The 1,033,846-nt window shown below is 42.5% G+C and overlaps 10 protein-coding genes and 1 long non-coding RNA gene across 33 annotated transcripts; 9 read left to right on the forward strand and 2 right to left on the reverse strand.

Moving 5' to 3' along the window:
- Nucleotides 1-19,363: 19,363 nt before the first annotated feature.
- On the reverse strand, nt 19,364-48,628 carry LOC109427755 (enolase-phosphatase E1-like). Its single transcript, XM_062845630.1, has 4 exons — nt 48,173-48,628; nt 27,760-28,339; nt 26,855-27,675; nt 19,364-20,596 (listed from the first exon to the last, which is right to left on the reverse strand). Exons 1-4 carry the CDS (start codon nt 48,275-48,277, stop codon nt 19,727-19,729), a joined length of 2,376 nt encoding a protein of 791 aa, XP_062701614.1. The 5' UTR covers nt 48,278-48,628; the 3' UTR covers nt 19,364-19,726.
- Nucleotides 48,629-54,590: 5,962 nt separating this feature from the next.
- Nucleotides 54,591-62,075, forward strand: LOC109431357 (large ribosomal subunit protein eL37A). Its single transcript, XM_019707578.3, has 3 exons — nt 54,591-54,746; nt 55,187-55,322; nt 61,835-62,075. The coding sequence occupies exons 1-3, from the start codon at nt 54,744-54,746 to the stop codon at nt 61,969-61,971; spliced, it is 276 nt and encodes a 91-aa protein (XP_019563123.1). The 5' UTR covers nt 54,591-54,743; the 3' UTR covers nt 61,972-62,075.
- Nucleotides 62,076-145,175: 83,100 nt separating this feature from the next.
- On the forward strand, nt 145,176-147,121 carry LOC134285891 (uncharacterized). The gene is made up of 2 exons (XR_009996790.1): nt 145,176-146,743; nt 146,826-147,121. It is a non-coding gene; the product is annotated as an uncharacterized LOC134285891 (long non-coding RNA).
- A 14,319-nt stretch (nt 147,122-161,440) lies between these two features.
- Nucleotides 161,441-168,867, forward strand: LOC134285226 (uncharacterized). Of its 6 annotated transcripts, none has more exons than XR_009996234.1 (3): nt 161,441-168,415; nt 168,480-168,547; nt 168,607-168,867. XR_009996234.1 is itself a non-coding variant. In XM_062845633.1 (3 exons), exon 3 carries the CDS (start codon nt 162,314-162,316, stop codon nt 168,014-168,016), a length of 5,703 nt encoding a protein of 1,900 aa, XP_062701617.1. In that variant the 5' UTR covers nt 161,441-161,814; nt 161,879-161,946; nt 162,006-162,313; the 3' UTR covers nt 168,017-168,867. The 6 variants fall into 6 exon arrangements, 3 of the variants coding, with proteins under 3 accessions (XP_062701617.1, XP_062701615.1, XP_062701616.1); XM_062845633.1 differs by having other exon boundaries at nt 161,441-161,814; nt 161,879-161,946; nt 162,006-168,867; XR_009996232.1 differs by having other exon boundaries at nt 161,441-168,547.
- Nucleotides 168,868-205,429: 36,562 nt separating this feature from the next.
- Nucleotides 205,430-886,754, forward strand: LOC109431392 (acetylcholine receptor subunit alpha-like). Of its 6 annotated transcripts, none has more exons than XM_062845640.1 (12): nt 205,430-206,404; nt 223,096-223,974; nt 653,586-654,101; nt 713,707-713,846; nt 722,455-722,790; nt 751,824-751,939; nt 769,556-769,724; nt 818,884-819,020; nt 836,473-836,622; nt 837,726-837,860; nt 850,433-851,102; nt 875,214-886,754. In XM_062845640.1, exons 3-12 carry the CDS (start codon nt 654,053-654,055, stop codon nt 875,412-875,414), a joined length of 2,103 nt encoding a protein of 700 aa, XP_062701624.1. In that variant the 5' UTR covers nt 205,430-206,404; nt 223,096-223,974; nt 653,586-654,052; the 3' UTR covers nt 875,415-886,754. The 6 variants fall into 6 exon arrangements, 5 of the variants coding, with proteins under 5 accessions (XP_062701624.1, XP_062701625.1, XP_062701623.1 ...); XM_062845641.1 differs by lacking the exon at nt 205,430-206,404 and adding an exon at nt 206,423-206,670; XR_009996235.1 differs by lacking the exon at nt 205,430-206,404 and having other exon boundaries at nt 222,506-223,974; nt 875,214-882,535; nt 882,577-886,754.
- On the forward strand, nt 317,259-319,554 carry LOC109421489 (uncharacterized). 11 transcript variants are annotated; one of them, XR_009996800.1, is made up of 5 exons: nt 317,259-317,574; nt 317,634-317,740; nt 317,798-317,897; nt 317,953-318,037; nt 318,094-319,554. XR_009996800.1 is itself a non-coding variant. In XM_062847473.1 (3 exons), exons 1-3 carry the CDS (start codon nt 317,751-317,753, stop codon nt 318,323-318,325), a joined length of 450 nt encoding a protein of 149 aa, XP_062703457.1. In that variant the 5' UTR covers nt 317,259-317,750; the 3' UTR covers nt 318,326-319,554. The 11 variants fall into 11 exon arrangements, 1 of the variants encoding a protein (XP_062703457.1); XR_009996799.1 differs by having other exon boundaries at nt 317,956-318,037; XR_009996797.1 differs by having other exon boundaries at nt 317,798-317,893.
- On the forward strand, nt 361,189-372,855 carry LOC134289678 (uncharacterized). Its single transcript, XM_062855923.1, has 2 exons — nt 361,189-362,655; nt 372,757-372,855. Exons 1-2 carry the CDS (start codon nt 361,189-361,191, stop codon nt 372,853-372,855), a joined length of 1,566 nt encoding a protein of 521 aa, XP_062711907.1.
- LOC134285229 (uncharacterized) lies at nt 833,560-836,460 on the forward strand. 2 transcript variants are annotated; one of them, XR_009996236.1, is made up of 2 exons: nt 833,560-836,001; nt 836,063-836,460. XR_009996236.1 is itself a non-coding variant. In XM_062845644.1 (2 exons), exons 1-2 carry the CDS (start codon nt 833,908-833,910, stop codon nt 835,729-835,731), a joined length of 1,764 nt encoding a protein of 587 aa, XP_062701628.1. In that variant the 5' UTR covers nt 833,560-833,907; the 3' UTR covers nt 835,732-836,460. The 2 variants fall into 2 exon arrangements, 1 of the variants encoding a protein (XP_062701628.1); XM_062845644.1 differs by having other exon boundaries at nt 833,560-834,445; nt 834,506-836,460.
- An 11,800-nt stretch (nt 886,755-898,554) lies between the features above and the next one.
- On the reverse strand, nt 898,555-974,465 carry LOC109431388 (UNC93-like protein). The gene is made up of 9 exons (XM_019707605.3): nt 973,834-974,465; nt 903,924-903,974; nt 903,743-903,859; nt 903,264-903,669; nt 902,969-903,197; nt 902,600-902,901; nt 902,407-902,538; nt 902,141-902,337; nt 898,555-899,296 (listed from the first exon to the last, which is right to left on the reverse strand). Exons 2-9 carry the CDS (start codon nt 903,948-903,950, stop codon nt 899,171-899,173), a joined length of 1,536 nt encoding a protein of 511 aa, XP_019563150.2. The 5' UTR covers nt 903,951-903,974; nt 973,834-974,465; the 3' UTR covers nt 898,555-899,170.
- A 33,121-nt stretch (nt 974,466-1,007,586) lies between these two features.
- On the forward strand, nt 1,007,587-1,008,601 carry LOC109427745 (protein stunted). Of its 2 annotated transcripts, XM_019703340.3 has the most exons (5): nt 1,007,587-1,007,679; nt 1,007,746-1,007,811; nt 1,007,961-1,008,091; nt 1,008,197-1,008,249; nt 1,008,497-1,008,601. In XM_019703340.3, exons 2-4 carry the CDS (start codon nt 1,007,783-1,007,785, stop codon nt 1,008,208-1,008,210), a joined length of 174 nt encoding a protein of 57 aa, XP_019558885.1. In that variant the 5' UTR covers nt 1,007,587-1,007,679; nt 1,007,746-1,007,782; the 3' UTR covers nt 1,008,211-1,008,249; nt 1,008,497-1,008,601. The 2 variants fall into 2 exon arrangements, with proteins under 2 accessions (XP_019558885.1, XP_019558884.1); XM_019703339.3 differs by lacking the exon at nt 1,008,197-1,008,249 and having other exon boundaries at nt 1,007,588-1,007,679.
- A 10,727-nt stretch (nt 1,008,602-1,019,328) lies between these two features.
- LOC134285227 (uncharacterized) lies at nt 1,019,329-1,026,224 on the forward strand. Its single transcript, XM_062845634.1, has 2 exons — nt 1,019,329-1,019,621; nt 1,019,697-1,026,224. The coding sequence occupies exons 1-2, from the start codon at nt 1,019,610-1,019,612 to the stop codon at nt 1,025,436-1,025,438; spliced, it is 5,754 nt and encodes a 1,917-aa protein (XP_062701618.1). The 5' UTR covers nt 1,019,329-1,019,609; the 3' UTR covers nt 1,025,439-1,026,224.
- The last annotated feature ends 7,622 nt before the right edge of the window (nt 1,026,225-1,033,846 follow it).

Here is a 1,033,846-nt window from a genome sequence, read left to right on the forward strand (position 1 = left end):
GATTGGAATTGCTGGCAAGTTGATTCTCAAGAAACAATTCCAAGAGCTGAGGCTGGCTGAAGGTGGCGACGTGAAGGCGTTCCTGCTTCGCTTTGAAAAGATTCTCCGGGAGCTCCGGGCGGTGGAAGTGAACATGCAGGAAGAGGACGTGGTGTGCCAGCTGCTTCTGGCGCTTCCCAAGTCCTACGAAGCACTCATTACGGCCCTGGAAACGATTCAGCCGCAGCAGCTGACGATGGAATACGTGAAAAAACGGCTTCTGGACGAGCAGGTGAAGCGAGTACATTCAAGTCCTGCGACCGACGTGGACAACTCTGGAGGCTCGGCGTTTTCCGGTAAGAAATCGGGGATCAAGTGTTTCGGCTGTGGAAAGTTCGGGCACAAGCGCGCTGAATGTCCCGATCGTTCGGCTGAAGACCCGGCCCCGACCCGGCCGCGCAAGTCTGGTGGAAAATTTCAGCGACGACAGAAGTTTGGAGCCAACGTTGCCGAGGAGATGACGTTCGTTGCTACGGGATCAACAACAAAATCCGTTGCCATGGTATCGAACCAAAACATCGACTGGATCCTCGACTCAGGTGCGACGGATCATATGGTAGGAAGCAAGGAATTCTTTGAAGAACTGCATCCGTTGGCCAACAAGGTGCGTATTGCGGTAGCGAAATCTGGCCAAGCGCTTTTGGCCGAATATGCTGGAACCGTGAAGGTCAACATGCTGATCGATGGAAGGAAGGTACCGGCCCAGGTGAAGGATGTACTCTACGTCCCACAGTTGGAATGCAACTTGTTTTCGGTACGGCGGCTGGAAGATAACGGAATGACGGTAAGAATCTCGAACGGAACAGTTGCGATTTTGAAGAAGGGTACGGTTGTGGCCACCGGAAGAAGATCCGGTCAACTGTACAAGTTGGACATCGAGCTCCGAGAAACGGCATCTGGTGGTATCGACGAAGCATCCGGTGGAGCATTGGCTACGAAGGAGAACGTCTACGATTTGTGGCATCGGCGATTCGGCCACCTAGGCCCGGCGAATATGAAGACTCTGTGGAAGCGTGGAATGGTGGAAACAACGGCGAAGATCTTGGATTGGCCTGAACGATGCATCTGTGAAGTGTGTCTCCAAGGGAAGCAATCAAGACAACCGTTCGACGACATTGGAGGGCGACGTGCGTCTCGGCCATTGGAAATCATCCATTCGGACGTATGCGGTCCGTTCACGCCGAGGACGTGGGACAACAAGCGATTTTTCGTCACGTTTATTGACGACTACAGTCACTTTACGGTCGTCTATCTTCTGGAGTCCAAGGATGAAGTGCAGTCGAAGTTTGAGGAGTACTGTGCTTTAGTGACGGCGTTCTTCGGTACTCGAGTGGCTCGACTGAGGTGCGACAACGGCGGGGAGTACACCGGAAATTCCTTCCGTAAGTTTTGTCGTACACAAGGCATCAGCGTGGAAGCAACCGTCCCGTACAGCCCACAGCAAAATGGGGTGTCGGAGAGGATGAACCGGACTCTACTGGAGAAATCGCGGTCAATGGTACAAGAAGCTGGCTTGGACAAGTCCATGTGGGGTGAGGCGGTGTGCACCGCTGCGTATGTGTGCAACAGGAGCCCAACATCAGCGCTGAAAGAGAACAAAACGCCGTATGAGATGTGGTATGGACGAAAACCCAACATCGACAAGATGCGAGTCTTCGGATCCGTGGCGTACACTTGGGTTCCGAAGGAAAAACGTGGTAAGTTAGATTCCAAATCGGAGAAAAATATCATGGTTGGATATACGGCAAACGGGTACCGAGTCTGGGATCCACGTAAGCGGAAAATTTCGATTGCGAGAGACGTTGTGTTCGACGAGCAGCGAGTTGGTCCTGCGGTACCGATTGTTCCAAAGAAGGTGCTGTACAGAAACGGAGAAGCAAGTGATCCGGATGAGCAACCTGAGCCCAGGCCGGAATCCACTCCGGTAGCGGATGACGTTCAGCATGACGAAGCAGTACCGGATGTGCGGGAAGATTATCTGACATCTGACGAGGACGACGATGCTGAACCCGCGCTCCCTTCGCAACCAGAACGTGTCAACTGCCCAGCAGAAGTGATCACGAGGCGAAGCGGACGGGAGCGCAAACTTCCCGGTAAGTTGCTTGATTTTATCACCGGCTTACAAGTTTCTACCGCTGCTGAATGTTCTACAGGAAAACCCGACGACCATGACCATTCGACGCTAGCGTTTGCGTTGAACGCTGAATCATTCGTGGAGAACTTGCCAGGGACAATCGATGGGCTACGACAGCGAGACGACTGGAAGCACTGGAAGCTGGCCATCGCAAGCGAGCTGGAATCGTTGCGGAAAAACGAAACATGGGAGCTCGTTCCGAAACCGCCAGGCAAGAACATCGTCGACTGCAAGTGGGTTTTCAAGGTCAAGAGAGATGAAACCGGTAACATCGACCGGTACAAAGCCCGCCTGGTCGCCAAGGGCTATTCCCAGCGGAAGGGCTACGACTATGACGAAACTTATGCACCAGTAGCGAAGGGGACCACGGTGCGTGTGCTGCTGGCGATCGCGAACCAGATGGGATACCACATGCACCAAATGGACGTCAAGACAGCGTTCCTGAATGGACTGCTCAAGGAGGAAATTTATATGCGACAACCCGAAGGCTTCGAACGAGGTGACCCCGGCCTTGTCTGCCGCCTGAAGAAGTCGCTTTACGGATTGAAGCAGGCCCCACGGAGCTGGAACTCGGAATTCCACAACTTCGTGCTTCAGCTTGGCTTCCAACGTTCCAATCTGGATAGCTGTCTCTACTGGAGGAGCGATGGGAAGAATGTCGTCTACCTCCTTTTGTACGTCGATGACATAATCCTGGTGTCCAACCGCCTGGATATAATTTCTGGAATGAAGAAAAAGTTGTCAGCAAGATTCGAAATGACAGATGTCGGAAATTTGAAGAATTTTCTGGGACTGAAAATCGATCGCGAACAAGCGAAGGGAATGATGAAGATCAGTCAACCGAAATACGTCATGGACCTGCTGGAGCGTTTTGGCATGGCGGACTGCAAACCTGCAACGACACCGCTGGAACCAAACCTCAAGCTAGAACGAGGAGAAAATCAAGCCGTGACAACCGAACCTTATCGAGAGCTGATTGGCTGCTTAACGTATCTGGCTCTGGCATCAAGACCGGATATTAGCGCGGCCGTGAACTTCTTCAGCAGATACCAATCTGCTCCATCAAGAAATCACTGGAGTCATTTGAAGCGCATTCTCCGATACTTGAAAGGAACCATTCACCATGGTTTGATTTTTCGGAGGAACCAAGAAACGGAACCACTAGTAGGATACGCTGACGCTGACTGGGGCAACGATCCTGCCGACCGCCGTTCAGTATCAGGTAACGTCTTTCAAGTATTCGGCGGTACTGTTTCCTGGATGACCCGCAAGCAGAGCACCGTTGCACTATCATCTACCGAAGCGGAGTACGTTTCCCTCAGTCAGGCGGTATGTGAAGCAATCTGGCTAAGGAACCTCTTACTGGAGCTCGGAATCACACTAGAACACCCCATAGTTCTGTATGAAGACAACCAGTCGTGTATATGCATTGCTCAGGAGCCGCGAGACCACAAAAGAATGAAACACGTGGACATCCGCTACAATTTCATTCGTGAGAAGCTGCAAGATGGTACGTTCAAAATCAAGTACATTTCAACAACTGAACAGCTAGCGGACTTGTTCACTAAGGGACTGCCTCGTGGACCTTTCGAGATGCTGAGATCCAAACTAGGATTGTACGGTTGAGCAGGGGTGTTGGATGGCAACCGCCAATCTAGCATAGCAACATAGATTAAACATATCGTAGTAGGCTAGACTAATTTTGAATAAAATTTTCTTTACTTCCACTGTAACACTAACCGAAACCAGACGTGTTTTACTGGCTCTGCCAATTCAATAATCCTCACATCTGCAGGCGTTAAACCGGATCCCGACAAAGTGCGCTCCATCGTACACATGCCAGCACCGACCGACGTTGCAGGTCTTCTCCGGTTTTTGGGAATGATTACGTATCTTTCCAACTATCTTCCGAAACTATCGACCATCGCTGAACCACTGAGAAGACTGACTGGGAAGGACAAAGCATGGAGCTGGGAGAATGAGCACCAAGAGGCGTTTGTCAAACTGAAGATGATGGTATCGCGTGCGCCTCTGCTTAAGTATTTTGATGTCAATAAGGAAGTTACGATCCAGTGTGACAGTAGCAGTGTCGGGTTGGGGGCCGTGCTCCTGCAAGATGGTCATCCCGTGTGCTACGCATCGAAAACGTTGACACCAACGGAAAGAAGGTACGCGCAAATAGAAAAGGAAACATTAGCCATACTGTATGCCTGCAGAAAGTTCGAGATGTACATCATAGGGAAGGACGGAAAGTGATGGCACCGATAGAAGCATCTACGACGTCTACACGATGGACATGGATTTTACTATGGCGGATTTCGAGTCAATCAACTCACTGGAATATATTCCCATCTCCGATTTTCGTCTGGCGGAGCTTCGCAGAGCATCATCCGAGGATCAAGATGTTCAAACCATTATCCGATTCATCGTGGAAGGGTGGCCATCTACGATTGGAGGGTTGCCTGAAAGATTAAGAATGTATTGGAAGTACAAGGATGACCTGTATACACAGAATGGACTGGTGTACAGAAACAACCGCATATTAGTACCCATCAGCCTCCGGACGAACATTCTGGAACGTTTGCATACTTCCCACTCTGGTCTCGAGGCAACTATGAAACTGGCACGCGACACTGTCTTTTGGCCTGGAATAAATGATCAAATCCGTCAGCGCATCCAGAACTGCTACTCTTGCCTGAAGTTCGCACCCAACCAGCAAAGACAACCTATGCAAACCCATCAGATACCATGCTATCCATATCAAAAGGTAAGCCTTGATCTGTGTGAACTGCAGGTTCGTGGTCGGAAACGCGTGTATGTGATAACGGTTGATCATTTTTCCGATTTTATCGATGTCGATGAACTTCTTGGAGACGCAACTGCATCGAATGTTATTAGTAAGTGCCGTCAAAATTTTGCACGGTATGGAACTCCGATGTACGTAACAACGGACGGTGAACCACAGTTCAACAACGCGGAATTCAAGAGGTTGGCTAGAGAATGGGAATTTCTCCATACGATGTCGGCTCCGCACCACCAACAGGCCAACGGCAAGGCAGAAGCAGCAGTAAAAATCATTAAGCAGCTACTGGAGAAAACAGGAGAAACGAATTCGGATTTTTGGAAAGCACTGCAACAATGGCGAAACGTTCCTAACAACGGTGGTAGTTCACCAGCTCAGAGGATGTTCTGTCGTCGTCTAAGATTTAACGTTCCTATGGCTGAAGCGAACTATACTCCACAGATTCAGGAAAAAGTAAAGGAGCGAATAAAGAACAACCGTCAAACTGCGAAATACTACTACGACCGGACAGCGAAGGTTCTTCCACCGTTAGACGTCGGGCAGCCAGTATTTGTTAAGAAGAAACCTACGGACAACACGTGGTTGCCTGGTGTAGTACGGGCTGCTGCAACAGATAGGTCGACAATCGTCGATGTTCAAGGACAACAGCTGCGACGCGATAATGTTATGATCAGAGGTGTACCGCAGGGAATTCTTCATCAGTCAAGACCCCCAGATGGTGAGTACGCACGAATATCCGAACAAACCTGGAAACATGAGCCACATTCGGATCCAGACCCCACGCCGAACTTCAATGATCAACCGACGTCACCACAGCATCCTCCAAGGCCAGATGCGACAATGGAGCGACCCAGGCGACGCATTGTTGTACCTAAACGCTTCGAAGATTTTGAAATGTATTAATAAGCCAAACTGTTCAATTCTTGAAAAGGGAGATGTTACATGTTGTACCTTAAAATGTCATTACATTGATTTAAAGATAAGTTGATTTGGCAACACTGCACAATAAAAAGATCAGTTCTGAACTTCCATGAGCTACGAGCAAGTTGTGTATTATTGGGCGGTCTGAAAGAAGCACAAAACACCTTCAACCGGAACACCGGAACTTGAGAGGTTTAACGCCTGCTGGACTCGTCGTTAGCTGCCACACGTTGTTCGCCTTTTGAGCTCGCTGTCCACCGCTCGTAACCAGTCCTCGCTGTCTTCTCGTCCGGCAATCTCGTCATAGGTTTGGGGGATATCTGTGTAAAGTGAACCGCCAGAAGTTGCTCCGTAGCTAACAAAGTAATCCAAAAACTTACCGGGGAGCGTGCGCTCCCGTTTGCTGCGCCTCACTAACGTTTGTCCGCCGGACTCGCAGTGTTCTAGATGCGAAGGGAGCGCTGACGGTGTTGGATCATCGGTTCGAGCTTCATCGTGGTAGAGTTGATCATCTGCATCTTCAAAATCATCACCGGCCTCGACTTCGACAGGTTGAATACGTCCAGCTTCCTCCTCTTGTTCGACCGGGAATACTACCACCAATGGTTTCTGCGACGTTTCGTCCGGTTCAGCAGCATAAGGGAACCTTGTCTCGTCGAACTTGACATCGCGAGCTACGATGATTCTTCGGTGTTTGCGGTCCCAGAGTCTGTACACACCAAAATTTTTGAAATGCTTCCAGCACGCCAAAAATCAGCAAAAGAAATTGCTGAATTTCAGCAACATTTTTGCTGAATTTCAGCACAACTTTGCTGATCAACTGTCAAAATTGCTGGATTGTTCAGCAAGTTGAAAAATAATTGCTGATACTTTGTATTGCTGAATGCAATCAGCACGCCAAAAATCAGCAAAGTTTGCTGATTACCAGTGAAAATATTTTGCAGTGTAGCCATTTGGTGCGTAGCCCATCATGATCACCTCTACGCTTTTCGGATCGAGCTTCTTTCTTGATTGGCTTGGTATCCACGCAAAAGCTACACTGCCGAATATACGTACCTTCTCCAAGTTTGGCTTCGTACCGAACCACTGCTCCGCTGGTGTCATCTTGCACGACAAACTCGTCATAGGGCTCCGGTTAAGAAGGTACACACCTGTGTAGGATGCTTCCGACCACAAGTTTTTCGGTGTTTGGGAGTCCAACATCATGGCACGAACCTTCTCAATGAGCGTCCTATTGAAGCGTTCGGCCACGCCGTTTTGTTGAGGAGTATATGCAATCGTCGGCTCGACTTGAATACCTTTGGCCTTGTACCACATCTTCTGCGCGTTGGAACAATATTCTCTTCCTTGATCCACTGTGAGCCTTGATATTGATTTCCCAGTCGCTGCGGTTGCCATGGCTTCAAACTCGCGAAACTTCTCGAAAACTTGGGACTTCTTGTTCGTCAAGTAGATGATCGGAAAGTGGGTGTAGTCGGGCCTGATTACGAGTGTCACTTCACGGTGGAAACTAAAAAGTGACACCGGTAATAAGGACGGTGAAAGTGATTCCCATTTGTTTAGCCCACAACTTTTTCACCGTGGGTTCGCAATGTGTCACCGTGATCGATTTTCACCGTGAAGTGACACTCATAATAAGGGCCGTCATCTATAAATGATACAAAATATCGCGAACCGTCCCACGCCGGTGGATCAATCGGACCACAGACGTCCGAGTGTATTCGCTCCAGCACCCGTGTCGCTCGTTGCCTGGTTCCACTGAAGGGTTCACGGCATTGCTTAGGGGCTGTCCATTAATTACGTAATGGTTTATGGTGGGAGGGGGGGTTTGAAAAATCTTACGCGCCATACAAAAAAAAATGGGTTCTCATACAAAAAATCTTACAAGGGGGGGAGGGGGTATCGAAAAATCGCCAAAATTCCCTTACGTAATAAATGGACAGGCCCTTACCTTGTACGCAGGGATCGCAGAATTCGAGGGGTCTTGGCTTCATGTCGATTCTTTCAACTTCAACCATGTTCTGTTGCACCAACTTAGTCATAGCTTGCTCGTTGAGGTGGCCGAGTCGACGATGCCACAATCCGCTGGTCTCCGCTTGGCACACGTTCGCCGTAGATGAGTCGACGCTAACCGCTACCCGCATAAACGATAACCATAAGATGTGCTTAACCACCCATTCGGGATACAATTTGAACAGTTTGTGGTATTGTTGAACCGTCTATAGTACGGTCCGTGTATGGTGTTCGTTTATTAGGGTAGTTTATACAAACTGCCGTTCAGGTGAGCTGTAGCAATAACTTGGCCTTCCTTCCGCAGCACAGCTTGACGTCCATCGAACAGCACGAAAATTCCAGCACTCGCCAGTCGCTTGACCGACATCAGATTGTCCCTCAAATCAGGGATGTACAGTACGTCGTTGATGTTGACCGGAACACCTTTGTTGCTGCATCCATTTATCACTCCCTTGGTCTTCGCAACGAGACTTTCCCCATCCTTTGCTACTTGAATGACGATCGGACTGGATAATCTTGATGACCGCGAGAACACCCTGATGTCGTTAACCATATGGTCGCTTGATCCTGAGTCCAGCTTGAAAATTAACTTCTCATCTCGGCTCGGAATCTTCTCCTCACGGTTGACCATAAAACTTACGGCTTTGTTTCCCGCAGCAACGTTGGCTTCACTACCGCCCTTCTGGCGACAGTCTTTCTTCATGTGGCCCTTCCGACCGCATTTATGGCACTTTCCGTTGAACGTTGTCTTGGGTTTCATCTTGCCCTTCCCGCCGGCGAACGCTGTCGATTTCTCCGTCATATCCTGCTGAAGGTCTCGCTGCTTCACTTCTTCTCCTAGGAGCCTTTGCTTCACGGCGTTAACTCGTCATCACCCAGATTTTCAAGCGCCGTGATCAACGGATCATAAGTTTCCGGAAGGGTTCCGAACAGCGTCACGATCAAGTCCGCTTCCGCCAGTACCGCGCCCGCCAGTTTGAGTTGCCGAATCAGGTCTTCGAACACCACCAAATGACTTCGCATGGAATCGCCTTCCTTCATTCCGTCCCAACTGCTTCCGCACTAGGTTTTGCGTTACCAGAGACTTCTTGGCAAAGGAATTCTCCAGAGCTCGCCACATTTGCTTCGCTGTAGTCTTGTCCCGTACGATCTCCAAACAGTCGTCTCCCAGGAAACCGATCAACAGGGATTTTGCCTTCCTGTCCGCTTCATCGAACTTGATTTTCTCGGCGGCCACCGCCGGGGAATCTTCCGTTAGTGTTGACCACGGTGTGCCAAAAACCGTTATTAACAAATAAAAATGTCCACCCAAATGGCACCCGGCATTCGAAAGATATACTATTCTAGTATCTTTTTTTTTTTTTTTTCTTTCTCGCTTTTGGCGCAGACCTTTGATGGTCCATAACAACCAAGTCTTGTATGTGTGACTACAAGGCGTCACTATAGCGTAACTTTCGACCGATGTCAACTTATTTTCCTCCTCATTTTAGTGCCGGGTGTTTTATGTAAATGTCAAATCATAGAATAAAATTTAAAGAAAGTTTTTCCTTTCCACGAATCAGTAGAAACTCAAACATTAATTCCTGTTTCTCCAATAAATTGTGCTATTTGTTTAATTTTTTTGAAGTCAGTGTTAGCTAGAATACTTACAATATCTTCTCTGTTTTGTAATACCGGGTATTTATTTCGAATGTTATCAAATTTAGCGCAATAGTGTAAAATGTGGATGATGTCTTCTCTGATGTTACAGTGATCACACTTATCGTTAGGTATTAGTCCCCAGTTGTTTAGTCTGTCTTTTGTCGCTAAATGTCCAGTCCTTAATCTATTTATTGTAATTGTGTGGTGTGTAGGAAGTTTAATTTCTGAAAACCATGGCCTGTTTCTAACATCTTGTTCTATTTTATAATGATAAATTCCCTTTTCTTCTGATATACTTTTGTATCTTTGATTCCAATAACATCTAGTCTCAATTTTCAAATTTAAAATCAAATCATCTTTGGTTAAAGGAGTGTTTTCTATCTGTTGTCTATCTGTTCCAAGTTTTGCTGCTAAATCAGCTCTATCATTACCTACTAACCCTGAGTGTCCTGGTATCCATTGAATTGTTAAACGTTCTAGCTGAGAATCATTGATTTCTTTTATTAATTTTCCTACTAAGAAGTTATCATTTGTAGTATTATATTTTATAAGAAGGGTTGCGCTTTTAGAGTCCGTTAAAATTACAGCAGTTTGTACATTTTTTGTTTTCAGGTATTCTACAGCTTTTAAAATCGCGAATATTTCTGCATTCATTATTGTGTATTGTGTTTTTAATCTTCCACTATAAGACGTTTTCTCTTTACTGTCATATATCCCATATCCTGTCTTACCGTCTATTTTGGAGCCATCCGTGTAAATTTTGTAATCATTTTTGTATTTCTGTGAAATTAACTCTAGTGTCTTCTGTTTTTGTATGGCTATGGATGTTTGTTTTTTGTTCAAGTTATCTACTTCTGTTTCTATTTTTAATTTAGTTGTACTTTCATAAGGTAATTTGCTTCCCAATTGAATTAAATGAAAATTGTTAATTGATGCGATCCTTTCTAAATAAGAACAATGTTTAGGTAACTCGTCTGACATAATAAAATATTGTAAAAATTCAAACAACGGAGTATTCTGGTAGTACAATAATTTAACTATTTCTTTTAATGTTAAGTACTCAGCTCGTTCTTTCAAAGGTAAGATTCCACTTTCTGCTAATATCACGTGATTAGGTGTCGATCTCAAATATCGCATACTCGTTCTTATATATAAATGTTGTACCGTTTCAAGTTTAGCAAATGTCGTTTTTGATGCTTTAGCTATTATTGATAATCCGTAATCTAAATGTGGTTGAACTATAGCTTTTGCTACTTTTAACATTGTTTCCGGGTGAGCTCCATTCTTTCGTTTTCCTATCATTTTCAAAACATTAATTTTCTTTTTGGCTTTAACAACTGTTGTATTAATATGTGTTTTATAGTTTAGTTTGTGATCAATTTGGATACCTAAAAATTTATGGAAAGCTTTTATTTCTATAGGACTGTTATTTATGTGAATATTTGTGTTAGGATGAAATTTATTAGTAAAAATTATAGTGGCACATTTATCGGAGTTAACAATCATACCTAGATTATTGAGTTTTTCAACTATTTCCGCTAAAAAGGAGTTCATTTTTTCTGTGGCTATTTGTAAGTTTTTGGCTATTATCATGACAGTGAAATCATCAGCAAATTGAAATAAAATTTTATCGTCTTCAGTTAAATTATGTAGTTCTGTTGTATATACATTAAATAAGATTGGTGAAAGGGGACAACCTTGAGGTATACCCTTATTTGTTGTTGATGCTATAACACTACCGTCATTAAGAATTAGTTTTGTATTTCTTTTACTCAGATAGTAATAAATCCAATTAACAATAACACTTGGGACATTGATATCTGATAGTCTCTTGAGCAGTGTATTGACATTTACGTTATCAAATGCTTTCGTGAGATCTAAAAAGGTAGCAACAACTACATTACCATCTCTTTTTGCTTTATGTACGTGAGAAATTAATGTATTCACACAGTTTATCGCTGAAGTCTTCTTTTTAAATCCAAAGGAATAATCTGGTATGATATTGTTAGCTTCCAAATAAGTATTAAGATGTTTTTTAATAATGAAGTTTATTATTTTTAGAATTACACAAAGCATTGCTAGAGGTCTGTATGAGTTGATATTATTTGCGTTTTTTGAGGGTTTTAAAATAGGTATTATTTTAATATCTCTCCAATCGTCCGGAATGTTACCGTTGTTCACTACAATGTTAAGTAATTCTACTATTTTACTGAATAATGATGGGTTTAGATTTTTTAGGATATAAAATGAAATTTCATCTACTCCTGGTGTTGAATGATCTTTTTTTTGAGTGAATTAGTTGCAAAACTTCGTTATGTGTAATAGTTATTCTGTCTTCGGTTGATATGGGTGTGAAATCTAATTCTGTTATTATTTCTGGAAAATTTACCTTCATGAATTCTTCTGACATTTTTGCGTCGTTCAGTAATTGTATATTATTTTTACTTGGAAAACCACCACTAATTCTTCTGACTGTGTTCCATAAATTTCTTTGATCCATTTCCGGGTTTATTGTTTCTATTAGTTTGTTCCAGCTTTTTCGAGATTCTCTTCGTATTATTTGTTTTAATTTTGCTTTAGATTTTTTGAATTTTATAAAATTTTCATATGTTTGATTTCGGAAGTATTCTATTAAGTGTTTGTTTTTAGTTTGATATAAATTATTTATTTCATCATTCCACCAGGGTTTTGGTTGTTGGTTTGTCTTCTTGGGTTTGTATTTTGCTTTTTTAATTTGTTCTTTAAAGTTAGGTATAAGTAAAAATTGATTTTCTATTTCATCCGGATTTATGCTGTTTATGTTTTCTATTGCTTTTTTCTTATTAAGGATTTCTCTGTTTATTGTGAAGTTTTTAGCAGTGTTTTGGATTTCAAGGGTTATTATTTTGTGATTACTTGCTATTTCATCGTCAATTACTTTCCATTCTATTTTTGCTGCAATATCTGGTGTAACTAATGTTAAATCAATAGTGGACGGTACCGTGTTTGGTGTTTTGATTAATGTGGGTGATCCATCGTTAAGAATTATTAGGTTTGTCGTGTCTATTAAGCTCGATAGAAGTTTTCCTCTTGCACAGTCTGTTTGTTTGTTATTCCATATTTTATTGTGTGCGTTAAAGTCGCCTGCTAAAATAGTAGTTTTGTTCCAGTTTTCTATTGTATCTAAGAGTTTTTTCAATGGTTCTTTAATGTCATTATTGTTTATTGGTACAGGGGGTATGTAGATTGAGATTATTATTATTTCTGTTTTCGTATTTAGGGTTTTTATTGCTATTGCTTCTATAGGTTCAAGTTTTGGTAGTTTAACTTCTTCATATTTTATTTCATTTTTAATTAGAATTCCAACTCCTCCATAACCATTTATTCTGAGTGATTTAGTAAAATTGTAACCAGGAAATTTATAATCTTCATTGGGTTTTATCCATATTTCTTGCAAGATTGCGATATCTATGTTGTTTTTATTAAGAAAGTGATTTAAAATTTTCCGGGTTTCCAGGGGTCTTATGCTGGTTATGTTATGTTGTATGAATTTGAGATTCCGGTACCTGTCCATTTTGCTGTGGTTTTGGGTTATTTAATTGTGTTACTTTTGATGTAAATGTTACTTCCGGATTTGCAATTGATTTTATTTCATTCATTATTTCAGTTAGTAGTGTTTGTGCATCCTTTGATTTCTTACCAGATTGTTTTAGTTGGGTGTTGTTAGTTACTGTTTCCTGTATTGCTTTAATTTTGTCCATTATTGTGTCCAAGTTGAGTTGTTTAATCAGTTCTGTTTTGACGCGCGTTACTATTTCCTCGATGTTTGTGTTTTGGTGTGTGTTTGTATCGTGGTTTGTATTTATGCTTTGTTGGTTGTTTACTGTGTTATTCTGCGTTTGTCTGTCTCGACTTGGGCCTCCTGAACTCGACGGTAGTGTTGGGAACTCCTGTAGTGAATTGATTGCTGGTTGAAGCCTGTCTTGCACTGATCTGTTTCGGGGAAATTTCATGTTTGCCTCAGCAAACGTTAGTTTCTCTCTAGCCATAACTTGTAGGATCATATCTTGTCTTACTCTTTCAGGACACTTCCTATCATTTGCTCTGTGACTACCCCTGCAGTTAACGCAAGTTGGAGCATCCCAGCACTCATTGCTTTCGTGATCCAACCCACATACTACGCACCTCGGCTTTGAACTCCTACACGTCTTAATTCTGTGTCCGAACCTCCAACATCTTACACATAGTTTGACCGGGAAAATGTAGAAATCAACTTTTGCTACTATTCCGTAAATCGCGACCTCGTCTGGTAGCTCCTGACCTTCAACATAAATTTTGATGGTGTATGTCGGTACTAGTACATTGTTGTTGTCTACCCTCTTCATCTTGCAGATCCTTTCAACTTTTGTTACTTTTTTCTTTCCTGCCTGAATGTTGTTAACTATTTCGTCGTCTGTGATTGTAGGTGGTACGTTACGAACAACTCCTATTGTCTGTTTTAGCATGTTTGGAATGTAGATGTTGAATTTGAAGTTTTCTTTCAGCAATGTGGAATTAAGCAATACTTCGGCATCCTTGGGTTTGTTAAACGTAATTCTGAATCTTCCATATCCTGCACTTTTGAGCTCTTTGTATTGCTTAATTCCAACATTGTGTAGAATTTTCGCCAGCAACATTGGGTGAATCGATTTATCGTCCTTGTTTTGTCGTTCAATGAAAAACACTGTATGTACGTTGTTTTTCTCCCATTTTCCTAGATTCAATCCATCATTTGCATTTTTGTTTTTGTCTCTCTTCAATCTGCTGTCTTGTGTGTCACCGTTATCCTGCTTCTGTGTCTGTGTCACATTCGTTTGCTGTGTCTGTGTGAGATCTTTCATCGTGTACTTGATCTGTTTTTGTGTTCGTGTTTGTTGTGTCGTGTTGATAGTACTTCCGTCATCCGCCATGTTGTCATCCGTGTTCATGTCCAATCCTGTTGTGTTACCACCATTTTCTTTTTTGCGTCCCATTTCTGTTAGCAGTCGCTTCGGTTCTACGTCGTGTTTGTCATGTAATTTCCTTTTATTTCGCTCATCAATAGTCTTACCTTCCGAAATCGAGATGTCCTCGATTTCTATTTCATCATTCACATCACAGTTCATCCACAACTTACACTACTTTTTCTCTTTTTCTTAATATGTACACTAACACTTAATTCTAACCAACACCACTTAAGCTAATAAACTGGAGAAACTTAAAACTAATGGAGTATTAAAAAAAAACCGTAACTATGATACAATATTTACACTTTCACCACTGGCATCCAAAAGACAAGAAAAATCAAAATCGACTTTTTCGCAACTAAATTCGCTTCCGCGGTAGCAAACCAAGACTTAGCTTTTACTTTCCACGTGTGGCTGCTGAGCTAGCTGATGCGAGAATGTATTCTAGTATCTCCTCTGAAAATTTGAAAATCTTTCATCGAGGGAAACTAAAGTTTTTGTGATTTGAAGATTTTGACCATTTCTATAGGATTTTCTTATATGAGTAAATTTGCGCGCACGGTGTGCCTGATACCGCTATTAACAAATAAAAAAATGTACTCCAAACTAACACCCGGCATTCGAAAGATATACTATTCTAGTATCTCCTCCGAAAATTTGAAAATGTTTTATCGAGGGAAACCAAACATTTTATTGTTTGAAGATTTTCCTCTACTTTCATAGAATAAGCTCATATATGGGAATATTGTCATACGGTGCTCTTAATATCATAAACAAATAATAACACTGCTCGACAAAATTAAAAAAAAAATCGTTTTATGAGATGAGAAAAAAGAGAACAGGGTTTTGAAACCCTAGAAGTGTCATAGTGAAAAAATTTTTGAAAAATATTGGAACGGGATTTCACAGTTTAAGACCGAAGTTTGAATTGAGAACTTAGGGTTTTCAATTGATATATGCATTAGGGTTTCTAGGGTCCCAAACCCCTATTATTTTTTCTCATCCCATAAAACGAACTAGTGTTGAACGGTGTAATGAGTTTCATAAATTTCAAAAGTACAATATTCAAGCAACTTCTCTGAAAATTTGACAATATTTCATTGAGTGGAATGTCAATTACCATGATGTGAGACTCTAATTAACATTCCACAGTTCTACCTGTTACTCGAATACAAATAAAAATGTGGCACGCTCACGGCGTCGATTAAATAAACTTTCTAAGAGTTTGACACCGTTTTTTTGTTTTTATTTTCAAGCAAGGTATCTTGTCGATGAACTTGAAAACGTTTCATGGTGAAACGAGAGTTAAAGTGAATTAACTGCCCAAGGTTTTGGTATTCGTATGAAGCTTTGTAAATCATTGCTATAATGTTTAAGATATTGAAGCTTTTGAAGTATACCTAATTGCTAATTGTTTTACTAGCCGTCATGTTACTAACGTGTTTGCTGTGAATTCAGAAATATTTTATTTGAATGATTATCAGTAACAACAATTTTAAGCTCGATTTCAATTTCATTGGAGATATGCACACTATCGCATTTTTCTATAAACACGTTAAAGACACCTACTGAGTTTTGAAACAGTATCGCAAAAAATGTGATATATAATCAAAGTTTTAGATGAGTCACAAAATATATATTCATTGTCAGGAATGATTAAGGCGAAACTGGAAGCATTTCCTCACTTTTTGGTTTTTGATTTTTAATTAAATAACGAAGCAATATTGTAAAAATCGGTTTTCGTACACATGTAGAGTATGAATCAAGGTATCTTCTGAATTTGTTGGCGGAAAATGCTTTTCGTTTTTGCAGAAATCATTTTAGAATAAAATTAAACAAAAAAATGGTTTCCGCAAAAATGGAAAACATTTTCTGTCTCAAAAAAATCAGAAGATACCTTGATCCATAATCTACATGTGTACGAAAACCGATTTTAAAAATACATATTACTTCGTTATTTTATTAAAAATTAAAAACCAAAAAAATGAGGAAATGCTTCCAGTTTCGCCTTAACATGAGAAACTGAAATAATATTCAATAAAGTTTCTACATTTTCAATATACTTAATCATATCTTATATTTTCAAACCACTGTAATTTGCGATCGTTTCAATGAAATGTTGTCAAATTTCCAGAGAAGTTGTTTGAATGTTGTATCTTTAGAATGATGTTTGTGAAACTTATTAATATATGTTTATGATTTGAAGAGCCATTAAAACATCTTATGACAATATTGCCATATATGAGCTTATTCTATGAAAATAGAGGAAAATCTTCAAACAGTAAAAACTTTCGTTTCCCCGATGAAACATATTCAAATTTTCTGAGGTGATGCTAAAATGAATTATCTTTCGAATAACGGGTGGCAATATGATGTATATTTTTATTTGTTAATAGTGATTCCAGGCACACCGTGCGCGAATATTTACTCAAATAAGAAAATTCTATAGAAATGACTCAAAATCTTCAAATCACAAAAACTTTAGTTTCCCTCGATGAAAGATTTTCAAATTTTCAGAGGAGATACTAGAATAGTATATCTTTCGAATGCCGGGTGCCATTTGGGTGGACATTTTTATTTGTTAATAACGGTTTTTGGCACACCGTGTTGACCACTCCGCTGGCGTCCAGGAACATCCGCACCCGAAAGCTCCAGTTGTGGAATCCAGGACCTCCGCTGAAATGGAGTATTCCGTACGCCGAATCCTTGGTCGAGCCCATAACCTGTAGAGTACTGGTGCTACTTGTCGGGAAACCTCCGGAGGGTTTGAAGAAAACGTCTGAGCTTGGCGATAGCAAATTGAATAATGAACATTTATTATAAACAACTTAAGTAACTAGGGGGTTTCTAGGGTAGCGTTGTTACTCAACTTACTGGTTGGCTACTTGATTACAAGCACTTTATTTATTTATCCTCGTCGGTCTTGGGCGATGATCTTCCAGGTTCTTCAACCGCGTTCAGCCAGCGCGTTCGCGGTCGCCGACCTCTACGTAGTTCCCTGCTGAATATTGTTGCGCTATTCTTTCTTCCGACATTCGCTACGTGCCCAGCCAACAGAAGTGTGCCGTATTTTATATGTTTCACAATATTCACATCTCTGTACACTTGATACAACTCGTGACTCATGCGTCTGCGCCACACTCCATATTCTTGTTTCCCACCGAGAATTGTCCGCAGCACTTTGCGCTCAATAACTCGAATTTTTTTCGGTCTATCTCCTTTAAAGCCCACGCTTCGTGACCGTAGAAGGCAACCAAAAAAATCAGCGTCTTATATACCTAGAGCGAATTACGTTGGTGTTTGCAAGTTACGGCACCTAAGCATGGTTACGCAATCCATAAAAAAAAACCCGAAGCTGCAATACGACTCTTCACTTCTATTGGGCGATTGACTGAGGTGATGATGATTAACCTGGGCTTGTTAGGGGAATATCTGTAAATAAAAAGTAAATCGGGTTAAGTACGGGTCCTTTGAATTCCACTAAGAATTTGCATCCTTTGACAGATACGTATTTCGACCTCAACTGTAAGGTCGTCTTCAGTGTCTTGTACTTGACTCGACTCGAAGTCAAGTACAAGACACTGAAGACGACCTTACAGTTGAGGTCGAAATACGTATCTGTCAAAGGATGCAAATTCTTAGTGGAATTCAAAGGAACCGTACTTAACCCGATTTACTTTTTATTTACAGAGATTGACTGAGGTTAATGCCCACGTATCAAATGGACAGCCCCTCCAAGTGACCGTATGTAGTTATATGTAGGCCAAATTTGCTAGGTAGGCTTTTATCATCATCCAGAAATGTACATACAAACCTATACAAACTACAATATCGGCAGAAGGTTTTGAACAAGAATGGCTTACTTACCTTATTTCTCAGATTGAGACTTGAGTGTCCTCTGCTGTACGTAGGTAGAAGGCGTCTCTCGCTACGCACCACGACGTCTTGTACCACTGCAGCCTGTCGATTTAGGCGGTGTGGACGATGGTTGGTTCTCTTAGCAGCAAATCGTGGTTTACACTTTCTCTACGCCCCGTCTTCCATCTACATCACGCCGTAGATAGTACATAACACCTTCCGTTCGAAAACTCCAAGGGTGTGTGTTTCTTTTTCACGCATAGTGAGTGCTACCTGCTTATAGAGGATTCATTAGGTACTGATAGGGTAAAACGCTAGACTTCGCCCCCCTAAAATTCTACTCTAATCTTCGGCACTTCATACAAAAAAAAATGAATTTGTATGGAGGGGGCGAAGACTAGAGCAGTGGTGAAGTCTAGTACTTTTATCCTATATTCAGCGTTTTTTAATATTTAACTTCGTGTGACGATGAACTTCGTTCGATCATAAAGTTCTATGGTATCCAAAGTAAGCTTGAAATTCTTGTACCGACTTTTCGAACCCTCTAAGCAGAATACCCTCTTCGAATGAGTGTAATCAGTTTCGTACCTTTTAATTCCGCCCTCTGTTGCTTATGAATTTCTGCCAACTTTTCTCAACTGGTGTCGTCGTCGCACCGTCAAAAAGGGATCTTAAAATACCCAGTAGAATGCCTTTTCGGATAATTAAGTAAAACAACTGAAACTTGTGGAAACTTAATTCAGTATTTTTGTATTTGTAATGCCATCTGTTCCTCTACAAGTCATCTGATGTATCTAGAACATTTACACTTTACATCTAAAGTTTGTGTCCGCACTATATTTCGCAGTTGAATTAATTTAAAGTGTAAAATTTTCCGTGGACTAATTCGCGGTTTGCTTTTTTTCCAGAATCTAAATTCAACCGTCAAAAAGGGATCTTAAAATACCCAGTAGAATGCCTTTTCGGATAATTAAGTAAAACAACTGAAACTTGTGGAAACTTAATTCAGTATTTTTGTATTTGTAATGCCATCTGTTCCTCTACAAGTCATCTGATGTATCTAGAACATTTACACTTTACATCTAAAGTTTGTGTCCGCACTATATTTCGCAGTTGAATTAATTTAAAGTGTAAAATTTTCCGTGGACTAATTCGCGGTTTGCTTTTTTTCCAGAATCTAAATTCAACCATTTTTTCATAATTGTGTACAAATTTGTCGTGTCGCCAAAAGCGCATAATATCGCCGTCGGATTTCATTCCCCCGGCGGTCATAGGATAAAACATTAAACTCAAAAAAGAAAAAAAAAATAATAAACATAAATCTCGATGTCCTTATGGCCTACACAAATGTCCCTAAAGACTATCCTCGCCTAGAGGAGGCAGATCTGGCGACCGCTTCCGGCCAACGTCGGCATCATCGTCCAGTTGATCAAGGATGTCATCATCATCGGAAATATCGTCCACGTCGTCCAGTGAAGTGAACGACTGATTCTTCTTTTCGGGAGATTCGTTACCTGCTGGTTGTTTGTTCGAATCGTTTGCGGGTGCTGGTGGTTGAGGATCGGTGTTTTCTTGTGATTCCGCTTTTTGTTCTTCTTTCTCGGCTGGCTCACTTGATGCTGCTGGTTCGGGTTCCTCGTGTTGTTTTTCCTCGGCTGGCTTCGTAGTCTCATTCTCCTGGCCATCTTGGCTTAAACCTTGATCGGAGTCGGAAATTTCCTCTCCTAAAATGTTGGTAAGAGTTTGTTTGAACTTCTCCATTTCCTCTTCCTCTTTGTCAGACGTTTCAAAATCGGCTGCAGGTTCTTCTTCTTTTGTGCTGTTACATTCATCAGGTTTATCAGCCTGCTGATCTATCTTTTCCGTGGGTTCTTGAGGAGCTTCATTGCTTAAGCTGGGTTCTTTCTCAGTTTCTGCCGGTTCAGGACTCGTACTCTCGGCCTCCTTCATTTCAACGTCTTCAGTCGGAGGGGATTTTGATTCCGTCATCTCTACGTCTTCCGGCGAATCAACGGCTTTCATTTCGGCGTCTACCGGTGCCTGATCAGTCTGATCTACCTTCATTGATTCTGAAGAATCTGCATCCTCGGTCTCCATTGCAGCTACCGCCGCAGGGACTTCAGCAGGAGGTGTTTTAACCGCTTCAGTGGCGGCAGGTTCGTCTTCTGCTGGAGTTTCGGGTTGAGGTTCACTAGTAGTATCGGGGTTTTCATGCTCGTCACTCTGAAACAATTGATGTTGATTAAAACAAATTCGGTTGGCCTGTACGCACTAGTGAGGCAGGGAGAAAAAAGGGAAAGAATTTCGGAACTTGAAAGTGTTATATGACTGCAGCGACCGTCTATATGATTTACACAAATTCCGGTCAGTTGTTCGTTTGACTTGCGAATGACAAAAACCGAAGACGGTTGAAAGGTTGAAATTATGGTTCGACTAATTTTCAATCGGCGTCAACCCAAAAGTACTTAGTCTTGCTCAAGAACATCCCAGTACTACCAGAAGGTTGGCTCCAGAGGCACGTTGTTCGATAGATTAGGAGCGGCTCACTACTACAGTCACTACACAGGCAAACAGACGCATCACTTGGAACAAAATGTGATAAAAATCATCGTCACGAAAACATAATCGCCCAGGTCTAATTACGCTATGGTTCGCAAACCAACTGAGTAGATGGCGGTAGTGAGCAGAGATGCCAGACACCGAGAGTCCTAGATTTCAATAGAAACTAACGAAAATGTGCTACTTTTCAAATTATTACTGGTTTTTATTTTTCTAAAACATGTGTGAAAATGTATAGAAATATTCATAAAAATTTTAAAGTTTAAGCAGCAAAGTTTCCATTGAATTTATTGAAAATTACTTCACTGTCACTACTGTACTCTGTATCTTGTCTGTATAGAAGGTAAACAATCTGTATAATACAGAAAAAATTGTATATCTGTCATCTCTGGTAGTGAGCAAACGTCAAACAGGAATAAAAACGATGCGAGCGCCATGAGCGAGCGATTTGCGAACTACAGAATGTTTGAATAATCCAATAAAAAGAGAAACGATGGGAAGTGAGTAGAGTGGGACGTCTGTTTGTCTGTGGTCACTATATATACAATTTTGAGGATAGAACTATCGGAGCCTATGGTCCACTGCACGAATTTTTGCTGGCCTGCTTACTCTCACAGAAAATTTGACGTTGGAGCGGTGACGCGCTCGTCATCAAAACTACGAGTCTCAAGAGTACTAGGAAATCTTACAGGCGATGAAAAGCGACGCTAAGCTCGTGGATCTGGGATATGACGTGCGCAGTATTAGACGCTCTCGTACAAGCGAAATGATCTTCGAGTTCAAGCGCGGCAAGGAGCCCGAGGACGCCGCCTGCAAAAGTCTGTCGGAAGATGTCCTCCTAGGAAGATGTCGTCAAGCTTGACGAGGCCGTCAAGGTGAGGGCTGTTTGATTTCGGAAGTCGGCGAACAGCAAGCACCCAACGGTAGGCCCAAGGTGCCCGGCCTTCAGAAGAGCCACAGCTGAAAAGTCCAGGTGTATGTAACGCAGCTGAACCTGAACCACTATGACGCAGCTCAGCAACTGCTGTGTCTGGCAGCTGCGGAGTGGAGGACGGATATGGCCATCATTGCAGACCAGCGTTGGTATATCGGCCGGTTGTCGGTTCGCGCAGATGCTCGTTTGGCAAAACGCCCGTACTGATAGGACGAAGGCCGGTGGTAATAGCGAATGAATTTAATGTACTGCCGTGCAATGGGAAGGCTGTTTCACGAACCAGCGGGGTCAGATTTTACTAGAGGCAGTTGAGGTGTCGATTTGGCTAATGTCGGTTCCAAAAGTACCTTTGGCCGAAACGGAGCGAAGTCGACCATCGATTTCTAACTGGAGGGAAGTCGATGCCTACATTCACAGCGATCACCTGGCGGTTTGCCACAGTATCGTCTACAACAGCAGGCAGTGGCTAGAGGAAGGAGCGGCAATGTCAAGGCCAAGCCCTCGTAGGTGGAAGACAAACTTCCACGACAAGGTATCACGCAAGCAACACACATGTTATATAAGAGTAACAACAGCGCATGTTTTGGTTGTGTAGTAGTTAATTCAACGTTATTCTAACATCATGTTAGAATTACATCAAATTAACTTTAATACAACCAAAACCTGCGTTGCCGTAACAGTTATATAACATGTGTGTTGCTTGAGCAGAGTTGCGCGCCGCCGTGAGCGGTCCTCTCGCGTGCATGCCATGCGACCATGCCTAGGCAAGTATACCCTAGGAATGGAAAGCCATCGGCAGACTGGTGGACTCAAGCGATGGCGAACCTGCGCCGCGCCTTCTTACGGGCCAGGAGGCAGATTCTGTGAGCACGTATTGATGAAGAGCGAAATGAACGGTGGATGCTTTGAGGGTCTTTGTTTGTCAAGAGTGCCAATGTGAATTCGTCAGGTGATGCCTACAGGATCCTTATGGCCAAGACAAGAGGTGTAATGGCTCCTATAAAGCAGTCTCCAGAGATGTTGAAGGGGATCATCGAGGGGCTCTTTCCGCGTCATGATCCTAGTCCGTGGCCTCCTTTTGTAGAGCCGCTGGGGACTGGGGCTGTTGATGAGCGTAGGGTCATCGATGAGGAACTTGCGGATATTGCGAAATCCCTTAGCGTAAGAAAGACCCCAGGTCCGGAGAGAGTTCCGAGTTTGGCCTTAAATGTAGCTATTGCAGAGGCTCCCGGGATGTTCATGTCTGCTAGGCAGAAATGCCTGAACGAGGGAGTTTGGAAGCGACAGCGCCTGGTTCTATTGCAAAAAGCAGAAAAACTACCCGGAGAACCGTCGACATATAAACTAATATGCTTGACCGACACGACGGCGAACGTGCTCGAAAAGATCATCATCAACAGAATGTTAGGCACACCGACGGTGAAAATGGTCTCTCGTGCATCCAGTTCGGCTTCCGGAAGGGGAGGTCGACCGTAGACGCTATCCTGTCGGTTACAAAGACAGTCGAGATAGCGCTCCAGCGTAAGAGGAGGGGGATTGGTTATTATGCAGCAGTGACTCTGGTGTTTCTAGCCCAGTCTGGAATATGGATGTAAGGAACACGGTCGATAGCGCCAGTTGGGCGGCTACTGCCAATGCGCTCCTGCGTTTGGGGATACCCGGGTACCTGTCCAAGATTCTCGGAGGTTACTTCTAGAATCATATACTAGTTTACGACACAGATGTGGGTCGGAAGTGCTTTCACATAACCTCAGGAGTCCCGCAAGGTTCCATTTTGGGATTGGTGTTATGACACGTCGTGTGCGATAAGGTGTTGAGATGGGAGTAGCAATAGTCGGCTTCGTTGTCGACATTACGCTGGAGGTCTACGTGAATCGATCGAAGAAGCGGAATTGACTGCTGCCCACTCGTTCACAGTTGTGAAGGATATCCAGGAAACTGGAATTGGCCCACTACAAAACTGAGGTAGTGGTTGTGGACAACCGAAAGTCTGAGCAACAAGTGATGATCAGTGTAGGAGATAGCACTATCACTTCGAAGCGCTCCGTCAAACACTTGGGGTGATGATCGACGATAAGCTCACCTTCGGTAGCCACATTGGTTATGCCTGCAAGAGAGCTTTCACAGTAGTGCTTCGCAATGCGCGGCAAAGAGGAATACGCAGGACTGCTAGGTTGGCCTCCATAGTCAATGGCAGCGCGCGTGGGACAGTTCCAGCTAAGGAAGGTGGGCCCACATGTTGATTCCAAGTATCTACACCGCTTCGGTCTTGGGGGTTCTCCCGAATGTCCGGTTTGTTCTGGTTTAGAGGAAACGGCGAGACACGATTTGTTTGTACACCCGCGTTTTCGCATAATGCGTGACCGCATGCCTGCCACATGCGGAGAGAACACAACTCCGGACTAACTTGTTCAGAGGATTCATAGCGATCAAGTGGCCGTTGGAAGAACACCCTGATAGCGTTACTGACAAGGCCTTACTTGTGGAAACTTCAAATTACTCTGCATGCAAGTATCAGTTCTTGCTTGATGCTTGCAGAACAGATGGGCACGGGCGTGATGGTTGACCCTACCTGCCTTCCGAGGACAATGAAAGTGGTAAGGACAACTCAGAAAGCTGACTAAGCGCGAGCATGCAACCTTGGTGGACTCTCCAAATCGAGTCATCGATTTCCGCATGGCCACGCAGGGTGCGATGTGCACTAGCAACTCTCTGAAGCATTGCCTTTTGGTGGTTCCGGAAAGACGTAGGGTTTGGCGGCAATGGGAATGTGTTTAGTGGGTCGGGAGTAGTCCTGTTTTCTACTATGTCTGTTGAAGACGGTCCCCAACCCCACACTACCTGGACCTAGGACGTTTTTGTATCTGTTGCGCAGATTATTCCCCCCATTGTTCTGAGAAGAAAACAGGAACTGTGACAAGGTGATGGATTTCAACATCGCTCTAGAAAAGCTAATGCGAAAAGACGGACTCAATTGAGCCGTGCTTAGGGTTCGTCTGGGAAGTAGGGTAACGATAGATGGAGATACGATTGTGTGTATAACTTGGTGATGGTAATTCCGAACTTTGTGGTATCAATAATGTTAAATAGCTAACTGTCTTTCCTTAAGTATAATGCAAGTATTGGACAAGTCCAAAAATTACTTGAGCAGTTCGCAGATTGCAAGTAGGTATAGAACGCTGTGTGACGCTGCGGAAAAACTTTCGACAAAGAAACGTGACATTTCTTCTTAGACTGGTATCTTTACTCAAGCGCTCTTATTGGGATCTGGAAACTTAGCGATAAATTGTATGTTCTGAAAGACAAATTTTTTTTTTTTTTTTTTTTTTTTGAAGAGTGACCAGGTGGAGCTGCAGGACAGCTGATAGCAAAGCCTGGACCCTTTCCCAACTTTCCCCCTACTAGGACCAATACTCACGATGGACTAGACGATGTCGTCAACTTGAGCAAAGTGTGTAGTAATTAGCATTGGGTCGTAGTAGTTTTTTAAAAATACTGTTTTTAACTTTTCCCATCACACTAGTGTTTTAATCGAATGGAAGCTCCAAAGATGATTTGATAATTGAACAATATTTCAATAATCAAAAATCTCCGAGGCCACTGGACAACATTCAGAGATAAAAAAAGAAAAAAGGGTGTCTATGTCTATGTTAACGCCTTCAGAGTACTAGTCTTAAGAAATATACAAAGAGCAAAAAGAAAAAAAAATGTGTCGTAGCTAATTTTTAAACATTTGATATTTCTGAAAATTATTCGAAGACAGCTACCAGAGCTAGCGTTTTTAGCCGATATGGGCAACTAGTTTTTCTGACAGCTTCCCCAAACAATATTCAGATAATATCCTCAATTATTTTATAATACATTCTGAAAATTATTTCAAGCTGATTACCAATAGTGTCAATAACCGATGTTAGTCATTGACAGTACCAGCATCATCCCCAAATAACTCTCATATTAGTGTTAGATAACACTTTTTGAGCTTCCATTCGATATTGTAAAGAAATTTGTCAAACCCTATTTGTCAAAATATAGTCAATAATGTATCAAATTGTGTTCCTAATTTCGCTAGTCGTCTTCTGCATATCTGTGATCATCTCAGTCCAAAGTAATATTATATCCATCATAACCCTTTACATTGTCAACCTTCCTAAGTGCTAACTAAATTCCTGCTTTTTTTGATCAGTGGAATAATACCGTCTAAGATATAAAAACAAAAAAGTCCAGTCAACTGATTTTTGTCAAAAATAAAAATGATAATGATTATTTGTCAACTTTTATAAATTCACAAAACCCATAAAAATAAGAAATACAAATATAAACTCCTATAATCAACAGTTTTATCTTTACCTAATCAGTCCATAATTTTCTAATTGTAATGAATCTAATCTGTAAGGCTATAAGTCAACTTATCCTAGCGTCCCCTGTCCTGTGTACTTTCGATTTCAAGTAATGAATGATGAGTGTAACGCAGAGGCCTCCCCTACCCACTCTTGCGTTACGTTAAATTTAACAATTATTGTTAAATTTGAGAAAATTCAACGAATACAAAGATTAGGTCTATGTAAGCTGAATTATAACTTGTCTTAAACTTGTGATAAATGCACTACGGATACTCCTTTGGTTCCCATTAGCACTTACGGCCGATTCCTTCACTTGCGCTCAACTCGTAAACCAGATATATCTAGCTCAAAGTCCAAGCGGTGGTGAATAAACTGGCACTAAAGTGCTAATGGGTTAAGCCCTCCCATCGCGTCAAGATTGAATATCCAGGGGGAGGGGTGTTCTGAAAGACAAAATTTATTGCAAAAATGTAAAACAATGTTGAGTCAAGATATTTGTTTCACAAAATCAGTCGTCTTGGCGTCTTAGGTAGTAAACTGACCATTCGTCCTTTCAAAAAGCCGTTCCAATGTGCTCTAGTTTTGTTGTTAGTTCATTCCATTCATAATAGTTGGGTTATGAATTTTAATTTTACGTGCTATTTTTACCTTTTTCTCTTCTTCAGGCTTTTCTTCAGAGAATGCTTTTCCTTCTTCGCCTTCTGCTTTCTGCTCTTCCTGCTGCTGGCTCGAATCTGCATCGTTCTTAACACTGTCCTCCGCTACTACTTTTTCGCTGTTTTTCGTGTCATCCTCGTTATCGCCTTTAGCTCCGCTATCATTCGCCGTGTCCGCTGCCTCCTTCTCAGTGTCTTCACCGTTCTCACTGGTTTTCTTCGGCCTTCCTTTGGGACGTGGTTTTCCGTTTTCTGGCGTACTAGGCAAAGCGCCATTCTGCGGCTTAGGACCCCGCTTCTTGCTCTTTTTCACTTCATAGTCTTCGTCATCGTCAGACTTGTCCTTTGTACCGTTCTCGTCGTCGGTAAAGTCTATCTTGTCCACGTATTTGATACTGGGAGAGTCGGAAAATTGAACTTTTTTCTTCGCCGAGTTTGGACTTTCCGTTCGATCGGTTATGAGTATACTTTTCCGCTTACTAATAGAACTGTTCATGCTGGTATTTTGCAGCTCAACCACGTCCTCCTCGTCCAGTCCGATGAATTCCTCCTTTTTGGGTTTCCGCAACTGTCGGATTGCGGCATCGTGGGAGATGGTTTTGTTCAAATAGGGCGACAGGTCAACGTGTTCTATTCGGATATTCAGTGGGCGAAGTTCCACTTGGAAAATTTTGTTGAGGTCATCCACGGACGGAGTAGCGGGAATAGTTCGGCTTGGCGAATGTGGCGGGCCAAATTTCTTCCGTTGAAGTTTTTTCTTCGGTTTAGTGAACAGCGGAAGTTTTATGAAGATTTTGTCACTTTGCTTCAAACCTGTAATACAAAAACAAAGCGATTAGATATGTGGTAAAATGTGGCTTCAACAATAACTTTCAAACGAGTCTAGTACGAACTCACCTTTTCCTTTCGATCCCGGAGGAGACGCCTTCTTCGCTCCGGTTGGGGTCAATTTGGTCAGCATGACCGGAAGCACAGACCCGTCCTCTAGCTTTGATTTCTTTGCCGGGCCTTCGTCCCCACCGTTGGAACCCCGAGCACGTTTGTTGTTCTTTTTGCTCTTGGACTTCTTTGCACTACTGCCAACGCCGTCGTCGCAAATCTCGCCCAGGGCATCCAAATCGATCTTCCACAGTGCAACGTTACATTCCTTCAATGTAGAATACTGTTTGCAGAAGCGTTGGGCGGTGGCATAGTTTCGGGCCATTTTCTCATACTTTATGCTGGTCTCCAGCACATGCATGCACGTTACACACGCCTTGATCGTGTCCGTCTTTCCGAAGTCGATCGTCGTGCACTGCTTTATGAGATAATCAACCACCCTGTCCACACCGGGTTCGTTGACGGTGTTCTCGGATTTGCACACGAAGCAGCTGTCCACGTCGAAATCGGCAGCATTTTCAATGGTTCGTTTGAATTCTTGAACCCGTGCAATGTTGAAATGACACTCGATGCAAATTCGGCACCCATCTTGAGGAAGCTGGAATTAAACAAGAAAGTATACAAAACAATATTATTACAATGGGAGCAGAGAATGTAATACCTATAATAGAAATATATGATGAAAAAACTTCCATTTACGTGGGTAGATCACCTTAGAATGGTGTGTTGCGGCGTAAGATCTACCAAATCAAATTTTGATCCTGACATTTTAATACCTAAAGTTACAAAGCAGTAGGGTTCAGAATATTCCCAAGGTTATAGTTTGATGGGCTTTTTTAATGTTTGCTTCCATTTTACTATGAATAAAAGTTTTTTTTTTTGGAATGATTCAGATAAATGTATTGTAGGATGATACAAATAACCATCCTTTCCCATCTCTCAGCAATCACAAGGGTGTGGCCAGGACAGCTCTCGACCGTTGGAGAATTGCGTCAGTCTTGTCGAATGGCACATGATGTTTGAAAACTCGTAAAACAACTCGTGTAATACATTAATCGTCATAACTTGAAATATATCCCGCATAAACGATAGCCATAAGACTTGCTTAACCACCCATTCGGGATACAATTCGAACAGTATTCGGTATTGTTGCACCGTCTATGTTACGATCCGTGTATGGTGTTGGTTTATTAGGGATTTTAATCATCTCGAAACTTTCACAGATTGTTTTACACTTCAATACATAACTGTGATGTATTGATGGGACTGTTAGTATTATGTGGATGCTTTCCCTATGAGACGCGCATGATTTGGTATTTTTCACACATTGACATAAAAACCCACATTTTTCATAATTTCATAGTGGAATTACATTGATAACAATGACTATATTCATTGACTTATATATTAGTGCTTCCGAAGGACATCACGTAATTCCAATGCATTGATATAGGCCGTGTCGGGCGCCTTCACCTTTACATTAGTTATCATATCAATTCAAACCAGATCGGTGACCACTGCGGCTTTCAATTACTGAACGATCCTTAAAAATTAAATAACTTTTCAAATAGTTGAATCATGAGTTGAATATACATACTTATATTTTCTCCATTATTGAAAGGATCTGATACGTTTGGCATAAGGCCGTTTGGCATAATGCCATTTGGCATAAAGGACGCTCGACATAAAATACATTTGGCATAAAATGATTTCAGTAAAAAATAAACTACATACCGTCGATGGGGGTGACAATGGGTCTGGGGGGTGAGATTGGGTCAAAACGGAGAAACATAAAATTTGAAATAGCTCATCAACTATGGCTAATTTATATTGAAAACTTTATATTATTTTAAAGAGGAGATGTTTTTACACGTCATGATGCAGAAAAAGATGTTTAGCAATAATCGTTTTTTGTTCAAATTGTGGCTAAACTTATATGATGAAACTACTAGTAAATCACTCTGAAAAAATTTCTCCTTCGCAATGTTTCACACAAGCACCTAACCATAAATTTTATTATAAGTAGTTAGCTGTAGGTATTACCTGGTTGATGCAATGAAAAAAGTTTTATATGTCAATGAACTTTTTATATAAAAATTCAATTTTTTTCGACCCTATGTCCAGAGCCGTAGCGTGGTCCCATGGCGCCCTTGGCAAGCACCCAGATTGGCGCCCCGCGACAACTGGACATGGTTAATTTTAAAATGAATGTCGTTATTTATTTTTTTTTTCAAAATTTGTTAAAATGATGTATTTTGACGTTACGAAGATTTCATTTATTTTCTTCGAATGTTTTTCATTCGTGTATTTCTTTAGGAAATTTAGTGGAAGTCGCCCAAAAATTAGAAATAACATTTCATATACCTAAAATGAATGATGCATACATTTCTTCAGGAAATCTGACAGTATTTTTTTTTTATTTTTTATGGACTTTTGGTTCAACTAAATTCTTTTATCAAAAATATTTTCCGATAACTTAACTAAATGTTTCTTCTGAAATTTATTCAAAATATTTCCCAAAAGAGCTGTAAGAAAATGGTCAGTAATCATGAGACGAATCATGGACATTAGACCTGTTCGCTTTTTTTGACCTACCCGTGTCACATCAAATTATCAATTCACATGCAAAAACAAGGCTTCAGTCTAAAAATGAGCCAAATTGATAAAGGTTTAGAGGTGTATCAAATCGATTTTGTGTTTTTTGGAGCATTTTCACGAAAAAGAACTTCAATATCCAGAAAACTGCACCAAAAAGGTACCGAAAATACCGTTAAAATATACACTGTTGAAAATGCTTTGACATCCATGTGCACAACAGAACATGTGCTCGATGAACAAATTGAGATTTGAAATTATGAAAAGAAATCCACGTACTCCGGTGAGACTCGAACTCACGACTACCAATTCGCTAGACGGGCGCTTCTATTCCTTCAAGCTACGGAGTCACTCGACTATCTCCGTCGCCAGCAGGCCTAGAACTGAACTCGATTCCACAATCGCACATGGTTATCTTCTTTTCACAATCCAAACCCCCTTCGGATGGGATTAGATGAACATCTAACACATTGTCTGTTGTGCACATGTATGTCAAAGCGGGAGAGGAAGTTATTTTTAATTGTCGAGAGCTTCGGGCACTGCCTTCCAATCACTTATTGGTATGGCAATTAGTGTGCAGTCGGACTCTCGACGGGTCGGTCCTCAAGAAGCAAGCTTCAAACAACAATGCATTTTATTATTCTGTTCTTGCTAACTTGTAATAAGCTTAAAATGAGAAGCTCAGGTGCGCTGGTTTTGTTTACGACGAGATTTGTGCCCTCAAAATCGTGAGTAGGTGCCGAAGTCGGCCATTGTGGCGGCCATTTTGGGATTCTAACAAGTCTGTCCTTAACCGTTATGTGGCCGGCAAACTTTTTGCTTTTTTCTACACCGTGTTTTTTAAATGGGTGCTGGGTACCCGGGTACCCTGCCGGCCACATAAGGGTTAAGCATTTTATGTTAGTATGAAAACTTGCATGCAACTTTTAAAGGGTGACTTGTATGGGAAATGTCGTGCCTAACATAAATCGCTTATAACTATCATATTCGATTTGGTAAAACGATTTTTTTGCATGAGTCGTTAATTTAGATGTTAATTGACCAATTAACCTTTTGATTGCTTAAAAAAAATATTTCCATACTTAATGGCTTGCAGTCATAAAAGCCCAAATCGCATATTATGCCCTATAAATTGAGGTATAGCTCAAAATTGTGACGTGTTGGAGCCAATCTGAGCCCGGATTCGGATTCAGCGACCCAAAATCTGTCAGAGACACATAAGTATGCTCTTGAGACAGACCAAAAGTTAATTTTTGTTACGCTGTGATCAAGCCCCTAGAGGATTTTTTGAAGGAATATGTGGAGAAATTTCCATGACGGGCTTGGTGGTCTAGTGGCTACCGCTTCTGATTTATATGCAGAAGGTCCTGGGTTCAATCCCTGGCCCGTCCCTTTCCTCCTACTTTGTATCTTTCTATATACTTTCTCTCTGCTCTCTACATATACAACTCATGTATATAAACATGTTCAATGTTCATAGCCGTCGCTAGAACAGTAACGGGTTGAAAAAAGCCGTTTCCCTTCCTTCCAAAAACTTTCACAGCACAGTGTCACAATCCTATTAGAAAACGCCTACAAGTTATGCAATCAAGCGAACTGTGCCGCACATCTTCAAAATAATAAAAACACACACAATTCTATCACCTTCCCCTGGTAATCCACAAACCAATGTGTGAACCTTCTGCCAACCAATTCCCACCAACACTCCAACATCCGCATGAATTTGTGCTGGCGCAGAGGTATATTCGGCCAGATGTGGATACAAACGATTGCAATCATCACTTCCTTACCCCTCCCCACATTGACCTGCAACCTGACGTGGCAGGCGCCATTGTCGCCTAAAAATAGAAGATCACCAACGCTCACACACTGAAGATGCCTGCTAGTCCCCGGCAGTTATCTCATTGGTCCTTGTGTGAGTGTAGGTGGTCTGGCGATACTGGAGTAGCATCCACGGGCGGTCAATCAAGCTCAAGCTCAAGCTCAGCTCAATATGTGGAGAAATTTCCTTGATTTTTCTTTGCTCATAAAAAAATCAAAAAAAAGTTTCTCAGAATAAAATAGTAGATAAATTCCCAGGTAACATGGGTAAATATTCAAAATAATTTGAAGAATTCTGTTGTTTTGAGAAAACGGAAGTACGTAAAAAAATATATGATCAATCCTTATATCTTATATAGTAAACCCGTAACGTGGGTAGATCACCTTAGAATGGTGCGTTGCGGTGTAAGATCTACCAAATCAAATTTTGATCTTGATATTTACCGTATTTTTAAATATTCCAAGATCAAAGTTTGATGCTCTTTTCCTTGTGTTTTGTAGTATTTGTGTTCCAATGTACTGCTAATTAACATTTTAATTCAGCAGGATTCAAGTAAATGTATCGTACGATATAAATAATATTTTAAAAATATGTAACTGTGGCGAGCGTATCACTAATATGTAGCTTATTTGACGTAAGATGTTAATATTATTTTATATTTCAGATTATCAACCGAAGAATCTAGGAATTCAACCAGGAAACCAGGATGAATTGGGCAGACAACTGATTCGAAGCAGTCTAACAATGGTGTGCCTGAGCGTTAACCAAGCGTATCCTTTGGAGTTTACCCTTCCACTAACAACACCCAAATTCCCGTGACACCTAGGCCTGAGAGATCGTAGAGTTGTCTACATTTTTCATAGGTGTCCAAAACTAACTATCCTTTCCCATTCCTCAGCAGTCGCAAGGACGTGGCCAGGACAGTGCTCGACCATTGGAGGATTGCGTCAGTCTTGTCTAAGAGTCAGAGATGAGTCCCAAATCTTTGTGCTTTGGTTCAGACGGGAAGGAGGCAACCCTCATAACAGCGGTCTAGGACTGTACCACCTACGAATTTGTGCGACTCGCTTAATGCTAATGCTAATGCTAATGCTAATCCTTATATCTTATATAGTTACATTCAGTAATGATAACATTCAAGAAAACAATCATCCTGTTTTCTTCTAGTCTAGAGGATTTTTTGAAGTAATATGTGGAGAAATTTCCTTGATTTTTCTTTGCTCATAAAAAAATCAAAAAAAAAGTTTCTCAGAATAAAATAGTAGATAAATTCCCAGGTAACATGGGTAAATATTCAAAATAATTTGAAGAATTCTGTTGTTTTGAGAAAACGGAAGTACGTAAAAAAATATATGATCAATCCTTATATCTTATATAGTAACATTCAGTAATGATAACATTCAAGAAAACAATCATCCTGTTTTCTTTTAGTCTTAAGCCTTTTCGGCGCCCCTGCTGGCACCCTTGGCGGGGGCCAACCTGGCCAACCGCACGCTACGGCTCTGCCTATGTCTAAATATTAAAAATGGGGGTGAGATTGGGTCAAGCAAGTTATCGAGTGCACATAATCTTAACTAAAAATTCAACTTGTTATCTAGTCCCCATTTGATGTTAGAGTGGTGCCATGTTTACCGTATCTTCATAAATGTACTTTTTTTTTTTTCAAAAATATGTCGCAGAAGTGTCAAGCGAGTGTGTTCATACGTTTAGTGCCTAAAATCATTAATAACAATAAACATGGACATGGACAGCTCCTCTAATCATCATCAAACGTTTAGTGTACTGCAATATCGTAAGCTCACAAAATAGACTTAAAAACGTTCTTCTTCTCCACTCATTTTTGAAATTTTAAGGAAATATCCTAATACTACCAGACAGTAGTGGGATTTAGGAAATACAGGGGCTATAAAACCGGTGACATAGTACAATGTCGGAAAGTGAATGAACGTCGAATTTTGGTTTGGTTAAACATTTCATATGCAATCTTTCAATGCGTCTCTCCTTCATTGTAATCCCCCCCTCCTCTCATGGAGGTTGAAACTTTAAATGAGGATGATTATGGTGGCTAAAAATGGCGATACAACATACAAACGTTATTTTATCAAATTTCAACATTTTTTTTTCGGTTGTATTAGCCCTTTTAGGTGGATTAATCATTTTTAAAATTACAAATTTTTTTTTAGTCATGGTTATATTGTTTTTAAGAAGGCTTACTAGATATGATCAATAAAATTAACTTATATTCATAGATAGGCGATTTAGAATACTTTGACCCATTCTCACCCCCTCTAAGGGGTGAGATTGGGTCAATTTTCAAACATTTGTAGTTTAGTAAGCAATTCATATAATGTAATACTCTCTTGCTAAACTATCAATACCACATAGAAGAGTATACATACCAAATAAAAAGTTATTCCGACTTCAATTGCATTTGTTATTTAACAAACAATCTTTGAGTATCCTTTTTTGACCCATTCTCACCCCCAACGACGGTACGTAACGTCAAAGAAGGAAAAGTATTCTAAGGAAGGATAATATATTGCATAATAATGCATTAATTTTTCTGGATATAATATCCAGACAAGGATGGTTTTCTGGAAAGAACCATTACCGGAATCTAAATTGCTTGTCTCGATAAAGAACAGCCTATATACAAAAGAAGAAACATTCCCCTTCCGTAAAAACATCAAATTCATGGAAGCAAAAATGTAACTTGCATTGACCATCCGGTGTAGAAAATAGTTACATTTAGTTTATTATCAATTAAGAAAAAGTTATGTGGATTTTACGGTAAGGCGTACTATACAAAATCGTAAGTGTTTTCTTGGTTTTGTATGCTATTTTGTATGAAGCTTATTTATTCCAGCTGTAGTACAAATTAACTATTTTGGGGGTGACTTTGGGCAATGGGTAATGCAATCAGTGCGAGAGCCCTGCAAATGTTAATTATAACAACTGAGAGTATTCCAATTATTTTACGCAATTCGGTGTAAAGTTTTGGTAATGAAAATGTCGAGCGTGACCGAGGATGAAGAACGGCAGCCATGACCCGTGTATTATGGAAAAATATTGATGATTCAGTTTTATTTTGTATTTTGTGTAATACTAAATGAATCAAATGAAGTAATAACACTTTAGTTTCGACAATCCCCATGACCAGGCCAGGGATTCCATTATCCATCCCAATAGCGCCAGTCACACGATGCGAATATTGATCAATAGTTGGCCGTTTTATGGAAACATTGAATGTATAATATTGTTCAAAAATAGATTGATATCAATCATTCAACTTTTCCCCTGTCTTCAGTTTGAACAACCACGCAGCAATATTTCCCTTGCAAAGCGCATTTTACTTCAATTTTCTCTACAATATTTCCCCACCTTTGTGGGATTCTGATAATTGCTCCGTAAATGATTGCCCAACTCCGCCGATACCTACTCGATACCACCGTTGTCGTCTCGCACGTGTTGCCGGCTCGGTGGTCCACAGAAGAAAGAGGCCGAGCTGAGTCTCTGTGGAGTGACGCTCACGCCAGAGAAGTTGTTATAACAACTTGTGTTGTTATAACAACTTCTCTGGCTCACGCTACTTGTGTGTGTTGACGTTCAGGGCAAACGTCAAGTGATAGTAAACCAAGGTGTTTATAATTAATATAGTATGCTGCAACAGATAATAGGGTATCCCACAACCTTTAAAATTTTAACATCAATTCTCTCGAAGATTGCTCAAACCATGGGTAAGATTATTCCATGGATCAAATAATGTTACAAGTTTACAAGTTACAAGTTTTATTGTGTGATATAAATACTTGTTCAATATTTCCTCCCCAGATCAACCTATCATCCTTTCAATGCAGCAGCGAGAACATCATCATTGCAGAACATACATACTGCCGTGTTGCCACATTATTTTTTAAAAATTAAATAAATAGCTATTGAAATGTATACAAAAATGCATACAAAAATGCATACAAAAAAGAAAACTGGATTCATAAATAAATCATCGAACAAAAAAAAAACTATTTATGCAAGAGTATATTTTTCATAAGATTTTCCATTTAAATGTAATGAACCCAACGATAACAATACATTGGTGGTAATTAGCAGATCACAACTATTTTTGTGTAATCTAATAACTCGGTTGGTGTCCCACCGAACTTTGCTAAAAAAAATACTGGTGCGCTGGCTGGCTCTAACACCAGTTAATTAATAATTAGCACATTATGATGGTAACATGCTTACTTGCATTGCCTATAGATTAGAAATACCCCCTTCTGACAAATAACACCCTACAGTAGTAATTTTGTGTAACTAATTGTAACTAACAAAATATAAATGTATTTAGCAAGACGGCACTGAAGGTTTTTCGAGTCCTATCCCATGGGCGGCCCAAAACCTTTTCGTAATAAAAAAAATCCTGAAATTTGTTTGGCAAAAAATGTTTGAATATGTAAAATTGGTCAAGTTTAGAAGAAGAATTAATGTGAATAGAAAATTTATAAAAAAAAAAAACAAATAAAAATTTAACAGAAATGCATCGTATTCATTATCCTCCGCATTATAGGCCTAATCAGAAGACATTTTAAATCAGCTGATTTTGGGGGCCTTTGACAGTTCTCCTATGAAAATGACAGTTCAGCGTTTGCGCCTTTGTTCGGCATTTGTAAATAGTGGCATACCCGAACCTGTCGATAAAGTGATAGTTCGCTCCAAACAAAAAATTTCCCCATAGAAACTTCAAATGCATTTTAAAAATAGTTCCTGGGCACCAAAAATGATGAAATTTTGAATTTCGACTAATTTTTGGACGGAGATTCTGCTTATGCAATAAGCATGCAAGGACACTTGTTTTTTTCTCTTTATGCCTTAACTTCTCTCATACTGCCGGGAGATTTTCACTGCTAGAACTTCGGCTAGATCGATCTCTTTGGAAAGGGATAGATATTGGATTGATACTTGGTTTGATCCCCGTGATTTCATCAATATTCATTGAAAAAGAAATAATTGATGGAATGGCGGAATGAAGAAAACAAGAAAGCGTTGCCAAATAAACATTTTAAAGCAAGTTGCGCATCGTAAATTTTCATTAGATTATACAGGAATAATGTTTAATTTAACATTGGTTCATCATAGTATAAAATGTTAGAACGGGGAACTTAGTGTAATATTAGACAGCTTTTGTTCTCTTCGTCATGGGGTGTTCTAAAGTCTGATAAACTTAAAATTGGTATCACATCTTTGCCAACCAATCTGTATACAACTGAGTTTTAAGCAATTTGGACGACAAAAAAACTTTTATGGCGAAGAGAGAAAAACTGCCGAAAATATTCAAAGTCACTCACAAGACATGATTTAACCCTTATGTGGCCGACAGGGTACCCGGGTACCCAGCACCCATTTAAAAAGCACGGTGTAGAAAAAAGCAAAAAATTTGTCGGACACATAACGGTTAATTATGTTTAGTAATCAATCTAGCTATGGAAGCTAATGGAACCTGTTTTAATAATAACGGATAAAACAAACATTTTCAATAATAGGCGAAACAAACAAATCAATATAGTAACAGCTTTAAGTGCCCCACACAATGCATACGTTTGCGTGTGCGAGACAGTAGTTTGACACATTTCCCATGGGAAAACTGACAAAAAAACGCAAACCTCGACGGAACGGACGCTATGTGTTCCAGGCTTTACCCTCTGTTTTCCAAACCTATACTGCTTTACATATCTACTATGACATTAGCAAAAATTAAAACATGTTATACTTATTTTTTATGCACTATTTTGTATGAAATCAGGCCAAACATGTCTAAAGGTTCTATCTGCAGAAGAGAGGCTCTCTTTGGTTTCCCTCTCTGTCGTTAATATCTCAGCTGTTTATTTGTATTATGATTGTCTCCTTGCATTGAACGATGGTCAAAACAATCGTCTTTTGATTTGTACTGCCAAAATAGTTGAAAAGTGTACCATTGTATTGCAATAATTGAAAGAGAAAGTGAACAAGAGCCTCTCAAATGCAGATAGGACCTATTGAAATGCTTGGCCTGAAATATTTTGGTTCAACGATAGAAGTTCATACCTTGTGTTAGAAATTAAGAAACATTAACCTTCTGAAGACATTAGGAAAAATAGCATGATGAATTAGTAAATAGATCCACCTACTATTTACTTATTCATCATGCTTATCCGAGAGATTGGGTTCAATAAATAAAAAAAATCGAGCATGGCGTAGTAAATGACCAAAATTATCAAAAAAATATGTTTTCATAATCATCAATGGAATTGAATAAGCAAGCGAAGTAACGAAATTTGCACTTTCCCAATGAACAAGTCTTTATTATGTTTACAATGCAAAAACGTGACACGCTGTGAACCACGCGCTGAACGTTGATGAATTGCTATCTCTTCTTCACTGATGGAATGGTCTTCGCTCAATCTGCTGACTCTTTGCCCTGCTGGATTGATCGAATCAAACAGCTCGAGGGGAAAGTTTGACGGACTTGGATGATCTTGATGGTTTGGTCAAACTGGGTGATAGTGGTGGTTGGATCGGTTGGATCAATCTTTCGAAGGGGAAATATTGAGGATATAACCACCAACCTCAATCCTCGCCTTTGGTCAGTATTTATATCAAGATTCAACGTTATCATCAATCTTCTCCGCAATAAAAATGTATGCAATACATTTAGCAATATTTCCATCAAATTGTGTTTCTTGATGAATTTGAAGGAAAGATTGAACCTCTTGGTTGAATCAACTTATTGATATTTTTTTCATGTTTTTATTAGTATGTATTTTAACTAATTATTAATAAGTGTGAATGGAACTAATTATGCTCATTCATTCATTCATGCTGCATTAATTATGCTCATTATCTATAAATATAATATACTGACTGAACAACACACAAAGACTGGTAAGATATGAACTTCTTTTTAAAGCCTTGCAAACTTATCCGTTCTATGAACAATCCTTATTTTTTTAAGGATCGCACGCAGCCCATGATTATTTTATTTATTTTATGCTTTATCTGACTGTGAGTCTTAATGAAGCCTGATAGGGCAAAGCCTATTAGAGATCGTTTAGCTATCTCTAGTAGGCATAAAAACCCTATATCTTTTTGTTACGACCTGAAGTTCGGGGTGGCCGGGAGACACGACTGTCTATGAAACTCCCAGACGTAGCGAAATAACACATTAAAACATAACTTTATTTACATAAAAATTACATTTACAAGACGACACGTTACTACACTACACGGCGATTACAATTCTTCTATTCTAATCTCTGCGGTTGTGCATCGACCGAAGGCATAACGAAATGCTATCGTCGAGCACGCAGAACGACGAGAGCATGAGAGCCAATCCAGTGGTTCTCAACACTTTTCCACTATCTGATGAATACATTATCTATCATCTATAGCAAACACTCTCAAAGCCAGAAAAAAATAATCAAAAAAAACATTAGGGGTCGTCCATAAATGACGTAGCTTTTTGTGACGATAGGGGGTATGGGTTTATGATATGCTACGTAGCTTTCTACTAAGCCTTAAAAAATTATTACAATTTTTTCTTGCATCAAGAATAGTGATGTACCGAATAGAACTATTCGGCCTTCGGCCGAATACCGAATTTTTTAATTTTTGTTGGTCAGATATTCGGCCGATTTTCTTGTTAAAAATTTCATGAAATCATTATGGATGGCAAGATCGTTTACAAGGAAGTACAATTTGACAGCCATGATCTTCAGAAACGTTTTTACATCACAGAAAAGGTAACTTTTCTCAAATAAAATGCCCCGAAAATCCACTTTACAATTAATTGAATTCTTGATTCAGCCTGTTGTTGCTATGTTTAGTCATTATTCGGCCTATTCGGCATATTCGGCCGAATAATACATTTAATATTCTGCTAAACGAATATTCGGCAAAATCGAAAAAAGGCTGATATTCGGCCCGAATATTCGGCCGGCCGAATATTCGGTACATCACTAATCAAGAATAGGACAGATCGGCAGTGGCGTCTCTTAACCTCACTTTTCACCTGTTCAACGACCCTAAAAGTTGCATTTGCGGAGAATTCAGGATCCGAATCAAATTGAAAATGGGCGGAAACGACTATTCTCGTCATTTTCTACAAATCACACGCCAGTTTATTGCGAAAAATCATGAATTTTCATTCGTTGAACAGGTAGAGTTAAGGTTAGGGATTCGCCACTGCAGATCGGTGAAGTACTAGATTTGAAGTAATGAGCTGAATTTTAGTATGGTGAGAAGGTCAATTCTCCGTTTCTGCAATGAAATGGTGCAAAAAGCGTGGGTATTATGATTCCTTGCCTAATTTGATGCTGTTTGAGCAAAACTTTAGGCAACAGTGTTGTTGTTTTCTCAATTTCTTGCAACATAAACAAAAGAGTTATCCAAAGTTTTGCTCAAACAGCATCAAATTAGGCAAGGAATCATAATACCTACGCTTTTTGTACCATTTCATAGCAGAAACAGAGAACTGACCTTCTCACCATACTAAAATTCAGCTCATTACTACAAATCTAGTACTACATCGAACGTGCCCCATTATTATCCAGTAAATAAAAAAAATAGATACTGCATGGGTTATTGTTCTCCATTCACATTAATGTAAATAAAAAATAATGGAAATAAAGGCCGGCTTCATTTCATAAGATATGCAGCTATCGGACGCAATAACTGTATCTGTTATGAAATCCTGCGTCAAGAATTATGTATTGTGTAAATGTAAATGCTTTTCACGACCAATAGACCAATGGGAACTTTCCAGAATAATTTCTGAAGGAACTCCTGGAGAAATCTTGAAAGGAAATCATTGAGAAATTTCAAAAGAAATTCCGTGAGAAGTTCCTGGAGTAATTCAAGATAGAACTTTTGGAGAAATCTTGAATAAACTCTTGAAAGAATCTCTGAAGGGGATATTTGTAGATTCTCAGAAGGAACTACTGGTTCAATTTCTGAAAAAAAAAAAATACGGAAGAATTTTTTAAAAGAAGCCCGGAAGGAATCCCGAAAATAACTTTTGGGAAATTCCGGAAGATTATCTGGATATAACTCCTGGTGAAATCTAAGAAAGATAATCCTGGAGGAATTCCAGAAGGAACTATGGGAGGAATTCGTAAAGATATTCCTCGCGGAATTCTAAGAGATCCTGGAGGAATTCTGGATGGAGTGAATGGAGGGATGTCGAAAAAAGTTCCTGTAGGAGTCCCGGGAAAAAATCCTAGATGAATCGTAGAAGTAAGTCCTCGAGGAATCCCAAAAGAATTCTGGAAGGAATTCCTGAAGGAATCCGAAAGACAGCTCCTAGAGAAATCCCAGAAACAACTCCTGGAAGGGGTTTGAAAGAATGCCGGAGGGATTTCCTGTAGAGATCTCGGAATGAATACTTGAGTGATATTCTGAAGGTGATATTCCTGAAGAAAACCAAGAAGGAACTCCTGGAGGAATCCCGAAAGGAACTTCTTTAGGAAACCCAGGAAGAAGTACTGATGGAATCTCAAAAGAAATTCCGGTTTAAATCTCTCAAGAGATGTCCGAAGAACTGCTGGTGGAAGAGAGAAGAAAACCTTGAAAGAACTCCCCAAAAAAGCTATGGATATACTTTCAGGAAAATCTTAGAAAAAAAAAACTCCTGGAAAATTCTTAGAAAGAACTTTTGGAGGAATCTAAGAAGGAACTCTGGAAGGAATTCTTGAAGGGGTCTCTGAAGGAACCTCTGAAAGATTACAAGAATGAGGAATTCTCAAATGTTATCCCAAAAGGAATTCTTGAAGAAATTTCAAAAGGAAGTGCTGGAGAAATTAAAAAGAAAGAATTTCTCTAAAATGGGAACCCCAAAAGAAACTCCTTGGGGAATGCCAACATGAACTGCTGAAAGAATTTTAGAAGAAACTCCTCGAATGTCGTGGTAGGGTAGAAGCTTCAGTTTTGGCCAGTCCGGAGTTTTGGCCATAGTGCGGTATTGAGCCTGTTGCGATCTAAACCGGCGTAAATTTATTTTTTACTAGTAGATCCTAATACAATATGATGATTACAGCTGTGAAAACCACACGTTTTGATGAAAAACTAGAAGAAAAAAATATATCCTTAAAAAATTAGCTCCCATATATCTATTTTGGCCAGGGTGCTTCTAATTTGGCCACTCCCATAAGAAATACACGTGATTGGCCAAAATAGAAACCAAACTTAAAAATATGGCCGAAACTGCGGCAGTGCTTCTATTTTGGCCAGTGCCACTTTTAATACAAAAATCAAGTATTGGCTTGATTTCTGCATTTTTCCTTCAAAATATAGATTGAAAGCTTTCATTTGACACATTGGTTGTTTACATAGGATTACAGGCATACCTCGATAGTACGTACACCACCGCTTCGTTTAGTGTACGTACTATCGAAACGTACGTACTATCGAATCACAAATTTTTATTTCAAATATCATTTTTAAATCAAAGAATGTTATTGCTAGAATGTCAGGATTGCCAAAAAAATACATGTGGCCTAAGGGTCTGTTTATAAATTACATTATTTTGCTTGTTTAGGATCCTATCTTTGTTGGAAAAATTTTCTTGTGCTCTGGGGATGCTTCGTAGAGGCATCTCGTCTCTGGAAACATTATATTGATTTTATTTGAATTATCTTTTAGAACCATCCAAACCGGTCTAGATATAATAAAATCGATCTAGATCAGTTATATCTTGTTACAGAAACATTCTAGAATTATTTTCTCCTGCAATATTTATTGCCGTTATATTTTCAAAATCTTCTGAACATTGCTCTTTCTAGGACACCTCCAAGAGTTTAAATTTTTACGAGAACGGATTCCCAGAGGTATCCCGGAGCTCTTGGAGGATTCCCGGAATTCTTGGAGGAATTCAAGGAAAAAATATTTGATGAATCTTAGAAAGAATTCCTGTAGGAATCTCGGAATTAATTTCAGGAGGAATCTTGGAATGAATTCATGGAGAAATCTCGGATCGAAATTCTTGAAGGTATTCAGGAAGAAAGTCCCGAAAGTATTACAGAAGAAATTCTTGGTGAAGTTTCGGAAGGAATTTCTGGAGAAATCTCTGAAAGAGACCCTGGAATCTTATTAGGAATCGCAGAAGAAACTCTTGGAAGAATCTCTAAGCAATCTCAGAAAGGATTCCTGGAAAAATCTCGGAACCAACACTTAGAGGAATTTCGGAACTGAAAGAAACTTGAAACTTGAAGAAATCACTAAAGCAAGCGAAAAAGCGAAATGGCAACAATTCGTAAGGATTTATTCCAGGAATTTCATACGAGATTCTTCCCGGAGAGTCTTCTGGGAATTCTTCAGGAATTCCTTCTGAAACCCTTCCTGAAAACCTACAACATCCCTGACAAGAACTTCATTCAGTATTCCTCTAAAAGCTTCTCCGAGATCCCTCCAGGAACTTCTTTCGGTTTTTTTTCGGGAGCTACTTCTGATTCAAGTATTCCTTCTGGGATTCCTACAATAATTTCACCAGGTAAACTTTCTGGGATTTTTCCAGGATTCTTTCGGTAATACCTTCCGGGATTCCTCCGGGATTTTTTTCTGGGTGACTGTCAGGAATTACTTTTCAGGAACTTCTTCGAGCTTCTTCGAGAAATTCTTTCAGAAACTGATTCCGGGATTTCGTCGAGAACTTTTTCCAGGAATCATCTAGGGACTCTTTTTGGTTTCTACCAAGAGCTCCGTCAGGAATTCCTGCAGACCCTTCTGGAATTATTTCAGATGTTTGTAATGGAAATCCTCCAGGAGTTCATTATGAATTTTTTGGAGTGTTTTTGGAATTCCTCATGTAGTTTCTGTAGGATTTTCTTGAATAAACACAGGAATAAGCAAATAAGGTATAGCTCCCTCCTAGAGGAATTCTAGAATAAGTTTGAGTAGAAACCACGGAAGGAATACCTGGAAGAGTCTTAGGAACAATTACTAAGGTAATCCTAGAAGGAGTAATGCTGAAGGAATCTCGAAATTAATTTCTATAGAAATCCAGGAATCACTGGAAGAATCTCGGGGAACTTCCTGGAACAATCCTGGCAAGAGCTTTTGACGGAACCCCAGGCGGAACCTATTAAGGAATCTCAGAAAAAGAAACTCCTGGGAAAACCCCAGAGGGAACTTCTGACGGTATCCTAAATAAACTTCCGGAAGAATTTCATTAAGAGCTTACGCAATCTCAGAAGAAAGCTCTGAAACAAATTTGTGGACAAACCACGAGAGGAGTCCCGGATGGAATTCTTGTGGAATCCCAGAAGGAATTCCATGAAGTGAGCCACCAAGCTACCATCAAGTTATAAAACAGCACACGCACGCATACCCCCCATTTTGAATTGAATCCAACCACTTATGACAAGCTGGCGAATTTTTTTTTTATGTGAGAGCTGATGTTTTTTTTATGTCCGAATCGTAAACAACAAAGCCACGAAACGTCAAAAACTAAGAACATTTTCCTTAGCAACCGCGGCTTGCAGTGCCCTACGGTACTCAACTTGGTACTCAAAGTTGTTTCAATTTCCGATTTCATGGAAAACTGTCAAATATTTTATCAGAGTTGCTCTCTGTCACTATCAATGGGAGCTTGCACAGTGACGTCACTTTTTATCTCCTTCTCTTTCTCTCCTACGGCGTCGACCCATATCCGAGTAAACATTGCCCTCAAAATTTTGAGGGCAATGATTACTTTTTGTATGAGAATTTGCGAGATTATGTTTTTAGTGCAAACCCAAGGGGCCTGCAACTCTAAACTTTTGCTAAACTTTACTAATAGTACATCAATAGTATTTCTAGTATTTTCAGTATTTCCCAATCAAAGCAACGTTGTCAACAACGGTTGTCAAGCGTAGTTTATTATTGTTAATTCACTTCTGCCGCTTCTGCAGACAAAAACGAAAACTTGGAAAATCGACGGCGGTTTGCCTCAATTTCGGGCTAGGATTGAAAGTTGTGTAAGTAGCAGTTTGCGGGTATGATAGATTGCAGTTTTACCAACAGTTTGCCTCTTTGCGTTTCAGGAAGAAGGATGTAATAAGCCGCGGGTCAATACGATGAATTGAAAAATGTAGGATTGTACAAATGTATCTACTATGGGCACCAGCTTACGGATTTCCACTAGCTCTCAACAGGACATCCTAGAACAGGACCACCATGCGCGTAGCTAGGCCCCTGCACTTTCAATGTCTTGCGCTCCAAGGCCATGCGCGCTGGCCTAATGCATAACGAGCACGCATGGCCTTGGAGCGGAAGAAAGCCCATTTCCAAAGTCTTCCGCACTGATGGAATGCATAAGTGCACAAGACATGAACGCTGAGTGGCAAGCTACCGAAGATAACAGTATATGGATCACGACTATAATAAAGGAATTGTTCGAACCTGTTCGAACCGTTCTACTAGTAGAAATGAAGAATTTTGTGTTATGAAGTAGTTGCCGCTTTCTAATTTTAAAATGAATAAACTCAATTAGTCGAATGAAATGTTCAATATCAATTACCAGATTTTCTATTTGTCTCTAGAAATACGGCTTTCATAAGCTAGGAATAATCCAATATGCATTTTCGGAACTGCAAACAGGTGACATTTCATCAATAATTGTATCGCGTTTCTCGCATAGCATCAAAGCAACCGGCCTGCTATGCTCAAAAATTTTCCCTAGTATTCCTAGTATTTTTAAGTATTTTCGATTACTACTGGAAGTTTAGAGTTGCAGGCCCCTTGTGCAAACCTCTATGGTAGGAAAACTGCCGATTTTGATAGGCTGACTGCGATCCAAGTCAGCGTGTGCTTTGTTGAGTCACCGTCACTTTTTTTTTCCCATCACAACTTGACTGATGCGATGGCGGGTAGATATCACTAATAGGCCATCTTTAAAATTCGTTTAAAAATCAAAATAAACACTTAAAGTGATGAAATTTGAATATGTGATACAGAGTAACAAGTTTCGTATGTTGGTCACTAAACATTTTGAGTTTTGGTTAAAATCGCAAAAAATATCAGTTCAGTTGCTATGATAGTGCTCTGGAGTGCGGATCAGTATCAAGTCGTTGCCGGTCACTATCGTTTTGATATTAATCGGCCTACAGTGATAGTGACGGTGGTGCAAAATCAGTAGTCAACTGACATGACTGATATTTGGCAGCTATGTATTTTATACGTATCGCAAGAAAAAAGTTAATTGTTGGAAAACGAAAAAAAAAATAACAAGTAAATGAACTGCAATCAATGGTTTGATGGGTTTGATTCATGTTTTGGAGAGAAATCTTCGCCGAGAAATTTAGTTTTTTTTTATTACCACACAAAACAGAATCATCATGTGCCTTTTTATTTTATTACAACGTTGGTAAAGAAAGCGTTTAGTTAATAACTGTGCAAGTGCTTATTAACCACTAAGCTGAGAAGCAGTCCTCTCCAGTTGGGATGTAACGCCAGAATGATGATGCCAGATATTATGATTTCTGAACATATCTCTGTAAAGCGAAGAATACTGCAATCATAACATCAAACGTATTCGTTCATGTCTTTCATTTCGATACATTTTAAAACTGCTTAATGCATAGGTTCTCAAACTTTTTAGGTTTGCGACCCCCTTTTGCCAGTTTGCGTGCTTTCGACGACCCACCATAGAAATTTCCTCATGTGTTGTCTGTTACAGTAAATAATTCAACTGACCCTCGCGACCCCCTGGATGAAGGCCGGCGACCCCCTGGGGGGTCGCGGCCCACAGTTTGGGAAACCATGGTTTACTGAAAATCCGTGTTATAGGAGTCTGCATAACACAAATTCATTGCATCGGAGTGTCTACTAATGATTCGAACTCATTTTTGTAGATTAAAAATTAACTAAATTTTGGTGTACGTACTATCGAGGCAAAAATTATTTGGGGGTATTTGGGGTGTCAAGCTACGTCATTTATAGGAGGGGGTATCTGAATTTGTGACGAAATGCTACGAGGGGGGAGGGGGATATTAAAAATCGCTTAAAAAAGCTACGTCATTTATGGACGCCCCCTTAATGTTGTAAAAAAATACAAGAAACAGGACTCGGCTACAAGAATTTCAGCCACTACTGTTCCTATGGGTATAGTTTTTTCACTGCACCAATTTTTTTTAATGCCTTCGACAAAGTTATCATACATGGATCGGAATTCCATAATCGGTTACATAATTCAACCCTCCTAAGATATTAGGCTAGGCGCTTCACGACAGCGTAGTGTACATTTAGCGTGCCTGTCTGGGTCATATTGACCCCAATATGCCAACATCCTACTGGGATTATACAACATTTGAGTCTCTGAAAAGGAAACTGCGAAAAAAATGTTTTCTCGCACACTCCCATACAAATTTTAACCGCGATGCGCTAAGCATGACCAACAAGGGTCGCACTCGAGTTTTGCAGTTCTTTGGAACCTCGAATGAAAATTGAAAAACTTGATGTGATAGAATACTATGAAGTTTGAATTTCACCATGAAGAAATCAATCTACGGCAATTTTGACTATTCATAGAAAACTACACTGAAGAATAGTGCAGGCCAAAAGAGATAACTATTTGAGAGTAACAATAGGCTCGACATGTTATGAGAATGCCGGAACAATGTTCCCATAAGATCCGCCTTGCGTATGGAATCGTCTCCTGCTAGTATCCGGGGATTCGTGTTGTCTAGTCACCATCAAGTGTAATTAGCAGTCCATGCCATTTAAAATCATGTCAACCATCGTCATTTCGCGCCAGTGCCGCAACAGGGAATTCCACTATTTATGCCAAAAATTGCGCATGTCCCGTTTCAACAATACGCGACGTTATTTTTTCTTGTGGACAAAGGTAGCCATGTTTGCCGCCGATGGTCGCGTAAACACCTTGCCAAATTCCTTCATTTGGTCGTCTCTGTAGCCATCCAGATCCTCGGACCAACCTTATCCCAGGATAGAACGCAATACCGTACTACAAAGAAAACTAAGAAAACATGCAATCACTTCCCACGGACTTACCTGAATGTTATAAATTTCTGTGATGGATTTGGCGGTGCTTGGGTTGTCCACCAGAATTTGCCGGGGCTTTAGGCAGAACAGACAGGTTTTGCTCCTCGCTTCCATGAGAACTGCTAGCTGGTAGAAACCGGTGACCACAAGGAACTAGTATAGGCTCCGATGAACTTCAAGCCCGACGTTTTCAGCACTAATGATGACTAGGTATCCGTTTTCGACACTTTTTCCGATTGATGCATCTTTTTCAAAGGCTCGAGCTCCACCTTAGGATACTTTTTGCACTAATTACCACCTAATTAAGTATCACTAACAGGTCGCCGGATTTTCAAAGCACCGCACACGTACTTTTTCGCGCAATTTTTACCGTTCGACAAGCGAGTTCAACCAGAATGCTCTTGGAAAATGTTTTTCACCGCGATTCGAGTCCGCTTCGCTTTCTTTTTGCTCTCATGTGACGTTTTCTTCAGAGAGCTAAATTTTTTGCTCTTCGTTTGACATCTTGCGCAATATTTTGAAAGGGCGGAAAATAACAAAAGCAACGCGTTGATCTCACGCAAGGTGTGTAAATAATATTATGTGAGGTGTTTAAGTTTTAGGGGCATGAAGATTATGCACTGAAAGCCGCTACCGTCTTTTACCCCACAAGCTCGACACGTTTTATTGTCTATCCGGTTGGAATCAAGACCGACATTCAATCAAAAATTGCAATTTTCTTGGTCCACAAGTGTCGCAACTGTTTCGCATCTAGTGCGCTGTGTTGCTGACAACAACGGGAAGGATGCGCACTACTTTTGACATGATTAAAAAACGTCGCAAGTTGGGTCGCGTCGCGACTTGATTGTGCGAAGTCCGGTTTGGTGGCGGCCCGACAATAATTTAATTTACTGTTCGTGCAGTTGAAAATCGGAATTTTTGACACGCGAAACTCCTCCTTAACCGTGTGTCGGACGTACGTCGGGCACAGTGCGCTGGATAGAGGACCAGATCCGCTGTCCCAGCGCACTACGTCCGACGTTAGGTTTCACGCATGGATTTTGAGAAAATTCGATTGTCGGGTGTGGGGAAACAACAATAATTTAATTTAATACGACAATTTTTAATTTGTACCCCGCTTATTCGACACATGTCGGATTAAAAAGTATTCAAATGTCACAGCGATGTACACTGTAAATGCAAAACTGTTTAATATTACTCTTGTACTCGCACCCACAGCAGCTGCTGATTGGGTTTTACGAGGTTTTTTAAATTAAGAAAAATGTATTGATTTTTTGATTTTATGCGAAAGAGCACCTTTTTTTGAACCACTATGATTTTTTTCAGATTTTTAGAACATTATTTTGGTACCTAAAATCACAGAGAACAGACATCCAAGTCCAGTTCCGAAGCTGTGTAAGGAATTTAACGGCTATTTGAAATCGGCAACACAAGTGGCAATAGCGTGGCGCTGCAATCGGTTAATTTCCCATACTAATTTTATTCACCACTTGAAATGTTTCAATTCACCACTGACTGTGGCAATATGGTGTTTGGTGGCGTTAGTGTTGTCATCGTGTATTGGTTTGCAACCTTACTCAAGTAAAGATTCAAATCCTTACACAACTTTCCGAATGGATTTTGTTCTAGCCTGCATGTCTGTTCTCTGTGCTAAAATCAATTTCGAAGAGATGTTCGACAAATCGCTGCCATACAAACTTCAAATTGATTTTAAAAATTTCCCGGCGAGGTTCCCGGGCACCAAAAATTTCGGATTTCGGTTCAGTTTCGCATTCAGATTCAGAATGTGGAATTATCTCCACACCGCTTACCCCACGTCTCCACTAGACGGAAATGTCTAGCCATTTTGCTGCCAGAAAGAGAAAACGTAACAGAAAAGATCAACACCGCTGCTTTCCATGCAAACAGAGAGAGAACATTTCCGTCATGACACATCTGTCCAGCAAAATGCCAAGACATTTCTGTCTAGTGGAGACGTGGGGTAAATAAGCAAATTTTCGAGCCAATTTCTGAATCCGGAGATGCCCTTCTCTTCTCTCCCTAATAGAAAAATATGATAAAACGGGCTTTACAACCATAGATTTAATACAACCCTTTTGGGCTATCATTTTGATCTTACATGGAATGATACAATCATTCACCCTATAAGCAGTGTATAATACATTTTTATTAGGGCTGGTAATGGGCAGCGGATCCAGCGCACTTTGCCCGACATATGTCGTTTTCGTTTTTGCGGTGGTGCTACACCGGTGTAGCATTTTTGCACCGAAAATGTTCGTTTTTGATTTTCGTGCTACACCGCTGCAGCACTTTTTCTGCACCGCGCATGATAGTGTAGCACTCAAAAAATCGGGAGCAGTGAAGAGAATTGTCAGACAAAAGAAGCACAAAACAAGCAACAAAGATGGCGCAACGATTACTCTTTATCACTACTGGTAACAGATAATGACATGATCTCGAAAATTTTTGTTGCAAACAAAACGGAAGCTGGAATTGTTTCGTACTTTTCAACTAGTGAATAATCAATTATTACAAACCCAAAGTCAAAACTGTTTGATGATAGATCTTCAGCAGAGTTGCAGTGTTTACATACTCGAAGTTACCGTTCGAAAATCGCAATGCAAGGCTGAAAAATCTCTAAACTCTTGGTGTACGATGTTTATCCTATTATTTTCAAGTTGGGACAATCTTATGTCGCATTGGGTGGATTGTCGCAACAAATACAGGTTGCGACATTGCCATTATTGTTGCGCGATGCTTGAATTTTGATTCACTGATCGGGATAGTAGCTGGTGCACACCGTGTCCACCAATCAGCGTTTGCAAAGTTGTCAATATTTTGGTGTTTATTGATCTTTGCAAGGATTTCGCGACGATCGTGTAAATGTTCAATCACAGACAAACAGACTATTGGAAATAAAAACACAGGCGAGGCTTTCTGTTTCCGAACCCAGGCACTGACTCAATGTTCTAAATTTCACCAGGTTAGGCCCATCGGGCAAAGTGGTGTTTGTGATATGATAATTTTGAAGTAGTAGTCGTGTCATGGCAACTTCGGCAAGCCGAAATCGCACGAAGTTGCCGAAGGTGACGTCACGTTCCAGAAGCTGCGAACAAATTTTCTGGCGAACGTGACGTCGCGATCAGCTGATCGGTTTGTTTACATATTTTTATCGACAAATACAGGCAAACATATACGTTCACCCGGACCTGTGAATAATTGACATCGGCACTGACTGATATCGCTACCAGCGCAGTGTCTCTCCTTTATTCAATCTAGGTATAACTTATTTACAATTCATTTCCATCATACTTTACCTACCAATTGATACCTAGCTCTCCACTGAGCTGTGTGATGCACCTCCAAGGATGTACCTACCATTCAACACAGACGTCTCACTCTACTCACTTCCCATCGTTTCCCTTTTTAACGGATTATTCAAATATTCCGTAGTTCGCAAATCGCTTGCTCATGGCGCTCGAATCGTTTTTGCTCCTGTTTGACGTTTGCTCACTACCGCCATCTACTCAGTAGATTTGCGTACCACAGTAAAATTAGCATTGGGCGATTATGTTTGCGTGACGATGATTTTTATCGCATTTTGCTCCAAGTGATACGTCTGTTTGTCTGTGGTTCAATCTTTGACATCACAATGCTCACACATCCAACAATAAAGGAAACAGTGCATAAACAAACCGATTAGTCGAAACACCACCCCAAAATAACGCTCCGTTACTGGAAAACTGTAGCGGCGACATCAACCAATGTATGCTGAAACCGGTGTGCATATTTTGTGGTGGGACAATTTTGTTTGCCTGTGCGTCATATTTGGCGCAAGATCGTCAATATACACGCACACCAATGCAACTGCACCGAAAATGTTCGTTTATGAACTTGTCCACGATGACGTCACACGCCAACGAACAGCAAGATGTGAAACGGTAACTGCGGTCCGTGTTACCTAAAATCGCCTAAAATCGCTGCTCACATCTTGCATCCGGAGAGATCCGGTGAACATCCAGTGAACTTTCGGTTGCTGGATGTTCACAAGGAGAATACATTTTACTAAGGTGGCGCAGATAAACATTGCAAACCACTGGTTGTCTCTTCCATTCTTCTGGTGTTCTTATGGAACTGAAATAGTGACGTCACTATTCATGAATGTGTCATTTTGTGTAAACAGTGCCCGCATTTGCCTAAAAAAAGAAGAATCAACTCGGGGAAAAAAGAAGACCGTGGATAAGTCCAATCAGCAAAAAGTGTACCCGGATAAAAACTAACCATAGGGTATTTGGTGAAAACCATTCCTGTACCATACAGTGTACCAGCTACAATATAGTGTATTGTAATGGAATGGTTCGCTAAAAGCTTTGCACATTGGTAGCTTCTATACATTGACATTCGATCTTTATGTAACAATATATTATACTGTTTTTCTTACGTTTGAACCATTCACTACAGTCATGACCCGCTGGTTGGGGGCTTAATAGTTGGGTGACTTTTTAGTTGGGGCTCCGTTAGTTGAGCTGTCAGCCAACTAAAAAGCACCTGGATGTCATAATTTAATGTCAAACTGAAAATGACAACCAATCTGTAATTCCGAGGGGCGAGCTAATGAGTTTTGGTTTCTTAAACTTTACTGATAATCGAGAAGAATTTCTATTTCATATTTCTTAAAAAAAAACAATATGTACAATTACTTCGAAACAAATGCAAAACATCGGCAATCTTTATTTTGTCGATCAATGAAAGAGTTTTGTGCTTGCATTTTGGTCCGGGTGGTTTCATAAACATCTATATTTTCACTTCACCGGCTAAAAATGGGTGAAAATAATTATTTCTCGCATTGGCCATATATGTATCTTGCAAAACGTATCAGTTTTGCTCTAAATGTAAAACATTTTACTTTACACTTCCAAACTAAACATGATTTAAAAAAAAACAATGCGCACGCCCCTTGCGCTGATGTCACTTCACCCAACTAGCGAATCGAATTCGTTGGTTGGGTGGAGGTTGTGGCTCAACGAGCGAGTTCCGACTGTATTCCGAAACAATCTTTTTCCGTGCATTTTTAATTATTTATTCAGTTTATGATTTTTTCCGTGCTTTGTTTTGTTGATGTTCGTGACATTTTTATTGCAAAGGAAATGAAAGAGAAAAAAGTGAATAAGTTGAAACATCTATTCAAAGTCAATAAAATGTTTAAATAAAGTGGTAAACCAGGTGTCCTAAGGACTGCATATCCAAGAGATATGGTGGGCTAGGTATATAGAGTGCGATGAGAGGAATACGAATGTAGGTCAACCCGGAAAGACGCAGTCCAGATTACCGTAAATCAGTGGATGAGTTCAACACTATTCTTTCTCTTCTTCTCTCATGTGAAATTGCCTTGTACAACAACCGAATTAAATGCGATTTATCTTTGACATTTTTAACATAAGGACTGGACACTGAAAAGACTTCTGATATAAGTTCGTCTTCGCTTTTTAACCTAACTTATAGTTGAATCGAACTTGACAGTTTTCTCATGAGTTGTTATGTACATATTTCATAGTTCAGTCAAACTGGAGCCTCAATATTGCAATAACGGTTAAGCACGCTGTAATGATACTTATGTACCTCGTCACCCACTTCCTGCAACTACATTAGTGGTCTAATAACACTTAGCGCGCTAGGCATAGTTCCATCATGCCGCTCAAAGCGTTGCCACAAATAATGCTTAGTTTGCGAAACCCAGTTATCTGGCTGGTGGGACATGGGAGCCTAAGCTTCAACTGTTAATGCAACCAGAGGCTACTCAGACTTAGACGAGTTTAGGTTAGTTTGGCTAGAACTGCCATTATCGAAGGAACATGACGAGATAATATAACATTATATGGTTTATCTAATGTAAAACAATACAATATAACAAAAGAGAACCATTCCCAAAACCATGATTAAATTTATAACCTGTAGTGAAATTACAATTAAAAACAATATATTTACGGTACATTTTATTGTTTGAAACCATACGTGTACCATACTATGTGCGGTATATTAAAGCCCACGTATCAGTATTTCAAACAATTCATTTACAATAAAATGTATGGTTTTGTAAAAAAAATATATATATGGAGAAAAATATTTTTTTATATTGTTACGATACTTAACAACCCGTATAGTGTATTGTAAAAATCTTATTTACAATTCACCATACAGTTGTCTACATTACATCTTATTGTTTTTGTATTTTTTATTTTTACAGTGGTGTTTATTGTAACAATATGGTTCTAAATAGTACTGTTACAATACCACATTTGGTTTTTCTACTGTATTTTTTATTCGGGTAGCACGAAGATGCAAAATCGAAAACGACAATAGTTTTTTTCAGTGTGGCCTATTAATAAATCTCTCGGTGTCCTACCCCCTCGTTCATGAATGGCTTGAATTTGTGGAACGTGCTAATAATTTTCCTGTCTTCAACCCGCCGACGGAGAAATGTCAGCTTCGTTTCCGGCGCATTGACAATCGCTCTTTCCGTTTTGTTGTAGAAAAGTGTTCGCACTTGAATTTGTTACCGCTTGGCATTTAATGCTCCAAAATGGTTAATATCTGTTTTATTTCTTGTTAATTAGTGGGAATAGTTGTGAATAATTGTGTTCAATTGAATCCGTGTGCGAAATTGTGACCAACCGGTGTTCCCGAAAGCGAATTACAACAGTTTGATGCTAGTGGATGTTTGCTCCGGGTCGAGGGGGCGAAAGTTTTGATGAGCGCAGCTGCGTGTGAATTGGAATCTGTGTTGTGATGTGTCTTGTGATATGATTTCCCAATCCGAAGTCTGTGGGCGGATACGGTGTTTTCAGAGGCTACAAATTCAAAAAGAATAATTGTAAAATTTGCTCTAAATTCAACGAAAAACATTGCGACACCTAGATGTAAACAAATTCCTAGGTTATGTTGTAATTCGCTTTCGGGGACCGTCAATCCGGTAGGTCTTGTGTAGATAACAGAAATATAATCCGTGTTTTTTTAACCTTTCAGACCAAGGGTACCTCCAGCTTTGGTAAACGTCGTAATAAGACCCATACGCTGTGTCGCCGTTGCGGCCGGTCGTCTTATCACATCCAGAAGCACACCTGCTCGCAGTGTGGATATCCGGCGGCCAAGATCCGGTCCTGTAAGTATAAGAATGCGATTTGCGTTTACGATAGAAGTCAAGTTAGTAGCAGTAGTAAGCTAGTCGTCTCTTCCAGTAGATTATCGTTCGGGGGAGATTTTGATGCTCCCCGAACTGTGGAACAGACGTAGAGAAAACATCAAATCTTACGATCAGTATGGAACGAATGTTTTCAATGTCGTTTCATTAAAAAGTAAGAAAACATTCCATCAGAGAACGATTGCAATGTGGTCTTGCTTTACCGTTACCGGCTAATCCTTCGGAAATAATAGGAGATCAACTTATCTATTCCATAAGGTTGTAAACACTTTGTTTTATACTGCGTAACAGAGGTTCTAAATTGCTGTTCTGTTACTTCCAGATTCAAAGTTGTAGCTTTAGTGTTTTTGCCAATGAATGCACAAGTTCTATTTCTTCTTATATATTGCACACCAAAACCGTTCAAAAACATCCCTTGGAAATCTGGCTCAAACTATCCTAAAGTGGACACGAGTTCCGCCATTGGTTTGATACGGTCTAATCATATTCTTTTATCATATCAGTGAGAATAGTGGTCTCCCAGACCTTTTCACATATAATAATTATTTGTGAAAGTTGTCGAATTATCGCTTCCCACCATAATTCCACGTTATTGGTATGAATAAAAAAGTTTTTGAATATGCAATGTTGACTTCTTTCGAACACAGAGACGAACCAGCCAAGGGCTGAAAGTCTCTCTAATAAAGACAAATCAATCAATCAATTCTTTCGAACACGATCTACTACATTTCATGCGTGTAGTCAACACTTTCCTTGACCTTAAAAATAGTTTATAACTGCCAGGCTTACGTCAAATCTAATAAATACAAATCAAGCATAATTTTTCAAATCGACGTATCTAACTTTTTCACTGATCTGAGTAAATTCATGGTCAATGTTGACGACCATTTCACTAAAATAGTTTTTTATAAAAAGACTTTTCATAAGTTTTTCCGTGCTTAACATCACCAGGGATATAGCACGCACGGGAGCGGAACATTTGGCATAAAGTCATTTGGCATAAGGTCGTTTGGCATAAGGCCACTTGGCATAAAGCCATTTGGCATAACGGTCATTTGACATAATGGACATTTGGCATAATCGAAATGCACCCTTCTTTATTATGCCAAGTGTTCATTATGCCAAATGACACAGACCCAGCACGCACTAGGTAAGAAACAAAACCTACTTATTCCATATCATTTTCACAATTAATTTTGACAAAAATACACATACACTGGGTTGGTTAGAGATACGTCATGCCAGATCAGTCCTGCAAAATATCAGTCTCAGTGCCTGTTTTTCAGCCGAAAATGAATGACTGCGACGGTCGTTTTCAGTTTCTCGATGTGAGAACTGACAGAGTCCGAGAGCTCCATTCGTGAGCGGCCCAACTAGGTCAATTCCCAATCATCCACACATTACTCATGCTGACAAGCCATTCGTCCCAAGCGGTGGCTTGTGAGAGTGAGTGCCCTATACGTTACCACGGGTGAAAACACTCAAATACAGAAAATTGAATGGAAATTTTGCCCTGTCCGCTCTCGCTTTCAGCACGCTGCGTGCGATTGTGAGTACCTATTTCATTTCGCTCCCGTGTTGCTGATCGGAAAACAACATTGACAGGAAAAACAAAACAGAGAAAATGAAAAAAGCAAAATATCGCTATCATAAAGGCCTGTCGAAAAATTGCAGCACTGTGCCAGATACGTCGCTTTTGTATTGTGCCAGTTTGGTGTATCTGTTACTTTTGATTTTGGCTAGATACGTCGTTTGGTTTTCTCATATATCAAAACGGTGTATGTATCAGTAAAGTTGAAAACATCAAAATAGTAAGATACGTCGTTTCGAAAAATATGCTTAGTTAAACAAATTAAGCAATAAATCATCAAACAGTGATGTGAGTTCTTTAATTTGCTTTATGAATCATGCATGCAGCAGTTAACCCGGATTTGTTTACATTCTCGAGTTACGTCGGATTGAAAAGTTATGCTTGAAATACAAAAAACACTCCTTAATGTGTCTGGACAAGGCGGTCTTTCTGAAACTTCACTAGAAATACCTCATGAATACCTTCCAGGATTACTCACAACACTCGTTCCGTACTGTTACGCTATTTTTCTTAGCATCCCTTTTCATATTCCTCCCGGAGATTATTCCGTTTTCCTACTAGCATTTTTCCAAGATCCGAACAATTCTTTCCGGGATTTTTCCTTGTGAAACTCTTGTAGGATTTCTGAATTCTGACCAATTTCTCCTGGAGTTCACGAGGATCATACAGAAATGGTATCGCTTCCAGAGTTCTTTGTGGGAATACTACTGCGTTTTGTCCGAAGACATTTTCGTAGGATTTCTACCAGGATTTATCCCGAGATTTCCACAAGTGGATATCTTATAAGATATATCTCACATTTTCTATTAACCCGATGGCGTCGTGTACTGAGTACACGCACCATGAAAAAAATACAAGCTTGTGGTATACAGCATGAGCGTGGCGCCGTTGCAGGTAGTCAAAGCCGCGACTGCTCGAGGGGTAAAGATTCTCGCGGGATTTCTTTTGCAGTTTTCCCGTGATTCTCGTGAATTTCTATTGAGATGTTTTCTAATGTGCCTTTTATAGAAAATTCTAAAAGAATCAACACTGAAAGCAATCTTCTAAGATAAGTCCCGGGATAATCCAGCGAGAACATGAAAGCCTGCAAAAAAAAATTGTGAAAAACTTGCTTCAAAAATTGTGGGAGAAATCCCGGAAACAAATCCTGTAGAAACTCAGAAAAATCCCGAAAAGATCTCCTACAAAATCTCCAAGAGGAATAGAGAGGTACAGGAGCTATTGCTGGTATTTCTCAAGGAGTTCTTGCCGTGATTTCTTTCTGAGCTCTTTGCTGGTTTTTCCTAGTAGTTGGCTACAGGATTTCTTACAGTGATCCTCCTGAGATTTGTTATAAAAATTTTCCCAAGATTACTCCAAAAGTTCGGAAATAGGAAGCAATCAGTGAAGTACTAGATTGAAAGTAGTGAGCTGGATTTTTGTATGGTGAGATGATCAGTTGTTCTCCATTTCTGCAATGAAATGGTGCAAACCAGTGAAAAGAATTGTCAGACAAAACAGGCACAAAACAAGCAACAAAGAAGGCGCGACGATTACTCTTTATCCCTACTGGAAACAGATAATGACATGATCTCGAAATTTTTTGTTGCAGACAAAACGGAAGCTGAATTTGTTGCATACTTTTCAACTTGTGAATAATCAATTATTACTAACCCAAAGTCGAAACTTTTTGATGATAGATCTTCAACAGAGTTGCAGTGTTTACCGACTCGAAGCAGAGATGGAAACACTCTCATCGTGAATCAACTCGCGAGTGTAAAAGCAACAAACGGTTTACTCACGGTGCCGAGAGTAAGCCGTGTGAGAGTTTATTCGCACCCGCTTGCTTCATGAGTATGAAGCAAAACAAAAACAAAAACACTCATGAATTTTTATTCGCGAAGAACAAGTGGAGATGCGGGAATCGCATTTTAGTGTGATTTTAATAGCAAAACAAGAAATTATCCTTCAGATAGTAGTGCTTTGTGCTTTATTGTTCCTGAAAAGTTAATCTGTCGGCCGTTGAAATTCGTTTTTTCACAAAATTGAGAAATGTTCAGAGCTGCTTCGCGAATCAATCACGAGTGTGACCAGCTTCGTTAGCTCGCGAGTGAAGGAAGTGCGAATATATTCTGGCTTCTGTTGTTCACGAGTAGGATAGCTTTGCATTTGTGTCTACTCAGCTGCATTCCTCACTGTTTTCCATCACTGACTCGAAGTTACCGTTCGAAAATCGCAATGCAAGGCTTAAAAATCTCAAAACTCGTGGTGTACGATGTTTATCCTATTATTTTCAAGTTGGGACAAACTTATGTCGCATTGGGTGAATTGTCGCAACAAATAAAGGTTGCGACATTGCTATTATTGTTGCGCGATGGTTGAATTTTGATTCACTGGTGCAAACAGCGTGGGTTATATGATTTCTGGCCTAATTTGATGCTGTTTGAGCAAAAGCTTGGGTAACTGTGTTGTTGAAGTTGCAAGAAATAAATAATACAACAACAAAGTTACTCAAACTTTTGCTCAATCAGCATCAAATTAGGTAAGAAACCATATAACCCACGCTGTTTGCACCGTTTCAATGCAGAAATGGAGAACTGATCATCTCACCATACAAAAATCCAGCTCACTACTTTCAATCTAGTACTTCACTGATTGCGTCCTATTGTTCCGGAATGTGCCTGGGATAACGTACGAAATTCATTGTAAGAAATTCCCGGAGAAATATTGGAAGGAATCAGGTGAATTTTGCGAGAAACTCCGCAATAAGCTGTCACAGAATGTCGAGAGGAACTTTGGAAGAAATCCTGAAAAAAAAAAACTGGAAACTCATGAGCAATATCGGACAATTCTTTGGAAGCAATCATTGGAAGAACTTCTGCAAGAATCTCGTCGAGACCCCGAGAGAAACTGTTGGAAAGCTATGATCCTGGAAAACCACTATGAGGAATTCCTTAAGAAATTTTGGATAGCTTTTGGAAAGATCTGCGGGAGGAATCCAGCGAGAAACTCTGGAAGCAAAACCGTCTGGAAGAAATCATTGAATGTACTTCTTCAGAGATCCTGTGAAAAAATCTAAAAAGCAACTCTGGTAGAAATTCCAGGAACAACTCTCAGAAATCTCTAAAAAAAACAAAAAAAAACCAGAGGGAACTATTTATGGTGCAAAGAAAGGAAAGGGTGGAAATTTGAGAGAACTGGGAAAGCCAGAAACTTCATACGAGTTTAAATTCATCCAGAAACTTCCCACAAAGATTTCTCCAGAGGGATACCTCTTGAAATGCATTCCGTATGTTTCTATGGCATATTCTTAAGCCTACAGATAATTTTTTTTTTTGAAATGCTTACAAAGAAACAGAAAAATAAGTTGCTGAATTTCACAACGTTCAACTGTCAAAATTGCTGGATGGTCGAACAATAATTGCTAATCAGTAATCCGTATTGCTGAGAATGCAATCAGCACAAAAAAATCAGCAAAGTTTGCTGAATACAAGCAAAACAAATTTGCAGTGTAGTGAGGAATTCCTCCCAGAGGTTCTTCCACAATCTTTCCAAACTTCTAGCAATTCTTCTCGGGATTCCTTCTGGACAATGTTCCAGCATTCCTGATTTCTCCGGAAGTTTTTCATCCTGTAGAATTTCTTCCAGAGGCCTTCTTCGCGAGATTTCACCCCTGAGTTCTATCTGCGTTTTCTCCAAGAAACCTCTTACCAGGTTTTCTATAGGAGTTTTTCTCCTGTACATGCAGGATATCGGTTCCCTTACTATCCTATTTAAACAAAATGCTGTTTGTTCTGGTTTTTTGTTTTTTTTTTTGTTTAGTTTAGATGTTGTCAAGGAAACTCTCGTAGAGCTCCAGGGATTCTTCTTGAATGATTTTCCGCAATTGCTTCCGGGGTTATTCCCGGATTTCCCCAGCAGTTTTTGCCGGTATTTCTATCAGAGATTTTCGCGGGATTTCTTCAACAGTTTCGACAGAAATTATTCCAGGGACTACGAGGTTATTGCAGAAGTTACTCTCGGAATTTCTTCCAGAGATTTTCCCTGCGCAGATTGCTTGCAAAGTCCTTTAGTGGTTTCTTCCCAAAGTTCTTCCACTAAGTTCTCCAAGAATTTTTCGTGAACTTTTATTTAGTTTTCCTCGGGATACTCCTTGAAAGTACTCGCGGGATTTCTCTTGTAGTTTCTTTTCACGATTTCTTAAAGAACTTTGTGAACATTTTTGGACAAAAATTACAAGAATCTCTCGCAGAAATATCGGGAGTTACTTTTACAGAAATTCCAGAAACTTAGGCAAAAACCCGGAAAGAACTCTGGAAAAAGAACTAGAGACTCCTTTAGCCACAGCTGTAAAGACGTGGGTATTCAGCATGACCATGCTGAGAGTGACGGGTTGCAAAATTACCATTGGCAGAGAATGCTCTCAGCTAATAGCTGTCGAAGTGTTCATAGAACACTAAGCGACTAAACTGAGAAGCAGCCTTTGCCTCAGTGAGAACGTCACGTCAAGAAGAAGAAGAAAATCTCTGGGAGAATATCCTGCTAAACCTGGATAGAATATTAGGAAAAACCTACGGAACGAATTTCCGGAACTCACTCGGAGAAAAATCTCTAGATAGATTCAAGAATGAACCCCGGAAGAAATTGCGGAAAAACTCTGTAAGAAACAGCGAAACAATTTAGAGAAAGAATCGCGGTAGAAATCCACTTTTAGAAGGCACACCTTATTGAAGATTGCTCGTATGTCATAAATCTTAAAACAGGATACGATGAACGTCGTTTTCGTTGTCGTATTAAGAAAATAAGATAACATTGTGTTTTTTTTTATCAAATAATTTTTCCGTTTTATAAACACCCAATTCATCTAAGAATTATTTCTTTTTTTCTTTCCCCACTCTTGCAGACAACTGGTCCATCAAGGCCAAGAGGAGGAAGACCACCGGCACCGGTCGCATGCGTTACCTGAAGGTCGTGCGCCGCAAGTTCCGCAACGGTTTCCGTGAGGGACAGGTCGCCAAGCCCCGCAAGGCCACCGCATAAACGGTATGCGAAACAACAATGCTAAACTCTACTACATGTGAAGTGCGCTGATTGATGGAGGAATAATATATCTTAAATCATTCTTAAGAGCTACTCGCACCTTACATTTTTGTGTTCGTTACTTCGAAATTCCTTGGTCGCTTGGGGTCTGTCCATGTACGCAGCAAGGCTGCTACAACTGTCGCGGATATAGCTGCCGAGACGCGGGTCCTTTAAATTTGGTCGCGATTTTCGTGGATTGCTGGCTTTGTGATTCTTAACATAAGTAGGAGTGGAACCATCTCAGTAGGGCTTCTATTTTGGACACTTCTGCTATAACCAATTTTGAGCCAATTGACAATTTTTGGAACGCGGTGAGATACGTATGGTATCTAGCCGTGTACAAAATTTCAAGCAAATTGGTTTTATAACTGACTGAGTTATAGCGAGTGGCTCGATCAAATGTTGTCGTAGTTTACTATTTTCAGTTTCTCCTATTTCTTTTCTCTTCGCAGCTTCTGTCACATGCTATTTTCTGTGGCTTCTATGACGTGTCTATTAATTGCGCATTTTCCACCCCACTGGACTCCTTTCGCAGTTAGCATAAGTGGGGATCGTGAATAAAACTGCGGTTTTGCATCGTATCGTGTCGGTATCTTCTGCGCGCTTATTCAGCATCTTGTAAGGGTCTGGTTGACATAAAAATGATGTCAATGTACGATTATCTTCATCAGTATATTGTTCGGTACAGATATTAAAAACCCGATTTAATCCACCTATGGTGAACAGAACCCTTCTTACACTTATTAAAATTATTGTTGTATTATTTGTATTTAACATATTTATTTTGTCTAATAGACTAGTTCTAGAAAATATTGTGAATTTGGCATCTAGTGGATTGGTTTCCAAAAAGATCATGGACCATGGACTAAACTACCAGATACCTCCTAGAATCTTGTAGGGTATCGCGCCACTTGGGCGGTGGCTTCTATATTCGTCTGTTTTCCACTATAACTCAGTCAATTTTGAGCCAGTTGACTTGAAATGTTGTATACGGATAGATACTATACCTATCGCACCGCATTCCAAAAATTGTGTCAATTGGTTCAAATTTGACTGAGTTATAGTGGAAAACAGACGAAAATAGAAGCCACCGCCCAAGTGGCGCGATTCCCTATGGAATGTTTAAAAAATAGCTTACATATTCTGGAATATTGTATCTTTTGTTAACTGCCAAAAGATCTTGAATCGATTAACAAATGGGTAAGAAAATCAGCGAGATACACTTTGTCTAATATCTCTTAACCCTTTATAAGGCAGTGGCAACTATATTGCCACCTACTGTTTGTATTTTTTTCTGTTTTATAACAATTTATTTCGAACTTTTTTTTTGGTTTACGCAAAATTGGGACTACTAACAACGCCTGGTATTTTTTTGGTACTAAACAAAGCTTTAACAACAATTGAGGAGCCATTTGTAGTCTCAAAAATGGCTAATTTTGACCGCGTGAAGAAAATTAGCTCAAACTTATTGTAAAATTATAGATTTGGTAAATATTTTAAGAAATAATCAAATCCTGGGTTGACATGAGCTGAACTACACAATTTATATTATGGGTTAAGCCCCAATCCACATTAAAATCTCTTTTCCGGCTTTTTGTCGAAGTCAAAAGAAGAAAAGTACCCTAAACGGGCAGTGGCAAGAATATTGCCACCAGCGCTGGTGGCCTAAACGGGCAGTGGCAACTATATTGCCACCTCAAAAGCTCATTTTTGGGGTTAACGGGCAGTGGCAACTATATTGCCACCAGCGTTTTTGGCCTAAACGGGCAGTGGCAACTATATTGCCACCTAGATTTTTGAGAGTTTCTTTCAAACAAAAATTGTTTTGTACATGTAATCATGTATATAATCATCTCCATAATAGTATGCGTTGACAACTCTTCTAGTTTTCTCGGCCTTATAAAGGGTTAATCAGTCGATTAAATTAGCTCCGAAGTACTTGGTATTCATGGTCATGGTGTAGAAAAGACAAAAATTATATACAGGGGATGGCCAAAATGTTTGGGATAGGCAATTTTTTTTCTCTCACAAAAAATTCAACATGCTGTAACTTTTTATAGAGTGCATCAAAAAATCTCAAATTTTGACTGTTTGTCAACCTATTATATGTGCATCATTGGTACAAATTTGAGCTTGATTGATTAATTTTTCGCGAAGTTAGAACCGATCGGGTAAAACACTATTATTTAGACAACTAATTTTTGAACTGTCATATCTCGGAAACCAGTGAACCGAATTGAATGAATTTTTTAACGTTTATCAACAATATATTGATACTTAATACGACGTTATAAAATGTAATATTTTCTCACGGCGAATTAAGTTATACCGGATCGAAATTTTTACCCATATATAGGAAAATAAGTCAAATTTACAATACCACACAAAAATTACTAAATGCGTTCTTCCTTCAATCTAAATAGGCTCCTATATATCTGATTAGAGATAACTTGAGAATAGAAGTGGAAAATCTTTGGATATCAACACTAAAATTTATTGACATTGATGTAAAAAAATTACCTTTTTTTCGTGAAAAATCCAAAATGTGTCAGTCCATGATAACTTTTTTCAACGATTAAAAAGTACCTATGTTTTAATAGTTTGTGAAGCATTTGCATATTGTTAGTGTACGTTCAAAATTTCATTCAATTCGGTTCACTGGTTTCCAAGATATGGCACCTCCAAAATGAGTTGTCTGAAAAATAGTGTTTTACGCGAACGGTTCTAACTTTGCGAAATATTATTCAATCGAGCCCAAATTTGTACCAATGATGCACACATAATAGGTTGATAAACAGTCAAAATTTGAGATTTTTTGATGCGCTCTATGAAAAGTTATAGCTTGTTGAACTTTTTTTGTGAGAGAAAAAAAGTTGCCTATCCCAAACATTTTGGCCATCCCCTGTATCTACTAAATCAATCAGTTTTGGCATTAGCTAATTATTTTGGCTGTCCGATTCTTGCATTTTTCCCACAATATATAAATTCAAAGCTTTCATTTAACATATTGTTAGTTTTCATAGAATTCCTGTGTATTTGTAATTTGTTATTTATAATTTTGTTGAAAACAATAACCTGCTAGTATACACTTTGTATGAGGTCAGCATTATTAAAAAAAAAGAATTATTAAAAAAAAAGAATTTATTGAAATATTCTTCGTAAGATATCTCAGTAATCAAATGTCAAATCGAAATAAAATTTGAAGGCCTTTTACAAGGATATTGTAGCTTTCATTTGGTGCTTAGAGAACCCTAATCGGTTGACAGACGGCTGAGATATTTATTATGGTACCCTTGGTCAAAAATCTCCCAAAAAGTTAACCTGTATTACTCCCAAGTACTCTTTGAAAGATATCTCGGTAACCAAATGTCCAATCCTAATGAAATTGTATAGGGTTCTACTAGAATGTTGTAGCTTTCATTTGGTGCAAGGAGAACCGAAATCGGTTGACAGACGGCTAAGATATTTATTATGATACACTTGGTAGAAAATCTCAAAAGGTTTAGTTGTATAAATCCTAAGTACTCTTCGAAAGATATCTCTGTAACCAAATGTCCAATCGAAATAAAATTTCTGGGCGATCTACTAGGATGCTGTAGCTTTCATTTTATGCCAACAGAACCCAAATCGATTGACTAACGGCCGAAATATTTATTATGATACACTTGGTAAAAAATATTAAAAAGTCTAGATGTATGACTCACAAGTACTCTTCGAGAGATATCTCGGTAACCAAACGTCCAATCGAAAAAAATTCAATAGCGTTCTACTAGGATGTAGTAGCTTTCATTTGCTTCCAAGAGAACTCAAATCGGTTGACAGACGGCTGAGAAACGTGCGTGACTTTTTTTTGTAACGCACATACACACACACACACACACACATACAGACATTTGCTCAGTTGGTCGAGCTGAGTTCATTGGTATATGAGACTCCGCCCTCCGGGCCTCGGATCGAAAGTCGGTTTTTCGAGCGATATTTATACCCTTCTTATGGGTGTAAGAAGGGTAAAAATATCCGTGAAAAAAGATCGTATGTTTTGCAGGGAAACTTCTTTCTTGCCAAAGTCTACGCTTCATACAATTTTTTTTGTATGTACAAAAGTCTACGAGGGGGAGGGAAGGTCTGAGATGGTCAAATTTTGGTCTACGTAGTTTATGAACAGTCCCTTCCAATTTACACAATCTACCATATAACGCCTACGAGTTATGCAACCAAGCAAACTGTGTCGCTTCTCCTTCAGAGTAATCAACACACAATCCAAAGGTGACTCCCAGATCGTACATCCTACCCTACTAACATATCTCATCCGTGTGGGGAAGCAGAGTGCTTTCGGTCTCTAGTAACGTATCTAAATACCAAGGTAAGATACTCTAACTATAATTCATGTATTAGTGACAAAAGGAAAAAAGCAAAAAATAGTTATGAATTTTGCGTAGATTTGTATGGGCACATCACTATTTAGCAAATTTTTTTTTAAAAGTTAAGGCTCCCCCAAACCAACGCAATTTTTGACCGCGACAGCGATTTTTCAGGCGAAGGTTCGTTGAGGCCGAATTGTGCATTTTCAATAGCACAAATGAGAAAAATCAATAGGACAGATCGGAGAAGTACTAGATTTGTAGTAATGAGCTGAATTTTAGTATGGTGAGAAGGTCAATTCTCCGTTTCTGCAAGGAATTGGTACAAAAAGCGTGGGTATTATGATTCCTTGCTTAATTTGATGCTGTTTGAGCAAAACTTTGGGAAACGTTGTTGTTGTTTTCTCCATTTCTTGCAACATAAACAACATAGTGATTAGGCAAGAATCATAATACCCACGCTTTTTGCACCATTTCATTACAGAAACGGAGAATTGACCTTCTCACCATACTAAAATTCAGCTCATTACTACAAATCTAGTACTACACCAAACGTGCCCCATTATCGAATCGCACTGAAAGTTTTATCGAATAATCATCACCAATGAGTAATCAATCGTTTAAAATTTCAGCGCAAAGCGTTGTTCGGGTTTTCCAATATGTGCTTTTGAAGATGCACTTCACGGCTTCAATGTTCACTCACCTGAAAAATCGCTGTCGCCAGCGACAGTCGCGTTGGTTTGGGGGAGCCCTTAAGCTTTCACATCATAGAAGCAATTATTAAAATGCTCTTACTAGATAAAAAGTGACTTCCATTCAATAAATCAGAAACTATCGGCATTTGAAAATCAGTGACATTTTTTTTAATTGGTTCTAAACGTAGTTTTACAGCAATGAGAAACGTCCAAACTAATAAAACTTTACAAATTTTGCTAAAATAATGACATTTCAGTGTAAAAACACCAACTTTTCATAACTAACGCAGATGTGTTGATGGGTCTCGTTATTGACATTTGCGGGAATATTGTGGATTTACCGGCTACTTGTATTCTACCGGTCGCTTCAGCATGGCCTCCAAAGTAGCCGTTTAATGAAAACAGTAACTTAAAAATAATCCAACTAGCTGGAAAACGGCATTTGTTATTCCCATACCAAAAAACACCAAATCAGCGCATGATGTAGAGCACTATCGGCCCATAGCTCTAACCAGCTGCTTGGCGAAAATTATGGAGCGTTTGATAAACCGAAGGCTAATGGAACATCTCGAGAACAGCCGGTATCTAGATCCTCGACAGCATGCCTTCCGAGCAGGTTTCGGGACCGGAACCTACTTTGCCGCATTGGGACAGGTCTTAAATGATGCCTTGAAAGCGGGTGACCATATCGAGATGGCTTCACTTGATCTTGCGAAGGCTTACAATCGAGCATGGGCGCCAGAGATCCTTAAACAACTTGTATCATGGGAAATCACTGGTAACATGTTGAACTTTATCAAAAAGTTCCTTTCTGATCGAAGTTTTAGAGTCATCATAGGCAACCATCAGTTCAAACCAATGGATGAGGAAACGGGTGTCCCTCAAGGATCAGTGATCGCCGTAACACTATTCCTTATAAGCATGAACAGCGTCTTCAAAATACTACCAAAAGGGGTACACATTTTCGTATATGCAGACGACATCCTGCTCGTGGTGATCGGTAAACATCCTGCTGCCATAAGGAGAAAACTCCAAACAGCAGTGAATGCCGTAGCGCGTTGGACTAAAACGATCGGATTTGAACTTTCGGCTGAAAAACGCATCAGGACACATGGGCGCTGTCCATAAACTACGTAGACTCAATTCCATCCCCCCTCGTAGACTTTCGTCCATACAAAATTTTCGAAATTTGTAAGGACCGTAGACTTTGGCCAGACCCCCCCGTACCCCCTTAAGAGTCTACGTAGTTTATGGACAGCCCCATGTCTGTTCATCCAGTACTTCGAAAGCCAATCATGATTGATGAAAAAGCCATCCCTACGAAGAAATCAGTAATGGTTCTAGGCGTGACCTTCGACCGACACCTTAACTTTAAACAGCACTTCGACTTAGTGAAAGAAAATTGTAGAAGCCGGATAATCTTGATAAAGAGTATTACGAACAAGCGGACCAGAAGTGACAGGAAAGTTCAACTGCGGGTGGCTGATGCAGTAATTGGAAGCCGGCTATTTTATGGAGCGGAAATAACCTGTCGCACCTCTGAAGAGATGGTTCTCAAACTGGGGCCTGTTTACAATAATACTATTCGCGCAATTTCCGGCTTATTCCCTTCTACTTCTGCCACGTCAGCATGTGCCGAAGCTGGGGCACTTCCATTTAAGTACAAGGAGGCCATCGCAATTAGTACGAAAACCGACTGCTTCCTCGAACGGACAAGAAGCCAAGCCAACCAGTTTCTTCTGGAGCCCATAGTAGGCACGACTTCCACTGATGATGCGCCTTCGTATTTCACGGCTCACGTTATTGTCAGCCGTTAGCCAGGAACCGAGGCTTCTCTTCTACCACATCGAAAGTATTCCCGTCTATCGTAACATTGCTGCCAAGGCTTGTCCTGTCTCGCTCAGTCCCACCTACCAGCATGTACTTTGTCTTAGCCGCATTCACCACCAGTCCGACCTTTGCTGCTTCACGTTTCAGGCGGGTGTACAGTTCTGCCACCGTTCCAAATGTTCTAGCAATAATATCCATATCATCCGCAGACAAGTTGGCAGGATTTCGTGAAGATCGTACCCCGGCTGTTGAGCTCGGCTCGTCGCATAACACCTTTCAGGGCGATGTTGAATAGTAGGCAGGAAAGTCCATCACCTTGTCAAAATGGTTCGAAAGTTTTCACACATTAACTTGACGCCTTTCTTGTGGATGAGATCCCTTCCTTCCACTTCTCCGGTAGCTGTTCGGTTTCCCAGATCTTGACTATTAACTGGTGCAGACAGGTGGCCAACTTTTCCGGGTCCATCTTGATGAGTTCTGCTGCGATACCGTTCTTACCAGCCGCTTTGTTGTTTTTGAGCTGGTGGATGGCATCCTTAACTTCCCTCAGTGTGGGAATTGGTTCGTTCCCGTCCTCTGCTGCACCAACATAGTCATTTCCTTCGCTGCCTTGGTCCTCCGTGCCTACATTCTCTTTGCCATTCAGGTGCTCGTCGAAGTGCTGCTTCCACCTTTCGATCACCTCACGTTTGTCCGTCAGGAGGCTCCCTTCCTTATCCCTGCAGATTTCGGCTTGCGGCACGTAGCCTTTGCGTGATGCGTTGAGTTTCTGGTAGAACTTACGAACGGCACGAACTTGTGAACGGCACATCAGTTCCATTTCCTCGCACTCCGCTTCTTCCAGGCGGCGTTTTTTCTCCCGGAAGAGACGGGTCTGCTGCTTCCGCTTCTGTCTGTATCGCTCCACATTCTGTCGGGTTCCATGCTGCAGCATTACCGCCCGCGCTGCATCCTTCTCCTCCAAAACCGCTCTGCACTCCTCGTCGAACCAATCGTATCGTCGACTCCGTTCTACGTATCCGATAGTGCTCTCGGCTGCGTTGTTGATGGCTGCTTTGACTGTACTCTAGCAGTCCTCTAGAGGGGCCACATCGAGCACACCCTCGTCCGGCAACGCTGCCTCGAGATTCTGCGCGCGTATGCGGTGGCGACATCCGGTTGCTTCAGTTGCTCTAGATCGTACCGAGGCGGCCGCCGGTACCTTACATTGTTAATAACGGAGAGTTTTGGGCGCAGTTTAACCATCACCAGGTAGTGATCAGAGTCGATATTAGCGCCACGATAGGTCCTGCCGTCGATAATGTCGGAGAAGTGCCGTCCATCAATCAGAACGTGGTCGATTTGCGATTCCGTTTGTTGTGGTGATTTCCAGGTGTAACGATACGGGAGGCTGTGCTGGAAGAAGGTGCTACGAATGGTAATGTTCTTGGAGGCGGCGAAATCGATGAGGCGTAGGCCATTTTCTTTCGTCAGCTGGTGGGCGCTGAACTGTGCTGTGCGTAAAATGCGTAAAATGCGCCTTTGTCATCATCTGTGCTTCCGGAGTGAGGGATGTGCACGTTTATTATGCTGATGTTGAAGAATCGGCCCTTGATGCTCAACCTGCACATTCTTTCGTCGATCGGCCACCAACCGATCACGCGCCTCTGCGTGTCGCCCATCACTATAAAAGCTGTTCCCAGCTCACGTGTGTTGCCGCAACTCTGGTAGATGGTATGATTATCTCTAAACGTTCGCACCATGGATCCAATCCAACACACCTCCTGCAGCGCTACGATTCCGAACCCGCGGTCCTTCAGTATATGCGGGTGCTCCCGATGAAGTTGAGAGATCTGCAGTTCCACGTACCGAGCTTCCAATCGCAAGTCCCTTTTCGTCGCTGTGGTCGTCGCCATTGGTATCGGTTCGCATTCTTCTCTTGTTGATTTTCCGGTGCTAGTCTTTTTCACGGCTGGCTCGCAGGGCCTGACACCAACCCACTAACCCAGGTAGCTGGGCTTACCTTCCCGGAAGCTATGGTGGAATACAAGTAGCCGGTAAATCCACAATATCTTACATTGGTATGTAGATACGTTGGGTCTCTAGTAGCTACAACCATCACATTCTAACAATCCCTTAGCTTCCCAATTGACTGTGAGGACTTGGCCGGTGCCGGTATTAATCCAAAATGTAAACCAAAAGCTGGTTAAATTTCACTTTGAGAGTTAGTGAAGTGTAGTTAGTAGGATCTCAGTGCAATTCATACCATTTCAGAACAATCACGGAGGAGTGCAACCATTGACAACCATTAACATAACACGACAGTCAACACAGACAAACAGACGGAACACTTGCGAAATTTCCATCGACCACGCTTCTAACGATCATTTTAAATCTTCATAGTTTCGTGAAGCATTTCCACCAGGTGATGGTAGTGCAAACTGGGAGATGGATTTCCACGAAAATTGTTCTAGGTGTTACGTCTGGTTAGTCAATATAAGCTAAATCTAAGCCGCTAAGCTAGAACATAGCTCTGAAAGGAGCGATAAGAAGCGCTGGTATGCAATAGAGCGGAACCATTGTCACGCGGTCGCATATGCTCTTGAATTTCGCGAACGATATCGACATCATCGGGATTGACCGCAGGGCCGTGGAGAAGGCGTTCATACCGTTTCAAAGAGAAATTGCGAGGATTGAACTTACGTTTAACACCACAAGTACCACCCACATGATTGCATGGTCAACGTCGGTCCGGTCCGGCCGTGGTAGTGATGACGAAGTGGTATTAGCGCCCCGAGCAAAGTCTGATAGCAAATTGAAAATTAATTTTGATGTTGTGATATTGAAAACACAGACAAACAGACGTAACACCTTGAACGATTTTCATGGAAATCCATCGCCCAGTTTACACTACCATCACCTGGTGGTAAAGTTGCACACATCACTGTGTTGTGCCATTTCGTCAACAGAAGGCGCTAGTGTGAAACGTCAAACGCATAGAAAAATGATGCGCGCGCCTCTGGTTGTGAAAGCCACAACTTTGAAAATTTAAAATGATCGTTAAAAGTGTGGTCGATGGAAATTTCGCAAGTGTTACGTCTGTTGGTCTGTGTTGAAAATTTTGATAACTCTGGGTGTTATCGATTTGGTCGTTTTAACGGTAAAAACATCAAAAATGAGAGCAGGAAAATGTTCCTGTGACAGCAAATTGAAAACCATTCCTGCTATCGATGATAGCAAATTGATAACTGTCTTTGTTATCAGCGCAAGAAAATTGAAAAATCGCTAAATGTAGAGTTTTTCGATTGATATCAAATCCTAAATGCAATAATACAATTGCACTAATGATATATCCCTAGAATTATTTTACATAGTTTATTGAAAGATTTAAAAACTATTATATCGCTAAATATTTACATTAGTTTAAAATGACAGCAAACCGAAAGCAAAATTTGAAATCAAATTAAGTAAAGATAAAATGATATCAAAATGTGATATCAAATTGTTGCTGAATACAAAACAATGTTTTCGATTTGCTGTATTTTTTTGTTGTTGCTCGGGGCATTTGCCCAAAAGTACACGCGGCAAATCACTGAGGAAAGGAACAACCACGTTTTTTGCTCCCCTTTTACTCAATTTTTATGGGAGATAACATTGCGGCGTTTCCTCAAGTGCGGTTGTTCCTTTCCAAGAGCATTTGCCGCGTGGAATTTCGTGCAAATGCCCGTTTGGAACATTACAAAGGCCGCGCGGTGTATCATATTCAGCAAACCAGTCAATACTACACTGCAAATTTTGTTTACTGGTATTCAGCAAACTTTGCTATTTTTTTTGTGCTGATCGCGTTCAGCAGTACGAGTTTACTGAGTATCAGCAATAATTTTTCAACTTGCTGAACTATCCAGCAATTTTGACAGATGATCAGCAACGTTGTGCTGAAACTCAGCAAAAATGTTGCTGAAACTCAGATATTTGTTTTGCTGATTTTTTTTGTGCTGGAAGCATTTCAAAAAAATTTGTTTGTAGGTACCAGCTGAAGTCCCGTAGGTTGCAAACGAAGACAGAACTCGCGTTGTACAAGACTCGTGAATCGTGGACGTTGAGAAAAGTAAATATGAGAGCTTCATAGAAGTCTGACACTAAATTCTTTTTTGTACGTCTTTTTTATTTTGCAAGACTTATTTATGCGATTTTCTCGAAGATATTCGATCTTTTTCAAGTGACTTTGGACATTTGCGAAAAACAAATCGCTTAAAAAAGTTCCTTTGGATTACTTTTTGCGCAATTTTTTGAAGTCACTCGATTTTTTTTACGCAATTCTTGTTTGCACGAACGCAAAAAAAAACAGAATTTAGATTGCTGCAAACAATACTCGGCAGTAAACTGGAGGACGGCATCTGGTGGCGTCGCATGAACAACGAGTTAAGTGCCTCGCACAATGCATACGTTTGCGTGTGCGTGACAGTAGTTCGACACATTTCCTATGGGAAAACTGTCAAAAAAAAAAAAACGCAAACCTCGACGGAACGGACGCTATGTGTTCCATCCATTAAGGGTCTGTTTAGTTGTTTAGTGAATAAAATATTGCCATTTTCTTAAACTTCTTTTCCAGAGTGTAACGTGATTTTCTTGCGCTCCAATTCCTTTATTTTGATTGTTAAATTAACAAAACAGTTTTAATTTCCGTGGATAGAATGACAGTTCAATCGATAGAGTAACAGTTTGCCCCCAACAAAAAAAAATCCCCATTCAAACTTTAAATGCATTTTTTAAAATAGTTCCCGGGCACCAAAAATGTTGAAATTTTGGACGAAGATTCCGATTATGCAATAATCTGGATACTCCTAAAGAACCCAATTAAAATTAATTTTCACTTATACTTGACAGTTCGATAATTATTTCCTTAGGAGAACTGTCAAATTCAAGTGAAAATTAATTGTAATTCGCCAATGGAACCGACCCTAAGTATATAGAGAGATGGATTTAGCACAGAGAAACAGACGTAACACTTCCCGGGCAGAGTTCAAGTACTGACTATCAAAATGTGATATTGGTTTGTTTGAGATAAGAGGTTAAAGTACTGAAAATAATAGCAAAATTTTGTTCTTGAACCATCTAACCAATAACAAAATATGATATTTGAAGATCAATCAAATAGCTAAATGTGCTATGATGATGTTCTAGGAGTGAAATTGAGATATTATTTTCAGTACTTTTACCTCTTATCTCAAACAAACAAATATCACTTTTTGTTATCCATATCAAAATATGTTATTATTGAGCTTTTTTCCTCTGCTCGGGTTGGAACATTTGTTTTGTATAAAACACATCGTCACGAAAACGTAACCGCCCAATGCTAAATGTACTGTGTTTGGCCGGGCCATCACTAGGTGGCGGTAGTGAACAAACGTCAAACAGGAGCAAAAACGATGCCAACGCCGCGAGTGGCCAATTGACCAACTACCGAAAATTTGAATCGTTAAAAAGTTGATCGATGGGAAGCGGATGGAGTGTGACGTCTGTTTCTCTGTGGATATAGTGAAGCGAATAAAACACGGCAGGCTGCAGTGGGCTGGGCACATAGCTCGTATGCCGGAGGAACGCTCAAACTATATTCATCAGAGAAGGGCCAGGACGGGATCGTCGGTTTTGTGGAAGGCTGCGCTTACGTTGGCCTTTTGAAGATGAGCAGGACCTAAGCTGCCCCCATGGTCCACTGCACGAATTTACGCTGGCCTGCTCAATCCCACAGAAAATTTGACGTTTGAGCGGTGTCGACACCGCTCAAACGTCAAATTTCGTGTGGGAGTAAGCAGGCCAGCATAAATTCGTGCAGTGGACCATTCGCACAACAGTTCGTTCCATGTGAATAGGAAACCCAGCAAACATGAGAGCGTTATGCAAATTGGAACAGTAAGGACTCTAAACGATTAGGAAGGACTCTAAACGACCGGAAGCGATTGACCCAGGACAGAGACCAGTGGAGGCGAATGCTCCATTCGGCGTAGACTCACTGCTACGAGTTGTTGCCCACTAAGAAAAGTAAGTTTTTAGTCTGTGAAACATGAGTGCAGATGAGTGTACACAGGCTCGTGCATAAAAAGAAAAATACTTTTTGATGGAAATCGATGACCCACCATTTATTTGGAACAAGAAGGGCTTGGTTAAATTATGACATATTTTCCACAGCAAAGCTCAAGTAGGACTGATGTACTTCAAAGCCCTTACGCATTTTGTTATTTATCGGTCCGAGGATTTCCTTCCGCCCATGATAAATTGTACACCATTATAATGAAGTGCTTCTAAGCAAAAGTATAATAAAGTGGCTATAAATTAGTAGGTACGTATCCCATCACCACCACCACTCGTCTGATACGGGTCGCTGAGCAGCATCTTGTCGTTCGCCGTGTCGCCGTTCCGTGGTGGAAAATGACACTCTTTAGCGTGACTTGAGAAGAAGTTCATTATCATGCAAATTATCGTATCCATATACAAAAGATGCCCGCATGGAAAGGTTTAGTCTGAAGTGCTTTCGGAAAAAATAAGAATAATAATAATAGAAAATATGATTACGATAAGGTCATAATTTGTCACACGTGTTCTACCATTCTAAGATAATCGAAAGCATGGTGTATAGAACAGCGATAACTCAAATTAAAAGTAATCCAAAAAGTCGAACTTCGTAATTTTATATTACTCGTTCTTCGTTGATATGGACTGTATCGGAAATCAACTATAAACGTTCACAATTGCCTGAAAAATAATCTATTCGAAATAAACAGAACTTTATTTTTGGAGATACTATATAAATCTCTTAAATAAAGAATGGCAGTTCTGATTTTCAAAAAATAATCATTTAACTTGGACTTTTATCTCAAAGATTGCAAACATGTTTTTAAAATTTTGGACACCTCCTAAAAATTTAAAATTGCAAAAATTGTGGGAAACTATTCAATTTTTTCTCTTATTTTTGTGCAAATATACTCTTTTCCAGAATGCTCATGATATAGGAAAAAAAATCAATCAAAAGAAATTCCCTCAGCAGTTAAAAGCAATTCTTAAAAATGAAGAATGGGCCATTTTTCGAGGAACTCTTTTTTTATGCGTCTTCAAAGAACGAATACGCAAATAAAAAATACATAAAGTTGAAAATTTGCATTTTTTTTCGATTGGGTATGTATTTAAATCTATTAAACAGCTGGTTTTACCAGAGAACGGAATTTTATAACCTCTGAAGATATTTAAAACAGAGCGTCAAAATTCGACCAAAAAAAAGATGTTTTTTGGGATAGACCGTATTCTTAATGTTGGAGGTTTTTATATCCAAAATAAGAATTTTAAAAGTCGGTTTTGAGTGATATGTTATGTGTACATAAATGCTAGTAATAATCATTATTTTCCAGATTTTTCCCCGTAGACATTTTTTTCGCTATAAATGATTGAAACGTTAAAAAAATTAAAAAAAATGCAGTTTGTACAGATTGTTATTTTGTGTGGTATACTCATAGAGCCATATTTTCAATATGTAATACTAAACATTTTCCAAATTTCTTCAAGCTGTTCTAAACTTAAATATATTGTGAAGATTTCATAGAAGAACCGGAATGAAAAGACCAACCGTGCGTCGAGATAGAGCATTTTGAATGTTTATAGTTAATTTCCGATACAGTCCTTAGCTGATGTCTTACTAACATTTCTTTTGACAGTATGGACGCGACCGTTGTGTTATTGATTACCAAAGGCGCTCGCATAGTTTTGCTTGGGATTGGGCGCGAAGCCTTATTTTATGGTGCATTTTCATTAGATCGCGGTGGTATTTTTCTTCCTAGCGTCTTCTTTCTTCGTCCCGGTAGGGGGAGAGCCTGCTTCTCAGTTTCAGCAGTGCACAGTGGTCCACGAACCAGATTTACGAGGAAAGATGCATTCAACGTCTTCAAATGAGTTTTTAGGCAAATATGATCTTCTACAAAGTTGTCCCTAATAATAAGGCCCTCTTTTCAATATACATGAAAATTAGGGTAGTCCATGATTTCACTTTTATATTTGCAAGAATAACTATATACATATTCTGGAAAGTTGTAGATCTATCAATTTTGAGCAAGTTTGCCGAAGGCACTTTTTATGTAGCTTTAAAATTGACCGATCTAGAGGTATTTTTCTGAATAAGCTTAGGGTGGTTCAAGAGAAAACGGTTTTCTGGCGTTAACTTTTTCAGTTATTATCTCTTTTGGTTCAAAAGTTATAGGCATTTTTCTTAAAAAATCATAGTTTTTCAAAAAGGTGTTATGACGGGTTGGGGCAAACATAAAAAATATATTTTGCCCGCATTCAAAAGAAGAAATATTGTTATAAAACATATCAAAAAATTAGAGGGGTGTTATTTTTGCAACTCAAGTGAAAAATACTTGAAAAGTGCCTATTTTTTCTAGAAAATCATCAATATCTTTTGAACGGAATGACGTAGCAACATTCTCAGCGCACGAAAATGCGCGTTTTTGGAAGTTCTAAAAGTGGTTCATAGGCGACTTTGACGAGAAATTTGGAACAAAAAAGATAAAGCAATAAAACGATTTGTTCTAGCGTCAGCCTATGAAAACTATGGGAAAATGCTGCAATTTTGGCCAAAACAGTTTAAACCCTATATCTTTTTTGTTTCAAATTTCTCATCAAAGTTGTCTTAGAACCAGTTTTAGAGCTTCCAAAAACGCGCATTTTCGTTCTCTAAGAATGTTGCTACGTCATTCCGTTCAAAAGAATATTGATGATTTTCTACAAAAAATAGGCACTTTTCAAGTATTTTTGACTTGAGTTACAAAAATAACAACCCCGCAACCCGTCAAAGCACCTTTTGAAAAAACTATGATTTTTTTAGAAAAATGCCTGTAACTTTTGAACCAAAAGAGATAACAATCATCTCAGCGCACGAAACGACGCGTCTTAAAAATCTCAACAAATGTTTCTTGGGCGACTTTGATGAAAAATCGAAACTGAAAAAGTTAACGCCAGAAAACCGGTTTTTCTTGAACCACCCTAACCTTACTCAGAAAAATACCTCTAGATCGAACAATTTTGAAGCTACATAAAAAGTGTCTTCGGCAAACTTGCTATTGATAGATCTACAATATTCCCGAAGAATGTACACAGTTATTCTTGCAAATAAAAAAGTTTGGTTACCAATTTCTTTGAAAATATGCACCACCCTAATTTTCATATATATTTAGGGTGCGTGTACCAATTATGGCACTACCTAAGGCAGGGGTTCCCAACCTTTTTGAGGTGGCGACCCCCTTTAAGTATTTTCAAAACATTGGGGCCCAATGAAAATTTTTAGAAAAAAATATGAATTAAATAAACGAAATCGAGCTTTTTGGGTACAGTGACGTAGCCAAAAATTTACTGTGGGAGGGAATTAGTCGATTTTCGACTTTTTTTTTATTCGACACTCACATTTCGTAAACAATGTACATTCAATTTGAGTCGTAGAAAATGATTTTTTTCTACCACGATTTGAGGAAAATGTGGAGATTAAATCAGTGCGACTATCTTTCGTGAACGTGATCTGTTGTTCACAAAATTTTTCTTGTTGATTTACATCGTTGAAGGGTGAAAATTTACTATGCCGAATAATTGGTACTTTAGCCATAATTGGTAAACTTACCCTAACATAGTTTTAAATATTACAACTAGAGTCGCGCGTATCCTTGTTTGCATGGTTATGCTGGTTACCCACGCTGCGGCTTATGAGCCCCGCCAAGAAATATCGATGCTATAAATTCTCCTTTCATCTGAGTCTGCACTACTAACAGACCGTCGATTCTATCCTCAACATCAAGTGTCACATTACTTGAATGATTTCTAATTTCCAATTACCTCATTTTCACCCTATGCAAATTTTCAATGGCACGGAAGATAGCGCTTTCAATGAAGGGATGAGAGACAAAGAAGATTTAATGATCAAAAAATGACCACTTCTCGAGAAAACCAAACGAGTTCGTGCTGAAGCATACTTTTACCTCGTTTTGCTCTCCACTAATGTAAATAGAAATGGGAAAGTTTTGCACTTGCCCTTGGAGGCCACCGACCTAAATTCAGATAGAAACCATTGGATGTCCCCATGCTTACATTATTGTAGGACGTTATGTTGATCTACACCTACTTTTAATTAAATGCAAACTGCAAAAGTTTAATTTAGTATTTGGTGAGCAATTTTAATTTAACTGTTGCTGATTGACGAAGAAATGCTCTTTCTTATAAATTATGGCTAGTTTCCACTTCCTAAGAACGTGCAAAAGGATGTGTCAAGTAAAGCATTCAAGTAATGAGTCCACCACTGAATCAAATCCCAACCATTGCACAACAAATAACAATAATGTCGCAATTGGCAATTGTTGTGAAAACCCACTCAATGTGCCATTGGTTTGTTCCAACTTGAATACATACAGGTTGAGGATCAAGGGCCAATTCTCCAACTTTAGTATAATAAACGTACACAGCCACTCCGGAAGCAATGATGATGATGACAAAGACGCATTTTACGCGCAGCTCGAAAGCAAGTACGACCGCTGCCCAAACCACGACGTCAAGATCATCATAGGTGACCTAAACGGTCAGGTACGCCAGGAAGTGGAACTCCGACCGACGATTGGAAAGTTTAGCGCCCACCAGCTGACGAACGAAAACGGTCTACGACTCAATGATTTCGCTGCCTCCAAAAACATGGCCAAACGTAGCACCTTTTTCCAACACAGCCTCCTTTATTGTTACACCTGGAGATCACGACAGCAGACGGAATCGCAAATCGACCACGTTCTGATTGATGGACGGCACTTCTACATTATCGACGTCAATCGATTCCGACTATCTAGTGATGGCCAAACTGCGCCCAAAACTTTTTGTCATCAATAATGTACGGTACCTGTGCCCGCCATGGTACAACCTTGAGCGACTAGAGCAACCGGATGTCGCCTCAGCATACGCGCGGAATCTCAAGGCAGCGACGCCAGACGAGGGCGCGCTCGACGTGGCCCTTCTAGAGGACTGCTGAAGAACAGTAAAAGTAGCCATCAACGACGCAGCCGAGAGCACCATTGGGTACATGGAAAGGAGCCGACGAAACGAATGGTTTGACGAGGAGTGCAGAGCGATGTTGGAGTAGAAGGACGCACCGCAGGCGGTAATGCTGCAGCAAAAAACCCGGCAAAACGTGGAACGTTACAAACAGAAGTGGAAACAGCAGACCTGACTCTTTCGGGGGAACAAGCGCTGCCTGGAAGAAGTGGAGTGCGAGGAAATGGAACTGGTGTACCGTTACCATGAAGCACGGAAGTTCTACGAGAAGCTACGCATCCCGCAACGGCTTCGTGCCGCGAGCCAAAATATGCAGGGATAAGGACGGAGGCCTCTTGACAGACGGACGTGTGGTGATCGAAAGGTGGAAGCAGCACTTCGACGAGCACCTGAAACCACGACAACGGAGGGAATGACTACGTCAATGCAGCAGAGGACGGAAATGAGTCAACTCCCACGCTGAGGGAAGTTAGAATGCCATTCGCCAGCTCAAAACCAACAAATCAGATGGTATCGCACTATCGCAGCTGAACTCACCGGCGAAGTATCATAACATCCGAGGCTATAATGTCCCAGGACTTTATGGCTCATGTTTCCGTGGCATAACATCCGAAAATGCACATACGCCACGAGGTGCAAGGAAAGAAGGCACATAGGATATTATGACGCATTCGAACTTTTGGACGGTATTTCGCAAAGAATACGTGACTTAATGATCGGGATAGTATGGCCTTGGACGTTGTGATGCGATCCAAAACTCATCGAGATGGGCCCAGAATAGTTGGCCACATGTCTGCACCGGTTGATAGTCAGGATCTGGGAAACCGAACAGCTACTGGAGAAGTATAGAAGGGCTAATCTGCCCCATTCACAAGAAAGGCGACCATTTGGAATTTGAGAACTTCAAAGTGATCACCAGTTTGAATACTGCCTACAAAGTGCTATCCCAGATTATCTTCCGTCGCCTGCAACCTAAAACGAATGAGTTTGTGGAAAGTTATCATGCCGGCTTCATCGTCGGCCGGATCAGATCTTCACCGTACGGCAAATCCTCCAAAAATGCCGTGAATACCAGGTCCCAACGCATCACCTGTTCATCGACTTCAAAGCGGCATATGACATTATCGACCGCGCAAAGCTTTGGAAAATCATGGACGAAAACGACTTTCCTAGAAAGATGACTAGACTGATTGGAGCAACGATGGCCGGTGTGCAAAATTGAATGTCGGGCTTCAATGGCAAATATTTGACATAATGACAAACAGTCTAATGGCACCTCTCCATAGATGCTGCATAGATAAACTGCGTTGATATTATCCTAATTTCTTTGATTTTGAGAGACCTTGCCCAATGATGGCACAAATGTCCCAACTGGAGGTTAACGTGCCTCTGGAGCCGGCTTTCTGATACATAAGGACCATCTTTGGCGGTGTGCAGGAGAACGGTGTGTGACGGCGAAGACTGAACCACAAGCTCGCTGCACTTTACGGTGAACCCAGCATCCAAAAGGTGGCCAAAGTTGAAAGGATACAATGGACAGAGCATGTTGCAAGAATGCTGGACAACAACCCTGCAAAGTTAGTGCTTGTGACTGATCCGGTTGGCACAAGAAGGCGTGGAGCGCAGAGAGCACGATGGGCGGACCAGGTGGAGCGTGACTTGCCGTTGGCATTGGAGCAATGGGTGTGACCGAGGAGAGAGAGCAGTAGGCACAAATCAAGCATTGTGGCGTACTATTGTTGATTGTCTTTTCCTCAATGTGATGTTGAGCAAATAAATGTATGTACAGTGTATGTACAGTTCCAGAGCGCTGTTACGAGATTTGCCTCCTTCCCGTCCGTAACCACAGCACAGAGATTTGGGGCTAATCACTGACTCTAAGACAAGGTTGGCGCAATCGTCCAATAGTCGAAAGCTGTCCTGGACACGTCCTTGCGACAGCTGAGGGATGGGAAAGGAAGATTGGGTGGACACCTAACTAAGGTGTACAAAGACCTTTACGTCCTTTCTGGCCTAGGTGTGACGGAAATTTGGGTATCGATAGTGGAAGGGTTAAGTCCAAAGTATACGTTTGGTTAACGTTTAGGCACCAAAACGATGTGCAGAAACAAATTATACTAATTCCAGTACTCTCGGGGTGTCCTATTGGCAGAAGAAGCGCTCAGCTAATAACTGTTGAAATGCTGATAGAGCACTACGATGAGAAGCAGGCTCTGTCTCGGTGAGGATGATTGACACTAAGAAGGTGAAGAAGTTGTTTTCTAGCATAAAGTATAAAGGTATACGTGAAAAAACTGTATAATAATGCTGAAAATAGGCCTCAAAAGGGTAAACTTGCCACCTCGGTAAAACGGTAGCTTCATTTTCATTTCAAATTGACTGGAATTAATTCCGGTTGCTGCTGCTTTTAAGCTTGGTTGCTTTGAATGAGGTGACAAGCAGTATGGTGCACTAAACGTGTTAACATCAATTGACTGAAATAATAGAATATTGTTCATTGATGTTTCCAAGTGATAGGCTTCTCTGCCTGGTAGGATAACCTTCAAGCTTTGCCTGGGAATGGAGAGCAAAAGAACGCATGCAGAAGGCCAATTGCTTGTTCTTGCTACCTGACCGTCGTATGTGGTCCCCAAGCTCTGCTACTGCCATTCGACCACAGTAATTCAATTTCTTTTGTCACCCTGTCGTTTGAATAAGATTTCTGTAGGTAACGTCCATGCTCATGACAAAAGACATGCTAGAAGACCGACACACGTTTCGGTTTGTACAATGTCGGAATGTAGTTTCAGTGTTCATTTTATTTTATTTGTGGCAAATGAGGCTCCCACCAACAGTGTTAATATAAGATTTTCAAATAATGAACAGATTTCGCCATTTCAGAAGGCACAATTTGATTTAGTTTTTTTAGACTAAAACTCATTCTACCAATGGAATATTTGATATTATAAAACATCATTGTTTCGAAAAACCTATTAAAATGAATATTATTTAATGCATGATAATCTTATCAAGATACCTACATCCGATTGCTATCACCCGCCAAAAGAGGTGACAATATGTGTCCTCAACCTGAACTGATTGAGTTGTGTTGCCCTCTTGTCGGTTTATCCTTGTGAGTAAATATACCTTTCCAGATACGTACCTACGTGTATGTAGCAGAAGGTGAAACCAAGAATAAGAAATTGAGTTACGGTTGCAGGATTCATCTTGCCATTTCTCCTTTCAAAGCTCTTTCCTATCGCTTCGTAGAGCCATGCTTGAAAGCTTCGACTCGTTTACCTCGTTTTATGCTGCATTATAGCTATTCGTTTCAAGCCATGGCAATGGGAGCATCTTTTACTGACAAGGAGCTCCATTGCGAATAAAGTGAGCTGGGGGATGCCTTTTCACTCAATAAGGGTTATTTCTGTGTATCTACATTCAACCAGTTCAGGGTTAGGATAGGTTTGATTTCTATATGGAATCAGGAATTCCTGGATGGCGGAATTGCTTGCTCTTTGTCCCTCATTGCCTATTAGTCATAAGAGCAGGTTATGTATTAGTCATATTTTATTTTTACTATATATTTTGTAATTCAAGCAAAACAAATTTAGTGAACTATTAGAGCTGAAAAATGGATAGACTGTGTTAACATTTGTTCAAACTTCTAGTCCACGATACGTAGTAGAATCTGAGATTTTTGTCTTGGTATAAGCAGAGGTTTTTAGGCTGCAAAACGGTGAGCCGATAAGGAGAGCGTTCAACATAGCTCTGGTCTTCACAAGTTCCTACCTCATGCTTCCTCGGGTCAAGCAATGACAAAGACCGCCAGCTGAGAGTTGTGTGCTTGCTGGTAGTGCAGCCTGGGCACTGTTGTTCTTCTGACTTCAGCTAGATTGAGGAGGTATGACCCGAGCGTCTGTTCACCCAGGAGGTGCCACTCAAACAGCGTATGTTCTGGCATCCAGCGACTCAGTAAAAAATGCTGCATCACGCCCAGCTAGATCTAAGGTGGTAGCCCCATCAGTGTCGTCCCCGTGTTGATTGGGACGTTAAACAGAATTGGCACGATGACCCTCCGGCGAGACAGAAGTGATGGCGTAGGCCCAATAAGCATCCCGTAAAAATCCCATTGCGAATAACATTGGAGAAAATACGACTCGATACAATCGGAAAAAAACCCACGCGACGAAATAAGGACTACGATTGGAAACTTAGAACATGGAATTGCAAGTCACTAGGTTTCGCAGGATGCGACAGGATAATTTACGACGAACTAGGGTATGTGTGCCATCAGTAATCTCACGCTCCCATATTCATCCTATTCGATAACAAGCGAATACGGCACCGATTGATTCCGTTCTTTTTGTTTTCATGCATGCTCACTTCTAACATAAAATACAAAAATAAGAAACAAAACAAACAGCGCTTCAATCCTTTGTTTTTCGTAGGATGAAAATGGGAGCCACATGCTGAATAAGGGAACCAATGCCCTACATCCCCGCAACTTCGACATCGTGGCGTTGCAGGAACTTTGTTGGACTGGACATTAAGTGTGGAAAAGCGTGTATCGGGCGGCTACCTTCTATCAAAGTTGTGGCACCACCAATGAATTGGGATCAGGATTTATAGTGTTGGGTAAGATGCGACAACGCCGTGTGATCGGGTAGCAGCCGATCAACGAAAGGATGTGCATGTTGAGAGTTAAGGGCCGTTTCTTCAACTACAGCATCAACGTCAACAGCCCACATGAAGGGAGACCGGATGACGAGAAAGAAGCGTTCTACGCGCAGTAGGAACAAACATACGATGGTTGCTCGCCGTGTGACGTGAAAATCGTTGTCGGCAACATGAACGCGCAGGAAGGAAGGGAGGAAATGTACAGACCGTTAATCGGGCGAAACAGCCTGCATACCGTATCGAATGATAACGACCAGCGATGCGTAAACTTTGCAGCCTCCTGTGGTATGGTAGTCCGAAACACCTTCTCCGCGCAAAGATATCCACAAAGCCACCTGGAGATCACCCGACCATCAAACAGAAAACCAAATTGACCACGTTGTAATCGACGGTAAATTCTTCTTGGATATAACCAATGTCCGCACATACCGCAGTGCGAATATAGATTCGGATCACTGCTTAGTAGTTGTATGCATGCGCTCAAAACTTTCGACAGTTATCACCACGCGTCGAAGTTGAACGCCACGACTCAACATCGAGCAGCTACGTAACGTAAAAGTGGCTCAAGACTACACGCAGCGGTTAGCAGTGGCCCTACCAACGGAAGAGCAGCTTGGCGCAGTTACACTTGAAGATGGCTGGAGCGACATCCGATCCGCCTTAGGTAGTACCTCGGCTACAGCACTAGGCTACGCGACTCCGAATCACAGAAACGACTGGTACGACGGCGAATGTGAACAGTTGAAAAATGAGTAGACTGCAGCATGGGCGAGAATGTTGCAACACCGCACGAGGGTGAATGAGGCACGTTATAGACAGGCGCGGAACAGGCAGAACTCAGTCTTCCAGAAGAAGGAGCGCCAGCAAGAAGAACGAGATCGCGAAGCGATGAAAAGGCTGTATCGCGTAAAGGTGGCGGTGTGGTAACAGCTCTAGGAGTACATCCGCAGGACGAAAGATTTCCAGCCCTTAACCTCCAAGAGATTGAGGAGGAGGTTACCCGGTTGAAAAACAAAGCCGCTGAAGCAGTTCAACTATTGTATGTTGCTTTCATAACAAAACACGCTGCCAACTTCCAGTCGGCATTTCTGAATCATCGCAACGAATCAAGCACCACCTCTGCTACTGTTTGTGTTAGTGAGATCGGATAAACGTCAAACTCCCGCCTGCTGATTGGCTGCGACGACTCTGGCGACGGTTTCATCCGCGACGGATTCAAATCGTCGCGTTCGATAAGGGGGGGGGGGATAAATCGTCAATACCAAGCGAGCTTCCAAAATACGGTGCAGAAGCACTGGTGAGAGTACTATACTGGAACTATACGCTTATGAACAGTGTTTTCGATAATAATCTAAATTTCGTGAGTCTTAGTGTTAAATTATCCGTACATTTTAGCAAAATAATCGCCCAGGAAGTTTTCAATTTTCAGCCGATTTCCGAACTCCACACAAAATAACAACAAAAACAAATGAGAGTATAGGCTAAAGGCTAATTTTTCATAATGGTGAAAACAGAACACTGTTTTTTTTCGGAATGAAATTTTTCAATCTATTATGATGAAAAAAACTTTCTCTATGTTTTAATCACATACTAACTTGCTTTTAGCATGATACAACGGTATTAAAATCACTTTTGTAAACGAACATTGAAATTTTCTTGTGTGGTGGTTACGTCTTTTTACTGGTTCTAAAACATGATAGATGGTAGGCGCAATTTGTTCCCATTTGACAGCCAACTTGGTAAATTGCTGCAAACAATACTGGGCAGTAAACTGGAGGACCGCTTCTGATGGCGTCGCATAAACTAGAAATTGTATCAACTTTGTATAAAAAGATGGATATAGTGACGCGAATAAAACATGGCAGGATGCGGTGGGCTGGGCACGTAGCTCGTATGCCAGAAGAACGACAAGCTACAATCATATTCAGCAGAGAACCAGCATGAGGCCATCGGTTTCGTGGAAGGCCGTGCTCACGTTGTTTTTTTTTTACAGTTGAGGCGACTGGAAGCGATTGGCCGAGAGCCTAGACCAGTTGGAAGCGAATACTTCTTTTGGTATAGACTTACCACTGCGAGATGTAGCGTGTCGTTGTCATATTGAGTGAGAGCATTCTTTGTTAATTAAATAAATTTTATTGAATTCTGAGTTCCATAGATAGTAAAAAATATGCCTAATGCGTAGAGTAGATCCAGGAGCATGTGTGAATAACGCCCAGGCAGGTACCGTTTAGCAGAGAAACAGGCTTTTCATTGAATTGAACACATAAATCGAACGGTCCGGAGGTAAGTATCTTCTCTTATGGCTAGTCTCCACTTCGTGAGTATTGTAAAAATGTAATGCAATGTAATGATTAGGCTTCAAAATTATTTAAGCAGTTGTTGAAGTTTCTTGCAGAAAAAGGTAGATTTTTTCTTGAGCGATCCACTTGAGAACAGGAAACATAGCTTTAATGTACAAAAGAAATTCTTTTCTAAGAATTTGTGATACATCACCCAAAAGGCATTTCCTCATGATGGTAAACAATGTTGGGAGTAGGTATAGGAACGAATCATTCAAGTAAAACGAAATACCAATCAGCATGATAATTCGATTTACGCCTGCCGAACAAACTTCACGCTTCAGAGGAATGCTCTGCAACGCGGACGCATTTCATCGTGGGCCTTTCCGCACGAAATCATTAGCTCTGGGAAAAGGTCAACTTCGGCAGCCACGACCTATCGAGATCCGCACTGACTTCCCAGTTGTTTTCCACTTCATAATGATGAATTCTTATTTTTGTTTTCTTGTTAACAGTTCGCTGGATTCGGGACGAGTATACTTTGCCTTATTTTCCGTTCCTTAATGTAGCTAGGCATTTGAAAACTGAACTACCGGTCCAGTACACAGAGGTGAGGGGTGATACAGAATGGACACTAGAGGGGTGTTATAATGGGAGAAGTGATAAGTCTAGAATCATGAACATTACTCTTGAAATGAAAGCCCAAGTAACACATATGGTTTCAAAACAGTCACGGCAGCATATGTAAGGGTTGCGCAGTAAGTCACAGTGACTTTTGTGCAACCCTTCTGGTACTCCCGTCACATACCTTTCTTCGCTGCCAACGTTGACTGCTCCTGTTTACCTTTGGTTTCCGTGACCGGAAGCTCCATGTGCATTGCTGGCCCGACCGGCCAGGAGCCATTCGCCGGATTGATTTGGCAAACGTAATCCTAGTGGGGTTCTTGGGCTGGTCATGGGCCTCCCACCGTTGTGTCCCGATAGTTTGACGGACGGAACTGCGGCGGGGATCATCTTGAGTGTTCTTGGCTGTCCGTGAGCTTCCCGCCGATGCTACTAGATAACCCGACGGATGAAATCGCGATGGGAATCTTTGTGGGTGTTCTGGCTGTCTACTGGCAAATCATGTCCTGGCAGGGCTGCGGGGTCCTCGGAGGGCATCAAACGGTCTCCGGGATGGCAGCTTGATGAACGGGGTCGACGCTTGCGGAATACTGGTGTCCTCCAAGTTTGCACCAGAGTCCTACGTCGTTGAGGACTCTCTGGTACGGACTGGTTCTCGTGCGGCACTCTTGGTAGGCAGAGGTCCTAAAGCGGACCTTTGAGGCTGCTTCCAGGGGTTAACCACGGAATTTGGCGGATCGTGGGAGACCTCAGCAGGTTGATGCTAATGGGTCCTAGCAATGGTGTTAGAGGTATGGGTATAAGGATGGCTACTTGGGTAACTTGGTGTCGATTTTATAAAGATTCGACGGATTCCCTGATAGCATTCCGAATTAGATCATTCTCACTTTATATCCGCCGATAACTGATACGTTAAAACTTTGTAACTGAACTTTGTTTAAACGGTCGATTTGGTTTTAAGGTTGGTATTTTCACACTTTGAGCTCAAGAATCCAAAAGCCTTTAGCTATCGAGCTATTTGACCAAGTAGAATATCCCTCCTTTACCCTTTCTCTATCCTCATTCTATATTTTTTTGACGTGACATTCCTTATGGCTACTCCTTTGTCCTTCTTTTTCGAACCTTCCATGCTAACAGTTTAAATTAAGTGTGTTCAATATGTGTTCGTGTTTTAGCATAATTGTCCCTAGGATTATCGAAGTAAATAACATTATGAACAACTTTTAACATTTTTTTTATAAACGAAAAAATAATCATATGCTATATTATATTTTCAACTAACAATTACTTACATAAAATCCAAACCATAATGTATTCTAAACAAAAACAAACTAACAAAAGCAGATCATCACAACGCTCTGTCCTACCGTTTAGTCTTCACCATATGCGCTATTTACGCGTAATTTCAAATACTACACAATACGAAGGTGGTCGTCTTCGTTATCAATTCCAGAAGCTTCGCTGAAAGTTTGAAATGGCTATTTGGGGCAGGAATAATCTTCCTGCTTTCATTTTATACTTCTAAATTGTTTGCATGGAAATGTGCTAGTCAAAAGACCCGTTCGGTTCACATGAGTAAGTAGTTTACAGAACAGCAAAAGTGATTTCCCCGGAATTATTCTTCCGTTTCCATTTTGTTTTGTTGTACTTCCCTCTGCACCGCACACAGCTATTAGCACCGTAAAACAAACGAAAAGGTCCACCCATAAGAGCAATGCCTATTATCACACTCTAGTTTACCGACTGACGACGGTAGGGGAGACTGAGGAGACTTGATCCCTGGGGAGACTTGTTCCCCCCATATTTTCTCGGAATCAAAAACAGTTTTCTTCTAGCATATTTTTTCCAAAACAACATCTGGACAGACGACAATGTTTTTGCTACAATTGATTTTAATTGTGCATTGCATTATTTTTTAATGTCTGATGGTTTGTTTTCAATCCTTCAGAAATCTATTTGGCGATTCCGAAAAATCTCAATAACTTTGTGAAAATTAAACCAAATCGTGTCAAAATTTCACAGCACATAGTATAAATAAAATACTTCTAACGTATTTATCCAAATAAGGCTGTTATATAAATATTTCAATTAATGTAGCTCAGTGTATACAACAGTGACATGGGGAGACTTGATCCCTCGAGGATCGCATACACATTATATATGTAAAAAATAAAATTCTATTTGCAAGCCTCTATTTACTCGGATTTCTAGTATATTCAACGATAAAACGTGTGAGATAATTATTATTTTATTACACACCATTAAAAGGGGGATCAAGTCTCCCCATTTTCAAAATACCGCATATCCTTAACAATTTAAGGAAATCTTATAACTTCAAATACACCGTTTTCATCAAAAATGCAAGAAAAGTTGAAAAGAAAATGAATAGGAAGCTTCTGAAGTTATTTTCCCTTTAAATTAACCATGTGCTCAAAAGGGGATCAACTGTGACCCATTTTTGAAAAATACGTCATAAGACATGCCTCCATAAAAACACAGTTTTGAAAACTTTAACAATAATTTAAAGTCCTTCTGTTGTGTATAAACTTGCAATAGATGTTAACCTGCCATTCTGTACGAAAAATTGATCTAGTTTTGTGTTTTTTTCTTTAAGTTACAGGCGAATTAAGAAAAAGGGATCAAGTCTCCCCAGTCTCCCCTACCTATATCTAACCAAGTATGTCTCACACTTGCTTGCAGCAATCATCCATTCCGTTCCATATGGGTGTAGTAAGGCCCCGCTGTTGCAGCTGGCAAGGAAGTCGAGATTTACCCATTATTATGTAAAGTGCTAGCTAAAGTTTAAACAGGAGCTTTTGACTTAATCACCTTTCCGTTGCCGTCACACTCTCACTTTGCATAATAGTGGGCTGCTGGTTCGGCTCCGAGTGAGGAACTCTCTCTATTGTTGAACTTCTGGATGCTATGCAATCCTGCCATAGATGCAACCAACTGCATCTACAATTGCTGCACTGCACTTGGTCGCCTGTAGGGCCGCCTGGCAAATGAGTGACGATGACTACACCTGAGCCGAGCGAGGAATTTATGAATTATTAAGAGCTTAATGTGCTTCTAAGCTGCGTTTACTTGATGACAGCTGGACTTCATTGTGGTGATGAGTGTTTGGGGTAGTTAATGCTGTAAAGTTGATTATGGTAGGGGAAGCCACTTATAAGATGTTCTGTTGATTGATATGTTATGATAATTATTTTATTTACTTTGAATGGAACCTATCATTAACATACATCTCTCTCTCTTCTTGGCGTAACGTCCTCACTGGGACAAAGCCTGCTTCTCAGATTAGTGTTCTATGAGCACTTCCACAGTTTTTAACTGAGAGCTTCCTCTGCCAATGACCATTTTGCATGTGTATATCGTGTGGCAGGCACGAAGATACTCTATGCCCAAGGAAGTCAAGGAAATTTCCTTTACGAAAAGATCCTGGACCGACCGGGAATCGAACCCGTCACCCTCAGCATGGTCATGCTGAATACCCGTACGTTTACCGCCTCGGCTATATGGGCCCTGTCATTAACATACATTCCCATTGCAAATATTCCGTCAAAAATTCTTTTTTATTTTTTCTATGTAATATTTTCTGACAAAATAAGTCTTTGCCATTCACATCCAAAAAATAATTTAATAACAAGTACTTCTTTCCCAAGAATTGTGGAGATGCAGAGGTATCAACGGCTCGAGCGCTTGGGAAACGATGAAGTGTTAAAATTGTTTTCTGTTTCTTGTCTAAGCATTGGGAAGAGAATCTGCTCAGCAGATACCTGATGTGGATTATAGAAAGCTTAGGTATTGGGGGACTGAGGCCTACTCTGACCCCAAAGTAGAAGAAGAAGAAGAGACTACTTTCCCGCCTTAATCTTAAACCAGAAGGTATTGATTTGAAGAGGGGCTAGTGCAGTTCGCACCCTCGGTTTTAGCTGCCTAGCCTTGCAGCTACGGGCTTCGTGACTTGCTCTTTTAGGAGGAAATTAAGGTATGGTGCCGGCATATTGCTAGCTAAGTGGCCTCGCCGCTACCAATGTCCACGGAGGCGGGGTAGGGTCGACACCACACCTGCAAGTCCGCACGGGGCTCACGGGTTTCTCAGTACAAATCAGACAAATTGGTGAACTCGTGCAGTCTTGTGCGTTATGGCCTTCGGCGCCGCGTTTCCTACACAGTTTGCTCCTGTCAGGGCCTTTGCAGTCTCATGACTGGTGCCCTGGTTCGGGACACCTGAAACAAACCTCCGGCGGCTCGTTGAAGGTCAAATAACATACGCATCAGCCTCCCTTGGTTCACCTTATTTTGTGGTTTCTGAGGGCCTAACAACGGTCGCAATCCCCTGTTCCCTTCCTTCCAGGACGGGCCAGCTTTTTCAGGCCCACCCTTCCCAGCTTTCCGCGACGCCTGGCTGGGGTCTGACTTACTGCTGACCTTCGGGGTTAGTATTTTCCTAGCCTTGCGGGCACCGTTAGACAGCTTCTCATTTGACGGCTGCCTCACCATCTCTTGCGAGTGCTTATCACGAGCAGTCGCAACCGTCACACCTTTTGGATTCCTGCGAAAGCGAAGGCCTCCGTCTGGGTAGACTTCGTAACCTTACTTTCGCCCGTTCCACCGTAGCTGCAGTTTTCACGAGTCGCACGTGATTCTGGTTGATGGGGAAAAATCAGTCAACTTAATTGAAAAAAATAGCTTGTATGTATGTAGTTGACAATGGGAAACCCGAAAGGAAATTTAACTTGGTTTTTGCACTCTGCTTATGATGTGATGTGAAGTTGTTCTGCGCCCAACAATGTCGTTCGTGTCTGTGCAATTTGCATCTTGTTCACGAGTAGTCTGGGTAAGATTAAAGCACGTGCCTCTGGAGCCGACTTACTGATACCTGAAAATTAAAGCACAGTCAAACAGACGTAACACCTAGAACTATCTTCTTAAAAATCTGTTGCCCAGTTTACACTATCATCGACTGGTGAACATGTTTTACAAAACAATGGGTTGTGCAACAACATCAACAGAATAAGCACCAGGCTAGAGTGAAACATCAAACGTGAAAAAACACGATGCGCGCGCCTCTGATTGCGTGAAGGTCATCACTTCAGAAGATTCAAAATGATCGTTAAAAGCGTTGCCGAGTAAAATTTTGCCAGTGTTAAGTCTGTTTGTCTAAGATTAAGGTGTGAACCAAAATTGTAACACATTTCAATTGCAAGTGTTGATTCTTGAGAGGGAGGTTCCACAATCAATTTATTTTTCACTAAGGATTTTTTTTATACAGTGACATTATTTTGTCACCTTTTGTTTGCTGCAAGCACAAATGTTCACTAAACTACTAAGTTAACTTTAACTAAACTACCCAATTTAAGTTATTTGCGTATCCTTATGTACTTTTTATTCTACTCACCTCCAATAATGAAGGTGTTTATACCAACTGACGTATATCTATTACCACATTGTCGGTGTGTCATAAATTATTAAACACATCATGAAGTATACCCACCAACATAACTAGCGAAGGCTTTTAATTATGTCTTGATGTATATTATCGTTTTGCAGTATCAAAGAAGGGGGGGGGAGCACTTCTCGACCAAACAAATCACGAGAATGCTGACCAAGAAAAACTTTTGCCGACAACGCACAACCATCTGTGTGAGAGTGGACGTAGGAATTCACAAATAGACAGATCAATTATGTTCCACCACCGCCAAGCACTACCATTTTCCCATTTTTCGGAGCTGTAGATAGGCGTTGTACGTGCTTCACTTGGACAGCTCCATTTCGTTGAACACGTGTGATTTTAGGGGAGCGACAGAACAGTTATTTTATGCTTTTATTTTGTAACGCCAAAGCAGGATACTTATCAGCATTTTTATCTTAACAGCTAAGTTTCTCAACGTGTAGGAATAAATTGATTTTTTGAAGCAAAAATCACTCAATAAGTTTTTCTTTAAGCCAGCTTAACAGTGCACATTTTCTGTGGTTTATTCAACCAACAACAGGGAGCAGTTCGCACGAATCAATCAGATAAACTTCGGTATGGAAAATGTGCGCGCCGGAAAAAAAAGCTTTTTATCAATCATCCTCGGAAGAGTGTCGGTTGGGCGCAAAAGAAAGAAGAAAACTCAATAAATAAGCAATATTGAAGAAGGAACGTGTCAAAATATCCCGTATATGAATCCAAACTGAATCCAGCAGACCTGATAGAGAGGAAATAAAGGCCTCAAGATATGCGTATGCTGCTATGGATCTCGTCGGCAACTGATGTCCTCAGTCGGAATGTTCAATGCCAGGTCGTAAATCGTATCTGTACCCTTATCTTTTTCCTGTTGGTTGGGCCGGCCGACGCGACGTGTTCGTTCTTCCTTTGACTGTAATATACATGCCCGGGGAAGTTTAATTTCTTTGTCACTCTCCGCCGGCTCCGGCCTGGACAAATGGAGGCAATCGTTAGATGGAGGAATCATCATCAAGGTCATGCGATTATTCTGGTCCATCACTTGTCGTCCATCGTTGTTGGGGGAAGTACATTTCATGCTCATAAAGCATTTCTTTGGGAAGGGCCTGTGTTACTTGAGATGACAGAGTATCTTAGTGGAGAATATGTTCGTTATGTTATGGAGCATAACATGGCGTGTTCGGATTTGTAGAGGTACTGTAAAACGAGATGTCTTTGATAATAAGTTATACATTGACTTTTTTATATACATAATACCTTTGATTCTATCAATCGGCATTCATTGATACCTACATATAAAGTTCCTGGCATGATGAATGCTGAGTAATTCGTAGTACATACCCCATTAAGGTCATTATCCTCTACCCAGTCATTATCTATACTCTTATCTCTATTTCCCCGTTGTAGCGGCTGAAAGTACGGGCAACCATAGGGAAGATCGAGTACCAACCCCAGCGAGAGCTTTAATCGTTGGCTGACGAGGCTGACAGGGAAGGGAATTTGTTTCTGTGAGCGTCTGTTCTCTGGTTGATGGCACAAATTTCCCAAATGGAGGTGAACGTGCCTCTGGAGCTGATCTACTGATATCCTGTTCTCCAGGTTGGGTGTTGCTGATAAACGTCCTAGTGCCAGTGAAGGAAACTCGGTACGTGGAACTGTTGATCTCTCAATTTCATCGGGAGCATCCGCTCCCCAACCTCTCCGATGTACTGAAGGGCCGCCTATTGCAGCATAATGGACGTGCATCGCAGGCTGCAAAACGGTGAGTCGATATAAGGCGAGCGTCCAACATAGCTCCGGTCCTCACAAATTCCTACACGGAGCCGCCAAACTACCCAAATTTGAGTTCTTTTGACGCAACCCCATAGTTTGGCCCAATAACTTAAATTTGAGTAAATCGATTAAACTCACACTAGGTAGTTTGCCTTGAACTCCAGCAGAAAAATATATTCAAGAGTAAATAAATTCAACACAAACCTGAGTTTTTTCAACCCAATTTTGACAGGCTCAATTAAAAATTAGAAATTAGCAATAAAATTTATCAAAATTGCCTAACACTTTGTATGGGTGGAGCAATAAAAATTTCTGTTTTTGTTGAATAACTGGCAACCCTATGGATACTTTTCAATAGTTTTTTGTGCAGATGATAAAAAGAAGGAACATCTCTCTGTTATCAAAGACTTTGATAGTTTTTAATATTATTTCTGTGAGATATTGGCTATTGCTATTTTTTGCCGTTTCAGTGCGCGTTAATATTTTAGTCATTTTGACAAAAACAGCTTTTTCCCAAAATTGGCTTATTGGGCCAAAGTACCCCCGGTGGGTCGATGCAGCTCGCTTTATTTTTGACAACATCGGTGGGGGAGAAAGAGAAAACAACCTTTTTTGGGGTAGAAAGTTTAATCCATATACTTAGTTTTGAGTAAAAAAAAAACAAAAAATAGGTAGTTTTAGTTCTCCGTGTACCTCATGCTTCAACGGGTCAAGCGATGATAAAGACCGTCACCTACTAGTTGTGTGCTTAGCTGGTAGTGCAGCCTGGGTACTGTTGTTCTTCTTGTAGAGAATGAGATAGGCTGCAATAATATTGATTTTTAGATTGGTTCATTTGAAAACTATAGTAGGCGATGATTTTCAGGAGGAAAACTGATTAGTTTTGTGACGGAACTTGTAGAAGACGGACGAAAAACGCACTGAATAAAAAATTAGTTAATTAGAAAAGCTCCTGAACTTCCATTCAACAATACCGCATTGGGTCACGACATGGCGCATGTGCTCCCAAGAATGGAAAAATATCAAGAATTTCACGGTGTACAAGCGGACCAGATTCAATGTAAGGACAAGCCCCACAAGAAAATTCCCTCGTCTTTCGGTTGTCGTCAAGTCAAGTCTGGTCCCCGCCCCTGTCCTGTCCTGCCAAGTCAAGGTTCAAGTGTCTGGTCACTGTCCCCGTCCCTGGTCACTTGTAGAAGTTCGAGTCCTGTCGCTGTTCGCCAAGCCCGCCCCTGTCCGGTGTTCGTTTCCATCCTTCCAACGACCAACCGTCGGTCTCGAGTCGTGGATCAAGCCGTTGTCCTGGCTGGTCGCCGATTTTATCCATCCAATCGTCATTTATCGGAAATCAAGCGGACGGAACCAGACGGAAGCCACGAGATTGATCGACAGCAAAAGATATCGCGGACTAGATTCAATGTGAGGACACGCCCCAGATCAGCGACAACAAACTGGTTGAAAGGGTCCGGTATGATCATTACGAAATGATCATCGTAAGTTATGCACGTAAAACAGCGGTAAGTCAAAATAACGAATTAATAAGTGAAAAATGGTGAGAATACTTAAAATTCGGGTGACGAAAACTTGATTGTGAACAAGCTCTTTTTCAATGTTTTTTGTTGCTATGGATACTACAATCTAGTGCGCAGAAATATTGCATCGAGCTGTAGTGATTATGTATCCGAGAATTTCCCAACTGTGATTTGGAAGAGGAGATTGATAACGTATGTTGAAATTCTTGAATTGTACTGAGTGCAAATCTTTCTCATATTTTGTTCAAGTTTGTTTTTCATGTTTCTTGTTTTCTACGATACTTTTCGATGTCAAATTTGATTGATATTCCGGAAATGCACATGTGTGTTTAAAAAGTATTGAAAAGCGTTGAAAAGAGGCATTTTGGATTCAATGACGAATTAATATTTTAACAATTAATCACACTGAAATATGATTCAGGGCTCGATTCAAAACTAGTCTTTTTTCTTAGTGTGAGAATGACTACTATGCAATTACATTTAACATAGAGTTAAAATGACGAAGTTTAAATGACATTTAGGTAGCCTAACTTTTCAATGAATTTGTGCGTAATTTTTTTGAAGTAGATACGAAAATATTCTTGTACAGTAACTGTTAAGCCGAATACAGTTCCTAGCTGAATAGGTGTGGAATCGCTAATAATCAATGAGTTTTGTTTTACAAAAAGAAAGATCATATTTGGATTGTTTTACTCGAAGTATTATCAAAATTGCGTTCTAAATTCTTAAAGTTTTCTATTGTACTTATTCAATGTGTACGTTATTTGTGGAGGCTGTTTTGGCAGGTTTGGAAAGAAATTTAAGATTCAAGCGGTTATTCACAATAACGAACGCTATTGAATGAATTGAAATTTAAAAGTTTACATCAGGTGAACACAAGAAAAAAAAAGTGAAAGGTAAAAAAATACAATGAAATTTTAGCAACACTAACTATCAGCTCTTAATACTTATGAAAATCATGAAATATGAATTGTACTGAAATGTATGTTTTTATTATTGCTGTGTGCGTTCAAGATGCAAACGGTGCCCAAATGCGCTTCAAACGCGGTAACACATGTTACCAAAGGCAACGTAGCAACCATAGCCAATATCACCGCCAACCTAGGATTCGAAAGCTCCCACTGACATCGGGTTACTTGTTAGAAAATCTTACCGCATTTGGTGGTCCCGCATTTGATATTTGCATTGTGAATGCACACAGCAATATATAGCTTCAAGTGGCTACAGGTTGAAGAGTTGAAGGTTGAGGAACAGTTTCAAAGAATTGTAGATGTAGTATTCTGAGCCGTGCAGTGGTGCAGTAACAGCAACAATTGATCAATGGTTTGATCTCGCGAGATTTGTTTTTATTAGTGCATTTGTGATACTCCTAATAAAAATGTATCATACACCTATATCATCATCTGAGAGTAATACAATATGGATACCAATATGACTATTCATTTGGGGCCGCTATAACCGTAGCTGGCCCCAAAGGCATTTAGCATGACCATGCTGAGGGTGACGGGCTCGATTTACGGTTGGCCTAGGAACTTTTCGTAGGGAAGATTACTCTTACTCCCATGCGCATATAGCATCTTTGTGCCTGCCACATGATGTACATATGTAAACTAGATTGGTGGAGAAAACTTCCAGTAAACTAGAAGAAGTGCACATAAAACACTTATTTTTTTTTTTTTTTTTGTAGGGTAACTTATCACTGCGACCAATTTTCTGATCTTTTGTGATACACCACCCGCTTTAATCTATGTAACCACATATCAAGGCGATAGGTCACTATGAGCAGAGACCCTCAGCGCATGATCGTCGGATGTTTCCCCGCAGGGAAGAATGTGTCGTATAAAATTAATTACTTTACAAGGCTGTAAGTACCATATTTCAGAGGGCTGTAGGAATCCCTTATCAAAATATCTTACTCTTGTAGTAAAGAGTGTAACACAGTCACATAATAAATGTGCAGAGGTTTCAGATTCCTCATCGCAAAATCGACAAGTATCATCTTCAACTTTTCTCATTATTTTCTTGTGATAATTGGTAAGACAGTGTCCTGTTATTAGTCCTGTATATGTGCACAGGTCTTTTTTGGACAGTGAAAGAAGCTTGTTTGTAATTGATACATTTGGAGTAATGAACTTTTTAGATTGTCGTGCACCTTGGGTTTTATTCCAATTTGCATGAACCATAACCCTTTCCCAGTTCCTCAGTTAAAACACTTATGCTGAGAAGCAGGATTTTTTCCAGTAGGGATGTTACGCCAAGAGGAAGAAGAAGAAGAAGACTATCAATCTCTTTGTGTATCACAAGAACAACAGATATGAAGGTTGCACCATGTGGCGCCGAGTTTTGGAACAAAAACTATACGAAGTTCATTGTCGTTACCCAATTGACCACCTTCCGGAGTCCCTGTAACCCGTTCCGCGTTGACAAGACCTGCCCAGAACGCTTCAAAAATATGTGTCTAAAACAATATGTGGTCATATGGTCTAAAACAATATGTGTCTCATTTCAGTGAAGCGTGCAGAGAAGTAATGCAATAAAATGCATAAAGGGAATACATTTGTAGATTTTCAACCACATTACAATGATGAAAACTAATATTTCGGATGTTCCGGATTTCCGGAACCAGTTCTCAATAATAAGTCAATATTAATGTCTGTAATCAAAGTCCACGTGAATACCTTTCCAACGACCCTTGGACGGTTCTGATTACTTGTTTAGTTGCAAAGTTATAGCTTGCCAAAGTTAGGGTCTCAAAAGCGGCATTTTCCAGTTGAAGCAGGTTCCCAGTGGCCACAGCGACCGAATCCGGATTTCTCCGGTGGTTTTGAAAACTAGACTTGTGTCCCTTTCATTTGAGCCAAAGAATCGGTCAAGCCACTGATTTTTGCGAGCTGTCCAAAGTTTGGGGTCAAAAATGACCCCAGGGTCTTATTTGTTTTTTTTTTTTTATGGGAGCGCCCCTACGGGTCATTAAATGCTTTTGATTTTTGGGAAAGGTTTATTTCCGCGAAAAAATAATTGTCAGAAAATTTCAGATTGCTAGGATTCGTTAAAGAAATGCTACAGAGAATTGAAATTTGAAAAAGGTAAAAAAAAGACCCCAAGACCTTACTAAGGTTAAACGCAAAAAACGAAGTTATTCGTGCATAGGAACTAACAATATCGAATGGAGTTTCTAGCTGATTAGGTGTTGAATCGGTAAAATCAGTAAACTTATTATTATTTGTATCTTTGCTAACAAATTGGTTGCGCATTGAAAACATTTAAAAATGTTCTTGATCTGACCTTATTATTTACGTTGCATTCAAGTATTGAATGGGACGTTTGATTCGAACAGTACAACATTCGAAATTCTTGTGTTGAAATTTTAGTGACTTGCTCAAGTCTGTGGGTAACTCGAGCTATAGATTGAACAACGGATTCATAAAGAACCTCTGAGTTGGTTGATTAGTAGAATTCTGGCCTCAATAATGGATGTATCGACAACCTCTGAGCTGGTTGCACTAAGTATTTTGGTCACAACTTGAACGCAATAACGGATTCATAGAATGACCTCTGAGTTGGTTAGTATGTCAGTTTTTGGACTCAACCTCTGTGTTGGTTGATAAGTTCGATCCTGACTTCTATGAAATGCGAAAACCTCTGAGTGGGTTAGCAAGTCGCATCTTGGACTCAATAACGGATTCATAAAATGTCCTCTGAGCTGGTTGATTAGTAGAATCCTGGCCTCAATGAAGGATGCACGCTTAAAAATCCGTTCTGATTTTTGAGAACAAAAAATCATGGCAACTGGAACACCCCTTAAGCTTGATTTCGTGACATAGTTCTGCTTTCCGTGATTTGTTGCAAATCATTTCTGAGAATTTGTTCTTGATTCTTGGGGAAAAAGTTCATATTTGTTTCTTATTATCAACAAACTCGTTACGATCCATAATGCAAGAACAGACTTCCTGGTTTCGTGATATTGAAATCCCATGCGCGTGATTTTGTGCTCGATATCGCGAATAAAAATCACGACTTTATGTAGCTGTCACTTTCTGTAACGCATCGATCAGGAAAAAATAAAAACAAAACGGATCGTCACCCAACAAGAAGTGGTAAGCGTATTTTTGTAATTTTCAATTGTAGTATACAATTAATTCACTGCATTTTTAACTAAAATAACTTGAAATTACTTATCCCAGATTTGAAAACCTTCATCAATCACTACAAGCACATAGTTATGGCTACAATGCACGTCGTTAGCAAAATGTTCTTTGATCACAGAAGGGTCGAACGATTACTGGTCTGAAATCAAGGCTGAAATCTGTTTTAAACAACCATCACAATATACGCATCCTGTTTAGTGTTATTTTTTTTTCGTAAAGTTTAAATGTGCAAGTTTGTTATTAGTGACCGGGATAAAGCGATTGAAATGCTGGAAACTGAAAGGCTCTAGCGTGGGAGTATACCAACGTTCAGGGAACTTGTTCCATTGAGGATTCTGAAATAAAACAAAACAATCAAGAATTCGGAGGAGCTAGGAGCAGCTTTCCTACCAGCTATGGCGACTGCCGCAGACGGATGGAACCAGTATTATTCTTCTCTATCTCTTTTAAGCTAGAGCCTTATTTAGGAGATCAAGTGATAAACAGCCTTTTGGGAACAGCTTCTGAACTTTGCCGCGACGAGAATAATTCACTTTCCTCCAAAATGATCACAGGGCGAAAAATATCTCCAAAATCGTACTTTTTTTAGCACTTTTCATGGATGACAACCGGGAACAAACACTGATTCGAATTCCTAATTAAATGTTTTTTGTTCTGACAGCGCATAGCGTTCTGCTGCAGACCGTGAACTAAGTTCTCAGTGCCGTGAAAGAAATCACGGTTTTGAGAACACAGTTCCTGTTCTCATGATTTTTGTTCTGCTGGGCCTGTCAATTTGTTGTGGACCATGAACTATGTTCTCGGAGCCGTGCATCCGAATCACGGCTTCTGGAACACAGATCACGTTGTTGTGATTTTCGTTCCGCAACTGTAATTGGCGATGCGTTACTCAGACGTTACGTGCATTTAGTGGCACAGATTTCATGATATCGTGATTTTTAATCACGGTGTATGTTTGTAAATGAAGTTCTCGCTTGTTTTGGAACTCGTGACTACATGTAGACAGTTTTCGGAACGGATTTATTTGCGTGTGCATTGATAACCTCTGAGTTGGTTAGTTAGTTGCATCTTGGACTCAAAAAAATAAATAAATAAATAAGAGCATAGGTAATCGCCTGATGAACGGGAACGAAGGCTAAACAGCAAAACAGGTTTAATTATAACGGACAAAGTAGCAACCGATGAAAGGTTAAGGTACGAACAATGGCACGTTATTAAAATTCGGAAGCTCAAAACCATCGCAGGAGCTGGATATATCAAGATTAGCTTCAAGAATGCTGTATACTGAAGACTTTTTCAACATATGTTAATAGCGTTCAGTATAAGTATAGAAATACGACTTGTATGAACAACAGTTTTTTTTCCTTTATTTTGTACTTCAAATTGTTCTAAAATGGGATTTTTTTCTAGTGTGGAAACCGATGACTGGACACATCATAGTGAATGTACCATGGAAAAGGTTCTAAGAAGTTTCTCAAAAAAATATATATGTATGAGCTGATGTCATAAGTAAAAGTTTTTATTGCTTGCTTCTGGGCGAATTCAAAACATGAAAAAAAAATAAGAAATTCAATTTTTTGCTTATATTTGAAATGTATTGTAACTATTTAGGCTAAGAGTAGACAAGAGAATCAATGTAGAGATTGAGAATAATAGTAATGAATGCTAGAAAATTCAATGTAGGAAAGCAACTATTAAGGTGAAATAAAGTAGAATCCTGTACTCAATGAAGGATGCATTTGAATCTCTGGTTGGTAAGTCGCATCTTGGACTCCATAATTCTTTAGGTTGGCGTATGGCAAACCAAAAGGCGGCGGACAAGTAATCGTCAGATGAACAGAAACGGAGGCCGAACTGGACGTATATTGAAATCGGAAGCATAAAATCATCGCAGGAACTATCAAACTTGCTTCAAGAATGCTGTTTTCAATCATGTGGTTATTGCGATAAATATATGAATATATGTATAACATCATTTCAAAGATTTTACTGTTATATTTTTTTGCATTCCAAATTGTTTTAACATTTTTTTTCAGTACAGAAAGCGATGACTAATTGATTTAAATTATGAAATCTTATCTATCGTCGATGGGGGTGACAATGGGTCTGGGGGTGAGATTGGGTCAAAACGGAGAAACATAAAATTTGAAATAGCTCTTCAACTATCGATAATTTATATTGAAAACTTTATATTATTTCAAAGAGGAGATGTTTTTACACGTCATGATGCAGAATAAGATGTTTTGCAATAATCGTTTTTTGTTAAATTTGTGGCTAAACTTATATGATGAAACTACTAGTAAATCACTCTGAAAAAATTTCTCCTTCGTAATGTTTAACACAAGTACCTAACCATAAATTTTCTTATAAGTGGTTAGCTGTAGGTATCACCTGGTTGATGTAATGAAAAAAGCGGGCTGTCATTGCTCTTTTTATTTAAAAACTCAATATTTTCGCACCTATGTCTAAATATTAAAAATGGGGGTGAGATTGGGTCAAGCAAGTTATCGAGTGCACATAACCTTAACTAAATATTCAACTTGTTATCCAGTCCCTATTTGACGTTAGAGTGGTGCCATGTTCACCGTATCTTCATAAAAGCACGCTTTCTTTCAAAAATATGTTGAGAAGTGTCAAACGAGTGTGTTAATACGTGTAGTGCCTAAAATCATTTATAACTATACACCCATGCGTTTGGACAGCTCCTCTAATCATCAGCTAATCTTTAGTGTACTGCAATATCGTAAGTTCACAAAACAGACTTAACATAATATTTGAACGACCCTCTATCTTGAGATGGAGTGATTTGCTTTAGCAATATAGAGGCCAATGATCATGTACATAAGAGTTTATAACGGAGGGTTTGGTTAAACGTTTCCTATGCAGTAGACTAAAACTATCATGTTTTTTACAATCAATCTTTCAATGCGCCCCTGTAATCTCCCCTCCTCTCATGGAGGTTAAAACTCTTAATGAGGATGATTATGATGGCTAAAAATGGTGATACAGTATACAAACGTTATTTCATCAAATTTCAACCATTTTTTCGGTTGTATTAGCCCTTTTAGGTGGATTAATCATCTTTTAAAATTTCCTAAGTTTTTATTCGTCATGATAACATTATGTTTTAAGTAGGTTTACTAGATATGATCAATAAAATTAACTTATATTCTCAGATAGGTGATTTCGAATACTTTGACCCATTCTCACCCCCTCTAAGGGGTGAGATTGGGTCAATTTTCAATCATTTGTAGTTTAGTAAGCAATTCATATAACGTGATACTTTCTTGCTAAACTATCATTACCACATAGAAGAGTATACATACCAAATAAAAAGTTATTCCGACTTCAATTGCATTTGTTATTTAACAAACAATCTTTGAGTATCCTTTTTTGACCCATTCTCACCCCCAACGACGGTACTGTATACATACCAAGGTAATTATTCAAACTTGTTTAACCAAAATTGAGAATTTTTGAGCCTCAATACAAAGGAGTCGAAAATGCTTGACTGATGTTCTTGAAGCTGATATTTTATTAGATTCGAATGTTTTTGAGTATAAATGTAATTTATTTCAAAAATATGTTGACAAATAGGAACTTGAATTGCTGGACAAAGTAGACATGCTATCAAGTACATTTTGTAATGCGATAATCATTTCAATGTACAATTGAGTATTTTTAGATAATAATGAAGCAAGCAAAATAAAAAGAAGCTAAAGATTTTATGAAAAAAGCAAAGAGGATGCAAGAAACACACGAAACACACGTACCTACAAGAGTTAGAACGCTGATGAATGAAGCATACGATGCCAACAATCTAGAAGTTTTCAAAACATATGATTTGTTTTGAATCCAATGAGTATTATTATAACAGAATTATCCTTTGTTTTGAATTTATGAAATTGATTATAAGATTAATGAGTTTAATTTTATTGCAGTGTTAAAACTGGTGCTTCGAAGTTTTACCCACTGAACATTGACAAGACGTTGGTATTTCTCAAAAGAAAGCTCAGAATCAAAATAAATATTTTCATTATATATTATGTATATTTGGCTAAGAGTAGAGAAGGAGGGCAATGTAGAGAATGAGATAGGCTGCAATAATATTGATTTTTAGATTGGTTCATTTGAAAACTATAGTAGGCGAAGATTTTCAGGAGGAAAACTGATTAGTTTTGTGACGGAACTTGTAGAAGACGGACGAAAAACTCACTGAATAAAAAAATAGTTGTGTAAAAAAAAGTACTTTCTCTCACTGAAAAGCTCCTGAACTTCCATTCAACAATACCGCATTGGGTCACGACACTTCTGACTTCAGCTAGTTTGAGGAAGTACGACCCGAGCGTCTGTTCACCAAGGAGGTGCGACTCAAACAGCGTCTGTTCTGGCATCCAGCACGCTGGATAAGAAATGCTGTATCACGCCCAGCTAGATCCAAGGTGGTAGCCCCATCAACGTGATCGTCCCAATGTTGGTTGGGACGAACAGAACTGGCACGATGGCTCTCCGGCGAGACAGGAGTGTTAGCGTAGGCCTAATAAGCCACCCGTAAAAATCCCCATTGCATTGTGAATAACATAGGAGAAAATACGACTCGATACAATCGGCAAAGACCCACGCGGCGGCAAAAGGACTACAATTGGAAACATGGAACATGGAATTGCAAAGTCACTTGGTTTCGCAGGATGTGACAGGATAATCTACGACGAATTACATCCCGCAACTTCAACGCCGTGGCATAGCAGGAACTTTGTTGGACTGGACAGAAAGTGTGGAAAAGCGAACAGGTAGGAAGGGAGGAAAAGTACAGACCGGTAATCGGGCGAAACAGCCTGCACGCCGTATTGAATGAAATGATAATGGCCAGCGATGCGTAAACTTTGCAACCTCCCGTGGCATGGTAGTCCGAAGCACTTTCTTCCCCCGCAAGGATATCCATAGAGTCACCTGGAGATCACCCGACAATCAAACAGAAAACCAAATCGACCACGTTCAAATCGACGGTGAATTCTTCTAGGCATAAGCAATGTCCGCACATACCGCAGCGCGAATATAGATTCGGATCACTACCTGGTCTCTGTATGCATGGCTTAAAACTTGGTGTAGCTACACTTGAAGATGACTGGAGGGACATCCGATCCGCCATAGGTGGTAGTACTTCGGCTGCAGCACTAAGCTTCGCGATTCCGAATCACAGAAACGACTGTGTACGACGGCGAATGTGAACTGCTGAAAAACAAGAAGAATGCAGCATGGGTTAGAAAACGCCGCATGAGGGCGAAAGAGGCACGTTATAGACGTGGAACAGGCAGAGCTCAGTCTTCCGGAAGAAGAAGTGCCAACAGGAGGACGAGATCGCAAAGTGATGGAAGAGTTGTACCGCGCTAAGGTCACACAGAAGTTTCACGAGAAGCTGAACCGGAGGCCAGAGACTTTGTGGTCGAGAGATGGCGGCAGCATTACGATGAGCACCTCAATGGCGACGTTGCAAGCACTGAAGGTGGCGTGGTAACAGATTTAGAAGTACATGCACAGGACTAATGACTTCCGGCCTCTAACCTTCAAGCGATTGAGGAGGAGGTTGGCCGGCCGAAGAACAATAAAGCCGCTGGAGCAAATCAACTACCAAGCGAGCTTCTAAATTACGGTGTAGAAGAACTACTGGTGAGAGCACTGTTGCGGCGTGCGCCGATCTATATGTGAAGACTCTATAGACACCACACTCAAACATCCTCACGGCCAATGACAGATAACTTGACAACTGAATACAACGAGAACAAAGAGTAGACGTCAAGGTAAATGATAAGCAAAACTGAATGCACATGTGAATTAGATAGATGCACTCCGTGAAAATTTACTAAAGTTTTGCGAAAATTGTGTTTAAATTTGTTTGTATTAAACCAATAATTACAGTAAGTAATTAGGCAAATACGAATACCCTGAAACTAATCCAAACTTGTTTATTAGGCAGGGCATTGCTCTAAATTTATCAATTATAGAGTGAATCTAGACGAGCTCATTGAATTTGAGGTTAATGAAACCTTGTAAGTAGGAATTATGAAATTAAATCAAATGTATGCTACAATGAATTTGTAATTTCCAGCATAATTGGCTCGTCAATTATCATCAATCCATTTGTTGGGAAGAATTTAAAAAACTAGGGTGACCGATGTAAGTGTTTTTGTAATTTGTAAACCGTAATAGAACTAATTAAAGGCTTAGCTTTCAGCTTCGAACTACACCCAATGATACGGTGTTTCGGCTCGTAAGAACCCGAAAGTTTCCTCCCAACAAATCTGAAAGATCGCTCAAGATCGTACCGGATCGACATCTACGTGACCACAGCGATGCCGAGAAATACGAAAAGTACTCGAAGCGCCGAAGGCCACTGCAAGGCTTGCAAAGAAGCTGACGATGACCGGATGGTCAGCTGCTGCCACTGCGGATCCTGGTGGCATTTTAAATGCGTGGGCGTCAACGACAGTATCGCCGAGCCCGACCGGGTGTTCACCTGTCCAGAGTGCCAACGGCCGTCGGTACAAATACCGGTGGTCAAACTAGCCGACAAGAAGACGAAAAGCGTTAGTTCTTCTTGCTCCAGCAGAGCAGCCAAGGCGTGTTCGAACAGCAAGGTTCGGCAATGGAGAGCATTCAACTCGACAATGGTAGCCTCGACGGAGCAGGCTCCGCCGATTGACCCGACCGGCAACGAAGCAGCGTCAGCGACCGGAACTATAAACCGGAGGGATAAACACAGAAGAGCCAGACACAACGACGGCGACCTGCGACGCCGGCCCGCTCGAGGGACGCCCCAGACCGACGGCGAAAGTTCAGTTCCATACACACTAAGCATTGGGCGCTTATTTGCTCCCACACATCCACCTTCCTCTCTCTAATTTTTATTTTGTTTTTGGAAATCACATTAAAACTATGAAAATAAATATTCTGTAATGTATTTTTGTTAAGAGCAATAGAAAAACTATATACGTTGTTATGATAACCTGTGCTTGCATAAATCCTATCACATAAGGATTTAGGAGGCATGTACACACTCCTGTCACTATACATACCGCATTTCATCAACACATGTGCTGGGACTTTTTGTTTCGTGATACGTCATCTACATGGAACCAGAAATCAACCTAAGTATAGGTTCTTATCACTCATATCGACTCTTTCGTGCGATTACCCCAATGTTGGCTAATTTGCATTGAAGCACAGAGAGAAACTAGCATAGTTTGAAACAACAAACCTTTTGGTTGTTTATCAAATTAAGCATTTTGTTGTTTCATTATGTGAAGTGGGTTTCAAAATAAACATTGGTTTTGGTTTGTTCATGTTTCGTGGTTCCCCCGAATTGCATGATGTCACTATTCGAAATCGTTTGTTTACATTGAATTTTTAATTTTTCATTCCCAAAATGAATTCATATTTTGTTTCAATTTGTTTTGAATTACCTACCGGAACCAAACACATCTAGAAGAAAATTTTCTTTTCTCTACTTTTCTATCAAGAAATGACTTGTTTAATCCTCTGAGCTGCATATTTCGATAGAAAAAAGTGGACTTTGCTACGGAGAAAGGGCATTTTTGACGAAGTCACAAGATTCTCACATGTTCCTGCCGCTTTCTGTTGAAGTGAGCATAAGCTTTCGTTAAATAGACTTATCAGAACATATTGCACATACATTCTATCATTATTGAGACGTTTATCTAAAAATTTGAAGATTTTCATGATGGTTAAAGTACCTCAAATCAATCATGCGGTATAGTTTGTTCATGCCTCAAGTTAAGGGTAAAGTTAAACATAAACATGCTTGAATCTACCATGACAATATGTGAACTGTCAAATCATCAACCATAAATATTGTTGATGTAGGCATATTATGGTTGAATCAACCATACATCTTGTTTTAAAGATCTCATCAATTCTGCTTGCTTCAAGCTTCCATTATTCTTCGACCTATTATATTATGCGCAATACAATCTCAAAATAGGATTATATAAAAGTTAGTGCACAAATATGCTTGATTTGGACCGCAATATGATTGACTTGACTATATTTTTCTCCGTGTTACTATCCAATGATAGCTTGTTCGGTTGTTTACAGTGTTTTCCCATGTAATACAGCTTATTCTTTGTCAAGTACTTTGAAACCAATCACTATTTTTTTTCCATAACTGACGCCAAATGTCAAAGCGGTCATTAGTTTTCGTCAAACAAATTTTTTTGATCTTGTTTTTCAATGTGTGTCTCGGGCTAGGTCTCGGGTGTTTTTCATTTGATGATCTCGGCAGCAACGTGTTATAGGTGAATTATTAATAATTCAAGAGAATTGGCTACAATTTTTGTGATCCTCATATAAATTCCAGTCCTTGAACGCCCTGGAGGCGTTTCCATGCTTTCTGGTTCGGTCTTTTCATGGTAATGCGTTTATTACTTTTAACGACTTTTAAAATGCTTAGTTTTGTATGTATATTCTCTTATCAAATACGACGGCTCGTGCCACTAACAGTTCCTAAAATCGTCTTGTGCTTTCACGCCTGACTTTACAGTCAAATGTGCCAAAAGTGACAATCACATTTCATCCTCACTCTGTTCCTTTTTTAACGATAACAGCAGAAGGTCGCATCAAATATGAGGTAGTTTGTGCAAAAGCGGCAGCAAGGAGACTCAATTCACGAGTTTCGTCAAAAAGGGCGTTTGAAATACGGTGTCGAATCGACCCCACTGATGCTCATCGGAAAGGTTATGGTCAATTACCTGATCCAAATTTCTTACCACTCCTACTGCAAAAATATATCATTTCACTGAACTCTTATGATTGAAACACCGATGCCGATTTTGCTGGCAGCATTGAGCAGCATTAGAAATGACAAACTTGATAAAATAAACTACACGAATAGAAAGAGATAAGCTATAGCACGTGTTGCATCAACGGTAAATTTGTCAAACCGATGTGCAATTTTTCCCTGGTATCTCGCTTTTGGATCAAACGAAAGTTTCGATTCGCAGCGTTCAGTTATCAAATTCCTGCGCAATGACTTGGGTGAATTTAGATCATTTTCAGTGTATAAATTGGGGATCTATGCAAAAAGTTTAGATTCCACAAAAACGGAGTGGACTAAATCTGGTAACATCCAATACACTTTGAAGCCTATCGAAAGCTATTTAGGCACTGAACCTGACAATGACACGGATACTTTGAGACCAACTACGATATGATGTCCTCCAGATGATTTTTGAACCACCTGAACAATAATCTTTGGAAATCTTCAACGTATAATCCCCTAACTCTCGCGTTGTTTAAGATAATAATGAACCATCTTCGGATTGCCCAGCTGGTGCAAATTTTGTTATTTACTATCCGACGAAATTGAAAAGAAAAGAGTATTCGTTCGATTGTATTTTCGGTACACCGCTTACGCTTCCAAGCTTAGCATTAGGTTGCCTATAGTGGCGTTTGAGTAGTTTCTCTCTGATCGCGGCAAAAAGGTATAATTTTATGTCACGTTCCTTTCACTCAACGCACATATGCTGCTACCTTTACCGAACATTTGGGTTAACTCAAGACAGCCTGTGGTTGACCTGTTGCAAGGAAAAATGGGAGCATCTCCCTTTGTTTTTAACATTCGTGTTATGAGAGCTGAGTATTACAGCAGACATCCGATAACTGCAGCATGTTACGTTTCACTTCTTGAATGAAGTTCGATAACTGTAACAACTGGTAGACGTTAAAAAATGTCAGTTGCGTTGGCTACTTCCGTTTAGAAAATATCGCATTGCAACAAAAGTGTATTCAAAAACATCGCATCGCTGCCGGCACCATTTTGACTGATATCGGTGCTATAAGTGCAACATTGCTGCAATTAGAATGCATTGCGGTTTAGGTTCTCGCGCTGAGCAAACATCTACACTTGTTTACCCAAATTGAAGCCACTTCTAGGCCCATTCACCGAATTACAATATGTGTTTTTGGCACCCATAGCACCCATGCACATTAACAGGGTAAAATCAGGAACGCTCCCATGCGTTATACTCCTTAGGACATTTTATACTTTGCATATTATACTATGCACTCCTCAGTGTATTTTATACTTTATTCCTCTATTCACTGTGTGTTCATCACATTGATGTGAAGACTCTATAGACACCACACTCAAACATCCTCACGGCCAATGACAGATAACTTGACAACTGAATACAACGAGAACAAAGAGTAGACGTCAAGGTAAATGATAAGCAGAACTGAATGCACATGTGAATTAGATAGATGCACTCCGTGAAAATTTGCTAGTTTTGCGAAAATTGTGTTTAAATTTGTTTGTATTAAATCAATAATTACAGTAAGTTATTAGGCAAATACGAATACGCTGAAACTAATCCAAACTTGTTTATTAGGCAGGGCATTGCTCTCAATTTATCAATTATAGAGTGAATCTAGACGAGCTCATTGAATTAGAGGTTAATGAAACCTTGTAAGTAGGAATAATGAATCCATAGAGGCTTGCATCAAAAACATAACCTCATCGAATTCTCATACGATTTGTAAACATTGCCCTCAAATTTTTTTTGAGGGCAAGGACGGCTTTATGGACCGACGCCGAAGGAAAGAAAGAGAAGGAGACAGTGATGACGTCAGCGTGCAAGCGCTCATTTGTTGGGAAGAATTTAAAAAACTAGGGTGACCGATGTAAGTGTTTTTGTAATTTGTAAACCGTAATAGAACTAATTAAAGGCTTAGCTTTCAGCTTCGAACTACACCCAATGATACGGTGTTTCGGCTCGTAAGAATCCGAAAGTTTCCTCCCAACAAGCACTATAGAGGGTGATTACCAAAATTTGGGAGGAGGGAGTATTACTTTCTATGGTATTACCGGAGGAATGGATGGACAGAAGTCCCATGTGCAAAAAGGCGACAAGTTGGATTGCGGGAACTATCGTGCGATCACACTACTGAGCGCTGCCTACAAGATACTCTCTCAAATTTTGTGCCGCCGTCTATCGCCGGCTGCAAGAGAGTTCGGGGGCAATATCAGGCTGGTTTCATGGGTGAACGCGCTACAACGGACCAGATGTTCGTCATCCGTCAATACAACGTGCCCAGCCCACACATCACTTGTTCATCGATATTTAATCGGCGTATAGGCGTAATACGGATTTCCGGATAAACTGATTCTGCTGATCAAGGCGACGATGAATCGAGTGACGTGCGTAGTTCGTGTATCAGGGACACTCTCGAGTCCCTTCAAATCTTGCAGAGGGTTACGGCAAGGTGATAGTCTTTTTTGTTTGCTGTTAAACATTGCTTTATAGAGAGTAATAAGGAGAGCGAGTATAAATACGAGTGCGACGATTGTCACAAAGCCCGTTCAGCTGCTTGGCGGAAACGTACATCCGACTAAGGAATGAAGCTAGGCGAATATGAGTGGTTATCATGTGTTGAAAACAAAGTACATGATGGCAAAAAGCTCTAGGGAGAAATCACCACGCCCGTCACTTCGAATTTCTATCGACGGTGCTGAAATCGAGGCGGTTGAAGAATTCGTGTACTTGGGCTTACCTACTGGTGACCGCCGACAACGACACCAGCAGATAAATTCAGAGACGCAGGAAATTGGTAGGAATTCGAGCCTACTTTGGAAGCCTACTTTGGACTCCGCAGAGCTCTACGATCGAACAAAGTTCATCATCGCACGAAGCTAACTATCTAAAAAACGCTGATAAGACCAGTAGTTCTCTATGGGCACGAAGCATGAACTCTACGTGCAGAGGACCAACGCGGCCTTGAAGTTTTCGAACGGAAGGTGTTGCGTACCATCTACGGCGGAGTGCAGATGGAAGACGGGAATTGGAGAAGGAAGTGCATCAGCTGATGAGAGAACCAACCATCGTCCATACCGCGAAAATTGGGAGGGGCACGTCATCAGGATGTCGGATAGTAACCCGATTAAAATGGTTCTTGAGAGTCATCCGACCGGTACAAGAAGATGTGGTGCGCAGCGAGCTAGGTGGGTCGATCAAGTGGAGGATGATTTGCGGACCCTTCGCAGAGTGCGTGACTGGAGACACACATCCATGGGCCGAGTAGAATGGAGACGACTGATATACGTACAGCAGAGGATACTTAGGCTTCAATCTGACCAGTAAGGTAAAGGTAAGTAAGCATTGTGGCATACTATTGTTGATTACGTGTTATCCTAATTGTAATGTTGTGCAATCAAAGGCATGTATGTGTAATTAGTGGATGCCATAGGATCAGTTGGTGGCCCGACATTAAACTCTTCCTGGCAGCTGCGGTGAACCGATCCCGCGCTCTCCAACACTACATCCTTGGTTACACTTCTGCACTAGCCTTACGGTCACACAGCAACGTACTAAGATTCCTTATTTTCCTATCGACGTTCAACATTTGACTTTACTTGGCTTGAAAACTTTTTCCATCCATAGCACGCAAAATGGGTCATCAACTGCCAACCCATGATGTCCCACTTACCTACCGGCTGACTGCCAATGACAATGAAAATAAATGATGCAGTTGTAAATCGGAAAGTTACATTTTACATAGGTTTCCATCCTCCCAACGGACGATAGTTTGCCAAACGAGGCACATGCTAATTGAATGTTATACATATAACTACTGCTGCAAATCAAATGGAAATGTTTCCCTTTCAGTTGCTCTCCACAAAGTTACGATGAATGGGACAGGACGGGTGTACTAGCGTGTGATAGGATACATTCCGGATGACATATTCCACATGACTTTTCATTTAATTCTGAAAGCGAAATTTTGCTCCATGGTGACAACCTGCTGACAGGAAGCGGATATTGAAACACATATCGAAAAAAAAAAGAATGACAAAAGCCGAAGATTCACGTGAATAAATAATCCTCATCAGCACGTGTGCTATGGTATTTCCAAAAGCTTATTCTTCTTCTAAGCGTAACGTTCCCACTTGGAGAAAACCTGCTTCTCAACTGTTTTGTGAGTCATTGATTACTTCCTCAGTTATTAAATAGGTGCTTCCACTGCCAATGACCATCTTGCATGTGTCTATCGTTCGTTTGGCAGGTACGAAGATACTGTACGTCCAAGAAGTCATGGAAATATCCATTATGAAAAGTTTCTGGACCAACTGGGATTCGAACCCATCACATTTAGCATGGCCATGCCGAATGCCCACGCCTTTACAGCTGTGGCTATATGGGCTCCGGTTTCCAAAAGCTAGGAAAACTGTCAGAACAATTGTTTTGATATTTTTTATCTTGCATGGCTGTATTCTTAATGCTCCTGCGGGGTTTCCCAGTTTCTGTGTACTGTTCTAATCAGGGCCGGCCGAACTCGGAATTCTATTTAAAGTAGCTTGACACGTACTAAGAGGGCTAGTACTTTTTTTCGATTTCATTTAATTTGCGAATTTTAACTTAGGGTAATTCTTCACACAGGGTTAGTACTTGTTTTGCAGATATAAATCATGTAACGTTTACTTGGGCAAGGAAACTGTCAGAGAAAAATCGAAAAAAGTGAACAATGTTACCCCGGATAGCGATACTCACATTCACCTGTTGCTCTTGAGCTATTAAATGTCATCCTTAATTTCTCTCAGCGGTAAAGTTGGTTGGTCCCCTCATCATCGTGTTGAAGCAGTAATTTCTTCCGCTACCATGATCCTTACGCTCGCTTTCGCTTTGCCATCCAGGTGTTCGTCGAAGTTCTGTTTCCATCACATCATCTCACGGGTTTCTTACTTGTCCTTGCACATTTTGGATCATTGCCCGAAGCCTTTGCAGGATGAGATGCACCCAGAGAATCTTCCCTGTTTCTTGAGAACGGATCGGCAATTCCTCTTCCTCGCATTCCACCTGTTCTAGGCGACATTTCTCAACCAAGAAAGCGGTAGAGCCGCCGTTCCTGGATCCACTTGAAACGTTCTACGTTCTACCGGGTCCCTTGCTGCAGCATGATCGTCCATGCTTCGTTGTTCTCTTTCAAAATTTATCTTCCTTTTTCGTCGAGCCAATAGTTTGTCCAGCAGTCCTCAAAGGGAGTCATCTCCATTTTTTTTGAACCGACTCTGTTGAGCCAGCCGACGAACCAGCAAAGGATCCAATAATCCAACTATAAAAATAAGGTTCAATTTTTTCCTTCCATTCCTCTGCGGAACGTACCTTGTCTTCGTGTCACAGACATGAACAAGAAAAGGAGCGCTTACCCGGCTCCAACCCAACATACATACATATGCAAACCGACATACGACTGTACTTGCTAACGCTAATGCTTCTCAGTTCATCTAGTCCCACGGAGAATTTTTCCTGCTGATAGTGGCTGTCACGCCGAAATTGGGTGGAAAAATAGCAGCAGTTACTCTTTCGGCATTTCACATTTGGCTCCCGGTTGGCAAATCCCACTGCTGCCTACAAATGTAGAGGTACCTAGTAGGAACAAAAGAAGGAAGTAGGATATTCGAGGAGTGACAAGTGACAATCGGTCGCCGTGAAAGTAGTACTACATTCAATTTTCATGGGATATAAAAGTTGTAATTTGATTTCCAGATAGTGTCCTCTCAACTAGCAGGAGGACCATGTCGAAGTTATCCGGAGAACAACAGTTTGGCACTCGTGTAATCACTTTTCTCCTATCATTTCGGTGGTAAACTTTCAACTCCTGGGAATATGTTATATGCAGGAAGGTAATCACGGTCAACTGGGCTGGGCATGTTATTTTCTGAGGGAGTGACAACTAAGAATTGACTCGGTGAAATGAAATGCATTTGGTGATTGGGAGATTTACTTTTGGATCCGCTCAGGTTACCTAAGTGTACCGATCAATCTGGAATGCGGTATCGTGTTAAAATAACTGATGGTTTGTGAATGTTGGGAGATGCGTGCTGTACCAAAGGGAAATACCGTGGAATCTCGTGGTACCCCGGTATAACTATGCCTACATACATACCGCAGGAAGGGAAGGTCAGTGGGAGTGATGATCGACGATAAGCTTACCTTTGGTATGCCTGCAAGAGCTTCCGGAGAGGACAGAACTCCGGACAATCTTATCCAGAGGATGTGTAATGACGAGCTTGACTGGAATGCTGTTTCATCGCCAATCAGTTACTTCGTCTTGGAGCTACAGAGGAGGTGGCGCGTGGAGTCGGAGAATGGCTAGTGCAGACGCTATACAAGAGATGGTCTAAGGGATTGGAGTCGGCTACGTAGGTCATACCAGTGACCTGCGGTCGAAATCGACCCTTACAACGATTAAATGGCCGCGGAGAGAACATCTTGGTATCGTTGCTGTCGTGTCGTCGGTCTGCTGTTTTAGATCCAAGCCCGCGGTAGGAAAGGAATCCCCTGTAAGAGCAGGTGGAGGCCCTCTGTCAGCAACTCTTTCTGGTGCTAGCTGATAGGGCTTGAGCCATCAGCAGGTCAAATCGCGTTGTACGCAAGTATCACTTCTTGATACTTGTAGAACACTTTGGCGCGGACGTGGTGGTTGACTCTGCCCGCCTTCCGAGGGAGTGGTAAGGCCCTGTAATGCTGATTAAGTCCCTGCATGCTACCTTGGTGGACTTCTCAAACCGAGTCATCGATGTTTGTTGCTGCATGGCTACGCAGCTAATCTTGAGGGTGCGATGTGTACTAGCCTCTCTCTGAAGCAATGCCTTCTTGGTGGCTCCGGAGAGGCGAAGGGTTTTGCGGCAGAGGGAATGTGTTCAGTGGGTCGAGGAAAGAGTAGTCCTATTTTCTCTTTTGCTTGTAGATGGTGATCTCCAACCGCACACTACCTGAGCTTGCTTGTTCAGGTGTCGGTTGAGCAGATTCTTCTTCTTCTTCATGGCTCGACGTCCCAACTGGGACTTGGCCTGCCTCGCTTCAACTTAGTGTTCTTTAAGCACTTCCACAGTTATTAATTCTGGTGCTAGCTGATAGGGCTTGAGCCATCAGCAGGTCAAATCGCGTTGTACGCAAGTATCACTTCTTGATACTTGTAGAACACTTTGGCGCGGACGTGGTGGTTGACTCTGCCCGCCTTCCGAGGGAGTGGTAAGGCCCTGTAATGCTGATTAAGTCCCTGCATGCTACCTTGGTGGACTTCTCAAACCGAGTCATCGATGTTTGTTGCTGCATGGCTACGCAGCTAATCTTGAGGGTGCGATGTGTACTAGCCTCTCTCTGAAGCAATGCCTTCTTGGTGGCTCCGGAGAGGCGAAGGGTTTTGCGGCAGAGGGAATGTGTTCAGTGGGTCGAGGAAAGAGTAGTCCTATTTTCTCTTTTGCTTGTAGATGGTGATCTCCAACCGCACACTACCTGAGCTTGCTTGTTCAGGTGTCGGTTGAGCAGATTCTTCTTCTTCTTCATGGCTCGACGTCCCAACTGGGACTTGGCCTGCCTCGCTTCAACTTAGTGTTCTTTAAGCACTTCCACAGTTATTAATTGAAGGGCTTCCTTTGCCTGCCATTGCATGAAATTGTATATTGTGAGGCAAGTACAATGATACACTATGCTCAGGGAGTCGAGAAAATTTTCCCGATCAGAACGGGAATCGAACCCGTCGTCTCCGGATTGGCGATCTATAGCCTTAACCACTAGGCTAACTGGAGGTTGAGCAGATTATCTCCTCATTTTTTTTTTAGAGAAGAGCAAATTGACATCGAACATAGCCAGTGCCTCTAGCCCCGCTAGTTCGTGAAACGGTTTTCCCATTCCATGGCTCAGGCATTATCCGTTCCCCACCCTGGGACTGTGTGACACAAAAGTGGCTCGGCTGCGTCACAGAGATTCAGGTACAGCTAGTTACCTGCACTGGACTTGTAAGCTGTGACTCTTTTAAAGGCCGGGCACTTTGGGACTCCTCTGGGGTACTGTTGTTCGCGAATTTCCCGGCACACATCAAGCACTTGGGGGGGTTTGTGCTGTCCTGTGGTCTTCAGGCCCTGCCAGGGTCTTTACAAGTCCCACGACTTGTGTACCAGTTTGAACACTTGAAGCAAACCTCCTGGGACTTGTGTTTGCCCAGCGAACATACGGATCAGCTCACCTTGAGCTTCCCTATATTAACGGACTTTTTAGAGACCACCGCTGGTAGCTGAACTAAGGCCACCTGTGTCCCTGCCGGACATCCCCGTGGCCAAACGATTGCGGTAACCACATCTCCAACTGTTGCCGCAGTGACGTGACCAGCTCTTCCACGTCCGCGCCCGTAGTCTCGTCCAGGGATTTGATATTCCGCGGTGAGAGCCTCCCCCAGTAACAATGGTTGCCGAATAACAGCTTATTCAATCAATTTTTCAAAAATCAAGCCTAAAAGCGGTTTATTCTGCCATTGTACATCAACAATGTTTGTTAGGTCAACCTCAACACCCTCATCAAGGACCTCTTCCGCTAAACATTTATAGGCGGTGCCTTTGCAGATGTTATGGCGCTCAAACTCGAGTATGTCTTCGCCTGCACGAGTACGTCGAACACTGCGTAAGTCGGTTCCGAGATCAACAAGCTTGTCATCGCTCCTAATCGCCTTCAAGACTTCCGAGTACTTAGACTTGTCGTATTTATGACGAGCGCGTCGCTCTTCTCACGCTTGGTACCTGCCCTCCTGCCTTCCTTTGTCTTACTGTCAATACACTCCTGTACCTCTATATTTTTCTTGTTTTTTATTCCTTTCTACTAAGGTCCAGGGGATGTTCTCCCTATTGCGACCTGGAGCAACTGTAACAACTGGATGACAACGGACGAGCATTTATAGCATTTACTTACTAAGAATTTTACAGTACAGTTACATGGTTTGCTGTTAATTAAACTGTTTTGCTAAGTTCAGTGGATCTCATCCTACAGTCACAGACAAACAGACGTAACACTCTGATAGCTTCCACCGTACACCGATTTAACGGTCTATTTAAAAATTTGATAGTTGGCCAACTGGTCATCCCTGGCGCTCGCATCGTTTTTGTTGGAGTTTGACGTTTGCTCACTACCACCACCTAGTTGATGGTCGGCCAAACTCAGTCCTTTTAGCATTGGGCGCACATGTTTCCGTGACTATTATTTGAATCGAAAAATGTTCTAAGTGTTACGTCTGTTTGTCTGTGCTACAGTCATGGGACAAGCGAATTTCTCAAGAACCGAAGATATGAGCATGAAGTGAAAAGGTTTTCTGGATTTTACACTACAGGGAGTATCTATCACAATGCAGTTGTATTGCAAAGATCAATGCCAGTGGTTCCCAATCTGGGGTGACGGGCCAGAAGAATTTCTCAAGAATTGAAAGTGTTAGGAGGAAGAAGTACAAGTACGGATTTATTATCTCAAGGATCAGTATCTCTAATAAAGATATGTTAAAAAAATCAGTGGTTTCCATTCTATGGTCACGGGTCACGTGAATGACTCAAGAACCGTAAGTGTGACGAAGAAATGAAAATGTTTTTACGATTCTATGCCTTTGGATCAACTGACTTGAATAAATACTAGTGGTTCCCAATATGACGTCACGAGCCACGGGAATTTCTGAATCACTGGAAGCGCTATAAAATAGTGCAAATGATTTTTAAATTGTTCATCTTATCCTCTCATCCTCTCAAAAAAAAAAAAATGGAATGAAAATTCTTTTGTTTCCGATCCATACCTCACGGGGCACTGATTACAATATAGTTGCGTTCCAAAACGCAGTGGTTTCCAATCTTTGTTCACAGGCCACAAGGCTTTTGCAAGAACCAAAAGTACAAGGAATAAGTGAACATATTTTTTTGGTCTTGTACCGTCTTTTCGACCCTCTAAGCAGAATACCCTCTTCGAATGAGTTTAATCAATTTTGTACCTTTTAATTCCGCCGCCCGAATTGCTTATCCCTTGACAGATACGCGTATTTCGACTACCACTTGTAATCTTCCTCAGTGTCAGTAAGTCGACCGTTACCTTTGCTTGGGAATCACTAAGCTTTGAAACACCCCTTTATTGTAAGAAGTGATCCTTGCAGACTCTTAGGATTCTCGGCTTTTGAAAAATTAGCATGGACCGTGACACCAGATTGAGAAACACGAATTGCATAATCTACAAAAACATTTTCCTTTTCTCATTGCACTTCCGATTCTTGGCATGGCCCGTGGCCTTTAATTGGAATCTCTGAGGCTTACAACTTCAGTATATTGTAATAAGTATCCTTGAGATATAGAATCCAAAAAGCATTCAGTTGTTCTCCTCGGACTTTCAGTTCTTCCTATATTAGCATTGTCCGTGACTCCAGCGTGGGAATCACTGAGTTTTACAAAACTAGTTGATTATTGATTGATGCAAAATCTTAGAAACATTAACACCTTCTCCTCGGACTTTCGGTTCTTGCTAAATCAGCATGGCTTGTGACCCCAGCTTGGGAACCACTGAACTTTGCAACGCTGCTATACTGCGATGATTGCTTCATCGCGTCTCAACAGAATCTGATTTTTTTTTTTCACCATCTAGTCGCACTTTCGGTACTTGAGGAATTAGCCTGGCCCGTGTTCTCTGCTTGGGAACTACTGATTTGTGCTGCACCACTTTATTGTAATACACGAAACGCAGAATTCGAAAAAAAATCTCACTCTCTCCTAGAATTTTCTGATCTTGAGTTTACAACACACTGCTGATGGTTGTGCTCCTTGAGATGAACTATTTGAGAAACAACTTCAAATTTTAATGTATATTGATAAATGATGGATGGGCTGCAAAACGGTGAGTCGATAAGGAGAGCGTGCAATATAGCTCTGGTCCTCCCAAGTTCCTACCTCATGCTTCCACGGGTCAAGCGATGACAAAGACCGCCAGCTAAGAGTTGTGTGCTTAGCTGGTAGTGCAGTCTGGGCACTATTGTCCTTCTGACTTCAGTTAGATTGAGGAAGTACGATCCGAGCGTCTGTTCACCAAGGAGGTGCGGCTCAAACAGCGTCTGTTTTGGCATCGAGCGGCTGAGTAAGAAACGCTGCACCACGCCCAGCTAAATTCAAGGTGGTAGCCCCATCAGTGTGGTCGTCCCAGTGTTGGTTGGGACGTTAAACAGAACTGGCACGATGGCCCTCCGGCGAGACAGGAGTGTTGGCGTAGGCCCAATAAGCCACCCGTAAAAATCCCCATTGCGAATAACATAGGAGAAAATACGACTCGATACAATCGGCAAAGACCCACGCGACGAAATAAGGACTACGATTGGAAACTTGGAACATGGATTTGCAAGTCACTAGGCTTCGCAGGATGTGACAGGATAATCTACGACGAACAACATCTCCGCAACTTCGACATCGTGGCGTTGCAGGAACTTTGTTGGACTGGACAGAAAGTGTGGAAAAGCGGGCATCGAGCGGCTACCTTCTACCAAAGCTGTGGCACCACCAATGAACTGGGAACATTTTTCGGAAAATAAAAGGCAGTTTTCTCGCTGCAAATCAAAACAAGGGTCATGAAAATATATTCACTGCATTATATTCCTCATGTGGAGTACAGTGAATATATTTTCATAGCAAAACTTTTGTTTTGAAAGAAAAAACTGCCTTCAAATGTTTGATGATGACGATGATTTCAATGACGAAAAGTTCAACGTTCAGGGCCGTTTCTTCAACTACAGCATCATCAACGTCCACTGCCCACACGAAGGGAGACCCGATGACGAGAAAGAAGCGTTCTACGCGCAATTAGAGCAAACATACGATGGTTGCTCGCCGCGTGACGTGAAAATCGTTGTCGGCGACATGAACGCGCAGGTAGGAAGGGATTAAATGTACAGACCGGTAATCGGACGAAACAGCCCGCACGCCGTATCGAATGATAACGGCCAGCGATGCGTAAACTTTGCAGCCTCCCGTGGTATGGTAGTCCAAAGCACCTTCTTCCCCCGCAAAGATATTCACAAAGCCACCTGGAGATCCCGACCATCACACAGAAAACCAAATCGACCACGTTGTAATCGACGGTAAATTCTTCTCGGATATAACCAACGTCCGCACATACCGCAGTGCGAATATAGATTCGGATCACTACTTAGTCGCTGTATGCATGCGCTCAAAACTTTCGACAGTTATCACCACGCGTCGAAGTCGAACGCCGCGGCTCAACATCGAGCAACTTCGTAACGTAGAAGTGGCTCAAGACTACGCGCAGCAGTTAGCAGTGGCCCTAGGGGAACTGCGGCCATAACGCCCATAGGGGGCAAGTTGCGCCACCCTTGTTTTAGGCAAACCACGTTATTTTCAGCACTTTTTTCAACTGCAATCGTAAAAATAAGAATAAAAATGCTTCTTTACATTTAAGTTTACATATTTTTACTAAAAAAAAATGTACAAAAACTTCAAAAATAGATTTTGGTTACTTTTGATGTAATTTTAGCTTGTCAAATTGTTGCACTTTTTTACATCATTTAAAAGATTTTTTTTTCGTTATCCCCATAAACTGTTTTGCACACTCCCATTGTTTGTGTATCAAGCGGAAAAGGTATCGAATTTGGCCCTTATAACTTTTTTACAAGGGTCCAAACTTCTGAGGCATGTGAGGGGTAAAATGCCCACTAGTGTGGTCACTAGCGTGCGCAGGGTTCTTGCTTAGGGGGGGGCACCATAATAATGGTGCAATATATGTATGATCATGGTGAAAAATAGAATTATGGTGTTACACACAATATGAATTCCCAAGTAGGGGTTTCAACATGTTGTGGTGCTAACATCGCCAAGTACTTCATATTGGGATTCTAGAGAAGGCTTCGGATGGTGATGATTTCAAGCCATTACGAAACTTTAATATGAAGTCATTATCTCTACTCTTAAACAATTTTATAAGCGTATCAAATACAATGTAAAATATCGAGAAAATTATAGAAAAAAATATTGTCGTTGTGAAAGAATTTTGATCCTGGACAATTAGTGATGCTAGAATTGGAGAATGTCAGAATTCCTGGATAGATCATTTTGATCGGAATCTTTGTTGAAATCTACAGAGATTCCTCCAGGAAGTCTCAAATATTTCTCCAGGAATTCCTCAAATAATTCCTCCAGTATATACTCCAGGAATTCTTCCAAAATTACCTCCAGGAATTTCTTCTGAAATTTCTTTCAGGAAAAATCCTCTAGGAATGTCTGCTAGAATTCCCCCAATATTTCCTCCAGGGATACCTCTAGGAATTGCTCCACGGAATCCCCCAGAAAATTCTAAAGGAGTTTCTAAATAATATCTTCCTGGAATTCCTCGAGAAATTCCTCCAGGAGTTCTTTCAGAAAATTATCCAGGAAATTCTCAACGAATTTCTTCAGGAATTCCTGAATCCATGAATTATTTCAAAAAATCCTTCTCAAATTCCTCAACAAATTCCTCTAGAAATTCCTTCAAAAATTTCTCGAAAAACAACGCCAGAAATTCCTACAGGAATTCCTCCAAGAATTCCTCATGAAATTCCTCCAGGGATTTCTCCAGAAAATCCCAAAAGAATGTCTCCCGGAACTCTTCCAAAAATTTTGCGAGGAATCTCTACAGGATTCCTCCAGTAATTTCTCAAGGGTTTTTTCCAGGATTTTTTTTCAGGAATTCCTCCAGGGATTCAATAATGAATTTCTTCAGAAATACCTCCAGATATTCCTTTAGAAACACCTCGAGGGGTTCCTTCAGACATTTCTTTAGAAATTCCTCCAATATGCAACTAGTGATTTCTTTCAGGAATTCCTCCACGGATTACTGCAGAAAATCCTTAAGGAATTTCTTCCAAAACTCTTCCAGGAATACCTCCAGGGAACCCTCCAGGAATTTCTTTAGATTTTTTTTTAGAAATTTCTTCAGGAGTTTCTCCAGGGATTCATTACTAAATTTCTACAGAAATTCCTCAGTAACTTCTTTCAGAAATTCCTTCAGGAATTCCTTCAGAAAATCCTCGAGGAGTTCTTTCAGACATTTCTCCAGGAAGCCTCATATATTTCTCCAGAAATTCGTCAAATAAATCCTTCAGGAATTCTTCCAGTAAATACTCCTAAAATTTCTCCAGAGATCCCTCCTGACATTTTTCTAGGAAAAATCCTGAATGTCTGCCTGTCAGAATTCCCCCAATATTTCCTCCACGGATGCCTTCATAACATGCTAAAGGAATTTCTCACGGAATTCATCCAGGTATTCCGCAAGAAATTTCTCCAAGGATTCTTCCATGGATTCCTCCAGGAAATTCTCAAACACTTTCATCAGGAATTCCTCAAGGGATCCATCCATGAATTTTTTTTCAGAAATTCCACAAAAAAATCCAGAATCCAGAAATTCTTTCAGAAATTTGTCGAGGAAGAACTCCTGAAATTCCTCCAGCAACTCCTCTAGGAATTTCTGCCTGAGTTCCCCAAGAATGTCTCCCGGAACCCTTCCAAGAATTTCTCGAGGAATTCCACAAGAAATTTGTCCAGGAAATTCTCCACGAATTCCTTCAGGAATTTCTTCAGGATTTTTTCCAGCAATTTATCCAAGAATTCCTGCAGGAAATCATTCATAACTTTTTTCAGCAATTCCTCAAAAAATTCCTCCAGGTATTCCTTCAGAATTTGCTCGAGTAGTTCCTTCAGACATTCATCCAGAAATTTCTTCGAGATGCCTCCAGGGATTTCTCCCCGAAATTCATCCATGAACTCCACCAGAAAATCCTAAAGTAATTTCACCCGCAACTCTTCCAGGAATTTCTCCAGGAGTTCCTCGAATGATTCCGCGAGAAATTCCACCAGGGAATCCTCCACGGAATCCCCTAGGAATTTCTCAAGGATTTTTTCCTGAAATTTGTGCAGAAATTCCTCCAGGGATGCAATAATGAATGTCTTCAGAAATTTTCGCCAGATATTCTTTCCGAAATTCCTCGAGAAGTTCCTTCAGACATTCCTCCATTAATTTTCCAGGAAGACTCATATATTTCATCAGAAATTCCTCAAATAATTCCTCTGGTAAATAGTCGAATAATTCCTCCAGAGATTCCTCCTGAATTTTTTTTTAGGAATGACTGTCAGAATTCCTACTATATTTCTTCTAGGGATTTATCTAAGAATTGATCCTCGATTCTGATCATTCCTCCAGATAATCCTAGATGAATTTTTAACAGAACTCTTCCAGGAATTCCTCCTAGAATTCCTCGAAAAATTCCTCCAGGAAATTCTCAAGGCATTTCTTCAGGATTTCCTCCGAGGATTCATCCATGAATTTCTTCAGAACTTCCGCAAAAATTCCTCCGGGATTTTTTTTAGAAATTTCTTAAGGAGGAGCGCCAGAAATTCTACCAGGAACTCCTCTAAAAAATCCTCTCGGAATTTTCACCAAAACTACTGGGATTTCTCCTTGCATTCCTCAAAGAATTCATCCAGAACTTTTTCTGGGAGTTTCTCAAGGAGTTCCTGCAGGGATTCGTTAAAAAATTTCTTCAGAAATTCTTTTAAAAAATCCTGCAGAAATTCCTCCAGAAATTCCTCTAGGAGTTCTTTCAGAAATTTCTCCATGATGTCTCATATATTTCTCCAGAATTTCCCCAAATAATTCCTCCAGGAATTCCTCCAGTAAATACTCCAGAAATTTCTTCAGAATTACCTCCAGAAATTCCTCCAGAATAACCCCCAGGAGTTCCTTCAGAGATTCCTCATGAAATTTCTTCTAGAGAAAATCCTCTAGGAATGTCTGCCAGAATTTCTTCAATATTTCCTCCAGGGATTCTTCAAGGAATTGCTCTACAGATTCCTCCAGAAAATCCTAAAGAAATTTCTACCGGAACTCCTCCAGGATTTCCTCCTGGAATTTCTCGAGCAATTCTTCAATGGATTCTTCCAGAAAATTCTACAGGAAATTCTCAAGGACCTCTTAAGGGATTCATTCCTTCAACGATTTATTCATGAGTTTCTTCAAAAATTCATCCAGAAATACCTCCAGGAATTACTCCAGAAAATCCTCTAGGAATTTCTGTCAGAGTTCCTCCAGAGAATCTTAAAGGAATGTCTCCCGGAACCCTTCCAAGAATTCCTTCAGGGATATTTCCATGGATTTCTCCAGGAATTTCTCAAGGTTTTTTTTCAGGAACTCCTTCAGAAATTCCTTCCTCCATGGATTCCACCAGAAATTTCTCAAGGCATTCATCCAGGGATTTTTCCAGGAAATCCTTCATGGAATCCTCCACATAATCCTCAATCAATTTCTCCCAGAACTCTTCTAGGAATTCCTCCAGGGATACTTCCATGGAATCCTCATGAAATACCTCCAAGGATTGCTGCCGGAATTCCTACAGAAAATTTTCTAAGAATTTCTGCCAGAATTCCTCCAATATTGTCTCCAGGGATTCTTCCAGCAATTCCTCGACTAATTCCTCCAGAAAATCCTAAAATAATTTTTCCCGGATCTTATCCGGGAATTTCTCTAGGAATTCCTCCAGAGATTTCTCCATGGATTCCTCCGAAATATCTTCGGGAATTCATCCATGAGTTTCTTCAGAAATTGCTTAAAAAAATCCTTTATTAATTCTTTGAGGAGCTCCTTCAGACATTACTCCAGGAAGCTTTAAATATTTGTCCAGAAATGCCTTAAAGAATTCATCCAGGAATTTCTCTAGTTTTTCCTCTAAGAATTCATAAATTAATTCCTACAAAAAGTTCTGGAGGAATTTATCCATTATTCCTGGAGGACTTTATATCCAGAATAACGTGGAATGCAAACTTGGATTCTTCCAGAAATTTCTCCAGAGATTCCTGAAGAAAATCATCCAGGAATTTCTCCAGGAATTCCTCTAGGAATGTTTCGCAAAAAATACTTCAAAGAATTCTTTCGGGAATTCCTCAAGGAATTCCTCCATTGATTCCTTCAAAAATTTCTTCAGTAATTACATACATACATTTATTTGTTCCACATCATTAAGACAAGACATAATCAACAATAGTACGCCACAATACTCGGTTTGTGGCTGCCGCTCTCCATCCTCGGTCACGCCCAATGCTCGCCAAGTCACGCTCCACCTGGTCCGCCCATCGTGTTCTCTGCGCTCCACGCCTTCTTGTGCCAACCGGATCCGTTGCAAACACCAGCTTTGCAGGGTTGTTGTCCGGCATTCTTGCAACATGTCCTGCCCACCGTATCCTTCCGGCTTTGGCCACCTTCTGGATGCTGGGTTCGCCGTAAAGTGCAGCGAGCTCGTGGTTCATCCTTCTCCGCCACACACCGTTCTCCTGCACACCGCCGAAGATCGTTCTTAGCACGCGTCGCTCGAAAACTCCGAGTGCTTGTAGGTCCTCCTCGAGCATGGTCCATGTCTCGTGCCCGTAGAGGATTACCGGTCTTATTAACGTTTTGTACATGGTGCATTTGGTGCGTGGGTGAATCTTTTTCGACCGCAGTTTCTTCTGGAGCCCATAGTAGGCCCGACTTCCGCTGATGATGCGCCTCCGAATTTCACGGCTCACGTTGTTGTCAGCCGTCAGTAAGGATCCGAGGTAGACGAATTCCTCCACCACCTCGAAAGTATCCCCGTCTATCGTAACATTACTACCCAGACGGATCCGGTCGTGTTCGGTTCCGCCTACTAGCATGTACTTTGTTTTTGAGGCATTCACCACCAGTCCGACCTTTGCTGCTTCGCGTTTCAGGCGGGTGTACAGTTCTGCCACCGTTCCAAATGTTCTAGCGATAATGTCCATGTCGTCCGCAAAGCACACAAATTGACCGGATTTTGTGAAAATCGTTCCCCGGCTGTTGAGCCCGGCTCGTCGCATCACACCTTCCAGCGCGATGTTGAAGAGTAGACATGAGAGTCCGTCACCTTGTCGCAGTCCCCGGCGAGATACGAATGAACTGGATAGTTCACCCGAAACCCTTACGCAGTTTTGCACACCGTCCATCGTTGCTTTAATCAGTCTAGTCAGCTTCCCAGGAAAGCCGTTTTCGTCCATGATTCTCCATAGCTCTGCGCGGTCGATACTATCGTATGCCGCTTTGAAGTCGATGAACAGGTGGTGCGTTGGGACCTGGTATTCACGGCATTTCTGGAGGATTTGCCGTACGGTGAAGATCTGGTCCGTTGTCGACCGGCCGTCGATGAAGCCGGCTTGATAACTTCCCACGAACTCATTTGTTTTAGGTGACAGACGACGGAAGATGATCTGGGATAGCACTTTGTAGGCAGCATTCAAAATAGTGATCGCCCTGAAGTTCTCACATTCCAAATGGTCGCCTTTCTTGTGAATGGGGCAGATTACCCCTTCCTTCCACTCCTCCGGTAGCTGTTCGGTTTCCCAGATCCTGACTATCAGCCGATGCAGACAGGTGGCCAACTTTTCTGGGCCCATCTTGATGAGTTCAGCTGCGATACCATCCTTACCAGCTGCTTTGTTGGTTTTGAGCTGGTGAATGGCATCCTTAACTTCCCTCAGCGTGGGAGTTGGTTCATTTCCGTCCTCCGCTGCATTGGCGTCGTCATTTCCTCCGTTGCCGTGGGCTCCCGTGCCTACGCTCTCCACGCCGTTCAGGTGCTGATCGAAGTGCTGCTTCCACCTTTCTATCACCTCACGTCCGTCCGTCAAGAGGCCTCCGTCTTTATCCCTGCATATTTCGGCTCGCGGCACGAAGCCGTTGCGGGATGCGTTGAGTTTCTGATAGAACTTCCGTGTTTCTTGGGAACGGCACAGCAGTTCCATTTCTTCACACTCCGCTTCTTCCAGGCGGCGCTTTTTCTCCCGAAAGAGGCGGGTCTGCTGTTTCCGCTTCTGTTTGTAACGTTCCACGTTCTGTCGAGTCCCTTGCTGCAGCATTACCGCCCTCGCTGCGTTCTTCTCCTCCAATACCGTTCTGCACTCTTCGTCGAACCATTCGTTTCGTCGATTCCGTTCCACGTACCCGATGGTGCTCTCGGCTGCGTCGTTGATGGCTGCTTTCACTGTACTCCAGCAGTCCTCTAGAGGGGCCTCATCGAGCTCGCCCTCGTCTGGCAACGCGGCTTCGAGATTCTGCGCGTATGCTGAGGCGACATCCGGTTGCTTCAGTCGCTCTAGGTTGTACCGTGGCGGTCGCCGGTACCGTACATTGTTGATGACGGAGAGTTTTGGGCACAGTTTGACCATCACCAGATAGTGGTCGGAGTCGATGTTGGCGCCACGATAGGTCCTGACGTCGATAATGTCGGAGAAGTGCCGTCCGTCAATCAGAACGTGGTCGATTTGAGATTCCGTCTGCTGTGGTGATCTCCAGGTGTAACGATAAGGGAGGCTGTGTTGGAAAAAGGTGCTACGTATGGCCATCTTGAATTTCTACAGGGATTCCTCCAGGAATTTCATCAAGGATACCTTAAGGAATTCCTGATCGGATTTTCCAGAAAATCCTGAAGAAATTTCTCCCGGAACTCTTCCAGGAATTCTTCGAGATTTTTTTCCAGGGATTTCTACAGAATTTTAATATCTGGAATTTTTCCAGGAATCTCTCCAGAAATTTCTCCTGGGCCAACATAAAAAAATCTCTAGTGTTTGCTCCAAAAAATCCTCAAAAAAATCTTCATGGATACCCCCAAGAATTCCTCTAGGTATTCCTGCAAGAGTTTATCCACGGATTTCTCCAGAAAAAAACTTCTCCCGGAACTGTTCCAGGCATTCCTCTAGGAATTCCTCGAAGAATTTCTCCAGTGATTCCTCCATGAATTTCGCCAGGAATTCCAACAATGAATTTCTTCAGATATTCCTCAAAAATCCCTCTAAGAAGTCTTTCAGAAATTGCTCGAAGAGTTCCTTAAATCATTCCTCCAGGAAGCCGCAAATATTTTTGCAGAAATTTTTCCAGGAATTCCTTCATTTTTCAGGAATTTCTCCAGAAAAATCTTTAAGGATTCTTCCAGAAATTTCTCTAGGAATTCTCCAGGGATTCATCCTTGAATTCCTTCTCAGATTCCTTCAGGAATTCCTCCTAGGATTACAGCCCGGATCTTTTCTGGGTATTTCTCTAGGCATTCCTTTAGGGATTTCTCCATGGATTCCTCCAGGAATTTCTTCGGGAATTCATCCAGGAGTCCATCCATGAGTTTCTTCAGAAATTACTCAAAAAAATCCTTCACAAATTCCTCGAGGAGTTCCTCTAGAAATTCCTCCAGGAAGCCTTGAATAATTGTCCAGAAATTCCTTAAAGAATTCATCCAGGAATTTCTCTAGATATTCCACCAAAAAATCTTCAGGAATTTATCCACAAATACCTACCGGAATGTAAACATGAATTCCTCCAGGAATTTCTCCAAAGATTCCTCAAGAAAATCTTCCAGGAATTTCTGCAGTAATGTTTCGCAAAAAAATACCTCAAAGGATTCTTTCGGAAATTGCTCCAGGAATTCCTCCATTATTACTTCAAAAATTCCTTCGTTAATTCCATCTTGAATACCTCCGGGAATTTCTACAGAAATTTCTCCAGGAATTTCTGCAAGGACTCCTAAAGGAATTCCTGCTCGGATTTCTCCAGAAAATCCTGAAGAAATTTCTCCCGGAACACTTCCAGGAATTCCTCGAGAAATTTCTCCAGGGATTTCTATAGACATTTTTTTCAGGATTTTTTTTTCTGGATTTTTCAAGGAATCTCAAGGAAACTTCTCCTGGGACAACTATAAAAAATTCTCTATTAATTGCTCCAGAAAATCATCTAAAAAAATATTCATGGATTCCTCCAAGAATTCCTCTGAGTATTCCTACAAGAATTTATCCATGAATTTCTCCAGAAAAAAAACTTCTCCTGGAACTGTTCCATGAATTCCTCAAAAAATTTCTTCAGGTATTCCTCCATGGGTTTCGCCAGGAATTTCTCCATGAATTTCATCAGGAATTCCTCCAGGGATTCTTCAATGAATTTCTTCAGATATTCCTCAAAAAACCCTCTAGGAATTCTTTTGCTCGAGGAGTTCGTTTAATCCTTCCAGGAAGCCGCAAATATTTTTCCAGAAATTTTTCAAAGAATTCCTTCACGAAATCCTCCAGAAATTCTTCCAGGAATTCCTTCATTTTTAGAAATTTCTCCAAAAAACCTCTAGGGATTCTTGCAGAAGTTTCTCTAGTAATTCTCCAGGGATTCATCCTTGAATTCCTTTACGGATTCCTTCAGGAATTCCTCCAAGGATTTCAGCAGGGATTTCTCCAGGAATTTTCCAAAACTTTCTCTAGGATTTCCTCTATGAATGTCTCCAGGGATTCAGCCAAGTACTCCTCCTGAAAATCCTCCAGAAATTCTTTCAATAATTCTTGGAAGAATGCATCCAGAAATTCCTCCAAGAATTTTTTCACGGATTCTTCCAAAAATTCCTTCAGGAATACCTCCACTCATTCCTCCAGAAATTGCTCCACAAATTCCTCCAGAGATTTCTCCAGTAATTTCTGCAAGGATTCATCATTGAATTCCTCGAGTAATTCTTCCACAAATTCATGCAGGAAATTTTCCAAAAAATAATTCAGGAATTCCTCCAGCAATTCATCCTGGAATTCTTCCATGAATTATTTCATGGATTCCTTCTGTTACCCCTCTAGTGTTTCATCCTGTAATTCCTTCACGGATTCCTTTAGGAATTGCTTCAGGGATTACATCAGGAATTTCTCCAGGAATTTCTCATAGCTTCCTCCAGGAGTTCTTATAAACTCCTCCAAATGTCTCTCCAGAAATTTCCTCAGGGATTGCTGCAGAAATTCCTCCTGACATTCTTCCAGAAGTTCCTCCAAGAATTCTTACAAGGAAAACTCCAGGCATTCTTCCAGAAATTCCCTTAGGAATGCCTTCAGAGATTCCTCCAGAAATTCTTCCAGGAATTCTTCCAGGGTTTCTTCCAGGAAATCCTCCAGGGGTTCGTCAATGAGCCCCTGTTGGAACTCTTCAAGAAATTTGTCCAGGAGTTTTTCGAAATATTTCTCCACAAATTCCTCTATGAATTCTTTCACGAATTCCTCTACGGATTCCCCCAGGAAATGCTTCAAGGATTCCTTTAGGAATGCCTCCAGAGAATTCCTTCAATAATTTTTCCAGAAATTCCTTTAGTAGCTCCTTCTGCAAATTCTACAGGAATTTCTTGACTCCTCTTCCAGTTTTTGAGAGCTTCTTTCAAGAATTTTTTCAAGCACTTCTTTAGTAATGCCTTCAGGAATTCCTCCAGAAAGTCCTTCAAGGATTCCACCTGAAATTTCTCCAGGGATTTCTCCTAGAATGCCTCCACGGATTACTCCAGATATTTCTCGAGCTGGTAAAGTGATTCTCAAAATGATCCACGGAATGCTATTTTGATGCGCGAATCACAAAATGGTATATAAAATTCAATTGTGGATGATACAATGAACACCAAGAAGGTGTATAGAATTTTAAAAAGGTGTATGATGTGAGTATGGTTCATTATATACCTTAATGATCAAGGGTACGTCGAGATAATGCATGCGTGGCAAGTAATTGCAATTTGATTTATAGAATGCTAAGATAAAACATGAGATTTGGAGATGGTGTAAACATAAAAATGTTGGTGCTGCGTGAAAATCAAATTCCGTGCGGCGATAAAGATGCATGATGTCACCGTGGTGTACTTATAGGATCTTCTGTTAACACTGAGTTCATTGGTATGGTGCATTGAATGCTGATATGGAGCATGTCATTCAAAGATGGTGCTTGATGTCAGTATGATGCATTAGAGTTGACATCGTGCAACAAATTATATTTCGATGTACGAAACTACATACAATAATAATGGTGCAATAGATGCCTAGATGATATAGTGAACGCCTCGATTACGCATTAAATACTTTAGTAATGCATGAAATTTAACGATGGTGCATTATTTCGCAATTAGACACATATTTGATTCAAAGATGGTGCGTGAGATGTTGCCTAGATGATTCTGTGAACATCATGGTGGTGCATGATGTCTGTATGGTGCATTAGCTTCACCATGATTCTGTTATACTCGTCATGTTTCATATTAAGGTGCACTTGCAATTCGTGCAAAGGTGCAGGAAACTCAATGTGGCACAGAAATCAACATGTTCCTGGTACGTGGAATACTATTTTGTATGCGAAATGCTAAAATGGTGCATCAAATTAAAATGTAAACCACATCATAATGTTGCATAAGATACCTAGATGGTATAATGAATGCCAAAATGGTGCATGGAAGTCTTGGAAGAAGGCGTATGATGCTTGTGAGCTACATTAGTTGTCACCGTTATTCAAAGATTATCAACATTTTGCATGGTTAGGTGCACGAATTGCAAAAATGGTGCATAGAATACAAAATAAAAGTATTTTATGTGATGCTTACAACATAATGGTGCATCAGATGCCTAGATGATATAATAAACGCTGAAATGGTGCTTGCAAAGCTTTGATGGTGTATGAAATTTAATGATGGTGCATATCTATATGATGCATTAGATTCCTAGTTGATTAAAAGATAGTGCATGAGATCAGCATAATGCGTGGATACCTAGATCATTCTGTGGATGCTTTGAAGAAGGTACATGATGTTAGTGTGCTGTATTAGTTGTCACCATTATTCAGCGACACTCGACATTGTGTATGGCTAGGTGCACGAATTGCAAAAATGGTGCTTGGAATTCAATGTAGTGCCGAAGTCACCATGGTTCACGTACATGGATTACAGTTTTGGAAAACGAAATGCCCAAATGGTGCATGTTATTCGAATATGGTGCTGACATCACTGATGGTGCGTGAGATTAGCCTAAAAATGATTCTGAGAACATCATGGTTGTGCATGAGATACTAAGAAATTGTATGTATCAGGGGTGCATTTGTTGCCACCATGATTCAGTGATTCTCAACATTGGGTGGTTAGATTCAAAATTAAGAATTGCAAAAATGATGCAGAGAATTTAATGTGGTGCGGAAGTCAACATGTATCAGGTACATGGAATACAATTGAGTGTACGATATGGCAAAATGGAGCTTATGAAATTCAAATGTGAATTAAATGCTTAGATGACGCGTGAGATGGCGCTTAGATATTTATGTGATCATCATGGTGGTACATGGAATGCAAAGGAGCTACATGATGTCTGTATGGTGCATTAGTTTTACCATTGCAAAAATGGTGCTTAGAATTCAAAGTGGTGCCGAAGGCACCATGGTTCACGTACATGGAATACAGTTTTGGAATACGAAATGCCAAAATGGTGCATGTTTTTCAAATGTGGTGCTGACATCACTGATTAGTTAGAAGATGGTGCGTGAGTTTAGCCTAGATGATTTTGAGAACATCATGGTTGTGCATGAGATACTAAGAAATTGTATGTGTCAATGGTGCACCATAGTTCAGTGATTCTCAACATTGCGTGGTAAGGTGTAAGAATTGCAAAAATGGTGCATCGATTTTTTTTATAGAAGGTGGGGCAAGTGCCCCTCCTTGCCCCCCCCCCCCCCTGTGCACGCTAGTGAGTGTGGTTCAGAAAATCGTTTGTGCTCCACACCGCTTATTCGATTTGTAGCCAAATTATGAGTCACCTCCCAAAATTTGAGCCGATTTGGTTGAAAACTGAGACTGCACAAGCGCTTCAAAGTTTGTATGGAATTTAGTATGGGAAAATGGTGATTTGTATTCACATGCTTCTAATTTTTGTCCACTTACATTTAGAGCAAAACTGGTTCAGGTCCTTCTAGCCTATTGTTACAGCTATCAATTATGGAAGAAAGTTTTTCATTAAAGTCATCAGAAAATTATTTATCAATTTTCAATCATAATGCAAAACTTTGAACATGATCATGAAACTTCATTGCTGGCACCACTTCCACAAACATTTTGATCGTAGCAGCCACCGATCTGCAATTCAGTTCGAAATGCAGTATTATTGTTTATTGTTGTTGCATGACGTTTCATACATTCGTTCACTCAGGCACGCGTAAAGCTTTTTTATTTCGATTTATTGTCAAGTGGTTCTATACTTTTAAATATATCATGCAGGAGGTTCAACCGTAGTCTATGAGCTTTTATTACACTGCGTAACAAAAAATAACTTTTTGTCTGTCTCAAGAGCAAACTTATGTTTCTCTGAAGGATTTTGGGCCGCTGAATCCGAATCCGGGCTCAGATTTGCTCTAACACGTCACAATTTTGAGCTATACCTCAATTTATAGGGCAAAATATGCGATTTTGGGCTTTTTTGACTGCAAGCCATTAAGCAAGGAAATATTTTTTTAAGCAATCAAAAGGTTAATTGGTTAATTAACATCTAAATTAAGGACTCATGCAAAATATTTCATTTTACCAAATCGAATTTGATAGTTTTAAGCGATTTATGTTAGGTATGATATTTCCCATACAAATCACCCTCCAAATGTTGCATGCAAGTTTTCATACTAACATAAAATGCTTAAATCTATAAAATTTGATTAGGTAAAACAAAATATTTTGCATGAGTCGTTAATTTAGATGTTAATTGACCAATTAACCTTTTGATTGCTTAAAAAAAAATATTTCCTTGCTTAATGGCTTGCAGTCAAAAAAGCCCAAAATCGCATATTTTGCCCTATAAATTGAGGTATAGCCCAAAATTGTGACGTGTTGGAGCAAATCTGAGCCCGGATTCGGATTCAGTGGCCCAAAATCCTTCAGAGACACATAAGTTTGCTCTTGAGACAAAAAAATGTTGCGCTGTGTTATTTGTTAGTTTTAATGGACAATATGCATAGAAGGACGGTCTGAGACGTAATCATATTCATTGAGTTTTGATGACATGAAGGACATGAAGAGCCACTACCAGCCGGTGGCTATCGATTCCTAAAACTAGACACCGATCGACAAACTCAAATGGAGTAACTCAATATTGTTTGGTTACATTGTCTTCTACATTCATCAGTTTTCCATCTTTCGATAAATTTCAATAATTAAAAAAGAAATCCTTATCTTCAATATGATGAAGACAAGACAATATCACGCTGAACGTTTAGTTTTTCAATAAAAGAGTTTCTTTTATGTTCCTCCGAGAGTATCTCTGTTTCTGTTCACGTAGAGCTCTGAAAAGACAGAGAGTAGTATTAATCATGGTATTAACCTTGCAATTATTTAATCAATTAATATACTAACTTCGCCACTCATCATAAAGCTTGGCCACTTGTTTTTTGATGAGATCTATTCTAGATTCGAATTGTTTATACACCGTATGGTTTTCAAGCATCCTTGTCGCGTCAGTAATGCTTTCCGAGACAGATTTACCTCCTTTCGAAAAGCTTATCACGAGTCGAAGAATATCTCGCGGCTCATGGTTCGGTTTCTGACATTTATCAACAACAACAAAATTGCATTCAGAAATGCATTGCAGGCATTTTTTGGCTACTATGACCAAAATGCCTGTGGAAGTGGTGCCAGGAATAAAGTTTCATGATCATGTTCAAAGTTTTGCATTATGATTGAAAATAAATAATTTTCTGATGACTTTAATGAAAAACTTTCTTCCATAATTGATAGCTGTAACAATAGGCTAGAAGGACCTGAACCAGTTTTACTCTAAATGTAAGTGGACAAAAATTAGAAGCATGTGAATACAAATCACCGTTTTCCCATACTAAATCCCATCCAAACTTTGAAGGGCTTATGCAGTCTCAGTTTTCAACCAAATCGGCTCAAATTTTGAGAGGAGACTCATAATTTGGCTACAAATCGAATAAGCGGTGTGGAGCAAAAACGATTTTCTGATCCACACTAATGCCCACCCCTAGTTATTTACATTAAAATAGCCATTTAGATCTAAATTCTGACATAAATTATGTAGAACACAAGTTGGAACCAAGCAACAGCACATTTTTACTATGAATAAGTTCACTAATCACACATCAAGGTGTCATTTTGTAGTAACTATTGATAAAACAGCTCACTATGACGTTTAAATGGAACTGACCCATAATTACAGGTGATCCATAATTATGCAATGACTGTATAGTATACAGTGTATACCACTCACGAACAATAACAGTTGACAATAAACCAGGCGCGCAAGTATGTACACAATTTGGCATCCTGGCGTTAGCTGTGGTTAGTGGCGCATTTTACCCCGCATTGAAACTAAAAATCTGAAAATCAAACTTTTTTTCAAGTTTGAATTTTTCAGTAGTAAAACATAAAACTGGTTTATGGTTTCTTCCATTTCAAAGGAAACATGTTGGTGCTTCATGTTAGTGCCAAAAAAGTGTTTATTATGAAGTATTTCGTGGTTACAATTGGACTCTTCCTTAACGTGGGCGTCTTACCCCCAGTTCCCCTACCAACGGAAGAGCAGCTTGGCGCAGCTACACTTGAAGATGGCTGGAGGGACCTCCGATCCGCCATAGGTAGTACCTCGGCTACAGCACTAGGCCTCGCGACTCCGAATCACATAAGCGACTGGTATGACGACGAATGTGAGCAGTTGAAAAACGAGAAGAATGCGGCATGGGCAAGAATGCTGCAACACCGTACGAGAGCGAATGAGGCATGTTATATATAGGCGCGGAACAGGCAGAACTCAGTGTTCCGGAGAAAAAAGCACCAGCAGGAAGAACGAGATCGCGGGGCGATGGAAGAGCTGTACCGCGCTAAGGACACACGAAAGTTCTACGAGAAGCTGAACTGCTCGCGCAGAGGCTTTGTGCCCCAAGCCGACATGTGCCGAGATAATCGCGGGAATATTCTCACGAGCGAGCATGAGGTGGTCGAGAGGTGGCGGCAGCATTACGATGAGCACCTCAATGGCGACGTTGCAAGTACCGAAGGTGGCGTGGTAACAGATCTTGGAGTATGTGCACAGGACGAAACACTTCCGGCCCCTGACCTCCAAGAGATTGAGGAGGAGGTTGGCCGGTTGAAAAACAACAAAGCCGCTGAAGCAGATCAACTACCAAGCGAGCTTCTAAAATACGGTGGAGAAACACTGGTGAGAGCACTACACTGGGTCATTACCAAGATTTGGGAGGAGGAAGTATTACCGGAGGAATGGATGGAAGGTATCGTGTGTCCCATCTACAAAAAGGGTGACAAGTTGGATTGCGGGAACTACCGCGCGATCACACTACTGAGCTCTGCCTACAAGATACTCTCTCAAATTTTATGCCGCCGACTATCACCGAGTGCAGAGAGTTCGTGGGGCAATATCAGGCTGGATTTATGGGTGAACGCGCTACAACGGACCATATGTTCGCCATCCGCCAGGTGTTGCAGAAATGCCGCGAATACAACGTGCCCACACATTACTTGTTCATCGATTTCAAATCGGCGTATGATACAATCGATCGAGAGCAGCTGTGGCAGATTATACACGAATACGGATTCCCGGATAAACTGATACGATTGATCAAGGCGACGATGGATCGAGTGATGTGCGTAGTTCGAGTATCAGGGACACTCTCGAGTCCCTTCGAATCTTGCAGAGGGTTACGGCAAGGTGATGGTCTTTCGTGCTTGCTGTTCAACATTGCCTTAGAGGGTGTTATAAGAAGAGCGGGGATAAACACGAGTGGACGATTTTCACGAAGTCCGTTCAGCTGCTTGGTTTCACCGATAATATTGATATTATTGCTCGTAAATTTGAGACGATGGCGGAAACGTACATCCGACTAAAGAGTGAAGCCAGACGAATCGGATTAGTCATTAATGTGTCGAAGACAAAGTACATGATGGCAAATGGCTCCAGGGAGGAATCACCGAGCCCGCCACCCCGAATTTCTATCGACGGTGATGAAATCGAGGCGGTTGAAGTACTTGGGCTCACTGGTGACCGCCGACAACGACACCAGCAGAGAAATTCAGAGGCGCATTGTGGCAGGAAATCGTTCTTACTTTGGACTCCGCAGAACTCTACGATCGAATAAAGTTCGCCGTAACACGAAGTTAACCATCTACAAAACGCTGATTAGACCGGTCGTCCTCTATGGGCACGAAACATGGACCCTACGTGCAGAGGACCAACGCGCCCTTGGAGTTTTCGAACAGAAGGTGTTGCGTACCATGTACGGCGGAGTGCAGATGGAAGACGGGACTTGGAGAAGGCGAATGAACCACGAGCTGCATCAGCTGCTGAGAGAACCAACCATCGTCCATACCGCGAAAATCGGGAGGTTACGGTGGGCGGGTCACGTCATCAGGATGTCGGATAGCAACCCGACTAAAATGGTTCTCGAGAGTCATCCGACCGGTACAAGAAGACGTGGAGCGCAGCGAGCTAGGTGGGTCGACCAAGTGGAGGACGATCTGCGGACCCTACGCAGAGTGCGGAACTGGAGACAAACAGTCATGGACCGAGTGGAATGGAGGCGGCTACTATGTACAGCAGAGGCCACCCCGGCCTTAGCCTGATCGGTAAGGTAAGGTATGATAAATGATGGCATGTGCAACATCCTAGAACCTAGAGCGAAATTCCACCGATTCGTTTTTATTGCAAAATGATGTTTCTTCAAAACGATACAAAGTTGCACGTCCTGCTGAAGTACAACACCAGCCTTCGGGGAAGGTGCAACAATGCACTTTATTCTGGGAGAATCTTTCCATATGTGAAGCTTTCGAAAGCTGTCAGGCGTTTCCTTGTAACCGATAACCAACCCTCCATTATTCGTTTCTGGGAACTAGTATCGCTCAAAGTAATACATGAACATTTTTACCTCAAAGCATACCAGATAACAGCAAACCCCACTGTAATTTGGTAGTTTGGTGTTGCTTCAAATTTCGATGACTTTTTTTTTTCCTTGTGGCAAGCCAATCCTGAGTTATGGCATGCATTGAATTGGGTTGCATTTATCGAAACCAAACAAATTATCCCGACTGGTACCTAATTGGTGATTTTACTTTCAAATTACGAAGCGCTATGCACGATGCACGCTTGATAGTTCATGCCGAATTGATTTCTATCTGTTTTAATGGTCAACTGAGCACCAATTGATTCACACATCATCCAATCACTATTTTGCGCTTTCGATTTTATAGGCATAGGCAGTCGTCGATCCGTGTGGTAGGACGGAAATATTCGAAGCATTAAAATTGCTTTGCACCCGGTATAGTTCGCATCATACTTTGGATTTTTGCCGTCACATATCGGGCCAATGCAGCAGGATTGGATTGGGAGGGATGGATGATGGGGAACTGTCGACTCCGGCACGGGAATCATGAATATGTACCTACGAACATACATGCATATGGAAATACGTGTTTGCAAAATGGATTTCCACTGTCGGGTGATGGAAAGGATTGGAAAAGTGCAAATAAAATGAATTAGCATTTACCTATATGATAACCGAAGGTAGACACTGTAGGTGTTGCAGATCTGCGGATGCATGATTAAATTTTGGTGTTTGAAATATGTATTACAGAAAAGTTTATCGAATGAGCATGGCGGCAAAGGTGCAGTAGATCATACTCAATAAACTGTGTCCGCCAATCTATGGCATCTGTAGTACTTGAAATGATAACATGTCGCTAGCATCATCGCCTCTGGGGGATGAAAGAGGTCTTCCGGTTTAATCAGGCGAATAAAAAGCTTTCCCGATTAATTTTATCCTGTTAGTGTTGAGATTAGTGGCATTGATTTACTGCCATGCATGGTTTCGATCGGGGTGCGAATATGATTTATTGCTATTAACGGTCGCATTATTCAGTAGAACGTAATATTAATACAAATGCAATAATGCATATAAAAATTAGATAATCTGACTGGCATGCAGTTGTTGTAATAGATAGCGAAGGCAATGTCAAAGCCGTACCGTAACATTGAGCTTCCACCTGTGCAAAAAATGCAGCTATTTGAATCTGAATTCGGTTTAGTAAAACTGCGACAGGCACCTGGGGCGCACAGTCTAATGAAGCTTTATGGACTTGAAGCTTTATGGATATGTACATAATTCTCATTTAAAATTGTTGAACTACTAGTTGCAAATACATAGCTTCTTTTGTGTTTTTTTTATCCTAAGCAAGGGGGTATGCTCCACAGACACCTGAATAGGGAGGTATCAAGGGAGGTCCTAGTAGTGTGAGTTGGGGACCACCTCTTACAGACAAAGTAGTAGACAGATCTACACCCGAACCCATTAAACAACATTTCTATTGCCACCAAACCCTACGTCTTTTCGGAACCACCAAGAAGTCATTGCTTCAGAGAGGGACAGTCATGCAGCAACGAACATTGATGACTCACTTTAGGGAGTCCGCTAAGATAGCATGCTGGAGCTTAGTCAGTTTCTCGAGTGATCATTACTACTTCCTTATTCCTCGGATGGAGGGCAGGGTCAATCATCACGTCCGCGCCCAACTGTTCTGCAAGCATCAATAACTGATACTAGCGTGCAACGCGATTTGACCTGCTGAAGGCTCAGGCCCTATCAGCTGGCATAAGAAGGAGTTGCTGACAGTGGGGCCTACACCTGCCCCGACCCTTACCGGGGACCCCTTTCTAATTGCGGGCTCGGATCCAACCCAGTAGACCGACACCATGACAGCAACGCTACCAGGAGGATGTTTTCTTGGCGGCCACTTAATTGCTGTAAGGGTCAATTTCGACCGCAGGATATCGGTATGACCTACGAAGCCGACTCAGAACCCTTGGATCGTATAGTGTACGAACTAGTCATTCTCCAAGTCCACGCCACACCTCCTATGTAGCCTCCAAGACAATGTGGGTGATAACCGTTGAAACGGCATTCCAGCCAAACTCATTTCTACACACTCTCTGGACAAGATTGTTCGGAGTTGTATCCTCCCCACATATGGTAAGCACGTGATCACGCGTTTGCGAAAACGCGAAAACATGAACAAAACGTGTTCAGCCCTTCCCTCTAAAGTAGCACAAACCGGACATGCGGGAGAACGCTGCTCCGACTTTCGGTTGTTCATAACCACCACTTCAGGTGGCGTCGCACTGTGGTATGCACATAATAAATTATTGTGTTACTTCATTACGTTTAGCGTGTATGTTTACATTGAGTATCTGTCATATGTGGAGATGTTGTTATTGTTGTCTGGAGTGTGAATCATTGTATGTAATATTGAAGTATCGGTAATAAAGTGTATACAAATAATGAATACAGTTGTTGAATAATCATTACAGAGAAAGATTCTCACATTGGCGACAAGAACGGTGAACAGTGCATGTGAAATTAGTTTAATTTCGGTTCGGGAAGTGTTGTCTTTGGAAAAAGAAAGAGATGAGTGGTGTGTGTGGTGCATGCAGAGTGGTGATGACCTTCAGGTGATGACTTGTGATTGAATTTCAACAATCAAAAGGTAAACAATCAAAAGGTAAAAAGGTAAATATTGTGTATTGAGGGTTGTGTACAAAAGTGCACGCGGCCTACCGCTTCCGTAAGGTACGGCCGCGGTTTTCACTCCCTTTTTACTTCATCCTTATGGGGAGTAACATTGCGGCGTTTCCTACGGTGCGGCTGTTCCTTTCGAAAACGATAGACCGCGTGAACTTTTTTGCAAAGCCCCTTTTTGAAACATTTCAACGACCACGCGGTGCTTACGTTTCAAGAAATCTGACAATACTAACTGTTGAATCAAACAATGTATTTGTACCTTCGACTAATGACAATAATCAACCTGTGAGAGATTTTGATGGTGATCAGTATTGTTTAGTTCAAATCGATGACAATCACTATTGTCAGATAAAGAAATAAAGAACTGTGAAGAAAATCCAAGTTTTGTTGATTGTGATATTGATACTCGTTGAATAGGGTTGTTGTCCTAAATCTAGACTTAAATGCTGAATGATGAATAAAGCATTAATTTGTTAACCGGATGGCCGAGGAAGGCGTAGAGGTGAAACAATATTTTGAAATCAAATTTTGCCGTTGTTGTTAAAAGCCAGTGAAGGCGATGAAAGCCAATGAAGGCGATAAAAGCTAATGAAGGCGACATTATCGAAATAGCCGTAAAAGGCGGAAAGGATTACAGATAGAAAAGCCGTTGAAGGCGGAAAGACTTCAAAAGCAGGAAAGACCCGACTAAGGCGAAAAACTGTCGATGGCGGAAAGTTCCGTCGGAGAGTGAAAAGCTGTTGAAGGCGGAAAAAGCCGTTGAAGGTGGAAATGCCGTTGAAGGCAGTAAGACCTGCAAGGCAGATATAGTCGATTCTTTGTAGAGCCGTATAAGGCGAATTGTGTTATTAAAAATTAAAGTACTAAAAACGCAACAGTGTCGTGAATTTCGTAAGAAACAGATTGCCAGCCAACGCAGATTTAAGGGCTGTTTGCAGATCAGAAGGAATTTCTCGGCCTATCTTGATGCATGGGAAATTCCTTGGCTGAATCGCTAAAAAAACCGTTTTTTCTTCGATCGCAGTACGCAGTTGCGAAGAAATGACAGTTCAAATGGCAGTCACCGTAGAAAGTTTCTGCCAGGAATCGTTCTAGAAGTTTCTTGAGCGATTTCTCTTGAACTCCAATCTGGGCTTTATAGATAAATTTAACCATTACAAATGAAATTTCACACCAATTAAGTTGCAGCTGAGAAGGCGAAAGACAAAACTAAACTTTAGGCTGAGCGTGACTAGAAAACCAGGAACGAATAGTATTTGAATATGTTCCAAATGCGAATATAACTGAGCAGATACTGAGATTGTTGTGGACCCACTTCAGGTGATATATATTGAAGTTATCATTGCTCAGTAAAGTAGAAAAGATCTTTGGGAGCAAAAGAAATTTCACTTGCGGCTTTCCTTGACATTGAGGGAGCATTTGACAACTCATCTCATAACTCAATGATATCTGCAATGACAAATCGTAATTTTGACAAATGCATCATAGATTGGGTTAGCGAGATGTTATCTAAAAGAGAGATATCAGCAAACCTTGGAAACTCTTTTATTAGTATTAAAGCAGTTAAAGGGTGCCCACTAGTATGGGACTCGCTTGTATGGAAAAAATAAATCCTCGCTCCAGTCGACTTTTTCGATCCTATTTAGGTCCCATATGAAGTGTACAAAATTTCAGCGCAATCGGTGAAACTATAATTTAGCGCAAGCGGTTCAAAGTTTTCATAGGATTTACTATGGGAAAAGTTGCACTTTCAAACAAAAAATCCCAGAGGTCGCCCTGTGTCTCCATAATTCAAACCGATCAACGCTTCTTGTAGAAAAACCATTTCTGAAACTTTCTTTCGAAGACTGTAAAACGATTGGATGCTTGTGGAAAAAGTTATTGATTTATTACCGATTAGTGATACAAAGAACGGCTTTTTGTTTTGTTTTATCAGCAGCACTGCTGATGCCGTTGTTGCATGGGGCGGCGGGAGGCATCACCACCCTCAGAAACAGCAGCAGCCAAGGCAGCAGCTACAGTGCTGCTGATAAAACAAAACAAAAAGCCGTTCATTGGATCACTAATCGGTAATAAATCAATAACTTTTTCCACAAGAATCCAATCGTTTTGCGGTCTTTGAAGGAAAGTTTCACAAATGATTTTTCTACAAGAAGCGTTGATCGATTTGAATTATGGAGACACAGGGCGACCTCTGGGATTTTTTGTTTGAAAGTGCAACTTTTCCCATAGTAAATCCTATGAAAACTTTGAACCGCTTGCGCTAAATTATAGTTTCACCGATTGCTCTGAAATTTTGTACAGTTCATATGGGACCTAAATGGGATCGAAAAAACCGACTGGAGCGCTTCTGTGAAGCAGAGAAAGAAGACTCGGAACACTTATTATGCCACTGTCCGGCAACTTTCAATACTAGAATTAGGTTCTTCGACAAAGGGCTGTTAGAACCCTTTGAAATATGGAGAACAAATCCCAGTACGGTAGTGCACTACATTCAGTACGCAATACCGTGCTGGAGTAATGCTATAAGTCCAACATTGACAATCACTTCCAATAGTGCTATGTCATATGGACAAAGCTAAAAACAAAATGGGGAATATATCACAATAGATCAAAACAATGGTCGCAGTGATGGAAATACCCGACACGGAATAAAAAAAAAAGTATAATAAGTCTACGAGACGTAAAATGGTTGGCTCTTGAAACCAAATTAACATGAAGACATGATTTAACTAATGCCTTGTTCTCTCTTACAAGACTAAAAATGTAACTTCAAGAAAATTAACATCAATGTGTGAGAATAATTAAACTGTCTTGGTAGTTTGCAAGATAGGAAGTCAAAATGACAGTTAAAGCATTCGTTGAAGCTAGACGACATATTCAGAGCAGTTGCTAACCACTAACCTGTTAAGTATCATGCTAGTCAAATGGCTAGTTGAATTGGATATTTAAAAAAAATCGAACAATAAAAAATGAACTTTTCGGCTTAACTAGAAGTCTCTCAGGAATTCGAATAAAAAGCGATTTATAACCTATTGAATGCCACTAAATGTTAATGCGATTCAAGTACAGTGAGTTCTTGAGTAATCGCTTCTGAAGTCCTTGAATATAAAATGTATCGGGTGTGGTCAGGAGGGGCATTTTGACTTATGATTGCCTAACACTGGATATAGTGCCATTTTTGCTAATGAGTGGGCCATCTTACCAAGAACTGTGGAACAAGTTAGAGAACAAAGTACAGCAGTACGCTCAACAACAAATTCTGCACAATAATTTCCTTACAGGAAGAAACAAATTTTGATCAGTTAAAGAAGTATTGAAACTATTAATGAGGAGAATAACGTACAGTATATCAAAAGCACAAGATATTGGAATAATAAAAGATAATCATTTCTGTAACTACAGGAATATATATATATATATATATATATATATATATATATATATATATATATATATATATATATATATATATATATATATATATATATATATATATATATATATATATATATATATATATATATATATATATATATATATATATATATCTAATGAAAGCTGGATTATGAGGTTTGTTTTTCAGTCGAGCTTATTAAGAGGAAATAAATCATCATCGTTTAGCAAAAACTCAAAAGCAGTTTTCTCGCTGAAATCTCAACCAATGGGTATAAAAATTTATCACTGTACTCTGGCCACCATCTGGATAACAGTGAAATAATTTTCAATGACGGTTTTGTGGCTTAGAGTAAGAAAACTGCCTTTGAATAATTGATGATTGCTGATGACTGAATGATGGTTATTTGAGCCTTAATGCAAACAGGTACCATATACTAACATTTTACCTTGTTTGAATTTTTAGATTTCATACACTGAAAAAACTGCAAATATTGTATGCATGTGTCGCACACATAGCTTTTTGCAATATTTTGGAGGTACACCATTAAAATAAGTCCTACAGTTCAGAACCCAAAAGAGCGACATCAAAGGAACAAATTTTTGGTTTTTTAATGTTATAATTGGTTTGATTGAGCACGAATCACCAGTTAATGCGGGCAAATATGCATCGTAGAATGTAAACCTATTGAACGACCAAACCATAAAAATAAACTCATTCAGTTTGAAAGGTAAATGGTAAATCATGAGAATTCCGAAATTATCGGAAACATAATTCCTAAAAACGTGAGCACCTATATAGGTGAACCGTCGAAAATTGCTCCAATAAGATGATCGATTTATTTTGTTATCTGGAGAAAATTGCTTTGTATATATAATAATTGGTTACTACGATTACATTTTCTATTGGAAGCCGAAGTGACTGGCGGTGCGAAAATTGATATTTAACCTACTTATAAACATAGCAACTCGATTTAGATTAGTGCTAATTTCAGCTCTTAAGTAGCTTAATGATGCGCAATACCTGCAACCGGTTCAAATTTACGTCACAACTGCAACTTTGCATGTGCTTAAATGCGTGACTTCGATTTGGTACTGCGACGATGATGTATGTATTAAGAATTTGAGATAATTATAGGATTACAACATGAAAAACAAAACAAAGAATGCATATTAATATTCTACTATACTTTCAGCTAGTGCGGGTGCGAGTTTTGTGAACAATATGTATTAAATATAATTCAAAAACTGGATATTTTCAAATTACTATTTAGCTAAAACTAGTATTACAAATATTGCTTTGGACAAGTGACGTTTTTTTGAATTCGTGATTTGATTTAAAAAAAGTATCAATCCCTTCGATATATAAAAAAACAAAATCTATAAAGCCAAACTGCTGAAAATATTCTGAACAAGAAACGAGTTCCAGCGAAGTTCGCTTGAAAAACATAAAATGAAATAGTGTTTGTATGACACTTGGACACTTTGGATCGAAAACGAGTTAATGGATATTGATATTTTTTTCGACATATTAGTTAAAAAAATGTCTGAATAATAATCTGAATATACATACCTTTTGTATGAGATTCTTCTATGAAAGGACATGTCAAAAAAAATCAGTAGGCAGTATACAATGTTTGGCAGTATACAAATGTTTTCAATGACAGCTAGATTGAAAACATTTGAGAAGAGGAAAGCAATTCAATTAATTCATCAGCAAAGGTAATATTTAGCTTGACACTCAGTATTAAAAATATTTTGGGATTTGGGAAAATACTTGGGTCAAAATAATATTTCTTTTTAGGTACAACCATAAGTAACAGCCAAGTAATTTACCAAAATGCCGAGCAGAGATGGATGACCAAATGGATGACTGTACTACTAATTCTGATGTGAGACTGAAGCGAGACGTTCATAAACTGAGGAGACTATAAGCGAAAACAACGTGGAGTGACCTTGCTGCGGATCTGGAGAAAAAACGAGATGTGGTACCTTGTGGTATGCACATAATAAATTATTGTGTTACTTCATTACGTTTAGCGTGTATGTTTACATTGAGTATCTGTCATATGTGGAGATGTTGTTATTGTTGTCTGGAGTGTGAATCATTGTATGTAATATTGAAGTATCGGTAATAAAGTGAATATAAATAATGAATACAGTTGTTGAATAATCATTACAGAGAAATTGCTACCAGCTCGTCGTCGTCTAAGCTAAGTAGGTTTTGCTCACGGCGGAGCGCTTGCCTAAATACCCCTTCGTTAAAGAATGATGTTTTCCAACAGTCGCGACATTGGGCTTCTGTGGCTAGTTATTCTAATTTTTCCACCTTGCCTCTTCCTCTACCCACAGCATGCTATTGTTGTAGTTGACAATGTAGCGAACCGCCAAGTGATCGCTGTAAGTGTAGTTATCGTCCACTCTTGTTAGGCCAGGACTACAAAAAGTAACGTCAATAATCGACTCCGCACCGTTCGAACTAAAGGTACTCTTTATACGGACATTAGCTAGGTCGACATCGAGTGTGTGTGGCTAGTGTCTCTAGCAGAATCTGACCGCACTGCTTCGTGAAGCGGCTTCCCTATTCTATGGCCCAGGCATTGAAGTCATCCGCAATTACCTCCGGCCTTCGCTCTGTCAGCACGGTCGACATACAGTCCTGCATCTGCGTGAGCTGTTTGCTTCTGTAGCTGTTATGCACCGTGGAGACGTATACTTATAACAGGTACAGGTATAGACGAAGGCCCCGTTTACTTTGGCGACCACGAAGCCCTCATAGGAAGCAGAAACCATCCACTTTCTTGAAGGCCGGGCACCTTGGACCGCCCATTGGATGGCTGTTGATCACGGATTTGCCGGTACAGATCAAATAAATGGGTGGACTCGTGCAGCCTTGTGCCTTATGGCCTTTAGCGCCGCATCTCCTGTACAGTTTGCGCCTGTCAGGGTCTTAGCAGTCCCACACAGATGAAAATAATGAGATTTACACGTCATGTAAATTTCATTTTAGTCATGTAAACTTATTGTTTTGATGATTGACACGAAATATCATGTAAATTTGTGTTATATGTCATGTAAACACTCAGAATCATGCTGATTTATATGACATATAATGGAAGCTTACATGATATTTTATGACTTCTACATGATATGTCATGTAAACTTCTGTGATATCCCACGTTCCATTCATGTGCATCATATGTCACAGAATTTTACACTCTTATTTCGATCTGCGCATGACTTGTGCCCTGGTTCCAGACACCTAAAGCAAACCTCCGGTGGCTCGTGGAACGTCAGATGACATACGCACCAGCCTGCCTTTATCCTTCCTACTTTAACGGACTTTTTAACGTCCGCCACAGGTAGCTGAATCAAAGCTACACAGATCGAAAAAAGAGTGTAAAATTCTGTGACATGATGCACATAATTGGAGCGTGGGATATCGCAGAAGTTTACATGACATATCATGTAAAGTTCATGAAGTATCATGTAAACTTCCATTGTATGTCATGTAATTCAGCATGACTCTGAGAGTTTACATGACATATAACACAAATATACATGATATATCATGTAAACCATCATAACACTAACTTTACATGACTAAAATGAAGTTTACATGACACGTAAACCTCATTATTTTTATCTGTGTATCTGAGTCCCTGCCGGCCCCCTGCCGACCACCTGCACATCACGCTGTTGCCGCCCTCGCGCTCCTATCGCGTTCAGCTCCAGGACCATCTCGCCCGTACGAGTACGTCTAATACTGCGCACGCCGGCTCCCAGACTCTTGAGCTTGGCGTTACTTCACATCGCTATCTACCTTAGTCCAAGGAGGGGCCTCCCTTTGGTTCGCCCTACTCTGTGGCTGCTAAGGGCCTACCAACGGTCACAACCCCTTGTTCCCATCCTTCCCGGACGGGCCTGCCTTTTCAGGCCTTACATTCCCAGCTTTCCGGGACACCTGGCTGGGGTCCGCCTTACCGGCATTGCTGCCAACCTTCGGGGTTAGTGTACGCCTAGCCTTGCGAGCACCGCCAGACAGCTCCTCACTTGACGGCTGCCTCGCCCGCTTCTGCGAGTGCTTGTCACGAGCATTCGCATCCGAACACCTTTTGAACTACCTGCGAAAGAGAAGGCCTCCTTCTGGGAAGACTTCGTATCATTTTCTTCACAGGTACCGCCGCTGCTGCAGTCTTTACAAATATCGCGTGTTCCTGCTTGACATCGTCCATCGTCCTACGAAGTCGCAACAAGGCCATTTTCAGGTCTTCACTAATGTTGGACTTCCTGGACGCAAAGTCGATGATCTTGCCAAGCTGTCGCTCAGCCACCTCGATTGCGGGTAGTCCTTCTCTGTGTTGGCTGATGGCCCAAAACAACCACGCTTCATCCGGTATCTCCATCGTCTGGTTTGCCAGGATTGGTCAGGTTGGTCAGGTACACCCCAGGCTCCGTTAAGGACAGACTTGTTAGAATCCCAACATGGCTGCCACAATGGCCGACTTTGGCACCTACAGGGTGCGGCAGGAAAAAATGCGAAAAGTTCAAGGCACTATTACACGCTAAATATGGGATATGTATGACTATTTTTTCATGACAGTGTATCAGTCAATGTCTATATTCTAGCACTGAAAAATAAAAATGAACATATTTGATGTTTAACATGTGATAATGTAGGCCTAATAAGCGGATATCAATAAACTGCGCGCCCAATGGTCATTAAACAAAATGACTATAACAGTAACAAAATTAGCTCAAATTCGATGAACAACCAGACCACACTGGTCCAGAGCCATGTAGTTTCACATACCAGATGAAATAAGTACATATATTTGATGATATTGTAGAGAAAATCAAAAATTTTGTTTTATCAGATGCGAAATTTAGCGACCTGTGCGATTTTCTGCGGTTTGAAAATTCTGGTTGTCTTCATCTTCAGGCGCCGCCCTGTAAAGGTTAGTGACCAAAATGGGAAATTTTTTAATTAACTTTTCAGGAAACTAGCCTATTATAGATTATGAAACGTTGAAACAAAGATTGGTTATTGTCAAATGGACGAAAATGAGGTTTGAAGTTGAAAAACACTTTCGCATTTTTTCCTGCCGCATACTGTACTCACGATTTCGAGGGCACAAATCTCTTCGTAAACAAAACCAGCGCACCTGATCTTCTTATTTTAGACTTATTAGACCAAGCCCACCCGTGGGCTTAATACTACACACGCAACAGCACGTCGTTAACGATTTTTAATTTCGTTATCAACCCATTTTCGCACCGGTCGTTCGTTTCCATGTGAGTAAAATGATGATCGGTCGCCTTTGCGCACTGGTGGTCTCTATTCTCTCCGTAGCATCGGTTTTTTGCACTTCTGTAAATCATCGCAATATTTTGTGTATTTCTATGGGGTTATTGCAAATCTTATTCAGTATAATAATTTGTGCTCATATTATGAAAGATGGGGTTTTGGAAAAGACTGAAAACTGTTAGTAAAAATTGAATTCAGATAAATAATTCCCTTGGAGATTTGTACCAGTTTTAGTGCGTTTAAAGATATCATTTTCTCAATAATTTATGATTATATTTAATCCCGGAATTCAAGCAATCTTTTTTTTAAATTATATGTTTGTTGCTTACTGTATGACTTGTAGGTTGAATTTTTATCTAAAATAATATCCATCTCTTCAATATTCATGTTGCCTTTCTCGCAATAAATTTATCTGAATTTGAGATTATGAGCATCTTTTTTAATAATTAGGATTATTGAATAATTACATCCCTTGCATTTCAAACACATTTATAACGTAGCTGTCTCCTTTACAACTGTGGCTTCGTGGCCGTGCGGCTAGTGTCACCAAGCATTTAGTCACATCGTGCTGGGGAGCGTGGGTTCGATTCCCACCGCTGTCAGGAAAAGTTTTCGGCTGTGCCACTGGGCGTTGCATGCTAGTCCGTTGTCTAGTGTCGTGCTTCCTTCAAAGAGCGAATAGCTCACTGGAAGCATTAAACGTGTCCGTGTTTAAAAAACTTCGCGTAGGTCAAGGTTCTTGAATCCTGGTCATAGTAGAAGCTGTCTTCTAACAGTCTGCGATAAGTTTGCGCAACCTTTTTTCATTAACGTGTATTTTAACATCAGCTAATTCTATACTCAGTCACAACCTTTTAGTTAGAAAGCATCACTCGCAAATCTTAATATATATTGCGATCTTTTGGATGCTGGTATATGAATATTTTGTTGGAAGCAGATTCTATGCGCTTGAAATAGACTGCGTATTTGTCAAAGTACATAATGAGCCCACTCTCCTTTTTGGCACTTCATACAACAATTGTTGTATTTTAACATCCAACGCCTTGCTTTTTCTATAACGAGGAACCTACAATATGGCAGTCCTGCACACCGCCTATTTTAATTGGTTAAACTTGGCAGCTCGACTACATTTTTTAAGATTTTTATCGGTATGATTTAGTTTTTACAAAAAGAAATAACTGTAGTGTTTCTATGATATCTGAGTTGAGTTAGGTACAGTCAATGCATCTTTGAAAAATCGTAACTACTCTTATCTAATCTCATACATACGCGAAATCACCCTGGAAAGCAATCGTGTTACTTTTCTTGTCAATACTGATGCTTGCAGCATATCAGAGATATGACACATGCATCAAAGCGGCCTGGTCTACTGCGTTGTATTTACGCGCAAAGATGATTCTTCGAAATACTTGGAGTACAGGTATTCTTCGATATAACGTACCCTCGATATAGCGTACTCTCGATATAGCGAATTCGATATAACGTACATTTTGCTTCGATATAACGTACAACATTGAAAAATTTTATTTTTCCCACGAATATCCCTTAGATAAACTATGAAATCACTCAAATCAATGTTTTGTTGCAGCATTAGCCTTGTTACCCAGAATTAGCGCAATTTGGAGAAAAATTTAGTGTACGTTATATCGAAGCACAAAGAACGAAATGACTCTTTGGGGTGATACACAAATTATGTCACGCAAAAATCGACCTTTTTCAACCCCCCCTCCCCCCTATGTCACACTTTTTGTATGGAACCTCAATATTTTTTGTATGGGTCGTCACGTTGTGCAAAACCCCCCCTCCCCCCTTAGAGCGTGACGTAATTTGTGCATGACCCCTTTCGTCAAAACTCAAGTTTTTCATTATTGGTTTTGTGAATTTCACCGAAATCATTATTTGGGATTAATTTCACGTCGAATACATCAATAGTAGCATAAAAAATATAAACATTTTCTCTGCTTCGATATACCGTACAAAGAGAAAACTTTTTTGTATGTAATATCGAAGAGTACCTGTACAGAATATTTTATTTCGGCAAGGTACTTCTCGAATTTACAGGGGAGGAAGGATGCGTGGACGGTGAAGTTACCCATTTCGCACACTTTCTTCCTAATGTCTCGTTTATTTAATTTATATTTGTAAATTTATATTTAATAAACCACCCACTGACCCCATTTTCAAAAACAGCAATCAAACCAAAACTCTTTTGCCTTTTTGAAATATACACGACAAAACGAAACGCGAGGCACAGCTCTTTAAAAGCGGAGGATCTCAGCCCGGAAAGTGAAGAAAGAAAACCTTGTGGTCACTTATTATCGTCAAATAATTTCTTTTCTGGTTAGAAAATACGCACATCTTCTCGTCGGATGAAGATAATTTTGAAACTTGTCGGGACGAACTTCGCGAGTTATTTATTTGGACATTTTTCTAAATGTGCGAAACTAAGCTTTACTTGCTGCGTAGAAAACCCGGCTCAAACATGTACGTGTTAAAACAGCAAAACTCACTGAATCACTATACATTTCTCAAATATTAGTTTCGAAACGATCGGCCGAATCGAAAACTAAAGGTGCGATTATGAGTAATCGTAACTATTTTTAAGAGAAAGTCAATACATTTTCGATATGCATGATCCTAAAATTGGCGAAGAAGCGATAACTTTATTCATAACATACACAGCAAATAATAATGAAATTTACACGATATGTAAACCCAGAACATTGTGAATTTACAAGGATTGAAATGAAAAAATGGTTTAAAATTCAATTTAATTCCATGTACATAGTTGGAGCATGAAAAAAAACGCAATATTGGAGTTATTTCTGTGTGTTAATACAGAGCGTGTATTTTTCAGTACTCACTTCGAAAATGGATTGAATTGCATTTATTTATCAATCGTTAAAACTTTAAATTTCAATCAACGTGTAAAACTAAAGCGTCGTAATGCGTCGTAAAACAAAACAATTCAATAATGCAAGGAATACTTGTGCATATGCTCTATGCAGACCTATTTAACTACTGGTAAGTTCAATGTGAATGATTGTGTATAAATAGAATAATGAAAAATCCAACCGTTTTCAGATAATTTGCTGCAACCAAGCAGCGCCGGCAGTACCGCCAGCAGCAGCTGATGATGATTTCGGGCGGTGGACTTGTCGTCCGGCGGAGGACGACCTCGGAATGGAGAGTTCAATTTGGATTAATTCAGTGTTTAAGTGGAAATGTGTAATATGGATCCACTTAATATGCATTATTAACAGAGAAATAAAGCCCTAGAAATGATTCAGATTTGTGGTGTGTTTGTTATTTTCTGACATTGCATCTGCTGCAGGAAGATAAAAGAAACATCAATGGGAACAAACGGGAATGGAACAAAACAAACCGGGAGAAAGATCATGTAAAACTAAACGACGTTTAAATTTACACGTTTCGTATCGCTTTTCAAGCCGTGTAAATCTAATATACAATTTAATTTTAAGTTTATTTTCATGCTCCAAATATGTGCATGAAAATAAATTTAAAATTACATTTTTATTTTAACTGTGTACTTAAGAAAAGCTTGTCAATTTAAACTATTATTTTTCTGCGTTTGTATTGTCACTCTATCACAATTGTGTGTCGGACAATTTGTTGTGTTATTCGTGTAACGATCTATGATATTGATTGGTTGAAAATTTCAAATATTTGATGCAAACTAAAATAAATTTCTACCTATACAAAACAAGAAAATCATTCTCTAGAAACTATATACCTGGCAACAAATCCATACTCATGTTCTTTCGTCTCCTCTTTACGCTACCCAGAGAGCTAAACGCGAGAGAGCGCACGAGCCTACGGATAGAGACCGTACTTTGCGTGTCTCTATATTCTAAGCCCTGCTACGAACCGTACGTAAACTTTTCGCTTTCGAGCCCTACTTAGCAGCGACCGGTGCGGTTCGCTTCTTTGTTCGGGGCTCTACTTAACGTTAAAACGCTTGATTGAGCCCATGAGTGGGCTTGGTCTTACAAGTGAGCAAGGACAGAATAATAGAATACTTTGTTGTGTGAAGCTTGCTTCTTGAGATTTGTGCGTTTGAAGTTTTGATGCACTGTTAAAGCGGGATGTTAAGAAGTTTGTCCTTAAAGTTCGAGCATATTTTCACCCCCTCGATCACTCATTCCTTGACACAGGTCGCTTGACATCTTGAGTTGGGGGTAGTAGTCCTACTAACGGCGACTACGCGGCTGATTGTAAGCTAGAGAGGGGGGCCTTGTGGTTCGTCAGGCCCCGGGTCTATAATCCCTGGTGCTACAAGACTGTAATCCCTGCTGCCCCAAATACGTCTCATACTATACCCGTTGGTTTGACCGCTTTGACCGCTTTAAAGGTGACTCCCTGTATCACTCCTATTTCAGCACTTCTTTTTCGATTCTTATTTCTAACAATCATCGAGCGCAACAGTAGTGGTGTTGCCTTTTTACATTTCAGTAACAAATTTTGAAAACGACGTATAATCAATGCTACACTATTGATTATACGTCGTTTTCAAAATTTGTTACTGATTTGTTCTATAAACAAACAAACAAAAATAGCAACTCTTTGTCTCGCTTTCACCAATGTAAACATTTCAAGATTATTAATCATTTAAAAGCAATTCAAGCAGTAGACTACTCTGCTTTGCTAAATAACAATGAAACATGTCTCAATATTACAGAAAACACCGAATTTTATGTGTAATAAGCCAAAAATGATCGAATACTCTTAGTATGCTCTTCCGCTGCGCTGTTGATGTTTGCAAGCAGCAGCAGTGTTGGCACTGTCCACCAGGAGATTTCACAAATAAAAATGATTTGCTTTTATTACTATCATATGTGATTCAAAGTACAACAATAATCATTCGAAGAATAATTTTCGATTTTACGACGTATAATCGATAAATTTGAGTTGACCATTTCAATGATTTTGATTGATTTTATTGATGAATTGGCCCGCAAGATCGACATCACTGCGTTCAATGATCGATGGACGATGATTGTGCGCCGGACGGCATCTCCGCGCTGCTGCCGTCGTCGTTGTACTGTGGTGGGTGGTAAACATTGCCATCGAACTCTTGGTGCGGTTGAGACAAATTTGAATAATTTTCAAGTTTGAGTGAAAATATTTCTTTGTGGTATAGATAGTTCGAAAGAGAATTTTAATTGGAATAGTCTGTTCTATATTTCTTTTCAAAATATCTTGCGTGAAGTGGAGAATTTTAGAAAAAAGGTAAGCGTCGATTTTCTTACGTAAATGTATTAGTGCAATACTGTGTAAAGTTGAATTTGGATGATGATTCTGAAGAAGCCATTTGGTGATGACACAAGAAAAGGCCTTAATTTGACTCCAGCTAATTTGCACATCGTTCAAACCAAACATGGTTTTCAACGTCAATCTGCTCATGGAACGGGATGAAACGGGACGCAGAATCAAAACAAGTCAGCAACTAACGAAAACGTTACCAAGGCAGTCTCAGTAGGGTGTAGGAAGGTGGGGGGGGGGGGGGACCGGTAAAAGAAAAAAAAATAGAGACTCTAGGTATTTCAAGGCTCCACTTCCGAAATGACCTATTACGATTGTAGATATGAAAGCCTGTACTTTGGGGGTCAATTCAGGGGGGTTCAAAGTTTTCTAGTCTCTTCCCCCTTGGCTCTCTTTCAATGCTTCCAACGCTTCAACTTCCTAAGGCCTTTAAAACTTCCTGAATTCCTTCTTAGCCACCACTCCAAAGCCTCAGAATTCCACTTGTTTTTCAAAAACTTCCCTTTAAGTTGCTTGACACACTTTTAATCCCTCTGATACCTTCACCTTCCTAAGATGTTGCTTTGGGCACACTACGATGGCATAGTGCACGTTCAGCGAGCCTATCTGGGTCAAATTGACCCCAACATCCTACTAGGGTTAGCTGAGGTTAGAAGGGCCAACCGTGTCCAGGATAAACTATCAACCTTGGCTGGCGGTCTTTATAATCACACCGACTAAAAAGTAGAGTAAAACCAGCCATAAATATTTATTGGTAGGGTAACGAGCCACTTCGGAACTTTTCGCTATAACTTAGTCTATTCCAAACCAATTGACTTGAAATTTTGTACTATTGCGATCAAAAAATTGTATCAATTGGTTTAAAATTGGCTGAGTTATAGCAGAAAAGTGCCCAAAACAGGAGCCCTGCCGAGATGGTTCCACTTGCTTACCTAATATTTGTCATCCATGATGCAGATTAAACTACATTGAAGTGGCGCATTCCACTTGTTTTGAACTCATAGTGATTTATTTCATATTAATCCTTGTACACCATTCCCAATAGAAAATTTCAACTCCGCATATCGGAACAATATGGAACTCAATAAACAGCATCCCGAATCGCCAGCTAGCACCGGGCATGAGTTGTGATTTAGAAAGTTACGCGGTGTAATTTCAGACAATGAAAATAAAAACTTCATGCTTCTCGTTTTACATGATTCATGAGGGCGTCGTGGCGCGGAGGGATCCTAGTTCTCCTTCCGCTTCCCAATCGTGTCGTTCGTCCCATGTACTTATTGCTGCTCTGGCGAAGCTGATAGTCATGATCGCTTGTGATATACCTACCTACGTACTGGTGTGGATGCTGTTTTTTGCCACCTTGCCATCATTTTCTGGTATACTCTGTATTGCTAGAGTTCAGTTGTGCTGTAGGAGCAGTGGTTCGCGGTAGTACAAATATGCAGTAAGTCAAAAAATCGGCAGATTTAAAATTCAGTGGACTACCTCAATAAGAAACTATTTCGTAATATACACATCCTTTTGATTTATAATTGACCACCATTTGAAACTCAATATGACATTGAGAATAATTTTGAACCACTCCACCAAGTGGCCAACTCCCGTATCCAGCAGAACGGAAAAAGAATAACGAACAACATAATTTTTATTGTTATGGCGCTTTTTTCTCCCCTTGACCAGCACATTCTAGCATGTATTCTACTCTCGCTTTTCCAAATGGATTTCCGTCCATTTTTAAACTTGTTTTTCCTACAGCACAGTATTTATTTCCTACTACACTTCTAGGCTCGCGTGGGTGGGGGAGAAGCGAGTGTAAAACAGGAGAGCGTCAAGTGTGTACAGGGAGCAGGTACTCAATTTACAGCCATTCTGTCGGGGGAAAAAAGTGGTGCAAAATTTGAGATCACTTCGTTAGGCCATCATTGCTCTTTGTCGCAAGTGGGAATTCAAATCAGAAGTGATGATATGCCGTGAATTTTGGTGTTAATAGTTCCACATCGCCTCTTTTTCCACACTTTTTTTAAACTTAAATACAAGCTTCCAGTGACGATTTAATAGGGGTTATATTGTAAAAGAAAGTTTCAGAGAGATTTAGAAGGGATACTCGAAAAAGGGGTTTGAGGATGGAGAGATTTCAATTGGGTTTTACGAGATGGAATAACGGATTTCATGACTTTAGAGGTCATTCAGATTGGGTTGACAAGGGAAATTTCAGGGTGAATTGAAGGGAGAGGAGGCTATTTGAAGAGATTTCAGGGATGCCAACGCCCGGTGGAAGTTTGAGCCACAGTACGCCATCATACGCCGCGTTCCGTAGTACCGGGACCAGTATGTGGAGCCTTAAGGTACCCCGCGGTGATGCTGTAGCTCCTGTCGCCTTCCTCAGTGTCATAAATTTGCACCCTATTCTGGAAGTAACTCTCCAGTATCCGGCATAGGCTAACCGGGACTCCTAGGTGGTGTATGGCGCACTCGTTGGCGGCCAAGCTGACGCTGTTGAACGCATTCTTTACGTCCAGCGTGACGACCGCACAATAGCGGATTCCTGTTCGCTTATTTTGGAGCGCTATCTCGGCCGTTTTGGTCACAGCCCTAATAGCGTCCACCGCCGATCGACCCTTCCGGAAGCCGAACTGGTTATCTGAGAGGCCAGAGTCATCGAGTTTCTCGGTATAGACCATCAGCCACGACAGAATGATCTGTTCCAACAGTTTTCCGGCGGTGTTAAGGCAGATATGTCTGTATGCCGACGGGTCTCCAGGTGGATTCCCGGGTTTGGGCAGAACTAATATTTCCTTTTCCACCTTTCCGGGAATTCGCCTCTTTCTAGGCACATCTGCATAGCCATTCTGAACATGACAGGGCTAGATTCGATGGCCGTCTTGATGGCTACTGTCGGGATACCATTCGAACCCGGAACCTTGTTAAACTTAAGCGACTTCGCTATAGCGATGAGCTCGTCATTCGTCACCGGGGTGACCTCACCATAGCCGGTTAGGCTATAGGGAACGGAGGCCCATAGTCTTGTATCGTGGCACGGGTACAGCGTTTCCACGATCTTCTGCTGCATCACAGGGGAGCGTTCTGGCGGTGCTGACGCACCCTTCGTTTTGGCCATGACTACTCTGTAGTCATCACCCCAAGGGGTCGTGTTGGCTGTCTGGCAGAGACGCTTGCGTGCCTTAATATCTTTGTTCAGTGCCAGTTAAGCCGTCCTGTAGGACTCTCTCTCTCTCTCTCTTCTTGGCGTAACGTCCTCATTGGGACAAAGCCTGCTTCTCAGCTTAGTGTTCTATGAGCACTTCCACAGTTATTAACTGAGAGCTTCCTCTGCCAATGACCATTTTGCATGCGTATATCGTGTGGCAGGCTCGAAGATATTCTATGCCCAAGGAAGTCAAGGAAATTTCCTTTACGAAAAAACCCTGGACCGACCGGGAATCGAACCCGTCACCCTCAGCATGGTCATGCTGAATACCCGTGCGTTTACCGCCTCGGCTATATGGGCCCAATTTCGTTCTATTCTACACTCATCGGTGCGAGCTCTTTGCATCCTCCTTATAGCTTAAATGCAGGATGCGCGGTGTTCTGCGATTTCTGGACACTAGCAGTATGCCGGTTTGCGTCCACTTCTGGGTAAGGATCGCCTTGGCTTTGCGGCACATGCACGGCTTAGGGTTTCGACTAGATTAGATCATCGCTAGATAGATCGGCGGTGTTACCTTCCATAAGCAATCGCTCCACAAATGCCGGCTTATGGAAGCGCGAGGTTAGCCATTCTCGATGACGGTCGATGACCTTTGGCTGTAGCCGTCTTCCTCCGTGTTCCACCCTGTATCGAATCGCCAGATGATCACCGTGCGTGTATCCATCGTCGGCCCTCCAGTCCAAGCTAGTATTAGAAACCGGGCTCCAAAAGGTCCCAGCAATTATGGAATCTGCACCGTTCTTACTGAAGGTTTTTTTTAAATGTCGCCTACGTTCGCGACATTCACGTTTAGTCTAGCCATAGCTTTGAGTAGAGCACAGCCTCTTGTGTTAGTCAAGCGCTACCCCACTCAATCACCCAGGCGCTGAAGTCTCCACCGATGACCACGGGACTCAATCCCACTAGTGCGCCTGATAGCGAATCCATCATATACGAGAACTGGTCAGTCGGCCACCTAGGAGGAGCATAACAACTGCAATAGTACACCCCGTTGATCTTCGCTTCTGCAAAGCCCTCGTGCAACGTGGAAAATATTTCCTGGACCAGAAAACGACTGGTTGTACAGATCGCCACTAGCTTGGTCTTATCCACCACCCAGTTCCCGTTATCGGGAGGGATGCGGTATGTGTCCAATAGTAGGGCTATGACTGTACTTGACTCCGAGACTGACTGCCAATGTTGTGCGGCTTCACAGTGGTTCAAATTTAGCTGTGTAACCTGCATTACCATCGGTTGGTTTGACCTCCTTGCGTGTCTGGGCATTTAAGCCCGCCCGTCATTTGACCCTTGTTCGCCGTGCAAATCAAACATTTTGGTACCAGGTTGCACTTCTTGCACTTAGTGCATCTACCTCGCACTACTGCTTAAGTGAGAGTGCGAGCTCCTCTGCGTCAGTGATCTCGTCTAGGTTTTTACACTGGAGAGTCGCCTCCGCCGTGAAGGCTGTCACATAAACTTTTTCGCCCAATACCTCCTAAGCTTGTGCCTTGTAGGAGGTATCTTTCTTGACCGCCTTTTTCTTCAGCACTAGCATCATCTCTCCAGTCCCGGTGCGCCGAATGCTTTTTACATCCGCATCCAGCGTGCTGCAACGGTGAGAGACGATTTTCGCCTCGCATAGCCCTCAGCGCCTTGGCATATGTATCCACCTCAGTTTTGAAGACCAGCGCGTCACTCCGTTTTCTCAACTTCTTCTTCTTTCCAATCGTAACCCAAGGGGCTTCTTTCCTTGATCCGGTTGGCAACCGTTCCTCTTAGGGTTGGCCTCTTGGCGCTTGGTTCCTTGCCCCTTGCTCGTTCCACAACCGACTTGGCAGCCTGGTTACTCGCGCTGGTCGTCCCTTTCTTCTTATTTGGCTTTCCGTCCGCCTCTGCCGGACACTTCTTGGGCCGCGTCTCCTCGGTAGGTTTCGACCATGCTGCTCGAGCCATAGAGTGGTTTAACCTCTTCGCTACGGCTCCGGCGAGCTGCATGGTTTCGTGCTGCATTGTCACGTTGCCAGCAAAGATCCGCAGGAGATCATACTCCTTCTTGGCTGGCTCTGCGGAGCTTCAGCAGGCCCTGTTTCAGGTCCTTGCTGATGGTAGTGCGCCCGCTCGTGTAGCCGATCAGCTCGTCCAGCTGTTCGGCAACTATCAACATCTTTGGTAGACTGCTCCTGTTGCGATTCAGCGCCCGCGTGAGGCCCATGCTAGTCATCTGCGCTTCCTCAGCCGGTGCTGCGCCGCCTCGTGCTCCTCCCGTTGAACCTTCTGCCGTCTGTACGTTGGTGGGTACACCAGCTCCTCGTAGTGCCGACTTCACCAGTCCTCCTCGCGCGAACGGGCTCAACACCGTTCCCTCTGCCTCTCCACTCTCGATCACGGGTCAGTCGATGACAAATATCACCAGCTAAGCGTTATGTGCTTAGCATGAATAAGTAATAGTGACGGAAACTATGGCAACCGGCAGCCGTAGGGCATTCTAAAGGAGGTCTCAAGCATATGAGGAATAGTACATGGTCGATTTGAGGGGTCATAAGGGAGGGCAATAGTGTCTCAGAGAGGATTTACATGGGTATCGGATAAGTTTCAGAAGGTTTTAGCAAGATTTATGGGGTGTCAGACTAATTCAGGTGTCGCAACTTCACGTTGCGCCGCACCATACATCCAAACACCTCAAGAATGCGAACCTTTCAATATCATACCCCGACGAAAGCCTCTACTGTAGATATACAGCCTTGTAGTAGAATGTCATGTCAGGTAGCTATTGATATAGAAGAAGCGTCAACTATTGTCAGATAGGAAAAACATGCAAGTAACGTTGGAAGGTAGGCGTGCGGTGTAAATCACGATTAGTTAGTTAAAATTTGCTTAAAATCTACTATTTTTCTACTTAATATTAATCTCTTTTTACGTATTACAGTTAAAATTCTTAATACTAAGTGAATTTGCTTATCCTAGACTAAAAGTGAACTAAAAAACAACACAAATAGTACGGCGTAGGAATCACAGGTTAGTTTCTATGCTGTTGATACGAAAGTAGAAAATTCTCTAAAAATTAAACTTAATTATACAGCCTTTATCCGTGAAATCTTCCCGAAACGGTAGTAAACGTGTGACAAACTAAAAACACGTTCAATTCAGGTAACTTGGATATTGTGATCTTGTAATACTAAACCTAACATGAAATTTGTAAGTTGTAGCAAGCTCTCATCCGATCTTGAAGTTAAACGCAATACCGAGAACACAGAAGAGATACTAAACGTGAGTAAACCTTTTTTTATAAAGATATTTGAATTAGACTTACACAAAGAAACCAAAACTTAAAACCAATATGTACAACATAAAACAAAAAAATGTACAACACTTTGCCTATGATTATCTACTCCATAGGAATTTTTTAACGTTGTCCCAAATAAACTACGTTCAGAAAATTGGACATCTGTCTCTTTTTCGTTGCAATTGCAACATTTTAAAAAATTCGTTTATTCGCGATCGGGGAGGCTAAAATATGTCGAAAAACCGTGGGAAAGTTGCGATGCCAGGTGTGAGTTGTGGTGTGTGCAAAAATCCAGATGATAGCCGAATGGTGTGCTGTGACGACTGTGGTGGATGGTTCCATTTCGAGTGCGTGGGAGTTGATCAAGGGATCGAGGAAGCAGATTGGAGTTGTGCATCGTGCGAAGCAAAGCGAGCGGCTCAGATCACACCGACCCGTTTGACAGTCCCGGTACCAGAAGGAGCAGCCAGATCATCAGCCAGCGCCCAGGAGCAGCGGAACAGGCAACTCGAAAGACAACTGATGGAGTTCGAGGGTCAAATGCAACTGATGCAGCGGAAATTCGACGAACAGCAACAGTCGTACGAAAGAATGCTCGCGGAGAAAGATCGTGAGTTGACAAATGCAGTGGACGATTTGCAGCGCCAGTTCCAGCGTCGCTTGGAGAAAAAGGAGCAACAAATTCGGGACGAGCTGACTGCATCTGCAGCTGTACCGAGTGCGAATTCAACTACACTGGGAGTAGATAATCGTGCAGCGACTAACGTGTGCGACGTCATCGAACGAATGCGGAAGCAGCTGGAAGAGATGGCGAAAAAGCAAGAGTTGGAGACGAAGCGACTTGAAGGCCGATTAAGGGCAATGGAAATCAACACCAGCGATCCTGTAGGAAGGAGCAGCAGTGGTCTGAACGTTAATGCGGATCCATTTGACCCGGACCGTAGTTCTGGCGTGTCGTCGGTAGCTAATCCTCACGAACTAAGCAGAAGTCAACTCGCTGCGCGGCAAGCAGTGGCGAAGGAACTTCCCATCTTTTCCGGAAACCCCGAGGAGTGGCCGCTTTTCATCGCAACATATGAAAGCACGACTAAAATGTGCGGTTTCAGTGACGAGGAAAACCTACTACGGCTTCAACGGAGTTTAAAGGGCAAAGCACTCGAGGTGGTAAGGAGTCGGCTTTTGTACCCAGCCGGGCTTGGGGGTGTCATCAATACGCTACGAACACTGTTTGGTCGACCAGAGGTGATCGTTCATTCGCTAGTTTGCAGGATTCGGGAGATGCCAGCGCCGAAGACGGAGAAGTTGGGGACTTTGATCGACTTCGGTGTCGCAGTCCAGAACATGTGTGCAACGATCGTAGCCTGTGGATTAAACGAGCATCTTTGTAACGTGGCACTTCTTCAAGAGCTTGTTGAGAGACTACCGCCAACTATCAAGCTTGACTGGGCGAAGCACCGTCAAACCTTGCAAGCAATCACACTATCAGACTTCAGCAATTGGTTGGGAACACTCGTAGAGGCAGCATGCGTAGTGACGGTTCCGTCTTCGATTAGTACGTACGTTAGCAAGCCTGACAAACGAGGTCGAAAGGAAGAAGTACACATTCACGTCGAAAGCAGTTCAGTTCCAGCTTCCAGTTCTTCAGTGACACCTAAAGTTACTGCGAAGTCAGCCACCAAGCAGTGTATCACTTGTGCCGGGGTCTGCAGCAGCGTGGCATCGTGCAAGAAATTCCAAGAACTGGATATCGGTGCCCGTTGGAAACTGCTTAAAGAAAACAAACTCTGCCGGAAGTGTCTAGCGAAACATTTTGGAGCATGTGTCGTCAAGCAAGCTTGCGGAAGAAACGGATGTTCATATATGCACCACGAAATGCTGCACGATGATTCCAGAAATCAGCCAAAGGAAAATTCTCGTACGACAGGTCAACAAGCCAGAACGGAATCGCCTTCCGAAACGTGCAATACACACGTAAGCAACGTTAGCAAAGTGCTTTTCCGTTATGTTCCGGTAATCCTTCATGGACGCGGTAAGTCGGTGCTCACCTTCGCCTTTTTGGATGACGGTTCTTCTGCGACGTTGATGGAACATAGCCTTCTGAAGGAACTGAACATCGAAGGCAAACCGTACCCTCTGTGCCTAGGATGGACAGCAGATCAACAACGACAGGAGCCAAACTCTAGGATGTTGGCGCTCGAGATTTCCGGAGCACACGATACGAGTACATACTGGATACCAAAGGTGCATACCGTGGAGAATCTTGCTCTGCCACGACAATCTCTTGCGATGGAGGAATTAGGTCAGAAGTACCACCACCTGAGGAATTTACCAGCCGATTCTTATCGCAATGTTCGACCGCGATTGCTTATTGGGATGGATAACTGCCACTTGGGTCATGCGTTGGATAGCAAAGAAGGAGGAAACTTCCAACCAATCGCCACTGAAACGCGTCTTGGCTGGATTGTTTTTGGACCATGCTCTGTAACGTCTCAGCTACCAATGGAGTTTACTGCGCACCACAGTTTTCACTTGTGCTCGTGTTGCGAGCGGAACGACGCAGAACTGCATAACACAGTAAAATCATACTTTTCACTGGACAGTCTTGGTATTATGAGCTCAGTAAAGCCGCTTCTGTCGAAAGACGACGAACGAGCCGAAGAGTTGCTGAAATCCCAGACACATGTGAAGGAGGAGCGGTATGAAACAGGCTTACTTTGGCGATATGATAATGTCCGATTGCCAGACAGCAAGACAATGGCCATGCGGCGACTGGTGTGTCTAGAGAAGCGAATGCAACGTGATCCTGAACTAGCTGAAGTATTGAAGCAGAAGATTCAGGACTATGTACGCAGCGGTTACATCGAGAAACTGACAGAAAGTCAACTGGCGGAGAAGTTCGAACGTGTCTGGTATCTTCCTATCTTTCCGGTAGTGAACCCTAACAAACCGGGAAAACTACGCATTGTTTGGGATGCGGCCGCAAAAGTAGCGGGAACTTCGCTGAATTCCTTCCTGCTCCCTGGTCCAGATCAGCTATCTTCCCTTCCGTCTGTCCTACACCGTTTCCGAGAGTTCCGTATCGCTGTCACAGGCGATATCAGAGAAATGTTTCACCAAGTATTGGTTAATAAGGTCGATCAGCAGTGTCAGCGTTTTTTGTGGCGTGACGGTGAACAAAACCGAAGTCCAGATATCTACGTGATGAAAGTAATGACGTTCGGGGCTACGTGTTCACCAAGCTGCGCACAATACGTAAAGAACCATAATGCACAGCGATTCCAGAAACAATTTCCGAGGGCGACTGAAGCGATAATCGAAGAACACTACGTCGACGACATGCTGACTAGCGAGGAGTCAGAGGAAGGTGCAGTGCAGTTAGCAAAGGATGTCCGGTTTGTTCATGCGAAGGCTGGATTCGAAATACGGAACTGGCTGTCAAATTCGAAACGAGTGCTGCAGGAGCTGGAAGCGAACCCTGGAGAAAAATGTCTTAATCTGTCGAGCGAGATGGCAACAGAGAAAGTCCTCGGAATGTGGTGGTGTACCGCTACCGATACGTTCACCTACAAGGTTTCTCCGAGGATTAGCGCAGATTTACTGCAAGCCCGCATTATTCCAACAAAAAGGCAGATACTGAGCACCCTTATGATGATCTACGATCCTCTGGGACTGTTAGCTAATTTTCTGATGTTCCTCAAAATCTTACTCCAAGAGATTTGGCGGAGCGGCGTGAACTGGGATGACCAGATTAAGTCCGATCAGTTCGAGAAGTGGAAGACGTGGCTGCGAGTTTTACCACAGGTCGAGGATGTCAGCGTGCCCAGGTGTTATCGAATGAAGACCGGAGTAGGCAAACAGAATCTGGTGCAGCTTCATATATTCGTAGACGCTTCAGAGAATGGATTCGCTACGGTTGCATATCTACGGTTCGAGGAAAACGGAGAAGTCGAATGCGCACTCATTGGTGCGAAAACACGGGTAGCTCCATTGCGATTCGTGTCAATTCCTAGACTGGAACTTCAGGCAGCAGTTATCGGAGCACGCTTGGCGAATGACATCATGGAGACACACAAGTTAAAGCCTGTTCAAAGATTCTTCTGGTCGGATTCACGCGACGTACTCTGCTGGATCAATTCCGATCATCGAAAGTATAGCCATTTCGTGGCGGTTCGGGTCAGTGAACTGCTGGAGTTAACAGAGGCAAACGAGTGGAACTGGATTCCGACAAAATTGAACGTCGCAGATGAAGCTACGAAGTGGCAAAAGATCCCGGATTTGTCCCCCACAAGTCGATGGTTCAGAGGTCCTGAGTTTATGCGAATGCCGAAAGAACAGTGGCCTGCTACTTTACCGAAGTTCGGTCAAACCGAAGAGGAGAAGCGTACGCATGTGCTCTTCCATACTGCACAGCCGGCACTGTTTAGCTGGGAAGATTTTTCAAAATGGAAGGTTCTGCTACGCCGTGCTGCGTACGTGATACGGTTTCCGTCAAATCTGCGAAAGAAACTGATGAAGAAGTCCATAGTCACTAGTCCGCTAACGCAAGAAGAATTGAAGGAAGCCGAGCTGTTCATTATCAAGCTAGTGCAGAATACTGAATTTGCCGTAGAGATAGCGCTGCTGAAGAAACCGAACCCCGTGCCGTGGAAGAACGCGCTGCCGAAGAGTAGCTCGCTGTACAGTCTTAGCCCGTACCTGGATGAGATGGGCCTGCTGCGTATGAAGGGTCGCATAGATGCGTGTGAAGCGGTAAATGATGATACAAAGCATCCAATACTGCTACCCAAATGTCATCCTGTAACAAGTCTCATCATCAGCAGTATACATGAACGATTCCGTCACATGAATCACCAGACTGTACTGAACGAAATCCGACGTACGTTCTATATACCGCAGCTTCGTTCAACGTACAATCGGGTTCGAAAAGGATGTCAACAGTGCAAGAACCTTCAAGCAAGACCCGATGCTCCGGAAATGTCAGCCCTTCCGTCCACACGACTGAAAGCGTTTTGCCGCCCGTTTTCGTACATCGGCATCGACTATTTTGGGCCAATGAACGTAGTTGTAGGCCGTCGGACCGAGAAACGATGGGGTGTCTTGATCACCTGCCTCACTGTGCGAGCAATACACCTCGAGGTTGCTCACAGTCTGACGACGGACTCGTGTATCCTCGCTATACGGAACTTTATCGCCAGAAGAGGTGCTCCTCTTGAAATAATCAGTGATCGTGGCACAAATTTCGTTGGAGCCAGTCGAGAACTAAGGGAAGCGCTGAGCCAAATAAACCAGGATAAACTGATGGAACACTTCGTCACTACTGACACTAAATGGTCGTTCAATCCGCCAGCTTCTCCGCACTTTGGCGGAGCTTGGGAGCGACTTGTCCAATCCGTAAAGAAAGCCCTAAAACAAACCCAACTCACACGCACACCCACTGACGAGCTACTAAGAAATATGTTGGCTGAAGTCGAGATGATCGTCAACTCACGACCGTTAACCGAACTGCCGTTAGACGATGAGCTGTCTCAAGCGTTGACCCCGAACCATTTTCTGCTCGGTTCGTCAGATGGTACTAAGCCCCCGATCGCGTTCGACGACAGCAGCCACGCCCTCAAGCATACCTGGAAGATGTCGCAAGTCTACGCTAACAGATTCTGGCAACGATGGATCGCCGAATACCTGCCAAACTTGACCCGAAGGACGAAATGGTTTCGTCCAGCGATGCCCATTGCGGAAGGAGACATCGTTATAGTTGTGGACGAGACCCTGCCAAGGAACTGCTGGCCGAGAGGTCGGGTGGTCCGTACCATTCGTTCCAAGGATGGACAGGTTCGCCGGGCTCTGGTGCAAACAGCAACTGGAGTGTTGGAGAGACCAGCAGTGAAACTAGCGGTATTGGATGTTGGTGCAACTGTAAGTACGTCGGACCAGTGACCTCGAAGTACTGGGGGGGAGTGTCGCAACTTCACGTTGCGCCGCACCATACATCCAAACACCTCAAGAATGCGAACCTTTCAATATCATACCCCGACGAAAGCCTCTACTGTAGATATACAGCCTTGTAGTAGAATGTCATGTCAGGTAGCTATTGATATAGAAGAAGCGTCAACTATTGTCAGATAGGAAAAACATGCAAGTAACGTTGGAAGGTAGGCGTGCGGTGTAAATCACGATTAGTTAGTTAAAATTTGCTTAAAATCTACTATTTTTCTACTTAATATTAATCTCTTTTTACGTATTACAGTTAAAATTCTTAATACTAAGTGAATTTGCTTATCCTAGACTAAAAGTGAACTAAAAAACAACACAAATAGTACGGCGTAGGAATCACAGGTTAGTTTCTATGCTGTTGATACGAAAGTAGAAAATTCTCTAAAAATTAAACTTAATTATACAGCCTTTATCCGTGAAATCTTCCCGAAACGGTAGTAAACGTGTGACAAACTAAAAACACGTTCAATTCAGGTAACTTGGATATTGTGATCTTGTAATACTAAACCTAACATGAAATTTGTAAGTTGTAGCAAGCTCTCATCCGATCTTGAAGTTAAACGCAATACCGAGAACACAGAAGAGATACTAAACGTGAGTAAACCTTTTTTTATAAAGATATTTGAATTAGACTTACACAAAGAAACCAAAACTTAAAACCAATATGTACAACATAAAACAAAAAAATGTACAACACTTTGCCTATGATTATCTACTCCATAGGAATTTTTTAACGTTGTCCCAAATAAACTACGTTCAGAAAATTGGACATCTGTCTCTTTTTCGTTGCAATTGCAACATCAGGGGACCTCCTGGAGGTTCAGGAAACTTTAGGAACATTTCAGAGGAGCCTTTTATGGAGCTTTATTTGGTCTCAGGGGTCTCAATGATATCAGAGATGTTCGAGACTGTTTCGTTTTTGCAGTCTTGTTTTATCAGAACAAACTTTTTCATTTTGTCTGTGTTATATAATTTATGCACAAAACTTCCCCTTTTTGCCCTATTTCAATTTATGCACATTGAAAATTAATGACCTAAATTTTGAGAAAAGTTAGATTCACATTGGGTGAATTGATTTAAGGTTTAACTTTCCTTTTAATTATGACAACGGTGGAACTTGACTGAACTAAGTTGAATTTTTAAACACGTCGGTACCTTTTTCCATTCCAACGCTTATCGTCTCGTTATGGTGGGCATACTTTGCGGAAGACTCGAGAGACCCGTTAATGGAAGGAATCCCTCAGTGACCTCGATCAGGTGAAATGTGTTTCAGTCAGGGCCAAGCGAAGCGGAAAATCCACCTCGTATGCATTCCACGGTAAGACGGTTAGGAATGTGTGTTCGACTCCGGAAAGGACGATGGAAACCGGAAACGAAACGACGACGGCACCAAGATTAGAGAGCCAACTTTGGAAGAAATTGTAGACAAACAAAAACACTCGTTCGGTACATTATGAAGGCGAGACACCGTATGAACATTGGTGCACTACAAACACCGACACGAGACGGATGTGGGAAAAAGGTTGGGGGAATTTTCTCGTTTGAACAATTAACAACCCTTTCTTCCGGCTTGTTTCTTGGGTTGGCGTGTGTACGGAGCACTCGGGTTGTTGCTCGTTACCAACAGAGTATGTGGCCGGATATACACAAGACCGAAGTGTAGTGTTCTACTATACTGGTCCATCCATAAGCCCGCCGTGCGGTAGCGAGAGAATATCTTAATCTATAATGATGGCCCACATCTTGCCGCCGTACGTTTCTCCGGTTCTCGGTCGGTATTGATCAGCCGAAGTAGAAATTCCTTTTAGGTTCTGCCATCCGTTCGGTTATGAATGTGAATGGGATTAGTTATCATAGACGTATCCTTTTTCACTGGAAGGAGGAAGCTGCCACTTACTTAGATGAAAGTAGTAGCATCATGAAACACTCTTGTTTTCAAGATGCCATTATGAAATGTCATCCTGGTTCAGGAGAAGTGGATTACCAAGTTTGCCTTGAAGGGTTGCCTTCTAGTATTACTACTTCCACTCTAACCTCTATTTAGGTAGATTACATTTAAGCGAGCTTTATGTATATAGGTAACATTATCCAAATGGAATTTAATTGTCGGAAAATATTCACGCTAAGACCGCTCAGCACCTAGAATGTGTAAGTGCATAATTTCCAGACAACACCAAAAATGTGTAACAGTTACACATTCACAAAAACAGCTCATACATTCTTCTTCATGATATTACAAGTAAAGAATGTTGGAGGAAAATTCAGAGGCTTTTTTTAACAAATAGGCTGTATCAGAAGCCTGGATCTTCCTGTAGAAATGGCGATTTCCTTAATCATTACAGCATCTGGCTTCATCAATTTTTGTAGTTTTACCAATTGGAATCGCCCTCGCAATCCCTAGTGGACGAAAGAGCTGTAAAATAGGTTAACCTTTCAGGACGCGCGCCATCAAGCAATCGAACTACTAGCTAGCCCGGCACCCGGCATACTAGCTGTACCCGGCAAACTTTGTTTTGCCTACTGCGTTTTTTGACGTTTCAAGCTTCTAGCCAAGACCAAGTCCCCGGTATGGAATGTATGAAAACCCGATTTTCAAAAACTCTCAATTTTCCCATGTTTTTTGGCTCATAAACCTTCCTTGGGTTCGCGGTCCCACGTATGCCACTGCATTTTTATGTATATATATAGATAGATTATCAGAGACTGTGAGATACTTTCATAATATTCAGGCTTACCAAAATTGCTTTGAAATTCAGAACATGGGATCTACAGCCCTAATAATAACTTATGCTTTGCTATTTCGAGCTACACAACATCGCCAACTGTAAGAAATATAAAACCAAGAAACTAAATAGACATTATACAATTTTTAAAGGATTACCCGAGAATGTTAGAATTTCATAAATCTGTTTTTGAGTTCAGAACTAGAAGGTTATAACAAGGATCAGTGTAATGTTCAGTATATTGGAACCTCTGTACATGGCTAAAAGAGAGAAATTTGAGCATAAAATAAGTTTGGGTGGGCTTTAATGAGGGAATCTAGTTCGCGAGAACAGGCCTTGCTCATAGGCAATTGAGCAGAGAGCGCAAAAACGATGGTTCCAAAGGGCTTATGACGTGTTTAAGGTGGTTGATTCAGGGGATTTCAGGAACCTTTTAAGGGCCGTTCTGTCAGATTTTGTTGGCAATACGGGGAATTCTAAGGCTTTTTATAGTATTAAGCGGGTTTCAGGGACTTTTCTAGGGGCTTTAAGGGCAATTCAGGGGGTCCCAGGAGCCTTTGATCTAAGGGGATTTCAAGGCATTTCAGAGAGTTTCAGGAACATTATAAAGGCGTTCCTAGAGCTTTTGGATTGCATTTCAGGGTAGTTTCCAGGTGCATTTTAGAGGGTTTCTGGAGCCTATTAAGAACGTTCAAAGGGGTTTTAGCGGCATTCCAAATTGATTACGATGATATCAAGGGCGTTTCTATGGGATTTCAGGGATTTTAGCGGCTTTTCGAGCCATTTCAGATCAGGGTCGTATCAGGGAGTTTCAAGAACACCCTTGAATCAAAAAGCATTTTTGTAATGGCATCTCTGAAAATCTTATGAAACTTTCTGAAATGCCTCTGAAATCTCCCCCTCAAACCGCATGTAACGTACTTGATACCCTCCGAAACCCCCGAAAACGATTACGCAACGGCTCTGAATCCCATCGAAAATGCTCTGAGACTTCCTGAAATACCTCCAAAATGCCCCTTAAGTACCCTTGGACGCCATGTAACGCATCTGAAACCCTCCAAAATGTCAAAAAACACCTGCGTAGCGCCTCTAAATCTCACCGAAAATGCTCTGAGACTTCCTGAAATGCCTCCAAAATCTCCCTAAAACCCCTTCAGACCCTACGTAACGCACTTGAGACTCTCCGAAACCCCGTAAACGCCCCCGCAACGCCTCCGAATCCCGCCTTTGGAACTTCCTAGAAAGCCTTCAAAATCTCACTTAAACCCCCTCGCCTCCGCAACGCCTCTGAAAGCAGCCTAAAATGCTCCGAGATTTCTTGAGAGCCACTCGGACATCATCTAACGCACGTGTGACCCTCAAAAACCCCCGAAAACGTATTTGTAACACCTTTAAAACCTGTCGAAAATCATCTGGAACTCCCTTCAGGGAGCGTCCATAAATTACGTCACGCTTTAAGGGGGGAGAGGGGGGGGGGGTTTAGCAAAGTGTGACGACCCATACAAAAAAATCAGAGGTCCCATACAAAAAGTGTGACATAGGCCCAAGTAACACCGAAAACATAATCCGAAATAGCAAAATATTTACTTTGTCCTACAGCAGTTGTTATGAAGTTTCTCGAAACATATTATGTCATGGATATGCCGTTTTCATGATACCTAAAACGTATACACAGTGATCTTCTATTTAGAAGTCTTATTAAAGAATATATTTTGTTTTCTCAAACAAACATTGCATGTTGTTTTCGATTATGTTGGGTTTTTTTCTATTTAAGTACACTTTGTTTGTTACCATACATGCTCAGAATGTTCTATATGTCAAATTAGAGTAACATTTGCAGTTTCTTGTTTAAGACTTGTTTTCAATCATGTTTAGACAAAACATAGTATGTTGCGAATGTTTATAATTAGTCGAATTTTGGTTTTCTGCAGTATGATAGAAAACATGCAAAATTCTTCAAAAATACTAATTTATAAGGCGCATTAATTTTATCGGGGTACAATAGTCTATTTCACCGTAAAAAATGATTGGCATTATAATTTATGACCACAGTATGGCAATTAGGCGTTAAAGTGGCTTGGTAGAATTATTGATGCATGTCAATTTTCGCAGTTGTCGATTTTTATTATTGACATTTTGAAACTTAATTATTTACAGTAATAAAACATCTTGACTGCCAAGGCATTGTTTTCTAGAATTTGTTGAAAATATATAATGGAAAACATGCTAAGATACATAATCAAGTATGCGCAGATTCATATAGAACATGTATATGACATCACAAAGATGTTGTGCAGGCTCCACCTGCGCTTTTTCAGTCGTATAGCAGTCTGCAAATCGGTTTTATTGCTTCAAACCAAAACTTTGTAACTGGTCATATTGGAGTCGAAATAATTTCTATAAGACATGTTGTGTTACTTGGGGGGGGAGGGGGGGGTTGGAAATTACCAATTTTTGCGTGACGTAATTTCTGGACGTTCCCTAATGCTTCCGAAAGTTCCCTAAGGCCCCTGAGATCTACAGGCACTGGTAAGAAAGTAGGAAGTAGGAGGCATCATCCGGTGTTGAGGGCGGACGCCAAAAATCAAAGAAGGGAGAAGATAGGAGAGAACAAGGAAAGTAGGACGTCATGAAGTGGAATAAAAGTGTACACGAGATCGAGAATACGGGGAATTTTGTTAATCAAGCTATAAGTGTTTTCTTTTCGCGGAGTGTCACGAGCGACTGAGGTTTGAAGACGGGGGTTTCATTATTGCTGGGATCTACACGGTCCTTGCTCAGTTACAAGGTCTTGATAATAATCCCAAAAGAATGTTGGAATCATTCGTACTGTAGTAAGGGGATTGTGGTAACGACCTGAGTCTAATCTCATGTGTGAAACGAAGCATAATGAACCGTCCCTAGTAGCACACATGCTTTGGAAGGGTATGTAGAACTCTTATATGGCCAATTTCAGTCATACAAGAGTGGCATATACTTTTGTAGAACATGTGTGCTACTCGGGATCTGAGTGCGTGGTCGAATAGAGACTGACGCTGTGAGCCACACAGCATCCAAAACAATGTATATCGGGTAAGCACGATATGCGTGATGTGGAAACGGTTATAGTAAGAGTTATAGGGATCATAGATTATAGTTGGATAACAATTTATTGCGAAAAAGCAAATGTACTGCTGTAGATGCCAAGGACTAAACTCCAAGACAGTTTGGACAATGCTGAATGTCTCAAAAAATAATTCCTATTAGCCTGTCAGTTGGTGTAGTAGCCATACTGTAATAAAGCTGTACTCTGTAAAACAATTAAGACTCCTGTTGCGAGTGTAGACCTGAAGATCTACACTTCGGAGTACTTGTTGATCTGGGATATCCCGAAAAAAAAATATTGGAATGGTTCGTACAAATTCAAGGGGCTCATTGATAAAATTGCACGACTAAATTTTACAAAATTTGGTGGGATGAGAAAAAAATGAACAGGGGTTTGGGACCCTAGAAGTGTCATAGTGAAAGAATTTTAGAAAAATATTTGATCGAGCCTTCACAGTTCATGACCGAAGTTTGTATGGAGAACTTGGGGTGTTCAATTGATATGCGCATTACAACATGCCGAGCATATATTCAGGCGTTTTCGTATTTAGGTTTGTTTCATTATTGGCTAACGCCTAAATATATGCACAGCGCGTTCTAATCCACATATCAATTGAACACCTCAACTTCTCCATACAAACGTCGGTCATAAACTGTGAAGGCCCGGTCCAATATTTTTCAAAAATTCTTTCACTATGACACTTCTAGGGTTCCAAACCCCTGCTCTTTTTTCGTCGCAAAACGTCTGAAACTGAAAATTTGTTCCAAAAATTTTGGCACCGGGATGGGGGGGGGGGGTTAAACCTAACCCCCCCCCCCCGTGGCTACGCCAGTGCCCAAACGATATGATGACTGTTACGAGTTAGAGTTACCGTTAGATATGAAGTTGTAGTTAGTTTGAATGCCCTGCATTATAGGGTAGGTAATCAAAATTTGAACCAAATTGCGGCTTTCTGAAGCAGTGCAAATTTTAAGTGATTTTTTCTCCCACATGGAAATAATTTACTACGGCAAAATCGTATGTACATGAAAGCCACGGGTATAAGCTTTCTGTTAAATGGTAACAAGTTTGTATTAGCACCGAATTTCATTGAAATATTTGATTTTTCATTAACAATGATTTTAATCTTAATTTGAACCATCGTAATCATAATTTGAACCAATTTTAATCTTAATTTGAACTACTGGCAGCAGCAGCTCGAGCATCTCTCAAAACAGCCAATTCCATGCTAAACAATGAAAAATCACATGAATTTGCTAATTCTCATACCTATTTTTCATTAGGCAGTGGAATCTCAACTCAGAATGTTCGAAATTCTTTAGGAATTTGGAAACTAAATTTGGATTTTTTCATCCCCCAAGAGTAAACAAAGCAACCACTAGCACAATCTACAGGCCAACACTAGAAGCTCATCCCCGTTTACTAGTTCAAATTTAGATTACAAATGGTTCAACTTAAGATAACATTCTCCAAGTAAGAATCTCTGAAATTTGATAATTTAATGACTAATAATGCGGAATATTATTCGGTTGGTCGATTCTACGATAAATAAGCTTTCATTTGACGTGTTCACATATTGCGTGTGATACAATGCATGAGCTGTACGAGTGCACCGAAAATGTGCTTTCTCTTGGGGGAAATGGGTGAAATCACAGTGATTTTTCAATTGCCTGTTTTCCATGACAAAAACGCTTTTTTCAATGCTTTCAAAGTCCATGTTATCAGGTTATATTACGGAAAGCTGATTAACATCTTTCTCGGGACAATATTTGCCTGAAAAGTACGTCGTTTTAATGAATTTTGAAATGGTTCAAATTAAGATTACAATTTGACTAGTTCAAAGTTTGATTTCTTACCCTAATAATAATATCAATGAATGACTTACGAGTATTCAAGAGCTTCACGGCTCACAGCAGATGTTGCAATGTTACAATTTGTTGTTAAAAAGAACAAGATTACCCTTGTATTCATCAAAAAGGCTATTCAAATACTCATGAATGTATACCACACTTACTGGTGTATGGTATCAATTATTCTGTTGTTTAAATATTCTTGGTGTTCCGGATGGTCTACTAGAATTACAACGCCAAATTACTTATTACTAATTGTACTTCGTACCCTCTGAAGATTCCTGAAACCCCCTGAAATTCCATGAAACGAAATGCCACATCTCGAAATCCTTCGAGCCCCCTCTGAAACTTCCCCGTCCAAAACCTTTCCTGAAAGCGCTCGAAGTCCCCTGAAACTAGCCTGAAAGCCACCTCATATTTTTGCATAGGGTTGGTATACAGTTCGACATCTATCAGAATGATATCTTGCGAAGCTTGCATGGTTATTAACATCGTTACATTTGTAAAGTCACTTAATTCACAGTCCAATTTCTGAGTGCTTTCGGTATAAATTTAAATTTGGCTCCGCTCTCCAATTCTCTTGAGTTACCGACGAATGAGAACTACAGTGAGGATTCGCTCGTTGGGTCACGACTGCGCCCCGATTAGCGAATCGTGTTCGTTCGTTGGGGCAACTGACAACTGTTCAAAATGCTCTAGGCACACGCAAGTGACGAGAAATACGTCACGAAACACTCACATACCTCCACAAACGTTCTGTATATAAAAGCTGCGATGCGACGGCGGTCAGACGTCAAACTCGTTTTGACATCGATTTTGACATTGACAGTGCTTTTTAGTTGGGTTTTGCCCCAACCAGTGAACATTCAACCATCGAGACAGCCCATCTAACGAGCCGCCAACGAACGAATCGGGACTGTACCTGGTTTTTAAATTGTGCAGCTAGGCAATGCACTGTAACATGCAGTGATTTGTAAACTGCCTAAAGTTATTTAAAACAAAGAGAATTCTTTCGCAATCGAGTCGAAGTCTCCCCGAATAGCCAGATGGGCATTAAAGTTGTCCAAGTATGACCTCCCCTTACAATACCGGAAAGGGTCGGAAAATGTACCTGCGGATGCACTTTCACGCTGCGTAACAGCGGTGGAAATTAACCTACCGGACCCCTACATTGTCGATCTAAAAAGGCAAATTAAAACCTCACCGGAAAAGTATACAGATTTTAAGATCGTGGATGGAAATGTGTTCAAGTATATTTCCAACTCAACTATCCCTGAGGATTCGAGCTTCCGTTGGAAGATGTTGGTCTCCAAAGCCGACCGCCCTAAGGTTGTTCAGAGAAAAACACTCTACAGATTCACGCAACAACACACAACATATGCGACATACCGATGAAGCTACCTGGACACGGACAACAACAAAATCAGTCTCAGTAAGCGCAGCGGCGGCAGCGGCGATGACAACAGTGAGTGACATCTCAACAGTGAGTGCTTCCAGTGAGTGCACTGCGAAGCTGTGGCTTGTCATCATTGCCGTCATCGTCATCATCGTTTCAGATAAGTACTGCGAGTTCGCGACCATTCTGGAAAGCGCTGCGCGCGACTTTTCCAGAACGGGCGCAGCTCTATAAATATGCGCGTAGTGCGCACTTTTAGTTCAGTTGATTTTCTACCATCGCGCGGATTATATCGTAGTGAAAAGTGAAGTGTAAATATATTGTAAGTGTAGATCAAGTGAATAAAGTGTGAAAGAAAACTTGCCAGAGTTTGCCTTCTTGCGTTCCGAGAAAACTGCTTCGTGAACAAAGGTCATTGAAAAGGTTTATCGAGAGGCTCATCTTGGGTATTTGAAAACTCTTGCCAAAATACGGGAACGTTGGTATTGGCCGAAAATGAGCAGCGACATTAAACGCTTTTGCTGGAGCTGCGAAGTGTGCAAAGAATCTAAAATTCCTAATGTGAACACCCGTCCGCTTTGTGGGAAACCTAAAGAATGTGGAAGACCATGGGAAATGATTTCCATCGACTTCTTAGGCCCTTATCCCAGATCCAAAAGGGGAAATGTCTGGCTGCTGGTAGTGTGCGACTTCTTTTCCAAGTTCGTACTTATACAATGCATGAAGAATGCAACTGCACCTGCGGTATGCACTTTTATGGAAACAATGGTGTTCACCCTATTTGGGGCTCCCGCAATATGTATATCCGACAATGCCCAAGTGTTCAAATCGGAGTTATTCAAAAAGCTGCTAGTTAAATATGGAGTTAATCACTGGAATTCAGCCGTATATCATCCCAGTCCTAATCCAGTCGAGCGTGTGAATCGCGTTATTGTAACGGCAATTCGTTGCACGATGAGCAAGAAGATCAACCACCGAGATTGGGACGAATCGGTAAATACCATCGCCATGGCCATCCGTACAAGCGTGCATGATAGCACTGGGTTCTCTCCTTATTTTATAAATTTCGGCCGCAATATGGTTAGCAACGGTCACGAGTACGATAACCTACGACACTTGGAGCCTGAAAAATCACGGAACGAAACGGAATTAAATACGGAAACTCAACGACTTTATGAAATTGTCCGGGATAATTTGCATAAGGCGTACAAAAGGTATGCCAAACCTTATAATCTGCGAGCAAATAGTCAGCATTGCTTTACGGCAGGCGATATCGTCTACAAAAAGAATGTGAATCTTTCGGATAAAAGCAAGAATTTCGTTGGCAAGTTTGGTAACAAGTTCACAAAAGCACAAGTTTCAGAGAAAATCGGCACTAACACCTACATCCTGAAAGACATGCAGGGTCGTAGGATTCCAGGACCCTTTCACGGTTCCTTTCTGAAAAAAGCGTAAAAATAACTTCAGCTATGACTGCATTCCAACCGGAGAATGCATATACAACTGGTACAACTAAACCAAAACAAAAATACACATAGTGGTGTCTCGGTTTCGTCACGACTTGAGAAGTCCTCTGGTTGCCTCAGTCGTTGACCCACGGTTCATTGACCTTCACGCAGCAATGCAGTGTTATTGCAATGAACCACATCTCGTAGCTGCAATCAAACAAAAGCTATGAATGAGTCATTCGGGCTCAGACCATTGATGAAAATCACAAAAACACTCTTTGAGTTAACATTTCATGGATCTAGTTGAGTGTAGAACACGCAAGCTGCATAATTTCCCTCCTAGATGCCATTTTGTCCATGGACGGTGTGCAGAACAGCGTAAGGATTTCGGGTGAACTATCCAGTTCATTTGAATCTCGACGGGGACTACGACAAGGTGATGGACTTTCCTGCCTACTATTCAACATCGCCCTGGAAGGTGTTATGCGACGAGCCGGGCTCAACAGCCGGGGTACGATCTTTACGAAATCCAGCCAATTTGTATGTTTTGCGGATGACATGGATATTATTGCTAGGACATTTGGAACAGTGGCAGAACAGTACACCCGCCTGAAACGTGAAGCAGCAAAGGTCGGACTGGTGGTGAATGCGGCTAAGACAAAGTACATGCTGGTAGGTGGGACTGAGCGAGACAGGACAAGCCTTGGCAGCAATGTTACGATAGACGGGGATACTTTCGAGGTGGTAGAAGAATTCGTCTACCTCGGTTCCTTGCTAACGGCTGACAATAACGTGAGCCGTGAAATACGAAGGCGCATCATCAGTGGAAGTCGTGCCTATTATGGGCTCCAGAAGAAACTGCGGTCAAAAAAGATTCACCCCCGCACCAAATGTACCATGTACAAGACGTTAATAAGACCGGTGGTTCTCTACGGGCACGAGACGTGGACGATGCTCGAGGAGGACATGCAAGCACTCGGAGTTTTCGAGCGACGGGTGCTAAGGACGATCTTCGGCGGCGTACAGGAGAACGGTGTGTGGCGGAGAAGGATGAACCACGAGCTCGCTGCACTTTATGGCGAACCCAGCATCCAGAAGGTAGCCAAAGCCGGAAGGATACGGTGGGCAGGGCATGTTGCAAGAATGCCGGACAACAACCCTGCAAAGTTTGCTAACCATCCGGTTGGTACAAGAAGGCGTGGAGCGCAGAGAGCACGATGGGCGGACCAGGTGGAGCGTGATCTGGCGAGTGTTGGGCGTGACCGACGTTGGAGAGCTGCAGCTGCAAATCGAGTATTATGGCGGCAAATTGTTGATTCAGTATTATCATGAATTTGATGTTAACTAAATAAATGAAATGAATACCATTTTGTCCAGTCCTTCGTATATAATTTTTACTTTTTTCTAAACCCAGCGGTGGCTTCGGTTTGCTAGGTCACAGTTGTTTCACACATTTAGTTTCCATATTGTTTCACTTGCTTCCATGCCAGAGTAGATTCCAAAGTAGATTACCTTCCAAATCACCAGAGTAATAGCGTTGATATATAATTTCTCCGTAATCTGTTCCATTTCCATCTAAATTTCCACCAGTCCTAGAATCAGCATGTTTTTTTTTCACAGCTTCCATTCGCCTTGACGGAGGCTCTCTGAGAGAATTGCGCTGTGCGTGAAAACAATTTTTTTAACATGGGAAAGGATAGGAGCTGCATTTTCAAATGCTTCTAATTCTTTATAGAATTTTTTTTAAGCAAAACGTTCTTAATGTTATCGAATGAGATTTTGATACGCTATATTATAGACATAACATTGTGATTTAAAAACATTTTGTCTAAAACCAGTTATAGTGTAGCTAATTGAAAGTATATTGCAAAACATTAACTCTTTTTTCAATCTGAAGTCCCTAAAATATTTTAGAAGCATTTGAAAATGCAGCTCCTATCCTTTCCCATGTTAAAAAAAAATGTTTTCACGCACAGAGCAATTCTCTCAAAGAGTTCCGTCAAGGCGAATTATCCATCCAACTCAGTTTTACTCTCTACAACAGTGACAGTTAGTTAGTTGACAGTGCGATGATTTTCACCCGTAAATCATCGACAGTTTTGAGTGACGGATACCCGTTCATGAAATTTAAACGAACGGTTCAATGCGTTTGTAGTTTTTTTTTTGATTGTTCGGAATGCTTAAAGAATCGAAATGTTTTGTTGTTTTCCAAACCCTATGCAATATTCTCAGAATTTTCTGAGGTGACGTTAGGTAAGCAAAGAAATTCGTATCCAAATATTTTTGGAGTTAGTTGGTCAAATCGGTTGGTAGGATAAGAAAAATTTTCCAAACATTTTTGGAGTAAATAGGGATATAGTTAAAGTAAGTAGGTGTAAGTATAAAAGCAGAAGGAATGGAAATTAGCAAAACATTGGAATTATACAGATGAGTTAAAAAAAGAAAAGGAATTTTGTATTTTGTTAAATATGTCACAGAACAAAGTGGTTCCTTAATTTGTTAGAATATTGAGTTATAATGTCCATATTTGTGTAATATAAATAAAATATAAAATATAATATAAATAACAATTTTGAAATTCAAAATTTCAAAATTTTTATTTGCGTAAGAATAGACGAGAATGTAAAGTCACTTAATTCACAGTCCAATTTGTGAACAAATAATATCAATTTTTCCTCGACTAATATGCTCAAGCTCCATGATAATGCTATAACATCGCCAAGCGAACATCACCATAAAAGCTTAGCACGGACAAACACCTTATTCGACCTTCTATAAAAGGGAAATTTCTGAGTGCTTTCGGTATAAATTTAAATTTGGCTCCGCTCTCCAATTCTCCTGAGTTACCGACGAATGAGAACTACCTGGTTTTTAAATTGTGCAGCTAGGCAACGCACTGTAACATGCAGTGATTTGTAAACTGCCTAAAGTTATTTAACCGTTATGTGTCCGACAATTTTTTTGCTTTTTTCTACACCGTGCTTTTTAAATGATCGCTGGGTACCCGGGTACCTTGTCGGCCACATAAGGGTTAAAACAAAGAGAATTCTTTGTCCTGCGGATATTACGCAGTAGTTTAAAACTATAGTTTGGGCAACTTGGCCCACTACAATAGCTTGTCACTTGAGTATTTATACTTGATTTGTGCGGACGCATAAGTACCTAGTGCAACCGTTATTAGAAAGCCATAGGTGTTACCAAATAGTTCTGAAGTGTGACAAAATAGTAACTTATTTGAAGTACCTAGAGAACAGCTACTAAATTGTAATTGTATATGATACGGTACTAAATAGTCACGCGTGTAATCGCTTATTGTAAATTACAAGGAAATTCCCTACAACGTAGGGTGGTTGTGTAGGCTTGCACCAGAGCACCAACCGAACCACGTGCTGCACCGGTTTTTGCGCGCTCCGTCCGTGAGAACCTCTCGTCGACGCTCTCGCTTTTGCAACCCAAAGCCACTCACTATCCACACGCATAGAACTGCTCGAACGCCAGCGACGACTATTCGAAGACGGAAAACAAGTCGTCCGTTTCTCCGGTGGACCGTTTTTGCACACCGACCGTCTTCAGGGGACCTCACGTACCAGTGGTTCCCTAGTTGGTAGCCAAGGAGCAGTCAAGTATTTGGAGGTTTTATCTGCGGGTGTGAGTTTCACGTGCGAACGAGAGTCGAGCGATCGATGAATAGCCCTATGAACACGTGGAGTGCAGCCAATACCGACCACGTGTTACCAAGCTTGGAAAGCGCAAGGTAGAGCCAAAAGCCTTGAAGAAGGACCGTCGGGGCCCCGAGCAACGCGTCGTGGGACCAACGCTGCCGGCAAGTACCCTTTAGAAGAAGAGATAGCTTAAGGGAAGAATTAGCTAGCGATAGGAGAGTATTGTGCACGAATTGGACCAATAAAGATTTTTTTTCTAAAACCTCGTGCACTGGTTCCAAAAACGGGCACATATTCGGCACTTTTCCAAAATCGCTACTGAAGTGAGTTTTTAGATTATTTTCTTTTTTTAAATTTCATTGAATTTTTCTAATTTTTGTGGGAGTTCTCTCGATTTACAGGGGGCTAAACAGGTGAGTTGGGTCAGTTTTTGGGAGCTCAAGAATTAGTCAGTGTGTTTGAGCCATTCAAAGACTCGCCCTAGAAGAGGGTCTCAGAGCCGGGACCTACACAGCATCAGCAGTCTTCCTAAACCCAGGAAGTGGCGCATAAGCTGCTGTTTGTGCTAAGCTTAATAAACGAACACGTTACACATTAATATGATGGTTTATTGGAATCAGCGCGCCCCCATAATGCACGCCGGTGTTCAAACTGCGCCCTCGTTCATGATTTGACGGTTGACTGGAACGCATTATGGTTGTGCTTGTGCCACTACTGTTTGGTTTTTCCTCTAGTCGACACCAAAGCAAAGCAAATCTTTATCGCTTTTTCTGTTTATCTTGCCTGTAGGTTATCGAACGTGCTGCAAGAGTAACATAAACTTCCTCACATGGCTGGCGTACGACAAGGAACTACTTCAAACATTAGCACTAACACCGTCCAAGGAGAGAGGCGCAAGGTATGAAGGTTCACAAGTATAGAAGAGTAGGAACATATCTGAAATGGTAAGATTCATACGGCCGATAGAAACGACAGGGAAGGTAGTAGATTAAATCGTCGGATTCATTAACCCATTGGAGGCGACAGAATGGGAGAAAGGGTGCACCACACGTCCGTGCGCTTCAGATGTTTGCGATGGAATTCATAATCACAGGAACGGCAATCAAGGGGTGTGTCTGATGGAATTCCATTGAAGCCCACGGCTATGAATATTGCAGCCTCTTAGATGATTGCCAACGGAATCGGTTTTGATACTATTGTCTCTGGAATCCATTGGAATAACACTAACTGGTCGACAGTGGAAAAGTTTGCAAGATGATTGAATACAATACGTATACCTAACACAAATGTATGCAATGTTGAACTACTGGTCGTACTTCATTAACATATAAAAATAGGGTATTTGTGCCTATCTTAGTCTCATTAAGGATGTGCAACATGAAAAATCACTCACAGCGCAATGTATACGCTTCAAACTGAATGATACAAACCTTTAACACACGTGCTCACTTCCACTGTTGATCTTACGATGCACTAGAGTGGGATTTACCTTCAATATTTGATTTAATTGCGATCACAAATCGCGAGCCACTCGCACCTATCTTCAGCACACCGTAAAATTTTCATCTCATCGCGGTCCACCGGGTGGCTCCTTTTTCATCTCAACAGTATTTACAGCAAATCCACAACCACTCTCACATTTTCTCATCGTAGAGCATTCTGCACTCACCCACTAACGCACTCCCTTTCCCTAGCAGGTGACAGTTTCATTGTGATTGTTTTCCTCTCTCGCAAAGGAGAAGTCACAACAATGTGCGGCGCGACGAATCGTCTATGCTCGCTCCCCACGTTTTGCACTCGCATACATTCACAGCTGATTGGCAAATCAGTGCTGCCGAACTGGATGATAGTTCGTAAAGCTTGAGCGGTAGCAGCATATTTAGATGAAAACCAAACCAAATATTTTGAAAGAAATGGCGTTGGAAAATGAAATTATTGATCGATTTGCGTAGAAGTTCGATTACCAAGATGTCAAACCAAGAAACGACCATATTCTGATTGAAAAAACATCGTATTTGTAGTGACCAAATCTCATTCAATTAACTACTTGTTTCTTGATGTCTGGCACCGCTGTGATGCTTGCTTTGGTGCTTCGGCAGAGATGTGCGCCGCGGTTAAAACATCATTTTTGGTCGTCGGCGGCGGCGGCGTTAAAAATGAGATTTCAATATTTCGCTCTTTTACATCTCATATAGCGAAACATTTTAACAAACTATACTTTGCATATGAGAATGTAAATACACTAAAACCTCAATTTATGCATGTTATTTTAATGCACTTTTTAATTTATGCACCTTTTTTTATGACCTGCATAAATTAAGGGAAAGCTACTCACAACCAATATTGTGCATAAGAATATTTAATAATGACGGTAACTATTGCAACGGCGGCTAAAGGGTGTTTATAAGGATGAGCAAATGGAAGTCACAGGGGAGTTTCAGGGGGTTCCCAGGGGTTTCCGCGAGGTACCAGGAGATCTCCGGGGGGTTTTCGGGGGTCTGAGGGGGTTTTCGAAAGCATTGCAGAGAGTTTCAGAGGATTTTCGACGGGGTTTGGAGGCGTTACGGGTACGTTTTCGGGGGTTTCCGAGGATCTCACGTGCGTTAAACGGGTGCAAGTGGGTCTTAGATGGATTCGGAGGCGTTAGGCAGGCGTTTTTGGGGTTTCAGATGCGTAACATTGGGTTCGAGGGGATTTAAGAGGGATTTTGGAGGCATTTCAGGAAGTTTCAGAGCATTTTTGGCGGGATTCAGAGGCCTTATGGAGGCGTTTTCGGGGGTTTCGGAGCGTCGCAGGTGCGTTACATGGGGTACGAGGCGGTTTAAGGGGAATTTTGGAGCCATTTCAGGAAGTTTCAGAGCATTTTCGACGGGATTCAGAGGCGTTACGGAAGCGTTTTTTTTTTATGCCCAAATTTCCCTCATTTTATGCCTTTTTTAATTTATGCACCCCCAGCCAGAGATGGCATGCTCCTCAGTGCGAAACGTGAGAAGAGAAAACATACACTCTACTCACGACTTTCAACGAGAGCGAGGGTGAACTACGCAACTTTCTTCACACACAAACCAGCCGCTCACTCTCTGGCATCCATCGCGGCACCCTCAAAATGAGTGCTCAAACAAATGTTAGATCAAATGTTTTTTCAGTTTCTGTGTGCACATTTTGTGCGCGCAGAAAATGTGCACACAAAAATTCGTAGTAGTAGTAGTAGTAGTTCATTTATTTATCTTTTAGATAGTTTACAAGAAATTCACACAATGATATACTGTTTACATAGTTCATACGACAAAAAAAGCTTAACCTATGTTAATTCTAATCCATATTGTACATTTTCGTTTGAATTCTCCAATTGTGCTTACATTTTTTATATCTTCAGGTAATTCATTGTATAGTCTTATTCCTTTGTAATATATCGATTTCTGGTTTGAAGTCATAGTAAACGGCACAACACGCAAATCGTCAACTCGTCTTGTTCTATGATGATGTAGGTTTCTTGATCTTAAAATTATATTTGATAGGTACATTGGTAAAAAATTGTTCGTCAGCTTATATATCATTAACAGTACATTATAAATAATTCGTTGTTTGACAGATTGCCATTGTAAGGTATCTAACATAGTCCGAATTGGGGTATACTTACTACAGTTTAAAATGAACCTCATGAACTTATTCTGCAACTTTTGAAGTCTACTTAGGTGTGTGTCACTTGCAAGAAACAAAACTGAGGAACAGTAATCAATGTGCGGCGCAACTAATGATTTATATAAGAACAGTTTACTCCAAAATGTTAACTGACTTTTCAGACGTACTAACATACCGTATTTCTTAGCCATTTTCTTTACTAAATTATCTATGTGTTCACTGAACGTTAATCTGTGGTCAATTAGGACTCCCAAATATTTAAATACTTCTACTCTTTCAATGGCAGATCCGTCAATCACAAGTGTCAGTTCCTCAGGGTTGATTTGTTTTTTATTAGATATAACCATTGATTTTGTCTTTTGTACATTTAATTTCAATTTTTTAAATTTTAGCCATTTGGTCAACTTTGAAATATCCGCTCTCATCTTCATATTAGCGGTAGATGGATTTTTATCACCAATAAATAATACAGTGTCGTCAGCAAATAAGTTAATGTCGCAAAATGTAATGCCCTTTTTCATGTCATTAATGTATAGAATAAACAGTAATGGACCCAAAACACTACCCTGCGGAACTCCTATCGGAACATCTGCGGGTGCTGAAGTAGCACCATTGTACTGACAAATTTGTGTTCGATTTCTCAAATACGACTCAAACCAACTAAGGACTTTTCCTGCAACACCATATTCGCGAAGTGTTTTCAACATAATTGAGCGTGATATTGTTTCAAATGCTCTTTTTAGATCCAAGAATAACACTACAATTGTCTTTTTCTCTTCTATCATTTGTTTCCACTTATACAACAGTAAATTGAGCGCCGATTCACAAGAGTGTTTCTGCCTAAATCCAGACTGCTCCTCGATTAGTATTTTTTCATTATTTAAGTATTCAAGCAACTGATCCTTAACTATGATTTCTAGCACTTTTTCATAAATGGGCAGCATGTTGATTGGCCTATGTTCTTCCGCTTTCATTGTTCCAGTTATCTTTGGAATCGGTACAACAACCGATTGTTTCCAACCACTTGGGCATTCACCGACTTCTAGAGATTCATTTATTACATCTAGTAAATAACCACCCGTTACCTCAAATGAGTCTTTCAGCACCTGTAGGTTCACATTATCTATACCTGATGAACTACTTATTTTGTACACTGCTTTCTTCAAAGTATCCAACGAAATCTGTTGAAATGCACTCCATTTTTCTAATAACTGGGTGTTGTCATCAAAAATATTAGGTACATCTTCTATACTATTATTTATCTCGTTTACACTATCTATAAAGTACGAATTAAAGTTATCACAAATTTCTTGACAATCATCTGTGCTTTTTCCGTTGAAACTAATACAACCAGCCGACTTTTCTTTATTTTTCCACAGTGTTTTTAAGGTTTTCCAAAGCTGCTTACTATTGTTCTTATTTTGTGATATCTTTTTTTGAATATATTCTGCCTTGGCAGTTCTGAGGGAGTGTGAATACTCATTTCGTAACACTTTATAATGTTGCCAATCAGTCTCATCCAAACTCAAACTCGCTTTTTTATAAGCATTATCTCTCAAAACTTTCAGATTTTTCAGTTCTAAGCTGTACCACTTCTTACGAGAACGACATTTTATGCTCCTTATTACAACAAGTTCATTTACACTTTCTTTCATTATTGTTGCTAAAATATCAGCTTTTTCATCTAACAATCTTGGACTATCATTTGGTAGTTTACCCCTCAAAAGTGCTAGTAATGCGTCTTTAGAATATTTCTTCCAGCATTTTATGGTTATGAAATTATCACAAGTATTCTCAGTATTTTCATTAAAATCAACCCGTAATGTTTCGTGGTCCGATATCTTACTGTCTTCCTCAACTGAAACTTGAACTGTTTCATCATTACTAAATATTAAATCTATCATTGTTTCTGATGATCTGGTACGCCTTGTTACATCCTGAACTTTTTGACTCAAATTGAAGCACTGCGTGACATTACGCAGGTTCTCGCTATCTCGCAGATTCCGCCAGTTGATATTGAAATCTCCAGCAATTAAATTCATTTGATTATCATCCAGTATGTTTTCAAACCAACTTTGCTCCAGGTATTCCAGGAAGTCAGCATCACTACCATTTGGTGAGTGATAAAGTAAACCAAATACTCCGTGTTTTAGGCCTTTGGTTACTTTCACTGCTAAAAACCAATTTTGACCTACCGTGCAATTACTTATTTCTCTATACCGTATAGAGTCATGAATATACATCATTACTCCTCCAGTATGCCTTGAGCTGGAAAAACAGCAGCATAATTTATAATTTCTTATACTATACGCAGCGACATCAATATCAACTGTCAAATGAGTTTCGGTTAGCATAACCAATTTTGGCCTTTTCTTGTCTATAATGACCTCAAGCTCTTCAAAGTGAGAAGTAATTCCAGCAATATTTAAAACAATAATGTCCGCCGTATCTTTTAATTGCTATTTTTCATAACCAATCAATTTCTTCGACTGTTTTATTTTGTGCGAATAAATCGGGCAATTAAAACTCCATGCAGCATGATTGACGTCCAATTTAGTATTCCGGTCTTTATTAGAAACTGCGCAGTTAATACATTTCAGTTGTTCAGACGAACACTCCTTAATATCGTGGCTTCCAGCACATTTTGCACAATGCAGCTCATTTTTGCACTCTTGTGCCTTATGAGCATAACCACAACATTTAAAGCAACGTAAAATATCAATACTTTCTTTGACTCTGCAGCTACTAAGATCAATGAAAAGTTTTCTTTTACGCATAATTTGTTCAAATGTACCTGAATCAGTTTCGCAAATCAGAGTAAATTCTGTATAAACGCCTCTGCGGTGCTTTATTGTCTTCAAAATTTGGAAGTACTGAATGTCACAAATATCATTTTGTATGGTCAAAATTTCCTTTAAATCATCAGATTCATACTCATCTTCTGCTCCAATGATTTTGATTCTGGGCCTTCTCGGTTCTTCAACCTTAGCCGCATAATTTTCACCTAACTCTTCTCTCAACTTACTCACAAGGCCTTCAGCTTCATTCTTTGATCCACATTCAACAACAATTGCACCATTCATACCATTTCGCACACTTTTTATTCCCATTTGGGATGGATTTATTTTATTTCTTACCTCCTTTTTGGTCTGTTGGTTACTTTGCTGTACGGCAGGCTTAATCCGCACTATACAGTCCAGCATCTTTTTGGAATTTTTCTCCCTATTACTGTGCACTAAATTCTCTGCATTGGCATTGTTTTGCACATTATTCGCACCTCGACCGTTGCCGCCAGTTTTAGGAGTTGACAAGGAACTTTTATTTCTAACACGACCCGAACGTAACACAGAATGATTAACAACCAAATTATTATCACCTCTCGTTACCGCGGCATAGCTGGATGGTAAATTTTCATCGCTATCAACTGAACCTTCGCCCACAACAAACACATCATTATTTCGTACACTTAGGTTTTCAACAGTAAGACATTGATCTCCTGAGTTTCTGAATTGGCCCATTCGGGCAGCAATAGCTTCTTTGAAGAACGTTTTAATGTTTTGTTCACTCTTTGCAATCATCTCTCCGACATTGTTTCGTTCGCAATTAGATTCAATTTTTTGCAAACGCAGATTGATATCATTAATTGCATTCACTATTTCGTCGCATTTGGTCATCATTGTGTTATAACACACTTGCTTTTTTCCACAGTCGTGACACATGTATGTATTTCATGGAAACATTTTCGCGCAGAGCTGTAGCTTCAGCAGTGGTTAAATCCGCACATTTTGCATGCAGCACTTGACCACAGCCACCGAAACAGAAAACTCTGTCGTTCGCTGCAGTTATTGCTTTTGAACACACATTACACTGTACCGACATTCTTCGCACCGTGCTATACGTATTGTTTTGTCTATACGGCCGACGGCCGTTTTGTTCTTTTCGCGATAGCAATATGGAGCAAGTCACAATTGCATTACAGTGATAGAATAAAACTCACGATAATTATTTCACCGTTTGTTCCACTACTACGCACCTAACACCATTCAATAAAGAATTTTATTACTCGTCTTATGATCTAAATTTTCCAATTATCAGAGTAACATTACACGGTGTAATTTAACTTTATTTCCTGCTAACAATCCAAACGTCAAACCTGTACACGCTAAGCTCAGAAAGTGAAATTCGTGTTGAGAGCGCACTCAGTCGTGCTTCCAGTGCAATACTGTGTGTACCACAGGAGTATGAAAGTACTTGCTTGTCTAAGATATCACATAAATCACAGACAAATAGTATGTGACACTAACGAAATTTCAATCTCATATATCTCATGATCCTGATTACATAGAAAGTTGGTGTCTTCGGCAAAGTTGTTTGGCTGGTCAAGGACTAACCGATAATAAGACTTAAGTTTCAAAATTCCACCACTAGGCGGCGCTAGTGAGCTAACAAATTTTATTTTTCATAAATATCAGGAAAATTTGCAAAAAAATGCAACTAGCGCCGCTTAGCTGCAAAAACTTGAACCAAACGGTAATTATTCCGAAAGCCCTTGATCTACCAAACAATAGTGCCGAAGACACCAACTTTCTACAAAATGAGGATGCTGAGATATGCGAAACTTAAAATTTGTTTGCTCTCTAGCGCCACCTAGCGGTGGAATTTTGAAACTTAAGTCTTATTATCGGTTAGTCCTTGACCAGCCAAACAACTTTGCCGAAGACACCAACTCTCTAAGTAATCAGGATCATGAGATATATTAGATTGATATTTCGCTAGTGTCACATCTACTTGTCTGTGATTTATGTGATATCTTAGACAAGCAGATGCAACACTGACAAAATTTCCATCCCATATATCTCAGGATCCTGATTACTTAGAGAATTGGTTTCTTCGGCAAAGTTGTTCAGCTGGTCAAGGGCTTTCAAAATATGGGCCATGTGATTCGTGATTTCACCGCTAGGCGGCGCTAGATAGCGTACAAATTTTACATTTCACATATCTCAGCATTCTGATTCTTTAGAAAGATGGTGTCTTCGGCAAAATTGTTTGGTAGATCAAGGGCTTTCAGAATAATTATCGTTTGGTTCGAGTTTCTGCAGCTAGGCGGCGCTAGTTGCAACTTTTTGCAAATTTTCCTGACATATATGAAAAACAAAATTTGTTAGCTCACTAGCACCACCTGTTGGTGGAATTTGGAACCAAAATATTCATCAACTGTAAGTCCTTGATCAGCTTAAGACGTCTGCTTGTCTCTGATATCACAGGATTTGATACCCCTTAGCGGGTTTTGGACATATTCTGGCATGCTTTCGGTTCACCAAATGCTCAAGCAACATTGACCCCTTTGAACACACTGCGTGTGCACTGAGTTCTGTTTTTTCTGCGTGCGCGCAGAAATTACGCACTGGGATTATGACTTGCGGGCTCTCATTGCTCTCACGCAGCACTCTAATCACCCGCACAAAAACTCTGCGCGAGAGAAATTATGTACATTTGATTGTGCGTTTTTTCTCTTTCTCTTTTGTAAGGTAAATGAAACTGAGAAGTTCAGTGAAAGATGAGCGTAAATGGGCACAATTTCTGCGTGACATGCCATCCCTGCCCCCAGCCATGTGCATAAATTGAGGTTTTAGTGTAGTAACTTGTAATTGCGCACTCGTATATAGTGCGGCAGACAATTAAACGTTCAAATGACATGCATTCATTTTGGGAGCGTTTAAACTTAAATCGATTATTTTCTGAAGATTATTGGGGAAATTCTAAGTTCGGCGGCGTGATGAGTTTTAAGCTGGCGGCGTGCTAGAAAATCAAAACATCCGGCGGCATGAAGTAATAAATCTCGACGGCGCACATCTCTAGTCCTTGAGACAAAATGAGATGAATATAGGTACTAGGCCGAAGAAGGGGGCTTTTACCCTATAAAAACTTATTTTTTTTTTTGATAAAATGGGCTAGAATGAGACCCAAATTTCCTTAGTTTGTCTGGTTAAAGCTGCTCTACGGAACACGCATCATAGATATGCTACTTGAAGTAGTTTCCATTTACTATCGAAGTGGAAAACACTTCCGCGAAAGGCAAAAGAAGCAAGCAATGTTTTTCAGAAATATTTTATACCACAATCAATTTTTCATCTTCCGCAACAATAAGGGAAACGAGGCCCGTCCAAGTAGAATGTTTGCGACTTTGCTGAATTGGGTGGCTTCGGGAACAATGTGCTTGTGGAAATATTGGTAGGTACCTAAGCAGCAAAGGGAACAAGCTACCTTTTCCGGTGTGGCTGATCTGATCGGCAGAAGGATTTCAATTTTGTATTTTGAATGAATAAATAAGTATCAGACACGTATATGAAGTGACTACCATAAACTACGTTACTTTTTGAGGTCTGACCAAGAGTTGACTACTCTTAAAACAAGTGTTAATAATAAGCTAGAAAACTAGAAATGGCAACAGTTAGTGTTACGTAATTTTTGAACGCTGATGCACCGCCGTACTACTACCAAACTATCTCAGCAAATCCGAAAGGAATATAGTTTGGTCTGGACTGACTAAGCTCTGTTCTAGTACTGTATCTGAAATATCGAAAATATAACGCTATGTTTGCTTTTTGGGTTCGAGGCTACTCAAATGTGAAGAAAGTGTTTAAATATTTATTTTACTTCCCATTTTCACATCCCACCATCATCATCGCCATCATCATCATTCGATTCCCGGTTTGCTCCATTCGCGTTGCACTAACAGATTATTGGTTTCCCACTCTATGGCGGTAGCGTTTTGGTTTTGCAAAGCTTTGCGTTCGATAATGAACATTTCGTATCATGCTTCAATCAACTTCGCTTTCGAAATGGTTTCAGTACTACCTGGTGCCTACATATTACCCACATATTTGTGGATAGATACAGAATGAAAGAGATGGTATCAGTTTTTCATACTTTGTCTCTCGGCTTTCCAGAATGCTCTTTTGTCCACAGTTTCTGACAGTATATTTGGCTGCATTAAACAAATATCCGCAAGTCTATGTATAAATTTTCTGTATATATATATCCCTTGAGCCGTGTGAATTTCGAAGAACTTTATATCCGATCCGATAAATATGCCGATAGACATATCGGTGATGATACAGAGCACATCGTGTGACTCGGTATAGAACGCACTTGCCACCCTCAGCCTCATTAGCCTGTACGCACTTTTATGATAAAGCATGCGCAATCCCCGCTAGTTCCTTATCGGTGGTGACTCTTTCCTCACCGCCAGCTTCAGTTCCCTGCGATCCTATGGAAGGAGGCTAAGGACTCGAATCAAGAAGCATCTCTGTTGTGTGCTCAGTGGATATCGTTACACCTCGTGTCTTGGCCTTCATGATCATGTAGGCAATATACCCAAGATTTCGTATAGACACTTCAAAAGAAACCTTCAAAGCAGATTAGATCTCGATCTTGAACGCGACTTTGGCAGCCACGAACACCACCTATCGTTCATCCCGCTTCTTGTCAGTGCATACTCGCTGCTTCCATCGCCTAGCCCATGGACAGGCGCAGCACGACCGTTCCCAGTTCAGCATCTGCGTGAACTGTAGGTGCATAACAACTACAGACATAGACCCCATTGACCTTGGCGATCACGAAGCCCTCGTAAGATGTGGACATCAACTCTTGGACTGGGTATTTATCAGTTGTTCATATCACTACACAACACTTGTTCATCGATTTCAAATCGGCGTCCGATACAATCGATCGAGAACAGCAGAGGGTTACGGCAAGGTGATGGTCTTTCGTGCTTGCTGTTCAACATTGCGTTAGAAGGTGTAATAAGGAGAACGAGGATAAACACGAGTGGGACGATTTTCACGAAGCCCGTTCAGCTGCTTGGTTTCGCTGATGGTATTGATATTATAGCTCGTAAATTTGAGGCGATGGTGGAAACGAACATCCGACTGAAGAGTGAAGCCAGGCGAATCGGATTAGTCATTAATGTGTCGAAGACAAAGTACATGATGGCAAAGGGCTCCAGGAAGAAATCACCGTGCCCGCCACCCCCGAATTTATATCGACGGTGATAAAATCGAGGCGGTTGAAAAATTCGTGTACTTGGACTCACTGGTGACCGCCGAAAACGACACCCGCAGAGAAATTCAGAGGCGCATTGTGGCAGGAAATCGTGCTTACATTGGACTCCACAGAACTCTACGATCGAATAAAGTTCGCCGTAACACGAAGTTAACTATCTACAAAACGCTGATTAGACCGGTAGTCCTCTATGGGCACGAAACATGGACCATACGTGCAGAGGACCAACGCGCCCTTGGAGTTTTCGAATGGCATTACCATCGACGGCGGATTGCAGATGGAAGACGGACTTGGAGAAGGCGAATGCACCACGAGCTGTATCAGCTGCTGAGAGAACCAACCATCGTCCACACTGCGAAAATCGGGAGGCTACGGTGGACGGGTCACTAAACTAAAATAGTTCTGGAGAGTCATCCGACCGGTACAAGAAGGCGTGGTGCCCAGCGAGCTAGGTGGGTCGACCAAGTGGAGGACGATCTGCGGACCCTACGCAGAGTGCGGTACTAGAAACAAACAGCCATGTACCGAGTGGAATGGAGACGGCTACTATGTACAGCAGAGGCCACCCCGGCCTTAGCCTGATCGGTAAGGTAAATCATATCGCCACCGTTTTAAACCCATCCGCGATCCAGTTTCCGTTACCTGGGTACTAGGATGTATTTGTTGAGATAGCGATATACGTCCCCCACTCAGCAAGTGCTTGACATAGCAGTTGTTGGGCTGCTTCGCATTGATGCATGTATAGCTACGTTACCTGCGCTGTGATATGTCAGCTGATGCTCTTCTGAAAGCCGGGCACCTTGAACATCCCGTCGGGTGCTTATAGTTCGCGGATTTCCCATAAAAAATATCAATCATTCGGGAGGGTTTGTGCAGCCTTTCGCCTAATTACCTCCAGCTTCACACCGCCTCTCTCTCTCTCTGAGAGAGCGGTACAGGGTGGCAATAGCAGCAGAGAAACGAATCCACCGCAGAATAAACGGCAACACGAAGAGAGTGTTATTGCTGAAGCGCAGGAAAGTATGGACAGGAACGATATGCGGAGGTTTTATGCAACTGTCAATGGCGCGCGGCACAAGACTGCGCCAGTGCCCGCCATGTGCAATGACCGGGAAGGAAATTTGCTGAAAGACACAACAATGGTGGCACCCAGGTGGAAGGAGCACTTCGAAGACGGAGCACCCAGGAACAGGCATAACATAATGGATGACGGTCAAGCAGTGGAACCACCAACACTGGATGAGGTTAAAAAGGCCCTTAAGGAGCTGAAAAACAGCAAGGCTGCTGGGAAGGACGAGATCCCAGTCGAACTTCTTAACCCGTAGGCTACGGGGCTTACAACAAAATTTCAAACCACTGCCAAAGACGCAAACATCAATAATTTTTAGTGAAATTTTGAGGTTCACTTCACTATTAGTTGTAGTTTCAGTTATACTGGGAGCCACAAAAATTGAAGCCACGAGGGCAGTTTTATTCCGGTGGACGTCTGGGTCAGGAGGGGTAAAAATTGCATAACCTTCCTTTTAGCAAGGCCCCATTAGTTGGAATTCAAATGAATTCATCTGAAAAGTTGTTAGTTCTGTGTATTATTGTATATTACGTCAGGCCTGGTGGTTAAGATGTATATAGGTGGTGTAGAACTTATTCCAGGCCTCCAAAATATTTTCGATTTTGAGTCTAATTTCTATGCGCTTGTACAAGTTTTTGAGGCACGCATGAAGTAGATTTTTCTTTCCTAAGGCAGGTCTTAAGCATATTGAATTTAACTATAAGTAAAACTTGATGGTAACATACTGTTTTTGTTGCAAAAATCATGTTTTCCACGAAAGTAAGACGATTTTACAAGAAATTGCCTACATTTAGGCGATAACTGCGGTACCTTTTGTGAAACATTAAACGCCTAAAAGTAGACAATTTCGTGTAAAATCGTGTTACTTTTGTGAAAAACATGATTTTCCCAACGAAAACAGTATGTTACCATCAAGTTTTACTTACAGTTTAATTCAATATGCTTAAAACCTTGCTTAGGACAGACAAATCTACTTCTTGCGTGCCTCAAAATCTTTTACAAGCGCATAGAAATTAGACTCAAAATTGAAAATATTTTGGAGGCCTGGAAAAAGTTCTACACCACCTATATACATCTTAACCCCCAGGCCTGACGTAATATACAATAATACATAGAACTAACAACTTTTCAGATGAATTCATTTGAATTCCAACTAATGGGGCCTTGCTAAAAGGAAGGTTATGCAATTTTTACCCCTCCTGACCCAGACGTCCACCGGAATAAAACTGTCCTCGTGGCTTCAATTTTTGTGGCTCCCAGCATAACTGAAACTACAACTAATAGTGAAGTGAACCTCAGAATTTCATTGAAAATTATTGATGTTTGCGTCTTTGGCAGCGGTTTGAAATTTTGTTGTAAGCCCCGTAGCCTACGGGTTAAGCACGGAAGCGAGCAGCTACATCAATCAATCCACCAGATGATTATAAAGATTTGGGAGAATGAAGAATTGCCCACCAGCTGGTTGGATGACCTCATATGCTCAATCTACAAGAAAGGGCACATGCTGGAATGTGCCAATTACAGAGGGATTACCATTTTAAATTCGGCGTACACAGATCGAAAAAAGAGTGTGAAATTCTGTGACATATGATGTACATGATTGGAGCGTGGGATATCACAGAAGTTTACATGACATATCATGTAAAAATCTTAAAATATCATGTAAACTTCCATTATATGTCATGTAATTTAGCATGGATCAGTGTGTTTACATGACATAAAACACAAATTTACATGATATATCATTTAAACCATCATAACATTAAGTTTACAAGACTAAACTGAAGTTTACATGACGTGTAAATCTCATTATTTTTATCTGTGTATAAGATACTGACGCGTGTTCTGTTCAACAGACTGCGACCTCTTGAGGAGTCCTGCGTCGGCGAATATCTGGCTAGTTTTCGTGAGGGCTGATCAACGACAGATCAAATGTTTATCCTGCGGATGATCCTAGATAAATTTCGGGAATATAACTTGCAGACTCACCATCTGTTCGTTGATTTGAAAGCATCATCGTACGATTCAGTGAAAAGAAATGAGCTTTGGCAGATAATGTCAGAACATGGTTTTCCAGCGAAACTAATAAGGCTGATACGCGCAACGCTGGATGGATCAAAACAAGTATTCGGACCGCGGACGAAGTGTCTACGTCGTTTGTGACCTTGGATGTATTGAAGCAGGGGGGATGCTCTTTCAAATTTATTGCTCAACATTGCACTCGAAGGAGCGATTAGGAGGTCAGGCGTGCAGAGGAATGGCTCTATAATCACACGGTGGGTCGAGGATAGAGTAGTCCTGACTTTTACTTTTGTTGTAGAAGAGGGCCTAAACCCCACACTACCCTAACCTTCCTGTTAGGGTGTTTGTTGAGCAGATTTTCCCCCCTATAGTTTGGAAGGAAAAAAAATAATCACACGGTCGCACATGCTCCTCGATTTTGAGGACGATATTGATCTCATCGTCATCGATCGTAAGGCAGTGGAGAAAGCTTATGCTCCTCTGAAGAGAGAGACAGCGAGGATAGGCTTGACGATTAACTCTACCAAGACGAAGTACATGATAGCGGGTAGAGACAGAAGCAGGCCTAGTGGTGTTAGTGCCCGAGGTAGTGATTGATGGGGAAATATTTGAAGTTGTTTATCTTGGAACACTTAACACATGTGACAATGTTGTTTCCCGTGAAGTGAAAAGGCGTATTGCAGCTGCGAATATGGCCTTTTACGGATTGCGTAGCCAGCTTAGGTCTCGTAACTTGCAAACGCAAACAAAATTCGCTCTGTATAAGACGCTGATTCTCCCGGTTGCCCTCTACGGTCACGAAGCGTGGACGTTAAAGGAGGTAGACCGAAAAGCGTTTGGAGTTTTTGAGCGCAAAGTGCTGCGGACAATTCTCGGTGGGAAACAAGAAAATGGAATGTGGCGCAGACGCATGAATCACGAGTTGTACCTAGTATACGAAGATGCGAATATTGTGAAACGTATAAAATACTGCAGACTTCAGTGGGCTGGACACGTAGTGCGAATGTCGGAAGAAACAATAGCGAAAACAATATTCAGCAGAGAACCCGGTAGAGGTAAGCGACTTCGTGGGCGGCCGCGAACTCGCTGGCTGCACGTGGTTGAAGAAAGATCTACGATCCCTACACGTTCGGGGAAACTGGAGGAACATCGCCCATCACCGACGAAGATGGTTCTCTACTATACGCTCGGCGTTGGAGTAAAGTTATTTTGTAGCCAACAAGAATTTTGGATGTTCGAGGGTTCGACTGTTTGGATGTAACGATTGGTGGGAGTTCGGCTTTGCAGTCTAAAGTTCTCCAGAACGACCGTTTAGGATTCGTCCCTACGTTTCGGCAATTGTTGGTGCCTTCTTCAGGGGAAAAATCATGAATATCGTTCACCATCTAATGTCTTTGCTAATAGTGTTGTCGTGTTACGTTGTGGTTGGTTGTACATATGATTCGTTTTTGTGTCAAATTTGTCCATTTACTTAATATAATCACTGTTATAATTTTTGCACTTTTGGATGGAGTAGCTATTTTCTTTAACCCTACAGTTAAAGCTTCACGTTGGAGATCTAATTGTGAGGCCACCATGTACGAATTATGTATCGCAGGCATCTATAGACGAAGACCTGCAGCCGTTCAGTGTTCTCCACTGATTCACACCAAGTTTCACTGGCGCACAGCAGCACAAATTTCGCGTTCGAGTTGAAAATTCGGAATTTGGTGCGACGAATAATCTAGTTGTTTTTCATTCATTTCCAAAACTCGAAAAAGTAGCCCTCACCTTCTTGATACGTGCACCTATGTCGGTCTTAGTACGCCTATCGGCCGCCATTTGGTTACCAAGATCAATATCTTGCTTTCTACATTTTCCACTGCTTGCCCAGCTATCGTAAAACTGGAAGGGTTGACCGTGTTTACATCTAACGATTTGGGTATGTTGACGTTGATGGTAAGACCTGCTGCCGAGGCCAGATCATCGAGCTTGCTCTGCACATCAGAGTGCCGTTGAGCTAGGAAAGCAACGTTATCAGCCAGTTCGAAGTCATTTAGGTGCTTCTTGGTAATGGCTGCCACAGCAACCCACGATTTGGTTCATGATCAATCGCACCTACCAGGATCTCGTCGATTACGATGAGGAACAGTATCGGCGATAGTATACATCCTTGCCTCACTCTAGCAATGACCCCCGTATGGTATCGGACAAAACACCGTTGTGCAGTACTCTGCACGAAAATGCCCTGTACTGTGCTTCAACGAGGCCGATGATTTTCTCAGGGACACCCTTGCGCCTGAGGCAAATATACTATATTAACAATATAGGTCACTCTTACGATTTTTTGGCGACACCTTTTTAGTGAATGTGGTGCCACCAAGCGTCAGAAGAGATACTACTACACACTAAATGCATGCGCTATCCGAATGACGTTTATTCTGTCGAACTGTCATTGCATGATGGGGATGCCCATTTCTTCTGAAATAATCGATTAACATTAATCGATTTTTTTCAACTAGGTACTCAAATTAGAACAAATTTAATTCTCTCTTCATAAACAATTTTTGGCGTATATTATCGTTGCAGCACCAAATCGAAGTCGCGACTCGCGACATGCGAAATAACTTTAAACTGATAAACGTACATAACAGACTAAAACACAGAAGACCCTAAACGAGCTTTCCGTTAGCGAGTTATGAACGGTATTTTATCCGGAAATTACACAAGAATTTTCTTGTGGGATCCCTTTAAGAATAGGGTCCTAAAATTAAAGACGAAATCTCGCTTATATTGAATAATACGATCATGCATGGCATTCTAATCGGAATTGTACTTTACTCGAACTTGAAAAACAAAGGAATAATGAGAAAATTCGAAATAAGTAAAATGATAAATAATTCTACTTTGACATTTGAGGTCAACCTTGTGTGACTGAGCTCGACATTTTTCGCACTGGGATTTCAAAAATGTTCCTATCTGACATACACGGTGAAAAAAAAAATCACTCAAAGTATGTGTTTTAAGCTAGGGACGAGACAAAAGGCTAAACAAATGAAAATTATTTATTTTCAACTATGGTTAATAAAAACGTCAAAAAATGAGTAAATATGTACTCTTGAACCACATACACTAAATTCTTTTTTTACACGATCTTTTTTTACGCGGTTTTATTTTACACGATTTTTTTTTACACGATTTTCTCGAAATTACGCGATGTGTTTTTGGAAAGATTCTTCTCTCCTGGTCGCAATTTACTTCCGATGGGGCTCAAATTTCTACCAGAGATCTCTCTTATCATCCTTGATACCCTGTCAAAATTTTAGGATGATCCGATAAAAAAAGTTTTGAAAACTTTTTTTACACGATTTTTTTTACGCGGAACAAAAAATCGCGTAAAAACAGAATTTAGTGTATTGTGGTTTAAAACAAGAATCCCGATAGGACTTTAGGAGCCTATTGCACCCTGGATTGTTTTTCTCCAGGATTCCTACAGAAGCTCTTGGAGGATTCCTCCTAGAAATAATTCTGGAATTATTTTAGGAACTCCTTTCGGGATTGCTTAGGGAGAGCGTGCCAGCGTTCCTCCTCCATCCTCCAACATTTTTTGTTATCAAATTTCTCCAGCATTTTGAAAAAAATCCTCCAGATATTCGTTCTGGTTTTTTTTCAAAAGTTCCTTCTGCGATTACATATCTCCATGAATAAAACGCAATCAGTGAAGTACTAGATTTGTAGTAATAAGCTGAATTTTTGTATAAAGAGAAAATAAATTCTCCGTTACTGCAGTAAAATGGTAACTGCAATAATGGTAATAAAAAAGCAAGGGTTTTATGACTGCTAGACTGATTTGATGTTGTTTGAGCAAAACTTTGGGTAACTGTGTTGTTGTATTCTCATTTATTGCAATTTCAACAACATAGTTCCTCAAAGTTTTGCTGAGGCAGCATCACCGTTTCAATGCAGTAACGGAGAGTTTAGCATCTCACCATACAAAAAACCAACTCATTACTACAAATCTAGTATTCACTTATTCCTTCTGGGAATAAAGTACTTCTGAAGACATTCCAAATTTATAGAAATCTTGGAAGGAATCACAAAAATAATTCTTGGAGGATTTCTGATACTTCAAAGAGAAAACTTCTGAAGGAATCCTGGAAAGATCCCTCGAAAAATATAAATCAAATTGTTCATATAAAATCACGTTGGAGATTTACAGAGTCACTTCATGCCAGAAGACCTTGTGGAAATCCTTAAAGGACGGAGTGAATTCCAGAAGGAACTTTTTGAGGAATACTGGTATAAATCCCGGTTAAAATTCCCATAAGGAGGAATTTTTGAAGGAACTCTTGGATAAACCACTAAAATAACTCCTGGTCGTTCTTGGAAAATTTTGGAGGAATTCAAGAAGGAACTCCGGGAGGGTTTCGTAAAAAAAAAACTCCTGAGGGAATCGTTGAAGGAGCTTCTGCAGGAATCCAAGACAGACTCCAAGAAACTCCTGTAAGGAACTTCTTAACGAATCCAAGAAGAGAACTCTTGAGGATTCCTAGAATTAATTCTTGAAGGAACATCAGAAGAAACTGCTGGAGTAATTTCAGTACGAACTCCTGGGGGTCCCTCGAAGAACCTCTGAAAAAAATTCAGAAAAAAAAAACTTTAAATCAATCTCTGAAGGCACTCTTGGATGAATTTCAAAAAGAACTCCTGAATGAATCTCTGAAAAAAAAAACTCAAGGAGGAAACCAAGGGGAATGATTTATCATTTTCTAATTGGAAAATCCGCATTTATCCGTTCCTAACCGTCGCTAACCGCTGCTAACTGAGCCGCAGGCGCAAGGAAACCGATTAGTCCGGAATAAAACTATCAGTATTCGAATAAACTCACAGTTCACTTCGGAAGAACAACGAAATTAATCGAAATTAAATATTTTCAGTCTCAGGTCCGGTCCCAGAGCTTATTTTTTTTGTAAGCACGGAATGGATGCAATGTCTTGCACTCTGCCACAAGAAATTTGACGTGCACTTCTCGCGCTTAGTATCATACGGGCATATTTACAATGATCGATTTCTTTTCATCGACTTTCTCTTTGGTTAATAAATTGACCAGCAGATTTTTTTTGTCTGTATTAACGAGATTTTTAACCCTAGGCTAGTTCATCTCGGGACCCACGTTTTACTACCCTTCCGAAAGAAGAACCCACATTTTTGTGAGTATGTCGGGAGTGGGATTCGATCCCAGGTCCTCGGCGTGATAGTCAAGTGTTCTACCAACCATCACACCAGGTCCGCTCTACCGACCAGCAGATCATTTTCGGCTGTTTTTTGTTGTTTTAGACGCTAGTTCTAGTAGTCCTTTACTGAAACACGCCCAGAGATCATCCGAATATTGGTCGTATTTCCCGGAATAATCCGAAGGGAAAATCTATGAAGAGAAATCGATAATTGTAGATACACCTGTATGATACTAAACGCGAGACTTGGTTGGTGATCTTCCGGATTTTTTGTAAGCTATCCAATCCGATGTATGTATGTCAGCGTGGACATTAAGAAAGATGACATTAAAAGCCATTGTCAAAGGCAAATAGCAACCACCAGGGCAAAATATAAGTTAATTTTGTTGGAGTAAAGTAGTAACAGCCCCCTTGTACTAGAATTATAATAACGATGAATGATGATGACTGATGAGATCTGTCTGAGTGCGTATGTGTACGAGTACCGACGAAGCATATTGCTGAATAATTGTGTTGATTGTTTTGTTTTTATCATTAGTCCGTACTAGCCCGTTGGCCAATAAACAAATGTAAAAACGCACTCAACTCTTCTTGGTTACGCGAATCCCGGGACGGTAGTGATGTGATAGATCGGTTGGAATTACAGTGACGATTCGTTCGTTGAGAGCTCGTTAGATGGGCTGTCTCGATGGTTGGATGTTCACTGGTTGGGGCAAAACCCAACTAAAAAGCACTGTCAATGTCAAAATAAATGTCAAAACGAGTTTGACGTCTGACCGCCGTCGCATCACAGCTCCTGTATACAGAACGTTTGCGCAAGTATGTGAGTGTTCCGTGACGTATTTCTCGTCCCTTGCGTGTGTCTAGAGCATTTTGATCAGTTGTCAGTTGCCCCAACGAACGAACACGATTCGCTAATCGGGGCGCAGTCGTGACCCAACCAGCCAATCCGGACTGTATAACCATGTCCACTGCGAGGCCAAGTTCAACAAATTTTGAGGGTGAAAATTTTAAATTTCGAAGGTAAACGATTTCGGTGACTTAACAATGAGGGAGCATTCAAACTCTTCTACAGATATTGAGTATTTTACAGCTAAGTAGACTATTTATATTCGTAGATGTCATCTAATGAAATATTATTTTGTATGTGTACCTATATTGTAAATCGATTATTTATCAATCGATTATTTGGGAACAAAAAACTTCGACACCCCCAACATCTTTTTTCGAGAAATGTCACCTTGCACGGTAAACTAAAATTGATCAAAATTCAATTATTGACTTTTTCTAACAACAGGTGGTGCTGTAATCATTCGTAAACGGCGTCTCCATGTCGTTGTATGTGAAAACACGAAGTGACCTATATTGTTAATATAGTATATTTGCTGAGGGCTTCCCACATGTTGTCGTGATTGAGACGGTCGAAAGCTTTTTCGTAATCAATGTACACCAGGTAAAGAGACTCTTGGAATTCATTGATTTGCTTCAAAATGATGTAGAGCGTGACAATATGTCGGAGAGTTGCGCCAATTTTCTCCTGTATTCGATTAAGAATCATTTTGCAGAGGACTTTGAGAACAATACACAATAACATGATGCCCCGCCAACTATCGCATCCAGTCAGGTCATCCTTTTTGGGTACCTGACCTGGGCTTTGCATCCAGTCGGCCGGAAATGTCGCGGTTTCCCAAATATTTCAGAATAATTAATGCAGCAGTTGTGCGGATACTACGGGGTCAGCCTCGAGCATCTCAGCTGATATGCGATCGACCGGGGCTTTGTTCGATTTCATGCTACGGATGGCTGTTTCTATCTCCTGGAGCTTCGGTGTTGACACGGGTAATGCGTCGAACCCTTAGCGGATCATGCTGAGGTGTTGATGGCGTGGCAGACACTTGAAAAAGATTTCCTAAGTGCTCGAAACAGCGTATCAACCAGTCGGGTCGGTCAATATCTGTCCAGATGTCTCATTCACAGGCATCGTAGCATTCATCTTAGTCCCACTAAGCAACTTACTCGGCTTCGTCGGCTAGGGAGTTCGCTCACGCTCTTTTGTCACTGTAGGATATTGATGATGTTATTCTAAAATAATGAGTAGATGATTTGCTTCGGTGTCCCGAGACATGTGCTCGTTGTTGAGGGCAACGAGAAGAAACGGTCATAGTAGTCGTGTACCTACATGGAAGGGAGAATTGACTGAGACGTGGTGACATAAACACGCTGTTTCAGAGAGCAAGTAATTGAAGAATTAGATTTTTCGTTCATCATCTGATCGTGGTTTATTGAATCCAGGATTGAATCTTGCTCTGGATTCGAGCTAGACCCTACAGTCACGTCTACATGAGTGTTTTACTTCTTTCTCGAGAGCCGAATAGCGCCGATCAGCTACGGCTTTGGCTCCTCGTGTTTTCGCTCGCTCTATCGCGGCTTTGGCGTTCCTTCGCTCCTCTATCTTCCTCCAGATTTCATCTGTGATCCACTGTTCCTCCGGGTGCGTAGCTCACCCAGATTATTCTCGCCGGTAGCAATGAAGGCGTTCTGAATGGTACTCCATTGATCTTCTACGCTTCCACTGTGCGGATTATCTGCAGCACAGCTCTGTAACTCCTCGACGAAGGACCTTTTCGCCGCAGCGTCTTCCAGTTGGCGTGTGTTGAACCAGCGTCCATTTTTCTGCTCCTGTTGATGGATCCTAGCAATGCGCAGCCGGATCTCGCCGTTTAGGAGATGATGGTCGGTGCTACGTTTGTTCCGCACATCAAGAAGGCTCCGTCTCCATTTCTGGCTGATGCGAATTTTGTCGATTTGATTTTCCGTGACGTTCCCCAAATCACCATGTCATTGTTGCCACAAAACTCTGCAAACCGCTCTCTGTTCTCGCTCATATCTCCAGAGCAATATGGCGTCGAAGTCTTCCACGACAGCACTCAGCTGGCTGTAAAAGTTCTCTTTGTCTTCCATTTCGGCAGCATCGCTTGGCGCGTAACACTGGATCATGGCAAGGTTTCGAACCCGTGTTCTGAATCTGGCCACAGTTATCCCCTTAATAATAGGTTCCCATTTCATGAGCGCAGCGCGGGCGTCCAAGTTACACACTTATCACCGAAGAGGATTTTGTTGCGCAGAAGTCACTGTGACTTACTTCTAGCAAGTAAGTAAGCAGGAAACCAACTCCATGGTGGCGAGGAGCGTGTCACCTTGTAGGCCAGAGTAAAGCAGAATTTGACCCGACGCCAATCTGTGTTCTCCTATAGACTGTATGGGTTCTTGCAATCTCTTTCTACACATAATTTTGTTTTCATGCATAAATTATCAAAAATCCAACAAACCCGGTTCAATGACATCACTATCCATTTAATCTGCCCCAGCAACCCAAGTGCGAAAATCCCCAAACAATTTCACTCCGTGTGTGTGGCCAATGCTGCACCCATTCGTTTCGGTTAGTGTCTGTGAAAATTGGGTGAAGGACATTGCACACACTGTATTTTTTTTCTCTCACCACCCATTTCTGTGTATAACTAGGTAGGTATTTATGTACACAACAGATTTTCTCTGCATAGGACGAACCGCCACACTTACTCCACTTACGGGGATGCTGGCGCTGCGATGATGCTTCGCACAATCTCTTCCATAACAATACCAGACCACGTTTACTTGCGCCGAAAGGAATGAACCAACCTCACCAAACCTGGTTCATTTTGGGGGTGAATGGGGGCTCTTCCAAAGTTCACTTTGATAACAGCCAGCTTATCAGTGATAACGCCTATGACAGAAGCGGCCAAAACAAACACGGCGTTCCGCCTGGGATGGGCTTCGAAGCATGCGCAGCTTCCAGCACGTGGTGTCCTCTCGAGACGACCGTTCCGAGTTCGTGCCCAGTTCGAAAGTTCATTTTTCGAACTTGGGAGTACGGGAGCGCGAAAATTTTCTAGAGATATATTGACAAAGAGAGAGGGAGTCAGTTGGGGATGCTGTATTGGGCAGTTAGTGGTCCGAAGATGTTCTGGTGCAACCTTGGTGCTGCCGTTGGTCGTTGGTGAGTGAGTCTCGTGTTTGCATCATTGTCGGTCACGCAATTTTCGTTTGCTCCCGGTGCGACCACATGGGAGGATAATTGAAGACGGCCTGGAAGGCGTAAACGGTGCTGCTACTAATTGGTGGGTGGTTCTTGGAATTTGGTGAAACTGTTGGTGATGTAATTGAGAGTGATAGTTTTTCCCAGTATTTCAGTGGTATTAAACTTGATTGGGACTGAAGAAGATTGTATGAACTGGCAGGGGAATAATATGTAATCAAGTGAAAAAAGTTCTCTGTAATAAAAGTGCTGCGTGAAAAGAGTTTCCAAAGAGATCTGTCTCACTCACACAGCAGCAAGAATCAATTGTCAAAAACAATATTTCTTTTGACTAGTGATAGAAGAAAAGTAAGGAGTCTAAATCAGTGGTTCCCAATCGTATGCGCAATTGTTATTCATGGGCTCCATTTCAATATCAATCTGCATTGTTCTCTAAAAATCTCCGTTGTTGTTAGCAAAGAAATTAAGTTTTTGACTTAAATCTTATTATAGTTTAATGGTTTACCGGAGTTTCCTGCACTCACGATTATCGGACTGGTCCAATCGAAGATTATCTCGATAGATAATGAGTTTCCAAGTTCAATGGGTACCCGGGCACCCTGCTGGCATTCTACGGGTGTTTTTTTGCTGGCCACATAATGGTTAAAGCCGGTTTGATAACTTCCCAGATGACGGAAGATGATCTGGAACAGGATTTTGTTGGTGGACTTACCAATGGTGAACACTCTGAAGTTCTCACATTCAAATGGTTGCCTTTCTTGTGAATGGGGCAGATTATCCCTTATGCATACCCTTACTATTCCACTTCACCAATAGCCTTTCGATTTACCTGCTTCTGACTATCTTTAAGTGCCAGCTGCTTTGTTAGTTTTGACCTGGTGAATGGCGCCCTTAACCCTTAAAGGATGTGGACAACTTTTTTGCATAGTTTTACCTATAGCTTTTGACCCAGTGGGTGGATTTTCAAAACCAAAATGTTTTATCAAGGGGATTAGTTGTGCTATCATATGCATATATGGAGATTATGTTATACTAAAACATTTTGGAGATATAGCTGGAAATGTAGTGTACACCACTTGTTCTTCATTCGATTCCGCGTTTTATTTCTATGTACATGTGGTATATTTGAATGAAAATTGCACAATATTCTTTGTTTGGGTTGGGGCTATTAGATAGAAATGTCTTATGTCCTTTTACAGCTGTAACATACACTCCCGTTCTAAAGTTTGGGGTCACTCCCTCAAAAACATGTCATTTTTTTAGGCCCATATCTCCGCCAAATTGCGTCCGATTTCAAAACCCTAGGTTTGATTCAAAAGATAATAAGTCAAAGAAACCTTGAACATGATTTAAAAGAAACTTTTTCAAAAAAATTTGTTTGTAAACTTAACCCAAAGTTGCCAAATTTTCTAAAAAATGAATATAAACTTACGGCAGTGTCGCTGGAAGTTGGGTCGACCAAATTTTAAGATGAGAGCCGTAATATGACCCATTTTCTATTAGCTTTCAACTGCTTTTTACAGAACTTAGCTAAAAAATCTAGAAAAAAATGTATTAAGTAAATTAATCCTTGATGTCATCGGCCAAAAGTTTGGGGTCACTATCGTAAAACATGGAAAAGTGATTTGTTGATATCTTTGTCATCTTTCATTCATTTTTAATTCTTCATTTTGTCATCTTTCATTCAATTTTAATTCTTCTTGGCTTATTTGAAACAAAATGAATGATACTTACTGCATAGACATTGAACCACACATATTTGTTGAAATTTACATACTAAAACTTAACTTAAAGTTGCCTCATTTTTTGAAGCGTGGTAAAATGTGCTAACTTTACATAACATTTTTATATACAAAAATCGTTAAATACGTTAAGTTAAAGACATCAAACGTAAATTTAGTTAATTATCTTTGAAATGAGCCAAAAAGAATTAAAATTGAACTATAGATGACGAATATATCACCAAATCACTTTTCCATGTTTTACGAAAGTGACCCCAAACTTTTGGCCGATACATCATATTGAGGGGTGACCCCAAACTTTTGGTCGATAACATCAAGGATTAATTTACTTAATAACTTTTTTTTCTAGATTTTTTAGCTAAGTTCTGTAAAAAGCAGTTGAAAGCTAATAGAAAATGGGTCATATTACCGCTCTCATCTTAAAATTTGGTCGACCCAACTTCCAGCGACACTGCCGTAAGTTTATATTCATTTTTTAGAAAATTTGGCAACTTTGGGTTAAGTTTACAAACAATTTTTTTTGAAAAAGTTTCTTTTAAATCATGTTTAAAGTTTCTTTGACTTATTATCTTTTGAATGAAACCTAGGGTTTTGAAATCGGACGCAATTTGGCGGAGATATGGGCCTAAAAATATGACATGTTTTTGAGGGGGTGACCCCAAACTTTTGAACGGGAGTGTAGATCTCCAGGTTATTTATTTATTTATTTATTCTTAATTCATCTGACATAGTCTTAATGAATGTAGTAGATCTATTACTAATTAAATAAGATCCAATCTTCGCAACCTAGTCACAAACTGCTTAGACGTTAACCCAAAGTCAAAAACTGATTCTACGGTGTAGAACATTCGGACCATAGCACAAATTGGTTGGTTGTATCCATACAGAGTACGATGAAATCCGGTGTGCATTAGACTTCGCTGTCTTAGCATCCTGCCAGGTACATGGAAGTCGAGCAGTGACAGGAGTATTGGGCAGTCGATATCACTATTTAGGAGTTTTACAACGAATGCAGCCTGTTGAATTTTGCGTCTTTTGCCAAGGGTTTCCAGACCGAGCAAACGACATCTGTCTGAGTACGCTGGAAGATGCAAGGGATCACGCCACGGGAGACTCCTAAGCGCGAGTCGAACAAACCTTTTTTGCACTCGTTCAATCCTCAGATTCCATGTGACATCATGTGGGGCCCAAACAACCGAGGCATTCTCCAGGATCTGGCGTACGAGGGAGCAGTAGAGCGATTTCAGGCAATGTGGATCTGTAAAGTCTTTAGCAATCTTGAAAACAAAACCAAGTTGTCGATTTGCTTTCGAGATAATATTCGCATAATGAGATTGAAAGCAAATCTGGCGATCCAGTATGATTCCAAGATCCGTCACTTCGTCCACCCTTTTATCCAAAACGTCCAGAAGTTTTGAACTTTGTCTACTGAATACAAATAGTTGTGTTTACTTTTTAAATCACTTGAACTTGCTGAATTACATTCAAATATACATTTTGAAACATGAAATGATGGTAGTCATGACCTGGTGATGTTCTAGGCAACTTAAAATAGCTCTGGAGTTCTGATTGTAAGGCCTTTACCTGTAATACTATATCAAACTAATGTATAAATTGTAAGGAGAGGCTTTCAGCCCTTACCCGCTGTTACCCGGCAGGGCGGCCTTAAGCAGGGTACCTCCACTAAATGTTGGATTTCGGATGAAATTAAATGTTTAAAATAAATAATTTTCGCAATTTTAAATACTTATATTTTAATCTAACCTTTTGCCCCGTTCTCCCCAAGGCACTTGTCGATGTCACACGTTGGGGCCCTTCGACGAACAGCAGCGGTGGTGATGGTGGTCGCACTCGTTGCTCCACACGGCCTGTGCGAAGCTTCCTTCTTCTTTTTCTTTCTTCTTCTGCTTCTTCTTCTTTTGGGCACTTTCAGGTCGCCGAAGCAACCGTCCTTGGCGTTTAGCTAGGGGGAAGAGCGTACTCCTTTATCGGATCCCCCCCAGCGACATTGGCGATAAAACGCCGGGCAAATTCACTCGCCGTGAATTGCCCTGGTAGCAACCGCAATTGACTACCACAGGTGGTGAGCCCCTTTACACCTACCTGTCTTCGTCCTCCTTGACGTTTAGCTACACGGGCGAGACTGGCTCTACTGGCTGAGCCCGTGTAGCGAGGACGGTGGGTGTATAGGACACTTGACGGTACCGCCGGGAAGCGAAATCTCCTTGTTAATTAGCTTCCCGAATGGCGGCGGTCCAACACCCTTTTCACTGCACTTTCACAGCACTATTAAAACGTTCCCGAACCACGGGCCGGCACTGTCTATATAGGAACCACTCACTCCCGAGGCTGGGAACAACCTTCCAGCTGGCTCGCTTTGCAAAAAGGCGCACGAAAACGGCACTTTCCCGGTTAAATCCGCGGAGTGGAAAATGATCGCGACCGTCGCACTACGTGGTCCGTAACTTTCCTCCCTTGTCAAAACAAAACAGCCACACACCGCACTCGATTGTTTCTGCTGCTGCTGCTGCTGCTGTCGATGTGTGCAATGAGGGGGAGATTGGGGGTCAAATGACTCACCGATACAATATATACGATTTAATTTCCCTAATTTAATTTGATACAAAAAAAAACTAAATAAAATAAAACAAATTAAAATTAACCAAAACACAGTGGTGTAGGTGGGTAAAATGCACACAACAAAAGTACACAAAATTGTAACCACAGGTTACAATCTCGCCCACACCGAGGAGAAAAAAATTGTGAACAACAATTTTTTTTTACTAGCCCTAACACCTAACACCGATAACATTAATAATATATGACGAATTAAAAGGAAATAAATTAACATGAAAATAAATAAAAATAAATAATAAAAAATCTGCCTAACCTAACCAAACAAAGACACTTTCCACAGATTAAAATATAACAATCAGGGAACGACCGAACAAAAACAAAAAGCTAAATCGGTACATCGTCTCGTGGTTGATCTGCAGACAAGGACTGGGACCCGTCGCTATTAACGGCACCAGTCCACCCTCGACACATCCGGTTCTCAATGGGAGAGCTAAGAACCTTCAACTCCCCCAGACCAATTCGGGATAACACTCAAAACAACCTGACTTCCTAAAACCCTGCTAGCCTCCAGTTGGAAGTAGCGTAGCAGAGGAACGGTTGTCGTGGTATTGTTAATTTTTCGATTTTTTTTTTTTGACGTCCACTTTTCTCGTCCTGACGGTATTTATACTTACTAGACAGGTGGGGTTCCAATTCAATCCACATTCATCCAAAGTGTATCACTCATTCATCCCAATCACTGGCCTACGCGTACACACAATCACACAAGACATTTGAATGAACATCCCGCCATTTCACACACTTTCACTCATTCTCATTCATTCATTATTTTCACTCATACAATACATTTTCTCACTCATACATCACACAAAATACCGAAAACAAACAGGCAATGAACGCAAGGTATTGTCTTTTACGCTACAAGTAATTCCTTTCCCAAGGATACTTGAGCAAGACACCGAACGTGAATGCAGATCAATTACGAACTGATTCCGTTTAGAATCAGTCGAATGTCCCTGATTCTGGCAGATAAAAACAACGAAGAACAAACAAATTAAAAGGGTTAAAAATGGTGTTGTCATCTATGCGCGGGAAATGAACATGAAGATAACTCTAGTGTACAGGTGCGCATACATAGATGACCTCCCGAATGGATCAGCGATCGCGGTTTGAGTCCTACTGTCAGGGAAGGAAGATTAAGTTGGGGTGTTGATAATGAATTGAGGTGATGAACCCTAGAGGTTCATAACCTCGAAGAGTTGTCAGGTGCCGGGAGATTTAGGTGTCGGCTCCTGAGGAAAGAAGATGATCGCCAGCGTGAAGTGATGCGTGGTGCACCCGGATCCATCGATCTTCGGAAGCTCCCAAGTGAGCAACCTGGTGAAGTCGATGTGGTGGATCCGAAGAGCTCTAGGAAGATTTTATATTCACGCTGGCTTGGGAAAATTTGCTGTCTCCCTCCAACGGCTCAATCAGGCTGTGTGGGCGACACCATTCTTCTTCAGGTGAGTATTGTGATTAAAACTAGTGTACTAACCAGTGTCCTAGTATTGACAACCGTAGTTGTCAAGCCAATGTTTGACAGTCTTGGGCTGCCGCTAAGATCCTGGAATCAGACACTCCCCGGTGTTCCACTAACTTTTCCCACAACCTCACACTGAATTTGATATCTACTTGCAGGTCATCGTTGAGCAATATGCAAGCAACGGATGCCTGGATCAAAGTAATTGGAAAGTTTATCTTTGAAGTAAAAAATTAGTATTCACTCCCACTGCACCAATTTGGGAACATTTGTTATGAGAAATTTAACAGAAACAACACTTGAAGAATTGGCACAGATAGGAGCTACTGGAATTTTCCTTTGAAGAATTACAGAGAGATTAGATTTCCGACCGATTTAGTTGGATCTAATCCCATTATGCAAACAATAAGGGCATCGAGAAGCTTCAAATCCCTTAAATCCACACAGTACGCAGAAAACACGCTTGGGCTTTGAACACTTTTCATGTTCATGCCCCTGCATTCCGCAGTTGTAGCACACTCCCAAGTGTGGCGGACGGTGTTTGTCCACCAGGGAGCTCAAACATATTATGCCTTCTTGTCGCGACTGTGGGGATTTAGGGATTGGGCTAGCCTTCTCTCGGAGATTTCTGTCGGGTCGACCTCCTGTTTCTTTGAAACGAAGAGGTGGAGGTCTATTTCGTTTTGGTGACGATGGAGGGCTATTCTTGTTGTAGAATACCCTTGGTTTGTACCCATTTCCATTGTCACGAAGTTGTTGTTGCTGCTGGCTTTGTCTAGAACCATCATATGCAGGCTTACTTGAAATTGTAGATGCTTCCTTGGGAACTCCAAATACTTTCTGGTAAATGGAGGTTTTGGAAGCATCAATGGTCTTTCCGATGAGCATCAACACGGACAAGGTATTCACCGGCTTAAAGACGAGTACCTGTTTGTAATCAGGCCTCAGGTTTCGCTTGAGGATGTCTAGCTTCTCGTGGGAACTTAGCGGCGCAGGCATAGCACGGAAGATCTTCTCCATCTCAAGATAAAAATCTTGGAAGGATTCATTCCTCTGCTGTCGCCGCTGAGACGCTTTCATCCTCAGCGCAGCATCAAGTTCCGGGTGCACGAAGTTCGCCTTCAACTCGCACACCAGGTGGTTCCAGTTGTAGAACCGCTTCTGGGAACGCATCGCTTGAAACCAAGCCAACGCGTTACCGGTGAACAAATGCATTGCCGAGCTAAACAGTTCTGCCTCGGACATTTGTTCTGACTCAGCGTAATGGTGGACACATTCCAAAAATTCGTTGAGTCCCATTCCTTCGTCATTCCCAGCGTACTTCCTGATTTTCCAATCGGCCACCCGTTGGGGCCGACGCTGGTAACCGGTGAACTCTACCGATGCTAAGCTTCCCGACTGCTGCGGAAGCGCGAAATTCGGAAGAGTGTGTTGTTGGTAAAAGTGCTGGGAATTAAGCGAAGGTCCGAAATTCTCAAAACTTTTAGAATTATTCACCTTACGGGAGTCAAAACGTCTAGGAAATGGTTGATTGGGTAGTCCAAAGTTCTTGCTAGAAGTTTGCTTCTGCAGGTTCTCCGGAGTACCCAAACCTTCTAACGCTTGCTGATCAAAATCAGGCAAATCCGGTAGATCGGGACTTTGTTGCAATCGAAGATCATGCGTATCTACCGGGAAACTCTGAGAGTTTGCGTTAGGCATAATTTTGTTGACGATGTCCTGTAACTCAGAGATCTTCTCGCGAAGTGTTTGCACTTCGCGGTTAGTTTTCTGTAGTCCGGATGCAATCGTACTAATGGACGCAAGGCCGCTACCTAGTTTTCTGACTACATCTTCGAGTGAATCCACTCTGGATGCAATCCTGGTTTCGCTTTGATTAATTTGCTCTTGCGTCCTTTTGATCTCCGCCCTTATGTCAAGTAAGACATCGCGAATTTCTTCGCCCACCGCCTGATTGGAGGATGCTTCAACGATTGGAAGTTGGTTTCCTTTCGCTGAAACATCCTTTCCCGCGGCAATTTGAGCCAGCAAATCCTCACCATCATCTTCTTTGTCTTCCTCGGTTGGCGTGAGGGGAGGCACTAAACTATTCGCAAAGTGGTAGTTATGGAGGGCTACCACATCACTCAACAAATCTACAAAGGCCTCATTGGCCTCCCCCACGACATAGTTTTTGACGATTTGGAGCCGAGCACCCAGATGGAGCAATCTGCTCCGGTAAACCTCCTTGTTCGGACACCTGTACCCCAAATCTTCCTTCATGGACTCAAATTTGCCACGACAAAGTTCCAATTCCGCGTCAATATCCCCTTTAAAGGAGCGGACAGCGGTCTCGGAGCATTCCTGCTCACTGACCAATAACGCTCGTAGTCGACGACGCTTTTTGGGACTGGATTGACCCGATCCAGGAGGGACAACAACACCGCGGGAGTTCAATTCAAAGTCAATTTCGTCAGGTTCTAAGTGATCGGCACGCAAATGGAAGTAGGCGACGTTGAACTCCCCCAACGTCAACATGTCGATCGGCATTTTGACGAATGAGCAACACAAATTTTCAAAATGTGGACGAAATTGAAACTTACCAACTGTTTCGTTAGTATAAATACGGTGAGGAACCAATTTTCGACTTACTGACGGTTCCAAAATGGTTCTCGGTCACCAGGTTGCGTCAAATGCTATCCCAAATCGGCCCAGAAAAATCAAAAATCCCGCCCTGAGAACAAAGAGACCCAAAATGCACCAATTCGTTCTGCAGACGAGACGAATAACCGATTTAGGACACAAAACAACAAAATAAAATAAAATGAACGACCACGCGACTGTGGAAAATATCCCCACCACTGCGTTTATTCCACCCAAAATCCAAATTTTGGTGGAAGTACCCCTCGCTCAGTGAGAAAAATCGAAGATTTTTCGTCAAATTTACGTTGGGCGCCAATTGTAAGGAGAGGCTTTCAGCCCTTACCCGCTGTTACCCGGCAGGGCGGCCTTAAGCAGGGTACCTCCACTAAATGTTGGATTTCGGATGAAATTAAATGTTTAAAATAAATAATTTTCGCAATTTTAAATACTTATATTTTAATCTAACCTTTTGCCCCGTTCTCCCCAAGGCACTTGTCGATGTCACACGTTGGGGCCCTTCGACGAACAGCAGCGGTGGTGATGGTGGTCGCACTCGTTGCTCCACACGGCCTGTGCGAAGCTTCCTTCTTCTTTTTCTTTCTTCTTCTGCTTCTTCTTCTTTTGGGCACTTTCAGGTCGCCGAAGCAACCGTCCTTGGCGTTTAGCTAGGGGGAAGAGCGTACTCCTTTATCGGATCCCCCCCAGCGACATTGGCGATAAAACGCCGGGCAAATTCACTCGCCGTGAATTGCCCTGGTAGCAACCGCAATTGACTACCACAGGTGGTGAGCCCCTTTACACCTACCTGTCTTCGTCCTCCTTGACGTTTAGCTACACGGGCGAGACTGGCTCTACTGGCTGAGCCCGTGTAGCGAGGACGGTGGGTGTATAGGACACTTGACGGTACCGCCGGGAAGCGAAATCTCCTTGTTAATTAGCTTCCCGAATGGCGGCGGTCCAACACCCTTTTCACTGCACTTTCACAGCACTATTAAAACGTTCCCGAACCACGGGCCGGCACTGTCTATATAGGAACCACTCACTCCCGAGGCTGGGAACAACCTTCCAGCTGGCTCGCTTTGCAAAAAGGCGCACGAAAACGGCACTTTCCCGGTTAAATCCGCGGAGTGGAAAATGATCGCGACCGTCGCACTACGTGGTCCGTAACTTTCCTCCCTTGTCAAAACAAAACAGCCACACACCGCACTCGATTGTTTCTGCTGCTGCTGCTGCTGCTGTCGATGTGTGCAATGAGGGGGAGATTGGGGGTCAAATGACTCACCGATACAATATATACGATTTAATTTCCCTAATTTAATTTGATACAAAAAAAAACTAAATAAAATAAAACAAATTAAAATTAACCAAAACACAGTGGTGTAGGTGGGTAAAATGCACACAACAAAAGTACACAAAATTGTAACCACAGGTTACAAAATGTCAGAACTGATTTCATTAGCTCCATACATGTAAATCAGAATACGAAAGACTTACTGCACATTAATGGCGATACCTTAGGCCATCCAAATCATTCTGGAGTTAAGGCCTTTATATCTACACCCGTAATAAAGCATCGGGTGTATTTCAAACTTGGTATAGAGCGTTTTGGTAGTCATAGAAGATCAGTTGAATCATATGGTACTTGTATACACATCATAGAGGCATCCTGGATCATCCGAACTATCTGAAGTTGAGAAATATGGTTTGAATTTGAAAGGGTATATCAACAGAGATGCACAAACATCAGAGTTTGCCTATTTGGATCATATACATAGTGCAAACCATGGTAGAGAAGTTCCCAGAGCATAAGAGATATCTGAGGTCACCTTTCAGTATTATGTGGTTAAGGCCTTCAGATCTACACTCGTAACAAAGCATCATGCACGTTCAAAACTTGGTGCAGTATGTTTCAGTAGACATAGATGATAAGTTCGACCGAATATAATATAACTTGAAGCTTTTCTAGATCATCCAAACCATTCTGATTGATTTCAAACATATAATACAAGTAGTGGGAGATAAATTTCCAGCACATCAGCGATATCTGAAGCATCTTTTTGAGGTCGAGGTCGATAGGTCCTGACGTAGCTAATGTCGGAGAAGTTCTATCTCGAGTGTGTTGCTGCAACTCTGGTAGATGGTATGATTACCTATAAACGTTTGGATGCTGTTCTAACACACCTTCTGCAGTGCTACGACGCCGTATCCGCGGTCCTTCAGTAGTTCGTCGAGTATGCGGGTGCTTTCAATGAAGTTGAGAGACCGACAGCTGCACGTACCGAGTTTCCAAATTCAAGTCCTGTTTCGTCGCTGGGGTAGTTGCCGTTGTTTTCGGTTCCTATTATTCTGTTTCTGATGTTCCGTCGCATTTGATTTTTTACGGCTGGCTCGTAGGGCCGAACATCAACCCCCTACTTTCAAGAAGGCCATGGTGCACAGTTGAGCTTTCAGTTTTTCCCTGGAACTCGGACGTCTATCAGACGGCCTAACATGAGGAACAGATACTCTTGTAAGTCGCTCCTCTAGAAAAACAAACGCTCTGGTTTGCAGAAAAAAAACCCCTATTCTCTGTCAACCTACGATCAAAGTTCCCACCGGAGTTGTTTACCCGATCTTCCCTAAAGTTGTTCGTAGTTTACGACCAGTTGACTGGCTAGCAATGTAGGATCTCTCAGCCTTCATCGTACGTCTTACTGAATCGTACTTCGTTGTATCTACACCGAACGAAGAATCCTTTTCCACTTGATTCGGTCCTGTGCCAATCGCTTCCAGTTTCTCTGAGCTTTGTGTGCTCTTAACCTTCTGTCAATCAAGCGGTTGGGCACCATCGTCAGAATCACGCCAATGCTGAATACAAAAAACGAGATTTTTTCAACGTGTTGTACAAATTACAACAGCGCGATTACCCGAGGATTAAGCAGCATGCCCCTCAGTGTGTGTGCAAGTTTCGAGGGTTTAATATGAAAATCAGCTGCACTGTGCACATTTTCAGTGCGGAATGCCATCCCTGCTCTGAGGTCCTCTTCAACCGCAAACAGCCATCTTGTACGCGACCGACTTCCAGTAGAGGGAATACTCACTTACTCCTATCTCAATTCAGAAGCATATGCTATCATGACGAGCTTTACATTGTAGTAAGTAAAGGTCGCGTACGCATACCAAAGTAAGTTACACTCATTTATACTCACCTCCTACCACGCCTCCTTACGCTGGAGCGCTATCTTGGCGGTTTTTGTAACCAACAAGATAGCGTTTATGGTCGACCTCCCCTTCCAGAAGCTGACCTGGATGCTACACTCTCAGCGTGGCTCAGTATTTTGTTGAGAATAATCTTTTCGTGCACTTTCCCTGCCATGTCAATGAGGCATATTGGTCTATATGCTGACGAGTACCACCTGGGGACTTTGAGTACCACCTGGGGACGAGTACCTCCCGGTCTTTGACAATAGAACCAGGCTCTGCTGCTTCCAAATTTCTGGGAAAATTCCCTCGTCCAGGCATTTCAGCATGGCCGGGAGCCTCTGCAATAGCTGCTTTTAAGGCTAAGTTCGTCTCGCCGTTAGGACCTGGGGTCTTACCCACGCCAAGGGGCTATGCTATCCCATTAAGTTCCTCATCGGTGACCCTATCCTCATCGCTAGCTCCAGTCACCAGCTGTCCTTCGAAAAGAAGCCAAGGACGTGGAAAAAGCCCCTTGATGATCCTGTCCGACATCTCTGGAGGCTGCTCTGTAGGGGGCACCTCCACCACCGCACGGATTTGCATTGGAACTTTGATAGAGACCCTCAAAGCAGGCCTTTTTGCTTGCCATTAGGTATCTCGGTCTTCAGAGCGACTTCGGCAGCAGCGAACACCACCCGCCGTTCGTTTCGCTGTTTGTCAATTAATGCTTACTGCATTCCCCGCCTAGCCCGTAGGTCCGCAATCGCTTGAGTCCATCAGTAAGCCGTGGTTGTGCACGGGCGTGAGAGCACCGCTACCAGCTAGTCTCCCCTTAAACTGAGTAGGTTTTACTCACGGCGGAGCGCCTTCCTAATGTTTTCCACTTACGAGGTCTTGGTCTTGGCCTAGTCCTCTACCCGCTCCCTGCTGTTGTTGTAGTCGATACGGTAGCGAACTGTCAGGTGATCGCTGTGAGTGTAGCCATTGTCTCCCAGTTGGAGCTACTTATTGGGCCAGGACTGCAAAAGGTGACGTCGATGATCGGATCCGCTCAGTTCCGACTAAAGTTACTTTTGGTATCGATATTAGCCAGATCGACACCTAGCATAGCCAGTGCATCTAGCAGGGCCTTACCCCGCTGGTTCGTAAAACGGCTTCCCCATTCCACGCCCAGACATGGAAGTCATGCGCTATTACCACCGGTCTTCGCCCTTTCAGCACGATTGTCATATCTACAGTGCAGCATATGTGTATTTGTATTTGGCGCATTCTAGCCCGTTTTTGTTTCTGTAACGAGGACAAATGAAACTTTTCAGACCACTTGCCGGTTTGAGGGTCTCTATCAGAGTGCCAATGCGAACCCGTGGGGTGACGCCTACATGATTGTCATGGCCAAGACGAGAGGTGTAATGGCTCCTACAGAACAATCTCCAGAGATGTTGGAGGGGATCATCGGATGGATTTTTCCGCGTCATGATCCTAGTCCTTGGCCTCCTTTCGTAGGACAGCCGGGGACTGGGGCTGGCGATGAGGAGAGGGTCACCGATATAGAACTTGCGGGGATAGCTAAGTCCCTTAGCGTTGGTAAGGCCTTAGGTCTGGACAGAGTTCCGAACCTGTCCTTAAAAGTAGCTAGTGCAGAGGCTCCCGAGATGTTCAGGTCTGCTATGCAGAAATGCCTGGACGAGGGAGTTTTCCCAGAAGCTTGGAAGAGGCAGAGCCTGGTACTATTGCCTAAGGCGGGGAAACCACCCAGAGACCCGTCGGCATATAGACCAATATGCTTGATTGACACGGCGGGGAAGGTGCTCGAAAAGATCATCCTCAATAGAATGTTGAGGTTCACCGAGGGCAAAAATGGTCTTTCGAGCAACCTGTACGGTTTTCGGAAGGGGAGGTCCACCGTTGACGCTATCTTATCGGTTACAAAAACCGCCGAGAAAGCACTCGAGCCTAAGGGGAGGGGAATTCGCTTCTGTGCAGTAGTGACTCTGGATGTAAGGAATGCGTTTAATAGCGCCAGCTGGTCTGCTATTGCCGATGCGCTCTTGCGTCTGGGGATATCGGGGTACCTGTACTAGATTCTCTAAAGTTACTTTCATAATCGAGAACTAGTTTACGACACGAAGGTGGGTCGGAAGCGCTTTCACATAGCCTCAGGAGTCCCGCAAGGTTCCATCCTGGGTCCGGTGTTATGGAATGTCATGTACGACGAGGTGTTGAGTTTAGAGTACCTAGTGGAAGTGGAGATTGTCGGATTTGCCGACGACATTACGCTCGAAGTCTACGGTGAAACGATCGAGGAGGTGAAGTTGACTACCGACCACTCGATCAAGGTTGTGGAGGCGTGGATGTGGTCCAGGAAACTGGAGCTAGCTCACCACAAGACTGAGGTGACGGTTGTTAACAACCGGAAGTCGGAACAGCAGACGGAGATCAGTGTAGGCGAGTGCACTATCCTATCAAAGCGCTCCGTCAAACACTGGGGCGTGATGATCGACGATAAGCTTACCTTCGGTAGTCACGTCGATTATGCCTGTAAAAGAGCCTCCACAGCTATTGCGGCACTGTCCCGGATGATGTCCAATAGCTCTGCGGTGTACGCCAGTATGCGCAAGCTTCTGGCTAGTGTTGCTACGTCCATACTTAGGTATGGCGGCCCGGCGTGGGGCACTGCGCTAAGTACTGAATGCTACCGACGGAAGCTGGAAAGTACTTACAGGCTTATGTGCCTGAGGGTTGCAAGTGCGTACCGTACCGTGTCACACGACGCTCTCTGCGTCATTACTGGTATGGTGCCTATCGGCATCCTTATCAGTGAGGACATGGAGTGCTTCGAAATGCGTGGCACAAAAGGCATACGCAGGACTGTCAGGATGGCCTCAATGGTCAAATGGCAGCGCGCGTGGGACAGTTCCATCAAAGGAAGGTGGACCCATAGGTTGCCCAGCATTTTCGCACAATGCGTGACCGGATGCTTGCTACATGCGGGGAGGACACAACTCCGGACAATTTGGTCCAGAGGATGTGTAGGGATAAATGTGGCTGGAACGCCGTTTTAACGGCTATCACCCATATCGTCTGGGAGCTACAGAGGAGGTGGCGCGTGGACTCGGGGAATGGCAGATGCAGTACAAGAGGTGGTCCAGGGGTTTGGAGTCGGCTTCGTAGGTCATACCGGTGCTCTGCGGTCGAGATCGACCCTTACAGCGATTAAGTGGCCGCGGAGAGGAAGTCCCGGTAGCGGTGCTGTCGTGGCGTCGGTCTACTGGGTTGGATCCGAACCCGCGGCTGGAAAGAGGTCTCTGGCAAGGGTCGGGGCAGGTGGAAACCCTGCTGTCAGCAACCTTCTGGTGCAGTTGAAAAGGCCTGGAGGGTAGTGATACCCTTGCCTTCAGCAGGTCAGATCGAGTTGCACGTGGGAATCAGTTCTTGATGTCTGCCAAGCAGTTGAGTGCGGGTAGGGTTGACCCTGCCCGCCTTCCGAGGACAAAGGGAGTGGCGAGGACCACTCGGGAAACTGGTTTAGCGCCAGCATTTTACCGTGATGGACTCTCCAGAGCGAGTCATCGATTTTCGTTGCTGCTAGGCTACGCAGCTAACCTTGAGCGTGCGATGTGCACTAGCCCCTCTCTGAAACAATACCTTCTTGGTGGTTCTGGAGAGACGTAGGGTTTGGCGACCATTGTTGTAGAAGACGGCCTCAGCTCCACACTACCCTATCCTTGATATTAGGGTGTCTGTTTGCAGATTGTCCCACTATGGTTTTGTCCACAGCTTGTCCGTCATCACTGACATCTGTTCGTCAATGAGTTAAACTTCTCCCAATTCATCAATGTTGCGAAGTGCTGTTATAATTTTATCTGTCAGGCTGTGTCAGCAACCTTCATGGTTATTGTCCATTATGGGACGCTGTTTTTTCTCCTCACGTCATTGACAGTTTTATAACATTTCCGCATATCATTTGGTTCCGTACTGTCTGGTCTGTACAGTTTTTTTATTCTTCGACCACTTAACCTAATTTTACAGCTTTTTTGCCACAAGGGCACTGCGTGAGCGATTTCAATTAGCAGTTTACTTACATTTTGTACAGCGCATAAATGTATTCTATTTTAGTTCTATTATATTGAACTGGTTGCCTTTGCGCTACTGTCACTTTTATACCGTGGTAGAATGATAAGCACGAGGATGTTGATGTGTGGCTCTTGTACCTTTTCTAGCCCGATTGGGGGTCCATTATGAGTTGCCAAGTTTCGGGGTCCGTTAGAGCATTTGCTCAGAAGAGGGTCAGATGTCAGCCGCTCTTGGGGAAAAAGCAATCGACGAAAAATTGCAAGTGCCGGAGCTGGAATTGAACCCATGACCATCCACTTATGAATTGAACGTGTAGCCACTATGCTACGGGCTCCGGCTACACTTCAGTAATGACATTTTCATATTGTTTTTGAATCGTACGGCGCTGTTAAATCAATGCATAAAAGTATAGTAAGTCTACAAGTGCTTCCGAAATTTGTTTGGGACCATCGTTGATTGATCTGTAATTCACGATGCTAAAACTTTTGCTTCAACAGTATACAAATTCTCGTAGTCCCAATTTGCAAATACCTTCTGCAAAGCAGAAATATCTTTCATCTCTCTGAAGCGACCAAATTCGTAAACCCCATAACCTGCGTACGATTGGTAACCACTGCCTAGAGCAAAACACATCTCCCGCATATAGACTCCAGCATCCACCCAGTCGCATAACCACCACCGCTCGACCAGCTGTGCCTTTGGATGTGTGAGTGCGTCCCCCCTCGTTTGGGGCCGTTGTTCGAAAGAGTGCGCATCTAGAACGCTGCTGGTGTTGGTTTTGCCCCAACCGACGACATGTAGCTACGTTCCTAGTGCTTAGTGAATTAAGAGTTCTGGAGCGCGCCCGAAAGTCTGCACAAGTCGGTCGCGTGTAAATCAGTTCGCTCGTGATCCTTGCCGCAGTTGGTCGTGTTTTCGTATCCTGGCCTCTGTGAACTCGGTCGGTGGTGGAAGGCCCATCCTTTGGTTTACCACACCTTGGTGGTACTTGGTGGCACTTAGTCCTTGAGATAGAGACACCTACATTATATTGGGACTGAAAAGTACAGTGTAGTGTCTTCTCTTCGTGTGCAGGTCCAGAGACGGGCAGCTTTTTGACTACATTTAGGAGAAGAAGAGTGATAAAAAGGTTTACGCTTTTTGCTTGCTTGCTGCTGGAGATTCTAACCAGGACACAAAGTTGCTGAACCCAGTGAAGGATCGCGTGTGTTGGTCTCATTATGGTGTGGTATTAAAAATTGTTTAAAACCGGAAGAAAAGTGCTACCAGATAATAGCAACTACTAGTGTACACGTTGGCGTAATGCTGGTTGCATGATTCCAGGCGAATCTTTTCCTTCTTGCCCGCAGAATCGTCTGGTGTGTGGTGCATGAGTGTCTAAGGTGAATAACATGGGGGATTATAATATCAAAAATAATAACTAAAGCGAAAGAAGCAGTTTGCGAAGAAATCGGAAAATATAAAATTCAGCACGCAAGCGGTCACCCATCATGGTCTGCAGTGGAAAATTGTGGTTCGGTAGTTTAAAGTGACGTGACCGCTGTTAATGCTGCCATCGCGTTCAGTGAAAAGTGAATACCGGAGGGAGCTTTTGTGGAAGGAAGTCTTCTTTCATGCATAGTGTAAACGCTAGAGCGAAAACTGAATAGCGAATTTTCTGACGCAGCAAAGTGGGGTGTGTAGTGAAAGCGTATCTATGTACATTATTTGAAGCTGTAGTATAGCGGGAGAGACAGCGCTCCCTTCTATGTAGATCTCGGGCAATTGTACCCAATTGGCTTGGTGAATGGTTTTGGTGATTAGTGCAATTAGTCGACGAGATTTTCCTGCGCTTTACACACTCGGTGTAATAATTAACTAAAACTAATTGGTAATAGTAGCAGTGCCACCTGTGACAGCAAGCTGAATTCAAATGATGGTGTCGATAGCAGGATTGTTCCATGTCTAGCTAAGGTAAGTAAATGTTTGGGATATGCAACTAGATACAGAAACCAATATATAGCAATCATAATAAACTCAAAATGTTCCATGAAAAATTTGAATGCGCCGTATTAAGAATGAATACTTACTATTACCGAGGGTTGGATTTACAAATGTGGGAGGGGGCCATCTGTCTAGATAGTTCAACACATAATTGAAAAAAAACATGAGAAAAAAAATCTATTCGCCGTTCTTACAATTAAGTAAATATGACGTAGTGGAAGAATTTCATGATTCATGATTTCAGCTATAGACGGATTTCATGGCTGGGCCCTTGGAGAAATTTCATTAAGATTTTGTTCCAGCAAAAATCTTCGAGAAACTCTTGAAAACTAGAAAATTTCCTTATGCAGTCTCAGTTTTTTTTTTCTGTGAAGGCTCGAAAGAAAATATATAGCAAAAGTCCTGCAGGAAATGTTTGTGGGATTCAAGTATAAAAAGTTCTAAATCAGCTGAGGAGTTTCTGGTGACCTACCAGAAGAACTTTCGATAATAATTCTGAAATCAACTTTTAGCAAAAAATCATGCAGGAATGGTAATTCCTTAGCGCACAGCTTTGCAAACTTCGTTTGACCGCTCCTCAACTGATAGCAGGTACGCTTCAGCTATTCTACGAAACACGATTAGACAACAGACTGGAGAGTCGCGAATTCCAGGTTTGGGAAACGATGCTTTAGTGCTGTTTCTTGTAAAAATTAAAAAAAAAGGAGAAGGAATTGTAGCAAAAATCCACGCAATTTCTTCTCTCGTTTTTATTCAAATGTCCTGTGGAATTTGTTGAAACCTTTTGACGGAAATCCCGGAGCTTCAAGAAATTTTCTCCACAAATTTCTTCCGCAACATTTGAAACATCTCTAATTAAAAAATGGATATCTTTCAAAAACTCAACCAGAAATTGAGAACGAAATAAAATAAAAAATAATACAAATGAATTTGCCGTTTAACATTCTTGCTAGAGTTCCTCAACAGCTCTTCAACTTTAACTTGAATAGATCGAACGTATGGTAAACCAAATCGATGCATATTCCATTCTATATTCCAGAACATCTTCTAAATTCCGCTAGAAATTCTTCCATTGTTTGCACAAACTTATCACGCATTTTCATGAATTTCGAGAATTTCATTTACATGGCATTTATTTACATTTTATCAACAAAAGTATTCAACAGACACTTTTGGACTCTTCATTCTACAACTGGGGTTCTCAAACTTTTTCAGCTTGCCACCCACTTTTGTTTCATATAGAACTTGGTTACCCACCAGCACGATTTTTCATAACATACGTCATTTTATGATGTTCGGACTAGCTTTTTTATAACCACATTTTATCGCTTTCATGGGTTTAAAAAAAATACGTCAGATGAGTTCTTATTATTTTTTTTTTGTCAGATATTGCATTCTCACTTATTTTAGAATAGCATTCTATTCAGCTCACTTTTTAAGTAATTAACCGAACTTGAGTTCACAAAAAGTACACTTGTGTCGCTGAAAGGAACGCTATTCAGCTTAAAAATAAGCTTCGAAAAAGTGAAAAAAGTGTGTTTAGTCCTCAAGAGTAATTTATTATTAAGACTTAAGAGACATTAAGTTCATGTGGAATCCAAATTGACTAATACCTTGAAATAGTTTTTGATGTTTTTTACTTATTGAGATTTGAACTCTGATTCTCCTCGTTGAAAGCCGGTGCCTAAACACTACTCCTTGTATGTGTTTCTAGGCACTGTGGGATTTTACTCAATGTGCTGATATCTTTTAGTAGAGCTCAATCTGGTTCGCGTGTGAACTTCCTCTGAACTTGGAATACTTTTTGAATTCGAAAGTTCGAAAGAAGTTCACGTGGAACTTCTTATGAACTTGCACAGTTTAACAATTCAGTTTGTTGTGGTTCGCAGCGCAAAGCAATAAATTAGGGCCAGTGTATCGACTTTCAGAAAAGATTATAAATTTACAGCTTGGTTTACAGTGACTACGATCGTGCCGATTACCGGCGCGCTGCAGCGACAAGTGAGACGGGTTGGAAACATCCAGCAAAGCTGGGAAAAAATTTGCACAGCAAAAAAAAAACTCCGGTGGAATCCGAGGTGGAACAGTTGATCACTGCGGGGGCAGCCTTTGAGCCACACACAACGGATGCTTTGCGTTGATTACTAGTAAGTACATACGTTGAAATATTATAGTGAAGCAAAGTGTACTTGTGAAATTAACACAAGCTGTGGCTGCTGAGCTCGATTTCCGAGTGATTTAATTGAATGAGAACTTCTCCCGAGCTTCGCTGTCGCCGAAGTTCAAGTGAAGTTCACTTTTGGCACGGTTAATATTTATCTGAACTTGGAATAGTAAGTTCAAAACAAGTATGAAACGAGTTCAAAACTCTTTTCTAGTTGTTGGAATAAGTCCAACTGAACTTTATTTGAGCTTTAGAGGCACGCAGAAGATCAACATGAGTTCGGTTAAATTTTAATTGAACACTGCTCGAAAGTTCGAAGTAAGTTTTTTCTGGACCTCTTTTCTACTTTAATGTAGTTTTGAAGAGAAGTCAAAAGCTTGTACATGTACTTCCAAGTTCATAAACAATACATAAGTAACTTTTTGGAGAATTAAGTTCATCGAAACCGGAATTGAACCTAACTTGAACTTCTGAGTTCGTTCGTCAAGTGAAATACGAACTTTTGGTTGCTTTGGTCATCGTCGTTCAACACTCCTCTTCGTGAAGAGCCTCCGTGATCTCCAGATGCAGTCCGGAACTTCGTTACACTAAATCGAACATCTTTTGGAAGTGACCCGAAAGGCTTGGACAATATATCGGTTGCCATTCGATCCGTCGGGCAGTACACAAGCGTGATATGCCCGCCCAGGCGAACACAGCTCCTGAACAAACCTTGAGTCTATTTGTTCAGACCTTCTGTTGATGCGCTCCGTCCTTAGGAATGCAGTGCAATCTTGGTTGTCTTAACGAATTGTAGGGTTTGGGTATTAGTAGTGGACCCCCTAGGCCAACGAAATTTACTTCTGCGACTTTTTAGCTATGTTAAGGCAATGGATTGTCCCAAAGTGGATTTTTCAAACAAGTTTCACGTCCCCTTTGTATGTTAAGACCATCAAACATACAACAGTGAAATACGCATTTGAAAATACGCATCGGTGTTGCCTATTATGGACACCACCAGGGTCCATTATAGGATTATTTACAAATATCTTGGCACCTATAGTGGACCCCCATTTGATTTCCATGTTAGCTGTCACGCCGCCGGCGGTGCCTATAGTGGACCCTCCCTGAGTGTGCGTATAGTGGACCCTTTTGAGTGTCATTCATTAAATAGTTAAAATAACCGATTGTTGCGGCCACTGGGTCATTTGTTTGCCAGGAACTGCTGTGCAGCAATGTAATTGATGTTCCCCCGGTGGAAGTTGCCTGGAAACAGTTGATTTGGGCATTTATATTTGAGTTTTTCTGAAGGGGGTCCACTATAGGCACAGGGTCCACTACTGGCACTAGTCCACGGTCCACTAGTAGCCTTGCCCTGTCGTTCGCTGAAATCCGTCAATAGTTGCCTCAGGCAGTTCGATTCCTGGTAGGCCTCGCTGAAGGCTACATATTCCGCCTCCATTGATGAAAGAATTACGCTGACTTACCCTCGACTTATCCACGAAATTGCAAAACATGAACGCAAAGCCGGAGGTTGACCTGCGACTTGCCATGTTGTCGGCACAGTCGGCTTCCGATAAACCTTCTAACTTCTGATCCAACGTATGCTATAGTTGATTGCGCCCTTGAGATACCTCAAGCAGAGATGCCAGATATAAGTTACAGATTTTTCTGTATTATACAGACCAGATACAGAGTACTGAAAAGAGAGAATTTATCTCAAAATTACAAAAAAAAATGTACATTTTCACACATGTTTTAGAAAAATAAATACCAGTAAAAATTAAAAACCGTCAAAAAGTAGTACATTTTTATTAGTTTTTATTGAAGCCTAGGATTCTCGGTACACCCTCAAATATGGCGGTGTATTGATACAGGTTTTCGATAAAATAATTTGGCATCTCGTGGAGCCTCGTGGTCGTGCGGTTAGTGTCTGTTGTCTAGTGTTAAGTTTCGTTCAGTCTGTATAGCCTCTGGCTGAAGACGGTGTCCGTGTCTTTTTTTTTTCTTTTTTATCTCTGATCTCAAGACTCTCTTCGCCGCTACCCAATTTCGCTCCTTGGGTGCCGCGAATTTTTGCCCTAGCAACAACTCACTGTCATCAAGGATGGGAAAAAATCATTCATTTATTGCGTATGCCTCACTCACAACCATGCACAATCTGATGCGAATGTGCCTCTGCCCCAGCCAAGCAAAATCCTTCCTCATTCATTGCCCATTCTTTTTAGGGCTCCCCCAAACCGACGCGACTGTCGCTGGCGACAGCGATTTTTCAGGTGAGTGAACATCGAAGCCGTGAAGCGCATCTTTAAAATCACATAAAGAAAAAACCGAACAACGCTTTGCGCTGAAATTTTAAACGATTGATTACTCACTGGTGATGTTTATTCGATAAAAATTTCAGCGTGATTCGATGACTGATTTTTCTTACTTGTGCCAATAAAAATGCACAGTTCGACCTCAATGAACCTTCACCTGAAAAATCGCTGTCACGGTTAACAATTGCGTTGGTTTGGGGGAGCCTTTAATCGCCGAGCACCGAGAGACGCAAGCAACGACGGCCGAATGAATCGCCATTGAGTCTGTGTGCCGAAGACAAACGAACCAATATTGAAATGTTTACATTCTGAGTCGGATGCGAAAGCATTCGTTTTGGAACGTTCATTTAGCGTTCAGTGGAAGCATTCAGTACTGCAAATTGAATCAGGGTACGGCCAGGGTGGACGCGTCACGCCTTCGCCTCGCTCATATCGTATTTTTCGACTAGTTGTTATTCTGCAGTCGAATAGTGTAAGGTTCTTCTTCACGACGGACCTCCATACCGAGGAAATGGCGGACATATCCAAGGCAGGTAGCCTCGAAAACCTTTTTCAGCCCAGCCGTAACCGTAATCCAGTTTTGGAGCCGCTTGCCAACGCCAATAATATGTCGTCAACTTACAAGAATAGAAATGCTGTCTCGTTTCCACATCCCTGCACGTACAGGAAGGGGTCAGTAGCTTGGGACATGGTTCATATGGAAACATATAGACCTGAGTGTCTTCTGGTGTACAAAGGAGTCGTCTCCATTCCACTCGGTCCATGGCTGTGTGTCTCCAATTCCACGTCTCCTCGTACCGGTCAGATGATTCTCAGAAACCATGCTATCCGACATCCTGATAACATGGCTTCAGATTTTCACGGTGTGGTGGTTGGTTCTCTCAGCGCTGAAACAGTTCGTGATTCATTGGCCTTCTCCAAGTCCCGTCTCCCATCTACACTCCACTGTATATGATACGCAACACCTTCCGTTCGAAAACTCCAAGGGCGCGTTGGTCCTCTGCACGTAGAGTCCATGCTTCACGCCCATAGAGAACTACCGGTCTAATCAGCGTTTTGTAGACAGTTAACTTCGTGGGAAGGCGAACTTTGTTCATTCGTAGAGTTCTGCAGAGTGCAAAGTAAACTCGATTCCCTGCCACAAGGAGCCTCTGAAGTTCTCTGCTGGTGTCGTTTCCGGCGGTTATCAGTGAGCCCAAGTACACGAATCCTTCAACCGCCTCGATTTCTTCACCATCGACAGAAATTCGGGGTGGTGGGTGCAGTGATTCTTCCCTGGCGCCCTTTGCCATCATGTAAGGTACACCGGGGAAAGTTGAAACGGGCGGGGCAAGATGAAACACGAAGATTTGAAATAGATTTCAATACAATTTGGGAACTTTTTCGTTACTAACAGATTGTTTGAATAAAAAACTATGTGTTATGGCGATCGAACTGTTTATCATCATTACAAAACATCATATGTTAACCCGCTGTTTCATCTTGCCCCACCTATTTGTGTTCGACATATTAATGACTAGTACGATTCACCTGGCTTAATTCTTTAGTCGGATGTACGCCTCCGTCATCGTCTCAAATTTATGAGCTATAATATCAATATCATCGAACTACGTATAGTTGAGTCTCCTTTTAACCCGCTGCCCACTGCAATTTCTCTGCTGTGTTGCATCCAGTCCAGCTGATTTTTTTAGTGTAGTAAGTACTTACTATAGGATCATTACTTACAAAAAATGTTCTTAATTGGTTAGAAGACAGTCTGGAAAACATGGGGGGCGTCAAGTGGGTGGCAGCGTCTAATAGGAGACCCGAATGTACACCACTCGATCCATCGTCGCCTTGTCCGATTGTATCAGTTTGACCAAGAATTCGTGTTCGTGCATAATCTACCATAGCTGGTCTCGATCGATTGTATCATAGGCCGATTTAAAATCGATGAACAGGTGATGTGTGGGTACGTTGTATTCGCGGCATTTCTGGTCCGTTGTAACGCGTTCACCCATTAATCCAGCCTGATATTGCCCCACGAACTCTCTTGCAATCGGTAATAGACGATAGACGGCGGCATAAAATTTTAGAGAGTATTTTGTAGGCAGCGATCGGCAGTGTGATCGCGCAATACTTCCCGAAATCCAACTTGCCGCCCGTTTTGTAGAGAGAACACACGCTACCTTCCATCCATTTTCTCGATAATACTTCTTCCTCACAAATCTTGTTTATGACCCAGTGTAGTGCTCTCACAAATGCTTCTCCACCGGCCAACCTCCTCCTTAATCTCTTGGAGGTTGGGGGCTGGAATTCTTTCGTCCTGCGCACGTGCTCCTAGATTTGATACCACGTCACCTTTAGTGCTTGCGACATCGCCATGGTGGTGGGACGTCTTAATGTCCAGGTGTTTTATCGCCATCGTCCGCTTGGATGCATTCCCAAGTAACATTTTGATGATCAAAAAGTCATGTAGAGGTTTTGATAACCGTCATAAAATCTAATACCTTTTTTCGGCTTTAGGATGACTCCAAACATCTTTTATATTCTCTTTAATTAAAAAAAATGTTACTTGGGTTGGACAGCAGTGTGCCAAATGTTGCACGACAAGTAATCGGTGCGAACACATCTCCTAAATCCTCGCCAAGCTTGGGACAACCATGGGGAGGACCCTTTGGCCACAAATGTAGCTCTTTGCTTCACAATGTTGCATTACCACCGCTAAAGGTGTACCGCGATCCAACGATCTTCCGCTCTGTAGATGGTGGGACAAGTTCCCATGTCTGATGCCGCTTATGTGACTCAAGCTCGCTCTTCATTATTGAACTCCAGCGCTTCTTCCAGGTGGATCGGTTCCTCCGACGCACAAGCCACGTTTTCAGCGGTGAAAATCGAGAACGTATTGATGTTGTATCCGTGGTGTTCTGCCGCGCGTCTGCCACGTACTGCGGTCTATGATTAGGTTCCGCCTGAGTAGGTTCTCCAAAGTTTCTTCGACTTTCTGTCCAGCTTGCGTTTTGGGAACACTTTTCCAAGATAACTGGTTTTGCACAAACACCGGTTCGATATAGTAGAATAAAATAAATTTAGGCTCTGTACAAACTGTAAGTGCAGCTGTCAGTTGTAATCGCTTTCGTAGTGCCCTAGTGGGCAAAAGCGATGTAAATTAGGTTAAGGACAGACTTGTTAGAATCCCAAAATGGTCGCCACAATGGCCGACTTTGGCACTAACTCAAGATTTCGAGCGCACAGATTTCTTCATAAACAAAACCAGCGCACCTGATATTCTTATTTCAAGCTTATTACAAGTGAGCAAAAACAGAATAATAAAATTCACTGTTATATGAAGCTTGCTTCTTGAGATTTGTGCATTTGAAGTTCTGATGCACTTTTGAAGCGGGATTTAAAGACGTTTGTCCTTAAGCGAATAAGAATAAAATGCAGTGCACGCTATGCCCAAAAGGAAGTATTATGAAAATCGAATGTACCTCAAATGTTATTCCCTAGGATCGAAGCTTTGGACCTCTAGTTTCAGAACCCGTGCAGTTTAAAATATTTCATTTTGGGTTTTCTGATATTTTTGATTTTTTTCCTATTTTCCCATAAAAATATCGAAAAAAGTCATTTTAAGGCCAATTTCGTTCCATATAAAAATGTATGGGAAAATAACCCAAGATGGATTATTTTAAATCACACATTTTCTGGATCCAAAGGTCCAAAAATATGATTCTAGCGAATAAATTTTGATGATACTTCCCTTTGGACATAGCATGCAATGTAGCGCCTATCCTTGCCGGAGTCACGGCAAGGACAACAACTACGTAAGTTGCGAAATACGAAGGAAGGTCGGAAGGATACGATAGGCAAGGCATGATGTAAGAATGACGGACAACAAGCCTGCAATGTTGATGTTCGTTAGGGGAGGAAGGGGTAACCCCGTCACCTTAAGCATTTGGATTTTTCAAAATAAATGTAATACGAAAATTGATATTTTCAGTACGCAGAATATTTGATTCATTAGTTTTTTATAAGACCTGTGCATTAGAATTGTCAAATTATGTTGATTCTGGTGAACAATGCACATAACACAACCATAATAAATATTGATGTTTTTAATTCAGTGCGGGTAAGACCGTCACCCCTATGGGGTAAGTGCGTCATATATATTTTTATATTGATACTTTTGATGATTTCAATTTTAAAATATTTTCATTACATTTTTGAAGTGCAGTGATGATTTACCAATCATTCAACAGTCGATACTCTTGTAAAATCACTGGTCGGGGGGCGCAATTGGAATCCGCTTAATAGGAGACTAAGCTTATGGGATTTGGGCTTTTTGGGGGTGTGGACAATTATCCCGGGTGTGTTAAGAGATAGCGCAATACTTTCTTCGGCAAAGTTTTAGGGTTTGAAAAGATCTACCATTTAGAACTTTGGTTCATATGATTAGTTGGTGACTTGGCCACCAGAGGCGCCACCAACAGTTTGATGCTAAATTTCACTGCAGGAACCATATTAGGTTGTCAAGCAAACGTTACGATATGCGACAGCTCAAGACCCTGATAATTAGAAATAGTATCTTCGGAAAAAATATTGGATACGCTAATAACTTACAGATGATGAGCTACGAAGTTCAAAATTCCCCCACTGGGCGGCGCTAGTGAGCATGTAAATTTTCCAAACCTTATATTTCAGAATCCAATGATTTGGTGTCTGCGGCAAAGTTGATCAGTATGACATAGACTTACATAAAACGGGACACGTGTTTCGGAATTCTGTCACTAGGCGGCACTAGTGAATTTGCAATCGCTGAAAATATAATCCACAAGTTATGCCCTTAGAAGGTCCAGAAGGAACAGGAAGAGTCCAAGCCGGAACTCCTAAAGAAATCCTAGAAGATTTAGTTGGATAAACGGTAAGAAATACTGAAAGAAGCCTTAGAAAAAATCCCGCAGGAATCCCAGGAGAAACCCATATGGGGTCGTCCATAAATGACGTAGCATTTTTTGACGATTTTTGACACCCCCTTCCACTCCTCGTAGTCTATTTTCCAATACGTAATACATAGCTCGTAACATAATTCGAGACTCCAACTCACCCCCCCCCCCCATAAAATGCTACGTCATTTATGGGCGACCCCTATAGAAATTTCCCTGGTTGGTCATCAGTTTGTAGTTGCGTGGCAATAATGCCTAGAAATGCCTAGCCAGTTCAACAAACATCCGGTGATTCGAAGAGCATGACGGTGTTACCCCCGCCGATGAGTGACGGGCTTACCCGAAAAGGCCACTTTTCTTAAATTACACCGTAATTTCTGAATAATTGTTGAAACTGACCATTCAAAGAATCTTAGCACTAAAGAATAGTACAGATGAGAATACATGATTGATGAAAGTTAGTTTTTGCACTTCTTTTGTATTCCAGAAGCTAAATTCTACCGACGAAATATTACATCCGGCGTTGGTACAATGACGCGTGCGTTTGTTTTGTTTATTTTCTTCGTGTTTGACAGGTCAATTTTGGTATCATTTGTCTGGAAAGAGTAAGAATGGTAAAAACAAATAAGGCGTGTGGCCGAAGAGCTACTAAATAACTGCTTTCTGGTAAAATCATTGGGGTGACGGGCTTACCCACCCTGACGGTGTTACCCGCTTTTCCCCTACAGATTTTTTGGCACAAGAAGACCCGCTGCGGACCAGTTGAAACGTAATCCGGTGGGCGTTTGGACATGACCAAAGCCCTTGACGGGCTTGGTGGTCTAGTGACTACCGCTTCTGATTCGTGTGTAAATGTCCTGGGTTCAATCTCCTACTTTGTATTTTTCTATCTTCTTTCTCCCTCTTTTCTGCATATACAACTCATACATATTCATATGTAAGCAAAACTATTGTCGCCATTAATGGTCCACACGATTGACGCCACTAATTGCACGGCATCAAAGCCCCATCAGTTTCCTTTTAAGTCATTCCTATACATTCATATAAAAACTTGGCATTGTTGTAAAAGTTGAACGGGCAGTTCATTTATAAATAAAGCATCTTGAATGTTCATACATCATCTTCAATTAAGCGATGATGATTCTGACAAACAGGAAAATTATGCAAAACACAACAAATAAATCAAAGATTCTGTTCACAAGTAAATCACGTAAATTACGCACACAGCGTCTCCTTTGTGAATACATTTTACTGTCCAGCTCGGGTTCACTCAGATTGAACCATTTAGAGGCCGTAAATTATTATGTTCAACGCAGCGAACATATTTTCCGTGTTCTGTTTACCCATATATTCCACCGTACAATGACCCCCTCGTTGTTGGGCTGGAGCTGGATGGACCACTCTTGTTAGAAACCCGAACAAATGGCCCCTTTTTGCGGAGAACCCTCCAGGGAAACTCCTTGAGCAAACATTATTATTTCTTCTATGCGCCAGGACCAGGAACACTGCTGCACAGTCAGTCGTATACGCACGCATGAAATAACATAATTTGCATTCGCGCGCTGGCACTGGCGCTCTGGCTGGCTGGAGGGAATAAGCGTAAGTACGGGAAAAGCGTGGAAAATGGGCTTTGGTGACGATGGTTGGTTGGAGTGCTTTCTGATTGTTCAAGACCGTTAAAATAAGATTGCGAGTTAACCGAGCGGGGAAGAAATTGCATGCAAATGCCGGAAAACAAATGGAATTTTAATGGTGGAGCTTTGCGTTGTCGTAAAAAATGTTACATGTTTGTGTTAGTTAACCCTAAAAGGTATACCTTCATGGCCTCAGTTTCGCCACCTCGCTGAGTGTGTTCCATCAAAGGCGAGCTCTGAAAGCGCTTGGGGTCCAAATGGACCCCAGGTATCCCTTTTAGGGTTAAGTGCACTGTCTTCGAATGCGGCGATGGCGTAATCCGTGCGACCAAAAAATTTATTTATCCAATTTTGCTGGTTTTTCACTATACTCTAAAATGAAACAACACAGGCTTGTGTACAATGTACACATATTTGTGTACTACTAGATCAGCCTCTGCCCCTGTGTCAAATGTACACACTTACTTTTCTGGCTCAAGCGCTGGTAAGTTATATATTTATTTTTCTCTGAACGATGCATGCATTAACAGGAATCGAGAGAGAGAGAGAGAAAGTGGATAGTGAGATACATTTCATTTTTCTGCTGACATTACAAGACTAACTTCATTAATGAACGTTAACAAAATCATGATTTTTCTATTGAGGATAACATTTCAATGTGGGACAATACGTAGCACTTCTACGTAAATTGGTTTCGATTTTAGGAAAATGCCATAAATTTTCACATTTCTGAAACGCTCAATGTGTGAATTTCTATGCTTCAACATCGATTTTCTCCGCTCATCAATTTTGTTATCAACAGTGTTTGATAAGGTTAGGCTTATACAGTAGACGTTCGATAACTGCAACATGTTTATGTTTCACTTAGCGAACGAAATTCGGTAACTGCAACGACTGACAGATGTCAACAAGTTGTCAAACGACAAAAAATAACCGTGAACGTGATCCAACTGTTCATTTGGGTTAACATGGCGCACCATTTTGACGTTAGGCGGTGCGATATCTGTAAATTTGTTGCACTTATCGGACTTGCAGTTAAAAAGCATTGCAGTTAAACCGTTTGCACCGACCGAACGTCTGCGTCTACTGTACATAGAGGTCACATAAGTCTATTGAAATCGAGTTTTGCACGAATACTTTTTCTTGCCGAAAATTAAGAAAAGCTAGAAAATTTCACAGCTGTATCTTACTACATTACAAATGTCAGCATAATTAATGTGTCATAGGCCAATATGATCCCAATGCACTTGAATGTCAATCATTAAAACCTCATCGCCGAGAGAGTTATAACTTTCTAAACTACTGATTTTGATGACCAATCAGCATTCAAGAGGTTGATTTGATTTGTCTTTATTAGAGAGACTTTCAGCCCTTGGCTGGTTCGTCTCTAGCATTCAAGAGGTTTTGGGGACCGTCATAAAACCTAATACCGTTTATTTTAGTTTTATGATGACTTTAATAACCTCTTCTAGTCTATTTGACTAAACTAGTTTATTTGGGTATTACACATGGATTAGGCGCCATTCCGTTGAACCGAATTTTGTACAGCGAATAGACAGAATGAAGGATAGACGCAAGATTTTGTCCAGGTTTTCTGAAAAGCCGAAAATTTATGTGCAGGCATGGATTTGATTCATTTTACATTTTGGTCATTTTGGCGGGGCATACAAAACGGGTTCTGGAACACTACCGGTAGTCTCTAATGTGATATGAGACTATTTTCTTTTCATCAGGTTATCGAAACAGCCGTGGTTTGATGTGAACTGGTTTTGGAACACTACCGGTAGATTCTGATGTGATCAAAGGCTGTGTTCTTGCAAACCGTTCTTCCGGTTTTTTAAAAGCCGTGATTTAATGTGTCGCATGAATGGGTTTGGCTCCCATATGCATTTGACCATTTCCAGCGGACACCCGGAACCGGTTCCGGAATACTACTGGTTGTCCCAAATATGGTCTGAAACCATTTTCTTGCTAACTTTCATCAGGTTATCTAAAGAGCCGCGATTTTATGTATTGCATGCATGGGTTTGGTTCACTTTTATATTTGATCACTTCCGGCGGGACATCCGGAACCGGTTCCAGAGTACTACCGGTAGACTCTGCTGTGATCTAAGTCTATTTTCCTGCTTACTGTTCACCAGGTAATCGAAAAAGCCGCTATTTGATGTGTGATGTGTGCATGCATGGGTTTGGTCTAGGGTTTGGTTCACTTTTATAAATGGCCATTTCCGGAGGGGCACCCGGAACCGGCTCCGGAACACTACCGGTAGTCTCTGCTGTGATCTAAGGCTAATTTCCTCCGGCTTTATCCCTGCATATTTCGGCTCGCGGCACGAAGCCGTTGCGGGATGCGTTGAGCTTCTGATAGAACTTCCGTGTTTCTTGGGGACGGCACAGCAGTTCCATTTCTTCACACTCCGCTTCTTCTAGGCGGCGCTTTTTCTCCCGAAAGAGGCGGGTCTGCCGTTTCCGCTTCTGTTTATAACGTTCCACGTTCTGTCGAGTCCCTTGCTGCATCATTACCGCCCTCGCTGCATTCTTCTCCTCCAAAACCGTTCTGCACTCTTCGTCGAACCATTCGTTCCGTCGATTCCGTTCCACGTACCCGATGGTGCTCTCGGCTGCATCGTTGATGGCTGCTTTCACTGTACTCCAGCAGTCCTCTAGAGGGGCCTCATCGAGCTCGCCCTCGTCTGGCAACGCGGCCTCGAGATTCTGCGCGTATGCTGAGGCGACATCCGGTTGCTTCAGTCGCTCTACACGCTATGTCTGAACCAGCAAATTATAAAAATTGAATGTACATCGAGTTTCTTTCCACCAAACATCAACATTCAAGCTATATTTTCATTTGCAGAAGGTTTTAAAATATTCTATCGGTGAAAATTTTTCCATACATTTTGTATGGGACAGAAATTGGCCGAAAATGAGAATTTCATGTAAATTTGTATGAAAAACAGCTAAAAAGATGAAAAAATCAAAATTTCCCCGATGAAATATTTTAAAACCTTCTGCAAATGAAAATATAGCTTGAATACTGATGTTTGGTGGAAAGAAATCCGATGTACATTCAATTTTTATAATCTGCTGGTTCAGACATAGCGTGTCTAGGTTGTACCGTGGCGGTCGCCGGTATCGTACATTGTTGATGACGGAGAGTTTTGGGCGCAGTTTGACCATCACCAGATAGTGGTCGGAGTCGATGTTGGCGCCACGATAGGGCCTGACGTCGATAATGTCGGAGAAGTGCCGTCCGTCAATCAGAACGTGGTCGATTTGAGATTCCGTCTGCTGTGGTGATCTCCAGGTGTAACGATAAGGGAGGCTGTGTTGGAAAAAGGTGCTACGTATGGCCATATTTTTGGAGGCGGCGAAATCAATGAGTCGTAGGCCGTTTTCGTTCGTCTGCTGGTGGCCGCTGAACTTACCAATCGTCGGTCTGAATTCCTCTTCCTGGCCTACCTGAGCATTCAAATCTCCTATGATGATCTTGACGTCGTGGCTTGGGCAGCGATCGTACTCGCGTTCGAGCTGCGCGTAAAATGCGTCCTTGTCATCATCAGTACTTCCGGAGTGTGGGCTGTGCACGTTTATTATGCTGAAGTTGAAGAATCGGCCTTTGATCCTCAACCTGCACATTCTTTCGTCGATCGGCCACCAACCGATCACGCGCCTCTGCATATCACCCATCACGATGAAAGCTGTTTTCAGCTCGCGTGTGTTGCCGCAGCTCTGGTAGATGGTATGATTAGCTCTAAACGTTCGCACCATGGATCCTGTCCAACACACCTCCTGCAGCGCTACGATGCCGAACCCGCGGTTCTTCAGTAGATCGGCGTGTATGCGGGTGCTCCCAATGAACCAGTGTGTATTGTACACTCTTAAAAAATTTGGAATTTACACGTGACGTAAACCATCAACGTACGTAAGGATTTCAGGGGCCGTTCATAAACCACGTAGACTTTTTGGGGGGAGGGGGGGTCTGGCCAAAGTCTGCGCTCCATACAAATTTTCAATTTTTTGTATTCACAAAAGTCTACGATGGATGAGGGGGGGGGGGGGTGTTTCTGAGATGTCCAAATTTTGGTCTACGTGGTTTATGAACAGCCCATCATGACTGAATGACAAATTTGATTCAATTTTACATCTATCATGTAAGTTCGAGTAGGTTGTACAAGATGTCAGCAAAGCTATCTGACTAGATAGGTAGAAACAGTTTTACATTTATCGATTGCCTCACAACTCGGTGATACAGTCGAGAGGTATAGTATGTGCCTCTTAATCAGCGAACCAGAGTTCGAATCCAGTTCATTATTTTGCTTACATATGTTTATTTTCTCGTTTCGGCTCTAGCGATTGCTAGCTCGACTTTATTTGTGATATAGACTGTTTCAGAAATTATAAATACACTTTGTTTATTAAATAAAATGAATTGTTCTAATGATGTTCCCAACTTCTTTCAGAATATAGCATATTGTACTCCATATTTTTGGATTTCCTTTCAATTGTCTTGATATTTTGAAGAACGGTCGAGTTCTCTAACTATTAACTTTATTCTCCAAATTTGAATTTGCACAAAGGTGTTTTTTAATGATTTCAACATTATTCATCACTAAATACCAAAAATTATCTAAATTTTTATCACATTCACAACACAACAAGTGATCTGAGAAATTCCTTCATCAAAATCTTTGAAAAATCGATAACATTTTTTTTTGAGATCATCTTTTTTATTTTTTAAGGTTTTCTACGGAGCATAAGAACTACCACACAGTTTCTTAGCTTACCTGAACGCATTTAATTGAAACAAATTTATTTTTTCAGCTCATTCGATCCTTCAGATGGCATAGCTTGTTATACTATAAAAACGAATACAGTAAACAGTGATTAAGTCATTCGTTTACTCAACGTTAGTTGCTACTGGTGTTGTTGAGAAATTTGAAACAAAAACTTTTGCATTGAGAAGGCCCGTAATGGTGGTTCTTGATCACATATTCCAGTGAAAATTAGTCTTACCAATCGAAAAACATCTTTTCTTATCGATACAGTAATTTTTATTATGTTTGGAAATTAAATATTTTATTTGTGAGGTTTTTTTCTTTTCTACTATGCTACAGTTTTTGACCACTTTGTGCAACTTAAAATTTTAATCATCTAGTTTACAGAGCCCTGTTTTTAAAGTTTTACAAGAAACATCAACAAAATTGATATTATTTACTTCGTTAGTATGTTTGCTATAAGAGCTAGAAGAAACTTTTTTGGATATTGTGCTCAAATTGAAAAGGCAGTCAATCGTTAGTGTATTTATAATTTCTGAAACAGTCTATAGAAGACGTAAATTTGTGTCAAACGGGCCGCTCCTTTTATGTGCATCCAAGTGAACTTAAATTTACATGATTTTTTCCTAAGAGTGTATAAACGTTTTGTATGTGTTAATTTAACTAAGAAAATTGTAATGTTTCAATAAATGTTTTATGCAATTCAGTGTTATAATTTCAATTTTATCTGACTCGTTTCAGTATAATAATGACCTACTTTTCCGTACTGACTCATTATGCAACTGAAATAAGTGGCATAATGAAAAATAGTTGCATAATGTTCATAATGCAACTCATTTGGGTTGCATTATGAACATTATGCAACTCAAATGGGTTGCATTATGAAAAAAAAAACATTGCATAAAATTTTGTATGCGACTCGTTGCAAAACTCGATTTTTTCAGCACTCGTAGTATTTATCCAACTCAGCAAGCCTCGTTGGATAAATGTACAACTCGTGCTGAAAAAATCATCTTTTTGCAACTCATTGCATAAATAACTATTATGCAATTCAGTGTTATAATTTCTGTTTTATACTACTCATTTCAGTATCATAATGACTTACTTTTCCGTATCGGTTCATTATGCAACTGAAATGAGTTGCATAATGAAAAATAGTTGCATAATGTTCATTATGCAACTCATTTGAGTTGCATTATGAACATTATGCAACTCAAATGAGTGGTATAATGAAAAAAATCATTGCATAAAATTTTGCATGGAACTCGTTGCAAAACTCGATTTTTTCAGCACTCTTCGTATTTATCCAACTCGGCAAGCCTCGTTGGATAATTGTACGACTCGTGCTGAAAAAATCAACTTTTTGCAACTCGTTACATAAATAACCATTAGGCGTCTGAAGAGGGCTGAAGAGTAGTAAGCCGAAACGCGTAACGTGAATTATGCTGCTTTTCTTATGGCACCAAAAAGAGCCAACCCACATAAATTAGTAATCTCCTCAATTCGTCGAGCTGAGTTGATTGGTATATGTGACTCGACCCTCCGGGCCTTCTATCACAAAGTCATTTTTGGAGTGAACATATAGCCTTTCCAGTACATATAGTGTACAAGAAAAGCAAAAAAGAACGTAGAGTCCGCTATCGATATATAGCGAAATTGATGTGTCTGGACCACAAAGTAGTTATCATGATAGGATGGGACCGTGTAATTCAAATCACACTGTAACCCTACATCGTCCTTCAATAATTACGTTTGTTATTCACTGGAAACGTGTTGATGCTGTAGAGTGGGTCCTGCTGGGTGGCGCTGCGTTTCTGTTGATATATGTGAATGGAAATGAACCGCTGGGAACAGTAACGTTACTTGTTTGAAAAAATCAAGTGTGAAGAAAAATACATTCGCGTTGACAAAGTGAACTCATATAAGCCCAACGTATCACGTCACTTTAAGCCCAAATTATATCCTTATCAATCGTGATTCTCTCCAGGGGGTTCTTGTTCTTTTTTTTTGCGCGAAGAGCACATACATGCTCGTATGAAAAAGCAAAAAAAAAACGGATCGAAATGAACGAAAAAAGTTCCACGTATCCACTGTCACAGCACGCGACCCGGACAGCAACCCAAAAGTTTTTTTTTCAGAGCTTTCTCCTCTGAGACTTCGTTCGAGATCAGACAACGAACAAACGGAAAACAAACATGTACGCACATAATCGCAGAGAATGCCATTTAAAAATTAATGGATTCATAAAATAAAGACAGCATTACGAAGTCTGTCACAGATGGGCGGCCGGCCGGTGGGGTGGTGTACAATCGGAAGGCAGAACGATTGGAAAAGGATCAGCGCCCTCGATTTCAGCGGGCAATGGGGATTAGTGTGTACGCATCCATTCAGTAAATAAATAATGACGCAGTACGGAGTGGAAGCGGATCCAAGGCTTTAAAAACTTGTAACTATTGTTATTGTCAGAAAAGTGAAATGTATAAGTATTCTAAAAAAACTGACCCATTTGTTATCTTGTACGTATATAAGAGTAGCTCCGCGTGAGACTGGTGAGCTCGTTCCACACAATTTTTAAAATTTGTGTATGGACATTTAAGCAGGTGTCCTATTATGGGCACCTCCGCTTCAGTTTAGTCAATTTTATGCTAAATTTCTCAATTTTTTGTTCACAGTCAGGTTAACTGTGATGTTAAGTTGGTCTGTGAATTGGTGAGCTTTTTTTTAAATATGTAGTGTTTTTCACTTTTACTATATTTAGCAAACGTTGTGTTTTTCCTACATTTTTGTGTTCAATCAATTTCAATTTAGCATTCACCACGCCCCATAGCGATTTTTTGGGACAACGTTGAGTAACCGGCGAAAATTGAGCGAAAAAGATTTTTCCAGCAAGAGGGAAGTCAAGTTGACGATCCGACGACGACGGCGAACGGGTATGAAAGGAAAATCTTGTTCCGGAAAAGAGCGTGTAAACATCGATTCTTGTCAAGCAACATTGAAGGTATAACGCAAAGGCAAAGGCTTTTATCCAAGTTGTGTACTTGACGGGAAGCATTTCTCCATTTTTTTCGTCTGTGCTCTTATCTCATCGGTTTTCTAGGACTACACGAGGCGAGCACTTATGCTTCACCATGTTACGCTGTATATTTACATGATTTTCATATTCGTTTTGCTGCATGAGGTACTTTTAGCGTTTTACCGAATGATGCAGACGCTATAAAAGCCAGCAATGAACGTGTGTACCACGGATAGAAAGCGCTGTTTTGGTCGATGGTATCTAAGCTATAAAATTTTATCGAGAAAGTTATTCATGTGCTGACCGGTTTTTTTTTTCTGCAATCTCTCGATGCCGCTGAATCATATTAGTGCTGTGTGGTGAAAGTTAGTGCTTCTAAGTGGAGTCGTCTATAAAATGATGATATGCATCAAGCAACCCTCAAGAGTGCCTAGTCAACTATGAATGGTACGCGTGGAAATCGTAAATTAAAGTTCGTCTATTTTTAGGATTAATGCATGCGCTAAAGTACGCTTCGTATGTGGAAGATGCAGCTGTAAAGATGCAGTTTATTTGACGTACTCTTTTGAACATATTGTATGACATGATTAATGTCTTTATAGACGGAGCTTTTTTTTTTCCTTCTAAACCACAGGGGGATAATCTACAAACAGACATCCTGACATCTAGGATAGGGTAGTGTGGGACTGAGGCCGTCTTCTACTACAATATTAAAAGCCAGGACTCTATCTTCGTACCCACTAAACACATTCCTATGGTTGCCAAACCCTACGTCTCTCCGAAACCACCAAGAAGGTATTGCTTCAGAGAGGAGCTACTGCACATCGCACCCTCAAGGTTAGCTGCGTAGCCTGCAGCAACGAACATCGATGACTCACTTTGGAGAGTCCATCACGGTAACATGCTGGCGCTTAGCCAGTTTCCCGAGTGGCCTTCACCACTCCCTTTGTCCTCGGAAGGCGGGCAGGGTCAACCCCTCCCGCGCCCAACTGCTTATCAGACATCAAGAACTGATGCCCACGTGCAACCCGATCTGACCTGCCCGTAAGGAAGGGTATCACTACCCTTCAGGCCCTATCAGATGCACCCGAAGGTTGCAAACAGCAGAGTCTCGCATGCCCCGACCCATGCCGGGGACACCTTTCCAATCGCAAGCTCGGATCCAACCCAGTACACCGACGCCACGACAGCAACGCTACCGGGACATCCTCTCCGCGGCCACTTAATCGCTGCAAGGGTCGATCTCGACCGCAGGGCACCGGTATGACCTACGAAGTCGACTCCGAATCCCTGGACCACCTCTTGTACCGCATTTGAACTAGCTATTCTCCGCGTCCACACGCCACCTCCTCTGTAGCTCCCAGACGATATGGTTGATAGCCGTTGAAACGGCGTTCCAGCCAAACTCATCCCTACACATCCTCTGGACAAGATTGTCCGGAGTTGTGTCCTCTCCGCAAGTGGCAAGCATACGGTCACGCATTGCAATGCATTGTGCGGAAACGCGGGCACACGATCAAAACGTGTTCCGCCGTTTCCTCTAAACCATTGCACACTGGGAATTCGGGAGAACCCGCATGCCGGAAGCAATTATGACCTGAAAGGACCTGTGTCAGGTGGAATGTAACTTCACCATGGCGCCTATTAGTACAACTATCTACCCTCGGTATCAACCTATGGGTCCACTTTCCTTTGGTAAAACTGTCTCACGCGCACTGACCATAGAGGCCATCCTGTCAGTCCTGCGTATGCCTCTTGTGCCGCGCATTTCGAAGCACTCCATGTCCTCACTGATAAGGATGCCGATAGGTACTATACCAGTATTAACACAGAGATCCTCGTGTGACACGGAACGGTATGTGCTCGCTACCCTCAGGCATATAAGCCTGTAAGTGCCTTCCAGCTTCCGTCGTTAGCATTCAGTACTTAGCGCAGTGCCCCACGCCGGGCCGCCATACCTAAGTATGAACGTAGCAACACTAGCCTGAAGCTTGCGCTCACTGGTGTACACCGCAGAGCTATTGGACATCATCCGGGCCAGTGCCGCAATAGCTGTGGAGGCTCTTTTACAGGCATAGTCAACGTGGCTACCGAAGGTAAGCTTATCGTCGATCATCACGCCCAAGTGTTTGACGGAGCGCCTTTGACAGGATAGTGCCCTCACCTACACTGATCTCCGCCTGCTGGTCCGACTTCCGGTTATTAATAACCATATCACCTCAGTCTTGTGGTGAGCCAGCTCCAGTTTCCTGGACCGCATCCACGCCTCCACAACCTTGATCGAGTGGTCGGTAGTCAACTTCACCTCCTCGATCGTTTCACCTTAGACTTCGAGCTCCCACTGAGTACTCTAACCTCAACACCTCGTCGTACACGCCGTTCTATAACACCGGACCCAGGATGGAACCTTGCGGGACTTCTGAGATTATGTGAAAGCACTTCCGACAGGGAGTGTTTCGCGCGCGGCCAATTGTTCGATAGAATATTCGAGTTCGACCTTATGGCATCGGCTACACTGGTCATGACTTTCACATCCTGAAATCGTATTTTGATCAGAGTTTCCCATTGCTCATGTGTACATAAATGTGACAGCGAGCCTCCCACCAAATTGTCTCCCAGCTCTTCAAAATCGCAGTGTGCTGCGCTGCTAGGAGGCTCACGAAAATCTGGTGGGTGCGAGCTAGGCACATAGCTCCCGGGGAGCTCGTCTCATGCGCTGCGTGAGCTGTTGGTATCTTAGGTGAAAAACATCTTCTTGGTAACGAAGAACCTCAACAACTTTTTTCCGTACACAACTCAAGTGTCTGGTTGGTCTATGCGATACGACTAGGGACTCTCAATGCAAAGGTCAAGGTTTCAATTCTCGTTCGTTTAGGAAGTTTTTGTCATGAAATTTTCTAATTTAACCAGCGCATGAGACGAAGCTCATGAGACACATCTTGAGAAAAATGAGGCACATAACTTTCAGTCTCACAATGTACAGTGCTCCTGGGAGCTCGCTTGCAATGTGGCTCCCGTACATGGGACTACAGCACGTGTACATTAACTCTGATTTTGATTGTTACTATTCTATAGTAACTCCTCAAGCCCACGTACCCACCTTCTCTTTAGTTCCATAACTACGACAGACAAACGATTTATCCTCTAGGCAAGATTGTCCTGTCTACACCACACGCGGCCAGCATATGGTTACGCATGAAACCGCGGGCTCCTAAAAAAACGTGTTCCGCAATTAAAGACACTTACAAAAACCGAGTACTCGGGAGCTTGCCGCTTACCTTGGGGCTTCCACCTGCCCGGACCTTGCCGAGTACCTCTTTCCATCCGCGAGCTCGAACCCAAACGAGTAGATCGATGTCACGGCAGCAACACTTATTCAATAGAAGGGTCAAGTTCGATCGCAGCGCACCGGTATGACCTGCGGAGCCGACTCCAACCTCTTGAACCACCAGTTGTTCAGCGCCTGCACTAGCCACTCCTCGAGTCCATGCTATACCTCATCTGTAGCGATGAGGCGATTTGGACGATAGCCGATGAAACATCATCCCAGCCAAGATCGTCTTTACACCTCCTCTGGGCAAGATTTTCCGGAATAGTCTCCTCACCACTTGTGGGCATCCTTCCTTTGTCCCACTCACGCTGTTATTTGACCATAGAGGTCAACCTGGCAGTCCTGCGTATGTAAATTGCGCCACATGTTTCAAAGCACTCTACATCCTACCCGATAAGGATGCCGAAGGAAATTATGCCGGTGAAGATGCAGAGAGAATAGCGTCATGCGGTACGGTGCATACTTGCCACCCTATTAGTACGTAGTGCTGTGCGCCAAGCTGGGCCACCACCACCACTAGCTAAGGTTAGTTCGGACGAGGCGACACTAGCCAGAAGCTTGCATTTTCTGGCATACATCGCAGAGCTATTGGACATTATCCGGGACAGTGCCAAAATTTGAATTTCGGTCCAGTTTTACCTGTAGATTCAGACAATAGAATTATCTTATCATCGCTGAAGAAGCCAATTCACCGTAGACCTCCACTGGGAACTTCAACCTTAACAACACCTTGTCGTACATGGCATTCCGTAATACCTGAATGAAACTTTGAGGAACTTGTGAGTTAATGAAAGCACTTCCGACCTACTTCTGTGCAGTTCACTAGTACCCGATTCTGGAAGTAGCTTCCGAGAATCTTATACATGTAGCCGGATAGTGACCAAGACACAAGACCACATCGGCAATAGCCGCCTAATTGGCACCATCTAACGAAGGGTCCTTGCAGTAGCACAGTAGCGAATTTCCCTTTTCTTACGCTGGAGAACTATCTCGGCGATCCTTGTAACCGACAAGAAAGCGTCTAGGTCGACCTTTGAGAGGCCATCAACGCCCTCGGTATGTCAAAACAACCTGTTGCGGAAGATCTTCTCCAGCAGCTTCACTAGCCTGTCGAGCAAGCATATTGATAGATGTATGTGTCGACGGGTGTTTCCCCACCTTTAGTTATAAAACAAGGCTGTGTCGCTTCCAAACCTCTGTGAAGATTCCGTCGGGCAGATATTTCTGCATAGCAGATCTGGATATTATCGCCAGAACATTTGGAACGGTGGCAGAGCTGTACACCCGCCTGAAACGCGAAGCAGCAAAGGTCGGACTGGTGGTGAATGCCTCTAAAACAAAGTACATGCTGGTAGGGGGAATCGAACACGACCGCATCCGTTTGGGTAGTAATGTTGCGATAGACGGGGATACCTGCGAGGTGGTGGAGGAATTCGGCTACCTCGGATCCTTACTGACGGCTGCCAACAATGTGAGTCGTGAAATTCGAAGGCGTATCATCAGCGGAAGTCCGGCCTACTACGGGCTCCAGAAGAGGCTGCGGTCTAAATAGATTCACCAGCGCACCAAATGTATGTACCATGTACAAAACGCTAATAAGACCGGTGGTCCTCTACGGACACGAGACATGGACCATGCTCGAGAAGTACCTGCAAGCACTCGGAATTTTCATGCGACGCGTGTTAAGGACGATCTTTGACGGTGTGCAGGAGAATGGTGTGGGGCGGAGAAAGATGAACCACGAGCTCGCTGCACTCTAAAGCGACAGTGGCCAAAGGCACCCAGAAGGTGGCCAAAGCCGGAAGGATACGGTAGGCAGAGCATATTGCAAGAATGCCGGACAACATCCTTGCAAAGTTGGTGATCGTCACTGATCCGATTGGTACAAGAAGGCGTGGAGCGCAGAGAGCACGATGGGTGGACCAGGTGGAGCGCGGGTGAGCATTGGGCGTGGCCGGGGATGGAGAGCGACAGTCACGAACATTATCTTGAATTTGATGTAATGCTAAATAAATTAATAATACCGTTGCGGCCGATCCACATCGTTGGGGCTCATGGTAGTTATGCGACAGGGAAGGGAAGACAGGTACCACATACCTTTCATTCCACGGGTCGAGGGGGTTGGGTTTTGCTGGCTTCGGGTACCCTCCAGCCACTGGTAACGAGAAGAGCACACCGTCCCTTGGCACACTCCGTGGGCTAATCGAGTGGATCCCAGGCATTGATTTAGATGACTTTACAGGGCTGGTAAACGGGCTACGAGGAAGGCGTACCGTCCGCAGAACTGCTAGGCTAGCTGACCGCCCGGATCCGGACATGCCGTCAATCCGGATGGGTTTACGTGGCTGGCCGGGCGAGGAGGTTTTGTATAGAGTGTGTAAATTTCTCCGGGCTGGTGACTGACTAACGGGCCACGAGGAGGGCGAACCATCCCACGAACTGTTTCGTTGGCTGATAGTGCGGGATTCACAGGGCTTGCTTTTGGTCAACGGGTCGACGCGAACGCGCGAACGGTGTACCATCCCAAGGATTGCTTCGTTGTTTGATCGAGCGGAATCCGTGCGTGGTGTCGATCCGATGGCTTTTCGATGTGATTGCGTCTGTCAGCGGATTACGGGTCTGTATGGATCCGATATCCGCCCCCCATTTATCGAATGTCTGATACAACAGATGCTGGTCTACGTCAAAGTGGTTCAAATTCAGCTGCGATACCTGCACTGTGACTTGTAAGCTATGGCTCTTCAAAACCATTTTCCGTCATAAATCAAACACTTCACCTCCGCATTGCCTACAAAGCTTGCTCTTGTCCCTTTACAGTCCCACGACTTCTGCCCCGGTTTAAGTTACTTGAAGCAAACATCCGATCGCTCGTGAATGCCTTGCCTAGCAGACATACCGACCAGCCTACTGTGCTTCCCTATCTTAACAGATTTGTTAGCGTCCACCACAGGTCCAAAGGTCACTTGTCCCTGCCGTGTATTTCAGTAGTCGAACGGCTGCAGAGGCACCCTGCACTTCGCAATGATTCCGTAGTGCCGTTGTAAGCGCTTCTGCGTCCCTGATGTCGTCCAGATTTTTAACTTCTAGAGTCACTACCGCGTTGATAATTGATTGATTTGTCTTTATTAAAGAGACTTTCAGCCCTTGGCTGGTTCGTCTCTAGGACCGCGGTGATAACCCTCACCTTCACAGCCTCTTCAAGGACTTCTTCTGCCAAGTGCCAAACACTTATAGGTGGAGCCCGTGCGGGTTTTATCGACCGAACTTGAGCTTGAGGATCAACAGGAGTACTGCGCACATCGCCTCCAAGATCCGTGTGCTTGGCATCGCTCATCATCGCCTTTAAGGCTTCCCAGTACCTTGATTTGTTCGTCTTGGTGACGAGGGCGTCTCTCTGCTGGCGCTCTGCACCTGCCCTCCTACCTTTCCTGCTTAGCGTTCCATAGCTTCTGTTCCTCTTTGTTCTTCTTCTGCCTATCCATTAGGTACAGTGTACACTCTCTAAACCCGCCTAATCTGTGGTGGCTGAGGACCAACACAAGGTCGCGACTTTCTGCTCCCTTCGACCCGGGACGGGACGGCCTTTTCAGGTTCACCCTTCCCAGCTTTCCGAGACGCTTGGCTGGGATCAGACTTATTGACACTTACAAACGTCCTTCCCTCCCGTCTTCCCTAGCGCAATTTCAATATATTTACTTATTCCGTTTACAGAAACAGTGAAGTCGTCTCTACCTGTTACTGATTAAATATCTGGGCATACACCTTGGAGGAACGGGAGAAGCAGAAATTCGCAATGCTAGTCACGCTAGCATTCACACGTTGGTCTAGAATTATTAACCAATTAGTTCAGAATACCCGCTTTAACTTTTAAATCAGTGTAATGCTCCATCGACAGCCATTATTGTTGATCAGGAGCTGGTCATAGAAAGGCTAGTGTGAATACCAGGCAACTCACTGGAACAATCCGTTCCCAGCCATCTTAGCAAACTGCAGTAGAATCACTTGGCATAATACGGAACCTCACGGTGATGGCGTCTTGCTCCGCCAACAGTCCACACGTCAATGAGGCAGCATCACACTGACGACGACCCCGTCATGGTGCTGGCAGTCACTGATGCTTGGTAGGGGAAATACACGCATGGGAAATGCTACTCAGCTTTGTTCATACCCCACATTCTCCCTCTTCTCCGAAAAAAAAAAGTTTTCGACTAAAAGGCTTGTTATTTTTACGCTCAAACCCTCAATTTCGTTCTCTTCATCCTTATGGCACCAATGCAACAAGATACACTTCAAGGTACAAGAATTAAGACGAATGGCCACATTTACTTTTTTGTTTAGTAAACGCACTTTTGTTAATATCGAACCTATATCATTTGATTGATAGCTTGCAATGCTAACCAATCATCTATGGGGTTTTGCCGAGCTCCAATAAAAATAACTACAACACACGCAGTTGGGTGATGCGTCTTCTCTCCTTCAAGCGCACGTCTCGTTATGTAGCCGGCCCTGTTTTTCTCTCACTCAAATCAATCGTTATTCACGATTGCGAAAATTCGACGCATTCAACGAAAACGAACATATTTTGTAAGAATTATTTGTCAAAAAAGAAAAAAAAAACAAGAGATTAACGAATTTGAGATTTATCAGACTAAAGATTCCGTATATCATACAACTCCATTTTCAATGCTTCAATGTGATGGTACAGATGGACCATATATAACACACAAATGTCCTTCATTATACGAAAATAGATTCTACAAAACGAGTTCAAAAGAGGTTCTACAACATATTTTCAGTAGATATGTTTTCATTGCGTACTTCGAATTTTAAACTGTTTTACGATATGCAATTTTTATGGGCGGTTTTCATTACACGTCCCTGCATTTTCCTCACGCACAGCTTTCGGCAGTTATCATGCAACGCCATTTCCTTAGACGGGTTTCTTTACACATCGCTGCATTTTCCTGATGCAAACAATTTTCGGCAGTTTTTCAATAACATTTCCCTGGACGGATTTCATTTCACGTCCCTGTATTTTCCTTATGCAGAAAAAAATTTTCCGCGGTTATCCAACAACGCCTTTATCTTGGACGGTTTTCACTACACGTCCCTGCATTTTCTTTATGCAGAATAATTTTCGGCAGTTATCCAAAAATGCCGTTTCCTTGGACGGTTTTCATTACACGTCCCTGCATTTTCCTTATGCAGAAAAATTGTCGGCGGTTATCCAACAACGCCTTTACCTTGGACGGTTTTCATTACACGTCCCTGCATTTTCTTTATGCAGAATAATTTTCGGCGGTTATCCAAAAAAATGCCGTTTCCTTGGACGGTTTTCATTACACGTCCCTGCATTTTCCTTATGCAGAAAAATTTTCGGCGGTTCGAAACGCCATTAATATGCCCAACCAAAAACCCGAGCAAAAACCAACCCAACCAACCAACGCCGCGAGAATTTTACGGCAACATTCACAATAGTCAAACACCTCTACCATCATGCACATCAACCTGTTTGCATTTACCGTTCAACCGAGCGACAACACGAGCATGTACGATCCGAGGAATCAACGAAAGCGCGACCATCCATGCCGAGCAAGAACATGAAGAAACATGCATGCAATCATCGACCGACCACCTATCCACAGCGTGCTACCAGTCGACAACAAAAATCAACCACGTCCGTCACCGCGCCTTTGTTCATGTGTTTGTGCTAGAACCAAGGCTAAAACAGAACGCGGTTGGCATGACAAAAACTTTCCGCGCTCTAGCTTTCGACAGGAACCGCAGAATTGCAACACCCACTTCACTGTGTTTGCAGCACCACCACACACTTCACACACCAAAACGATTTGTTTTCTCTCACTGTTTTTATGCCAAGTGATTCTACCTATTTTATGATTAACTTGTTATTGATTATGATGCACTCCTGGCAGGATCGCCAATGTGAATACCAGGCAACTCACTGGAACAATCCGTTCCCAGCCATCTTAGCAAACTGCAGTAGAATCACTTGGCATAATACGGAACCTCACGGTGATGGCGTCTTGCTCCGCCAACAGTCCACTCGTCAATGAGGCAGCATCACACTGACGACGACCCCGTCATGGTGCTGGCAGTCACTGATGCTTGGTAGGGGAAATACACGCATGGGAAATGCTACTCAGCTTTGTTCATACCCCACAGCTAGCATTTTTGCTCCTAGAACGTAATAATTGCCACAACAAACATACCTGGTACGTCGACGTCCTCCCACGCATTCCTTCTTCCATCATCCTGTTCCGTATTTCTTGTTTGTGTAAAATTGAGGCCGATGCCATTTTCCTCGCACATGTCAAGATAAATACAAGCCAAGCAACAAAGTTACACAAAAACCACCATCTACTGGTCTGCGTCTGGTCTGGCCGTCTAAATAACGTAAAAATATGAATCAAACGTTTAGCAGAGCAAAAAAATATCTTCCTTCATGTCTTCCTCGTCGTACGTACATTGGTCCACGAGTGCCACAACAGAGTCGCCCCATTCCGCAATCATCTAGCTCGAGCTAGTAGCTGTGAGCTGTCTCGTGTGTCGCTATATGAACGAATATGAAAATGGCGCAATGTCCTCGGTGGATGGGTGTCGTTCTCCCATGAACAACAACATCAACCCAGGGTGTAGCCGGTCGTCGTTGTCGCTGATATCATTGCTGGTGCGGCACGGCCAGCCAGCCGGCAGTGTAAAAATCTTCTCCCATCCCACATTGAGGTTTCTAGGTCAGCCACCACAGCAGCCACTAAAACATATAAGAGTGGGGATCGGGAGCCATGCTGCGGAGAGTCAATGTAGCTGATGGTGCCTAATAAGTTTAGGCTCAGTTTGCCGATGCGGAACGGATGAACGTGAGATAAACGTCTGAAGAAGGTCCTGGAAATGCTAAACAAAAACGGGAAAAACGATTTTACACTGTCAAAAACAGTTATCTATGTTCTACTCTGTCTGCATGACGCTAAGTGAAACACTCCGAGAAGGTTTTTGACAAATTGCATGTGATCATTATCAGGTCGGAGAGGGTCTTACATATGGGATGTATTGTTTGATCGATTCAAGGCTTGATGAAAAATCTGTTTAGCGGTACAAAAAGCTTCGAAGAGAATCCAGGATAATTTTTAAGTATCCTGAGTATATTGAGCAGACCTATATTGGCAAAGCGGTGAATAGTAAGACTATCTACGTGGCTGGCTCGCGATATACTAATGCAAAATTGGCATTGGCAGAAAAAGCTTTCAAAAAATAATTGTTGAAATATTTTTTGAATACTAAACTGAAGATCGTGAAGGTCGCACTCCAGCTGTTGAGCCCGGCTTGTCGCATAACACCTTCCAGGGCGATGTTGAAGAGTAGGCAGGAAAGTCCATCACCTTGTCGTAGTCCCCGTCGAGATTGGAATGAACTGGATAGTTCACCCGAAATCCTTACGCTGTTCTATACACCGTCCATTGTTGCTCTTATCAGTCTGGTAAGCTTCCTGGGAAAGCTGTTCTAGTCCATGATTTTCCATAGCTCTGTGCGGTCGATACTGTCGTATGCCGTCTTGAAGTCGAAGAACAGGTTGTGCGTTGGGACCTGGTATTCACGGCATTTCTGGAGGATTTGCCGTACGGTGAAGATCTGATCCGTTGTCGACCGGCCGTCGATGAAACCGGCTTGGTAACTTCCCACGAACTCATTTACTTTAGGTGAAAGACGACGGAGATGATCTGGGATAGCACTTTGTAGGCGGCATTCAAAATGGTGATCGCTCGAAAGTTCTCACACATTAACTTGTCGCCTTTCTTGTGGATGGGACAGATTATCCCTTCCTTCCACTCCTCCGGAAGCTGTTCGGTTTCCCAGATCTTGACTACCAACTGGCGCAGGCAGGTGGCCAACTTTTCCGGGCCCAGCTTGATGAGTTCTGCTGCGATACCGTCCTTACCAGCCGCTTTGTTGGTTTTTGAGCTGGGGGATGGCCACGTCTTCGTGCAATATGTACCGCCGATCTAGCCACCGATAGTTCTTCGTCGCAATTACCCGGTCCTGGATGGCTACCATGAAACCTTCTGTTTCCGAGAAGAGGTCACCCAGCACCAGCCGCGCGTTCGACGCCGCCTTATCGATGTACTCGAGCTCCAGTTGATGGGGGTGCGTCCCATGCAACTCCTTCTGCTTACACGCTTCGATCATCTCGTCTACGGCCTTGATGTCATTGTTAAGCTGGTAATCCTGCGCGAGATGCAGGGCGCTGTAACCGTGGTCAGCTTCACATACAGTGCGATACATTTCATGACGGATCTGGCTTTCTATGAAATATGCCCGCAACTGCTGGATCTGGGAGCCACATAGTGCCTGGTGCCTGGTTGACGCCTCTTCCTCCTACTGCACATGGCAGGGTGACTCTCTCGATGAACGACGGTGCTTGGTGAACGCCACTCGTACAGCTCGTTCTAACACCTCGAGGTCAGTCTTGGTCCACTTTACCACCCCAAAGCTGTTGGTCAACAGGGGCACAGCAAACGTGTTGATCGCCTTCACCTTGTTGCCGGCTGACAGAAAGCTCCTCAGAACACAGTTGACACGATGCAAGAACTTGTCCTGCAGTCCCTTCTTGATCGCTGTATGGCGAATGCCTCTCAGTAGCAGGAAGCCGAGGTATTTGTACGCTTCGCCTTCAACCATATTCCGAATCTCCTCCTGTTCGTTGACGCGGAAACAGCTGGCGTCCACTACTTGACCCCGGCGAAGATGGACTGACCGACATTTGTCAATTCCAAACTCCATCCGGATGTCGTTGCTGAACACCGTCACAAGCTGCAACAGTTGATTCAGCCTCTGTACTGATTCCGCAAACAGCTTCAGGTCGTCCATAAAGAAGGTGTGGGTTATTTTTGTACTCCTTCCCCCACTTTTCAGTTGGTAGCCATATTTGCATTGGTTGAGCGCTCTGCTGAGGGGGTTCATCGCAAGGCAGAACCATAGTGGATTAAAGGTATCGCCTTGAAATATCCCCCTCCTGATGCTGAGAGTTCTGGGCCGCAACACAGCTGTTCCGTCGGTAATTTGTAGGGACGTGCTCCACATCTCCATAGCGTGTTGCATCAGCCTGATGACGTTCCCTTCTACCTTGTACAACTGCAGTACCTTAAGAAGGTACGAGTGCGGTACTGAGTCGTACGCCTTCTTGTAGTCGATGTACGCCATGCTCAGGTTCCTCTGCTTTTCGGTGGCTTGACCCGCAATGACTGCGTCTATGATGACCTGGCCTTTGCAGCCTTGCGTGTTTTTGCGATACCCTTTTTGTTCCTCGGTCATCACGTTGTTGGCATCGCAGTGGGCTTGTATCCTCCTCGCTATTACCGACGACAGCACTTTGTACAGACTTGAAAGGCACGTTATTGGTCTGTACTTTGCTGCGTAAGCTGTGTTTTGGTCCTTCGGCAGAAGGTAAGTAATACCCCTGGTAATAAACTCTGGTAGCTGCGTGGGGTCTTCTAGCACCATGTTGAAGCATTCCGCCATCCGCCCGTGAATCGTCGTGAGTTTTTTATACCAAAAATTGTGCACGAACATCCGGTTTTGTTTTTTCCGCTTCGAACATTCTCCATAATGCCGCAATCGTTTCGCAAGAGCACTCAACCGCTTTACATAGGTGTCGAGGATCTCCGTAATGTTGGCTTCTGTGAGATCTCGGAGTTCTGCGGGCTTCACAATTTCAGCAACATAACGAACTAGCCTCGTTGATCGATTTCCCTGCTTGTACTGTGCTAATCGACCAATCTTGGTCCACAATGTAGCGATCCGGTTCTCCAAACGTCGCACCCACGCGGGTTTTTGTGTGCTGGGGCGTGTGCGACCTTCACCGTCTCCTTGCGGGCGCGTTGTAATCCCAGCGTCTTGACAACAGCCACCGCAGCTGAATACACCGTAAACTGCAGATCCTCAAGGTTATGTACGGCCTCCAAGTACTGTGGCAAAATATCCTGGTTCAGGATGCTTACTGCACTTGTTAACCAATAGGAATTCCGCAGCTTTGGTATTCCGTGCCGGGACATGGGGTCTGTCCCACGGAACTGCACGTGACTGCTGTGGCCATGTGGAGCGCTAGTTCGTCTCGTAGTTGCTTTCGTTGTATATCCGTTGTTGGTCCTGGAGCAGTGGGTGCAGTCGAATCACGACTCTCATTCGCGTTCGATGCATCCAGCCCATCAGAACTCCTTCGAATTAAACTATCCATCACTTGTAAGTTCATGACAAGCTTAACAACTTTGTCGAAAACACAAACTCTTTTCACACCGCACTATGCATGCCGATAATCCCTGGACAATGCCTGTTGTTCAGACTTGCGGTTGCTTACCACCACCACCTCCGTTTTGTGGTACGCGAGTGCCAGCTGTGTCGATCTCATCCAGTCCTTCACTATGCCAATTGCGTGCGTTGCTGTCAGTTCCACTACCTCTATCGACTCGCCGTGTACCACAAGTACCCTTGTGTATCATCGGCAAAACCGACCAGCTTTACGCCCGGTGCAAGTTTCAGCCTCAATACGCCATCATACGCCGCGTTCCATAATGCCTAGGATGGAGCCCCGCGGTGATGTTGTAGCCCCTCTCGACTTCCTCGGTGTGATTAGCACCCTATTCTGGAAGTAGCCCTCCAGTATCCGGCATAGGCTAACCGGGACTCCTAGGTGGTGTATGACGCACTGGATGGCGGCCTAGCTGACGCTGTTGCACACATTCTTCACGTCAAGCGTGACGACCGCGCAATAACAGATTCCCATTCGCTTCTTTTGGAGCGCTATATCAGCCGTTTTGATTACAGCCCTAATAGCGTCCACCGTCGATCGACCCTTTCGGAAGCCAAACTGGTTATGCGAGAGACCAGAATCATCGGGTTTCTCGGTATAGACCATCAGTCTCGATAGAATGATCCGTCCCAACAGTTTTCCGGTGGTGTCCAGAAGGCATATAAGTCTGTATGCCGACGGGTCGCCAGGTGGCTTCCTGGGTTTGGGAAATAGAACCAATCTTTGCCTTTTCTACCTCTCCGGTAATGTGCCGCTGTCTAGGCACATTTGCATAGCCATTCTGAACAGAGTTAGCCTCGATGGCCGTGTTGATATGGCTACTGTCGGGATACCCTCCAGACCCGGAGCCTTGTTCAACTTAAGTGACTTCGCTATTGCAATGAGTTCGTCGTTCGTCATCGAGACGACCTCGCTATGGCCGGTTTGCCCATGGGGAACGGGGGCCCATGGTCTTATATCGTAGCGTTAGAACAGCGTTTTCACGATCTTCTACAGCATCTCGGGGGAGCGTTCTGGGGGTGCTGATGTGCTTTGCGTTTTGGCCATGATTAATCTGTAGGCATCACCCAAAGGGTCGTGTTGGCTGCTTAGCAGAGATTTTCGAAGCACGCCCGGTTACGTGCCTTAATTTCATTGTTCAGTGCCATTTAAGTCATCCTGTAGGCCTCACTTTGTTCCATTCTACCTTTGCGAGCTCTTTGCATCCGCTTTGGTCACCTTCCACGTGCCTGCCGGACCTATTCGCAGGTAGATCGATGCCCTTGGTGCATCTTCCTCGCACTGCAGCTTAAGAGCGGCTGCGAGCTCCTGTGCGCCGGTGATCTCCTCCAGCTTTTTACACTGGAAAGTCGCCTCCGCCTTTAGGGCTCGTCCAGCTGTTCGGCAACTACCAACATATTTAGTAGTCCGCTCCTATTGCGGTTCAGAGCCCGCGTGAAGTCTACGCCGGTCATCCGCGCTTCCTCGACCGGTGCTGCACCGCCTCGTGCTCCTCCTGTTGAACCTTCTGCATACACCAGCCCCTCGTGGTGTCGATCTCGCCAGTCCTCCTCGCGCGAACGGGTTCTTCACCGTTCCATCTGCCTCTCCACTCTGCTGATCTAGGTATGGTAAGTTGCTGGGTACTTGAAAATTTGGTTGTGTATCAATCGATACCATCGTATTTTCCTTAAGTGAAGTAGCAAGCATCTGCTGTCGATGCTTTATATTGTTGCGCTTATCTTTTATTAGAGTCCTGCGGCGGTCGTACGCTCGCGAAGCATACCGCCGCATGACAGTCGCAAGACAAAACAAAAGAAAAAGTGTTCCCGCCAAAAACAAAAGCACGTGGGTTTCGCGAAGTGACAGATGTTTTTGAATATATTTGTGACGAACGGCAAGAGTAGCTCAGTGGAATGAGTGAAATGCTGTCAAACCCCATATAGTGGAATTATATACTTTTAAATCTGGTGACGCTGTTATGATTAGTGATTGTCGCGCTAATATCAGAAGCCAGAGGCAGATAATCGCCATATTCTGATTTTTCTTGAGAGGCATAATAAAGAGCTTCAAGTTGTAAATTTGGTTGGTTGTTCGAATGAAAATAACGGCTTTGTTTTATACCCGAGTAGGTGAGTAAATCTAACGAATAACACATTCAGTTATTACTAATTAAATTACTGAAACGCAAAACATTATATTGGTTAGATTGATATAAAAGGTATAACATCAGAAATAATATAAAGAAATGAATCAAAAATAATCTAGCATGGAGAAGTGCTTAATAATAGCTCGTTAAGATATTACAAATTCAAAACAGTATCAAATAAACACAACGCAGCCCTTTCAAAATTTTGTAAGTCTCTCATGACAAAACTTTCAAGTTCATGTAATAAAATATTGCAAGTACTATTCAGTATGATTAATTATTTCCCTTTTCTTTTCTTTCAGGTATTATATCAATGTGTGTATTATGGAAGCGCCCATCAATCATGTCCTCTGAACTTCTCACATTTAGAGTACGTATTGGATAATTTTAATCAGGACTCGTTTAAGCTCGAAGGTATTTGGTATTGTTTTGAGAGTTCATTTTCCGATGACACAAAACAAGTCATAGTTAACATTCGGAACTCTTATGGCTAAGCCGTCAAATGGTATCCGTGAAGTTACATTCCCGCCCACATGAGCCAGGAACATTCTTCGTCTTAATTCCGAAACCATCCGGCAACGTTACTTACATCTATGATCAAAAAGCTTCGGTAAATAATCTAGTTTTCCGACATTCTATTGCGAATTTTAGCTACTTCTTCAAGAATAGCATCACCAGAAGTGAGTTTGCAGTTCATCCCCTTGTGGTGGTGGTGCTCCACTGCTCCTTCTATAAAAGCATCCCCAAAAGCTTTGATCCAGCCACTACTGCCGTCGTCGTCCCAGGGAGACAATGAGAAATGGCAAACCGAACCGATACCATCGCGGTAGAAGGAGGGACAACTTTTTTTTGCAATAAATATTTGAGCATTCTGTGGAAGTGCTTTAACAGCACAAAATGCATTTCGTTGTACACAAACGTCGTCGTCGGAGAGATTTCGCCAGAAGGAAAAAAATGGGCTCCATTCAATCAGCGTAATGCTGACAATGGCAAGTTCACAGTCTCTTGTCGTGCGCTGCCTGATGAAGCAAATTTGTAAAATTGTAAGAGGTCTGAATCTTGTGCGATACTGATATGGCACTCTGAGCAGAGTGGAATAATAAAAATCTGAACTATAGCGTGCGAGTTGTTTGAGCTCGTGAGGCGGATCGAGGATGTTGGCGAGTACTTGCATACATACGGCGCGGCATGCCCCGGCAGAAGCGTATCATACATAATGCAGTACAGATTTTTAAATTTGTTTGCTCTTTGCTTCGGTTACTCCTGCCACTACTGTTCCTGTCTGCGTGGGAAACACGAGACACGAAATAAAGGAAACTCTGTGGAACATTTTCAGCATCGCAACACATCGCTTCTTATCCCATTACGTAAAAAGGTTCTCCTCGTGTGGAGCACAATGCGATACATATTACGGAATAAAATGGTACTTCTCGTGAGTGAATGTGCACTTGACATGGGCGGAGAAAAACACGTTGCACTGGTTTTGATATGTAATGATGGACGTAATGAATGGTTCCATTCGTACCGATGGCAAAATATTTGCAGTGCACTACTTGGGTAAAAGGAAGTGCTTCCTTATTGTCTGGTACGAACTACAGAGTTCCGTTTCATTTTGGATGTGAAATCATAACTGCTCTCAGAGAGTATCAAGTTGTATCGCCAGGATGAGATTTTTTTTACTAAGTTTTTATGTCACTTAATGATACAGAATTTTTAAACATTGCATTGACAACACCAAGAAAGAAAGCTTCAAAAGCCATCTATTTTAAAAATGCTTTTTGTACTGGAGGTTCAAGTGTTTAAACGGGGTCTCCAGTTAGCCTAGTGGATAAGGCTATGGATCGCCAATCCAGAGACGGCGGGTTTGATTCCCGTTCCAGTCGGGAAGATTTTCTCGACTCCCTGGGCATAGTGTATCATTGTACTTGCCTCACTATATACAAATTCATGCAATGGCAGGCAAAGAAAGCCCTTCAATTAATAACTGTGGAAGTGCTCAAAGAACACTAAGTTGAAGCGAGGCAGGCCAAGTCCCAGTGGGGACGTCGAGCCATAAAGAAGAAGAAGAAGAAGAAGAAGAAGAAGAAGAAGAAGAAGAAAAAGAAGGAGAAGAAGAAGAAGAAGAAGTTCAAGTGTTTAAACGACGTTTCAAATATCATTACTTGCCCAACGTTTCGACAGGGGGTTAGTGTCTTCTAGAATACATTACAAGTCGGACTCCATTATTCGGAGTCGGGTTCTGATGCTTCTCAAACATATATCTGGGGCACGGAATGTTCTATAAAGCTGAAATTTGATAAATTATCAGCCAAAATTCTCAGCTTCTTTCAACATCCGTTTGCGAGATATTATTTCGGGGAAGCGCCAGAACCCGACTCCGGATAATCAAGTCCGACGTGTATAGGTAGTGACGGGTTTTAAGCTTGTCGCAAACTGCCCGAGTAACAATTAAGCCGTAAAAATGGCTTTAAGCCGGATCTATAGTCGAATATAGAACATGCCTAATAGAGCTAATCAATTATTTATCCTATTATAGAGCCACTCAAAAGTCACTTTGGAGAATTATTCGACTGATATACGGCTAACACCAGCTTTCCGTACTTAGTCTCTGGAGTAATAGCTGTCAAAATTTGGACAAAAAATGTTTGTTTTTCTGCTGTCCTTTTCTTACTTCTTATGCTCCTATCGAACTTTTTTCCACATGATCCAGATTCCAGATGATGTCCAAAAGGTTCTTCTTGAGATGTTAACTATCACGTTTCCTGCTTCTCTACCAACGATCAGTTGGATTTTACTAGCTTACAGCAGTATTGAAACAAATGATCGCATCATTAGATTCAATAATGCAACAACAATGCTATATAAAAATCTGTCTAAACTTAATGAACGTGAACATGTAAATGGTAATGATGATGTAGCTAGAGTGATAATTGAGAAGTGGAAAGTGCATGGTATCGGTATGGATTAGATACCGAAGGAGCAGACAACTGAGCTGGAGCCCTTCTTGTACAAAAATGCAGTGGCATATGTGGAACCACACGTAACTCGCGAATGGGACGTTTTTTGGTTCGTCTTTGCTTAGTTCTGTTACCCTCCTAGGATGTAGCGATAGCCACACCCCGCACAGAGGTCCAATTTTAGGAAAAGCTAGCGGAAATTCAATTTTTGAACATATCGTTAATGGGTTATAGTGTTTGAGCATTCATCTATAATATCATTTCTGATAATGAATACTAACGACTTCCATAGTCTGTTGATATATATAAGTAATTTAATTGCTTCTCAAAGTTTATTCATAAGTTCTAGTGTATATCAGACCTCTGCAATGGAACAAGAGATCAAGATAATCTGTTGGCTTCAAATTTGACATTATATGTGATTAGTACGAGAAATTCTTACACTTCAACTTCAAAGTATCTTACAAATCGCTCGCCGCTGCTCCCCGCAGGGATATTCCATTGAAATGATCGTTTAAGTATGTATGTAGAATTGATTGTAGGAAGAATGCAGCTGCCAAGAGCTGCCAAAACATTAGCGCCATGGTGATAAGTATACATAGAACCAAATTGTATTAAAAACAGCCATTTTGTTCAAATTTCGTTCGAAACAATCTACAAATAATGAAAATGCTATAAACATAAAATTGAGAGCCAAATAATGTTCTAATACATTCGTTTAGGTTTAAAATAGCAGACTACTATGGTTTGGCAATTTTTGCCAGGTATTTTCAAATCTGGACCACTGTGCCACTTCCGTCTGGGTCATATTGACCCCAACATCTTACTAGCGTTAAAGGCACAGGGTTGAAATTTCCTTGACTTCCTTAGGCATAGAGAATCTTCATGCTGCCACACGATATACACATGCAAAATGGTCAATGGCAGAGGAAGTTCTCAGTTTATAACTGCGGAAGAGCTCGTAGAACATTAATGTGAGGACAATGCAGGCTTTGTCCCAGTGAGGACGGTACGCCAAAAAGAAGAAAAAGAAGGCCCGCCTTAACTCTTTGGAGATGGTATTTTCGCCATTCTGAATGCAACCGCGCTGATCTAAAACACGTCTGCTAAAGTCAGTTTTCTCGGCAGGGCTAATGTGACCCATCTGACTCCAAAGGGTTAAACTCCCTCAAAACCCCCTGTGATTCCCCCGAGACTCTCAGGTGTATCTCAAAACGGTTCTGAAACCCGTTTAAAATCTACTGAAACAACCTTAAATCTCTGAAACCACCTCGACCCCCCAGTAACTTTATGAGAACCTCTGATACTTCAGAAAACGGTTCTGTAACACTTCCGAAATCCGAAAACAAATCATTGATGCTTTGCTTTTCAATGATTGTTTGCCTCGCGTTTTTGAAGTGATGAAAACTGTCAATTCTGCAGCAACGCAGTAGAAAAAGTATCATCGCAGTCACTGCGAGTGAGCAAATAGGATGATACTTTTTCATACGAATATTCGCTTTGGTGGCAGAGAATTATCACTTTGAAATTTCGAGCCACATATCCAACATGGCTACCGAAGCTGATGATGCCGTAAAAAGTCTTAAACCCCAGACATGTCTCTGTACCGCCCCTGTTATGTCTCTGAAACCCGCTCAAAATCCTCTGAATCTGCCTGAACTGTCATCGGGTCTCCCCTGAAACCTCGGCGGACCTCCTAAACCTCCGGAACGCCCCTGAAGCTAGCTTTCATTCATTTATTTAGTTAACATCAAATTCATGATAATACTGAATCAACAATTTGCCGCCATAATACTCGATTTGCAGCTGCAGCTCTCCATCCTCGGTCGCGCCCAATGTTTGCCAGATCACGCTCCACCTGGTCCGCCCATCGTGCTCTCTGCGCTCCACGCCTTCTTGTACCAACCGGATAGTTAGCAAATACCAACTTTGCAGGGTTGTTGTCCGGCATTCTTGCAACATGCCCTGCCCACCGTATCCTTCCGGCCACTTTCTGGATGCTGGGTTTGCCGTAAAGTGCAGCGAGCTCGTGGTTCATCCTTCTCCGCCACACACCGTTCTCCTACATGCCGCCGAAGATCGTCTTAAGCATCCGTCGCTCGAAAACTCCGAATGCTTGCAGGTCCTCCTCGAGCATCGTCCATGTCTCGTGTCCGTAGAGAACCACCGGTCTTATTAGGGGCCATCCATTAAGTACGTCACGGTCCTAGGGGTGAGGGGGGGTTTGGTAAAGTGTGACAAGCAATGTATAATGTATAGGAAAAACCCGTACGAAGGGGGGAGGGGAGGGGGTTTGAAAAATCCCAATTTAAGCGTGACGTACTTAATGGATACTCCCTTAACGTCTTGTACATGGTACATTTGGTGCGGGGGTGAATCTTTTTTGACCGCAGTTTCTTCTGGAGCCCGGCACGACTTCCACTGATGATGCGCCTTCGTATTTCACGGCTCACGTTATTGTCAGCCGTTAGCAAGGAACCGAGGTAGACGAATTCTTCTACCACCTCGAAAGTATCCCCGTCTATCGTAACATTGCGGCCAAGGCTTGTCCTGTCTCGCTCAGTCCCACCTACCAGCATGTACTTTGTCTTAGCCGCATTCACCACCAGTCCGACCTTTGCTGCTTCACGTTTCAGGCGGGTGTACGTACAGTTCTGCCACCGTTCCAAATGTTCTAGCAATAATATCCATGTCATCCGCAAAACAGACAAATTGGCCGGATTTCGTGAAGATCGTACCCCGGCTGTTGAGCCCAGCTCGTCGCATAACACCTTCCAGGGCGATGTTGAATAGTAGGCAGGAAAGTCCATCACCTTGTCGTAGTCCCCGTCGAGATTCAAATGAACTGGATAGTTTACCCGAAATCCTTACGCTGTTCTGCACACCGTCCATCGTTGCTCTTATCAGTCTGGTAAGCTTCCCGGGAAAGCTGTTCTCGTCCATGATTTGCCATAGTTTTGTGCGGTCGATACTGTCGTATGCCGCTTTGAAGTCGATGAACAGGTGGTACGTTGGGACCTGGTATTCACGGCATTTCTGGAGGATTTGCCGTACGGTGAAGATCTGGTCCGTTGTCGACTGGCCGTCGTTGAAAAAGGCTTGGTAACTTCCCACGAACTCATTTACTTTAGGTGAAAGACGACGGAAGATGATCTGGGATAGCACTTTGTAGGCGGCATTCAAAATGGTGATCGCTCGAAAGTTCTCACACATTAACTTGTCGCCTAGCTTGTCGCCTTTCTTGTGGATGGAACAGATTATCTCTTCCTTCCACTCCTTCGGTAGCTGTTCGGTTTCCCAAATCTTGACTACCAACTGGTGCAGACAGATGGCCAACTTTTCCGGGCCCATTTTGATGAGTTCTGCTGCGATACCGTCCTAACCAGCCGCTTTGTTGTTTTTGAGCTGGTGGATAGCATCCTTAACTTCCCTCAGCGTGGGAGTTGGTTCGTTCCCGTCCTCTGCTGCACCAACATAGTCATTTCCTCCGCTGCCTTGGTCCTCCGTGCCTATATTCTCTTCGCCATTCAGGTGCTCGTCGAAGTGCTGCTTCCACCTTTCGATCACCTTACGTTTGTCCGTCAGGAGGTTCCCGTCCTTATCCCTGCAGATTTCGGCTTGCGGCACGTAGCCTTTGCGGGATGCGTTGAATTTCTGGTAGAACTTACGTGTTTCTTGTGAACGGCACAGCAGTTCCATTTCCTCGCACTCCGCTTCTTCCAGGCGGCGCTTTTTCTCCCGGAAGAGACGGGTCTGCTGCTTCCGCTTCTGTCTGTATCGCTCTACATTCTGTCGGGTTTCATGCTGCAGCATTACCGCCCGCGCTACATCCTTCTCCTCCAGAAGCGCTCTGCACTCCTCGTCGAACCAATCGTTTCGTCGACTCCGTTCTACGTACCCGATAGTGCTCTCGGCTGCGTTGCTGATGGCTGCTTTGACTGTACTCCAGCAGTCCGCTAGAGGGGCCACATCGAGGACGCCCTCGTCCGGCAACGCTGCCTCGAGATTCTGCGCGTATGCGGTGGCGACATCCGGTTGCTTCAGTCGCTCTAGATCGTACCGGGGCGGCCGCCGGTACTGTTTGTTAATAATGGAGAGTTTTTGGGCGCAGTTTAACCATCACCAGGTAGTGATCAGAGTCGATATTAGCGCCACGATAGGTCCTGACGTCGATAATGTCGGAGAAGTGCCGTCCATCAATCAGAACGTGGTCGATTTGCGATTCCGTTTGTTGTGGTGATCTCCAGGTGTAACGATACGGGAGGCTGTGCTGAAAAAAGGTGCTACGAATGGCCATGTTCGTTCGTCAGCTGGTGGGCGCTGAACTTTCCCATCGTCGATCTGAATTCCTCCTCCTGACCTACCTGAGCGTTTAGATCCCCTATGATGATTTTGACGTCGTGGTTTGGGCAGCGTTCGTACTCGAGTTCGAGCTGCTGCGCGTAAAATGCGTCTTTGTCATCATCAGTGCTTCCGGAGTGAGGGCTGTGCACGTTTATTATGCTAATGTTGAAGAATCGGCCCTTGATCCTCAACCTGCACATTCTTTCGTCGATCGGCCACCAACCGATCACGCGCATCTGCATGTCACCCATCACTATAAAAGCTATTCCCAGCTCGCGTGTGTTGCCGCAGCTCTGGTAGATGGTATGATTACCTCTAAACGTTCGTACCATGGATCCTGTCCAACACACCTCCTGCAGCGCTACGATGCCCAACCCGCGGTCCTTCAGTATATCGGCGAGTATACGGGTGCTCCCGATGAAGTTGAGAGGTCTGCAGTTCCACGTACCGAGCTTCCAATCGCAAGTCCCTTTTCGTCGCTGTGGTCGTCGCCATTGGAATCGGTTCGCATTCTTCTCTTGTTGATTTTCCGGTGCTAGTCTTTTTTACGGCTGGCTCGCAGGGCCTTACACCAACCCACTAACCCATGGAGCTGGGCTTACCTTCCTGGAAGCTACGGGTTCTGCATTGGCATTTCCTCCAACTACAGTGCTAAATAGCTAGGCTCGAGCGCCAGTCTTCGCCGGGGGTGGTGTTTTTAATGGGCGCCCAGGAGATAATATTTTACCTGAGCTTCCACCCCCACTACTTCTACGGTTTCCGAATCGTTCTTGAACTATAGAGAAAATGGCGGGCCGATCAACAGCAAGTTGAGTTGACCCCCCCCCCCTTCTCATCCGGGAGCTTGCGTTGAATGGGTGGGTAGTCTACAGTAATAGCCAGGACTCAAGCTTCCAGGGGATAGAGGACAACTTAAAGCGGTAGCTGGTGGAACGCTTACCAATAGAGAGTACTCATGTACGCCCCCTCCCCCCCCCCTCTCTTTTGATGTTATACCTAACGGGTGTTCCGCGAAGGTAAATAAGAGAGAGAATGAGATGAGAGATCCCTACATAACCTGAGGAACCACCTCTTGGGTATCTGATCAGCGGATTTTCTCATTCTATAAAAAAAAGTACATGTGTTACCAAGCACTTTGTCGTATCCTGCTAGGGAGCGTGGGTTCGAATCCAGCCACAGCTGTCAGGAAAAGTTTTCGGCTGTGCCACTGGGCGTTGCATGCTAGTCCGCTGTACAGTGTCGTGCTTTCTTCAAAGAGCTCACTGGAAGCATTGAACGTGTCCGTGTCTTTCTTTTGGATCCCGTATAAGGCACAACTTAGTCCACTGAAGATGTTGGACACGAATGCCAACATATCTGATCAAGTGTCTTTAATAAAATATAATAATAAATAAAGTGAAGCGCTTTCATTTTTATGACTTTGTTGACATAGTTGTAAACCGTCAGTAAGGACCCGAGGTACCTAGATGTAACCCTCGAAGTTCTTTTTGTCTTGTAGTGTAAACATCTTTGCGATCATTCAGCTTTTCATGAAGAATAGGGCCACAGAAATATCACAGTTTCATAAACGTGTTTATTGTTCTTTTTAAGCTTTGCACCTTTAAATTACGTAATTCACACGGAGCTGCCTGTTTCAGAATTCTGTTTCCAATTTTTACAACGACCTCCAACTGCCAGCCGTCAAAACCGTCATCGTGTGGCAATGGTGACACCACGAGAACGAGGTGAAGGCATTGCACTGGGGGCCACGCCAGGCATTTTGCGACTTCTCACGAATGCTGAGCAAAAGTTCAAATAACTCTCGGGGCCTTTGAATGACAAAGGAATAAGATCTTTTGAATTGCAGATTCTGCTCCGAACGCCGCCGTCGCCGTCAAACGCCGCCGGTTTCACCGGGAAGCCGGGAAGAAGCCGGCGGAAAAATATCTATGTGCGGACGGGAAGGAAATATGCTCCCGGAGCTCGAGATGGAATATTAAATAGTCTCGAACGATGACGACGGCGACGATGGCGACGTTGAACGTGGAAGAGTCGAGATTTGAAGAATTTAAATTATCTTTAAAACGGATGAGAACTTTGGAAACTATTTGCGAAATGATGCTGCGATAGGATGCTGGTGGAGAACGGATTTAAGGATTACGTTTCATCTCGATAATTGTGAGAAAGCCGCTGAAGCGAGGAGCGATGGCGGCAATTTATCTAATGGCAGTAGTGAGACCGCTATAAATATTTATGTGAGGTGGATGTACTTAACAGTTGGATGAATCATTGTATATGATGCTTTATAAAACTCAGTCAAGAGATTAGGGTTTAATTGATTGAATCGGAATATCGATTTTTGTGAACAGCTTTTCTAATTTGTATTAGTATTATGTCAACAACTATTTATTAACTCTTTCCTCATAAACATGAATTTCGACATTTTACTCAGAAAAGTGTTCATCATTGGTTCCATATATCATAAACATATAAATGTTCTACGGGGTATGACTGGGTTTACGTAAAACTTGGTATTTTTCGGCTTTCAGTCACAGAAAAGCGTTGATTATTTTAGATCATTGCCAACGTTTCGATCCTGTGGTTGGGATCTTCATCAGGGCTCGATGTGAATCAACTTGTTTTCAATTCGTGTTGATCACACGGCGGAATGTCGTTTTCTTCTCTGCACCGCACTTGTTTCGTTGGACCCCAACCACAGGATCGAAACGTTGGCAATGATCTAAAATAATCAACGCTTTTCTGTGACTGAAAGCCGAAAAATACCAAGATAAACATATAAATTTTTTTGAGCCACAACAGAATCAAAACATGACTAGCTTGAACCCTTGCTTACGTTACGGGTACGATGGTCATTCCGTTTCATCTGCCTGGCACGTGTTTCAACAACTTGTTTACAGCTACAGCAATTTCGAAAGTTTGAAGTGTGGTTGCTCCGTAACTCAACCACCCAACTATCCTTCTAAACGTGAGAAGTACCATCACAAATCATGAATTTGACATCCATGTAGCAATACAATTTTTAGTTCCATGACCATTTGAAGGGAACACATTTGCGACACTGCTTGAGAGTAGACTTCCGAAAATTTGCCACAGTCTTACGAAAATATTCAATCAGGATTACCACCTACAACAGAATTTTTCTTCCGTAAACGGTTCCAACGAGAAATCAAAGGAAGAAAAAAATGTGCACTGAGTTACAGTACCGTTGTCGGTGGTGCACTGTTTTGCACGAATTATTTTCTGTAGGCAGTACAAAACTCCCATCAGCTGAGAGTTTTGTACGCTAAACAGTAAGAAACTATTTACCTACGAGGCGAGCTGATTCTGATTTTATCTCATTTATGCAACATTTGCCGTATGTGTTTGATACGCCCAACACATATTTTCTTTCTATGAGTGGGGAGATTTCATATCAAAATTTAATCAAAATTTAATATGCTGCCAAGGCCTATAGGTTAATCCAGATGATCCCCAATTGTAGAGGCACTTGGTGAGATAAGGAGAAAATCGTTTGTTTACATAAAAAGGTCAATTTTTGTCGTCAAATTTTACCCATTTTTTGCTCTAGAAGTTGCTATTTTCCATTTGCAATGGCTTCCATTATCGTCATTCTTGAAGTCCACGCCGACAGACATCGGATTGGCCAGCTAACAAAAAATCCGGAAGATCGCCCTCCGGAGGCAAAGCAAGAGTTCCTCAAATTAATCACATAAATTGTTCGTAAGTACTTACCGGATCTAAGCGCAACTGAAAGAGAATTAAATTTTCTTTCCAAAAAGTGCTCGTTTGTTTCTCTACGATGCGGAATTCGATATGAAAAAGTGAAAAAAGTGCACTTTGCCTATGCTGCGCCATGTGAAACTTAGGTGGAGTCACGTTTTTCATAGGGTTCTCATTCCTTCCACCAGATGCGGAGGTACCGCTAGCTTCCGTTGGATTTACCTATTGGAATTGGTTTGTTGTGTGGTACCCGCCAGCCACTTGTCATCCGAATACTACCCCACAGTAAAAAAGCGAGCCAACATCTCTGACCCCCAATGTGCGTTGAACCCCATTTTGACAGAAAAAAGTTTGTAAACAGTAAGCTTTTCTGGACCAACACTTGAAAAGCGCGTAATATTTTCCACAACAAAAAAGAAAATTTTCGAAAATACTAGGAGAATTATGAAAAAAACTGATTCTCTTAGCTGAAAGATGTTACAATAAATCGAAACGTGTTCAAATTAGGCCGCAATTGGGGTTGCAAAGAACTTTTTTGTTAAAGAAAAAATATCACTCGTAAACTACGCCTGAATTAAATGTTTGACCTGAAACAGATGATGACTTCAAAAACATGGCCGCATCGCAGCCGGTTGGTACCTGCAACATAACTATGTGCGGAAAGAGAAAATGTTCGTATGACATTTGTTGTGACAATTTGCATACGCAAAATGCCTGGTTGTCGTACAACAACATTTGAACACATGTTTCAGATAAACAAAGTGTTGAGTTTCTACAGAAAGAAGGGAAGGTACCAGCTATTGTTAGTTTTTCTTATTGTTTTTGTGAACCATACGACAGCCACTGCTGAGCCCCGATACTGTTTACCACGGCCACGTATGCAATCTGAAAGCTATGCTTACACATCCAGCCAATTGGGCCAGTGCATATCATTCTGCGGTCACATACGTCGCCACAGAAGTAAAAACACAACTACCCTTGTATAGTGGTCAGCCGTCCCAAATGCTGGTGCACTATCGAAATTCTTTGCCAACAATGCACAGTAGGGTGATCCTTAGAAAATAATGAAAAATTTCCAAAACCTTTCATGAAAAACCGTTAGGAATTACTTGAGTCAGAACACTCGCTCAGTCGCTCTGCTTTACGGGAACCTTACTGGGAATCACCATACTACACCACGGGATTGGGTCCAAACCTGTCGGCAGCCGCCACGATGACGACAAATCAGGGAGTCCTCAGCACAGCCAAATGTTCGATAAAAGAGCCGAGTTTGACCACAGAGCACCGGCATGCCCATGACCTGGGTAGTCGACTTCCGAACTCTTTGATTGCTAGGGCCACTCCTTGAGCCCTAGCACCACCTCCGGCCCAGTCCGGCTCTCATAATGGAGGGTGCGACACTAGCCAGAAGCTTGTGTTACTGGCATAGACCGCAGAGCTATTGGAAATCATCTGAGGCAATGCCAGTATAGCTGTGGAGGCTCTCTTTATCTATATGTCGACAGGTTTCCAGCTGGTTTCCCCGCATTCGGCAAAATAATAGGTTCAGATGCTTCCAAACGTCTTTGTCAGAAAATCTGAACAAATCGGAAGTCCCTGCAATAGCTACATTAAAGGCCAAGTTCGAAACTCCGTCCGCACATGGGGCCTTACCTAAGCTAAACGATTTTGTAACTCCTGCAAGTTTCTCATCCCCAACACCATACCCAGCCCACATCGGTCCATGGACTCGAATCATGACGCGGAAAGAACATCTCGGTGATTATCTCTAGCATCTCTGAAATCTGCTCGGAGTCTACCCAGACAGAGGCCTTCGCTTTCGCTTTTGCTAGTAATAAGTCCTCGTAGAAGCGGGCGAGGCAGCCGTCAGGTGAGGAGCTGTCTGGCTGTGCCCGCAAGGCTAGGAAAACACTAATCTCGACGATCTGCAGTAATGCCAGACGTCCTGAAAAGCTGAGAAGGGTGGGCCTGAAAAGGCTGGCCCATCCCGTATGAAAGGAAATAAGAGGTAGCGAACAATGTTAGGCCCTCAGCAATCACAGAGTAGGGTGATACAAGGAAAGGACCCTCCCCCCCCCTTGGACGAAAGTCGAGCGGAAGTGGAAGACGAAAAATCGTAGGTCAAGAAGGGAATAGTGCAAACGTTTGGCGAGGGACGCCAAACCAAGAACGCGTAGAAGAGTAGGTGCCAAGCGCGGGAAAGGTGACGTGCTCGTCATCAAGACCGAAATGTCTAAGTACTTGGACGTCTTGAATGCGATGCAAACCGACACCAAGCTCGTGAATCTGGGAGCCAACGTGCGCAGTACTTGACGTACTCGTACGGGCGAAATGATCCTAGAGCTTGAGCGCGTTAAGGGTCACAAGGGCGCCGTTTATAAAAGTCTGGCGGAAGATGTCCTTGGCAAAGGGGTAGAGGTGAGGGCTCTGACAGCAGAGGCAACTCTGAAGATGAAGAACTTAGACGAGGTCACCGAAGCGGGAGTGCTCATAACGGCACTGCGGCAACAGCGCGAGGTGCAGATGGCCGCAGCAGCCGTTCGGCTACGGAAGGGGCTGGCAGGTACACAGGTAACCTTGGTTCAACTACCTGTGGCTGGCGTAAAAAGTTGGGAGAATCAAGTTAGGCTGGTGCGTATGTCGTCTGACGTTCCACGAGCTACCGGAGGTTTTTTTATTTCTTTTTATTCGTGGATTTTAACTTAAGCTAATTCTTCACAAATAGCTACCGGAGGTTTGTTTCAGACTTCTTGAATCAGGACATAAGTCATAAAACTGCAAAGGCCCTGACACCCTGAACTGTGTAGGAGATGTGGCGCCGATGGCCATAAAACACGAGGCTGCACGAGTCCACCAATTTGTCCTTATAAGTAGTCCGATCTGGAGATTAGACGATGGCTACACTCACAGCGATCACCTGGCGGTTCGCTACAGTATCGACTACAACTTAAGCAGGCAGCGGGTAGAGGAAAAGGCGGCTAGGCCAAGGCCGGTGCTCTCGCGTGCTTGTGATGCGACCATACCTAGACAAGTTCACCCTAGAAATGGGAGACCACCAGCTTACTGGTGACCTCAAGCGACTGCGGACCTGCGCCAAATCCTGCCTACGATCTAGACGGCGGGTGGTGTTCGTCGCTAAAGACCGAGATAAGGGTAAGCAAAAAGGCCTGCTTTGAGGGCATTCGGTGTGTCAATGTGAATCTGTGGGGTGATGCCTACAGGATCGTGATGGCCAAGACGAGAGGTATAACAGCTCCCATAGAGCAATCTCCATTGATGTTGGAGGGGATCATCGAGGGGCTTTTTTCGCATCATAATCCTAGTCCTTGGCCTCCTTTCGTAGGACAGCCGGGGTCTGGGGCTGGCGATGAGGAGTGAGTCACCGATGTGGAACTTGCGGGGATAGCAAGGTCCCTAAGCGTAGGTAAGGCCCCAGGTCTGGACGGTGTTCTGAGCGTGGCCTTAAAAGTAGCTATTGCAGAGGTTCCCAAGATGTTCAGGTCTGCTATGCAAAAATGCCTAAACGAGGAAGTTTTCCCAGAGATTTGGAAGCGGCAGAGCCTGGTTCTATTACCAAGGCTCTGTACGGCCTATAACCAGTACGGCTTCCGGAAGGGGAGGTCGGCAGTAGACGCTATCCTGGCGGTTATAATTACAGCCGAGATAGCGCTCCAGCGTAAGATGAGCATTCGCTATTGTGCAGTAGTGACTCTGGATGTAAGGAACGCGTTCAATAGCGCCAGTTCAGTTGAGTGGCTATTGCCGATGCGCTCCTGCGCCTATTACCTGTATAAGATTTTTAGAAGTTACTTCCAGAATCGAGTACTAGTTTACGACACAGAGATGGAACAGAAGTGCTTTCACCTAACCTCAGGAGTCTCGCAAACTTCCATCCTGGGCCCGGTGTTATGGATACGAGATGTTGAGGTTAGAGTTTTCGGTGGGAGTACCAGTCGTTGGCTTCGCTGACAACATTACGCTGAAAGTCTACGGTGGATCGAAGAAGTGGAACTGACTGCTGCCCACTCGATCGCAGATGTGGAGGAGTAAATATGATATCCAGGAAACTGTAATTGGCTCACCATAAAACCGAAGAGGTGGTTGTGAACAACCAAAAGTCGGAGCAGCAATCGGTGATTAATGTATCGTTTCGAAGCGCTCCATCAAACTCTTGGGGGTGATGATCAACGATAAGCTTACCTTCGGTAGCCACATTAATTATGCCTTCAAAAGAGCCTCCACAGCGGTATCAGCTCTTGATCCTTGTTGTGCAGCTGGAAGCAGGCGTGGTGTAAACCCTGCCTGCCTTCCGAGGACAAAGGGAGTGGTAAGGACCACTCGGGAAACTGACTAAGCGCCAGCATGCAACCTTGGTGGACTCCCCAAAGCGGGTCATCGGTGTTCCTTGCTGCAGGCTACGCAGGTTACCTTGAGGGTGTGATGTGCACCAGCCTCTCTCTGAAGCAATGCTCCGGAGAAACGAATGGTTTGACGACCATGTGAATGTGGTTTAGTGGGTCAAGGAAAGAGTAGCCCTGCCTTTCAATTTTTTGGTAGAAGACGATCTTTAACCCCACACTACTTGGACTTCCTTGTTCAGGTGTCTGTTGTACAGATGGGGGCTATCCGCAAATGCAAAGGCCTTATTCTAGACTGCTTTCGGCACCTCCAGCTTCATGGGGTCTGCTCCTTCTGCTCCCGCAGTTGTCATAACTCATAAGTGTTGACAAGTTTGGTCATCTTACGAAGTCTCTGCAAACACTTCTTGAGGTTTTCGCTGATGTTCGACTTCGAGGACGCAAAGCTAACGATAGAGTCAAGATAGAGACACCTTTAACGATGTTTAGCCGTATTCAACAAGACAACGCCAACGGTGTTTGTTGAATCTTATCTTTCAAACCATGTTGTACTAAACAGCTTAAATGTAGGTAAAAATTCTATGATTTTTTGTTTAAAGCAAATACAGGTTATTTGTATTTATTTCGTGATAAGATTACCTTAACGTAACCAAAACCTTCAACCTGAAAAATTATGGAAATCAGCACCACCCTTACGCAGTACCCGGTGCAGCAGTATTAGAACGAAGGGTGCATCGTACCACCACACCGTGTGTCGTTGTTTAGATGAGGGTTTTTGTTTAAAGAGCACTGAAATGATGGCTAAAATATGCACAAAGTGAAATAAAGTAACCATTCTTGGTCGGTAAATACACTCCGTTTGTCCGTTACTTGCTGCAATGCGATGCGACGACGGCGCGGCGATGGAGTATCCCTGTCTGCGTCCTGTCGCCCTGTCGTCTCTATGTGGTAGGACGCTTTCGTTTTCAAAGACTCTGGTTTAGTCTGGGATCGGTTCGTTTAAGAGAGGACGAGAGGTTTTCTTTCAACCCGACCATGTCACACGGAGATGGCCGCCGTGTTTTTTTTTTCTGTATGCCAAAACGTGTGGTTTTCAGCACAATTCTTTCATAAGCCGGACCATTTTGGAGTCCTCAGTGGGTAGCCATGCGGGGATGATTGAAGTGGCTTCTGTGTAACGTAGTTGGATCTATAGGACGAAGCAGAGTGGCTGTTTAAGACTAGCCATAGCAGCACGATGACGGTGGTCGGTGGTAAGTGTAAAGGATTATGGCGTGTAATTCAAGGTTATCGTCCGATGGCGGCCTGCAGTGGCCACAAGACCAGTCTCGAGTTTGTTGGTTGGCATTGGAGCTTGGTTTTATTGCCGCAGTTTTTGGTCGGTCAGTGAACATTTAGGGACATTTAGGAAAGCATTGGTTCGGAATAGCTTTTATCGAAAGTAATCTGGAGTTTCCTAATGTGTGAATGTGATTGAATTTAAACGATCTGATCCGGGTTGTTACCCTTATTGGCGAACGCAAATGTATTGCTTAGAGGAGTATTTCCAAACAATACAGATTTTTCATTTATATAGGATACAGATTTTTATCTAAATTTTGTGTGGGATACAGATTTTTGAACTAGCGATACATAAAATCATCTGACAACGCTGTTTTGTACCTATTAATGTGATATAAAACTCAAATGAGGGATCAAATATCATTTTTTGTAAGATTTTTTTTTAAATAAGTGAAAATGTTAGATAGGGTATTTTCTCTTTCGTTTGGTACATAAGGCACATGTGGATACAGTGTTGACTCTGAAAATTGTATCGAAATCCACATAAGCGTTGTGCTGTCAACAATTGCATTATACTCTCAGGCATCTTACACTAGTGGTTTCTTCAAATTCCAGAAAAACGTGGCACCGAACGACCGTATGACCAAATTTACTATGATACCATCAAAATGGTAGACAGGCTATTGTGGTATCACTACCCCATGCATGTTACATGTAACAAAAATATTTGATCCAATACACTGTCACATAAGGTGTTTTTTAAGTTTAATACCTATAAACTTTTGGAATGCTATTTGACGATAAAAGAAACCTTACACATAGAATCGATGTCATTGTACGCATACACATCAAAACCTCGATTTGTTTACATTTGCGATTTGTAAAGTTAAGCGTTGTAATAGCCAACTCACCCAATGAGGCTTAAGTTACTAACATGCTATGTCCAAAGGATGGTCTGCAAAGCAAAGAGTGACACAATAAAACAGATTTCAACTTTGTTCGTGTTTCGTAATTTTCATTATTCCTTCTCTTCAGTTGATACTGTATGCCACATTACTCGGTTAGCGAATGCCACTCTCCATCCTCGATCAAACCCGATGCTCATCAGATCACGTTCTTCGTGGTCCACCTATAGTACTCGCTACAATCCTCTCATTCTTGTAACCAGGGTGCAAAATGTTCATTGTCATTGACTGAAAACAGCACGAATTTGAATGATTCTGCACTGAATATTCAAAACGAACAAATTCATTTTCGCTTTCCCTCTTCACACAGTCAGTCAACTCGCAGTCATTGAATGTAAAGCCGATCGAGGAACATCTTCATAATAACCTACGTTTAAGGCTACGATTCCAAGAAAAGATCTATGTAAATCACCATTAAATGTAATCGAAACGTTAATATTTTATCAGCAATTAACCACTTTGTACAGTGACCCCACAATTTATGAATCGGCAAAAATGACCACAGTTTATGAATCACTCCATTTGATCAACATGGTGATTCATAAATAGTGTTCAAAATTAAGGTGATTCAAATATTCATTGACTTTCATTCAGTTGACAAACGAGTATCGAGTAACTGAACATAAATATTAGGCCTATCCAGCTTTTCAAAAATGTTCTCTGATTCTCAAGTCCACCCCCGTATTTTGATTCGCATCCTGAAAGAAGAAACTGGACAAAATTTCAGCCAAATCCATTGAAAGTAAGAGGTGCATCAAATCAATTTTGTGTTTTTCGACTATTTTCGAACTTCAAAAAATCATAACTACTCTAAAACTTGTTAAAACTTAATTCTTTCGACAGAAACTGAAAGATATACTTGTTTGCTAAAAGTTCTCCAAACAACGCATGCCAATAAAATTGAAGGAAACATATGTAATTATCACATTTGTAATCAGAAAAACCTTAAAAAAGTTGTTTTTTGATAGATTTTGTTCTAGAACACCCTAATATACGTAATATGCTAGATTTTTTAAAATGGCATTATATTCTCTAATGTTTTGTGGTTATTTGCTTCTTTGACATCAATTCTGTAGGAGTTGAGCAAAAATTATTAATATTCGTGAAAGCCAAATGTGTCCTAAAAACTAGCTTTTCGGGGGCAATCATGCTTGGGCGCGCAGAAAGTGGCATCGCGTCAGCATTGGTATTGATGGCCAACACGCTTGTTTGTTTACACCCGTGATAGGGAGTAGCCAAGGTAAACTGCAAGGAAGCAAAGCTACTACGTTCAGTACAATTTCGCGCCACAGCGTGATTGCCCCCAAAAAGCTAGTTTTTGGAACGAAATTGGCTTTCACGAATTTTAATAATTTTTGCTCAATTCCTACAGCATTGATGTCAAAGAAGCAAATAACCACAAAACATTAGAAAATACGATGCCGTTTAGAAATATCCAACTTATTACGTATATTAGGGTGTTCCAGAACAAAATCTATCAAAAAAACATCTTTTAAAGGTTTTTGTGACTACAAATGTGTAAATTACATATGTTTCCTTCAATTTTATTGGTATGCGTTGTTCGGAGAACTTTTAGCAAACAAGTATATCTAATCTTTCAATTTCTGTCGAAAGAATTAAGTTTTAACAAGTTTTAGTGTAGTTATGATATTTTGAAGTTCGAAAATAGTCGAAAAACACAAAATTGATTTGATGCACCTCTTAATTTCAATGGATTTGGCTGAAATTTTGTCCAGTTACTTCTTTCAGGATGCGAATCAAAATACGGGGGTGGACTTGAGAATCAGAGAACATTTTTGAAAAGCTGGACGAGTCTAAATGAATATGCAGGTAAGTGAATAAATTTTGCCGCACGGTGAACTTCAGCTCGTCTGCTCGAAAATTTTGCGCCCTGCTGGCAACACCAGGATTTGTGGCGAACACCAATATTGTAGGGATGTTGAGACTGTGTGAAGCACACGCTTTTTTTCGCACCGCGCGATGCATGCCGCCAATCCCTGCACACAGCCATGGACCGAGTAGAATGCAGACAACTACTATGTACTGCAGAGGTCACTCAGGCCTTAGTCTGACCGGTAAGGTAAGTAAGTATGAAGCCATCGTTAGGAACCATTGACCATTTCAAGGCAACGTCTGTAGGGGACATTTTTAGTTTGAAATTCGAGTAACCCGGACCCAAGAAGGTGTGCCACTTGTAACGTTTTGACGTTTTTTTCTTTTTAAGCAAAATAATTTTTGCTTGAATTTTGTACATAGAACTTGACTTAGAGCTTTATGTTAATCAATGACATCACATTAATTGAATTCAAAATAGTATAGGAAAACGTTTTGACGTTTTTCTCCTTTTAAGTAAAATAACACAGCGCAACATTTTTTTGTCTCAAGAGCAAACTTATGTGTCTCTGAAGGATTTTGGGCCGCTGAATCCGAATCCGGGCTCAGATTTGCTCTAACACGTCACAATTTTGAGCTCTACCTTAATTTATAGGGCAAAATATGCGATTTTGGGCTTTTTTGACTGCAAGCCATTAAGATTGGAAATATTTTTTTTAAGCAATCAAAAGGTTAATTGGTCAATTAACATCTAAATTAACGATTCATGCAAAATATTTCATTTTACCTAATCAAATTTGATAGATTTAAGCATTTTATGTTAGTATGAAAACTTGCATGCAACTTTTGGAGGGTGACTTATATGGGAAATATCGTACCTAACATAAATCACTTAAAACTATCAAATTCGATTTGGTAAAACGAAATATTTTGAATGAGTCGTTAATTTAGATGTTAATTGACCAATTAACCTTTTGATTACTTAAAAAATGTTTCCTTGCTTAATGGTTTGCAGTCAAAAAAGCCCAAAATCGCATGTTTTGCCTTATAAATTGAGGTATAGCTCAAAATTGTGACGTGTTAGAGCAAATCTGAGCCCGGATTCGGACTCAGCGGCCCAAAATCCTTCGGAGACACATAAGTTTGCTCTTGAGACAGACAAAAAGTTAATTTTTGTTACGCTGTGTAATATTTAGGATTCATTTTATATAATGATATTTTCTTGTAAATAGTGATGAAAAGTAAATTAGATTTAGTTTGAAACTCAATTTGACTTTGCTCATGGCTGATTTGAACTATAACTCAGAACGAGTCGATATAAGGTTTGTGTCTCGGCTAACCATATGCCATAAAAGACGAAGTGAGTACAGCAATGGCTCCTGATTATATGTATCTCATAAAAACCATCTTGACGAACCTAGAGTGGCACAAGAAATATGAATTCGCCATTCGAAATTCTTTGTTGGCGCAATTTAGAAGAAAAAGGGGGATTATTTATTGTAGGCTTCTTTAAGAAATTAAGACTTAAGCTCGGTCATTTCGTTCGCTACTAGGCTGGAGAGTAGAAGTGATCGCGGTTTGCAAGTTAGATAGTTTTTGAAAGTGATTTAACCATTTGAGTGCAATTGTACCCTTCGAGTAACGTACCGAAGGTAATTTTGTTGAAAGTGAATTCTAAGTGATTGATTGATTTTTCTTTTAATATAGTAAATTTGTACGTGTTTCCGGTCGAGTCGACCGTGGTTCGCGAAGTCTTCTACTTCGTTAGTGATTTGTACAAAAAAAAAGATAAATTTAAATAAAAGTTAAAGTTTTTGTATGATACTAATTTTGCCATTCGTGTTGGACTTTTCCAGCGCCTCGGCGCTTTTTTATTGTACGGGCTGGAAAGTGGAAAGTGACGACAAGCGGAGTCGTATTGGGGTTTTTGTGGCGTCTTCAGGCGCCGAAGTTACATCGTCCAAGGACACGGATCGTCCGTGGAGAGCTCGGGTATCCGTCAAGGCCCGCCTTTCGAGGCAGACAAACGGAGTGAAGTGTAGTTCGCCATCAAGTCGAACGAAGAACTCCGACGGTCGCCAAAAACCGTCGTTAGATCCACCCCCACGCTACAACCCCCGGTGGAGAGGAACCAAGAGCACGGTCCCCGCACGTAGTCAAGCGTCGTGCGCAGGATCGGACCCAATCCGAAGGTAAGGGGATTTCATTTCATCACGTGCGGCCGAAGCTCTCAAGGTGGAAGCCGTACGGAGGGTACGTTGGTCCCTGAACCCAAAGAGAAGGTCAAAACCCGGGAAGCGCGACGTTCCGTCGCAGCGAAGCTCTTGAGGAACAAAATCGGAAGCCTTCCGTCCAGCCGACACTTCCTCCGCAACGGTAAATCGGCCATACTACCCGAGCTCGGACGTCCATCGCTGCGCGCCATACCAGCAGCGACAGCGGTACAGCCAATCGCCGCCATTGCGTCGACGACATCATTGGTCATCGAGGCAACCGTCTATCGCCGGCAAAAGCCGGAAATTCGACAGTTTCAAGTTCGTCGAGGAGCATCGAGTCGTCGCTTCAAGAAACCCTGCGCAGGTACGTGGAGACTTTTTATTCATGGCCATGATAGTTTCCCAAAGTGTTTTCCACCCGTTTTAGTAAATTTAGTATAAGTCTGACCCGAATGAGTTTGCTCCCTAATGAATAAATCGATTTGTTGAATTTTGAAGACCTGAGAGTCAATTGATTCCGTTTTGGGCAGTTCAAAAAGAATTCACCCGTTACGTTACTCCCTTTAGATTCCGTTTTTCGTTTCCGTTTTGGTAGATTGATGTTTCAGGCTTCCACTCTTCATTTCGGTAAGTGTTCCAGATCGAGCGAGCTTTAGTCGGGGAGTTGATTAAGGGGTTCGGGAGATTACATTGGGCAGTATCGGCGCATCCTCCAGGGTCGTTAAGTTGGAATATCGCTTTAATTTATAACCGTACACGAGTGAGGTCAGTCTCAAGTCAGTCGGGCAAACATTAAAAGGACATGTGGTCTCCCTGCGGGAGTGGCGCTAAAGCCACCTTGTTTGACAAAATCCTCGTGACTATTTTGCACGGTTACACACTGAACCAGTCAGTGAACATACCAAAGTTGCTGTCACGATTTGGATCGCAAGATGCCAAAACCTCAAATATACCCCTAGATCCCGGGTACATACATTCAAAGGGGGAGAATACTGAAGCGTTGCCGAATAAAACCCATTCCGCAAGTCTGATTGGATGATTGTTATATGTATTCGTTAACACCAAAGCAGACATATCAGTTGCTTTATGTATCTTAGTACGTACGATCAGTTATCCCTTCCATGCTGACTAGAAGCAATTACTTCGGTAAAAACAAAACAAACAAACAAACAAAAGGAAACATCGATCATGAACTGGAAAGGACCTGAAGCTTCAGAGCTCGAAGTTTCTGTGGATGCTGATTTTATTTATTTTTATTGTATAATATAAAAAGTCAACAGTTTACATCGTGTTTATACAGGATCAAACATTTCAATTTACAATTTACAAATAAACTTATAAACCATAACTTTACATCTAATATTAACTACATCAATTATTTAACATACATTTAGAAAGCTTCCAAAATTTCTTTAAATCCTTCTCTATTATTCCACCTTAACTCTCTGATACTTTTTTTTTAAACAAATAAACTACATTTTGGAAATCATTTTAACACATAAGCATAATAATGACATACTAACCAAAGGGCAGATTTCTGTCGCAAACACGTTGCTCTAAAGGGCTGATAACAATTATTTCTAAATCTATGAAGTCTAATTTTAACCTTTGTCGTATGACACCCAAGTTCTTATGTCTTCTGATTTGGGGCAAGGTTTCAATCTGTGTTCATTTGTATCTACTTCTTGACATTCATCACAAACATCACTCATTCGTCGGATTCCGTAATCTACTATTTTTTTTTGTTTGGAATCAATTCATTTACTAGCTCAAACATTTTGGATCGATCTTCAGAATGCAAAAAGGTTTGGGATGGGGATGCCCACGATTGAAAGTCAGCATTATGATTTCGTTTTCGTTACTCCGAAGGTATGATTGAATGGAACGTCAAGAAACAGGAGAAAGTTATTCTATTTAAGTAGTTCTGGAGTTGAAAATGTAGCTATGCTAAATGTGTTTTTCGTGGTGGGGGCATAGTACCTCTCTGACCATTAAGTTGATCTATTTTAGTGTAGTACGTTACATTGGGTCCCATGGGGTTTCAGGGGGCTAGCAGTGGTATTTCAGGAATATACAGATGATTTTCAGTGGGTTTCAAAGGCATTACAGGACCATTTCGGGATTTTCGGAGAGTCTCAGGTACGTTTCAGATGGTCCGAGGGGGTTTCATGGGGTCCGAAAGGGTTTCAGGGTGTATTCGGTGTAATTTCAGGAAGTTTCAGAGGATTTTAAGCTAGCTTCAGGTGGTTGAATCTCAGGTAAAGTATTATCTCCTGGGCGCCCATTTAAAAACGGGTCTGTGTCATTTGGCATAAAGTCATTTGGCATAAGGCCGTTTGGCATAAGGTCACTTGGCATAAAGCCATTTGGCATAACGGTCATTTGGCATAATGGACACTTGGCATAATAAAGAAGGGTGCATTTCGATTATGCCAAATGTCCATTATGCCAAATGATCGTTATGCCAAATGACTTTATGCCAAGTGACCTTATGCCAAATGACCTTATGCCAAATGACATTATGCCAAATGTCCCGCTCCCTTTAAAAACACCACCCCCGGCGAAGACTGGCGCTTGAGCCTAGCTATTTAGCAATGTAGTTGGAGGAAATGCCAATGCAGAACCCGTAGTTTCCGGGAAGGTAAGCCCAGTTCCCTGGGTTAGTGGGTTGGTGTCAGGCCCTGCGAGCCAGCCGTAAAAAGACTAGCACCGGAAAATCAACAAGAGAAGAATGCGAACCGATACCAATGGCGACGACCACAGCGACGAAAATGGACTTGCGATTGGAAGCTCGGTGCGTGGAACTGCAGACCTCTCAACTTCATCGGGAGCACTCGCATACTCGCCGATATACTGAAGAACCGCGGGTTTGGAATCGTAGCGCTGCAGGAGGTGTGTTGGAAAGGATCTATGGTGCGAACGTTTAGAGGTAATCATACCATCTACCAGAGTTGCGGCAACACACGTGAGCTGGGAACAGCTTTTATAGTGATGGGCGACATGCAGAGGCGCGTGATCGGTTGGTGGCCGATCGACGAAAGAATGTGCAGGTTGAGGATCAAGGGCCGATTCTTCAACATTAGCATAATAAACGTGCACAGCCCTCACTCCGGAAGCACAGATGACAAAGACGCATTTTACGCGCAGCTCTAACGCGAGTACGACCGCTGCCCAAACCACGACGTCAAGATCATCACAGGGGATCTAAGCGCTCAGGTAGGCCAGGAGGAGGAATTCAGACCGACGATTGAAAAGTTCAACGCCCACCAGCTGACGAACGAAAATGGCCTACGCCTCATAGATTTCGCCGCCTCCAAGAACATGGCCATTCGTAGCACCTTCTTCCAGCACAGCCTCCCGTATCGTTACACCTGGAGATCACCACAACAAACGGAATCGCAAATCGACCACGTCAGAATCTATCGTGGCGCTAATATCGACTATGATCACTACCTGGTGATGGTTAAACTGCGCCCAAAACTCTCCGTTATTAACAATGTTCAGTACCGGCGGCCGCCCCGGTACGATCTAGAGCGACTGAAGCAACCGGATGTCGCCACCGCATACGCGCAGAATCTCGAGGCAGCGTTGCCGGACGAGGGTGTGCTCGATGTGGCCCCTCTAGAGGACTGCTGGAGTACAGGTAAAGCAGCCATCAGCAACGCAGCCGAGAGCACTATCGGGTACGTGGAACAGAGTCGACGAAACGATTGGTTCGACGAGAAGTGCAGAGCGCTTCTGGAGGAGAAGGATGCAGCGCGGGCGGTAATGCTGCAGCATGAAACCCGACAGAATGTAGAGCGATACAGACAGAAGCGGAAGCAGCAGACCCGTCTCTTCCGGGAGAAAAAGCTCCGCCTGGACGAAGCGGAGTGCGAGGAAATGGAACTGCTGTGCCGTTCACAAGAAACACGTAAGTTCTACCAGAAACTCAACGCATCTCGCAAAGCCTACGTGCCGCAAGCCGAAATCTGCAGGGATAAGGACGGAAACTTCCTGACGGACAAACGTAAGGTGATCGAAAGGTGGAAGCAGCACTTCGACGAGCACCTGAATGGCGAAGAGAATATAGGCACGGAGGACCAAGGCAGCGGAGGAAATGACTATGTTGGTGCAGCAGAGGACGGGAACGAACCAACTCCCACGCTGAGGGAAGTTAAGGATGCTATCCACCAGCTCAAAAACAACAAAGCGGCTGGTTAGGACGGTATCGCAGCAGAACTCATCAAAATGGGCCCGGAAAAGTTGGTCATCTGTCTGCACCAGTTGGTAGTCAAGATTTGGGAAACCGAACAGCTACCGGAGGATTGGAAGGAAGAGATAATCTGTCCCATCCACAAGAAAGGCGACAAGTTAGTGTGTGAGAACTTTCGAGCGATCACCATTTTGAATGCCGCCTACAAAGTGCTATCCCAGATCATCTTCCGTCGTCTTTCACCTAAAGTAAATGAGTTTGTGGGAAGTTACCAAGCCTTTTTAAACGACGGCCGGTCGACAACGGACCAGATCTTCACCGTATGGCAAATACTCCAGAAATGCCGTGATTACCAGGTTCCAACGCACAACCTGTTCATCGACTTCAAAGCGGCATACGACAGTATCGACCGCACAAAGCTATGGAAAATCATGGACGAGAACAGCTTTCCCGGGAAGCTTACCAGACTGATAAGAGCAACGATGGACGGTGTGCAGAACAGCGTAAGGATTTCGGGTAAACTATCCAGTTCATTTGAATCTCGACGGGGACTACGACAAGGTGATGGACTTTCCTGCCTACTATTCAACATCGCCCTGGAAGGTGTGATGCGACGAGCCGGGCTCAACAGCCGGGGTACGATCTTCACGAAATCCGGCCAATTTGTCTGTTTTGCGGATGACATGGATATTATTGCTAGAACATTTGGAACGGTGGCAGAACTGTACACCCGCCTGAAACGCGAAGCAGCAAAGCTCGGACTGGTGGTGAATGCGGCTAAGACAAAGTACGTGCTGGTAGGTGGGACTGAGCGAGACAGGACAAGCCTTGGCAGCAATGTTACGATAGACGGGGATACTTTCGAGGTGGTAGAAGAATTCGTCTACCTCGGTTCCTTGCTAACGGCTGACAATAACGTGAGCCGTGAAATACGAAGGCGCATCATCAGTGGAAGTCGTGCCTACTATGAGCTCCAGAAGAAACTGCGGTCAAAAAAGATTCACCCCCGCACCAAATGTGCCATGTACAAGACGTTAATAAGACCGGTGGTTCTCTACGGACACGAGACATGGACGATGCTCGAGGAGGACCTGCAAGCTTTCAGAGTTTTCGAGCGACGGGTGCTAAGGACGATCTTCGGCGGCGTACAGGAGAACAGTGTATGACGGAGAAGGATGAACCCAGCATCCAGAAAGTGGCCAAAGCCGGAAGGATACGATGGGCAGGGCATGTTGCAAGAATGCTGGACAACAACCCTGCATAGTCGTAACTGATCCGGTTGGTACAAGAAGGCGTGGAGCGCAGAGAGCACGATGGGCGGACCAGGTGGAGCGTGATCTGGCGAGCGTTGGGCGTGATCGACGTTGGAGAGCTGCAACTGCAAATCGAGTATTATGGCGGCAAATTGTTGATTCAGTATTATCTTGAATTTGATGTTTACTAAATAAATGAAATGAAAAAGTAGTGAGCTGGAGTGATATCTCTACTATCTCTCTTTTCTCACACTTTTTTTTTACACCGTAATCCAAAAGTAGTTGCCAAGGATCCTGGTGTTTATCTACATATGTAAGCAGGGAAGCCACCCGATGGTTGGCCCAGGCCCTTAAGGGGACTGGGTTCAGAGCCGGATCAGCTTTAATAAGGAGTATTCATCTGAACCTACTTCCACCCAGTTTGTTGGCTAAGCTGGGCGCACAGATCAGGTATCATGTGGCGGAAAACAGCGTCGACATTAGCCTGTCCACCGTTTCAGGTCACCCAACCATACTAAGTGAATAAAATGCCGTTGCCATCAGCTCACTTGTGCATAGTTACCTGAACGTGTACCATCTCTACTTCCAATTAATAAGCATGACCACTGACCAGTATACCATATTCAGGAATATACTGGCATCGTTCCTGATGTGCTCGAGGCACCCCTAGCTAGGCTGTGACACTTTAGAAGCGGTGTCATGTCGCTTGTACAGACTTGCTTCCGGATGTCTGGAATTTATGAAGAGGTCCAGCAGAGCGCATTGCTGGTCCTCCTCTACGCCTAGGCTTACTCCGCTTGAGCAGTTCGTATGTCCCGGTGCCAGTCGGCTAAGGTCAATTAGCAGAACCCTCAACGGTGATTGGTTGGTGACGGAGGACCGGCCGTCTAGTTTAGCTACAGCCCACCACCAGGACCCATGATCGTGGTTGGTCCGTGACGTAGGTTCGGTCAATTGGTCTGGCTAAGGCCCACCATCTGACCATCCCCGGTCATCTACAGAACGAAAACCGTACGCAATCCGACTTTTGAACATTTTAAATAGTTAACGTGGTCTTTTGTATCAAGAAGTAAGATGGCGGCCTCCAACGCGTCCTCTCGATAGCCACAATTCACTGTAACGCCTTCCTGAGTTGCGAAGATCAACCACGAGGGTCGTTGGTAAACAATTTTTACTTTTTAACCTAGTCGTGCATTGGGGTCATTATAACCCAGACAGACAGACCGAGGGTGCACTATGTCCGCGTGATGAGCGCATGAGGAAGGTTAAATCGTTGAAATAATTTAACCCTAGTAGGCTGTTGGGGTCAATGTGACCGAGACAAGCTCGTTGAACGTACACTACGCTGTTGTGGTGCGCCTAGCCAAATGATCTGGATCAGATCACAGTTGAAACATCAACCCGACTCAGGTTCGCTTGTGCTGAAATTTGTTTGACGTTTGTTTGTTTACACATTTTCCGCCGATCTAGTTCCAACCCAGGTTCAAAAACGAATTCAACATTAGTTAGATTAAATTATTCACAATTTTCACTTTGCCACACGCGAACAAAAACGAATACGTCCGAACGGGGAAGCCAACAAAATCACATGTGAGACGATATGAGCGAATCCAAAGATGGGCGTCACAACGGCTGCCTTGCAAAACCGAAAGCATGGATCTCGTCATACAAGCAACAAATAGAGCTGAAAAAGCAATGAACATCCTTGCTCACTCGTGATAAACATTGAGTAGCGTTTTCGTTTCCGAGCATTTCGTAGATGACGAGATCGGTGCTTTAAAAAACGCGAGACAAAAATGCACCTGGACACGCACCCATTTCACCTTAATACTAACCTGCCTCTTCTGGGTTATCTTTATGTATGCAACTACTAAATACTTTAACACTCGGCTGGTTAATGCTGACGAATTTGACGATGGATACACAATATTCTTGGAGAAGCTGTGTGGAAAGAAGAGAGAAAGGAGAAAAAAAGGTGAACGAAAAGGAAAAGGTAGATGAGCGGGCAGTCAATGTTAAGCTGTGGTAGAGTGTAGACGCAAGTGTAGATGTAAGCGCATAATACTACACAACGACCTCGTTTTCCGTATCGATCATCGTTGTCTTCACCGCCAGAGGAAAGAAGTGGCAACTTTATTTTACGAAGATTCTCCGACTCTTTGGTGTCTAGGCCGGATCCTAGGCATTCTGGCAAATCGTCTTCTTCCGGGAACTACTCCACCAGTCGGAAAAAGGAAGAACCCACGTGGGCCCTATTCCCGTGTATTCATGACCTCGAACGTAGACGTTGTGAAGACCCGGAGCGGTGAGTGTTTCCTTCTGACGGGATCTGTCATCCGGGACCATTTCAAGGCTTCGAGTGAACACCGGCTCCAGGTCAGTCCACCTGGATACCCGATCTGTGACCTTGAACGGAGGCGTCGCGGCGACCGTATTATTCCAACCGGATTCGCTATCCAGATCAGTCACAGCCGGCTCCACCCGGCTACGTGACTTGGACGGAGGCATCGCTGAGACCTGTAGTGGCGAGGCTAACACTCCCGACTAGACGTACCTCAAGATATTGCATTCACGCCAGATTGAGGACCTTGGAACCAAGCACTATCTCCCACTACCTACCCTGTGACCTGGAACGGAGTCAGAACGCAGACCCGGATCTGGGACCGGAAAGTGTCGTCCACGACCCTGTTCCAAGCTATCAAGTAAACACCGGTTCTAATCGCTACGGTATGTCTTCAGGAGTTTCAGCTCTTCCTTCGGTTGTCCGCAATGGGCCCCACCATCATCTATCAGCCGTGGTCATTTCCGAAGTTAACTTTCTGGCGCGTTCAACGTCTCTATTAAAAGCTAATCCAAGATATTTGCGTGCACCCGCTGTTGGTTATGCTATAAACTGTGCTATTCTATGGACGCAAAGAACCGCTTGAGAATAGGGCTTGATTGCTTAAAGTCCGCAAAAATATTTAGGTTTACTCTCAAATTTAAAGCAGCGTTTTTGTACACCGTCCATTCAAATCTAAATGTAAACATTAAATTACTTAACCCTGGTAGGATGTTGGGGTTAATATGACCCAGACAGGCTCGATGACGTGCACAACGTCAACATGGTGCGCTTACCTTAACATCTTAGGAGGGTTAACCAGTATCGAAATGTAGGCCAAATAACATTACGAACTACTGTATAAGTTGATAGAGAATAGCTGTGTCACCCACCACAAAGGTTCAAAATATAGGTCGTTAAATATCCATTAGATTTCATCGCTGTGTACTTGACTCTTCAGAAAGCTTTCAACGAAACGCCCTTCAAAATGATATAAATAAACTGTAAAATAGACGTGCTATTTCCATTTATCCTACTTCCCAGCCATGCTGAACCCCCACTGAAGTAAGGCATAACCCAGTCTTCTACCATCAGAGAAGCAGTAGGTTCCGCCACAGAAGGGGCCAAAGAAAGTGAAAAAGTACAATAGTTTATAACCCATCCATCCATGCCCATCCGCATCGAGCTCGCTCGAGCCGCCATTCATCGATATTGGATCTGGAGGACGGAAATCTTTCCCTGCGGCGACAAAGGTTCTCCAGCTGGAGCGCTCTTGGATTTTCGCGAGGTGCTTCTCCAACACCAACACACGAGCTGAAAAGAGTCGTCTTCGGTTGGATTGGAAGGTACATACGTAGAGATATGATTTGACCGTCAATAGTGACGGGGTTCTTCGGAAACCCGAGCCATCGAGAGCCGCAAGAGCGGCTTTCACCCAAAGCATAACTAAACAAAAGGGAAATCAAGTAGGAAGGAAATGTGTAAAAGTTATGAATAGGACCTTTTATCTGTCAAAAGCAGAGCTTCGACAGCAGCACCAGCAGCAGCAGCAGCCGGTCTCAAACCCACCTACTTACTCATCTTAACAATTTTCCCCCGTTCGTTTCGTGCTTTTGAGTCTCGATTTCATCACCATCAGAGGCGCATCGACATGGATGAGTGGATTGGTGTCTTGGCAGACTGACTTCGACGACGACGCCTGGTGTGCCTTTCCGGCGAAGCCACCCAGCCATGTGGGGGCTTTTCTTTTATTATTTTTATAAGTATGCTAGGCATACACATTGGCGGATTTAGGGAGAGAGGTTTGAAAGGGAATATATTTAGGTCGATTAATTGTTATCTGGCTTAAATGAGAAACATTTTAGAAAATTAGACATCGTATTCTAATTTGCATATTTTTTATTGTGAAAAATCTCTTCCACGGCTACCCGCCATCGGCATTGCAGTCACCTGCTATTACCAACGATCATCGCTCTGTCAGCTCAGCCGTCATACAGTCTACTATTTGCATTAACTCCTCTCTTGACTATCGTGGAGGCGCATGGCAGCTTCAGAAGAAGTCCCCGTAGTCCTTGGCACCACGAAGCCCTCGTAAGATGTAGACACCAATCCCTGGAAGGAGTGTTCGCTATGATGCCTGACAGCGACTGCAGTTGCAGCAGAACGCAACGCAGTGGTGCAGGTTTATAACTGCGTACCTGCACTGTGACTTACCTGCTAAGGCTCTCTTGAAGGCTGGGCACCTTGGGCCACCCGTTGTGTGTTTTCTGTTCGCGGATTTCCCGGAACAAATCAAGCATTTTTGAAGGTTACTATAGCCTTGCGCCTAATGGCCTTCACCTCCACATCGCCTATAAAGCTTGCGCCTGACAGGCTCTTTAGAGTACCACGACTTGATGGTTCTACAAACCACCGGTGGCGGAGTATGCTCAGCGGACATACCAACCAGCTCACTTTGAGCTTCTCTGCTATAATGGACTTGTTGGCGTTCACCACATGTAGCAGAACCAAGGCCACCTGTGTCCCTGTTGGGCATTTCCGTAGCCTAGCTGCTACAGTGGCTATCTTTCTCGCGCTCAACAGCTGCCTTTTTATCTCTCTTTAGCTAAGCGCCCTTAATCTCTTGTTTCACTTTTTCTACTGCTTATTCACTAGGGTTTCAGAAGGCGTAATCCGGGACGACTCGCCTTTTGTAGGCCCCTTCAAAACCTCTAGGTATATGAACTCATCCGTCTTGAAGAGTAGGGTGTCTTCCTTCTCGCACTTGACAGCTAGCCTCCTATCTCTCCTTGGCTTTACGACACGAATCTCCCTTTCATTCCTCTTCTTCGTCTTCTGTTTGCTCACTAGGTGTCAGGAAGCGTCATTCCCCTGACACGCTCTTACCTGTGCAGACACAGGACTAACATAAGGTCGCAATCCCCTGCTCTCTTCATCTCGGGACTGCCCGGCTTTTCCAGGCACACCCTTCCTAGCATGCCGACACGCCTGGACGTGCTTCAAGTCCTTGTCGATATTAGACTTCGACGACTTAAATTCTATGATGGAGTCCAGCTGGTTTGCAACCACATCCATATGGCAGAAAGTCCTTCACACGTTTTATGTATGGCCCTCATCCACCACGCTCACCATGAACTCTCCCAGCGTTCTAGTCGGGGAGGAAATGAAATTCCCTATGCTGGCACTTCACGGACAGCTACTTCCTTCTATCTCTGCTCTCCTTATAAGGAGACTCAGCTCACCTAAGATTGCAAAGATTAATATAACCGCCCATAAAAAAACTACCAATAAATGACGTAGATCATTTAAAAGACGGAATACCAAACCATGTGTTGGAAAATTCAAAACGCGCCATGTGCTATAGGAGAAAGTGACTTGTGGATATTTTTCATTTCGTCATCATCGACACCATATAATTCTGAATCCACCTATGGGTTCACTCCACTTACCCATTTCCCGCCTCTTTGCACAAACCTACTGGAGCAGCCATCCAGAGCGCCATGCCTTTCTTCCGGTCTGTCTTCATTTTACCCACATCATCTCAAGGATAAAGCCACGTTGACATGCATATCGATGATGGTGGTAATGATGTTGGTTCTTACCTACCAGTATGTAGACGTAGACGGGCCGTTCTGCTATTGACGGATTCAACCAAGGTATGTGTAGAAGACGGCTTTTCCGAGCTGCTGCCGTCCCGTCCGTCATGAAGCACCCCGGAAAACGTTCGCTGTTGTTGGCCGGCTGGCTGGCTGGCAGGCTTTCGGATATAAATAGCGCCGTCATTTCATTCGGTTCGCGCGCGGGGTATGGATTACTTTTAAGTACGTGTCGTTAGCTATCGATGAGTTGATCCGGGTGATTAATAACAGCTGTAAACTAGGGGAATGATTGCGGGGAATAAAAACCGGTTATTGGGAAATCAATTAAGCTCAAGGTGGCAATGCTATGTGGTTCATTTTTTTTTTTATAAATTTAGGCAGTTGTGAGGCTGTAAATGTTTTCGATCTGGGAGATGATTGGAATCTTGAAATTTTGAGCCAAGTAGCTTGATTCACCAGATTTTTCACAAAAAGTCTATGATTCATTTTACTTAAACTTAAAAAGTCTATGATTTATTTTACTTATCATTAACCTGATAGAAAATTCTTGGCTCTGTCACTTCTAAGCAGGTAGCAAAAGACTGTTTTGCTACTACATCCAAACGTTACTAATCTTTGCAAATCGTTAATATTCTACGAAAACTTGGGGCTTAGGGGCTGTCCATAAACCACGTGGTCATTTTTTTGGGACTTTTCAAACCCCCCCCCCCCCCTCGCGTGGTCATTAGTCCATACAATTTTTTTTATTTGTCCATACAAAATGGTCATTGGCCGAACCCCCCCCCCCCCCCCCCCTCATGACCACGTGGTTTATGGACAGCCCCTTAGCAGGAGTTTGGTCAAATACTTTTAAAATGTTACGTTTTATGCCTTTCCTTGTTAACAAACTTTTACAGCAAATTTGTACAAAAGTCGATTTTCGACAAAGAGTTTGTATGTATAAAATTAGTTCAACAAACTGAGAAGATTTCGTTTTTCTTTTATTAGTCGGTAGAAATCTACCCTCAGACACATTAACCTTTCAAATACATCTCGTTAAGAACAGCTCGCTGACGTAGTGTACTGTTTGAGTAAAAAAAATACCCAAATGCACAAGGTCGGTACAAGTACAAAGAGGTTAAGAACACTCAGTAGTATGAAGTAGGCATTCGCACTCCGAACAACTAAAATCACTTTTTGGACCCCCTAATCCTCTCTGGAGCCACCTTGCGGTAAGTCTTCCATTCAGTTGTTTCGTGCTACGAATACCACGTACACTTCCATTTCTACAGTATCCGGATACTTGCTGCCATCGTTACGGCCCATTGGACATCTTTGGTACACATTCCTCCAAGTCATCGGTGTCTTTTCTTCTTCTTTCAGTCCTGAACATCCATGGTGGTACAGAAGGCCGAATTGAAAGATCTCCATCCTGGTCGATTGGCAGCTATAGCCTTGACCTGTGCCCAGATCAAATTTCTGTCGACCTGCTTGATTTCGTTGTTGAAGCTGCGCCACCATGAGCCTCTAGGTTTGCCTCTGCTGCCAGGGTTCCTGATTTCCACTTTTCATCTTCTTCCACATTCGAAGACAGTCAGCAGCGAACGGTTGTCGCTTTAGTTCGTGTGTATGCTTGTCAGCGACGACGGTAAACTCCGGCGAACGGTGGAAAGCCACACTTGGAAATTACTCATTCGTTCACATTCGCATCGCAAGCGAATGCGATTCGTGAGTGATGCGATTGATATTGTGCATATGATTTTTTTATGTTTTCGAAATATTTTCTTTGCTAATCTAGCATTTCAGCAACAATACAGTAAAAATGTATGCATTACATGCAGAAATTCTCCGTTTGCTGCATCTTTCTCGATTCGCTTCAGCAAAGAGGAGTGAATATGAATGGAGTGAGGCGAATATACCGATCCTTGTCTGCTGCGATGTCCTGCAGGGTTCCAATCTAACGCTTGTTTAAAGATTTCGTTCCCGCTCCAGCGTAGAGTGTGGCCGACCCACCTCCACTTTCGCTCTCGAATTCCTATCGCTATTGATGACATCGACGATGGAGCTCCACGTTGGAGATCCAATTGTGAGGCCACCATGCACGAATTATATACCGCAGGCATATATGATGGAGACCTGCCGTTTCACTGCCGTGCAGCAGCACAGATTTCAGGTTCGAGTTGAAAATTTGGATTTAGGTGCCTCGACTAATCTGGTTGTTTTTTCATACATTTCTTAAACTCTCAATAGCAGGCCTTGCCTCCTTGATCCGTGCACCTATGTTTATGTTGATGCCACCATCGGCCGCCATTTGGCTACCAAGATATCGGAAGCTTTCAACATTCTCCACTGATTGCCCAGTTACCGCAAAGTTAGAAGGGTTGACCGTGTTTACATCCAACGATTTGGTCTTGTTGACGCTGATGATAAGACATGCCACTGAGGAGCTATTGGAAAGATCATAGAGCTTGCTCTGCATATCAGAGCGCCATTGAGCTAGGAGAGCAACGTCATCAGCCAGTTCGAAATCATTTAGGTGCTCCATGGGATTGGGTTGTCATGGTCATGTTTCATGGTCAATCGCACCTACCAGGATCTCGTCGATTACAATGAGGAACAGTAGCGGTGATAGGATACATCCTGGCCTCACTCCAGCAACCACCTGGATGGGATTGGACAAGACACCGTTGTGCAGTACTCTGCACGAAAATGCCCTGTACTGTGCTTCAATGAGGCCGATGATTTTCTCAGGGGCACCCTTGTGCCTGAGGCCTTCTCACATGTTTTCGTGATTGAGACGGTCGAAAGCTTTTTCGTAGTCAATGAACACCAAGTAGAGAGATTCTTGGAATTCATTGATTGGCTCCAATATTATACGATCGCCGGGGCCCGTGGCGTAGTTGGTCACACGTTCGCTTCATATGCAGATGGTCATGGGTTTGATTCCCAGCCCCGGCACTTGCAATTTTTCGTCAGTTGCTTTTCCCCCGAGAGCAACTGACACTGACCCTCTTCTGAGCCCCATGGCTCAAACGGACCCGGATACCTGGACATCGGCGAACTGCTACTCATAATGGACCCCCATTCGGACTGGAAAGGAACAACGGCCATCCATCATCATCCTTGTGCTCATCATTCTACTAGGTATAAAGTAGAAAAAGTGAAAGCAGCAGAAAGGCACCAGTTCGATAAAGTAGAATAAGAATCTAGGCGCTGTACAAAATGTAAGTGCAGGTGTCAATTGAAATTGCTCACGTAGTGCCCCAGTGGACAATAGAGCTGTAAATTAGGTTAAGTGATTAAGAATAAAAAAAAAAAATATTATACGGAGCATGACAATATGGCCTACACAGGATCGTCCGGCACGGAATCCTGCTTGCTGCCGTCGGAGAGTTGCGTTAATCTTCCCCTGTATCCGGTTATGGATCACTTTGCAGAGAACTTTGAGAACGTTGCACAGCAACATGATACCTCGCCAATAGATTGGCATTCCAAGCTAAAAATATCACAGATGGCTCTTTTTTTTGTGGCAGTAAAATCAAATTTTCTCGGTGAAGAAACTGTTCCGGAACATGAAGTAAACACAAAAAGTTGCCTTTCCAAACCATTCTTGATTTATAAAGCTTGAGTCATTTAATATCTGGACGCTCTCTTCAATTTACTGCAGCGCCCCTACTTGTCAGATCCGAAAAATTTTGACAGAAATTTGTTTTGGAATGTTGCCTCCTTCAGTGCTGAAAATTTTGTCACGATTGGTTTCGTTTCTTAAAAGTTATACGTTATGGAAGCCGGGCATCGAAAATTAATTTTGGACACACACTTCGAAAATCCGACGTGGTCAAGTTCAAAAATTGCGAAATACGTGAAAATGGACTATGGTCAGTTTCCCGGACAAAAATTTTATAAAGCCACAGGTCGGGATGATGTGCCCAGTAAGTTCAAGTTTGTTTTTGCCAATAAGAAAGTTGTTGATCTGGCAAGGTATTTGCAGCAGCGGCCAAAAAACAAAGGTTTTTGTGACAAACAGGACCATGGATTCCAAAATGTACAAGCAGGAGTGCCTGAAAAAGCGTTATCTTCCGTTCTGTACAGCTCACAATGGATCTGTTAAGTTTTGGCCAGATCTGACAAGTTGCCACTACAGCAGAGAAGTGCTACAGTGGTATCAAGACAACGGGGTGGATTTTATCAAAAAAGAAATCATTCCACCAAATTGCCCTTAGTTCCGCCCAATCGAGAAATATTGCGCAATTGTTAAGCAGAAGTTGAAGAAGAGTGGAAAGGTGGTTGGGATGCAACACAGCTGCAAAGATGGTGGAACAAAATGGCCGCTCAGGTGAATCAGCAGACTGTCCAAGATATGATGAGTGGTATTCGGAGAAAAGATCGAAATTTCATAAAAATCGAATCGGAATAAGTTTAAGGCTATTTTTCCTAGAAAGTTCAATAAATATCCTTGATTTTAAGTACAAAATATTGTTTATTTCAATAACATATTTCCGAGACAGATCCGTTTTTTTGCGTCCAGATACTAAATGACTCAAGCTTTATTCACTAACTTTTCAAAAAACTATCCCCTTTTCTAACAATTAACGTTTTTCGTTATTTTTCCATACGATTTGACAGTTATTGACTACCATGCTTCCGTGAGCTTGAGGTGAGAACTTGAGAAAGTTGAAAACCGAGAGTAGCAGAGACGATGCCACAGACAAACAGACGTAACACCTTGAACGATTTTCATGGAAATCCATCGCCCAGTTCACACTACCATCACCTGGTGCAAAAGTTGCACGAATCTCTGTGTTGTGCCATATCGTCAACAGAAGGTGCTAGTGTGAAACGTCAAACACATAGAAAAACGATGCGCGCGCCTCTGGTTGTGAAAGTCTCAACTATGAAAATTTAAAATGATCGTTAAAAGCGTGGTCGATGGAAATTTCGCAAGTGTTACGTCTGTTTGTCTGTGACGATGCATTGAATACAAGTGATGGTGTCGCCACCGGGCTGTCAGCGCTGGAAACTAGATGCTATAAAAGTTCTTGTATGCAATTTTCACTGCTGGCGTCAACTGGAAGCATTCAATGGAAAAGTAAACAGCTTTTACCTTATTATCGCATACAGTCAGGTAACCCTTTTTGGGCACCTTTACTAAGATGCCTTGCATCCAGTCGACTGGACTACGGGTTTGAGCATCTCGGCTGCTATGCGATCGATTCCCGGAAGCCTGTTTGATTTCATGCTACGGATAGTTGTTTTTTATCTCCTGTAGTGATGGAGCTTCGGTGTTAACACGGGTAATGCGTCGAACCCTTGGCGGATCATGCTGAGGTGTTGATGGCGTAGCCGATACTTGAAAAAGGATTCCAAAGTGCTCGAACCACCGTTTTAGCTGGTCAGCCGGTCGCTCAAAAACTGTCCAGACAAAGACACAGGCATCGTAGCATTTATCTAAGTCCCATTAGGGCGACGTTAGACATCGTAGAGGAGACGAATGTCGCCGGTGTTTGCGGCTTTCTCGCTTTCGTCGACTAGGGAGTCCGCCCACGTTCTTTTGTCCCGTCTACATGAGCGTTTCACTTCCTTCTCGAGAGCTAAATAGCGCTGACAGGCTACGGCTTTGACTCCTCGTTCTATCGCCGCTTTGGCGTTCCTTCGCTGCTCTATCTTTTCCCAGGTATCATCTGTGATCCACTGCTTTCTCTGGATGCGTAGATCACCTAAATTATTCTCGCCGGTGGCGATGAAGGCGTTCTTGATGGCGTTCCTTTGATCTTCTACGCTTCCACCTGCTGAAATAACCGCAGCACGGTTCTCTCTCGACGAAGGACTGCAGCGTCTTCCAGTCGGCGTGTGTTGAACCAGCGCCTGATTTTCTCCTCCTGTCGATGGATCCTAGCAATGCGCCGTCGGATCTCACCGATTAGGAGATAATGGTCGGACGTAATGTCGGCGCTACGTTTGTTCCGCACATCAAGAAGGCTCCATCTCTATTTTCAGCTGATGCAGATGTGGTCGATATGATTTTCCGTGACGCCATCACGGAATCCCGTGTCACTTTGTGCAGCGGCCGATGAGGAAAAAGCGATCTCCCAATCACCATGTCATTGTTGCCACAAAACTCTGCAAACAGCTCCCCGTTTCCGCAAATTTCTCCGAGACCATGGCGTCCCAAGACGTGCTTATAGTCCGAGTTGTCGGAACCAACTTTCGCGTTGAAGTCGCCCATGAGGATCTTGATATCACCTTTTGGAATCTTGCAAATAAAATCGATTCAATTCTCTAGACTGAGTCAACTAGAATCTCTATATAACTCTTCTCGTCCGTTAGCCCCGTTCCTAGGTTCGCATTACTTCTTCTATCATTATTTTTTTGTGGCGAAGTAGGACTTGGACAGGCTATCTTACCGGGGTCGCGCTGCCTACATTACGTTGGTAGGGCTGCCACCATAGGTATAACTGACACGATACAGCGTTTCTTATTCAGTAGCTGGATGCTAGGATAATTGAGTCGCACCTTTTTTTGTGGACAGTCGCTCACATATACATACATTGGTTAAATTTTCTTCAGCATCAAACAGAGGGCCTTTGTGAAAGTTGATTTTTGTCTAAAAGTTATCTTGAAGGCACTAAACAATAAACTATTATGCAAAGACTGACAAATTGATAAATACATGTGGTGCATACTTTAACCCTTTGGAGCCTGAGGGGTCATATATGAGCATGTATCCGTAATAATCGGGACACAGAAATACAGTTGTTAATCTGTAATAGACACATGAAAATTGCTCATATTTGGCATAATAACATATTAAGACGTGTTCATTTCACCTATAAAATTTCATGTGAATCGGTGCAGTACTTTTTGTTGTAGCAATGAAGGAGTAGAATGTGCGCCATTGAATTTTGTACAGCCCCTAGTTTTGCTTGTCAGCGCTGTAACTTTTGAATTCGGTAAAGGAAATGGCTGAAATTTTGAACACAAACCTCTCAATCTACATTTGCTGAATGGGCAAAATTTCAAAAAAATCGATGCACTATTAACAATTTTATAGTCGAAACATGTATTGGGACTGAACGTGATTTTGGCCCCTCAGACAGCAATTAGTCAGCACCCTTTATTGTTTCGATTGTACTATTGAAAGTACTATACCAATAATCATCAAATTTTGCAGACATAATATACACATAATCAACTACCTTTTGTGAAAATTTCGTGAAAATTGACAGAGAAATTCAAAAGTTATGAATAGGCAAACATCGCACATGAAAAACACGAAAAATTTTTACTAACACTCACCCCCATCATCACCAGTAGCTTTCGAACCAATTGATAAAAGTTGATGAAAATTTGCAAGAAAGTGTCTCTATAAGTATCATAACTGCTAACGAAATTTCATAATTATCATCACAGAACTTTGAAATGTAGCGTAAAATAACCATCTACTATGCGAATGAAAATTGGTCATGATTGTACAAAATACTTCAAACCACTTCTGTTTGTTTTTGCCTTTCTCGTACACTAAGTGTACTGGAAAGGCTATATGTTCACTCCAAAAATGACTTTTTGATAGAAGGCCCGGAGGGTCAAATCACATATACCAATCGACTCAGCTCGACGAATTGAGGTGATGTCTGTGTGTGTGTATGTGTTTGTGTATGTGTGTGCGTGTGTGTGTGTCTGTATGTGTGTGTACAAAAAAAAACTCACATCACTTTTTGGCAGTAAACTTCATCCGATTTCAATGACCGACGGTTCATTCGACGCGGAATCTGGTCCCATTGTTTCCTATTGAAAATGGTTCGGATCGGTTCAGCCGTTCCGGAGATGATGAACAGTTAGCTAGAAAATAGCCTTACGTCACACTAAAGACAACTGGTAGTGTTCCGGAATTGGTTCCGAGAGTCCCGTCGAAATTGTCAAACTTTGCATGTGACACCTTCAATTTGCAGCGATTTGGTTAACCGATGAGCAGTTAACAAGACAATAATGTTAGACCATATTTGGTTCAGTCGGTAGTTACCCGGAATCAGATCCGGGTAGTAAAATGTAAAATTTAACCAAACCCATGGATGCGGTGCATCAAATCACGACCAGTATTGTAAACATTCGATACTTTTTACTACCTTCATTTCGTTGCCGCAGTCGGGTGTCAGTCGGCTTTGTTACATTCGTGCGCTATCGTCACCTCTTACCTACACACAACACGAGCAGTAGAACGAAGATCAATACACATAAGAAAGGGTCAAATCAATGTCATCTGACACGATGACATGTGTCTAATTCTAGCTTTACGCATAGATTTTCAGCCAATTCCGATTATGATTGTTAATATTAGTTTATTATTGCATGTTGCATTGAATACGACACACACACAGCTAATCGCGTTCGGTAATTTTTACCGAAATCTCAACCGCTAAGCGTTCGGTAATGGATTTTTAACGAAATTCTGTGAAAAAAATAACAAATTTCGGTAAAATGTTATCGTTTATCTGTCAAACTCTAACGAACTTCGGTAGAAGTTGCTACCTTTACCGAATTTTTCCTGTAAAACAAATTTAACGGTTGAGATTTCGGTAAAACATTACCGAAGTCGGTGATTTTTTCTAACTGTGCAGATGGGCAACATAGCTCTTATTATGGAAGAAGACAGGAATAACAAAAGCCGAACCGTCTCCCGAAGCCGCTATCGTGGTGAAGTGCATTCGTTTGACATTTTTGTTTCGAACAGTAGTTTGATTACTTGTGTTGCGAATGTCGGAGACAAAGGAGGCCGAATATCGACGAAAAGGTTCAAATGACTGTGATCTCTAACAAGACTGATCACGACTTATCGACAACCTGATGGAAAAATAGGGTCAGACCACATTAGATTCCCGGTAGTGTTGCGGGTTCAGCTGTGGCTTCGAAAGCGGTTAGAAGTAAAAGTGAAGCAAACCCATTCATGCGATATATCAAATCACGGTGATTAGGTAAAGGTGAATAAATAGCAATATAATATTCTCAGACCATAATGGGGACAACCGGTAGTGTCATGGTCCATGACTCATGGAATCAGATCCGGCTATCCTACCGGAAATTACCAAATATAAAAATGAACCAAACCCATACATACGACACATCAGATCGCAGATTTTTTGATAATCTAATGAACGGTTAGCAAGAAAATAGCCTTAGATCACATTAGAGACTAGCTGTTGTGTAGCAGAACCAACGTTCATGTGAAAAATTAAATCGTGGCTTTGTTTAATGGCCTGATAAACATTAATTATGAACAACAGTGACGAATAGGTCTAAGTTCTCATATATGAGAACAAAATATAGACAAAACTAAAGCGATCTCATCAAATCGTACCATTTCAGATTCCTAAGGTGTAAATTTATAGCAGGATGGGTCAACGTTGAATGGAAAAATAAGAATATGATCGCGTCAACAGAAGATGGTGGCTGTTTTAAGGAATTTTGAGCTCTAAAACTATGTAAAATAAGTGTATTTTGTATGGGAAATTTGTTCGGAGTCCACCAGAGTATCCAAGATAGCGGTCCAAAGTCCAAGATAATGGCCCAGTATTCAAGTTAGTGTCTATTTTATAGGATTTTTAATTCTTGCATTATGGGCATATTTTGTATGAAAATATGTCCAGAAATCAAAATTTGTAATCAGAAAACCCAAGCTGTGCGCTGTTTCACAAGGTCTGCAATATGACTATATTTAGTTTAAATGGGGAAGAATGCCGGTCTTCATCCAAAACTGGTAACCAGAAAATCATAAACGACATGCCAAAATTCAATACGGCGACTATTTTATGTAATTTTAGGTCCAAAAATGAATACCAGAACATCCAAGATGGTGTCTCAATGTTCAAGATGGCGGTTAGTTTAGTTGGGGTAGATATCCGGAGTCATAAAATGATGACCGGAAAATCTAAAATGACGTTTCAAAATTTTGCGTCTTCATGACACTTGTTTGGTTTGAGTTTTGGATCGTTGTCTTATATTTTCTGAATATTGGATGTTATGCTAATATAAAATGTATCCATATTGAGTAGATTTAGCAAGCAGTTTTTATTTGTATTTATGTCAATGTCATCAACATGTCGCTCGAGTTTTGTTGAAAGGATATTTTAAAGCACGAGAAAGGCACCATCGCCGCTAGGTGGATTAATTAGGGTTTTTATCCATAATTAAAGGTAATGCATCGATTTTTATGAAATTTGGCACAGATAATGAGCATACATCAAAGAGTTCCTAGTCAATTATTTGGCCAATTTTACCGATTAATTACAGAGCTGCAGCTGTACTTCTGTGTCCCGATTATTGCGGATACAGGCTTTATTAGGAAAAAAATGGGAAAATTTGTATTTGGGACTTCATTGATAATCTATGTACATCCTGAACAGCATGAAATTTTGAAAAACGAAATAATTTACATGTCGGTTGTTCTAAAAGCTGAGCTTGAATGTGGGTTACGTGTATATGTGTTCATTAAGCCTTCGTCAAGAATATCAAAAAGTGTTTTATATTCTGGGATGTTCTAGGTGTTCCAAACTGTCCCTTAGTGAAGTCCTTCAAATCTACAAGAATAATTTTATGTTTTTTCGCCACAAATAATAGCATTGCATAACCTACTGAGGTCCGTGAAGCTCTTGACATCTATAATGTCATTTAAAGACACTATAGGGATATTCCAGGTCAGCCAAACTACCCTGGAGTTCAGAACTTCAGGTCTACACTCGTAACAGTAGCCATATCTGATATACTGAGTAACGTTGCATTATCAACCGCAGATACTGGAGCAATCTGAAGTCTACTAGCTTAGTATAAACCTTTGGGACATTCAGGGTCGTCCAAACTGTTCTATAATGAAGTCCTTCAAATCTACAAGAATAACTTTATGTGTTTTCACCATAAATAATAGAATTGCATAATCTGCTGGGATCCGCGAAGCTCTTGAAATCTCAAATGTCATTTAGTGACACTATGGGAATGTTTCAGGTCAGGCAAACTATCTTTGACTTTAGAAATTCAGGTCTACACTCGTAACATCAGCTATATCTGACATACTGGGTAACGTTTCATAATCAATCGCGGTGACTGGATCAACCTGAAGTCTACTATATATTATTATGAACCTTTGGGACATTGAGGGTCGTCCAAACTATCCTGAAGTTTAGCTCTTGATAGTAACAGTAGCTATTCTCAAAACGAGCTTTAAACTGTAATCTTAATCCCCCTGGCATATCATGAGTCATTTTAAGGTAGTTTTGAGATATTCCAGATCAACAACACTACTCCTGAGGCCATAGCTTCAGGTCTACACTTGTGATAATAACATATTCTGATTTATCGACCGATTTCTATTTATAACTTAATCATTTTATGGCTATATTGGTCTTTTTCTACTCAGAGTCCAAAGGAATAGAGAACAAAGTGGATAATGAAATGATAGATATAATAGTATTTGCTAGGTTGCGAAAAAGGCCGATATAGCCATAGAATGATTAAGTTATAAATAGAATATGGTCGATAAATCAAAATATAATATAAAACGTTTGGCTTTGTATAATGAAAGAAGTTACCGTTACACTCGTAGACTTGATAACACTAGTTTACAGCGTTTTTGAACTCGGTAAGCTGATGATCATTTTTGGTGTAGAATCATGCCCTGAGTTCGAAAACGCGAAGGAAAAAAAATACAGTAGAGCGGACATTTTTTCGACCTTCCATACAAGGTGCATGATTCGAAATCGATTTTTGTTCTATTTTTAAGCAACGTCGCTCACTTCACACATCTCACTCTCCGTAATCAATGCTCCGATTGAGCTGATTGTTTTACTGTATCTCGCCCACATATGATATGTCAAATAAACGTTGAGAAAGAATTTTTAGATTGTTTTTTTCTTATGGAAAAAAAATACATTTATTCATATATTTTTTTGAAATTTGGCTAAAATTTAAGGAGATCGTCCCTAAAACTCGGCAATATCTTGAATTTCATCAATCTGACGCCAAACCTGCATTCAGCTGATCGAAAGGTATTGTATTCAGTTTTTAATTTATAGAAAAAGATTTGAAATTGGTTGAACAAAACGCAAGATATTTGAAATTTTAATAAATTCCATATTTTTAAAAGTTGTAAAACTCGATATTGAGCTAAAATTTAAAAACTGCTCTACTTAAAAATTTTTAAGCACGGTATCGAAATCAGTGCTAAATTGTGCTTCAAAAATTTTGGTCGTTGGCAGAAGTTCACGACTTTCGTTTTATTTTGTAAACTAGTGTAATCTAAACTCAATAACAGTTTGGATGACCCGACTGATCTGGTATTGTCTATCAACCTTTCAGAAGACTTATTGGAAAGATAGATTACAAATCGTAGCTTTGTATAATGAAAGCAGTTACCATTACACCCGTAGACTTTATGATCTAATCTCAAGAACAGTTTGGATGACCTTGGATGTCCAGATAAAATATTCTGCATAATATTCTACCGTTTTTGGTCACCAACACTACAGAAAAATGTAGAAAAAACTTCATAATATTGCTTGAAAAAATGCCGGTTTCAAAAGGTTAACATAAAATGAGATAAACATTCTTAAAGCAGAGCGTACGATTTTGCCTATATGGTGGTCATCTTGCTGACTACGGACGTGAGAATTTTCAGTGGTCTGAAGAACATAAAGTGCTCTGCAGGGCGAGTGTTCATCAATCATACCAGAGATTTTCACCGTATACCTAAAACGATTTCCACTTAGTGACTGAATAGAAATATTTTTTGAATATGCGAACCGTGAAACAAAGCTCGATCCATTCGTATGATTATTCCTTCCGAATTCTTCCGTTTGATCTTACCAGAGCAAGAAAGCGACATTATGCGAATGTGCAATTTGATATATGCTGATTGAAGCAAATAAGAAAACGAACTAAGGTAAATGGATTTTGCCCGACTCAGAAAAGAACACATTACCCAAAAACTCGCTCGTCTCTTGCTTCTTGGAACTTTGAACCGCTGCGATGTAGCTCTAGCTAGTGTGTACAAAGAAGCAGCAGCAGCAGCTAAGTGTAGTTTACGACGGATGTAAACACCCGCCGCACCAGCTCAAGAAGTTTCCAAGTGCAAGGGCGGTAGACCGTCCAACCGGCTTTTGGCTACTCCCAAAAAGGAATTTCGCTGCTGGTGGAGCAATAAATTTGAAATTTTGATCAAAGAGATTTACTGATTTATTTACTTTCCCTCATGGGTACTGGCCGGATGGTGTTCTCCGGCTCGGTCCATTCAGTGCCGTGTATCTTAGGATCAGATTCTCTCTCTAGATGGCGAACAACAACTGCAGCAGGAAGCAGCAGTCTGGATTTGTGAATGTGAGTTGCTGCTGTAGATGGGATGGTCACGTCTTGGAAGGCTATGTAGCTACCCCATCGTCGTCGTCGTCGGAGACACTGTCGATGTGAAACAGATTCGCTATATTGACAAAGTGGTCCCATGATAGCGCTTCAGATCTCGTTACAGGGCTGGACAGGATTTGTCAGAAAACAATTTATTCTGATTCAATATACTTTGCCACTTTCGGCGAAATATTTCCGAGTCTGACAAATGTTCCAACGAGCCATAACGGGTCTCGGGCAAAATGTTTCAATTTACATAGCTGAGTTTGCCGTTGTTCAACAGACCCGATTGGGTTTGTCTGCTGAATGCGGGTGGTTTTCGCTTCATTTTTCATAACTAGCTGGCAGCGGTAAGGACGGTATCCGGTTTCTTACGACGCGACGTTAATCTGGGAATGGAATAAAACATAATACATCTAGTACCGACATCAAAATGATGTTTGGTGTTTGCAGAACAGATTGAACTACAAATTATCTTTTTCGTGGAGGACCATTTTCCCTTCCATCAAGTCTTTATAAAAAAGTTAGAAAGAAATGGTCGAATAATTGCACAGCCATTTTCATTTCTAAAGTGGAAAAGTTACCCTTCCAAAATCAAAGATCCTTCTGTAAATCCAAGAGGTGTCCCTCGAAACAGCATCTGATATCCATGCGAGGGGTGGCTGCTCGACTTCAGAGTGCTAGGGAAGGGTTTAGCATTGCAACAGAACATCAACAACACAACAATACGACCCGAGCCCAATGATAACGACTCTAGCAAATCAAAATGGCTTGCAATTGGAAACTCGGTACGTGGAACTGCCGATCTCTCAACATCATTGAAAGCACCCTTGTATAAGCCTACTAAGTATAAGATCTACTGAAAGACCACGGGTTCAGCATGATAGCCCTGCAGAAGGTGTGTTGAACACTTTATGTCTTCCCTGATAAGGATACCGATAGACACCATACCAGTGATGACGCAGAGCGCGGTGTGTGACACGGTACGGTACGCGCTCGCAACCTTGAGGCACATTAGCCTAAAAGTACGATCCAGGGTTCCAGCTTACCACGATAGCTTTTGGTACTGTGCCTCCAAGCTGGGGGCCGCCATACTTACCTTACCGATCAGGCTAAGGCCGGGGTGGCCTCTGCTGTACACAGTAGCCTCCTCCATTCCACTCGGTCCATGGCTGTTTGTCTCCAGTTCCGCACTCTGCGAAGGGTCCGCAGATCGTTCTCAACTTGGTCAACCCACCTAGCTCGCTGCGCTCCACGTCTTCTTGTACCGGTCGGATGACTCTCGAGAACCATTTTAGTCGGGTTGCTGTCCGACATCCTGATGACGTGACCCGCCCACCGTAGCCTCCCGATTTTCGCGGTATGGACGATGGTTGGTTCTCCCAGCAGCTGATGCAGCTCGTGATTCATTCGCCTTCTCCAAGTCCTGCCTTCCATCTGCACTCCGCCGTAGATGGTACGCAACACCTTCCGTTCGAAAACTCCAAGGGCGCGTTGGTCCTCTGCATATAGGGTCCATATTTCGTGCCCATAGAGGACGACCGGTTTAATCAGCGTTTTGTAGATGGTTAACTTCGTGTTACGGCGAACTTTATTCGATCGTAGAGTTCTACGGAGTCCAAAGTAAGCACGATTTTCTGTCACAATGTGCCTCTGAATTTCTCTGCTGGTGTCGTTGTCTGCGGTCACCAGTGAGCCCAAGTACACGAATTCTTCAACCGCCTCGATTTCATCACCGTCGATATAAATTCGGGCGGCGGGCACGGTAATTCCTCCCTGGAGCCATTTGCCATCAAGCACTTTGTCTTCGACACATTAATGATCAATCCGATTCGCCTGGCTTCACTCTTTAGTCGGATGTACGTTTCCGCCATCGTCTCAAATTTACGAGCCATAATATCAATATCATCGGCGAAACCAAGCAGCTGAACGGACTTCGTGAAAATCGTCCTACTCGTGTTTATCCCCGATCTCCTTATTACACCCTCTAACGCAATGTTGAACAGCAAGCACGAAAGACCATCACCATGCCGTAACCCTCTGCGAGATTCGAAGGGACTCGAGAGTGTCCCTGATACTCGAACTACGCACATCACTCGATCCATCGTCGCCTTGATCAATCGTATCAGTTTATCCGGGAATCCGTATTCGTGCATAATCTGCCATAGCTGTTCTCGATCGATTGTATCATACGCCGATTTGAAATCGATTAACAAGTGATGCGTGAGCACGTTGTATTCGCGGCATTTCTGCAACACCTGGCGGGTGGCGAACATCTGGTCCGTTGTAGCGCGTTCACCCATTAATCCAGCCTGATATTGCCCCACGAACTCTCTTGCAATCGGTGATAGCTATAGCTATAGCCAACTATAGTCGGCGGCATAAAATTTGAGAGAGTATCTTGTAGGCAGCGCTCAGTAGTGTGATCGCGCGGTAGTTCCCGCAATCCAACTTGTCGCCCTTTTTGTAGATGGGACACACGATACCTTCCATCCATTCCTCCGGTAATACTTCCTCCTCCCAAATCTTGGTAATGACCCAGTGTAGTGCTCTCACCAGTGCTTCTCCATCGTATTTTAGAAGCTCGCTTGGTAGTTGATCTGCTCCAGCGGCTTTGTTGTTTTTCAACCGGCCAACCTCCTCCTCAATCTCTTGAAGGTCAAGGGCCGGAAGTCTTTCGTCCTGTGCACATACTCCTAGATCTGATACCACGCCACCTTCGGTACTTGCAACGTCGCCATTGAGGTGCTCGTCGTAATGCTGCTGCCACCTCTCGACCACGCTCACGCTCGCTCGTGAGAATATTCCCGTGATTATCTCGGCACATGTCGGCTTGTGGCACAAAGCCTCTGCGCGAGCGGTTCAGCTTCTCGTAGAACTTTCGTGTGTCCTTAGCGCGGTACAGCTCTTCCATCGCTTCGCGATCTCGTTCTTCCTGCTGGCGCCTCTTCATCCGGAAGACTGAGTTCTGCCTGTTCCGCGCCTATTTGTAACGTGCCTCATTCGCTCTCGTACGGTGTTGCAGCATTCTCGCCCATGCTGCATTCTTCTCGTTTTTCAACTGTTCACATTCGCCGTCGTACCAGTCGTTTCTGTGATTCGGAGTCGCGAAGCCTAGTGCTGTAGCCGAGGTACTACCTATGGCGGATCGGATGTCCCTCCAGCCATCTTCAAGTGTAGCTGCGCCAAGCTGCTCTTCCGTTGGTAGGGCCACTGCTAACTGCTGCGCGTAGTCTTGAGCCACTTCTACGTTACGAAGTTGCTCGATGTTGAGCCGCGGCGTTCGACTTCGACGCGTGGTGATAACTGTCGAAAGTTTTGAGCGCATGCATACAGCTACTAAGTAGTGATCCGAATCTATATTCGCACTGCGGTATGTGCGGACGTTGGTTATATCCGAGAAGAATTTACCGTCGATTAGAACGTGGTCGATTTGGTTTTCTGTTTGATGGTCGGGTGATCTCCAGGTGGCTTTGTGGATATCTTTGCGGGGGAAGAAGGTGCTTCGGACTACCATACCACGGGAGGCTGCAAATTTTACGCATCGCTGGCCGTTATCGTTCGATACGGCGTGCAGGCTGTTTCGCCCGATTACCGGTCTGTACATTTCCTCCCTTCCTACCTGCGCGTTCATGTCGCCGACAACGATTTTCACGTCACGTGGCGAGCAATCATCGTATGTTTGCTCTAACTGCGCGTAGAACGCTTCTTTCTCGTCATCGGGTCTCCCTTCGTGTGGGCAGTGGACGTTGATGATGCTGTAGTTGAAGAAACGGCCCTTAACTCTCAACTTGCACATCCTTGCGTTGATCGGCTGTCACCCGATCACACGTTGTCGCATCTTGCCCAACACTATAAATCCTGTTCCCAGTTCATTGGTGGTGCCACAGCTTTGGTAGAAGGTAGCCGCTCGATGCCCGCTTTTCCACACTTTCTGTCCAGTCCAACAAAGTTCCTGCAACGCCACGATGTCGAAGTTGCGGGGATGCAGTTCTTTGTAGATTATCCTGTCACATCCTGCGAAACCTAGTGACTTGCAATTCCATGTTCCAAGTTTCCAATCGTAGTCCTTTTTTCGTCGCGTGGGTCTTTGCCGATTGTATCGAGTCGTATTTTCTCCTATGTTATTCGCAATGCGGATTTTTTACGGGTGGCTTATTGGGCCTACGCCAACACTCCTGTCTCGCCGGAGGGCCATCGTGCCAGTTCTGTTTAACGTCCCAGCCAACACTGGGACGACCACGCTGATGGGGCTACCACCTTGGATCTAGCTGAGCGTGGTGCAGCGTTTCTTACTCAGCCGCTGGATGCCAGAACAGACGCTGTTTGAGCCGCACCTCCTTGGTGAACAGACACTCGGATCGTACCTCCTCAATCTAGCTGAAGTCAGAAGGACAACAGTGCCCAGGCTGCACTACCAGGTAAGCACACAACTCTTAGCTGGCGGTCTTTGTCATCGCTTGACCCGTGGAAGCATGAGGTAGGAACTTGTGAGGACCAGAGCTATATTGGACGCTCTCCTTATCGACTCACCGTTTTGCAGCCCAAAAAAGTACCTGGGAACAACAAAATGTCACGGTCGCCATGTGAACATATCGAAGAGTAAAATAGTACAGGTGAATTGTTACTTTTTCTTACACGTTTTTGTTACTTACGTTTTTTGCTGTAACTCAGTGAATTTTGAACCGATTGACTTGATTTTTAGTACACGGATAGTAATAATCGTATCTACATGTGCAAAGGCAAAGTCAAAGGCAAAGGCAAAGGCAAAATAACGGCAAAGTAGTATTTTGGTTGCATAACCATTTGCGGGGCCCAGAATCAAAGCGGTGTAAGTGATCATTTTGTCAATTTTGAGCTGAGGGGATGCTTCGTTGGCATAGTCCCCTCGTTCGGCCTATCTTAACGTAAACCAAAATCTCAAACAAACACGCTTAATTGGATATCGGAAAAGCTATGCGACAAACAACTGTAACATTTCTGTAACAGCACTAAAATTGAATGAAAATCTCACTCTGTTTAGCTTTAGTAGACGCCATGATTCTTCGGCTTAGTGGGTAGTATATACACATGATCACAAATGGCAAGATTCTGGAACATTTAGACAGGGCCGGATCTAAGGGGGGGCCAGGGGGGCCCGGGCCCCGGGCCACCACATTTTAGGGGCCCCCACAAGAATCTTTTTTGGTTGCTAGCATTAGCTTTATTTTTCATATTGCTCAAGTACTGTTCGAAAATAAGGAAAAACAGTTTCGGTCATCTCTCCGAGGGGCCTCTGCATCCGCTCGGGCCCCGGGCCCCCACAATCCTTAATCCGGGCCTGCATTTAGAATTGATTTTTCAATAACTGAACATTTGATGCGACGGTCAAAGACGTTATTTTCAACTTGTATATTTGTTTTCAACGAATAATAACTATTTTACAATTTAAATGTGGGCCGAATATTGAGGACATTTTTTTTCACTATGTACCCAAATCTTGGCCCATCAGTAAAGTGACGTCAACAACACCGATAAAGTGACGTCAACAACATTGCTTGCGTAAAAACCAAAAAGAACGAACAGGAAGAAAGATTTTGTGTGCAGTGACTGTAAAAATATAATACAATAATAGGGTTGCGTTGTTTTCGTTACTAAATTAAGAAAGGACTTCAATTTTAGTGATTTATTTATAGTTTATTGAAAATTTGGCTCCGACAACGTAATTTAAAAGTAAGATTGGTGAACAAACAGAGATAATACTTCAGCAGAAATATGAATTGAAAAAAAAAATGAGAAAAGAAGTGGTTCTAGTGCATGGAAAGCAATAGGCCAAGGTTATATCCTCTAATAGGCCAATTTTTGTACCATAGACCAACGTTGCATACCATCGCACCGAATCTTTTCAACTTAATTTCAGTAAATTCTTGAATATTTACGTTAGTTTACTTCCAATTGGGGAAACATGCATTGCCTAAAGTGCGTAATAGGGACAGCATATTAGTTCTAGTGCTTAAAATTCATGAGTTATGGTCAAAATTGTCAAGGCCGCTTGCAAATTAGGCCAAGGAATGGTACATATACCCTATATTATAAAATTCTTCAGTTTTCGAGCTTTCATGATCTTTTTTAGGTTTGTTTCTACGATGATTGGAAAACTTACAATAAATCGGAGAAAATTGGGTTAATTTTTAAACTCCATACATTTTGTATGGGATGAAAAATTGGTCAAAAACTTTAAACCTCATTTACTCGAAGGTGGGTTTTTGTCACTTACACTCCTTTGCTTCTAATCCCCTCATGGCGGCTGTTCGGATCCATATGAAGTTAACCATCAATGTTAACTTCTGTTCCCGATCAACCTAGATAGCTGTGTAGTGTCGGTAGCGGTTGTCTCAATTGGCTAAGAATAACGCTACGGACCACCTGTTCCGGGGGTAAAAGTCCACTAAACAAGGAAACCCCAATCCAAGATGTCAGGCTGATGGATGAATGGTTGAGGGGGTTTAAAATATGCTCGATTTTTAAGGGAGCCCGTTACGTAGGTAGATCGCCTTTATGTGTTGCGTTACGGTTCAAGATCTACCAAACCGAACCCTAGTGACATCCGGTTTGTCAAGTTGGGGTAATGTGTTTTGGTTATAAGGATTCATGGTACAAAATCCTTGTTACTGGTGACAGTTTCTAAAATTGAAATTATTCTGCCTTGCTGATAGTTAAAGAATCGGACTTTGCCCACCCGAGACTACACTTGATGTTAGGAAAACGAACATGCTTCACGTATCTGATTGCGTACTAACCTCTCAAGGACTGTTAAGTTCTGGTAATTCAAGGACTCACGTGCATTCTTATTGCAGAACACATTCTCTAATTTGACAGAGTTTTGCAACTAGCCTAAAGTCCCGGGGTTTCCTTTGTTGTCCTGGGACTAAACTAGAAGCAAAACATGGATGGGGCTAGAATTCCGATGCATGGATAAATAGTACCACCGTTTTGTTTTTCTCAGAATGCGAATGGATTGTGTTTGATTAGGGGTGCTCTTTCACTGAGATTTAAATCTCTATGATAACGGGACCTTTTCATCGCAATCGATTACTTACACCTCTGGGATAACAAAACAGGAACTGTACAGACATCGATGCTTCATTGCCTTTCAATGACAATGGAGTAGTACGACATGCACTAAATACTAAGGATACGGGTAATGCTACAAAAGATCTAAATACTGGTCGCAGTGGCTCACCCGAACAGAAAAAAACCCCTCATTTGCAATCTTTGTCAATTGGATTTGTTCGTTCATAGAAAAGCTTTAAGTTCGTTAAATAATGGCAAATGTTATTTTGTATGCGATTCCGATTTAATTTCACGGTGTGACTGCCGGTTTCTATTATAGTAAACTGTTGGCGAAATAGCTTTAGCTGTTGGCAGTGCATACTTCATTAAGTTGAACAACGCCCAGCATTGCATTGTCAACAGCATTCGTGCTTATCGCACCTCACTGTGATTTCCTAAGCAGATATTCCCACCAAATCAAACACTTCTAATGATGCTTCGGCAAACAAGTTTCTAATTTATTCAACATTACAACCGGTAACAAGCAATGCCGCTATTGTTCTTCTGTTCCAGTAAATTACATCGCACACCAGGCAGATGTAGTGCCAAAAAACAGGTGCAAATACTCCGTGAAGATATGCATGTACCACCAGCACCAGCAGCCTGCTGGCACATTAACTTTCGTAAACTTCACCGTCTGGCGGCAGCATTCCGCCACCGCGAGCGTGGTCTCGGTGAATGATACACAGAGATGGAAACACTCTCATCGTGAATCAACTCGCGAGTGTAAAAGCAACAAACGGTTTACTCACGGTGCCGAGAGTAAGCCGTGTGTGAGTTTATTCGCACCCGCTTGCTTCACGAGTAAGAAGCAAAACAAAAACAAAAACACTCATGAATTTTTATTCGCGAAGCACAAGTGGAGATGCGGGAATTGCATTTTTGTGCGATTTTAATAGCAAAACAAGCAATTATCTATCAGATAGTAGTGTTTTGTGCTTTATTGTTCCTGAAAAGTTAATCTGTCGGCCGTGTAAATTCGTTTTTTCACAAAATTGAAAAATGTTCAGAGCTGCTTCGCGAATCAATCACGAGTGCGACCAGCTTCGTTAGCTCGCGAGTGAAGGAAGTGTGAATATATTCTGGCTTCTGTTGTTCACGAGTAGGATAGCTTTGCGTTTGTGTCTACTCAGCTGCATTCCTCACTGTTTTCCATCACTGAATTGATACAACAAAAATCAAGAACCATCGTCGTCGTCGTAATGCATGGACAGGCGGAAACTTTAGACAAAATAAAATTGTGCCAAGTCACTAAATTGAAAGCGAGAAAAAGCAATTTTCAAAAGGTACGAGGAAAAGTTGGCTTCGTCGTCAGAACGAGAATCCATCCTGTTGCAAAACCCGAAACCGGGCGTTTTTCCTTGAGGAATACGCTTCGCTGCTTCATTGTCTGATTGAGGAAAATACTCCTTTGTACCTTGCATGAATTTTAAAAAGGCTACATCCAGACAAGTTTTACACGGTGCATGTGGTTCGAAGTAAGTTAATTTAAATCAGATAAAAATAGGAGACTTTCGCAGTCGCAAACAAGGAGAATTCAATTTTAGAGACCAGCTTTGTTCTCTAGTGGAATTGTTGAAGAAAATCAAAGAGGTCTTAAGTGAATCTCGTGTCTAACCTTGTCGCAAATATCTTTCCCTCGCAATCTCGAATAATGGATTGTTCGGTTAAAAATCTCCATTTGAGAACGGTCCAAGTGTCAATTTCCTCTTTCAATCACTCAAAAGAACAACAGCTCCCAGCTGGCCATTGTGTTCAAGCAGTGGTATTATTTTACCACCGATTCATCTCATTCATTCACCTCTCTGCGGGAGCTTCAAAATCGAAATGATTCCACGGACGACACTTTGTCAGTTGCGGGACATTTGTCAACCGTTTGACATAATGTTAATTTCGGTGATAAACCTCTTCCCATTTGGTGTCTAACCTTTTCAATTTCCTCGAGAGGCTCGATACTTCAAACCCACCTTTCGCAGACGGCGCGGCAGCCCCATCACTGGCATCGGGAACAAAGTGCCGAAAAAGGACATCCATTTTGGTTTCCTTATCAGCCTGGTGGCGACCGAGAGGAAATTAGCCAACCAGCGACAAGCGAAAAATCCATTAATTTTCTACGGCCGGTGGGGGCCGGTTGCCACCTCGCTTACGGCTCGAAGCGCGTGTCCCTCGAAGCTTTCCGTTCCGGTTACCTAGTCCCTCTTTGCAAGTGGATTCGATTGTTATGAGAGCCGCTTCAGTTCGGAAAGAGATCTCTTAGAAAAAGAAACAATGGGCCTCCGTTCACACCATTTTTCTTCCGACCCGGGTGCGTTGAAACAAAAACATAGAGGTCTACCTTACCTTAATCCAGAAGGATTTTAAAGCATGTCTACCGAAGCATTTCCTGCTGTACAAGGTTTTTGGGTCATCTTGACCCGGATTAGGTAAAACATTTTATTATCTGCCTAGGGGAAATAGCTCTAATGGTGATCTACGGATTTCATGATTAGAAGTGTTTTAATAGTCTTATTTTGACTTCTGGCGTAATATCTCAAATGGTTAAGTGCGTCATATATGGACGCTCGCCGTGGAATTAGGAAGCCGTTTCACGAACCAGCGGGGTCAAATCCAGCTAGAGACACTGGCCATACTAGATGTCGATTTAGCTAATGCCAATACGATGAGTACCTTTAATCAGAACGGTGCGGAGTCGATTAGTGAAGTTACTTTTTGTAGTCCTGTCCTAATAAGTAGTTCGAACTGGAGAGTATACGATAGCTGCACTCACACCGATCACCTGGCGGCTCGCTACAGTATCGACTACAACAACAGCGGGCAGCGGGTAGAGGAAGAGGCGGCTAGGCCAAGGACAAGCCCTCGCAGGTGGAAGACATCATACTTCGACGAAGTGGTATTTAGGGAGGTGCTCCGCTGTGAGCGAAACCAACTTGGGTTAGACGGCGACGAGCTGGTAGTGGTGCTCTCGCGTGCGTGCGATGCCTAGGCGAGTCCACCGACGTGATTGCGAACCTGCGCTGCGCCTGCCTAGCTGACGGATGCTGCGTGCACGATCTGAGGAAGAGCAAAACGAACGGCGGGTGGTATTCGCAGCTCCAAACGCCGTGCTGAAGAGCGAGATAAGGACAAGCAAAAAGGCCTGCTTTGAGGGTCTCTGTCAGAGTGCCAATGCGAATTAGTGGGGTGATGCCTACAGTATCGTGATGGCCAAGACGAGATGTGTAATGGCTCTACAGAGCAATCTGCAGAGATGTTGGAGGGAATCATCGAGGGCCTTTTTCCGCGTCATGATCCTAATGTCTGAATGAAGGAGTTTTCCCAGAAGTTCGGAAGAGGCAGAGCCTGGTGCTACTGCCAGAGGCAGAAAAACCACCCGGAGACCCGTCGGCATATAGACCAATATGCTTGATCCCCAGGGTGCTCGAAAAGATCATCAAGCAATATTGATAATTTCATTTTAAAAACACAATTGTAGTGAAATTAGGAATGCTGAACAAGAACATTACCGTTTTTCTTAGGGACACTTTTTACAATCGCCTTTCTCGTGTTATGGATCCTCAGTTTATCATTTTTTATCATTGACTAATTAAGTAATGCAACTTTGACTTTATTTTTCTATTTCATTGTAAACAAACTACACAGTAAAACCGCTCAACACTAAAATGTGTAAGCCCTACTCATAAGTGCATAATTTCCAGACCACACAAAAATGTGTTACAGTTACACATTCTCAAAAACAGCTCGTACATTCGTCTAGATGCGAAATGTCGATATTTTTGTTTTGTTTTCCAAGGTCACTTGTAAACCTAGCTAGATTGTTGTACAAAAATTTTTGCGAATTTAACGATTTTGCGGACACTGGAGCTGATTTTGTAAATGTGCAAGGGTTACACATTTTTGGTGTAGTCTGGAAATTATGCACTTTAGTGCTGAGCCGCGTTAGCGTGTATACTAGTATGGGACAAACATCAAATCCTCGTTCCAGTCGACTTTTTTGATTCCATTTAGGTCCCATATGAACTGTGCAAAATTTCAGCGCAATCGGTGAAACTATAATTTAGCGCAAGCGGTTCAAAGTTTTCATAGGGTTTACTATGGGAAAAGTTACATTTTCAGATAAAAATTCCCAGAGGTCGCCTCTTGTCTCCTTAATTCAAATCGATCAATGCTTCTTGTAGGAAAATCATTTATGAAACTTTCCTTCGAAGACCGCAAAACGATTGAATGCTTGTGGAAAAAGTTATTGATTTATTAACGATTAGTGATCCAACGAACGGCTTTTTGTTTTGTTTTATCAGCAGCACTGTAGCTGCTGCTGTTTCTGGGGGTGGTGATGCCACCCGCCACCCCATGCAGCAACGGCAGCAGCAGTGCTGCTGATAAATCAAAACAAAAAGCCGTTCGTTGGATCACTAATCGTTAATAAATCAATAACTTTTTCCACAAGCATTCAATCGTTTTGCGGTCTTCGAAGGAAAGTTTCATAAATGATTTTCCTACAAGAAACGTTGATCGATTTGAATTAAGGAGACAAGAGGCGACCTCTGGGAATTTTTATCTGAAAATGTAACTTTTCCCATAGTAAATCCTATGAAAACTTTGAACCGCTTGCGCTAAATTATAGTTTCACCGATTGCGCTGAAATTTTGCACAGTTCATATGGGACCTAAATGGAATCAAAAAAGTCGACTGGAGCGAGGATTTATTTTTTCCATACAAACGTGTACCATACTAGTGTATACGTACTATACTATACGGCCTCAGTTGCTTTACGTGGGGACCGAGAGGGTTTTAGGGGGATATCAAAGGCATTTTAGAAAGGTTCCGAGGATTTTTGACGAGTTGCAGAGGCGTTACTTAGGCGTTACATATACGTTATCGGAGGTTTCTGAGGGTTTCAGGTGCGTTACATAGGGTCGAAGGGGGTTTTAGAGGGATTTCGGGGGTTTTGAATAATCGTAGGAGAATTACAGCTTGTTTTGAGGGGGGTTAAGGGGGCCTACACATTCTGAAAATACAGTTAGGATCACTGCTCTTAAGTGAACTTCAGGGAGATTTCAGCGGCGCTTTGAAGCGTTTCATAAACTTTTCAGGCGGTTTCAGAAGTGATTCAAGACGTTCTTGACTGTTTACGATTGTAAATACGATGACGTATACTCAAAGGAGCTCTTAGAGATTCTGTTACGTAATCAGGCAATTATCATAAGAAACTAGTAGATTAATTTGTTTAAGTGTATGCCATCCAAAGCCAACCAAAACAAACACCGACCAGTAGACCTAAACTAGCTTGAAAACTAAACCTGGTCCCAAATTATATTGCGAAAGTGCCGTGACGTGTCGAGACAAAAGCCATTTCCGCCGTGTGGTAGAAAAGAGTGCGACAGAACCGAAAAAACGCACGGAGTGAACGGACGCAGTCATAGCAGCCGGGGAGCAGATTTCTGGAGGCCGAGTGTTCAACTTTACAGAATAAGCCATTGTTGGCCGAAGCTTGTGAGTGCGGGCATAAAAACGTGAGGAATCTTGGTGTCTAATTGTGTTTTTCTCGGCAGACGAATCTCGCTCCATAGGGAACGATCGGGAGTCCGCGAGTTAGTTGCCGGAGTACGAAGTACGTGGGATTAGAAGGCAGACTGAGCTTCACCTTTTGGTGCAACACGTAAGTGCAAATGATAGCGTATTACAGTTCGTGTATTAAAAACCTGCCGCACCACAGGAATATCAGTACTCCGGTCCCTTACTTCGTGTTTCGCAGACAACTGCCGATCGCCCAGAAATCTCCGCCGGCGCACTGTCACGTGGATTGTGAGTGGTAGGTACGGAATAATACTCCAACTCCGCGACAGACAATAAGACCGTCGTTCCTTCCAGCAGATTCACTCCAATCTTCAAGCGTCGAACGGGCGGGTCAAATTCTAGTGCAGGAACCCGAACAAACAAGCAGCCCCGTCACAGGGTAAGAAACGCCGTTTCAGTTTGACGGAACCTTCTGCTAATGGATGGATTCGTTAGGGCTTTGTTTGTACCCCACAGATTGCGACTGCGTAACCTCCAAGAAGCGAAGCAGGCGAGCACATCCGAATTGGCCCTAGTTCAGACAGCGCGACGTTTCGAACACCTCGGTACGCAATCCCTCAGCCATCGGTCGCCCGCGACGATAGCGTCAACTCAGATCCAGTGGAGAGGACACGGTAGGGCACCCGCGGGAATTGGAAGGGCATCGGAAGACAAGCTTTTCTGGTGAGGCCCCGAGTCAACGCAACCCGGGGTGCGGTGCGCCAAACCAACCGCAGGCCAAATGAATGCTCGAGGTCCCGCTCGCTCCAGAAGGTCCAACAGAGCAGCACGGTCTACCTCGCTCCTGCCGGCCAAATAGAGGCCAACGGTCCGGCACGTCACCAGAAGGCACAGTTGAGGGCGCATGAGAGAAAACGGTCGAAAAGTCGATCCAACGGTCGGTGAGCGAACTATACATAGACTTTGTAAAACGATGCATTAATATTAAGAAGCAAGCGTAGGGAAAGCTAGGCTCTAAAATGGGCAATAAATTATATGTAAGAATGCTATAAATTTGGGTTGCACGTTGTGATATTTGGCGTATTCCTTACACACCGTGGTGGGAAGGTATGCAGTAAGCTAACAATTCTTAAACAAACATTGAACTTACCACTTTTCAGCACACAGTTGCATGAGGTTGTGTGAGCATGACTGCCACTAAATCATTCAAGCACAAAAATTTTGCATGTAGATTGGATGACTTATGCTCAAGAAAGTTTATAGGAAACCTTAAACAGTCCCAAAACGCCCCCCGCTCTCCCCTGAGCACGCCCTAAGCTCCATTCGCAACTTATTTCCCGTAAACCAACCTTATCCCTAACCTAAAACACTCCAACTGCTCTGAACACAATCAGATTCCATTTAGGTAAAGTTACCTAAATGAAGGGACCTTAAAAGATTTTACCTAAATGGGTTCTACCCGAACGGAGGTTTCAATGTGTATATTATACAGTGGGCGAGTGGACAACTAATATCTTATGAAACGAACATGAAACAAACACCTCCAGTTCGAAGGGTTCCGTGATGCAGAGATACTGTCTACAACTGAATCAGCCGAATAACGGTGGATGTCAAATGGAGTTAATGTAGCTGACTTAGCAACGAAGTTGCCCGTGTAGCTGCCGGATTAGAATAGCACTACGGACCCCCTGTTCCGGGGGTAAAAGTCCACCAAGCAGGGAACCCCAATCCAAGGTGTCAGGCGATCCGTGCTGAGGGATGAATGGTTGAGGGGGTTTCAAAGATGCTCGATCGTTAACGGAGCCCGTAACGTGGGTAGATCACCTTTTCGTGTTGCGTTAGGGAGTAAAATCTACCGAACCCTAGTCGTCTTATTTTTCCAATTTTGGAATATGCGTTCTGGCAATTCAAGGAATCATAGTATTTAGTCCTTGTCACTGGTATCGTGGTGGCTTGCGGTCTCTGAATAAAACTAAGTTAACCAACTTTGCAGATTATTAAAAACCTCACCGTTCGAGGCTAAACTTGAGGCAAAGGACATCAAATTTGGTTAGGGATCCATGTATGTACTAACTCTTCGAAGACTGCAAGGAACATACTAGCATATGGAACATATGTTCCATTATTGGAATGGTATTGCTGCTAATGTTAAAACCCGGGTCCTAAACTTCCTACTGGGGAGAATTTAGCAGTAAAACAAGGTTGATGCTAGGTTTCCGATGCATGGGCAATTATCAGTACTCTTGTTTTGTTTTCTATATTGCTCCTGAAGCACCAAAGAAAACAAAACAAAAACTATATCAAAATCGATACTTTAATGCCCTTCAATGGCAATTGAGTAATGCGACATGCACTACACTAAGGATACGAGTAATGTCACAATAGATCTAAAAACTGGTCGCAGTGACAAACCCGAACAGGAATAAAAAATAGCAACGAAGTGGGGTACTGGACCGGATCTTGATAAAAGCAGCGTATGGTTCCAAGCTCCAAAATGTCTACGTCAGTCAGAGGATACATGACCAAAGCAGCAACATGAATCAGGCACTACTACGGAATTAATCGGATCCTGTAAGATCCATGGTCTTCTTCTTCTTCTTTGTGGTTCTACGTCCCTACTGGGACTTGGCCTGCCTCGCTTCAACTTAGTGTTCTTTGAGCACTTCCACAGTTATTAATTGAAGGGCTTTCTTTGCCTGCCATTGCATTAATTTGTATATTGTGAGGCAAGTACAATGATACACTATGCTCCAGGGTGTCGAGAAATTTATCCCGACCGGAACGGGAATCGAACCCGCCGTCTCCGGATTGGCGATCCATAGCCTTAACCACTAAGCTAACTGGAGACTAGATCCATGGTATCAAACCCGAAATAGTTTTAGATGTAATGTAATGGTAATTGGGAAAGGCTTCATCGTACGGTAGGATGCATTAGTCGCAAAAGAAGCCAAGAATTGTACGCGATGCCGTATACGAAAGGCGTTTCCTGAAACACCAAGAATGGCTTCATTGCTGAGTAATCACCAGTAATAGTGAAACAGACCGAAGCAATGCTAAAAGGTGGAATAATTGAAGCCGAGGGAATTGTAAACTCTAGGCTATTAACCTATATTCCTGTGGAATGGGCTGATCAAGAGTCTTGAACTCCAAAACACTATTTATTGGGGAGTTCTAGTGGAGTAAAGCAACTCCCGGTGCTGTTAACAGAATGCCGAACGACCTTGAGAAGCAGCTGGAAGTGGGCGCAGCATTTGGCCGATGGATTTTGGAGACGATGGCTCAAAGAATATTTGCCAGTCATATCAAGGCGATCCAAGTGGTTTGACAACGTGAGGGATATTGCAGTTGGAGATCGGGTACTTGTGGTTAATGGAAAAATGAGAAACCAATGGATAAGGGGAGGTGTGCAGAAGGTAATTCCAGGTGCCGATGGTAAGACTCGGCTACATTCGTACGAACAGCTTGAGGAGTGCATCGTAGGCCAGCAGTGAAGTTGGCGTTGCTCGACGTCGTTAAAAGTGGTGAACAAGCTCTAGACAATCATAGGCGATCACGGGAGGGGTTATGTGACGGCGAATAACTCTAGCCCTTGCTTGACACCCCTGTTGTATCTTTGCGTTAGACCTGCCTGTCTAATCGACATTTCGACAGATCGATGTCTGACAACCGACCCTGAATCAAAACAGAACAGGAGTAGATGGACTTGAATGACTCGTGAAAATTGAATTTACAGTTTCTCTACACGCGCACAGAATTGATTGTTCCTTTAAAAAAAAACTTAGTTTAAACTTACGAAAAAAATAAAAGGCTGAAAACTTGAGGTAAGTAGCTAAAAAAGGAAAACTATTGAATAAAAACATCAAAAACTAATCATGTATCATTCTCGTATAGCCTACAGATGATTACTTAACTTATGTAATTGGATACAAGAGGAATCTCTAAGAAGTAGTTGTCTACTTAAATATTGATGTCACCATTCCTAGGCAAGTTCGCCCTAGGGATGGGAGAGCACTGGGGTACTGACGGCCTTGAGCTGTTGTAAACCAGCGCCGCTCCGTTAGATGGAGTATGTTTTAAATAGTTTTCTCACATGTATCATTTAGTATAGATTCCTACATCACGATACTTGGAAGGAAACTATTTAAAGTATGCTTGATCTAACTGAAAAACGTCTGATCAATTTCGACCCGGAGATCAATTTGACCCCGGTTTACGGTACTAGACTTCTAAACATTTGTACCTAATGATGTCCATTAGTTATTTTGACATTGGACCGGTTTCCCCAAAATTTACTACCCAGAGTAGCTGTCGCCTAAAACAAATCGTCCAACCGCGAATTTCTTAGTGTTTGTTTCTCTGTTCTCCTGTTCCGCTGGAGCTGTTTTCGAGTATGGAAACCCCTACCGTAAATCTTTCGTTACTTCCGGAAGCGCAAACCGAGCACAAGAGGACCATTACTCTTGCTAACGCGGTCACCGAAGGCTACGATTAAAAACAAGAGCCAGAATGATAAATAGATTTGATAAAGTTATATAATCCCGCCAGTCAACGGTTCGGATGGGTTTACGCACTGGACGGAAGAAAAAAAAACAGAAGGCAGGCCTCAGCTGCCGGTCGTGTGTTCTTAATCCAGCCATTTTCGCAGAATAACATCCCTCCGGCAGCCAGCGCGGCGTAACATCGGTGGCGGGCTTTGTTTGTCCGAGAATGACGCTGTCGTCGACGACGACGGTGACTATTTACCGCACCGGAGGGTTTGGAGCGAAAGTGGCTCCATGATTTTGCTCTGGACCGTATGGTGTGTTGTTTGTAGTACGGATGTGCACACAGTTGCTCCAGTAGATGCCGGCCGCGTGTCAAGCTCCTCGAGGCCTGATTATGGTTGATGATGTTTCAACAGATTGAAGGATAGCCGACAAACACTATGTAGCTTTTTGGAATAACATTGTTGCGAAGGATGGTTTCTCACACATATTAGAGATAAACATTTTCTAATGCAATTAAATAATCAATACATTTTTTCTGTCATTTCAGGTAATTGTCATCTCTTCAATCGCTGGATGCAAATTCAAGTATGTACTTCAAGATTTATTGAAACCTTCAAATTGAATAATTTTAGTTATCCTTCTACCGATGTTCGATGTAAAACAGCGAATACTACTTAATACAGCCATAATCGTAACGGCAGTACGGGCACCCAGAAACAATTTACGCCATATTGCGAACAAGGCACTTTTCCTGTGAACTTGTGTCTACAAGTGCTCTTCGTGACACACGATGCAATCACCTTTATGATACTTTAATTGTTGTTTTAACACCCGGTTCCACCACTTGATTGTTGAAACACGAAAAAAATGAAGCACAAATGAAATTATATGTAGCGCCCAAACTTCCACATTGTCCACAGGGTCAACAGCAGCAGTAGTGGTACTCCGTTAATTGAATCGTTTATGTGCCATCGTTACACACCGGTACAATGAAATTCTGTAATGCAGGTATATAGACTTATGCGGACACGAGAGCACGTTTATGGTGTGATGGTGTCAGGATGAGGGTGCTTCAAGTTGTTTGCCGAAAAAAGGATCATTGATATAGGTACATACATGATTTTTGGAGCATTTTGTAGCTCTCATCACCACAGGTAGATAACACCAATCACAGCAAAAACTGGAGTATATTGTAATATATCATAGTAACCATTAAACAAGTAGGAGAGTCGTTTACCGTGCCTCGTAAATGCTCAAAAGTTTTGCGGTTTGCTACGAATTTCTGAACTGCTTTTGAACAGACCGTTTTCCCCTTTCAAACCATAGGGAGAAAATCTGCTCAACAGACACCCGACCAGGAAGGTCCGGGTAGTGTGGGGTTAAGGCCGTCTTCTACAGCAAAAGCCAACAACATTCCTATGGTCGCCAAACCCTTCGTGTCTCCGGAACCACCAAGAAGGCATTGCTTCAAAGAGGGGCTAGTGCACGTCGCACCCTCAAGGTTAGCTGCGTAGTCTGCAGCAACGAACATCGATGACTCGTTCTGAAGAGTCCATCACGATAGCGTGCTGGCGCTTAGCTAGTTTCCCGAGTGGTCGTTACCACTCCCTTTGTCCTCGACGGAAGGCGGACAGGATCAACCGCACACCCGCGCCGAACTGTTTTGCAGACATCAAGAACTGATGCCTACATGCAACCAGATCTGACATGCTGAATGCAACGGTATCACTGCCCTACAGGCCCCATCAGCTGCATCAGAAGGTTGCTGACGCGTTTCCAACTGCGGGCTCAAATCTAACCCAGTAGTCCAGCGCCACGACAGCAACGCTACCAGGACTTCCTCTCTGCGGCCACTTAATCGCTGTAAGGGTCGATTTCGACCACAATGCACTGGTATCACCTACGAAGCCGACTCCGAACTCCTGGATCACATCTTGTACTGCATCTGAACTAGCCATTTTCCGAGTCCACGCGCCATTTCCTCTGTAGCTCCAAGATGATGTGAGCGATATCCACGGCATTCCAGCCAAACTCATCCCTACACATCATCTGGACAAGATTGTCCGGAGTTGTGTTCTCTCCGCATGTGGCGGTCACACATTGTGCGAAAACGCGGGCACACGAACAATACGTGTTCCGCCGTTTTTTCCGAACTAGCATAAATAGGGCATTCGGAAAAACCCGCATGCCCGAAACGGCATATATGCTGTCGGAAGCAACCATGGCCTGAAAGGACCTGTGTCAGGTGGAATGCTACTTCCCCACGGCATCTATTAATCCAAATACCCTCGCTGTCAACCTATGGGTCCTTTGATGTCGATAGGCACCATACTGGTGATGATGCAAAGCACGTCGTTTGACACGGTACGGTACGTGCTCGCAACCCTCAGGCACATCAGCCTCTAAGTACTTGCCAGCTTACCACGGTCGCTTTCGGTACTTTGCACCGTGTCCCAAACCTTAGTATGGACGTAGCGAGCCTATCCAGAAGCTTTAGCTTACTGGCGTACATCGCAGCGCTTCGATGTGATAGTGCAATCGCCTACACTGATCATCACTTGCTGCTCCGACTTCCGATTGTTCACAACCACCTCCTCAGTTTTGTGGTGAGCCAACTCCAGTTTCTTGGATCTCATCCACGTCTCCACCACCTTAATCGAGTGGGTAGTAGTCAACTTCACTTCTTCGATCGATTCACTTGTAGACTTCCAGCGTAATGTCGTCAGCAAAGCCGACGATCTCCTCCATCGGGAATTCTTACCTCAACACCTCGTCGTACATGAAATTCCATAACACCGGACCCAGGGTTGAATCTAGCGGGACTCCTAAGGTTATGTGGAAGCACTTTCGATCCACCTCTGTGTCGTAAGCTAGTACTCGATTCTGGAAGTAAGTTCTGAGAATCTTATACAGGTACCTGGGTATCCCCAGACGCAGGAGCGCATCGGCAATAGCTGACCAACTGGCGCTATTAAACACATTCCTTATATCCAGAGTCACTACCGCACAGTAGCGCATCCCCCTTCTCTTACGTTGGAGCGCTATCTCTGCTTGTTACCGACATGATAGCGTCTACAGTCGACCTCCCCTTCCGGAAGCCGTACTGGCTACTCAAGAGGCCATTTTCGCCCTCGGTGTGCCTCAATATTCGATTGAGAATTATCTATTTGAGCACCTTCCCCGCCGTGTCGATCAAGCATACTGGTCCCCATAAAGCCCCTCGATGATCCCCTCGAACATCTCTGCAGATTGTTTTGTAGGAGCCATTACACCTCTCGTCTTGGCCATCACGATCCTGTAGGCATCACCGCACGGACTCACATTGGCACTCTGACAGACCCTTGAAGCAAGCTTTTTTGCTTGCCTTCGTCTAGGTCTTCAGTGCGGCTTTTGCAGCAGCGAACACCTCCCGCCGTTCGTTTCGCTCTGCCTCAGATCGTGCTCGCTGCATCCACCACCTAGCCCGTAGGCAGGCGCGGCACAGGTCCGCAATCGCTTGAGTTCATCAGCTGGTGGTCTCCTATTTCTAGGGTGGACTCGCCTATGCATGGTCAAATCGCACGCACGCGAGATCACCGCTAACAGCTACTAGTCGACTATACCAAGTAGGTTTTGCTCACGGAGGAGCGCCTCCCTAAATACCCCTTCGTCGAAATATGATGTCTTCCACCTGCGAGAGCTGGGCCTTGGCCTAGTTGCCTCTTCCTCTACCCGCCGCTTGCTGTTGTTGTAGTTGATACTGTAGCAAATCGCCTGGTGTCCGCTGTGAGTGTAGCTATCATCTACTCTCCAGTTCGAACTACTTGTTAGGACAGGACTACAAAAGGTATCATCAATTATCGACACCGCACCGTTTCGACTAAAGGTACCCTTGGTACCGACATGAGCCAGGTATGGCCAGTATTTCTAGCAGGATCTTACCCCACGCTATCACCAGCGGCCTTCGCCCTGTTAGCAGCAGATCGTCATACAGTCCAGCATCTGCGTGAACTGCTTGATCGACAACCGCGGCGGCGCATAACAGCTACAGAAGAAGACCCTGTTTACTTTGGCGACAACAATGCCCTCATAAGTTGTAGACACCAACTCCTGGACGGGGTATTTACCCGTCGTCGGTATAGCTGTCATTTTCTGGACCCATCCACCGACCCAATTGCCGGTGACGGCGGGTAATCAGTATGGGTGCGCTATGAAGGCGATATCCGTCCCTCACTCCGAAACCGCCTGACAAACAGTTGCTGAGCTGCGTCACAGTGATTCAAGTTCAGCTGCATTGTGATTTGTTCACTGCGGCTTGCTTGAAGCCCGGGCACATTGGACCACCCGTTGGATGCCTGTTGTTTGCGGATTTCCTGGTGCAAATCAGACAAATGGATGGACTCGTGCAGCCTTGTGTCTTATGGCCTTTGGTACCGCATCTCCTGCATAATTTGCTTCTGTCAGAGCCTTTGCTTGTGACTTGTGTCCTGGTTCCAGACATCTGAAACAAACCTCTGGTGGCTCGTGGAATATCAGATGACATACGTACCAGCCTACCTTTGTCCTCCCTACTTTAACGGACTTTTTTCCGTTCGCCACAGGTAGCTGAACCAAAGCTATCTGTGTCCTTGCCGGCCCCGTCCGTACCCTAACGGTTGCGGCGGCCATCAACACTTCACACTGTTGCCGCAGTGCTGTGACGAGCTCTTTCATTTCGGTGACCTCGTCTAGGTTTTCACCATCAGAGTCGCCTCTTGTGTGAGAGCCATCACCTCTACCCCTTCGCGAAGGACCTCCTCCACCAAACTTTTGTAGGCGGCGCCCTTGGGTTCCTTATCGCGCTTCAGCTCCAGAACTATCTGGCCCGTACGAGTACGTCGGATACTACGCGCTTCGGCTCCCAGATCCACGAGCTTGGCGTCGCTTTGCAGCGCCTTCAAGACGTTCGACTACTTGGACTGTTCGGTCTTGATGACGGGCGCGCCACCTTTCTCGAGCATGGCACCTACTCTTTTACTTCTTCTTGGTTTGGCGTCCCTGTTCTCTTCGACATGCGGTGTTTTCTTCTTCCTCTTCCGCTCGACGTCCAGAATGGTTTCTCCCGTTAATCGACGCAATACACTCTTTAACTGATTCACTGGCTATATTTACAAAGAAATCACCATCACATCGCACATTTTAATGAACTCATCAAAATTTGGGCGTTTATTGGATGTGCTGAATTTCTATTCCAATAACTTTTACTTCCCGACCAGTCACCTCCCAACACCCCTTCAAAACTAAATTACGTGTTTCGACTTTAATTTTCACACAGCTTCATACATTTAGATGAGGTCCTGGCGGAGACAGCTTCTTCCCCGCCGCCGCCGTAGGTGCATAAACCCCGCACACGTCACAATTCGAACAAACGACTGGAGTTGAAAAGGCGTTCATAAATATGTAAATGCGTTGGCACGCAGATGCACTTGGTCGTATGGGTTGTACGTGAAGAAGTGCACGAGTTTGTGGTCGCCCGTCGTTCGTTGGTTGGGTTCGGTTCGAGTGAAGGGTAGTTACATACATAGTTCGTGTGGAGAGCTTCCACGTTTGCCCCGTGCCGTGCATCATTATGAGCTGTAATTTATTCATTTTGTTTTGGAACTTACTGCGCCAAAACTACCGGTATAAATTTTCTACTTTCGGGGCGGAAAACTTTAATAATCTGATATTTCCCCATCATTTAGTAATGCTGTCATAAATTTGTTTAGCATTCCGAGAGCTGCCAGTTTGTATCGTACCCATTGAGATCATTACTCAAATAATCTATTCGTTCAGCCATTTGCAGTTGAAGTTCTCTGGAATTTATACGCACTAGGGTTTTTGGTTTTGGTGTGGCATGGATCTGTTTAGATTAGGGTCCATTCTCAAATTTTATAATGCTGAAAGAGGTGTGGGGATCTACCTCATTGTATTACGATTCCTACAACAAAAAAGAGAATCCATCCATGCAAGCAGCATTACAAAAGGATGGGAGGGTGTCAAAAAGGACAAGTCTTAGCTCTATAAAGTTAGTGAATGAACCGTGCCATGTCTATTAGAAGGCTGAAGCTTGTCAACTACGCTAAACCCCAAATGACGATTGCCTTAAGCGTTGGTTAAATGGCAATGCTTTAATTGTTAATCACCATCCCAATTGCATCATCACTAGCTTTCTAGTGTTTCAAATGCTATACAGTAAGTCTCCATAAAGCGAGGCATGAAACTCAACAGATATTTTTTTTTGGAAATGTTTCAAACAGACGAATACAACGTGTAATGTATTACTAGTACAACGCTCAATTCTCTAGATGTCCTCTGAAATATTGAATGCGCCACCTGCTACCGCATAATTCAGGCAACAACTCTCCTCGGCAATCAAGTATGAACCATCTTCCGAGGCACCGTCTTTTGTCTGGCGATGGTGCCGCTAAGTAGACGTGTCTTGAAAACCACAAAAGCCAGATATGCTATACCTGCCGGCACAATGCGGTTGGAATTTAAACTATTAATTCCTAGGTTCATCGCCGTGCCATATGCTGCTCCGAAGCCAACTCCTTAATTCTGCATTATTTCCCCTCTTGATTAGGTTAACCCAATAATCTCGACATTACCACCATGGCGATGGTTGGGAGGACGAGAAGGTGTGCAGCAAGCTATTATTGCCATTGGCACATTGGACGCTGCAGTTCATACCTGGTGAGCGATTTCCGGTGTGATATTGGTGTCACGTACGGAATTGTTGACAGAGCGGTAAGACTTGGTGCAACCAGCTGCATTATCGATTCTGGTGCTGAGGTGAAATTAGCAGTTTCCCTAATGGTGCTAAATGTTTAATAAGATTGGCGTTGGAAGTGGTGGAAATGAGATTATTTTAAGTGGCAAGCGTTTATTTGGGATATGCCATTTAATAGGAAAGCTTTTGTGTAAATTACTCTCATGGTAGCGGTTAAACTAGTGAAACATACGTTTCGACTATTGGTATTGGTCAGGCAAATGCTACCGACAAATGCTCATCCTAAATGATTGTTTTTCGCATAGCACGCCGATGATAACTCAAGCACCACAATGCATCCAATGGGCTGTCAGAGAGGCACCGTCAGTCAAAAATGATGATGGACAAAGTTGAAAACTATGCCATTTGTTTTATGTACTAGGCTAAGCCTAAAGAAAATGTAAGATTCAAAGTAAGTTCCCATGTGAGGCGCGACTGGAGGATTGAAAATCCCCTTAGTGTGGCAATTTGTGAAGGCGTATTGAATAACAACTCAGTGCGAATCCTAGTGGTTCCTTCCTGTAGTTCTCGAATAGCTCCGACGAAGTTCATACCGATGTAGGAATGTATTTCGTGACGGTAGCCACGTTGCGCGATCGGTGGTCAAATTGGCAATTACCTTTAGATAAACGACTCTTACGGTAAGGCTAGTGAATTGGCCAATCCACCACTTAACCGCGTTCTGTCCGATCTTCACTGCATACGGACCGAAAGTGTCTACGCTTGCAAACGGTTCCAATCCCATCACTGGAAGCAGTGACATTTTAGGAGCTGCTGGTGTTGCCAGGGTTTGTAATTTTCGATTCAATGACACCAGCAGAAAAATTCAGAGACGCATTGTGGCAGGAATCCTAAGCTTACTTTGGACTCCGTAGAACTCTACGATAGAACAAAGTTCACCGTCACACGAAGTTAACTGCTATCTACAAAACGCTGATTAGACCGATAGTTCTCTATGGGCACGAAGCATGGACCTTACGTGCAGAGAACCAACACGCCCTTGGAGCTTTCGAACGGAAGGTGTTGTGTACCATCTACGACGGAGTGCAGATGGTATCAGGTATAAGCAAAACGGCTCCAGAGGCACGTTATACTCCATTTGGTACATTTGTGCCATCGCCATAATAAAAGCCTATTTCATCATCTACCTGAGGGAAGAGGAAGGAAATAAGGATAAGGATGGGGATAAGGACAGGTAGGGAAATAGGAAAAAAAAAATACCCTGGAAGAGGGTACTAACACATAAGCGTACCGCAATGGGTTCAAACAGCGCCCTGAAAAGAGCACTGTAATAACGCCTTAAGCGAAAGAGAGCCTATAGCTGTTTACCACAGCTATCCTGAAGATTCAGGTTTCTGATGTCAATTTCACTTCATAAGTGTTTACCGAATACTCGGAAACGCAGTTGCGCAAAATCAGTTACATATCAAATGATACGAATTTCCATAATCGGATTCACAGCTATCACAGCCAAATGAATCAGCTTGCTGAATATTCGCCATGCGATAGCTGAGTCGGCAGTGGCCAGTCAATGCTTTGACCAGAATGCTGCAATTCTGCTTTGACAAATTTGTAAGATACTTTGCAACCCTTGGAGATGGCTTAGTACAATACAATTTTGTTTGACCACATGACTCCAAACAATTCAAGTATTGTTTGTGCTGAGTGGCAGCCCAGGTGTCAATCCGAAGCTTTACCCAACACTTCGATATCGGAATAGATGGCTCAGGGCCAATGAAGTCATGTGATGCTCCAGTGCGAGCTATATCATCAGCCAATTCATTTCCAGCGATGGAGGAATGGCCATGTACCCATACAAGATGAACAACGTTTGCTGAATCAAGCTCCTCGATTTGAGTTCGACAAGCAATAACTATCTTCGACCTAGAGTTAGCCAAAGCAAGTGCTTTACTAGCAGCCTGGCTATCTGAACACAAGTATATTACTTTGCCCATTACGTGCTGCTAAAGAGTCGATTGAACTCCGCACATAAGAGCAAAGATTTCGGCCTGAAAACGGTGCAGTGTATACCAAGTGAATAAGACTAATATACAGCCTTAGCTCACGAGAATAAACACCAGCACCTGCTCGACCTTCGAGAAGGGAGCCATCAGTGTAACATACGAGGCTGTCTGAAATACTTCTTTCCAGATATCCAGATGTCCACTCTTCCCGGGATGGAAATTTCGTGGAAAATGTCCTATATGGAAAATTACAAGCAATTGTAAGATCACCTGGAGCAAGGACAATTTTGTCCCAATTCACCAAAAGTGGAAACAATGAGGTGTGTGTTGAACTGCGGTTCACAGGAGTTTCCTCTAGTAAACCGAGTACCCACAAGCGATAAGTGCAAGAAAGTGCTTCTTGTTTGAGATGAATGTGTAGTGGAGCAACGTCAAAGAGAGCTTCGAGCGCTGCCGTGGGAGTTGAAGAGAACGCTTCAGACATCGCCTTTGGAGATGGCCTAACTTAGATTGGACCGTTCTCATTTCGCCCTTTTGCCACCACACAAGACATCCATAGGCCAATATTGGACGAACCACAGTTGTGTAAATCCATTTGATATACTTATGTTTTAGACCCCAAGTTGTACCAAAGGTTCGTCGGCGTTGCCCGAAGGTCATACAAGCTTTCTTGATTCTGTACTTAATGTGAGGTGTCCAGGAAAGCTTGGAATTAAGAATAACTCCAACATACTTTACCTGTTCAGTCACATCAATTTCAGAATCAAAGAGACGCAAAGGTCGAACACCATCACGGTTTCGCTTTTCCATGAAATGAACAATAGATGTTTTACTTGGATTATCCGAAAGACCATATTGGCGACACCAACCCTCAACTACCTCAAGGGCGTTTTGCATCAGGTCGAAAAGGGTGGTGATGCACATACCGACTAACAATGTTAGGTAGTCGTCGGCAAAACCATAAGTAGGAAAACCGCTATTATTGAGTTGCATCAATAGCGTATCTGCTACGAGATTCCACAAAAGCGGTGATAAGACTCCCTCTTGGGGGCATCCACAAACACTCAATTTCCTAATCCCTGCTAGACGCAATGTCGAGAAGAGATATCGGTTTTTGAGCATTTGTTGAATCCAATTGGAAATCATTGGAGAGATACCATGACCAAGAATCACAGTGAACTTACCAGATTGGTAGGCATGTTGGTTCACATGAAGAGGCAGGTTGGTCAGATGAACATCACGGATGTGATGATCCACAATGCGTTCTAAGCAATTCAGAAGAAAAGAGGTCAAACTGATAGGTCTGAAACTCTTTGCTTCGTCATAGGACGCACGACCCACTTTCGGAATAATGTCGGAATAAATTTCGGAATGTCGGAATAAATTCGGAATAATGGAATAATGGATGGCGAGTATCCATGAAATTTGGCCGCAACCAAATCAATAAAAAGATCCCAGTTTGTTGACCGGGGATTCCTGAAACTTAATGTTTGCTAAGATGTGGCGATGGTCAGATAAAGATTCTTCATCTGATACATGTCAATTGGTCAGCTCGGTAGTGGTAATTCCACCAGAGCAAAGCGTTATATCTAACACTTCCTTTCTAGCAGATACCATGAAGGTTGGGCGGTTGCCTATGTTAAGTAATGCAAGATCTGTACTACTTAAATACTCCATCAAACTGGAGCCTCTCAAGTCAATGTCTGAGCTGCCCCAAATGATATGGTGAGCATCAGCAACACTGCCAACAATTAGCGGAAGGCCTTTTGAAGCACAGTATGCGATGACGTGTTTGAAAGCATCCGTAGGGGATGGTTCGTCATGCGGTAAATAAACCGAACAATAGACGTATCTCTAGTGGTTAGTTCAGTGATAAGTGTAGCAACGATTGCGTTGTTGACAAGCACACAGGCTCAAGGCATGACACGCGAGTTTGCCTTTTCATGTTTACTGAAAGTAGCAAACACCGGGTTCACAAGGTTTCCTAGATAGACATTCCCCTTACGGAGGTAAGGTTCTTGGACCAAGGCCACTTGGGCTGTGCCATTTTGCATAAGTCTGCAAAGATTGATTGTTGCTGTTTTTTTATGCTGAAGATTGATCTGAGCTATCCTAACCGTAGCCACTACCAAAACTAGACAAGATTAAAATCTTCGCAACAACAGCACAACAAAGAACAGCAGCAACAAAACCAGATCGGTATCGATTGGAAAACGCCAAAGGCGAGGATACACAGAATACACTGTGTAAATCGCATAATGCGAAACCATATATGTAGGTGAAAATTTGAACTGATTAACAACATTTTCATAATCTCGCCCTTATTTACCCTCAAGTGAGACTAAAGAAGGGCAGCTGATTGTCTCGGAGAAACACAAGGTTCACTGCACCATTGCTCCGGTTAGTGCATACTGTGGAGGGCGCCCTGGTACTCCACAGGCTCCGTTTGCGGTTAGGTTTTTATTAGACCCCCCCTAGCCATTCTTTCCTAGGCACGGTAAGCATGAAGCCGCATCACACCATGAATTAGGGGTCACCTGTTGGTGGACTCTTACCACCGGAACAGGCGGTCCGTAGTGTTATTCTTAGCCAATTGAGACAATCGCTACCGACACTACGCAGCTATCTAGGCTGATCGAGAAAATAAGTTAATATGTATGATCAACTTCATACGGGCTCGAACAGCCACAAAAGCTGCATACCGGTGCCCTGCGGTCGAAATCGATCCTTACAGCGATTAAGTGGCCGCGGAGAGGAAATCCTGGTAGTGTTGCTGTTGTGGCGTCTGGCACGCTACCATGCAACCATGTTGTATTCTCTACGGCTTGTAATCGATTTTGGTTGCTGTAGGTTACGCAGTTATCCTTGAGGGTGCGATGTGCACTAGCCCCACTCTGAAGCAATGTCTTCTTGGTGGTTCCGGAAAGACGAAGGGTTTGGCGACCATAGGAATGTGTTTAGTGGGTCTAGGAGAGAGTAGCCCTGGTTTGTACTTTTGCTGTAGAAGACGGCCTTAATCCCACACTACCCGGGCTTTCCTGTTCGGGTGTCTGTTGAGCAAATTTTCCTCTCATGGTTTAAACGAAAAAAAAGCCTGCTTTTGCGAGTTCAAGAAATATATGAATATTGAATCAGATTAGTCAACGCACAAAAATTCGAATTTTCAATTCCAACGAGAAATCTGTGCTGTTGTACGCCAGCATGCGCTTGACGGGAATCCGGCAGTACATCGTAGAAGAGGTAGGCCCAGGGGCACATGCAACGAAGCCTCAACGAGGAAATCAAGGGCGTGGGAAGGAATCTGACCTCGGCCCAGGATGAGTGTCATGGTGCACTTGATAAAACTTTAATACTTACCAAGTACCAGCGCTGCAAGATATGAAAACCCATGGTTTCACAGCACAGTACAAAAACAATAACAAAACAATATGCTAGAAAGATAAACTAATTTGATTCTCCAGTATGTATGTTGTGAAACCACGTTACTACTAGCTATGCAATTCAAACCAACTGAGCTAATCTGTCGTCATAGCACTGTGGCAACCAGAACCCCCTCGGGGTAGGTGGCAGAACAATTAAAATTTTATGCCTCTCGGTACGCCCCATCATTCCCCGTTACTGCAGTAGTGGGTACACGTGTTACACAGTGGCTACACATGTTCGACTTCCGAACGGAATGCCGCCATCCAAAAAGTTATGCAAACATCCCTCCTACAAGGTTCAGTCAATACATGCACAGTTCTGCACTGACTGCAGCAGACAGTAGATGCTTCTCTCCAGTTATGCATAGTTTGAATATCATTGTCCCATCGTTCCAGGACAAAACTCTACTCGATCGTATCCAGACCTACAGAACCGAGTGCCCCCAGGGTAACCTAATCGCTCGTGTAGGTCATACACTTCACTCCACGCCCTCTCCATTGTTAGTTTCGACTGCATTCCTGACATGGCACAAATGTGTGCGGAATTCGAGGTAAACATTAAATCTTTGTTCGCCAACGACGGAGCGAGAGACAGAGAACCATCGTCAAAAAGATAGTTGCGGTGCCTCTTTTGTCTTTGCTGTTGCTGCCTTGTGGATAAGGAGCAGCTTAATTTTCCTAAATCACAAATACTGTCCAGTCCACCCACTCGCCCACGTCCCTTCTAATGCTGATGCTGCCGCCCACCACATCCAGGCCGGATGTTACGGTTGGTCAATGGTCAAATAATCTTGCTGCTCTGGTGGCTCCCCTGGTGCAGTTCCTCTTTCTTCGGAAAGTGTTCGACGGGAATGATGAGAATGTGGAAAATTGCATACACTCTGGAAGCATGCTTTATTGAGGGAAATGGTGTGAAGCGCGTCATTGAATGTGGGATGTTTGCATTGAATGAACAACAGCTAGGAGTTGTACCGGGCTGAACTTTCTAAGCTCACGTCGTCATAAACATCAAAAAGCTATAGTGCAGCCTTCCCTTGTGTTATACATTTTACCCAGTACTCTCTTAAATAGCACACATCATGCAACGGCACCATGTGGGAGTGGATGAGAGATTCTGCTGAACACATGAATCAGCACCAGTGCAGCGCAGTGCCGTGGCTATGGAAATTCATCCACTCAACCCAATCCCAACCCACGCAACCGACACCCGAGGACGTAACGTGTAGCGAACCGAAACGGAAATGGATAAGTGAAGAAAAGTGGATATCATCAGCTGAATTTTAAATTAGGGCGTGCCTCTGTGCCCCCGTGAGGTTTGCACTACTAGGTTGCACTTGCTGCTTGCTGGCTGCTCGTTTAATGAAATCGGGATTCAATCCCGGCTGTCGGTGCTATGTGTGTTGATGGCGAAATGCATATGCATACGTATGTATGTTTGGGTTCAATCCGTTCGGGGGTGTGCGGATAAGATGCAATTATTTTCGGTGGGATATTGGATTTTGCCGTGAAGGATTGCATCAACTGAATTCATTACAATGCCAATATAAGGACTGAGGAAACTTGCTTATCTCAGCGGTGGAATGAATAATGTTGGGCTTCAATACCCTTTACGACCTTTGCAATTTTCAAGTTCGAAATGGCTTTCTCCTCGCTGAGCTCGGTCTAGGGTCAATCTAAATGAATAGTTTGGGATCACCCAACGTTTCGGCCAGTTTTATTTGGCCTTTATCAATGATACACCTGGTGTATTTTTTATCTCCAGGGGCACGTCCTCCACGATTCAGGAAATTTGTCAAATTTGTGATTTTTCCCTTGATAAAGGCCAAATGAAACTGACCGAAACGTCGGGTAATCCAAAACTATCCCATAGTGCTCTCAGATACGTTGTTGATGGCTGCTTTGGCTATACTCCAGCAGTCCTCAAGAGCAGTGTTGCTAAGTGTAAGTCTAAGTCTCAGTGCCTGTTTTTCAGCCGAATATAAATGGTTATTTACAGTTCTTCGTTGTGAGAACTGACAATGTCTGACAGCTTCATTCATGAGTGCTCAACCGAGTTTCATTCCTAATCATCCATACACTGCCCATGCTGACAGGCCATACGTCTCAATCGGTGGCTTGTGAGAGTGAGTATCCTATACGCCACCACGGAGAAAACACCCACCTACTAACATTGAATGGAAATTGGGCGCCCTCAGATCTCGCGAGTGACATTGTTGGTGAAAGAGAGTTTTGACGCAGGTCGATCATCACCAGGTAGCGGACAGATAGGGTCTTGTACCATTTGGGCAGGTGTACCTATTTTGGGCACTTGCCGCTATAAATAAGTCAATTTGAAACCGATTGTTTTGAAATTCTGTATGGAGTTAGGCACGTACAGTATCTAACTTCGTACAAAAATTCAAACCAGTCGGCCACCAGTGACTTAGTTATAGCGGCAAGTGCCCAAAATAGGTACACCTGCCCAAATGGTACAAGACCCTAGGTATTGATGTCGATATAACGACAGCCTCGAGGCTGTCAGCGATCAGTGTGTGCTGCAGACAGTGGGCCAGGACTCAGATATACGAGGAAAAATGCATTCAGCACCTTCAAATGGTTTTTACACAAACATGGTCTTCTACAAAGTCGTTCCTAAAAATAGGACCCTCTTCCAATATACAATGAAAATTAAGGTGGTCCATATTTTCGAAAAAAAAGGTAATGATTTTTTTTGTTTTCAAGAATATCTACATACATTCTTCGGCAATGTTGAAGATGTATCAATTTTGAGCAGGTTTGCTGAAGACAGTTTTTATGTTACTTTAAAATTTATCGATCTAGCGATATTTTTCTGAACGGCTAAGGATGGTTCTAGAAAAAGCGGTGTTCTGGCTGCAACTTTTTCAGTTTCAGTTTCCCTTCAAAGCTGCCCTAGGAACATTTATAGAGTATTTGAAAGCGCGTCGTTTTGATCACGGAGACGATCTTTTTTGGATCAATAGCTAGGAGCGTTTTTCTTCGAAAAATTTACTTAGTTGATTCATGATGGGCAACAACTCGTAGTGGTAAGTCTACGCCAAATGAAGCATTCACCTCCACTACAGGTCTCGGTCCAGGGCCAGTCGCTTCCACTCACCCTGAACGTTTAGAGCCCTTAGGTCCTCCTCAACTGCAAAAAGCCACCGTGTGCGCGGCCTACCACGAAGCCGACGACCTCTTCCTGACTCTCTGCTGAATATGGTTTTAGCTTGTCGTTCCTCCGGCATACGAGGAACGTGCCCAGCCCACCACTACCTGCCGTGTTTTATTCGCTTCACTATATCCATCTCTTTATATACTTTGTTCAATTCGTGGTTCATGCGACGCCGCCAGATGCCATCCTACAGTTTACCGCCAAGTATTGTTCCCAGCACTTTACGTTCGAAGACTCCAAAGGCTCTCCGATCAACTTCTCTCAACGTCTACGATTCATGGCCGTATAAAGCGACCGGAAGAATCAGAGTCTTGTACAACGCGAGTTTTGTCTTCGTTTGCAGCCTACGGGACTTCAGCTGGTTTTACAGACCGAAAAAGGCCCGATTCGCAGCTTCAATCCGTCTTTTCACCTCGTGGGTAGCATCCTTATCGCACGTTACTAGTGTACCAAGATAAACAAAGTCGTCCACAACATCAAACTTTTCACCACCTAGCACCACTTCGTCACCACTACTACGGTCGGATCGACGTTGACCACCAGCAATCATGTACTTAGTCTTTGTCGTGTTTATCGTTAGTCCAATCATGGCAGTCACCCTTTTAAAAGGTATGAAGGCCTCTTCCTCCGCCCGACGGTCGATCCCGATGAAGTCGGTATCATCCGCGAAGCCCAGGAGCATATGCGACCTCGTGACAATGGTTCCGCTTCTTTGCACACCAGCTCACCTTCAAGCGCTATGTTGAACAGTAAGTTCAACTAAGTTCAGTAAGTTCAGTCTGAGGTTACGAACGATGACGAAATTTCATCCACAACCCGTACACTTGATTTCGAACCGTTAAGCGTCGCACGAATCTGTCTAATCAGCTTTGCCGGAAAACCATAATCTGCCATAACTCATTTCTTTTTTTTTTATTTAAATCATAATTTATTTATTTATCTTTTGATAATTTACAAACATTATTACAAATTCAACTTATTACCTATATCTTAATTTAATCCATTCTGAACATTTTTGTTTGAATTTTTGAACATTTCGCACATTTTTGGTTTCATTTGGTAATTCATTGAAAATTCCAATTCCTTTATAATATATAGACTTTTGCATACTTGTCATTGTGAACGGCACACTAGACAAAATAATGATTTACGTGTCATTATTTTGTCTAGTCTTATGTGAATGAATATTTCGTCCTCTTACAATAATATTTGTCAAGTACTCTGCCAAAATGTGTTTAGTCAATTTAAAAATAGTCGTCATTACATTAAAGGATATTCGTTCTTTTATTGAGAGCCACTGCAAAGCTTCCAACATAACTAATATTGGAGTGAGCTTACCGCAATTTAATATGTACTTCATAAATTTATTTTGCAACTTCTGCAACCTTTTCAAGTGCGTATCACTGGCTAAAACAACACAGATGATCAATAGGTGAATCCGAATGGTCCCCCATTGTAGAGGCGCTGAGTGAGATAAAGAGAAAATCGTTTGTTTACATAAAAAATCAACTTTTTTGTCACCAAAATTTACTCATATTTTGCACCGGTAGTTGCTATTTTCCATTGGCAATGGCTTCTAATATCATCATTCTCGGTGCCCACGCCGACAGACATCGGATTGGTCAGCTAACAAAAAATCCGGGAGATTGCCCGCCGGAGGCATAGCAAGAGCTCCTCAAATTAATCACATAAATTGTTCGTAAGTACCTACCGGATCTAAGCGCATCTGAAAGAGAATCAAATTTTCTTTCCGAAAAGTGCTCGTTTGTTTCTCAACGATGCGGAATTCGATACGAAAAAGTGAAAAAAGTGCACTTTTCCTATGCTGCGCCATGGAAAATTTTAGCGGAGCCCCTTTTTTCATAGGGTTCTCATTCCTGCCACCAGATGCGGAAGGATCGTTAGCTTCCGTTGGATTTACCTATAGTCAATATGAGGCGTCACTAATATTTTGTATAAATATATTTTGCTCCAAAACATCAAGTGGCTTTTCAAACGAACCAACATCCCATATTTTCTTGCGACTTTTTTACTACATTATCTACATATATGCTCTTTAAATGACAATTTACAATCAATGTGAACTCCAAGGCATTTAAAAACATCTACTTTTTCAATTTGAATCTGTACATTCAGTTTAAGCTTTTTTTTATTTTCAACCACTTGTTTAATAACGCTAAATCATCTTTTATCTTCCTAATAGCTATTCTCACATTCTTTTCGGCAATAAATTCTCTTCACTGAATCGTACGCCGCCTTGAAATCAATAAACAGATGATGGGTCTGCAAGTTGTACTCCCGAAATTTATCGAGAATCTGCCACAGGGTGAACATCTGATCCGTCGTTTATCGGCTCTCACGAAAACCTGCCTGGTACTCGCCGAAGAAGGACTCCTCAATCGGAATCAGCCTGTTAAACAGAATTCCGGACAAAATGTTGTACGCTGAATTGAGAATTGTTATTCCTCTGTAACTCGCCTACTGCAGTCGATGCCCTTTTTTGTATAGGGGGCAAATGAGACCATCCAACTAACTAGTAGGCAGTTTTTCCTCTTCCCATATATTCAATATAATACGGTAAGTAAGAGATGATACAGCTGCTCACTACCGTGCTTGAGAAGCTCGACCGGGAGTTCATCCTTCCCAGCAGCCTTATTGTTCTTCAGCCCTCTAATGGCTGTCTTGACTTCGTCTAGCGTTGGAGGTTCCACAGCTTGTCCGTCGTCGTCGATTCGAATTCTGTCTGTCGCTCTTCCATTCCCTCCGTTCCTCAAAGTGCTCTCTCCACCTGGCAGCCACAATTGTTTTGTCTGTCGATGCAGAGTCACTAGGCCGAATGGTCATCAGGATGACTTGCAATTCAGCAGTTATGAAACTGAAGTTCCGCACTCTGCGTAGGGTCCGCAGATCGTCCTCCACTTGGTCGACCCACCTAGCTCGCTGCGCTCCACGTCTTCTTGTACCGGTCGGATGACTCTCGAGAACCATTTTAGTCGGGTTGCTATCCGACATCCTGATGACGTGACCCGCCCACCGTAGCCTCCCGATTTTCGCGGTATGGACGATGGTTGGTTCTCCCAGCAGCTGATGCAGCTCGTGGTTCATTCGCCTTCTCCAAGTCCCGTCTTCCATCTGCACTCCGCCGTAGATGGTACGCAACACCTTCCGTTCGAAAACTCCAAGGGCGCGTTGGTCCTCTGCACGTAGGGTCCATGTTTCGTGCCCATAGAGGACGACCGGTCTAATCAACGTTTTGTAGATGGTTAACTTCGTGTTACGGCGAACTTTATTTGATCGTAGAGTTCTGCGGAGTCCAAAGTAGGCACGATTTCCTGCCACAATGCGCCTCTGAATTTCTCTGCTGGTGTCGTTGTCGTCGGTCACCAGTGAGCCCAAGTACACGAATTCTTCAACCGCCTCGATTTCATCACCGTCGATATGAATTCGGGGTGGCGGGCGCGGTGATTCCTCCCTGGAGCCCTTTGCCATCATGTACTTTGTCTTCGACACATTAATGACTAATCCGATTCGCCTGGCTTCCCTCTTTAGTCGGATGTACGTTTCCGCCATCGTCTCAAATTTACGAGCAATAATATCAATATCATCGGCGAAACCAAGCAGCTGAACGGACTTCGTGAAAATCGTCCCACTCGTGTTTATTCCCGCTCTTCTTATTACACCCTCCAAAGCAATGTTGAACAGCAAGCACGAAAGACCATCACCTTGCCGTAGCCCTCTGCGAGATTCGAAGGGACTCGAGAGTGTCCCTGATACTCGAACTACGCACATCACTCGATCCATCGTCGCCTTGATCAACCGTATCAGTTTATCCGGGAATCCGTATTCGTGCATAATCTGCCATAGCTGTTCTCGATCGATTGTATCATACGCCGATTTGAAATCGATGAACAAGTGATGTGTGGGCACGTTGTATTCGCGTCATTTCTGCAACACCTGGCGGATGGCGAACATCTGGTCCGTTGTAGCGCGTTCACCCATGAATCCAGCCTGATATTGCCCCACGAACTCTCTTGCAATCGGTGATAGACGGCGGCATAAAATTTGGGAGAGTATCTTGTAGGCAGCGCTCAGTAGTGTGATCGCGCGGTAGTTTCCGCAATCCAACTTGTCGCCCTTTTTGTAGATGGGACACACGATACCTTCCATCCATTCCTCCGGTAATACTTCCTCCTCCCAAATCTTGGTAATGACCCAGTGTAGTGCTCTCACCAGTGCTTCTCCACCGTATTTTAGAAGCTCGCTTGGTAGTTGATCTGCTCCAGTGGCTTTGTTGTTTTTCAACCGGCCAACCTCCTCCTCAATCCCCTGAAGGTCAGGGGCCGGAAGTCTTTCGTCCTGTGCACATACTCCTAGATCTGTTACCACGCCACCTTCGGTACTTGCAACGTAGCCATTGAAGTGCTCATCGTAATGCTGCCGCCACCTCTCGACCACCTCACGCTCGCTCGTGAGAATATTCCCGTGATTATCTCGGCACATGTCGGCTTGTGGCACAAAGCCTCTGCGCGAGCGGTTCAGCTTCTCGTAGAACTTTCGTGTGTCCTTAGCGCGGTACAGCTCTTCCATCGCTTCGCGATCTCGTTCTTCCTGCTGGCGCTTCTTCATCCGGAAGACTGAGTTCTGCCTGTTCCGCGCCTGTTTGTAACGTGCCTCATTCGCTCTCGTACGGTGTTGCAGCATTCTCGCCCATGCTGCATTCTTCTCGTTTTTCAACTGTTCACATTCGCCGTCGTACCAGTCGTTTCTGTGATTCGGAGTCACGAAGCCTAGTGCTGTAGCCGAGGTACTACCTATGGCGGACCGGATGTCCCTCCAGCCATCTTCAAGTGTAGCTGCGCCAAGCTGCTCTTCCGTTGGTAGGGCCACTGCTAACTGCTGCGCGTAGTCTTGAGCCACTTCTACGTTACGAAGTTGCTCGATGTTGAGCCGCGGCGTTCAACTTCAACGCGTGGTGATAACTGTCGAAAGTTTTTAACGCATGCATACAGCTACTAAGTAGTGATCCGAATCTATATTCGCACTGCGGTATGTGCGGACATTGGTTATATCCGAGAAGAATTTACCATCGATTAGAACGTGGTTGATTTGGTTTTCTGTTTGATGGTCGGGTGATCTCCAGGTGGCTTTGTGGATATCTTTGCGGGGAAAGAAGGTGCTTCGGACTACCATACCACGGGAGGCTGCAAAGTTTACGCATCGCTGGCCGTTATCATTCGATACGGCGTGCAGGCTGTTTCGCCCGATTACCGGTCTGTACATTTCCTCCCTTCCTACCTGCGCGTTCATGTCGCCGACAACGATTTTCACGTCACGCGGCGAGCAACCATCGTATGTTTGCTCTAACTACGCGTAGAACGCTTCTTTCTCGTCATCGGGTCTCCCTTCGTGTGGGCAGTGGACGTTGATGATGCTGTAGTTGAAGAAACGGCCCTTAACTCTCAACATGCACATCCTTGCGTTGATCGGCTGCCACCCGATCACACGTTGTCGCATTTTGCCCAACACTATAAATCCTGTTCCCAGTTCATTGGTGGTGCCACAGCTTTGGTAGAAGGTAGCCGCTCGATGCCCGCTTTTCCACACTTTCTGTTCAGTCCAACAAAGTTCCTGCAACGCCACGATGTCGAAGTTGCGGGGATGTAGTTCGTCGTAGATTATCCTGTCACATCCTGCGAAACCTAGTGACTTGCAATTCCATGTTCCAAGTTTCCAATCGTAGTCCTTATTTCGTCGCGTGGGTCTTTGCCGATTGTATCGAGTCGTATTTTCTCCTATGTTATTCGCAATGGGGATTTTTACGGGTGGCTTATTGGGCCTACGCCAACACTCCTGTCTCGCCGGAGGGCCATCGTGCCAGTTCTGTTTAACGTCCCAACCAACACTGGGACGACCACGCTGATGGAGCTACCACCTTGGATCTAGCTGGGCGTGGTGCAGCGTTTCTTACTCAGCCGCTGGATGCCAGAACAGACGCTGTTTGAGCCGCACCTCCTTGGTGAACAGACACTCGGATCGTACCTCCTCAATCTAGCTGAAGTCAGAAGGACAACAGTGCCCAGGCTGCGCTACCAGTTAAGCACACAACTCTTAGCTGGCGGTCTTTGTCATCGTTTGACCCGTGGAAGCATGAGGTAGGAACTTGTGAGGACCAGAGCTTTATTGGACGCTCTCCTTATCGACTCACCGTTTTGCAGCCCACTTTGGAGCGCCAACTATTACTGTCATACTGTAACTGTATAAATTTTATAACACTCACGTATGAAAATCATACCGATAACGTATAAAAACTGAAACTATGTCGTATGACTATCATACATATTTTTTTGAAATATTTTGCACAAATTAAAAAAAAAATCGCAACCTGGAATCGAACCAGGAACGTCAAGGTTGGCGAGTGCGTGCTTTACTCATACGCCCATCGACGCTTCGGAAGTTGAAGTGGTTAGAAGGAAATAAAAGGTTTTGTTGTTTTTTAGCAATGGTGTTTCATAACATATCTTATGATTTTCGTACGATGCTTCTTATGAGATTTTTCATACGACATATCTTATGGATTTCGCTTTTCAATGTATGAAAAGCATACAAGAACTGTGAAATGATAGAAAACATAAAAATAACTTATTCACAAGATGTCAACTATGAAGACATACGAACTGTATCGCCAGTGTATTTTAACAATGAAACTAGAAAGAATAGCCGATGTTTAAAAATAGGAAAAAATATGATTTGAATATCAGCAGTTTCAGCGCCAAAAACTATTTTGGCAATGATTCTAGAAAGAACGAGCTATTTTCAAAAGAAGGAAAAATTCATACTGATTATAGTGTATATTTGTGTCTGCCATACGATATACCCATGCAACATGGTCGTTGGCAGCGGAAGCTCTCAGTTAATAACTGTGGAAGTGCTCGTACAACACTAAGCTGGAAAGCAGGTTTTGCCCCAGTGGGGACGTAAAGGCAAAAATAAGACCCAATGATCATTCGGCCTAGTGACCATTCGGCCTATGACCATTCGGCCTAATGACCTTCGGCCGAATGGCCTGACACCTTGTCTGTCAGCAAGTTTCCTTCACTGTCGTTGCACATGACGGAAGAAGGCGCGGTTTTTCTCCGCACACCATTGACAGTTTCATAAAACCTCCGCGTATCATTCTGCTCCATACTTTCTTGCGCCTGAGCAATCACATTTTCCTCATGGTATTTTTTTTCCTTCTGCGGTGAATTCGTTTTTCGGCTGCTCTCGCTTCCCTATATCGCTCCCTGCTCTGCCGGGTCCCAGACACCAGCATCAGGCTTCTGGCGATATTCTTCTCATCCATTACCCTTTGACACCCCTCGTCGAACCACCCGTTGTCAGGTCGTCATTGAGCAGTGCCTATCACCTCCCGCGCTGCCGTAGGATAGACTAACACAGAGTGTTGAGGTTATCGCTCTCGTTGATTTCAATTATCTGCTGGTCCTGTTTCTGGTGATAGTCAGCTACCGTACCGTCTGCTGAAAAACGATGGATGTTGAAACGCATCGATCGCCGGTTGATAACCGAGCTCGAATCTTACTAACTACGAGGTAGTGATCTGAGTCGAAAGTAAGCATAAGGTAATTGTTCCCATCGTTGTGGTAGTACCTATTGTTGCGGTAATGGCAATTGAGCACTTTTTCGACTGAAATGTTACCAAAAGGTATTTTTAATAAATGTATGGTGCTTAAATTATGAGATTGCACCATTTGTTTGCTTAAGATTTGCCCAAAAACCTATTTTAAAAAAAATATTTTCCTAAATGTGTTTGCTGCTGTGTTCCTATTGTTGCGGTAGTGTTCCTAATGTTGCGGTATCCCATATGATTTCAATGGGATACCGCAACAATAGGAACAAAATACCGCAACATTAGGAACACATACCGCAACATTAGGAACACAATGTTCTTTCAGATAAAAACGAATAAAATGCTCATAACAACATCAAAGTGGCAATATTTCGTTATTTTCCCATAGATTAAGGATGGATTTTATTATTTTCAATTCAATCCATGTAAAAAGTTTGCTTGGGGCGATACAATTGTGGTTTAAACATGAACCCAGCGCTTAACTCCTCCATGATCGGATCAATTACCCTATGTAAGTCTTACGAGCATATGTAAGTGTAGAGAGATAGGGCCCTAATTTAAAACCGATAAGCAAAATTTGTAAAACGAAAACTGTTTAAAAATATCTTTTCTTAATCCTTGAGAAAGGTTAAATACATAACCGAAACCGTCGGGTTACAATGCAACAGCCTGCCGTTGAAAGACTGCCAAGGCCGAAAATACCCCCTCTGCCGGTTAGGGGAGACTGGGGAGATTTGATCCCTTTTTCTAAATTTACCTGAAACTTGAGGAAAAACACAAAACTAGATCCGATTTCCGTACAAAATGGCAGGTAAACATCTATTGCAAGTTAATACACAACAGAAGGCCTTTAAATTATTGTCAAAGTTTTCAAAATTGTGTTTTTATGGAGGCATGTCTTATGATGTATTTTTCAAAAATGGGTGACACTTGATCCCCCTTTGTGAACATGGTTTATTTGAAGGGAAAATAATTCCAGAGTCTTCCTATTCATTTTGTTTTCGAGTTTTCTTGTATTTTCGATGACTTTGGAGTGTTTGAATTTGTAAGATTTCCTTGCCGTATTTTCAAAATGGGGAGACTTGATCTACCTTTTCTTGGTTTGTACTTAAGTTATAATTATCTGATACATTTTATCGTTGAATAGACTACAATTCCAAGTAAATAGAGGCTTCCGAATAGAATTTTATTTTTCACATGTATAATGTGTGTGTAATCCTCGAGGGATCAAGTCTCCCCATGTCACTGTTGTGTCTCTCTCTCTCTTTCTCTTTCTCTTCTTGGCGTAATGTCCTCACTGGGACAAAGCCTGCTTCTCAGCTTAGTGTTCTATGAGCACTTCCACAGTTATTAACTGAGAGCTTCCTCTGCCATTGACCATTTTGCATGCGTATATCGTGTGGCAGGCACGAAGATACTCTATGCCCAAGGAAGTCAAGGAAATTTCCTTTACGAAAAGATCCTGGACCGACCGGGAATCGAACCCGTCACCCTCAGCATGGTCATGCTGAATACCCGTGCGTTTACCGCCTCGGCTATATGGGCCCTCTCTCACTGTTGTGTATACTAAGCTGAATTAATTAGAATATTTTAACAAAAGCCTTATTTGGATAAATAAGTTTGAAAGTATTTTATTTAAACTATGTGCTGTGAAATTTTGACACGATTTGGTTCAATTTTCACAAAGTTATTGAAATTTTTCGGAATCGCCTAAAAGATTTCTGAGGGACTGAAAACAAACCATCAGCCGTTAAAAAATAATGCAATGTACAATCGAAATCACTTGTAGCCAAAACATAGTCGTTTGTCCAGGAGTAGTTTTGGAAAAATTATGCTAGAAGAAAAATGATTGTGATTCCGAGCAAATATGGGGGGAACAAGTCTCCCCAGGGATCAAGTCTCCTCAGTCTCCCCTATATATATTTATACATATATGGAGAGAGGTCTAGTGTCAGTAAATAGGCTAACAAAGAAAGGTAAACTTCGTAAGAATGTGATATCTTCGACGCATCTGAGAAGAATGTGGCCAGCAAGGTTGGCTGCTGTTCGGAAATGTCGATTCGAGCTGACGAGTGTGAAGAGGAAGAAGAGTATTTCGACGTGGACACTTCAAGCGAGGAGGAGAGTTTGTCGGAGAACCGACTCTTTCGGAGTCCCGTTGTGCTGCGTAGGGTGCGTTAACCTCTGCCCAACAGATTTTACTGAAATTTGAGGATAAGACTCTTGATCCAGTCTGCACATTCCTTCGTTGATCGGCCACCAACCGAGCACGTGCCTCTACACATCGCTTATCAGAAATGAAATCTGTTCTCAGCTTGCGTATGTTGCCGCAGTTCTGATCAATGCGCGATGGTATGATTACTTCCTCACGTTCTCACCTTAGATCCTGTCCAACACACTACTCCTTGCAGCGCTACGATGCCAAATCCGCAGTTCTTTCAGGATGCTTCGGATGCTCCGCTGAGGTGGTTGCCATTTCATTGGTTTCGGTTTGTATTTCTCTAATGTTGGCTTTGACACCAACCCCCTACATTTCCGATAGACGATAGTGCATAGTTGAGCTCAGAGCTCCTAATACTCAGGTTTGTACTCAGAAGTTTTTCCCTCATTGTCAGATAGGTTACCCGATCTAAGATTGCACATAGCTAAACCGATTCCACTAGAAAGTAGAATAGAAGTTCTCGAAAAGACGCTAAAGATCTCAGTGGTGTCTGTTTTATTCCTTCAGGTATGCGTTTCCCAACCATGACCGTGCCTGAAACTAAAGAGATTGAGCTTTAAATTCCACCAAATAACGTAGAAGTTTAAATTGTATACCCCGAAGGTCTTCGCCATCGCGACAAGCTAATTGGGATTACGTTTTGCCGCTTCAATCTTCCCTGTAATAACCCTCATTTAGACAGTCAGTCAGCTCACGGATTCCATATCTTTGCTGTCGATAAAATAACAACAGTTAATCCGCTAGAAAGGGGAGACATCAGCGAGCGAACGAGCAGTCCCCCTTCTAAATTCCATTGTCGCCGTCTTTTCTCGCTTCAGCCGGCAAGAGTGTACTGCGAATAGCTTCGACGTCGCCAGCTCCCGTATGCCTCCCCCTCAGCTTTCTCGGTGCTGTGTATTTATAATGTAATACGAAAGTGATATGGCATCTAGGCTCGGAGGCTGTCTTCTCAGATTCACACCACACACCAGCCTGTGGCCAACCAGCTCAGCTGGAGGAGGATGGTCTCGTTCGTTCGTTCGCTCCAAGTGTTTCCCTCTATTAGCATTTACAATACAAAATAAGGTTCCATTTGAAAGCAGCCAGCAACGACGAGGGGCTTCCTCTGTTGGGGCGTATGAAGCAAAAATATTTGAAAAGATAATTGTTTCTCACCCCATAAACCATCCACGCTGGTGCGTGTATGTGTATTTGGGGGAAACGCGCCGTGCCCCATAACTTGGTGACATCGACGAGACGCTTTCAATGGAGAAGCATGGTGGATGTGTTTTGAGGGGAACTGAGCGTATTTTTTTTTTGACGTCACTGGGTGGCGGATCTTACCATAGTGGAGACGGAAGCATGAATTTACTTCGCGTATGTACCACTGACTTATTAAACTGAGCAGTGAAGGAGTAAATCGGTGGAAATGGAGTTTGACACGTATCGATTAATTTCAGAAGAGACGATCGATATAATCCAAAAGTTAAATTTTTTGGGGCTTAGGTCAGCCTCCACCTTTTGAAAGCCAAATAGGTTACTCGAGAGACCATTGGGGTGTTAATGGTGTTCTATAACCTGTTGAGGATAATCATCCCGAGCATCTTCGCTGTCAACACCAACTCCTGGACAGGGCATCAGCTCGTCATCCATATTGCCGTCTACCCATCTGTAACCCAAACGTAACGGTCAATAATCCATCCAGCATTACGGTAGCTAAGCAGTAGAGAATGTTGAAAGCTTTCAACATCTTGGTTGTCAAATGGCTGTCGTTAGCGGTACCAAGTTCATGGGTCAATAAGGCGAGGACTGCTTTTGTGGGCTTAAGTAAAAGCTGTAGAAAAAAAAAACAAACATATTAGTCGACTTTTCAGAAATTCAGAAGCAAAAGTGGCGCAGCCTCAGCAAAGAAATAAAGGAAGTCGATAGCAATTTTACCTGGTCACAGGTCAAGACGAGCGCGTGCAATCGCCCAGGTGGAGATCTTTCAATTCGGCCCTCTGTACCACCATGGGTGCTCAGGACTGAATGAAAGTAAATGTATGAGCATGCATGAGCATGAGCATGAGCATAGATGACCGTACTATTCGTAGTTGCTACTCCGTGATTGACCAGAACAATCGAAGTTGCACAAGGAACCAACAGACGGAGCTTGGGAGTAGCTTACCGTCCTCAATGTGCATCTTCGAGAATTCCAAACTTTATTAGGTCAATAACGGCGCCGGCCACGTCCTTACGGTCATCGAGGAAGGAAAGGAATGTTATTATGACGTGCGTTGCTTACTAAAGACCGAGATCACCTCTGCGTCTCCACGTCTGTCATGGGAAGGACTTTTTGTTAGTGGGGAGGGGAAAGGGCGCATGATATGAGTTCACTTTGGTAGGTGGAGTGATTCATGCAACCCTATTAATATCAAACCACTTATTTTCATTTGGACTAAAACAAAACACATGCCGACATCGAAGATGACGAACCATTCAGATAGTTTTCGAAGTGCGAAAATTAACGAAAGAGAAAATAAAGTGATTTGAACCAACGTGGCTTTGGAACTTGGGCCGACACTTGACGTGACGAACATTTCAATGTCTGTTGACTAAAATCGCAAAAAATGTTGTTTGTTGCATTTATCGTATCATAAATCGCCCCGTACGAAGATGAGCAGTCAAATAGACGACGACGACGACCGAATGAAAACGCGGCCTGTAAACTTTGCCTCCAAAAACTCACTAAATCACCCCGTACGAAGATGAGCAGTCAAATAGACGACGACGACCGAATGAAAACGCGGCCTGTACACTTTGCCTCCAAAAACTCACTAAATCGTCCGGTACGAAGATGAGCAGTCAAATAGACGACGACGACGACGACCGAATGAAAACGCGGCCTGTACACTTTGCCTCCAAAAACTCACTCTCGCAAAAATCTAGCAAAGCGAGCGCGCGAAACTTTGCTGCTGCCGAACTACCGCACACTACTGACTGCTTGGCGTCCCGTCGTCGGAGCCCCGCAGAGGGAAGAGGAAAAAAAATCGCAAAAATTTAGCAAAGCGAGCGCGCGAAACTTTGCTGCTGCCGAACTACCGCACACTCAGTGTTGCCACATTTTCACCTGTACCGGAGGCTCAAAAATCTTTTTTATCTGTACCAGACATTCTAAAAATCTGTACCCAAAATCTGTACCAAATTTGTACCACATTTGAATTAAAATCGATAAGAATACCCAAAAAAGAGTATTAAATCCATGCTAAACTATGAAAAACAGTTATTTTGAGTATATTGTTACCATTTTTTGAACTTTAAAAACAAAAATATCAGTATTAAAAATGTTCTAAATTGGGATTTTAATGATTTTTTCCCAATTTAAAAAAAATCTGTACCATTCTGTACCATTTGCTGAAAATCTGTAATCTGTACCGTACAGAATCTGTACCAAAAAGTCAAAAAAAAATCTGTACTTTTCCAGAATAATCTGTACCTGTGGCAACACTGCGCACACTACTGACTGCTTGGCGTCCCGTCGTCGGAGCCCCGCAGAGGGAAGAGGAAAAAAAATCGCAAAAATCTAGCAAAGCGAGCGCGCGAAACTTTGCTGCTGCCGAACTACCGCACACTACTGACTGCTTGGCATCCCGTCGTCGGAGCCCCGCAGAGAGAAGGGGAAAGAAAATCGCAAAAATCTAGCAAAGCGAGCGCGCGAAACTTTGCTGCTGCCGAACTACCGCACACTACTGACCAAGGTTTTTATATAATGGAAGGTTAAGCAGGTCGTTTAGTTTGTGGGGAAAAGCAGAGGAAGCCAAATTTCAAAGGAATTTGCTGAGGGGGGGTGTTTGTTTTCAGAATTTCTCACGGTGAAAAAATAATGGCCGCTCAGCCAGTTTTGACATCTAAGACTACCTTAGAATATGTAAATACCTTGCTACTGACTGCTTGGCGTCCCGTCGTCGGAGCCCCGCAGAGGGAAGAGGAAAAAAAATCGCAAAAATCTAGCAAAGCGAGCGCGCGAAACTTTGCTGCTGCCGCTCAGGACTGAATGAAAGTAAATGTAGCCGAATTACTCTTGCCGGCAGCTATTTGGTGTGGGTGTGCTATGATGGAAGTATTCGTCCCCCCCCCCCACAGTAACTGCCTGAAACAGTAGTTGCTGGATTGCATTACAGCGACCCCCATGCGAAGGGGGGTCTTGCTTGAATGCATGTTTTGTATGCAATTTAATTCAAGCTGAGTTCACAGCGAAAAAATGGTGAATCTAATATAACAAAAATATTACGTACTTATTTGAAGAGTTGAAGAGTAGGCATGAGAGTCCATCACCTTGTCGCAGTCCCTGGCGTGATTCGAATGAACTGGATAGCACTTCGATCAGTACGTGAACGGCGTGGAGAACGTAGGCACGGGTGCCCACGGCAACGGAAGAAACGACGACGCCAGTGCAGCGGAGGACGGAAATGAACCAACTCCCACGCTGAGGGAAGTTATGGGTGCCATTCACCAGCTCAAAACCAACAAAGCAGATGGTAAGGATGGTATCGCAGCTGAACTCATCAAGATGGGGCTAGAAAAGTTGGCCACCTGTCTGCATCGGCTGATAGATACGATCTGGGAAACCGAACAGCTACCGGAGGAGTGGAAGGAAGGGGTAATCTGCCCCATTCACAAGAAAGGCGACCATTTGGAATGTGAGAACTTCAGGGCGATCACTATTTTGAATGCTGCCTACAAAGTGCTATCGCAGATCATTTTCCGTCGTCTGTCACCTAAAACGAATGAGTTTGTGGGAAGTTATCAAGCCGGCTTCATCGACGGCCGGTCGACAACGGACCAGATCTTTACCGTACGGCAAATCCTCCAGAAATTCCGTGAATACCAGGTCCCAACGCATCACCTGTTCATCGACATCAAAGCGGCATACGACAGTATCGACCGCGCAGAGCTATAGAGAATCATGGACGAAAACGGCTGGGGATGCTGACTAGACTGATTAAAGCAACGATGAACGGTTTGCAAAACTGCGTAAGAGCTTCGGGTGAACTATCCAGTTCATTCGAATCTAGCCGGGGGCTGCGACAAGGTGATGGACTCTCATGCCTATTCTTCAACATCGTTCTGGAAGGTGTGATGCGACGAGCCGGGCTCAACAGCCGGGGAACGATTTTCACAAAATCCGGTTAATTTGTGTGCTTTGCGGACCACATGGACATTATTGCCAGAACATTTGGAACGGTGGCAGAGCTGTACAGCTGCCTGAAACTCGAAACAGCAAAGGTCGGACTGGTGGTGAATGCCTCAAAAACAAAGTACATGCTGGTAGGCGGAACCGAACACGACCGGATCCGTCTGGGTAGTAATGTTATGATAGACGGGGATACTTTCGAGGTGGTGGAGGAATTCGTTTACTTCGGATCCTTACTGACGGCTGACAACAACGTGAGCCGTGAAATTCGGAGGCACATCATCAGCGGAAGTCGGGCCTACTACGGGCTCCAGATGCGGTCGAAAAAGATTCACCCACGCACCAAATGTACCATGTACAAAACGCTAATAAGACCGGTGGTCCTCTACGGACACGAGACATGGACGATGCTCGAGAAGGACCTGCAAGCACTCGGTGTTTTTGAGCGACGCGTGCTAAGGACGATCTTCGGCGGTGTGCAGGAGAACGGTGTGTGGCGTAGAAGGATGAACCACGAGCTCGCTGCACTTTACGGCGAACCCAGCATCCAGAAGGTGTCCAAAGCCGGAAGTATACGGTGGGCAGGGCATGTTGCAAGAATGCTGGACAACAACCCTGCAAAGCTGGTGTTTGCAACTGATCCGTTTGGCACAAGAAGGCACAGAGAGCACGATGGGCGGGCCAGGTGGAGCGTGACCTGGCGAGCATTGGGCGCGACCAAGGATGGAGAGCAGCAGCCACAAACCGAGTATTGTGGCGTACTATTGTTGACTATGTCTTGTCTTAAATGTGATGTTGAACAAATAAATGTATGTATGTATGGATAGTTCACGACCCGAAACCCCTACGCAGTTTTGCACACCGTCCATCGTTGCTTTAATCAGTCTAGTCAGCTTCCCAGGAAATCTATTTTCGTCCATGATTTTCCATAGCTCTGCACGGTCGATACTGTCGTATGCCGCTTTGAAGTAGATGAACAGGTGATGCGTTGGGATGGGACCTGGTATTCACGACATTTCTGGCGGATTTGCCGTACGGTGAAGATCTGGTCCGTTGTCGACCGACCACCTATGATTCAAAGAAGGAAAAATCTTTGGTAAAATATTTGCAGTTTCAACTCCAACTAATCCCAAAAAATCAAAACTAGAAAGAAAAGCCCATGATTAAAAGAAGGAAATACTTCTGATGATCATACTGACGGAATCTCAAAAAAATCCTCCGAATTCTTTTGATAATGATTAGGCCAAACGGCATTCGGCCAAACGACCCTTTCGGACAGATGGCATTCGGCCAAATGGCCGGACATCCTCTGAAGTTCTCACATTCCAAATGGTCGCTTTTCTTGTGAATGGGGCAGATTACACTAGTTTACAAAATAAAACGAAAGTCGTGAACTTCTGTCAACGACCAAAATTTTTGAAGCATAATTTAGCGCTGATTTCGAAACCATGCTTCAAAAAAAAATAAAGTAGGACAGTTTTTGAGTTTCAGCTCAATATCGAGTTTTACAACTTTTTAAAATATGGAATTTAATAAAATTCTAATATCTTGCGTTTTGTTCAACCAATTTTAAATCTTTTTCCATAAATTAAAAGCTGAATATAATACAATTCGATCATCTGAATGCAGGTTTTGCGTCAGATTGATGAAAATCAAGATATTGGCGAGTTTTGGGGACGATCTCCTTAAATTTTAGCAAAATTTCCAAAAAATTATGAAGAAATGTATTTTTTTCAACAAGAAAACAACAATTTAAAAATTCTTTCTCAACGTTTATTTGACATAACATATGTGGGTGAGTTACAGTAGAAAAATCAGCTCAATCGGAGCATTGATTACGGAGAATGAGATATGTGAAGTGAGCAACTTTGATTAAAAATAGAACAAAAATCGATTTCAAATCAGGCTTCAAGTGCATGAGCTGCTCATTGTGAGACACAAAGAAAAACATCTCACGCACATCGTTGCGGTAAGTACACACGGAACTACAAATCAACCCAAATTTAAGTTGTTTTGACGCAATCCCGGTCTTCCGTGGAATAACTCAAATTTGCGTCAAACAGCGAAAGTGGTGAGTGAGTAGTTCTCGTTTGAGAGCGGCAAAAAAAATAACCCACTGGTAAGTTATTTTCACCCAACGGAGGCCTCAAATGACGCAAATTTGGGTTAACTCAAGAAAACCCAAATTTGGCTTCTTCCACGGAAGAGCAGCGGATGCGTCGGTGCTTCTCTCTTTGTTTTTGACAACATTGCGGTGGGGCGAGGGAGTAAACAACCCAACTTTGAGTTAAAACTAAAAGCAGTTTAGCCAAATTTGAGTTTTTAAAACTTATTCTTTGGGTTTTAATATTTTTCCGTGCATGCGATGAAACTGTCTGCTGCTCACGGTTGGTTTGTTTGTCGCATCGCACATATTCTTGATTATGATGTGTCGTGCGACATCACCTCTCATCGCATTTCCCAGCGCATGCGATACATGTGTATTAGTGGATATGATACAGTTCATGATACATGGCTCATGAGCTTGTCTCATGTGCTCTCACATGTACCGTCCAAAACATCGCGATTCAAACTCCGATGCATCGGCTTGATCATAAAACTCCATTTCGCTCGCACTGTATTCGACGAGCTAGGTTTTTGGTAATGTTGTACGTTTTGCAACGGTGCGCATCCTGAAGGGTTAATAATATTGGCTGTAATATCGATATGAATCGATTAATATTAGGGGGATTGACTTAACAGCGTATACCGCTGACTAACTATTATCCTGATTTAACATCGTGTTCACAAAGGAAATGCTGGATTATTTTATTCGCACTTTAGTGAAACAATTTATTATAATCAGATAATCATAGCTCACGCAGTTCTTTAATCTGTTTAATGATTCCCCTAAGGCGTCCTCCGCAAATTACGTAACGCTCTAGGGGGAGGGGGGAGTATGGCCGAGCGTTACGGCCCATACAACAAATTTCGGGTTTTCATACAAAAAAGCGCTACGGAGGGGGGAGGGGGGGGGTTCGAAAAATGTCGATTTTAGCGTTACGTAATAAATGGATGTCGCCTAATTACAATAATTCAGCATTATCGATGATGCGCATCAAGGTGTCTACGAGTTCTTTTATTTATATACAAAGACAACTGCCATGACTGAGATGCGCATTGATTCGTCGTTTGGTACCGATTGGAAAATTTCAACTTTCGCATTGAAACGACCTCGGAAACGACGGTCTTCTACGCTACGAGAAATTCCTCATCGGTAGGCAGCGGTTTGAATATTGATCGCGCTAAAGAAAGACTTGTATTATAGGGCCGTCTATAAACTTCGTTTACTCTAAGGAGATGGGTGATGCTAAGGAGATATATAAGGAGATGCTATATATTATATTATATAGCAGCGCCCAGAATCCCTGGAGGACTTTTTGTAAGAATCCCTGAGTAACTCCTGAATCACTGGAGAAATCCGTGGATGTATCCTTGAAAAAAATCCTGGAGGAATTCCTGGAAAAAATCTTGGAAGAATTCCTGGATGAATTCTTGCAGAAATTCCTGGAGGAGCTTCAAGAAAAATTCTAGGTGGAATCCCTAGAGATTTTTTTAAAGAAATCTCTCGAAAAATTCCTGGAGGAATTCCTACAGGAAATTCTGGAGTATCTCCCGGAGGAATACCTGGTGGAATTTCTGGAGGAATTCCTGGAGAAATCCCTGAAGCCATTCCTGGAGGAATCTCTGGGAGAATCCCTGGAAGAATCCCTTGAAGAAATAAATTCCTGAAGGAATTTCTAGCGGAACTCCTGAAAGAATTCCCTGAAGGAATCCTTGGAGGAGTCCCTTGAGGAATCCTAGACGAAATCCTCGAAAAAAAAAAATCCTGGAGGAATCTGTTTTTGAATTCCTGGAAAAAATTTCGCAAACAATTGTGGAGGATTTGTGGAGAAATTCCTGAAGGAATTTCTGAATCAGGGAAAATCCCTGAAACAATTCCTTGAGAAATCGTTGGAGGAATGTCTGGAGGAATTCTTGAAGGAAACCCTGGAGAAATCTCTAGAGAAATTCTTGGAGAAATCTCTGGAGAAATTTCTGAAGAAACACACACAAATTCAGAAGTTCATCTCGGTAAGCGGTTTGTAGAGAATCTAACAACTTATATCTCGGTAAAATATTTACTGATTCTAGGTAAAAAAATCAGAGATCTCGCAAAAAGCTGAATTAACTAAATATCGCCAAAGTTTTCACGACATCTCGGTAAAACTTTATCGAGATTCAGTGAAAATCATTACCGGATTCTCAGCTGTTGGATTCTCGGCAAACCGTATGCTGAGGTCAGCGATTTAATTTAAGTGGCAATATCTGGAAAAAATCAGGATAAATTGCTGGAGAAATCCTTAGAAGAATTCTAAGAGAAATCCCTGGAGATATTTCCGGAAAATTCTCTTATAAAATTCCTGGAGGAATTCCTAGAAAAATATTTAAATGAGTTCCTGGATGAATGCTTGGTGGGATTTCTGGAGAAATCCCTGAAACAATTCCTAGAGGAATCTTTGGGAGAATCCCAGAAGGAACTACTGGATTAATTCCTGGGGGAATTTCTAGGGGGATTTCTTGAACATGAGAATTTTGAACCAATCCTTAGAAAATATCGTGGAGGAACTCCTGGAGGAATCCCTGTAGCAGTTCCTTAAGAAATCCTAGGAGAAAAATCGGATACAAATTCCATTGGAATTGAAAAAGGTCGCGTCCACGCGGTTCAATCGTTATGCTGGAAATGTTGTGTGTGTACCTTCGATAAATTCACTAGAAAGTGTCACATACAGCAGTTTTTGATAAATAAAGTGCATCATTTCATTCACTGTTGCTAATGTAAATAAAATATATAGTATCCCGCATAAAGGAAATAGAGCTCGATAATAGCATATTTTAATATGGACATCAAAAAATAATGTTGGTTTGATTGATACAAAAGATGAAAGATCTAAAAATAATATCAACAATTCGCTCTTGGCCATGGGAGGCATCTTGACAGCAAGCTATCCGCAATCCACGATAAAAAGCAATTATTGCATCGTGTCCAAAATATGATACATAACACAAATTTCCTATACGCAATTCATCTCAATTTTCCATAGTGCATTGTGTTAAGTACTTACTATATACACGATTTCCTAAGTGTGAAAAGGGTCAGAGCTTAGTGTTCTATAATTACTTCCACAATAAACTGAGAGTTTACATGCAATTAGTTATTTTGCATTCGCATATACGATAAACTCTATCCTGCAGAAAGTCAAACATAATTCGATTACGGAAACATCTTGGACTCACCCAGAATCTGACTCGTAATGCTCAGCCAAACGTTTGGCATTGTATTTCTGAATATTTGGAAATCACCTATTTTTTTAAGGCCAAATTGAGTACATCGAATTGTCAGTTATATCAAACAAAATATTATGTGAGTTGTTTTCACTTACTCTATCGATGCTGTCAAAAATAAACAAGGATACACCGACCCAACGGGCGTCCTTGTGCCCCTGCCCAATAAACCAATTTGGGTTAACCTAGTTTTATTCGTTCAACACCGTGTAGAAATTTCATTTCATAATTACCTACCTACTCCGTTGCAAAAATGACACTCGATGTTAGAGCGCATGAGACGTTTCATTGCGCAGTCTCATGCGCCGTTCTCATGTGCAGTGTCACACGGCCGTGTATCATTATATCAAATCGCATGTGCACATTGAGACAGTTTTGCGATGTGCTCTAAAATGGTGAGACGCACTGGAAATGTATGTATATGTATCATGTCGCACGCATAAGAGTGGTGTCGTGTGTGCTTATAGCGTGTGGCATCCGAAAAAGAGAGATCAATGTGACAAGTTGTCTCACAACGCGTCGTCTCATTGATGAGCGCGTGAGATTTCATGAAGCCTGCAAATCATCAAGCTTGTATGGAAAGTCGAAAAAAATTTCGCTCTACTGTAATTTTTTTCCTTCGCGTTTTCGAACTCAGGGCATGATTCTACACCAAAAACGATCATTAGCTTACCGAGTTCAAAAATGCTGTAAACTAGTGTTATTCTTACCTTCCACTCCTCCGGTAGCTATTTGGTTTCCCAAATCCTGACTATCAGCCGGTGCAGACAGGTAGCCAACTTTCTGGGTCCATCTTGATGAGTTCAGCTGCGATACCATCCTCACCAGCTGCTTTGTTAGTTTTGAGCTGATGCATGGCATTCTTAATTTCCCTAAGCGTGGGAGTTGATTCATTTCCGTCCTCCGCTACACTGGTATCGTCGATTCCTCCGTTGCCGTGGTTTACCGTGCCTACGTTCTCCACGCCATTCAGAGTGCTGCTTCCACCTTTCGATTACCTCACGTCCGTCCGTCAAGAGGCCTCCGTCCTTATCCCTGAACATTTCGGCTCGCGGCACGAAGCCGTTGCGGGATGCGTTGAGCTTCTGGTAGAACTTCATTGGCGTAGCTAGGGGGGTTCCAGGGGTGCCTGGCACCCCCTAGAATGAATTTGGCACCCCCTAGAATTTTGCCTTGATATTAGCCTTGATATTCGTTGATATTGAAATTAAAACTTCACACGATTCTTCCAATATTTATTGATGGCGCATTTAAACAAAACTACCTAAAGCTACAAACGCAATGACTTCATTGATAAATTTACGTATTTAGCGTTTTGGACTTATATTCTATAATTTAAACACTAAAAATATGGTTTTTCTGATTAATTAGTTCAAGACCCTTCAAATAGGATTATCCTAAGATGCTATCCCAAGTAACATTTTTAGTTTTATACTGTTCTATTAGCAGTTTTCATGACCAATTTTATAAAACTGCCAATAAAACCAAGTATTCCATAACAACCTTCTGACAACCGCTATAAGAGCGCCTTCCAACTAAGTGGACCACCCTTATAGAGGTTATCAAAGCAAAATGGAGAGCAATAATAAGTCTGCAGTAAAACCAGCATGCTGTTCTTTTTCACTCGATCAACTTTGACACACAGTATTCATTCACCAATCACCAGTGCGAGAACGGGAAAACGAACCATCGTTGACATCGCAATAATCATGGATTCTTTTTCCATAGATTATTGCAAGTAAGTATCAGAATAAATAAGTGACATTGTGGTGATTTTTGTGTAACAAATCTTTGTGCACAAATATATTTACTGCGAAATAGAGGATTACAGGTGCAAAAAACAAAGGTGCCACGCAAAAAGTAAAGTTTATGAAAAAATATAAGAAACAGAAAAAAATTAAAGTGCAGATTCTTGAATTATGTGCATGGAAAAATACATCTCGGATTGTGAATTAATGTACACTTTCCGTCTTGAGCAGCAAATTTTCAAGGTAGGCATTAAGTAATTGTTTTTTTTTTTCGATTTCCAAATACGTAGTGCCGGGGAAAGTAACACATTTCAACATGGCAGCAGCAACTTGCTGGGAAAAACAGTGCGTTGGGCAATAAATCCAACATCCCTTCGTTATAATCACAATAAATGCAACTGATCGCGCCATTACTGTTCGCGAAGATGCGCTTCCAACGTGGGCAGCATGCTGCTGAGATGCGCAACCAACACCAACCATCGCATCGGAACCGTCATCGATGACCGTCACGAAGCACGCGCACTCACCCGAGCCGACGGGACAGCAGCGACCAGCAGCGAGAGAGTGAGTGCCGTGAGATCCAACCGTGAGAGCAGCAGCGAACGCCGCCGCGGTAGCCATCATCATTATCATCGATGCTCGTCGCTCTGCAGCCAATGTGATGATGGTTTGTTCCATACACGTCGCGTGGGTTCTACGCGCGCGTAGAACCTTCCACGTGGTTCTGGAACGTTAGAATTTTGGTATATATATACAACCCGTTCGCGGTTGCAAGTCAGTTGCAATTTTGATGTGAATTAGTGATAAGCGTTCGCGTGGCTTAAAACAACGCGAAGTGAAAGAGTGTAAATAGTAACAGAGAAAGAGAATAAAGTATTAAGTATAGTGTAAAAGTGACCCAGTGTGTAATCCGTCCCAGTCCGAAGTTCCCGTTCTCTTTCCGCTGTGCTATACCCAATACAGTTCAGTGTTTTATTCGCCTTATAATTCTTGTGTTCATTGCCGAACACAATTTGGTCCTTCGAGCCGGATAAGGATCCGGTAGTGTGTGAAAGCGTTCCGCGTGGCTTGAACAACGCGGTAGTGTGTCGTCTAAAAAGCGTCCCGCGTGGCTTCGACAGCGCGGTAGTGCGTAGTTTAAAAGCGTGCACGTGGCTTCAACAGCGTGCTGTGCAGTGAAGAGCGTGGACGTGGCTTCGACAACGTCCGTATCCGTGTCGGCCCGCGAGTGTCGTCGCGTAGTGATTTTATTCGTCGTTCCGGAATTCGTGTGTTACTTATTCCATCCGGTCCGATCAGCGCGTCGATTTTTGTGATACCCCGAGTGAGTCCGCCGTCGCGTAGTGCTACCTTTCGTTACTTCGGGCATTGTGTGATATTTTCCACCCATTGTGACAAGCGCGTCGATCTCCTGCCAATACGTGGTTGATTTCACCGTCGCGTAGTGTTATGTGTCCGTCGCTTCGGAATCGTTAAGTGATTTTTCCCTCCGTGGCGACACACGCGTCGGTTTCGGTGTTTGTATCCGGTGAAGCGAAGTTTCCCGTTTGTCGCCGTAGTGTTGAGTGTTGCTACCACCGCTTCGGACTCCGTGTGCTACCTCTCATCCATCGCCATTCCTGTCCACATCCTCGTGTTACTGACCCGTGAAGGATTACATCAGGATGCCACCCAAACGGACACCGGTGAAGAAGGTGCCTGATTCTGCCGAGTGTGAAGACCAGCTTGGGGCGCTAGTCCACAACCGTGGATTAGCTCAACGCAACGTGAACCGAATCCTAACCACCCTCAAGCAGGTCGAAGAGGATGAAAGAGAGCCAACCCCAGCCCAAGTTAAAGTGTTTCAACGGAGTGTTGAGACCGAAAAAGCCGAGTTCATCAGGTTGCACCAGGAAATTGTGGCCCTGTCCCCAGCCGACAAGCGCGATGAGCAAGACGATCCCTACCTGCAATTCATGCACCTGTACGAGGAGGTGTCTGTGCTGCTCGAGAGCTGGAACGAGAAGCTAACTGCGCCCCCAACCCAGCAGCAACCGCGTGTCACCACCAACCAGCAGCCGATTGTCGTACAGTCTCAGTCTTTCGGTGCTCCATTGCCTACTTTTGATGGCCGTTATGAAGCATGGCCACGCTTCAAGGCCATGTTCCAGGATCTGATGCAGCGCTCATCAGATTCGGACGCGGTGAAGCTATACCACCTGGAAAACTCCTTGAAAGGAGATGCCGTTGGTTTGATCGATCTGGAGACGTTGCAGGACAACGATTACCAGCGTGCATGGGACATCCTGGAAGAAAGGTTTGGCAACAAGCGACTAATCCTGGAATCGCACATTCTGGGCCTCCTAAACATGAAGAAGATGACTGAGAAGTCGTCGAAGGACCTCCGGAGGCTCATTGATGAATGCACCCGCCACGTGGAGAACCTCACCAAGCTTGGTCAACCCCTTGCAGGAATGTCGGAGCTGCTCGTGGTGACCGTACTAACTCGCGCATTGGATGACCAGACCCGTGAGTTGTGGGAAGCTTCGATTGACCAGATGGAGCTCCCGGAGTACAAGCAGACGATCGAATTTCTTAAGCAACGCTGTGTCATTCTGGAGAGATGCGAGAACAGTGCACCCATCGTATCCCAGAATCCTAAGGTCTCCAACCAGAAGCCACCGGTGTCCAAGTTAGTGCCTCCCAGGTCATCCTATGCGGTGTTCATGTCATCGACGTATGTGTGCGACTTCTGTTCTGGACAGCACCAGAATTTCAAGTGTTCCGTGTTCCAGAAGCTGTCCATGGATCAGCGCCAAACCATGGTGAAGAAGCTAAGCATGTGCTTTAATTGTTTGAGAAGGGGCCATCTTAGCTTAGGGTGTGCTAACAGCAAGTCATGTGTGAAGTGTTCGAAAAAACATCACACGTTGCTCCATTTCGAACGCAAAAGGAATCCAGTAGAGCACGTTGATGAACAGAAGCCTCCTGAAGCCATCCCAGTGTGTACCACCCTAATAGGCAGTTTACCAGGCAAGGGTACCCAACCAGTGCCAGTAAGGAAGTTGACGAAGAACACCGCCGATTGTCCACGAAGGGATAAACGGATAGCCAGCACCGTCCAGGTTCCGGAGCATACTTTCCAGCAGTTAGTGAGGACATTGCCTAAAGGACATGAACAACAAACGACCATTAGAGTTGGAACTGCATTCCAACGGGCGGGAGTATGTTCGCGAAGATGCGCTTCCAACGTGGGCAGCATGCTGCTGAGATGCGCAACCAACACCAACCATCGCATCGGAACCGTCATCGATGACCGTCACGAAGCACGCGCACTCACCCGAGCCGACGGGACAGCAGCGACCAGCAGCGAGAGAGTGAGTGCCGTGAGATCCAACCGTGAGAGCAGCAGCGAACGCCGCCGCGGTAGCCATCATCATTATCATCGATGCTCGTCGCTCTGCAGCCAATGTGATGATGGTTTGTTCCATACACGTCGCGTGGGTTCTACGCGCGCGTAGAACCTTCCACGTGGTTCTGGAACGTTAGAATTTTGGTATATATATACAACCCGTTCGCGGTTGCAAGTCAGTTGCAATTTTGATGTGAATTAGTGATAAGCGTTCGCGTGGCTTAAAACAACGCGAAGTGAAAGAGTGTAAATAGTAACAGAGAAAGAGAATAAAGTATTAAGTATAGTGTAAAAGTGACCCAGTGTGTAATCCGTCCCAGTCCGAAGTTCCCGTTCTCTTTCCGCTGTGCTATACCCAATACAGTTCAGTGCTTTCGCCTTATAATTCTTGTGTTCATTGCCGAACAATTACTGTTTTAAGCTCGCAATAAATCCATCTGTAGTTTTCGCTATTTGTTATGAGATGGCGCTCCAATCGATTATGAATGACATTTTACTATGGTCGGCAATGCATGGCTAAAATATTTTGTGAAATGTTTGAGCATACAACAATTGATAATGATTTAATATGACAAGAAATTAAAAAAACTTTTTTAAGTTATAATCAAGCGAATAGTGCATTTAAATATTAGAATAACTAGCCACAGAAGTCCAATGTCGCGACTGTTCGTGTGACTAACATCTAGTTTGCCACGCCATTACAGCGTCATTAGCGGTACTAGAAGTGTCAAATAAATTTTGTTTACCAAAACAAGAGACCCTCTACACGATGGGCACTTTCAAATAATCAAATATGGCAATTAAAGTTGTTAATATAATTAAATAGGAAAAATGACTACAGCGCCATTGGAGTTCTAGTGTATTTCTATTATTTAAATCGATTCAAATTTAAATTATCTCATGGAATCATACACACTAAGATTCAGATGTTCCAGCTCAGTAATTTTTTCACTGAGTTCAGTATTTTTTCCATCTTTTTACTGAGTTTTCAACAGCAGATTTATTTCGGTACACTCGGTAATCGTATTTACCGTTCACCAGTAACGATATTTACCGTGCTTCAGTAACTTTTGACAGTTTGTGAGCTGAGCTCGGTAACTCATTTACAGAATATCCGCCAAATAAATAACCGAGCGTACCGAGTTAAATCTGCTGTTGAGAACTCAGTAAAAAGATGGGAAAAATACCGAGCTGATCTTAGTGTGTACCATGATTGTGGTTGTCGTTGATTCTGGCCACCTAATACAGCACAGTGCACCTGCTCCCGAGCAGAAGAAAATAACAACAGCATAACAAAATGCGTTATTTTGGCAAAATAACTGCATAATGGAATTAGTAATTTTCATGTTATTAACATAACATATTGAGTTATAAACTTGCCTGTCATAAGCGGCAAAATAACAAGTCACATAACAAAAATTTGTTCCTGAAAAATCAATTTAATAACATGTTTTGTTAGTGGCAATAACAACTTAATAACAGTGAATTTGGGAAATATTTCAATAACAAATTTTGATATTTAAGAGTTATTGATAACATTCCGAAAGCAAAATTAGGGTAAAAACTAACTTTTTTTACTCATTTTTGGGTAATGATTTTAAGTGTGTTATTCTATTTTTAGAAAATAATAGGTCACATAAAAAAAATTTCGATTTCATTATAAAACTTACAAACATGGACGGGATTTGAACCTCCAATCCTGCTATCGTAAATTTTCAGTCGCCTTTACCAATGAGGCTATCACAGCACTTGCAGTGATGGACGATAGAAGCTTTACTGGTTCTACGTATTGCCAGTTTCCCCATTCCCCCATTTCATGTTTGCCAGTCGCATGACAAAAATAGACAGAGATTTGAATGCATGATCAAACAATGAACCTCTCTCTCTTACCAACAGCGCTATCGCGGTGCGCAGACATGCGCACTGAAACACTAATAACAGTGGTGGCATGGCCCGTCGTCGGCTATTTCCAAGGAGTAAAGAGAACGATGAAAAAGTTCTAGGTAGTCGACTATTTATGATTGAGCTTCGTCATGGGGTGTATTTTGGCGGCGACAAAGATTCTTTCCGGACGGAGATGATTTTTATTTTATTTTTTGTTTTGTTCGCGTTGTGAGAACGGCGATTATACACGTACCTACGTGAGCGAAGATAAAAGGTAATTATATCATATGCCGATATGATTACTTCTGCAGATGCTGTTTAATTTTATTCTGTTTAGGATTATTTTTAGTAATGAAAAAAGATATTTATGACCTAATGTCAAACAATATATGATCGAATAATAATAGATCGAAAGGAAAAAGTATAATAGACAGATGCAATCACCAATTGAGCAGAATTGTCTGTATAGTTGACATTTTTATTGATTAGAATTATTTAGTAGGTACCATATTTGCTATCTCCAATCTCACTAACATTCATTACTTCGTAATACATAGTCTGTTCGGTACTTTTTGACTTTTTGAGTCCCGTAACGGGACTGGGATATTGAAAGAAGAAAATTAATACAAAGATAAACATATCAATAGCTATGATGCTATATTTACCCAAAACTCAAATTATAGCAATGAATAAAATAAAAAATACGGAAGAGTCTGATGAAATTTCTAGATATTGCAATGCCTTTATTTTTTACTTCATAATATGAAACAGCAGACAATAAAATAAAGCAGGATTTTTCAAAACACCATCGTTCTTCTTCTGCTATGTTCTGCTATGTTCTCGTTTAGATGTATGCAGGGTACTGCGCCACTTGGGCAGTGGCTGGTATTTTGGGTACTTTTCAGCTACAACTCAGTCAATTTCAGAAATTTAGCAAAACCTCGCGCCGCCCAGCAGGGACTTTGTTTTGTACACATTACAGCACCTCCATGTCACGTAATATACCACACCTCTTACCAAATGTGATACCGTAAGCGTACCATACTTTGCGCACCTAGGGCCTAACTTTGCGCACTTTTCAAAAAATCGTTAAACAGTTTTTCTGGTGCATTATGCAAACTTTTTCCCACGGAATACTAGTTAGTGATATGGGGTATGCACTTTGTCTCAGTTTGGATGTAATGATAAATGGAAGAGGAAGACAAATTGATGAGTGAATATGCAGTTGCTTTCCCTCAAATGCTGTAAATAACGTTGTAGAATGACGTAGGTTTTGTTTCAAAATTTGTTTTAGTTTAGATAGCAATACCATAAAGTATTTGTGCACTCTCAATAATACAATAATAACCAAACTTGTTCCACAACAGAATGTAATATTGAAATGTTATTTAAGGGCTGCATACCAATTGCTTGGTCATAACAAAATAAGATTGTCCAACAAAACATGTTATGGAAACGTAATGCCTTGATAATTCAATAATAACAAAACAAGATATAAAAACAGGTTTTGTGATTTCGTAGTTATTAATTTGATATTCCCCTCTGCTCGGGCTGGCATGTCGTCAGCGCAGTGGTTACCCTCTCTTGGTTTATTTTAAAGTGCTCTTGACAACCGTAATAAAACCTTTTATAAATCAAATAAGTAACAGCGTTGGTTAGTTTTGTGACATTTTTATTGGTGTTTTGTAGAACGCTTCCAGTATTCATTAAAATACATACCAATTGCTTTGTTCATTGCCGTTATAAATCTTTCTTAAAGCTAAAATAAATCCAACAAGCTCTGTAAATGTTACTTGGGATATGAAATGTGTATCAGTTTTTCGGTTCTGGCAGTGGTTTGGGTGATTAATTTTAATTTAACCATTGACCCTAAAACTGCACCATTCTCGCGCTGTATGCGAGGAGCTTGGTTTTTTGATCAGCAATTTCATTGGAAATTTCTTCTGAAATTTCAATGGCAACTCATCTAAATTTCCTTCCACAATTCTTTTTTCAGTTTCTTTGCAAACTTCTTTGGCAATTCGATGGCAATTTCTTTTGTAGTTATTTATGATTTCAGTGTATTTATAATTATTGCTTCCAGAAATTGCCTCGGCAATATCTCTATAGTTTTTTCTGCATTGTTTTTTTTTTTTAATTAATTCGGAAATTTCTTAGGGAATTCCTTTGGCTGCATCATCGATGATTTTTTCGGCGATTCCTTTGTGAATTACTTCGGTGTTCAGCACTTTTTTGAGAATTCCTTTTGTTATTTATGTGCAAAATCTTACAGTTATGCCCTTCAGATCTTCGGCAATTTCATTGGAAGCTTTTTCGGTAATTCCTCTGAAAATTCCCATGGCAGTTAATTTGGAAGTTTCGCAAACAATTATGTTTATAATTCCATGGGAACTCATTTCACAATTTCTTTTGTATATTATTTGGGGATTTTTCGGCTATCTCTTTGCGAATCTCTTCAGCCATTCCTTTGCAAATTTTCTGATAGTTCCTTTGGAAATTCAAAAATTCATAATTTACAACGGAATTGTGATGTTGCAGAATGGTGTTGCCGAATCAATTTGCAAAGAAAAACTCAAAAAGATTGTCAATAAAAAAACCATAAAAAATTTAAAAAAAATCCTGAAAATTTCCCAGGGAAATTGCAAGATACATTTCCATCAAAATTAAATAAGAAGTTTCGTGGAGCGGACCTGGTGTGATGATTAGAACACTTGACTATCACGCCGAGGACCTGGGATCGAATCCCAATCCCGACAGACTCACAAAATGTGAGTTCTTCCTTCGGAAGGGAAGTAAAGCGTGGGTCCCGAGATGAGCTAGCCTAGGGTTAAAAATCTCGTTAATAAAGATAAAAAATAAGAAGTTTCCAAACAATTAGCAACTGTTTTAGTAACTTCTTAGGTAATTTTTATGGCAATTTATCCAGAATTTTTTTTGGGAATATATCAAGAACTCTTAGAAGAACTATTAAAGGCATCCGTCAAGACTAAACTAAAATCATGTAGCTTTCCATCAAAAATGACATTAGATGAAAAAGAAGGAAATAATTCTGAAGAAATTTGCAATCTTTTTGCAACTTTTTTCCAAGAAACGTATTCGAATTTCTCAGACAATGATCGTGATTTCGCGTACTTTTCACATTTTCCTGAATATTCGAGAGATGTTGGTGTTAGCCATATTAATATTCAAGACATTTTGCTAGGTCTTAAGGATTAAGACGGTAATAAAGGGCCAGGACCAGATGGAATTCCACCAGTATGTATGAAAAATTTAGCAATCGAGCTCACAACTCCTTTATTTTGGTTATTTAACATGTCACTAGATTCTGGTGTTTTTCCTAGGGAATGGAAAAAATCCTTCCTAATTGGTATTTATATGTCAGGCAAAAAAGCTGATGTCCGCAACTATCGTGGTATTGCAATTATTCCATGTATTCCAAAACTTTTCGAGTCAATCATTAATTAAACTATGTTTGGTCAAATAAAAAATTGGATAACAAACGCTCAACACGGCTTTTTTAAAGGTCGTTCAACTGCTACCAACCTTTTGGAATTTGTAAATTACTCATTGAATGTAATGGATAACGGCAATCATGTTGAGGCACTCTACACTGACTTTGAATAAATTGAGGATTCTTATATACGCTGATGATATGAAGCTATTCTTGGAGATCAATAATGACGATGACTACATTGTTTTTCAGAATGAAATAAAAGTGTTTCATGCGTGGTGCTGCAAAAGTTTGTTGGAGCTTAATGTAAAAAAATGTAATATTATAGGTTACAGTAGGAAACAAAACACACCAAGTTATCCAGTAGTATTAGGAAGTGAATATGTTACACGTTGTGAGAAAATAAAAGATCTAGGGATTGTTTTAGACTCCAAACTAACATTTGTGGATCATTATAATGCAATTACTCATAGAGCAGGCAACATGCTTAATTTTATAAAACGTTTTAGCTATCATTTTCAAGATCCTTATACACTCAAAACACTTAATGTTTTTTTATGTACAGTGACCCCACAATTTATGAATCGGCAAAAATGACCACAGTTTATGGATCACTCCATTTGATCAACATGGTGATTCATAAATAGTGTACACTAATTAAGGTGATTCATCGGTGTGGGGTCACTGTACGTTCAATTTCAGAATACTGTTGTGTTGTTTGGTCGCCTTATACTAAAAAATATGAAGAACGCATAGAGCCAATTCAACGTCAGTTTTTACTATGTGCATTACGTAACTTAGGTTGGTCTGTAATGCCTCTGCCATCGTATGAATCACGTTGCATGTTAATTAATCTCCAAACATTGAAAAGGCGCCGAGAGTGTGCGATGGTGTCGTTTATTAATGATGTTGCCACTCAACGCATTGATTCGTCTAGTATATTGTTAAAATTAAATTTATATGCTCCAACTCGCCAACTGCGTAGTAGAAACTTATTTGCTGTAGATTTTCACCGTAGTAATTACGCTTAATTCGGTCCACTAAATCAGATGATGTCCACTTATAATCAACATTGTGAAAGGATTGATCTAACCATGACTCGGACAAAATTGAAAAAATACTTTTATGATACTCAAAACCAAGGAACTTAATAAATATTGTTAAGTGGAATAGTGCAATATAAAATGTACAACTAAGCATACTTATGTAACTAACGGTCTACGAATGATTGACGTAAAATAAATAAAAAAATAAAGAAGAAAATATGGGAGCTTTCCCAAGAAAATTTCCATGGAACTTACCACAAGTAATAAAAACATTTTTTTCTCAAAGGGGTTCTCAGAAAATATGCCAAAAAAATTTTGAAAAAAATTTCCAAAGATTGCTTGAGTAATTTTCTAAGAAATTACCGAACAATTTTCCAAATACCATGCCGGCGAAATTCTTAAAGGAATTATTGGCAAAATCATCAAAAGAATTACCGATGGAATTTTAGAATGAGTTCCAAAAGGAATTACCGAAGGAATTTTCAAGCAAATTCTAAAGGGATGTTCGAAATAATTCTGAAATAATTACCGAAGATTTTTTCAAAGAAATTCCTGTGGGATATCTATAAGGAATTTGCCGAAAAAGTTCCCAAAGCAGTAACAGAGCCATAGCGTGATCCCATGGAAATATTTCACAAGCACACCTTTAATTTTTCCCACTCAGAGACTGTGCTGTATTTACTCAAATAACAAGATGTTCCTGATTATTTCACTAATTCAACAATACATTTTGAGCAACCCATTGATAATTAGTCTCACTAGTTTCAATTAGAAATGAGTTGAGCAACAATACAATTATTGTTTTCCTAGTAAAACCAACACATTTCCTCGGTGGAACTATACTGGGCTGCACACCTGGCAACACTAACGCCAAAAGCAAAGCAACGGTAAATTTGTACCCCTATTCGAAATGTGACAGCGCCGCGTAATGGTCACTTTCCCAGTTATTTCGAAACAACCGTTTCAATGCTTTACACAACCGCACTGCATGAGCTTGGACGTCTGTTCTCTGTGTTTTTATGAAGAAATCCCTGGAGGAAGTTTCGAAGGAATCCATGAAGAGCTTTCAAAAGAAACCATTAGAGACATTTTGGATGGAATCGAAGGCAGATTTTCTAACGGAATATCTGGAGAATATTCTGAATGAATTTAAAATTTACGGTTTTCTGGTAGAGTTTATTAGGAAATTCATGAAAGGTTGTTAGCGGAATTCTAGCAAAAATATGTGGAACAATGCTTAGTAAGCATGGAAGAATTTCGGAATGGAAGACTTTCTAAGCGATGTGATAGATTTCTTGTTTTTTTAATCTATAGCTGACTTTCAGAAAGAAACTTTAGTGGAATTCGTAAAGAAAGCTGTAGAAGATTTTCTAAAAAAATCCTGGAAGAATTTCTGACGGGATTCTTTGGATTTCTTACGGAATCTCTGCAGGATGTTCCATAGGAATTTATGGAGGAATTACTGCAAAAATCTATTGAAGAGTTTCTAGGTACCTAATCCTTAAAGATACTTTTGCAGGAATATCCATTAGAATTCCAATGAAAACTTTGGAACTCTGAAGAAATTGTGGAAGATTATTCAATAAAATTCTTGGAAAGATATCGGGACAATTCCTATGACTAATTTCTGAATAAACTCCTAGATAACTGCCTGAAAGACTCTCTGGAAGAATTTCTGATAGAATTTAGAAACTCCGAAATTTCAAGAAAAGCTGGAGAAGAATTTATTTTTTTATTTTTTAAGGATCCCTAAATGAGTTTCTGAGAATTTTTTAAAGTAATTCTTAAAGAATTTTCCAAAGAAATCACTTGAGAAAATTTCTGAAATATTTTTTGAAAGATTGAAAGATTTTCTGATGGCAAACTAGCAAAAAAAAAATCTAATGAAAGGCTTGGTGAAATTGATGAAGTAATTTCTGGAATACAATATTTTATTTGGGGAATAGGAATAAAAAAAACACAATTGTAGTTTTTTTTTGGTGAGAACGACCTAAAAATTCTGCTAGATTTGCAATAGATTAAGCGCAAACAAAAATTTACTGGAAATAACAGTTGTATGGACTGAAAGATTATTTTTTTCAAAGGAATTGTTAATGAAATTCCAAAAAAAAAACTCGAAATAAGTAACATTGGAACTGCCGAATGTTTTCTGAAAGAATCGGCTGTATGAATTCCTTAAATAGTTACTGAAGAAATCTTGAAGAAAATACCGAAGTAAAACTGAATAGCACATAAAAAAAATCCGACGAAATTCTCGAAAAAAAATAGATGGAATTTCCAAAGATATTTGCAAAATAATTCGCTAGGAAGTTGTTAGAGTCATTGTCGAATGAATTACCAAAAAAAACTGCTGACGTAATTGAAAATGTTTGAGAGACTACTAAAAAATTCCGAATGATTTGTTGATGGAATTAAAAAAACGCCAAACAAACTTCTCAAGGGTTTGCCGAAGAAGTTTTCATGGTAATTACCGATGAAATTGTCAATATATGTGCCGAAAGGTATTTTGTAGTTAATTAAAATTTAAAAAATAATTTAATTAACAATAAAAAAAATCTAAACATATTACCGAAGCAATTCTCAAAGAAATTGCCGAAGGGAGTCCAATGAAAATGCATAAGAAATTTTACAATTCCAAAGAAATTACTGAAAAAATTTCAAAATGTATCTAAATTGGCGTACAAATGGTAATACAAGTTTCAAATGAATTGCCGGGAATATTCCCTGAGGAATTGCCGAAAGAATGTTTTGCCGAAAACAAAAAAAAAACTCGATTATCCGGTCGAGTTTTGGAACTTCCGAAAACATGTTTCTTGCTGTTAGAAGTTGAAATTTTGACACTGATTACTAATCAAAGTTTCACGAAAGTGAAAATTTCAGCTTCATTCAGCAATTCATATACCAGATATATGTTTGTGAAGCTTGACAACGCGACTCAGGATTGATTTAAATTTGGTGTCTTTTACAAAAAGTTTGTAATTTAGCTCAAGAATAATGCGTTGATGTCCTCAACACGATTTGCCGCAGTCGTGCACATCTGTTTATGATTGCGATTAAATTTACTGTTTAGTCAGGGTTAGTTCTTCCCGCGCCGCAGTATATTATTAAACTAGGAAATTGAGGGTAGATTGGTATTCCTCTAACAAAAAAAAAGTAAACTGGAAGCTTCTGAAACTGGCGCCCCCTAGGCACCCCCTAGGAAAAAATTCTAGATACGCCAATGTAGAACTTCCGTGTTTCTTGGGAACGACACAGTAGTTCCATTTCTTCAAACTCCGCTTCTTCCGGGCGGCGCTTTTTCTCCCGAAAGACGCGGGTCTGCTGTTTCCATTCCTGTTTGTAACGTTCCACGTTTTGTTGGGACCCGACAGAATTTTCCGTCCACTTTCAACACCACCAAATCCGCCGCAACTGCCTCTCTGCGCTTCTGGACTTCGTTGATTATTTTATCCTTCACCAGAGCCAGTGTGAGGTCGTCATCAGACTGGTTTTCGAGTGTAGTGGTCAGTGCGTCGAACGTGCTTCGTGCTTTGTTTGGCTCATGCGCCAACAGGCATAACGGAGCCGATTTCAGTTAAAACTACTTACAATTTCATGTTTTTGTCTTATAATATAACGATATGGCGATAATTTGGTTTTCATGTTTATTAATTTATTGAATAGGTATCGGGCTAAGACCACAAAAACGGGACGTAACTGTAATGCATTGAGTGGTCGGCGCCTCAATCACTCACAGTTTGACCCGGCTAAGTTGGTGGTATGTTTATGAGGATCGCCGCACAGTCAATAACATACGTGCAAAACATAAGGCAAATATGAGGAAGTTTCGTAAAGGCAACATGATATAATTTTGATGTTTCTTCTCTTAAAACTACCTTAAGCTAGTCTGACCTTGGGCAGCATCTGCTGCTGTCGACGCTGCTGCTGTTGACGATGCCGGGGCCCCGCAGGATCGATGGTTCGAAAGCGCTGCCCCTCGAAAGCGCTATTCTTGGCGTGCACTAAGCACACCACCACTTCATGCACGCACACACACACTCGTTCTCCTTCCCGTGGCAGATGGTCTGCGACGGCCGAAGGTGTCGCCGCCGAGGCGATCGTTGGTGATAGTTCGTCCGGGGAACGACTGGACGCAAATACACGACGAGGCCGTGTCGACGAAGATATGGGCCAGTTTCCCAACCGGCAGGGTGCCAGTTCCACGCGTGCGTCAGTGACCACTTTTTCCGGCACGCCGCCGTGATCTTCGGTACGCTCCAATGCCGCTGTAACCGCCTGCCAACTACGACGAAAACGACGGATTGAGTGATCGTCCGGAATCGCGCTTCGGTCTAGAGATGAGTTCGGGAACCGTTCCGCAGCACCACCGCAACGTTGTTTTGGCCGCGTTCTATGCGCGGAAGAGCTGGCGATGGAATCCGTGGTCGCACGATTGCACTGAGACGGGTAACGGGTCCCAATCTCGCATAACGAGCCCTAAAATGTTCATGGGAAGTCGTTAGTCGCTTGTTAAGTGACGTAGAGTGAGTAGAAAACATACTTCCTTGTGAAGGCAGAGTAGTCGCGGAGACATTCCACATCAAGCTGGCAGGGGAAGCTAATACAGTGAACCTCCAGCTTGAGTGTGGATTGTTCAACACGAACTACAATGCGTTAGTGTTTAAGCTGCGACAAGTGACGAACAACGATAGACGACGAAGAGGAAACGAGAGAGGACGCGCACCACAACCGCAAAGTACCCTACTAGACAGTGGTACGTGATCTCCCAGCTGGATAGGAGGTAGCATCAGCTGCGGCGATCAAATTGTGAGTTGTGGGGTGAAAAAATGTAAAATGAAAAATTGTGTTATGTTAATGTTTTAATTTCGTGTTTTTTGTAATAAACTTTTAGGCGTCTGAAGATGGCCGAAATGTGATTAGGCCGAAACGTCACGCAAAAAACAAGTTTGTTTTATTCGTTCACCGAGAAATATCAACAATAAAGAGATATATTTCCTTGTGAAGGCTCGTCTTTCGTCGAGAATGAGTCCTTTTGGTCCTGGATCGTCGGATCAGTGTTCGGAGTGGCTTTCCGGATTCGTTCTAAACCGTTATGGCGTTTGTTGGGTGGCTTGCAGGATTTGACGTGTTTTCCCGGTCGTTTGGCAAACTTTCGACCACTACTGTAATGGTGGAACGATCTTGTTTCTAGCGCCCATGAAAAGAGCCCTGTAACAACAACAGATGGGATTAGTTTTGTTGGGGGACCATTCTGTCGTAGTGCAACCTACTTCCTTGGGAAGGCTCTTATTCATCCACAGGCGATCTTCCTTGGTTGGTCGGGGAATCATGCACAGTCATCCGGGATGAACTAAAATGATGAGCATGAGGGTTAAGTTTTTTTTTTTTTTTTTTTAAGTTATGCTCGTTGTGTAATTTCAGTGTCTTACCACTCGCAAATGTTGCTGTTGGCGTGCGGGATGGTTCTGTCGTGCAATTTCGGTTGGCTGCGGCTCTACCTTCCGGTTCCTCCTAACCTCTTAGAGCGAGCAGCGGCCGTGTGGTGAGCGGGATGGTTGGTGATTTGGTGGTGGACACCGGTTCCGATGTTTCCTCGTCGGAGGATTTGTGCACGGCTCGTTGTGGCTGTTCAGTGGCGATTAGTGGCAGATGGTTCGCACTTCACTTTTTGACGGCTTTTATCTACCGCTAGTCCACCGGAAATGACTCGTTTGCTGCTGTGTGTGTGTGTGAGCTTGCTGCTGGGTGCATTTGTGACTATAGACACTATAGATTCCATAGACTCGCGGAGACGAAGACAACTGTAGCCAAACGAACTGTCAGTTCGTGTAGCCAAACGAGCATGACGTCACGATTTCAATAGCGACAATGGATTGCGTGACGTCATATTCGCTCGGTACACTCTAAATTGACGGTAAAACACACTAAAATTATATTGCTCAACCGTGTCTCCGCGAGTCTATGGAATCTATAGTGTCTATATTTGTGACGCGTGTTTGACATTGACACCTGTCAGTGGTGGGTGCAAATGAGGGCTAACTTTACTTATTTACTTTTGTTTTTATCATTACACACATAATAAGTTGTAGGTAATTATTTGCAGTTACACATTTTAATTTTCATTGGCATGACCCGTAACAACTATGTAAGTTTTGGGGAACCGTTAAACTCGCGGTTTGGTCGAGGTTAGGGGGAACATAGGAAAGGATAGGGTGGTGGGGCTTTTCGTTGACACGTGGCAGATTGGCGTGGTGTACTGCTGCTGGTCAAACGTAGAGTGGACAAACAACCTGTAACGATACATACAGACGATTTTTGAGGGGACACGAGGTGGAACAATAAGACTGGGATATCAAACGAAGACTTCAGCTTGCTTCAAGAAGTCGTACACAAGCTTCATATACCCAAGATCAAATTTACCCAACACATCTCTAATGTCTTCCTTTTCTGGTTTCCCTCGGGTCCAATAAATCGTTGAGCTATTTTATCAATACCTGCAAAATATCAAAATAAGTTATTTTCAATACCTGGATAACCTACCAATACCTTGTCCCGGTATGATACCTGACTTTGATATGCTGCAGTTATGTGTCAGTTATTCGTTCCTGCTCGGGAAGAAGCCCTGCATAAGAAGTAAAATCCCTAAAATAATAACTGGTGTATATTCTGTGCATAACATGTGAATAACGACATCAGGTATGGCAATATCTAAATAAAAATCGACGATTGCTTCACACAAAAGTAATTTTTTCATCATTGAATAACATCTTAAGCAGTCCTCAATACCAAATCAATAACTAGTTGAGTTATTTTATCTATACCTGTAAAATACCACAATAAGCTATTTTCAATACCTGAATAACCAACCAATACCTTATCTTGGTATGTTCCAGTTATGTGTCAGTTATTCATTCCTGCCCGGCAAACATCTGTGTAGATGTTTCCTGACGGCAGGTTAATTTTATACCATCATCATCATCGTAGTAACTCAGTTTAGACCACATGCTACAACAATGATAAGTCTAAACTCATGTGATGATGCTTGTATCATTACCGTATCGTACAGCTGTTTCGTTTTGCTGAGAAGTGTTCAGTGTACTACAAACACGAGATTTTCTTCGCACCATGGAAAATTTATTTTAATGATGGTGTAATTCTGTTTTGCACCCCAAATGTTGGCCGCACAAACAGCACAAACCGTAGCGACATAAACGACTGCCACGATGAAACTGCAATATTCGCTGGATGTCTTTTAGACATCGGACGCCAAGCGCAGACATGGTGGGCATGCTTTGAACGTTCCAAATCACAACGCGATGCGTGGCGTGTACACACTTAAATTCAGAAATTGATCTCGGTAAACGGTTTACCGAGAATCCAACAGCTGATATCTCGGTAAAATATTTACTGATTATCGGTAAAATTTTTACCGAGATTTCGGTAAACCATTACCGAGTCTCGGTGAACTTTGCCGAGATCTCGGTAAAAAGTTGGATTACCGAGATCTCGGCAAAGCTTTAACGACATCTCGGTAAAACTTTTACCGAGATTCAGTAAAAAATATTACCGGATTCTCGGCTGTTGGATTCTCGGCAATCCGTTTGCTGAGGTCGGCGATTTAATTTAAGTGTGTAGGAAGAATGAAAGCCCACTACTGCTGCTGGCTGGAGCCAGCCAGCCGCATTAAAGGTCGTCGTCATCGTCTTCCGGCCGTCTCGTCAAACTCTTCACTCGGTTAATGTGCCATAAACATAAAAATAAGGATCCTCACAAATTGGGATGTGGGCTTTGGGCATTGAAAGCTCCGCAGCGCAGTGGTAAACCGATATACTCAGACTCACTCACGTATGTACAGTTCTCCCTGCGGTGTGCGCTGTGCTTGCCATGTTGCCACTGGATGGATCCGAGAATCGTCCCATCATTGCACCATTTTGTGTTCAACGAACGAACGAACGAACGAACGAATGAACCATCATTATTAGCGCCGTATGAAATGTGCGTGGCACGAGGGGCGGCAAAATCGTAATAAAATTAATCAATCTGACAGAAGTGGAGTTTGCTTAAAGTGTCCGTGATTTTACTGCATTTGTGATACATTTAATGGTGCGCATAAAAGCATGATTGTTTATCTGCAATGATTTACGATTAGATGGTTAGAGTAATTATGGCAATTGAGCAGTGCTGTAATTGTGTAACACTTGTGAAAAGTTGATAATGTTGGCTGTATGTTGCATGTTTTATTTGTAGTCAAATCGATTTTTTTTACCTACAAGTTCTTACTAATAGAATGAGTTGGACTCAAGCTCCCGAATGAGGAGGGAAGGCCAACTCAACTTGCTGTTGGTCGTCCCTCCATTTTCTCAGTTTGAATTTCGGTTTGGGAGACCGTGGAAGTACATACATAACAGAAACCCAATTGTCCACCCGCGTACACTTGCCTGTGATGACCGCTGCCTGTTGTTCAGACTTGGGTGCCGTATACCACGAGGTATCATCAGCAAAGCCGACCAGCTTTACGCCCGCTGGAAGTTTGATCCTCAATACGCCATCATACGCCGCGTTCCATGGTGATGTTATAGCTCCTCTCGCCTTCCTCGTTGCCATAGATTTGCATCCTATTATGGAAGTTGCTCTCCAGTATCCAGCATAGCCTAACCGGGACTCCTAGGTAGAGTATGGCGCACTCGATGGCGGTCCAGCTGACACTGTTGAACGCATTCTTTACATCCAGCGTGACGGCCGCGTAATAGCGGTATCCCATTTGCTTATTTTGGAGCGCTATTTCGGCTGTTTTGGTTACAGTCCTAATAACCTCGACAGAATGATCCAACAGTTTTCCGGTGGTGTCCAGAAGGCAGATAGGTCTGCATGTCAACGGGTCACCTCTGCATTGCCATTCTGAACATGTCAGGGCTAGCCTCGATGGTCAATTTGATGGCTACTGTCGGGATACCGTCCGGACCCGGAGCCTTCTTCAACCTAAGCGACTTCGTTATTGCGATGAGCTCGGTGCTTGCCACCGGAGCGACCTCGCTTTGACCGGTTTGACCATAGGGGATGGAGGCTCATGGACTTGTATCGTGGCGCGGGAACTACGTTTCACGATCTTCTGAAGCATTCTGGGGGTGCTGACGCGCCCTCCGTTTTGGCCATAACTACTATGTAGGCAACACCCCAAGGGGCCATGTTTGCTGCCTGGAAGAGATTTTCGAAGCACGCCCGCTTACGCGCCCTAATCTCTTTGTTTACTGCCAGGTAAGCCGCCCTGAGGGCCATACCGCGCTCCATTCTATCCTTATCGGTGCGACATTTTTGCATCCTCCTTCTAGCTCTAAGGCAGGATGCGCGGAGTTCTGCGATTTCTGGACACCATCAGTTTACCGGTTTGTGTCCATTTCTGGGTAGGGATCGCTTTGGCATTGCGGCGTCACATGCACGGCTCAAGGTTCCGACTAGATCATCGCTGGATCGTCGGTGTTACCCTCCTTTAGCAATCGCTCCACAAATGCCGGCTTATGGAAGCGCGAGGTCAGCCATCCCCGATGACGGACGATGACCTTTGGCTGTGGCCGTCTTCCTCCGTCTTCCACCCTGTATCGAATCGCTAGATGGACACTGTGCGTGTGTCCATCATCGATCCTCCAGTCCAAGCTAGGGCTTAGACCCGGGCTCTAGAAGGCCACATCAATGATGGACTCCTGCTGCACCGTTCCTGCTGTAGATTTTTCTATAGCTTAGGTTTGCGACATCCACGTTCAGTCTAGCCTTAGCTTCGAGTAGAGCCCAGTCTCTTGCGTTAGTCAAGCGGCTACTCCACTCAATCACCCAGGCGTTGCAGTCTTCACCGATGACCATGGGACTCGATTCTGCTAGTGCGCTTGATAGCGAATCCAGCATAGACAAGAACTGGTCAACTGGCCATCTGGGAGAAGCATAACAACTGCAGTAGTACCCGTTGGTTTTCGCTATTGCAAAGCCTTCGCTCGACGTGGAAATTATTTTCTGGGCTAAAATACGACCGGTTGTACAGATCACCGCTAGTTTGTCCTTATCTACTACCCAGTTCCAGTTATCGGAAGGGATGCGGTATGGGTCCGATAGTAGGGCAATGTCTGTACTTGACTCCAAGACTAGCTGCCACAGCAACTGTTGTGCGACTTCACAGTGGTTCTGGTTTAGCTGTGTAACCTGCAATATCGTCAGTTGGTTTGACCTTAACGTGTGCCTGGACATTTTTGCCCGGCCGTCATGTGCCGTGCCCCTTGTTCGCCGTGGCATTTTGGTGCCAAGTTGCACCTTCTGGCAATATGGCCCTCCATACCGCACTTCCTGCAGAGCTTGCTCCTGTTGGGGCCTTTACACGTCCACGTCCTTGTCTTTGATCGAAGTACTTGCAACACGCCAATTGGCGGCTCGTATGGTCTACTGCACGAATTTATGCTGGCCTGCTTACTCTCACAGGAAATATGACGTTTGAGTGGTGTTGGCGGTGCTTAAACGTCAAATTTTCTGTAAGAGTAAGTAGGCCAGCACAAATTCGTGCAGTGGAGCATATGCTGAACGGACACACTTACCAGCCTACCTTGATCTTTCCGACTGCAGTTGCCTTGTTCACATCTCCTACGGGGAGCTTGATCGCACTACTGTACTGTTAAAGTGCGGCTGCGAGCTCTTCTGCGTCGGCGATCTCATCCGGATTTTTACACTGGATGGTCGCCTTCGTCGTTATTTGCGGAGCTTCTGCAGGCCCTGTTTCAGGTCCTTGCTGATGTTATTGCGCCCGCTTGTGTAGCCGATCAGCTCGTCCAGCTGTCCGGAAACCATCAACATCTTTGATAGCTCGCTCCTGTGTCGGTTCAGCCTCCGCGTGAGATCCGTGCCTGTCAGCTACGCTTCCTCGACCGGTGCTGCGCAGCCTCGTGCTCCTCCTGCCTTCTGCCCGTTGGTGGGTACACCAGCACCTCGTAGTGGCGATCTCGCCAGTCCTTCTAGCGCGAACGGGTTCAACGCCTTTCCCTCTGCATATACACTCTCGATCGCATGACGGCACATTAGGGCAGTTCAGACTTCAAACATGTTTGAAATTCAAAGATCCCATATGTTCATTACAATCCTTGGTGCAAAACTAGAGTCGGCTACATTCATCATTGAGATTTGAAGAATTCAATTTAACTATGATCCTTCATTTCATTTATTTAGTATTACATCAAATTCAAGATAAAACTGAATCAACAATATTTCTCCACAATACACGGTTCGTGGCTGCCGCTCTCCATCCTCGGTCGCGCCCGATGCTCGCCAAGTCACGCTCCACCTGGTCCGCCCATCGTGCTCTCTGCGCTCCACGCCTTCTTGTGCCAACCGGATCAGTTGCAAACACCAGCTTTGCAGGGTTGTTGTCCGGCATTCTCGCAACATGCCCTGCCCACCGTATCCTTCCGGCTTTGGCCACCTTCTGGATGCTGGGTTCACCGTAAAGTGCAGCGAGCTCATGGTTCATTCTTCTCCGCCACACACCGTTCTCCTGCACACCGCCGAAGATCGTCCTTAGCACGCGTCGCTCGAAAACTCCGAGTGCTTGCAGGTCCTCCTCGAGCATGGTCCATGTCTCATGCCCGTAGAGGATCACCGGTCTTATCAGCGTTTTGTACATGGTGCATTTGGTGCGCGGGTGAATCTTTTTCGACCGCAGTTTCTTCTGGAGCCCGTAGTAGGCCCGACTTCCGCTGATGATGCGCCTCCGAATTTCACGGCTCACGTTGTTGTCAGCCGTCAGTAAGGATCCGAGGTAGACGAATTCCTCCACCACCTCGAAAATATCCCCGTCTATCGTAACATTACCACCCAGACGGATCCGGTCGTTTTCGGTTCCGCCTACCAGCATGTACTTTGTTTTTGAGGCATTCACCACCAGTCCGACCTTTGCTGCTTCGCGTTTCAGGCGGGTGTACAGCTCTGCCACCGTTCCAAATGTTCTGGCAATAATGTCCATGTCGTCCGCAAAGCACACAAATTGTCCGGATTTTGTGAAAATCGTTCCCCGGCTGTTGAGCCCGGCTCGTCGCATCACACCTTCCAGAGCGATGTTGAAGAGTAGGCATGAGAGTCCATCACCTTGTCGCAGTCCCCGGCGAGATTCGAATGAACTAGATAGTTCACCCGAAACCCTTACGCAGTTTTGCACGCCGTCCATCGTTGCTTTAATCAGTCTAGTCAGCTTCCCAGGAAAGCCGTTTTCGTCCATGATTCTCCATAGCTCTGCGCGGTCGATACTGTCGTATGCCGCTTTGAAGTCGATGAACAGGTGATGCGTTGGGACCTGGTACTCACGGCATTTCTGGAGGATTTGCCGTACGGTAAAGATCTGGTCCGTTGTCGACCGGCCGTCGATGAAGCCGGCTTGGTAACTTCCCACGAACTCATTTGTTTTTGGTGACAGACGACGGAAGATGATCTGGGATAGCACTTTGTAGGCAGCATTCAAAATAGTGATCGCCCTGAGGTTCTCACATTCCAAATGGTCGCCTTTCTTGTGAATGGGGCAGATTACCCCTTCCTTCCACTCCTCCGGTAGCTGTTCGGTTTCCCAGATCCTGACTATCAGCCGATGCAGACAGGTGGCCAACTTTTCTGGGCCCATCTTGATGAGTTCAGCTGCGATACCATCCTTACCAGCTGCTTTGTTGGTTTTGAGCTGGTGAATGGCATCCTTAACTTCCCTCAGCGTGGGAGTTGGTTCATTTCCGTCCTCCGCTGCACTGGCGTCGTCGTTTCCTCCGTTGCCGTGGGCTCCCGTGCCTACGTTCTCCACGCCGTTCAGGTGCTGATCGAAGTGCTGCTTCCACCTTTCGATCACCTCACGTCCGTCCGTCAAGAGGCCTCCGTCTATATCCCTGCATATTTCGGCTCGCGGCACGAAGCCGTTGCGGGATGCGTTGAGCTTCTGATAGAACTTCCGTGTTTCTTGGGAACGGCACAACAGTTCCATTTCTTCACACTCCGCTTCTTCCAGGCGGCGCTTTTTCTCCCGAAAGAGGCGGGTCTGCTGTTTCCGCTTCTGTTTATAACGTTCCACGTTCTGTCGAGTCCCTTGCTGCAGCATTACCGCCCTCGCTGCATTCTTCTCCTCCAAAACCGTTCTGCACTCTTCGTCGAACCATTCGTTCCGTCGATTCCGTTCCACGTACCCGATGGTGCTCTCGGCTGCGTCGTTGATGGCTGCTTTCACTGTACTCCAGCAGTCCTCTAGAGGGGCCTCTTCGAGCTCGCCCTCGTCTGGCAACGCTGCTTCGAGATTCTGCGCGTATGCTGAGGCGACATCCGTTTGCTTCAGTCGCTCTAGGTTGTACCGTGGCGGTCGCCGGTACCGTACATTGTTGATGACGGAGAGTTTTGGGCGCAGTTTGACCATCACCAGATAGTGGTCGGAGTCGATGTTGGCGCCACGATAGGTCCTGACGTCGATGATGTCGGAGAAGTGCCGTCCGTCAATCAGAACGTGGTCGATTTGAGATTCCGTCTGCTGTGGTGATCTCCAGGTGTAACGATAAGGGAGGCTGTGTTGGAAAAAGGTGCTACGTATGGCCATATTTTTGGAGGCGGCGAAATCAATGAGTCGTAGGCCGTTTTCGTTCGTCTGCTGGTGGGCGCTGAACTTACCAATCGTCGGTCTGAATTCCTCCTCCTGGCCTACCTGAGCGTTCAAATCACCTATGATGATCTTGACGTCGTGGCTTGGGCAGCGATCGTACTCGCGTTCGAGCTGCGCGTAAAATGCGTCCTTGTCATCATCAGTACTTCCGGAGTGTGGGCTGTGCACGTTTATTATGCTGAAGTTGAAGAATCGGCCTTTGATCCTCAACCTGCACATTCTTTCGTCGATCGGCCACCAACCGATCACGCGCCTCTGCATATCACCCATCACGATGAAAGCTGTTCCCAGCTCGCGTGTGTTGCCGCAGCTCTGGTAGATGGTATGATTACCTCTAAACGTTCGCACCATGGATCCTGTCCAACACACCTCCTGCAGCGCTACGATGCCGAACCCGCGGTCCTTCAGTAGGTCGGCGAGTATGCGGGTGCTCCCAATGAAGTTGAGAGATCGGCAGTTCCACGTACCGAGTTTCCAATCGCAAGTCCTTTTTGTTCGCTGGGGTCGTTGCCGTTGGTCTCGGTTCGTATTATTCTGTTGCTGATTTTCCGTTACAATGGTTTTTTACGGCTGGCTCGTAGGGCCAGACACCAACCCCCTACTTTCCGGAGGACCATAGTGCACAGTTGAGCTTAGAGTCCTTCCCTGGCACTCGGACGTAGATCAGCCGCCCCTAACATGGGGATCAGACGCTGTTGTGAGCCGCTCCTCCTGGAGAACAGACGCTCAGGTTTGCCGAAGCAAACCCCCCCTTCCCTGTCAGCCTACGACCAAAGTTCCCACCGGGGTTGGTTACCCGATCTTCACTAAGGTTGCTCATAGTTTCCGGCCGGTACCGCGTGGAGGTAGGGATAGGAGTTGCTGGGCAGAGGCTAGTGGATCACAATGGGATCTGAATTGCGCAGCATACCCAGCCTTTACCGTGCCAACTATGATCCTTATTCATGTGTAAATGCTCTACAACGCGGAGAACTGTTTTTGAAAATTCGCCATAGTAATTCCCATACAAACCTATTTTGCTCTTGGACCACCATTGAATCACCACCGAAATGGCTGACAATTTGACAGGACTCTATAGTTTTGCACTAAGGATTGAAATGAACATATGGGAGCTTTGAATTTTCTACATGCTTCAAATATGAACTGCCCTAACGGCACATACTTCCATGGCACAGAGGGCCAATACCTAAGTGGAAGATCTCCATCCTTGGTGATTTCCTGTCATTGGCTTGATCCGTGGCCAAGTCAAATGTCTATCGACTTCTTTTATTTCGTTGTTGAGGCTACACCGCCATGAGTTTTTAGGCTTGCCTCTGTTGGGAAGTCCCAGACTAAGTGTAACGTTTACTGCCGATTTTGTATCAACCCCTGCGTAGAGTGTGGCCGACACACCACCACTTCCGCTTCCGAACTTCTGTCGCTATCGGCTTTTGATACGTGTTCAGCCTACTTAGGAAATAACGCAAAGAAGAAAAGTAGAAGAGGAAGAAGTCGAAATTAAGAAAATACCTATGTTATTATAAAAGGTGTAGCCTAAATAGAGAAGTAGAAATCGATTCCAAGTGTCCCATCCGCAAAAAGCATACCGTATTCTTAACCGAATAACATTTATTTATTTTACTCGAGCACATAAAAATCTAGAAGAAATTGGACACTCGTCGAATCCAAATATTGAATACTAATCCAGTCGTTACCATGCACCGAAGCAATTTTATCCCGGGTGATTTGAATAAACAACGTCCCTTTTGTGCGTCGTCGTCGTCGCTTGTTAGCATCATCATCAACAACCATTCCAATGCCATTAATTGGCAATCAAAATCGTTTTACCGCCGTTGGCAATTTTGATTCGCGCTGACAAAAATATCCAATTTCATTTGGCCGGCGGCGGTGGTGGCGGAGCACACCTGGCAGTTCGCTGTTTGCTTTTTCCTCGGATTTTTATCTCATCAACAACGTACCATCAACAACGGTGTGGGCAACAAGCGGGACCAACAGTCGAGGATAAGCGGCCTTGGGGTCATTTACTGAACGGTACTTACTTTCCCAGAGTTCCATTCAGACTGCCAAAATAATCCCCCGGGCTGGGCTGGGTGGATTGTGTTCCTTCCGAAGTAAATGGAAAGAATGGAACACGGGATGAAGTCATATTTAATTTGTAGAAAGAATGGTAACGGAGCGGGTAAAATCCCCAGGCTTCATCGATAAAAAAAACGAGGCAAAAAACTCACACTCGTACACACAAACAATCGACCCAGTCCGAACCGATGCTAAGGACATTCATATTTGGAGCCGAGCTGCTCCCGGCTTAACCGTTGCGGGGGGATTGAACTTGTTGGGAGTGGCAGCAGGGACATGAAATAATCAATTGTCTCCTTCTTCGAAACGGTCGCACTTAAATCAATTTCCCGTGCCAAGGCGCTCGAGTTCCAATTTCACTTTGGGCGGGTGACAAAGGTAGGAGGAAATCGGCGTAAAATGTACCAGTGCAGTAGAAAACTCTATGTTTTGTGCCATAAATGGAGAGCGTTTTGCCGGAGGGATCATTTATGACCCCGGTTATGACACAAATCATAACAAGCGTGTTCGAGCTAGCGGGATTACCACAGTAGCGGCAATCCTACCCCAGGAGGTTAAAGGAACTTAATTCTCGAAAATAGGATTTGCTGCTAAGGGTTTAAGACTAGGCCAAAAGGCTTTCCTGGGATTTCAGGAAAGCCTAAAGCAGGAAATACCAGGGAGAGTGCACTGTCCATGAAGCCTCCTGGAACCTCCGAGACCGCCTGAAACCCCCTTGAGACTCCCTGAAACTCCCCTGAAAGCACCTGAGTACCACAGAAATCCGCCAAGATACATTAGAACACTCCTGAAATTCCCTGAGACCCCTTCAAATGCCGCCGAGAACTCCTGAAACTCTCGTGAGACCCCCTGGAACCCTTCTGGAACCCCCTGTAGTTATCGCTGGAGCACCCCTTAGGCGCCCCTGACGCGACTTTGAGATCCTTGGAACCCATATGAGACCCCGATCGCCCGGGAAACCCTCTGAAATGCTTCTGAGATCACCTGACACGCCTATGAGACCTCCTAGAAACCCCTGAAGTCCCCTGGAATTCTCTTGAACCGCCCCTGTGCCCCCTGGAATCGCCCTGAGACACTCAAGAACGCCCTTGAAACTTCATGAGAACTCCTGAGACCCTCGGAAACACTAAAGCCCCTGGAATCCTCTGGAGTCCCATGGAGCGCTTCTGAGACCCCTGGAACCGCCTTGATATCTCCTAGAAGCCTCCTTAACCCACGAGCGATCGCCCTGTTGTATTTTGTACAACACGTTAAAAAAATCTCGCTTTTTGTACTCAGCATTAGCGTGGTGCTGACGCAGGTAGTCAACCGCGCGAGTTACAGAAGGTTAAGCTCAGTACGCCCTTGAGAATCCCTGTAATCCTGAAACCCCTCTGGAATTCCCTGAGAGTCCCTGGAATCCCATAGAGAGCCCATGAGATCCCTTAGAACCACCTTGATATCTCCTGGGGATTCCCTGAAACACAGCATGAAAAACAGCATCAAATTGTGGCTCAAGAGCAACTGGAGTGTGAAGGAATGCAGCAGAAGTTGCGGACGAATAGTGAACGTGCTTTAAAAACAGCCGAAGGTATTAAGCGGTATAAGGCCGCAAAATCAAACTTATCCTGAAACAATTGGCGAGAAGGAGAAACTGGCACAGACGGACATCACACCGATCTTCGCGACTAAAAGAAACAGAGCCTCGTCGAGCAATAAAAGAGCAAGAAGCTCCACTGCACAGGCAGAACAGGTCGGTGATGGTAACAAAGAGACCCTGTGGCAGAATGTAAACGGAAAGGGCTTAACCTTGCCGGACGCTGGCGGAAACCCCAAATCTATCAAGAAAAAGGGTGAAGCGATTGTGCGGAATACCAAAAAGGAAGACTACTCTTAGATCCATGTACCATGATTACGGCCTGGAACTTACGTACAAAAAGTCACACGCACATGGTCTGGAAAAATGATCTTCATCCAACTAGCTAACAGGAAAGGTCGTGGGTGACATGCCAACTGTACAGTAGATGCGGAGAGGTTGGCCATTGGAGAATTGGAGAGTTTGCGAAGACAATACGCATAGCGATCATCAGGCGTCCGAAGTGGAGAACAGAAGATTTCGATAAGGTGGTGTTCACAGAAGCGCTTCGGTATGAGCGCAATTTTAGTCGAAGTACTTATTATCTAATCGAGGCCAGAAGTCAAATATCTTGAGGTGTTGATCGAAGACCGTCAAACTTCAACAGCCAAGTAGAAGGCTACGAGAAGGCTTCTAAATCGATTACAGTGTTGACCAGGATTATGTCCAACAGATCGTCAATCTTTAGCGGTACGAGGAGACTTCTTGCCAGCGTGTTGATGTTGCTACTTCTGAACGGCACTCCTGTCTGGTCGGCTGGACAGCTATCAGAGAAAAACCGGTCGCGCTAGAACATGTGCAAGCTGATGACTATGACAGTGGCCGGTGCATAATGGACCATATCCACGAAAGCAATATCCTTCATAGTGAGTATGATTACCACCAAAATAGTACCGGAAGAAGACCGCCAATGTTACATGCACAGAGAAACGGCGGGGCCTTAAAAATGTATTCAAAATTATTCCTGAAATTGCTCTAAAACATTATCAATAAAAATATTCTAAATTGCTACAATCAAATCTTATTACACTGAACCATAATTTGAAGAGCTCGATTAGATTTTATTTATTGGAAGAAAGTGGAGAAACAAGAGATGCGGAAAAAGCTAGAGGATTTGTGAGCAGTCGAGTCGAAGTTGCCAAGCGCACCAGACCACAAGAAAGAAACTATCGTTACAACCGGGAAGACCTTGAAGTCCCCACGTGTAAATCAAGGAGAACCCCGCGAGTGCACGCGAAGTTACGTCGATCCGGTGGCTAAACGTCGGGGATCGGTGTCACCAACCAGGTGTTCTGTGCTATGTGAGTGCGATCCTGTCTACACGGAGCTGCGACGTTGTCTAGTGAGTCTCATCCCGTGGGTCGCAGGCCACCGCCGTCCGGTAGCACAGTCGGGTCGAAGAAAATAGACTACGTGGAGAGTTATCCGCAGCAGACCCCTAGCAGGCGCTTGGAGGCCGCCAAGTTTAGAGAGTACCGTGCCCAGCCCCGTTGTCGAGGATCCACCTGCTACGTAGCTTATTCGTTTGCGACGGGGCCCTCACCAGCGTCCAAGAATCCCTCCAAATCCACCGGCCGGGCGGCAGAACACCAACATCCGGCAACTGCGCCCGCCCACAAGCCAAGAGCCACCCGCTACGTGAATCAATCGTCCACGACGGGACCCCCACCAGCGTCCAAGAACCCCTCCGAACCCGGCGACCTGCCAAGGGCAACAGAGCACGAAAACATCCGGCAGCCGCGCCAGCCCACAAGCGATGGGGCCCAATCAACGTCGAAAGGATCCCGACAAGCCCGCCGGCCCACCAGGGGCGACCGAGCACCAACATCTGGCAGCCAACAGGCCATCGATTCCGGAACCATCTCCGGAATTCCAGTCCACTTGGATTCCGCCCGAGCCCAAGCCTATGTCTGCCAACCATCCCAGTCAACCGGTAATCGGTCGAAACAGCCTGCACGTCGATCGGACGGCCAGCGATGCGTAAACTTGCGTAACACGTTCTAATCGACGGTAAATTCTTCTGGGATATAACCAATGTCCGCACATACCGCAGTGCGAATTTAGATTCGGATTATTACCTAGTCGTTGTATGTATACATTCAAAACTTTCGACGGTTATTACCACGCGTCGAAGTCGAACGTCGCGTCTCAACATACCCGAGCAGAAGGGCATACCTTACAAATACCGTGCGAAGAGCAACATATGCTTTAATACCTAAAATTGTTATTGCTGCGTTATTCCACGAAATGTTATGAGAACATCACAATAACAGTCTAAAGTATTTGAGCAGAGTTTGGTATTGGTGTAGTATTTGTTGGTTTAGCAGTAAAAATAACCGAAGAACAAGATTTGCTATTACATGATGAAGTCATCGAACAAATGAAACATTTAATAACAAGAAATGTTATAAGTTTGTTATTCAATAACTTTGAAATAACAAATTCAGCACTTGAAATTTTAGGTATGCATTCGTTATTGAAATAACAAGACTTGGTATGTTCTTGGTGTTATTTTTTCAAAATTTTGGTATTCGTTTTTGTTATTTTGCCTCTTATTACCACCTAATAAGAGGCATATCAAGGTATGGTAGTATTGAAGATAAATACCTTGATATGTTATTCACCTATTATTTCCTTCTGCTCGGGTAGAGCAGCTGCGCAACGTAGAGGTGGCTCAAGAAAACGCGCAGCAGTTAGCAGTGGCCCAACGGAATTGCAGCTTAGCGCAGCTACACTTGAAGATGGCTGGAAGGACATCCGATCCGCCGTAGGTAGTACCTCAGCTGCAGCACTAGGCTGCGCGACTCCGAATCACAGAAACAACTGGTACGACGGCGAATGTGAACAGATAAAAAAAACGAGAAGAATGTGGCATGGGCAACAATGTTGCAACATCGTACGAGAGCGAATGAGACATTGTATAGACAGGCGCGGAGACAGTAGAACACAGCCTTCCGGAGGAAGTAGCGCCAGCAAGAATAACGAGATCGCGAAGCGATGGGAGAGCCGTACCGCGCCAAGGACACACGGAAGTTCTATAAAAACCTTAACCGCTCGTGCAGAGGCTTTGTGCCATAAGCCGACATGTGCCGAGACAATCACGGGAGTCTTCTCACGAGCGAGCGTAAGCTGGTCAAGAGGTGGCGGCAGCATTACGATGGACATCTCAATGGCGACGTTGTAAAAGCCGAAGGAGGCATGGTAACAGATCTAGGAGTACGTGCGCAGGACAAAATATTTCCAGCCCCTAACCTCCAAGAGATTGAGGAGAAGGTTGGCCGGTTGAAAACAACAATGCGCTGGAGCAGATGAACACCCAAGCGAGCCTCTAAAATACGGTGGAGAAGCACTCGTGAGAGCACTACACTGGGAGGAGGTATTACTGGATGAATGAATGAAAGGTATCGTGTGTCCCATCTACAAAAAAGGGCGACAAGTTGAATTACGGAGACTATCGCGCAATCACACTAGTGAGCGCTGCCTACAAGATACTCTCTCAAATTTTATGCCGCTGTCTATCACCGATTACAATTGAGTTCTTGGGGCAATATTAGGCTGGGTTCATGAGTGAACGCACTTCAACAGACCAGATGTTCGTTATCCGCCAGGTGTTGCAGAAATGCTGCGAATACAACGCGCCCACACATCACTTGTTCAACGATTTTAAATCGGCGTATGATACAATCGATTGAGAGCAGCTATGGCAGATTATGCACGAATACGGATTCCCGGATAAACTGATACGGTTGATCAAGGCGACGATGGATCGAGTGATGTGCGTAGTTCGAGTATCAGGGACACTCTCGAGTTCCTTCGAATCTCGCAGAGGGTTACGGCAAGGTGATGGTCTTTCCTGCTTGCTGTTTAACATTGTTTTAGAGGGTGTAATAAGGAGAGTGGGGATAAACACGAGTGGAACGATTTTCACGAAGTCCGTTCAGCTGCTTGGTTTCGCTGAAGATATTGATATTAAAGCTCGTAAATTTGAGACGATGGCGGAAACGTACATCCGACTAAAGAGTGAAGCCAGGCGAATCGGATTGATCATTAATGTGTCGAAGACAGAGTACATGATGGCAAAGGGCTCCAGGGAGGAATCACCGCGCCCGCCATCCTGAATTTCTATCGACGGTGATGAAATCGAGGCGGTTGAAGAACTCGTGTACTTGGGCTCACTGGTGACCGCCGGCAACGACACCAGCAGAGAAATTCAGAGGTGCATTGTGGTAGGAAATTGTGCTTACTTTGGGTTCCACAGAACTCTACGATCGAATAAAGTTCGCCGTAACACGAAGTTAACTATCTACAAAACGCTGATTAGACCGATGATCCTCCATGGGCACTGTGTGGCTGCCGCTTATAGTTTGGCAGCACTGTCGGTTACCTCTGTCCGGCTGCGTGCTTCAATCTCACTCTACACACACGCACGGCACCCCATCCCATTCTACACAGCGGTGCCATGCAAGACGTCAGCATTCCCGCGCGACCAGTCAGCAGGCAGCAGCAGCATAAGTTAACCGCATCGCGATGGATCGTAGGGATCCGCGCGCTGTGGTCGATTCTTAGTTACCCGAAACGGCACATTGGCGATCCTGCCAGGCTGCTGGATACCCAGCAGTTTTCCAAACGTTTTTAAGAGCTGTTTGCGAGGAATCGACCATGGCGCAGCGGGGCCGTTTTGTGCCGGTGAAGGTTGTTTCGGCGCGTGTTTCAGGCGGGAGTGAACTAAAGTTGTTTTTGTTTTTTTTGTGGCTGCAGCGTTACCGAAGCTTCAGAGAAGTGGCTTAAGGGTGAGTTGGTTGTTTTTTTTTGTTGACATTTTCTGACGACTTGGATTGTGAAGCCGGGAGGAACATGAGTCAAAATTGCGATGTTTTTTGTTTGCTAGTCGTGATTCCCGGGAGGCCTTTCGATGGGTATTTGAATAAAACGGCAGTGCGTGTGGTACACGTAAAGAGAGGCTTAATGATTTTTTGATTTATTGCACCCAGAATGACGTAGGGTATGTCGATTATTTTGCCTAGAATTGCCTTCTTTCTGAATCTTTACATCAAACTGAGCCACCGGAATCCAAATTTTCGTGAATTTTGGTTGCCCGGGAACCTATTTGAAAATCAATTTCCAGTTTGTATGGGAGCGATTTGTCGAATCACCTCTCGTCGAATTTTGTACTGGGCGGAGCTGTCAAAAAGTTTCTCAGCTGTAAAAAGGTGAGATCAAAAAATCTCTTTGAAATTGATTTTGGGTATCAAAATGAAGTTCCAAAAAAATCTAGAAAAATCATAGTGGCTCAGAAAAAAGGTGCACTTTTGTAAAAAAAAAAAAAGAAAAACGACACATTTTCAAAAAATTTAAAACCTTATGTTGCCTAACATTTGGCAATTTTAAGTGGAGTTGAAGACTGGTTTGAATTTTGACCTGGAAAATTGGTCTTGTTGAGGTCTTTGGGCCCAACAGAAGTTGCGTCAAGGAAACATAGATTTAGATGGAATAGTGGTTCCGTGTATACTGTCTTGTTTGTACCGTGATGAATGCTCAAGCTGAACACTAGCAGTGGGCCAAGGAGATCATCACCGGTTGGATATTGGCGATGAGATTTGCAAATTTCCTGTTGTTCAACAGAGCTGGAAGCTTTGAGTTTTGAAAGTTTCTATTAAAATTACCAATTTTTAATAAGCTGTAACTTTTTATAAAGTGTAGGGAAAAATTCGTTAGGCATTGTGGGCCTATTAGCTAGTTTTGGTGGTCATAATTTTATACAAACAAACAGCAAGCAAAGTAAGCTTTTATTCGGGTATTTGTTTTACTTCCACGCTTTGATCCTAGTTTCTCTAGGAATCGCTGAAGCAATTTTTAACGAATCCTAGTAAAGAATGTCTGTACTGTATTCCATTGAACTGAAAACATGTGTAGAGGCAGACCTTTAGATTTTGATCTCCCACTAAGGGGTTAAAAATAAAGTGATGGATTAAGCTAAAAATAATTGCAAATTGAGGGGAGTCGTTGGAAGCGGATCGGGATGACCGCGCCATGAGTAATTGGAAGCGGATCGGGATGACCGCTCTATGAATGATCGGAAGCGGATCGGGATGACCGCTCAAGGAGTTGGTGGAAGCGGATCGGGATGACCGCGCAAGGAGTTGTTGGAAGCGGATCGGGATGACCGCGCTATGAATGATCGGAAGCGGATCGGGATGACCGCGCAAGGAGTTGTTGGGAGCGGATCGGGATGACCGCGCTATGAGTGATCGGAAGCGGATCGGGATGACCGCGCAAGGAGTTGTTGGGAACGGATCAGGATGATTAGCAGGTGTTTATATATCGTTCGAATTGGACAGGCAGCGAAACGTAGTTGGAAAATCTGAATGTGTAATTTTGTTCATCTTCTACCAATGTTCCTTATCTGGATGCAGTTTGAATTAAATTAGTTCTAGAATGAACTTCGGTATTTTATAAGACAAAAGAAACATGGACAAATTAAGATGCAGTATGCAGAACAAAGTTTGCATGGGACAGCTAGTATAATATAATAGATATACAAAAATTGCAGTAGACAAGACAAAATTTGCCGGGGACAACTAGTAATACTATAAATATAATTGCAATACTTAAATAAATGCAACATATAATTTTGCTTCAAAGTTAAGTGTACCCTGGTGTACGCTAAATGTGCGTGAAAAAAGTTAGTATGCATTATTAGCCCAACGCGAAATAGTTCAATGTCAGATGAACATGACTTTCAGATACTCGAATTTCAAATGGATCAATAGCCAGCATATAAACATTCTAGAGGCAAGACAGAGATCACGAGAGAATCTGCGTTCGAAGTGTTGCTCCGAATTCCTTGGTCTTTCTCTCGTTTGTACCAAAGTGTCACCTAGCATCAGTTTCAAATCCAAAAGTGTTACATGTACTGAAAGAAAAAAATGAAAATCAATTGAAGTATTTCGAATAGAATTGTTCAGAATTTCTCAGAGTTGCTCCCGTTTGCACCCACAAGTAAACATCCGTATGAGTAGTGTCAAGAATGAACTGCCTACGAAGAAAATGGCTAGTTTTTCAATTACTCATTCGATTCTGGGTTGAGATATACTACTACGACAGTAAAAATTTAGTTCAAAAATTATTCTTAAGGTCAATGTTCTTTTAATTTTAAGTTTCAGGACCCAATTTATAGACGTTTGATCGTAGTTTTCCAATAACAAGGATATCAAAGAGCATTATAATCTTGTGGAAATTATCAGGGGTTCGATAATATACAAAGAGTTTTCAGTTATCCTGTTGGTTGAGGCTTATAATTACCTTCAATGTAAAAACGGAAGGTTTCCAGTTCTGTCACATATAGCAAATTGTTCGACTTTCGGAGTGTGGTGTGTCATTGTGCTGTGACTTCTCAACTGAGCACAATGAATCGAAATAGCTGTTCATGAAATCAGCTTCGAAATCTTCGGTCGATAAAAGAGCGAGGGCAGGTAAAACGTTTCGGTTTGAAAAAATACTGGTATAGTTTTATTCGTCGTGAGAAGACGTTATGTTTTATTACGTGGTATCAAGTATCAATAAATTGTTAACGCTCAAAATTTCATTAAATTCGATTCACTGGTTTCGGAGATACGACAGTTCAAAAATTAGTTGTCTAAAATCTGAGATCTAAAATAATAGTGTTTTGCATCTGACTTCGCAAAAAATTAATCATTCTAGCTGAAACTTGTACCAACGAAATACATATAAAAAGTGACAAACAGTCAAAATTTGAGAATGATTGATTAACTCCATGAAAATTTACAGAACTTTTAGTTGTAGAACTTTTTTTTTGCGAGAGAAAAGAGGTTGCTTATCCCAAACATTTTGGCCACCCCTTGTACGTCACTTCCGATGTGTGTTGTAAACAACTCAACAATAGAAAAAAATATTCGTGCCAAAAAAAAAAAGGTTATTTGGATTCCAACCGAATTCATAATAAACAATAAACAGGAAGTCATTTCAAGTATATTCCCGAGTACAACACTTTTTTTTTTGAGAGGAAGGGAGATGTGTGGCTGCCGCTTATAGTTTGGCAGCACTGTCGGTTACCTCTGTCCGGCTGCGTGCTTCAATCTCACTCTACACACACGCACGGCACCCCATCCCATTCTACACAGCGGTGCCATGCAAGACGTCAGCATTCCCGCGCGACCAGTCAGCAGGCAGCAGCAGCATAAGTTAACCGCATCGCGATGGATCGTAGGGATCCGCGCGCTGTGGTCGATTCTTCGTTACCCGAAACGGCACAGGCACGAAGCATGAACCCTACGTGCAGAGGACCAACGCACCCTTGGAGTTTTGAATGAGTATTTCAAGTGGGTACAATGATACTGCGTGGTGTGTCATGCAAGATAGTGGGTATGAGAAGTAAGCTTTAAAAGTGCAAAAGATGTTCAAGGGGCTTCAGGGTAGAAAAGTCGAAAGACAAGAGAAGGTTCAACGAACTAAGGAATACATGCAAATGAATAGGGTCTCCAGTTAGCCCAGTGATTATGGCTATGGATTGCCAATTCGGAGACGGCGAGTTCGATTACCGATCCGGTCGGGAAAATTTTCTTGACTCCCTGGGAATAGTATTTCATTTTTTTTATCTGTATTAACGAGATTTTTAGCCCTAGGCTAGTTCATCTCGGGACCCACGCTTTACTTCCCTTCCGAAGGAAGAACTCACATTTTGCGAGTTTTGTCGGGAGTGGGATTCGATCCCAGGTCCTCGGCGTGGTAAAATGTTTCATTGAACTTGCCTAACAATATACAAATTCATGCAATGGCAGGCAAATAAAGCCTTTCAATTAATAACTGTGGAAGTGCTCAAAGAACAATAAGTTGAAGCAAGGCAAGCCAAGTCCCAGTGGGGACGTAGAGCCATAAAGAAGAAGAAGAAGAATAAGAAGATGTTAATAATAAAAACAAGACAAATAATCCGGTGTAAGTATTAACGTTAGGGCGTATGAAACCGAAGCAGGTATTCATCAAGACCATGGTGAGGGTGACGGGTTTAATTCCTGGTCGGCCCAGGAGCTTTTCGTCATGGAAATTCCCTTGACTTTCTTGGGTACAGAGAATCTTCTTGCCTGCCACAAGATGTATACATGCAAAATGTCCGTTAATAGTAAGCTGAGAAACAGACTTTGTCGCAGTTGGGCTGTGATGCCAAAAAGAAAAAAATGAAAAGTATAAACGTTATGCATAGTATAGCGCGGAATCACTAGCAGCCCTAGTAGATTCGAAATCTTATATTGAAAGAAATTATTGGAGACCCGTAAAGAGTTATTGGATTCACCACTTCATAGATCATAGTTGCATGAGGTTGTGTGAGTGAGTATTAACCTTACTCCTAATACAGCATGTGTCCTCAAAGAATAGAAAATTCCAAGCGATAGCTTGGAACACTTGCGAGGGTAATCTACACATGCGTTCTGGTGTCGCCAGTATCCACTAAAATATTTGGATACTCAACATTTCCGTCACAAAGTGCTCCTCACCCAACACTCCCCCACACTGTTACGTCCATATCTTCAGTTGCCCCCAGCGTGACAGAGTTGGCAGCTGTAGTCGACAAGTCTCCAACAAGTCCTGGGTTGGCACGTTTCCGATGCCAACGACGGCAACGTGTTTGCTGGGATGTTGCGGCGCGCATAGTAAAATTCTGCTCAGGAGTTTGACCCAAAACCGAAATGTTCCCATAGTAAAGTCGCTGCAAATAATTGCTGATTTCGTAATGCAAGGCTAATGTTTTCGCCATCGTCGTCGTTGATGTCTCGATGGAAGTTCAACGCGCCAGAAGAATTTCGGGTTTCTTCGGAGAAAGAAGGTACAAAACAAAAATTGGGGCGATTGCTGGGGCCATGGAACAAAGGCAAACGTATTAACTTTTAATTGAATTTGCGTAAAAAACGTTGAATTGATGGGATACCGTTTGGGACTTTTGGCACGAACACGGGTGAGTGGATGTTCTTTGATTCGGAACGTAGCGGTTAGGTTCAGGCATTGGATTCTCGGGAAAGGGGTTGAAGGGAGATATGGGACAGTTACTTTGCTTTAAAAAGATATGTTTCTCTGTCATCTTAAATATATATGTCCGACGAGGCAAGTGGACTGTATGAAAACTTATCGGAATCGGTAGCGAAAGAAAAACGCGTGTTTCTTCTACCGTCGGTTTCACAGAACTAGTTTATTTATTGAGAAAAGAGTTGTCATATTTCAATGCGAATGAATAAAGTAACAAATTGGTTGATCGATAACAAGTAGTATGGGTTTTACATTATACGATCTACATCTTCCCCCCCCCCCCGTTGAAATGCAACATTGCAATCATCCTTCTACGAGGTCCTTATCTAACGGCAGGAGACAGATTTCGGTCACAGCTCGCTTACATTCCCCCTTCGGCGTCTTCAGCGTAACAACTCGGATGACGTTGTCTCGTCCCGTATGAAGAGCTATGATTCTGGCCAGCTGCCACTGCATTGGTGGGGCATTTGGATGGACGATAAGGACTAATGCACCAATTCGTATCTGGGTAACCTTGAACCATTTTTGACGATTCTGCAACTCGGGTAAGTATTCGGACGTCCAACGTTTCCAAAACTGTTGCTGCATTGTACGTTTGTACGAGTTGCCACCGAGACAACGCGGATTCCCTCAAGTTGAGGTAGAAGGGTTCAGGGATACACTGCATTTCTCTGCCAATGAGAAAGTGCGCCGGACTAATCGCTGTAAGGTCATTGGGGTCATCACTACATTGCGTTAGCGCCCGGGTGCTCATACACACAAACAAGCAAAGATATCCTTTCGTTATTATTGCTTTCCTCAATACAGTGTGTGATTTGGTGTGGAATGGTCCGGCAAAATCGATTCTAGTGTGGGCGAACACAGGAGCAGGCTGGACTCTGTAGGAAGGGAGATCACCCATCAGCTGAGTAGTCTTCGTTGGATTCACCCTGAAGCACGTGACGCATGCTTTGATCACTTTCCTAATGGTTGATTTGACACTTAGCGGTCAGTACCGTTGACGAATAACGGGCAGCAGTGCCTTCTGACCTGCGTGTAAGTTTTCTTCATGCTGATACCGAACGAGTGCTTCAGTTACAGGATGTTTTGCTGGGAGCAGCATCTGGTGGCGACTATCAAACGGTATGAACGGCCGTTTGATTCGCCCACCCACTCTCAACACGTCATTTTCAGGGTCAATGAACGGGTTTAGGTTCCGTAGGCGATGTTTTGCGTCCGATCCTTCTTGAAGGGCCGAGATTTCATTTTGGAAAGCTTCGCGCTGAACAAGGCGTATTATCAATTTCAAAGCATCATCTGTGCGGTAGGTCGTCCCTTTATCAACTTTTTCTTTCTGGAGATGATGTAGTACGCAAAACGAACGACGTAAACCATGCACCGTTGTAGTTTAGCAAAATTGCCAATCCTCTCGAATATCGGCAACCGTTCGGTTGATATCTCCGCAGCCAAACAAGTTGATGGTCGAACTTCAGGCAACTCACTTTTGGGTACTAGGGGTGGCTGGTCTACGGAAACGTTGGATATTTGCAGTGCAGCAGGGCCATACCACCAAATTCCTCGTTGAGTCATGAATTCTTCGGACGTTCACCTCTGGAGATGAGATCTGCCGGGTTATCGTCGGTCGATATGTACCGCCAGTTGTACTGGTTCGTTAGCTGCTGTATCTCCTTAACCCTGTTCGATACAAACTGTTGCAAAACCGCCGGAGCTTTCTGGATCCAACTCAAGACGATCGTCGAATCGCTTCACAAAGTTACCGATGTGAACTGGAGATCTACGGCATTTATCACCTTGGCCACCATACGGGATAGTAGGACGGCCGCCAGAAGTTCAGCTCTTGGAGTTGTGATAGCCTTGGTCTTACCGAGCTTCTTCGGTAGTAGTCGAGATTTACTGCATATTAGCCTCATCGTAACGCTACCGTTCGTATGTACGAGTCGTGTGTACAAACACGCCCCGTACGCATCATCTGACGAATCTCCAAAACCGTGCAGCTTAATGTGGTTTGAATCTTCGCCATCAATCCATCGCCGTATCTTCAAATCGTTCAGCACACAAAGCTCCTCTCGAAATGTGTGCCAGCGTTTCGCCAGATCTTTTGGCACTTCGTCGTCCCAGTTGAGATTCAGCAATCCAACTTCACGAAAAATCAGCTTGGCCGCAGTTATCACGGGTCCCACGAAACCCAGTGGATCGAAGATTTTCGCGATGTCACTCAATATCTGCTTACGCGTCATACGTTGACGATCGTTGGTTATCGGTTCCACTTGCATGGTGAACCAGTCTTCCTCCGGGTTCCATGCTATGCCAAGCGTCTTCACAACAGAAGTCTAACCGTCATTCACGTTGAAGTCGGTTCCTCGCAAGTGTGCTGGAATATGCTCCAAAATCTCCTTCGCGTTGGCGCACCATTTGTGCGCCTCGAATGCACCAGTGTGCAAAAATTCCTCAAATTCCTTGCACAACGCAATAGCTTCGTCCTTCGTAGGGCGTCATCGATGTAACAGGATCTCTTGATTATTGCTGCACCCGAAGGAAATTTTTCCCGACCGTCTTCTGCAAGCTGACATAGCGACATAGTGGCTAGGAATGGGGAAGAAGCTAGTCCATATGTAACGGTTTGCAGTTGAAATACCTTCAGTGGAGACGATCGTGTGGTTCTGTAGAGTATACGCTGGTACGACACGTCGTCATTGTGTACCCGAATCTGCCGAAACATCTTTGGTACATCTACAGTGAAGACATATCGGAAACTGTGGAAATTCAGAAGAATGGATTCGATGTCAGCTTGCAAAGTAGGCCCAACTTGCAATGCGTCGTTTATCGAAACTCCCGTAGTCGTAGGCGCTGAACCGTCGAAGACAACTCTTAATTTGGTTGTTGTACTTCCCGGTCGTAGGACACAGTGGTGTGGCAAATAATCTGTGGCGCGATGAGAAATTCGAGCTTCGCTGAATAGTCCGACAGCCGAGACTTGATCGTTGTTCGTAGAACATGACGGATTTTAGTGGATCCGCCATTCAGGCTGCTGACCAGATATTCCGAGGAATGCTTCCTCAAGGCCAACAAGTTGGCGAATCGTTCGGTGATGAAATTGTTTTGGGAACAAGAGTCAATTAGCGTTCTGCATGGAAATGGAACGCCGCTTCGACCGTAAACTGGGATCACGGTCGTCGAGAGCAACGTCTGCTTCTTCGGAGTAACCACCATCGTGCAGAGGGCGAGGTTCTGTTCACTTCGGTCGGTTTCGGGTGTGCCAATGGATAGCTGCTCAGAGCGAGCTCGGTGCTCGTCCGTCGGTCGTACGGCCGTTTCTTCCCTTGAAGACGGCGATGTCTTCACCTGTGGTTCATCGAGCTTCCTGTCCTCCGGATGCAGCAACGTGTGGTGTATTTTACTGCACTTCCGACAGGAGTTCGAAGAAGAGCAATCGGTCATCGTCATTATCTTCGAGTGCATTTCTTATGCGTGTCAACTTTCCCTTGACCGCTCCTCTCTGATGAACGAGCACTTTCATCTTTTCTTCCATCACTTTCGTTTTTTCTTTTTGTTTTTGTTCCAAGATTTGCTCACTGATCGTTGGAATTGGGCTATTCACTCCCCTATCCTTTTTATCCGCTTTCGAAGGTGTTCGTAGCATCCTTCGTCACACAAACACACACGAGTGAGCGCCACGAGTCGCGTCGACGACCGACCGGTAGGCTGAGCCCCACTACACTCGACTGCTGTTGCATCAGCCTAATGTTCTGCTCCGAATTTTCGCAGCGAATCGCGAATTTCCCGACGGAAAAACGCGTCAACGAATCTTTTCACGGTATGATCACTTCATCCGGCCTAGAAGGACCACAAAATTATGTCCGACGAGGCAAGTGAACTGTATTAAAACTTATCGGAATCGGTAGTGGGCTTCCGTGGCCGAGCGGTTAGCGGCGTCAGTCGTTCAAGTGTCTCGTAAGCCTCGGAGTGTGGGTTCGATTCCCGCTCCAGTCGGGGAAAACTTTTCGTCAAACGGAAAATTCTCCACTGGGCCACTGGGTGTAATATGTGTTGTCCGTTGTCGAATATTTGTAGTGTTCAGTCTGTAGAGGCCGCAAGGTCGAAGACGGTGTAATTGTCTTAAAAAAACGCGTGTTTCTTCTACCGTCGGTTTCACAGAACTAGTAGTATGGGTTTTACATTATACGATCTACAATATAGATTTGTTGATTTTCCGGCTTACAGTCTTATGAATTGCGTAGATTAATTTACTATCATCGCCGACGTTTCGGTCCGGCTATTGGACCTTCCTTGGGGCCTAAAAGTTGTTTTAATTTATTGATACAAACTACATAATCTACAACAGCGAGTCAATTTGTGTGTTCGATGTTGTAGATTAAGTATTTTGTATCAATACATTAAAACAACTTTTAGGCCCTGAGGAAGGTCCAGTAGACGGACCGAAACGTCGGCGATGATAATAAATTCATCAACGCAATTCGCAAGACTGTAAGCCGAAAAATCAACAAATCAAACTAGTATCCAGTCGAATAAGTCATTATATGGAAAAACAATTGTACATTTTGAATTCCCAATTCTGAAAATTTTGTGATGTTACTAATAGCAAATCTTTGTTTTCTTTTTTCAGGTACTCTTCATGTTGCATAATGTAAGCCATAAACACCAAAATGAAAATAAATTAAAAGTGCTTATTCATATAGATCAAAGAGATACAAAGGTAACTTCCCAGCAGTCTGCAAACAGAGTACACTGTCTAAAGCGTATGAACAAAATTTGATGAGTTTTCAACCTGATCACTTCTGAAGCACTTCTGTAAAAGTGGGTTTTTTCTCAACACGCAATATTACTTTTCCTTTGGATGAAACGCCGTGAAATAATAGAACAGATTCTCAGCGATGGCTAATAAATATGTGAAATGTGATGTAGTCTCGAATTTCCTTTGAGCAACTGTCGAAAGCGCTTTTGTCGAAAAAAGTTTATGGCCATGTACTGCGTGTCTTCGTCGTCGTCTTCTAGATAAGCACAGCATAAAGTTTCGAGCAGACTGCCCCAGCCACATGAAAACAGCCAACCCCAAGAAGAAGGAAATCTAAACATATAAAATACGAACGAAATTTGGATTTACGATCATAAAATTCCATCGAACCAGATGAGCCACCCCACAAACTCCAACCAATTCTTGCGAAGCTTTTCGTTCCGATCCATTGGCCAACAGAACAACAAACAACACTGACTGGTGAAGCCTGGCTGGCAAAAAGTCTCTCCGTTTTCCACTCCGGTGACTGATTGGAATTCCATAAAAATCTGTTTCTCCGGCAATTGTTCTGTTCCTCAACGTTGGTGTCCTCTTACCACTCTCCAGGTCCGACATGACTCAACACCTGACCGACGACGACGGTGACGAGTAGACTCTGGCATTGTAAGTTTGCTTGAGGAAAAACTCATTTCAAGAAGAGCCGAAACAAGTGCAACTCAATAAGTGGGAACGATGTGCAACTCAATCCACAGGCGGACAGAAGTGAAACTGTTGGAAAATTTTATTTGCATCTGCTCTGCCGGAAAATAGAACCCTGCAAGGAATGAATCATACCCCAAAGAGCAAACGAAAATGAATTGAATATCAAGACGTAGCTTACGACTCTAGTTATGGCACCGACGACAACTGACTGGTGACTGAGTGACTGCAATTCCACACCTTGACAAAGGAGTAGTCAGCCCTTCAAATGGCAGACAATCTTGGCTGGAGCTGAGAAAGGAAAAAAAGAACCAAGAACATACCTTGATGTGGTACTACAGTCGTGAAGATGCCATGACATTCCAATTAAGGTAAATCATTCGTTAATTGGGTCAATTAAGTGTAGTGTCAAAATCACTGTCATTTTGTTGGGTGGCTCTCGGTAGAGTGCAAGTCTAGTTCAAGCGTTTGGTTTTCTTGAAAGGGCTTGTGCCAAATGAGTGAGAAAATGAATGATGAAGATAACGATGAGGTGATTCATCAGTACATGGATGATTCCCCCATGCGTGTAAAAATAGAGATGGGCGCATCCTCTAGTCGTACTTGGGCACATTTTGCCAACTCTTTGTCGATGGCAGCTAGCTCATATACTAAAGTTAGCATGCTGAGCGCAGACAAACAGGAGAAAATACCAAACCTTCAAAAAGTTGTTTAATTTTCCAGCACGAGTAGTGCTTTTATTCAATGAAACTAGCCATTTATTATTCATGTTTAATTACATTACCGGTCAGACTAAGGTCTGAGTCACTCAGGTTGAGTGTCCTCTGCTGTACGTAGGAATCATCTCTATTCGACTAAGTTCATGGATGTTAGTCTCCGTTCCCGTACTCTGCGAAGGGTCCGCAAATCGTCCTCCATTTGCACCTTACTCGCTGCACACTACCACGTCTTCTTCAGTTCGGATCGCTCTCGAGAACCATTTTAACCGGGATGCTATCCGACATCCTGATGACGTGACTCGCCCGCCACAGCCTCCTGATTTTCGCGGTATGGACGATGGTTGGTTCTCTCAGCAACTGATGCAGCTCATGGATCATTCGACTTCTCCGAGTCCTGTCTTCCATCGGCACTCCTTCATAGATGGTACGCAACACCTTCCGTTCAAAAACTCCAAGGGCGCGTTGATTCTCTGCACGTATAGTCCATGTCTCGTGCTCATAGAAGACTACCGGTCTAATGAGCGTTGAGTAGATGGTCAACTTCGTGTGACGGCGAACTTTGTTTGATGTTTGATCATAGAGTTCTGCGGAGTCCAGAGTAAGCTCGATTTTCTGCCACAATGTGTCTCTAAATTTCTTGGATTGTGTCATTGTCGGCGGTCACCAATGTGCCCAAGAACACGAATTCTTCAATCGCCTCGATTACATCACCGGTAACAAAGATTCGGAGTGGCGGACGCGGCGATTCTTCCCTGGAGCCCTTTGCCATCATATACTTTGTCTTCGACACATTAATGACTTACCCGATTCGTTTGACTTCAATCTTTAGACGGATGTATGTTTCCGCCATCGTCTTAAATTTGCAAGCTATAATATTAAAATCATCAGCGAAACCAAGCAGCTGAACGGACTTCGTGAAAATTGTTCCACTCATGTTTACACCCGCTTTCCTTTTTACACCCTCTAAAGCAATGTTGAACAGCAAGCATGAAAGAACAACACCTTGCCGTAACCGTCTGCGAGAGTCTAAGGGCCGATTTCTTCACCTCGGCTTAACTCGTAAGCCAGGCTTACCCATATAGTTAAACCTAGCTTAACGCCTAAGCCAGGGTGAAGAAATCGGCCCTAAGAGACTTTAGATTCTCCATAATACTTGAACTACGCTCATCACTCGATCCATCGTCGTCTTGATCATTCTGGCCAATTTATCCGCTGGCGCTGTCCATAAATTACGTAGACTCAATTTTGGAAATCTCAGAACCCCCCCTCCCCCTCGTAGACTTTCGTTCATACAAAATTTTCGAAATTTGTATAGGCCGTAGACTTTGGCCAACACCCCGCTCCCCCCATCAGAGTCTACGTAGTTTATGGACAGGCCCTAATCTGTCATAGCTGATTTCGATCGTTTGATCATACGCCGATTGAAAATCTATGAACAACTAATCTGTGGGCACGTTGTATTCGCAGCATTTCTGCAACACCTGGTGTATGGCGAACATCTGGTCTGTTGTTGCGCGTTCACCCTTGAATCCAGCCTGAAGAGGCCCCAAGAACTCTCTTGCAACCGGGGTGATAGATGGCGGCATAAAATTTGAAGTAGTATCTTGTTAGCAACGCTACTACAAAAGTTCTATTTATTGGACGCAGTAGTTATCACTCTCCAACAAACAAAAGCAACGCTCAGTAGTGTGATCGCGTGGTAGTTCCCGCAATCCAACTTGTTGTCCGTCTTGTGGATGAAACACACGATCCTTCCATCCGTTCCTTCGATAATCCTCCTCCTCCCAAATCATGGTAATAACCCAGTGTGGTGCTCTCATCAGTGCCTCTCCACCGTATTTTAGAAGCTCACTTGAAAGTTGATCTGCTCCAGCGGCTTTGTTGTTTTTCAACTGACCAACCTCCTTCTCAGTTTTTTGGAAAGTTGCAATGGGGATCTCGGTCGCGTTGCATTGTTCGAAGGAAAAAGTGAAAAATGACGCGTGTTTGGGGCACTTGCGATGCGGATCTCGGTCGCGTTGCATTGTTCGAAGGAAAAAGTGAAAAATTATGCGTACTTGGGGCAGTTGCAATGAGGATCGCGATCAGGTTGCATTGTTCGGCGAAAAAAACGAAAAGTGACGCGTATTTGTGGCAGTTGCGATGAAAATCTCGGTCGCGTTGAATTGTTAGAAGAAAAATGTGAAAAGTGACACGTGTTTGGGGCAGGCGCACATTGTTGCAGGTGCACTTGGCAGCAAACAGTATTGCAGAAAATTGAAGGAGTTAAGGAGTGGTTGCGGTCATCCGACGACATGGAACTGGGTGAGATCATTCCGGGTTTTTTTGCTTTACATACTAGAAGAATTTGGGGTAATTTCGCCAATGCGTTTTCATGAGGATTCCTGGAGTCTGGTAATTAATCTTGTAGTACTGATGCAGGCCTAATATTTAAGCAATAAAAATGTTAGGAGAAAGTGATTGCAGTTCACAGCAATCATTGAGCAAATTCAAAATAATTGGCTTAATAACCTCAACGGCTATCGACCACAGGTAACACATGGGACTACTCTTAGTTAAATACATAATTCGAAAATAGCTATCTAAGATTGAAAGTTTATTTTCCGTATACTCTAAGTTTTTTTCCGTATACTCTAAGTCGTGCGACTAATTCCGTGAGTCGGTCGGTTTTCTCGGTAGGGAGATGGGGACGCGAATATTGAATGCGAAATCAGAAGCGCACGATAACTTTCGTGGGAAAGTCGGTTTTCACGGTTATGTAAACGAACAATGCGGTGACGCGTTTAATATAGAACGATCGTTAACGTATATGCATTACCCTTACTATCGCGACCAAATAAATCATAATCGGGATGAAGCCCATGTCGTGTATTTTCATATAACTAGTGAATCATTTCACCTACCAAAGGTGGCTCCAAGATCCACACCTTACCCTACCCTACTAACAAATACTCCTTCCCGAGACAACTGTGGGGACGCTGTGGATTCCACGGTTTCTAGTAATAACGGTTATCGAATTAACATTCCTTTCCCTTTGCCGATGACCGTAAGGACGTCGCCGGCGCTATTATTGACTTTAAAATATTGAACTCTCGAATTGGGCACCTTGAGATTGTGTAGCTAGTCCCAAGCACTATTCATTGGATCTCTGTGCAACTTCGATGTGTACGGTTATCTTAGTTTTGCTTACTTTGCTTGCTTTGCTTGCTTTGCTTGCTTTGCTTGCTTTGCTTGCTTTGCTTGCTTTGCTTGCTTTGCTTGCTTTGCTTGCTTTGCTTGCTTTGCTTGCTTTGCTTGCTTTGCTTGCTTTGCTTGCTTTGCTTGCTTTGCTTGCTTTGCTTGCTTTGCTTGCTTTGCTTGCTTTGCTTGCTTTGCTTGCTTTGCTTGCTTTGCTTGCTTTGCTTGCTTTGCTTGCTTTGCTTGCTTTGCTTGCTTTGCTTGCTTTGCTTGCTTTGCTTGCTTTGCTTGCTTTGCTTGCTTTGCTTGCTTTGCTTGCTTTGCTTGCTTTGCTTGCTTTGCTTGCTTTGCTTGCTTTGCTTGCTTTGCTTGCTTTGCTTGCTTTGCTTGCTTTGCTTGCTTTGCTTGCTTTGCTTGCTTTGCTTGCTTTGCTTGCTTTGCTTGCTTTGCTTGCTTTGCTTGCTTTGCTTGCTTTGCTTGCTTTGCTTGCTTTGCTTGCTTTGCTTGCTTTGCTTGCTTTGCTTGCTTTGCTTGCTTTGCTTGCTTTGCTTGCTTTGCTTGCTTTGCTTGCTTTGCTTGCTTTGCTTGCTTTGCTTGCTTTGCTTGCTTTGCTTGCTTTGCTTGCTTTGCTTGCTTTGCTTGCTTTGCTTGCTTTGCTTGCTTTGCTTGCTTTGCTTGCTTTGCTTGCTTTGCTTGCTTTGCTTGCTTTGCTTGCTTTGCTTGCTTTGCTTGCTTTGCTTGCTTTGCTTGCTTTGCTTGCTTTGCTTGCTTTGCTTGCTTTGCTTGCTTTGCTTGCTTTGCTTGCTTTGCTTGCTTTGCTTGCTTTGCTTGCTTTGCTTGCTTTGCTTGCTTTGCTTGCTTTGCTTGCTTTGCTTGCTTTGCTTGCTTTGCTTGCTTTGCTTGCTTTGCTTGCTTTGCTTGCTTTGCTTGCTTTGCTTGCTTTGCTTGCTTTGCTTGCTTTGCTTGCTTTGCTTGCTTTGCTTGCTTTGCTTGCTTTGCTTGCTTTGCTTGCTTTGCTTGCTTTGCTTGCTTTGCTTGCTTTGCTTGCTTTGCTTGCTTTGCTTGCTTTGCTTGCTTTGCTTGCTTTGCTTGCTTTGCTTGCTTTGCTTGCTTTGCTTGCTTTGCTTGCTTTGCTTGCTTTGCTTGCTTTGCTTGCTTTGCTTGCTTTGCTTGCTTTGCTTGCTTTGCTTGCTTTGCTTGCTTTGCTTGCTTTGCTTGCTTTGCTTGCTTTGCTTGCTTTGCTTGCTTTGCTTGCTTTGCTTGCTTTGCTTGCTTTGCTTGCTTTGCTTGCTTTGCTTGCTTTGCTTGCTTTGCTTGCTTTGCTTGCTTTGCTTGCTTTGCTTGCTTTGCTTGCTTTGCTTGCTTTGCTTGCTTTGCTTGCTTTGCTTGCTTTGCTTGCTTTGCTTGCTTTGCTTGCTTTGCTTGCTTTGCTTGCTTTGCTTGCTTTGCTTGCTTTGCTTGCTTTGCTTGCTTTGCTTGCTTTGCTTGCTTTGCTTGCTTTGCTTGCTTTGCTTGCTTTGCTTGCTTTGCTTGCTTTGCTTGCTTTGCTTGCTTTGCTTGCTTTGCTTGCTTTGCTTGCTTTGCTCCTCCTTAGTTTCTTGGAGGTCAGGGTCAGGGAAGTCTTTTATCCTACGCACGTACTCCTAGATGGCTAGATCTATTAAAACGCCATTTTCGATGCTTGCAACTTCGCCATTCAGGTGATCATCGTAATGCTACCGCCACCTCTCGACCATCTCACGCTCGCTTAGCGCGGTACAGCTCTGTCATCGCTTGACGATCTCGACTGAGTTCTGCCTGTTCCTTGCCTGTCTATAACACTCCTCATTTGCTCTCGTACAGTGTTGCAATATTCTCGACCATGCTACATTCTTTTCAACTATTTACATTCGCCTTTGTACTACAGTTGGAACCCGCTCGTTCAGCCACAACCTCCACCCAACCAACGAATTCGATTCGCTAGTTGGGTGAAGTGACAGCAGCAAAAGGGGCGTGCGCATTGTTTTGTTTAAAATCATGTTTAGGTTGGAAGTAAAAAATAAATTTTTCAATTTGTTTTACATTTAGAGCAAAATTGATATGTTTTGCAAGATACATATATGGCCAATGCGAGAAATAATTATTTTCATCCATTTTTAGTCGGTGAAGTGAAAATATACATATTTATGAAAACAACCGGACCAAAAAGCAAACAAAAACACTTTCAATGACCGAAAAAATAAAGATTGCCGATGTTTTGCATTTGTTTCGAAATAATTGTACATATTGTTTTTCTTTTAAAAAAATATTAAATAGAAATTCTTTTCGATTATCAGTAAAGTTTAACCCATTTCCGCCCAGTGATCTATTTATAGATCAGATGCCTCGAACGCCCTGTGATCTATTTATAGATCAGTAATTTTTGCGATAACTGCGGAGAAATGAAGCATTTTGGAAGACCGGTGTCTTCAGCAAAGTTGTTGAGGAGATCAAGGGCTCTCCGATAGCGAGTAATTTAGTACGTATTCGCTCCAGTAGGTGGCACTAGTGATCATGAAACTTTGTGCTTTGATAGATGTTTCGTCAACAGCCATTGCCAATGTCGTTGCGCTCGTACCTTGAAAATCCAACTACATAGAAAATGTTTATCTCCAGCAAAGTTGATAAGGACATCAATAGCTATCCGCTGGTGCAGTAGTTGATTCTAGGTTTTTCCGTTAGGTTGCGCTAGTGAGTCCTGAACAATTTAAACCTCTATACCTCGTGGGGGGTTTCGGCCAATGACCATTTTGTATGGACAAATAATTTTTTTTGTATGGACTAATGACCACGCGGGGGGGGGGGGGAGGGGTGGTGAAAAGTCCCAAAAAAATGACCACGCTGTTTATGGACAGCCCCCTACAGTAAAGCTAATAGCATATGACTACTCTCACTGTTTGCGCGAGGGTAAAATGGCTGATTTTCGCCACAACACAGAAATTTTGAACTTGTGTATCTCGAGAACAGAACTACATAAAGGCCTCTGGTCCACATAACCACAGCTGTAAATTACGTGAGCCATGAAATACGATCACGCATCTTCAGCGGAAATCGTTTCTACTAAGGTTTCTAATAAGGTGGTCCTTTATAAAGTGAAACATAAACCAAGCTCAAAGAACACTTGCAAACATTTGGAGTTTACGAATGACTAGTGCTAAGGATGATCTTTGTCGCTGTACAAGATAACGGTGTGTGGTGGCAGATGGTAAGCCACGTGCTCGCTACGCTCTGCAGTTGCCAAAGCCAGAAAGATACGGTGGGCAGGATATACTACAAGAATGCCAAATGAAAACTATCCATTGATAAAATAATAGTAGATTTTTCTTTAGTTATTACTAATGTAAACACTTCCTGGAACATTTCAAACTGTAATTTTTTTATTAGGAGAATATCAAGTATTCCTTGCATCATGATCAGTCATCTAAAATAGATTTACAAAGCTATAAGAAATAAGGTAGCCGCGCAAAAAAAAAATAGAAAAATATTTTTTCAACGTTTCACGTGCATATGCCCCACTGTGTATTAAAACGAAAATTTCACCGTAGATTTCCGTTTAAATGACTACAATAACTTTCTTTTATGTGGTTGAGGTACTCCAGAAAAAATCAGACATCTACCGTGATTGTGGCATAATTCGGGCGTTAATGGGTTAAGAAACCAAAAACTCATTAGCTCGCCCTTAGGAAATACAGATTGGTTGTCATTTTCAGTTTGACATTGAATTTTGACATCCAGGTGCTTTTTAGTTGGCTGACAGCTCAACTAACGGAGCCCCAACTAAAAAGCCACCCAATTATTAAGCCCCCAACCAGCGGGTCATGACTGTAATTGCTTTTATGATTCGGAGTCGCGGAGCCTAGTGTTACAGCCGAGGTAGTATCTGTGGCGGATTGGATGTCCCTCCAGTCATCTTCAACTGTAGCTGTGTCAAGCTGCTCTTCCGTTGGTAGGATCACGGCTAACTGCAGCACGGAGTCTTGAGCCACTTCTACATTCCGCAGCAGCTCTGTTTTGAGCCGTGGCGTTCAACTTTTAATGCGTGACAATAACGTGCTGTAGTTGAAGAAACGACCCTTAACTCTTAGCATGCACATCCTAGCGTTGACCGGCTATCCTGTCACCTGATCACACGTTGTCACATCTTGCTCGGCACTATAAATCTTGTTCCTTGTTTATTGGTAGTGCCACAGTTTTAGAAGAATGTAGCCGCTCGATACCCGCTTTTCTACACTTTCTGTCCAGTCCAACAAAGTTCCCGCAGTTACACGATGTCGAAGTTGCTAGGATGTAATTCGTCGTGGATTATCCTATCACATCTAACGAAACCAAGTGACTTGCAATTCCACGTTCCAAGTTTCCAATCGTAGTTCTTTTTTGTTGCGTGAGTCTTTGCCGATTGGATCGAGTTGTATTTTCTCCTACGGTATTCGTAATGTGAATTTTCACGAGTGGCTTATTGGGCCTACGCCGACACTTCTGTCTTGTTGGAGGGCCATCTTGCCCATTCTGTTTAGCGTCCCAACTAACACTGGACCGACCTGGCTGATAAGGCTATTGTCTTGGATTTATAGGCTTGATGTGGCATTTATTACTCAGAACTGTTGACACGCTGACACGCAGACGCTGTTTGAATCGCACCTCATTAGTGCCATTTACACTTATCAATAAGTTGATTCAACCAAGAGGTTCAATCTTTCCTTCAACTTCATCAAGAAACACAATTTGATGGAAATATTGCTAAATGTATTGCATGCATTTTTATTGAGGAAAACATGGATGATAATGTTGAATCTTGATGTAAATACTGACCAACCTGCAAAAGCGAGGATTGAGGCTGGTGATAATATCCTCAATATTTCCCCTCCGAAAGATTGATCCAACCACCGCTATCATCCAGTTTGACCAAACCATCAAGATCATCCAAGTCCGTCAAACTTTCCCCTTGAGTTGTTTTATTCGATCAATCCAGAAGGGTAAAAGAGTCAGCAGATTGAGCGAAGACCATTCCATCAGTGAGGAAGAGATAGCAATTCACCAACATTCAGCGCGTGGTTTACGGCGTTCATGGTGGCCAGCTCAATTGAATTTTATGGAATGCTTTGGAAGCAAATTTTTAGAAATAAATAAAGTGTCACGTTTTTGCATTGTAAATAAAATAAAGACTTGATCATTATAAAAGTGCAAATTTCGATATTTCACTTGCTTATTCAATTCCATTAATGATTATGAAAAAATAATGTTTTGATAATTTTGGTTATTTACCACGTCATATTCGATTTTTTGTAAGCATTCATAAACTCTTATTTATTGAACCCAATCTCTCAGATAAGTATGATGAATTGGTAAATAGTGGATCTATTTACTAATTCATCATGCTATTTTTCCTAATTTCTTGAGAAGGTTGATGTTTTTTAATTTCTAACACAAGTTATGAACTTCTACCAGTGAACCAAAATACTTCATACAAAATGGAGCTTAAACAATAAGTATTAACAGTTAGGTTCGAACTTCAACATGTAAATTTGGAAATCACTCAAAGGGGCTTTTCCCTCTTACAAAATTTAAAGTTAAAAATAAATAAATAATAATTAGGTTCGAACAAGCTTTGATTTTTGCTAATGTCATAGTAAATATGTAAAGCAGTAGAGGTTTGGAAAACAAAGGCTGATAAGAGGTTATTGCCATATTGATTTGTTTTTTTCGGCTATAATTGAAAATGTTTGCTTTATCCGTTATTAACAGGTTTATCTATAGCTAGATTGATTACTGAACTATTATATGCCACTAACTAATTATATGCCTTGAGGGTGACTTTGTGTATTATTGGCAGTGCTTCTCTCTTTGCCATAAGAGTTTTTTGTCGTCCAAATATCTTGAAACTTAGTTGTAAACAGTTTGATTGGCAAAGATGTGACGCCAACTTTCAGTTTATCAGACTTTAGATAACACCCCATGACGAAAAGAACAAAGCTGTCGAAAATATACTGAGTTTTCTAGCATTTTATACTAAAGGCACTAGAAAATCGCATATACGTTAGTGGAAATTAAAGATGTGATATAAAACATAATGAATCAATTTTAAATATTAAACATTATTCCTAAATAATCTAATGAAAATTTACGATGCGCAACTTGTGCTTGAAAATGTTTATTTGGCAGCGCTTTCTTGTTTCCTTTATTCCACCATTCCATCAATTATTTCTTTCTCAAGGATTATTGATGAAATCACGAGGATCAAACCAATATCAATCCAATATCTTCGACATTACCCCTTTCCAGAGAGATAGATCAAGCCGAGGCTCGAGCAGAGAGAAAATCTCCCGGTAGTATGAGAGAAGTTAATGCATGAGCCTCTGCACGAATCTGGCGTACTGCTCACTCCCACAGAAAATTAGAAAACATCTCGCACAGTAAAAGTCAAATGTGACTTTTACTGTTCGCGCTGTTTTCAAATTTTTTGTGGGAGTGAGCAGGACAGGGCAAATTTGTACAGAGGCTCATAAAGAGAAAAAAACAAGTATCCGTGCATGCTTATCGTACGTGCACAGCTAGCAAAGCAAAGCCTTTTATTAAATCAATGCGTCGTCGGTGGGTGAGCGGTTGATTTTCTGTCCTACCAATCCCAAAGCCAATAATGCGGAAGATAATGTATACAATGCATTTCTGTCACATTTTTATTTGTTTTTTTTTAATGAATTTTCTATTCATATTAATTCTTCTTCTAACCATTTTTACATAATCAAACATTTTACATATTTTTTTATTACGAAAAGTTTTTGGACAGCCCATGGGATGGGACTCGAAACACCTTCAGTGCCGTCTTGCTGAATTACCTTTATATTTCGACATTACACAAAATTACTACTGAAGGGTGTTATTTGTCAGAAGGGGGTATTTCTAATTTATAGGTAACGCAGCTAAGCATGTTACCACTATAATGTGCAAATTATTAATTAACTGGTGTTAGAGACCGCCAGTGCACCAGTAATTTTTAGCAAAGTTCGGTGGGACACGAACCGAGTTAGAAGATTACACAAAAAAATGTTGTGAACTGTTTATTATCACTAATGCATTGTAATAGTTGAGTTCATTACATTTACCTCTGCATAAATTACTTTACATAAACTTTGCATAAATTTACTACATTACTTCTGCATAAATTGTTTTTTTTTTTGTTCGATGATTTATTACATCTGAATTCAGTTTTTTTGTATAATATATTTCAATAGCTGTTTATTGAAATTTTAAAAAATACGGCAACACGGCAGAATGCTCTGCAATGATGATGCTCTCGTTCACGCGCTGCTGCTATGAAAGAATGATAGGTTGATCTGGAGGGGAAATATTGAACCAATCAATTGATCCATGGAATAATTTGACCCATGGTTTGAACAATCTTCGAGAGGATTGATGTAACAATTTTGAAGGTGGGGAAATATTGTAGAGAAAATTGAAGAAAAATGCGCTATGGAGGGGAAATATTGCTGTGTGGTTGATCAAACGGAAGATAGGGGAAAAGTTGAATGATTGATGTCAATCTATTTTTGAACAATATTATACATTCAATGTATCCATAAAACGGCCAACTATTGATCAATATATGCACCGTGTGACTGGCGCTATTGGTGTCTGTTCACCTCAATCTAGCTGAAGTCAGAAGGACAACAGTGCCCAGGCTGCACTACCAGCTAAGCACACAGCTCGTAGCTGGCTGTCTTTGTCATCGGTTGACTCGTGAAAGCAGGATGTAGGAACTTGTAACGACCGGAGCTGTGTTGGACGCTCCGGGTTGTCAATTAACCATTTTGCTGCCTTTATAAATAATACTCGTATCGATATATTTGACCGCCTCCCCCATCGAAACGCATTTTGGTATTGCTCTGCCGTACTCCTCCATTCCACTCCATAGGGCGTTACGTAATTTGTGGATGGCGTTACTTTGGGTTTTCTCGGAATATCCAAAAACATTTGTCCCTGAGGGTCCGTCTATAAACAAGCTAGACTCTTAGGGGAGAGGGTCTGGTAAAGTTTTCGCACCATACAAATTTCGTAAATTCAGTATGGAAAAGAGTTTTCGAGGGAGCTCGAAATGGGTCAACGTAGTTTATGGACAACGCCTGATTGCTGATCTGGTACCATCATCTGCCCTTCATATCTGCAGGCATCGCAGCAATACGACGATGATTGAAAACCGTTTATGCCATTTTCTTTCGCCTTCCGAAATCAAATTTTCGCAAAAAGCTGTCACCAACGGGCAAAATACTGATGCTGGTCATCTGCAGCGCCACCAATATCCAATAAACAAAAAAAAAAAAAAAAAGAACGCCAAAGAGCGTTTCCATTTCCGACTCGTTTCCCTACCAGTCAGGGAGGTTGTGCGCGGGTGGTGGTACGCGGGTGCGTACGTTTACTCACAAACACTCTCTGATCCGCATTAATATCAATCCTTGTATATTCAGCTGGGATTTTTCTTTCGGGCCCTGCGGTCAATGTACGCCTTTTTGCGTATTGAATTGAATTGATTCGTGGATGCACAGTTCATTTCGTGTTGCAGGGTCGGATCGATGGTATACACTCTTTTCGAACAATAACTGTCCTAGGTGATATCACCACTAGTATGGGTTCGATTTACGGTCTGATAGAAGCATTTGGCAGCTTGCAGGCGAGAATGTTTCTGAGTTGAACTGGCCCTGGTTATTACAAATGTATTTATCTACGAAATAGTATGGCCGGGAGCCCATCTCTTCATTTGAGAAAATTATTTGTATTATCGAACAGATCAACGAAGAAAGCTGGTGCAATAAAACAAAACCAGTATAGATTGATTGTTCATATTTATCGCTGCTACGGGATCACTTTGATAGCTCAGTTGTGCTTCGATTACGAGACATATATGAACACTATGATGTTGCAATGTGGCATGTAGGTCAATAACACAAATAACATAAATGTGTGAATTTGAGAAATGATAAAAAGTTGGGTAATGGTTCCCTTATGAAGCATGTGGCTCCAATTTGCATCCTACGAAAAACAAAGGATTGAAGCGCTGTTTGTTTTGTTTCTCATTTTTGTATTTCTTGTTAGAAGTTAGCACACATGAAAACAAAAATAACGGAATCAATCGGTGCCGTAATCGTTTGTTTTAGAATAGGATGACATACAACCCTACACAGCAGAATGATCAACACAGTTAAATCCGTTCGCAACATTTCACTTTTGGTTTCTCGAATAGTTTTTGAGGTTGCGGGAACAGTTGATGGGCTGCAAAACGGTGAGTCAAAAATGAGAGCATCAAACATAGCTCTGGTCCTCACAAGTTCTTACCTCATGCTTCCACGGTTCAAGCGATGACAAAGACCGCCAGCTAAGAGCTGTGTGCTTAGCTGATAGTGCAGCCCGGGCACTGTTGTCCTTCTGACTTCAGCTCGATTGAAGAGGTACGTCTCGAGCGTCTATTCACCAAGAAGGTGCGACTCAAACAGCGTCTGTTCTGGCATCCAGCGGCTAAGTATGAAATGCTCTTTCACCGGAAGCTATACCTGAGGTGGTAGCCTCACCACGGTGGATAGGGGACCTTAGGCCAACAACCTACTGTTTCCGAAACCAGAATATGAAGCTTGAGATCCTAGGACTGAGCAAAGTTCGTTGGCCGAACTTTGGAGAACACAGATTGGCGTCGGGTCAAATTCTGCTATACTATTCTGGCCTACGAGGTGAACACGCTCCTCGCTACCGTGGAGTTGGTTTCCTGCTGAGCGCTCACGCCCACGCTGCACTCCTGAAGTGGAAACCTGTTAATGAGAGTATAATTGTGGCCAGATTTAGAACACGAGTTCGAAACCTTGGCATGATCCAATGTTAAGCGCCAACCGATGCTGTTGAATTGCAAGATAAAGAGAACTTTTACAGTCAACTGAATGCTGTCGTGGACAAAATTCAGAAAGGTGATATCAAGATCCTCATGGGCTACTTCAACGCCAAGGTCTGTTCCGACAACTCGGCCATGGTCTCGAAGAAATGAGCGAAAACGGAGAGATGTTTGCAGAGTTTTGTGGCAACAATGACATGGTGATTGATGAATCGCTCTTTCCTCATCGACCAGTGCACAAAGTGACATGGGCTTCCCGTGATGCCGTCACGGAAAATCAAATCGACCACATCTGCATCGGCCGAAAATGAAGACGGAGCCTTCTTGATGTGTGGAACATATGTACGTAGCGCCGACATTGCGTCCGACCATCATCTCCTAATCGGCCAGATTCGTTGCGCATTGCTAGGATCCATCGACAGGAGGAGAAAATCGGGCGTCGGTTCAACACACGCCGACTGGAAGACGCTGCGGTGAAACGGTCCTTCATCGAGGAGCTAGAGAACCGTGCTGCGAATATTCCAGAAGGTGGAAGCGTAGAAGGTCGATGGCCATTAAGAACGCCTTAATCGCCATCGGCGAGAATAATTTGGGTGAGCTATAGCGTATACATACCCGGAGAAAGCAGTGGATCACAGATGATACCTGGAGAAAGATAGAGGAGCGAAGGAAGGTCAAAGCCGCGATAGAGCAAGCGAAAATACGAGGAGCCAAAGCCGTAGCCCGTCAGCGCTGTTCGGCTCGCGAGCAGGAAGTGAACCGCTCATGTAGACGGGACAAAAAAACGTGGGCGGACTCCATAGCCGACGAAGGCGAGAAAGCCGCAAACACAGGCGACATCCGTCTCCTCTACGATGTCTCACGTCGCCTTAGTGGAACCAAGATGAATGCAACGATGCCCGTGAAAGACACGTCTGGACAGTAACTGATCGACCCAGCTGACCAATTGAAACGCTGATTCGAGCACTTTGGGAACCTTTTTCAAGTGTCGGTCACGCCGCCAACACCTCAGCATGATCCGCCAAAGGTTTGACGCATTACTCGGGTCAACACCGAAGCTCCATCAGTGCAGCAGATAGAAACAGCCATACGTAGCATGTAATCGAACAGGGTGCCAGGGTTCGATCGCATATCAGCTGAGAAGCTCAGCTGACCCCGTAGTATCCGCACAACTACTGCATCAATTATTCTGCAACATATGGTAACCCGCGACATTTCCGGCCGACTGGATGCAAGGCGTCTTAGTAAAGGTACCCAAAAAGGGTGACCTGACCGTATGCGAAAATTGGCGGAGCATCATGTTACTGTGTATCGTTCTCAAAGTCCTCTGCGAAGTTGTCCTAAACCGGATACAGGAGAAGATTGACGCAACTCTCAGACGTCAGCAAACAGGATTCCGTGCTGGACGATCCTGTATGGACCATATTGACACGTTCCGTATCATCCTGGAGCAGAGCAATGAATTCCACGAGTCTCTCTACCTAGTGTTCATTGATTACGAAAAAGCTTTCGACCGTCTCAATCACGGAAACATGTGTACTGCACAACGGTGTTTTGTCCGATCCCATCCGGGTTGTTGCTGGAGTGAGGCAAGGATGTATACTATCACCGCTATTGTTCCTCATCGTAATCGATGAGATCCTGGTTGGTGCGATTGACCGTGAACCAAATCGTGGATTGCCGTGGCAGTCCAATACCATGGAGCACCTAATTGACTTCGAGCTGGCGGATGACGTTGCTCTCCTAGCTCAACGGCACTGTGATATGCAGAGCAAGCTCGATGATCTTGTCAATCGCTCCTCAGCGGCAGGTTTTACCATCAACGTCAACAAGACCAAATCTTTAGAGGTAAACACGGTCAACCCTTCCAGCTTTACGGTGGCTGGACAATCAGTGGAGAATGTTGAAAGCTTCCAATATCTTGGTGGCCAAACGGGGGCCGATGGCGGCACCAAGATCAACAAAGCTGCACGGATCAAGAAGGCGAGGGCTGTCTTTGCGAGTTTAAGAAATGTATGGAAAAACAACCAGATTAGTCGACGCACCAAAATCCGAATTTTTATGTCGAACGTGAAATCTGTGCTGATACACGCCAGTGAAACCTGGTGTGTATCAGCAGAGAACATTCAACGACTGCAGGTTTTCATCAACAGATACCTGCGGTATATAATTCGTGCATGGTTGCCTCACAATTGGACCTCCAACGTGGAGCTCCATCGTCGATGTCATCAAAAGCCGAAAGCGACAGAAATTCGGGAGCGAAAGTGGAGGTGGGTCGGCCACACTCTACGCAGGAGCGGAAACGAAATCTGCAAACAAGCGTTAGACTGGAACCCAGCAGGACATCGCAGCAGAGGCACACCCAGAGGCTCATGGCGGCGCAGCCTCAACAATGAAATCAAGCAAATCGACAGAAATTTTACCTGCCCACGGGTCAAGGCGATGGCTGGCAATCGCCCAGTATGGAAAGCTTTCAATTCGGCCCTCTGCGCCACCGTGGGTGCCCAGGACTGAAAGTAATTAAGTAGGGAACAGTCGGTTGTTGGCTTTAGGCCCCTTATCCACCGTGGTGGGGCAGGTATCCTTGGTATGTATAGCTTTTGGCATATGCTGTTTAAGCCGCACCTCCTTGGCGCTCGTACAACCTCAATTTAGCTTAACCCTTTGGAGCCGGAGGGGTCATATATGACCCCAACATAGAAACGACTGCATAAATTCACCCATTCGATAAAACAGAATACTGTCTTCGGCAAACTTGTTGCAAATTGAGTCCTGTATTACGGAAAAATGGGGATATTAGTATTTGGGACTTCATTGATAACCTAGAACATCCTGAACACCATGAAAATTGCAAAAACGAAATAATTGACATACCAGTTGCCCTAAAAGCTGAATTTGGATGTGGGTATGGTGTATATGTATCCATTTAGCCTTTATCAAGAATATCAAAAGGTATTTTATATTCTGGGATGTTCTAGGCGTTCCAAACTGCCCTATGGTTAAGTCCTTCAAATCTATAAGAATAATTTTATATATTTTCGCCACAATTAATAGCATTGCATAACCTACTGAGATCCGTGAAGCTCTTGACATCTACTATGTCATTTATAGACACTATAGGGATATTCCAGATCAGCCAAACTACCCTGGAGTTCAGGACTTCAGGTCTACACTCGTAACAGTATCCATATCTGTTATACTGAAAAACGCTGCATAATCAACTGCAGTTACTGGAACAATCTGAAGTCTACTAGCTTATTATAAACCTTTGGGACATCTAGGGCCGTCCAAACTGTTCTATAATAAAGTCCTTCAAATCTACAAGAACAACTTTATGTGTTTTCACCATATATAATAGTATTGTACAATCTGCAGGGGTCCGCGGAGCTCTTGAAATCTCAAATGTCATTCAGAGACACTACAGGGATATTCCAGGTCAGCCAAACTACATTGGAGTGCAGGACTTCAGGTCTACACTCGTAACAACAGCTATATATGTTATACTGAGTAACATTGCATATTTATCCGTGGTTACTGAACCAATCTGAAGTCTATTTTTTTATTATAACCCTTTGGGACATTCAGATTCGTCCAAACTGTTCTATAATGAAGTCCTGTAAATCTACAAGAATAACTTTATGTGTTTTGCCATAAATAATAATATTGCATAACCTACTGGGATTCGCGAAACTCTTGAAATCTCAAATGTAATTTAGAGAAACTACAGGGATATTCCAGGTCAGCCAAACTACCTTGGAGTTCAGGACTTCAGGTCTACACTCGTAACAGTATTCATATCTGTTATATTGAGTAACGCTGCATAATCAACCGCAGTTACTGGAGCAATCTGAAGTCTACTTTTTTGTAATAAACCTTTGGGACATTCACGGTCGTCCAAACTGTTCTATAATGAAGTCCTTCAAATCTTCAAGAAAAACTTCATTTGTTTTCACCATAACAAATAGCATAGCATAATCTGCTGTTGAAATCTCAAATGTCATTCAGAGACACTATGGGTATGTTCCTTCCAAGTCAGCCAAACTATCAGAAGACTTACTGGACATGATAGATTACAAATCGTAGTTTTGTAAAATGAAAGAAGTTACCGTTACACACACAGACTTTAGGATCTAAACTCAAGAACACTGCATATATTCGCATAGTTGACGTAAGCGCCATTGAAGTTTTCAACACACTTTTGAAATTTTAGCAATAATAACCCAACTAACAATTGCAAGTCACAAACAAGCAAGCTTGTTGAATTGTTGCTTAATAATGGTAATGATAGCTGAACTAAAATTATGCTCTACACATTACTGTTTAAATGATTTTTCAATTGAGAAAATAGTCAATGTTCGACTTTCCTCATCGGTATCAACAATGATAAATTAAAACACTTTTCAAAAGTTTAACAAGAAATTTATTCGACAAGCATTGATTCCTTAACAAAAGAGTTTAACAAAACATTTGTCTGCATCTTATTAAGCTGATGTATCGATAAACATATGCTCCTGAACAATGTGCTTTTCACTTGTCAAATAAACGCCTTCAGCCCGTCATAGTTTGACTCGGAACTTTGTTCGGATTATGGGATAAATCACGGCTAAAACTGTTTAGACAAACAAGTTATTAAAGAACCAAAATATTAAACGAAAAACATAAAATAAAACAGAATAGATTTATGTAGTTTAACATTGAGTGCCAAGAGACGTAATCAACGTTAAAATGAGGCATTTATTTATTATTATTATGAATTCGACTGGAAATCGAAAAGCTTTTTTTAAGAAAAATATTTTTGCTAATTTTGAGTTGTTTACAACATACATCGGAAGTGACGTATATGATAGTGCATCATTGAACGCACACAGCGCACCCCACCCGGTACTGAAAAAAAGTGTCGCTAGTCGAAAAGTGTCGCTAGTCAAAACGTCGCTATTCGGTTTGGTGCTGGCGCCATAATATTATGTCTGAGACAAGATATCTTGTATCTTGATTATTATATTTTTTATCTTCCGCGGCAGTTCGATTGTACGAGACGCTTGGATCGATGCATTTGACATTTCAGTGCTGTCGTGTTTACTGAATATTGTTCCCACAGTCACCTAGATAACCAAACAGCATTCAGAAATCGACACATTTCAAGTATTAGGGATACTTTTGTTTATTTATTGAACATAATATCAAGATTCCATGACAAAAGCATAAATAACAAAATTGCTTAACGGATCTTCGACTGAGTATGAGTAGATTACCTGAACAGATGCTGTGAATGCACCATGTCCAAGACCATACCGCACCACATATTGTCATTTTTAAAGATCGATATTTAATAATAAAAATAAAAACATATTCATATCGCAATTAGTTCGTCTGGAAACAATATCTTCAATAAGGACCAACACTTTTTGGCCGCATTCGATACAAGTTTTCTCACCGTGCGATAAAAATACTGACAGCGAAATCAGAATGGAAAACACGTGTTTTGGGCTGAACAGCTGTTAAGTATAAGGCGTTGTTCAGTTGATTACCACGTGCTGTGCTAATTCACCACTGCTGAACACAAGTTCAGGAGTGATCATTATTGAGTCATGGGAAGATTATGTTTTGCTTTGGGTGCTGCATCTCACCATCTTTAGGATGGCGCAGATAGGAAGGCATGCGACTGGCAATCTACAGGTCTCGAGTTCTAATCCGGATTTAGGTAATTTTATATGTAATTCTTATTTCATAATAAGTGTTCTCAACATGAGAGCAAATAATTACTCTCGTGAGAGTTCAACATTTTTGCATTGTATTTATTTTCAGTCATTTTTGCCAAAGCTTAATAACAAATTTCTTGTCATTTGTAAAACGCTTTTAACAACAGAAAATTAAGTTGGTGCACAACATGATGCTTTATAACTTCTCCAAATTTGTGTGAACAAAACCCGAACATAGGTTGTACGTGAAAATAATTCAAATGTTATTCAACATAATGCTGAATTAATTCGTCTTAAAGGTGCCTGTTAAATGAGTGATTGTTAGTTGGGAAATGGGAAGTTTAAGATTTTTTTCACTTTGACATATAGCTAGTGAATAGATCTTGTGCTCTATTGAAAAAAACTGGTAACAATTATGTACATGTGATAGATATTAGCTTGCGAATACTGACATTGTCAATGGTGGCTACGTCGACTATGCGATCATGGGAAGAACAGTTTGGATGACCTAGGATACCCCGACTAATCTGATATTGTCTATTGAATTTTCAGAAGACTTACTGGACATGATAGATTACAAACCGTAGCTTTGTATAATGAAAGAAGTTACCGTTACACCCGCAGACTTTAGGATCTAAACTCAAGAACAGTTTGGATGACCTAGGATATTCCCACTGATCTGATACTGTCTATTTACCTTTCAGAAGACTTGCTGGACATGATAGATTGTAAATCGCAGCTTTGTATAATGGAAGCAGTTACCGTTACACACATAAACTTTAGGATCTAAACTCAAGAACAGTTTGGATAACCTAGGATATCTCGACTTATCTGATACTGTCTATTGAACTTTTAGAAGACCTACTGGGTATGATAGATTACAAATTGTAGCTTTGTATAATGAAAGCAGTTACCGTTACACCCACAGACTTAAGGATCTAAACTCAAGGACAGTTTGGATGACCTAGGATATCCCTACTAATCTGATATTGTCTATTTACCTTTCAGAAGACTTGCTGGACATGATGGATTACAAATCGTAGCTTTGTATAATGAAAGCTGTTATCGTTACACCCGTAGACTTTAGGATCTAAACTCAAGAACAGTTTGGATGACCTAGGATACCCCGACTGATCTGATACTGTTTATTGAATTTTCAGAAAACTTACTGGACATGATAGATTACAAATCGTAGCTTTGTATAATGAAAGCAGTTACCGTTACACCCATACACTTAAGAATCTAAATTCAAGAATAGTTTGGATGACTTAGGATGTCCAGAAAAAATATTCCGCATAATATTCTACCGTTTTTATACTATTGAAAACCAAAACTACAGAAAAACGTAGAAAAAACTCCAGAATAACGCTTGGAAAAAATCCGGCTTCAAAGGGTTAAGTCAAACGAAGCAGCACGATATGAATCTGGAAGACCAGAGCTATGTTGGAGTTTCTTCCAGGTAGTCGACTCTCAACTTTATAGCCCAAATGATGACCCAAAAATGTATTAGAAACATAGAACTCTAAAATTGCAAGCTATGGTAAAAATTAGTGTAAGTATACGCTCAACAATTATGTGAATACTTGGCCTTGGCTTAGAACTTAACGTTTTCTCACTTGGCTAGATTTTGGTTTTTGCCGCTAAGTGCTTCAAACGTGTACATGTACGTTCAATTCATACCATTTATGTTTTTTTTATTTCGTGTTGGGTATTATCACCACTGCGACCATTGTTTTGATCTATTGTGACAGACCACCGTTTATGTTATTTTTGTGGATATGCTTAACAGTTTTACCAAATACCACAAAAAGAGTTCACGTTAATAAAAAAAATGAACCTGTAAGCACATGTTACAGGACGGATATATACATACTGACAAAATCCGGTAGCCACCGCACCGCAATACTTAGTACACCTCTCACAACTTGCCACGATGCACAAAAACATAATCTTTATGGCAAAGCACGGAAGAAACGAATTACTTGCGGAAATATCGTGACGAAATATATGAGCATGCCAGTACATCAACCGCAATCTTGGTTTCAACTCGCCCCGGGTTTCAGCGAACCCGTATTACCATCAGAGTTAGAAACTTAGTCAGCAACTTTTTAATACCGTCACATACAAAAAAGAAAACCCGGTGAAAAAAATCCTTCTCGAACGAAAGAAACGCCCATGTAAGGCTGCTGGTAGGAAGCGAGAAAAAGTTGAATGATGAAATGAGCGCTGATGTGTGTCAATTTGGTAAGTAAACTGGTGCTGCTGGTCGCAGGGAAAGTGTACAGAAAATGCTACGAAAAATGAGTTGCCATATAGATAGCTCCAGTTTCCTAGCCAGCCAGAACCGAACCGCTACTGGCCTGATGGTTGTCGGAAAAATAGAGCACAAATCGACCCGCTTGGAACCCGCGTGGCATCGTGGTAACTTGGGCTCCTAGAAAGGAGGAAAATGGACCTGATCATGAAAAATTGCTGTCATTAGATATAAATCTTCGCTCGGGACGGGATGCTGCTGGGGCCGAACGAAGAACTTTGGTTCGATCAGTTTTAATGCAGCTCAATATATTTCTGGTTCGGTTTCTATTTTAGACCAGTTTTATGACATAATGGGACGCCACCGATTGCGAAATAAAACGATGAAAGCTCCTCCGAAGACACCGAACCCGCCATCAGGATCGTACCCTCCAGTTCGTGCTTCCGGTTCACTCAAGAAGGAGCATATTTTTATGTGAATTTGCCATTCTGTAAGCTACGGTTCAATCTGATTTGCTGGCCGCTCCGGTTGGGTGGCGTAGGTACAGGATGTGCCTGTAAAATTGATGTTCACAGTTTGAGCTCGCCACAGCTGGAGCAAGTGTTTACTGCCAATCTTAATCATCGTTACTGGCTGTAACATGATTGTTGATCAATTGTGGCCACAGCTGGTGGTAAAACGTGGGAATTGGCGGAATTGGTTCATGGCTAAGCTGAAGATGTACGTTTGAAATATTAGGTAAATAAGATAGATGGCAATACGATTGTTTCGTGTTCAATCATTATTAACATTATTATCGGACCCTCAAGTTTTTAAAGTTATGTTTACAGAGTATAGGTCCTAGTAGAGGTTATTTCCGCTTAGCATGTGCTAGATCTTTGCTGATTAAAGAAGGGGGTGCCGAGATTATAGGATTAAGATTTCAGTTCACAGGGTCAGTTATTTGTCCAAAAAGAAACGAATGGAAATTCCAGGACCACCCGAGTTCCAGCGAGCCACACAGCGGCGCAACACCTGCAAACTCCCGAAAACTGTCGGCGAATCCTTTAAACCCAGGAAGCGATTGTGCAGCATTTCGAAGCACTGTAGGCTCTGTCGCTTCCGGACTTCTCGTCCAATCATTTCTGCATAGCAGATCTTTTAAGGCCATGTTTGGAACTCCGTCTGACAAGAACTGACATCATGACGCGGAAAACCCCCGCGATGATCCCCTAAAAAAATGGAGATTGCTCTGTAGGAGCCATTACACCTCTCGATCCTCTGTAGGCATCACCCCACGAACTCGAATTCCTCCTCCTGACCTACCTGAGCGTTTAAATCTTCTATGATGATCTTGATGTCGTAGCTTGGGCAGCGATCGTACTCGCGTTCGAGCTGCGCGTAAAATGCGTCCTTGTCATCATCAGTACTTCCGGAGTATGGGCTGTGTACGTTTATTATGCTAACGTTGAATAATCGGCCCTTGATCCTCAAACTGCACATTCTTTCGTCGATCGGCCACCAACCAATCACGCGCCTCTGCATGTCGCCCATCACTATAAAAGCTGTTCCCAGCTCACGTGTATTGCCGCAACTCTGGTAGATGGTATGATTACCTCTAAACGTTCGCACCATGGATCCTGTCCAACGCATCTCCTGCAGCGCTACGAAGCCGAACCCGCGGTTCTACAGTAGATCGACGAGTATGCGGGTGCTCCCGATGAAGTTGAGAGATCGGCAGTTCCACATACCGAGTTTCCAATCGGAAGTCCTTTTCGTTCGCTGGAGCCGTTGCCGTTGGTCTTGGTTCGTATTATTCTGTTGCTGATTTTCCTATACAATGGTTTTTACGGCTGACTCGTAGGGCCTGACACCAACCCCCTACTATCCGGAGGATCATAGTGCACAGTTGAGCTTAGAGTCCATTCCTGGCACTCGGACGTTGATCAGCCGCTCCTAAAATGGGCATCAGACGTTGTTGTGAGCCGCTCCTCCTGGAGAGCAGACGCTCAGATTTGCCGAAGAAAACCCCCCGTTCCAGTCAGCCTACGACCAAAGTTCCCACCGGGGTTGGTTACCCGATCTTCCCTAAGGTTGCTCATAGTTTCCGGCCGGTACCACGAAGAGATAGGGATAGGAGTTGCTGGGCAGAGGCTGGTGGATCATAATGGGATCTAAATTGTGCAGCTTACCTAGCCTTTACCGTGCCAGTCAAGATAGTCTTAGCGCCTTTATCACAACATAACAAACTCTCGGAACAGGATTGCGCTTCTGAATTCTACACATCAGCCATTGATCACTATTTAGTCAAATTAATCAAACGACCAAGCAAACCCTAAAGGCCGAACAAAAGATGATTATTTGCAATTTATAAGAACCAAAGGATGGCAGCGATGAGCTCAGCTTCAAATTTAACCGTCAATTAAAGCTATCGCTTCAAATTCATCAAGTTTTTTTTTGCGGCCCATCATGTACCAGGGACAACCAACAGTCGGCCTAGACAAGCAACCTATTTAATTTTCCGAATTCGTTTACATTTTGCTGTGTGTACACCAGCTCGCTCTCTCTCGGAGTTTATTTTGTGTAAAGGATAACAACGTCTGTTTAGACAGAGAAATAACTTTTTGGGGGGTTCCAAGTCGAGGGGGTCGTGGCCACCGTGCTTGGACTTGGGGCTTGGCGGCATGGAAGTACGGCGAGACACCATCAGTAAAGAATAAGAATATGCTTTGCCGTTTGCCGGGTTGGGTGCTGTGTTCGGTCGGGGTAAAGCCGAAAATGGGGATGGGAGGAAATAAAGGATGCCACCACAACTGATTCCACGTAGAACGACTTGAACTTGATGAAATTCGATTAAAGTTTGGTTAAATTTGCATGCTTTTGAAGTGAGAGCGGGTTGGCAGCGGCAGCATCAAATGGTTTGCACAGTTTATGTTTGGGAAACTGTTGGTCAAATAGACACTCGACCGTTAGGAAACTTTGGCAATTATCATGTGATTTTGATTGGGCTTTCTTCTAAATAAATTCCTGGAAGCTGTTGGATGATAATGGGAGAATATGAGCAAAATTAATTACTTTTCTATCAACTTACTTACCATCTTACTTGTTTGCCTACATACTTTCTTACTTATGAAATAACTTACTAAGAAAGCGTCACGCAATGTACTCTTTTCAAAGGGTCAAGCGTGCATGTATAGTGCTTTATGTTCTGTCCTTGAATGCTAAATAGAAGTTAAGCTAGTAATTTCAGCATAATCTGTACTACTAAAAATTCCCTTTTATAGAAATCTTTACACAAGAATTAACAGTGCCTTCGTTATCGTAGTATCTCGGATATCATTTATCTTGTCGAAATAATGATAATTTAAGTTGCCCAGCTTCTTGCAAGTTTATCCAACCAAGACTTCTCCCCCAGCAACCCTCAGACCAACAGAGTGATCGCAATAATCCCATGAATTTATCGCCACTCTGGCCAACAAACTTATCCTTGTGGGTGGTGTGATGAGCACTCAATTTCTGCCTGTTTTGCTACTCATCATCACGGTACTTTCTTTTTGTGTTGCTGCCTGGCTCCCCGGCTCCAACCCCGCCGTCCGTTCCAACAAATTCGGCCCCTAAGGTGTACCTTCGAAGGTAAGACCGGCATCAGCAGTTTATTGTTAACCGATTTGCTATTATCCTTGTCCCAGCACCTGCTCGTCGGAAAAGCCCGAGCCATAAAACAAGCAGCCAACACTTAACTTTTGCGCTTGTTGAAGCAATTTTCTCCAAGAGCTGGGCAGTTTTCGCCTCGTGTCAGTTTTTTTTTCGCTTCTTGCTTTTAACTTATTGTTTCCCCGTTGATGTTGTTGTCGTTGGTGAAATAACACAGCGCAACATTTTTTTGTCTCAAGAGCAAACTTATGTGTCTCCGAAGGATTTTGGGCCGCTGAATCCGAATCCGGGCTCAGATTTGCTCCAACACGTCACAATTTTGAGCTATACCTCAATTTATAGGGCAAAATATGCGATTTTGGGCTTTTTTGACTGCAAGCCATTAAGCTTGGAAATATTTTTTAAGCAATCAAAAGGTTAATTGGTCAATTAACATCTAAATTAACGACTCATGCAATATATTTCGTTTTACCGAATCAAAATTGATAGATTTAAGCATTTTATGTTAGTATGAAAACTTGCATGCAACTTTTGGAGGGTGACTTGTATGGGAAATATCGTACCTATCATAAATCGCTTAAAACTATCAAATTCGATTTGGTAAAACGAAATATTTTGCATGAGTCGTTGATTTAGATGTTAATTGACCAATTTACCTTTTGATTGATTAAAAAAATATTTCCTTGCTTAATGGCTTGCAGTCAAAAAAGCCCAAAATCGCATATTTTGCCCTATAAATTGAGGTATAGTTCAAAATTGTGACGTGTTAGAGCAAATCTGAGCCCGGATTTGGATTCAGCGGCCCAAAATCTTTCGGAGACACGTAAGTTTGCTCTTGAGACAGACAAAAAGTTAATTTTTGTTACGCTGTGTAATCTAGGGAAGAATTATGAAATTGCTGTGCTCAGACACTTAGAAGACCAGCCGACCATACTGGTCAAACTTTGCAAAAGTTTTCCCGCTCTCAAAACATGGCCATGGCGAAGCAGGCATTTAAACGAGCCGTGCCTAAATGAGAGCGCAAAGCAGGAGGGTGCACCACTGTACAGAGGAGAAAGTTCACTAAAAAGCTATTCAAAAGTTGTCAAAATATATTTCATTTTCTAAGCAAAGTGTATAAAGGTCAAAATAAATACTCTGTGTAAAGTTCAACATTATCTTTCAATTGTTCCATTCTTAAACTTTCTCAAAACTTCTAATACCATTGTTAGCAGATCGGATATAATACATTTGAAAACTGTCGAAATAGATGCCCAAAATTTTTGTACGACAACCAATTTGAAGTAACGGGCCGAATGGAATTGCAGCAACCCAAAATTCGTTCCACTTACTCCCCTGTGCACTACTTCTGGCCAGAGGGAAAATAAAGTTCTCCCTATCGCTTGGTGGGCAAGGCTTTTCAAATTGAGATTTTCAACGCTTAACCAGTCACTTTTGCTTGCGGTATGCTGCAGAAGGGTGAGATAAATCTGCGGAAAGTACAATTAATTAGCAAATTAGGCAGTTGTATAAGAGGATTACACTTTATGATATTTTTAATGGAAATTTTCGCTATTGTTCAAGGGAATTAAATAGAAGTAAGTAATGTCAACAATTAACTAGGGTGCCTGTACCAGCTATCGCACTACCTAAGCAATACTATATCTACAAAAATAAGAAGAAGACCGATGAATGTCATCGATATGTCTAATGATAGATTAGTTTTCATACTTCACAGGAAAAATATAGAAACCGGGCCAAAACTACTTTTAGTATTTATTACGGTATGTGCCAATCCACTATGGGGCGGCTCCATACAAACAGGTGGCCAAAAATATTTTCGCGTCAATTTCGTAATGTCTTGCTCCTATTCGTAGGGTTTATGCCTGAAAAATATGAAAAAGATGTTGAACATGTTGTTTTAACACGACAGTTTCAAACAGCATTAAATTATACGGACATTGCATACTTTTAGGCGTTTAAGGATTTCTGTTCCTATTTACAAAATGTATTCCAATTTGTAAAAACAAGCTTCATTATGAGAACCGAGGCCAGATTTAGACTGCACTATGATTGATCCACCTAGATAAGCGGTCAAGACGGCCAAATGAGGTATTTAATGGCCAATAGGGTGATTTAATATAGCCCAACAACTTGATTGGAATTGCAGAATAGCAGCTAGTAGCAGCCAAATTTGTTTTCAATGTCTCCCAGGGACATAGAAGTTGTCCCGAAGCGAAACTTTGCGGAACTTTTTTTTTGTATGGAACGGTGTGTATGGAGAAAATGTGATTTTTTCAATGTGGTACCGTAAACCGGGGTCAAATTGATCAGCGGGATGAAATTGATCACTCGGATACTACATTGTAATTCCATACTGGGAACATAGTTGCAGGGGTTACAAAATGGCAGCGAGTATGGCCGCCACTCTCTCCCTTATACCTCCCTCCCCTCACCATAGTCATCGAGAAGCGCGGAAGTTAGCGAACAATTTCTCAAAATTATACTTGCTTACCTTCTCAAATTGCGCTCAGGTTGCTACTTGTGGTAGACAACTATATTTTTCATCCGTCAGGAAGTACTGCTTTGCAATTTTCAAAATACTTTCACAATTTCGTGCCAAAATGTAGCACACACTGCACTTTTTTTTCTTCGACAAGCGCGTCACCCGTATTTTCAAATCACTTTTTAACAGTCTTCTTCACAACACAGCACTGTAATAAGTTGATCGATTACGTGAAATTGTCCGCACTTTCGCCTGACCTACCGTTTATCGCGAAAAACTTACGCGTTTTCCACTTTCGTGGCCGAAAACCCGGATCAATTTACATCGCGGTTCGCTAAAACGGAAAAGCGTACCGTTAAACTGAGTGGTATTGTTCAACGTACGGTGAAATTGATAAAACCGCAGTTCATGTTTATCACGAAACAAGGCTGTTATTTTGTTAATCTTTTTAACTATTTTAAATATCATACTCCAAAGTGATTTCAATAGATAACAGAACAATCGATCGCTGTTTATGAGTTGAAATTACATCAATTAATGTCACCCCATAACACGGTAGTTTTCTACGGTCAGAGAGAAAAAGTACGAGAGAAGAGAGGAGAGAGTTGTCAACAAAAACGTAAATAAAGTGGTGCACAATGGGATAGTTGGTGAAAATATTGGGCAAAGTAAAGATTTAAATAAACTTAAAAATATTTTATAAGAAGAAATTGTGTTGGTGGGCATATGCAATAAATCATATGTGTGCCAAAATTCAAAGGTACAACTGCTATTTTAATATAGCTCATTTTGGAACGTTTTTGTTAGTTTATTTGACCAAGTCACACTACACTGTGCGCCGTCTGATTTGTTTGTTTTGAGTGGGTGGTTGAGAAGGTTATTAGAGCGAGAGCCAAGCTTATTATTATGATCTCGAGCAACCTTCACCTTAAGCGTCGTAATGATCTTAAACTTTTTACGTCATCTGATTCGTAGATGTCTAGAGATGAGTGTAGACTTTTAGTTTTTTAGAAAAAAGTTAGTTTTGTCTTATTTTTTTTAAGGAATTTGCAATGTATTGCTCATTTAGCTGGAATCTCGAAGCCACGTTGCCAGACGAGGGCGAGCTCGATGAAGCCCCTCTAGAGGACTGCTGGAGTACAGTGAAACCAGCCATCAACGACGCAGCCGAGAGCACCATCGGGTACGTGGAACGGAATCGACGAAACGAATGGTTCGACGAAGAGTGCAGAACAGTTTTGGAGGAGAAGAACGCAGCGAGGGCGGTAATGCTGCAGCAAGGGACCCGACAGAACGTGGAACGTTACAAACAGAAGCGGAAACAGCAGACCCGCCTCTTTTGGGAGAAAAAGCGCCGCCTGGAAGAAGCGGAGTGTGAAGAAATGGAACTGCTGTGCCGTTCCCAAGAAACACGGAAGTTCTATCAGAAACTCAACGCATCCCGCAACGGCTTCGTGCCGCGAGCCGAAATATGCAGGAATAAAGACGGAGGCCTCTTGACGGACGGACGTGAGGTGATCGAAAGGTGGAAGCAGCACTTCGATCAGCACCTGAACGGCGTGGAGAACGTAGGCACGGGAGCCCACGGCAACGGAGGAAATGACGACGCCAATGCAGCGGAGGACGGAAATGAACCAACTCCCACGCTGAGGGAAGTTAAGGATGCCATTCACCAGCTCAAAACCAACAAAGCAGCTGGTAAGGATGGTATCGCAGCTGAACTCATCAAGATGGGCCCAGAAAAGTTGGCCACCTGTCTGCATCGGCTGATAGTCAGGATCTGGGAAACCGAACAGCTACCGGAGGAGTGGAAGGAAGGGGTAATCTGCCCCATTCACAAGAAAGGCGACCATTTGAAATGTGAGAACTTCAGGGCGATCACTATTTTGAATGCTGCCTACAAAGTGCTATCCCAGATCATCTTCCGTCGTCTGTCACCTAAAACAAATGAGTTCGTGGGAAGTTATCAAGCCGGCTTCATCGACGGCCGGTCGACAACGGACCAGATCTTTACCGTACGGCAAATCCTCCAGAAATGCCGTGAATACCAGGTCCCAACGCACCACCTGTTCATCGACTTCAAAGCGGCATACGATAGTATCGACCGCGCAGAGCTATGGAGAATCATGGACGAAAACGGCTTTCCTGGGAAGCTGACTAGACTGATTAAAGCAACGATGGACGGTGTGCAAAACTGCGTAAGGGTTTCGGGTGAACTATCCAGTTCATTTGTATCTCGCCGGGGACTGCGACAAGGTGACGGACTCTCATGTCTACTCTTCAACATCGCGCTGGAAGGTGTGATGCGACGAGCCGGGCTCAACAGCCGGGGAACGATTTTCACCAAATCCGGTCAATTTGTGTGCTTTGCGGACGACATGGACATTATCGCTAGAACATTTGGAAAGGTGGCAGAACTGTACACCCGCCTGAAACGCGAAGCAGCAAAGGTCGGACTGGTGGTGAATGCCTCAAAAACAAAGTACATGCTGGTAGGCGGAACCGAACACGACCGGATCCGTCTGGGTAGTAATGTTACGATAGACGGGGATACTTTCGAGGTGGTGGAGGAATTCGTCTACCTCGGATCCTTACTGACGGCTGACAACAACGTGAGCCGTGAAATTCGGAGGCGCATCATCAGCGGAAGTCGGGCCTACTACGGGCTCCAGAAGAAACTGCGGTCGAAAAAGATTCACCCACGCACCAAATGCACCATGTACAAAACGTTAATAAGACCGGTAATCCTCTACGGGCACGAGACATGGACCATGCTCGAGGAGGACCTACAAGCACTCGGAGTTTTCGAGCGACGCGTGCTAAGAACGATCTTCGGCGGTGTGCAGGAGAACGGTGTGTGGCGGAGAAGGATGAACCACGAGCTCGCGGCACTTTACGGCGAACCCAGCATCCAGAAGGTGGCCAAAGCCGGAAGGATACGGTGGGCAGGGCATGTTGCAAGAATGCCGGACAATAACCCTGCAAAGCTGGTGTTTGCAACGGATCCGGTTGGCACAAGAAGGCGTGCAGCGCAGAGAGCACGATGGGCGGACCAGGTGGAGCGTGACTTGGCGAGCATTGGGCGTGACCGAGGATGGAGAGCGGCAGCCACAAACCGAGTATTGTGGCGTACTATTGTTGATTATGTCTTGTCTTAATGATGTGGAACAAATAAATGTATGTATGTATGCTCATTTAGCTGAAATCATTGCTACTAAACAATCAATTAATAGGACTTCCCGTAAATTCTCTGTTTCAACATTTTTGTGGAGCCTTGGTTGGGGTGTTATGCAGTTAATCAGAACAAGAAATAATTATAAAAAAGTTCATTTTATGAGGAAATAGTCATTTATTGTGATAGAAATCACTTATTTCAAATGAAATTGCCTACCTTTAGGCGTTTAAGGGGGAAATTTCAAAATTTAATTTTGCATTTAATGTATTAAATCCACTAGTTGTAAGATTTTAGACGCGTTATTCGGTTTTAGAAGAGCAAAATTAAGCGGAGAAGGAAATTTTCTTTTCCAACCGATGCTTAATTGCATACTGATCAATTTCGCCCCAAAGTGGCATTTCCAGTATTTTGATAATTGGAGTTATTTAACTTAAAGTTTCAATTTGTTGAACAAAATTCTGTCACATGGTTCCATGGAGATCCCCAGGGTACTGGTTTTACAGAAATTCTTTTGGCAATATTTGAGCAGGCACTGATGTTATTCGCAAAAGTTGTTTTAAAGTGATCAATTTGACCCCGGATTACGGTATCATTTAATAGTTTTACAATCAACATTTCTACGTCTGTTACGTCATTTGAAAGGTTTCCCAAGTAACAATAGTAGCTGAACAGTGAGGGTCAATGCTGAACAATGGTTGGTTAATGGTGCCAATAGCTGAATAAGCCGGAAGCTGAACATCTAGTTGAAAAGTAGCTTGTTGAGTTTACAAAACATCTTTTGTGCAGCTTAACAAAGTATGCTGAATATGATACTCAATAGAAGATTATCCAACATCTCTATATCCATTTATCCAGCCTTTCTACAATATTGAAAGTTATGCGCTAGGACTCTTTTATTCAGCCTTTAATGATAATAACAAACCATCAGTGAGAAAGTTGTGCGGATCATAATAATTCACAAAAATGGATTGTAAATCAAAAATAACATTCAAAATGAATGATACTTATTACCGCAATTAAAAAAAAAAGACGTGAGAAATGTGAAAAAGTATTGAAGACCATATTTTCTGGGTGTGAAGAATTAGCCTAAGTTAAAATTCACAAATAGAAAAAAATTAAAAAACCAAAATTAATCCACCTAGTGGTAATAGTGTCTTTCTCGTCGAACATGTTCTCACAATCTTTCCGACAACGTAAGTCAAAGTGTTTCTGAATCCGAATATTTTTATAGAAAAGCAAGCATTTTATCAAAGACATCTTTGAATTGACTTAAAACTTATTGATTGCACATAGTCCGACGTTATGTTCAACGTATAAGCAGAACTGAAAAATATCAGACTTCTCAGTTGACTGCTTGAGCACTTTGTTGAGCACCTTCACTAACACTGGAGGCTGATCAATATCAAGACGATACTAACAAGCTAAGCTATAACTCTTTACACAATCACAGATCACAATTTTTTTTCTGAACATTTGGGCTATATCTTATTGACCGTTGAAAACAAGAGCGATAGGTAGTGAGTATAGTGCGACATCTGTTTGTATGTGGGTTTAATTTGTAAGATTTTGTTCTCTTACACATATTTATCGCTTGCATTGATTTTATTTACTTTCGTAGTTCTGGCGAAGCACCAAACGCTGGTTGTGCAACCCTACCGGTAGTCTGTAATGTGGTGTAAGCCTATTTTCTAGTTAACCGTTCCTCGGGTTATTCAAAAAGCCGTGATGTAATATGTTGCATGGTAAATTTGGTTACTTTCGATGCGGTACCGGAACAGGTTCCGGAGCACACCGGGTCTCCCAAATATAGTCTGAGACTATTTCATTGCTAACGTTCATTAGGTTACCCAAAAAAACACGATTTGATTTATCTCATGCATGGGTGGGTATTAGACCTGTTCACTTTGAAACTTTTTTTCTCCGATTCTCCGTGACACATCAAATTATCAATCCACATGCAAAAACAAGTCTTCAGTCCAAAATTGAGCCAAATTGATAAAGATTTAAAGGTGTATCAAATCGATTTTGTGTTTTTTTAACCGTTTTCACAGAAATTTACTCATAAACCCAGAAAATTGCTCCGAAAGGGTGCCGAAAATACCGTTAGGATACAGTTAGTACAATACTCTACAACTTTGCCGAAGACACTACGGTGTTTAAATTGTTTATTTCGAAGTTATTCAATAATTTTAGTTGAGAAATCACGAAAAAACACGATATTTTTACGATTTTACATATAAAAGTCATGTAATTTTACATTATTTTAAGTGACTAAATTAATTAGCTATTTCTCCTTTGTGTAACGAACATTTCGTCCATACATTGTTTTTGTGTAGGAATTCGTTTTCAATGACTAATTATCAAAAGTATGTCACGTTGATACTAAAAATCGCGTAGAGTTCCCAGCACGAATTAAAACAAAGTTACCCATGATTAAGACGTCATGCCATCGTATTCTAATGTCTTTTGATTCAAGTATCAGAAATGGCGCAGATGATAAGGCTCGAGCCTGTGGATCAGAAGGTCCCAGGTTCAAACTCAGATACATAATAAACTTTTTTTTTTTCTTTGTAGCAGTTAGGATGATGAATCTGCCATGAGCCATGGCCCATGACTTACACGCAATCTCCCAAATAATGATGATCGGGACCTGCCAATTAAGCCCATTCCAGGACTAGCTAGATATTTAGTTTACTTGTTGACAAGAAATCGTGTCGACAAGATCAGCTTGACGAAAAATTGGACATCTGTTTGATACCGATTAATTTAGCTAAAACAATTCAATACGATGATGGAACTGCTTCTGGATGCAAAATTTATCATACAACTGTGGAGATTACTTCCATCTATCTAGCCACAAGCACTATGCACTCTACGGTTTCGAAACAAGGCTATGATGCCAAATTGCAATGAGATGCAGAGCGTAGTCTCAGCTGGATCGAGACGCAAAAAATCCTATTCCAGGGCTCGAACCTTGAATCTTCGAATCGGCAGTCTCATGCTCAACCATCTACACCAAATTGAAACTGATGCAGATGTGACAAAGAAATGTAGTGACGTTTTAATCATGGGTAACTTTGTTTAATTTTGTGCTGGCAACTCTATGCGATTTTTAGTATCAACGTGACATACTTTTGATAATTAGTCAATGAAAACGAATTCCTACACTAAAATGATGTATGGACGAAATGTTCGTAACACATAGGAGCAATAGCTAATTAATTTAGTCACTTAAAACAATGTAAATTTTCATGACTTTTACATGAAAAACCGTAAAAATATTGTATTTTTTCGCGATTTTTTAACGAAAATTGTTGAATAACTTTGAAATAAGCAATTTAAACACCGTAGTGTCTTCGGCGAAGTTGTAGAGTATTGTTCCAACTATATTTTAACGGTGTTTTTGGTAACTTTTCGGTAGAATTTTTCGGATATTGGAGTACATTTTCATGAAAATGCTCGAAAAAACACATAATCGATTTGATACACCACTAAACCTTTACCAATTTGGCTCATTTTTGGACTGAAGACTTGTTTTTGCATGTGGATTGATAATTTGATGTGACACGGGTAGGTCAAAAAAAGTGAACAGGTCTAGTGGGTATAGATCACTTTTACATTTGACCACCTCCAGTGGGACACCCAGAACTGGTTTCGGGACGCTACCGGTGGTCTAAAATATGGTCTGAGGCTATGTTCTTACGAATCGATCATCGTGTATTCAAAAAAGCTGCTATTTGATGTACTGTCAACACTTATTTGTGCATTTCGCCGATTCCGGCAAGACACTCGAAAGTGGTTCCGGTACACTACCGGTAGTCTTAAAGTGGCCTGGGACTTTTCTTGCTGACCGTTCTGCGCGTCATCGAAAAAGCCGATATTTAATGCGCGGTGTGCATGCGTTTGTTTCCGTTCTACATTTGACCACTTCCGGCGGAGCACCTGGAACCGGTTTCGGCACAGTATTGGTTTTCCAAAGTGTGGTCTATGATTGTTTCTCTTGTTAAACCGTTCATCAGGTTACCAAAACAGCTATTTATGGGGTTGGTTCTCCTTTACATTTGATCACTTCCGATGGGGCACCCTTAATCGGTGAGGAATACTACCGGTTGTTCCAAATATGGCCGGAAACTTTTTTTTTTGCCAATCAAGATACCTAAAAATCCGCGATTTGATTTGTCGCATGGGTTTGGTTCACTTTTTTGTTTGGCCATTTCCGGCGGGACACCCGGAACCGGTTCCGGATCACTACCGGTTCAGATACATATGGTCTGAGAATATTTTCCTGCTGACTGTTCATCAGGATATCAAAAAAGCTACTATTTGATATGTCGCATGTATGGGTTTGGTTAACTTTTAAACTTGGCCACCTCTGGCGGGACATCTGGAACCGGTTCCGGAACACTACTGGTTCCGATATGTTCTGAGAATGCTTTCCTGCATACTGTTCATCAGGTTATCGAAAAAGCCGCGGTTTGATATGTCGCATGCATGGTTTTAGTTCAATTTCATATTTGGCCACTTCCGGCGGGATACCCGGAACCGGTTCCGGAACACAACCGGTTCAAATATGGTCTGAGAATATTTTCCTGCTTACCTTTCATCAGGATGTCAAAAAAGCCACTATTTGATGTGTCGCATGCATGGGCTTGGTTAACTTTTATACTTGGCCACCTCCAGCGGGACATCTGGAACCGGTTTCGGAATACTACCGGTTCCAATATGGTCTGAGAATGTATTCCTTCTTACTGTTCATCAGGGTATCGAAAAAGCTGCGGTTTGATATGCCGCATGCATGGGTTTAGTGCACTTTTATATTTGGCCACTTCCGGCGGGACACCCGGAACCGGTTCCGGGACACTACCGGTTCAGATATGATCTGAGACCATTTTTCTGCTTACCGTTCATTAAGCTATCGAAAATGCCGTAGTTTGATGTGTCGCATGGATGGGTTTGTAGCGTTTTCATATCTGCCCCTTCCTGGGATACCGATCCGGAACACCTAAATGGCCATAACTCCGGAACGGCTGGACCGATCCAAACCATTTTCAATAGGAAACAATGGGACCAGATTCCCCGTCGAATGAACCATCAGTCATTAAAATCGGTTCAGGTTTACTGCCAGTGATGTGACTCGACCCTCCGGACCTTCTTAGGGATTTTCTTAGAATGAATACTTATTAATGCTGATCGTGATTACTTAATTGAAATAACTTATATCTGTGTTCTTTTATTTTCAGGTAAATATTGGGGCATCTGATATGCATTTCAAAAACTAATGTTCACCAGTAAAAGCCTAGATAAATAACTACATTCAGTGGTAAGTATAAATTACGTACCAAGGCACGTACTTGAAAAAGTAAAAATGTACATTTGATCCACAATTTTCGTCGATATAAAATATAATTCCTATTGTTCTTTGATGGGCATTAGACAATTCTTCTTTAGAGACAATTTACCCAGTCTATCAGCTGGAGATTACACTGTAACCAATAAACAGCCCCAAATCCGGTATCAATGACACCCCCTTGTCACTGCCTTGTACAGTGGCACCAATTTTCCAAATGGAGCCAACGTTCTGATAGGAAAGGTGTAAGTCACCCAGGAGGGAAGAACAACTGAACAAAAAATTGCAAGTGTCGGAGCTGGGGATCAAATCCATTAAAATCTCCTTATAAGTGAACGCGTGACCTACTACACCCCTTAATCTAGGTTCACGATAATCATATTCTTTTTTTTGGCCCGAAACTCTCGGCATTACCTGACGGAAACTGACCACCGGAGCAGCAAAACGTTCAACTTCATAAAGTTTTCCACTAGATTTCCCAAAACAATAAACGCCATTCATATTTCACCACCTTGCAATTCACAGTAACGAACTAGCTTTCCCCAACCAGCCAGAAACGTGGCTTCAATTTACGACGGGGTACTTTCTCTCTGAAGCATGAAACCCACAAGCTTCCTGACCAGGGACAAAATCGAAAAATTACCAGCTTGTTGCTTTTCCTGCTTCGCTTACCGTCCGTGGCCGGCAGTTCAATTGTAAGAAAACCGTCACGCAACTATTCCTAAATCAAACTCCAATTCAACCCACACGAAAGGAAGTGAAAACAATGCCATATTTCTGTGCCACCCCATGAATGCGCTGTTTGCGCTGCTGTTGTTGCCGTTGTAGCCGATTCAAATCCGGTGGAACACTACGTTGCGGAATGGTGGGATCTGGTGTAATTGATGGAAGAATCTCTAATGAAATTCTGAAAGGAAACCCTAGTGGTATTTCAGAAGGAACTCCTTGTGTAATTCTGGGCGGAATTCCTTTTAAAATTTTTGGAGAAAATTACCAGAATTCCTATTGTGCTTTGTATCAGTTTCAGAAACGTTGGTCATACCGTTCAAAATAAAAGTATACGGTTCTTCCAAAGCTTAGCTTCGAAACGCAAGAAAGAGGCTAGAAGCAGTAAAAAACACGAAAAAAAAAACAGACCGCTTAAGCTTTTACTGCCAGGAAGCGAATGTACTCAGTCCTTTACCCAGACGCCAGTAGAAATAATAACAGTTTTCATATTAGTTTCCTTTCGCTGGCGACATATTCCATTTCCGAGTTTGTTTTCTTTTTGCGACTCTCTGTCAAGCACTACTGCCACTACCTACTGAACTGCTGCCGGTCGTCTAACTATGGGGTTTCATGTTTCGCTGACTGCTGTTTTTTTGTGTGTGGTGCCCAATGGCAAACAAGAAGTGTGCTCTGAGCGCGAACGTGGGTTGGTTGATGGCTTTGCTTTCGTTAGTCACCTTTGTTTCCCACCCACCCACACTCTCGCTGCTACATCCGCCCAGCAGTGCTTATTGTGCGTTTAGCACTAAATTGATTTCCGAAAAAACTTCATTGACTTCCGCTGCCTTTCCTATGCGTTAAACATAACGTCGGAAGTAGTGCGCTGTACAGTAAATCTGGTTTGCTGTACAGCGCACTACTTCCGACGTAATGTTTAACGCATAGGAAAGGCAGCGGAAGTCAATGAAGTTTTTTCGGAAATCAATTTAGTGCTAAACGCACAATACTTATACCCGCTGTGTCGCGTCGTCTGTGGTCTTCCGGGCTGCTGAGCTGTCCGCCCCCTTCCCCCTGTGCTGCCAAGAAGTGAATGTCAGTCTACGTCGGCGAAGAGCAAGACCACCACAGCAACCGCAGCTCAGTGGAGCTTATGCCAGCACGCGATTTTCCACCCATCAGCAACAGCAATTTGATGCCCCCACTAAGAAGCGCGCGGATTGTTCAGTTCAGGCACAGGGTTGGAAGTGAAGGTGAATATTGGAATGTTGATATTATCTGTGGGATTTGTATTCATAAATTGATTTTATAGACCCATTTTCATCCAAATAAAATTTCAAAGACTCAATAGTTTCCAGGAGGTTTTAAAATGCATTATAAAACCTTAGCGATTATAATAAAGTTTTATGATAGTTCTAACTAAGTAATACCATTAACATTCCAAAAATAAAATTGTATTGAATAATGAGTTCTATCTGTCTTCAAGATTCCCTATGAACTCCTTGGAATATCCAAGATAACCAAGAACTTATTAAAATAAAGCAAATTGGTCCATCTCTCTGTAGTATATGAATGCCTTAACCTTTTGGAGCCGGATATTATAGACACTGCTGCGCTATATCGCCTACATCGAATACGTTTGTTATGCTCGGTTCCATCGCCAGGGTTATATTGACCCCTCCGGCTCCAAAGGGTTATGAAAAGGATTGTAAACCTACGGTTGTTATTGATCAACAATTGCGAATTTCACAATAGGGAATCGCGCTACTTGGGCGGTGGCTTCTATATTCGTCTGTTTTCAACTATAACTCAGTCAAAATTGAACCTATTGACACAACTTTTGGAATGTGGTGAGATAGGTATAGTATCTACGCGTGTACAACATTTCAAGTCAATTGGTTCAACACTGACTGAGTTATAGTGGAAAACAGACGAATATAGAAGCCACCGCCCAAGTAGCGCGATACCCTACAGTATATTCCGATACAAACTGATATAACGGATTTATGTTGAGTATTTACTTAGCTCTAAGGATCAATGAACAAGTACATACCGTAAACACAACAACATAAAGCTCGTGGATCTGGGAGTACGTAGTATTAGACGTACTCGTACCAGAGTTTAAAATTTTCATTTTCAGTGAGTGAAATTCAACGTGAATTTTGAAGATTCTCAACTGAGGGATCAAAATAAAATTCATTTTGGTGAATGAATATTCTCACTTATTCATTCATTTTTCTGTCACTGAAAATTTTCACTGAGTAATATAACTAGACCGTTACTCCCGATTATTCTTCCAATCACCTCAAACCTTGTGTATAGTAGTTAATTACAATACTAATTAACTGCTCTATTTGTCCATTAAGTCGGATTGTGCGTCTGTTAACAGAAATTGGACATTTTACGACGTGCGAAAAAATATTCGTGACAGAGAATTGAATGAAAAAAGAGAGGCATTCAGCTGACAATGAATGTGGCCAAAAATGAATGAAAAAATGAGAATGTCAATCTTCACTTTCAACCTTCGAATTTTTTACACACTGACTCGTACTGGTACGGCTACCTTCTACCAAAGCTGTGGCACCATCAATGAACTGGCAACAGGATTTATAGTGTTGGGCAAGATGCGACAACGTGTGATCGGGTGGTAGCCGATCAACGCAAGGATGTGCATGTTGAGAGTTAAGGGCCGTTTCTTCAACTACAGCATCATTAACGTCCACTTCCCGCACGAAGAGAGACCTGATGACGAGAGAGAAGCGTTCTACGCGCAGTTAGAGCAAACATACAGGGGATGGCCAAAATGTTTGGGATAGGCAACTTTTTTTTCTCTCACAAAAAAATTCAACATGCTATAACTTTTCATAGAGTGCATCAAAAAATCTCAAATTTTGACTGTTTGTCAACCTATTATATGTGCTTCATTGGTACAAATTTGGGCTCGATTGATTAATCTTTCGCAAAGTTAGAACCGTTCGGGTAAAACACTATTTTGTAAACAACTCATTTTTGAGCTGTCATATCTCGGAAACCAGTGAACCGAATTGAATGAAATTTTGAACGTACACTAACAATATACAAATGCTTCACAAACTATTTAAACATAAATACTTTTTGAACGTTGAAAAAAGTTATCATGGATTGACACTTTTTGGATTTTTCTCGAAAAAATGTATTTTTTTTACGTCAATGTCAATAAATTTTAGTGTTAATGTCCAAAGATTTTCCACTTCTGTTCTCAAGTTATCTTCAATCATATATGTTAGAGCCTATTTAGATTAGAGGAAGAACACATTTAGTAATTTTTGTGTGGTATTATAAATTTGACTTAATTTCCTCTATATGGGTAAAAATTTCAACCTGGTATAACTTAATTTGCCGTGAGAAAATATTTCATTTTAAAACGTTGTATTAAGTATCAATATATTGTTGATAAACGTTAAAAAAATCATTCAATTCGGTTCACTGGTTTCCGAGATATGACAGCTCAAAATTGAGTTGTCTAAAAAATAGTGTTTTATTCGAACTGTTCTAACTTTGCGAAAAATTATTCAATCGAGCCCAAATTTGTACCAATGATGCACATATAACAGGTTGATAAACAGTCAAAATTTGAGATTTTTTGATGCACTCTATGAAAAGTTACAGCATGTTGAACTTTTTTGTGGGAGAAAAAAAGTTGCCTATCCCAAACATTTTGGCCATCCCCTGTAGATGGTTGCTCGCTGTGTGACGTGAAAATCGTTATCGGTGACATGAACGCGTAGGTAGAAATCCTGCAAGCTGCATAGAATGATAACGGCCAGCGATGCGTAAACTTTGCAGCCTCCCGTGGAATGGTAGTTCGAAACACCTTCTTCCCCCGCAAAGATATCCACAAAGCCACCTGGAGATCACCCGGCCAACAAACAGAAAATCAAATCGACCACGTTCTAATCGACGGTGAATTCTTCTCGGATATAACCAATGTCCGCACATATCGCATTGTGAATATAGATTCGGATCACTACTTAGGGGCTGTCCATTAACCACGTGGTCATTTTTTTTTTGGAACTTTTCAAACCCACCTCCCCCCCCCCCGCGTGGTAATCAGTCCATACACAAATTGGTCATTAGCCGAACCCCCCCCCCCCCCCCTCATGACCACGTGGTTTATGGACAGCCCCTTAGTCGCTGTATGCATGCGCTCAAAACTTTCGACATTTATCACCACGCGTCGAAGTCGAACGCCGCGTCTCAACATCGAGCAGCTGCGTAATGTAAAAGTGGCTCAAGACTACGCGCAGCAGTTAGCAGTGGCCCTACCAACGGAAGAGCAGCTTAGCGCATCTACACTTGAAGATGGCTGGAGGGACATCCGATTCGCCTTAGGTAGTACCTCGGCTACAGTACTAGGCTTCGCGACTCCGAATCACAGAAACGACTGGTACGACGGCGAATATGAACAGTTGAAAAACGAGAAGAATGCAGCATGGGCGAGAATGCTGCAACACCGTACGAGAGCGAATGAGGCAAGTTACAAACAGGCGCGGAACAGGCAGAACTCAGTCTTTCGGATAAAGAAGCGCCAGCAGGAAGAACGAGATCGCGAAGCGATGGAAGAGTTGTACCGCGCTAAGGACACACGAAAGTTCTACGAGAAGCTGAACCGCTCGCGCAGAGGCTTTGTGCCACAAGCCGACATGTGCCGAGATAATTACGGGAATATTCTCACGAGCGAGCGTGAGGTGGTCGAGAGGTGGCGGCAGCATTACGATGAGCACCTCAATGGCGACGTTGCAAGTACCGAAGGTGGCGTGGTATCAGATCTAGGAGTATGTGCACAGGACGAAAGACTTCCGGCCCCTGACCTCCAAGAGATTGAGGAGGAGGTTGGCCGGTTGAAAAACAACAAAGCCGCTGGAGCAGATCAACTACCAAGCGAGCTTCTAAAACACGGTGGAGAAACACTGGTGAGAGCACTACACTGGGTCATTACCAAGATTTGGGAGGAAGAAGTATTACCGGAGGAATGGATGGAAGGTATCGTGTATCCCATCTACAAAAAGGGCGACAAGTTGGATTGCGGGAACTACCGCCTGATCACACTACTGAGCGCTGCCTACAAGACACTCTCTCAAATTTTATGACGCCGACTATCACCGATTGCAAGAGAGTTCGTGGGGCAATATCAGGCTGGATTTATGGGTGAACGCGCTACAACGGACCAGATGTTCGCCATTCCGCCAGGTGTTGCAGAATTGCCGCGAATACAACGTGCCCACACATCACTTGTTCATCGATTTCAAATCGGCGTACACAATCGATCGAGAACAGCTATGGCAGATTATGCACGAATACGGATTCCCGGATAAACTGACACGGTTGATCAAGGCGACGATGGATCGAGTGATGTGCGTAGTTCGAGTATCAGGGACACTCTCGAGTCCCTTCGAATCTCGCAGAGGGTTACGGCAAGGTGATGGTCTTTCGTGCTTGCTGTTCAACATTGCTTTAGAGGGTGTAATAAGGAGAGCGGGGATAAACACGAGTGGGACGATTTTCACGAAGTCCGTTCATCTGCTTGGTTTCGACGATGATATTGATATTATTGCTCGTAAATTTGAGACGATGGCGGAAACGTACATCCGACTAAAGAGTAAAGCCAGGCGAATCGGATTAGTCATTAATGTGTCGAAGACAAAGTACATGATCGCAAAGGGCTCCAGGGAGGAATCAGCGCGCCCGCCACCCCGAATTTCTATCGACGGTGATGAAATCGAGGCGGCTGAAGAATTCGTGTACTTGGGCTCACTGATGACCACCGACAACGACACCAGCAGAGAAATTCAGAGGCGCATTGTGGCAGGAAATCGTGCTTACTTTGGACTCCGCAGAACTCTACGATCGAATAAAGTTCGCCGTAACACGAAGTTAACCATCTACAAAACGCTGATTAGACCGGTCGTCCTCTATGGGCACGAAACATGGACCCTACGTGCAGAGGACCAACGCGCCCTTGGAGTTTTCGAACGGAAGGTGTTGCGTACCATCTACGGTGGAGTGCAGATGGAAGACGAGACTTGGAGAAGGCGAATGAACCACGAGCCGCATCAGCTGCTGAGAACCATCCATCGTCCATATCGCGAAAATCGGGAGGCTACGGTGGGCGGGTCACGTCATCATGATGTCAGATAGCAACCCGACTAAAATGGTTCTCGAGAGTCATCCAACCGGTATAAGAAGACGTGGAGCGCAGCGAGCTAGGAAGGTCGACGAAGTGGAGGACGATCTGCGGACCCTACGCAGAGTGCGGAACTAGAGACAAACAACCATGGACCGAGTGGAATGGAGACGGCTACTATGTACAGCAGAGGCCACCCCGGCCTTAGCCTGATCGGTACGTAAGTAAGTCGTACAGGTGAAATGATCCTCGAGGTCAAGCTCGTCAAGGAGCGCAAGGGCAACGCCTTCGGAAGGCTGGTAGAAGAGGTTCTTGGCAAGAGTGTCGAGGTGAGGGCTCTGATAACGGAGGTGACTCTGAAGTTGAAAAACCTAGACGAGATCATTGACGCAGAAAAGCTCTTCACAGCACCGAGGCAACAGTGCGAGGTGTAGATGACCACCGCAGCCGTATGGCTGCGGAAAGGACCAGACACTGGGTGCCTTGGTACAGTTATCTCTGACGGACGCTAACGAGTCTATTAAATTGGGGAAGCTCAAGGTGGGCGATAGGTTCTTTTTATTCTAGGCATTACGTCCCCTCTGGGACAACGCCAACTTGTTCTATGTGCACTTTCACAGTTGTTATTAACTGAGAGGTTTTACTGCCAATGATCATGTTGCATGTGTACATCGGTGTGGTATCAGTAGGTTGGCTCTAGAGGCACGTGTGGATACTTTGTTCCCAAGGAAACCAAGCAAATTTCCTGTACGAAAAATATCCTAAACCGACCGGGAATCGAACCCGTCACCATCAGCATGGTCATTGTTACGTGAGAATGGTTTTGAGAACCCCTGAGCCAAACCCGGGAGCATGTGTCGGACTTTGTCTGACTTCGTTTTGTTGTGTTGTCTATCTTTGGTGTTTTGCAACAGCACGGGTGCAAGAACCAATTTCGTTCCTTGCAAAAACACCGAAGATGTAAGTGAATAATTAGTTAATTGTATGTATATAATAAATCTAACATTAATAAAACAATAAATTTCAGCTTTATAGCATGACGCAATATGAAATGTCTTGTTTTCATCAATATTGCCCTGCTGGAAGATCGGTGCCCTTCGCTGCTGTTCGCAACACTATAAAGATCTTCGACAGATCACCATTGTTATGTTGCCGAAGTAAACCTTATTCAGAAGGACAGGAATGACGGAGATCGGTTGCTGCAGAACCTGACAACATCAATCGCAGACACTGGCCAGGTGCTTCCACTGTAGACTGGACAACGCGTAGCTAGTTTCAGCAGACCGTTCTACACGAAAACTTATTTTCACCGTAAGGTCATATGCGGACTAGCATTAAAGCACGTCCCAAAAGTTCAAGTGGCAAAGGTTCCATCTAGTGCTTTAGTGATTCGTTTGTTCAGTGCAGTAAACCCTACATTCTCACATAAGTTCATCTGTTCCTAACGATGAAAAATAGAAAAACTATCGGCTCTTATCAGACTCGAAGTGTTACCGGGGGGAGTGTTACGTGAGAATGGTTTTGAGAACCCCTGAGCCAAACCCGGGAGCATGTGTCGGACTTTGTCTGACTTCGTTTTGTTGTGTTGTCTATCTTTGGTGTTTTGTGCTCTGCTTCAAAGCTGTAAATATATTTTATTAGACTCGTCAATTACAATAATACACAAAGTAACACTTACAAATTCGGTAACTACGTAATAGAAAACAGATGATTTCTAACCGTCACCTCCTCACTAAAATCACAATCTGATGGTGGTATTATCATCAGCCGAGCTTTGTCTTGTGCATGAGTTGCATAGTGGTGTTCAATAATGTTAAATCTAAAGTGCGCTATAATGCGCAACACTCCCCCCCGTAACGCTACGTGCCAACTGGAGCTTTACATAGAGTCTTTAGATTACCATATGTTTATTATTATAGGATAATAATTGCATCACGCCAACTTTTGGAACAACCCTACTTTTGAACTCGCATTTGGTTCCTGCTTCTGACAAACTTGTTTGGTAAAATAATAATGAATGAAATGCTACACTTTTAAACAGATGCTACACACAGAGAGAACGATCGACATGTTTACAAAGCGTTTGTATAGTATCGGATCGGTATGGCACCAGAGTGTTGAGAAATTTGCATTGAACATTGTTCTCTTGGGAACGACTCGCGGTTTTCTAGCACACTGATTATGACCATATTTCCCGTACAAAACACTTTGCGAAGCAGCTTCAAGCTACTGTTCACGTTGCCAAAAACCTCTGCGCAGGCATTCATTTAAGAAAGTAGTGCTCCTTCATCGACGGTTTACGGCAGATCGTTGGAAGCAATTGTCCGGTAGAACTTCGTGCATCTCGCGGTGAAGATTCAGTCCGAAACACGCTGCTTTGTTTCGATCTCATGACGCCTTTGAAGCAACACAAATTCGTTTACTGGTAACGAATTTCTTTGTAGTGTTGCGAAGAGGCATTGGTGGACCGACTCTTTCAGCGGACATGTAGAAAGCAAACTGCTGATTGCTGTTCAATCTGCTACAAAGAAATTCGATGCATTGATTCGACGATTTCTTTCTGCTTCGATGGCTTGATGTGACCCAACAGGAGAGGCATTATTCCAAGCTGAATTTCACCGCGAGATGCATAGAAATCTGCATGGAAATCTCCTCTTCGAAATGTTGCCAACCGCCAAAGGAGGATCGTCACCGAGAATGGCTATTGTTCATCAGGCAAGATAACGGACAACGCGAGCAGCAACCATCAACACACCAATTATGTGTACCGGGGTTACTGCGCAAAGCCTTTTGTCGTGGATGAGATGGAATTAACAGTGAGTGGGAAAACCGTGTGTTGTGCGAAATGCAACGGAATCACAAACTTCCAATCGCTCCACTGCCATTAGAATCTGGACGAGTGCTTTGAATGCACGTTCAATATCACTGCAAAGTAGCAATAGTTGTTCTGTGACATAGTGCTTAAGAATCAATTTAAACAGGAATGGATCACATACTCTTCATTCTTTGCTATTGCAGCTTACAGTGAATACACAAGCTCAATAGAAATTGCGTGTTAGGGTTGATCAAAATGACGTATAGTTTACTTAAAGACGTAGCGTAGGCAATATTCAATATGTATGTTCAGATTAATGTTTACTGTATACTGCAATAGTACGTGTGTTCAAATTGTAAATAAGCTGTAAAACTTCTACACTTTGAAGTGTTACGGGGGGGAGTGTTGCGTATAAAAACGCGTCTAAAATTTGAACTGTACAATCGTAAATTTTATTTGAACTTAAGCACCCCTAGTGCAACGATTCGTCGGCATACTGCCTAGAATAATAGAATTGTAGTCAGAAGTGTTGATGAGTGGTTATAGTAAAGAGGTGATTAGGAACAGCCTCCTATGGATGGCCACCGAATTTGTAAGTTCATTTGTCTATGTTTATAGCTGTTTTATTTAATAAAATATCTTTTAAAGCTTTATAGCTGATCATAGAAAAACCTATGTGTTTTCTTTCTGCTGAAAGAGTCGGACCTCGCCACCACCTCTCGTATCCGCAATACTGAGCCAAACCCGGGAGCATGTGTCGGACTTTGTCTGACTTCGTTTTGTTGTGTTGTCTATCTTTGGTGTTTTGTGCTCTGCTTCGTTTGTGTCAAATGCTTGTTTAAGAATAAACAATGCGAACAAGCAACAGCACGGGTGCAAGAACCAATTTCGTTTCTTGCAAAAACACCGAAGATGTAAGTGAATAATTAGTTAATTGTATGTATATAATAAATCTAACATTAATAAAACAATAAATTTCAGCTTTATAGCATGACGCAATATGAAATGTCTTGTTTTCATCAATATTGCCCTGCTGGAAGATCGGTGCCCTTCGCTGCTGTTCGCAACACTATAAAGATCTTCGACAGATCACCATTGTTATGTTGCCGAAGTAAACCTTATTCAGAAGGACAGGAATGACGGAGATCGGTTGCTGCAGAACCTGATAACATCAATCGCAGACACTGGCCAGGTGCTTCCACTGTAGACTGGACAACGCGTAGCTAGTTTCAGCAGACCGTTCTACACGAAAACTTATTTTCACCGTAAGGTCATATGCGGACTAGCATTAAAGCACGTCCCAAAAGTTCAAGTGGCAAAGGTTCCATCTAGTGCTTTAGTGATTCGTTTGTTCAGTGCAGTAAACCCTACATTCTCACATAAGTTCATCTGTTCCTAACGATGAAAAATAGAAAAACTATCGGCTCTTATCAGACTCGAAGTGTTACCGGGGGGAGTGTTACGTGAGAATGGTTTTGAGAACCCCTGAGCCAAACCCGGGAGCATGTGTCGGACTTTGTCTGACTTCGTTTTGTTGTGTTGTCTATCTTTGGTGTTTTGTGCTCTGCTTCGTTTGTGTCAAATGCTTGTTTAAGAATAAACAATGCGAACAAGCAACAGCACGGGTGCAAGAACCAATTTCGTTCCTTGCAAAAACACCGAAGATGTAAGTGAATAATTAGTTAATTGTATGTATATAATAAATCTAACATTAATAAAACAATAAATTTCAGCTTTATAGCATGACGCAATATGAAATGTCTTGTTTTCATCAATATTGCCCTGCTGGAAGATCGGTGCACTTCGCTGCTGTTCGCAACAGTCATGCTGAATATCCACATCTTTTCAACTGATCCTAAAGGGGCCCCTATAGTATGCTAACGGACCTGAACGAGCCACCGTAGGCCTGCTTCAGATCCCTGGAACCAGGACACAAACCATGGGACTATAGACTGTAGATGCCCTGACAGGAACAAGCTGTATACACTGTGGTGCATAATTGATCGGACAAACGCCGATTTTCATACAAAATGGCCAAGTTTAAGATGCTGTAACTATGGTTTGCTTTGTTAGATTGAGCTCAATTTTTGACACGGAGCTACGAATATGCTGAATTTTGTGTATACAAAGTATAAAATGTTTTCGTTCACAGGTCTGGGCGTGGCAAGGCGTTGAAAAAATTGCAAAAGTGATCGGACAGCGGCACGCGTGTAAATCAAAGGGGTACCGCTGTCCGATCACTATTGCAATATTTTCAACGCCTTGTCACGCCCAGACCTGAGAACGAAAACATTTTATACTTTGTATACACAAAATTCAGCATATTTGTAGTTCCGTGTCAAAAATTGAGCTCAATCAAACAAAGCAAACCATAGTTACAGCATCTTAAACTTGGCCATTTTGTATGAAAATCGGCGTTTGTCCGATCAATTATGCACCACAGTGTATGTCAGGCAATTACCGAGTGGAGGTCAGATACCGTCATCATAGCGACTCATATCGAGGACCCGACTGTAACGGTAACTGGGTTGCGGATGGGTCTGGAAAAATAACGGCGATATGGACGATTAGTAAATACACGGTCCAGGAGATGCTGTGTACAACTTACGAGGGCTTAGTGGCCGCCAAGGAAAACGAGATCTTGTTCTGCAACTTCTATGAGCCTTCACGTTGGTCGATCGAGCCGTTCACGCAGTTGCTGGACTGTCTGATAACGCTGATGACAGGGTGAATTCCGGTGGTAATAACGGATGACTGCAATATCTGGACCGTGGAATGGGGAACCCTTTTCATGAATCAGCGGGGTCAGATCCTGCTAGATGAGCTGGCCATGCTAGCTATCAATCGTACTAAAAGAAGCAGCAGGTGGAGATCAGTGTAGGTGAGTGCACTATCCTGTCAAAGCGCTCCGTCAAACACTTGGACGTGGTGATTGACGATAAGCTTACCTTGGGTACCCACGTTGATTATGCCTGTAAAAGAGCCTCCACAGCTATTGCGGCACTGTCCCGGATGATGTCCAATAGCTCTGCGGTGTACGCCAGTAAGCGCAAGCTTCTGTTACGTCCATACTTAGGTATGGCGGCCCGGTGTGGGGCACTGCGCTAAGTACTGAATGCTAGCGACGGAAGCTGGAAAGTACCTACAGGCTTATGTGCCTGAGAATTGCGAGCGCATACCGTACCGTCTCACACGACGCTCTCTGCGTCATTACTGGTATGGTGCCTATCGGCATCCTTATCAGTGAGCATATGGAGTGCTCCAAAATGCGCGACACAAGAGGCATACCGCAGGACTGCCAGGATGGCCTCTATGGTCCAATGGCAGCGCGCGCGGGCAGTTTCACCAAAGGAGGGTGGACCCATAGGCTGATACCGAGGTTAGATAGTTGGATTAATTGGCGTCATGGGGAAGTTACAGTTCACCTGATACAGGTCCTTTCAGCATGGTTGCTTACGACAGTATTTACACCGTTTAGAACATGCGGATTCTCCCGAATGCCCTGTGTGCAATGGTTTAGAGGAAACGGCGGAACACGTTTTGTTCGTATGCAGACGTTTTCGCACAATGCGTGACCGTGTGCTTGCCGCATGCGGAGAGGACACAACTCCAGACAATCTTGTCCAGAGGATGTGTAGGGATGAGTTTGGCTGGAATGCCGTTTCAACGGCTATCACCCATATTGTCTGGGAGCTACAGAGGAGGTGGCGCGTGGACTTGGAGAATGGCTAGTTCACATGCGGTACAAGACGTGGTCCAGGGGTTCGGAGTCGGCTTCGTAGGTCATACCGGTGCCCTGCGGTCGAGATCGACCCTTACAGCAATTAAGTGGCCTTGGAGAGGAAGTCCCGGTAGCAGTGCTATCGTGGCGTCGGTCTACTGGGTTGGATCCGAGCACACGATTGGACAGGGATCCCCGGTAAGGGCCGGGCAGGTGCTGTCAGATCGGGTTGCACGTGGGCGTCAGTTCTTGATGTCTGCTAAGCAGTTGAGCGCGGGCGTGGGGTTGACCCTGCCCACATTCCGAGGACAAAAGGAGTTGTGCATACCACTCGGGAAAGTGGCTAAGTGCCAGCATGATACCGTGATGGACTCTTCAAAGTGAGTCACCGATGTTCGTTGCTGCAGGCTACGCAGTTAACCTTGAGGGTGCGATGTGCATTAGCCCCTCTCTGAAGCAATGAGTCGAAGACAGAGTAGTCCTGGCTGTTACTTTTGTTGTATAAGCTGCCCTCACCCCACACTACCCGGACCGTCCTGTTCGGGTGTCTGTCGAGCAGATTTTTCCCCTATGGTTTAGATGGAAAAATAAAGATCGACCGCCATGCCCTTGAAAGGTACGTACACAATGGGCCGCTTAATCGCTATAAGGGTCGATTTTGACCGCTGGGCACCGGTATGACCTACGTAGCCAACCCCGAAACCTTGGACCACGTTTGTATAGCGTCCATGTCCACGGTTCCTCCTCTGTAGCTGCAAGGCGATTTAGATGATAACCGTTGAAACAGCATTAAAGCCAAACTTATACCAACACATCCTCTGGACAAGATTATCCGGAATTATGTCCTCCTCGCATATGGCAAGCATGCGGTTACGCGTTGTGCGGTCACGAGGGCACACGAATAAAACCGTTTCCTCTAAACCAGCAGAAACTGGACTGGACTGACCAAAATGTAGATTCTGTAGATACTGTCGGAAGGAACCATGGGAAGGACCTTTTCAGGTTGAATGTTACTTCCCCATGGCGCTTGTTAATCCAACTATCTACCCTCGGGATCAACCTGTGGGTCCACCCACCTGCCGTTCTTTTCACTCATCCTCAGTTCATGCTCGCTGCATTCACCGCCTAGCCCGTAAAGCCTGTGAAAACGATGCTTGGCTGGCATCGTCTCACAGGTGGCGCGTGGACTCGATGAGTGACTAGTTCAGGCGCAAATAGAGATGGTCAAAATATTCGTAGTCTAGTACACAGGTCTACCGGTAATTGAACTTGACCCTTCTATTGAACAAGTGACCGCGCAGAGAGCTTCCGAGAGTGAGACATTCCGACACACCCACGTTAGGTTTATCTACTATAACGGACATGTTGTCGTCCACCACTGGTAACTGTACCAAGAGTTCATGTGTCCTTTGCTGGGCCTTACCGTAGCCGAAGCAGCTCTTCCGCGTCCGTGATCTCTTCTAGGATTTGATCCTTCAGAGTCGCTCCAGCCGTAGGAGCCACCACCTCGACAACCTCGTCAAGGACCTCCTCCGCCAGACATTTGAAAGCGGTGCGGTGCCCTTGCACAGTTTTTTGCGCTTGAGCTCTCCTTGAGCATTTCACGCGTACGAGTACGTCAAATATTGCGTACGTGGGCTCAAGGATCAACGAGCTAGGGATCGTTCCTCATCGCCTTCAAGAATCCGAATTAGTAAATTTTTCTTCTTCTCCTTATAACTCTCCCTAACTCATGGTCGCAACTCCCAGTTCTCTTCGATTTGGCACAAGATGGCCTTTTCAGGCTTTCTCCGCTTTCTGAGACGGAGCGGTGTTCGACTTACCGGCATCACGGGGTTAACAATCGCCTGGGTTTTTCGAGCGCCGTCTGGTAGCTCCTCACCTGATGGCTGCCTCTCACGCTTCTGCGATTGTTTGTTTCTGAAGTGATAAAGGGTGGTGTAGGTTGTCGAGTGAGCATTTCGACGGCGACGGGCCCAGCGCGCATCAGTGTGTGATACGATTTCGTCCGGGTGCCGCGCGCTTTTGCTTCGGTGGTTCGATTCATTTTCTAGTAAGTTTTGTATTCGGAAGTGAGCATTTCTACGGCGGCGGGCCCAGCGCGCATCAGTGTGTGATACGATTTCGTCCGGGTGCCGGTGTCGCGCGCTTTTGCTACGGTCGTTCGATTTTTCTTTTTCCCTATTCGGAAATGAGCATTTTGTTGTGTCGCGTCTTTTGTAGCAACACTGAACGATCACCTGACGTGGGTGATCAGTTGTTTGCTTCTCATATGAAGTGAACAATAATGCGTCAGCTTGCATGTTCGGTCGTGTTATTTGCAGTTAAATATTTGGCGACTAGCTTCCGCGGTTTGATTCGAAATATTAAGTGACCACCTGACGTGGGTGATCGATTGTTTGCTTTCCTAGTGAAGCGAATAATAGCGTATTAAATTAATATTTTTTCGCGTCGTTTACAGTAAATATTAAGCGACCACCTGATGCGGGTGGTCGATTGTTTGTTTTCCGCGTAAAGCAAACAATAGCGCGGCAACCAGCATGACACGAAGGTCATATTACTTATCAAAGTGAATCCAGACCCAACGATACCTTTTCTACTAACAAACACTCCTTCCTGCAGCCTTTGGTGGAGTTGCAGCGGTAAACGCGGGCCTTCACTTAACAAAGGTTGTTACTAATATTCCTTCCCTATTCCAACCTGACTGCAAGGACGTGGCCGGCGCCGTTATTGTACTGTTAAAGAGAGTCTCTGAAGCGTGCACAGTGAGAATATTGACCACTCCCAGTCAATTATTCAGTTGATTCATTGTGCAACTGTCATTGATTCGGGTCAATCACGGAATAGCAACCATAGATGTGTGCAGTCAGTCTAAGCTAAGCTAAGCTAAGCTAAGCTAAGCTGATAAAGGGTGGTGTAGGTTGTCAGAAGATTAGTCACAGGAGCGATAATGAGACTCATAGATTTCAGGGAGTATTTGGTGAGTAGAGAGGCAAAAAGAAGTCCCACAGGAGTAAGACAGAGATTTGCAATCCATTGAGTTTGCATTCATCCTTGGATATTACATTCCTACAAAGTGTCATTCACTCTACTCTCATGTAGAAAACCTTCTTGTGACAGCTAATGATAGCAATTTTCACTCGAAAAAAAAACGGAAAAATCACATATACGCGATGTCTACCTAGTGAGCGAGGATATCTTACATTTCCCCAGCATTTCTGCATTTTCTCTTCTTCACCATGATCGTTCATATCCATTTCCATTCCGTTGTCGTTGGATTCAACTTGCTGATGATAGTTTCGGTTCCTTCCTTCTCCTCCTTCTTCCGTTCCTTTCCTACGAGGACAATGGAGTAAACCAGATGTGGCTGCTGCTAGCTACTCTGCGGCTCTCCCAATCAATGTTTATTTCGAAACTTTTATCCTAGTGGCAGCAGCGTGCGGCGGAGGGCCACTATGCGAGGATGCGGATATAGGAAGATTGCAATTTGGGATCGAAATTTCATTTGTCCCTGTCCTTGATTGGAGTTTTTACGAGTGTTTGGACTAGGTCTTCAATCATCTCCTGTCTTTTGCGCTTTTTTCGCGTAGGGCTTTGGTTCACAAGTAAATGACTCAAATCTTCGCTACAGCTGCAGGAAGCGGATTTGGTGGAAACTGGAGAGCTCTTAAAGAATCAATTTTATAGCATACATTTGTTTGGAAACCTGAATTGATAGGGGAGCTAACAGTGTAAGTTTCAAAACAAAATAATAAATAAATAATAATTTTAAAATGGTTTTTGTAGGTCAAGACAATATGTTTTGTATAATTATACTTAATATGATCCTCTTTAATTCGGTACGAGAAGAAGCTGGACTCATTTTGGTTGCCGTTGAATAATATAGCAGCTATTACTGCCATGAACAGCATATTCTTCTCCAACTGCTGTCCCAAATCATTATCATAAGTTTAATAACTGGCGAACCCATCGCCCATATACCACGCTGGCAAGGGGCCGTTCATAAACCACGTAGACTTTTTGGGTGGAGGGGGGTTCTAGCCAAAGTCCACGCTCCTTACAAATTTTGAAATTTTTGTATGATCAAAAGTCTACGAGGGGAGGGGGTCTGAGATGGTCAAATTTTGGTTTATGTGGTTTATGAACAGCCCCCAAGATTAAAAGCAGCTTCGTCAATATTCTTTTACCATGCCCATCGGGCCGTAACGAGAAGCACTTACCCAGCACACTGACTAGCAGCGACGTCAGCGGCCATGGTCGGCCAGAGAAGAGGAATCTATGACAAAAGGTCGAAAGACATAAGGTCGAAGGACAAAAGGTCGAAGGACAAAAGGTCGAATGGACAAAAGGCCGAATGGACAAAAGGTCGAATGGACAAAAGGTCGAATGGACAAAAGGTCGAATGGACAAAAGGTCGAATGGACAAAAAGTCGAATGGACAAAAGGTCGAATGGGACAAAAGGTCGAATGGACAAAAGGTCGAATGGACAAAAGGTCTAAAAGGGTAAAGAGTACATAATTTCTCTCACGCAGAGTTTTTGTGCGGGTGATTAGATTGCTGCGTGAGAGCAATGAGAGCCCGCAATGCGCGCACGCAGAAAAAACAGAACGCAGTGCACACGCAGTGTGTTTAAAGGGGTCAGTATTGTGTGAGCATTTGGTGAACCGAAAGCATGCCAGTAAGTCCAAAACCCGCTAAGGGGTATCAAATTTTGTGATATCAGAGACAAGCAGACGTCTTAAGCTGGTCAAGGACTTACAGTTGATGAATATTTTGGTTCCAAATTCCACCAACAGGTGATGCTAGTGAGCTAACAAATTTTGTTTTCCATAAATATCAGGAAAATTTGCAAAAAATTGCAACTAGCGCCACCTAGCTGCAGAAACTTGAACCAAACGATAAATATCCTGAAAGCCCTTGATCTACCAAACAATTTTGCCGCAGAGACCCCATCTTTCTAAAGAATCAGAATGCTGAGATATGTGAAATGTAAAATTTGTACGCTATTTAGCGCCGCCTAGCGGTGAAATCACAAATCACACGGCCCATATTTTGAAAGCCCTTGACCAGCTGAACAACTTTGCCGAAGAAACCAACTCTCTAAGTAATCAGGTTCCTGAGATATATGGGATGGAAATTTTGTCAGTGTTGCATCTGCTTGTCTAAGATACCACATAAATCACAGACAAGTAGATGTGACACTAGCGAAATTTCAATCTCATATATCTCATGATCCTGATTACTTAGAGAGTTGGTGTCTTCGGCAAAGTTGTTTGGCTGGTCAAGGGCTAACCGATAATAAGACCTAAGATTTAAAATTCTACCACTAGGCGGCGCTAGAGAGCAAACAAATTTTAAATTTCGCATATCTCAGCATCCTCATTTTGTAGAAAGATGGTGTCTTCGGCAATATGGTTTGGTAGATCAAGGGCTTTCAGAATAATTACCGTTTGGTTCAAGTTTCAACAGCTACGCGGCGCTAGTTGCATATTTTGGCACTTTATCCTGATATTTATGAAAAACAATTTTTTTTAGCTCACTAGCACCGCCTAGCGGTAGAATTTTGAATCTTAAATCTTATTATCGGTAAGTCCTTGACCAGTCAAACAACTTTTCCGAAGACACCAACTTTCTAAGTAATCAGGATCATGAGATATATGAGATTGAAATTTCGTTAGTGTCACATCTATTTGTCTGTGATTTATGTGATGTCTTAGACAAGCAAGTACTTTTATACTCCTGTGGTACACACAGTATTGCACTGGAAGCACGACTGAGTGCGCTCTCAACACGAATTTTTGTGTGCACATTTTCTGCGCGCATAAAATGTGCACGCAGAAACTGAAAAAAACATGTTTGTGGTAACATTTGTTTGAGCACTCATTTTGAGGGTGAGCGAGTGGTTTGTGTGTGAAAAAAGTTGCGTAGTTCACCCTCGCTCTCGTTGAAAGTCGTGTGTAGAGTGTATGTTTTCTCTTCACACGTTTCGCACTGAGGAGCATGCCATCTCTGATTCCTTGAAAGAACAGCCTATGGGTTGAAGAAGGATGAATCATAGATCGGAATATTCTCATTTGAAATTCCAATCATTAATGCGATTAAATAAAATCAAGCAGTCTATAAATTAGAAAAGGACAAATCTCTGGGTATTATAGGGGTGATCATTGAAGTACGTCACGATTATAGGGGGAGGGTGGTTTGCAAAAGTGTAACAAGCAATAAAGTTAGTATAGGACAGGGAGAGGGGGGTCGAAAATTCTCAATTTTTGGCGTAACGCCTGTATGAGCAAACAAAATGTTATTATTATTATTATTATTAGTTTATTAAAGACACTTTACCACTAGAGTGGCATTCGTGTCGACACCCAAACAAAATGAAATTGTTTACTTACACAGTATAATTATTAGGATCTACCTATCAATCCAAGAGGGGATGATCACTAAGCACAAGTAGTTAATGAATGTTTCTGCAGTACAGTTAGAAAGAACAGATATTGAAAAGAAGAAGGCAAAATTTCTGATTGAAAAATTAAGTCCCTAAGGAGTCAATAATTATTTCACTAACAAAAGTTAAAAGAAAAGCCTATAAATTTAAGAAAGAAAAATTCCTGAACAAAAAACTAAACTAAATTGCCATTAAATAAATACTACATTAACAGAACTTGAAAGAACAGCCTACAAACAGAAGAAGGAAAAATTTCCTATGGAAATGTTAGTGACTGAAATGCATATGATTTCTATAACAGCACTACAATGTTTCATTCAATGAGCGGCAACAAAGACTTCTCAAAAATGTTTGTCTTATAAGCGAGAAATACCAGCTGGTAAATTGGTCTACTAAAATTCGACCTTTTGTCCCATTCGACCTTTTGTCCCTTCGACCTTATGTCCATTCGACCTTTTGTCCATTCGACCTTTTGTCCATTCGACCTTTTGTCCATTCGACCTTTTGTCCATTCGACCTTTTGTCCATTCGACCTTTTGTCCATTCGACCTTTTGTCCTTCGACCTTTTGTCCTTCGACCATTTGTCCTTCGACCTTCTGTCCCAAAGCCGAGAAGAGAACAGAATGGCTCCACCACGACCACGACACCGCATCGAAGAAGCGATGAGAAAATGGATTTGCCTGATTCCTGCCACGGTTAACCTCCGCAGGCCCCCACACCTCCGAAAACGGCAATGGTTCTCATTTGTATTAAATGTAGCGAACGAAGGGAAAACATGGGAATTGAAGAATTTTGAATAATCCACCACGAGGTAGCAGAGATTTAGAGCGGATTCGCTCCTCATAAATCATTTATATATGCATATTCATTTCATTCATGGCCGCCGCTAGATTGCAGGTTGGATCGGAGACACCACCATAGATACATCGAACGAAGAATGGAGTTGGGTTGCCAGGCCACAGCCAGCAGCCTGTCCAAGTCGGTTGCCCTTCATCACCACCTGGGACATTGTGGGGGATCTAAGAATGGCTCGGGTTAGCGCAGGTGACGAAGGGTCATAGCTGCCGGAGAAAAGTGGAAATTTTTGTTCATTTTCATATGGAGCTCTTGGTAGGGCCGGGCTAGGAGGCTTTTTTGCTTAGTCACACACATGGGGGTCACATTTTCATTTCACCTATTTATTTCGAATAAAGGTTGCTCTTCACGTGTTTAAAAAGAAATGAGTTTTTTTTTGCATTATAAAGCGATAGTCATTGTTTTCTTCTTTTTCTGAAGTGAAAACTCAAAATGGGACTGAGTCTGCTTCTTAGCGAGGTGTGTTATTAGCACATCCATGGTTATGTTATGAAAAGACATATTACGGCTCAAAGACAGCTGAATCGTTTCTAATACGAAATAATGGAAAGCTTGATAACAAAAAGTTAAAAGATGAGGAAATGAAATATGAAAGTTTTTATCCATTCCATTCTACAAGGGTTTTGTAGTTTTTTCTTCTCTAAGAAATGAGGGGATAATCTGTTCAACAGACACCTGAACGAAACAGGTTGGTGACCGTCTCCTACGTTTCAGCTTAGCTTAGACTGACTGCACATATCTATTTGGTGACCGTCTCCTACGTTTAAAGTAGAAAACAGGACTACACCCCCGGCCAGTAAACACATTCCAATCGTCGCCAAACCAAACCAAGAAGGCATTGCTTTGCAGCTTTCCGGGTGGCCTTACCACTCCTTTTGCCCTCAGTAGGCAGGTAGGGTCAACCACCACGCCCGCACCCAACTGTTCTGCAAGAAGCAAGAACTGATTCTGCGTGCACAGCGATATGATCTCCTGAAGGCTGAACATCTAGGGTCACCAGTTAGCCTAGTGGTTAAGGCCAAGGTGTTTTTAAGGAAGGTGTTAGCATATAAGCAGTAAGTGGATGCGGGGAGTGCGGTATACTGCGGGGGGATGGAGATGACAGCCGGCCAGTCTGTTTATGCTGCAAAACGCTACAGAAGCGTTGCTGCGCCGCATCGGCTACAACATTCTCAACACGGATAACCAATGTTGACATATTTCCATGGCACTCATAAAATGAGTAATATTCCTCCAGGTTTAAAATTTGGTCGTGCCCCCGCATTTTTGTGAATTATGAATACAATGGCGATTTCTTAACCACAAGAGATTGCTATGCCGGAAAATATTGCAAAATATTTGCTCAAGTGGGTGTACGAGCTAATTTGCAATCTGTGTAAGTGGGAAACACTCGATGAGTGTCATGGAGTTTGTCCAATTTTAGTGCTGAGCAAGGTCAGCGTGAATGGTTTCTGTGGGGTTGCTACGTTGCTAGGGCTGAAAGTTTTTGTTTATCTTCTCACTAGTGAAAACAAATTAAACACAAACTTGCCAGCTGTCGTTAGGTTTTCCAATATGGCGGATAGTGGAATCTGGCATTTTGGATTACCTTCCTTTTACTTACCTTGGTTAAGGCTATGCATCGCCAATCCGGAGACGGTGGGTCCGATTTCCGTTCCGGTTGAGGAAATTCTCTCGGCTCCCTGGGCATAGTGTATCATTGTCCTTGCCTCACAATATACAAGATCATGCAATATCAGGCAAAGAAAGCCCTTCAATTAATAACTGTGGATGTGCTCAAAGGACACTAAGTTGAAGAGGGGCCCCCCATAAAGAGAGAATAGAGCCATAAAGAAGAAGAAGAGGAAGAAGAAGACTGAACACTATAAAGAGTTGTTGTCAATGGGGCCTCCATTAGCTCCGTCGATGCCGGAGACCCCCTTTTAACCACGGGCTCGGACTTATATCAGAAGACCGAGTTCACGACAGCAACGCCACCAGGATGTTCTGCCCGTGGTTATAAGAGTCGAGTTCAAAAGCAGGTCACCGGTGGCTCCAAGTAAAGCTCGATTTATTCATCCTCTTTTTTTTATAGAATGAGAAAATCTGCTGATCAGATACCCAAGAGGTAGTTCCTCGGGTTATGTGGGGATCGACCCAGTAAAAACTTATTCTCTGTCTTCCTACCTTTGCGGTATCCCGTTAGGGATGACTTCGAGAAGGGGGGACCATACATGAGTACTACGGTTAGCGATCCACCAGCTACCGCCTCACCCCGAAAGCTTGGATCCTGGCTAGTGCAATAGACTACCCGTTGGACTCAAACACCCGTATGAGGAGGGGGGCTAACTCAACTTGCTGTTGGCCGGCCAGCCATTTTCTTTGTAGTTCAAGCACGATTCGGGAGACCGCGGAAGTAACGGAATTCCACTTGCCTGGCCTCGTACACATCCTTTCAACAATTTCATCCGAAGTGATATCCCTACCTTATATCTCCTGCATACTGGAACTTTGCTCCACTGGGTCACAGACAGCTTCGCGGTCTGGTCACAGTCTGTGCATTGTGGGCATGCAGTGGAGCCTGCGGTATGCTCTGACCACCCTAATGCACATCAGCCTAGGGTACTCTGGGGTCGCTTCACGTTTCGGCTGACCACTAGCGCACTCGACTATGCAGCGCACAATGGTCCACGAACTAGATTTACGAGGAAAGATGCATGCAGCGCCTTCAAATGATTTTCTAGACAAATATGATCTTCTACAAAGTTGTTGCTAATAAAAAGGCCCTCTTTCCAATGTACATGAAAACTAGGGTGGTCCATATTTTCACAGAAATTGGAAACCAAACTTTTTTATTTGCAAGAATAACTATATACATTCTTCGGAAAAGTTGGAGACCTATCAATTTTGAGCAAGTTTGCTGAAGACAGTTTTTTTGTAGCTTTAAAATTGACCGATCTAGAGATATATTTCTGAATTAGCTTAGGGTGATTCAAGAAAAACAGGTTTTCTGGCTTTAACTTTTTCAGTTTCAATTTCTCATCAAAGTCGCCCAAGAATCACTTGTAGAGCATTGGAAAACGCGTCGTTTCGTGCGCTGAGACAATCGTTATCTCTTTTGGTTCAAAAGTTATGAGTGTTTTTCTTCAAAAATCATAGTTTATTCAAAAAGCGATATTACGGGGTGGGGCAAAGATAAAAAATATCTTTTTCCAGCATTCAAACGAAGAAATACTGTTATAAAACATATTAAAAAATTAGAGAGGTGTTATTTTTGTAACTCAAGTAAAAAATACTTGAAAAGTGCCTATTTTTCCTAGAAAATCGTCAATATTTTTTGAACGGAATGACGTAGCAACATTTTCAGCGCACGAAAATGTGCGTTTTTGGAAGCTCTAAAAGTGGTTCTTTGACGACTTTGATGAGAAAATTGAAACAAAAAAGTTAGAGCGATAAAACGATTTGTTCTAGCATCACCCTATGAAAACTATGGGAAAATGCTCAAAATTTGGGCAAAACAGTTTTTTCGCTTTATCTTTTTCATTTCAATTTTCTCATCAAAGTCGTCAAAGAACAACTTTTAGAGCTTCCAAAAACGCACATTTTCGTGCGCTGAGAATGTTGCTACGTCATTCCGTTCAAAAGATATTGATGATTTTCTAGAAAAAATAGGCACTTTTCAAGTATTTTTTACTTGAGTTACAAAAATAACTCCTCTCTAATTTTTTTATATGTTTTATAACAATATTTCTTCTTTTGAATGCTGGAAAAAGGTATATTTTATCTTTGCCCCAACCCGTAATATCGCTTTTTGAATAAACTATGATTTTTGAAGAAAAACACTCATAACTTTTGAACCAAAAGAGATAATGATCGTCTCAGCGCACGAAACGACGCGTTTTCCAATGCTCTACAAGTGCTTCTTGGGCGACTTTGATGAGAAATTGAAACTGAAAAAGTTAAAGCCAGAAAACCTGTTTTTCTTGAACCACCCTAAGCTAATTCAGAAATATATCTCTAGATCGGTCAATTTTAAAGCTACAAAAAAACTGTCTTCAGCAAACTTGCTCAAAATTGATAGGTCTCCAACTTTTCCGAAGAATGTATATAGTTATTCTTGCAAATAAAAAAGTTTGGTTTCCAATTTCTGTGAAAATATGGACCACCCTAATTTTCATGTACGTTGGATAAAGGGCCTTATTATTAGCAACAACTTTGTAGAAGATCATATTTGTCTAAAAAATCATTTGAAGGCGCTGCATGCATCTTTCCTCGTAAATCTGGTTCGTGGACCACTGTGCAGCGGCGTCATACCGTAGTATGGAGACCGCTATTGTCGTCAGCTGCTTACGCTTACTCAAGACTATTGCCGAGCTATTTGACATTCTCTTTTACAATGCCATTATAGTCATGATGCCCTTTTGCAGGCATATTCCACGTGGCTTGCGAATTTCAGCTTATCGTCACCGATGACTCTCATTTGTTTTAGTGAGCGCTTATAGTTGATCGTGCACCCGCCTCACCCAGTCCTCCACTATGCCAATTGCGTGCGTTGCTGTCAGTTTTCCTTTATCGACACGCCGTATACCACGAGGGTAATTTCATGGGCAAATCTGACCAGCTTTACGCCCGGTGAAAGTGTGAGTCTCAATACGCCATCATACACCGCGTTTCATGATACCGGGCCCAGGATAGAACCCAGAGCTACACCCGCGGTGATGTTGTAGCTCCTCTCGCCTTCCTCGGTGTTATAGTAGCAGTAGCACCCTATTCTGAAAGTAGATCTCAAGTATTCGGCATAGGCTAACTGGGACTCCTAAGTGGAGTAAGGCACACTTGATGGCGGCTTAGCTGATGCTGATGAACGCATTCTTTACGTCCAGCGTGACAACCGCGAGAATTTCTGTTCGCTTCTTTTGGAGCGCTATCTCGGCCATTTTGGTTACAGCCCTAATAGCGTCCCCCGTCGATCGACCCTCTCGAAAGCCGAACTGGGTATCCGTGAGGCCACAGTCATCGGTATAAACTCTCAGCCTCGACAGAAGAATCAATTCCAAAAGTTTCCCGCTGTTGTCCAGCAGGCAGATAGATCTGCATGCCAGGTGGCTTTCCGGGTTTGGGCAGTAGAACCTATTTCTGCCTTTTTCACCTCTTCAGAAATTCACCTGCGTCAAGGCACATCTGCATAGCCATTCTGAACATGTCAAGGCTAGCCTCGATGGCCGCCTTGACGGCTACTGTCGCGATACCGTCGCGTTGGCCGCCTGGTAGAGAGTTTCGAAGCACACCTACGGACCTTTGCATCCTCTTTCTAGCTCTTAGGCAGGATGCACGGAGTTCTGCGATTTCTGGACACCACCAGTATATCGGTTTGCTTCCATTTCGCCTTGGCATTGCGGCGTCACATAAACGCTTAGGGTTCCGAGGTCGTCACTGGATAGCTTGTCGGTGTTACCCTCCATAATCGCTCCACAAGTGCCGGATTATCGAAGCGTGAGGTCAGCCGTCCCCGATGACGTTCGATGACCTTCGCCTGTGGCCGTCCTCCTCCGTGTTCCAACCTATACCGAATCGCCAAATGGTCATTGTGCGTGTATCCATCGTCGACCCTCCAGTCCAAGCTAGGGTTTAGACCCGGGCTACAGAAGGTTACATCAATGACGGACTCTGCACCGTCCCTACCGTAGGGTTTTCTGTCACCTACGTTCGTGACATCCACGTTAAGTCAAGCCATAGCTTCGGGTAGAGCCCAGCCTTTCGTATTAGTCAAACGGCTACCCCGCTAAATCGCCCAGGCGTTGAAATCTCTACCGATGACCACGGGACTCAATCCCACTAGTGCGCTTGATGGCGAATCCAGCATAGACGAAAACTGGGCTATCGGCCATCTGGGAGCGGTTTAACAACTGCAGTAGCACACTCCGTTGATCTTCGCTATTGCGAAGCCCTCGTGCGGCGTGAAAATTATTTCCTAGACCGGAAAACGATCGGTTGTACAGATTGCCTTTAGCTTGGCCTTATCCGTTTCCGTTCCAGTTCCCGTTATCAGGAGGGATGTGGTATGGGTGCGATAGTAGGGCGATGTCTGTACTTGAATCCGAGAGTGACTCCCACAGCAACTGTTGTGCGGCTTCACAGTGGTTCAGGTATAGTTGTGTAACCTGCATTATCGTTGAATGGTTCGTTCTTTTCGCTTGCCTGGACATTTGTGCCCGCCCGTCGTGGGACCCTTGTTTGCCGTGCAAACCAGACATTTTGGTACCGAGTTGCATTCCTTGGAGATGTGGCTTTCTACTAGGCACTTCTTGCAGAGTTTACTTCAATAGTACCACGATTTGTGTCCTTGTTCGAAGCACTTGAATCTGAGCGGGCACACTGACCAGACTACTCTGATCTTGCCGACTGCAGTCGCCTTGTTCACCTCCCCTACTGGGTGCTTGAACATGACAATCTGTGTGCCAGCCGGGGATCGTTGCACTTGATACATCTACCTCGCGCTGCTGTTTGAATGCGGCTTCGAGCTCTTCTGCGTCGGAAATTTCGTGCAGATTTTTACACTGGAGAGTCGCCTCTGCCATTAGGACTCTTACCTGCACATTTCTCTCAATACTTCTAGGGCTAGTGCTTTGTAGGAGGTGCCTCTTGACCGCCTCCTCCTTCTAGTGCATCGTCTCTCCCGTCCTGGTGCGTCGGATGCTTTTTACATTTGCACCCAGCGCAGCAGTAAGAGGCGATTTTTACATCGCATGGCGCACGTGTCCGCCTCGGTTTCGAAGACGCTTGGTCCGGTTGGCCTCCGTTCTTGGGTTGGTCTGCTGAGGCTTGGTTTTCCTGCCCCTTGCACGTTTCGCAACCGGCCTAACAGCCTGGTTACTCGTGCTGTCCGCCCCTTCGAAAAGGCCGCGTCTCACCAGCAGGCTTCGACCATGCAGCTCGAGCCGTAGGGCGGTTTGACCTCTCCGCTACGGCCCCGGCGAGTTGCATGGTTTTGTGCTGCATCGTCACATTGCCCGCAAAAAGAAAGCTGTCCGCTAGGGTAGATCGTTCCTCCTTGCTCGCGTCTGCCGCACTGCGCTCATCAACCAGAAGATCATGCTCCTTCTTTTCGATTTGCGGAGCTCCAGCAGGCCCTGTTTCAGGTCCTTGCTTATGTTGTTCCGCCCGCAACAGTTTGTCCAGCTGTTCGTCAACTACCAACATCTTTGGTAACCCGCTACACTGGTCAGTGCTTAGTCACCCCCGGGGGACCGCCAAAGGTGATAGGTTCACACTAGTGTGTGGATATGGTTCGCTTAGGAAAGAATGTTCAGGTCCCACCTAACGTACCTCTTCAATCTAGGTGAAATCAAAAGAACAACACTACTCAGACTGAACTTCCAACTAAGCATGAAACTTTTAGCTGGTGGTCAATGTCATCGACAGAACCATGTAAGTATGAACTGAGGACTTATGAGAAACAGAGTTATGTTGGACGCTCTGTTCAGGTCATCATTTAGCAATAAAAAAATAAACAACTCTTCTGAAACTCATGAAGATTCATGAAATGAAATGAAAATTGGACAAAAACATTCAATTGAGCTATCTTGTGCTGCTGCTGTTGCTGCCATTCTCCAGAATAGGACGGAAGAAGTGAAGCCTCGAAACGACTGCCGAAAATTATAACTGCCCCACATTTATTCAAAACCGTTTATTGAGCGTAAGCTGCTTTATTCTCGAGCAATGCACGATCCGCCTTCAAACAGTCCTTGCCTTGCTTTGCCGAGTTTGTTCTCCACCGGAAAACCACAGAACATTCCAATCTCGCCGAACAATGACGACGACGGCCGGCCAACCGGCGGCGGTAGTCATTCTCCCCGGGGGTGACACAGAGGTACTGAAATCACTTTATTTTAATTTAATTTTGTATTCCTTCTGCAACGATGGTTTTCAATTGCGCGCCGCTTTCCGTTCTAGAGGAAACAAAATAAAGGACTTACGGATTGAGAGGTTCTGTTTTCCGATGGTCTTGTTAAATTTCTTTTTTTGTCGATGCCTTTGCTGGCAACACTGCATCTCTCGCTAATAATGGCGAGCCATTCAGTGAGCCGAACAGGAGAAAGCTTTTATTACAGAGCCTTAGAGGGAAAATGTGAAATATGAATATTTTCTTTTAATCGCTGAGCTGAATAAATAATAACTGCATTCTTTGTGTTAGAGATTTTCGTCGGGCGAGAAAAGTCATGGCGGACAGACTCCTCCGCTCGGGCTGGCTATAGCGGCTGTGTTGGGGGATAAGTCGAACTGCTGATGCTGTGTTGGCTCGTTCGATGAATAGAATGGAAAATTAATTCTCTGGAGAAAAAATGGTTTAACGACTCTATGCCTGCTGGCTTTGGCAGACCATATTTAATCAGTGTGGCAGCTGTACGATGATTTGAGGGAGTGGTTTTTAGCCTGGATTGAATCGGTGTCCGATTAAGAGCTTTTTGTGCAAGATTATGTATATACGTTTCTTTTTTAAAGTTCAGAATTCTTAAGTAGTAACTCAATCTTCTGGCTTAGTTGATTGAAGCGTCGGTCTAGCGAATACGGAGTCGTGGGTTTGAATCTCATCAGAACCCGATTTTTTTTACAAATTTTATCTCTCAATCTATCAATTAGTAACGTTCTGTATCTTCTTATTACAAGTTTTTATTCATAGGAAACGCCATAGGAAACGCCATTATTCCCTGCCCCTAGGGTTCCAATGCAACAATTATCTCAAACACAGTCGATTATCGTAGTGGCACGGGTCTAGATGGTGAGGACTGCTTTCGCATGCTTAACCCTCTAATACCCAAATTTTTGATTTTGATCTAAATATCATTTTTCGTCATCTAAAATCGATTTAAACATGTTTTGGAAGATGATTCTTTTCAATTCTCGACTTCGTGAATTTCAGTTTTTGATTTTTCTAATTTTTATTTTTGAACATCCCCACACTTTTATATTTTTCCTGAAAGCCAATTTGGGGAACGGATTTTTTAAGATGAAAACATTTTGAGATTTTATGATTATTGTTAAAATATCATTATTTTAAATTTTTTTCACAGAAAATTTTATTTTCCGTGTAATTTTAAGAAAAATAATTTTAGAGTGTATTCAATTCCCTTAAACTATTAAACAAGGATAGAATGTTTTAGGAAAAATTTAAAATATGTTAATTGTAACGATTCAATACAAAATAAACAATGACTTCTAAAAGGTGACTAAAACAACAATTTTTCAATGATTTTAAAAAAATGTAAATACGCTTTAAAATACACCAAAAACTATTTTGTGATATACAGAACAGTCCTAAATATCAGTCAAAAATATAAAAAAAATGATTTTCCACTAAACAAAAATTACAAAAATGCTCAAACTATACCCCGTCTAAAGGCGGGATTGGGTATTAGAGGGTTAAGAAATTTGTCGGCAAACCAAAATCCAAAATCCCAACTCAAATGCAAAATCTGTGCTGCTGTGTGCCGGTGAAACCTGTTGTGTATCACTGACGAACACTCAAAGTATTTAACAGATGCCTGCACCCAATTCTTGCATGGTGGTCTTAAACCCAGATCTCTTATAGTGGTGCTGAGCAGGTCATAGTCTACACAGGAGCTCTGCAAAGCATATCCCCGAGAAAATCACAGAAATGTCCGTTACAAAAACCTCCTGAACCAACTTGCACTTGTTCAGTTAGTTTTCCGAGCTCGACAATCTAATCCGTAATCAAATTGCTACCGCACCAAGTGTCTTCATTGTATTAACTTGACATTCCTTACGGTCGGGTGTAAATCACTCGAGGCTAGACGGGGCTAATCATAAACCAATCTCTCCTCCACACTCTCTAATGATGCCATTCTTCTATACAATGGTAACAAAATGTATTGTGCAAGTCTTCTCCAGCTCTACAACCCCCATCTTGGAAGCGCGCGACACATGTTGTTGTACTGCATCGGGGCGGATGCAATAAAAGGACGTCCCAACCACCACTAGGATGACAACGACAACTACGGTACTGGTGGTGGTAGCGGTTACAATGCTGAAATGGCCCCCAGGGGTAGGGCCACTGTTGTGGCAATCCACAGAATTGCACTCTTTACTGACCTCTCCGGAACTCACCCTCGAGTCTATCAACAGCAGTAGCGCGGCTCTGAATTGGTAAAAAGGTTTTGGCAACGGTAAAAGAACTTACCTTCACAATAATTATCGGAGATAAACTGTAAACTGCAGAGTTATCATAACATAACAATTTCCCTTGGTTGTTGTCTGGCATTCTTACAACATGCCCTGCCAACCGTATCCTTCCAGCTTTGGTCACCTTTTGGATGCTTGGTTTGTCGTAAAGTGCAGCGAGCTCGTGGTTCATTCTTCTCCGTCACACCACATTCTCCTGCACACCGCCGAAGATGGTCCTTTCTTAGAACGCTTCGCTCGAAACATCCGAGTGCTTGCAGGTCCTCCTCGAGCATGGTCAATGTTTCACGTCCCGTTTGGGTCCCCGGTGCATGTGTAAATCTTTTTAGACCGCAGCTTCTTCTGGAGCTCGTAATAGGCACGACTTCAATTTCTCCACCACCTCGAAGGTATTACTACCTAGAGATAGCCCCGGTGTTGTTCGATTCCGCCTGCCAGCATGTACTTTGTTTTCGACGCATACACCAACAGTCCGACCTTTGCTACTTCATGTTTCAGGCAAGTGTACAGCTCTGCAACCCTACAAAATATTCTGACGATAATGTCCATGTCGTCCGCAAAACACACGAATTGACCGGATTTTGTGAAATGCCCGGCTCGTCACATGACACCTTCCAGAGGGATTTCGCAGTGCAGGCATGATGACGGATTCTCCTTGTCGCAGTCCCCGGCGAGATTTAACACAACTGAATAGTACACTCGAAACCCTTACGCAGTTTTGCACACCGTCCATCGTTGCTTTAATCAGTCTAGTCAGCTTCCCAGGAAAACCGTTTTCGTCCTTGATTTTCCATAACTCCGTGCGATCGATACTGTCGCTTTGAAATCGATGAACAGGTGACGCATTGAGACCTGGTATTCACGGCATATCTGGAGGATTTTCCGAACGGTGAAGATCTGGCCCGTTGTCGAACGGCCGTCGATGAAGCTGGCTTGATAACTTCCCACGAATTCATTCGTTCCAGGTAACAGACGACGGAAGATAATCTGGGATAGCACTTTGTGGGCAGCATTGAAAATGGAGATCTCACATTCCAAATGGTCGCCATTCCTGTAAATGGGGTAGATTACCTCTTTCTTCCACTCCTCCGGTAGGTGTTCGGTTTTTCCAGATCCTGACGTTTAACCGGTACAAACAGGTTGCCAACTTTTCTGGGTCCTTCTTGATGAGTTCAGCTGCAATACCATCCTTAACTTCCCTCAGAAAGGGAGTAGCCTTATTTGCGTACTTTGCAGCATTGGCGTCGCTGTTCTCTCCGTTGTCGTGTTCTCCCGTGCCTACGTCTTCCATGCCATTCAGATGCTCGTCGAAGTGCTGCTCCCACCTTCCGATAACTTCGACAAAAGGCCCCCGTCCTTATCTCTGCATATTTCGGCTTGCGGCACTAAGCCGTTGTGGGATGCGTTGAAATTCTCGTAGAACTTAAGTGTTTCATGGGAACGTCACAGAAGTTCCATTTCCTCACACTCCGCTTCTTCCAGGTGGCGCTTTTTCGCCCGAAAGAGGCGTGTCTGCTGTTTCAGCATCTGTTTGCAACGTTCAACGTTCTGCCGGGTCCCTTGCTGCAACATTACTGCCCGTGCTGCGTTCTTCTCCACCAAAACCGTTCTTAACTCTGCGTCGAACCATTCGTTCCGTCAATTTCGTTCCACGTACTCGATGGTGCTCTCAGCTGTGTCGTTGATGGCTGCTTTCACTGTACTCCAGCAGTCCTCTTGAGGGGCCACATCGAGCTCGCCCTCGTCTGGCAACGCTGCCTCGAGATTCTGCGCATATGCTGAGGCGACATCCGGATATTTAAGTCCCCCTAGGTTGTACCGGTGTTGGCGCCACGATAGGTCGTGACGTCGATCATGCCGGAGAAGTTCAATCCATCAAGCAGAACGTGGTCGATTTGAGATACCGTCTGCTGTGGTGATCTCCAGGTGTAACGATAAGGGTGGCTGTGCTGGGAAAAAGTGCTACGAATGGCCATGTGTTTCGAGGCGACGATATAAATGAGTCGCAGGCCGTTTTCGTTCGTCTGCTGGTGGGCGCTGAACTTTCCAATCGTCGGTCTTAATTCCTCAGCCTGGCCAACCTGAGCGTTTAGATCTCCCATGATGATCTTGACGTCGTGGCTTGAACAGCGGTCGTAATCGCGTTCGAGCTGCGCGTAAAATGCGCCCTTGTCATCATCAGTGCTTCCGGGATGTGGGCTGTGCACGTTTATTATGCTGAAGTTGAAGAAGTAGCCCTTGATCTTTGTTTCCAGCTTGCGTGTGTGGCCGCAGCTCTGGTAGATGGTATGATTACCTCTAAACGTTCGCACCATGGATCCTGTCAACACACGTCCTGCAGCGCTACGATACCTAGCCCGCGGTTCTTCAATAGATCGACGAGTAACCGGGTGGTCCCAATGAAGTTGAAAGATCTGCAGTTCCACGCAGTCTTGCGAATAATCGCGACTATCACGAGATAATCACTTGAACCGCTTTCTGGAGTCATCCTTCCCAAGGTGATACGAACCAGCTAGCATGTCACGCCTGGAATGACAAACATGTTATGGGTTCCACCCTTCGCAGCTTTGCAGCGATAGTAGTTGCTGAGTATACTTCAGGCGGGTTGCGAGAGAATCAATCTCTCTGAGCAACGATGCATAACGGGCGAAGTGAGAGCGTTTGCCGTAGCCAGGGCGAACTGCGTGGTGCGCTCAATGTGTGCGTTTAAACTTAGCTATGCAAAACGAATGGGTTTTATGACGTAGTACCGTGCTTGTGATAATACACATGCATAGTTTTACATGCTGTTGCGCGTGCATCTGCTTGAGGCGACGGAGAGATTCATGACACTCACATGAGCCGTATCCAAGTCAGGATGATTGTAGCAAAACAAGGGCGACCGGGTGACATTGATGGGATTCTGTCTTTTCTGGTGTTAGCGGCTGTAGAGTGAGCGAATCAGAAACCACAGAGACAGGGTGATACATGTTTGGTGTTTATCAGCTTTTTTGTGACTTGTACGCTGATGCTTCGCGACACTGGCCACGTGCCGAGTTTCCAATCGTTTATTTTAGTTGGCTGGGGTCGTTGCCGTTGGTCTCGGTTCGTAGTATTCTGTTGCTGATTTTCGTTACAATGTTTTTTTTTACGGCTGGCTCGGTGGGCCGGACACCAACCTCCTACTTTCCGGAAGACCATAGTTCACAGTTGAGCTTAGAGTCCTTCCCTGACACTTGAACGTTGATCAGCCGCCCCTAACATGGGAATCAGACGCTGTTGTGAGCCGTTCCTCCTGGAGAACAGATGCTCAAGCTTGCAGAGGCAAACCCCTCCTTCCCTGTCAGTCTACGACCAAAGTTCCCACCGGAGTTGGTTACCCGATCTCCCCTAAGGTTGCTCGTAGTTTCAAGCCGGTACCACGCGGAGGTATGCATAGGTACCAGTAGGTCGGCTCCAGAGGCACGTTCTCTTTCATTTGGGAAATTTGTGGGTATGGATAGGAGTTGCTGGGCAGAGGATAGTGGATCCCAATGGGATTTGAATTGACCAAGGTACCTGTACAAAATTCTTGGAAGATACTTCCAGAATTGAGTACTAGTTTACGACACAGAGGTGGGTCCGAAGTGCTTTCACATAACCTCAGGAGTACGTCAAGACTCCATCCTGGGTCCAGTGTTATGGAATGCCATGTACCACGAGGTGTTGAGGTTAGAGTTCCCAGTGGGGATAGAGATCTTCGGTTTCGCTGACGACATAACGCTGGTAGTCTACGGTGAATCGATCGGCCGAGAGGAGTTTACTTCTGCCCATTCAATCAAGATTGTGGTGGCGTGGATGAGATCCAAGAAACTGGAGTTGGCTCACCACATCACTGAGGTGGTGGTTGTGAGCAATAGAAATTTGAAGCAGCAAGTGGTGATCAGTGTAAGCGATTTTCGCTTCGGATTATACCGGTAAATACGACCAATATTCATATGATTCGGTAAAGGACGACTAGAGCTAGCTTCTAAGCTCGAAATATCGTCTGGGAGCTACAGAGGAAGTGGTGCCTGCAGTCTATGGACTTGGAGAATGGCTCGTGCAGATGCGGTAGAATAGAAGATCCAAGGATTCTGAGTCGGCTTCCTAGGTCATACCGGTGCCTTGCGGTCGAAATCGAACCTTACAGCGATTAAGTGGCCGCAGAGAGGAAGTCCTGGTAGCGTTGGGTTGGATCCGAGCCAGCGGTTGTAAAGGGAACCCCGATAAGGGCCGGGGACAGGTGGAGACCCTACTGTCATCAACCTTTTGGTGCAGCTGATAGGGCCTGAAGGGTAGTGATACCCTTGCCTTCAGCAGGTCAGATCTGGTTGCGTGTGTACTGTGTAGGCATCAGTTCTTAATGTCTGCAAAACAGTTGGGTGCGGGCGAGGGGTTGACCCTGCCCGCCTTCCGATGACATAGGGAGTGGTGAGGACCATTCGGGAAACTGGCTAAGCGCCAGCATGCTACCGTGATTGACTCTCCAAAGCGAGTCATCAATGTTCGTTGCTGCAGGCTACGCAGCTAACCTTGAGGGTGCGATGTGCAGTAGCCTCTCTCTGAAGCAATGCCTTCTTGGTGGTTCCGGAGAGACGAAGGGTTTGGAGAGCTTCGGAATGTTGTTTAGAGGGTCGATGAGAGAGTAGTCCTGGATTTTTCTTTTGTTGTAGACGACGGCCTTAACCCCACACTACCCGGACCTTCCTGTTCGGAAGTCTGTTGAGCAGATTTTTACCTTATGATTTTGAAAGAAAAAAAGAGCGATATTGAAGGGTAGGCATTAGAGTCCGTCTCCTTGTCACAGTCCTCGGCGAGGTTTAGGTAATCTGGATAGTTCACCAGAAATCTTTACGCAGTTTTGCACACCGCATCGGTCGTTTTGATGCAGTCTTCTGATGCCGGATAGATCCTTGGAGCAATCCGTTTACCAAAGTCGATTTTTGAATTGGAGAGTGTACTTTAGCATTTTACGTTCGCATTTAATTAGCCGCCACCGTGTACCACCCACTGAATAGCGTACACCAGGGGTCTGTTTGTACAATTCTTGAACGTGACGCGAAGCAGACTCTTGCCTTCCATGGCAGGAACTCCTAAAACCAACGCGGCTCGGTCATAGACCACCATCATCAGCACCGAACCGAACCGAGCTAGGCCAGGAATGCATATTATGCATAACATTGCATACAATTTTCAGCGACATAAGTTGCGCCACTAGTGCTTTTTGCTCGCAGAAACGGCAGAAGCTGCAGCCTGGTCGAAAATATGGTACTAGTTCAGCGTGAGAGTTTCCTCGTTAGTGCTTGCTTCGCCGTTGATGTTGGCCATAAGTAGGGAACGAAGTCAGAGCCACCGACCGACCGACCGACCTACCGGAGGAGATGTGTTATTTGAGTGGATCTTGAGCAACAAAGTGAAGATTGGCGTTTAGCGAATGGTTTTGCTTGGGACGGGACGGTGCTCTACCTACAACCAGAAACAAGGAACTACTGGAACAACACAAACCGGGCGCACCAAAGGTTGAAAGTGGCGAGAAACAAGCTGAACTTCATGGTTCATAAAATAGGAAGCAGCATGACCCAGTCCCAATAGAGTACACCGGGGAGTTTATTAAAGCTCGACTTAAAGTAAATATGATTGTGGGCGGAAGGCTGTTCGTGAAAATTAGTGTGGTAATTGGACTGAGATAACTTGATCGTTTCGGGTATGACGACATCGCTTTGTTTGAGAGTTGTAAGACTTAAAGTTAAAAAAAATAGAAGTTCATTCGTCGGTAATGTTTACATCCTGTTGGTCCAGCATGCTCGACGGTTATAGCAGCTTACTTTGGGAAATCTGCTTTTTAATTTTCTAAAAATAAGATCAATCAGATTACAATGGCATACATTATTTTATTGGAATGGTTTCATCATTTGTAGTTACATTCTACATTCGGTTATTTTGAGGAGTAAGAATAGTTTGTGTGCAACTTACAGTTACAGCTGTAATCATCCCCGAAGTAAATCTCAATTACTGAGCTCTTTCGTTTCACGCTGCCCCAAGTACGTATACACATTTCCTTCTTTATACTGCCATAGCATTGAAATTCAACAAAGTATATCTCGGAAGCCATCGAGTGCTTTCGATTTTCTCCTCCCCGGCAGCTGGACCTGCGGAAAGTGAATAGTTTTTACCGTTAAACTTTCATGCTATCTCTTAGTGATTTCCAAAAGTTTTTCGCACAGTAGTGCGATGAAACTTCTTCCACTATTGTTTGAACTGACCTGACCCGATGATGATGGTCGCAGAGTGCACTCCACAAATTCAGGTCGAACCCCAGAGATGCACTCTGCCAGTTTGCTAACTGCGCACTGGCTGTGAGATGGTTCCTCCCGTTAATGTGCTTCTGGTTGGCGTTCGTTCGATGAGGGAGTGGGAAGATTTCATCCATTTACAAATTATCTACCCGGAGTCAAGCGGCTGGCGAATGAAAATCCAACTCGTTATCAGCGTCTTCTTTCCACCGAACAAGAACGACCTACCACGAAAGGGTGAAGGGACAAAATGGAAAATTTTAATTTATTTATTTAGGTAGGGTGGGGGATCATTTGGGCAATGGTATCTTTTGTACACAGTGCCCTAAAACACCGTCAAGTTCATACCAATTCACTGAAATTGTGTACACGCCTATGTAACATAGAAAATCAAAATAATTTGTGCAAAATTTACTAAGCTACAGCGAAAGGTACCCAATAGGTCTCACACCCTTGAATAAATCTTTACATATTGAACTAAATAAGCGATTTGGCGCCATAAAGCTTATATCCCAGATCGCAACTTCAGAGGACTGATACGAACTATCCACGACCCTTTGCACCCAAGAAAGGCTGCAAACCCCAGAAGGTAGATTCTATCCGGATCGAGTTGGTTCACCTTAATAAACGTTCCGTCAACGTATTGGTCCTGCGTAATGTTCAGACGCACTTCCAAGTCATCATGGAGTGGGAGATGTGCCGTGAGCAGTATTGTGTTTCGAAGGTCTTTATAGCAAAGCTCATCAATGTCCCGATGTCACAAACAGAATCTTGCCTCCATCGATGATCTAATACAAGCAGGAGTTTACCCACGATCTTTGCAGTCCAAATCCACGTAACTATAGAATGTTCTCAGCGCACGAAAATGCGCGTTTTTGGAAGCTCTAAAAGTGGTTCATAAGCGACTCTGACGAGAAATTTGAAACAAAAAAGATAAAACAATAAAACGATTTGTTCTAGCGTCACCCTATGAAAACTATGGGAAAATGTTCCAAATTTGGTCAAAATAGTGAGGGGATGCGGTATACCGAAAAGTTTCGCCAAATACCTCTCGAAACGAAATGCCGCGGAATTCCACGGAATTCAACTAGGCGACATTTATGATTTTGAATTTCGTTTCGTCAAATTAAAAAAAAATCGCCTTCAAAAACTACACATTGACGAAACAAAACGGAATTCCGCGAAATTGGTTTTAACTATAAAAATAACAAAATTGGACGTATAAATCATTCGGAAGTTCAGTAGCCGGGGTATACCAGTGATGTTTTAGTGCCTGCACCTGCCTGTTCCGGGAAAAATCATCAAGAGAAGATGTATACTGCTGCAAGTGGAACAAGGAAAGAGCTGCGTAAATCTCGTTTTGGACGTGGAAAGATTCGGACGTCTGGCGGCAGAGTCACCACAGCGGAAAGCAACAAATGATGGGATCGAAATTTGAAGATTTTCGGTCAATAGAAAGGAAGTTGAATTTTCAAACTTTGGTGAGTTCGCTTCTTGCTTTCACTATCTACGGTACATTTGCAAGCACATATTTCTACTACATAGAGTGTGGGACCATTTGGGTTGTGGGACCTATTTAGTGCACTTTACGTTATAGCACTTTTTATCATAATTGAATATTTACGTCATAAAAAGAAATCCACGACTTTTCGCGTGCGGTTTCCGTGTTGTGTTGGTTGGTGGTTCATCATCTGTAGTGTGGAGTCCACTAGAATGGATGTTGCATGTTTTGTAATCTGAAGTGCTTTTATGCCAGTGTCGGTTTGATAGACGTTGTAGATTTTATTCCTGAAGCGGAACCACGATGGCGGTAATTTGGTCAGAACGTTTCATGGTTAATTTTACATGTTTGCATCTATTTACACAACATCTTATTCAGTCACATAACTTAATAATACTCAATTGCAGACCATTCCTGTACCAAAATCCTATCTCCTTTCTATTTACGAGGGCGTCGGTGAGTCGCTGGCATCTCGATAAATAGATAGCATCCCTTCCCTATTATCCCCTCCCATCCACATAACGTTTTTCTTATCGTTTCAGAGAGCGAGCAATGGCGCTTAAGCCTAGGCTTGTTAGCCAGGACACATGGTCCAAATGCCTGTGCCCCATCCCTGAAGCAAAAAGGCCCATGGAGTGACAAAATTTCTTAGCTACGTCGCTCCCAACGTTGGTGTTTAAATATACTAAATCACTAACACTCACACCAACACATCTACATCATCTATTCAAATACACTCACACAATCTGAATCCTGCCGCATCACTCGCTTATAGTGATTCCCCAATCAACCCATTCCAAATATCCAACTCCTTGACACCTATGGGGGCGTCGGTGAGTCGCTGACCTCACCTAAAGTAGGTGTCATATCATCACATCCTTCCAATGGAAGTTCTCATGTCTTTTTTTTTTACTTCAACCTCTGATTGGATAGATGTTCCTTCCCAAATAGCATTCCATAAGTAATCAGAATAAGAATATCAAAGATATAACATGACAACTTTCAGTATGCAATCTCCGAATTACTCCGTTACCACGCAACGCAACGCAACGCAACGCAATAAAACGGAATTCCGCGAAATTGCCAAATAATTCCGAAAACAAACATATAGTGTGAATGCTGATCGTTTAATAATCTTCCTCATCTTAAGTTACTGATAAAAATTACAACAATATCTCGAAAAATTTGAAATGATAGGATAAAGTATAAAATATAGGATAGAAGATAGTTAATGTTCTAAGCCAACTTCATGAATGCCATAAAGATTCCAACCACGTGGAAATGCATCTGGATTGTTCTAAGAAAAGCTAGATGACAATAGACAAGGGTCGCAAGGCTCAAGTTTGGGAAACGATGCTATTAGAAATCAAATCGCACCCAAGAGATATCTTTGGGAAAATATCTTTGCAAATACAAAAAAAAAACGCAGTTGATATAAAAGTTTTCGACTCTGGAAGGAGTATTTTGACAAAATTGCAAAATCCCGGAAAACTTTATGAAGGGACTTTTAAAAGCAATTCAAGGTACACTGGAATCTATTTTTTACACATGGCTGAGGCTGCATAAATTGAAAAAAAAAAGCCATAAAAGAGGGAAATTTATGCATAAATTAAGTTTGGGCTTTAGGGTCTGTCCATAAACTACGTAGACTCATATTGGGCAATCTCAGACCCCCCCCTCCCCCTCCGTAGACTTTTGTTCATACAAAAATTTAGAAATTTGTATGAAGCGTAGACTTTTGCCATTGTTTCCTATTAAAAATGGTTCGGATCGGTTCAGCCGTTCCGGAGATATGGCCATTTAGGTGTGCCGGAACGGTACCCCAGGAAGGGACCAGATATGAAAATGCATCAAACCTATGCATGCGACACATCAAACCACGGCATTTTCGATAACCTGATGAGCGGTAAGCAGGAAAATAGTCTCAGACCATATCTGAACCGGTAGTGTTCCCGAACCGGTTCTGGGCGTCCCGCTGGAAGTGGCCAAATATACAATTGTACCAAACCCATGCATGCGGTACATCAAACCACGGCATTTTAGATTACCTGATGGATAATGAGCAGGAAAATCATCTCAGACCATATCTGAACCGGTAGTGTTCCCGAACCGGTTCTAGGCGTCCCGCTGGAAGTGGCCAAACATACAATTGAACCAAACCCATGCATGCGGCACATCAAACCACGGCATTTTCGATGACTTGATGGATAATGAGCAGGAAAATCATCTCAGACCATATCTGAACCGGTAGTGTTCCGGAACCGGTTCTAGTCGTCCCGGTGGAAGTGGCCAAATATACAAGTGAACCAAACCCATGCATGCGACACATCAAACCACGGAACTTTCGATAACCTGATGAGCGGTAAGCAGGAAATAGACTCAGATCATATTTGAATCGGTAGTGTTCCGAAACCGGTTCTAGGCGTCCCGCTGGAAGTGGCCAAATATACAATTGAACCACACCCATGCATGCGGCACATCAAACCACGGCATTTTCGATGACCTGATGGATAATGAGCAGGAAAATCATCTCAGACCATATCTGAACCGGTAGCGTTCCGGAACCGGTTCTAGGCGTCCCGCTGGAAGTGGTCAAATATACAATTAAACCAAACCCATACATGTAACACATCAAACCACGGCATTTTCGATGACCTGATGGACAATGAGCAGGAAAACCATCTCAGACCATATCTGAACTAGTAGTGTTCCGGAACCCGTTCCGGGGTTCCCGCCGAAGTGGTTAAATCTGAAAGAGAAACAAACCCGTACATGCGTCACATCAAATAGCGGCTTTTTAGATTACCTAATGAACGGCCAGCAAGTGTTTCGGAATCGGTTTTGAGTGGCCGGAAGAGGTCAAATGTAAAAGTATACCAAATCCAGGCATGTGACACATCAAATCGTGGCTTTTGCGATAACCTGATGAACAGTTAGTTAGAAAATAGCCTTACGTCACACTAAAGACAACTGGTAGTGTTCCGGAATTGGTTCCGAGAGTCCCGTCGAAATTGTCAAACTCTGCATATGACACCTTGAACTTGCAGCGTTTTTGGTTAACCGATGAGCAGTTAACAAGACAATAATGTTAGACCATATTTGGTTCAGCCGGTAGTTACCCGGAATCAGATCCGGGTAGTAAAATGTAAAATTTAACCAAACCCATGGATGCGGTACATCAAATCACGACCAGTCTTGTAAACATGCCAAAATTTAATACGGCGACTAATTTATGTAATTTTAGGTGCAGAGTCCAAAAATGAATACCAGAACATCCAAGATGGTGTCTCAATGTTCAAGATGGCGGTTAGTTTAGTTGAGGTAGATATCCGGAGTCATAAAATGATGACCGGAAAATCTAAAATGACGTTTCAAAATTTTGCGGCTTCATGACACTTGTGTGGTTTGAGTTTTGGATCGTTGTCTTATATTTTCTGAATATTGGATGTTATTTTTTTTTTTTTTTTTTTTTTTTTTATAGAGGCTTTAAACCAACGGGTTCATTCACCTCTTATTAGTAATTAATTCTTTATAGCTTATTATACAGATCACATTTTTTTAGAAATTTCAGCAGTTTGACTTCTTCGAATTTGTCGTTTCCTAGTGCAATTTGTAGGTTGTTGCTTATACCTAATTGTTCACGAATATAGTCGTATTTGATACAGTTTAACAAAAAGTGTTCGACAGTGAGTTCAGTGTGGCATGTGTCACAGTTTTTGGAAATATGTCTGTTAAATAAATGATCTTTGGTCAATCTAGTGTGACCAATTCTACATCGAGTTAAAATTCGTTGATCTCGCCGATGTTCTGTATCCCTCCACTTCTCGATTGAAGTTTTACATCGTTTCAGGAACGTTGGCCGATGCGATTCCCAGGTAACCTGGAAGGCCTGCTTGAAGAGATGATGAACCCAGTTGATGACATCATTTGCGGGAATCATGCTTGGTGTTGGTGGCAGATCTTTCCCTCGATTGGCTGCACGATCAGCCTGTTCGTTCCCGTCAATGCCGGAATGTCCTGGTATCCAGCAGAAGGTCACGTTCTTCTTGAGAGCTGCCTTTTCGACAGCTTGTATGAATGGATGATTTGATTTTCCTTCATTGAGAGCGGTTATGCAGCTGGCGGAATCTGACAAGATGATAGTTGGTGTATTGGTTGCTAGACAAACTGCGGTATGCAACGCAGCTGCTTCCGCGGAAAACACACTACATTGAAATGGTAGACTTTTTTCAACCTTGATTCTTCTACCGACAACTCCCAAACCAACCCGATTGTTGCACTTCGACCCATCCGTGTACAGTTTATCATGGTTGTTGTACTTGGTATGTAGAAGTTCGGAAACTAGTGCAGTTGCGCTTTTGGGGTTTTGTCCTTTTTTGAATCTATGTTTGATAGCCCAATCTATTTTTACGGTTTGGCTATGCCAGGGTCGATTAGCAACTCGCAACAGTTTGGCTATATCTGGAAGTTGTTGTCCTGTTTCGCTGGATAGTGCGTTGTTTGCTGCTTCAAAGAGGTGCCGATGGGGTTGAAATGGCGAAGATTTCTCTTCGATTCGGCAGTATCTTCGGATGAGCGTTTCAGACATTCGCAGTTTTAGCGGTAGTTCTCCAGCTTCGACGACTAGACTGGTGATTGGAGTTGATTGTAATGCTCCTGAAGTGACTCTTACTATTTGGTTGTAGGTTGTTTGGAACGAGTTACATAGGTCCAGGCCGAATAGTTCTATTCCGTAAAATAGTTTCGACATGCAGGTGGCGTCGGCTATACGCCGTAATGTCGTTCTGTTTGCTTTAGAAGCGATAGCCTTCAAATATGATATCCGGGTTTTAAGGGCTTCTATTGTTTTAGCTGCATGAACTGTGAATTCACCGCGTCGATTTATCCATACACCAAGAAGTCGGGCGATGTTAACTTCAGGAATGCTTTCGCCATCGATTCTGATATCCTGGCGAGCATTGCGCCACCTGTGTCTACGTTTCTTACAGACATGTAAGATGCAAGACTTGGAGGCCGATAGAGAAAACTTAACGCTCTTCGCCCATATATTAACAGCCTCAACTGCTATTTTCAGGGCATTGCGAACTCTTGGAAGGTGTTTCGATGTAGCTATCAGTATAATGTCATCAGCATAGACTAATGTTCGGATATTACTGGGTATTGCATCAAAAACTGGATTGATGGCTAGCAGAAACAAGGATACCGCAAGAACAGAGCCTTGAGGAACTCCACTTTCCTGGATACGCTCGGTTGATGTAACGCCACCGTAGCTAACGTTGAACCGTCGGTTTTCGAGAAAGTCTGTTATACAGCTCCGCATGCGTTTTCCAACATTAAGTTTCTCGATCTGCTTCAAGATGTTTGGCCGCCATGTTTGGTCGTAAGCTTTCTTTATGTCTAGGATCGCAAATTCAATATGAGTTCCCGATTGCTCGGCCTCACATATAATTTCCCTTAATTCAGCAAAATAGGAAGAAGTACCACGACCTGCTCTGAATGCGTGTTGATGTTCATTCAATACTCGGTTTTCTTCCAGGTAGTTCATTAAACGGTGGTTGACCATGCGCTCGTAGATTTTTCCGATACAGCTGAGCAGGGTAATTGGACGGTAGCCGTCAGCACTTTGTCGTTTTCCCCCAGGTTTGGGGATGGGAACCACCAATCCTTGTTTCCAACGGTCTGGAAATCGTCCGGATGACCACACAACATTGTAACTTTGCAGCATTGCTAACTTCCCCGCTAGCGGGAGATGCCGTATCATAGGATACCCCACATTGTCACATCCTGCAGAATGTCCTTTCGCGGCGTCAATGGCACGAAGTAGCTCCTGCAAAGTGAAGGCGTTATCCATGGATGATGTATCATCAGGTATTGACTGAAGCGAATCGGAGAGGTTCTGCTCATTTGCCGAAGATGTTGAGTAGAAGAAGTCCGCGAAGTGTTCAGCTATTGTGGTAGGGTCTTGCACGTATTTGCCGTCGATTGTTAGGCCACGTTGCATGGTTTTTCTTTGACCGTTCAGATGGTGGAAATTATTCCACAAGACGTCCATTGGTGTGTTAGGGTTGAATGATTGGCAAAAGGTGTCCCAAGATGTCTGCTTGGCTTGGGATATAGCTGCTCTAGCCATAGATCGTGCTTCTTGGAACGTTTTGCGTGCTATCTCCTTCTGTGGATCGTCGTTAGGTAGCCTTTTCAGATGTCTCAGGGCTTTTCGTCTTGCTTTGACTTTTCGTTGTACTTCATCCGTCCACCAAATTTGGGATTTCCCTTTATAACAGCCCGATGTTTTAGGGATGGAAGTATTTGCTGCGGCAATGATTTTTTCCCCAATCTCCTCTATTGAAAGGGTCTCTCCTTTTGGAAGAGATTCCAAAAAGTTGCTTTCAAACGTTTTCCAATCGGCGTCTTTATATAACCAACGTTTTCGACGCAAGGGCTTCGGTATGTTATTTTGAAGACGAATTTCAATAGGGAAGTGGTCGCTGCCATAGGTGTCATCCTCAACCGACCAGTATAGTTTACCAGCTAAACTCTCCGACGCCACTGTTAGGTCTATGGCTGAGGTGCTCCCGTGGGCTGAACTGACAAATGTAGGTTGGCCGTTGTTAAGTACGACGAGCTGATGATCCACAAACCATTCCAAGAGAAGCCAGCCACGGCTGGTTGACTTTGTACTGCCCCAAGCTTCATGCGCAGCGTTAAAGTCCCCTCCGATGACGAAAGGTGGTTGATGGTTGTCTATGAGGCTGTTGAGTGTGTCGATTATCTGTTGGTCTTCGGCGTTAGGTGGAACATATATAGAGGCTATTGTAAGATTGTATGGAGCACTTATCCTTGCTACGCAGATGGGGATGGGCGCGCTGAGGTGATGCAACTGGTGGGGTATTTCTTGGAGCACCCCGAGGGATGCAGCTCCGGCTCCTTGACTGTAGTGACGGTCAGCGAATATCCAGTTATATCGCCTTTTTACTGCGTTGGTTAGGGTTTTGGACATCATTTCTTGCAGTCCAATTGCAAGGGGTAATTCACGGTCTACAAGTTGAGTTAGTTCCGTGTGGTTGCACCAGAAACCGCGGATGTTCCATTGTAGAAGCAGGGTTTCCTTCCTTGCTTCGTTTAGAGATTCAGTGATGTCTGGCGAGGGTGATCGTTCAGCGTTTCGATGGCAATCTAAAAGATGTGACTCCGAAGTAGGGTTTGCAGAATTACATGATACTAGAGAGGGAAGAATACTTGCCTGGGGTTGGCAAGGGTCCATGTCGACTGCCGCCAGAGGCTCATCGGATAAATCCGGAACATCCCTGGTCAGGGTCGACATGGAAGGCCTTGCGCTTGGCGAATCAAAGGAGCTTGAAAGTGCCATCCAGCTCGTTGATGGTTGACTGGTGATGTAGCGGAGCCGATCGTATGCGGCTGAGTTTGTTTTTGCGGATTCCGGTAGTCTGGTGTTCCAATTGTTAGGGAACGGTGGTTCGTCTGTCGACAATTCCAAATACATCGCAGGGACAGAAACACGGTTGTTTGATGGATGTTCGTTGTTAGTTATTTGATACATATTCGTCGAGGTCATCAAGGTGGAATCGATCTGATTGGGTTGGAGGGCTTATACCCTGGATGTCAGTGGTGAGTTGGAATCGTTTGGAGTTTCTAAAAGGCGACACGGAAGTAGGGTGTGTTGCAAACCAATGTTTGAAATAAGAAAGGATACTTGCCCGAGAGAGGCATAGGACCATGTCGACTGCCGCCAGAGGCTCTTCGGATGAATCCGGAACATCCCTGGTCAGGGTCGACATGGGAGGCCTCGCGCTTGGCGAATCAGTATGTACAAGAGTGTTGTTATCAGCGTTCGGTGGTCGAAGATTTCGGTCAAGTACGGCCGAGTTGCAAGTTTGGTGATCAACGGGTTGAGCAAAGACGTCCCGGATTACCTCTCTTGACAACCTCGCTTCTCGTTCCAGAAGTGAAGGGGGTACTTCACATTCCCCTCCTTCAAACCGCATTGATGGGAGAGAAGTAGTTTTCTGCATTAAGTCCAGTAAATGTCCATAATCATATTCCATGAGGGTTTCGCAGTAGTCGATGCAATAGTTTGGGTGTCGGTCTTCCTTTTTCAGTTCAGGGTACATTGCGGTGTCGGTGATATAGTATTCGGTGTTATGTTTTCGGTCCATCATGCGTCGGGGCTTATGGCATCATTCCTAACCGGCTGGCTCGAGAATCGCTTACCCGAGGTGCCATCGTCGTTGGTAGGAGATATTTCCATAGGGCGTTTTCCGCTTCTGCTACGGCTTCGTAGGTTGTATGGATTAGTGTCGTTGCAGCTGGATATCTTTTTCGGTGGGAGCATGAGACATGCGTCCTTCCGTGACAATCTTTCGCTAGTGTTTTTTGAGGGTAGATCGGGTCTAGATCCACGAGTAGATGTACCCGATTTTGGAGCTGGTGATGATTGGGAGGATGAAGTTTGCGTTATTGAGTGGGTAGTGTTTTCCTGGGAGCGTGGTTGGCTGTTGGAGGTTGATCTGAGGATCTCTTTCAGGTCTGCAAGCTCTTTTGCGAGAGCGGCTACTTGCTTTTGCAGGTCAGCGATCATCTGATCCTTCTTGGCCATTTCGTTGTTGAGGCGGTCCTGAACAATACTGGAAAAGGTTTCTTCCTTTGCTTCTTCAGCGTAGATTCGTCTAGCTTCGGGGAAAGATACACCTTGGTCAACTTTGATGCGGATTATTTTTTGCTCTGATTTGTATTTCGAACATTCGCGTGAAGTGATAGCATGTTCTTTTTTGCAGTGCATGCAATGCGGTGGATTTGTGCATTTTTCGCCTTCGTGTAACTCATGCGACTGGGAGCACTGTAAGCAGACGCCACAGTGCTGGCAGTGTTTCTTAGAATGCCCATAGGCACCGCAGTTAAAACAAATCATTGGGTAGGGGTAATACACTTCAACCGGAATTCGCAAGAGCCCAAAGTACACAGACTGCGGTAGTTCAGTGCCATGGAAGGATAACACTAGAAGTGGTGTGTTTTTCAGCGCGTTATTGACACGTTTTTTTATTCTCCGCACCGTGTGCACTCCTTCTGAGCGTAAGTAACCAAGGATATCTTCTTCACTCATGTTCACTGTGTCTGGGTCGTAAACTGTGCCTTGAACTGTATTCAATGTGGGGTGCGAAATAATCTCCACTTGTGTACCATCAGTGAGTTCGGTGATCGTTAGCAGTTTATTATACACAGTTTTGGAAGAAGTACGGAGCAAATATCGCGTCCCACGTCCTTCGCGGGTGGCATCAACTTTCGATCCTATAGCCAGCTCGATCGAGGTACCAACGATGAATGGGTTCGGAAGAGGTAGAAGTTCGTTGCGTTCAGTGTTGTTTCTCGGCCCGTCGTCGTTTGATCTGCGTCGTAGTAGTAACACCATAGTACCCATATCGTCCGCGCTTCTCATCCATATTGGTTGTCTGCTTGGTCTGTTGCTACCTGGTGGATCATGACCACGTCCAGGGCCTCGAGGAGGCCCTGAAGAACTGCCGGCCATTCGGCCGGGACTCACCACACTCGTCCCCACGAACTTCTTTTACTTATCACAGATCACGATGTTGAAAAGGTTTATGTTTTTGTACACTGCACCACTCGGGTTGATCTACTTATTCAACCCGTGCGCTATATTGTCTGTAGTGGTATTGTTTTGCTACCGCGTGATATGCACAGTATTTTGGTGCTGTTTTCTTGAAAAAAAGCACTTAAAAGCACAACTTTTGCACAAATTTTAGACGTTAATAGTACACACCGACGATGTCTTTCACGCGAGCGTCTTTTAACCGATTTGAAGATGATATTTCTAACCGAAAAAAGGGTTCAACGATAGAGCGGTACGCGCGTGTTGCGAAACAACAGTATCCCGAACACTCGAATGATTGGATGTTATGCTTATATCAAATGTATCCATACTGAGTAGATTTAGCAAGCAGTTTTCATTTTGTATTTATGTCAATGCCATCAACATGTCGCTCGAGTTTTGTTGAAAGGATATTTTAAAGCACGAGAAAGGCACCATCACCGCTAGGTGGATTAATTAGGGTTTTTAAATTTCGTTTCGTTACGTACCGCATTGCCCCAAAAAAAATCATTCCGTTTCGTTTCGTATCGCTTTGAAAAAATCCCATACCGCATACCCTTACAAAATAGTATAAACGCTTTATCTTTTTGTTTCAAATTTCTTATCAAAGTTGTCAAGGAACCATTTTTAGAGCTTTAAAAAACGCACATTTTCGTGCACTGAGAATGTTGCTACGTCATTCTGTTCAAAAGATATTGATGATTTTCTAGGAAAAATAGGCACTTTTCAAGTATTTTTCACTTGAGTTACAAGAATAACACCCCTCTAAATGTTTTAGAACAACATTTCTTCTTTTGAATGCGAGCAGAAGATTTTTTTTATGTATGTCCCAACCCGTCATAATACCTTTTTAAAAAACTATGATTTTTTTAAGAAAAACGCCCGTAATTATTGAACCAAAAGAGATAATGGCCATCTCAGCGCACGAAACGACGCGTCTTCAACTGCTCTACAAGTGTTTCTTGGGCAACTTTGATGAAAAATCGAAACTGAAAAAGTTAACACCAGAAAACCGGTTTTTCATGAACCACCCTAAGCTTATTCAGAAAAATACCTCTAGGTCGGTCAATTTTAAAGCTACATAAAAAATGTCTTCAGCAAACTTGCTCAAAATTGATAGATCTACAACTTTCCCGAAGAATGTATACAGTTATTCTTGCAAATAAATAGTTTGTTCCAAATGTCTTTGAAAACATGGACCACCCTAATTTTCATGCATATTGAAAAGGGGGCTTGGTTTTAAGAACAACTTTGAGAAGACCATATTTATCTAGAAAATCATTTGAAGGCGCTGAATGCAACTTTCCTCGAAAATCTGGTTCGTGGACCATTGTGCAGTGGTTGCCCTTTGCATGATACTTGTAAAATATATTCACTTCTGCTCGGGTTGTGAAGACCATCATTATGTTGGACACTCCTTCCAAGTTGTCGATTCTCCATTTTGAAGGAAATAGTGAAATTTAGCAAATATAGAGCTCATGTTGATTGAAGCGACCAACGTAACCAAAAACAATTTATTATTGCCACCTTGACCTGGAACTACATAGGCCTAACCTAAGCAGCTCCACCCATATCAGCTGGCGGAGATGGAGCCAGGAAGTAAGAAATTACAAGCGGTAGAACGTTCCGGTATTCGCTATGCTAGGTAGCCGTAACCAGCTCAGCTCTCTCCGAAGACGTAAGTAAGCAAACAAGATAAATGTGTAGATAGAATTCACATCACTTCGGGCAGTGAGCCGTGAAATTTCCCCTGAGACAGATTTATTGTTTCTTCCTGGACGCCCACCCGGTGCGAGAGAACAGCCAGAGCCGAACCCACACCGAATTCATCGACTGGATCTGCTACTATACATTGATGCGGCGAGATATCGGTTGAGGGTGGACCAGATCTATATAGATATCTATATAGATAGAGGCGACGGAAAACTGTACAGCACAGTAGGAGATTTTCACAGTCAGACAAACAATCATCGGGCGGTCGGAATAGGAATCGGACGGAGGCGCATGACTTTGAAGTAATTGAAATTCGAAATGAACGGATAATTTGCTACAAGTTGCAGGGGGAGCCGGCGACCAGAGCTGGGAATTGGATTGATCTTCGGTAGATTCGTATGAACCGAAGATTTGCGGGGGAATCCATGCATTCACCTGGAATAAATGATATATTTATAGAGTTAGGTGCCACAGGTTGTTCAATCTGGGGCATCGAGGATTTAAAAGATTGATGTGATTTCTGGTTAAGGAGGTTTACCTCAGATTAGTCTTTTTTTTTATCCAGTCAGATGATGTGGCTAAGTATTTTTAAACGAGTATGTTTGAATCGAAACCAATACCCAGATTTTGCTGTACGAGCGCACCATTAAAAAAAACTATGCCTGAGTAAAATAAAATTTACTATTGTGTACACGTACGCCCCGACTTTTAACGTAATTGGGGGAGTGGGGCTGAGGCTTCTCAAACCAATGAAATCTCATGTAATCGACGCGGTTCATTCAAATTAGATACATGCATTAAGCAGAAAAACGTGTCGTTTTATCCAATTTTGAAAAGGTTTGCGCCTATGTTGTCCTACAATCGAATTTTCAACTCCATATCTATAAAATTGGCATTTTTCAAATCATGGTCCAACCATGATCAGTTTAATGATAGGTCCTATCATAAGCTTAAGATTCGCACTAAAGTTGTAGTTATTTTCGGTCTTAGAAATTTTGGTTGTTTTCAAACAACACTTAATGGCCTCTAACTTTTTTAACAACTTTTTTGAATCCCTTCCAACTCACCCTAAAACATCCTAGAAACTTCCCGAAAAGTCCCCATCAGAATCACCTGAAATCTTTCTAAAGCTAGTAAAAGTGCTCAAAACTATCATGAAGATGCTTAAAACGCTTATCGCATTCCATGAAAGTCCGTGAAGCACATCTAAAAATACTCCTCTTTGGAGCCACCAATGAAATAAACCTTATGTTCATTCCTGGAACTTTACTGAATCTTTCATGGTACAGGCAAGCTGCCCTGAAACCCCATGAAATGAGATCCTGCTGTGAAGCACGCTTTGTCCCAGTGAGGACGTAACGCCAAGATCAAGAAGGATATGTACTCTACTCATCTTTGCAACTTAATCCGCAATTTGTGCAAGTGTTCATGCTACACTATTTCAGACAATTTCATCGAGTGTATTCATTTTTCACATATTCTTATCTTTAATCGCATTGCAAGATCATGATAGTAAATGAAAAAATCATAACGTTGAAACGGTAGAATTTCTCATTTACAAATGTAACGTCGGCAGTATGACAGAAGAACGTGTACGATTAAAATAAAGAAGCTTGTATTGTCAAGTTTTTTATGCTAATTTGACAGTCTACAATGTACCTCATTGAAAACTTTCGACCAGCTCCGCCGGTGCTATCTCGCACCAATTATTTTTACAGCTGGAGAAGATTTGTTCCACCTCACGGTTGTGCTTATTTACCGTCGTCACTACTAGCTGCTGGAGCGTCGTGAAATACCTGCTTATTGCTATTCAGCAGGCGCAAAAATGGCATCCTTCCAAGGTGCATTATTATCCACAAGCGGCAAGCGCTACATTTTTCGCTTTCTACGTCCCGGGAATCGACGACGATAAGAACTGGGAGAAACGGTTTCTACCGCCATTGTAGATTAACGGCCGGCTCAGACATCCTCCTCGGAAGACACCTCGTGGGATAGAAAAATGACTGCGCTATGATGGCTGGCTGGTTGGTTGGCTGTGCAACCCACGTTCATCACTGTCGGTGTCCGTCCTGTTTGTCGTCCAAATGGAAGCACTTGTTCCCTCATTTGTACGACTTCTCCTGGCTGGATATGAATAATTAAATAATTTTAATTGAAAATGCTCCACGTCAACCCGTTTTCGTGTCCTTCTTTTTTTTCTGCTAGTGTTGCGAGCTTATAGTTTTTGTTATCGCGACTTGTGACAGGAATTGTCATATCTTCAGCCATAAAATTCGCCCACCGGCAGTGGTGATAGACGGGAACCATAAGGAATAGCTAAGAGTTGTACACTAGAGAAAAATTATAATTCGAGGAAAAAAATAAATTCATCTAGCGGCGATACTGCCTATCGCCCACGAAGTCGCCGTTTTCGCTATTCTGTCTTCCAACATTCACACTACGTGTGCAACCCACTAAAGTCTGCCATATTTTATACGTTTCACAATATTCGCATCCTTGTACGCTTGGTGCAACTAGTGATTCATGCGTCTGCGCCACACAAAATTTTCTTGTTTCCCACCAAGAATTGTCCACAGCACTTTGCGCTCAAAAACTCCGAAAGATTCTCGGTTTACCTCCTTTAACGTCCACGCCTCGTGACCGTAGAGGGCAACCGGAAGAATCAGCGTCGTATATGGAGCGATTGTCGTTTGCGCTTGCAAGATTCGGGACCTAAGCTGGTTACGCAATCCGTAAAACGATCTATTCGCCAGCAGAGTTGATGTACACGTGCTGTAGTCCCATGCACTGCACATTACAAGCAAGCTCCCATGAGCACAGTACATATTGAGACTGAAAGTTGTGCGCTTAATTTTTCTCAAGATGTGTCTCATGAGCTTCGTCTCATGCGCTGATTAAATAAGAAATTTTCACGACCAAACCTTTTTAAACGAACAAGAATTGAAACCTTAACCTTTGCATTGAGTGTCTCTAGTCGAATCGCATAGAATAGACCAACCAGACACTTGTGTTGTGTGCGGAAAAAAAAATGTTGAGGTTCTTCGTTACCAAGAAGTTGTTTTTCATCTTAGATACCAACAGCTCACGCAGCGCATGAGACGAGCTCCCCGGGAGCTATGTGCCTAGCTACCATGTACATGATCTTGGTAGAGTTAATCGTCAAGCCTATACTCGCTGTCTCTCTCTTCAGGAGCAAGTTGTGTAGGAGATGCGACGGCGAAGGCCATAAGGCACGAGTCCACCCACATGTCTGATTTGTGCTGGGAAATTTACGAACAACAGACACCCAACGGGTGGTCCAAGGTACCCGGCCTTCAAGAAAGCCGCAGGGAACAAATCACAGTGCAGGAGGTAACGCAGCTGAACCTGAACCACTGTGATGCGGCTCAGCAACTGCTTTGTCGGGCAGTTTTTGAGTGGAAGTCGGATATCGCCATCACAGCAGACCCTTACCGTGTACCCGCCAGCAACGGCGATTGGGTCGCGGATGGGTCCGGTAAAATAGCGACGATATGGACGACGGGTAAATACCCCGTACAGGAGTTGGTGTCTACTACCTATAAGGGCTTCGTGGGCGCCAAAGTAAACGGGGTCTTCTTCTGTAGCTGTTATGCGCCTCCGCGTTGGTCGATCGAGCAGTTCACGCAGATGCTTGACTGTATGACGACCGTGCTGACAGGGCAAAGGCCGGTGGTAATAGCGGGTGATTTCAATGCCTGGGCCGTGGAATGGGGAAGCCGTTTCACGAACCAGCGGGATCAGATACTGCTAGAGACGCGGGCCATGCTAGATGTCGATCTGGCTAATGTCGGTACCAAGAGTACCTACAGTCGGAACGGTGCGGAGTCAATCATTGACGTCACTTTTTGTAGTCCTGGCCTAACAAGAAGTTTGAACTGGAGGGTAGACGATGGATACACTCATAGCGATCACCTGGCGGTTCGCTACAGTATCGAATACAGCAACAGCAGGCAGCGGATAGAAGAAGAGGCGGCTAGGCCAAGGCCAAGCCGTCGCAGGTGGAAGACATCATACTTCGAAGAAGGGGTGTTTAGGGAGTCCACCCTAGAAATAGGAGGCCACCGGCTCACTGGTGGACCGATGCGATTGCAGACCTGCGCCGCGCCTACCTACGGCCTAGGCAACGGATGCAGCGAGCACGATCAGAGGAACGGCGGGTGGTGTTCGCCGCTGCAAAAGCCGCGGTTAAGACCGATATTAGGGCAAGCAAAAAGGCCTGCTTTAAGGGTCTCTGCCAGAGTGCCAATGCGAACCCGTGGGGTGATGCCTACAGGATCGTGATGGCCAAGACGAGAGGTGTAACGGCTCCTATAGAGCAATCTCCAGAGATGTTGGAGGGGATCATCAAAGGGCTTTTTCCGCGTCATGATCCTAGTCCTTGGCCTCCTTTCGTAGGACAGTCGGGGACTGGGGCTGGCGATGAGGAGAGGGTCACCGATGTGGAACTTGCGGAGATAGCAAAGTCCCTTAGCGTAGGTAAGGCCCCAGGTCCGGACGGAGCTCCGAACCTGGCATTAAAAGTAGCTATTTCAGATGCTCCCGAGATGTTCAGGTCTGCTATGCAGAAATGCCTGGACGAGGGAGTTTTCCCAGAAGCGTGGAAGCGGCAGAGCCTGGTACTATTGCCAAAGGCGGGGAAATCACCCGGAAACCCGTCGGCATATAGACCAATATGCTTCATTGACACGGCAGGGAAGGTGCTTGAAAAGATCATCCTCAATAGAATGTTGAGGTTCACCGAGGGCGAAAATGGTCTTTCGAGCAACCAGTACCGCTTCCGGAAGGGGAGGTCCACCGTAGACGCAAGCTTGTCGGTTACAAAAACCGCCGAGAGAGCACTTGAGCCCAAGAGGAGGAGATTTCGCTTCTGCGGGGTAGTGACTCTGGATGTAAGGAATGCATTTAATAGCGCCAGTTGGGCTGCTATTGCATACCGGAGTACTTGTACAAGATTCTCGGAAGCTACTTTCAGAATCGCGTACTAATTTACGACACGGAGGTGGGTCGGAAGTGCTTTCACATAACCTCTGGAGTCCCGCAAGGTTCCATCCTGGGTCCGGTGTTATGGAATGTCATGTACGACGAGGTGTTGAGGTTAGAGTACCCAGTGGGAGAGAAAATTGTCGGATTTGTCGACGACATTACGCTCGAAGTCTACGGTGAAACGATCGAGGAGGTGAAATTGACTACCAACCACTCGATCAAGGTTGTGGAGGCGTGGATGCGGTCCAGAAAACTGGAGCTGGCTCACCACAACATTGAGGTGACGGTTGTTAACAACCGGAAATCAGAGCAGCAAGCGGAGATCAGTGTAGGTGAGTGCACTATCCTGTCAAAGGGGCTGTCCATAAACCACGTGGTCATTTTTGGGACCATTCAAACCCCCCGAATGCTCAGTGTGCAATGGTGTAGAGGAAACGGTGGAACGCGTTTTGTTCGTGTGCCCGCGTTTTCGCACAATGCGTGACCGCATGCTTGCCATATGCGGGGAGGACACAACTCCGGACAATTTGGTCCAGAGAATGTGCAGGGATGAGTTTGGCTGGAACGCCGTTTTAACGGCTATCACCCATATCGTCTGGGAGCTACAGAGGAGGTGGCGCGTGGACTCGGAGAATGGCTAGTTCAGATGCAGTACAAGAGGTGCAGTACAGGGATTCGGAGTCGGCTTCGTAGGTCATACCGGTGCCCTGCGGTCGAGATCGACCTTTACAGCGATTAAGTGGCCGCGGAGAGGAAGTCCCGGTAGCGGCACTGTCTTGGCGTCGGTCTATTGGGTTAGATCCGAGCCCGCGGTTGGAAAGAAGCCCCTGGCAAGGGTCGGGGCAGGTGGAGACCCTGCTGTCAGCAACCTTCTGGTGCAGCTGATAAAGCCTGGAGGGTAGTGATACCCTTGCCTTCAGCAGGTCAGATCGGTTTGCACGTGGGCATCAGTTCTTGATGTCTGCCAAGCAGTTGGGTGCGGCCGGAGTTGACCCTGCCCGCCTTCAGAGGACAAAGGGAGTGGTGAGGATCACTCGGGCAACTGGCTAAGCGCCAGCATGCTACCGTGATGAACTCTCCTAAGCGAGTCATCGATGTTCGTTGCTGCAGGCTACGCAGCTAACCTTGAGGGTGCGATGCGCACTAGCCCCTCTCTGAAGCAATGCTTTCTCGGTGGTTTCGAAGAGACGAAGGGTTTGGCGGCCATAGGAATATGTTTTAGTGGGTCGAGAAGAGAGTAGACCTGGCTTTTGCTATTGTTGTAGAAGACGGCCTTAACCCCACACTACCCTAACCTTCCTGTTAGGGTGCTTGTTGAGCAGATTTTTTCCCCTATGGTTTAGAAGGGGAAAAAATGCCTTATGGCCTCCGCCGCCGCATCAGAAGGCCGGCTCCTGAGGCACGTTATCCTCCATTTGGGACATTTGTGTCATCATTGTGCCGCCGCATAGCCTACACAACATGCTTCTGTCAGGGCCTCTGCAAGCCCATGCCTTGTGTCCTGATTCCAGACATCCGAAGCAATCCTGCGGTGGCGCGTTTAAGGGGCAGTTGACATACTAATCCGGGAGGGGTCGTGTCGTATACTGAGTACACGCACCATGAAAAATGCACGCTTGTGGTACACAGCGTGAGCACGGTGTTACTGCAAATGCGACTGCTCAGCCCACCTTGAGCTTCCCTACTTCAACTGACTTGTAAGTGTCCGCCGCAGGTAGCAGTACCAAGGCCATCTATGTCTCTGCACCCTACCGGCGGCGTTGGGACACTGTACCTTGCACATGCTCTTCCGCTTTGGTGATCTTGTCTAGTCTTGCGGGCGCCACCTGGTAGCTCCTCATCTGACGGCTGCCTCACACGCTTCTAAGATTGCTTGTCGTAAGCAATAGCATCCGCCACATTTTTGCGGCTACCCGCAAAAGTGAAAGCCTCCATTTGGGTAGACACCGGAACGTTTGAATTCGCGGATTCTACTGCTGCCGCAGTTGCCACGAATTGCTGGTGGTTCTGCCTGGTCACCATTATTTATTTCCGAAGTCCTCTAAGGGCCTGCTGGTAGTCCTTGCTAATATTAGACTTCGCGGTTGCAAAGTTAATGATGGATTTAAAGCAGCTGCGCAGCCACCTCCGTCGCAGAGAGCCCATCTCGATTATTGACAAGGCAAGCCCAAGACGCCAGCAGTATGCCAACCCAAACTAGTTGGAGAGGAAATTGGATTGGCATACTGCTGGCGTCTGGGGCCTGACGACCAACTTATCTATGTAAAGTTATTGTGTGTTATTCATATCATATGTATATTACTGAATTGCTCAATTACTGAAAATGTAGAAAACATCAATTTTATGCATTTCGAAACATTCAATTGAAATCCATTCGATGTAAAAACAGCGTCATTACGGCGAAGATTGAGGCAAGAGTGATGGATAAAGCGAAGTGCTTGTGTTCAGGGATGGCATTCCCAGCCAACCACATATCGTAAATCATTGTGTGGAAAAAATCGTATATTTTGATATATTGATTCAGAATTGTATAATCATATGTATATTTGTTGACAATGATTGCGTAAAATCGCATTTCATGCCAAATTAAATTTCAATAGCGATTTTGTTTCATATAGTCGACTCCGATCATAAAAGGTGCGAGATACTATCGGTAGGATCGCACAGAATCGGATAGAATCGTGAAAAAACATACATTCTTAGTGTCAAGCTGCAAGTTCGCTAGCATCGTATATATCATTTATTTGAATCGTGGAAATCGTCGCTTCACGTCGTATATGAATCAGCTAAATTGAGCTTGCTACCTAAAGGTATGATGAAAATCGGTGAAATCGAATACAACTTTAACAATGTTGTATATTGATCGTTTGCGTCACACTTGCGTCGTATACGACATGAATGAAATCGTAGAAATCGTATATTCATTTTTACAGTCGCATATGATTGTTACTGCACTTTTAATAGTCGAATTTTAATCTCGGAAATCGTAAATGGTTTTGTTTACATATTTGTATGATGGAGAAAAAGAAAAAAAATGGTATTCATCACAAATTTGTATTTTTGTTGTTGTTGACACATTCCAACCATGGAAGCAATAATTTCAACCAAATATATAGGTTTTCATACTAGCAGATGACTTACAATAAGTGATGTATAGATTCAAACCACGATGTGAATTCCGGGCCTCTTGCACGGCACCACTTTTGGTGCCACTCAATGCACAACAACAACGCTCCCACCACAAGTCTCGCACCGTATCATGCTAATTTTTATTCGTTTCGTGCCATTCACTTTGAGCTCTCTATTTTCAACTTGGCAATATAGCCAATAGAGATAACGCGCAGTTCTCAATCAAAGGACCTAAGTTCGATTCCCACTGAATACCATTTGTTTTTTTTTATTTAAAAATCTTGAGTCGTATATTGGTACTCTCAACCGTAATAAGATCATGCATAATCGTATATTTAGACGGATAAAATCGGTGAAATCGTAGAAATTTTTTGAGAAATCGTAAATTATGCTGGATGGAATCGCAGTAATCGTATATATGTTTCGATATGACCTCCACTTTAGTATGTATATGCCTGTTTCGTGCATTGAATACGATTTCTTTGGTGCTATATATGTGTGACTATTTCAGTCGCAATTTCGATATAGCAACCAAATTGCTGGCTGCAAATTCACCATTTGCAAAGAGTTACATTCACTTGCTACTATCTCAGTTCATAAGCATGCTATCAAAAAACAATGTATGAATGACTTTTACCTTGTAGTTCTATCTGAAAGTTTGCCGAATATCATAAGGGTCGCACACGCATGCTTAACTCGTGAGCGAGCTGTGAAAGCAACTCTCCACGCCGTGAATGTAATGTAAGTTGTGTTATCACTCCAGTTGAAAGCCGGGATTTGGTACGAGTGAAAACCGATTTTTCTCCAAATCCATGGTCCAATGCGTTGGACCTAGCTTCAAAAGTGATCCATGATCTATGACGCCTAAGAAATTGAAGTTTAACCAACTAAGCCATAAGACTGCCATTTCATAGCAATGTGCATAGTTTGCAAGTGACTTTATAACCAACAAAGCGTTTCTTTTCAGTACTGTACTGAATTATACCACAATAGTGAATTACATCAATGATGTCTTTTAAATCATGTAGATGTCGTTTCAAGTTCATTTCTTACACTACTGAACATTTATGTTCATAAATGCTGCATTATTTGTATTTTACGGTAGTTCAAGCTGTTGGAATGTACGTTTTACTCCAACGTTTCCAACGCACGCCGACAAAGAATGCACCATCCTTGGTTGTTGAGTTTTTGCATAAGTTTGTACAAACAAGATAACAGCTTTACCAAACGATGCACAACCCAGGCGCGAATAGAGCACACAATGTTGTAAAAACCTTTGCCCAGATAGCCCAGTTTGACTGAATGCTTCCTCCTGGTGGGAAGCACAAAACGCGCTGAGTGGAGCTGGAAATGGATTGCTACTTCAGATGAGGATTCGCTTTTTTATACCGCGTAGACTCGCCGACTGACTACAAGGAACCCAAGCAAGGAACGAACGTGCCAACATTAAGTGGTGGGTTAGGATGGATGCTTTCGTGTTTAGGTAGGGTTATCCATCAACCTCAGTTGGGTGGAACTCAAGACGGGCGAAGCGATGTAATAGACATTTTCGAGGATGAAGGGATCTTCGCTAAGCGGCGAGGTGCCTGTCAAAGTCATGTTGCATAAATTTGCCACGATGTAGATTCTTGGCTGATGCTGATGTTGCTCCTGCTGACGCTATGATTGACAGGTAAATTTATAGAATATGAAGCATCAAGAGCAAACATCGTGTCGCGATACAACTTTATCATAAATTTTATTTTTAGTTACCCGGCTCATTGTGTTTAATAAACTTCTACAACGTATTCCCTCTTTCCTTTTGCAGGTAAATTCGCAAACAAATTGGACAAGTAAGTTTAGGAATCAGTAACATCGATTTCGTACGCCATTTCATAAATGAACGTATTCTAAAACAGAAACTATGATATCATCATTCATGCAAAGTGGATAAGAACAGAACATCATCACGTTATAACTCGTGGCCGAGCAACTGTTGCAGCATTCAGCTCTGCGAAGCTAATTTACGATTTGTGAGGAGTTGGTAGCGATGAAATTTACTTATCTATCCATTTAGTACTCAGTGCGATGCATCAAAGCACCGTTTTCCAATTTAAATTTACTTCATCCAAATCTCTGATAACTGGCCCGAAGCAGTTGCCATAATTTATTCGCAACAATTGTGCTGCTCACTTTGTGTCCCATATACTAGTGTGTGTCGATCGTGACTGGCCCGACCGACCGACCGCACCACGCGCCACGCCGTGCTATCACGTTGAGCTGCATCTCAATTGACAAATTAATAAGTGTGCACTGCTGCTGTTGCACAGTGCACACATATGCACCAACTTTGCGCTGGACCTCGGTTCGACGTCACGTTTCCCAACTGAATGATGGCGCTGAATTTCGGACTTCCGGGTGGTGTCCCGAGTAGAGAGAAAGCTTTGTTGGCGAGACATGTTAATTCATCTCTTGACCAACGGCTTTACTCGCTTTATATCCCTTTTTATGCACGAATACGGATTCCCGAATAAACTGATACGATTGATCAAGACGACGATGGATCGAGTGATGTGCGTAGTTCGAGTATCAGGGACACTCTCGAATCCCTGCGAATCTCGCAGAGGGTTACGGCAAGGTGATGGTCTTTCGTGCTTGCTGTTCAACATTGCTTTAGAGGGTGTAATTAGGAGAGCGGGGATAAACACGAGTGGAACGATTTTCACGAAGTCCGTTCAGCTGCTTGGTTTCGCTGATGATATTGATATTATTGCTCGTAAATTTGAGACGATGGCGGAAACGTACATCCGACTAAAGAGTGAAGCCAGACGAATCGGATTAGTCATTAATGTGTCGAAAACAAAGTACATGATGGCAAAGGGCTCCAGGGAGGAATCAGCGCGCCCGCCACCCCGAATTTCTATCGACGGTGATGAAATCGAGGCGGTTGAAGAATCCGTGTACTTGGGCTCACTGCCCGGGTAGAGGCGAAATACTGACGATCAAATCGTGATATTGGTTTGATTGATATAAGAGATAAAAGATCTGAAAATAATATCTGAAAAATGTTCCTGGAACATCTGAACAATATCAAAATTTGATATTTCAAGATCAAATAAATACCCGAGCAGGAATGAATAACTGTCACATAACTAGAGCATACCAAAGTCAGATATCATACCAAGACAAGGTATTGGTCGGTTGTCCAGGTATTGAAAATAACTTATTTTGGTATTTTGCAGGAATTGATACAATACTTCAACGAGTTATTGGTTTGGTGTTGAGGACTGCTTGAGGTATTATTGAATTATGGAAAAATCGCTATTTGTATGGGAATATCGGCGATTATTATTTAGGTATTGCCATACCTGATATCATTATTCACGCGTTATGCACAGAATACACACCAGTTATGATTTTAGGTATTTTACCTCTTATGCAGGGCTACAATACCTCATTCAGGTTGTAGGTATTCGGTTTTCCATACCTGAGTTAGTTATTCTTCAGCTATTTTCTCCTGCTCGGGTAGCTTGCTGCTATTGGTTAGATCTTACAAGATCTAATTATGATCTGATGATGATGTTTCAGGAGTCAATTTTAGATATTATTTTCAGATCTTTTATCTCTTATATCTATCAAACCAATATCATATTTTGATCTCAATATCAAAATATGCTATTATTGAGCTCTTTTCCTCTACCCGGGCATGGTGACCGCTGACAACGACACCAGCAGAGAAATTCAGAGGCGCATTGTGGCAGGAAATCGTGCTTACTTTGGACTCCGCAGAACTCTACGAACGAATAAAGTTCGCCGTAACACGAATTTAACCATCTACAAAACGCTGATTTGACCGGTCGTCCTCTACGGGCACGAAACATGGACCCTACGTGCAGAGGACCAACGCGCCCTTGGAGTTTTCGAACGAAATGTGTTGCGTACCATCTACGGCGGAGTGCAGATGGAAGACGGGACTTGGAGAAGGCGAATAAACCATGAGCTGCATCAGCTGCTGAGAGAACCAACCATCGGCCATACCGCGACAATCGGGAGGCTACGGTGGGCGGATCACGTCATCAAGATGTCGGATAGCAACCCCACTAAAATGGTTCTCGAGAGTCATCCGACCGGTACAAGAAGACGTGGAGCGCAGCGAGCTAGGTGGGTCGTCCAAGTGGAGGACGATCTGCGGACCCTGCTAAGAGTACGGAACTGGAGACAAACAGCCATGGACCGAGTGGAATGAAGACGGCTACTATGTACAGCAGAGGCCACCCCGGCCTTAGCCTGATCGGTAAGGTAAGTTATGCAAAATAAAACCTCACCATGGGGCCTGCTCGTCCATTTAGACACGCTCGGTATGAGCCTGTGTGTCCATCTAGCCTTGCTCGAGGAATCCCATTCCCTCTGCAACTTCAACAGACGATGTTCTGGCAATCCATCTCGCGCCTATTAAACCGCGTCGTTCGAAGCACTTTCCCCCTTCGCTTCCTTTGGAGCGCTATCTCGGCCATTTTGGTAACAGCCCTAAAAGCGTCCACCGTCGATCAACCCTTCCGTAAGCCGAACTGGTTATCCGAGAGCACAGAGTCATCTGGTTTCTCGGTATAAATCATCAGCCTCGACAGAATGATCCGTTTTAACAGTTTTCCGGTGGTGTCCAGACGGCAGATAGGTCTGTATTCCGACGGGTCGCCAGGTGGCTTCCCGTGCTTGGCAGTAGAACCAATCTCTACCTTTTCCACATCTCCGGAAATTCGGCTATGTCTAGGCGATTTCTGGACACCACCGGCGGCATCACATGCACGGCTTAGGGTTCCAACAAGATCATCGCTGGATAGATCTTCGGTGTTACCCTCCATCAGAAATCGCTCCACAAATGCCGCCTTATCGAAGCGCGTGGTCAACCATCCCCGATGACGGTCGATGACCTTCGGGTGTGATCGTCTTCCTCCGTGTTCCACCTTTTATCGAATCGCCAGATGGTCACTGTGCGTGTATCCATCGTCGACTCTTCCGAGGTAGGATTCAGACCCGAGCTCCAGATGGTGACGTTCCTACTGTAAGTTTTTTTTGTCGCCTATGTTCGCGACCTTCACGTTTAGTCTAGCCATAGCTTCGAGTAGAGCCCAGCCTCTCGCGTTAGTTATGCCGTTACCCCACTCAACCGCCCAGGCGTTGAAGTCTCCACCGATGACCACGGGACCCAATCCCACTAGTGCACTTGAGAGCGAATCCAGCATAGACGAGAACTGGTCTTTCTGATACCTGGGAGGGGCATTACAACCGCAGTTGGACACCCCGTTGATCTTCGCTATTGCAAAGCCCTCGTGCGACGTGAAAGTTTTTTCCTGGACCAGAAAACGACTGGTTGTACAGATCGCCGCACCTTGGCCTTTTCAGCTACCCAGTTCCCGTTATCGGGAAGGATGCGGTTTGGATCTGATAGTAGGACGATGTCTGTACATGACTACAAGACTGACTGATACAGCAGCTGTTGTGCGGTTTCACAGTGGTTCAGATTTAGCTGTGTAATCTGCATTATTGTCGGTTGGTTCGACCTCCTCGCGTGCCGGAACATTTGGGCCAGCCCGTCGTGTGACCCTTGTTCGCTATGCAAATAGGGCATTTTGGTGCCGAGTTGCACTCCCTGGCGATATGGCCTTTCACTCCGCACTTTCTGCAGAGCTTGCTCCTGACGAGGCCTGTACACGCCCAAGACTTATGTTTTGCTCAAAGCACTTAAGCACGTCACTGGCGTCTCGTATATGTTGAGCGGACACACTGCCCAGACAACCAGTAATCGTGTAAGATGTTATATAAGATGATATAAATGGAGGCCATGTGCGTGCATGCCTCCATTTAGGCGCATGTAAAATGTACGCACATCGCCTCCATTTTAACATCTTATTCAACATCTTATACGACCACTGGTTGACTGGGTAAGCCTGGTCTAGATCTTGCTGACTGTAGTCGCTTTGTTCACCTCCCCTACGGGAAGCTTGATCGTGGCAACTTGCGTGCCAGCCAGGCCCTTTCACAGGTGGATCGACGCGCTTGGTGCATCTACCTCGCACTGATGGTTAAGTGCAGCTACGAGCACTTCTGCGTCGGTGATCTCGTCCAGGTTTTTACACTGGAGAATCGCCACCACCATTAGGGCTCTTACCTGAACTTTTTCGCCTAATACCTCTTGAGAGGTGTCTTTCTTGGGCGCCTCCTTCTTCAGCACTAGCATCATCTCTCCAGTCCTGGTGCGCCGGATACTTTTTACATCCGCGCCTAGCGGTGAGAGACGATTTTCGCCTCGCAAGGCCCTCAGCACCTCGACATACGTGTTTGCCTCGGTTTTGAAGACCAGCACGTCGCTCCGTTCGCGTTTGCGGACTGACTTTACTTTTCTCACTACCTTCTTCTTTCCAACCGTGATCCAAGGGTACTCCTTCCCTTGGTGCAGTTGGCCACCCTTGGCTTCTAGTGGATTAGTTTCAATGCCCCTTGCGCGTTTCGCAATCGGCTCGGGAGCCTGATTATTCGCGCTGGCCGTCTCTTCCTTTCTCTTTGGCATTTTGCCCGCCTCTGCCGAACGCTCCTTGGGCCGCGTCTCCTCGGCAGGTTTCGGCCATAAGGCTCGAGCTGTAGAGCTTGAAGTCGAGCTGCTACGGCTTCGGCGAGCTGCATGGTTTCGTGCTGCATCGTTGCGTTTCTAGCAAAGAGGAAACTGTCCGTTTGGTTGGACTGCTCTTCCTTGCTCGACATCAGCAGCAGTCCGCTCTTCGACCAGGACGTCATACTCATTCTTGGCCAGAGCCAGCAATTTGTGAAGCTGTTTAAGTAAGCCCGCTGGTATAGCTGATCAGCCCGTCCAGCTGTTCGGCAACTATCAACATCTTTGGTAGTCCGTTCCTGTTGCGGTTCAGCGCAGGTTCCCTCTGCCTCTCCGCTCTTGATCACATTGTAGTTGTTGTTCATGGATTCAGTCGTCATTGCTGTTGGCCCCCGCAATCCCATACCGCACGTAGTACGTAGTAAGAGGGTGTACACAGGTTACAAGCGTTCGTGGCCAACAGGCCTCTTCTTCATGCTTCTTTCTCCGTCGCTTAACCCTTTGCTGGTCTACGTCTGTGATTCGGCTCGACCCTCTTGTCATGGTTGTAGCGCATGCTCCTACCAGTACAGCCGGTTACTCGTCCATCTTCAAGTTCGACGCCGCACATCCGTTGACGAGGGTGCCTTTCAGTCCGTATACTTGGTAACTGTTCTGCAAAACAGTCACCGGACTTTTGTGTGTATACGTCACATGTTCCCATTAGTAAAAGACTATAGAAGGTGATGTCGATTATCGATTCTCCACCCTTCGGTTGATGCTGGTGCTCCCTTCGTTTACTCAAGTCTAGCTTTGCTAGTGCTTCTAGTAGAATTTGCCCTCTTCAGTTTATGCGGCGTCTACCCTACATAGCCGCCCACTGGCAGTTACTACCGCTGGTCGGCTAGCTAGTCGGTTTGCTCATCTAGCATTTAGATGAACTGTTCTATAGTCCACCGGGGTAACACACAAATACTTCATCAATTTTAGCGATCACCGAGCTGTTTGCTTGCCGGGAACACTACTTCCTGGATGGAATACTTCCTCATCGTCCAAATAGCAGCGTCTTCGCTACATCAGTGATCCAGTTAACGTCTCCAGCCATATGCGATACAGCTTAGCAAGAATAGTAGGGCTTCCAATCCCGGAATGGATTTCCCGGGAAATGGAATTTCCCGGGATTCCCAAATCCGTGAACCGATTTTTTGTATCCCGGGTTTCCCGATTTTCCCGGGATTTTTTTCTGTTGTTTTTTTTTCAGGTGTTAAATGGCCCATTTCAAAATTCGAGTCAATGATTAATCAACCCAGCTTCTTGATTTACGTTCGTCAAATCACACTTGATGTTATTTAGTTGATGTTATTATATAATTCAAGCTTAACGGAAAGCTTACGCAGATAACATCCTCTTAATAATATGAAAGGATTGAAACTGGTTTAAACCGACAACGGTTCTTCTTTTTAATAATGCTTTAAAGCAACGCTTCTCAACCTTGGCTTACGCGACCCTCATTCTGTTGTCACCCCGCTTTTCATAGAACAATCGCAGCGTGCCTGCAAGCAGTTGGGGGGTCGCGAAACAAATGTTGGGAAACCGTGCTTTAAAGCATGGAGTGCATCCTATAGTGCCAACTGATCCACCAACGCTTGCATGTAAGACGCAATACATTCAGAGCCGTATGGGGTCATTCATAAACCACGTGGTCTTCGGGAATGGTAGTGGGGGCCGGGGGCTTAGGGCAAAGACCACGGTATGGTGCAACAACGTTATACAGGGCTTGCTAATTAGAGGATTAGATAATAGCACGTATGGCATCGTACACAAATTACGTAACGCTATAGGGGGAGGGGGGAGTCCAGCGTAGCGTTACGACCCATACAAAAAATTTCGGGCTTCCATACAAAAACCGTTACGAAGGGGGGGGAGGGGGTCTGAAATGGCCAATTTTAGCGTTACGTAATTTGTGTACCATACCTATGAAGCTATTATTGGGCTTCAATGGGGTTTTACCCTTGTAGCTTTTTACTTTTACTTCGGAATCCATTGCCGAAGTTTTTTTTTCGTATTTTCTTTGGAAATTCTCGTAAGTTACAGTTATTTTTTGTATCGTATATTACGTACTCTTTACTTGTGTTATTGTTTAGCTAAGCACGTTCATGGATTTCAAATTAAAATTTCAATATTTAATGCTGGTTGAAATCGCACTTTAAATGCATTGACGGTAAAATATGAACCTTCTTATCTTAATTTCTTATTTCCCGGAATCCCGGGAAATCCCGGGAAATGGAAATATTTTTTCCCGTTTCCCGGGAAGCTGAATCCCGGGAAAATTGAAAGCCCTAAAGAATAGTGACAAGGATCCATTCAGTATGTACATCATGTGAAAACATTAAAATTTAAACCACATTTTTTCTGTGTATGGGCATTCCCTAGACATTGAGTATTGCTTGTCACACATCTAAGATCCCGCAATTTTTGTTATTTTTCTGTTTATCTATGATAAATGAGACATCATTTTCCATTCGGGTCCTGCGTACAATACCAATAACTCTAGTCTGGCACGCAGATTTCGATGCCAACCACTTTTAATAAACCGCCGGTATTATGATTTATTTTTCCCATCCTGTTGGAGCGAGGTGTGGCCGGCTGACCGGCTGGCTGACTGGCTGGCAGGATTCGCTTTGGCGGTATCATCGGCCTGTTTTGCGGTGTCCACAAATATTGCACGCTTTATTGCACTGGCCGCCGCATTCAATGTATTGCATCCATCCGAAGAGCAGACCTGCTGATGCTGTTGCTGCTGCTGGTGTTGGATCAGGATCAGATGGTTCCAATTTTACATTGTATCCAATAACGAGCAACGCGGGTCAGCGACGTCGACGGACGGGTTCACCATAAGCGCCCAACCACATCGACATCAATGCGCTCCGGAATCCAAACACCACATAAATTACTGGTGGCGGCGGCAGCTCTTTTCGCAGTCCAGTCCGAGCCGGGTTCACAATCCACATGCTTGGATGCGTGTTGGTTGGTGTGTCCTAGTCTAGATTCCATGGCACGTGAGAAATGCGATGGATGAGATCTCCTGAGGCACGTTTTGTGGATGAAGCGCTTCGTGTTTGTTCCATGGCTGATTGCTTCATTCCGGTGTAAGCCACGTAGCAAAAATGCCACTCCTAGCGTTATTCTAATACTTAATGCTGTACAGGTCGATTTGAAGCGGTTAAAATTTTAATTACAATTGGGTTTCTGTTGATTTTGGAAACGTTTTGGCCATTAATTGACAATTCAAATGAATGAATACAGTACAGTGAAGATGAGACTAATCAGTAAAGTATTTTAAATGCAGAAACCGGATGTGATGTGCTCAGATGTTATTAACCATGTCATGAGGAAGTTTGCAAGGAACAATTATCCGTCGGTAATAGAGTTTGTTCTTCTTCTTCAAACGGCAGAGTTTCTTCAAGAACAACAGTCTCTTCAAAGGATGACTGCTTCGTTTGTGGAAATACCAAAATCGTCGAATAAGATGCTGCTGGTTCTACTGGAACGGCTTCTTCCATCCTCGAAAGGAGCTGGTCAACATCCAGCAGGACATTGTAGCTCACACTCCCGATTGCTTTAAGAATAGTTCCAGGTATCCACTTCCAGTTGTTGTTTGAAGAGTTGACCTTGGCGAATACGTTAGAACCTGCCGAAATAAGCGAAATTGTGGCCAAGATTGTGGCTGGAAATTGGGTTTCGTTGATGGTCGCAACAGGTCCAAAGTTGTCCTCATCTGTCGTCCAAGCATGATCTGGGCAGGAGACTTGCCGTTCAACACCGTTGACGGAGTGGATCGGAACACATACAGGAACGTTTGCAGCTTCTCCTTGGCATCGTTTGGTTGTTGTTTCTCCTCCCCCGACAATTTTCATGAACGACCTCTTCAACGTATCCACATCCACAAACCTTTCCACCTGCCCGTTCGATTGTGGGTGGTAGGGTAGAACGCTGTTCGGATGTGGATGATTCCAAACTTTTCGCAAAATGCACGGAAATCAGCGTTTGTGAACTGACTTCCGTCATCGGAAACGATGACAAAAGGGATTCCGAATCGAGATAGTTAATTATGCAACAAGTTGCAAAATGATGATTTTTTCAGCACGAGTCGTACATTTATCCAACGAGGCTTGCCGAGTTGGATAAATACTAGCCTGGTACACGGTTTATATGGGAAAATACAAAAAATATAAAAACTCAAGTTCCTGTATACTTTTTGAGTTCCACTTTGGTCCCATATCAACTGCGCAAAATTTCAGATCGATCAGAAAAACTATATTTTAGCGCCCGCCATTCTTAGTTTTTCATACGATTTACTATGGGGAAACTTTACTCCTGCAAAGAAAAATCGCTAGGAGTCACCCCTAGATCCCTAAAAATAAGTCGACGAATGATTTCTGTAGAAAACTTCACTAGGAATCATACCCCTGAAGACATAAAATCGATGCGACGTTCCTGGGATAAGTTATTAGGCCTCACCCGATCGATAAAATAACGAGATTTTATTATTTATTGTTATTCCTTACATGTTAAACAGCGTTTGCATGCCATTCGGTTTTCAGTCAATAACTTTTTTCACATGCGTCAGATCGTTTTGCGGTCTTCGGAGTGTTGGTTCCTCGTAAAATTTCCAACAGAAATCATTCATCGATTCATTTTTATCGGTTGAGGGGCAACCTGTGGCGATTTTTCTTTGAAAAAGTGATTTTCCCCATAGTAAATCGTATGAAAACTTAAAATGGCTGGCGCTAAAATATAGTTTCTCCGATCGATCTGAAATTTTGCACAGTTGATATGGTACCAAAATGGAACCCAAAAAGGGTACAGGAGTAAAATGTCTTTTTGTGTCCCACGCTAATAAATACGACGAGTGCTGAAAAAATCGAGTTTTGCAACGAGTGGCATACAAAGTTTTTTGCAATTATGAAAAATACCCTTGAGTACGATCATTTCTGACTGTCCACACTCCACACATGTTTCATGAGAAACCACGTGTGAGCAGAGCCTCCATAGAATCTTTTATTTCAATCAGGTAGGCTGTTTTATTCATAGGTGTCACAAGAGGTTGCAAGTACTCGGAATCGCGTCGTCATCGAGCGTTGTTTGCTGCTGCTGCTGCTTCTTTCTGTACGTCTGTTCGGCTGATCACATTAGAATTGAATTTGCTTCAATTCAGATTCGATCTGCCGAAATGACATAGATGCAGCCATTGCATCGACACAAGACTACGGAAGAGCATTAGTATTTCGGAAAACTTGTAAAAAGTGTGCCCTTGCAAAAGTGCCGAAAAGCAGTTTCGGCACACTTTGGACGATTGAAAAGTTCAATCTTATGCCACATAATTGCAAAAAATACTTTTTTGCACGAAAGCGTTGGTAGTAAATAGGGGTTGTAGGAGAATGGGTTTGACGAATGTTGGGCCACTTGAAGAAAGTATCAATCATTACTAAAAAGTACATTCCATCAACAGGTCCGGCTCAAGCACCGGCGGACGTAGCTGGTGATGCTTCCATCCATCGTCAGCCAGCGCCAGTGTCGCATTGAGCCTAGGGGACTAATCGGCACATACCCGCACCTTGCGGCCAAATTTCTTGACTGCGTCGATAGGTGCCGCCTAGTCGGAAAAATTCACAGGTGCGATTATGTCTGACCGTTGCAGTCGATCCGGCTCTTCCTCATTAACGTATCTAGGATTTTTTCCTAGGGGGTGCCTGAGGGGTGCCAGTTTCAGTGGCTTCCAGGTTGTTTTGCTTTTGTTTTAAAGAAATACCTATCCGCCCTCAATTTCTTAGTACAATGATATACTGCGTCGCGGGACAAATTAGCCCGAAAATTTAAACGTGATTTAATTTAAAGAACAGTTTTTTTTTAAATCCAAACCGTTGTACTGACTTAACACTCCCCCCGCCATGTGAGGTTTGAGAACTTGATCACTTGATTAGGTATAATACATGGAATTTGTATTTTCAGTTTGAACTTTACAATCATCCCAACCCCTTTGTTTTGTGAATTGAATTCATTGACTAAGAATACATTTTCAGAGCAATTATTAGAAGTGTAAATCTCTTAAACTATAAAATATTTACAAATTTGCGTGTAACTTGTATTCATCGTGACATCCTCTTTGTTTATTGCAACAACCCTTATAAAATAGTTTTCAAGGACAATTGAAAGACTATTTCTAGATTGAGTTTAAATAAGGGCGAAAGTAACATGAGAGAGTTCTCTTCATCGACTCTCTCTTCTGCAAAAAAATTTTTTTTCCTCCCCTGTTGTGGAAATTAGGCCACTGCGGCCGATAAGTTGAACTTTTGTGGCATTGTAAGAGTTATAAATACTTGAAATTGCAAAATCAGGATACATGTTTGCATTTTTGGTTTGACCACAACATTCTATTCTTCTCTTCGGGATTCTGATTCTATGCCATAATATAATACAAGAAATTTGTGTTTTCGGCAAAACATTGCTTCGGTAATTCCTCAGGGAATATTCCCGGCAATATATTTGGAAATTGTTTTGCAATTTATTTTAATTAGGACTTCTCTTAGAAATCTCTCAGTAAATCCTTTGAATTTGGCAAATTTCTTCAGCAATTTCTTTAAGGATTTATTTGGTTATATGTCTGAAATCTGATACTAAACACCTTTTTCGCATCCTTTGAAAATTTCATCGGAAATTTCTTCGGCAATTCCACTTGGAGTTTAATTGGCTTCTTTATTTCATTGGCAAATCTTTTGAAATGTTTCTCGGGAGTTACTTCGCCATTTTTTTAGCAGTCTTTCAATCGATGTTTTGTTAATGTCAGCAATTCTATTGATATTTGCTTTTAAAAATTCTCCAATTACTCTTTAGGCAATTCCTTTGGTAATTCATTCGACATTGACTCTGGGAACTTCCTCATATATTTTTTGGAAATGTCTTCGGCAAGTCATTCTACTTTTTTCGGATTTTCGTCGTTTTTTGGACTTCCATTATGTATGCTATTAGGTATTTCTTCAACAATCCCTTCGAAAACTCCTTCGAAAGTTTTTGATAAATCGCTTCTATAATTTAAATAAAAATTCTTTAGACAATTTCTTCAAGATTTCTTCAGTAATTATGTAAGGAATTCTTGCAGCAGATGATTTCGGAATACATTCAGAATTTCCGATTTTACTTGCATTGAACATTTATTTGGGAATTTTATCAGCAAATCTTTTGGAAATATTGGAAACTTTAGGAACTTCTTCTGTAATTGCTTTGGAAATTTATTCGGCAACTTTCTTAGAGATTTCCTTCGGGAATTTCTTTGAAAAAAATCTCTGGTGGCTCTTTAAAAAATCTGTTACTGCAATTACTTTTGGAATTCTTTCTAAATTTTCTTCAGAAATTCCTTTGATAATTTCGGAAAATTCTTTGACGATTTCTTCGAATTTTTTTTTGTGAATGTTTGTGGATTTTTTATAGAATATAAATTGGCAATTTATTGTGAGATTGGATTCGGCCAATTTCTTCAAAAAGCCTTACTAATTTCATCAGGAATTCCTGTGGTAGTTCTTATATTCATTCTTTTGGCAACTACCTTGAAAGCTCTAAGGTAATTTTGTGGATTTTTTTCCGGCAATTTCTTTAGGAATTTGTCAGGAAATTTTTCGTGAATTTCATAGGATTTTCTTTAGGCAAGTCTATTTGAGAATTTATAAATTCCCAGTTCAGCAATTTTTGGAAACATTAAATTGAAATATAATTATACCATTAAGAATTACAAAAGTATTTGCAAAAAATTTGCAAAATAGCTGGAAAAGAAATTGCTAAAATAATTACGGATAAATAGCCATTGAAATACAAAAAAAAAAAAAATGAAAGAAATTGTTGATTGCATTCCCAAGAAACGTAAATTGCTGAATATCAGTTTCTTAAACTAAAGTTTACTTAAGAGTGGTTTGTTCCTCTCCATTAAACTAAAATGTTTGTTGGGTTCTTGATGAAACTACCATAGAAATTTTCAAAAAACAAAAAAAAAAAAAAACATGCATGCCTAAGGAACCCTTAAAGAAATGGCAATAAAGCGGTTTAGCAAATACGGAGCCGTATGTTCTCGAATCCCAACAGAACGCGATTTTTTTCCACAAATTTATCTCTCATTCTGTATTTGACATTTTGTGCCTTCTAATCAATTACAAGTTTATCCCGTACATTCCTAAAGGATTTTACTAGAGATTTATCTAGTAATACCTCCTAGGATGTCACTGGAAACTCTAACTATTCCCGAAATTCGTTTAGGGATTCTATAGATTTCTATTGGGATTCCTTCAGCTGGAATGCCTTGAAGAAGGCCAAGAGGAGTTCCAGGTGTAATACCATGATTAATTTCTAGAGTAATCCATGAATTCCTGGATGAGCCTTTAGAAAAATCCCTGGAAGAATCAAAGGCATTTATGGAAGTATCCTAGGAAAACTGCCTAGAAGAGTCCCGGCAAGAATACCAGGTGAAATCTCTAGAGGGATTTCTGCAGGTATCACAGTAAAAGTTCTGGAGGAGGCCTAGGAGGCATTCCTGAAACATTAAATGCAGCAGGAATCGCTTATGGAATCCTAGGAGGAGTTCCTGGAGAAGTCCAACAAGAAATATTTAGAGAAATCCCAGATTTTTTTTAGGATTTCCAGGAGGACACACCAAAGATACTTCTGCCAAACTCCTAGGAGATCCCAGCAAGTTAGGAATCTCTGGAGAAATTTTTAGAAGAAACCCTAGAAGAATTCTGGGAGGTATTACCCGAGCAGAAGGGAATACCTTACAAATATCATGCAAAGAACAACCTGTGCTCTAATAGCAAAAATTGTTATTATTATTATATTATTCGACAAAATGTTATCCCGAGAGCGGTCGCGTCGTGTACTGAGTACACTCACCATGAAAAATGCACGTACAGGATACTCAAAATAACTGGGACAGGTAAAATTTTCACTTCCCAGAAAATGTTCAGCTTGCTGTAACTTTTCGAAAAGGTCATCAAATATTCTCAAATTTTTACTGTGAGTTCATCAACTAGTTGTGTATCAGTGGTTAAGTTTAGTCAAATGTTTTTAGAAGCTCATTATATAAGTCATAAATGATCAAAATTTCATTGCATTTGGTTCATTGAATCCGGAGATATAACAGCTCAAAGTTGGCTATCGGATAATTACACCCTTTTCTAGAATCTTTCTTACTTCGTGTGGAGTAGCCCGATCTTTCCCAAAATTAGACCACTGATACACAACTAGTTGATGAACTTACAGTAAAAATTTGAGAATATTTGATGCCCATTTAGAAAAGTTACAGCTAGTTGAGCATTTTTTGAAAAGTGAAAATTTTACCTATCCCAGTTATTTTGAGTATCCCCTGTATGCGGTACACAGCGTGAGCACGGAGTCGCTGCAGGTAATCAAAGATGCGACTGTTCGAGGGTTATGATAGCATCACAATATCAATTGGAGGTATTTTAGCAGAGTTTGGTATTGATGTTGTATTTGTTGATTTAGCGCAGTGAAATAACTGAATAACAGGTTTTGCTATCACATCATGGATCTATCGAATAAACACACAATTTAATAACAAAACATGTTATTGCTTTGCTATTCAATGCCTTTTGGATGACAAATATAGCACTCCAAATTTTAGGTATACATTCATTATTGATATAACACCACTTGTTATTTTCTAGGTGTTATGCATACACTGATGTATTTTTACGACGGTAATGGTACCGCGTAAAAAACCGCGTAAAAAAACTTCAGTGTACAAAATTATGGTATTCGTTTTTGTTATTTTGCCTCTTATGTCCACCTTACGAAGAGCATATCGAGGTATGATAGTATTCAAGATGAATACCTTGATATGATATTCAGTTGCTATTCTTTTCTGCTCGGGTATTGTAAGAATGACTGGAGTAGTCCTAGGAGGAATTTCTGGAAGAACCACAGCAGGAATAGCTTGAGAAATCCAGCTGAAGTTCCTGGATGAAGGCCAAGAGGAGTTCTTGTAGGAATCTCACGGGAAATTTATGAGAGAATCTGTGGACAAAATATCTTGGTTAAAAATTCCTGGAGGAACCACCGGAGAGTTTCAGAAAAAAAATCACAGGAAAAATCTCAGGAGGTATTCTAAGATGGATTCTGGGATGTATTACTGTAGAAACCTCAGCTGAAATCCTAGAAGGAATTGCTGGAGAAAACTGTACAAGAACTTCTAGAGAAACCCCATCAGGAATGCCGGAGCAAATCCAAAGAAAAAGTTCTTGGAATACCTAGAGAAGTCCCTGCAAGAACCGGTAGAGGTTTTCTGGAAGAATCCACAAAGAAGGCCCTAAAGAAATCGCAGGAGGATTTTCTGAAAGAATCTCAGGAAGAATTCCAGCCATAATGCCAGGATAAATTCGTATAGAAAACACTAGGAAGAATTTCTGGAAGTATCATACTAAGAATTTCTGGAGGAATTGCTGGAAGAATCACAGGAGGAGTTGTTTGAGGTTTTCTTGGAGAACGACCAAAAAGAGTTCCTGCAGGAATTCCATGAGGATTTTCTGGAGGAATCTTTGGATAAAGTCTCTGGAGAAATTCCTGGATGAGTCCTTGGAGAAATCCCTGGTGGAGCAACCAAATGAATTTCTGCAAAAAATCCAGGAATATTGCCTGGGAAGGTCTCAGTAAAAAGCCAGGAGAAAGCTCTAGAAGAATTCGCAGCATCATTTCTGAAGTACCGCAGTTAGGATTTCTGGAGGAAGTATAGCTGGAAGAGGGGAGCTATCATAGAAGTAATTTCTAGAGTAACCCTAGAATCAGTAATGCCAAGGGTATCTTAAGAGAAGTTCCTCTAACAGATTCCTGAAGGAATACCTACAGTTCTCCTTGAAAGAATCGGTAGAAGTATACTGGAGGAATCCCTGATGAAATCGCAGGAGGAACTTCTGGAGGCATCTCTGGAAGAAAGTATTGCAGCAAGTAAGTATGCCAGGAGAAATTCCTAGAAGTATTTCTGTAGGAGTCCTAATGGGGATTGCTTGAGAAATTCCAGCTTTAATTCATGGAAGAAGGTCAATAGGAGTTCTTGGGGAAATCCCCTGTGGAATTTCTGGAACAACCTCTGTAGAAAGTCCTATATATATCATTAAAGATGACTATATGTATTTATGTATATATGTATGGAAGAATCAATGAAGGGATTTTATAGAAAAATCTCAGGGAGATGTTCCGGAAGAATTTGCGGAAGAACTTTCCCAGTAGAATTCCAGAAGATATCACAGTGAGAATTTTTAGAGAAGAAAAATTGCTGGAAGAATCGTAGCAGGAGTTGCTTGAAAAATCCTAGTCACAATTCCCGGATGAAGGCCAATATAAGCGCCTGGAGGATTTTTTCATGAGAAATTTCTGATAGAATCTCTGAATAAAATCTCTGAAAATTCCATCCTTTCCTGGAAGAATCACTGGAGGAACTTCTAAAAGGATCTCAGGAAGACTGCTTGAATAATTCTATCAGAAATTCCTGAAAAAAACCCTAATAGAAATGTTAGAGCAATGTTCAGAAGAATTCTGAGAAGAATCATAGTAAGAATTTCCATAGAAATCGTAGCAGAATTTGCTGGATCAATCTCTGCAGAAATTTCTAGTATGTAAACCCCATCAAGACTACATGGAGTATCCTAAGGGAAGTATATTGAAGAAATATCGGGAGGAATCCATAAAGGAAGCCTAGAGAAATCACAATCACGAATAGATGGAGGTATTTCTAGAGGCATCTATGGAGAAGTCTGTTGATTGTTCTAACCAATAACCAAAACGCCAATACGTACAACAGGTAATTCCGGGTGTGTTTAATTTTTGTTCAAATGTGCCATTTATAAATATTGGAATTAGGCCGTTGCAAATATTTATTTCACTTTTTTTAATTCTTAATCACTTAACCTAATTTACAGCTCTATTGTCCACTGGGGCACTACGTGAGCAATTTCAATTGACAGCTGCACTTACATTTTGTACAGCGCCTTGATTCTATTCTACTTTATCGAACTGGTTGCCTTTCTGCTGCTTTCACTTTTTCTACTTTATACCTAGTAGAATGATGAGCACAAGGATGATGATGGATGGCCGTTGTTCCTTTCCAGTCCGATTCCATTATGAGTAGCTGTTTGTCGATGTCCAGGTATCCGGGTCCGTTTGAGCCATGGGGCTCAGAAGAGGGTCAAGTGTCAGTTGCTCTCGGGGGAAAAGTAACTGAATGGTGCTTCAATATTTGAAAGTCAATAACGGCGCCGGCCACGTCCATACGGTCATCTGAAAAGGGAAGGAATGTTAATTCGACAACAGTTGTTAGCATCCCTACAGTTGTCTTGGGAAAGAGTACTTGTTAGTAGGGCAGATTAAGGTGTAGATCCTGGAGCAACCTTTAGTACACACTTCGAAAAAATCTTGTAATTTTGTGTCATATAAGTCCGACATATAAAAGCAACACATTTGACGCAAAATTGTGTGCGATCCTATTTTTACAGGAAACGGAAAATGTTTGACTCATGTAATTTTACCGCAACAGCTCAGCGCGTCGGCTGCTTGTATACATGATTGAGAGCTGTGCTATTTATAGCACCGAATGTTGAAACAAAAAAAAATACAAAAAGTTGCATTCGGGAATCGAACTTTGATCCTCAGAGTGTCAGTTTTCGATCTTGCTCTCTCGGCTGACTCACCACGTTGAAGAGATGGCAGTCGAAAATGAACAAGTTCTACCGGAAACGAACTTGCAATTCGGCTGTCGCGTCGTCACTGCTGGCGTGAATGTATGAGCCTCTGCACGAATTTGCCCTGTCCTGCTCACGCTGCTCACTGGAAACTTGAAAACAGCGCGCACAGTAAAAGTCACATTTGACTTTTACTGTGCGAACTGTTTTCAAGTTTTCTGTGGAAGTGAGCAGTACGCCAGTTTCGTGCAGAGGCTCATGTACTGAGACAGCCGTCATCGCAGCCAAGCAGACAAAGCCGCCTTCTGATTGACTGAGCGTGGCTGTTTTCGTTTACCACTGCATCGGCTGATGATGGCAACGGATTGTCATTTCCAAGTTTGTGGCCCAACTCGGTGTTAAATTTATGAGCGGTTTACATGCTGTTTCACCTTCGTAATAAACAAATTTCCAATCGCCTGCAGTCTTCATCTGATTTTGTAAGGTGCTGTTTGACAGATCAACATCAATAATCATTATGTTTCTGTAACATATCGCATAAATTTACAGCATAGAGCACTAAATTATCAGTTCTGTGATTTAAAATTACAGCTGGAAGAACTCATACAATATGAACTTAATACGTACGTCACAAAAAGTGTAAAAATGTGGCACATTTATGTTTACGTCAAAGCTTTTTCAGGCAGTTCGATCAATTGTGTCACTATTAAAATTGAGATTTTTTCAGTGTGTAGGTGATTTGATCCACAAGTTATATAAAAATAAACTTCGCGGTTTTCTTTACTATTATGATTTATTTAGTCGCGATGGCCACCCCACCCAATAGTAAGTGATGCACATACGTCAATGGTCGTTCAATATTAAACGCGTAAGCGCATTGTTCGTTTACTTAACCGACCGACCGACCAACGCAAATAGTCGCGCGCTTCTCCGTGAAACGGAACAGGCCACTTCGGTCGAAAAATTGGTTGGGCGTGTCGAAGGTGAAATCACGTAGGTAGGATGCCAGGAGGTAGTTCAGGAACTTTTCGTGCACCGGTACGCTGAGACTGCGCAGCAGGAGCCTTTGCAATTCCTACCGTCTTGTCGAAACAGATCCTCATACTTCGAAAACCGAGTTTCCACTCTCAAGTCCTTTTTCTCACCCTGCTTTCCGGAGGACCATGTAGTAGTGCACAGTAGAGAGGATCATCCGTAATATGGAAAAATGGAAAATCCATAATGATGGAAAATTTGATGGCATCCCATCAGTTCAAAGTTTTTAAGGTCCCACTTCAGGACGCAAATAACTGTGCAAAATTTGGGCACGATCGATTATGTCTACGTTTTGTGCATCACTTTTAAAGTTTGTATGGGATTTTACATGGGAAAACATATTTTTTTTGCATTTTTCTCACGAGAAGATCGATTTTTTTTTCTATAACCGTGGTACCGATGATGTAAAAACATAACCTAGGGTATCCTGAAAAACTTTGTCGAAGTTCACGAAGTGATCTGATGCCAATTTAAAAAGTTATACCGTTGGCATTGCTTGCCGAAAATGCATGATTTTGTTGCTATTGTTATTCCTTTACGTGTTAAAACTTAAACACATGCGAGCGGTTTGTTAAATATAAATTTATTTACCAGCATCGGATCGCTTTGTATTCCTCGACAAAGCTTTTCAGAAGATCTTAGGGTATTAGTTTACATCATCGGTTAAAAAGATTCAGGCAATCTTTTTCAGCTTATGACAAAACGCAAAAAAGTATGTTTTCCCATACAAAAATCCATACAAATTTCAATTTCAATGCGCAAAGTGTAGACGCAACCGATCGTGCTCAAATATTGCACAAATGCTCAGGAACGCTAGTGCACAGTTAAGCTTAGAGTCCTTTCCTGGCACTCGGACATTGATCAGCTGTCCCTAATATGGGGATCAGATGTTATTGTGAGAATAGACGCTCAGGTTTGTAGAAGCAACACCACCTCCCGCAGAAATTCTCTGAGGAACTTCCGGAGAAATTCCCGGATAATTTCCCGGAGGAATTCTCGCAACGATAATTTCCCTGAGTAACTCCCGGAGGAAATTCCCGGATTGATTTCCGGAAGAACTCTCAGAGAAATTCCCAAGGCAACTACCGCAAAAATTCCCAGAGGTACTTTCGGAGAAATTCCCGGATAAATTCCCGAATAAATTCCCGGAGGATTTTCCGGTGTAAATCCCATAGGAACTCTCGGAGGATTTCCCGAGAAACTCCTGGAGGAAGTCCCGGATAAGCTCCCGAAGCAACTCCTGGAGGAACACCCGGATAAACTCCCGGAAGAACTCCAGGATAAATTCCCGGAGGAACTCTCGGATAAATTCCCAAAGGAACTCCTGGAAACATTTCTGGAGAAACTCCTGGAGGAATTCCCGGAGAAACTCCCGTAGAAATTCTCGTAAGAATTCCCGGAGGTACTCTCGGAGACATTCCCGGAAGAACTCCCATAGAAATTCCCGGAGGAACTCCCGGAGAACACACCAGATAATTTTCCAGAGGAATTCTCGCAGGAATTCCCGGAGGAACTCCCGGAGAAACTACCGCAGAAATTCCCGGAAATACTCCTGGAGGAATTTCTAGAGGAACTCCCGGAGGAACTTCCGGATAACTTCCCGGAGGAACTTCCGAAGAAATTCCCGAAGAAACTACCGCAGAAACACCCGGCAGAATTTCGGATAAATTCCCGGAGGAACTCCCGGAGGAACTCCCAGAGGAACTCCCGGAGGAACTCCCGGAGGAATTCCCGATGAAACACCCATAGGAACTCTCGGAGCATTTCCCGAAGGATCTCCTGGAGGAGCTCTCGGAAAAATTCCTGATGAACTCCTGGAAAAATTCCCGGTGAAAGTTATCGATCCCTCCGCATGTGGTGGCAAGAAGCCTATGAAAACAGTGACACCACCAGAAAGTGTCATGGTGTTTTTTTTTTCCTTCTAAACCATAGGGGGATAAATCTGCTCATCAGACACCCTAACAGGAAGGTTAGGGTAGTGTGGGGATGAGGCCGTCTTCTACAATGCCGGTAGAAGCCAAGACTACTCTCTCCTCGACCCACTAAAACACATTCCTATGGTCGCCAAACCCTACGTCTCTCCGGAACCACCAAGAAGGTATTGCTTCAGAGAGGGGCTAGTGCATATCGCACCCTCAAGGTTAGCTGCCGTAGCCTAGCAGCAACGAACATCGATGACTCGCTCTGGAGAGTCCATCACGATAGCATGCTGGCGCTTAGCCAGTTTCCCGAGTGGTCCTCGCCACTCCCTTTGTCCTCGGAAGGCGGGCAGGGTCAACCCCGCCCGCGCCCTACTGCTGAGCGGACATCAAGAACTGATGCCCACGTGCAACCCGATCTGACCTGCCCGCAAAGGAAGGGTATTACTACCCTTCAGGCCCTATCAGATGCACCCGTAGGTTGCAGACAGCAGGGTCTCACCTACCCCGACCCTTGCCGGGGACCCCTTTCCAACCGCGGGCTCAGATCCAACCCAGTAGACCGACGCCACGACAGCACCGCTACCGGGACTTCCTCTCCGCGGCCACTTAATCGCTGTAAGGGTCGATCTCGACCGCAGGGCACCGGTATGACCTACGAAGCCGACTTCGAACCCCTGGACCACCTCTTGTACTGCATCTGGACTAGCCATTCTCCGAGTCCACGCGCCACCTCCTCTGTAGCTCCCAGACGATATGGGTGATAGCCGTTGAAACGGCATTCCAGCTAATCTCATCCCTACACATTCTCTGGACTAAGTTGTCCGGAGTTGTGTCCTCCCCGCATGTGGCAAGCATGCGGTCACGCATTGTGCGAAAACGCGGGCACACGAACAAAACGTGTTCCGCCGTTTCCTCTAAACCATTGCACACTGGGCATTCGGGAGAATCCACATACCCGAAACGGTGTAGATACTGTCGGAAGCAACCATGACCTGTAAGGACCTGTGCCAGGTGGAATGAAACTTCTCCATGGCGCCTATTAATCCAACTATCTACCCTCGGTATCAACCTATGGGTCCACCTTCCTTTGGTGGAACTGTCCCACGCGCGCTGCCATTTGACCATAGAGGCCATCCTGACAGTCTTACGTATGCCTCTTGTGCCGCGCATTTCGAAGCACTCCATATCCTCACTGATAAGAATGCTGATGGGCACCATACCAGTAATGACACAGAGAGCGTCGTGTGACACGGTACGGTACGCGCTTGCAACCCTCAGACACATAAGCCTGTAACTACTTTCCAGCTTCCGTCGGTAGCATTCAGTACTTAGCGCGGTACCCCACGCCGGGCAGCCATACCTAAGTATGGACGTAGCAACACTAGCCAGAAGCTTGCGCTTACTGGCGTACACCGCTGAGCTATTGGACATCATCCGGGACAGTGCCGCAATAGCTGTGGAGGCTCTTTTACAGGCATAATCGACGTGGCTACCGAAGGTAAGCTTATCGTCGATCATCACGCCCAAGTGCTTGACAGAGCGCTTCGACAGGATAGTGCACTCTCCTACACTGATCTCCGTCTGCTGCGCCGACTGCATGTTGTTCACAACCGTCACCTCTGTCTTGTGGTGAGCCAGCTCCAGTTTTCTGGACCGCATCCACGCCTCCACAACTTTGATCGAGTGGTCGGTAGTCAACTTCACCTCCTCGATCGTTTCACCGTAGACTTCGAGCGTAATATCGTCGGCAAATCCAACAATCACCACTCCCACTGGGTACTCTAACCTCAACACCTCGTCGTACATGACATTCCATAACACCGGACCCAGGATGGAACCTTGCGGGACTCCTGAGGTTATGTGAAAGCACTTCCGACCCACCTCCGTGTCGTAAACTAGTACGCGATTCTGGAAGTAGCTTCCGAGAATCTTGTACAAGTACTCCGGTATCCCCAGACGCAGGAGCGCATCGGCAATAGCAGCCCAACTGGCGCTATTAAATGCATTCCTTACATCCAGAGTCACTACCCCGCAGAAGCGAATTCCCCTCCTCTTAGGCTCGAGTGCTTTCTCGGCGGTTTTTGTAACCGACAAGATAGCGTCTACGGTGGACCTCCCCTTCCGGAAGCCATACTGGTTGCTCGAGAGACCATTTACGCCCTCAGTGAACTTCAACATTCTATTGAGGATGATCTTTTCGAGCACCTTCCCCGCCGTGTCAATCAAGCATATTGGTCTATATGCCGACGGGTCTCCGGGTGGTTTCCCCGCCTTTGGCAATAGTACCAGGCTCTGCCTCTTTCAAGCTTCTGGGAAAACTCCCTCGTCCAGGCATTTCTGCATAGCAGACCTGAACATCTCGGGAGCTTCTGCAATAGCTACTTTTAAGGCCAGGTTCGGAACTCCGTCCGGACCTGGGGCCTTACCTACGCTAAGGGACTTAGCTATCCCCGCAAGTTCCACATCGGTGACCCTTTCCTCATCACCAGCCCCAGTCCCCGGCTGTCCTACGAAAGGAGGCCAAGGGCTAGGATCATGACGCGGAAAGAGTCCTCCAATGATCCCCTCCAACATCTCTGGAGATTGCTCTGTAGGAGCCATCACACCTCTCGTCTTGGCCATAACGATCCTGTAGGCATCACCCCACGGGTTCGTATTGGCACTCTGACAGAGACCCTCAAAGCAGGCCTTCTTGCTTGCTCTTATCTCGGTCTTGAGCGCGGCTTTTGCAGCGGCGAACACCACCCGCCGTTCGTTTCGCTCTTCCTCTGATCGTGCTCGCTGCATCCGACGCCTAGCCCGTAAGCAGGCGCGGCGCAGGTCCGCAATCGCGTCGGTCCACCAGTAAGCCGGTGGCCTCCCATTTCTAGGGTGGACTCGCCTAGGCATGGTCGCATCACACGCACGTGAGAGCACCGCTACCATCTCATCGCCGTCTAAACCGAGTAAGTTTCGCTCACGGCGGAGCGCTTCCCTAAATACCTCTTCGTCGAAGTATGATGTCTTCCACCTACGAGGGCTTGGCCTTGGCCTAGCCGCCTCTTCTTCTATCCGCTGTCTGCTGTTGTTGTAGTCGATACTGTAGCGAACCGCCAGGTGGTCGCTGTGAGTGTAGCCATCATCTACTCTCCAGTTCGAACTACTTGTTAGGCCAGGACTACAAAAGGTCACGTCAATAATTGACTCCGCTCCATTTCGACTATAGGTACTCTTGGTACCGACGTTAGCCAAGTCGACATCTAAGATGGCCAGTGTTTCTAGCAGGATCTGACCCCGCTGGTTCGTGAAACGGCTTCCCCATTCCACAGCCCAGGCATTAAAGTCACCCGCTATTACCACCGGCCTTCGCCCTGTTAGCACGGTCGTTAAGCGGTCCAGCATTTGCGTGAACCGCTCGATCGGCCACCGCGGAGGCGCATAACAGCTACAGAAGAAGACCCCGTTTACTTTGGCGACCACGAAGCCCTCATAGGTAGTAGACACCAACTCCTGCACGGGGTATTTACCCGTCGTCCATATCGCCGCCATTTTCCTGGTCCCATCCGAGGCCCAGTTGCCGTTGCCGGCGGGTACTCGGTATGGGTCCGAAATGATGGCGATATCCGTCTCCCACTCAGAAACCGCCTGACAAAGCAGTTGCTGAGCCGCATCACAGTGGTTCAGGTTCAGCTGCGTTACCTGCACTGTGATTTGTTGCTCACTGCGGCTTTCTTAAAGGCCGGGCACCCTGGACCACCCATCGCATGTCTGTTTTTCGAGGTTTTCCCGGTACAGATCATGCAGATGGGCGGACTCGTGCAGCTTTGGGCCTTATGACCTTCAGCGCCGCATCGCCTACACAGTTTGCGCCTGTCGGGGCCTTTGCAGTCCCACGACTTGTGTCCTGGTTCCAGACACCTGAAGCAAACCTCAGGTGGCTCGTGGAATGTCAGGTGACAAACACACCAGCCCACCTTAATACTCCCTACTTTAACGGACTTTTTAACATCCGCCACAGGTAGCTGAACCAGAGCTATCTGTGTCCCTGCTGGCCCCTTCCGTAGCCTGACGGCTGTGGCGGCCACCTGAACATCGCAGTGTTGCCGCAGTGCCGTGACGAGCTCTTCCGCTTCGGTGATCTCGTCTAGGTCTTTGACCTTCAGAGTCGCCTCATGCGTAAGAGCCCTCACCTCCACTCCATCTCCGAGGACCTCTTCTGCCAGCCTCTTGTAGGCGGCGCCATTGTGATCCTTCTCGCGCTTAAGCTCCAGGATCATTTCGCCCGTACGAGTACGTCTGATACTGCGTACGTCGGCTCCAAGACCCTCGAGCTTGGCGTCGCACCTCATCGCCTTCAAGACGTCCGAGTATTTCGACTGTTCGGTCTTGATGACGATAGCGTCACCTTTTTCGCGCCTGGCACCTGCCTTCCTACGCCTTGGCTTGGCGACCTGCACTTCTGCCTGCGGATTCCCCTTCTTCTTCCTCTTCCGCTCTACCTTTGTCCAAGGAGGGTCCTCTCCTTGGATCGCCCTACTCTGTGGCTGCTGAGGGCCCACCATTGGTCACAACCCCTTGTTCCCATCATTCAGTGTCATGGTGTAGCATAGTCAAAGTGCACTTTTTTCACTTTTTTTTATCAAATTTCGCATCGTAGTGAACCAAACGAGCACTTTTTTAATAGAAAATTTATTTCACTTTCAGAAGCGCTTAGATCCGGTAGGTACTTACGAACAATTTATGTGATTGATTTGAGGAGCTCTTCGGCCTTCGGTGAAGAATCTTTCGGATTTTTTGTTTGCTGGCCCATCCGATGTCTGTCGGCATGGGCATCGAGAAGAATGATGTTTGATGCCATTGCAAATGGAAAATAGTCAGAATATGAGTGAATTGTAAGGGCAAAAACTTTAACTTTTGTTGTAAACAAACGATTTTCTCCTTATCTCACCTAGCGCCTCTACAATGGGGAAGCATTCGAATTCTTCTATAGGACCTCCCTGAGGAACTCCTGGTTTAATTCCCGCAGGAACTCCGAGATAAAATCCTGGAGGAACTCCCATATAAATTCCCAAAAGAACTCCTAGATGAACTCCCAGAAATTTCTCCCGAGGAACTTCTGGAAGAATTCCAGTAGGAACTCCCGCAGAAATCTATGGTTGAACTCTCGCAGAGGTAGCCGGGGCCCGTACCGTAGTGGCTACACGCTCACTTCATAAGTGGATGGTCATGGGTTCGATCCCAGCCCCGGCACTTCGTCAGTTGCTCTTCCCCCCGAGGGCGGCTGGCACTTGACCCTCTTCTGAGCTCCATAGCTCAAATGGACCCGGATAATTGGATATCGGCGAAACGGCAACTTATAATGGACCTCCAATCAGACTGGAAAAGAAACCAGAGCCCCACATCAACAACCTCGTGCTCATCATTCTACCATGGTCAGGTTAGAAAGTGACAGCAGCACAAAGGCTGCCAGTTCGATATAGTAGAATAAGTATGAAACGAATACATTTAGGCGCTGTCTAAAGTGTTAGTGCAGCTGCCAAGGCATCGTACACAAATTACGTAACGCTATAGGGAGAGGGGGGAGTCTGGCTTAGCGTTACGAGCCATACAAAATATTTTTGGTTTTCATACAAAAAGCGTTACAAGGGGAGAGGGGGGAGTCTGAAATAGACGATTTTAGCGTTACGTAATTTGCGTATCATGCCCAATTGGAATTGCTCACGCAGTGCCCTAGTGGACAAAAGAGCTGTAAATTGGCTTCTTTAGTGGTGATGAGATAATTCCATATTCTGAATCTGCATGCCAAACTGAGTCGAAATCCAAATTTTCATCAATTTTGATGCCCGGGAACCTATTTAAAATTCAATTTGAAGTTTGTATGGGAGCGATTTGTCGGATCACCCCTCGTCGCATTTTGTACTGAGCGGAACTGTCAAGCAGTTGTCCAGCTGTCAAAATGTGATTTCAGAAAATTTCTTTGAAATTGATTTTAGGTACCAAAATAGAGTTCTAAAAATCTGAAAAAAATCATAGCGGTTCAGAAAAAGGTGCTCTTCCGTTTAAAAATAAAAAATCATTGATTTTTTCTTAATTCAAAAACCTTATTAGGTTAAGTGGTTGAAGAATAAAAAAAAACTCCCGCGGAAATTCTCGGAGAAATTCGAGGAGCTACTCTTGGAGAAATTCCTGGAGGAACCCCGGATAAATTCCTGGAGGAATTTCCGTCTAAATTCCCAAAGAAACCACCACCGTTTTCTTGAACCCTTTCTTCAACCCAGAACTGATAGTTTTCTCCGGAATCCCTAAACTTTTTCCTAATCATGATTTATCTTCAGGACGCCAGTTATCTTCAGAAGATCAATATAGGTATTTCAGAGAACAAGGTCTTGTGCTTTCGTTAACAAGTCATGTGTCATTTGGAATTTAAAACAAATGAACTGAGCGGAATTCTGTATATTTTTGTTGTTCCAAATTTTTAGAACTGATATAAGTTTGGACCAAATAAAATGGATCACCGCTGAAAACGACCTTATGTTCTGGCCACCGCGTGATGCTCTTTCTATTTTGAACCGGCTATTGACCACTTTGTTTTTCACAACACGGATGAGTGCGCGTAAGTAAACCGGGAGCATAATCGTAATCGATCAACGCACATCGATCTGACTCTGTCTACGACCATCATTGCCCAGTTTCATTTCGTAGTACAAATTCATTGGATCTTGGAAAACCCCAAACACTCCATCATCGTCACACATAATTCCATTGCTTAAAAAAATGATTGTCCTTTTTTCACCACGATTTCCTTTGTCACCGTTATCATTTTTCAGCGTTCTAACATTGCCGGGTCCGCCAACACCCGATGCGCCATTAGTCGCCGATTCTAATGACATCACCAATCATTCTCAATTCTGGTCCTTCCCGTCGTGTCGTGTCCGGTTGGCCGAATCAGTTCGTGCTGAGATTTTTTTGCGGGTGGGCACCTACCAGAATGCCGTGTAATTTTTATCGTACGGACAGTCATTTAGAAACCAACTTTAATGGCACAACAAAGGAAGCGCAATTGGAACGCGAAACCATTAGGATGATGTGAAATTATGTAAAATTAGCATGAAAGGGCATTTTGCTGCTTGGGCTGGTTTTACAAACGACATAGATTTTTTCCCGAAAGTGTGCCACTACTCTTCTACAGCGAAAGCTATCCCAATTAGTTGCGATTGGCTTTCCCATTCACCCCGTTCAGTGGCCTCTGTCCACATCATGACAAATCGTTTGATTTTGACGATCGAAACATGCTAATGAGACAGGCTCATGTCCTGTTCGGTGCACATGTCACGTCCAGGAAACGATGTATTACCGATACACACCGGTTGGGCGAATTCGTCGGAGTACATCGTATCCGTTGTTGACCTTTTCGATTGTAATCTGCATGATTGACAACCGTGGGGAAGGTCCGTAAAAAGGTTTACCTGACACAGTGCAGTGTCCTTCCGGCCGGCGGCACCCAGTAGCAGCTTGGTCAATACAACGTTGCGGTGGTGTCGTTCGTGTCAAAGCAAAAAGTTGGGGATGATTACCACGGATCATGATGCCATAAGTGATGATTACGCTACCCAGACTGATGGACATGTGCTGCATGGAGCATGAGAAAGTATTGAGTTTCATCGTTATTTTTTTCTGCTTCCGAGAACTTCTGGATAACCTCATACTCTCATGCCACATCCGTAGCCAGGTATGTGGTCAGATCAAGACTTCGGGTCACATCAGTTCAGTAGGACCAACTTCACCTTTCGGTTTTGGCTAATTGATGTCAGTCAAATGTCACTCTCTCCATACGAAAGGTGCACACTCAACAGTAGGTAGCAACCGCATCCAATGCAAACCGAAATCAAATCAAGCCATCCAGCTACCAACCGGTGACCAAAGGATGGTGCGGCCGGCCACCAACTCACCAACTGTAGCTACGTAGGTTGCATTCGGACGACCCACTCTCCAATCACGTAGGATGAACCAACTCCTCTCCCCGCTCAGAGTTTGAGGTCAGCGTTCTGCGGGATTTGCGGACGATGGATTATCTATACGTGTCACTCCATGTTGGTCCATGACAGCCGCTTCGCGAAATGTTTTCCTGATTTATTGAGCTTTAATGGTTATTTGAAGCGGAGACAATTAGTCATAATTTATGACCAAACAATTGAGGACTTTATTTGAGTGAAATATTAGCACGGCTAGTCCTGTGAGGGCTGTGGAGTGTGGAATATACGATTGGTAAACGACTGATTTGTGCTGTGCGCTCTGATTGGGGTGTGAGGAAGGTTGCGATGTTGGATTATCAAAATTGTAAATTTTATTTTGATTGATTGATAGCCACTTCTATATTCACCTGTGCAAATAGAACTGAAAACATTTCCAACAATTTGTATTTGGGATAATTAGATTATTAAACAAAAATCCAAAAAGGCAGCATTCATTTATTACGTAACGCTGAAATTGGCATTTTCTAGCGATTCACTGTTCTAATTGTTCACTACTACAAAGCGAGAGCGGTTTCTGAAAGTATCCGTAAAATAGTTAATTTTACGATAAAAGTCGAAATCCTCCTAAAGTAACACGCCCAGCCAGCAATTTGATTTCTATATCGAAATTGCAACTGAAATAGTCACTCATATATAGCACCAAAGAAATCGTATTCAGTGCACGAAACAGGCATATACATACTAAAGTGGAGACCATATCAAAACATATATAAGATTACTGCGATTCCATCCAACATGATTTTCGATTTCTCGAAAAATTTCTACGATTTCGCCGATTTCCTCCGTCTAAATATACGATTTACATGATCTAATTACGATTGAGTGTACCGATAAACGACTCAAGATTTTCAAATAAAAAAAAACAATTGGTGTTCGATGGGAACCGAACTTTGGTTCTTTGATTGAGAACTGCGTGTTATCTCTATTGGATATATTGTCAAGTTGGAAGTAGAGAGTTCAAAGTGAATGGGACAAAATGAATAAAAATTAGCATGATACGGTGCGGGACTTGTGGTGGGAGCGTTGTTGTTGAGCATTGAGTGGCAACAAAAGTGGTGCCGTGCAAGAGGCTCGGAATTCACATCGCTGTTAGAATCTATACACCGCTTATTATAAGTGAGCTGCTGTATATAAATAATATGAAAACCTACATAGGGAATCGCGCTACTTGGGCGGTGGCTTCTATATTCGTCTGTTTTCCACTATAACTCAGTCAAATTTGAATCAATTGACACAACTTTTGGAATGTGGTGAGATAGGTACAGTATCTACCCGTGTACAACATTTCAAGTCAATACGTTCAAAATTGGCTGAGTTATAGTGGAAAACAGACGAATATAGAAGCCACCGCCCAAGTAGCGCGATACCCTATTTGGTTGAAATTACTGCTACCATAGTTGGCATGTGTCAACAACAAAAAAAAACAAATTTGTGATGAATAAAAAGTTTTCCTCTTCTTCATCATACAAATATGTTAACAAAACCATTTACGATTTCCGAGATTGAAATTCGACTATTACAAGTGCAGTAACAATCATATGCGACTGTAAAAATGAATATACGATTTCTACGATTTCGTTCACCTCGTATATGTACACAAGAATGACACAAACAATCAATATACAATATTCTTATCGTTGTATACGATTGCACCGATTTTGATCATACCTCTAGAAAGACAGCTCGATTTAGCAAATTTATATACGATGAAAAGCGACAATTTTCACGATTCAAATAAATCACATATACCGAACTTGAAGCTCAACACTCAGAACGTACGATTCTTTATGATTCTATCAGATTCTGTGCGATCCTACCGATATGTAGCACCTTTTATGATCGGAGACGACTATATAAAACGAAATCGAAATTGTAATTTCATTTGGCATAAAATGCGCTTTTATGCTATCATTGTCAACATTTATTAAACAATTCTGATTCAATATATGAAAATATACGATTTTTTCCACGCAATGATTTATGATATGTGGTTGGCTGGGCGGGACAACTATGCTGCACATGGCGGCAGTGCATGAAATCAATTGATTCAATCGATCACCTTTGAACAATCATGGTTTAAATTACACTTACAACACTTGACGATTGATTTAAAATGCTAGATGGAAGTATTTCGCATTTGGTAACTACACAGAAAGAAACTCTTAAAACTACACTTCCCGAGTAGGTGGGAAAATCAGATGAATAGCATATTCAGTTATGGTTGATTGAATTACTGAAGAGCAAAAACTGATATTGGTTTGATTGATATAAGAGGAAAAAGAAGAGAAATAATAGCAAAATCTAATATGGTGAACTACTCAATAATAGCTCCTTAAGATATTACAAGATCAAAACAATAGCAGACAAGATTTGTCTCTTTTTTCTAGAAAAAAATAATAAAAAAATGTCAGCATGCGGCATCGAACCTTAGGATTCACAGGCGGCGATGCTTACCACTCAACTGTGGCTCACTGTTGTAAATAATATGGGAATAAGCGCATGCGGTTCTTCGTTTCCACAGCTCAGAAAGGTGCACATGGTATTTCACTAACATTGTGCCATCTCTATGGGTGTATGTGTTCCATTTCGTGCAGAGGAGCTAAACCTGTTCTTATGTCGAAATTTTCAGCTATTTCGACAAAAACAAAATTGATGTCATATCACTTTGAGCTTTTCGTGCGATATTCATTATATTTTTGAATAACTCATCAAAATCACATCGAGCTATGGCAGCAAAAAGTGTTCGATTTGAGATATGATTTAGATATTCTCGTCTACCCGGGATGTCGTTAATATTAACCCTCTAATACCCAATCCCGCCTTTAGACGGGGTATAGTTTAAGCATTTTTGTAATTTTTGTTTCGTGGAAAATCAAAATTTTTATAGTTTTGGCTGATATTTAGGGCTGTTTTGTATGTCTCAAAAAAATTTTAGTGTATTTTGGAAACATACTAACATTTTTTAAAAATCATTGAAAAATTGATGTTTTAGTCATCTTTCAGAAGTCATTGTTTATTTTGCTTTGAATCGCTACAATTAGCAATTTATTTTAAATTTTTCCCAAATAGTTCTATCCTAGTCTATTAGTTTAAGGGAATCAAATACATTCTAAAATTATTTTCCTTAAGATTACACGGAAAATAAAATTATCGATGAAAAAAATTTAAAATAAAAATAATTCAACAATAATCATAAAATCTCAAAATGTTTTCATCTTCAAAAATCCGTACCCCAAATAGGCTTCCAAGAAAAATATAAAAGTGTGGGAATGTTCAAAAATAAAAATTAGAAAAATCAAAAACTGAAATTCACGAAATCGAGAATTAAAAAGAATCATCTTCCAAAACATGTTTAAATCGATTTTAGATGACGAAAAATGATATTTAGATCAAAATCAAAAATTTGGGTATTAGAGGGTTAAAACGTTAAATTTTCATCTCCTTTCATTCGATTTTTCATAGAACAAATTATTGCACGATAAGTTGTAAGCAAGCACCATACTGCAGACAACCTGTAATTTTACAATCCGAAGCAAAATTGTGTTGAAGGCAATGGAGATCATATTGTTACAGCGAACTCTGTTTATTTGCGTTTGCGTTTAATTTAAGATTTCATAGACAGTCAGTTTTGCTGTACATATTTTGTATTAATCTAATCGTTTTTTGATAGAAATGCTGCAATTACGCAGCACTGGAGATCCTCATCGTAACATCCTCCCACCATCAGTGATCCTGGATAGAGTTCTGGGTCCTCTCTGGAGCCACCATGTTGAATGCCTTCAGGCTCACTACTCTTCACTATGTCCAGTAGAGCTAGGCTCAACGCAGGTCTTCAGAACAATCCTAATGCAGAGCGTACTAGCGGTTGACGAACTCGTCCGCTTATTTCGGTGGTCTATGTAACCGACAAGATAACATCTGCGGTCGACCTCCCTTTCCGGTAGCCGAACTGCTTACAAGAGACAGCTGTAAAGTTTGTAGCTGTAAAGCTGTACGTAAAGCTGTAAGTAAATGTGTTAGTCACAGCTGTAAATGCGTTGGTGTCCAGCTTGGCCATGCTGGGGGTAACGGGTTCGATTTCTGTCGATCCAGAAACTTTTCGTAAAGAAGATTCCCCTGACTTTCTTGGACACAGAGTATCTTTGTGCCTGCCACACGATATACACTTTCAAGAATGGCCATTTACAGAGGTAAATCTCAGTTAATACCTGTGGAACTGTTCATAGAAAACTTGAGAAGCAAGCTGTTGTCACGGCGTAAGACGTAGGACAAAATCACGGTTCTCGTAGCAATTTCTTTATTGTTGAAAAGGCTTTAAAGCTAAAAATAAATGAATTCTGATTGTTGGTCATGTTTACATTTGTAAATACATACTCACAATTCTGTGACTCCAGTCTATGGTCCCTACGTCATATACTGTTTCGTAATAGCAGGTCTAGTCAAATTACCTAGTTTAGTAAGTTTTAAAGTCATAGTTTTAAGTTTTACAATAGTATTTAAGTTTTACTCACTGTTTACGTCCGTAGGAATAAATTTAGGAATTTAATGGAATGACTAACCAAAGATAGCCGTAAGTAGTTCATTAAGCTAACCTAAAATGTGTTGTATGTGTAGTTCGTTTATAAGTTTTTGTTTTAACAATTCATTTGTGGCAACTCACTCAATTTCACTTGCTAACACAGCTAATCCAATAAGAAGTTTTCAATTATTTCTACTAATTATCAATAGTAAGTATAAGAGAGCTAATTCATTAAGCACATTTCACGTTCTTTTTCGTGTTGTTTTGACATGAGCCTTCGTCCCTACATCATTGGAGCCGATGGATGACAAGTACTCCGTCAGATCGGCAGCATCCCTATGGGAAATTTCTTTTGTAGTGGCGACGGGTGTAACGCCTCCCGTAACACAAGCTTTGACCCAGTGGATACGTTACGCCAAGAGGAAGAACGTAGGCAGGCGCAGCGCAAGTTCGTAATCACTTGAATTGACCAGTATGTCGGTGGTCTCCCATTTCTAGGGTGGACTTGCCTAAGCATGGTCGCTTCGCATGTACGTGAGAGCACCGCTACGAGCTCGTCCCTGCTTAGACCACGCCAGTTTCGCTCACAGCGCAGTGCCTCTTGTATTCTTCGTCGTTGAAGTCGGCCCTGACATTGAAGTCACCCGTTATTAGCGCTGCACTGGCCTTCGCCCTGTCAGCACAGTCATCATACAGTCCAGTATCTATGTGAACTACTCGATCGATCACGAAGTCCTCGTAAATGTGGGCTTCGTGGCCGTGCGGCTAGAGGCGCCAGTCATCTAGGCATTTCGTAAGCTTCGGAGTGTGGGTTCGATTTCTGCTCTAGTCGGGGAAAACTTTTCGTCAAACGGAAAATTCTCCACTGGGCCACTGGGCGTTATGTGTGTTGTTGTCGAATGTTAGTGCTTGTTCAGTCTGTACAACCTCTGGTTGAAGACGTTGTAGTGTCTTTTAAATAGTAGACACCTCCTCCTGGGCGGGGTATTTACCCGCGTCTTCCAGTTTTAGCTGCGTTACTACTGTGACTTTTTAGCTGTGATTCTGATTACTTGTGTCCTGGTTGTTCCAGACTCCTGAGTAGTTCAGTAGGGTGTAACTCTTTCCGTTGCGTTGGCTATCCTTTCAGTCACTTGGTGTTTCATCATCTCTTTCACTGATTATTTGTCCACATCACCAGAAACATGATACGGCTCAATTGTTCATCCAGTATCGCTTCTTCACTATAGTATGTAAACCCACATTGACTGAAACGCACGGCCGGGTAGTTAGCAATACATAGCTGAGGATGACGGTTTTGACTCCCAGTTGAACCAGGAACTTATCGTAATGAGCATAGGCGCCAACTTAGGGGGGGCAAGCATGGTTTTGCCCCCCCAATATTTGACAATTTTTAGATTTTCCCATACAAAAAATCAGAAAAACCAGGCTTTGCCCCCCCCAATAATTCGGCCAAGTTGGCGCGTCTGGTAATGAGCATTTCCTTGATTTCCTTGAACATAGCGTCGCTATCTATTCGAATCGTTTCAGCAGAAACATTTTAGTAAGAGCTCGAAGAAAGCCTTTGTGGACTGAAAGATAAAAGTTAAACCGTGAGCGGTCGTAAAGTAATATTCCCTGAAAAATTACGCGTATGTGGAGTCGATTTCGAAGGGATTTTTGCGCGAGTGCATCGTTCATAGCCAAACAAGAATCGGTCTGGTGATTGTAGCAATTTGTTTACCAAGACAAAATCCCTAACGTTCCCTTCCCATATCCAATCTCCTAGTGATTTCTCGTAGTAACGCAGAGAATTCCTCGGTTATTGGCCTAAGCGAGAATCACGTCATCAGTTCCTTCCCTATCCTCAATTGACCTGCATACGGACGCGGCCGGCGCTGGTATTGCTTATTGAAAAGTATTGGAGTGTCAGCATCAGGGTTGTGCAGTTTCAGGATGGTCAATGTCGAATGACACTCGCTCCAACCATCACCTCATACGACAAACGCAGTCCATCAAAACATAATCGATTCACGCAAAAGCCACTCAAGCCAACCCTCGTTCAATGCAGAGTCAACCACATCCAACAGCAGCGATCGTCTCTTGTTTCCGAACCACACGATGAAACACCGAAGCGAGTTTTTGTTCTACGCCTTGCATTCTATTCATAGGGCGTGCTATGTTTGTGTTTGCTGCGCCATGCAATACTACTTAACAAATTGACCCTCATCCTGGCATTTTCAGACAAGAGTCACCCCGCAGTGAGTGACATAGCTCTGCTTCGGAACGACGGTTAAGGAGCGTTCGGCTACTCAAGAGATTTGCAGAGAAAGAGCGTGGCGGCGGCAGCCACCGTATCAATGCGTTCGTCTCGAATGTGTTCGTTAGCAACATAGAGACGGTCGGCTGTAGCGTTGATGGAGGAAGAAGGGCAATGTTGATGTTGCGGCTTTTTTGTGTTATGATGGTGATAATGCACAAGACTGGTCAGCATTTACACAATGAGGAGGAGGCTAGTCCCAAGCATCATCTGTTGGTTCTTTGGGTAAATGCAGATGTCCTTGCAATAACAGAGGAGCAACCGCGGGCGGTCAATCATGCTCATGCTCATGCGCATGAAAGATAAAAGTTAAACCGACGCTCTGTTCAATTTACTTACAAAGCAATTACCTTTGATACAAAATAAATCCAGCACTCATTCTTGTTGGATGGAATATAACTTTCAATTTGCTCAAAAGTCACAACCAAAAGTGAATATTTTATTCGATAATCACAAAAGCTCATTACACCAAAGTAGTCGAAGTTCCTAATTCGATGCTGCCATCCATCCGTAATTTTTGTTTGATAAAAAAAACAAATTCCTCACCCATTCGTTTCTCAAACTTGACGAGTTTTTCCTATTTTTTCCGCCACCTAACTTCAAACGAGGAAAGGACGACGGCGTGTTAGCCTTGGTCTGGGTCTTGGTCTGCGGTACACAGTGAGAACCGTCGCCGTCTGCGGCTGGCTGCCATAATTTTTCTTTCCTTACCCGAGGCGAGGATTGATTGATCCGCTTACATTCTTCTTTTCCTCGACTTCCGTTAGAACTTAGCACAGGAAAGCCGATCGCAGAAAAAAAACGAAGCAATAAAGAAAGCTGATCGCAATTTATTAAAATACCTCTGCTCGCGTGCCAACATTAGCATAAAACGAGGGAAGAAAAACTCCCTGCGTCTCGCCACAGATCCGGGTTAGACGGATGCCGCACCGGTAGGAGGAAAAATATTGCGGTTCCCTAGCCTCCATCCACTAACCACCGACGAAGGGACAATAACCCCTCAGCAGCGTTACTTGTCGCTCGTTAAACCAGCTTTGGCTCGGGAAAAAAAAGGGTGAAGCAAAATTGTTGCTCCGTCTTGGAAGGTTTCGCCATGTAGGTCCAGCTCTAGCACCAAACCGTCAGTGACCCAGAGCCATCAAACTCTGGACCGGATATTATTATTGTGGGGAAACCACCGAGACGGGACATCAAACCGCAGTCAACGGCAGATTGTGCTTTAAGCGTGTTGCTGGAATTGTACAGGAAAAAAAAGTTGATTAACAAACTTTGAGCGGTGTACCTTTTTGCCTTCAATTTGCACCATTTTTTATGAGTTTTTTCAAAGAAAAATCCCTAGAGTCTGGGGATGATTACGTCGGTCATCAGGGTATAAATTAGAAATTCTAATTACTTTGTTTGCCGCGTAAAGCATCAAATTGTTCAAGGTTATTAGCGTGGGTGGGTGGTCTCGCATTTCGTCTGTGCAATTTCATTTTTGTCAATTAATCAGGTTATTAATTTTCGTGCGGGTTTAGCTGGATTTATCCAAAATTCGGAGGAAGAATAAATTTGGTAAATTTCAGTTCAAATTCGCTATGTGTACCTTGCTCTTGTGGGTCGTTTCTGTCATGGTCGATGCTATGCGACTGCGACATATTTACTTGATGGGCTACAACTCGTAGCGATCCTGGGCCGCGTTCTCAAAGAAAGAAAGACAAACTGTCCGCGATATTTCACGAGACCAACATCTCTTTCCTCGTTCTCTGCTAAATATGGTTTAAGCTTGTCGTTTCTCCGGCATACGAGCTATGTGCCCAGCCCACTGCAGCCTGACATGTTTAATTTGCTTCATTACATATATCCATCTCTTTATAGACTTGGTATAACTCGCAGTTCATGCGACGCCGTCAGATGCCGTTCTAAACTTTACCGCGGAGTATTATTTACAGCACTTAACGTTCGAAGACTCCAACATTATGCCAAGAAGCAAATTACAAAGTCAACGTCGGTCCGGCCGTGGTAGTGGTGACGGAATGGGGCTAGGTGGTAAAAAGTTTGATGTTTTAGTCGAATTTGTTTATTTGGGTATTCTTTTGACTTGCAATAATGATGTTACCCACGAGGTGCGAGAAGACGGATTGCGGGAGCATATCGGGTCTTTTCCGGACTGCGGAATCATCTGAAGTCCTGTAGGCTGCAAACGAAGATGACACTCAAGTTGTACAAGGCTCTGACCCTTCCGCTCGCTTTATACGGCCAAGAATCGTAGAAGTAGAAAGAAATTGATCGGAGAGCCGTTGTCGTAGTGAACGGAACATTGTTAAGGTGTTTTTCTTCAGCGCAAACCGAACAGCAGTGGTGTGTGCCTCCGCTCTACCCGGCGGAGTTGGCGTGCAAGCGGAAACCTGTTTCGACCTGTTCGGTGTCGTTTCCTTGCGGTCATCACTCGCGCGATCTGTGTTCTGTGTTCCTGCTGCGACGAGGTGAAGCTGCGGTGGTGGAGCTGTTGACCGCAGGGGGGCAGCGAGAGCCAAAATCCCCGTAGCTCACAACAAAAACACGTCCAAAATTGTTTGTGCTGTAAAACGATGCTTTACACAATTTCTTACTGATTTATTTGCTATCTTCGCGTTGTCGTGTAATTTCGAACGATTGCACGCTAAAATTTTGATAACCTTTTGCTAGTTTTACACGTTTTACTTAAGTAATAACTTATGGTAATGACTAATTCGCAAATGTCGTTCACATCCCAGATCTGTCAGAGTGCCCAAAAGTGTCAATTTCCCAAACATGTCAAATTCATGTGGACTACGGCTCATCTATTCGTGGTTGACGTCCGCGCTGCCCCGCTGGTTGACCGTCGTGCGTGCTGCGCATTGCGGTACCCAGGAGTGTGCCTAGGAGTTATTCTTGTTAATTTTCCAATATTAAATCGGTGGCACTCTTGGTGTATCGTCGTTGGCGAGCAAACGGCGGCGACACAGTAGTTCCTCGAGATCGGCATTTGCCGTGGTCCTTCGTCCGAGAAAGTGTTCCAGGCTGATGACCGTGACGGGCACGGTTGTTGATATCCGAGCTGGCGACTGTGGTGTGCACAGTTGTCGGTAACGAGTGTGTTTCCCCATCACGGCTGTTGGTAACTCGAGAGGAGGTGAGTCGTCGTGCTGCAATGAAGGTTAGTGCATCGAACCTGTCTCCCATTTGAGAAGTGTGGTTTTGGTTACGACTACCTAACATTGTTAGTCGGTATGTGCTTCAGCACTCTTTTCGACCTGATGCAAAACGCTCTTCAGGTAGTTGAGGGTTGGTGTCGCCAATATGGCCTTTCGGTAAATCCGAGTAAAACATCTATTGATCTTCTCACGGAAAAGCGAAACCGTAATGGTGTTCGACCTTTACTTCTTTTTGATTCTGAAATCAATATGACTGAACATGTAAAGTACGTGGGAGTCATTCTTGATTCCAAGCTTTGCTAGACATGTTGAGTTAAGAATCAAGAAAGCTTGTATGGCCTTCGGGCAATGCCGGCGAACCTTTTGTACAACTTGGGGTCTTAAACCCAAGTATATCAAATGGATTTACACAACTGTTGTTCGTCCAATATTGGCTTATGGATGTCTGGTGTGGTGGCAAAAGGGCGAAGTGAGAACGGTCCAATCAAAATTAGGCCATCTCCAAAGGATGTGCTTAATGGCGATGTCTGGAGCGTTCTCTTCAACTCCTACGGCAGCGCTCGAAGTGCTCTTTGACGTTGCCCCACTACACATTCATCTCAAACAAGAAGCCATTTCTTGCACTTACCGTCTATGGGTACTCGGTTTACTAGAGGAAACTCCTGTGAACCGCAGTTCAATACACACCTCGTTGTTTCCACTTTTGGTGAATTGGGACAAAATTGTCTTTGCTCCAAATGATCTTACAACTGCTTGTAATTTCCCATATAGGACATTTTGCTCGAAATTCTTATCCCCGGGAAGAGTGGACATCTGGATATCTGGAGAGAAGTATTTCAGACGGCACCGTATGTTACACTGATGGCTCCCTTCTCGAAGGTCGAGCAGGTGCTGGTGTTTATTCTCGTGAACTAAGGCTGTATCAGTCTTATTCACTTGGTAGACACTGCACCGTTTTTCAGGCCGAAATCTTTGCTCTTATGTGCGGAGTGCAATCAGCACTTCAGCAGCACGTAATGGGCTAAGTAATATACTTCTATTCAGTTAGCCAGGCTGCTATTAAAGCACTTGCTTCGGCCAACTCCAGGTCGAAGATAGTTATCGCTTGACGAACTTAAATCGAGGAGCTGAATTCAGCAAACGCTGTTCACCTTGTATGGATACCTGGCCATTCTTTCATCGCTGGAAATGAATTGTCTGATGAGTTAGCTCGCACTGAAGCATCACATGGCTTCATTGGCCCTGAGCCAGCTATTCCGGTATCGAAGTGTTGGGTAAAGCTTCAGATTGACACGTGGGTGCCACTCAGCACAAACAATACTGGAATAGTTTGGAGTCATGTCGTCAAACAAAATTGTATTGTACTGAGCCATCTCTAGGAGTGGCAAGGTATCTAACAAATCTGTCTAAGCAGAATTGCAGCATCCTGGTCAAAGCATTGACTGGCCACTGTCGACTCAGTTATCACATGGCGAACATTCAGCAAGCTGATTCATTTGCCTGTGATAGCTGTTAATCCGATTATGGAACTTCGTTTCATTTAATATGTAACTGTCCAGTTTTTGCGCAATTGCGTTTCCGAGTACTCGGGAAACACTTATTAAGTGAAACTGACTTCAGAAACCTGAATCTTCAGGACGTTCTGTTGTTCTTGACCCGTTGTGGTTAAGAGCTATAGGCTCTCTTTAAGCTTTATGCATTATCACAGTGCCCTTCTCAGGGCGCTGTTTGAGCCCATTGTGGTACGCTTATGCGTTATTACAGTGTCCTTTTCAGGACGCTTTGTGAACCCATTGGGGTACGCTTTTGCAAATATGACGATCCTATTCCCTTACCTGTCCTTTCCCATGTCCTATCCTTTTTCCTTCCCTTCTCCGTCACGTGAATGATGAATAGGCTCGTGTTCATGGCGAAGGCACAAATTTCCCGAATGGAGGAGAACGTGCCTCTAGAGCCGACCTACTGATACCTGATACCCATTTGAGAAGTGTGTATCGCCAAATGTTCGATTGACCGAGCTTGATTGAACTAGTGATACAGTCCATTTGAACGAGAACTACTATCCTTGAGCTAGAGTGTGTATTATTCCCAAGAGCGAGAGTTTCGTAAACGAATTTCGTAAGCTTTCAAGCCGTGTTAAAAGAGTTATGTCTGTCCGCGAATATTCGGATCATTCCGAGCAAGACTTTCTGTCAAGCGAGCTTGTGAAAAGTGAGTCGTAGTGCAGTGGTACCCAATGAAAGTGGTAGTGATTGCCCTTCGTGAACTTTTGTAAATGGTGAAGCGATAGTCTATTAGCGTGAACAACAGTTAAGCGATAGCCCAGTGTACTGAAGTGACAGTGTGAGAACCATGGAGAGTTTGAAGCAGTTGATCCACCAGCGTGGGCAGGTTCAGACACGAGTGACGGCAATCGTACAAAAGCTGATCGATGCCACCGAGAGTCCCAAGTTGGTGAGCCTTTCTCAGTTGAAGGGGTTTGAGAGGCAACTGGAGGTGCATTACGCGGAGTATTTGGGGGCTGTCCATAAACCACGTGGTCATGAAGGGGGGGGGGGGGGGGTATTCGGCCAATGACCATTTTGTATGGACGAAAAAAAAAATTGTATAGACTAATGACCACGCGGGGGGGGGGGGGGTGAGAAGTCCCAAAAAAATGACCACGTGGTTTATGGACAGCCCCTTGACGAAGCATGATTTGGCCATGGATCAGTGTTCGAGCGCAGAATTCGAGGATCAAGATAGGGAGTATGACGAGTTCGATGAGCTGCATACCGATGCGCTAGTGAAGCTGAACAAGCTAACTGATTTGAGTTGTGCCGAGAAACGCAGCAGCCCTCAAGTGATCGTTAGAAGATATTGCCCGGTGCTCGAAAGATGTGAAGTGAACGAAGTGCAGTCTACCAAACCTCCAACGATGACAACAGCCAATTCGCCACCGAGAGTGTTTCACCTAGCAACAACCAGTCCAACAGAGAAGGAGTATGGCACAGCAAGTACAAGTGTCCTTCTTTCTTGAGTATGAGTGTCGATCAGCGAGTGTCCAAGGTGAAGCAGTACGGGCTGTGTTTCAGCTGCATCCAGAAGGGTCACCAAGTTGTCCGTCAAAAGAGTCGTGCTCGAGGTGTTCCGGTAAGCACCACTCCATGCTGCATTTCGAGCAATTGTCCCAACCAGAAGCGAAGCAGGAAGTTTCTAGTGCAACATCCGAGCAGTCAGAGGAGAAAAGGCAGCACTAGAGCCTGCTGTGCCTGGAGAAGTAGTGTCTGCCGCGTGTTTCGGTGTTCAACGTCTTTATAACCATGTGCTTTTGATGCCGACGTTAATGAGCGCGGGTTCCAACAGCGGAGGAGTCTACATGTTGCGTACCCTGCTCGATACCAGGTCTCAGATCGGTCTGGTGTCGGAATCTGCCGTAAAATTGTTTGAGCTGATGAGGTGCCCTGCTGATTCGCCAGTTGAAGCAGTCAGGTGTTGGATTCGGCAAGGTGTAAAAACCAAATTCAAGCGAGACTTGGACTGTGTGGTGACAACGAGGGTGACAGAAGGGATCCCATCTATACCGGTGACTGTTTGGGAGTGGAAGATTCCGACAGGTTTCGTGTTGGTCGATCCAGGATACAACGAGCCGAGAAATGTGACCCTGCTGATTGATGGTGAACTTTTCTCCCCAATCCTGAGACGAGCTCAGAGAATCTCCGAGAATCAACCCGATGTGTATGGAACCCAGTATAGGGGGGTTGTCGCCGGTGTCCTTAAGGAATCTGGAGAGGAGACCGTCCACGTGAACCACGTGACCGTCCAGTGAGTCCAAGATCAGGCTTTCGTGAAGGTGGTTAAAGATGTTAACAATGCGGTCCGTCCTCCGAAGAATTTTCCAAGCCGTGCCGTAATGGAGCCAGCAGGTGCCAGCTTCGACGTGGTTGACAGCGAGTTGAAGGCGAGGGAGGAGTCCCCCGAGCAGAACAGAATAACAACAGCATAATACAAATATCACAACAAAATTTTGTTCCTGGGATACTCATTTAATAACATGTTGTGTTTGTTTCAATAACAATTGAATAACAGTGAATTACTACAATATTTCCATAACAAATTTTGAAATTCACTTGCTCTTGATAACAATCCGAAAACAAAATTAATTATTAATTTGATTATGATTAAGTAAGTAAGTAAGATAGTAAAGTAACAATTTTATAGTAAGTTAATGACAAAAACAAAATTAGCAAACCGTAAAGAATGACAACCAAACAAATTTCACAGCTGATTTTGTTTGTGGAGTTCCTAACCTCGTATCCCAAGTGATGACCAATTAGTCTCGCAGAGGTTTTCAGAATCTGCATGAAACCTTATATCGTTTATTTTAGTTTTGGAACTGATTCGCGATTCATGGCAGTATGACAGTATGATGGTAACCGATTAAAAAAATGCGGCAACAACAAGTTATACTTGTCATGTGTGCTCATGAAACAGTTAGCTGAAAAGCTATGCCTATCCAAATTGGGATGCAAAGCCAGAAAGAAGAGGAACTGATGAGAGAATTTGCACATGCTCCCTTTCAACGTAAAAATCGAATGATGTAGTCTTGATTTATAAACTTGTCATTAGGGTAAACAGGTATAATATGCCCCCCCCCCTAAGCAGAAATGGAAATATATCTGAAACTGGCGCCTTATTCCATCTCTTGTTCACTGCAAATCGTTGTTACTAAAGTTAGTGAAGTGTTGCAAGTTTGCCTTTGGAGAGGTAGCTATGGAAGCTTTGAAACGTTTTTCGAAAACGTTCCAAAATTTGCCTTTTCAAAACAAACGGGGCAATACGCCCCATCAAAAGAAAAACGTCCAGCCCCGTGATAAAACTGTCCCACGGGATAATTCCACCACATGCTTATCCTAGGAGGGTCTGTCAACAAGTGTTTAACTGCATAAAAGTTGCAAAGTAACACAAGCGAACAGAACTACACTCAAATTAATTTACTGATAGAATCTAAGTGCAGAAAGCACATAGATTGCGAACGAGTGAGAAAAAAATCGCTCTAAGTGCAACTAATGAAAATGAAAAGTTGCACTATTATACCGTATGCGTGATAATGTTTGCACCATCGTCAAATAAAATTCCAGTTTGACTTGTGAAGACAATGTATTGGTTTTATATGCAGGCATTTAAGCTATTACTCATATCCTAGTAGGCTGTGAATAAAAAGTGTTGATTTTCTTAGTTTTACACTTGCATAATGACTAAGTGGCAACCTAGCTCGTGATTTGTCCACGCGCGAATGTCGAAAAGTATCCGTGGTGGTGGTAGTGTCAAAGTCAAGATTAACAATTTTTGAATTTATTTTTTTATTTTGACATTGCATAATGGACATTGGCACACAAACAAAAGTTATAATAACTATTGATTCTGGAATTTGGTACGGATCGATAGTTTTTCGGAAATCGAAAAAAAACGGAGGTTGCGTTCGGGCAAATTCAAGACTTTCTTATATGGCACTACTCGTAGCTCCTGGATGCCATTGGTAATAATGTAAGTTTTTTTTTCTATGGTCGAAGGATCATAAAGGCCACCGTAATTTTCCTTTTCGATATGCCATGCCGTTAAGTCGCTGATTTCGCGTTCTTTGGCATTTTTCTCATTGAGCGCATGTAATTCACCCAAATCTTATTTTTGGTGGCAGCGATAGCTTTCTTAATCCATGTTAACCTTGGACGACCAGAGGACACCTTCGGGAATAGTTGCCCTTGCTATTTTTCGGTCTAAGACTGTTTTACGGTTCTCCTGAACACTCCTGAAATGTCTTTTTTAACATTTGCGCGTGGACAAGTCCCGACTACCGCTGCTACCCCTTCATGGTGCAAATTTTAAACCTAAGGAATCGGATTTTTTTACCCGCAACCTACTGTGATATGAGTTAGAGCTTACGTACATGCAATAAAAACCAAGACATTGTGTGTACAGGTGATATGGGTACCTTATTTGTACGATGGTGCAAACATTATCACGCATACGGTATTTCATTCTTCCAATAATATATTCAGAGTGTGGCAAGATAAAAAGCAACCCGCTCAACATAAAATCCAAACACAAACATAACAAACCTGAAACGAACATGGCGCGCTCAGAAAACGCACATTTTGTTGCCGAAAATTAAAAAAATCTTTTGCATACGTAGTGCTCCGTCGCCCGAGTCGCTTGCTGTTTTAGAAGGTATGTAGTGAACTTCTTATTCAAACTTTAAGAACCTCTTCAAACTACTTACATTTCTCTTGTATTTCTATAGAATAGCACCAAATTGTCGCTGCTCCTCCACCGTCACCAAGGACGAACGCGTTGACGATTTGGAAGCTGCCGGATGCAGCTGCGATGATGATGTGCCTTTTGATCAGATAACAGCCTGGCAGAGTCCAAATTGATCACTTTAGTTAACAAGTAAAAGCAGCTCGATCGTAGATTATGCAAAATTTGTATTTATTTATATTTTGATGCTAATCTCACGTGTAAATAAGCTCATTATTCATCATAATGTAAGCTATGCACTGAACTATTGAAAACAAATAGCGACGCACATAAATTCTATCATGATTGAATCGGCAAAGATTTGATAGCGCTGCCCATATTTTCCAAGTGTAAAAGCAACTGGTCACAATCTAAGTGCAGAACTTTTAAATTTAATATGTTATTTTTTCTGAGTGTAGCTTCGTTTACAATGAAGTCAGCTCACAAGAGGTAAAATATTACGCCAAAAGCCTCGATTTCAGACTTTTTGCTATTTTTATTGCTTTTCTGTACCAATCCACTAACGGACCAGCTTGATGGCAAAAATTCTTCAATATTTGAGATTTCTAATCGATCACGCATGCGAAAAGCGCTTGAATCGCTAGAAAATGAAGAGGGGCGTTTCGCCCCGGTGGGGCGCATTATACCCTTTTACCCTATTATGCTATTGATGATCAAATTTTTACAACTCTCAGTAGTATAACAATAACTTAATTTGCTCTACAACACAACATATTGTTGTAATGTTATTTAATGGATGTATATCAATAGCTTAATCATAACAAAACAAGATTGACTAACAAAACATGTGATGGGAAAGTAATGTCTTGATAACTTACCAATAACAACACAAGATATAATTACAGGCTATGTGATTTTGCTGTTATAAATTTGCTCTTCTCCTCTGCTCGGGCCGCCAAGGAAATTCTGGTGATCGAGCTAAGAGGAAACTCTGACCGGAAACGAGAGAAAGTGGTTCAGAGGAGAGATTCTGGAGGAGAAGCAAGAGTGTCAGGTGTATTGTGGAGTCCAGGGTCTGATCGAGTCTTGTTCTGGAGGAATCCAAAAGTGATGCAGTCCTACAGGTGAGTGACGAAGCCAAGCATCCTGCAGTTGATGATGAAGGAGTTGATATGGAGTGAGGGTTGTTTCAACAATCGCTGGTGCAGCTTTGCATGATTGAAACACGGCTGTGGACCAACAGTCAGGTTGAGCTTCTGTGGATGAGAAGAGTTCGGATCCCCTTCTGGACAGAAATGGTTCTCTTGCCGGGGCTGGTGCTGCGAGTCTGGTGGGTGAAGAGTACTACAGAGGATTGTTGTGTTGTTTCGATGCGTGTCGGAGCGACTATTCGTATTTTCAAGCTGTCAAGTATGAGCTCCAGTGCGTTGCAGGATCGATGTTTGGTGATTTGGAGAAGTGTAACTATAACCGACGCGCATTTGAGCAGGGTGCGTGGGATATGCCAGAACTATTTAAAGTGAACTATTTGTGTTTGCTGGCTAGGGGCAAGGGTATTTTGGACTGTAAGTGCAATAACGGGTACCATTGTGCTACAAATGAGAGACAGACTAAAGGATGTGTGGAGGAGGTGCGTTCTCAATGTTGCACTGTACCAGAGAAGATATTTGATCAAAGCAGCCGACAAGTCCCGTGTGGCGATTTCTGGCGTCCCCTTCCCAGATATTGTCGTTGATATTAACGAGCCAGCTTGCAATTTGAGCCTTGAAATAGACATAGTCTTGTTTAGGGGAGTTTCCTTAGCCTTGCCAGCTGGCCAGCTACCAGTGCAAGGTATTTTTAAGGAAGGTACAAGAATATCGGCAATCACAGGATGCGGGGTGAGGTAATCAGCGGGGGGCAAGAGGGTGACAGCTGGCGAGCCAGCGAGCTAGCTGGTTTGTTTACGTGATTTCCCCTCAACTCGTTTCTATAGGGATGTTTTTTTCATTGTTTATTTTTACCATGTACTTTCGTTGCGTGCGGTAGAGGGTTGTGATCAGGGTACGAAAAACGGATCACGCCGAAAAACAAACGCTTTGTCCTAAGCGGTGCATGTTGTGTTTCCCGCTCGACAGAGATCTTGGTGTTTTTTTTTAATCCTTTAGGATCCTTTCAACCACTTCCAGGGCTGGTAGTTCCACTGCTTAACTTAACTTGTTATAACATGTTAATTATGTTATAATCCTATTATTGTTGCACCTTCGCTGTTATTATTTACCTGAAATCTGAACTGCCCTAATGAGCATATTATGTGAAGAACTAGTATGTTATGGAATACGCAGATTAGTATTCGCGAGCACTAGAAGGAATTCCTGAGGTGTGACTATTTGGACGACTACCTCGACAGCTTCAGTGGAGTGGTGGAGTAGAAGAATTAAAACATAATGCAGGAGATGTGCACAGAGTCCATCGAAACGGTGTATTTCATCTACGAAACTGGAATTCAAACTGTGTTGACGTATTACAACATCTTCAAAGCACTTCTTACACCCAGCTTCAACCCTTGCTTTGTATGTCAGCAAATTTCCTTCCTGGTTGTTGCACATGTCGGGGATGGCGCAATTTTGTACTTCGCACCACTAACTGTTGCATAAAACCTTCACATACCGTCCCGATCCATTTTTTTTTTTGCACTTTGACAATCACACTCTCGGCATGATGCCGTTTCTTGCAGCGTAGAATGCTTATTAGCATACAAATATCCGCTCTAATTGGCATTCACACATCGTGTTCCTATAACGAGGGTAGCGAGCCACTTGGGTAGTGGCCGGTATTTTGGGCACTTATCGCCATAACTCAGGCAATTCTAAAGTAATTGACTTGAAATTTTGTACACGGCTAGATAATGTACGCATCTGACCGCGTTTCAAAAATTGTGTTAATTAATTCAAAATTGGCTGAGTTATAGCAGAAAAGTGCCCAAAATTCCATTTCCCGATGTGTTTCTATAACAATAAGTTTCAGGATCGATCAGGAATTAAGCCAAGAGACACTCCGCATAGCTTTGTTGAATACGCGCTTGCTTACCGCATCGGCTATATGGGCCCAACGAAACATTGTTTGCTTATGAAATTCGAACGATGCCACCTTGGTGCTATAACAGTAAAGCAAACTTTCTCAAAATCACATGTGGGTCTAAGTGATTAATTCACTCCTATCCTACAGTCATAAATATTGAACTTGCTAAAAGAAAAAAAAACGAACATAGTTTCTCACACAGCAGTTTGCCGGGATCATTATTTAAACTAACTGCCCATAACGCATAAACTTACTCGGCAGCACCGTTTCGCCACCCAGGAAGCGGAGCCATCGTCGCCGGAGAATCAAGTGCACAACAATTGAATTGTAAAACTGTAATTAGATCCACTCTAATGCGTACGCAGTCACCCACTCTAAATTGAATTGATTCTGCAACATTTTTCCCTCCCTTTTCTCGTTCTGTGCGCTATTATCCTGCTGATGGGACTTGAACGGATATTCGCCGCACCTCCTGTTATCCGTGGTGAAGAGGTATCGAACTCGTGGTGAAGCAAATCGGGGAAGGATGTGGAAGCCTTTCCAATCAGAATCAGGTTTTGTATTTTTCTATGCCGTTTCGGAAAAGTATTGTGGTATCTAACCTTCATCCAGCCAACGTACATTTTCCACCTTCGCAAAAGCACAAAAATGGTCATAACTTTTTTGTTTTTCGATGGATTTTGATGAAATTTTCACAACTTCCCGAAAAACTCTTCTAGTTTTTGATGCCGGGGACATGGGTGCCTGGTCCACATGGTTCCGGAGTTATTCCGGATTGTCTTGGGGTACCAAAATTGGCCACATACTTTGCGCAAAGTATATCTCAAGATCCCGATGAGATAGAAGTATAGTGTCTTCGGCGAATTTGTTCAGCAGGTTAAGAACTAACTGGCAACGGCGACTTTGGTTCGTGATTCGGCCGCTAGGCGGCGCCAGTGTCAAAAATGTTCAAACTCTCATATCTCAGAAACCTGATAAGATAGAATGATGCTGACTTCGGCAAAATTCTTCAGCAAGCTCAGAACTATCTGATAGTAAATTCTTTGGTTTGGGATTTATTCGCTAGGTGGCGCCTTGTGTCTGAAAAATTCAAACACGTATATCTCGATACCCTAATGAGGTACAAGCATGCCGTTTTCAGCAAAGTTGATCAGCAGGCTAAGAACTATCTGGCAATGGCAGCTTTGGTTCAAGGAACGTCCGCAAGGTGGCGCCAGGGTAAAAAATGTTCAAACTTCTATATCTCAGAATCCTGAGATAAGATAGAATGATGCCGTCTACATCAAAGTTCTTCAGCAAGCTAAAAACTGTCTGATAGTTGAGTCTTTGATTTGTGATTTATTCGTTAGGTGGCACCGTGTGTATAATATTTAAACACGTGTGTCTCGTTACTGTTATATGTTAAAAACATGGCGTATTCTGTAAAATTCTTTGGCGTGTTGAGAACTATCCGAGAATGGTGACGCTAGGGGACACTAGCAATCAAAACATTCAAACAATTTTATCTCAAAAATCGGAAAACGTCCAGCAAATTGTTCCGAAAGTTAAGAGGAAGTAAGACGTATCTGGCGTCCTTGGTTCTGATATTATTCGATAGGTTCCGTCTAATATTAAGAAAATACTTGTATAAACACCCTAATGAACAAGAAATATTCCATTTCCAGCAGTTGCTCAGCAAGCTAAGAACCATTTGGCAGGATAGTAGACAGTCGAGTACGGTGGTACAAGAGGCAATTCTCTAACACCGTCTTTAACCCCCTGCAGACAAGTTTTGTCACCCTACAATATTGCTTCCTTTGCTCCGTTTTTTCTTCCGGGAATTTCTACAGGAACTCATTCGGGAATTTTTCCAGGAATTTCTCCGGGAACTCCTCCAGGAATTTATCCAAGAATTCCACTGGGAATTCCCCAGCAATTTCTTCTGGAAATGTTTCGGGAATTCCTATAGGACATCCTCCAGAAGTTCCTCCGGGAAATCCTCTAGGAAATCCTCCAGGAATTCCTCTGGGGATTCCTCCGGAAATTTCCCCAGGATTTCCTCTAGGACTCCCATCAGGACTCGGCAATTTCTGCAGGAATTCTACGGAGAATTTTTCCAGGAATTCCTACGGATTTTTTTTCCAAGATTTTCTCCGGAAATTTCACTGAGAATTTCCCCAAGAATTCGTCCATGAGTGCCTCCGGGAATTCCTCCACGAACTCCTCTGGGATTCTTTTCAGGAATTCCTCCAGGATGTTATTTAGGAATTTCTCCAAGAATTTCTCTAGGAATTTTTCCAGGAATATATCCGGGAATTTTCTAAGGAAATCTTTCGTTTTTTTTCAAGAAAATTCTCTGGGAATTTCTCCAGGAATCTCTTCCGGAAGTCTTCCGTGGTTTTATTTTCCCACAAATCCCTCTGATAATTTCTCCCAGAATTCCTCTAGGACTTCCTTTACGAATACCTCCGGGAAATCATCCTGTTATTCCTCCTGTAATTTCTCCAGGAAATCCTCCAGGAATTCTTTTGGAAATTTCTTCTGCAAATCTTCCCGAAAATCCTCCAGGAATTCCTCCAGGGACTCTTCTGAAATACCTCCGGGAATTTTTAAATGAAATCTTCGGGATTTTCTCAGGAAATCCTCTGGGAATTTCTCAAAGTATTCCACAGAGAATGCCTCTAGGATTTCGTCCAGGAATTCCTCAGGAAATTTCTCTAGGAATCCCTCCGGTAATTTCTTCAGCAATTCCTCTGGAAAACTCTTCAGGGAATCCTCCTTCCTGGTGAATTCCCCGACGGAAATTCCTGGACGAATCTCTGGAGGAATCCCCGGGAGAAATCATGGAGAAATATCCAAAAGAATTCCTGGAAATAATCCCGGAAAAAGACCTGGAGATATAACTGAAGGAATCACCTTGGGAATCACCGGAGAAATTGCTGATAGGAGTAATTGAAGAATTCCCGGAGAAATTCCTAGAGGGAGTCGTAAAGAAATTCCTAGTGGAATTCCAGGAAAAATTTTGGAAGGATTTCCTGAAGAAATTCCTAGTGGAATTTCTGGAGAAATTCCAGGGAAAATTTCTAGAGACATCTGCGGAGGAATTTCCAGAGAAATTCCCGGCGGAATTCCTGGAGAAAAAAGAGAAGAAATTCCTGGAGAAATTCCCAGAGGAATTCCTGGAGAAGTTCTCAGAGCGTTTTCTGCAAAAAGTCACGGAAGACTTTCTGAAGAAAGACTTCCTGGAAAAATTTTCAGTGTATTTTTTTTGAAAAAAAACGGAAGTGTTCCTGAAGAAATTTCCGAAGGAATTTCTGGGGGAATTTCCGCAGGAACTCCTGGAAGAATTTTAGGAGGATTTCCCGGACAATTTCTTGAAGAAATTTCCGAAGCAATTCCCGGAAACATTCGCGGAGATATTCCTAGAGTAACTCCTAGAAAAATACTCGGAGAAATCCAGTCTGGAGAAATTCTTTAAGGAATTTCTGAGGAAAATCCCGAATTCATGAAGTAATTTTTTTTTTTTTTTTTTTTTTTATCTTTATTTAAGAGGTTTTCAGCTTAAGAGCTGGTTCGCCTCCTACAAGTAATTTCCGGAGGAACTCATCGAGGAATTCATGTGGAAATTCTCGGAGGAAATCAGGAGAAATTCCTGGAAAACTCCTGGAGAAATTCCCAGAAGGAGTTCCTAATGTGGGTCCTAGAGCACATCCTGGAAAATTTTCCAGAAGAATTCCCAGAGAAATTTCCAGAGGAATTCCTAGAGAAATTTCCGGAGAAATTCTTGGAAAAAAAAAAATCCGGAAGAGTTCCTGTAGATACTCGCGGAGACATTCCCGGAACTAAACGGAGCAATATTGTGGGGTGATAAAATTTGTCTACAGGGGGTCAAAGATGGTGTAGCGAATAACCTAACGAATTAATCACGAATCAGAGACTCAACTATCAGACAGTTTTTAGCTTACTGAAGAACTGTGTTGAAGACGACATCATTCTATCTTATCAGGATTCTGAGATATAGAAGTTTGAACATTTTTTACCTTGGCGCCACCTAGCGGACGATTCTCGAACCGAAGGCGCCATTGCCAGATAGCTCTTAGCCTGCTGATCAACTTTGCTGAAAACGGCATGCTTGTACCTCATTAGGGTATCGAGATATACGTGTTTGAATTTTTCAGACACAAGGCGCCACCTAGCGGATAAATCCCAAGCCTAAGACTTTACTATCAGATAGTTCTGAGCTTGCTGAAGAATTTTGCCGAAGACAGCATCATTCTATCTTATCAGGTTTCTGAGATATGAGAGTTTGAACATTGTTTGACACTGGCGCCGCCTAGCGGCCGAATCACGAACCAAAGTCGCCGTTGCCAGTTAGTTCTTAACCTGCTGAACAAATTCGCCGAAGACACTATACTTCTATCTCATCGGGATCTTGGGATATACTTTGCGCAAAGTATGTGGCCAATTTTGGTACCCCAAGACAATCCGGAATAACTCCGGAACCATGTGGACCAGGCACCCATGTCCCCGGCATCAAAAACTAGAAGAGTTTTTCGGGAAGTTGTGAAAATTTCATCAAAATCCATCGAAAAACAAAAAAGTTATGACCATTTTTGTGCTTTTCCGAAGGTGGAAAATGTACGTTGGCTGGATGAAGGCTAATGGTGTGTAAGTGAATCAGATTCAACTGAACCCAAGTGACACTTTGATGGCCAATTAGTTTTTAGAAGGTTTTAAAACCGTCACACAACCTTATAACTTTTATATTGGTTTTATGGTGGTTCTAAGAAACTTTTCTAGTGTATTTGACTAAACATGTTACTTAGGAAATCTGGTTTGGAGAAGAGAGAAGAAGTGATGAAGCAATCGCTCGCCCATGGCAGACCTACATCTTGGTCTAGGTTCTTCGAGTTGACTATACGTAAGCTGCTTTCATTTGTGTGTAGTTGTTTGTGTAGGCTAAAACTTTGATTTCAACAAGTCTAAAAAAGCACTCCATCTGACTTGCATCGAAGCCTGAACCAAATCTCCCCAAAAGTGGATTTACAAATTAAGACTCAACCCGTTCTCTCAGCTTCCAGCAGCCGTGGTAACGCATCGTTCGTTAGTTCCATGCTGGATGCACACGCCTTCGACCGAAACCGACAACAATCCAAAAGCCAGCCTCGACATACCAGGGGGCACCGAAAATCTCGTCCGAATCCTTCGGATACCAACCAACATGCCGTCGTCGTTGCCACCGCACCGGTTCAATGCAGCAGCAGGTCTTGGGGTAAAACAAACAAAAATTAATTAATCAAGCAAATTTCGATTCGGTTTTCGAGCAGCAGCAGTAGATTCAATTAGTGCTCGCAAGTCTACAGAGCAGCCGGCAACGAGCTGCGATTGTTTTTCACACGTTCTGTGATTTGAATCCGGTGGAACCACGGTTCAGTGGCATTCATTGCCTTGCCTTGCTGGCTGGCTTGCTGGCTGGCGGGATGGTTGGCTGGGAAAGCAATTGCAATCCCACCTCCATTCCAGAATACCGGGCCAAAGGGTGAAAGAAATGTAGATGAAAAGATTCTAGTGATTACGCGTTTCACGTTGTTGGTTGGATTGTTGGCGAACTACCGCCGACGACAATCAACTCCAACAATGATGGGAGGGGAGGGGGAGGAAGGTCACGCAAGAATGGTTCGATTTGCCGATCCCGATAGTGCTGATTCAGTGGATGTTACAGTTAGGTAACAAATAGTGCGAGTACACCGAGTGGCTTACATCGATCCTCAGAAATTCGACATAGCTTGTGACCATCCTTCGAAATAGGTGTCTTATAGTGGACTTATCGTGAATTATTTACTTGATCTTTGCGATATTGTTTACGAGTTCAAAGCTGATTTTTAACGAAGACGACGACGACGACGACTTACGAAGATTTCCGCAGAAGACGTTAGCGAAATTTGGCAGATCTAACCTGGATGACCATATGGATATGGAGTGCTCCCTGTGAGTGAGATAAATCAGAGAACTCTTCCCAAAAGGATTCTAACATCTTCGTGTGTGCCATGGACTCGGCAGTACTCGACGGAAGGATGGACTTGATCGGTCATATTCCAAACGGCTTTATCTGTTTCCTCGAGGCAAAGTTTGAGCTTACAATGGTTGTTGCGGTGTGACTGTGACTGTTTCACATTAAACAGCCCAGAGTGCTCCTTCTGAACACGTTCTGTAGAAAAGCCGCGAAGACCTGTCAGAGTTTCTTTGCTAGTTCTAGCTTATTTTGGGTACTCCTCCTTCTGAATAATTGCGGGGTGTCTCGGGATGCTAACTTGCCCGACTTTACGGTATGATTGGGTATGTAGTAGAGATCAGTCGGAGAGAACTGGCAATGGCTCCAGATGCTCACCGGCTTACAGTACGTGATCTTTGAGTGGCTACATGTGAGCACTAGTTCCGATTGGGCTGCTTGTGTTGCGATGCCACAAAAACACTGTTTTTCTGGACCAGTCTAAATAATGAAACCATCTAGTCAAAGAATAACTCCAGCATGACAGTTCTCGCATGGTAGTAGTGGTAGTGTACAGACTAAGGATACTATGTATATGAAAACACACGAAATGTTCCAATTGTAATTCCAATTCGAGTAGTAGACCTGTAAAAAGCGCTGTAAAGGCATTGTTCGGCAGCATCATCGTCATGATGCAGGAATCATTATCACCAGCAACAATCATCAGATTGCGTGTCTTAATCATAAAGTGTATTAAGATCAGATGAGTGGTAGGATCGATAGAAAACATACATTTATTTGCTCACCATCACATTTAAGACAAGACATAATCAACAATAGTACGCCACAATACACGGTTTGTTGCTGCCGCTCTTCATCCTTGGTCGCGCCCAATGCTCGCCACTCGCCAGGTCACGCTCCTCCAGGTCCGACCAACGTGCTCTCTGCGCTCCATGCCTTCTTATGCCAACTGGATCAATCGTGAACACCAACTATGCAGGGTTGTGATCCAGCATTCTTGCAACATGCCGTTTCCACCGTATCCTACCGGCTTTGGCCATCTTCTGGGTGCTGGGCTCGTCGTAAAGTGCAGCACGGCATTTCTGAAGGATTTGCCTTACGGTGAAGATGTGGTTCGTTGTCGACCGGCCGTCGATGAAACCGGCTTGGTAACTTCCCACGAACTCATTTACTGTCGATGAAAGACGACGGAAGATCACTTTGTAGGCGGCATTCAAAATGGTGATCGCTTGAAAGTTCTCACACATTAATTTGTCGCCTTTCTTGTGGGCGGGACAGATTATCCCTTCCTTCCGCTCCTCCGGTAGCTGTTCGGTTTCTACTACTGGCTACTAACCGGTACAGACAGGTGCCCAACTTTTCCGGGCCCATCTTGATGAGTTCTGGTGCAATACCGTCCTTATCAGCCGCTTTGTTGTTTTTGAGCTGGTGGATGGCATCCTTAACTTCCTTCGGCGTGGGAGATGGTTCGTTCCCGTCCCCTGTTGCACCAACATAGTCATTTCCTCCGCTGCCTTGATCCCCCGTGCCTACATTTTCTTCGCCATTCAGGTGCTCGTCGAAGTGTTCCTTGCACTCCCCTTCTACCAGGCTGCGCTTTTTCTCCCGGAAGAGATGGATCTGCTGCTTCCGCTTCTATCTGTATCGCTCCACATTCTGTCGGGTTTCATGCTGCAGCATCATCGCCCGCGCTGCGTCCTTCTCCTCCAGAACCGCTCTGTATTTCTCGTCAAAACAATCGTTTCGTCGACTTCGTTCTACGTACCCGAGAGTGTTCTCGGCTGCCTTGTTGATGGCTGATCTGACTGTACTCCAGCAGTCCTCTAGAGGAGCCACATCGAGCATACTCTCGTCCGGCAACGCTGCCTCGAGATTCTGCGCGTAAGCGGTGGAGACATTCGGTTGCTTCAGTCGCTCTAGAATCTAGATCGTACCGGGGTGGTCGCCGGTACTGTACATGTTAATAACGGAGAGTTTTGGACGCAGTTTAACCATCACCAGGTAGTGATCAGAGTAGTTTTTCGGGATAGGTCCTGACATCGATAATGCCGGAGAAGTGCCGTCCATCAATCCGAACATGGTCGATTTGCGATTCCGTTTGTTGTGATGATCTCCAGGTGTAACGATAAAGAAGACTATGCGCATTCTTCACTTCAGCGTGATGACCGTCCAATAGCGGATTTCCGCTTGCTACTTTTGGAGCGCTATTTCGGCCGTTTGGGTTACAGACCTAGTAACATACACCGTCGACCGACCCTTCCGGAAGCCGAATTGGTTATCCGAGAGGCCAGAGTCATCGGGTTTCTCGGTATATACCATTAGCCTCGACAGAATGATCCGTTCCAACAGTTTTCCGGCAGTGTCCGGCAGATAGGCAGATAGGTCTGTTGCCGACGGGTCACCAGGTGTCTTTCCGGGCTTTAGCAGTAGAACAAATTTTAGCATTTTTCACCTCTCCGATAATTCGCCTCTGCATAGCCATTTTTAACATGTCAGGGCTAGCCTCGATGACTGTCTTGATGACTGCTGTCGGGATACTGTCCGGACGCTAAGCCTTGTTTAACTTAAGTGACTTCGCTATTGCGATAAGCTCGTCGTTCGTTACCGGGGCGACCTCACTTTGGGCGGTTTGACCATTGGGGACGGGGCACATGGTCTTGTATCGTTGCGCGGGAACAACGTTTCCACGATCTTCTTCAGCATCTTGGGGGATCGTTCTGGGGGTGCTGACGCGCCCTTGGTTTTGGTCATTACTATTGACTACTCTGTAGGCAACACCCCAAGGAGTCGTGTTGGCTACCTGGCAGTGATTTTCGCATGTCCATTGACGCGCCTCAATCTTTTTGTTCAGTGCCAGCTTAGCCGCCCTGTAGGCCTCACTTCGCTCCATTCTACCCTCATCGTTGCGAGTTCTTTGCATCCTCCTTCTAGCTCTTAGGCAGGATGCGTGGAGTTCTGTGACTTATGATCACCACCAGTTTACCGGTTTGCGTTCATTTCTGGGTAGGGATCGGCTTGGCATTGCGGCGTCACATGCACGGCTTAGGGTTCCGACTAGATAGATCGTCGGTGTTACCCTGCATACGCCCAGGGCCCCAGAAAGTCACATCAATGATGGACTTTGCGCCGTTCCTACTTTAGGTTTTCTGTCGCCTACGTGTCGCGACATGCACGTTCTGTCTATAGCCATAGCTTCGAGTAGAGACCAACCTTTCGCGTAAGTCGAGCGGTTATCCCACTCAATCGGGGTTGAAGTCTCTACCGATGACCACGGCACTCAATCCCACTAGTGCGCACGATAGCGAATCCAGCATTGAGGAGAATTGGTCTATCGGTTACTTGAGGTGCTATTGTGAAGCCCTCGTGCGATCTTATTTCCTGGACCGCAAAACGACCGTTGTACAGATATTTGCTAGATTGGCCATATCCGGTATCGGGAGGGATGAGGTAAGGGTCCGACAATAGGACGATGTTTGTACTTGAACTGCACTGCAGAACTTGCTCCTGTCGTGGCCTTTACGCTCCAACAACTTATGTCTTCGCTCAAAGCACTTGAAGCACGCCACTGGGCGGGAACACTGACCAACTTAGCCTCTTCTTGCCGACTGCAGTCGCCTTGTTCACATCCACTAAGGGCAGCTTCGTGCCTGCGGGGCCTTTTTGCAGGCGGATCGATGCATCAACTACTCCACACTGCTGTTTAAGTGCAGCTGCGTTTTTACACTGGAGAGTCGCCTCCGCCATTAGGACTTTTACCTGCACTTCTTCGCCCAATACCTCTTGAGCTAGTGCATGCATGGAAACTTGTGTAATGCGTTGACCTGCTCCAAAATGATACGATTCTGATAAGAAATCGTGCTTGTTACCGACAGAGAGTTACGTCTATCTTCTTCTGTATCCTATTTGGGATAACTATGCAGAGACCTTTGAAAATTACACAGAAACAGGATACCACGCCAGTTGTCGCACACAATCAGATACCCCTTCTTAGGAACCTTCACTAAGACGTCCTGCATCCAGTCGGTTCAAAAACTCGCGGTGTCCCAAATATTTCAAAATAGTTGATGCAACATTTGTGTGGATGGCATGGGGTCAGCTTCGATCACAGGAGCCTTGTTGGACTTCATGCTACGGATGGCTGTTGCAATCTCTTGCAATGTTGTTGTCTCAGAGTTGACGCAGATGATGCGCCGTACTCTATGCGGTTCATACCGAGATGTTGACTATTAGATCGACCCAGCTGCATCCTAATGCCCGACATCCAGCAGCATCGTTTATCTTCGTAATAGTGTTGTTGGGCAGACTGTTGACTGCATTCTATTACGTATCCACGAACTTATCAGCGTTCAATGCTTGCAATGCGTGCAATGCTTGGGGAGCACGCCGCTGCGAACATCATAGCTGTCATCGCCAACACTACGGTTTAGTTGTCTAGATGCCCATCGTGCCACAAGATTATCTGACTGCGCTGATGCTGCTTCTTGATATGAATTTGGAAAAACATTTTTCGGATGTCACCCACAATAGCAATACGGAACTCGCGTAACTTGTACAATACAGCGAGCAGTGATATCAGTTGGTCAGGTCTCGTCAAGGTTAGAGTCACTAACCGAGAAAATCGTTCCCGGAATTTTTTTCGGTCTTATCTGTTGCGGATAATCGGCAGATGAGCGCTTTTTATCATATTCAGACATCTTCGCTCCATCGCTACCGCTAAGTATGACTCTCGCTTTAGCCGCTCCTGAAGGTATGCTAGAGATGCTTGAAAACCATCCCTTTGTTAACAGATAACTTAAATTGATCATATAGACACAGCAAAACAGCCTCGAAGTGTTTTCCTACCAACCGTGTTTTATCAGATGACTTCCCAAGTAACACACTTGTCACCGAAGAGTCACGGCGGCGCAGGTTTTTGTTGCGCAGAAGTCACTGTGACTTACTTCTAGCAAGTAAGTGTATATTTGTTAGAAGTAAGTCACAGTGACTTCTGCGCAACAAAAACCTGCGCCGCCGTGACTCTTCGGTGACAAGTGTGTTACTTGGGTTGGTATTCATAACTTGCTCTTTATCTTTCAGCGGTTCTTTGGATGAGCCAGCGATATGCAGCGACTGAGCGACTCTATTGGAAAGTACTCCCACATGGGCAGATATGGGTGCTAAGATATCCGCCAGAGTTCATCGGACCTGATTCCGTTGAACAAATACTGTAAACTATACACCTCAAACGAGTTTTCGACACTACTAGCACAGACAAACAGACGTAACACCTTGAACGATTTTCATGGATATCCATCGCCCAGTTCACACTACCATCACCTAGTGGAAAAGCTGCACGAATCACTGTGTTGTGCAATATGGTCAACAGAAGGCGCTAGTGTGAAACGTCAAACGCATAGAAAAAAGATGCGCGCGCCTCTGGTTGTGAAAGCCACAACTATGAAAATTTAAAATGATCGTTAATAGCGTGGTCGATGGAAATTTCGCAAGTGTTACGTCTGTTTGTCTGTGCTACTAGTTTGCTTTTGCCTTTTTCAGCGTTTCTCAATGCATGTCCTAGACGACAGTTGTTCATGCTATCTGGATTCACGGAAAAACACTGTCGTAGGATTTCAGCAGCAGTCCTTCTAGGTTGCTAAAAATACAAAATACATATGCGAATACCAGGTGCCCTCCGTAACCGCACAGTAAGAGCAGCAACTGTACGTTACTGGACCAAGTGAAATAGAAGTGCACCAATAGTCCACAGATGTAACGACGTTAGTTCTGTTATTGAGCGAACTTTTTCGAGATCAGAGAAGAAACCCGATTCGCATGATTAGAAAGGTAAAGGGTCAACAGACGAAAACTCAAGAAAATCGCAGTTGTTCAGTTGCTGCAGTGTGGGAATGGAATTTTGCTAATTGAAACGGTTGCTACTTCTCCGAAGTACTGGCAAAATCAACTTCAAACATTTTCGTTGTAATTACCTATCAACCCACTCCCGCAGCGTGCCAATTCTCTCGTTATGAATGCGTGTTTTTCCACGATGAAAAGTTTTCGAAAATCATTCGAATTTGAGTGATGGTAATGAGAGCGAAGCACATTAAATCCGAATGATGGATTATCGTTTGGCACCCGAGAATGATTCACCATCATCCGCGTGAACACTTTAGGTCTATTCCGGCGAGGGAACCAAGCGCACTTTCCTCGAATAGCTAATTTCCATATACGTGGGTGGAGACAGAATGGTACAAAAGTAACAATACCGCATCATTAGAGAGCAAGAGGGGAAAGAGAAGTTGATTAAAATCAGGACAAACGTCTTGAAATCCCGCTTCAACAGTGCATCAGAACTTCAGACGCACAAATCTCAAGAAACAAGCTTCAAACAACAGTGTATTTTATTATTCTATTCTTGCTCACTTGTAATAACCTTAAAATATGAAGATCAGATGCGCTGGTTTTGTTTACGAAGAGATTTGTGCGCTCGAAACCGTGAGTAGGTGCCAAAGTTGGCCATTGTGGCGGCCATTTTGGGATTCTAACAAGTCTGTACTTAACCTGAGCAGAGGGGAATATCAAACTAATAACTATCAAATCACATAATTTGCACACTTATTTTAGAGTCACTTGTTCGGCTGTTCTATTTTCGGTAAAAGTTCGGATTACCGAAGTTCAGCACAGTTTTACCGAAGTTTGGCTAATTTTTACCGAACGTTCGGTAAACATTACCGATGATTCAGTAGAGTTTACCGAACGTTCGGTAATTTTTTGACGAACTTCGGTAATATGTTGCTGAACATTCGGTAATCTGAACTTTTACCGAAAATAGAACAGCTGAATACGGTACTTTATTTTAAGTGTGTGTTTTTATATCTTGTTTTGTTATTATTAACTTATCAAGGCATTAGTTTTCCATAACATATTTTGTTTGACAATCTTCTTATGTAATGATCAAGCTATTGATATACACCCATAGAATAATATGTTAATCGTTAATCATATTTTTTTGTTATAGAAAAACTCTGTTATTATTATACTATTAAGAGAGTACAAATATTTAGAAAACAATAGCACAACAATAACAAGTTTTGAAATTGAAACTACATAATTCAAGATTTTGTTTACAGCATACCGTATGTATGATCTAATTAGTTCCTTTTTAGTAAATACTAAAAAAGGAACATAAAACAGGTCATAATTATCGAAGTGTTTATAAAATAATAAACTAAAAAGGAACTAATGAGATCATACACACGGTATGCTGTAAACAAAATCTCGAATGATGTAGTTTCAATTTCAAAACTTGTTATTGTTGTGCTATTGTTTACTAAATATTTGTACTCTCTCAATAGTATAATAATAACTGAATTTGTTCCGTAACAAAAAATATGATTAACATATTATTCTATGGGTGTATAACAATAGCTTGATCATGTATTTACTTACGTATATTCGTAGCTATTCCTTAGAAATTCGATATATTGGACATCAGAATGTTGTTTTACTTGATGAGTTTGTGAGCAAGCCATGCTTTGTACATCTTATAGATTATTAGAAATTTTTTCATCTTGTATTTTTCGTTGTGTAATTTTCAATTGATTTTATATAATAACTAGCAATGATTTTTGATGTGCTCCAAACGCTTGTTTTGATATTCATATAGGGCCTTGTACCATTTGTGCAGGTGTACCTATTTTGGGAACTTGATGCTATAACTAAGTCAATTTCAACATTTGAATTTTCGTATAGGGTTAGATACGTAACTCAACGTGTGCCAATTAGGTATAAAATTGATTTAGTTACAGCTACAAGTGTCAAAAATAGGTACATCTGCCCAATTGGTAAAAGACCCTAGCATTATTACTTACTTTGTTATTAGTTGCGTTGCGTTGCGTTGCGTTGCGTGGTAACCAGTGAAGAGAATTGTCAGACAAAAGAGGCACAAAACAAGCAACAAAGAAGGTGCGACGATTACTCTTTATCCCTACTGGTAACAGATAATGACATGATCTCGAAATTTTTTGTTGCAGACAAAACGGAAGCTGAATTTGTTGCGTTCTTTTCAACTCGTGAATAATCAATTATTACTAACCCAGAGTCAAAACTGTTTGATGATAGAGCTTCATCAGAGTTGCAGTGTTTACCGACTCGAAGTTACCGTTCGAAAATCGCAATGCAAGGCTTAAAAATCTCTTAACTCGTGGTGTACGATGTTAATCCCATTTTTTTCAAGTTGGGACAAACTTATGTCGCATGTGTTGTTTTGTCGCAACAAATACAGGTTGCGACATTGTCATTATTGTTGCGCGATGGTTGAATTTTGATTCACTGGTGGTAACGGAGTAATTCGTAGATTGCATACTAAAAGTTGTCATGTTAAAACTTTAATACTCCTATTCTAATTGCTTATGGATTGCTGTTTGGGAAGGAACATCTATCCAATCAGAGGTTGAAGTAAAAAAGCCATGAGAACTTCCATTGCCGGCCACGCCCATCTTCTCCGTTACGAGGATAGGAAAGGATGTGATGATATGACACCTACTTTACAAGGGGTCAGCGACTCACCGACGCCTCCATAAATGTCAAGGAGTTGGATATTTGGAATGGGTTGATTGGGGATTCACCATAAGCGAGTGATGCGACAAGATTTAGATTGTGTAGGTGTATTTGAGTAGATCATGCAAATGTGTCGGTGTAAGTGTTATAGTATATTTAAACACCAACGTTGGGAGTGACGTAGCTAAGAAATTTTGTCACTCCATGGGCCTTTTTGCTTCAGGGATGGGGCACAGGCATTTGGACCATGTGTCCTGGCTAACAAGTCTAGGCTTAAGCGCCATTGCTCGCTCTCTGAAACGAAAAGAAACACAATTTGGCCTACCTCAGTTAACCTACATATAGCGTTGTATATTGTTCGTTACGAGCATGGGAAGGGATAGTAGGGAAGGGATGACATCTATTTATCGAGGTGCCAGCGACTCACCGACGCCCTCGTAAATAGAAAGCATTAGGTTTTTAGTTAGGGTATGGTCTGGGGTTCAGTATAATTGAGTATTTTGACTGGATTATCATTCAGATCAGATAAAAAATCCTTCCTGATGTGTATGAAATTGTTAATTAAGAAAGATCTCACCAAGTATATGCCTTGCTCCGGTTGATCCATTATTCCCAACAGGAGCCATAAATAGTTGTCAACTTTCCGCAGCGCCGCGGTAGCAGCGACTAGCAAAACGGACCTCCTCAAAACGGTCGATGTCCAGTCTGTGTAACGAACGATCGCGAGCGCTGCCAAAACCTTTCCTAAGAGTCCCGTTAGAACGTGTTTTTTTAGTGTTTATTCTTTATGATGATCGACCAGCAACTTCTCCAGAGATTGCAGCAGAGATCCAATATAAATTCTCTTTGAATTTCGCAAAAACGACACCACCGATTGCATTTTAAATTTTACTAGAAATTTCTTGAACATTTCGCCTATAAATTCTTCTTGCAGTTTCTCTATGAACTCTGGCTTGAATTTCGACTAAATCTGGGATTCAATGCGGCGAATGCACTCTTGAAAAGATATTCTTTTTTCCTTTTTATAATTTTGATTTATCTTTGCGTTCACGCTACACTGAAAGACGGCTTGCGGTTGAAATTACTATTTCAAAGGTCAATTTGAATACACAACGCCACTAAATTTGTGCAGACTGATTTTCGTTTCATTTCAACAGATTAATGTTTTCAATTTTACCATGGATCCGATTTACAATTAAAAAAATTTTCAGTTGGCAGCCGGATTTGAGCCAAGAACCTTGAGATCACCAGGTTCACATGCTACCACTACGCTATCGAACCGTTTGATAGGGGAGGATACAAAATGCGCACAAGAAGCGTTTGTGGATCGATGATCTCGTATTGCCATGGTAAATTTAAAAACATTTTTACGGTGTTAATAGTTTAATAGTTTGATAGTTTATTTTCAAAATTACGGGATCCTATTACAGTACAGTATCATTAAGGACAAGGAAACAACCATAGAGTGTTTACTGAAGGATATTGAAAAGCTTAACTTTAAAACTAGAACTTTAACTTTAAAACTGAGATCTAAAAAATTGCACATTTAGTTAACAAGTTTCTTAGATTTATAGAGATTTTTTGAAGGCGTTAAAGGTGGGCTTCATTTTGGTCTCCAGAGGAAGGCTGTTCCATACGCTGACACCATAAATTAGTACACTCCTTCTCAGTTGAGTTGAGTGTGGTGGGACGATGAGAGTTCTGCTACGCTGCATCTGGCCATGTTGTAGGTGTTGTTGGATGTAGTCTGGATGCTCCAGAAGATATCCCTTACGCATATAGCAGCAGATTCGGTAACGATAGTTGACATGCAAGTCTCGGCCAAATACGCAGTTTCTTACGGCTGCCGTAGTGTCTCGTGATCGCAGACGGTGTACGAAACGAATTGCAGATTTAAAACAACGGTGAAGTCGATCTTTCAAGGCTGCACTTAGTCCCGGGGTATACACAACATCACAGTACGTGAAATAGGGCCCTATTACGGCTTGCACTAGCTTACGGCGTGTTTCAGCAGGTAGTACCGAAGAGAACCTTCGAAAGGTCCGCAGTGTCCCGTACACCTTTGCGATCACGTCGTTCACCTGGTTGCACCACTTGAGATGATTATCCATATGGAGGCCGAGATTGATGACTCTGTCCATAGGTAAGATTGTCTCATTGCAGAAGACGATGTTTGGGTGCGTTGTGACCGAGTTTTCGCGAGTAAAGATGATAGCTTGCGTCTTCTTGGGGTTTGGAGCTAGTTTGTTGGCGGTGGCCCAGTGTTCGATTGTTGCCAGGTCGGCATTTATCTGGGCTATCAGACGATCGATTTCTGCGATGGGTCCAGTCACATAAATTTGGAGGTCATCAGCGTACAGGTGGTAGTTGCAAAGAAGGGCATTTGGAAGGCTATTAATATATAGCGAGAAGAGTAGTGCACTCAAGCAGGACCCTTGTGGTGTGCCGTCTGTGAGGGCATGTTCGTCTGACAACACATTTCCAGCTTTAACAACTTGACTCCTACGGTTAAGGAACGAATCAAGAAGGTTACAGGCTGAAGTAGAGAGTCCGAACTCTCGTTCGAGCTTCCTCCTTAGTAGACGATGGTTAACACTGTTGAAGGCAACAGAAAAGTCAACCAATACCATAACCGTACAATAGTTATTATCGAAACCGGCATAGATGTCATGCACCACCTTGGTTAGAGCGGTGGTCGTACTGTAGTGTTTTCTGTAACCGGACTGGTGTTTTGCGAGGAGAGAGGGGTCAGAAGCTTCGAGGTAATCGGAGATTTGATCCAAAAGGATTTTCTCGAGGATTTTGGATGCCGCCGGGAGCACGCTGATCGGTCGAAAATCTTTTGCTTCGGTGGGGTTGGTTGATTTCGGGATAGGTGTGACCACTGCTTTTTTCCAACACTGAGGAAAGGTTTCAGCATCAATTATGGCGTTGAACAGGTGCACAAGCAACGGAAGAATGAACGGGGACAGCATTTTGATAAACGAAACAGGAATGTTGTCGCTTCCAGTGGCGTTACTGTGTATTTCCCACATCTTTTTAGACACAGTGTCCACATCAGTATGTCTGAAGTTAAACGTCGGATGAACATGGATTGATCGTTGGTAACGATCTTCCACTTGTTGATCAACGTAGGCGGCATGATCCGGAGACCGGAGAGAGTGGTGACCTTCGGCGAAGAACCGATTGAGCTGGTTAGCATCAATGGTATCGTTTTCTGATGTATTCTTAGACGGGTTTCAAGTTGTGCCAAAGCTGTTTAGCTGGGAGGTCGCACGAGAAATGCTGCTCAGCGTACCTCTGCTTGGCATTAAAAATCAATGTCTTCACCTTGTCTCGTAGTCTTACATATTCACTCCACTGTGGATCACTCCTGCTTCTGTTTGGGTTGCGGGAAAAGAGCGAATACGCGAGATTTCTAATTTTGACTGTTTGCTCAATTTCGGTCGTGATCCACGGTGTCCGTTTATCCCTAATGGTAATGGTTTTCTCAGGGGCATGCTGATCGAGAAGTGATTGGAGTTCGGATGTTAAGAGTTGAGATTTAACTTCGATGTTCCTAGACCGATAAAACGGATCCAAGTCTTTTGCTAGGAAATCTGCTTGAAGACGAACGGGATCGATTCTGCGGAAATTTCGAACCGTAGTTCGTACAGGCGTTGCAAGTGGAATATGTACATCGGCGATGAGGAACACGATTTCATGATCGGAGATGTCGCCGGCGGGTGCCGTTCCGGCTCTTCGTACGGTGTGTGGTGAATCGGTTACCAAGAGATCAATCGTGGTTGAGGTCGTGTCCGTGATTCGAGTAGCTGGCGTTGGGAGAACGGTAAGATTGAAAGTGCTATGAATTGCATGCAGGCTCATAGCGTTGTAACTGTGTTGGGTACTGTTTACGTTGATGTTGTAGTCGCCAATTATGAACGTCCGATCAAAACCGAAGTCCAGTAGATCTAGGAGGAGTTTTTCGTAATTAACGGCAAACAGTTGGTTGGCTACAGAGGGATTATACACCACTCCTACACCGATGTTGAGGTTGTTGACTTTCATTCGAACGACTAGAAATTCGAACCGTGATGAAATTGGGAGTCCAATGTCGAATGATGACTTCAATATGGGTTTAGCTTTGATTCCTTTTTTCACGTATAGTCCAACGCCACCAAACGTTTTGCTGCCCCGTCCTCTCTTGGCTGGAAGACAATGCCGGATGAAATTATAGCCAGGAATACGAACTGGCCCTACTGGAGAAGATTGTTTCATCTTCACTTCTGTTATTCCAAAGATGTGGTATTTTTGTTTATCCAGCAGGAGTTTAATACTGTCGATTGAACATTCGAGGCCTCGAACATTCAAGTGCCCAATGCGGAGATGTGATGAGGGCATGGTGGGGAGAATGGACGATGATAGAGAGAATGTAGTCGTGGGTTTGAGATGGTGGTTACTTACAGTGTAGCAGCAAATGATTCTTCTGTAGCGTCGAAGAAGACGGAGGAATTATCGATCTCTGGAGGTGTGTCGGTTAGTAGCAGCAGATGGGCAGAATCTTCAACTCGGATGTAATGCTTTTGCCCAGGGATCCGGACAGAGACACTGTTGTTTCGAACGTAGACGGACTGCAATACTCCTCTCTGCTTCAGGCGAAGGGCTAGGTTCCGTGTGCGAAACACGTCAATGGACAATACCTCGTTAGCCGTGAAACGGTATTCCAGGGGGAGGCCAGATTTGAGGTTACACAGCTTCGCCTGTCGATGTTTTTCAAAATATCGACGCAATACTATTTCCTTCGCTTCTTTGTCATCAAAAATAACGATGATAGTGGGCGAGAGAGTGCGATCGGTCCACTTGGATGACTTCACCGGGAGGCGGAAACAGTTCAGGACGTTTGTGATAGCATTCGGGATTTCCAAAAACTGCAGGAAATGTTTCACTAAAAGACGAACGTTTTCACCTTCGCGTACAGGAATTCGGTTGAGCGCAATACGGCAGCTGTTGACGTTTCGGGAGCAGGTGCTTGCGAGCCTGGCACCGACTTGGAGAACTTCAAGCTTTTTCTCGATACCTTCAACCAGTTTGATCTGGTTTACACGCTTTTCCTCTGCTTTGTCTACGTTATTGATGCTGCTCTGTAGGCGATCGATCTGTTTCTTATTTGACGAGCGTAGAGATAGCAACTCGTTTTGTAACTGCTGGATCGAGCTAGTGAGATCGGCAATTTGTTGATTCAGCGGTGCAAGGTCAACTGCAGGAGCGGGGGTACTGACATCTGATCTCGGAACTAGACTCCCACGTATGGTACAGTTTTCGCAGAAATACCAGTACCTACCGATGTCGTTCGCTACTTGCTCATTAATACGGATACATACGGTGTGTGACCATCTCAGACACCCGTCACAACAAATCCATCCGATGGTGTCGTTGTTGTGTATTTTTGACCCTTTGCTTCTTCTTCGTGGAGGATTTTCCTTGTTGCACAGATTGCAGATTTCTGTCTTCGGCATAGCAGACAGAGAGATGCAAGAATGAGGTTAAGTAACCAAAACACAAGACGCAGATCGGGTTTTAGAAAAGTTACGATTTTCGGCACTTTCGAGTTTAGAATCTCTATTCTTGATATTGTTCAGATAAACGGCACTACCGTGGTCCGAGCGAAAGTCTTTTCAGACGTAGGAAGACACTTTTTAGGATAAAAAGAACGAATTTGACGGGACCGCGAAAAATTGCGACCGGCGCGTGCCAGTGTTGCCGACTATGTGTTCATTACCGCAAGCCGTCTTTCAGTGTAGAGTTTCAAGTCTGTTTCAAATAATTCAGTGGATATTGACATTTTTCTGCTTATTTTTATTATTATATGCAGATTCTCCTTCCATAACATTCATTAACAAATTTGGTTATTTTTATTATTTTTTTATTTTTTTCAATGTTTTATGGGCAAAAAATATCTTTTTTATAAAGAGCCCCCACAACGCTGTGGCCCCGGTCCCCCACATTTAAAAAATCGGCCCTGGCGTGGAATAACAATGGAAACGCACCTTTCCGTTTCCTACATTGCATTGCACAACATCTACTGTTTAGCAATACCATAGATAAAAATCGTTAAAAAAAAATCACCTGCCAGGAGGCTAGCTCTACCAGTCGTTGTCAGCCTGTCCAATCCAATGTGCACAATCCCCGGACGACGACCACCGTCGTCGTCGTCGTCTCGTCGTCATCGGTGATGCTCCCCAGAGGAGAACATCGACCCTGTCGAAAGCGAGTAATTAAATTAATTAATCTATAGCTTTTAGCCGGCATTGGATTCAATTAGAGCGGAGATGTTGATTTTTCTGTTCCTTCTCCGTATCCATGCTACGAGAGCTCATCCTTGCAGGACTAGGACAAAAAAACTGGTTCACATTGAATCGTGAGAATCGATTGCTTTTCGGTAGATAAGGAGGCTGGAGTAAGAAATTGTATTGTATGGTACTCGTTGGATGCTACGATATAAACTGATCTTGAATTAAGATTAACTCAGATGGAAATACTATTTTGTCCAACAAGCTATATGACACTTTCTTCCTTTTCTTTGCAGGTATGATTGATTTCCATGATTTTAGGGTAAGTCTTCTTCTTCTTCTTCTTCTTTGTGGCCCACTGGAACTAGGCCTGCTTCACTTCAACTTAGTGTTATTCGTGCACTTCCACAGTTATTAATTAAAGGGCTTTCTTTGTCTGCCAAAGCAAAAATTTGTATATTGTGAGGTAAGTACAATGACACACTATGCCCAGGGAAGTCGAGAAAAATTCTCAACCGTAACGGGATTCGAACCCGCCGTCTCTAGTTTGGCTAGCTGGGTAAGTATTTAAGAAATAATTTGTTATTTAAAACGTTTGATTTGGTGGTACCGTAATTATCTTCACTAATTCGAGTGACACTAGGACTCAAAATCTGGAGAAAATTTTTAATCTCAAGAACTCTTTCAGTGATTACTATTTTCTTCAGAGATTGTTCTAGAAATATGCTTGGAAATCGATTCACAATTCGTTCCGTCATTCCTATGAGGATTTCTCCTAAATTTTTATCCAGGATTCTTCCTTGTATTTCTTGCGGGATTTCTATCGCAATTCCTTCTTTGAATTCTTACGTAGTTTCTTACTGAATTCTTCCTGCGATATCTCTAACAGTTTTTCATTTAATTCCTGAAGGTTTGTTGTTTTTTAGCGTTGTCTACGAGTTTTTTCCCATGATTTCATCTAGGGGTTTTCCTCGATTTGTCTCCAGAGTTCATTCCACGATTTTTCAACATTCTTCTCGGGATTTCTGAGAGTTGTTCATAGGGTTTGCATCAGAGTTCCTTCTAGAATGTGCGAAGGAGTTTCAAGCGGGGTTTCTGAAAGAGTACTTCCCGGGATATCTCCCAGAGTTTCTCAGGAGAAATTTTACTATAACTCCTTTGGAAATTTCTATTTGCGATTTTCCGGGAAAATTTTCTAAAAGTTTCTCCATGGATTCTCTGTAGATTCTTCTGTAGCTCTTCTTCTCCAAGTTTGTTTTGAAATTTCTCACCAGATTTTACAGCAGTTCTTCTGAAAATTTCCATTAAAGTTTGCCGACTTCTAGGGAGTCTTAAGAAAGCGCAATAGAGGGTCGAAGAGAGGGTTTTTAATGTGTTTCTTGAATATTTCGTGGAATATCAGAGGAATATAAAAGTATTCTGGAGGATTCCATAAATCTTTCATAAGTTTACGCCCATAAGTTTTTAGGAGGCTAAGAATATTCCAGTTTCTAGGGAAGTTTTAATGAGGTTATGGGTTTCAGGAGTTCCAGGTGCTTTACACAAATTTTATGGTTTTAGTTTGAGGGCGATGATGGTAATTTCAGGGGTGTGGAAAGGGTTTTAGGGACGTTTCTGGACATCCGCGTGGTCATTAGTCCATACAAAATTTTTTATTTGTCCATACAAAATTGTCATTGGCCGATACCCCCCTCCCTAATGACCACGTGGTTTATGGACAGCCCCTAAAGGAGTCTCAGGGAGTCTCATGGCAATCCGTGGGGGTCTAATGGGCGTGTCAGGAAATCCTAAGGAAACTCAGGGGGAATTCAGTATGTTTATAGATATTTCGGGACTTTTCAAGGGAGTGTCAGGGGCTTTTAAGGTTATCTAAGCGGGTTTCAGTGGGTTCCATGGAGTGTCAGTGTTTCAGTAAGTCTCAGGTGGATTCACGCGTTTCAGGAAATTGCAGAAGGATTAAGGATGGTTTCAGGTGTGTTTAAGCGTGTAAGGAGATTTCAGGTACGACGTTGAAGGTCTTGAATCGCTCTGAAATGCCCTCAAACATCTTGAAATTTCTCTAAAAAATCTTTAAACTCTATACTTACATTCAGTCTCGATCACTCACGGTTGTGCAGAGAATTGAAAGATCTTCATCCTGGGCGATTACCCGCCATCGCCTAGCCAGATCAAATGTCTGTCGACTTGCTTGATTTCGTTGTTGAAAGTGTCAGTGGCTCATAGTTATGGAAGGAATGGAGCCTCCGAACCAAGTGGGATTTCTTGCTCTCAGTTTATTCTCTCATAAACAGCACGTGACACTCATTCTCTTGATCTGTTATAGCGTACCCGCACTATATCTCTCCCAGGCCAGCACAACATCCTTGCTGAACAGCCGAACAGAAGACGTGATAATGCTTGAGTTCGTGTTCGAGTTCGGGTTTGTCGGATCAGTGGCGTAGCAAGGGGGTGCGATGGGTGCGGTCCGCACCGGGCCCCCGATTTCAGCGGGCCTCCAAATCTAGGAAGATTTTCAACACTGGTTTGAATAAAGTTCTTTAAATAGCGAAAGTTCAACTATAAGTTCAACACTTCGCAGAACTTTTATTAGGTATGTGGGGGCACCTTCGTGATTATTAAGAGTTTTTTTAAGGGACACACAGAAGGCCCCAAAATTTAAAGAAAAATGTGTTAGAATTAAAATTGAATTTTACGAAAGTCAGTATCGATATGGAAGTAAAATTCATGAGCATTGTGAAAACGTCCCTCGTATCCTAATAACAGGACCAAAAATAGTTGTCGATTTAGCTTAAAATAGCATCTGAAATTCAGGGCCGCAGTTATGAAAATTAAGATCTGAACAGATGTCAGGTGAAAACCGTAATAACAATAGTTTGTCGGCTTTCGTATGGAAAATAAGTGTAATCAATCCAACGATTTCATCAAGTATTTCTTCCCAAGCATTCCTTGAAGGGTTTCTGCGAGATCGCCTTCGGGAATATGTACAGTCCCGATTCGTTCGTTGGTTGTATGGGCTGTCTCAATAGTTGAATGTTCACTGGTTGGGGCAAAACCCAATTAAAAAGCACTGTCAATGTCAAAATAGATGTCAAATCGAGTTTGACGTCTGACCGCCGTTGCATCGGAGCTCCTGTATACAGAACGTTTGTGAAAGTATGCGAGTGTTTCGTGACGTATTTCTCGTCACTCGCGTGTGTCTAGAGCATTTTGATCAGATGTCAGTCCCCCCAACGAACGAATACGATTCGCTAAACGGGGCGCAATCGTGACCCAACCAGCGAATCCAGGCTGTACTACGATTTATCTAGCAGTTACTTCAAAGACTTCTAAAAAAATTTCTCTAAGATTTACTTCAGAACTTGAACATGGATTGCTCCAGGAATACTTCTAAGCATTGATTTTGTAATACTTGAATTGGTTCCTTCAGGAATACCTCTTTGGATCCCTTCATAAAGTCCTTCGAGGATTATGTCATGAAGTCATTCAACGAATTCTGCAGATGAACCTTAAGGGATTGCTCCTAGATTCTTTTAGAGACTTCTTCACGAAGGAATCTTGCAGAAGTTCCTCATGGAAAATGCCTTTGATGAATTTCTGAGATCATGCTTGTTCAGGTAAGGCTCTTGAATGGATTCTTGTGAGATTTTCTGAGGGAATTTTGGAAGAATTCCCGAAAGAATCCTTGTAAAAATGCTTGCAGGAAGTTTTGGAGGATTTTTTAAAGAAATCCTCGAAGAATCTTCTAGATGAATTCTAAGATGTATTAAGAAAAAATCATTGGCTTGATTTTGGAGATATCTTTGATGACATTGTTGACGGATTACTACAGTACTGTGAAGTAGTAGTAGAACTACTAGAAGTACTATGAAGGAACACGTAAAGGATTCCTGAAGAAATTTTGAAGGCAAAGGAATGTTTGGAAGAATGCCTAGAATATTTTTCAAAGAAATCAATGGCATAAACCCCAAAGAATTCCTCTCAAATTCGTTGATGTTGATTTGCAAAACGATTTCAATAGACTTCCGTGGAGAAATTTCTGACGGAAGCCTTGGTGGAATCTCTTTGAGACCCCTACAGGAAATTTGTGCAGGAATCCTTCGGGGATGTATGTGTTCACCTTTGCAGGGTTATTTGAAGGAAAACGTTGAGATATCCCTGAAGGAATCTTTGTAACGTAGCTAGAAAAAAATCCTTGGAGAAAAAAGTCTTCACTGGAATTTCTTAAAGGATTCATGATTGAATCGTGTAAGGGCAATTGAATAAAATGCCTAAGGAATCTTTGGACGATTTCATACAGCAATTATTGGAAGAAAAAATCCTTAAAATGCTTGAATAATGCTTCGTAAGAAATCCTTGAATGGACTTCGACAAAAAAAAAACATTTGTGGCATTGCAAAAAGAATTATTGCAGAAATTTCTAAAAACAAATCTTTAAAGAATTCCTCTGAGAAATTTGCTCAATGGGTTATGTGGGGTAGCTCCAAAGGAATCGTTTGTTGAAATATTTAAGAAGCTCTCTATGGAATTCTTGGGAATACAGAAATTCCTTCAGAAACGCTGGAGCAACTTTCGAAACAAATCTTGGAGGAATTTGTAAAGAAGTCCTTGAAATTATTCCTAGATAAATCGTAAAAGATATCTAAGAAAAAGTTCTTGGAGTTCCTTATTTGGAACAAATGCTTGATGAAATCCTTAGAAAAAAATCTTAGAAGCTTCGTGAAGAAAATTCGAACGAAATTAGTGTAATCGCTAAGTAAATCTTTAATGGTATCAATAGATGGAAGCCTTGGAAGGACGCCTTAAGAATTCATTTAAAAAAACCAATAAAATTCTTGGTGAATTTTATTGAGAATTCTTGAAAGAACCCTTACATTTTTTATTAGAATTTTCCTTTGGAAATTTCTTTTGGATCTTTTTCAGTAATTGCTTTGAAAATCCGTGCAGCAATTCGATAGGGTATTTCTTTGAAAATTTATTTGGAAACTCCTTCGACATCCTTCATTATTTTTAAAGAAATTCTTTGGCAATTGTCTCAGCTATTGTGTTCGCAATTCCTTTGGTAAAAATTATCTAGATTTTTATTAGAAACTCTGTAACAAGTTTCATTGAAAATTCCTGCTGCAATTATTTTGAGAAATTGTTAGGCAATTCCTTTGGAAACTTCTTTGATCAGTTCTCGGCAATGCTTCAGAAATGGCTTTGCGAACTTCTTCAGAATATTTTTTTACAGAAATTTCTTTAGAAATTCCATTTACAACTTCTCGTTGGTTTTTTTTGACAATTCGTTTGAAAAATCTTTTGGTAAAATTACCTTGGGAATAACTTATTTTGGAATTGCATTCGGTGAATTTCCTGTAAGCTTCTCCGTGGAAATCTTTCATCTTACCTTTGGCGAAGTTTCTTTCAATAGTTCCTTTCGAAGTTCATCGGGCAGGTACTTTGAAAATTCCTCAGTTAATTCGTAAATTGAGGCGGCAATTTGAGAAGCTTCCTCCGTTAATTTCTCAAAAAAATTCTTTGGTAATCCCTGTGGAAATTTCATTTGATAATTCCTTACGGATTTCCATCTATTGTTACTTTGGAGATTTTATAAGATACACTCTAGCGAATTAAAAAAAAAAACAAGCATTTATAATGGAACGGCCGAAAAAAATCTTAACGAATCATTTAAGGAATTTCCGAAAATCTAAGGAAGTTCACAAACAATTTCCTAAAAAAAAACACAAAAATTGTTTGAAGGAATACCAGTAAATTTTTTTTGCCACTATTCTTAGGGAAATTTCTGTGAGAATTCTTGAAAAAATTCTTACAATTTTTTTATTTGAATCAGTTGAATCTTTGAAGAAATCGCAAGAGAATTTCTTGGATGAACTTATAAAGAAATCTTTGGAAAAACTTCTAAGGAAATTTGGGGGGAATCTCTTAAGGCACCTTTGCAGCAATTTGTTTAGAATTTTTTGGAATTTATGGAGCGATTCCTGAAGAATTCTCGATGAGTACCCTATATGAAATCTTAAACTTGCATTAATCATTTAAAAGATGCTTCTAGGCATTCTTAAGAAAGTTGCAAAACAGTTTTAGGAGGAATCCTTGTAGAAACTTCTCATTTGATTTTAGAAAGAAATCATTTGATTTTATCTTATCAAATCAGATATCTATTCCCTTATTATGTAAGCATATACGCTCCTATTTTCATCCTACTGAAAACAAAGGAATGAAGCGCTTCTTTATATTTTTGTTAGAAGTGAGCACGGATGATAACAAAAATTACGTAATCAATCGGCGCGGTAATCGATTTGTTTTCGAATAAGTTGAATTTGGGATTGTAGGATTACTAAGACACGTTGACCCTACCAAGAATCCGCGAAGATATTTTTGGACGAATTTTTAGAGGAACTTCTGGAGGAATCAATAATAAATCCTGTAGAAATGCCTGACTGAGATGCTTGACGGTAACTTTGAATATATTTTTTTTCGGAACGAGAATGAGAGTTTTTCGAAATAATTTCTAAGGAGTCTGCTCAAAAAACACAATAGAAATTTGTAGAAGAGCTCTTAGAGGAATGCTAGCAAAAAATCCTGAAGGAATCCTTGGAGAAACTCGTAGAGTAAATGAATTCTAAAGAATTCGTTGGAAGAAATCCAGAAGGATTTTTGGAAAGAATTCCAACAGAAGTTCCTCTCAGAATTTTCTTAGAGGAACTTGTGTAGGGATCCTTGGTAGATTTTTCAAAAATTATTTTCCAATGGATTCTTTTGAAATTTCTTGAAGGATTTCCAGGATGAATCTCTTAATATAACTTTAGAGTAACTCATTGAAGAGCCTTTGCAGATTTTTTTCGAAAAAAAGCGTTGCAGTAATTCTTGGAGAAATTTCTAAAAGAATCTTTGGAAAAATTCTTAAGAAATCTTGAAAGGAACGCCAAGATAAGTTATGAATACTTGAGGTAATGTCAAGATAAATGATTTGCATACGTGGAAAAATCATTAGGGGATATTTGGAGGAACTCCTGTTAGAAACTATGGAGGAATGTTTGAAAAAAAAATTGAAAGGATTTTGAAGCCTTTGCAAGAATCTTTTGAAATACTTCGAAGTACTTTTGAAAACATCCTCGGAGACAACACTGTAAGAATACATAAAAGAGTGTTTAGAGAAATATTGAATAACACCCTTTCATTAATTACTTGAAACATTCTTGAAGACACATTATTATTCAAGAGAGATTTTTTCAAAGATTGCTGCTGCCATTGTTGCATGGGATGGCGGGTGGCATCACCATCCACAGAAACAGCAGCAGCCAAGGCAGCAGCTACAGTCAGGTATTTTTTTTACGCGGGGGATGCATACCGCGTAAAAAAAACCGCGTAAAAATAAACCGCTTTAATTCAAAAATCCGCGTTAATTCAAAAATCCGCGTAAATGAAAACCATGTTTTATAACTTAAACTCAATAATTTCCTTTTTAATTTTATTATTAAAAATGATTTCAACGAATTATTTTAAGACAACATTTTAAGATTTTTGCCTGTCACTAAAAATTTCTACAAGTTACACAAACTGCCAAGCTATTGTTTAAAGGTTTAAAGCTTCTACCATCATTGATGACGTCAAACCCGACATCAACCTATCATTCACCTATTTTTATTTTGGCCACCAAACCCAGCATGGACCCAATACTTGGTCGATGGTGGTCCAACAGTGGCTCAACATTCGATAAAAATTGACCCAACTTTGACCCAACATTCGATATTTTTTCAGTCTAGCGGAATTTTGCAGGGTTTTCTCGTGTTTCGTGCCCAGCTACTCATTCGAGTGACAATGTATTCAATTGACAAGCATTCGCTTCTCATTTGATAGGTGTCCTGATTGAATGAAATCGTTTTGAACATGAATAGAAGGAAACATGTTTGAAAAGATTTGTTGGTTAATGTTCAAAGTTTTGTAACACTGGTTGTTAAGACTCCATCTCACAGTTGTCGCATAAGTGTCGAAGTACAGGCAGTAAATCATGTTCACTTAACCTTCCGTAACTCGCGCGGTTGCCCACCACCGTCAGCACCACGCTAATTACTGAACACGAAAAGCGAGATTATTTCAACGTGTTGTACAAAATACAACAGCGCGATTGCTCGAGGGTTGATAGTTAAAGGTCGCAAAGCATTCTTAGAAAAATTTGGGATATTCCAGGTAATCCTAAGTGTTCTGGAACTCAGTTTTTAAAGTCTATGGCTATGACAGTAGTTTCTCAAGCTAAAAATAGTAACTATACATAATTAGACAGGGTTTAAATCAATAATTATTCCAAAATAGTTTTAAAATATTCCAAATCAGCCAATTGAACAGCCAGAAATAGACATAATAGACATAATTATCTGATAGATAGATACAATAATAGATATAATAATAATCTCTGGACATAATAGATTACAAATTGTAGATTTGTACAATAAAAAAAGTTCATGTAATCTCAAGAACGGTTTGGATGTCCTTAGACATCTCAACAGATCTGATGCTGTCTATTAAACTTTGAGATGTTCAGTAAGTCATGAAAGATTACAAGTCGTAGCTTTGTATTATGAATGAAGTTACCGGTACACCCATAGACTTTAGAATCTAAACTCCAGAATAGTTTGGATGACCTAAGATATCCTGACTGATCTGAAACTGTCTATTGAACTTTCAAAAGACTTACTGGGCTTGATAGATTACAAATCGTTGCTTTGTATAATGCAAGAAGTTACCTTTACAGACGTAGACTTTAGGATCTAAACTCAGAACAGTTTGGATGTCCTTGGATATCCTGAAAACTACTCTGCATCATATTCTACCTTTTTAATGCTGTTAAGCACCAAAACTACAGAAATATGTAGAAAATACTCTATAATAATGCTTGGAAAAATTCCGACTTAAAATTAAAAATCCACGTAAATGAAAACCGCGTTAATTCAAAAAACCGCGTAAAAATAAACCGCGTTAATTCAAAAATCCGCTTAAAAATAAACCGCGTTAATTCAAAAATCCGCGTAAAAAAAACCGCGTTAATTCAAAAATCCGCGTAAAAAAAACCTCGTAAATGAAAACCGCGTAAAAAAAAACCGCGTAAAAAAAAACCTGACTGTACAGTGCTGCTGATAAAACAAAACAAAAAGCCGTTCGTCGGATCACTAATCGGCAATAAATCAATAACTTTTCCCACAAGTATCCAATTGTTTTGCGGTCTTCGAAGAAAAGTTTCATAAATGATTTTTCTACAAGAAGCGTTCATCGATTTGAATTAAGGAGGCAAGGGGCGACCTCTGAATTTTTTGTTTGAAAGTGTAACTTTGCTCATAGTAAATCCTATGTAAACTTTGAACCGCTTGCGCTAAATTCAGTAACAAATTTTAAAAACGACGTATAATCAATGGTGTAGCTTTGATTATACGTCGTTTTCAAAATTTGTTACTGAATTATAGTTTCACCGATTGCGCTGAAATAAATTCATATGGGACCTAAATGGGATCTAAAAAGTCGACTGGAGGGAGGATTTATTTTTTCCATACAAGCGTGTCCCATACTAATGGCCAGGTGTAAGGGAACTGGGCCACCGCTGTTGGTTGTGTATGCTTGGCGTGAGAAAAACACGTTTCGTAGAATTGTGTTTTGGAAATGAACCAAAGCTTATCCAGGAGAACATATCGGACCTTTAAGGCTCTTTCTCACAGAAGTATGTCAACTACACGGAAAGATCGATGTACACAGAGTAAGGAGTAACTTTCACGCAGCGATCGAAAAGACAAAAGATTTCATGCAAACTTGTGTCTTTTCGCAAGTTACTCATTCGCTGTGTACTTTCGTTTAAGGGTGTAGTGACCCGGCTCTCACTGTAAAAGATTCACAGCTCACTCGCTCGCTTTACTGATACGGATCTTTTGAACGGTTCGGGATCTGATTGCCCATCTCTAGTTAAAAGATCTCAGGTTAAAAGTCGTTGCCGTCAGTTCGTAATCGTTCAGACGTATCTTCTGCCAAGAGCACTGAAGTTTGAAACGAAATTGCCGTTAAGTTCTTATGAGAAAAAAAGTAAACAATTTAACTTGAAAAATGACTAGTTAAACCCAAATAAATATGTTCACATCAGAAACTCCCATCTATCTCGTGCATAATTACAAAAAAAGCTAATTCTCAATCTTCAGTACATCTTAACGTCACGAAAACAACTTGTTTCCACGAATCTCCGCCGGGTAAAAAGTGCGGAAGAAAAAGAGATACATTCCGACTTCCATCGTCCGTCCACCGGGAGGAAGCCAGCAAAAAGTTCCGGCCGGTCGGTCTCCTGCGTGGCGTTCCGTCGTTATTTCTCCTCCCAACGCAACGCCACTGACTGGTGGACAGCATCGGGTAAAATAAACATTGGCTTCCGGAAACATGTGTTTTTAGCCCGGGTGGACTTGCCGCCTTGTGAACGAGAACGAACCGCAGGCTCCTGCTGCTGCTGTCCGTTTTAATTGAGCCGTTAATTTGATTACCACTGTAATGTTCGCTTGACACTGCACTAATGAGGCAAATTTACCCAGTTCCATATGGACTGCGACCGCTGGTCGCCACGGTGGAATTAAAAAAAAAAAAACAATTGTGCCAACTTGTATTTTACAGATGATCATTTGCGAAAAGTTTTAATAAGTAGAAAAGTTCTCTTTATTTTTTGCACATTTAGCAGAAGGTATCCCGAGCAGCCGCGTTGACACTCAACCCATAAACTTGTGTTCAAGCCTGTACTGGTAGTGCAGGGGCCGTAGTGGAAGTTTGCCAGCCCGGGCGATTGCTAGCCATCATAGCATTGGCCTGCTGTAAAGTCAAGTCAAACAATGTTAAACGGCATTCACGAAAGACCTTGCGGTATCCCTCTACTAGATTCGAAAGGAATCGAGAGTGTCCTTGATATTTGAGCATGCTCACGGCGGATCACCTCCCTAAATACCTTTTCGCTGAAGTATGACATCATCCACAGGGCTTGGCCTTGGCCTGGTTACCCCTTCCTCTACCTGCTGCCTGCTATTGCTGTAGTCGATACTGTAGAGAACGGCCAGATGACCGCTGTGAATGTAGGCATCATCTACCCTTCAGTTCGAACCACTGATTAGGCCAGGACTACAAAAAGTAACGTCGATGATCGACAACGCCCTGTTCCTGGTACCGATATAAGCCATATCAACATCTAGCATGGCCACCACCTCTAGCAAGGTTTCACCCCGTTGATTCTAGAAACGGCATCCCAATTCCACAAACCAGACATTGAAGTCACCCGCTATTACCACCGGCCTTCAGCACAGTCGTCACACAATCTAGCATCTGCGTGTACTACTCGATCAACAACCAAACTCTCGTAAGTAGTAGACACGACCTCCTGAACGGGTTATTCACCCGCCGTTCATATTGTCGCCATTTTTTTTAAACCCATACGTGACCCAGTTGCCGTTACCGGCGAGTACTTGGTATGAAGGTGATATATGTCCTCCCACTCAGCGACTGCCTGACACAGCAGCTTATGGGCTGCATTACAGTGGTTCAGGTTCTGCTGCGCTACCTGCAATATCAGCTGTGTCAGCTGTGACTCTTTTGTAGGCCGGACACATTTTTTTTTTCTTCTAAACCATAAGGGGAAAATCTGCTCAACAGACACCCTAACAGGAAGGTTAGGGTAGTATGGGGCTGAGGCCGTCTTCTACAACAAAAGTAGAAGCCAGGACTACTCTCTCCTCGTACCCACTAAACACATTCCTATGGTTTCCAAACCCTACGTCACTCCGGAACCACCAAGAAGGTATTGCTTCAGAGAGGGGCTAGTGCACATCGCACCCTGAAGGTTACCTGCGTAGCCTAGCAGCAACGAACATCGATGACTCACTCTGGAGAGTCCATCACGGTAACATGCTGGCGCTTAGCCAGTTTCCCGAGTGGTCCTCGCCACTCCCTTTGTCTTCGGAAGGCGGGCGGGGTTGACCCAACTGAAAGGCGCCCAACTGCTTTGCAGACATCAAGAACTGATGCCCACGTGCAACCCGATCTGACCTGCTGAAGGCAAGGTTATCACTACCCATCAGGCCCTATCAGCTGCACCAGAAGGTTGCTGACAGCAGGGTCTCCACCTGCCCCGACCCTTGCCGGGGACCCCTTTCCAACCGCGGGCTCGAATCCAACCCAGTAGATCGACGCCACGACAGCACCGCTAGCGGGACTTCCTCTCCGCGGCCACTTAATCGCTGTAAGAATCGATCTCGACTACAGGGCACCGGTATGACCTACGAAGCCGACTCCGAACCCCTGGATCACCTCTTGTACTGCATCTGGACTAGCCATTCTCCGAGTCCACGCGCCACCTCCTCTGTAGCTCCCAGACGATATGGGTGATAGCCGTTGAAACGGCGTTCCAGCCAAACTCATCCCTACGCATCCTCTGGACCAAGTTGTCCGGAGTTGTGTCCTCCCGCATGTGGCAAGCATGCGGTCACGCATTGTGCGAAAACGCGGGACCACGAACAAAACGTGTTCCGCCGTTTCCTCTAAACCATTGCACACTGGGCATTCGGGAGAATCCGCATGCCCGGAACGGTGTAGATACTGTCGGAAGTAACCATGACCTACAAGGACCTGTGTCAGGTGGAATGTAACTTCCCCATGGCGCCTATTAATCCAACTATCTACCCTCGGTATCAACCTGTGGCTGCAATTTCTTGGGTTTGTCAACCTGTGGGTCCACCTTCCTTTGCTGGAACTGTCCCACGCGCGCTGCCATTTGACCATAGAGGCCATCCTGGCAGTCCTGTGTATGCCTCTTGTGCCGCAACTTTCAAAACACTCCATGTCCTCACTGATAAGAATGCTGATAGGCACCATACCAGTAATGACACAGAGAGCGTCGAGTGACACGGTACGGTACGCGCTCGCAACCCTTAGGCACATAAGCCTGTAAGTACTTTCCAGCTTCCGTCGGTAGCATTTAGTACTTAGCGCGGTGCCCACGCCGGGCCGCCATACCTTAGTATGGACGTAGCAACACTAGCCATAAGCTTGCGCTTACTGGCGTACACCGCAGAGCTATTGGACATCATCCGGGACAGTGCCGCAATAGCTGTGGAGGCTCTTTTGCAGGCATAGTCGACGTGGCTACCGAAGGTAAGCTTATCGTCGATCATCACGCCCAAGTGTTTGACGGAGCGCTTTGACAGGATAGTGCACTCTCCTACACTGATCTCCGTCTGCTGCTCCGACTTCAGGTTGTTAACAACCGTCACCTCTGTCTTGTGGTGAGCCAGCTCCAGTTTCCTGGACCGCATCCACGCCTCCACAACCTTGATCGAGTGGTTGGTAGTCAACATTACCTCCTCCATCGTTTCACCGTAGACTTCGAGCGTAATGTCGTCGGCAAATCCGACAATCACCACTCCCACTGGGTACTCTAACCTCAACACCTCGTCGTACATGACATTCCATAACACCGGAACCAGGATGGAATCTTGCGGGACTCCTGAGGTTAAGTGAAAGCACTTCCGACCCACTTCCGTGTCGTAGACTAGTACACGATTCTGAAAGTAACTTTCGAGAATCTTGTACAGGTACTCCGGTATCCCCAGACGCGAGAGCGCATCGGCAATAGTAGACCAGCTGGCGCTATTAAACGCATTCCTTACATCCAAAGTCACTACCGCGCAGAAGCGAATTCCCCTCCTCTTAGGCTCGAGTGCTTTCTCGGCGGTTTTTGTAACCGACAAGATAGCGTCTACGGTGGACCTCCCCTTCCGGAAGCCGTACTGGTTGCTCGAAAGACCATTTACGCCCTCAGCGAACCTCAACATTCTATTGAGAATGATCTTTTCGAGCACCTTCCCCGCCGTGTCAATCAAGCATATTGGTCTATATGCCGACGGGTCTCCGAGTGGTTTTCCCGCCTTTGGCAATAGTACCAGCCTCTGCCTCTTCCAAGTTTCTGGGAAAACTCCCTCGTCCAGGCATTTCTGCATAGCAGACCTGAACATCTCGGGAGCCTCTGCAATAGCTACTTGTAAGGCCAGGTTCGGAACTCCGTCCGGACCTGGGGCCTTACCTACGCTAAGGGACTTAGCTATCCCGGCAAGCCCCAGTCCCCGGATGTCCTACGAAAGGAGGCCAAGGACAAGGATCATGACGCGGAAAAAGTCCTCCAATGATCCCCTCCAACATCTCTGGAGATTGCTCTGTAGGAGCCATCACACTTCTCGTCTTGAACATAACGATCCTGTAGCCGTCACCCCACGTGTTCGTATTGGCGCTCTGACAGAGACCCTCAAAGCAGGCCTTTTTGCTTGCTCTTATCTCGGTCTTAAGCGCGGATTTTGCAGCGGCGAACACCACCCGCCGTTCGTTTCGCTCTTCCTATGATCGTGCTCGCTGCATCCGCCGCCTAGCCCGTAGGCAGGCGTGGCGCAGGTCTGCAATCGCGTCGGTCCACCAAAAAGCCGGTCACCGTCTAAACCGATTGAGTTTCGCTCACAGCGGAGCGTCTCCCAAAATACCTCTTCGTCGAAGTATGATGTCTTCCACCTACGAGGGATTGGCCTTGGCCTAGCCGCCTCTTCTTCTATCCACTGTCTGCTGTTGCTGTAGTCGATACTGTAGCGAACCGCCAGGTGGTCGCTGTGAGTGTAGCCATCATCTACTCTCCAGTTCGAACTACTTGTTAGGCCAGGACTACAAAAGGTCACGTCAAAAATTGACTCCGCTCCGTTTCGACTATAGGTACTCTTGGTACCGACGTTAGCCAAGTCGATATCTAAGATGGCCAGTGTTTCTAGCAGGATCTGACCCCGCTGGTTCGTGAAACGGCTTCCCCATTCCACAGCCCAGGCATTAAATTCACCCGCTATTACCACCGGCCACCGAAGAACCCGTTTACTTTGGCAACCACGAAGCCCTCATAGGTAGTAGACACCAACTCCTGCACGGGGTATTTACCCGTCGTCCATATCGCCGCCATTTTCCTGGTCCCATCCGAGACCCAGTTGCCATTGCCGGCGGGTACTCGGTATGGATCCGATATGATGACGATATCCGTCTCCCACTCAGAAACCGCCTGACAAAGCAGTTGCTGAGCCGCATCACAGTGGTTCAGGTTCAGCTGCGTTACCTGCACTGTGATTTGTTGTTAACTGCGGCTTTCAAGGGCATCCTGGACCACCCATCGGATATCTGTTTTTTGAGGATTTCCAGGTACAGATCATGCAGATGGGCGGACTCGTGCAGCTTTGGGCCTTATGACCTTCGGCGCCGCATCGCCTGCACAGTTTGCGCCTGTCGGGGCCTTTGCAGTCCCACGACTTGTGTCCTGGTTCCAGACACCTGAAGCAAACCTCGGGTGACTCGTGGAATGTCAGGTGACATACACACCAGCCCACCTTTATACTCCCTACTTTAACGGACTTTTTTACGTCCGCCACAGGTAGCTGAACCAAAGCTATCTGTGTCCCTGCTGGCCCTCTCCGTAGCTTAACGGCTGCGGCGGCCACCTGCACATCGCATTGTTGCCGCAGTGCCGTGACGAGCTCTTCCACTTCGGAGATCTCGTCAATGTCCTTGACCTTCAGAGTCGCCTCATGTGTCAGAGCCCTCACCTGCACACCCTCACCAAGGACCTCTTCTGCCAGCCTCTTATAGGCGGCGCCCTTGTGCTCCTTCTGGCTCTTCAGCTCCAGGATCATCTCGCTCGTACGAGTACGTCTAATACTGCGTACGTCGACTCCAAGACCCTCAAGCTTGGCGTCGCTTCGCATCGTCTTCAAGACGTCCGAGTACTTGGACTGTTCCGTCTTGATGACGATCGCGTCGCCTATCTCGCGCCTGGCACGTGCCCTTCTACGCCTTGGCTTGGCGTCCTGCACTACTACCTGCGGATTCGCCTTCTTCTTCCTCTTCCGCTCTACCTTCGTCCAAGGGGGGTCCTCCCCTTGGATCGCCCTGCTCTGTGGCTGTTGAGGGCCCACCAGCGGTCGCAACCCCTTGTTCCCATCGTTCCGGGACGGGCCAGCCTTTTCAGGCCCACCCTTCCCAGCTTTCCGGGACACCTTGGAGCTTTCCATCGAGTCGGGTGCTTGCTGTTCACACTAGTCAACCAGTGATCGTATAAGATGTTGCATAAAATGATAAAGTGGAGGCCATATGCGTGCATGCCTCCATTTAGGTGCATGTTAAATGTACGTATATCGCCTCCACTTTAACATCTTATGCAACATCTTATACGATCACTGGTTGACTGGGACGGATGTCCTGGAACAAAGTAAGCACTAGGGAGGGGTCACCTACAAAGCTTGCTCCTGTCAGGGCCTTTATAGTCTCACGTCTTGTATCCCAGTTCAAGGCACTCAAAGCAAACCTCCGGTAGCTCAGGTGACCCCAGCGTGTTGGAAATTTGTAATTTGTTCATTCGAGCGCTCCTCGTAATCGAGACAACATTAATGTTAATGGATACACCATAGTCATGTTGTGATTGCCAGATAGTGTTATTGTTTATATTTGTGAGTGTAAATAATCAATAAATCATTCGTTCGTGATCGTCATACTATATATCCTCGTCCCGCTGTTTTGCGTTCCACTGTGTGATAGCTCAAACACAGCAAACATATCGACCAGCCAACCTATCTTAACAGACTTGTAAACGTTGTCAGCTGTACCAACACCATCTGTGCCATGCCGGGCCTTTTCCTAGCTGAAGGGCTACGGTGGCCACCTGTATTTCACACTGTCGCGGCAGTGCCGTGAAGAGCCTTCTCTTCAAGAAACTCTTTTACACTTGTGGGTGGTGCCCTTGCATGTTTTGTTGCGTTTGAGCTCAAAAATCACTTCGCCTGTACGAGTACGTCGAATACTGCATATGTCGGCTCCAAGATACATCGCCTTCATGATTCCCGAGTACTTAAACTCGTCCGTCTTGTTGACGAGCGCGTCACCCTTCTCACGATTGGCCACTACCCTCCTACTTTTCCTTCCGGTGTCCCTGCGCTTCTGTTTCTCTTTCTTTCCCCTCTTATTTTACTACTCGTCCTAATCTGTGATGGCCGATGACCTAAAATGGTCGCAACTTCCTGCTTTCTTTGATCAGGGACGGGCCGGCCTTTCCAGGTCTACCCTACCCAGCTTTCCGGGACACCTGGTTGAAGTCCAACGCACCGGCATTACTGCCCTTCACTCTCGGGGTGAACAATCTCCTGGCCTTGTGGACGCCCTCAGATAGATCCTCACCTGACGGCTGCCTCGCACGGTTCAGTGATTTCTCATCGTAGGCAATCGTGTCTGGCATACTCTTCGGGCTACTCGTGAATGCACAGGCCTTCCCGACTAGGCGATCATAACAAAATTATATCATAATATGTTATTATGTTATACAGATTTTTTCTAACATAGGCAGCTATAATTTAGATGCAGGATGTTGTTAAAATAACAAAAATTCTAATCAAAACGCATAAGGGTTTCAACAAAAGTGTATCAGAGCTTGTTACAAATACATCAAAAATATATCAAGCCCTGTTCTAAGTTTTTGATAGAATATATCAAAATTATAATACAATTTGATATTTTCAATTAGGGTAAAAATCAAATAGGGTAAAAACTATTTTTTTACTCATTTTAGGGTAATTACTTTAAGTGTGTTATTCTATTTTTAGAAAATGATACGTCACGTAAAAAAACTTTCGAGTTCATTATAAAACTTATAAACATGGACGAGATTTGAACCAGCCACCCTGCCATCGTAAATTTTCAGTCGCTTTTACCAATGAGGCTATCACAGCACTTGAAGTGAGGGACGAAAGAAGCTTTACTGGTTCTAGGGTATCGCGCTACTTGGGCGGTGGCTTCTATATTCGTCTGTTGTCCACTATACCTCAGTCGATTTTGAACCAATTGACTTGAAATGTTGTACACGGGTAGATACTATACCTATCTCACTGCATTCCAAAATTGTGTCAATTGGTTCAAATTTGACTGAGTTATAGTGGAAAACAGACGAAAATAGAAGCCACCGCCCAAGTGGCGCGATTCCCTACGTATTGCCAGTTTCCCTATTCCCCCATCTCTTGTTTGTCAGTCGCAGGACAAAAATAGACAGAGATTTGAATGCAAGATCAAACAATGAACCTCTCTCTCTTACCAACAGCGCTATCGCGGTGCGCAGACATGCGCACTGAAATACTAATAACAGTGGTGGCGTTCGCATGGCCCATCGTCGGCTATTTCCATCAAGCAACAAAGAGAACGACGAAAAAGTTGCTAGTCGAATATTTATGATTGAGCTTCGTCATGGGGTGCATTTTGGCAGCGACAAAGATTCTTTCCGGACGGAGATGATTTTTGTTTTATTTTTTGTTTTGTTCGCGCTGCGAGAACGGCGATCATACACGTACCTACGTGAGCGAAGGTAAAATGTGGCTTTGTTTTAATTGATCACAATTATATCATATGCCGATATGATTACTTCTGCAGATGCTGTTTAGTTTCATTCTGTTTTAGATTATTTTTAATAATGAAAAAAGATTTTTATGATATAATATCAAACAATACATGGTCGAATAATAATAGATCGAAAGAAAAAAAAGTTACAATAGAAAAATGCAATCATCAATTGAGCAGAATTGTCTGTATACATAGTTGACATTTTTATTGATTAGAACTAGTTAGTAGGTATGTATCACGTACATTTGCTATCTCCACGCTCACTAACATTCATTACTTCATAATACATAGTCTGTTCGGTACTTTTTGACGTTATAATTAGAAATTAGAATAGCAGCCCGACTAGATGAACATAACAAGAATATAGCATAATTATATCTTAATGTGATATAACTAACAAATTATGTTATAATTTAGTTATGACATGAACTGTTTATTACTTTTTCAAACTAAATTATAACAAAATATATTATAATCTTTTGTAACTAGTTTTGTTACAAATAAATCAGAACAAACTCTGTTATAACTTTGTTATTTTTGCAACTGAACAAAATGATCAGTTGAAAAAATAACATAATTATATCAGAATATGAAATTATTTTAATTTTTAGCTATATTACAAAAAATGAGAATTTGATTATGTATTCGTTTTTTTTTTCATTGCTTGTCGAGCAAAAGGTCGATGGATGCAGGTAAAATATCAAAAAATGCTTATAAGGAAACAGCTTTATTCTATGTAATTGAAATTTTTTTGAAAAAAAAACATTCAATTGCTGTTGAGGGGCTGCAGATTTGCTTGTTTTTTATTGCGTAGAATTCCGGAAGCGTATCCGGCTACCCTCAAAACTGAAAAGTACTCATATTTTTTCAACTTTGAACCGATTTAAGTGAACTTACGACTCGTTTGAATAAGAAATCTTTTTTTTTTTTGTTTATTGGTTATGCGAATAGAACGATTGGGTTACGCGGTATTCCCAAAAATCCAAATTTTCTGGAACATGTTTTTATGCTATTGAGGGGCCCAGATGCAAAGAGGTGTAAGTGACCATTTTATCGAGTTTGAGCAGAGCATATCAAAAAATCTTCAGATTTCAAGCTTTCAGGAACATTTTAAAGATTATTTTTATGAAGATTAGAAAAAAATACAGTAATCAGAGAAAATAGGGTTGATATTGAAACTCCATTCATTTTGAATGGGATGAAAAACTGGTGAAAAACTTTAAAGCTCGTTTACTCGAAAGTGGGTTTTTGTAACTTACACCCCTTTGCTTCTAAGCTCCACTATTCTAATATCGTCATCGTTGGAGTTAGCGTATTGAAAAAACATGGTCTCTCGTGAAACATGCTTCGTAATGATTACTTTGAAGTCAATACTTTGGGCCTACACTGAAATAAATTTTGTTGTAGTTTCTACCGAATCCATGGTAAAATTAAGAACTGTACCAACGATTTTCAACCGAATGCAAAATTCTGTTAATTGTACTGAAACATTGTCAATATTACCATGCGCACAGTACCGTTGACTGAAAACATTCTTGGTGCTACTATTTTGGCATTGTCATTTCGACCATGTCGATTTGAATGTTACGCGTCTTAGATAAACGTGGTCAAAAATACAACGTCAAAATAGTAGCACCAAGAATGTTTTCAGTCAACGGTACTGCGCGCATGGTAATATTGACAATGTTTCAGTACAATTAACAGGATTTTGCATTCGGTTGAAAATCGTTGGTACAGTTCTTAATTTCACCATGGATTCGGTAGAAACTACAACAAAATTTATTTCAGTGTAGGCTGGGCAGATATGCACACTTATTCTGGATTTAAGCACAGACAAACAGACGTAACACTCGTGAAATTTCCATCGACCACGCCTTTAACGATCACTTTAAATTTTCATATTTGTGACTTTCACAACCAGAGGCGCGCACATCGTTTTTCTATGTTTTTGACATTTCACACTAGCGCCTTCTGTTGGCAATATTGCACAACACAGTGATTCGTGCAACTTTTCCACCAGGTGATGGTAGTCTGATCTGGGCGATGGATTTCCATGAAAATCGTTCAAGGTGTTACGTCTGTTTGTCTGTGATTTAAGTGTTCGGTAGTTTTCTTTACTGAACTCGAATCGTAATTCATAAAAATTGCGACTCTTCAGTATTTTTCATGCAAAGATACCGATATTCAGTAGAATTATTTGCATTTCACTGAGTACGGTAAAGAGAATAACTGATTATATGATAAACATGATCGTTTGCCGAAATGAGCCAAAAGCCAGTAAACACTAGTACCGATCTTCGGTAATTGATAAAATTTTACTGAGTTTTTGTAAAAGAAAATCAAAACATCGCACTGACCCTCCAAATAACTGTCAAACGATGAAGATAGAATTCAGCAGCAGCGGCAGCAGCAAAGTTTGACTATAGCAAAATAGGAATCACGGTTCTATCGGGAAATTTGGATCGAAGCGCTTTATTTTCGTCGTCTAGGTAAGTAATGGAAAATCAGCGAACGGCATCAATTTCGTATGGAATCACGGTCTCGTGAAACTGATTGTGAGGCTTCTCTTATGAGGTTTTTCAGATGCATTCGTTAAGCTTCATGTCGCTGCGTACAGTGTCGCTTGCATCAAGACTGACAAATTCTCACCAAAAAACATTGCACCTTCGATGGTTCAATCCCGTATTTAAATGTCTATCTCTCCATCCTATCCATCCGTCGCTGATTTTCCATTCTACTTAGTGATAAAAGAAAAAGCTCAATGAAGATCAATCCAAAATCGCATTGTATGAACTTGGAAGATCGGGGAGCTGGGTCGAACCTTTAGGGTAACCGGGAAATTCGGTAAAACAAGGTAATCAAGAAATTTACTGAAAAAGCCAATAAAAGTTCCTCACAAAATGTACTGACTTTTTCGGTATATTTTGTCAACTGCACGATTTCCCAATTTACTGGGTTCGTTCGGTAACGAAAAAACTACTGGGTGATCAGCAGTTCAAAACCCCAGTAAAAATTTACCGAAGTCGGTAATCGAAACTAGCTGTGTGCTATTGCAACTGGTCTATGAAAAATTCCATGCGTATGGCAATTCAGGGTTTCCTTAACCCACGATGACAAAATCGGAGAAAATTTATCGCAGATATAACCATTACATAGTATACCTTCTTGTTTATTGACTGCTGTTTCATATTATGACGTAAAAAAAGGCATTGCAACTTCTAGAAATTTCATCAGACTCTTCCGTATTTTTTATTTTATTCATTGCTTTTTTTGAGTTTTTGGATAAATATAGCATCATAGCTATTGATATGTTTATCTAAAGGGGCCATTAGACTGTTTGTCGTTATGACAAATATTTGTCATTGAAGCCCGACATTCATCCAAGGTTGCTATGATTCACGTTGTGTTGGTCATTTGTTGGGCTTGTTTGGTCAAATATAGAACAGCTGAATACATCAATAACGGATTGTTTACCTTTTGCACATGTTTTTGACAGTTGGTGTACTGAGCCTCTGTAAAATCGATTACCGTAGCTGCCGAAAAAGTTCTGCTGTTCTATTTTCGTCAAAAATTACCGAACAGGCAATTCAGGATTGGGTGTGTAATTGGATTTACATATGCATTTAGATTTAGATATGCATATCTGTCCAGCCTAGGCCCAAAGTATTGACTTCAAAGTAATCATTACGAAGCATGTTTCACGAGAGACCATGTTTTTTCAATACGCTAACTCCAACGATGACGATATTAGAATAGTGGAGCTTAGAAGCAAAGGGGTGTAAGTTACAAAAACCCACTTTCGAGTAAACGAGCTTTAAAGTTTTTCATCAGTTTTTCATCCCATTCAAAATGTATGGAGTTTCAATATCAACCCAATTTTCTCTGATTACTGTATTTTTTTCTAATCTTCATAAAAATAATCTTTAAAATGTTCCTGAAAGCTTGAAATCTGAAGATTTTTTGATATGCTCTGCTCAAACTCGACAAAATGGTCACTTACACCTCTTTGCATCTGGGCCCCTCAATAGCATAAAAACATGTTCCAGAAAATTTGGACTTTTGGGAATACCGCGTAACCCAATCGTTCTATTCGCATAACCAATAAACAAAAAAAAAAAGATTTCTTATTCAAACGAGTCGTAAGTTCACTTAAATCGGTTCAAAGTTGAAAAAATATGAGTACTTTTCAGTTTTGAGGGTAGCCGGATACGCTTCCGGAATTCTACGCAATAAAAAACAAGCAAATTTGCAGCCCCTCAACAGCAATTGAATGTTTTTTTTTCAAAAAATTTTCAATTACATAGAATAAAGCTGTTTCCTTATAAGCATTTTTTGATATTTTACCTGCATCCATCGACCTTTTGCTCGACAAGCAATGAAAAAAAAAAACGAATACATAATCAAATTCTCATTTTTTGTAATATAGCTAAAAATTAAAATAATTTCATATTCTGATATAATTATGTTATTTTTTCAACTGATCATTTTGTTCAGTTGCAAAAATAACAAAGTTATAACAGAGTTTGTTCTGATTTATTTGTAACAAAACTAGTTACAAAAGATTATAATATATTTTGTTATAATTTAGTTTGAAAAAGTAATAAACAGTTCATGTCATAACAAAATTATAACATAATTTGTTAGTTATATCACATTAAGATATAATTATGCTATATTCTTGTTATGTTCATCTAGTCGGGTTCGTTAGGGTCGATTTCGACTCCATACGCTTCAAAGGCTCTGGTGATACTGTAGTTGTCATGAGTTTATCATGGTCCTGTTTTGCCGCCATAGTTGACTTACGAAGTCTCAACAAGTCTAGACGGGTTCACTATGCTGGAACTTCGTGCATAGCTACCTTCTCTTGCCTCCGCTCTCCTTAAAGGAGACATAGCTAACCCACTCCTCGCGCAGGGGTTTTTGTTGCGCAGAAGTTACTGTGACTTACTTCTAGCAAGTAAGTATTTATTTGTTAAAAGTAAGTCGCAGTGACTTCTGCGCAACAAAAACCTGCGCCGCCTTGATTTTTCTGTGACAAGTGTGTTACTTGGGGGCTCAGTTAGCAGTATTTTCGCTGCTAGTGGATTTGCAGTTGGCAACAATGGCTATATCTACAGTTAAAGAATAAAGTGTTATTGTAAGTATTACAGCTTACCTCATTAAACGGATCAAGAGTTGTAGAGTGAATATTTTTTTGAAATGCACTATACCCTCATTATAATCCAAAGAACATTTCAATATTTAATTATATTATGAACATAATTTAATTATGCATGCAACAAACTTCCGTTCATCAAAACACCACGGTTAATCTTACAACAACCAACAAATCATCCCTCAAAGTTTCCGAAGGTCATCGGGCGTAAAGTTTATCTTCCCAACGTCATAAGTTGTTGCGCGTTGAAACTTACGACACTTTCATTAACTTCCCGGGCTGACTGATCCCAGACACGAAGTTTTCCCACTCGAGTCTCGGCTCGGGTCTCTTTTATCCAATGCACAGTGTGCATCCGTAATTTCTACATTTACCACGTTTCTCGTTTTGCCATCATTTCTTGCTCCAAGCTACAGCGTCGACGACAACGCCAACGACGACAACGACTGCCGGCTGGCTATGAGAAATAGTTTAGCCATTCATCTTTTCCGAATTACATAACATCGTCTCATCCACCAGCACAGCAAAAGAGCTCTGCTAGGCAGTGTTGCGAATACTCACTTGCAAGAGCGATACTCACTTGCTTCTATCTCAGTCCAGAAGCACGCTATCATAAAATGATGTTTGAAGGGCTTTTAAATTGTAGTTTAATCTAAAAGTTTGCCGAATAAAGTAAAGGTCGCAAACGCATACCAAAGTTGTGAAAGAGCTGTGAGTACGAGGTGAGTAAAATTCGTGTAATTTATACTCACCTTGTGCTCACAGCTCTCTCGCGGTTTTGGTATGTGTCTTCGACCTTTACTTTATTCGGCCAACTTTTAGATTAAACTACAATCTAAAAGTCCTTCAAATTTCATTTTTTGATAGCATGCTTCTGGACTGAGATAGAAGCAAGTGAGTATAACTTTTCGCAAGTGAGTATTCGGAACACTGCTGCTAGGTAGAAGTGCTCCATCGTTTGCATGCAAACCTGGGAAAAGCGAAGCACACGGGCCACGGCGGGTCTGAAGTGTCCACCAAAATACAGTCATCCCCCTCCCTAGCTAGCAGCAGTGAAGAGCGCACCAGCAGCATGTTCTGTGTCGTATAAAGATGAAGCAACATGACAAACGTGACAAACAGCAAGTCTAGTGCGTTTACGATTTAGGACGACAGGATGGTGGTAGGTTCCGCTATCCAAAGACCAAAACCATGGCGATGGTGACGCATGGTGTGTGGGCGGAGATGATGAAGGATGAGCCGGGCCGGAAAGAAATGGGCAGCTAAACGAGAAAAATCATCATAGCTGACTGTGTGTTTCTACCATCCTACCTTTATGGGAACTGGCACGCTGCTGCTCAGCATTTGTGGAATATTTATAAGGAACTTAATTTGATACAGGTGTGTCGCCCTGGTCGAACATCGAGTGCCACTTCTTTCTATGAAGTGCTATGGAGGAGCTGGTCAAGATGGTCTTCAGTGGTAAGAGAGTCGATAGCATGAGGCTTTCTTTCAGTGGATGAAATGGTAAAGCAAGCTATCTCTTGTATTTATTCAAAAAAATCTGAAAATGATTAGTTTGGCAGCACCTGTTGTTACTTGGACTTAATAACAATAATATGGTTTAAATTTACTATAAACATGAACTAAAATCTGCCGTTTAAGAATTTATATGTACTTCTTTTTCGGCTTGTTCAAGCTAATTCTCTGTTGAGGATGATCTTTTCGAGCGCCTTCCCCGCCGTGTCGATCAAGGGTGTCGATTTTGGACTAAACACCGACGGATCTCCGGGTGGTTTCCCCGCCTTTGGCAATAGAACCAAGCTCTGCCGCTTGTAAATTTCTGGGAAAACTCCCTCGTCCAGGCATTTTTGCATGACAGACCTGAACATCTCGGGAGCTTGTGCAATAGCTACTTTTAAGGCCAGGTTTGGAACTCCGTCCGGACGTGGGGTCTTACCTACGCTAAGGGACTTTGCTATCCACGCAAGTTCCACTTCGGTGACCCTCTCTTCATCGCCAGCCCCAGTCTCCTGCTGTCCTACGAAAGGAGGCCAAGGACTAGGATCATGGCGCGGAAAAAGCCTCTCGATGATTCCCTCCAACATCTCTGGATATTGCTCTGTATGAGCCATCACACTTCTAGTATTGGCCATCACGATCCTGTAGGCATCACCCCACGGATTCGACAGATACCCTCGATGCAGGCCTTTTTGCTTGCCCTTATCTTGGTATTCAATGCGGTTTTTGCAGCGGCGAACACCACCCGTCTTTCGTTTCGGTCTTCTTCAGATCGGGCTCGCTGCATCTGCCGCCTAGCCCGTAGGCAGGCGTTGCGCAGGTCCTCAATCGCTTGAGTCCACCATTAAGGGCCCGTTCATAAATGATGTAGCATTATTTTTTGGCTAATTTTCGACATCCCCTCCTTCCTCGTAGCCTATTATCCCATACCTAATACATGGCTCGTAGCATTTTCAGGGACACCCCCCTCCCACTAGAATGCTACGTCATTTATGGACGACTTACTGTTGTTCACAACCATCACCTTAGTTTTGTGGTGAGTCAAGTTTCCTGGACTTCATCCACGCCTCCACAACCTTGAGTGAGTGGGTAGTAGTCAACTCCACTTCTTCGATCGACTCACCGTAGACTTTGAGCATAATTTCGTCAACAAAGCCGTTAACCTCCACTCCCACCGGGAACTCTAACCTCAATGCCTCGTCAAACATGACATTACAGTATGACCCATAAAAAATGCGACAGTTTACAAAGTCATCGTTCCCCTGCTTCGAACTGATTAACCTTGCATGTATCTATTGAATATTATAGTAGAGCCACTAATCTGATTATGGCAAAGGAACATAGACTGATTTCATGCACATACCTTTGGAAATATAACGTTGAACATATGGATGTCGTAATCGTCCACGCGCCAGAGGCCGTTTTTTAAGGATATAATTTTCTTTCAATTGCTTTCAATCACATTCAATCAAATTTTATTTTCAAAATAGTACTTTTATGGCTGGATAAGGTCTTCAGGAGTTCGTTGGTTCGTCGGACAAGAACGAAAAAAATATTTACTTATTAATTAAGAGACATTTTCTGAAAATTGAATTATTTGACAAATGATAATTTTTAGAAAATATTATGTTTTAAGCATGAAATTGTTTTTAAGTACTTAGTATTTGTACCTATCATAAAGGTAGGTTAATATGCCTTCATCGACAAAAAATTGTTTTGAAAAATGCTCAAACAGTGTTAAGTTTTTTATTAATTTATCTTAAATACGGTTTTTAATATGTAGCACCTTTTTAAGTTTTTGTTTCCTAAACATTTAAAATTATTTTTAAAATATTTTTCAAACATGGACGTATTAAAGAGAACATATTCCTTCATGGTTTCCAAGTGTTTAAAAGTTTTTATCTTAGTTCATTTTGCTTTGAAAATTAGAGGAAAACTTGATTTTATTTAGAAATTGTTAACAATTATAAGGTATCCCATATACGTAACCAATGAATATTTTGACAAAAATTTTAGAGATTCTGTTTGACAATGACCTCCTTGTGACCTTATTGTATCCTAATCCAAAAAAGTTTAATTCATTAGGATTATTTCATAAAAAAATCATCAAATACCGCAAAAAATGGAATGTCGCATTTTTTTATGGGTCATACTGTACATAACATCGGACCCAGGATGAACCCTTGTGAGACTCCCGAGGTTATGTGAAAGAACTTCCTGCAACCTCTTTGTCGTTAACTAGTACTCGATTCTGGAAGTAACTTCCGAGATTCTTGTACAGTTACCCGAGTATCCCTAGACAAAGGAGCGTATCGGCAATAGCTGGGCAACTGACGCTATTAAACGCGTTCCTTACACCTAGAGTCACTACTGCACTGTAGCGAATCTTATGCTCTAGTGCTTTCTCGTCGGCTCTTGTAATCGATAAGTTGACTCTCGCCGGTCGACTTCCTCTTCCGAAAGCCGTATAGGCTACTCGAGAGACCATTTACGCCCTCGTTGTGTCTCAACATTCTATTGAGGATGATTTTCTCGAGTACCTTCCCCGCCGTGTGGGTCAAGCATATTGGTCCGGGTGGTTTGCCCTCCTTTGGCAATAGAACCAGACTCTGCTTCTTACATACTTCTGGGAAAACTCCCTTGTCCAGGTATTCTGCATTGCAGACTTAATCATCTCGGGAGCCTCTGCAATAGCTACTTTCAAGGCCAGGTTCCGAGCTCCGTCTGGACCTGGGGCCTTACCTACACTAAGGGACTTTGTTATCCCCGCAAATTCTACATCGTTGGACCTCTCCTTATCGCCAGCCCCAGTCCTCGGCTGTCCTATGAAAGGAGGCCAAGGACTAGGATTACATCGTGGGAAAAGCCCCTTTTAATTCTCTGGAGATTGCTCTGTAGGAGCCATTACACCATTAGTTTTGAGAGTACCGCATTTTTTTTCTTCTAAACCATAGGGGGATAAATCTGATCAACAGACACCCTAACAGGAAGGTTAGGTAGTGTGGGGTTAAGGCCGTCTTCTACAACACTAGTAAAAGCCAGGACTACTCTCTCCTCGTACCCACTAAAACACATTCCTATTGTCGCCAAACCCTACGTCTCTCCGGAACCACCAAGAAGGCATTGCTTCAGAGAGGGGCTAGTGCATATCGCACCCACAAGGTTAGCTGCCGTTGCCTAGCAGCAACGAACATCGATGACTTGCTCTGGAGAGTAGATCACGGTAGCATGCTGGCGCTTAACCAGTTTCCCGAGTGGTCCTCGCCTCTCCCTTTGTCCTTGGAAGGCGGACAGGGTCAACCCCGCCCACGCCCAACTGCTTTGCAGACATCAAGAACTGAGGCCCACGTGCAATCCGATCTGACCTGCCCGCAAAGAAAGGGTATCACTACCCTTCAGGCCCTATCAGATGCACCCGAAGGTTGCAGACAGCAGGGTCTCACCTACCCCGACCCTTGCCGGGCACCCCTTTCCAACCGCGGGTTCGGATCCAACCCAGTAGACCGACGCCACGACAGCACCGCTACCGGGACTTCCTCTCCGCGGCCACTTAATCGCTGTAAGGGTCGATCTCGACCGCAGGGCACCGGTATGACCTACGACGCCGACTCCGAACCCCTGGACCACCTCTTGTACTGCATCTGGACTAGCCATTCTTCGAGTCCACGCGCCACCTCCTCTGTAGCTCCCAGACAATATGGGTGATAGCCGTTGAAACGGCATTCCAGCCAAACTCATCCCTACACATCCTCTGGACAAGATTGTCCGGCGTTGTGTCCTCCCTGCATGTAGTAAGCATGCAGTCACGCATTGTGTAAAAACGCGGGCACACGAACAAAACGTGTTCCGCCGTTTCCTCTTAACCAGCACAAACAAGGTATTCGGGAGAATCCGCGTGCCCGAAACGGTGTAGATACTGTCGGAAGCAACCACGGCCTGAAAGGACCTATGTCAGGTGGAATGTTATTTCCCCATCACGCCTATTAATCCAACTATCTACCCTCGGAATCAACCTATGGGTCCACCTTCCTTTGGTGGAACTGTCCCAAGCGCACTGCCATTTGACAATGGAGGCCATCCTGGCAGTCGTGCGTATGCCTCTTGTGCCGCGCATTTCGAAGCACTCCATGGCCTCCCTAATAAGGGATGACGGAGAACGCGTCGTGTGACACGGTACGGTACGCGCTCGCAACCCTCAGGCACATCAGCCTGTAAGTACTTTCCAGTTAACCACGATAGCTTTCGGTACTTATCGCAGTGCCGCACGCTGGACCGCCATACCGTAGTATAGACGTTGTGATACTAGCCAGAAGCTTGCGCTTTCTGGCGTACACTGCAGAGCTATTGGACATTATCCAGGACAGTGCCACTATAGCTGTGGAGGCTCTTTTACAGGCGTAATCAACGTGGTGAGCTTATCGTCGATCATCACGTTCAAGTGTTTAACGAAGCGCTTTGACGTGATAGTACAATCGCCTACGCTGATCACCGTTTGCTGCTCCGACTTTCGGTTGTTCACAACCATCACCTCAGTGTTGTGGTGAGTCAATTGAACTTAAGTTTCCTGGACTTCATCCACGCCTCCATAACCACTCGATCAAGGTTAGTAGTCAATTCCACTTCTTCGATCGACTCACCGTAGACTTCGCGCGTAATGTCGTCAGCAAAGCCGTTAACCTCCACTCCCATCAGGAACTCTAACCTCAACACCTCGTCGTACATGACATTCAATAACATCGGACCTAGGATGAACCCTTGTGATACTCCTGAGGTAATGTAAAAGCACTTCTGACTCACCTCTGTGTCGTAAACTAGTACTCGACTCTGGAAGTGACTTCCGATATTCTTGTACAGTTACCCGGGTATCCCTAGACACAGGAGCGCATCGGCAATAGCTGGGCAACTGGTGCTATTGAACGCGTTCCTTATATTCAGAGTCACTACTGCACTGCAGCGAATCTTATGCTCGAGTGCTTTCCCGCCGGCTCTTGTAATCGACAAGTTAACGCTCGACGGTCAACTTCCCCTTCTGGAAGCCGTACTGGCTACTCGAGAGACCATTTACGCCCTCGGTGTGCCTCAACATTCTATTGAGGATGATCTTCTCGAGCACCTTCCCAGCCGTGTCGGTCATGCATATTGGTCTATACGCAAAAAAAAACTTCTGGGAAAACTCCCTAGTCCCGGCATTTCTGCATAGCAGACTTAAATATCTCGGGAGCCTCTGCAATAGCTACTTTCAAGGCCAGGTTCAGAGCTCCGTCTGGACCTGTGACCTTACCTACGCTAAGGGACTTTGCTATCCCCGCAAGTTCTCATCGCCAGCCCCAGTCCTCGTCTGTCCTATGAAAGGAGGCCAACGACTAGAATTACATCGTGGGAAAAGCCCCTTTTAACATCTCCGGAGATTGCTCTGTAGGAGCCATCCCAAGCAACCAAAAGTTCGGATAAAATAGCATGTTTGGGATTAATCAGCTATTCGAAGGAAGATGAATAGCATTCTATTCAGCTCACTTTTTAAGTAATTAACCGAACTTGAGTTCACAAAAAGTATACTTGTGTCGCTGAAAGGAACGCTATTCAGCTTAAAAATAAGCTTCGAAAAAAATGAAAAAAAATGCGCTTAGTCCTCAAAACTGATTTATTATTATGAGGCATTAGTACATGTGTAATCCAAATTGACTAATACCTTGAAAAAATTTTTAATGTTTTTTACTTACTGAGAATTGAACTCGTGTTCTGCTCGTTGAAAGCCGGCGCCTAACCACTACTCTATGTATATGTTGTTGGGGACTGCGGGATTTTACTCAATGTGCTGATATCATTTAGTAGAGCTCAATCAGGTTCGCGTGTGAACTTTCTCTGAACCTCCAGCCGAAGGTTCGAAAGAAGTTTATGTGGAACTTCTTGTGAACTTACATAGTTTGACATTTTCAGTTTGTTTTGGTTCGTAATTGAAACAAGTGCAAAGCAATAAATTAGTGCCAGTGCCAATCATTCAGAAATGTTTATAAGTTTTCAGTGACAACGATCGCGTCGATTACCGGCACGCTGGTGCACAAGTGAGACGGGGTTGAAACATCCAGCAAAGCTGGAAGACTTTTATCAGCAGCCGAAAAAACTCCGGCGGAATCCTGGGCAGAACAGTTTTCCGCTGCGGGGGCAGCCTTGGAGCCACACAATACGGGTGCTTTGGGTTGATTACAAGTAAGTATGTTGAAATATTATAGTGAAACAAAGTGTTCTTGTGAAATTAACACAAGCTGTGGCTGCTGCGCTCGATTTCCGAGTGATTTAATTGAATGAGAACTTCTACCCGGCCCCACTGTCGCCGAAGTTCAAATGAAGTTCACTTTTGGTACGGTTAATATTTATCCGAACTTTGAGTAGTAAGTTCAAAACAAGTCCGAAACAAGTTCGGAACGGAACATTTCAAGTTGTTGTAATATGTCCAAATGAACTATATTTGAGTTTTAAAGGCACGAAAAAGTTCAACATGAGTTCGGTTAATATTTGATTTAACTCGGTTTTAAAGTTCAACATAAGTTCTTTCTGAACCTTTTTTCGACTTTAATGTCGTTTTGAAGAGATGTCAAAAGCTTGTACATGTACTTCCAAGTTCATAACTAATACATAAGAAACTTTTTGGAGATTTAAGTTCATCGAAACTTGAATTGAACCAAACTTTAACTTCTGAGTTCGTTCTTCAAGTGGGATCCGAACTTTTGGTTGCTTGGGATTACACCTCTCGTCTTGCGGGTACCGCATGGCAGCTCCTCACCTGACGGCTGCCTTACCCGCTTCTGCGAGTACTTATCAATAACCGTCGCATCCGCCACACCCTTCGAGCTACCTGCAGCTGTTGCAGTTTCCAAGAGGTTCTCGTGGTCTTGTTTGGCTTAGTTCATTGACTTTCGAAGTCGTAACAGATATTTTCTTTACTCTCCTCAACGGAGACACAACCAACCCGCTTCTTGCGAAGGGATTAGCCACACCACTACCACCAGCACTAGATTTTTTATTAGATTTTGAACTCATATTTGATCCCACGAGTGCACGGGAAATGGCATAAATATCCCAAATGGAGGACAACGTGCCCCTGGAGCCGACCCACTGATACCTGAACTGAACAGGTACCCCAGAGGCTCCGTTAACGAACGAGAATCCATAACACCCCCTCGATCAGTCATTCCTCGGCACGGATCGCTTGACTTTTTGAAATGGGGTTAGTACTCCTATTCGTAGCGGGCAATTACACGGCTGACTCGCAGAATGGGGGCGGTCGTCAGGCACCTGGACTAGCGTCACTACTACCCCTATAAACATCTTCGCTTGAATGTACAGCATTATATTCGCCTCCAGATGAAGTATCGTGCTTCGTGGTTACTTGGGTAATCCAAGCCATCCAAGTAGTTCCATTCACAAGTAGTTGATATTCAATAGTAGTTTACGCAACAAGGTGCAGAATGACGATTTTTACAGCACGAGTCGTACATTTATTCAACGAGGCTTGCCGAGTTGGATAATTACGACGAGTGCTGGAAAAATCAAGTTCTGCACCGAGTTGCGTACAACGTTTTTTGTAATTTCATAAATTATCCTTGAGGATAGTTTTTAACCAAACTTTTTCATCAAACTGCACACTGATGTTCATAGCCATGTTCAAGAAAATCTGATCATAACAGGTTATGCTGTGTTGTCACAATTTTTCAAAACTGCGTCCAGAAAGCATCAATAAGTTGACCAAAACTGAAACCAGTGCTGTAATGGTTCATTACGCAACGCAAATCAGTGCTGTAATGAACCATTACCGCACTGTTAATTTGGTGTGGGAAAGTACGCCTTTTCCTGTCAGATTTGGGTGAGGTAAAACAGCCTATTACGATGAGAAATTGCAAAAAATTCTATTCAATACAGAATGAACAACAAGAATCAATTACAACACGTCAACGACCTCTAATTACAAAATCTCCGAAGAAACCTGACGGACGAAAACCACAACAACCAAACCGGAAAGGCTGCAGCCACCGCACCCCCGCCCCACACATAATAAACTAATTAAGCTCGCTGTCATGTGTCGTTATGTGCGCTTCGGAAGGCATCAATTATAAAAGCGAAGACGCCAGAAGCCAAATCGATAAGCTCATGACCGTGACGACAGTTTGCCCTCCGTCCTCTGTCCTGTCCTCCTTTGCTTTGACCACACAAGCTGGGGTACGAAAGCTGCTCGGTTGGGCGACTCTTGCACACTCAGCTCAGCGGCATGGCATCATGACTGACATCGCATCGTGTGCAAGGCATCATCGTCGCCATCTCGGAAGTGAAGTTGAGTCAGAATGGTGATCCTACCGGAGGTGGATTCCTAGCGAAAATGGCAGTGTGGTGAATGCGCCAATGGAATACCTGCGGAATTAAACTTAGTATGAAATAGAAATAACACGGGGATATTTTTTCGAGTTCCGCTGATAAGACAACGAAAACTAAACATTTTTGTATTTTCCAACACATCTGACACAGTCAAAAGAAATGTTGGAAATATAAATAAAAAATTTGTTATTTTTTCATAGTCTTGATAATATCTCTTGTCTTGATGATCTTGTATTCGATCAGCCAAAAAACATCAAACTCAAATTTGTCGCAATTTGTAGGAAGGATTATCACTTCCAACAAGATATGGTCCAAATTTAAACCGAAACGTAAGGAGCACATCAGATTTTCAATTGTCACAAAAAACCTGTTGCCAACGAAATATGGAACATGGAAAATTTGAAGTGGCAGCGGCAATAGCACAGAAAAAAAAATTTGTTAACGTAAAGCTTCCCTTCTCGGAGGCTTGATGTCGTCGGCGCAAAGTTTTGGATACATACGTTACGGGCCAATGCCTTTCAAATGGGAGTTCACGACAACGCTGGCTGCTGCCCTGGAAGATGATGTTGCTGAACGGTTCTCTGTCGAGAAGGGATTCAGGAAAAGAATTCTGATTTTGTTAGAAGTTTCAGTGGCATGGCTGACAATACCGCTTCTGTGAAAATTCTCATTTTTTTCACGTCTAGTGTCCCTGCATGGAGGTTTTGAAAAGCCAGAATACTGTGTCAATTTTAAAAGTGACACTATGATCAGGGCGTGAAAAGTTTAAATTTAAGAGACAAATTCTGCGGCGTTTATCCTCAGTTCTCCTTCGACAGGAAAAGACAACAGTGTAGTTTTTTGTATCCTGAAATATGCTGGGGCTTCGTGGTCGTTTCTGATTCCTATGCAGAAGGTTCTGGGTTCAATCCCTGACCCGTCCCTTTCCTCCAACTTTGTATCTTGCTATGTTCTTTCATGTGCTTAGCTACAGCGCATTTAGCTTCCCAGTTCCAGTGTCATGTGCGCTTACTATGCACTACCTCCAGCAAACCCGATTTTGGGATTTGGGGGTTAAATCGCTGTAGTTACGCTCATGTGTACTTTCTCCCTCCACTCTACATAAATGCATCCAGGCGAACTAGAATTCTAGAACCTTACCCGAGTAGCAATAAATAACTAACCCAGACTGCGACATACCATACCATCAACTGGAACATTACTGCATTGGTCGGCAATTGAGGTATTCTGGCAGCACTGCGTGACTGCCGGCTACCACACAGTATAGGGTTGTTTGCAGTTCCGAGGGAATTTTTCGGCCTCTTTATGCATGGGAAAACCCTTGCCTGAATCGCTCAAGAAGTCCCTGTTTCCGATCGCAGTACGCAGTTGCCAATAAATGAGAATTCAAATGACAATCACTGTAGAAAGTTTCTGTCAATAACTTTCTTGAGTTTGAACAAACACTTGGAAGACAAAATTTAGCGGCGACAAGGCTTGAGATTTTTTATTACACCTACGAACCTAACCAGTGCATGATTAACAACTCCCAGGTAATTCTGACAGATGTAACATGAGCATGATAAATACGGCAACAAGATCAATAAAGTAGAATATACACGCGAAAAAATCCGGTCTGATAAACGTGAACAAACAAATATACACCGTAAACTGGAACTAGTTCTGTTTCTGTTTCTGTTTCTGTTTATTTATTATACGTAACATAAGACTTACATCTTTTCTCGTTACAAGCGACTATAGTAGTTAACGAAGTGCGGCAATTCTTTCAGGGATGCATCATTAATTACTTTAGAAAAAGACAACTATACAAAATAGACAAAAACAACTAGAAAAATTCTCGACACCTTTTTTTAAATGCTGCTTTACCGACTATAGTAGAAATATCTTGTGGTAATTCGTTCCAGTAGACAACTCCTCTAACGAAAAATGACCTTCCGTATTGCGTGGTAGAATATCTTGGCAAAACAAGTTGGTTCAATCTGATACTTCGAAATGGGCACAGCTTGCTGTAGAGGAAATCCGGCGTTTTACTAGTGATTACCTGGTGAATGATAGTAACGGATCTAGCCTTAGAAAAATTATCAAAAGAATATCCTAACAAACTTTTTTGAAGGTGGGTTACGTGCACATATCTGTTTAGTTTATACACAAAGCGAACACATGAATTTAATGCAACTTTTAATTTATTCATTGCAAAGGCGGAAACATGTGTCAACAAATAATCTATGAGCATAAAATGTGGTAAAATTAACGCCTTGAATAATTTCAGTTTTGTATTGGTATTTAGATAGTACGCCCAAGGATAAATAGATCTCAGCGCAGAATATACCTTTCCACACTGCTTGAAAATTTGCCTATCCCAACAAAGACTCGAATCAATAGTGACTCCCAAGCTTGTAACATGATCTACAAATGGAATTTTCTGACGATCTAAGAATAATTCGGGTAAATTAATTTCAGGTCTTCTCCTGGAAGGAGTGATGGAAAGAGCGTTAGTTTTTGAGGCATTGAGCTTTAGGCAATTAGCTTTAGACCAATTAGTAATATTCTGCAGTTCTTCATTTAGCAGGATATTTATTTGTTCGAGACTCATATTAGCACAGTCAAAGTATATTTGTACATCATCGGCAAACATGTGGATGTAACAATGTTTTAAAATGTTGGGTAGATCATTCACATACAGCGAAAACAGAATTGGCCCTAATACCGAGCCTTGTGGAACTCCTGACAAAATGGGCAAGAAACTAGAAAGAATGCCATCGTGAAAGACGGCTTGTTGACGTTCCGACAAGTACGATTGTATTAAGCTGACAGCAGTATCAGAGAATCCGAAGTTGTTTTTAAGTTTAGTACATAACTGAGCATGTGATATTGTATCAAATGCTTTAGAATAATCTAACAGAATCAACACTACAGGGTTACCACGATCTAAAACAATAGCAATGTCGTCAATCACTTTAAGCATTGCTGTTTTGGTACTATAGCCAGATCGGTATCCCGATTGGTATAGAGATAGCAGGTTTTCTCTATTTACATAAGAACAGATCTGATTTTTCATCACACGTTCAAATGCTTTTGATAATGCGCATAAAATAGAGATCGGACGCATGTTTGATAAGGAATCTACATTTGATTTCTTTTTTATTGGAATTATTTTGGATGATTTCCATCCCTCCGGAAACATGCTGGTATTAATGATGCAGTTGAATAAGTGAGTTATAGGTTTCAGAAGAATTGGTAAAATAAGTTTTATAAATTTTATGGGGATTTCATCTAATCCAACAGCATTTGACTTAATTTCGTATATAGCATTTACAACATCAATTTCGTTGATTTCATTAAAAGCAAAGGTAGATCTAACGCGTACATTAACATCAATCCTTGAATGGTTACTTGAGTGGGTAAAATTTGACGAAAAGAATCCATTAATATCACTAGCCGAATGGTGACAAGCTTCATCGTTTTTCTTTTTAATAAGACCTAAACTTTTGTTATTCGTTGGTCAGGCGGTTTTCTCGATAGGGCGATGGAAGTGCGAGTGAAAAATCCGGGATCAGAATCGCGCTACAATATTCGTTGGTCAGTCGGTTTTCTCGGTAGAGCCATGCAAGCGATAGTGTGGAATGCGGAATCAGATTAGCTTGAGAATTTTCGAATGGCTGACAATTTTCAGGTAAGAGTGATGGAAGTGCGAGTGAAAAATCCGGGATCAGAATCGCGCTACAATATTCGTTGGTCAGTCGGTTTCCACGGTAGGGCGATGGAAACGCAAGCACGAAATCCGGGATCAGTGGTCATCGTGATCAAATAAATCATAATCGTGATGAAGACCGCGACGTGTATTTCCATATAACTAGTGGATCATATCACCTAACAGAGGTGGCTCCTAGATCCACACCTTACCCTACCCTACTAACCACTATTCCTTCCCGTGACAACTGTGGGGATGCTGTGGATTCCACGGTTTCTAGTAGCAACGGTTGTCGAACTAACATTCCTTCCCTTTCCTGATGACCGTAAGGACGTGGCCAGCGCCGTTATTGACTTTAAATAGCTGAACTCTCGAATTGTGCACATTGAGAATGGTTAGCTAGTCCCAAGCTTTCACATTCATTGGCTCTCTGTGCAACTTCGATTGTTCTGGTCAATCACGGAGTAGCAACTACGATGTGTACGGTTATCTTTGCTTTGCTTTGCTTTGCTTAATAAGACCTAAACTTTTGATTTTGCTCCAAAACTGACAACTTGTCATTTCTGAGTCAAATAAATTGACAAACTAAGTCTTTCTTGCTTTTTTCACCAAAGCGGTAACTCTGTTTCGCATTCTTTTGTACGCATTAAAATCAGTTTGTTGATTGGATCGCTTCCACATACGGTGCATAAGATCTCGGCCAATAATGGCACGTTGAATCTCAGCATTAAACCACGGATTATATGGCTTCTTGGGACGAAAAGTCTTTAGAGGAACAGAACCCTCATATAATCTTTTGATGTTGTTAGGCCGGAACAAATCTCATTTTCTTCTTTTGTCACAATACTCGTTGGCTCGATAAGGGGGAGGACAATAAATAATAAATGTATTTGACGAAGAAATACCCAAACAATTCGGAAAAATCTATAAACTCATCGGGTTTGTTAAGAAATTTTCTGGGCAACTCTAATTTCACCTTAAAATTTTAAAATTTCTTGAATAATTTATTGGTGTCGCCCCTCAAAATGTTGAATTTCGACCAAAATTTTCCGAGGGGGCGGTGACATAAGAGAAAATCGAAATTTGTGTCAGCCTTATTGAAAAATTCTAGCAACATGTCTGGGTCATCCGAGTGAAAAAAATGATGCCAAGGAATATCATAAAATTGATCAAGCACAAAATGAGGATTGATGTTTTTGAAGTCCCTATATGTGACGCTTTTTTCACAAACCGTAGCTCCAGTTGTCAATATGGGCGTTCTAGAGAACGTGACAACTACAGGGGATAGACAAAATGATCGGGACAGGCAAATTTTTTACTTTTCAAAAAATGTTCAACTAGCAGTAACTTTTCGAAACGTACATCACATATTCTCAAATTTTCACTGTTAGTTGATCAACTAGTTGTGTATCAGTGGACAAAATTTGGGAAAGATCGGGTTATTCTGCACGAAGTTATAAAGATTCTAAAAAAAGGTATAATCATCCGATAGCCAACTTTGAGCTGTTATATCTCCGGATTCAATGATCTGAATGTAATGAAATTTTGACTATTTAAGACTTATATAAAAAACTTTGAAAATCTTTTACCACAACTTAAAATTCTTTATACGGAAGAAAATTATTACAATTAGTTTATTTTCCTAATAAAACACCAAATTTTCTAAAACTTCAACATCGTTTCAAAATTTAAGATGCTAATTATTTAAATTCCCTCTAATTGTCTTTAATATAAATATGTTTTGAATTAAAGTTACACCATAGCCTTCAATTAACAGAATAAGTATTGGGATGAATATTAAAAATAGACCAATTTACTAAAAAACCATAAAATAAATCAAATCTCTATAAGTTTTTCTCTTACTAATAATTTCAAGTTGTGTCAAACGTTTTTCAGAGCTCATTATATAAGTCTTAAATAAGCAACATTTCTTTGCATTCGGTTCATTGAATCCGGAGATATAACAACTCAAAGTTGGCTATCGGATAATTGTACCTATTTCTAAAATCTTTATAATTTCGTATAGAATAGCCCTATCTTTTCCAAATTTTGTCCACTGATGCACAACTAGTTGATTATCTTAAAGTGAAAATTTGAGAATATTTGATGCACTTTTCGAAAAGTTACAGCTAGTTGAACATTTTTGGAAAAGTGAAAATTTTGCCTGTCCCGATCATTTTGTCTATCCCCTGTAGTTCACGGTGTACATTTCTTATTGTTGTTATGGTTACTATTCATAGTTACCGTTGCCGTGACTGGGAGTGCACGTAAATCAGAACGGATTTTTTTTGCGTGTATGACCCGTCTTTTTCGTGCAAGTGTGAGGTCTGTCAAAATGACCTCCTAGAACAGCTATGTCAGAATATGCACGAATACAGATTCCCGGATAAACTGATACGATTGATCAAGGCGACGATGGATCAGAGTGATATGCGCAGTTCGAGTATCAGGGACACTCTCAAGTCCCTTCGAATATCGCAGAGGGTTACGGCAAGGTGATGGTATTTTGTGCTTGTTGTTCAATACTGCGTTAGTAGATGTGATAAGGAGTGGGGGGATAAACATGAGTGGGACGATTTTCACGAAGTCCGTTCAGCAGCTTGGGGGCCGTTCATAAACCACGTAGACTTTTTGGGGGAAGGGGGGTGGGGACTGACCAAAGTCTACGCTCCATACAAATTTCAAAATTTTTGAATGGACAAAAGTCTACGAGGGGAGAGGGGGGGAGGGTCCAAGATGGCCCATTTTGGTCTACGTAGTTTATGAACAGCCCCTTGGTTTAGCTGATGATATTGATATTATAGCTCGTAAATTTGAGACGATGGCGGAAACGTACATCCGACTAAAGAGTGAAGCCAGGCGCATCGGATTAGTCATTAATGTGTCGAAGGCAAAGTACATGATGGCAAGGGGCTCCAGGGAGGAATCATCGCGTCCGCCACCCCGAATTTTTATCGACGCGGTGAGTTCGTGTACTTGGGCTAACATATGACCGCCGACAACGACACTAGCAGGGAAATTCAGGGGCGCATTGTGGCAGGAAATCGTGCTTACTTTGGACTCCGCAGAACTCTACGATCGAATAAAGTTCGCCGTTACACGACGATAACTATCTACAAAACGCTGAGTAGACCGGTAGTCTTCTATGGGCACGAAACATGGACCCTACGTGCAGAGCACCTACGCGCCCTTGGAGCTTTCGAACGGAAGGTATTGCGTACCATCTACGATGAAGTGCAGATGGAAGACGGGACTTGGAGAAGGCGAATGAACCACGAGCTGCATCAGCTGCTGAGAGAACCAACCATCGTCCATACCGCGAAAATCGGGAGGCTACGGTGGGCGGGTCACGTCATCAGGATGTCGGATAGCAACCCTACTAAAATGGTTCTCAAGAGTCATCCGACCGGTACAAGAAGACGTGATGCGCAGCGAGCTAGATGGGTCGATCAGGTGGAGGATGATCTGCGGACCCTTCGCAGAGTTCGAAACTGGAGACACAAAGCCATGGACCGAGTGGAATGGAGGCGGCTACTATGTACAGCAGAGGCCACTCAGGCCTTAGCCTGACCGGTAAGGTAAGTAAGCAGGGCTCCTCAATACCTCATTCAGGTTGTAGGTATTGGATTTTGCATACCTGAGTTAGGTATGCTACAGTTATTTTCTCTTTTTCTTATGCCAACCATTTCCACCAAAACTCCGACATTCGCATGTAAAGCATTGTCCAGTTAGAATCCGGACGCAGATAATCACTTATATCTCAGAGGTGGAATAACAAACAGAAAAGGTGAAGCCCTCAAAACAAAGATAATTTACTGTAGTTTCATGGAAAAATATCATTAAAATTAATTAATTTAATTTGTAATACATTTTCTCATTTTTTCCGTGATTACTTCCTTAAAAATCTGCACAATGGTAGTAAATTTTAACATCAACCCCTTCGGCGGATTTGTTTAACAATCAGGTCATCTCTGTAGTGTCCTGAGACCCTCTACCAATCTGATTAGGATTCCAAAGAAACTATGCCAAATATTTCTCTTCTTGCTAAATTAAGGGCTATTCAGTGAATTCCAAAGAAGCGAAATTTGGGTGTTTTTTCGTTAATAAACACTATCCAACAGTGATGACACCACTGCACATCTCAGGCTGTCGTGATAGCTCACCAAATTAGCTCAAACCTCTACAGATCCCTTGTGTGCATTTTTGAAAAGCAGCACGCGATTCTTGAGGTTATCATCTTTGTACACATTTGGTGTCAAAATCGTGATGTGAGAAAACGATGTCCAGAGCTGGAACTTCCTGGCAAATCTTGAAATTCCAAGCAGATTTATCCATGAACGTAAACTTCAATCTTCCTTGGGCACTTCCTCATGGCATGGTTAACAACATCTGTGCACATCACACATAATGGTTATGGGGACATTAACATTTTTCGCGACTGTCGTACCTGACCACGCTTAATTTTCAGCGTGTTTGTGCAAGATTTTTTTCCTTCACTTGTCTTCAATCTGAAATAACTTTTCACTCGTAGCAAGAAAATCGATGAAATTTTCACCATTAATAGAGGACTTGTTTATGATTAGACTGCTGTAAAAAAATATGATTAGGGTTTTTGCCCTATTCCCGGCACAACATGTAAGTAAAATTATTTATCACCTAAATCCACAACGAAACGACTGTTTTCAACCACTTCTTCCGTCTGAATCAGATACCTTATTGATTGAACTTGTTGTTAACAGTGAATGTTGTGAAGATTTTCTGCCGGAAAGTTGATTTTGAACGAGTTTACTGCACCTAGTCCAGCACCAATTCTCGGCACCAGTGCCGAACTTCCAGCAAAATCAAATGGGAAATCACTTCGGCACCCATCTTTGTGCTGCCGAAGTGCACCCGTCTGCGAGTGATATTTGTTTTGAGCACTTGTGCGGCTTCAGATTGAAAGTGTAGCTCATTGACTGTGGATTCCGCTGCGAGAAGGTTGCGGGAGACGATTACCTACGGAAGGGCGTTTGGAAAATATGCGGCAAGTGATATTTTGATTTGTTTTGCTGTGAGGTGCCGGAAATTGACGCGGGTGCCCAAGTAGTTCGAAACCCTATGATCATTGAGAGCGTCACAATAAATTATCCTTTGCGTCCGGATTCTATCTGGACAATGCTTTATTTGTGCATACGCAGAGGCATATTCGGTATGATGGAAAAAACCGGGCGGGGAAAAGGCAGTGTTGGGTAGAGCAAAACTAGAGATTTTTGACCGGGGTGCATCGAACCCACTCTTTAGGGGCACCACCTAGTAAAGCCAAATCCATAAAGGATATGTATGAGTTCCATGAATAAGGCTTATATATCATACATTTTTTTAATAGATTTATGCGTTTTTGGATGGCTCTGTGCTACCTTAGGTATTATGAACAGTGTGATATTGTATAATAACCTTCAAAAGGGGATCATGAATCATTACTTTAGGTGAATGTATAACGTGTAACCAACCGTTTTCTAGTTTCAATAGAAACTATGGTTTTCAATGTTTTCAGCTTGATTGTGTTTAATTTTTCAATATTGTTATTATTATTTTTTCATTATTATTATTGTCAGTAAATGTTCAAATATGAAACTATTGTCTGTGCTCCGTTTGTGAACGTTTGAGTGACAATATTTCCATGTTTATTAACCTAAGTTGGTGTCGAAATTAAAATAATGTTTTTTCAATGCAGTTTATATTATTGTTTTATTTTTTTTTTGTTTAATGTTTGTGTATTTAAAATATTAAAAGCAATAAAACGAATAAATAATAAAATCTGGCGAGATGAACCAACGATGGTCTTAGCCTGTCGTAAAGACAAATAAAAAAAATCTAGACGTAAAGGAAACTTGCATGCAAGAAATTCAAATTTAAACTGACACCAACTCATGTATTGTAATCCCTCGTATTACCCGGAGAAGTGTCAACGAAACATCATCTGTCATCGTCACATTGGGGCGGCAATAAGGACCATCGGAACGGATATGCACAGGAAGAAGGATTTGGGGGTCTGATGGGAGATATATAAGACCTTGGAATCCACGCGCAAGCTCTCTTGTATTTTGTGAACTGGCCCGGAGGAACGAAGATTGCGGCGGTGTTCGTCAAGTTAGTGACCACGCGTTTCAAACCCGTTAAAGTGAAGGTCTGAACAGATCTAAGTGATATCGGCTTAGTGAAACCACACGAACACGCTAAATTCCTAGCCGATTTGTCGAGTGGGATCAGTGTGGACAAAAGTTTAAATCCAGAGGTTCCGTAGAAAAGTGGAACCGTACGACGTACGTCGCGAGTGCAAACTATAGGTCAAGGAAGTATACCAGAAGCGGTACTGGTGTTGTGTGTGTCAAAGCCTTTATTGTCATACGACAGAAAAGATACGAACAATAGGACTACTGGATAAAATACCGCGTGTGAACCCGACCAAAACGTTAAAATCCCACTCGAATAGAAGTTTCTCGCGAAACTAAGTGCACACGGTACCGTTCCCCGGGCCCCCCAGATTAGTGAAACGCCAGGCCCCACGTTACAGGCCAAGTCGCCGCAGAAGAACTGGACGCACTGTCCTTGCTGGAAATTGAAGCCTGCTGATCACCCCTCGCCGGCTGCGTCCGTTGTCGCGTCACACCCCTCCAGGAAGAAGCCCGCCCCAGTGCATCATGTCGACCAACGAGCATCTCATCGGCCGCAACGAACGTGCACAGTGGTTCTAAACCGAAATAAAATGCGCAAGTACAAAATTTTATTATTATTATTATTATATTTTATTAACCCTAAAAGGGATACCTTCATGGCCTCAGTTTCGTCACCTCGTTGAGTGTGTTCCATAAAAGGCGAGCTCTGAAAGGCGCCTGGGGTCCAATGGACCCCAGGTATCCCTTTTAGGGTTAAAGACACTTTACCAAAAAAAGTTGGCATTCGCGTCTCACAAAATTTTATGTTTTAAGTTTTCGTCTCTTTCAATAAATTAATTAAACTGCATGGTCCTTACAAATCAAGCTTTATTGTTTAGTTTTTTCTACATGAATTGTCTTTATTACTTTGTTTCGTTGTTCGCTGGAAACCGTAGGTAAGTGGGTTGAAAGTCCACCTAATAGATGGAAATTGCTCCGTAGATCACCTTCACGGTAAAAAAATCTGCACTGTGATATGAACTGATTGACACTTGAATGCGCACAATCAGTTTGTCATCAATTACATATCATTTGGCAAAGAACATCCAATGCCTCTTCAATTTTAATCGAACTTCGCATCAATTTGTTGTTGAGATTGTTTTGATTTCAAAACTAGAATTAAAAAAAATGTGTTCAGCCGCAGCCAGATTCGATACCAGGTCCTTCAGAGTCACGATCAACTGTTTTACCACTACACTACTTCACATCTGTTGGAGAGGTGTGAATCGAAGCACTTTCTACCACCTGTCATCTATATTTACTTTCATGCCCAAAACAGTCATCACCAAATCAACAGCTTTTCACTTTGAATCGTATTGCTTTTTACAGTAGTGCAAATCGAAGGGATTTTCAGTTGATTTCTCCGGTGGGTTTGTTTTGGTCCTCAAACCAACACTGACAGCATTGCGATCTCAAAGGAATAGCATTTTTGATCATGTTGATTAGGACATTAAATAGTTAAGGGATTTTTCCATTACATCGAGCGTGCATAATTTTTACCGTGTTGGTAAAACGACCCGTAAAAAGTGCAACGTGAACACCTGTACAATGGAAGCTGCATAGGGCAATGGTGCTCACTCCAGCGGCGGACGTTGCTTAGGGCAGCGGTGCTCAAACCTGTAGTGGTTCCCAAGACACTTTCTAATGGTATCAAACGATACTAAAATTATGCTACGTTGATATATCTTCTTTTTCTTCTTTATGGCTCTACGTCCCCACTGGGACTTGGCCTGCCTCGCTTTAACTTAGTGTTCTTTGAGCACTTCCACAGTTATTAATTGAAGGGCTTTCTTTACTTGCCATTGCATGAATTGATACGTTGATACATCTTCAATGAATTGATCAATCCTTTGAGAACTGTAGGAATAATTCTTACTTTTTTGGTTGGTTGTTTTTTGTCGTCCTGACAAGCAATAACAAGCAATAAAGAGTCTGTTTGAAAAACAATTTCAACCAAATGGTCCCTAGGTTATCAAACAGATTTGAACCATATGTTGAATTCAAAAAATCCATATTCAAAAGTATCCAAGGTAAATAGCCCCGCATTTCAAAAGTATCCCGACGGTAAACCAAAAAATATAGACATTTCACATCGAGAATCTTTGAATGATTTCCAAAGCACTAGAAGCATAATCAAAAATATATAGCCTTTTTGCGTTTAACCGACAATTAGTTTTCACCCAAACGGATTTCCATCCCCGAACCCCAACTATGCCCATCCGTGGCAGAAATTTCAAGTGCTTCAGTAATTTGTAGTATTTCAATTATTCCCTATCATGTTGGCTTCCTTAGTTGCGCAATCCACTTCCGTGGGCTTCCACCATCAGGGCTTCAACCAACCGAGGCACACTAAAGGTAGGTACTGACTGGCTGACTGGTGGTAGTTGGTTTCGTGCCAACCAATCGAGCAAAATTATTCATCGTTGCGGAAAGTTTCTGTCTCTCGTCCATCTACTTCGCATTTCCATTTGGATTTCTGAATGGGACATGTTTTCTTCATTTTGATTCTGGCTATACGGTCCCACTGGAACTTGTTTTGTTTCTTGTTCTAGTACTTTAAGTATTTCGATAGTTCTTTGCCGTTGTAAGGACCGCGGTAATCGAACCCACCATTCTGGATGGGTGACCAACAACCGTAACCACTAGGCTCACTGGAATCCCGGACGACACTTATATCCGAACATATGCAATTGTCTTTGCCTGTCAGCTGTCGTCGAGTGATGCACATTTGAAGACTTCGCGCTCCACATGCGGGAGAGTTCAACGGAAAGCTTCATCATTTCACCACTACTGCACAGTGGTGTCTATTTGTCTCAACTATCACCGTTTTGCATTTACCGGAGTTCGAAAACAGCCGGAATGATGATGGCACCCCGAGCAAAGTCTGACAGCAAATTGAAAACAAATTTTGATGTTGTGATATTGCAAATTATGATAACTCAGGTTGTTGTCGTTTTGGTCGTTTTAACGGTTAAAACATCAAAAATGAGAGCAGAAAAATGTTCCCGTAACAGCAAGTTGAAAACAAATCCTGCTATCAGTGATAGCAAATTGATAACTGTTTTTGCTATCAGTAAGAAAAAATGGAAAAATCGTTAAATATAGGGGGTTTTCGATTGATATGGAATTCTAAATCCCATAAGATAATTACACTAATAGTATATTCTTAGAATTATTATACAAGGTTGGCTAAGAAGTTTTGAAATACCTTAACAACTTATTTTTTTTAATAGTTTGAAGTGACAGCAAAACGAAATCTAAATTTGTAATCAAATTTAGTCAAGACAATCTGATATCAAAATGTGATATCAATTTGCTGCTGAATACATATCGAGTTTTCGATTTGCTATCATTTTGTTGTTAAACTCTGCTCGGGACTGGTGGCAGGTGACAATTGGAGACTATACGAGAAAAGAGCACTTTGCATCCGCGAGCTATGATGATAACGTGCGAGGATTCACATGTCTACATGGACTTTGATATGGTACCATAAGAGATTCAATACGTTTTTTTATAAGGACGACAATGGAAGCATTGTGGTATCGGTCGATTTCCCTTCAAAACGAGATTTTTAGTACCAGTATACTTTTACCGAAAGAGAATACCGGAGCATCTTTACCCTCGATAAACTCAATTGAGAAGAGGCCGATTTAACGGTGAACTATTCAAATGAAATTGATCCATCGCTTTTGGTAACCATAATCAAGTGCTGGTTGAATGGGCTTCCCGTCATTTGTGTTGAATTGAATGTGGTTTCTACTAAACACGGAAGGTTGGTGGTTCGATAGTTGGCTACCTTGACGGATCATATTGAAATGTCGAAAATAGATCTGCAACAACATGTAGACGCTTAGTAGTTTTTTAAGTATTTTTTCAGGTTTCTCGCATCATTGTTATTGTTTATCCTTAGACGCCGTGCATGAAGAGCGTAGCATTTTTGAAGGGTTCCTCTGGAGCCGGCCTACACTGAAAGACGGTTTGCGGTTGAATTTACTATTCTGTAGGGTCAATTTAAATACACAACGTCACTAAATTTGTGCAGACTGAGTTTCGTTTCAATTTAACAGATAAATGTTTTCAATTCTACCATGGACCCGATTAACAATTTAAAAAAAATCTTTGGTGGCAGCTGGATTCGAACTAAGATCCTTGAGATCACCAGGCTCGCATGCTACCACTACTAGTGGTCCACTAGGCTACCGATACCAGAAGCGTTTCTGGGTCGAGCTTCACGATTTCCCATGGTATATTTCTGGCGTTCGATTTGAATAGGTCGAATCTACATAGAAATCACAGCAAACATACGACCTATTCAAATCGAACGCCAGATTTAAAAACATTTTTATGCTTTTCATTACCAGAAGCTGTCTTTCAGTGTACTGATATATCCAGAGTCGCTACTGTCAGTACCCCCCCCCCCCCCCCTTCCCAGCAAGTTTGTTAAATTTTGTCGCGTCGCGATCTAGTGTAGTTTTCGTCCATTTGTTTATTTAAAATTCAGGAAAGTGTTTGTGTTGTTTGCTTCCATTCTGTGTGTTTGCTGGTCACCCGGAAAGGACGCAGCCATAAGTAGCAGCTACCGTCATCCTTCAAAATTACCCTCCAGATGACTCTGCTTTACCGGATACATGGACGAAGATGGTGGTAGCGAGAGGAGGCCATTAGGCCTAGGAGATCCTCAATTGACCCAAGAAAAAGCCATTTGTCCAAGTGATCGACCTAGTGAAGTCCTTTGTAAAGTGTCCACTGTGTGTCTATTGTGTGTGTGTGTGTGTGTGTGTGTGTGTGTGTAGCAATTTAAGGACACAGAACCCCGAAGTATTACCGTCAAACCCTGGTTTCCTCAAATCCGAGGCCCAAGACGAACTCTAACCTCAAATTGGGTGACCTTCCGCCGTTAACAAGATTTCAGCGAAGACTTCGGCAGGTGACATCCGCTACACCCGGCCGAAGAATTAAAGGATGCTCATTCTCTGGAAGACGAAGATCTCCCAGTCCATTTAGGTGTCAAAGGGCGTATTTGACCTGTGGACCAAGAAGGAGGTGATGAAGAAGGAGAGGATGGGTGGATGATGGCAGCAGGAGAAAGGGGCCCCGAAGAAAAAAGGTCAGACTAGATTAACCCGGGAGCGGTCGCGTCGTGTACTGAGTACACGCACCATGAAAAATGCACGCATGTGGTACACAGCGTGAGCGTGTCGTCGCTGCAGGTAGTCAAAGACGCGACTGCTCGAGGGTTGAGGAAGTGGGTGGAAGGAAGTAGTGTGAATGTAGAAAGCTAGGGAAAGACAGAAGAAGTGCACAGAGTGAAACATACAGGAGTGTGAAAAAGGTAATCCAAGTGTTTTCCTGAATCCGCGAAAGAACGAGGATAAGCGTGCCGACCCTTAAGATGTGGGCTCCTAATACAGAGTCTCATTAGCCGATAGGAAGGGTCACCTTCATTGACCCTCTCCTCAAGCCAACGGTAACAGGTACCATGCGCTATAAGTTAGACAGGTTCAGAACTCCTTCCGGACCTAGGGCCTTACCTTCGGTAAGAGACCCTGATATCCCCACAAGTTCCACATCAGTGACCCTCTTCTCATCGCCAGCCCGCCTGCCGAATGGAGGCCAAGGACTAGGATCATCGCGCGGAAAAGACCCTCGATGATCCCCTCCAACTGATAGCTCTGTAGAAGCCATTACACCTCTTGTCTTGGCCGTCACGATCATGTAAGCTTCATCCCACGGATTATCATTGGCACTCTGACAGGGACCGTCAAATCAGGCCTTCTTGCTTGCACCTGCGAAGGCTTGGTCTTGGTCTAGCCACCTCTTCCTCTACCCGCTGCCTGTTGTTTTTGTAGTCGATACTGGAGCGATCCGCTAGAAAATCGCTGTGAGTGTAGCCATCATCTACCGTCCATCGTCTACTTGTGAGGCCAGTACTACAAGTACCAACTCTCGGACGGAGTTTTTACCCGTCGTTCATATCGCCGCCATTTCGCCTAACCTCTACCCAATTTCCATTGCCACCAGATATTCGGTATGGGTCCTCTATGATGGCGATATCCGTCCCCTACGCGGAAACTGCCTGACAAAGTGTCACAGTGATTCAGGTTCAGCTTCGTTGCCTGCACTGTGATTTGTTTCGCTACGGCTTTTTTGTATGGCAGCACCTTGGATCACCCGTTTGATGCCTGTTGTTCACGGATTTCCCTGTACATATCAGACAAATGGGTGGACTCGTATAGCCTTGTGCCTTCTGACCTTCGGTGACCCATTTTCTACACAGTTTGCACCTGTCAGGGCTTTTGCATTCTTGGTTCCAGACACCTGAAACAAACCTTCGGTGGCTCGTGGAACGTCAGATGACATACGTACCTGCCTACCTTAATCCTACCTACGTTAAAGGGACTTTTTTCACGTCCGCCACATGTAGCTGAACCAAAGCTACCTGTGTCCCTGCCGGCCCTTTCCGTACGCTAACGACTGCGGCGGCCACCTGCACCTCGCACTGTTGCCGCAGTGCCGTGACGAGCTCTTCCACTTCTGTGACCTCGTTTAGGTTTTTCACCTTCAGAGTAGCCTCTTGTGTGAGAGCCGTTACCTCTACCCCATCGCCAAGGACCTGCCGACTTTCGGGGTTAGCATTTTCCTAGCCTTGAGGGCACCACCAGACAGCTCATCACCTGTCGCCAGTGTCTTAATTTGTCAAATTACAGTCATCCTTACCGACGCACGGTGTCAAAATTTTGATTATTATCGAACTTTCATGTACCTCTGATTTTTCTTCATAGAATGTTAGAATTTCGGTTATAATTTATAAGTGCAAAATTTGGAAATATTCTATCGGGGAAAATTTGAGTTAGATGAGTTTTTAGCTATTATCCATACTAAAAATCAATAATTACTATTTTAGCCCAAAAAACGTCCCATACAAAATGTATGGAAAAATTTTCGCCGATGAAATATTTTCTAGTTTTCCGATTATGAATATTCAGCCCGAATACTACTCATTTTCGAAGAAAAATCCGAGGTACATGAATGTTCGATAATAATCGAAATTTTGACACCGTGCGACGCCCAGTAGCTCCTGCGTCGTAGATTTGTTTTTGTTTTGATTATCGTCTCGACAACCCGTGTGCCACTCTCTGAAGTTCAAGCGATGAAAAATTCATTACCTCGCTGTCTTCTGAATTTTAACCACCCACTGATATTCAAAGCCAGCTTATTCATCTTCAATTGATATTTTTTGGTTTAAGCACGATTTGAAAGCAAAAAGTGCTGCTGGTGGATACCATTCACCTAAAGCAAGCATAATAAATATAATTAGGGCAACATATCGACATTTGCGTGCCTTAAATAGCCTAAAATCACAAAAAGTCATTTCCAAATTAAAAAATTTATATTCACATTCACCGAGCTCGGGCTGAAGATCAAAACAGAACCTCAGCTACAGTTGATTACACTACGAGACGTCGCTCTCATTGTCTTGCTTTCTCTTTGTCATGTTCAGTCTCGGCGTCATGTTGGTGGGAGACTGCATTCGTTTATTTGTGTTCGTTTTCGCACTGATTGAACTGCGATCGCCACTGGTAGCTGTACCATGGCCACCAGTGCCCCTCACCGCAACGCTCCCACCAAGGACCTCGTTCGCCAGACATTTATAGACGGCACCCTTTCGTTCCTCATCGTGCTTGAGCTCGAGGAGCATTTCACCTATTCGAGTACGTCTAATACTGCGCACGTCGGTTCTCAGATCCACGAGCTCGGTGTCGCTCCTCATGGCCTTCAAGACTTCTGATTACTTGGACTTTTCACAGTCTTGATGCCGGGTTGGCCTTCTCAGGCTCACCCTTTCCATTTTTCCGGGATGCCTGGTTGGGGCTTTACTACCGACCTCCGGCGTTAACACATGCTTCTGCAAATTATTGTCGTAAGCAATAGCATCGACCACCGCTTTGGGTCTAGCCGCGAAAGCGAAGGGCTTCATCTGGTTAGATATCGTAACCTTCGTAACCCGGGTAGACTTCGTAGGTGATGCCGGTGCCGCAGTTGCCACGAGTTTCTCGTGGTACAGCCTGGTGGCCAGCATTGACCTCCAAAGTTTAATAAGGGCCTGATTGAGGTCATTACTAATATAAGACTTCGAGGATACAAAGCCAATTATGGAATCAAGCTGCTGCAAAACCACCTCCATCACATAGAGCCCATGTCCGTTGTTGTTGGTGGCCCTCATTATCCCGATAAACTAGCCGGGTGAGAAATTGGTTTGCCAACGTTAGCACTACATGTACAACTCCCTGGTCCTCCACCTGCTCTCCTTAATGGAGACCTGACCAACCCGCTTCTCGCGCAGGGATTAACCTCGCCAACTCCTTCAGTTGCTAGCTGACAGGGCCTGAGCCTTCAGCAGGTCAAATCGCGGTGCTCACAGTATCAGTTCTTGATGCTGGTAAAGCAGTCGTGCGCAGGCGTGGTGGTTGACTGCCCGACAAAGGGAGTGGTAATGACCACCGGCGCTAGCATTCAGGTTCAAGGATGTTCAAGGCCAGAAGGGCTTGGCAGATATACATAGTTCAGGGGTACAAAAAGTTCAACAATGCTGTCCAACCAACCTTTTGCAGCGTTGCGAAGCTGGCGTTGTAGAAAATCGGTGATTCGACGGAAGCTCCCGATGAAGTTCAGAAGTACAGATTCCAATACCGAGCTTCGAACCGCAAGTTCATTTACGTCGCTATTGTCGTCGTCAATTGCACCGGTTCGTATTCTACAGTTGGCTTTACGCTTTTACGCGTTAAATCGCTTTCCAGTTTTTTCTACGGTTGACTCTCAGTTCCTTACACTTGCACTCAGGGATTGGCGGCATGCACCATGCGGTGCGAAAAAAGCGTGTGCTTCACACAATCGCAAGTGCTCGTCTCCCGTTTTGCCGAGAGACAAGAGACGTACACGCAGAACTCGATGTACACAGCGCTACGAGTAACTTTCACGCAGCGACCGAAAAGACAAAAGAATTTTCACGCAGATTTGTGTAACACCGGATCAACACAAAAAATGTGCTGATCCGGTGTTACACAAATCTGCGTGAAAATTCTTTTGTCTTTTTGCTCGCTGCGTGAAAGTTACTCGTGCGCTGTGTTGTTTCATTTAAGGGTGTATGAGTGGGAGCTTTCGTAATTGAGCGAGAGACAATCGCAGCACTAGCTCTACGGCGCAGGGAGTAATGCACGGTGCTTGGGACTGCGCTTGTCTCCAAACAGAAAAAAATCAATTAATAAATTAATTGAAGAGTTTGTGTTTTCGGCAAAGTTGTTAAGCTTGTCAAGGGTTGACAAGTGATGGGTCGTTTGATTCGAAATTTTTCCAATCGTGCGTAGTATCAAGCCAAGTGCCAAGCACGGAGACAAGCTCCGAGAGAGTGCATACGACAGAGCGTGAGAGACAGGAGAGCTCCAGCGCGCGGCAAAGTAAGCGAGCAACACACAACCGATTGCGCGTACTCGTCTCCTTCTAGTTTGTTGTGCTGTCTCGTAGCAGAGTGTGCGGCACGCAAAGAGTTTTGAGTCGCAACCTATCCCTGCTTGCACTGCCGTGAAAACTTCTTGACGTACTTTTCTACGATTTGATACGTACTAGCGCACGAAGCGACGGAGAGAAACAAAATAAGCACACGGTAATTGAAAAATAATTTTCCTGGCTAATGGATCCCCGTGCAGCAGCTAACGTGTTCCGTTCTATTTTGTTTGAATAAAACATAAAAGATGACAGGTTGCTTCTACTAACATCGCAGATGGAGACGAGTTGGCTCTTCCGACAGTATTCATCCCGACAAGTAGTATCAAGCAAACCAGTCAGAGCTCAAACCAGGAGCAGCAGGAACAAGGCGCCATGATTCAACCAGGGGAAATGGAGCAAAAAGTTTCTTTTTTCAAAAGTCAAAGACAAAGCCCAACATCCGCCTCAACCCGCTGCGCTGCTCTGCTGGCGATATCTCGGAGAAAGAACGAAGGCAAAAAGTCATCATCTCTGATGTGAAATTGAATTTTCAGTATTGCGTACATCTTGGGCACAGACAATCGGACGTCTTATTTGACTCACTCTTGATCGTTAGCCTTATTAAGGGTAGATTCGCTTCGCTTGTGCTCCTGCTTGACGGTTGAACTTAATCCACTTCTTAGTTTTGCAAGTGCTGTGTCCGTTTGTCTGTGGTACGGACATGCGGTAAAGGAGCTGTTCGGGAAAGTTTTCTCATTTGCGGGCGGAATGATCCTAGTTTCTGGCGTTCTCTTAGATGCCACTTATATGTGTGTTTGGGTTTGCTGGCGGTTGATGGAAGTGTTGTACGTACATACGTATGTTGATTTTGTTGCTTTAAAGACTGTAAGTGAGCAATTTCTGGTTTGGTGGAAGAAGTTCCCTGCAATGTCCTAGACATGGCTAAGTGATAATGACATTCATGTAAGAGTGGAAAATGCGGAGACCTTTATTTATCCCTTCGAAGAATTTTTCAATCGAAAATATGTTTCTGTTTATCAGAAATGCCAAAATCAATCGATAAATGAAATCTTTAGATTCATTCTTAACTAACACATAACTTACTAATGGCAGCGAATTTAAACAAAAAATTAAGTTGAAGCCCTTTTATGTTGCAGGAGTTACAAGTGGCACTTGGCAAGCCTGAAGATAGGAAATATATTTCCTATAATATGTAATGTACCGCTTATAACATACCTCAGTTTGGCTAGTTTCATTTCGTAATCAACAGTATGGTTTTCTACGGCGCCATCCAATATTGACTCGGTAAAATCCCTATAAAATCCTTCTTTATCGTTGCACCGCTGGTTAAAAATCATGACTTATAGAGGGCGATAATTAAACCCATCACGGACGGATGGGTCGGTCGGTGCCGGAAGAACGGTAGCCCACGTGCTGCCTACAGCAATAAGGAATGCGATGTACCTGCAGCTTAGCGGAGCGAACCTCCCATCGTGAAACGATACGGTGTATAATTGCGGACTAGCCCAACAACGATGCGCCTGGCTCCTCCTAGACCAGTTCCGCACCGATTACGCCAGTCAGTGATACGATGGCGACGGCGACGACGACGGCGATAACGGTCTACCAACCTGGCGGAAAAGCACATTAACCTAGCCCCCGAGAAGGGTACGTAATAAAAGGGGCAGAATACTCAATCAATTTTAATGACAAGCAGATAAATTATTCAAGCCCGGCAATGCCGCCCCCAATACAACGGGAATCCAGGGATCGACGGTGCTGTAAAGTTGAACCTGGAAACGGGATTCCTGGACGTGTGCGTGAAACGGAAGCTTACTGTGTCAGAACACCTTCTGTCTGGATTTAATCATCCCGACAGAAGGTGCTCTGGCACAGTAAGCTCAAAATAAAAGAAAATAAATTCAAGCTTAGATCTTATGATCAGAATCTTATAAAAAGCAGAATTTAAGGTTTCATTTAGATGAGTCACATAAAACCTCTTTCCTGCCTTGTTCCACACTCCATTGTCTGCTATTTCACGTTAGGGGCTGTCCATTAATTACGTAAGGGATTTTTTACGATTTTTCGACACCCCCACCTCCCCCTATAAACCCTTACGTAGTTAATAGACAGCCCCTTATTTCATCGCATTTTCGAGCATTCTTTTCACAAAACGGCTTCCTTCATCCATGATTCAAACTTTGTCGCCGGCAAAGTTGATCAGCTACCTGGATATCATCACTAGATTCACCAGAAACAAATTGTTCCTCAATCTAAGGAGATGTCGTCGGTTTCCTGCAATAGGGGTAGAACTCAAAATTTGTCATTTTTTTGAGATTTAGATGGCACATGATAAAAAACTATGTAAAATTTCATCTCACAAAGACCACGTCCGAAATTCATTGAGAAACGCGAGATTTTGGCAATTTCACCAATTTTCCGCAATAATAGCATAAAGCAAAATCAGTCCACTTTTTCAATAGCTGTTAAAAAAGAGTATGTAATCCAAAATTCATGAAACAGAAAGTCCTTCAGTCCCTTTCCATGATACAACAATCAAAATTCGTTTACTTTTGTCGAATGATGAGAGAAATAAGTGAACTTGTAGGAGGTGCTTCAAGATTGCCAATTTTCAAACGCTCATACTGAAAATTCACATTTTTTGAGTTGTGTCCTTATTGCAGGAAACCAACGATGTAACATATCAGTCACTATTAACTTCAGTGTCACAAGCGTGGACAATCAGAAAAAAAAATGCAAAACGAAACTGCTTTAAAACTTATGGATTTGGTTATGCTAGTAAAGATTTATGTCAAATAAAATGTTCACTGTTGTTCCCCGCTTAGTTTCAGCTAGTCTCAAAAAGGTTATGGGCATTTTCTCCAAACATTTTTGAAGACTTTTCTAAACCATTTGCCAATCAAGATAATCAAGATGCATTCCGCCACAGCCGGATTCTCGGTGTCTGGCTATTTGGTCTAATGCCGTTAGGCCGAATGTCGTTTGGCCGAACTCCATTTGCCGAATGCCATCTGACCAAAGGTGTGGTTAGGCCGAATGTCGTTTGGTCGAAATCTGATCAAAGGAATTCAGAGGCACGGATAAACTCTGGATAACATTCTAGCCTTCAATATGACTATCAGAAATATTTCATTCTTTCAATCATTAGGTTATTGGCGTTCGGCCCAGCGCACAGTCAACCAGTAGTGATCGTACAAGATGTTAAAGTGGAGGCGATATCGTACATTTTACATGTGCCTTAATGCAGACATGCACGCATATGGCCTGCACTCATCTTATGCAACGTCTTATCCGATTACTGGTTATCTGGGCGGCATTCACCCAAATGACCCTGAACCCGGATCCTCAAGCACTGCAGGTGGCAGCATAGTCACTTCAAGCCTTTCTGGAATCGAATGTCTAACCGGAAGAGACAACTGGGCCACCTGGAAGTTTGCTGTATACAAACTTTCCTGGAACTGGAGGGTCTCTGGCGTGTTGTGAAGCCGAAAACCTACGAAGCCTTAAACGCCGAATCTGAATCCGTGAACCGAATTGTCTCAACTGCTCATCAACTCAACAGGATCATATTTTCGATTTAGATAATGCTGTCAATTTTCGGATCGATGCCATATGAAGACTGGTACTTCGACTCCGGAGCAAGCGTGCGTGTTATAAACATTCTACTGGAGAACATCAAATTATCAAGTGGTACTGGGGCAATTGCAAACAAAGAAAGTATGAAGATCAATGTGACGGGCTCATCTGTACTGCAACCTTCTGCAACGGCTATGAGATTCCACAGTTACTGTCGTATCTGTATGCGAGTCTACTATTGGCAAATCAGATCGTGATCGCATTTTCAAGGTTAGCTACGTAGCCTGCAGCAACGAATATCGATGACTCACTTTGGGGAGTCCACAAACGTAGCATGCTAGCGCTCAACCAGATTCCCGAGTGGCCCTCCTCTATGTCCTCGGAAGGCAGGCAGGGTCGATACCACGCCTGCTTCCAGCTGCACAGCAAGTATCAAAAACTGATAACGCGTACACAGCAGGCGTAAGTAAGGTCCTATCAGCCAGTACACAGAAAGACGTGCCGACATAGGGCCTGCATTTGTTCCGGCTTTGCCCCCGGTTCGCTGCCACCCTCTCTGTAGTAGTCTAACAAGATATGGGTGATTGCCGTTAAAATGCCATTCCAGCCAAACTAACCCCTACACATCCTCTGGACAAGATTGTCCAGAGATGTCTTGTGCTGCCTATGATCGCATAACTGTCTAATATGAATAGGAAACCCAGTAAATGTGGGACTGATATGCGATCATAGGCAGTATGTCCTCCATGCATGTGGCAAGCATGCGATCACGCATTGTGCGAAAACGCGGGCACTCGAATTTGGTGTTCCGTCGTTTCATCCAAACCAGCACAAACCGGACATTCAGAGCAACCCGCATGACCGAAACGATATAGATACTGTCGGAAGCTACCATGGCCTGAAAGGACCTTTGTCAGGTGGTATGTTACTTCCCCATGGCGCCTATTAATATAACTATCTACCCTCGGCATCAACCTTTGGGTCCACCTTTCTTCGGTGTCCCACGCGCGCTGCCATTTGACCATGAAGGCCATCCTGGAATTCCTGCGTATGCATCTTGTGCCACGCCTTTCGAAGCACTTCTTGTCCTCCCTGGTAAGGATGCACCATACCAATGATGACGTAGAGCGCGTCGTGTGACACGGTACAGTACGCGTTCGCAACCCTCAGGCACATCAGCTTGTAAGTACTTTCCAGCTTACCACGATAGCTTTCGGTACTTAGCGCAGTGTCCCTATCCAGGCTATCATACCTTAGTATAGACGTAGCGATACTAGCCAGAAGTTTGCGCTTACTAGCGTACATCGCAGAGCTATTGGTCATTATTCGGTACAGTACCACTACAGCTGTGGACGCTCTTTTACAGGCGTAATCAACGTGCTACCGAAGGTAAGCTAATCGTCGATCATCACAGCCAAGTGTTTGACGGAGCACTTCGAAGTGAAGTGCAATCGCCAACACTGATCCCCGTTTGTTGCTCCGACTTCCGGTTGTTCACAACCATCATCTCAGTTTTGTGGTGAACCGACTCCAGTTTCCTGGACCACACCCACGCCTCCACAACCTTGATCGAGTGGGTAGTAGTCACCTTGACTTCTTCGATCGACTCACCGTAGACATCGAGCGTAATATCGTCAGCAAAGCCGACAATCTCCACTCACACCGGGAACTCTAACCTCAACACCGCGTCGTACATGTCATTCCAAAACACCGGACCCAGGATGGAGCCTTGCGGGGCTCCTGCGGTTACGTTAAGGCTCCATTGAGAATGGCAAATATCCCAGAACTAAAAAAGCACTTTTTTCCAAAATGATCAACAAATCAGAGAAAATAAGAATGTCCGTTTGTTTATTAAGTCAATTATGAGAATCGGACACACTGGTTTTGTTCGCTATTTTGTCATTCTGGAGAAAAGTGCTTTTTCAGTTCCGGATAATATGCGATTCTCATTTGAGCCTTAAAGCACTTCCGACCCATTTATGTCGTAAACTAGAACTCGATTTGCCAATAGTCGGCCAACTGGTGTTATTTAACGCGTTCTTTACATCCAGAGTCACTACTGCACAGTAGCGAATCCCCCTCCTCTTGCGCCCGAGTGCTTTTCCAGCGGTTTTTGTAACCAACAGGCAGGCCCGAATTGAGGATAGTGGTGGCCCGGGGCCAGAGCGGATGTGGAGGCCCCTCGGAAGTCCAGATGCGATGAGCAAATGAGTTTTTCTTTGTTTTTTAACAGTAGCAAAATGAAAAATTAAGTTAATGTTTAGCAAGCAAAAAAGGTTTATGTGGTGTCCCCTAATATGTCGGGCCCCGTTAGATCTGGCCTTGCCGACAAGATAGCGTCTACGATCGACCTCCTCTTTCGGAGGCCGTACTGGCTACACGAGAGACCATTTACACCCTGAACGTCTCGGGCGCATCTGCAATAGTTACTTTTAAGGCCAGGTTCGGAACTCCGTCCAGAACTGGGGCGTTACCTGCACTAAGGAACTTTGTTATCCCCGCAAGTTCCACATCGGTGACTCTCTCCTCATCGCCAGCCCCAGTCCAAGGCTGTGCAACAAAAGGAGGCCAAGGAATAGGATCATGACGCAGAAAAAGCCCCTCGATGATCCCCTTCAACATTTCTGGAGATTGCTTAGTAGGGGCCATTACACCTCTCGTTTTGGCCATCACGACCCTGTAGACGTCATCCCACGGATTTGCATGGGCACCCTGACAGAGACCCTCAAAGCAGGCCTTTTAGCTTGCTCTTATCTCAGTCTTCAGTGTGGCTTTTGCAGAGGCGAACACCACCCGCCGATCGTTTCGCTCTTCCTCTGATCGTGCTCGCTGCATCCGCCGACTAGCCCATAGTCAGGCACGGCGCAAGTCCGCAATCGCTTGAGTCCACCAGTAAGCCGGTGGCCTCCCATTTCTAGGGTGGACTCGCCTATATGTACATGGTCGCACCACACGCACGCACGCGTGAGCACCGCTATCAGCAAGTCGCCGTCGAAACCGAGTAGGTAGCGCCTTCCTAAATACCCATTCGTCGAAGTATGATGTGTTCCACCTAATAGGGCTTGGCTTTGGCCTAGCCGCCTCTTCCTCTACTCGCCGCCTGCTGTTGCTGTAGTGTAGTCCATACTGTAGCGAACCGTCAGGTGATCACTGTGAGTGTAGCTAACGTATACTCTCCAGTTCGAACTACTTGTTAGGCCAGGACTTCAAAAGGTAACGTCAATAATCGATTCCGCACCGTTCCGAGTCACGGTACTCGTGGTACCGACATTAGACAAGTCATACTGGTATGACCAGTGTCTCTTTCAGGATCTGACCTCGCTGGTTCGTGAAACGGCTTCCCCATTCCACGGCCCAGGCATTGAAGTCACCTGCTATTACCACCGGCCTTCGCCCTGTTAGCACGGTCGTCATACAGTCCAGCAACTGTGTGAGCTACTCGATCGGCTACCGCGAAGGCGCATAACAGCTACAGAAGAAGACCCCGTTTACTTTAACGGTTACGAAGCCCTCTTAGGTAATAGACACCAACTCCTGGACGGGTTATTTACCCGTCGCGTCGTCTATATCGCCGCTATGATGGCGATATCTGTCCCCCGCGACGAAAACCGCCTGACAAAGCAGTTGCTGAGCCGCATCACAGTAAGTGGTTCGGATCCAGCTGCGTTACCTGCACTGTGATTTGTTTACTGCGGTTTTTATGAAGGCCGAGCATTTTGGACCATCCGTTGAATGTATGTTGTTCACGGATTTCCCGGTACAGATCAGACAAATGGGTGGACTCTCCATCTCCTACACAGTTTGCTCATGTCAGTACCTTTCCAATTGCATAACTTGTGTCCTGGTTCCTCGCCTGAAACAAACCTCCGGTGGCTCGTGGAACGTCAGATGACTTACGCACCATCCTACCATAACCCACACTACTTTAACGGACTTTTTACGGCCTAGTTGAATACTTACACGTTTACTGCTTCGGCTATATAGGCACTCATTTTCCGTCTCTATGATACCGAAAATCGTTATTCAAAGTCAAAATTTAAGCTCAAACTCAAAACAGTTTTACATTTTTATTACGGTTAACTTAATAACCTAGATGCGATTGACATTTCCCAATCGTTTCCGGAACGAGCATCCCGCCAGTTAAAAATCAGACCTCCTTCATCTCTAATGTGTTCAGCATTCTCTCTATTTGTTCTACACATGTGAGCGCTGCAGGCAGCCAATAAGCAATCATCGTCCGGTCCTGTTTGGTCAGCAGCACTGCTGCACGCTACACTTGAAAGCCATTTCGGAGCGCCAGAGTTGAGGAATGGGAAGCAAAAGACCAGAGATTTCAAAAGCCATAATCGGTTGTTTTGCTCCCTTTCAATGTTCCTCCATAGAGATCCTCTTAAACATGCATGAATACCTCCGGCTCTCGTCGATTCCGATTGACGGACGGACACCGGCAAGGCGGCTGCTCGCCTCAAATACTGCTGGCTGCTCTGCTGCACTGAAGAGACGAAGTTGCAAAGAAAAACATCACTTTAATCCCCTATTCCCTGGGCTTCCGCAAACCTCTGCTCGCTCTGATTTCCTGTCGATTGGTTGGTCGGCGGTGAACGAGAAATAGGATGGCGTCGTTGCTTGTCCTGTGCCCGAACAAGTGGCTTTTGAGCTGGTCTGCTTACGTTTCAATCATGGGAATGTTGACCGAGAACTACAGGCCAGCAGAAGCCGGACACAAAAAGCATCATTTGGAACCATGCAGAAAAAAAATCCGGATCCCCTCAACAACCGAGCTGGTCGAAAGTTGGTGCAAGCTTAAACTTTAAGTTCTCATTTCCTGTTTTGGTTGTTTCATGCTGGTTGGCTCACTCGGGAATATAACCAGCCGTGAACTCCTGACCCCGGCCACGTTGACCACCGGTGAGGCACCAGGAAGCAATCCAATTTAATGCTTTTCCTTATGAGGCGGTAAGTAGTAACGACTCCTCGGTGAAAACATTAACAAGTAAAGTTTGCGTTTTCTTTCGTTTCCAGTTTCGTGCCAAAGTTTCACGTACCCGGGCATAAGCGCTTCGGTTTGGTTGGTGAGAGGTGGAGAAACAGTTTTGGTCAAAAATTTACCGCGCCAAGTACACCCCATGGAGGTTTGCACAGACCTGAAATTAAACTGACTATCGTTTGCTAATATGATTAAATTCTCTCGCATTCGGAGAGCTCGGCATCTGCAATCGCATTTGTGGCCTCTTTGAGTGTTTGTATTCGTTTTTAGTGGAGCTGTGATTATTTTTCCTGAATTGTTGTTTCAGGATAGTGTATCAAGTTGAAACAGAATGATGAGTCATTTAGCAGCGCCTTATTGTTGTGAACTTTTTCGATATAACTCAGTCAGTTTTCAAGCGTGTGACATTATTGACGTACATAATTTTTAATGCAATCACTTATTTTAAACTCCAAACCATTAGATCTCCAAGAACATGGGCATTCGGAGCACAGCCTCTCTTATCGTTACACCTGGAGATCACTACTACAAACGGAGTCGCAAATCGACCACGTTTGATGGACGGAACTTCTCCGACATAATCGACGTCAGGACCTATCGTAGCGCTAACATCGACTCTGATCACTACCTGGTGATAGATAAACTACAGCTAAATTCTCGTTATTACCAATTTACAGTTCCGGTGGCCGCCCTGGTACGATTCAGAGCGACTGAAGCAACCGGATGTCACCTCAGCATACGCGCAGAATTTCGAGGCAGCGTTGCCGGACGAGAGTGTGCTAGATGTGGCCCCTCTGCAAGACTGCTGGAGTATAGTCAAAGCAGTCATCAATAACGCAGCCGAGGACACTATCGAGTACGTAGAACGGAGTCGACGAAATGATTGGTTCGATGAGAAGTGCTGAGTGATTATGGGGAAGAAGAACGCAGTGCGAGCAGTAATGCTGCAGCATGGAACTCGGCAGAATGTGGAGCGATACAGACAGAAGTGGAAGCAGGAGACCCGTCTCTTCCGGGAGAAGCGGAGTGCGAGGAAATGGAACTGCTGTGCCGTTCTCAAGAAACACGAAAGTTCTTGCAGAAGCTCAACGCATAACTTAAAGGCTTCGAGCCGCAAGCCCAAAACTGCAGGGATAAGGACAAGAACCTCCTGACGGACAAACGTGAGGTGATCGAAAGGTGGAAGCATCACTTCGATGAGCATCTGAAGGGCAAAGAGAATGTAGGCACGGGGGATCAAGGCAGCGAAGGAAATGACTGTGCTGGTGCAGCAGAAGACGGGAATGAACCAACTTCCCCGCTGAGGGAAGTTAAGGATGCCATCCATCAGCTCAAAAACAACAAAGCGGCTGGTAAGGACAGTATCGCAGCAGAACTCATCAAGATGGGCCCAGAAAAGTTGGCCGGCTGTCTGCATCGGTTAGTAGTCAAGATCTTGGAAACCGAACAGCTACCGGAGGAGTGGAACAAAGGGATAATCTGTCCCATCCACAAGAAAGATGACAAGTTAATGTGTGAGAGCTTTCAAGCGATCGCCATTTTGAATGCCACCTACAAAGTGCTATTCTAGGTCACTGCTGCCATCTTCACCGTACGGCAAGTCCTCCAGAAATGCCGTGAATACCGGGTCCCAACATACCACATGTTCATCGACTTGAAGGCGGCATACGACAGTGTCGACCGCACAGAGCTATGGAAAATCAGGACGAGATCGGGAACCATTTTAGTCGGGTTGCTATCCGACATACTGATGACGTGACCCGCCCACCGTAGCCTCCCGATTTTTGCGGTATGGACGATGGTTGGTTCTCTCAGCAGCTAATGTAGCTCGTGGTTCATTCGCCTTCTCCAAGTCCCGTCTTCCATCTGCACTCCGCCGTAGATGGTACGCATCACCTTCCGTTCGAAAACTCCAAGGGCGCGTTGGTCCTCTGCACAGAGGGTCCATGTTTCGTGCCCATAGAGGACGACCGGTCTAATCAGCATTTTGTAGATAGTTAACTTCGTGTTACGGCGAACTTTATTCGATCGTAGAGTTCTGCGGAGTCCAAAGAAAGCACGATTTTCTGCCACAATGCGCCTCTGAATTTCTCTGCTGGTGTCGTTGTCAGCGGTCACCAGTGAGCCCAAGTACACGAATTCTTCAACCGCCTCGATTTCATCACCGTCAATATAAGTTCGGGGTGGCGAGCGCGGTGATTCCTCCCTGGAGCCCTTTGCCATCATGTACTTTGTCTTCAACACATTAATGACTAATCCGATTCGCCTAGCTTCACTCTTTAGTCGGATGTACGTTTCCGCCATCGTCTCAAATTTACGAGCAATAATATCAATATTATCAGCGAAACCAAGCAGCTGAACGGACATCGTCAAAATCGTTCCACTCGTGTTTATCCCCGCTCTCCTAATAACTCCCTCTAAAGCAATGTTGCCGTAACCCTCTGCGAGATTCGAAGGGACTCGAGAGTGTCCCTGATACTCGAACTACGCACATCACGCGATCCATCGTCGCCTTGATCAATCGCATCAGCTAATCCGGGAATCTGTATTCGTGCATAATCTGCCATAGCTGTTCTCGATCGATTGTATCATACGCCGATTTGAAATCGATGAACAAGTGATGTATGGGCACGTTGTATTCGCGGCATTTCTGCAACACCTGGCGAATGGCGAACATCTGGTCTGTTGTAGCGTGTTCACCAATGAATCCAGCCTGATATTGCCCCACGAACTCTCTTGCAATTGGTGATAGACGACGGCAGAAAATTTGAGAGAGTATTGTAGGCAGCGCTCAGTAGTGTGATCGCGCGGTAGTTCCCGCAATCCAACTTGTCACCCTTTTTGTAGATGGGACACACGATACCTTCCATCCATTCCTCCGGTAATACTTCCTCCTCCCAAATCTTGGTAATGACCCAGTAGTGCTCTCACCAGTGATTCTCCACTGTATTTTAGAAGCTCGCTTGGTAGTTGATCTGCTCCAGCGGCTTTGTTGTTTTTCAACCGGCCAACCTCCTCCTCAATCTCTTGGAGGTCAGGGGCCGGAAGTCTTTCGTCCTGTGCACATACTCCTAGATCTGTTACCACGCTACCTTCGGTACTTGCAACGTCGCCATTGAGGTGCTCATCGTAATGCTGCCGCCACCTCTCGACCACCTCACGCTCGCTCGTGAGAATATTCCCGTGATTATCTCGGCAAATGTCGGCTTGTGGCACAAAGCCTCTGCGCGAGCGGTTCAGCTTCTCGTAGAACTTTCGTGTGTCCTTAGCGCGATACAGCTCTTCCATCGCTTCGCGATCTCGTTCTTCCTGCTGGCGCTTCTTCATCCGGAAGACTGAGTTCTGCCTGTTCCGCGCCTGTTTGTAACGTGCCTCATTCGCTCTCGTACGGTGTTGCAGCATTCTCGCCCATGCTACATTCTTCTCGTTTTTCAACTGTTGACATTCGCCGTCGTACCAGTCGTTTCTGTGATTCGGAGTCGCGAAGCCTAGTGCTGTAGCCGAGGTACTACCTATGGCGGATCGGATGTCCCTCCAGCCATCTTTAATTGTAGCTGCGCCAAGCTGCTCTTCCGGGCCACTGCTAACTGCTGCACGTAGTCTTGAGCCACTTCTACTTTACGCAGCTGCTCGATGTTGAGCCGCGGCGTTCGGCTTTGACGCGTGGTGATAACTGTCGAAAGTTTTGAGCGCATGCAGTGGTGATCCGAATCTATAGACTGTTTCAGAAATTATAAATACACTAACGATTAACTGCCATTTCAATTTGAGCACAATATCCGAAAAAGTTTCTTCTAGCTCTTATAGTAAACATGCTAACGAAGCAAATAATACCAATTTTGTTGATGTTTCTGGTAAAAATTAAAAAATAGGGCTCTGTAAACTAGATGATTAAAATTTGAAGTTGCACAAAGTGGTCAAAAATTGTAGCATAGTAGAAAAGAAAAAAAATCTGACAAATGAAATATTTAATTTTCAAACACAATAGAAATTGCTGTATCCAAAATAAAAGATATTTCTCGTTTGGTAATATTTATTTTTACTGGAATATTTGATCAAGAACCACCATTACGGGCCTTCTCAATACAAAATTTTTTGTTTCAAATTTCTCATCAACACCAGTAGCAACAAACGTTAAGCAAACGAATGTCTTAATTACTGCTTAGTGCATTCGTTTTTGTGGTTTGACAAACTTTGCCATCTGAAGGATCGAATGAGCTGAAAAAATAAGTTTGTTTAGATTAAATGCGCTCAGGAAAACTAATAAACTGTATGGTAGTTCTTATGTTCCGTAGAAAACCTTAAAAAATAAGAAACTAGATCTCCGAAAAAATGTTGTGGAAATAAATTTATCGGTTTTTCCGAAATTTTGATCAAGGCATTCCTTAGACAACTTGTTGAGAAAGCGAATGTGATAAAAATTTAGATAAGTTTTGGTATTTAGTGATAAATAATGTTGAAATAATTAAAAATCACCTTTGTGCAAATGCAAATTTGAAAAATTAAGTTATTTGTTAGAGAACTCGACTGTTCTTTAAAATATCGAGACAATTGAAAGGAAATATAAAAATATGCGGTACAATATGCTATTCTCTGAATGAAGTTGGTAAAAATCATTAGAACAGTTCATTTAATTTAATAAACAAAGTGTATTTATAATTTCTGGAACAGTCTATATATTCGCACTGCGGTATGTGCGGACGTTGGTTATATCCGAGAAGACTTCACCGTCGATTAGAACGTGGTCGATTTGGTTTTCTGTTTGAAGATCGGGTGATCTCCAGGTGGCTTTGTGGATGTCTTTGCGGGGGAAGAAGGTGCTTCAGACTACCATACCACGGGAGGCTTCAAAGTTTACGCATCGCTGGTCGTTATCACTTGATACGGCGTGCAGGCTGTTTCGCCCGATTACCGGTCTGTACATTTCCTCCCTTATTAGGGTAAACAGGTATAATATGCCCCCTTAAGCAGAAATGGCAATATTTCTAAAACTGGCGCCTTATTCCATCTATTTTCCACTGCAAATCGTTGTTCCTCAAATGAAGTGTTGCATGCGAACTTTGCCTTTGGAGGAGCGGCTATGGAAGCTTTGAAACGTTTTTCAAAAACGTTCTAAAATTTGCCTTTTCAAAACAGGGTATAATTCCACCACATGCTTATCCTAGGAGGGTCTTTTAACAAGTGTTTTACTGCATAAAAGTTGCAAAATAACACAGGCGAACAGAATTAGCTTCGTTTACAATGAAGTCAGCTTACAAGAGGTAAAATATTGCGCCAAAAGCCTCGATTTCAGACTTTTTGATATTTTCATTGTTTTTCTGTACCAATCATCTAAGGGACCAGCTTGATGGCAATTATTCTTCAATATTTAAGATTTCTAATCGATCACGCTCGCGAAAAGTTTTTGAATCGCTAGAAAATGAAGGGGGCGTTTTACCCCAGTGGGGCGCATTATACCCTTTTACCCTACCTACACGTTCATGTCGCCGACAGTGATTTTCACGTCACGCGGCGAGCAACCATCGTATGTTTGCTCTACCTGCGCGTAGAACGCTTCTTTCTCGTCATCGGGTCTCCCTTCGTGTGCACGAAAAGATCGATGTACACAGAGCAAGGAGTAACTTTCACGCAGCGATCGAAAAGACAAAAGATTTCATGCAAACTTGTGTGAAATTTTACGCAAATTTGTGTTATACCGGATCAGCACATTTTTTGTGCTGATCCAGTCGTACGCAAATATGAGTGAAAAATCCTTTGTCTTTTCGCAAGTTACTCATTCGCTGTGTACTTTCGTTTAAGGGTGTGGGCAGTGGATGTTGATGATGCTGTAGTTGAAGACACGGCCTTTAACTCATAACATGCACATTAGGCCGTCCCTTATTTTGCAAAAATTTGAAATGTTATAAGTTCGTTAATGAAAAATGGTCGTTTTAGCTAAGAAATGATCGTGTCAAAATTTGAAGTCCGTATCTTAAGGCTAAGTGGTCCCTCAAGGGGCCTAAAGTTGTCAAAAATGGTATGTGACCAAAAAACATGATTTTTTTTCGACAAAACAAAAACGCTATTCTACTAAAACCAGTGAATTTAGGACCCTAAAGGGCCAAAAAATGTGCTTAGATTTCTCTACTCGTTTCCGATATATTGACAAAAAAACAATCAAAAATCAGAATTTTTGACCATTTTTTTAGATTCCGAAGGATAGATTATCCTGTCACATCCTGCGAAACCGAGTGACTTGCAATTCCATGTTCCATGTTTCCAATCGTATTTAATCGTATTTTCTCCTATGTTATTCGCAATGGGGATTTTTACGGGTGGCTTATTGGGCCTACGCCAACACTTCTGTCTCGCCGGAGGGCCATCGTGCCAGTTCTGTTTAACGTCCCAACCAACACTGGGACGACCACGCTGATGGGGCTACCATCTTGGATCTAGCTGGGCGTGGTGCAGCGTTTCTTACTCAGCCGCTGGATGCCAGAACAGACGCTGTTTGAGCCGCACCTCCTTGGTTAACAGACGTTCGGGTCGTACCTCCTCAATCTAGCTGAAGTCAGAAGGACAACAGTGCCCAGGTTGCACTCCTTATCGACTCACCGTTTTGCAGCCCTGTAATGAACATATGGGTGCTTTGAATTGTTAACATGTTTAAAGTCTTAACTACCCTACTAAACCACCCCGTTAAAAAAAGATTCAGTAAAAATGAGGTGGACTGTGAATGTAAACTGTATGTACAACAAGGTCCACAAAACAAAATAAGAGCCAGTTATGAAATCACTGGGTGTTATACATACTTTCAAATTCACAACACAATAAATAGCTGTGATATTGTGCATGGAATACTAATCCAAGAAGCATGTTCTTTTCCATTGAGAATAAAATGCCTAAAAGATCCAGTTCTAATTACAAAAGCGCAGGAATAAATTTTCCGCTCAAATTCCACGTCACTAGATTTTCATTTACTTTCAAAGAATCCCATCAGCGTGATAAGTCTTAACGTGGGAGCCAGGCGAGAGATTTACATGCGATTGAATTACATTACCTAGCCCCCACTCCTCGGTTGTTGGTTGGCGTGGTGTGAACGTTTTTACGTTTGCATACTTTTTCCTCCAACTTAAGTGGTGGTTTGAGTGGTAGGAAACGGAAGCGAGCTTATCACGCTGAACTGAAACAGTCGGGTCGGGTGGCGTTGGTTGCATGGTAGCTTCCCCGATGGAAAACATGCAAGCAAGTATCCCAACTCCCAACCAGTGAAAATTCGGTCAAAACAGTTTTACGATTTATGTCTTGCCAAGCCGCTTTTGAGGTGTTTATTGAAAGGAAGATTGGCGTGAGAAAATCCCATAAGCGAGCCTGAGATTATGGCTGCTGTGCAAAGTGGTTTCAATGGATCGGTTTACATTCGATTAATGAAAGTCAGGTAGCTAAGCTTGTTCGGCAAGCAATTGTCTATACAAAGGACTATTTCATAGTCCATCGCACGCGTCGCATGAGCATGTTCCATGTCTCGTGTCTAGAGGGCCATAGAGAGAGTCAATCTTTTCTAATCATCTTCGTCTTAGCGTATCGTCCCAACTGGGACAAAGCCTGAATCTCAGCTTAGTGTTCAATGAACACTTCCACAACTGAGAGCTTCCCCTGCCAATGGTCATTTTGCATGTGTATAACGTGTGGCAGGCACAAAGATACTCTATGCCCAAGGATGTCATTTGCGAAATTGCTCTGAACTTTTTGCATTTTGATGAAAAGCGGCTTTACTCGACCGGTAGTTCTGCTTTTCAGGAACAAAGAAGCACAAACTATTAGTTTATGATTTTTTTTCGTCACTTGATACCAGGGTGTATTTGTGTCGCATCTTATATACCTTACCTTACCGATCAGGCTAAGGCCGGGGTGGCCTCTGCTGTACATAGTAGCCGCCTCCATTCCACTCGGTCCATGGCTGTTTGTCTCCAGTTCCGCACTCTGCGTAGGGTCCGCAGATCGTCCTCCACTTGGTCGACCCACCTAGCTCGCTGCGCTCCACGTCTTCTTGTACCGGTCGGATGACTCTCGAGAACCATTTTAGTCGGGTTGCTATCCTACATCCTGATGACGTGACCCGCCCACTGTAGTCTCCCGATTTTCGCGGTATGGACGATGGTTGGTTCTCTCAGCAGCTAATGTAGCTCGTGGTTCATTCGCCTTCTCCAAGTCCCGTCTTCCATCTGCACTCCGCCGTAGATGGTACGCAACACCTTCCGTTCGAAAACTCCAAGGGCGCGTTGGTCCTCTGCACGTAGGGTCCATGTTTCGTGCCCATAGAGGACGACCGGTCTAATCAACGTTTTGTAGATGGTTAACTTCGTATTACGGCGAACTTTATTCGATAGTAGAGTTCTGCGGAGTCCAAAGTAGGCACGATTTCCTGCCACAATGCGCCTCTGAATTTCTCTACTGGTGTCGTTGTCGTCGGTCACCAGTGAGCCCAAGTACACGAATTCTTCAACCCCCTCGATTTCATCACCGTCGATATGAATTCGGGGTGGCGGGCGCGGTGATTCCTCCCTGGAGCCCTTTGCCATCGTGTACTTTGTCTTCGACACATTAATGACTAATCCGATCCGCCTGGCTTCACTCTTTAGTCGGATGTACGTTTCCGCCATCGTCTCAAATTTACGAGCAATAATATCAATATCATCGGCGAAACCAAGCAGCTGAACGGACTTCGTGAAAATCGACCCACTCGTGTTTATCCCCGCTCTTCTTATTACACCCTCCAAAGCAATGTTGAACAGCAAGCACGAAAGACCATCACCTTGCCGTAACCCTCTGCGAGATTCGAAGGGACTCGAAGGGACTCGAAGGGACTGATTTAAAGACAATTCACACCGAATTGGTATATGATTTAGATATTCTCGTCTACCCGGGTGGACACCAGGGTGTATTTGTGTCGCATTTTATATAGGGTAAAAGCACTAGAATTGGCCACTGCTCTAGTCTTCGCCCCCTCCATACAAATTCCATTTTTTATGTATGAAGTGGCGAAGATTAGTGCAGAATTTTAGGGGGGCGAAGTCTAGTGTTTTTACCCTACTATAATTTCATTATTCAATCATTTTTTTTTCTATTGATGTGTTTGAAAATTATCTCCTCATCTAGCATATCACAATTCTTATTTTCAATGATTATGTTCATTTAGCTTAAAGTTGCTTGAATAATCCTGTTTCTCGCAGGAAATTCAACAGTTTCGTTGTTCTTTCCTTAGAGTTGTCCAGAGCGTCTTGTAGACTTGTTGTGCTGATGTCGTTATTAGTTCTTTCTTCTTTGAACTTCCTACAGTGCGATATCAAATACCGCACGTCCATAACAACTCCACAACATTCACAGGTTGATGCGGTTTCGTTCTTCAATAGAAAGGTGTGGGTTAGCCGCGTGTGGCCGATTCTTAGTCGTGTTAAAGCCTGTTGATCAGCTGCGTTGCTCTGGTCTGTCCACCTGTACGTGTCGCTTTTAACCTCACGCAACTTTGCATCTCTACTTCTGCGCCACTGGATATCCCATCGATGTCTTATCGCTCGTTTCACTGTTCTCAACGCATCCTCTCCTGAAATTTGTGTATCGATGATAGGTTTGTTTCTAGCCTCGTTTGCTAGTCGATCAGTTTCTACGTTCCGGTGATACCGGCGTGTCCGGGAATCCTGAATTCACGAATGTTTTGACTTTCCTGATTCTAAGGCTTGCAGTCAGCTCGTAGAATCCGTAAAAATCGCTATCTTTCTTCTCGCATTAGGGATGGATATCGCCATTTTTATGGCATATGCATCCGCAAACACTATTTTCTCTGACGAGCCGAAACTGAAGCACTAACGGATTAAGAATTGGAAAAGGATCTCTCAATAATTTTTAGGAACAAGTGATATTATACTCTAGGCCTGCATATATTCGTACAATTTGGGGAAAATCTGCTGAAGAAAGCTACCTACATCTTTGAGCTCTAAGTTCTAACTCTGTGCTGATCGTGGGTGTTGCGAAGCAGCTAGCTGGGTTGTATCGAATGGTGTCTCGCGACGAGATGCACCTGATACGACAAATCCCTTCACCGTCGGTGTCGCGTGCTGGCTGGAGTTTTTGCCAGATCTGTAGCTTGCGTCAATCTTGCTGTGCGACACACCTTCAACGATCCGGCAGTATCAACGCAGTATACTCGAGGGAGAATGACCGCGGAGAGTTTCACTTGCTTAGATATTCGGACTACCGTGGCGCGCTGGATGAATGCGGCTACGAATTCTCACGAGGATGCTATCATGTTTATGTAGCTCATACGTCGTCCTGAGCGAAGTGTGCGCGCTGACTTTCGAAGAATCCTAGGTTACGTTGGCAGCTCATCACCATGGAGCATCTGAACGACTTCCATTTGGCCGATGATGTTGTTCTACTAGCCCAACGGCGCTCTGACATGTAGAGTAAGCTCAACGATCTGACCGAACGCTCCTCTACGGCGGGTCTAACCATCAACGTTAGCAAGACCAAATCGTTGGATATCAACACGGGCAACCTCTCCAACTGTACAGTAGCTGAGCAAGCAGTGGAAAAGGTTGAAAACTTTCAATATCTTGGCAGCCAGAACGCGTCAAATGGCGGTACCAAAATCGACATATAAGCGCGGATCCTGCAGGCTAGAGCTGCTTTTGTGAGTTTACGAAATATGTGCATATCCAATCAAATCAGTCAACGCACCAAAATTCGAATTTTCAATTCCAACATGAAATCTGTGCTGTTGTACGCCAGCGAAACATGGTGCGTGTCAGCAGAGACCATACAGAAGCTACAGGTGTCCATCAACCGATGTCTGTGGTGAGGCCTGGTGTCTTCACAACTGGATCTCGAATACTCGGCTTCATCGACGATGCCATCAGAAACTGATCAATAGAAATTCGAGAACTTAAATGGAGATGGGTTAGCCACACACTACGAAAGGGCGAAGCCGAAATCAGCCAGCAAGCGCCACGGTGCTTCATTTACCGTTATTATAAAAAAAAATATACCATCAAAACCTAAAACGCCATTCTCTTTCTTTATCATTCCTACACCTCTGGACAAATTTTTAAAAAAATCGTTAGACGAAATTTTGAGTTACGCCCTTTTAAAGGGCCTAACCCCTAAAAAATCAGGGTTTCCATAGAAAAACATCATATTTCATAACGGAAGCATGCTTCTGCCAACAAAATTTGAAACGCCATTCTCTTTCTTTATCATTCCTACACCTCTGGACAATTTTTTTTTAAAAATCGTTAGAAGAAATTTTGAGTTACGCCCTTTTAAAGGGCCTAACCCCTAAAAAATCGAGGTTTCTATAGATAAACGTCATATTTCATAACGGAAGCATGCTTCTGCCATCAAAACCTGAAACGCCATTATCTTTCTTTATCATTCCTACACTTCTGAACAAATTTTTAAAATAATCGTTAGACGAAATTCTGAGTTACGCCCTTTTAAAGGGCCTAACCCCATAAAAATCAGGGTTTCTATAGAAAATCATCATATTTCATAATAAAAGCACGCCTTGAAGTCCCAAAGAATAAAATGTATCATAAATAATGCTACAATTTGATACTATGCGCTAGTATTGGCTATTTGTTTTGATGTTTGTATAAAAATTGGCCATTACGCTAATATAGGGGCTGTCCATTAACCACGTGGTCATTTTTTTGGGACTTCTCAACCCCCCCCTCCCCCGCGTGGTCATTAGTCCATACAAAAATTTTTATTCGTCCATACAAAATGGTCATTGGCCGAACCCCCCCTCATGACCACGTGGTTTATGGACAGCCCCATAAGGGAAATATTTTCAAACATGTAGGAAGCAATCATTTTTGTATCAATTGCCATTCATAGCGTGGGACGTAAGTTTTTTGTATTGCTTTTTTATAGACAAAACAAGCGACGACATGCGCCTTTGTCATTCGTTAGTTTTATTGGTGCATGCCGTTTTCAATTAATAAACATACAAAAATAAGGATTGAGATGATCAATTGTAATGATAGTTCTATATTTAACTGCTAAACTACGTTACCGAAGAAAAAACATGATTAAATGAAACTAAGTTTTATAATAATTCTACTATAAGTAATTTTAACCTTCAAATGGGCGTAACTGAAAAATTTGACCAACATTGGACCAACATTATTTTTGAAATTCAGTTTATGGGTGTGCAATAACTATATAAGTGAAAAAGTAAATGAACTGTCGTTTATGTTTTTCATTATATATTGTTCTGGCTATTGTTGTTCTGGCATAGTAAATGAAGCCAACAACGTCCGGATCCTACAGGTTAAAGAATACTTCCCTTATGCTGGCGTTATGGCTAATTTTTATACAAAATGCCGTCAATATTAGTGCATAGTATCAAATTGCAGCATTATCAATGATACTTTTTATTATTTGGGACTTTGAAGCATGCTTCCGTTATGAAATATGATGTTTTTTTATAGAAACCCTGATTTTTTAGGGGTTAGGCCCTTTAAAAGGGCGTAACTCAAAATTTCGTCTAACGATTTTTTTAAAAATTTGTCCAGAGGTGTAGGAATGATAAAGAAAGAGAATGGCGTTTCAGGTTTTGATGGTATATTTTTTTTGATAATAACGGTAAATGAAGCACCGTGAGCGCAGGATTGAAATCCGACAGAACATCGCAGCATATGCAGACCCAGGGGCTCGTGGCGACGAAGCCTCAACAAGGAAATCAAGGAAGTCGATAGGAATTAGACCTGGGCCCAGGTCAAGGCTAAAGCGAGTAGCCCAAGTAACACAACATGTTCTATAGGAATTATTCGACTCCAATATGACCAGTTACTGTGTTTTGGTTCATAACAATGAAACCGTTTTTCAGACAGATATATGACCGAAAAAGCGCAGAAGGTGGAGCTTGGGCAACATATTTGAGATGTTATAATCATGTTCTATATGAATCAAAGCATACTTAATAATGTTTCTTAGTATGTTTTACAGTACATAATACTAACAACTTTCAATAAACAAACTACACGTCTTCTTTTTCTCATTGAGAATCAAAATTCAGTTTCTTTTCTAAAGCGTAATCAATGTTTGTTGCATAACCGTATTCAACTATGTTTCAAAATGTCAAAAAGAAAACTATTCAAGTGCAAAATATGGCTTGCGATATTATTTCAGCTAAACTATTCCATCTTAAAATTGGCTTTCCATGACCAGAATTGTGGTGCGAGTCATTTTTTCTGGTGAAATAGGCATTTGTACTTCGATAAATTTAATGCGCCTTATAAACACGTATATTTGAAGGATAATAAAATAAAACAAATTAAAACCATCGTTTTACTTCAGCATGTGTAACCTTAAGTGCTTTGTTTTCCTAAATAATATTTCTAACTCCTGCAAAAAAAATCGTACAGCATGGATAAAAATGGGATATTTGACTGGATATTTTATAAATATTAAAAGTATTAATGAAAAAATAAATGGCATACTTGGACACGGCATACTAAATGATTCGAGATATGATTAGAAATTAGCTTAATGCTTACCAAGCTGGAAAATTTGTAAATGTAAATTGAGCATATTCTTCTTACAATGTCATACATATAATTTTAAAGTGACATACACATGCAAAATTGACATTGGCAGAGGAAGCTCTAAATAAATAACTGTGGAAGTGCTCGTAGACTAACACTAAGCTGAGAAGCAGGCTTTGGTCCAGTGTTGACAACGTCAGAAGAAGAAGAAAATGTATTTCACATTTTTGGGCTGATTTTATAATCGAAAATTTGACAGGAGGTAGTGTCACTACCTCGTGAAAATCAATATCATTATCAACATTGTTGTCGGTTCGTAAAATGGGTAATTTTTCATAAAAAAATGCGGTGAAAGTCGAAAAGAATTTCCATCTTGAAAAATGGTACACTACTAGTTTTTCCAGGATGATAAAATTGATGATTTCTATGCTGCCCATATTCGCATAGGTGACGTAAACGCCACATAGGTCAAAATCCACTTTTTTAGCTTAACATATCCTACACCATGTATAACATATGCTACAATTATTAAAAAAACCCAGATTTATCCACCTAGTGGTGATAGTGCCTTTCTCGTCAAATATGTACTCATGATCTTTCCGTCGACGCAATCAATCTTGCCTCAGAGTCAGTGATCAGCCCCAAATCTCTGTGCTTTGGTAATGGACGAGAAGGGGGAAATGCTCATATCAGCGATCTGGGACTGTACCACCTACGAATTTCTGAATCATAAGAATACTTTATTTAGAAAATCAAGAATTTTATCAAGGTTATCATCGAATTGGGGCTTTTATTCCGACGTTATATTCAACGTATGGGCAGAGCTGAAAGTATCAGTCCTTTCAGTTGACCACCTTCACTGGAGGCTGATTCATACCAAGATGACAATTACTAGCCAGGATTAAACTTTTGACAAAGTTTTATCTGCACATTTTATGCTATATTTTATTATCATTGGTTGCATGTAGAATTTGTAATGTAGTAATTTGAATTGCCATTGCTATATCACATTCAAATATCAACCACATTACAGAGCTCGCTCTCCAGCCGCATCAAAATTTTGCGTAGTAATTTTAGACGCATATAAAAATTTAAAAGAATGTTCCGGGCTGATGCGCTTAAATTTTAATTTTTCCATACAACGTTGATCCATCCTACTGTAAATTTACGTCTCAGGAATCTAAAATGGTGTGATTTGAAGAGATCGCTTAAGTTTTTTAGGTTTTTGGTTCTCTTACACATATCTATCGCTTGCATTCATTTAGTTCATTTTCGTAATTTCGCTAAAGCACCCAACGCTGCTTCTGCAACACCACCGGTAGCCTCTTATGTAATCTGAGTATATTTTGTATTGCTTACGAGACCCCCGGAAATGATTCCGTAACACTACCGGTATATTCAAATGTGATCTGAGTTTATGAAAACTGTTAATCAGGTTACCCGGAACCGGTAGTAACTTCTGTGGACTGTGCCTATTTTCTTATCATCCATGCATCAGGTTACTGACAATAAAGCGATTTGATGTACCGCAAGCATGGGTTTGATTCACTTTTATGTATGTCCACTTCCAGTGGGACGCCCTTAATCGGTTCCGGAAAATTTACATGGCTCATTTTTACATTTGACCAATTCCGGCGGGACACTTGAAACCGGTTGTGGAATGCTAACGGTGGTCTCTAACGTAATCTGAGCTGGTTTTCTTGAAAACCTTTCATCAGCTTATCGAAAACACCGCGGTTTGATAAAGCGCATGCATGGAGTTGGGTTCCCTTCTACATTTGACCACATCCATAGGGACACCGGGAACCGATTCCGGGACACTACTAGTTTTCCCAAGCATGATCTGAGATATTTTTTCTTGGTAACCGTTCATCAGGATACTTTAATAGCCATTTGATGTGTCGCGAATATTTTTTTGGTTCTCTTTTACATTCGGCTACTTTCAGCGAGATACCTTAAATCGATTCCGGAACACTATCAGTAGTTTCTAATGTGGGCATAGCTCATTTTCTTGCTGATCGTACAAGTTATCGAAAAGGCCATGATTTGATGTGTCGCATGTATGAATAAGGCCACTTCCGGCGGGACACCAGGAACCGGTTCCGGGATGCTACCGGTTCAGATATGATCTGAGACTATTTTCCTGCTTACCGTTCCTCAGGTTATAGAAAAAGCAGCGATTTAATGTGTCGCATGCATGGGTTTGGTTCACTTTTATATTTGGCCACTTCCGGCGGGATACCCGGAACCAGTTCCGGAACTCTACCGGATCAGATATGGTCTGCGACTATTTTCCTGTTTTCCATTCATCAGGTTACAGAAAAAGCGGTGGTTTGATGTGTCGCATGCATGGGTTTGTTTCACTTTTATATTTGGCCACTTCCGGTGAGACACCCGGAACCGGTTCTGCAATACTGCCGGTACAGATATAGTCTGCGACTATTTTCCTATTTATCGTTCATCAGGTTATAGAAAAAGCTGCGATTTTATGTGTCGCATGCATGGGTTTGGTTCACTTTTATATTTGGTCACTTCCGGCGGGATGTCCGGAACCGGTTCCGCTACACTACCGGATCAGATATGGTCTGAGACTATTTTCCTGTTAACCATTCATCAGGTTACATAAAAAGCGGTGATTTGATGTGTCGTATGCATGGATTTGTTTCGCTTTTACATTTGGCCACTTACAGTGGGACACCCGGAACCGGTTCCGGTATGCTACCGGTTTGAATATGGTCCGAGACTACTTTCCTGTCTACCGTTCATCAGGTTATACAAAAAGCTGCAATTTGATGTGTCGCATGCATGGGTTTGGTTCACTTTTATATTTGGCCACTTCCGGCGGGACACCCAGAACCGGTTCCGGAACACTACCGGTTCAGATGTAATCTGCGACTATTTTCCTGCTTACCGTTCGTCAGATAATCGAAAATGCCGTGGTTTGATGGGTCGCATGCATGGGTTTGTTGCAATTTAATATCTGGCCCCTTCCTGGGGTACCGGTCCGGAACACCTAAATGGCCATAACTCCGGAACGGCTGGACCGATTCAAACCATTTTCAATAGGAAACAATGGGACAATATTCCGCGTCGATTGAAAATAAAAGCGTTGAAATCGGATGATATTTACTATCCAAAAGTGAGGTGACCTTTTTGTACACACACACACACATACACACGCACACACATACATACACACACACATACATACACACAGACATCATCTCAACTCGTCGAGCTGAGTCGATTGGTATATAAGACTTGGCCCTCCGGGGGTTCTATCAAAATTTCATTTTTGGAGTGAACATATAGCCTTTCGGTACACCTTGGTGTACGAGAAAGGCAAAAAAGTGTTTGTTCTGAAATATGTGAGTATATTGAAAAGAACGTTTTGACGTAACCACCATGTGGTCGCAATACTGACGTCTGTGTACAAGAAAACTAAAATCTCCCCATAAAACGTGATTGAACATAATTTATTGAGATAATTTATTGACATAAACATAATTTATATTTGAGATTTCTAATTATTTGATTTCAGATGCCTGAAAATCATTTTCAATATCAACAACTTTCATAGTGAATATTATCAATTATGTTTTATACTTATTATGGATTCAATGTAGATACTGAAACATTTATGATGCTTTGACAACAACATGCGAATAATTTAACAAATTGATACTTGATAGCCTACAACTCATAATGGTGAGTCTACGCCGATTGAAGTAATCGTTTCCACTGGTCTTAGTCCTGGATCAATCGCTTCCAGTCGCCCTGAGATTTTGGAGCCCCTTAGGGCCGCAAAATGCAGTTGAGGAAGACCTAAAAGGACAACGTGCGCGCCTTACCACGAAGCCAACGGCTCCTTTCTGGTTCTCTGCTAATATTGTATAAGTTTGTCATTTCTCTGGCATACGAGCTACGTACCCAGCCCACCGCAGCCTGCCGTGTTTTAACCGCATCATTATACATCAGTTAACCGATTTTGTCAGCCTGTTTCGGGGGAACATTTTTTGTTCTCCTTAAATATCTAAATAGATTTTCAAGCAGTAGTTTAGTGATGAACATGATTGAATTAGTTAAAGTTTGACCGTAAGTTAATAAGAGCAAACAGTTTGTGGGGCTGACAAAATTGGGATCATACTGTATCGATTTATTTACATACTTGGTACAATTCGTAGTTCATGCAACGCCGCTATATGCCGTGATCCTGGTTAGCAGCGAGTATTGTTCGCAGTTAACGTGCTTACTTTAAAATACTCTTAAATGGGTGTTTGTCAAGGGGTCTCCAGTTAGCCTAGTGGTTAAGGCTATGGATCGCCAATCCGAAGACGGCGGGTTCGATTCCCGTTCCGGTCGGAAAAATTTTCTCGACACCCTGGGCATAGTGTATCATTGTCCTTGCCTCACAATATACAAATTCATGCAATGGCAGGCAAAGAAAGCCCTTCAATTAATAACTGTGGAAGTGCTCAAAAGAACAATAAGTTGAAGCGAGGCAGGCCAAGTCCCAGTGGGGACGTAGAGCCATAAAGAAGAAGAAGAAGAAGAAGGGTGTTTGTCAAATCTCCTAAGTATTGAATCCAAACACCTCATGTATGAACAGTTATATTTTTGTATGGATGGTTATGGTAGGTAGATCTCTATCGCTTCCTCTGAATTACGACGTAAACTCCTCAAAACCCCTAAGTGCTTGAAGCAAACTCATTGAAACCCGATACGTGAGTTTTTGTGGCACCTCATTGATTAATGAAATAGCCACGAGTAAAATCATTCCACAGCAAAACTATTATAAGTTTTAAGTTTTGTTTCAAAACCATCATTGAACCAATACTACTGAACTGTTGTGGCTTTTCAGTCTAACAAAAGTGAAACGGTCAGGAGTTTGGCATAGCCGTTTTAATCCTGTTAGACTGAGAAAGCCACAACAGTTCAACATTTCTTCCCAGTCGTAAATATCCTCCAAAACTTAGATAAATTCAACCCATATCTATCTGATTAGGCGTTGGGTGTATGAGCTTTTGATGTTTACTAATTTAATTGTAAAAACTTAGTGTAGAGGAATAGTACAAGGTTATTAACATGAAACTAGTTTTGTAACATTTCGTAATTTGTCGAATATGAGAAAAAATAAATGAGGCTCGCGGGTGACACTTGATGTTTCAGTTTATTAAGTAAATCTCAAAAAATTGTAAATATTACTAAGGTATTTCTTAATAAATAGTTACGTACAACACCATATTTTGGATAAGGCATAAAATAACCTTTTCAACATAGACTGCCTTAATTGCAAGGTGCATTGGAAGAAGCTGTTAGGATCCATCGCAGAGCCTGGGGATTAATGTTAATTCCGGTATTTTGCACACATTAAACGAAATAAGAAATCATTGAAAAACAGTTGGTCCGGTCTGATTTAAAGCCGACCAACTGTGAATCTGACTGGCGCTGTCCATAAACTACGTAGACTTAACTTTGTCAATCTCAGACCCTCCCCCCTCGTAGACTTTCGTCCACACACAATTTTAGAAATTTGTAAGGACCGTAGACTTTGGCCAGACCCCCCGTCCCCCCTTCAGAGTCTACGTAGTTTATGGACAGCCCCCTACGATGGTACGCTCGACCGCACTATCAGATAGTTCACATTTTCAGAATGTGACGTGTTAGCCTTTTTTTCTGAAACCACGGTTAGTACATCTTCTTTCGAGTCGGGACTGCTGCTTATCAACAAAGAATGTATTTAACGCACGAATACGAGCATTCAGCCGGAGACCCGGGTTCGATTCCCGTTCCGGTCGGGACATTTTTTTGTGACTCCCTGGGCATGGTGTATCATTGCACTTGCCTCACAATAAATGTACAAATGCATGCAATGGCAGGCAAAGGAAGCCCTTCAATTAATAACTGTGGAAGTGCTCAAAGAACACTAAGTTGAAGCGAGGCAGGCCAAGTCTCAGTGGGGACGTAGAGCCATATAGAAGAAGAAGAAGAAGAAGAAGAAGAAGACGGACATTCTGGAAAAAAAATCTAACACGTGTTCAGAAAGCGGGTACCGTAATAGCTAACATAACGGTCATAGCAATCTGGTTGTTACGTCAACTTATCCGTGTAATCATTCATCAAAACGACTGAATGGTCGCATAAACTGACGTACACGTTTTAAATGTGGAAAAATTACATGAAACATCTTAAAATCATTGCGGATCACTTTTTGTAGCTGTAATCCACGAAACTGACAGATTATTTCATTCAAATAGTCGGTGCATATGTGAATCCGGCAAAAATCTATAAAATCGGGTTTTCCCATCAGAGCAGACGTTGGTGGTTACATCGACTATGCGAATATGGGCAGTATGATCGGTAGTGTAACATAGCCTAGTTAAAAATAATGACTTTAGTTAATGTTACATATGTTTGTTTACTTATTGAAAAAACATGAATATGACTTAATGTAAACAAACAAAACATATTATGTTTAACAAAAACTTCATCGAAAACAAGTAATGAGAGACAGACTGAAAATGTTACTCATATATGACTTATGAAACATACTGAATATGTCATCATGTTACACATGTTTGCATACATACTGCAGAAACCCTGAATATGACTTCATAAGAACAAATGAAACATATTATGTTTCGACATAACTTAACCAAAACAAGTATTGGAAGTAGGACTGAAAATATTACTCTAATACGACTTATCAAACATATTGAGTCTGTTGAGCTGTAGAGGGGCTTTCATTTGTTTATCGTGTGGTAGGCATAAAGAAATTTAAGGAAGTTTCCTTTGCGATCTACGTCACTATTGACCCCATTAAATAGTAGCAAACTTATACCATTATTATAAATAGCAAAACAAATCCTCCTGATAGTGCTATATTTATTACAATAATCGGGTAAGTTGGACGGCAGTAGTATAGAGAAGAATCTATTGAAAGTTCGCGTGCAATACAGGAATTATGTTGTAATATAAAACCCAATAAATTGGAGTGTTGTGATGTATTTGCATTTATTAGCGAAACGTTAAGATATGACGAAGCCACAGCTCGAATTTTCATGAGCACAAATCTGAAGAACCGAAAGTCCCTACCGAGAATGTGTTTGATGAACATATTAAGACAAATATAAAACTTAATCAGACTTGTCATATTGCGGCAAAATAAACGTTATTAGAACATATCCAGCAAAATTGATATCAACATGTCAGATTTGTTTGAAAAGACAAAATATTTACTCAAATACGACTTTTTAATAAGAGATCATTGAAGACTAGTTTTTGGAATCATGAATATGACTTATACAAGGCAACATTTGTTTTGAAAAACTTTTAAACAACTGTTATAGGACAAAATGATTAGTTTAAGACTTCTGATTATGTTTTCGGTGTTACTTGGGAGCCGCCCAGGATGGAGAAGTTTGTGTTCAAAATATCTTCCATTTTTTTGCCACTGGCTTGGTGGTCTAGTGGTTACTGCTTCCAATTTGTATGCAGATGGTCCTGTATTTAATCCCTGGACCGTCCCTATCCACCTACTTTGTATTTTTCTATCTATTTTTTTCTCTCTTCTCTACACATACAACGCAACAATATTCATATGTGCATGGTCACTGCTAAAACCAAAAACGAATTCAAAAAGCCGTTTCTCTTCGTTCCAACTTCCACAGCACAGTGTCAAACTATAGAATAACGCCAGCAAGTTATGTGACCAAGCGAAATGTGCCGTTTGCTTCATCTTCATAGTAATCAACACAAAACGACTATTCTTTATCCATGAATCGCATCACTGACCAAAGGTATTTTCCATTTCCCCCACCAATAAACACCCTATTCGTGCTGGTTGTGGGGACGCAGGGTGATCTCGGACTTCAATAGCAACAACCATTATACTCTGACTGTAAGGACTTGGCCGGTAAGGTTAGATTAGTGATGTTTGATTTGCCTGAATTGTACTTTGAAAATAAGTGGAGTGTCTCAGCCCTTATTTATTTGTGTTGTTACCATTTGTAACAGTAAGACTGTTTATTGTGTGTTAATTTGTATATCCTATCTGTTAAAACCTGAAGTGTTTGTGTTTCCGTGTGTGCTGTACGCAACTGCCTATTTTTCACACGTAATTAAAATTCCATAGAAACACTCTAGATTCAACATGACACACTTGGCTTAGGTGACGAACGATGATTTCCAAACCATCTTACATGGTAACATTTCAAAACCCTTCAAGTACAAACATCCTTACTAGAAGAGTGCATAATTTATTTCCCATCATCCTATTCCAATCCATTTCCCATAGCCTACCACTAAAGAAATAATAAACATTCATAGACTCTCAAGTTCTGATTGAATTTAACTACAACATTGGTTTCGCTCTCACACTCTAAACTTACTCTCGCGAACTAAACAGAACAGAACGACGCGACGGTTAATCCAAGCTGACACCGACGAACCAATCAGAAGACCGTATGACAGATGGTTGTTAAAGTAACGCCTCCGACGCCAAGTTAGATAGTTTTCCCATATCTGTATTCGATGAAACTCAACTATCTATGTATTGACTAAATTGAAAAGTGTAATTATATAAAAACTAAAGACGAGAAAAATAAAGAGGACTCTTATTCCTGAAACCAAAGAATGATTTTGTTTTACGTGTATATACATATTTGAATTATATAAATGTCCTATGCATACCCCTAGATTTAGTACACAAAATTCCCACGGTATACTACAAGAACATAAAAGTAGAACGGTAGAATAGTTAGAGTTCAGTGGATATGGAAAGAAGAAAAGATAGAAAGGGACAGGGAGAGGCAATTAGACGGTAGAGGGATTACCTAGCGTGAAAAGAATAGGATCATCCACTTTGTACAAAGACCTCATCCCAGACAGAAACAAGTTCTGAAAACTAAACGTGACAGAAATACTAGAACGTTTAGATATCCATTTCATTTCATTAGATCTTGCATAAAATAGGGTCTTGTACCATTTGGGCAGGTGTACCTATTTTGGGCACTTGCCGCTATAACTAAGTCAATTTTAAACCGATGGACTTGAAATTTTGTATATAGTTAGGCACGTACAGTATCTAACTCTGTACGAAAATTCAAGTCAATCGGTTTTAAATTGACTTAGTTATAGCGGCAAGTGCCCAAAATAGGTACACCTGCCCGAATGGTCCAAGACCCTAATTTTTATACAACCTGTAGTTTAAAAACCGATGAAGTATTGTGTTGAATGCGATGGAGGTCATTTTGTTACAGCAAACTCGATGTAACAATTTTAAGCTGTGCAGAAAGAAGTGATACAGTAATGTTCCGATTTTATCACGCCCTCCGCGCGTCAGTCCTTCATTTTTCATCAATTTACTGTTACATTTTAGAGCAAGTGTTTCCCCTCTTCTTAAAGATGAATGTTGAAAGCACGTTTTGCAACGTTAAAAGTGTTAAAAAGGCGTGTAGATTTTGTAGAATATTTAAGATAATTTTTTAAAAGGGGCGTGATATAATCGGAACAATACTGTATAACTGAAAGCAAAATTGAAGATTTTTGGATGAAAACTTAAGGATAAGTGAGAGTAAAAACTGGAGAGTTGTAAAGTTGGAGAGTTAGAGTAAACCTAATCAGGTATGGAAAAGGATGTCGCAGATAGAATATTAGGCCTAACAGTGGATTTGTTTTGTATACATAGGACCCGTTGAGCTTCACGTGAAACAGGGGTTAAGTCAGGTCGACCCCGCATGATATTGAAGGACTAGAAGTCCTTAGCAATCCATCCCTGGAGCGCAGAGAAAAAATAATTGATCCAACTTCTTCATAACTCGGTGGTCTACAGCTCTAAATGTACCGAGAGCCGTGAACGATTCTGCGAAGCTGTAATTCCGGCATCCATTGACCGGTGCGCCAATTCGGTTCGATTCACACTAGTAGCGTCTTCGAAGTCCCGTCTACGATCAGATCCCCGGTTTCCATCCACGGCTGTTCCCCGTTCGTACAGCAGTTGTCGGCCGGCCGTGTGGTGTAGGAACTATCACATGACACGTGACGCCCACACAGAGATTTGTAACGGCTAGGGCAATATATCGCCAGAATTGTATCACACTAGTTTCTTTATTACACTCCCCACATATCCGAGGTCTGATAAGCCAAATAGATCCACTAATAAAGCAAAGGTGCTCCAGATCGCGCTAGCCAGAAAAAGAAGTTGATGTAGAACCCGGCCTCGAAAGGCAAGCCGTTGCTCTGCCAAGCCTGCCGAGGAGTTTTGTCCTGGTAGCACGTGTGGTACCCTACCTATCAGTAACAGCGTATTCGAACAGTGCAATTGATACCAGATCAGATTAATCACGGAAGAAGCAATCATTGCTCAATGGTGCATGGGCCGTGGGTGAAAAAAATTGACGCCTAAATTATTAGTTTTAGCTGTATGCTGTCTTCATGCAAGTTTCTTCATCTTTTTTGAACATTTTTTTCAGTAATGAGAAATTAGGGTTGGTCTAAATGGTTTTGAAGATCAACATGTTCCCATATAGAGCAATGAATTGTTCTTCAAAGTTGAGAAGCACTTCATTCTGAACAACTTTGCCAAAGAAACCATATTGATATCTATTATGCTTTCAGAGATATTATTGTTTAAATAAAAAAAATAAGGTGACACCTAAAAAAAAGTTTTTTTTTTTCTATAACTGTTAAAACATAGATTTTTCGCAAAAACTTTGCTCCGAGCAGTTTTTTTTTATCCAAAGACAGTAAAGTTCTGTAATCTGAACTTTATTCACGGTTTTCTTCTAAAAATAGCTTTTTTTGACACTCAACGTGTCAAAATGGCGCAAGCTGATTTTAAATCGTATTGTCTTGTTCAAAAGGTCTTATAATCATCTTTCAATGGTGAATAAACGCATTTAAATAAATTTTCAAATTATGGATTATTTTTATAGAAAACGGACCCAAAATACGAAAATATGAGAGATATGATTTTGTCGTCTTTGACAAAAATGTGTGCTGTTTAAAGTATAAAAAGTGTTTAGAACGAAATATTTTAAAATAATCAATCAATCAATCAATCAAACAAAACATATTGGAAGAAAACCGTTTTTCTTTACTATCCAGTTCCAACCTGCAATGCATTGTAGAGTTACAGTTGTATGTTGGTGACCCGATTATGTCGGATTCACAACAGTACAATTCCGAACAGTAACAACACTCAGCAAACAATCGTAATCGCTTGTTGTGATGATAACGCTAGCAAAATTAATTAATTGCCAGAATGCAGGTGCTTCAATAGAGTGAGTGCTATTTTAAGTGTCATTTCATTACATCATCACTGCAATAAATTTCACTTCCTGGACATCATTTACTTCTAAACAATAATTATCTCTTATAACAACCAAAACATCACCCATCAGCATCCGTCTCAGCTATTAAAATTAAAATGTTAAACGATTAAAGCTCTCTTTTTAAACAAGTGCAAAGTAGAAAAGCAAAAATTCAAATCGTTGTTTATGCACCAGGAAGTACGAAGAAGCGACATTCAAATAACTCAATCCAAATTGTCACTGGCAATAAATTTAAAATGCACGATTTATATACTTCGTTCTTTGCCAATTCGTCTCACCACTTCTTTTCTTTCAATTTCGAATTTTCAGACAAACATGATCGTGTCTTGACCGGAAATTGCTTTTTCCCATCGATTGCCAGTGGAACCTTACGGAACGCAACGGAAGAAGGGTGAACAGCGACAATCCAGCGACGTCCTCGTCGTCCTTGTTGTCGTCATCGGCATTCAGCGGAGGCAGATCAGCAGGGCCAGCAGCAGCAGCAGCAGCAGTTTGGATACCATTCATCATTGAGGTGGTTGTTGACCGATTTTCAGTTCCGAACGGCCGGCGACAGAAAATCGTCAAAATTGTCGCCCCCACGGCAACCCGTCGACGGTGGTGGGGGTGGTGGTGGTCGGTGGAGTCGGTGGACTGGGTCGCCACTGCCAGCAACAGCATCAGCAGCAGCCGCAATAGCAGTGGGTCCGGCGGAGGACAGAAGTCGTCTGTAGCAGTCCGTGGACCGCTCGGTCTCCCGTTGCGCAACAACGCTGGCTTGCACGCAGGGAGATGAGATGAGGCTGCTACACGGCGTTAGTTTCATCATATTCGCTGCCGTTTCAGGTGAGTAGAGAGGCGTGAAATTTTTCCTATCGTTATCCTTCCCAAAAGGGCAATCGCTTGGGCACTGGTCCATATTTCAACAGCTTTTTTTTCGCGCAGACGTTGGAACTTCGCCAACCACGACGAGAGCTCACTGTCATCGCACGTTGCGTGTTGGTTAGGGAAGCTCCGTGTGATTTTTTTACCGGGTGGCGATGGCTGCAAACTCGTATGATTTTTTAAACGAACCTAATTTACACGGTTTTCATCAATTTCATCACTCAGATTTTTCAACTACTCTCAGCGACGTATGCACAGCCCTTAATTGAAGGACTTTCAAAACCAGTAATTACATGGGAATTAAGAGGTGATGCCTGTTAATGCAGAATCACAATAAGACAAAAAAAGGAAAAAATGAACCAGTTTTTTTAAGCAAAAATACTCAATAATCAAAGATCTCTTTTTTCAAACCCTTAAAAGATATAATAACATGATTCATTAGCGCTTTTGGAAAGTTATTCTAAAAAAACGAACGTGATTCAGCATGCTACGCTGATCTCAGCCTTTTCTGAGCTCTCTGTCTGTGGGTTGGTCTCGACGTTTGGGACGCTGTGCAATCCGTTTCCGCTGCTCAATTATTAAGCACTATTTGTTGGCGTTCAGTGGCTTTTCATTCAGAAAGCTGATATTGATCCATTGCATCCATTCAATAACAATCAGCTTCAAAAATTTAGCATTTAGGAAAAAAAAACTTCGATGCGGGTGGTTATGCACACTTTTGTTTTTAAAATATATGGAGAATTACGGCTTCAATTGTTTCTTATTCCACTATTTTCAGGGAAGTAAATAGAGACGATGAATACATTTTTTTTTTTGTATGTAAATGCACTACACAGACATAACAAAACATCTTGATTTATGCCGTTCGTTTCGCTCTTCCTCAGATCGTGCTCGCTGCATCCGCCGCCTAGCCCGTAGGCAGGCGCGGCGCATGTTCGCAATCGCGTCGGTCCACTAGTAAGCCGGGGTGGACTTCCCTAGGTATGGTCGCATCGCACGCACGCGAGAGCACCGCTACCAACTTGTCGCCGTCTAAACCAAGTAGGTTTCACTCACGGCGGAGCGCCTCCCTAAATACCGCTTCGTCGAAGTATGATGTCTACCGCCAGATGGTCGCTGTGAGTGTAGCTATCGTCTACTCTCCAGTTCGAACTACTTGTTAGGCCAGGACTACGAAAATTAACGTCAATTGACTCCGCACCGTTCCGACTACAGGTACCAATATTTACAAGGTCGACATCTAGTATGGGCTGTATCTCTAGCAGGATCTGACCCCACTGGTCCGTGAAACGCCTTCCCCATTGCACGGCCCAAGCATATAAGTCACCCACTATTATCACCGGCCTTCGCCCTGTCATCAAGGTCGTCATGCAGTCCAGCATCTGCGTGAACTGCTCCAACGGCCACTGCGCAGGCGCATAACAGCTACTGAAGAAGACCCCGTTTACTTTGGCGATCACGAAGCCCTCATAGGTAGTAGACATCAACTCCTGGTCGGGGTATTTATCCGTAGTCCATTTCGCCACCACTTCCTGGGCCCATCCGCGACCCAGTTACCATTGCCGGCGGGTAATCGGTATGGGTTCGCTATGCTGGCGTTATCCGTCCCCCACTCAGAAATCGCCTGACATAGCAATTGCTGAGCTAAGTCACAGTGGTTCAGGTTCAGCTGCGTTACCTGCATTGTGACTTGTTCACTGCGGCTTTCTTCAAGGCCGGACACCTTGGACCACCCGCTGGGTGCCTGTTGTTCGCAGATTTCCCGGTATAAATCTGACAAATGGGTGGACTCGTGCAGCCTTGTGCCTTATGGCCTTCAGCGCCACATCTCCCGCACAGCTTGTTCCTGTCAGGCTTTTGCAGTCCCATGACTGGTTCCTGGTTCCAGACATCTGAAGCAAACCTTCGGCGGCTCGTGCAAGATCAGTGGGCATACTGACCAATTCATCTTATGCTTCCATACTTTAACCAACTTATTTGCATCCGCCATAGCTAGCTGTACCAAGGCTAACTGTGTCCCTGCCGTTTCCTTCCGTAACCGAACGGCTGAGGTGGCTATCTGCACCTCGCACTATTGCCGCAGTACCGTGACGAGCTCTTCCGCTGCAGTAATCTCGTCCAGGTTCTTCACATTCACAATCGTCTCTGCTTTAACCCTTTGGAGCTGGATTGTTTTGCCTTCGCTGCCGTAACTTCGCTGGCCTCGATCACGTTTCTTATGCTCGGTTTCATCGCTGGGGTCATATTGACCCCTCCGGCTCCAAAGGGTTAAGAGCCCTCACCTCGACCCTTTTGCCAAGGACCTCTTCCGCCAGACTTTTGTAAGCGGCACTCTTGCGTTCCTTGTCGCACTTGAGGTCTAGGATCATTTCACCCGTATGAGTACGTCTGATCCTGCGCACGTCAGCTCCCAGATCCACGAGCTTGGCGTCGCTTCGCATCGCCTTCAAGACGTCCGAGTACTTAGACTGTTCGGTCTTGATGACGAGCGCGTCGCCTTTCTCGCGCTTGGCACCTACCCTTTTACGCCTTCCTGGTTTGGTATTCCTGATCTTCTTGATTTGCAGTTTTTCTTCTTCCACTTCCGCTCGACTTTCGTCCTAGGGGGTTCGCCCTACTCTTTTGCTGAGGGCCCAGCTTTGAGACGCCTCAAAGCGGTCCAACTTGCCGGAATTACTGCCGGCCTTCGCGGTTAGTATCCGCCTAGCCTTGCGGGCACCGCCACACAGCTCCTCATCTGACGGTTGCCTCATCCGCTTCGGCGAGTGCTTATCGAAAACTGTTGCATCCATCACACCTTTTGGACTACCTGCGAAAGTGAACCTCCGTCCGGGTAGACTCCGTAACCTTTTTTTTATCCAATAGATTTCTTTATAAGGCTCGATGTTTAATCAAAAACTCTACAGAGCCGAGGTGCTTAAACATTCTTTTAAGAGTAACAATACAATGTCAATAATACATTTTTCGCGCACATTTTTTTCTTGGGGCCGTACCCGAACCAGAGCAGGAACCAGATCCTGAGGCAGCAAATTGAGCTCGTCGCTGCTTCGCCACTGGACTGGTCATTGCATTCAGAATTGCCTGACCCACTTCCTCCAATGCTGCTACACCTTGCTTTCTAAGATCTTCCTTATCCGTTATTCCAGTATCTTCGCTAGCTACAGCCAGAACCTGGGCCAGATCCGTGGTATCCGTTGGTTTGGCGAAACTTTCTTCCAGGACTTTGATGATGTCGTCCTCGAAAGCTTCTATCGATTCCTGTTCAACTGGCTCCACTGCAACACCAGCCACAACTCTAGCATACGAAAGCGTCTTCTCCTTTTTCTTTTCTGTCTTATTTCGGGAACGAGTCTTTTCGGTATCCTATGGCTTGACATAAGAAGCAAGTATCCTTATACTGAAATAAATTTTGTTGTGGAAACTATCGATTTCATAGTAAAATTACTAACCGTACCTATGATTCTCAACCGACAACAAAATCTGTTAAGGTAACTGAAATATGCTTGAATTTACAATGCATTGTAGTAAATTTAACTAAACGCGTAGTCGTCTCAACAACAAAACATTGTTATTTTTTCCTGGACACGCATTTTACAACACAGTATGGTTAAAAATACAATGCTCATTTGTTAAATTAAGATTATTTTTAGTAATATTATCTGCACTGTTAGTTAAGTTGACAGTGTTTTAGTGGAATTAACTGGAAATTGTTGTCGGTTGAGAACACTAGTTTACAGCATTTTTGAACTCGGTAAGCTGATGATCATTTTTGGTGTAGAATCATGCCCTGAGTACGAAAACGCGAAGGAAAAAAATTACAGTAGAGCGGAAAATTTTTCGACTTTCCATACAAGTTTGATGATTTGAAATCAATTTTTGTTCTATTTTTAGGCAACATCGCTCACTTCACACACCTCATTCTCCGTAATCAATGCTCCGATTGAGCTGAATTTTTTACTGTAACTTGCCTACATATGATATGTCAAATAAACGTCGAGAAAGAATTTTTAAGTTGTTTTTTTCTTATTGAAAAAAATACATTTCTTCAAAAAATTTAGGGAATTTTGCTAAAATTTAAGAAGATCGTCCCTAAAACTCGCCCATATCTTGAATTTCATCAATCTGACGCAAAACCTGTATTCAGATGACCGAATGGTATTGTATTCAGCTTTTAATTTATGGAAAAAGATTTAAAGTTGGTTGAACAAAACGCAATATATTTGAATTTTAGTAAATTACATATTTTGAAAAGTTGCAAAACTCGATATTGAGCTAAATCTCAAAAACTGTTCTACAGTAAAACCTCCATGAGTCGATATTGAAGGGACCATCGACTCAAGGAAATATCGAGTATTGGAACAAAAATTCGTTGGGAAGTTTTTTGAGGGACCATCATAGTAACCCAGAAATTATTTTTCAGTATGCAAAAATCTACCTCCATGAGTCGATATCGAGTCAAGGAACATCGACTCATGGAGGTTCGACTGTACTTTATATTTTTTGAAGGTCGGTTTCGAAATCAGCACTAAATTGTGCTTCAAAAATTTTGGTCGTTGACAGAAGTTCACGACTTTCGTTTTATTTTGTAAACTTGTGGAATAATAGGTACGGTTAGAAATTTTACTATGGAATCGGTAGTTTCCACAACAATTTTTTTTTTCAGTGTAAGACCGTCATAGAATACATTTCCTCTCCAACCGGACACATCAATTGATGGAGGTATATTTTTCTTCACTTCCATATAGACATCTCGCACGCCCGTGAGTAGGTGTCCCGTGTCCAAGACCAGATTCCGCTGGAAACTTCTCTCTGACTATGCCTTCCCAAAATATTGCAGCCCGACCGACCAGTTGCTTTCACTTATTTTGGGTGGCAGATCAAATACGCGGACGTTCTAGCCTAGGTGCTAGAGTGCCTAGCTAGGTGTTCTAGCCAAAGTCTACGCTCCATACAAATTTTAAAATTTTTGTATGGACACAAGTCTACGAGGGGGGAGGGGGATCTGAGATGACCAAATTTTGGTCTACGTGGTTTATGAACAGCCCATTACTACAGTACTTCAGGATTTTCTTCAGCAAGTTAGTTTGAAACTCCCGCAGGATTTTCCCTGGGATTCTCAGGATTTCTCCGAGAGCTTATCCAGATATTTATCTAGGTATGCCTGAAAAGAATTCCCTGAATTTTTCTTCAAAATCGTCTTAGGGATTATTAAGCATTTTTAAGGTTTCCTCCAGGATTCCCCTCATCTCAACAGATTTTTGAAAATGATCTTCAGATTTCTATAAACGTTGTTTTGACACATTTTTTTTTCCTGAACTATCTCCTACAATTTATTTCAATGTTTTAACAGAAATTTTTCATGAAAAGATATTCAGACATTTCAAAAGGAATCTCTTGAAAATTTCAGAGATGAATTCCAGGAAACCCAACAAAGATAGATTCGCGAAGATCACTTAAATAACATCAAAAGAGGCTTTATTCCAGCCTTGTTGTGCACTTTCTTACCAACTTTTTAAAACATCCTCATAAATTATGTAGGGTTATCATTTTTTAATATCCTTATGTTCATTTTTCGGAAACTTTGAGTTTTAAACTTATAATTTCAAATGCATAAATATTATCTTGCATTATTGTTGCTTTTTTTACAATTTAGGGCTTTGTTTTGTTTAATAAACATCTACGTCCAGAGAGTTCATTAAAATATCATCATTTTTCGAAATATTAAGAATTATCTAGTTATTGAATTACTGAAACCCTGACAAAATGACTAACATGTGTCCTGCATCAGAGCAAAATATATCTGGTCACTTTATTGTACATTCTTTGCCAACGACTTTTTCAAAGCGTCCAACGAGACAAACTTAATAAAGAGCGACCGATTATGTGCCGTCTTATAAGCAGCTGCCATATGGATTACATCCGTGTCTAGCTCCTTCAAAAACTTGGCTATTTCATCCCAAGAGGGTCTTAGGCTACCTGGCGGGAACCGAAACTGTACGGTATTCATCACCTCGCTCATTTCAACAAATTGTTGTTGTTTCTGATGGGACACAATATGCACCGCCGACCAGCGATGAAAGTGAACAAAGGACTAACAAAGCAAAGCGCGCGTGTAGTATCACTACCTAAACAGCACGGGCTGAAGACAATCGATTATTATCCGGGATGGATTTTGCGTGCGTCCGTTATGAACCACAGCAGCGACAGAACTGAAAACTGACTCCGTAACATTTGCTTTCGCTGGTTCTACCGTTGCTGCAGTTGTCACGAGTCTCTCGAGATCCTTCTAGGCATCGTTTATGGACTTACGAAGTCGCAACAGGGCCGTTTTAAGGTTTTTGCTAATGTTGGGCTTCGTGGACGCAAATTCGATAATCTTACCGAGCTGTTGTACAGCATTGGCATTGCAGACAGCCCGACTCGTTTTAGGTTGATGGTGCTCATCAACCACGCTCCGTCCAAAATCTCCCCCGGCTAGCCGGGAAATGAATCGGAGCTACCATGCTGGAACTGCGTACGCAGCTTCCTGTTCCTGACTCCTCACTTCTCCAGACCTAGTCAACTCACTTCTTGCGAAGGGGTTAGCCTCATCACTACTTCCACTAGGTTTTTGATTGGATTTGTTGAAACTCATTAGAGATCCCACGTGTAGCACGGGAAAAGAGGTCCACCATGCCAGAGCCCTGCATTAACGCGGTAAGAGACGAAATACTGATGAAATACTGTACCCCACAGGCACCGTTAACGATCGAGCATCTTTTTCACTCACTCGATCACTCATCCCTCGGCACGGGTCGCTTGAATTAGGGGTTAGTAGTCCTATTCTTAGCCGGTGACAACGCGTCCGTTTAGTTGGATTTTTTTTCCTTCTAAACCATAGGGGGGAAAATCTGTTCAACAGACACCCTAACAGGAAGGTTAGGGTAGTGTGGGGTTAAGGCCGTTTTCTACAAGAATAGTAGAAGCCAGGACTACTCTCTCCTCGACCCACTACCACACATTCCTATGGTCGCCAAACCCTACGTCTCTCCGGAAGGTATTGCTTTAGAGAGGGGCTAGTGCACATCGCACCCTCAAGGTTAGCTGCGTAGCCTAGCAGCAACGAACATCGATGACTCGCCCTGGAGAGTCCATCACGGTAACATGCTGGCGCTTAGCCAGTTTCCCGAGTGGTCCTCGCCACTCCCTTTGCCCTCGAAAGGCGGGCAGGGTCAACCCCGCCCGCGCCCAACTGCTTAGCAGACATCAAGAACTGATGCCCACGTGCAACCCGATCTGACCTGCCCGCAAAGGAAGGGTATCACTACCCTTCAGGCCCTATCAGATGCACCCGAAGGTTGCAGACAGCAGGGTCTCACTTACCCCGACCCTTGCCGGGGACCCCTTTCCAATCGCGGGTTCGGATCCAACCCAGTAGACCGACGCCACGACAGCACCGCTACCGGGACTTCCTCTCTGCGGCCACTTAATCGCTGTAAGGGTCGATCTCAACCGCAGGGCACCGGTATGACCTACGAAGCCGACTTCGAACTCCTGGACCACCTCTTGTACTGCATCTGGACTAGCCATTCTCCGAGTCCACGCGCCACCTCTTCTGTAGCTCCCAGACGATATGGGTGATAGCCGTTGAAACGGCATTCCAGCTAACCTCATCCCTACACATCCTCTGGACCAAATTGTCCGGAGTTGTGTCCTCCCCGCATGTGGCAAGCATGCGGTCACGAATTGTGCGAAAACGCGGGCACACGAACAAAACGTGTTCCGCCATTTCCTCTAAACCATTGCACACTGGGCATTCAGGAGAATCCGCATGTCCGAAACAGTGTAGATACTGTCGGAAGCAACCATGAACTGTAAGGACCTGTGTCAGGTGGAATGTAACTTCCCCATGGCGCCTATTAATCCAACTATCTACCCTCGGTATCATCGTTTAGTTGGTATGTTATGTTTGATTTGTCTACCGGTGGAGTTTGGGGTATTTGTATGACTTAAAATAAGGGCCCATATAGCCACAACTATAAAGGCGTGGGTATTCAGCACGGTTATGCTGGGGGTGATTGGTCCCTGTTCCGGTCGGTCCAGGAAGTTTCGGTAATGGAAAGTTTCTTGATTCCCTTGGGCATAGATTATCTTTGTGCCTGTCATACGATATACAGGATATACACATGTGATATGATCAGAGGACAGATGCAAAGGAAGCTCTCACTTAATAAATATGGAAGTGCTCATAGGGCACTGAGCTGAGAACCAGGATTTGTCCTGGGACGTTACGCCAAGTATACATATTCAGATCGGCAATTCATCTAAAAGGAATAATAACAACAAATTCCATATTGTTTTTTTCTTCAAAATATAATAAATTAGCTTTTCTAGCACCCAGTAGCTGTAGCGGTAAGTGCGCGGGTATTCAGCAAGACCATGCTGAGAGTGACAATTTCGATTCCCGCTCAGTTCTCGCACTTACAAAATGTCATAAAATGTTGCGTCATTTAACGTCGTCTTATGTGAGCGAGAGAAATGACAAAATAGGGGAACGACGTAGCTTTTGGTCTGTACATTGAATGGATCCTGACGCGCCCTATTAACCTATTTATAACTCATGGATTTTCCTTTCACTCCACTAAATTGATCGACTTTTCCGCTGAATTTCCGATCCACCCACTCGAGAATAAACGAGCCGGGAGCAAAACAATAATGCCAACCCACTGCCATTTCACAGACGACATTATTACCCAATCCATCGAACAAAGGACAACCCACGAAGCCGTGTAATCTATAAACCCAGCCACAAAAACTGGGAGAAAATAAATAAAATTTCGATATTTGGAGCGATCTGCTCCATTTGGCTCAACAGCACGACCGACGGCACACTCTCCGGCGACTACATAACTGATAAGCCAGTAAACCTAGCTTATTGTACATGTGCCAGAGATGGTCCCGAACACTTCCCCACAAGCAACGTGGGTGGAAATGGTCTAAACAATTGAATGTATCAATTTCTTGGATGTCATCCTCTCGCTGGAAAACAGCGTAAACGATATTCTCCCTACGTCGTTGTCCTCCCCCTCCCCCTTTTAGGTATCAGTGCCAGCTGTCTCTCCGCCGGTGCGGCGTGATTTGATTCCGTTACACACCGTCGTCCCACGACATAACCTTTCCACGGTCGGTGTGCTTCCGTTTGTTATCAATCGCTCCGCATCGTCGTCGTTCCGACCCGAACCACTTGGGCAAATTTGGGCCAAATGTTAAAACAATAAACGCCTATCCGATATGGATACTACTGGGTTACAATATCGCAACGGCTGCGTGCATGAGGGGAGGTGGGAAAAGCAATATTCTCGCTTTATTACAGTTGCTACTGGCAGGGAGTTCCCGATGTTCCCGGTAGGTTCGTGGTATCGGTAGGTGTGTGGAAAATCGTCTAGTAACCTAAAACTTTTTTGTTAAACACCCATTGGAAATGTGGCTTTTAACGCATAGTTTGTTTACAATTTACAAATAATGAACAATAATAAAAACTGAAAATCAAGTAGGAGGTGGAGGTGTCCAACTAATCTTCCTTTCCCATCCCTCAGCTGTCGCAAGGACGTGGCCAGGACAGCACTCGACCGTTGGAGGATTGAGTCAATCTTGTCTAAGAGTCAGAGATTAGTCCAAAATCTTTGTGCTTTTATAACGGACAGGAAAGATGCAACCCTCATAACAGCGATCCAGGGCTGTACCACCTACGAATTTGTGCGACTTGCTTAATGCTAATGCTAATGCTAATGCTAATGCTAATGCTAATGCTAATGCTAATGCTAATGCTAAAATCAAGTAGGAGGTGGTGGTAGTGGCGAGGCTAGCCCCTTCGCAAGAACTGGGTTGGTGATGTTTCCGTTAAGGAGAAGCGAGGAGGTAGGACCAGGAAGCTGCACACGCAGCTGAAGCGTGGGAGCTCCTATCCATTCCCCGGCAAGCCAGCCGGTGGAGATACTGGACGGAACGTAGTCGATGAGGGTCATCAACCAATTTCTGGGCAGCAGGGACTAAAGTCCTGGGGCCTGACGCACCCCCCCCCCCCCCCCCCCCGCTTGCGAGTCAGCCGCGTAGTCGCCGGCTAAGAATAGGACTACTAACCCCAATTCAAGGTGTCAAGCGACCCGTGCTGAGGAATGAGTGATCGAGGGGGTGAAAAAGATGCTCGATCTTTAACGGAGCCTGTGGGGTACCTGGGCACCCCCCACAGTAAGCTGTCTCTTACCGCGTTAATGCAGGGCTCTGGCGTGGTGGACATTCTTTCCCGTGCTACTCGTGGGATTTAATCATGAAGTCAAATAAAAATCAGAATCTAGGTGGAAATAGTGGTGGGATCAACCCCTTCGCAAGAAGCGGGTTGATGAGATCTCCGACAAGGAGAAGTGAGGAGATAGGCGCTGGGAGTTGCGTACGCAGCTCAAGCGTGGGTGCTCCAGTCCACTTCCCGGCAAGCCAGCCGGTGGAGGTTATGGACGGAGCGTGGTTGTTGAGGGCCGTCAACCGAGGATCCAAAGGACGGTCCGCAATAGAGGTGGCTGAGCAGCAGCTTGGCAAAATCATCGACTTTGCGTCCACTAAGTCGAACATAAGCAAGGACCTGAAAACGGCCTTGCTTCGACTTAGGGCGTCGATCGACGATGCCAAGCAGGAGCACGCGGCACTCGCGTTGCTGACTGCTGCAGCAGCGGAGCCTGCAAATGAGAAAGTGCCGAAGTTTACCCAAACGGAGGCCTTCTCCTTCGCAGGAAGTCCGAATAAGGCGGAAGCGACTGCTCGTGACAAACGGGGCAAGCAATCGCAGAAGCGGGCGAGGCAACCGTCAGGCGAGGAGCTGTCTGGCGGTGCCCGCAAGGCCAGGCGAATCATTACCCCGAAAGTCGGTAATAATGCCGGAAGGTCGGACCCCAGCCAGAGTTCCCGGAAAGCTGGGAAGGGTGGGCCTGAAAAGGCTGGCCCGTCCCGGAACGATGGGAACAAGGGGTTGCGACCGCTAGTGGGCCCTCAACAGCCACAGAGTAGGGCGATCCAAGGGGAGGACCCCCCTTGGACGAAGGTAGAGCGGAAGAGGAAGAAGAAGGCGAATCCGCAGGTAGTAGTGCAGGACGCCAAGCCAAGGCGTAGGAGGGCAGGTGCCAAGCGCGAGAAAGGCGACGCTATCGTCATCAAGACGGAACAGTCCAAGTACTCGGACGTCTTGAAGATGATGCGAAGCGAAGCCAAGCTTGAGGGTCTTGGAGCCGACGTACGCAGTATTAGACGTACTCGTACGGGCGAGATGATCCTGGAGCTGAAGCGCCAGAAGGAGCACAAGGGCGCCGCCTATAAGAGGCTGGCAGAAGAGGTCCTTGGTGAGGGTGTGCAGGTGAGGGCTCAGACACATGAGGCGACTCTGAAGGTCAAGGACATCGATGAGATCACCGAAGTGGAAGAGCTCGTCACGGCACTGCGGCAACAGTGCGATGTGCAGGTGGCCGCCGCAGCCGTTAAGCTACGGAAAGGGCCAGCAGGGACACAGATAGCTTTGGTTCAGCTACCTGTGGCGGACGTCAAAAAGTCCGTTAAAGTAGGGAGCATAAAAGTGGGTTGGTGTGTATGTCACCTGACATTCCACGAGCCACCAGAGGTTTGCTTCAGGTGTCTGGAACCAGGACACAAGTCGTGGGACTGCAAAGGCCCCGACAGGCGCAAACTGTGCAGGCGATGCGGCGCTGAAGGCCATAAGGCCCAAAGCTGCACGAGTCCGCCCATCTGCATGATCTGTACCGGGAAATCCTCGAACAACAGACATCCGATGGGTGGCCCAAGGTGCCCGGCCTTCAAGAAAGCCGCAGTGAACAACAAATCACAGTGCAGGTAACGCAGCTGAACCTGAACCACTGTGATGCGGCTCAGCAACTGCTTTGTCAGGCAGTTTCTGAGTGGGAGACGGATATCGCCATCATATCGGACCCATACCGAGTACCCGCCGGCAACGGCAACTGGGTCGCGGATGGGACCAGAAAAATGGCGGCGATATGGACGACGGGTCGGGGTATTTACAGGAGTTGGTGTCTACTACCTATGAGGGCTTCGTGGTCGCCAAAGTAAACGGGGTCTTCTTCTGTAGCTGTTATGCGCCTCCGCGGTGGCCGATCGAGCAGTTCACGCAAATGCTGGACCGCTTAACGACCGTGCTAACAGGGCGAAGGCCGGTGGTAATAGCAGGCGACTTTAATGCCTGGGCCGTGGAATGGGGAAGCCGTTTCACGGACCAGCGGGGTCAGATCCTGCTAGAAACACTGGCCATCTTAGATGTCGACTTGGCTAATGTCGGTACCAAGAGTACCTTTAGTCGAAACGGAGCGGAGTCAATTATTGACGTGACCTTTTGTAGTCCTGGCCTAACAAGTAGTTCGAACTGGAGAGTAGATGATGGCTACACTCACAGCGACCACCTGGCGGTTCGCTACAGTATCGACTACAATAACAGCAGACAGCGGATAGAAGAAGAGGCGGCTAGGCCAAGGCCAAGCCCTCGCAAGTGGAAGACATCATACTTCGACGAAGGGGTATTTAGGGAGGCGCTCCGCCGTGAGCGAAACTTAATCGGTTTAGACGGCGACGAGCTGGTAGCGGTGCTCTCACGTGCGTGTGATGCGACCATGCCTAGGCGAGTCCACCCTAGAAATGGGAGGCCACCGGCTTACTGGTGGACCGACGCGATTGCGGACCTGCGCCGCGCCTGCCTACGGGCTAGGCGGCGGATGCAGCGAGCACGATCAGAGGAAGAGCGAAACGAACGGCGGGTGGTGTTCGCCGCTGCAAAAGCCGCGCTTAAGACCGAGATAAGAGCAAGCAAAAAGGCCTGCTTTGAGGGTCTCTGTCAGAGTGCCAATACGAACCCGTGGGGTGACGCCTACAGGATCGTTATGGCCAAGACGAGAGGTGTGATGGCTCCTACAGAGCAATCTCCAGAGATGTTGGAGGGGATCATTGGAGGACTTTTTCCGCGTCATGATCCTAGTCCTTGGCCTCCTTTCGTAGGACAGCCGGGGGCTGGGGCTGGCGATGAGGAGAGGGTCACCGATGTGGAACTTGCGGGGATAGCTAAGTCCCTTAGCGTAGGTAAGGCCCCAGGTCCGGACGGAGTTCCGAACCCAGCCTTAAAAGTAGCTATTGCAGAGGCTCCCGAGATGTTCAGGTCTGCTATGCAGAAATGCCTGGACGAGGGAGTTTTCCCAGAAGCTTGGAAGAGGCAGAGCCTGGTACTATTGCCAAAGGCGGGGAAACCACCCGGAGACCCGTCGGCATATAGACCAATATGCTTGATTGACACGGCGGGGGCTCGAAAAGATCATCCTCAATAGAATGTTGCGGTTCACCGAGGGCGAAAATGGTCTTTCGAGTAACCAGTACGGCTACCGGAAGGGGAGGTCCACCGTAGACGCTATCTTGTCGGTTACAAAAACCGCCGAGAAAGCACTCGAGCCTAAGAGGAGGGGAATTCGCTTTTGCGCGGTAGTGACTCTGGATGTAAGGAATGCGTTTAATAGCGCCAGCTGGTCTGCTATTGCCGATGCGCTCTTGTGTCTGGGGATACCGGAGTACCTGTACAAGATTCTCGGAAGTTACTTTCAGAATCGTGTACTAGTCTACGACACGGAGGTGGGTCGGAAGTGCTTTCACATAACCTCAGGAGTCCCGCAAGGTTCCATCCTGGGTCCGGTGTTATGGAATGTCATGTACGACGAGGTGTTGAGGTTAGAGTATCCAGTGGGAGTGGTGATTGTCGGATTTGCCGACGACATTACGCTCGAAGTCTACGGTGAAACGATCGAGGAGGTAAAGTTGACTACCAACCACTCGATCAAGGTTGTGGAGGCGTGGATGCGGTCCAGGAAACTGGAGCTGGCTCACCACAAGACAGAGGTGACGGTTGTTAACAACCTGAAGTCGGAGCAGCAGACGGAGATCAGTGTAGGAGACTGTACTATCCTGTCAAAGCGCTCCGTCAAACACTTGGGCGTGATGATCGACGATAAGCTTACCTTCGGTAGCCACGTCGATTATGCCTGTAAAAGAGCCTCCACAGCTATTGCGGCACTGTCCCGTATGATGTCCAATAGCTCTGCGGTGTACGCCAGTAAGCGCAAGCTTCTGGCTAGTGTTGCTACATCCATACTTAGGTATGGCGGCCCGGCGTGGGGCACCGCGCTAAGTACTAAATGCTACCGACGGAAGCTGGAAAGTACTTACAGGCTTATGTGCCTGAGGGTTGCGAGCACGTACCGTACCGTGTCACACGACGCTCTCTGCGTCATTACTGGTATGGTGCCTATCAGCATTCTTATCAGTGAGGACATGGAGTGCTTCGAAATGCGCGGCACAAGAGGCATACGCAGGACTGTCAGGATGGCCTCTATGGTCAAATGGCAGCGCGCGTGGGACAGTTCCACCAAAGGAAGGTGGACCTATAGGTTGATACCGAGGGTAGATAGTTGGATTAATAGGCGCCATGGGGAAGTCACATTCCACCTGACACAGGTCCTTACAGGTCATGGTTGCTTCCGACAGTATCTACACCGTTTCGGGCATGCGGATTCTCCCGAATGCCCAGTGTGCAATGGTTTAGAGGAAACGGCGGAACACGTTTTGTTCGTGTGCCCGCGTTTTCGCACAATGCGTGACCGCATGCTTGCCACATGCGGGGAGGACACAACTCCGGACAACTTGGTCCAGAGGATGTGTAGGGATGAGTTTGGCTGGAACGCCGTTTCAACGGCTATTACCCACATCGTCTGGAAGCTACAGAGGAGGTGGCGCGTGGACTCGGAGAATGGCTAGTCCAGATGCAGTACAAGAGGTGGTCCAGGGGTTCGGAGTCGGCTTCGTAGGTCATACCGGTGCCCTGCGGTCGAGATCGACCCTTACAACGATTAAGTGGCCGCGGAGAGGAAGTCCCGGTAGTGGTGCTGTCGTGGCGTCGGTCTACTGGGTTGGATGCGAGCCCGCGGTTGGAAAGGGGTCCCCGGCAAGGGTCGGGGTAGGTGAGATCCTGCTGTCTGCAACCTACGGGTGCATCTGATAGGGCCTGAAGGGTAGTGATACCCTTCCTTACGGGCAGGTCAGATCGGGTTGCACGTGGGCATCAGTTCTTGATGTCCGCTCAGCAGTAGGGCGCGGGCGGGGTTGACCCTGCCCGCCTTCCGAGGACAAAGGGAGTGGCGAGGACCACTCGGGAAACTGGCTAAGCGCCAGCATGCTACCGTGATGGACTCTCCAAAGCGAGTCATCGAAGTTCGTTGCTGCAGGCTACGCAGCTAACCTTGTGGGTGCGATGTGCACTAGCCCCTCTCTGAAGCAATACCTTCTTGGTGGTTCCGGAGAGACGTAGGGTTTGGCGACCATAGGAATGGTTTAGTGGGTACGAGGAGAGAGTAGTCCTGGATTTTACTTTTGTTGTAGAAGACGGCCTGTCAGACCTACACTACCCTAACCTTCTGTTAGGGTGTCTGTTGAGCAGATTATCCCCCTATGGTTTAGAAGAAAAAAAAAAAAAAAAAGGGTCATCAACCAAAAGAGAGAAGGACTGTCCGCGATCGAGGTGACTGAGCAGCAGCTTGGCCAGATCATCGACTTTGCGTCCACGAAGTCCAACATAGGTAAGGACCTGAAAACGGCCCTGTTGCTACTTTGTAAGTCGATGGACGATGCCAAGCAGGATCACGTGAGACTCGCGAAGACTGCAGTAGCGGCAGAACCGATTAAAGTAAAGGTTACGAAGTCTACCCAGACGGAGGCCTTCGCTTTCGCAGGAAGTCCAAAAGGTGTGGCGGGTGCGACTGCTCGTGACCCTCTCGCAGAAGCTGTTGAGGCAGCCGTCAGGTGAGAAGCTGTCTGACGGTGCCCGCAGTCGGACCCCAGCCAGGCGTACCGGAAAGCTGAGAAGGGTGAGCCTTGGTTGGCCCGTCTCCGATGGAAAGGAACAGGGTGTTGCGACCGTGGTTAGGCCCTCAGCAACCACAAAGAAGGAGAACCAAGAAGAGGACCCCCTTGTACTAAGGTCGAGAGGAAGAGGAAGAAGAAGAAGCTGCAGGTCGAGGAAGTCAGGGACGCCAAACCAAGAAGGCGTTAAAGAGTAGGTGCCAAGCGCGAGAAAGGCTACGCGCTCGTCATCAAGACCGAGCAGTCCAAGTACTTGGACGTCTTGAAGGCGATGCGAATGGACACTAAGCTCGTATATCTGGGAGCCGACATGCGCAGTACCAGACGTACTCGTACGGGCAAGAGTTAGTGTCTACTACCTATAGAGGGTTCGTGGTTACCATAGTAAACGGGGTCTTCTTTTGTACCTGCTATACGTCTTCGCGGTGGTCGATCGAGCTGTTCACACAAGGTTTCGCTGGGCCTGGTGTTATAGAATATCATATACGACGAGGTGTTAAGGTTAAATTTCCCAGCAGGTGTAGGTATCGTCGGCTTCACTATGGAACACGGCACAAAGTACTGACCACAAACTGAAAAGTTCGTACAGGCTACTGTTAAGGTTAAATTTCCCAGTAGGTGTAGGCATCGTCGGCTTCAGTATGGAACACGGCACAAAGTACTGACCACAAGCTGAAAAGTTCGTACAGGCTACTGCTCCTAAAGATGACAAGCACGTACCGTATCGTGCCGCACGATACACTGCCATCATCCTGACTGAGAAGGATATAGAGTGTTCCGAAATGTCCAGGTTTACGTCAATGACCAAATGACAGCGTGCATGAGAGGTGGAACAACAAATCGATTCCAAGGATAGATAGCAGGCGCCAGGGGATGGAACAATTCATCTGTCACAGGTTCTTTCGGGCCATGGCAACTTAAGACAGTTTCTACATAGTTTCGGTCATCCTGGTTCTTCGTGAATGCCCGGTGTGTGTAGGTATTGGAGAAACTGCGGGACACGTTTTATTTGTTTGTCCGGGCGCTTTTACCCAGAATATGTATAAAGACGAGTTTGGTTAGACCGCCGTTTCATTGGCTATCGTCTGAATCGTTTCGGAATTTCATAAATTTTTGCGAAACTCCAACCAACAAGGAACGTTTGATTTTGTAACCTTTTTGTTATACTTTATCCAATTTGAACCTAACAATAATTTATTTTACGTTTTTTTACATGCCTAGATGCTGTACGAATGACGAATGTATACAGAATGTGCCAAAAGTAAAAATTCTGTCCAATAAGTACACTTTCTCGCATACTGATGATTTCCATCCAATATGAATTATCCTCTGCGAAGCTTGGATCACAAAGCACCGCAAATTTAGACTCCTGCGGTCCGAGGGAAATTGAGCTGTCGGTCCCGGACAACTAACAAATCTCTTCCATCACAAATTAATGTCATTCTTGCGGTTACGCTATATAGGGCAGAAGCACTGTGCAGCAGCATACCACACCAGCACCACACATTCCATGCATGATAGATGTGGTAAAAGACCTCTAAAAATGATTCGATTACCACAAAACTGGAACGGGCTCGGGCTGTGGGCTCGGAGCACTTTTCAGTCCAACACTTTTCCAAAGGACCACATATGAAAAAATCACCACCATCCACTGAACGGACGATAATCCCGAAACAATACAACTATTGAACCGGGCAAAACCCCCTACTCCAGTTGGGTGCCATGTTCATGTTCAGTTTGCTCGTTTTGTGGGGGTTGGGGGATACGAACACACAATACCTCTGAACGACAATGGTTTCGGGCGACATTCGCCGGCCTTTGCTTCTTCTTTGCTGGGATTCGACCAATTGGTGTGAAGGGGGTTGAACCGGGGAGTAGAACAAAAGACTAAAGAAGCTGTGACCGACGACGACGGTGCGGTTGGTACTACCACTTTAACCGCTTTCCTAGTTTGGTTTTTCTGAATCGAACACTGGGGAGCCTTTTCTGTCGTAGGTAGGGTTCCGCGTTTGAAACTGGTTCGAACAGCAGAGTTCAATTCATCGTTTTAAAGGAAAAAGGCTGTAGAAGAGCAGTGAAGTTTTACGATTTATTGATTCGTGGCTTATTTTGTATATACAAAAGGCAGTCACAAAACACGATTTTATTAACTTACAAACGGTTTACTAGAACTCAAACTTCAATGACCACCTATTCCGTTCGACTGTTTTTAGTTACCTTTACCTTACCGGACAGACTAAGGCTTGAGTGTCCTCTTCTGTACGTAGGAGTCGCCATCATTCTACTCGATTCATGGCTGTCCGTCTCCAGTTCCGCACTAGTCCGCAAATCGTCCTCCACTTGATCGACCCACCTAGCTCGCTGCGCACCACATCTTCTTAAACCGATCGGATGGCTCTGGAGAAAAATTTTTATCGGGTTGCTATCCGACATTCTGACAAAAAAAAAGGAAAGAGAGCGTTTGGAAAATGTGGTTAACATTTGCATTAAGAGAGAGCTTTTTTTCATCCATTTTTCATGAAGTTCTATTACACTGGAGTGCCACATTTAAAACGTTTCCCCGATTTCAAAACTTGTTTACTACTTTCACTCAAATTTTCATAACATTATAAGTGTGAAACGTTGTTGAAAAATTCCATGGTTTTTCAATGATTTTCTACTAAGGACATACAATGCATTGTATACGACGAGCGAGGTTTTTTGGTAGTGTTGTATTTTTTTCTACAGCGCGCGTCCTGAAGGGTTAAGTATTCTCACAGAATTCCCCTAAAATGCTGGGTGGAATCTTTTAGAATGCTGAGAATGATTCTGCCATTCTGGAATCCCGAAAGGAGTTCCCCAGAATTCTACGCGTGATTCCCCCGAATCCTGAGATTGATCGTTAGAAGGATTCTTCCAGATTCTTAAAAGAAACATATCTAGAAACTTAAGTAGGATTCTTCCTGAAGGGATTACGATAATTTCTGTATCTTGAAGAATCTTGGAAGGGATTTCTGAGAGTAACTGCTCCAGAATGAAGATAACAGAATTCTACTGGGATTCTCGTAGAATGCTGAGAAGGATTTCTTAAAAACCCAAAAATCACAAAATCTATGCAAGGGATTCTCCAAAATCCAAATTTCTCTAGAGAATACTGCCAAGAATTTCGTGAGAGATTGTTCAATCTCAGCCATTCCATAGAAAAACGATATAGTGCATCTCCGATTGTCGTGAAACTTGGTGGGCTTGTAGTTCTTCGGAATTAATTAGACCCGTACTTTTTTATTTCGTCATTAGGGTTACCAATTTTCATATAGGGTGGTCCAAAAAATTAAGGTTTTTCAAAACTAAAATTTTTCTAAAAATCGTAACTTTTGAACCAGTTGACCGATTTTAAACTTCTTTTTTTTTGTTTGAAAGCTATTGAATTGTAGTTTTTAGGAAAAATACGTTAAAGGGGCTAAAACGTAAAGAGTATTATAAAATATGCAAATATATTAGTTTCTTTCACGTTTTCATGGTCTCGGGACCAAAGAGGTACCCTGGTTTTATATTTTAATCAGAAAATTCAGGAAATTTGGAATAACATATCAAAATATCAGAGATGTATGTTTTTTAGCTTTTGAGATATGATTTTTTGAAAATAAAAGGTCAAATTTTCCCATACAAGACGCTTTTTTAAATTTGATTATATTTTGATTCCTTATTGTCGACGATACCCCTCGTAGTGGCAGAAGAGTGGTGAAACAACTGTCCGTTCCCGCACGGTCAGTCTAAATGATCCCTAATGTCATACCACAGACCTGATCGCTAATTTCTGTAGCTATGAGTAGCTTGTAATTGACATCGAACATTAGTCAGCATTATTAAGGTGAATATATAACGAAGCCACAGCTTGAATTTTCAAAAGCACAAATCTGAAGAACCAAACTTCGCACCGAACTGAAAAGTTGATCGATTGGTCACCCGCTGGTGGTGACTAATCGATCAACTTTTCAGCTCGATGGGATACTTGGTTCTTCAGATTTGTGCTTTGGAAAATTTAGGGTGTGGCTTCGTTCTATATTCACCTTAAGCACAACGGTGATATATCGTTGCTCTATAAAGTGAGTTTTGGGCAAATTGTAAGTTTAGCGTATTAATTTCAATAATCATCAATAATTTATTCTGCAGTCTATTTTGATGAATTCGAGTTTTGGCAGATCTTAAGTTGCTTGTTGTGGGGAAAAGTTGTACGTAGAGGCTAAAATAAGGTATCTATACTTACCAGCAATGTCCGCATAACCTGAAATAGAAAGATAACTAGAAGTTACTTACCTTGCATATTAAATGTAGATCTGGCCAGTTGATCGGACAATCTAACTGAAATCCGGTGATTTGAGATCCTGTGAAATTTAGAAGAACACTGACAATGTGAGACACATTTGAGTACTGCTTACCTTGTATTGCAATTAATGTTCCTACAATAAATTCTAGCTTAGTAGCTGCTTAGTCAGGCATCCTACAAGACGGTGTTTCAATCAACTTACGGGAACACTTAAATTATTATGGATACCAAAACCACCAGGAATCACTTTAAAAAGCAATACCATGCATAGTTTTATGAGAATTTGCAATTTCAAGCAATTTTAGAGTAGCTAGTACTAAAATATATGACTCTCTATATTCAAAAAATCATATCTCAAAAACGAAACAACAGTATTCCTATTCTTTAATCATGGGTAACTTTGTTTTATTTTGTGCTGGCAACTCTGTACAATTTTTAGTATCAACGTGACAAACTTTTGATAATTAGTCAATGAAAACGAATTCCTGCACTAAAATGATGAATGGACGACATGTTCGTAACACATAGAAGCAATATCTCATTAAATTAGTCACGTAATTTAATGTAAAATTTACTCTCCGTAAGAAATATTACCAAATTCTCGCCTCCTCTTCATCTTAAAACTATGTTAATAATAGTAGGTTAGTGTATTTAAATTTAAGTATTGTGTATTGTTATGTTTAAGCAATAACACTAGTTTACAGCATTTTTGAACTCGGTAAGCTGATGATCATTTTTGGTGTAGAATCATGCCCTGAGTTCGAAAACGCGAAAGAAAAAAATTACAGTAGAGCGGAAATTTTTTCGACTTTCCATACAAGGTTGATGTTTTGAAATCGATTTTTGTTCTATTTTTAAGCAAAGTCGCTCACTTCAAACATTTCGTTCTTCGTAATCAATGCTCCGATTGAGCTGAAATTTTTACTGTAACTCGCCTACATATGATATGTCAAATAAACGTCGAGAGATAATTTTTAAGTTGGTTTTTTCTTATTGAAAAAAATACATATCTTCAAAAAATTTTGGGAATTTTGCTAAAATTTAAGAAGATCGTCCCTAAAACTCGCCAATATCTTGAATTTCATCAATCTGACGCAAAACCTGTATTCAGATGATCGAATGGTATTGGATTCAGCTTTCAATTTATGGAAAAAGATTTGAAATTGGTTGAACAAAACGCAATATATTTGAATTTTAGTAAATTACATATTTTGAAAAGTTGCAAATCTCGATATTAAGCTAAAACTCAAAAACTGTTCTACTTAAAATTTTTTGAAGGTCGGTTTCGAAATCAGCACTAAATTGTGCTTCAAAAACTTTGGTCGTTGACAGAAGTTCACGACTTTCGTTTTATTTTGTAAACTTGTGTAATTGTATCGTTGGGAAACTATGTATTCTGTTGATACGAAAAGACGAGGAGGTTTTGCGCCCTTTTGAGGATGAGCTATATGTATGTTATTCTACTCAAGGGGGCTTTTCCCTGCTCCAAATAAAGATAAAGATAAATATTACATGACTTTTACATGAAAAATCGTAAAAATATTGTATTTTTCGTGATTTTTTAACGAAAATTGTTGAATGACTTTGAAATACGCAATTTAACCCTCTAATACCCAAATTTTTGATTTTGATCTAAATATCATTTTTCGTCATCTAAAAACGATTTAAACATGTTTTGGAAAATTATTCTTTTTAATTCTCGGTTTCGTGAATTTCAGTTTCTGATTTTTCTAATTTATATTTTTAAACATCCCCACACTTTTATATTTTTCCTGGAAGCCTATTTGAGGTACGGATTTTTTGAGATGAAAACATTTTGAGATTTTATGATTATTGTTAAAATATTTTTATTTTTATTTTTTTTTCATGGAAAATTTAATTTTCCGTGTAATTTTAAGGAAAATAATTTAAGAGTGTATTCGATTCTCGGATAGAATGATTTGGGAAAAATTTGAAATATGTTAATTGTAGCGATTTAATACTAAATAAACAATGACTTCTATAAGGTGAATAAAACATCAATTTTTCAATGATTTTTAAAAAATGTAAATACGCTCGAAAATACACCAAAAACCATTTTGAGATGTACAAAACAGTCCTAAAAATATAAAAACTTTGATTTTCCACGAAACAAAAATTACAAAAATACTCAAACTATACCCCGTCTAAAGGCGGGGTTGGGTATTAGAGGGTTAAACATCGTAGTGTCTTCGACAAAGTTGTAGAGTATTGTTCTAACTATATTTGAATGGTATTTTTGGTGCCTTTTCGGTGTAATCTTCTGTATGTTTGAGTACATTTTCGTGAAAATGTTCGAAAAAACACAAAATCGATTTGATACACCTCTAAACCTTTATCAATTTGGCTCATTTTTGGACTGAAGTTGTTTTTGCATGTGGATTGATAATTTTATGTGACACGGGTAGGTCAAAAAAAGTGAACAGGTCTAATGCACATCCTTGCGTTGATCGGCTGCCACCCGATCACACGTTGTCGCATCTTGCCCAACACTATAAATCCTGTTCCCAGTTCATTGGTGGTGCCACAGCTTTGGTAGAAGGTAGCCGCTCGATGCCCGCTTTTCCACACTTTCTGTCCAGTCCAACAAAGTTCCTGCAACGCCACGATGTCGAAGTTGCGGGGATGTAGTTCGTCGTAGATTATCCTGTCACATCCTGCGAAACCTAGTGACTTGCAATTCCATGTTCCAAGTTTCCAATCGTAGTCCTTATTTCGTCGCGTGGGTCTTTGCCGATTGTATCGAATCGTATTTTCTCCTATGTTATTCGCAATGGGGTTTTTTACGGGTGGCTTATTGGGCCTACGCCAACACTCCTGTCTCGCCGGAGGGCCATCGTATCAGTTCTGTTTAACGTCCCAACTTGCAGTGTGTGGATTTTTATCGCGAACCACTGAATGGTCCATGCTCAGCAAGTGATACATTCGCGAATGTTACATTTCGTGAACCGACATGCTCGGGAACGCTTCTCGAAATGCTGTTCATTCTCTTGTCCGGTTCGATACGAGAGCGCAATCAAGAGAGAGGATGCTCGATGACGCTAATGAAAGCGATGCATTCGGTAAGAATATTTTATTGTCATAATTCTTTTTTTTATTGTGACTACACAACCTGCAATGTCATGAATACAGTTAAAATAAATAGTATTTCACGTTTTTAATGCGAAAACGCATTAAATACTGATAAAAATAACGATTATTCACAGTTGCCCCAAGCCAAGAGAGATCATCGGTAAGTGTTACACTTAGCGATGCCCGCTCATCGCCGCAGCTTGTCTATATCGGCGTATCTTCTTTGTTTCCCTTCGTGAACCATGCGACTCGACGAGAGAACATATACCGCTTGGTAATTGAAACAGAGCCAACAAAAGGGAAGAAAAACTGCCGAGTGGTTCACTGATCACTTTTTCGTCCAAACACTGAGTCCCAACCAACACTGGGACGATCACGCTGATGGGGCTACCACCTTGGATCTAGCTGGGTGTAAAGCAGCATTTCTTACTCAGCCGCTGGATGCCAGAACAGACGCTGTTTGAGCCGCACCTCCTTGGTGAACAGACGCTCGGGTCGTACCTCCTCAATCTAGCTGAAGTCAGAAAGACAACAGTGCCCATGCTGCACTACCAGCTAAGCACACAGCTCTTAGCTGGCGGTCTTTGTCATCGTTTGACCCGTGGAAGCATGAGGTAGGAACTTGTGAGGACCAGAGCTATGTTCGACGCTCTCCTTATCGACTAACCGTTTTGCAGCCCTAGAATCTTGAAAAATATAGCCCCAGAATCCCAAGAATTTCTCCTGGATCATGAGACAAATTCCCCAGAATCTTTAGAGAAATTTCCCCATAATCCCCATGATGGGGATTACCCCAGAAAGCTGATTTTTTAAAGAATCTCGGGAAGAGTACCCGCAGAATATTTGGTGATATTCCCCTAAAATATTGAAAGGATCCATCCCAGAATCCTGAAAAGGATTCCACTAGAATCCTGTGTGGGAAACCCTCAGAATCCTAAGAAATATTCCCCCAGAATTCTGAGAGGAATTCCGCCACAATTCTGAGAGTGCTGAGTTTGATTCTCCAAGAAGTCTGAGAGGAGTTTTCGAGAATGCTGAGAAAGATTTCCTCAGAATTTTGAGTGGAATCCTAAGTAAGGGTCTTTGAACCAACCATAGCCTAATTGATTAATAAATCATTCATTCTTCATTAGTTATTTGCTTTCATTAACTGATCATTTGCATCATCATGAGCAAGACTCATGCTAGGATGGTGGCTACCTACATACGGTACATTTAAATTATTGCATCATCATATGTGACATGCGCGAAAGCGAAATAAACAAATCATACGCGGTAGTTGGTCAGCGGGTGACCTAGTTTGCTTCAGCAGGTCTCTACCTGTTCTAGTTGGCATACGGTAAGCCAAAAAGAATGCATAACTACCGGAGTATAACATAATAAAACATGTGACTCATATAAGGAAGCATTCTAGCCGCTTCCAATTAGATACTAAGTAAGAGACGCGAGCTTTCTCTCTCGCGCTTTAATTTCGCGTTTCGAAGTACTAGAATGTTGGTACTTTAGTAAAGAGAGCGAGAGCGGAGAATGTGACGCTAGGCGCTTAAGTTAAGTTAAGTGGGGGGAGAAAAATAACCAAAAAATTGTAATTATATATAAGGTTTAAAATTTGAATAAAGGGAGGAGTAGTAGTTTTAACAGGGAAGGTTTTAGTCGTCTTTTTAGTCGGATGACAAATTCGCCTTGACCACTCGGGTCAACACGTGCATCTTTCAGAATCTTTAGACGAACCTACCGAGATCATCCAGAAATTTCTTAGAACCCTGAAAGGGATTTCACCCTTGGTAGGGAACCCTGGTAGAAAATACCTCAAAATCCTGAAATGGATTCTCTTAGAATCCGAAGATTCCCTAGATTTATCACACCAGCATCCTGAGAGACCTTATCCCAGAAAAGCAAGAAAGACTCTTCCAATAGGAACTCTCCCTGAATTAAATTAAGGATTTCTTTAGAATCCTGGGAGAGATTACTCCAGTTTTCTGAGATGGATTCTCTCAGAATCTTTAGAGGAATTCTTTCAGAATCCTGATGTCTAAGCATCCTCGGGATTCTCCCAGAATGCTTAGACGGATACCCCCAGAACTCCCTGGCAGATTCTACCAGAAACCTGAGAGGGATTCTCCTAGAATTCTGAGAGAAATTCTCCCTCAGTATTGAAAGGCATCTCATTAGAATCCTGAAAGAGATTGTCCCAGAACCCTGAGAGGGATCCTCCACATTATTAAGAGAAATTCAGAATCCTGAGAGGGATTCTCAAAAAAAAATGTTCGTAATCCAGAGATGGACTGACCTAGAATCCTGAGAAGAATGCGCTAGAACCCTGAAAAGGACTCTCTCTAGACCATAAAAAGGATTCCTTCAGAATCCTGAGAAAGATTCATTTAAACTCCTGGGAATGATTGCCTAAGAAGCCTGAGATATACAGTTATGTCTCGATTTAGTGGACCCTAGATATATAGACGCTCGATTTTATGTACATTTTTAATGGATAAATTCTACAGTGCATTCAGAAAAAAAGCTAATATTTTTGAATCGAAAGTAAAATCGAATGTAAAAAATCGATTCGGTCCATTTCGTGAGGCTTCAACATCGATTCAAAAATCGATTAGTCGGAACAAAAACATCGATGTTGCGAACATCGATTCAAAATTTCCCAACGCTACAGTACTCGGCGTTCAACTATAGTACGGCATGTGGCCGGCGGTAACACATGAGCTACGAATTTTATACATTGTAGATATTGTATACCAACTCTCAATGACCAACGCTTTTTTTATTTTAAATTCATTGTATTATCTCTTTTGTTGGTGTATTACATGTTTTAGTTTGTTGTTAGTGAAACAATATACATTTTCATCCTTTGTTCGTTCATTTCTTTTAATCCACAATTGTTGTCGTGTTTTTGCATGAAAGTGTTTTGCGTTTTGATGCATTTGTTGATCAATGTTATTTTAATTTTTTAACCTACTTACAAACAACTTAAACCGAAATTTGAAAATCCTAACCGACGCTTTTCAACTCAAAGCAGTAGTGTATTTATTGCCTAATATGCTTGTGAAACAGATGGGAACCGAAGCAATGAAAATATTACTGAGAGTAAGGGATGATTATAACAATCACGTCTAACGTTTCCTTACCATTGTTTTTACAAATTTGGGGGCAAAAATAATATCCACTGAATCATTTCCGAATCTTCTCTCTCGCCGCAGCAAGTGAGAACGAATGATCCTTAGTCCGTTTGATTCACGAGTCAACCGACCGATGAGAAGCAGCGATCACAACTGGTTCGGATTTTCTCTGCTTCTTTTATGTGTTTATACGTAGTGGTTGCTGGCGTTGATAACTGATCTTATTTTTCGTGCTCACAATAACTCGTTGGAAACGTGCAAATAATTGAATTGTATTTCAATGCCACCAACGAATTTACCCGTCATATAAGCTAATTTTGACCACACGATGACGACGCTTGTGCTAGATTGCCAAAAGTGGCTTATCCCAAAAATAATATGACTGTATTACACTACGGGATGCTATCGCCACGCGACGGTAGCACAACGACATAGTCTGATATGACCGTTACAAAGTTTCACACAAGTGGAAGTACACAGATGAACGCCTGTTCTCTGTGATATACATACCTTAGGAGTTCTGAAATGCTAGGTTATAATGCATAATTGGTTCAATAACGCGTAAATTACAAAACTTACCAAAAAACAAGCGAAAATATAAGGTCGATCAAACATTTGAAAACGACTCATTTGAATTTAACATACACTGAACATGTAAGATCGTAAATCTACCATTCTGCTACCAGTCTGAAATGTTATTGTGCGTAAAACTTTCGCAGCATCAATAAACCAAATTAGTCTTTCAATTAAATCGGACTACATCCGGCATCGACGAAGTTTTCCACATTTTCCATTTGGCTCGGCTAGCCCGATTCACGCAATCCACATAACAGATTCCATAAAATCGTTTTAACGGCGTGCAAACGGGATGCTAACATAAGGCTGAATTTCAAAAGGCTGAATGCACAAAAGGCTGAACACGAAAGGCTGAAAGTAACATAAGGCTGAATTTCAAAAGGCTGAATGCACAAAAGGCTGAAATTGCAAAAATGCAGGAAATGAGTTATAGTACCATAAACTGGGGTGTAGTTGATCAGTGGGGTGAACCTGATCACTCAATTACCCACGAATATCGACTTTCAAGGAAGTTACCATTCAATTTTAATGTTACGTCATTGAATTGCGAATGGTTAAAATAGAATTGTTGCTTCCTTGAAAGTCGTTATACGCTGGTAGTTGAATGATCAGGTTCACCCCACTGATCAACTACACCCCAGTTTACGGTACTTCTTCTTCTTTTTTTCTGGCGTAACGTCCCAACTGAGGCAAAGCCTGCTTTCAGCTTCTATACGCATTTCAACAGTTATAAATTGAGAGCCTTCTCTGCCAATGATCACTTTGCATTTGTATATCGTGTGACAGCCAGGAAGATGCTTAATACCCGTGGTTGTCAAGGAATTTTCCATTACAAAAAGTTTCTGGCCCGAGGGAGAATCGAATCCGTCACCCTTAGCATGACTACTTGTTCGCTAACCAGATCGGCTACATATATGAGTCCTAGTCATAGAATGTGCTTAGTAAAGAGGCTAATGATGCATACCAACTAACACAAAAAATGACTGATGGTATTTCAATTGGAGATTTTCCCTTCTTTGAGCATGAACTATTCTTTCGAGTCATGCTGTTATGGAGATTGATTGCCATTACAGCTGCCAACAATGTGATCAGAGATTTTTCCTTCTTTTAAATATATGCTATTCTTTGGAGAAATACTATCATAGTTATGTAGGCGATCAATGATGCATATTTAGCGCGGTAAAACAGTCCTAACGCTTTCCGATTTTGAACATAGTTACGGAAGCATGTTCGTCCAATGAACCATCAACCAATGAGCGGTAGTGTGCGTCAAATGTCAAACTCAAGCAAAACCAATGCAAGTGTCAGGGCTGAGTGGTCGGCCAACTAGCAAATTTTCACTAAGATCATTATATCAGTGTACGATATGAATAATTAGAGTGTTATGTCTGTTTGTCTGTGATGTTAGTGTTGCCTTTAGGCTCGCCGTTTGAAAACTAGTCAAATCATTATTTCAGCCTTATGTTATTTCAGCCTTTTGGCATTTTCAGCCTTTTGTGATTCAGCCTTTCGTAATTCAGCCTTTTGTTATTTCAGCCTTTCGTGTTTCAGCCTTTTGTACGTAACCCGTGCAAACACATCCAGTCTCCGGAACAATTCCCCGTGGAATGCTTGTGTCTATCCGTCGTCGTCTGACTGCCGTCCTAACTGCTGCTGCGTCTTCCTGCCTCTCGGTTGGAAAATGGAAATCACGACGACTGTCGACTATCTTCTTGGTGGACAACTCCCTGGAAGTCGTGAGGCCGACAAAGAATGAATATTAAAAATTATTGCCTGCAATTTGGATACTTAAAGTCACGGCAGCAGAGGGGTGGCTAGAGGCTGCGAGCGAGCGCTTCAATCGTGTTGACGATGAAAAGGACGCTTGTAGCTTTTGCAGTCGACCGACGACGAAGACGACGTCGGTTGTTCTAAAACTGCTGTCTCATAACGAGCATTATGAATGGATAGCCCCAGAAGGATTGCTTTTTCAACAGAAGGAAACCGTGATTGTGACTTTATCTCTTCGGGCTGAAATTAACCTCCAAGGAGAACAACATTTTCAATGCGTGACTATGGGGAAGTTTATGCTTCGCTTTTGGCAGTTTATAGTTCAGAATGTCTTTGATGGACGCTTAACATTGGTAGATTCTGGAAAGGGTGAGCATTTGTTCAAGGAGACTCGTGTGATCATCAAATGGTGGAAATATGTTAAATTCTTAACATTTATTTGATAATGACCCCCTTCCCCAATCGTCCTGATGAACAGAATCGTCCTACTAGGGTAGCGAACCACTTGGGCAGCGGCCGGTATTTTGGGCACTTTTCGCCATAACTCAGTCAACTCCAAACCAATTGACTTGAAATTTTGTACACGGCTAGATACTATACGTATCTCCTCGCGTTCCAAAAATTGTGCTAATGAATTCAGAATTGGCTGAGTTATAGCAGAAAAGTGCCCAAAATAAGACCCCTGCCAAGATGGTTCCACTTCCCTACTCATTGATTTCATAGCTCCCAAGAGCATGGTCAAAAGTAGCACCTTTTTTCCAGGCGATTCAAATATGACATTCATCATTTTTTAGGAATTTTAGACTTGCCTCCCGTAACGTTTCATAAAATCAGAGATGTATGTTTTTTAGTTTTTGAAATATTTTTATGCAATTCAGTGTCATAATTTCTATTTTATACTACTCGTTTCAGTATCATAATGGCCAACTTTTCCGTACCGGTTCATAATGCAACTGAAATGAGTTGCATAATGAAAAATAGTTGCATAATGTTCATAATGCAACTCATTTGAGTTGCATTATGAACATTATGCAACTCAAATGAGTTGCATTATGAAAAAATCATTGCATAAAATTTTGTATGGAACTCGTTGCAAAACTCGACTTTTTCAGCACTCTTCGTATTTATCCAACTCGGCAAGCCTCGTTGGATAAATGTACGACTCGTGCTGAAAAAATCAACTTTTTGCAACTCGTCACATAAATAACTATTTCAATATCGAGAGTTATATGTTTTAATACTAACTGCTCTAAAATTGCTTGACATTGTAAATCTCATAAAACTATGCCTTGTATTGCTTTTCTGAGTGATTCATGGTCTTTTTAGTATCCATATTGTATAAGGATTCAAAATAAAATCAAATTAAGAAAATGTTTTGTATGGGAAAATTTGGCCTTTTATTTTCGTTTCGTGCGTTAATGCTTATCAGAAGGCCGGCTCCAGAGGCACGTTATCCTCCATTTGGGACATTTGTGCCATTGGGTTTGAAAAATGAACTAATTCCAAAACAATAAAATGTGAATAGCTCACTTAGCTCACTTAGCAGTGAAATCCGAAACCAATCACCCTGTATATATCTTTTTTTGTTGTTCCTGTTCGAATTTATATATACCCTCCTCCACCTTAAACGGTGGACGTTATATTTGAATGACCCCTTATCGTTACACCACAGCAGATGGAATCGCAAATCGAGCTGGGTGATGATCAAAAGGCTTCGTGCAGCGAGCCAAAATATGCAGGAATAACGACGGGAGCCTTGGGTGGACGGACGTGAGGCGATCGAAAGGTGGAAGCAGCACTTAGATGAGCACCTGAATGGTGAGGAGAGCGCAGATATAGAGGACAAAGGCAGTGGAAAAACGATATTGCAGGAAAAATCAAGTAATGGTATCGGAGCTGAACGCATCAAGATGGGCCCGGAAAAGTTGATCACCTACCTGCTTAAATTCCGGATTTGGGAGACCGAACAGCTACCTAAAGAGAGAAAGTAAGAGATCATTTTGTCCCCTTAATGCTAGAACAAGGTAACTGGTTTTGCGAAATCGCGAAAAATTTGTTTATATCTGAACGTAAACAAAAAATGTGTATATTAAAACTACAAAAATACATATTAATTCATATTTAAAGCAACAAAGAGTTTGTTTTATAGCAGGATAAGTTTTACCAGCAGGCGAAAACACACGCGAGTAAAAGAACGTTCGAGCGATCACAATTCTGAATGTTTCCATGCAGTGCTGTCCCATGCCATCTTCCGTCGTCTTTTACCTAATGTAAATGAGATGGTGGGAAGTTATCAAGCGGGCTTCGTCGACGGCTGCGCGACAATGGGCCAGATATTCACTGTGCGGCAAATCCTTCAATAATATCGCGAATACCTGGTTCCAACGCACCAGCTGTTCATCGACTTCATGGTAGCGTACGCCATTGTCGACCACACAGAGCTATGGAAAATCATGGACGAAAACGGCTTCTCCAGGAAGCTCACTAGACTGATCAAAGTGACGATGGACGGTGTTAGGGATTCAGGCTATCTGCCTAGTTCGTTTGAATCTTACCAAGGACTACGACAAGGTAGTGGACTCCCATGCTTGCTGTTCAATATTGCCCTGGAAGGTGTTATGCGACGAGCCAGGCACAACGGCCGGGCGCAATTTTCACGAAATCCGGCCAATTTGTTTGTTTTGTGCACGGAAAATCCAAACTACCTAATATTTGGGTCGATTTTACTCAAAATTGAGTACATCGAACAGGGTTGAAAAAATCTCATTCAATTGAATGAATTTCTGCTGAACTGAATGCTTTTGACATTCATTTTCAGCTCCGCTGTGAGATACTTGAAAGTGAACGCAGAAAAATTCAACTACATTGTGGAGGTAATGACTGCACCATCATCAACACACGCTCTGCGCTGATGGATGCTTCAATTCAACACCGGCCGCATGAATGCGACTCGCCCATAAGGGTTCATTCAAATATTACGTAACGCAAAGGGGGGAGGGAGGGGGTCTAGCGCTGTGTTACGCTTCATACAAAATTCCAAAATTTACCATACAAAAGTTGTTACGTGGGGGAGGGAGGGGGTCGAAAATTGTAAAATTTTGCGTTACGTAATATTTGAATGAACCCTAAGCAAACGTGGTGAATTTTTGTCGTTTGAGTGCCGGTCACAGGAAAAATGTTGCTTTTGAACCTCGCCGTCTCCCCGGTGTGAGCGAAGAGAGAGTTTTTATTCTCTTTTCAATTGCCTCCGTGAAGGACAGGGGCATCAACGTCAGAAGCAGTGTGGTGAAAAGACAAAAACAAAAACTCACGTTCGTTGGAAGTTTCGGAATTTTTGCAACCGTGATATCGAATAAACTCGTTACTCAAAATTAGGTTGTTTTCCCTCTCTGGCTCACCGATGTTGTCAAACACAAACAGAGATGCATCTACCCAAATGGAATTCTTGACCCCAATAAGACAATTTTGGGTAAATGTTGGTTTACTCAAAATTGAGTTGAATGAGGAGGGTCTTAGGTTGAATTTACCTACCCTTGAGTATCTTTTTTAGCTGGGGGTAAAGGCAATCTACCTAGCGTGAGTTTAATCGATTACTCAAATTTTGGCTTATTGGGCCGAACTATGGAATTGCGTTAAAAGAACTCAATTTTGGGTAGTTTGGCGGTTCCGTGTGGATGATATGGATATTATTGCTATGATACAATGATAGAGATACAGGGGGTGGCCAAAATGTTTGGGACAGGAACCTTTTTTCTCTCACAAAAAAGTTCAACATGCTGTACTTTACATAGAGTGCATCAAACATTCTCAAATTTTGACTGTCAACCTATTGAATGTGCATCATTGGTAAAAATTTGAGCATTAAACCAGCGTTTCTCAAACTATGGGTCGCGAGCTGATTTTTTGTGGGTCATGAATAGACGTGTGCGCCGGCACGCCGCCGTCGCCGACGATTTTTCCAAGCCGCCGCCGCCAGTTGAATTGACCTGGCGCGCCGCTGTTCATATTTTTCCACGCCGCCGAACAAAATTTCCCACGCCGATGAGAAAACGACAAAGGTTTTTTTTTTCGCTAACATGTTTCAATATGATACCAATATCAGTGGAAATTTTTAAACAGTTTCTATTTTTTCTTTGTGCATATTATGCATATTTTTCTGAAGTTCTTCTTGTGAATCTTTTCTAATTGTTTGCAATTTCATTTAATGATTTCTCACAGCAATTCTGTGACTCTTTTGAAACTATAACGGATTATCAACAAAATTCTTGGCGATATTCTCTAAACACATTCTCCTACATATTCTTTGTATATCTCTTGGAGGATTTTCATGGCAGTTCACGAATGACATTACATACATACATTTATTTGTTCAACATCACATTTAAGACAAGACATAATCAACAATAGTACGCCACAATACTCGGTTTGTGGCTGCCGCTCTCCATCCTCGGTCGCGCCCAACGCTCGCCAGGTCACGCTCATCGTGCTCTCTGCGCTCCACGCCTTCTTGTGCCAACCGGATCAATTGCAAACACCAGCTTTGCAGGGTCGTTGTCCGGCATTCTTGCAACATGCCCTGCCCACCGTATTCTTCCGGCTTTGGCCACCTTCTGGATGCTGGGTTCGCCGTAAAGTGCAGCGAGCTCGTGGTTCATCCTTCGCCACACACCTTTCTCCTGCACACCGCCGAAGATCGTCCTTAGTACACGTCGCTCGAAAACTCCGAGTGCTTGCAGATCCTCCTCGAGCATGATCCATGTCTCGTGCCCGTAGAGTTTTGTACATGCTGCATTTGGTGCGTTGGTGAATCTTTTTCGACCGCAGTTTCTTCTGTAGCCCGTGGTAGGCCCGACTTCCGCTGATGATGCGCCTCCGAATTTCACGGCTCACGCTGTTGTCAGCCGTCAGTAAGGATCCGAGGTAGACGAATTCCTCCACCACCTCGAAAGTATCCCCGTCTATCGTACCATCCTACCCAGACGGATACGGTCGTTTTCGGTTCCGCCTACCAGCATGTACTTTGTTTTTGAGGCATTCACCACCAGTCCGACCTTTGCTGCTTCGCTTTTCAGGCGGGTGCACAGCTCTGCCACTGTTCCGAATGTTCTGACGATAATGTCGAAGTCGTCCGCAAACCACACAAATTGACCGGATTTTGTGAAAATCGTTCCCCGGCTATTGAGCCCGGCTCGTCGCATCACACCTTCCAGAGCAATGTTGAAGAGTAGGCATGAGAGTGCATCACCTTGTCTCAGTCACCGGCGAGATTCGAATGAACTGGATAGTTCACCCGAAACCCTTACGCAGTTTTTCACACCGTCCATCGTTGCTTTAATCAGTCTAGTCAGCTTCCCAGGAAAGCCGTTTTCGTCCATGATTCTCCATAGCTCTGCGCGGTCGATACTGTCGTATGCCTTAACTACCCTCGACCAAGCTCACCCAGCATTGCAAGTCTCTGTGAAGTTGAGTCAAGCTGTTCGGTTCGAAGACATTGCAGATCTTTCAGGGTTGGATTTTCGACGTGCTGACTACGTAGCTCTAAGCGCAGCAATTCAAGCAGTTGACTGGAGTTTCATCGAAACATCGGATTGCATCGACAGTGCAGTAGAATTCTTCAACGAAGTAGTAAATCGTGCTATCATCGACTGCGTACCGCCTCGTCTGCCTATTCGTAAACCGGCTTGGTCCAACAGACGTCTTCGCACTCTTAAAAGATTAAGATCAAAAGCTTTGCGTAGATATTGCGCATCAAGATGTACACTGCTGAAACAACAGTTTAACAGAGCTAGTCAGCGATACCGATTGTACAATCGTTTTCTCTACAAACGATATGTGATTCGCACACAGGAAGATCTGCGTCGTAACCCCAAGCGTTTCTGGTCATTTGTGGATTCAAAAAGAAAACAAAATGGACTTCCCGTTGAAATGTTTTTAGGCAACGAAACCGCGAGAACCTCTCTTGAAAAATGCAACCTCTTTTAAGCAAGTTTTTAACGACGACTCAGCATCATCTCAGGAGATCTCTGATGCTCTTCAGGACACACCATTAGACGTAATCGATTTCAACACTTTTAGCATAACATCCCGTCACGTCGAATCTGCTATTGGAAAATTGAAAACTTCCTACTCAGCGGGTCCGGATGGCATTCCGTCAAGCCTGATTGTAAAATGTGCTGAAGCTTTCATCCACCCTCTGACTGTGCTCTTCAATGCATCTTTGCAGCAGAGCAAATTTCCCACTGCTTGGAAAGATTCCGTTATGTTTCCGGTTTTCAAAAAAGGAGACAAATCAAACGTCGAAAATTATCGCGGTATCACATCGCTTTGCGCTTGCTCTAAGGTCTTTGAAATAATCATCAATGATTCACTTTTTGCTAGCTGCCAGAACTATATATCCCAGGATCAACATGGATTTTTCCCTAAGCGCTCCGTACCGACAAATTTAGTAGACTTTGTTACAACTTGTCTCCGTAACATGGATTCTGGACTTCAAGTCGATGCTGTATACACCGATCTCAAAGCTGCCTTTGACAGAGTAGATCACGGCATTCTACTAGCTAGGCTGAAAAAAATTGGTATGTCATCGCCCTTCGTCTGCTGGTTTAGCTCATATCTCACCGACCGCGCACTGTGTGTTGAAATTGGATCCGCTCGATCTGCAGTTTTCACCAATATATCCGGAGTTCCACAAGGGAGTAATCTTGGGCCATTGCTCTTCATCATTTTTATAAATGAAGTTGAAATGCTGCTTCCACCTGGATTTCGCTTGTTTTATGCAGACGATGTAAAGATCTACATGGTGATCAGAGGCCTCGAGGATTGCTGGAATCTACAGAAACTGATCGATAAGTTCGAAGGATGGTGCTCTAGGAATTATCTCACTCTTAGTATTAGTAAATGTAACGTTATTTCGTACAGTCGTAAGGCTAAGCCCTTATTGTTTCCTTACACTATTGCCGGTCTTCAATTAGAACGTGTTCACCAAGTTAAAGATTTGGGTGTTACATTGGACTGCGCACTCACTTTTCGCGGACATTATACCGATATTATTTCTAAGGCTAATAGACAACTTGGATTCATTTTTAAAATTTCAAATGAATTCCGTGATCCATTGTGCTTACGATCTTTGTATTGTTCGCTGGTAAGATCTGTTTTGGAGTCGGCTCTGATTGTTTGGTTCCCATATCATGCAAATTGGATCACCCGAATTGAATCGATTCAAAAAAAGTTTGTTAGATACGCACTTCGGAATCTTCCCTGGAATGATCCTTTAAATCTTCCTTCGTACGATAGTCGATGTCGTTTGCTTGGACTGGATACTCTTGAACGTAGACGCTTCAATGCTCAGGCGATATTCATAGCGAAAGTTTTACAAGGCAAGGTAGACTCTTCCGTAATACTTAACGAAATTAACTTATATGCACCGGAACGACAACTTCGGCAACGAGACTTTCTACAGCTCGGTTCATGGAACGCCCAGTATGCTCAACACGATCCAATAAGATTCATGTGTGCTTCTTTCAATAGGGTTTTTGAAATATTTGACTTTAACATATCAATCGACTCATTTCGAAGTGGGCTTAATAATAATAGTCATTAAGGTTTTTAAATGTAACTGTGAAATGTATTTTGTTTTTAATTTAAAATTAGTGTTAATTTAGTTCATTAAGACTAAAAAATGTCAGATGAATGTAAATGTGAATAAATAAATAAATAAATAAATAAATGCCGCTTTGAAGTCGATAAACAGGTGATGCGTTGGGACAAGGTATTAACGGCATTTCTGGAGGATTTGCCGTACGGTAAAGATCTGGTCCGTTGTCGACCGGCCGTCGATGAAGCCGGCCTGATAACTTCCCACGAACTCATTCGTTTTAGGTGACAGACGACGGAAGATGATCTGGGATAGCACTCTGTAGGCAGCATTCAAAATAGTGATCGCCCTGAAGTTCTCACATTCCAAATGGTCGCCTTTCTTGTAAATGGGGCAGATTACCCCTTCCTTCCACTCCTCCGATAGCTGTTCGGTTTCCCAGATCCTAACTATCAGCCGATGCAGACAGGTGGCCAACTTTTCCGGGCCCATCTTGATGAGTTCAGCTGCGATACCATCCTTACCAGCTGCTTTGTTGGTTTTGAGCTGGTGAATGGCATCCTTAACTTCCCTCAGCGTGGGAGTTGGTTCATTTCCGTCCTCCGCTACACTGGAGTCGTCGTTTCCTCAGTTGCCGTGGGCTCCCGTGCCTACGTTTTCCACGCCGTTCAGGTGCTGATCGAAGTGCTGCTTCCACCTTTCGATCACCTTACGTCCGTCCATCAAGAGGCCTCCGTCTTTATCCCTGCATATTACGGCTCGCGGCACGAAGCCGTTGCGGGATGCGTTGCAGCAGTTCCACAAACCGTTCTCCACTCTTCGTCGAACCATTCGTTCCGTCGATTCCGTTCCACGTACCCAATGGTGCTCTCGGCTGCGTCGTTGATGGCTGCTTTCACTGTACTCCAGCAGCCCTCTAGAGGGGCCTCATCGAGCTCGCCCTCGTCTTGCAACGCGGCCTCGAGATTCTGCGCGTATGCTGAGGCTACATCCGGTTGTTTCAGTCGCTCTAGGTTGTACCGTGGCAGTCGCCGGTATCGTACATTGTTGATGACGGAGAGTTTTGGGCGCAGTTTGACCATTACCAGATAGTGGTCGGAGTCGATGTTGGAGCCACGATAGGTCCTGACGTCGATAATGTCGGAGAAGGGCCGTCCGTCAATCAGAACGTGGCCGATTTGAGATTCCGTCTGCTGTGGTGATCTCCAGGTGTAACGATAAAGGAGGCTGTGTTGGATAAAGGTGCTACGAATGGCCATATTTTTGGAGGCAGCGAAATCAATGAGTCGTAGGCCGTTTTCGTTCGTTTGCTGGTGGGCGCTGAACTTACCAATCGTCGGTCTGAATTCCTCTTCTAAACTAGTCCTCTTTTAATGGTGAAAATTTAATCGATTTTCTTGTAACGAGTGAAAAGTTATTTCAGATTGAAGACAAGAGAAGGAAAACAATCTTACACAAACACGTTAAAAATTTAGCGTGGTCGGGTGAGGAAGTCGCAAAAAAGGTTAATATCTCCAAAACTATTATGTGTTTTGAGCACAGATGTTCATGGCCTAAGGAAATGTCCCCGGAAGATTTAAGCTTGGGATCGTTGATTATTTAGCTTAAAATTCGAAAATTTGGCAAGAAGTACGAAATCTGGGCATCGTTTTTTGACAACAAGATGATGAGAACATTTTTTTACAAGGACGACAGCCTCAAGAACCGCGTACTGCTTTTCAAAAACGCATCCAAGAGATCTGTAGAGGTTTTAGCTATTTTGATGAGTTGTCACGACAGCCGGAGGCTTTCAGTGGTAATGTCACAGATGGGTAGTGTTTATCAACGAAAACAAATTTTGCGTTTTCTCAATTCACTGAGAAAGAAAATGAATAAAAAATAAAAATAAATCATTTCAATGTGCTTTTGCCATGAAAATACAAAAAATAATCTTTGTTTTGAGGGCTTCACCTTTTATGGTTGTTATTCCTTCCCTGAGATATACGTGATTTTGTCCGTCCGGATTCTAAATGGACAATGCCTTAGAGGGCAGAAAAAAAAACGAAACCCATTACACTCATTCGAAGAGGTGAGTCATTTATTGGTGATGTTATGAAAAAAAAAACCCTTAGCTTACATGAGATTTGAACTCCAAACCCTTATAAGGATTACTAGTGATTTACCAACTAAGCTTTCGAGCTAACTTATGACACAGCTTTTGAATTTTTACAAGAAAATTTCAAAATTATCAATCATGATTCATTTTTCCCTTAACCGCAAATATATCCATTTCATTTGTATGTGTGCTCGTTCTGTAGTTTTTGAGCCCAGTACCACAATAGATGCAAGAAATATATAAAAAGTATCACTAATGTTTATCCTAGTCTAGCCTTATGAAAATATATTGTTTTCATTGACTTTTACACCGGTAATTTAAAAAGCCTGTAAATTAATCGACGATCTCGGTAATGTCCCATAAGCAGTTAAAATCTCGCTATATATGTCATCACTAATGAAAATATTACTCACTACCCAGAACTGCCGAAGCGAAGATAAACTCCAGCGACCTTTTTAAACTGATTACTCCCACGGTAATGATTTTAGAATAATTAATAATACAAACAGCCATGAAACATCAGCTATACTTCCCTTCAAGCTCGTCGTCGTAGGTCGTGGATGGCGAGGCCCACTGGCACCCAGCATCCTCCTGGCCCGACACAAATCCAGTCTCTTGGAGGCAGTAGCCAGAACGTTTAGCCAGTGTAGCAGTGAGCAACGAATCTCGTGGGCAGGTGAAGGACCAAAACGGAAGGATGTCACCGTCTCTATACTGTGGAAAATGCTTTTACGCCCAGTACGACGGCGGTGTACGGTGGTGCTCCAAAATTCGCTGTAGTGGAAAATGTTCACTCCTACACTTCGCATCAAGCAGCATCAGGCAAGGGCGACGCGCGACGAAACGTTTTACCCAGTCTGAAAAAGTGATGCTTTCCGCGTAAAGAGTTGGGTACTTTCTCCCCTCGACCGTGGAGTATCATATCCCTTTGGGGAAAGTCGGTGGAGGATGCTGTCAAAAAGCATGACCCCCCACCGCCGTAAAAAACCATGACATATCGTTTAAATTAATGAATCCGCACAATCTCTTCATTCAACATTTATTTCCTGCCGAGGTGGTGCCGGAGGTTTATTTGGTGACGAGGTGAAGGTCTCCTGAAATGACTCGTTACTTTCCCGTTGTGGGGGCAATGACAAGCTTGTAGAATTTTCTTTTTTATGGATATGAAGCATTACTTTTGTACAAGTACTTAATCCTTAATCCCTTAACTATAAGTACTTTAGAAATTCAATTATATTCTGCAATGAAAATAATCATGCATAATGGAATGCAAAATAAATCAATATTTGAGGCCTAGTATTTTTTCTGAACATTATGAAAAAGCTTAATAACTAAAGCCTGTATCCGCAATAATCGGGACACAGAAGTACGGCTACAGCTCTGTAATGAATCGGTAAAATTGGCCAAATAATTGACTGGGAACTCTTTGGTGTATGTTTATTATCTGTGCCAAATTTAATAAAAATCGATGCATTACTTTTAATTGTGGATAAAAAAAACAAACAAACGTGGTTTAAAGCATTTTGTACAATCATGACCAATTTTCATTCGCATAGTAGATGGTTCTTTTACGCAACAGTTAAAAGTTCTGTGATGATAATTATGAAATTTTGTTAGCACTTATGATACTTATAGAGACACTTTCTTGCAAAATTTCATCCACTTTTATCAATTGGTTTGAAAGCTACTGGTGTTGATAGGGGTGAGTGTTAGTGAAAATGTTTCGTGGTTTTCATGTGCAATTTTTGCCTATGCATAACTTTCGTATTTCTCTGCCAATTTTCATGAAATTTTCACAGAAGGTAGTTGATTATGTGTATATTATGTCTGCAAAATTTGATGATTCTCGGTGTAGTACAGTGGCGTTTCGGTTTTATCACTAGTCATTTTATTCACTACTCGCAAAATTCACTCTCGAATTTATCACGGTTTTCGTTTCGTTTTTATCACGCCTTTTCTAAAACATTATGAAATCGACATTAAATAGCACAGAACATAAAAATGTAATTACGCAACTGACTTTTAGGGCTATCCACAGTCTGGGGTAGTCTTGATTATGAGATTAAAGCACGAATAGCTTTCTTTGAATGGAGAGGTTGTAAGTGGATTCTTTATTTCATAGCAAATATAAAACAAAAAGCAAAATAATTCTATTTCAAGTCAATTGTACATTTAATTGAATACTAGCTGTGCCGGCAAACTTTGTCTTGCCAAGCTGTGGTGGTTGGTCAACTGTTGAGGTTATTGCAGCACCTCATGACCTCACTCTAGATTGATTTCATTTTGATCGTGCTGAATTTCTTCTCGGCTAATAAAAATCAGTAATTTTACATTTTTGATACTTTTTCAGACGATTTTCATAACTTTTTCTACATATAAACACAGCCACCCTGAAGATGGATCATAGTGTGCAGAAATTTTGCTAATCGGTTCATCCGTTCGTAAGTTTTAATGCCTCAAAGCGAATTTAAACTCCTTTTTATTTGTAGAGATGTATATCTCGACCCCTCGACTAGCTGTTATGTATTGTATGTGTAAATAACTTTCATAAATGGTCGATATTTTATTTTAATTTGCACTTTAGTCTTCTGGATTTTCATAAAATAAAATTATAATGATGTCCAGTCATTGTGCATATCCTATTTCAGAAAAAAAAACATTTGGGTATCTGGCCAAAGCCTACGGTCCACACAAATTTTAGAAATTTTGTATGGATGAACGTCTACGAGGGGGAAGGGCGTCTAAGATTACCCAAAATGAGTCTACGTAGTTTACGGAGAGCGCCTGAGCAATACAATCATTGACAGATTACTAAAACTGTTGTAGCTTTTCGATTTTTAGTATAAAATTCACATTTATTTTTCATTTCGCCAAATTCACGGTTTCGCTAAATTCACAGCAAAATTTTTTTTGACCGTGATAAAATCGAAAAACCACTGTACTTTCAATAGTACAATCGAAACAATAAAGGGTGCTGACTTATTGCTGTCTGAGGGGCTAAAATCACGTTTAGTCCCAATACATGTTTCGACTATAAAATTGTGGATAGTGCATCGATTTTTTTGAAATTTTGCCTATGCAACGAAATTAGATTAAGAGGTTTGTGTTCAAAATTTCAGCCATTACTCTCAGGTGCGTTACATGGGGTCCGAGGGGGTTAATGGGGGATTTTAGAGGCATTTCAGGATGTTTCAGAGTCTCTTTGGTGGGCCTCAGAGGCGTTACTTAAGCGTTACGAGGAGTTTTCGGGGGTTTCGTAGCCTCTCATGTGCGTTACATGGGGTCCGAGAGGGTTTAAGAGGGATTTTAGAGGCATTTCAGGAAGTTTCAGAGCATTTTCGGCGGGATTCAGAGGCGTTATGGAAGCGTTACGGACAATTTTTCGGGGGCTTCGGATCGATTTAGGTGCGTTACATGGGTTTGTGGGAGTTTCAGGGGGATCTTGTAGGCATTTTAGGAAGTTTCACAGGATTTCTAGAGACCCCATATATCTTTCCCACAATATCTTTCAAAACGCCCCTGAAATACCCTTTATTGATTTAAAGATTGTCTTGAAACCCCCTGATACGACCCTGACCTAAAATGCCTAGAAACGTCCCTGAATCCTCCGTAATCTCATTGAAACGCCCTTGAAATCATCATAACCAATTTCAAATGCCTCTGAAACCACTTGGACGCCTTTAATAGGGTCCATAAACCCTCTGAAACCAACCTGAAAACCCCTTGAAATGCCCCTGAAATGCCATCAAACGCCCCTAAAACCTCTAGGAACGCCCTTAAAATGTTCCTGAAACACTCTGAAACTCTCTTAAATGACTCTAAAATTACTCTGAAATACCTTAAAACGCCCCTCAAACCTCTTGCAACGCCCTTCAAAGGCTCCTGAGGGTTTATTCAAATATTACGTAACGCAAAATTTGGCAATTTCAGACCCCCTCCCTCCCCCACGTAACAATTTTTGTATGGGAAATTTTGAAATTTTGTATGAAGCGTAACGCAGCGCTGGACCCCCTCCCTCACCCCTTAGCGTTACGTAATATTTGAACGAACACTGAGATCCCTTGAATTGCCACTAAAGCCCCTTGGAACACCCTGAAACCCACTTAATACTATTGAAAAACCCCTGAATTCCCCGTAATCCCATGAAAGCACCAAAAAATCTTGACAGAACGCTCTTAAAAGGCTCCTCAAACCACCTTTTTGGGCTCACCGGGAACTTTCTAGAAACTCTCTTAGCCCCACCTCAACTGCCCGGGAGCAATACGTGTTCTCGCAAACTAGATTCCCTAATTAAGGTTAAGGTTGCTCGAGATCATAATAATAAGCTTGGCTCCCGCTCTAATAACCCTCTCAACAACCCACTCAAAACAAACAAATCAGACGGCGCACAGTGTAGTGTGACTTGGGTAAATAAACTAACAAAAACGTTCCAAAATGAGCTGTATTAAAATAGCAGTTGTACCTTTGAATTTTGGCACACATATGATTATTCCATATGCCCACCAACACAATTTGTTCTTATAAAATACTTTTAAATTTATTTAAATCCCTACTTTGCCCAATATTTTCAAGAATTATCCCATTGTGCACCACTTTATTTACGTTTTTGTTGACAACTCTCTCCTCTCTTCTCTCGTACTTTTTCTCTCTGACCGTAGAAAACTACCGTGTTATGGGGTGACATTAAATGATGTAATTTCAACTCATAAACAGCGAACGATTGTTCTGTTATCTATTGAAATCACATTGGCAGTATGATATTTAAAATAGTTAAAAAGATTAACAAAATAACAGCCTTGTTTCGTGATAAACATGAACTGCGTTTAATCAATTTCACCGTACGTTGAACAATACCACTCAGTTTAACGGTACGCTTTTCCGTTTTAACGAACCGCGATGTAAATTGATCCGGGTATTCGACCACAAAAGTGGAAAACGCGTAAGTTTTTCGCGATAAACGATAGGTCAGGCGAAAGTGCGGACAATTTCACGTAATCGATCAACTTATTACAGTGCTGTGTTGTATAGAACACTGTTAAAAAGTGATTTGAAAATAAGAGTAACGCGCTTGTCGAAGAAAAAAAAAGTGCAGTGTGTGCTACATTTTGGCACGAAATTGTGAAAATATTGTGAAAATTGCGGATGAAAAATATAGTTGTCTACCACCATTAGCAACCTGAGTGCAATTTGAGAAGGTAAGCAAGTATAATTTTGAGAAATTGTTCGCTAACTTCCGAGCTTCTCGATGACTATGGTGAGGGGAGGGAGGTATAAGGGAGAGAGTGGCGGCCATACTCGCTGCCATTTTGGTAACCCCTGCAACTATGTCCTTAAAGCCCAAACTTAATTTATGCATATATTTTCCTCTTTTTATGCCTTTTTGAAATTTATGCACATTTTTATTTTATGCAGTCCCAGCCATGTGCATAAAAAGAGGTTCCAGTGAATGATGTTGGTCATAGTAGTTGGAACATGATATATTTATTTTTTTTTTAAATTTTGAGTGCCCCAAGGAGTGCCCCCATAAATTTAAGAAGTTACCTGAGACTTTTTTCAAAATGTGTTGCTTTGTAAGAAAAAACGCCTTTTTCAGAGTAAAAAAAATATTATTTCACCTTCCTAAATATGATAAAACGATTTATGCAATTCAGTATCATAATTTACATTTTATTTAACTCATTTCGGTATCATAATGGCCATTTTTTCCGAACTTGCTCATTATGCAACTGAAATGAGTTGCATAATGAAAAATAGTTGTATAATGTTCATAATGCAACTCATTTGAGTTGCATTATGAACATTATGCAACTCAAATGGGTTGCATTATGAAAAAATCATTGCATAAAATTTGTATGGAACTCGTTGCAAAACTCGATTTTTTTAGCACTCTTCGTATTTATCCAACTCGGCAAGCCTCGTTGGATAAATGTACGACTCGTGCTATAAAAATCAACTTTTTGCAACTCGTTACATAAATAACTATTACCAAACTACTCTGCTCCCTATAATAATAATAAATATCTTTTGTGCATATTTCAATTTACTCTATATATTAACAAATATCATGTATGATACATATCCCAGAGATTTCTTCAGAACTTCCTCCGAATAATATAAATTTTCCAGGTATTACTTTGAAAGCTTGAAAATTGGATGACACTGGATGTTGATTGATTAGGGGCGTCCGTAGCGTAATTGGCTACACGTTCGCTTGATAAGCGGATGGTCATGGGTTTGATTCCCAGCAGCCCCCCCTCCCCCTCCCCCCAACAAAAAAACTCGTCAGCCGTTCGAAGAGACACATGAGCCCATCCGTCCAACACTATGGTCGTCTGGAAGTGGATTGAAAACTGACCCTCTTCTGAGCAAACTCGCAAACTTCATCAGGCATATGAATGTGAAATTTATACCGAAACGTAGGGCATTAGACGTAAAAGTAACTGTTTTATAAAGACTGAAATAGCCGCATATTTAGCGAAATATTTGACAGTCAGTTCGTCAGCAATCAGTCAAAAGTTCTTCCATGAAGTTTTTCAGAAATTTTTCTAAAAACTTCTTCTACACCGCTACGGATATCCTTTCCAAGGTTTCTTCAAGCATTCTTTGAAAAACTCGTTCAATGACTTCTGCAGAAATTTCTGCAAGATTTTTTTTAATAAGAGATCCCTGCAGAATTTGTCAAATATTCCTGCTGGGATATTTTAGAAATTCTTAAGGAAAATGATACAACTATTACTGAAAATTGTTAATGTTTATGTTTATCTGTATTAACGAGATTTTTAGCCCTAGGCTAAACTTCCCTTCCGAAGGAAGAACTCACATTTTGTGAGTTTGTCGGGAGTGGGATTCGATCCCAGGTCCTCGGCGTGACAGTCAAGTGTTCTAACCATCCAACCAGGTCCGCTCCACAATTGTTCAAGGAATCCCTGAAGGAATTTATAGGAAATCCCTAAAGGTATGTCTCAAGTAATCTTTTGAAAATTCCTGAAGGTATCTCTGAAAACTCCTAGAAGAAATTCTTGATATTTTGGAATCCCTGGACAAAAATTTCTGAAGTTATCTTCTGAGCAATTGGTAGATAAATACCTAGGATAACATCCTGAAGAATACCTTAAGAAACCCTCTAATTTCCAGAAATAATACATACAAGATTCATGGAGTAGCTCTGCACGTAATATCAAAGTAAAAATACTAGAAAAACTTCTTGAGGGACTGCTGGGAAAATCCGTAGGGGAATTTTCTTTAAAAATGTCTGCAGAAATCGTATTGGTAAAATTCTTGAAAAAAATACTCAATACATTTCGGAGGGATTCTGTGAGGATTTTATGAAGGGATCATTGGAAGGAATTCTCAGAAAAAAAATCTTATACAATTTCTGAAGGGATTTGTACACAAAAATCCTCAAACTACTTCCTGAAGAAATTATCTGCAGACACAATGAAAAACAATAGGATTTTTTTAGGGAACCCCTGAAGAAAGAATTATTTTTTTAAACGAATCTTAGAATTAATTCCTTGGAAAATGTTCAAGGATAGATTCTGGTCATTTCTGCAAAAGTTGTTGAGGGAATTTTTCATAAACAAAGTTGAAAGAATCCCTAAATGAAGGTCTGAATGAAGCCAAAGCAATGCCTGGAGAATTTACTGGAGGAACTTCCAGAAAAAAAATCTTAAAAATTGTCTAGAAGAATTTCCGAATAAATGCATCTCTTAAGGGATCCCAGGAGGAATTTCGGTAGAAATTTCTAAGGAAAATCGTGGACCAGTTTCAAGATGAATCTTTTGAGGAATTTCTTGAGAAACTCCTGAAGAAGTGCTAACGAAAATTTCTGAGGAAGTTCCTTAAAAAATCTCTGGAGCAATCTCGGGTTGAAATTTCGAAAGAAATCCGTGAACAGGAATGCGTTTAGAAGGATTACTAAGAGGAATTCTTGCTAAACTCATTCTGAGAATTCCTGCGAGAATATTCTTCTGTAAACATAACAGATTTTTTTTTGTATTCCCTCAAAGAATCCCGAAAAATAATCGTGAAGAATTTCCTAGAAATTTTAAGAAGAATTCATGCAAAACTTATGGAAGGATAGTAAAAATATCCTTTCCGCAAAAAAAATCGTTAAATATTAATGCCTAGAGGGGTCTACCCGGAATGATACTTAATTAGGTGGAATGATGAAATCATTTCCTTGCGGCGTACCAGTATAAAGGGCGCTGAAGTTTGGAAACTTTGAGTAACCAGCTCTGAATTTACCATGACAGCACTGTTATTTAATATTGATCGCTTATGGCGAAATGCTCCAATGAAAATGGTTTATGGTAAAGCTGTTTCGAAATTCTGAATAAAAAAGACTGGCAAAGTATATAAATTCTGTTAACCTAATCATCGGTTTACTTGATTTGTTTTATCAGCATAGTGAACAGTAAATCAGCTATCTAGGGGGCAGTTCTCAGAACCTATTATCTTCCAAAGGTCGTTTTCTGTCATAAGAGATTCTTACGCGAGGAGTGTCACATCAAAGGACGGATAACTTTGCTCGCCACCAGAAGTGCCATTCAGATGAACAATTCTATTGAGAGAAAGAAAAAAAGAAAGTTTTATGCGCCTTGAGCTGAAATGTTGAAATTTGAGCACCGTTTCGGAAGAACGGTTCTCATTTTCAGAGAAATGCTCGTTTGGCGCAATGATAAACTCGCTTGGGAAATTCCATTGGACTTCTGAAGTCTTCAAATTGTTGCCTAATTTCTGTTGGTTGGTGAACCTCATCAATCAATTTGTGCTCTGTAATGCGTACCGAGAGTTACTGATAGATGTACAGTTCGTTAGTTTCTATTCACGCCTGATTTCCAAATGAGCCAAAGAATGTAACGTCTGGGCCAACGATGTCGGTCTCTTGTCTCCAGCACCTGGCTGGGGTAGAATTACTTAAAAAGCCAAATAGCCGAAAGCTGTTTGAAGAAAGATTTGTCAAGCCGCCACCAAGTGGTAAGCACACACTTACTATCCACGTATACTTCCGACCATAGAGTGCAGAACTAGTAGTAGTAGTCGCAGCATGGAAATGGGCTTGTTCAAATCCGAATAACGACGGAGAGATGGCCGGAAAAGCTGCTTCCCGACTGTGTATGGTTGAAAACGGGGGACCCATAAAAAAGGAAAACTGAACGATGAGTGCACACAGCCCGAGGATAGTTGACAGCTCTACCTTTTTCTAGCCAACACAACCTTCTGCGGTCGACAGAAGGGTGAGGAAAGCTCCGAGAGAATAATTTTGTTGGTGGACCTAGTGATAAAAAAGTTCGTTCTTTCGTCGGGCTTTCAGTACATACCCACCACGAGTATCTTAGTAAAAACATTAAACAAGATACACGTACTGGACTGGAACAAAAGATGGTGGGTGTAAATGTGGAAGGAAAATGCTTGGAGCACTCTTATCTTCTGCTGACGACGGTTATTAGCAGGCTCGTAAAAGCATGCCTCTTGTCGTAGTAAATTTATTCTGATAAGCTTTTCGTCGTGGCGCTTTTCACAATGAACGTGGAACTTCCGTTTACTAGTAGGTAGAATTTTAATGATGTTCTGACAATTACGAAATAAACGCGTGTCGCGTATGTGATTGATTTTTTTTTTCATAGAAGAATGTGGAGAGTATGGTACTGGGATTGCATTTATTGAACAAACATTTTGGAAAATATCACTTTTTGCGGTTTCAACTCTGGCGCCAAAAATACTGAACCGATTTCAATGAAAACTTTTATGTACGTAAAGTATGTATGTAGAAGTAATTTGTAAAAATTTCATTCAATTTGATCATACCGTTAAAAAGTTATAGCCATATATGTCGCACTATGTCACAATAAGCAGATGGGGTTTTTGGTATAGAGCGATTCCAAGCAACAGCATCAAAATTAAGGAAAATTTTTAATTCATGATTTTCTATTGAACTGAAACTATGCACAGTTTTTCAGTTCCATCTAAATCGCCATTTTTCGATATCAAATTTTTATTTAGAGCCACGACTAACTTTTCAAAAGGGTGTATGTGAAAATGGTTCAAAAATATTCAAAAATATGCACAGCAAAAACGGATTGTTCGATTGTTATGAATTTTTCAGCAAAGTTAGATAGCTAAATGGTGATTTCTAAGAAAATATGCACTGTGAAAAAAAATCTATTTTATCATTGAAAAACATCATTTTTGTCACAAAAACTCAAATATCTCAAAACCCTATCTTTTTACCAACTTGATTTTTTTAGGGAAAACGGTCCATTGTATTAGCAATCTACCATAAAAATTTGGTGATGGTAAACTAATAAACAAAAAAGTTATAACATTTCAAAAATTTCACAATTTTTACATTTAGTAAAAAAAATTTTTCTGTGTAAATTATTTCGGCCGGGAATCGCGATTTGATGCTGATTTTATTGTTCAGCAAAGTTAGATAACTAAATGGCGATTCCTAAGAAAATATACACTGTGAAAAAAATCTTTTTTAACATTAAAAAATATCATTTTTGTCACAAAAACTCAAATATCTCAAAACCCTATCTTTTTACCAACGTAATTTTTTAGAGAAAACGGTCCATTGTATTAGCAATCTACCATGAAAATAAACAAAAAAGTTATGACAATTCAAACATTTCACAATTTTCACATTTAGTAATAATTTTTTTTAGTGTAAATTATTTCGGCCGGAAATTGAAGATTGATGCTGATTTTATTGTTAATGGCCTTGCGTGAGTAAAACAAGTTGTTTTTATTATATATTATATATACATATAATATAATATACTATGTACCGTAATGTTCCGATTTTATCACGCCCTCCGCGCATTAGTCGTTTATTCATTAATTTGCTGTTACATTTGAGGACAAGTGTTTTCCCTCTTCTTCAAGATGAATGTTGAAAGCGTGTTTTGCAACGTTAAAAATATTGAAATGGGTATAGATGTTGAAGAATATTACAGGGCATTTTTGAAAAGGGGCGTAATTAAATTGTTTAAACAGATGTCGCTGATGGCAATTTCTCAGTTGTTGTCGTTTTCGAACTTCCTGCGCCCTGCTTTACCGATGATATACAGATGGTTCGTTTGTCAAATTCTAGACGGCAGGACGTGCAAATGCGTAATTTTGTACACAATGTGGACATTTGGGCATAACCAGTCTCTTTCAGTTTATCTATGGTGCTTTCGGTGAGATTTCGTAACTCTTTTGAACATTTTTTTTCATCAAACGGTCTACAGGAGAGCGTTGAGTTGAAGACCTTTGAGAAAGCGACTGTTCATCTTGTTCGTTAGATTATAATAAACAAAATCACTTATTAATTTTAACTTACTTGTTTGGTGTTGGTGGCCGAAGAAAAAAAAAATACTATACAATTTTTAATATTCATAGCGGTAGTATTTTTTTGTTTTTTTCGTGAGCATTGTTAGGTATGTATACAGACAAACAAACGTAACACTGGCGAAATTTTCATTGACCACGCCTTCAACGATCATTTTGAATCTTGGTTGTGGCTTTCATAACAAGAAGAGCGCCCATCGTTTTTCTTTGCGTTTGACGTTTCACACTAGCGCCTTCTGATGACGATATTGCACAACGCAGTGTTTCGTGAAACATTTCCACCAGGTGGTGATAGTGTGAACTGGGCGATGAATTTTCACTAAAATTGTTCTAGGCGTTTCGTCTGTTTGTCTGTGGTATGTACCTCTTATGCATTTGTTGTTGTTGAAGTTACTCGTATTCTTCCGATCATAAAGTCTGTTCTCTACACACTTAATTTTGATTACCGAGTTCGGTAATTTTTTGACGAGATTAAAACTGCTGAGCACCGAACTCGTTCAGCAAAAATGCATTGTTTACCTTTTCCATACGATTTTGACAGTTGTTTTACTGAGCCTCAGTAAAATCGATTACCGAAACTACCGAGATCGTACTGCTGTTATAATCTCGTCAAAAAAGTACCGAACAGGCAATTCAGAAATAAGTGTGTAAGAGGGATTTTTTTTGCGGATAAACTAGACGTATACGCGTATAAAAAAACTTTTATTATACAGCTTTTGTCTTAAAAATAAATTCAATTCCATTTTTCTTATAATCAACAGCTTTTCAACACTATCAAGGGATTTTTTCACCAGTCACGTACAATAAAAAGTATGACAATCTCAATATTTTTGATCACAACTCTGGATCGCGTCTAAGTTTCAAATAGATACTATAGTAATTACGAATAATCAAACTAAAGTATCATGAAAACAACTTGTTTAATTCAGGCGGTAGCCTTTACAATAAAATCAGCATCAAAATATAATTCTCGAAATAATTTACACAGAAAAAATTTTTTTTTTGTTACTAAATGTAAAAATTGTGAAATGTTTGAAATGTCATAACTTTTTTGTTTATCAGTTTACCATCACCAAAATTTTATGGTAGATAGCTGATATAATGGGCCATTTCCCCTAAAAAATTGAAGTTGGTAAAAAGATAGGGTTTTGAGATATTTGAGTTTTTGTGACAAATATCATATTTTTTCAAAGTAGAAAAAGAAATTTTTTACAGTGTATATTTTCTAAGGAATCATCATTTAGTTATCTAACTTTGCTGAAAAATTTATAACAATCGAACAATCCGTTTTTGCTGTACAGCTTTTAGAATATTTTAGAACTATTTTCGCATACACCCTTTTGAAAAGTTAGTCGTGAGTGAATATGAAGGTTTAATATCAAAAAATGGCGATTTATATGAAATTGAAAAACTGTGCAAAGTTTCAGATATTTTTGAAATGGTCGCTCAGGATCGACTGACATGACTTCGTGGAATTCCTCTATAGTGAAATTTAAACTGCTCTTACTTTGAAAGTACTCAACAAAAATGGCTGAAATTTTCACTATAAACAGTTTAACAAAACAATTTTACTCTGTCAAAGTTTTATGAAAATCGGGATAGTGTTACCAGTTCTACAGTCAAAATAGTGCACGCGGAACTAAAAATGGTCAAAAAGAACCTAAAATTTACCTTGAAGCGGTTTGAGCTTTGGATATTTACTAGAAAAAGTACTGAACCAATTTCGATCAAATTTTTACCATCATCAATTAGATGTTATGTTAAGAATATCGAGTGAAATTTTCAAACGTTTTGATGAGGTAACAAAAAAGTTATAGCCTAAGCATATTTTTGAAATGGGTGCCCAAATTTTCTAAAATCTCATTTTATGATATCGACAATATCTGCGCCAATACTCAACCGATTTTATTGAAAATTTGATGGTATTAGCTACACATAATATACTATTCATGGTCAAAAAATTAGCTATTTTGGCGAACGCAATCGAAAGTTATACAATATTTTCAGTGTGTCAATTTTATCGTGGACACCCTTTATTCAGCGATAAGAACGAAAATATCTTTCCTACACCCGACGTTTCAATGGGCTATGCCATCTTTTTCAAGGGGTCTGTAAAGGTACATTGGCTTTTTTACATAAAAATACAAAACTTTACAAAAAACTACAGTATTACAAGAATATTTTTCGTTTTCATCAGAAGGTTTGTTAGTTGCGTGAAAGCTTGTTAGCGTAGTATGATTCATCAATTCCCTAAAACGTCAACAATCAAATACACTTTTAAACAATTGGAACTACATAAAACAGATAAACAGTTACTAACTATCGGATTCACTACACATATAGAAGAAGCAATGTAAGGAGCAACGGTGACGTCATCTTTAAACTGATGGTGCACGTAAACAACCTGACAACATGACTGGCGCAGCTCCTCAAAACAGACTTTCCGATCATCACACTAGCAACGAGGAATGAGTACACGATCAAGGGTCTGTTCACACAAACGAAGGATCGCATCCCAGAAGAGCAACGTAGGAACGTAATCTACAAAATTCCCTGTGGAAACTGCGATGCCAGCTACGTCGGCCACACCACAACCATAACGTATTCCGCTGTTTCCTCTAAACCAGCACAAACCGGCCCGAGCAGAGGAGAATATCAAATTCATAACAACAGAATCACATAGCCTGTTTTTATATCATAGTTTGTTATTATTAACTTATCAAAGTATTACTTTTTCATAACATGTTTTGTTGGGCAATCATCTCATTTTGTTATGATGTTATTGAGATTCATCCACTTAATAACATTTCAATAATATACTTTGTTGTAGACCAAGTTTTGTTATTATTCTACTATTGAAAATGTACAAATATGTGATGAACTATAGCACAATAATAACAAGTTTTTAAATTCACTGCAAAATTCATTGTTATGGAATCTAACAAAACATGCTATTAAATTGGTCTTCCAGGTACATTTTTTTTTGTTATGATTTTTGTTATTTTGCCGCTTATGACAGACAAGTTTATAACATAATCAGATATGTTAATAACACAAAAATTACTGATTCCATTATACAGTTATTATGCCAAAATAACATATTTTATTGTGCTGTTGATATTTTCTTCTGCTCGGGGGACATTCGGGAGAAACCGCATGCCCAAAACGGTATAGATACTGTCAGAATCAACCATGGCCTAAAAAACCTGAGTCAGGTGGAATGTTACTTTCCCGTGGCACCTGTTGACCCAACAATCTACCCTCGGGATCAACCAGTGGGTCCACTTACCTTTGGTGAACTGTCCCATGCGCGCTGCCACTTGACCATGTAGGTCAACCTGGCGTATGCCTCTTGTGCCGCGTATTTTGAAACACTCTATGTCCTCCCGTATGAGGATATCGATAAGGCACCATACCAGTAATGGCGTAGGTAGAGTGCATCGTGTGACACGATACGATACGCGCTCGCAGCCATCAGGCATATCAGCCTACTTTTCAGCTTTCCACGGTAGCTCTTTTTCAGGCATAATTAACGTGGCTACCGAAGGTTAGTACCTTATCGTCGATCATCACCCCCAAGTGTTTAACAAACCGCTTGTTGCTCCAACTTTCGCTTGTTCACAATCACCACGTCAGTTTTGTGGTAAGCTGATTCCAATTTCCTGGATCTCATCCACTCCCCCACAACTCCATTCGAGTTGGCAATAGTCAACTCCACTTCTTTGATCGATTCACCGTAGACTGCCAGCGTAAAGATGTCAGTGAAACCGACGATCACCACTCACAGCGGGAACTCTAACACCTCGCCGTACATGATTTACATTCGTGCCGTAACTAGTACTCGATTCTGCTAACTAAGTAACTAAGTAACTACCGAGAATCTTATACAGGTACAGGTACGCGTTCCTTACATCCAGAGTCACTACTGCACAATAGCGAAACCCCCTCCTCTTGCGGTGGAGCGCAATCTCGGAACTTTTTGTAACCAGCAGTATAGCGTCTACAGTCAGCCTCCCCTTCCGGAAACTGAACTGGTTGCTCGACTTTTTACACCCTTGGTGTGCCTCGACATTCTGTAGAGGATGCTTTTTTCGAGCATCTTACCCGCCGTATCGATCAAGCATATTGATCTAAATGCCGACGGGTCTCCGAGTAGTTTCCCCGCCTTTGGCAATAGAACCAGGCTCTGCCTCTTCCAAACTTCTGGGAAAACTTCCTCGTTCAGGCATTGCTGCATAGCAGCGGCAGCCTCTGCGCGGAAAAAGACCTTCGAAGATCCTCCTACATCTGTGAAGATTGCTCTCGTCTTGGCCATCACGATCCTGTAGGCATCACCCCACAGATTCACATTGGCACTCTGACAGAGATCCTCAAAGTAGGTATTTTTTCTTGCCCTTAACTCGGTCTTGTTTTTTGAGGTTATGGCTTTCAGTCTTGGAAGAAAAACTCAAAAACGGATTGTTAAGTTTTTCTTCCAAGACTGAAACCTCAGAATAACCTCAGAGCATAAGATCAACAGTCGATTCCTCAAGAAACTTATCTCGGTATTCAGTACAATTTTAGCAGTGGCGAACACCACCCGTCATTCGTTTCGCTCTTCCTCAGTTTGTGCTCGCTGTATTCGCTACCTAGCCCGTAAGCAGCGCAGATCCGCAATCGCCTGAGTTCACCAGTAAGCCGGTGGTCTCCCATTTCTAGGGTGGGCTTGCCTAGGCATGGTCGTACCGCACGCACGCGAGATCACTGCAGATGTGCATAGACAGAGGTGAATTTCCGGAGAGGTGGAAAAGGCAAAGATTGGTTCTACTGCCCAAACCTCCGAAGCCACCTGGTGACCCGTTGGCATACAGGCCTATCAGCCTTCTGGACACCGCCGGGAAACTGTTGGAATGGATTATTCTGTAGAGACTGATGGTCTATACCCAGAAACCCGATGACTCTGGCCTCTCGGATAACCGAAAGGGTCGATCGATGGTGGACGCTGTTGAAACTGTAACCAAACTACCAAGCGAACGAGAATTTGATATTGCGCGGTCGATACGCTGGACGTAAACAATGCGTTCAATAGCGTCAGCTGGGCCACCACCGAGTGTGCCATACACCACCTAGATGTCCCGAATAGAATGCCGGATACTGGAGAGCTACATCCAGAATAGGGTGCAAATGTATGACACCGAAGAAGGTGAGAGGAGCTATAACATCACCGCGGGGGTACCTCAAGACTCCTGGACCCGGTATTATAGAACGTGGCGTATGATAGCGTATTGAGGCTCAAATTTCCACCGGGCATAAAACTGGTCGGCTTTGCGATGCTATTACCCTCGTGGTATACGGCGAGTCGATAGAGGAATGAAACTGACAGCAACGCACGCAAATGGCATAGTGGAGGACAGGATGAGGTCGAGACAGTTGGCATTTTTGCATCGCAAAACCGAGGTGGTGGTTATAAACAACCGCAAGTCTGAACAATAGGCAGTGGTCATCACAGGCGGGTGCATAGCTCGGCAATAGTGTCAAGTAAGCGTAAGCTGCTCACAACAGTAGCGGTATCCATACTACGGTATGGCGCTGCTGAATTGTCGGGCGTGCTAGTAGTCAACCGAAACGTGAAGCGACTCTAGAGTACCCACTGGTTGATGTGCCTTAGGGTGGTCAGCGCATACCGCACGGTCTCAAAGGACGCGTTATGTGTACTAGCGGGCATGATGCCCATAGCACTAATGGTTGCAGAGGGAGAGGACGAAGAGTACTTCGAGCGACGTGACATAAGAGGCTCGACACGGATCGCCAGAACAGCGTCTATGTTGAAATGGCAGAGGGAATGGGATTCTTCCAGCAGGGGTAGATGGATACACAGGCTCATACCGAGCGTGTCTAAATGGACGAGCAGGCCCCATGGATTCTTTAATTAGGTGGTATCTGCACAGATTCGGACATACAGGCTCCCATGCATGTCCGATATGCTCATGCTGCGACGAGACCGCGGAGCATGTGCTCTTTGAATGCCCACGCTTCGTGGAGCAAAGGACGAGAATGCATGAAATATGCGGTAGGGATATCACTCCGGACAACATTGATGAAAGGATGGGTATGGTGGCGGACAAGTGGGAATCCGTTACTTCCACGGTTTCTCGAATCGTACTTGAACTACAGAGAAAAGGTCGGGCCGTTCAACAGCAAGTTGAGTTAGCCCCCCATCCGGAAGCTTGAGTCCATCGGTTAGTCTATAGTACTAGCCAGGACCCAAGCTTCCAGGGGAGAGAGGGCAACTTATGGCGGTAGCTAATGGAACGCTAACCAATAGAGAGTACTCAACGTGCGTACCACGAAGGTATCGAGGAAAGATAATGAGCTTTTAATAGAAGTGTTGACGCGGGATTCGATTTTCTCATGTAATAAGGGCCCGTGTAGTTGCCGGCTTAGAATAGCACTACGGACCCCCTGTTCCGGGGGTAAAAGTCCACCAAACAGGGAACCCCAATCCAAGGTGTCAGGCGACCCGTGCTGAGGGATGAATGGTTGAGGGGGTTTAAAACATGCTCGATCTTTAACGGAGCCCGTAACGTGGGTATATCTCCCTTTTGGGTTGCGTTACGGAGTAAGGTCTACCAAACTGAACCCTGGTGACATCGCTTGTTATTCTAGGGTAATGCGTTTTGGTAATAAGGATTCATGGTACAAAGCCCTTGTTGTGACAGTTTCTAAAATTGCATTTATTTGGCCTTACGGATTGTTAAAGACTCGGTTTGTCCTCGCCGAGACTACACTTGATGTAAGGAAAACAAACATGCTTTGCGTATCTAATTGCGTAATAACCTACTAAGGACTGATAAGTACTGGTAATACAAGGACTCACGTGAATTCTTATTACTGAACACATTCTCTAATTTGACATCATTTTGCAACTAGCCTAAAGCCCCGGGTTTTTCAATGTTGTCCTGGGACTAAACTAGAAGCAAGACACGGATGAAGCCAGAGTTCCGATGCATGGACAAATATCAGTTCTACCGTTTTGTTTATCTCAGAAATAGAATCGATTATGTGTGATTAAGGGCGCACTTTCGCTGGGATTTATTTCCCTGTGAAAACGGTACTTTTTCATTACATTCGATTCCTCGAACCTCTGAGGTAACAAAACAAGATCTGTACAGAAATCGATGCTCCATTGCCTCTCAATGACAATGGAGTAGTACGACATGCACTAAATAATAAGGATATGGGTATTGCCACAAAAGATCTAAATACTGGTCGCAGTGGCTCATCCGAACAGAAAAAAAAAGGCAGAATACCTGAGTATCGTGAAGGCGCTGCAGAGGTCCGGCAGCGGATGGAGAAACCGCATGCATCGATAGACCACAGTGACGTTGCCAGCAGTGAAGTGCTCCATACTCGGACTAGAAAACCCATCCTCCGGCCGAATCTTATCTCCGGTAAAGCGTTCTAGTGACTGAAGTTGTGACCTAAAACACCAGGTTTCGAGCGGTAACTAAACCCGGGAAGCCCACCTTTGTTGGACTGACCAGAGAATCCTGCACGGCCGTGGTGAGGAAATGCCGCCAAGTGAAGCCGTTACCATCAATGTATTGATGCCATCTGGGGGCCACTTATGACATGATTTAACAAAATATTTACATATCGTTCACGCAATCATAGCATTTTTGGTAAGCAGCAAAAAAAATGTTAGTACCACATCAAGTTTATCTCATAGGATATACCTTCCGTCAAAACATTAACCTCGCGTCGTATGGAAGGAACGATAAGACGATGTACATTCGCACGACTGCATTGTTACTTACTTTATTGAAAGACATTACATTCCATGAAAACCGCTGACATCAGTTCAAGCACCAGACTACCTTCTTGAAACTTATCCTAGGTACCGTAATCCGGGGTAACATTGATCAGAATTTTCTACCTTTCTTGAATAATTCTCTTATTAAAGCAAACGTTAGATGTTTTATATTTTTGAAAGAAGTACTGGCCCTCTGAGTATGTGTTTAGCTACTCGAAAAAGTATTATAAAACTTTAAAACATGTTTAAATAGTTTTTTTAATCTAATTTTAGATTGTGTTGATTTGGGGTAACATTGATCATTTGTGTTGAAAATACCCTTACTTACTAAATTTGGGGTCGCTGATTTCGAATATGTTGTCCAAATTCTTACAAATAATGTACTTTTTAAGTTATTTTCGGATTAAAATCCTCTACATCACGAATAACGCCTAAAGGTAGGCAATGGCTTAAGGAGTTGATAGCCGACTTTTAATAAATCGTATATTTTACTGAAAAATTGCATTTTCATAAAAATTTCGTTTATTAAATCCAACTCTGGGATATCATATTGAAGTAATACAGTGATTTCGAACCTCATATTGTAACTTGTATTCACGCCAAGCATGATTGTTTGACAATGTATCTCATTGCGTTACGAAACACAGTTATGGAAAAATCGATTTAATTCAATGTTTATGATATTCAATTTTCATAAATTGCATGTCATTTAATAGCTAAATGATAGCATATTACGATATACCATTCCATAGTAGGAACTGATTCAATGTAAAATGCTTGTTTGAACATTTCATGAGGTGAGTCAAGCCGATCAATGTTACCCCGCTGATCAATGATACCCCGGATTACGGTATATCTAATACAGTCCTGTCTTCGAACCGAACCGCCAAGACCACCCAGTTCTTGAATCCATCCCTAGGGCACAATCCAAGTATCCATTTTACATTGGCGGTGGGAAGACATCGTCATTTTCGGAATCGACATCCGACCGACCGACCGACGACATCAGAAATGATGATGCGGATAAAGTTTGAAGCCCCTCTCTGGGGGACGATGACAGCAGCGGCACCACCATCGCCGTAAAGAGCAATTTGGTGCTCATCAAAATGTGCATCGTTCTGGCGCGACGACGGGCAAGATCGATTGCCCCCACCTACCTGTCTGGGATGTTGAACCTTGCCACAGGGAAGAGGTATCAAAATTGTATATAAAAGCGGTGAACGTTTATTTTCCGATAGGTTTAGAGAATTAAAATCACAAAAGTGTTGAAAAATGCTTTGTTCCACTTTGTACGCCATGAAGAGGTAGAAAAGTGTAATAGAATTGAATATCTACTAGTACAATGGAACATTGAAAACAAGTGGTTCAGTTAATCCCAAATTATTAACAATAATAAGCATCGAGTGTACTTCTTCTAAATCCATCAACCGACCATAAACCAACGATTCCAACTTGCAAAAAGAGGACCAAAACAGACAGACAAAGATAAAAATGTTTTCCAACAAAAATCCCTAAATTCAATTTCACCTTAATTGTGTCACATTGGTGGTGATGGAGAGACGATCAACGAGTCGCATAACTTCGAAGGGCCGTGGCGTGGGCGTGGACCCAGGAGAGTTTTCTCCAGAAACTTGAAATTTATCGTTTTGGGGAAAGTTTTCCGGAAGCATAACTTCCAGAGCTATCTCCTGTGGACGTTGGGAAATTTAAAATGCCGGCCACAACTCAGCCAGTACTAGGTATGTATGCGATGCGGGCTGGCTGCGATTGAGTGGGATAGAAAAAGTTTTTGAAGACGGTTGACCAGTGCTGCCAAGTGACTGCCGTACGCTCGGTGCACACAGATTTGTGCTTATCTAATTTGGTGTAAAGTTCTTTTTGCTTCTTTCCTTTGACTCAACGCAAGTTTTTCCTGTCTCTGTTTTTCTTTCCACAGTATGCGCCGGAAATCCTGATGCAAAACGACTCTACGATGACCTCCTCAGCAACTACAACAAACTAGTTCGGCCCGTTGTTAACGTTACAGACGCACTAACCGTGAAAATCAAACTAAAACTGTCGCAACTAATTGATGTGGTAAGTGGAAAAACTTTCTGACCTCTTCTCGCTCGGTTATTTATTACGGTCTACCGGTAGTGGTTTCACTTTGATGGGCTTTAAATTTGTTTCCGTTGATTGAGTGGGCAAAGGTAATCAAAACTTTCTTCATCGACCATTATGTGTCAGTCACTGCAGCGCCAAAGCGGAATAACTAACAAATGAAACTCTGTGAGTCTCAACAATGGGCGATGAAAAAGGACCCTTCTTATAAGTGGTTCTTTGATCGAAGAGGTAGTCGGTTGAACAATGATGATGCTCGACATAGTCGTCAAAATAGAAAGATAGAAGGAAGACCTTGAGCATAGAGATGTGACAGTCCATTTATCCATCAGTACAATAATACATTTGCTGCACATAACATTCATAATAAGACATCAACAAATTCGCGTGTTTACACAGGAGAGAGTTGCGGTCCCGATATCAGGCACTGTTGATCGCATTCTTTACATCTATGGTCATCACAGCGCAGCCACGATTACCGCTTCTTTTCTGTTTTCGTGTAGCTCATTAGTCTGTTCAGAATGATCATATTCAGGAGTTTACCAAGAGTATCCAGTAAGCATATCGGGCGGTAGGATGCTGGCTTTCCTGGTGCTTTGCCTAGTTTTGGCAGCAACACCAGCGTCTGAATCTTACAAATGTCTGGGAAGTAGCTGTCTTTCAAACATTTCTGCAGCACTGCCCGGAAATACCAAGATCGCAGCATTATGCAACATTGGGAATACCATTTGGACTGGAGCCTTCGTGTATGTCTAGTGCTTTTGTCACTATAAAGAGCTCATCCTAAAAAAAAACAACTTTTCTACGGTATCTGCTTATACTCCATCGGTGTACGGTGTAGGTGACCATGTGGCTGATCAGATTTTGGATAAGACCTTCCATAAATATCCTCAACTTATTAGGGTACAACTTCAACTGACATTGTTGTACTCTTGATCTTCGCCATCACGACGCGGTAAGTTTGTTTATTGCTAGTTTATTATAGCGATTGTTCTTACTGGGTGCAATCTCTTCTGGCCGCGCATAAAATCTTTTTGCCGTCCTTCCCTAATTGGACTTATTGAACACGTCATCTAGCTCTCAGGCAGGCAGCACAGATAGTGCAAAGCCTTTTATTCCTTCAATACGCACGACGCCGGCAGTTTCTCGGCATGGTTTCATCACATGTTCACGCTACTATTTCCGTTAGCTGCTCAGCGTTTAAAATGATAGCGTCGCTGTCTGCTGAAAGTGCCTCGACGAAGATATCGTTGGTGACGGGCTGCATCATATCTATTACAGATTCTCGATCATTTCAGGGCTTCTAGCAAACTGTACTACTACTTACGTTCAGTCCTGAGCACCCATGGTGGTGCAGAGGGCCGAATTGAAAGATCTCCATCCTGGGCGATTGCCAGCTATCGTCTTGACCCGTGGCCAGATCAAATTTCTGTCGACTTGCTTGATTTCGTTGTTGATACTGTGACGCCATGCGCCTCTGGGTCTGCCTCTGCTGCGATATCCTGCTGGGTTCAAATCTGACGCTTTTTTGTAGATTTTGTGTTCGCCCCTGCGTAGAGTGTGTCCGACCCACCTCCTATTTCACTCCCAAATAGCGACAGATCGGCTTTTGATGATATCAGCGATGGAGCTCCACGTTGGAAATTCAATTATGAGGCCACCATGCACGAATTATATACCGCAGGCATCTTTTTCTTTTTTTTTTTTCTTCAAAACCATAGGGGGATAATCTGCTCAACAGACACCCTAACAGAAGGTTAGGGTACACACTTAGAAATTCTGAAATTTCCACGAAACGGAATCACCAAAAAACGTAAACGTTTCAAGACTGAATCACAAATTGGACTCAATTTTACGCGCATCATGTAAGTGATGGTTGGTTGCGTTAGATGTCAACAAATCCGTTTCACTAGAAACGTAGAATCGGTACCACATTCATCAGCCACCTCCTAACTCGGTGAAATAGCCGAGAGGTAAGAGATGTGACTCACGATCAGCAGATCCGGTGTTCGAATCCCCCATGTATGACAATATTTTACTTTTCTACGTTTTATCTGTCAAATCGGTTCTAGCGATTGCTAGACGCTAAGAAAAAATAAGTTTTATTTTGGGGTGTCATGAAAGACGTACATTGACATGTTAGAACCTCTAAATTTGTGTTGATGATGCTCGTATATATCAGGTTCAGGACACCTAAAATTACATGATATTTTCTAGGTGTGTAGCAGCAACGTACATCGATGACTCGCTCTGAAGAGTCCATAACGGTAACATGCTGGCGCTTAGCCAGTTTCTCGAGTGGTCCTCGCCACTCCCTTTGTCCTCGGAAGGCGGGCGAGGTCAACCCCGCCCGCGCCCAACTGCTTTGCAGACATCAAGAACTGATGCCCACGTGCAACCCGATCTGACCTGCCGAAGGCAAGGGTATCACTACCCTTCAGGCCCTATCAGCTGCACCAGAAGGTTGCTGACAGCAGGGTCTCCACCTGCCCCGACCCTTGCCGGGGACCCCTTTCCAACCGCGGGCTCGGATCTAACCGACGCCACAACAGCACCGCTACCGGGACTTCCTCTCCGCGGCCACTTAATCGCTGTAAGGGTCGATCTCGACCGCAGGGCACCGGTATGACCTACGAAGCCGACTCCGATCCCCTGGACCACCTCTTGTACTGCATCTGAACTAGCCATTCTCCGAGTCCACGCGCCACCTCCTCTGTAGCTCCCAGACGATATGGGTGATAGCCGTTGAAACGGCGTTGCAGCCAAACTCATCCCTACACATCCTCTGGACCAAGTTGTCCGGGTTTGTGTCGTTCCCGCATGTGGCAAGCATGCGGTCACACATTGTGCAAAAACGCGGGCACACGAACAAGACGTGTTCCGCCGTTTCCTCTAAACCATTGCACACTGGGCATTCGGGAGAATCCGCATGCCCAAAACGGTGTAGATACTGTCGGAAGCAACCATGACCTGTAAGGACCTGTGTCAGGTGAAATGTATCTTCCACATGGCGCCTATTAATCCAACTATCTACCCTCGGTATCAACCTATGGGTCCACCTTCCTTTGGTGAAACTGTCCCACGCGCGCTGCCATTTGACCATAGAGGCCATCCTGGCAGTCCTGCGTATGCCTCTTGTGCCGCGCATTTCGAAGCACTCCATGTCCTCACTGATAAGAATGCTGATAGGCACCATACCAGTAATGACGCAGAGAGCGTCGTGTGACACGGTACGGAGCGCGCTCGCAACCCTCAGGCACATAAGTCTGTAAGTACTTGCGGGACTCCTGGGGTTATGTGAAAGCACTTCCGACCCACCTCCGTGTCGTAGACTAGTACACGATTCTGAAAGTAACTTCCGAGAATCTTGTACAGGTACTCCGGTATCCCCAGACGCAAGAGCGCATCGGCAATAGCAGACCAGCTGGCGCTATTAAATGCATTCCTTACATCCAGAGTCACTACCGCGCAAAAGCTTATTCCCCTCCTCTTAGGCTCGAGTGCTTTCTCGGCGGTTTTTGTAACCGACAAGATAGCGTCTACGGTGGACCTCCCCTTCCGGAAGTCGTACTGGTTGCTCGAAAGACCATTTTCGCCCTCAGTGAACCTCAACATTCTATTGAGGATGATCTTTTCGAGCACCTTCCCCGCCGTGTCAATCAAGCATATTGGTCTATATGCCGACGGGTCTCCGGGTGGTTTCCCCACCTTTGGCAATTGTACCAGGCTCTGCCTCTTCCAAGCTTCTGGGAAAACTCCCTCGTCCAGGCATTTCTGCATAGCAGACCTGAACATCTCGGGAGCCTCTGCAATAGCTACTTTTAAGGCCAGGTTCGGAACTCCGTCTGGACCTGGGGCCTTACCTACGCTAAGGGACTTAGCTATCCCCGCAAGTTCCACATCGGCGACCCTCTCCTCATTGCCAGCCCCAGTCCCTGGCTGTCCTACGAAAGGAGGCCAAGGACTAGGATCATGACGCGGAAAAAGTCCTCCAATGATTCCCTCCAACATCTCTGGAGATTGCTCTGTAGGAGCCATCACACCTCTCGTCTTGGCCATAACGATCCTGTAGGCGTCACCCCACGGGTTCGTATTGGCACTCTGACAGAGGCCCTCAAAGCAGGCCTTTTTGCTTGCTCTTATCTCGGTCTTAAGCGCGGCTTTTGCAGCGGCGAACACCACACGCCGTTCGTTTCGCTCTTACTCTGATCGTGCTCGCTGCATCCGCCGCCTAGCCCGTAGGCAGTAAGCCGGTGGCCTCCCATTTCTAGGGTGGACTCGCCTAGGCATGGTCGCATCACACGCACGTGAGAGCACCGCTACCAGCTCGTCGCCGTCTAAACCGATTAAGTTTCGCTCACGGCGGAGCGCCTCCCTAAATACCTCTTCGTCGAAGTATGATCTCTTCCACCTGCGAGGGCTTGGCCTTGGCCTATCCGCCTCTTCTTCTATTCGCTGTCTGCTGTTGTTGTAGTCGATACTGTAGCGAACCGCCAGGTGGTCGCTGTGAGTGTAGCCATCATCTACTCTCCAGTTCGAACTACTTGTTAGGCCAGGACTACAAAAGGTCACGTCAATAATTGACTCCGCTCCGTTTCGACTAAAGTACTCTTGGTACCGACATTAGCCAAGTCGACATCTAAGATGGCCAGTGTTTCTAGCAGGATCTGACCCCGTTGGTTCGTGAAACGGCTTCCTCATTCCACGGCCCAGGTATTAAAGTCACCCGCTATTACCACCGGCCTTCGCCCTGTTAGCACGGTCGTTAAGCGGTCCAGCATTTGCGTGAACTGCTCGATCTGCCACCGCGGAGGTGCATAACAGCTACAGAAGAAGACCCCGTTTACTTTGGCGACCACAAAGCCCTCATAGGTAGTAGACACCAACTCCTGAACGGGGTATTTACCCGTCGTCCATATCGCCGCCATTTTTCTGGTCCCATCCGCGACCCAGTTGCCGTTGCCGGCGGGTACTCGGTATGGGTCCGATATGATGGCGATATGCGTCTCCCACTCAGAAACCGCCTGACAAAGCAGTTGCTGAGCCGCATCACAGTGGTTCAGGTTCAGCTGCGTTACCTGCACTGTGATTTGTTGTTCACTGCGGCCTTCAAGGCCGGGCACCTTGGACCACCCATCGGATGTCTGTTATTCGAGGATTTCCCGGTACAGATCATGCAGATGGGCGGACTCGTGTAGCTTTGGGCCTTATGACCTTCAGCGCCGCATCGCCTGCACAGTTTGCGCCTGTCGGGGCCTTTGCAGTCCCACGACTTGTGTCCTGGTTCCAGACACCTGAAGCAAACCTCTGGTGTCTCGTGGAATGTCAGGTGATATACACACCAACCCACCTTTATGCTCCCTACTTTAACGGACTTTTCGACGTCCGCCACAGGTAGCTGAACCAAAGCTATCTGTGTCCCTGCTGGCCCTTTCCGTAGCTTAAAGGCTGCGGCGGCCACCTGTACATCGCACTGTTGCCGCAGTGCCATGACGAGCTGTTCCGCTTCGGTGATCTCATCAATGTCCTTGACCTCCAGAGTCGCCTCATGTGTCAGAGCCCTCACCTGCACAGTGCCCAAGTAACACACTTGTCACCGAAGAGTCACGGCGGCGCAGGTTTTTGTTGCGCAGAAGTCACTGTGACTTACTTCTAACAAATAAACACTTGCTTGCTAGAAGTTAGTCACAGTGACTTTTGCGCAACATAAACCTGCGCCGCCGTGACTCTTCGGTGACAAGAGTGTTACTTGGGTGCACACCCTCACCAAGGACCTCTTCTGCCAGCCTTTTATAGGCGGCGCCCTTGTGCTCCTTCTGGCGCCTCAGCTCCAGGATCATCTCGCCCGTACGAGTACGTCTAATACTGCGTACGTCGGCTCCAAGACCCTCAAGCTTGGCGTCGCTTCGCATCATCTTCAAGACGTCCGAGTACTTGGACTGTTCCGTCTTGATGACGATCGCGTCGCCTTTCTCGCGCTTGGCACCTGCCCTCCTACGCCTTGGCTTGGCGTCCTGCGCTACTACCTGCGGATTCGCCTTCTTCTTCCTCTTCCGCTCTACCTTCGTCCAAGGGGGTCCTCCCCTTGGATCGCCCTACTCTGTGGCTGTTGAGGGCCCACCAGCGGTCGAAACCTTTTGTTCCCATCGTTCCGGGACGGGCCAGACCCACCTTTCCCAGCTTTCCGGGAACTCTGGCTGGGGCCCGACCTTCCGGCATTATTACCGACTTTCGGGGTAATGATTCGCCTGGCCTTGCGGGCATCGCCAGACAGCTCCTCGCCTGACGGTTGCCTCGCCCGCTTCTGCGATTGCTTGCCCCGTTTGTCGTGAGCAGTCGCTTCCGCCTTATTCGGACTTCCTGCGAAGGAGAAGGCCTCCGTTTGGGTAAACTTCGGCACTTTCTCATTTGCAGGCTCTGCTGCTGCAGCAGTCAGCAACGCGAGTGCCGCGTGCTCCTGCTTGGCATCGTCGATCGACGCCCTAAGTCGAAGCAAGGCCGTTTTCAGGTCCTTGCTTATGTTCGACTTAGTGGACGCAAAGTCGATGATTTTGCCAAGCTGCTGCTCAGCCACCTCTATTGCGGACCGTCCTTTGGATTCTCAGTTGACGGCCCTCAACAACCACGCTCCGTCCATAACATCCACCGGCTGGCTTGCCGGGAAATGGACTGGAGCACCCACGCTTGAGCTGCGTACGCAGCTCCCAGCGCCTGCCTCCTCACTTCTCCTAGTCGGAGATCTCATCAACCTCCTTCTTGCGAAGGGGTTGCTCCCACCACTACTTCCACCTGAATTTTGATTATTTTTGTTCGATTTCATGTTTAAATCCTACGAGTCGCACGGGAAAGAATGTCCACCACGACAGAGCCCTGCATTAACGCGGTTAGGGACAGCTTACTGTGGGGGGTGTCCAGGTACCCCACAGGCTCCGTTAAAGATCGAGCATCTTTTTCACTCCTTCGATCACTCATTCTTCAGCACGGGTCGCTTGACACCTTGAATTGGGGTTAGTAGTCCTATTCTTAGCCGGGGACTACGCGGCTGACTCGCAAGCGGGGGGGGGGGGGGTGTCAGTCCCCGGGACTTCGTCCCTGCTGCCCCAGGCATCTATTGGTGAAGACCTGCATCCGTTGCTCCACTGATACACACCAAGTTTCACTGTCGTACAGCTGCAGCGGATTAAGGATACATTTCTTAAACTCGCAAAGCAGCCCTCGCCTTCTTGATCCATGCACCTATGTCGATCTTAGTGATACCATCGGCTGCCATTTGGCTTCAACATTCTTCACTGATTGCTCAGATACCGTGAAGCAGGAAGAGTTGTCCGTTTTTACATCCATCGATTTGGTCTTGTTGACGTCGATGACAAGACCTGCCATCGGAGAACGACCGGCAAGATCATCAAGCTTGCTCTGCATATCAGAGCGCAGTTGAGCTAGAAGAGCAACGACGTCAACCAGTTCGAAGTCATTAAGGTGCTCCATGGTAATGGGCTGCAACAGCAACCCAAGATTTGGTTCACGATCAATCGCACCTACTAGGATCTCGTCAATGAGGACAGTAGCGATGATAGTATACATCCTTGCCTCAATCCAGCAACGATCCGGATGGAATCAGACAAGACACTGTTGTGCAGTACTCTGCAGTACGAAAATGCCCTGTACTGTGCTTCAATGAGGCCGATGATTCTCTCAGGGACACTCTTGCGCCTAACGGCTTCCCACATGATTTCTTGATTGAGACGGTCGAAAGCTTTTTCGTTATTAATGATCAACAGGTAGAGATTTGGAGATTTGGTAGAGGTTGGATTTTTTCTTATTTGTTCCTAGATATGACAATATACTTACCTTACCGATCAGAATAAGGCCGGGGTGGCCTCTGCTGTACATAGTATCCGTTTCCATTCCACTCGGTCCATGGCTGTTTGTCTCCAGTTCCGCACTTTGCGTAGGGTCCGCAGATCGTCCTCCACTTGGTCGATTCACCTAGCTCGCTGCGCACTACGTCTTCTTGTACCGGTCGGATGACTCTCGAGAACCATTTTAGTCGGGTTGCTATTCGACTTCCTGATGACGCGACCCGTCCACCGTAGCCTCCCGATATTCGCGTAGTGGACGATAGTTGGTTCTCTCAGCAGCTTATGCAGTTCGTGGTTCATTCAGCTTCTCAAAGTCTCGTCTTCCATCTGCTCTCCGCTTCGCAACACCTGCTTCCGTTCGAAAACTCCAAGGGCGCGTTGGTGCTCTGCAGGTAGAGTCCATGTTTTGTGCCCATAGAAGGCTACTGGTGTGATAAGCGTTTTGTAGATAGTTAACTTCGTGTGACGACGAACTTTGATCGATCGTAGAGTTCTGCGGAGTCCAAAATTGCTTGACGTCCTGCAACAATGCGTCTCTGTAGTTTTCTGCTGGTTAGTAACACCAACATCCTGTCCCTTTTGACATACGAAAGAAGTTCCCACCGGGGTTGATTACCTGATATTTGATGAAATACTACTTCAACATTTCGACTACTCTCACATTAGTTTTACTTCAACAATCTCAATAAACATATTGCTTTGTTCTCTCCTTTCCCCTCCAACAGAATCTGAAAAATCAAATCATGACAACGAACCTGTGGGTGGAACAGACGTGGTACGACTACAAGCTCAAGTGGGAACCGAAGGAGTACGGCGGAGTGGAGATGCTGCACGTCCCATCGGATCACATCTGGCGGCCGGACATCGTGCTGTACAACAACGCCGACGGTAACTTCGAGGTGACGCTGGCAACGAAAGCCACCCTCAACTACACGGGGCGGGTCGAGTGGCGACCGCCGGCCATTTACAAAAGTTCCTGCGAGATCGATGTGGAGTATTTTCCCTTCGACGAGCAAACGTGTGTGATGAAGTTCGGAAGCTGGACGTACGATGGGTTTCAGGTGAGTTTTTGGATGGTTAAAATGATAACTGAACATTCATTATGGTGGGCCTATACAGTCGATGCAGTAGGCACACGAGTATTCAATGTGATCATACTAAGGGGTGAGGGGCTAGATTTCTGGTTGGTCCTGGAATTTTACTATAAATAGTAGCTTCGTTCCTGTCGCACGATGTACACATGCACAATACCATGATTATTGGCAGAAGAATCTCACAGGTAGTAGATGTAAAAGTGCTTCAAAGCAAAGAACAGGCTTTGCTTGAGGTAGGACGTAACTTCATGGAGAATATAGTTGGATTGACAGCCATATAGCTCACATCTAACACAAAACAACATACAAATGAATCATGTGAAATGAAGAACATTCTGAAATACGTAAGACTGTTTTGAAACTCTTAACCTTAAAAGCTGTTACCCAAGAGTTTTAACAGCTATAGTGTTGTTCTTAAATAAGCAAAACCGTAATAAAATCAATTAGTTTTGTTTTCTTAACCTGTATAAGAAGTGCTTCTAATCGATTGTAGCAGAAAGGATAAATTGAACTGTAATGCGTAAATTCCTTATCCCTACTTTAGTGAACATGAAAGCGTTGGGAATTCCTTTACATACTAAAAGCCGATTATCGACACAAGGCTAAGTGTCGGGCAAGTGGGTCGGGTGGTTGGTACAATCATCCTTGAGTGTGTCAATGAATGGTCATGATAATTCGTCTGAGCCTGATTGAGTCTCCTCGAGACACGGTAACCCACCAACCGGATGGCATGTGCTGGCCACATGAGATAGAACGGCATCACGTTAATAATATATTAGGCTGCTCTGAAGGTTTTAACGCTTGGGAAGGTTGATGGGTGTTTCCAAGACTAAAGGCTCGCAATATTTCCTTCTGCCAGAGCGTGTGTGTATTTGTGCTCGCTTATGTTTGGTCATTTTCGTGTGCTTTTGTTTTCACAAGGCCGTCTGCCGTTTCTCGTTTTCCTGCCGGTAAGGAGGTCGTTATCATTTAGGGTTATTGAATTTGGGCAGACGAATGATGGCATGCCATTATCATTCCGGGTATGGACCATTTACACAATCGACCATCAAGAACGATTCCGAGATTTCACAACGAAAGACAAGACGAATATTAAAATACATAATCACTGAGTAGTTCAATCATGCCCTACAGCCAGACATAATCGAGCGTCCGATTGACGTCAACTTCGCCCCTAATATAAAAGCTTCAATTTTCGATCGTGACGGCAATAAACTGAGCGTATGCTTTCCATTAGAAGGAAGACAAGACACGCTGGAACATTTTATAATACGCCATGAAATGATAGTGCTCATCATAACTAGCAAAAACCCGTAATGTGAGACTAGGAAGAGAATTTTTGCAGATGAAAAATAGAGAAAACTGCATTTTCCCCCTTCCAAATGTGCTAACCAGCGTGGTGTGATCATAAACGAGTGCTGCAATCGTTATAAAGTTATGTATTATGCACAGATGTTGCAATGAATGCACCGAAATAGAGTGATTTGGTTGGTGGCGTAAAAAGCACATGCTCCGTGTGACGTATTTCGCGCCAAATAGCTTTGGGAACTGCATGTGTTCTCCTAGATTTTACTGAATGTTACGTAAAGTAATCTTTCATGATTTTTCGAGACAGAAAACGCAAGTAAATGGATTTTGTGCATCGCCCAGATTTACTTATCGACGCTTTCATTATTATAATTTATTAATATTTAGGACATAAGTTTTTCAACACCGGCAAAATTGTAACAAAAGGATCGCTTTCATGTTAGCAACACATTTAGCAAGACTTACCGTGATTTTAGCTTTTGGGGTACCCATAAGTTCACACCCATTTTTGCTCCAAGTTGACTGTTCAAAGCACTGTAAAATAATTATGATAATAGACAGGCCTTTCTGTGAAAATTTCAGCCAATAAGGCATTATAAATAAAGCGGTAAACGCACAGCAATTCAGCCAGACCATGCTGAGCGAAAGTTCTCCATCCTGGCCGAATGTTGCCATTATTTCCTTGACCTGTGGCCAAGTCAGACTTCTGTCGACTACTTCTTTGTTAAGATCGCGCCATGATGAGATTCTGAACCTGCCTTGGCTGTGATGTACTACTGAAGTTCAGTCTGACGCTTATTTGCTGATTTTGTTTCAACATTAGCGAAGCGTGTGGAAGATCTCTATTTTCACTCCAAAGTTCCTATCGTTCTCGACATTTGGTTGCATGGATCTCTGCGTTGGAGATCCAGTCATGCAGCTATCACGCTCGAATTACATACCACAAGCATCTGTTGACGAAGACCTGCAGACGTTAAGTGTTCTCCACTGATACACATCAGATTTCACTGGCATACAGCAGCACACATTTTACGTTCGGGTTGAAAGTTCGTATTAAGGTGCGTCGACTAATTTGATTCTCCATACATTTCTAAATCTCGCAAAAGCAGGATTTTATAGGGAGACCATGTGCTCGTCAGATATCTGAGCTAAAGCATCAGGCTTCTTCGGATTTTTGCTTGAGCAGGTACGTCACTGTAAAATGACTGAAATCGTCGATAATGTGCATAAAGTAGCGTTTGTCTTGCTTCGCAAGCTTCTCCACTATGACTGGCTCACCACGCCTCCTGTCCGGGTAGAAATATAAATGTACCATGGTAAAAACGCTGATAAGAACGGTGGTTTTCTACGGGCACGAGAACTGAAATATGCTAGAGGAAGACATGCAAGCACTCGGAGTATTTGAGCGACGAGTCCTTAGGAACATCTTTGGCGATGCGCAGGAGAACGGTGTGTGGCGGCGAAGAGAGGAATCACGAGCTCGATGCACTCTACGGCGAACCTGGCATCCGGAAGGTGGCAAAAGCTGGAAGGATACGGTGGGCGGGGCATGTTGTGAGAATGCCGAACAACAACCCTGCAAAGCTGGTGTTCGCAAGAAATCCGGATGGTACAAGAAGACCTGGAGGGCAGCGGACAAGGTTGGCGGACCATGTGCAGAACGATCTGACAAGTATTGGACGCGGTCGAGGATGGCGGACTGCAGTCACGAACCGAGTGTTGTGATTCACTTTTATTATGATTGTAATGTAATGGTAAATAAATGAAAATGAAATGTTTCACAAATTAATTTCATCTTATTGTCGCTTATCTTAATGGATCATGCCTTCAGCAACCCAATCGTGATGACTGACACGGCGTTGCTACTGGAGTTGTCAGTTATCCCGTTCCGGTGCTTGCTCTCGGTTGTTTTTATTCCTGTGCCAGCTATTCACCCAGATAAAATGTGCACAGTAATACAACAGAATGTATTGTTACAATACGTTAAAATGAATGGTAGCTACCATTAATTCAAATGTTTCAAACAAAAGAACAACAACAAAACCTACAATTTTCACCCATTGCCGGGGCCCGTGGCGTAGTTGGTCACACGTTCGCTTCATATGCAGATGGTCATGGGTTTGATTCCCAGCCCCGGTACTTGCAATTTTTCGTCAGTTGCTTTTCCCCCGAGAGCAACTGACACTGACCCTCTTCTGAGCCCCATGGCTCAAACGGACCCGGATACCTGGACATCGGCGAACTGCTACTCATAATGGACCCCCAATCGGACTGGAAAGGAACACAACGGCCATCCATCATCATCCTTGTGCTCATCAGGTATAATATAGAGAAAGTGAAAGCAGCAGAAAGGCAACCAGTTCGATAAAGTAGAATAGAATCTAGGCGCTGTACAAAATGTAAGTGCAGCTGTCAATTGAAATTGCTCACGTAGTGCCCCAGTGGACAATAGAGCTGTAAATTAGGTTAAGTGATTAAGAATTTTAAAAAATCACCCATTTGGGCAGGAGTACCTATTTTGTACACTTGCTGCTGTAGCTGTCAGTTTTCTGTCAATTGAATTGAGTTTTAGAATACGATAAGATACGCATAGTATCTGGCCATGAACAAAATTTCATATCAATTGGTTTGAAATTGACTGAGTTATAGCAGTAACCCTATCGTAACAAAGAAAAACCCAGATTAATCCACCTAGTGGTGATAGTGCCTTTCTCGTCGAATATGATCCATCCTACTTTATATTAACACCACAGGAATTTGAATTGGTGTGATTTGATGAGATTGCTTTGGTCACAATTTTATTCTTTTGCATATATGATAACTTTGACCATTTCTTCACTTTTAATCTTTCCCACCGTTTACCAGGTTTTAAAAAAAATCAAGATTTGATTTATCGCTAACATTGGTTTTGTTCACTTTCATAATTCTACTATTTGATATACCACACGCATGGGTTTGGTTCAATTCCACGTTTGATCGTTTCCGGCGGATAAGGTACACCGGGGCAAGTTGAAACGGGTTGGGCAAGATGAAACACGAAGTTTTGAAATAGATTTCAATACAATTTGGAATTTTTTCCTGTTTGAATAAAAAACTATGTGTTATGGCGATCAAACTGTTAACCATCATTAGAAAACATCATGTTAACCCGCTGTTTCAGCTTGTCCCACCCGTTTCAACTTGCCCCGGTGTACCTTACCTGGAACCGATTCCATGACACTACTGGTTGTCCCAGATATTGTCTGTGGTTATTTTCTTGTCAACTGGTTGTCAGGCTGACTTAAAAGCCGCGAATTGATGTGTTCCATGGGGAGCATCCATTAAGTATGTCACGCTGAAATTAGGAATGTTCGAAGCTCCCCCTGCCCCTTTCGTACGGGTGTCTCCTATACCGTAAAACGGGGTAACTTTGATAGTTTTTCAGCAAATTTCCTTAATATTTTTCCATGTAACAGTATTTCCCCTAAATTTATATCTTTAAAACAAGTACTGGAGTATCAGTTATCAACTGCAATTGAAAGATCTGATCATTTTAAATATATTGGGTAACTAAGGTGTCGCATGCATGGGTTTGGTTCTCTTTTAAATTTGGCCACTTCCGGCGGGACATCCGGAACCGGTTCCGGAACACTACCAGTTCAGATATGGTCTGATACTGTTTTCCTGCTAACCATTCATCAGGTTATCGGAAATGCCGTGGTTTGATGTGTCGCATGTATGGGTTTGGTTCTTTTTTATATTTGGCCACTTCCGGCGGGACATCCGGAACCGGTTCCGGAACACTATCGGTTCAGAAATGGTCTGATACTATTTTCCTGCCAACCGTTCATCAGGCTAACGAAAATGCCGCTGTTTGATGTGTCGCATGCATAAGTTTAGTTCTCGTTTATATTTGGCCACTTCCGGCGGGACATCCGGAACCGGTTCCGGAACACTACTGGTTCTGATATGGTCTGATGCTGTTTTCCTGCTTACCATTCATTAGGTTATCGGAAATGCCGTGGTTTGATGTGTCGCATGCATGGGTTTGTTGCATTTTTATGTCTGGCCCCTCCTAGGGGTACCGGTCCGGAACACCTAAATGGCCATAACTCCGGAACGGCTGGACCGATCCGAATCATTTTCAATAGGAAACAATGGGACTATATGCCGCGTCGAATGAACCGTCGGTCATTAAAATCGGTTGAGGTTTAGTTCAAAAAAGTTATGTGAGTTTATTGTACATACACACATACACACACACATACATACACACATACATACACACATACACACACACAGACATCACCTCAATTCGTCGAGCTGAGTTGATTGGTATATGTGACTCGACCCTCCGGACCTTCTATCAAAAAGTCATTTTTGGAGTGAACATATAGCCTTTCCAGTACACTTAGTGTACGAGAAAGGCAAAAATCCAAATTTTCTGGAACAAATTCAAGTCAACTACCATTCATTTTATGGTGTTTTTCCTAATGGACCGAAAATGCGACATGCTTCAATTCACTCTGTACCGTGTTGGGTTTTCTCTCCGGCATTTTGGCTCACTCTTCTAAGTTCAGGATCTCCTTGTATCTCCTTCCGGCATTTCCTTTTTAACTTCCAATCACATTGCCTTTTCTTGTTTTGAGCCACTTTGAGAGAGCGTGATTTCGTCATCCTGATGACCGTCCAGAGCGGATGCTAAACTGTCAAAAAATCGCAGCAGGCTCTATGAGCATGTACACTTTGACATAATTCTAGGTTGAGTTTAAATAAGGGAGAAAGTAACATGATCGATTTCTCCTCATCGACTCTTTCTTCTTCAAATTAAAGTCACAAGATACAAGTATGGTTGCACTTTTTGGTCATAAATCGCTAGGTTGCGATGCAGCAATCATGTACTTAGTCTTTGTGGTGTTAATCGTAAGTTCAAACCTCGCAGTCTCCCTCTTAAAAGGTACGAACGCCTCTTCCACGGCCCAACGGTCGATTCCGATGATGTCGATATCGTCCGCGAAGCCCAGAAGCATATGCGACTTCGTGACAATGGTTCCGCTCCCAGTGAATGCCAGTTTGCTACGGAACAACAAATCATGATTCAGACATTTTAGCAACACTCGCGCATCACGTTTCCAATCAGTGAGAAAATAAATAATAAACACTCCGATGTTTATTTTCTCGGGTGGTCGCTTCATTTTTGGCATAAAGTCATTTGGAATGGATCACTAAAATAACTAAAACGGCCGCTATGAAATGAACAGATAGCGCCACCGTAGCCTTGTGTGTTTGACGTAACTCGACTGCTGTCACTGTGTGAACGTCCATATACGGTGGCGGTTTTGTTTTGATGCGGTGGATAGCGGAAAAGTCGGCTTCAATGATCCATTATAGTCGTTTGTAGTGCTTTGTAGTGCTGCTTACAAAGTACTATCCCAAATCATCTTCCGTCGTCTGTCATGTGATTCATTCACTACGGCTTTCTTGAAGGCCGGGCACCTTGGATCACCCCTTGGGGGCCTGTTGTTCACGGATTTCCCGGAACAAATCAAACCCATGGATGGATTCGTGTAACCTCGTGCCTTATGGCCTTCGACGCCGCATCGCCTGTATCGTTTGATCTTGTCAGGGCCTTTGCAGTCCCACGATTTGTGTCCTGTTTACAGACACTTAAAGAAAACCTCCGGAGGCTCATGAAAGGTCAGTTGGCATACTGACCAGCCCAACTTCAGCTTCCCTACTTTGACGGACTTATTTACAAGCGCCACAGGTAGCTGTACCAAGGCAACCCTTGTCCCTTTCAGGCTCAGACTTCCCAGATTTCCGGGACGCTTGGCTGTGGTCCGACTTGCCGGCATTATTGACGATCTTTCGGGGTAAGTTACGGGCACCGCCAGACAGTTCCTCACCTGATGGCTGCCTCAACCGCTTCTGCGAGTGCTTCCTGCGTAAGTGAAGGCCTCCGTCTGAGTAGACTTCGTAACCTTGGCTTTCGTTGGTTGACGCACTAGCCGTGGAGGAGACAGGGTTCCCTACGCTGCCACTTTGCGCATTGCAACCTTAGGCTGTCTAGTGTCTATGCTCTTTTTAAATGAGATCAAGCTAAACCACTCCTTGTGCAAGGGATTTTTTCCCTCCCCAATTGACTCAATTAAGCTACTTCGTCCAATAAGCTGAACTTTTGTGGCATGCACAGCAAAAAATATTTAAATTTAAACTGCGTGTAAAGTATGAAAAAAGTAAATTTACATTACTTGAAAAAGCAATATGATGGAATATTAAGTTAAAATCAATGCACATAATAAGAGCATTAAAAACGATACATTTTTACACATTTATTCATACGATATTACATCATCGTGTGTTTTCAACGTCTCTCTCAAAAGCGCATTGAAGTACATTGATTTTTCTGTCATTAAAACTTTGAATTCCCATCGACGTGTAAAATCACACTGACAACTTCCAAACCCGATACGTTTTGAAAATTACACACTTAAAATAAAGTACCGTATTCAGTTGTTCTATTTGCGGTAAAAGTTCAGATTACCGAATGTTCAGCAACATATTACCGAAGTTCGTCAAAAAATTACCGAACGTTCGGTAAACTCTACTGAATCAACGGTAATGTTTACCGAACGTTCGGTAAAAAATAGTCGAACTTCGGTAAACTGTGCTGAACTTCGGTAATCCGAACTTTTACCGAAAATAGAACAGCCGAACAAGTGACTCTGAAATAAGTGTGTAGTATGGCTGACACGAAATTGCTTCGCTGCTGAGGCTTTTCTGATTTTGACCTGTTTTGACCATTTCTCTGAGGAAAACGCGAGTACGTTTGCTCGAAACCCATCTGAAGTAAGGGGTAAGTACATGCAATGCATTTGTTGCTGAGTGAAAGTGATTTTTCATTCGAAAATTGCATATTTTCAGATGTGCGCATATCACAACAAAACTGCTGGTTATTGTTCGTTGCAATCAGCCCGCGGAGCTCACCATCGAGACGGACGACGAGATTGGACCATTACTGGAACCTCAGCTGCTTTAGCGAATTGAATATTCATGTATTGCATTAAATATGGAAACAAGCGTAATAAAACATAGATTTCAACCCAATATTGACATGATTTACCAATGTTTACTAAACCATGCTATCTTCTACCAGCCGGGGAAGCGGGATCGGTGGGAACGAACGGGAAAAGGAACATACCACGAGAGCCGCGTGCTGTGCTTCATGTAAAATTCAATGGCGTTTAATTTTACACGATTTGTCTCGCTTATCCACTCTCGTAAATTTAAAACGCGATGGAATTTTGAGTTTATTTTGATGCTCCAAATATGTGCATTAAAATACACTTAAATTTACACTTTTATTTTAAGGACAAGGTATTTGGAGTACATAGCTCAAAATTTCTAGAGCACCGTTTTTTAGAACCGTTGATCGGATTTGGATGAAAATGCATCACGCTAATTGTTCAGTGGTTGTCAATAGCGTGATGCATTTTAATCCAAATCCGTTCAACGGTTCTAAAAAACGGTGCTCTAGAAATTTTGAGCAATGTACTCCAAATACCTTGTCCTTAACTGTGTGTGCAGGGGTTAACCTCTCCATTATCGCTTCTAACAGTTTTTGGGCATACCATTATAATTGGGCATACTATGCTTGATGGGCTCTAGCGCCACACCTTGATGTCGTCCTCAAAGAGGAATCACAAAGTCCATAGCTGCAATACACCCAGTCCTTGTGCCGGAGAGACTATGAGATTAGCGGTAATGGGTACGATAGAGTAAAGTGGGGCAAAAGTTCGAGTGGGGCAAGAGTTTCTTTTGAAGTTTTTGAACTCAATTCAAATTATTTCTTTCGGGTGTCAAGGTTGTTCGAACCCTTTTTGAAAAAGAGTCTTTCACTTCAAAAATTATGAAAATTGATCAATATTTCGAGAAGTTATGACAAAATGTTGGTTTTTGATCAAAAAATTGTAACATGCGATGGCCCTTCCAACGCATGGAATGAAATTTTAATGAAATCGAATTCGATATTTTATTTTGGGGCGTAACTAGGTATATTTTGAAGATGCTCTCGCATGTATAACTTTTTGCAAAAAAGATTTGAAAATCGTATTTTACACATAGTGGGGCAAAAGTTCGAATTGTGGGGCAAAAGTTCGAGTCATGTGGCAACTTTTGGTATAAACCTAAAATTGTGCAAAATGTACATATTATCTCTAAGAGTGATGGAATTAGTGAGAAAATTCGATTAAAGTTGAAAAAAAAAGTTGTTTTATCTGAATTAGGCGGAAAACTACTAATTTTTGGTGTAGTAAATTTAACCCTGATTTGGGTAAAATTCAAATCGTATTTTAAAGTGTATTCCAGTTCTAACATCAAATATTAAGTGGTTTCAGGTATTCCTATTACCAAAGTGTCAAAATAGTGCGCCTCGGTTAGCAAAATTCCACAAACACTAGATTCGAACTTTTGCCCCAGTGGTGGGGCAAGAGTTCGAATAAAACACACACATACAAAAAGTGTTGTAACTCAAAATTGAAAAGACATTTGGCGTAACTTTGTTCAGCAAAATTTTAGCTAATGGATGGTAGAATCACCACACGGTATTTATTTATTTATATCTGCTTCGATTTTTTGAAATAGGTTGAATTATCAACTAAGGTCGCACTTTTGCCCCACCTTACTCTAGATAGTTAGTTCGAGAAGTCGTTCCTTCTCCTTCAATGCCATGGTTGGAGGTCCCAGAAATGAGCGAACCCCAAATGGAAGCGTTCCCAATTCCCATTGATTTCCGTTAATTTAATTAACTTAAATTACTGACGAGGCGGGTTTTAAATTTAATAACTTATCAAAATATCCATCAATATATAGCTGCATAACGAATCGCCTCATTTATGCATCATCTGGGTTACCATGTGATTCCAAACGATAAAAACATGAAATGAAAAGTAAGGACTAAAGTGCAGCATGAAATATGTATCAATTTGCGCTATTTACTGAAAAACAATAAAAAGCAGATACTTTATGATAATTTATATAAAAACCGAAAAAAAAACAGATTAATCCACCTAGTGGTGATAGTGCCTTTCTCCTCGAACATGTATTCATGATCTTTCCTTGGTTGGGATACGACTGGGATGATTTTGCTTCAGAATGTTGGCGTTGCAGTCTTTTAGGGAAATCGAAAATACTAGCTTATGATTTTTCCGACGTTTCGGTCCGTATGGGGCCTTTTCAAAGGATCAATCGGTCAAGGTTTCCTAGTCAAGATGGCTTTTCTAAACTCAAAAATGTTATGCGGAAATTTTGGTATATATTGAGTCCGTTCGGTTTGCGGACAATCTCCTACCTATCGGGCGGTCTAGAACTGGAATCTTTCGCTATTGCTTTGTTCAGCAAGATTCTGTGCATGAGCCATCATTCTGAAGCATGATCTTTCCATCGACGTAATCGGAACTGTTCCTGAATCCTGTGATTACCTTACTTAGAATAGCAATTATTTTAATATAATTGAGAAACTTATTAATGGAAATATGTTATGTTAAACGTATAGACAGAGCTGAAAAAGATCATAATTTCCAGTTGACTGCTTGAAAGCCTTCACTATCACTGAATCACTTCTGTCACAATCACAGATGACTTTACGGTCTTCGGCAAAGTTTTTTCTGCATACTTTAGTCTATATTTCATTATCATGGGTTACAAGATTCTTGTAAAATTTGACAAAAAATGCAAGCAATAAAACCATAAAATTATTCCCAGTAGATTTGGACGCAAAAGAGGATTGAAAAAACTTTGTCCGGGGTTGATGCGATTATTTTCATTTTCCAATATAACGTAGACCCATCCTACTGTATATTTTTACACCTCAGTAATCTGAAAGGGTGTGATTCTTGATGTAATTTGATGAGATTGCTTTAGTACAGACAACCAGACATATCATTTTTAACATATTGCTATTTTATTCGTCACGAAAAAATAATCGCCAAATGCTAATCAGGTTGCGTTTCAGAAGCCGCTACTGGCTTGATAACGATAGTGAGTAAACGTCAAACGAACAAAAACAATTTTTATTTGATTCAACCGTTGAAAACAAGCACTATGGGTGAGTAGAGTGAGACGTCTGTTTGTATGTGTACTTAGTTCAGTCAAGATTTTGTTCTCTTACACATATTTATCGATTGTATTGACTTTGTTCACTTTTGTAGTTCCTGCGAGCACCCAATGCTGGTTCTGCATCACTATCGGTAGCCTCTAATGTGGTCTGAACCTATTTTCTCGCTAATCGTTCCTCAGATTATTAAAAAAACGCTGTTTGATCATGTTATACATCAGGGTTTGGTTTAGAGATGGTCGGGTTTCGGGTTTTCAAACCCGAAACCCGACCCGAACCCGAACCCGACGGGTACGGGTCGGGTTCGGGCTTGAAAATTAATAAAAAACTCGGGTTCGGGTCGGGTCCGGGTTTAAACATTTTCAAAATTTTCGGGTACGGGTCGGGTCGGGTTTGAAAAACGTCGGGTTCAAGTCGGGTTTGGTACCAGTGTAAAAAAATCAGTATTTAGAAAAATGCTTTATTTGTCATATTCGATACATTTAACAATTATTTTTCAACTCGGGTTTTGGTCGGGTTTATTGAGAAATATTTTCTCGGGTTCGGGTTGGGTTCGGGTTTGATCGACGAAAATTTTTCGGGTTCGGGTCGGGTCCGGGTTTGAGAGAGCAAAAAATTCTCGGGTTCGGGTCGGGTCCGGGTTTTGAATTTGAAAATGTTTCGGGTACGGGTCGGGTTCGGGTCTGTAAAATCTGAAACCCGACCATCTCTAGTTTGGTTCACTTTTGTATTAAGCCACATTCGGTAGGATACCCGAGGAACCCAATCCGGAAGCCAATTTTCTTGCTATCCGTTTTTCGGATTATCATAAAAAGTCACGATTTTATGTAAAGCATGCATGGCTTAGGATCATTTTTTCATTTGCCTACATCCGGCGGGACACCAGGAACCGATTACGGGACAGTACCGATTGTCCCTTATGCGGATTGAAACTAGTTTCGTGGTTCAACAGGTTCCCTAAAAAGCCATGAATTCATTTTTGCATTTGACCACTTCCGGCGTAACAACTAAAACGGTTCTGGACCACTACCGATATTGTCTTAAGTTGGTCAGAGCTTATTTTATAAAAAAAAAAAAAAAAAAGACGCGGACACCGTCTTCAGCCAGAGGCTGTACAGACTGAATGAAACTAAACACTAGACAAGGGACACACGGAGCATGCACCAGTGGATACGGAGAAGAAACTATTCTCACGAAAAGTTTCATCGCCCGGAGCGGGAATCGAACCCTCACCCCATTGCATGGTGCGATTAGAAGCTTGGTGACCCTAACCGCACGGCTACGAGGCTCCACTTGCTAACTGTTCATCAAGTTATCGGAAAATCCGCTATCTGATGTGTCACATGCATGGGTTTGGTTCCTTTTGGCATTTGGCCACTTCCAGCGGGATACCCTAGATCGGTTCCGGAACACTATCGGTAGTCTTTTAAAAGATCTTAGATGTGGTCTGAGCCTATTTTCTCGCTAATCGGTCATCATGTCATTTAAAAAGCCGCTCTTCAATGTGCCGGGTTTAGTTCTCTTCTACATTTGACCACATAGGTCGTTTCCAATATGGTACGAAGCTATTTTCTTGCTAAACGTTTTTCAGGTTACCTAAAGAGCAGCGATTTGATGCGTCGCATTTAAAGATTTGGTTAATTTTTATGCTACTTCCGGCGGGACATCTAGAACCGGTTCTGTAACACTACCGGTTCAGATCTAGTCTGAGAATGTTTTCCTGCCTACTGTTTATCAGGTTATCGAAAAAGCCGCTATTCGATGTGTCGCATGCTTGGGTTTGGTTTGGTTCACTTTCATATTTGGCCACTTCCAGCGGGACACCCGGAACCTGTTCCGGAACACTACCGGTGCAGATATGGTCTGAGAATATTTTCCTCCCAGCTGTTCATCAGGTTATCGAAAAATCCGCTGTTTGATGTGTTGCATGCCTGGGTTTGGTTCACTTTCATATTTGGCCACCTCCGGCGGGACACCCAGATATGGTCTGAGAATGTTTTCCTGTCTACTATTCATCAGGTTATCGAAAAAGCCACTGTTTGATGTGTCGCATGCATGGGTTTGGTTCACTTTCATATTTGACCACTTCCGGCGAGACACCCAGAACCGGTTCCGGAACACTACCGATTCAGATATGATCTGAGGCTATTTTCCTGCTTTCCGTTCATCAGGTTATAGAAAATGCCGTGGTTTGATGTGTCGCATGCATGGGTTCGTAGCGTTTTCATATCTGGCCCCTTCCTGGGGTACCGATCCGGAACACCAAAATGGCCATAACTCCGGAACGGCTGGACCGATCTGAACCATTTTCAATAGGAAACAATGGGACAAAATGCCCTGTCGAATGAACCATCGGTCGTTGAAATCGGTTGATATTTACTATCTAAAAATGAGGTGACCTTTTTATACACATACACACACACACACGCACATATGCACACACATACACACACACACACACACACACACACACACACACACACACACACACACACACACACACACACACACACACACACACACACACACACACACACACACACACACACAGACATCATCTCAACTCGTCGAGCTGAGTCGATTGGTATATAACACTTGACCCTCCGGAGGCTCTATCAAATTTTCGTTTTTGGAGTGAACATATAGCCTTTCGGTGCACCTTGGTGTACGAGAAAGGCAAAAAGCTCACAAGCGAAACGGATCCATAAAAAGCGACGGATTCAACCCCGATCCACTCGCACTCAACATACGGTCGGAAGTGTGGGAAAACGAATTTGCGGTGGAAAAATGCTTGTGAAAACGTTGACAAGCGGAATGATTGTTGCTCTCGACGCGTGGCGCGCGCACTTGGCAAATGTGAGCATTGTTGTCCACCTGCGCAACGTCGCTCCTTTATTGCATAACCGTTGTGCATTGCGTTGTGATGGTCGGTGATGCTTTGTTAACAGAGCATTTCCGGAAAATGAAATGATAATTTGATTTTCGTTGCTGCATTTTTTGCCTTTCTCGTACACCAAGGTGTACCGAAAGGCTATATGTACACTCCAAAAATGAAATTTTGATAGAACCCCCGGAGGGCCAAGTCTTATATACCAATCGACTCAGCTCGACGAGTTGAAATGATGTCTATGTGTATGTATGTGTGTGTGTATGTATGTGTGTGCGTGTGTATGTGTGTATGTGTACAAAAATGTCACCTCACTTTTACATAGTAAATATCATCCGACTTCAACGCTTTTGGTTTCAATCGACGCGGAATATTGTCATATTGTTTCCTATTGAAAATGGTTTTAATCGGTCCAGCCGTTCCGGAGTTATGGCCATTTAGGTGTTCTGGACCAGTACCCCAGGAAGGGGCCAGATATGAAATTGCAACAAACCCATGCATGCGACCCATCAAACCACGGCATTTTCGATTATCTGATGAACGGTAAGCAGGAAAATAGCCGCGGACTGTATCTGAACCGGTAGTGTTCCGGAACCGGTTCTGGGTGTCCCGCCGGAAGTGGCCAAATATAAAAGTGAACCAAACCCATACATGCGACACATCAAATCACCGCTTTTTCTGTAACCTGCTGAATGGTAAACAGGAAAATAGTCTCAGACTATATCTGATCCGGTAGAGTTCCGGAACTAATTCGGGGTATCCCGCCAGAAGTGGCCAAATATAAAAGTGAACTTCGCGACTCATCCTGGCGTAGAAATCGTCGCTTGCCAAATGAACGTAAAGGGTAAAGAACTTTGCGTAGCTTCCGTTTACATTCCTCCAAGAATTTCAATTAACCGCCGTCATCTTTGGAATGCGGTTTCTGCACTATCACATCCAGTTTTAATTCTGGGTGATATGAACGCGCATGGTACAGGGTGGGGCGAACCATATGACGATAATAGAGCGGCCATTTTCTATGATTTGTGCGACGATTTCAATTTGAACATTTCAAATACAGGTGAAGTGACACGTATTGCATCTGACGGCAAAGAAAGTCGTCTCGACCTATCACTGGGGTCAAGCTCACTATCTTTCGATTGCTTGTGGAAGGTAATCGAGGATCCTCATGGTAGTGATCACTTACCCATTATAACCACCATAAAACATAATAGTGAAAGGTTAGACCAGCCAATTCAGGTTCCTTTTGACCTCACAAGGAATATCGATTGGCAAAAGTATGCAGAAGCGGTATCTTTTGGCATCGAATCATTCAATCCCCTCCCACCTTTGGATGAGTATCGATTCCTGTCTGAACTGATATATAAGAGTGCATTAGAATCACAAAAACGACGTGTTCCAAGTGCAACCTTCAAAAGAAGACCAGCCACACTAGGTTGGGATGATGATTGCACCCAGTTGTATCTTAAAAAATCTGATGCTTTCAAAACTTTTCGTAGGCACGGTACCTCAGATCTTTATCAAGAGTACGCAAAGCTCGAAAGACAGCTGAGAAACCTGCTGAAAGCGAAGAAGCGTAGTTATTGGCGACACTTCATTGAGGGTCTCTCAAGAGAAACTTCAATGACAACGCTTTGGAGAGTGGCTCGCAACATGCGAAACCGCTCTTCTTCCAATGAGAATGACGAATACTCCAACCGTTGGATATTCAGCTTTGCGAAAAAGGTCTGCCCAGACTCAGTCCCAGCACAACCGATTTCTTGGGAAACATCCCCAAGAGACGGTTCTCTGGACAGACCCTTCACTATGCTGGAACTTTCTATGGCTCTTCTTTCATCAAACAATTCCGCTCCGGGACGCGATATGATCAAGTTCAATCTTCTAATGAATCTCCCAGACATCGCGAAAAGACGATTACTGGACCTGTTCAACTCATTCATGGAGAACAACATCGTTCCGCATGAATGGAGACAGGTCAAAGTAATAGCTATTCAAAAGCCTGGTAAACCAGCGTCTGATCATAATTCATACCGCCCAATTGCTATGTTATCATGTTTAAGGAAATTGTTGGAAAAAATGATCCTATCACGACTCGATCATTGGGTCGAATCGAATAACTTGCTTTCAAATACACAGTTCGGGTTTCGCAAGGGCAAAGGAACAAACGATTGTCTAGCGTTGCTTTCAACAGATACTCAACTGGCCTTTGCGGAAAAGGAGCAACTGGCTTCAGTTTTCTTGGATATTAAGGGCGCCTTTGATTCAGTTTCCATAGGAATATTGTCAGAAAAACTGCACAATAGTGGACTTCCAGGAATTTTAAATAATTTCTTGTATAATTTGTTGTCAGAAAAACATATGAGCTTCAATCTCGGACAACTGACAACTTCCAGAATAAGTTACATGGGCCTACCCCAAGGCTCATGTTTAAGTCCCTTGCTTTATAATTTTTACGTGAAAGACATTGATAGTTGCTTGGAAGGACAATGCACGCTAAGACAACTTGCAGATGATGCTGTGGTTTCTCTAAAAGGCCCACATGCAGAAATGTTGCAAAGACCATTGCAAAATTCTCTAAATAATCTGTCAATCTGGGCAAGAGATTTAGGGATCGAGTTTGCTCCGCAAAAAACTCAATTGGTTGTGTTTTCTAGAAAGCGGAACCCAGCCCAACTGAAACTCAATCTTTTGGGAATAGAAATCGACCAGTCTTTGACTTCGAAATACCTTGGGGTCTGGTTTGATTCAAAAGGCACTTGGGGTACCCAAATCAAGTATTTGGTGCAAAAATGTCAACAAAGGATCAATTTTCTACGCACAATTACCGGAACATGGTGGGGTGCTCACCCGGAAGACCTCATAAAACTTTACAAAACGACTATTCTCTCTGTTATTGAGTATGGCTCTTTCTGCTTCCACTCAGCAGCAAACTGCCACCTAATAAAGTTGGAACGAATTCAATACCGTTGTTTGCGTATTGCTCTCGGCTGTATGCACTCAACGCATAATGCGAGCCTCGAGGTCCTGGCAGGGGTGAAACCTCTCCAGAACCGATTCTGGGAGCTCTCGCTAAGGTTACTTATCAAGTGTGGAGTGAGCAACACACTTGTCATTGAAAATTTCGAAGAAATGCTCAGTCTGAACACTCAATCAAAATTCATGAGAATCTATCTGTTCTACATGTCATCTGATATAAGCCTACCAAGTTATAATCCTCCCCGTGTACACTTCACTAATGACAGTTCCTCTGTTAAATACGATCTGTCCATGAAACAAGCTATTCATGGAATACCAGATCAACTTCGATGTATATCTATTCCTCGCATTTTTAACGAAAAGTACCAAAATGTCAATTCCTGTAAGAGATTCTTCACTGATGGGTCTCGCATAAATGGATCCACTGGTTTCGGTGTTTTCAATGAAAATTTCACCGCCTTCCGCAAACTTCAGGAACCTTGTTCGGTTTATGTTGCTGAGCTGGCAGCAATCAACTTCGCTTTGGGGATGATTTCCAACATGCCCGTAGACCATTTCTTCATCTTCTCGGATAGCACAGCGCAACATTTTTTTGTCTCAAGAGCAAACTTATGTGTCTCCGGAGGATTTTGGGCCGCTGAATCTGAATCCGGGCTCAGATTTGCTCTAACACGTCACAATTTTGAGCTATACCTTAATTTATAGGGCAAAATATGCGATTTTGGACTTTTTTGACTGCAAGCCATTAAGCTTGGAAATATTTTTTTAAGCAATTAAAAGGTTAATTGGTCAATTAACATCTAAATTAACGACTCATGCAAAATATTTCGTTTTACCTAATCAAATTTGATAGATTTAAGCATTTTATGTTTAGTATGAAAACTTGCATGCAACTTTTGGAGGATGACTTCTATGGGAAATATCGTACCTAATATAAATCGCTTAAAACTATCAAATTCGATTTGGTCAAACGAAATATTTTGCATGAGTCGTTAATTTAGATGTTAATTGACCAATTCACCTTTTGATTGTTTAAAAAAATATTTCCAAGCTTAATGGCTTGCAGTCAAAAAAGCCCAAAATCGCATATTTTGCCCTATAAATTGAGGTATAGCTCAAAATTGTGACGTGTTGGAGCAAATCTGAGCCCGGATTCGGATTCAGCGGCCCAAAATCCTTCGGAGACACATAAGTTTGCTCTTGAGACAGACAAAAAGTAAATTTTTGTTACGCTGTGTAGCCTTAGTTCGATTGAGGCACTCCGGTCGATGAAACCTGTAAAACATTCATCTTACTTTCTTACAAAAATAAGGGAGCAGATGGGTGCACTGGTCGAAAGATCATACAAGATTACCTTTGTATGGGTCCCCTCACATTCCTCAATTTATGGCAATGAGAAGGCGGACTCTCTCGCAAAGGTGGGCGCACAGGAAGGTGAGATCTATGATAGAAGAATTTCACATGATGAATTTTTCCATTTTGTTCGCCAGAGTGAGAAGAGATTCAAAGTTGGCAAAATGATTGGCGAGATGGCCAGCTGGGACGGTGGTTATATTCCATTATTCCTAATGTTTCTTTGCGAGTGTGGTGGTATGGTCTGGATGTAAGTCGCAATTTCATTCGCGTGATGTCAAGACTTATGTCCAACCATTACTCGCTAGACGCGCATTTACACAGGATTAACCTCGCGTTGAGCAATGTTTGTACTAAGTGCGGTTCCGGTTATGATGACATCGACCACGTAGTTTGGCAATGCCCGGATAATGACGCCTCCAGAGCGCTACTTTTGGATACCCTTGAGGCCCGAGGTAGACAACCCTTTGTTCTTGTGAGAGATGTGTTGGGGACCCGCGATGTCACATAATGGGATGTATTTTCGACTTTCTTCGCTCTGCTGGTATAAAAGTTTAATTTGCTTGTGTTTTCTTCTCCAGTTTTTTTTTTTCTCTGTTTTGTCCTCTTTGTGTTACCAAGCTGCTCCTGGCCATCCGGAAAACCAAGTCCCACAACAAGTTGGTACCAACACCACAAGGCACCGAATACGCTAGCAAGATGCGATTCACCCCCGGATGAGCAGCAGTGAAACCTTTGGCCCAATCCTTACCCTGTCCATCCCTCAAAATGTGACCTTCTAACCTCGAGCTGCCACGAGTACCCTGGCTTCCACCCATTACTAACAGATATCATTAAAAAGTTATTACTCTGTATAATGTATACTATTAAGTACAAAGAAAGATCCTCGGCTCCGTAAAGCGTTATACGCGATTGAGCCCCAAATAAACGAACTAGATAAAAAAAATAAAAGTGAACCAAACCCATGCATGTGACACATCAAATCGCCGCTTTTTCTATAACCTGAGGAACGGTAAGCAGGAAAATAGTCTCAGATCATATCTAAACCGGTAGCAACCCGGAACCGGTTCCTGGTGTCCCGCCGGAAGTAACCTAACTCATACATGCGATACATCAAATCGTGGCCTTTTCGATTACTTCTACGATCAGCAAGAAAATAAGCTAAGCCCACATTAGAAACTACTGATAGTGTTCCGGAATCGGTTCGAGGTGTCTCGCTGAAAGTGGCCGAATGTAAAAGAGAATCAAAACAATATTCGCGACACATCAAATGGCTTTTAAGGTATCCTGATGAACGGTTACCAAGAAAAAATATCTCAGATCATGCTTGGGAAAACTAGTAGTGTCCCAGAATCGGTCCCCGGTTTCCCTCTGGATGTGATCGAATGTAAAAGGGAACCGAACTCCATGCATGCTCTTCATCAAATTACGGTTTTTTTCGATAGGCTGATGAAAGGTTTTCAAGAAAATCAGCTCAGATTACGTTAGAGACCACCGATAGTATTCCACAACCGGTTTCAGGTGTCCCGCCGGAAATGGTCAAATGTAAAAATGAATCATATAAATTTTCCGGAACCGGATAAGGGTGTCCCACTGGAAGTGGACATACATAAAAGTGAATCAAACCCATGCGGTACATCAAAATGCTTTTTTGTCAGTAACCTGATGCATGGATAATAAGAAAAAAGGCACAGTCCACAGAATTTACTACCGGTAGTGATTTTATTTTCGGGTAACCTGATTAACAGTTTTCATAAACTCAGATCACATTTAAATATACCGGTAGTGTTCCGGAATCATTTCCGGGGGTCTCGTAAGCAACACAAAATAGACTCAGACTACATAAGAGGCTACCGGTGGTGTTGCAGAAGCAGCGTTGGGTGCTTTAGCGGAATTACGAAAGTGAACTAAATGAATGCAAGCAATAGATATGTGTAAGAGAACCAAGAACCTAAAAAAACTAAAGCGATCTCATCAAATCACACCATTTTAGATTCCTGAGACGTAAATTTACAGTAGGATGGATCAACGTTGTATGGAAAAATTAAAATTTAAGCGCATCAGCCCGGAACATTCTTTTAAATCTTTATTTGCGTCTAAAATTACTGCGCAAAATTTTGATGCGACTGGAGGGCGAGCTCTGTAATGTGGTTGATATTTGAATGTGATATGGCATTGGCAATTCAAATTACTACATAACAAATTCTACATGAATTTTGTAACCAATGATAACAAAATATAGCATAAAGTGTGCAGATAAAATTTTGTCAAAGTGATCTGCGAAAAAAAGTTTAATCCTGGCTAGTAATTATCATCTTGGTATGATTCAGCCTCCAGTGAAGGTGGTCAAGCAGTCAACTGAAAGTACTGATACTTTCAGCTCTGCCCATACGTTCAACATAACGTCGGAATAAGTGCCCCAATTCGATGATGACCCTGATAAAATTCTTGATTTTCTAAATAAAGTATTCTCATGATTCAGAAATTCTTAGGTGGTACAGTCCCAGATCGCTGTTATAAGCATTTCCTCCTTCTCGTCCGTTACCAAAGCACAGAGATTTGGGGCTGATCACAGACTCTAAGGCAAGATTGATTGCGTCGACGGAAAGATCATGAGTACATATTCGACGAGAAAGGCTCTATCACCACTAGGTGGATAAATCTGGGTTTTTTCTTCTGCCATCATGGCAATACAAATAAACTCTGGAGCCCGCATGTAAAACCAAAGATATAAATCACGAAAGAAATTGCAATTATCCTGTCACATTCGTTTTTTGTCCAAATTGTGAGGACGAACGTAAAAAAGCGAATAATGAAGAGCCGATCTCTCGTCCATATATCACGCGTCTAATTGAAGGCTGGCAGAAGCGCGCTTATGGATGTGACTGCCGCCGTCAGACCGTTCCGTGCTTCAACGCAAAGCAGGACCTTTTTTTGCATGATATCGATGCAACCACATCGCACACGGCAGGCACAGTGTTTATTAAATTCTCCAGCGTAATCATTTTCCGATTCTGTTTCGATTTCATAAAGCTTTCACTGATAGGATTATTTATATTTTCATTGGATTTTGTTTGTTCTACGGATTTCAGCACATTCATCCGGTGGCTTTTTTCTGCGGAAAAAAGCCTTTGAATTAACTGACTGCGCCACTTGCACCACCACCACATTCACATTTATTACTCAATTCTAACACACAATCATGCAAACCCGAAAGGAAGAAAGTTATGATCTCAATTATATAATTATGTAGTATTGCAAAAATATGACAATTTTCGATGTTTTTGTCATCCGTCACGGCATGCCAAATAAATGTTCTACCCCTACTTTTGTTTTTCATGAAAATGTTATGTATTTTTTAAATTGATTTCAATGTATCAGTTCGCAGTACTTGTTTTAAAAATATCAAACTAGGGAAATCACTGTTACATGGAAGCGTATCGAGAAAATCTTCCGAAAGACTACTAAATCTATCCCATTCTATGGTAGTCTCAATAGTCTCATACTACATTTTGCTGCCTTTGAAAATAGTAAACATTTTGATCAAAACATATTCTAGCTAAGGTAAAAGAATGAGTTGCAATATTTTTTGAAATTATACATTCTTAAGAACCAAATTTGGCTATTCAGCAATTCTCGGGATTCGCTTGTGTCAACGTGGAGGGAAAATCTGCGCTCATTTATTGTAGTAGCAGCAGCAGAAACATAGCCAATATCTGGCAGGAAATTATTTTTCAGCATGATCACACGCGTTGAATCGGAGTTGTGTCCTAACTATGCAGCATGCACTCAATCGGTCACTCCATCAGCCGTCGGTCAGCAGTGAAATATGAAATGAAAGGGCCCTGAAAAAAAAACTGCCGATAAACTAAACTCAGTTCCATTTCATTGAGGATGCTCGAAAAAGTGCTTTAAAATTGGGTAATTTTTTGTACAGCTTTGATTGCACGAATGGAGGTCATCCAACAGGACGTGGAAGCAACCATTTGAAGACAAATTAGTTTTAAAGAGGTTTTAAGAATCATCAAGTCCACAGGGAAAATAATCTGTGTGAGCTACGCACCCAGACAAAAACAGTTGCTGTCAGATGGCATCTGAAAGATAATAGAGAAGCCGATCTTTGTTTATTCACGTTTCAGATGGGGTTACAGTTCTGCCACCGTTCCAAATGTTCTTGCAATAATGTCCATGTCGTCAGCGAAACAGACAAATTGCTTGGATTTCGTGAAAATTGTATCCCAGCTGTCGAGCCCGGGTCGTCGCATAAAAGCTTTCAGGGCGATATTGAACAGTAGAGATAAGTCCATCACCTTGTCGCAGTCTCGGCGAGATTCGAACGAACTAGACAGATCACCCGAAACCCTTACGCAGTTTTTTACGCTGTCCATCGTCGCTTTCATCAGTCTAGTGAGCTACCAGGAACAGCCGTTCTCGTCCATGATTTAGCTCTGTGTGTTCGATATTGTCGTTCGCCGCCTTGAAGTCGATAAACGAGTGATGCGTTGGGAGCTGGTATTCACGGCATTTCTGGAGGATTTGCCATACGGTGAAGATCTGGTTCGATAAAGCCGGCTGGGAATTATGCAGCATGCGTGATGCTGGACTGTATGACGACCGTGTCAACAGGGTAAAGACTGGTGATAATAGCGGGTGACGTTAATGCCTGGGCCGTGGAATGGGGAAGCCGTTTCACGAACCAGCGGAGTCAGATCCTTCTGGAGACACTGGCCATACTAGATGTCGACCTGGTTAACATCGGTACCAAGAGTACGTTTAATCGGAACGGTGTGAAGTCGGTTATTGGTGTTACTTTTTGTAGTCCTGACCTAACAAGTAGTTCGAACTGAAGAGTGAACAAATGCTACACAGCGATCACCTGGTAGTTCACTACAGTACCGACTACAACCACAGCAGGTAGCGGGTAGAGGAAGATGTGGCCAGGCCAAGGCTGAACCCTCGCAGGTGGAAGACATCATACCTTTACTAAGAGGTATTTAGGGAGGCGCTCCGCCATGAGTGACACCTACTTGGTTTAGACGACGACAAGCTGGTAGCGGTGCTCTCGTGTGCGTGCGATGCGACCATGCCTAGGCAAGTCCACCCTAGAAATAGGAGATCACAAGCTTACTGCTAGACTCAAGCGATTGCGGACCTGCTTCGCGCCAGCCTACGGGCTATGCGGTGGACGCAGCGAGCACAAACTGAAGAAGAGCGAAACGAACTGCTGCTCTGCCGTAATTCTGCAAAGTGACGTAAGCGCCATTCAAAATGTCGAATTTTTTTGGTATATTATTTATAATATCTGGAGTTAAAATAACACTGTGGTATGCCTGCTGCATTAGAATGCAAGATCTAGTCGTAATCTATGACCTATGGAAAGAAACTTAGAGAATGACCAAGAGTTTTATGAATAACAACCAAAACATGGGTCAAAACTATCAATGTCGCTTACGTCACTTTGCAGAATTACGGCAGTGCTGGTGTTCACTGCTGCCAATGTCGCGCTGAAGACTGAGATAAGGGCCGACAAAAAGGCCTTCTTTGAGGGGGTCTGTCGGAGTGCCAATGTGAATCAGTGGGGTGATGCCTACAGGATCGTGATGACCAACACAAAAGGTGTAATGGCTCCTCCAGAGCAGTCTCTAGATATGTTGGAGGGGATCATCGAGGGGTATTTTCCGTGTCATGATCCTAATCCTTGGCATCCTTTCGTAGGACACCCGGGGACTGGAATTAGCGATGAGAAAAGGGTCACCGATGAGGAGTAAGTGGGGATAGCAAAGTCCCTTGGTGTAGGTAAGGCCGGTTCGGACGGAGTTCCGAACCTGGCCTTAAATTACAGAGGCTCCCGAGACGTTCCAGATTTCTGCTATGCAAAAATGCCTGGACGAAGGAGTTTTCCCAGAAGTATGAAAGAGGCAGACCTGGTTCTATTGCCAAAGGCGGGAAACTACCCAGAAATCCGCCGGCATATAGACCATTATGCTTGCTCGAGACAGTGGGGAAGGTACTCGAAAAAAAAAATGTGAGAGTAGAATGTTGAGGCACACAGAGGGTGTAAATGGTCTCTCGTGTAGCCAGTACGGCCTCCGAAATGGGAGGTCGACCGTAGACGCTATCATGTCGTTTACAAAATCCACCGAGATAGCGCGCCAGCGCAAGAGAAGTGGAATTTGCTTCTGTGCGGTAGTGACTCTGGATGTAAGGAACGCGTTCAATACCGCCAGTTGGCCGGCTATTACCGAAGCGCTCCTCCGTCTGGGGATACCCGGGTACCTGTATAAGATTCTCGGAAGTTACTTCTAGAATCGAGTGCTAGTTTACGACACAGAGTTGGGTCGGAAGTGCTTTCTCATAACCTCCGGAGTTCCGCGAGTTTCCATCCGGGGTCCGGTGTTATGGAATATCATTTACGACAGTGTTGAGGTTAGAGTTCCAAGTGGTGTGGAGATCGTCAACGTTGCTGACGACATGACGCTGGAAGTCTACGGTGAATTGATCGACTACCCACTCGATCAAGGTAGTGGAGGCGTGGATGAGATCCATAAAACTGGAATTGGCTTACCACAAAACTGAGGTGGTGGTAGTGAATAACTGAAAGTCGGAGCAGCAAGCGGTGATCAGTGAAGGCGCTCAGCCAAACACTTGGGGTGATGATGCACGATAAGCTTACCTTCACAGGCTACATTGATTTTGCGTGAAATGGAGCCTCCACAACACTGTCCCGGGTGGTGTCCAATAGCTCTGCTGTGTATGCCAGTAAGCACGAGCTTCTGGCTAGTGTTGCCTCGTCCTTAAGTAACACAGTTGTCACGGAAAAGTCACGGCGGCGCAGATTTTTGTTACGGAAACAATTACTTACTTGCTAGAAGTAAGTCACAATGACTTCTGCGCAACAAAAATTTGCGCTTCCGTGTCTTTTCTGTGACAAGTGTGTTACTTATGTCTTTACTAAGTGGCGGCCCGGCTAGGGACTCGGCTCTTAGTACTGAAAGCTACCTGGTAAGCTGGAAAGTTCTTATAGGCTAATAAGCCTGAGAGTTGGAACAGTTCCACTCAAGGAAAGTGGACTCACAGGTTGATCCCGAGGGAAGACAGTTGGGATAACAGGCGCCATTCAACCTAACCCAGGCCCTTACGGGCAAATGGTTACTTCCGACTATATCTACATCGTTTTGGTCATGCGGGTTCTCCCGAATGTCCGGTTTGTGCTGGATCAGTGGAAATGGCGGAACACGTTTTGTTCGTGTGCCCACGTTTTCGCACAATGCGTGACCGCATGCTTGCTACATGCGGAGAAGACACAACTCTGGGCAATCTCGTCCTGAGAATGTGCAATGCTGAGTTTGACTGGATTGCTGTTTCAACGGCTATCATCTACTTGTCTTAGAGCTATACAGTAGGCGGTGCGTGGACTCGGGGAATGGCTAGGTCAGACGCTATACAAGAGGTGGTCAAAGGATTCGGAGTCGGCTACGTAGGTCATACCGATGCCCTGCGGCCGAAATCGACCCTTGCAGCAGCGGGGAGAACATGCTGGTAGCGTTGCTGTCACTTCGGACTACTGGGTTGGATCCAAGCCCGCGATTGAAAAGGAGACACGGCAAGGTCGGGGCAGGTGGAGGCCCCTGTGTGCAGGTTGATAGGGCCTTACTTACGGGAAGGTCAAATTGCTGTGCACGCGGTATCAGTTGTGCAGTTGAAATTAGGCGTGGTGTCGACCCTGCCTGCCTTTCGAGGACAACGAGAGTGGTAAGAACCACTCGTAGAACTGGCTAAGCACCAGCATACTACCTTGATGGACTCTTCAAAGCGAGTCATTTTTGCTGCAGCTTACGAAGGGTTTGGCGACCATGGAAATGTAGTTTAGTGAGTCGAGGAATGAGTCGTCCTGGCTTTTACTTTTATTATAGAAGATGGTCCTTATTACCTGGACCACCCTGTACAGTTATCTTTTGAGCAGATTATCCCCATGGCTTGGAAGCAAAAAAAATAATACGGCGCTAGTTGGGGTGAGTGAGTACAGGGTAAGTCGAAAGATGAACTAATTTAGAGTCGTATCAAATCCATATGTTTTTTAATTTATCGCTGAGCTTAAAAGCAAGCCATCAGCACCTGATAGGACTAGTTTCATACTTACGACATACGTTTGAAAATACACCTAGGACGAAGTCACTTGCGTTGAATGAAATTATATCCCTCAGTAATCCCTCTAATCTAGGCACAGTACTTTGACGAAACATAAAGAACATATTTAGGCCAACAATTCGAATATACATCCTCTACTTCCTTATTCCATCCGCAGAATTCTCCATGTCAAATACTAAACGCGATGAAGCGTACCAGAAAAATAAGAGGGAAGGCTTAATGAAATGGAAGACGCTTTTGTCTTCGTCGCATATCTGCTGTGGGTATCGTTTGGCGTTTTCCCATCATCAGACACATGTGGGATGTCTGTCTAGGTCTAGGGCGAGCGAGCGAGCATTGCCAGAAGCGCCATAAATTTTCCGGCGTCATTCGAACTAATACACGCATAATCTCTTATCAGCATACGGGCCAGTAGACCTGACGTAGCCAAAAGTAGGACGAAAAGCTCACACTGGCAATTAGGAAAGAACCTCGTAAAATTGTTCCATTTTGCTCTCTTCCTACAGCAAATGAGCGGCTGTCATAATGCTCTGCGCTGCTGGCTGCTTTATGGATCAAAAGTTGATTGGGAAGTTCACAATGGAGAAAATGCCGGACTTGGCGTGCGCGATGATGAAGCCAAACAGGAAGCCCAATTGTACCCAACAACGGAATGGCGCGACTGACTGGTCAGAAAAGGATGAACACAGATAAATAATTATTTCCTGTACATTGGCATTTATTGTGGTTGGTGTGATAATGAACCCAGTCCGGAATAGCCGCAACCACCAGTGAGGTTTGGTCAACACGACGCGATGCGGGAATCTGCCGGGCATTTGGTGGACGATTAGGGATTGCGTTGAAGGTTGAAGGTTTGGAACATGGAGTTTACAATGTATTGCAGTTGTGACAACTGAAGAGGGAAAGATAGAAAGATCATAACTGGTGATAGAGAGTTATGAAAAGAGAAACATACGAGCATAGGAAGATAAGAAGATGTGAATATAGAAAAAAGAGGACATAATGTTAGAAGAATAGAAAGATAGGAAGATGAAATAATAAGAAGAAAGTAAGATAGAGAGGGAGAAGGATATAAAGAACGAAAGGCAGGCAAAAAGATAGGAAAATTTGAAAATAGCAAGACGGGAGGACACCTGGTGATACGGTTGAATTCACATTGAATATATAGCCTTTTAGTACACTTGGGTGCACGAGAAGAGTAAAACATTCAAGCCTGCATTAGAAAACATTAAATTGGTGAAAGTCCATCATCGTGATAACCGACACCAAGGAACGACTCCTCTGCACTGTGAAGCGAAACTCTAACTCGATCCGAAAGACCGAGATTTCAAGCAAAGTGAAATAAAATGCGATAGCGAGAACAATGAATGCGAAGCGCAATAAAAATCTCAGGCCCAGCCGGGAGTTTGATTCTGGCAGTTTGCCGGCCCATCCCGAACACCAAGAATTACACATCACCGAGGAGAAAAGAAGGCGTCTTGCTTGACACAATCTTGGGATGTGATTTTTATTGTCACACCATTTGCAGAGTGCTCAATGTTCTCCATTCACTTGCCTATCTTCGCTCGCTGCCAGCCAGCGACCGCATTGTCATCATCATCGTTCCTTGAGCTCTAGCTTTTTACGAGCATCGCATCGGGGCTTTCATCGCCCCTACTTGGGGCTGGACATCCGACGACTGGCTCAGGTTGGACTCTATTCTGATTTTCCATCTGCTCATCGCACGGACAAGTGGGCAGTCACCAGAATGTCAGACTGATTTAGAAAGTACCTACCTTCCGTACAATAACGTCATGACCGGAACAACGGATGGCAGCATTAGGGTTCTTTCTTTATCTTGATGATGTCTTTAAAACTGTCAATGTCTTGCATCGACTTCCTCCTCCTCTCCTCTTCTTGGCGTACCGTCCTCACTGGGACAAAGCCTGCTTCTCAGCTTGTTCAATGAGCACTTCCACAGTTTTTAACTGAGAGCTTCCTCTGCCAATGACCATTGTGCATGTGTATATTGTGTGGCAGGCACGAAGATACTCTATGCCCAAGGAAGTCAAGGAAATTTCCTTAACGAAAAGATCCTGGACCGACCGGGAATCGAACCCGTCACCCTCAGCATGGTCATGCTGAATACCCGTGCGTTTACCGCCTCGGCTATATGGGCCGACTTAGTCATTTCGATTTGAAATAAATAGTTCATTTTATATCAATTTCTTATAATTTCTTTTTGTCATCTTTTAGGTTGATCTTCGGCATATCGATGAAGTCAACGATACGAACGTAGTAGAAGTAGGAGTGGATTTGTCGGAGTTCTACACGTCAGTCGAGTGGGACATTCTAGAAGTTCCTGCCGTCAGGTAAGACATAGAAAAAGTTGGAGGGGCCATATACACGACAAAATTTCGACGCACAAAAAATAATTATTCAGGGATTTTTTTAATCAATTTTTGGAGCTTTTGTAATTTAATATTACCTACTGCACTTCCTTTTCACAAGTAACACACTTTTCACAGAAGAGTCACGGCGGCGCAAGTTTTTGTTGCGTAGGAGTCTCGCTGTGACTTACTCCTAGCAAGTAAGTTTTTATTTGTTGGATGTAAGTCACAGTGACATCTGCGCAACAACAACCTGCGCCACCATGACTCTTCTGTGACAAGTGAGTTAATTGGGTTCTTCACTGATGACAGTTTTCCATTTATCTAATGTCGAATTCGTTTATTCCCGACGGTGCACTGTACCGGTGTAGCAATTGCCACCGGATAAACGAACGGTTTCGGTGCAAGTTTTTGACAGCTTATGATGGTATTAGTAAGAGCGCGTGAGAAAGTCAATGAAAACAATAAAGGATATCAAAAATAAACATCAATGTTTTCCGTGATGAACAAAATAATTTTTTAGTCATTTGAATTTCATAAAATAATTTTTATTTATTTTTTATTTTTTACTTTCTATATCCAATTTAACAATTTTAAAAGTTTTAAGTAATCCACTTGTACATAATAAACTTGTAATAATAAATGTTACTTGGAAATTGTTATCCAATGTTTTAACACTCCTACATTATTTATCTTCTTCAAATTCTCATAATTTTTCAATTAAAAGCAACTTTTTAGAATTTAACAATTTCCGTTGCCTAATAAAAAAAGATGCTAACATACAATTGTAAACAATCTAAGCGCACAAATTTAACACAAAAAATTTTAAAGGCAGTTCAATGGAAAACGTTTAGCTACAACGTTTAACGAAAAATAAATATATGCTTTTTAAAACATAACGTTATTGAAACGCTCACATTAAAAACGCTTTAACCATACTTTAGTGACATTTGTTTGACTTTCAATGTAATTCAAAAATTCAATATTTGTTGTAAGAAAAAAAAATAGAATTTACGGTTTTTCAAACTGTTTGTACCTACAAAATGTTACTTTAGTAATATTTCAGTCCAATTTGAATGAATAGATTTTTATCAAGATTTTTATTCTATTCTGGGCTTATCAAAATTTTATTACGTCAATTTTTTCATAATTCTGTCACCATGCGACAGAAAATTCTAATGATTAAAATCATTTTAAGTAATCCACATATTTGCGATAATCAAAAAAAAAAAATAGTAATGGGAAAAATATACGTTGAATCAACTCTTTGAAATTTCATGTTACCGATAAATTTTGAAGATTCCTCAGAAGTTGATTAAAAGACGTGATAATATCGATCAAGTTTAAATAATTTTTAAACGCACAGATTTGCAGTTAAATGAATATCCAAGAAAACTGTTTACCTAATGCCGAAGAGAAAATCATCATTCTTACCAAAACAAAACCACGATACAAGTTCAGCGATATGCATGTATTGGTAAAACTAGCTTTGTACCTGCTACACCGAGCTCAAACTGGGTGTAGCATTTTCTTGCACCGGTGCCAATCGGGTGTCAAAACAGAACAGTACCTGCGAATAAACTAACGGTTTCGGTGCAAGTTTGCTACACCCGGTGGCAAAGCGGTGCAGGCAGTGCAAATAAACGAATTCGACATAAATGATCACTTTTTTATACATCGTTTATATTTAAGCCACAGGGCTGCTATCAAGGGCTGCGATAGCGCTGTGGATAAGAGAGACAGGTTCATTGTTTAATCTTGCATTCAAATCCCTGTCCATTTTTGTCCTGCGACTGACAAACAAGGGATGGGGAAATAGGGAAACTGGCAATACGTAGAACCAGTAAAGCTTCTTTAGTCACCCACTTCAGGTGTAATGCTGTGTCTTATTTTACAACACTCGGCGGTGATATCGATTTAGAACGACGTTATGCGTTGAGGTCCGAAGACCAAATTGAACTGATTTATTCGGCCTGGGAAGACCCCTTTTATAGGGCCAGCCAGACTGCCAAAAGTATATCATACAATGTGTTTACATAGAACCTTATGGAAGTTTCCTGGAGTGATTTATGCTTAGGTCAGCGGACGACGCGTCGTCGTCGTCTCGATCGAACCGTCGTATGCTCATATCGATTTGGCGAGCGATACATTGTTGTAATTAATTTGCAAACGTAAGCGTTGGGATACGAACGATAGCACGTTCGTCGCGTATGTAGAATTGGCTCGTTTTGCACTACACCTTTCCCCTTTTTCAGAAGAATGGCGTAGCTATTCTGATCAAGCATCACTTAAAGAATCTTTTACAATATATTTTGTTACATTTTTATGATTCGGTTTTTATGTACTTGTATTTCTTTTTTGTTGGAAATATCGATTATTTTACAATGTATATTGTCAACTTCTTTAATTTTGAATGGACCTATAAAATGTGGCTCAAGCTTTTTCCTATTTTCGTTTGATAAATACACCAAATCTCCTACAGAAACATCTATTGGATTTAAGTTATTATTCAAATTTTGTGTTCGTTTGATTTTTTGTTCTATTAAAATTTTCCTAGCTATTTCGCTTGATTTTTGCAGTTTGAATTTTAACTCTGTGTAGTATTCGTCCAAATTATATATCGGTTCTGGTGTAACTTTTTGCATATCCTGAGGAAGTTTGGCTTTTCTACCGAATACAAGTTCAAAAGGTGTATATTCGGTATCGGTGTGAGCAGTAGTGTTATAGGTAAATTCATAAAATTTAGTCCACTCATCCCAATCATTGTGGTGTACGTTGGAAAAATTTCGTAGGTATTCGTTTAAACACCTATGATTTCTTTCTAGTGCTCCAATGGATTGTGGATGGTAAGCAGTTGAGAATGTTTGTTTAAAATTAAGTATTTTACTAATCTGCTTAAGTACTTCGTTCTTGAACTCTGTACCTTGGTCAGATTTTAACTCTAAAAATGATCCATAGATAAGTATAAAATTCTGCACCAAAGCTTTCGCAATGGTATCAGCTTCCTTATTTTCTAATGGTATAATTACAACATATTTGGTTAAATCGTCTTGCAATGTTATGCAATAACGATTGTTTTTCGCAGTTCTTGGTAACGGACCTACTGTGTCAATCGAGATAATATCGAATGGTTTACAAGGTGTAGTTGTTACCAAAGATTCTTCTTTTGTCCGTTTTGTTACTTTGTTCATTTTACAAAGTTTGCAGGCCTTTACAAACTTCGTAATCGAACTTCTCATGCCTTTCCAAAAGTAAAGGTCTCTGAGTTTGAGATAAAGCCGGTTTTGTCCAATATGACCACCTGTTGGAGTCATATGGAAGTCATGTAGGATGTTATTGATCTCTTCAGAATTCGTCAATTCTTTCGGAGGGCGATATAGTATTAGTTCGAATTTACGGATGACGTCTAGAGCGATCCGTTTAAAATCTTGTAGTGGTATATGTTTTAAAATATCTTCTTGTGTCGACATTGCAATTTTTCTATTTTCCAATATTTTATTCATCTCTGAAAGAGCAAACTCTAGCGTCTGACTTTCATTTTCGTGAATAATATCTCTTTCAAGCGTTATTAAAGTTTTGCGCATATTTTCATTCATTAATTTTATAATAATCATTCCATTTTGCATGCATATTTTCATTTTATTCAATTTTTTAATGTCTGCCGGCGATTCTGTTTCATAGACAAGAAGGTGATCAAGCTTCTTTTTTTGTGAAACAGTTTTTGTTTTGTCAATTTTGTGTTGATTTTTGGTCATAGATCTAGTATGGACCATGAGAATTGATTTTGATTTAATATCATCTGAAGTTATAATTCTGGATAATGCATCTGCACCAACATTATTACTTCCTTTGATATATTGTATTTCGAAGTCATAATCTTCAAGATCTAAACGCATCTGGGTTAACTTTTTGGTAGGTTCTTTCATACCAAAGAGATACACCAGAGGGCGATGATCTGTTCTGATCATGAATCTTCTTCCATACAGATATGGTTTGAAATGATCGATGGCCCAGTGTATGGCAATCATTTCTTGTATTATTGTATGTTTTTTCGTGTCTGCATTGCTAAATGCTTTACTGGCATAAGCAATGGGTAAGTCATTTCCGTCAAAATTTTGTGACAACACCGCACCGCATCCAATGTTCGAAGCATCCGTTGTCAATACGAATTGTTTTGTAAAATCAGGATATTTAAGAATTGGTGGGTTTAATAATTTTTCCTTAAGAGCTTCAAAAGCTGCCTGACAATCATTTGACCACGTAAACTTTATATCCTTCTTTAATAAATTGTTTAACGGCCTAGCAAGTTGCGCAAAATTTGGCACAAACTTCCTATAATAATTACAAAAGGCCACAAACCTACGAACGTCATCTGCGTTAGTTGGTTTGGGATATTTTTTTATTACATCAAATTTTGAATTATCTGGGAGAATTCCATTATCTGAAATTTTATGGCCTAAGTAAGTTACTTCTGCCTTAAAAAATTGACATTTTTCGGGATTGAGTTTCAAATTATACTGTCTCAATCTTTCAAAAACTCGCTTTAAATTGTTAAGATGATGATTTATAGAGCATCCTATGACAACTATATCATCAATGTATACGAATGCACATTCAGGTGTTAAACCTGTTAAACTATTTGGGCTTATATTGAGTCCAAATGGTAAGCGCGTAAAAGCATAATGCCCAGAGGGTGTTGAAAATGCCGTATATTTTCTGGAATCAAAATCTAGAGGAATTTGATGAAATCCTGCCATCAAATCCAGAGTACTGAAGTATTTAGCTCTACCTAGTTGATCCAAAATAGTATCGATTCTAGGTAGGGGAAATCTGTCAGCCAAAATTTTTTTATTCAGCTGTCTGAAATCGACAACTAGTCTCCATTTTTTCTCACTGCTGCTCGACTTTTTGGGTACCAACAGAATTGGTGAATTGTAAGCCGAGACTGAGTGTTCAATCACATCATTTTTCAACAAATTTTGGACTTGAGATTCAATCTCCTCATTGTGCGCGTGTATATTCCTATAATTTGGGATGTATACAGGCACGTTATCTGAAAGTTCTATATTTTGTGAATAGAAGTTGTTAGTAGTGAGGTTATCTTCTCCTAACGCAAAAATATCATTGTATTCGTGAATTAAATTTTCAAAAGGTTCCTTGGCTGATGCTGGTAGTTCTGAAACATTAATTTTTGATCTTATTTGATCAGTTCGGTCGGAAATATTACCGTTTTTATTGACATTTGCTACGATAAAATTCTTCAGAGGTTTCATCATAGGCTTAAAATCTTTTATAAGTACTGCTTTATCAGTAGTATTTATAAATTTAACGTATTTTGTTGATGGTGACGTCAATGTATTGCCACAGAAAATCCCTGGTTGGATTTCTTCGGCACACACTAACATATCTTCATTCAAATTTAAATCATTTATTTTTCTTACAACTTCGCAACGTTCAGGAAGTATGAATCCTCCATTGAAGTTGTCTTCAATGGGAATGTTAACTTCCTCATTATTGCATCGAATGTTCAAAATCCAGGATTCATAATCAATACTGCATTTAAATGCAGTTAAAAAGTCTCGTCCCAATATCCCATCAGTAAATATTGGAAAATTTTCTTCAACTATTTGGAACTCATGTTCCAATGTAATGGTATTTTGGAATGTTAGTTGTGTCACAGCTGATGCAACAGTTTCAATTTTATTTTCTGATATTCCAGAGATCATACATCTTCGATCTCGATTTATCAGTTGATCATGCAATATATTATTTAATTTGAATATAGAAACGTCAGCACCTGAATCGACCATAAAGGTACATGTAGAATTTGATATTCCAATATGTGCCTTTATGAAATTTGATGCTGATGGGTTTATTGTGAAAAGCGTTGAATTTGGCCTAAAAAATTTTGTGGCTGTTGAGTGTTTTGATGTTGCGTTGTTGGTTGTGGAGCGTTTGTTGCTTGTTGGGGTAACTGAGGTGTCTGACCACTTTCACTGTTCGTATAATAAATACGGGACTGAGAATGTCCTCTATATGGTCTTCTACCACGTGAAGAATAGAAATTTGCACTATGTCCTCGGTTTTGATATCGGCCTTGGAAATTTCCACGAGAATTGCCTCTGAAATTTCCACGATAGTTACCTCTGTTTCCTCTATAGTGGCCTCTGTCGAAAAAACTTCTATCTCCTCTGATGTGTCCACGATGTACTTGACCTCGTTGGACAAACATCAGTTGAGAGTGGTTGGCATTAGAAGAACTTTTCTCATTTTCTACAGTTTTCTCGATGGCCGCAGACAAGGTTTTAAATTCTGCTGCCTTTAGTAAGATTTTTGTTTCTGGGTTTTTCACTCCTGTGTAAAGAGCTTTTACCCCTTGTTTAATTGCCATTTTTTGGGCTGTATCAACTGGTATTTTCTCAGCAATGTATGCTCTTTCGAGCTGCTGAGTGAGTTTCTCGACGCTATCTGTAAATTTGTTAATGTCTCCTATTTGTTTCAAATCTTGAAGCTTTGCAACAAAAACATCAGGTGATGTTTTTGATGTACATTTTGCTTCTAATTCATTGATTATCTCATCGAAATTTCGTGGATTTTCACCTACTGCTGCTCTTGCTTTTCCAGATAGTTTCGATAGTACTACCTGTACGGCTGCAACGGTATTATCATTAGTCAGAATTGTCTTTCCTGCTTTAAGAGCAGAGATAAAGCTTGATAAATTATCATTTGATCCATCGTATGATGGAATCAAAGATGAGATTGTTTTGATTGTTTCAATAATATTAGCCATTTCTTCCTCCTGATATTCTTCTTCTAACTCTTCTTTTTCCCCTTCTACTCTGTCTTCTTCTTCTACTTCTTCTTCTTCTTCTTTTTCGATTGTTCCTGCTTCTTCTACTTTACTTTCTTCTACCCCTGATTCTAGTGCTGTCCGTGAAATTCCTAATTGTTCGTTCTCGTTTAGTAATGTCAATGATTGGTTGATTTTTCCACAAATTTCTGTACCCTTTTTTATAACTGCCTCATTTTGCAGATCTTTATTAGTTTTTAGAATGTTTTTAAGCCTTTTCTTCAAATCACTTAAATATTTCACCTTTTGTAGTCGCGTTTCCTCTGAAAATCGGTTGTACTTTTTCAAACTTTCCAAATATTTATTAGAAATTTCATTTATTTGGAAAAATTCGTCCATTGAAATTAATTAAAATCTTCTATGAGGTAAATTGAAGGAGGTTTCCATGTTTAATTTTACCTTATCTTGAAGTCGGAGCAGGATCAGGTGACACCCAGCTGGCACGGCCCCTATTGTCGCTAGGTCGTTGGTATCTTATTTTTGTTGCTCGAGGTTTAATACTTGCCTTCAGTTGCATAGCCAGCATTTTAACCTCATCCACTGGTATTTTTACGCGTGCGCCCCACTGGCGCATGTTTTCGTCTGAACGGTTGACGTTTAGTGGTATATATTCAATACCATCTTTTTTCACTTTTTGTCCAGTAGATTTTTGTGTGGTTTTTACTTTTTCAATTACACTTTTTAGTTTTTGTTCACTTGTCGGTGCACCTTTTACTTGTTGTTCATTTCTTGGTCCGAATTTTCTTACGAGTTCTTCTCTTTTTCGGCTTACTTCTTCTAATATTAGGCCATGGTAAGCCTGCACATTTGAGGTACGATTTTTCTTCATTTCACTTTATTTTTCTTTGTCAATGTTTTAAACTTTGCTTAATGTTTCTGAGGATTTGCATCCTTTTTCGAAAGCTCTGCGCCTGACGTGTTTTGCGTGCCATTTGTAGGCAGTCACAGATAGTTGTATAATATTAAGAGCAAGAAGGATCCACAATTTTATGGCATGTTCTTCATGCAGGATACTGTGATCTTCTAGCTGGTTCACTATATTCACTTGTGGGTCGCCGCTGATTGATGTTGTTTTGGACTGTTGTTTTCCCATCACGAGTTACGCAATCACTTTGAAAATTTCAGCAAGCGTTCCTTAACGAATCACACAGTCACAGAATTTTCCTCGGAGAAGGTTCGGCCACTTGGCACGGTCAGCCATGTAATGCTGTGTCTTATTTTACAACACTCGGCGGTGATATCGATTTAGAACGACGTTATGCGTTGAGGTCCGAAGACCAAATTGAACTGATTTATTCGGCCTGGGAAGACCCCTTTTATAGGGCCAGCCAGACTGCCAAAAGTATATCATACAATGTGTTTACATAGAACCTTATGGAAGTTTCCTGGAGTGATTTATGCTTAGGTCAGCGGACGACGCGTCGTCGTCGTCTCGATCGAACCGTCGTATGCTCATATCGATTTGGCGAGCGATACATTGTTGTAATTAATTTGCAAACGTAAGCGTTGGGATACGAACGATAGCACGTTCGTCGCGTATGTAGAATTGGCTCGTTTTGCACTACACAGGTGCTGTGATAGCCTCATTGGTAATGGCGATTGAAAATTAACGATGGTAGGATTATTTGTTCAAATCCCGTCCGGGTTTGTAAGTTTTATACTGAACTCGAATGTTTTTTTAATGCGGCCTATTATTTTCTAATAATAGAATTACACACTTAAAATAATAACCCAAAAATGAGTATAAAAATTCAGTTTTTACCCTACAGTCAGGTTTTTTTTTTACGCGGGGATACATACCGCGTAAAAAAACTCAGTTCAAAATTCAAAAAACCGCGTAAAAAAAGTCTCACCATTTCTCGACGAATCATGCAAAAATAAGACGATGATTTTTTTTGTATGGAGTTTTCATTTACGCGGCCGCGTAAATGAAAACCGCGTAAAAAAAGACCTGACTGTATTTGATTTTTACCCTAAGGCGTTGTCCATAAACAACGTAGACTCATTTTTGGTTCAAACAAAAATTTGAACATTTGTGTGGAGCGTAGACTTTAGCCATTGGTAGTTGAATCGGTCCTGATGCTAACACCCAAATATATTCGCATCAATGTGTTTTCTCGTCTCATGTTACTGTTTGGCGGTCAAATGTATGTGAAATGGAATAAAAACATATTCCAGTTAGGGAATGATCGCTGTACATATCTGAGATTTGGATATTGGCCATGGGATCGTTCTCAAATGCTGGTGCGTAGTACATGACATCATCCTGATTCACAAATGCCGTTTCGGAATCAATCTGAATGGATTATGTCGGAGACAAGTATGTCAAGACAAAAGTTATTAGGCAGCATCCATTTATTACGTAACGCTAAAATCGACATTTTTCGACTCCCCCTCCCCCCTCCGTAACGCTTTTTTGTATGAAAACCCGATTTTTTTTGTATGGGCCGTAACGTTTGGCTATACTCCCCCCCACCCCCTAGAGCGTTACGTAATTTGTGGACGACGCCTTAATCAAACATTCAATAAATTCGCTACCGTAGAGACAAACGATATGTCACGTAAATTTGAAAGAATAGATCAATGCTGAATATGTCAGTATGGTAAGTGTACTAGTTATGGCCGTAGTGGTTCCTTATTTGGCCATAGTGTGTATTTGGAACGATTTCGAACTTTGAACTTTTATATGTGTTAGCAACATTTTTACTCTATCTTAATTTAAAACTCGCCAACTGATGAAAAACTTTAAAAATTTACAAATATCCGGTATGATAAAATAGGAAATCGCTATGGCGATAACTGGTACACTTAGGCTACAGAAGTAGAACAAAACTGACCAAAATAAAACACACAACATTAACAAGAGGGTATCTGGAAAAGGTCTGAAACCGATTTCCTATGATCCATGAGCAAGAACCTTTCGTAACTTGGTGGGCATCCATAAAATACGTTGCGATCCTAAGAGGGGGAGAGGTAAGGCTTGTGATTATATGTCAAGCAATGTATGGTTTGGTTAATGTTTGGCGCTTGTTGTAGCTGGGTCCATCGGGGCTAGGATGTATGATCCCGGAAACTGCACTGAGTTTGGCAATACATCGTTACGATCAGAATGTTCTTCGGAAACGGATTGCACCAGTTGAATGGTTGTTCCAGCCGCATGCGACAAAGGGCCAGCGTTCGGATGCACTTTTTCAGCACCAGCATCAGCGGTACAAGGCACATTTGATCCCGCAGAGCTAACATTTGGTTGAATCTAGGGTTACCATCCGTCCTGATTTAGCAGGACATGTCCTGATTTTGGCCTAAATTTAACAAAAATTTCTTAACAAATCCGATGAGTTTTCCGAAATTTCGAGAAAATACATGAAATGTCCTGATTTTCTAGGCTGAGTAGATGGGAGCCCTAGTTGAATCTGCACAGCAGCATTCGGTGGATGTTGTAACGGAGCGCTTCGCTGTGGCTGAGCACGTACAGCCTTGGTAGTTAGTGTCTGCGATGTTTGTGTCGGTTGTGGAGGCAAAACATTCTCATCAGGAAAATCCTCGGGTTTGGCAGATGCTGCGGCTTGAGGCTGCATATGATTTTTTTTTTTCTATCTGTATTAACGAGATTTTTAGCCCTAGGCTAGTTCATCTCGGGACCCACGTTTTACTTCCCTACCGAAGGAAGAACTCACATATTGTGAGTTTGTTGGGAGTGGGATTCGATCCCAGGTCCTCGGCGTGATAGTCAGGTGATTAAACCACCACACCAGGTCCGCTTCCCGCATATGATTTTTTCCGTGCTCTGCTTCTCGTTTCCAATTTGCCTCCGAGAGAACCGTCTTTTTGTTGCGGATACATTCTACAATAAAAATTTGCTGGTTAGGATTTTGCTTTGATTCGTTTGGTGCAATAGCTTACTTTGGACCATCAAATTGTAGTCTTTTGAGTGTGTACATTTAGGCTTTTTGGCCGGTTTGAGGCGCTTACGTTTGTTGTCCACATCAGACACCTCCCGTTTTGAAAGCTCTTCTGCCGCTTCTTCTGCCATTTGGAGGTTTTTGAATTTTTTAAAAACAATCACCGCAATTTTCTTCGAAGGGCCGTCATACTCCTGGCCAGTGACACGAAGGGCTTCGATCTTAATATTCGGGAGATTTGGTCAATGCAGCAAACCCTTTCTAACCCAACCCGTCGGCACAGTCATCACTTTGAATTTGTTGTTTTCGATGAGTTGAACAACGGAATACATCTGAAATGAAAACTAAACGATAGATTCACCAATTAAGCGATAAATATAATTAATTCCTACTTTTTTGCTGCTTGTACTACGCTGTTTGTTTACGTGGCCGCTGTTTGTATCAGAGTTGCCAGGTTATTGTTTCAGCCAATATGATTAATCACCATGAAGCCTCCAATATTGTATTCTTTGAAACGTTTATTATAAGGCAATCCATGACGACATATCGCGATGGGGGTGACAGCTGAAATCGTCAACACAGTGTATGTATAGCTTACCAAATTTTCGTCGAGTGTTCTCGGTGCTTAACAAATTCCTTTGTGTTCAACTGTCACCCCGATCGACGAATGTCAAAAATACATGATAAACAAAGAAAATCAGCTGATCGCATCTGTCTCATGGATTGCCTTATAGCCTTAGATTAAATAAAAATTGCAATGACGTGTAAATTAATCGTTCAGCTTCAATATCTTAAAATAAACTATTTAATGGTTTTTAGCACTTTTAAATAAAAAACTCCAAAGTGTTTTGCAAATCCGCATCACTGTTGTTGATGAAATACTCATGCTGTAATGTTGTTTATTTTCAATCACATTTCATCATTGCGATGCTCAAAAAAAATCACAGAATTGGTAAATCAATGACGCGCATTGTAATACGATTTGAAAAGTGGTTTTCGACTACTTTGATTGATATTTCAAGTCCACTTGATGTCGCAGAAGAACATTGATAATCAATTTTTAGACGTCGTGATGTTGACCTCGGAGCAGTATTTGTTATGCATATAGTAGAGTGAATTTCCAGCATAACTATCTTTCAGATTTGACGCTGTGTTGACTTCGCGAGACAGGCACTTATGATGTTCAGGCTTCGATTCCAGATATTGGATGTGATAAACAACTTGTAAAACCACGATGCAAACTAAATGACAATAGTTTGTTATGTAATAAGGATGACAGCGAAAGACACAAGCAAGAACCATGGAAAACATATTTTTTCCTGTGAAAAATAGTAATAGTAAGAATAACTGCTTTGAATGCACATGTGATCGTAATTCGAAATCCACAAAAAATTTTAATTTATGTCATTTGGAATATTTTTTCAAACAACATACTGAATCATTCGAAATATAATCTATGCGGTATATGGCTTCTATATGGCCTCCAATTTGGTACGCATATAAGCTTTTCGTGCATTATATACGATTTGAAGATGTTATACATAGATCCGCATATCATTTTTTATACATACCAATTTGTTAACTGGGTCATATGTCATGTCGCATAAAGATTAACAAGAAAAGGTTTGTCGTAACGCAACCATGATTTTTTATGAAAGTTATAAAACAATATTTATGATATTCGTCGTTTTCGTCATGATATTATGACTTGTAGTCATGTTATCATGAAGCGACATGTTTTATGATTTTATGACTCATTTACATGCTCATTTATCATGATTTGGGTTCCGGATTTTTACCCTTGTAGCCCCATCACAAATGACCAGGAGCATGACCTGTTATCTGCCCGTGTAGGTGCTGGCTTAGAATAGCACTACGGATCACCTGTTCCGGGGGTAAAAGATCACCAAAAAGGTAACCCCAATTCAAGGTGTCAGGCGACCCGTATTGATGGATGAAAGGTTGAGGGGGTTTAAAATATGCTCGATCTTTAAAAGAGCTAGTAGGGTGGGTATATCAGCTTTCTGGGTTGCGTTACGGTGAAAGATCTACCGAACCTATCCAAAATCCTAACTGCTTACAACTATGGAACAGAAAATTTTTGTAATCAACACTAATAATTACATTCCACACCTTGTAAAAGTGATAGGTCTTGGTTTTGGCATAGTCGAGATGGATATTGAAACAAGGAAAAAATAGATTTGTAATCCTAATCTTTTATTCGGGGTTCACTGATTCGAGGCGGTAGGGAATATGATTCTGATGCATGGTCAATATTGGTATCATTTCTTGACTTTTTCGTTAAGGTATGCGAGTTTGACTGCAAAAAATGGGTATTACAAAGCGTGTTGAAATGAAAACTATCAGTCAGAATTCTTCCTTGCGATTAAGTTGAAAATGGCTACTGTAAAAAAAACGAATAATCTATAACTTTTCCATGGTGATAAAGTAATACGACATATACAAAAGACACGGGGTATACCACAACAGATCCAATATTGGTCGCAGTGGTTATGTTCCGAACAGAGAAAAAAAACCTGTTCTCGTGAACTAGATTCCCTTATCAAAGTCCAAACATAAATTATGCACAAGTTTCCCTCTTTTTATGCTTTTTTTTTAATTCATGCACATTTTTAATTTATGCACCCCCATAAAATTCCTTTCCCTCCCCCTGGTGCATAAAACAATATTTCAGTATATTCTTAACTTTAATATAGATTGTAGGGGAGACTAAGGAGATTTGATCCCTGGGGAGACTTGTTCCCCCCATATAGTCAAACAAAAACAGTTTTCTTCTAGCATATTTTTTCCAAAACGACATCTGGACAGACGACAATGTTTTGGCTACAATTGATTTTAATTATGTATTGCATTATTTTTAATGGCTGATGGTTTGTTTTCAGTCTTTCAGAAATCTTTTAGGCGATTCCGAAAAATCTCAATAACTTTGTAAAAATTGAACCAAATCGTGTCAAAATTTCACAGCACATAGTATAAATAAAGTACTATCAAACGTATTTGTCCGAATAAGGCTGTTATATAAACATTTCAATTAATGTAGCATAGTGTATACACCAGTAACATGGGGAGACTTGATCCCTTGAGGATTACACACACATTATACATGTGAAAAATAAAATTCTATTTGGAAGCCTCTATTTACTCGGAATTCTAGTATATTCATTGATAAAACGAGTCAGCTAATTATTATTTCAGTACAAACCATGAAAAGGGGGATCAAGTCTCCCCATTTTCAAGATACGACATACCGTCGTTGGGGGTGAGAATGGGTCAAAAAAGCATACTCAAAGATTGTTTGATAAATAACAAATGCAATTGAAGTCGGAATAATTTTTTTATTTGGTATGTATACTCTTCTATGTGATATTGATAGTTTAGCAAGAAAGTATTACATTATATGAATTGCTTACTAAACTACAAATGATTAAAAATTGACCCAATCTCACCCCTTAGAGGGGGTGAGAATGGGTCAAAGTATTCGAAATCGCCTATCTATGAATATAAGTTAATTTTATTGATCATATCTAGTAAGCCTACCTAAAAAACAATATAACCATGACTAAAATAAACTTTTGAAATTTTAAAAGATGATTAATCCACCTAAAAGGGCTAATACAACCGAAAAAGTTGTTGAAATTTGATAAGATAACGTTTGTATGTTGTATCGCCATTTTTAGCCACCATAATCATCCTCATTTAAAGTTTCAACCTCCATGAGAGGAGGGGGGATTACAATGAGGGAGGAACGCATTGAAAGATTGCATGAGAAATGTTTAACCAAACCAAAACTCGACGTTCATTCACTTTCCGACATTGTACTATGTTACCGGTTTTATAGCCCCTGTATTTCCTAAATCCCACTACTGTCTGGTAGTTTCAGGATATTCCCTTAAAATTTCAAAAATGAGTGGAGAAGAAGAACGTTTTTAAGTCTATTTTGTGAGCTTATGATATTGCAGTACACTAAACGTTAGATGATGATTAGAGGAGCTGTCCATGTCCATGTTTATCGTTATAAATGATTTGAGGCACTAAACCTATGAACACACTCGCTTGACACTTCTGCGACATATTTTCGAAAAAAAGCGTACTTTTATGAAGATACGGTAAACATGGCACCACTCTAACATCAAATGGGGACTGAATAAGAAGTTGAATTTTAAGTTAAGGTTATGTGCACTCGATAACTTGCTTGACCCAATCTCACCCCCATTTTTAATATTTAGACATAGGGTCGACAATATTGAATTGTTATATAAAAAGTGCATTGACAGCCCACTTTTTTCGTTGCATCAAGCAGGTAATACCTACAGCTAACTACTTATAAGAAAATTTATGGTTAGGTGCTTGTGTGAAACATTGCGAAGGAGAATTTTTTCCAGAGTGATTTACTAGTAGTTTCATCATATAAGTTTAGCCACAATTTGAACAAAAAACGATTATTGCTAAACATCTTTTTCTGCATCATGACGTGTGGAAACATCTCCTCTTTAAAATAATATAAAGTTTTCAATATAAATTAGCCATAGATGATGAGCTATTTCAAATTTTATGTTTCTCCGTTTTGACCCAATCTCACCCCCCAGACCCATTGTCACCCCCATCGACGGTATCCTTAACAATTTGAGGAAATCTTATAATTTCAAATACATGCATAAAAAATGCAAGAAAACTTGAAAAGAAAATTAATAGGAAGCTTCTACAGTTATTTTCCATTTAAATTAACCATGTGCTTAAAAGGGGATCAATTTTGACCCATTTTTGAAAAAAATACATCATGAGACACGCCTCCATAAAAACACAATTTTGAAAACTTTAGCAACAATTTAAAGTCCTTCTGTTGTGTATAAACTTGCAATAGATGTTTACCTGCCATTCTGTAAGAAAAATGGATCTAGTTTTGTGTTTTTTCGTAAAGTTAAAGGCAAATTAAGAAAAAGGGATCAAGTCTCCCCAGTCTCCCCTATCCTATAATATAAACTAAAGCTAAATGTTCGATTGGCAAAGAAAGTTTTTTATTAATATCCGTGAAAAGGCTTGATCATGGAACATTATGCTGAAAAACAGGTTTATTCCAGTAACTGTTGCGGCAAATCACCAGAAAGATCAACAAGTTCTCTTAATATTTCTATTGTAACGAACAAGAAGTACTGTTCTTTCAAATTCTGTCATTGCTTTTACGTGACCATATTATCTATGTAATAAGTTAATATCGGATATAAAAAGCATTGAAATACAATATTTTAAAGTATGCTCTACAGTTGGGTTGTTCTTTCTGAATTCTTGGGAAATAGGAAAAATACTAACGTTCTGTGGAAAAATACATTGCCATACATGCACTGTATAGTGGTGTAAATTTAGTTGTTCCTCTCGACTCGGAAAACATTTCCATTGCTTCGCACTGTTTGTGCTTCGTCCGGCAAAGCATCAGTACCTAACTACTGTGCGCTAATCTCTCAATGGTTACGGGTGCCGATTAATCCGATTCCTGGATGCACCTTCACTTCTATAATTCAACAAATCTTCGAAATGCTCTTTTGCATCAGTGTTTTGTATGTCAGCAAATTTCCATTCCTAGTCAATACACATGACGGACACTGGTGAAGATTTGCCATGTACTATTGTCAGTTACATAAAACATTTGCATATCGTTCTGATCAATACTTTTCTGCACTTCAGCAATCACACTCTCTTTGTTCCGCAATTTTTTAATGCGGTGGATTCGTTTCTCTTCTGCTCTGACTACACACCGGTCCCTGTTGAGACGGGTACCGGTCACTTGCATTTGACTACTGGTGGCATCGATTACTAGCGGCATCGATTATTAGCGATTTTTAAAGTTGATCATAAAAACGGAAGTAAAGCCAAAAGGCCATCTGCCATGGGGTAAGATGCCACTGAACCCTCCTTGTGTATTATGGTCGTTTTTGACCCAAACCGTATACTGCGTTAGCGTGTTGTTCCCAACGTGATGCATTAGGAAAGTTAATGGCGACATTCGAATATGATGTCCATAATTTTTCGGCCATTTCAGTTCACTATTTTGCACGTGTATATCGTGAAGCAAGCACAACGATGTAAACAAGGAAGTCAAGGATTTTTTTCACGAACAAAAATTGTCTCATTTGTGTGGAGTGCAGACTTTGACCAGACACACACCACACCACTTTCCACCCCCTTAAAATTCTACGTGGTTTATGAACAGTCCCCTAGGTACGTGTAAAATTCTATACGATTTAAAGTTTTCTCCATATATCAAATCAGAAATAAATGCACTAAAAATTCATTAAAACGATACAAATTCAGTATATTTTCGAGTGAAAGTACAAGTGCAACATAAATCACGAATACCATTTCTAAACAATACACGCACGTTTTATTACATTTCAGCAGTCAAAAAAAAACAAGTGTCACAAAAATATCGCAAACATTCAACAAATTGCTAACACAATCCGTCACTCGATGAACCGGTTCAAATTATTCAAATTGAATTCCATCAAATTGTCCACCCTCGTCCTTTTGTCGAACCGTCGTGTCCTGTGTGTCCACCATATCACCAGAAGCCAGAACAATTGCTATATGAAATCCCACTTTTATTTGCCTTTTCCATTTTCACGCTTGCCAATTCCACCAACGCGCGTTGGATCCCGAATACCATCGGACGACCGCCGGATCGGACGGACCGACGGATGGAACGTGCCGTACATCATCAACAACAAAACACCTTCCGCTTGGTGCGGCGCGCGGCCATTCGGTTATGATCATGGTGTCGCAAATCGAACGGACGCCAACGGAATTCGTTCGACCCGGCCCGCGACAACACAGAAATGAAAAATTCTACACATGTTGTGATGAACCGTATCTCGATATCACCTTCAACATCACGATGCGCCGTAAAACGTTGTTTTATACCGTAAATTTAATTATCCCCTGCATGGGCATCAGCTTCCTAACGATATTGGTGTTCTACCTGCCGTCGGACAGTGGCGAGAAGGTGAGTACGCTGTGGAATTTTTGTTCTTATCTTATTCCTTTCAGAAGGGTTGCGTAAAGGAAGCGTCCGTGGCGTTTTTTTTTTGCAGTTCAGTATTTTCAGAAATATGTTGGGTGTTTATGAGTAGAATTGGGATACAGGTTTACCTCGATTTAGTGGACCCTCGATTATATGGACCCTCGATTCTACGTACGTTTTTTCAATGGTAAAATTATTAATATGCAATCACTTCAATACTTACAGTTTGTATTTTGATTACTTATAAAGCAAGGGCTTTCAGCCTTTTGACACGCGGAGCACTTCATATCAATAAATTGTTTTATGGAGCGTCCGTAATAGCGCTAAAGCATGCCTCATGACATATTGGTTTTATGTATCTACCTTAATCTCATACTTCCCTTTCTGATTTCATTTTTTTTATAAATATCTCTAGCTTTGTTGGTGATCACGATGAGTGGAGTATATGGGTGATTCTCTGGAGATATTTTTTACAGATCTCTTAGCAATAACAATATTTTTGGTGGATGCATGTTAACTTCCAATTTCCCAGACTCTGTAAAAAAATGGACGGATAGGGCAAATCAATATGAACAGAGGATTATGACGAGAATTAGGATAGGACATACTAAACTAACGCATAGTTAGTTAATTGTTATCACCATATCAGGAGCGTCCCCGATGCACAAAATGTTGTGACATACCAACGATAGAACATATATTATTAAAATGTCATACTCTGAAAGATCTCCGTAAAAATATCAAATATTAGGTTATTTGAAAAATATCCTGAAAAATAATTCAATACAAGAAGAAAAAATTATAAATTTTGTTAAAACCTTAGATGTAGCGAAACTTTTTTAAAGATTATTTAATAAAGTCAGACGCGAATGACCAAACTTAAAGCGTCTATAAACAAAAAAATCCCAGACTTTTTCTGAAAGCTTTCTAATACACTTCTTTCAAGAATTGTAATATATGCCTTGCCTTTTACTGTCTTGCCGTGTACTCAGCTGATTAAACCTAGTCGTGTATTGGGGTCATTATGACCCAGACCGGCACACTGAGCGTGCACTGCGTCAGCGGGGTAAAGTTAGCCTAATGTACGAAGAGGGTAAATTCAAAAATTTGTAGCAATACTTCGGAAGATTACTGACATGATGTGTGATAAATTATTTCCAGTGCTGTCATGTCAAAATTAGAGCTAGTTAGTCAAGGTTCCCTGATTTCAGCGCTCCTTCACTGGTATATTCCCATGGATGAATTCCTGGACGAATCTCTGAAGGAATCGCTTGAGCAATTCTCGAAGAAACTGTTAGAACTGCTAAAGTTTCTGAAGTAATTCTAGGAAAATTCAAGAATTTCTGAAAGTAACGCTGAAGAAATTTCAAAGGGAAATTAAAAAAAAACCAGAATTATCCACCTAGTGGTGATAGTGCCTTTCCCGTCGAATATGTACTCATGATCTTTCCGTCAACGTTAGCTGAAGTGTTCCTGAATCCTGAGATTACTTTATATAGAAAAGCAACAATTTTAACGAAGCCATCATAGATGTGGGAAACTTATTGATGGCATACATTCCGATGTTATGTTCAACGACAACACAGAGCTGACAAATAGCAGACCTCTCAGTTGACTACTTGACTACCTTAACTTTATTCAAAATCACAGATAATTTACGATCTTCGACAAAGTTTTTTTCAGCACACTTTAAGCTATGTTTTATTATTCTTGGTTACACGATTCATGTAAAAGCTGACCTCCTTACGAGTAAAATGCGGAAAAGGGACATTTTCCTTTAAAATTTCAATCGCAATGAGAAGAGCTAGGGCTCAACTAGCAGCACCCAAATTGTGAGCAGTAATTTTAGACGCCAAAGGGATCGGAAAAACTTTATTTGGTGTTGATGCGATCAAATTATAATTTTTCCATTAATGGTTGATCCATCCTACTAGGGTCTTGTACCATTTGGGCAGGTGTACCTATTTTGGGCACTTGCCGTTATAACTAAGTCAATTTCAAACAGATTGAATTGAGTGTTTGTATAGAGTTAGGCACGTACAGTATCTAACTCTATACAAAAACTCAAATCAATCCGTTTGGAATTGACTTAGTTATAGCGGCAAGTGCCCAAAATAGGTACACCTGCCCAAATGGTACAAGACCCTATATATTTACACCGCAGGTATCTGAAATGGTGGGATTTGATGAGATCGCTTTGGTTACGAATTTGATCTTTTGCAGATATCCCTTTCGTGACGAACCATAAAATAATGATTATATCAAATTTTCTCTTATAAACTTAACGTCCTTTAGAATAAAACTGTCTTTACTTTGGCTACTTAATCCACCTATGCACTTTTTGGGGTCAAATTAGGACCAGCACAATTGTGCTGGTCCGTCCTCAAGCCGGTCGATGTTCTCTAAGTAATTGCTAAGAATTTCCTACTTTTAGGGGTTTCATGGTACAGAAGATTTATTGCAATTATTATTATTATTATTATTTCTTTATTATAGAGATTTTCAGCCCTAGGCTGGTTCATCTCTTTTATTGCAATTATTAAATCACTGCAAAGTGTTAGTTTGTAGAAATTTAGACGTATAATTTTAAATCTGGGAACACGTGATCAGCTTGGCAGTGTATTCAAATCATAGAAGTGTATAAGAAGAAGATAATAATAACTGCAAATTCCTGTTCAAATCTAATTCATGATTTCGATAATATGGAGCGATATTATTTACCCAAGTATTCAAAATTCTTTAAAAAAATCTCGTACTAGCTGATATCGTGTACCTTGAGTTGAAATTATACGTCTAAGTTCTTACACACTAACACTTTGTAGTGATTTAATAATTAACCCGTTTCGGTCCTAGTTGGGAATTTAATTTCAAAAAATCACCGTGACTTCATTTTTCAACCGATTTTTACGAAATTTTGAACGAAGATCGCGCTACATCTCTAGTTGCATGGAAAAATATTAAAATGGTATTTTGGTCCTTGGGGTCTGAGTTATTGAAGGGGTTATATGGGTCAAATCGGGTCAAAAATGGACCAACTTCCTTTTAACCACTGATTACTTGTAAAAAACACATGCAATATGATTGCAAACATGTTCAATTATCTTTTTATTATTACAGACGCATACTTTGAGTAAATTGAGATTGTCTGGTTTTGGTTCCGGATGTTCCGGGTCGCGTTTGGGGTGCGTTCGGAGGACACTTTTCACACGTTCCCTACACCTGACATTTTTTCACGCATAATTCCAAAAACAGGCTTGTCATGATTCATTCTTCATAATTTTGTATACTAAGTATTTTGAGGGAATATTCAAAAGTTTTTTTTGACATATTGGCCGCCATCCCGGATGTTCCGGGAACCTAGAACCACCCGAGGAAGTGGCCATTTTCCAAACAGTTATGAAACATGGCTTGTGACATATCAATCTTCATGATTTTGCAAAACAAGTGTGCTAGAGTAGAATTCAGAGGTTTTTGGACATATTGGCCATTGTCCCGGATGTTCCGGGAACCTGGAACCACCCGGAGAAGTGGCCATTTTCCAAACAGTTATGAAACATGGCTTGCGCCATATCAATCTTCATGATTTTGCAAAACAAGTATGTTAGAGGAGAATTTAGACGTTTTTGGGCATATTGGCCACAATTCCGGATGTTTCGGAAACCTGGAACCACCTGGGGAAGTGGCCAATTTCCAAACAATTATGAAACATGGCTTGCGACATATCAATCTTCATGATTTTGCAAAACAAGTGTGCTAGAGTAGAATTCAGAGGTTTTGGGACATATTGGCCACCATCCCGGATGTTCCGGGAACCTGGAACCACCCGGGGAAGTGGCCATTTTCCAAACAATTATGAAACATGGCTTGCGACATATCAGTCTTCATGATTTTGCAAAACAAGTGTGCTAGAGTGGAATTCAGAGGTTTTTGGACATATTGGCCACCATCCCGGATGTTCCGGGAACCTGGAACCACCCGGGGAAGTGGCCATTTTCCAAACAGTTATGAAACATGGCTTGCGATATATCAATCTTCAAGATTTTGCAAAACAAGTATGTTAGAGTAGAATTTGGAGGTTTTTGGACATATTGGCCACAATTTCGGATGTTCTGGGAACCTGGAACCGCCCGGGGAAGTGACCATTTTCCAAATTGTTATGAAACAAGGCTTGCGACATATCAATCTTCATGACTTTGCAAAACAAGTATGTTAGAGGAGAATTTAGACGTTTTTGGGCATATTGGCCACAATTCCGGATGTTCCGGGAACCTGGAACCACCTGGGGAAGTGGCTATTTTCCAAACAATTATGAAACATGGCTTGCGATATATCAATCTTCATGATTTTGCAAATGAAGTAGGTTAGAGTAAAACTCAGAGATTGTTGAACATATTAGCCGTAATCCCGGATGTTCCGGGAGCCTGGAATCACCCGAGGAAGTGACCATTTTCCAAATTGTTATGAAACATGGCTTGCGACATGTTAATCTTCGGGATTTTGCAAATCGAGTATGTTAGACTAGAATTCAGAGGGTTTTGGACATATTGGCAACCATCTTGAATATTCTGGTAATTGGGGACCATCCGGGGAAGTGACCATGCCGCAATAAGTTATGCAAAATGGCTTGCGACATATCAATCTTCATGATTTTGCAAATTAGGTGGCTTAGAGGAGAATCCAGATGGTTGTGGAAATATTGGATAATACTCTGGATGATCTGAGAACTTGCAGCCATCCAAGGAAGTGGCCATTTTCCCGGAACATCCAAATATGGTTGCCAATATGTCCAAAAACCTCTGAATTCAACTCTTGGATAAATCATGAAGACTGATAAGTTGCAAGCCATGTTGCATAACCGTTTGGGGAAATGGCCACTTCCCTGGGTGGTTCCAGATTCCCGGAACATCCGGGATGGTGGCCAATATATGTAAAAACCTCTGAATTCTACTCTCACATATTTGTTTTGCAAAAACATAAAGATTGATAAGTCACAAGCCATGTTTCATAACTGTTTGGAAAATAACCACTTCCCCGGGTGGTTCCAGGTTCCCGGAACATTCGGAATTGTTGCCAATATGTCCAAAAACCTCTAAATTCTCCTCTGACATACTTGTTTTGCAAAATCATGAAGATTGATATGTCGCAAGCCATGTTCCATAACAATTTGGAAAATGGCCACTTCCCCGGGTGGTTTCAGGTTCCCGGAACATCCGGAATTGTGGCCAATATGCCCAAAAACGTCTAAATTCTCCTTTAACATACTTGTTTTGCAAAGTCATGAAGATTGATATATCGCAAGCCATGTTTCATAACGGTTTGGAAAATGGTCACTTCCCCGGGTGGTTCCTGGTTCCCGGAACATCCGGAATTGTGGCCAATATGCCCAAAAACGTCTAAATTCTCCTCTAACATACTTGTTTTGCAAAATCATGAAGATTGATATGTCACAAGCCATGTTTCATAACTGTTTGGAAAATGGCCACTTCTCCGGGTGGTTCCAGGTTCCCGGAACATCCGGGATGGCGGCCAATATGTCAAAAAAAAACTTTTGGATATTCCCTCAAAATACTTAGTATACAAAATTATGAAGAATGAATCATGACAAGCCTGTTTTTGGAATTATGCGAGAAAAAAATGTCAGGTGTAGGGAACGTGTGAAAAGTGTCCTCCGAACGCACCCCAAACGCGATCCGGAACATCCGGAACCAAAACCAGACAATCCCAATTTACTCAAAGTATGCGTCTGTAATAATAAAAAGATAATTGAACATGTTAACAATCATATTGCATGTGTTTTTTACAAGTAATCAGTGGTTAAAAGGAAGTTGGTCCATTTTTGACCCGATTTGACCCATATAACCCCTTCAATAACTCAGACCCCAAGGACCAAAATACCATTTTAATATTTTTCCATGCAACTAGAGATGTAGCGCGATCTTCGTTCAAAATTTCGTAAAAATCGGTTGAAAAATGAAGTCACGGTGATTTTTTGAAATTAAATTCCCAACTAGGACCGAAACGGGTTAAAATCAATCTTCTATACCATAAAACGCCTAATAATAGGCAATTCCCGATGGAACTTGGACGCCTTGGGGACGGAACAGCACAATTGTGCTGGTCCCACTTTGACCACCCAGAAATCTTGTGATTTTCAACAAAGCACCACTTTTTCTTCGCCGTTTTGCAGAACTACTCTTTTTCTATCGATTTTCATCTCTGCATACCTGAATAAAAGAAATATTTATAAAAATACGACAGATAAAACGTTTTCAACTTCTAGGGTGATTGTTTACTTTTTGTTTAACATATTGTGGCGTTTTTTATAAATAATTCTAATCAAAACTGTGGCTCTAAAATACAAGTTAGAGTAATAACTCGATCATAAATTTTTTTTTTTTTCATCTCATATTTTGAGGAAAAAACAATTGAAAAAAATGTGTCAAACCAATGCCGAAAAACAGCACGATTGTGCTGGTTCGTCCCGAAAGGGTTATAAAGACTTTGATAATTTCTTAACTTTTAATCTTACCCAACGTTTACCAGGCTATGAAAAAAATCCACGATTTGATTTATCGCTAACAATGATTTTGTTCACTTTCATGATTCCGCTGCACATAAAAAAAGATTCCGCTATTTGATGTGCCGCATGCATAGGTTTGGTTCAATTTTACGTTTGACCACTTCCAGCGGTAAACCTGGAACTCATTCCATGACACTACCGAACGTCCCAAATATGGTCTCAGACTGTTTTCTTGCCTGTTCATCAGGTTACATAAAAAGTCGCGAATTAATGTGTTGAATGCATGGGTTGACATTTGACCAATTTCGGCGGGGCATTTCGAACCCGTTTCGGGTCACTACCGGTAGTTTTCTAATGTGATCTGAGGCTATTTTCTTGCTATCCCTTCGATAATATCATGAAAAGCCGCGATTTTATGTGTCGCATGCATGATTTTGTCTTCACTTCTCTAGTTAATTATTTCTGGTGGAACACCCGCAACCGATTCCGGAACACTATAATGTACTAGTCTTAGATGTGGCGTGCGACTATTTTCTTGGTGACCGTTCATCAGTTTATCAAAAAAAAAAACGCTATGGTTTGGATCCCTTCTTTATTTTACCTCTTCTGGCGGGGCACTCGTTTCCAGTTCTACCTGTTCTCCCAAATGTGGCCTGAGACTTTTTGCTGGCCAACTGCTCATTGGGCTATTGAAAAAGCCTCGAATTGATGTGTTACATGCATAGGTTCGAAGTTTTACGACGGCACACCTAAAATCGACCTGTTATCCCAAATAAGGCCTGAGACTATTTTCTAGCTAATCGTTCATCAAGTAACCTAATAAATCATTTGATATAGCGCATGTAATGGTTTTCTTGCGCGTTTGATCAGTTCCGGTGGGACAATTAGTCTGAGACTAATGTGATCATAGCCTATTTCCTTGATAACTGGTCATCAGGTTATTTTAAAAGCCGTGATTTGATGTGTCGCATTCATGGCTTTAATTCACTGTTACATGTGGCCACTTCCGGAGGGACACAAGGAACCGGTTCCGGAACACTACCGGTTCAGATATGATCTGTGACTGTTTTCTTGCCAATCGTTAATAAGGTTATCAAAAAAGCCTCTCTTTGATGTGTTGCATGTATGACTTTGGTTCACTTTTATATTTGGCTACATCCGGCGGGTCACCCGGAATTGGTTCCCGAATACTACCGGCAGACTCCAATGTGGTCTGAGCCTACTTTCCTAATAACCGGTCATCAGGTTATTGGAAAAGCTGGGATTTGATATGTCGCATGCATGGGTTTGGTTCACTATTATATTAAGCCACTTCCGGCGGGAAACCCGGAACCGGTTCCGGAACACTACCGGTTCAGATATGGTCTGAGACTATTTTCATGCCAACCTTTATTAGGTTATCTTAAGGTAAAACATCAAGAAATCCCATTGCAATTTTGCATACAAACTTTAGAGGCACAAATCTGACGAAAGAAGCATCAAACCAAGCCGCACGTGTTTATTCTTGCTTTGCTCACTTGCAAAAAGAGGCAGATTTCCCAAATCGAGAGCATTTGTTTACGAATTTTCAAGCTTGGTGCTCTTGAAGGAATTCTGAGTTTCTGATTCTCAATTCTCAAATGTATCCGTTAGTCATTTTCAAAAAAAAAATATCCATTGAGTATTTTTGAGAAAGTTCATAGAAGATTTTCTACATGAATGCTTGGAATTTTTTTTGCAGGAATCTGTATTTGTATTTGTATTTGTATTTATTAGATTTGACGTAAACCTGGCAGTTATAAACTATTTTTCAGGTCAAGGAAAGTACCTTATAGTATAGAGTATTACATTTAGAAAAAACTAATATTATACAACTGCAAAGCGAAGTTATTTTAGTTTTAGTGTGTTTAAATTAGTGCTTTTTTGAAAGAAGTAATCGTAGGTTTGTTCTTGACTTCCGTGGGTAGCGCATTCCAGCTGAGTGCCCCGGCGATTATCACACTTTTCCTGCTACTGGTGCTGTTCCTCGGAATTATGAAGGAGCTCGTTCGATCTGAGCGGCATTTTTGAAGGAGGTCGAGGATGTACGTCGGATGTGAGTCGTAAAACGCACTTCGCATGAAGCAGTTGATACGATTCTGGTAGTGCTGCATGAGGTCACGACCCAGAATATTGTTGCGAACAGCAGCGGTGGAATCTCTTCTCCGGATGTTGTATACGAAACGGACACCGGCCTTAAAACTCCGATGCAGTTGGTCCTTAAGTTGGGCGGATAGTCCAGGCACGTACACTGCGTCGCTGTATGTGAGAAAAGGCATGATCACCGCTTGCATCAGCTTCATTCGTGTGGGAATCGAAAGGACCGGTGCGAAGCGACGGAAAACCTTTATCGTGCCAAAAACTTTTTTGGTTACATCGTTCACTTGGGCCGTCCACTTCAAGTTGCTATCCATCTTTAATCCGAGATTGTTGACCTCATTGGACAGCGGGATGACTTCTCCACAAAATGAGATTCTGCTTTGTGGTGTGATGTTACCTTGTTTGCAGAAGATTATTGCCTGAGTTTTGCCAGGGTTAGGGAAAAGGTTGTTAGCTGCAGTCCACACCTCAATCGCTTCGAGGTCTTCATTCAGCACGTTGATCATGCTGTCTACATCTTGAACCGGTCCGGAGATGTAAATTTGCATATCGTCAGCGTAAAGATGGTACTGGCAGCGTAAAACCTCAGGCATGCTGTTAATGTACAGGGCGAATAGCAGTGCGCTGAGGCAGGACCCTTGCGGCGTTCCATCTGCGAGAATCCTTTCTGATGATTTCTTGCTGCCCACCTTGACAAACTGAGTGCGGTTCGTCAGGTATGATGACACCAAATCGCGCGCAGCATCACAGAACCCGAACTCTTCTTGCAGTTTTCTGTCTAGCTTATGGTGGTTGACACAGTTAAAAGCAAGCGACAGATCAACAAGAACCATTACAGTACATCGGTTCTCGTCGAGGTTGGTGTAGATGTCGTGTGTGATTTTCGCTAGTGCCGTGGTAGTGCTGTGTTGCTTCCTATATCCGGATTGATGTTTGGCAAGCAGCTGCAGTTGGTGGTTGTTAAGGTAGCTCGAGATTTGGTCAAGTAGAATCTTTTCCATGATCTTTGAAAGAACCGGTAGGACGCTAATTGGACGATAGTCTTTTGGTTCAACGGGATTGGAAGATTTTGGGATCGGTGAAACTATCGCCTTTTTCCAAATATTCGGGAACGTACGACTGTCAATTATCGCGTTGTAGAGGTGGACAAGGACGGGGAGAATGTGCGGACATAACAGTTTGATGAGAGCGATGGGGATACCATCGGTTCCGGTGGCGCTTGTCGTAATTTCGTAGATTTTTTTAGCGATTTCCGTTGAATCTGTATGCTCGAAACGGAAGCCAGAATTGGTGAAGTCAGGTAGAGCTCGCGCAGGTGTAGGGTTTAGTTGAGCGGTTCGCGTTCGCAGTTGTTGATGTCCGTCTGTGAAGAAGTTGTTTAGTTGGTCGACGTTGGTGTTCTCATCTGTTGAAATCTCGTTCTTTTTGCTATTGTGGATACCTTCTCGGCGAAGGTTATTCCATAGTTTCTTTGCTGGTAGCTCACTTCCGAAGTTCCTTTCTGCATATCGCTTTTTGGCAGTGAAAATCAGGGAGTTCGCTCTGTCACGCTTGCTTATGTAATCCCGCCACTGTGCGTCACCTCTGGTACGGTTGGGATTGCGTGCGTAGAGCGAGTAGGACAGGTTTCGAAATTTTATCGCTCGTTCAACTTCTGTGGTAATCCACGGAGTACGCTTGTCCTTGATAACAATTTCGACTTCGGGAACATGTTCGTTCAGCATGCTTCCTAGGAGCTCGGTGAGCATGCGGGCTTTGATTTCGATGTCACGTTCCTCGATGATGTTCTGATGACCTCTTGCGACGAAGTCTGTTTGGAGGCGCACTGGATCTACATGCCGAAAATTACGGACCTTGATGCGGTGTGGTATTGGTTTTGCCACCCGTACGTCTGCGATCAGATAGACCACTTCGTGATCGGAGATCGTGTTAGCGGTAGATGTTTTCGAGGCGCGAACGGAGTTCGGACAATCTGTGACGAGGAGATCGATGGTTGAGCTGCCGTTATCGGTGATTCTGGTTGGGGCAGTTGGAAGTATGTGCAGATTGAAAACGTTGTGAATGTTGGCTAGAGCATGGTTGTTTGCGGTAGGAACGGTTGCAGTAACATTTATATTGAAGTCACCGGTTATGTAGACTCGGTCGAAACCGAAGTCGACTAGGCCGAACAGAAGTTTTTCGTAATTCTGTGCGAAAAGTTGGTTGGAACCAGAAGGGTTGTAGATGACAACGACCCCGATGTTCAGATCGTTTATCTGCGTTTGAAGCACGAGGAATTCAAAACGCTGTGCTATGGGAATATTAGGACAGAAATCCGATTTTGCTACTGGGACTGCTTTGATCCCTTTCTGCACGTAAACACCTACACCACCGCAGGTTTTGCTGCCTCGCCCACGCTTTGTTGGTAGAGAATGACGGATGAAGTTGTAGCCGGCTACACGAATGGGTCCAACGGGAGCTGATACTTTAAGTTTCGTCTCGGTGATGGTGAAAAAATGATACTGGTTACCGTCAAGCAAAAGTTTCAAGCCGTCGATGTGACGTTCGAGCCCTCGAACGTTAAGATGCCCGATTCGGAGATTTGAGAAATTGGTCATTGTCGTTGATGTTGCTGCTGCTTATGTCGGGCTTGTACACGATGTTTATTGCGCGATCGAAACGTCAGCAATTGCATCGAAGAAAACAGAGGATTCGTCAGGTTGCGGTAGGGTCCCGGTAAGCTGTAGCAGGTGGTCTGTGCTTTCAACTCGTACGTATCGTTTTTGTCCCGCAATCCGAACAGATACTGTGTTGTTTCTAACGTATACGGACTGGAGTAATCCTCTTAGCTTTAGGCGAAGGGCCAGGTTACGCGTGCGAAACACGTCGATGGAGAGTACCTCATTCGCTGTGAAGCGATATTCAAGTGGGAGGTCGGATTTCAAATTGCGTAGCGTTGCGTGTTTATGCTTTTCAAAGTAGTGGCGCAATACTATGTCCTTCGCTTCCCTGCTGTCGAAAATCACGATGATGGTGGGCGTAAGTGTGCGGTCAGTCCACTTTGACGGTTTTACAGGGAGGCGAAAACAATTCAAAACGTTAGATTTGACGTGCGGAATCCCTAGGAAGTGCAGAAAGTTTCCTACTAGGTGACGGACGTTTTCACCTTCGCGTTGCGGAATTTTGTTCAGCGCGATTCGATTACTATTGGCGATTTGAGAGCAGGTATTAGCTAACTTGGCACCTGACTCAATCACTTCTAGTTTCTTCCCTAGCTCCTCAACTAATTTGGTTTGGGTTGAACGTCTTTCTTCTGCTCGATCGGAGTTCCTGAAGCTGTCGCGTAGCTGATCGATTTGTTTCTTGCTGGTGGCACGGAGGATTTGTAGCTCCTTCTGAAGTAGCTCGATCGAGATGGTGAGATCTTGGATTTTTTTGTTGAGAGGTTCCAGGTCGACTACGGGATGAGAAGCACTAATGTCCACTTTTGGGATAAGACTTCCACGAACGGTATGACTTCCACGAATCTGTATGAAATAAATCGTAGATGTATTTCTGAAACAAGCTTTTTTAAGTTTTTTTAAAAGTAATTTTTGAAGTATTTTCTAAAGTAATCCTTGCAATATTTTTGGAAGCTATCCGTGCAAGACTTTCTTCAAAAGTTCTTGGAGAAATTTCTAGAGGGCATTCTCAATCCCAAAGGAATCCCTATAAGATTTTGTGAAAGAATTTCTGACAGATTTTTTCTAGGGTTTTTTGGATGAGTTTCAGAAGGAGTCCCAGAATGAATTTCTTGAAGAATCCTAGGATGAAGTGCAGCATGGGTTCTTGAAAGAATTATCGAAAAACCTGCGGAAGTTTTTTCAAAGCAATCCTTCGAGAAATTTATAAAGAAATCTTTGAAAGAAAATCTGGAGATATATTTGAAGAAATTATTAGTAGAATTTATAATAAAAACCATGTGAGGTTTTCTGGAAGGATCCCTCGAAAAATTTGTGAAGGAACCCTTAGGGCAGTTTCTATAGGAATCCCTGCAGATAATTCCCAGGTGGATCTCACATTTTTTTTAGAGTCCCTGTAGAAACTTCAAAGTAATCCCAGGAAGATTTTCTGGCAGAAATTCAGATTTAAAAAAAAATAGCTGGAGCAATTTCGTAGGCAAACCCCGGAGAAAGTTTTGGAATGAGTTTGAGAGAATGCTTAAAGGAATTTCCGAAAGATTTTTCGGAAAAAAATAGAAAACTCTCGAAAAAATAGGATTTTCTAAAGTAGTCCCTGGAGGATTTTTTGCAAAAACTCATGCACAACATTCTTACACGACTATTTGTGAAACTTCTGGAGAAATCCATAGTTAAATTTCTGTAGAAATTGGAAGTTTCTGTGGGAAATCCTTGAAAGACTTTCCAAAGTAACCCCAGTACCAGCGCTTGAAAATTGAAGCGTTTTACCTCAGACGAATCAAAATTTGCTCTTCTTTGACCGGCGCTTTTCAACCCAAAGCAATAGCGATACGCCTTCATTGGCTAACATGCTTCTGAAGCAAGTGGGAGCGGGAGCAATAAAAATTATGAGTGAGAATTAGGAACGATGATTCAGCGCCGTACGGCTCTCTGAATCTTTCTCTTCGCCGGTGTATACGGCAATGAATATATGTACTTGATTTTTATCTCTTTTTTACAGTGCAAATAACATAAACTCGAATAGGACAGATCGGTGAAGTACTAGATTTGTAGTAATGAGCTGAATTTTTGTATGGTGAGAAGGTCAATTATCCGTTTCTGCAATGAAATGGTGCAAAAAGCGTGGATATTATGATTCTTTGCCTAATTTGATGCTGTTTGAGCAAAACTTTGGGCAACAGGGTTGTTGTTTTCTCCATTTCTTGCAACATAAACAACATAGTTATCTAAAGTTTTGCTCAAACAGTATCAAATTAGGCAAGGAATCATAATACCCACGCTTTTTGCATTATTTCTTTGCAGAAACGGAGAATTGACCTTCTCACCATACAAAAATTCAGCTCATTACTTCAAATCTAGTACTACTCCGAACGTGCCCCATTAAATCGATTATAATAGTCACGTCCATCATTTTCTTATAGACAAATTGATTGTTTTTACAAGCTTGAGCAAAAACTAAATCCGCTGAATCATTTACGCATCTTCAGCCTCACCGCAGCAAGTGAGAAATAATAGTTTCCAGTCAGTATGCTTCACCAGCCAACCGACCGATGAGGAATAGTCGTATCATTCATATTCACTCCAATTCAAGCACTGCTCAGTACAATTTTTTGGTGTAATTTTTCAACATTTTTTGAGAAGATCTGGAATAGTTTCTGAAAGTATCGCTGAAAGTTTTATTAAAGGAATTTCTGGAGAAATTTCTGAATAAATCTCTAAAAAAGTTTGGGAAGCAATCTCTGAACAAATTATTGAAAGTTAGAGGCGAATGCCGCATTGCGGTAAAACCTCTTGAAAAAAAAAAAAATTATTGAAAGAATTCCTGGAGGAATTTCTGCTCAAATTAATAAATATATTTTTGGAAAAAATAGAGGAATTTCAGAAGTAAATCATGCAAGATGTTTTGAAAGGATTCTTTGAGAAATTTAATTTCTAAACAAATTCCTGAAGAAAATTTTCGAATGAATCCATGGAATATTTTGAACACCAACTTTGTAGGATTGTTGTCCGGCATTCTTGCAACATGCTTTGTCCATCGTATCCTTTCGCCTTTGGCCTCCTTCTGGATGCGCTGTAAAGTGCAGTGAGCTCGTGGTTCATCCTTCTCCGCCACACACCATTCTCCTAACTACACACCACCGAAGATCGTCCTTAGCATGCGTCGCTCAAAAACTCCGAATGCTTGCAGGTCCTCCTCCAGCATGGACCATGTATCGTGTCCGTAGAAGAGCACCGGTATTATCAGCGTCTTGTATATGGTGCGCTTGGTGCGTAGGTGAATCTTTTCAGACCGCAGCTTCTTCTGGAGCCCATAGGAGGCACGACTTCCTCTGATGATGAGCCTTCATATTTCACGGCTAGCATTGTTATCAGCCGTCAGTAAGGATCCGAGGTAGACGAATTCCTCCACCACCTCGAAGCTATCGTCGTCCATCGTACACATTACAACTTGTTGAATATTTCCTGAAGGAAATCAAATTTAACTTATCCTAAACATTTTGTCCACCTCTGAAAGTGGCGTCCATGAGCTCATTGCTCAATAATTAACACTTGGCGCGCTGCTACGAAGCCACAAATTAAAACATCGGGTGATGAAAGCGGTTGATGAAACGTTGACACCATCATCATCATCATCATCGTCATCAACCACTTGGTGCCCGGCACAACTCTTTTCCCTGGCGGAAATTTCTCTGTATCAAACGCCTTGTCACGCGCGTGATACCTACTGACGCGCAACAAAGCTCTCCAGTCAACGGGGGATAGACTAGAGAGTTTCGTTGATGCAAAACGAACGGCACGGCGCGTCGGTGGCGGGAAGTTCAATTATAATTAAATAATTTACGAGATTGCGCCTCATCGAGGGGGCATCGCATTACTGAGCATCATCGCCATCCGAAGGACCGTCGTGGGGGCTGTGCTGCCGTTGCGTTGTTGTTGTGATACGGTTCAGTTGTTGACGTCGTAGTCGGGGACGACGAGCAGGTTGGAGCAGCCACTTACCGCCATCGGCACTGATCTGTGGGCTAAACGGGACTATACGATACAGACAGGACCTCACGGCTGGTGGCGGGGGTAACGATTATGCTGATGGCGCTGATGATGCTTTTCCAATAGCCGGGGAAACTTTGGGTTCTGCCAGTCGGAAGGGGAAGTCCGTACTCTTAATAGCTAATAAGCGCTGTTTTATAATAAGTATCGGTAATTGAAGAAATCGTTACCACGATTGATGGGTGTGGGCTCCGTGGAGAAGTGGAGCTAGGTGGTATCTTGCGAAAGGATACCTTTATCCTTTTTTTAGGGACGAAAGATTGATTTAGGAAGGCCGAAGGTCACATGAATTAATAATTATCTACCTGTTAGAAAGGTTCACATAAAGATCGATGACTCGATTATAAGGAGGTTTTCAGAAGCGTGTGGATATTAAAGCCTGCTTTTCAGCTTGATATTCTATGGGCACTTCCACAATCATTACCCGCTTACTTTTTTTCGGATTGACATACAAGTCGTGAAATCAAGGGAATAGGGCGGCGCAGAAGGCCACATTCCCAAGCGTGGTATCTATCATTGATTTGACCTTCTGGAACCTGGGTCTAAACCCTAGCTCATACTGGAGACGATGATGGATAACTGTGGATAACGATGGATAACTGTGTCACTGTGCGTATAAGTGACAAAACGGCCATAGATGAGGGTCATTGACAGCCATCGGGGATGACTGACCTCGCGATACGATAAGCCGGCATTTGCGGAGCGATTGCTCACGGAGGCTAACACCGATGATCTGTCTAGCGACGATCTAGTCGGAACCCTAAGCTGTGTATGCGATATAAGGCAATCTCTACTCAGGAAAGGAAGCCAACCGGTATAGTGGTGTCCAAAAATTGCAGAACAGACAGAGGCAAAATCAGTGAGGCAACAGGAATTACAGTCCCGGGGCTTGACGAAGCCCAACATAAGCAAGGACCTTGAAACGGCCCTGTTGTGACTTCACAAGTCGATGGACGATGCCAAGAAAGATCACAAGAGACTCGTGAAAACTGCAGCAGCGGCAGAACCGGCGAAACCAATGGTTACGAAGTCTACCCAGACGGAGGCCTTTTTTTTTTTTTTTATTATTGAACCAATAAAAAAAACGTTACAAAACTTATTACAATTTTAACCTGTTACAATACGTTTATCCATTTTTGAAAACATTTTCTATACCATAACTTATTGTTCCATCTTTTTTCTCGAATCATGTCAATGAAATTAGAGCGATTCCAAGCAACAGCATCAAAATTTAGGACTTTTTTTAATTCATGATTTTCTATTGAGCTGAAACTTTGCACAGTTTTTCAGTTCCATCTAAATCACCATTTTTCGATATCATATCTTCATGTTGAGTCACGACTAACTTTTCAAAAGGGTGTATATGAAAATGGTTGAAAAATATTCAAAAAGCTGCACAGCAAAAACGGTTCGTTCGATTGTTATGATTTTTTCAGCAAAGTTAGATAACTAAATGGTGATTACTAAAAAAATATACACTGTAAAAAAATATGTTTTTTGCATTAAAAAATATAATTTTTGTCACAAAAACTTAAATATCTCAAAACCCTATCTTTTTACCAACGTCATTTTTTTAGGGAAAATGGTCCGTTATATTAGCTATCTACCATAAAAATTTGGTGATGGTAAACTAATAAACAAAAAAGTTATGACATTTCAAACATTTCACAATTTTTTACATTTAGTAGAAAAAATTTTTTTTACCGTGTAAATTATTTCGAGAATCACAGTTTGGTGCTGTTTTTTTTGTTAAGGGTCTTGCGGGAGTTAAACAAGTTGTTTTTACGATATTCAATATTTGTGTATTCATTTGTATTATGTATATTATATGTATAAATATTATATGTATTTATATTATATGTATATACATGTAATATATATACATATAATATATATACATATAATATTTATACATATAAATGAATTCTCAAATTACACAACAATAATCATAGATTTGACACAATAGGGGTAAGAGAGGGCTAAGAGTTTTGGGTTTGGATTTTATTATGGGTTATGAGATCATGAAAACAGTTTTACTTATTTTTTATTTGATTTTATTTATTTTTTTACAATATCGAACACTTTGGCATTATTGTCAGAACAGTTTGAGTATAGTTTTGCTTTAATTTTATTTTCTGACAATGGAATGAAACAATGGAATTTTTGGGTTCCTTGGATCGTTTTCGCGTTATTATATTGCTCGCTGAGCTCTGAAGCCTTTATTTCGTACTCTTCCGTAGTAGTAAAACAAAATGATAATTTGGTTAAATCTTCTTCTTTTCTACGATTCGCCCATTCAAAAAGTTCTTTCGCAGTTTTAATTGGATGCTCACGTTCTTTGGCTAAACTTGCTCTTGTGGCCATGCGCTTTATTGTTCCTCCAATAGCATCACAAGGACCTTTGCCATGTGACGTAGCAAAAAAATGCCATTCTGCATCAATTCCGTACATTGATTTAAATTGACATAGGCTCGAAAAATTCTTACGGTTTTTGTACTGCGACGCTGCTCCATCAGACATAAAATATATCTTTTTGACTTCTTTATGTTTATCAACGCGTAAAAAGTTAATCATTTTGGCAATGAACAAGTTTACGGATATTGAATCGTGCCTTAAATCTTCGGAAATTACAATGAAACTAAAGTGTTCAATTTGCGAACTTCCATTAAAATAAATAACGAATGGATGAATTGTAGCTTGTTGCACGTTCCAGTGATGGGACTGAACTTCATCTTGCAATACAAAACTGTAATTTTCAGAAAAATCACAAATGACTAAAAATTCACCATTTTGTAACGTATTTTTCGTATTTTTTAAAAAGCTGGATTGCTCTGTTTTAATGAAATCGTGAGGGATTAAACTTTCTAATTTCAAGCAAAAATATGACACAAACTCATCTACAGGTTTTACAATTGTTTCTAGGTCACACCTATCCCATTGCTCAAATGATAACTGATCAATATATTTTTCTTCAAACTCACCGAATAAAGTATTTTCCAATAATGAAGAATCTGGACAATCCGAACATGATCGTAGATAGCAATTTGATGTTGTATTTTCACACAAAAGACTACCAGTTAACATTTTAATATCCTTTGTTAAATTTAATCTTTTCAAACTATGTAAAATAAGGTTAATATTCACATGGGTTGTGCACACACAAACATTATGTGTTCCTGAATTGGAAAGAAGCTTGCATTGCCTTGGCCGAAGGCTTGCAAATGAGGAAAAACCTACTTTAATATTATTGTGAATTTCCTTGAAGCGTGTGTAAGCTTCTTTCAATGTCGTCATCATTAATCGTTTTTGGATTGCTTGACGCTTTCCATCTTGTTTTACTGATACATAATCTTTCTGGCCAGGCATAGCTCGACTTACTTCATCATCTTCAAAATATTGAACTACTATTTCTTTTGCCTCGTCTGTTAACGCATTACTAGACCTAGTATTTTTGGTTGAAAGACAGTTATTCTTAAATAGTTTTGCCTCTTTTACTGTATATCTATTGGTTTCGAACTCATCAATGGCATCTTGAATAGACCACGAACTTGGCAGCATCGACAAAATCAATAATTTTTCTACTACTATGTTGTTCGTTAGATTTTAATAAACAAAATCACTTTCAAGTTTTTACTGACTAGTTTGGTGTCGTTTACTTGACTGAAGAAAACTTTTACTTTACAATCCTCAATAACCATAGCGGTAGTAATTTTTTGCTTTTTCGTGAGCATTGTCATGGTACCTATCATGCATTTGTTGTTGTTGAAGTTACTCGCTTCCTCCCGATATTTATGATTCTATTCTCTGATAGGTAAATTTTTGCAGGTAAACTAGACGTCTAGAGCATTGTCGTGGTATGCACCTATTATGTATTTGTTGGTGTTGCAGTTACTCGCTTTCTCTCCATCATAAAATCTATTATCTAAGAGGTAAGTTTTTTGCAGGCAAACTAGACGCATTCGTCTATATAAAACTTTTGTTTTGCAGCTTTTATCTTAAAAATAATATTACTTATGTTTCTTATTATCAACAGGTTTTAACCCTATTAACAGAATTTTTCGCCAGTCACGTACAATAAAAATAATGACACTATCAATACTTTTGATCACTACACTGGATCGCGTCTAAGTTTCTAATAGATGCTATAATAGTTATGAATAATTAAATAAAAATATCATGAAAATAACTTGTTTAATTCATGCGGTAGCCTTAACAATAAAATCAGCATCATAATGCGATTCTCTGAATGATGTACACGGTAAAAAAAACATATTTTTTTTACTAAATGTAAAAATTGTGAAATAATTGAAATATCATAACTTTTTTGTTTATTAGTTTACCATCACCAAATTTTTATGGTAGATAGCTAATATAATGGACCGTTTTCCCTGAAAAAATGACGTTGGTAAAAAGATAGGGTTTTGAGATATTTGAGTTTGTGTGACAAAAATGATATTTTTTTAATGCAAAAAACAAATTTTTTTACAGTGTATATTTTCTTAGCAATCCCCATTAAGTTATCTAACTTTGCTGAAAAAATCATAACAATCGAACGAACCGTTTTTGCTGTGCAGCTTTTTGAATATTTTTCAACCATTTTCACATACACCCTTTTGAAAAGTTAGACGTGACTCTATATGAAGATTTGATATCGAAAAATGACGTTTTAGATGAAATTGAAAAACTGTGCAAAGTTTCAGATATTTTTGAAATGGTCGCTCAGGATCGACTTGCGTGCCTCCGTGGAATCCCTCGGCTGGCTCGTAGGGCCGAACATCAACCCCCTACTTTCAAGAAGGCCATGGTGCACAGTTGAGCTTTCAGTTTTTCCCTGGAACTCGGACGTCTATCAGACGGCCTAACATGAGGAACAGATACTCTTGTAAGTCGCTCCTCTAGAAAAACAAACGCTCTGGTTTGCAGAAAAAAAACCCCTATTCTCTGTCAACCTACGATCAAAGTTCCCACCGGAGTTGTTTACCCGATCTTCCCTAAAGTTGTTCGTAGTTTACGACCAGTTGACTGGCTAGCAATGTAGGATCTCTCAGCCTTCATCGTACTTCTTACTGAATCGTACTTCGTTGTATCTACACCGAACGAAGAATCCTTTTCCACTTGATTCGGTCCTGTGCCAATCGCTTCCAGTTTCTCTGAGCTTTGTGTGCTCTTAACCTTCTGTCAATCAAGCGGTTGGGCACCATCGCGATGCATCGTCAGAATCACGCCAATGCTGAATACAAAAAACGAGATTTTTTCAACGTGTTGTACAAATTACAACAGCGCGATTACCCGAGGATTAAGCAGCATGCCCCTCAGTGTGTGTGCAAGTTTCGAGGGTTTAATATGAAAAGCAGCTGCACTGTGCACATTTTCAGTGCGGTATGCCATCCCTGCTCTGAGGTCCTCTTCAACCGCAAACAGCCATCTTGTGCGCGACCGACTTCCAGTAGAGGGAATACTCACTTACTCCTATCTCAATTCAGAAGCATATGCTATCATGACGAGCTTTACATTGTAGTAAGTAAAGGTCGCGTACGCATACCAAAGTAAGTTACACTCATTTATACTCACCTCCTACCACGCCTCCTTACGCTGGAGCGCTATCTTGGCGGTTTTTGTAACCAACAAGATAGCGTTTATGGTCGACCTCCCCTTCCAGAAGCTGACCTGGATGCTACACTCTCAGCGTGGTTCAGTATTTTGTTGAGAATAATCTTTTCGTGCACTTTCCCTGCCATGTCAATGAGGCATATTGGTCTATATGCTGACGAGTACCACCTGGGGACTTTGAGTACCACCTGGGGACGAGTACCTCCCGGTCTTTGACAATACCCAAGCAACACACATGTTATATAAAAGTTCCGACAGCGCAAGTTTTGGTTGTATAGAAGTTTATTTTGCGTTATTTCAACACAATGTTAGAATTACGTAAAATAAACTTCTATACAACCAAAACTTGCGCTGTCGTAACTCTATTATAACATGTGTGTTGCTTGGGTAGAACCAGGCTCTGCTGCTTCCAAACCTCTGGGAAAATTCCCTCGTCCAGGCATTTCAGCATGGCCGGGAGCCTCTGCAATAGCTGCTTTTAAGGCTAAGTTCGTCTCGCCGTTAGGACCTGGGGTCTTACCCACGCCAAGGGGCTATGCTATCCCATTAAGTTCCTCATCGGTGACCCTATCCTCATCGCTAGCTCCAGTCACCAGCTGTCCTTCGAAAAGAAGCCAAGGACGTGGAAAAAGCCCCTTGATGATCCTGTCCGACATCTCTGGAGGCTGCTCTGTAGGGGGCACCTCCACCACCGCACGGATTTGCATTGGAACTTTGATAGAGACCCTCAAAGCAGGCCTTTTTGCTTGCCATTAGGTATCTCGGTCTTCAGAGCGACTTCGGCAGCAGCGAACACCACCCGCCGTTCGTTTCGCTGTTTGTCAATTCATGCTTACTGCATTCCCCGCCTAGCCCGTAGGTCCGCATCGCTTGAGTCCATCAGTAAGCCGGTTGTGCACGGGCGTGAGAGCACCGCTACCAGCTAGTCTCCGCTTAAACTGAGTTGGTTTTACTCATGACGGAGCGCCTCCCTAAATTTTTACAACTACGAGGTCTTTGTCTTGGCCTAGTCCTCTACCCGCTGACTGCTGTTGTTGTAGTCGATACGGTGGCGAACTGTCAGGTGATCGCTGTGAGTGTAGCCATTGTCTACCTTCCAATTGGAGCTACTTATTGGGCCAAGACTGCAAACGGTGACGTCGATGATCGGCTCCGCTCAGTTCCGACTAAAGTTACTTTTGGTATCGATATCAGCCAGATCAACACCTAGCATAGCCAGTGCATCTAGCAGGGCCTGACCCCGCTGGTTCGTAAAACGGCTTCCCATTCCACGCTCAGGCATGGAAGTCATCCGCTATTACCACCGGTGTTCCCCTGTCAGCACGATTGTCATACAGTGCAGCATCTGTGTATTTGTATTTGGTTTAGCCCGTTTTCGTTTCTGTAACAATGACAAATGAAGCTTTTCAGACCAATTGCCGGTTTGAGGGTCTCTATCAAAGTGCCGATGCGAACCCGTAGGGTGACGCCTACATGATCGTTATGGCCAACACAAGAGGTGTGATGACTCCTACAGAGCAATCTCCTGAGATGTTAGAGGGATCATCGGAGGGATTTTTCCGCGTCATGATCCTAGTCCTTGGCCTCCTTTCGTAGGACAGCCGGGGACTGGGGCTTGCGATGAGGAGAGGGTCACCGATGTGGAACTTGCGGGGATATCTAAGTCCTTTAGCGTAGGTAAGGCCTCAGGTCCGGACGGAGTTCCGAACCTGGCCTTAAAAGTAGCTATTGCAGAGGCTCCCGAGATGTTCAGGTCTGCTATGCAGAAATGCCTGGACGAAGGAGTTTTCCCAGAAGCTTGGAAGAGGCAGAGCCTGATACTATTGCCAAAGACGGAGAAACCACCCGGAGACCCGTCGGCATATATACCAATATGCTTGATTGACACCGCGGGGAAGGTGCTCGAAATGATCATCCTCAATAGAATGTTGAGGTTCACCGAGGGCAAAAATGGTCTTTCGAGCAACCAGTACGGTTTCCGGAAGAGGAGGTCTACCGTAGATGCTATCTTGTCGGTTACAAAAACCGCCGAGAAAGCACTCAAGCCTAAGAGGAGGGGAATTCGCTTCTGTGCGGTAGTGACTCTGGATGTAAGGAATGCGTTTAATAGCGCCAGCTGGTCTGCTATTGCCGATGCGTTCTTGCATCTGGGGATACCGGGGTACCTGTACAAGATTCTCTTAAGTTATTTTCATAATCGAGAACTAGTTTACGACACGGAGGTGGGTCGGAAGGGCTTTCATGTTGGTGCAAGGATCCATCCTGGGTCCGGTGTTACGGAATCTCATGTACGACGAGGTGTTGAGGTTAGAGTACCCAGTGGGAGTGAAGATTGTCGGATTTGCCGATGACATTACGCTCGAAGTCTACGGTGAAACGATCGAGGAGGTTAAGTTGAATACCGAACACTCGATCAAGGTTGTGGAGGCGTGGATGCGGTCCAGGAAACTGGAGCTGGCTCTCCACAAGACAGAGGTGACGGTTGTTAACAACCGGAAGTCGGAGAAGCAGACGGAGATCAGTGTAGGAGAGTGCACTATCCAGTCAAAGCGCTCCGTCAAACACTTGGGCGTGATGATCGACGATAAGCTTACCTTCGGTACCCACGCCAATTATGCCAGTTAAAGAGCCTCCACAGCTATTGCGGCACTGTCCCGGATTATGTCCAATAGCTCTGCGGTGTACGCCAGCAAGCGCAACCTTCTGGCTAGTGTTGTTACGTCCATACTTAAGTATGGCGGCCCGGCGTGGGGCACCGCGCTAAGTACTGAATGCTACCGACGGAAGCTGGAAAGAACTTACAGGCTTATGTGCTTGAGGGTTGCGAGCGCGTACCGTACCGTGTCACACGACGATCTCTGTGTCATTACTGGTATGGTGCCTATCGGCATCCTTATCAGTGAGGACATGGAGTGCTTCGAAATGCGCGGCACAAGAGGCATACGCAGGACTGCCAGGATGGCCTCTATGGTCAAATGGCAGCGCGCTTGGGATAGTTCCACCAAAGGAAGGTGGACCAATAGGTTGAGGTTGAGAGTAGATAGTTGGATTAATAGGCGCCATGGGGAAGTTACATTCCACCTGACACAGGTCCTTACAGGTCATGGTTGCTTCCGACAGTATCTACACCGTTTCGGGCATGCGGATTCTCCCGAATGCCCAGTGTGCAATGGTTTAGAGGAAACGGCGGAACACGTTTTTTCGTGTGTGCGCGTTTTCGCACAATGCGTGACCGCATGCTTGCCACATACGGGGAGGATACAACTCCGGACAATTTGATCCAGAGGATGTGTAGGGATGAGTTTGGCTGAAACGCCGTTTCAACGGCTATCACCCACGTCTGGGAGCTACAGAGGAGGTGGCGTGTAGACTCGGAGAATGGCTAGTTCAGATGAAGTACAAGGTGGTCCAGGGGTTCGGAGTCGGCTTCGTAGGTCATACCGGTGCCCTGCGGTCGAGACCGACCCTTACAGCGATTAAGTGGCCGCGGAGAGGAAATCCCGGTAGTGGTGCTGTCGTGGCGTCGGTCTACTGGGTTGGATCCAAGCCCGCAGTTGGAAAGAGGTCCCCGGCAAAGGTCGAGGCAGATGGAGACCCTGCTGTCAACAACCTTCTGGTGCAGCTGATAGGGCCTGAAGGGTAGTGATACCCTTGCCTTCAGCAGGTCAGATCTGGTAGCACGTGGGTATCAGTTCTTGATATCTGACACGCAGTTGGGCGCAGTCGGGGTTGACCCTGCCCGCCTTCCGAGGACAAAGGGAGTGGTAAGGCCACTCGGGAAAGTGGCTAAGCGCCAGCATGCTACCGTGATGGACTCTCCAAAGCGAGTCATCAATGTTCGTTGTTGCAGGCTTGAGGGTGCGATGTGCACTAACCCCTCTCTGAAGCAATGCCTTCTTGGTGGTTCCGGAGAGATGAAGGGTTTGGCGACCATAGGAATGTGTTTTAGTGGGTCTAGAAGAGAGTAGTCCTGGCTTTTATTACTGTTGTAGAAGACGGCCTAAACCCCACACTACCCTTACCATCCTGTTAGGGTGTTTGTTGAGCAGATTTTTCCCCCTATGGTTTAGAAGAAAAAAAACCCTGTTCTTTTTTTCTCATTCCATAACAAAATTTAGTGCTGAACGGTGTTATCGAAGAGAGTACTCATGTACGGTTCTCTAAGTCATCCCCAACGAACGTACCGCGAAGGTACGGAATAGAGAGATTGAGGTTTTAGTGAGTCGGCCTCCACCAGGTTACCCGAGAGGTAGGGTATATTTATTTATTTATTTATTTATTTATTTTTTGAAACATGTAGAGTAAGCTTATACTTTTCAATTTCTACACTCGCAAGAAAATATGAAGGTTTCAATAACTACTTAACTAACTTAAATACAAAGTTTCTGCTGATATACTTATTACATTTGCTGATTCCCCCCATTCAACCATTCAGTACATTCCTGACGAAAACTCCTGGACGAATTAATATTTTTGATCAAAGATGGAAGCTGATTCCAATATATGACGCTACGTATGAAAAAGGTTCCTCCATAATGAGACGTATCATGTGTAGGAAGCACAAAGTTTCTATTTCTATTGCTTCTAAAAGGCTGCAACTTATCTTTCAAATATTGAGGAGAGGTGCAATTTATTATTTTGAAGACCATAAAGCAGGAACGTAATTTAAAGAACTGATAAAACGAACATCCGAGTAATTTCGATTGAAGACGAGTAACATGAGAATATCTGTTGAGGTTGAACACCCAACGTACACAACAATTCAAAGCAACACGTAGTCTGTCCAAACTTCTAGCAGATGCATTCATAACCAGTTCAAGGCCATACATGAAATGAGGAAGTAGCAAGGATTTGAATAGCATAAGTTTAACATTACATGGTAACATACTGGCTGTAAGTCTTAATCTTCTTAAGCCAGCATATACTTTGCCACATTGAGCATTAATATGATCATCCCACTCAAGGTTGTTTTGAAAAACAACTCCTAAATTGTTCACTTTTTCCAAAAACTCAATCTGCTCACTTCCTAAGTAGATGCTCGGTAACACTATCGGTCTTGTATTTCTTGAAAACAGTATAGCTTTGGTTTTGGAGCCATTTATTTGTAGTAGGTTTTTCTCGGACCAATGAAGAAGCCTGGCAGGATCAAGATTGACTAAACGAGCGATTTAATTTAAGTTTAGACTATCAGAACAAAGATAAAGCTGAACATCATCAGCAAACATAAGAATTTGACAATGTTTTAAAATACTTGGTAGATCGTTTATAAACATCGTAAATAATAATGGACCCAAAACTGATCCCTGGGGCACACCGGATATAATAAATGAAGATTTAGAAAAACTATTGTATGCATAAACAACTTGCTTCCGATGACATAAATACGACTTAATCGTATTTACAGCCTGGCTAGAAAAATAAAAACTAGATGATAGCTTTTTCAAAAGTTTACAATGCGACACTCGGTCGAAAGCCTTCGAAAAATCAATAAGCATTAAAATTGCCAAACCTCTTTTGTCCACAAACTTATGAATATCGTCATGTACCTTCAGAAGAGCAGATGTAGTACTATGTCCAGCTCGAAAACCGGACTGAAAAGGACTAAGAAGATCGAAACCACTAAGATAGCTTTGGATTTGAGTCTTTAAGATTTTCTCAAATGCTTTTGACAGTCCGCATAAGATACTAATGGGACGTAAATTATTAATGTCGTTGATCCGCTTGTTCTTTTTTATCGGAATAATTTTTGTTTCCTTCCACACTGTCGGAAACTTTCCTGTTCGAATTATTAAATTAAAAATGTAAGTAATTTGCTGTATAATGAAGGGTAGAATATGTTTAAGAAATTTCAAAGGAAGGTTGTCTAAACCGATGGCATCTGATTTAATAGAATGTATAGCAATACTCGTTTCAAGATCATTAGTTGGTGAAAAACTAAAACCTTCTTCGTTACTAGGAAACGCTGGTATTAAGGAGGAATCATTAGTAAAATTAGCACAAAAGTAGTCATTAATTTGATCACATGACGCATCAAAACTGCTCACATTATCGCGTTTCTCTACAACACTCATTTTTTTAAGTTTATTCCAGATCGCTCTCTGTGAATAACCCGGGCCGACCGATTGAGAAACATATTTGGATTTTGACAGTTTAATTAAATTTGTCACTCGATTACGAAGACGTTTGAACTGGTTATGATCTTCGGCATTTCTAGACCCTTTCCAAACACGATAGGCCAAATTTCTTTCAACTATTGCCATCTGAATTTCACGGTTGAACCATGGAGCATTTTTCGTATTTCTACAAGGCCGTAAAGGAACAAAATTTTCAAATAGATTGCTCAAATAATAATTGAAAAACTCTAAAGCCATATCAGGGTTGGTAATTGAATACAATAAAGACCAATCAATACACGAAACCGCATCACGAAGCTCAACCATATTGATACTGTTATAATCCCTAAAATATTTACAACCAACATCAATAGTTCGAGCAACATTTAACGAAGCAAAAATAACATCATGTCGAGAAAAACCTGGTGCAGCTACCTGTTGAAAACTCGTTATAAAGTCTTGATTAGCTGTTAACATCAAATCGATCATGCTACAACCACCAGGATAAAAATGCGTGGGTGCTGAGTTAACACAATCCAGTCCGAAATAATCGAAAATACTACGGAGTCTATCAGATCTCTGATTGCTCTTCAAAAAATCCGTGTTAAAATCGCCTACAAACATAACTTCATCATACTGCAACGAATGGTTAGACAACATGTTAAAAACAACTTCGGAGCAATCCACACGAGGCGGACAGTAAAATATGCCTATAAGCATTTTTATTTGACTAAAATTTACTTCAATCAGCATATATTCTGTACGATTTAGATCACCAACACCTACAAACAAGTCAGACTTAGATACGATTCTGAAATTCAAATCATTTTTAAGGTATGCACAAATACCACCCCCTCTACTGTATTCTCTGTCATTACGAATAATGTTATAGCCTTCAATAGAAATTACATCATCAGGTATGCTATCAGACAGCCAGGACTCGGTCAAACAAATTATGTCAATTTTACTATTCTCAAAGCAGTCTCTAAATTCGCAAAATTTACTCATTTGGCGAGCACACAGACTTTGTATATTCAAGTGACATATGTTTAAGTTATTGGAAGATAAGGCAGCATTCATTACAGCTCTTGGAATGCCTTCTGCCATACGAGCGTTCACATTAATGGACTCAGCCATAAGAACGAGTAGTATAGTAAACACACCAGAAATATACTGAAGGGTCCCCTAGAGTAGAATCAGCAAACAGCAAACCTTGTGAATGAATCATAATGAAAGTCTATCAAAAACTTTAATACAAATAATCTAAATTCAATGAAAAGCAGTTCATATCGGAAAATTCATTAGCTCAATCGTTTAGTAAAAAAAAAATACAACAACAACAGCAGCAGCAACAATTCCAGCAGACAGCAGCAACGATGAAAGGCATTATTCGATGTACTAACTTTTAGGAAGGAATGATACATGGATAACCAAGGATCGGATACACGGGATTTAAGGTCAGGGAAAAGAAAAGCTTATGCGGATAGGGTCTAACTTTTAGGAAGGCCAGAATCATGGATGCTTTATGATCGGAATCATGGATTGAAAGTGGTAGGAATAAGAAAATTTAAGAGGAAGGGTTTATCGATGAATGTAGGTGCTCAATTGCCTGAATTGGTACGGCTGCGGCTCCCTCACGTAGCTTAATGTAGACTATTCCATCCCTGGTGAAAACGTTATGTAGCTTTCCACTTTTCTTAAGCTTTATAGCTGCTCCTCTGATTTTCCTGGCGTCCTCCGAAAGATTCTCGTTAATGTAGATTCTGGTGTTGACATTGAATCCTAGATGAACGAGTGACAGATTCCTAGTGGCCAAATATCGTGAATAGAACTCATTCCGAGAAATGTTGAAGGCGAATTGCAACAGTATTGGAGGTGTACCATTCCTTGGCCTAATTTGCAAGCCGCCTTGGCAATTTTGACCATAACTCATGAATTAATAGCACTAGAAATAATATGTTGACCCTAATACACACTCTAGGCAATGCATGTTTCACGAATTGGAAGTAAAGTAACGTAAATATTCAAGAATTTACTTAATTAATTTGAAAAAAATCGATGCGATGGTATGCAACGTTGGTCTATGGTACAAAAATTGGCCTATTAGTGGATACAACGTTGGCCTATTGCTTTCCATGCACTAGAACCAATAATTATCTCATTTTTTCAATATTTCTGCTGAAGTATTATCTCTGTTTGTCCACCAATCTTACTTGTAAATTATATTTTCGGAGCCAAATTTTCAAAAAACTATAAATAAATCACATAAACTAAAGTTATTTCTTAATTTAGTAACAAAAACAACGCAACCCTATTATTGTGTTATATTTTTACAGTCACCGCACACAAAATCTTTCTTCCTCTTCGTTCTTTTTGTTTCTTACGCAAGAAATGTTTTTGACGTCATTTACGGATGGGCCAAGATTTGGGTACATAGTGAAAAAAATGTCCTCAATATTCGGCCCACATTCAATTTGTAAAACAGTTATTATTCGTTGAAAACAAATACACAAGTTTAAAATAGCGTCTATGACCGTTGCATCAAATGTTCAGTTATTGAAAAGTCATTTCGAAATGTTCCTGAATCATGCCATTTATGATCATTTGTATAGACTACCCACTAAGCCGAAGAATCATGGCGTCTACAAAAGCTAAACAAAGTGACATTTTCATTCAATTTTAATGTTCCAAAGTACTAAAATTGAAACGAAATGTTACAGTTGTTTGGCGCAAAGCTTTTCCGATATCCAATTATGCGTGTTTGTTTGAGTTTTTGGTTTACGTTGAGATAGGCCGAACGAGGGGACTATGCCAATGAAGCATCCCGATACCCTACAAAGCAGATTTCTTCCCCGAACAGAAGGGAATAACAACAGCAGAATAAAATGTGTTATTTTGACAAAATAACTAAGTAATAAAATCAGTTATTTTCATGTGATTAACAGCACAAATTATGTTATAAACTTGGCTGTCATAAGCAGCAAAATAACAAAAATCATAACAAAAAAATGTTCCTGGACAACCAATTTAATAACATGTTTTGTTAGTTTCAATAACACCATAATAATAATGAATTTGGAAAATATTTCAATAACTCATGTTGTTATTTTCAAGTTATTGATAACAATCCGAAAGCAAAATTAGTTATGATAACTAAAATAACAAAGTAAGTAATAACGCTAGGGTCTTGTACCATTTGGGCAGGTGTACCTAATTTGGGAACATGCCGCTATAACTAAATCAATTTTATACCTTATTGGCACACGATGAGTTACGTACAGTATCTAACCCTATACAAAAATTCAAATCAATGGATTGAAATGGACTTAGTTACAGCATCAAGTGCCCAAATTAAGTACACCTGCTCAAATGGCACGAGACCCTATATAAATAACGAAACAAACATATCAATTTCAATCAATTTATCAATCAATAAAAAAAATCAAAACTTGTTATTGTCGTGGTACTGATTATAAAATATTTGTACACTCTCAATAGTATAAAAATAACTGAATTTGTTCCATATCAAAAAATATTATTAAAATATATTTTATGGGTGTATATCAATAGCTTGATCATAACAAAATAAGATTGTCAATCAAAACATGTTATGGAAAAGATATACCTTGATAAGTTAATAATAACAAATCAAGATATAAAAACAGAATATGTGATTTAATAGTTATTAGTTTGACATTCCCCTCTGCTTGGGTCATTCTATAAAAAAGTACGACCACAAAACTTTTACGTTCAAGGAAGTCGTCCGAAAGGGATTGATGCCTTTGAACATGAGGTGCTGCGATGAAAAAATAAAATTGGAGCTTCGCATGAATCACGAGTTACACTAAGTGTATAAACATAAAGATAATGTCAAGCTATATTCAGCCACTAGGTGCCAAAACAGATGTTGTTTGAGCCGCACCTCCTTGGTGAACAGACGCGCACCTCCTCAAACTAGCTGAAGTCAGAAGGACAACAAGGCCCATGCTGAGCTACTAGCTAAGCAGCACACATAACTCTTAGCTAGTGGTGTATGTCTTCGACTACTGGTGGAAGCATGAGTCAAGCAGCATCTATTCAATATGTAACGCCCAAATCAATATGTTTTGACATTTTGTATTCGTATTCAAAGTAATTAGAGCATCGACTAAGCGCATTCCTCTGTCAACACAATAAAACACCAACCAACAGCATCGCTGTTCAGCTTCACGTGTTGTTTAGTTAATCTCGAAATACACAACCATCCGATGATGCTACATAAATTCCTTTAACGCTTTGACGCAGTCCACAAACATCAATGAAAGTCTCAATCTTTCACCATGGGAAGGAAACGAAACCAAACCAATAAAGAATTCTCGGCTACGCACGGAAGATTCATTAATAATGTATAGCACACTTGTGCTTATTGGACTGCTTCTTCCATGGAGATAAATAGATTAGCCTTATCTTGGCAACGCAACGTACAGCGACAGCCTCCGTCAGCTTCTACCAAATAGTGTTAAGCAAAGTTTTGGGGTGTACACCCAAAAGTAGTTTGCATAAATTTTTGTTGAAATAATTACGGAAAGTTCAGCAACGTTCTCAAATGAGTTATTTGAGACTTGAATTATTGCAAAGAAATGTTTGCGTGCTAACTGTGCCAGATACTTTGTTTGGGTGTATGATTACAGCACAGAGTCAATATTGTCATAGATATCACTTTGCTTCTAGTGTGGCAAAGATATGAGAACACATAGGATTAGATTCATGCGCTGTCACCAGCATGGGAAACTTTCGGGTAAACACTGCTGCAGAAGCATCTAACCAGTCAGCCAAGGTGTGTTGACCAACCAAGTTCAATGTCATTAGGGTGAGATAACAGTTTCTTTGCCTTCTAATTAGGGATCTGATTTTGGTAAAATATCATGCTAGAGAAGAGCATAGTTGAGCTGTTGAAGTATACTTCAGAATAATTTGCATATCGAATCCTTATGATACCACAAATATGGAATTAATCAATCACTACACGGCCCCACCCCGTTGGAAACATCATAATACATCGTTAGGTCCTACCGGATGGAACTTTTCCTCGAGGAAAACATCTTCACCACCATGACACAGCGATAATTCAAAAGTGTTATCTTTCCCTTGAAAGAAAGTGGAAAAGTTAACGAGAAATAAATAACAGCCACAATAAAGTGGAGCGCTTTGCTCGGCATCGAAGAAAGTTAAAAAGAGGTGTTTTTGTTGAAAATTCAATCATGCCAACTCGCAACACAAGAAACTGGAGCAAACGACAACAAAAAAAAAGAAATCAAAGCATTGCCGCCCGATTTGCTCCAAGCAAGATGGGTGGTAATGAATGGTACACGGCTGGGCTTGAAATCGACCAGGCAACAACAGCCCCGAAAGGTACACGGCGGGTATCTGGATGCCGGTAGTTCCCGCAGCCTGCAGCTTCTTTGATTTATAACCCATAAAATTCGATAACGTTATTTTGCCATCCTGCAACGGTTCAGTGGTGGTGGCGATAAAGCGTCTTCCTCCTTTGCACAATAACAACCTGGAAAATATCGCAACTCGTACTGGTACCATCATCGGCACTCGGGACAACTCCGGAATGGATATGTACACCTAACCACATACACATTGAACCGAGGCGGGGTTGTAACCTTCTATCCGAAATAACAATAAAGTTGAAACCCCATCAGCAGATGCGATAGTCAAACGATCTTTAAATGTTGTACAGTGGTTGCAAGTGGAAATATGATGACAACAAAATTGTTCCTTTTACAATAGCAATACTATCCATTTCATCCGCAAACCAGACAAATTGGCCGGATTTAGTGGAAGAGATACGAATGAACTAGATAGATTTCTCGAAACTCTTACGCACTTTTTATACACCGTCCATCATCACTTTGATAAGTCTAGTGAGCATACCGGAGCAGCCATTCTCGTACATGATTTTCCATAGCTCTCTGCGGTCGATACCGTCCGTTATATGCCGCCTTGAAATCGATGAAACTGGTGGTGATGGTGTGTTGGGACTTGCTATTTGCGGCATTTTTGAACAACTAGCAGCATGGTGAAGATCTGGTCCATTGACGAATGGCCGTCGATGAAGCTGGCTTGATTACTTCCCGCAAACTCGTTCACATTAGGTTAAGAATGACGGAAGATGATCTGGGAGAGCACTTTGTAGGCGACATTCTGAATTGTGATCGTTTGGAAGTTCTCACATTCCAACTTGTCAACTTTTTAGTAGATGCGACAAATGACCCTGTTCGTTCTTCCAACTCCGGACTAATGTCCGGTACGCACAAGTGGCCGACTCTTCCGGGCTCATCTTGATGAGTTTAGCTCGGATACCATCCTTTTCAACTGACTTGAGCGGTCTTCTCACTTTACCGGGCCGGGGCCGTGCCCCGGTCATCGATTTCTTTCTATGGCGTGCTTCTCATTAGCCCGGCTGAGGCCCGACCGAGCCCCGGCACGGTGTGATGTGAAACACGCCATAGTAATCGCAGTTTTCGATTTTTTCGCTAGGTGGCAATGGGTACTATATACCGAACAACTTTGTCGAAGACCGCAAAGTGATCCGACGCCTGGTAATAAAGTTATACCCTAGGTAAAGTGAGGCTAAACGTTATTGTTGTTTTTCCAGTACATGCAAAGTAATAATATCAATAATGAAATTTCAATACTCCGCCTGACTTTGCCTAGGGTATAACTTTTTCACAGCCGTCAGATCACTTTGCGGTCGTGGAAAAAGTGTTTTCTCATATAGTTATCTATAGGAATACCAAAGGCTTTAATCAATAAACACTAACAGCGCCACCTAGTGGCAAAAATCGAAAACCTAAAATTTCTGCAAACATTTGGCCAAGTTTTCCCGCTTGATCACTGTTGAGCGCTCCCTTAGGCTTGACCGATGTTGTTCAAATTTTGAACGTAGCTTCTGGGAGTCTAAAATAACTGATTTAGGAGGTGAGACTTGGTATTTTTTGAAACTTTTGTTTTTCATATAAAAGTGGGCCACCCTAGCCCCCATACAATGACTTCATATTGCGCCTTATGTATATTATTTGGACGACTTTTCCTAATCTTAGCGATAGCTTTTAAGTAAAAGTCTAAAAACGCCCAACGAAAAACAATTGTCTCCACGAATGCCGTCAGGAAAATCACCAGAAACTCCTCAAGGGGTTCTTTATCCAGAGTTTATCGATGTTTTTATAGAATTGTTGCAGAAAGATGATTCTTGCAGAAATTCTTAGCATGGTTTCAGCAAGAATTCATCCAACGCATTTATGCTTTTCAATGAGTCCTCCAGAATGTATTTCTGTTCCTGCATATCTTTGGAAATTTTCCCAGGGTTTCTTGCATGAATTCCAACAGGAATTTCCCTTGAGGTTTTATCAGGAGTTTCTCAAGAAACTGCTCAATTATTCTAGGAACTAGCCCAAGGCTATCTTTAGGAATTCTTTCAGAAATTTCTACTGCGGTTCCTTCAGGAGTTCAGGAGGATTGCTTTAGAAATTCGTACATGTATATTACTTTCATAGCTTACTTCATAAATTTCTGAAAGAATTCCTACAGGAATATAGTTACTGAAAAGTTTTACGATTCCCAGAAAAATCTCTTAGGGAAATATCTATAACAAATCCTGCAGAAATTCCTAGGACATATTTTTGGAAGAATTGTTGATTTTTCTTAAGAATCCGCAGAGGAAATTCAGGAGAAACTTCTGGGAAAACTCATGGAGAAATAAAAGGAAGATTTCCAAAAGGAATCTCCATATCAGTTTCTGTAGGTATCACTGAAAGCAAATATGCAGAAATTTCCGGGGGAGTCCCTGCAGGATTTGCTGGATAAATCCAGAAGAATTTGCTGGAGTCATTCCTGCAGGAATTTTCTTTGGAATATGTATGGAAATTTCCAGAAATTCTGTAGATTTTCTGAAAGGAATCCATGGAAGATTTTTTGTAGGAATCCATTAAACAATGACATTCAAAATGCAAGGAAGGTACTATGAAGGAGTTCTGTAATAAATTTCTGGTTAAATCTCTAGGGAGCTTCGAAGTAATTTCTAAAGAAATCCTCGGTAGAATTCCTGAAAGAGTTCGTAAGGGAATCCCTTGCAGGACTTGTAAAGGATTCTTTTAATAATTTTTGAAATGATTTACTTGAAAAAAAAATTGAAAAAAAAATCCATGGATGCTTTTCAAAATTATTTCTGTGAGAAATTTCTGAAGAAATCTTTCTAATAATTTCCTAAGGAATTCCCAAAGAAGTTCTATATAAATTAATGGTTGCGAGATTTTCTCAAATAATCCTTCGAGAAATTTTTAAAGTGTTTTTTTAACCCGTAAAGGAATTCGCGGAGAAATCCTTGAAGAAAACCTGTTGAATATGTTTTTTTAATTGGATGGATTTCGGATGGAATCCTTGGAACAAGTCCCACAATATCATAGATTTTGTTTTTGCTCGAAAGAGGGCGCAAAAAGTGGCAAAATGGATATTTAGGATGTCACAAAAATTCTTGATTATTGATTTTCTCATAGATAGGAGGAGAAACTGAATGAATGTACTGAAGTAATGAAAATAATTTCTTAAAGCTATGCTGCCGTAATTCTGCAAAGTGTCGTAAGCGCCATTCAAAATGTCGATATTTTTTGGTATATTTTGCTTAATATCTGGTGTAAAATAACACTGTGGTATTCCTGCTGTATAAGAATGGAAGATCTAGTCGTAATCAATCATCTATGGAAAGAAACTTAGAGGATGAACAAGAGTTTTATGCATAATTACCAAAAAGTGGGACAAAACTATCAATGTCGCTTACGTCACTTTGCAGAATTACGGCAGTACCAATTGTAACATTCACATAAATTATTATCTATGTTATCTCGATTACTATTCAAGACCACTGCAGCCATTTCAGCGAAAAGCATTGAAACAAAAAAAAATATCATGAACCTTTCAATGACATCTTCAGTGAGCAGCAAAATGATAGTTTATCGCGAGCTACGGTGGTTTTTGTATTTGCTGTTTACGGAAGTCCCTATAGAATGGAAATATGAGAACATCATTGAGCACAAGCTTCGAGATTTGTTTACCAAATGCAGCCCTGTTGTGGCATTGTGTCGCTTGGAAAAATATAGCAAATAGCATATTCGGTTATTACAATTTCCTGAAGAACAAAGTTACGCAATACAATAACATTAAGTCATCTTCCTGATTGCAAATATGTGCTCGTTCATAAGAATTAAATGTCTTCTAATGTAGAAACAACAACAACAAACAGATCTCATGAACTAAGGCTAAATTTCTTTTAATTATTCTCTTAACTTCTCAACTCTCACTTAATTGAACAACATGTGAAGGCAATGAGTTATCGGTATGATAACCATTTATTTAATCTTTGAACATCACGTCGATATCACATAGAGGTATGGCATCCAAACTTGTTCAATTTTAAATATTTTAGTTAGTCTACTCGGGTATTATTTCACCTCTACCAGGGGACTATATTCAAAAGCTTACGTATCTTCAAAAAAAAACTTTGGAGTTGTTCGCCCACCTTCCCGTCCGCAAAACGATCAAAGTTAGTAATTGATGCCAAAGTACTCCCACAAATCATTTCCGCCCTGGGAGATGGTTAACCGTGATAACGGCCACCGTAATTGGTTACATGCGAAAACAAATTTGTCATACTAATGCCGAGTTCGACAGTATGTAGCCAGTCACGGCCCAGCACAGTGCTATACTAGATGATAACATCTTTAAGCAATTCTCCTGCTGTGCCATAACTCACGTAGTCCGCCCCGTGGTGGCATCGGCACGGCGCGGCGCGGCGGCAGCAGTAAGCGTTTCCGTTCTCTAGTGTGTTATACATAAGGACCAAGACCAACTCTTCCTAGCAAATGGGATCCCGTCAAAGCTGTCAATTGGGGAAGACACACTGTTATAAATCTTGATTTTATTTGACACATTTGTGGAGTGGTAGTTGCTGGTAATCACTATGCCTGCTGCTGCTGCTCCCGCCACGTGGACCACATACCGTCATCGTCGCACCGTGAGTTGGTTGCGGTAAACCGACATTTACTGAGAACTTCCTTAACTCCCTGAATGCCGAAAGGGTGGATGCCATTGCCATGCAGACGACATTGTCTCACACCTCCTATTATCGCACACATGCGCATCCAATAATCGTAGGATCTAGGGAAGATGTTACACACGAAGTGGATTCAAATGCGAAGAATGGAATCTAATGGAATTGTCTTGCATTATTCGTGACACTGACTGTTCGGAGTTAGCTTCAATTCAGGATCACATTCTTGAAAAGTGTAGGCCGAAATGGTTCATTATATATCCATTACATTGCATAGGGTGCTGAACTATTCACAAAGAATCTAATATTTGACGTGACGTTTGAGTCTAGCTATTTAGCACTGTAGTTGGGGGAAATGCCAATGCAGCACCCGTAGCTTCCAGGAAAGTAAGCCCTGTTTCTTTGGTTAATGGGTTGTGCAAGGCTCTGCGACCCAGCCGTAAGAAGACAAGCACCGGAAAATCAACAAGAGAAGAATGCGAACCGATACCAATGGCAACGATCACAGCTACGAAAATGGATTTGCAATTGGAAGCTTCAGCCCAACTTCAAGAGGAGCACCGGTAGTTTTATCGTGATGAGCGACATGCAGGGGTGCGTGATCGGTTGGTGGTCGATCGTCGAAAGAATATGCGGGATGAGGATGAGGGCCGGTCCTTCAATATCTTCATGATAAACATGCACAGCACTCACTCCGGAAGCACTGAAGACATTTTAGGCGCAGTTCGAACACGAGCACGACCGCTGCCCAAGCCACGTCGTCAAGATCATTAGAAGAGTCCTGAACGCTCAACGAACGACTGAAAAATTTAGAACTTACCAGCTGTAGGCATGCGCCTAATTGATTTCGCCGCCTCCAAGAACATGACCATTCGTAGCACATGGTTCCAGAACAGCCCCACCAATACACCGCACATCAAACACGTTCTGACTGATGTTCAGCATTTCTCCGAAATTATCAAACTCCAGCATCAACACCTTGTCGCACATGACATTTAATAACGCCGAACCCAGGATGGAACCTTGTGGCACTCATGAGGTTATAAGGAAGCACTTCCGACTCACTTCTGTATCTTGAACTAGTACTTGATTCTGGAAGTAATTCCGAGAAATTTGTACAGGTGCCCGGGTATCCCTAGACACAGGAACGCATCGGCCATAGCCGACCAATTGGCGCTATTGAGCGCGATTCTTCTATCCAGAGTCATTATCGCACTGTAGCGAATCCCTCTTTGAAACCGACAGGATAGCGCCTACAGACCTATATACGGTCGACCACCCCTTACAGAAGCCGAACTGACTGCTCGAGAGACCATTTACACCCTCAGTGTATCTCAACATTCTATTGAGGATGATCATTTCGATCAGTTTCCTCGCCTTTGGCTATAGAACCAGGCTCTGCCTCTACCAAACATCTGGGAAAACTTCCTCGTTCAGGCATTTCTGCATAGCAGACCTGAACATCTCGGGAGCCTCTGCAATAGCTACTTTTAAAGCCAGGTGCCGAACCTGGCGCCTTACCTACGCTAAGGGACTTTGCTAACCCTGCAAGTTTCACATTGGTGACCCTCTCTTCGTCGCCAGCCCCAGTCACCGGCTGTCCTACAAAAGGAGGTCAAGCACTAGGATCATCATGCGGAAAAAGCCCTTCGAAGATCCCCTCCAGCATCTCTGGAGATTGCTCTGTGGGAGCCATTACACCTCTGGTCTTGGCCATCACGATCCAGTAGGCATCACTCCATTGAAGTCACCCGTTATTACCACCGGTCTTCGCCTTGTTAGCACGATCTTCATACAGTCCAGCATCCTCGTGAGCTGCTCGATCGGACACCGCGGAGGCGCCTAACAGCTGCAGAAAAAGACCCCGTTTACTTTGGCGACCACGAAGCCCTCATAGGTAGTATGCACCAGCTCCTGGACGAGGTTTTTACCCGTCGTCAATATCGCCGCCATTTTTCTGGACCCATCCGCGAACCAATAGCCCTTGCCGGCGGGTACTCGGTATGGGTCCGCTATGATGGCGATATCCGTCCCCCACTCAGAAACCGCCTGGCAGATCAGATGCTGAGCCGCGTCACAGTGGTTCAGGTTCAGCTGCGTTACCTGCACTGTGATTTGTTCACTGCGGCTTTCTTGAAGGCCGGGCACCTTGGACCACCCGTCGAATGTCTGTTGTTCTCGGATTTCCCGGTACAGGTCATACAGATGGGTGGACTCGTGCAGCTTTGGGCCTTATTACCTTCAGCGCCGCATCGCCTACACATTTTGCGCTTGACAGGGCCTTTGCAGTCCCACGACTTGTGTCCTGGTTCCAGACATCTAAAGCAAACCTCTGGTGGCTTGTGGCATGTCAGGTGACATACGCACCGACCCACCTTAATATTGCCTACTTTAACGGACTTTTTAACGTCCGCCACAGGTAGCTGAACCAAAGCTATCTGTGCCCCTGCTGGCCCCTTCCGTAGTCTAACCGCTGCGGCGGCCACCTACACATCGCACTGTTGCCGCAGTGCCGTGACGAGCTGTTCCACTTTAGTGATCTCGTCAATGTATTTGACCTTCACAGTTGCCTCATGCGTGAGAGCCCTCACCTCTACTCCTACACCAAGGACCTTTTCTGTCAGTCTCTTGTAGGCGGCGCCCTTGTGATCCTTCTCGCACATCAGCTCCAGGATCATTTTGTCCGTACGAGTTCGTCTAATACTGCGTACGTCGGTTCCCAGACCCTCAAGCTTGGCGTCGCTTCTCATCGCCTTCAAGACGTCCGAGTACTGTTCCGTCGAGCGCGTCACCTTTCTCGCGTTTGGCACGTACCTTCTTGCGCCTTGGCTTGGCGTCTTGTACTTCTTCCGGCAGATTCATCTTCCTCTTCTTCTGCTCAACGTTAGTCCAAGGAGAGTCCTTCCCTTGGTTCGCTCTACTCTGCGGCTGCTGAGGGCCCACCAACCGTCGGAACTCCTCATTCCCATCGTTCCGGGACGGGCAGGCTTTTTCAGGCCCACCCTTCCGAGCCATCCGGGAACTCTGGCTGGGGACCGACTTTCCAGCATTGTTACTGACCTTCGGGGTAATAACACGCCTGGTCTTGCGGGTACCGCCAGACAGCTCCTCACCCGACGCCTGCCTCGCCAGCTTCTGCGAATGCTTGACGCGCTTGTCACGAGCATTCGCATCAGCCACATTCCTCGGACTACCTGCGATGGAGATGGCCTCTGTTTGGGTAAACTTTGGCACTTTCTCCTTCACCGGTTCCGCCGCTGCAGCACCGCGAGTACCGCGTGCTCCTGCTTGGCTTCATCGATCGACACCCTTAATCGATACAAGGCCGTTTTCAGGTCCTTGCTTAAATTCGACTTAGTGGCAGATTATGTTCGAATACGGATTCCCGGATAAACTGATACGATTCATCAAGGCGACGATGGATCGAGTGATGTGCGCAGTTCGAGTATCAGGGACACTCTCGAGTCCCTTCGAATCTCGCAGAGGGTTACGGCAAGCTGATAGTCTTTCGTGCTTGCTGTTCAACATTGCGTTAGAGGGTGTAATAAGGAGAGCGGGGATTAACACGAGTCCGTTCAGCTGCTTGGTTTCGCTGATGATATTGATATTATTGCTCGTAGATTTGAAACGATGGTGGAAACGTACATCCGACTAAAAGTGAAGCCATACGAATCGGATTAGTCATTAATGTGTCGAATACAAAGTACAGGATGGCAAAGGGCTCCAAGGAGGAATCACCGCGCCCGCCACCCCGAATTTATATCGACGGTGATGACATCGAGGCGGTTGAAGAATTCGTGTACTTGGGCTCACTGGTGACCGCCGAAAACGACACCAGCAAAAATATTCAGAGGCGCATTGTGGCAGGAAATCGTGCTTACTTTGGACTCCGCAGAACTCTACGATCGAATAAAGTTCGCCGTAACACGAAGTTAACTATCTACAAAACGCTGATTAAACCGGTCGTCCTCTATGGGCACGAAACATGGACCCTACGTGCAGAGGACCAACGCGCCCTTGGAGTTTTCGAACGGAAGGTGTTGCGTACCATCTACGGCGGAGTGCAGATGGAAGACGGGACTTGGAGAAGGCGAATGAAGCACGAGCTGCATCAGCTGCTGAGAGAACCAACTATCGTCCATACCGCGAAAATCGGGAGGGCGGGAGGACGTCATTAGGATGTCGGATAGCAACCCGAATAAAATGGTTCTCGAGAGTCATCCGACCGGTACAAGAAGACGTGGAGCGCAGCCAGCTAGGTGGGTCGACCAAGTGGAGAACGATCTGCGGACCCTACGCAGAGTGCGGAACTGGAGACAAACAGCCATGGACCGAGTGGAATGAAGACGGCTACTAAGGCCACCTCGGTCTTAGCCTGATCGGATGACGGACGCAAAGTCGATGATTTTGCCAAGCTGCTGCTCAGCCACCTCTATTGCGGACCGCTCTTTGTTTTCTTTCCTGACAGCCCTCAGCAGCCACGCTCCGTCCATTATCTCCACCGGCTGGCTTGCCGGAAAGTGAACTGGAGCTCCTATGCTTGAGCTGCGTACGCAGCTCCCAGCGCCTATCTCCTCGTTTCTCCTCGTCGGAGACCTCATCAACCTGCTTCTTGCGAATTGATTCATCGAACCACTACTTCCTGCACCTGAGTTTTGTTTTTTTTTTGTTTGGAGTTCATGTTTTCATCCCACGAGTAGCACGGGAAAGAATGTCCACCACGCCAGAACCCTGTATTAACGTGGTAAGGGACAGCTTACTGTGGGGGGTGCCCAGGTACCCCACAGGCTCCGTTAAAGATCGAGCATCTTTTTCGCCCCCTCGATCACTCATTTCTTGCCACGAGTCGCTTGACACATTCAAATGGAATTAGTAGTCCTATTCTTAGCCGGCGACTACGCGGCTGACTCGCAAGGTGGGGGGGGGGGTGTGGGGTGGGGTTTTCATCGGGCCCCAGGACTATAGTCCCTGCTGCCCGCCACATCGCCTTCGAAGGTATTAAACAACGAGCCGGGTTCAACAGTCAGGCTACGATCTTCACGAAATCCGACTAACCTGTCCGTTTTGCGGATGACAGGGACATACCGCTGTTATGAGAATTGAATCCTTCCTATCCGTTGCCAAAACATAGAGATTTGGTGCTAATCACTTATTCTAAGACAAGATTGACGCAATCCTCCAACGGTCGAGAGCTGTCCTGGCCACGTCCTTGCGACAGCTGAAGGATGGGAAACAAGGGCGTAGCCAGCTTTTCAGCCAGGTGGGGGCGAGCACCCTTACACTGAAAACCCAGTAACAAGGAGTTCAAATACTTTATCATTTAAAAAAAAGTGAAGTATGAAATATGGGTGATTAACAGGAATGGTTCAATGGAAGAATAATATATGATTATAATCCTGAGGAATTCCTTAAGATATTGCTTCAGGAATTTCTTAACAAATACCATCATGAATTTGAATTTATCCAGCAGTTTCTCCAGAAATTTCTTTAATATTTTTTCAGGTTATTTCAATGTAGATATTCCAGCAGAAATTACCTTCGGAAAACTTGCAGTAATTCCGTTGGGAATCTTCAGAAATTTCTACAATAATTCCTCCAGATGTTTTATTACGAATTTCATCATGCATTCTTTTGAGAATTTCTCCAGTAACTCTTTACAAATATCATTCTTAATTCCACCAGAAATCCGTTTGAGAAGCTCCAGAAAATACTTTAAGAATTTCTCCGGGAATTCTTTCAAAAATTCCAATTAAACTAAGATTCCTTTCCTTGAGGAATACCCTAAGAAATTTTTGGAGAAATTTCTTCGAAAAAATCCTTTAATGAATTCCTTTGGAATTACCGGAAAAAATTCTTTGAAAATTTCTAAAGGAATTCCTTCGGAAATTCCTGGAGGAATATCTTTGGAAGTTGCTAAAGGAATGCATTCGGAAATATTTAAAGGAATCAATTAAAAAATAATTTCAGGAATTTATTTCGAAAATCCTTGACGAATTCCACCGGAAATTCCTTGAAAAATTCTTCAGAAATTTCTTGAGGGATTCCTTCATTCCTAAAGCTCCTTGAGAAATTCCATAAGACATTCCTTCGAGAGTTCTTCTGCGATTTCCTTTAGAAGATTCTTCGGGAATTCCTTGAGGAATTTCTTTGTAATAGATTTAGAATATTCCTTGAGGAACTCCTTCGGAGTTTTCGTGAAGAATTCTTCCGAAAATTCCTTGAGGAATACCTTTAAAAATTCTTGGAGGAATTTATCCGGAGACTTCTGTGAGAATTCCTTCCCAAATTCCTGAAGCAATTCTTTCGAAAATATTGAAAAAAATCCACTAAAAGTCTCATGAGATATCCCTTCTGAAATTCCATAAGGAATTTCTTTAAAAATCTTTCAAAACTTCCTTGAAAAAATATTTCGGAAATTCCTGAAGAAATGCTTTTTGTGATTTTTTATTCCCTAGAGAAACTCATTTGGAAATTCTTTGAAGAATTCCTTTAAAAATGCCTTGATAAGGAAAATTCGGAAATTGTTAAAGGAGTTCGTTTGGAAATTTTTTGACATATGTCTGTAATATCTTATGGAATACCTTCGGAAATTTCATGGGAAATTGTTTGATAAGTTCGTAGAGGAATTCTTTCGGTTTTTTTTTTATAAATCTTCACGAAATTGCTCAAGGAATTCCAGCGAAAGATCATTGAGAAGTTTCTTCGGAAATTCCTCAAGAAATTCCTTCAAAAATGTATTGCGGAACTCCTACGAAAACTTGAGAAACTTCTTCAAACATACCATCACAAACACATTTGGGGATTATGTGAGAAAATCCTAAGGAAATTTTTTGAGGACAACCGTCAAAAATTTTTGGAGGAATTCATTCGGAAATATTTGGAGGTATTTCAAGGCAAATCCATAAGAAATTTCTTTGGAAATTCCGGTAGGGGTTTCTTTGGAAATTCGTAGAGGAATTCCTTCGGAAATTCAGGAGAAATTCTTTGAAAATTCCTGGAAGAATTCCTACGAAAATTCTTGGACAAACTCCTCCGGAAACTCATGGAGGAATTCTTCGGGAAAATCCTGGAGGAATTCCCTCGGAAATTCTTGGAGGAATTCCTTCGAGAATTCGTGGAGGATTTCCTTCGGGAATTTCTGGCGAAATTTCTTCGGAAATTCCTGGAGTAATTGCTTCGGGAATACCTGGAGAAATTCTTTCCTTCGGAAATTTATGAAGGAATTCCTTCGGAAATTCCAGGAGGAATTCCTTCGGATATTGCAGAAGGAATTTCTTTGAAAATTCCTGGAGGATCTGCTTCGGAAATTCCTGAAGGATTTTCTCCGGAAATTTCTGAAGAAATTCATCCGGAAATTCATGGAGGAATTTCTCAGGAAATTCCTGGAGGAATTCCTTCGGAAATTCATGGAGAAATTCCTTCGGAAATTCCAGGAGGACATCCTTTAAAAATTCCAAGAGGAATTCCTTTGAAAATTCCTAGAAGAATTTCTTCGGAAACTCTTGGAGGAATTCCTCCGGTAATTCCTCGAGGAATTTATTCGGAAATTCGTGGAGGAATTCTGTCGGCAAATTTCTGGAGGAATTCCTTCGGAAATTCATGGAGGCATTCCTTCGGAAAATCCTTTAGAAATTCCTTGGCAAAATTCCTGGAGGAATTTGTTCGGCAATTCATGGAGGAATTCCAACGAAAATTCATGAAGGGATTTCTTCGGACATTCATGAAGGAATTCCTTCGGAAATTCCAGGAGGAAATCCTTTGAAAATTCCAAGAGGAATTCCCTTGAAAATTCCTGGAAGAATTCCTTCGGAAATTCCTGGAGGAATTCCTCCGGAAATTCCTAGAGTAATTCCTCTAGAAATTTGTGGAGGAATTTTTCTGAAATTTCCTGGAGGAATTTCTCCGGAAGTTCCTGGAGGATTTCCCTCGGAAATTCCTGGAGGAATTGCCACGGAAATTCCTGGAGGATTTCTCTCGGAAATACATGGAGGAATTCATTCGGAAAATCCTGAAGGAATTCCTTCGCAAAATTCCTGGTGGAATTACATCGGAAATTCATGGAGAAATTCCTTTGGAAATTTCCAATGGAATTTCTGAAGGAATTCTTCCTGGAATTTCCAAAAAAAAAATCCTACAGGAATTTCCAAAAGAGTTTCTCTAGGAATTTCCAAAGGAATTCCTCCGGGAATTTTTAAAGAAATTCCTCCAAGAATTTCCGAAGGAATTCCTCCAGGAATTTCCAAAAAAAATGCTCCACGGATTTCAGAAGGAATGCATCCAAGAGATTCCGGAGGGATTTCTCCAGGAATTTCCGAAGAAATTCCCCTAAGAATTTCCGAAAGAATTCCTGCAGGAATTTCCAAAGGAATTCCTCCATGAATCTTCAAATGAATTCGTCCAGCAATTTCCGAAGGAATTCCTCCCGGAATTTCCGAAAGAATTCCTCCAGGAATTTTTGAAGGAATTCCTAACGGAATTTCTAAAGGAATTCCTCCATGAATTTTCGAGGGAATTCCTCTTGGAATTTCCAAAAATAAAATCCAAAAAGACTTTCCGAAAAAAAATCTCCAGGAATTTCCGAAGGAATACCTCCAGGAATTTCTGAAGGAATTCGTCCAGGTATTTCCGAAAGAATACCCCCAGGAATTCCTTCGGAATTTCCGAAGGAATTCTTCCAGTAATTTCCGAAGAAATTATTCCAGCAATTTCCGAAGGAATTCCTCCAGGAATCATAAAAAGCATTCCTCTAAGAAGCTTAGAATGATTTTTTTCCAGGAATGCCCTAAGCAATTCATCCAAGGATTTTCTCAGGAATTTCTCTTTAGATTTCTGAAAGAATTCCTCCAGAAATTTCCGGAGGTATTCATGCAAGATTTTTCGAGGGAACTCCCCAAGGAATTCCTCCAGAAATTTCCGAAGGAATTCCTTCAGGAATTTCCGAACGAATTCTTCCAGGAATTTGTGAAGAGATTCCTCCAAGAATTTTGGAAGGAATTCCTTCTGGATTTTTTAAAGGAATTCATCCAGGATTTTTTGAAGGAATAGCTTCAGGAATTTCCGAAGCAATTCCTCCCGGAATTTCCGAAAGAATTTGTAAAGAAATTCCTTCTGGAATTTCCGAATGAATTCCTCCTGGAATCTTCAAAGGAATTCGTCCAGCAATTTCCGAAGGAATTCCTCCCGGAATTTCTGAAAGAATTCCTCCAGAAATTTCCGAAAGTATTCATCCAAGATTTTTCGAAGGACCTCGCAGAGGAATTTTCGATGGAATTCCTCCAGCAATTTCCGAACGAAGTCCTTCAGGAATTTTCGATGGAATTTCTCCAGAAATTTCCGAAGGAATTCTTCCAGGATTTTGCGAAGGGATTCCTCCAAGAATTTTGGAAGGAATTCCTCCAGGAATTTCCAATGGAATTCGTCCAGCAATTTCCGATTGAATTCTTTCAGGAATTTCCGAAAGAATTCCTCCAGGAATTCCTAAAGGAATTTCTCCTGGAATTTCCGAATGAATTCCTCCGGGAATCTCCAAAGGAATTCGTTCAGCAATTTCCGAAGGAATTCCTCCCGAAATTTCTGAAAGAATTCCTCCAGGATTTTTTTGAAGGAATTCCTAATGGAATTTCCGAAGGAATTCCTCCAGTAATTTCCGAAAGAATTGCTTCAGGATTTTCCGAAGGAATTCTGCTAGGAATTTCCGACGGTATTCCTCCAGGAATTTCAAAAAAAATCTTAAAAGAATTTCCGAAAAAAATCCTCCAGGAATTTCTGAAGCAATTCCTCCAGGAATTTCCGAAGGAATTCCTCCAGGAATTTCCAAAAGAATTCGTCCAGCAATTTCCGAAGAAATTCCTCCAGTAATTGCCGAAGAAATTATTGCAGGAATTTCCGAAGGAATTCCTCCTGGAATTTCCAATGAAATTCGTCCAGCAATTTCCGAAGGAATTCCTCCCGGAACTTCCGAAAGAATTCCTCCAGGAATTCCTAAAGGAATTCCTCCTTGAGTTCCATAGGAATTCGTCGAATATTTCTGAAAAAAATCCTACACGACTTTCCGAAGGAATTCCTCCAGGACTTTCCGAAGGAATTCCTCCAGGAATTTTCAATGACATTCGTTCAGCAATTTCCGAAAGAATTCCTCCAGGAATTTCCAAAAGTATTCCTTCAGGAAGTTTGGAATTATTTTGTTCAGGAATTTCGTAAGGAATTCACCTAAGGATTTCCTCACGAATTTCTCTATGGATGTCTGAAAGAATTCCTCCAGGAATCTCTAAAGGTATTCATCCAAGATTTTCCCAAAGAACTGCCCAAGGAATTTCCGAAGGAATTCCTCCAGGTATTTCCGAAGCAATACCCTCAGGAATTTTCGAAGATATTCCTCCAAGAATTTCCGAAGGAATTCCAGCATACATTAAAAAAAATTTTACTAGTCAAAAACAACTCTGATCATCTAAGTTTTTCGGTTAAGTTAGAATTTAGTTGCTCGGCCAAGGGGGGGGCCACGGCCCCCCCTGCCCCCCCCTGGCTACGCCCTTGATGGGAAAGGAAGATTAGTTGGACACCTATAAAAGGTATGTAGACAACTCTACGTCCTTTCAGGCCAAGAATGGCAGGGGAATGTTGGGTACTTGCGTGAATTCCAGTACTTTCGAGACGAATTTATTGACTTCTAGTGCGTATACCAAACGACCATCAGCAATATCATTAAACACAGAAATCACACTAAATTGGAGGCAAATTCCGGCACTCCGATGGGAATAAGAGAACCTCTCATAACAATCGCGAATTATCGGATGATCAATTTGCAAACACTTTCCTATGAAAAACTACCAGCCGTTCAGGGGTCAGCTTAGCGCACATAAAATCTCGACTTGGGAAATCATTGAAAGGACACTAATTGTACTAATTACTAAATGACTTTGCATATGCATAATTGAAGACCAATTATAACTACACACTTCCATAACTAATTGCGATTCACGCGTCAATTGATATAAACACAAACAACTTTATGTACAAAATGTTAATGTTCCACTGAGTGGTTGAAACGATTAACCACTAAAATTTCATAGGTGCTACCTAACGTACGCTTACGAGCGAACACAATTTCCGTCAAACTAGTATACTTCAGCACATAACAAGCAACCATCAACTTAATTGCCTTGTTATAGGGGACCAAAATTGAAAATGAGAAACGACGAAGTGTATGGTGACAGTATCATCCAACACAGCACGCTCTGATGAGATCAATGATGAGATGAGAGCAAAAAATCTTCGTCAGAAACCAAGCTACTGGCTGGTGAGGCCTTATCACTTTAATTACTGGGCTGTCTTTTGATCTTGGTCTAACCATGCTATCAATAATCAAATTAATGGTTTCGGTTATCGGATTGATGGTGAGTTGATTGTTCGTGTTGGGTAGCAATTTAAGAGTCGATAGCAAGTTTGGCTCGACTTATCTTGATTGCAATGCAAACACGGAAATGATATTTTTTTAGTGAATGTCGCTTCCTAAAGTGGAGTTAATGATTGCATTAGAGTGTACTATACTGTACTGCTGAATAAATAAAGTGGACATCCTAAAAATTCCGTGGCCGTTGCCGTGCCAATTTATCTACTCATCAACAAGTCGATAAACGAACCTCCAACGACAAACCGGCAAAAACCATAATAAAAATAAAAAAGAAACAAACAGAGAAGAAAAGACCGTCTTAAGTTGATTGCCAGTGACAGACAATTCCACTTTCCTGCCGGTACCTGCATTAAGTTAAGCAAAAGCCGTACTTCCCCCTTCCCAGATAGCGAAACGACGAAAAACGTTTCCAGTCGCAGCACATCGCTGGATGTACTAAGCCACTTCGGAGCGTTTCATTTATTCGATAAAACGTAATTACATTTCCTTTTCGTATCTTCTCGTTTCATTTCCCAACCTAACCATCTTCTCTTTTTCCTGCTCCGTTTCTTCTCTTTTTTTTCATTCAAGGTATCGTTAAGCATATCCATCCTGCTGTCGTTGACTGTGTTCTTCTTGCTGCTGGCGGAAATCATTCCACCCACCTCGCTGGTGGTGCCACTGCTGGGGAAATTTGTGCTTTTCACCATGATCCTCGATACATTCAGGTAAGCCGATTTTCCCCACAATTTCCTATCCACACAAACCACTACACGACTAGATACCGACTGACTGACTGGGACTGGAGATGAGGCTGGTACTGGGATTGGTACTGGAACTGGGGAGGGCCACTGCTTGTCGGGCGGGAGTCTGTCTGGGAGCGCTTCAGTGCGGCCGGAGAAGTGTACCGGTGAATGTGCGCACACAAATAATTAATTTTATTTTACGCCTAATTGAATTTTTCCGCACCCAATGTTACACCTCTTGTGGTAGTGTTTCTCAATTAAATGGCAAATTAAGTTTACTAATGCTTGGTAATTCTCATTTGATGCTTTGTTAAGACGTTCCTGCATTACCGATGTGAGTATGTGATGCATATTTTACACACAATTCATATTGTTGCCAGGGCCCGTGGCGTGCCCAGTCAACCAGTGATCGCATAAGATGTTGCATAGGATGTTAAAGTGGAGGCAATATGCGTATATTTTATATGCGCCCAAATGGAGGCATGCACGCATATGGCCTCCTTTTTATCATGTTATGCAACATCTTACACGATTATTGGTTGGCTGGGTGATGGCCATACGTTTGCTTCATAAGCGGATGGTCATGGGTACGATACCAGCCCCGGCGCTTGCAATTTTTCGTCAGTTGCTCTTCCCCCCAAGTGCAGCTGACACCTGACCTTCTTCGGAGCATATAGCTCTAATCAACGGTAAATTCTTCTCGGATATAACCAATGTCCGCACATACCGCAGTGTTAATACAGATTCGGATCACTACTTAGTCGATGTATACATGCGCTCAAAATCTTCGACGGTAATTACCACGCGTCGAAGACGAACGCCGCGGCTCAACATCGAGCGACTGCGTAACGAAGAAGTGGCACAAGCCTACGCACAGCAGTTAGCAGTGGCCCTACCAACGAAGAGCAGCTTGGCGCAGCTACACTTGCAGACGACTGGAGGGGTATTCGATCCGCCATAGGTAGTACCTCCAGCTGCAGCACTAGGCTTCGCGACTCCGTATCACAAAAACGACTGGTACGACGGCAAATGTGGAACGAGAAGAATGCAGCATGGGCGAGAACGCTGCAACACAGTACGAGAGCGAACGAGGCACGTTATAGACAGGAGCGGAACAAGCAGAACTCAGTCTTTCGGAGGAAGAAGCGCCAGCAGGAAGAACGAGATCGTGAGCGATGGAAGAGCTGTATCGCGCTAAGGACACACGGAAGTTCTATGAGAAGCTGAACCGCTCGCGCAGAGGCTTTGTGCCACACGCCGACATGTGCCGAGACAATCACGGGAATCTGCTCATGCGCGAGCGTGAGGTGGTCGAGAGATGGCGGCAGCATTACGATGAACACCTTATTGGCGACATTGCAAGCATCAACGATGGCGTGCTAACAGATCTATATTAACGTGCGCAGGACGAAAGATTTCCAGCTCCTAACCTCCAAGAGATTGAGAAGGAGGTTGGTTGGTTGAAAAACAATACTGGATCATAACCAAGATTTGGGAGGAGGAAGTATTACCGGAGGGATGGATGGGAGGTATCGTGTGACTCATCTACAAAAAGGGCGACATGTTAGATTGCGGGAACTATCACGCGATCACACTACAGAGCGCTCCCTACAAGATACTCTCAAATGTTATGCCGTCATCTATCACCGATTGCAAGAGAGCTCGTGGAACAATATCAGGCTGGACTCATGGGTGAACGCGCTACAACGGACCAGATGTTCGCATTCCGCCAGGTGTTGCAGAACGTGTCCACGGTCAGATGGCATTCGGCCAAACAGCATTCGGCCAAACGGCATTCGGCCAAATGCCCGGACACCCGAACAAACGAAGAATCCAGCAGAGATCTCTACAGCAGTCGGCCATGGCTACGTCCTCTCCTCTTCTTGGCGTAACGTCCTCACTGGGACAAAGCCTGCTTCTCAGCTTAGTATTCTATGAGCACTTCCACAGTTATTAACTGAGAGCTTCCCTTGGAGCTTCCTCTGCCAATGACCATTTTCCATGTGTATATCGTGTGGCAGGCACGAAGATACTCTATGCCCAAGGAAGTCAAGGAAATTTCCTTTACGAAAAGATCCTGGACCGACCGGGAATCGAACCCGTCACCCTCAGCATGGTCATGCTGAATACCCGTGCGTTTACCGCCTCGGCTATATGGGCCATGGCTACGTACTCAGCTTCGATACTACTAGTGTTACATTATCGTGATTTCTTGCATTCTATCCGATCATACCTCCAGCATAGCAGAACAAGAAACCAGATGTTGATTTGCGGTCCTTGGAATCTCCTGCCCAATCAGCATCAACGAACACATCCAGTTGATCGTACATATATGGACCAGTAGGCCTGTGCCAAAAAGGGAGAAAAAAAAATCGTACGTCTCTGCTGTGATACATTTTGTTTGTTACCAGATTCACGAAACGGTATGCTTTCTGACAATCTGAGTATCCAACAAACGTGAGCTTCATTCCTTTTAGCTGCAACCTGGTTCTCTTCTGGTCTGGGATGCACAAACGCACTGCTTCCAAAAACGTGTAAGTATTTCAAATTCGCCTTCTTACCGTACCAGACTTTAAACGGCGTTTTCACGGTAGCTTGGGTTGATAGTAGATTCTGAATATGTGTGGCGATGTTGATAGATTCTGCACAGTACCTACATGTTTCGAGATTCTACAGATTTCTCCAGTGAAATTTACTTCAGCACCTTTTCTCTGTTGGCTTTACAACTGGCAACAGATTTGCTTCCAACTTCGGAACATGTAGAACGACCGTGACTGTTACCTGCTTCTCGCCATTGTCCACCACGCAACCGAACCTTTTCCAGAAACACCAACTTCACTTCCGTCAGCTAGCGTACTGTCAATCCGGAGCATGTTTCGTACTGCTTGAAAAAGTTTCTGTCTGGGCACATGTGGGTACTAGCACTGGAATCCACGACCGAAGAATCAATCGTATTCGGTTCATTACGTGTCGCGAAGCAAAACGCTGAGCATCCCTCGGGACGGTCATCTTTCTTCACGGTTCTCGCTTTCTGGACTTTCGCCGGAATTCGTCAACACCTTCGCATTGGATTGCACACGACAGTATTTCTTGACATGACCAGGTTTTCCACAGCTATGGCAGATTATTTGCTTCCTCGAGGACTCCACAGCGATTCTGCCCGCGATGGATATCTTTGGCGCTTCATGGATTCGTCCTTCACAAGGTCCATGGTTAACTTTCCATCCGAGCGTCTCTCCAAAGCTGTTAGTTAGGGTATCATACAATGCCAGTAGGCTCATCAATACCATCGCGACCATTAACCCGGAGTTCAGCTTCTGACCAGCGTTCAAAAGGCTAGAGAAAAGTTCATCCATTTCTGGAAGATGCTGTTCCATATCGTCACCATCCCGGAGCTGTAATTGGCAAATCTGCTTCAGTAACGTGACTCGAGACGTGAGGTACACACTCTGATGATGTTTCATCGAAGCTTCCCATGTTTCTCTGGCAGTTCAACAATCCCGAATGATCGAATGTTGATTATCTTCAACGAACAGGGCAATAGCCGCCCTGGCCTTATCGTCTCCCTGCTTCCATTTGTTCGTGACCGGATTGGGTACCTCCTCCGAGGTGTGCTTCCACAACCCTTTGCGAATCAGCAGTATTTCAATTCTGAATCTCCAGGCTTCGTAATTGGCGTTATTCAGGCGTTCCATCATGAGCTTGTTTGCGGCCATCTTGAAAACGAACCCAAAGTTCCGAAAAATCTTTCGAGATTTCTAGAATGTCAACTTCAAAATCTTCATCTTCAGTTAAGGCCCATAACCTCTTAGTTGGTTGAGATGTCGTAGATCGTAATTAAAACTTCTTTATGGTTTAACTGTTCAACAACGAATGACTCTCTTTTTTGCAAGCTCTCATATTTATACCCCTACATGACTTTCTGGTTATTATTTTCGATAATGCAGAGGTATTTCGTTGCCTACTCAACTCTTTCAACACTCGCCACCCCAAATTTCAATCGACGGTGATGGAATCAAGGCGGCTGAAGAATTCGTGTACTTGGGCTCACTGGTGACCACCGACAGCGACACCAGCTGAGAAATTCAGAGACGCATTGTGGCAGGAAATCGTGCTTACTTTGGACTCCGCGGAATTGTACGATCGAACAAAGTTCGCTCGTACGAAGATAACTATCTACAAAACGCTGATCCGGCCGGTAGTCTTCTATGCGCACGAAACATGGACTCTACGTACAGAGGACGAACACCCCTTTGGAGTTTTCGAACGGAAGGTGTTGCGTTCCATCCACGCCGGAGCGTAGATGGAAGACGGGACTTGAAAAAGAAAAATGAACCACGATGGGATATGGTGGATGGGTTACATCATCAGGATGTCGGATAGCATCCCGACTAAAATGGTTCTCGAAAGTCATGTGGTCAAAGAAGATGTAGTGCGGAGCGAGCTAGGTGGGTCGACCCGACCAAGTGGAGAACGATTGTCGGACCCTTCGCAGAATGTGGAACTAGATTTGCACAGCCATGAATCAAGTAAAGTGGAGACGACTCGCGACTCCTACGTACAGCAGAGGACACTCAGGTCACGTAGTTCTCAACCTGAAAATCAACCACTTGATGCATGCAAATAACGAACGCGACACAATGGGGATGGGTTCAAATGTTTAACTATTCGCAATTTTTATTCGGTACTATCTAATCTTCAATTTGCACTCACTGATCGGTAGCTCTACTTACACACGGTGGACCTGCACGGCCGTAGCGTCAGGATCCCAGCACGATCCTGCCGGAGTGGGAGGGTGATTCCAGCACCTTTCCGGAGTGGGAATAAGCAGCGATTCCGAGACTATTGCTTGCCGGGTTGGTGGCTAAACCGACGAGATTGACCGTGTGGTGACGGACGGTCGTGGACTGCTGGGGTGGCAAGCAGTCCTAACTGACCCCTGGGAGGCGTGGGCCACGTGGTTGAGGAGTAACAAACCACTAGGCGGTGGTATACTAGCTTGCGGTACACTTTCTTCAAACGTGGATCTATCTATATCACACGCGGAGTTCGAACACTTGAGCTGAGCGAGTCTTAGCTCCTTAACAATTAGCTCACTATAACACTCAACGTTCTTCGTAACTTACTTTTAGCACTTGCAAAGTAACTCGCCAAACTTCACTTTTTGAAATCCCAGGATCAAGAGAGTTCTCCTCAATTGGGAGGGGCCTTATATAGCTCAGTAGGCGGAAGTCGATATAATCACTCGATCGGTTTGTCTACCTCCCCATTCGGTCACGTGCTTCCTCGGGTTTTGTGCTCTTCGTGAATTTCAGCCGAAGTACGATCGTAGGTAGATTTCTGGAGGTTCATAGAGCCGAGCAGTAGAGGGCTACCATCTTCGAAAGTGATGTGCTTCTATCATCAATCTATCGTGAACGTACCTCAATCCATAATATTTAAATCGATTGTTTTTTTGCATATAATCCTAGGCATTATTTGCATGTGGGAAATTTACATTTAATGACATATTTATTTGTAGGCAAAACTATCATCAAATTTTTAAATTCCAAGTTGTGAACTCTTGAAGAGGTTACAATGTCCTCCTCCTCGAGGAAAAATTACACAATTTTGGGTAATTTTTCGTCTATCATCGTGTAGTGTATAATCAATTTCAAAATTATTTACACCAATGTGTAGTAGGTCCGGATCTAATATTGTACTTATATCCATTGTTCAAAGGTTTTTTTCGATACACATTTGTTTTTAAATCATCCTTGGTAACGATACGATTAGTTCATTCTATTTACCCTTTTCTGAGAAAACATGTCTCTATCAAAGTGCGTTTTAATCTACTCCCTCACTTTAAGAGGAAAACTATTACTCGGCATGTTTCATGATTACTGGTGCATTCTATATTATTAATCCCATTCACACATTCATTCATCTGCATTTCAAACGGGTACCCTTCCCAATCTCATTCATTCACACATTCACACAACTTTAACCTATCTTACTACTATCTGTACATGGGCTAGCTCTAAGAGATCATAGATATTACGGTACCATAGACGCCATCATCTTATGGTGAAACTTAATCAATCACTAATTAAGTTGTAAGGAGGATTTTCTATTTCAGACACAGACGGAAAAATAATTTGATTTATTGCGAAATTAAATTTAAAATCGGTGCCCAATTCGAACTCATGGCCACATGTACGAGATGTGAGCCGATGATCAAGTTCGAAGATCTATCAAACCTAATGACAATCGTTCACATTTGTTTGCATTTATTTCTCAAAACCACATCAATTTTCATCTTCAGGGGAAAATTGTGAAAACTCTATTTATGGAAATCGTGACACGGTTTTCGAACTTGCTACTGTTTCTAACGCTTGCTCTCGTTTGTTTTCTTTTAGTTAGTCGCTGATTCATAGGATCCAGACAAACGATCTAACCGGAGCTGTTTTGTTTACAGACAACTATAATGATCGAGTTCATTCGAGGATTACCAATTAATTTCGTCGCCACCGTTCGTATAGTGACGGTTAAATAGCGTAGAATAATGTACGAATTAAGCAGGTTTGAGATGAGATGCATGCCAGATTCCTAAGGATTTACCATTCGGGTCCATGATCTCGTAGGCCGAAGATCCTAACTTAGCCTTTACCTGAGCAGGCAGATACATAGAACCATATGTTGCGTTGTAGTTTTGTGCCGCACTTGATTGTTTCATGTTTCTGTAGTAAACATTCTGTCCAAGTTCAAAACTCTTTGCAGGATGACGATGTCTGAGATTGTATCTTTGCTTTCCAGACTCATACGCATCTTTTAGATTCTTTTCTACGATAACGTAGATTTTCTCAAACAACTTTCTTTGAGTATCGAAACGTTGCTCACGCGTTTGATCCTGATCGGATGGTGGGCTCTTATGATCGGATCCTTTTATAAACAGTTCGTGACCGTGAGTGATGAAAAAGGGTGTCATCTTGGTCACTGAATGAACTGAGGAATTCAAAATAGTTTCTATTTCTGACAGTTTAGAAGCCCACAATCGTTGGTCTTCTTTTACGTAGGTTCTAATAGCCGCGTTTACGGTGCGATCTACCCGCTCAACGGGATTCGCTTGACAGTGGTACTTGGCGTTAAGCCAGTGCCGAATATTGAAACGATTGCTTTCGATAGGAAGCATGAGGCGTTATCAGTTATGATTACTTCAGGTGTAGAATTCCTGAAGAACCACTGATCGCGAACTATAGTGCATTATGAGGCACTATCGACCTTTCGTACGGGAGTTAGCATGATCCACTTACTGTAAAGATCTAACATGACTAAAATATGTTGGTGGCCTTTTTTACTACGTGGCAAAGGACCAATAAAATCGATCGCTATTATCTGTCACGAACGTTTAGTGATTCTTTGGTCGCCCATTAAGGGGACCACGGGCACGGAAGCATTTTTGACTTCCTTACAAGTCGTACAATTTTGTATGTACTCGCGAACTTCGTTAGCTAGTCCTGGCCAGAAGTAGCGCTGTCTTATACGATCAATGGTCTTGTCTTCTCCAAGATGCATTGACTCATCGTGGTTTTCGTGAATAATGGTTTCCCGGTCCAAGACTGGTGGAACAAGTTTCCACTCGTACCGGTGGTCGTAGGGTAGGTTCGGAGTTGAAACAAATTTTAGAAGATTGCCGTCCTCTATTCGGATATCAACCTAATCGTCTGGGTTGTTCTTAACGTCTTCTATGATTTTATCATACCAAGCCGACGCAGAACGAGTTGTAACGACACCAACGCTTCTGGAAAGAGCATCTGGGACGATGTTGTCCCTTCCCTTCCTATGTTGAATGGTCATATCGTACTGTTGCAAGGTTAAACACCACCTACTACAGCGAGAAGCGGTTTTCCACTTTGTGGTCATAATATGCGTTAGGGCGGAGGAGTCCGTTATTAACGTGAAGTGGGCGCCCTCAACATACCCTCGGAAGGCTTCGATAGCTAACAAAGCCGCTAACGTCTCCTTTTCGCACGCGTGATAGTTGCGTTGCGGGGTTGTTAATTTATGCGAAAAATAAGCTATTACTCGCTCGGAGCCATCTTGCTCTTGGGTAAGAATACCGGCTACAGCAACATCGCTGGCGTCGGTTTGTATACAAAATTCTTTAGTGAAATCTGGGCTCACAAGAATGGGTGCAGATATGAGCATTTCTTTGATGGTACAAAAAGCATCTTCAGCTTGCTCATTCCATCCCAACACTTTGCTTTTTGTTTTCAAAAGCTCTGTTAATGGGGCTGTGACGCCACTAAAATTTTGAATAAATCTACGGTAGTAGTTACTCATTCCTAAAAATCGGCGTAACTTGGTTATGGTTGTTGGTCGTTCATAATCAACAACGGCCTTAGTTTTATCGGGATTCGGTCTTAAACCCTTTGCTTTCATAACCAAGAAACGGTAATTCTTCTACTCCAAATTTAGACTTTTCTAAATTAATTGCGAGGTTTGCGGCCCGTAGACGGCGCGCGACCTCCTGGAGCAGCTCTATATGCTCTTCTAACGTCTCACTCACGATGACTATGTCATCAAGGTAGACGAATACTCGTGGTTCCAGTTCACCATGCCCTAAGACTTGGTCCATAAGACGGGACAGTGTCGCCGGACTATTAACCAAGCCAAAGGGCAGGCGGGTGAACTGGAACATGCCTCTGCCTTGTATGCTAAAGGCTGTGTATCGGCGTGAGGATGCTTCTAATGGAATCTGTAAAAATGCTTCAGATAGGTCGATGGTGCTAAGGTATTTAGCTTTCGGTAGCTGACCCAGAATTCTACCGGGATGAGGAAGGGGGTAAGCATCCCTTACTGTACGCTCGTTTATCTTCCTGGCGTCTAGGCATAAACGAACTTTTCCCGTAGGTTTTATAACCGGGACTACGTTAAGTGACCAATCCGAATGACATCTTTCGATGATGCCAATTTTGAGCATTCGATCCAGTTCATCGGAAACCTTTTGTTGGATCTTGATCCAACCGTCTGAAATCCGTTTTTTTGACAGAACGGACAATTTTGGGTATCGAACCCTTTAAACCCGCACAATCTGCAAAAAAGACCTTTAACCGATCGACACTGCTCAACACTGTGATTGATCATTAGGAAAAAAATGCACTGATCTAGTTGAGGAGGTTTACGTGCTGAAATTAAAGTGTCGAGAGATCTGATATTTTTAGAATTTCCCTCTTGTGGGTTTGAAGAGGTTACAATATGTTATTTTGCTGCTATTCTTTTCTGCTCGGGAACTGTATATCCGCCTGAAACGTGAAGCAGCATAGGTCGGACTGATGGTGAACGCGTCAAAAACGAGGTACATGCTGGCAGGTGGGACTGAGTGAGACAGGACAAGCCTTGCCAGCATTGTTATGATAGATGGGGATATATTTGCGGTGATAGAGGAAGTCGTCTAACACGGTTCCTTACTAGCGGCTGACAATAACGTGAGCCATGAAATACGAAGGCGCATCATCAGTGGTACCTACTACGGACAACAGAAGAAACTGTGTTCAAAAAAGAGCCACCCAGCACCAAATGTACCATGTACAAGACCGGTAGTCCTCTACGGACACGAGACATGAACCTTGCTCGAAGAGGACCTATATGCACTCGGAGTTATCGAACAACGCGTGCTAAGGACGATCTTAGCTGGCGTGCAGGAGAACGGCGTGTTTCGGCGAAAGATGGACCTAGCTCGCTGCACTCTACGGTGAACCCAACATCGTGAAAGTGGAGAAAGCTGGACGGATAAGTTGGACATGGCATCTTGCAAGAATACCAGACAACAACTCTGCAAAGTTGGTGTTAGCTAATTACCATGCATTCAATGTTGAATTAAATAAGTAAAACAAAATATGAAAATGCCGAATATCTTTATGTTGGCAACACGGACCGACTCGTTCTGTATCACCCGTATCAGGAGAATGACAGGGACTGCTAGGTAGCTAAACATGTAAAGAGCGATAGCGAACGAGCTGACCGATAGGGCATGTTTTGAATCGCAGGCAAAAGGAGAAAGAAAAAGTTATTGAAAGCTACAAGTCACGTTTACATTTTTTCCTAAAATATTATATAAATTTGTTTTGCCTAATTGAATTTGTTTCTATATTTGAAATTTGTAAGTACCTACCTAAAATAAGTAATAAATGAACTTACGAACTAAACATATTATCATGCAGGGGCAGAAAACAAACAAAAATTCTAGTATCGATGTACCTAACAGATCGGCGGGTGCATATACGTAGGACTGATAATGTGAGTAAACCTAACCTAAACTTAGTGAAATAGTAATAAAATAACATTTACTTTTAGCTAAAAGCTAACTCAAAAGCTAAATCACGAGTTTGCTCGTAGAGGTCCGAAAACCATCCGCCCGGTGACAACAAACTTTTAGATTATCATCGATTTATTCTTAACCTCACGAGAGCGAGCTGAAATGAGCTCCAGTGGTGCTCAATGCATTATATGCCACCGACCAAACACTGCGGAGGCAAATATGGTACAATGCGACGGTTGTAGTCGCTGGTACCACTTCTCGTGCGCCGGGGTCGGCGACAGTATAGCGGATCCGGACAAAAGCTACCGGTGTGCATTATGCGAGCGGCGGGATTCTCATGCACCATCATCGTCTAAATCCACCACGTCAACGACCGCCAGTCAACGAGAAGCTCGACTCCAATTGGAAATGCAGCGCTTGGCTGAGGAGAAAGCATTACAAGTGAAGCTGATGGCTGAAAGGGCAAAGCAGGATCAGGAATTGCAGGAGAAAGCTCTACAGCTCGATAAGGATCGACGAGAAAAAGCCATTGCAGATCTAGCGAAGCTAGAACAGGAGTATCTCGATCGTAAATTCAAGCTACTTCATGCGCGGTTGGACGGAGATGATCGTTCGAGTGTGATTAGCAGCGGATCAGACGAAGCAGTTGGCAAGGTTCGAGGTTGGATCAACAGCCATCCGGTCATCCTGGGTACCAAAACTGGTGAAAGCGCTCCCACTGGACCCACATCATAGACAATTGGCCTGGTCGAAACAGAACCGCAGCCTTCGGCTGGCGCGGCAGTTGCGGACAAGGTCAACGCAACTGGGGCTCATCCGAAATCATCAGACATCGTCATCTCGCCCATCTCCACCGGGCGGCATAATCGGAACTCCGACATAGCCCGTCCTCATATGCAATCAACCCCTCGGACTGCAGCAGCTCTGCAGCCGGCAGTAGACAGCAGCGAGTGCCAATCGGCACCAGTGCTAGCAACTTCGAACAGCGTTATCCATTCTCAGATGCCGGTGTCTATCTACCCAAGAGACGGTGGTTATTTCCGGGGTATTGGGCGAACTGGTATGGTCGGTCAAGTAGGTTCTGAAAATCCGTACGTTACCACTTCGTCCCTGGTAAGTACAACCAATTCAGAAACTACAGCTTGGGGAACTGTACAGCCAAATTACAGTTACAGTCAAATACCTTCGTCAAACGCAATCCCACAATCACGTCCTCAGTTAGGGTATGCAGATATATCTATGTATGTTCCTCCAACGAGCTTGAGAGCAAGTAACCTAGGTAATTATCCTCCCGGTTTTCTGAATCAAACGGTTTCACAAAATGCGAGCCTGTTTTCCACCTCGAACCCTACTGTACAAACCACTTCAACGATGTGGGGAAATCTGTACCCCGTATCATGTCCTCCGTTAGTGAGTGTTTCCAGCTACCAACCTCCTATCTCGTCAGTGCCGTTTCCACCATCGCAACCCCTATCACAGTCCCAACCACTGTGTGGTCCGAATGCTCAACAACTAGCGGCGCGGCACGTTGTTCCCAGGGAGCTTCCGTCTTTCTCTGGGAATCCGGCAGAGTGGCCACTTTTCTGGAGTAGCTCCGAAACGTCCACGCAAATGTGTGGGTACAACGATGCGGAGAATCTTATGCGGCTTCAGAGAAGTCTGAAAGGCGAGGCGAGAAAAGCAGTAAGCAGCTTTCTTCTTCACCCGGCAAACGTAGCCGATGTCCTCAATTCGCTTCGAATACTGTATGGGCGACCAGAGGCTATAGTCAATTCCTTGTTGGCTGAAGTTCGGGCAACTCCGGCTCCTCGGCCGGAAAAGTTAGAGAGTGTTGTTAGCTTCGGGTTGGCTGTTCGTAATTTTTGCGCGCATTTAGTTTCGACTGGTCAACAAACACACTTGACCAATCCAATGCTAATGCAGGAATTAGTCGAGAAACTCCCTGCCAATATAAAACTGGATTGGGCCTTGCATGCGCAGCGATTAGCCGACGTGGACTTGAGAGCCTTTGCGGACTACATGAACGTTATAATAACAGCAGCGAGTAGCGTTACATCGATTGGCGACAGTTCGTCGAAAGGGAAAGGGAAAGCTGTGGTGAATTCTCATATTTCAGAAGCCTCCAATTCGAAGATACGCGAGGAAAGAATCAGCAAGAAACCCGAAGCAACTGCTTCATCGGGAGGTGAACGACCATGTGTAGTCTGCAAGACAGTAGGCCACAAGCCTAAGGATTGCCGATTGTTCAAATCCAAGACGTTGGATGAAAGGTGGAAGACAACCCAGGAACTTCATCTTTGTAAGCGCTGCCTGTACCCACATGGAAAATGGCCGTGCAAAGCGGCAAACTGCAGCATCGAAGGCTGTCAGCAAAGGCATCATCGATTGCTGCATCCAGGGGATCCACGAACCGACGAAGAGCGACCAGCACCAGTGCCCGGCGTAGTTGCTGTCCACCAACAGCGCCATCATGTATTGTTCCGGATTATACCGGTCCTTCTTCACTCCAAGACCCGTTCCATTTCTACTTTTGCCTTTCTGGACAGTGGATCGGATTCCACTCTAATAGAGCAATCATTAGCGGATCAACTAGGAGTGAATGGGCCAACGACGCCCTTGTGTATGCAGTGGACCAACGGAGTGAAGCGCACAGAAGAAGAATCACAAACCGTCCAACTCAGCATTTCCGGCGCCGTTTCAGAAAAGCATTTCAAACTACGCAACGTTCAGACCGTCAACTCCATGGAGTTGCCACGACAATCAGTGTGTTACGATGAGTTGAAGGAGACGTTTCCGCATCTAAGGGGCCTTCCGATTCAAAGCTACACAAACGCAGTTCCCGGTATTCTGATCGGACTAGACAATACGAGATTGAAAACGACGCTGAAGCTACATGAAGGCCGCAAAAATGAACCTGTTGCCGCAAAAACACGACTTGGTTGGGTGCTATACGGACGATCTGGGAAAAAAAGTGAAGTTTCTGCGCAACGTGTTCTCCACCTCTGTACCAAAACTCGTGACGAAGAGCTACATGAGCTCGTCAAAAGTTTCTTCTCCGTAGAAAGTGCAGGAGTCGCAGTAACGGCAGCTGCCAAGTCAGCAGATGAACAACGGGCGTGGCAGATTCTGGAATCGACTACAAGACGAACCGAATCTGGAAGGTTCGAAACAGGACTTTTGTGGAAGTTTGATAGCGTGAAGTTTCCAGATAGCAGACCGATGGCGGAACGGAGACTAAAATGCCTTGAACGTCGATTATCAAAGTCCCCGGCACTCTATGACTGTGTAAGACTACAAATCAATGACTTCGTATCGAAAGGCTATGCGCACCAAATCACGCCGCAGGAGTTGGAAGATTCTGATCCAGGAAGGTCGTGGTTGCTTCCACTTGGCGTGGTCCAAAATCCCAAGAAGCCCAACAAGATTAGAGTCGTCTGGGACGCGGCTGCAACCGTAGAAAACATTTCGCTCAATTCGGTTCTTTTAAAAGGCCCGGACCTTCTGACGTCACTGCAATCAGTGTTGTGCAGATATCGACAACGAGAAATCGCCATCAGCGGCGATATTATGGAAATGTTCCATCAAGTGGAAATTAGGCTTCAAGATCGATCGGCTCAACGATTCCTCTGGCGCAACCAGCCAGCGGACCCAATACAAGTATACCAGATGAATGTTGCTACCTTTGGATCAACGTGCTCTCCTAGTTCAACGCAGTACGTGAAGAACTTGAATGCAATGGAACATTCAGAAGAATTCCCAAAGGCGGCCAGGGCAATCACGGAGAATCATTATGTTGATGATTACCTGGACAGCGTTGATACCGTTGATAAGGCCGTTCAGTTGGCGATGGATGTGAAAGAGGTCCATGAACGAGCAGGATTCTTGATTCGGCATTGGATGTCCAACTCCACAGAAGTTTTGGAACAGGTCGGGGAGCGGAACACAAAATCCGTGAAGAGTTTCGTCATGGATAAAGGCAGTAATCTGGAACGTGTCCTAGGGATGGTATGGCTGCCACAGGAACACGTTTTCTCGTTTTCCTTAACACTCCGTGAAGATCTTCGACGTCTACTCCATTCCTCCATCGTACCAACCAAGCGTGAGTTGTTGAGTCTCGTGATGAGCGTGTTCGATCCTTTGGGTATGGTTGCTCCATTCGTAGTACACGGAAAGGTGCTGATCCAGGAAGTATGGAAGTCCGGCGTCAATTGGGATGACCAACTGCCAGCAAATATCATCGAGCAGTGGGAAAAATGGTTGAACCTACTCGGATCGTTGAAAGACGTTAAAATACCCAGATGTTACTTCCCCGGCTACAGTCCTAACGCATACGATTCTTTAGAACTACACGTGTTCGTCGATGCCAGTGCTGCTGCTTACGCAGCCGTTGGCTATTTTCGTATAGAGGACCGTGGACTGATTCGCTGTAGTTTAGTTTCCGCCAAAACTAAAGTGGCACCGATAAAGCTACTTTCTGTACCACGACTTGAACTCCAGGCAGCTGTAATTGGTACACGACTTCGAAAAACCATAACGGCGGACCATACGCTTCCGATCAGACGTACTATCATGTGGAGTGATTCGTCCACGGTGCTGCATTGGATTAGATCAGATGCCAGAAAGTATCGCCAATATGTAGCCTTCAGGGTCACGGAGATATTGGATGATTCCGATATCAGCGATTGGAGAAAGGTTCCAACGGATATGAACGTCGCAGATGAAGCCACTAAATGGGGTCGAGGCCCTAGTTTCGACGAAAACAGTAGGTGGTTCAAGGCTCCAGAGTTCCTCTATCGGCCAGAACGAGAATGGCCGAAAGAAGCAATTGAAGCTGACACAGTAGAAGAGCTGAAGGCTGTCCACGTGCATCAACAACAAATAGATGAACAAGTAATTGATTTTAAACGCTTTTCTACATGGGAACGGTTGATTGGTGTGGTAACGTTCGTTCGTCGTTTCGGAGACATCAATTTGAGGAAGCAGACATCCAGCGGAGTCGGAGCAGTGCCGAGCAGCGAAGAGCGGAGACAGGCAGAAACGTTGGTATTCAAGCTGATTCAAATGGAGGTATACAAGCAAGAGTATGCAGTTCTACAAGCTAACGAAGGTTTGCAGTCAGCTAGGATCGATAAGAAAAGTCGCATCTACAAATTGTCTCCTTTTTTAGACGCCACCGGCGTCATACGAATGGGCAGTAGACTAAGAACTGCGGAGTGCGTTTCTCAGGAAGTCAAGTGTCCCGTTATTCTCCCGAAGGAGCACTACGTCACACAACTACTAATTGGCTGGTACCACAGAAGATACAAACACGGCAACAACGAGACGGTAGTGAACGAGCTACGACAACGAGTACATATTTCCGAGATACGAGTTGCCGTCAGAAAAATCGCGGACAGATGTGTCTGGTGCAAAATCAAGAAATGCTCACCGCAAGTTCCACCGATGGCACCACTTCCAGTCTCCCGCCTAACACCGTACGTCCGAGCTTTTACGTTCACAGGTCTCGACTACTTTGGACCGATCAACGTTCGTTTCGGCCGTGGTTGCGTCAAGCGATGGGTGGCTCTGTTCACATGTTTCGGGACACGTGCGGTTCATCTAGAGATTGCCTATTCCTTGTCCGCTGAGTCATGCAAAACTGCAATTCGACGGTTTATAGCTCGTCGTGGAGCCCCCAAGGAGATCTACTCCGATAGAGGAACTAACTTCCAAGGTGCTTGTGCAGAATTACGGCAGCAGATTAAGGCGATCAACGAGAAGTTAGCGGAAGTGTACACAAATGCTGATACCCAGTGGAAATTCAATCCTCCTTATGCTCCACATATGGGAGGCGTATGGGAGAGATTAGTACGCTCTGTTAAGCAAGGACTACAGCAGATGCAGCTACCCAAGAACCCGGATGAAGAGACACTCGTTACAGCTCTAGCAGAAGTTGAATCGATGGTTAACTCGCGCCCCCTTACATATCTACCAGTCGACAGCGAAGAGAGTGAGGCCTTGATACCTAACCACTTCCTGCTGCTCAGTTCGAGTGGAGCGGTTCAACCAGCAGTGCAGCCTACAGATGAACACTCGGCTGTACGGTCGAACTGGCATCATATCAAAGCCATGCTAGACCGGTTTTGGAAACGTTGGATACGCGAGTATCTGCCGGTTATTGCTCGGCAACCGAAATGGTTCGGAGAAGTTGTTCCTGTAAAGATCGACGACCTGGTAATCGTTGTAGATGAAGGAGTGAGAAATAGTTGGACCAGAGGCAGAGTGGTCCGAGTATACACAGGAAACGATGGACGAGTACGCAGTGCGGATGTGCAGACTTCGATGGGTATCGTCAGGCGTCCAGTGACGAAGCTCGCGGTGCTAAATATTGCCAAGGAAGAAGGTACCGCTTAAGGACTCTTGAAGCAATACGGGCGGGGGCGTGTTGGCAACACGGACCGACTCGTTCTGTATCACCCGTATCAGGAGAATGACAGGGACTGCTAGGTAGCTAAACATGTAAAGAGCGATAGCGAACGAGCTGACCGATAGGGCATGTTTTGAATCGCAGGCAAAAGGAGAAAGAAAAAGTTATTGAAAGCTACAAGTCACGTTTACATTTTTTCCTAAAATATTATATAAATTTGTTTTGCCTAATTGAATTTGTTTCTATATTTGAAATTTGTAAGTACCTACCTAAAATAAGTAATAAATGAACTTACGAACTAAACATATTATCATGCAGGGGCAGAAAACAAACAAAAATTCTAGTATCGATGTACCTAACAGATCGGCGGGTGCATATACGTAGGACTGATAATGTGAGTAAACCTAACCTAAACTTAGTGAAATAGTAATAAAATAACATTTACTTTTAGCTAAAAGCTAACTCAACAGCTAAATCACGAGTTTGCTCGTAGAGGTCCGAAAACCATCCGCCCGGTGACAACACTTTACAATATGTCATTTTGTATGTTGTTACAGTGAATTAAAATGAGAAACACTGCTTTTTTACGCTCTACTCCACACACAAACAACACCTCGATATGTATAAGGTGTAACCCCAAACACCTGCGTTTAATCGCTTCATCGTACAAAAACTGATTATATGCGTTTGGTTTTCCCTTTTCTCCCTTAATTTTCCCCAATAACCAGCATATGTGTCACCGTGATTGTGCTCAACATTCACTTCCGATCGCCACAAACGCACACGATGGCCCCGTGGGTCCGTACGATCTTCATCAACCACCTGCCGAAGCTGCTGGTGATGCGCCGGCCCATCTACCAGCCGCTACATCATTTTAGGTGAGTATCGACTAAATTGCCACGGACGACCGAGAGAAACCCATCCAATTATGATTCTCGAATTTTCTTATTGTTTTTCTGTTTTTTTCTCGCCACGTGTTTCCTATTTTCTGATCAATTTTATGTTCGGACCGATGGGATAAAAATCAATCTAGGCTTTCATTTTGAGGATATTGATTGCTCCAAGATGGACTTCTGTGCTTGATTAAAAGGGAACTTATTGAAGTTGGGTTTTGTATTGAAAAGTGATTGGAACAAGCCATGAACAGCAAGAATGTTCTGTCAGAACATTGCTGTAGTAAGATGGATTAGATCATCGATTCCTAAAGTAAGCAAAGTCGCACTTGGAGCATTTTTATATTCTTTGTTGATATATGATTAGCTATGCCACTACTAAATAAGAGCAATCAGAACATACAACTCTCAAACATTAGATTTTCTTAAAAATAATACAAGTTCTAAACGATGCAAAATGATGATTTCGTTTGTTGTTTCTCATGAATTTTACTTTTTCTGTTGATACATGGTATCTATCTCGGTAAGTTTTTATTCTTTTTGGTTGATTACCAATGCAATGAACGGATGGGTTCCATTTTTCTCATTTTATTATTCCAATTTTTCATTCTATCTACCTATAACTCAATTTCTAATTCTACGATTCCACAAATACCACACATTTTCTCGATACCGAAATTCGTCTCACGCGTGTGCATAAATCATGCGGCCCGAATAAAAACCGTCATCAACACCATCCTCACTAATCATCGAACAAACGATTATGGCATGACACAAAAATCGTCAAATCCGTCCTTATGCCGAATCCCACGAATATCTCCTGCGTCCTTCCCCGGTCGGTGGCCGGCCATTCCTTGCATTTCTCCGGTTTGCGGCAACGCGTCAAAATGAACAATGACCGCTCCGGCGACGACGACGACTAACCAATCCGCAATTTTGCACTCGGTCCTCTCGAAATTTCCATTTTCGACGCTCACCAACCACACGACACACGCTGCCGTCGTCGTCATATCGTCCAATGTGGAACGCTTGAACAACAACCAAAAAAAAAACGATACCAAACCATTTCATATCGGAAACCGTCGCAGTGCTGCTTCGCAAAGATTTATGTTGCGTTCGTGCACTGGAATGGGCGACAACATCCCACCGTTGCCACCGACGATTGCGTTCGATCCCTCGGTGCTGCTCGATCATCATCATCATCTGCTCGATTCCAGTGACAGGTAGGTTTTCACCGGCGGAGCTCATCCTGGCCGGCCATGCTGCTACCATGCCGCATGCCAAACTACCATATCAACCAACTGTATACGTATTGCCACCACCGGGTACTAGCACTGTGGTCAAAGTTGGGACATTATGCAGCGAAGTTCGATACCTACAGCTGCTTGATTTGTCTTAAACTATTTGCAATGTCTGATTAATTACTGTTCCGCTTAATTTCAACCATGTGATATTCGTTCCCTGTATTAGGAATAAATTTAACTTTCACTAGAAACCTTTTTCAGGTTTTTAATGTCTATTCAATTGATTTCAATTTCAATTCAATTCATTATACTTCTTGAGAAAAAAAAACTCCTTAAAAAAACACTTTCAATTTAGGCCGCCATATTGGATTTTGGGTCACCACCTTGAATATTTGATTTTTATTCGCCATCTTAGTTATTATAGTTGCAATTTTTGGTCTCCGGACATCTTCCCCATACCAAATATAATTTCACAGTTTTAGAGTAATTTTTAAGCTCCAAGCATCTTCTCCATACCAGATATATCAGTACTGCATGGCTTTATATCTAAAAACTCATAAAAACAGCCACCATATTGAATTTTGAGCTAATAGATTTAGCCTGAAAATCGAAACGGCGCAATTTGATGTCACAGGATGGGGTTTGATCCAGTTTTATATGTGACCAGCTCTACCGGTGCTGGTCTGGATCACTAAAAAGGCTATAACTGCGAAACGCCTTAACCGATCCGGACCGTTTTCTATAGCAAACAATGTGGTAAAATGCCGGTTCGATTCATGCTAAAATCGTTGAAACTGGCCAATGGGAAGTGCTTTAAAGGTAAGAGATTTGTCTTTATATACAGACATACGGAAATAACGTCAATTCGTCGAACTGAGTAGATTGGTATATGTAACTTGACTCTTCAAACCTTCTATCGAATATTCGTTTTTCGAGTGAGCATGATAGTGCTGAAATAGTTATTTATGCAACAAGTTGCAAAATGATGATTTTTTCAGCACGAGTCGTACATTTATCCAACAAGGTTTGTCGAGTTGGATAAATACGACGAGTGCTGAAAAACTCGAGTTTTGCAACGAGTTGCATTCAATTTTTTTGTCATTACGAAAAATGATGTTTGAATAGGATTTTTTCTAGGTCACATGCTTCTGCACAATGAGGTACGACTGAGCACCATGATCAATAGGCCGTGTCGATTTTTGCAAAATTGCGAATACACAATCCCGAATAGTCACAAATGGTTGCAAATGGACCCAAATAAAGCCCTGCAAAATTTAAAAATTCTAAAAAATCGGTAAGCTAGTCCGCAATCGACTTGAAGTTTTATATGGGAATTTTAATTTTTCAGTATAGGGAAATCCAACTTTTCAAACTTTTGAAGAAAAAGGCACATTAAAGCAACTCTAAAAATCCGCTCCCCCCCCCCCTGAAGATTTAGTGCATATATTAGGGAACATTTTGTTAGAAGACAACTTTTTAGTTTCACTTAAGATAAGGGCGTTATTAAATTTCAAAACAATGGACATTTTATTCGCATGATTTCTAGCTTCTTTAATTGGCATCACTGCACGTTTTGCGTGTTGAAGAGGGTGGTAACAGCCATCTGCGGCGTCACCACCCGTCGCTGGATGGAGACGCAAGTACCTGATAAAAATGAGATAGTTAGGATTGTAAATATTCTTGCGATAATTTAACTGTGTGATGCCTTCGACAAAGTTGTTGGCTGGGCCATGGGCTATCCATTGATTGATTGATTTGTCTTTATTAGAGAGACTTTCAGCCCTTGGCTGGTTCGTCTCTCTATGGGCTATCCAGTGACGAACCAAGTAAGTAGGAATTCAACCGATAGGCGGCACTAGTGTGCATACAAACTGGATGCAAAAATACAAACGTATATGTGTGTATCTCAATAACGTGATAATTTAAGTAGGTGGTGTCTTCGACAAATTTGTTGGCTGGACCACGGGCTATCCAGTGACGAACGCAATACAGTCTAGACTCCTACTACACGGTTAGTTCGGGGGTGCAGTAGGAATCCGTGTTGTAGGAATCCCAGAGCTTATGGGATTTCGCCTAATTGGGGGTGTGAGCGAATATATCAGGAGTATTACAAGATAGCACCATACTTTCTTTGGCAAAGTTGTAGTACTAGAATAGATCCACTACACAATGCGAATTAACATGCAATTAGTTGGCAATTTGGCCGATAGAGGCGCTATGTAGAAGCGGTTGCTTATGTTCACTCGCCAGTAGAAGCACTCATAAGTTATCGCTTGCGATATCTCACTATCTACTTGATTTGGAACAATGCTGTCTTCGGCAAAGTTGTTCAGTAGGTCAAGAACAATCTGGTGGTTAACCAATTAGTTTGTGATTTCGCCGCTAGGTGGTGCTAGTTGTCAAGTAAAGTTTCATACTTCTCTAGCTCGCGATCCAGATCAGATAGAAAAGTGCCGTCTTCGTCAGAGTTTTTCAGGAAGTAAAAACCTATCTGGTGATTCAACATTTAGTTGGTGATTTCGCCGCTAGGTGCCACTAGTTGTTAAGTAAAATTTCTTAAGCTTCTTTAAACTTCTTTAGCTCGCGATCCAGAGCAGATAGAAGAGAGTCGTCTTCGGCAAAGTTCTTCAGGAAGGCAAGAACAACCTTGTGATGTAACAATTAGTTGGAGATTTCGCCACTAGGTGGCACTAGTTGTCAAGTAAAGTTTCAAACTACTATCTCGGGATCCAAAGCAGATCGAAAAGTATCGTCTTCGGCAAAGTTCTTCAGGAAGTCAAGAGCTATCTAATGACTTAACATTTAGTTTGTAATTTCGCCGCTAGGTGACGCTAGTTGTCAAGTAAAGTTTCAAACTACTATAGCTCGCGATCCAGATCAGATAGAAAAATGCCGTCTTCGTCAGAGTTTTTCAAGAAGTAAAAACCTATCTGGTGATTCAACGTTTAGTTGGTGATTTCACCGCTAGGTGGTGTTAGTTGTCAAGTAAAGTTTCAAACTCTGCTATCTCGGGATCCAAAGCAGATCGAAATGTTTCATCTTCGGCAAAGTGCTTTTGGAAGTCAAGAGCTATCTGGTGATTCAACAGTTAGTTGGTGATTTCGCCGCTAGGTAGCGCTCTTTGTCAAGTAAAGTTTCAAACTTCTCTAGCTCGCGATCCAGAGCAGATAGAAAAGTGTCGTTCTCGGCTAAGTTCTTCAGGAAGTCACGAACAATCTTGTGATGTATTAATTAGTTGGTGATTTCGCCACTAGGTGGTACTAGTTGTCATGTAAAGTTTCAAACTCCGCTATCTCGGGATCCAAAGCAAATCGAAAAGTTTCATCTTCGGCAAAGTGCTTTTGGAAGTCAAGAGCTATCTGTTGATTCAACATTTGGTTGGTGATTTCGCTGTTAGGTGGTGATCCTAACGCCCGCGATCCAGCGCAGATAGAAAACTGTCGTCTTCGGCAAAGTTCTTCAGTAAATCGAGAGCTATCTAGTGAATTGATAATTAGTTGGTGATTACGCCGCTAGGTGACGCTAGTTGTCAAGTAAAGCTTCAAACTTCTCTATCTTGGGATCCAGAGCACATAGAAGAGGGTCATCTTGGGCAAAGTTCTTCAGGAAGTCAAGAGCAATCTGGTGATTTAACGCATGAAGGGCTTACATTTTTAAGAAAAATGAAATCTTTTGTCGTTTTGTTTCGCTCTTTGCTTAAGTGTGCTAAGCAACGAAGCACAGACAAACAGACGTAACTTTTGGAGGAAGTTCTTCAAAAACTTTTGCCCGGTATATTTTCCATGAGCACACAGCTACCTGTTCGAAGAACCGCTCGAGATACTGTCGATTGCATGATTCAGCAACGTGTACACTGGCAAACGCCAAACGATCGAACACTAGCGCCTCTGGTGGAAGGATAGTGGCAATTAAATGAAATTTGAATTGATCTTTAAATGCACGTGCCAAGCCGTGTTCAAGAGTGTTACGTCTGTTTGTCTGTGGACGGAGTCTATGTTGTCGCACAGTAACACACAAATATGAATTTCAATATATGTACAAAAAAGTTTGCATCTGGGATCAAACATCGGACCTCTGAATTGTCAATCCTTCCCAAGTAACGCACTTGTCACATAAAAGTTACAGCAGCAGGTTTTTGTTCCGCTCTTATGTGACAAGCGTGTTACTTGGGATTACTATTAAGCAGCAGAACTATTGCGGTGCAACAATAGCTTACGCGCTGAAACACTAATAAATGCTACTTCCTGGTGGCGTTTCCTTGGCCGGTCGCCGCTCGTTTACAAAGGAACAAAAAGGATGGCAAAAACGTTGGTGGTCGTCTATTTATCATTGAGGTTCATTCTCGGGTTCATCGTGGAAACCTTTACCGGCAATGAGAAAGCTAGTCGCCAATGTTGTTCTATTGGGATAATGTGATTTTTTTTCTTTGCGCGGCAGTGAAGAGAACGACGATTGTCAACCCTGGTTTGGATCCAAGATAGAGATATTCAAAATTCTATTTGCAAATTACCGCCACGAAGCGGCGAACTACCTACTAATTGTTGAATCACCAGGTTGTTCTATAGTCTATACTTTCGGAAGAAAATTGCCAAAGATAACATTTTTCTATCTGCTATGGATTCCGAGCAGCCTTGCATCACCTAGCAGCTAGATCATCAATTTATTGTTTTATCACCAGAATGCTCTTGGCTTCCTGTTGAACTTTGCTTAAGATAGTACTATTCTATCTGCTATAGATCCTGAGATAGTGTTTTAAAACTTTACATGACAATTAGCGCCACCTAACGGCAAATTCACAAACCATATTTTTAATCAGAAGATGACTCTTGACTTCCTGAAGAACTTTGCCGAAGACGACACTTTTCTATCTGCTCTGGATCGCCAGCTAGAGAAGTTTGAAACTTTACTTGACAACTAGTGCCACCTAGCGGTGAAATCACAAACTTATAGTTGAATCACTAGATAGCTCTTGACTTCCTGAAGAACTTTGCCGAAGACGACACTTTTCCATCTGCTCTGAATAGCGAGTCAGAGAAGTTTAAAATTTTACTTGACAAATAGCGCCACCTAGCGGTGAAATCACAAACTAAATGTTATTTAATTACATAGCTCTTGACTTCCTGAAGAACTTAGCCGAAGACGACACTTTTCTATCTGCTCTGGATCGCGAGCTAGAGAAGTATGAAACTTTACTTGACAACTAGCACCACCTAGCGGCGAAATCACAAACTAATTGGTTAACCACCAGATTGTTCTTGACCTACTGAACAACTTTGCCGAAGACAGCATTGTTCCAAATCAAGTAGATCGTGAGATATCGCAAGCGATAACTTATGAGTGCTTCTACTGGCGAGTGAACATAAGCAACCGCTTCTACATAGCGCCTCTATCGGCCAAATTGCCAACTAATTGCATGTTAATTCGCATTGTGTAGTAGATCTATTCTAGTACTACAACTTTGCCAAAGAAAGTATGGTGCTATCTTGTAATACTCCTGATATATTCGCTCACACCCCCAATTAGGCGAAATCCCATAAGCTCTGGGATTCCTACAACACGGATTCCTACTGCACCCCCGAACTAACCGTGTAGTAGGAGTCTAGACTGTATTGCGTTCGTCACTGGATAGCCCGTGGTCCAGCCAACAAATTTGTCAAAGACACCACCTACTTAAATTATCACGTTATTGAGATACACACATATACGTTTGTATTTTTGCATCCAGTTTGTATGCACACTAGTGCCGCCTATCGGTTGAATTCCTACTTACTTGGTTCGTCACTGGATAGCCCATAGAGAGACGAACCAGCCAAGGGCTGAAAGTCTCTCTAATAAAGACAAATCAATCAATCAATGGATAGCCCATGGCCCAGCCAACAACTTTGTCGAAGGCATCACACAGTTAAATTATCGCAAGAATATTTACAATCCTAACTATCTCATTTTTATCAGGTACTTGCGTCTCCATCCAGCGACGGGTGGTGACGCCGCAGATGGCTGTTACCACCCTCTTCAACACGCAAAACGTGCAGTGATGCCAATTAAAGAAGTTAGAAATCATGCGAATAAAATGTCCATTGTTTCGAAATTTAATAACGCCCTTATCTTAAGTGAAACTAAAAAGTTGTCTTCTAACAAAATGTTCCCTAATATATGCACTAAATCTTCAGGGGGGGAGCGGATTTTTAGAGTTGCTTTAATGTGCCTTTTTCTTCAAAAGTTTGAAAAGTTGGATTTCCCCATACTGAAAAATTAAAATTCCCATATAAAACTTCAAGTCGATTGCGGACTAGCTTACCGATTTTTTAGAATTTTTAAATTTTGCAGGGCTTTATTTGGGTTCATTTGCAACCATTTGTGACTATTCGGGATTGTGTATTCGCAATTTTGCAAAAATCGACACGGCCTAATGATCAATCATCCTCATTTAACATGCTGCTCATCCTACTATTGATTATACACACGAAAATGAATGAAAAATGTCGGTTGGTAAAAGTGACGAACAGTGCTACTTTTCAGCACAAGTGTCGAAAAGTAGCACTTTTCGGCACTTTTATGGTTGATGAAAAAAGTAGGCCGTTTTAGCGCACTTTTGCTCAGTAAAAAGTTGACGTTCAAAAAACGTAATGGAAAAAAATGTCATTTTGACATACACCCTATTCTTTTTTTGCATGGGTCTGGTTTTCGCTATAACTCAGTCATTTTTTAACCGATTATCATGAAATTTTGAACACATGTAGGAACGGTAAGTACTGAGATGTATGTATGTATGTATGTATGTACAATCCATCTCCCACTGACCGGCAGTGCTTTTATGGAAGAAAAATGTCTGCGCCTATTTTTAACTTTTATCCATAGACGCAAACACTTTTAGTCCTGGAGATGGAAGGTGATAGCTCTACTGCACGTCCAACGACCCATTTCAAGTATGACAGGGCTTCCACGTACATCTTGAGGTCGTTTTCTGAAACAGTAAGCCCCGCATTGATGCATCCGGACATCAATTGGATATCTGAAATGCATTAACACTTCCTGAATCAAAAATTTGCATTTTTGTTTCTGGCGCGTATTTGGTAAGGTAAATATCACATGTATGAATATAATGACGTTTTTTAATTAGAAAGATCTCACCAAGTTCTTCATAGTCTGCCGTGATGTAGTTGTATTCCTATTTCTCCAGCGGTGCAGCAACGACCCAAATAGTATTGATTTCATTGCCGCGTTCACTTAAAACCACGTGGAGCGATCAACCGAGTCAGCGATTACTGGCACTGAATATACACATTCATACGCGGAAAACTTTTTTTTTTTTTTTTGTTTTTATTTTTGTGTATTTTAACTAGTTGCTAATTCTACACTCACGCGGAAAACTGACTGGGTGGCGTAATACCTCCCTCGTGCACTGAAATCGCCGGCGTCATCGTTTATTCTGGGCCGAAAATGAAAAACACAAACGAACGCGTACCGAAACTAGCTCCTGCTGTCTTGAACCTCCCTCGCGCACTCGTACACTTCCAAATGTACATATGAAGCGGTATTCGAACGACAAAATTCACATTTTTGTACAATTCTTATTAGAGCATTTGCCTTCTGTGCGTTGAAACCATGCAACCGTAGGAACGGTAAGTACTGAGATATAGCAAAAACCAAACCCGTGCAAAAAAGATTCGGTTGTATCTAGATTCAATCACCTACAGCTCGTTTCAGCACTGCTTTCAGTACACTTTGAAAGGCAAAAGGAGGAGAAATACGGGAACCAAGTCCAAAACGCCAAAGTGGCCAAATGGTTCAACTTATAAAATCATTCCTCAATGTGATTTGATCGTTACTATAGGTGAATGGGAATCCTTCTGGAAACCAACTCACGAAATTTCTTTTTATTTTCTATGAAAATTGTTTTATTATCCGCAATCTTATTAACACGGGAACGCGAAAAAAAAATAATACAAGAACATAGATGAAACTCAAAAGCAACGATTCTAGTTGTTAGTTGTCCAGTTTTGTCGTAAAGCTACGGCGCGGGTTTCGGTTTTTCAGCATTGGCAGTGACACTAAACGGAATTGCATACAGTTTATTTTCTGACTGAGAAACGATAAGCTTAAAACGTGCGTTATTACGAGTTGATCCGACATAAGCGTGGTTTAAAAAATATTCATACCCGGTATATAATTAAATTTAATACACAAACATACAATAAAATTATTGTATTCTTCCGACAGCCGGCTGGCGGAAGACTAAACTATATCAAGGGTTGCATAGCTCACATCACTTACCAATGTGAATCCAGATCTATGGAACTATCTATCCCTTCCCTTCCCTTGTAACAAGCTTCCTTCCTGTGACAACCGTGGGGATGCGGAGGTACACACGGTCTCTAGTAGCAACGGATGTCACAACAACATTCCTTCCCTTCCCCGATGACCGTAAGGACGTGGCCGGCGCCGGTACTGACAATATAAAGTTTTGAACCTTCAAAATTGCACATTGAGGATGGAAAGCTACACCCAGGCCCCATCCATTTGGTTCCCTGTGCAATGTTGACCGTTCTGGTCAGTAACGGAGTAGCAACTACGAATTGTACGGTCATCTCATGCTCATGCTCATGCTCTATGAAAATTGTCGACTTCCAGTCAGGCTTGACAGAAACTCCGTCGCGAGAAAATGAGGAAGCGATTTCGGAGATTTTCTGAGGAGTAAAAATAAAACTCAGAAATCACAACGCAAATCCTCAACAGCACCGAGCGCGAGCTTGCCGCGCAGCGAGGAGTTCGTCCAACACTCATAATTTCTTGTTGTGTTTCTCACGTCTACTCACACTCAAAAAACTCTCGCGAGCTCCACTCCCATACAAAGAAAGACTCTCGAGGCGAAAATCGCACTCAAAAACCCGAAATAATCATCGACTCTTTTTTCGTTCCCCCCTTCCTCGCTCAGTTTTTATTGCCTCTCTGTTTGGGGTTCGTTCACTCCCTCGCGACGAGGCAAAAGCAAAACACCGCTCTAGAGCATGTGGAAAAACTCTTTTGATTTCGAGGAGGATTATCAAGCCTGCTTCCAGTCAAGGAGATTGAGGAACACATGGAGACGCATGGTTGTTAATGCCTACGTTATCCATGGTAGGGATAATTCGGCACCTACATTTCAAAAGGGCGTAACTGCATTTCAAAACAGTACCTTCTTTTGAAGCTGTGGATCGTATTTCATATTTCCCATGAAATCCATCCCCACTATCAGAAAGAGGGGGATTTTAGCTTTCTTTTAGTGCTTATAGATTGTCCAAAAGATTGAACATACGATCCACAGCTAAGAGAGAAGGCACTATTTCAAAAAGCAGTTACGCCCTTTTGAAATGTTCATGCCGAATTCAAATATGACCGAAACAACTTTTAAAATCACTAAAAATCGATAAAAATGCATCAGTTTCTTGAATGTTTCTGTTGAAGTGTCAGACACAATCCACGCGTTCAGGGGCGTTTCAGGAGGATGTTTCAGGGGTTTCAGAAGCCTTCAAAGGGCGTTTCGACAGGTTTTGTGGGCGATACTATAGCATCGGTGGAAAGGGGACGTTTAATAGCGAACACTCTAAAAAAAATGGTTGAAATTGGTTGAGAAATGATTTCGCAATCGTAGTCACCGCATCGACGTTTTTGGGAAAACACGATTTCAAGATAACAAACGCTTCTGCGGCCTCATGATAACCAGCGAAACCCCCAGGACCCTCATGAAACGCCTCTGAGACCTCTTGAGATCCCTTGAAACCCCTAAAATACCTCTGAGCACCCCTTGAAGCGCCCCTTGATGAGACCTCCTTGAAATGCTCCTAAGATCTCTGGTAACCACTGAAACTCCCTGAAACGCTCCTGAGACCCTCTGGAACTCCCCTGGATCCCTGTAAGACTCATTGGAGCGTTCCTAGTGCCAGTTGAAACGCGCCTGAAATTTCATGGAACCCCTTGAAGGCCTCTGAAAACCCCCTGAAACGCCATAGAGGCCTCCACGTACCCATCTGAAACCCGCTGAGGCCTCCTGAAACACCTTTGAGATCTCGTGGTACCCCTAAAAAGAGATGCATAAATTAAACGTGCATAAAAATAACCTGCATAAGAAGAGGTTCTGGTGTACACCCGATTATTTTTTGCTCTAGTAGTTTTTTCGCTATGACTCAACTTTGAACCTATTTACTTGATGTTTTGTCCACTGATAGTTCTAATCGTGCCTACATGTGGACGCAATTTTATTAGAATCGGTTCAAAATTGACTGAGTTATAGCAAAAACCCGACCCGTGCAAAATAAAAATCAGGTGCACTGTAATGACTGTAGCAATGGCAACGGCTCTCGGGAAAGGGATTCCCTGGGGTCCCTGCGAAAGGTACCGTTTAACCCTCGAGCGATTGCGCTGTAGTATTTTGTACGACATGTAGAAAAAATCTCGCTTTTTGTGTTCAGCATTAGCGTGGTGCTGGCGGTGATGGTGGTTAACCGCGCGAGCTTAGGAAAGTTAAGGAAATCTTAAAGCAAACAAGGGTGTGTAAGGGTGAATTTTAAGTGTACTTCGGGGGAGGAGGGGAGGCGTTTTCTGGGGATTTAGAGGCTTTATGATATCTACAAGGGTGTTTCAACATGTTTTCAGGGGACTCATGGGGCCCTAACAGGGTTTCGTTGTGGTTTCGGGGGTGTACGAGGGATTCAAAGAATTTTCTAGCAGGTTCCAATAGATTTTCAAACGATTTCAAGAGGAGTTTCATAAGAACTGAGCTCTCACAGGATTTTCTGGGTTTACCCATTTGTATTCAGGGGCATTTCTGGTGGTCTCAGAGAGTTTCAGGAGGGTTTTAAGCATTGTGAAGAGTTTCAGAGGCACATTTAAGGGGATATCAGGGGGTTTTTCAAGGGTGCTTCAATGCGTCTCAGGGGGAATCTGAGGATTTTCAGGGACGCAAGAAAAACTGAAGCTCCTTGAGACCACCTGAGAATCCATGAAAACCCTCTGAAACTCCCTGAGAGCCCCTGAACACTAGGTTAAACGCATTCGATCCTCTGAACCCCCTCTGAAACGAAATTCACCTGAAGGTTCCTTTAACGTAAAACCAGAAAGCTTCAGGAACTATTTAGGCTTGTTCTTTTATTTTAACCCTTCGTTTCCACTCGACCTTGGCTCTACTCTCTTCAACTTGAAGTTTTCTTAGTACTTTCACAATTATCAATTGAGAGTCTAATATATTCTACAATGTTCTATGGATCCAATTGACTGATTTATGGCTTTCTGGTATGGTTTCATAATCATTGGAATATTGAAAAGATATCAAGAAATCTCTAGACAATTTTTCGTGGACAACAGAATACCAGCTGCAAATGTTGTCTCGTTAATCGTAAATCGTAGGTTATCTGAGTTCAAACTTCTATCAGTATCGAATTTCGTAGCAAAATATCACCACCTTCGACCACAGTGCATGTCGGTGATAGCAACTCGTCCAAATTGATCCTGTGTTGATTGTGGGATGTTTGGATTAGACTGGCCGTCTGGCGATACCTTCATGCGTTCATCATTCCCACCGAGCTTCCTGTTCGTTCTTTGGTTGTTGTTGTTGTTGCTGTTGTTCGTCGTTCATATACCTCTATGTGCCTACGTTCAAACCTTGCCGATTACATTGATCCCCTCCAGAGACAGCACATCGTTTGGCTAAGAATGATGTTTTTGTGTGTTGCAAGTCGTGTCGTTGCATGGACTGAAACGATTGTTGGAGTTACCGTTGTTATTGTTGAACCTTGTACATCATCCATCCTTATCGAAAGCAAATGAGGTTGCAGGGAATCCGTTGTCCCTAAACATAGACACCTATAAGAATGCGTTATAAACTTGTTTGTTATGAACAAATCCTATATAATCACCACCTACTATCAAAACCACTAGGAGAAAATATTCACTGGCACTTTCTGTCAAGATATTTGTATACGATTTAGTGTAGGAAAGGAATATTTTTACCGAAAGAGCCTTCGTTAAGCACTTAGTACAATCATATTACAAGCGTATTTGGAACTTTACAACATAATCAATTAGTTTCTGTGAAACTAAGGTGACACTTTTTCTAGCATTGTCCTCAGGATATCCAAAATACATGATTTACCCCAAACATAATAGTTTAGTGAAAAGTATTCCACAAATGCATATAAATTCAAGGCTGATCAACATTTTCGCCTATCCTAGTTATTTTGAGTAATCCCAGTAGTTTCACAAAATGTTAATTTCATGTTGTTTTGCATAGCCCATAAATTGTTAATTGTGTTTCTGAAAATAAAGTGTGTAAAAGTTCGTGTACTATCCCTACTCATCCACATTCAATGTACATATTGTCCATTAAACCATCCACATCCAAACGTGTGACGCTTTAAAGAGAGAAAATCCTAATGTACCCCCGCAACGAAATGCATGATTCATGTCGAGCAGAATGTTAATGTGTTTAAACACTGGTTGTTTTCCCCCAAACGTTCGGTAGAATCCAAATGGTACGTTGTGAATTCTAATTTGTCTGATTACTGCTTTCGTTGCAGCATAAACACGTGCCGCCTGCATGGTAGCCCGACGCATCATCATCATCACCATGGAGGCGGCGGCCATCATCACCACCATCATCACGGCCTGCGTGGGATAGACCTGATGGATGACTTACCACTGCCCTATCAAGATCACAACCATCACAATTCCCCGATGTCGCCGATAAATTTAAATCTCCTGTCATCGGCGTCCAGCACGGCCGTCCCAAATCCGGCAACCGGTGGCCTGTCGAGTGCCGGTGCGGCCCTCCTTGATCCCCACAGTACCTTCCAAACGAGCCTGGCCGGAGGGGTCGGGGGATCGAGCAAAACTAGCACAAATGTGATAATTAACACTGCAACTAACACTACTACTAGGAGTAATCTAAGCTGTTGTAATAATCTTTTCCTCAACGACGCACGGGCCGGGTTAGATAGTAGCGTTCAATTACCGAGCAGTACGAGCCTAGGTGGTGGCATCCCTGACTCGTCAACGGCTGTTCCAACGGTGCCGATTATCAACACCACGGACAGTGGTCTAGGTGGGAGCGGAGGCGGCAGCGGGGGCACCGACGGCAAGGACAAGTCCACGCGACATCGGTGGCTCACATGTCCCGAGCTGCACAAGGCGATGGACGGAGTCACGTACATCGCCGACCACACGCGGAAGGAAGAGGAGAGTACGAGGGTAAGTGCACAACACATGAAACCTACAACATTGATTGTAGCCTTCTATCCTATGCGGGGCGGGCACTCGGTGCCTAGTCTGGATCGGTTTGAACTGACTCGGGCTGGATCTCTCTGATAGTTGTTAACTTGTCATTGAATGTCAATTTTGATTTCCAGTCAAACATGAGTTTCGCATTCAGTACGCCACCTGTTAGTAGTGCGTGAACAATTTGCAAAGGCACGGCTTTCAATGAAATGGGAATTGATTTTGAGTCGGCTGCAAGGTTAATCAAGGTTGGTGAAAGTTTGCTGAAAAAAATAACTACATTTTCAACTTTTAACCGATACTCTTTTTCATGGAAACATAAGTAAAAACTTTACACCCGATGTTTTGGCACAGGACTTTCTTTTCTATAACTTATACTATAGTACTGACCGTGTTTCCCTGCGTACACATTTTAAATTTGAATTGGTTTAAAATTTAATGAGCTTCAAATTCGACGAACTGACAAACATCTGCTTATGTAGTAAAAATCGTTCTCCATTTTCTCACTTCAAAATGAACCAATACCAACCGCACCCACAACTCTCCATTAAGTTGCTCACCTAGGATGTAAACCAACTTCCAACCATTCGATGGTGCAAAACATCATATTATTCAAATCAGTCGGTTCCACTTTCTCCCACCCACTAGGTAGTGGAGCAATTCTAATCTGTTCCATTTGATCAGACGAAGAGAACGTTCAACCTCTTGTCCCCCCGCAAACCCATTCCAACAGCCAGCCGCAGCGTTCCAAAATCCCACATTCCCACTGCAGAGTTTTCACTGCGATTCCCGAGTCGAATGGCATTCCAGTCGGGAGACTGTTGGAATTTCCGAAGCAATTCAAACGCACGAGGGAGGAGTGAATATTCCATTGAAAGTTTAAAATATAGGACAAATCGCCAATTATTGCACACCTTAAAAACTCGCCAATCAAATGGTTGCACACTCCATGCCTTTCTTGTGAAGTGTGCATCAATTGGCGATTTACTCTAAGCGCCGTCTACAAATAACGTAACGCTGCATGGGGGGTTTCCGGGTATTTGGCAGAATGCCGTATTGTTGGCCGTATGGTCGAATGTCGTTTTGCCGAAAGTCATTTGGCCAAATGCCATCTGAGTGAATGGGTCGTTTGGCCGAATGCCGTTTGACGAATTATGATCAAAAGAATTCAGAGAAAGTTTTTGAAATTGTAATATAGGCAGTGATCATCAGAAATATTTCCTTCTTTTAATCATAGGCTATTCTTTCTTTTTGCCAGTCAGGGATTAGTTGGCATTGAAACTACCAATATTTTATCAAAGATTTTTCTTCTTTGAATCATGGGTTGTTCTTTCTAGTTACCCTGCTGATACGGAAAACAGTAGAGTGGAACATGTGAATGAATAAGTTCATCATTTAGTTTTCGGCAAAACGGCATTCGGCCAAATGACCTGGAACCATGACATTCCATAACACCGAACCCAGGATGGAATCTTGCCGGACTTCTGAGGTTATGTGAAAGCACTTCCGAGCCACCCCGTGTCTTAAACTAGTAGGTACACGATTCTGGAAGTAACTTCCGAGAATCTTGTACCCGGATATGTCCAGACGCAGGAGGGCATTGGCAATAGCCGCCCAACTGGCAGTATTGAACGCGTTCTTTACATCTAGAGTCACTACTGTATATTAGCGAATCCCTCTTCTCTTACGCTGGCGCGCTATCTCGGCGGTTTTGTAACCGACAGAATAGCGTCTACGGTCAACCTCCCCTTCCGGAATCCGAATTGGTTGCTCACAAGACCATTTACACCCTTGGTGTGCCTCAACATTCTATCGAGGATGATCTTTGCAAACACCTTCCCGCCGTGTCGATCAAGCATATTGGTCTATATTTCGACGGAGTGGATTCCCCAGCTTTGGCAATAGAACCAGGTTCTGCCTCTTCCATACTTCTGAGAAAACCCCCTCGTTCATGCATTTCTGCATAGCAGACCTGAACATCTCCGGAACCTCTTCAATAGCTACTACTTCGGAGCTCCGTCCGGACCTGGGGCCTTACCCACCCTAAGGTACTTTGCTATCACCGAAATTTCCACATCGGTGACCCTCTCCAGCCCCAGTCCCCGACTGTCCTACGAAAGGATAAAGGCCATAACGCGGAATAAGCCCCCCGATGACCCCCTCCAAAATTTCTGGAAACTGCTCTGTATTACACCTCTCGTTTTGGCCATCACGATCTTGTAGGCATCACCCCACGGATTTGCATCGGCACTCTGACGGAGACCCTCGAAGCAGGTCTTTTTGCTTGCTCTTATCTCGGTCTTTAGCGCGACTATAGCAGCGAACATCACCCGCCGTTCGTTCCGTTCATTCTCAGTTTGTGCTCGCTGTATCCGCTGCCTAGCTCGTTGATCGGAGCAAAGTTAACTCCCCGGCCTTGTTCCGAAAAGCAATCCGAGCAAGATTAACAAAAGGTACATGGATGTTGTTAGTATCCAATCTACGAAGTATACCGTAACTACGCTAACGCTAACGCTGTATCCGCTGCCTAGCTCGTAGGCAGGCGCGACGCAAGTCCGCAATCGCTTGAGTCTACCAGTAGGCCGTCGGTCTCCCATTTCTAGGGTGGACTTGCCTAGGCATGGTCGCATCGCACTCACGCATCAAGAAATCCCATTACAATTTTTCATACAAACTTTAGAGGCACAAATCTGACGAACAAAGCATCGAGCCAAGCCGCACTTGTTTTTCCTGGCTTGGCTCACTTCCAAAAAGAGGCAGCTTTTACAAATCGTGAGCATTTGTTTTCAAATTTTCAAGATTGGCGCTCTTGAAAACGTGAGTAGGGGACCAAGTCGGCCATTGTGGCAGCCATGTTTGTATTAGAGATGGTCGGGTTTCAGATTTTACAGACCCGAACCCGACCCGTACCCGAGAATTATTTGTTCCGTCAAACCCGGACCCGACCCGAACCCGAAAAATTTTCGTCGATCAAACCCGAACCCGAAAATTTTTTTTACCAATAAACCCGACCGAAACCCGAGTTAAATAATAATCATTAAATGTAACAGATACAACAAATAAAGCATTTTTCTGAATACCGTAAATGGGGTATCTTTGATAATGCGGGTAACTTTGATAGTGCGATAGACATTGTATAGTTTATCTTATGACTAAGATTCCTTCAACCAGTCAAGAAATAGGCAAACGTAGATCAATTCTATACATGTGAAAGTTCATCTTATACCTATTTTTAATAAAACTTAGTTTAAATACAACTTTTTGGACAAAAAATAAAAATTGTTAGTCTTTTTGTCATTTGTCAACCCCTTCAAACAATCTGCTATACGACTTCGTTACAACTATTTTTTCAATGAATGGACTCTTATTCTCGTTAGAATCATCCTAGTAGATTCCAAATCTGGCCTTGAATCTCTTAACGAAGTGTGTTTTTACGAAATGGAAGCAGTTTTGTAAATTGTGACATACACTCCCGTTCAAAAGTTTGGGGTCACCCCCTCAAAAACATGTCATTTTTTTAGGCCCATATCTCCGCCAATTTGCGTCCGATTTCAAAACCCTAGGTTTCATTCAAAAGATAATAAGTCAAAGAAACTTTGAACATGATTCAAAAGAAACTTTTTCAAAAAATTTTGTATGTAAACTTAACCCAAAGTTGCCAAATTTTCTAAAAAATGAATATAAACTTACGGCAGTGTCGCTGGAAATTGGGTGAACCAAATTTTAAGATGAGAGCGGTAATATAACCCATTTTCTATTAGCTTTCAACTGCTTTTTACAGAACTTAGCTAAAAAATCTAGAAAAAAAGTTATTAAGTAAATTAATCCTTGATGTCATCGACCAAAAGTTTGGGGTCACCCCTCAAAATGCTGTATCGGCCAAAAGTTTGGGGTCACTATCGTAAAACATGGAAAAGTGATTTGTTGATATCTTTGACATCTTTCATTCAATTTTAATTCTTCTTGGCTTATTTGAAACAAAATGAATGATACTTACTACATAGACATTGAACCACACATATTTGTTGAAATTTACATACTAAAACTTAACGTAAAGTTGCCTCATTTTTTGAAGCGTGGTGAAATGTGCTAACTTTACATAACATTTTTATATACAAAAATCGTTAAATACGTTAAGTTGAAGACATTAAACGTAAATTTAGTTAATTATCTTTGAAATGAGCCAAAAATAATTAAAATTGAACTATAGATGACGAAGATATCACCAAATCACTTTTCCATGTTTTACGAAAGTGACCCCAAACTTTTGACCGATACATCATATTGAGGGGGACCCCAAACTTTTGGTCGATGACATCAAGGATTAATTTACTCAACAACTTTTTTTCTAGATTTTTTAGCTGAGTTCTGTAAAAAGCAGTTGAAAGCTAATGGAAAATGGGTCATATTACCGCTCTCATCTTAAAATTTAGTCGACCCAACTTCCAGCAACACTGCCGTAAGTTTATATTCTTTTTTTAGAAAATTTGGCAACTTTGGGTTAAGTTTACATACAAGTTTTTTTGAAAAAGTTTCTTTTAAATCATGTTCAAAGTTTCTTTGACTTATTATCTTTCGAATGAAACCTAGGGTTTTGAAATCGGACGCAAATTGGCGGAGATATGGGCCTAAAAAAATGACATGTTTTTGAGGGGGTGACCCCAAACTTTTGAACGGGAGTGTAAATCTCCATACATTAATAAACGCCTAAAAGTATGCAATGCCCTTGTAATAACATGAAGATAAATCAATGTTGTTCAAAATTTGTTAATAAAACATTGAAAAACAACCAAAAAAATAAGAGAACTTACCATGAATAGCATGTAATCATATGTTGATGTACCGTTGAACATATATTTTTACAAAGATAATGATTTTTGATAGCTAAATGCAGTGTTTTTCACTCAGTACTCCACAAACACATTTTTATATGAAAAATTTAGTAAAAATCAATCTTTTGATATAAAAGTTCTATCTGATATATTCCACAAGGCTTCTCTCATCATGTTCATACTCCTAAAATATCAATCTGCGATTTTTTTTTAAGATTTGATGTGTTTTTCAGGGCGTTATCAAAGTTACCCCAAAATGAAAATGTGATTCGCGCTCATATAAAAAAAACTAAGTCACCCAAAATATTTCAGATTATAGAATCTTTCAATTGCAATTGATGACTGATACCCCAGTACTTGTTTTAAAAATATAAAACTCGGGAAAATTCTGTTACATGGAAAAATATTAAGAAAATTCGCTGAAAAACTATCAAAGTTACCCCATTTTACGGTACTGATTTATATACATTGGTACCAAACCCGACTTGAATCCGACATTATTCAAACCCGACCCGACCCGTACCCGAAAATTTTGAAATTGTTTAAACCCGGACCCGACCCGTACCCGAGCTGATACTAGGTACTAAGTACTGAAAGAATAGTTGAAAGAACGGAGTACTTATTGAAAAAGTTTCTACATTAATCATGAAAATTGGCTGTTCAGCATAAAGCCTAGGAAAAACAATTTGATAACAATGACTTAAATATTCTTATCGATTTGTATATGATTTAAAAAAATATTTTCTGTGTGATTGAAAACCTCCAAGCATGAGGAAGAGTGATTGATCATTGTTATGGCGTTGTTTACTAGTAGAATATTTTCTACATAAAACTATATGTTTCGTAAAATACCAAACATTTTTTTTTTAATCCAAATTATTGTGGCCACGCTCCTCTAAAGCCTTTCGCTTGCAATTTGATATTTAGATAAGACCTTAATTTTAAAAAAATGGAAAAAAAACATGTATACGCAAAACCACGTTCTTGAAATAATTAAATAATACTTTAGTGAAAAGCTACATAATGGCAGTGTGTGTGTTTTCCTTTCATGTATTTGACTATGTATCTGCTCAAAAGTTTTCACAGTACTGCCATCATAATGACTCAAGGTGCTTAGAATTAAATATTTTTCTTGTATTATTATATAAAAAATATATAGATATTTTGTTGGACTTTTGCTACTAAGCTTAGTATTTTAGAATGCGTTTGATAGTTTTGGTATTATTTGAAAACCATTCAACATATTTCAATGAAATTTTCATACAGTCTAGAAGTGCACAAAAGGAAAAGTATCAAGAATACACAGCGTCATACTTACCTTTATTTCAAAGCAGTGTTGTATGGGGAAACAGGGGATAAATCAACAAGATGACGCATTTAATTAAACTAACATACTTTTAATCGCATCTGTCAAGGAAAATATTCATGGATTATCATTTTTTATGAGATGTGGTTAACTTACCAGAATACCTACTCAAGCTATCTATTGAGAAGCTGAAATTCCTACGCAAAATGCTTTTTACTGAGTTCAGTATTGTATGTTCTTTTACTGAGTTCTTAACAGCAGAGTTAACTCGGGACTCTTTAACATCACTTTTTGCCGTGCATCAGTAACTTTCGACAATCAATTTGCTGAACTCGCTAATTTATTTAAAGAATCTTAGAAAAAGAGATCACCGAGCGTACCGAGGAAAATCTGCTGTTGAGAGCTCAGTAAAAAGATAGAAAAAATACTAAGCTGATCTGTACACAGAAGAGATTGTGAATCTCTATGCTTAACATATCTTACAGTATAGGGTAATTCGCTAATTCGACCTACCCGTCTTATAAGAGAATCGATCATTCAAATGTTGACCGATTCTTACTAATTGTTGAACGGTTCACTCCCTTTGTCGAAAATTTAAACTATCTGTTGAAAATTTATCATTTCATTTTGATGTTTCAATGAAGTTTCAAAAGGGTTTCGGGGATGTTCTTGGGGTTTTCTTAGGGCTTCTAACGGGGTTTCAGGGATGTTTTTGAAGAGCTTCAAGGATAGGGGTTGAAAAGGGTTCTGAAGGATTCATGAAGAATTTTGTGGGTATTATTCATTGGCGTAGCTAGCATTTTCTTTTTTCTCACTCACTCTCCTAAACAAACACGAGAAAAAGAAGGATGAAAGAAGGGGTACCGGCCCCCTCTTGCATCCCGCTCTTTCTCGTGCTTGTTTAGGAGAGTGAGAGAGAAAAAATAAAAAGCTTGCTACGCAAATGGTATTATTGAAAGTTTCACGAGTTTCCAGAGGGGTTTCAAGACGTATCAGGGTTTATCACCTTAACCAGGAACCAGGGAACATTCTGGAACATTCCGGAACCCCTTGAAACCCCTGGAACGCCCATGGGACCCTCATTAGCCTCGTGAAACATCCATGAAACTCCCTGAAATGCTACTGAACGCCTCTGAAATCTCTTGAAACTCCCGCTGAATTTTCCGCAACTCCCTGAAACGCCCTGAAACATCCTCCTGGAACGCTCCTGGAATCCTTTGTAACTTGCTGGAACACTCTGGAGCGACCCTTAAACTGCAGAAAACGCCCCTGGGATCTCCTGAAATTTTCTAGAACGCCTCTTAAGCCCCTTGTATACATTTGGAACGGTCCTGAAACACCCTGAAACCCACTTGGAGCCCTGGAATACCCCTGAATCTCTCATGAAGCTACATACATACATTTATTTGTTCTCCATCACATTTAAGACAAGACATAACCAACAATAGTACGTCACAATACTCCATTTGTGGCTGCCGCTTTCCTTCCTCGGTCGCGCCCAATGGTCGCCAGATCACGCTCCACCTGGTCCGCCCATTGTGCTCTCTGCGCTCTACGCATTCTTGCGCCAACCGGATCAGTAGCGAACACCAACTTTGCAGAGTTGTTATCCGGCATTGTTTTTTTTTTCTGTATTAACGAGAGTTTTAGCCCTAGGCTAGTTCATCTCGGGACCCACGCTTTACTTCCCTTCCCAAGGAAGAACTCACATTTTGCGAGTTTGTTGGGAGTGGGATTCGATCCCAGGTCCTCGGCGTGATAGTCAAGTGTTCTAACCATCACACCAGGTCCGCTCCACCGGCATTCGAGCAACATACCCTGTCCACCGTATCCTTCCGGCTTTGGCCACCTTCTGGATGCTGAGTTCGCCGTAAAGTGCAGCGAGCTCGTGGTTCATCTTTCTCCACCACACACCGTTCTCCTGCACACTGCCGAAGATCGTCCTTAGCAGGCGTCACTAGAAAACTCCTGGTGCTTGCAGGTCTTCCTCGAGTATAGTCCATGTCTCGTGTCCGTAGAGGACCACCGGTCTTAGGACCTGTCCATAAACTATGTAGACTCTTGGGGAGGTGGGGGGGTGGCTGGCTGAAGTCTACGCTCCATACTAATTTTGATAATTTTGTATGGACAAAAGTCTACGAGGGGGGAGGTGGGGGTCTTCTTCTTCTTCTTCTTCTTCTTCTTCTTCTTCTTCTTCTGTATGGCTCTACGTTCTCACTGGAACTTGGCCTGCCTCTCTCCAACTTAGTGTTCTTTGAGCACTTCTACGTCTGTAGAAGTCTACGTATACTGCTTCAAAACGCCTGAAATTTTTATGGTTCTATCTTCAAAGACAAAAAAGTTGTGACTTAGGAGATGCAAAAATTTACAATATGCGCTTGTAACAGTTTTTGCATAAAAAACCTTCAAAAAAAATTTTTGTTCTAGACCCCCCGATGGATGATTTCCACCGACCCAGCAAATTGAAGGGAATGGCCCAAAGTATCATTGGGCAAAATTTCAGACTTACTTATTTTTTTGTTTTAAAGTTGCTCTATAAACACACCGTGATGAACAAGGTTCCTAAACGTAAACGGCAATACACACGAAATACTTTCGAAAGTGGATTCGAACGTAAACAATACAGGCTCTCTTTCGCACGGCATCGCGTTTTCTGTCTTGTCTCACTGCTTGCTTCTTACGAGCTTTGCTCGTTTGGCTGCACTTTTTGAGATTTCTTTTGTCTTGTTTGGCTGCAAAAAAAAACAAAGTCTATTCTTTATTACACCACGCAAGTCTATTCTTTATTACACCACGAAACCTAACCTCGAAATGTTTGACATTAGCCAGGTCATTTTGACAGATCACACACATACAAGAAAGAGACGAACAATGTTCTTGCAGTTTGCCGACCTTTTCTTGCTCGTGTGAGATCTGTCAAAATGACCTGGCTCCATACTGTCAAATTTTCATTCATAAAATGAGCGATCAGTTGTTCTGAACCGTCTCGTAAAATGGTCCATAGACATAGGGGGCGTCCATAGATTACGTCATGCATTTAGCCAAAATTTTGTGCTGGAATTGTGCATGTGCTTGATTGTTCTGCTGCTGATGAAGCTGGCCGGAGTTTTGTGCCGGAATATGGGGTTTTTCCACTTTCAACTTCTGGAATGTAATTCAATAATTATATAGTTTACTACTAAATATTTAAGGAAGAAAAATTCACTACACTTTTTCGAAAACCAAACCAAAAATCTCACCGGAAAACACAGCCGCTCACAAAAGGCGCCTTGACAGAAGTGACAAAAATGGCGTAGGTGATTCTGCGCGAGGGTTTGCGTAACGCTTACAGTGCCCAAATTCGTTTGTTGTGATTCATGGTTTTATGACTCTGTGTTATGTTTATACGACTCAGCATCTGGTTGAGATGACTCAGCGTCATAGTTTTATGACTCAGAGCCATGCTACCATGACTCAGCTTTATGGTATTCAATTTATGAAAACGAGCTTAATTTTTTCATAACGCTTTTGACGGCCATGGCTTTTGTTGATGGAATCAGTTATTATTATTCATGATAATCGTTGTTAACGTCACGATATCATGACTTGTAGTTACAATATCATGAAGCGACAAGTTTTATGATTTCATAACATTTTAGTCATGGATCCGGCAACGAATTTTTTCCCGTGTGCATTTGACGGCCCATGCATTGAAGTCACTTGCTATTACCACCGGCCTTCGCCCTGTTAGCACGGTCGTCATACAGTCCAGCAGTCCAGACCTAGCGGTGACCCAATTGCCGTTTCCGGCGGGTACTCGGTATGGGTCCGCTCTGATGGCGATATTGATCCCCCACTCAGGAATTGCCTGACGAAGCAGTTGCTGGGCTGCCTCAAAGTGGTGCAGCGTTACCTGCACTGTGATCTGTCATCTGCGGCTCTTCCGAAGGCCAGGCACATTGGACCTCCCGTTGGGTGCTTGCTGTTCGCGGATTTTTCGGAACAAATTAAAAACGAGGGTGGATTCGTATATCCTTTTGCCTGATAGCCTTCGCCACCGCATCGCCTACACAGTTTGCTTTTGTCAGGGCCTTTGAAGTTCTATGACTTGTGTTGCCACTGTAACTAGGGTTATGAATCAAAACACCTCTTTTTAGCGTTCTAAAGTAACTTTAAGCTGTATTTTTTATTTATAAGTTTAAGTTGTCTGTAAATATTAGGTTTCACTTCTGTTTGTTGGCGATGAAGAACAGATCACCAACCTCAATTGGTTTTGTATCTTTGAACCATTTCGCGTGCCTGGTGATCGTCAGAAATACTCGTGTAGCCACCTCGTCAAGAGTCCATCCAAGAAATGTCTGCAGGCTTTGCTGGTGGTTGCTTAACTCCATTCGAACTGCCCAGTAAGAAATGGTTGGGAGTTAGGGCTTCTTTGCTGGCCTAATCCAGTGTTACATAGATGACAGGTCTTGAGTTGATCAAACTCTCAGCTTCTAGGACCACCCAAGTAACACACATGTTATATAAAAGTTACGACAGCGCAAGTTTTGGTTGTATAGAAGTTTCTTTTACGTTATTTCAACACAATGTTAGAATTACGTAAAATAAACTTCTATACAACCAAAACCTGCGCTGTCGTAACTCTATTATAACATGTGTGTTGCTTGGGCATCGTATCAAAGGTTTCATCAGCAGGAACTTTCGGTGCGAAGTTCAGTGACTGCAGAGCAACTTTTCCTGAGCGCACAAGTCGTTCCCACACCCAACCCATGTGGGGTGCAACTGATGGTTTGAAGTACCATTTGGTCGCGGTGTTCGTGAACGTCTCAGCGCAGTCTTGGTTGGCATCAAGATCTGCTTCTGGAGCTCACTTGCGGCACCACGAAAATTGGTGTCATTTTATCGGAATACAGCTCCCCTGGCGCACCTCTCCTCGCGATGAACCGTCAAATACACATACAAGGGTCGGACAAACCCCTCAACTCTGGCCCTGGGAATCGGTCCCATTTGAGGGGAACTCAGCGATTTGTTGAGCACCTTACACATTTGGCACCTTGAAGCTACCTTGCGAATCAGACGTCGAAGGCCTGGAACTTAGACGACCTGTCGAAGTTCGTTGACTCCTGTCTCCTGATTTCGATGATTGTACCGGCGGTGATAAAAATCTACGAAATAAAGGTTATTGGATGGTTCTGAGCCAGTATCACAGGATACTTATCTTCGTTCGGCAGTTTGAAAGCGGTGCTGATACGACCATTTATTCAAACCAATCCTTCCTCATTGACAAAAGCAGATAATTTGTGTAACTTGTTTGATACCGGCACCGCTCCCGAATGCTTTGTTGAACTTGAATTCTGCAACGCTGCTATCTATCCAGGAAACGCTTCTAATTTGACAATCTTTCACAGCTTCACTTTTGCACAGCGCAGGAGATCTGAGTTGACCAACAACTTCGTCAACGGCCTTCGACAATGGCGATAGGGTTCTCACTTCTTACCTCCGTTACGAGATCAAGGCGACTGCGAACAGTGGAGCGCAGTACCCGCAGTACCAACAACTTGTCTCCTGGTTCCAGACACCTAAAGCAAACCTCCTGTGAGAGTCCTTACCTCGACACCCTCGCCAAGGACCTCTTCCACCAGACTTTTGTAGGCAGCGCCCTTACGCTCCTTGTCGCGCTTGGGCTCTAGGATCAATTCACCCGCACAAGTACGTCCAATACTGCACATTTCGGCTCACAGATCCACGACTTCGGCATCGCTCCTCATCGCCTTTAAGACTTCCGAGTATTCTGACTGTTCGGACTGTTCGTGGGCTTCGTGACCGTGCGGCTAGAGGCGTCAGTCATCTAGACGTTTCGTAAGCCTCGGCGTGTGGGTTCGATTCCCGCTCCAGTCGGGGAAAACTTTTCGTTAAACGGAAAATTCTCCACTGGGCCACTGGGTGTTATGTGTGTTGTCCGTTGTCATATGTTAGTGCTTGTTCAGTCTGTACAACCTCTGGTTGAAGACGGTGAAGTCCCAAGTAACAATTCAAAATCATTAATAAGCATGCCAGTTGATCAAATGTGCTACAAAGGCGCCGCCAGTTGTACAAGAGTAAATGTTGAACAAAATGGCAAATAAATGTTTCATGCAGTGAAAACTGCACGTTTGTTAAACATATTTCTGCTCATTGAATAACCAATGGTACAAAAATTGACAGACAGTTGCTTAGGTATTCACATCATCTGTCTAATAGTGCTCTAATAATGATAGAATACAAGCTGCTTCCGACGTATTAGATGCCGTTATTCCACATATGATCATCAATCGAACAAGTAGCTTATTTGAAGTTTAACAAGTTTTGCTTGATCGTTTTATTCAAGCACACTAATATAGCTTAACAACAAGTTGTTATCATGTTTCTTCAATACAAATGTTACACTTTTATTCAAGTAACGTTGATTAGCAGTGGTACTGTATCACTTAATTATCGTTGTTCGCCCTGTCCCTTTTTGTAAACACGATTGTTGATTAGGAGCCTAAGAAAAGCATCCGCGGCTACAAGCTCGAAGATCAAACAAACTTCTTGCAGCAGCTCAAAATATTCACTTTTCACCCTTATCACAAACATTCTGACTCACCTTTTACACTACCCGCTCCAACGACAGCAAAATCAGCAACAAAAACACCGGAAAATGCAGCTGAATTGAATCCTGGGTGGCTCCTCTGTTTGGTACCCACTTTGGTGGCACCGGTCAAACCGGGCTCAGCTTCCTTATGTCCATATTTTATAGCTGCTTGGAGATATACACAAGCGTTACACATTCTTCTCCCGACACAAAACAGAAGCAGTGAAAATAAAACAAAGTTCACTTGTTTGGGCGTTCAAATAAATCAAAAGTTCGAAGAGATACCAATCTCACTCACAACACCGTGAATTACTGACGGACTAGCAAAATAATTAGCATGCATGCCTTATGATTAAACGTTGCGGTTACAATTATTCCAACATTGATCAGCTTCAATGTTCATGAAGATAATTAGTTGAATAAAACATTTAAGCAATGTTTAAGTAGCATATGTATTCGACTCAGGGATTGAATATTTATATACTGCTGAAATTTGCCGATTCATGTAATTCAGATTGAAGCAGAGCGGATGCAGACGAGTGTGAACCCAAAGGTCCAGAGTTCGAGTCTTTCCATTGATGTGATTTGTCTCATAAAATGAAATAAAATTACGATGTTGGGGGTACATAATCAGAGAGAAATATTCCAGATTCAATACAAATGTAGAAAGTTAAATCATTTTTGCTATTTTATAGTTACAATGATATTGAAGAAACGTTTAAGAATCGTTTTTGTAGCAATTGTTAAACCATATCTATTAATAGAAATAAATTTCGTGAGTTGTATCACGGCCCCAGCATGTTTTGATTGTATTATGGTGGAATAAATATCGAAGAAAGCTTGTTATTATGCACTATGCCGCTAATGCACAATAATGGTTTCTAAAACCATTCTTAAATGATTAAACAAATGGTGTCATACAATATTGTTCAATAAACGTTGAAGAAAAGTTTATGATGTTTGTGTAAATTGTGTAAACAAGAGTTTCACAATCGATGAACGATCATTGGATAAACATTCATTTAATCGTGCTTATATAACGGTTGATGTTGAATAGATTCTCATTTTTGGGCGAACAAGAGTTGAAGAACAGTTTTATTTCAAAATTATTCAAATATAATACGACTTGCAGCTTAATAACGTTGCTTTGAGAAACATTTCTTAAAGCAAAAATTGTTTCTTGGGGTGTCTTTTTGATGACGAGTGCGTCTTTCCTCACGCGCTTGGCACCTGCATTCTTACTTTCCTTAGATCTGGTGTCCCTGCACTCCAGCACCTGCGGATTCTTTTTCTTCTTCCGCTGCATTTTGGGTTAGGGGCGTCATCCTCCTCTTGTACCTTTCGATCCGGGACGGGCTGGTTATTTCAGGCCCACCCTTCCCAGCTTTCCGGGACGCCTGGTCGGGGTTCAACTTACCAGCATTACTGCCGACTTTCGAAATTAACAACCGCCTAACTTTGCGGGCACCACCTGGTAGCTCCTCACCTGATGGCTGCCTCACACGCTTCTGCGAATGTTTGTCAATAGCAATAGCTTCCGTTGCTCTTTTTGTTCTACCCGCAAAAGTGAAGTGCGTAGTCCTGCAGCTGTGGACTTCGTTACCCACTCTTTTTGGCGACACATCACCTGCTTACTGCGGTAATGAAGAGCTCATACTGCGTGCACTGCAGTTTTACCGCCCATGAACTAAGCCTTATCAACTTACACCGGAGAAGGATGCAACGACATGAAGCCTCCGTCTATCCCTGTAGGTTACCTTGTAGTTTGCCACCAATATGGCCTTCATAATCGAACGGTGAACGGTGAAATTTACTTGCACCATATAAGGTACACCGGGGCAAGTTGAAACGGGTGGGGCAAGATGAAACGCGAAGGTTTGATATAGATTTCAATACAATTTTTAAATATATCTTTCGCCAAAAGATTGTTTGAATCAAAAACTATGTTTTATGATGATCAAATTGTTTATCATCATTAGAAAACATCATGTTAACCCGCTGTTTCATCTTGCCCCACCCGTTTCAACTTGCCCCGGTGTACCTTACTTAATATTGCACTCTACAACTTCTTGAGTAAGAATAACATAAGGGAGACTGTGTAGAAAGAAGCTCGGCTGTGCAAATCTCGGTTTCTGAATTTTATCCTAGATTCAGCTATCAAGACGGTAGGTTGCTTAGCAACAGGGGGTGTTATACTGATTCTCGGCATTTTTAAGGTGAGATCTCCTCAAAACGTTAAGCTGACTATTCAGCTGTGCAAATCTCGGCATTCATAAACCAAGATTCGGCATTCTAAATTAAGTGTGTATGACCATGTTCTTGGAGGTGGCGAAACCGTAGACCGTTTTCATTCGTCAGCTGGTGATCGTTGAACTTTCATATCGTCAGTATGAATTCCTCCTGTTGGCTTACCAGAGCATTTGGGTCTCCTATGGTTGATTATCAACCTGCATTTTTTTGTCGATCAGCCATCAATCGATCACGCGCCGCTGCATATTCCTCATAACGATGAAAGCTATTCCCAGCTCGCTTATTTTGCCACAGCTCTGTTAGTTACTGTGAACATTCGCATCATAGATCCTCTTCAACATACCTCATGCAGCTCTACGATTCCAAAACCGCGGATCTTCAGTAGATTTGAAAGGATCCAGGTGCTCTCTATGAATTTAAGAGATAAGTAGTTCCACGTATCGAGCTGCTAATCGCAAGTCCTCTTCGTAAATGCTTGCGAAAACCTCACATCACATGCCCAGGCAGGCTTCTGGTAAAAAACTCCGTAAGTTACGGACCGTAACTAATGTATAAAATTGACTCTTTATGCAACGTTTAACGTTCTCCCATCAATACCGAATATCATCTCCTACATCGTTCAACCAACAAGCACAAGTCTATCATCCGGTCAGGGAGAAAGTCACACTTACCTTCACTCGGAACACCAGGAGACGGCAAGCTATGTGCGTGCGTCTGGCGATAAAAGGATGCATGAAATTACTCCAGCACTTGAGAAACGTCGTCCCAAAGTTTGTTTAAATGATAAGTGTCTTGTTTACGGTATGTTCAGCTGGGATCTAACACTCCGTAGGCGGATACGCCCTCGTTCGAGCTATGCACACACAAAACAACCCATTTCGGTAGGAATTAGGATTGCCTTCTTAGTTTCGGATACGTGATAGGACTCGCACGGTTCCACACATCTGTGCCGCAATAAAATGTTCCTAAGCCAAGGTTCGGAGCGTTCCATCCATGAGCCGCTTAGTAGAAAGTTTCTCCGCCAACCTCAGGTTGGTTTTATGAGGAAATAATTTTAATGACATTATTTCCCGCCTTCTAATCGGGACGGTGTGAATGGGCTGATGCATAGCAATTAGTGTTGACCTTTCTGCGAGTTTGACTCCCTTTTTTGGCACTAGTCACAATGAATATCCCTCCTGGCAGTTTGGTTACAGTTCGTGCAAATACTGTATTCATGGTTCCATGGGTATTGTTTTCCACGGGACAGAAATGTTCGTTCATGTTGACAAAGTTTTTATGACATTATTTATCGGTTGGTGGCAGATCGTCGAAGTGAACTTCCGTTAATTAATTGGTGTTATAAAAACTGAGTAGCAGCCACACATCATGAATCATCTCATGATGATATGAGATGACTTTACGGCTGTCTTCCAATGGGAATTAAACGATAATGTTGATCCATTGAGCGAAATGAACTGTAAATGGCATACCATCAATCAAATACGGGGTGGAGTATAATTGAAAATACGTCAATCGAATAATTGACTCATTTATTTATATTATCGCTTTTTTTTTTAATTTATGATCATGAAACAGTAAAAAATGAAATTGATTAAGTTGTTAGTTAAATGCCAAGGAAAATTTTATCGCTAGTTACATTTTAAACCATTTTTGCGTTTTTAAGATGGCCATGACTTAACCGTTTTTCTGTTCATAGGAAAAAATATCATTGTGACCATAAGGATCTTTTTTTTTCTGCATTCCCGTTACAAACACTGTGTAGAAGTACGAAAGCAGTAACAAGAACGTGTAGTCGTTTAGTGCTACCACGTTGCATGTTTCAGTCCTGGGCATCCACGGTGGTGCAGAGGGCCGAATTGAAAGATCTCCATCCTGGGCGATTGCCAGGCATCACCTTGACCTGTGGCATGATCAAATTTCTGTCGACTTGCTTGATTTCGTTATTGAAGCTGGGCCGCCATGAGCCTCTGGTTCTGCCTCTGCTGTGATGTTTTGCTGGGTTCCAATCTAACGCTAGTTTGCAGATGTCGTTCCTGCTTCTGCGTAGAGTGTGGCCGTTCCACCTCCACTTTCACTCCCGAATTTCTGTCGCTATCGGCTTTTGATGCCATCGACGGTGGAGCTCCACGTTGGAGATCCAGTTGTAAGGTCCCCATGCACGAATTATATATCGCAGGCATCTATTGATGAAGACCTGCAGTCGTTGAGTGTTTTCCGGTGATACACGCCAAGTTTCACTGGCATTCATCAGCACAGATTTCACGTTCGAGTAAAAATTCGGATTCTGATGCTTCGACTAATCTGATTGTTTTTCCATACATTTCTTAAACTCGCAAAGGCAGACCTCGCCTTCTTGATCCGTACACCCATGTCGATCTTGGAGCCGCAATCGGCCGCCATTTGGCTACCAAGATATTGAAAGCTTTCAACATTCTCCACTGATTGCCCAGCTACCGTAAAGCTGGAAGGGTTGACCGTGTTTACATCCAACGATTTGGTCTTGTTGACGTTGATGGTAAGACCTGCCGCTGAGGAGCGATTGGCAAGATCATCGAGCTTGCTCTGCATATCAAAGCGCCGTTGAGCTAGGAGAGCAACGTCATCAGCCAGTTTGCAGTCATTCAGGTGATCCACGGTAATGGGCTGCCACAACAATCCACGATTTGGTTCACGGTCAATCGCACCTACCAGCACCTACCAGGATCTCGTCGATTACGATGAGGAACAGTAGCGGTGATAGTATACATCCTTCCCTCACTCCAACAACGACCCGGATGGGATCGGACAAAACACCGTTGTGCAGTACTCTGCACGAAAATGCCTTGTACTGTGCTTCAATGAGACCGAAGATTTTCTCAGGAAGATCCTTGCGCCTGAGGGCTTCCCACATGTTTCCGTGATTAAGACGGTTGAAAGCTTTTTCGTAATCATTGAATACCAGGTAGAAAGACTCTTGAAATTCATTGATTTGTTCCAGAATGATACGGAGCGTGACAATATGGTCCACACAGGGTCGTCCGGCACGAAATCCTGCCGCTGGTGAGTTGCGTCAATCTTCTCCTGTATTGTAAGTAGACATTAGGCCTTAATAGAAGAATAGAGTATGGACTTACCTGGTCTCACCCCAGGGGCACCTAACCTGATGAGAGTGAGGTTGGGGGGATCTACGATGGCCCACACCGTCGTTGGTCGCTGGTCGTCGTTTCGTTGGCTGGAACACACCCACTTCGCGCACTAACGTAGTCGTCCGGATGAGGACGATAAGACATTATCTTCAGCCGAGGTCAGGGTTCGGATTGGTATTAGGATTTCTTGAGCACTCGCGGATCACAGGCTCTCGGAGGTCTTGAAGCTCACCCGTATGAACACTGTCGCCCTATTTGCCGCCACTGATTTACCTGGCCCTAATCACAACCACGTGTGAATCACTTCCACTCTCGCGAGTCGCGGGTGGAGGATCACTCCGTTTCAACGGTTCACTTCCACAGTTTCGCGCCGCGGGGACTTAACGCGTCCACTGGTCAATCACGGGTTCGCGGGACAACGATAGCCTCTTCGTCGCACTACAAAATTACTTGACTCTTTTTTTTTTGGTTTTTAGAGTACTAATGGCTTCTTCTCTAACACTCGGAGCACACACCTGATCGCTTTCAGCGCTCAAACCAAAGATACCCGTTTCGCTGACTCTGGGCTCGGACCCGGATCAAGCTGGCTTCACTCGTCTAATTGAATTTTTATTGCACTCTATGGGCGCGTGTGGGGGGAATGATGCAACCAGGCTTTCCAAATGTACATCCTTCTCGCAACAGCCCGCGCAAGGCTGAATCGACACTCTCTTATGTGTGCAGACCATCTCTCGTTACCGTGTGCAACACCATCAGTGAGAAATGTATCGCCAACAGCACGCACACGCATGAGCGAAAGATGTATTGAAACAGCCGCTGCTTCGGCTGCTTGCCTGACAGTTGCATACTCGAGTCGTATCGAGCCGAGTGGGAAACGTCGTGAGCACGGAAAAATATTAAAACCCAAAGAATAAGTTTTAAAAACTCAAATTAGTCTAAACTGCTTTAAGTTTTAACTCAAAGTTGGGTTGTTTTCTCCCTCGCCCCACCGCAATGTTGTCGAAAACAAAGAGAGAAGCACCGACGCATCCGCTGCTCTTCCGTGGAAGAAGCCAAATTTGGGTTTTCTTGAGTTAACCCAAATTTGCGTCATTTGATACCTCCGTTGGGTGAAAATAACTTACCAGTGGGTTAATTTTTTTGCCGCTCTCAAACGAGAACTACTCACTCACCACTTTCGCTGTTTGACGCAAATTTGAGTTATTCCACGGAAGACCGGGATTGCGTCAAAACAACTTAAATTTGGGTTGATTTGTAGTTCCGTGAGTATTGTTGGCCGCATGGCGATGACAATCTTCGGCTAACCAAGCCGGCTGTCGCGTAAAGGGTGTCATAGGCTGTCACGGGAGCACATGGCTTAACGCTAAAAATTATTCACAAAATTTGTGCTCAATACATATTTTTTTTACAAACATGATATGCCTTCCACAAGATGCCCCAGGGGCGAAAAGAAGTTTGTGCCAGCGTTTGTCAAAATTGTAATCTGGCTAAAATATACCACTGATGTGAGATTCAACTCTCTTTTATATTGAAAACATGGCAGTGCATTTCACATGTCAATAAAAAATAATGCTATGCAAAATACTCTACTAGAATAAGACTTACAGGTACATATTCTCTATTTGAAAAAATACATAATACATGAAACGTGTCGATAATTTTGAGCGTGCGATATACCACGATACTCGACACGTTCAACAGAAGTAAAATGCTCAGGCCGAGCGCAGCGATTTTCGTCACTTCATGTCCAGCCAAGGAGAGACGGTTTGGGCTAGAGCCGAGGTTGTCATCGGCGAACGAACGCACAGCGAAAGCAGACAATGTGAGCAGTTCCCGACAATGATGTTGTAGGTCGCATGAGTTTTATCGAAGACGGCTAATAACAAGACAGACAGCTCCCTCCCTGTCGCAGGCGACATGGTTGAGACGATCTCAACGATTCACAGGAACATTAAAACATGATTGTGTGCGTGTGCATGCTAATACGTACACGGAAATTGTAGCATCACACACACACTCATTCATGATGTTGTTCCCTGAAGTCGTTCGCGGCGCTAGTGTGCTTGTAGCTCCCAAAGTATATGGAGCAAGAGGGTAGATGTCTGTCTTGTTATTAGCCGTCTTCGGTTTTATTCTGTGGGCTGTCATGAACCATGCATTCACAAGGCTGTCATGGGAATAAGAGTGTGACAGCCATCAAAATGCTATCATGATGCGGTACTTTTGGGAAGCCTGGATGCAACGACGGTGTACAAATTGGGCATTTTATTGGAAAAAGTTAACAATAATAAATTTAACTCCTAACACAAAACGATTTACATAATTTATATATATTTTTTTCAATTTTATGGGACATGCACATGTTACAGTATCCAGTTAAGGATCACTTTGCAGAGGACTTTGAGAACGGTACACAGTAACAGTGTAGTGCTACCACGCCGAAGAAACTTTAGATGAAAATTCGCCGTCGTCCAGGACGCTCATAACCATACGTGTAAGCTGTCCTAGATTCAGAAAATAACTTTAACCCTCGAGCGACAAGAACCGCTTTCAGATAGGAGCATATACTGAACAATATGAATAGCTACAAGAAGCTGTGTCGAGAAGCGTACGCTTATCCCTTGGGATAAGCTTATCGCGCGGGTTTTGCATTGCAATGCGTTCACGGACAGAAATGTTGTCTGCTCGATATAACTTTTCCCATAGTTCTACCAAGCTTCAACGAGATTCTTGGTATAATAGCTTCAAATGGTTGATCTACAATGATTTGATGTTTACACCAGCCATATACAAGGGATGGCCAATATGTTTGGGATAGGTAACTTTTTCTTCTCTCACAAAAAAGTTCGACATGCTATAACTTTTCATAGAGTGCATCAAACAATCTCAAATGTTGACTGTTTGTCAACCTATTATATGTGCAACATTGGTACAAATTTGGACTAGATTGATTAATCTTTCGCAAAATTAGAACCGTTCGGGTAATACACTGTTTTTTAGACAACTCATTTTTGAGCTGTCATATCTCGAAAACCAGTGAACCGAATTGAATGATATTTTGAACGTACACTAACAATATACAAATGCTTCACAAACTATTAAAACATAGATACTTTTTGAACGTTGAAAAAAGTTATCATGGATTGACACTTTTTGGATTTTTCTCGAAAAAATGTTTTTTTTTAAGCCAATGTTAATAAATTTTAGTGTTGATGTCCAAAGATTTTCACTTCTGTTCTCAAGTTATCATTAATCAGATATATTGGAGCCAATTTAAGTTAAAGGAAGAACACATTTAGTAATTTATGTGTGGTATTGTAAATTTGACTTATTTTCCTCTATATGGGTAAAAATTTCAACCCAGTATAACTTAATTCGCCGTGTAAAAATATTTCATTTTATAACGTTGTATTAAGTATCAATATATTGTTGATAAACGTTAAAAAATTCATTCAATTCTGTTCACTGGTTTCCGAGATATGACAGCTCAAAAATGAGTTGTCTAAAAAATAGTGTTTTACCCGAACGGTTCCAACTTCGCGAAAAATTACTCAATCGAGCTCAAATTTGTACCACTGATACACATATAGCAGGTTGATAAACAGTCAAAATTTGAGATTTTTTAATGCACTCTATGAAAAGTTACCGCACGTTGATTTTTTTTGTGGGAGAAAAAAGTTGCCTATCACAAACATTTTGGCCACCCCCTGTATTTCGTTTGGATCAACGTCACTGAAGATCAACCATCCAATGCTTAAACCAAGAATATATGTTATAGATACTTGAACCCTCTTGGCTGCTGTCTACTCAGTCACAAAGATTTTGATAAATTTGTTCATCATGGCGGCGGAAATTTTAAGAAACGACTTCAATTCTGTTTTACTTCTTCGGTTTCAGCTAAAGGGAATGATAGTTTATGCCTGCAAATTGCGCGAAGAAATAGAATTTCTTTTGTCTCCACCACGTCTAGCAAAGGCATGCAATGGTTTACGAATTGCCTCGCACTGAGTGTTACAGGTCAATAAAGCGCCAATATCCGTAATATTATGTAAGAGATAATTTCATCCTTGAGTTTTTCATAAATATACGGCTTTTAATGATTTTGGAAATAAAAAAGAACAACATTTGTACTATTCTCAGTGTATGCTTAAACCAACCATCCAATAAAGTTAGTTCAACCCTCAAGTTGAGGTTCAAGTTAAGCATAAACATGCATGAATCCACCATGAGAATAAGTGAGCTGTCAAACCATCAACCATAAATATAGTTGATGTAAGCATAATATGGTTAAAATGAACCATATTTCTTGCTCTAATCAAATCTTTAATTCTGTTTAATTCGACCTCCCATTATTCTTCGACCTATTGTATTATGCGCGATACAATCTCAGAAAAGGAATATATAAAAGTCAGTGCACAAATATGCTTGTTCGGGACCGTAATATGATTGACATCACTTTATTTTTTTCTCCGTGTTGGCTTGCTTGGCTCCGGATACTTTAACGGAGAGGGCTTGCAACATGGTTTTACTCAGCCTTAGCCAAGAATACATACCTGAAGCTCAGAGCGCGGGATTGAAAGGAACTTCAATGACTCGACCCTTGTTTTGGCACCAACTAGTGAACACTCAATCGTCTTTTCTTCTTGGGACCCAAGGTACACTGAAGCGACATATCCATTTTCACTGGTGTCCATGAAAGTGTGTAGCTGGATCTCGAGACCGTCGGCAAACGAGGTTAATACGCGGTAACAACGTGGAATTTTGATATCCGGAATACGAGGCGATACCTTCAACCACTGCGACCATTTAGCGAACTGCCTATCTTCTCGTCGTCCCAGTCTACTGACGATCTCCAAATTTCTTCAAACATCTTGAAGTGGGCGATCAATCAGCCCTAGCGGATCGAACAGCATCATAAGTGTTCGTAGAACTTCACGTTTAGTGGGACGACAGTCTCCGGATAATAGTCCAGAATCTAGGCGTGAAGAAAGCCTGTACGTGAAGCAGTCCGAATTGGTTTCTCATCACATACCTAGAACTTTTTCGGCCATGGTCTCCTGTTCAATGCTGAAGTGCTCCTCTTTCGTTGTTGGTTCCTTCAGGATTTCTGGCACCCGCGTTGAGTTCGGCAACCAGTTGTGCATTTCAAATCCTTCCTACTTGTGGATCTCTCTAACTTTCGTAGACACCTGTACGGCTTCTTCTTCCGTCTTACACGCTGATAAGCATTTCATTCACGTAGTGACAGTCAGTAATACCTTCGACAGCGGCTGGGTATTTTTGCTTGAATTGTTCGTCGTTGTGATTTTTACTTATTGTGCGATACTTCGCGAACAGCACGCCCCGAATGACTAAACCTTAATGACGTAGACGCTAGGTTCAATATCCGTGTCATTGTGCTTCCCAAGGAAGCACTGGCAATGTTGGTAATCCTTTAGCATCAGTACTTAATGATACATTTCCCGTAGATCGGCGCAAACTGCTATTTTAAACTCTCGCAACTTGATGAGTATCGTAAGAAGCGATGCCAACTATAGGCACTATAGATAGCATAGACTAGCGGAGACGAAGACAACTGTAGCCAAACGAGCATGACGTCGCGGTTTCAATAGCGACATATTCAGACGGTACTCTATAATATTATTGCTCAACCATGTCTTCGCGAGTCTATGGTATCTATAGTGTCAATAATACTAACTGGTCTGGGCCCTTCAATAGAACGGAGTTCAGGGATACACCATAAGCACTGCCATTTCTGCCAAAAAAGGATCGTCGCGGGTGTTTACGGATTAATACATGAACTCGTGAACCCTCTCATGACAAACCAATATATGTATCTGAATATCGATTTGAATAGGTGTTATGTGCCCAATATTCTCAGCAAAAATACGACTCATAAAAATGTGATACTAATACATCTCTTGGAATATGATAGAAATAATAAACATTCCGTATTTTCCATTCTCTATTCCGCAGGTAAAGGAAGACTGGAAGTTCGTGGCCATGGTGCTGGATCGGTTGTTCCTGTGGATTTTCACCATCGCCGTAGTGTTCGGGACGGCCGGAATCATCCTGCAGGCGCCCACCCTCTACGACACCCGAGTGCCGATCGATATCAAGATGTCGGAGATTGCGACAACGACTGCGAAACCGTACATTGCCAAACCTGTGTTATAATCAAAGAACACGCCATCGGGCGCCACTTCCCGGCGGCAGCAGCGGTTCCGTCGCCGTTCTCAAGGGACCGAACGCACTGCGGAAGGGGGCTGAAGACAGACCCCCCCCCCCTGCTTTCGTTTTCGATTTCCTGGCTTTGTTTGTTGGAGAAAAGATTTAATTCCCGACGGAACAACAACGTCTATATCAAAGTTGAAGCAGTGCGCGAGAAGAAATATAAAACATACTTAGCACAAGGAGATCCAACCACGTGGCAGACCAGGAGAGAAAGTTTATAAAGTATTTTTTAATTCCTCTCAAATGGTTCCGTGACGGGTGCAAAACGTGCGAAAGGGCACCAAACAGGGGTGTGGATGGAATAAAAAAAAGGAAAGAGTTCTTGTTTCCGTTGTTTATTAAGAGGACTGAACTGTTTGAAATTTTATTAACGTTTTAAACTTGAGGTAGAGATTTTTCAAGCGACTAATTGAGATCGTCTAGATTTTTTTTCTATTCGCGACAAACGAAAACGAGAAAAAAAAAGAATACTTAGGGAAAAGTTGAACTGTTGTACTTAGGTCATTGTTGAGAGCAAAACAAATTGTTGTCATCGTAGCGGGCCGAGTGGTAGCGTCGCCGGAGGAAATGGCCGTGAAGTGAATGATGGGAGTGGATTGTTTTTTTCCCTACCACACTAAAGGTTTCAAGTCAGTATATGGTAAATGTCAATAATTCTAGTTATTTCTAGTTTTCTAGTCAAATTCGACAGGTACTGGTCCTGTTGTTTTCAAACTCTCTGAAAGAATTAGATTTTCGTAGTGAGGTGGTCTATAGTAGGCACCACGACTTCCACTCGCCTCATCATATTGTTGTCAGCCGTCAGTAAGGAGTCAATGTAGATAAATTCATCCCCACCACCTCGAAGGTATCCCCGTTTATCGTGACATTACTGCCTAGCATTGGCGTATCTAGGATTTTTTCCTAGGGGGTGCCTGCCCAGACAACCAGTAATCGTATAACATGTTGCATAAGATGATAATGTGGAGGCCATATGCGTGCATGCCTCCATTTAGGCGCATGTAAAATGTACGCATATCGCCTCCACTTTAACATCTTATGCAACATCTTATACGATCACTGGTTGACTGGGTGGGGAGTGCCAGTTTCAGTGGCTTCCAATTTAAATAAAAACTCTTTAAACAATTTCTTCTAGATTTATTCAGTAATAATGTAAGGACTTCCTGCAGCAGATGATTTCGGAACACCTTCGGAATTTCCGATGCTACTTGCATTGAACATTTATTCAGGAATTTTATAAGCAAATCCTTTGGAAATCTTGGAAACTTCTATTATTACTTTAGGAACTTCTTCGGTAATTCCTTTGGAAATTCATCCGGCAATTTTCTTAGAGATCCCCTACGGGAATTTCTTTTAAAAAAAATCGCTGGTGGTTCTTTAAAAATTCTGTTACTGCAATTACTTTTGGAATTCTTTCCAAATTCTTTTCAGAAATTCCTTTAATGATTTCAGAAAATTCTTCGAAAATTTCTTTGAAATTTTTTTGTGGATATTTTAAATCCACATAAATTTTAAATTTTTTGTGGATATTTAAAAATCCTTAGTATTTTCATCAGGAATTCCTCTGGTAGTTCTTATATGAATTCTTTCGGCAACTACTTTGAAAGCTCTAAGTAATTTTGATGGATTTTCTCCGGCAATTTCTCTGTGAATTTTTTTTTAACGTGTATTTTAACTTAAATGCTAATTTTACACTCAGATCTCTGTGAATTTGTCAGGAAATTTTTCGTGAATTTCATAGGGTTTTCTTTAAGCAAGTCCATTTGAGGCTTTCTGAATTTCCAGTTCAGCAAGTTTTGGAAGCAATAAATTTAAATACAATTAAATAATAAAGAAATACAAACGTAATCACGATAAAATTGCCTGAGAAATTTGAAAAAAAAAAAAACTTAAAAATGAATTGCTAAAATAATTACGAGTAGCCATTGAAATATGAAAAAAAAATCAAAGAAATTATTGATTGCATTCCGAAGAAACGTAACTAGCTGAATATCAGTATCTTAAACTGAAGTTTGCTTAAGAGTGGTTTGTTCCTCTCCTATAAAGCTAAAATGTTTGTTGGGTTCCAATGCAACTACCGTAGAAATTTCAAAAAAAAAAAAAACATCTATGCCTAAGGAACTCTCAAAGAATTGGCAATAATTTGGTTTAGCAAATTCCGAGCCGTGTGTTCTCGAATCCCAACAGAATGCGATTTTACAAATTCATCTCTCATTTTGTCAATTGGCAACATTCTGTGCCTTCTAATTGATTACAAGTTTTTCCCGTACATTCCTACAGGATTTCACTAGAGATTTCTCTAGTAATATCTCCTAGGATTTCTCTGGAAATTCCAACTATTCCCGAAATTCGTTCAGGGCTTCGTCTAGAGATTTCTATTGGGATTCCTTCAGCTAGAATTCCTTGAAGAAAGCCAAGGGGAGTTCCAGGTGTAATACCATGATTTATTTCTAGAGTAATCTATGAATTCCTGGATGAGTCTTTAGAAAAAAATCTGGAAGAATCATAGGCGTTTATGGAAGTATCCTAGGGAAACTGCCTAGAAGAATCCCGGCAAAAATTCCAGGAGAAAACTGTAGAGGTATTTCTGCAGGTTTCACAGTAAAATTTTCTGGAGGAGATCTAGGAAGCATTCCTGAAACATTAGAAGGAGCAGGAATCGCTTATGGAATCCTAGGAGGAGTTCCTGGAGAAGTCCAATAAGAAATATTTGGAGAAATCCCCAATTTTTTTAGGATTTCTGGGAGTGCACACCGAAGGTACTTCTGCAAGACTCCTAGGAGATCCCAGCAAGTTTTTGAAGGAATCTCTGGAGAAATTCTTAGAAGAATCCCTAGAAGAACTCTGGGAGGTATTACAGTAAGAATGACAGGAGGAGTCCTAGGCGGAATTGCTGGAGGAACAACAGAAGGAATAGCTTGAAAAATCCAGCTGAAATTCCTGGATGAAGGCCAAGAGAAGTTCCTGTAGGAATCCCATGGAAAATTTATGAGAGAATCCGTGGAAAAAAACATCTTGGACAAAAATTCCTGGAGGAATTACCGGAAAGTTTCTGAAGAAATCATTGGAAAAATCTCAGAAGGTATTCTTAGAAGGATTCAGGGATGTATTACTATAGAAACCTCAGCTGAAATCCTAGAAGGAATTGCTGGAGAAAACTACAGGAATTTCTAGAGAAACCCCATCAGGAATGCCGGGGGGAATCCAAAGACAAAATCCTTGGAATGATTGTACGACATTTCCCCGAAAACCAGTTCCCCGAATGAAGTTTCCCCGAAAGTTATTTCCCCGAAAAACAATTCTCCGAACGAACCGTTTCCCCGAAATATTTATAATACCATTTTTAGTACTGGTTTCTAATCATTTTCTTGAATAATTCCATTGTCTGAACTAGTCATTGAAAAGAAGTAGCGGAAAGTTAGCCTGGGTACAAAGTGTGCCGATGTGTAGTCTTTAGAAAGATATCAAGATCATGGAAACTTTCACATCTAATTGATATTGTGATGCTTCAATGTGGTTTGCTTTTTTTTAATATGGGTCGTTCTTTTCTGCTGTACTGATTGAAAATGACATGGCACTCAATTAAGAACACGCTCATCATAATTTTCCCTTCTTTCATTCATAGGCTGTTCTTTCTATTTATTTTTGAATTTTCAATCGATGAAAACGCCCTTTAAACGCATAATACCTTTAATACGAGTCATCGTGATTGTAGTAATAATCTGCTAAAGTTCATTGTCGATGACTTCAACTTTAAGTCTTAAAGTATTCTTGATAGCGAAGGAAGTCTATGAGCATAATTTGAATGTGTATTAACAGGCTTTAAAACAAAAGTCAATGTAATTCAATTTGTTTGACAAACAAATTAGAAGCTAAGCACTCTTCAGTTTTTTTTTTTGTGAATCAATGGATCAATCATGACCGAAGTAGCATTTGGAATTGACATTTCTACAGAACATCGGCAATATTTTGAAAGAACAGTTTATGATGAAAGTAGGGAGAATCTTTAATGAAGATTTCTACTATAACGATTTTAGATACCTACTAGAACAGTCGGTCACAAAATAATAATAAATATAGCAGCAGTCAAATTACTGATGATTGATTGAGCAGTTCAACTTGAAAGAACAGCTTATGTTTGAAAGAAGGAAAATTTTATTAAATGAAAGGTTATCAATCTAGCCAAAAAGACGCTGCTGAATCTTTAGACAGAAGTATGTCAGGCCGAAGAACGTTAGGCTGCAATCATTAGTTTTTTAATGAAACTCAACGTACATATGTACAGATGGAAATATTATTAGTAAAATTGCGAAAACATCCACAGCTCAGGTGAGATTTGAACTCACGACCCTTGTACGCTAGACAAGTGCTTTTCCAACTAAGCTACCGAGCCAATTAATGACACGGCATTTTGGTTGGTACAAGGTAATTCCAATCTCATCGATCATGCTTCATCTTCATGCCTTAAGTCATATTCGAGCTTCTACCTCTTCTGTAGTAATCTGTCGTATATGAAAGAGTGCGAACGACACGTTGGTCGCCTACCAGGTTTCAATTGTTCTTCCTCACCACAGTCGGTGATGAAGAGACGCCTGAAAGTTAGGCAAACAGTTTCAACAGTAAATAAATCGCATCGCTCTTCATGCATGTGTACATAAGAGATGGATATATTTGCGGTGAAATTTAAGGGAAAGATGAAGCATGATCGATGAGATTGGAATTACCTTGCACCAACCAAAATGCCGTGTCAATTATTGGCTCGGTAGCTTAGTTGGAAAAGCACTTGTCTAGCGTATAAGGGTCGTGAGTTCAAATCTCACCTGAGCTGTGGATGTTTTCGCAATTTTACTAATATTATTTCCATCTGTACATATGTACGTTGAGTTTCATTAAAAATCATAAATTGACCACACGGATTGGTATACCGAAGACTTTGCCCTTAAGTCGTGCAATCATTAGGCCGAAAGTATCATTACGCCGGACGAGCATCATTACGATTGAGTTGAAAGCCAAGATCATATATAACCCAATACTCAAAAGAATAGCCGACTTCTCAAAGAAGGGTAATCTGTCATGGGACAGTCAGTGGTTCGATAAATTACTACCGTCAATAAGTTATGCAATATCACATCTAAAAACAACTGCGTGTTATAAAAAGAAGCGAAATTTTCAGATGGAATGTTGGCAGAGTGATCACTCCCCAAGTAATATTGTTTTGTCAAATACACTAGAAGAGGTTCTTAGAACCATAATAAAATCAAAATAATAGATAGAAAGATTTATGGTGGTTTTCAAAACGTCTACAAGACTAATTGCCTATGAACATGTTGCTTGGGTTGATCATCAGTTCTTCAGTAACATTATTACATCAACACCAAGAAATCATCTATGTGAGAAAAGGGAAGAGCTTAAAAGAATATTGTAAAATCATGGAAGTATATCCCAGTATTCATATAATTCCCTAGATTCAAGGACTCAAACATCTTCTAGGCCTTCGAAAACAAATTTTAACATCGTTTATGAAGAAAACGGCCTACTGACCCATTCTACCCTATGAACTTCAGCTTCGCAACCTATTCGGCTTAACGTACTTCGGTCTGACGTACCTTGGCTAAGCGTACTTCGTCTTAAAGACCGGATGCCCCTAGTTGTGCATTGGGTCAATGTTAAATGGAATATGCAATAATCTTTTCGGGAAAACGGTACATTCGGGGAAACGGTACTTTCGGGGAAACATTTTTCGGGGAAATGGTACATTCGGGGAAAAAACTTTCGGGGAAACTTCATTCGGGGAACTGGTTTTCGGGGAAATGTCGTACAATCCCTTGGAATACCTAGAGAAGTCCCTGCAAGAACCGGAAGAGGTATTCTGGAAGAATCTATAGAGAAGGCTCTAAAGGAATCTCAGAAAGAATTCCAGCCATAATGTTAGGATTAATTTGTATAGGATTTAATTTTTTAATTATTACTAGTGATGAATTTCTGGACGTATCATATTATGAATATCTGGAGGAATTTCTGGAAGAACCACAGGAGGAGTTGTTTGAGGTATTATAGGAGAAAGGCTTGAAAGAGTTTCTGCAGGAATACCATGAGGATTTTCTGGAGGAATCTTTGGATAAAATCTCTGGAGGAATTCCTGGATGAGTCCTTGGAGAAATCTCTGGTGGAGCAACCAAAGGAATCTCTGCAAAAATTTCAGGAAGATTACCTGGAAAGGTCTCCGCTAAAAAGCCAGGAGAAAGCTCTAGAAGAATCCGTAGCATGATTTCTGAAGTACCACAGTTAGAATTTCTGCTATTGAAATACGACTGCATGGTTGATCTCTTGATTAACGGCTGCGCAGTCTTGGGATTTAAAAAAACGACACAACACAACAAATCTAGAAACGAAGATAATTTAGACGAAAGTTAGATTATTCCGATAGGGCATCACCGCTACCAAAATAAATGGTCCGAATAAGGGCGTATGCTAAAGAGGGAAAATTTTCGCCATTGCCAAAAACCGTTAAACTGAAAGTGATTCCGTAGTGTTTTAGTGTTTTAAAGGACATAATTTATTGATAAACCGCACACCCACTTTACAGCATTAACCAAAACCGGCACAGAAAGGGACAGTTACAGTTAGACAAAACCATTGACAAAAAAACGATAGTAATTATGTAAGTAACTAATCAAATTTATGTTAAAACAAAACTGTTCAAAAATCCCAATACCAATTACAGTTTCCCCCTGAAGAAGACACTATCCCCGTGTTGAAACGTCGGGTGAATAAAACAACTGTTTTTTTTTTAAATCCCAAGACTGCGTTGCCGTTAATCAAGAGGGTTAGAATTTCTGGAAGAAGAATAGCTGGAAGAACCGCATGAATTGTTGGAATATATGGAGGAATTCCTAGAATTCCGGAAGCTATCATAGAAGTAATTTCTAGAGGAACCTTAAGAGAAGTTCCTTCAACAAATTCCTGGAGGAATTCCTACAGTTTACCTTGATAGAATCGGCAGAAGTATACTGGAGGAATCCATGATGGAATCGCAGGAGGAATCTTAGGAAGATTTCCCGAAAGTATTGCAGCGAGTTAGTATGCCAGGAGAAATCCCTACAAGTATTTCTGAAGGAGTCATAATGGGAATTGCTTGAAGAATTCCAGCTTAAACTCATGGAAGAAGGTCAATAGAAGTTCTTGGGGAAATCCACGGTGGAATTTCTGGAAGAGCCTCTGTAGAAAGTCCTGGGTATATCCTTGAAGAAATGTATGAAGGGAATTTATAAAAAAAATCTCAGGGAGATCTTCTGGAAGAATTTCCAGGAGAACTTTCCTAGTAGGATTCCAGAAGGTAGCACAATAAGAATTTTTATAGAAGAGAAATTGCTGGAAGAATCGCAGCAGGAGGTGCTTGAGAAATCCTAGCCACAATTCTCGGATGAAGGCCAATATAAGCGCCTAGAGGAATTCCAAGAGAAATTTCTGGAAGAATCTCTGAATGAAATCTCAGAAGGAATTCCTGGAAGAATTACCGGAGGAACTTCTGAAAGGATCCCAGGAAGATTGCTTGAATAATTCCACCAGAAAAACCCTAATAGAAATTTTTAGAGGATTCCTTAGGAAAATTCTGAGAAGTATCATAGTAAGAATTTCCAAAGAAATCCTAGCAGAATTTGCTGGATTAATCTCTGCAGAAATTTCTAGCATGTACAACCCCATCAGGACTGCCTGGAGTATCCTAAGGGAAGTTTATTGAAGAAATATCGGGAGGAATCCATAAAGGAAGCCTAGAGAAATCACTGTACGAATAGATAGAAGTATTTCTGGAGGAATCTATGGAGAAGTCTGTTGATTGTTCTTACCAATATCCAAAACGCCAAAACGTACAACTGTTATATAAGTAATTCCGGGTGTGCTTTAGTTTTGTTCAAATATGCCTTTAATAATTATTGGCATTATTGTGAGAAGTTTCAAATTTTAGGTGACTGTCAAGGGAAAATTCTAGGGGGTGCCAAATTTGTTCTAGGGGGTGCCAAGCACCCCTGGAACCCCCCTAGCTACGCCAATGCTGCCTAGACGGACCCGGTCATGTTCGGTTCCACCGTTCCACCTACCAGCATGTATGTTGTTTTTGACGCATTCACCACCAGTCCAACCTTCACTGTTTCAGGTACACTCGGTACACCCCACCACCATTGCATATGTTCTTACAATAATGTCCATGTCGTACGTAAAGCAGACAAATTAACCGGATTTAGTGAGAATCGCACCTCGGCCGTTGAAGCTGGCTCGTCGCATTACACCTTCCAGAGCGATGTTGAAAAACAGTCCGTCACCTTCTGGCAGTCCCCGGCGAGATTCGAATGAACTGAATAGTTCACCCGAAATCCTTACACAGTTTTGCACACCGACCGTCCATCATTGTTTAAATCAGTCTGGTCAGTTTCCCAGTAAAGCTGTTTTCGTTCATGAGTTTTCATAGCTCAGAGCGGTCGAAGCTGTCGTATGTCGTACGTAACACCTTCGTGCGGATAACGTACAACGAAGGTTCGGTGACTTCAGGTGTGATTTTAGGCCTAAGCCTGAAAATCGGAGTGGCATCTGGTGGCGATTGTTCGTAAACAGGATGGTAGTTGCCCGTAATAGCAGGTTAGGAGATCCCCTATCGGCATCTAAACTCAGGACCAGAACGGCTTTGAAGAACGCTGGCAGCAAAAAGCACGACTGAGTTAGAGGAATCAGGGACTCCCAAAATACTTTCTTCGTTGCGTCCTGGGTGTCCTTCTCGTTCTGGTTCGAATTGGTCCATTTCAATCATGCGATATTAACAGTTGTTACGGGCATTGGCGATTCCAACGTAGCTGGCGTACCAATGATGATCTTGACGAGAAGGCAGCGGTCGCATTCGTCCGTTGATTATGCTGAAATTCAATAATCTTTCCTTGATCCTCAACATGCCAATTCTTCCGTCAATTGGCCACCAATCGTTTACACACCTCTGCATCTCGAATAAAGCTGTTCCCAGCTCGCATGTGTTGTAGCAGCTCTCTTAGATGGTATGGTTACCACTAAACGTTTGAACCATGGATCCTGTCCAACACACCCCCAGAAGCGCAGCACTACGATGCTGAACCCACGGACATTCAGTAGATCGGCGAGTATGCGGGTGCTCCTAATGAAGTTGAGAGATCGGTTGTTCCACGTACCGAGTTCCAATAGCTTTGCTATTTGGTCTCGGTTCGCATTTTTCTGTTACTGATTTTCCGTTGCAATGTTTTTTACGGATGGCTCGCAGGGCCGGACAACAGTTTCCTACTTTCCGGAGGACCACAGTGCACAGTTGAGCTAAAAGTCCTTTCCGGACACTCGGACGTCGATCGGCCACTCCTAGTATGGGGATCAGACGCTGTTGTGTTCTTTTAGGGACTTGAATGTTCATCAGTTTTAAATATGTTTTCTTAGGATCATTTCCAATCATCACTTCAGACCATTTCTTCCATGCTAGCAACGGCCTATGCGAAACTCATTAAGAATTTAAGAGACTTGAATGTTCATAAAACGCACACAAACTGCAAAACCACATTGTCGCCGCAGAAAAGTTCTGTCGAACAGCTCAAAATCTTGTGCAAACAAGTAAAAGGTTCTTGACCACAGTTAAGCAGTAAACTAGTCTACATTATTGGCATTCGGAATAGAAAATCACTCCACTCACAACCCACACATACCAGTGTAGCACATACATTTAGGCAACCATATTGTAATTGTAAACGATGGATCATCAGCAAATCCCTCGACCCCGAATTACCCGAACTTCGTTGGGTACACGAATTACAACCAATCTAACTAACGAAAATGAAAACTATTGCTCTTATACCTTAATCTTTCACTCTCGGCACGATTTTTTCGCAACAACTCACTCATTCCAGTACACCGTCACATTTAGCTATTTCCTTATTATAGAGAATACCGTTTTCACACTCATCGCCCAGTCATACCTTTTCTTAGACTTTTAACGCATCTAAACAAATCCGTTAACGAAATCGATCACTAACATTTCAGTAGGAAAAAAACGCAAATCAATTGCATGAGCTAGGAACGAGCAAACCAATAACCACATGTTCTGTCGACAAAATGAGGAAAAACAGTAGAAGAAAAATACGCGGTTAAAGATGAGAGTCGTCTAACACTAAGAACAAAATTGAAATAAAAGGTTAACTTCTAATGGAAACAAACATAGAACTATTCAAATATTTTATTTTTTGAAAGCAAACAAAAGAGAGAGAAATATAAAAATGAAAAAGGGAAGAAAATACGTTTATACACATAGGTATAATAAAACAAAGAAGAAAAACTGTAAAAAGGAATAATAGATATCGACTTAGGCGAAACATACATAACATAATTCAAAACAGTAACAACAACAAAACCAACAACAACAACATACACATGGAAAAAGAGCAAAAAGAAATAACACAAGAAGATATAAAAAAAACGAACGTATTACATTTAAGGTAGACGAAGATTTCTTTTAAGAGCATTTTTGTACAATTTTACTCGAGTACGCGAGACCGATTTTGAGAAACTTAAAACCATTTAATACCGGGCACTGGCAGCATTCGAAACATAGAAAATGAAATGAAGATCAACCTAGAGTAAACCGGGGTAGCTAATTTTCGATGCTGGGCCGAGATTACAAGAAGAGGCGGAAAAGCTGGCCCGTTAGTTTTTATTACTCGTTATTAACGTGCTATCGTCGCGTCGCACCGCGTTCGAACAGTGCTCGTCTTGCTGTGGCTCGTGCCTGTGCCCTCATTCCATAAAGTTGCTGATCCTAAGGGAGGATACCTCTATGGGCAGGGCCAATCCGAAGACAGTGATGATGATTGATGGCTCCCAACTAGGGAAAAATCTAAAGACCCACTCGTCTACTTTAGGTATTAGACACACATACGTGAATCCACAGACACACATCCACACACTTACGGCCAAATCCGTGAAACTGTGGCTAGAAACTGTTCAAGTTCACAGCTGGAGGACGCATTTCCGGTCGTGGTGCGGTGGGATGGTACGGGCGTGCAGCGAAACGAAGAAAATGAAATCACAAGAACGAAAACTTATTTCCCAACCAGCAGAAATTGGGTGACAGATGTGTGAAGCAACAGCAACGTAAGAGAGAGAAAAAAAAAACGTGTGCGAGAGGGAAAATGATAAGTGATTTTATTGTAAATGAGAAAAATGGAGGAAAAAATGAGTCGGAGAAAAACACAGGAGGAAAATAAATGAATCTGTAAAGTAAAACTATGATTGTTTTTCTTGGTCCTTCCCCTTACCGGTAGATAAATGACTGCATAGTGGCATGAGCCGAAGATGCATCATTATTCATTCTTTGGACATAATGGCACTCTTTATCCCCAAAGGAAGTAATTTCAGCTGAATTCTTCACGGCTTGACTGTTCTCAGATTTAAGAACGTTGTGACAAGTGTGTGTTATTCACATCGAAAACAGAATGATCTTTTATTATGCGTTCGAAGTGTATTGACATAATGCATAAAAAATGCCTGCGTCAAATGTTTCTTCAAATTTCCTTAATGAACTCACACAATTTGTTGATAGGGACTATTTTTTTTCAATGGTTGTCCAACTGTTACTTAACGATTTTATGTACTCCGGGGTAAAACTGATCACTTTAAAACAACTTTTGAGGATAACATAAGTGACAGTTCAAATATTGCCAAAATAATTTCTGTAAACTCAGTACCCAGTGGGGTTTCATGGAGATGACAGAATTTTGTTCAACAAATTTGAACTTTCAGTTAAATTACTTCAAAACTCAAAAAATTGAAGATGCCACTTTGGGACGAAAATGATCAGTATACAATTAAGCATCGGTTAAAAAGAAAAAAATATCCTTATCAACTTAATTTTGCTCTTCTAAACCCGAATAACGCGTCAAAACTCTTACAACTAGTGAATTTGCCACTTAAAATGCAAAATAAAATTTTGAAATTTCCCCCCTTAACGCCTAGAGGTAGGCAATTTCCTTTGAAAAAAGTGATTTCTGTTACAATAAATGACTCTTTTGTCAAAAAAGAACTTTTCTCTACTTATTCATATTCAAAAAAGCTTCATAACTTTCCTACCAAAGCTTTACACAAATGTTAAACCCAAAAAAATACGGAAAGTTCTAGTGGCAATCGATTGTTTAAAAGCAACGATTTCAGCTAAGTGAGAAAGACATTTGAAATTTCCAAAAAAAAATAAGGCAAAATTACCTTTTTTCTATACAAATAAAAGTCTAAACTCATCTCTAGACATCTATGAAATAAGATAAGGTAAAAAGTTTGAGATCAGTATCATGCTATGAAGTTCCTGGTATGCAATTACATTTAGTACCCAAATGATCAATTTGACCCCGATTTACGGTAACAAAAGGTTTTGAATTTATCTAATCTTGATCAATTGATATTCTGCATATTACTTGAGCAGTTCACAGAACTTAATAAGGATAAAGCGTGATGCTTTCGGTACTTCTGTAGTAAATTTTCAATATTGTTTTTAGATTTGACTTGGCCCCAGTTCAGATTCCTATCGATTTCCTCAATTTCCTTGTCCAGGCTTCGTCGCCACGAGCTCCTAGGCCTGCCTATACTGCGATGTCCTGAATTCTTACCACTGAAGATTCCTGCCCATTGCCACCACTCAGATATCACGGCATGTGGTTGTTGCTCACCGTTCGCCACGGGTTGGACTAGTGAAGTTGCTCATTGTCTTGATGATGTTGCTCCATGATCGGATTGTTCACCTGCAGCTACCGTAGCACATCGTTCAACACCTTCACGAGAAGCAGTAGTAACAACAGTTGGAACAGGGTCAACAAACTCTCGACCATCACTTGTGGTACACTATCTTTGAATGATTTAAGATTCGGTCCCACGCCGATCATGTGATCGACGTATCTCTCCCAAAGCCTACCATCGTTAAGTCGTATGGAGTTTCGGAGTTACCCACTTTTGTCACAACTCACAACTGTGCTGAATTGCCACTTATTTGCCGAAAGAAAATCGCGAACTCGTACTCTGTCCCCGTCGAACAACGAGCGGGCAACTGGCCTTCAACGATGAGCGGGCAACGGGGTTTCCTGGTCTTCCTCCCGGATTTATCGGTAGCATCAGGTCCAGGCGGCGGAATTTAATCTGTCTTTCGAACATCATCATGGATAGGGATTGTCCGGTTGACGGATAAATCATCCGATAGGTCATCAGGATATTGGCAAGTTCGACATCCAGTTGAGCTTGTGTTTAAAAGTCTAATCTTAATCTCCATTTGTCATGGTAGGAGACACTCATCCTATGTGTTATCCCGTTCTGCTTCAAAAACTCTAAAACGAATCCATGTGTTCCATGATCACTCACAAACACCGTAGGGATTCCAAAACGACTGAATATCTTCCGGCACATTCGTTCTGTAGTTTCGGCTGTGATGGAATTGCAGACTTGGGGGTGGAAGCTCAGGTAAAATATTATCTCCTGGGCGCCCATTAAAAACACCACCCCCGGCGAAAACTGGCGCTCGAGCCTAGCTATTTAGCACTGTTTTTTACAGTTGGAGGAAATGCCAATGCAGAACCCGTAGCTTCCGGGAAGGCAAGCCCAGCTCCCTGGGTTAGTGGGTTGGTGTCAGGCCCTGCGAGCCAGCCGTAAAAAAGACTGGCACCGGAAAATCAACAAGAGAAGAATGCGAACCGATACCAATGGCGACGACCAGAGCGACGAAAAGGGACTTGCGATTGGAAGCTCGGTACGTGGAACTGCAAATCTCTCAACTTCATCGGGAGCACCCGCATACTCGCCGATATACTGAAGGACCGCGGGTTCGGAATCGTAGCGCTGCAGGAGGTGTGTTGGTAGATCCTGTGCGAACGTTTAGAGGTAATCATACCATCTACCAGAGTTGCGGCAACACACGTGAGCTGGAAACAGCTTTTATAGTGATGGGCGAAATACAGAGGCGCGTGATCGGTTAGTGGCCGATCGACGAAAGAATGTGCAGGTTGAGGATCAAGGGCCGATTCTTCAACATTAGCATAATAAACGTACACATCCCTCACTCCGGAAGCACTGATGATGACAAAGACGCATTTTACGCGCAGCTCGAACGCGAGTACGACCGCTGCCCAAACCACGACGTCAAGATTATCATAGGGGATCTAAACGCTCAGGTAGGCCAGGAGGAGGAATTCAAACCGACGATTGGAAAGTTCAGCGCCCACCAACTGACGAACGAAAATGGCCTACGCCTCATCGATTTCGCCGCCTCCAAGAACATGGCCATTCGTAGCACCTTCTTCCAGCATCCCTCCCGTATCGTTACACCTGGAGATCACCACAACAAACGGAATCGCAAATCGACCACGTTCTGATTGATGGGCGGCACTTCTCCGACATTATCGACGTCAGGACCTATCGTGGCGCTAATATCGACTCTGTTCACTACCTGGTGATGGTTAAACTGCGCCCAAAACTCTACGTTATTAACAACGTACATTATCGGCGGCCGCCCCGGTACGATCTAGAGCGACTGAAGCAACCGGATGTCGCCACCGCATACGCGCAGAATCTCGAGGCAGCGTTGCCGGACGAGGGTGTGCTCGATGTGGCCCCTCTAGAGGACTGCTGGAGTACAGTGAAAGCAGCCATCAACAACGCAGCCGAGAGCACTATCGGGTACGTAGAACGGAGTCGACGAAACGATTGGTTCGACGATGAGTGCAGAGCGGTTCTGGAGGAGAAGGATGCAGCGCGGGCGGTAATGCTGCAGCATGGAACCCGACAGAATGTGGAGCGATACAGACAGAAGCGGAAGCAGCAGACCCGAGAAAAAGCGCCGCCTGGAAGAAGCGGAGTGCGAGGAAATGGAACTGCTGTGCCGTTCACAGGAAACACGCAAGTTCTACCAGAAGCTCAACGCATCCCGCAAAGGCTACGTGCCGCAAGCCGAAATCTGCAGGGATAAGGACGGGAGCCTCCTGACGGACAAACGTGAGGTGATCGAAAGGTGGAAGCAACATTTCGACGAGCACCTGAATGGCGAAGAGAATGTAGGCACGCAGGACCAAGGCAGCGGAGGAAATGACTATGTTGGTGCAGCAGAGGACGGGAACGAACCAACTCCCACGCTGAGGGAAGTTAAGGATGCCATCCACCAGCTCAAAAACAACAAAGCGGCTGGTAAGGACGGTATCGCAGCAGAACTCATCCCGGAAAAGTTGGCCACCTGTCTGCACCAGTTAGTAGTCAAGATCTGGGAAACCGAACAGCTACCGGAGGAGTGGAAAGAAGGGATAATCTGTCCCATCCACAAGAAAGGCGACAAGTTAATGTGTGAGAACTTTCGAGCGATCACCATTTTGAATGCCGCCTACAAAGTGCTATCCCAGATCATCTTCCGTCGTCTTTCACCTAAAGTAAATGAGTTCGTGGGAAGTTACCAAGCCGGTTTCATCGACGGCCGGTCGACAATGGACCAGATCTTCACCGTACGGCAAATCCTCCAGAAATGCCGTGAATACCAGGTCCCAACGCATCACCTGTTCATCGACTTCAAAGCGGCATACGAAAGTATCGACCGCACAGAGCTATGGAAAATTATGGACGAGAACAGCTTTCCCAAGAAGCTGACTAGACTGATAAGAGCAACGATGGACGGTGTGCAGAACAGCGTAAGGATTTCGGGTGAACTATCCAGTTCATTTGAATCTCGACGGGGACTACGACAAGGTGATGGACTTTCCTGCCTACTATTCAACATCGCCCTGGAAGGTGTTATGCGACGAGTCGGGCTCAACAGCCGGGGTACGATCTTCACGAAATCCAGCCTGTTGCGCAAGCTGCGCAAAGCACCTCCGAGCCCATTGTGCTTCTACCTTCAGCAACACTCAATGCAGGTTGTGTGGAACCAACTGAAAATGGATCAAATCGAACACCAATAGACTAAGTGCATTTCGTAAGCGGGATACACCTAACACAATCACGTACACGTAGCTATAGGCAAAAAACGATTTGTTTACAATCGAGTTGATAACTATTTGCAAACTTATAAACTAAAGCTAATTTAACTTATTGTAAAAATTACGAACTAATCCCGATTATTGAACTAGAACGGGCATCAGTGAACTAGTGCTAAAAGGTGAATTGGAGTTTAAAAGATCTAAAATTACTTATATATTTAACGAATGAAATTAAGCCTATATCACAGTTATAGATCACAGCTAGGTGCTATTTAATCACAGTAAGTGTTTAATCACGGACTAGTATCTGCAGCTAGGACCGCCTATCATAAATTAAGGTAAATCTTCAGTAATTATTATACCGTGTGAATTTACAATTAACATTACTGCACTACAGCTAGGTATAGCAGAAGCAACCGTACGAGACCGCTTTCCGGACGTAACGGATAAAAGAAACACTAAACGTAAGTAAAATAATTACATCGTTTGAATAGTCGAATTAAAGTATTTCCTATGTTTCTATTGTATGCAACAATTTATAGGGAAAATTTAACATACAAGTTAAAATACAATAAAGACAACGTATTTGTGTGTTCAAATTTCAGGAAATCCAGTCTTGTTACCGTTATTGGGAACACAGCCAATCTGTCTGTTTTGCGGATGACATGGATATTATTGCTAGAACATTTGGAACGGTGGCAGAACAGTACACCCGCCTGAAACGTGAAGCAGCAAAGGTCGGACTGGTGGTGAATGCGGCTAAGACAAAGTACATGCTGGTAGGAGGGACTGAGCGAGACAGGACAAGCCTTGGCAGCAATGTTACGATAGACGGGGATACTTTCGAGGTGGTAGAAGAATTCGTCTACCTCGGTTCCTTGCTAACGGCTGACAATAACGCGAGCCGTGAAATACGAAGACGCATTATCAGTGGAAGTCGTGCCTACTATGGGCTCCAGAAGAAACTGCGGTCAAAAAAGATTCACCCCCGCACCAAATGTACCATGTACAAGACATTAATAAGACCGGTGATTCTCTACGGACACGAGACATGGACGATGCTCGAGGAGGACCTGCAAGCACTCGGAGTTTTCGGGCGAAGGGTGTTAAGGACGATCTTCGGCGTAGTGCAGGAGAACGGTGTGTGGCGGAGAAGGATGAACCACGAGCTCGCTGCACTTTACGGCGAACCCAGCATCCAGAAAGTGGCCAAAGCCGGAAGGATACGATGGGCAGGGCATGTTGCAAGAATGCCGGACAACAACCCTGCAAAGCTGGTGTTTGCTAACCATCCGGTTGGTACAAGAAGGCGTGGAGCGCAGAGAGCACGATGGGCGGACCAGGTGGAGCGTGATCTGGCGAGTGTTGGGCGTGACCGACGTTGGAGAGCTGTAGCTGCAAATCGAGTATTATGGCGGCAAATTGTTGATTCAGTATTATCATGAATTTGATGTTAACTAAATTAATGAATGAATGGAATTGCAGACTTGGATTTCAGAGCACTTCGTGTGAACTCTCTGGAATGGTATAGTCGCTGGCTTCCGCTGGATATGGTAGAACTTTCGCTGGTTCAGTAGTCAGGACGTACAGTATGGCAATTCTCGCAGTTTGAAATCATGGACGTGATCTATTCCCATCCACCAAGAGAAACCTCTAACTAGTTGTTGCGTACGTTTTGAACGGATTTTGAACGCCGTACAAGTACTGGAAGATCTTTTTAACTCCGAAGATAATGGCGGAAGCCCCTTTGTGGACCTGCATATGCACTTTTGATGTCTTTTGTTCAGTGTTTGAGATGCGAACTGTAGTAACCGTTCAGAACCATTCGGGTAGACGTGGCTCAAAACGGCTCTAATACCGTACGGTAAAGCGTTCGTAGCTAGGACTAACGACAACTATGGTGAATAATGTACAAAACACCTCTCCGACTCCATCTGCTGTCGGCGCTGAGGGAACGTTCGCTTTCCTTCTTGCTCTTTGGGTCAACCGCATCCTTCAGCAAGTTGCTCAACGGAAAAAGCGTGCTATTCAAAGTGTCGAAAAATCTGCCGTAGTAATTAACGAATTTTACGAATGATCGCACTTCGTCCTTATTCCGGGGTCGCGACATGTCCTGGATTGTATCCATCTTCTTCGGCAAACTCTGACTCGATTCTCTGATTTCTTTACCGGAACAATAGGAGTTTCCCAGTTAGGACGCCCTCGGAAACCAACATGTTTAGTTCATCATCCACTACCTTTTGCAAATTACAAGGGAATTTCCGCGACTTCAGCAAAACCGGAGTCACATTCGATTTCAAAGTGAGACAAGCCTGACAAGAAATCCGACCGATCGTAATCTTTCCGTAAGTCTTGGAAACTTCACTTAATGCTACAGACGTTGGAGTTGAAATCTTCAATGGCAGCCACATTTTTCCATCCAACCAACGTCATTCTACTGTACAAGTCTCCCCAATAACAGCATCGCCACCAGAAGCAGTATCAGATCTTCCTGTGTCGAATTCAATGTAACTTGTCTTCGCTGACCCTGGCTTCGGACCTAGTAACCTAGCGGACCTGTGGTCGCAGCAGATTTCTTCATACAAACACGCTCAATGCGTCCTTTAATTTTACAAGAAGAACACAATGTGTTTTGGTGCCTGGCGAAAAAATCCAGGTGTGATTAATCGCCACAGTGATTAATCTTGTTCCTGGGTGCTCCGTCATTGTTACCACTCACCAAAACTTTGAAGTGCCCCTTGTTTTTTTTCACCATTTTCCTTTTTCGGCCATTGCACATGGCGAACAAGGGTCACACGACGAGCGGGCCTATATGTCCAGGCACGTGAAAAGGTTTACCCATCCGACGATAACGCAGGTTACAAAGCTAATGGGTAGTACGCTGATCGCAAGAAATTTCTTGGTCTGTCTCGATGCGTGGAATATTCAGGCAAGGAATCGCTCAAGAAATATTGCTGTGTGCATTCAAAATGCAAATATCAAATGCGGGAGCACCAAATGCGATAAGATTTTCTAACAAGTAACCCGATGTCAGTGAGAGCTTTCGAATCCTAGGTTGGCGGTGATATTGGCTATGGTTGCTACGTTGCCTTTGGTAACATGTGTTACCGCGTTTGAAGCGCATTTGGGCACCGTTTGCATCTTGAACGCACACAGCAATAATAAAGCGTCCGGATCCTAGTACGGAGCTGAAACGAAACGTCAAATCAAATGGGGCTTGCTGTGTTAAATTCCTTGATCATTCCGGTCACGGAAAAATAATACTCTGAAGGAAAATTACTTGAGCGATTCCGTTTGAAGTGCATACCTCGCACAAACCTGTGAAGCCGCACAATAGTTGCTGTGGTAGTCAGTCTCGGAGTCATAGTTTCCACGTCGCACGAGAGCTTCGCAATAGCGAAGATCAAGAGGGTGTGTTAGGGGGAATCGGTTTAATACGCGCCACCAGGGTAAAACGACCCACCTCAATATCTCCCTGATAATACAATTTTTCATATGACATGTTTACATTAATCGATAGAATTTTCAAATTTCCATCTTCTGAATCAAAAAAACTTGGAATTTAACAAACTTACACAATATTAATATTGAAAAACAATTTTTGCCATTTCTGTTGTAAGAATGCGAAAACTTTATTCGCAAATTTGGAGGTCAAACGTAATGAATTTGCAACTTAATATGAAAATCTCTTTGCTCACTCGCGAAATTTATTATTTGCGCGAAAAAGTGCCGTTTTAAGTGTAAAAACGCGTATTTTAAGGTCCAAAATCGCGAGTACTCCTGGGGCAAAATGCGAAAAGTCCCAAAAAAAATGACCACGTGGTTTATGGACAGCCCCTAATGGGCATTATTGAGCGATTCATGGCTAAAATCGAGTCGTCCCTTAGGGTGCGCGTTATACCCCGATCTCCCCTACTGCAGTTGTTGTGCCCCTTCCAGGTGGCCGATAATCCAAGTCTCGTCTATGCTGGGTTCACTATCAAGCCCATTAGTGAGATTGAGTCCCGCTCTACTCGAAACTATGGCTAGACTAAGCGTCGATGTTGCGCACGTAGCCGTCATCAAAAAAAACTACAGTAGGAGCGGTGCAGATTTTTTTTTTTTGTTTATATTTATGTGTATTTTAACTTATAGCTAATTCTACACTTCGAGCGGTGCAGAGTCCATCGTTGATGAAACCTTCTGGAGCCCGGATCTAAACCCTAGCTCGGACTGTAGGGTTGACGATGAATACACACACATAGTGACCATCTGCCGATTCGATTCAGGGTGGAACACTGATGGAGACGGCCACAGCTGATGGTCATCGACCGTTATCGTTGATGGCTAACTCGCGCTTCGATAACCCGGCATTTGTGGAGCGATTGCATATGGAAATTGACATCGACGATGTATCCAGCGATGATCTAGTCAGAAACCTAAGCCGTGCATGTGACGCCGCAATTCCAAGGCGATCTCTACCCAGAAATAAACGCAAGTCGGTGTACTGGTAGTGTCCAGAAATCGCAGAACTTCGCACATCCTGCCTAAGAGCAAGAAAGGAGACGCAAAGAGCTCACACCGATGAGTATAGAATGAGGCCTACAGGGTGGCTAAACTAATACTGAACGAAAAGATTAAGGCGCGTAAGCGAGCGTGCTTCGAAAATCTCTACCAGGCAGCCAACACGACCCCTTGGGGTGATGCCTACAGAGTTATCATAGCCAAAACGAAGCTTCCTCTGAAGATCGTGGAAATGTTGTAACCGCACCACGATACAAGACCATGGTCCTCACCCACTATGGTCGAACCGGCCAAAGCGAGGTCGACCCGGTGATGAGCGACGAGCTCATCGCAATAGCGAGGTCAAGAACAAGGCCCCAGGTTCGGACTGTATCCCGACAGTAGCCATCAAGACGGCCATCGAGGCTAGCCCTGACATGTTCAGAATTGCAATGCAGATGTGCCCAGACAGAGGAAAATTTCCGGAGAGGCGTAAAAGGCAAAGATTGGTTCTACTGCCCTAACCCGGGAAGCCACCTGGCAACCCGTCAGCATACAGGCCTATTTTCCTTCGGGACACCACCGGGAAACTGCTGATGGTCTTTACCGAGAAACCCAATGAATCTGGCCTCTCTAATAATCAGTTCGGCTTCCGCAAGGGACGATCTACGGTGCACGCTATTAGGGCTGTAACCAAAACGGCCGAAATAGCACTTCAAAAGAAGCGGATCTGGTTGGATGGTTAGAACACTTGACTATCACGCCGAGGACCTGGGATCGAATCCCACTCCCGACAAACTCACAAAATGTGAGTTCTTCCTTCGGAAGGGAAGTAAAAACGTGGGTCCCGAGATGAACTAGCCCAGGGCTAAAAATCTCGTTAATACAGATAAAAAAAACTTCAAAAGAAGCGAACGAGAATCCGTTATTGTCGTCACACTGAACATCTTTTGTTCAATACTGTGATAAGCAGCAGCCGGTGGAGTATTTGAAGGCATTTACACAAAAATGCTTTTAGGACTTCCAGAAGAAACCTGTGGGAAAATCCCTTATGGAACAGTTAGAGGAATCATTAGGGTCCATGGCAGAACTTTTGATGAAATGCGAGGAATTACAGAAAGATTTCGTAGCAAATTTCGCGATGAATTCCCTGGCAAAATACTCGATACCACCAGGGCTTCTGATGCGATTTCGAAGGAATCATCGGAGAAATTCACGAAGTGGACATTCCGCTGGAATGACGGCAAATTGTCGTTGAAATGCCTGACAAGATTCCCGATGGAATAGCGAAAGATTGCACATCCCTGGTGGATTCTTGACAGAATGACACGAAATGCCCGATAAAATCCTTTGTAGAATTTACAATTGAACCCCAAAACGTTCAAGCACTTGTTCACTCTAAATGGACGAGCAGACCCCATGGCGAGGTGACACAATTTCTGTCAGGCCATGGGTGGTCCTCGGACCACGGGTGCGACCCTGGAAGACCCTAGTACTCCGCAGAATTGGCCTCGCAGTCGCCTCCCGGACGACCATTTCGTGCCCGCCCAAAACTTCCGGAGCCTGCGAAGAAAGAAGAGTGTGTTCTCATGAACCCTTGAATAGCTCACGCCGACCCTAAGAGTCTCGCACGTGTTAGGGCAGGTTCGTCTGTGCCGCGGAGTAACAACCTGTTGACGAGTACCGGTTGTAGTATCCGAGCCTACTGATGCCGCCATCGGCCGAAGCACTTTTTCAATCCTTTCAATTACGTTCAAAGCCCCGACCGCCTGACACAACATTCACAAAACCCAAAATCTACAAATATTCATACAGTTGTAGTAGGGTAACCAATATAATTTGGACCCCCATATATTTTGGACCCCCTGGATCGTATTATCACAATTTTCACAGATTTAGGAAAAAGATCACTCAAATTTTTTGAATCATTCGCTAAATTACATTGCTCTGCACGGGCAGCAATCATTTCCTCACTGGAAATATCCTTATTTGCCTTGGAATTATTTTTTGCCAATCTCGTCATCCGTGCGAGTGTCGCATCATGTTTACAAAAAGAGACTGCGGTGCTGAGGAAACTTGTAGATGTAAACAAAAACGTTTATCATTCTAGTGCATTAAATTCGCAAAGTTCGTCTAATCAGCCTTTGTTAATCAACTAATTAGGATGTGATACAGCATATTCAAGCGGCGAATTCTTCCAAAATAGTTTCAAACGAGTTTAAAAATCGGGTGTCCAAAATATATACCGAAGAGGGCCCAAAATATATTGGGGTGTCCAAAACAGTAAAAACTGATGCTTAAAAATCAGTTATTTTCATTAAAGTTTCAGCCAGAAATTACCTTGTGGGTATTTTTAACGGACAGTGGAGGCTTTTACGAACATATTAACATCATCATTATGTGTAAATACCCTCCGTATCTGTTTGATTTTGAATTAAATTCAAACCAATGTCCTCTAGGGGTCCAAAATTCAACCGTTACCCTATATTTCAAGTTAATCCACATTGACTTTCTGAAATCCTGGATGATTCCCAACTCCTTCACGAACATAACTGTTTTGGAGATTCTTCTTTCTTTCAACTCACGTGAAATAACTGCAAACAAACCGATTTAATTGTGTGTACAGAGCTACTTTTATTTACATGTTTACCTAAAGTAATAACATCGTTGGCAATCTGGGCTTACAACAGTTTGTAAGAGTTCGGCTTCAAATCACCTACTGTTCTAAGTTTAGTCACACAGCAATGGGTGTTATGCGACGAAGGAAACCTGCTTCAATGAGATCTATCTGTGTTACCTGTAAGCATGAATTCCTCATCTTCAAAAAAGCAAGCAGCTGCTGGGCTAGAGGTGAATGGATAATTTTTACAGTGCATTTTTGTTTTTTCGGCTAAGATTCAGAGCCATTGGGAAATTTTAAGGAATGAAAGATTTGTGCTATGCAATGGGTCATAGAAGTGGAAACTAATGTACAATAATCCATTTTTGCGGAAGAAGTCGCAATGATGTGGGTCAATAAAATGAATGAAATGATCAACGTCTCGTCAACTATATAGTGTGCGATCCATTTGTTTGTAAACTTTTTTTTTTCTTTAAATAAGAACTCGTTAATTCTAAATAGGAATCATTTAACAATGCTTCTATGGAAGCATCAAATTATACGCGACAAAATAAAAACACTGCGGCGGTGTATCAAGATTCTTCTTCACGGTGAACATGGTAACTTTACAGATGCGTGATGACGATGTCCTCTTCGAGTTCATCCTTTTCGTCGTCCTCTTCCATCTCCTTGCGTTCGGCTTCGGTCTGCTGCTGCTTGGGCGTGTCCTCCAGCTTCTTGAGGCGACGTTCCTGGAAATTGGAGAATGGTTGGTTATTAGATGAGTATACAGTGTTTTAAGTACACGTATAATTTCAACGAATTTCCCGGAAAAAAGCTTGAAGAGTTCAACGTCGACGAATTCTAAGCTGGATTTCATGAGGCTGGATCAACGACGAATTCAATGTTTATTGTTTAGATAATCCTAGACAAATTCGGGAGTATAACTTGCAAAATTTCTATCTGTTCATTGACTTCAAAGAGCCGTATGATTCAATGAAAAGTAACAAGTCATGACAGATAGTATAGCATGGTTGAGCATGGTTTTCGGACGAAACTGATTAGGCTGATCCATGTGGCACGCAGACAAAGTATTACCCTCGTTCGTAACCCGGAAGCAACTCTGTGCAAGCAAAACGACGCCGCTTCCAAACGTGCCTCAGCCCAACTAGGAGTTCCCAGAGTATATCAGGAACGATTCCTGTAACTTCCTGATTATGGTATACTGGGAATCGAAGTGGGACACGCTTAGGTAATCATGCACAGGTGAACTGGTAGCGACGGTATTCTATCTAGGGTCAGAGTCGGGTAACACTGACCTAATGCGTCTGAAGCGCTAGTGTCGGCGCCGCCTATTGTCCCATAAAACCGTAAAGTTCGTTTACAACCCGTGTGTAATTTATGCAGCTAATTGAGTGGAAGTAGGTTCAAATTAACACGTCTGATAAAATGCTGATCCAGCTCTGAGCCTAGTCTCTATAAGGGGCTATACCAACCCTCGGTTGGCCTCACTGCTTGTATGGGTAACCACTGCCACTGCCCTTGGGTTCGAGGTGCATGACCAAAACCTGCCGAAATTGCGCGACCCGCTGGGAGAAAGAAGCGCCCGGCAAATGATGGTGGAGCACTGAAAACGTAGAGAACGATCAGCACGAGTAGCTAGGCGCAAAAGTCAGCTGCTAAGCGCACCAAGGGAAACCACCCGAGCGGAGTGAAGAGAATCCCCGCATCACGATAAGGAAAAATAAGATGAGAAAAGTCAAAGCAGACCGTAATCACGATAGGGGCGACACGTTGATCCTCAATACTGAGATGGATATGTTACACCGAGGTGCTGAAGGTCATGAGAGTGGGAAATCGGCCCCCGTCACTAGACACGGAGGTGAACAGCATCCAGCGCAACAGGACGAGATAGATGAGGTCTTGAGCAAGAAGGTGCAGATGAGATCCATGAGGGCGGAGACGACTCTGCAGTGTAATAAGCTGGACAAGATCACCGACACCGAGGAGCTTGCAGCCGCCCTAGGGCAGAAGTGTGAGGTAGATATATTCAGTGCATAAATCCGTCTGCGCCGCAGACTCTGCGGAAAAGCCTGGAAGGCACGTAGATCGGCATGGTTAAGTTCCAGTAGGGAATGTTAACAAGGCAGCTGCAATCGGGAAGATCGAAGTTGGCTGATGATAATGTTAGAGCAAAGCGAATTGAGCCCTACAAAGCAGAAGGGCCCATATAGCCGAGGCGGTAAACGCACGGGTATTCAGCATGACCATGCTGAGGGTGACGGGTTCGATTCCCGGTCGGTCCAGGATCTTTTCGTATAGGAAATTTCCTTGACTTCCTTGGGCATAGAGTATCTTCGTGCCTGCCACACGATATACACATGCAAAATGGTCATTGGCAGAGGAAGCTCTCAGTTAATAACTGTGGAAGTGCTCATAGAACACTAAGCTGAGAAGCAGGCTTTGTCCCAATGAGGACGTAACGCCAAGAAGAGAGAGAGAGAGAAAGCAGCTTAATTGAACAAATATGTATTTTAAAGCACGTAAGTGGGCGTGCTTTGATAACCACTACCAGGCAGACAACACGATCCCCAGGGGTGTTGCCTACAGTGAAGTCATGGCCTAAACGAAGGGCACATCAGCACCCCTAGAATGCTCCCTCAAGAGCTACAGAAGATCGTAGAAACGTTGTTCCCACGCTACAACACACGGGTCCAGATGGTATTCCGGCAGAAGCCATTAAGGCGGCCATAGAGGTTCGCCCTGACATGTTCAGAATGGCTATTCAGATGTGCCTGGACAGATGAGAAATTCCAGATAGATGGGAACAGGGGAAGTCACTTGACGAGCGTACAAACCAAGCTATTTACTGGACATTGCCGGGAAGCTGTTGAAGCGGATTATTCTGTCGTGAATGACGGTCTATATCGAGAGATCAGATGACTGGAATGGTCGATCAACGGTAGATGCTATAAAGCTATTAAGTCAGTAACCAAAATGGTCCGAGATAGCAATCCGATGGAAGCGAAGGGGAATCAGGTACTGCGCAGTCTTCACGCTAGGCTGAAGAACGCGTTCAACAGTGTCAACTGGATCACCTTCAAGAATGCCATACATCATCTAGAAGTCCCGAATAGCCTATGCTGGATACTGGAAGGCACGGTAGATGATTGGATGAGGGCGAGACAGCTGGCTGCACACCACACCACCACCACGGAAATGGTGGTAATGAACAACCGAAAATCTGTACAACAGGTAGTGGTCAACACAGGCGAGTGCATATTCTACTTCAGGCAGCAGAATGTAGAACGCAATACACTTGAAATATGATCCTAAAGGGCCTTCAATACTTGAGGGGACTTGGAGCGTCCATGGCGGAGTACAAGATAACGGTGTGTTGAAGTTAGAGGTTTAACTACAACTTCGTCAAACCCTATGTGAATCCCGTTACATGGTAGATTACGCATAAACGGAAGTGATGGTAATATATATTGAATGACCTAGCAAAAACGAAGATCTTGCCTCTGATCCATCAGGTACAAAAGAGCAATGTGGTGGACCTCACATGCATCCTATTAAATCTTCAAATCACTTACCTTTGCAAGATGCCGGATTTCCACAATGGCGTATCCGACCATTCCAAGGGCCAAGACTGCAGCCAAGATATAGAGCTTCATCCGCGCGCACAACTGGGTAGAGTAAGCGTAGGCAATCACAAAACCGGCAGACTCCCACAGCCGATAGTTCGAGAAGGCGGCTTCCTTGTTTCGTCGGAACAGAGCTCCGTAGATACCTGAATGAGAGGGAGAAAATTAAGTTCCAACTTCGGTCGTCGAGAAAGGTGATGCAAATGATGACTTACCGTTGATTTGGGTTTGCCACACGGCGTCACCAACACCCCACAGGCCAGAAATGGCGTAGAAGACCAACGCGTGGTCCGGATGGGGCTTCCAGAACAGACAGTAGATGACAACTCCACCGTGGACGAGAGCACCTGTCAATTCAGAATCAGTTTGCGATTACGTTCACCCTGAGGCTACATTTTCATCACTTACCCAACAAAATGATCGGAATACGCCCGATGTACTTCATGATCGATCCGAAGATGATGGAGCAGATAGCGTTGACCACACCGAAGCAGATCATGACGTAGCCGATCTGATGAATTCCCAGCGCGCACGATACGTAAGCCTGGGTGAACTCTGCGCCGATGAACGCCTGCTCCATACCGATGAAGATCGTGATCGGGATCAGAAGCTGCTGGTTGGCCTTCTTGAGCTGCTTAAACGTAGCCGACAGAAGCTGCACTCCGGAAACCTCGATTGCGGAGATCGAACCACGACGCTTCTCACCATATCTGTAAGAATTCGCAAGGTACCGTTGAGTTGGTCTGATTCATCGCGCCCGTTGTTATCTGCACTTACCGGGACAGCGGGTCCATGAACAGGGCAATGATCACGACAGCGGCGATAATACAGGACAGGTAGATGGCAGAGATTTCAAAGATCTCATTGTCTGGCGGCCGCTGAAGGTTGGCATTGTCGTCGGTTTCCACTACGCAGAAGTTGGCGCCACACTTGGCCAGTGCCAAATCACCCAAGGTTTCATTGTCGGAATGTACGGAACCACCTCCGTGAGCTCCACTGGAAAGGACTGTAACACGAAAAAAGATCGTTAATTTCATTGAATCGTTCTCCGGTTCGAACTCGACCAACTTACCCAAGCTGGAGATCAAATTTCCCCACAGTTCGGCGGTCTGCCAGGCCAGGAAGAAGAATCCGAAGAATCGCACGATGATGGCCTCGACCGATTGTTCCGTCAGCTTGGCGTACACCTGACCCAGCTGCGTCAGGTAGGTGGCCTTACTGGCCCACATGGGCGCCGCACCCAAACCGACCAGGATGCCGGCCGGTACCAACGTGTAGAACGTGGGATAGAACTGAGCAGCAATGTACGGAGCATAGCACAGCATGCTCACACAGAGAGTCCATTTGGCCGTTAGCTTCCTGATGACCAGCGTGGGCAGGAAAATGCAGGATACCACCAGGGCGGCGTAGATCGCACTGAGCGATACCGTTCCGAGGCCGTCCTTGGCGTTGATCGACGACTGCAGGTTGGCGGTTCCCTGTATGGTGTGGAGAGAAGGGGACATTTAAGGTTGTTTTGCGTTACGGTCTTATAAGAGTTTGATGCGTTACCTGGAAAGCAGTAAACTGCACCATAAAAGCGAACGATACCGTGGTGATATTCTTCAAGATTCGCCATTTTTCATTTTTGTTCAAGGTGACCTTGTCTCGCAGGGAAACGGTGTCGTTCTGTAGGAAAAATGAAGAAACCGTTATAGGAAGTGTAACATTAGTGTTTTATCAGACTACAAACCTTGTCAGGGTCAAATCCTCCGTGCATTTTGAATGGATTATTTGATTACATCTGTAAATTAATAGAAAAAAATATGTAACAGTTTTGTTATAGATTACCATATTATTGAAAGACATATGAATTTGAAACTTCTGAACTTTCTTCAGTCAACAGTTAAGAACATCGTTCATTAGATTGTATTTTGTTCATAAGAGGTAGTCAACGAGGGAACAAAAAGAAAGCACGATACCAACACTTGTCTAAGTATATACCGCTACTTCTCAATTAACAACATCACTCAGTACGCATTTTATCTTGGCAGCATCTCCGGATGGAAATGTATTCCTGACGATAGGCTCACTGTCACTTAATTGCTGAAATCGCTGAAGCACAAGTTGGGTGCAGCGTGGCAGATTAAAGGATTACGTTCGATGGACTGAATAAACATTCGGCACGAAGCCAGGAGTCATTCGTTTCGGTCGAAGCCTGCAACAACGATTTGAAGCGCTACTTCCGTTCCGAAGAGGTCATGTTGCAGTTCAGATGGACGGACAGCAACGTGTATGCTCTTCGAGTCCAGCATGAACAAGCGCTACTGGGGAGAGGTGATACCTATTTTCAGAATTGTTTACCTTTGAGAAGTAACCTCAAAACTTTCTAAGAAATCTGGTGGAGTCGCAGCCGGATTTGGTACACCTTCGTGTTTTCGGGAAAGAGCGTTACCTTCATGTCCCGGATCGGAAGCGTGGCAAGCTGGACAGCAAATCAAAGAAACTCCGTTTTGAGAGCTATTCGACGAGTCACAAAGTCTATCTATTGTGGATTGCGAAAATGACCTCTTTGCCATCAGCTGCGGCACGCGCTTCGTGGAATTGGCGAACACTACTTCGTCAGTCGACATCCCGTTGAACGTTGAAGCCAACGGAGAGCAGAGAGCCTCCCTTGAGGTGAAGATTGGTCTACTGAACCTTGAAAATGAGAATAAGCCTATCCCGAAAGAAACGTCCGAGGGCGATGATGGAGAGCCGCTTAGCTGGAACCTGTTCGTCGCTCGTAGTACCAGACTCGTGGTGGGACTGCACGGAAGCTTGATGAACACGTTTTTGACTATGCCGCCGCTGGAAACGGCGGGAGAACCGTTCGTCGTAAAGAAAACGTTGATGATCAAGGAATGACGGGGCGCTATCCCACTACCGAAACGGTGAAAAAACGTTGGATCGCGGTGGGTGTACACAGTACAAGCTAAAGCGTGACGAGGAAGGCAACATTGCGAAGCATAAGACTAAAGTTGTGGGCTAAGGATTCTCTCAGAAGCTTGGCGAGGATTTTGATGATGTGTTTACACCGATCACTCAACATGCAACGTTCCGTATACTGCTTACCGTTGCATCCATGCGGAAGATAGCGATAAGGCATTTGGAGGTCAACACGGCATATTTGTATCTTGGGCGAGAATACGTCTGCAAACGCAAATGTAGCATCTATAGATTGCATCAGTCCGCTAATCGCGCAGCCGTTCTAGAGAAAAAGTTCGTGGCACCCTCACAGCGAGATTAGATTGCTGTGAAGAGATTCTTGGGGGTTCTCAACGGCACAATCGACTAAATACATCTACAGTCTACAATTGGGCTCAAGGAAGATCAGGCATTGCAAGGTTTTTCGGACGCCGACTGGGCCGGTGACATTTAAAGTAACAGGTTAACCTCCGAATTTGCATTCTTGTTAAGTGGCGGAGCCATGGACAAGTCAATGGCAAGCTAGCATAACTTTCGTGATCTATGGAAGCGGAATAGGTAATCCTCAGTGAAGTCTGCCGGAAGGCGGTCTGGCTAAGGCAACAGTTGGCGGATTTCAACGAACGACAGAACACGGCTATACTATGGTTCGTGACGACAACCAAGGTTGCAATGCGTTCATATGGATGGAACGTGTCAATAGAAGGTCCAGGTACATAGATACAAGGCAGACATTTGAGCAGGAGCCACTGGACCGCTGAAGCACGGTCACTCCCGCAAGATATTGTGTTAGTTGTGTTAGTTAGAGATCTCGGACACCGCTCATCGAAGAGGAGTGTTTAGGCACGATGAGTTGCTGTCTATATAATACGTAGATTCATTTTTGGCTTCCTCATACCCTCCTCCCCCTTCGTAGATTTTTCCAATGCCAAATTTTCGAAATTTGGCGGTGCATCCGAGCACCATCATCTCCCGCCCACAGATTACAATTACCATAACAGCATTGTTGTACCCCCTGTTCAGATACGTTTGACGTTTGTAAGTTAGCTCGCATGGGTCATTTCTCCTAGGAAAATCGATTTGACACTTTGTCATTCTGGTATGCTATTCCTCCTGGTCGTATCTTCGTCAAGAACAACGATTGATTACATACGTACGGCCATTCTACTCCGTTTTGGTTGACTACAGTAGACGTTCGCTCGAAGCAAACGCTTTAACTGCAACGCTAACTGTAAGTCCGGTAACTGCAATAATTTCGATCCTGGGTTCGGATCCGACATTGATCGGTCCTTTAGAGATCCGTTTCAGGTAAACCATTCATTGGTGCATCAGATGGATTATACGACAGCGCCTTGGAAATATTGAGAAAGATTTGCATGATATTCTCATCCGACGTGTAGGGAATTCCAGATGCAATCAGCTCGTTGTTAAGACCAATATAATTCACATTCCTTCTTTTGATCTCGAGATCATCCCGCACTGCAGCAACAGATCCTGAGACTTCCCTGATTTTGGTTTCCCTTTACGTTTTGAGTTTTGACAACTGATGTATCACACCGTCGATACCACAGCGTAACAAAAATTAACTTTTGGTCTGTCTCAAGAGCAAACTTATGTGTCTCTGACAGATTTTGGGCCGCTGAATCTGAATCCGGGCTCAGATTTGCTCCAACACGTCACAATTTTGAGCTATACCTCAATTTATAGGGCAAAATATGCGGTTTTGGGCTTTTTTGACTGCAAGTTATTAAGCATGGAAATATTTTTTTTAATCTATCAAAAGGGTAATTGGTCAATTAACATATAAATTAACGACTCATGCTAAATATTTCGTTTTACCAAATCGAATTTGATAGTTTTAAGCGATTTATGTTAGGTACGATATTTCCCATACAAGTCACCCTCCAAAAGTTGCATGCAAGTTTTCATACTTACATAAAATGCTTAAATCTATCAAATTTGATTAATTAAAACGAAATATTTTGCATGAGTCGTTAATTTAGATGTTAATTGACCAATTTACCTTTTGATTGCTTAAAAAAAAATATTTCCATGCTTAATGGCTTGCAGTCAAAAAATCCCAAAATCGCATATTTTGCCCTATAAATTGAGGTATAGCTCAAAATTGTGACGTGTTGGAGCAAATCTGAGCCCGGATTCGGATTCAGCGTCCCAAAAACCTTCGGAGACACATAAGTTTGCTCTTGAGACAAAAAAATGTTGCGCTGTGTACTCTGCTCAAACTCCATCTTACAGGCATCAATCTTAGCTTCTATGTCTGACTTCGACTCAGCAAACATTTTGCGAATCTTATTTCAGAGGTTGTTGAGAGACTCGATTCGCTCTTCGATTATTTATTTACGTCGCCTTTCGTGTACAATAAAGAAGACGAAGTAGATGTGGAACGAGTCAGTGGCTAATTGCTTTCTACACTTGACATTTCAGTTTGCTCGTCAATCGATGACATAGAAAACAGTTCAACGATTCTTTTTATTTCGTCCCATAGGCGCCAACTTGTGACGTAGTTGGGGGGGGGGGGCGAAGCTCTCCAAAATTGTACAAAATTCAACTTTTTTAAGCTCAATGCACTAGTTTTCACGTAAATATGCCTAAACTAGATGAACTGCGTCGAAATTTTACGAATTTGGTTGATTTTGAGAGGCCTCGCCCCCCCCCAACTACGTCACAAGTTGGCGCGTATGTTTCGTCCTAATGACATTTTCGATCCAATTAGCTTCTACATGATGTAGTTACTTCGGCCTAATGACATAATGTTGAAATCAACATATATTTGAAGGTTATACAAATGGCAATAAACTATACATAGTTTAGTATATATAACAGGATGATTAGAAAAAGTTATGATGTAATTTCAAGCATAAATCAGATTGTTTCTGCCCAAGTATGCGGCTTTAAAGTGGAATACATGAAATAAACTTGTGATACATGATTCTGTACGAGAAAAGTCGCAAGTATACTATATTTCTCTATCATTTAGTGCAAGTTTGGGGAGACTTGAATTAAAATGCTACAACAAAACTTGAATTAAAATTTTAGAATCAAAACGTCGAGATGTTAAAACGTCAAAAAATCGAAAAAAATCTAAACAAATAATTTTTTTTTTACTCTTACAGGAAACACATGCTTTCACTTTGATGTTTTTTCATGTCGATGTTGTGGTATTCGATGTTTTGTGTTTTGAAATTTTGTCACTGAATCACTTTTAGAAAGAATCTTTACACGCGATGCCTGGTTTTTTCAATGCCAGAACACATTTTCCATTAAAAACCACAGTTTCTTCAAGCTCATAAAATTGATCGTTACATAAAAATATATAATAATTCTAAACTCACATCTTATTGGATGTTTCTCTAACATTGTTCTTGAACTAACTGAAGTGACACATTAATGATGCCTTTTTTTGAGAATGTTTCTCATTTTCAAACAAAATGTTTCATCAAAAGTTGAACATAAATTCACTTTAAAAAGCAATTTTCACTAACAGCTATCATCACTAGGTGTCCTAAACACACATTTCACTTTTTACGACACATACTGTACGTTCAGCATTGCCTATCTCAGTCGTTTTTTCTTCTCGACACCTACCTTGTAACTTGAGCAGGAAATCTCGCTGCGTTGCGAGCAACACGGTGTCCAGCTTGATACGTTTTCGATCCAATGCAAACGAAACCGCCGCCAAATGCTTCTTCATTTGTATCAAACGTCAAATTACCAACTGATCTACCCGGCCGGAGCGCCCCGTCACATATAAGTAGTTACTTTTGCCACCGAATGCGAAGGGCGGGTACTTCCCCAGCCATCAGGCTCGTTAGAAACGAGTTACCTAAGTGACCTGACCTGCCGCCACGCGCCGGTCCAAAATTTCCGTCCGTGCGCTTCGTTTTCAGTCTGTTCCCGATTTTCGGGAACACGGTGAAGTGGCGAGCCCTCTCCAGTGCAATCCAAAGCGAGCTGAACTATTCCGCAGAAAACTGAACATCTGATAGGTACCTGGCTGGGACTAGATCGGGCATCATGCACGCACATACAGGGGATAGACAAAATGATCGGGGCAGGCAAAATTTTCACTTTGCAAAAAATGTTCAACTAGCTGTAACTTTTCGAAAAGTGCATCGAATATTCTCAAATTTTTACTGTAAGTTCTTCAACTAGTTGTGAATCAGTGGACAAAATTTGGAAAAGATCGGACTATTCTTCACGAAGTTATAAAGATTTTTGAAATAGATAAAATTATCCGATAGCCAACTTTGAGCTGTTACACCTCCGAATTCAATGAACCGATTGCAATGAAATTTTGACCATTCATGACTTATATAATGAACTCTGGAAAACATTTGACTTAACTTGAAATTTTTAACAAGCGAAAAAGTTATAGCGATTTAATTTTGTTCACGATTTTTTTACTAAATTGGTCTATTTTTATTATGCATCCCATTACTTTTTCAATTTATTGGCGGCTATGTTGTTACTTTCCTTCAAAACGCATTTATATATAATTCAATTAGAGGGAAACTAAATGAACTATTATTTGCATCTTGAATTTTGAAACGATGTTGATGTTTTGGATAATTTGGTGTTTTATTAGAAAAATAATCTAATCGTTATAATTTTCTTCCGTGTTAAGAATATTAAGTTAAGTCAATGGTTTTTCATAGCTCATTATATAAGTCATTAATGGTCAAAATTTCATTACATTCGATTAATTGAATCCGGAGATATAACAGCTCAAATTTTGCTATCGGATAATTTTACCATTTTCAAAAATCTTTATAACTTCGTGAAGAATTGTCCGATCTTTTCCAAATTTTTTCCATTGATACACAACTAGTTGAAGAACTTACAGTAAAAATTTGAGAACATTTGATGCACTTTTCGAATAGTTACAGCTAATTAAACATTTTTAGAAAAGTGAAAATTTTGCCTGTCCCGATCATTTTGTCTATCCCCTGTACATTGGGTGACCGTAATTTGGGACACAGTTTTTACATCAGACACGTTTTGATTGTTTGCCGTGGTCTTCAATGGATTTTGTCTGCCGATTAGGCGTCGACTGACCGGTCAAATCAACAATAACAGTTTGTGCAGAAAAAAATGATTCATAGTTAGCTTCAAAAACTGAAACACGATAAGTCAAGTTCGCGCAGGTAATTTGTTTCGCTTACTGGTTTTAACGCCAAGCGGGGTTCATTATGTCATTAACAGATTGTAAACGTGAATAATTTCAAATGTGCCAAATGTGAGTTATCATAAAAACATTACTACTTAATGACTTCAATGGGACAAAATCATATCTTATCAATTTAGAATGTGGTAAACCATCGGATCTGGGAGCCGATTTACGCAGTATCAGACGACGTACTAGTACCGGTGAAATGATTCTTGAGCTAAAGAATGACATCACGTGCAACCTACTGAAACGTTGATGGAGGATGTCCTTAGTGAGGGAGATGAGTGCAGTGGAAAAACCTGAATGAGCTCACGAATGCGGAAGAATTCGTTATGGCAATGCAGCTACAGTGCCAACGCAGCCGTCCGTTTCTTAGGAAGATGCCCATAAGTCGGCTACTTGTGGTGGACGCTGAATTGGTGGTGACCCGATTGCGTACAGACCAATTTCTTAGCTGAATACTACCGGACAGCTGTTGAAGCAGATCATTCTTGCACGGCTGTCTGTCTATACCGGGAGGCCGGATGACTCTGGGCCAGTTTGGCTTTCGGAAAGAACAATCACCAGTGAACTCTATAAGGTCAGTGTACAAAATGGCCATAAAGTGAAAGGGAATCCGCTACAGCACGATTGTCATGCTCTGAGATCTGAGCGCATGTGATCGCCAAGATCAACGGAATCTATTTTTACATCTGTAATGGACTTAACTTACCCTAATGAAAAACGGTGGTGCTCAGAACGAAGGCCAGTGGTAATTGTGGGTGATTTCAATATCTGGGTTGTGGAATTGGACCTCCATCCTACTCAGACATTGATCCTGCTAGAGACATTGATCAAGTTCGACGTCGATTTGGCTAATGTCGGTACTTTAAGAACTGCTTGTTCGACACGATGACGAAGATGCTCGAGAGGATCAGCCTCAACAGCATGTTGAGGTACACCGAGGGTGTAGATTGTAGATGGTCTGTCTAGCAACCGGTTCAGCCGCCGGAAGGGGAAGTCGACCGTATACGTTATCTGGTCGATTACAAAAACTACCGAGATAGCTCTCAAACGTAATATGAGGAACTCGTTACTACGCAGTGGTGACCCTCGACATTGAGAACGCGTTCAATAGCGCCAGGTGGTCAGCTATTGCTGGTGCGCTCCGAAGTCTTGGGATATTCAATAGTGGTTTAGAAGCTGACAAACTATATATATAAATTTTGTTTTGTATTAAATTCAGTTTACATATTTTTCAACAAATCATCTGGCATCTCTGGTTCGAAATGCTTTTGCATAACCTTAGGGGTGCAATAAGGTATCGCATCATGTTGATGTTTCTAGAGCACTGGGCAAATCTGGCTGAGACATCGATTTTTGTGAATCGATTTGAATCGATTCAGCGATTTAATCTAATGCTTTGAATCGATGTTTTCACATCGATTCGATATCAAAAAATATTACAAAACTATAATATGATTCGTTTGCAGCATGTAGTTCAAGTTCATGGTGTGTTTTATTTGTCTAAATAAATTCAATATCAAAATTTGAGATTGCACATCAACCACTTCGTGTATCTGATGTGAAAATGAATATAACGATGAGATAGTGCATTCTGAAAAAAAGAAAATTAATAATTTTGAATCGAAAGAAAAATCCTGAGATCCTGAGATTCCCCAGAACTCTGAGAAGTATTCCCATATAGTACTGTGATAAATTCCCGCAGAATCTTTTAAGAAACTCCTTTAGAATTCTGAAAGGCATTCCTCTAGAATTATAAGACGGATTTGTTCAGAATGCTGAAAATACACCAAAATCCTGAGTGACATTCTAGAGCATCTAGAAAAGAAAGCAAGACTCTCCCGGTATCTTGGTAGGAAATCTCTCTGAATTTTATTAAGGATTTTCCTAGAGTCTCAAGAGGAATTCTCTCAGAATCCTGTGATAGATTGTCACAGAATCAGGGATGCCATAAATACAGATGTATCTGTATTGTACATATTTTACGGTGAAGATATGACAAAGACAAAGACCTCAAATTTTCAAGAGCACATATCTGAAGAACCAAAAGTCGGTTTGTGCTGAAAAGTTGATGGATTGGCTACCCGCTGGTGGTGACCAATCGATCAACTTGTCAGCGCAAACTGACATTTGGTTCTTCAGATTTGTGCCCTTGTAGCTTCGTCATATCTTCTTTAAGGTGCTTTAAGCATCCGTACAGATTTCGTATTATATGAAATACAGATTTTTGAACTAGAGAGGCTATTTTATTTTTGAATAGGATAAAGATTTTTCACCCAAATTTTGTATGGGATAGAGATTTTTTTAAATAGTGATACAGATTTTTCAAAAATGCATCTGGCACCCCTGCTCAGAATCAAAGATAAGCTTTCCCTTGGAATTTTCAAGAATCCTAAGAGGGATTATCCCAGGACCCTAAATAGCATTATCCCAGAATCCTTAGATGAATTCTCCTAGAATCCTGCGATCCAAGAGCGGTTTTTCCACATTCTAGAGATAAATGCATCTAAAATACTGAGAGAGATTCTCACAGATGTTCGGATTCCTAGGATAATTCCCCAAGAAAAGAAATGACCCTGAATTCTGAAAAGGGTAGCTTAAATCCCTAAGAAGGATTACTCCAGAATATTGAGAAAGGTTCCCTCAAAGTACTGGGCGGGATTGCCAAAGAAACCAGAGATATACTCTCACAGAGTTCTGGGAGATAGGACTCCAAAATCTTTAAAAGAATTCTCTCAGAATCCTTTAAGTATTCTCCCAGAATTCCCAAAATATGCTGGGTGAAATCCATTAGAATGCTGAGAATAATTCTGCCAGAATCCCGAAAGTTATTCCTCAGAATTCTACGAGTGATTCCCCAGCATCTTGAGAGGGATCATAAGAGGGGTAATTCCAGAGAAATATATCTAAAAACCCAAGAGAGACTTTTCCGAAAATCTGATAAGGATTATCCCTGGAAGAGATTACGAAAACTTCTAGAATGGACTTCCTCATCATCCTCTAGATTCTCTGGAATTCTGAGAGGTATTATTATTTATTTATTTATCTTTATTAAAGAGATTTTCAGCCGGCGATTCTGAGAGGTATTCTCACATAAAACAGAAAATTATCGGAGATTCTTGAAAGACATTCCTCTAGAATCTTTGAAAGGGCCCCCTAAGCTTCTGAAAGGGATTGTCACAGAACTGTGAAGGTGATTCCTTTAGAATTTAGAATTTAGAATACTTAAAACTAAATAAAAAGAGAAAATCGTGTTAAGTACTATTCCTTTGAATTCCACTAAGAATTTGCATCCTTTGACAGATATGTATTTCGACCTCAACTGTAAGGTCGTCTTCAGTGTCTTGTACTTGACTCGACACAAGACACTGAAGACGACCTTACAGTTGAGGTCGAAATACATATCTGTCAAAGGATGCAAATTCTTAGTGGAATTCAAAGGAACAGTACTTAACACGATTTTCGCTTTTTATTTATAGATATTCTTCTAACAAGCCCAGGTACATCATCATCATACTTTAAACTATTACCACAGAATCTCAAGAAAATCTTACCATAATCTTGTCAGGGATTTTCTCTGATTACTAAGAGGGATTCTTCCCAGAAAGGGATTTCTGTGAGCAACTGTTCCAGAACACAGAAAACAGAATTCTACTGGAATTCTCAAATAATGCTGAGAAGGATTTCTTCCGAACCCTAAGAGGAATCACAAAATCTATGCGAAGAATTCTCCAATAATTAATAATTCTGAAAGAAATTGCCCTAGAATCTTGAAAAATATAGAATCCCAAGGATTTCTCCAGAATCATGAGACAAGTTCCCCAGAATCTTGAGAGAAATTTCCTCAGAATCCTGATTGGGATTACCCCAGAAAGCCGAATTTCCAGAGAATCTGGGGAAGAGTACCCGCAGAATACTGAGTTATATTCCCCCAGAATCTTAAAAGAATCTTACGCAGAATTCTGAGAAAGATTCAAGTGATGCTGTGTGGGGTTCCTCAGAATCCTACGAAATATTCCCTCAGAGTGGAGCGGATCTGGTGTGATGGTTAGAACACTTGACTATCACACCGAGGACCTGGGATCGAATCCCACTCCCGACAAACTCGCAAAATGTGAGTTCTTCCTTCGGAACGGAAGTAAATCGTGGGTTCCGAGATGTACTAGCCTAGGGCTAAAAATCTCGTTAAAACAGATAAAAAAAAATCCCTCAGAATTTTGAGAAGAATTTCACCACAATTCTGAGAATGCTGAGTATGATTCTCTAAGAAGGTTGAGAGGAGTTCCTGAGTATGCTGAGATTTCCTCAGAATTCTGAGCGGAATCCGAAGTGAGGGTCTTCCAGAATCCGTAGAGGAATCAGCCCAGATCATCCAGAAGTTTCGTAGAATCCTGAAAGGGATTTCAATCTTGATAGGGAACCCTGGTAGGTAATACCCCAAAATCCTGAAATGAATTCCCTTAGAATCCAGGGATTCCCTCGACTTCTGATTGGTATTCCCATATTATACTGTTGCGAAAAAATCCTCCAGAATTTTTATAGGGGCTCTTCCATAGTTCTAAGGTTTCCTCTAAACTTCTGTGAGAGATTCCTCCAAAATGCTGAAAATTATCACATCAGCATCCTGAGAGACCTTATTCCAGAAAATAGAGAAAAACTTTACCAATAGGAATTCTCCTTGTTTTCTATTAAGGATTTCCCTAGAACACTGGGAGAGATTACTCCAGTTTTTTGACATGGATTCTCTCAGAATCTTTAGAGGAATTCTGCCAGTATCCTGAGGGATTTCTTCAGATTCCCGAGATGGATTCTCCCGGAATCCTGCGATGGATTCTCTCAGAATCCTGAGAGAAGTTTTTCCTTGGGGATTCTCCCAGAATGCTTAGACGGATATCCCCAGAACTGCCTGACAGATTTTTCAAGAATCCTGAGAGAGATTCTCCTAGAGTCGCGAGAGTCATTCTAAAAAAAAAGAAATTTTATATTTTTTGAATCGAAAGAAAAATCGAATGTAAAAAAACGATTCAGTCGATTTCGTGGGACTTCAACATCGACTCAAAAAATCGATTAATCGGAACAAAAACAAAAAACATCGATGTTGCGAACATCGATTCAAAATTGGCCAACGCTATTCTGGACATCCACACGATGAATATTTGATGTTTCTGTACATCCGGATGGTCCAGGGACTTTCCGTAGTGAAAGTTTACTAGATTTCCATGAAAATAGGATGTATTTATGCCCGCCACAAGGCATACAAATACAAAATGGTCATTGGTAGAGGAAACTCTCAGTCACCCTTATGTGGCCGACAGGGTACCCGGGTACCCAGCGCCCATTTAAAAAGCATGGTGTAGAAAAAAGCAAAAAGTTTGTCGGACACATAACGGTTAATAACTCAGTTAATATCTGGAAGTGCTCATAGAACACCTGTGCTGAGATGCAGGATTTGTTCCAATTGAGACGTTACGCAAAGAAGAAGAAGAAGAGCAGAAGAAAAAGACGAAAAAGGAAAAGACGAAGAAAAAGGTGAAAAGAAGATAATAACATTTGATAGAAATTTCATTGATACTATCATTATCCCCTCCTTTACTGATAGTGGTACTATTTTTCTTATTGCTATCACAGATAGAAGCCTTTCTAGCATTGATCCTATCCACTGATAGAAAAGAAGGGATATTGTCAGTCTCCCAAATGATAATATCAGTGGCCTACCTGATAATTGATAGTAATACCATCTACTTGAAAGCTTTCACTGAAATAAATTTTGTTGTCGTTTCCACCGAATCCATGGTAGAATTAAGAACTGTACCAACAATTTTCAACCGAATGCAAAATTCTGTTAATTGTACTGAAACATTGTCAATATTACCATGCGTGTATTACTGTTGACTAAAAACATTCTTGGTTCTACTATTTGGGCATTGTAATTTCGACCATGTAGACTTGAATGTTGCGCGTCTTAGATAAACATGGTCAAAAATACAATGTCAAAATAGTAACATCAAGAATGTTTTTGGTCAATGGTACTTCACGCATGGTAATGTTGACAATGTTTCAGTACAATTAACAGAATTTTGCATTCGGTTGTTGGTACAGTTCTTAATTTTACATTGGATTCGGTGGAAACAACAACAAAATTTATTTCAGTGTTGGTGCTGTTCAAAGTAGAACATTAAATCAAAATAAACAAATTCCATTGGATACTCTTAAGGCAATTAATATTCACGATATTAACGGTCACCGCTGTGTCTACCACTCATATGCAACATTATCACGCATCACGCCCGTGTTCGGTAGCATCCATTCAGCACCTACAACAGCAGTAGGCGTCGGCAAGGTACTGCTGAGGGTGCCGTCAATGGACTCGTAACGCAGCACAGTCTCGAGAGATTGTACACCAAACCCAGCCTACTTGGTCAACCATGATGCGTACGTTTTGTTTTTGCAAACAGATCGCTAAGGTAGGTAATGGCGCTATCGGCTCGAACCAAGGTCGAAGATGAAAGACCTCCGTCTCCATCGTCGTCGCCGTCGTCGTGAGTTCGTGAGCATTCGTCATTCGGTAACGGGCTTTGGGCAAAATCATCCTGCCCAGCTGGAGCGGAATCATTCAAGGAGAAGATCGGGGTGAAATGCGCCTCCAAAGGAGGAGATCGTGGTTTAGCCATAATCATCCAGTTAGTAACCAGCAAGTAACCAAAGAGATTAAAATGTCAAATAGTTCACTAAGCTAACTAGCAGGATCGCATATCATTCCGATCCATGCGTTATTATGGTTTAGCCATCATATCTTCTATCGTTATTGCGAAAGGACATTTTTTTCAGTTCGTTCCGTGAACCATTTCCAGAAACCGCTATGGAAGCATGCGGTGGTCTGTGGTCTGAAAAAATCAAAACAAATAAAATCCTTTGTCCTTTCCATGAATGATCCGAACATCCGTGACTTGAAACCTCAACGCACCCTTTGGCAAACATTTGCTTCCGTTTCATCCCCACCATCTGCTCGGCAATTGAAACGGTAAACCGCTCGCAATCGATACTGCACAATCTTTCTCCGCGCCGCGTAAGTGAGCAGCATCAGCATCAGTAAAGAGCAGCACCCAGCCGGCGGCCGGTAGCGCCGAAGTGGGGTCATTTCCGTACTGTTTTGGTTATTCATTGCGCGTAGGTACCTGACTGGCTAGCTACTAGCCGACTTGACTTGCACAGGGTGGGCAACTGTCAACAGACAACACGAGTTGCGTTGCGTGCGATGGAAACAAACGAAAAATTGATACAGCTTGTTGTGTTGTTACAGAAATCGGTTGATTAGCGGTGATCAAGTTGTTTCACATTCTGGACAGGTACCGACGACGACGAGTCAATTACCGTTCTTTGTGCCCATGCTCATCGCGTGAGCCATATCGTCGTGAGTCGTGACCTTTCTCAATGGGCAGATTTTTCCAGTTGCGGCCGTTCGAATGGGATAGTAGGGACTCCGTTCGATTGAATGCAATGTGCATGTGTATTTTAATTCCTCGGTGTGCAATATTCTAGGGTGGTTCTGTAGTTCTGCTTGCAAATTCAGCTCGTGTTCTAGATTTATATGGTGCATTTAAACAACGGTTTTATTGGTTTTCTTTATCACATGTTAAAGCTTTTGTTCGAATTGAATATCAATTAGTTCCGAATCGCCCACATGGAAACTATCCAGGTTCACGTACAGTAGCGTTCGAGTGTTGATTAACAGAACAAAAAATAAAAAAAGAACAATGCTGTAAAATTCAGTGCATCTCAATTTGGTAGATTGCATAATTCATAGTTGGCATTCTAGAAATTCTGACCCGCGTCGTAAGGACCGAAACCCTTGAGTAATGGAACATTATCGGCTTCTTCCACAACCTCTCAGACCAAGAGATCTATTTTTCCGACTTAACCTCAAACTGGTCACATTGCTGCCAAGCTTATCGTTTCTCTGACATCAGTAGTTCCGAGATAATATGGGCGATAGGCTATAAAATGGCGTTCCAGCCATACACCAGAATGCAGATACGCTTGCGAAACCGCTGGCATACGAACAAAACGGGTTTCACAGCTTCTTTGGAACCTGATCTCAACGGACGCTCGGAAGAACCCGACAGACCCTGGTTAACCTACGAGTTAGAGAAATTGGCCATGGCTCGACAGAAAGCCCAGAAGTTCCTGAAGCAGCTTCTCTTCATTTGGGAGAAAACTGCGCAGATGATTGGCACAAGTCTTGGATCAACTACGTCTCGGTAATCTGAGAGGCCAAGAACGCGTCACGGATTTCTCTGCGAGGCCAGATAAACGGCGATGAATCTGCTCTCAAGTTGTGAAAATTTGTGTAAACAATCAAACGACAGGGTTTTGTACATGCCTTAGTTGATGTCCATTCGACCGTGGAGTACTTTCAGGAATTGCTTCTGGAGGTTTGTTAAACATTTCTCTTGTAGTTCTTCTAGGAATTTTACTAAGGGGCTCTTCTCCGAAAGTTTTCTCGATCATTTTTACTTGAATTTCCAATAATGACCCTTCAAGCAAACGTTCCGGTATTTCTACAAGAGCCTAAAAAAATCTTCAGGAGTTTCTCCAGAGTCTCAACACAAATTGTGGTTGGAGTTCCTCCAGATTTGTTATGATTATCAGAATTTTTTTTCAGATATTTCCACAAACACTGCCTTAGGAAGTCCTGCAAAAATTTGTATAGGAAATCTTCTCCTAGGATTGCTCCAGGAATTCCTCCAAAGAACCATTTTGTAGGTTCTTCAAGGATTTCTTGGGAAACTTCTGCAAGGATTCCATCAGGAATTTCTCCTTCTCAAACTCTATAGAGTAATACTTCATCTAGGAATTCCTATTTAAGGGATACACTAAACAGCGTAAACCGATCAAACTGATTAAACGTCGCAATCGCCAAGGCAACCATTGATAATATCATTCGCAATTTCATGAAACATTTTAATGATCATACCCCTATTGCACTTTCCGAAAGTCCTTCTAGGATTCCTTCAGGTATTTCTGCTACGAATACTGAAGGGATTTCTCTAAACATTTTTTCAAGAATTCCTCAAAAATTTAAAAATTTCTTCATGGATTAATTCAGTCAATATTTCCTTCAAGTATTCTTTCGTGAACTTCTCCAAGATTTCACTCTAAGTTTTTCATCAGGAATTCATCCAAGAGTTCCTTCGGGTATTTCTCCCGAAGTTTCTCCGTAAATTAACCAGAAAAACTTTAATAGATTGGTGCAGAACATTGTTCAAGTATTCGTTCGAGAATTCCTCCAAAGATTCATTTCGAAATTAATTTCAAGGTTTTCTTAAAGAATTCCTACAAGGATTCTAAATCTATCGAAAGAATCCCACGAGAAATATCAAACAAAATAATTCCGATATTTCTTAACCCTTTGGAGCCGGAGGAGTCATGTATGACCCCAATATAGAAACGGCTGTATAAATTCATCCATTCGATAAAACAGAATACTGTCTTCGGCAAAGTTGTTACAAATTGAGTTCTCTTTTAGGGAAAAATGGGAATATTTGTATTTGGGACTTCATTGATAACCTAGAATATCCTGAACACTATAAAATTAGGGAAAACGAAATAATTGAAACACCAGTTGTTCTAAAAGCTGAACTTGGATGTGGGTTACGTCAATTTTCATTTAGCCTTCGTCAAAAATATCAAAAGGTTTATATTCTGGGATGTTATTGGTGTTCCAAACTGTCTTATAGTGCCGACCAAATCTACAAGAACAATTTTATGTATTTTTGCTACAAATAATAGCATTGCATAACCTACTGGGATCCGTGAAGCTCTTGACATCTACAATGTCATTTATTGACACCATAGGGATATGCCAGGTCAGCCAAACTACCTTGGAGTTCAGAACTTCAGGTCTACACTCGTAACAGTAGCCATATCTGTTATACTGTGTAACGATGCATAATCAACCGCACTGCCGTAATTCTGCAAAGTGACGTAAGCGCCATTCAAAATGTCGATATTTTGTGGTACATTACATATAATATCTGGTGTAAAAATAAAACAGTGGTATGCCTGCTGTATTAAGATGCAAGATCTAGTCATAATCTATCATCTATGGAAAGAAACTTAGAGGATGGGCAAGAGTTTTATGCATAATAACCAAAAATTAGGCCAAAACTGTCAATGTCGCTTACGTCACTTTGCAGAATCACGGCAGCGCAGTAACTGGACCAATCTGAATTCTAATTATGAATCTTTGGGAAATCCAGGATCGTTCAAACTGTTCTATAACAAAGTCCTTCAATCCTGCAAAAAAACTTTGTGTTTTCACCATAGCACAGCATAATCTGATGAGATCCGTTAAGCTCTTAAAATCTCAAATGTCATTTAGATACACTATGGGAATGTTCCAGGTCAGCCAAACTATCTTTGTGTTCAGAACTTCAGGTCTACTCTCGTATCATCAGTTATATCTGTCATACTGAGTAAGTATCATAATCAATCGCGGTGATTGGACCAACATAAAGTCTACTATATATTATTATGAACATTTGGGACATAGAGGGTCGTCCAAACTATCCTGAACTTTAGCTCATGATAGTACTAGTAGTTATTCTCACAATGAACTATAAGCTGTAATCTGTAAACCCCCTGGCATATCATGAATGAGTCATTTCAAGATAGTTTTGAGATATTTCAGATCAACAACACTACTCTGGTCTACACTTGTGATAATAGCTTTTGCCACTACGTTAAGTAGTGTTACATAATCCACTGTGCTTACCAAAGTAGTTAGAGGAACAATAAGCGTTGTTATAAATTTTGAGGATATTATGGGATTCCTTACTGTTATGAAGCTTAGTTGATAAAAACAACAACTGTAACTTTCAGAAGACTTACTGGGCATGATAGATTACAAATTGTAGCTTTGTATAATGAAAGATATTACCGTTACACCCGCAGATTTTAGGATCTAAACTCAAGAACAGTTTGACTGACGTAAAATATCCCGACTGATATGATATTGTCTATTACCCTTTCAGAAAAGTTACTGGACGGAGTTTTCAGCTAGGCTAGTGGTTAAGGTTATGGATTGCCAATCCGGAGACGGCGGGTTAGATTTACGTTCCGGTCGAGGCAATTTTCTTATTAACTGGGCATAGGGTATCATTTTACTTGCCTCACAATATACAAATTCATGCAATGGCAGGCAAACAAAGCCTTTAATTATTAACTGTGGAAGTGCAAAAAGAACACTAAGTTGAAACAAGTCCCAGGGGGGACGTAGAGTCATAAAGGAGAAGAAAAAGAAGACTTACTGGACATGATAGGTTACAAACCGTAGCTTTGTATAATGAAAGAAGTTACCGTTGCATCCGTAGACTTTAGGATCTAAACTCAAGAACAATTTTAATGACCTAAGATATTCCGATTGATCTGATACTGTCTATTGAACTTTCAGAAGACTTACTGGACATGATAGATTACAAATCGTAGCTTTGTATAATGAAAAAAGTGGCCGTTACACCCGTAAAGTTCAAGATCTAAACTCAAGAACAGTTTGGATGACGTACATAGGCGCCAACTTAGGGGGGGCAAGCATGGTTTTGCCCCGCCAATATTTGACGATTTTTCGATTTTCCGTTACAAAAAATCAGAAAAATCAGGCTTTGCCCCCCCAATAATTTGACCAAGTTGGCGCGTCTGATGACGTAGGATATCTCGTCTGATCTGATATGGTCTATAAACCTTTCAGAAGACTCACTGTGCATGATAGATTACAAATCGTAGCTTTGTATAATGAAAAAAGTGGCCGTTTGACTTATAGACTTAAGGATCTAAACTGAAGAATAGTTTGGATGACCTAGGATATTCAGAAAAAATATTCTGCATAATATTCTACCGTTTTTATGCAATTGATCACCTAAACTACAGAAAAACGTAGAAAAAACTTCATAATAACGCTTCGAAAAATTCCGGCTTCAAAGGGTTATGCGACTCCCCAAGCATTCCTCCTAAGGTTCATTCTAGAGTTCATCCAGTGTTTATTTAGGAGTTCCTATGAACATTTTTTTTTAATGCTTCCATGGAATGTATGTGATAAAAGTCACAAATAATGCACATTGAATGTACTAGCTACTCGCTATGTTCAAACCTGTACACTAAACACTTTTTATTTTTATTTTTGCGAGACTTCTTAATTTTAAGATCTAAGCAGTTTTGTAGTACATCCTTCGGAACTGTCTAGCACCAAATAGTGACAATTTGATATGATTATCATATTGTTAAGCCAGTCATTGTCATATTTTGATTAATTTCGAGTAAGTGTAGTCCAGATGTAGTTTGTAAAACCTTCCTAATTAAGGCTCCATTGAGAATGCCAAATGTTCCAGAGCAAGAAAAGTACTTTTTTCCCAAAATGATCCACAAATCGAAGAATGTAAGAATGTCCGATTGTTTATTTAACTAATTATGACAATCAGACACTGTGATTTTGTTCACCTTTTCGTTATTCTGAGGAAAAGCGGTTTTTCAGTTTTGGATAATATCCGATTCTGATTTGAGCCTTAAACAAATAAACCACAGGCCCTGAAGATGATCCCAACATCTGCATCGAAACGTTGGCGATGAGATAAGAAAATCACCGCTTTTCTTGGACTGAAAGACGAAATCCCACGAGAAATAGGTTATATTTTTTGCTATTTAACCACCTAACCGGCTAATTTTACAACACTTAACCCTCCTCAGATGTTAAGATTTTCGCACCACGATGGCGCAGTGCACGTTCAGCGTGCCTGTCTGGACAGACCCGTGCACAGAAAAGACGACAAGGGAGAGGTTTTCCCTAATTTTCGCAAAAAGCGGAGGGGCGCCTAGTTTATGGAACAACGGCAATGGGAGGGATTTAACCCCAAAACCCCTCCCTTGCCCACGGGCTTGTATCTGCGTCATATTGACCCCAACATCCTACTAGGGTTAAGGGGTATTTCTGTAAGTTTCAGGGTGTTTTGAAGATTCAGAAGAGGTCCCAGATGTTCAGGTTGTTTCATTTCGGGGGCTGCAAGGGAGTTCCCGGTGTCTCCGAAGAGGTACTTCAGGATTTAACAAAAAAATACAAAGGTTTTTTTGGAATTTCAAGGCGCTTCAAAGCTCTTCAGTGACTTTCAGGAGTGGTTTCCCTTGAGGCTTCAGGGAGGAGGGCCTTGAAGTTCCTGGGATCTCAGAGGATTTTCAAGGCATGTTATGGTTATTCGGGAGAGTTTAAAAGACTGCGTCTCTGGTGGGTGTCAGAATGAATTTAAAGGCGTTTCAAGGTGTTTCAGGAGAAATTCATAGAGGTTTAAGGGGGTTTCAGTGGGTATAACAAGGATTTTGGAAGGGTTTCAAGACATTTTAGTGAGTTTCAGGAGAATTTCCGGTGGCTGCAAGAGGGCTCGCTACGTTGCTGTGTTTCAAGGCATTTATGCGGATTTCAAGTAGTTTGGGTGCGTTTCAGAAATTTTGAAGAAGGCTTCAGGGGGGTTACAGAGGGTTCTACGGGTTCAGGGGCTTTCCAAGAGGGGCTTTTGGGAAGTTCTCGGGGGTTCAAGACAAAATCCGTAGAAATTCAGGAGTACTTCCTCTAAAATACCTTCAAGGGACATTTCAAGGATTTCCGGAGAGTTTCATTAGGATTCAAGAGTGTTTACAGAGTGTCAACTAACTGGAAAAAGAACCACAAAACCTGGAATTATCAAAGAATTACATTAAAACTGGGAAAATCCTGAAAATGTCAAGGAATTCTAGAGCCATAGATTTTTGGCGATAAGAAATTGTTATTGAAATAATAATGGATTGAGCAAAATGTCACGGATTAGTTCCGGAGTTCATGGAGTTCATTTTGATAGACCTTCAAGCGAGTTGGTGACCGGAGCTTTTGAAAAAAATCTAACAAAGTGGACGTTTGTGACGGCATTCTTGGTGGAATTCTCACCAGTGGATCTCCAGCTCAATTTAAATAGGTCGCTCACCATCAGCCAATACTGTTGCAGATGGGACTTTGTCTTTTTAACTCAGGTCTAGTTGTTATCTGATCCTCCTAAAGTTTCCATACTGGATTTCTGCAACTCAACGAAACTTAATTTCCAGCTATAAAGTTGAGCTTTGTGAAGAATTAGCCTAAGTTAAAAAACGCGAATAAAAAGAAATTAAAAAAATATATAAAGTTGAGGTTGTATTTTTAGTATACTGGATTAAACACTTAATCTCTTTTTTTTTTTGGTAATTATATGCAGATGGATCGTCAAATTCGATGGCTATTAAAATTGGGTCGCAACATTGATATTTTTTAGAACCCTTACTTTACAAGAACATATAAAACATATGATGTAGAATTTTATACCCAGAATAACAAAATAAAATTTACACACATTTTCATCAAAAGGGCGATAATTCCAGACCAATTGTAGCAAAAGTATGGCAAAGTATTGTCTACAGTATGGCAAAGTGGTGCCTACAGTACTTGCTCAGGTAATTTCAAATAAATTGCCTGAGTATTGTCTCGAAAAATTCGTTCAGAACCTTCAGTATGTGTTACACAGAATGCATGCGATTATTTTGAACAACATTCGAATCAGTTTGAGCACCACTGTACTTACCTCGACGACCCATTGTTGAGCTTGTTCCTACATGTGCATTGTAATCGAATACGGATACAAAGCGAATTGTAGCTCCAGTGTGGAGATGCCTGTTTATCAGCACAGAGGTAACTGTCTTTCTAATTAGATCACCGAATTTGTAGGTACGTTGTGAATGTAAATTAAATGTTTAAATAAACGTTATATATTAGCTTTTTAGCTGATCGAACCAAAATATGTCTGCTATAAGAGTTGGATTGTATCCATCTCCCGCAACAGTAAGTATTGCTGTTGAATCCCTGGAAGAGTATAGCTGAGGTTAAAGGGAGATTCCTAAAATGTAGGATTGTTTAGAGGTAGTTTTGAAAAATATGTTAAATGTTTTTTTTTTCTGAGGAAATTTTCAAAAATCTTTGTTGATGAAATTTAAGTGCTGGAATTAAACGGCTACGCAGTCTTCAATATGGAAAACGAAGTTTATTGTTTGCCCGACGTTTCGACACTGGTGTTCTGTGTCATCTTCAGGGGTTGTTTCGTCTAACTGCAACTGTCTGGTTGTTTTGTTGTTGGTACATGAACATTTTCGATTGTCTAGTTTTGCAACGGACTGTACGCTGTTGGCGCAAATCTACAGTCCGTTGCAAAAATAGACAGACGAAAATTGTCATGTACCAACAACAAAACAACCAGACAGTTACAGTTAGACGAAACATAAGACCAAAAACCAATAATTAGTTACCCCTGAAGATGACACAAAACCCCAGTGTCGAAACGTCGGGCAAACAATAAACTTCGTTTTCCGTATTGAAGACTGCGTAGCCGTTTAGTTCCTGCAGTAAACTTCTCAGTCGATCCGCCAAGAGATTAAGAATTAAGTTTTTGAGGAATCGCAAAAAGAAAATTTGGAGCTGGAATTGGCAAGGGATTTTTTTTTTGTCGGCATCAATAAAGTAAATTCATAATTCCAGTGGCTGTTATTCAAAAAATAATAAAGCAAAGCGTTATTTTCTTCTTCTGAATATTTCAACGCGATTACCTTGAGGACCATGGATTTCAAATAATATTTTCCAAATATTTTTCACAAATGTCATCATTAGTTTGTTCAAGATTTTGGTAAAACTCTATCTGTTCTCATTTCTCTTTTTTAAAATTATCTAACAAGATTGCATCGAACACATATTTTTGTGGTTCTAGCAAACAAAACAAAAAAAAACAAAAACAATGAAACTTAACTAGGAATTTCACCGAAAACTATTTTGGGAGCTTCACCATTTCTTCCAGAAGTTCAACCAGAAATTAGTCTAGTAATAAAACAAGTAATATTTTGTTTAAGTTTCTCCTGACGAAATTTTATAAACTTTTTTTAATCTAAGCGTTCAAAACACATATAATTCAAATTTTCGAGATATCAACACTTTTCAAAATTTTATCAAATTGCAGACAGTCGAGCAATCAGCAAACAACCACTTTGCTAAAATCTCAGCAATTTTAACAGTTGATTGCCAATATTCGGAAATCATTTCGGTTGGTATCAGCTATTCGCTGAGATACCAGTTAAAGATTTTGCTGAATAAACGGCAAAATAAAATAGGCGCTCCTGCCCAAATGGTCCCAGACCCTAGTTTTGTCTCAAAGCTGTAATCACTATAATAATTATCCTCGAACTATAGAGTTGCGAACGTGAGCCCAGTGTTACGACGTGAATTCGATCTCTTTTTGGCATGTCATTAAATTTCGAGAAAAAACGCATTATGCAGGAGCAGAACATTTAAAGCTTACCTGCAAAGTTGGCTCATACACGAGGGCTCTGAATTAAGCCTTTGTGAACAATGCATCCATTACTCCCCCGATTCTCTTATCCATATGCATAGCTATGGGTCAAGGATCTTCTACCCCACCATCATACTTTTATGATGAGCATTGAATAGCTGTCTGGGTCTCTAGGTAAACTCTAGGCGTTTGATCATAAATTCAACGTTATTATGAAGTTCCACTTGAGAACCTGACCGACACGACCATACATAGAAGAAACAAACATTCACATTGCTGGGGAACTCCCTACCGCTGACTGAAGAAGAAATGACGCATCAGCCAAGCAGGTCAAGCAGGTGACCACTTCACTAATGGCAATCAGTGCGATAAGTGCGAACATTATCTATACTACACAGAGAGGAGTACCTGGCCTGCAATGAATGCATCCGCATAACGGAAGCCGGCACTAGCCAAGCAGACTGAACTGAACGCGGATCAATCATTTGCTGGATTACTGTGGACTTCACGAGCCGTGATTCACGTTTATCAACGCTTATCTATACCTACAGTTTGTATGGACTTGGACACAGCCAGAGGTACTGATCGCAGAGCAGATCACGCGAGCCGCCGAGAATTTTTCTCAATGAAAATCCATACCGCGCACGTTGCGTTGTTGTCACAACAAAAGCATCAACCCTCCGAGCGAACGATGGCAGCCGGTGATATGAAAATTCACTCATGTTTGGCGGGTTTTGTTCTGTGGTGAGAGATGCACTCTTTTTCCGCCGCTGCTACCGCTGGCTGCTGGCATGGTTGATTTACATTGCACTGTCAATTTGATAGATGTATTGTCTCCGTCCGCAGGCCAACCAGCAGCATCAGCAGCAGCCAGGCAGAGAGTATCATGTATAATTAACATTTCCGGTAGTATGTACATAGGTAATGCACGTGATAACCGATCCGAGGGGGGTAATGTTCCCGACATGACGATTGTTCCTTCCATTTGAGGAGATACCGTATTTTGGGGTGAAGTTGACCACTCCGGGTAAATTTGGAAGATTTGCACTGCTTGTCCATCCCTTTTACTTCTATGTTTTACTTTACGCAGTGTATTACATGTCACACAAGCACAAACCTTATCTTACCAATACAGTGAAGTATTCATTGTGGATACTTTTAGTTAATCGTCAAATGATGGTGCTACGACGATGATCAACGCAGCTGCTTACTAGGTTCATGTTGAACCAACCCGGGAGCTTCTTGACAGCTGCCGAACAACGTCAGCGTACAGTCACTATATACACAGTCTGGCGGACTGTCACTTTCGACCGGAGCCAATCGAGCATGACGTCATAGTGTCCACACCGATAAATGCTACACCGTGACGTCATGCTCGATTGGCTCCGGTCGAAAGTGACAGTCCGCCAGACTGTGTATATAGTGACTGTACGTCAGCGTACCTAAAAATTTTGGTCCGGGTGGTACTGTCAGATTCAAAGCGGTAAGCGCTACTTTTGAAAAGGACGAAAACCGACAATAACAAAATATATTAAAACATTAAACAGAAACCTTAATTGGTTGTTTCCGCTTTTTTGTGGTAGAAAAATGCAAATTATGTGCGGCATAATGAATTTGTTTAATAGAAGCGAAAATATGTCTATAAAACGGGTAAAGGCAAAATAGTCGACTTTCATAAAATTAATAAGAAACTCATGTTTTCTTCAAGTGCGGTTATTAAGCACCAGCAAGTAATACATTAGGTTACTTATGCTAACATTTTACAGCTACATATCTGGTGGCAAAGCCAAAATGGAAGTTAAAAATAATCATTTGCAGATGCTTTTTTTTCGAGTTTGATCTTCGTTTTGGTCTAGCATGCGCAGTCACAAATTAATATGCAAGACCATTTAAACATGTGCTTTTATTACATTTCTTAGAACAACAAAGAGAAAAATCAAAATGATTTCAATTTGATGAACATTAGTTTTTGCGCTTCTGTTGAATACGTCCCTTTGATACGAAACGCTAGCCTCTTGTTGGCTTCCACTCACCACGAAACAAAAAGATGTTTTCGCATGGACAAAAATTGTTGCGTCAGTGAAGGACGGACCCGTTGTTTACGAACAGTAGCGACATCTGCGATTTGCAAGTAGGTACGCGAAACTGAGCTCATCTGTCAAGTTACGGGGGGGTTGTGTTGAACATACAAATTTCAAACAGCATATCGTCGGTTTCCTGCAATAGGGGCACAACTCAAAATTTGTCATTTTTGAGATTTTGATGGCAAATGATGAAAAAGTATGTAAACTTTCATCTCACAAAGACCCGTTCCGAAATTCGATGAGAAACGCGAGATTTTGGAATTTTCTTCAATTTTCCGCAATAAAGGCACAACTTAAAATCAGTGAACTTTTTCAATAGTCGATGAAAAATAGTAATCCAAAATTCATGAAACAGATAGTCCCTTTCTATGATACAACAATCAAAATTCGTTTACTTTTGCCGAATGATGAGAAAAATAAGTGAGGTGCTTCAAGAATGCCTATTTTCAAACGCTCATTCTGAAAATTCACATTTTTTTAGTTGTGCCCCTATTGCAGGAAACCGACGATATGGGCTACATCGTTGGAAAAGCGAGCATACAGGAATACATATTTAGAATTACTGAAGAGGTAACGGATATTTTTGTGCCTATGAGGACTATTTTTTTCTCTACGGTAGTGGCTAGAGTTTCTGGTTATATAGAGTTATGTTAAACGATCAGGCTTATTGGAGCTGAGAGAATATCAATCGAGTTTATGAGATATTTTCGAAATATTCAGGATAATTCAACTGTGCTGCAACTCAGGTCATGGAGTCTACTTAGATGTAATAACCACTTGGTTTGCTATTTCGAGTTACGCAACATTATCAATTGTAAGGATTCTATCTCCAGGAAGATATTACACCAAAACCTTTATTAAGGGTATAGGCCAAATAAAATGTTTACATGTGTGTGGTTAAAAATAATTCAAAATGATGACTTTTAGGGTTTCAGGGGTCTTTCCGGCAAATTTCAGTGAGTTTCTCGGTGTTTTAGGGCATTCCAGAGGGGTTACTAGCGATGATATCGGGAGCTTAAGGGGTTTCCAGAAGAGAATTACAATATTTCAGAGAAATTTCAAAGTATTTCAGAGGGCTTTGGAAGACATCTGGGAAATACAGGGGGAGTTTTCAAGGGATTTTAGAGACTTTCATGTAAGCTCCAGCGAAGTTTTTGCCGTTCCAAGAGGTTTTGGGGGATTTCAAGCATTTCAAGCTGTCTTGCTACAATAGATGGTAGAATCATCATCATCATCATTTTAAGCATTTCGAGAGGGTTCGAAGAAGTTCCCTTGAATCCCCCTGAAAACCTCTAAGCCCTCTCGAAACGGCTTCAGGGAGCTGTTGTAGAGTTTGAAGGAAATCTACAGGAATCTAAGTAGGGTTTCATGAAAGATTTCATAATGGTTTAAGGCAGGGATTCTCAAACTTTTTCAGCTTGCGACCCACTTTTGATTTTCAAAGAATTTGGTGACCCACCAGCACGACAGTTATTAAAATAACTCATTTTTTGCAAATTTGGACTCCCTTTTATATTATAAAATACATTTTATCACTTTCATAGGTTGTGATATATTTACGTGACGTGGCCCTCAAACTGAAAAACAAGTTTTTTTTTTAATTTATACTGCTTTTTTAGCTTTTTAGAAAAGCCTAAGAAAGGTTAAGATGTCCAATTTCTTAAACATTTGAGATAAGATTCCAAGTTTCCAATATATTTAACCAGTCTGGTTTCAGATATAGTGTTAAGTTTATGCTTTTGCAGAACTTTAAAGTCTACTTTAAATATCGTTTGAGATTGCTATACATATTCACAGCGAGTGGGTGAACATCAAGTAGTTTTTTTTAGAATTACAATACTGCTGGATGGTCACATGAGTCATCTTGAGTTTTTTAATGATTTCCTTCATGCACACTTATTTAATATCCATTTTTATTTAAATTACTTTTCAGTTATTCCATTAAAGTTCAGATTATCGACATTCAATTGAATTACACAGAAGTTTAACTTTACTGAAATTCGGTAAAGGTAAGGTTTCTTGTCGAAGTTTGATATTTTTTTCTGGTTTTGGTATTTCCAAATTTGCTAAACTGGCGTGTAAGTCTAATAGAAAATGCTAACAGCAAGCAACAACTTGAACTATTTTTTTCCAGAACACAAGTAAAATCTAATCTTGAAACGTCCGAATGAAAACTCATACTTTTAGGATTGATATCAGATCGCAGACAGTAATTTCAATATTTAATATACTCTAGACAAGACTTATAATACAAAATTTTGAATAGAATTAAGGAGAAACCAAAAATTTAAAAATAACTCTTCTAGAAATGGATTCTCCAAGACAGTATTTGAAAATTAGAAAATGGATAGCAATAACATTTGACATAAGTTAAGAAAGATTTCGAAATCAGCCCGCGACCCACCAGAGGGTAGCGACCCATTGTTTGAGAAACGCTGAGTTTAAGGCCTTTCAGTGGACTCTTTTGCAGCCGAATTGTTTCACCGTTTCTGTCGGGCTAGCCCCGATTTCACTGCTGAGGTTATATAGGGGATGGCAAAAATGTTTGGGATAGGCTAATTTTTTTCTCTCACAAAAATGTTCAACATGCTGGAGCTTTTCATAGAGTGCATCAAAAATTCTCAAATTTTGACTGTTTTTTCACCTATTATATGTGCATGATTGGTACACATTTGAAAGCTGCATCAGCTGCTGAGAGAACCAACCACCGTCCATACCATGAAAATCGGGAGGCTACGGTGGGCGGGTCACGTCATCAGGATGTCGGATAGAAACCCGACTAAACTGGTTCTCGAGAGTCATCCGACCAGTACAAGAAGACGTGGAGCGCAGCGAGCTAGGTGGGTCGACCAAGTGGAGGACGATCTGCGGACCCTACGCAGAGTGCAGAACTGGAGACAAATAGCCATGGACCGAGTGGAATGGAGACGGCTACTATGTACAGCAGAGGCCACCCCGGCCTTAGCCTGATTGGTAAGGTAAGTAGTGGTTAATCATTCGTTAGAAGAAGTAGGAATCGTTCTGGTAAAACACTATTTTTAGACAACTAATTTTTGAACTGTCATATCTCGGTAACCAGTGAACCGAATTGAATGAAATTTTTAACGTTTATCAACAATATGTACATTGATGCTTCTCATGTCATTAAAACATAGGTACTTTTTGAACGTTGAAAAAAGTTATCATGGATTGAAAGAGTATCTTTTTTGAAAAAACGTATTTTTTTTACATCAATGTCATTAAATTTTAGTGTTGATATCCAAAGATTTTCTACTTCTGTTCTCAAGATGTCTCTGATAAGATGTATTAGAGCCTATTTGAATTGAAAGAATAGCACATTTATCACAGCGTTTTGAACGTTTTTGTGAGAGAAAAAAATAGTTGCCTATTCCAAACATTTTGGCCACCCCCAAAATAATTGGAACCTTCTTGAACGCCTCAAGAGTATACGCTAGAAACTTTTTTGTGCAGATTATTTTATTCAGATTCAATATCGTCATCATAATGATATTAGCTCCCGAGTGGCATTTAAGAGGGGGCAAAAGGAGATCTCAGTGGTTGGAGGGACAAATATGAGGGAGAGTTTTAGATGGGTTTCTTGGTATTTTAAGGGATGATCATGTGTATTCTTGGGGGTCTTAGGGGATTTCAGAGGGTTTCAGGGGCGTTACGGAGTGTTTGAAGGCGTTTCAAGAGATTTCAGGGAAATTCAGGCGTTTTGCAAGGATGTTCTAATAATGTTCCAAGGGGTCTAAGCAGATTTGAAAGACGTTTCGACAGTTTCTGGGATGCAATCCCATGCTGTTAAAGCTAAAAATGTCTTAGGGAGGATGTTCCGGAAGGTCGCAGAGGAATCACGATTGAAACCTCAGGTATTCCAGGGGGTCCTAAGGTGGTTTTCGGGTGTTTCAGCGACGTTTCAGAGGGTTTCATGGGCTATCAGGGGGTTTCAGAAGGCTTTTATGGACGTTTCAGGGTATTTCTGAAACATTTTTGAGAGGGGAGTTTTCAGGGGCATTCCAGGGGATCTTAGGGCCAATTTCTTCACCTCGGCTTAACCAGTAAGCCAGGCTTACCCATACAGTTAAACCTAGCTTAACGCTTAAGCCAGGGTGAAGAAATCACCCCTTAGACCAAGCCCCCTCATGGGCTCAATCAAGCGTTTTAACGTTAAGTAGAGCTCCGAACAAAGAAGCGAACCGCACCGGTCGCTGCTAAGTAGGGCTCGAAAGCGAAAAGTTTACGTACGGTTCGTAGCAGGGCTTAGAATATAGAGACACGCAAAGTACGGTCTCTATCCGTAGGCTCGTGCGCTCTCTCGCGTTTAGCTCTCTGGGTAGCGTAAAGAGGAGACGAAAGAACATGAGTATGGATTTGTTGCCAGGTATATAGTTTCTAGAGGATGATTTGCTTGTTTTGTATAGGTAGGAATTTATTTTAGTTTGCATCAAATATTTGAAATTTTCAACCAATCAATATCATAGATCGTTACACGAATAACACAACAAATTGTCTGCCATAGAATTGTGATAGAGTGACAATACAAACGCAGAAAAATAATAGGTTTAAATTGACAAGCTTTGCTTAAGTATGTTATGAATAAAGTTTTCGCTTCTTCGCCAATTTTAGGATCATGCATATCGAAAATGTATTGATTTTCTCTTAAAAATAGTTACGATTGCTCATAATCGCACCTTTAGTTTTCGATTCGGCCGATCGTTTCGAAACTAATATTTGAAGAAATGTATAGTGATTGCTGTTTTAACACGTACATGTTTGAGCCGGGTTTTCTACGCAGCAAGTAAAGCTTAGTTTCGCACATTTAGAAAAATGTCCAAATAAATAACTCGCGAAGTTCGTTCCAACAAGTTTCAAAATTATCGTCATCCGACGCAGATTCCGGTGAGAAGATGTGCGTATTTTCTAACCCGAAAAGAAACTATTTGACGGTAATAAGTGACCACAATGTTTTCTTTCTTCACTTTCCGGGCTGAGATCCTCCGCTTGGAAAGAGCTGTGCCTCGCGTTTCGTTTTGTCGTGTATATTTCAAAAAGGCAAAAGAGTTTTGGCTTGATTGCTGTTTTTGAAAATGGTGGTCGTCAGTGGGTGGTTTATTGAATATAAATTTAAAAATATAAATTAAATAAACGAGACATTAGGAAGAAAGTGTGCGAAATGGGTAACTTCACCGTCCACGCATCCTTCCTCCCCTGTAAATTCGAGAAGTACCTTGCCGAAATGAAATATTCTGTACTCCAAGTATTTCGAAGAATCATCTTTGCGCGTAAATACAACGCAGTAGACCAGGCCGCTTTGATGCATGTGTCATATCTCTGATATGCTGCAAGCATCAGTATTGACAAGAAAAGTAACACGATTGCTTTCCAGGGTGATTCCGCGTATGTATGAGATTAGATAAGAGTAGTTACGATTTTTCAAAGATGCATTGACTGTACCTAACTCAACTCAGATATCATAGAAACACTACAGTTATATATTTTTGTAAAAACTAAATCATACCGATAAAAATCATAAAAAATGTAGTCGAGCTGCCAAGTTTCACCAATCAAAATAGGCGGTGTGCAGGACTGCCATATTGTAGGTTCCTCGTTATAGAAAAAGCAAGGCGTTGGATGTTAAAATTCAACAATTGTTGTATGAAGTGCCAAAAAGGAGAGTGGGCTCATTATGTACTTTGACAAATACGCAGTCTACTTCAAGCGCATAGAATCTGCTTCCAACAAAATATTCATATACCAGCATCCAAAAGATCGCAATATATATTAAGATTTGCGAGTGATGCTTTGTAACTAAAAGGTTGTGACTGAGTATAGAATTAGCTGATGTTAAAATACACGTTAATGAAAAAAGGTTGCGCAAACTTATCGCAGACTGTTAGAAGACAGCTTCTACTATGACCAGGATTCAAGAATCTTGACCTACGCGAAGTTGTAAAGGAGACAACTACGTTATAAATGTGTTGGAAATGCAAGGTATGTAATTATTCAATAAACCTTATTATTAAAAAAGATGCTCATAATCTCAAATTCAGATAAATTTCTTGCGAGAAAGGCAACATGAATATTGAAGAGATGGATATTATTTTAGATAAAAATTCAACCTACAAGTCATACAGTAAGCAACAAACATATAATTTAAAAAAAAGATTGCTTGAACTCCGGGATTAAATACAATCATAAATTATTGAGAAAATGATATTTTCAAACGCACCAAAACTGGTACAAATCTCCAAGGGAATTATTTATTTGAATTCAATTTTTACTAACAGTTTTCAGTCTTATCCAAAACCCCATCTTTCATAATATGAGCACAAATTATTATACTGAATAAGATTTGCAATAACCCCATAGAAATACACAAAATATTGCGACGATTTACAGAAGTGCAAAAAACCGATGGTACGGAGAGAATAGAGACCACCGGTGCGCAAAGGCGACCGATCATTATTTTACTCACATGGAAACGAACGACCGGTGCGAAAATGGGTTAATAACGAAATTAAAAATCGTTAACGACGTGCTGTTGCGTGTGTAGTATTAAGCCCAAGGGTGGGCTTGGTCTTAGGGGGTTAAAGGGTTTAAGGGGCTAAAAATGGGTTCTCAGGGTCGTTTCATGGGTGGTTCAGAGAGTCTCTGGGAATTTTAGGAAGTTTCCAGGAGAGTTTCAGGAAGTTTCTGGAGTTTTTGGAAGTTTTAGTTATTATGTGCAAATAATAATTAAAATTGTTGTTCATGGCGCTTTTTAAAAGAAATTTAATATATGTTGATTAGCTACAAAAATGCTTTGAAATTAATTCAATTATTAACATGTTTAATCAACTTCTTATGTCCACAAATCTATAATGCTCGGTACGCTTATGGCCAGGGTTAAAATCAAGACCATCGTTGTTCTACGTTCAGACATGATATTGATTATCTAATTTATTGTATCAAAGAGGTACACATTGCTGATTTATTGTAGCAAGGGGTTAGGTAATATACTGAATTTGATACCTTGACTCAGCTTCAGACGTTCCCAAATTGGTAAAAACTTGCACAACCTACACCGATGGATATTCCGGAGGTTTAATAAGCGTTTCCCTCTGAAACGCTCGTAAACCCGTTGAAACTTCCCTGAATGTACCTTTAAACTCCACTGAAACCTCTCCAGAATGGTTTTGAAATGCTCCTAAAATTCCCTGAAACCATCCTGGAGCCCCCACTGAAGCACACCTGAAACCATGGTCCTTTTTGGCTTCTGGTTACTCCATTGGACCCATTTCAAACCCCCAGGAGCAAAACTTGTTCTGACGAATTATATTCCTTCATTTAAAGCACTGATATAATTTGTCAACAATTCCCTCTATTTATGCCCTACTTTATTTTATGCACATTTTCAATCAATTCCCCCCAATCCATGGCAGAAAAATAGGTTACACTGTATAACCATATCTATTGGTCAGTAGGTCCAGTAACCATAGTTGATTGTACCACTTTGATTGCGAATATTACTACTGTTTTACAAGTGTGGATCTGCACTTCTTAACCTGCAGTTTGAATAACCTGCAATACTCACGGCTTCGTAGCCGTGCGGTAAGGGGCGTTAGTCATCTGTCCGTTTCCGTAAGCCTCGGAGTGTGGGTTCGAGTCCCGCTCCAGTCAGTGAAAACTTTTCGTCAAACGGAAAATTCTCCGCTAGACCACTGGGTCTTTCGTATGTTGTCCATTGTCTAATGTTAGTGATCATTCAGTCAGTGCAACCTCTGGTTGAAGACAGTGTAATGTCTTTTTAACAAAATGTATCTGAACGGCATTCGTGTTCTCGAGTGATTTTGGATTCCTGTAAATGAAACGAACAGAAATACTCCTTGATTTTAAGGACTACATTTCAGAACAGTTTGTACCACCTAGAACCTGTCCAAGATCGGTCGTTCGCATCTTGGTGGTCTAGTGCTACCACTTCTCATTCGTATGTAGAAAATCCTTTGTTCAATACCTGGCTCGCCTCTTTCCTCCTACCTTGTATCTTTCTATATACTTTCTCTCTTTCTCTTCTCTACATATACAACTCATGTATATTCATAAGTTCGTAGCCATCGCAGGAACAGAGACGGGATGAAAAAGTCGTTTCCTTTCCCTTGAACTTTCACAGCAATTTCAAATTATCATATAATGCCTACAAGCTATGCAACCAAGTGAACAAATACTCCTTCCGTGCTGGTTGTGGGGACGCAGAGTGCTCTTGGTCTTCAGTAGCAACAACATCACACTCTAACATTCCTTTTCCTTCTCCAATGAATGTAAGGACTTAGCTGGCACCGGTATCATCTAGACTGTATGAGCTGCTAAAATTGTACTTCGAGAATAAGTGGAGTATCCCAGGCTCTTATTTAGTTAAATCTCAGTACAATTCACACCAGTTCAGATCATTCACGGAGTCACAATCATTGACTTGTACACACAGTCAGTCTAAGCTAAGCTAAGCCTAGAACATGACTTGAAGTGGCCAAAACATTGCTCACCGTACGTAATTCAGAGCGCCAGCCGATGAATTGTTGAACACTGGGAATGGAAGAGCCGCAGACAGAATTCGACGGATTGGCTGCAGAAACTCCAACGTTAGACGAACTCTAAACAGCCATTGGAGGGCTGAAGAACAACAAGGCTTCTGGGAAGGACGAACTCCAGGCCGAGCTTCTCAGGCACGGTAGTAAGTAGCTGTATCAACTCTTACACCGCATTACGTTGAAGATATGGGAAGAGGAAGAACTATCTGCTAGTTGGTTGGATGGTCTCACTTGCCATCTATACAATACTGCAGACTGGAGTACGCGAATTATAGAGGAATAACACTTCTCAGTTCAGCGCACAAAATATTGTCCGGAATTCTTTTTAACAGGCTTAAGCCGATTATAAGGAGACCTTTATCGGCGAATTTTAGGTGAGTTTTCGTGAGAGCCGGCGACGACGGATCAGATGTTATTCTTGCTAGAGACTCTCGATAAATTGCAGGAGTACTACTTACGGAACTATCATCTGTTTATTTCAAGGTGGCGATTCAGGGAAGAGAAACGAGTTATGGCAGATTATAATCTAACATGGTTTTCTGGCGAAGCTGGTAAGACTGATCCGTGCGACGTATGACGGTTTGCAAATATTATTGTCCATGAATAGTGGACGTTGAGAGAATTTGATCGGAGAGCCTTTGGAATCTGAGAATGTAAAGTGCTGCGAACAACTCGCCGGTAAGCTGGAGGTATCAAGTATATAAAGATGGACACCAAGTATCTAAAGAGATGGATATAGTGAAGTGAATAATGGCAAGCTACGGTGGGTACGTTGAATACATCTAGATTGAGTTTAAATAAGGGCGAAAGTAACATGAGAGAGTTCTCTTCATCGACTCTCTCTTCTTCAAATTAAAGTGACAAGATGCAAGTATTGTTGAACTTTTTGGTCATGAATCGCTAGGTTGCGATGCAATCTAGCGTCTAAGTGTAAACAAGTTCGATTGAATTTGCATCTTGTCACTTTAATTTGCAGAAGAGAGAGTCGATGAAGAGAACTCTCTCATGTTACTTTCGCCCTTATTTAAACTCAATCTAGACATAGCTCGTATGCCGGAGGAACGACAAGCTAAAATCATATTCAGAAGAGAATCAGGAAGGAGCCATATTGGATTCGTGGAAAGCCGCGCCCACGTTGGTTTTTTGCAGTTGAGCAATACCTAAGGTCCTAAGGACCTTGTACTAAGTTGTTCCTTATAAGGTGGCGTCCATAAATGACGTAACACTTTAGGGGAAAAGAGAGGTCTGGGATTGTATGAGGCGTCATGTATAAGGTGTAAAAGAATATGCTACGAGGGGAGCTAAAAAATCGACCAAAAATCCTTTTTATGATGCCCATGAAATTTAGAGGAGCCCACATTATCAAAGAATTTAAATATGATACATCATACATGATATATCACCATTTCCTCCTTAAAGTCAGATCATGAGTAATAAACTTCACCCCAACATACGGTACACCCCATTGTTGCACACCAACATATTGCACCCGGCCAGCTTTAGGTCTGATGATGGGGTGGTTCGACGGTGGCGGCGTCGTCGTCACCGGTCACTGCGGTGGGTGAGACGTAAAAAGCGTGGGACAAACTTTTGTTTATGACAAAATAATGGAACAGTCTTGAACGACGACGACGACGTTCGGCTCCCTCCTCATCCAGTTGACCCTTCTAACCACCCGCAATGGTTTAGGTTTAGATGATGATGCGCAACCGACGACATGCGACATATACCTAGAGGGAGAGACAGAGAGACGATTTGCCCGTGTGCGAAAATTATTGCTTGCGATTAAGGGCAATTTGTACCAGGTGGGGAAGAAGCTGTAAGATTAATACGAATTTTGACGCTTGCGTTTGATGGCTGTTGAGTACATGCTATTATGCGTTGCGAGAAAATTTTTGAGCGCGAGTGCTCGTATACCTCCGCCAGTACAGTAAATCGTGTTGGTGTTTCCGGCGCAGTATTCTTTGGCATATTCGCGCACTTATTGTTAAAGACACCATAACGATAAAACGTACGAGCGGAGGTCTATTAGCGATTTTGCACCATTTTCGCTCTCTATTTTCTTGCAACGGATAATACATCAGTATGCTGAAAGTTCGTTCTTTGCAGAATATTTCGCATTGGAGAGTTGTTGTTATTTTGTCAAAAACTTCTATGGGATCTCATTTTTTATCTGCATACTGAAAAAACTGTGGTTGGTTAACGAGAGATGTGAACATTGATTTAATCCAAATGGTTGTTTTATATTAGTTGTAGGTTTCAATAATTCTCTAAATCGTAATTTTGGGCTTAAACTGATGTGTTAAACTTAATTAACAATACATAACTTTAAAGCTTCGAATTTGCTTGAGCTTGTTTCAGTTGAGTTGATTGTCCGTAGATGCTAACTCCAGTATCGCCAGAGCTGCTACACTCACACAAGGAACCAATTAGTTAGCTGCTTGAGACCAATAGGCATCTTCAATGTGTGAGTGTTGGTGATCTTCTATTTTTAGACGAGGATGGCGCCTGCTACGTCAGATTGCTAGTCAATGTTAGAAAGAGAAGAAATTGATGATTGCAATCGTTTACTAACGGCAGACCGTTGGGTCATCTGCGTCTGCACAAGCTCATGAGGATGTGTGAGATATGGATATTTGACAGAGGATTCACGTATGGTACGAGGATGTCAGGCGTAAGTCAAACGGTTGTGTTTTGATTACGCTGAAGATGATGTGTCACAGCTCGCAGGTTGCTATGGATGTTATATTACAAATTTACACTGTGCTGTAGAAATTGAACCAAAAACACGGCTTTTTCAGTCCGTATCTGGTTCAAGTAGGAGAACAAGGACGTACCAGGGAATCGACCCGGACCTTGTGCAAACGAATCAGAAGCGGTAACCACTAGACCATAAGGTCCATCTATTCAACACAGGTACTATCGCCGCAATCTATGAAATCAGATAAAATCATATTCTTGACAAGACCCTTATTCTTGTCAATTTGTTACTAAAAAAAATCATAGCTTCACTTTAAAAAAAAACAGTTAAGACGGTTATTACGCATATGCATATTAAATATAACATATCGTAATGGAACCTTATAAATGTGTAATAAATTAGGACATCACAAATGGACAAATACAACACTGAACATAAATTTTGCCCTGTTATCCTATTGGATAACAATTTCCAATGACAGGATGACGAGGTTTCATTAATGTTGTTGGTCCATCAGACAATCCTGTAATCGTAGTTTCTCTGGCAGGTTACCTTTTGTTCGCAGCATTAGTTGCTTTCATGGCTTGAGTTTTGTCTAGGAATTTCTAATCCTAAGGGGGCGTCTCGATTCGGGTTTTATCACTAGAGTTCTATAACTTGAAGTCTATGCCAGGGAAAGGTTTTCATCTCTAGTACTTAATCACGGCCCGAAATGGCCTGAATGTTGGCAATCGAAATAGGATTTCGGGCCTCTATTCTGCCAGAGCCCTATAAATGCACATTAATTCTAGGGAAATATTCACAAGTTAAAATAGCACATTTAACACAAAAATAAAATTTGTAATACGGTAGTTGAGGTTCACACTTTCAAACTGTGTTATTCAGTTACAATCATGGCTTAAATATTGGACGGAGTATATCAACCTTTATTTCATCACAACGCAGTAGCTTAGAACCGGAAACGCAAAATCAACAACCATAGCACTTCAAATAACAAACTAGAACATAAAAGATTTAATAAGTGTTCCGTATTGTTACAGTCTAACTGTTATTGTACCATAAAATACATTGATAACAGGGCCAGATTCAGCTTTGGACTCGCAGACACCTTTCATATCCTTATATCTGGACTGTAGGATGAGGAATGGAAAAAAATACCGGTTTCGTACTAACTATGATGATGATGTAATATCGTGGTGTGTGGCAATTAAAACAATTTTGCTAGTTCCCAAAAAACCCCTGCATCCTCTCAGACCAGCCCTGATTTGGGATCATTAATCGTCCGAGTCTATGTATTACGGAGACACACAAAGAAAAAAATAATAATAATGCACGAGTACGAATGGCTCTCGCCGTGATTATTGTCTTGAGTTAAGCATTATATCATTTCCGTATTCAGCAAGTCATGCCCCCCATGATATGTTATGATACCTACTGACAGTCCCGGTTTTCTATTATTGGATGCTCTCCTCAGGCAAACCCCCATGAAACAACGATTTTGGGGTTTCGCGATTTAATAGATATTCTCAGAAGATTCCACATTACAAACGTATCGAAGCGTAACCCAATGAAAACGAAGACACTCTCTGGCTTAAAAAAGTGGAACTGTAGAATAATTTATTTCAATTTCCATAAATAGAAGTCATTGCTTCAGGTTCAACAAACTTGCCATTGTAATTACATACTACTACTTGTGGCAATACGTATTTGGACCAAAAATAAAGTGGTTCTACGTCAGTGTTCATCACGAACAGCGTCCAAAATTGTTAGTACAGGTGTTACACGCTAATATAAACTCAAACAAAAACAAGCCTCAATTTTGCATGAAACGAATCACAAAATAAAACATAGAAATGCAATGAAAAATCGAAATATAAAATAAACTCACGCACAATTTAATAAATCGATGTAGTGGAAAACTATACTTTAGTATTCAGTTAAACAATGCATTAGGGATAGTCTTTGATTACTGTTCACATGATTATTGCACTACTTCAATTATTACAATTAGGACACTCGAGGAACCAAGGAAGCAGTAGTGGAAGCAAAACATTTTGCAGATAAGTAGGTAGAAACTCTCACTCCAGAGTATGTGGAAAAAATTAAGGGTGTCATGATCAAAGAGATGAATCGTTGTTCTCGATAACGAACAACAAATGACATGCAGCTTTCGGAAATACAATGATTCTGACTGTTTTGTGCACGTTAGTGTAAACTGCAACCGGAGATGCATGAAATTAGACGTGTAACTGCCCTGATAAGAAGAAAGGGGTAAAATGCGCCCCTAATGAAAAGCATGGTGTTTACTTTGCTAGGCCTCCAGGGATTCCTACAAGAATTCCTCCAAGGACCCCTCCAGGAATCTTTGGGGAAACCTCGAGAAATTTCTTTAGGAATTTCTTCCGGGGCTTCCTCCAGGGACTCCTCCAGACATACCTGCAAGAATTCCCCCACATATTCGTTCAGAAATTCCCCCAGAGATTCCTCCAGGAATTCCTCCATGAATTGCTTCATGAATTGTTCCAGGGATTCCTTCAGGAATTCCTCCAGAAATTCCTCTAGGGATTCTTCCTGGAATTGCTCTAGGGATTCCTCCAGGAATTCCTTTAGGGATTTCTCCAGGAAGTCCTCCAGGGATTTAGAAGTTCATTTGGATTTAGAGTTCATTAGAAAATCCCTGGGGAATTCCTGTAGATTTCTGTACAAACCGTTGGAATGATAGAATCCCTAAATGAATTTCTGAGGGAGTGCTTAAGAAAATTTCCGAAAGAGTCTCTGAAGACATTTGTGAGAGAATTCCTTAGAAAAATTTCTGAAGAAATCCATTAGACAATTGCAAAGTGATTTCCTGAAGGAAATCTTCTACAGAAATCTCTGTTAAAATTTTCGAGGAAATCACTGCCTGAATCTCTTGAGTGAACTCTGCATTCTTAAAAAAAAATAGGAATTTACACGTGATGTAATTCATCAACGTACGTAAACATTTCATGGAAAATTTGACTCAACTTTACATTCATCATGTAAGTTCGAGTTGGTTGAACAAAATGTCAACAAACATATCTGACCATGTACGTGGAAACAGTTTCACATTTATCGGCGATCTCACAACTCTGTGATATGACCGAGTGGTAAAGTCCGTGCTTCTCAATCAGCGGACCAGTCAGTGTTCGAATCCAGTTCATTATTTTACATTCATATGTTTCATCTGTCGATTCGGTTATAGCGATTGCTAGCTCAATTTTGTTTGTGATAGAAGACGTAAATTTGTATGAAACGGGTCGCTCCTTTTATGTGCATCCAAGTGAACTTAATTTTACATGATTTTTTCTAAGAGTGTGAGAGATTTTCTGAAGAAATGCCTTAGAATATTCCAGCAGAAATGATGAATTTGCTGAGTGAATTTCTGAGATAATGCTTGAGGAAATTTTTGAAGGAATCCCTAAGAAAACCGTAGGAGATTCCTGCTCCAGGAATTTCTTCAGGAATTCCTCCAGGGATTCCTCCAGAAATTCCTCCAGGGATTCCTCCAGAAATTCCTCCAGGGATTCCTCCGGGAATTCCTCCAGGGATTCCTCCAGGAATTCCTCCAGGGATTCCTCCAGGAATTCCTCCAGGGATTCCTCCAGGAATTCCTCCAGGGATTCCTCCAGGAATTCCTCCAGGAATTCCTCCAGGAATTCCTCCAGGGATTCCTCCAGGAATTCCTCCAGGGATTCCTCCAGGAATTCCTCCAGGGATTCCTCCAGGAATTCCTCCAGGGATTCCTCCAGGAATTCCTCCAGGGATTCCTCCAGGAATTCTTCCAGGAATTCCTCCAGGGATTCCTCCAAGGATTCCTCCAGGGATTCCTCCAAGGATTCCTCCAGGGATTCCTCCAGGAATTCCTCCAGCGATTCCTCCGGGAATTCCTCCAGGGATTCCTTCAGGAATTCCTCCAGGGATTCCTCCAGGTATTCCTCCAGGAATTCCTACAGGGATTCCTCCAGGGATTCCTCCAGGAATTCCTCCAGGGATTCCTCCAGGAATTCCTCCTAGGATTCCTCCAGGAATTCCTCCTGGGATTCCTCCAGGAATTCCTCCTGGGATTCCTCCAGGAATTCCTCCTGGGATTCCTCCAGGAATTCCTTCAAGGATTCCTCCAGGGATTCCTCCATGGATGCCTCCACGAATTCCTCCAGCGCAGTTGGTCGTTTGAGAGTGTGACCGAACCGAACTATCAACGCATACTAAATAGACACCGGAAACACATACGCTTCAGTGACTAGGTATGCGGAGTACGAGAGCCTCAGTACTATAGTAGTTATTTATGTAGCGAGTTGCAAAAAGTTGATTTTTTCAACACGAGCCATACATTTACAAGGCTTGCCGAGTTGGATAAATACGAGGAGTGCTAAAAAAACGAGTTTTGCATTGAGTTCCATACAAAATTTTATGCAATGATTTTTTCATAATGCAACCCATTTGAGTTGCATAATGTTTATAATACAACTCAAATGAGTTGCATTACGAACATTATACAACTATTTATCATTATGCAACTCCTTTTAGTTGCATAATGAGCCAGTTCGGAAAAATTGGCCATTATGATACCAAAATGAGTTATATAAAATGTAAATTATGGTACTTAATTGCATAAAAACAATTGGCTCTCTCTTGTATAATAAGTAGGCACAGCCAGAAGAGAGATGGAATTGTGAAAATGGAGAGTGTTTATGGTGTGGGCTCGGAGTTAGTTTGTCTTTCTATCCCGCAGAATCGTAAGCTGTTCTGTAGCTTAGTTGGTTCAACCGCCGGTATAGCAAATACGCAATTAATCAAAAGTCTGTGTCTTCTAATTTTCAAGTTTTTCTCAATTCTAAAGCAAACCCTGACAAAATTCCTAGCGCAATCCTTGATGGCATACCTAGAGCAATCCCTGAGGTAAGACATGGCAGCGGTCAAGGGCGTAGCCAGAGGGGGCAGGGGGGGGGGCGTGCCCCCCCCCCCTGGCCGACAGATTTTTTTTTAATTCGAGCCGACTCAAAAATTATCAATAATTCAAGAGTTCCAAAAAAAATATTAAAAAACACTATTCTCTAGACTATTCTAATAATTGAGGTTTTCATCCACAATTATCAAACCTTCTTTCTTGAGAATCACAGGAAATTTCGCCAAGTATTTCTCCAAGAGATCTATTTCAATCTTATCATAGTATTTAACCAAATAACAAGCTTGGTTGATTGGTTAAATTTTGTGATGTTTTATTCATGGAATACAAAAACAGCATGCCAAGTTTCCGGTAAGGAAAAAGAAGGACTTTGTGTTGCTATAGAGTGCAGTTATGTGCTACTGCTACATGAATTTTCACTTGTATTCAATTCAAACAAACGTCATGCTAAGAGAACAATACCTGGGATTTCTTTACAATTTTTTTCAAGGACATCTTCAGAAACTCCTTCAGGTATTTATTCAGGAACTTCTGCAAGAATTCTTTCAGAAATTCCTCAAGGGACATGTCCAGGAGTTTCTCTTTCGTGTATTCTTCCATGGACATCTTGCAGGGTTCAGATAGTTTTTTAGGATCTGTTCCAAGAAAGGAATCAAGAATTCCTCCCACGATTCCTTCAGTTTTCTACAGATACTTCTGCAAGGATATATCTATGAATTCCTTAAGGAATTTTTCATAGCTTCCTTCAGTGGATTGCTCCAGAGAGTTTTTCAAGAACTCCTGTATGGGTTTCACCAGACATTCCTCCGGGAATTTCCCCTGGGACATCTTGAGAAGTTCCTTCAGTGATTGTTCCAGTGCTTTTTTCGATGATTCCTCTAGGAATTTCCAGGAGTTCCTTCAGGAGTTTTTCTTGGAATTCTTCCAGGAACTACTCCGAAAAATAATCCAATACTTCCTCCAGGAACTGTTTAGGAATTCTCCAGGATTTCTCCTGGGGGTTTCTTCAGGAACTGCTACTGGGATTCCCCAAGGAGTTCTTCCACGAACTCTTCTTTGAATTCCTTCAGGATTTCTCCAAGGATTCCATCTGCAATTTCTTCAGAATTTTTACTGGGATTTCTCCATGAATTTCTTCAGAGATTTCTATATGAATTATTCCAGGAATCCTCTGGAAATTGTTGCAGTGATTCCTCTAAAAATTCACCCAAGGATTCAGAAATGCGCATAGAAATTTCTCCAAAAATTCCACCAGGAGTATTTCTAGAGATTCCTCCGTTAACCTCTACGGGAATTCTTCTAGGATATCCTCCAGGGATTCTACCAAGAATTTCTGCAGGGCTTAACTAGGGACTTCTTTCTGTGATTCTTTCTGGAACAACTTATTTGAAACATCCTCCAAAGTTTCTCCCACGAACTCTTTTTAGGATTCCTCCCGAAATTTCTCTTTGTATTTTTAAGGAACTTTTCTAGGAATTGATTCAGTACTTCTTCCAGGAACTGCTTAGGGATTCTAGTAATTCCTCTTGAAATTTCTTCTGGGTTTCCTTCTAGAGTTTCTTCAGTATTTTTTCAGGGATTCCCCCAGGGACTTCTTTAAAAACTTCTTCTAGGATTCCTCCAAGGATTTTTTCAGGAATTCCTTCGAGGACTTATCCAAGAATTCATCCAGACCGCTAGAAATTCCTCCAGGATTTTATCGAGGGATTTTTTCAGAAATAGAAAAATAATAGAATAGAAAAAGAAATTTCCCAGAATTCATCTAGAAATTCATCCAGTAATTCTTCTAAGAATTCTTCTAGAGATTCCTCCAGAAATTCCCAAAGGAATACCTCTAGGAATTTCTCCAGGATTTTATCCATAAATTTATCCAGGAACTTCTCTAGGAATTACCTCAGGAATTTCTTCATGAATTCCCCCAGGAATTTCTCCAGGAATTTCTCTAGGAATTGCTCTTGGACATCTTGCAAAAATTATGTCAGCGATTCCTCTAGGTATTTCTCCAGGAATTTCTCCCGAGATTCCATCAGGAATTGCTTAAGGGATTCCTCCAGAGATTTCTCCATGGAATCTCTTCAGGAAATTCTTTGAAGATTCCACCAAGAAATCCTGCAGAAGTTTCTCCAAGGATTCGTCCAGGAAATCTCTTAGGGATTTCTTCAGAAATTCTTCAAAAATATTCTCCAGGAATACCTTCAGGAGTTTTTCAGGGATTCCTCCAGGAATTAATCAAGAAACTCCATCATAAATTATGTCAGAAATTCATCCAGGAGTTACTCCTGGAAATCCTTCAGGGATTCCTTCAGATATTCTTCCAGGATTTTTTCTAGGAATACCTTCAGGAATTTTTCCAGAAATCTTCCAGTTTTCCCTCCAGGAATCGCTACAGGTATTTATCTAGGAATTGCGCTAAAAACTCGTCCAGGAACTTTTTCAGGGATTTCTCCAGGAATTCCTCCAGGAATTCCTCCAGAGATTTCTCTTGAAATCTTTCCGGAAATTTCTCAGGGGATTTTTTCAGAAATTTCTCCCAGAGCTCCTCTATAGATTCCCCCAGAAATTCATCCAGAAATTGTTGAAGGAATTCCTCCAGAGATTCCTTCAAGGATTCCGCCAACAATTCCCAAAGGAGAACCTCCAACAATTCCTTCAGGTATTCCTCCAGGATTTTATCCAGGAATTTCTCCAAGAACTATTCCAGGAAAATCTTCAGGAATGACCCCAAGAATTTCTTAAGGAATATCTCCAGCAATTTCTCTAGGAATTGATCCTGGACATCCTTCAGAAATTATGTCAACAATTTCTCCAGAAATTCTTGTGGAGATTTTTTCAGAAATTCTTCCAGGAAATTCTCCAGGAATACCCTCAGGATTTTTTCAGGGATTCCTCCAGAAAATCTTCCGAAGATTCCTCCAGGAAATCCTCCAGAAGAATTCTTCCTGGAAATCCTCTAGGGATTTCTTCATAAATTCTTTCAGGAAATTCCTGGAGGAATATCATCAGTAATTTTTCAGGGATTCCCCCAGGCAGTGTTGCGAAATGAGCGAGTACTCACACAACTAGTCAAACTCACGAGTGAGTATGAGCAGTACACCTTAAACTCACCGTGAGTATTACTCACATTTGAGTAAGCGCTGTACAACTCACACTCACTCGTGAGTATTGACGTGCAGATACTCACTCACGAGTATGCTTTACTCATATTCATACGGTAATCTAAAATTTATCTAAAGGCTTGGAATCCTATCAAACATTAAAATGGTATGTTTTATTGGGGCGAATGTATTGAATCAGTAAACAAGGTTGCTTGTCAATAGTTCTATTGTTTTTTTATTCTAGTGAATTGTATCTTACTGGTAGTTCTAAGCGCTCCGTTAAAGGCGGTCCTGATGAGGTCCCCTTTGAGCCCAACAGCTCAACGTGAGGGCTTTTATTTGAACTCAAACCTGTTGTAGACAGAGATCAATTCTCTGAAATGGCTGTCATCTACATATAACTGGTGCTGATTTGTATGGGCGGTTGCATTAAGCTGAAAACAGTGATTTTTTTTTCTGTTAGTGCAGGCGTGACATTCACATATAATTGAGTTCAGCGTTGTTTTAAATGGACGAAATGTATTTGCATGCTTGTGCGTCTTGTAAATTTAATAAAGAACACTAAACGCATTGAACAAATGTGTAAACGATCGTTTCTCAAATGCACGATAATTCGTACGATAAAGTTCGCTTCCGCACGTAGCAGATTGAAAAGCAGGCTGAAATTTCGTAAACGAGCCCGTTCGAGCCGGCTTCAAGAACTAACGCTTTCTTCTGGGGGTTGGCAGAGATAGCAATTAAGAAAAAGTAATTTTACGGAATCGTGTGGTGTGCTCGATTGGTAGCCGATTTGACCTGGGATTTGACAGTTCGATAGCAGCAGACCTGCTGCAAAGGCGCATATAGTGCTGAATTAATGCCATTTTAGCTGCTTATTGGTTACCTGGGTGTGATTACTGGCCATGTTACTGGTAGTAATTTGCTCGGCAGTTTTTTTTCTTTTTAGATCCGAGGCTCATATAATTAGGGTGGTCCAACTTTATATGAAAAAAAAAAAACAACTAATACTTGAAAAAGCTCATGGGATTCCTTCAGAATTAGTTCCTTTTTCATTCTTCAATCACTTTACCTAATTTACAGCTCTTTTGTCCACCAGGGCACTGCGTGAGCGATTCCAATTGGAAGCTGTACTTACACTTTGTACAGCTCCTAAATGTATTCTATTATAATTCTACTAGATCGAACTGGATTCCGTTGCGCTGCTTTCACTTTCTACACTATTTATCATGGTAGAATGATGAGCACGAGGTTGTTGATGTGTGGCTCTTGTTCCTTTTCCAGTCCGATTGGGGGTCCATTATGAGTTGCCGTTAGCCGATATCCAGGTGTCCGGGTCCGCTTGGAGCATATTCTCTGAAGAGGGTCAGGTGCAAGCTGCTCTCGGGGGGAAGAGCAACTGACAAAAAATTGCAAGTGCCGGGCTGGGATCGAACCCATGACCATCCACTTATGAAGTGAACGTGTGGCTACTACGCTACGGGCCCTGGCAATTTGTTCCTTTTGTCACCCATAAGTTCCAATAAAGTTTTGTTTCAATTCTATCAAGTCTAAGCACTTTTTATGAAACATCCAGCAATTTGTGCTGATAGGGCACAAAGTTGTACCGGATTCTAGCAAAAAATTGCTTAAAAATCAACTATTCGTTTTGCTGGTTTTTGCTTTGCCGGATGCGTTTAGTGTGTAAGTTTCATGTTCGAAAGTTGAGTAGTCAAGTAAATTTACTATTTTTTGTAAATTTTAACTTACAAACTGATCAAGTGTTTAGTACGAGGAAAAACGTTACTTTTTCTTACGGAATAATAGAACGGACTATTTTTCCGTGCGGAAAAAAACTACAGCTCTTTTAGATTTACAAGGGAGGCGTTACCAGTGTAAAACTTTTTTTCCTTACTTGCCTACTCAAGTAATTTTGAAGTGAAACCACTATTTGTCCATTATATGCCCTATATTTTTGCACAGTAATAGAAACTAGCCACATGGGAAAAAAACGATCAAATGTATGCAGAAAAGAAAAGTTTTAAATGTTTGGACCTAGGAGATGCTGTAATTGACCCTACCATTTTTAATTTGAAGGTAGCCCAGTCAACACATGATCGCATATGATGTTGAATAGGATGCAAAAGTGGAGGCGATATACGCACACTTTACACGCGGTTGAATGGAAACATGTACGCGTATGGCCTTTAGCATTTTATTCAACATCATATAAGACTTGGTATTAGCAGGGCGGTAAATATATGCCGAACATCTTTATTGAATACCGTAAAGTGACCCGACGTATGCGAAAAAAGTTATACCATTGACAAAGTGTGGTGAAATATAGAGATGTCCTAATTGATGATATTACTCTGCATGCGTAGGTAAACAATAAGAGTTTTTAGCCTATGGTGCCAAAGCTCTCGAGCAGATCCACCTCTCCTCGAAAACTATGCCTTGTATAATATACAATGTATATAAATAATCACCATTGCAGTACAGAACAAACGAAAACATCATTTCAAACCAACAAAAATAACTTACTCACTAAACTCACCGTGAGTAAAATGAGTAACTCACGCGCGAGTAATGACGTCATACTCTCGCGTGAGTATTACTCACAAGTGAGTAATACTCACGCGAGAGTATTACGTCATTACTCACGCGTGAGTATATTCATACGCGAGTAACTCACAGCGTGAGCATTACTCGCAAATGAGTAAGGTGAGTGAGTATTTTTTACTCGTGAGCATGAGTTTCGCAACACTGCCCCCAGGGACTTCTTTACAAACTTCTTCAAGGATTCCCCCAGGCATTCCTTCAAAGATTCATCCAAGAATTCATCCAGAAATTCCGGTAGAAATTCCTCCAGGATTTTATCAAGGGATTTTTTCAGAAATAGAAAAAAATAGAATAGAAATAGAAATCTCCCAGAATTTCTCTAGATATTCATCCAGTAATTCTTCCAAGAATTTCTCTTAGAGATTCTTCTAGAAATTCCCAAAGGAATACCTCTAGTTATTCCTCCAGGATTTTATCCAGGAATTTCTCTAGGAGTAACCCTAGTAATTTCATCCGGAACTCCCCCAGGAATTTCTCCAGGACATAATTTCTGAAAGATGTCCATTTCAGAAATTATGTCAGCTATTCCCAGGAATTTCTCAGGAATTGCTTAAGGGATTCCGCCAGAGATTTCTCCATGAAATATCTCTTCAGGAAATTCTTTGAAGATTCTTCCAGGAAATCCTCTAGAGATATCTTCAGAAATTCTTCAAGAATTTTCTCCACGAATTCCTTCAGGAATTTTTCAGGGATTCCTCCAGAGATTTCTCCAGGGATTTCTTCACAAATTTATTCAAATATAACCCCAGGCATTCCTTCAGGAATTCCTTAGAGAATTTCTCCAGGAACTGCACTAGCAATTCCGCTAGAAATTCCTCAAGGAATCACACAAGGGGTTCTTTCAGAAATAGAAAAATAACAGAAATAGAAACAGAAATCTGTCAGAATTCTTCTGGAGATTCCTCTAGATATTCATCCAGTAATTCTTTCAACAATTTCTCTAGAGATTTCTCCAGAAATTTGCACAGGAATTCTACTAGGAACTCCTCCATTTACTCCTCCGGGATGTTATCTAGGAATTTTCCCAGGAAATTTCTTTAGGAATACCTCCAGGAAATACCCCAGGAATTTCTTCTGGAATACTCCTGGCATCCTTCAGGAATTATGCCAGCAATTCGTCCAGAAATTTCTCCTGAAAATCCTCTTGGGATTTCTTCAGAGACTCTTCCAGGAAATTCTCCAGGAATACTTTGAGGAAATTTTCAGGGATTCTTCCAGACATTCCTCCAGAGATTCCTCCAGGGATTTCTCCACGAATTTTTCGAAGGATATTATCAGAGATTCCACCAGGGAATCCCCAGAAATTCCTCCAAGGGTTCTTTGAGGAAATCCTCCTGGAATTTCTCAAGGGATTTTTTTCAGAAATTTCTCCAGCAATTCCTCTCAGAATTCCTCTTGAGATTTCTTCAGGAATTTCTCCCGGAATTCTCCTAGGAATTCCAAGAATTCAAACAATAATTGCTCAAGGAAATTCTCCAGGAATTCCTGCTGGGTCTAATCCAAGAATTCCTCTAGGAATTACGCCAGGAATTTGCTCAGAAGTTTCTACAGGCATTCGTCCAAGGATTCCTTCACAAATTTTTCTAAGATTTCCGCTAAGATTTTTTAAAGAGATTTCTTATGAGATTTTACTAGGGATTCCGTCCAAAATTCCTCCAGGAATTTCTCCAGAGTTTCCTCCAAGAAATCCTCCAGAAATTTATCTAGGATTTCTTCTAGGATTTCCGCATGAGATCTCTTCAGAAATTTCACTAGGTATTCCTCCCATAATTTATCCAGGAATTCGTACAGGATTATTTTCTGAAATTCTTACAGGAATTCCTTCTGGAATTCAAAAATTACTGAAGGAATTTCTCCAGCAAATAGTATTGGAATATAAATGGATGCATACAGGAACCAGGAAATTCTAGGTTTATCCTCAAAAGAATTCGTAATTTCCAAAAGATGAATGTCTACAATGACAAAAAAAATCAGAGCAAAGTAATGCACGAGTAAATAAAAATCCTTAATCTTCCAGAAATTGGTCACCGCTACCAGCACCACGTTGATTTGTGTAGATCAGGCGAGCTTTTTTAACGTATTGTACAAAATACAACAGGGTTAAGGGATAAATAAAGCTTTTAGAATATAATGTTATTATATTCAATTTCATCGTGTTGCGTTTAGTTATAAAAGCTAGTAGGTACATATTTGCTAAGGGTGCTTGCCCCCCCCTGACTGAAAAGCTGGCTACGCCCTTGGCAGCGGTCCTGGCGCAATCCCTAAGGAATATTTTAGGGATAATTTTGGCAGAATTCTTGATGGCAGTTTCTGAAGCAATTCCTGGGGCAACTCATGGATAAATTTCTTGGGGTATCCCCTAAAGAAATCTCTGAGATGTGCTCAAGAAGTACACTGAAGAATTCATGAGAAAATCTCTGAGGATATCCTGAGGGAATCCTTGGGTAATTTATGTAAAAAACCATTGGAATGGCGCGTCTCTTGAGTATTCACTAAGAGACTTTATGATAGTTTCTCAAAGGGAGTTCCTGAGAGAATCCTTTACGAAATTTCTGGGAAATTCCTGAAGCTAATTCTTTAGAGGAATTTGATGGAATCTCTGAGAATATCCTTGAGGAAATTACTGAGAGAGTTCACGCGGGAATCCCTGAGGAAATCCTTGAGAGATTATATGATGGAATCCCTGGGGAAATTCATATGAAAGCTTCTGAAAGAAATCCCTGATTTTATTTCTGCAGAAATACTTAACTGAATTCTTGAGGATATTCTTGAAGAAATCCCTGAGGGAGATTCTGAGGAAATTCTGAAGGAATCCTTGAAGAAATTTTCAACAGAATTTATGAGGGATTGCTTAAGCTAGCTCTGGGGAGCAGTTTTAGGGAACCCCTGACATAATCCCTGAGGGAAAAACTGAGCGAATTCCTGAGTAAATGCCTGAAGAAATCGCTGAAGAAGTTTTCAATAGAATTTGGGAATTCATGAAGAAATCTCCAGAGGAATGTCTAATGAAATCAATAAGTGATTTCTGAAAAAAAGACATAAAAATCACGAGAAACTTTTGAAAAAAATTTCGGGGGAATTTGTTAGGAAATTCATGAGGAAAATTCCCTAGAAATTCGAAAAAATGATTCAAACCGTCATGGATCTGACGGCAAATCAGTGCGCAATTTCTGAACTGTCTACAAGCGACGAGGTAATGATCGGCTGTGACGGATGTTCGGAATGGTTCCACATTAGTTGCGTGGACATCAAGGAGGACAATCTGCCAAAGAAATGGTACTGCGCTACAGGAGAAGCAGAAGAGGCAGTACATAGAGCTGAAGGCGGAAATGCAGCTGCAGAAAAAGAAAAGAGAGATGCAGCGTGCATTCGAGCAGTGGAAGATGCGCGCTGAGGAACAAGGGGGGCAAAGGACATGGCAAGCGGAGATACTCCAGAAGAAAAAGGAGCAGATTCAGCGGCTAAAAGTGAACCAGGAGTTGTTCGAGATGAAAATGGCGGCCATAGATGAGGATTCAACGGAACTTTCGGGTCAAAAACCGAATTCGGTGCCGAAAAAAGTGAAGGACGATTCCCGAGCGAGAACTTCCGGTAAAATCTATCTGAACCAGTTGAAGGTGAGCACGGAAGACGTGAGTTAAGCCAGAGTTCGCATTCATCCATGTAAGCGAGAGCAAGGAAAAGTGTTCCAAGAAAGACATCCACGAAAGTGGCAAGCATCAGCCAAAACAGGCTGGGCGACCGCAGATCATAGTGGCAAAGGCCCGGCTGGCCGCGAGGAAGGGGTTGACATACCAATCACTAAAATTCTCCGACAAACCAGCGTAATGGCTATTGTTCTACGTGACCAACAAAGCGTCCAAGGATGTCTGCGGCTACATGGACCACGAGAACTTGATGCGACTTCAGGAAGCACTGGAAGGCGATGCCCTCGAACTGGTGTCTGGGGAATTACTACTTCTCGAAAACTTCCCGCAGGTCATCGAAAAGCTGCTCCGGCACTTCGGCGGTCCGAAACAACTGTGAACACGGTGAAGCAACTCTGCGGCCATCTGGAGGCATATCTACGGCAACACCTTGCCAACCCGCTGCTGATGAAGTCGCTGGTCGCCAAGCTGTCGGATCGGGAAAAGCGTGAGTGGATCCAAGGAAAACAACGTTGCGGACGCTGACAAATTTCCTGATAGACATCGTGGTGGACGCCTGCAAAGCCAACTTTGACGTAGAGTTCAATCCGCCGCTGTCGTATGATGCAGTTTCCCAATCCTTAAAGAAGAGGTAGAATGAGTCGGTCGGCCGACAACGCAAGCGAAGAGAGGAAGCTGAAACCATGCAAGATGTATCAATCTAAGAATCATAGTTAGCGGTACTGCACGGATTTCAAGCAGTAACGGTACGCTGATAGCTTTAAGTGCAAGTTAAATCCACTGCAACATCAGTGACTGGAGCAAAGGAGCTTTCGTAACGCTGGTGGAGAAAAAGCTTGCCAACCATCTGGGCGCGGTTGGAGTACAGAAGCGATTGGCCATCCGGTGGACGGAAAACGCGTCGAGAGTGGAGAATTTCCGAAGCATGAGTCTTTGGGTGTCGAGAATAGGTGCTACAGTCGGCGGCAAGATGCTGTTGTACACAGTGCACGCGGTGGACAAGTTGTTGCTCCCGCATCAAAAGTTGGATTCGGAGGAGCTTGCAGCACAATACGAGTACATGCGAGGGATGCCCATCGAGTAGTACGACGGACAATCGCAGTTGCTGGTTGAGGCGAACAGTAACCGTTGAAGATTCCCCGAAGCAGTGCTGGGGAATTCTCTCAGCCAACTGCAGGAGGAATATAAAAGACACTGCTTTTAAGGGAACGACTGTTACTTTAACTGGAGACTTTTAGTGGCTACGCTGTCTTTATTCTTAAAACGGGTTTATCGTTTACCCAACGTTTCGGCACTTAGGGATGGTGCCTCTACCAGGGGGGAAATAATGTTCTCGTGTTGTCTCTAGTGTTTCGGCTAACTTTGACGGCACCATCCCTAAGTGCCGAAACGTTGGGTGAACAATAAACCCGTTTTAAGAATAAAGACTGCGTAGCCACTAAAAGTCTCCAGTAAAAGTAATATAAAAAGTAACTACTGAAGGAAACCCTGGAGCGATAACCTTGATGATATCTCTGGATGACTTTCTTTAGGAAAGTTATCCCAGAAAGAATCCCTGAATCAATCCAAAAAAGCTCCTTAGACACATTTTTTTTCGAAATCTGGTTTTCAAGGAGAATTTCAATCTAGTAAAAACCTGATAGAGTCCAAATCCCAGACGTCCTCCGATATCCTAACTAATTTTTTTTAATGAATTCATGGAACAATCGTTGAAGCAGTTCCCACATAAATCTCCAGAAGATTTTCTTACACATCAGGTTATCCTTAATTGAGGATGCTGGCGGATGCATATAACGGCTATTAGAACCAAATGACCTTATTCCAGTAATTAGCAGTTTTTTTTTTTCAAGATGATGATAATATATTGCTACTTTCTTAGAGAAATTTATTGATTTTCCTATTACCTATGCCAATCCATTCATGCACGAGCGGCTTTTCCGGTAATTTTCTTAATCATGCGTGCATTCCAAAGTGTCGTACATGACTATGTACAGCAATTCCTCCGCTGTGTGGTTTCTATCGTTTAACCGTCATACATGTTTTGTGTGAAGAATTAGCATAAGTTAAAATTCGCAAATTAAGAAATAAAAAGTCATACATATATGTCCGTTATTTGACTTATCGTCCCTTATTTGACAACCTTACAAAGCTATTCAAACATTCGTAAAATGTATGTGCTATGTCAATAATAACTCTTATAAAAAAAATCCACTTTTAAGAGTGACGTTACATTGATGCTTCCTATAGAGAATATGTCAATAACATCAAATATTTAGTAATTAAAATCAAATTTCTGAAGTTAATAGATACTATCAAGAAAAAGTTCAAAAAAAAATACCGCACAGCCTAAGACCGGACTGTATTTTAATGTCCAGCTGGTGTCCGAGTTTGGTGGCGAAGGTATGTACTTGCAGCCAACTTCAACCAAACCAGTTCAAGGAGCTCCGGCAGCTTCCCCCTAACCGCACACATTACATTACTGCAAACTCATTTGGCACCAACCAGCCGAGCCGCACTCCAGCAGCATACGTAAACCAAAGCCAACTTTTATCGCGTCCAATCATCTCATTTCTCATTTCATCTATTTTCGCAACCGAGAGCTTCCCTGGGCTATCCCCAAGAATAATCCAAATCAAACTAGATATTTCTAATAAAATCCACCCCAAGCTACCGTAAACGAGATACTCCGGAGATAACGAACGCCTATCGCGGAGTGCAATCAACTACCTACCCACAACGCAACGGGGGAGGGCGGCCGCGACCGCGACGGCGCTCAAGATGTTCATCACTCGCCGCAACTCTACCACCGCGATCAGTCAGTCTCAGCAAGCGAGGAGGGGAAAAAACTCCACTCACGGAGAAGGCGCGCGCAGATAGCATACGGAACGGATGATGATGATGATGGGATGGGAAGAGAGCCACCACCAAGCAACACGTGCTTTGTCATCGTTGCGCGCTGCGCTGTCACGGTTCGGACGGTGAGCTAATTTGAATGCTCGCTGACAGGTTTCAATTTGACATTTGCTGTTTTGCGAACAATATGTAAGGTGGGTAGTGATCGCATAACAACCAACAACGTATTGGATTGGCGATAGAAGATGGATCGGGGAAAAATGTTGACAAGATTTTTAATTATGTTCCGGCGTGCGTCCACCAGGAGGGCGGGATCACTTAGACAGCGATTCTACGAAATACCTACGTCAAACAACGCCTGTTATTTGGTGAAAGCTTAGTCCGAACCAAAAAGGTGTTGTTGCAATATCGTGCTATAGGATGAAATTAGATTGAATCAATGCAATGAATTGGTGACAGTCTGTTAGTCTGTAAAAAAAGGTGTCTTGTAGAGGTAGATGGATTTACTGGCGCCTACTGCGTTATGACGACTATCCAATCCATAAACATCTGTTGCGGTGAAAGAAACGGTTGAAAGTGAATGGTTTTGTTTATTGTTTTTACTATGTTGCTTCTTTTTTGATTCTACAGCCTTCGAACGTATATTTGACAATGTTTTTGCATGTGCGTAGTGGTTGGGGATCTAAGCTAGGGGCTGTCCATAAACCACGTGGTCATTTTTTGGGACTTTTCAACCCCCCCCGCGTGGTCATTAGTCCATACAATTTTTTTTATTTGTCCATACAAAATGGTCATTGGCCAAACCCCCCCCCCCCCCCCCCCCCACATGACCACGTGGTTTATGGACAGCCCCCTAGTGAGCCCATAAAAACCAAGCCATCCCGAGCAGAGGAGAATAGCAAATTTATAACAACAGAATCACATAGCCTGTTTTTATATCATAATTTGTTATTGTTAACTTATCAAAATATATCATTTTAATAACATGTTTTGTTGGGAAATCTTATTTTGTTATGTTCAATTTATTGAGATATATCCACAAGATAACTTTTCAATAGTATATTTTGTTGTAGAACAAGTTTAGTTATTATTCTACTATAGAGGATGTACAAATATGTGATGAACAATAACACAACAATAACAAGTTCACAAATTTCCTGTTATTAAGTTGTAATTGATCTAACAAAACATGTTATTGAATAAGTCTTCCAGGAACATTATTTTGTTATGATATTTGTTATTTTGCCGCTTATGACAGACAAGTTTATAACACAATATGTTATGCTAATAACATAAAAATTACTGATTCCATTATTCAGTTATTAAGCAAAAATAACATATTTTATTATGCTGTTGATATTTTCTTCTGCTCGGGATGGGCAAAAAAATGCTCTGTCGTCTCCGAAACCTTGTTGTATACAAACGCAACCTTAACAAGTCCTTGTCAGAATCCAATCGAAACATGACAAAGATCACTTGCAGTGTCCACTTTCACACAATTTGTCAGACCATTTAAAATTTTCGAGACAAAGCAGTATGAAAACCACAAATTGAGTACCACCTCGATCATTCGACAATAGTTGTTGTTTAATCACTATGGCGTAACGTTTCAAGTAAGCTGGTCACCCTACACTGTCTTACCCATGGGCCTTGTTCGAGTCTTTGACAGTTCAGTTACAAATTTTGAAAACGACGTATAATCAATGGTGTAACATTGTTTATACGTCGTTTTCAAAATGTGTTACTGAGTTCTTCTATGGAGACGACAGGTTCGTGTTAGCACCTGTTGTTCAACCTTTGTAAACAAATGCATACACGGACCTGTCACATGAAAAGGCCTATTACAGTTTTGCAATTCTATTATTGTTTTTGTTTGGATTTTTAGATTTGTTCGTTATTGACCACAAATCGAGAAAAAACACAGTAGAACAATAGGAACGCTTGTTTTTCCACAACTGAAGTTTATTCCGGATGTTGTTCAGGCATTTTGGATGTCGAATAGCACCAGCTCTGAATTATCGAAAGCAGGGGCTGAAACAGGTAGCTGCTTTTTGTAAGATCTAGTTTTGATTGTCACTCACTGGAATTATAGTGTGATGATCTTTCAACTGAACGCTATCTGCTGTTACCTTCCGTGCCTTGCCTCTCATTAACGGTGTCGGATGGATAAGTATCCCGGCGTGCACTAACACCACGTTGTTGATAACGGGATGTTGAGTGATTTATTTGTCACCGTTGTTGGTGGGTTTTTACCTAAGATAAAATTTTGTTTACGTTACACTATCCAAATTGAAGATATTTATACATCATCGTCCTTACAACTGTTTACGCTTCAATCATTTGTTTAGTCTAAGTATACCGTTATTGGGGCTCATAATTTTTGACTCATAGTTTATGGCTCTTCCAGCGGAAGCTTATCAGAAATGTCTAGGAATGTTTATGGTTCAAGAATTCTGAACAGTCTTCCACAGTGAGATACGTACAGTATGTAGCAGTGTTTACTGAAATACATGTTAATTGGTATAAAAGAAGCGGAAAGTGTACGACCTGTTTTCTAAACGCAAATAAGAAAAACACAATCTGCATGCAGCTAGAACCGCTCACAAATGTAGTGAAAGCCTCAACACCATAATTATTATAGGATAGGTTATTCAACCTGTTCAAAGAGCTCCTAAAAACTATTCGTCTTCAATACCGTATGATACCGATGGCTGCTACAGTACAAACTGTGGAGTGACTGAACCGACTGGATATCATCATCGAATGTGCGTAGACTCTTGAGACTGCGTTGCCGTACGAGCTGACTAGCTCGACGAAGTTCCTGTTGAGTAAAATGGGAGCAACGTTGAACGATGCAACCTAACAATTCGTCGATTATATGAAACGGAGTCTACGGCACGATTTATTCGACGTGGAGTGTATAAAGATGTTTGAGAAAAGAGCGAAACGTGGGCAGTCATGCTAAATAAATAAATTAAATAAATAAATACAGTAGACGTTCGCTCGGTGCAAACACTTGAATCGCAATGCTTTTTAACTGCAAGTCCACTAAGCACAACGATTTTGCAGTTATCGCACCGCTATCAGTCAAAATCAAATGTCAACAGCGATGCGATGCTTTCCGGGTGCACATGGACTACAATTCTGCAACAACAGACAGTTCTTTGACAGTTCCTGTCAGTTGTTGTGCAGCTATTGGTAAGTGAAACGTAAGCAAGCATGTTGCAGTTATCGAACGTTCACTGTGGCAAATTTCTAATCAGAGTCTTGCTCAGCATGTATTTGAAGTGAACATATGGTATTAGCGTGATTCAAAAAATCGTTTTTGCTCCACACTGCTTATTCGATTCGTAGCCAGATTCTATGCCTTCTTCCAAAATTTGAGCTCATTTGGTTGAAAATTGATACTGCACAAGCCCTTCAAAGTTTGTATGGGGAATATTATGGGAAAACGATTTTTTTTTTTCATTCAATCGACCGTAGCACTTCCCCAAGTGCCCTAGAGGTTTAGTTGAACCTTGGTACTCCTAGGCTACTCTATCAGTTTATTGCCAAAGGCGGGGAAACCATCCGGAAACCCTTCGGCATATAAACCAATATGCTTGAGGAACACTGAGGATGAATATGGTCTCTCGAGCAGCCAGTTCGGCTTCCGGAAGGGGAGGTCGACCGTAGACGCTGTCCTGTCAGTTACAAAGACCGCCAAGATAGCGAAATAAGTGGTTGTCTATCTCAATTTCATTTTGAAATATCGGTTGATATTGAAATTTCGCAACATTTCGTTGAACATCCCTGTAACCCTGTAACCCTGTAGCCCCTGGAACACTCCTGAAATCCACTGAAATATATCTGAAACGCTCATGAAAGCCCTGGAAACTTAAATCCTCTGAAATGCTTCTGAAACCCCTGCAACACCCCTGAAGCCTCTGGAAGATTTTTGTAACGCCACTGAACCCTTAGCAAACCCCTAGAGCATCCCGAAACCATCTAAAAATCACATGAACCCTTCTGAAATCCCATGAAATATCTCTGAAACACCCATTAAACTCCATAAAACTCCCTGGAGCGCCTATGAAAACTCTTGAACACCCTGATTCCATCTGGAATATCCCTGGAACCAGAACGTCCCAGAAACGCCCCTGAAATTGAAAAAATATCTGGTAGCCATGCCAACAGTTTAGATAATACCAGTGTTCAACAAATGGTGAATGGATGCATAATGAAAGTGACATGAAAGAAATAATAATTTAATAGAATCCCGATGGGAAGCTCGTTTTTAGCAATGCAAAAGTGTTAATTTCTTGATTTTGCTTTGGCTGACCAAACCAAGTGGAAATTACAATGTTGAAAATGCTTTGACATCCATGTGCATAACTGAAACATGTGCTTGATGCACAAATTGGGATTTGAATTATGGAAAGAAATCCTCATACTCCGGTGGGAATCGAACTCACGACTCCTAATTCGCTAGAAGCACGCTTCTATTCCTTCAAGCTGCGGAGTCACTTGACTATCTCCGTCGGCTGTGGGCGTAGAAGTGAACTCGATTCCACAGTCGCGCATGGTTTAGCTTCTTTTCATAATCCAAACCAATAATTGATTGGGAGACAGTGCCCGAAGCTCACGACAATTAAAAACATATAATTTCTTTTCTCACTTTGACATACATGTGCACAACATTGTACAAATGTGTTAGATGTTCATCTAAGATCATAGTGTATTATTGTACTTCTTTCACAATATACTAATTCATGCAATGGCAGGCAAAGAAAGTCCTTCATTCACTGGCGTAGCCACGGGGGGGGTTTTAGGGTTAAACCCCAACCCCCTCCCCCCCCAGAGCCAGAATTTGTGGAATAAATTTTCAGTATAAAGCGCTTTGCTACGAAAAAATTTTTCGGCTGCGCCGCTATGTTCAAGCTACGAATACAATTGCTCATTATTGTTTACAAAATTTAAGAGTCGAATCAAAAAAGGTATCATTGACCGTTGAAAACCCCTCCCAGAGACAATTTCTGGCTACGCCACTGCCTTCATTCAATAACTGTGGGAGTGCTCACAGTTGAAGATAAGGCAGGTCAAGTTCCAGTGGTAAGGTAGAGCCACAGAGAAGAAGAAGAAGATCTGATTACATTCTTTACAGCGCACTTAATACTTCCGACGTAATGTGAAGTCAGTGGAAGTCAATGAAGTTATTTCCGATACCAATTGAGTTCTAAATACACAATATTGTTCTCCGAATCAGCCAGATTTTGTTATTGTTTTGATTATTTTACATGTTGGAGTTAAAACCAATAATAGGGTCTGGGACCATTTGGGCAGGAGCACCTATTTTGGGCACTTGCTGCTATAACTCAATCAATTATGAACCGATTGACTTGATTTTTGAAACACGATCAGGAAGGCGCAGTATCTAGCTATGTTCCAAAATTCAACTCAATCGGATTGAAATTCACTTAGTTATAGCAGCAAGTGCCCAAAATAGGTGCTCCTGCCCAAATGGTCCCAGACCCTAGGTATAACAGCTCTAATAATTCAATGGCATAATTTGTGTATCACCACTTTTGCTGCCGTCCAATAACAATATATACGTCTGATTTCTTTATGTTCTTAGACTTCAAACGATCTCCCAGGTATCTTTGCTGCCAAGCAATTTGGCATATGAAGTGTATTTAAATTTGCAAATGTTTGCAAACATTGAGCTCGATTTTCGTAACGCCCACTGTCGATGGCCCGCAGCAGGTCATCGCGGGTGTTGCATGCCTCAACGCTTTCTAGTAGTTGGGTACCCCGATGATACTTCAAACGACTGCTTGCCTCTTGAAACTCAAACGTGCTGGCTGGGGTCTTTAAAGAGATATGACATCTTCTCAACTAGTGAACCATAGAGAAGCCTCTTCCCGAGCGAGGCTCGCACGCATCTCTCAATGCATAAAGGTCGATATTTTGCTGCTTTACACGCGAACCCATCACCATCGCGGGCTGCTGATAGAGCCCAAAACACGAACAAAGCAAAAACAGCGAATTATCTTGCAAACCCGTCGTCGTCTACCCGTCGTTCGCGCGAGGAGGTTTTAACCGTTAACGGTTTAACCGTGACATACGAACAACACCTATTCGTTTCTTTATTTATAGAGGAATACCCAGTTTAATCCAGTTATTGGATTTCTTATTTGAACGAAGCAATAAAACTCGGGGCAGCAGAAAGAGCCCCCCGAAAGACACAACAGCAGACAAGTTCCGACTCAGTTGCAATGAACAAGCAGTTGTGCGATTTTTTTTTTTTTTGCTACCTTCATTAACCGAAGGTCAAAAACAAGTAATGGAATTTTGGAAAACAATGCGGGACCAGCTAGCTGGGTTTCCTGGATTCACTTATCAGAAGAATGGTTTGGAAAAATTGAATGTTTGTAAGGCGTTAAGAAGAAACATCAGAGAATACAAATATGGCTGCCACAATGGCCGACTTCGACCCCTACTCACGTTTTCAAGAGCACCAATCTTAAAAACATTGTAAACAAATCCCGAGCAGAAGGGCATACCTTACAAATACCATGCAAAGAGCAACATGTGGTCTAATACCTTAAATTGATATTGCTGCGTTATTGTACGAAATGTTATGAGAGCATCACAATAACAGTAGAAGGTATTTTAGCAGAGTTTGGTATTGATGTAGTATTTGTTGATTTAGCAGTGAAAATAACCGAAGAACAAGATTTGCTATTACATCATGAAGTCATCAAACAAATGAAACAAGAAATATTATTAGTTTGTTATTCAATAACTTTGGAATAACAAATACAGCTCTTGTAATTTTAGGTATGCATTCATTATTCAAATAACAAGACTTGTTATTTTCTAAGTGTTATTTATACAATATTTTGGTATTCATTTTTGTTATTTTGCCTCTTATGTCCATCTAATGAAGGGCATATCAAGGTATGGTAGTGAGCCAGTTCGCGAGAGCCGCAACCCCTTCTTGTATCGATGTGCTCCGATTGAGCTGAAATTTTCAGGGTATGGTTTTCCATATAAAAGATGATATCTGGCCGATTTTAAGATTTTTCCGTTAGGGGGAAATGGGGTAAAATAGCCCTCAAAGATTTCATGTCTAAAAATAGGTAAAATCCCTAAGATCGCAATAACTTCCGCAAAAGTTAACGGATTCAGCTGAAATTTTGCATGGACACTCTACTCCTATGGCACTTCCATTTAAGCCAAGCGTTGGATATTCTTTGAAATTTAATTTGAAGAAATAGGTTATTTTCATATTTTTTTGACGATTTTCAGGGCGCCTGTTTTCGTACCAACAGAACTAGGATAAAAAACTGAGTACTACGTTTTGAAGGATTACCCAAGAGCTTTCATTTGATATGTGACCCAGACGCCAACTTAAAAACTTTCGAAAAAAATTTTTTTTTCTCGGGGTATGCATTTTACCCCATATTTTTAGTGTCTAAAGATGTGTTGTCGCAAATTATGACAACGTTATTTAACTTTCAAGGGTTTTTCTTCAATATTAATTCAACAGAAAAATGATGACCAAGAAATGCAATTATTAGATTTTTTCATTTGGGGAAAGTAGGGTAAAACAGACTAACTCAACATCCTTTCGAAATAACGTTGCTACGATGTTCTCTGATCGGACTCGAATTTTCAGAGTTCTTTATTCTACTCAAGAATAGATTCTTTATCACATATTATTTTTTATTCTAGAGAGGATAACGGGGTAAAACAATTTTCAGAAAAAAAATGTTGAAAATAATCAAAATTTCAAAACCTACAAATGCTTTGGTAAAACTTGGCGAAATTTCATGAAATTAGAAATAAATTCTTAATTTTTATTGCTTATTCAAATGAGCAAGTCTGACAACATTTTGACGTCGAGAAATGTCACAGATTAGCACGTTGTGTGTGATTTACCGGATTCTTTCTCGATTTTTCTTTTGACATGCATCTCCGGTTCAATTTTCTCTCTTTTTTCTCGTGAAAGTTGCAGCAGTGCACAATGGTCCACGAAAAAGATTTACGAGGAAAGATGCATTCAGCGCCTTCAAATGATTATTTGGAAAAATATGGTCTTCTACAAAGTTGTTCCCAAAAATCAGGCCCTCTTTTCAATGTACATAAAAATTAGGGTGGTCCATATTTTCAAAGAAATTGGGAACCAAACTTTTTTTATTTGCAAGAATAACTGTATACATTCTTCGGGAAAGTTGTAGATCTATCAACTTTGAGCAAATTTCCTGAAGACACTTTTAATGTAGCTTTAAAATTGACCGATCTAGAGATATTTTTCTGAATAAGCTTAGGGTGGTTCAAGAAAAACCGGTTTTCTGGCGTTAGCTTTTTCAGTTTCGATTTTTCATCAAAGTCGCCCAAGAATTACTTGTAGAGCATTTGAAGACGCGTCGTTTCATGCGCTGAAATGGTCTTTATCTCTTTTGGTTCAATAGTTACAGGTGTTTATCCATAAAAAATCATATTTTTTTTTGAAAAGGTTATATGATCGATTGGTGTGTGAAAAATACTTGAAAAGTGCCTATTTTTTCTAGAAAATCATCAATATATTTTGAACGGAATGACGAATCAACATTCCCAGCGCGTGCGTTATTTTTGTGTTCTAAAAATGGTTCTTAGACAACTTTTACGTGAAATTTGAAACAAAAAAGATAAAGGGGGACGCTAGAACAAATAGTTTTATTGCTTTATCTTTTTTGTTTAAAATTTCTCGTCTAAGTCGCGTAAGAACCACTTTTACAGCTTCCAAAAAAGGGCATTTTCGTTCGCTGAGAATGTTGCTACCGTTTACCCCCGTTGGTTTGAACGACACCTCATTTAAACCAACGGGGTTCATTTTTAGTTTGAACTTCTAGCAACCCTGTCGGCGACGGAAAAACACACGGCTGGCAGTTCCGTTTCACCCCGTTCCATTAGTAGAATGACATTTGAACCATTTTTAATTTGAACGATGTGCAGATTAGAGGGGGTCAAATTAAAAAGTGTTCAGATTAGATGAGGTCAAACCAACGGGGGTAGACGGTATGTCATTTCGTTCAAAAGCTATTGATGATTATCTAGAAAAAAAAGGTGCTTTTCAAGTATTTTTCACTTGAGTTACAAAAAAACACCCCTCTAATTTTTTGATATGTTTTATAACAACGTTTCTTCTTTTGAATGCGGCAAAAGATAATTTTTATGATTGCCCCAACCCGTCATAACACCTTTTCAAAAAACTATGATCTACAAGTGTTTCTTGGGTGACTTTGATGAAAAATCGAAACTGAAACAGTTAACGCCAGAACACTGATTTTTCTTGAACCACCCTAAGATTATTCAGAAAAATATCTCTAGATCGGTCAATTTTAAAGCTACATTAAAAGTGTCTTCAGGAAATTTGCTCAAAGTTGACAGATCTACAACTTTCCCGAAGAATGTATACAGTTATTCTTGCAAATAAAAAAAGTTTGGTTCCCAATTTCTTTGAAAATATGGACCACCCTAATTTTTATGTACATTGAAAAGAGGGCCTGATTTTTGGGAACAACTTTGTAGAAGATCATATGTTTCCAAATAATCATTTGAAGGCGCTGAATGCATCTTTCCTCGTAAATCTTTTTCGTGGACCATTGTGCACTGCTGCAACTTTCACGAGAAAAAAGAGAGAAAATTGAACCGGAGATGCATGTCAAAAGAAAAATCGAGAAAGAATCCGGTAAATCACACACAACGTGCTAATCTGTGACATTTCTCGACGTCAAAATGTTGTCAGACTTGCTCATTTGAATAAGCAATAAAAATTAAGAATTTATTTCTAATTTCATGAAATTTCGCCAAGTTTTACCAAAGCATTTGTAGGTTTTGAAATTTTGATTATTTTCAACATTTTTTTTTTGAGAATTGTTTTACCCCGTTATCCTCTCAAGAATAAAAAAATAATATGTGATAAAGCATCTATTCTTGAGTAGAATAAAGAACTCTGAAAATTCGAGTCCGATCAGAGAACATCGTAGCAACGTTATTTCGAAAGGATGTTGAGTTAGTCCGTTTTACCCTACTTTCCCCAAATGAAAAAATCTAATACGTAATTGCATTTCTTGGTCATCATTATTCTGTTGAATTAATATTGAAGAAAAACCCTTGAAAGTTAAATAACGTTGTCATAATTTGCGACAATACTTCTTTAGACACTAAAAATATGGGGTAAAATGCATACCCCGAGAAAAAAAAAATTTTTTTTCGAAAGTTTTTAAGTTGGCGTCTCTGGGTCACATATCAAATGAAAGCTCTTGGGTAATCCTTCAAAACGTAGTACTCAGTTTTTCATCCTAGTTCTGTTGGTACGAAAACAGGCGCCCTGAAAATCGTCAAAAAAAATTATGAAAATAACCTATTTCTTCAAATTAAATATCAAAGAATATCCAACGCTTGGCTTAAATGGAAGTGCCATAGGAGTAGAGTGTCCATGCAAAATTTCAGCTGAATCCGTTAACTTTTGCGGAAGTTATTGCGATTTTAGTGATTTTACCTATTTTTAGACATGAAAACTTTGAGGGCTATTTTACCCCACTTACCCCTAACGGAAAAATCTGAAAATCGGCCAGATATCATCTTTTATATGGAAAACCATACCCTGAAAATTTCATCTCAATCGGAGCACATCGATTCCACTTCCTTTGGAAAGGGGGTCGCGGTTCTCGCGAACTGGCTCTTAAGGTAAATACCTTGATATGTTATTCACTTGTTATTTTCTTCTGCTCGGGATGCGCTCGATTTGGAAAAGCTGCCTCTTTTTGCAAGTGAGCAAAGCCAGGATAAACAAGTAGGACTTGGTCCGATGCTTCGTTCATCAGATTAGTGCGTCTAAAGTTTGTATACAAAATTCCAATGGGATTTCTTGATGTTTCACCTTAAATGCTTTATAATAGCAGCTTTAATGCAGCCTATCAGATGCAACCATTTGGGCACTTTTCCCCATATCCAAGACAGTTTCATACCAATTGATTTGATTTTTTGTATAGGGCTAGATATTGTACGTTTCATCAGATCTGCTACCGAGAAATTATGTTAAAGAATCATGTAATTGCCTCTTTCTCAGCTTAGTATTTTATGAGCTGTTTCACAGTTATTAACTGAGAGCTTCCTCTGTCATTTACATTTCTTTCTACATTGATGTTCTTGTACGAATCACATGAAGATTTCGTTGAACTAATGTGGAGAAACGATCATTTATGTATTCGGAGAATGGTAGAAAAATAACTTCTTATTGGAATATTTTCACAGAACTTCTGCAAGATCTCATGCAAAGCAATTGACACAGAGTATTTAACTATTCTCTAGAAGTTCATTCAAAAATTCCTCCTGAAAAGTGTTTCACAATGAAGTATGTATGTAAAAAAATCTCCCGACTCCCTGGGCAAAGAGTATTATTGTACTTGCCTCACAATATACAAATTCATGCAATGGCAGGCAAAGAAAGCCCTTCAATTAATAACTGTGGAAATGCTCAAAGAACACTAAGTTGGAACGAGGCAGGCCAAGTCCCAGTGTGGACGTTAAGCCAAAAAGAAGAAGCACATAAAGGAAATGCTGGAATTAGTACATATTTACATGCTTATAATGTAATTTTACATTAAATCACATTCATGTAAAATAACATTATGGGCATGCAAATTTCCGCCACACATCGCTTAATTCACTTGTGGTTTCTAACCGGTTAAGCGAATATTAGCGGAAATTTTCACGATGATAATGTCTTTTACATGATATCTGATGTAAATGTGTACTAGCTCTAGCATTCCCCTTATACGCATGGTTTTTCGCTGAATTTTACATGGCTATTTTTTTCCACACCCTTTCCAGAAATACTATTGAAACATGCCCAAAATAAAATGCAAAAATTATTGCAAAAACTGTTGCATTTTACAATCACTGAAAATTTCTTCAAAAATGTCTTGAAGCTTTTAAAAACAAAATTTACTTCAGATTCCACCAGGAATAACGACAAAAATTCATTGATTTTGATTCATCGATTCATGGAGTTTTCATGGATTTAGCTAAAAAATAATGTTTATAAAAAAAATCCATAAATAATTGATTTCACTATATTTGTCGAAGCATTTCCTCATTTCTTATTTTTTTTTTTAATTTTGAATCCATCCTTCTTTAGTATTATTTTTTATCCTTCTTTAGTAAACATTTAATACAAAAAAAAACAACCGCAACTTCCGCAATCGTCTGGCAAACTCACAAAAAATGTGAGCTCTTCGTTCGAAAGGGAAGTGAAGCGAATTAGCCTAGGGCTTTGAATTTTGCAAATACAGTAAAGAAATACCTTATACCGTAAAGAGTCTCGCAAAGAGGCCCTCAAGGAGGCCCTTAACTTATTATTTTTTAAGCTTTATTGTTATTATAATTATTTGTTTTAGAAAGAGAATACAATAAAAAGGATAAAAATAAAAATAATAAAAATTCATGCACGTTTAAAAGAACAAAGTTTTCTCATTCATATCAAATCCGGAAAAATTCAAAAACTATCAGAAAGTTCAAAACCATGTGAGAATATTTGGATGAGGAAACTGATTTTTTTTAACAAAGTACACCAAACTCAATTCCGTGTTATTAGAAAAAGAACAGCCGCTAGCAAAAGCGCAGTTTCCTGATAAGTTCATATTTTATATTTCTAAGAATCAAACACGTTATTTCATGCAATTGAAACTCCTACATTGAAAATTTTAGAAACAGCACGATTCAAAATCTTTCATTGATGAAAATGTTCCTGAACATTTAAAATTGAGTGAGAATAATGATAACAGGCTTTCTGCTGACTGCAAGATTTATAAAAAAATATCGCGGAGCTTTTTTATTTTTTTTTTTTTGTGAATTTCTGAACAACTAACTGAAAACAAAACAGAATAGAATACAGTTAACACACATTATTGATTACAGCAATTAAACAATAGATTTTTGAAAAATAATGGCTTTGTTATTATTTCTTTTTTTTTCCTTTTTAAATAGTTTTCAGTTCAAAAGATTTTCGCTTTTACCAACATAATCAATACTTAGAACTATTATTCTTATTTATTTTGTTGGCCTAATTAAAAATGTCACAGTTTTAAACTTTATTTTTGACATAACTTCAGCTTTTTAAGAATTACTTAGACACGGACACGTTCAATGATTCCAGTGAGCTAATCACTCTTTAAAGGAAGCACGACATTAGACAACGGACTAGCATGCAACGCCCAGTGGCACAGCCAAAAACTTTTCCTGACAGTTGCGGCGGGAATCGAACCCGCGCTTCTCAGCACGATACGACTAAATTCTTGGTGACACTAGCCGCACGACCACGAAGCCACGCTTCCTGAACTTTCAGACTTTTTCCAGCAATCCTGTAGTTATTCAACCATCTAATTGCCTACACTTTCCAGAACTTTTTGGTTGAGACGAGTTTTTGAAGATTTTTTTTTTAAATTTATTGCCTGCGTTTTTGACATTCAAAGTGCAATTTCCCATTCAAAATGATTGTAAAATTGATTTTCAGAAAATTTCAGCTCAAAGTTTATGAAAAATCGATTTTCAAAAAGTTTAAATTTCTCCGGTTTATTTGCCTAATACACCAATAAGACAAAATGAACCCTTATCGGACATTTAATTCGCGATTTATAAGAGTTTCCTCGTATGACACTGCATGTTTATAAACCGGGGATAGACAAAATGATCTGGACATGTAATACACTGAACACCTAGATTATGTTGAAGAATCAAAAAATTGATTGAGATACTAATAAAGATTATCAAATAAAAATCTGGACAGGCAATGTTTTCACTTATAGTCTTCACAATACATCACTTTAGGGACAGCTCGCTGACGTAGTATACGATTTGGGACAAAAATAGACCTAATGAAAAACACAATGAAGGTTAATAATGTTCATTTAGTTTAAACTTTTCGTAAAGTGCATTGAAAATTCTCAAATTTGTTTTGGCTGTAGATCAACAAGCTATCTAATGATGGTCCAAATTAGGCCAAGATTGGGTCATTCTACGTGAAATTGGAGCGATTCTGATAAAGGACAAACATCCCAAGAAACAATTTGATTTTATTGAAGTTTTTTAGCGATTCAAAAACCCTAACCATAAAACCATTGGTGCCGACTTGAAAGTCCTCTCGAGCTCTTATATGTCTTCTATGGCTCACGTTCTGGCTAGTTGGTCCAATCTTATTATGATCTACAGGGCTTCGAATCCAGTAATAATTTTTCAGTAATTACATAAATTATCCCGGCTAGGCGACATATTTTTCGGATAAAACTCTGTGTTCCTGATGATTTCTCCAATAGGGCTTACCCTCCTGAGGTGGTCATAACTGAGCTCATGATAGAACTAATGGTTTTATCACAACATTTCTTGGTCTTTGTTACGGCAAACGAAATCTTTTGTTGGTTTTAAGCATTGCCTTACAGTTTTGTATATATGTTTACGAAAAAAATCTCACCGACAACAACCACAAATGCAAGTTTTATTGAAATGGTATATAATAAGTGATAAACCAATTCAAGACTACTTGCAAGTCTTTAACTGAAGATGTTATATTATAGTTTTATGGAATGCCAAAGGTGCAAAATAAAAGACTACCACATTAAACTAATATAGAGCAACAAGCTTTTTCACATGCTCGTATAAAACCGGGATAAAACATGAATAAACCTTCAAGGCATGCTGATTGTTACTTGAGGTATTATAGCCATTTTTAAACTGTTATATCTGCTGATTCAATGAACCGAATAACGTGAAATTTTGAACATTCATCACTACAGTAAGGAACTTTGATACATGTTTGTTTCACCTTGTTTTGTTACAATCGTTCAGAACGTATTTACATTCAAGTCAATTAGAGGCAATTTAAGTAGAGTTCACTAGTTCACTACTATCTTAACAAAAAGTTTTAATTTTTTGCAACATTTTTTAATACATCTGAAAAAAGACGCTATATTTTTTTCCATGTTAACAATTTTAAATTGGGCCAAACGCTTTTTAAAGCTCATTATATTAGTGATAAACTTTTGAAATTTCATATCATAATCATTATCATTATCATTATCATATCATATCAAAGTCTGGAATATACAGTTCAGAAGTGGCTACCAGGTAATTGTGACTTTTACCAGAATCCCTTCAACTTCATGTAGAATAGTCCAACATTTCCAAAATTTGAATCATCCATTTTTTCCACGTTCACGTTTTCAAACTCAGGGCATGATTATACACCAAAAATGCTGTAAACTAGTGTAATTCACCATTTAAAAAATAAAAATGTTTCGCTGAAGAGTTTTTCAAAGTTTTTTTTTATTTTATTTTATTTATACCTTGCAAAAACAACCCTTGAAGAAACAGCGTAGAAAAGATCTTGTATAAAATGTACGATTAATCTATTTATAGGACACGCGAATATGGTAAAAATATTATTTATTATCTTTATTACTGTTTTGATAAAATATTAGGATTGATATGCCAAAAAAATGTGTATGAATTTCGAGAGCAAGTCATAGAAAAAATATATTATATTATATATACTAAATAGAAAAAATATATTATATTATATATACTAATAAATATGTACATTTTTTCTAGAACAAGGTAAAATAATTAACCCAAGATTAATTCTAGACGCAGTAAATAGTAAATCCTGAAAGCTTGCTAATGTACAATAGCATCATTCGGTCCCCTCCTTGCCCTCTCTGAGGCAGGTGGGTTTGGCGGAGGCCAGCCTCGCCATTTTTATCTCTTTTTCGACTTAATCGCTAGGGTTCGTCGCTTAATTTCAAGACACAATGTTTAACTGCTCATACCGAAACCACTCACTGTCATTTCTCAGTCGAATCGAATCCATTCTTTAAACCGGATAAATCTTGTTTTGTAAATCGGGTTCATTTTGATCAACTGAAACAGAAAAACATGTGAAGAAAACATCCGCATAAACGTTTTTCATATTGGAGACTCCAACACTGAAGATATGTACATGCAAACGGCGAACCCAAAGCGGTGAAAGCCGATGTCTTGAAACTTCTTCCTTTTGGAAATTTGGTTCAGATCTCTCGAAGATTGGGTTTAAGTTTGATTGTTTGATTCTGCTTCAGTGTTGTGGAAATGTGTTACCAATAGCTGAAGCATTGATTTAAAATTTACAATTTATTATTAAAAAAAAACAAAAGTTAAATAATCTAAAACAGCACAGATTCTTCTACCCACATTTTTTACACAATCACTTGAACTTTAATACTATTTAAAAACTACTAGCACACACTAATATTGTTGATAAATAACTCCATGCATCTTTGAGAGAATACAGTTTGCTAAATAAGAAATGCAAAATCTAGCTAACTTTCTAGAGCTTGAAAAAAATCATATGAGTAACTTTCAACATGAGCTTAACAATCAGATTAAAGATAATCAATAAACTGTAACGCATTCTTCAGAAACACACTTATAAATGTCGAAGTACATGAAGTACTTCAAAGAACACTCCAGTCTGCACTTAAAGAACACTTGAACCCTCCGAACAGATCACCACCATGCTGCACTTAAACCCACCCCATCAGCAAAACCCCCCGAAAAAAAGAAATAAAGAACAGCTGAATCCCTTTTTCACACTCACCAACTGCGGCAGCACGCGAATATTCTCAGCACCTTTCACACGCCCGACGATCCGCGATGATCGAGGAGAGAAACCGAGCAGGACCACGACACGAGAACGAACGTCGATTATCTGAGCAGATTTGAACCCGCGGCGCGCCAATTTTCCTCCAAGCTTTCGATCACACGTTGGTTCACTGTGGCTGGCTGGCTGGCTGCTGCAAAGTAATAGCACCGACTGGTTCACATCTACCTTCCGTAGGAGTAGTACTGCGCGCGCGAACCCAACACCGGAAACGGCACAACACTACACTGCACTGTAGACTGTAGTATAGAGAATAGAATGGGTACACCTAGTAGACCCGGGCGACGACCAGCAAGCACTACTGACACTGACTGTTTTCACGTTCTCAGCGCAACCCGCAAGAGGCGAATCTTCATTCTCCGACTAACGACAAATGACTGAAATCTCTGATAGCGCTGTCTTCCGCAGGTAAGCTTTTTTTTCGCACAGATTCCCGCGCCCGCACATCACTTTATCAGAGCGGGTGCCCATCTTCCCGTGTATGTACGAAAAAAAAGAGACAAATGTGTATGAAAATATAATTATTCATCACTGCATGTCACATATTTTATTATGTCACTACACGATCGCGCGTCGTACGTATGCATACCACCTAGGCACGGAGCCCCTGGGTTTGTGATCACTTCGAAGTCCGTTGTGGTGCACGGTCACTGCTGGGTTGGGTGTACCTGTTGATATGAAGGAGGCGTACGACGGAGTGTGATCCGTTCGTTGCGTTGTTGGATTGGAGCGGTGGCGGTGCAGCAGCAGCACACTAACACAGCTCACGAAGGATTCGATCGATGGCGCTTTGGTCGTGCGGAGCTTCGTGCAGCAGTGAACGGGCAGGCGAGTGCGCTACTGACAGCCTTGGCTCGCCGCACCACGTTGTTTGTGCACATCCTGACCGATGAGTTGGGGGGCCTTCGGACAAGGTCCAATAGACAAGGCTTTTAGTGGGACAGTTCGATTATTCCACGGTTGACTGGTTTCTATTCCCGTTAGGTGGGGCTTTTACTTGGATTCTTTGTGCATCGTTCATCTTTATTGTATCTGACACTCGTGACGAAAATAGATCAAACTGTTGATACAAACTCCGAACCCAAAACAGATGTTTTACAAAAAAAAACACTTTGACTGCATCGTGTATGGAAGTCTTTTATGGAAAATATATGGAACGATCCATCCTGTATTCGAAAGCTGGCATTCACATTACGTCCACAGGAATTTCAAAATTTGCATCTGAACAACTCATCTGATTTTCGGTGGGTCTATCTAAGAACCTATGAAGTATTTAACAACAGTGAGACAACAGAAACATACATAGAACTTCGCATAGAACAGACAAATTTACAGTGTAGGTACCATCTATAATGCCATGGGATGAAGGACCATGAATTGAAATTAACAAAATTGGAACAGGACAAAACAAAAGAGATATGTGTGCATAAATTAAGTTAGAACACTGAAACATCCATTAAGGTAATGAGTTGGGACTGCTTAACCCTTTGAAGGCGGATTTTTTCCATGCGTTATTATGGAGTTTTTTTTTTCTATGTTTTTCTGTAGTTTTGATGGTTACTAGCATAAAAACTGTAGAATATTATGCAGAATATTTTTTCTGGATATCCTAGGTCATCCAAAGCATTCTTGAGTTTAGATCCTAAAGTCTACGGGTGTAATGGCAACTTTTTTCACTACACAAAGCTACGATTTGTAATCTATCATGTCCAGTAAGTATTCTAAAAGTTCAATAGACAGTATCAGATCAATCGGGGTATCCTAGGTCATCCAAATTGTTCATGAGTTTAGATCCTAAAGTCTAAGGAGCTAACGGTAACTTCTTTCATTATACAAAGCTACAATTTATAATCTTCCGTGTCCAAAAAGTATTCTAAAAGTTCAATAGACAGTATCAGATCAATGGGGATACCCCAGGTAATCCAAAGTATTCTCGAGTTTAGATCCTAAAGTATGAGGATGTAACGGTTCTTTCTTTATACAAAGCTACGATATGTACTCCATCATGTCCTGTAAGTCTTCTGAAAAGTTAATAGACAATATCAGATCAGTCGGGATATTCTAGGGCATCCAAACCGTTCTTGGGTTTAGATCCTTAAGTCTACGGGTGTAACGGTAACTTATTTCATTATGCAAAGCTACGATTTGTAATCTATCATGTCCAGTAAGTCTTTTGAAAGGTAAATAGACAGTATCAGATCAGTCGGGATACCCTAGGTCATCCAAACTGTTCTTGAGATCCTGAAGTCTACGTGTGTAACGGTAAGTTCTTTCATTAAAAGCCACGATTTGTAATCTATCATGTCCAGTAAGTCTTCTGAAGGTTACAGTGGTTGTTTTTATCAACTAAGCTTCATAACAATAAGGTAGCCCATAATATCCCAAAAATATATAACAACGCTTCCCAAGTAACACATTTGTCACAAAAGAGTCACGGCGGCGCAGATTTTTGTTGCGCAGAAGTCACAATGACTTAAATAAATACTTACTTGTTAGAAGTAAATCACAATGACTTCTACGCAACAAAAATCTGCGCCGTGATTCTTCTGTGACAAATGTGTTACTTGGGTTATTGTTCCTCTAACTCATGGTTTCCCAAACTGTGGGTCGCGACCTCCCAGGGGGCTCGCCGGCCTTCATCCAGGGGGTCGCGAGGAACAGTAAAATATTTAACTGTAACAGACAACAAATGAGGGAATTTCTATAGGGGGTCGCGAAAGCTACGCAAAAGGAAGTCGCGCGACCTGAAAGTTTGGGAACATTGGTACAGTGGATTATGTAACACTACTTAAAGTTGTGGCAAAAGCTATTATCACAAGTATAGACCTGAACTCCAAGGTAGTTTGGTTGTCCTGGAATATCCCTGTAGTGCCTCTAAATGACACAGATTACGTAATACTATTATTTATGGCGAAAACACATAAAGTTATTCTTGTAGATTTAAAGAACTTCATTATAAAACAGTTTGGACGACCCTGAATGTCTCAAAGGTGTACAATAAGCTAGTAGGCTTCAGATTACTCCAGTAACTGCGGTTGATTATGCAGCGTTACTCAGTATAATAGATATGGATACTGTTACGAGTGTAGACCTGAAGTCCTGAACTCCAAGGTAGTTTGGCTGACCTGGAATTTCCCTTTAGTGTCTGTTAATGATATTTTAGATGTCAAGAGCTTCACGGATCGCAGTAGGTTTTGCAATGCTATTATTTGTGGCGAAAATACATAAAAATGTTCTTGTGGATTTGGAGGACTTCACCATAGGACAGTTTGAAACACCTAGAACATCCCAGAATAGAAAACACCTTTTAATATTCTTGACGAAGGCTAAATGAATACATATAAACGTAACCCATATCCAAGTTCAGCTTTTGGAACAACTGGTATGTTAGTTATTTCGTTTCTAGATCAATGAAATCCCAAATACAAATATTCCTAATTTTCCCTAATAGAGTATTCTGTTTTATCAATTGGGTGAATTTATACAGCCGTTTCTATGTTGGGGTCATACATGACCCCTCCTGCTCCAAAGGGTTAAATAAACCTAAACGGGTTCAATTTGTTACCTTAATAGATTTGAAAGTTGTGAAGAATTTTAAGAAGAGTGGGTGGCTAGGCTATTAAAGGGGAGGTGGTCATATGGGGTTTCCGAGGGCATTGAAGGGAGTCTCAGAAAGGGGGTCTGAAAGAAGTCTCAGAAAGGGGGATTAAAAGACAGTTCATGGTATATCAGGCAGTTTCGGGATGTTTCAGAGGCGTTACAGACTTTTCAGGGTTTTTTTTCGGAGAATTTCGAAGAGTCTCAGGTGCGTTACAGGGGGTCTGAAGGAGTTTCAGTGGAGTTTTCGGAGGATTTTCAGTTGATTCCAGATCTAGATACTTTGCAGGGGGATTCTGGAAGATTTAGACGTTTTTTAGTAGCTTTCAGAGGCATTTTCAGAGGGACTCATTTTCGTTGCAGGAGGTCCAAAGGGGTTACAGAAGCGTTACAGGGGTTTGAGGGGACAGTTTTTAATATTACATTTTTGATCACTGCTTTCAGCTTCAGGGGGATTTCAGAGACGTTTTAAAACATTTCAGGTGGTTTTGGAAGGGATTAAAGACATTCCAGACTGATTACGATTGCAGATCCGATGTCCTATAGTCAAGAGGGCTCTTGGAGATTCTCAAACAAACATTGAACTCACAACTACAACTGAACAGCACATAGTTGCTTGGGCCTGTTGTACAAGCATGTATTTCATTCAAACACACATGTTATGACTACTGCTCAAGAAAGGTTTTAGAAAAGCTTATATAGTACCACACCTCCCCTCCTTTCTATTTTTCCTGAACATGCTCTAAACTCCCCTTAACTTCAATTACTGCTACTTTCCCGCAATCTTACAATATCTCTACTAAATGTTTTGAACACATACAGGTAACGTATCGTTCAAAGTGGATTGCGTTCTCCAGGGGGATTTAGGAGAGTTTCAAGTGGTTTAAGGAAAGTATATGGGCGTGTCAGGGGCATTCGATTGCGTATCAAAAGGTAACAGACGGGGTATCAGATGGTTAGGCCGAAATACATTAGGCCGAAATACATTAGGCCAAATGGGTTTTATTATGAAAAAAAAATATTTTAATGATTTCCTTCAATATTGTTTACTACTTGCGACATATCTCGCATCTCGAGGATGCTAATACTTCTACAGCCGTGGTCACCAAAGTGTGGCCCGCACTTCCGAAACAAACAAGAATAGCGTGTTCAATGATTTACAAATCATTTCAGGTATTGCAATACGAGCAGTTGATAAAATGGGCCTGAGAATCACTGTTCTACAGCTATGATTCCGAGCGGTCCCATAAGTAGCTCTCCTATCGGAGATTCTTCCTTGTTTTAAAAATAGGCTGTTCTTTCGAGGTATGCATGTGTATATTACAAAATCATTAAACTAGGCTGCCTAATTACACTATCAGCCTAACATATTGGCCTGACGTATTTTGCACTAACGTACTTCAGCACTTCAGCCTAACGTGCTTCGTCTTAATGACCCAGCACCACGGCCGACCATTCAAGGGTATCCGGAGACCTCTGAAACCCCCTCAAGTCCTTCGGAAAAGTCCTTACTTCCTTTAACTCCTCTTAAAATCTCAGGTTTTCCTGGGAGTTTTGAGGGATTTTCAGGGGCTTTCGGAGGGTTCCATAGTTTGGTCGATGGTTTTATGGCGGTACAGGTGGTATGAGGAGACTTCAGAGGTTTTTGGAGGTTTCGGTAGGTTTCATAGCGTTACAGAGGTTTCAACGACATTCCTGGGGGGGTCATGGGTGTTACAGGGCATTTAGGAGTTTCTCAAAAGGCGTTATCAGGGCCGTTTTGAGGATTTCGGTGGGCTTTAGGGGCATTATATTTTAAACTTTCAGGCATTTCAGGGTATTACAGAGGATTTTTAGCGGGTTTCAGGGGCACTAAAGTTGAAACGACCTTCAGTTCCCAAAAACGTTCCTAAAACTCCCTAAGCCCCTTTGTAACTCCCTTGGATTTTTCTGAAAATGCTTTCAATTCCTTTAAAACCCCTTCTAACTCCCTGTCACGCCACTCAATCTATGTTAACACCTCTGAAACCCCATAATGCCTGGTTTACACAGTGCAAGTGAATCGCTAGAGCGAAAACGGAGAGCTGCTTTCAGAGTGTTGTGGCAACAATGACATGGTGATTGGGGGATCGCTCTTACCTCTTCGACCAGTGCACAAAGTGACATGGGTTTCCCGTGATGGCGTCACGGAAAATCAAATCGACCACATCTGCATCAGCCGAAAATGGAGACGGAGCCTTCTTGATGTGCGGAACAAACGTAGCGCCGACATTGCGTCTGACCATCATCTCCTAATCGGTGAGATCCGACTGCGCATTGCTAGGATCCATCGACTAGAGGAGAAAATCGGGCGCCGGTTCAACACACGCCGACTGGAAGACGGCACGCCGACTGAAAAGGTCCTTCGTCGAGGAGCTTGTGAACCGTACTGCAAATATTCCAGAAAGTGGAAGCGTAGAAGAGTAATGAAGCGCCATCAAGAACGCCTTTATCGCCACCGACGAGAATAATTTGGGTGAGCTACGCACCCGAAGAAAGCAGTGGATAACAGATGATACCTGGAGGAAGATACAGGAGCGAAGGAACGCCAAAGCCGCGATAGAGCGAGCGAAAACACGAGGAGCCAAAGCCGTAGCCCGTCAGTGCTATTCGGCTCTCGAGAAGGAAGTGAAACGCTCATATAGACGGGACAAAAGAGCGTGGGTGGACTCCCTAGCCAACGAAGGCGAGAAAGCCGCAAACACCGGCGACATCCGTCTTCTCTACGATGTCTCACGTCGCCTTAGTGGGACCAAGATGAATGCTACGATGCCCGTGAAAGACGCGTCGGGACAGTTACTTACCGACCCGGCTGACCAGTTGAAACGCTGGTTCGAGCACTTTGGAAACCTTTTTCAAGTGTCGGCCACGCCATCAACACCTCAGCATGATCCGCCAAGCGTTCGACGCATTACCCGTGTCAACAACTGAAGCTCCATCAGTGCAGGAGATAGAAAAAGCCATCCGTAGCATGAAATCGAACAGGGCCCTAGGGGTTGATCGCCTATCAGCTGAGATGCTCAAAACTGACCCCGTAGTATCCGCACAACTACCACTGGCGAACCCGCTAGAACAAATAAATTCATATTTGTTGTCCCCGATGCCATGATGAAATCCAGTCGAACACTACCGCCTCCTCTATAACGGTTCGCGTTGTTTACGAAAAATCACAGAAACATGTGGGAAGCCCTTAGGCGCAAGGGTGTATCTGAGAAAATCGTCAGCCTCATTGAAGCACAGTACAGGGCATTTTCGTGCAAAGTACTGCACAACGGTGTTTTGTCCGATCCCATCCGGGTCGTTGCTGGAGTGAGGCAAGGATGTATACTATCATCGCTACTGTTCCTCATCGTAATCGACGAGATCTCTGGTAGATGCGATTGACCGTGAACCAAATCGTGGATTCCTGTGGCAGCCCATTACCATGGAGCACCTAAATGACCTAAACGGCGCTCTGATATGCAGAGCAAGTTCGATGATCTTGCCAATCACTCCTCAGCGGCAGATCTTACAGCAACGTCAACAAGAACAAATCGTTGGATGTAAACACGGTCAACTCTTCCAGCTTAACGGTAGCTGGGCAATCAGTGGAGAATGTTGAAAGCTTCCAATATCTTGGTAGCCAAATGGCGGCCGATGGCGGTACCAAGACCGACATAGGTGCACGGATCAAAAAGGCAAGGGCTGCTTTTGCAAGTTTAAGAAATGTATAGAAAAACAACCAGATCAATCGACGCACCAAAATCCGAATTTTTAACTCGACGTGAAATCTGTGCTACTATACGCCAGTGAAACCTGGTGTGTATCAGTGGAGAACACGCAACGGCTGCAGGTCTTCCTCAATAGATGCCTACGGTATATAATTCGTGCATGGTGACCTCACAATTGGATCTCCAACGTGGAACTCCATCGTCAATGTCATCAAAAGCCGATAGCGACAGAAATTCGGGAGCGAAAGTGGAGGTGGGTTGGCCACACTCTACACAGGGGTGGAAACTAAATAAATCTGCAAACAAGCGTTAGACTGTAACCCAGCAGGACATCGCAGTAGAGGCAGACCCAGAGACTCATGGCGGCGCAGGCTTAGTAACGAAATCAAGCAAGTCGACAGAAATTTGACCTGGTCACAGGTCAAGGCGATGAATAGCTGGCAATCGCCCAGGAAATCTCTCAATTCGGCCTTCTGCACCACCGTGGGTGCCCAGGACTGAAAGTAAGTAAAGCTTAGCTAGTGAAGTATCAGATATCAAAGTCTGTTCACCAACAAGTTTGCGTTTCGTACTTTTGCGACTGCTTCGCATATTACGTACGCTTCGTCCGTTCTCATGTGTGCCACGTTCTAGCCGCTCCAGAAGTGCCCGTTCAATCAATCCTCGAGAAAACTTTGCTCCTCTTCCAGACGTGAAACGATGTGGTCTACTTCCACTCCATGAAGGCTGGACGTACTCGAAATAGCACTCAGCTGACAAGCCTTAAGCTACCATGTGCAGCATAGTACACACACAGTCCCATGATGATAGGGATTCCCATAGAACATGTGACACTATGCTGCACACGGCAGTAAGGGTGTGGAGCTGCAGCCGCAAACCAAGTGTTATGGCAAATAATTGTTGATTCAGTTGGCATAGAACGAAAATGAAGACACGGATTTTTGTCAATCGACGATTAGACGGGGTGCATACCATGAAACTTGGAGGATCGAATTGAAGGAAATAAACATTTCATATTTTTTCTCTAGTAAATTTATTAGAAATTTGGTCCAAATCACAATCTCCCCTTTTTTTGAACAATTCTCATGGAATTACCCCACTGACTGCCAAATAAACAAACAAATTGCACTGGGGAAAGCTCTTGGCAGTCATATCCACCAACCCATCACAAACACGCACGTGCGGTGCACAACAAGCATGATTCTTCAATGAACCACATGTGCTAAGTACACACGCCGCCTCATTGGAAAACCGCACTCGTAGTGCACAGAACAAGCGTCGTAGTGGTGCTGACGGCGCGGCGCTGGCGGAGCTGATGGCAGTTGGTGTGTCTGCTCTCCAGTTAAGAAACCAGTAATTTCGATTATTTATATCTCGGAAGAACTCTCAAGGTAGTGCTCACGAGACTGGAAGTCGTTAAGCAATGGAAACAACAACAACAAGGAACAAAAAGACAATCGAAAGCAATGAATGATAACAGAGGAGAAGGAGGATGGATATTGGATACATGTTTAAAAGAACTGTGCGAAAATCTAATTGCGGCGTCGAAAAGTGGCGTGTCATTTTCAAATAATACCCTCATACGTTTTGCATTTTGCCGGCACGGCAGTAGTGTAGGGGCTACCACTCTTCCAAGCCAGACAGCGACGAAGGTGGTAGTAAGTGCCAATAACTGCTCGGCTTTTATTTGGGGAATTACCACGCAGTCGCGGATTGATTATCCATATCATGTGTGTGGTGCTTCTCTCCGGTAAAGCCACCCCACACATGCTCATCTAATTGCATTGCGATTTTTTTTTTCTTAAGCACGGACGGCTATATTTGAATACATGAGGAAGGGTTACGACCGCGTGGTTTTAATTTTAGTTGGTTTGTTGTCTGTAGCGGTCAAAGATACTCAAAGCAGAAGGGAGTGAGAAAATGCAATTCAGGCAATTATGTGTGAGGGGCTTTACCGGAAAGATATATTTTTGATACATACAATCAAATACCATGACTGATTGATTGTTCTGCAGAGATCGCCATTTAAAAAAAAGCTTGAATAAACGCAGAATGTGATTAAAAGAAAGAGTTACTAATCTTATTGAACTATAGTTCTATGAATGCCTTAAAAGCATATGTTCATCAATAGATGCAATCGACAAGAGATTAGGGACTATTCAGCAATAGTCGGTTGTAGTAGTAGGCAATTCGGTCAATTTGTTTGCTTCGCCGATTACATCCACTGACCACTGAGAAACGAAAGTACCCAACGTTAACGTTGAGATGGATAGTTTCCATTCACTCGCACAGTGGGAGATAATCTGCTCAACAGACATCTGAATGGCGCAGGTCCAGGTAGTTTGAGATTAGGGACCGCATCCTACAGGCAAAGTAGAGGACAGGACTAAACCCCAACCCACTAAACACATTCCCATTGCCGACAAACCCTACGACACTCGGGGGCCACCACGAGAACCGACGGTATTGCTTGGGAGATGAGGTAGTGCGCATCGCAACTTCAAGGCTAGCTGCGTAGCCATGCAGCAACGAAAATCGTTGACACTCTCTTTGGAGAGCCCATCAAGCTAACATGCTGCTGCTTTACCAGCTTCCCAGGTGGCCTGATCAAAACTTTGTCCTCGGAAGGCAGGCAGGGTCGACACTGCGCCTGTTTCCAACTGCAAGTATCAAGAACTGATACCGCGTGCACAACGATTTGACCTTCCCGTAAGTAAGGCCCTATCAGACCTTGCCGGAAACTCTTCCAACCGCGGGTTCGGATCCACCCTTCCCAACACTCCGCCTGGCTGGGGTTCTAATTACCGACATTACTGCCGACTTTCGGAGTTAACAACCGCCTGGTGGCGGGTGCCACCTGGTAGCTCTTCATCTGATGGCAGCCTCACACACTTCTGCGAATGCTTGTCGTAAGCAATACGCTACACTTTTGGGGCTACCCGTGAAAGCGAAGGTCTGAGTCTGGGTAGACTTTGGAACCTTGAACTTCATGGGATCTGCCACTGCCGCAGTTGTCACGAGTTTCTTGTGGTCCTGCCTGGCCGCCATTATTGACTTACGAAGTCTTAGCTTGAGGTCCTTGCTAATAATAGACCTCCAGAACGCATTTTTGTTGATGACCCACATCAAGCACGCTTAAACCATTACTCACCCGATACACTAGCCGGGGATGAAATAAGGTTTCCAACGCAGGCAACACGTGCACAGTTGCCTCCTACCGTCTCCGATCTCTTCAAAGGAGACCTCGCTAACCCAATCCTTATGTCGCAGCTGAACTCATCAAGATGGGCCCAGAAATGCCGTAAATACCAGTTTTTTTTTTAAATTGCGATTGCCGAGTGCTTGGCTGTGCGAATCTCGGCAAAAATATGGAAATTAGCCGAGCTCAACTGAGTGTGTGGCCTGTCATTCCATATTGATGCCTTGGAAACCGGGAGAAGATTTGTAGGGATTCAGCAGACTGTAGCGATCGTCAGTATTCCGACAGCAGAACCATAGTTTACTTTTGGAATGGGAACTTGAATCATTACCAGTCATTACGATTACCTATGTACAAAACGTGCAAAAATTTGTACATAGATAAAGCCAGGGCTTTAATGAAGAAACATAGTTCGCGAGAACAAATCTTGCTCCTGGGAGTTTGAGTTGTTACCAAGGGCGTTTCTAGAAAGTTCCCAAAGACTCAAAACAAGGAGGTTTGAAGGGTATTCAATGGCGTTTGAGGAGGGTTCTGAAGCATTAAAGGGCGTTCCGACATAAACCTCCTAAAACACCCCTGAGAACACCCTTATTTCGCCTGAAACACCCCTAAGACCCCCATGTACCTCCGTAAAACCACCTGACCCCATTAAACACTCTTGAAACCTCCTGAAGTTTCCCTGGAACACCCCTGATGACTTAAGCCAGCATAAATAGTGGTGTCTCAGGTTTTAAACTTTGTTCGTCATTGCTGACGTATAACTCGACATAAACCTATCTTTAACATGTTTTTATTTTGGCCACAAACCCCAACATAGACCCAATTGTTATCTGATGTATGTCCAACATTGGGTAAAGTTTGACCCAACATCCGATCTGGCGGATTTTTTCGGGGTTTTTCATTTTTCGTGTTCCTGAAGGCCAAGGACATCCCTTAAAACCTCCCTGAGGCCCACTGGTATGCCCTTGAGATCTACTGTAGCACGCCTGGGACTCCTGGAACTCCCTGGAACCCCCTAAAACTCCCCTGAGACCGCATTGAAACTCCTTTGAGATCTCCTGATAACCCCTGAAAAGATACCCCCACCAAAAACGCCCTGTGACCGCCATTGACATAGTTACCGTTATTACATTTGTTTACGTACAATATTGGTACCGTAAAACGGGGTATCATTGATCAGCGGGATAACATTGATCGGCATGACCCACCTCTTGAAATGTTCAAACAAACAATTTGCATTGCATCACACGCTACGTCCAAAGGGAAGTATTATGAAAAGTGAATGTACCTCAAAGGTTATTCGCTAGAACCGTATTTTTGGACCTCTAGATTCAGAATATGTGCGATTTAAAATAATCCATCTTGGGTTTTTTTTTATACATTTTTATATGGGATGAAATCAACCTTAAAATGACTTTTTTCACCATTTGTATGGGAAAATAGGGAAAAAATCAAACAATTCGAAAAAAAATCGAAAAACCCAAGATGAAATATTTTAAACCGCACAGATTCTGAATCTAGAGGTCCAAACCTACGATCCTATGGAATAACATTTGAGGTACATTCAATTTTCATAATACTTCCCTTTGGACATAGCGTGCATCAGTTTCTGCTAACGAAAAGTTTTTTTTTTTTGTAATCTGTTACTGTTTAACTACTAAATGGTATAAAGTTCATGGAAATTGAGTTTTTCTAAACTTTGTTTCGTAACGCAATAAGTTACATTCTCAAACATTCAATCTTGGCATGATTATAGATACAATATTATGTTCAAAATCGCTGTATAAGCTCAAAGTGATATCCCAGAGTTGGATTTCAGAAACAAAACTTTTAAAAGTGTTCCTTTTCAATAAAACATACGATTTTTCAAAAGTAAGCTTTCAATTCCTTAAGCCATTGCCTGCCTTTTGATTTTGACGTTATACGCGATTTAGATAATTTTAATCCTAAAATAACTCAAAAAGTACATAACTTGTATGAATTGGGACAACATTTTCGAAGTAAGGGTCCCCAAATTTAGTAAGTAAAAGTTTTTTCAACACAAACGAACATATTTTACTTAGGTGATCAATGTTACCCCAAATCAACAAAATCAAAAACTAGATTTAAAAGCTTATTTAAACAAGTATTAAAGTTTCACAACACTTTTTCAAGTAGCTGAACACATACTCAGAGGCACGGTACTTCTTTTGAAAATATAAAATATGTAACGTTTGCTGAATAAGGGAATTAATCAAGATCGAAAATTTTGATCAATGTTACCCCGGATTACGGTACTGAATTGCTCGACCATTTTTTATGCAGGGCATGACAAAGTGCTTAAAATAACTTGCATAGAAGGGACATTTGGTTTACTAAAAATTGAAAAATTCTAGAAAATTTGTAATAAGCATTACAAAAGTCAGAGATTGAAGTCAGTACTTTGTTTTCATTCCATGACCTTGAAAATAATGCAGAGTAAAGTTAGAATAAAATGTAAAATTATTGTATAAAGCACAGTATAAACCATTTTCAAAACGTTTTGCATTATTAAACAAAAAGTGTACGGTAACGGTCTTTGCATTTATCTCATATTACAGCTTAGAGGGTTATTGCTACGATTTTAAGTAGCTGTAAAATTTATTATTCTAAAGCAAACTGCCATTTTAGTATCTCGTTTTTTCTTCTTCTGACAGTGATATGCAGCTGATAAACGAGAGATGTGCTGATAACTTGATGTCATCTTGTCTGATGACGTCTGCAGCACTCCCGAAGGCGATGTGGATGCTGATAAGCTAATGAGAAATAACTAATGAAATCTAACACGTCACAGATAGGCTGTTACGAACGATCGAACCAAAGTTGCATTCCTATTTTTTAAGTTATCTTAAAAGTGCCTATTTATCGGTCTCACTATTCTTCGTTTGTAGTGATAACATTTTTGACGTCATTTTGTTGCAAATTAAAATATTATCAGAACTGTAGACGTATACAGGTTCAAACTCAACTGAACTCCTCTTGCTATGATAGTGACTTATTGGATCACCACACTTTACGTTTACAGGGACACCACAATCCAAACACAACCAGCTGAATGAGCGAAAGATCGTTAGCAGTCTGTAACAGCACCAAGCGCTTGGTTTGAAGCACGTGGCACGCTTAAACGATTTGTTAACAATGAAAGAACATCATATTCTGATATATGGCAATTACGATCTGGATCCAGCTCTGGGATGATATTGTTTAGAATTGTAATCTGCTATAGTTGTGGGGCGGAAACAATGGTGACGACGTTGTTCCGCGATTCCAATGGAAATGAGAAAATGTGCATTATCAAATGCATATTACTAACTAGTTGAAAGGTTGGGGAATTGCATACATATGAGGAACATATTTCGCTATGCTTTTGAATGATAACTAGAAGGGTAGGTATCGATAATTGTGAATTTGAGCGGACATTTATTTGTTTGACTCTAAGCAGTGGCGTAGCCAGAAATTTACTCTGGGAGGGGTTTTTGACGAGCAATGATACCTTTTTTGTTATCTGACCATCACATTTCGCAAACAGCAATGTATAATGAGGGCATATACATTCGATTTCTGTCGCAGTGTCGAAATAGCAGCGCAACCTAAAAAAAATTTCGGACAATAGCGTTTTATGCTGAAAACACAAATTTTGGCTCTTGGGGTGGTTTTACCCATAAGACAACCCCCCCCCCCCGCTGCTACACCAGTGATCTAAGTAGGGGTAGGCGGGGCATTATGGACACCCTAAGGTTTTTGCCAACTTTACCTGGCAAGATGTCAAAGAAGTTTAGTTTTTTGATACATGTATCCTTTTAGAGTCTATTTAGCATCTATTGCATAAGAATGCTCACGAAGAAAAATGATTTATCCACTTCAAAAAATGTTACGAAAAATGTTAGTTTTTCATGACCGTCTTCAAGCATACGGGCAGAATGGACACCCCCATGGGGCAATATGGACACCATGAGACTTTTACGAATTTCGTACATTATTTACACCTATAAAGTCATTTCATTACAAAACAACTATTATGGATGAATAATATGCCGAAGTAGTTCATTTTTGTTCAGTTAATTTAAATTCAGGCTGTTTTGGATAAAGCTTCGTTTTTGTCGGCATGTACAGCTGTGCCTAGAACAACTATTTTCCACTGCTGTCGTTTTTTGGCCAATTTGTTTCACCCTATGTCTACTATATTGAACATTTAACCGGAAATGTACTGAAATCGAAGAATTTGGTTGGTTTGTGATTTAGCTTATATTTTTCCCTTGCCGCTTTTTTCAAAAAGGTGAGTGTCCATTTTGCCCCGGCAGCAGAAGATATTTCCAAACTTGATTTTTGATATAATGAAGAAGAAAATATAAACATGTTAAGCATGTAGATACAGCAAAACTACTTGCATGTGTTCTAGAAATATCAAGTTTTAATCGACCTGCAATAAATTAATCACTAAATCTTATTTTAGATGGTGTGAAAATTATAATTTCCATGCACAAAAAACGGAGGACGCAACTTTTTCGTGTAAAATCAAGTATAATTTTAATTTCGAATGTTTTTTTCCTGAAACAACGTTTTAGACAAATGGACTATATTCTCCATTCATTAAAAGTTCAAAAAAGTTCGCATATTTCAAAATATTGAGGGTGTCCATTCTGCCCCGGGTGTCCATAATGCCCCGCCTACCCCTATAGGTAAATAATGTTTTTGACTTTGTGTTTTGTGTCCACATCTTGTCTTTTTACATAGGGTAACTGTATCAGTTACCTATTCGATTCCCCGTCGGTCTACGATGTTTTCGTAATGAAAATATTATTGACTTCCTTAGGCATTGTGTACATTCATGCTCAATTTAAATATTGCCAAAACAAATTTAGCCAAATCAGTACCCACAGGACATATATCAAACTGTGTGATTGAAGTTAAGTTCAACAATGTGTATACCAAAACAGCATAACTTCAAATCGAAAGCTGATAGCATCTCTTTGATGAAAAAATCAACATGGAGATCATCAACTGGTAATTCATCTTATGCTTTTTTTTTTGTTTTTTTTTTTTTTTTTTTTTTGTCAAAAACTGTTGTAGACATTTGCATGTTTTACGTCACTTCCTGGAACCACGGTAGCGTATATTTATACTGCCAATCAATATCGATCTTTCGTCATCAGCTGATAAGATGCTGTCCGACGTCATAACTATTGAATTGAAGATACCGAGATTGATTGGCATCATCTGTAGATTGCTGAACTGTTATCAAATCGATTGATGTTCACTAGAAATCACCATCAGAAACTATCAATGGCGCATTCTATATGCTTCGGGAACCCCGCTAGTGAGTCACTTTTGTAGGATTATGTTCTTCATCCAACAAAAGAAAACTGCTTTTTTCTATAGTGGTGAAAAAGTATTGTGTGTTCTTATTCTGCACGAGTAACTGTTCATCACCATGCAAGGTCAATTTTTCTTTAATTGTTCACCAGAGAAAGAAACTATCACCAAAATGAGACAAAAATCTGCGTTTTCACAACACATTTTGCTCAGAGCAACCTCAGGGAAGATCGGGAAACCAACCCCGGCGAGAACTTTGGTAGTCAGTTGACAGGGAAGGGGCTGGTTTTCTTCAGCAATTCTGAGCATCTGCCCAAGAAGGTCTTGAAATCACAAATGTCATTTAAAGACACTACAGGGATATTCCAGTTCAGCCAAACTACCTTGGAGTTCAGGACTTCAGGTCTACACTCGTAACAACAGCCATATCTGCTATACTGAGTGACGTTGTATATTTATCCGTATTTACTGGACCAATCAGAAGTCTACTAGCTTAGTATAAACCTTTGGAACATTGAGGTTCGTCCAAACTGTTCAATAATGAAATCCTTTCACCAGCATAATCTGCTGAGATCCGTGAAGCCCTTGAAATCTCAAATGTCATTTAGAGACACTATGGGAATGTTCCAGGTCAGCCAACTATTTTTGAGTACAGAACTTCAGGTCTACACTCGTAACATCAGCCATATCTGACATACTGAGTAACGTTTCATAATCAATCGCAGTGACTGGACACATCTGAAGTCTACTATATATTATTATGAACCTTTGGGGCATTCAGGGTCGTCCAAACTGTCCTGAAGTTTAGCTTTTGAAATTAATAGTTGATATTCTCACAATGAACTTTATACTATAATCTGTAATCCCCCTGGCATATCATGAGTCATTTGAAGATAGTTTTGAGATAATCCAAATCAACAACACTACTCCGGAGACCATAGCTTCAGGTCTACACTTGTGATAAATGCTTTTGCCACTACGTAAAGCAGTGTTACATAATCCACTGTACTTAGGTACTTACCAAAGCAGTTAGAGGAACGATAAGCGTTGTTATATATTTTAGGGATATTATGGGCTTCCATACTGTTATGAAGCTTAGTTCATAAAAACAACCACTGTAACCTTCAGAATACTTACTGGACATGATAGATTACAAATCGTAGCTTTGTATAATGAAAGAAGTTACCACTACACCCGCAGACTTTAGGATCGAAACTCAAAAACAGTTTAGATGACCTAGGATATCCCGACTGATCTGATATTGTGCATTTACCTTTCAGAAGACTTACTGAACATGATAGATTACAAATCGTAGCTTTGTATAATGAAAGAAGTTACCGTTACACCCGCAGACTTTAGGATCTAAGCTCAAACACAGTTTGGATGACCTAGGATATGCCAACTGATCTGATATTGTCTATTAACCTTCCAGAAGACTTAAGTACTGGACGTGATAGATTACAAAACGTAGCTTTGTATAATGAAAGAAGTTGCTGTTGAACCCGTAGACTTTAGGATCTTAACTCAAGAACAATTTGGAGGACCTAGGATATCCTGACTGATCTGATACTGTCTATTAACCTTTCAGAAGACTTACTGGACATGATAGATTACAAAACGTAGCTTTGTATAATGAAAGAAGTTACCGTTGCACCCGCAGACCTTAGGATCTAAACTCAAGAACAGTTTGGATTACCTAGGATATCCCGATTGATCTGATATTGTCTATTACCCTTTCAGAAGAATTACTGGGCATGATGGATTACAAATCGCAGCATTGTATAATAAAAGAAGTTACCGTTACACCCGCAGACTTTTGGATCTACAATCAAGAACAGTTTGGATAACCTAGGATATCCAGACTAATCTGATACTGTTTATTGAACTTTCAGAAGACATACTGGACATGATATATTACAAAACGTAGCTTTGTATAATGAAAGAAGTTGCATTTACACCCATAGACTTAAGGATCTAAACTCAAGAATAGTTTGGATGTCCTCTAGGATGTCCTAGGATAGACAGGAAAAATATTCTTCATAAAATTCTTCTGTTTTTATGCTATTGACTACCAAAACTACAGAAAAACGTGGAAAAAAAACACCATAATAACGCTTGGAAAAATTCCGGCTTCAAGGGTTAACGCACCACCTGGAGAACACCACATCAAACGGAATCTCAAATGACCATGTGTTGATCAATGAACGGTACTTCTTCAATATTATCGACGTCAGAACCCATCGTGGCTAACATCGCTAACTCTGGTGATGGTTAAACTGCACCCAAAACTCTCCGTCAGCAACAGTGTACGGTACGGATGGCCGCCTCCATACGACCTAGGGCGTGCGGTAGCAGGGATTACAGCCCCGGGACCTGACAAACGCACTCCCCGCCTGCTAGTCAGCCGCGTAGTTACTGGCTCAAGGTGTGACCCGTGCTGAGGAATGATCGAAGGGATGGAAAAGATGCTGGATCGTTAACGGAGCCTGTGGGGCACTCCTCCCCCACAGTATTTAGCCGCGTTAATGCAGGGCTCTGGTGTGGTGGGCCTCTTGTCCCGTGCAACTCGAGGGATTTAACATCAGGAACTCTAATAAAAATCATAGTCAAGTAGGAGGTAGTGGTACTGGCGAGGCTAACCCCTTCGCAAGAAGTGGGTTGGTGAAGTCTCCGTTAAGGAGAAGCGAAGAAGTAGGAACCAGCGTGGTAGCTCCGAAAAAGAAAGAATGGCCACATTCGTGGTGGCTGAGCAGCAACTTGGCAAAATCATCGACTTTGCGTCCACGAGAAGTGAATGAAAGAAAAGGTCATGATGTCTACCCAGACGGAGGTCTTCACTTTCACAGGTAGTCCAAAATGTGTTATGGATGCGACTGCTCGTGATGAGTACTCGCAGAAGCGGGCGAGGCAGCCGTCAGGTGAGGAGCTGTCTGGCGGTGCCCGTAAAGCCAGGCGTATAATTACCCCGAAAGGCGGCAGCAATGCCGGTAAGTCGGATCCCAGCCAGGGTTCCCGGCAACCTGGGAAGGATGGGTCTGAAAAGGCTAGGCCGTCCTGGAAGGATGGGAACAAGGAGTTGCGATCGTTGGTAGACCCTCAGGCGAACCAAGTGGAGGACCCCCCTTGGACTAAGGTAAAGCGGAAGAGGAAGAAGTCGAAACCACGGGTAGAGATAGTGAGGGACGCCAAACCAAGACGTAAAAGAGTAGGTGCCAAGCGCGAGAAAGGCCACGCGCTCGTCATCAAGACCGAATAATCTAAGTACTCGGACGTCTTGATGGCGATGCGAAGCGACGCCAAGCTCATGGATCTGGTAGCCGACGTGCATAGACCGCCTACCGTGCAGGGGCCGCCTACAAAAGTTTGACGGAAGAGGTTCTAGGCGAAAGGGTAGAGATGAGGGCTCTTACACAAGAGGCAGCTTAGAAGGTGAAAAACCTAGACGAGGTCACCGAAATCGAATGCCAAAAGGCACAAGGCTGCGAGAGTTCACCCATGTGTTTGAATTGTTTCGGGAAATCCGTAAACAAGAGTCAACGGGTGGTTTAAGTTGCCCGGCCTTCAAGAAAGCCGCAGTGAACAAATCACAATGTAGGTAACGCAGCTGAACTTGATCCACTGTGATGCGGCTCAGCAACTGCTTTGTCGGGCGATTTCTGAGTGGAGGACGGATATCGCCGTTATAACGGTCCCATACCGGGTACCCGCCGGCAACGGAAATTAGGTCGCGGATGGATCTATAACTCTAGAAAAATGGCGGCGATATGGACGGCGGGTAAATACTCTGTCCAGCAGTTGGTGTCTACTGCATATGAGGGCATCGTGGTCGCCAAAGTATACGGGGTCTTTTTCTGTAGATATTATGCGCCTCCGCGGTGGCCGATCGAGCAGTTCACACAGATGCTGGAGCAGATAGAGGCAGAAGCGGCTAGACCAAGGCCAAGCCCTTGCAGGTGGAAGACATCATACTTCAACGATGGGGTATTTAGGGAGGTGCTCCGCCGTAAGCCAAACCTATTTGGTTTAGACGGCGACGAGCTGGTAGCGGTGCTCTTGCGTGCGTGCGATGCGTCCATGTCTAGGCGAGTTCACCCTAGAAATGGGAGGCCATCCGCTTACTGGTGGACTCAAGCGATTGCGGACCTGCACCGCGCCTGCCTACAAGATAGGCGGCGGATGCAGCGAGCACGATCTGAGGAAGAGCGAAACGAACAGCGAGTGGTGTACACCGCTGCAAAAGCCGCGCTGAAGACCGAGATAAGAGCAAGCAAGAAGGCCTGCTTTGAGGGTCTCTGTCAGAGTGCCAATGAGAACCCGTGGGGATGCCTACAAGATCGTGATGGCCAAGACGAGAGGTGTAATGGCTGCTACAGAGCAAACTCCAGAGTAATTGGAGAGGATCATCGAGGGGATTTTTCCGCGTCATGATCGTAGTCCTTCTTCCGTAGAACAGCCGGTGACTGGGGCTAGCGATGAGGAGAGGATCACCGATGTGGAGCTTGCGGGGATAGCAAAGTCCCTTAGCGTAGGTAAGACCCCAGGTCCGGACGGAGTTCCGAACCTGGCCTTAAAAGTTGCTATTGCAGAGGCTCCCGAGATGTTCAGGTCTGCTATGCAGAAATGCCTGGACGAGGGAGTTTTCCCAGAAGCTTGGAAGAGGCAGAGCCTGGTATTAATGCCAAAGGCGGGGAAACCACCCGGAGACCCGTCGGCATATAGACCAATATGCTTGATTGACACGGCGGGGAAGGTGCTCGAAAAGATCATCCTCAATAGAATGTTGAGGTTCACCGAGGGCGAAAATGGTCTTTCGAGTAACCAGTACGGCTTCTGGAAGGGGAGGTCCACCGTAGACGCTATCTTGTCGGTTACAAAAACCGCCGAGAAAGCACTCGAGCCTAAGATGAGGGGAATTCGCTTTTGCGCGGTAGTGACTCTGGATGTAAGGAATGCGTTTAATAGTGCCAGCTGGTCTGCTATTGCCGATGCGCTCTTGCGTCTGGGGATATCGGAGTACCTGTACAAGATTCTCGGAAGTTACTTTCAGAATCGTGTACTAGTCTACGACACGGAGGTGGGTCGGAAGTGCTTTCATATAACCTCAGGAGTCCCGCAAGGTTCCATCCTGGGTCCGGTGTTATGGAATGTCATGTACGACGAGGTGTTGAGGTTAGAGTTCCCGGTGGGAGTGGAGATTGTTGGCTTTGCTGACGACATTACGGTCGAAGTCTACAGTGAATCGATCGAAGAAGTGGAGTTGACTACTGCCCACTCGATCAAGATTGTGGTGGCGTGGATGAGGTTCAGGAAACTGGAGATGGCTCACCACAAAACTGAGGTGATGGTAGTGAATAACCGGAAGTTAGAGCAGCAAGCGGTTATCAGTGTAAGCGACTGCACTACCACATCGAAGTACTCTGTCAAACACTTGGACGTGATGATCGACGATAAGCTTACCTTCGGTAGCCACGTTGATTACGCCTGTAAAAGAGCCTCCACAGCTATAGTGGCACTGTTTCAGATGATGTCCAATAGCTCTAGCTACCGAAGGTAGAGAGTTGAATTGATATGCGCCATGGGAAAGTAACATTCCACCTGACACAGGTCCTTTAAGGATTTAGGCCATGATTGCTTCCGACAGTATCTACACCGTTTCGGGCATGCGAGTTCTCCCGAATGCTCTGTTTGTGCTGGTTTAGAGGAAACGGCGGAACATGTTTTGTTCGTGTGCCCGCATTTTCGCACAATGCGTGACCACATGCTTGCCACATGCGGGGAGGGCACAACTCCGGACAATCTTGTCCAGAGGAAGTGTAGGAATGAGTTTGTCTGGAATGCCGTTTCAACGGCTATCACCCACATCGTCTTGGAGCTACAGAGGAAGTGGTGAGTGCACTCAGAGAATGGCAAGTTCAGACGCGATACAAGATCCAGGGGTCATACCGGAGCCCTGCGATCGAAATCGACCCTTACAGCGTTTAAGTGGCCGCGGAGAGAACGTCCTGGTGGCGTTGCTGTCGTGACGTCGGTCTACTGGGTTGGATCCGAATTCGCGGTTGGAAAAGGGTCCCCGGTATGGGCCGGGGCAGGTGGAGGCCCTACTGTCAGCAACCTTTTGGTGCAGCCCATGGTGCAGCCGATAGGTAGGTAGTGATACCCTTGCCTTCAGCAGGTCATACCTGGTTGAACGTAGGCATCAGTTCTTCATGTCTGAAAAACAGTTGGGCGCGGGCGTGACCCTGTCCGCCTTCCGAGAATAAAGAGAGGAGCGAGGGCTACTCGGGAAACTGGCTAAGCGCCAGCATGTTAACTTGGTAGATTCTCCAAAGCGAATCATCGATGTTCGTTGCTGCAGGCTATGCAGCTAACCTTGAGGGTGCGATGCGCACTAGCCCCTGAAGCAATGCTTTCATGGTGGTTCCGAAGAGACGGATTTAACCTAATTTACAGCGCTTTTTTTCACTAGGGCATTCTGAGCTGATCAAAATTTGGTCCTTTGTCACTTACACCCATTCGCTTCTAATCCCCTCAACTATTATTACCTCTGTTGATTATAAAGACTGAGCTCCAGAATAGCTTGGAGGATTTAGGACATCACATGATATAAAAAATGTTTCATGTTTAAGAAGACTATAGAAATATTTCGCCAACGGTCTCGATGCGTTGTGACCAATCTTAAGATCCCTACATAATAACGTTTGAAATGTGTTGGATACATATATGGTCTAAATCTAGCATCTGAAGCTACAAGAAAATAACATCCATTGTTTCCTCAGTTGTGTTGTACTATGCCAAAATGCCAAAACACGCGGACAACATTCAAAGGTGCTTACGTCACAGCTTCAGACATGCTGCAGCAATTTGATCGATCGTTTTGACGTACTACGTCGAAAGGCCGTCGCTGCCACCGCCGCCGCGCCGGTTCAACTTTCGATGCCTTTCATGGTCAGAAGTGTTCAACAACGCAAAGCGATCGGATCGGTACTGCCAGAGGTAAGAAAGAGCATGGATTAAGTCGTCAGGACACTTTCTTAAAAACATAACGCCGCCGCATCGCACCGGTTCACACTTGTTCACGAACAGGTTCCCAATATCATCGGTGGGGTCTCGATTCGCGATCTCGTCTAATAGACCATATGATTAGGCACGGATGGATGAGTACGACAAACACGTTGTTAGATACATGTTGTTAGTAGGTATCGATGACGACAATGTTGTCGCAGCCCAGTTTTGTTTTGCGATAGTTCGTTGATCTGGTTGACTCAACTATGGCGAGCTCGTTTGTTTTCTTCGTACTTCCGATGGAAGCTGTGGGTGCTACAAAGCGATCAACCCAAGACCATAAACTTCCGCGGTGATCAACCCTAGACGATGTTGTGATCTGCCGAAAAACGATAATTTCCATATCGCACGTATTTGGCACACACCGGCAAGAGCCAACAACATTGATAAATATTCATAAACAGTAATAACTGACCGCATCATTTCCTATGACAACCGTTAGTGCTTCTTTCAATCGGATTTCGGGTCTCAAGGCCCCACATTTCAAGCATGTATTCAACTATGACGTTTGAATTTCCATAACACAAGCACTGTGCTCTAGGTTCCTATAAATTATAACATGATTCGGTCGGTGGAAACTGAACGAAACTGGATCTTCTGTGCATTTGTCCCTGAAGGACTTTTACGTAAGTGTATGGGAGTTTGCGTTCGCCACTGACTGCCTGCCTGCCTGCCTGGGGCATATCATTCCACAGTTTTAGTCGAGGATCACGAGTCAGCAAGATTTATTTCGTCTTAGATAAACAGGACAGCGTTTATCTACGTGTATGAAAAGGCTTAGCCAGTTGACGTTACAATAACACCGTGCCCGCTGTGACGCCGGTTGAAGATCACGTTGTTCGGTGAAAATGGTGATTATATTGTTGGCTACCGGGAGAATGCGTACCTACGCCGGTTGACGAGATTGCGTGATTGTGGGAATCCGACCGACGACACCCTGATAACGGATTCCGGTAGATTGTAAACGAAGGGTGATGATAAAGGATGAGATGGATATTTTGTGTGATCTACAACACTTTTAGCCTCGCGCGCGCGTGCCACTGGCGCGTAAGCTTGACTTATTTAGAACGGCTTCAGAAGTAGATGGCACTGTTAAATGAAAATTCAATTGTTTGACCTGCTCTTTGAGTTTTGAAGAGTCAAGACATCAAAGAATTTTGGAAATCTTTAGAAATAACGTCCAGACTCAGAATATTCTAATTTAATGATAAATTATAGTTAATGTCTCGTGTCCGTAGAGGACCACCGGTCTTATAAGCGTTTCGTACATGGTGCATTTAGTGTGTGGGTGAATCTTTTTCGATCGCAGTTTTTTTTCTGGAGCCCGTAGTAGGCCCGACTTCCGCTGATGATGCGCCTCCGAATTTCACGGCTCACGTTATTGTCAGCCGTCAGTAAGGATCCGAGGTAGACGAATGCCTCCACCACCTCGAAAGTATCCCTGTCAATCGTAACATTACTACCCAGACGGATCAGGTCGTGTTCGGTTCCGCCTACCAGCATGTACTTTGTTTTTGAGGCATTCACCACCAGTCCGACCATTGCTGCTTCGCGTTTCAGGCGGCAGTACAGCTCTGCCACCGTTCCGAATGTTCTGGCAATAATGTCCATGTCGTCCGCAAAGCACACTAATTGACCGGAATTTGTGAAAATCGTTCCCCGGCTGTTGAGCACGGCTCGTTGCATCACACCTTCCAGAGGGTTGTCAAAGAGTAGACTTGAAAGTCCATCACCTTGTCGCAGTCCCCGGCGAGATTCGAATGAACTGGATAGTTCACCTGAAACCCTTACGTTGTTTTGCACACCGTCCATCGTTGCTTTAATCAGTCTAGTCAGCTCCCCAGGAAAGCCCTTTTCGTCCATGATTCTCCATAGCTCTGCGCGGTCGATACTGTCGTATGCCGCCTTGAAGTCGATGAACAGGTGATGCGTTGGGACCTGCCCAACAAACATTATTGCTGTATAACAGATGAACAAGCCGCTCTTAAGTTTGATTTTGAAAATTTTGACTGAAGAAGCTTTTATTCAGCTATCACTGTTAGCTGGGTGGTATTCACGGCATTTCTGGAGGATTTGCCGTACGGTGAAGATCTGGTCCGTTGTCGACCGGCCGTCGATGAAGCCGGCTTGATAACTTCCCACGAACTCATTCGTTTTTGGTGACAGACGACAGAAGATGATCTGGGATAGCACTTTATAGGCAGCATTCAAAATAGTGATCGCCCTGAAGTTATCACATTCCGCCTTTCTTGTGAATGGGGCAGATTACCCCTTCCTTCCACTCCTCCCGTAGTTGTTCGGTTTCCCAGATCCTGACTATCAGCCGATGCAGACAGGTGGCCAACTTTTCGGGGCCCATCTTGATGAGTTCAGCTGCGATACCATCCTTTACCAGCTGCTTTGTTGGGTTTGAACTGGTGAATAGCATCCATAACTTCCCTCAGCGTAGGAGTTGGTTAATTTCCGTCCTCTGCTGCACTGGCGTTGTCGTTTCCTCCGTTGCCATGGCCTCTCGTGCCTACGTTCTCCACGCAATGCAGGTGCTGATAAAAGTACTGCTTCCACCTTTCGATCCCCTCACGGCCGTCCATCAAGAGGCCTTCCCCAAGTAACCATTAAGCCGTAAAAACGGCATTAAATCGGTTCTATAGTCGAATATAGAACCTGGCTAACAGAGCTAATTGGTTTTATATCATCTAATAGAGCTGCTCAAAAGCCACTTTTGGCGCATTATTCGGCTGATATACGGCCAACTTCAAAATTCCGTACCAAGTTTCTGGAGCGATAGTTGTCAAAAGTGACAAAGAAAATAGAAAAAAAAATGTTTATCTCCTCTTCCTTTCTCATCTCTTGTGCTTCCACTGAAGTTGCTTTTTTGCTGCTTAACCCAGATTCCAGCTGTTGTCCTCCAGGTTCCTGGTCGAAAGTCCAAGTCCATTTGCGTTCTCCATCTGCTCCACCGATGCACCATGGAATCAGTGTGCTCAAACTAGTATTTAAACCATGCAAAATGATATGGGAGGGTGATGGTCGAGTGATGATTTAGTGGTCAATTTGGTGGTGACGAATGCAGGAAGAGAAGTGATGCTGGAGGGAGAAACAACATGTATGTATATAAATGGTCGGAAAACGTGCAGCTCCTCTTCCACAACGTTTTCCGACCGGAGGTGGAGTTTGTAGAACAAATAAACTATGAGAGTTGTGCCTGGAACCAAGCCTGGAACCTGGTCTGGAATCACCACATTTGCCTAAAAGATTCCATTATCTCTTAAAAGAGAAACATTTTTGTGCATCATTTTTGAGGCTCTCGCAAAGTTGTTCGACAATTTCACCGGCGTTTTGCGCGGTATGATCGTTCAGTTCGCATTGCATGACATAATTGCATGCATAAATACTTTTACGCATGTTAATTGTTGATTTTATGAGCATAAGCATATTTATGTTAACTCCCGGTACACAAAGTGCCTCAATTTTGAGCAAAAGCACTTTTTTGTGCAAACAAATCCGCACATGTTGCGGTGTCACAAGTGTCAAGCAGGAAGGTGAAAGAAACCGAGACAAGCCGCTCTGGCATTGGATGCGGGAGCGTTGTGCAGATTTTTTGTTCTCTTGTTTTGCTCTGAGGAGGATTCCATCTCTGCCCGATGGTGCTCTCGGCTGCGTCGTTGATGGCTGCTTTCACTGTACTCCAGCAGTCCTCTGCGGGTGCTTCCAATGAAGTTAAGAGATCGGCAGTTACACGTACCGAGTTTCCAATCGCAAGTCCTTTTTGTTCGCTGGGGTCATTGCCGTTGGTCTCGATTCGTATTATTAAGTTGCTGATTTTCCGTTACAATAGTTTTTTACGGCTGGCTCGTAGGGCCTAACACCAACCCCCTACTTTCCGGGGGACCATAGTGCACAGTTGAGCTTAGAGTTCTTCCCTGGCACTCGGACGTAGATCAGCCACTCCTAACGCTGTTGTGAGCCGCTCCAGACGCTGTTGTGAGCCGCTCCTCCTGGAGAACAGACGCTCAGGTTTGCCGAAGCAAACTCCCCCCCCCCCCCCCCTTCCCTGTCAACCTACGACCAAAGTTCCCACCGGGGTTGGTTACTTGATCTTCCCTAAGGTTGCTGATAGTTTTCGGCTGGTACCACGAGGAGGTAGGGATAGGAGTTGCTGGGCATGTAATCATGAAAATGAATTACAATTTAATGAGAGAAAGTTATTGAATTTGCGATTTCATCGTTTAGTTAGCGTGTTTGGTTTATGGGCGGTTTGAGAACCCTATCGCTCTGGGCAGCGCTACCAATGAGGGAGGCGTTTAGAATTCCTCAACAGATGGCTTTGCACTTTGGTTGGGTGGATGACAGGCCATGCAGCGGATCTGGGAAAACGCATTTGCGGGCGAGTGTGATGTTGATTGATGAGGCTGTGAAGAGAGAGATCGATGGGACGGTGGGCTGATTTGTATTTCGACCGTCAAAGTGGCAACACCGTGAAGATCGGAGAGTCCTGTGGAGTTAATTGACCGAAGAAAAGTTTTTTTTGTGGAGACAGGTCGCAAAGTTTCCATCTTGTGGACGGAGCGTTGATTCCTGCATAATCCGGAATCGTCGTGGATAAGTACCCACCGGAGTCCCATTGTTGTTGCGGTGCGCGCTGCCTTTGCACCCTATTCGCCGTCGGCCGATATTTCCACCGGCCGCACGTGGTCACCGGGTACTCACCACCGTTGCGAACCCACTATTGCTGCGGGCATCCTGTCGCCTCCCTTCGTGAACGCCATTGTTGCGCGACACCCGACATCGCCGCCACGTTGCATGCGGCCTACGAAGCTCTCTGCCACCGAAGACGTCCTCGCCTGAAAGCCTGCTGGTGTTTCACTGTGCCGGAAGTACCGTCTGACCCCAAAGACCACTGCACGGGTCCCCATTCTGGCCGCCGGAGTAGATCAAGCCAAGCTCGCCACTATCGTGAGGTCTTTCACCAACTCCTTGCCGCCGCCGCGGTGGACGCCGCTACGGAACCGACACCGTCGACCCTGTGGGCAACGACCGCGCAGGAACCACACCGACGGAAGCGAATAAACCGGAGCGAAAAGGAATCGGATCACGAATAAAAGATACTCGGCGTAACAAAAGTAAACTCGTTGTATTTCGTTAAGAGTACAAAGTTCGAATGAAAAAGGAAATAGCACTGGCTCGATCGCTGCTCGGTTTTGTTTTCGTTCGATGATGTTGGCAGCAGTTCGACTGTTGAGTTCATGGTGTGTTCGTAGCGAGGTAGTCATTTCGACTCCCCACACTCCTCCTAAATGCGTACCGAGCCGTTACGGTTACTTGCTCGATAAACCCAGGCACTCCAAGAAACCTCTGAACTTCGCAGCACCCAGGGGCTTCGTAAGTACGTCCGCTGTCATCTTCTCTGAAGGGCAGTAAACGAGCTTTATCTCCCCACGATCGCACAGGTCCTTGATAAAGTGCTGCTTAGTGTCTATATGTTTAGACCGTTTGTTCGTTTTCTCCAAATTCACGAAGCTCAAACAACTTTGGTTGTCCTCGTGAACTATCGTTGCTCCGTGTTGAGGCTCGCCCAGATCAGTCATCAAACGTCGGCACCAGATTAGCTCTTGACACGTCTCGGACAACGCGAGGTATTCCGCCTCCATCGATGACAAACTCACGCTGGTCTGCCGGCGGCTAACCCAAGCGACAGGGCCTCCGCCGAAGAAAATCACGAAGCCTGTAGTCGATTTTCTGCTATCCTGGTCCCCTGCCCAATCCGCATCTGAATAGGCAACCAGTGACCACCCGTTTCCTTGCCCGAACTGTAGCTTGACCTCCTTGGTACCCTTGAGGTACCTGACTACTCGTTTTGCGGCCTTCCAATCCATTTCGCTTGGCTTGCTGACCCTGCGACCAAGTAGGGACACACTGACCGCAACATCAGGCCTCGCGTGGACGGCGATGTAAAGGAGCGCACCGACTAGGCTCCTGTACCTGTTTGTATCTTCAAAAGCCTTGCCGTCACCATCCGACTTCAGGTATCCAGGCTCCATTGACGTTTGAGACGATTTGCAATCACTAAGTCCAAATTTCTCGATCACCGACTCGATGAAACTGGTCAACCGCAGGCTGTATACTCCTCCATCACAGATTATCTCGTAGCCCAGAAAATGTTTGGCTGTTCCTAGGTCACAGATGTCCAGATCCTTCCGCAAAGCGTTGAATATCTTCTTGGCGACTTCTTCCTGCAGGCACGAGATTAAAATATCATCCACGTAAACGAGCAACAGCACCAAGTCATCATCGCTGCCGCGTACGTAGAGGCAACTATCCGACTGACACTGTCTGAATCCCAGCTTCGTCAATACTGCGTGGAGGGCACGGTTCCAGCAGCGTGCAGACTGCTTTAGACCGTAAATACTTTTTCGTAATCTGCAAACCTGCTCTTCCTTTCCGCATACCGCGTACCCTGGTGGTTGGCGCATGTAAATTTCCTCCGTCACGGTTCCATGCAGGTAGGCTGTCCGGACGTCCAAATGTCGTAGTCGGAATCCACGCTTGCTCGCCACTGCCAGCAACGCCCGAAGGGTTTCGTGTCGGGTAACAGGTGCGAACACGTCCAAATAATCAACACCGTATCGTTGGTTAAACCCTTGCGCTACCAGGCGCGCCTTATGCTGTACGACTTCTCCATGCTCATTTCGTTTTAACTTAAACACCCATCGCGACCCGATGGCTTTCTTCCCTTCCGGCAGCCCGACAAGTTCCCAAGTAGCATTCTGTTTATGTGAGTCCATCTCGGTGTCCATAGCCTGCTTCCACGTCGGAACCTTCAGTGCGCCACGATAATCTGTTGGTTCTCCTTCTGCTGACTTTACCATGCCGACGACGAAATCGTCGAACCTCTTTGGACGAATTCCTCTTGTCTGCCTATCTTGCCGACGAAGCTCCAACTCCTCCTGATCGGATGCAGGGCCTTCGTTACCAGAAGCGTTCTCCAGTACACTTTCGTTTGCATCATCCCATCCGTCGGAATCGTCGGACATAACTTCCTCGCTTGCATCAACGTGCACCAGCTCGGGATCCTCACGGTTGGTGGAAACGAAGGGGATTTCAATCACGCCGGTTTCGTCGTCATCTAAGCTGCCCTGGTTCGGAGTTACTAGCTGCTCTGACCCGTCACCAAGTTCAATAAATTTGGCATCTCGGCTGACGGTAATTCTATTGTTGGAACGGTCGAGGAACCGGTAGCCTTTACGGTCATCGCAATAGCCGACAAAGGTTAACTTTACCGACTTCTGATCCAGCTTCGAACGTTTGGTCCCAGGAATCTGCACATAGGCGTCGCATCCAAAAACCTTCAAATGACCGAGTTCGGGTTTCCGCCCGGTCCACAGCTCGTATGGGGTCCTATCGATCACTCGCGAAGGCAGCCGGTTTTGGAGATACGCAGCCGTCATGACTGCCTCCCCCCAGTACAACTTGCTCATGCCGGCGTCTGCCAACATGCAAATAGCCGTCTCCTGCAAGGAACGGTTTTTACGTTCGGCTATCCCGTTCTGTTGGGGTGAATAAGGCATAGTATACTGTGGTCTGATTCCCTCTGCCCTATAGAATTCGTTCAGTTCCCGGTTAACGAATTCGCCTCCTCCATCGGAGTGAATCGTCAAAGGCTTTCTCCCGAACACATTCTCGACCCAACGTATGTATTCCTTAATTTTGCCCGCTGCCTCGTCCTTACTTTTCAGGAGATAAACGACGGTAAATCGACTGTAGTCGTCGATCAACGTCATTATGTAACGGTTCCCCGATGGCGTCTTCGTTTCCATAGGCCCACAGAGGTCTGTGTGGACCAAATCCAATGGACGATCTGCCTTTCTATCCGTCACCCGTGGGAATGGTTGCCGCGCTAACTTCCCTTTTAGGCAGCATTCGCAGGTGATACGCAAACCACAGTCATATAGATTGAATCCACTTACCAGATCGCTTTTCTCAAGTTGTCGGATTGCCTCTGGATCTCGGTGGCCCATGCGCCGGTGCCACGTATGCTGACACCGCTCGAGATGCGCGCAGCTGGCACGCAACGATTGCTCCTGCAACCGCAGTCGATAAAGGCCACCGATCTTATCGCCAACAACAACCGTATCACCCGCTGGATTCTTGATGTCACATTTAGATGCACCGATCACTGTCGCAACGACCGCGCAGGAACCACAACGACGGAAGCGAATAAACCGGAGCGAAAAGGAATCGGATCACGAATAAAAGATACTCGGCGTAACAAAAGTAAACTTGTTGTATTTCGTTAAGAGTACAAAGTTCGAATGAAAAAGGAAATAGCACTAGCTCGATCGCTGCTCGGTTTTGTTTTCGTTCGATGATGTTGGCAGCAGTTCGACTGTTGAGTTCATGGTGTGTTCGTAGCGAGGTAGTCATTTCGACTCCCCACAGACCCCGCCGGTCGCCTACCAGCCCCTCACCGCCATTGCGGTGCCCGCCTCTACGGATCCGACACCTTCGGCCTCGCCGGCCGTCTGCTAGCCCCTCGCCGCCGCCGCCGCCGCTACCAAACCACCACCTTCAACCTCGCTGATCGCCTGCTAGCCCCTAGCCTGGGGCGGTGCACGCCGCTACGAGACCGTCACCTATACCCTCTCCGGTTGCCGGCTACCCCACGCCGCTACTGCTGGACGCAGCATTCGCTTTTCGTGCCTCAGAGTAAGTAATATAAGGTTTAAAAACTAATCCCCATATTCTAGCTCGCTAAATAAATCCGAAGACCTCCCCACCACCTCCTCAACGACCTGGGACCCTGGGAAAGAGGCCTTTTGTGCACGCCTCGTTGGCTGCCGTTGGCTGGCCCAGCAGCCTGAGGTTTAGATCGATTCCCCCTCTGGGTCTCGATACACACGTCCTCGAGGAGCGGTAACAGGCAGAGGCCAGTGGATCACAATGGGATCTGAATTGCGCAGCATACCCAGCCTTTACCGTGCCATGATGAGGAAAAGTATTGCACACTATTAAATTTATAACACAGACAAACAGACGTAACACTTGCGAAATTTCCATCGACCACGCTTTTAACGATCATTTTAAATTTTCACAGTTGTGGTTTTTGTGGGATATATGAAAAATATTATATAAATCGAAGTTGAAAGTCTTTGGTCTATTGATTTAAAATAAAATCAGGTTGAAAAGAATTTTGAAAATAACTACTTAATGAACACAAAATAACAGTGTACAAAAAAAGCTACGCAGCCGTCGAAAGCAGTATGTAACGCTAGCAAAAGCTCAAAAAAATTGCTCGATATATTTGACTCCGACAACGAGCTTGGAGTTGAAGCGAACCAGTGAAAGCACCGAAAGGTTGCGAAAGAGGAAGGAAAGAGAGAATAAGGCTGCGTCAAAAACTGTGTATGGTATGGTGAGGAGAAGAAAGCGTGCGGAGAGTGATTTGGAGACTGAAAAAGGCGGTAAACGACGCGAGCTGATGCAGTCGCTGCTCCTTGAGGAAAGCTTATTCATTCAGTGTTTTATGTTCGACGCAGTAACATCGGACCAAAATTTTGTGCTGATTATTTTCCGAGTTTTCGTCAGTGAAATCACCAACGAAAATTCGTTTGCGGGGAAAGCAAAATGGAGTCTAGGCGGTACGACAGCTTTCACAACCAGAGGCGCGCGCATCAATTTTCTATGCGTTTGACGTTTCACACTAGCGCCTTCTGTTGACGATATTACAAAACACAGTAATTCGTGCAACTTTTCCACCAGGTGATGGTAGTGTGAACTGGGCGATGGATTTCCATGAAAATCGTTCAAGGTGTTACGTCTGTTTATCTGTGTTTATACTTTACTTCCTTAAATTTATACTTTTCTTCCAGTTTAGTGGTGCAGTAGAGAGATGCCAGATATTCAGATTTTTCTGTATTATGCAGACAGAGTACAGAAAAATACAGATTTTTAAAATGTGATACAGATTTCTCTAGAAAGCATAATGCTTAATGTTATTTTTAATAAATTCAATGAAAACATTATAAATTGCTGCTTAAACTTGACTTGGATGTCTGTTCTCTGTGCCACGACCTTAACTGATTAGATTTAAGGCTGTGTTTAAGGTCTTGGCCCAGCGCTAGCGCTGAAAATGCGATTAACGCGTTTTTTGAGATGTTCCATTTTCGATCAGATTAAATTAAAATTAAAATTAAATTAAATTTTTGCTCATTTTAGATTAACTTTTTCGCTTTGTCTTAGCGTGCGGGTGAAAAAATATTTTTTTTCTCAGAGCCACCCTATCATACACCTCAAGAATATTCTACTCAAAGCATAGCTAATCTAATCATATTTTTCTGAAATGAAAAAAGCTTGCCGTTATCTTAATTCTCAAGGATAGAAACATAATATGAATATATAAGAAGAAAAATTCAATAATATTCTAGGAACCCAATAATTCTATAATAATAATTCAATATTATGGCGCCAGCACCAAACCGAATAGCGACGTTTTGACTAGCGACACTTTTCGACTAGCGACACTTTTTTTCAGTACCGGGTGGGGTGCGCTGTGTGCGTTCAATGATGCACTATCATATACGTCACTTCCGATGTATGTTGTAATCAACCCAAAATTAGCAAAAATATTTTTTCTCAAAAAAGTTATTTGATTTCCAATCGAATTCATAATATTATTGAAATTTTGTTGCTCGATGCGTTTTTATCAAGGCTTGCAGAAGATTTGTTAGAGTGTACACATCGTTTCGGGCGAAAACGGAACAAGCGAAAAACAAATCCGGCGAAAGCAAGAAAAGCAGAATCCACCCACCGAAACGTCACTTTCATTCATTTGGTGTGAGATCGCTTGCGGCCGACATCCGAATTTTTGTAAGTGATTTTTGTGCAATTTTATCTTGAATTTCTATCAATAATAGCAAATTTCATACGTTTTAGCAATTATCTACGCCGGTCCGAATAATACCGCTCGAAAATGACTGCCTGGAGAGCCGCTGGTTTGAAGTAAGTAGCTTGGCAATAGAGATGTTTTCATTTGGGCCCGACTGCAATGCATTTTGATCCTTACGTAACCTCTTACGGAAGATTTCCTGCTTCGGCAGGCGCTGGAACGTCCGGATTTACTAATCTCACCATGATTGTGTTATTTCCAGCTACATCAACTACTCCAACATTGCCGCTCGTCTGGTGCGTAAAGCCCTGAAGCCGGAGCAGCGAGCCCAGGCCGTCCGACGAGACGAGTCGCACATCAAGTTCACCAAATGGGTCAATGGCAAGCCAGAAAGTGAGTATCGCTTGAAAGTTGCCGTCTTTTTTTATTGTTTCAGGGCAACAATGACGCTGTCGTGGGAATACTATTCTAACCGTGTCAATCAATATCGAATTTCAGATGAAAAGCTATAATTTCCTATCTTTTGGGATAACGTCTAACAAGTAGGGATTGTAAGTTCCGGGTGACCCCTGGCCAATGGCCATGACCTAACACAAGACGTGTGCTTCATGCTAACATTCAAAACTGCTATCCTTGTTATGAGAAAAACAATGAATATTTCGATTCGATGCCCGTTAAGTAACCAAGTTGTCAAAATTGTGTTTATTGGAATCGTAATCTTAGTTTAATAGCTAATCCTTTGTTATTTCATTGATTCTAATGCCAAGTTCTCGTCTTTTCCTTTTCCCCCTTTTTCAGAGGTTGCTGCTGAAGTTTAAATTCGGAAGTAAGTTATCTGTATTTGATTGGATTCAGTGTTAATAAAAAGTCAAGATTCTCCGATGAGGAAAAGGTAAATTTTAATATTCTTATTATTTTATGAGTCGAATTGTTACTCGAAAGAAAGCCTGTAGTTTCTCATTATGAAGTAGCACAAGAAGGTAAGCTCCAAAACTTTTGCAGCATTTTAGTCAGAAACGCTTTCTGCGAACCTAATAACTACTCGCGTTTAATATCATACAGGCGTATCTACAATGGTCGATTTTCTCTTTAATTAATATCTTGTCCGGCAAATCATTTTTGGTTGTTTTCGTTGCTTTAAATGCTAGTTCTAGTCGTCCCGTAACCGAAAATTGCGCTACAAAAACACATCTTTTTCTTCTTGGCACAAACACAAGTACATGTATACCTCGATTTTATGTACATTTTTAATGTTTTTTTTTTTTCTTCTAAATATCCAATCAGTTTAACTTGCAGTTTGCATCATAATAACTTATTATGCAGGGGTTTTTAGCCTTGTGACACGCAGAGCACTTCATATCAATTAATTGTTTAGTGGAGTACACATAAGTTCACCATTGGACTATCGCACTAGTTTTCACGAGTGCGAATACGCAAATTAAAATGCGCGATTGCATCAAATCAACTCGGTGTCTTCAGAGCACTTATTCAGTATAGTTCGAAGGAATAGTGCGCCAAAGATATCAACTTGATTTGATGCAATCGTGCACTTTAATTTGCGTTTTCGCACTCGTGAAATTTATTTACATTTTCACACTTATGAAAACTGACTGCGCAGTCCAGTGGGGAAACAAAATGCGGTATATTCACCTTAATATCATACTTCCCTCTCTGACTTTATTTTTTTTTATAAATACAGGTATGTTTCGTTTTTGTCACTATTCGTTTTTATCACTATCCATTTTTGTCACTATCCGATTTCGTCAACATTTCATTCCGTTCTTGTCAACACTAAAGTTTTTGTCAAATTTGTTCCCTCGAACAGTGACGAAAAAAATCAGCGCAATGATGTTCAATTTGTGCGAAAACGAACACAAATAAACAAACACAGTTACCCATAGACTCGAGGCCGAGAATGAACATGACAAAGAAGAGACGAGACAATGAAAGCGGCGTCTTGTGGTGTCATCCACTGTAGTTGAAGTTCAGTTCAGCTGAACTTCAGCTCGATGAATTCGAATATGAATATTTCAATTTGGAATTTATTTATTATGGTTTTAAGCATGCAAATACCGATATGTTACCTTAATTCAATGCATTATAATTACTTTTGGGGAGTGATGCAAAACAACTGCATTTTTTGCTTCTGCATTGTGCCTAATTAAAACGAATCAGTTGAAATTGAAAATACTGACTTTGAGTATCAGTAGGTGGTTGAAGTTCAGCAGACAGCGGTCAAAAGAATTTCGAAAGCACACATTTCTGAGAATGCCGCTCGGGTTGTCAAGACGACTATCAAAACAAAAACAATTCAACGACGCTGACGCCGCTGGGCGTCGGTGCAGACGACCGTAATTTGACAATTGCCGTCACTGCCCTCGAACACTCGTTCTTTTTATAGTTCAACATTAATCTTGAGGCAATGTATCCATGAATGAATTCGAAGCAACCACCAATGATGACATAGAAGACGTATGCGCCGCAGTAGCTTTCAAGACATTTTAAATTCAGCTGTAAATAATGTTAGTTCATGCTATCTCTCACGCACAATTTTAGTTCTTATTTGAACATGAGAAATATCAAATCAATCGTCCAATAGAAAAGTTAAACCGAACCAATTTAATTAATGAAAATCTAACTGGAGGTGGCAGGAGGTAACACGTGAATATCAATATCATCATCAACAATTTTGTCGTTTTGTTAAATGGCTCAATCATTTTCCTAGTGTATCATAAGTAGCTAATCATTATAGATCAATAATGGATGGGATGTACATATAAAACCAACATAGCACGGACTAGATTACCGAACAATTCTGCATTAACATGTCTAAAGGGTCTAACTCGTTTTGTAAACAAACATTGTTTCTGTCGCTGTAGGGTCTATCTCGATCCACCCACGCATCTGGGGGCCGTTATCAGAAAGAGCGAAGATTGATCTTTCTGATAACGGCCTCCAGATGCGTAGGTGGATCGAGATAGACCCTACAGCGACAGAAACAATGTTTGTTTACAAAACGAGTTAGACCCTTTAGACATGTTAATGCAGAATTTTTGTTTATTTCATTAGCAAATTGTGTTAGGGCACCTTAACCGTTATGTGGCCGGCAAACTTTTTGCTTTTTCTACACCGTGTATTTTAAATGTGTGCTGGGTACCCGGGTACCCTGCCGGCCACATAAGGGTTAATTGGTGTCGCTTCCGGGGATTGCTCCAGGATGTCCATCTGGTTATTCCTCAAAGAACTTCCTTCTGGAGATCCTTCTTCTCTTTTCTTCTTCTTCTTCTTCTTCTTTACGGCTATACGTACCAACTGGACCTAAGTGCCTCTTCAAGTATTATTCGAGAAATTTAACAGTTTAAGGCTTTATTTGCCTGTCATTGCCTGAATTTTTAAAATACAATCTTTTTTACAAGATTTTTTTTTTCAAATGAAATAAATTTCACGTGATTTTTTGCACGATTTTCTTGAAATTACGCGATGTGCTGAATTCTTCTCCCCTGGTCGCTATTTCTTTCCGACGGGGCTCAAATTTCTACCAGAGATCTCTCTTGTCATCCTTGGTTTTCTTCAGTAATTCCTCTACTTGTATTCCTCCTGATTCCTTAATGGATTTTTTCTTAGAAATCGTCAGGAAATAACTCAGAAGTTTCTTTAGTTGAATTAGTCTTTCAGAAATAAGTTTCTCTAGAAAAGAGGAGTCTAGGATCTTGGATAACAATCTGGGGGTTTCTCCAGCAACTCCTGAAGGGTTCCCAGAAGAAACTAAGGATTCCCAAAAAATCCTAAAGAAATCCCATCAGCTCTGAAAGTATCCCTCGAGGAATAATTGGATGATTTCTTGAAAGAACTTATACAGGGTTCCTTGAAGGAATTTTTCAAGGATTCTCAGAAGGAACTTCTAGAGGATTCTCAGGAATAACTTCTCGGAGATTTCTATACAGAACATCAGAAGGATTCCCTGTAGAAACTTCTGGAGGATATAAGGAAAGATTTCCTGAAAGATTACTAGACTTAACTTCCGGGAGATTCACAGTAAACGCAGTAAGAAATCGGGGAGAATTCTTATTATTATATTATCTTTACGAGATTTTCAGCCTAAAAATGGTTCATCTAGTAATCATGGGGCAATAACAAAGATGAAAGAAAGAATAATCTTGGAAAATATCAGAGTACCAGGGCGCCCTCCACAGTATGTAGCCCTTACTGCGCTAACCGGAGCAATGGTGCAGTGGACCTTGTGTTTCTCCGAGACAATCAGCTGCCCTTCTTTAGTCTCACTTGAGGCTAAATAAGGGCGGGATTATGAAGATGTTGTTAATTAGTTTAAATTTTCACCTATATGGTTTCGCATTATGCGATTTACACCGTGTATTCTGTGTATCCTCGCCTTTGGCGTTTTCCAATCGATACCGATTTGGTTTTATCGTTGCTGTTCTTTGTTGTGCTGTTGTTGCGAAGAGTTTAATCTTACCTAGTTTGGGTAGTGGCTACGGTTAAGATAGCTCAGATCAATCTTCAGCATAAAAGAACAGCAACGATCAATCTTTGCAGACTTATGCAAAATGGTACAGCCCAAGTGGCCTTGGTACAAGGCCAAATTTCTATCTAGGGAACCTTGTGAACCCGGTGTTTGCCACTTTCAGTAAACATGAAATGGCAAACTCGCGTGTCATGCCTCGAGCCTGTGTGCTTGTCAACAACGCAATAGTTGCTACACTCATCTCTGAACTAACCACCAGAGATGTATGTGCTATCACAATTGATGTATCTGTTGGAAACCTCAACAGGAAATACGTCTATTGTTCTGTGTATTTACCGCATGATGAACCATCCCCTACGGATGCTTTCAAACAAGTCATCGCATACTGCACTTCAAAAGGCCTTCCGCTAATTGTTGGCAGTGATGCTAATACTCACCATATCATCTGGGGCAGCTCAGACATTAACTTGAGAGGCTCCAGTTTGATGGAGTACTTAAGTAGTACAGATCTTGCATTACTTAACATAGGCAACCGCCCAACCTTCATGGTATCTGCTAGAGAGGAAGTGTTAGATATAACGCTTTGCTCTAGCAGAATTAGTCACGAGCTGACCAATTGGCATGTGTCAGATAAAGAATCTTTATCTGACCATCGCTACATCTTTTTTGAACATTTAAATGTTACTTCGCAAACATTGCGTTTCAGGAATCCTCGGTCAACAAATTGGGATCTTTATACTGATTTGGTTGCAGCCAAATTTCATGGATATTCACCATCCATTGACACTCCAAGTGATTTAGATGATGCCGTTGATACTACAACGACCTTCATCATGGAAGCTTTTGAAGAAGCATGCCCTCTACGGTCTGTGAAGATCACAAGAGGAACCCCTTGGTGGAACTCTGATCTGGCGAAACTCAGGAAACAATGTAGAAAGAGTTGGAACAGACGACGTTCGGCTGGTTCGGAGGCTTTCAGGTCGACTCGCAAGGCCTACAGGAAAGCTCTCCGGTCTGCTGAACGATCCGGCTGGAAAAACCTTTGTACAAATGTTTCCAGCTTGAGTGAAGTCAGTCGGTTAAACAAAATCCTTGCGAAATCTAAGGATTTCCGGGTGAACGAACTTCGTTTGCCAAATGGCGATCTGACTTCCTCTGATGAGGAAGTCCTGGAATGCTTATTCAGCACACACTTCCCTGGATGTGTGGATATTACATCTTCGGATGATCCTGATGTCTTTTCTTGTAGTTATGATTCTTTAGCTTCGGCTTGGAGTATTGTAACTATAGAATCGATTGAGTGGGCTCTTAATAGCTTTGCTCCTTTCAAATCTCCTGGGGTAGATGGGATTTATCCTATTTTGCTTCAGAAGGGATTTGATTATTTCAAACATGTTTTGAAAAAACTACTTGTTTGCAGTTTTGCTACAGGGTATATTCCCAAATCCTGGCGGGATATTACTGTAAAGTTTATTCCAAAAGTGGGTCGTGCATCGTATGAAGATGCAAAGAGTTTCAGACCTATCAGTTTGACCTCTTTTCTTCTGAAATGCTTAGAACGCATTGTGGATCATCACATCCGTGATGTTCATCTGGCCAACGTGCCTTTTCATGTGAACCAACATGCCTACCAATCTGGTAAGTCCACTGTGACTCTTTTACACAAGGTTGTTTACGATATCGAGAAAGCATTCGCTCAAAAGCAATCTTGTTTGGGTGTTTTCTTAGATATCGAGGGTGCCTTTGACAACGTGCCTTTCGATGCCATATTGGAAGCCGCACGGAGTCATGGTATATCTCATGGTAATGCTCAAAAACCGATATCTCTTCTCGACATTGCGTCTAGCAGGGATTAGGAAATTGAGTGTTTGTGGATGCCCCCAAGGGGGAGTCTTATCACCGCTTTTGTGGAATCTCGTAGCAGATACGCTACGAGCGGTTTTCCTACTTATGGTTTTGCCGACGACTACCTAACATTGTTAGTTGGTATGTGCATCAGCACCCTTTTCGACCTGATGCAAAACGCCCTTCAGGTAGTTGAGGGTTGGTGTCGCCAATATGGCCTTTCGGTTAATCCGAGTAAAACAGCTGTTGTTCTTTTCACGGAAAGGCGAAACCGTAATGGCGTTCGACCTTTACGTCTCTTTGATTCTGAAATCGATGTGACTGAACAGGTAAAGTACGTTGGAATCATTCTTGATTCCAAGCTTTCCTGGACACCTCACATTGAGTTCAGAATCAAGAAAGCTTGCATGGCCTTCGGGCAATGCCGGCGTACTTTTGGTACAACTTGGGGTCTAAAACCCAAGTATATCAAATGGATTTACACAACTGTGGTTCGGTCAATATTGGCTTATGGATGTCTTGTGTGTTGGCAAAAGGGTGAAGTGAGAACGATCCAATCAAAATTAGGCCATCTCCAAAGGATGTGCTTAATGGCGATGTCCGGAGCGTTCTCTTCAACACCCACGGCAGCGCTCGAAGTTCTCTTTGACGTTGCCCCACTACACATTCATCTCAAACAAGAAGCACTTTCTTGCACTTACCGGTTACGGGTACTCGGTCTACTAGAGGAAACTCCTGTGAACCGCACATCAACACACACCTCGTTGTTTTCACTTTTGGTGAATTGGGACAAAATTGTTCTTGCTCCAAGTGATCTTACAATGGCTTGTAATTTTCCATATAGGACATTTTCCACGAAATTCCCTTCCCGGGAAGAGTGGACATCTGGTTATCTGGAAAGAAGTATTTCAGACGGCATCGTATGTTACACTGATGGCTCCCTTCTCGGAGGTCGAACAGGTGCTGGTGTTTATTCTCGTGAGCTAAGGCTGTATCAGTCTTACTCACTTGGTAGACACTGCACCGTTTTTCAGGCCGAAATCTTTGCTCTTATGTGCGGAGTGCAATCAGCACTTCAGCAGCACGTAATGGGCAAAGTAATATACTTCTGTTCAGATAGCCAGGCTGCTATTAAAGCACTTGCTTCGGCCAACTCCAGGTCGAAGATAGTTATCGCTTGTCGAACTCAAATCGAGGAGCTAAATTCAGCAAACGCTGTTCACCTTCTGTGGGTACCTGGTCATTCTTCCATCGCTGGAAATGAATTGGCTGATGAGTTAGCTCGCTCTGAAGCATCACATGACTTCATTGGCCCTGAGCCAGCTATTCCGATATCGAAGTGTTGGATTAAGCTTCAGATTCACACCTGGGCTGTCACTCAACACAGACAATATTGGAATAGTTGTCGTCAAACCAAATTGTATAGTGCTGAGCCATCTCTACGGGTGGCGAAGTATCTAACTAATCTGTCTAAGCAGAATTGCAGCATGCTGGTCAAAGCATTGACTGGCCACTGCCGACTCAACTATCACATGGCGAATATTCAGCAAGCTGATTCATTTGCCTGTGATAGCTGTGAATCCGATTATGGAACTTCGTATCATTTGATATGTAACGGTCCAGTTTTCGCGCAACTGCGTTTCCGAGTATTCGGTAAACACTTATTAAGTGAAACTGACTTCAGAAACCTGAATCTTCAGGATATTCTGTTGTTCTTAACCCGCTGTGGTAAAGAGCTATAGGCTCTCTTTCGCTTTATGCGTTATTACAGTGCCCTTTTCAGGGCGCTGTTTGAACCCATTGTGGTACGCTTGTGCGTTAGTACCCTCTTCCAGGGTATTTTTTCTATTTCCCTACCTGTCCCTATCCCCATCCAAATCCTTTTTCCTTCCTTTTCCCTCAGGTAGATGATGAAATAGGCTGTTATTTTGGCGATGGCACAAATGTCCCAAATGGAGGATAACGTGCCTCTGGAGCCGGCATTCTGATACCTGATACCTGATCCCTCGAGGAATAATTGGATGATTTCTTGAAAGAACTTATACAGGGTTCATAGAAGGAATTTTTCAAGGATTCTCAGAAGGAACTTCTAGAGGATTCTCAGGAATAACTTCTCGGAGATTTCTATACAGAACATCAGAAGGATTCCCTGTAGAAACTTCTGGAGGATATAAGGAAAGATTTCCTGAAAGATTACTAGACTTAACTTCCGGAAGATTCACAGTAAACGCAGTAAGAAATCGGGGAGAATTCTTATTATTATATTATCTTTATTTACGAGATTTTCAGCCTAAAGATGGTTCATCTAGTAATCATGGGGCAATAACAAAGATGAAAGAAAGAATAATCTTGGAAAATATCTTGGAAGTATTCATAATAAATGTTCCAGTAAGTGTTGGTGTATGTACTGCGCATAAATATCAAAACAAAGTCAAAAATGGAGGGCATTCCAGGGAAAAATATCATAAGAAACTCTTTAAAGAATCCAAGAAAAAACTTCTGATGAAATTCTAGAAAAACTGATGAAGGAATCCCTGGAGAAATATCAGAAATTCTGGAGGGAATTTAAAAAGTAATCTTGAAAGAATTCCCGTAGGAAATACTAAAGTAACGGAGCCGAGATCTGATGCTTTTCAAACACATATCTGGGGAACGGAACATTCTAAAAAGCTAAAATTTGGACATTTTTGTCAAGCCAATATTGATAAGTAATCAGTCAAAATTTTAGCTTCTTACAGCATTCCGTTTGCGAGATATATTCTTGGGAAGCGCCAAAACCCGACTCCGGATAAACGAGTCCGACCTGTATTTCAAAAGTAAAATCCTGGTGAATCTCCAAAGCAACTCTTGAATGAATTTCAACAGGATGTCTAGGTTAAAACTCAGAATGATTTTCTTAGCCCACCTTGTACATTAGGGTTATTCTAGACCCAAACCGTACACTACACCAGTGAGCTGTTCCCAACATAATGCATAAGGAAGGTGAGTAAATTCCAATTCCTGGTAAAATATTTGAAGGGATCTTAAAAGAAACTCTAGGAGAAATTTGAAAAGAAACATCTAGATTGATCCAAGAAGAAATTTCTGAAGAAATCATAAGGGGCAGAATCTCTCTAAAAATTCTTATCAAATCCTAAAAGATAAATAAGCGGCATGGTACAAGGTAACCTAGAAAAAATCTGGAAGAACTTATTGGGGAATCCAATATTCTGGAGAAGTTACAAGTGATTGCTTAGAAAAATTCCTGGAGATTTCCTGAAAGTATCCTAGACGAAACATTTATAGGAATCTGTGAAGATGATACTCGTGGAGAAATGCCTTTCGGAAGAAAGAAGGCATATCCTCTTTTTGTTAGGATATCGAAATTACGTTCCTGGAGATTTATCATTCTTGGAAGTATGACATATTTTAAAACATCGATCCGGGTAATATGTATCATTCTTGCGTTCAACGAAAATAAATTTCCAAATATGTGGATATAAATGTGGTGAGAACCTCTTGTCGGCGTCACAGTAAAAAAACTGTAACTTGAACTGTGCAACCAAGATGTGCTAAAGACACCAAAAAACAATTAAATTTCATAGTAAACTGCATATTTTTACTTTGGGGCTGTCCATTAATTACGTAAATTTCAAAAGTGTGCTGCAAACTACAGTGGCGCTTACGTCAACTATGCGATTATGAGCAGTAAAATAGGATATATGTACCATTCCTTGGTGGAGCGGACCTGGTGTGATGGTTAAAACACTTGACTTATCACGCCGAGGACCTGGGATCGAGTCCCACTCCCGACAAACTCGCAAAATGTGAGTTCTTCCTTCGGAAGGGAAGTAAAGTGTGGATCCCGAGATGAACTAGCCTAGGGCTAAAAATCTAAAAATCTCGTTAATACAGATAAAAAAAAAACATTCCTTGGCCTAATTTGCAAGTCGCCTAGACAATTTGGACCAAAACTAATGAATTAATAGCACTAGAAATTGCGCACTTTAGAATCGGTACACTTTCAACCGTCTGCAGATGAAAAACGGTGTCACTTAGAAAAAAAAGTGTTGGGTTTTGAAAAATGCATTGATATTTTGATTTTATACGAAAGAGCACCTTTTTCTGCGCCACTATGATTTTTTTTCAAATTTTTAGAAATTTATTTTGGTACCTAAAATCAATTTCAAAAAGATTTTTGAAATCACCTTTTGACAGCTGGACAACTGCTTGATAGCTCCGCTCAGTACAAAATGCGACGAAGGATGATTCGACAAATCGCTCCCTGTTGCGAACAAAAATAGCCAAGCATACATTTTTACTCGGGCACCGCAGGCGCCCGACGTCGAGCCAACCGTCGTTGCCACGTGAGCGGGCTGCCGTCGTTGCCGTAGCAACGACCCAGCCGCAATCGCAGCAAGCGTGGGCTGAATTTGAATTTTTAGATTAGAAGTGAAAAAACTGTGACGCGACCTAGAAGTGAAATTTTCCCAACGCGTAGGAAACTAAATTGAATTGTAAAACTCTTTGTTAAACTAGTTAATAATAGTAATAAATTAAATAACAGTTAACATAAAGCGTGTTATTAGTGAATTGCGTGAAATACCAGTTTGAGAAGTAGGTTGAAGTGAACCCGGGTGAAGGTGATTAGCTGTGGACAAAATCATCCTACCTGCGTCTGCCCCCTGATTAGTGCACGTGTATCGGGAGCCTGTTGGAGCCGAATCTGGTGCTCCTCCCCCGCAACCACGTAACTACCCTGAAACAGAGCAGGTAAACCACTGTCCCGTGATTCGCTACCAGGAAGTAGCTTACATTTGGCCCTTCTCCCTCCAGGTAAACCACTGTCCCGTGATTCGCTACCAGGAAGTAGCTTACATTTGGCCCTTCTCCCTCCAGGTAAACCACTGTCCCGTGATTCGCTACCAGGAAGTAGCTTACATTTGGCCCTTCTCCCTCCAGGTAAACCACTGTCCCGTGATTCGCTACCAGGAAGTAGCTTACATTTGGCCCTTCTCCCTCCAGGTAAACCACTGTCCCGTGATTCGCTACCAGGAAGTAGCTTACATTTGGCCCTTCTCCCTCCAGGTAAACCACTGTCCCGTGATTCGCTACCAGGAAGTAGCTTACATTTGGCCCTTCTCCCTCCAGGTAAACCACTGTCCCGTGATTCGCTACCAGGAAGTAGCTTACATTTGGCCCTTCTCCCTCCAGGTAAACCACTGTCCCGTGATTCGCTACCAGGAAGTAGCTTACATTTGGCCCTTCTCCCTCCAGGTAAACCACTGTCCCGTGATTCGCTACCAGGAAGTAGCTTACATTTGGCCCTTCTCCCTCCAGGTAAACCACTGTCCCGTGATTCGCTACCAGGAAGTAGCTTACATTTGGCCCTTCTCCCTCCAGGTAAACCACTGTCCCGTGATTCGCTACCAGGAAGTAGCTTACATTTGGCCCTTCTCCCTCCAGGTAAACCACTGTCCCGTGATTCGCTACCAGGAAGTAGCTTACATTTGGCCCTTCTCCCTCCAGGTAAACCACTGTCCCGTGATTCGCTACCAGGAAGTAGCTTACATTTGGTCCTTCGACTGCCCATGACCGGTTTATATGGAACAGCAGGTACGACGGTCTGCTAGAATAAATAAAGGTTTAGTTCCTAAGACTTTAGATAAGTACGTAGTTTATATTCCGAAGCAAAGTAACATGCTTCGTACTCCACCCAACGTCTCGAATGTGAATCCCCACGTGGGGGAAAACGTTGCTGCTCAACCGGACGCGATTCCAGAGAACAAATCTGTCGCCTCTGGTGCATCGAGAGAACCTGCGAAGTCAACGAGAACCCGAACATCGCGAAGCAGCAGGACTGACAGTCAAATCAAGCTCTTGGACCTGGAAGAGCAGAATGAGGAGGCTGAACTGCGAGCTTCCATCGAGCGGGACAGGATCGTGGCTGAGAAGCAGCTTGCTGAACTGCAGATTCAACACGACCTGGCACTGAAGACCGAGCAGCGGAAAGCGGAGTTCCTGAAGCGGCAGCGAGAACGCGATTTGAGGAAGATCGAGCTGCAGTCTGACTCAAGTCACCGATCGGGTACATCGAGCAGATCGAGTACCTACACCGACGTCTCGAAGCGCGTTGCAGATTGGCTTACCGAATCCGATATGGTCAGACCAACCAACGTGCATGAATCGTCCCACTGGATAGATCGTCCGTTCCTACAACATCGCGATGCAGGGAATGCGTCGCCCCCCGACGTCTGGAATGCACCGCCTCCCGGCACATGGAATACGTCGGCCCCCGGCGTGCAGAAAGCCTGGAACCCGGCCACATGGAATGTGCCAGCCCCCGGTGCGCGAAATGCGTCGGCTCCCGGCGTGCAGAGAGCTGTAAACCAGGGTGCATGGAATGCACCAGCCCCCGGCCTGCGGAACGCGCCAGCATCCGACGTGCGGAATGCGTCGGTACAAGAACCCGCTGTAAATGAGGTTCTGTCGCAAGCATTCAGAGCACTACAAGGTAGGAACATGCGAGACTTGCCCCCCTTTTCCGGCGACATCATGGAGTGGACCGTTTTTGAAAACGACTTCAGAACATCCACCGAAGAGTTTCAGCTGTCGGACCGTGACAATCTTCGACGACTGAACAAAGCGCTTCACGGAAAAGCAAGAAAAACTGTAGAGTCGCTGCTCTCATCGCCTGACAACGTGGAGCAGATTATGCGAATGTTGAAGTCGAACTTCGGCCGCACTGAATGGGTGGTGGCGAACCGACTGGAGGCGCTGAGAAACCTGGAGACCGTAAAAGAGGGAAACATCGAGTCCTTCCGTGCCTTTTACAATGCGGTAATTGGTACCAAGGTGGCGATGACCAACGCGAGGGCGGACAACTACCTGATGAATCCCGAACTCATATCGCACCTGGCTGAAAAACTGCCTGCTTTCAGCAAACAGATGTGGGTTCGGCATAAGGCCGCTCTGATGAAGGAAGGAGTCGCCATCGAGTTCGACACTTTCTCTCGTTGGTTGGAGGATGAGATGGACAACCAGCTCGCGAGTCTCAACCCTGTATTCAGCGTTAAGAAGGCCAGCTACCAGCCGAAGCCGAAGCCGACAGTCCTGAACGTCAACAGTCGCGACGAAATGGTAGCGAAGAAGTGTCCTTTGTGCTCCGCAAGCTCTCACTCTGGCCTGGAGAAGTGCGAGCAGTTCCGGAAGCTGTCGGTTATCCAACGTCGATCTGCTGCTAACTCCTGCAAGGTCTGCTATATCTGCCTGAAGTTCGACCATGCGAGGAAGAACTGCAAGTCCGAGAAGAAGTGTTCCATCTGCAAGAAGAACCACCATGAACTGGTCCACACCGACGAACCTGCAAGGAACTCGAGGATCAGTCGTACGGACGCGGCGAGTAGTGACGATAATGTCTGCAACTTCAACGGCAAGAACACGAACACACTGCTCCGAGTTGGAAAGGTTAAGATTCGTGGTCCACAAGGCGTCGCTGAAGTATTTGCGCTCTTCGATGAAGGTTCGTCTCTCTCGATGATGGATGCGGCTGTGGCAGAGAGCCTCGGATTGCGAGGACCGATTGCTCCTGTGACCTACCGCTGGACAAATGGGATCCTGCACAAAGAGGAACAGTCGATGATGCTCTCGTTCCGAATTTCTGGACCTTCCGATCAAGCGAAGTGGTACGACGTGAACAATATCCAAACGGTGACAAACATCGCCCTGCCGGCGGTGAAGTTCGACATGGCGAGAGTAAAGCAGCTGTACCCCATGCTCGATGAAGAGAAGCTGGCTGCGATCCAAGATGCCTGTCCCTGTATGCTGATTGGATCGAACAACGCAGGTCTGATTGTGCCTCTGAAGACGGTGCAATACTCATTGGATGGTTTGCAGCTGACTCGATGCCACCTTGGATGGACAATCCATGGAGTAGTGGACCCAGCCGGCGCCGGATCGAGCAACCATCATGCGTTCCTGTGCTCCGAAGACGACGACATCGAGCTTACAGATCTGGTGAAACAGATGTACAAGGTTGAAGATTTCGGGATCTCTGGCCAGTCGGTGAAAATAGCCGACGAAGATCAACGAGCACTGGACATCATGCACCGTACCATTACACGGCGTGGTGATCGTTTCGAGGTTGGCCAGATATACAGGTACAACAACTTCGTCTTCCCGGATAGCAAGCCTCAAGCCCTACGACGTCTCCAGATTATGGAAAAGAAGATGGACTCAAATCCTGATTTCGCTGATCGGTACTGCAAGAAGATCCAGGACTACGTCGACAAAGGATACGCCAGGGAATTGGAACCTGGTGAGCTAGCTGAAACTCCGAACACCTGGTACCTGCCGCATTTCAGCGTGGCGACTGATGAGAAGTTCCGCTTGGTGATGGACGCCAAGGCAAAGTCGCACGGTTTTTCCCTGAACGATCTGCTACTGAAGGGTCCCGATTTCGTCCCTCCGCTGATCGCGGTCCTGATACGGGCCCGAATGAAGAAGATTGCCTTCGTTGCGGACATACGGGAAATGTTCCATCAAGTCCTCATCCGCAGAGAAGATCAGGACTCCCAGCGATTTCTTTGGCGTGGCATGAATCGCACGGACCCTCCTAACGAGTACGTTATGCAGGTGATGATATTCGGCGCAGTGTCGTCTCCGTCGATGGCACAGTTCATCAAGAACTTCAATGCGAAGGAGCTAGAAGAAAAGCACCCCGGCGTCGAGCGAGCTGTCGTGAAGCAGCACTATGTCGACGACTACTTCGACTGCGCGGACACTGAACAAGAAGCCATCGAACTGGTTCAGCGTGTCATTAAGGTGCACGATCAAGGCGGATTCAAGCTAATGAAGTTCTCGTCAAACTCCCGTGCCGTGTTGGCATCTCTCGATCCGGAAATCGTCGCGGACAAGGAGAGCGACGTTCGTGTCCTCGGAATCGAGTGGGACCTGCAGTCCGACGAATTCGTCTTCCCGCTAGACTTCCCAAAACTGGATCAGCGATTCCGGACAGCTGAAGCCGTGCCCACGAAGCGGCAACTGCTGAAATTCATGATGGGTATCTTCGATCCACTGTGCTTGCTCAGTCCGATCACGATTCAGCTGAAGATCATCTTTCAAGAGCTGTGGCGACTGCAGTCGGGATGGGACGATGAGATTCCTGATGGTCTGGTGCCGAGATGGATGGAATGGCTGAACGAAACTGCAAGACTGGGAGAAATTCGACTACCGCGGTACTACCATCCGGCGGTGCCATCCTTTAGTGATGTTGAACTACACGCTTTCTGCGACGCGAGTGACAAAGCTTATGCCTGCGTGATTTACATGGTCCACCGCCGAAAGGAAAGATCACATGTTGCGCTGGTGTACGCGAAATCAAGAGTAGCACCCCTGAAGTCGCAGACTGTGCCGCGACTAGAGCTACAAGGATGCGTCCTGGCAAGCCAGATGATAAGCGTTCTTCAAACGGAGATCATGATCGACATTACCCGGCTGTACTTCTGGACCGATTCGAAGATCTGTTTGTGTTGGTTGAAGTCGGATCAGAAGTTGACGGCCTATGTCGGCGCACGCGTAATGAAGATTAAGGAGAATGGTCACGGAGTGCAGTTCTGGCACTGGGTTCCGTCGCAGCTCAACGTGGCGGATTTGGCAACGAAGTATTCGAAGATTGGCAGCATGCAGGAATGGCTGCGTGGCCCAGACTTCCTCTACCGGGATAGCTCTACCTGGCCGGTCGACGAATCGTTGGAAATGTCCTCCGAAGAGTTCACGAGCTTCCACTCCGAAATAACCGTCAAAGATGTGGCCGGACCGCTATGCTGTGCGGCGTTCAAAGAAAACTTGATCGATCTACCCGACATCGCCAGGTTCTCGGATTTCAACCGGCTGATCAGGTCAACTGCGTACTACCTGAAAATGAGAAGACTGTTAGTTTTGCCGAAACGAGAAAAGCCTGATCGGTTGACGATCAATGTTCGTGACATGGATGAAGCAAGAAAAGAGTGGTACAGGAAAGTACAATCGGAGACCTTCGAATCCGAGCTGCGTAGCTTAAAGATGTCAGGCTACGTGAAAAGTAGCAGTCGTCTGAAAACATACTCCCCGTTTCTCCACGATGGAATCATTCGGATGCGAGGTCGTGTCCAAGATGACAGCAAGCCGTTCGAGGTGAACAACCCGGTGATCCTTCCCGACGGCCATCCGTTCTGTACGCTGCTGATCCGGATGTATCACATTGCCAACGCACATCAAGGCCTGGAAACCGTCATCAACAACGTCAAGGAGCGCCACCGGATACTGAAGATCCGTTCGCAGGTGAAGAAGTACACGATGTCCTGTGTGAAGTGCCGAGAGCTGAGAACGAAGCCAACCGTTCCGCAGATGGGAATCCTGCCGCCGGCACGAACAACCCCGCACGTGTATCCGTTCACCTGTACTGGCATCGATTACTTCGGGCCGCTTTCTGTAAAGGTCGGCCGGCGCGTGGAGAAAAGGTGGGTTGTGCTGTTTACCTGCATGACGTCGAGAGCAGTACACCTGGAAGTGGTGCCATCGCTCGATACGAACAGCTGCCTAATGGCAATACGCTGTTTCATGTCTGTCCGTGGACTGCCGCAGTGCATCATGACCGACAACGGTACCAACTTCACCGGTGCCGACCAGGAACTGAGGACGCTCGTAAAGTCACTGGACCAGCCGCAGATTGAGGAGTCGTTGAGCGTTAGAGGAGTACAGTGGAAGTTTATACCCCCCGGTGCTCCACATTTCGGGGGATGCTGGGAGCGATTAGTCCGCTCCGTCAAAACTGCACTTGGTGCAATGCTGCGAGACCGACACCCTACGGACTTGGTGCTCCGGACGGCGTTGTGCGAGGCGATGAACACTGTCAACAATCGGCCGTTGACGCACGTTGCGGACGACCCCCTGGATCCTGAACCGTTAACACCGAACATGCTGCTACTCGGACGGAACAACGTGATCCAGTTTGACCACGATTTTGACGAACGGGACCTGGACTGTCGTGCCGCCTACAAGCATTCCCAGATCTATGCGGATCGTTTCTGGCGCAAGTGGGTGGCCGCATATCGCCCGGAGCTCATCCGGAGTCGCAAATGGCCGGACAACAGGAGGTATCACGAGTACAAGGTTGGTGACATTGTGATGCTGGTGGACGAGACTCTACATCGTGGTAACTGGCCAAAGGGCGTGGTAGAGAAAACCTACCGTGGCCCGGACGGAAAAATAAGAACTGTTGAGATACGAACTGCGAAGTCACGGTACAAGCGACCCGTCAGCAAGGTTGTGTTGCTGCAACCCATCAGTTCGTCTTCTGGCCCGGAGAATGTTGCGAACAAAAATAGCCAAGCATACATTTTTACTCGGGCACCGCAGGCGCCCGACGTCGAGCCAACCGTCGTTGCCACGTGAGCGGGCTGCCGTCGTTGCCGTAGCAACGACCCAGCCGCAATCGCAGCAAGCGTGGGCTGAATTTGAATTTTTAGATTAGAAGTGAAAAAACTGTGACGCGACCTAGAAGTGAAATTTTCCCAACGCGTAGGAAACTAAATTGAATTGTAAAACTCTTTGTTAAACTAGTTAATAATAGTAATAAATTAAATAACAGTTAACATAAAGCGTGTTATTAGTGAATTGCGTGAAATACCAGTTTGAGAAGTAGGTTGAAGTGAACCCGGGTGAAGGTGATTAGCTGTGGACAAAATCATCCTACCTGCGTCTGCCCCCTGATTAGTGCACGTGTATCGGGAGCCTGTTGGAGCCGAATCTGGTGCTCCTCCCCCGCAACCACGTAACTACCCTGAAACAGAGCAGGTAAACCACTGTCCCGTGATTCGCTACCAGGAAGTAGCTTACATTTGGCCCTTCTCCCTCCAGGTAAACCACTGTCCCGTGATTCGCTACCAGGAAGTAGCTTACATTTGGCCCTTCTCCCTCCAGGTAAACCACTGTCCCGTGATTCGCTACCAGGAAGTAGCTTACATTTGGCCCTTCTCCCTCCAGGTAAACCACTGTCCCGTGATTCGCTACCAGGAAGTAGCTTACATTTGGCCCTTCTCCCTCCAGGTAAACCACTGTCCCGTGATTCGCTACCAGGAAGTAGCTTACATTTGGCCCTTCTCCCTCCAGGTAAACCACTGTCCCGTGATTCGCTACCAGGAAGTAGCTTACATTTGGCCCTTCTCCCTCCAGGTAAACCACTGTCCCGTGATTCGCTACCAGGAAGTAGCTTACACTCCCATACAAACTTCGAACTGATGTTTATAAAGGTTCCCGGGTAGTTTGTAGGAAAAATATAAAATTCGCTATTTTTTTTATTTTTTGGATGAATTATTGATCTGAATTTGTAACTAGTGCCAGTGTTTTCTGCACAAATTAAGTGCTCTACGTCATCAACAATGTACGGTACCGGCGACCACCACGGTACAACCTAGAGCGCCGGAGCAACCGGATGTCGCCTCAGTATACGCGCAGAATCTCGAAGCCGCGTTGTCAGACGAGGGCGAGCTCGATGAGGCCCCTCCAGAGAACTGCTGGAGTACAGTGAAAACAGCCATCAACGACGCAGTCGAGAGCACCATCGGGTACGTGGAACGGAATCGACGGAACGAATGGTTCGACGAAGAGTGCAGAACGGTTTCGGAGGAGAAGAACGCAGCGAGGGCGGTAATGCTGCAGCAAAGGACTCGACAGAACGTGGAACGTTACAAACAGAAGCGGAAACAGCAGACCCGCCCCTTTCGGGAGAAAAAGCGCCGCCTGGAAGAAGCGGAGTGTAAAGAAATGGAACTGCTGTGCCGTTCCCAAGAAACACTCCCCGTAACGTGGGTAGGTCACCTTAGAAAGGTGCGTTGCGGTGTAAGATCTACCAAATCAAATTTTGATCTTGATATTTACCGTATTTATAAATATTCCAAGATCAAAGTTTGATTCACTTTTTTGTGTTTTGTAGTTTATTTTGTTTTAGAGCACTACTAATTAATATTTTACTTCAGCAAGATTCAGGTAAATTTATCGTATGATATAAAATCATATTATAAAAATATGTAACTGTGGCGAGCGTATCACTAATTTGTAGCTTATTTGACGTACGATGTTAATATTATTTTACATTTCAGATTGCCAACCGAAGAAGCTAGTAATCCAACCAAGATGACGAGGACACAGGATGAATTGGGCAAACAATTGATTCGATGCAGTCTAACAATGGTGTGCCTGAACGTTGACCAAGCGTATCCTTTGGAGTTTACCCTTCCACTAACAACAACCTAACAATCCCGTGACACCTAGGCCTGAGAGATCGTAGAGTTGTCTACATTTTTCATAGGTGTCCAAAACTAACCATCCTTTCCCATTCCTCAGCAGTCGCAAGGACGTGGCCAGGACAGTGCTCGACCATTGGAGGATTGCGTCAGTCTTGTCTAAGAGTCAGAGATTAGTCCCACATCTTTGTGCTTTGGTTCGGACGGGAAGGAGGCAACCCTCATAACAGCGGTCTAGGACTGTACCACCTACGAATTTGTGCGACTCGCTTAATGCTAATGCTGTGCCGTTCCCAAGAAACACGGAAGTTCTATCAGAAGCTCAACGCATCCCGCAACGACTTTGTGCCGCGAGCCGAAATATGCAGGGATAAAGACGGATGCCTCTTGATGGGCGGACGTGAGGTGATCGAAAGGTGGAAGCAGCACTTCTATCAGCACCTGAATGGTGTGGAGAACGTAGGCACGGGAGCCCACGGCTACGGAGGAAACGACGACGCCAGTGCAGCGGAGGACGGAAATAAACCAACTTCCACGCTGAGGGAAGTTAAGGATGCCATTCACAAGCTCAAAACCAACAAAGCAGCTGGTTAGGATGGCATCGCAGCTGAACTCATCAAGATGGGCCCAGAAAAGTTGGTCACCTGTCTGCATCGGCTGATAGTCAGGATCTGGGAAACCAAATAGCTACCGAAGGAGTGGAAGGAAGGGGTTATCTGTTCACAAGAAAGGCGACCATTTGGATTGTGAGAACTTCATGACGATCACTATTTTGAATGCTGCCTACAAAGTACTATCCCAGATCATCTTCCGTCGTCTGTCACCTAAAACCAATGTGATCGTGGGAAGTTATCAAGCCGGCTTCATCGACGGCCGGTCGACAATGGACCAGATCTTTACCGTACGGCAAATCCTCCAGAAATGCCGTGAATACCAGGTCCCAACGCACCACCTGTTCATCGACTTCAAAGCGGCATACGATAGTATCGACCGCGCAGAGCTATGGAGAATCATGGACGAAAACGGCTTTCCTGGGAAGCTGACTAGACTGATTAAAGCAACGATGGACGGTGTGCAAAACTGCGTAAGGGTTTCGGGTGAACTATCCAGTTTATTCGTATCTCGCCGGGGACTGCGACAAGGTGACGGACTCTCATGTCTACTCTTCAACATCGCACTGGAAGGTGTGATGCGACGAGCCGGGCTCAACAGCCGGGGAACGATTTTCACAAAATCCGGTCAATTTGTGTGCTTTGCGGACGACATGGACATTATCGCTAGAACATTTGGAACGGTGGCAGAACTGTACACCCGCCTGAAACGCGAAGCAGCAAAGGTCGGACTGGTGGTGAAGATTCTATAACATTCCCCAGAGAACCATTCCCCAGAATACCAATCCCCAGAATTCCATTCCCCAGAAAACCATTTCCCAGAATGTACCATTCCCCAGAATGTACCATTTCCCAGAAATCCGTTCCCCAGAAATCCATTCCCCAGAATGCACCATTCTCCAGAAATCCATTCCCCAGAAAAGCTTAATATACTCTGCTAAAAAGTTTAATTCGATACACAAACAGTAAAATGTTGATCATAATGATATGTTATACCCCGGACAGACATGTGATACGAGTATTATTCCTGTACAACGGTACGCAGTGTCAAGAAAATTCCAACTCATTTCAAGCGCAATTGTACAGTGATTCTTGTATCACATGTGTGTCATAAGTATTAAAGGCAAGGATTTTAACATTAAAGTGTTATTACGAGCAAATATCTATTTCTTGTACGGTATATGAAACAAATTAAGGTAAAAATGTATACATACATACATATCCATAAAAATATTCTACAATAGTAAACGTTTGAATTACCATTGTACACAGTTGCTTGTTGATCTTTAAACCTATCTTGAAAGTTCACAAACTGTTAGTTGCGTTGCTATAAAATGTTTTGTTTTTGACAGATTTGTGAAAATTGTGCAGCACTTGTTTTACGATGAATAACGTTTTAAAAGTGATGTGCAAAATTTACAGAGAAAACGCATATTCTTCTGATGTTGTTCAGTGTACAAGATACTTAAGACTCAACTGACCACGTTTTTCTTTGCAAACGGTTGGAGGGATCCATCCCAATGGTTGTTCCTAATTATTCGCTTCAAAGGCTCTTCATTCATGCGGTATGAGAAGGGCTTTCATCATTATTCCAATACTATGGAATGGAATAGAAAAAGTGAACATATAAGCAGTTTGAATGCCAACAGAAGGGAAAAAGTATCATTGTTTTCCTTTTGGCATTCAAAAACCCAACAATGTTCCTTCTTTTTAAACAATATTCTTCTTAAAATTAAGGCAATTAGTAAAAAATTTTAAATTATAACTGCTTACATTTTCAACATAGATTCTCCCTTCTTTTCTATATAGGCTGTTCTTTCGAATTTCTCTTTTCAGGAAATTATGGGCATTATTACAACCACCGGTGTTAAATTGCTGTTATATTTATTATTAATTTTTTTTTTTCAAATTTCTGAACACCTGTGCTTGTGGTGCCGATTGTAACTAGCCTAAACATTGTAACTCGAAAGAACAGCCTATGTAGAAAAGAAGGGAAAATCTATGTTGAAAAAGTAAGCAGTTGTGATGCCGATAATTTCCTGAAAAGTGCAATTCGAAAGAACAGCCTATGCAGCAAAGAAGGAAAAGTCTATGTTGAAAATGAAAGCAGTTATAATTATAATTCCAATAATTGTACCAATTGCCTAAATTCTAAAAAAAAGCTTGTTTAAAAAAAGGAATAGTGTTGGGTTTTTGAATGCCGCAAGGAAAACAATGTCACCACAGACAAACAGACGTAACACTTCGAACATTTTTCGATTTAAATTTTAGTCTCGGAAATAGGTTCGCTTAATTCTAAAAGGACTGAATTTGGCCAATCATCAACTAGGTGGCAGTAGTGAGCAAACGTCAAACTCAAACAAAAACTATGCGAGCGCCGCGAATTGGCAGTTGGTCAACTCTCAAATTTTCAAATAAACCGTTAAATCGATGTACGATGGAAATTATCAGAGTGTTACGTTTCCTTCTTCGTTAAAAAAAATGTTTGAGTCGTTATAAGAATTGTTGGCATTACAACTGCTTATATGTTTATCAAAAATTTTCCCTTCTTTTGCATAGGCTGTTCTTTCCAGTTGCACTTTTCAAGAAATTATCGGCATTGCAACTGCTTACTTTTTTAACATTGATTCTCCCTTCTTTTTTGCATAGGCTGTTCTTTCGAATTGCACTTTTCGGGAAATTATGGGCATTACAGCCTCCACCGGTGTTAAAATTGCTGTTATATTTATTTCATATTTTTTTTCTAAATTTCTAAACACCTGTGCTTGTGGTGCCGATAATGACCTGAATAGTGTAACTTGAAAGAATAGCCTATGCAGAAAAGAAGGAAAAAACTACGTAGAAAATGTAAAAAGTTCTGATGCCGATAATTTACTGAAAAGTACAATTCGAAAGAACAGCCTATGCAGAAAAGAAGGAAAAATGTATGTTGAAAAAGTAAGCAGTTGCGATGCCAATAATTATACCAATAGCCTAAATTGTAAAGGCAAATCATGCTTATTTCCGAAGTCTTTCTTGTCAAATAAGAATTTTTGGCAGGATGTTTCTTCCGGTGATTTTTTACGAATAAATATTTGATTTTTAGCTATTAATATAAACCATTCAGAATTAAAGCAATAGTTTTATTTTTTTCTGGGGAATGGAATTCTGGGAAATGGTACATTCTGGGGAATGGGTTTCTGGGAAATGGTTTTCTGGGGAATGATACATTCTGGGGAATGGAATTCTGGGGATTGGTTTTCTGGGGAATGGTTTTCTGGGGAATGTTATAGAATCGTGGTGAATGCCTCAAAAACAAAGTACATGCTGGTAGGCGGAATTGAAAACGACCGGATCCGTCTGGGTAGTAATGTTACGATAGACGGGGATACTTTCGAGGTGGTGGAGGAATTCGTCTACCTCGGATCCTTACTGACGGCTGACAACAACGTGAGCCGTGAAATTCGGAGGCGCATCATCAGCGGAAGTCGGGCCTACTACGGGCTCCAGAAGAAACTGCGGTCGAAAAAGATTCACCCACGCACCAAATGCACCATGTACAAAACGCTAATAAGACCGGTGATCCTCTACGGACACGAGACATGGACGATGCTCGAGGAGGAGCTGCAAGCACTCGGAGTTTTCGAGCGACGGGTGCTAAGAACGATCTTCGGCGGCGTGCAGGAGAACGGTGTGTGGCGGAGATGGATGAATCACGTGCTTGCTGCACTTTATGGCGAACCCAGCATCCAGAAGGTGGCCAAAGCCGGAAGGATACGGTGGGCAGGGCATGTTACAAGAATTCCGGAAAACAACCCTGCAAAGCTGGTGTTTGCAGCTGATCCGGTTGGCACAAGAAGGCGTGGAGCGCAGAGAGCACGATGGGCGAACCAGGTGGAGCGTAACTTGGCGAGCATTGGGCGCGACCGAGGATGGAGAGCGGCAGCCACAAACCGAGTATTGTGGCGTACTATTGTTGATTATGTCTTGTCTTAGTGATGTTGAACAAATAAATGTATGTATGTATGATTTGACGTAGAACAATATGAGTAATCGTGACCAGGCATTGAAAAAGCTCAGCTCACGAGCAAAACTCTGCTAATATTATGCTAACTTGATGCTCAACAGAAGGATAGGCCATGAACGTTCAGGCTCATTGATCTTGGGCGCTCATCAGTTAAGTGAGCTATGAGCACCGCAGCTCACTGTATCAAAACTTGCTGAGCTTGGATGTGTTTTGGAAAAAAAATATCACATTTTCGATTAATTTTGTTGTGTACGAAACGTTTACCAATATAAACAGCAGTTTTATTTTGATGTGCCCCTTTCCCTGAGATATTTTGTACAGCCTATGGTTCGGCCGGATGTGACCAATAACGCTTGACTTCTCCAAAGGGCTCTACACCTTTTTTTTTCGTGGGTGAGTATTTTAGGACAAAACTCATCTTAAGTTTTTGAAAACCGCATATATATGCCCCGAAACAAGTACCTAGGCCAATTGTTGAACTTGCCTTGGTCTTCAAACCTTTACATGGATGGAAAAGTCGCAGATTACTCCCGTTAACTATTCACGATCAAACAAACCAACAATTTCGTTGGTATTGGTCTAACCGACAGGGACCATTCAGGCTCCTAATCCCTAACCATGAAGTCCTAATCCTTAAAAGAACCATTTTCGGCGCGGCATCGTCCCTGTCCCGTCCCGCCTGTGTCCGTGTCTCGTCGAATGTGTCAATAACGGGAACGCCGTAGTCTCTCTGGCTACTTTCTTAGAAATCCGCTATTGCTTTTGGCCTAATGAAGCGGCAGTGAGGTGTATGAGGACTAAGCCATCAAGTCGTCGTCTTCCAATTCACCACCAATCATACGTCTTGTAGCAATAACATCATGTTACGTATCGGAGCAAAGATCATTACCACAAATTAGCCCATATTAGCAATAATAGGCCGAAGTGAAAAGACCTGGAACCGAATTTCAATAGTCTAAATATTAATAGACTTTGTAAACCACTTTCTTTCCACCAACTTACAAATTAATAAAAACTCAAACGTTTTGCATCAGTTTTTCCGCGTAGCCTTCCTGCGCCGGTTATGACAGAAGTGACTGTTCGATGTATGAAAATAATTATGGTTTGCTTTGATTTTCGACTGGTACAAAAGGATCCAAGTAGAAAGACGTCGTCAAGCAAACTCCAGCTCATTGTTTATTCCACAAGTGAGCCATCATGATCGCTGATTATGAACGAGTTGAGCATAACAGTTCGCTCACAGAACCCGGACACTGCGATCATGTTAGGCTCATGCTCGTTGAGCTCGCTCGCAAGTGCAATGCCTGATCGTGACTCAAAAGCTGTATGGACGATTGCTGATGAAATTCGTTGGATGTGTTTTGATGGCGTAAAGTATCTAAAGATTTTTTTAACCCTCTACTTCCCATGGTTGCTCTAGAGCACCATCAATTTTCGACGAACTCGAGACAAACGAAATTAGATGAATATGATGCAATAGTTTTTAAAATATGATTGTAATCTCATTAGGTAAACCCAACTCCCAACTACTTGTTTCAATGATGGAATTATTGATAAACACAATCAAAATGCTATTGATTTACAACTATTTTTTTTTTATGTTGATTTCCAAAAATTTCGCCAATTTGCAATAATTTTTGCTCAAGCACTTTTGTCGGAAACGCTTTCATGACATAGAAACAGTCGTTCAAAGTCGTGGGAAGGAAAGGGTTAATAAAACTTAATCTACTCAGAAGTTTTTTATTTGCGATCATAGAATTAGGCTGACACAAATTTTGATTTTCTCTAATGTCACCGCCCCCTCGGAAAATTTTGATCGGAATCCGACATTTTGAGGAAGGACACAAATAAATTATTCAAGAAATATAAACTTTTTGAAGCAAAATTAGAGTTGTCGAGAAAATTTCTTAACAAATCCGATGAGTTTGACGATTTTGCCTA

This window comes from Aedes albopictus, chromosome 1, assembly GCF_035046485.1.
Source record: "Aedes albopictus strain Foshan chromosome 1, AalbF5, whole genome shotgun sequence".
Classification (NCBI taxonomy): domain Eukaryota; kingdom Metazoa; phylum Arthropoda; class Insecta; order Diptera; family Culicidae; genus Aedes; species Aedes albopictus.

Coding starts and splice junctions, on each gene's coding strand:
- LOC109427755 (XM_062845630.1), bottom strand. CDS start 48,277: ATGGAAGCGAGGAGCAAAACCTGTCTGTTCTGCCTAAAGCCCCGGCAA. Junction 28,340..48,172: donor CAGAAATTTATAACATTCAG/GTAAGTCCGTGG, acceptor GTTTAATTCCAG/CTTCCTCAAGATGGGTGCCG. Junction 27,676..27,759: donor TCCGGGATCGAAAGGAAAAG/GTGAGTTCGTAC, acceptor TTTGTATTACAG/GTTTGAAGCAAAGTGACAAA.
- LOC109431357 (XM_019707578.3), top strand. Junction 55,323..61,834: donor GGCGGCCAAGATCCGGTCCT/GTAAGTATAAGA, acceptor CCACTCTTGCAG/ACAACTGGTCCATCAAGGCC.
- LOC134285226 (XM_062845631.1), top strand. CDS start 162,314: ATGTCGAAAAACCGTGGGAAAGTTGCGATGCCAGGTGTGAGTTGTGGT.
- LOC109421489 (XM_062847473.1), top strand. CDS start 317,751: ATGATAGCGTATTACAGTTCGTGTATTAAAAACCTGCCGCACCACAGG. Junction 317,887..317,955: donor GGCGCACTGTCACGTGGATT/GTGAGTGGTAGG, acceptor TCCTTCCAGCAG/ATTCACTCCAATCTTCAAGC. Junction 318,038..318,093: donor ACAAGCAGCCCCGTCACAGG/GTAAGAAACGCC, acceptor TGGATTCGTTAG/GGCTTTGTTTGTACCCCACA.
- LOC134289678 (XM_062855923.1), top strand. CDS start 361,189: ATGCCACCCAAACGGACACCGGTGAAGAAGGTGCCTGATTCTGCCGAG. Junction 362,656..372,756: donor AGCATACTTTCCAGCAGTTA/GTGAGGACATTG, acceptor ATCCTTCACCAG/AGCCAGTGTGAGGTCGTCAT.
- LOC109431392 (XM_062845640.1), top strand. CDS start 654,053: ATGAGGCTGCTACACGGCGTTAGTTTCATCATATTCGCTGCCGTTTCA. Junction 654,102..713,706: donor CATATTCGCTGCCGTTTCAG/GTGAGTAGAGAG, acceptor TTCTTTCCACAG/TATGCGCCGGAAATCCTGAT. Junction 722,791..751,823: donor GGACGTACGATGGGTTTCAG/GTGAGTTTTTGG, acceptor GTCATCTTTTAG/GTTGATCTTCGGCATATCGA.
- LOC134285229 (XM_062845644.1), top strand. CDS start 833,908: ATGTGGAGTGATTCGTCCACGGTGCTGCATTGGATTAGATCAGATGCC. Junction 834,446..834,505: donor AGTTCTACAAGCTAACGAAG/GTTTGCAGTCAG, acceptor CTCCTTTTTTAG/ACGCCACCGGCGTCATACGA.
- LOC109431388 (XM_019707605.3), bottom strand. CDS start 903,950: ATGCACGGAGGATTTGACCCTGACAAG. Junction 903,860..903,923: donor GAGGATTTGACCCTGACAAG/GTTTGTAGTCTG, acceptor TTTTTCCTACAG/AACGACACCGTTTCCCTGCG. Junction 903,670..903,742: donor TGCAGTTTACTGCTTTCCAG/GTAACGCATCAA, acceptor CACACCATACAG/GGAACCGCCAACCTGCAGTC.
- LOC109427745 (XM_019703339.3), top strand. CDS start 1,007,783: ATGACTGCCTGGAGAGCCGCTGGTTTGAA. Junction 1,007,812..1,007,960: donor TGGAGAGCCGCTGGTTTGAA/GTAAGTAGCTTG, acceptor TGTTATTTCCAG/CTACATCAACTACTCCAACA. Junction 1,008,092..1,008,496: donor GGTCAATGGCAAGCCAGAAA/GTGAGTATCGCT, acceptor CCCCTTTTTCAG/AGGTTGCTGCTGAAGTTTAA.